At 35.2% G+C, this 902,836-nt stretch overlaps 10 protein-coding genes and 5 long non-coding RNA genes across 68 annotated transcripts; 11 read left to right on the plus strand and 4 right to left on the minus strand.

The window, feature by feature from the left end:
• Window positions 1-43,848: 43,848 nt before the first annotated feature.
• LOC141452083 (uncharacterized) lies at window positions 43,849-47,810 on the minus strand. The gene is made up of 2 exons (XR_012457214.1): window positions 44,991-47,810; window positions 43,849-44,778 (listed from the first exon to the last, which is right to left on the minus strand). It is a non-coding gene; the product is annotated as an uncharacterized lncRNA (long non-coding RNA).
• Window positions 47,811-68,189: 20,379 nt separating this feature from the next.
• Window positions 68,190-107,686, plus strand: LOC141452088 (long-chain fatty acid transport protein 4-like). Of its 7 annotated transcripts, XM_074123922.1 has the most exons (13): window positions 88,273-88,611; window positions 88,693-88,879; window positions 88,953-89,103; window positions 89,185-89,422; window positions 89,504-89,714; window positions 90,688-90,889; window positions 90,969-91,161; window positions 92,477-92,623; window positions 93,837-93,974; window positions 94,412-94,478; window positions 94,555-94,645; window positions 104,518-104,711; window positions 104,860-107,686. In XM_074123922.1, the coding sequence occupies exons 2-13, from the start codon at window positions 88,737-88,739 to the stop codon at window positions 104,969-104,971; spliced, it is 1,887 nt and encodes a 628-aa protein (XP_073980023.1). In that variant the 5' UTR covers window positions 88,273-88,611; window positions 88,693-88,736; the 3' UTR covers window positions 104,972-107,686. The 7 variants fall into 7 exon arrangements, with proteins under 7 accessions (XP_073980024.1, XP_073980028.1, XP_073980025.1 ...); XM_074123923.1 differs by lacking the exons at window positions 88,273-88,611; window positions 88,693-88,879 and adding an exon at window positions 68,190-68,396; XM_074123927.1 differs by lacking the exons at window positions 88,273-88,611; window positions 88,693-88,879 and adding an exon at window positions 68,203-68,400 and having other exon boundaries at window positions 88,953-89,152; window positions 89,227-89,422.
• LOC141452095 (uncharacterized) lies at window positions 80,948-86,566 on the plus strand. Its single transcript, XR_012457226.1, has 3 exons — window positions 80,948-83,508; window positions 84,563-84,702; window positions 85,824-86,566. It is a non-coding gene; the product is annotated as an uncharacterized lncRNA (long non-coding RNA).
• Window positions 107,687-108,179: 493 nt separating the features above from the next.
• On the plus strand, window positions 108,180-127,246 carry LOC141452089 (long-chain fatty acid transport protein 4-like). The gene is made up of 11 exons (XM_074123928.1): window positions 108,180-108,617; window positions 111,628-111,778; window positions 111,871-112,108; window positions 117,625-117,844; window positions 118,415-118,616; window positions 120,000-120,192; window positions 122,037-122,183; window positions 123,666-123,803; window positions 123,884-123,950; window positions 125,821-125,911; window positions 126,887-127,246. The coding sequence occupies exons 1-11, from the start codon at window positions 108,424-108,426 to the stop codon at window positions 127,190-127,192; spliced, it is 1,947 nt and encodes a 648-aa protein (XP_073980029.1). The 5' UTR covers window positions 108,180-108,423; the 3' UTR covers window positions 127,193-127,246.
• A 1,322-nt stretch (window positions 127,247-128,568) lies between these two features.
• Window positions 128,569-157,797, plus strand: LOC141452087 (golgin subfamily A member 1-like). 5 transcript variants are annotated; one of them, XR_012457217.1, is made up of 15 exons: window positions 128,572-129,085; window positions 129,261-129,496; window positions 130,123-130,351; window positions 133,316-133,404; window positions 135,174-135,302; window positions 140,210-140,387; window positions 140,478-140,587; window positions 143,344-143,535; window positions 144,644-145,048; window positions 145,140-145,295; window positions 146,536-146,899; window positions 147,890-148,105; window positions 151,508-151,641; window positions 156,803-157,011; window positions 157,293-157,797. XR_012457217.1 is itself a non-coding variant. In XM_074123918.1 (13 exons), the coding sequence occupies exons 2-13, from the start codon at window positions 129,269-129,271 to the stop codon at window positions 156,900-156,902; spliced, it is 2,166 nt and encodes a 721-aa protein (XP_073980019.1). In that variant the 5' UTR covers window positions 128,569-129,085; window positions 129,261-129,268; the 3' UTR covers window positions 156,903-157,012. The 5 variants fall into 5 exon arrangements, 3 of the variants coding, with proteins under 3 accessions (XP_073980019.1, XP_073980021.1, XP_073980020.1); XR_012457216.1 differs by lacking the exon at window positions 146,536-146,899 and having other exon boundaries at window positions 128,569-129,085; XM_074123918.1 differs by lacking the exons at window positions 146,536-146,899; window positions 157,293-157,797 and having other exon boundaries at window positions 128,569-129,085; window positions 156,803-157,012.
• A 2,679-nt stretch (window positions 157,798-160,476) lies between these two features.
• LOC141452093 (KRAB-A domain-containing protein 2-like) lies at window positions 160,477-163,282 on the minus strand. The gene has a single exon (XM_074123953.1). The coding sequence runs from the start codon at window positions 162,984-162,986 to the stop codon at window positions 161,712-161,714; it is 1,275 nt and encodes a 424-aa protein (XP_073980054.1). The 5' UTR covers window positions 162,987-163,282; the 3' UTR covers window positions 160,477-161,711.
• An 81-nt stretch (window positions 163,283-163,363) lies between these two features.
• On the plus strand, window positions 163,364-257,952 carry cnn (phosphodiesterase 4D interacting protein centrosomin). 13 transcript variants are annotated; one of them, XM_074123910.1, is made up of 20 exons: window positions 163,377-163,633; window positions 183,952-184,104; window positions 212,438-212,484; window positions 217,449-217,657; window positions 222,119-222,292; window positions 222,514-222,669; window positions 223,971-224,228; window positions 224,305-224,436; window positions 226,245-226,370; window positions 235,121-235,423; window positions 241,965-242,060; window positions 242,746-244,153; window positions 244,241-244,377; window positions 244,460-244,597; window positions 244,672-245,076; window positions 245,828-246,169; window positions 248,997-249,230; window positions 253,277-253,480; window positions 254,069-254,210; window positions 255,934-257,952. In XM_074123910.1, exons 4-20 carry the CDS (start codon window positions 217,511-217,513, stop codon window positions 256,155-256,157), a joined length of 4,626 nt encoding a protein of 1,541 aa, XP_073980011.1. In that variant the 5' UTR covers window positions 163,377-163,633; window positions 183,952-184,104; window positions 212,438-212,484; window positions 217,449-217,510; the 3' UTR covers window positions 256,158-257,952. The 13 variants fall into 13 exon arrangements, with proteins under 13 accessions (XP_073980007.1, XP_073980004.1, XP_073980005.1 ...); XM_074123906.1 differs by lacking the exon at window positions 183,952-184,104 and having other exon boundaries at window positions 163,364-163,633; XM_074123903.1 differs by lacking the exon at window positions 183,952-184,104 and having other exon boundaries at window positions 163,375-163,633; window positions 212,438-212,499.
• Window positions 255,037-276,805, minus strand: LOC141452097 (uncharacterized). Its single transcript, XR_012457228.1, has 3 exons — window positions 276,595-276,805; window positions 272,873-272,989; window positions 255,037-255,373 (listed from the first exon to the last, which is right to left on the minus strand). It is a non-coding gene; the product is annotated as an uncharacterized lncRNA (long non-coding RNA).
• On the plus strand, window positions 260,441-291,358 carry LOC141452086 (uncharacterized). The gene is made up of 7 exons (XM_074123917.1): window positions 260,441-260,667; window positions 277,366-279,649; window positions 283,903-284,018; window positions 286,064-286,201; window positions 287,519-287,720; window positions 288,265-288,471; window positions 291,169-291,358. Exons 1-7 carry the CDS (start codon window positions 260,509-260,511, stop codon window positions 291,255-291,257), a joined length of 3,195 nt encoding a protein of 1,064 aa, XP_073980018.1. The 5' UTR covers window positions 260,441-260,508; the 3' UTR covers window positions 291,258-291,358.
• A 934-nt stretch (window positions 291,359-292,292) lies between these two features.
• Window positions 292,293-303,317, plus strand: LOC141452094 (uncharacterized). Its single transcript, XR_012457225.1, has 2 exons — window positions 292,293-297,847; window positions 300,213-303,317. It is a non-coding gene; the product is annotated as an uncharacterized lncRNA (long non-coding RNA).
• Window positions 292,912-555,490, minus strand: mbl (splicing regulator muscleblind). Of its 27 annotated transcripts, XR_012457220.1 has the most exons (11): window positions 454,730-455,318; window positions 421,115-422,255; window positions 345,304-345,477; window positions 343,440-343,631; window positions 338,991-339,188; window positions 331,120-331,197; window positions 315,693-315,734; window positions 312,639-312,756; window positions 303,137-306,556; window positions 300,396-300,489; window positions 292,912-300,308 (listed from the first exon to the last, which is right to left on the minus strand). XR_012457220.1 is itself a non-coding variant. In XM_074123940.1 (9 exons), the coding sequence occupies exons 2-8, from the start codon at window positions 421,298-421,300 to the stop codon at window positions 300,421-300,423; spliced, it is 939 nt and encodes a 312-aa protein (XP_073980041.1). In that variant the 5' UTR covers window positions 421,301-422,255; window positions 454,730-455,318; the 3' UTR covers window positions 292,912-300,308; window positions 300,396-300,420. The 27 variants fall into 27 exon arrangements, 21 of the variants coding, with proteins under 21 accessions (XP_073980041.1, XP_073980042.1, XP_073980045.1 ...); XR_012457221.1 differs by lacking the exon at window positions 338,991-339,188 and having other exon boundaries at window positions 454,730-455,317; XR_012457219.1 differs by lacking the exon at window positions 303,137-306,556 and having other exon boundaries at window positions 454,730-455,317.
• LOC141452096 (uncharacterized) lies at window positions 407,885-408,358 on the plus strand. Its single transcript, XR_012457227.1, has 2 exons — window positions 407,885-408,021; window positions 408,093-408,358. It is a non-coding gene; the product is annotated as an uncharacterized lncRNA (long non-coding RNA).
• Window positions 555,491-803,734: 248,244 nt separating the features above from the next.
• On the plus strand, window positions 803,735-809,825 carry LOC141452098 (uncharacterized). 2 transcript variants are annotated; one of them, XM_074123955.1, is made up of 5 exons: window positions 803,735-804,113; window positions 805,082-805,283; window positions 806,822-807,893; window positions 808,563-808,784; window positions 809,576-809,825. In XM_074123955.1, exons 2-5 carry the CDS (start codon window positions 805,222-805,224, stop codon window positions 809,765-809,767), a joined length of 1,548 nt encoding a protein of 515 aa, XP_073980056.1. In that variant the 5' UTR covers window positions 803,735-804,113; window positions 805,082-805,221; the 3' UTR covers window positions 809,768-809,825. The 2 variants fall into 2 exon arrangements, with proteins under 2 accessions (XP_073980056.1, XP_073980055.1); XM_074123954.1 differs by having other exon boundaries at window positions 803,736-804,113; window positions 805,151-805,283.
• A 24,196-nt stretch (window positions 809,826-834,021) lies between these two features.
• Window positions 834,022-840,700, plus strand: LOC141452100 (dynein light chain 1, cytoplasmic-like). 5 transcript variants are annotated; one of them, XM_074123959.1, is made up of 4 exons: window positions 834,054-834,145; window positions 834,230-834,287; window positions 834,544-834,655; window positions 838,256-840,700. In XM_074123959.1, exons 3-4 carry the CDS (start codon window positions 834,548-834,550, stop codon window positions 838,415-838,417), a joined length of 270 nt encoding a protein of 89 aa, XP_073980060.1. In that variant the 5' UTR covers window positions 834,054-834,145; window positions 834,230-834,287; window positions 834,544-834,547; the 3' UTR covers window positions 838,418-840,700. The 5 variants fall into 5 exon arrangements, with proteins under 5 accessions (XP_073980062.1, XP_073980060.1, XP_073980061.1 ...); XM_074123960.1 differs by having other exon boundaries at window positions 834,060-834,131; XM_074123961.1 differs by lacking the exon at window positions 834,230-834,287 and having other exon boundaries at window positions 834,022-834,131.
• Window positions 840,701-841,654: 954 nt separating this feature from the next.
• On the plus strand, window positions 841,655-854,139 carry LOC141452099 (cilia- and flagella-associated protein 91-like). The gene is made up of 16 exons (XM_074123956.1): window positions 841,655-841,812; window positions 841,895-842,730; window positions 842,857-842,991; window positions 843,814-843,974; window positions 844,756-844,924; window positions 845,906-846,079; window positions 846,754-846,879; window positions 847,016-847,143; window positions 847,675-847,821; window positions 847,916-848,137; window positions 851,020-851,147; window positions 851,449-851,554; window positions 852,125-852,200; window positions 852,272-852,348; window positions 853,263-853,446; window positions 853,987-854,139. The coding sequence occupies exons 2-16, from the start codon at window positions 842,694-842,696 to the stop codon at window positions 854,040-854,042; spliced, it is 1,926 nt and encodes a 641-aa protein (XP_073980057.1). The 5' UTR covers window positions 841,655-841,812; window positions 841,895-842,693; the 3' UTR covers window positions 854,043-854,139.
• The last annotated feature ends 48,697 nt before the right edge of the window (window positions 854,140-902,836 follow it).

Consider the following 902,836-nt stretch of genomic DNA (forward strand, 5'->3'; position numbering starts at 1 on the left):
TAACCTAACCTAACCTAACCTAACCTAACCTAACCTAACCTAACCTAACCTAACCTAACCTAACCTAACCTAACCTAACCTAACCTAACCTAACCTAACCTAACCTAACCTAACCTAACCTAACCTAACCTAACCTAACCTAACCTAACCTAACCTAACCTAACCTAACCTAACCTAACCTAACCTAACCTAACCTAACCTAACCTAACCTAACCTAACCTAACCTAACCTAACCTAACCTAACCTAACCTAACCTAACCTAACCTAACCTAACCTAACCTAACCTAACCTAACCTAACCTAACCTAACCTAACCTAACCTAACCTAACTCTAACCTAACCTAACCTAACCTAACCTAACCTAACCTAACCTAACCTAACCTAACCTAACCTAACCTAACCTAACCTAACCTAACCTAACCTAACCTAACCTAACCTAACCTAACCTAACCTAACCTAACCTAACCTAACCTAACCTAACCTAACCTAACCTAACCTAACCTAACCTAACCTAACCTAACCTAACCTAACCTAACCTAACCTAACCTAACCTAACCTAACCTAACCTAACCTAACCTAACCTAACCTAACCTAACCTAACCTAACCTAACCTAACCTAACCTAACCTAACCTAACCTAACCTAACCTAACCTAACCTAACCTAACCTAACCTAACCTAACCTAACCTAACCTAACCTAACCTAACCTAACCTAACCTAACCTAACCTAACCTAACCTAACCTAACCTAACCTAACCTAACCTAACCTAACCTAACCTAACCTAACCTAACCTAACCTAACCTAACCTAACCTAACCTAACCTAACCTAACCTAACCTAACCTAACCTAACCTAACCTAACCTAACCTAACCTAACCTAACCTAACCTAACCTAACCTAACCTAACCTAACCTAACCTAACCTAACCTAACCTAACCTAACCTAACCTAACCTAACCTAACCTAACCTAACCTAACCTAACCTAACCTAACCTAACCTAACCTAACCTAACCTAACCTAACCTAACCTAACCTAACCTAACCTAACCTAACCTAACCTAACCTAACCTAACCTAACCTAACCTAACCTAACCTAACCTAACCTAACCTAACCTAACCTAACCTAACCTAACCTAACCTAACCTAACCTAACCTAACCTAACCTAACCTAACCTAACCTAACCTAACCTAACCTAACCTAACCTAACCTAACCTAACCTAACCTAACCTAACCTAACCTAACCTAACCTAACCTAACCTAACCTAACCTAACCTAACCTAACCTAACCTAACCTAACCTAACCTAACCTAACCTAACCTAACCTAACCTAACCTAACCTAACCTAACCTAACCTAACCTAACCTAACCTAACCTAACCTAACCTAACCTAACCTAACCTAACCTAACCTAACCTAACCTAACCTAACCTAACCTAACCTAACCTAACCTAACCTAACCTAACCTAACCTAACCTAACCTAACCTAACCTAACCTAACCTAACCTAACCTAACCTAACCTAACCTAACCTAACCTAACCTAACCTAACCTAACCTAACCTAACCTAACCTAACCTAACCTAACCTAACCTAACCTAACCTAACCTAACCTAACCTAACCTAACCTAACCTAACCTAACCTAACCTAACCTAACCTAACCTAACCTAACCTAACCTAACCTAACCTAACCTAACCTAACCTAACCTAACCTAACCTAACCTAACCTAACCTAACCTAACCTAACCTAACCTAACCTAACCTAACCTAACCTAACCTAACCTAACCTAACCTAACCTAACCTAACCTAACCTAACCTAACCTAACCTAACCTAACCTAACCTAACCTAACCTAACCTAACCTAACCTAACCTAACCTAACCTAACCTAACCTAACCTAACCTAACCTAACCTAACCTAACCTAACCTAACCTAACCTAACCTAACCTAACCTAACCTAACCTAACCTAACCTAACCTAACCTAACCTAACCTAACCTAACCTAACCTAACCTAACCTAACCTAACCTAACCTAACCTAACCTAACCTAACCTAACCTAACCTAACCTAACCTAACCTAACCTAACCTAACCTAACCTAACCTAACCTAACCTAACCTAACCTAACCTAACCTAACCTAACCTAACCTAACCTAACCTAACCTAACCTAACCTAACCTAACCTAACCTAACCTAACCTAACCTAACCTAACCTAACCTAACCTAACCTAACCTAACCTAACCTAACCTAACCTAACCTAACCTAACCTAACCTAACCTAACCTAACCTAACCTAACCTAACCTAACCTAACCTAACCTAACCTAACCTAACCTAACCTAACCTAACCTAACCTAACCTAACCTAACCTAACCTAACCTAACCTAACCTAACCTAACCTAACCTAACCTAACCTAACCTAACCTAACCTAACCTAACCTAACCTAACCTAACCTAACCTAACCTAACCTAACCTAACCTAACCTAACCTAACCTAACCTAACCTAACCTAACCTAACCTAACCTAACCTAACCTAACCTAACCTAACCTAACCTAACCTAACCTAACCTAACCTAACCTAACCTAACCTAACCTAACCTAACCTAACCTAACCTAACCTAACCTAACCTAACCTAACCTAACCTAACCTAACCTAACCTAACCTAACCTAACCTAACCTAACCTAACCTAACCTAACCTAACCTAACCTAACCTAACCTAACCTAACCTAACCTAACCTAACCTAACCTAACCTAACCTAACCTAACCTAACCTAACCTAACCTAACCTAACCTAACCTAACCTAACCTAACCTAACCTAACCTAACCTAACCTAACCTAACCTAACCTAACCTAACCTAACCTAACCTAACCTAACCTAACCTAACCTAACCTAACCTAACCTAACCTAACCTAACCTAACCTAACCTAACCTAACCTAACCTAACCTAACCTAACCTAACCTAACCTAACCTAACCTAACCTAACCTAACCTAACCTAACCTAACCTAACCTAACCTAACCTAACCTAACCTAACCTAACCTAACCTAACCTAACCTAACCTAACCTAACCTAACCTAACCTAACCTAACCTAACCTAACCTAACCTAACCTAACCTAACCTAACCTAACCTAACCTAACCTAACCTAACCTAACCTAACCTAACCTAACCTAACCTAACCTAACCTAACCTAACCTAACCTAACCTAACCTAACCTAACCTAACCTAACCTAACCTAACCTAACCTAACCTAACCTAACCTAACCTAACCTAACCTAACCTAACCTAACCTAACCTAACCTAACCTAACCTAACCTAACCTAACCTAACCTAACCTAACCTAACCTAACCTAACCTAACCTAACCTAACCTAACCTAACCTAACCTAACCTAACCTAACCTAACCTAACCTAACCTAACCTAACCTAACCTAACCTAACCTAACCTAACCTAACCTAACCTAACCTAACCTAACCTAACCTAACCTAACCTAACCTAACCTAACCTAACCTAACCTAACCTAACCTAACCTAACCTAACCTAACCTAACCTAACCTAACCTAACCTAACCTAACCTAACCTAACCTAACCTAACCTAACCTAACCTAACCTAACCTAACCTAACCTAACCTAACCTAACCTAACCTAACCTAACCTAACCTAACCTAACCTAACCTAACCTAACCTAACCTAACCTAACCTAACCTAACCTAACCTAACCTAACCTAACCTAACCTAACCTAACCTAACCTAACCTAACCTAACCTAACCTAACCTAACCTAACCTAACCTAACCTAACCTAACCTAACCTAACCTAACCTAACCTAACCTAACCTAACCTAACCTAACCTAACCTAACCTAACCTAACCTAACCTAACCTAACCTAACCTAACCTAACCTAACCTAACCTAACCTAACCTAACCTAACCTAACCTAACCTAACCTAACCTAACCTAACCTAACCTAACCTAACCTAACCTAACCTAACCTAACCTAACCTAACCTAACCTAACCTAACCTAACCTAACCTAACCTAACCTAACCTAACCTAACCTAACCTAACCTAACCTAACCTAACCTAACCTAACCTAACCTAACCTAACCTAACCTAACCTAACCTAACCTAACCTAACCTAACCTAACCTAACCTAACCTAACCTAACCTAACCTAACCTAACCTAACCTAACCTAACCTAACCTAACCTAACCTAACCTAACCTAACCTAACCTAACCTAACCTAACCTAACCTAACCTAACCTAACCTAACCTAACCTAACCTAACCTAACCTAACCTAACCTAACCTAACCTAACCTAACCTAACCTAACCTAACCTAACCTAACCTAACCTAACCTAACCTAACCTAACCTAACCTAACCTAACCTAACCTAACCTAACCTAACCTAACCTAACCTAACCTAACCTAACCTAACCTAACCTAACCTAACCTAACCTAACCTAACCTAACCTAACCTAACCTAACCTAACCTAACCTAACCTAACCTAACCTAACCTAACCTAACCTAACCTAACCTAACCTAACCTAACCTAACCTAACCTAACCTAACCTAACCTAACCTAACCTAACCTAACCTAACCTAACCTAACCTAACCTAACCTAACCTAACCTAACCTAACCTAACCTAACCTAACCTAACCTAACCTAACCTAACCTAACCTAACCTAACCTAACCTAACCTAACCTAACCTAACCTAACCTAACCTAACCTAACCTAACCTAACCTAACCTAACCTAACCTAACCTAACCTAACCTAACCTAACCTAACCTAACCTAACCTAACCTAACCTAACCTAACCTAACCTAACCTAACCTAACCTAACCTAACCTAACCTAACCTAACCTAACCTAACCTAACCTAACCTAACCTAACCTAACCTAACCTAACCTAACCTAACCTAACCTAACCTAACCTAACCTAACCTAACCTAACCTAACCTAACCTAACCTAACCTAACCTAACCTAACCTAACCTAACCTAACCTAACCTAACCTAACCTAACCTAACCTAACCTAACCTAACCTAACCTAACCTAACCTAACCTAACCTAACCTAACCTAACCTAACCTAACCTAACCTAACCTAACCTAACCTAACCTAACCTAACCTAACCTAACCTAACCTAACCTAACCTAACCTAACCTAACCTAACCTAACCTAACCTAACCTAACCTAACCTAACCTAACCTAACCTAACCTAACCTAACCTAACCTAACCTAACCTAACCTAACCTAACCTAACCTAACCTAACCTAACCTAACCTAACCTAACCTAACCTAACCTAACCTAACCTAACCTAACCTAACCTAACCTAACCTAACCTAACCTAACCTAACCTAACCTAACCTAACCTAACCTAACCTAACCTAACCTAACCTAACCTAACCTAACCTAACCTAACCTAACCTAACCTAACCTAACCTAACCTAACCTAACCTAACCTAACCTAACCTAACCTAACCTAACCTAACCTAACCTAACCTAACCTAACCTAACCTAACCTAACCTAACCTAACCTAACCTAACCTAACCTAACCTAACCTAACCTAACCTAACCTAACCTAACCTAACCTAACCTAACCTAACCTAACCTAACCTAACCTAACCTAACCTAACCTAACCTAACCTAACCTAACCTAACCTAACCTAACCTAACCTAACCTAACCTAACCTAACCTAACCTAACCTAACCTAACCTAACCTAACCTAACCTAACCTAACCTAACCTAACCTAACCTAACCTAACCTAACCTAACCTAACCTAACCTAACCTAACCTAACCTAACCTAACCTAACCTAACCTAACCTAACCTAACCTAACCTAACCTAACCTAACCTAACCTAACCTAACCTAACCTAACCTAACCTAACCTAACCTAACCTAACCTAACCTAACCTAACCTAACCTAACCTAACCTAACCTAACCTAACCTAACCTAACCTAACCTAACCTAACCTAACCTAACCTAACCTAACCTAACCTAACCTAACCTAACCTAACCTAACCTAACCTAACCTAACCTAACCTAACCTAACCTAACCTAACCTAACCTAACCTAACCTAACCTAACCTAACCTAACCTAACCTAACCTAACCTAACCTAACCTAACCTAACCTAACCTAACCTAACCTAACCTAACCTAACCTAACCTAACCTAACCTAACCTAACCTAACCTAACCTAACCTAACCTAACCTAACCTAACCTAACCTAACCTAACCTAACCTAACCTAACCTAACCTAACCTAACCTAACCTAACCTAACCTAACCTAACCTAACCTAACCTAACCTAACCTAACCTAACCTAACCTAACCTAACCTAACCTAACCTAACCTAACCTAACCTAACCTAACCTAACCTAACCTAACCTAACCTAACCTAACCTAACCTAACCTAACCTAACCTAACCTAACCTAACCTAACCTAACCTAACCTAACCTAACCTAACCTAACCTAACCTAACCTAACCTAACCTAACCTAACCTAACCTAACCTAACCTAACCTAACCTAACCTAACCTAACCTAACCTAACCTAACCTAACCTAACCTAACCTAACCTAACCTAACCTAACCTAACCTAACCTAACCTAACCTAACCTAACCTAACCTAACCTAACCTAACCTAACCTAACCTAACCTAACCTAACCTAACCTAACCTAACCTAACCTAACCTAACCTAACCTAACCTAACCTAACCTAACCTAACCTAACCTAACCTAACCTAACCTAACCTAACCTAACCTAACCTAACCTAACCTAACCTAACCTAACCTAACCTAACCTAACCTAACCTAACCTAACCTAACCTAACCTAACCTAACCTAACCTAACCTAACCTAACCTAACCTAACCTAACCTAACCTAACCTAACCTAACCTAACCTAACCTAACCTAACCTAACCTAACCTAACCTAACCTAACCTAACCTAACCTAACCTAACCTAACCTAACCTAACCTAACCTAACCTAACCTAACCTAACCTAACCTAACCTAACCTAACCTAACCTAACCTAACCTAACCTAACCTAACCTAACCTAACCTAACCTAACCTAACCTAACCTAACCTAACCTAACCTAACCTAACCTAACCTAACCTAACCTAACCTAACCTAACCTAACCTAACCTAACCTAACCTAACCTAACCTAACCTAACCTAACCTAACCTAACCTAACCTAACCTAACCTAACCTAACCTAACCTAACCTAACCTAACCTAACCTAACCTAACCTAACCTAACCTAACCTAACCTAACCTAACCTAACCTAACCTAACCTAACCTAACCTAACCTAACCTAACCTAACCTAACCTAACCTAACCTAACCTAACCTAACCTAACCTAACCTAACCTAACCTAACCTAACCTAACCTAACCTAACCTAACCTAACCTAACCTAACCTAACCTAACCTAACCTAACCTAACCTAACCTAACCTAACCTAACCTAACCTAACCTAACCTAACCTAACCTAACCTAACCTAACCTAACCTAACCTAACCTAACCTAACCTAACCTAACCTAACCTAACCTAACCTAACCTAACCTAACCTAACCTAACCTAACCTAACCTAACCTAACCTAACCTAACCTAACCTAACCTAACCTAACCTAACCTAACCTAACCTAACCTAACCTAACCTAACCTAACCTAACCTAACCTAACCTAACCTAACCTAACCTAACCTAACCTAACCTAACCTAACCTAACCTAACCTAACCTAACCTAACCTAACCTAACCTAACCTAACCTAACCTAACCTAACCTAACCTAACCTAACCTAACCTAACCTAACCTAACCTAACCTAACCTAACCTAACCTAACCTAACCTAACCTAACCTAAAATAACATAAAAATAACAAAAATGATATAAAAATAACTTGAAAATAACTTGAAAATAACTGAAAAATAACATAAAAATAACTAAAATAAGGTTAGTAAGTAAATAAGGATTCAGAGAATTCAGAGAAAGGATGAATCATTGACTAAAGATACTTGTCTAAGGGTCAATCACTTAGCATTATAGTAATTGCAGTAAAAATTAGTCACTTGGGATGGTGGACTCACTCACTTATTCGAATAAAGAAATTGGGATACTTAGTCATTAATGACTTAGGATTACCATATTCCCAATTTTTTACTTTAGATTAAATTATGTTTTCACTACTGAATTAAGATTAGTCTAAGTGACTTAGGATAATTCACTTATGATTAAGTTCACTTAGAATTTACGATTAAATTTTGGATGAAGAGCTTACGATTTATTAGGATAATTGAATTAGGATTACATTGAGGGATCATGGGCTGGCTTAGGGTTATTAAGATTAATTTAACAATATTGGGCTTACGATTAAGATAACTCGATAAGGATAATTACATTAGGATTAATATAACTAGATTAATTAAGACTAAAAAATTCATAAGAATAATTATTTTCGGATTAATGACTTAAGATTAGGATTGTGATTTAGGATTAATTCCTTGTGATTAAGACAATGACTTAGGGGATTAATACCTTAGAATTACGGCAATTGGATTAAGATTTTGACTTAGGATTAACATAATGACTTAGGATTAATACCTTACGATAATTGGATTAGGGTTATGACTTTAGGGGAAAACCCTTAGGATTAGATTTTTGACTTAGGATTAGGATCATTGGATTAAAATAAAAAACTTCACGATCATTGGATTAGGATAGTTACATTAGGATTATTACTTTAGGATAATTGACTTATGATTACAATAATTGGATTAGAATAAATAACTTCACGCTTATTGGATTAGGATACATGGCTTAGGATTACGTTCTGACTTAGGATTAGGAAAATTGGACTAGAATCAATAAATAACTTTACAATTATTGGATTAGGATAATTGACTTAAGATTATGATGATTGGATTAAAATAAATAACTTTAAGATCATTGGATTAGTATTAATGACTTAGACTTAGGATAATTGAATTAGGATTAGTGATTAAGCATAATTGAATTTGGTTTAATGACTTAGGATTAGAAGAAGTGCAGTAAGATTAATGACTTAGGATTAGTGACTAAGCATAATTGGATTTGGTTTAATGACTTAGGATTACAAGAAGTGCACTAAGATTAATGACTTAGGAATGAATGCAGTAATTATTTGACGATAATTTGATTAGATTAATGACTTTGGGTTAGGATAATTGGATTAATTAATAATGACTTAGGATTAACTTAAGTTTTTTGTTCCTTAGTATTAGATCTAAGTGACTTAGGTTTATTCGCTATGAATTGAATTTTTTTTATTATTATTAATGACTTAGGATAATTGATTTAAGATTGGCTAATTTTGACTTTGGTCAGGATTGATTGCTTATGATTTAGATAGTTGACTTAGGATTAGGATTACTGACTTAAGGTTTTGGATAAGGTAGATAGGGTTAATGACTTAGGATTGGCAGTAATGACTAGATCATTACTCCTTAACAAAAACTTACAGTTTAAAAAGTTAAGTATAAGGGTTGATTAAACGCCAGAATTAATATGGAATATTTCAGGTTTGCATAACTTAAATAATCTAGATCAACCTCAAATTAATTATTTTTGTAAACACGATTTGCTCTGCATTGTTGAAACTTGGGTATTAGAGGATCGCTTTTGTTTACCATCTTTTCTAAAAGAATATAAATATTGCTATACTAGCGCTGTAAAAGATAAATCTCGTGGTGGAGCAAGTGGTGGCATAATGTTATTTTATAAATCTAATTTAGGTTATACTCTGGAAGTGCTAGATAAATGTGTGTTATGGCTATTTGTTAAAATCAATTTGAATAATAATTCATATGTAATAGGAATTAACTATTGGCCCCCTAGTTGTGATATTATATTTTATACTGAATCACTAACAGAATACATACACAGACCCTATGAAAAATTTCCAATTGACACTAAATATGTTATTGCCGGTGATTTTAACTGTCGCATCGGTGATTTAGATGAAACAGAAGAATCTACCATGGAATCTTTGGGTTTAGCTGTTTGCAACGGTCGGACAAAATCTGACACACCTTCTAAATTTACGTTTATATCATTTTCAGGCAATAGCAGTACGATCGATTTGGTATGGTGTAGTTATAATTTGCTTCATGAAATTGCTAACTTGAAAATTAAAAATTTATCTCCTTTTTATGAACATAATGCGTGTATACTTTCAATCAGGTATAAAGGGCAAGTGCAAAGTATTAAAAACTCAGAAAATTATTGTGTTGAGGATTACTCATTAATTAAAATATTTCATGAAAATTTACAAAATCGTTGCAATATTTATTTTAATAGTGTCGATAGTTATGAGTTATACTGTAATTTCGTTAATACTGTTTGTTCCTCTGGATTACCGATAAAAAATAAAACTGTTGCGGATTGTTCAAATGATAGGAACCGATGGTACAACTTGTCGTGTAAAATTCTTAAAAGAGAAATGCGTGTAGCCTATCGTAAATGGAAAAAATCATGTTTTTCTAATTCAGAATTGACAAAGTTAGTTAAAAAACAATATTATGAGGAAATAAAAAATAATTTGGCAGTAGTTGGTAATTCTCAACAATTTTGGCAAGTAGTTAGAAAATTGAAGCCTTCTAATAAATTCATAAACCTATGGTATAACTTTTTTTGTGAACATTTTACTACTTCGTCCCCCTCAATCTCTGTTTTATGCAATAATTCAAATCCTTCTCTTGATGGTAATATAACCTTGTCAGAACTCCAGTATGCGATAGGTAAGTCCCGAAATAAAAAGTCCACAGGACTAGATGGGATCCCGTATGAAGTTTTTCATGGGAACATTATTTATTAAATCTATTTAATGTTGTATCTGTTGTATATGTACAAAGGTAGTAAGTAAGAGAAGTAGTGGGGATCACTACTAGACATGTAAGTCAGTTAATAAAGGTATGTTAACTGGTGAACTACTTATTAATGAACCTGCCCAATATACGTATTTTAAAAATAATACAGTATCTGTTCTGTTATTTAAAAAAGGAGATGCTCATGACCCGAACTGTTATCGCAGTATTGGACTTTTGAACACAATAACGAAATTATTCACTTCAATACTACGTACAAGACTAGTGACTTGGGTAGAGCTAAACGGTATTATACAATCTGGATTCAGACATGGGCGCTCCTGTGTGGATAATTTGTTTGTTTTGTCTTCAGTGGCAAGCATTCAATCTGAAATTAAAAAAAGTATCTATTTGGTATTTTTATTGATTTTAGAAAAGCGTTCGATTCAGTCGATCATAATAAACTATGGGCTAAATTAGATTCTCTTGGAGTGAGTGGTAAATTTATTAGATTATTTAGTAAATTATACAAAAATGCCTTTATTGTTTATTCTCTTTATTGCGGATTTTGAGGATTTTCTTAGAGAAAAAGGTGTCTCAGGAATTTCGATCACGAGGTCTGTTGATATTTTAACTCTAATGTTTGCTGATGACTTGGTGTTATTCGCTGATTCATGGTCTGATGCTAAAAAAAAATTGCAAATTGTTTCTGAATATTGCCATATAAATTCTTTACAAGTGAATGCAGATATATCTAAAGTAATGGTTTTTCGGAGAAGTTTTAAAGTGAAAAAACTGAAACCTCTTTCACTCAATCAAATAAATTTGGAATATGTAAATCAATATCATTATCAGTGTCACTCCAATGGTTGTTAACATATTTAACAGAATTTTTAATTATGTTGGTAAATTAATGGAAATGTCTGACGATAGGTTACCTAAAGTGTTGTTCAATAAACTTAAAGAAATAAATGGATTGTCTTAAAATAAAATAGAACATAACTGGTACAGTCAGGTAGATCTGTTTCTTTTTGATGTAGGTGCCAGTCTCAAGGATTTAGAATTAAGTACTCAATACAGGAAAACAAAAAAAGATTTAACCCTCTGTATAGGAGCATTAGTAGTCTAAATAGTGGTGAGGAATACATAAGGTTTAAATGTTCCATTCACAAAATTAGATTAATAATGCAACTCAATACGTATTAGATGGTTCGGTCGTATGCACTATGTGTAACAAATTGGAATTTGAAACTCTACAGCACTTTCTATTCTCATGTCCTGTTTGTTTATAATAACATAAGAAAGCAATTCATTGACAAGTATTATGATAATCAAAATTATAGCATTCTTAAAATAAGTTCATTAAATAAATTGAATGATTTGTTTTATTATGTAATTAACTGACGTATGGATGCCAAAGTTGGTCGACCACAAAGCAGTAGAGAAGAGAATAGAAATTTGACAAGAATGGTTACAGAGTTCTTACGTTTAGAAGGCAAAAGATGGTGAGGTGAGACGAAGTGAAAAAAGAAGAGGGAGTCAGTCAACTGGATGAGTAAAGCTCGCCTACATATTTCCAGCAGAATGGTTCAATGAACAATGATTTATATCAGTGTAGTTTCATATGTAAATAAAGGCGTATTATTATTGTAGGAACTGCAGATTTGTGGATTAGAAATTAGAATGAACATGTAGAATTAGGGCTGACATTCGAGAGAAAGAGAGTAATTGAGTGCATGAAAAGGAGTAAGAATCAAAATTATACTCTAAAATACTAGTATTTAAAGAAAACTACACCTTTTCATAACAAGCATATCGACGAAAACTTAGTTACATTTAACAAATCATTCTTCATTATTTTTATTTCATGTGGGGGCTTCGCCCCCACGCCCCCTTTCACTTCTTTGTGGGGGCTTCGCCCCCACACCCCCATGATCGTTGAAGTACAAAGCACCAAGTGTCAAAGTACATGATGCATTACAGTTACTGTTAAAAAGCGTAAAAGAGAAATAACAAAGAAGAAAAGCTAAAACAAGTGTACATTGACAAATACAAAGCAACATTCCTCAAAAAAAAATACAGTTAAACGGAATTTCTGAAGAGGTTGCCAACTACAGATCCTGTAGCACTAGTGCAAATAGGTAATGTCATAAATTCCTATCATTTTTCTTCTTCATTTCACTGTAATAAAAATAAATAGTGAATGTAATAATAATAGAAAATTCAAGTTCAACTATAACAATCTAGAAATACTCTACTGACCATAATTTTAATAAAAATGTATTGAATATTCAGTAAATGGTGAGATGTTAACATGTAAAGTGTAGTGCCAATAAATTCCGCTAGAATGCATTTGCTGTTCGATTGCTAGTAAAAGGAATGTAATTATTAATTTTTCCCTTTTTTCCTTATTCAAGTCAACCAATTATTGTATACAAAATAACTAATAAATATGACCAAGTCGCAATTACCAATTGAAATAAGGAAAACGTAAAACAGTTAAATTGATCAAGTAATACTATTGAATTGGCACAAAAATCAATCAAAGAAAAATAAAAGAAATTAATTCTAAAATAAAACTTGCAAAAAGTATTAAAATGTATAAAATGAATAAAATACAACTTTAAAAAAGCCTCAATATGAATCAAAGTGGAGTTCTGCAATGATTTCAAATATTGAAATTTAAACTACTCAAAAGCATAATTGGCAATAATAAAACTGTTCTTATTATAAGGAAGAAAAAAGAAATAAGTATCAAAATAAATAATTAAATGTAAAACTTGTTTAAAGAGTATGCATCTTAATTTCTATGGAAATACAATTAACAAAAGTACAATTGTTGAAATAAATGCTTTTCTAAATTATAATTTAATGTTAAATAAATGAAAGAAGTAATAGAAATACATTACTGATCTTAATTTAAAATAAAAATCTATTCATTGCTCCATTCACATCTCACAATTGCAGCAGCGCAGTACCACCAAAATCCGATAGAAAGCATGACCTGGCCCTATGTCCATACATGTACAACAAGTGAAGTTATAATCTACCTTTTTCTTTTTAATTATTCATCCTTTTCATTAATGAAGAATAAATAAATAATGCAAAAAAGTATTAAATATTGACAATTTCAATAAAAGAGATAAAGTAAAAAGTGAAATAGTTGAATAATTTTTTTCAATTGAAAAGAACACTTAAATTCGTTATCAATGAGTGGTATTAAGTTAAAAATAATTAATAAACATAAAAATGAAGCATTAAAAAGTATCAAATCCATAAAATACAATAATTAAATACGTTTGATTCTCGTATGATCCGGTGTAAGAATGGCTTACTTAACAACGCCAGCTATGTGGGCAGGAGGTGGGGTTTCCCTCAGCTGTTCATGTAAACTTTTTCGTATTCACAGCAAAAATGAAATAAATAGAAAATTTCAAAAATGAGATGTAGAACTTTAAGAAAAAGACAAAAATTGATTTCCTACAAATGTTCTACTCTGATACAAATTATAACAATTACTATTAAATTCTCTTATTTTAGAAAACTTGAATAATATTCCAAAAATGCAGCATTTAATGAATGTAGCAAGCTAGTAAAAAATGAATAATTACATTAAAAGTACTAAAAATTTTCATTTGAAAGTATTATTTTATTATTAAATAGTTTCATAAATAACTTTGCAATTAATCAATTTCTTTAAGAATTTTGCCATAATATTCGCCCTTACCATTAATAACAGTCAAATATTTAGCTTGAAAATAAGGAATAAATAAAAGGATAAATAAAGAAGAAGAAAAGGTTAGGTTACATGTGAAGGTAAATAATAAATCGAAGATACATATCGATATTCTGGAAACTAGCCGAGTAGCCCTACTCACACAGACACACATAGCTTGAGCTTAAGCTCTTTGTGGAAAGTAAACAGGGGTAATACAATCGGAAGTGTATGGTTAACTAGTTTGGAAATTCCTAGGGGGAAATGACGTAATCACAAGTTACTAGTTTGGCGCGTTTCTCCACATATTCAAACACTTGTTGAACCTTTACTTGTTTAATAATGTATTAAAATGGTAGAAAAGCTAGTGTATTGATAATAGAAACACATTAAGCTTGAATATAATAATAAATAACAACATTTATTACTTGCAATAAGTACTAATTATTTAACAAACAAACAGGAGTAATATCACTTTTTGTAGATCTAAGTCTTTTAAATAGTATCATACAGATTGGTAGTTGATTCATTATTGATAAATAATCTTCATCTTTACTGAGTATCATAATTACTAATTTCACGTAAATAGCAAAAAAAAAAAAGAAATATTTCAATGATTATGTCGTCTAAAATCATTAAAGACATGAAAATTGATATTTCAAATAATGTGAAACTACTAAAATCAAGTCAAAACAGCGTAATAATTAAAATCAACTCACTTGGTAAGACGCCAATTTTCTCCCGCGCTATTAAATGAAAGTGGAAATTTAGCGCGCTTCCTTTCTCTGGTAAGTGTGCTAAAAGAGACACCTGTGTTGATGATTCTACACTATCACTGCACAATACCAACAAAACGAAGGTGGCCCTGAAAAGACCACTTGTTCATTAAACTAGGGAAGCTAGAAACACTGTACGCGGTAAATGAAGTAACAAGTAGCGCACGTAATAAAAGAACACTTCAAATTTAGGCAGATTTTCGAATGTATATTAGAAAACGGCCGGACCATAACGTAGACACACTTTCTATTGGCTGAGTTCGTAACTCATAGCTTGTCAATTTTACAAATATTGAAATAAGTAAATTTATGGCTTGAAATATTGTCAAATGTTGTTAAAATGTGAAATAGTAAAGAGAAAAAACATTTATTACAAAAGGAATAAGAAATTATTGAATAATAATTAAAATATGGAATTTTCAATAAATAGAGATTGCAGTTGTGGCCGCTGGAGTCGTCTGCGTCAAGTGGGGGTACTTTACTGCAGTACAAGTATTGTACGAACGTAGCCAATAGGAATTGAGATAGAGCCCTATATAAGACGGCCAGTTGAGCGCTCTGGTCAGTCACTCAAGAATCTTTAAACCATCAACATCTGAAGGAGAATAGCTGCCAACGTGGGACTTTACAGCTTAGCCAGCAGTATCAAGTGAGAAGAGGCTAGCTGGCCATTGTTCGCCTGGATGAAGGCGCAGCGTGGGACTATAAAATTCGCCTGGACGAAGGCGCAACGTGGGACTATAAAATTCGCCTGGATGAAGGCGCAGCGTGGGACTAAAAAATCCGCCTGGACGAAGGTGCAGCGTGGGAATACCATCTCATCTGTAACACCCCAGTACTAGTTACTGGTGATATTTTTGAAATGTTCGCTGAGTCTTCGGACTCGGCGAACCCCACTCACAAAGCTGTGGTGACACAGCACGCCTTCGAGTTAGGGGCTAGCCCACTTGTGTGGTTTTGCATTAGGGCTTCTGTCTGTTTTATACAGATATATGTTGCTTGTTGCTGATCAAAACAAGTGGGAATAGCAGAGAGCAGTTCCCTGCTGGCCTGTAAACACGTCTTCCGTTCTATATGAACAGAGACTTGTGTTGTTCGGTGTGGCACAGTTTCTAGAGGCTGTGGCAGACCAAATCAACTACAGGCAGTTTGGAACTTTGCCTTAGAGGTGGGGTAAACTCCCCGCTGGCCAGTGGCACACTTGTCTTCGGGCCCGAGACTCGTGTGCTAAGTGGTGAGAAGTTCAGGCCAGCTACTAACATTAGCTGCCCAGCACTTCCGCCTTGGCCACTTGGAGTTTATCACATCTGTGGTTATTTTTTGTCCCCGCGCGCAGCAGAATGCGCCTTTACAGGGCGCGTTGCGCAAATTTTTTTAAATACATAATACAAATATTCTTGGCCGGCGGCAAAGCCGCCGGCCAAGAAAATTTTTTTTGGTACTTTCTGATTGAAACAGCTTTCCCGCGCTTTTTCAAATTCAAACAATTTTCCCGCGCTTTTTCAAAATTCAAACAATTTTCCCGCGCTTTTGTAAATTCAAACTTATCCCGCGGTTTCTTTTTTTTAAAAAAACTAAACATGTTAATAAAGTGCGACTCTGACTTGACAAATTTGGAGAAGTATTGCAAGTAGGAAATCCACAGCTGGCAAATTTGAAGAGAAGTCTTGTAAGTGCGACTCTGACTTCACTTTACTAAGATGATTTGATCACCCCACCACTTCGCAGCAAGGATTCTTGGCCCTGAAAAGGACTCTTCGTTGTCCTAGCTGGTAGCACTGATCTTATCCGCTGGTGAACACGTAGCTGCTTGCTAGGATGACAATATCTCATCTTCAGCCGCTCAGCTTGCTTCTTCTTATTATTTGAGTCTGCTAGCTAGCAGTGCATCCTTCTTCTTCTTCTTCCTCAGATGTTACTCCTTTGATTGTTCTCGAATGAATGAGCTGCTCCGCACAGTACACCGTCTTATATAGAGAGGATTCGCGCATGCGCACTGCGCAACCCCCACTCCATTCATCCCCACTCTCATCCCCTCCACCAACTCACACTTGTCTCCCTTAAAACTCCTACCCACCCCACGCATAACACAACCAATTAGTCATCGCCAGAACGAGTCGCGTTTGGAGTCGTTGGATTTGAATCAGTTCCAGGGTTCGAATCCATTCCAACAACTCGTTCACTAATTCCAGTCTGAGCTGAGCCCAGAGTTGGGCAAAACTTCAATCACGACTAACGACTAAAGGTTAGTCTTAGTCGTGGAATTTATCACGACTAAAGATTAATTCAGATTAGTCACCATATGATTGACAACTAATTGAGATTAGTCGTCCAAAAATTGGTGACTAATTCAGATTAGTCGTGACAAGAGCCACGACTAAATAACATTAGTCGTCCAAAAATAGGTGACTAATTTCATTAGTCGCGTCATTGAGCGACGACTAATTTAGTCGTTAATTGTTTCTTTTGGTTGTTTAAGTTAATCGTTAGCCTTAGTCGTGAATTATTCATTTATTTATTCTTGTTGACGACTCACTGGACTTATGTAGGACCATCTTATTCACATATTTAACCATGTTTACGACTCACAAGACTTATATTGGTCCTCTTTACACTCACATTTAACAATGTTTACGACTCACAAGACTTATATAGGACCACCTTACACTCATATTTAACCATTTTACGACTCACAAGACTTATAAAGGACCACATTATTCTCACATTTAACCATGTTTACGACTCACAAGACTTATATAGGACCACCTTACACTCATATTTAACCATGTTTACGACTCACAAGACTTATAAGGGACCACATTATTCTCACATTTAACCATGTTTACGACTCACAAGACTTATATAGGACCACCTTACACTCATATTTAACCATGTTTACGACTCACAAGACTTATATAGGACCACCTTATTCTCGCATTTAACCATGTTGGAAACTTTCTAGACTTATATAGGACCTCCTTCTCCTCACATTTAACCATGTTGGTGACTCACAAGACTTATATAGGACCTCCTTATACTCACATTTTCTCCCACAACATTACATTACACTACATTTTTTAAAATCTTCAATTATTATTATTTTTGTTCTTTGCGTTACAAATAAAAATTTTTGCCGTCAGAGAACCTTTCAAAACGTGTATTTCTGATGGAAAATTAATATTGAAAACCGATCATGAATAGATAATTTTGTAACTTTCATCTTAAATAACTCGACAAATATTAAGGTTATCGATACGGGATTAACATCATTTTTCATAATTTTTTATGTAGTTATCATAATCTTTGTCAAAACCAGTGGACCTCATGAAACCCCGATCAATTTTTTGGCCGTAACTCCGCAAAAAATGAAGAAGATACAGCATCGGGGTGGAAAATTTGAAAACTTGACCAAAAAAACATAATTTATTTAATGGGTTTTCCGGATTTCCGCTTCCATAAAAAGTTATTAGCAATTGATGCGTTTTAAATGAATCACCCTGAATGTTTTTATGTAAATATACAAATATGTATACATAGTTAGTTCGTGTGTATGTGCTTGGAGTATATTAATTGAGCAAATATAATTATGCTATGTGCATAATTAATAACGCAATGTGTAGTCGATAGATCGACAAAAAAGAAAAAAAGTAAAAGATACATGTGACGCGGTGAAAAATAAGATTAACATAAATGTAAAGTGGTTCTACATGGTAGGTCTAGTGAGTCACCAACATGGTTAAATGTGAGTGTAAGGTGGTCCTATATAAGTCTTGTGAGTCGTAAACATGGTTAAATGTGAGAATAATGTGGTCCTTTATAAGTCTTGTGAGTCGTAAACATGGTTAAATGTGAGAATAATGTGGTCCTTTATAAGTCTTGTGAGTCGTAAACATGGTCAAGTGTGAGTGCAAAGTGGTCCCATATAGGTCTAGTGAATTGATGTGGTGGTTTAACTTTAAAGTGCTTGCATTCTCAAATTACAGATTAGTATACGATATGTATAAGTGCATAGATAATATGCTTTCAGCAAGGGTAATCATGTCGATCACTTGAGACTAATCATTTGTGATTGAAAAAATTAATCACCACTAATTCGCGACTAATATTAATCATGATTATTTTATTTAGTCGTGCTTGCGACTAATTTAATCATGATTAAATGTGACCACGATTGAATTAGTCAGTCATGACTAATTAGTCGCGACTAAATTTTTAATCACATTTTTAGTCACGACTAAAAATATTAGTCGCGACTAAAAATTTTCCCCAACTCTGGCTGAGCCTATGTTTTTTTAAAACAACTAAACCCCAAAATCAAAGAACAATATTTTTAGCTGTTAATAAAGTGCGACACTGACTTGACAAATTTGGACAAGTATTTTTTTTTTTTTTTTTTTAACTTTTATTTCTGCATGCTCCATACAATGTATAATACATGCTGGTATACAACATTTACCATCAATAATCAAATAATAATTTAGAGTAGAATATAATAGTTGATAATACTAACAAAATGATATTAAATTAAATGATATAAGAAGATAATACTTAATGATAATAAAATAAAGAATATTAAAATCATAATAATCAAAATAGAGAAAAGAAAGATAAATAATGAAATTAGAATACGCCACTTAAAATAATCAAATGATAAAAGTAGCTAAATTAAATTGAAATAATGCAAAAATATATAGAAACTTGAAACAATTACAGAATCAACCGAAATAGAATTGAAATTAATATAATTCAATAAAATAATTAAATTAGTAAAATTAATTAAATAATCAAATGAAAATGTTAATTTACTTTTGGGTCGATTCACTTAATTTACAATTTATCAAAATTCATGTTATTTACAAATTTTACAAATAACGGTAGAATTTCGGTATGCACCAGTGACAAGTGATTCAATTCAAAGTTATTTAACAGCATATATTTAATCGCCACTCAGCACCTGCGTTAACTTAAAGCCGAGCGGAAGCTGGCTCACTTTCAGTCGGTCATAGATGGTAGGGAAGAAGAGTTTAGTGGTGCTTCCCTTCTCGCTCGCTTGCCACCATTCATTCCACTCACTAATACTTTCACATCTTAAATTCCAGATTATAGTTGAGCGCGCAATTTTTATACATGTACAATCCAAATCCATGTTCCTGGAGGCAGCCTTCGCTAATTTGTCGGCCATCTCATTTCCAACTGTGCCTTTATCTGCAGCAACCCAGCAAAAGTGAATGGACAAGTATTGCAAGTACGAAATCCATCCTTGAATTTCCATTCGTTCAATGGATTGTTTGAGAAAATAATCAAGAGTTTAAAGAAGAATGTCTAAAAAAAGCTTTCCATTCAACCTTTCACTCTCTGTACAAACAACTTAAATTAGGTTTGGATAAGCATTGTTCAGGCCACATTATGAGTTTTGGAGTGGACTGTACCCAAAGTTAAATTATAACTTAAAATGTTAAAATAAATTCTATAAGGGCTACAGTCAATGCTGTTTGCTGCCTAAGTCGGCGTATTATTCACCTCGCCTATCCCTTGCTCAATTTCTCTACATTGTTTTATAATTATATTTCTACAATTACAACGTTTATAATTATATTTCTACAATTACAACGTTTATAATTACATTTACTGCAACTACAACGTTCTTTAAATAATTTGTAAAATCAAGAATAAAAATAGTGAGTACAAGTGCGGTAGTGAAAATCTCTAACGTTTCCGCCTACGATAACGCTTCGTACATGTACGGGAGCAGTTCCGGTGTCCTGCAGGCGCATACCTACGATTATCATCAGTCGAGAAGCACACCTATACAGACAGCGGCTTAGCTCAGTGGTAGCGTGAGCGACTGCTGACACCAACGTTACGCACCGCAGGTTCGATCCTCACCCGCAGCAAAACGGTATTTTCCCTTTTTTATTTTACTTTTTTATTCTATAAAATAATTATTTTTACATATTATAGTTGGGCATCCATTCCAATTTCATAATTTAATTTTAATTATAATTATACATGCTAAGTGGCAATTGTGGTTATTTTCTCCGCATTTAATCCCCATTGGGCATACCTTCTCTACACAGGGTGCGGAAATAGTAAGGTTCAGCACGGAACCCTATCACGCCCCGCCAAGCATTATATATCTGATGACAATCAATCATTTTTATCTAATGAGTAATATTTTTAAAGCAAGAGGGCAGCTTCTTAAATTAAATTACAACATAACGCGTACAGAGGCACAGCATTACTCTTCCATGTGTAATTTGGGGGCTGTGGAGAATCTTTATCACTGTTGGATCCTCGCAAGGAGGTGCGGCCCCCTTGTGGGAAATTTAGGTTCATGCAGTGCAAGGTTGCCTGCATTGGAGGAGAGAGGGACTGCGTACGTGACCAAGTGCAGGTGGTTGTGCTTCACTTGACCAAGCAATTCCTTTTTCATGCTGTGGGCTTCAACAACGGAATATACTGTCGGCGTTCTTCCGGTTATGTGAAAAACCTCGTGTTTGTGATCCGATCACTAAGATAGTTTTTTGTGTTCATTCCATGTTTAATTTCATATTTGGTCATGACCATAGTAATAAGCATGTAATGCCAGTTCATGTAAGTCCTCAACATTTATAATACGTTAATTTCCCTTTTATTGTCTGTCTTTAAATTATAGTTTACTCCTTTTGCTCTCCCAAAGATCGTCAGGGTCTTGGAAGGACCAATTAGTCATTCCGAATGTTCTCCAATCACTTTATAGCGGTTTGCCCAATTATCAGGGAATTTAGAGTCAGGTGTTTTGGCAAAGTAGAATTAAGCATGGCACAACTAATAGATCAATTAAATGCAAATGATTGGCTATTCTTAAATAAATTTATTCCTTCAGCTGGTAATTATAGAAAAATGACAATTCAATTACTAATTGGCTATGTGTATGTAAAAAAGAGTATTTTTATTTTAATTCTCTTTCTTCACTATTTTTCTTCAAACAGAATTTATAATTTCTATTCATTTTACATTTTATTTTTTATTATGTATTTTCTGAAAGTCAATAGATTGTATGACTTATAATTAGTGCAACTCTGCAGATGGAACATGTCCATGCACTTTGTCTCTTTAAGGGTTATTTTTTTTCATTATGTAAATTTTATAATTTCTAAGTTTAATTGAGATTATAATATTATATGGAATTTTCTATTATATTTATAAAAGTTATATACTTATTCTTTATGTTTATAATTTATACAGTTTTACTTTATTTCTTTTGTTGGGTCAAATTTCACTGTTATATACAATTGTATTTAAACAGTTATCAATAAATAAATAATTTAAAGATTAATAAACAATTTATTATTATTATTAATTCCAGTCTGTCAACACATCAAGTAGTTACCTAATTTCCAATTCATCTCATAAATATAAAATTAACAACCTAACCAAATATTAACAAAAATAGGCCAGTCAAATATAAAAATTAAACCAACTCCAGTTTTGTCCTTATCTAGCTTCACCACTCGAGTTAACTTGATTTGCAAATGGCTAGCTTACCCTTCAAACAAAATCATAATTACTCATAAACAAAGAAATTTTTATTTACTATCAACCTTTTAAAACATCTTATTACATTTTACATTTATCAGTCGTTACAATGCAATTGTGTTTACAAACAAAAACATAAAATAAAAGTACACTTTTAACTTAAACAAATAAAGAATAACTAAAAATCGTTCTTTAACAAATAAAATACTTAATATAAAAAACAAAAAAATTAAATAAAAGTAATACATTTTGCAATAACCATATTTATTTATTTATTTATTTTTTAAATTATATTTTTAATAACAAAAAAAACGCACAACTACTAATAATGAATACACTACTAAAATATAAAAAAATATAAGGTTAACAAATAGAAAATAATAATAGAAATTCTCTTAATTTTAGCCAAAAATTCATGTATTTCTACAACAGGAAAACGCTTTCTTTCTTCTCATTCCTAACTACTCTCCATCAAAAGCTTCCCTATAAAAATATCCCTGCCATCTTCCACCTCTTTCTTGCACAGCTTACAAACATTTTCACCACTAATTTTAAAACTTACTTACATTGTCTATAGTAAATTTTCAAAAATGTTTCCCATTTAATCTTAGCTCAGCAAATAGGCCTTTATATTTTACAGCAATATCCAACAGGAGATAAGGTTGCCACAATATTTCTTTACCAATTATTCCATGCAAATCAAATCTTTACTATAATTACAATTTCTTCCTCTCGCAACATCTTCATTAAATAAATAAGCCCTATATCTATCAACGATACAGTCTAAATCAGATTTACTCAAATTATTTCGCCACACAAAGGATGCAATCAATTTATTAATTAAACTTCGCAATTGTCAGTACCACTTCAATTTATCATTCATCCTTTCACTGTCAACCTTCACCAATGTTCAAAAACACATTTTCACACTACATTGGTTAACATTTAAGCTTCTTTTAATAAATCTACATTCTACAGCATCCAAATCATCCACACGGGAGCACCATACAGCACAGCATTTCTAATTATTCAATTAAAAAGATACATTCTTCATTCCCAACATTTTCAATTATTTTTCGAAAAAATATTAAACAATCAGCCCATTGCACAGTTCGCCTTCCTAACCGCTTCCTTCATCTTTAGCCTCTTTAAAAAGTCAACATCTAGAAAATGTAATGCCCAAATAATTAAAATACCAAACCATCTCCAGCATGGAACAACCAAAGTAAACATTTTCACAACTTTTAACTTTCCCTCTATTAACCTGCAATTTCTTTAAGCTTCAATAGCACTCTAATAATTTTCATTTCTTTCTTAAATCGGAGGGGCTATCTCCAAAAACCCAATAGGATAATATCCTTTTTCTCATCAATTCCAATTCTCAAATAACCCTCCAAATCGGATACCAATAGGTTACAAAAAATGGCACTCAAAATTTCTCCCTCAATTACTCCTTCCTTCAGCTTCACCTTTATACAATATCCATTATTATCTCTAATACTCACAAATCCAGTCAAATGCTCTTTGCAAGTCTACCAAAAGACAATAAACATTTTTCTTTTTAATACCATAATTTATCTCAGCTATACAGTTCACAAACTCTGCAACTACATTTTCCTACTTAAAATTATCTCAGTCAAAATCTTAACCACACCAATACCCCTGTAGTTATCTCTGCACATTTTATCCCCTTTTTTATCCAACATAAACATCACTATTTTACACCAATCATCACCAATATCTTCACATTCCATTATTTTATTAAAAAACACTTCCAAATAAAGTAGCCAATTTTCAGGTCAATTTATAAAAAAAGTCATCATTTATTTCATCTTGCCCACCAGCTTTACCTAGTTTACATCTTTTTAAACAACCTGCCATTTCATTAGCATTAATAGCATTGTCTAAGAGAGGCTCACTAACATCTAACTTCAAGCAGTAATCGTATTCAATATTAGCAGCTATATCAACCCCAGACTCGTATGTGAGATTCGAGACTGGCCGTATTCACACCCAATTCAAGATATTTAAGAGAATGCTCAAATGGTGGGTCTGTCTGCTTAATATGTCACATGATAGAACCCCTAAGATCTGCTACAACAGACTACCTGCACTCTTCCATACTTTTCACTTGCCCTTTAACTGGACCCATGACTTCAGAAACTGTTTAACCTCTATTGCCAGATCTGATCTTTGGATGGCTCAAGATGTCAAGTTAATTGAAAGTGAATTTCATAATATGGTATTTGCGTACAGTAACAATTTGTTAAGTCAAGATATTGACAAAGTTATCACTTCTAGTTATAATAATTATTATACAAGTTTGTGTTATTTCAATTTTCATTACTCATATATATTATTTAACACTCATATTAACAAAATTAGAGCTGTCTGTCAGTTACGTTTAGCCTCCAAGCACCATACCAGACTATACATTAAAGGTGAAAACTTTATTTTCCACAAACAACAATGCCGTTGTTGCTCACTTCCACATAGAGAGGATATTCTTCACTTTCTGCTAAACTGTCCTTTATATTCTACAGCTAGAACTAAATATTTAAGTAAATATATAAAGAATGTGGACGACTGTAGTAATGTCATCACCATACTGGATATTGTTTCTATTCAACAACTCAATCATATTTACTTCTATATTCATAGCAGCCTTAACTTAAGCAAATTAAAGTTACAAATTTAACTGATTGATTATAAAAAAAAAATTTATAAACCTAAATGTGTGATTTTATAATATTCAAAAATTCATTTAGTATCCTGTGCTGGTTCATTTAGATTATTTTCTTGTAATATTATTATTATTATTACTAAGTATTGGTTTTATTTTATCTAAGTTATTATACTGATAAAGATGTTACTTTCTCTTTCTTTTTTATATAATTTCATTTTTTGTTTTGTTTTATGTTCTTCAATTTTCTAAATACTTATGTAAATACTTTACCCAACTCCCTACAATAAGCCTCACGCTTTAATGTAGTATAAATAAATAAATAAATATTAGGAGGGTATCAATTTAATAGATAGGTATTCCAAGCTTCCATAGCAATGGGAGAAGGCATTTTAACCTCGTATCTTCTAGTATATTTTATTCTTTTCCAAAAGTCTCAACTCTTCCTACAATCTCAAACTTTGTTACAAATATCTTCCTACAACTCAACTTTTTTAAACTTTATAACATTCATATAGTTTTTTTTACAAATAATATACGCTTGCAAGTTATTTATTACATTTCCAGCTTCTATCATTTTTTTCAACTAAACTTTTACACTTATAGCATTCCCGGTCAAACCATGCTTTTTTCAAATTATTTTCACCATATTTCACATGTTTAAACATACCAACCTCACAGGCATGATTCTCAATCGATTTTATTCACTTTTTATTTAAGCAATCTGCTGTTTCCCAAGCAAAATCTACTTGCACATCTTTACTACAAATCATTTTCTCATGCTACAATTCACTTCATTTTCAATTCCATACAAATTTTCAGCAAGTCAAATAGTTTTTACCTAGTTTTATATTACCACGTAACTTTAAGGACAAAACAACAGGCAAATGCTCTCAGTTAATTAACATAAAAATCATCAATAAAATTAATACACTTTTCATTTGCCCAAACCAAATCTATCACGGAACACCCAACACAACTTCAAAAAGTAAACTGTCAGGGACTGTCTCAATTAGATCGCCCATTAATTCAAACTAAACACTTTTCTTCCATAATTTTAACCAAGTTAATACCCAACTTCTGTCTAAAGACAAACTCCAAGCCCAATACAAAACTCAAACATTTCAATGTTAAAAACATCTTATTATTTTACAAAAAGAAAAAGCTGTCTGCCAAATCTTTAACTTAGCGGCTGGACGCTCTTTCACTTATCTTCATTGGCCAAACTTAAATCCTGTACATGTCAACTCACCTAAAAAATAGTATTACCTAACTGCTTTACTTACTCAACTCCGGTTCCAGTTCCACCATTTTCTATTCGCTAGATTCACTCAACCAAAAAATCCAACCAGTCCGTCCGCTTTCAAAAACATTTAAATCACTCCTCATTCAACTCCACCAATTCCAGTCCATTTAACCAATCAAATTGCTAGTGTCAGTCAACTTCTACATACTAGCCTCAAGTCACTTTTATTTTAGTGTAAACCACTACAGTATTCATTTTAACTTCCCTCAATTTTTTCGGGCGGGCGGGGCGGAATCACTTTTTTTAAAAATACCCATTTCAATCAACTCGTTCCACCATAAAATAAACACAACTTTATTTCAACCCATCCTCATATACAGTCACTCCCATTAATATTCAGACAGACAGTACATACACAAGTTAAAAATTCACCAAAATTAAAAGTGCCACCGAATTTATTCAAATTTTTATAAATTCATTTCATTTTATACTAACTATTAATTAATAAAAACTATTTTATCAAGTACATAAAAATGTTTTCGTAGATTAAAAAAAATATATATATAATAATAAGTGCAAATTCTACCTCTCATAAATATTGGCACACTATTATAATTCATAGTTTGTCCAAGCTTTTGCCCCAATATTTATACAATTTCTAAATATATATAGCAGCGTTATATATTAAAAGAATTCAAAAAGATCACCGACTTAGTGCTCCCAAACTTCAATGTCAAATTTTTCACTTCTTCACAGAGCAAAAAATGTTCGCAGAGTGCTAAGAAAACTCCACTATCATCGTAGGGTAGCCTACAAGGATTCTTTTGTCAGTAACATAAATCCTATTAAGACAGTGAAATTTGCCGAAAAATATTTTAATGGAAATAGTCACTTTTGCAATCATATACTCTAGCGATGAATCAAAATTTTTTCTTTTTCAGTCTGATGCAAGGGTTATGGTCTGGAGGAAAGCGAATGCTCAACTCGAAAACAAGAATTTACAGCCAACTTTAAAGGGTTTTAAAGCTGCACCTCCGGGTGGAGGTGGGTCAGTTATGGTTTCGGGCTGGATGTCCGCATCAGGATTTCCACAATTAGTCTTTATTGATGGAATGATGGACAAAATGGTTTATAGTAATATATTAAAAAATAATTTCAAAAAAAGTGACAAAAAATTGCTCTTTTAAATTCTACCAAGATAACCACCCCAAATGTTATGTTGGCTTGGGTGATACGTCACTGACCGTTATATAGTTGCCCAAAAGTTTTCCAAACCTCTCCGCAGTCTCCACATCTTAATACCATTCAACATTTATGCCAATATTTAGCTAGTGCTTTAAGCAAACGAGTAATATCTAACAAAAATTCATTAAAACCATGTTTCCTGCAACAATGGGAAAAAACACCACCTCAATTAACCAAAAACTTCTTTCATCCATGCCTCATCCTTTCACGGCTGTTGTAAGTCAAAATAGTACGAGATTTTAAATATTCAACATTTAAACTCTACCACTTCTGGTGTCCCAATATTTTTCACAGCCTTATTTTACACTTTTTCAAAAAGTCCTACCCAACAGTTTGCAATTTCATCCATTTATACTTATATATAATTTCTACACATGTTGCTAATGTTATTTAAAAAAAAATAAAATACAAACTTTTCTATGTAGTATTAATGGCAGTCACTGTACATTTTACTACAATCATATTTCCTTCATTTCCTCCTCCTCTTCTTGTCTACATTCAATAATGCATTTTCTTTTCCAATCCATCTTACTTCCTTTCCATTTTTTACAACCAATTTTCATCCTCCAAAAGAAATTCTCTTTAAAAAAATAAAATCTAAACATCAGGTAAATGCCATATACAATTATTCTAAACAGTCTCTTACAATTACAACTTTTCTTTTACTTTATCTTCATTTCTCTCCTCATAACTTTTTTTCTTATTTTCAACTTTATATTTTATTTCCAACCATCTCTCTTTTACAAATCTTATTTCAACTTATAATTATTATTATTATTTCTTTTCATTTTATTTCATTTTTTTTTTTTAAACTTTTATTACTCTTATTTTATTTTACTTTTGTATTTCTATTTTATTCTTATTTTTATATTTTCTCCTTAATATTATTATTATTACTTATCTACTTTTATGCTTCACTCACTTCCTCAAAAGCGTATGTAACCCTAATAGCAATAAATTAACCTCTATCAAATAAACTTGTGTATATCAAATTCTATTCAATTCTATTTTTCATTCTTAACAATAAATCAAGTGATAATCGACACTAGCGCCACCAGCAGGACAGTAGTTGCTCCAGTCACTGCCTTCATCTTATTTCCAAACAAAACATCTCTTTTCAAGTGTCCCTACCTACGTAGCTAGCTACCATTTCCGCTATTACTATTCCAATACTTACCTATCTCCTTCATACAAAAAACACTTCTTTTCCCAATTAAATAAATAATAATCATAAAATTCAACAAAATCATTCAAAATTCTCCATTTCTCTTCCTTTCTTTAAATCTATTATATTTTATTTTATTTCCATTTTCCCAAAATTTCATTACGAGTACCCTTTAATTTACACATAACCTTTACCTATGCATTTCTTCATTTTTTTAATCAAGCAATTTTCAAACTTATACTGCTCTTACATAAAAACCATTATTTCATTTATCTCAACCTTCAACCACAATCCTCCTAGCCAATCACATAGCTAGTCTCCCTACCTCACTCTCACTCTCACTCTACTGGCTGGCTGGTGTGCCTCGCTTTACAGCTAGCTAGCTACATATACATATGCCTGCCCGCACCGGCTAACTGCCTGTTCTGCCTACTTCACTGCTCTCACTGCCTCGTACGCTTCTTCGCTGCTCCGCCAATACATCTCCCCACACATTCCCATATTTCTGTCCGTCACTACGCCTGCCTGCCTTCATTCATTGCCTTCCCTTCTACATACCTACATCAACTCACCCAACACTAATACCCATGTAAATCCTACAATCTTACAAGTAAATTAACCCTATTCCTTCCACTAAACAAAACTTTCAACATATAAAACTCTTATCTCTCTTAACTAACCCAAACAAAATTATAAAACATTATTTCCAAAACTAACTTCCAAAACCTTTCACTACTTCCTTCATTTCCCAACCACACACAGCCACACTTCCTCTTATTTCTTTCTACACCTAAACTTTCTTATAAACAATGTCATTATTTTTACACAATCAAAAAATAACTATTTTCCTTCACTATATTCATTTAATTCTTCAAAAATTTACATAGTATCATCCACAAAAATATACATTTCTTTTTTTATATCAATCAAATAACAAACATAGTACCTATATTCTCAATATTCATAATCAATACAAACAACTAATCATAACAGTACTATTCTTTAAACACTAATATTAATCAAAATACCCAATTTCACTACATTCAAAAACATTAAACAACCAAAACACACTCACTCAAACCCTCCATCTGGTTACAATTTCACCAAACTCGCGCCATAATCACGCATCAAATAAACTACTCCAACCAACAAACAAACAAACAAACTTTCCTCAAATTATACACACATTATTCAACAACCAAATTCATTTTTTTCAAACAATATTTCAATCAAACTTCACACACTACACAACCACTTCTACTTCCCTCACAAAACATACCACTCACTACACACATCATACTTTAATTCTTTCTTCATCATATTTCATCAATGTACAATCAATTTTATACATTCATACAAATTCTCAACTATATTTCTATATTCACAAATTTCTATAATATACATACAGTGTCTACATACCCCACAATATTTCACAAATTTTCAAAATAAACACTTATTACAGTCAAAATCTCAAACTATTCTTACTAAATATATGTATCTCCTCAACAAAAACTTACACTTTCAAAACTCAACTATAAGGGTTGATTAAACGCCAAAAGATACACAAAATTAAACTCCCATTTCACTACTTCCTTTTAAAAGCAGTAACAAAAATAAACTCCAATTACACTACTGCTCCCTAAAAGGCAATCATTTTCAATCCAACCACAATTCATTCATGTAAATCCCTTCACTCATTCACTACTTCCTCTTAGTACCTGTAACAGCATCATCGCACTTCACAGCCACCTACAGCACCTTTAATCACTACTTCCTGCTAAATTTTATCAAAATCCCACAAACCCTTTTACAAATATTCCTAATCATAGTTTTACAAACGGTCGGCCAAACTCCCCTCCTCCACACTTTAAAAGTACAAATCTCCACAATATTTACATTCCAATTCATTCAAATTTAAAACCATTCCTATACTTCCCCTTAAAAACTGTAACAGCACAACGTCGCTCTCATCTTACGTAGGGGAGCCCTAACCCTACCAAATTTTATCATAATCGGCCCAACATTTACACACTAATTTCATCACTAAGTAATCATCATTTTCCATCGGGCCTTACATAAACGGGGCTAACTCCTCTACCATTCCATGTGTCACAACGCACATTAATACTTAAATTAAATAATCAACCATTTTCATATCCTAACATTCCAAACATTAATCAAACAACCCACTTCACATATCCTTTCCCACCGAGATAAAACACAAATATGTAAACTTTTCTTACGCACTCTATCTACATATATCAAAATTCAATTCATTCATTTACTTTTTTCATAATAAAAACATTCATCAAACAATCCCATCGACTTTAACTAAATTATTAAACAAAACAAAATTATCACAAATTTATTTCTATTCAAAAATTACAATTAAATCTACATTGATTCCCGTACGGTCCGCTTGTATTCTCCCTTACTAGTCAAATGCCTCTTCACCGGGCTGGGGTCGGGCTTTATACTTGCTCCTTCTCACTTCACCACCCTTCTTCTTTCCTAAAACAATTCAACATTATTTATTTCTTCAAATACTCACTTAATCATTTATTCTCATAAACTTTCTTCAAAAATCATACTTAAAACTGTAGTAGTAAATAATAATAATGCCATGTGGAGCGCTGGTGTGCGCGCTAGAAAAAGTCAAGTTGGCGTCTTATGTGTCTTATGGCGATTGCTTGCGATCAATGTTATGTTTATGTTGTGTTGTAAAAGATAAAATAAATATTGTGTTTTGGTTTTTCTTATTTTGTTCTTGTTCAGCTACCATTTTAGTACTACATCTTAAATAAATGAAAGAAGTAATAGAAATATGTACATTATTGACCATAATTTAAAATAAAAATCTATTCATTGCTCCCATACACATCTCACAATTGCAGCAGTGCAGTACCACCAAAATCCGATAGAAAGCATGACCTGGCCCTATGCCCGTACATTTACAAGTGAAGTTATAATTGATCATTTTTACTTTTTCTTTCAATTATTAATACTTTTTTTAAAATAAAGAATAATAATGCAACAAATAATAAATAATAATAAGTTCCGTAAATCAAAATCAAGTAAAAAGTGAAATAGTTAAATAATTTTTACCATTGAAAACAACACTTACATTCATTATCAATGAGTGGTATTAAGTTAAAGAGAATGAATAGACCCAAAAATGAACAATTAAAAACTATAAAATTCATAAAATACAATAATGAAATACGTTTGATTCTCGTATGATCCGGCGTAAGAATGGCTTACTTAACCATGACAGCTATGTGGGCAGGAGGTGGGGTTTCCCTTAGCCGTTAATGTAAACTTCTTCATACTAACAGCAAAAATGAAATAAATAGAAAATTTCAAAAATGAGATGTACAAGTTTAAGAAAATACATTTCATAAAAATGTTCTACTGAAGCAAAATGATACAAATTATAACAATTACTATTAAATTCTCTTATTTTAGAAAACTTGAATAATAATCCAAAAATGCATCATAACGAGTCTTTGATGAAGGCAGCAAGCTAGTAAAAAATGAATAACTTATTTATTTTATATTACGTATGTACAACATTGTGGGAAGAAAACCTAGATTGAAAATGTAATTGAAGAAAACTATATTATTTATGATAAAGTCAGATTAATTATTATCTTTAATTATCAACGTTTGACTACTACATAAAGTAACAATTAGTTTAATCGAAGAATGAACTTAAACCTACGATTTTTATTTAAAAATAAAAATAAAAATAAATAAATAAAATAAACAAAATCATTGATGTATATTGGTGTAAGCATTTTTTGAATAAAGTTTTTGAATTTTTTAGCCTAATAATTTTTTTTATTTTTTATCACGTTTTTCTTTTTAACCTGTTATTATTAGTTTGATTATTATAGATAAATAGATATTACAATCAATCTACAGTGCTACTTGGAACAAATATTTTGTAGATGAAAATGGCCAGCATAAGCGTCTGTGACATCTAATAAATTCTAAAAAATATTAATGAAAATTAATGCAGTAAAATTACTTAAATAATATCAATGAAGTGTTAATGAAATGTTGGGTACTTGCTGATTTGTGTACCTTTTGGCGTTCAATCAACCCTTATGCTTAACATTTTAAACTGTAAGTTTTTGTTAAAGAGTACACAATTAGTACTCAACATAATTCCCAAAAAATGCAACACCATACACAGATACCGCTTCACAACTTTCTACAACTTTTCAAACATTCTTGTCACCGAGGCTATTTTTCCTACAAACAACATTTCTACAAACAAAATTTCCGCGTAGCCATCGCAACTTGTCTCAGCACAATATTAACGGACATCATAATCACACAATACTTCACACTTGCCTTAAACAACTTTCCTTTCAAATACCATTTATGTACAAATATGTCCATCATCTCTTAACTGCAGTCCCTAACGAAAACATTAACCAAATAATCACTGTTGGAACCCCAACTTTACTTTGCTATATAATTGAACAGCTACATAATTTTTGTAAATATAAGCAATGTATTTTTATATGTATATATGTTTTTTTTAATAAATAAAAATAAAATAGAAAAAGAGGCAAATAGCCCATTTTAAAAGTCTTTCTCAACACTCTGGAATGGCAGTTTGGTTCTTTGGACGGTTCAGAGATAGCGACACAGTCACGTCGCCAGCGCACGGCACGGTCGGCTTTGCTATATAAAGGGCAGAATCGGCCGTGTCTGCATCAGTCAAAAAAAATTTTTAACATGGAAACGTCAACAATAGCTACACTAGCTTGAAGGTTGCTGACTGGGCCTTACTTTAAAAACCACCTGGATCTCTGTACCGGACCAGAAAAAAAATATCCATCACTTATTGCATATATATTGAAGAAAGAAGAAAGTGCAGTATTCAGAGCCGCATTAGTACACCAGCTACAAAGGCAAGCAGAATCACCAGCGCTACCAAAGAGTGAGGTACGAGCGAGGACCAGGCCAATTGGTACCGGGGTTTATCGGGGTGCTGGCCACACTGCCGGGGCTCCCAAAGCCGGTTGACTGGTATTAGCTTACGGCCCTTTTCAGGGCCTCTCACTTCACTTATTCTGTGGGCTCGCGCTGTCTTCAAGCTATTCTCGGAGCGGCTTTACCCAACATCGAGATCGCCCTTTTTCAGGGCCACTCAACTGTGTGGTTTCCCCGCTGGGGAGCGCCATAAGCGATTCGTTGGCCGATGTATTTTTGTAACTGGTCCTTGTCAGGACCACCAAGTTACGTGTACTGTTGGATCCTCGCAAGGAGTTGCGGCCCCCCTTGACGAGAATTTTCTTTGAGCGTCAATTGTCCGTTGGCAGCATTGGTAGTATGGACATGGTGGCCAGTGCAAGGAAGTTCAGTTGCCCTTGGGCACCTCAACAGAGATGGAACTGCAGACTGACTTTGAGTGCTGTGCGTCGGTCCGCCAAATTGATGGCGTCCTTTCGCCGGAGGAACATGTACCAGTGCTAATGAGGAGAGATTGTCTGTTAAGAATTGGACTTTAATGGCCATATTGTTATCATTTATTGTACCTTCTGTATCTGACATGTATGTAAGTCTTGTACATTCATTATTAAGAGAAAATTACTTGCCACCCCCGTATGGGGTTCTGATGATTCCAATAATAATTTATGTCAGGATACCTGTATGGTATTTGTAACTAGAGAATTCCCTGTGCACAGCCCTGTACATTTAATACATTGTCAAAACTATCCTTTCCAATACCGTGCCTGGTATTAGCGCTAAAAGAGAGTCAGAACTCTCGTTATATTAATTGTTCCTTGAATAATTATCCCCAATACCGTGTCTAGTAATTAAGAAAGAATTAAATATAGAATTTATTCATTTTGTTAAGTGCATTGTAAGTTGTCATTTATTCTTTAATTGTAATATAGACTTTATTCCTTTTGTTAAGTGCATTGTAAACGTTGTCATTTATACCTTAATTGTTAAATAAACATAAATTATATTTTTTCTAAGGGTATTTCAAGTGTTGGTGGTGTCCCCCACCCCTGATCCTTCTTCAACTAAATTAAAATTGGAATGGTCGAACACTTTGTTTTATATTAATTGACCCCCCCCCCATTACACTTCTTTTCACCATCCCTCCCACACTTCATCTATTTCACAAACATTCATCGATTGGAAATATTTTTTACTTAAATATTCCTTTCATTTCAATACAAAAAACATTATAACGCTTTCTTAACATCATTTTCATTTTTCAAATTTCTTTCTTTTTCTCCATTACTCTTATAAAATACCAACAATTTCAAATAAAATATAAACACACAAAGATCTAGTATGCAGGAGGAGTCAGTCCTCGTTACCTCGTTATTTTATCAACAGTTACAATTTCTATCCAATACTTCCCTTTCTCTATCTTCAATCCTCTTCAATTCAAGCAAGTTAACTCCAGTCAAGCTAGATAATCACAAAACTGCATTGCTTTAATTTATATTTCAGTAGCCTATTTTTCTCTTACCTTCTTCATTTTATATTTATCACAGCAATTGCAAATTAGGGAAAGTAATTAATGTGTCTTCAACAAATATACTTTTCTTATTAAATGGCAAACCTAACTTTTAATCATATATTTTACTAAATTCCGTCACATTCTTCTTATGTTTAATCCTTCCTGCCTCATTTTCATTTTAATTTACCTCAATTTTTTGCAGCGGGGCGGAATCACTTTTTTTTTAAATAGGCATTTGAATCAACTCGTACCACTGCAACGAATCCGCTCAAATAGCCCATCACTACTGGCCAACACCCAAACTGCTCTCAAATCATTTCATTAATATTAATACTCTTCCCAATTCTTTCAAATAATCCTTTAATTTATCTAATACAAACTCTAAATCAAAACTTATTTCTATCTCCTCTTCCCTTTAATCTATTTACTTCCGATATGATACAATTTTACAAGTCTAAACGCGCTACCTCTCTTCAATATACCGCAACAATCACATCATCTTAATACCTTACGCACATCACATACTTCTTTTTCCAAATTCTCTTATTCACTTGCTCATACTCCAACAGTACTCTTGTTTAAAACACCTCACTCTTAATGCAAGTAAAACTAAAATCATACATTTTTCAAACAGTACTCGTAAAAAGAAATTCCCTAATATTACCTATTCAAATTCTTCATCTCTTTCATTACCTATTACTTCTAATGGTAAATATTTCCACGCCTCAAAGTACTCGTACTTCGCCAACGCAGAGAAACTGGCATTCAATAAAGTAAAGTCTATTTTGTTCAATTCTACATCACCAAACTAGAAAGAAACTACATACTCAATTCTATCCTCAAACCAACAATGCTCGATTGTAAAGTGACCACATTTTCATTGAGATAAAGCCGCACAAATAGAATCAAATGACAATTACAATTTAGTTATATATATTTTATTCTATACATTCATATATTTTAACAAAAATCTATTTATTATTAATTATTGCTAACTATAAAAATATTTGTAAAAAATCATAATTTCAACATCATGATTTTTAATCAAATTAAATTTTTTATTTTAAAAAAATTACCATTTTCTTTCACCGTCATATTTTTCATCCGTGTCAATATTTTCCAATAGATTCGCATCATTTATTAAAATGACGTCAAATATTTCACATCAATTGGTCAAATTATATTTTACACTTAATATACATTTTAAACTTGCACTCTTCAACTGCGTTTTTTCACTTGTCCATATTTTATTGATACTAGAAAAAACACCTTCTCTTGCTGCATTTGTTCCTGCAAGGGAAAGCGCCAATTCCACAATTTTCAAAATATTTTCATAAGCAATATTATTCTGTTTAAAATCAAGGAATAACTCCGTCCATTTTTTCTCTCTTTCCACATTTGCAGACAGCAACATTTCATTTTTTCATCTGTAACATATCTTTTTACCAATCACACCTCACAATATTATTTTTCGCAAAATCGTTACTAATATATTCAAAACATTTTTACACATATTCCCATAAAATCTCATTTTTTAATGTCACCCCATTAGACGATCCCAATGAACGAGACGTAACGACAATCATCCAACACCACCGAGTAAATCTTACTTGCTACATTACCTAATTTAGTTTACTCTGTATGCATTTTATGTGCTTTTTTAATTTCTTTATATTCACCATAATACTTTTTTTTTTTTTTTTTTTTTTTTTAAATTTATTTTGTTATTTACAATCTGTATAATTCACTATACAATAAGTAAATAGGGAGGTAGAAGTATAGAGGCGTGAAAGGCAGGAGGAAAGAAACTGCCCAGCGGCAGCACTTTCTAGAGGATATTAATTTTAGGCCTTCAGACTGCGAGGAAGTCGCGGGGCCACTGGCGATTCAGTCGGCGAGGAGGATTGTCAGAAATGTCAGAGGAGGCGAGAGACTGTACTAGAGGATTGGAGCAAGTAGAGAGAGCAGTATGGAATTTTTGATATTTAGTCTTGGCTAATTGGCGTATGAAGGGGATGTTGAGGTCGTTGTGTAGAGTGAGGTTAGTTACGTAGAAAGGAGCGTCAGCTATCTGTCTAAGTAATTTTGATTGAAATGTCTGTACAGTCCGTATGTTTGTAGGTTTGGCTGAACCCCACAGCTCTAGTCCGTAAGTCCACATAGGTTTGAGGATAGTACTATATATTAATCGTTTGAGTTCAATGGGTAATTTGGAGCGTCGTCCAAGAAGTCTGTAAAGTAGTTTCGCACGTTTTGTCAATGCTTGTCTTTTAAGTCTAGTGTGTGGGTTCCACGTGAGTCGCTTGTCTATGTAGAGCCCAAGGTAGCGCACCAGATCTGTATAAGGAAGAGGATTGCTATTGAAGAGGACAGGTGGACAGGAGCCCCGCCGGAGTGTAAACGTGGCGTGCTGGCATTTCTGTGGGTTCATTTTAATCCGCCACTTCTTTGCCCAGTATTTTCACTAGTAATAATAATACAACTAGTAATGATGTTTTGGATAAAACAAATAAATCAGTGAAAAGGTCAAGCACTAATAAATCTGAAATTCTGAAAAAGAAAAATAAAATAAAAACCAAAAGCACTGATGGGCAAAGAAAGTTGACTCGAACCCAGTCTCTACAGTCAGTTAATTCCGCTGTTTCCACTACCCCTTTCAGTAATACTATCAATTTCTGCACACCTAATCCTTTTGCACCTTTAAGTGTAAAAGATGACGGAGAAATCCCGAACGCTAATGCATCGGCCGGTGAGAAAAAATCACCTAAGCCTCCTCCAATATATATCTCAAACGTGGAAGACTACTTACAATTCTGCACTACACTAACTCAACTTCTTGGACCTTCATCTTTCGATTGTAAATCGAGAGTTGACAAGGTAATGTTATCAACAAAGACCATTGAGGGGTACAGAGCAGCAATTAAGTTCTTACAAGAAAATAAAGCACAATACCACACTTATCAGCTAAAGCAAGAAAAGGCGTTTAGGGTGGTATTAAGAAATCTACACCCCACTATTCCAACGGAAGCCATCAAAGAGGATCTGGAAAGATTAGGGCACAAAGTGAGAAATGTCAGCAACGTGAAGCACCCTGCTACTAAAGCATCACTTCCTCTGTTTTTTGTAGACTTGGAACCACAAGAGAATAACCAGGAAATATTCAAGATCACGTCAGTCCTGTACACTCGAGTTAAAGTTGAGGAACCCTACAAAACAGAGGAAATAATTCAATGTAAAAGATGCATGCAGTATGGCCACAGCAAATCTTACTGCAATTATACTCCTAGGTGCAAAAAATGCGCTAAGTATCATTTTTCCTCTGAGTGTCTCCAGCCTAGGGACATCCCACCTACATGTGCGCTGTGCCAAGAAAGGCATTATGCTACCTACAGGGGCTGCACAGTGCATAAAGATCTTCAGCGACTTCGGAGAAAGTCAAGGGACCAAAACGGCCGCAGTCCGCAGTTGCGTTCACAACAGGGAGCTGCTCCACCACCTACTCCAAAAGACTTTCCTCCATTACCTCAGAAGGTCCCTACAACTACAACTTCGCATCCGCATCCATCTCAGCCTCCAACTTATCAAAGGCCTTCTTACGCTGGAGTCGCGGGGTCTCCGACTAACCTTTCATCCGCTTCTACTGACGTTACTATTGTACTGACCTCTTTCATTTCTGAATTCAAATCACTCATCAATCCTCTCATCAGCCTTCTCACTACCTTAGTGACTGATCTCATTCCTCGACTTGTAAAATAAATTCCTCTTCACTTCATTTCCCCCCACACTCACTAGCAATACTTCTTTGGAACGCAAACGGGCTGAATTCCCACAAAGACGAACTAGACATTTTCTTACATGACAAACTAATTGACGTAGCCCTAATTACGGAGACACACTTTACCGGACGATCTTACTGCAACGTAACTGACTACACTACTTATAGAGCAGACCACCCGGACGATACTGCCCATGGTGGCGCAGCCATTCTCATCCGCTCCTCTTTAATTCATAGCCTGCTCCTCACTGAGCAAACTGATGCTCTCCAGTCCGTGGCAGTTACATTGTCTTGCCAGCCATTCTCTCTGAATGTGGCAGCGGTGTACTGTCCGCCTAACAAAGCAATATCATCACAAGAATTTAGTACTTTCTTTGGCAAACTGGGGCCAAAATTCTTGGCAGGTGGGGACTATAACGCTAAACATCCGCAGTGGGGTTGTCGCACAACTAATCCTAGAGGACGCACCCTACTCAATGTTCTTTCTTCCTCTAACTACAATGTATTGTCTCCTGATCAACCAACTTACTGGCCGACAGCTCTCTCTAAACTGCCTGACATCCTAGACATTTTCGTTACCTCTCAGACTTCTTCACAGTGTACAGACATCTACACTCTTACTGATCTTTCTTCTGACCACAGTCCTGTGCTGTTGGTACTAACTGCGACACCTAAGACACTTCCGCCTCGCCCTTCTCTAATTACGGGACCTGTTGACTGGGACAACTTCCAAACTTTACTTGACACTAAACTTAATCTATCTCTCTCTTTAAAAACTGCTGACGAAGTTGATGAAGCAGTTTACACTCTGACCAACGCAATACAGACTTCCATCTGGGAATCGACTACTCACTTACATCGGAAGAATACTAGACAATATAACTTACCTATAGAAACACGAATACTCATAAGAGAAAAAAGGAGAGCTCGAGCCCTCTGGCAACGGACTCGTTATCCTAGTGACAAACGGATATACTTTAGACTCACAAGACAACTGAAAAGAAATTTACAAAAGCTAAAAATTGAAAAATATGACGCCTTCATTACAAACCTGACTACAAACCGTAAATCTCTCTGGACAGCTACACGCAGGCTACTGTCCTACAAACATACTCCTTCTCCACTCAGACGGGAAGACGGGACTTGGGCGAAATCGGACGAGGACAAAGCTACACTGTTTGCTCATCACTTGACAAATGTCTTTACACCTCATCCTGATATGACGGACGACATACACATGGATGAAATACAAACAGACCTGGACGTTCCACTTCCTCTCGCACTACCACCAAAAGCCTTTACTCCTTCTGACGTTAAATACACTATCAAGAATCTTCCATCTAGAAAGTCTCCAGGATATGACCTCATCACCTCTGAAATTCTCCGCCACCTACCTAAAAAAGCTATCATCTTCCTCACCTACATTTACAACTCTGTCCTTCGTACTACATACTTTCCGCTATCCTGGAAGTATTCAGTGGTGCGAATGATTCCAAAACCTGGAAAACCAGCTCACCTACCCTCATCCTACAGACCTATCAGCCTACTGCCGACTCTAGGAAAAGTTCTTGAAAAACTGTTACTTAAGCGTATTAACCCCATATTGTCGGAGTTTGGTGTTATACCAGACCACCAATTTGGTTTCAGGCGTCATCATAGTACTGTTCAACAATGTCACCGGGTTGTTGATGTTATTGCTTCAGCACTGGAGAGAAAACAGTATTGCTCAGGGGCATTCTTAGACGTAAGCCAGGCTTTCGACCGTGTTTGGCATCCTGGATTACTGTTCAAACTAAAAAAGCATCTTCCCTCAACATACTACCTCATTTTGCGCTCCTATCTTTCAGATAGGTTCTTTCAAGTCAGTACTGGCTCAGCAATCTCTTCTTTCTCCACAGTGAGGGCGGGAGTGCCGCAGGGGAGTATACTTGGCCCCGTTCTCTACACAGTATACACATCTGACATACCTGTACAACCCTCTACACTACTCTGTACATATGCAGACGACACAGCCATACTAGCCACAAGTACACATCCTACACCATAATACTTAATAAATTTCTACACTACATTTAAAATAAGAAATCCACATATTTTCTAAAAAGCGGCACATGTTTCAAAATCGGCGGGACTGTCCCGCCAAAATCAGGACGTGTGCTCACTTTACTCTATTACTCACAAATCTGGGCTCACAGTTATCTCCACTTGCTTCAAACTGTACAATTACAATCTCTAGACCTTCCAAAAACTACTCCCAATTCCTTACTTCCATTACAATTTCCATTTTCGCCCATTATAATTTCCCTTTAAAAGTCAATTTATAATTTCTTCATTAAAATACTCACAATGAATAGTACATGTCTGCCTTATGTTTCTTATAATATTTTATATTCAATAAATCCTCACAAAAGAAATAATAATAAAACTTGCATATCTTTCATTCAGAGCACAATGTCATCTATTGCAGCACTGCACCTTTTACTTACCCACTATCCTTTCATTTTAACAAAAGAAAAGAAAAACATCATCACCAAACTCATAAATAACTTCCTATCAGAGGTTTTCAATAGCAGATATAATCTATTTTACACACATGTCTCTAATTTAGCTATCAATCAAATGTATTTCCATTTAGGTTGCAATCTTATAAAACTCACCTTCATTACTCAAATACGTCTTTGCACAATAAAATGCACAAAACTTTATTTTAACCGATCCACATATACATTTTACTGTAATGATATTTCCTTAATTTCCTCCTCTTCTTGTTAACATTCAATCATGTTTTTTCTTTTCCAATCTAAAACTCTCCATCACCTTACATCTTACTTCCTTTCCAATTTTTTACAAACACCTTTTCATCCTCCTTTATTTCTAATTCTCTTTGAAAAATTAAAAACTATAAAATCTAAACATCAGGTAAATGCCATATACAATTATTGTAAACAGTCTCTTAGAATTACAAGTTTTCTTTTCGGAGAATACTTTCTTTTAGTTTATCTTCATTTCTCTCCTCATAACTTTTTATCTTATTTTCAACTTTATATTTTATTTCCAACCATGTCCCTTTTACTTATCCTATTTCAACTTATAATTATTATTATTTATTTTATTTCATTTTTTTAACAACTTTTATTACTCTTATTTTATTTTACTTATGTACTTTTATGCTTCACTCACTTCCTCAAAAGCGTATGTAACCTTAATAGCAACAAATTAATAAATCAGAAGTCATTTCAACTTTCATTTACATCTCTTTTCCTCCTCTATCAAATAAACTTGTGTATATCAAATTCTATTCAATTCTATTTTTCATTCTTAACAATAAATCAAGTGATAATCAACACTAGCGCCACCAGCAGGACAGTAGTTGCTGGAGTCAGTGTCTTCACGTTATTTCCAAAGAAAACATCTCTTTTCAAGTGTCGCTACCTACCATTTCCGCTAAGCCAAAATCACTACTATTCCAATACTTACCTATCTCCTTAATACAAAAAACACTTCTTTTCCCCATTAAATAAATATTAATCATAAAATTCAACAAAATCAAACTCCAACAAAACTACCTTGAATACCTATGCTAGTATGCTGCTCTGTCTGCCTTATTCTCCATTTCTCTTCCTTTCTTTAAATCTATTATATTTTATTTTATTTTATTTCCATTTTCCCAAAATTTCATTACAAGTACCCTTTAATTTACACATAACCTTTACCTATGCATTTCTTCATTTTTTTAATCAATCAATTTTCAAACTTATACTGCTCTTACATAAAAACCATTATTTCATTTATCTCAACCTTCCAGGAAATCCTCCTAGCCAACCACACAGCTAGTCTCCCTACCTCACTCTCAATGTACTGGCTGGCTGGTGTGCATCGCTTTACAACTAGCTACCTACATATATGCCTGCCCGCGCCGGCTAACTGCCTGTTCTGCCTACTTCACTGCTCTCACTGCCTCACACGCTTCTTCGCTGCTCCGCCAATACATCTCCCCACACATTCCCATATTTCTGTCCGTCTCTCTCTACGCCTGCCTCCCTTCATTCATTGCCTTCCCTTCTACATACCTATACCAAGAGACCCATCACTAACAATACCCATGTAAATGCTACAGTCCTCTAAATAAATTAACCCTATTCCTTCCACTAAAGAAAACTTTTAACATATAAAACTCTTATCTCTCTTAACTAACCCAAACAAAATTCTAAAACATTATTTGCCACCTAACTTCCAAAACCTTTTATTACTTCTGAAGAATTTTCAAATAGGGGGAGGGGGCAATAGTACAGAAAATAAAAGGAACGACGACTTCAATATAACTTGGTCAGGGAAGGATCGAGGGTGGGGGACGCCACCGACACTTGAAATACCTCTATCAATGAAAAGCCTAATTGTAGTTTATTTTTTAATTACAGATCAATTAATAGTCCATTCAATAAAGTAAACAATAAAAATAAATGATTAATAATGCATACAAGGAGATTGACAATAGTAGGTTCAGGCAATTGCTACTGAATATATACATATATGTGCTGAATTATAGTAACAAGGCTTTTAACAATACGTGTTTAATAATAAACAAAGGATATTCACAATTATGTCCAAGACAAATGAAACGCAATAAATGACTAATTACTAAGAGGGACAGGGCTATTAACAATATATATATATATATATATAAATGAATAATAATATAGACAAACCGTTTACAATAATATGTCCGAGACAAATAATATGCGATATATATCTAAATAAAAATAGGGACAGGGCTATTAACAATATATATATAAATGAATAATAATATAGACAAACTGTTCACAATAATGTGTCCAAGACAAATAATATGCAATATATATCTAAATAAAAATAGGGACAGGGCTATTAACAATATATATATAACTGAATAATAATACAGACAAACTGTTCACAATACTATGTCCAAGACAAATAAGACGCAGTTCCTGAACAATACTGGAACTGGAGTAGAGGATACAATTCTGGACAATTTAAAACGTGTAAGCAGTGCTCAAGGCAATTATAATGACCATGCAAGGTCTCAAAGCATAAATCGAGGAACAAAACCATGAGAACCCCAGACGGGGGTGTCAGACAATTCTGATTAATAATGATAAGTATAAAACTTACAAATGTTAATTTCCTCAAAAGTACAATGGCTTTTTGAATTATGTACAACCATCCAATGCCCGCTGACAATGTTCTTAATACAGTCAAAAAAGGTTTTGCGTATCTAACCGACGCCACAATATGGCCGGAGGCACAATCACAATTCTTACGTTTTGCCAGAGAAGCTAAGGCTGGAAACATAGTGGAGCGGCGAGCAAAGCGGCGATGATAGCGAAGAGCGAAGCGGCGAAATCAAACACAAGTTAACATATGGGACCGCGCATAGTGGCGAGCAAAGCGAAGATAGAGCAACTCTATCTATTTCTAGTTTTTGTTTTTGCCGCTTCGCTCTTCGCTATCATCGCCGCTTTGCTCGCCGCTCCACTATGTTTCCAGCCTAACACGCCTTTTTTTCCTTATTCACAGTCAAGGGGGAACTCTACAGCACCGGCCACCCACCCCACTCTCTCCAGAACACCAATGCTACCAACTGAGGACCGGTACTGACAAAAAAAAACCGACCCAGGGGGGCCTCAACCTTGCGGGGACCAAACAACTTCCTTCATTTCCCAACCACACACAGCCAGACTTCCTCTTATTTCTTTCTACACCTAAACTTTCTTATAAACAATGTCATTATTTTTACACAATCAAAAAATTACAATTTTCCTTTACTATATTCATTTAACTCTTCAAAAATTTACATACTATCATCCATAAAACTATACATTTCTTTTTTTATATCAATCAAATAACAAACATATGTATATGTATGTACATTAAAATTATTATGAAAACATATAATCCTTAACAAAGTACTTTACAAGTATCAATCCTTTCTCAATATTCATAATCAATACAAACAACTAATCATAACAGTATTTACCATTCTATTCTTTAAACACTAATATTAATAAAAATACCAACTTTCACTACATAAAAAACATTAAACAACCAAAACACACTCACCCATACCTTCCATCTGGTTACAATTTCACCAAACGCGCGCTATAATAACGCATAAAATAAACTACTCCAACCAACAAACAAACTTCCTTTCGTCAAATTATACTACACACATTAATCAACACCCAAATTCATTATTTTCAAACAATATTTCAATCAAAGTTCACACACTACACAACCACTTCTAATTCCCTCACAAAACATACATACTTTTACTACTCAATGCACTCACTAAACACATATTACCTACAAATACATTCTACTTTAATTCTTTATTCCTTCTTTCTTTCTTCATCATATTTCATCAATGTACAATCAGTTTTATTCATTCATACAAATTCTTAACTATAAATCACCAATTTCTATACAGTGTCCAACAAAAGTCTACATACCCCACAATATTTCCGGAATTTTCAAAATAAAAAATTATTACAGTAAAAATGTTATTTAAACATTTCTAACTATTCTTACTAATTATTAAAACTGTCCGGTAGGACAGTTGTATAAGGGTTGATCATCAAAAACTGCACGAAAAAGTGTAACGTTGAAAAGCACCCAACTTTGACAATTTTTTTCTCTTTTTCTATAAAAGATAAAATTCCCAAATTTTCTTTAAATTATAGGGCAAGTCCTCCTTTATAACTGTAATTTTTTTGTCAAGACCCAGATTTAATATATTAAGGGAAAAAAGTTACTGAAAATGAGCAAAAACGGCATTTTCAAAAATTGGTCTTGTTCTTGTTGTTGTTCTTCTTGTTGTTACCTTTTTTGTAAACAACGTAGCGCCTAAACGCGTGAACCGATTTTCATGAATAAGGTGTCATTCGTTTCGGAATTTTATGTAGATGTGCCTTTTGGGGGTCTCGACGCTGTACATCAAATGGGGGAGGAGTTAGCCCCATATATGTGAGGCCCCTTCTCAAAATTATTATTACTAATAACTCTGAAAATGTTAACCCGATTTTAATAAAATTTGGCAGGATGAAAGGTTTAGGGCACTCCTACGTAACATTTAAACGACGTTCTGCTCTTACCCTTATTAGGGGGAAGTATGGTAATCGTTTCAAATTATCGAAACGTGAACCGATTTTCATGAATAAAGTGTCATTCGAATCGAAATTTTGTACAGATTTGCACTTTAAAAGTCTCGTCGCTATGACTCATAAGGAGGGGAGTTTGCCCCACCCAAGTAAGGCCTTTTCTAATACTATTATTACCAATATTTCTATTACGCTTAGTTCGATTTGGATAAAATTTACCACGAAGAAGTGGTTAAAGCTCCTCTACGTGGCTGTGAAGTGCCACCATGCTCTTACACCTACTAAGAGGAAGTACTGCAATCGTTAAAATTATCAATGAGTGAACCTATTTACATCAATGAATTCGATTCAAAATATTTGCCTTTTAGGGAGAAGTACTGTAATCGCAGTTTATTTTTCTTACTCCTCTTAAAAGGAAGTACTGAAATCGCTTTTTAATTTTGCTATTTACGTACAAATACCTTCCTATTTTATTCAAAACGCTTTCTCTAAAAAATTGTTATTGAGGATGGTTTGGGGGACCGCAACTATAATCATTCTTTAAAAAGATCGCTCCAGTGGTAGTTACGGTTCGGACTTAACACCTTTTTAGGTTATAATGGTAGAATTTATTATTCCAAATTTTAATAAAATCTGTAAAGCAGATATGTAACTTTGCAAAACAGACAAAAAGGAAAATCTATCCAAAAAGTCCAAAAATCTCCTTAACAAAAACTTACAGTTTAAAATGTTAAGTATAAGGGTTGATTAAACGCCAAAAGGTACACAAATCAGCAAGTACCCAACATTTCATTAATACTTCATTAATATTTAAGTAATTTTACTGCATTAAATTTCATTTATTTTTTTGAATTTATTAGAGGTCACAGACCCTTATGCTGGCCAGTTCATTCATAATTTTTTTTTTTTATTGATTTAAATCGCGTCAACATCTGAGGTTATTGGCGCCCGGAGTTTTTTTCAGTGCACTGCCGGCCTCCAGACAGTGTTCTCTCGTTACAGACAACACTGTCCATCACCGGCCAGTGAGCTGTAAGAAGCTCTTAGGAAGAGAAAATCTAAGGGTCAGCAGCTGGATTCGAACCCGGAACCTCCACGTGGGAATCCAATACGCTAACCGCATAGCTAATCCCTTCCCTTAGTTCATTCATAATATTTTATTTTTTGTTATAATTATGATAAAATGTATATTATGTCTTCGTAATTAAATAGGTACTTTATTACAGCTTTATTCCAAATTATTCTTCTGATTTATCTTTATTAGGCCCTTTATTCTGAGTAGTCACATATACATGCATGTTAAAATAGAAAAAGACAAAGTTAGAGTCGGCTACTGTTTAAATTTGAATCACGGATTTAAAACAATATTTCAGTCTAGAATTCTTCTTACCGAAGTATTTGTGAGTACAAATAACGCATAGGTAATATCCAGTAAATTATTCAACAATAATTATTCATTTCTCAATTGTAATTTAATGTAGTCCCTCTAATTTTACTTATAGTAGGTAAAATACTGGTATAATTAGCTGTCATAAAAATATGCATATCTTATATTCCAAATATATAACACTGCGGTAAGAATACCTAGATTGAGAATTGAAGAAAACTATATTATTTGCGATAAAGCCAGATTAATTATTACCTATTATTAAAAACGCTTGACTACTAAATAAAGTAACAATTGCTTTAATCGAATTACGAACTTAAACCGAAGATTTTTATTTAAAAATAAAAATAAATAAATAAAATAAACAAAATCATTGATGAATGTTGGTGCAAGCATTTTTGAAAAAAGTTTTTGAATTTTTTACCTCATATTTTTTTTTATAAAGTTTTTTTTTTAACCTGTGATTAATAGTTTGTTGATTAGATATTACAGTCAATCTAAGAAATAGTGTTCTATTTGAACAAATATTTTGTAGACGAAAATGGCCAGCATAAGGGTCTGTGACCTCTAATAAATTCAAAAAAATAAATGAAATTTAATGCAGTAAAATTACTTAAATATTAATGAAGTATTAATGAAATGTTGGGTACTTGCTGATTTGTGTACCTTTTGGCGTTTAATCAACCCTTATACTTAACATTTTAAACTGTAAGTTTTTGTTAAGGATATATATGAGAGATGAAAACACCTCTGCCATCTCCCATTGCATATAAATAAAAAGATTGCAGTTCATGCCTCAACAAAAGTCCATATACACAATTCATAAATTCAATATTATAATAATACTTACTAGTTAGGGTGGGTAAATCTTAATATTTACAAATTTATTAGTTATAGTTGAAACGTGAATATAGACGGATTTAGTTAACAATTTATTATTATTTAAAATGCTTCACCAAAGAAAGGAAATTCCTGTGTCAGAACGCACATTAATAGTTAAATAAATAATCAAGGATTTTCATATCGTAACATTGCAAACATTAATCAAAGAAGCCACGCAAGATATCCTTTCCCACCGAGATAAAAGACAGATTTTCAGGGTGTGTGCAAACTTTTGATCGCCACTGTATGTACATGTATCAAAATTCAATTCATTCAACACATCTTCTTCTTCATTTATTTACTTTTTTCCTAATAAAAACCTTCATCAAACAATCCCATCAACTTCAACTAAATTATTAAACAGAAAAAAAAAATAATCACAAATTTATTTCTATTCAAAAATTACAATTAAATGTACATTGCTTCCCGTACGATCCGCTTGTATTCTCCCTTACTAGTCAAATGCCTCTTCACCGGGGTTTTATACTCGCTCCTTCTTACTTCACCACCCTTCTTCTTTCCTAAAACAATTCAACATGTTCATCATTATTATTTCTTCAAATACTCACTTAATCATTTATTCTCATTTACTTTTTTCAAAAATCATACATGCATCTCCTACTTACCACTTCATTTACTCCTTAACAAAAACTTACAGTTTAAAATGCTAAGTATAAGGGTTGATTAAACGCCAAAAGGTACACAAATCAGCGAGTACCCAACATTTCATTAATACTTCATTAATAGTTAAGTAATTCTACTGCATTAATTTTCATTAATAAGTTATTTTTTAGAATTTATTAGATGTCACAGACCCTTATGCTGGCCACTTCATTTATAATATTTTTTTGTTATAATTATGATAAATCACATATATATGTACTTGCGTTAAAGTAGAAAAAGACAGAGTAGGCTACTGTCTTGAATTCGTCTTACCGAAATATTCGTGAGTACAAATAACACACAGTTAATAACAAGTAGATTATTCAACAACAATTATTGATTTCTCTATTGTAATTTAATTTAGCCCCCTAATTTTACTTATAGTAAAATACTGGAATAATTAGCTGTCCTAAAAATATGCATCTTATTTACTTTATATTACATATATACAACATTGTGGGACGAATACCTAGATTGAGAATGTAATTGAAGAAAACTATATTATTTGCGATAAAGCCAGATAATTATTACCTATTATTATAAACTTTTGACTACTTCATAAAATAACAATTGCTTTAATCGAAGAATGAACTTAAACCGACGATTTTTATTTAAAAATAAAAATAAATAAATAAAATGAACAAAATCATTGATGTAAGTTTTTTTATAAAAAAAAAAGTTTTGAATTTTTTAGCCTCATAATTTTTTTTAATTTTTAATAACGTTTTTCTTTTTAATCTGTAATTAATAGTTTGATTATTATAAATAACTCTATATTACAGTCAATCTACAGTGCTACTTGAACAAATTTTTTGTAGATGAAAATGGCCAGCATAAGGGTCTGTGACATCTAATGAATTCTAAAAATGTGAAGGAAAAGTTAATGCAGTAAAATTACTTAAATCATATCAATGAAGTATAAATGAAATGATGGGTACTCACTGATTTGTGTACCTTTTGGCGTTTAATCAACCCTTATACTTAACATTTTAAACTGTAAGTTTTTGTTAAGGATAATGAAATTGTATTGTATAAAAAGAAACCGTATTTTTTTTTTTGTATTAATTTGTTTTTTATTTTGTACTTTTGACGGATACATTTTATTTTTCTTGTTTTTTATGGATACTTATTCTTTTCTTTTTGTACGCTATTTTTATTGCATTTTCCACTTATTTAAAAAAAAAAAAAAACTAATTCATTGTTAGAAGATGTTATCTTTAAACAATAAATATATATTATTATTAATCTTTAACAAAAACTTAACAGTTTAAAAAGTTAAGTATAAGGGTTGATTAAACGCCAAAAGGTACACAAATCAGCAAGTACCCAACATTTCATTAATACTTCATTGATATTATTTTAAGTAATTTTACTACATTAATTTTCATTAATATTTTTTTGAATTTATTATATGTCACAGACCCTTATGCTGGCCATTTTAATCTACAAAATATTTGTTCAAGTAGAACACTATTTAACTTAGATTGACTGTAATATCTAATCAAAAAACTATTAATCACAGGTTAAAAAGAAAAACTTTATTTAAAAAAATCAAAAATAATTATGAGGCTAAAAAATTCAAAAACCTTTTTTAAAAAAATGCTTACACCAACATTCATCAATGATTTCATTTATTTATTTTTATTTTTAAATAAAAATCGACGGTTTAAGTTCATTCTTCGATTAAAGTAATTGGTACTTTATGTAGTAGTCAAAAGTTTATAATAATAGATAATAATTATCTGGCTTTATCGCAAATAATATAGTTTTCTTCAATTACATTATCAATCTAGGTATTCATCCCACAATGTTGTATATATGTAATATAAAGTAAATAAGATATGCATATTTTTAGGACAGCTAATTATTCCAGGATTTTAGTATAAGTAAAATTAGGGGGACTAAATTAAATTACAATTGAGAAATGAATAATTGTTGTTGAATTAAAACTGTCCGGTAGGACATTAAAACTGTCCGGTAGGACAGTTGTATAAGGATTGATCGTCAAAAAGTGCACGAAAAAGCGTAACGTTGAAAAACACCCAACTTTGACAATTTTTTTCTCTTTTTCAATAAAAGATAAAATTCCCAAATTTTCTTTAAAATATAGGGCAAACCCTCCTTTATAACTGTAATTTTTTTACAACCCCCCAGACCTAATAGATTTCGAGAAAAAAGTTGCCGAAAATGAGCAAAAACGGCATTTTCAGAAATTGTTGTTGTTGTTGTTGTTGTTGTTCTTCTTCTTCTTCTTCTTCTTCTTCTTCTTGTTGTTACCTTTTTTGTAAACTGCGTAGCGCCTAAACGCACGAACCGATTTTCATGAATGAGGTGTTATTCGATTCGGACTTTTATGTAGATGTGCCTTTTGGGGGTCTCGACGCTGTACACCGAATGGGAGAGGAGTTAGCCCCTTTTATGTAAGGCCCCCTTCAAAATTATTATTACTAATTACTCTGTAAATCTTAGCCCGATTTTGATAAAATTTGGTAGGATGATAGAGTTAGGGCTCCCCTACGTAACATTAAAGCGGCGATCTGCTCTTACACTAGTTAAGGGGAAGTATAGCAATCGTTTCAAATTATCGACAAGTGAACTGATTTTCATGAATGAAGTGTCATTCGAATCGAAATTTTGTACAGATTTGCACTTTAAAAGTCTCGTCGCTATGCCTCATATGGAGGGGAGTTTGCCCCACCCAAGTAAGGCCGTTTCTAAAACTATTATTACCAATATTTCTATAACGCTTTGTCCGATTTTGATAAAATTTAGCACGAAGAAGTGATTAAAGCTCCTCTACATGGCTGTGAAGTGCCATCATGCTCTTACACCTACTAAGAGGAAGTACTGAAATCGTTAAAATTATCAATGGGTGAACCTATTTACATTAATGAATTGTCGTTCGATTCAAAATCTTTGCCTCTTTGCCTTTTAGGAAGAAGTACTGTAATCGCCCGTTTATTTTTCTTACTCCTCTTAAAAGGAAGGTCTGAAATCGCAGTTTAAATTTGCTTTTTACGTACAAATACCTTCCTATTTTATATTTTTGTACCTTTTGGATAGATTTTCATTTTTGTCTATTTTGCAAAGTTACATATCTGCTTTACTGTTTTTTTTAAATTTGGAATAAGCAATTCTATCATTAGCCCCCCAAAAAAAAAAAAAAAAAAAAAAAAAAAAAAAAAAAAAAAAAAATTGGAATAAGCAATTCTATCATTACCTCAGCAGTCGATGCGCCCAAAAAAAAAAAAAAAAAAAAAAAAAAAAAAAAAAAAAAAAAAAAAAAAAAAAAAGTGTAAGAGCTGATCGCCGCTTTAATGTTACGTAGGGGAGCCCAAACTCTATCACCCTACCAATTTTTTTCAAAATCGGGCCAAGATTTACAGAGTAATTAGTAATAATAATTTTGGAGGGGGCCTTACATTAAGGGGGCTAACTCCTCTCCCATTCGAGGTACAGCGTCGAGACCCCCAAAAGGCACATCTACATAAAATTCCGAATTGAATGACATCTCATTCATGAAAATCGGTTCACGCGTTTAGGCGCTACGCAGTTTACAAAAAAGGTAACAACAACAACAACAACAACAACAACAACAACAACAACAACAACAACAACAACAACAACAAGAAGAACAACAACAATTTTTGAAAATGCCGTTTTTGCTCATTTTCGGCAACTTTTTTCTCGAAATCTATTAGATCTGGGTGGTTGCAAAAAATTACAGTCATAAAGGAGGGTTTGCCCTACATTTTAAAGAAAATTTGGGAATTTTATCTTTTATAGAAAAAGAGAAAAAAATTGTCAAAGTTGGGTGTTTTTTAACGTTACGCTATTTCGTGCAGTTTTTGATGGTCAACCCTTATACAACTGTCCTACCGGACAGTTTTAATAAAAAGGCTTTCTCAAAAAAATTGTTATTGAGGATGGTTTGGGGACCGCAACTATAATCATTCTTTAAAAAGATCTCTCCAGTGGTAGTTACGGTTCCTACTTAACACCTTATCAGGTTATAATGATAGAATTGCTTATTCCAAATTTAAAAAAAAACAGTAAAGCAGATATGTAACTTTGCAAAATAGACAAAAAGAAAAATCTATCCAAAAGGTACAAAAATCTCCTTAACAAAAACTTACAGTTTAAAAAGTTAAGTATAAGGGTTGATTAAACGCCAAAAGGTACACAAATCAGCATGTACCCATCATTTCATTTATACTTCATTGATATGATTTAAGTAATTTTACTGCATTAACTTTTCCTTCACATTTTTAGAATTCATTAGATGTCACAGACCCTTATGCTGGCCATTTTCATCTACAAAAAATTTGTTCCAGTAGCACTGTAGATTGACTGTAATATCTATTAATCTATAATAATCAAACTATTAATTACAGGTTAAAAAGAAAACGTTATAAAAAATAAAAAAAATTACGAGGCTAAAAAATTTAAAAACTTTTTTAAAAAAATGCTTACACCAACATACATCAATGATTTCGATTATTTTATTTTTAATAAAAATCGTCTGTTTAAGTTTATTCTTCGATTAAAGTAATTGTTATTTTATGTAGTAGTCAAACGTTTATAATAATAGGTAATAATTATCTGGCTTTATCGCAAATAATATAGTTTTCTTCAATCACACTCTCAATGTAGCTGTTCTTCTAACAATGTTATATATATGTTATGTAATATAAAATAAATAAGTATTGCATACTTTTAGGACAGCTAATTATTCCAGTATTTTACTGTAAGTAAAATTAAATTACAATTGAGAAATGAATAATTGTTGTTGAATAATCTACTTGTTATTAACTGTGTGTTATTTGTGCTCACGAATATTTCGGTAAGACGAATTCAAGTCTGAAATATTGTTTTAAATCCTCCGTGATTCAAATTTAAACAGTAGCCGACTCTAACTTTGTCTTTTTCTACTTTAACATGCATGTATAAGATGTGACAACTTCAGAATAAAGGGCATATTAAAGATAAATCAGAAGAATAATTTGGAATAGAGTTAAAATAAAGTACCTATTTAAAAACGAAGATATAATATACATTTTATCATAATTATAACCAAATAATATTATGAACGAACTGGCCAGCATAAGGGTCTGTGACATCTAATGAATTCTAAAAATGTGAAGGAAAAGTTAATGCAGTAAAATTACTTAAATCATATCAATGAAGTATAAATGAAATGATGGGTACTTGCTGATTTGTGTACCTTTTGGCGTTTAATCAACCCTTATACTTAACTTTTTAAACTGTAAGTTTTTGTTAAGGAGTAATCTACTTGATATTACCTACGCGTTATTTGTGCTCACAAATACTTCGGAAAGACGAATTCTAGACTGAAATATTGTTTTAAATCCGTGATTCAAATTTAAATAGTAGCCGACTCTACCTTAGTCTTTTTCTACTTTAACGTGCATGTACATACTCGTACATACATGTGACTACTCAGAATAAAAGCATAATAAAGATAAATCAGAAGAATAATTTGGAATAAAGCTAAAATAAAGTACCTATTTAATTATGAAGATATAATATACATTTTATCATAATTATAACAAAAAAATAAAATATTATGAATGAACAAAGGGAAGGGATTAGCTATGCGGTTAGCGTATTGGATTCCCACGTGGAGGTTCCGGGTTCGAATCCAGCTGCAGACCCTTAGATTTTCTCTTTCTAAGAGCTTCTTACAGCTCACTGTCCGGGTGATGGACAGTGTTGTCTGTAGCGAGAGAACACTGTCCGGAGGCCGGCAGTGCACTGAAAAAAGCTCCGGGCGCCAATAACCTTAGATCTTGAAGCGACTTAAATCATAAAAAAAAAGAAAAAGAAAATGAATGAACTGGCCAGCATAAGGGTCTGTGAAACATCTAATAAATTCAAAAAAATATTAATGAAAATTAATGTAGTAAAATTACTTAAAATAATATCAACCCTTATACAACTGTCCTACCAGACAGTTTTAATGAAGTATTAATGAAATGTTGGGTACTTGCTGATTTGTGTACCTTTTGGCGTTTAATCAACCCTTATACTTAACTTTTTAAACTGTAAGTTTTTGTTAAAGAGATTTTTGTACCTTTTGGATAGATTTTCCTTTTGTATGTTTTGCAAAGTTACATATCTGCTTTACAGATTTTTTTAAAATTGGGAATAATAAATTTTAATTTTATCATTATAACCTGAAAAGGTGTTAAGTCGGAGTTACTACCACTGGTGAGATCTTTTAAAAGAATGATTATAGTTGCGGTCCCCCAAACCATCCTCAATAACAATTTTTTTGAGAAAGCGTTTTGAATAAAATAGGAAGGTAATTTGTACGTAAATAGCAAAATTAAACTGCGATTTCAGTACTTCCCTTTAAGAGGAGTAAGAAAAATAAACTGCGATTACAGTACTTCTCCCTAAAAGGCGAAGAGGCAAAGATTTTGAATCGAACGACAATTCATTGATGTAAATCGGTTCACTCTTGATAATTTTAACGATTGCAGTACTTCCTCTTAGTAGGTGTAAGAGCATGATGGCACTTCACAGCCACGTAGTGGAGCTTTAACCACTTCTTCTTGCTAAATTTTATCAAAATCGGACTAAGCGTTATAGAAATATTGGTAATAATAGTTTTAGAAAGGGCCTTATTTGGGTGGGGCAAACTCCCCTCCTTATGAGGCACGGCGTCGAGACTTTTAAAGTGCAAATCTATAAAAAATTTCGATTCGAATGACACTTCATTCATGAAAATCGGTTCATGTTTCGATATTTTGAAACGATTGCTATACTTCCCCTGAACAAGTGTAAGAGCAGATCGTCGCTTTAATGTTACGTAGGGGAGCCCTAACACTGTCATCCTACCAAATTTTATCAAAATCGGGCTAAGATTAAAACTGTCCGGTAGGACAGTTGTATAAGGGTTGATCGACAAAAAGTGCACGAAAAAGCGTAACGTTGAAAAACACCCAACTTAGACAATTTTTTTCTCTTTTTCTACAAAAGATAAAATTCCCAAATTTTCTTTAAAATAAAGGGCAAACCCTCCTTTATAGATGTAATTTATTTTGCAACAACCCAGATCTAATAGTTTTCGAGAAAAAAGTTGCCGAAAATGAGCAAAAACGGCTTTTTCAAAAAATGTTCTTGTTCTTGTTACCTTTTTTGTAAACAACGTAGCACCTAAACGCGTGAACCGATTTTCATGAATGAGGCGTCATTCGATTCGGAACTTTATGTAGATGTGCCTTTTGGAGGTCTCGACCCTGTACATCGAATGGGAGAGGAGTTAGCCCCCTTAATGTAAGGCCCCCTCCAAAATTATTATTACTAATTACTCTGTAAATCTGGGCCCGATTTTGATAAAATTTGGTAGGATGATAGGGTTAGGGCTCCCCTATGTAACATTAAAGCGACGATCTGCTCTTACACTAGTTAAGGGGAAGTGCAGCAATCGTTTCAAATTATTGACAAGTGAACCGATTTTCATGAATGAAGTGTCATTCGAATCGAAATTTTGAACAGATTTTCACTTTAAAAGTCTCGACGCTATGCTTCATATGGAGGGGAGTTTGCCCCACCCAAGTAAGGCCCTTTCTAAAACTATTATTACCAATATTTCTATAACGGTTAGCCCGATTTTGATAAAATTCAGCTCGAATAAGTGGTTAAAGCTCCTCTACGTTGCTGTGAAGTGCCATCATGCTCTTGCATCTACTAAGAGGAAGTACTGCAATCGTTTAAATTATCAATGAGTGAACCGATTTAAATCAATGAATTGTCGATTAAAAAATCTTTGCCTCTTTGCTTTTTAGGGAGAAGTACTGCAATCGCAATTTATTTTTTTTACTCCTCTTAAAAGGAAGTACTGAAATCGCAGTTTAATTTTGCTATTTACCTTCCTATATTATTCAAAACGCTTTTTCAAAAAAATTGTTATTGAGGATGGTTTGGGGCACCGCAACTATAATCAATCTTTAAAAAGATCTCTCCAGTGGTAGTTATGGTTCCGACTTACCACCTTATCAGGTTATAATGATAGAATTGCTTATTCCAAATTTTAAAAAAATCTGTAAAGCAGATATGTAACATTCCAAATAGACAAAAAGGAAAATCTATCCAAAAGGTACAAAAATCTCCTTAACAAAAACTTACAGTTTAAAATGTTAAGTATAAGGGTTGATTAAACGCCAAAAGGTACACAAATCAGCGAGTACCCAACATTTCATTAATATTTTAGTAATTCTACTGCATTAATTTTCATTAATAAGTTATTTTTTAGAATTTATTAGATATCACAGACCCTTATGCTGGCCACTTCATTTATATTATTTTTTTGTTATAATTATGATAAATCACAAATACGTACATGCATGTTAAAGTAAAGATCTCTTTAACAAAAACTTACAGTTTAAAATGTTAAGTATAAGGGTTGATTAAACGCCAAAAGGTACACAAATCAGCAAGTACCCAACATTTCATTAATACTTCATTGATATTATTTTAAGTAATTTTACTACATTAATTTTCATTAATATTTTTTTGAATTTATTAGATGTCACAGACCCTTATGCTGGCTATTTTAATCTACAAAATATTTGTTCAAGTAGAACACCATTTAACTTAGATTGACTGTAATAAGATAAATAAGATATGCATATTTTTATGACAGCTAACATAATTATTCCAGTATTTTACTATAAGTAAAATTAGAGGGACTACATTAAATTACAATTGAGAAATGAATAATTATTGTTGAATAATTTATATATATATTACCTACGCGTTATTTGTGCTCACAAATACTTCGGAAAGACGAATTCTAGACTGAAATATTATTTTAAATCCGTGATTCAAATTTAAATAGAAGCCGACTCTGCCTTTGTCTTTTTTTACTTTAACGTGCATGTACATACATACGATATATGTGACTATTCAGAATAAAGAGCATAATAAAGATAAATCAGAAGAATAATTTGGAATAAAGCTAAAATAAAGTACCTATTTAATTACGAAAATATAATGTACATTTTATCATAATTATAACAAAAAAATAAAATATTATGAATGAACAAAGGGAAGGGATTAGCTATGCGGTTAGCATATTGGATTCCCACGTGGAGGTTCCGGGTTCGAATCCAGCTGCTGACCCTTAGATTTTCTCTTTCTAAGAGCTTCTTACAGCTCACTGTCCGGGTGATGGACAGAGTTGTCTGTAACGAGAGAACACTGTCCGGAGGCCGGCAGTGCACTGAAAAAAGCTCCGGGCGCCAATAACCTTGATGTTGACGCGACTTAAATCATAAAAGAAAAAGAAAATGAATGAACTGGCCAGCATAAGGGTCTGTGACATCTAATAAATTCAAAAAAATATTAATGAAAATTAATGTAGTAAAATTACTTAAAATAATATCAATGAAGTATTAATGAAATGTTGGGTACTTGCTGATTTGTGTACCTTTTGGCGTTTAATCAACCCTTATACTTAACATTTTAAACTGTAAGTTTTTGTTAAAGAGATTTTTGTACCTTTTGGATAGATTTTCTTATTTGTATGTTTTGCAAAGTTACATATCTGCTTTTCAGATTTTATTAAAATTGGGAATAATAAATTTAATTTTATCATTATAACCTGAAAAGGTGTTAAGTCGGAGTTACTACCACTGGACAGATCTTTTTAAAGAATGATTATAGTTGCGGTCCCCAAACCATCCTCAATAACAATTTTTTTGAGAAAGCGTTTTGAATAAAATAGGAAGGTAATTTGTACGTAAATAGCAAAATTAAACTGCGATTACAGTACTTCTCCCTAAAAGGCAAAGAGGCAAAGATTTTGAATCGAACTACAATTCATTGATGAAAATCGGTTCACTCATTGAAAATTTTAACGATTGCAATACTTCCTCTTAGTATTGTGTACCTTTTGGCGTTTAATCAACCCTTATACTTAACTTTTTAAACTGTAAGTTTTTGTTAAGGAGATTTTTGTACCTTTTGGATAAATTTTCTTTTTTGTATGTTTTGCAAAGTTACATATCTGCTTTTCAGATTTTATTAAAATTGGGAATAATAAATTTAATTTTATCATTATAACCTGAAAAGGTGTTAAGTCGGAGTTACTACCACTGGACAGATCTTTTTAAAGAATGATTATAGTTGCGGTCCCCAAACCATCCTCAATAACAATTTTTTTGAGAAAGCGTTTTGAATAAAATAGGAAGGTAATTTGTACGTAAATAGCAAAATTAAACTGCGATTTCAGTACTTCCCTTTAAGAGGAGTAAGAAAAATAAACTGCGATTACAGTACTTCTCCCTAAAAGGCAAAGAGGCAAAGATTTTGAATCGAACTACAATTCATTGATGAAAATCGGTTCACTCATTGAAAATTTTAACGATTGCAATACTTCCTCTTAGTAGGTGTAAGAGCATGATGGCACTTCACAGCCAAGTAGAGGAGCTTTAACCACTTCTTCTTACTAAATTTTATCAAAATCGGACTAACCGTTATAGAAATATTGGTAATAATAGTTTTAGAAAGGGCCTTACTTGGGTGGGGCAAACTCCCCTCCTTATGAGGCACAGCGTCGAGACTTTTAAAGTGCAAATCTGTACAAAATTTCGATTCGAATGACACTTTATTCATGACAATCGGTTTACTTTTCGATAATTTGAAACGATTGCTATACTTCCCCTTAACAAGTGTAAGAGCAGATCGTCGCTTTAATGTTACGTAGGGGAGCCCTAACCCTGTCATCCTACCAAATTTTATCAAAATCGGGCTAAGATTTACAGAGTAATTAATGATAATAATTTTGGAGGGGGCCTTACATAAAAGGGGCTAACTCCTCTCCCATTCCATGTGCAGCGTCGCGACCCCCAAAAGGCACATCTACATAAAATTCCAAATCGAATGACATCTCATTCATGAAAATCGGTTCACGCGTTTAGGCGCTACGTTGTTTACAAAAAAGGTAACAACAACAACAACAAGAAGAAGAACAAGAAGAACAAGAACAAGAACATTTTTTGAAAATGCCGTTTTTGCTCATTTTGAGCATCTTTTTTCTCAATATCTATCAAATCTAGGTTGTTGCAAAAAAATTACAGTTATAAAGGAGGATTTGCCCTATATTTTAAAGAAAATTTGGGAATTTTATCTTTTATAGAAAAAGAGAAAAAAATTGTCAAAGTTGGGTGTTTTTCAACGTTACGCTTTTTCGTGCAGTTTTTGATGATCAACCCTTATACAACTGTCCTACCGGACAGTTTTAATAAAGTTAGAGTAGGCTACTGTCTTGAATTCGTCTTACCGAAATATTCGTGAGCACAAATAACACACAGTTAATAACAAGTAGATTATTAAACAATAATTATTCATTTCTCTATTGTAATTTAATTTAGTCCCCCTAATTTTACTTATAGTAAAATACTGGAATAACTAGCTGTCCTAAATATATGCATATCTTATTTACTTTATATTACATATATACAACATTGTGGGAAGAACACCTAGATGGAGAATGTAATTGAAGAAAACTATATTATTTGAGATAAAGCCAGATAATTATTACCTATTGTAATAAACGTTTGACTACTTCATACAATAACAATTACTTTAATCGAAGAATGAACTTAAACCGACGATTTTTATTTAAGAAATAAAAATAAATAAATAAAATAAACAAAATCATTGATGTAAGTTGGTGTAAGCATTTTTTTAAACAAGGTTTTGAATTTTTTAGCCTCATATTTTTATTTTATTTTTTATAACGTTTTTCTTTTTAACCTGTAATTAATAGTTTGATTATTATAAATAACTAGATATTACAGTCAATCTACAGTGCTACTTGAACATATATTTTGTAGACGAAAATGGCCAGCATAAGGGTCTGTGATATCTAATAAATTCTAAAAAATAACTTATTAATGAAAATTAATGCAGTAGAATTACTTAAATATTAATGAAGTATTAATGAAATGTTGGGTACTCGCTGATTTGTGTACCTTTTGGCGTTTAATCAACCCTTATACTTAACTTTTTAAACTGTAAGTTTTTGTTAAGGATTTACAGAGTAATTAATGATAATAATTTTGGAGGGGGCCTTATATAAAAGGGGCTAACTCCTCTCCCATTCCATGTACAGCGTCGAGACCCCCAAAAGGCACATCTACATAAAATTTCGAATCGAATGATACCTCATTCATGAAAATCGGTTCACGCGTTTAGGCGCTACGTTGTTTACAAAAAAGGTAACAACAACAACAACAACAACAACAACAACAACAAGAACAAGAACGAGAACAAAAACAATTTTTGAAAATGCCGTTTTTGCTCATTTTCAGCATCTTTTTTCTCAAAATCTATCAAATCTAGGTTGTTGCAAAAAAATTACAGTCATAAAGGAGGATTTGCCCTATATTATGAAGAAAATTTGGGAATTTTATCTTTTATAGAAAAAGAGAAAAAAATTGTCAAAGTTGAGTGTTTTTCAACGTTACGCTTTTTCGTGCAGTTTTTGATGATCAACCCTTATACAACTGTCCTACCGGACAGTTTTAATTACCAAGTCGCAATTACCAATTGAAATAAGGAAGACGTAAAACAGTTAAATTGATCAAGTAATACTATTGAATTAGCACAAAAATCAATCAAGCCAATAATTTTAAAGAGCAATAAAAGAAATTAATTATAAATAAAACTTGCAGAAAGTATTAAAATGAATAAAATGCAACATTAAAAAAGCCTCAATATCAAAGTCAGTCAAGTGCTGCAATAATTTAAAAAACTGATATTTTAAATAAATACTAAGAAGCACAATTGGCAATATAATCTATACCAAAACTATTCTTATTAAAAAAAGAAAGAAGAAATAAGTATCAAAATAAATAATTAAATGTAAAACTTGTTTAAAGAGTATGCATCTTAATTTCTATGGAAATTCATACAATTAACAATTAACAAAAGTACAATTGTTGAAACAAATACATTCATAACTTATAATTTATTATTGAGAAATGAAAGAAGTAATAGAAATACATTAATGACCTTAATTTAAAATAAAAATCTATTCATTGCTCCATTCACATCTCACAATTGCAGTGCAGTACCACCAAAATCCGATAGAAAGCATGACCTGGCCCTATGTCCATACATGTACAAGAAGTGAAGTTATAATTGATCTTTTTCTACCTTTTTCTTTTTAATTATTCATCCTTTTCATTAATAAAGAATAAATAAATAATGCAAAAAAGTATTAAATATTGACAATTTCAATAAAAGAGATAAAGTAAAAAGTGAAATAGTTAAATAATTTATACAATTGAAAACAACACTTAAATTCATTATCAGTGGATGGTATTAAGTTAAAAAGAATGAATAGACATAAAAATGAACAATTAAAAAGTATAAAATCCATAAAATACATTAATGAAATACGTTTGATTCTCGTATGATCCGGTGTAAGAATAGCTTACTTAACAATGCCAGATATGTGGGGATTCTTTTAGCTGTTAATGTAAACTTTTTCGTCTTCACAGCAAAAATGAAATAAATAGAAAGTAACGTAATATTCATCTTTATTGATTGTAATAATTACTAATTTCACGTAAATAGCAAAAAAAAAAAGAAATATTTCAATGATTATGTCGTCTAAAATCATTAAAGACATGAAAATTGATATTTCAAATAATGTGAAACTACTAAAATCAAGTCATAACAGCGTAATAATTAAAATAAACTCACTTGCATTAGACGCCAATTTCATCACACGCTGTGCAATAAAAGTGGAAATTTAGCGCGCTTCCTGTCTCTGGTAAGTGTCACTATCACTGCACAATACTAACAAAACGAAGGTGGCCCTGAAAAAGCCACTTGTTCATTAAACTAGGGAAGCTAGAAACACTGTACGCGGTAAATGAAGTAACAAGTAGCGCACGTAATAAAAGAAAACTTCAAATTTAGGCAGATTTTCCAATGTATATTAGAAAACAGCCGGACCATAACGTAGACAAACTTTCTATTGGCTGAGTTCGTAACTCATAGCTTGTCAATTTTGCAAATATTGAAATAAGTAAATTTATGGTTTGAATTATTGTCAAATGTTGTTACAATGTGAAATAGTAAAGAGAAAAAACATTTATTACAAAAGGAATAAGAAATTATTGAATAATAATTAAAATATGGAATTTTCAATAAATAGAGATTGCAGTTGTGGCCGCTGGAGTCGTCTGCGTCAAGGGGGGGAACTTTACTGCAGTACAAGTATTGTACGAACGTAGGCAATAGGAATTGAGATAGAGCCCTATATAAGACGGCCAGTTGACCGCTCTGGTCAGTCACTCAAGAATTTTTAAACCATCCACATCTCAAGCAGTATAGCTGCCAACGTGGGATTTTACAGCTTAGCCAGCAGAATCAAGTGAGAAGAGGCTAGCTGGCCATGATTCGCCTGGATGATGGCGCAACGTGGGACTTAAAATTCGCCTGGACGAAGGCGCAGCGTGGGAATACCATCTCATCTGTAACACCCCAGTACTAGTTACTGGTGATATTTTTGAAATGTTCGCTGGGCCTTCGGACTCGGCGAATCCCCCTCAACAAAGCTGTGGTGACACAGCACGCCTTCGAGTTAGGGGCTAGTCCACTTGTGTGGTTTTGCATGTGGGCTTCTGTCTGTTTTATACAGATATGTTGCTTGTTGCTGACCAGACAAGTGATAATAGCAGAGAGCAGTTCCCTGCTGGCCTGTAAACACGTCTTCCGTTCTTTATGAACAGAGACTTGTGTTGTTTGGTGTGGCACAGTTTCTAGAGGCTGTGGTAGACCAAGTGAACTACAGGCAGTTTGGAACTTTACGTGAAAGGTGGGGTAAATTCCTCGCTGGCCAGTGGCACACTTGTCTTCGGGCCCAAGACTCGTGTGCTAAGTGGTGAGGAGTTCAGGCTAGCTAACGTGCTAGTAACATTAGCTGCCCTGGACTGTTGATCCACAGCCACTTGGAGTTTTCCCATCTGTAGTTATTTTTTCCCTTGCCCGCGCAGCAGGATGCGCCTTTACAGGGCGCGCTGCGCACATTTTTTTAAAATTACAATAAAAATTTTTTTGTTTCTTATTGAAACAAGTTTCCCGCGCTTTTTCAAATTATTTTTTTTGGTGTTTTTTTTTTTTAAAACAACTAAACCCAACTTAAAGAAATATTTTCATTTGTTACCAAGTGCGACTCTGAGTTGACAAATTTGGAGAAGTATTACAAGTACAAAATTTGTTGCTACTTATCCAACTCAATTTCCCGCGCTTTTTCAAATTCAACTTTTTTTCGCGGTCTCTATTTAAAAAGAACTAAACCCAACTATAAAGAACTAATATCTTTACAATCTTTTCGCTAAGTGCGGCACTGAGATGACAAATTAGAAGAAGAATTAGTTGGCAAATTTGATGTGAAGGACAGTAAGTTCGACACTGACTTCACTTTACTAGGATGATTTGATCACCCTACCACTTCGCAGCAAGGATTCTTGGCCCTGAAAAGGACCCTTTGTTGTCCTAGCTGGTAGTTACTGATCTTATTGCTGGTGAACGTAGCTACTTGCTAGGCTGACAATATCTCCTCTTCAGCCTCTCAGCTTGCTTCTTCAAATCTGCTAGCTAGCAGTGCATCCTTTCTTCTATCTGCTTCCAAGCCTTGCCTCTTCTCACTTGATACTGCTGGCTAAAGGTGTTCCTGTTGCTGCTTTTTTTTCCTTCTTCTTCGTGTGATGTTACTCCTGTTCTTGAATGAATGAGCTGCTCTCTACAGTAGTGATGGGCTATTAGAGCGGACTCGTTCCACTGGAACGAGTCCGATGGTGGAACGAGTTGATTCAAATCCCTATTTTAAAAAAAAGTGATTCCGCCCCGCCCCAAAAAATTGAGGCAAATTAAAATGAAAATAATTAATACTGTAGTCGTTTACACTAAAATAAAACTGACTTAAGGCTACTATGTAGAAGTTCACTGACACATTCCAACTTGTAAGAGGAATCCACACCAAAATACAAAACCTGGCGAGCTTAAATACTGATGCTTGAAGAATAAAATAAGTTCGAAGGTTTTTTTAGAATATCAATTCTAAAATAATATTCATTTTATTATTTTGTTAATTTCTAAACAAAAGTAGGGGTCGATCTAAGACAGGGAGTCGAAGGAAAAATAATTTCGTACCCAATATAGCGAACCTTGCAAAGAAACACCAGGCACACCCATCTCATTAATTAAAAAGCAATGCTGTAGTTACTTTACTTATTATTTAATATTTTATTTTACATATAGAAAATACTGTGTGCCAAATCTTTAACTTAGCGGCTGGACGCTCTTTCTCTTATCTTCATTGGCGAAAGTTAATTCGTGTACATGTAATGACGACGATCAAAGTAATACTGAGCTAAAAAATAGTATTACCTAACTGGATTACTTACTGCTGTATCCCTCCCACTCTATCACCTACTTCACAAACATTCGTCGATTGGAAATGGGTTGTAGTTTAATATTCGTTTCATTTGAAAACAAAAAACATTATAACGCTTTTTCAAGATGTTTTTAATTTTTAAAAATTTGTTTTTGTCCATTACTCTTATAATATACGAAGAATTTCGAATAAAATATAATATACAAACACAGAATGATCTAGAGTGCAGGTGGAGTCAGTCGTCGTTGTCATGGTGATGGAACCGTTTAACGACTCCGGCCCAACACCAGCAATTTCATTGGTTAAATCCACTGGAATTGGTGGAGTCAAATCCGGAGTGATTTAAATCCTTTTGAAACCGGACTCGTTCCATTTTTTCGTTCACTGAATCTAGCCAATAGAAAATGCTGGAGCTGGAACCGGAGTCGTTAAACGGTTCCATCACCATGACAACGACGACTGACTCCACCTGCATTCTAGATCATTTGTGTTTGTACATTATATTTTATTTGAAATTCTTCGTATTTTACAAGAGTAATGGACAAAAACAAATTTTTAAAACTTAAAAACATCTTGAGAAAGCGTTATAATGTTTTTTGTTTTCAAATGAAACAAATATTTAACTAAAACCTACTTCCAATCGACGAATGTTTGTGAAATAGGTGATAGAGTGGGAGGGATACAGCAGTAAGTAAACCAGTTAGGTAATACTATTTTTTAGCTCAGTATTACTTTGATCGTCGTCATGACATGTACACGATTTAACTTTCGCCAATGAAGATAAGAGAAAGAGCGTCCAGCCGCTAAGTTAAAGATTTGGCACACAGCTTTTTCTTTTTGTAAAATAATAAGCTATTTTAAAAGCTTGATATTAATTCATAGTAAATAAATATTTCTTTCTTTATGAGTAATTATCATTTTGTTTGAAGGGTTATAATTTTTTTTTTATGGGAATAATTTCCTACCCATTTGCGTTTTTCTTCTTGAATCAAGTTAACTCCGGTGGTCAAGCTAGATAACGACAAAACTGCAGTTGCTTTAATTTTTATATTTGACTAGCCTATTTTTGTTAATATTTGGTTACGTTGTTAATTTTATATTTATCAGATCAATTGGAAATTAGGGAACTACTTAATGTGTGTTAAAGAAATATAGTTTTGTTATTAACTGGAAAAGCTAACTTTTAATGATTTATTTAATTACAATGCGTGACATTTGTACTAATGCATAGGGTAAGTACAGACTGGAATCAGTGAACGAGTTGTTGGAATCGATTCCAACCCTGGAACCGATTCAAATCCAACGACTCCAAACGCGGACTCGTTCTGCCCATCACTACTCTACAGTGCACCCTTTTATATAGAGGGGATTCGCGCATGCGCACTGCGCAACCCCCACTTTACCTACCCCCATGCTCATTCCCTCCACCAACTCACACTTGTCTCCCTTATAACTCCTACCCATCCCACGCAACGCATAACACAACAGCCCCACCAATTCTTGTCGCTCTCCTGGACAGCTGGCCAGAACGAGTCCGCCTTTGGAATCGTTGGATTTGAATCACTTCCAGGGTTAGAATCGATTCCAACAACTCGTTCACTCATTAGTAAAAATGTCACGCAATTTATTAAAATATATCATTAAAAGTTAGTTACCTTTCCCAGTGTGTAAAAAAACTATCCCTAATTTCCAATTGCTCTGATAAATATAAAATTAACAACGTAACACAAAAATACACTAATCAGTTATAAAAATTAAAGCAATGCAGTTTAGTCATTATCTAGCTTCACCACTGCAACACTGCAGTTAAAAGAGAAACGCAAATGGGTAGCAAATTATTCCCATAAAAAAATTATAACCCTTCAAGTAAAATGATAAATAAATTTACTAACAATTCAATATCAAGCTTTAAAAATATTATCTTATTATTTTACAAAAAGAAAAAGCTGTGTGCTTAATCTTTAACTTAACGCTGGACACTCTTATTCTTATCTTCATTGGCCTAACTTTAAACCTGTACAATGTCTGTCTGTGAGACGGTCAAAGTAACACTCAGCCAAAATGTAGTATTACCTAATTGCTTTATTTACTGCAGTATCCCATCTGTTGGATCTTTGCAAGGAGTTGCGGCCCACCTTGACCAGAATTTTCTTTGAGCGACAATTGTCCGTTGGCAGCATTGGTTCTTTGGACGTGGTGAGGATGGTGACCAGTGCAAGGCAGAAGTTCAGTTGCCCTTGGGCACCTCAACAGAGACGTAAGTGCTGACTGACCTTGTGTGCTGTGCGTCGGTCCGCCAAATTGATGGCGTCCTTCCGCCGGAGGAACATGTGCAAATGCTAATGAGGAGAGATTGTCTTTTAAGAATTGGACTTTAATGGCCATATTGTTATTATTTATTGTACCTTCTGAATCTGTCATGTATGTAAGTCTTGTACATTCATTATTAAGAGAAAATTACTTGCCACCCCAGTCTGGGGTTCTGATGATTCCAATAATAATTTATGCCAGGATACCTGTATGGTATTTGTAACTAGAGAATTCCCTGTGCACAGCCCTGTACATTTAATGCATTGTCAAAACTGTAACCTTTCCAATACCGTGCCTGGTATTAGCGCTAAAAGAGAGTCAGAACTCGGTCGTTATATTAATTGTTCCTTGAATAATTATCCCCAATACCGTGTCTAGTAATTAAGAAAGAATTAAATATAGAATTTATTCATTTTGTTAAGTGCATTGTAAGTTGTCATTTATTCTTTAATTGTAATATAGACTTTATTCCTTTTGTTAAGTGCATTGTAAACGTTGTCATTTATTCCTTAATTGTTGAATAAACATTAATTATATTTTTTCTAAGGGTATTTCAAGTGTTGGTGGTGTCCCCCACCCTGATCCTTCTTTGACTAAATTAAAATTGGACTGGTCAAACACTTTGTTTTATATTAATTGCCCCCCCCCTATTACACTCATTTTCACCATCCCTCCCACACTTCATCTATTTCACAAACATTCATCGATTGGAAATATTTTTTACTTAAATATTCCTTTCATTTCAATACAAAAAACATTATAACGCTTTCTTAACATCATTTTAATTTTTCAAATTTCTTTCTTTTTCTCCATTACTCTTATAAAATACCAACAATTTCAAATAAAATATAAACACAGAATGATCTAGTATGCAGGAGGAGTCAGTCCTCGTTACCTCGTTATTTTATCAACAGTTACAATTTCTATGCAATAATTTCCTACCCATTTCCCTTTCTCTATCTTCAATCCTCTTCAATTGAAGCAAGTTAACTCCAGTCAAGCTAGATAATCACAAAAGTGCATTGCTTTAATTTATATTTCAGTAGCCTATTTTTCTCTTACCTTCTTCATTTTATATTTATCACAGCAATTGCAAATTAGGGATAGTACTTAATGTGTCTTCAAGAAATATACTTTTCTTATTAAATGGCAAACCTAACTTTTAATCATATATTTTACTAAATTCCGTCACATTTCTTCTTATGTTTAATCCTTCCTGCCTCATTTTCATTTTAATTTACCTCAATTTTTTGCAACGGGGCGGAATCACTTTTTTTTAAAATAGGCATTCCAATCAACTCGTACCACTGCAACGAGTCCGCTCAAATAGCCCATCACTACTGGCCAACACCCAAACTCCTCTCAAATCATTTCATTAATATTAATACTCTTCCCAATTCTTTCAAATAATCCTTTAATTTATCTAATACAAACTCTAAATCAAAACTTATTTCTATCTCCTCTTCCCTTTAATTAATCTATTTACTTCCGATATGATACAGTTTTACAAGTCTAAACGCGCTACCTCTCTTCAATATACCGCAACAATCAGATCATCTTAATACCTTACGCACATCACATACTTCTTTTTCCAAATTCTCTTATTCACTTGCTCATACTCCAACAGTACTCTTGTTTAAAAGACCTCACTCTTAATGCAAGTAAAACTAAAATCATACATTTTTCAAACAGTACTCGTAAAAAGAAATTCCCTAATATTACCTTTTCACCAAAGCCTATTCAAATTCTTCATCTCTTTCATTACCTAGGTGTGCCTATTACTTCTAATGGTAAATATTTCCACGCCTCAAAATACTTCGCCAACACAGAGAAACTGGCATTCAATAAAGTAAAGTCTATTTTTTTCAATTCTGCGGCAACACTTCACCAAACTAGAAAGAAACTACATACTCAATTCTATCCTAAAACCAACAATGCCCTATTGTAAAGTGACCACATTTTCATTGAGAAAAAGCCGCACAAATAGAATGAAATGACAATTACAATTTAGTTATATATATTTTATCCTATACATTCATTTATTTTAACAAAAATCTATTTATTGTTAATTATTGGTAACCAGAGTTGGGCAAAAATTTAATCAATTAAAAAACAATTGAATTAAACCGAAATTTAATTTTAATCATGATTAAAATTAAAAAATTTAATCGGCCAAATTTAGTTGATTAAAATTAAATTCACTTTTAATTTAATCGCAATTTAATCATTTAAAATTTTTAATCATAACTAAAAATTAAAATTAAATAATCAGAATTTTAATTGATCGAATTAAATTCCAAATTTAGTTTTCATCACTTTGGACGATTAAATTTTTTAATTTAATCAAAATATGAGAGATTAAATTTTTAAAACCAAACATTGCCAATGGTTAAACCAGAATCGGACCAATGCATCTTTATTCCGCCTAGCTGGTGCCTCTTCTCTATCAATATTATCACCTTTCCCAAACTTGGCACCTTCATTCTACCAGACTGGTGTCTCATCTATACCATGTTGGTGACTCTCAAGACTTTCATAGGACCACCTTACACTCACATTTAACCATGTTTACCACTCACTACACTTAGATAGGACCACCTTACTCTCACATTTAACCATGTTTACCACTTTTAAATTTTTTGGGTCATGAAATTCTGTAAAATTGTGGCCGTTCTATATCTCTTACTGTGAACCACGTATTGATATGGAATTTTGTTCTCTTATACACTTTGTTTTTCTCAATTATAAACTATAGTTATTTTGCGCGCAGATCTAAAAAGGTAGAAGATATAAAGGGTCGAAAATTTTTTGGGTCATGAAATTCTATAAAATTATGGCCGTTCTATATTTCCCATTGTGAACCACGTATTAGTATGGAATTTTGTTCTCTTGTACACTTTGTTTTTCTCAATTATAAACTATAGTTATTTAGTGCACTGATCTAAAAAGGTAGAAGATATAAAGGATTGAAAATTTTTTGGGTCATGAAATTATGTAAAATTGTGGCAGTTCTATATCTCCCACTGTGAACAACGTAATGATATGGAATTTTGTTCTCTTATACACTTTGTTTTTCTCAATTATAAACTATAGTTATTTTGTGCACAGATCTAAAAAGGTAGAAGATATAAAGGGTAAAAAATTTTTGGGTCATGAAATTCTGTAAAATTATGGCCGTTCTATGTCTCCCACTGTGAACCACGTATTGGTATGGAATTTTGTTCTCTTGTACACTTTGTTTTTCTCAATTATAAACTATAGTTATTTTGTGCGCAGATCTATAATTTTAGAAGATATAAAGGGTTGAAAATTTTTTGGGTCATGAAATACTGTAAAATTGTGGCCGTTCTATATCTCCCACTGTGAACCACGTATTGATATGGAATTTTGTTCTCTTATACACTTTGTTTTTCTCAATTATAAACTATAGTTATTTTGTGCACAGATCTAAAAAGGTAGAAGATATAAAGGGTTGAAAATTTTTTTAGTCATGAAATTCTGTAAAATTGTGGCCCTTCTATATCTCCGACTGTTAACCACGTATTGATATACAATTTTGTTCACTTATACACTTTGTTTTTCACAATTATAAGCTATAGTTATTTTGTGCACAGATCTAAAAAGGAAGAAGATATGAAGGGTTGAAAATTTTTTGGGTCATGAAATTCTGTAAAATTATGGACGTTCTATATCTCCCACTGTAAACCACGTATTGGTATGGAATTTTGTTCTCTTATACACTTTGTTTTTCTCAATTATAATTATAGTTATTTTGTGCACAGATCTAAAAAGATAGAAGATATAAAGGGTCGAATATTTTTTGGGTCATGAAATTCTGTAAAATTATGGCCGTTCTATATTTCCTACTGTGAACCACGTATTAGTATGGAATTTTGTTCTCTTGTACACTTTGTTTTTCTCAATTATTATCTATAGTTATTTTGTGCACAGATCTATAATTTTAGAAGATATAAAGGGTTGAAAATTTTTTGGGTCATGAAATTCTGTAAAATTGTGGCCCTTCTATATCTCCGACTGTTAACCACGTATTGATATGGAATTTTGTTCACTTATACACTTTGTTTTTCACAATTATAAGATATAGTTATTTTGTGCACAGATCTAAAAAGATAGAAGATATAAAGGGTCGAATATTTTTTGGGTCATGAAATTCTGTAAAATTATGGCCGTTCTATATTTCCTACTGTGAACCACGTATTAGTATGGAATTTTGTTCTCTTGTACACTTTGTTTTTCTCAATTATTATCTATAGTTATTTTGTGCACAGATCTATAATTTTAGAAGATATAAAGGGTTGAAAATTTTTTGGGTCATGAAATTCTGTAAAATTGTGGCCCTTCTATATCTCCGACTGTTAACCACGTATTGATATGGAATTTTGTTCACTTATACACTTTGTTTTTCACAATTATAAGCTATAGTTATTTTGTGCACAGATCTAAAAAGGAAGAAGATATGAAGGGTTGAAAATTTTTTGGGTCATGAAATTCTGTAAAATTGTGGCCCTTCTATATCTCCGACTGTGAACCACGTATTGATATGGAATTTTGTTCACTTATACACTTTGTTATTAACAATTATAAGCTATAGTTATTTTGTGCACAGATCTAAAAAGAAAGAAGATATAAAGGGTTGAAAATTTTTTTAGTCATGAAATTCTGTAAAATTATGGCCGTTCTATATCTCTTACTGGGAACCACGTATTGATATGGAATTTTGTTCTCTTATACACTTTGTTTTTCTCAATTATAAACTATAGTTATTTAGTGCACTGATCTAAAAAGGTAGAAGATATAAATGGTCGAATATTTTTTGGGTCATGAAATTCTGTAAAATTATGGCCGTTCTATATTTCCTACTGTGAACCACGTATTAGTATGGAATTTTGTTCTCTTATACACTTTGTTTTTTCAATTATAAACAATTGTTATTTTTTTCACAGATCTAAAAAGGTAGAAGATATAAAGGGTTAAAAATTTTTTAGGTCATGAAATTCTGTAAAATTATGGCCTTTCTATATCTCTTACTGTGAACCACGTATTGATATGGAATTTTCTTCTCTTATACACTTTGTTTTTCTCAATTATAAACTATAGTTATTTTGTGCACAGATCTAAAAAAATAGAAGATATAAAGGGTCGAATATTTTTTGGGTCATGAAATTCTGTAAAATTATGGCCGTTCTTTATTTCCTACTGTAAACCACGTATTAGTATGGAATTTTGTTCTCTTGTACACTTTGTTTTTCTCAATTATAATCTATAGTTATTTTGTGCACAGATCTATAATTTTAGAAGATATAAAGGGTTGAAAATTTTTTGGGTCATGAAATTCTGTAAAATTGTGGCCCTTCTATATCTCCGACTGTGAACCACGTATTGATATGGAATTTTGTTCACTTATACACTTTGTTATTAAGAATTATAAGCTATAGTTATTTTGTGCGCAGATCTAAAAAGGAAGAAGATATAAAGGGTTGAAAATTTTTTTAGTCATGAAATTCTGTAAAATTATGGCCGTTCTATATTTCTCATTGTGAACCACGTATTAGTATGGAATTTTGTTCTCTTGTACACTTTGTTTTTCTCAATTATAAACTATAGTTATTTAGTGCACTGATCTAAAAAGGTAGAAGATATGAAGGGTTTAAAATTTTTTGGGTCATGAAATTCTGTAAAATTATGGCCGTTCTATATCTCTTACTGTGAACCACGTATTAGTATGGAATTTTGTTCTCTTGTACACTTTGTTTTTCTCAATTATTATCTATAGTTATTTTGTGCACAGATCTATAATTTTAGAAGATATAAAGGGTTGAAAATTTTTTGGGTCATGAAATTCTGTAAAATTGTGGCCCTTCTATATCTCCGACTGTTAACCACGTATTGATATGGAATTTTGTTCACTTATACACTTTGTTTTTCACAATTATAAGCTATAGTTATTTTGTGCACAGATCTAAAAAGGAAGAAGATATGAAGGGTTGAAAATTTTTTGGGTCATGAAATTCTGTAAAATTATGGACGTTCTATATCTCCCACTGTGAACCACGTATTGGTATGGAATTTTGTTCTCTTATACACTTTGTTTTTCTCAATTATAATTATAGTTATTTTGTGCGCAGATCTAAAAAGGTAGAAGATATAAAGGGTCGAAAATTTTTTGGGTCATGAAATTCTGTAAAATTATGGCCGTTCTATATTTCCCATTGTGAACCACGTATTAGTATGGAATTTTGTTCTCTTGTACACTTTGTTTTTCTCAATTATAAACTATAGTTTTTTAGTGCACTGATCTAAAAAGGTAGAAGAAATAAAGGGTTGAAAATTTTTTGGGTCATGAAATTCTGTAAAATTATGGCCGTTCTATATCTCTTACTGTGAACCACGTATTGATATGGAATTTTGTTCTCTTATACACTTTGTTTTTCTCAATGATAAACTATAGTTATTTTGTGCACTGATCTAAAATGGTAGAAGATATAAAGGGTTTAAAATTTTTTGGGTCATGAAATTCTGTAAAATTATGGCCGTTCTATATCTCTTACTGTGAACCACGTATTAGTATGGAATTTTGTTCTCTTGTACACTTTGTTTTTCTCAATTATTATCTATAGTTATTTTGTGCACAGATCTATAATTTTAGAAGATATAAAGGGTTGAAAATTTTTTGGGTCATGAAATTCTGTAAAATTGTGGCCCTTCTATATCTCTGACTGTTAACCACGTATTGATAAGGAATTTTGTTCACTTATACACTTTGTTTTTCACAATTATAAGCTATAGTTATTTTGTGCACAAATCTAAAAAGGAAGAAGATATGAAGGGTTGAAAATTTTTTGGGTCATGAAATTCTGTAAAATTATGGACGTTCTATGTCTCCCACTGTGAACCACGTATTGATATGGAATTTTGTTCTCTTATACACTTTGTTTTTCTCAATTATAATTATAGTTATTTTGTGCGCAGATCTAAAAAGGTAGAAGATATAAAGGGTCGAAAATTTTTTGGGTCATGAAATTCTGTAAAATTATGGCCGTTCTATATTTCCCATTGTGAACCACGTATTAGTATGGAATTTTGTTCTCTTGTACACTTTGTTTTTCTCAATTATAAACTATAGTTATTTAGTGCACTGATCTAAAAAGGTAGAAGATATAAAGGGTTGAAAATTTTTTGGGTCATGAAGTTCTGTAAAATTATGGCCGTTCTATATCTATTACTGTGAACCACGTATTGATATGGAATTTTGTTCTCTTATACACTTTGTTTTTCTCAATTATAAACTATAGTTATTTTGTGCGCAGATCTAAAAAGGTAGAAGATATAAAGGGTCGAAAATTTTTTGGGTCATGAAATTCTGTAAAATGATGGCCGTTTTATATTTCCCATTGTGAACCACGTATTAGTATGGAATTTTGTTCTTTTGTACAATTTGTTTTTCTCAATGATAAACTATAGTTATTTAGTGCACTGATCTAAAAAGGTAGAAGATATAAAGGTTTGAAAATTTTTTTGGTCATGAAATTCTGTAAAATTATGGCAGTTCTATATCTCTTACTGTGAACCAGGTATTGATATGGAATTTTGTTCTCTTATACACTTTGTTTTTCTCATTTATAAACTATAGTTATTTTGTGCACAGATCTAAAAAGGTAGAAGATATAAAGGGTCGAATATTTTTTGGGTCATGAAATTCTGTAAAATTATGGCCGTTCTATATTTCCTACTGTGAACCACGTATTAGTATGGAATTTTGTTCTCTTGTACACTTTGTTTTTCTCAATTATAAACTATTGTTATTTTGTGCACAGATCTAAAAAGGTAGAAGATATAAAGGGTCGAATATTTTTTGGGTCAAGAAATTCTGTAAAATTATGGCCGTTCTATATTTCCTACTGTAAACCACGTATTAGTATGGAATTTTTTTCTCTTGTACACTTTGTTTTTCTCAATTATAATCTATAGTTATTTAGTGCACTGATCTAAAAAGGTAGAAGATATAAATGGTCGAATATTTTTTGGGTCATGAAATTCTGTAAAATTATGGCCGTTCTATATTTCCTACTGTGAACCACGTATTAGTATGGAATTTTGTTCTCTTATACACTTTGTTTTTTCAATTATAAACAATTGTTATTTTTTTCACAGATCTAAAAAGGTAGAAGATATAAAGGGTTAAAAATTTTTTAGGTCATGAAATTCTGTAAAATTATGGCCTTTCTATATCTCTTACTGTGAACCACGTATTGATATGGAATTTTCTTCTCTTATACACTTTGTTTTTCTCAATTATAAACTATAGTTATTTTGTGCACAGATCTAAAAAAATAGAAGATATAAAGGGTCGAATATTTTTTGGGTCATGAAATTCTGTAAAATTATGGCCGTTCTTTATTTCCTACTGTAAACCACGTATTAGTATGGAATTTTGTTCTCTTGTACACTTTGTTTTTCTCAATTATAATCTATAGTTATTTTGTGCACAGATCTATAATTTTAGAAGATATAAAGGGTTGAAAATTTTTTGGGTCATGAAATTCTGTAAAATTGTGGCCCTTCTATATCTCCGACTGTGAACCACGTATTGATATGGAATTTTGTTCACTTATACACTTTGTTATTAAGAATTATAAGCTATAGTTATTTTGTGCGCAGATCTAAAAAGGAAGAAGATATAAAGGGTTGAAAATTTTTTTAGTCATGAAATTCTGTAAAATTATGGCCGTTCTATATTTCTCATTGTGAACCACGTATTAGTATGGAATTTTGTTCTCTTGTACACTTTGTTTTTCTCAATTATAAACTATAGTTATTTAGTGCACTGATCTAAAAAGGTAGAAGATATGAAGGGTTTAAAATTTTTTGGGTCATGAAATTCTGTAAAATTATGGCCGTTCTATATCTCTTACTGTGAACCACGTATTAGTATGGAATTTTGTTCTCTTGTACACTTTGTTTTTCTCAATTATTATCTATAGTTATTTTGTGCACAGATCTATAATTTTAGAAGATATAAAGGGTTGAAAATTTTTTGGGTCATGAAATTCTGTAAAATTGTGGCCCTTCTATATCTCCGACTGTTAACCACGTATTGATATGGAATTTTGTTCACTTATACACTTTGTTTTTCACAATTATAAGCTATAGTTATTTTGTGCACAGATCTAAAAAGGAAGAAGATATGAAGGGTTGAAAATTTTTTGGGTCATGAAATTCTGTAAAATTATGGACGTTCTATATCTCCCACTGTGAACCACGTATTGGTATGGAATTTTGTTCTCTTATACACTTTGTTTTTCTCAATTATAATTATAGTTATTTTGTGCGCAGATCTAAAAAGGTAGAAGATATAAATGGTCGAATATTTTTTGGGTCATGAAATTCTGTAAAATTATGGCCGTTCTATATTTCCTACTGTGAACCACGTATTAGTATGGAATTTTGTTCTCTTATACACTTTGTTTTTTCAATTATAAACAATTGTTATTTTTTTCACAGATCTAAAAAGGTAGAAGATATAAAGGGTTAAAAATTTTTTAGGTCATGAAATTCTGTAAAATTATGGCCTTTCTATATCTCTTACTGTGAACCACGTATTGATATGGAATTTTCTTCTCTTATACACTTTGTTTTTCTCAATTATAAACTATAGTTATTTTGTGCACAGATCTAAAAAAATAGAAGATATAAAGGGTCGAATATTTTTTGGGTCATGAAATTCTGTAAAATTATGGCCGTTCTTTATTTCCTACTGTAAACCACGTATTAGTATGGAATTTTGTTCTCTTGTACACTTTGTTTTTCTCAATTATAATCTATAGTTATTTTGTGCACAGATCTATAATTTTAGAAGATATAAAGGGTTGAAAATTTTTTGGGTCATGAAATTCTGTAAAATTGTGGCCCTTCTATATCTCCGACTGTGAACCACGTATTGATATGGAATTTTGTTCACTTATACACTTTGTTATTAAGAATTATAAGCTATAGTTATTTTGTGCGCAGATCTAAAAAGGAAGAAGATATAAAGGGTTGAAAATTTTTTTAGTCATGAAATTCTGTAAAATTATGGCCGTTCTATATTTCTCATTGTGAACCACGTATTAGTATGGAATTTTGTTCTCTTGTACACTTTGTTTTTCTCAATTATAAACTATAGTTATTTAGTGCACTGATCTAAAAAGGTAGAAGATATGAAGGGTTTAAAATTTTTTGGGTCATGAAATTCTGTAAAATTATGGCCGTTCTATATCTCTTACTGTGAACCACGTATTAGTATGGAATTTTGTTCTCTTGTACACTTTGTTTTTCTCAATTATTATCTATAGTTATTTTGTGCACAGATCTATAATTTTAGAAGATATAAAGGGTTGAAAATTTTTTGGGTCATGAAATTCTGTAAAATTGTGGCCCTTCTATATCTCCGACTGTTAACCACGTATTGATATGGAATTTTGTTCACTTATACACTTTGTTTTTCACAATTATAAGCTATAGTTATTTTGTGCACAGATCTAAAAAGGAAGAAGATATGAAGGGTTGAAAATTTTTTGGGTCATGAAATTCTGTAAAATTATGGACGTTCTATATCTCCCACTGTGAACCACGTATTGGTATGGAATTTTGTTCTCTTATACACTTTGTTTTTCTCAATTATAATTATAGTTATTTTGTGCGCAGATCTAAAAAGGTAGAAGATATAAAGGGTCGAAAATTTTTTGGGTCATGAAATTCTGTAAAATTATGGCCGTTCTATATTTCCCATTGTGAACCACGTATTAGTATGGAATTTTGTTCTCTTGTACACTTTGTTTTTCTCAATTATAAACTATAGTTTTTTAGTGCACTGATCTAAAAAGGTAGAAGAAATAAAGGGTTGAAAATTTTTTGGGTCATGAAATTCTGTAAAATTATGGCCGTTCTATATCTCTTACTGTGAACCACGTATTGATATGGAATTTTGTTCTCTTATACACTTTGTTTTTCTCAATGATAAACTATAGTTATTTTGTGCACTGATCTAAAATGGTAGAAGATATAAAGGGTTTAAAATTTTTTGGGTCATGAAATTCTGTAAAATTATGGCCGTTCTATATCTCTTACTGTGAACCACGTATTAGTATGGAATTTTGTTCTCTTGTACACTTTGTTTTTCTCAATTATTATCTATAGTTATTTTGTGCACAGATCTATAATTTTAGAAGATATAAAGGGTTGAAAATTTTTTGGGTCATGAAATTCTGTAAAATTGTGGCCCTTCTATATCTCTGACTGTTAACCACGTATTGATAAGGAATTTTGTTCACTTATACACTTTGTTTTTCACAATTATAAGCTATAGTTATTTTGTGCACAAATCTAAAAAGGAAGAAGATATGAAGGGTTGAAAATTTTTTGGGTCATGAAATTCTGTAAAATTATGGACGTTCTATGTCTCCCACTGTGAACCACGTATTGATATGGAATTTTGTTCTCTTATACACTTTGTTTTTCTCAATTATAATTATAGTTATTTTGTGCGCAGATCTAAAAAGGTAGAAGATATAAAGGGTCGAAAATTTTTTGGGTCATGAAATTCTGTAAAATTATGGCCGTTCTATATTTCCCATTGTGAACCACGTATTAGTATGGAATTTTGTTCTCTTGTACACTTTGTTTTTCTCAATTATAAACTATAGTTATTTAGTGCACTGATCTAAAAAGGTAGAAGATATAAAGGGTTGAAAATTTTTTGGGTCATGAAGTTCTGTAAAATTATGGCCGTTCTATATCTATTACTGTGAACCACGTATTGATATGGAATTTTGTTCTCTTATACACTTTGTTTTTCTCAATTATAAACTATAGTTATTTTGTGCGCAGATCTAAAAAGGTAGAAGATATAAAGGGTCGAAAATTTTTTGGGTCATGAAATTCTGTAAAATGATGGCCGTTTTATATTTCCCATTGTGAACCACGTATTAGTATGGAATTTTGTTCTTTTGTACAATTTGTTTTTCTCAATGATAAACTATAGTTATTTAGTGCACTGATCTAAAAAGGTAGAAGATATAAAGGTTTGAAAATTTTTTTGGTCATGAAATTCTGTAAAATTATGGCAGTTCTATATCTCTTACTGTGAACCAGGTATTGATATGGAATTTTGTTCTCTTATACACTTTGTTTTTCTCATTTATAAACTATAGTTATTTTGTGCACAGATCTAAAAAGGTAGAAGATATAAAGGGTCGAATATTTTTTGGGTCATGAAATTCTGTAAAATTATGGCCGTTCTATATTTCCTACTGTGAACCACGTATTAGTATGGAATTTTGTTCTCTTGTACACTTTGTTTTTCTCAATTATAAACTATTGTTATTTTGTGCACAGATCTAAAAAGGTAGAAGATATAAAGGGTCGAATATTTTTTGGGTCAAGAAATTCTGTAAAATTATGGCCGTTCTATATTTCCTACTGTAAACCACGTATTAGTATGGAATTTTTTTCTCTTGTACACTTTGTTTTTCTCAATTATAATCTATAGTTATTTTGTGCACAGATCTATAATTTTAGAAGATATAAAGGGTTGAAAATTTTTTGGGTCATGAAATTCTGTAAAATTATGGCCGTTCTATATCTCCCACTGTGAACCACGTATTGGTATGGAATTTTGTTCTCTTATACACTTTGTTTTTCTCAATTATAAACTATAGTTATTTTGTGCGCAGATCTAAAAAGGTAGAAGATATAAAGGGTCGAAAATTTTTTTAGTCATGAAATTCTGTAAAATTATGGCCGTTCTATATTTCCCATTGTGAACCACGTATTAGTATGGAATTTTGTTCTCTTATACACTTTGTTTTTCTCAATTATAAACTATAGTTATTTAGTGCACTGATCTAAAAAGGTAGAAGATATAAAGGGTTTAAAATTTTTTGGGTCATGAAATTCTGTAAAATTATGGCCGTTCTATATCTCTTACTGTGAACCACGTATTGGTATGGAATTTTGTTTTCTTATACACTTTGTTTTTCTCAATTATAAACTATAGTTGTTTTGTGCACAGATCTAAAAAGGTAGAAGATATAAAGGGTCGAATATTTTTTGGGTCATGAAATTCTGTAAAATTATGGCCGTTCTATATTTCCTACTGTGAACTACGTATATCATTTAAGTCGCGTCAACATCTAAGGTTATTGGCGCCCGGAGCTTTTTTCAGTGCACTGCCGGCCTCCGGACAGTGTTCTCTCGTTACAGACAACACAGTCCATCACCCGGACAGTGAGCTGTAAGAAGCTCTTAGAAAGAGAAAATCTAAGGGTCTGCAGCTGGATTCAAACCCGGAACCATCCAATACGCTAACCGCATAGCTAATCTCTTCCCTTTGTTTATTCATAATATTTTATTTTTTTGTTTTAATTATGATAAAATGTATATTATATCTTTGTAGTATTATGTACTATTTATTTTAGCTTTATTCCAAATTATTCTTCTGATTTATCTTTATTATGCTCTTTATTCTGAGAAGTCACATATATGTATGTACATGCACGTTAAAGTAGAAAAAGGCAAAGGCAGAGTCGGCTACTATTTAAATTTGAATCACGGATTTAAAATAATATTTCAGTCCGAAGTATTTGTGAGCACAAATAACGCGTAGGTAATATCAAGTAAATTATTCAACAATAATTATTCATTTCTCAATTGTAATTTAATGTAGTCCCTCTAATTTTACTTATAGTAAAATACTGGAATAATTATGTTAGCTGTCCTAAAAATATGCATATCTTATTTATCTTATATTCCAAATATATAATACTGTGGGAAGAATACCTAGATTGAGAATGTAATTGAAGAAAACTATATTATTTGCGATGAAGCCAGATAATTATTACCTATTATTATAAACGTTTGACTACTACATAAAGTAACAATTACTTTAATCGAAGAATGAACTTAAACCGACGATTTTTATTTAAAAATAAAAATAAATAAATAAAATCATTGATGAATGTTGGTGTATGCATTTTTTGTTAAAAAGTTTTTGAATTTTTTAGCCTCATAATTATTTTTGATTTTTTTAAATAAAGTTTTTCTTTTTAACCTGTGATTAATAGTTTGTTTGTTGAACTTATTTTGCTAATTGGAAATAGCTTCTTTTATTAACTTCATTACTGACAAGCTCAATAAACTTGGTCTTTTCTCAATTCTCTGTCATTGTACCTCATTCTCGTTTTATGAATTGCAGTTTGTTGATTAGATATTACAGTCAATCTAAGTTAAATGGTGTTCTACTTGAACAAAGATTTTGTAGATTAAAATGGCCAGCATAATGGTCTGTGAAACATCTAATAAATTCAAAAAAATATTAATGAAAATTAATGTAGTAAAATTACTTAAATAATATCAATGAAGTATTAATGAAATGTTGGGTACTCGCTGATTTGTGTACCTTTTGGCATTTAATAAACCCTTATACTTAACATTTTAAACTGTGAGTTTTTGTTAAAGAGATATCAATATTGGGTTACATTCTATGTAGAACTTATTTTGCTAATTGGAAATAGCTTCTTTTATTAACTTCATTACTGACAAGCTCATAAACTTGGTCTTTTCTCAATTCTCTGTCATTGTACCTCATTCTCGTTTTATGAATTGCAGATTTTTCATTCACATTGTAATTTTCCTCTAGGGTTTTTAATGATTTTTGTAAGTCACAAATCTGTTTTACCCCATAACTCTTATTAAGTTTGTAATACTAAAAATTGCTATTCCCCCAACACTGTTTGTTGTGTAGACAATGTTCTAAAAGTTACTTTTTTGTTCATACATGAAATTATAATATTCCCAATATTATTTCTATATAGAGGTTTTATAATTTTTATTGTATTTTCTTTGCGAACCTAAAAATTAATTTTCTTTTCGTTTTTGTTTTCAGAGTATAAGAAAAAAAATACGTCAAGTATTTATATTTTATCCTAATTATTAATCATTTATTATTATAATTATTTACAATAATGCCTTCTAAATACCGAAATAGAAAGCAAATAATTAAAAATTTAGTAACGGGTATTAGACAGACAATTGACAGCACTGCTGAGCTCGAAAACACTATTGTGACGCTCGCTACAACTAAGCAACAGCGGTACTACGTTAAAAATCGCGAGGGAATAGTTCGAAATCAGAGGCAATATAATTTAAGACATTAGTCCTGTACCAGGTACCCATTCATTACTTTTGTTACACTTATCACATCTTCTATTTAATAACAGTTCTTCACCGTTTTTACTCCTTCTTTGACAAACAAATGTGAAGATAACTTCATTAAATTTTACTCTCCCTACACACCAAACTTACTTATGCAGCTAAGTCTAAATTCACATTCAATCCTCAAATGCTATTCTTTTTAAGTATTATCTGTGAAACACTATATCAACTGCCATTTTCTACTACTTACTTTCTCTTACAATAATTACTTTTCTTTCACTTCTCTATCCTCTCCGCTTCTTTTACCATTACTTCTTTTATTTCTCTACTTTTAAGTATTTATTATCTATTATCCAAGGTTATGCTTCATACTTTCTCAATCTCTTATACTTTAAGTAACCAGCACGATTTTAGTCTCATTACTAGTACAACTCCCTTTTCTCATACCATTAACCCACCATGTACCTCTTTTAACCATGCATCATTTATACATGTTACCTTACACTCTCTTTCATGTTGTATGATTAATTACAACTATGTATTGATTATTACATATTATTGATTATGTAGTGATTATTACAACACTAGTTTGCGCTAATAAATTTTTCAATTTTTGTATGTCTATTATAAATACCAAATACATCATGAAAAAATTATAGCAGCTTTCTATGAGAATATGCTTTATCATCTTCTGCTCTCCCCAGCATCTATCAAAAGTTTCTTATTTTTACTAAACTATATCTAAATTCCTTTCAGGTATCATTACAATCTGCACTACAATCATTTTACACTACAGTCATTGCCGTGCATAATGTAAAGCACATTTCTCTTAATGTATCCTTACTTTTCTAGCCCTTCAGTTTCATTTTTTTGAGAGCTTATTACAAAATTTTTCTCTCATTCAAGTCAACTTTCTCACATTTTATTGCTTTCCACGCACCATAATCACTTTCCATTACGATTTCTTGCTCTAAACTGAAAAACAAGTGAATGTAACTACTTTCCTTCATTTTCTTCTTCTTTTTTATCTCTCATCAATTTATCTAATTTCACTTTCATCCTTGCAGAACTGCAGTTAAATGATTATATGACTATTGGTCGAAATATTAATGAAAGTTCCAATTTTATGGCAAATTGTTCTTTCGAAAAAAATGTTTTTCATTCTTATTCCCTGGTTAGTATTGCCCACAATGGTATTTTACTCGAGGTAATATTATTAATTATATTAGACTAAATTTTATTTCATGAAATATTTCATCTACTGTAATATTAATATTTAGCTCCGCCTCCGTCCACGACACCTAATTTGCTAGTTGGACGTAAATCCCGCCTGAATAAGTAGGCATTACTTTACTATACTTTACGTAATATTAAGCAAGAAATTTCAACTCTTTATGGATTCTCGTTAAATCTAAAACTAGTGTTTTATTGATCACATAATCTCCTATAATTAAAGATCCATTAACTTCCTAGGAAAAGAAATGACTCTTTCCTCAATTAAGAAATTTTGATATTTGTTCCACATTATAAAAATAGGCCATTGTAACCGTAAACTTAATTTGTACATCTTTGGTTCAGTTGAAGAAAAAGTTTTTTTGGGGGGGGAGTGTACAATTCTTTGGCATGGACGATATATAGGAGGGGCTTGTTATTTAGTAGAGGTCGTATTGTAATTGAACATATAATTTCTCATGTAAAATCAAACGAATCAAAATTTTTTCCTCAGTGGAGTGAAATTTTCTTTTCCTCCCGAAAATAATTGCTGCTTGGGCGCTTATGCATTTTTCACTTAACGGTAATGTGACTTTTTCTAATTGCGATATATTCATTAAAGAACGTTGTTTTCATTTCACACTACTAATGTTGCAATTCAAATATTATATTAACTTAATCTTCTCTATTTGCAATAGAACGAACATCTCTTAATCATAATTTTTATTATTCTTGTAGTTTTTAGTCTTTTGAGGTAGTGTTCTAATAAACTTAATTAATAAACTTAAACTTTTACTTCAATTATTTCACTATTATGATTATCCTTGCCATTGATCCAAACTATCCTAATAATAATAAAATAAAAAGTAAAGTAAAGTGATGCTACTTTTTCAGGCGAGCTTTACGTCCAACAACCAAATTAGGTGTCGTGCACGGAGGCGACTGTAATAATAATGTTTTACTTATCTGTGTCAGCCTGAATTTTATTTTACTACACTCAAATATGTGATTTACTATGTAAACATTTTACTTGTTTAAGTATGACTTAAAGGTCAAACGTTTGCTTCTTTTACATCAACTTTTTGAGGATAATAACCCTACCTTTTACGTTTTTAGAAGAAATGTGGATTCGCCAGTGTCACCTGATGTATGATTTAAAATTTTCCAAATAATGAGGGCGTAACCAGAAATTTGAATCAAGAAATGCTTTACCTAACTTGTTCTTTCTTATTTTCATTTCTTTTTCATACCAAAATTCAATTACTTAAATTTATATTCTCAGTACAATGTATTTTGCCACTACCTATTTCTAATATATTATCTATGGCGAGGAACGAAAAACATTGTTAATGTGCAATTGTTTTAATTATAAGATTTTTTTTGGGGGTACTGAGCTGAAAACTTTGATTATGCAAAGGTAATAATAAAAGACATGCTGATTTAGAATTTTTAAAATTTCAACACCTTTTCTGAGTATTGTATACAATGTTCAAAAATCAACACTTATCTCTTAATTTACTTCATTAAGAAAATTTTGAGCCATATTCTTATATCTGAATATTACAAAATAATTTACTTTCAAATTTCTTCAGTATAACTTCGGTGAATGATATTTTTACATGTCAAATTTACTTTCTAAAATGTAATGGTTAATGTGCAAACAAGACCACTATAACAATAAATAAATAAATAAATAAATAAATACTTTCTAAAATTATAATGTTAAACTAAGTTTTCATCATTTTTGTTTATCTCTTACAAATAGTTTTTAACATGTTTATAAAGAATTTATTTTACTTTATTATTAAAAAAGTCTATGATTCGTAAACAATAACTAATAAAAAATTAATAATATTGTACTTATTATGCCTTTTAATCACTTACTTAATACTGTTATGACAAAAGGAAGTAAAAACCATTAGAAAAAACAGATCTTTTGTCTTTATTTCACTGCAATGCTGCGCTTTCTGTATGTCACTGGCAACAATAAGGCTAATACTAGATTGTACATTTTGCATCCATCTATATTGAAAAACGAATAGTAAAAACCATTGGAAATAGAACGTCTCCAAATTTCACAGCAATGCTGTTGTTTCTATATTTGATAGTTAATATTAATGTCAATGCTAGATTGTGCAAGTTGGGTTGGTCATTTTTCAAAAAGAAGTAAAAACCATTGCTACAATTTAAAATTTCACAGGATTACTGCTACTTCTCCATTTAATACTTTATTAAGACCAATGCTCGATTGTACATGGATAGACGATCTATTATGGAAAACAGAAGTATAAACCATTTGGAAAAAAGAACTTTTCGCCCAGTTTCACTGCAATACTCATTCCGTATGTTTCCGCATTCGTTAGTTAATATTATTTACAATAATAGATTGTGTACATTAGGTCGATTTATTTTGAAAAACAAGAAGCGAAAACTATTGAAAATTGTCTCCTATTTTCACTGGAATGATGCTGTTTCAATATTTGACAATTAATAATCATTAGCTGATTTTATGTACCATTTGGCGTTTAATCAACTGTTATACTTAACTTTTTAAACTAAGTTTTTGTTAAGGAGATAGAAATATAAGTAAGAATAGTTTTAGAGAGGGCCTTACTGGCGTGGGGCAAACCCCCCTCCTTAAGAGGCGCAAAGTCGACCCTTCTAAAATGCAAATCTGTACAAAATTTCGATTCGAATGGCACTTCATCATTCATGAAAATTAGTTCATGCGCCCATAATTAGGAACGATTGTCATACTTTCCCTTAACAGGTGTAAGAACAGAACGTTGCTTTAATATTACGTAGGGGAGCCCTAACCAATTCATTCTGCCAATTTTTTTCAAAATCGGGTAAGATTTACAGAGTTATTGTTATAATAATTCCGGAGGGGGCTAACTCCTTTCCCATTCGATGTGCGGCGTCGAGGCCCTCACTCAAAAGGCATATCTTCAAATAATTCCGGATCGAATGACACCACGCGTTTAGGCGCTACGTTGTTTACAAAAAAGGGAACAATTTTTGAAAATGCCGATTTTGCTCATTTTCAGCAGCTTTTTTCTCGAAATCTATTAGATCTACATAGATTGCTGCAAAAAAATTACAGTGGTAAAAGAGGGTTTGCCCTGTAATTTAAAGAAAATTTAGAAATTTTATCTTTTATAGAAAGAGAGAACAAAATTGTCCAAGTTTTAACTTTACGCTTTTTCGAGCACTTTTTGACGATCAACCCTTATACAATTGTTCTATCGCACAGTTTTTATAAAAGTAGGTTAAACAAATTTTCAATGAGAACATTAATTATCTCAGGTAAAATTTAATTGTTATTATTTGTTTAAATGTTTTAATTTGTATTTAATATTTTTTCAAAAATATTTTTTTTTGCTGATTCTATACCTTACGTCAAAGTTGAGCCCTTCAGCAACATAATTCAAATGTTTAGATGTTTTATGACCTATGTAAATTCCTATTACTTGAATCGATCCCTGCCGGCAAGTCGAACATCCAGGTCATCTTTGTTTCGTTGACAATGTTTTCTGTGTAGTTGTACATTGTATACAAGTAGAAGCACATAGCGATGCTCCTGGTGAGACACGCGGTATTGATTGATTACAGCCAAGTAATTTATTTTCGTTAAAGTGAAATTCTTGAAGAACATTTAATCAAAATCATATTATTATTTCTTCGGTAGCATCCAAATGAAACATAATGGAAAGTTTCATTTGTTTTTAATTAACAGAACGCCTACTAAGTTTCAAAACATTGGGAATGAGAATCTGCTTTTGAGTGTATTACTTTTATTTGTAAACAGTTTTCGAGTTTTATACGCAATTTTGGAAACTCTCTTTAAAATTTAAATTTATATTTTTTATTATCACCAAAATACTTAATTTTTATTCGTTTTCCAGTAAGTTATATGTTCACTTTATATAGTTGTCGAGAGGTTCATGTTATGGGGAAATGTTCAATTGTAAAAATTTATTTGCAGAAACATTTCCGTGTTTGATAAACTATAATTTATTAACTCAAGTTATGTTTCTCGTGACTATTGTAATTGGAATTTTAATTTATACGTTAGGAATTAAGTGGTTTATTCTTTTAACCTTGCCTATTTTACTGATATGGTACAGGAGGAAAATTTTTATTATCATTAAAACACTTCCTCGAGATATAAGGTGAATAATATAAACTATTGTATACAAATTATGTAATATGTGGACATTGTTTCAGTTTTCTCTTAATTTTCAGGTTTGTATATCGAATGTCTCAACTAGTATCAAGAACCAGAAAATATGAAAGAGCTAATTTGACGGTGGTGTCAGCTTTCCGCAGACAACTTGCTAAAACCCCTGACAAACCAATATATTTATTTGGAGAATCTGTGTGGAATATGAATGATGTCAGTATCAGCTATATTGTTTCAGATTTTAGTTCAACTCATTATAATTGTATGCATCTTTCTTTTTAAATATATGTGTAGGTTGAATTGTATAGTAATAAAGTTGCAAATATGTTTCTTGAGGCTGGATTTAAGAAAAGTGATGTAGTCGGTTTAATGATGACAAACAGGCCTGAATTTATTTGCATCTGGCTGGGCTTAGCTAAACTGGGAATCATTACTGCTCTGATTAATACAAATCTTAGAGGGCAGTCTCTTAAACATTGTGTTGGCACTGCTAATTGTAAAGCGATTATTTTTTCAGAAGACGTGGGTTGTGGTGAGTATTGAATTTCTCTGTATATGTAATAAATATATTTAACAGAATTCATTCAGATTAAATTTTTCATTCATTTTTCAGCCGTAAAAGAAGTATGTACCGACCTTCCCTTGTATCAATCAGACGGCGTAGTTACTGAGATTGGTGTTACAAGTCTAATGCAATTATTAGCAGTAGCATCATCTGAAGCACCAAGTGTTAAAGATATTTTACTACACACTGATAAACTACTATATATATATACTTCTGGAACAACGGGCCTTCCCAAAGCAGCAATCCTGCCACATTCCAGGTATCATTATTGCTATTTAGATTGTGTGAGGTGAACAACGAAAGAGTAATTATCTACAAGTAAAGTATATTTTACATAGGATGAAAAAATAACTGCCGGTTTAAGTAATGATATATTTTTATTATGCCGAGCTTTCGACCTAGGGACTAGGTCATCTTCTAGGCTAATTGACATTGTAATATTTTACAGCATTAAAGGGTTGGTGTGTCTTCGGTCTCGTCTGCTCATGGACTCTCAATAAAAAATAATCTCATAAATCAGATACTTATAAAATTTCGCTTGTCTATCCCCAAAAGACTGACAGTAACTGATGAAATTCATTTAACCGAGTTCATCACTTTATACAGAATCTACGTATATATATATATATCTTCTTAACAAAAACTTACAGTTTAAAAAGTTAAGTATAAGGGCTGGTTAAAGGACAAAAAGTCATATACTCACAAATTCACAGTTTTACAAATCACTTTAAAGTTAATATTGCAAATTTTGTTCAATGTAAGACGTCTACAACAGTACAAACTTAAAGAATTTGAGAACAAGAAGTTCACAGTATCACAGTGCAAGATTAACTCAAATTAGTTAAATGAGAAAAGAATAAAGGAAATATCTATGGAAGTTCTAAGATTAGCGTACATTGAACTTGAATGAACACAGGATGTTATAAAGTTATGGGGCACTTGATTTGCCGGTGGAGTAATATTTAATGAAAAACTAAAGTATTTTTTAAAGAAAAGCTGTTTTTACACCGAAATTCTAATATTAGAACATGTCAATTGCTTAGGCAGTAAGAGAATGTAATGCAAATTAGAGCGCGTGATACATCTATGTCATGAACATCCTCGAATTGATCCAAGGATCGGACTATTTTATCCAGTTAGAATTTTGTTCTTATAATCTCATTGATGAAAATTCACGTTTAGCAATTTCTTTTTGATGGTTTGTTTAAATATTACATAATTATAATTTTCAGGTTCATTATGGCGACCATGGCTACAATGTCGCTACTTAAAGTAAAAAATGACGATATCATTTACAATCCTCTGCCTCTTTACCACACTGCCGGAGGTGCGTTAGGTGCAGGCCCTGCTCTGTTGGAAGGCATTACCACCGTCTTAAGGCATAAATTTTCTGCATCATCATACATTCCTGATTGTATTCGTTATAAATGCACCGTAAGTTTTTTTATAGTTGTTGTTTGAATTCATTCAATAATATTCAGTATTAATGAACATTAGTACTGGCATTCTGCAGATCGGCCAGTACATAGGAGAAATGTGCAGATATATGTTGGCAGTACCACCAAGACCGGATGATACAGCCCACTACCTTAGATTCATGATTGGAAATGGTCTAAGGCCTGCCATCTGGTCGGCTTTTGTTCGACGATTTCAAGTACCGCAAATAACTGAAGTATATGGAGCTACGGAAGGAAATGTAAACATAGGTAATTCATTTAGTAAATGGTAAATTGAGATTAAAATAATTTCCTGATTATGGATGGGTTCAATAAAAACTTGACGCTACAGTCCTCGAAAGGCCAAAACTTCAAGTCGGTTTTTTCTTTCTTCAATCAGCTGATAGCGCAATGTATAATGCCTTCGCTACAAACCATTGCTCCAATTTTTCTCTCGATGCTCTAAATGAACCTTAGTTCTACACCAAAGGTAGGAGTTCTTTCCACCAGGAAAGGCTCTTCTAAAGAAGAGCTCTCTTAAATATTACAAGCGCATTTATTTGACAAGATTTGCCAAGTATTTTATTTTTATCACGTTTGCTATTGGGATTCATACCCAACACCAGCTAACCTAAATTCATCCGCATTCTGATAAAAATACCGACTGGTAAACAAAAGAATTGATAACAGGGACATATCAGAAAGAAAAAGATCAGTTCTAGAGAGAAGAACTAAAGATATTTAAAAACACTCTCTCGCTCCAGTTCTCATTAGTTTAATTGAAAATGAATTTTTCCAGAAATTTTATATATTATTTTGAAAACTTTCTTAAAAAGAAGATGAGTGCAGTAAAATCTATGGGTACCACTACGTTTAGGACAATCAGTCACTTCTTTTCCTCAGAGGAGGGGAATACTTTCGATAGATCAAAAACACACCTGCCAAAGTCATCTCTCAAGTTTGGAATTAATATTTTATCATAGAGCGATCACATCTTAATAGCTCTTTAATTGCATGTACAATATTTTACATTATAATTTTCATAATAAATTCTTTTTTCCTTTCAGAATTTATCTTGAAGGTTTCTAGCTACTGGAAGAGATAAAAACCTTTAAGTTGCTCCATATTTCGAAGCAAATCTGTTATTCGTTTCAATCTTTCCCTTATAATCAATAAATGGAAAATAGAGAATTTTCAAACTCCGACTCTTCTTTTTTTGCACTAGAGAGGGAAGTAATTGACTCTCAATTTTCTTACAATTCGTTCAGTAACCACTGAAATTCTTGAATAGAATTTTTTTGCTTTACATATTGAAGGAGTATGTTGAAGGTTCTGTTCAGAGTAATGATGTCATTTGCTATTGAATCGCAGATCTTTTAGAAAATAGGAGTGGTTCATAGAAGATATGTAACATATAAGTGTAGTTCTTCCAAATTTCATTCACTGCCTAAGATTCCAGTAGTTAAGAGACTATTGTGAATTTGCTTTAAACTATTCTTAGTCCTCTCAAACTAAGATAAATAGAAGAAAAAGAAATTAGGTTCTTAGTGACTGCGTAAAATCAGTAAGACTAATATGTGTACAGCCAACTTGGACAATACTATCGGAGCAGTAGGATCTCTGCCAAGATGTTTACCTGAATTTCTATTTCCACTTGCCGTAATCAGAATTGATCCAGAAACAGAAGAGCCGGTGCGAGGAAAAGATGGACTGTGTATTCGATGTAAAACTGGTATGATAAATTAATTAAAGCAATATTTGTGTAAATAAATAATTTATTTTAATCGTCTCTCTATTCTGAGACGACTAAACAAAATTTGTTGAAGCTTCTCAACGGATAACCTTTCTTCATTTCTGGCACCTCTTTCTTCTTTTATTTCCTTCCATTATTTCATCTTATCTCTTATCTCAACCCTTCTGAAAAAGATCTTTGGGTTCAACTAGAGGCTACTGAAAGATGTAAAACCTACCAACCCCATGGCGCTACGGCCCTACAAGGACCTGGGCCTCCTCCACTATTTTATACTATTCGGCTTTGTCATAGGCGTACCTCCGCCATCTTCCATCCCTCTCAAAACTTCCTCCAAACCATCTAACCATCTCATACGAGGCCTCCCTCTGCTACGGCTTCCTTCTGGCTTTCCTTCCATTAGTTTCCTTGGAATCCTATTTTGTGGCATTCGTTCGACATGTCCAAGCCATCTTAACTGGTTCTTTTTTACAAAAGACTGAAAGATGTAATACTTTCATTTAATGGACAATAGTCAATTTGTCTTACCAAATTGCCTTCAGCTTTCATTATGATATGTTAAGTATCATTTATAATAAAATATTTAATTTTTACAAAATTCTAAAAAGTGTTACTGTTTTGTGGAAATCTAACATTAAAGACTAAAATTGGCCCATTTTTTTTTCTTTATTCCTATTATTATTATTATTTTTTACGGACACATTTGTAAACAAGTTTTTCAAACTATTTTCTTAAAATTTGCAACATTTAAGTAGTTCGATAAATGTCATGTGTTGTTTACTCAATAATTGCCCAAGATTTTTGTACAAAAATCCAGCTGTACCAATTCAAAATTAGTCTAATATTCACATGTTCCCTCCTCTAAAATCAAGCATGCTCCAACTCTCTCTTTTCTTGGTATATATGCCTCTGATAGCTCCAGTTGTAGCTGAAAAAATAAAATCTCACCAAAACATAAAACTACCAAACGAGAGTTGGTTCAGATCTACCAAGTTCTCATAGATCTGAAAATGATTTTCAGTCTTTCGATTTTTCATTAAAGTACTTTACAGTCATTTATATTAGATCTACCAATTTCCTTGGTAAATTGAAAATCTTTAAAATAAGTGTTTTTCATTTCTATTGATTCAATAGTTTTATAATTTGTGTTTTTATAATTTTATATGTGCTTAATGTCGTCAGGTTTTTATTACAGATGAATCAGGTATGTTTGTGGGTTTGATTAAGAATAATGATCCATCCAGACAATTTCATGGCTACGTGAATCAAGCGGAATCAAAGAAGAAAATTATATATGATGTTTTTACAAAAGGAGATTCAGCTTTTGTGTCAGGTATGTTTTAAGGTAGTAAGTGTGAACTTACAATTGTTTACTATCTGAAAGAGCAATGTCTTCGGAACTTTTTACTCATTTCTCTAGGAAAATTGGCAAAATGATTGTGGTTCAAATATCATCATGATTATTAATTATAGATTAAAGAATTAATCCCTGTGGACTGACCTAAAGGCTTTCTCAGTCTTACTTTTTAAATAAACTATTCGGTAAAGTGTATATGGGTTTCTTTCAGTTTTCAACTTTACCAAAGTTACGCAATATTATTATTGAAATCTATTGAAATATTAATTTCTTTGGAATCCATCGCAAATTTAAATCAATAATATTTAATATTGAACAGTCTCAAAGAAAAAAAGCTGATTCCAAATTTGGAATATAAGAAGGTATTGAACTGATTAACAAATATAATACCTTTTGATTGTTTACGTTCTCAGGTGACATTATGGTGATGGATGAATTGGGATATATATATTTTAAGGATCGCACAGGAGATACTTTCAGGTAATTGTTCTAGGTAACCACGAAGGAGATAAGTAATCTTCAACAATAAGTGTCTGGTTTTTTTCTTTGTTCTTAGATGGAAAGGGGAAAATATTGCCACAAGCGAAGTGGAAGCAGTTGTAAGCACAGTCGCTGGTTTGAAAGATTGTACAGTGTACGGAGTGAAGGTAAAACAATTTAGTTAAATTTGGTGGAGAGGAATTTAAGTTCATGTAATTGGATGGCACACTATAAATGAGAATAGACTCAATCACTCTCATACATTCTCTCTCTCGCTCTCTCCATCATCGCCAGTTAAGGCAATTTTTCTGGTCTCAAACAAGTGTTGCTTAAAATTAACCTTTTTGTTTTTTTATATAAATAATCTCCTTGATATCTCTGTTTTCACATCAGTACGGCTTGAGCGTTAAATGATCCAAGGAATGTTTTAACTTTAAAATGCGTGGTATGAAGTTTATACAGCCTAATGGTTCTTGATGTTCTAATTTTGTAATATTAAAATTCGACCTCGAAATGTATTTAAAATGTTGTGTTTATATTTTTAAATGTGTTTGGCTCATCTCATATACCGCAACCTACCTAATGATCGACATGAGTAATGTCTGATGTTTTAGAATTGAGAAACAGCAGGTTTTTCTCAATTTATTGTACCTCTCTTGAGGAGTACAGGACCCTCTAGCATTTTTATCAGAACCGAGCTAAGCATAACCTAAGTAACCATTTGCATGTTGAATATTCTCTTCCAGAAGAAGAAATTCCCGCCCAGTGACCCATTCTTTACTACCTTGTCTCTGTATGTCAAATTACGTGCGCCCACGACTGTACGTCGATTGGCTACCCTTGGCCGCTTTTCGTACACACTACAGTAGTTTGGTTAAAAATCGGATGCATGTTGACGATTGAGTGATCAATTATGACCATGCGAGCCCAGTGAATATGCTCATTCCTATCGTAGGGTCTGCCCAGATTCTTTGCCAACCCGTGGTGGAGGATCTAAGCCTCGCTTTTACATCTCGACATCTGTTTAAACAAGCTTAGTGCTGATCTGATATGTCAGATCTGTTACTGAAGTGCAGTAGGTTTTAGGAGTAGATTAATTAAAACTGTCCGGTAGGGCAGTTGTATAAGGGTTGATCGTCAAAAACTGCACGAAAAAGCGTAACGCTGAAAAACACCCAACTTTGGCATTTTTTTTCTCTTTTTCTATAAAAGATAAAATTCCCAAATTTTCTTTAAAATATAGTGCAAATCCTCCTTTATAACTGTAATTTTTTCGTAATAACATAGATTTATTAGTTTTCGAGAAAAGCAATGTGAAAATTGTGCAAAAACAACATTTTCAAAAATTGTTGTTGTTGTTGTTACCTTTTTTGTAAACTGCGTAGCGTCTAAACGCGTGAACCGATTTTCATGAATGAGGTGTCATTCAATTCGGAATTTTATGTAGATGTGCCTTTTGGGGGTCTCGACGCTGTACATCGAATGAGAGAGGAGTTAGCCCCCTTTATGTAAGGCCCCCTCCAAAATTATTATTTCTAATTTCAATGTAAATCTTGGCCCGATTTCGATAAAATTTGGTAGGATGATAGGGTTAGGGCTCCCCTACGTAACTTTAAAACGACATTCTGCTCTTACACTTGTTAAGAGGAAGTATAGCAATCGTTTCAAATTATCGAGACTTGAACCGATTTTCATGAATGAAGTGTCATTCGAATCGAAATTTTGTTCAGACTTGTACTTTAAAAGTCTCGACGCTATGTCTCATAAGGAGGGGAGTTTGCCCCACCCAAATAATAGACAAAAAGAAAAATCTATCCAAAAGGTACAAAAATCTCCTTAACAAAAACTTACAGTTTAAAATGTTAAGTATAAGGGTTGATTAAACGCCAAAATGCACACAAATCAGCAGGTAACCAACATTTCATTCATACTTCATTGATATTATTTAAGTAATTTTACTGCATTAACTTTTTATTAAATTTTCTAGAATTTATTAGATGTCACAGACCCTTATGCTGGCCATTTCATTCATTATAAGTTTTTTGGTATAATAATAAAAGGTGAGTAATATCAACATAATTAGTTATAAAAATTTAAGTAATTTTACTGCATTAACTTTTCCTTCACATTTTTAGAATTTATTAGATGTCACAGATTATGAATGAACTGGCCAGCATAAGGGTCTGTGACATCTAATAAATTCTAAAAAATTTAATAAAAAGTTAATGCAGTAAAATTACTTAAATTTTTATAACTAATTATGTTGATATTACTCACCTTTTATTATTATATCAAAAAACTTATAATGAATGAAATGGCCAGGCATAAGGGTCTGCGACATCTAATAAATTCTAAAAAATTTAATAAAAAGTTAATGCAGTAAAATTACTTAAATAATATCAATGAATTATGAATGAAATGTTGGATACTTGCTGATTTGTGTGCATTTTGGCGTTTAATCAACCCTTATACTTAACATTTTAAACTGTAAGTTTTTGTTAAGGAGATTTTATGTAGATTTGCATTTTAGAGGTCTCGACGCTGTGCATATTTGGGAGGGGAGTTCGCCCAATGTATGTAAGGCCCCCTCCAATATTATTATTTCTAATAACTCTGTAAATCTTAGCTCGAATTGATAAAATTTGGGAGGATGAAAGGGTTAGGGCTCCCCTGCATAACAGTAAAGCGATGGTCTGCTCTTACTTTATTATATTATATATGCGTTGTAGTTTTATTTTTTATATGTGACTAAACTAACTGACGGACTAAGTCCGCCAAGCCGGTCCCAAGCCCAGGTGAGAAAGGATGAGGGGTCCGTCGGAGTTACTTATGTTTCAGGATCTAAAGGCTAACTATACGCAGAGCCAGGAGAGGGAGGATATATTCATAAATGTTTATGCTGTGTAAATATGTTATTGTTTGCAACCCTCTATAAAACTATAAATAAATCTATCCAAAAGGTACAAAAATCTCCTTAACAAAAACTTACAGTTTAAAATGTTAAGTATAAGGGTTGATTAAACGCCAAAATGCACACAAATCAGCAAGTATCCAACATTTCATTCATACTTCATTAATATTTAAGTAATTTTACTGCATTAACTTTTTATTAAATTTTTTAGAATTTATTAGATGTCGCAGACCCTTATGCTGGCCATTTTCGTCTACAAAATATATGTTCAAGTAGCACTGTAGATTGACTGTAATATCTAGTTATTTATAATAATCAAACTGTTAATTACGGGTAAGACGAATTCAAGACTGAAATATTGTTTTAAATCCTTTGTGATTGAAATTTAAAAAGTGGCCGACTCTAACTTTGTTTTTTTTTCTACTTTTTTTTTTTTTTTTTTTTTTTTTTGTTTGTTTGTTGGCTTCCTGTCTGTGCAGATTAGCCAGGGATGTACAATGTATTATTTAATGGGATGTGTTATGAGTACTATTGTTATTTTTGTTTTAGTTGCTGTTATGTTTTATGTTTTTATTTTTATTTTCAAAGTTTGATTTTGTTTTTGGTAATGAATTGGAAAATAGCCAGATACGTTTCGAATATTGGTTCTGTGAGGATGGTATGCAGGTTGGCAGGAAGTGGACATTTCGCTTTGATGACTGCATTCCACAGTTTGTCCCTATCATCCTGGTGACTATTGCAATCGAGGATCAGGTGGTTGGCGTCTATAATTGTATCAGCAGGGCAAGAGCAAATTGGAGGGACTGAAATTCCTATACGGCTGAGATGGTGGGGCGAGAAGTTATGGTTGAAGCGCAGTCGTATCAAAGTAGTAGTGAACTTTCTACCTTCTGCGAAGTCAGAGTACCACGGTTTTTTAGGTATTGTCGGCTGCAGTGAGGTGTAAAATTTACCTTTGGCATATTTTGATTTTTCGTAATCTATAGACCATGCCCTGTAGTAGGAACGTTTAGAGAAGTTCTTTATATCTGAAGGTAACAGTTTCTCGAGCTTTAGATTCTCCAGGCGTATTGCCTCTTTTGCCTTAGAGTCTGCAATTTCATTGCCAGTTATCCCTGAGTGGCCCCTAATCCATATCAATCGAACTGTCTTTCCGCTAAGACCCGCTCTCTTCAGGAGGTGGACAGTTTCGAGCACCGTGAAATCGGCTTTATGCCCGGGGCATTTAAGCTTGTTGAGCACACTCTTGCTATCAGAAAGTATGACAACTGTTTGTGCCTCTGTCGAGGCCACTAGATTTGCGCATTTATTGATGGCAGTGAGTTCAGCCGAAAAGAATGAGGCATGGCGGTGTAACTTATATAGTCTACTGAGGTTGGTTTGCGGGTCATACACTGAACATCCCACCCCTTCAGGGGATTTAGACCCATCAGTGTAGAGGAAGTACGCACTTGGGAACCTGGCATTTAGTTTTGCCGATAAGTATTCATTATTTGCCGATTCGGAGATACTTTTATCATACTGGTAGAAGTTAGTTATGACACATTCTGGAGCTCCCAGTGTACACTCAAGGTCAAAAGAAAATGTTGGGAGATGGGTACTCCGGTGTAGGGACAGCATGAATTGCGACAGAGACCAGAACTGATGTACAAGAATTGGTGTACTTTTTTTATACCAATAACTTTCGGTGAGGATTCGGGGAGCTAGTCTGCTTATTTTCTGAATGACGGGTTGATTCAACAAGGGCAGTCTGTCAGCGATGTAGCGCGAGGCTAGTAGGTTCCTTCTTATTTTCAAAGGAGGTTCCTTTGCCTCCGTTAGTAAGGCGTTAATGGGGGTTGAGTTGAGAGCGCCCAGGCATGTACGAAGGGCTTTGTGTTGGATGCGGTCAATCTTTTGGAGATGTGTAGAAGCGGAATCCCCATAGAGAAAGCAGCCGTAATCAATCCTGGAGCGAATTAGCTGACGGTATAACAATTTTTCTACTTTAACATGCATGTATATGTGACTACTCAGAATAATTCATCACCCATTTTATCATAATTATAATAAAAAAATATTATGAATGAAGTGGCCAGCATAAGGGTCTGCGACATCTAATAAATTCTAAAAAATTTAATAAAAAGTTAATGCAGTAAAATTACTTAAATATTAATGAAGTATGAATGAAATGTTGGATACTAGCTGATTTGTGTGCATTTTGGCGTTTAATCAACCCTTATACTTAACATTTTAAACTGTAAGTTTTTGTTAAGGAGATATAGATAAGCACCTTCTAGAGGAGAATACTCAACATGATTCGCAGGGAAGAACCCTGCCTTCCTTCCTAAGCCTTCTTAGATCTTCCTTCATAAGTTTTCTCACGAATGTGAAAGCATTCTTGTACAATTCCTAGATGAGGTCCATACAGTGTCATTTTTTCTGCAAAGGGTGCCCTTAGTCTTGACGCAACTTTTTATCTGAAGACATTTGGCACTTGCGGCTCAGTTTTATTGAGGCAATCTTTTTTTGGAAGCTACCATCGATCGCATAAACTCTTGGCCTTCTAGCCAGAAATTACTCCATTGCAGACTTGAAAAATTGCAATGCGTTTACGTTGATATTTTTACTAACTCTACACATGGACTCCGCTTTAAGCTGGCTACTTATGGGGATAGATCTGATAAATTTTCACAATGCTGACTACTCGATGCACATCTAGTTAGCGCTAATGTGTAGACAAGCAGATTTCGAGAAGAACGGCTTTTTCAGAAGTAAACCCCTTCTTGTAAACGACGTAGCGACTAAATGTGTGAAACGATTTTCATGAATGATTCGAAATTTCATGTAGATGTGCTTTTTGGGGGTCTTTGTGCTGGGTGTCTTGTGTTAGAGGAGTTAACCCCATATATTGGGCCTCCCACTAAAACCCCATATATTGGGCCCCACTACAATATTATAATTTTTTGTTAATTTAAGGCGGGTCAACATGTGAATTTATTTGTGCTTGGAGCTTTTTTTTAGGCACTACTAACCTCCGTACAATTTTCGTCCAATATACAGTCTAATACAGTTCTCGTCAAAAACAACACTGTCCATCGCCGGACAATGTGCTATAAGAAGCTCAAAGGAAGAGAAATTCTAAGAACAGTAGATTACCTGTGGTGAGGGTGAGGGAGGGGAATCTGTCTGGTCTGTTGTAGAGCGCTCTGACCGGTACGACTGTAGTTGGGCAAACACAAAATCTTCTTCAAAGTTCAAGGAAAACCGCAAGACTCCCGTTACTATCCCGTTGTTTGCGGTAATAATCCACGCTAAGTACAGCAGCTAATAAAGGGTAGAAAAATCGAGTGGGCACCACTAATGCTGGTCGATAGGCTAATTTACACGAAGTGCCGCTTCGCTATTACAGTTGGGTATTACTCTCTTCCTTCGCTCGCCCAGTTAACTATGAAGGTATAAAATTTTGATGGTTATTGTGTATTGTATTTCTGAAAATTTTTCTTTTTTCCGTCTTGGCAGGGGAGGTTATATGTGATGCAAATCTTTATGTGCAGTTTATTTTAATTTGATTTAGTTTATTGTTACGCAAAAGTAATCCCGAGAACGTTACGTTTTTACAAGGGTTTTGCTTAATATATTATTTGTAATCGGCACACCTTTCTTTCAATTAACTACCCACTTAATTGCAGCTAACTTAAACTTTAAATTGAACTAACCATCTCCATAGCTTCAAGAACTTGTCTCACACTTAGCATTTTTCTCTCACCTTCTTGGTATCACTTCTACATAAGTTTTAGCAATTTCCTCGTTCTCATGAATACCTTCCACTTTTGCTAGGGAAATTTACCCAAGAAAATGGTTTTTAAGGAGTACTTTAGGGATAGCAACTTAATTCTTTTAAAATATCTCTCTAAATTTAGTTGCTGCTCCTATACAATATCAAGTAATATTTAAAGTACAGCTTATTCTAAATGTTAAGCAAATCTGTAACCGGATGTACAACTTTACAGAATTCAAGGTTTTAGAATTTTTTGGAAAACGCTCTTGATTGTCTAGGTCACGCGAACTCAATTTGGGTGACACGCAATGGCAGAGACAAAAATTTATAATATAATTTTAAATAATACTTGGACGATTTGGGGAGTGTTTTGAAGAAACTGCTGTATTAAAACTGTCCGGTAGGACAGTTGTATAAGGATTGATCGTCAAAAACTGCACGAAAAAGCGTAACGTTAAAAAACATCCAACTTTGACAATTTTTTTCTCTTTTTCTATAAAAGATAAAATTCCCAAATTTTCTTTAAAATATAGGGCAAACCCTCCTTTATAACTGTAATTTTTTTGCAACCCCCCAGACCTAATAGATTTCGAGAAAAAAGTTGCCGAAAATGAGCAAAAACGGCATTTTCAGAAATTGTTGTTGTTCTTGTTCTTCTTCTTCTTCTTCTTCTTGTTGTTGTTGTTACCTTTTTTGTAAACTACGTAGCGCCTAAACGCGAGAACCGATTTTCATGAATGAGGTGACATTCGATTCGGAATTTTATGTAGATGTGCCTTTTGGGGGTCTCGACGCTGTACACCGAATTAGAGAGGAGTTGGCCCCCTTTATGTAAGGCCCCGTTCAAAATTATTATTACTAATTACTCTGTAAATCTTAGCCCGATTTTGATAAAATTTGGTAGGATGATAGAGTTAGGGCTCCCCTACGTAACATTAAAGCGGCGATCTGCTCTTACACTAGTTAAGGGGAAGTATAGCAATCGTTTCAAATTATCGACAAGTGAACTGATTTTCATGAATGAAGTGTCATTCGAATCGAAATTTTGTACAGATTTGCACTTTAAAAGTCTCGTCGCTACGCCTCATATGGAGGGGAGTTTGCCCCACCCAAGTATGGCCGTTTCTAAAACTATTATTACCAATATTTCTATAACGCTTTGTCCGATTTTGATAAAATTTAGCACGAAGAAGTGATTAAAGCTCCTCTACATGGCTGTGAAGTGCCATCATGCTCTTACACCTACTAAGAGGAAGTACTGAAATCGTTAAAATTATCAATGGGTGAACCTATTTACATTAATGAATTGTCGTTCGATTCAAAATCTTTGCCTCTTTGCCTTTTAGGGAGAAGTACTGTAATCGCCCGTTTATTTTTCTTACTCCTCTTAAAAGGAAGGTCTGAAATCGCAGTTTAAATTTGCTTTTTACGTACAAATACCTTCCTATTTTATATAAAAAGGCTTTCTCAAAAAAATTGTTATTGAGGATGGTTTGGGGACCGCAACTATAATCATTCTTTAAAAAGATCTCTCCAGTGGTAGTTACGGTTCCTACTTAACACCTTATCAGGTTATAATGATAGAATTGCTTATTCCTAATTTAAAAAAAGCAGTAAAGCAGATATGTAACTTAGCAAAATAGACAAAAATGAAAATCTATCCAAAAGGTACAAAAATCTCCTTAACAAAAACTTACAGTTTAAAAAGTTAAGTATGAGGGTTGATTAAGCGCCAAAAGGTACACAAATCAGCTAGTACCCAACATTTCATTCAAGCTTAGTTGATATAATTTAAGTAATTTTGCTGCATTAACTTTTCCTTCACATTTTTTAGAATTTATTAGATGTCACAGACCCTTATGCTGGCCATTTTCATCTACAAAATATTTGTTCAAGTAGCACTGTAGATTGACTTTAATATCTATTAATCTATAATAATCAAACTATTAATTACAGGTTAAAAAGAAAACGGTATAAAAAATTAAAAAAATTACGAGGCTACAAAATTTAAAAACTTTTTTAAAAAAATGCTTACACCAACATACATCAATGATTTCGATTATTTTATTTTTAATAAAAATCGTCGGTTTAAGTTTATTCTTCGATTAAAGTAATTGTTATTTTATGAAGTAGTCAAACGTTTATAATAATAGGTAATAATTATCTGGCTCTATCGCAAATAATATAGTTTTCTTCAATCACACTCTCAATGTAGCTGTTCTTCTCACAATGTTATATATATGTTATGTAATATAAAATAAATAAGTATTGCATACTTTTAGGACAGCTAATTATTCCAGTATTTTACTATAAGTAAAATTAAATTACAATTGAGAAATGAATAATTGTTGTTGAATAATCTACTTGTTATTAACTGTGTGTTATTTGTGCTCACGAATATTTCGGTAAGACGAATTCAAGTCTGAAATATTGTTTTAAATCCTCCGTGATTCAAATTTAAACAGTAGCCGACTCTAACTTTGTCTTTTTCTACTTTAACATGCATGTATAAGATGTGACAACTTCAGAATAAAGGGCATATTAAAGATAAATCAGAAGAATAATTTGGAATAGAGTTAAAATAAAGTACCTATTTAAAAACGAAGATATAATATACATTTTATCATAATTATAACCAAATAATATTATGAACGAACTGGCCAGCATAAGGGTCTGTGACATCTAATAAATTCTAAAAAATGTGAAGGAAAAGTTAATGCAGCAAAATTACTTAAATTATATCAACTAAGCTTGAATGAAATGTTGGGTACTAGCTGATTTGTGTACCTTTTGGCGCTTAATCAACCCTTATACTTAACTTTTTAAACTGTAAGTTTTTGTTAAGGAGATTTATTGAGAATTAGGATCTTGAAACTCTCCTCACATCAATCTTTTTTTTTGTTTAGTTTTCCCTACTATCGTTGCAAATATCAAAAAATAATGAATGTTTCCATATATGACACGGCGCCAGAGTTAAGTTAAGGTTCTTCAAAATTTTGACACGTTGAACTCAAAAAGATTCGCTGTCATTGATTCTATGCAGATATTAATGCAATTTTATTGCAAAAAAAAGTACCTTATATAACTTCTTGATTTATCTTGTTGACTGATTTTAATATTGTTAGATTGTTAGCTAATATATTTGATCATTCTTCCCCAGAATCTTGACAGAATGTAGTTGTAATCGCCGAAATAAGGGTAAGTGTATATGTTAATACCTAGAAAGAGAAAGTTTGGTAAGAGACAGTAAGCACAAAACCTTGCAACAGAAAGGGTAGCACAGTAGAGCTAGGAAGGTCGTATTGCGGTCTACTCTTCCTTATTGTTTGAGAAGTTATCCTTCACTTCATTACTTATTCCGAACCTAGGTTGGAGACCTCGAAGGGAAAGCTGGAATGGCGGCCGTAGTCGACCCACTGAATGAACTGGACCTGCCAGCCTTTGCCAATGCCATTGATATGACATTACCGAATTATGCACGGCCTCTCTTTTTACGAATACTGCGGACGATGGAGTTGACTGGCACATTTAAAATGAAGAAGATACAGCTGCAAAAGCAGGGGTAGGTTTTTGCTTTTTTTTTTTATATATATTTGTTTATAGCAGCTATTATTGTCAAGATCTTTTTTTAAAAAAACACACTTTTAGCATTTTATCTGAGATTTTTTGCTATTTTAAATTGTATTTTCTAATGTTCTTTTAAACAACAGATTTGATCCGGAAGAAATATCCGATAAACTTTACTTTCGCCAAGGCAGCACCTACGTTCCATTAACCAAACATCTATACACATCAATAATTGCTGGCAATACAAAATTGTGAATAAAATAACACAGAAAGCTAGAAACAAAAAGACGATGTTAGATGGATTAAATTTTATCTTTTGCATTTTTCTGTTAACTTTTAATTTTGTAGTTATTATTACTTGATTAATAATACAGTTTGGTAGACAGTTTTAAAATTTTATAAAAATTGTATTAAAAATATATCAATTAATTAATTAATATATCAATATTTTTAGGTATCACGCCTAATACTCAGATTACAAGTTTTTCAATTTGGTAGTTGAATTTATTTTTGACTTATAGAAGGACTGATTAGCTGAAGTAATATAGTATCAGTTAATAATATTCATATTTTTATTACTGCGCTTTTCATTTGCATTCGTGCTTTATTTTTCTGTGATTATGTTAAAGTTAATGAATTGCCAGCAATAATATGTACCCAAAGGATTTAACCCAAAACAAAAGGCCTCTGTGTGATATTATTTCCCATTGACTGGTAATCTACTAACCTCTAGTTTCTCCCAACCAAATGTAAGAGTTGAGAAAGTTGTACTGAGAAAGTACTGTTTAATTTTTCTTACGATCAAGGAGATTTCTATCCTTTTAAAAGATTTTTTTTTTGTACCTTACTTTTTTTTGTACATGTTATATAGGGGAATCCTAACCCCTTCATCTTCCTAGATTTTATCAATATAAGGCCAAGATTTAATGAGTTATTATTAATAATAGTTTTAATGTGGGCCTCATATGTATGGGGCTTACTCCTCCCCAAAAGATACACATCATCGAGGCCCCCCAAAAGCAAATCTATATTCAATGATAAAAAAACTTGAATAATTTTATCGCTATAGTATAACTGCTGATGGTTTTTAGGTTCCAATATTAAAGCGTATTTTATTACATCTTTTTTATAAAATTTAAGATGAGACCTTATCAATATTGCCAGTTTTTTCTTTCTGTCTTCCGAACGATTGTGTATTGTAAAAAGTACTCTACATGTATAAATATCTATGTAACTGTGTATATTATGATAAAATGTTAGTAATCCTCTGTAAATCTCGTAGAAAATTGTAGGTTGAAATCATTTGGCTCCATGCCAAGATATTTGTAGAGATTATTAAACAAAGCCTCTTTTTAGGTAAGCAGCAGTCATTTTCTTTTATACTATGGTAAAGCTGCGATTTATTCTCTCTTTAATGAAGATTGAACCTGTTTTTCATATTACCTTCGTGCAGTGTTCTCGTCGTTAAGGGAAAAGGTGCTCCAAAGATTACATTTTTTGTGTGCTAGTCAAAATATTTGTCTGTGAAGAGTTGTCTTAACGAAATCATACTGTATTAAAACAGTGATTTCCAAACTTTTATTTTTTACCTTAATTAAGGTACAATTTTTTTAGTCTGCGATCCATAAATTAAAAATGAAATATTTATCACACTCTAATAGTTTTATATATATATACATATATATAATCTTTATATACATATATATAATCTATATATACATATATATAATCTATATATACATATATATAATCTATATATACATATATATAATCTATATATACATATATATAATCTATATATACATATTATATATATATATATATATATATTTATAATAATTTGTATTATACATATATTTATATATAAATTACGTACAATAGTACATATATGCTATATTGCAGGGACTGGATGCCCTGGAGGGTTTTTATAGTATCCTCAGAGGACCTGAATTATTTTCAGTACATAAAGATACCACAATACTGAACATAGTGGGGCGGGTAATGGTCTAGTGGTTAAGAGCGTGGTTTTGTAAGTGGGAGATCCCCAGTTCGAATCCCGGGTGTGACTACTTTTTATTTGTTACAAAAAAATGTTTATAGTAAAGTATGTGCTTTCCGCCCCGTCCACAACACCTAATTGGTAGTTAGACGTTAAGCCCTGCTGAAAAATTAGGCGATTACTTTGCTTTACTGCACATAATGGAGGCAAAAATAGTCGAATCAATGGTTTGTGAAGCCCCAATCGAAAGGCAAGCGAATTATTACCTGCAAGCGTAAGTTTATTACGGCATTACTCCAACAAGGCCGTTTCAAACACCCAGAGTCTTTCCAAGCTCAACTCCAATAAAACTGAGATGCTCTAACTATAGGCGTAGGTCTAAGTAGCTATTACAGGCTAGCTAGCCAATTCTCACACGTCACAGTCAGTCAGAATATCATCTTCATTCTAAATTATACCTAATTTTAGATTAGAGAATTTTGTTTTATTCATATGTGTGAGTATGTAGTATCTGACAATCGATAAGAAGCGTTGGGTTCTACTATTCCTTTAAAGAAAAAAATTGAAAATTTATTCTTACTGAAATGAGACGTATGTCAAGAAGTTTAGCAAGAATTAGTGAAAAGTTACATTAATAAGATTGCTTTGCGATCTAACTAAAAAAATGACTGCAATACACTTTTGAAAAAATGCAAAACTTTTGAACTGCGACACACTTTCGGATCAAATCATAGTTTGGGAACCATTGTGTTGTTTACATATTTATTGTTTATTCGCGAACTAATGTTTTAAATGTGTGGTGTCATAAATTATAGAAAATGAAAAAAATAAAAATAAAAAGATTTCTACATCTGTATGAGTTTCACGCTTATAAAATGAAAACAATGTAATTAAGGATTAACATGTAATTTTTGCTGTAAACAATACGAATAAACAAACCAAAATAGTTCATTATTCTTATTTATAAAGAATTTGTGATTTTTTTCTTTGAAAATTTTTAATTTTGTTTGTTTTTAACATTGTTTTGAAAGTCAAGAGTTCTGCTTGTTGCATTGAATGATATCTTAACTCAAAATTCCTTTTCTAATTTAAATTTAAGAGCCATGCTATTGGTTTCTTGTTTTTAAAGGTCCATTGATTTTATGCAGTAAAAGAGAAAAGATATTTATGCTGGTAATAATTTATGTGGCCAAATTAAACTGTACCATGCTGGCCATTGTGGGAAAATAGCGATTGGTGGGCCGCGTGCATCTTAAACAAATGAGGAGGGGATATTTCGGTGTTCTTTTTGCACTTTTCAAGTATAATTCTAACAGATAACTTGTGGACGTTTGTCATATTTAGTGACAATTTATAAAAGTATGATTGATATGCAGTGTTAATAAAATATTGTGTTGTGGTTATCACTATTTTAAAAATTTATTTATTTTTTGTATTTTATGTATAGTCATAAAGAGGAGATATTAATGAAGGCTAGTGATAGTGCTAAGTTCTACTAGGCTGGGCTGACAGAAGCCACTTCTAGACGCGTCATTACCAAGGCAGACAAAGTGATTACTCTACAAAAGAGCTCTAAAACGCACACACAGAAAAACGTTTTAACACGACAGTTCTTTCCTTTCGTTTGGGCCACACTGTCACAAGAGCAGGCTTTATAAAATACTAACACAGCTATTCAATTCAAGTTGATTTACCTTGATTAATAACAATGGAGTTGTCCACTCGCGATGGAACTTCTTTATCATCACAAACATACTCCTCATATTTTCGTATACCTCAATCATTTATAATAATGTTTACCATTATTAGTAAAACATTTCTCAAGTTTTTGTCATACTTTCTGCCAGAACAGTGTGTTAGAAATATTTCTATATTTTTCATCACATTGCCAAGAGATATGAGGTAAGTGAAATGTTTTTTCTATTTTTATGTAAGTTTCAATTTTATGGAGAGAAATAATGATATTTTTCTTGTTTACCTTTCTCGGCGTTTCTCCAAATTTTACCCAGCTTTTGACTGTTTTGTCTCCAAAAAATAGTTTATGCGACCTTTTCTTTCCATACAGAATTCATGTGTATGAATTCATTCATGAATTATGTGTCTTTCATTGGTTTCATGTGCTTAGGGACTTTGTTGTAGGGGCTTTAGGGGTAGATGACACCCCAAAGGGTTTAGGTGGAGAAGTTAGATTCAGGACAAAGTAAACCTTATGAAGTAAATGCCTTTGTAAATGTAGACATTGGATTTTGTATTTTTTTAACCACGGTCACAAAGTGTATGGCTGAACGTTCATTTCCTCGGATGGATTATATTAAAAATACCATCAGAACAACTAATTTTTTAAATAGAGAAACAGATTTGTTACATAAGGATTGGCATCTGTTCAAAAACGGCAAATTTAAATAAATAGGGGAACTGTTCAAAAATTAAAGCTGTGACCAAACCTAGTGCTTTGACACTTAAATTTAAGATATTTTAAAAAGTGAAATTAACCAGTTTGTGCAGTGAACGCCTCATATTTTGATATTTATGCATTGAAATTTCAGATTTGATAAGCTTCGGTGCCAAATAAGGTTTAGGTCAAATCTGTTTACTGAAAGTATTACGTTGCTGAATAGGTTTCTATGTTTTTCTCTGAACTGTACGTGCCAATTGTCCATACATAGATCTAAAATTTTTATTAAAACATTTTTCATGAAATATCAAATTAGGGTACTTGTCGGAAAGGAGTAACACCTTTGTATCAAATAACACGGCCTTCCTCTAAAGAGCCACTAATTATTGTTTATTTTATTTTCTGTCCACCAGTATAATAATAATCAAATGTGAGAGAGAATTTACAAATTTGATGAAAGTCGGCTGATCGAAAATGTAACGTTTTACCTTTTAAAATTATCCGTATTTTAATATTTTCTGGAAAATGTCGCCATGATTTTTATAAAACTTTGTGTGACGATTTATAAAATATAAATCTACAACTTTTATGGAAACTTGTTTTGTCGAAAATTTTATAAGGTTACTTCTTTGAGAAGGGGTGGATAGATTTCTTCTAGAGTTATACAATAACTCAAACGCTCGAAGTTTGAAGAAAATTATGGGTTAGAAATTTGAGAATAGAAAAAAGTCGTATGAGCGATCAAACTAGATTTTTCTATTTTTTTATTTTTTAATTTCATGTAATTTAGAGGGGCACCAAAATCTTAGTGCTTAATCGCCCCTGCATGTCGGTATAATACGACAGCAAACTGCCTGGCCCAAGGAGTTACTTTTCTAAGAGCTCTTTCATACCTGTAATATTTTTCTGGCGTAGCAAAGTGCAGTCCCAAAACCTAGAAGTCAAAAAGTGCAAAAATCAGAGGAAGGTGAAAAAGTTCTTGATTAACCACTTGCCTAAGTTAACAGCGATGTATTCCAATGAAACCAGGTGCCAGTCAGATGAAATAAGTCTCCTGTTGGCCTGTGCTTACTGAGGATAGTTATATAGGTATTACCAAAAACAAAATAAAGACAATCCACGTATTGTGCCAGTGTGAAGGCTGATTGGCTGAGTATGGCTCTTTGGTGATGAATAACTCGGGCCTTCAAGGTTGACCCAGAAGCTCCTCTTCAGATGGCCAAATCTATTGACTACTGTAATCATCCTGATAGTAGAAATAATTCTTTCTAATGCATCGCGATTATTTAATTTTTATCTGCCAAAAGAGAGACGTAGTAAGATATAAAATTGGGGCCTATTACTTTTTTAAAAATAAAGGCGAGCACACTCAAGAAACTTGCTCTTGAGTACTGTAGTTGAGATTTTAGATTTTTTTTTTTGCTTGTTCCTTGATATCGTAAATATCCTTCATAAATATTTCTAAACTCGATTGATTGATAGTTTGTGATTCTTTTCTACAAATAAATTACTTTCTTTTAGACTCCTAGTATGGTAAGAACTATGATAAGAGCTTCATTCAGTTTTCATCAAAAGTGGAGTGTTGCAGATTCTAGAAAAGTTGTTTTTTTAGTTTTTAGAATAACAAAAAATATTTATCCATTTATGTATGTGAACACTTTAACTAAAAATCAAAACATCGTAGTAAAGTGCAACTTACCTCCATGGGACCCAGCAGAAAGTTTGAGATCTCTCACCATTTAAAGGAAGTAACAATTTACTGAAAGAGTTTTCAGTTTTTGATGGTTTTCGCTTCCTTAATTTATTAATTTTTACACTCATTAGATCTATATTGTTCATATAAAATTCTTTTCCATAAAATTGATTAAGGGTTCTAGCAATGGATTTATCTTTAAGGATGCATTTTTTTGTAGATTGTTATTCTGTTTCCCATGCCTTTTTTTGCTTGCAATACAATTAAAATTTCATGTAACAGCATTTATTTCGCATTTTATCTAGAAGTAAAGATTGAATGCCATTAAAAATTGATATTCGAATTTTATATTTGCTGCAAACCATCCTTTAAAAAAATAATAAGTATTAAATGAATTGCTAAATTCAAGTTAAGAAAAATGGAGAGAACGGAAGTGTAAATCAGTTAATTTTTTCGGTAATCGGAAATTTTAAACTTAAAATTTAAACTAAATGAATTCTAAACAGAAACAATTTTTTGTTTTCTACATTTAAGAGAATCAGTTATTAAGATGCAATATATTAAGTCAAGATTTTGTTTTGTATGTTTGCTACGAACCATACAAAAAATTACTTTCTAAATTCTTAGTGAAAATAAATTTTCACTTCTGCCTCAAACGCGAAAATCGCTGTTTTATGAAATTGCGTTCATTATATTTCAAGTAAAAGAAGTCAATATAATATAAATGTCTCAATGTAACATTTTATTCTTAAATGTGAGTAATATCGTTGTTTTTATTTTTAGTTAGTTATAAATTAATTATTATTAATGAGACGTTTTTTAAGGACCATATTTACCACTTTACAAATACTATTTGATACATACTATTATGAAATACGAAATCGTACGGCTTTAACAGAATTTCAAAGAATAGTTAAAAAATATCCGAAGAAGGGTTGTATTTTATATAAAAGCAGTGTATGGACCTTGAAAGATGTAAGTATACGAAGTAAGTGATTATACGTACTTCAAGAATTGTCCATAAATTTCTACTTACCATAGAGTTAATTAGCCGATTCTATTTTTAGATTGATACCAGTAGCAACAAAATCGCTCAAGTCTTTTTCAATTATGGATACAGGAAAGGTGATGTGATTTCACTGTTAATGACAAATAGACCTGAATATGTTTGCATATGGCTTGGCCTCGGCAAAATAGGAGTTATCACAGCGTTGATTAACACAAATTTACGGAGTTCTTCTTTAATCCATTGTATAAATACAGCCCAAAGTAAAGCAGTTATCTACTCAGAGGATTTCATTCAAGGTATGGCTAAGAATTTTTTTATTTGTACCTAGCCTATCCCCAGAACATCTGGAGTTGAGGTTGGAGGAGGGGAGAATTTAGCCAGAGATTGATTATCCCTCTCTTACCTCTCTCCTAGAACTTTTTAGAAAGCCTGGTAATATCTTAAATAGATCCCTAGCATAGATCCTCGCTGAAGAGTGGGAGGTTGTTGGCAACACAGAGTAGAGGTCCCTATTTGCCAGCTCCTCGCTTATCTGGAGACTTCTCTAGAGAGCGAGGACTTCGATCACCCATTGGGCTCCAGATTACAGGTTAGATATCTTTTGCGAGCATAATGCATGTATTCTAGAAAATTGAGTAGAGTTTATGAGTAGAACAGTTTTGTAGCTATTCCATCCTATGCAAGTGCTCTCTCATGATTTCCGTATCTACGGCAGTAATTTTCCTTAGCTAGAATGTTGGTCTGTCAAAGATTCAGATTGAATAATTATTATCAGCCCTCCCCATGAAGATCTGGTGGAGTAGTACCCCCTTTACTTTTTCTGTAGAGAGTGTGTTACTATATTTTCAATGACCTTTGCAGTTTTTTGTTTTGTTTTTGAAAAAATTCCGCAAAAAGGACATCCGCGAAGTCCCTTCACAACCAGCTTATCATCTTTCTCGTTATGTTGTATGCATTAATATCCAGCACGCAACTTAAGCTTACGTTAAAGTGTGGTGGCATGAACCTCCTCCAGTTCCTTGCTTCACTGCGCAGTAGGCCTTAAAAGCTTTTAGGGCGGCCTATCAGAGAAATTGTCTTGTCTACAGTGACCTCATCATCAAATATTGAACACAACTTAAAATGGCAATTATCACACCCTAAAAATTTCCCGATTGCTGAAAATGAGATGCCTATGAGAACGCCCTTGACTCCAGTATTGATCTTGGAACCATCCGTATAAGCCTTAATCTCGTTTCTGCACAGCTAGAATCAGTGTGGTAATTAAAGGAGTAAAGGCCTCATACCGTCCTACCACGAAGACTTATATGGGGTGAAGGAACCAAGAGCTTTTAAGTCGTTGACCCTAATAACCTCAGAGCCATTTTTTAGTTATCTCTGCTTACATACGTATAGAACTTTGCCTAGTTGTTGATGATTTTACAAGAGGAAGTGTTCAACAACATTCTTTTCTTGTTGTTATGTGACACAACATACAAATGTATGTAAAACTTTATATAGTGGAAATCAAATGAATAAAATGTCAATAAATAGTGTAACTGGGTAAGGTTAGTGAATTGTAGTGAGGAATTGAGTGGGGAGCATAAGAGAGGTAAGAGAGAAGATGATGTGAGTTGGCTGCAGTGGCAAGAAAACGTTGGGATCTCCCCTAAGCAGCTACATGGCTGATATATCTCCAATCGTTAGAAACAATTAGCAATTCACAATCTCCGCTCTCAATTCCTTTTTGGTCACATTTTCATTGGACCTAAGAGCTGGAGAGTCTGGAAAACTGTTTAGCCGCCTTCAACGTCTAGATCCTTTTTGCCAAGGAGCTGTCAAATAACTATGTATGACGGTACAATTGGTTATCAGTGTGAAAACCCTACTTTCCTTAGCTCTTTAGTTATCTCCCAGGGACTAAGTACCAAGTTTAGAAATTAGATTTTAATTATCGGTATTATTTGTTGTAAGAATAAAATATCCGTTAGTAATTAATTTCGTACTCTACAAATCTAGCAATAAGTTTTGAATGTCTGAATCTCTTTATCCAATAGAATAATCAAGTAATTGTAGTTTGTTTTGTTCTTTTTACAATATACTTTTTGTTCTGTTTGTACAATATATATTTTTTTGGTTTATAAATTTGCTATCTTAAAAGAGGATTTTTTTTTTTGGAGGGAGTGTTTTTTGGTTTATTTCGCATTATTAAGGCTCTAAGATCTTTTTAGGTTGTATCAAGAATTTTTTTAGCAAATTATTTGTTAACGGCGTACTTCTTCTGATTAACCGAGATTGACCAGTCACTTAATTGCATCCGCCCAAAGTAATTAAGTTCCTGACCCTAGAGAGACCAAACCGAGTTCTTCTGATCACTGCGCTGAATTAACCCATTCAATCAATATTTGGATCAAAAGGTATTCTGCGACTTAGCCCCAGAGTTCCAGTTAGAGCGAAAAACACTCCCAGTCTGTCGCACGTGGGTTTCTGAATTTTCGTGGGGAAGTGGTGGAGTTATTCAGCTCAAACCATCAGTGATCAAAATAACACTCATCATCAGATAAATGCCAAACACTGACACAAAAGCTGAGCAGATGAAATGCCAATGACTTTCTGTCTTGTGCTTCTTACAAAAAAAAAAGTAGGATAGGTATGTTTATTCAAGTTATTTATTTAATTTCAAAAATTATAATCAAAAAGGGACTTGTCTCTTGAGTTGTTGTAGCTATCCCATCTACTTTGTGGGGACTTTCCATCGTAAACCAAAATCAGCGGCGATCCCTGCATTTCAGCAAATTATAGTACCCTTCCAACCTTTACAATTAATTCCAAAATTAAACTGGAAAATACAAAACAAACAAAAATATCAATTATTACTGGATGTTAATACTAAAGATTTTCTAAATAAGGATAACATTAAATCTATTGATTCTGTTTATCAGTTAATATGTAATTCTTCATGTAACAGTAATATGACTGCAGACAATAGTAAAAGTAAAAAGTACAATAAAATTAGGGAGAAACCCTGGTTTGATAGACAATGTTTTAAGGCACGGAAAATCTCTTTCTCTTTTCTTAGGTTATACAGGCGAACAAACAATGATTTTATTAAAACAAAGTATTTGGAATCTAATAAAAAATTTAAATCTATTTGCTATAAAAAGCGAGTTGATTATTACAGAGTAACCGCTGAGAAATTTGTCTCTATTCGAGACACTAAGGATTTCTGGGACACAGTGAGAACATTTAGGAATAAATCTTTTGTTATGGGAAACAGTATTTCTATAGAACAATGGGTAGATCATTTTAAGGTGATGTATAATCCTCCACTAGCCGCTAGCCGTATTTGTTACTGTCCCCCCTTGGTTTTTGATGAGTTTCTAGATGCCCCCTTCACTTTATTGGAACTAACATTAGTATTGAAAAATGTGAAATGTGATAAAGCGCCAGGTACTGACAGAATTCCGTATGAATTCTACAAGTATGCTCCAGAGAACTTTCTGTCTTATTTACTTGATTTGTATAATTCTATATATGATAGCGGTGAAATTCCAAAAGAATTTAACGAGGCTATTACATTTCCTTTACACAAGAAAGGAGATACAAATACTGTTTCAAATTATAGAGGCATAGCTTTTGAAAATTCAATTGGGAAAATTTTTACTGGCTTAGTTTTACAAAGACTGAATCAATGGATTTGCGAAAAAAATATATTAAAGGAATTTCAAGCAGGTTTTCGAAAAAATTACTGTACAATAGATAATATTTTTAGTTTAATGTCAATAATTAAGATAAAATTAAAGGTTAAAAGACAAAAAATTTATGTTTTTTTTGTAGACTTTAGTGCAGCTTTCGATAGAATAGATCGGCAAGCTTTGATTTATAAATTAAACGAATTGAACATTTCCACCAAGGTAATAAATTTGATTAACAATCTGCATAATGATACTACTGGCCGGGTGTGGAGTAAAGAAGGTCTGTCTGAATCTTTTGAAATCTCTATGGGAGTTAAACAGGGAGCTCTGTTGAGTCCTCTCCTGTTTTCTCTCTTTATTAATGATATAGATGATTATTTGGAAGGAGGTGTTAACGTGGGTAAAACGAACATTAAGCTCTTAGCGTATGCTGATGATATTGTCTTGTTGGCCTCTACGCCGATCTCGTTACAAAGAATGATAAATGCCCTTTACGAATACTGTATGAAATGGAACTTGGTAATTAATCTGGAAAAGTCAAACATTATGGTTTTTAGAAACGGAGGTAAAATAAGTAAGACAAACAAATGGTGGTACGGAACCCAACAATTAAATGAAGTTAATAATTATAAATACCTAGGAATAAATATAACACCCTCCTTGAGTTTACAAAGTTATTTCTCTAATAAATTAAATCAGGCTAAATTATGTTTAAATTCAATCTGGAGCAAAATTATTTCAAACGCTGATATAGGTTTTCAAACTAAAGTAAAAATATTTAATTCAGTAACTCGGGCAAGTATCTGTTATGGAGCGCAAGTATGGGGTGGTGCAAGGTATAATGAGGTTGAGAAACTGCTATTATTTTTTATTAAAAAAGTCTTTAAGCTTCCGGTAAATACGCCAAATTATGTTATGTACCTTGAGACTAAACTGCTTCCTGTCTTCCTCTACACTTTAAAATTACATCAGAATTATATATTAAAAGTATTGAATATGCCCAATAGTAGGTACCCTAAAATTCTTCTGAATGAAGTAGTTAAAAATGAGGTATTTTGGTTTAAAGAACAGAGAGAATTGTGTAAAAGTAATGGTTTGGAATTTGATATAAATGCAAATCTAAAAGATACTTTTACAAACCTAAGAAATGCATTACAGGCAAAATTTATGGAAAAATTTGTACTCTCTGCTACTACTTCAAATACTTCTGTTATTTATAAAAACTTGAATTACGACATAAACTATCTAGATAAAAAGTTTAAAATAACAGATGTAAGTTGGATTTTAAGGGCTAGGGGAGAGCTGTTAAATTTAAATTACAAACGCTATTCCAGCGGTTCTGCAATTTGTTCTCTATGCAACAGATCCGAGCAGGAGGATATATTTCACTTTCTTGCGATCTGCCCTATCCTCAGTGAAATAAGATTTAAATTTTTTAAAAAAACCAGTCTTTCTAAAGAAGAGCTTATAGAATACTTAAATGGCGCAAATTTTTATTTATTAATACAATACTGTAAATTGGCATGGTCATATAGATATAATTTAATTTTGGAATTCAATTTTTAATTTTATACTGTTTTTTGTACTGTAATTTTTGTAATTCTATTTTGTATAATTTTCCACTGTATTGTGCATTTATGTTGTTTTTTGTGCAAAGCCTCCTTTTTATTTTTATTCGTTTATTTTTTTCTATTTTCGTTTTATTGTTCTCGATACAACCCCTCTGATGGTGTTTAACACCAGAGAGTATTGTCTTTTATTTATTTGTATTTCTATTTTGTATAATTTAAATTCATTATAATAAAAGATATTATTATTATTATATTATATTATTATTAGTACCCTTCCAGCGAAATTACAAATTCTTTTAAAAAGACGATAACAAGGATGTTGGCAGCAAGCAGTGGGAGATGTAGATGAGATATTGAATTGATGTGGCTGTGATGGTGGTAAACCAATGTAGACAGATCTTGGAGTTACCCAATGGGGGGTTGTAAGCAAAAACATTGGAACAGAAATGTAACAATATCATTGAAAGCCTGATTTGCTAGAAACTAAGCTACCTAGATTTTACTCGTGCACAATTCTAATCGAAACAAAAATAATGTTTGTTTTGCAAATAATTATTATAATTACAGCAATTATAGAAGCTCGATCTTCATTGGGAAGCAACATCAGGTACTTCCAATTAGGAGGACAGGCAATAGAAGGAATAACTAAACTGGATAATTCCCTGAAAGCAGCTCCAGACGAGGTTCCTACAGTCCCCTACCAAATAGATTACAAAGATCACCTAATGTATATTTATACATCCGGTACCACTGGATTCCCAAAAGCTGCTATAATGCCACATTCAAGGTATGACGCATTTTTTTATACTATTATAAAATGATATATATTTATAAAATCTAAAACTGACTATGAAGTTGCAATAAACTCTAATGATGGATGAAAAGCCGAAACTGGTCAGAAATATTAAGACTTGCATGATGCCCAATGATAACTAAACAGAACAGATAAAGAGAATTCGGAGCAAACGTCGAATAAATTAGGAGTTTCTAAGTGGCTTTCGATCCTCCCCTTGTTGAGTATGATTATAACACAATCTATGCATTCTAAAAAGGAAAACAAGCATGTGTACTTTCTTATGGCGCAGTGGTCATTATTTTTTTAAAAGATATTAAGCAATGCGTCCAGAGAAAATAGAATAAAAGCAAACCGAACATTCAAATTTTTCAAATTGAGAAGTGTGTGATGTTGAATTTAATGTACCAAAACTTTTGCAATTAAGATTATTCAAATTTAATTTACTATCTATCAATCTCTAATTTATATAGTTCAAAAAATAACACGTTTTAAAGTTTCTATGTGTATAATATTATCTGTTTTGAAATCTAATTTTTGATTATTTGACTTTTTTTTTTGTAGATTTTTATTTATGTCAGCTTCCTTACGCCATCTTCTTGGTCTTACCAATAAAGATATCGTATACAATCCTCTACCATTGTACCATACTGCTGGAGGCCTGCTGGGAATTAGTGCTGGCATAACCCTGGGGGCAGCTGTTGTTATCAGACCTAAATTTTCTGCTTCTGCTTATATTCCTGAATGCATAGAGTACAGTTGTACGGTAAGATTAACAACTTAATTTCTCCTAATGCCGAAAATTTAGAAAGGATTGAGATTTAAGGTCTAGGGAAAGACTTACGATGTCCTTGTGAAATAATGTATGATGGACATTAAACAATAAAACATTCTACTAAAATGTAGTGTTATTTGTATGTTGTGAAGTTTATACATTGGTAACAACTAAAAACGTTGTTACCTTGTAAGATGGATATATGTAAGTGTACAAGATGAACAAAATTAATGCAAAAGCTGAGAATCAAGTTTAAATGAGTGATATTCTGTAACAGCGAACTGCTGCTATCTATTTTTATTTTATTTAGAGAACTTAATACCAACAATAGTTTGTTTTTTACAGACTGCTACATTTTCCCGACCAAAATTAATAAAAGACTGGTATTAATGCAAAATTTTATCAATCAAGATTTCAGAAGAAATTGCATGTTTCGAAAGAGATTTGAACTTCCTGAATAAGTTTCAAATGTTTTACCCTAGGATTTTGTTAACTTCAAATTGTAAAGTTATAGAAAGCTTAAACTTGGTATTTTGTTTGATTTGTTGTCGTTTCCAGTTTTTACTTGAAATTTGGAAACGAATGCTAAACGTTAACACTTGAATGTTTAGTTTTTCTCCAAAAATGGTTTCAACGACTATCTGTATAATTCGTTGTCAAAGGTAACAGTTAGGCCCACATTTTCAGTTGGAATATTTACTGAGGATTATAGCTTCCATCTAAATAGCTTCTCTACTAATAACTAGTAAGTGTTCTGCATCTGTATAATAATTTTATACACAAGTAGCAGTGCTTCCAATCGAAAATTGGTTGGTTCTGCAGGGCGGTATATATAATATTGATTTAGATGTGGTGATTGATGAAAATATTGTTGAAACAGGTCAGAAATAGAAATACAATGCGTGCTGCGAACAGTAATAATAACAATTCTTCTAAGTTTGTCGAAAAATCGCCTAAGAGGAAGTGTATTTTAAATTTTCTGCAAGTAGTGGAAAACGGTTCAACCACTTCTCTCTGCATAGTCATCCTACCCCACTCTGCCAAGACACTGCCTCTAACGATCCTTCTATTCCCTACAGATTCAAAAGAATTAAACATATCCATTTCTAAATTTCACCTGTGCCTGCAGGTTTTTTATTCTTCTTCTCAGCTTATTTTATTATTGTCTCATCCTAAACTGTTATGAAGGTTAAATTGTGAGATCAAAATACTTTCTCTCACTAGTAAAGTTAGAATTCTCGTACGCAGATTTTTCTGTTGAAGTAAGTCAATTTTCACAGGCAATACAATGTTACGGACGAAATTCGACATTATTAGTTGCTTGGGAAGCAGAAAGTACGATAGAGAATTTAACAAGTTTTTTCTTGTTAATAGGTTGGCCAATATATTGGAGAAATATGCAGATATTTACTAGCAGTTCCACCACAGCCCACTGATGTACAGCATAAATTGCGAGTGATTGTGGGAAATGGCTTACGTCCAGCCATTTGGGCAAAATTTGTTGAAAGATTCAATGTACCCAATGTAATGGAAGTATATGGTTCAACGGAAGGCAATTTACAATTTGGTAATAATTGTTTTATATAGCAACAAAATACAATTTACCTTAATTTCTCTTTAACATATATATGTATATATATATATATATATATAGTGACTCCCATTAATATTGGGACACCTATTACAAAATGATTTAAAAGGAAAATAAAAACAACAGACAAAAGTTTGGAATTTTTTTTTTTTTAAATAACAGCAACATCTGTACAAATTATATATAAGTATAAATCGATGAAATTCCAAACTGTTAGGTAGCACTTTTTTAAAAAGTGTAAAATAAGGCTCTCAAAAATATTGGGACACCAGAAGTGCTAGAGTTTAAATAATGTTCAATATTTAAAATCTCCTACTATTTAATAATTGGTTGGTAATAATTTAATAATTGCTTTTTGACTTACAATAGCCCTCAAACGATCAGGCATAGGTGAAACAAGTTTTTGGTTAATTCAGGTGGTGTTTTTTTCCTATTCTTCCAGGAAACATAGTTTTAATTCATTTTTGTTAGATATTATTCGTTTTTCTTAAAGCACTGGCTAAATATTGCCATAAATGTTCAATGGGATTAAGATCTGGTGACTGCGGAGAGGTTTGGAATACTTTTGGGCAATTGTATAACAGTCACTGACGTATCACCCAAGCCGTAGGTTTGGGGTCGTTATCTTGGTAGAATTTAGAAGACCCTAAAATACCAAATGTTTGGGCACTTTTTTCAAATTATATTTTAATATATTACTATAAACCATTTTGTGCATCATTCCATCAATAAACACTAATTCTCCAAATCCTGATGCGGACATCCAGCCCCAAACCAGAACTGACCCACCTCCACCCGGAGGTGCAGCTTTAAAACCCTTTAAAGTTGGCTGTAAATTCTTCTTTTCGAGTTCAGCATTCGCTTTCCTCCAGACCATAACCCTTCCATCTGACTGGAAAACATTAAATTTTGATTCATCGCTAGAGTATATCATTCCAAAAGCCACTATTTACATTGGAATATTTTTCGGCAAATTTCACTCTCTTAACACTATTTATCTTACTGACAAAAGGATTCTTCCAGGCTACTCTACCATGATAGTCGAGTTTTCTTAGCACTCTCCGAACTGTTTCTGCTCCTTTTTTGCTCTCTGAACATGTCAAAAATTTCACATAGAAGTTTTGGAGCACTAAGTCGGTGATCTTTTTTAATTCTTTTAATATATAACGCTGCTCTCTCTCAGAGAGCAGTTGAGGACGGCCTTTTTGTGGGGTTGAAACAATTCTTTTTTCTTTTTGGTAACGCTGAATGATGTTCCACGCAGTAGATGTTTTAGGTCCGATCAGTTTTTCTGTCTCTCTAACACTTTTTATTGTCTTTGTGCAAAGAAATAATAATATTTCTTTGTTCAATCGTTGTATTTGTATTTTTGCGCGACATGTTACACCTGGCTTGATTTATATAAACTAATTTAATTATTAATTTCATATTGAATATATGCTTAAGGTATATATTTACAAATTGTATAAATATTCGGGCAAAACCTTAGACAAGCTATAAATTATAATAGTGTCCCAATATTTATGAGAGGTAGAATTTGCTCTTATTATTATATATATTTTTTTTAATCTACCAAAACATTTTTATGTACTTATTTAAATAGTTTTTATTTAATTAATAGTAATTATAAAATGAAATGAATTTATAAAAATTTGAATAAATGGGTGCCACTTTTAATTTTCGTCAATTTTTAACTTCTGTATGTACTGTCCCAATATTAATGGGAGTCACTGTGTGTATATATATATATATATATATATATATATATATATATATATATATATATATATATTCATAACATGATTATATTTATAATTTAGCAAATTTGGACAATACTATTGGTGCAGTTGGATCGATTCCCAGATTTTTGCCTGGAAGCCACTACATCGGATCTATTATTAAAGTGGATATGTCAACAATGGAACCAATTAGAAATGAAGATGGATTCTGTGTTCAGTGTGGAGTTGGTAAGTTTTTTCATTTAAATTTTGTTAGTTCTCTGTGTAGTTTATCAGAAAATCAATTTGGAATCGACCAGATACAGGAAGCCGGCCAGTAAACTTCCTAGAAAGTAAAAATTTTTCTCATTGCATGGACAATACATTCTTCACCTATTTTTTATTTGTTAGAAGCTCTGTTTTTGGAGATTTTGTTTCTATTCTACACAGAAAATCACTGTTCGCTGACGAAGGCACCAGAATCACATTTGTTCCTTATGAAAGAGTTTAAAAAAATATGTCAATGTACAAAATATGTCTACACTTAAATAATTTTTTGTCGATTTTAGTGATTCAAATGTAAGCTATTTATTACATGCTCTATAATAGCATACATTGTTTTTCGGTACATTAAAGGAAGGGAATGGATTGTATTAGTTTGGGGCAATGGATTCCCACCTGAGGTACTGAATTTGAATCCAGCTGTTTACCCTTAGATTGTATCTTTTTAAGAGCTTCCTTTAACTGATGAAGTAGTGTCCGGTATTCAGAGGATTTTCCGGTGGTCAGCATAGCAAGGAGAAGGCTCTGGGCGCCAGTGGCCTTGGATATTGACCCACCTTGGATTAAAAGAACAATAACTGTCCATTTGCTCTGTTTAACCGGAATAGCTTGAAATGTTTTATGCAAGAATAATAATAATAAATATTTTTTAATTATTAATATCCATATTCGCTGAGGGAATTTTTAAGGGGATGGTCTGAGCCCCTATGGATTTGCCTATCTCTCAATTTTTTAAAATACAATATTACGTAATGTAAATTAGTATACCTTCTATAATCTTACTATCTCACGATCTCAAGGTCATACAGCTAAAGACTTACCGATACTCTTTAAACTACCAGAAGCAAAGATCAATTGCGAAGCCTCCTGGAATCCGTAGCTGATTACAATCGGGGAGTCTAATTTTTTTTTTAGTTAATAAGTGTGGCTTGCACTAGATAGAACTTGATGGAAGATCAAAACAAGGAGCTGGATGACTATAATTGAGTTTATGTGACAGATACATATCTGCATGTACCTTATTTTGAATCAAGTTTTGTCATTCAAAGCATCAGAAATAACTTAAAACGCTTTGAAATAGAAGCAAATAAATCGAGGCCCTGAATTCATGGGCCAACATCAGCTTTATTATGGATTAAATCCACAATAAAAGCATTTTATTTTAATCAATTTTATTTTATTTTTTATTTATTTCCTCTTTTCATCATAATTATAAAAATTTAATTGTTGAATTTTCTATACATTTATTACTTTTGTATGCTTTAACAGAATTTACTTACCTACCCTCCTCTCCATACTTTCGTGAGAGAAAATAGTAATCTAAAAAATTATATATCAGGTACAAAGTTTTGACTCTTTAATTCGAGAAATGTGACTGTATCACACCAAATTGCTTCATTCCTTTTAGTATGGCCCGATTTTTTTGATCAACTTTTTTTGTTTGAGCAGATGAACCTGGTATGTTCATTGGTATCATTCCTTGGAAGAATTCGGTGAAAGAAGTGTTCGGCTATTTAGATAAATCTGAATCAAATAAAAAGTTTATCTATAATGTTTTTAAAAAAGGTGATCGAGCGTTTATATCAGGTAATTATGTGTAATATAAAAAATAAGTAGAAGCCTCTTATTTAAAGCAGAAGATTTTCTTAAATTTATTTGCCATTTAGGAGATATCTTGGTGATGGATGAATTTGGTTATCTTTATTTCAAAGACAGGACTGGCGATACTTTCAGGTAGATTGGCATTTATCATTAATTTGCATTATTCGAAATAAATATCCGCTTTCATATAAATAAGATTTAATTTTTATAATTAACTATTGAACAATGTTACAATTCGAAATAGACTGAGCCACGTCTTTGATGAAATGCGACAGAAAAAAAAAATACCTAGAATTTTTTTTATGAGAGAATGTAAGCACTTAGAGTACATAACAATTTAGGCCTAAATTTTACTCGGCTGTAGAGAGAAATGCAATTTAATAGAAGAGTAAAGTATTTTTACATTCTTATTCAATAGTTGTAATTTTGAAATTTAAGAATTGATTGAGATCGGAAATCGGGTCCTTAAATTAAAATTAGGAATACCTAATTTTTCAGAAGAACTCTGTACCAATTCACCTGCCCTTCACATTGCCACACACTTGCAAATATTTAAAGTGAGACTCCTCACTAGTTAGAGCATCTTTTCTTACCTGTGCAAATAGACTTGGTAGCATTCTGAGATGCCCAGGGCAAAATATGAAAGCTTTATAAGAGCCGAAAACTTTATACCAGAAGATGTCCACTTTCGAATTATTTTCTGCTGATCTTATTGTGACTACTAACTACACCTGAAAACTGTGGCTACCCTAGGTTGGCTTAAACCGTCTATGCTTATATTAAACCGAACATTTCGATCCTGCTTTAGTTCCATTTCTGCATTAGTTTTAGAACCATTATTTACCAAACAGTCTTGCCCGGAAATAGCATTTAACGCTTCAAGCCACTTAAGTAAAGTAATGCCTATTTTTTTCAGGCGGGCTTTACGTCCAACTACTAACTAGGTGTTGTAGACGGAGGCGTTTAGCATACATGCTTTACTGAAAAATTTCTTTTATTAATGATTAAATAAAATTCAAGGCTTAAGACCGGGAATCAAACCCAGTACCACAATACATATTAGCTTTACAGGTCTCGCCTCTAACCACTCGGCGCCACTGTGGCCGGAATAAGTACTTGCAAAAGCTGAATTTTAAAAGCGACTAAAACTTAGTATATCTCAGCTAGCAGCAGAACTTTGAACGGTCCTGAGGAGCAGATGTCAGCTTGCATTAGAAGAAGCATCTTAACTATCTAGGCACCCACCATTCTCAAAGCAAGCAAGCCTTTAATCACCTTAATGTCTTACCGGCATCCACCTGCGAAGTCTTCGTCCATCACACCACTGGCCCATATGACATACTGCACATCCAAAGTCATCTTGATCTTGTTTGTAACATTATTCACTGATTATTCATGTCCGCTTTGGACAAAAATTATTCATTGTTTCTTGACTTCCATGGAAAAATGGATTTTAGTACACCAAGGGTAGGCTATCCCAAACCCAACAGGTTCCTTCGTTATATGAAGAGAACAATGTTATTTAAACGGGGATCAATAGTGCTCCTTCTGGAAGTCTCGAAACCGTACTTACTGCTTTCGACTAATCATTAGCAAATCCAAAACAGTAAGGCATGTATTTGGGAACTGGGTAATGAAAACGATGTCTACAACTTCTATAGTTAAGGCGATTAGATGCATTTCTGTGACAGCCTCTTACCTAAACCTCTGTTCAATACTTGTCTTTGGTGGCCTTATAGTTCTTCCCGACAGACTTCATTTTCTGCACTTGCACTAACAAGAACTGAGAATTATTGTGTGAAGACCGCTTCTATGTCTTGAAAGCTAGCCACCGCAACTTCTTTGCCCTCAAGGGATCTTTATACAGCACCCTATTTAGTACATCCAAAGCGTAGTCCAATTATTCTATATAAGTATATTATTTCCTATTTGAATAAGCAATTATCCAGCTCCAAAACCTAAGATTTTCCGTCAAATTGATATTTTATTTTTGTACATGCAGATGGAAAGGTGAAAATGTATCAACTTCTGAAGTAGAAGCGGTGGTTAGCAGCATCATCGGCCTCAGAGACTGCATTGTTTACGGTGTTCAGGTAGTGAAATAGTGTTTGTAATCAACCTGAATACTTAAGTAGTGAAATTTCGAAAGTCCTTACCGGACCTGTACATTGTGTATAGGAATCGATTTTTATGAACGAAGTGTCATTTGATTTGAAATGAGTCTTTTGGATGTCTTGACTTATTTTGAGGGGAATTGCCCCCTCGTAAACTAATTATTAAAAATAACACTGTAAATCTTAGCAATGTGCACAGTTTACTTTTTCTTTCCTCTTTTAAGAAGAAGTACTGTAATCACATTGTAATCTCAAAGTACTTAAACATTGGCTATTGAACATTGTTTTCATGAATCAGTACAGAATAATTAAAACATGAAAAACGCTTCTTTAAATTTTTAATTATTTCTGATTACAATAAATCTAAATAAAATGGCGAGTGCTCCTCTTCATAGAACAAGAATATATTAAAAAAGATAACGACCAACATAAATAAGGATTTGTGAAATCGAATAAATAATACTAATAAAAAAAAGTAATTCTTGTTCATTAAGCAATTTATTTTTGGAAGTATTCTTTAAACGATATTAGTAACTAAATTTCCAAAAATACAAGATTTGTATATGGTTTTAATACTTTCTGTTAGAATTCATGTGAACATGTTCTATGGCGAATGTTAAAGTACTTAGAAAACTGTAGCAGTAGTGAGAAAAATCATATCTGAAAAACAGCGAGGAAATTAGAAACAAATTTAAGTAAAATACCTAAGCTTTTTATAAAATGTTGCTACCAGGCTGAAATTACGAGTTGAAATATGAATGAAATGTTAGTTCGTTGATTTTATCCAATATTGCAGACCTAACCACATTTTCAGTGAAATGACATGTACTTGCTTGTGAACTCTTAATTAATTAACGATTACTCAATTCACAACTTCAATTTTTAAATAAGTTTTTGTTGAGGTAGTAATACGTAAAACGTTGGTTTAACCTATATTTAAAAATTTGTTTAAAGGTAGGTGACTTCGAAGGCCGAGTGGGAATGGCTGCCCTCGTCGATCCCAGAGGACAGTTAGACTTAAATGAGCTTGCCCGCTCGCTGGATACTGCTCTTCCTAAATACGCGCATCCTATATTTATAAGAATTCTATCTGAGATTGAATTAACTGGCACTTTCAAGTTGAAGAAAGGTCATTTACAAGAGGAAGGGTTCAATATTAATATTGTAAAAGATCCATTGTATTTTAGAACAGGTGAATCGTACATCCGACTTTCAAAGGAACTGTTCGATGATATATGTTCTGGTGTAATACATATTTAAACTTGAATGTACATAACAATTCTTAATACGAGTAAAATACATATATTAAAGTCATTCCCTGATTTTTTTTATCCAATTTTCTTTGAAATTAATTTATATAGTACACTTTAATAACAATTGCTGCTGAACATTCTGAAATTCTGAAATAAAAATGCTCTATGCTATATTCATTCGTAAATGAAGTGATCGTTTGAAAACTGATTCTTAAATTTATTAAAAAAATATATAATAAAATAAAAACTCAACTCGAAAACTTTTAGATCGTTTGAAAACTCTCCAAATTTTTTGTTTGTTTAAATTTCAAAATAGAGCGAATTCAGAAAGACAGAAAATTTAATCGAAGAGTATGTTTCGTTCTTATATCCTTTTAGAAGATGATCCTATAAGTGTTTAAATGGGTAAAAATTCGTTGATGCAGCAAGCTGTTCTAAACGTCGAATTTCTTGATATTGCAGTAAGTGTATAAAATCTTATCCTGTGTAGTCTGGCCATTATGTCTGGCAGAAAGAATCTGAGCCGATTGCTTCTGCACTGTTGGAACGAAGATCCTGCCAAAGAAAGATTGTGCTTAATCATTTCTTCAATGTTATATCAAAGGGACGGATTGATCTTCCTCAGATTGGCATTTAATTTAATACATAATTATATTCGTCAGTGAAAAGATTTGTGTCCAGACTTTTGTCAGTCAGTGTTATTTGATATCTAGCCAACTGAAGTCTTCGAATTCTGTAAGAGTTAGCATGAACACGTAGAATTTTGTTAGCCGGTGTAATCCTTTTTCTTCACTTTCAGAAAAGAATGTACTTATATCATGATTAAACAAAGGCAAATATTTTCTTGAAATGATTATTCCCTGAAGATTGTGTACTGTTAGATAAAAATCATTTTAAAATAGCAGGAATTGAAAACAATTGAGTTAGTAAAAATAAAAAGGCTGGCTGCCTTTGTGAGGTTTGTTATAACTGAAGTTCCACTGCGATCAAATAATAATAAGGGAACCTCAGCCCTTTAAAATTTGAATGAGTAACCAGAAGTGCTCTTTAAAATAAAAAAATACCTTATAAAATTCATAAGTTTATAACATTGATTACGAAAACAGACAATGCATATATTAAAATTCTAAACAATCTTAATTATTACACATACACTACTCATACATTATAAAAATTTAAATAACAATTATTTTGATACTTTTCTCTAGAATTTATTTATTTTTTTAATTGCGCCGGTTCACGCTTTAAAAGGTCACAAAATTCCATAGTTCATTTGAAAGTTGTATTTCAAGCTTCTAATGTGTTTACTTATAACTGTGTTTTTTCATTCATCCACATGAATTCACCAATGAAAATATTCGATTTTTTTTAAAGTTAGTGTAGAGTTTACAAAATAAAGGACAACAGTCCTATTTTAGAAAATAAAGTTAGAGGACAGAGCAGTGAAATAAAGAGTTGTCCTCTTAAATAAAGGACGTAAGGTCACCAGGCGTTAGTTGTACTTGATAAATCGAAAATGATATTTGCTCAGTGTCAGGCAGCGAGAGTTCAGAGTAGCCTACTTTATCTCAGAAAGTTCTGCGTCCTACGAACATGTATCGTCTATCGTGTACCAACTATAATTTTAATAAAATGTATGTGCATGGTTTATGTCCAGTTTGAGGTTGTTGTCGTAGGATGTCGCTGACGACACTGTGATCTAGTGCCTACATTTCCACTTGAGAGCGTTCGTGTTCTCTGCCTTATGTATCAACTTGGATATTAATAAAAGGTTAAATGGCCAAACTTTATTTTGTAAATTGATCGCGGGAGTCTTTATTATTGTTTTGTGGTAGTGAATTAGCGTAATGATCACTATATGACACTTTGATTACCTTTTTAATATATGAATCATATTACAGTAAGTACCCCTCATTGTAAATTTCACTGTTTAGTTTTCCCCATTTTTCAAGCAGTAATTATCTTATTTTACAGTATGACTTATAGTATATATGTATAACTTAATTGAAATTAATGAGTAGATGTTTGTATCTGTTTTATTTTCCTATCAGTCAAAAATATGTTAAATGTTATAGGTTGTACAATGTTTAATAGTATGAAAAATCAGTTTCGTGAAAAAACAGGAAAGGATTTGCCAAAATTTACTCCTCAAAAAGGAGGTCTTTCACGACAATCTAGGCAAGGTTCTGAAAGTAGTGTTTGTAGCCTTGTACTTGATAATCCACAGCAGCAATCCCAGACGCAGTCTACCGTGGCAATAATTCCAGTTACGAGTCAAGATGTACAACCTATGAAATTAACCGATGGCAAGGTAAAACTAATGTTAAAGATAATTTAGAAGGCTGTTACTGAATGAACATACATGTACATTTGCCCCTGAAGGTGTTGCGGAAAGTTGGCAAGTGAAGTATGATATTCTTGGTTTTCTGCTGGAATCTTCTTGCGGGATCTAGCCTTCTTACCGACAGTCACACTTAGAATATTCACTATTTTAAAAGCTCCATATTCCTTAAAAAGCTAAAAAATCAAACAACTTTTGAACATTCTTATTTTTAGTTTATTTTTATTGAATGTTTATCTCAGAATTGTTTTTGTTCGGCAGACTTCCTTTTTTAATCGCTGTTACCATAAACTGCTATAATTTTTATCCATTTCTTAATTGAAAGATGCTCTATTTTCTCTCTTCTTTTCCATGAAGGATATGTAATAAACATTTATGATTGATTGATTTTTTTTCTTTAAATTAAGATATTTAGTGCTAATAAAAATATAAGGAAAAAAACCCAGAATTTAAACGGACCAATCTACTGATCATGTTACTGTCAGCGACTTCTACTTGAACTAGCAGAATTGAACACTTCTTTGCTGATATGAAAATCGTTTGTTTAATGAGTAAGTCTAAATACAAAGTAAACAAATTGTATTTGTTGTTTTAAGGTATTATCCAACAAAGAAGTTAACATACTAACAAAGAAAGAGGAAGAATGGCGCCACAGACTAGAAAAGAAAGAGGCTGAATTGAATAAAAAATGGGAGAAAAAAGAGTCCGATCTGTTAAAAGAACTGGCTCTTAGATCGGAAGAATGGAGAAAAAGAGAACAGGAATTGACGCAAGATTTATTAACTCAAACAAATGAAGTCAAAGCAGCATTAAAATTAGCTGAGGGTACATTTATAATTTTGTTTCATGAGTTGCGGTTGAGAGTAGTTTCAGATGGAAGAACGGGGAAATTTGTTATTATAATCCTACTTTGAAAATAATTTTTCTTTTTTTTTTTGCAAAGTAGGATGTTCCTTTCATTCCTATAAGAGTATTAATATGAAACCGGAATGATTTCTTATTATATTTTTCTTTACATAAACCTCTTTTAGTAGCATATACTAACTTAGAAAAAACTATGTTTGAATAGGTTTTGGGAAATTAAAAATTATCTTCATTAAATATTTAATATTTAAAGCGAAATGGTAGGTGTAAGATTATGAATTTGAGGAACTGTTTACCCAGCATAAACTCTATAAAGAAGTGGCTTGATAGGTATTACAGGAGTTATGACACCGATGATTGTAAAATTGTCAAAATTTGTAAAATGGCGCTTGAATTGGCTTTGCCAACCCTCATTCATTTAGAATTTTATTACATTTTTATGTAATATATATATTAAAACTGTCCGGTAGGACAGTTGTATAAGGGTTGACAGTCAAAAAGTGCATGAAAAAGTGTAACGTTGAAAAACACCCAACTTTGACAATATTTTTCTCTTTTTCTGTAATAGATACAATTCCCAAATTTTCTTTAAAATATAGGGCAAACCCTCCTTTATAACTTTAATTTTTTTGCAACTACCCAGATGTGATAGATTTTGAGAAAAAAGTTGTAAAAATAAGCAAAAACGGCTTTTCCAAAAATTGGTCTTGTTCTTCTTGTTGGTGTTGTTACCTTTTATGTAAACTGCGTAGCGCCTAAACGCGCGAACCGATTTTCACAAATGAAATGTCATTCGAATCAAAATTTTGTACAAATTTGCACTTTAAAAGTCTCGACGCTATGCCTCATAAGGAGGGGAGTTCGCCCCACCTAAGTAAGGCCCTTTCTAAAACTATTATTACCAATATTTCTATAACGCTTAGTCCGATTTTGATAAAATTTTTTAGAAGAAGTGGTTAAAGTTCCACTACGTGGCTGTGAAGTGCCATCATGCTCTTACACCTACTAAGAGAAAGTACTGCAATCGTTAAAATTATCAATGAACCGATTTACATCAATGAATTATCGTTCGATTCAAAATCTTTGCCACTTTGCTTTTAGGGAAAAGTACTGTATTCGCAGTTTATTTTTCTTACTCCTCTTAAAAGGAAGTACTGAATCGTAGTTTAATTTTGCTATTTACGCACAAATACCTTACTATTTTATTCAAAAGCTTTCTCAAAAAAATTGTTGTTGAGGATGGTTTGGGGATCGCATCTGTAGTCATTCTTTAAAAAGATCTCTCCAGTGGTAGTTACGGTTCCGACTTAACACCTTATCAGGTTATAATGATAAAATTGCTTATTCCAAATTTTAAAAAAATCTGTAAAGCAGATATGTAACTTTGCAAAAGAGTTTGTATTGGGCTTCGAGTTTGTCTTTAGACAAACTTGAGATTTTTTCGCTGATGACTAAGCCATATGACGACCTAGGTACACTTGGACATATCGGACTCTTAACTTTGCAAAATAGACAAAAAGGAAAATCTATCCAAAAGGTACAAAAATGTCCTTAACAAAAACTTACAGTTTAAAAAGTTAAGTACAAGGGTTGATTAAACGCCCAAAGGTTCACAAATCAGCAAGTACCCAACATTTCATTAATACTTGATAGATTTAAATAATTTTACTGCATTCATTTTCATTAATATTTTTTAGGATTTATTAGATGTTACAGTTTATTATGCTGGCCAGTTCATTCATAATAGTTATAATTGTGATGAAATGTATATTATATCTTCGTATAAATAGGTACTTTATTTTAACTCTATTCCAAAATTATTCTTCTGATTTCTCTTTAATTTGCCCTTTATTCTGAGTAGTCACATATACATACATGATAAAATAGAAAAAGACAATGTTAGAGTCGGCTACTGTATAAATTGAACACAGATTTAAAACAATATTTCAGTCTTGAATTCTTCTTACCGAAATATTCGTGAGCACAAATAATACACAGTTAATAACAAGTAGATTATTCAACAATAATTATACATTTCTCAGTTGTAATTTAATTTAGCCCCCCTAATGTTACATATAGTAAAATACTGGAATAATTAGCTGACCTAAAAATATGCATATCTTATTTATTTTATATTATATATATACAAGTTTTTGTGAAGAAAACATAGATTGAAAATGTAATTGAAGAAAACTATATTATTTACGATAAAGTCAGATTAATTATTACCTGTTATTATCAACGTTTGACTGATACATGAAGCAACAATTAGTTTAATCGAAGAATGAACTTAAGCCGACGATTTTTATTTGAAAATATAAATAAATAAACAAAATCATTGATGTACATACGTTGGTGTAAGCATTTTTTTAAAAAAATTTTTGAATTTTTTAGCTTCATAATTTTTTATATTTTTTGTAACGTTTTTCTTTTTAACCTGTTTGTTTCTTTTAGATAAATAGATATTACAGTGAATCTAAGTTAAATGGTGTGTTACTTGAACAAATATTTTGTAGATGAAAATAGCCAGCATAAATCTGTGACATCCAATAAATTCTAAAAAATATTAATGAAAATGAATGCAGTAAAATTATTTAAATGTGTGAAGTATTAATGAAATGTTGGGTACTTGCTGATTTGTATACCTTTTGGCGTTTAATCAACCCGTGTACTTAACTTTTTAAACTGTAAGTTTTTGTTAAGGTTATATATATATATATATTTATATATACTCATATATATATATATATATATTTTAACAGTTTATTAGTACAGCTAAAATAGTTCCATAAAATAAGAAGAACAAAACCCATAAATCTACGCTTGGTTTTCTATTGTACAAATAATTTAGAAAACGAAATGAAAAATTATAATTTTAAGAGGAAAATGCATTACAACTACAGGTTAATAATTGTCATATTTTAGAGTACAAAAGAAAAATTTGTCAATATCAAGAAGATAAAGATCAATTAGAAGGATTTCAGACTCAAGAAATGGCTAAAGTTAAACATTTGGTGAGTTAAGGTTTTTTTTTTTTTTGCTATATAAACGTATGTATTCAGGAATGCTTAAGGGTTAAATCTCCTCTTCAAATAAAACGTACAATATGCAATAAAAAAATGAAATTGTTGTAAAATCCAATTGTTGTCTGCTTCTAAACATAGTCTCTAATCTAAAAGCTTGATACAATGTAATTACATTAGATGACGTGGTGTCTGGTCATTTCCTATATTTTCAGGGATCTGTTGTGGCATTTTCTAGTTAGAACATAACTAGTTGTGGATTCGGCAGCCAATAAAGCTGCCTGGATGTCTGGTAATACAATAGAATTACTCTGCCCTTTGATTTGTTTGTTGGCTCAGGGATTTGGTGAGGGACTCTAGGATAAGGCTTCAAGGCTCGACTTTTTTCTTCTTCAAAGAGCCGAACTGACATGAATATTGAACGTGTGCATTGTTACTTCCTTCTGTCATGATAGATAGATAGATATTTTTGCTTATATAGGTACATTAAAAACATCACAAGACAATGTTCTTTAAGATTGTCTGTCAGGTTGTTATCAAAATTATAATAATAAGAAGCAAAAGTATACATGATTGAGCACTCTAATCATATAATTAATGTGCAGCTTTAATGTAAACAAATACAATGGGGATAATCCTGTCTCTAAATATGCGTCATTCGGCACATTTGGAGTCCATTCTTTTTACAAAATAACTTTGGAGCTTTTCTACTTCAAAGGCTTGGAATCCCCAAATCTGAGAGGCAATACACATTACCGATCTAGAAGTGGCATTAAAAAATTCTTATTTATTATTTAAACTAATTTTGTCATTACAAAAAATTTCAGACCATGAGCTATTAATGCTGAATTTAGAGAGTGCAAGTTTTTCCTTTAAATGAACATTTACTGCAACACTTGGAGTTAATTTCATTCCTAAATTCTTTTATTTGCGTAAAACCTCTATTTCTTCTTCCTGACAAACCTACACATCTATTCATTATTGACCCCTGTGGTTACTTATTTTGTATTGACCTGTCAAGAGCTTATGGAATAGTATCGTGTTAAACTTAGGTTCATGGTTAAAAGTGAACATTTTTGCCTGCATCTGGTCTAAGGTTTTCACCTCCCATTATCACGTCTACTTGGCATTTAGCTTTTTTGATGGCGCTGCTGCAAATTTTGCAGTTTGCTCGTTACCATCCAGATAACCGTCTTATTATCCTTATGTCCTGAAGCCTGGGCACTCAGCAATGTCATTAGGATGTCGAGAAAATCCTTTACTTTAAAATCCTTTTAAATTAATTTCATAGCCAATAAAGCTGCCTGTTTGCGTGAACTCTGTATTGATTTTTCGGCTTATATTTTCAAGAGCATGAATCTTTTGCATGTAGCTAGCTCTGTTTGGAAGATTGTTTGGCTAGTTTTCCTAGCCTTAACTTCACTTCGTATTGTCGCTGTACACCCTACCATTTCTTTAATTTGGAGTTTTCTTAAAGACAAGTTTAAAGTAATTAATTATTGACAGTTAATTATTTTATTTGATAGCTTAAGGAGATCTTGTGGTTTTTTTTATTTATTTAAAAAAAAAAGTATATTCCCAAAAACAATTCAATTAATAAATTTATATAGTGCTGTAACCTAAATAAATAAATAAATAAAAAAATTTGGTGTTGCAGTGAACTTATTTACTGCTTATCTACTTACGCACCTAAGATTATATTCAAACGTAAAACTTAACTATATTTATAAATCTGTTCTTATTTTAAACTATGATTCTAGTTACTAGCGAAAGAGAAAGAAAATAATGAAATGGCTGCAACTTTAAAAGAGAATTCTGCGCTTATAGAAACATTAAAAGCTGAAGTGGGTCGGTTAAGACCATTTGAAGAAAAGATAAGCAATTTTGAGGTATTTTCACGCTACTATTTCTTTTATTATTACATTGAGCTTAAAGAATTTTTTTGTGTGTCTAGCTTGTAAAAATTAATATTTGTTTTATTACTGATAATTAAGGAACGGATTTTTATGTATTTAAAAATGCCAAATATTTAATTAAAATATGCATTTATTTTCGTAAATTATGTGGAAAATATGTGATTTTCTTAAAATATTTTCTGGAATATTTAAGTAAAATGGACATTTTTTTTTATAAAAATGGAATTTTTTTTGGGGGGGGGGAAGTTATAATTATTTATACAAGAAAAGAACATTTTTACAATTTATAATAATTTATTAGGAACAAAATAATTTGTTTTTATAAGTTAAAATGATTTAAACAACAAAGAACATTTTTACTATTTATAAAAAGATGTGTTAAATTTTCAATTTTGAAAACTTCACTCTTCGAAATTGTTTGCAACCACATGAAATTTCAAATGTTGGAACGTAAAGTGACGACGATCTGGTCGTAAGATGACTTGTAACGACTAAAAGATCGTTCAACATCTACAGATGTTATAGGTGCCTTGCTGAAAGAAGTTATCTCGTTGGTTGTAAAGGGTACATGATGTTCTGAGGTGACTTCTGTTCCACTGATAATATCAGAAATCTGGCAGATGGTCTCCCACCCTTTGTTCTTGCTCAGTACTTCTACCAGTTTTGATCTGATCAGATCTCCCTTACTCCCAGGTATTCCTTCCACCTTTTCGATGGCTTTTTTAACGTTGGACACGTTTTCTGTCAGTCGAACATTTTGGGACTCAAGTTGGGTAATGGCTTGTGCAATAAATACGCAATTGTCAGAAATGAATGCAAGGTCGTTCCTTAAATTAGGTTTCTCGAATAAAGACTTGGCTGTATTTATCGCTACTGCTTCGTCTTCGAGATGTGACAAGATGTTCTCACAAGCTGTGCAGTACAAAATGTCTCCATCACTTCGAAAAAGTTCTGCTGGAAACTCGCGAAGATATTTAGCAACCAGTTGTTTGTTTGAGGCCGATGTTCGTGGAATTTCACCCAAAAAAAGAATACACTAAGTGACCGAACGAAATGAATTGGACACTTCAACGAACGAGCTGAAAGAACAGACAACGTCAGACAACTTCAAAGAACTAACAAGTGCCCGTCACTGTTTAGCAGCATTCTGTGTAAATTACAATAACCATTGTACCCACTGTGATTCACAGCCCTACAGTCTGTGGTTCACAGTTCCTGTCAACCACCTCCCAATTATGAAAATATGCCCAAAATGAAAAATATGAAAAAATATGTACATATTTTGATTAAATATGTAGAAATATTTATTTATTTTAATCAAATATGTATAAATATGCGATAACATCCAAATATGTGGAAATATGTGAAATAAAAGTAGACTCAAACGGCTTAAAAAGTGTAAGTATGAATACTTCTAGTTGAAAAACGTCTGTAAATTGCCTAGAAAAAAATATGTAAATACATACGAATCCGTTCCCTACTGATAATTAATCCGAATTAATGGAAAACAATATTTCAGTTAAAACATATTTTCTAAACCAAACACATATTCGCGGAATATGCCCTTAGACAATAAGCTGCTCTCGTGAGCCAGATGATTATATACTCGTACGGTATGAGATTAAGGTTATTAAGCGTGTTCAGTTTAAAATTTATGCTTTATGTACCTTTTTAGTTTTTTCAAAAAACCTGTGTTGTCTCTGGCCAAAATAATGGAGAAATTTTAGAAAATAGAGACAAGCATAACAATTGTCATATTTTTGAGTTTTATACCAGAACACTGGGTTTGAGGACGGCCAGAAAACGAAAGAAATATGTTTAGGCATTGATTTAGGAGAGTAAGGACAAAATATCTATGATAAAAAAAATCGCAGCAAGCTCAAAACTGGTACAATTTTCGTACTATCGTCGCTTAAAAGCATTTTGGGCAATCGATCCATGTGTAAACTAGAAGAGGGGAATTGACCTTTCAAAAGTTTTCCCATTTTTATCTGCCTTCTTATCCAAAAATTAAGATCCAGAAACCTTCTTATTTTAGAAAATTGGCAATTAGAGTGACTAAATGTCAACACATAATCCTAATACTTCGATACATCATTCTTTCTTCTGGTCCCTTACCAGCAGTTTTAAGTAGCTCCTTACATTGGCAAAATACTTATCTGGCATGAAGATACACAATTAAGAGAACGGAACTTAAATACACTTCTGTCAACTTAAAAAATACACAACATATTAAATCAGTTAAGATGTTAGATCTGTCTTTACGACTTAGTACATCATAAGTGTGTTTAATTTCCCTAAAAGCATAATTCTTTCTTCCAAATTTAACTTCCCCAATTCAATTTCAAAAATTTCTTTTAAAGTCGCCTTGCACCTTAAAGACAGAATACATTAGGCGAGCTTATTGCGAATTTTCCTTTATGAGGCATTTTGTTTTCGCAAACACCCAAACGCGCGCTCTTTCAGCGCTTTAGCTAAGCTTTAATGTTTTCTGTTGTTCAAATCTGAAACTGGTTAGAATAAAAGAAAATGTGCATGATGTGTTGAAATTATTAATATTTTATTTTCAAAGATTCAATAATTTGTGTAGAGAAATAAGACTACCATTTTTTTATTATTTGGATTCAGTTATTACGTATCCCAGGTTTCAGCTATTTCTGGTAAAAACCAATTTTGAAGTTGACGATGTCGCAATTTTTCTTTTTACCAGTAGTAAGAAAAAATTTTCAATTTTTCAGTAAGCATCAATAAGATTTCTTTTTTTTAATCTTCTCTGGCAATTGTTGAAGAATTCATTTAATACTTCCTTCAATTTTGGCGTGATAATTTAAAAAAAGAAATAATTCAAATTGATGGAGTCAACTAAGGATCCTTAACATTTGCTTAGCTTCAAAGACAGGCTTCTGTGTTTTTTTGTTTAATATTTTTTTTTTTTGCTTACATTTAGCTGTTATTTATGTCATTTAGACACATTGTACTTGCATGTTATATTTATTTTTATTTTTTACTTGTTTGCTATAAACTGTGAGTATGATTATATTGCTACTCCACGCAAGTTTACACTGCAGTTTTAGCAGAACACTGGTTTGAACACATTGTTGCATTTAAAGGAATTCCTAATATTTGTATTATTGAAGTGTCATTATAGATTAATGACATTTTTGATCTCTGAATGTCTTTTCGATTTATTTTTTAGTTTAATTATGTCTTTAAAAATAATATATATTTTGTGGTTAGCTTATGCTTCTTTTCATTGTGTTGCTTAAATGCTTTTGTTTAAAGCTATTTGTATGGATTGCTACAATGCGCTTAAGAAATTAAATATCTAAACTTTTAGGTACTAAATATTTATCTATTTCAAAAACAATAGTTAATTTTTTAAAAATTCATTTTATGGCATTATTAACTTCTGAGGTTTTAAGCCAAAATCATTTTATGTACGATTTGTTAATTGAGATTATTATTTTTTGGGTATTTATATTTTGTTTATCACTATTTTTTTGTTTGTTTTTTAATCGATGTTGACAAATCAAACTCGTTAAAATGTTTCTTGGAGTTCAAAAATTGAAAGTTCCGCTGATCCATACACAATTGACCTTAAAGTCTTTAAATTCAATTGCGGCAGCCTTACTTTAAGAGGGTTCATCTTTAAGAAATTACTCGCCCTTCCCACGACTAATCTCAATAGGTGTTAGTTCAAATTCTCTTGAGTTATTTCAGAAAATGAATTTAATATAGATATATAAATTTTTAAAGTTCTTGGGTTCCTTCATAATCGTCTCCCTAAGATCTTGGAAATAGAAGAATATATTGCAGTCAATATATGTATATACAATACATAAAATCAACTCTTAGTATAGACAACACTGACCATCGCCAGAAAGTGAGCTGTAAGAAGCGCGTAAGAAGAGAAAAATTTAATTGCCAGCAGCTTAATTCGAACCCGTGATCTCGCTTTGGAATCCAGTATTTGCTGACCACTCAGCTAGTTTCTTCCATAATATATTGGTTTTAATATTGGATTTGTAAAGCGCATGGGAACCTAAGTATATTATATGCCTTGCATAAAATGTCATATTCTGAGAACAACTACCTTTATAGTTGGATAAAATGAAATCATTGACTTGTGAGAGGCTCCTGAGCCTCATTCATCCAGAAACTGATAATAGACTTAGTCATTTGGATTATTAAGCTAAAATGCACGCCTTTTTGGCTAACCTGACTGCAGATTTGTTCACTGTTCTTATAAAGTACTTGAATTGAATCAAATTTGGTACACAACAACATAAAAATTTATAATAATAGCATGCGCTAATGACTACAGTTGTCGTTGCGTCAAAAAATGAATAAACCTAAATAAATCATAATAAATCAATAAGTTTCGAAGAACTCAAAAAGGAAAATAAGTTTAAACAAATAAGAATAAGTGAAACAGAGTTAAAGCAACAATCAGGTCGGTTAGTTTTTAGGAATTTTAAGGAATATTAAAACACGAGGACATTAAATTATTTGCAAGGTAGCAATTACGGTCACATTAATTGTCTAAAGTGTAGATTCCTTTTAATAATTAATACTTGAATATTTTTCGTGTTGGGAATTATAGAACATCCAAAGCATCTAAGGGCCCAGAGTACCACTGTGTTTCAGTGCGTGTAGTGTATGTTGGCGAGCCTAGTGTAGCCTGTGGAGTCGCTAAACCCAAATATTTGCACATACTTCGCTTTGAAAACAAAACTGTCCTCACCTGGTGCATCTATCTCAATTGTTTATTAAGGTCCTCATATTTAATTAATTAAAAACGTTTGTAAGTGACAAGAACTAAGAAATATTAGAGCTGGCTTCCATATCCATAAATTGTGGCTCTAACGATATTTCATTAGGATGACCTGGAGATACTGCGACACACATCGGAGAAAGAACGTTGGTTTTTGAGTTCTAAATTAGCACAGAGCGAAGAACAAGTGAGACATTTGACTGACCGCGTGGCCGTCCTTACAAGGCGGAGTGAATCTGACGCAGGATTAGCGTCTTCTTTACCCCCTGATGACAGAGTGCAAGGTACTTTTTACCTTATGGATCTTATATAATTGGTTCGAGATGATATTAAAAGTAATATTTGTAAATATCCTAGCATAATAATGTTTCTAGCACTTTTGGGAGAAAGAGCACTCCTGGAGAGAAGACTAGAGGAAGCGCATGTACATTTAACAGATATTAAAGCCTCTTGGAGCGCTCAGATTGCATCATTGGAAACGCAGGTCAGATTACAAAAATCTGTTACTATATACATACATATATATATATATATATATATATATATATATATATATATATATATATATATATATTTATATATGTTATATATATATATATAAATCCTTTGACATGATTCTTTTTGCAGGAAAGTAATTTAATAAATCGTTGGCAAATAATGCTTTAAAGAGGTAAAAGATTCTAATTTGAATGCGTTGCGTTTAAGTTTGAAGTTTTTTCTCTAATAGTTTGTTTGTTAGTACTAACTTAATATTTTACAAAATGGAATTTATTAAAGCTCAAGAAGAAATATTTGATGAGGGACATTTAAAGAACCCAATCGTTTGTATTTCTCGGTCGGCATTAATTAAAAACGGAATTTAACCAAACGGAAAAACTTGTAAATGAATAAACTTACAACTAGGTTATCAGAGAAAAAAAGAGGATACATAATTTAATAAAATTGATAAATAAGACAGTACTTTGGCATCTCTTTCTTATGTGCTGTCATTACCATTTTTTCTATCTTTTATTCCTCCATGAACAGACAAGACAGAAGACACACCAACCCTGAAATGTAAAAGTATTACTTTCTAAACTAGCCCTGAAGATGACCTAGTCCCTAGGTCGAAAGCTCGGCAAAATAAATTTTACTGACTGAAATGGGATTTATTTTTTCATCCTATTGAAACTATAAACCAGTCACAAAAAAACAATGAACAACAATCTATAATAACTTTTACTTGAACTATTTCTTTTCTACAAAAATCCGTTTGACAGATCTCGGAGTGGAATTCGCTGAGCATATCTGTATAATGTCTAGTTTTACATAGGATGCGTTCCACTAAGCGCTCACAACAATCAAAATCTACCTTCAGCCTTCCACTTGACGACCGCGGTCGTTGTGGTCGTGGCGAAAACGTCACTAATGAGGTCATTATTTTAGCTCACGCGAAGCTCACAACGCCCCACCTTAAGAGCTGGGCCGAAGTGGGCGTTCAGAAATTTGGCGCAATTTTTAAAAGCAAAGATGGCGACCGAAAAAATTATATCAGCTAAGTGAAAGTATAAATCTCATGTAAATAATTGAATGTATTTCTCGAAAATCTAAAAAAAATAATAAAATGAAAAATTACTTATCCCTTTACATACTAAATCACTGAATAACGACCAATTACACTTTGATAGTTAATAATACGTGGCCTAAGGTTTTGCTTTTCATCATTGCGATTTTGTCTAAAATTGCATTCCACTTTTCATCGGAACTATGTAGATGAAGAACTTTCTAAAGCATTATTACGTTGCATTAATAAATATCCTACTGTTGCCACAAAAGACATTTTAATTTTATTTAAACGTAAATTTTATAAATACTCCACTAAAATGTAATATAAAAATGAATTATATATATATTTTTAAAATAAGTCAACTTTACCAATAATTAATAAAGTTTATTATAACAGCTTGTGGATGGGGTTAAAATTAAAAAACAACCTCTTCAAGCTTCTAACTTATTTTCGAGGTCGCCATTTGTAATGTTTACATGAACGGTTAAAACCCCCCATAGTCCATTCCATTTGGGTTTTCGATTGTAACACTCGCAAGCAAGTGGAACGGGCAAAACCGCGGTCGTGAGCGCTTAGTGGAACGCACCCATAATGTACATATGTTTAATGCTGTGAAAAATTAAATATTCAAATATTTGGAGTTATATTAAAGCATATTAAAATTTAAGCATCGAAGAACCTTGATAATAGTAGTGAGTCTAAGCCTTATGAGGTTTGGATTAAATACAGTAAATCCAGTGACTATATATTATATTTAGTTTTCATATTTTCCTAACAGCTGTTTAAAATTGTCTAAAAAAATGTACTTGTATGAGACTATTTATTTATACTTTATCTTCAGATAAATAATACTTACAATCAAGAAAGAGGCGTAATTGTGAATATACAAAATATATTATTTGTAGTCGATTTAAAACAATAGTAACATATAGGGAAGGGATTAGCTATGCGGTTAGCGTATTGGATTCTAACATGGAGATCTCGGGTTCGAATCCAGCTGCTGGCCCTTAGATTTCTCTTCCTAGGAGCTTCTTACGGCTCACTGTCCGGTAATGGATAGTGTTGTCTATAACGAGAGAACACTGTCCGGAGGCCGGCAGTGCACTGACAAAAGCTCCGGGCGCCAATAACCTCAGATGTTGACGCGCCTTGAATTATATATATATATATATATATATATATATATAAAAAATAGTAACGTTTATAAGTCTATTTGATTTATCTTTGTAACATTTATACGATTATGTTGTTTTTATAATTTAGAATATCCCTAAGATGAAGAAAACATGTTGGGGCAAATTGAATAAAAACCATTGAGAAGACATCATTATCATCATTGATATATACTCGTATATATATAGATGTACATATATATGTACAGAAGCAGACTCTAATCAATTTTCCTTTATAAAAATCAATTAGCTGATTTTGTTTTAGGAATTTTATATATTTTTGTTTAGTCGTTATATGGACGTTTACGAGGTGTTTTTTTTTTTTCTTAAAATAAGCAAATAAAATGACTTAACTGATAAGGAATGAATTCAACTTCTCTTGACTATTTTCGTATTTTCAAGGCATTTATTTAATAAATATTCCTTTAAATGCAACAATGCCCCGCAACGATAATTGGTCGACCAGACCAATTAAAAATGTTTAAAATTAATTGCACTAGCGTGCTCTGTTATTTATAACAGGTAGGAAGGCTTAGCAGACAGGCCGGTGAAGAAGGTGCCGAGAGGAGAACTGCCGAATCTAAATTAGCTGATTTAGAAGCAAAGTTGGAAGAAGAAGTGAAGGAGAAGCACCGTCTCACATCTCGTATCAACGCCTTAAGTGAAGAGTGTCGAACACTTGCTTCAGACTTGAAATCGGCTAATAACATTATCGTAAGTAGAGAGTTGATCCTAAAAAGGGTTGATGCCATAATATTTTGATTATATGTGAGACAAATTAATAGGAGAAATTATTTCTGTCACAAAGGTAAGGTAACATTAATTGTTTTCAGTTTAACTGAAGGTATGCAATTGCGTGTAGTATTTATCAACTCATTCACATAGTGTTAACACCTAGAGTGGTTTAATGAAGGCCTGATCATTTCACGTACAACTTGGTAACAAATTGTCAACCTTTAGTACTACTGATGTAACATTGAAAACAAAAAATAAAGAAGTCAAGGTATTAGTGTAGGAATACTTTCTACTTCTCTGGATTTACAAACTGCTGTTGAACTTGAAAAAAAAAACAAAAACTTCTTCCAGTTTCCTGTAACATTCTAGCATCAACATGGAGAATTTTCTGGTATTTCGTAGAAAAGGGATTCACCATTACTATTCAAATTTTGAATGAAACTGCTCGCATATTTAATTCTACATATATATATATATATATATTTTTTTTTTCTTGCAATATTAGAGGTTAAGGAGAATGCCACAAAAGACATTTTAATTTTATTTAAACGTAAATTTTATAAATACTCCACGAAAATGTAATATAAAAATTGAATTATATATATATTTTTAATATAAGTCAACTTTACCAATAATTATAAAGTTTATTATAACTGCATATAAACGGGGTTAAAATTAAAAAACAACCTCTTCAAGCTTCTGACTTATTTTCGCCATTTGTAATGTTTACATGAACGGTTAAAACCCCCCATTGTCCATTCCACTTGGGTTTTCGATTGTAACACTCGCAAGCAAGTGGAACGGGCAAAACCGCGGTCGTGAGTGTGATCGTTGTGAGCGCTTAGTGGAACGCACCCATAGTAGAATGTTAGGTTGGAATCTGCTCTAGGACAGTACTAAGCTGAATCCAAACAGCTGAGGAATGTTTTAGGATTATGGTAAGCTTTAAAAAGAGCGCCAGCTGCATTAACCCAGCCACTAAACGCGATCAGTTGGACGCCCGTGTTTGTCTTAGGTCTAATTTAAATCTAAATTATGAGAAATATTTAATATTTCATGCATAAATAAAAATGGATTTATGTTACAGGAATCGAAAGAAAATGAAAATTCTGACATCGTAAAGAATTTGAAAGATTTCGAGCAAACATTGCAAGAAAAAGAAAGTGAACGAACACGCTTAGAGGCCGCAATTTGTAACGAACGTGAAAATCGTGAACGCAGTGTTGCAGCTCACTTGTCGGCCGTGGAAATTTCTGAAGCTGAATTGAAAAAATGTCAAAGTTTATTAATTGAGGAGAAAAAACGGACTGATGAATTAAGTCGAGAATTGGACAAAGAAAGAACTGCAAAAGTTGATGCATTACTTAGAAATGCTCAAATTTCACAAGATGCTGATATTATTCGACAAAATCTTCGAGAACAACAAACGGAAGCAGAAGAATTGGGCCGTAAAATTACGTCACTTGAAGAAACTCTTTCTGATAAGGAACAGGTAATTAGTTTTCAATATTTAATTTTATTAAGATAATAAAAAAAACTCTAGATTAAGAATTTTTGGTTAATAGCAGTGCTTTATTATACAGGAGCTCAATAAGTTAAGAAAAAATATTTCAGAACTCAGTACACAAATTGGTAAGCTCCAAGAGGAACTGGAAGCCAAAGAATTAAAACAAATCGATGAAGAACATTTTAAAAGTAATTTGATGCGGTTAGAGGAACAGCTTTTCGAGAAGAATAAAGTAATTATTTATATTTTATTATAGGTTTAAGAAATTTAAGAGTAAGAAAAACTTACAGTTTTAAATGTCAAGTATAAGGGTTGATTAAACGCTGAAAAGGTGTACCAATCAGTTAGTAATTACTTCCGCTCGTAATTTCAACCGTTTAGAAATATTCGAAAAAGCAAGTGTTTGACGGAATTATTACAATCGATATCATTTAAGTAATTTTATTGCATTAAATATGCATTATTACTGTTGAGAATTTATTATAATTAAAGATCCTCATACTGGCTGTTTTCATCTACAAAATATTTGTTATAGTTGCACATCATTTAACTTACATTCTAATATATAATAATCTACAACAATCAAACTATTAACCACAGGTTAAAAAGAAAAACAAAAAGAATTAAAAAAATTATGTGGCTTGAAAATTCAAAAACGTTTTTAAAAAAAATGCGTACACCAACATAATACATAATGATTTAGTTTATTTTATTTATATTTTTAAATGAATCGTCGGTTTAAGATCATTCTTCGATTCAATTGATTGTTACTTTACTTTGTGTGGTGGCCATGCGTTAAAAATAATTGGTAATAATTAATCTTGGTTAGTATTAAATAATATAATTTTCTTCAATTACATTCTTAATGAAGGTGTTTTCCCCACAATTATATATAAATATAAAAGGTGACCAGAGTTATATGCTCCACCCACTTGTTTTTTTAACAGCGGAAAATTTCGAAAAAATAAAAAACACGTATTTAATCATTTTTAATCTAGTTTATTTTCAGTGATTGACCCATTTTTTTAAACCCTTGTATCTCGAGATACAGCATCCAACTTTTGCTTTTCAAATGGAACGTTATATTTTTTGTTGCATATTTTTGTAATATTTGAGCTCCTAAAAACAACAAAAATTTTTTTTTGAAATCAGTTAGGTTGTTCAAAAGTTATGGTAATTTAAAATATGAAAAAAAAAAAATTCAGTTTATTGTCAAAATTACGTTATTTTTTTTAAATTAAAGGGACTATATTAAATTAAAATTGAAAAATGAATAATTCTTCATTAAATTATTTAATGAATTATTTATTTGTTATTAACTGTGTGTAATTTGTGCTCTCAAATACTTCTGTAAGACAAATTCATGACTGAAATATTGTTTTGGCTCCGAGATTCAAATTTCAGCAGGAACAAATTGTAACTTTGATTTTTTTCTATTGTATTTTAATGTGCATGTGTATGTAATTATTCAGAATAAAGGGCGTGATGAAGATAAATCAGAAGAATAATTTGGAATATAATCAAAATGAAGTGCATGCATATGTAATCATGATTATGAAGATGTAATATACATATTTTCATTATTATAACAAAACATTTATCATGTTTGAACTGGCCAGCATAAGGTCTGTTACTTCTAATAAACAACACTGTTGTTGAAAATTTAATGCTGTAAAAATTTTTCAAATGATATTTGTTATTATAATTCCATTAAACATATATTTTTCATATCTTTCTTCATGGCTGAAATCACAAGCGGAAGAATAAATGTTGGGCAAAAACTGATTTGTGTACCTTTTGGCGCTTAATCAACCCTTATACTTAACATTTTAAACTGTAAGTTTTTGTTAAGGTTTTAGTATAATAACCAGATAGCAAACAGAATAAATTACATCGATAAAGCTACAAAATGAAATTATTATTATTTTTTAACTGCATGTTACTGCAACTAAAATGATAAAAACTACTGACTGTAAATTAAACTAATTCAATAAATAAAATTGTGCTCATGTTGGGCAGAAACACTTATCTGACAAATTTTTTCATTGAATTCTATGAAGGGAATTTAGGGATAAGAGATTTCCTCGAAAATGGTTTTTATTATTATTAATTATTATTATTTTTTTAATGATTTAAGGCGCGTCAACATCTTAGGTTATTGGCGCCCGGAGCTTTTTTTCAGTGCACTGCCGGCCTCCGGACAGTGTTCTCTCGTTACAGACAACACTGTCCATCACCGGACAGTGAGCTGAAAGAAGCTCCAGGAAGAGAAAATCTAAGGGTCAGCAGCTGGATTCGAACCCGGGACCTCTGCGTGGGAGTCCAGTACGCCAACCGCATAGCTAATCCCTTCCCTAATTATTATTATTTAATTAATAATAAAGTTCATTAAAGAAGAAGAAGAAAAAAAAAACAGTTTACTTGCCGAATAATTTATTTATTTTTTAAATTTTGTAGTTTCATTTTTAATTTTTATTTATTTATTTTAAACAAAAAATGTTGGCAACCTATTTATTACTATAATACTCAGCTAGCAAATACAATTGAATAAGATACATAAATAAAGCACTAAAGTGAAATTATCATTATTTTTTAACTGCATGCTACTAGACCTAAAACTATAGCGACATATATTTAGCCCCCTTTGAATATGTATGTGTAGATAGCCACTGCGATCTAAAGAGATCATAAAGAGCCCTTTATGTAATCATAGCAACAATGAAATTGAATATGAAATCCAAATTTTTGAAGAATTATTAAAAATGCAAGAGAATGTTGTAAGAGAAAATCGTGTATGTTCACGTAAGATTTTTTTTTTTTTCAAAGGCAATAAGGGTATTGCAACAGAAGTTGGCTGATGTGAAGAAAACGTTGCAGAGAGAATTTAAAGTAACTGATAACGGGAGCAGTGCGGACGTCATCAGCAATCATAACACTATCAGTGGACCGCCTATCTCTAATAAAAGTAACGGAGACAATGAAGTAAACTTTCTTTATTTAAAACATGTCATAATGAAGTTTTTGACCAGTAGAGAATACGAGGTGAGTTTAGGTCATCGGGATTAATTCTGTAATTTTTTATAAGATTAGATTTACTTTTTCATACTTCAAAAGTATGAGTTAATAAAAGTTTTGGAAAGAAGTATTGCAATCGTGTCTATTTTTCGAAATCGATCTTTCAAAACAAATTTCTGTTTTTAGAACCCCTCTGAACAATGATAAAAGAGAGAATTTTCAATCGCTTGGTGTGTGTATTTATGTTATGTCTCTTGGCATTTTACTGAACATGACTCAAACTACTTTTTTTTTAAACTTGGTTTATCACTGATAAAGATAGCCTATCATTTTTTATTCTCAACTTTTATCCAGTATGATTGATTCGCAGGATGTACTGGGACGTAGGTTTATCACGGAAGCAGCTTCGTCTTACCAGGTGATGAATGTTAATGAATACAATTACGCTTTCAGTAAGAATCTTTCTCCAATTTAGGGTAGGGCGCAAATGGCATTACATATTCCTCGATTAACATATGTCTTGTGTAAGTACCTATGTCAAGTTAGAGGCCTTCGCACAACAAACAAGTCGGTGCATACGTCCAAGGAAATGCCACTCCAGAACATCAATGAGTCTCCGTGGAGTGCCACCTGAGAAACATACAGCATGGAGCATACCTTTCCTTGAGGGACTATGAATGAACATAGTGAAGATTACCCATGTGAAGATTTGAGACCAACTCTTACCTCAATGTTGGTCTCAAACAATATTCACATGTTTCCTGCGAACTGAAGCCTAGCCATTTTTTGTGTTGTGGTAAGAAGATGTCCACATGCCGGGAGTGGAGCCCTAAGGTTATTTTAATTACGCCTTCTTCTTACAGTATTGCAGGAATTCGAAACATTTCAAACTTGTCTTATGAGATTTCTTGTATTTGATGCTGCGGTTTCGCAGAGCCCGCTAACTTCTCTCTCGTCTGCATACCTAGGACGACCCTTTCTTGGTCTTCTGGTTTGAAGCTTTGTTTCTCTGAAGCGCGAAGAACCCTTCCTATTGTCGAGTGAGATACACCCAGTCTCCTGGCGACTTCGCGTTGGCCGTACGCTTTTTCTGATAATGTTATGGCCCAGACATGTCACTCTCACTCAAATACCTGACTAGAGTTATTAAAAATAAATAAATAAATAAAAAATAAGTGTAAGATTAAAAATAAAATCAAACAAACCAACGATGGAAAGAAATAACTGAAAAGAATTTTAAAAGTAGTAGAGTGGAATTTTATGTAAATGGGATTAATAATCCTAGAGCATTATTTACAATTTATTTTGACTAAGATAACTCCTAATTACAGTATCTATATCCATATACAAAAAAATGTAGAAATATAATTAAAATATCAAGATAAAATTATTTATTATTTATTAAATAATAATTTTAAACTAAATAAATAAATTTGTTTTTGACATGTGTATAATGTCTTATAGGATAGAACCTGCACAGAAATATTATGGCATACACTCTCGGGTGTAAGTTTGATATGGTGGGAGGGAGAACGAAGAACTAAACTAGAAAACATTTATCTAGGGAGTCAAATGTTAGAAAATTTACTCTAGATTGTTGTGTAGAATAAACAATAAAGGAGAATGAATTCAATGAAGTTTGCCATGCAAGTGTGTTCCGGTTATTTTGTTGATAGGCCGTTATCTGAGGACAGTTTTTATTTTTACTTAACTCTTTTCGAATTAATTCACACTCAATGTAAAGATATTAACCATCAAACAAATTGTTGACGTTATTTCAAAACCTCGGAAGTCTGATAACCATGACTTTCAGGAGACGTATAAAACTTTTCATTTATTCATTAACTTTAATATATTTTATTCTGGGTCGCTGTTATAAAACGTTGTTAAAAAAAGTTATAAAAAGAGTTAAAAGTTATAAAGTTAAAAAAACGTTGTTGTTATAAAAAGTTGTTATAAAACGGTGGAACGGAGTTTTGATAAAAAATTGTGGCCAAAAATAGATATTAAAAAAAGGTAGTTAATCTCGATTTGATAAAATTCAGCCTTACGAGGTTTTGAAAAACGACACTTCCTTATGTTGTACGTACTGCTTTACTTCATAATCCTTACTGTTTAAGCGAACTTTTATTTATATATTTATTAGGGTACAACTACGACTTCAAAGTTATATTCAGGAAATTAGAACCTCTTTACTGTCCTTTTTTTCCTTGAACAAAGTTGTTAATGCCTTTTTGAGAGTGTCTTACAATTGTTGTCAAAACTTGTGAGAAGTTTCGTCGTCGGTAATGGCGCTGTATGATACAAACAACTATATTGTTATTTTTTGCCCTTGACTTTTATGAGGAACAGTGATAAGGCAGCTTCCATGGCACTTTCGGAGTCAATAAGAATACATTACTCCTTTTGGAGCACTTTAATTGTGGTTCTTAAACATTTCGTCCTAGGAAAGTTTAAAAATAAGAAAGCGAATGCATAGAGACATCCACTGTTTGCTGTCCATGCATTTCTAGCTCTAAAACTGATATCGGTTGATATCAGCATATTAGGAATTATTATGTAGGTAAATAGCATAAAGAAAATCGCTGGATCCATTTTTGAAAAAGTCTCTTTAATAAGTCAAAAATTCACAATGTAAATCTCATTTCCTTGAAGGATTTTCATCTCTTGGTTACAGTTGTGTCCCTTGGTAGGTCCAATCTAAATGTAAAATATCAACTTCCTGAGATTTTTAGTTTTGTGATATTTTGTTTACACACCCACCCTCACCCCCCGCATACACAAAGAGAATGAGGAAGTGTGAGAGAGACGGTGGGAGTGAGGGAGAGTGTATTGTGCATTTTATAAAAAACACATTCTTACTTACTAGTGAGAACTCCTCCGGATATTTCTGTTGAAAACTGGAAATTGAATATTTAACATAATCGCAATACTTTCCTTCCCTAGTTAAAGAAAATAATATAAATTAGCGCTGCTATTTATATATTATTTTTGAATTTACATGGACACATTAATTGGAAATATTTTTGAGAATTTTTTTTAGACTGTCTAGGGAGTTAGATTTCTAGCTCTAAAGCTGGTTTAGGGCGCCTGGGAACTTAACACAGATCATAGAAGCCCACTTCAAAAGATAGCAACGCTACTTTCGGGTTTGATGACTGTTTCTAACAAAGCCCGACTCAGCATTTTCTACTCAGTACACTTGTTGTAAGTTGAAAGAAGTCTGCGACGAGTCTGACCATTTTTATCCATTTAAGTTGCAATTCTAGTTTTATTTCTGAACTGTTTTAGGCTGGCTAAATGATTCGTGCTTCGTAATATTCATTCGCTTTAGCGTTCCTTCATTAACTTAGATCTGCTAGTATTTATTACATAATTTTCTTCATAAAGTAGATTTTATAATCATACAATAACTGTTTTTCCCCTCAGGCATTACATCTGACGAAAGCCGTGGCTACATTGCTGAAACTGTCCGCAGAAGAGGAATGTCTGTTAAAGGATACAATTGACTGGAAAATGTCGTGGTTTAGATCAAAACCTCGTTTAGAAGACTACACCCCGAGGTGATATAACCTTTAAGTAGTGTTTACTTTCGCTGGAATTTTTTTATTTATTTATTATCTCTAGTGGCTTTTAAAACAAACCAAAATAATTAGAACAAAAGAGAACAAAAAATAAGCATATTCGCTCTCCTGATTTTTATATGTAAGAATGTATGAATTTTAGATGAAAACAGTTCATGAAAATTTGTAATTCATGATTTAAGTTCAAGTTTACTTTTGGATATAGATAGTATTCTATTAAAAAAGGTTGAAAAAAGTAATATGTATATAAATATAAATAGCGAAAAAATTTGAACCATTTGCAAAACACAAATCCAAAAATGAACCTAAAATATGAAAACAAACTGTTAAAAGTAATTTTTTTATTTTAAATTTACTTCATTGTTGCCAAAATCTGAAAAAAAAAATCGATTTGCGACCCGCATGTTGCAGCGAATTTAATAATGCAGGACCAAGTATGTATGTATTTTTTTATTGTTTATAAACATGAAGTTATAACAGTGAGTTTGCTTACAGACTTGAGATAAATTTTTTAAACTTAAATGATTTTCTTAAGAAAAAATATAAATAATTAATTTTGCATTCATCCTCTATTACAAGCAACCGTTCAATATTTCTGAATTTGGTGTCGTTCACAGATAAATATTTACTGATATGATCATTTCTAAACATTGAGAATACAGGGCACTCCAGTATAAAATGTATAATGTCATTTGTCTGATTCAAATCACATAAATTACAAGGTTCTTCACTATTAAATTTACAAGTTACATTAGTTTTCATTCGTGTAAGTTATTATTCTTGGGTTGTTTACCCAATTATGGAAAATTATGAAAAGATTGGTACAGTAAAATAAATAACTAAACTAAAGTTACCTAACTAATTTTTTGCATGTACCGATCAATTATTTATCTATAAATTATTAGCTTCGCCAAGTTGTAGGTTAGACAGAGTAGCGTCACACAATTGGTGCGAATTTACGCGCTACTGTGTTATATAAAAAGAAACATATTTTTTGTCATGTTTATAAGGCTAATCAGTTATTGAAATCATTAAAAAAAAAAAAAAAATCAAATTTTTTATTTTATATTTTGAATTTTCCGTGGGAGTTTTATTTTCTTAGATACGTTTTCTCTTATCTTAGATACCAGACGATACTCTACGTGATGTTAACTTGCCTGTGGTCTATTTGGCCTCCACAGCAGACAATCATTTTTTTAATTTTTTTTTCTTTAAAATAAACTTCCCGTAATCCGAAAATTATTTACTTTTTAGATCAATCAATCAGCAATCAGCACGGGTTAAACCAAACTTCAATCCGCCTAATAAGTAAATTATTGTACCTAGTTTGAAACGTGATATTAGACATTCGACGACAAACTAGTTTTACACCTTAAGTTTAATGATCTGATGATCTTCTCGCCAATCTGACTTTAGCATGATCTCATACCAAAATTAGGAAATAAGGTGAAGATGTATCTGCCAATAAACAAAAATTCGGGTTAGAAAAAGTAGTACGACTGCATTTACATATTAGTCCCAGTAGTGTGTATATTTACCTTTAGAACAAAATGTCATCATAATAAACTTATTTAAATACTAACTTTGGATGCAATTAAATCCTTTTGCTTTTTTTAAAAAAAAATCCAGCTCTTAAATTCCCACTGAAATATTGTTCTTTCGTAGCCGTAATTAATCTAAAATGTAAACGTCTGTAATCCAATACTTAATAACCCATAATTATTTTCTTACTTTTACTTTTCGACAGGCAGCAGATTTCTGCATCAGATTGCAAGTCTTCACTGATTCCTTCCCCTAACTCTGCTATTCCCATACCAGCAAATATGTCTTTGATATCTTTTAGGTCCGATCTTCCCTTTGTTTGCAGAAAGTAGGTGTACAGTATAAAGATTTCTTGGGCCATCTTTCTTTCGCAAAAATATTGTTTTCCTTGTCTTCTGCTTTAATCTTCCTCATCGGAGTGTTTGGTAATTTTTCCTCCGTCGATATTTTATGAAGAACTCTAGTAATCCATTGCTGCAACTTTAAGCGCTTGTTTCTGCTTTGAAAGAGCAGGCTTCACACCTATACCACTGAATAGTAGTAGGTTCCACAGCACTATATGTAGTACTCGTACGGCTCACTGCTCGATTTTTTCCTCGGAATAGCAACACGCTGTAGAATACTAACCCAGGATAATTGCATGTGTCTAAATTTCTAATAATTGCGCCAGTAAAGGAACGGAATAGCTATGAGGTTAGCATACTGGACTCCCACGCGGAGGTCCCGGGTTCGAATCCAGCTGCTGACCCTTAGATTTACTCTTCCTAGGAGCTTCTTACAGCTCACTGCCCGGTGATGGGCAGTGTTGTCTGTAACGAGAGAACACTGTCCGGAGGCCGGCAGTGCACTGAAAAAAACTCCGGGCGCCAATAACCTTAGATGTTGACGCGCCTTAAATCATTAAAAAAAAAAAAAAAAAATTGCGCCAGTAACTAGACAATGGCTCTTATTATTCTTAGAACAGTAGTATATTATTTTTTGGGAGTTTGAATTTCATTGCATCTTCATCATATTGATTCTAAAAGATAACAGCTCAAAGAGAGAACAAGGTCATAAAAGAGAGAATATTATTATAATTATATAAATTGAAATATTACTTCAATATCAGAGACAAATATTAAGGAAGGAGAAAACAAAAATCTTGCTAACACTATTTTCACCTTTCTGTACTGTAAGAGGAGCGATTTTCTCAGTCTTTTCATTACTTTGAACACTTTCCTAAAGACGGTTTTGAGGCCTCTTTGAAGAGAAACATTTTTATTGCTTCATATAAAATCATAATACAAAAAGCAATCATCACGATTGGTCCAAATAAATGAAAAGGTATTCTGCATTTATCAACATTTAATTGGGCGAACCAGGTTTTTGTGTCTACAATTTTTAAAAATGGCTGAAAAAATTCATTAACCTTTGCTAATTCTTTTATGTAAATGGATTTATACATTTTATTTTAATTTTTGTCTTAGGTAAGATTTCATAAACCATAATTTTGGATTGGGGTAATTTCATCTAATGCGAACAGTTCAATATCTGTGACATCATATCAAATTTTTTAAATTAATTTTGAGAAACTTAGTTTATAATTTGGAATATTTGCTATGCTGTGTAAACGTTATTGAATAGCTTTTGATTGAGAGCGGCATACTATGTTACATGGACTTAGCTTGGGTGAGTTGAGGCTTCCGAATACTGGAGTGTAAGGGCATCAAATTGTTAGAAGGACATTTATGTGCATATTCATTTTCATTTAAATGTAGTTAATTAATTATAAATACTATCGGATTGTTTTACTGTATCTTTCTTTGAAGAAATAATTCTTGCTCTAAAGATGTACATATGTAATGCCACAAAATGACGAACGGAGATACTTTTTGGCAATCATTAGCAGTTTTGTTAAAAATTACTGTTAAACATTTTGGTTTGTAAAATAACAAGAGGGTCCTGCAATAAATTCAACTACATAGCATATTTGTTATTTCAATTGTATAATTTTGTTTTATTTAATTATTTATTTATTGTTATTTTATTTTGAAATTTTATATATTTCATTTTTTATATGTAAGTGAATATTATATATTAGAAAGTTGCATCCTGACTTTAATATTTACTGTAGAATTTAAATGTTTAATTACTTACAAAAAAATGATTGGCAGATATTTTCCTTAATTTTTTTTTATCCATTTAATTTTAATTTTTCATTTATTTTCCTTACTTTTTAAATTAATTTAATTTAACTTAATTTAATTTCCTTAATTTTTTTCGTTAATTTGTTTTTCTAAATAATAAGATTTATTATTGTCTTATGTATTCAAATGTTACCATTCTGGCAAGAAGATTAGGGATAAGATATTAATGTACACATTTCAAATACCAAGTGTCAACACTCTTGATTTTAAGTTAAGTAGCGGCACAAGAGAGAGGTTTTCTTGTTCAATGTTTTTCCAGAACTTTTCTTCCGTTTTTGTTATCTTAATGTTTTAATGATTTAATAAATTATAATAATAATAACTGTAATTGTAGAGACAGTGATGTAAAAATTGTAGGCTTGTTTATTTTTGAAAGCACCTTAAATTTTAATTGATTTTAACAAAAAAAAAAAATTAATAAATAAAAAAAGGCGCTAATAACCTCAGCTGTTGATGCGCCAAAAAAAAAAAAAAAAATGAAATAAAATAAATAAAAAAACAAACAAAAACAGAAAAAAGATGCAGGTTGTTGATAATATACAAATGATATTGGTCTGCCAATTTCAACTTTACCAAAAACTAGTACCAAAAAAGAGCTTAAATAAAAGTTCAATTTTTCACTGATGCTAAATATAGTTTCTGTCAATACACTTTTGTTTATAATTTTGTTATTTTTGCTTATTGTTTTTTGATTTGTAGGTAGTCGTAAATTATTAATGTAAAACATTATTTAAAAAAGAGTATAGATTTGTAAAAAACAGAATCTTTGCTAATGAAATTTCATCAATCGTTTATCTTTCACGTTTTTTCTGTCTAATTTTGAAATCTATGATTTGCTGGAATGGTGGGGAGGCGTAGGAATGATCAGATTGATATTTGGCCATATGGCGACTCTTACTAAGCATATTAATTATACTCGACTCTCAGAAGAAAGAATTCTATTTTTGAATTATATATGTTAATAAAGGTTGCAGAAATACACATCCACGTATGTACGCTGATTTACTTTCCACATTGCTTTAGTTTTCACTAAATGTGAATTCACTTAATTTGTTTATTATTATTATTATAATATTATTACTAATAGAAAAATAAGTTTAATCTTCAACCTAAACTTATTAAGATTCATTTGTAATGTAATCTTCCACAGCAGAGGAGAGCAGTCGAGATCAAAGGCACATGCTTAAGGCTTTTAATAGTATTTACTTTTGGAGAACCAGTCTTAAAAGAGAACTCAATGCGTTGTTCAAAGAAGGTCCAACTGTAAAGTACAAGTAGTTATTAGTTAATAACATAATTTAAAAAAGACTCAGAATCTTTGTTAATGAAATTTCATCAACTGTTTATCTATCACGTTTTTTTTTTAAGTTAAAAAGCAATATAAGAAAGAGGTTTTCTTTAATGTTCAATAGGCAAAGTGGGCTGGAACACTCGGTTGGAATGAGTCCCTACTTTCCTGACCATTTTGCTACATTAACTTCTGAAACCTGCCGCCTTGGCAGGCCGAATTAATTAGTCCAGGTCGATCTTGAAGCTTAGTCTGGATGCCAAAGGCGGAGAATTCAGATGACCGATGACATTTTTAGAGGTGGCCAGGGCTTAATACGGGCTTTACAGCTAGGTATGTAAGTATGTAGGTTCGTAAATACATATTATTCAATAAATGTTAGTATCTAATTGGGCTTTTGAGTAAAGTATCTCGTAAAGGTGTCCTATTATTCGGGTTGGTCTAGTGAGTGGGAGATCCCCAGTTCGAATCCCGCCTATGACTATTTTTTATTTGTTAGACAAAATGGTGGGTTAATTACGGTTAGGATTTCTGATCTGGTGTCTTGAATATTTTTTAAGGGGCGGGCAGTTGGATGAACTCAAAGAAATAATGTTGTTTTTTATTTTTTCCAGGAAAAAAATAATAAGTTATGAAGAATGCTGCAATTCCTATGGACTGTTATAAGTTCTCGTGGTATTAAACTGTTGAAAATTAAAATCTTTAATCTATTAAACATGCCTAGGTTTTGACAAAATGTCTCTTTGTAACCATTAGATTTTCAAGTTTTTGTGTGGTTAGTTGGGAATATTGTTATGGTTGCATTTGTTGCTTAATGAATTTATGGTAGGCATCATTAAGAGGAAAAACGGAATTAAATTACGATACAACTTTCACAATGACCTTTGCAGTCGATTAGGCATATCCACTTGTAGATGAACACTCGTGGAAACTGATCTTTGTTTTTGCTTTTCTAAACGGCGACATTCACTTCTGGCCAAATATTCGATAAAATATACAGATTACTTGGTATTTGGGATAATCATAAAAACTAAAAAAGACATCAAATCCCAATATACTTTGATAATAAAAATTGATATACTTTTCTTTCTACTAGTAAGGAAATATTACGGATCATGTCAAATTTTGTCGTTTCGATATATATTTATAGATAGATAGATATATCTATATATAGAAATATATATCTATATATAATATATATGTATATATAGTATATATATATATATATATATATATAAATATTAGTATAGGGTCATTCCATGTCAAATCAACACAAAAAAAGACCATTTTTGACCTCACCATCTCGGATTTTCTTGAAATTTGGCACATGTGTACTATTGGTATAGACTTGGAAAAATATGAAATTTTACTGTGATAAGTCAACTGGTTTATGAGTTACAGGGCTGTAAAGTTGCCAAAAATGGGCTGAAAAACAGGGAACCCCGTGTTTTTGAATTACTGTAGAAGCTTTCCTAATTGAGCTACAGACTTGGGATTAGTGTCATTTTATAGCATATATAATGCCCTTTCCTGTGATATGCGACACCATATGGGTTAGGATAAATAAAGTTTGTTAAATTTAAATTTAAAATTTAAATTTTAAATTTTTTAAAAAGTACATATTTTAAAATTTTAAAATTAATTCTATAAATAGCTAGTAGTGTTATGAATCACTGGGCAAAATATTAATTTGGGAGGACAATGGCTTCATTGTTAAAAAAATTTAAGACTACAGCTCCTTTTCATGGAAAATATATTTTAATAAAATTAAAGTAATAAATAAATTGAAAATAGTAATAATGAATCACTGAATCATAATTCATAATTATTAAGATTTAAAATATTGATTTTGAAATCATTTTTAGAATTAATAATTATGATTACAGTAATTATTCATATTAATTATAATATATTATTTTAATGAAATTATGCAGTTAATCAAATTATACAAAAATAATTCAATTCAATATCTTTGTTCAAGAACAGTCTTCTTTGGCTGAGATATCAGCCTCTTTAAGTTGGTTTAAGTCGGCAAAGGGCCTTGTGATTGCGTAGGGGGTTCGGTAAAGAGACTGGCAGCTCGTGCCAGTTTGCAACGACCCTATGGAAATCAAATCCAAACTTCACTACAACTTTTTGAGTGGGCAGTAGAAAACATCACCAACATAGACTTTGCATATTCAACCCAGGAAGACTGTTGAATCTGAGTGTTTTTTAAAAAATCGGTTTGCTCAAGCATTGGCTATTAAAGGAGCACAGCAATACCATGCTTTCATTCCCAGAAGTAAATCCAAAATATTGGTTAAAAACTTTTCTATGAACTCAGAAGCTTGCGAAATGGAAGTTTCAAAATTCCCTGATAATCTAAAATTAGCCGCCATATCAGGTTGTATATCAGTGTAGTCTATAAAGAAACTGGTGGCTTGGCATGGATATGTTTTAGAGAAAAATGAAGAACTTGATGAAGTAAAAGTAACTTTTCTTCATCCAGCTGGACCCTCTAAATCATCTCGCATCCAAGAAATGCCGATATTCTTTGGGTCTCAGTAGTGGATGTTTTGATAAAAATTGATCCTGTGACTCTGACTGGAAGAACTTACATATGTCCTACTAGAAAGTGATGCATGTCAAACAAATGACGCCTTTTCAAGCTTAAAATAATAAAGAGATCCTATTACTTAACAGTATGTTTTACTTTGGACTTATTAGTGGAATTATTATTAGCATTATTGTATTAACATGAATTCAGAGTTGAATTAATCGGATTGGAGCTTTAGTCTTAAATTTTTATAACAATGAAGCCATTGCTGTCCCAAATTAATATTTTGCCCAGTGATTCATAACACTACTAGCTATTCATGGAATTAATTTTAAAATTTTAAAATATGTACTTTTAAAAAATTTAAAATTTAAATTTTAAATTTAAATTTAACAAACTTTATTTATCTTAACCCATATGGTGTCGCATATCACAGGAAAGGGCATTATATATGCTATAAAATGACACCAATCCCAAGTCTGTGGCTCAATTAGGAAAGCTTCTACAGTAATTCAAAAACACGGGGTTCCCTGTTTTTCAGCCCATTTTTGGCAACTTTACAGCCCTGTAACTCATAAACCAGTTGACATATCACAGTAAAATTTCATATTTTTCCAAGTCTATACCAATAGTACACATGTGCCAAATTTCAAGAAAATCCGAGATGGTGAGGTTCAGACCCCGTGTTGATTTGACATGGAATGACCCTATATATTTCTATATATATATATATATATATATATATAGACATGACTTGTTCGTTGTTACTTTTTAATTTACATTAGTTTTCAGAAGTGGAACATGGAATTTTTTTTCACTTTCATACTGCTATTAAGAAGCTACATTTTCAAATATTTGTAGACATGTTTGCACCAAAATAATTATTGATAATTATTTATCAATGTATGTGTATGTGCTAAAATAATCTAAGAAGCAAAGACTGTAATCAATTAGAAATCAAGCCCTTTTCAGTATAGAACATATTTGTTCTATTAATTTATTAGATGTAGTCCACAAAACCTATAATTTACTGAATATAAAATATGGAACTGTTGTACGTTAATAAAGCAGTAATAATCGACATTCAGCTTACTTTTTGAACTGCCAGGTTCTACACGCTTTCAGCTCTATATTCTAAAACTTGTAATGAAATTTTTGACTTCGCGCTTACCACCGGACATCCATGGTTATTCACCTTTTTAATATCAACATCTGATAAAATTCTACAATAGCTCAAGGAAACATGTTAAGTCTTTCAATCATTATCTTAAACGATTTTTTAATTATTATTTTCCATCTGTATACTGTTTCTACAGCAATTTATCTGCAACAAATTTTTGAAATTCTGTGTACAATATATGGAGAAAAACGGAATTAGAGATAAAACTGGTAAACGTCCACACACATATTTTAAGTAAAAAAGTGGCTAAATTTACATATCACATTTTTATTAATATTAACTTCAAAAAAATGTTCTTTGAATATATGCATATTACTTTTGTACATATCGCTTTGACTAAATGTTAGTCATCAAAAATAAAACTATCTATTCAGTATGTGTTGGTACTATATATAAATAGTATGTATTTATAAAAGTACATAAACTTATAAAAGTAGATTATTAATAATAGTAGGAATTATAAAGTGATTAACCTACTCAAAAAAAGGTGTAAAGTTGGCTTCAACGACATAAGAATATAGCAAATTTACTTCAATTCGTAATATGGGAGGGGAAATAATTGAGATTAACAGGATATTACTTGAATAGTGGTAAGTGATACATTAAATTTAAAATTCTAATCCATCATTAATAATAAACTTAAAAAATCAAAACAATCTTAAGTATAATTTAGAAGTAAATTTCAATTAATTAATCCTCTGAATTTAAAAGGCAGGTTTAACGTCCAACTAACATACACGTGTCGTGAACCATAAAAACCAAACTAAGTAATTAGAGAACTAAGAAGGTTTTACTTAACTATCTCCGCTTTGTCAACTATGATTCCTCTCCAAACATTAATATTTGGATTTAAAAATGGGATAGACCAAAATAGTCTACTAGATTTGAAAACAGTTAATTGAAACAAGAAAAAAGGAAAAAAAAATTTGCCATGTTACACACAAATATCTCAATAGATAAAGTTATGAATATTCAAATTTTTTTTTTATGACACAATGAAAGTTATAGTTTTTTTTTTACGAACATCAAATTGTAGCGACCAGATGTCTTTGACCAATATATTTTAATCCTTAGTAAATATACACTTGAGTACAATAGAAAAAATAAAAAAGAGAATTAACTGGCATGAAATTCTTATAAGAATTCTCCAATCAATGGATTAAATGATTTTCAAAATACTCATTTGAAAAATTATGTATGATAAAGGTAAAAGTTTTCTCATAACGGATAGCACCAACTCATTTTTCAATTAAAAAAAATATGTAACCAAAAAACTTTTGAAATATAAACAAAAATGATTAATCTGGAAAAAGTCTAATCAGATACATCCATAACTACTTCTAACATATTGTTTATTTCAATGATATTCATATTATCATGTGAATCAGGAAAGGCTGTATCCTCTTCGGAACGAATATCTCCAATCACTTCTTGTGGAAGATTCAAAGAACTAACGTCAAGTTTTCCTTTTCGGCCGAACATCGCTTCGAAAGGGGTTTTTTTAATTTTTTCATTGTAAGTGATATTTCTTATGTATTGGATAAATCTCAGTCCTTCTGACCATTTATACGTCGCACTACGACACAGCCAACAGTACAAAATTTTATTTATTTCATTATTTGGCTCTTCCAAACTCACTTTTTCATGTTTAACTTGCTGTCCTTTGTCTTTTAGCAGATTAGTTATTTCGATGGCTGTTTGTTCATCGCTTCCAGACTGTAATACACACGGTGTTCCAAAAGTTGTAAATACCTCTAGCAGGGCGGCGGCAATATTTCCAACTTCTTTGCTTTTCAAGGCTTTCAGCTGGACAAATTTGGTAACTTCATCCTCATATACAATAATATATCTATACTCACCATCAGGTTCTTCTTGCATATCGATGAAATAGAATGTTCCTCTAGGTTTCACTTCATTTAACATACCTCGACTGGCTACCTCTTGACTGTTTTTGTTTGATAATACTGCCTTGTCACTTTTCGCGTCTTCCTGCTTAACTTCTTTGTCAAATATGTAGTGATCTCCATCACATTCACACTGTGAAGACGTCTTGGTCGTGCCTTTCCTATTTCCTTTGCACAATGAACACTTTTTGCCCGCTGGTTTTCTATATCGAGCCGGCTCTTTTGCTTTTGCTTGGCTGCGTTCCTTACATACTTTACATAAACTTAAGTAGATGTTAACCGATTCATAAGTAATATTTTTATACCTAGCATTTAAATATTTGATAACAACATTTTTACTACCATGATTTGTTTTCAAATGAATGTTATTGATAATATCATAGATTTCATCTTTGGTAATGTAGTAAATAAGTTTACCTTTTAAGCGCTTATCTCTACTAGGAACTATTAATCTTTCTCTTTTCTTTTCCCTAACTATATCGAAACTTCTCTCTTGAAAGTTATCACATGGTGATGTATTCTTTCCTTTGTTTTTCTTATTTTCCGCTTTTACTTGCCTTATTAAAGCATTGTATTTTGCTTTAGTTAAATATGGACTATTTGATTCTTTTCTTTTGCGCAAAGTAGTATTTAATTCCTTCCAAAATGCAACTTTACTTACTCCTGATTTGGGTTTGTTGGCCATATCATCTGTAGATATATTGTTATTAGTTGTCTCGCTTTAGACATAAAAAATGTGAAGGTCTTAAGGAAAAAGAAGAAAAATTGTCTTACGAAATTCGCGTTAATAGTAAGAAAAAGGTTGACGTGCACATTAGACCCAATTTTTTTTTTACTTTAAAGTAGCCGAAACCAATACAATAAATCAATGTTTTATATATCTAATCTTCAAATGGTAGGTACTTGATTAAACGATAAAAGAGTTCATTAATAATTGAGACATTTGCACTGCACTTCGTTGGCCTCATGTTTATGTTTATCATTCACAACTTTGCCGGCAGAAGCGCCTCGACAGTATTAAGTTGCTTTTGGACGGCTGCAAGTTGAGTTCAAGTTCAGTGCAACCGTTGTTTATTCAACCTAAGCGGTTAAATAGCAAGCTTAACGTAGTTATAGTATATTTTCACTTTTAAATTTGAATTTTGTCTTTTCGTTGCCGAGATGTTTCATAATAAATTGTGAGCACATTATCGAAGTGTTGGTAAAGTTCCTTATTATTCAAAACAATTTGTCGTTAAAGCCTGCTTTCTTTTATGAGTTGAATAATTCAAGATATTGAAGGATGGATGTAAATACATTTTCATTTTCAACAACAGTTGACATGAGTGAAATGTAAGTGTTTTTGTAACCTTTCTTCTTTTTTTTTGTTTATTACAACAAACTTTAAATTGTTTGTTTCACCTAAATATTAAAGTTAATTTGATTACAATCTTTACTTTCCTCCGGATAACAAATAATCCCAAACCGTTTTAATAAAATTCTATAAAAATTTTAAATGGCCTAATTTGTTTGAATTGAATTTTGTTTATTTGCAAATATAAAAGTAATTATTATTAAACTAAATTAATTAATTATTCAAATTAAGGGGCTATAGGGGAAATAGTTTTAGGTGAAAGTATGAGTAATTTCTGACAGTTTTACAATAGACAATTAGCTACTTGTTTACGAAAATTGTTTTAAAGATAAATCCGCCACTTTCATTGTGACTTTATTATTTATCATTGAGGTTGAACATATTGTTACTTTTGCAGTTAATGGATTATAAAAAAAGTTAAGAGGGTTAGATTTACTATTTAGAGTAGCACAAATTTACTCTTAAATTGGGAGCGCTATACTAGCGCTCGACTTGGGATGCTGTGTAACTTCCCCAGTAGAGATCGATCTCTTCCCAATTCCGATCTGTGCATGTACAGTGTCAGTTGAAGTGTAGTGCGCGTAATTGAAGCGGTAAAATTTCAACAACGTAAATATTATATTCAGTTCAAACGAATATTAATAACTTTAAAAATAGTAATGACTGCCGATTTCAGATACCAGCGTGTTCAAGTTATGGCCTGGTCAAAGCATGCAGCTCCGCCACAATTAACTTTAGTGTCGCGTTTAAAAGTTCCACTAGTCTGCAATAGACCCATTATTGTTCGTCTGCCAAATGTTAAGGAAAACGCCAAAGCCACAAATTAATTTCTTTTTAGTAGGCTGAGAATACAAAGGATCTCACGTTTTTAAGAAAATTATTATAATTAAGTTTCATCTTACATTAAATTTTTTCACCTAGAATTAAACAAAGCTAATTTTATTAATTAAGTATGAATGATTTTTGGCCGCTGAGAAGTATCCAAGACCCTAGGTAAGTTGTACAATCGTCACTTTCTTATCAATGTTATCAGTGTAATTGTATGGGTGCCGTGCGGCTGGCTCCATGGCGCATTATTTTATTGCCTCTTTATTAAATTTGCCTAACATAATGAACCACAGTAAAGCAATATAATATAAATATTTGGTGCTACGTGACATTCTGCTGAAAATGCTGGGGCCCTGCTCTTATAGAAAGCTTCTGTCTAGTTAATATAATATTCAAAAATGCTTCTTTATTAGCCTTAGTTATGAAAGAGCATTACAAACATACGATGTGTTCCTATTTCAGAAATTAAGCGTTAATTGGACATAAATAAAATTGGCATATAAAAAATTAAAAAAATCTGGAATGAAGCCTCACCGTTTATTTTCTCTCCAATCAAGGTTTATCTCAAGGCTCTAATTCAGACATTTTATTCCATCAATGAAGTTTATAAGAAAATTGTTTCTATCAATATATGCTGTTTTTAGAACTGTAGAATGCACCAAAATATCACATTAATGGGAAGTCCTGCTCCATTTGTCCTCTAATCTGCCTTGGAACGAATTTTTGCAAAAAATTATTCAAATAAAAGCAAATATATCTACGATATTTAGGAAAAATCGTAGGAAAATTTCAAAAATGTGCAAAAGAAATCAGAGTTTTCTCGTTTTCACAATGTCCCGTGGAGTAAAAGTTGAGCGTCGTGCAAGTTTTCGTTCTGTTCAGAAGTATTCATAAACATCGTACATATACGCAGATCACTTTTCAAAAAACACATTCCTGATTCAGAGAAACACATTTCCTGAATTTAATCTGTTTAAAGAGTGGATAATTTCCGTAAAAACTCATTTGGTAAATTTGATACGATCGCAATCCGTTTCCTTCTCGAGTAGTTAGAGAATATAGAAATATTCTGTGCCAGAACAATTCTAAAGCACCTCCTTTAGAATGGCTGTTGTGATAGGTACAGACGACTCAGTGTACCTAGCTAAATGTATGATTAGTCCTTGGAAAGCCTCAGAGTACAAACTTGGCTATTTTTTACAATAATTTCAGTTGCTGTAACAACGGCACAACTAGAGCTTCTCTCTGATAAAATTGATTACCCATCGTCATCGATATCAGAAATATTATCTGAATAAACATTATATTATGACTGTAAAAATAAGAATTAGTAGAAATGTCAAAGTTAAAATTTTGAAATTTATTATTTGAAAAAGTCGTTATTAGAGTGATAACACCAGATTTGTTTTCCTGAGCTATATTCCTGACATTATTAATGCGGTTAATTTTTAATAATATCTCCTTTAAAAAAACTTATAGTTTAAAAAGTTAAGTATAAGGGTTGTTTAAACGCCAAAAGGTACACAAATCAGAAATACCCTACATTTCATACCAGTGTTATATTTTTTAGAATGTATTAGATGTCACAGACCCTTGGCGCTAGCCTTTTTCATCCATAAAATATTTTTCTGTTAGAATAATAAAAGTTGTATCTCATTATCATAGTTAATATTAACAAGGCATTTCATTTTAACTATATTCCAAATTATTCTTGTGATTTATCTTTATTTTATTTATACACACTCAAAAAAGGGAAAGTTAGAGTTGGTCTATTACTGTCGTGATTTGAATCACAGAGTTAAAGCAAAATTTCAGTCTTAATTAGTCTTACAGCAGAATACGGGAGCACAAATTACACACAGTTAATAAATAACAAATAAATAATATAGTAGTCCTTTAATTGAGTACTTGTTGCAAATAGGTTTTGAATATACATTATGTATGCACAAATAAAAATTATATACATTACACAAGTACATGTAATCGTTATATACAGGCTGATCCATTTAAACGCACCAATCGCTAATAACATTTTAGGAAAGCGGAATTTCCAAAAAACTCATAAAGTAAACCATATGTTTTTTTTGTTTAGTTTTCAAATTTTTTACCCCCGATGCTGGATCTTCATTTTTGGCGGAGTTACGGCTAAAATCCCGATTAGGGTTTCATAAGGACCTCTAGTTTTGACAATGATTATGAAAACTACATAAAAAAACTGTGAAAAATGACGCCAATCCCATTTCGATATTCCTAATATTAGTCGAGGTACAGTGGCGCCCAAAAGTATTTGCACAAGTGAATTATTTCCTATTTCTAAATAAGTACACGAAATAGGATCCCAAAACTTTTATCATTACAATCTTTAGTTCATTTATGTACATTTAATAACAAAAAGAGAGAAAACATTAACATCTAAATTAGTAATTCAAAAACTAAAAAAAAATTGACCGTTCTAAAGTATTTGCACAACCTAGAATGAATATGCTCATCTAGACTAATTTTAATTACATTCACTAGAAAAGTCAAATTTAAAGTTGTTATTTGTCATTTTTCATTTTCCATTGTCATTTGTTTATATTATGTACCAGTCTTAATAGAGCATGGCATCAAAACAGCCGAATTATCCCTCACAACCCGAGAAAAATCGTTTTTTAAAAAGAAATATGGTGAAAACCTACCAGGAAATCGGAAAAATTTTGAATTGTGCTTTCCCACAGTGCAGTACGTAATTAAAGGATACGAGGAAATGGGGAAATGCTTAAATAAACCAAGAAAAGTTCGACCAAAAATTGTAACGGCAAGTGAATGTCGGAACATTATCCATGAGGCAACAATAAATCCATCATCGAGTGCTTGGCAATTGGTTGAAAAGGTGGAAACGACTTCTCAAAAGAGTGTTAGCGTTACTACTGTAAAAAGAATGCTTAATCAAGCTGATTTATAAGGGAGCGTTCCTAGGAGCAAACCATTCATAAAGAACTCAACCGGAGGAAGAGGCTCGAATTCGCCAAAACCTGTTAAACATGCCTATAGAATTTTGGCAAATGTACTACTTAGTGATGAAAGCAAGTTTAATGTTTTTGGAAGCGATGGTAAGAAACACACTTGGCAAAGGCCAAATCAAGAACTGAACCAACTGTCAAACATGGTAGAGTGCATGTTATGGTATGGGGATGTGTGGCGTGCAGCGAAGTCGGCAAAGTGGTACAGATTCATGGCAATATGACAGCAGATGGCTATGTGAGTATATTGCGCGACAACTTAAAGAGCAGTGCTGAGAATTTGGGCACACAAAACTCCTTAATCTTTCAAAAGGCTAATGATCCAAAACATTCAGCTAAGAAAACAAAAGCGTGGCTACTGCAGAACGTTCCCATAAGACTGCATACACTCCCCACAATCCTCTGACTGAAACCTAATTGAAATGTGTGGAGTATTCTGGAGCAGAAGGTGTGCAAACCGCCATTACGAACAAGGGACCGTCTGGTTGAGGCTTTACTCGAAGAATGGGAAAAACTTGATTCCAATCTTAAAAAACTTGGTTTATTCAATCCCTAGAAGACTTCAGGCCGTAATTGAAGCCAAGGAACTTCATACTAAGTACTAAAATTAAAATTCTGACATCTTATTTGCAAAATAAATTTGTTGTGCAAATACTTTTGAACTGTCAATTTTTTTTATTTTCTGAATTATTCATTTACATGATAATGTTTTATCTCGTTTTGTTATTAAATGTACATAAGTTGAACTAAAGATTGTAATGATAAAAGTTTTGGGATCCTATTTCGTGTACTCATTTAGAAATAGGAAATAATTCACTTGTGCAAATACTTTTGGGCGCCACTGTAATTAAGATCAAAGTTACAATTTTTTCTATTCGTGAACGGTTTTCAATATTAATTTTCCACCAGAAATACACGTTTTGGGAGGTCCTTTTATTGCAAAAAAATGTTATTTTGGACGCAAAGTCGAGAATGAAAGCAATGTTGATTGTCTTCTTTGACAAGAACGGTGTTGTCCACTCGGAATTTGTGCCCGAAGGACAGACAGTCAATGGTGCCTTCTACTTAACTTTTTAAACTATGTTTTTGTTAAGGAGATTTTTTTAACTTTTGGATAGATTTTTCTTTTTGTTTCTCGATTGGAACAAATTTATATATCTAATGATTTTTTTTAAATATTCGGATATCGGCAATAATTAGACTGATTTACGCTGGATTTAGAAGTTAGAAACTTTTTAACAATGCCTTGTCGATCTAGTTTTTACTTATCTAGTACAAATCAGTCTAATCTTACATACATTTGACGTCAATCAAAGTAATACATGGATATTTCTTTAATTGTTGCTGTTCCTTTAAAAATAATCGATAATGCCATTTTCCAAAATATTCCAAACCTTTAAAAATCTATTCTGTTAAGTTTCTTATCTGGTTTACAAGTTTTCTTAACATTTTTGATAAGCAATACTTTTATACCTGGCAATGCTTTAATACTTGGTACCAAGTTAGTGGAAGGTAGATGTAGAATGTATGAGTGTCAAGTTAGTGGGAAGAAGATGAAGACAGAAAGAAAAGTTTGTTGGGAGTGGTACCTAGTTGTGGAAAGAAGATACAGATTGTGAGTAACTGAAAGTGGTACCAAGTTGACATGAAGAAAATGCAAACTGAGAAAAAAGTTATGGGAGGGTGGTGAAAAGTTTGTTGGAAGATAGGATGATAACAAAACTGACCGAAGTTATGGGAGAGTGGTTACAAGTTGGTGGGAGACTGGAGAAATGTTGTGGCATTAAGTGATGAATAATTGCAACACATTAAGAGGGATAATAGAAAGAAATTGCGATTACAGTACCTTCCAATTTAAGACAAAAAGATAAATTTTGATAACATTACTTCCTCTTAAGAGAAAACAAACTCCCCTCCTAAGTATACAGGGTGACCAGAGTTATATGCTTCACCCGCTTTTTTTCAAACGGCGGGAAATTTCTAAAAAATGTAAAAAAAAATTTAATTATTTTTAGTCTAGTTTATTTTCAGTGATTTACCCATTTTTCAAACCACTGTATCTCGAGATACAGTATCCAACTTTGTTTTTTCAAATATAACGTTATATTTTTTTCGCATATTTTTTTAGTATTTGAGCTCCTAAAAAAATAAACGAATGAACGGATAGGCAAGCCAAAACTCTGGACTCCACGCTCTGTTTGTAGCAGCACTTATGGTGGCAAAGTCAAGATCTAGGCAGGCTAGAGTTATTCGACGTTCCAGATCTTCGGAAGCTGATCCGACTGTAGCGGGATTAAGGTTACTGTACACTTTATTTTTTAGATATCCCCTCAAAAAATAGTCCATTGGGTTAAGTCCGGAGATCGAGGTGGCCATTGGGTCGGACAATGAGTTCCTAAGCACTTTTCATGGAAATGTCTGTCCAGGTAACGTCGAACAACTCTCGCATTTTGTGCCGGGCAGCCATCTTGTTGAAAATACATATGTTGCCCCGACATTGTAGAGGAACATCTTCAGCAGAACTGGCAAAATGTCTCTTAAAAAAGTTAGATACCTTTCACCAGTTAAGTTCTCTCTGTAGAAGTATGGGCCGATTAGTTCGATTTCCTAAAACTCCACACCAACAACCTGAACGTCGAATAACTCTAGCCTTTCTAGATCTTGACTTTGCCACCATAAGTGCTGCTACAAACAGAGCGTGGGAGTCCAGAGTTTTGGCTTGCCTATCCGTTGATTGTGCCCAGTTTGAACAGATTCGAACTTTAGAAAAAATAACGAAATTTTGACATACACTGAAATTTGTTTTTCATATTTTAAATTACCACAACTTTTGAAAAACCTAACCGATTTAAAAAAATAATTATTTGTTTTTTAGGAGCTCAAATATGCAAAAAAAAAATATATATAACGTACCATTTGAAAAAAAAGTTGGATGCTGTACCTCGAGATATCGGGGTTTAAAAAAATGGGTCAATCACTGAAAATAAACTAGACTAAAAATGATTAAATACGTGTTTTCTATTTTTTCGAAATTTCCCGCCGTCTTAAAAAAAAGTGGGTGGAGCATATAACTGTGGTTACCCTGTATACTATCGTGACCCCAAAAAGCCGTATCTACAGTATCTAAAGTTTCAAAGACCATTCATTAAAATGAGTTCATATGTCGTTAATTTGAATGATTGTAGTATTCCTCTAAGTAGGTGAAAGAAAATGTTACATAGGAAAGCTTTAGCCGCCATCCCTTAGAGCTAAATTTTATCAAAATCGGGTCAAGATTTATAGAGTTGTTAGTATTATTGTTTTACGGAGGCCTTATTTCCATGGGGAGAACTCCTCTCCTAAAGATGCTCAGCGTTAAGACCTCTAAAATGCAAATATACATAAAATTTTGAATCAAATGATACTTCATTCACGAAAGTAGGTTCACGGGACGGTAATTTTAAATAATTGCAAAATTTAGTAGGTGTAAGAGCAGAACTTCGCTTTAATGTTACGTAGGGGCGCCCTATTCCTTTCATCGTGCCAAATTTCATCGAAATTGGGTTAAGATTTACAAAGTTATTAGTAAAAATAATTTTGGAGGGGGCCTTGTATACATGGGGCTAACTCCTCTCCCATTCCATGTACAGCGTCGAGAACCCCAAAAGGGACACCTGCTTGAAATTCCGAATGGAATGTATTTGACCAAAATATTATTTTCATTAAAACATCAGTTTAGGAGACAACTACAGGTGGGTCAGCTTCCACTTAGTCCTTCACTTCCTTCGGTTACTGCTACATGGGGACTGAAGTTTTCAAATCGAAATTTCTGGGACCGTTCTTGCACAGTGCTTTCACACTGGTACCCTTGCACAGCATACATTTTTCACTCCACCTCAGCAGTGAATTTCAAAACAAAAATTGCTCCAAATGACATCTTACCATAGTTCGAAACAAATGGAAAATGTATCACCCAAAAAGCAGAAAATTATACTGCCAACAACACGGTATTAAGTTCATATTTCATTCAGAAAAACGCTTTGAAAAGTGCTCATTCCAAACTTTTTTTCCCCCAACGTTTTATTAGTTAAATAATTTGGCCATACAAATATTTCTTCAGTTCCAATCAGTAAAAAGAATTAAATGTAGTGAAATATTTATTTGATGTGGCTATGTGGAGATGGCTACACCACGGAGAGTCGTCTGCCAAAATAGACGATCTATTTATGGCACCTTCCGCCCTCCCTTCAGATAGTTACATTCTGTTTCAGTGATTTTTATCTGTGTCTGGTTTTTTGAGTCTGACCGGTTTCGGATTTTCATCCACCTGCACTGATGAAATCATCACGTTGGTGCAGAAAAATTAAAGACTTGGATTACTTGATTAAAAAATAAAGCTTCTGTTAGTATCCCAACTTGACTATGAGTTTTCTGCACAATCTCCTAAACTCTTACTTTTATTGGATTAAATATTCAAATTTTCCTCACCTCCCGATTTTCAACGGGCCGCACGCGAGAATCTTTTATCTTCATATAATGATGGAGTATTTCTCTTTGCATATACTAACATGCTATGAAAGAATCTAAATTCATAAGAAATAATGTACGTAAGTATTTATTCTGTTCTTTGTCTGATGAGAGATAACAGTCCGGGACGATGGTACCTCCAAGACCTATTTACTTGGCCGTGTCATGTCTATTTGTTAACGCTTCTGGAGTGGTTTGTCTTCTGACATGTGAAGCCTTACATTTTCTAAAGTCAAGTCTGTTGGTAAGAATTTGATTCCAAATAACTGAGAGTTAGAAATGACAAGTCTAGTGGTAATAGAGTGATGTTGAAATACTTATTGTTGGGAGTTAGCCATTGGCAGTTACAGTGAACGCACGTATCTGTTTGTGCTCTAGTTTGGATTTTGTTAATTTCAACATTTATTAGTTGATTCATTAAAAATAATTATTGTCATTGCTAATTACTGTGTATTCCTTCTATATTTATTCAAGAAGTCTAAGAAAATAGTAAAAAAAAAGTTACTTTAAAAATATTCTATATATTTTACTTTAATACATTTTGGAACAGTGTGTTTTTGTCAGTGAGTGATTGGGCGAGCTTTGGGCTATGTTGTCTGATAAAAATTGTGCCAGTGCGCTGGTTAGTGGGGGACCAACAGTTGGCCTCTGATGTTAGCAATCTTATTATTTCCAAACGTGATTCTATCTCCACTGAGATCATCACTTCTATGAGAAAAGAGCAAACAGTTTTGTCAGCTGATTTAACACAATTTAAAAAGTTATCTGTAATTTTGAAAAAGGTCTAAAGATATTCAAAAATAAATTAACATTATTAACAAAGGAAAATACATTTTTAAAAAACAATATTACTATTTTGAATAGATAAGTTTTACAAAGGTCTCAAAACTTTGTCAAAATAGATAATTTACCTTTGAATAAAAGTGAAAATCTCTTCGATGTTGTCAAGAAAATTGCAATTGTTATAGATATCTCCTTAACAAAAACTTACAGTTTAAAATGTTAAGTATAAGGGTTGATTAAACGCCAAAAGGTACACAAATCAGCAAGTACCCAACATTTTATAAATACTTCATTGATATTATTTAAGTAATTTTACTGCATTAATTTTCATTAATATTTTTTAGAATTTATTAGATGTCACAGACCCTTATGCTGGCCATTTTCATCTACAATACGAGTATATTTGTTCAAGTAGCACACCATTTAACTTAAATTGATTGACTGTAATATCTATTTATCTATATTTATAAAACTATTGATTACAGGTGAAAAAGAAAACGTTATAAAATATATATATACATATATGAGGCTAAAAAATTTATAAACTTTTTTAAAAAATGCTTACACCAACACACATCAATGATTTTATTTTATTTATTTTTATTTTTAAATAAAAATCGTCGGTTTAAGTTCATTCTTCGATTAAAGTAATTGTTATTAAAGTTATTGTTATAGTAGTCAAACGTTCATAATAATAGGTAATAATTAATCTAGCATTATCGCAAATAATATAGTTTTCTTCAATTACACTCTCAATCTAGACTCTTTAACAAAAACTTACAGTTTAAAATGTTAAGTATAAGGGTTGATTAAACGCCAAAAGGTACACAAATCAGCAAGCACTCAAAATTTCATTAATTCTTCATTAATATTTAAGTAATTTTACTGCATTAATATTCATTAATATTTTTTAGAATTTATTAGATGTCACAGACCCTTATGCTGGCCATTTTCGTCTACAAAATATTTGTTCAAGTAGCACTGTAGATTGACTGTAATATCTAGTTATTTATAATAATCAAACTATTAAATACAGGTTAAAAAGAAAAACGTTATAAAAAATAAAAAAAAATTATGAGGCTAAAAAATTCAAAACTTTTTTTTATAAAAAAAAATGTAATATGTAAAATAAAGTAAATAAGATATGTATATTTTTAGGACAGCTAATTATTCCAGTATTTTACTATAAGTAAAATTAAATTAAAATAGAGAAATCAATAATTGTTGTTGAATAATCTACTTATTATAACTGTGTGTTATTTGTGCTCTCGAATATTTCGGTAAGACGAATTCAAGACAGTAGCCTACTCTAACTTTGTCTTTTTCTACTTTAACATGCATGTACATATGTGTGATTTATCATAATTATAACAAAAAAATATTATAAATGAAGTGGCCAGCATAAGGGTCTGTGACATCTAATAAATTCTAAAAAATATTAATGAATATTAATGCAGTAAAATTACTTAAATATTAATGAAGAATTAATGAAATTTTGAGTGCTTGCTGATTTGTGTACCTTTTGTCGTTTAATCAACCCTTATACTTAACATTTTAAACTGTAAGTTTTTGTTAAAGAGATTTTTGTACCTTTTGGATAGATTTTCCTTTTTGTCTATTTTACAAAGTTACATATCTGCTTTACAGATTTTTTAAATTTGGAATAAGCAATTCTATCATTATAACCTGATAAGATGGTAAGTCGGAACCGTAACTACCACTAGAGAGATCTTTTTAAAGAATGATTATCGTTAAGGTCCCCCAAACCATCCTCAGTAACAACTTTTCTTGAAAAAGCGTTTTGAATAACATAGGAAGGTATTTGTGCGTGAATAGCAAAATTAAACTGCGATTTCATTACTTCCTTTTAAGAGGAGTAAGAAAAATAAACTGCGATTGCAGAACTTCTAGGCAAAGAGGCAAAGATTTTTTAATCGAACGACAATTCATTGATTTAAATCGGTTCACTCATTGATAATTTAAACGATTGCAGTACTTCCTCTTAGTAGGTGCAAGAGCATCAGCAATGTAGAGGAGCTTTAACCACTTATTCGAGCTGAATTTTATCAAAATCGGACTAAGCGTTATAGAAATATTGGTAATAATAGTTTTAGAAAGGGCCTTATTTGGGTGGGGCAAACTCCCCTCCTTATGAGGCACGGCGTCGAGACTTTTAAAGTGCAAATCTGTACAAAATTTCGATTCGAATGACATTTCATTCATGAAAATCGGTTCACGTGTCGATAATTTGAAACGATTCTTATACTTCCCCTTAACAAGTGTAAGAGCTGATCGCCGCTTTAATGTTACGTAGGGGAGCCCTAACCCTATCATCCTACCAAATTTTATCAAAATCGGGCCAAGATTTACAGAGTAATTAGTAATAATAATTTTGGAGGGGGCCTTACATAAAGGGGGCTAACTCCTCTCCCATACGATGTACAGGGTCGAGACCCCCAAAAGGCACATCTACATAAAATTCCGAATCGAATGACACCTCATTCATGAAAATCGGTTCACGCGTTTAGGCGCTACGTTGTTTACAAAAAAGGTAACAACAAGAACAAGAACAAGAAGAAGAAGAACAAGAACAAGAACATTTTTTGAAAAAGCGGTTTTTGCTCATTTTCGGCAACTTTTTTCTCGAAACCTATTAGATCTGGGTGGTTGCAAAAAAATTACAGTTATGAAGGAGGGTTTGGAGTAAGATTTAAAGAAGATTTAAAGAAAAAGAGAAAAAAATTGTCAAAGTTGGGTGTTTTTCAACGTTACGCTTTTTCGTGCAGTTTTTGATGGTCAACCCTTATACAACTGTCCTACCGGACAGTTTTAATGTTCTTTTCACAATGTTGTATATATGTAATATAAAGTAAATAAAATATGCATATTTTTAGGACAGCTAATTATTCCAGTATTTTACTATAATTAAAATTAGGGGGACTAAATTAAATTAAAATTGAGAAATGAATAATTATTTTTGAATAATCTACTTGTTATTAACTGTGTGTTATTTGGGCTCACGAATATTTCGGTAAGACGAATTCCAGACTGAAATCTCCTTAACAAAAACTTACAGTTTAAAATGTTAAGTATAAGGGTTGATTAAACGCCAAAAGGTACACAAATCAGCGAGTACCCAACATTTCATTAATACCTCATTAATATTTAAGTAATTCTACTGCATTAATTTTCATTAATAAGTTATTTTTTAGATTTTATTAGATATCACAGACCCTTATGCTGGCCATTTTCGTCTACAAAATATATGTTCAAGTAGCACTGTAGATTGACTGTAATATCTAGTTATTTATAATAATCAAACTATTAATTACAGGTTAAAAAGAAAAACGTTATAAAAAATAAAATAAAAATATGAGGCTAAAAAATTCAAAACCTTGTTTAAAAAAATGCTTACACCAACAAACATCAATGATTTTGTTTATTTTATTTATTTATTTTTATTTCTTAAATAAAAATCGTCGGTTTAAGTTCATTCTTTGATTAAAGTAATTGTTATTTTATGAAGTAGTCAAACGTTTATAATAATAGGTAATAATTATCTGGCTTTATCGCAAATAATATAGTTTTCTTCAATTACATTCTCCATCTAGGTGTTCTTCCCACAATGTTGTATATATGTAATATAAAGTAAATAAGATATGCATATATTTAGGACAGCTAATTATTCCAGTATTTTACTATAAGTAAAATTAGGGGGACTAAATTAAATTACAATAGAGAAATGAATAATTATTGTTTAATAATCTACTTGTTATTAACTGTGTGTTAATTGTGCTCACGAATATTTCGGTAAGACGAATTCAAGACAGTAGCCTACTCTAACTTTGTCTTTTTCTACTTTAACATGCATGTACGTATATGTGATTTATCATAATTATAACAAAAAAATAATATAAATGAAGTGGCCAGCATAAGGGTCTGTGATATCTAATAAAATCTAAAAAATAACTTATTAATGAAAATTAATGCAGTAGAATTACTTAAATATTAATGAGGTATTAATGAAATGTTGGGTACTCGCTGATTTGTGTACCTTTTGGCGTTTAATCAACCCTTATACTTAACATTTTAAACTGTAAGTTTTTGTTAAGGAGATTTTTGTACCTTTTGGATAGATTTTCCTTTTTGTCTATTTTACAAAGTTACATATCTGCTTTACAGATTTTTTTAAAATTTGGAATAAGCAATTCTATCATTATAACCTGATAAGGTGTTAACTACCACTGGAGAGATCTTTTTAAAAAATGATTGTAGTTGCGGCTCCCAAACCATCCTCAATAACAATTTTTTTGAGAAAGCGTTTTGAATAACATAGGAAGGTATTTGTACGTAAATAGCAAAATTAAACTGCGATTTCAGTACTTCCTTTTAAGAGGAGTAAGAAAAATAAACTAGGATTGCAGTACTTCTCCCTAAAAGGCAAAGAGGCAAAGATTTTTTAATCGAACAATTCATTGATTTAAATCGGTTCACTCATTGATAATTTAAACGATTGCAGTACTTCCTCTTAGTAGGAGCAAGAGAATCAGCAACGTAGAGGAGCTTTAACCACTTATTCGAGCTGAATTTTATCAAAATCGGACTAAGCGTTATAGAAATATTGGTAATAATAGTTTTAGAAAGGGCCTTATTTGGGTGGGGCAAACTCCCCTCCTTATGAGGCACGGTGCCGAGACTTTTAAAGTGTAAATCTGTAAAAAATTTCGATTCGAATGACACTTCATTCATAAAAATCGGTTCACGTGTCGATAATTTGAAACGATTGCTATACTTCCCCTTAACAAGTGTAAGAGCTGATCGCCGCTTTAATGTTACGTAGGGGAGCCCTAACCCTATCATCCTAACAAATTTTATCAAAATCGGGCCAAGATTTACAGAGTAATTAATGATAATAATTTTGGTGGGGGCCTTACATAAAGGGGGCTAACTCCTCTCCCATTCGATGTACAGCGTCGGGACCCCCAAAAGGCACATCTACATAAAATATTGAATCGAATGACACCTCATTCATGAAAATCGGTTCACGCGTTTTGGCGCTACGTTGTTTACAAAAAAGGTAACAACAAGAACAACAACAACAAGAAGAACAAGAACAAGAACATTTTTTGAAAAAGCCGTTTTTGCTCATTTTCGGCAACTTTTTTCTCGAAACCTATTAGATCTGGGTGGTTGCAAAAAAATTACAGTTATAAAGGAGGGTTTGGAGTAAGATTTAAAGAAAATTTGGGAATTTTATCTTTTATAGAAAAAGAGAAAAAAATTGTCAAAGTTGGGTGTTTTTCAACGTCACGCTTTTTCGTGCAGTTTTTGATGGTCAACCCTTATACAACTGTCCTACCGGACAGTTTTAATATTGTTTTAGATCCTCCGTGATTCAAATTTAAACAGTAGCCAACTCTAACTTTGTCTTTTTCTACTTTAACAAGCATGAATATGTGTCAGAATAAAGGGCAAATTAAAGAGAAATCAGAAGAATAATTTGGAATAGAGTTAAAATAAAGTACCTATTTATACGAAGATATAATATACATTTTATCACAATTATTAAAACTGTCCGGTAGGACAGTTGTATAAGGGTTGATCATCAAAAACTGCACGAAAAAGCGTTAGGTTTAAAAACACCCAACTTTGACAATTTTTTTCTCTTTTTCTATAAAAGATAAAATTCCCAAATTTTCTTTAAAATATAGGGCAAATCCTCCTTTATAACTGTAATTTTTTTGCAACAACCCAGATCTGATAGGTTTCGAGAAAAAAGTTGCCGAAAATGAGCAAAAACGGCTTTTTCAAAAAATGTTCTTGTTCTTGTTCTTCTTCTTGTTGTTGTTGTTGTTACCTTTTTTGTAAACAACGTAGCGCCTAAACGCGCGAACTGATTTTCATGAATGAGGTTTCATTCAATTCGGAATTTTATGTAGATGTGCCTTTTGGGGGTCTCGGCGCTGTACATCGAATGGGAGAGGAGTTAGCCCCTTTTATGTAAGGGCCCCTCTAAAATTATTATTACTAATTATTCTGTAAACCTTGGCCCGATTTTGATAAAATTTGGTAGGATGATAGGGTTAGGGCACCCCTACGCAACATTAAAGTAGCGATCAGCTCTTACTCTTGTTAAGGGGAAGTATAGCAATCGTTTCAAATTATCGACACGTGAACCGATTTTCATGAATGAAGTGTCATTCGAATCGAAATTTTGTACAGTTTTGCACTTTTAAAGTCTCGACGCTGTGCCTCATAAGGAGGGGAGTTTGCCCGACCCAAGTAAGGCCCTATCTAAAACTATTATTACCAATATTTCCATAACGCTTAGTCCGATTTTGATAAAATTCAGCTCGAATAAGTGGTTAAAGCTCCTCTACCTTGCCGATTGTCTTGCTCCTACTAAGAGGAAGTACTGCAATCGTTTAAATTATCAATGAGTGAACCGATTTAAATCAATGAATTGTCGTTCGATTAAAAAATCTTTGCCTCTTTGCCTTTTAGGGAGAAGTACTGCAATCGTAGTTTGTTTTTCTTACTCCTCTTAAAAGGAAGTACTGAAATCGCAGTTTAACTTTGTTACTTAAGTACAAATACCTTCCTATTTTATTCAAAACGTTTTCTCAAAAAAAAATTGTTATTGAGGATGGTTTGGGCACCGCAACTATAATCATTCCTTAAAAAGATCTCTCCAGTGGTAGTTACGGTTCCGACTTAACACCTTATCGGATTATAATGATAGAATTGCTTATTCCAAATTTTAAAAAAATCTGTAAAGCAGATATGTAACTTTGTAAAATAGACAAAAAGGAAAATTAGTCCAAAAGGTACAAAAATCTCCTTAACAAAAACTTACAGTTTAAAAAGTTAAGTATAAGGGTTGATTAAACGCCAAAAGGTACACAAATCATCAAGTTCCCATCATTTCATTAATACTTCATTGATATTATTTAAGCAATTTTACTGCATTAATTTTCATTAATATTTTTTAGAATTTATTAGATGTTTCACAGACCCTTATGCTGGCCATTTTAATCTACAAAATCTTTGTTCAAGTAGAACACCATTTAACTTAGATTGACTGTAACATCTAATCAACAAACTATTAATCACAGGTTAAAAAGAAAAACTTTATTTAAAAAAAAAAAAAAAATATGAGGCCAAAAAATTCAAAAACTTTTTAAAAAAAATGCTTACACCAACATTCATCAATGATTTCATTTATTTATTTTTATTTTTAAATAAAAATCGTCGGTTTAAGTTCATTCTTCGATTAAAGCAATTGTTACTTTATGTAGTAGTCAAACGTTTATTATAATAGGTAATAATTATCTGGCTTTATCGCAAATAATATAGTTTTCTTCAATTACATTCTCAATCTAGGTATTCTTCCCACAGTGTTATATATTTGGAATATAAGATAAATAAGGTTTGCATATTTTTATGACAGCTAACATAATTATTCCAGTATTTTACTATAAGTAAAATTAGAGGGACTACATTAAATTACAATTGAGAAATGAATAATTATTGTTGAATAATTTACTTGATATTACCTACGCGTTATTTGTGCTCACAAAAACTTCGGAAAGACGAATTCTAGACTGAAATATTGTTTTAAATCCGTGATTCAAATTTAAATAGTAGCCGACTCTGCCTTTGTCTTTTTCTACTTTAACGTGCATGTACATACATATATGTGACAACTCAGAATAAAGAGCATAATAAAGATAAATCAGAAGAATAATTTGGAATAAAGCTAAAATAAAGTACCTGTTTAATTACGAAGATATAATATACATTTTATCATAATTATAACAAAAAATAAAATATTATGAATGAACTATGGGAAGGGATTAGTTATGCGGTTAGCTTATTGGATTCCCACGCGGAGGTCCCGGGTTCGAATCCAGCTGCTGACCCTTAGATATTCTCTTCCTAAGAACTTCTTACAGCTCACTGTCCGGTGATGGACAGTGTTGTCTGTAACGAGAGAACACTACCTGGAGGCCGGCAGTGCACTGAAAAAATCTCCGGGCGCCAATAACCACAGATGTTGACGCGACTTAAAGCATTTTTTAAAAAAAATTATGAATGAACTGGCCAGCATAAGGGTCTGTGACGTCTAATAAATTCTAAAAAATATTAATGAAAATTAATGCAGTAAAATTACTTAAATAATATCAATGAAGTATTAATGAAGTATTAAATGGTGGTAACTTGCTGATTTGTGTACCTTTTGGCGTTTAATCAACCCTTATACTTAACTTTTTAAACTGTAAGTTTTTGTTAAGGAGATTTTTGTACCTTTTCGATAGATTTTTCTTTTTGTCTGTTTAGCAAAGTTACATATCTGCTTTACAGATTTTATTAAAATTTGGAATAAGCAATTCCATTATTATAACCTGATAAGGTGTTAAGTCGGAACCGTAACTACCACAGGAGAGATCTTTTTAAATAATGATTATAGTTGCGGTCCCCAAACCGTTCTCAATAACAATTTTTTTGAGAAAGCGTTTTGAATGAAATAGGAAGATATTTGTACGTAAATAGCAAAATTAAACTGCGATTTCAGTACTTCCTTTTAAGAGGAGTAAGAAAAATAAACTGCGATTACAGTACTTCTCCCTAAAAGGCAAAGAGGCAAAGATTTTGAATCGAACGACAATTCATTGCTGTAAATCGGTTCACTCAATGATAATTTTAACGATTGCAGTACTTCCTCTTAGTAGGTGTAAGAGCATGATGGCACTTCACAGCCAACTACTTCTTCGTGCTAAATTTTATCAAAATCGGACTAAGCGTTATAGAAATATTGGTAATAATAGTTTTAGAAAGGGCCTTATTTGGGTGGGGCAAACTCCCCTCCTTATGAGGCACGGCGTCGAGACTTTTAAAGTGCAAATCTATACAAAATTTCGATTCGAATGACACTTCATTCATGAAAATCGGTTCATGTTTTGATATTTTGAAACGATTGCTATACTTCCCCTGAACAAGTGTAAGAGTAGATCGTCGCTTTAATGTTATGTAGGGGAGCCCCAACCCTGTCATCCTACCAAATTTTATCAAAATCGGGCTAAGATTTACAGAGTAATTAATGATAATAATTTTGGAGGGGGCCTTACATAAAGGGGGCTAACTCCTCTCCCATTCGATGTACAGCGTCGAGACCCCCAAAAGGCACATCTACATAAAATTCCGACTCGAATGACACTACGTTGTTTACAAAAAAGGTAACAACAACAACAAGAAGAAGAAGAATTTTTGAAAATGCCGTTTTTGCTCATTTTCAGCATCTGTTTTCTCAAAATCTATCAGATATAGGTTGTTGGAAAACAATTACAGTTATAAAGGAGGATTTGCTCTATATTATAAAGGAAATTTGGGAATTTTATCTTTTATAGAAAAGGAGAAAAAAATTGTCAAAGTTGGGTGTTTTTCGACGTTACGCTTTTTCGTGCAGTTTTTGATGATCAACCCTTATACAACTGTCCTACCGGACAGTTTTAATCAGTGATATGAGGTCTGATATTGTGATTACATCTATCGTCATGTACTTAAGTCATCTGCTTCTATTGTCGATTTTTTAAAGAAAAAAACCAAAATAACTGAAAATGATGCTTTTGTCCGAATTATTTTTTTGGTTCTAGTGATTATGTTAAGTTCGGTTTTTGGAATATTAGAGGTTAGGTTAGGTGTTTATCTAATTTATCTGGTGATGAAATTGCAATTGATGTATTGGGTTTTTTTGTGAGCTGACTTTTCAATGATAATTTTGCTCCCTCTAAATTTCTGATGCAGTAAGATTGTTTCTCTTCAAAAGTTCGAAAATTGCACAAAAAGGTAGAGCATCAGGTGGATTGATCATTTTCTTAAAGAAATACGTATTTAATACCTGTAAGTTTTAAAATTTGTAAAGAATGATTGCTCTATGATTACTCTTTAGTTTTGGAAATAGTAATATTATTATTGGTGGGGGGGCAGGTTATTGGAAGGAAACCTTCCTTATCTGTTGTTCGTATCGTTGATTGTTTCTATGATGATTAATATTGCTTATTTTTAAATTACCCAGATTCGTATATCTTACTGGGGGGTAATTTTAATTCGCGAATTGGCTCTTGAAGATGAAATCTTTGATAACACTTGTTTTGAGGGTTGTAGAAATTCTCAAGATACTGTTGTTAATAAAAGAGTACCGTTCTTGTTGATGTTATGGAACAGTTTGGATTTTTTGTTTGTAACGGCCGTATACTTGGAGAATTTACTTATGTTGATACAAAGGGCTGCAGTGTGTTTATATGGACACTGGTCAAACATGTTTTTAGCCCCATTTATTCGCAGCTTTAGTGTATTAAATAATTCTCATTATACAGTTCATAATTAGTGCATTGCGAGAGCTGCAAAGCTAATATGCATTGTGGTACTGGGTTCGATTCCCGGTCTTGGCCTTGGATTTTATTTAATTGTTAAATGAGAAATAGTAAAGTAGGTTTGCTAGTCGCCTCCGCCCACGATACCTAGGTAAGTGGTAGGTAGTTGGACGTTAAGCCCCGACTGAAAAAATAGGCGATTAATAACTTTTTACTTTTTTTTTTTTTTAATTTGTGCGTTTCCATATTTTCTTCTTGTCCTAAATTGCACTCTGTATAAACAATCTTAAAAGTAATCAATTTGTCGCCGGGTTTTTTGTCGTCTATTTATAGTAAGAATCAACGCGTTTTATTGCGTTATAAGCAACAATGGTAATAATAAATAACATATCACACTCAGAGTAGAGAAGTTACTCCAATAATATTACTGTCTACTAACTCTCATCATCAGAGAGGAGATCGCGAGGCCACGGTCTTGTAAGACGTCTAGAAGAGTTATTTAGAAATGTTGTATAGTGAATTGTGATGAGATTGAATGTTAAGATGGAGTTTCCTGTATCGTGTTTTGCGACTTATGTGACGAAAGAAATGTTTAAGTCTGTGTGAATGGTTTGATTGGTGACGTAGAAAGGAGCGTCCCAACTATAGAGCGAAGATTTTTAGACTACAAGAACTGGATCCGTTGGGAGGTTTGAGCGTTTGGTTGAACCCCACAGTTCGATGCCATAAACCCAGACTGGCTTTAATATGCTTACATAAATAAGTCTTTAGTTGTTCAGAGTGAGTTTTAATCTGTTGTTGCAGAAGCGTCTGTTGAGTTCTGTTCTAAGTCGTATATAAGGAATCTCTGTAAGACTTCTGTCAAGGTAAAGCCCAAGGTAGCGGATTACGTTGATTACATGTAAAGGAATTAGATTGTAATTGACCGAAGGAAGAGTGATGCGTCGAAGAGTGAAGGTAATGTTTTGAGATTTTGTCTCGTTCAGTTTTATAGTCCATTTTTTTAACCATTTCTCTAAGGAGGTAAAGGAGGTGTTTAAAAAGAAATAATGATACAATAGGAAAATTTAAATCTTTAATAAATGAATTTAATATTTCCGAGCATAATTTTGTAGATACAAATGAGAGTCTATGATTATTTTGTTTCCAGCTTCGTAAAGTTATGGAGGCATCTGGTCTTCTTTTTAATAAAAAATTAAGAATAGACGATAAAATTAAAGGTTTTAATAGTAAACCATGGTAAGACCATAACGTTTGTTGGCTAATGTTAAGTCTCATCTTGTTTTATGTAAGAGAAACGGATTTAATCCGGAGAACCTTAATGGCTATTGCCTATTTTGATCATTTGAGAATTGCGTTAAGAAATGAAAAAATCCAAGTGAATTTTTGGCGACAGTGAATAAGTTTAGACCTAGGGGCTGTAGCTTGAACCAAATTGCAATTCAGGAGTGGGAAAAATTTTACAAATCAATTTTACCAAGTAAATTAATTGAATTTTTTCGGCCTCTTTGATCCTTTGCTGGACGGAGATATAAACCGAAGGAAGAATTATTGCAGAGTGTTACCAACAGAAAGGTGAATAAAGCTGTGGGTCTCCGTTGTATCCCCAACAAATGCCTAAAATCTCTTAATTCCCCATTGATTCAGTTTCTTCTCGATTTGTACAACGAGGTATTTAATAATGAACTCATTCCTAGCTCTTGGTCATCAATTAAATTGAGGCTAATTCATAAAAAAGGGGACCCCCGGGATCCTTTCAATTATCGGGACATTGCAATCTTTAACACTGTTACTAAAATCTTTACAGTAGGCGTTATACGTGGGTAGACTTAAAAAAATTCATCCCCGAAGAGCAAATGGGTTTTGGAAAAGGAAGAGGCTGCCGTGATTGTGTCTTCACTCTGCCATCTTTCTTGAATATTTCTTTCGATTGAAAAGAAGTATGTTTTTGTGAACTACAAGAAACAATTCGATTCTATAAATCATCAAAAATTATGATCCAAGCTCTTTAATCTGGGAATAAGTCCGAAATTCATTAGAATATTAATGAACTTATACGCCAATGCTTCCATGATGATTTCTGAAAGGGGTGTGGATTCTGAAGAAATCCCCGTTTCTGAAGGTGTGCTTCTGAAGGAGAAGTTTTGAGACCCCTCCTTTTCTTGCTTTTCTCTTCCGACATTGTTGAGTTCTTTACAGAACGTAACTCAGTTGGAATCCCTTTGAACGGAAACAAGGATTTCCAAATGATTATGTAGGCCTACGACATGGTATTGCTTTCTCCTTCTTGGGTAACTGACCAACGAAATCTGAATATTCTAGCTGAATACTGCACCATTAATAGCCTTAATGTGAATACAAAGAAGACTTTTGCAAGGGTGGTAATTCTTCAAATCCAAAACGCTTAATTTATGAATTTCAAACTATAGAATACTTCAATACTGTGAAGTTTTTTTCCTTTATCTACTTTACTACAGCTAGTGACTGCCACTAGTTATTAAATAATAATTGTGGGTTCGATAAATAATAAAACTCGCTAAACTTATAAGTAGTAACCTGATTTATTAATACATTAACATTTACTAGCAAATATCGCTATTCATTACATCTACCATTTACAACAGTCACAAAAATTTACTGTTACTTACTTACTACGTAAATACGCCACAAAACTGTTTCTCGACTGACTACTGGTCCGCACTGCACTGAATTACACTAGTCTCAGCTGCACTAACAAAGCTCTACTCACTAACTGTCCAACTGGCTAACTCTGAAGCACTCCGCAACACTGACTCTCTCGAACTGTCTCTCCAACTGTCCCTCACTCCAACTGTCACTACTCCCCCCCACCTGCGACTTTCTTACCCCCATTCCCACTGGGGCCGCTCCCTTGGTTTTTACACAGTGGTGGGCTATCATAGACTTCGGTCACTAAACTCCCAGAACAATCTAGGCCTTTCTTCTCTGGTTCAGGTCAACTTCGTTACAATACTTTTACATATCTGGGAGTCTCGTTTTCTTTCAGATAAAATTTCAGATTTTATTTATTAAGAAGTCTTTTATTTTTCTAATTAATTTTGTGTGTAATTATTACAAAAAAATGTTCTCTTATTTTAAATTTTCTTTCTAGAATGCTTACTTATGCATAAACTCACAGACTTTATGCTATACATTTATGCTTGTTTAATATGAAATTTTAGAAATACACCTCGAGGCCGAGGTGGGATTTTTCGCTGATGAATCTTCAGTCTGTAGACTGACACACACAAAACCTCATTCATAAATCTTTTGATAAATTCTGTGGGCTACTGGGTTAAATAAGCGGTGATAATTACCGTAAATAGTCCACATTGAGAAGATCATTACCAGCAGCAGGAAATTAGGTTAATTGAAAGAAATGTGAGATTGAACGAGTGGTTTATTACAGAGAGTGTGAAGCTGAAGATTAAGAGGACAAAAGGCCCTGCTTTCATCATGGGCAATTTATCAAAATTATCTCCTAAACAAAATATCAATTTACCATAGCTAAATTCGCAACAGTACATTCTACACAAGTGATTTATTTTTGAGGCAGAGTTATTTGATGCGAAAGACAGGATGAGAGTGCTGAGTGTTAGGTCAGCAACAGCTAGAGCCAGGTTTCCATGGAAAAATGTTGCCACTTTACCCATTTTAAATCTGAATTTTCACCAGCAGTGCTTGCTTTTAGCTCTCGCGAACAATAACAGGTTTATACTCTGACACGTTGCCTCTTCCTCTCGTTTCGTATTTTACAAACAATTGGAACATAACGTTGATATGTTTAGCTTAATCTCTGATCAGACTCAGGGTCTGTCATTGACTGAGCTAAGGTGGCTTTTTAAGATCAGAGGGGATTTATTGTATCTCAATGGTGCTCCGATATGGACGAGGGAGGTAGTAATTTGCTCGTTATGTAATGCGCGTGTTAAAGAGGATATTGTGCACTTCATGGCCGAGTGCACCATACTTGCAGAGATTCGTCGGTTGCACTTGAACTCAGCCTCTTTTACGAAAAGCCAATTTATTGATCAGCTAAGTAATAATTTTAAAAATGTAATTAAATTTGCCCGACACGCTTGCCACTATCGTTATCAGCTGGTTTTGGAGTTCACCTATTGATTTATAGGTATTTGATATTAACCTTTTATTATTTTATTTTATTCATTTATTATTATTTATTTATTTTTTATTTATTTATTTGTATTTGTATTTTCTTTTCGCCACTTCATATTGCAAGATATTTATATTTCTTTTACTGTTTATAGTCAGTCCGAGGTAATAATTTTATTTTGTTTTAATCTCAGATTTCTTTTTCTGTTCAGTTATTATAATTTATTAGACATTTAATTTTATTTTGTCTTCGTTGAGTATTTATTAATCTATTCGAATTATGTTCTACCTTGTATTATATTCTAATTATATTGTATATAGCTTAGGTATAATAATAAGAATCAATATTTTGTTTTTACGTCGACCTCCAGCAGACGGACTAGTTCCATGTTGTACATTACTGGTTTGATTTTGTTCATGAGTATAGTTTTGTTCTGTTTTTTTTAAATAAAGTAATATTATTATTACTCTGACACGGCTTTCTTTTGTTGCATGTACGGTCCTAATTGACGAATTTTCTATTCTATTTGCTGTATTATACTGGATATTTGTCCTTATCAAAATGGTTCAGCCCAGGCGTGACCCTAGGGCGCTATCGGCTGATGATTTGAGCTGATAACTTATGAGATCATTGCTATGCTGCTTGTGCTTGAGCTTGTGTGCCTCATGCTGTAGTTCAGAGAAAATTTACATTTCTTAACTGCCAGATCTTGGAGAATGATATATTTGATCTAAAACCCCCCCACTGAGTTTTATAGAGGTTTTGATTTGGAAGGAGTGCTGCAATGGGCTAATCTCTCCGGCCACAGGAAGTTCAATGAAGATCGCAGTGCAGTAGAGCAGAGTTGGGCACTGATTAAAAAAAAAATTAAATTCTAAATTTAATTGATTAAATTTTTTAATTGATTGAATTTATTTTTAATTTTAATCAGAACTTAATCGGCGAATTTAATCATAATTTTAATCATATGACAATTATTTAATCAATTAAATTTCAGATTTAATCGTTAATCAAACTAATTTAATCAAACTAAAAAAATTATGATTAAATCTGAGAATTAAATTGAACTTTAATTTTAATCACCGAATTAGTTCAATTTCAATCGTTAATCAAACTAATTTAATCATCCACTTTTATGGCTTTTCAAAACCAATGGTTCGAACCACGTTTTGGCGAGGCCCTTTTTCTAAGCGTCTTCAATAAAAATATTTCGGTTAATTTTTGTAGACTTGGACTTCTTCACGAGTCTCTAGACCAGCGGTTCATAACCGGTGTTCCGCGAATATGGTCCAAGTGTTCCGCGAAATTTCAATTTTAAATGTATTGAAATTTAGAAACTTAGGAAAGATACGAAAACAAAGAATTGTTCCTTTTTTTTTAATTTGAATTTAATTTTAAGTTCTTGCTAAATACCGAATTTCAAATTATTTAATGTTAGTGTTCCGCGAGAAAAATATATACATATAATTGTGTTCCGCATCTATGAAAAGGTTAAGAACCACTGATATAAAAGGTTGAAAATTTTTTTGGTCATGAAATTCTGTAAATTATGGCCGTTCTATATCTCCCACTGTGAACCACGTATTGGTATGGAATTTTTTTCTCTTATACACTTTGTTTTTCTCAATTAAAAACTATAGTTATTTCGTGCACAGATAAAAAAGGTAGACGATATAAAGGGTTAAAAATTTGTTGGGTCATGAAATTCTGTAAAATTATTGCCGTTCTATATCTCCCACTGTGAACCACGTATTGGTATGGAATTTTTTTTTCTTATACACTTTGTTCTTCTCAATTAAAAACTATAGTTATTTTGTGCACAGATCTATAAATGTAGAAGATATAAAGGGTTGAAAATTTTTTGAGTCATGAAATTCTGTAAAATTATGGCCGTTCTATATATCCCACTGTGAACCACGTATTGGTATGGAATTTTGTTCTCTCATACACTTTGTTTTTCTCATTTAAAAACTATAGTTATTTTGTGCACAGATCTATAAATGTAGAAGATATAAAGGGTTGAAAATTTTTTGGGTCATGAAATTCTGAAAATTATGGCCGTTCTATATCTCCCACTGTGAACCACGAATTGGTATGGAATTTTGTTCTCCCGTACACTTTGTTTTTCTCAATTAAAAACTATTGTTATTTTGTGCACAGATCTATAAATGTAGAAGATATAAAGGGTTGAAAAATTTTTGGGTCATGAAATTCTGTAAAATTATGGCTGTTCTATATCTCCCACTGTGTACCACGAATTGGTATGGAATTCTGTTCTCTTGTACACTTTGTTTTTCTCAATTAAAAACTATAGTTATTTAGTGCACAGATCTATAAATGTAGAAGATATAAAGGGTTAAAAATTTTTTGGGTCATGAAATTCTGTAAAATTATGGCAGTTCCTTATCTCCCACTGTGAACCACGTATTGGTATGCAATTTTGTTCTTTTCTACACTTTGTTTTTCTCAATTAAAAACTATAGATATTTTGTGCACAGATCTATAAATGTAGATGATATAAAGGGTTGATAATTTTTTGGGTCATGAAATTCTGTAAAATTATGGCAGTTCTTTATCTCCCACTGTGAACCACGTATTGGTATGAAATTTTTTTCTCTTATACACATTGTTCTTCTCAATTAAAAACTATAGTTATTTTGTGCACAGATCTATAAATGTAGAAGATATAAAGGGTTGAAAATTTTTTGGGTCATGAATTTCTGTAAAATTATGGCAGTTCTTTATCTCCCACTGTGAACCACGTATTGGTATGGAATTTTGTTCTCTTGTACACTTTGTTATTCTCAATTAAAAACTATAGTTTTTTTTGTGCACAGATCTATAAATGTAGAAGATATAAAAGGTGGAAAATTTTTTGTGTAATGAAATTCTGTAAAATTATGGCCTTTCTATATCTCCCACTGTGAACCACGTATTGGTATGGAATTTTTTTCTCTTATACATTTTGTTTTTCTCAATTAAAAGCTATAGTTATTTTGTGCACAGATCTATAAATGTAGAAGATATATAGGGTTGAAAATTTTTTGGGTCATGAAATTCTGTAAAATTATGGCCGTTCTATATCTCCCACTGTGAACCACATATTGGTATGGAATTTTGTTCTCTTGTACACTTTGTTTTTCTCAATTAAAAACTATAGTTATTTTGTGCACAGATCTATAAATGTAGAAGATATAAAGGGTTGAAAATTTTTTGGGTCATGAAATTCTGTAAAATTATGGCCGTTCTATATCTCCCACTATGAACCACGAATTGGTATGGAATTTTGTTCTCCCGTACACTTTGTTTTTCTCAATTAAAAACTATAGTTATTTTGTGCACAGATCTATAAATGTAGAAGATATAAAGGGTTGAAAATTTTTTGGGTCATGAAATTCTGTAAAATTATGGCCGTTCTATATCTCCCACTGTGAACCACGTATTGGTATGGAATTTTTTTCTCTTATTCACTTTGTTCTTCTCAATTAAAAACTATAGTTATTTTGTGCACAGATCTATAAATGTAGAAGATATAAAGGGTTTAAAATTTTTTGGGTCATGAAATTCTGTAAAATTATGGCCGTTCTATATCTCCCACTGTGAACTACGAATTGGTATGGAATTTTGTTCACACGTACACTTTGATTTTCTCAATTAAAAACTATAGTTATTTTGTGCACAGATCTATAAATGTAGATGATATAAAGGGTTGAAAATTTTTTGGGTCATGAAATTCTGTAAAATTATGGCAGTTCTTTATCTCCCACTGTGAACCACGTATTAGTATGGAATTCTGTTCTCTTGTACACTTTGTTTTTCTCAATTAAAAACTATAGTTATTTGGTGCACAGATCTATAAATGTAGAAGATATAAAGGGTTGAAAATTTTTTGGGTCATGAAATTCTGTAATATTATGGCCGTTCTATATCTCCCACTGTGAACCACGAATTGGTATGGAATTTTGTTCTCCCGTACACTTTGTTTTTCTCAATTAAAAACTATAGTTATTTTGTGCACAGATCTATAAATGTAGAAGATATAAAGGGTTGAAAATTTTTTGGGTCATGAAATTCTGTAATATTATGGCCGTTCTATATCTCCCATTGTGAACTACGAATTGGTATGGAATTTTGTTCTCCCGTATACTTTGATTTTCTCAATTAAAAACTATAGTTATTTTGTGCACAGATCTATAAATGTAGAAGATATAAAGGGTTGAAAATCTTTTCGGTCATGAAATTCTGTAAAATTATGGCAGTTCTTTATCTCCCACTGTGAACCACGTATTAGTATGGAATTCTGTTCTCTTGTACACTTTGTTTTTCTCAATTAAAAACTATAGTTATTTTGTGCACAGATCTATAAATGTAGAAGATATAAAGGGTTGAAAATTTTTTGGGTCATGAAATTCTGTAATATTATGGCCGTTCTATATCTCCCACTGTGAACCACGAATTGGTATGGAATTTTGTTCTCCCGTACACTTTGTTTTTCTCAATTAAAAACTATAGTTATTTTCTGCACAGATCTATAAATTTAGAAGATATAAAGGGTTGAAAATTTTTTGGGTCATGAAATTCTGTAAAATTATGGCAGTTCTTTATCTCCCACTGTGAACCACGTATTGGTATGGAATTTTGTTCTCTTGTACACTTTGTTTTTCTCAATTATAAACTATAGTTATTTTGTGCACAGATCTATAAATGTAGAAGATATAAAGGGTTGAAAATTTTTTGGGTCATGAAATTCTGTAAAATTATGGCCGTTCTATATCTTCCACTGTGAACCACGTATTGGTATGGAATTTTGTTCTCTTGTACACTTTATTTTCCTCAATTAAAAACTATAGTTATTTTGTGCACAGATCTATAAATATAGAAGATATAAAGGGTTGAAAATTTTTTGGGTCATGAAATTCTGTAAAATTATGGCGGTTCTATATCTCCCACTTTGAACCACGAATTGGTATGGAAATTTGTTCCCTTATACACTTTGTTTTTCTCAATTAAAAACTATAGTTATTTTGTGCACAGATCTATAAATGTAGAAGATATAAAGGGTTGAAAATTTTTTGGGTCATGAAATTCTGTAAAATTATGGCTGTTCTATATCTCCCACTGTGATCTACGAATTGGTATGGAATTTTGTTCTCCCGTACACTTTGTTTTTCTCAATTAAAAACTATAGTTATTTTGTGCACAGATCTATAAATGTAGAAGATATAAAGGGTTGATAATTTTTTGGGTCATGAAATTCTGTAAAATTGTGGCCGTTCTATATATCCCACTGTGAACCACGTATTGGTATGGAATTTTGTTCTCTCATACACTTTGTTTTTCTCAATTAAAACCTATAGTTATTTTGTGCACAGATCTATAAATGTAGAAGAAATAAAGGGTTGAAAATTTTTTGGGTCATGAAATTCTGTAAAATTATGGCAGTTCTTTATCTCCCACTGTGAACCACGAATTGGTAAGGAATTTTGTTCTCTTGTACACTTTGTTTTTCTCAATTAAAAACTATAGTTATTTTCTGCACAGATCTATAAATGTAGAAGATATAAAGGGTTGAAAATTTTTTTGGTCATGAAATTCTGTAAAATTATGGCCGTTCTATATCTCCCACTGTGAACCACGAATTGGTATGGAATTTTGTTCTCCCGTACACTTTGTTTTTCTCATTTAAAAACTACAGTTATTTTGTGCACAGATCTATAAATGTAGAAGATATAAAGGGTTGAAAATTTTTTGGGTCATGAAATTCTGTAAAATTATGGCAGTTCTTTATCTCCCACTGTGAACCACGTATTGGTATGGAATTTTGTTCTCTTGTACACTTTGTTTTTCTCAATTATAAACTATAGTCATTTTGTGCACAGATCTATAAATGTAGAAGATATAAAGGGTTGAAAATTTTTTGGGTCATGAAATTCTGTAAAATTATGGCCGTTCTATATCTTCCACTGTGAACCACGAATTGGTATGGAATTTTGTTCTCTTGTACACTTCATTTTCCTCAATTAAAAACTATAGTTATTTTGTGCACAGATCTATAAATATAGAAGATATAAAGGGTTGAAAATTTTTTGGGTCATGAAATTCTGTAAAATTATGGCCGTTCTATATCTCCCACTGTGAACCACGAATTGGTATGGAAATTTGTTCCCTTATACACTTGGTTTTTCTCAATTAAAAACTATAGTTATTTTGTGCACAGATCTATAAATGTAGAAGATATAAAGGGTTGAAAATTTTTTGGGTCATAAAATTCTGTAAAATTATGGCCGTTCTATATCTCCCACTGTGAACTACGAATTGGTATGGAATTTTGTTCACCCGTACACTTTGTTTTTCTCAATTAAAAACTATAGTTATTTTGTGCACAGATCTATAAATGTAGAAGATATAAAGGGTTGAAAATTTTTTGGGTCATGAAATTCTGTAAAATTATGGCAGTTCTTTATCTCCCACTGCGAACCACGTATTGGTATGCAATTTTGTTCTTTTCTACACTTTGTTTTTCTCAATTAAAAACTATAGTTATTTTGTGCACAGATCTATAAATGTAGAAGATATAAAGGGTTGATAATTTTTTGGGTCATGAAATTCTGTAAAATTATGGCAGTTCTTTATCTCCCACTGTGAACCACGTATTGGTATGAAATTTTTTTCTCTTATACACATTGTTCTTCTCAATTAAAAACTATAGTTATTTTGTGCACAGATCTATAAATGTAGAAGATATAAAGGGTTGAAAATTTTTTGGGTCATGAAATTCTGTAAAATTGTGGCCGTTCTTTATCTCCCACTGTGAACCACGAATTGGTATGGAATTTTTTTCTCTTATACACATTGTTCTTCTCAATTAAAAACTATAGTTATTTTGTGCACAGATCTATAAATGTAGAAGATATAAAGGGTTGAAAATTTTTTGGGTCATGAAATTCTGTAAAATTGTGGCCGTTCTATATATCCCACTGTGAACCACGTATTGGTATGGAATTTTGTTCTCTCATACACTTTGTTTTTCTCAATTAAAACCTATAGTTATTTTGTGCACAGATCTATAAATGTAGAAGAAATAAAGGGTTGAAAATTTTTTGGGTCATGAAATTCTGTAAAATTATGGCAGTTCTTTATCTCCCACTGTGAACCACGAATTGGTATGGAATTTTGTTCTCTTGTACACTTTGTTTTTCTCAATTAAAAACTATAGTTATTTTGTGCACAGATCTATAAATGTAGAAGATATAAAGGGTTGAAAATTTTTTGGGTCATGAAATTCTGTAAAATTATGGCCGTTCTATATCTCCCACTGTGATCCACGAATTGGTATGGAATTTTGTTCTCCCGTACACTTTGTTTTTCTCAATTATAAACTACAGTTATTTTGTGCACAGATCTATAAATGTAGAAGATATAAAGGGTTGAAAATTTTTTGGGTCATGAAATTCTGTAAAATTATGGCAGTTCTTTATCTCCCACTGTGAACCACGTATTGGTATGGAATTTTGTTCTCTTGTATACTTTGTTTTTCTCAATTAAAAACTATAGTTATTTTGTGCACAGATCTATAAATGTAGAAGATATAAAGGGTTGAAAATTTTTTGGGTCATGAAATTCTGTAAAATTATGGCAGTTCTTTATCTCCCACTGTGAACCACGTATTGGTATGGAATTTTGTTCTCTTGTACACTTTGTTTTTCTCAATTATAAACTATAGTCATTTTGTGCACAGATCTATAAATGTAGAAGATATAAAGGGTTGAAAATTTTTTGGGTCATGAAATTCTGTAAAATTATGGCAGTTCTTTATCTCCCACTGTGAACCACGTATTGGTATGGAATTTTGTTCTCTTGTATACTTTGTTTTTCTCAATTAAAAACTATAGTTATTTTGTGCACAGATCTATAAATGTAGAAGATATAAAGGGTTGAAAATTTTTTTGGTCATGAAATTCTGTAAAATTATGGCAGTTCTTTATCTCCCACTGTGAACCACGTATTGGTATGGAATTTTGTTCTCTTGTACACTTTGTTTTTCTCAATTATAAACTATAGTCATTTTGTGCACAGATCTATAAATGTAGAAGATATAAAGGGTTGAAAATTTTTTGGGTCATGAAATTCTGTAAAATTATGGCCGTTCTATATCTTCCACTGTGAACCACGAATTGGTATGGAACTTTGTTCTCTTGTACACTTTATTTTCCTCAATTAAAAACTAGTTATTTTGTGCACAGATCTATAAATATAGAAGATATAAAGGGTTGAAAATTTTTTGGGTCATGAAATTCTGTAAAATTATGGCAGTTCCTTATCTCCCACTGTGAACCACGTATTGGTATGCAATTTTGTTCTTTTCTACACTTTGTTTTTCTCAATTAAAAACTATAGTTATTTTGTGCACAGATCTATAAATGTAGATGATATAAAGGGTTGATAATTTTTTGGGTCATGAAATTCTGTAAAATTATGGCCGTTCTATATCTCCCACTGTGAACTACGAATTGGTATGGAATTTTGTTCTCCCGTACACTTTGTTTTTCTCAATTAAAAACTATAGTTATTTTGTGCACAGATCTATAAATGTAGAAGATATAAAGGGTTGAAAATTTTTTGGGTCATGAAATTTTGTAAAATTATGGCAGTTCCTTATCTCCCACTGTGAACCACGTATTGGTATGCAATTTTGTTCTTTTCTACACTTTGTTTTTCTCAATTAAAAACTATAGTTATTTTGTGCACAGATCTATAAATGTAGATGATATAAAGGGTTGATAATTTTTTGGGTCATAAAATTCTGTAAAATTATGGCAGTTCCTTATCTCCCACTGTGAACCACGTATTGGTATGAAATTTTTTTCTCTTATACACATTGTTCTTCTCAATTAAAAACTATAGTTATTTTGTGCACAGATCTATAAATGTAGAAGATATAAAGGGTTGAAAAGTTTTTGGGTCATGAAATTCTGTAAAATTGTGGCCGTTCTATATATCCCACTGTGAACCACGTATTGGTATGGAATTTTGTTCTCTCATACACTTTGTTTTTCTCAATTAAAACCTGTAGTTATTTTGTGCACAGATCTATAAATGTAGAAGATATAAAGGGTTGAAAATTTTTTGGGTCATGAAATTCTGTAAAATTATGGCAGTTCTTTATCTCCCACTGTGAACCACGAATTGGTATGGAATTTTGTTCTCTTGTACACTTTGTTTCTCTCAATTAAAAACTATAGTTATTTTGTGCACAGATCTATAAATGTAGAAGATATAAAGGGTTGAAAATTTTTTGGGTCATGAAATTCTGTAAAATTATGGCCGTTCTATATCTCCCACTGTGAACCACGAATTGGTATGGAATTTTGTTCTCCCGTACACTTTGTTTTTCTCAATTAAAAACTATAGTTATTTTGTGCACAGATCTATAAATGTAGAAGATATAAAGGGTTGAAAATTTTTTGGGTCATGAAATTCTGTAAAATTATGGCATTTCTTTATCTCCCACTGTGAACCACGTATTGGTATGGAATTTTGTTCTCATGTACACTTTGTTTTTCTCAATTAAAAACTATAGTTATTTTGTGCACAGATCTATGAATGTAGAAGATATAAAGGGTTGAAAATTTTTTGGGTCATGAAATTCTGTAAAATTATGGCCGTTCTATATCTCCCACTGTGAACCACGAATTGGTATGGAATTTTGTTCTCTTGTACACTTTATTTTCCTCAATTAAAAACTATAGTTATTTTGTGCACAGATTTATAAATATAGAAGATATAAAGGGTTGAAAATTTTTTGGGTCATGAAATTCTGTAAAATTATGGCCGTTCTATATCTCCCACTGTGAACCACGAATTGGTATGGAAATTTGTTCTCTTATACACTTGGTTTTTCTCAATTAAAAACTATAGTTATTTTGTGCACAGATCTATAAATGTAGAAGATATAAAGGGTTGAAAATTTTTTGGGTCATGAAATTCTGTAAAATTATGGCAGTTCTTTATCTCCCACTGTGAACCACGTATTGGTATGGAATTTTGTTCTCTTGTACACTTTGTTTTTCTCAATTATAAACTATAGTCATTTTGTGCACAGATCTATAAATGTAGAAGATATAAAGGGTTGAAAATTTTTTGGGTCATGAAATTCTGTAAAATTATGGCCGTTCTATATCTTCCACTGTGAACCACGAATTGGTATGGAATTTTGTTCTCTTGTACACTTTATTTTCCTCAATTAAAAACTATAGTTATTTTGTGCACAGATCTATAAATATAGAAGATATAAAGGGTTGAAAATTTTTTGGGTCATGAAATTCTGTAAAATTATGGCCGTTCTATATCTCCCACTGTGAACCACGAATTGGTATGGAAATTTGTTCCCTTATACACTTGGTTTTTCTCAATTAAAAACTATAGTTATTTTGTGCACAGATCTATAAATGTAGAAGATATTAAGGGTTGAAAATTTTTTGGGTCATGAAATTCTGTAAAATTATTGCCGTTCTATATCTCCCACTGTGAACCACGAATTGGTATGAAATTTTGTTCTCCCGTACACTTTGTTTTTTTAATTAAAAACAATAGTTATTTTGTGCACAGATCTATAAATGTAGAAGATATAAAGGGTTGAAAAATTTTGGGTCATGAAATTCTGTAAAATTATGGCTGTTCTATATCTCCCACTGTGAACCACGAATTGTTATGGAATTCTGTTCTCGTGTACACTTTGTTTTTCTCAATTAAAAACTATAGTTATTTAGTGCACAGATCTATAAATGTAGAAGATATAAAAAGTTGAAAATTTTTTGGGTCATGAAATTCTGTAAAATTATGGCCGTTTTATATCTCCCACTGTGAACCACGAATTGGTATGGAAATTTGTTCTCTTATACACTTTGTTTTTCTCAATTAAAAACTATAGTTATTTTGTGCACAGATCTATAAATGTAGAAGATATTAAGGGTTGAAAATTTTTTGGGTCATGAAATTCTGTAATATTATGGCCGTTCTATATCTCCCACTGTGAACCACGAATTGGTATGGAATTTTGTTCTCCCGTACACTTTGTTTTTCTCAATTAAAAACAATAGTTATTTTGTGCACAGATCTATAAATGTAGAAGATATAAAGGGTTGAAAAATTTTAGGTCATGAAATTCTGTAAAATTATGGCAGTTCTTTATCTCCCACTGTGAACCACGTATTGGTATGGAATTTTGTTCTCTTGTACACTTTGTTTTTCTCAATTAAAAACTATAGTTATTTTCTGCACAGATCTATAAATGTAGAAGATATAAAGGGTTGAAAATTTTTTGGGTCATGAAATTCTGTAAAATTATGGCCGTTCTATATCTCCCACTGTGAACCACGAATTGGTATGGAATTTTGTTCTCCCGTACACTTTCTTTTTCTCAATTAAAAACTATAGTTATTTTGTGCACAGATCTATAAATGTAGAAGATATAAAGGGTTGAAAATTTTTTGGGTCATGAAATTCTGTAAAATTATGGCTGTTCTATATCTCCCACTGTGAACCACGAATTGGTATGGAATTTTGTTCTCCCGTACACTTTCTTTTTCTCAATTAAATACTATAGTTATTTTGTGCACAGATCTATAAATGTAGAAGATATAAAGGGTTGAAAATTTTTTGGGTCATGAAATTCTGTAAAATTATGGCTGTTCTATATCTCCCACTGTGAACCACGAATTGGTATGGAATTCTGTTCTCTTGTACACTTTGTTTTTCTCAATTAAAAACTATAGTTATTTAGTGCATAGATCTATAAATGTAGAAGATATAAAGGGTTGAAAATTTTTTGGGTCATGAAATTCTGTAAAATTATGGCAGTTCTTTATCTCCCACTGTGAACCACGAATTGGTATGGAATTTTGTTCTCTTGTACACTTTGTTTCTCTCAATTAAAAACTATAGTTATTTTGTGCACAGATCTATAAATGTAGAAGATATAAAGGGTTGAAAATTTTTTGGGTCATGAAATTCTGTAAAATTATGGCCGTTCTATATCTCCCACTGTGAACCACGAATTGGTATGGAATTTTGTTCTCCCGTACACTTTGTTTTTCTCAATTAAAAACTATAGTTATTTTGTGCACAGATCTATAAATGTAGAAGATATAAAGGGTTGAAAATTTTTTGGGTCATGAAATTCTGTAAAATTATGGCATTTCTTTATCTCCCACTGTGAACCACGTATTGGTATGGAATTTTGTTCTCATGTACACTTTGTTTTTCTCAATTAAAAACTATAGTTATTTTGTGCACAGATCTATGAATGTAGAAGATATAAAGGGTTGAAAATTTTTTGGGTCATGAAATTCTGTAAAATTATGGCCGTTCTATATCTCCCACTGTGAACCACGAATTGGTATGGAATTTTGTTCTCTTGTACACTTTATTTTCCTCAATTAAAAACTATAGTTATTTTGTGCACAGATTTATAAATATAGAAGATATAAAGGGTTGAAAATTTTTTGGGTCATGAAATTCTGTAAAATTATGGCCGTTCTATATCTCCCACTGTGAACCACGAATTGGTATGGAAATTTGTTCTCTTATACACTTGGTTTTTCTCAATTAAAAACTATAGTTATTTTGTGCACAGATCTATAAATGTAGAAGATATAAAGGGTTGAAAATTTTTTGGGTCATGAAATTCTGTAAAATTATGGCAGTTCTTTATCTCCCACTGTGAACCACGTATTGGTATGGAATTTTGTTCTCTTGTACACTTTGTTTTTCTCAATTATAAACTATAGTCATTTTGTGCACAGATCTATAAATGTAGAAGATATAAAGGGTTGAAAATTTTTTGGGTCATGAAATTCTGTAAAATTATGGCCGTTCTATATCTTCCACTGTGAACCACGAATTGGTATGGAATTTTGTTCTCTTGTACACTTTATTTTCCTCAATTAAAAACTATAGTTATTTTGTGCACAGATCTATAAATATAGAAGATATAAAGGGTTGAAAATTTTTTGGGTCATGAAATTCTGTAAAATTATGGCCGTTCTATATCTCCCACTGTGAACCACGAATTGGTATGGAAATTTGTTCCCTTATACACTTGGTTTTTCTCAATTAAAAACTATAGTTATTTTGTGCACAGATCTATAAATGTAGAAGATATAAAGGGTTGAAAATTTTTTGGGTCATGAAATTCTGTAAAATTATGGCCGTTCTATATCTCCCACTGTGAACTACGAATTGGTATGGAATTTTGTTCTCCCGTACACTTTGTTTTTCTCAATTAAAAACTATAGTTATTTTGTGCACAGATCTATAAATGTAGAAGATATAAAGGGTTGAAAATTTTTTGGGTCATGAAATTCTGTAAAATTATGGCAGTTCTTTATCTCCCACTGTGAACCACGTATTGGTATGCAATTTTGTTCTTTTCTACACTTTGTTTTTCTCAATTAAAAACTATAGTTATTTTGTGCACAGATCTATAAATGTAGAAGATATAAAGGGTTGATAATTTTTTGGGTCATGAAATTCTGTAAAATTATGGCAGTTCTTTATCTCCCACTGTGAACCACGTATTGGTATGAAATTTTTTTCTCTTATACACATTGTTCTTCTCAATTAAAAACTATAGTTATTTTGTGCACAGATCTATAAATGTAGAAGATATAAAGGGTTGAAAATTTTTTGGGTCATGAAATTCTGTAAAATTGTGGCCGTTCTTTATCTCCCACTGTGAACCACGAATTGGTATGGAATTTTTTTCTCTTATACACATTGTTCTTCTCAATTAAAAACTATAGTTATTTTGTGCACAGATCTATAAATGTAGAAGATATAAAGGGTTGAAAATTTTTTGGGTCATGAAATTCTGTAAAATTGTGGCCGTTCTATATATCCCACTGTGAACCACGTATTGGTATGGAATTTTGTTCTCTCATACACTTTGTTTTTCTCAATTAAAACCTATAGTTATTTTGTGCACAGATCTATAAATGTAGAAGAAATAAAGGGTTGAAAATTTTTTGGGTCATGAAATTCTGTAAAATTATGGCAGTTCTTTATCTCCCACTGTGAACCACGAATTGGTATGGAATTTTGTTCTCTTGTACACTTTGTTTTTCTCAATTAAAAACTATAGTTATTTTGTGCACAGATCTATAATTTTAGAAGATATAAAGTCTAGTGAGTGGTAAACATGGTGAAATGTGAGTGTAAGGTGGTCCTATCTAAGTCTAGTGAGTGGTAAACATGGTTAAATGTGATTGTAAGGTGGTCCTATATAAGTCTTGAGAGTCACTAACATGGTATAGATGAGTCACCAGACTGGTAGAATGAAGGTGCCAAGTTTGGGAAAAGTGATAATATTGATAGACAATAGGCAGCAGCTAGGCGGAATAAAGATGCATTGGTCCGATTCTGGTTTAACAATTGGCAATGTTTGGTTTTAAAAATTTAATCACTTAAATTTTGATTAAATTAAAAAATTTAATCGTCCAAAGTGATTAAAACTAAATTTGGAATTTAATTCGATCAATTAAAATTCTGATTATTTAATTTTAATTTTTAGTTATGATTAAAAATTTTAATTGATTAAATTGCGATTTAATTAATAGTGAATTTAATTTTAATCAACTAATTTTGGAAACTGCTCGTTTTAATATAATTAGCAAAGAAAAATGGAAGGAGCATTATAAGAATTTATGGTTTAATAAAGCATCCACAATAAATGCTGAAAGCAATACGCCCAGTTACCATACCAGTTACAATACCGTTGATTCAATTACATTAGAAGAAGTACAGCAATCATTAAAAAGTTTAAAGAATAGAAAAAAATACTTGATGGAATTAATGGCGAGCTTCTTAAATATGGAGGTGGGGTTTCTTACTGGAGCTTTAGACTGCTTCACCTGTTAAATGAATGCTGGAGAAGTTAACGCCTTAAAAATAATTAACAATAGCCTGAGAGCAATAGCAGACGTACTTCTTGAAGAAGAACAGTCTGGATTTAGAAAGAGCCGCTCCTGCAGTGACAAGGTTTTTAGTGTTAAGAGAATTTTAGAAAAAAGATGAGAAATGAATCTAGAAACTCATTTGGCATTTGTAGACTTTCGTAAGGCGTTCGACTCAGTTGACAGAGAAAAGCTGTGGTTTGTAATGAGAGAAAGAAATTATCCCTTCCATTTAATTAAAACAATTAAACATAAGTTTGAAGGTGCGAAAATCATAATAAACACAGGCACTTCAAGAACCGAAGAGGTGACAATAAACAAAGGTGTGCGACAAGGATGTAGTATATCGCCAACTCTGTTTAATATCTATGTAGATGAGCTGATAAAAAAAAATGGAAAAAAGAAGTTAGTTCAGGTATCCAATTGAACAGAAAGAGCAATCTAAACATCGTATTCTATGCAGACGATGTAATAATACTACAGAACAATGAGGAAGATTTACAGCACTCAGTGTATAAACTACATCATTGGCAGACAGTATAATTTAAATATATCAGTTTCAAAGACAAAGGATATGGCCCAAGAGAACAACGTAGTACAGGACGACCGTTGAAAAGATAGCGATGAAAAAAATATATATATATATATTGTGAAGACGGATCGGGGGCATGTTGCCCAATCCCTGAAGTTTAGAAGTAAAAGAAGAATAGTTCTTGAACAGTTCATATTTAAATTAAAGTAGATGTCATTCTGGCTAGAAATAACAGTTTTATGCTCCATTATTACTTGAGTAATAGAAACAGAATAACATAATCCTTTTAAATGAGGGTCTGAAGAGCGACAAAACATTTGAGGTCCATGGAAACTTTCACAGAGCAGCACTACCGGTCTCTAGACAATGTTTTCTCCTCACCAAACAGTGAGTCGTAGAGGCTCCCAGCTACTACACATGTCTACGTACATCTGTTAAATCTGACTATGAGGTCACTAAACCGTAAATTTTGGGAATCCAGTGTTCTAACCGCTTAACTGACTTTTTGCCTTATGTTGTACTGGAGTTGCTCGTGTTGCTCGTTGCTTCTCGTCGTGTCCGTGAAAACCAGTTTTTTGCCAAGTTTTTCAAATCTGTTTTGCTTTGAAAATTTACAAGTATTTAGTTAGTGCATTATAGTGTGTTTTGAGTAAATCTGTTGATTTTTCATCGAATAGTTTTTAATGCAAAAGTCTCCGTTAGTGATAACCATATATTGGGAATTAGTTCAGGTCAAATGAGAATATAGAAGCTAAAAGGAACTGTGGAACAGCGCGGTGAGGCTTACTTTGGTATACGGCAGTGAAACTTGGAGCCTGGCAAGAAAAGACATGAACAAACTGAGAAGACATTTCCTGGAAAGAAGAAGTATGTTAAAAATTACTAGAAAAGAGAGGAAAAGTAATAGGTGGATCAGAAATCAGACTGGGATGGTGGATATTGTCAGGGTGATATCGGAGAGAAAATGGCACTGGGCTGGTCATGTTGCACGATCGGAGGATGGTAGATGGACTAAGAAGATTTTGGAATGGTACCCCAGAGAAGAGAAAAGAAAACGTGGAAGACCAGAAATCAGTTGGGACCAGGAGATGATGAAATGCTGTGCTGGGGTGTTACTTGGAAAAGAGTAGGCCTCGAACGATCTGAGTGGAGAAGAATGTGCCAAGATACAGAGCCATGGTTACCACCAGAATGATCCCATAAATTTGACTATTAATTGTAATAGTGTCCAACTGTCTATTGTCTAGTGTTTAAAGAGTGAATTATTTGAGTGTAATTATTGATTTTGTTATTGTCTTTATTTATAATTAAATAATTAGTTTTTCAGTTTATTTTAAAAAGAAAGAAAAAAAAACCGTAATTTTGTTTTGTTTACATTTTTGGAATAATAATTTTAAGAATAAAATTAATAAATGTGTTCAAACATGTATATTTTTTTTATCCTTTTAATGTAATTTACACCTGTACCCACAAGGTACAATAGGTAAATGCGATAAATGTATAAACAATTAACGTGTCAAACGTGAATGACGGCCATCCAGTGATGGCCGCCATTAGTCACCCAGTTGGTCACGGGGCCAACGGCGCCTCAGCCGTCTTCGAGGATTGGTGGGTAGCGTAGTTGTAGACAAGTTTGCAGCTAAAGGGTTGGGATGAAATGAGAGATTTTGGTGAACATTTTTATAACGGATTTTGGCAAGTTCAGAGATGAGTGGAATTTGGAGATCTGTATGGATTGTGTGGTTACTAACATAGAATGGAGCGTCTACTATGTGGCGGAGAATTTTAGATTGGAGTGTTTGCAGTCTATTGATGTTTGATTTTTTAGCTGTTCCGTAAAGTTCGAGTCCGTAAGTCCATATTGGTGTGAGAAGAGCTGTATAGAGTCGTCGTTTGTTCTGCAGTGAGAGTTTTGAGCGTTTGTCGAGTAGTCTGGCTAGAAGTTTGTATCGTTTGTTTAGTTCGGTACGTTTAAGTCTCGTATGGGGGTTCCAGGTAAGTCTCTTGTCTAGGTACATTCCAAGGTACCGCACATGGTCGGCTGGTGGGATAGGTGTATGATGTAAGAAGACAGGTGGTGGAGTTTGACGTTTGAGTGTGAAGACTATGTATTTAGATTTAGTTGGGTTAATTTTATACGCCAGTTTTCTAACCAAGGTTCTATTGAGTGAAGGTGAGACTGTAGAGAGCGTACTGCGAAGATAGGGTCAGAGTGTGTGGAGAAAATGGCAGTGACATCAACGAAGGTGTAAATAGAGGTATTAAGCTTAGAAGGTAAGTCGGCAGTGTAGATTGTGTAAAGTAGAGGAGCTAAGACACTTCCCTGTGGCACACCAGCAAGGACAGGATAGATGGAAGAGTGAGTAGTGCCTTGAAGAACTTGGAAGAATCTGTCAGAGAGATAAGAGCTGAGTATGAGGTAATAAGTGCTAGGAAGGATGCGTTTGAGTTTCCATAAAAGACCTTCGTGCCAGACTCGGTCGAAGGCTTGCGATACGTCAAGGAATACTCCAGCGCAGTATTGTTTTCGCTAGAGTGAAGAAGCGATGGTGTCTACAACACGATGGGCCTGCTGGATCGTCGAGTGGCAGCTTCTGAACCCAAACTGATGGTCCGGTATAATTCCGAGAGATTCTGTTATTTCGTGGAGGCGTGGTAACAGAAGTCTCTCGAATATTTTGCTCAAGAGAGGCAGTAGGCTTATCGGTCGATAAGAAGAAGGTAGTTGAGTCGTTTTGTTGGGCTTAGGTATCATTCGAACTGTAGAAAATTTCCAGAGTATAGGGTAGTAAGTAGTTCTGAGAATAGAGTTGTAAATGGTAGTGAGGAAGACTAATGCTTTTTTGGGTAGTTGGAGTAGGATGTTGGCAGTAATTAGATCGTAACCAGGGCTCTTTTTTTTGTTGAGATTAGTAATGACTTGCTTGTCTTGGATGGGTGTGAATGGTTTTGGAGGCATAGAAAGAGGGAGAGGTATGTCTAAGTCCCTAATAACGTCTTGAGTATGTTGTGAGTTGAGAACGTCAGGATGCGGAATGAAGACAGTGGAAAGGTGCGTTGCAAGTAGTTCAGCTTTCTCCGAGTCACATTTAGCCCAGGAACCGTCAGTAGTACGAAGAGGAGAGGAGGTAGGTTGAAATTTTAGAATACGTCTAGTGGCAGCCTAAAGGGAGTTGTCTTCAGTAGTTAGAGATTTGGTATATTCGGTGTATTGTTTGTTGCAGTATTTGTGGAGTTCTTTTTTAAGTTGGTTTGTCGGGTGATTAAGTTGTTGTTTATGAGATGGGTATTTTGTACGTTGCCAGAGAGAGCTCGTTCGTCGTTTGTTAGTTATGAGTGTGCGCAAATAGAGAGGTAAGTTATAAGGTATGCGAGCAGGTTGTTTAGCGGTGCAGTTAGTCGTCGCTTGCCAGATACTCTGTTGGATGGTGGCAGTGAAATGATCAACGGTATTGTCTAATTCTTGGGGTGTTTTGAGAGGTATTTTGAGGTCAATTTTCTTCTCAAGTAAGTCTCTGAAGAAGTCCCAGTCTATAGGTCCGTTTATTAGCGTTGATTTTGGTGGTCTAAGTTTGTGGTGTATGTCTATTGTGAGGATGACTGGACTATGATCAGCGGAGAGTTCATTTAAGGTGAATGAGTGAGTATGAAATGACGAGATGTTAGAGCAGATGAAAAAGTCAAGCAAGTCAGGGAGTTTATTTGGAGCAGTCGGCCAGTAAGTTGGTTGAGAAGGTGATATGTATGAGAAGCTAGTTAGAGAGAGTGCATTGTAGAGTAGGCGTCCTCTTGGGTTTGCCACCCGACTACCCCAGCGAGGATGCTTCGCGTTGTAGTCCCCACCGCTTATGAACCGGGGACCCAGAGACTGGAAGAAGGATAGAAATTGGTTTTGAAGGATTGTGTGATTAGGTGGACAGTACACTGAAGCGATGTTGTAGTGGAAGGGTTCACTTTGGAGAGAGATCACAGTAGGTTGTATGTAGTTTGTGGCATTGTATGGAGTGGGAAAGTGAGATAATGAATTTTTTATGAGAATAGCAGATCCGCCATGTGCGGTACCATCAGGATGGTCAGTTCTGTAGGTTTGGTAGCCAGTGATGTAGAAGCGTGTTTTCTCAGTGAAGTGGGTCTCTGTTATAAGGGCAATGTCTATCCGTCTGTCGTGTAGGAGGATATCCAGCTCTTGTCTGTGGATAGTTAGTCCGTTTGCATTCCATAATAATATAGTAAGAGAGAACTGAGTTAGAGGCATTAAGGAGCGAGACGGGGAAGTAAAGTGTTGACAACGGAGGTGAGAAGAGTGACGAGAGGAGTAAGGAGCGATTTGAAGTCAGAAAGGAAAGAATTTAGCAATGTGGTAATGTCGGAAGGAGAGGCTGACTGCTGAGGCGGCGGCGGACCCGCGACCACCCCGGGCATAAGATGAACAATCGTTGACGGTGGCTGAAATGTTGTTCCGTGGGAGGTTCCCTGATGAGGTCGAAGCAGCAGGTTGCTGAACAGACGCAGCTACTCTGTTGAGGGCTGAGGGATGGTCGTAAACTGTCGGTCTTCTTCTTGAGCGTTGAAGTTCCCGGTGGACTATGCATCCTTTATAGTTCGCAGGATGTTCTCCATTACAAAGAGCGCATTTAGGACGTTCTATGGTGAGCTTGCCGCATTCTTGAGTGAAGTGCTCGCCAGCGCACTTGACGCACCTTGGTCGATGCTGGCAGTAACTTTTGGTGTGACCATATTCTTGGCAACGTTTACATTGCACAATAAGCCGCTGTTTGTGAGGTTCCTCAACTGTTATTCTCGTGTAGCAAAGTAATTCTAGATCAAAAATATCCTTGTTGTTATTATTTGGCTCGAGGTCAACGAAAAAAAGTGGTAATGTTTGCTTTGTAACAGGATGAATAACTGGAGTGATACTGCGGGCAATATGCCCATGTTCCGCTAGTTCTTCTTTTATTAAATCGGGAGGTGTGCTTTGATGCAGATACCTTATTACTACCCGATATGCTTTCTCCTGCTCAAGTTGGTAGGTATGAAATTCTGCTTTTTTCTCCCTGAGGTAGTGGATTATTATTTGTCTGTAACCGTCAACTGTTTTCGCATGTGTAATTAAATCAGTTGCTCGGGCTTTGCATGTAAAACAGTTTGGACCAATTAATTGTGTCAGTGCTTTACAGAGATCAGCATACTTTGTTACGTTTTTTAAATATATTGGCGGTGGTTTTGGTATTTGCTGAGACTGAGTAGGTGCAGTTGCAGGCATTTCATCTGGAGTATCTAGGGGAGAGAACGGGTTGTAGGTGAGTATTCCTGGAGCTACTATTGTGTCTGGCATGGAATTTGGAGTTGCACTGCTAGGCTCTGAATTCAGCTCGGGGAACAGAGTGGGTTTGCTTGCTAGGCTTGTTTTCGTAGTTGCTGCAGGCGGAGCATTTTTCTTTTTGTCTTTGGGTGGAGAGCTGTGAGGTGAGATTGTTTTTTTTTTTGGCTATTTTTGTACTTACAGAGGAAGTAGACAAACTGGCGGGAGATAATTTGGAGTTAGATGCGTTGCTGAGACTCATCTTTAGAGTTGAGAATGGAGAATTGGAAGATAAATAAAGAGGGGTGAGAAATTGTCTTAACACTTGGTTTTACACTCAGAAGGTCAAATACTTACAGAGCTGAAGGTTAGAGGTCACTCTGAATGTTTTGCACAAAAAAACTAACAAAAAAAAATAATAATAATAATTATATTTACATTGTTCTTGCAGACAGTTAAACTGGTTAAAAGTACTTTACTATCATCTATTAACGCAATTTAAACTCTTTTAAATTGATTATTTATGAGAGCAAAATCCAACATGTATATATATATATATATATATATATATATTAAAAATAAAAACTTGATTAAAAAAACTCTTGTAAAAACTGTAAAATTTAGGCAACTTGTCTCATCCACAGCTGCGGCTGATTTAGGCATGTTTCATACTATGCCGCCTATTGCGTATATAATGTTTAATAATAAACGACCATTATTGTTATCATTATTACACTTATTATTATAATGTTGTAATAAACTCGTTTTTCTGAAGCCAAACATTTATGTATAACTTCTGAGTTTCAAGATAATTTAATTCCGTAAAGAAAATTATTAAGAGTGAGAGAGAGAATGAGAGAAAGAGTGAGAGGAGAGAGAGGGAGTGAGAGAAGAGAGAGAGGGAGTGGAGGATAGAGAAAGAAAGAAAGAAAGATACGTTTATTATGCCCTGGGACTCATGTCCCTTAAGAGCAACAAAAATAAATAAAATTTACATAATAAACTCAAAAAAACTCTCGGTTAAAATAATAAATATAAAATAAAATCCAAACAGCTGTTCACAAAAAATTATTCACAATAAATATAAACTAATAAGAAAAAATTATAAATAACTTTCACAGCCAGAATAAATAAATAAACTATTTCCTCCTAAATTCCTGTAATAAATAGTCATAAAATAAAAATCTGAAATTAAAAATTGTTTTCCTGTTCGTAAGGTCCGTTGGTAGGTCGTTCCACAGTCTACAGGAAGTGACGAAAAAAGAGTTCTGATAGGTAGCAGTCCTGTAAGTTGGTATGCACAGTCTGTGTGGACAGTCCTTGTAGTCCGTAAGTCCAGTACACCCTTAGCAGTAAACATGTCAAACAGATATCGTGGAGTCTGCGTCCTAAACAACTGGTACAGAAAATTGCCCTTAAAATATTTCCTGCGGAACTCAACATTAAGCCACCCCAACTCATGGTAATGTGCTGTTATATGTTCGTCTTTTCGCACATTTAATATAAAACAGACACATGAGTTTAGTGATCGTTTTAGCTTTAAGTTGAGTTCCGCAGTCAAATCAGCATACACTAGGCAGCAATAATCCAAATAAGGGAATATCAGTGTACTGACCAGCTGTCTACGGAGCGGCACAGGTAGCAAGTCTTTGTGGAGTCTTAGCTGGTACAGTGACTTGTAAATACTGTTTGAAATATCACTGACATGATTATTCCAGGACAGTGTATTCGAAATGGTCACTCCCAAACATCTAGCAGACTCTACATAAGGTATTGCAATGCTATCATTTACAATAATTTTCGGTACTATATCCAGCTTAATAGAACTTATATATCTGTTACTGCCAATTATCATTGCTTTAGATTTAGAAATATTAAATGAAATAAAATTACACTTTGTCCATTTATAGATAGCTTCTACATCCGCCTTGACTTTTTCTATTCCATCTTCTAATTCTGACGGTAGACAGTGTAAATATATTTGCAAATCATCTGCATAAAGCGCATGTTTACAATTTTTCATTACATTCCATAGATCATTAACATATAAACAGAACAGAAGAGGACCCAAAACAGAACCCTGAGGCACTCCGGAATTGACTGACTCCCACGAAGATCTTTCTCCATTACCACCAATCACTAACTGGTTTCGGCTACAGAGATATGACTCAAACCACGACAAAGCAGAATACGAAAAATTTAAAAGTTTTAATTTGTGAAGCAATAAGGAATGATTGACTGATTCAAAGGCGTTTGAAAAGTCAAAAAGCACGAGAATAGTAACCATTCTTTTGTCTATAGCCAAACGAATGTCATCTGTTATCTTCAATAGCAGACTCTGTGTACTATGTGCTTTCTGGTAGCCAGACTGGAATGGATCTAATAAATTATTAGTTTTTAAATATTCTTTCATCTGGTTACATACAATTCTTTCCAAGGGCTTGGAAACTGCTGGAAGTAAAGATATAGGACGTAGTTCATTTAGAGAGGAAGGAAGCTTAATTTTTGGAAGAGGACGAATGAGAGATTGTTTCCATATTGATGGGTATTTTGAATATGTTAGAGAAAAATTATAAATTTCTAGTAAAGGAGATATAATGGACGGCATTGATTTTTTTATAAAGTCTATAGGAATTTCATCTGCACCCTTTGCATTAGACTTACTGTGAAAAAGGTTCGACATAAGTACATCAAGGGTTATGTGTTTGAAATAAAATTGTTCTTGACTGACACTGGCCACCGGATACACTACATTGGAGAGATCACAGATATTAGTGTTATTAACAAAGCTGGCAAAGTATTTATTAATTTCATCACAGCTGAACGGTATATTAGTCTGTTGTGACTGAGATTTAATTAATCCAAGTTTCCTCAACTCATTCCAAGTTACCTTGGAATCAGTGATAGCTGAAAATTTAGTGGAGTAGAATGTCCGTTTAGCCTTTCTAATTATATTTTGTACTTGATTTCTCTTAATTTTATACTTCAAATAGACAGTATCATCACGCGTTCTAATAAATGCCCTACGTAACTTATCGCGTTCACGCATCAAACTACGAATTTCATCCGACAGCCAAGACGCTGATGGTCGCTTGATATTAACAGAACGTAAAGGAGCATGATTGTTCATTGTCTCAATTATAAAGTTATTAAAGAGTTGTACTTTATCATCTACATCTGAAGACTGATAAAAGGAATTCCAGTCACAGTTCTGAAGGTCAATTAAATATTCTTCAGTGACAAAATGTCTAAAATCTCTGAAGGAAATTACCCCATTAAGTAAACGAGTCACTTTAAAAGAATACCTTATTTGAATCAAATCATGATTCGAAAGAAAAGAAACCGGAAGTTGAGAATGTTCTATAACTTTGTCAGGGTCGTCAACAATAAATATATCTAGCCAGGTGTGCGAGGATGTTGTATGATGGGTAGGATAGAATGGAACAAGGAACAAATTACACTCATGTATAAAATTACTGACATACTCGTAACTACTGTCGAATGTAACTGCATTCATATCAGTATTCCAATCACCCACGGTATAGAACAGTGAATAGTAATTTAGAAGCTTCATGGCCCTTAATCTCAACAACAAGAAACTCAGGGCGAGAAGAGAGTGGAGGAGGGAGAGAGGGAGAGAGAGTGAGAGAAGAGAGAGTGAGAGGAGAGAGAGAGAGGAGAGAGAGAATAGTCTCTAAGAGAGAGCGTGAGAAGAGAGAGAGAGAATAGTCTCTAAGAGAGAGTGGGAGGAGAGAGAGTGAGAGGAGAGAAAGAATAGTCTCTAAGAGAGAGTTCTCTAAATATTTTTCAGTGAACAGAATATGATGGTTAAATCGTAACTTTGGGCGGCAACATATGGAACAGACCAACATTGGCCCCATCACTTACACCATTTCATGAATACCGTATATTTGAATCCTTAATGAATTTGACCATTAACAAATTTCAAAATGTTATGGCCACACCCCATTTCTGTAAGTTGAGGTAATTTAGATTTACTAATATGTAAAATAATTTATAAAGTTGTGATTGAACTATATACTGCTAAACATAGGAGTGATTTATGATTACTGCAGACTGGAGTCGCAATTTTAGCGTAATCGATGTGGGTGGTAGGGAGACGCATCGATAATTGCTCTTCGCCCATGCACAGACCTGACCTTTTTTAAACTGTGCCAGGTACCTGCGTCTCGCTTGTTTCCTGTAAACAGGACTTCTTCAAAAATGTACATCTCATATTCTTTTCGAAGCCAAACCATACGGGTATGCTTTGTTTGACAATGCCTTTGAAACTGTTAAAGCTGTATGATTTGTAAATTGCTTGATTTCTTTTTTGTTAATTTGCTGATGTGTTTTGATTTGTTGTTTTTCAGAACACTGGACGATCAACTTAACGAAGCCAAAGCTTACGTCACACCAAGTGAGGATATTATGTGTATTTATATTTAATACTAATATAAAATTATATAAAATAATGGTAGTAAATAATGGTTACAGTTTCATCGCTTAAAAAAAAAAGAAAGTTAAATGTTAAATGTAAATGAATAATTAAAAATTAATAATGAAATAAGGATAATAAGGACTTACCATTAAATAATCAAAACTCGAAATTTAGGTTTTAAAAATGGACATCCTCCATATGATATCCATTTTGGTGAACGCACTCTTCGAGCCTACCCCGAAAGTTCAACATCACCTGCTGAATCATTTGTCAGCTGCCACTTCTTGTCGAATCGCCTCCTTAGTTTTGGTACAGTCCTCGGCTTGTTGATGTAAATTTTTGCTTTGAGTTTACCCCCTTCGAGAAAATAATCGCATGGAGACTAACCAGGGGACCAAGGGGCCAGGCAACAACTCCTCGCAAAGAATTGACATGTTCGATAAAAAGGTGGGGCACTTCAATCATTGACGCTCTTGATGTGTGGGCAGTCGCCTCATCTTGTTTGTACCATATTCTTTGCCTATATTTATGTGTCTTCTCCGTGGCTCAGGCATAAAAAAAGTTCTAAGCATCTCTGCTTAACGGGCAGAGTTAACGGTAACCGCTACCCCATGCTGGTCCTGAAAAAAAGTGAGGCTTAATTACACACCAACACTTCCAACAGCGCACCATATAGTTGCTTGTTCACAATGCAAGCGCCGTTCATAGATATGGCGTGGGTTTCGTGATGCCCAGTACCTACAGTTTTGTTTATTAACAAAACCGTATATGTGGATGTGCTCGCACTCGATTGGATATCGATGTCATCTGTCAACATTTCAAACATAAAGCAAATTGCATTCTGATCAACTGTTTTGTGATTGCGAGTTTGTAAGGGTGAAAATTCAATAAACTGCCTCATACTGCTACGAACGGATTAATAGGAATGCTCTGTACAGTTTATTGCCTCCGTAGTGAACGCCTTGGACTGGCATCCAATGTCTGTCGTAGAAGTTCCACATTTTCTGGTGTACGCTCATAACGTGGAGCCTCTTGTGCTTATTTCATTTGGGGGTCCTCTTGCCCTGAACACATTTCAATATGGTGTTGAACTTCGAAAACAGGTTCGAAGAGTGCTTCCACCGAAATGGACATCATTTGGAGGATATCCTTTTTTAAAACCTAAATTTCAAGTTTTGATTATTTAATGGTAAGTCCTTATTATCCTTATTTCATTTAAAGTTTAAAAAAATAAGTATATTTTTTTAAGCTATGAAGCTGTAAATAAAACCCTGAAACATCTTCGATAAATATATTTTATTCACACATATTTAAAAAAAATTATATGGAAATCCATTGCGAAACGCGTGAATTGTTAGGTAGACAACGGTTTGGTTGCAAGTAAGGCAATAAGCCTTATTACTTCTACCCCTAACAGCCTCTTCTTTTAGAGGCACCGTTTGGGCTGAGACCATTCCCCGAAGCTTGATTCCCTTAGTAGAAATATGAGGGGTGGCTATCAAATAACGAGACTGATGCTATATATTAATTGCTACACATATTAATTGATTATCCCCTTCAGTATAAACCCCCTCTACTCATACTTCTGCACATCTCCTTTGTTCAAAATAGTGTTGGTAGTCATCTTCTGTAATCCTCATGACGTTTGCCGCTTTTGTTTTACAGCTTCGACACTATCGAAACGTGTCCCTTTATCGCAGGGTACTGATAAAAGTCACATGGAGCCAGGTCAGGTGAATAAGGCGGATGGCTAAACACTTTAGATGCCGATTTCTTGATGCAGAACCAATCTTTTTCTTCCACAATTGAGGTCTTTTTTTCTCTTATTCTTTCACGTAGTTGGGCTAGGACATCAAGGTAGTAATATTGATTAATAGTTCGATCTTCAGACCCCCGTTCAAGTTGCTTTCAAATAGAAATTTTTTCTCCCAAACAAGGAGCAAATATATTTCAGTGACATCTGTATAGCCACTAATTCTGCAGTAAATAGATAAATCACATATCATAATAGTCATAAAATGGTTGCGGCACGGATCATATACACCATTCCGACATTATTAACAATTTTCGATCCGTCTGTAAATTCGGATAATGAGTAGCGATGTATAATCTGTCAGCGCTGAGTTTCTCATTTCTTAAGTATTCTGTTCAGTACGAATGTGGTGTTTATATTTTTGAAAATCCATAATAAAACGTTTCCAAAACATATGTTTTTTTAAATATATTTTTAATGATACAATCGTTAATGTAACTGAATCTTTAAAATAATAATTTTGGCGAGTTAATTTTGTTTGTTGGGCGATCTGGTGAATAAAGTGCAATATTTTCTAATAGTGATAGTTTCTAATCAGGTGTGTTCTGTTCTGAGTATTGAGTGAGCTGTTTGCGGTGACATCACTGTGAGAAACTGTCTTCGCAATGGGGCGGAAGGAAGAGGTATTTGTCTAGTGGTGGCAGTGTTAGAGGCCAGATATTAGGTCTGACTTTATCTTTTTTTTTTTTTTTATTTATTTATTTCTGACTACGAAATAAAGGAAGAGAACAGGAAAACTAACAGAGCAGCAAACAGATCGGAACTATGTCAGCAAGTAAGCGACCATGCTGAACATTAGTCAGTAATTTGAGATGTTAGAGGCCAATCTAGTTAGCCAAGCCCACAAGTTTCCTCCCAATTACGTCTTTAATTTGATTCTATTGTCCTGGTATAAAGTGGATACCTACCTGGATACCATATCTCCTTCCTCTTTTTTCTTACTTCACTTCACAAACTCTATTGTGCTCTATTCTTTTTGTCACTAGTTATCAAACTTAGAAGGACGTTTTTTATTTTCACTAGGATGCGAAATGTGCCATCTTTAAGGTTAGGATAACATAAATAACATATTAATAAAATGTACAAAAGTTTTTGGTGAAATTTCTTCTGTATGCGACTTTAAACTGAGAGTATTGCGTTTTAGGAAATAGGAAGATGCGATCAAACAGAACGGAACCAATATTTTACTACTCCTTACTAGTTTAGAAAGACTCAGCCAGTAATAAATGTATTAGTCAAGCGCTAATTCTTCGCACACATCCTAAAATAAAGGAGGATTTGCCCCATATTTTAAAGAAACTTTGGGAATTTTATCTTCTATAGAAATAGAGAAAAAAATTCTCAAAGTTGGATGTTTTTCAATGTTACACTATTTTCGTGCAGTTTCTGACTATCAATCCTTATACAACTGCCCCCTACCGGACAGTTTCAATTTGTAAAAAAAAAAAATACGTATTTTTTGATAAAGAAAATTTTTATGAGTATTAAGTTGATAATTTTTATAATTTTTTTTATATTGTTTTCAAGAATTGGCAAAAAAGAGTAGCCACAGGACACAGGCAGCTTCTTGGGGTGCGTGATCGGCTCTTGGGTCAAGCAAAGCACAAAATTATACGCAAATGTTATTTTGGATGGCATACAGTTTGTCTCCTCACATATCAACTTATACTCCATAACAAAAACTTACAGTTTTAAAAGTTAAGTAGATTAAACGCCAAAAAGTGCACAAATCAGCAAGTACCCATCACTTCATTAGTATTATCTACGTAATTTTAGTGCATTAGTTAATGATCATTAATATTTTTTTGAATATATTATATGTCACAGTGCCTTGAGCTGGGATTATTTTATCTATAAAATATTTGTTAAGTAAAGAATAGCACAACATTTAACTTACTTGTACACTGACCGTAATAGGAGGTATCAAACTCAGATTAACAAAAAAAAAAAAAAAAAAAAATTGCAAGTGAAAAAACTAGTAACTCAACCAACTCACGTCCAACAACGCCCTGAGGAAGACAATTACTTTGCCGAAACGTTGGCGCAAAGACGGAGTTGCGGTTTTATAAATTGACCGAATCTTCGCTATTTCTATCCTAAATATTTGTTATTAACTGAGTGATTTGTGCTCTCGTATTCTTCTGAAGGACTAAAATTTCGTTTTAACTCTGTGATTTAAATTTCGACAGTCACCAAGTCTTTCTTATTCTATTTTAACGTGCTTGTGTCTGTTTGTGTATGATGATATTCAGAATAAAGTGCATAATAAATATAAATCAGAAGAATAATTTGGAATAGAGTTAAAATAAAGTTCTATTTATTTATGAAGATATACTATAATATACATTTTATTAATTTCAAAATAAAAAAATTGTTACGAATGAAGTTGCCAGCATAAGGATTTGAGAAAAATATCAATGAAAAGTTAATGCAGTGAAATTACAAAATGCAAATGATATTTATGAAGTGATGGGTACTTGCTAATTTGTGTTCCTTTTGTCGCTTAACATAAAAAACTAAATCAAACTTAACTTTTTAAACTGTAAGTTTTTGTTTTTAAGATTTTTGTACATTTTGATAGATTTATTTTTGCCCCTTGTTTGGAACAAATTTATATACCTAGTGATTTGCAATAACTTCTAAATTAATTTGTAATTACAGTACTTAACCCTAGAAGAGCAAAGAGAATTTAAATTGCGAATACGGCGTGATTGCTATACTTCTCTTTAGTAGATGAAGGATGGTACTTAAATATTTAAATAATACTAAACATTTCTTGCCAAATTTTATCAAAATCGGGCAAAGAGTTCAGTGTTATTATTTATAATAGTATAAGAGGGGGCTTCATTTACGTGGGGCGAATTCCTCTCCTAAAGTATATAAAGGTCGAGATCCTCAAAAGCCATTTCTACATAAAATCTCGAATCGAATGACACGCCATTCATTACAGTTGATTCACCTGTCGATGATTTGTATCGATTGCAATACTTCCCCTTAGTAGGCGTACGTGCTTGATGACACTTTAATGAGAAGCTTTGCCCACTTGTTGGTGCTAAATTTTAACAAAATGTGGCTATGATTTACAGAGTTAATAACTAATATCTAAATGATTTTTTTGTTGCTGTTTCAGCGAGTTCTGGTACGGCACAAGCCTCACCAGACAAAAGATCACCTTGCACACGGGGTAAAACCATGAGAGATTTTGAAGAAGAACTGTCTGAATTGAAAAGGGAAAATTTTGATTTGAAGATGAGGATCTATATAATGGAGGAGCAGCAGGATCTCTTTCAGGGAGTGGAGAACATTGACGAAATATACCATATCAACTCTTCACTCAAAGTGTGTAATCATCAACATTACGATATATAAATTACTCATTTGGCCTCTCTGCCTTTCAAATAAAGTTATTCGCACTGATTTTATCAAATATTTGCTCTTGGTTTAACATTATCTGTTATAGGGGAGGGATTAGCTACGCGGTTAGCGAACTGGACTCTCACGCGGAGGTCCCGGGTTCGAATCCAGCTGCTGACCCTTAGATTTTCTCTTCCTAGGAGCTTCTTACAGCTCACTGTCCGGAGGCCGGCAGTGCACTGAAAAAAGCTCCGGGCGCCAATAACCTTAGATGTTGACGCGCCTTAAATCATTAAAAAAAAAAAAAAAACATTGTATATAATTAGTTTAAACCTTAAAAAAAGGTATAATGCTGTCTTGCAGTTTTATTTGACTGGAATCGGTCAGATTTATAATTATAAACAAATACCTCGCGATCTTCTGTAATAAATTTGCTCATAATATTTCAACAATTCTCTTCCAGGTCTTTTTTTTTTAAAAGAAACGTTTCTTACCCTTGTGCTTTACTTGCCCGAAGATATTAAAAACACCATCGTACTAAATTATTAAATCCATAGTCCTTTAGGAAATTTTAAAACAATTGATTACTTGTATTAAAGTAATTTTACTGCATTTAATTTTAATGGTTCACAGACCCTTATGTAGTAGGCCATTTTCATCTAAAACTATTAATGCTTTTTTTTTTTTTTTTGTGAATCGCCATTAAACGATTGAACAAAAATTAATGACGCTAAAAAACACCAAGCTACAGCATACATGTTTATATGTTTAGTCCGATTTCGGAGTATCATCTGTCATTAGAGGTATTGGTTAGAGATTTCGACTGCTAACTTTGTTTCAGTCTATGTTCCCTACTATGTTATATCAAACTATGTTCCCTACTATGTTATTAAAACTGTCCGGTAGGACAGTTGTATAAGGGTTGATCGTCAAAAACTGCACGAAAAAGCGTAACGTTGAAAAACACCCAACTTTGACAATTTTTTTCTCTTTTTCTATAAAAGATAAAATTCCCAAATTTTCTTTAAATCTTACTCCAAACCCTCCTTCATAACTGTAATTTTTTTGCAACCACCCAGATCTAATAGGTTTCGAGAAAAAAGTTGCCGAAAATGAGCAAAAACGGCTTTTTCAAAAATTGTTGTTGTTCTTGTTCTTCTTCTTCTTCTTCTTCTTCTTCTTGTTGTTGTTGTTACCTTTTTTGTAAACTACGTAGCGCCTAAACGCGGGAACCGATTTTCATGAATGAGGTGTCATTCGATTCGGAATTTTATGTAGATGTGCCTTTTGGGGGTCTCGACGCTGTACATCGCATAGGAGAGGAGTTAGCCCCCTTTATGTAAGGCCCCCTCCAAAATTATTATTACTAATTATTCTGTAAATCTTAGCCCGATTTTGAAATAATTTGGTAGGATGATAGAGTTAGGGCTCCCCTACGTAACATTAAAGCGGCGATCAGCTCTTACACTTGTTAAGGGAAAGTATAGCAATCGTTTCAAATTATCGACACGAGAACCGATTGTCATGAATGAAGTGTCATTCGAATTGAAATTTTTTACAGATTTGCACTTTAAAAGTCTGAACGCTGTGCCTCATAAAGAGGGGAGTTTGCCCCACCCAAGTAAGGCCCTTTCTAAAACTATTATTACCAATATTTCTGTAACGCTTTGTCCGATTTTGATAAAATTTAGCACGAATAAGTGGTTAAAGCTCCTCTACGTTGCTGATGCTCTTGCACCTACTAAGAGGAAGTACTGCAATCGTTAAAATTATCAATGGGTGAACCTATTTACATTAATGAATAGTCGTTCGATTCAAAATCTTTGCCTTTTAGGGAGAAGTACTGTAATCGCAGTTTATTTTTCTTACTCCTCTTAAGAGGAAGTACTGAAATCGCAGTTTAATTTTGCTTTTTACGTACAAATACCTTCCTATTTTATTCAAAACGCTTTCTCAAAAAAATTGTTATTGAGGATGGCAACTATAATCATTCTTTAAAAAGATCTCTCCAATGGTAGTTACGGTTCCGACTTAACACCTTATCAGGTTATAATGATAGAATTGCTTATTCTAAATTTTAAAAAAATCTGTGAAGCAGATAAGTAACTTTGTAAAATAGACAAAAATGAAAATCTATCCAAAAGGTACAAAAATCTCTTTAACAAAAACTTACAGTTTAAAATGTTAAGTATAAGGGTTGATTAAACGCCAAAAGGTACACAAATCAGCTAGTACCCAACATTTCATTCATGCTTAGCTGATATAATTTAAGTAATTTTGCTGCATTAACTTTTTCTTCACATTTTTTTAGAAATTATTAGATGTCACAGACCCTTATGCTGGCCAGATCATAATATTATTTTGTTATAATTATGATAAAATGTATATTATATCTTCGTTTTTAAATAGGTACTTTATTTTAACTCCATTTCAAATTATTCTTCAAATTTCTCTTTAATATGCCCTTTATTCTTAGTAGTCACATATACATTCATGTTAAAGTAGAGAAAAACAAAGTTAGAGTCAGCTACTGTTTAAGTTTGAATCACGGATTTAACAGAATATTTCAGTCTTGAATTCGTCTTACCGAAATATTCGTGAGCACAAATAACACACAGTTAATAACAAGTAGATTATTCAACAATAATTATTCATTTCTCAATTGTAATTTAATTTAGGCCCCCTAATTTTACTTATAGTAAAATACTGGAATAATTAGCTGTCCTAAAAATATGCATATCTTATTTATTATATATTACATATATTCAACATTGTGAGAAGAACAGCTACATTGAGAGTGTAATTGAAGAAAACTATATTATTTGCGATAAAGCCAGATAATTATTACCTATTATTATAAACGTTTGACTACTACATAAAATAACAATTACTTTAATCGAAGAATGAACTTAAACCGACGATTTAAAAAAATAAATAAATAAAATAAACAAAATCATTGTTGATATAAGCATTTTTTAAAAAAAGGTTTTGAATTTTTTAGCCTCATAATTTTTTTTTATTTTTTATAACGTTTTTCTTTTTCACCTGTAATTAATAGTTTGATTATTATAAATAACTAGATATAACAGTCAATCTACAGTGCTACTTGAACAAATATTTTGTAGATGAAAAGGGCCAGCATAAGGGTCTGTGACATCTAATAATTTCTAAAAAAATGTGAAGAAAAAGTTAATGCAGCAAAATTACTTAAATTATATCAGCTAAGCATGAATGAAATGTTGGGTACTAGCTGATTTGTGTACCTTTTGGCGTTTAATCAACCCTTATACTTAACATTTTAAACTGTAAGTTTTTGTTAAAGAGATATCAAACTATGTTCCCTACTATGTTATATCAAACTATGTTCCCTACTATGTTATATCAAACTATGTTTCCTACTATGTTATATCAAACTATGTTTCCTACTATGTTATATCAAACTATGTTTCCTACTATGTTATATCAAACTATGTTCCCTACTATGTTATATCAAACTATGTTCCCTACTATGTTATATCAAACTATGTTCCCTACTATGTTATATCAAACTATGTTCCCTACTATGTTATATCAAACTATGTTTCCTACTATGTTATATCAAACTATGTTTCCTACTATGTTATATCAAACTATGTTTCCTACTATGTTATATCAAACTATGTTTCCTACTATGTTATATCAAACTATGTTTCCTACTATGTTATATCAAACTATGTTCCCTACTATGTTATATCAAACTATGTTCCCTACTATGTTATATCAAACTATGTTCCCTACTATGTTATATCAAACTATGTTCCCTACTATGTTATATCAAACTATGTTTCCTACTATGTTATATCAAACTATGTTTCCTACTATGTTATATCAAACTATGTTTCCTACTATGTTATATCAAACTATGTTCCCTACTATGTTATATCAAACTATGTTTCCTACTATGTTATATCAAACTATGTTCCCTACTATGTTATATCAAACTATGTTCCCTACTATGTTATATCAAACTATGTTTCCTACTATGTTATATCAGTCTATGTTCCCTACTATGTTATATCAAACTATGTTTCCTACTATGTTATATCAGTCTATGTTCCCTACTATGTTATATCAAACTATGTTCCCTACTATGTTATATCAGTCTATGTTTCCTACTATGTTATATCAAACTATGTTCCCTACTATGTTATATCAAACTATGTTCCCTACTATGTTATATCAAACTATGTTTCCTACTTATGTTTCAGTCTCGCACTAGATTTTCAACAGATCTTTCATACTTAGAACTCAGAACCCGTCTTGTCTACTTACTATTCACGTATGGCAGTAATATCATACATAGAAGAAATTAGAAGTGTATAGAACAAATATAATTAATATGTGACAGCGTGATGATAGCCTTTTAACAATGAATTGATCATTTTCCATATGTTATTCATTTTGCAGAAAGAAGTGGAAGACCTACGCAAGCAGGTATCGGACAAGGACGATCTCATACTGAAGGCCGGCGATGCTATGAACTTGCTAGTGAACAAACATAAGGAAGAAGTTAGTCTGATCAAAATGCAGGCCCAACAGGAAGTAGAAACCTACAAGGAGAGGCTGGATATTTTGCAACAGGTAACTTGAAAGATTAATGTGCATCGTTTGCTGAAAAACGTCAGCCCATCGAAATGCACGAAAGTTCTGGCAATCGTAAACGTGTTATATAAATGAGCGAGTGAATCTTAACTGAATATATTTTGTGCGAGAAATTTAATTAATATTAATCTATAAGAATAATTACCACTAAAATATGTTGTTTGTAATTAATTTATTCATCTTTTTCTGTACTGATGCAGGAGCTGATGGATTCTCGAGATAAGTCGTTGTATTCGCAGCAGAAACTTGACGATTCCTCCTCAGTGATGTTCACTTTACCATTTACTCTGCCTGCGGAGAAAAAACCTTTTGAATGTAGTAAATACGAGGAGGTAGTCGTCGGACTGACCAGCCAAGTAAATACTATTTACAACTCTGATTGAATATTTTCCTTCGAAAAACATTTTCTTGAAGGTGGTGGGTAGTGATCCATTATTTCTATTACATGTCAGCTGACTCAAATTCGGATTGGACGGTAGTCCACATGCGGCGCTTCGTCAATCTCCCTAAAATTCTGAGATAACCTGAACAAATACGATAGCCTCAGAACTCCCCCGAAAAAACGGTGCTCCGAAGTTATTAGTCCCTTTAGAACAAGTTACTTTATTGTAATGTAAAGCAGAACAAGCCAATGTAACGTCAAGCAGTACTTAGGAAACTGCTAGAATTCCGAACTTTAATAAAAAGTCCAACTGAAAAAGCAGTTTTGTTTAGAGAATAATAAGTTATTGGAATTTTTGCGAAAAAGGCTCTTTTGCACTTCCTGTGCTAATTTCTTTCTCTGTGCAATCTCTTTTATTCAAAAAGATTTTTTCCAAATAGGTTGATTCAAAAGCGCTCTTGGCGCTAAAGATTTTTAACTCCCAAATTGAAACTAGTTATTTGGAGTTGAAGACGGGCTTCCAAGTGGCAGAATGTATATTCTTCCAAATTTCAGTTTTTATCATGTAATATATTGCAGTCTACGCGCTATAAGACTACTGAATATTGTGCTAAATACAATGTTTAAACCAAGTGTGTTAGAGAAACATTTATTTTTTCCCACTTTAAAACTTAAGTAAATTAATCGCCTCTTTTTAAGGCTGTACCTAACAGAAAAGATTGATGGTTTCGGGGACCAAATGAGAATAGATGTTGTCAGGCGACCGCAGAGGATAATTTCTTTTGTTATCCAGGAGAGAGGGGCTTTCCAAACAAACGATGGTCAGAAGATTTGGACGAGGGTGATTATACATAGAGGTCTCGTAGTTTGTGGCGACTGGGTTAATTGATATTGTTGGCGGAAAAGTTTTGTATATTGGCAGATGTTTTTATGTATTGTAACGTGGAATGAAAAAAAGTAATAATAATTTATCTATTTAGTTTTTATTTCTATTTAAGGCGGTCAAAAATCTATCATTGCGCTCATAGCTATTTTTAGACTCCGACGGCCTCCAGAGAATACGACCTCGTTATTATAGTCAACAACGGAAAGTGAGCTGTAAGAAGCTCTTAGAAAGAGAAAATTTAATGGTCGGCTGCTGGTTTAAACCCGGGAGGGAATCCAGTATGCTAACCTCCGAGCTAATCCTTTTCTTTTTACCTCAATTTTAATATGAATTCACTTGCACAGTTCATTCCAAATAGTATATTTGTAACGATTGTTATGTTTTTACAGGTTAACGATTTGGAATGCGAATTAAAAGAGAAAAACAAACAACTTCAAGATGCATTTAGAACGATAGAAAAATTAAATGGTGAAGTGATGTCATTGAAGGAGATAGAGAATAATCTTAGATCGGAGATTGTTTCCAAAGCTGGTACAATTAGTTTGTTGGAGAATGAATTGGCCGAAAAGGATATGGATATACAAGCTTTGCACAACAAAATTACTGCCTTCGAATCTAAACTGAAGGAAACTCCGGGGAGAGATCAGGTATTTGGCGGATTTTAATTCTTCTCTAAAACTCTAGTGGTGCAAAACAGACAAAAACTTGCAGAATATTTTGTAGGCAGCTCAAGAGGAACAACTTCCTACAGAAGAAATGCAAAAGTTACAATTAGAAAAGGAATTAACCAATTATCAAAAATTGAAAAGTAAATATGATTCTGTGAGAATGCAGAATGATCAATTAACCTCTCAGGTTTGTAAATTTACTTATAGAAATAAAGAAAATAGTATTTAATTAAAAGGAAAAGTGTACTACCACTCGAACTAGTTTCAAATTAGAGGATAGTGTAATATAGTTGATGTTCTAAACTATGACAATGTAAGATCTTACATATGTACACTATTTACAATAATATGCTAACACCTAAATCAGTGTTCTATTGCCTTAAAAGTAACAAACCTTTGAAAATATTCCCTTAGAAGAGTATTATATATATTTATATTATTAAAAGGGAGAGGGAGAGAGAGAAAGACAGAGAGGATGATTGAGTGAGTGAGTTTGAGGAACTGCTGAAGTGGCAGTTCAAAATATGTTAACATATCTTTTTGTTTGTTCATTGTTTAATTTGCTTCTGTGTGAGTTAATATCAATCAATAAAGCTTAAATAAAAGAAGGTAAATAAGATGAAAAGTGAAAATAAATATGAGTTCATCATCTTGGTAATTCGCTTACGCTTTGCAATACATTTCTATTCAGAAGTGTGCTGCTTTAAGAAGTTACAAAAAGGGGTGGCTTTCTCTAAAAATGATGGTATTGTGAACATTCTGTTCATTTTAATGAGTGGACTACACCTCTGAAGTAGTAGCACACACATAATTTTCTCCCCGTTACTACGGGATAAACTGTTTTCTATTTGTTCTTTTTAAAGAACTGGGCAAAATGTTGTTTAAAGTAATTATTTCAACCAAAATATTTCAAATAACAGTTTTAGAATATTTTATTTCTATAAGCTTATTTTAAATAAAATATTTGGAAAATAATTGTTTCTGCATCCCATCAACTTGGCCCTACTCAACCATAATTTTTACCATCCATATAGACTTCATCATATCAACATGGATCCATCAACTCATTACGTAAATAATTTTCATTCTATTCAATATATTACCACTTCTTCACAATCATTACTTTTTAAACCCGCATAATTTGAATGTTATAAAAGTCATAGGAAAGTAGGCCAAAGTTGTTTGGATGAAAGTACAGGGTGTGAGTAAAGGTGATAAACGTACAGGGCGAGTGGATCTAAGTTGATGGGTTGAAAGTCCAGGATGTGGTGTAAAAGAAAAAAAATAAAACGTTATTTTCATTTTTATGTATTATTTCGTTATTTTAAATAACTACTTTGTTAGAATAAATAGTTATTAAATAAAATAAATTATTTCATTCGGTTGTTTGAAATTATTATTAGTAAGTGATTTAAAAACCGTTATTTCAAGTAACTATTTCGCCAATTTATTTAAAATAATGCCGAACTGTGCTCTACAGGTACATTGTTTTCCAATAATTGTTGCGGCAACCACAAGTAAAGAAAATAAAACTGTTTTAGGGAAGGGATTAGCTATGAGGTTAGCATACTGGACTCCCACGCGGAGGTCCCGGGTTCGAATCCAGCAGCTGACCCTTAGATTTTCTCTTCCTAGGAGCTTCTTACAGCTCACTGTCCGGTGATGGACAGTGTTGTCTGTAACGAGAGAACACTGTCCGGAGGCCGGCAGTGCACTGGAAAAAGCTCCGGGCGCCAATAACCTTAGATGTTGACGCGCCTTAAATCATTAAAAAAAAAAAAAAAAATAAAATAAAACTGTTTATTATTAAAATTTCTACAGCGATTAATGAAAAAATCGCCATGTGTAACTTCTATGTTTCATAGATTGCGTAGGTCTTTGACGAATTGCCAGATTTTGGGTTCCTCAGCCTATCAGAAAAATTGAAATAAGTCACTTAATAACGGATTCACATCCTTAGCGTATTTTAATATTAATGGATTTCTTAACTTACAGATTGTAGAATTGCATAAGAGGTTGAACGAATTACAAATAGAATTGCAGAATAGAGGCGCCATCAACATGGATTTGCACCAACAGTTGGAGATGCTGAAAACTAGAAATACCGATCTTCAAGAAGAGGTGAATATTTAAAATTTATTTTGTCTGTTTAAATAAAGTTAACAAACCTAATTCAAAAATATCTATTTACTCTTTACATTCATTTTATGGAAAATTGATTTGAGTTTTTTTTATGACAAATTTGTTTTCCATTAATGGAGATCCCCAAATTGCACAAACCTTGCGTCTGCAAAAATACATTTAACAAAACATTGCTTTCGCTACTTTTGAAGCGATTTTTTTTTTTCCAAAAAAAGTGGGTTTGGATTTACATTTAGTTGCCTAATAATTTCTTAACGAATTATAGTAATACGTTATTCAAACAAAACTCCATGAGTTCTAGCTCTACTCCATTCATTAAAAATATTTTTTCAATTTTTAAAACTTGTTAGGTGATTAAATAAAACAAGTAGAGCTTATAATTTTTTATTTTTGTTTTTAATGTAAAAGTTTTAAATCTAGTTGTTCATTCTTTCTGTCGATAGCTCGGCAAAATAAATTTTACTCGACTGAAATGGCAATCATTTTTTCATCCTACTGTTTTAAATCTATTTATACTACAGTATATTAATCTGTGAAGTTTGTAAAAGATGCTTGTTAGAAAGAGCTTTGCGATTAGTGGAGTGGGAAGGTGACCTTTCATTTAGTCAGTATCGGGCCTAATGCAATCAAGTTTCTGTTCTTGTCAAGTCTTATAATGAATTTTTGATTCGATAAAAAATTAATTTCAACGCTCACCCATGCCGTGTATTGGATTCCCTAACGAATCTTTCTTTGCGAAAACATATCTTTTAGCATGAGGTGTTTTAGAAAACTAGACGTGCTAGCGGGGGACTCATCCGCGACCTTCCATTCACCTGAATTTACATAAGCCTCGAAATGTTTTTTTTTTCGTTTGGCCGCATTTGCAGAGAGATGCCGCAACTGGGCCCGCAGCTGTGTAGCTTGCCAGAAGTACAAGGTCTCCTAGAGATCGAATAGTACTACTGCTTGCGACACTGTGCCGAACGAAAGGTTTACCCACTTCGACCTATTGGACTACCGTCAAAAAGGTGCAGCTGGAGCTGAACCGAAGCGATTCCTATTAATAACGCATCCACTGAAATAGATTGTGCTCCCACGATCTAATTCAGATTGCCAGATTTGTATGCACCACGGACATTACATTCAGGATTTACCAAGAGCATGAGGAACCCTTGGGAGCGTAGATGAGCCACGACGTGAAACCCCTCAGGTGATGCAGTTCTTATTTTACCAAGATTCGCTGCTTTCTTCAGATCAATCTCAGTAATGAAGTGAACAAGTCAACTTCTGTGCAATCTCAAAAATAAAATAATAGTAATAAACCGTGATAAAATAAACAAATTAAAAACTGAACAAATTTAACTTCTTAGTTGATTCACATATTTTCGCCAGACCTATCTTAAGGCTAAGTTAGTTTCTGTAACTCAAGCAACCGCATAGCCACGCCCTGAAGAGGACAATATATTTGTCGAAAGATGAGTTGTTTTATTTGACCGATTCCTCGCCAATCTTGAATCCTAAGCTTAATCCTATTGTTATAACATGTGAATAAAACACATAAGCTTTTCATACGTTTCTGAAATTTAACGGCTGAAATTTACTAGCTGGAGTGTGATTGAAATGTTGGATACTTTCTGATTTTGCACTTTTTGTCGCTTATTTAACCCTTAAACTTAACATTTTAAACAGTAAGTTTTTGGTAAGGTTCATAGAAGAGTTTTTATTAAAATAATAATTATGAGTTTGCAGTAGTACAATCCGAACAAAACGAACTACATCTTTGAGGCAAAACAATCGATAATGCTTCTTTATCTTGGACGAATTACTCTGTCGAAAAACCCAAACCTAATCCGTTCGCTTCCTAAACAATTTTCAAACAAATATAAGATAGATGGGTATTTCCTTCTCCGAGCGACAAACTATGCCAAAAGGATTAGAGCTGGGATCATGGACTTTCGTCCTCGCCAATAGGGTGAAGGTGGTACTGCAGATAATCATTAATCAGAAAATAATCAGTCAAAAACAGGCTGCAGCCACCGCTTATGCTTCACATTTTGGGATCCACAATTCTGACCAGTCCTTCCTCAAGATTGGCGTAACCTCCCAATATGTACTGTTAACAGTGGCCCTGATTATTTCCAAAGAAGTGATTAGTGTCAGCATTCTGACAGATTGGTGCTTAAAAACACTGACTTTCACCATCCTTATCAATTATAAATTGAATATAACGCTAATGATCTTCTCCAGTAAGATCCCTTTTGGCGTTAATGTGAAGTTCTTTGCAGATAGAAGTTTCAGTATATTTGTTCGATCCGTTGGCTTAATAGTAATTTATAAAAAGATTGAAAGTGGTAATAATTCTCTTTTCTGAGAGGAGGTAGTTATGTTCAGTATATTAGTTTTGTTTGTATTCTACCAGATAGATGTTCCGAACGGGAGCTTGCCAGGCTATATTTAGTCAGGTTCTTTATAGCACAGCTCACTACAGTATGGAATTTCTGTCGTGTGCTTTTAAATTATTATTTGTTTAAAAGGCTTCGAATTGTTAACTATATAATTACTCTGTTCCAATGGTTAACAATTTAATTTGGATATAAATATACTGCTTATTTTTTTTTCTTGTAAGCCAATTGTTCTTGGTCCCATAAATTTGTATTTCTATTTCGTTTGCATTATTTTTTAAATTCAATTTCTTATCTGATTTTCGATACGAAAATTGAGAATTGAGAATCGTACGAAATAAACCTTTGAGTCCTTTTGATTAGAAAAGTGGTACTTACAAATAGTAAATCATACCTAATTTTCGATATCCATATATTTATTTTAGAAGTTTCATGCATTTGGGGGGGGGGATGGATTAGTCCGAAAGTATACGATATATTGAGACCTGCAAAGCAAATATGCATTATGGTACTGGGTTCGATTCCGGTCTTGGCCTTGTATTTTATTTAATGGTTAAATGAGAAATAGTAAAGTACGTTTGCTAGTCGCCTCCGTCCACGATACCTAGTAAATGGTAGTTGGACGTAAAGCCCCGCCTGGAAAAATAGGCGATTACTTTACTTTTCTTTTTTTTTTTTATACGATATAATGATGTGTGTGTGAGTATGAACAAAATATTGAAAGGTTTTGTTTTTGTTTTTTCTTTTTAAATTTAAGGCGCGTCAACTTCAGAGGTTATTGGGCACTTTTTGGCACTGCCGGCTTCCGGACAGTATTCTCTCGTTACAAACTGTCGATCATCGGACAATAAGCTGTAAGGAGCTACTAGGAAAAGAAAATCTAAGGGCTAGCTTTTGAATTCGTTCCCGGGATCTCCGCGTGGGAATCCAATATGCTAACCACACAGCGGATCCTCTCCCTAGCTGGAATTGTTGTTATTTTAATTGCATTCTACGAGACCCGTCTGTATGAAGTGGAAGTGTCACTGTGCCATTTACTGATTTAATTTAACATGAATAACTTTTTTTAAAAGTTAGTAGAGTCACTTTACACTTTTGGGTAAAATTTTTCTTTGAAACATTTTTTTTATCCAGGAAAAATCTGTTTAGAGCAGTCAAGTTGTTAAGTAAGGTTAAATTTGTTGGTAAAATTCCCAACTTACAAGGAGATATGATTTGACCTCCATCTTACTTCTTATTTCCTCGTGTTTGGCAGTTTTATTGACAGCATAATATTAGTCTACTAGTTATCCAGAAACCCCGCAAGAATTAAAAATTTTGGGAATTGAAGTTTGAACCGTGAGGTATCGGAATAATGTCATGTGCATGTTCTCACTAGATTTTTCTAAATTTATAATGATAAATTATTATTTATTTATTTTCTATTTTTGAACGAGGAGAATTTCTGGTTAAGAATGTAAACGGAATAATAATAATAAATGAAAAGTGATAAATTAATAAGAACTTTGTCTGCTGTTTTTATACCGGTGGTAATGGTTGCCGGGGGCCAAAATTTTGATCACTGTTTGTTCTGCACCAACAATGGCAGCAATGTATTTAAGGACAAATATTTTGGTAACAAAACAGTAATGTGTAAGAGTGAATCTAAATCTAGGTAGAACAAATACAAACTAGCTAAATCGGTGATGTGGTCATATTCTCATTATTATTGTCATTTTTCGTTCATTTAAGGAGCTCTAAACCTTCTTCAGTTTACTGCGGGCCTGCAAACATTATTCTTCTGTTATAGATAGACAAAACTGTTCAACTCGGACAGTGCCCGCTCGATGGAGTAAAGATTCTCCCAACATCGGACAGTGAGCTGTAAAATCCTCCCGGGCAGAGCAGGCTGCTGAATTCACATGTAGGATCACCGTTAGAAAATCTCGCTCACTGAACTAATCCCTTTTCTAAACCTCTAGTTATTACTGATTCGCAACTCTCAACAAAAAGTTAAAACATTTAAATAAGTTCAGTTTGAGCTTTAGTGCATTGAAAAAGTATGGAAATAAATTAACAATGAAGCGAACCTTTTTTTCAAATCAACCCTTAGTTCCCCATAGTACAATTAGTACCCCATATAAGATAATCGTAAAAGCCGTTTTGAGAAAATAATTAATTGTAAATACTATTCAGTAGTGTGTTAATTCCGGTTGCCCAAGGCACGTTAATAATGTAGCGCAATTGGCAGGAATATTTGTAGTGTGAGTGATAGGGATTACATGGAATTAGGCAGCCAGCCAAGGCGTCTCCTCTCACTCTCTGAGTTCTGTTTGAGAATGCGCTGGCTAGAGAATTACAAAAATAGCAGAAATGCACATCAACGATGTGGTTAACTGCCTTTGCCCTGTTTCAAACACCGATACAGTAACTTGATGGTCCCACATCTACCATTATATCTCCAACCCAATGGAATTCGCCATCACGTCATGTCATGTTTCTGTCATGTTTACCAGTTTAATGTACGTATTCTTTAATAGTAAGCTTACTTTGGGAATTCTATGTATCAAAAATTGCGTCAAAAAGCATCATGTTCTACTTCTGTTAGTACCGGTAAAAGCATATTGCATTGAGTTTTCTACTGAAATAGGTATTCTGAGTCCCTTAAAGGTATTATTCCATTCTTAAAGGGATGACTTGTTCCGTTCTAAGGTCCTTTAAAAAAGATTACTTTTTCCATTCTCTTTGCCCTAACAGTTAACAGCGTTAATTATTTTTTAATTTAAAGAAGTTGTTATAAATGTTAGTGTGTGTGATGCCTTTACGAAGATCGCAGGAAGCTCAAATTTCCTTTGGGTATCCTCTGAAGACTTTACTGACTTTAGAGGTCAAAGTTCTGAATGTTTTTTTACTTCTGTTTATTGCACCATTTCCTGATAATTTACGGTCTACCGCTTATATAATATCCCCTTTAACAAAAACTTACAGTTTTAAAAGTTAAGTATAAGGGTGATTAAACGCCAAAAGGTTCACAAATCAGCAAGGACCTAACATTTCATTCATACTTCTAGTATCGTAATTTTTAGAGTGTATTAGATGTCACAGACCCTTGCGCTGGGGTCTTTTATCACCCATAAATATTTTTTTGTTAGAATAATAAAAGGTGTATTTCGTCATCATAGCATTAAAAAGGCACTTCATTTTAACTCTATTCCAAATTATTCTTGCGATTTATCTTTATTCTGAATAATCATCACATTCACTAACATATTAAAATGAAAAAGGGAAAGTTGGAGTTGGTCTGTTACTGTTGTAATTTGAATTACGGAGTTAAAACGAAATTTCAGTCTTGAATTCGTCTTACGTGAGCACAGATTACATAGTAACAAATAAATAATATTTGTAATTATAATTCAATCATTTTCAAACTTCAATTTAATGTAGCCCTTTTATTGAGAACTTGTAAAGAAGTTTTAAAACCAACTAAAAATATGCATATCTATTTTATATTACACTTATTGCTTAACTACTGCATAAAGTAAAGTACCAATCAGTTTAATTGAACAATGAACTTAAACCGACGATTTTTACTTCCTTCTGCTGCGCTTAACTTCACCTTAAATCAGATGTCAAAAACAAAAACAAAATAAAATCGGTATGTACGTTGGTATATGCATTTTTAATTTTATTGTCAAAACATTTATATTTTACGTTAACTTTTTTTTTGTTTAAACCCGTGCATGAATAATTTAATACCTCCTATACATTATAAATTAAATGGGTGCTACTCATTACCGAACAAAGATTTTATGCATGAAACTGGCCAGCGTAAGGGTCTGTGACATCTAATACATTCTAAAAATTATGATTCTAGAAGTACTCGTATGTATGAAAAGATGGGTACTTGCTTTAAATGATGAATAATTTCAACCTATTAAGAGGGATAATATAAAGAAAATTGCAATTACCAGTACCTTCCAACTAGAGCAGTAAGATAAATTTCGATAACACTACTTCCTCTTAAAGGATGTAAGAGAAAAGCTGTGATCACAATAACTTCTAAAGAGGGGAAAGAAAAATGATTTGCAATTACAGTTCTTCTGCGCAAACGGACAAAGAAACTTTAAACTGCGAATACTGCATGATTGCAAATACTTCCCCTTAATAGGTGTAAGAGCTGGATGAAACTTAAACGCCACGTATTCTCAATTCTTCTTCTTGCCTAATTTGATCAAAGTCGGGCTAAGATTTACAGAGTTATTATTAATAACCATTCAAAAGGGGGCTTTATTTACATGGGGCAAACTCCCCTCCTAAGTATACCATCGTGGGGTCTCGAAAAACCATATCCAAAATTTCAAATTGAAGGACAATTCATTCATTAAAATCAGTTAATTAAAAACTAAAATCAGAACGATTGCAGAACTTCCTCTCTGAAGGTGTAAGAGTATGATGGCACTTTTAGTCATGTAGGGAAGCTTTAATCGCTTCTTCGTGCTAAATTTTAACCAAATCGGATTTGACGTTGTAAAAGATTAGTAATAAGTTTTAGTGAGGGCATGACCTGCGTGGGGCAAACTGCTCTACTAACGATACACAGCGTCGAAATCTATAAAAATTCAAATCTACATCACTTTTTGAACCAAATAACGCTTCATTGAAGAAAATAGGTTCACGAAACGTTAATTTTAAGTGATTGCAAAACTTCCTTTTATTAAGTGTAAGAGCAGAACGTCGCTTTAATGGTATGTAGGGGAGCCCTAACCCTTTCAACCTGCCAAATTTCATCACAATCGGGCTAAGATTTACAGAGTTATTATAGTAATAATTAATTTGTAGGGGTTGTTTACATAAAAGGTAACAAGAACAAGAACATTTTCTGAAAATGCCGTTTTTGCCCATTTTCAGCAACGTATTTCTCGAAATCTGTTGCAACAAAATTACAGTTATAAAGGAGGATTTGCCTTATATTTTAAAGAAAATTTGGGAATTTTATCTTTTATAGAAAAAAAGAAAAACTTGTCAGAGTTAGGTGTTTTACAACGTTACGCTTTTTCGTGCAGTTTTTGACGATCAACCCTTATACAACTGTCCTAACGGACAGTTTTAATTAGAAAGTCTCGAATTCCTTGATTCCGAGTTAGAAGAAAAATCCCAGACCACTTTAAGAAAAAATCAGAAGTAGCGCTGTACTGAAGACATTATGCAAAGGAGCTTTGATGATGCGCTCCTTTTCAGATCATTTGAAGACATTATTTTGCTTGACTGAGATTTTGTCGAAAATAGCTCCTACAGATTTTTCTAAATTTTTATTTACATTCACATAAGTAAATCTTCAACTGTTTTGTGTATAAAAGTCACACATTCCCTGTCTTTTTTTACTATTCTTAACTAAGCGATTGGGAGCAGCTAGTACGGTCTTTCAGGACTCCGCAAAGCTTTCGAACACAGATAGCTAATGAATAAAAAACTAGGGTTGATTAAAAATAGCCTAAAATTAGTGTGGACAAGTTTGTTAAAGTCAGTTTACATGATTGTTTTAAAAATAACTTTTATAGAAATATAACAAATAAAACCTAATGTAGCCAGAGATTTTCTTTGGACTGAGTAATTCGTATTATCTATTCATTTCTCTCGATCCGTGAATGCGAACAGCCAGTGGCAATAAGGTTATCATCTACTTAATCAAAATAAAATAAAATAATTTTATGGTCATGCAACTCATTTTGTCCGGAAATTAGAAAATGATGCGTCCACTGTAGATAAAATCCCTTAAAAGGTTTAACAACAACAAACTACGAGTCACCACTGCTCAATCTTCCCCAATGAAGTAAGCCCACTTCGTTGTTGATTGGACGTAATGATGATTGCTGGTGATCGGCCGGTCTTTTTTAAGCATTTTTTCATAAAACTGTTTTTTAGGAACAGGATTTTAGAGAAAGATCAAGGTTTAAAGTGCCGTTACAGTAAATTGACTGAGCGGACCTATCCTGTGTTTAATATTTTTGAGTATTAAGTAGAAATTTTTGAGTTGAAAGAGTATTAATATATTGGAAGTGTAGCTGTACAGAACAGCTTTTTTTGTTAATTTTTTGGCAGTCTCAAGCGGCACTTCTAAATTCTCTTAGGCCAGGTTGTATGATACGATTTTTCACGGAATATTTTATTGATTTTTTAGTGTGGTTCTGGAGGCCTATGGCGTCTCATATTCTTTAACGGTACCATATTTTTTTAAATTTAAGAAGTAGCATTTTAGTCATCTTCCTTTTTAGTATAAATTCCAAGTTTCAAGAAAATTTAATTAGTTTAATTCAATGTCAGCAAGTCGCGTGAGTGTTCACACCAGATAACTTATTTATGTCGCAGGCGCGAATGCTGAGGGTAGTGAGTGACTGCACTCTGGAGTGCGGCCAGTCTGTTACCAGTTCCGCAGGCGACGGCAATTCCAGAAAACTAGCACAAGTTACTGCACAGTTGCAAGATGTTTGGCATAAATTTCAACTTAAAGAGCTTGAACTAATGGAAACAAAAAAAGAAAATTTAAAAAACGTTGTACAGCTGCAAAAAGTGGCAAAACAGAATAAATCATTAACCAAAGACATAGAAAACATGAAGGTATCGTTGGAACATAGAGAACATCATGCGAATGTAGAATTGGGCAGAGGCGAGGTACGCAGTCATACATTAACAAAGTAGTTTTTGGATTAACTTCTGGTAGAAAACCTAACAGTGCGGAGTTTGAGTATGAAATCGCCTATTTTTCAATATTATTATTATTATTTTTTTTTTTTTTGTTGCTCACACACTTATACTGTAAAGTTGGGCCTTGAAACTCTATCAATCAGTTTTCTAAATTTAAAAAATATCGCTTTCCTCTAAACAATAAATTTTTTTTAAGTTTGTTTAACATGTACTTTTATCATTTATTTCATTTGTACTGATTATAAATGGAGTCGTGGATTGAAATGGCATAAGGAAATGAGGAAACATCTACTACAGCTTATTTTCAAAATAAAAATTAATAAAAACGAAATATTAGTTCGATTCTAAATAGTTTACAAGAGTGTGTCAATTTTGAAATTTGCTGTAAATAAATTTGCCAAATCATTAACCCCAAGGAATTAAGGACATTTTGTGGGAGAAAAAGTTATGAAGGAATTGCAAAATTGTCAAATCGGCGCTTTCTTAAAAAGGTTGAGTTAGGGTAATAACTTTTTTGAAGCAGTAAGCTGCACAATCACTTTCATTCCAAGGGTTAAGCCATTTTAATCTGTTACTCCATGTTTTATAAACTCTGTATATACAGGGTGGCCAGAGTTATATACTCCAACTTTTTTTTTAAACGGCGGGAAATTTCGAAAAAATAGAAAACACGTATTTAATCATTTTTAGTCTAGTTCATTTTCAGTGATTGACCCATTTTTTTAAAACCCCTGTATCTCGAGATACAGCATCCAAATTTGTTTTTTCAAATGGAACGTTATAATTTTTTTTTGCATATTTTTATAGTATTTGAACTCCTAAATAAAACAAAAAAAAATTGTTTTGAAATCGGTTAGGTTTTTCAAAAGTTATGGTAATTTAAAATATGAAAAACAAATTTCAATCAAAATTACCGCATTTTTTTTAAAGAAGCTGTTCAAACTGGGCACCATCAACGATAGGCAAGTCAAAACTCTGGACTCCCACGCTCTGTGTGTAGCAGTACTTATGGTGGCAAAGTCAAGATCTAGGCAGGCTAGTTATTCGACGTTCCGGATCTTCGACTGAAGCCAAGGGATTAAGGTTACTGAACACTTTATTTTTTAGATATCCCCACAAAAAATAGTCCATTGGGGTTAAGTCCGGAGATCGAGGTGGTCATTGGATTAGACAATGAATTCCTAAGCACTTTTCATCGAAATTTCTGTCCAGGTAACGTCGAATAACTCTCGCATAATGTGCCAGGCAACCATCTTGTTGAAAATACACATTCCAGACGTTGTAGAGGAACATCTTCAAGCAGAACTGGCAAAATGTCTCTTAAAAAAAAGTTAGATACCTTTCACCAATTAAGTTCTCTCTGTAGAAGTATGGGCCAATTAATTGTTTTACTAAAACTCCACACCAAACATTTGTAGGAAAAAACCTGAACGCCGAATAACTCTAGTCTGCCTAGATCTTGACTTCGCCACCATAATAAGTGTTGCTACAAACAGAGCGTGGGAGTCCAGAGCTTTGGCTTGCCAATCCATTGAAGGTGCCCAGTTTGAAACGCTTCTTTAAAAAAAAATAAGGTAATTTTGACATGAAAGTGAAATTTGTTTTTCATATTTTAAATTACCATAACTTTTTAAAAACCTAACGGATTTAAAAAAATAATTATTGTTTTTTTTTAGGAGCTCAAGTACTTACTATTAAAATACGCAAAAAAAATGTTACATTAAAAAAAATGTTGGATGCTGTATCTCGGGATGTTGGGGTTTAAAAAAATTGGTCAGTCACTGAAAATAAACTAGACTAAAAATGATTAAATACGTGTACTTTATTTTTTCGAAGTTACCCGCCGTTTAAAAAGAAGTGGGTGGAGCATATAACTCTGGTCACCCTGTATATTCTTTTATTTATTTATTTTTTTTCAATTGTTGAAATCTTTGTTTTAATTAAAAAACGAGTAGACGAAGCACTAATAACAGCACTTCTCTCTTTGTTGACGTTATCAATGCCCTTTTATTCATTTGATTTTTAAAACGTTCAGATGCTTTTATTTTGTTTATTACTTCAGATTCTTCGTATTAATCAATTAATATTTTTCTAACTTGAAATATTTAAAACCTATAAACGGTGTTACTTTTTAAAATTTCATTACTAAATTTTTGTATTTAAATTAAAATTTTGAACTACCTTATTTTATATTTTCTGTAATACTATTTATTTGTTAAAGGAATAAAATTTTGAATTTAGAAAGTGTTTCGGAAATTTGTTTCTTAGTTTTTTAGTGCAGAATGTGCTGAGTTTTTCACACGAGATCATTTTATTGTTACAGAAGTTGAACAGTCACTGGAATGCTTTGGTTAATTCACTTTTATTTAGAAACTGATGAAAACTTAAAAAATGGAAGATCTTAGTTTTAAGGAAAATAATAACAAAAAAGCCTTCCAGAAGCTTCCTGATTTACATATAAGAAAATATGCTTACATTTAATTTTTCTTCTACAAAACCTGCTTATATATTTTGTAAAAAATGAAATAAAATTTAATAATAAAAATTTTTCCAAATTGACACAATAATGGTTTTTGTTTTTAAATTGTTTGCTTGATCAATTAATTGTTAGGAACTCCAAAAAAAAGGTGGTGTGAAAAACTCTGGTATATGTATATAAAATATTAAAGTGTTCTTAAATATTCTCAAATTAGTTTTAGTTTATTTAATCAAAACTACTCGTAATTGTTTTATTTATTTAAAGAAAAATAGATATTTTTGCTGTTTAAATTTTTTTTTTTTTTAAATTTTAATTTTAATTTCATCTTAGGTTTTCATCAGTTGAATTTACTATTCAACCTAAAAACCAACAAAACAGCTTATAATGCAACCAGTCTTATTGGGAGACTTTGATCGACCATATCCCAAACTGGACAAAAGAGTTTTTTAAATGATGAATAGGATTGGAGGAGGGAATACCGGAACTTTTTTTTGGCCCCAACGATCCACGATTTTTTTTAAATAATTGAATTTAATAATTTTATGAAGATAAATAGAAAGTACTAATTACTTACATTTGGTGATTTTACTATACTTTTCGGTTTTGTATTTAAAAAATAAATAAATAGTACTTGAGGATGGGTAGTTTTTTAAACTTCAGTTTTAGCAATCTCGTATAACTGTTAATAATAAATGAAAGATAAATGAAATCAATGAAAGCCAAATTATAAAAAGTAAGTAAATGAACAAGACCTTGCACTAAGACAGAAGTAAAAGAAGACGGGTACCGAAATGAAGTTGAAGCAAAATATTAGTATAGTGAAGCTAAGTAGATGGACAGAAAGTTCAATGTTCAACAGAATGATCATTTTATAATTTATCCCTGATCGATTTCGGACTTTAATCCATTATCAGAAGAAGATTAATCAGTTTGATGTAGATATTTCGACTTCATTTATAATTCCGTCTCATAATTCGTCTTGCTGATTTAACAGAAGGATCTATTGGAAGAATGTGTGATTAACGCAGTAAATATACTTAAATGATATTAATTGTAAAATGTCCAAAAGTGCAATGTTTGTGTGTGTGTGTGTTTTTTTTAAATTGATAAGGATTCATGAAAAAATGGTTCAAAGGCGAAAAAGCTCCGATCAGAAATCAGTTCAAAAAGATGGGGAAAAAATTAGTTATAAATTTAAATAAAACCCACTATATACAAATAAGCTTTTTATAACAAATAAATAGCTGAAATTACGAGCTGAAGTATGAATGGATTGTTACTTACTAGCTGATTTTGTATCTTTCGTCGTTTAATAAACCCTTTTACTTAAATTTTGAATTTTTTAAGATGTTAAAAGAAGATATGAACGAGAAAGAAATCTCGACTTTCTATTACCGCTACAGACCACTTATATTTCGCTTTCCAATATGACAGACGAATTGGTTTTTATCTAATTTGATGTTCTATGTTGTTAATTATTTCTACATTTAAGATTAAATACTACTAAAAATTTTCTAATGACTTTTCTCCCATAGGTACTTCATGAATTATCGAATTATGTGATTTTTTTTTTTTTTCAACTCAAAAACCCTAAAAATAAAAGAATTTCCTTAATTATACTTTTCTTATTGTTACTTCTAGTGCGATCCAAAATTAGAAAAAGTTTGAAATATTTGTATTTTATCGAAAAATTAGTAAAAGAAAATGGTTATTTTCTAAGTTTATTTTACAATGCTCCTCAATTGATTAATCTTGTACTAATTCTATGAGCGTTTTACAAGTTTGGACTCAATCCATAAAAACGTTTCCTAAATAGATTTTTTTGTGAGTAGTTAAGTTGTACATTTCTTCACAACCAGAACCAATAAGCAAGAAATAGTGTAATATGGTCTCACACTCAACTTATGCAAGGCTATCTCAACAGTAAGTGAGAAGTACACTATACTTTTGCGGTCAAATAGTTTGCTCTATCATTAATCTCAGAGAGTTTCTCTTGGTTGCGGCAGTGTCTAACAAAGGGATATAACTTTAAAGAGTTATATATGAAAAATTATTAGTGGGAAGCGTTTATTTCTTTTCCTGTGATAGGATTAAAGAAGAAGTTCAATCGTGTGGAAGGACACTGTGTCTACTCTTTCTAAATTTACTAAATAATACTATAGATAACTGATTTTTTAACAATGCGATGTTGGCTTCAATGATATTATCACTATTCTCTAATGGTATCTCTCGCTCAAGGCTTGCTCCTCTAAGTTTTTCGCTGTGTGGAGGGAACGCCTTAGACTTCTATCCGTCAGATTCTACTCATTTTTTATTTTTTGTGCCCACATATTATAAGAAGCTGTTAAAGGCAAAATTATTACCTGTTCTTGTTGCAAAAAAAAAAAAAAAATTCTTAAATATTGTCTTGTTAGAAACAGGCTCCAGCATGACCGTTCTCAACAAAATCAAAACTAGACTTAAAACTCAACGTCGTGCCAATGAGCATTGGATGAAGAGCAAAGGTGTTCTAAATCCAATGCCTACAGCACACCCATCTCATAATAACTGCTGTGATTTTAAGCAGCTAAACAAAATAGTACTTTTTCGCAAGCACCCTCAATGCCAATCTTCATATTTCCAAGACAAGAACGGGACTCGGCAATGAATCAAGTATCTAAATTCACGCCATGGAAGTCTTGTGAATGCTGGCCTTCGAAATGATCGGTAGAAGTTAAGACCAAACGACCTTATACGATGGTAAACCGTATGCTTGAGCCCTCTAATTAAGACTTTAATTAAGACTTTGTAACAGCCCTATAGTAAGGGAAAGGCAGAACTCTAGCCTAGGACGTCCACTGCCGGAAAAACGGCAATCCAATCTCCTCGGACCAAGATAACTGCCTAACCTAACGACACCAATTTATAATCAGTTAAATAAAAGAGATGCTCATTAAATAAAGCCAATCCGTTTAGTAAACTAGGAACTGGTATGCAATAGTACTGCCAAATTGCCATAATTATTATTATTTTGTTATGAGCAAATATGTTTTGTTCTCAATATCAGCAGTTAAGAAATGAATACCGCAATCAATTTGTACAGTATATTTATTTTTGACGAGCTATGTATTTTATCAATATGTATTGGAAAAATAAAAATAATGAAATATCTCTGCAGACTTTAGTAAATGGAGCAATGTTAGGCTTATGTTACGTTAAAGTCGTACAGACTTTCCCCAAGGAAATGGTATTTATTAGCGTTAAAGATGTATGTATATATTGCTACAATTTTTTTTTTATATCATCGATGGTCATTTATTTTAAACAGAGATTCTTTTAAGGGACCATAAATGACACAAGGTTTATTCCATTAAGCAGAAATTTTGTTTTGGTTGAAATTTGTTTCTTAATTGAAAATTGCTTCTTAATTAGAATTTCTTCTAATTAGACCAGTTGTTTACTAGACAATTGTGCCTTATATTTCTTTATGGAGTTGCGCTTGTTGGTTATAATTTTCAGCCATAACCACAGTGGAAGCCATATGCTATCTAAATTGAACTTTACAGAGGCTCCTTCGATTTTTTTTATTCGTAGATTTCTGTAAAAAAAATACCGATAGTTTCCCAAAAGTTTTTTTTACGTAACCAAGGGCAACGTTTTCTTTGAAAATATAAAATTACGACGATCTCTAAATGAAATAATTTACATTCTGGTAGAAGAAAGTAAAAACTTACAATGTAAATATTAAATATGTTTTAACTCTGGTGTCCTTGAAAAAAAGAAGAAGAGAAGGTATTTCTTTCAAGACATATTGATTTTGTTCACCAATATAAACTGTTTATTTAAGGAAAAATACGCTGCATGAGAAATTTTCTAACTTAGATCCAGTTAGAAGAGTTATTTTCAGGTTTATAAACTTGGTGGCATGTGCAAACTACAATCGATGCGAAGAATAAGGAAACCACGCCTCCTTAATCTTTGTTTGTTTTGTAAGTGTAGAATAAGTGTTTTTGTAAGGTTTTCTAAAGTTAAATATATTAATTGTTTCAGCAGGAACGAGTAAAATGTAAAGAGCTGAGTAAGAAGTTGAAAGAAGTGGGAAGAGAGAGGGACATGTTGCAAGTAGTGATGGATCACCAGGTTCAGGTATTAACTTGTTGATAAAAGAGAATCTCAGTTTTGGTTCGCTTAATACACGACTCTAGCTCCCTCAGAGAATTACATAACTCATGAGGAACCTGGGTTAATAAATGATTAGCGTTTTAGTAGATCATTCTGAAGGTTTCAGGCTCATTAGTAACTTGAAATAGATTTTGATGTAGTCTACTACTTAGTGTTACAGCAGGCCAGTAGTTTTGGGACATTGCTCATTACGGTTGCTACCTTTTCAAACTGGGGGATTAAAAAATGTACGGATCCACGGTCAGGCATTTATTTTGTTCCTATTACACCGAGTATCGCAACAATTTTTCTAACTATATTTAATTGATGATCACAACCTTTAAATATATATATATATATTTATGTATATATATATATATATAATAATAATTATTATTATTATACATATACATATATTTATATGTTTATGAATATAAGTGTTTATATAAAAGTAAATCCTTGATAATTAATCCCATTTTAGAATTCGAATTAGGGCTTAATTTCTTGTTTTGTCTTTTTCACACCTTTATGTAAGCGGGGTTGTGAAATGAAATGCCCTGACTTTCCTTAGTCATTGTGGTAGCACTGCAGTTGAAACTTTTCTCTTTTAGGGCAGACTCTTCAAGAAGGCATTTTAGCTTTAACTAAATATTTTTACTTTTATTTTTAGAAATTATTGGAAAAAGTAAAAGGAAAAGAATTGCAAATAGAAGAGTACAAGGGTGACGAGCAACAGCCTTCTGATAAAGAAGTTAGGATTGAGGAACTGGAGAAGCAGGTTGCCAGTTTGAAATTAGAAATAGATGCAGCCATCAGTTCTGAAGTGAATGTACAGAAGAAAATGTTGTGTGAAGAACTTGAAGAGAAAAAGCAAGAAATTGAACATTTAAATGAAGAACTGCGCAAAAGAACATTCAATCTACAAGAATTGGTAAACAAAGAATTGTGGGATAAAAATAGGGAAATTGAAAGGTTGAATAAAGTTTGTGAAAAAAAACAAACGGAAGTGGTGAATCTCAGAAATCAGTTGCAGAGTCAGGAAGAAGAGCTTGGCCTGTTGAACTGGAAACTGCAAGAACTTGGGGAACATATCAGTGCGAATATCAGTAAGATTACCGAAAGAAAGGAGGAGCCAGTTAGTTACCGGGAAAAGTGTGTGGCTGAAATTGAAGAGAATAATGCGAAAATTAATGATATAGAATATCTAAAAAAAAAGTTAAGCGTCGAGTTGCAAAAAAATGAAGATATGGCGAAGGAGTGTTTGCGCTGGAAGTTGGAAGCTGAACAAAATGATAAGTCTCGCAAGGAGTTGTTAAACGCGTGCACATCACTAATGACCAGGTTAGAAGAGTTAGCTACTTTTCTCGACTCCCTACTACCGTTGTTGGGCGCCAAAAAACGAAGAATGCTGCAACAAGTAATCGATAGAAGTAGAGAAGCATCACGTTCTGTATCTATCTCATTTCTTGATCAGACTCTCCCGTCAAACAACTTATCAAACACTTCTGCTGCACCTATTCTTCCAGATTTTTCGCAAGTGGATTTCTGCAGTGAAGACGATATATTGGATGTAACGCTTATACCAAAAGAAAATGTAGACGAACAAAATGTTGAAGTAGTGCAAATCCGTGAGCAGTTGGAATCTCTTGTAGAAAAATTGAAAGAGGCACGTTTAAGTCCAGAACAGAAGAAGAAAGAACATAAATGTGCTTCAGTTTGGACAGTTAGATCTCATCAAGGCAATACATCATTGGAGTTGCCACAGATTAGATGTGATAGTGTAATTTTAGAAGATATTACTGAAGGATCATTGTTGGAATCATTTGAAAGTGATAAGGAAGACACCTACCAAAATCTTACATATGCTGAGAAAAAATCTATCACTGTTGCTGAATCTCAGACTGGAGGCGAACAGTTTCAAGAGAAGTCAAACCTGGGTTCAGAATCAGAAGGTTGGTCAGAACCAGACCGAAATGTTTCAATGGCGAGAATTGGTTTAAGAGAAGAAATGAGTGCAGTTATGCCGTCCAGTGATGAATCTTCAGACAGCATGCCCAAACCTTGTCATCCACCTTCAAGTAGGTTATATTGTTTAATAAGTTTATAATATCCGTAACACTGTGGTAAATTAGAAAAAATATATTTTCAAAATATAAAACTTTCAGGTAGGAAACGTCATGAAGAAGTAAGGCGATTGCACATGAAAGTAAAACATTTGGAAAAGTTGAACCGTTCTCTTTTGACAGAATTACGGGTGCGGGAGAAGATTGTGGATGCAGTCCATGCTGCGCACTCTTCAGAGGTTGTTATCAGACTTCGTATTCATTATTCTTCAAGAATACGATAATTTATTTTTATTATCACAATAATTTCCGCTTTTATAGATACACGTAAATGGTTTGGTAACTAAAACTTTATTGGAAGAAATAAAGAAACAGAGAGAAAAACTACTCTCCTCTCTTTCACATAATGAATTTATCAGAAATCAATTAGAAGGAGCCTTGACTAGCTCGATAGGAGAGGTATACATTTATTTAAATTTTTATGAATCTATACTTATATTTTTCAATTTTGATAATTTGTTAATATATTTCAGATGGAAGGCAAGAAGAATCTTATATCACAGTTGAAAGAAATGTCCTTGGAATTAGAACGTTCATGTTCGCTGTGCCTAGACTTGGAACGTAGATGTATTTCCCTTGAGTCTGAACGTACAACGCTTAAAAAAATTTTGGAAGGTCTTAGAACCGAAGCAGATACTGCGAGAGCTTCTCTTAAAGAGAAAGAAAACGAAATGTTAGAGGCGCAGTGTTCTCTATTAGATCTTCGCAATAAAAATTTAGTGTTGGAGAGTTCTGCGAGTGCTGCTGAAAGTAGAGCGGAAGAAGCAAACGCCAGAGTATTACTTCTGGAGGGGAGGATAGCAGAAATCGATAGTTCTCTAAAAAATGCTCAGAATAGTTGGTCGCAGGCGGCTGCAAGTTGGGAACAAGAAAAACAGGTTTGTTAAAACAAACATTAATACTGTGAGAAAACGTCTTATAGCATGGAGGCTCTGTCGAAAAAGTTGGCATAAGATTTCTTTTGAGGGGCGGTGCTTATTGCGTTACAGAAAGTATTAGCAATTTCCTTGACCTGAGTAAAGGATTATACCATTAGCTTTCCTGGCCTGAAAATGAAATAATTGTCGAGAGAAAATTAAAGAATTTTAGCTTTCCCTGTTGCTGCACTATTGCAATTTTGAACTCATTCTTAAATTTTCAGTTAGAATAAGTGTTTAATATGTTTCAAGATTTTTATTTCATTAAATTAATTTATCTTTTTTTCACACATCAAAATGGACAGAATAAGAAATAAGTGTGCATATACTCCCACAGACCTGATTTTTTTTTTTTGTTCATATTTCACAAAGTGAACACTTTTTTGGAAGGATTAGTTTCCTTAAATAATTTAGGTCTTAGAAAGAGTACAATAGTACTCTCAAACGCAGGGAAAGCTGCATCTTTACTTTGTATAAGGGAGATATTTCATTATTATTTTGGTGACGATGTTGCAATGTTAATCTCCACTTGGAGGATCAGCTGGTTAAATGTTACTAGCACAGAATGATACGATTCTCTTCTTACATCTTTTCACCAAGCGGAAGCTACTCGGAGAATTCAGCCTTATTTTTCAACATTCGTTTATTTATCAATTATTCTCTACCAGTTGGGCTAGTTCTAGTTGACTTTTTAAAATATCGTGGGTTGCAGGTGCTGAAGGATGCGCATTTTAGAGAAGTAAGTGATCTGCGAGCTAACGCTTCAAAAATGAAGTCAGAATTTGAGAAATCCAACCATGATCTGCGTTTGTCTTCAGAACGTGTTCATAAAAAGTTGGAAGAAACTTTGTGGGAAAGAAATTTAGCGGACTCAGAATGGAAACAGAGGTTGGATTCTTTGGAAAAAGAGAAAAATAAAGAACTGAGCGAAGAAATTGGAAAAAGGATGGATTTGGAAAGGAAGCTTGTCGTTAGCTACGAAAAACAATCTGAACTAAGATCGCGATTAGAAGAGGAAATGACGAAAACCAGGGAAATTGAAACCAGTCATAAGGTAAGCGGCAAAAAACTTTTGGTGCCTCTTAATATAATTAATCAACTCTTTTTGTTGTAATAAATGAGGTCATATTTGTAACTACTACCAATTTAGAATTACCTGTGTTTTATCTTAACATTCTTCAATCATTATTATTATTCAATAATTTTTAGTTTTTTGTGGAAGAACGTTTAACAGTATAGGGCACGTTTAGGGATTTGGAAATTAGATTTTAAATTAACTTTAGCTCAAGATTCCTTCAAATGTCAGGTCATTTAATTTTGTTCTACTAATGAACACTTTAAGAATGTTGTTTAGAATTTTTGTATATATCCTGACCATTATTTAATTAAGTACAATTCGAAGGATTAGTGCTTCTTTTTTTAAATTAAAACCTGTTCACTTCTAAGATCACTACGCATGGAGTCTTCTCAGTACTGTTGACTTCAGAACTGTGATCTGTCGCTTCTATCCATTCATGAACAGTAAGAAGATAGACTCCTAAGAAGAGAAAACCTAATGGTTGATGGATTTGAATCCTGTATCTTTGGCTTACTTGCCAACCAAGTTATCTATTAACTGAACTAATCTCTTTCCTTCTGTACTTTTGCCAAAATTGAAAAATAGACCATACACTTGGTAATGACAATCAGAGCGCCGTCTGTGCTCTTGTAGACATCATTTTTGGAGGGTAAATATTACCATTAAATAACACCACGACACTCACAAAAACTTCTGATAAATCAATCTCAACAGCAGTTGAGACCAACTTGACAATCGACATTTGCAGTAGCATTTTACACTGTTCCCTAAATCTAGTTTGTCTGGTAAGTCGGAGTTCTCGATGGTCTTGGCCCAGGTGTTCTTGTACACAAAGGGAAAGTTATTTTGAGGTAAGAGGGTACAATGGGTTTACTTTTGGCCTAAGTGCAGAGACACCTGTAGAACTTTCTCTGGATTAGTTTAGACCGTACCTTTATTACCTTATATTACCTAATTGACGAATCCACCCTGAGAGCTTACACTGTCTTTAAGGTGGACCATTTGTCCACACGTTTACTTAGATTTCTCGGATTGTGGTATCATCAGGTACCCAAGCTATGTTTCTTTCGTTCCAATATCTAACTTTGAACTCACTCACTAGGCTTAAACAAAAGATATGAGTTAACAGTAGAAAATTTCCCGTAGATATTTTATCAAATGGTCCAAATATTTACCAAATAATAATAGATTAATCTATGTACGCAGTGCGTCCACTGATATATGAAGAACAAATATCCAAGCTGTGGGAAATGGAACGAGGTTTGCCGCAAGGATCGGTTCTTGAACTTGGGCCTCTTCTCTTTCTTTTAACATTAATGGTCTAGGATGTTCGAGGAAAATGCATCTTATATGCGGATGACACACTCTTATAGCTTCATAGGAGAAAGTTGAAGTGGTTACGGAATTTGCCGATGAAAATATTTCTATTCTGGAAGGCTGGTTAACAAAAAATAAATTATATCTACATAAAACTAGAAATAAAGTGTTCAGCACCAAACATCTACAGACAAGTGAAGAGGAGGAATCTTTTCCTGGGAGTATTACTGGATTACTAATCTAAGTTGTAGGAAACATAACATGAATTAGCTGGTACTCTCTAACTTGTAATTTACCTTGTGAGAAAATTAAGAGAGGAAGTTCCTCTTTGTGTATTAAAATCCGGTTATTGGAATAGCTTATTACTATAGAATAAACAATAGACTAGAGAGGCCTTCGGTAATGAGCTGTAGGTAGTTGCAGCTGATTCAAAAATAGTATTTAGGTAGCAAATGCTATTTATTAAAGTTAAAGTGATGCTGAATCGAAGATTTCGAGACCAGATCATTGTTTTCGGAATTGAATATTATGTGGCATCAATATTTATTTATCAGCATGCTCTGAAAGAAAAAGTGAACACAAACAAAGAATTAAAATCAAGGCAATACTCATAATACTCGGAATAAAAATTATTTAAATCCCTGTCTTAGATTGACAAAATCAAATTTGAGCCCAAATTTACTGTTGGCCAAATATATTTTATATGAAATTAGAAATCTTCAGTATGGAAAATTTAATAAAACATTCAGCAAGTTTTTACTTGTGAAGTGCTTCTTCGATTTGGACGAATTTCTGAATCACGAGTGGAAGGCTGAACAATATCTAATGGACTGAATGAATTTTTTTTTATTATTTGTTTTCAGTTCTTAGTTCACTGGGGGTGGCAGCAGTGCAGTTGAACATTTTTTTTTTTTTTTTTTGGCGCATTGTTATTATTTAATTATTTGTTTGTAATTTGTAATTTCCTAAATATCGCAGCAGTTGAAAGATATGTATTATCCATAAACATATGTATTATATGTAATATCTGTTCTAAAAGTTTTGTAATGACTATGCACATTTGAGGAACTGTTTATATTTATGAATAGGAGGGAAATCGTAACTGATCTAAAACTAAATACCTAACCACTCTCCCTGCCTTACAAAAACTGACAGCCCTAGCATTTTTTGCTTTTTCAACTTTATTTTATTTAAATCAGAAAACTTCCAATGAAATTTTTGTTTTAACTTAGAGATATGTAAATTATGACCCAACAGTAGAACTTGAAAAAGGGCTACGCCCCTTGGCTATCCTCGTCATCCTTGAGGTTTTTTTACGTTAGCTATTTTAGCAGTTTTGATCTGTAAACTATTGTTTTTACATTATTGTTTTATTTTGCACTTTAATTTTACTCCGTTTTGAATGTTAATTAACTTAAATGAAGAAAAATCATTTAGTCCAAAGTAAGGAATTGTAGATAGAGAAATACAGAGTATATGTAAGTAGGGGATATTGTTTTGTGTGTTGGTATTACATGGAATGGTGCAGACATTAGAACGATGGTGGAGGCGGAGATTAGAGGACGCCGAAGGCACAATCGCCGAAAGGGAAGCAGAACTGCGAAGACGTTTAGATGCAGCCGCTCTCACCACTTCAGAGGCTGTACTAGACCGGACACGGCTAGCCAACGATAGGCTACGTCTACAGGCCGAACTACGACGCAGAGATGACATTGCGCATGTCCGGCAAACTAATTTTAAATACACATTTGTATCATGCATGCGGAATACATATAATTAAATTATTTTTTCTAATAAAAAAATAAAATTTCATGCATGGCTTTTTTATTCATTCTGTAGAGTGTTTCTTGGGTTTTATTGTGTGAACTGGGTAGAGCCAAACATCTCTGACTCTCTCTCTTCTTGGGAACTACCTGTATACCTTTAAACGCGGTAAGTCCCTTTACCTAGACATCTAGCGAGATTTAGTTTAAAAAGAGGTTGGAAGAGTTGAGAGACTTGAAGTGAAGACGGCAACTTAGTTCTAAAAAGTGATAGTTTACTAGACTTAGAAAGTACCTGAATAAGAAATAATATTACCCTTTCCTTCAGTAAGAAAATGTTGGAATCTATGACAACCGTATGAACTAAACTAAATGACGACTGCAACACCACCATTCTCAAGAAGTTCAGTAGCTTGGGAGTTTACCTTGTGCTAATGGAGATTATGTTCTACCTAGCACTGTCCCAGATTCTAGGATTTCTGCGGCAGTGTGCGTGGTAGGGGAGCTATGAGGGCGGACTGGTTTTGACCCCTGGAAGACGTCTTGGCCACACTTCATCAGCTTCCCAAATCCATTTAAATAAATTTTAGCATTTAGGTGTGAATAAATTTCTGTCTGAACTATAAATAGGCTGGCAATTTAAGGAACATTTTCACATTGCATGAAAATTACTCTTACTTTGCTTTCTTCACTATGCTTAATATCAAATCCAAAAAATGCGGGCAAGTTGAACCACTAAACTATCTAAATGTTGCAGAATTAAATTACGCTACATATTTTACTATTTTGATTGAGATGATTAAGCGGTCCATCTTTATGGTCCATCCAAATATTTTTTAATTTACTTTCTGCCTTACATTACTAAGTAGATTGGAGGGAATAATTCTTCACGATTCTAACGGTTTGATGTGTTTCCGAACAAGATAATTATGTAATTTTGGTTTTCATTAAATTGTTGGAATTCTTCATGCTGACCAGTGACATTAAATGATCCCAGTAACCTTAAGAGATTTTAAATACACTCTATTCTAAGTGGACATAAAAAATGTTACAAGAATTGCCATGTCAGAAGTTTTTCTTAATTATAAAGAAGGCATTGCTTTAGTTCTTGGTACACCACTCAGCATTTTCACGAAATGGTTGACTCTTTCTTACCAATTAATTTCCTCATTCTTCAATTTTATTAAAATAATTACCCACCTTTTCAACTAATTTGTTTTTGTTTTGTTTTTTATTAGAAGTAACACCTGTATAGTATTTGATTTAAGAGAATTTCCAATCGAGCATGTTTGTTTTTATATTGATGGTTGCTCTTAATTAATTATTAATTGCCCTGTCTGTAATTCTCTGAAGTTGCTAAAGTCAGGAGACACTTTTTGAAAGGATTATAAACAACTCCCAGGATTCTTTATTTCATTAGTTTTGTAAATTTCAAAGTAAAGGTACTGGAGATCGGGCGACTTTATCTGAGAAGTTGGTTCATAACACAAAAAAAACGTAAAGTACATAATTACCTTTTTTTTCAGGCGGAAAACGTCCAAGTACCAATTAGGTGTCGTGGTCGGGTGCGGAAGTACATTCTTTTATTAACATTTTTTCCATTAAAAAAGTAATCGCCTATTTTTTCAGGCGGGGCTTAACGTCCAGTTACCAATTAGGTGTCGTGGACGGGGGCGACTAGCAAACATACTTTACTGTAAATTTCTTTTATTAACCATCAAATAAAATCCAAGGCCTAAGACCGGGAATCGAACCCAGTACCACAATACATATTAGCGTCGCAGGTCTCGCCTCTAACCCGCTCGGCATTTTTTCCATTAATAAAAAGTACATGGGGATTCGAACTGGGGATCTCCAACTTACCAAGCCACGCTTCCTTACCACTATACCAACACCTACTCCATAACAAAAATAACGTTTTCTCATTTACTAGCTCAAATTGATATTGCTGGAGCCACAAGATATTTCAAATGTTGGTAAATTATTATTTTCATTAAATTCAAATCAATTATTTAACACAGCGGTCTTCCAACAATTTGCCTTAAATAATCTGTTGGATTCCTTCATACATTTTTTTTTTTGTAATTTTATATCTGAATTGCTTTTTACAAAGTAGTGTGTGTTACAAAATAGCAGAAAGTTCAAATTTGATGGTTAAGTCCCAATTGTGCTACATAAGTATATAATGTAAACTCTTAATACCTGTATAATGTTTATGAAATGTGTAGCCTCCAGCCAGATTTGGAAAGATATAAGTTTCCTGTCCTTTACCGCTCTTTTAAGAATCTTATCGTCTGAATTAGAGAATCGTCAAAGGATTTTTTTTTTTATCTTGGAGATAATCATGTCGGGCCTACGACACGAAATCGGACCTCCGATGAAAACTTGATTTCCATAATTTGATACGATTGCAGTACTTTCCCTTTCTAGAATTAAAAGCGAGTAATAATATTTAATTTTGTGCTGAAATTAAGGAGAGTGCTGGCGTAGTGCTAGCTTGAAATACACTTAGAAATAGGTAGAAAGTGAATAAAGAGGAAAAAGGGTCAGTTAGAGAACCTTCTAGAGATAATTTGACGAATTGCAAATCTGTTGGGAACTTTCTGATTATTTTAAAGTATTGTCCCCCTTCTTTTTGATGACTAATTCATTAATACAAAAGGAAGAAACATTATTGCTAATATCAGTCATAATTTTATTTTCACCAAGCTTTGGACCTAGGGCTAGGGACTAGATCATCTTCATCGCTGTGGAACATATTTTTGACAATGTACATATACATTATGATTTGGTATACAAAATAGTATATAAAATTGATGTACTTTCTGTCCTGACTGTTTAGTCACTGAGTGTGGTCAGTTGTCACAGGATGCCTTTTGTGAAAATTGGCGTATATGTTACTATCTGTATTGGCATATAGACCTTTATCATACGCCACTACTTCTGTATTAAAAGGTTAACATTATGCACGTCCAAATTTCCTATAAACCAGTCAGAGTTCAGAAACCTATCATAGCTTTCATCTAAAATTACTTGTGTAATTAGATTTTTTTACTATCTGTTATAAAATTAAAAATATAATCTGTCTTTGATGTGTGAATCATTTCTAGTACTTAACTTTTTTGTGCGTTTGTCTGATTTTAATATCTTTGTTTTTTGGAAATCGAAAGTTTAATGATTTTTCTGTGCCATGTAAAAAAATGAAGTTGTTTTCTGTCCTGTGTAAGAGAAATTCTGTGGTGTACTTTATTAGTTTTGTGCCATAAGATTGTTGGTACTTATTTCCTTTTTTAATGTACTATGAGGTCTCTTATATGTATATTTTTTGACAGTGTTAGCTTTCAATTTGTAAATTAGACTTGTTTTTTCCAGTCCGTACGTAGCGCCTAATAATAATCGAAAGTTGGTAATAATCATGCTTCACGCTTTAGATGTTTCATGCATTGATTTTCCTGTATTAAGCATTTTGGAGCGGTTTTGTGATATAGCTTTGTACTTATAACTGTGATATAACTGATACCGTGATATAACTGAATATTTATACTTTTAAGATGTCCACATTACAATGGAAGTCAAATTCTTTACATCAGACTGCTGAATCTATGTCTAATGATGAATGAAAATTCTCAACCGGTCAGAAAAAAAAAACACGAGCGGGATCGGATAAAATCAATGATAATTTCTCTTCACTTCTTGTGTGTACACTTTTGTATTCTTAAATCAAAAAGTTTAATTTCAACAATTTTTCTAAGAAAATTGGATTGAGAGCAATCCTGTAGAGGGAGGGTTTGGCCTTCTTTTAAAAAGCCAATTAAGTGTGATGCTCGCAAAATGTTTTGAAAGGGTTAATTGGGGTTATGTTTTTATGTAAGTTAGTATCTCGAGAAATAAAGTAAAGTAGTATGAGCAATTTCTCTATTTTTTTCTTTTAATTCTAGACCTTTAATGTTTGATTTCTAAGAAAAAGCTGCTTTAGGAGTATTTATAGTGAGTGCTTTAACAGGAGGTAAGGACCGAACTCGAAAGAAGAGTGGCGGAACTAGAGGCGGCAAACAAGGAGCTGGAGAGGAAGATCGGCAGCCTAAACTTGCATCACACTTCTGACAATGAACTGCAGTTTCCATCTAGATCCAAATCACCGCCCTTTCTTTTAAGCAGGCAACAGAGTAACCCGACTTCGGATTATACATCTGATCCTGAACATCAAGTAATTTGTGTTTTCACATTTTGTCAGTTATACCTTGATTTTATCGATGATAGTCCTACCTAAAGCTGATATTATTTTAATAGTTTTATGAATACCTGTATATAGGCTTCGTGACCGTAAATTATTAAACTAAGGATTCCTCGCCAATCTTAAATCCTTAGTTTAATAGTTTTAGTTTTAGTTAATAGTTTTATAATTTTAATAGTACATAGTTGTAGTTAGTAACATATATAGTACTTTCAAGAGTTGGGAATTTTTTCTTAAAAATTGTTCTACATGATTTTGGAATATTGAGGTGGTTCATTAAATTTAAACACAAATTTTGTTTCTTCATTACAAAGGTTCGGTAAATATATTATCTTCTTCAGGGTATTGTAAAATTTGTGGAGTCAAATTTTAAGCTGCATCATCATAACTGTAGAACTATCATTGTTCTACATAATAAAACGTTCGACAGAACCTCGGCATAAGGACTATGCGGAATACGCAAGCTTTTTTTGACATCATTTGTAAATTTCGTAATTAATTGAAACTTTGCTAATTTGTCTACACTGGAAATTAATTTTTATTTATTATTTTTTAATTCAGGGTAGCAACGGGAACTTGTGGTTAGCGGTGTGTGGCAGAAGTAACAACAATGTATCTCCAGATCTTGGCATCGAAAGTGACCAAGGCAGACTCTCTAGTCTTGATGCCCTAACTCCATCTTCCCCTAAATTCTCACATGTTGGTCAGTATATATTTATTATACTTCCTGTTTTATTTCGCTCTCCACATTAATGTAGAACCATTTCAGTTCAATGGAATAATAATAAGGAATAACAAATAAAATAAAATAATAAGTAAGTAAAATAAAATAAATAATAAGGCAGAACTCGCCTCCCTCAAAAGTATAGCAATCTCACTTGCCTTCAGGTCGCAAGGTCTCAGTTAAACCTAATAATTAGAATAATCAGAGGTTTACTCGAAGCAGAGGTCGAAACTTCGAGAAGTGATTCAGCAGCTCACAAGCAACAAAAAGTATTCTACTCACTCTGGCCTGATTCTTAATAGTGTCCAAGATATTTGCATGTTTACCTTTTCCGTCGGTATTCGCGTTTTCCACCATAAAAACGGCTATCCTTTATCCTACTACAAATCTGTTTATTCCAAGCGAAAGTGCATTACATTTTCTAAAAAATTGCTTAACCCAGAGCCCTCTAAACGTCTCATATAAACCATAAAAGGTTTACTTTAATGTCTAAAAAGTTAGTTCTCGATGATTTTTGTTAAAGTTTTCAACTGACTTTTTTTCTATTATACATGAATCAAGGAGTAACCCAATTCGAAAAAAAAGTTGTGCATTTATTGTGCTTCAAGACAATATGAATTTCTTGTTTTGAATATTTCCCTACCCAGAACAAAGGGGTGTAAATACAGAAAACTGAGGAGTTGCGTATCCGACTTGTCACTGATTTTAAATCAATTATTTACCCGAACAATTTTTGGAGAAGGAACAAAAAGAAAATAACCATTTTAGTTTTGAAGAATTATTATTTAATTTAATTAAACGGAAGTACAAAATACAGTAACAATAAAACACAGTAGTAATAAAATACAAGAGATATGTGCCTTCTTAAAATCGCTACAAAAATTGTTCGAATTGCCGCCGTATGCTCAAATAGTTCAATTCCGACTTTCATTGACGATCGTTTAAAAAGTCTCTTTCTAAAAAGATTGCTGAATAAAACCTGGCTTTCTTAGTGCATTAATGCCTTCCTTATGTTTTTTGTTTAACTGAGCTATTCATTTAATTTAATTCCTTCTGAACCATAAGCAATCGTTGTTTCATAACTGTCTCTGATTTAACATTTTATATTATGCTCTAACTTTTACTTAAGCATATACATTTTCCTAAAAATATAAAAAAAGTTATGTATATTACATTAGTGTGGTTAATTTTTTTTTTTTTTTTTTTTAATCTACATGCCAGCTCTAGAGAAACACTAGTGAACCAAAAGCTAGCTTCGACCGAGTTCTCACTTGCCGCAGTCACAGCTTGCTAACTTGATTGTACTGCCCCAAGCAGTATCTGTGACCAACAGTTTTAGTTTTTGGAGTTTCCCTGCCCCTCAAACTAATCTTATGAATATTATGGCAGGGTTGGTAAATGTTCCAAGTCAATTAATTGAAGCAACAACTCCAACTGTAGGAAATTTAATTTCAAGTCTAAAGTCACCTCTAGCCTACCAGTAGCGAACCGTCCCATTAGCATTAAATTCATTCTTTTTTTTGTAAACAAAGAAGAAGTTTACAGCTGGCAAAAGTAGTTGAAATATTTATTTTAGCCCCTTTCAATGAAAATACAAGAATGGCAATTATTGGTGGGGAACTCCAATGCAGAAATAAATACTGAGTTTTTATTAACTCAAGTTTTTGTTTTGTTTTGTATTTTTTTTTTTCATCAATTCTAGGGGAGATCGGCAAACTTGAGTTAGAGAACAGCGAACTTCGTGGCCAACTGCAACGAACACGTAAAGCGTTGGAAGAAACCTTCACACAGCTAAATGCAGCCAATCAGCGTAAAAGACAAGTTGAACGGGCCATTTGTCGTCAGTTATCCAAAACACATTATATCTTACAGAAAGCTCGCACTAACTTGGAATGTTCGGATCAACCAACTACCTCGCAGCTTTAACAGTTCTTCATGTTACTATAATTCCTTAACTAATGTCTGTGTCCTATATTTTAAGTGACTGATTGCATGTAATATTTTATTTAAAATAAAAACAATTTAAGTTTAGGGTATCACTGAGATACTCCCATGTTATCGAAAGTATTGTAAATATTATTAATTACAATTTAAAAGAAATTTACTATAACGGAGTAATAACGTGTGTTTTTCTTTCTTCTTCTTAAATGATCCATTTTTATGAAGAATGTGTGGCTCGTGCTGAGTTACTCATGTGAGTGTAGGACACACTTTAGTTTTATTAAGTTTTAATAATATGAAATTAATGTTTATTCGCAACTATATTCTTTTCAGTTAATTCAAAAATCAAAAATTGAATACAAAATATTTGTAAGAAAGAATTTTCTTTTTCTAACTGAAGCAAATTTTTTCTTAAGATTATAGAAAATAACCATTACTTCTTGTTATTTTGTTTATATAATTTAATTTTATGAGCAATATTACTATAAAGAGAAGAAGTTGAGTGATGAGAAATATCGCAATGGAAATAAGGCCGAGTCAATAGTGCAACTACAGTTTAGTTCGCTCTCGCACTCTGACTAACCGCCTGTATTCTTAGGGCTTCTGCATTCATTCTTTTTCTAATCTGAATCTGTAAAATTTTTCTTTCGTTCTGCTGAATTCTATTACGGGATTCTTACTTAAACTTTCTTTCTTTCTAAACTTATTTAAACTTGAAAAATTAACAAATGTGTTTACTTGCTACATAAAATTCTTATATCTACTTTCTTTTATATTCTTTAGTTATAAAAATGCCTTGTTTAAATCAATTCCTGGTCATATTGGCATTGGAGCTTTAATCTAAAAAGATGCTAGGTTAACAGTTTTGTTATTTGATTGCTTGCTATTATATTAAAGATTCAAATAGCGAGGAATCAATCCATAACAAAAAACAACAATTTTTTTACCAACGTATTTTTGCCAACGTTTCGACAAATTTACTGTCTTCTTCAGGGCGTGGCTATTCGGGTTGGTTGAGTTACAGAAAAAACTCAACTCAACTAACCGGCTCGCTCTGAAGAAGACAGTAAATTTGTCGAAACGTTGGCAAAAAGATGGAGTTGTTTTGTGTTCTGGACCGATTCCTTGCTATTTGAACCCTTAATATAAATATTTTACGGTCACTAAAATCTAATACAATTTCATTGCTTGCTACCTTCGAACCAGCAGCAGAACTCTGCAACTTGGTCGTCTGCAAAACAACTATTTTAAAAATGCTTAGGATTTGGTTTACTAGAAGAAAATATAGACCTGTAAAACCTTTAGTGTATATCTTTAAGGATTGGTGAATGTTTTGTAAATCAAAGCCTTAAGTGTAAAAAATAATTTTTCTTGCAGTTTTTGCAGCCATTCGATTTCTGGCGAAGTCCTAAAGTAAATAGTATTTTTGTTCGCACTGTTTCTTACGTCTTAAATGCGCAGCAAACGTTGATAGTATGATGTGCTATATAAATTTGTATATAATAAAATATTTGTTAGAAAAATGTTCAATTCTTATTAATTTTTTTTTTTTTAAATATTATTTCTCTGTGCCAAAGAAATTCATCGGAAGAGTTAACTATTTATTTAAGTTAATTTCCTGTGATGCTTACAATTTTATGTCTTGTTCTCAAATTAATGTAATTAACTATTTCCATTTTATAAACTGTGAATGTAAAAAATTAGGCGTCGCTTGTAAATATTCTATTCTAATAATACATTTTATATTATGATGTGTAAAAAATAAACTTTCTAATTAATATATATGTTTTGATATTATTCCTAGTGTCCCGTCCTTGACATTTCTGTCAACCTGCCTCGTAATAACCCGTAAAAATTGCCAGGGCCAACAAATAACGAAGTGGCCCTGGGAATATTTTTCTGATGGGGACTATTTAAGACCAGACGACCATAGTTATGTATTTTTTTAATTTGCTTCGCTTAAGCACAAAAATTACAAAATAATGAGTCAAGATCGTCTCTTTCATGAAGAAAAAAACAAAATTTCAAGAAACTAAACAATACGAGTAAGTAATGGACTAGTGTCAGTTCAAGATGTTCTACAATCCACTTGTGTTCTGGACTCTCACATAACACAGTTTTTTTTAATAAGTACGAATTCAACACTTCTAAAATTCTCTAAAAAATAAACATTTTTACAAATCATTATAATATGAGTGTATGAAAGGAAAATTTTAAGAAAGTAAATAATAAACTTCTGCACACATTCCACATACACGCATCTGTACACATAGGAGTTTGCTTTTCGTAAATTACACTTTCATATAGTAAATAAATGAATAGAGGGATTATTCGGTTTTGCATATGTACTCTCCTTATTCATTATTAATATAAATAAAAAAATCTGATAGTAATAATGAAATCTTTAGGGAAGGGATTAGTTGAGTGTTAGGTTAGGTTAGGTTCCGACGTAGAGATCACAGTTTAGAATCCAGCAGCTTGGCCCTTTGATTTTCTTTTCTTCTTAGGAGCTTCTTATAGCTCACTGACTGGTGATTGACAGTGTTATCTGCAACAAGAGAACACTTTCCAGAGGCCGGCATTGCACTGAAAAAAGCTCCAGGTGCCAATAACCTCAGCTGTTGACGTACTTGTTAGAAAGAATCCTTCATTTAAATATTTAGGAAAAAATATTAGCCATGTTTATTGTTTTGGATTTTCGAAATTTTTTTGATAGGAAAGCTCGGCCCTATTTTCAGATTAAAGAGTTTTACATTAGTTTTATAAATTATGAGCTGGTCAGTATCAATTCCAAACAGGAGAATTTTGTTTAAATTCACAATCTGTCTATCTATAATTATCTAAAAATGTAAAAAAATGTTCTTTTTTACAATTCTCCAGCTCACAAGGGAATAAATTGAGGTGTTCAGCATGCAATGATATAGTTCTGCCTGTAAATTTTAGTCAACTTCGTTTCCTGGTGATTTATTATTTATTGTATTTCTAATATCTTCACTTTATTTATCAATCGTAAAGTTCTCATGAAATTACTACTATTTCTGTACAATAAGCTTGGCGGGGTAAAAATACATATTCGGATTCCCAAATAGTTGTCTGTACGCTTTGGCCAATATATGATTAACGGCGAAGCAAATAACAGATCATAAAGTACATGCATTTTTGACAATGGTACAATAAAATTGGCTGATACTTTCGTTTCTCAAAAGTAATAGAAAATGGAAGAAAGAAAATTACAGTTTTCATTTTATTTCGGGCCAAAGAGGGCGTGGTGTGACATACATGGAAGGTAGGGGTGTGTAATAAACTGTTTTCGCTTCTGATTGGCTGTTCAACCAAACTACTTTTCACACTTCCATTCTTCAATGAGGTTGGCCAATTCTTCATTGCAAATTATTTCAATTCAAAATAAAGGTTCAATTTTTGTTACTAATTTTTCTTTCGTAGGTATTTAATAAAGTATCAAATTATTCCATAAAAAAACTTCTCCATAGAAACATAAAAAATTAATGTTTAATGATGTCTTGTATTCTAATACTAATAATATAAAGGAAAACAGAAAAATTTGCAATAATGGTTATTTTCTTGCAAAGTATTTTATTTCATTTATTAAATTCTCTTAAGCGCCCGAAAGGCTTATTATAGGAGTTGGCTTATAAAAACAATTGCAAAGTTATTGTACAATAAAAAAAGAAATACAAGAAAGAGAGTTACAACTCCTTACTTGAATACCGTGATATTCCTGGCACCCTTGCGTACAGTTTACTACAGAAAGAAAAACGACGAAAAAAGCTTTTCAGGCACCAAACGGAAAAGTAACATATTCACATAACTGGTCAACTAAACCAACTTACTCTGGCGACTAAATTCTTTATTAACTGGCCCTTCTTTAAACCAGCGCAACGTCGTCTGATCACAGAAATACTTCTTCAGGGCGACTACCCAACTCTAAAATAGGTTTTATGTGTCTTTTTTGTCAATGTGAAACGTTTCTTCAGGTAAATTAGATTCTGGAAATGATGCTTCCTCTAAAGTGCAATTTTTGCTTTATAAACGGCCTTACTATTTAAAGAAGGATTAAATTTGTTACTAATACTCTGAGTTATGGAAAATATTTAATAATTAAAAACGGCTTCAGGTTTGCTAGTAGTGCAGAAGCCGGTCTAGCAACGAAGTTGGAAATAGAAAGCAGCTGATGAACTGATTGTAGTCGCGGGAGGTTGCGGGAAGTGTTGAAGGTGGGAGGTGGAGTTTGGAGGTGGTGAAGTGGGCCAGCGCCCCCTCTCAGCCATCAGGACCTACAGAACCACAATCTCGCACAGACTGGGTCCAGGCGACCATGCTCTCTAGTTTTCAAGACCGTGCAGCGGTCTTACTGGCCGCAGTTACGTTCAGTGTACTATCGTGCTGTCCCGGCTCGGTGACCGCCATCACCAACTCACACGATCACCTACCTGCATCGCAGCTGCCCTTACAGCAACATTTCACCCAGCTTCAGGTAAAATTCATCTCACTATCTCACATTCTTAACCTATCTAATGACGATCTAAGCTATCTTGGAGTGCAGCAAATTTTATACTTGACGCAGCAAGTGTTCACTATTCAGTTTTGTCTGTAGCAATTTACTGGAAGTGATAAAATCACATTAAGATGTTCTTTACCTTAAATGAACTAGCTTACAAAAAATAATTCAATTTGTTCAAGAGATTTGGTTCAGCGAGATTAAGCAAACTGATCAGTCAATTAGCCTAATCTTCAATCAGACTCAAGAGAACCTGTCAAATTAGATAGAAACATCTTTTTGTCAGTTGAAAATGCAGGGAACCAAACTGTTCGATTGACTTAAAGGGTGCAATCTACAGGTCGGCTTCATTGAACTTTTTTCTCGCTTCTTACTTATTAAGTATTAAGCAATAAATGAGATTTCGTCACCATGCTAATGTTACTGAGATGTCTACGACCATTCAAAATGAGTTCAATATTACTGGAACATAAATTGCTTGTGAAAGAGCATAGAATTGCATGGAAATTCTCTTGTACTGCCTTACAATTTCAGTCGCTCAGCGCCATTGAGATCAAAGAATATTCCTCAAGAGAAAGTGCCCAATTAGAAGGCATATGTAAACTCTCTTAATTCCATTATCTCAATTAGAATGCTTTTGAGAGGCATAATTCCGGCATCTTGACTAAAAATAACCCGCAATGCAGCTTTCTTCCCATAGATTAAGTACTCGAAATTTATTCTACCCTACTTAGTTCTAATGCACGAATCAGGCGTGTTCATCGAAACATTTTATATTATCTTTATGAATTTTACTTGAGCACTTTCAATTAAATTACTGTATTTACCACCCCAGATTTATACTAATAGTTTTTTAATTTATACAGCAGTAGTTTTCCTGATGCGGAATCTTTTGTGTAAAATTTGAATCGTCGTTGGTTTTTCGGTCAGGACGTAGCTGCAACAATTTAAAATTGCCTAAAAGAAAATGTTTTACAGTTTTATCGACCTTAAAGATCATTCTCTTTTTCATGATTTATTATTTTACAGACTACGCTCTGTATGAATATCATTTTCAAATTTAAATTACTAAAGACTTGGAATGAAAATGCCTTTTTCAAAATTATTGAATGAGAATTTTACTTCTCCGATTGAAGAGGTTATGGCAGAATCTTAGTTCTTTTCTCTTCTCCTTTTCGCTGCAAATATTGGGAATTTTTTCCGCTAAAATAACGGAGTACATATTAATATAAAATAGATGGCTAAAGGTGGTGTTATCTTTTCGTATGATGTATACGCACGATACGGCCATTCTTAGTGATTCTGTCAGATTTAGATTACAAATTTTAAAAAACTATTAAAAATGGAATTTCTGAAAAGTCAACTCTGAAAGTTCTAGAAATCTTTTTATTCCTTAGGGGACGGGGGAATTTAATTTGTGGAGGGAGACGTCGTTGTACTAATTGTTAGTACTATCTTAACATTTATTTTAATAATAGATGACATAATAAAAATAAAGGGCGGGATTTCATTTCCGGGTCTTCATTACCTAAAAGAAAGAAATGTAGGTGATCAACAATTTGAACCGCCGCGAGAGTGGATGCCGCCCTTGTGCGATTATTTATTTTACTGGCGACATAATAAATTTTAAAATTAATAATGAAAAATGCTTATAAACAAAGAGTAGAAAGTTAATTTTGCCCCTTTACAGAATTAAGAGAATTTTAATGTTGTTTAAAGGAATTAATTAAAAAAAAAAAAAAAAAATTCTTGGCTGTAGCAAGTGAAGTGCAATTGAGCAATATAAGTCTAGTCGGAATATCTACACCAAATGATCTACCTCCTGATGATAGATATATTTTAGCGCCAGTTTTATATTCTTTCATTTAATATCCATTTTTCTTTTCCTTTTTCATGTTAAGTTTGTCTAGGGCCCATCTAGCCTAAACTTTCTTTCTGACGTCGCCAAGACTAAGGGTTTCTAAAATTATTGAAACCGATGAACTGGGTCAAAATACTTTGTTGTTATCTTTGTAATGACTCTTATTTGTTCTACGTTTGTCCACAAAACAAATTTCTGGTGTAAGAAATGGAATTCTTACATTCTATTTATAATTGTGGGAAAAAAAAGTAAACATTCGAAATAACCAAGAGTTTTTAACCATCTACCAAAAGTAAAAAGAGAAACATGTGGGAAAGTGCAAAATATAAATTTTCAATAAAAAAACAAAAATTAGCCGTGAAGAAGCATGAAGATTGGGAAATTTAATAACACTGTTGAAAGTAGAATTTTAGAAACAAAATCCTAGTATAGTATTAACCCAGTTGATACTCTTCTATTTACAATCGTGACCTTTTTTTTTCTGCTAGAGTTGCGATGTTTATGCCAGAAATCGTAATAAAATTAAGATGACGAATCTGCTACGGAGCATTTTCTCGCTCTAATCAGCGGACATAAACATGCAGAAAGCAAAAATGATGCCACAATCAAAACCTATCTGAGCAGTTACTTTCTTCGCAGAGTTCAAAGAAAGTGCTGACCTCGACTATGCCAGCTGGGCAACTCTAACCACCTCGCCGACAGATCTGACACATGTTCTCTGACTCACCTCATGCGGCTAGTAACATAAATTGAACTATCACTCTACAATATTCAGCTGCATTAAGTAAATGCAGGCAGTTGCACCTATTCACTAAATACGTAGTATTTTTGTGATTTGCAATCAGCAGAATTTTTATTTGTGTTTAAAAGTAATAATTTTGCAACAAAATTTACATGAAAAAGTTCGGTTATTATTTGTGAATGGACTGAATGTTTTAAATAATTGAATTCTTGGCGCTTTTGCCTTCTAGAAACGAAAATAACGAAAACGTATTTGTTCACGACTGAGTCATTAGTATAAAGACTATAAGAATACTTAGGAAATCTTTCAGTAGTGATACAATCTACTGATGCAATGTGAAGTTTAGAACTGCGAATTTAAGACAAACGGAGTGAAAACTGTTTGCCCAATTAACTCTGGTATCGAGTGGAATGTCTGATTAAGGAAAGGTTGTTGCGGGGGGGGGGGAGTCTGTTTCAGGTGAATGCCTGTTTATGTAGTGGGAGCGTTACTACTTTCTCGTTGTAAAAGTGAACACAAACACACCACCATATCTTTCCCTCAATTCTTTCACTGCCATGACTTGCACAATGGAATAGTGTTTGCCACAATCCATTATCCCTTTTAGTATCCTAAATTTAAATAAAATGATAAATTTTATAAACATGTCAAAGTATTTCAAATGGGTTTTTATCTTGTTTACAATGTAGCGAATTGTGTGCCTAAAAAAATAACAATACGAGTATATCCTAAAGTATCGCTCATACGTTGCTAAATTCGGTCAAAATCCACTAACAGAAGTAAGAATTAATTTCTGAAACTTTCCTGAAAATAGCATCAACTATTTCCTTTAATTTTTATACCAAAAAATTTTTTTTTTTTTAAATACGCACTCTTCTTCAGTTCTTTATTTGGCCTTCATTGGTACTTAATTGACTTTCTTGAAAGGTGGACTCATCATTGTGGTCTATCTAATTGGCTTTCTTAACGGATTAAGATACAAAAGTAGACCATTAGAATTGACTTTCTCGAAGATAAACCAACATTTATTGCCAGTGTAGGTCAAATGAAGGACGAAAATCTCCCCAAATAAATAGAGATATTGCTCATGCACCCAAGATTTTATCAAATTTAGTAGATTAATAATAAAAACAGTGTAGGCCATTTTACAGAACTGAAATTACGTACTTTGTAATTATTGGACGTGTGAAGAAATAAATTTTCCTTTTAGAAAGGTTATTGGTTCCAGTTTCTGACATTTATAGTTTATTTCTTCTGGATCTAATGAATTTTTTAAATTTAAATTGCATCACAATACTGTAGTTGTACTGAAATTGCCATACGAGTACTTTGGCGAGAGTGTTCTAGTGTGAGGCAATAAAAAAAATAAAAATGAGAAATTATTAAAAAAAGTCTTCATATTCTCTCAAATATTCTAATGAGACTGAATAGTGAAACTGAATGAAGAAGGAAGTACAAGGCACCCACCGATAATTTTCTTCTTTTTGAAGATTCCTCTTTCCTAAGTTTCTTATTTCTGTACAATTTCAGTTATGATATTATTTTTATTTTAAAAGTCCAGTTGATCCAGAAGAACACTAGAGAAGTCCGAAATGCCAAACTAATAATGTTTCTTAAAGGAAAATTTTATTTTTTGACTCCAGCTAACATAACTATTACAGTGTGAACAGTAGATCAATTATACAAATATTTCATATAATATATAAAATATCAAATACTGATAACTACTTTAAACGGATAAAAGAAGAAAGAAGTTGGTTAATTTTTCAGAAACTTGTTTTTAGGAATGAATTCAACATTATTTAGGAGATTTAGAAATTGGAAACGTACAGGTGTTACTTTACCAGAGCAGGAAGTTTCTACCATACGCTCTTTATAAAGTGTACTGACACTAAAAATCTTCAAATTAAATAGCAGAAACAAAATATGGAAGGAATTCTGGCGACGAATCGTCGCGTAAACATTAAATTCCTCACCAAGTTGAGAATTCAGTTCAGGCGCCATAATAAAAGGTGCACTTCCTTCTTCAGAAGATAACTAACTAAAAGATCCATTAGAAAATTTGAGTAATTATGCCGATTTGTTTAAAACTTGGCATGGAGGAGAATGGAAGTTAATGGAAGTGTGACTCTGGTCCCCTTAAGAAGAATAAAAAAGAGATGATAGACGTGTGGATGTTCTGGTAAATATTTTTTATGAATTTAAGATGATACTTTTGTGATGATGCTTCAGAGAGGTACAAACTAGTTTCACTTTCTAAGCCGGTGGTCAACAAGTTGTAGAATCTGGCTGGCGCCGCAGGTTGTCTAAATCCTCTCCCAAAAGAGGACACTGTACTCTCACTTGTAGACAATTCTTAGCTTAGTGCCTCGCCATCTACTCTTGGGACGTACCCTTCTTCTTCTTATGCCAAGAATTCTTCCCCCATAATCGTTCTAGCCTAGTCTGCTAAATTACCTAAATTTTCTCTTTAAATGAAAAAAAGACCTGTTTAAATTGTTTTTAACCAATCTTTTTTGATCGTCCAACCAAAGAAGCCGTGACAAAATTAGATATAAGAAGAAATCGGCTCATCTCTTCAAAACACTCTTCAAGACAGTCTACATTGTGACTAAACTGGTCTTATCTCTTAAAACGCCACCTTCTAAAGCTGTTCATAGTAACTTAGTCTTAAATTCAAAATATTATTTCCCATATATACTTTATTTATTTTATACAAACTATTCTTTGCAAATATGTTGACGTACAGAACTAATGGGTAAATGATCACTTGAGAGGGACTCCCCTAGGTATTTTACCTTATGTAAGCAGATAGAGAAGTTAAGGATCTACGGCTTTTAATCCCTCGGGGGAACAGTCAGGACGGCAACTTAAATCTGATCTAGAAGCAATTAATTAAACCAAGCAACTGGAAACATAATTAAAATATAAATAAAAAAAAGTTTATTATTATAAACTCCAGTTGGCAGAAATCTAGACAAAGATTAAACTATTTCTAGATCTATAATCATACGGATTAACCTTTTCAATCCAGTACATGGACGGTCCATGCCCCTAAATGCTTACCAATCGATTGGCAACTAATTACAATTTACCTAAAAGGACAGACCTAATATTGCAAATGAGAACGACCTTGAGTACTGTAGCTTTGAGAAAATCGTTTAGTGAACACAGGCCAGAGTGTATTTTTTCATTATTTTTTTAAAAATTCTGAGGCGAGACCGTTGGGTGGCACACACTCGTCTTGATTGGATTTTAGATTACATCACTTGCGTTATTAAAGGAGGAGTTGAGAGGGAGAGTAGGTGGGTAAGGATGTGTTATTAGGAGCTGCCGTGAGTGAAAGTGGACCAGTCGACCTTGTTGCACTATAATACGAGTACTCGTATAGTAACGGTGTGGTGGTTCCTCACTCTGATGTAAGAGCGCTGCACTGCACCGTTATCCAGGCTGCTTTTTTCCGCGCCTTTTTCCCCCGGAACTCGCATACTTACTGCTTACTGCGTCTGCCTAATAGCAGTTATAATTGGCTTTTAAAAACGGAAAGGTTCGCTCAGTGTACTAAATAATAAGTAATAATGACCGCTTTAAATGTCGCGCTTTAACTCTTAACTGTCAATTGGAGTAAATGACCTGGCCACTATTCATATTCATTTCTATTAAATGTATGACTTTGAGTTTGAAGAAGTATCTGATGCGCTTATTGGCACAAAAAAATCTATTCGAAGATTGGAAATGAAGATTTATTAGGATGATATTAATGTTATGGGAAATGAGAGTTAGATAACAGGGAGAGTGGCGGATCAGAGGGTTCTGAGCAAGAGTGTGATGGTACTTATGTTATGTGTTTGAAGAATGTTCACGCAGTTCCGAAAAGTTTTATGAATTGAAAGAGTTGAAAGTCGATCTGAATGAGCATTTCAGTTTTCTGTTTATTTCTGGTTGAAAGAAGTATCAGTTATCTTAAGTTATACTTAAGAGCACAATTTCTACTAATGTTTATTTCCTGATTAAAGGGTTGGTCCAAGAAGAATGTTAGCCATCTGCCAGAGTAAGTGGGTTTAGTGTTCTAGATAAGTGTAACATTTTATTGTTGCTTCCTTTGATCAAGGTGTCCAACAACTTGACATCTGTCTCTTACTATTCTGTTTTACTATTTTAAGAAATCTATGGTCGGAGGTAATAAATATTTACATAAATAAATATGGCGTAATTTTGATGTTTTCAACGTGTATCTAAGGATGGGGTTTTTAACTTAATTCTTTAGATACCAGAACCAAGTAGGAAACAAATTTTGGCACTTGAAACATTAGTCATAAAATTATTTGAAAAACATGTTTCATTGAGGTGCATTTCCTCCAGGATCTGCTCCTTCATCAATAAATTTAACTAATTATAGCATTTAAATAGAATTCAACTCGTGATTATTTTAATTGAAAACATGTAATATACAGGTACAGGATTATATGCCAACCCAGCGCTTTTATGTCCGATGGAAAACAGCAGGCACAAGTGCACTGGGCCACTCGTTTGAAATGAATCATCCATGATATCAGTGTTCATTTTTGTAGAAACATTTTTTCCTTCTTAGACAAGCCATACACATTTCCAAGATCACTGACTTATTCTTCAGGTTCCATATTTTTCCAGGGAACAGATCGTTTTCTGGATTGGCTGTAGTTTCCAGAAAGAAGGACAAGGTTATCCAAAAATTCTGAAATTTTTATAGTTCGGTCCAATCAGCACCTCACCACAAACCACCTCACAAACATTTCTTTATTATATCAGGTCACTTGTGTTACATTTTAGCAAGGCCCGCGGTACAACATTAAATAAAAAAATCTGTTATCAACCAAGTTACATCAAAATGGTTTATTTAAATAAATTAAGCTCTTTTTATAAAATATTTTCTTAATTCTTAAAAATAAATATGCAATTCAGTAATTTATCGTATTTATTAATGGAAGGGCGCAATAAAAAACACATTTTGCTTGTCAAAACCTTTGTTCGTCAAAAACAAGATCAACATTTTTAGAGGATTGCCGTCCTCCAGACATTCTCCTGTATCCTTTGAGTGTTCTCAAAAGAAATCGGTACTTTTAACTATATTAAAAAAAAAAATCGTTAAAAGTACAAAAGTAAAGATACGGATGGGCGGGCCGGAAATTAGCTCATTACGGATTATTTACTATTCTATTTTCGACCAAATTATGACACCATTTAAGAAGTAACGTACGATTAAAACAAAAATTCTGAATTCGTTTCAAAACTAAGTTAATCCAATAACAATGGCTACAATAAACTATCAATACAAATTGTTCAGAAGGAAGTATTAGGTATTTAATAAATGATGTTGCAAGAGAAATATCGATGTTGGTATTGAAATAACCCTTCACTTTACGATTATCATTAAAAAGAATATTTGTTGACCATCTTTGAAAATCATCTACTTTTGGAAAACATCTTGGTTACGATAAAAAATGGCGCGACACATTTCACAAAAATATATTTCTGAGAAACAATGTTTTGTTGGAGAAAGTAACAGATTATTGCCAATTTCAGTCATAATTTTTTTATTTTATTTTTCTGAAAAGTTTTTGAGCCAGGGATTAGAGGCCATCTTCACTGCTTTTACTAATTAATATTTATAATTATTGTCAAGATTTAAAGTTGGTGTGTACCAACACTCGTCATAATTCCTCTGTAACCAACGTCACAGCGCCAATTATTGCAATTATTAAATATACGTGAGGCTATTTCAATAAAAAATTAAAAAAAAAAAAAAAATTAAATTTATATTTCTATAGTAGACTCGTGCATGCTAATTGCTTGTAATTAGCGAGAGAATGCCACCGCCCACTTCCTGTTTCCAACAAACTTCTTTCTTCAAGAATAAATGGAATGAATAACAATATGTGTACTATTGTTTTGATTTCACTTCTCTCCCGGAAATTATTAAGTATACTTGCTTTCATTTAGCAGAGCAATGCTTCTTCTCTTGAAAGACTTTGAACACATGTAAGTGTTGCATATGTGTTAGTTTTTTGGACTGTGGTCGTCTTTATTATTTTTTCATCTCCACCATTTTAGGTACCGCTAAGTGATTCCATAACAAACCCCACGCTTAGCTCTCTTATAAAGAAGCTAGCATTAATTTGAATAGTGAATCTCTCGAATATATTAATGCCTTCTAGAGGAGTTTGGTATCCGGAAATACCAAACAGCGATTGCCTGGGTGTTGTTATTGTTCTTGAGGAGGTAATTGTCTTTTTCTTAATATGACTTGACGGCGTATTTTCTGTAAGCTCCTGCTTCTCTCTAATTGTCCCTTCTGAACAGTTTACTGTTCAGCATTATAAAAGTATTTGAGGATATTGAAAGCAATGCTAGAATGTCAGATTTTTAGATATTCATGCTTTTAGTTGTCTGAGTTTTTGGCATGTGACCGGAATAGGGTCATTTAATCGAATTTTCCTGCAAAATTTATCAACAAAAAGTTTTAGACCAACGCTAGTGCAATGAAAACAGAAACTCTAAAAAGCAAATAATTAAAGTAAAGAAAGGTTATTTTGCCAATTTTAGTCATAATTCTTTTATTTTTAATTGATTGATCAGCCTCAAAAAAAGAAAAGTAATTTACCAAATAATTAAAGTTATTCTTTTAAATATCCCAACGACGTGATTCAAAATTAACTTAACCAGATCTACATGTTTTACGTCCGAAATATATGCAAATTTGTTTATGGCAATGTGGTTTATGGATGTGCACTTATAAACAAAATATTTGAATTCGAAATGCTCCAAAATAGCAAAATTTGAAATTAGTTTGGATCTTAACATCGTTCAAAAGTAACATCCGTTTACCAGTGATTTCACTCAATAAGAAATTTTGTTTTGTACTTTTGTCTTATTTTGAAGCAAAAGTTACTAAATGTTTTAATTTAAACAATGAAAACTTATCACTTTTTCAACTTATACGTATTCTAACCGCTTCATTTTGGACCACTTTACAATTTTTCACTCTAAGACGGAAATTTGTATTACCATCCCCTACGCTCTATTTCACCTGATAGGTGAAATGTCAATTGAAACCACTGAGACTGTGGCCGACCAAATGGTGTGATGAAAGGCAGTACAATATAACATAGGAAAGGAAGCTCTGAAGGCTTGTCAACTCACTTCTTATGTAAATTAAATTATCTGCTACAAGGTCTTTTTCTTCGTTAATAGCTATTTTTGTAAGTATCTGCTAGCACCATTATTTCCAAGCAGAGGACAAAGGGACTGCTACAGTAAACCACACAAAATTAGGTCGCAACATACGCAACTGTGCTGTCAAAAGACCAATCAGTTACACTTTTATTTACACACCTTATATCTTCTAGCCTAATTTGCTATAAATGGGAAAATCATTTCGTTACGTTATCTAACATACTCCCGAGAGAAAGTAATACGATCATTGTGTGAATGAGCTCGCGCGGGCCGCTGCAAGCAGTAAGCGTTCCAATACCAAAAAGTACGGGAAATTAAATGTGAATCAAACAAGCATATCTCTTTTTAGATCACATCAATACGATAGGTCTGTGATGTTTGAAAATCAGATAATATATTTTAGAAATAAGAAAACTGAAAATGGCTTACAGTAAACTGATATTATTGACAGTCGATTGATATAGCTTGATGATTGATTGATATGGCCATCAGTGAAAAGTTGGATCTCGACGCGACATTTCCTTTTTAGGTTTATTTTATGAAAAACACACTTTTTAAATTCAATTACCTCAAAATGTGTATCTCTGCTAATCTCTAAATCACAAAATACATCATGATGACCATGCTTGTAGCAATATTAGGGAACTCATTACCCTCTACAGCCAGCAAATTAACAGATATAAAATGTTTCAAATGTGTAAATGTTTCAATACCTTAGGATGTTAGTAGTTAGGGCAGGGAGTAGCTGATTGGTTAGCGAATACTGGATTCCAATGCTGGGATCCCGGGTTCGAAACCAGCTGCTGGCCCTTAGATTTTCTCTTCCTAGGAGCTTCTTACAGCTCACTACACGTTGATAGACAGTGTTGTCTGTAACGAGAGAACACTGTGCAGAGATGGCAGTGCACTGAAAAAAGCTCTAAAGCTCCTGGCGCCAATAACCTAAGATGTTGTCCCGCCTTAAATTAAAAGAAAATACCCTAGCGGTCAGTCATCAGCAGGACAGAAGTAAAGTGCTGTTACGACCTGTCCATGAAATGTACAATTTCACCCAAAGAACGTACTTCAATTACATTATTTTGCTTGTATGTCAATCTAACTTGCATATATATAAAAATTTACACAATAACAAATGTTATCATTTTAGATCAGCGAGAGTTCCGTGAGGTTACATTACCATCTGAATATTGCTTTTATTGTCTAATGTATAATGGTACGTAACCCGTAACCATATAACTTATAACGGTAATATGGCGACATCTTTACTTTTCCCGTTTGCTACAAAGCAATTTGCTCAACAATTTGTAGTTTTAGGATTAATGGAAAACTCATTTAAAGAAATAGCTTCTGGAAAAATAATAAAATATGGTATTTTTACATATAGTATACAAGAAAGAGTACTTCATAGTGAGATATTTTCGAGATTGAGTTTTCAAACCTATCCACTGTGAGGGACCTTTGACCTCTCTCTGTCATTTTCCTTTTTTCTTTTTTTTTTTTAAATTTAGTATTCGCGCTAATAAGATAGCTTTTGACATGTACAAGTTCATTTGCTTCACTGTAATGAAATGGTAGTGTTGAAAGAAGTACGACGACACAGCTCTCTTGAAACCTACCTCCAATGTTCCCTAACAGAAAGGTTGCCTAACTAAAATAATAGGCCTAATTAAGTACTGGCCAAGCTCAAAGGAAACCCGTTGGAAACTTGCTAGAAAATTTAAGACGATTATTCAAAGTTTTACTTCATTTAGACAAAAATCATTTCAATTCCTAATTTCCATTAGACATTTTATTCTCAGAAATGGTACAACACTAACAAGATCTAGTTTAGTGAAAACTTCAAAAAAATAGAGGGTAAATTGAGTTGTATTTGCGGAATTAGTAAAACTTTTGCCGGCCATATTGGTGACACCAATTCGAGATATCAAATTTGAACTTTCTTTCTTTAAATTTTTTTCAAAATCTTTTATTGACGTTTACAAATGCAAGATTGTTGCAACAAGTAATTAACTATAGTTCCAAATAACTCACTATCAAAATTTTGGAGAGGAGAAGGGTCCGAGTGGTGTCACTCCATTATCTAGTACACTTACGTTTATCATATGATAAGAATAGATAACGATACCGCCTTCTCTTCATTCCTCTTGGAGGATTACCTGGTAATGCGGAAGAAGATGGGTGTTCGAATAAAGAGTTAGGATGAGCTGATGTAGAGGAATGCAATTTGAGAAAACTAGATCATTGACGAAAGGGATTTTGAGATCATTTTGGCTTATGAGGTTAGAATTTTTTCCGAAGTATTTTTGAATGTAATGGCTTTAAGCGCAGAAAGTTGGAACGTGGAACCTTATAGTTGGATGTCTTACTCGTATGTCCAATTAGTTCGCAGTAACCAGTGCTTTTAAAACATTCCCATTCGATCTGGTTGCAAGCACTTACCACTTTATCATCACTGTTTCTCTTCCAATCAACACCAGTCCAATCTGTGTGACAAGCAAACAACAGTTAACTTCTACTTTGTAATTTGTTTCATCTGAAGATTAATCATTTACTAAAATATTTATGGAAACAAATCAGCCCAGTACGAATAAACATAATGTATATAAAATATAAGCAGATAATTGAAGCTTTCACTAGACATGAGCTAATACGTGCCCACTCATTGAAGATGTTTGCTTATTTTTACGAAACTGTTATGTAATTATCAATAAAGAGATATGCTACATGTATCATGTACAATTAGCAACATAACTGATGTAACACTTTTTGACGTTGTTTTTCTTTGTAATGCAATTTGCTCAGGAACCTAATGTACGATGAGTCATTTAGTTAGTCAACCCAATAATAGTATCCTTTGGATACTTTATTTAAATAAAGGTAGAGTTGTAATTTTGAACATTTTGCATGAAAGCCTCCCACCAATTTTGGAAATTTAGAGTTTAAAGAAAATATAAAATTTTTCAAATCTTAAAGAGGAAGTCGCGTGAGTGATCACAAACCAGATTTTCTATCGTGAAAATAAGAAAATTTGCCGGTATTGTGGACTAGCAGGCTCTAGTTTTGTTGGTCTGCGGATGCTAACACAACTGATGTGATATAGTGTTAGATTTTCATAGGTTCTTTATGCTAATTTGACTAACCGGTTTGTTTTTTTGCGCCCTTGAGTATTGAGTCCTGACTCAGGAAACCAGAGTAACCGTTTGAAAATATGAAGTAGAAATTTTAGGTGGCAGATTAGTTACTTGTTATACCGATTTTACCAATAATACTGCTAGGTCGTATCGAATGCGCCAGTAATATACAGTGATTGAACGATACGCATTTTAAAAGGAACATTAATTGAAAAAAAAAAATACTAAAAGAACAATTAAAAATATTCTTATAACATAAATCAATGATTTTATTTATTTATTTTTAAATAAAAATCGTCGGTTTAAGTTCATTCTCCGATAGAAAAGTGATTGTTACTTTATTTGGTAGTCAAGCGTTAATAATAGTAGATAATAATTAATCTGGATTAATATTAAATAATATAGTTTTCTACTACTGCATTCTTAATCTAGGTGTTCTCCCCACGTTATATTTAAGTTATGTATCATAAAATAGTTACAAAATATGTATATTCTGAGGACAGTCAATAAATTATTGAAATATTTTAATACAACTACTCAATTAAAGGGACTACAATAAATTTCAATAAAGATCAATAATTACTGTTGAATAATTTATTTGTTATGTGTGTTATTTGTGGTCTCGAATACTTCTGTTAGACAAAGTGAACATTCAAATTTTGTTTTAAATGGGTGATTCAAATTTTAACAGTAACCAGCTCTAACTTTGTTGTTGTTGTTTTTTTTTTAATGTCTATGTGGACAGGCAGCTATTGCGAACTAGGAACTGGATGGCGGCTGCAAGAGAGATGGAGTAAGATCGAGGAGACCAGGGATACAACTAACTGGGTTCTAGTGCCACTGAGAGAGACACAATTTAACTGCAATTTCAGTGCTTCCTTTTAACAGGAGTGAGCAAAATTAATTGCGATTACAGAAATTCTTACTAAAAAGGCAAAAAGAGATTAAACATCAAATTCGTACGATTGCAATACTTCAATTTAATAGCTGTAAAAGTACGGTGGCACTTTAATCTCACGTACACTTCTTTCTGACAATTTAATGAAAATCGGGAGAAGATTGTTGAAAATAGTTTACATGGGGCCTTACATAAGAGGGGCAAACGTCCCTCCAAAACTGTTCAGCGTCAAGAACAGTCATATATTTTATTTACAATTTAACCAACTATTGTATACTAGAACATTAGCTTATACTATTTATAGAGCTAACTTTTCTCTACTATTTGGTAAGCTATTGTTCCCTTTTGAACAATACGAAGGGAAATATAGAGGTTTTAATTTTGAAGTATTTGAAAACCTCCAAATTTAACCTTCTATATCTCCCTATTACCACTAAAATTTTGCAACCTATGTACATCAGTTTTAGAGCTATCTTTTTTTGTACTATTTGCTATGGTATCGTTGAATTTTGATCAATACGAACGGAGATATAGAGGTTTGAAATTTCATAACTCATTAACTATTATCACTAAAACATTGCCACTTATATCAATTATAGAGGAAACCTTTCTCTACATTTTGGTAGAGAGATGATTCAATTTAGTACAATATGAAGGGATACAGGGAGATTTTAATTGTTAACCATTTGCAAAACCTCCTAAATGTAACCTTCCATATCTCATTATCTATTATCACTAGAACTTTGCCGACAATATCAGTTATAGAGATACCAATGTCTTATTAACTATTATCACTAGAACATTGCTAATTGTATCATTTATAGAGCAAACCATTCTCAACAATTCCGTAAAAAGATCATTGAATTCTGAACATTAGGAAGGGAGATATAGAGGTTTGAAATGTGATGTATTTTCAAAACTACCAATATTTAACGTTTTACATCTCTTTAACTATTTTCACTAAAAAATTGCAATTAATACCAGTTACAGTGCTCACTTTTCTTAACAACTGGGTAAAGAATTCATAAATTCTAAGCAATACGTAGAGTGATATGGAGGTTTGAATTGTGATGGAAGTTGAAAAGCTCCAATATTTAATCTCCTATATCCCATTAACTATTGTAACTGGAATAATGCTATTTATATCCGTACACTTTTCTCTATATTTGGGTAATGAATTCATTGCGATATGAAGAATATTATATTTAGTTATTTTGAAACTATTATAAGAGTAAGCGTTTACATTAGATAGTTTTACTAACACAGCCGTGTCTCAGCACTGTCTCATCTGGTATCTTTGGGTGAAGAATCCTTCCGACTGTCTAAATAGAAGAGTGAACATCACAGTTAGAGAAAGTTTTACATCAAATCAATTTGATAATCTGGAGGGCTCAAAAACGCATTTCCTGTGAAACTGAAATTGTTTAGTTCGATCTACCGGTGCAACAAAAGGAGAAAGTGAACAAGTTCCGAATCAGAGAAGCGTAAAATTGAATTTTACATAAATTCTTCTTTATCCATTTCCACACCATATCTTAAAATGAGATTATTGGAGGTGATAAATTAAAGGGCTAGCCCATTAGTTACCAAACTGTGTACTCTAGGTGGCAATTGCCAGTTTTCAGTTTGGCGAAGTCAGTGAAAGTTGCCTGTTTGCTGTTAAAATCTCTGTTCAGTCGTTTCGCAACCTGCTGCCCCTCACCACTCTCCAGTCCTTACTTTCTCAACTTCTCCAGACAAACGGAACAGAACACGTTGCTTGTTTTAGAATGAGTCGAAATCTTTCTAATGGAGTTTTTCCAAGCAAATTAGCTTTTTAATAAATGTTTGTGCTTGACAGATGTTTTGTTCGACCCATATCCTTTTTTTACTATTAGTTGATGGTTCATTTTTTTTGAAGAGGAAGGTTAGATAAGAAATTTTAAAATAAATTTTATTCCACGCTAATATTACCTGGAATTTATTAATCTCTGAAATACTATAACAAATTTTTAGTTCTAAAAGCTAAATTTTGAATTTTTAGTGGCATGCTATTATCAGAAGTAATTGAAACACATACCTAGTACATATTTAAAATTTAAATAACAGCTGTTAGTTGAGGTGTAGCGTAACAAGGCATTTAGCAGTTTTTATGTATTTCTTGGAACAGGTAAATAATACACATGTAAATCCTGGAAGATGATATGTATTTCTTAAAAAGGTAAATGTAAACTTAACAAAACACACACGTTTTCATTTTCCTTCTCTCCACATAACCATACTGTCCACTCCCCTCCTCCTCAATCGATCTCTATATCATATCGATATCAAATATACCACAGCGGTCTATCCACACAAAGCCGCTACCACTTTATTTTTACTAATACCTACATTTTTCAAATAAGAGTTAATCAAAAACTGTTCCAAATCCAAAGAATATTAATGAAATTTTGATTAGTGGTATTTAATTTTCTTAATTTTCTACAGTTCTTGTTCTCAGGTGGCCATTGTCACGGAAAAAATGGGAAATCATAAAAAGAAATTTATAAAATGTCCGCTTTTTCGAAAACCTTGTGAGTCGGGCTATTGTTTAAAAGTAGTTTTTTGCTAGAATCAGCAAATCCATTTCATTGATTGATCTATTTCATTTGTTAGCCCTAACCTAATACTTACTGTTTAATAACAATATGCCTCTTGGTGGCTGCGGTGCCGTGGGGCATGGATTCCGTCTCGCCGTTCAAATCTAATCTATCAAATTTAAATCTACTGTTTAATAAGACCCGGAGTGGAATCCATTAATGACACTAAGCAAATCCATTCTACTTCCTCTAAATAGTTGTTTTTGTTACAGTATTCGTCAATCACGGATCAACTGAGCAGAGGACAACTATCGCCTCAAGAACAATCGCACATCCTCACTGACATACAGCAGCACAGGTTTCTGGTCAATGTAAACGAGGGTCTCCGGCAAGAGCAGTCAAAAGCGCAGACGTCTTTTCAACAAGATCCAATTAAAAGTGGTCAACATTCTCTGCAGCAACATCCTAAACATCCGCCCTTGTTCCCTCCGCAACAAACTTTTCACCATCACTTTCCGCAGGACAGCTTTCAGGTCGGCAACATAGCCAGCACATTTGCCAATATTTACCATTCAGACAAGAAACCTATACTACTGCAGCCTACATATCCACAAGAATATAAATCACAATCACCTCAGCTGCAATCAGTTCATCACCTAAAGAAAAACCCGACGCAGCAAAGTTTTCCTCAATCAACGTTTCAACAGACCCCACAAACTTTACATCAACCTAAGCAAAGTTTCCAGTCGGGCTTTCAACAGACCCCACAAACTTTACATCAACCTCAGCAAAGTTTCCCTCAGTCAACGTTCCAGCAGAATTTACAATTACCACCACCCGCCGCGCCCCATTTTGACTCCACCAAAAACTTTGTTGCTTCAGGAATCGAAAATAAAACACCCAAGCATCAACAATATTTAACAGAAGTACCGCAACCTAAAGCACCGCCGCAGGCATTTCAGTCTGATGCCCACACTCTGGCTCCTCCCAAATATCGTACTCAATCTTGGGTGCTGGAAACTCAACCTCCTACTCCATATAAAACACAAAAACCATATGACGCCATAACATTTGCAACGGAGTCCTATAAACCGGCTACTCCAACTCCAAGAGTAGTCAAATATCGGCCAAGTCCAAAAATACAGGAAGAAAAGAATAGAGAAGAAGAACAGAGCGATGTCTTCAATAAGCAAGACAGAAAGAAATTGTACGAACAACTGGTAGACTCTGCTCTACATGCGTCGACTCCGAGATCAGTGACTACTAAAGTCCCCAGAAGAAGTAGCACTACGACTGCAGCTATCCCTACCAGCACTTCTCGACAGATCCCAGACGAGCGTTACATACAGCAGCAGCTACAGAAACAAATACAAGAACAATTCCACAACAAAGATAACCCATTCAACACTCTGAAAATAACATTGCCCGTAGAGCTCAGTTCAGAGCAGATCGCCAACTTACCAAACTTAGCTCTTGGAGACTCCCTAGCCCAAGTACCAGATCTACCATCACAACTAACTTCACTCGCCGAATTGCCACAATCAATTTTCATGGCTAACGGCCAGAAAGTGAAATTAGGAGCTTCCTCTGATGGTAAATCATCCAGAAAAGAATCAGCCCAAGTGAAAACTATTCTGGGCAAGCAATCGACGCCCACAATCACGACTACAACTATCAAGCCTCCTACATTGTTATTTGAAGAATTGACCAAAAATGTCCTGCCGCCAGGTGCAGATTTTGAATTGATTCGACAAAAACAGGATGGCGCACTGGAAGAAGTTGGAAACATACAAAATTTTCAACAAAAGAAAGTAACATTTGTAATATTGGAAGAACAACCCGACGGAAGTGTCAAAGTACAAGGGGTCAGAGGTAATGAAAATGTACAAACTGATTCCAAAGAATCGGATGTAGAAGCCATCATAGAAAGGTTGAAAAAAGGAGAGATTAGACTTCCCCCATCAACAAAATTATCCACTGCAGGTCTTGCAACACCTCAAGAATCTCAAGCATCGCCAAATTATGTAAAGCAGGAGAAGAATAAAACCTCAGTGAAGCCAATACTGGGAGCAAAGCGCCGACAAAGTACAACCAAGTCGCCCATTTTCATTCCCTCAACACCGCAGGCCAACACTCATGCTGGACCAGTGTACCTGGCAGAAGATTACAACTCAAAGTGGCCCACAACAACCGCGCTGCCGACAAGAAATAGGCCAGAATATACATTACCAAAAAGGAAAGACATCCCTTCTTTCTTGCCGACTGTGACTTCGTCTCAGAACACTGCGAACAAAGTAGCGATATCACAAGCCGCTCAGCCGGCATCACAACATTCACTTTCCAACTATAATTACTCGCCGACTCCAACCTCCTCCTACTCACCGCAAACGGCCAGCACTCCTACGACTAGCGAGAATCACGTGACCACGCCGCTCACTCCCAGCCAGTCTTCGCCATCGGTTGCCGCACTCACTAACACTCTCAGAGCCAATGGCCTCTTTGCAATGGCTAAATTCCTCCGACAATCAGGTCTAGACTCCGTACTGAATGGAACAGGTAAAGATATTTATATTTTGGGTAATTACCAACGTTACAATAGTCAACATTAAATCCGGTGCCGTTGTTAATTTTTCTGTTTGTTTCTTAGAACAATTAGACATTAGTTTAGTAATGATTTCTTTATGTTCCTTGTTATTGATCACTACCGCCCACGTCTGTCACATTCTTTGGTTCATTTGTGATGATGTAGGGGTTATATTCAATAAATACAAGTAGTAACGGAGAAATTTTGGGACGTAGCTATTTTTGCTGAGATAGGTCATGATTGAATAAGGTTTCTGAAATTGGCAATTTTTCGAACTTTTGACTGAAAAAATAATTGATTTGTAAAGTAGTAAAGAAATGCCTGTTTTTCAGGGGGGCTTTACATCCAACTACCAAATTAGGTGTCGTGGACGGAGGCGATTAGCAACATTACTTCACTATAAAGTTCTCATATTAAACATTAAATAAAATCCAAGGCATAGACCGGGATTAGAACCCAGTAATAATAATAATAATAATAATAATAATAATAATAATAATAATAATAAGGGAAGGGATTAGCTATGCGGTTAGCATACTGGACTCCCACGCGGAGGTCCCGGGTTCGAATCCAGCAGCTGACCCTTAGATTTTCTCTTCCTAGGAGCTTCTTACAGCTCACTGTCCGGTGATGGACAGTGTTGTTTGTAACGAGAGAACACTGTCCGGAGGCCGGCAGTGCACTGGAAAAAGCTCCGGGCGCTAATAACCTCAGCTGTTGATGCGCAAAAAAAAAAAAAAAAAAATAATAATAATAGTGTTTTAGGGAAGGGATTAGCTATGCGGTTAGCTTATTGGAGTTCCCAGGTTCGAATCCAGCTGCTGACCCTTAGATTTTCTCTTTCTAGGAGCTTTCAGCTCACTGCCCGGTGATGGACAGTATTGTCTGTAACGAGAGAACACTGTCCGGAGGCCGGCAGTGCACTGGAAAAAGCTCCGGGCGCTAATAACCTCAGCTGTTGATGCGCAAAAAAAAAAAAAAAAAATAATAATAATAGTGTTTTAGGGAAGGGATTAGCTATGCGGTTAGCTTATTGGAGTTCCCAGGTTCGAATCCAGCTGCTGACCCTTAGATTTTCTCTTTCTAGGAGCTTTCAGCTCACTGCCCGGTGATGGACAGTATTGTCTGTAACGAGAGAACACTTTCCGGCAGTGCACTGAAAAAAGCTCCGGGCGCCAATAACGTTAGATGCTGACGCGCCTTAAATCATTAAAATAATAATAATGTGCTTTATTAAAGAAAATAATAGGAATACAAGAGAAAATAAATAAATAACACCACTTAGACATGGACTCAAGTTCGGTCTGCCAAATTGACTTTACAGTAAACAAAAGAGTTGCTCCGCAAAATATCTAAACAAACTGATAATAACTATAAACTGAAATACTAGCTAACCTGAAAATAAGTAAAATAGTAAATTTATTGAACATTCACAAATTCATGAGATAAGATTTTAATTTCAAATTTTGGAATAATCATAATAATAATCGATACTTATAAAACATAAGTAAATAAATCAATAATAACAAACAGTTAAAATTAATAACTGAAAACTTGAACCAAAAAAGATCTATATTACAATGGGGCTGCAATATATCTGTAAAGATTTCCCGATCCATAGAGGCCATTTAAATTCAATTACTTCTTCCGGCGAGACAAACCTTTTATTTAGCCATCTGGTTCTATATTCTTGTAATATTGGACACAGACCGACAAACCCAGTACCACAAAACATATTAAGTTTGCACGACTCACCTCAAAATAATTGATTACTCTTTTACTTTTTGTAGTGCTATGATGCTACCAATGACGTAAACAACCTCGATAATGACCTGAAGCTTCGAGTTACTCTCATGCATTTATTAGACTTCGAATCCTGCTAACACATAAACGATATCACAACCCGCTCAACCGGCATCACAACAGTCACCTTCCAATTACTTGCCGATCCCAACCTCCTCCTCACCGAGAACCCTAGCACTTTGACCTACTAAAAGTAATCATTCGATCTACTTTATTGAGGCATTTTTGAAATCAGGGAATGGCTATATCAATTTTCTTCATTCATTAACATGCTGTAACAATTTGGTCTAGAGCAGTGATGGCGAACCTTTTGAACTCGGATTGCCTAAATTTTGAAAAACCATAAATTAACCCTTTTTAAAAAACGCGTTTGCGAAATAATTTATGTAACGTGATCTCTATGAACTAAAGCTATGAACTAATCATTTATAATTGAGTAGTTTGTATATCCTTATGAAGATAACAGGCTGGCTTTAGAACTGGTAGATCCACAAAAGGCCAAACCTACACACCAAGTATTATCTTAGAAAAAACAAGAGAATACAGGTGAGTACACATCACCTTCTCGTTGGCTTCAGATCATCCTATGATAGTGTGCAGCGAGATATCCTTTACCAGGATCTTCGGGAATTAGGGATACCCTCAAAGTTAGTGTGTCCGATTAAAATAACGATGATGGAAGTGATCTGTGCAGTTGAATGCAAAACGAGTGCTTGGAGCCGTTTAATACAAATAAAGGCCTAAAGCGGAAAGTTGCCCTTGCCTGCCTACTCTTTAATTTGGCACCAGTATAGGTTGTAAGAAGGTCAGGCATACAGACAAATGACACCATTTTAAATAGAACTTTAACTGTTGGCGTATGCAGACTATGTAGATCTGATTGGTTGATCAAGAAATGCGGTCGAAAATGCGTACGTCGACTTGGCTGCCACAGAAATAGGTCTTGAAGTGAATCAAGCAAAAACAAAGTATATGTATGCTTCCAGAGCGGAGCAGAAGCAAGACACTGTGCGATTCGGAAATTACACTTTCATGGATGATAATTTTATTTAACTAGGGTCGCAGGAGAACTCCGACAACAATGTGCACAGCTAAATTAATAGAAGAATACTGGTGGCTAACAGGACTTACTTCGGCTTGCAAGATCACTTTAAAAGATAGTTACTCTCCAGACCGACTAAGATAAGACTACAAGATCGTTATCTGACCTGTCTTAACATACGCCTCAGAGTGCTGGGTCTCCACCACAAAGTCGAGCTTGTTCTTCTTAGGAGGAATGGAGCCATTTTGGATGGCGAAACATGGAGACGGAGAAGTAACGCTGAACTAAGGAGTTTGAACAGGGACGTCAACGTGGTGAGTTTGATAAAGCTCGGACGCCTTCGTTGGGCAGGACACGTGAGAACATGATCGTGTCAAAGTTTCTGTTTTGAGTTTGAAGACAAGGAGGTAAAAGATAAAACATTGAGAGCCGCCGTGAAAGAAGTGCAAACGAAAGACCAGATTTGTATTTTCCCTTACTCAACTGCTATCAGAACGTATTGTAATTTTCAATTTTGAAATTTTACCGGTTGTAACTGGTTAATATAACCACTCTCCCGAATATGGAAAAGTGGATTTTACATATTGGTCTTGCGCACTTCAAAAACGTAAAATCTCATCACTTCACTTAGGTGCCTGAATAAGGTTTTGGTCATATTCGGTAGATCGGGATGTACCGCTTTACCGCAGCGTTTTAAATTTTTTTCAAGATTTTCTAAAAAACGGTGATAGGTTTTTCTGTAGTTTGAAAAGTGTAAATAATTCTGGCGGCAGGTCACTAACAGAACATGCTCTGCTATCCGATAATTGATTCAATTTCGCAGAAACATTTATTGTAAATCTCTTCTCTTTCTGACCAAGCTATTTTTTAAAAAGAAGAATATTTTGGAACACTCACATGACTTTCGTAATTAAATCTAAGTTTAAGTAATTAAGTTCTGTCAATAAATCTGAATGTTCCTGCACACCTAACACGAGAATGCATTGATTATTAGATATAGATACGGGTATGTCCTATATAGGCGGAATTCAGATAGTGATTACTAACAAATGCACATCTATAACTGCTATTTACATAATTTTTTTAAAAATTTCATTAGTGGGAGTACTTGAATGAAATGGGAGGGGGGTTGATTAAAAAGAGTCACTGTTCTGTAATGTAGGGTCGGTGCTATCTCTGTTAAGGGGTTAAATGAGCCCTGAGTGAGTGATTATAGGGGTCTGCTAGAATCGAGTTCGCGGAAATTCTTTAACCGGAACTAAACTTTACTCAATGGATAGTTCACTTTCTCTAAATGGCTCCAATGACTCTAAATTTAAACAAAAACAATTTACAATTCCAACTGCTTTCGCACACTGCACTTGTTGCTTTCTGTTTCAGATGCGTACACATTGTTCGTGCCTACAGACAAAGCGTTCAGGGCTCTGCTCATCCAGCTGGGTGGCCCGGATAGAGCAGAACTTAAATTCAAGGAGAATCCAAGACTCCTTAGTGGGGTAGGTATCAAAGTAGATATTTATTTACCCTTCATAAATCAACGATGGAGGTTACATAAAGAAGGTTATTCACGACTTGCTGAGAGAATGGCTTGCGTAAGGCTGGCATGTCAAAGTTGTTTGACATCAAGGGCCAAGAGGATTAAGATTTCCACATATAGCTGAGGGCCACATCATAGAAATACTCAAATTAAGAAAATTTTGATTTACTATTATTAACATAAAAAGTACATTGAGAAAATAAAATCAAGTAAAATGGTACAAAGTCCTACAAAAAAATTATGAAATCATTTTTTTTGAAGAAACTTGGCAACGTTTTTCTTTAACCAAATCTTCAAAATTTGGTTGAATTTCATTGGCAGTTCTGATTTTTAAAATGGATTGAACATGTTGATCTGTTAATCTTATCTTTCAGGCGTTTTATTATTTTTTTAATATTGAAAACAATTTCGCACACAAATATCTGCTTCCGAATATGGCGAAAACATGCTTAGCTAATAATAAAATATTGGGAAATGGTTGTTTGATAAATAATATGTTGTTGGTATTCCAACTTCCGTGAATTTTTGTTTCAAAACAGAATCGCACTGAACTTCGATGAGTTCTAATTGTAAAATTTCATCAAAAGTTTCAACATCTAGTGAAAGATGAGAAGTAAATATTTGAAATTGATTTTGAAAATTTAAAATTCGGCAACTTTTGTTGTAATGATTGGCAGCATTTAAAGTGGGATAAATTTTCTATTTGAAGTTTTTTTTACCCAAAGAAGTAATTGACAGTACTGGCGCAGAGAGCAAGAAGCGAGTTAGTCCTCATCGAGTCATAACCTGTAAAGCTAGATACTGCGAATTTTGTTGGACGCTGCTACCACTCTTCCGCGGCTGTTTCGGCTGCGATGTGGACTACGTTTAATTGTAAACATTAAATTGTAACAATTAATTTTTATAATTTCCAAACATCGTGATGTGCCGCAGTTCTTAGACTAGCGGGCCGCTAGAGCTAAGTATGAACTATAAGTAAGAGTAAGAGCTATAACAGAGCTGCCCAGCGGCATTTCGGTCGAACTATGCCATCTCTCTCTTCACTGAAGGTCGGCCACCACTTCTACAGAGAATAACTCAAATAAGCCACTGTTTAGTTCTATATTTTAGTCTTAATTTAAGTTCACTGAACCATCATTAAAAATTTACCCTAGATTGATTTGAAGGCACTTACAATTTTCTGGTCTGCCTTTGAAATATTTTTCATCTTAATTCGAACTAGCTGATTGTCACGCCACATCAGACTATACTAATATCTTTCAACGGCTCAGAGTCTTCAAATTTTTTGGAACCTTCAAGTTATCACTGTGAGGCCTTTTCATCATATTGAGCGATTAGAGGAGTGCCCAATTATTGTTATATTTTCTCAATATTACTTGGGTATCCGGGTAAATTGCAAAATAAAGTTTTGTTTACTGGTGCTCAGTAGTATGACTCGCTTTGAATGTCTTTTTTAGATTCATCCTTCTCGGCCACTGCTGAGAATGTACAGTTACATTCACCATTCAAGATTTTCTTACTTGCCAACAATAAGCATCTTGGCTATAATGTTCCGTAGAAATGTATCCAATTTTTTTCAGAATTTATACTTGAAAACAAATATTTTTTGATTGCAGTGCATAAAACAATACAATACAATATAAACAAGTTAACAATACAATAGATAAAATAGACTGTACAGTGTTTAACGAACTGGAAGAACATGAACATTCGCTTCTCAGAGCTGAATCAAGCAGCTAATCATGAGTTCAAATTCTCAATTACGTGACTAGCCACGGTGTAAATAAATCGTTCCATTCTGATAATCTTGATTATCTCAGCTCTTCTGTCTTAATGAAAGTAAGAATTTGATAATGCATTCAGAAATATGTGGCCTTCTAATGTAATACTGTCTATATACTTGCTCCATTCTCTTTTATTTTAAATGATTTAATTTTATAATTTCTAAATGATCGCACCATAATTTTTTAACGAAACATTGAATTGTTGTACATATTTTTGCAGCTGTTATTGCACCACGTGATCCCAGGTGCGTTCAAGGTAGAGAGTCTGCTGGACGAGATGACTGGAGTGAGTTTGGCTGGAACCCAGCTCAGGGTAAACACCTACGCCACCCAGGATCAAGAATGGAACGATATCAAGGTAAGATTCTTCCATTTTGAAATAGCAATTTTTTGTTTCCAGTAAGCAATGAGTATCAGAATTAATTCTTATATGATATGTTCAGCAAATGTTACATACGTAATAATTTATTACTAATACTAATTTCCGCAGTGGCTGTCACCTCTCTTTAGCAGTAATAGAATAAATAAGGTTTATTCAATTAGAAACCAAATCATGTACTAAAAGATTGGGACATGTGCTGTAAGTTGCTCGCTCAAGGAAGGTTTCAAAAAATATCTTTAAAATTGTTTGAATGTGCTCCAAGTAAAATATGTAGTCCATCAGAACCAAAATTTAAATAGAATTTCAACAACTACAGAGCTCATCAAATAATCTCAAACCAATTGGCAACAGATCACGAATTGTTTGATGGAACAAACTTATAATTAAAGTTTTAGCTGTAAAAGGAGTGATTAAGCAGAAAAATGGTGGAGAATTTTCATCTTGATCTTCTCTTACAGATGTTTAGTCCAATAAATTCTGGAAGTTCAGAATTTATTCAAAGATAATTGACTTAGACATCATCATATGTAGATGTTCGATGGTTCACTTTAATAAAATAGCTCTATTAAAGGAAGGTGGCGTTTTATCTTTAAAAACAAAGTGATGGCGGTAAAATGATTTCAAGTTCGAATGAAACCATTTGAATATCCATAAAATTACACGTTTCGCAGCCATAAAAGTAATAAAAGAGTTGAAAACTTATTTTTATTCTAACTATTATTCATCAGTTTGGAGTATTTAAGTTTTCTTCTTCGCTAGGAATCTTGATAAACAGGTCTGTTATATTTCATTTGGTTTTTCTCTTTTGCACGTGCAACTAACACCACAATTAATAATTGTAAACTTAAATCATTTTAACAAATTAATTGTTGTCTTACGGGAGGCCGGTTCAGTTCCCCATTTCATTGCTGACTGAAGGTGTTCCAAAAAATGTGCGAGAAATGGAAACATCTAATTACTTAATTTTTGTATATAATTTTACATGGCCAATTTAGTGACATTTGCTTTCCTGTGTTAATATTGACTGTTTGAAAATTATCATTTCGAACGATTTGTGAGATTGATGTATCGACAACTCGAGGCAGCCCAACAGCCCCTCTGACTTTCAAACTCTGCTGTGGTTTTTCTGCTTTCGCAGCACCAGTTTAGCTTACTAAAGACATAAAACGATTTGTGAAGGTAGATGTTAACAAAATTTGATCATGTTAAATGACGAATAGGATATCCTTGAGGGGCCGGTTAGCAAGATCATGCGAGGAGATCTTACTTTGTTGTTGTCTCTTTAATCAATAGGTGTTGACAGTGAACGGCGCAAGGATTCTGATAGACAAGTCTGACTTGAGGATCCCGCAGGGTGTGGCGCATACAGTCGATAGAGTAATGTTTCCACTTCCGGTAGGCGATGTCTTACAGACCCTCATGTCCGACAGAGAAAACAGATTCTCTAAGTTCATCAGACTGTTACAGGAGACTGGAGTCGCCCAGTCCTTACAAGGTAACCTGTTTATTTTGTTCCGTCTTACTTTTTTGGTTTAAACCAAATGACATTAAATTATTAGGAATGTATTAGAAAGATTTCTGTCTTTTATAGAGGAAAAATTGCGTCTGATTTAATTCTCTTATAGTCGCAAATTTTTGAGATTTACCTCAAACAAAACTCCAAAAATTATAAATGTAAAATTTATTTTATTTTTGAAATTGCCACAATAGCGCAGTAACATTGCTCGAGTATGAAGGAGATGGCAATTTTGAAGATCAATGAAAGAAATCGTTGCCGGAAGTACTGGTAGTTACGGTCCTCTTGTTTCAGGTCTAAGAAATGGCCTACGACAAGGATTTCTTCCGGGAAATTGTTTTCTCCTAGATAAGGCAGTTTATATCACTGACTTTATATCGCACCCTCACATTGAACACACAATGTTTTAGAACTATTTTGAAAGATAAACTGCTGCAGAAATGGCCTGATGTTATTCTCAAAGATGGAAAATCTATTTGCTAAAAGATGTTCACTAGTTGATGTCACATAACTCGCGTTTCAGGTACAAAGTCGTACACAGTATTTGCACCAACAGATTCTGCGTTCACGGATGGTGAATTGGAGCGATTATTAGAGGAAGGAGAAGCGGCACGAGCGTTGGCTTTGAAGCACATAACACCAGGCACTCTCTATTCGGCGGGTATGCTGTACTATCAACTGAGGGAGTCCATGAGTCCGCCAAACCAAATACAACTATCCAAAGAAGCAGGTCAGAAAATCAAATTAATTTTCATTAAAGTGAATTTGAAATTGACGTAACAACATTGACGTAATTTAGGACAGATATCAGTTTAAAAGACGTAAAGGAGATGTAGGACAGGTATCAGTTTAAAAGACGTAAAGGAGATGTAGGACAGATATCAGTTTAAAAGACGTAAAGGAGATGTAGGACAGATATCAGTTTAAAAGACGTAAAGGAGATGTAGAACAGATACCAGTTTAAAAGACGTAAAGGAGATGTAGGACAGATATCAGTTTAAAAGACGTAAAGGAGATGTAGGACAGGTATCAGTTTAAAAGACGTAAAGGAGATGTAGGACAGATATCAGTTTAAAAGACGTAAAGGAGATGTAGGACAGATACTGTGCCTTCAAAGGTCCTCCTCAGACTCGCAAGCCAGGTTAGCCAGGTGGTTATCAACTGCTCTCTTTATCTGAGGAGGCACCTTTGAAGGCACAGTACATGCTTCACAAGTTGAGTAAAGTGCATTATTTGATAAATTAAGGAATAAGTTTGATTCTTTACATGATCATTTAAATATGTGGTAGGAGGTTTCCAATTTTTTTGGTAATTAAACGCAACTCTCCCAAAATTACAAAATAATTATTAAACCTTCTTGTTTGTAACAGATGTAAAATTAATTTTTATCCATTTTGTGTATGCTTGAGAACATCTAAATCTCTTAACATTTGATTTTTCTTAGAAAAATCACTCAGAAAACTACTTATTTCCCGATATTAAGAAAAATACTAGTTTTACTGCCTTGGCAATATTTTTAGTAGAAAGGGGATGAAAAAATACATAAAAATGACCAATTGCGTGTTCTTTTTTCTCTTTGATAACAAGTTAAAAAATTTAAATATGATTCATAAATACCAGATTTTGAAATGGCCTAGCACCTTTAATTTTGAAGATATCGAATTGCGGTTTCCGGTTTCTTTCATAACTTTTTATACTCTTTGAAACGGTGTATATGAAAATGGGGGTCAACTGCAAACCCTCACTTTTGGTCGCGCGTCAGCCGTGTATGCGGGTAGGAATCTAAAATCAAGTCACATATTCTGAAACTAGAGGTGACGGGCAACAAATTTTTCCTCTACCATTTTTTGCTCAGATCAACCGTTTAAGCATGAAATGCATTTGAGCCGTCTCAACACCCTGTATATATAAATGTAAGAGCGATTGGAATTTCACCAGTGAATACTTTCCAAAAGAAATGAGAGTGCTGGCTGCCAAACTGTTGGCTGAGGGGCCAAAGGGTAATTTGTGTATTTGTTGGCAGAAGATCAGTCAAGTACTAAAGATTGTTCAGTCAGCGGCCTTTGGTACACTATCCCAGCTGCGTTCGTGGGATGTCCCAAACAGACTCACGCTCACAATCTGACTAGTGCACGTTGCGCATCCTTGTCTATAGTTTCAACGTATTCTCCTTCATCTCTGGCATCAATTAGATCAGGGCTTGGCAAGCGTTTGTCTCTGGCTGGTATTTCTGGCGGTCCGCGCGCCCAGCAGTGCATGCGATTATTAATGCAGTCATTTCTTAACTTATTCATAAAATAATTAAGATTATAGGCGTGGGAAATCGGTTACACTAACTGTCCATCAACAATTTTTACTTTCGCTTGTTCCCTTTAGGAACTAATTATTGTTATTAAGCAGATTATGTTATTTTGATTTTTGGCAGTAATTTCAATTTAAGATCCTTTGAGGGCGAAAGAATTGCAAGCACTTTCGTTTCAAATTGGTCTATGTGCTGGCCCACCATGACTGAAAAACAAAATGGGAACAATCTTAATTCGATATTTCGTTAGTTGCCACCAGAGGGACAGCCATAAGATTTTGGTCAAAATCGGAAATATTTTATTTAAGTTTTATGTTGAGCAGAAACGTTGGTTTGAACACTTTCTTAAAGTCACCTCTCATCTTTATTATGCAATTATAATAATGTAAATCATGTTTAAAATGTCACATATCATTCGAACTCAACGTAAATACTTTCTTCTAGTGTCGAGTTGATAAGAAACTCAATAGGTATACGAGTTTCTTTGTATCTTTGTTATGCAAATAAGAAATATTTCTATAATTTGTCATTACTTGCAATTCACCCTCTTTCTTGATGCAGCGAAAAATTAAAGATTTTCCAAATCTATTCGCTATTTGCCCTTCATAAAGAAACAGAAGTTAAACCATGATATCAGAAGAATTAAAATTTTAGAATTTTTATAAAGCTGTCAGGAACATTTTTGTAAAACGTTGTGAACCAAAGCTTCAACTTCAATTTCTGCAAAACTGCCTTTACTTCACAGCTAAATTGGGATAAATCTAGGCAATTATCTGTCACCCAATAAACAGCATGCTATATACTCGTAGTCCAGCACGTTCTCACTCCTTTTACTCCTGCTTTACTTTTGATAGTTCGTATTCTATTTTAAACATTTTATTTGTTGTTCCCAAACTTTTTTAGATTGTCTTACCGCTTCAAACTTGTCTTCAATTCCTCTAAACTTTTTTTTTTAACCTGCCCTTTTTTAAGCTTTTTATAAATCTTCCAATAGACGATTCAAACATGCATTGAGCATTTGAGCTAGTTAATACCTATGTGCAGGTTTAACAGCTTGAAAAATTCATTAAATTCATTAAGTGTAAGCAGTAAAGCTGTGTATAATAAATGAATATTCATTTCCAGGTCGAGTGAAGGTGAACAATGCTCACGTGGTCTCCAGGAACATTCCAGCTACGAATGGTGTGGTGCACGCCATAGATTCATTGCTCTGAACCTCATCAAATGTCAATCCTTGTATATGCAATGTAAATAATTTTGTACTTAGTGTTAAGTTGGATAAAATGAAAATAAATAGCTTTCCAAGTTTTGTAAATACTTACTCATTTCTTTACAACCTCAGCTCTTCAATTCCTTAGAACCTAGAGCGAACTCAAGGATTGCTAAATGTAGAGGAAACACTGCTCAAGTGAGAAGTTGCCAAACTTTTTTTTTACTATGGCCTGGTGATGATAGCACTTCTGGAGTGAGAATTCAAATTCCAGTTTGGAATCAATATTGGCCGGACTAGCTTGCTCTATTCACCTTGCTCTATTGCTCCATTTTCCATACACCTACTGGTTCAGAAACAAAAATGTAAAATTAAAATCCAATTTAGAGTCTTCAGTACTGAGGTTACACATACAAGGTTCGTTAAAATGTCCAATATTAGAATTTCATTTCGCAGTGTGACATCAATGTTGAGCAAAAGCCAGCTTATATTAATCAATTATATGTATTAATATTCATTAAACAAAAAATCTCGATCCTCTCATAAAGGAGACGTAACTTCTGTTCTCTTGTTTGTTAAGCAGAAGCCGCTAACGCTCCTGGAAGCACGAAAGATTTTCTTCATGAATTTATATTTCTTTACGGAAACCTAAGAAAGCAGATATTTTTTGTTCAAATTTTCCATCTATCTTAGTGACTGAGAAAAGATCAGTACATTGCAACCTCCCATTTCTTCATATTCTGATGAATTGGCGATGAAAAATTAACTTCGAAAATGTAAACCATTTACTTTCTTGCTCTTAATAAGTGCATATAAAAGTAAGCATTTTTTTTTTTTTTTATCAACGTTAGGCTCACAACAAGACTGATTAGAACGTTAATGAAATTCAATTTCACAAAATATTAAATTGGCTTTCATATTTGGCGAAAGAGCCATGGTCTTCTTTGTTCAATCAGGTTTTGTAACTAAGCAAATTAAAAGAAAATAATCAAACTTTGTTTTGTTATATTTATTACAAATCATGGTGTAATTAGTTTTATATATATATATATTTTTTTTGTCCATACTTAGTAAAATATTTGAATAAATGCAGTAGAAAATTAATTTTAAAAAATCATTCTTCATGAAGAAAATACAATTATTTTCTTACTATAATATTCCATTTTTTTATTTTTACTTAATCCAAGAAAAAAATAATAATTAAAAAATAACAAAGAAGTGCAATTCGTTAAATTTGTTTACTTTTTTTCCTTATTTTGTGTAATTTGGCAGTATCAAGACCACCAAAATCACACAAGTTACTCTAGACTTAATGAGATTTGATGCTTGTCTTGCAAATAAAATCATTGTGAAAGTATATAAAATAAAGATGTACTTTTATAAGGTCTTTGAAAATTTGTTGAAACCATCAATAAATAATTAACAGTATTAAATGTGTATACTTCTTTAAATTAAGTATTTATTTTATTTTTTTAAAATTCTATTCATATAAGTTATAATATACTTATCTTGCGAAGGCAACATATTGATTGGTATTTTATTAGTGTTGTGTTTTACTTTCACTTCCTTAAAATGACTCAATTAATTTTACTTTTTTATTTTAATAAATATTTCCTCTTCAAATTCTTATATTACACTAATTATTATAGACACTATCATTCTTCTTCTTTTTTTTTTTGTAATTTTTCAAAATTTATTTTTATTTTTTTTTAATTTTTATATATATATATAATTTTTTATTTTTATATAACTACAAGAACATCATCACAGATTAGAGCATTGCATAAAAAAACCCAAGGTAAATTTTATTTCTTTTTTTATTCTTTAATTCTTTTTATAATAATAATAATAATAATAATGATAATAATGATAATAATAATGATAATATTATTATGTACTAAAAAGTTCCCCCAGAAATATTTTTAATACCAATACTCGTTTTACCACAAAATGAAAATTTACATTTTGTCGTATCATATACACACTTAACTCTTTATAAAAAAACAAAACGTGCTGATTATAACAAATAAATTTTGTTCCTATAACTTTTTAATTTTATTTTATACCTTGTTTTAATTTTTATTAGAGGCAATAACTTTTTATTTGTGTTTCCACTTATAACGCAGACTTCAAGTTTTACTCTAGAAATAATCAGTACTCAAATTTAAAAATATCAGCTGTTTACATTTAAAACGAAAGGCGGCATGTTATTGTACGGTTACAAAGTAGAGAACTGATTGTTTGTGCCCTGGCTTTTAAATATTTATCAGATGCCAAAATTGGCAGATAGCATTTGAAATTCTTTAATGAGCATTGTTTGAAGCATCTTTGGATGGAGTGCGCGCAGTCTAATAAAGCGTGCAGAAGATTTCATCTTGAGAATGTGCTAAAGGAAAACAATGAAGGGCATGGTAGTTGGTGCTGCTACCATCTTAACTAGTGAGTACGAGAGCAGAGTTTTTACCAAACTTTTTAATGTGAAGGTTGGTTACAGCACTCCGCCAACCTTGTCGAGTAAATTTGAAAAGAGTAAGAGAAGTTTGGTTTAAAGAGCGACCTTTAGGGCAATTGCTTTCACTTCTGTTATTAATAAAATTCGCTGATGGTTTTAAATGAAAACATTGAGAGGAATGATAGTTCGGTTTTCATACATTTGACGAGAAAGTTGGAAGAGGTATTTATGTGGCAAACGTTGCTTTGAAAATACATTCTAAAAAACAAAATGAATATTCAGAACATATGTATGTATAACTGCTGTTTGATTTATGATTGAGACAACTGTGAGGACAAAATTACAAATTAAAATCAACAAATTCAATTAATAGATTATCTATGGTAATAACAAAAAAGGTTATAAACAGTGTGTAAGGGAAGTAATAATTTTTTTTTTTATTTGGTTGAATTGATAAAGTTTGAGACGAATATTGTGCAAGACATCGGAGAGGAAAGTATTGGGGAATTAGCTTTTGCATTGTGTCTAACAGCTTTATTCCTCTTTATCGAGTTTATTACTAGTTTGGAACTCCAAGTATTTGAAAGAATATAGAATGTTGCACAAATCTGAGATCACTCAATCTACTAAATTGAGAAATATTTCTGCAAGAAGACCTGGCGTACGCAGGCGAACCCAACATTGCCGTCATTTAATCAGCCCTCTACTTCCTTTTTAAAGGTAATGAAAACAAATTACAAAAAGTATTTATACTTTACTTGGTTCTTATTGTGAGAAATACACAATTATTTTTATCACTAAATTGTTACGAAAATTGAAATTACAAAAATATTAATAATAAATTAGAATAATTACTAATTGTAGTTTAGAAATCATTGAGTTTTTACAATTGGTTTTACTTCTTAATTTACTTAAAATAATTAATTAAGAATTGTTCAGGCCGTTTCAAAAGGTCTCTATTTGGTACCGCTCTCGTCTCTCATTAATCAATCAAACTTGAAAAGATTAAAGTCAAAATTATAATTCCACAATTCCTTAAGTTTCCTTGACAGCTGTTCTGTATCTGATTTGATTAAGAGAATATAATTTCACGTAAGATATCGATAATTCCGAGTCCAAAAGGATGCGTCATATTTTGACCATATTATTCGCATAATGAAACCACGCTGCAAAATCTATAAGTATAACTTAATAAGGTTTACCAACTTTGTCTTTACGCTCTATTTCCTATTGAAATATTAAAAGAAAACTATCCACTAGAATATTACGTGCACAGAATATTTGCAAAAGCATAAGCAAAGAAATTTGTGCAATGGAAGGAGAGAGGGTGCACCGATTTATGAAATCCTTTTGAGAGTAAGAGGATCAAGGAAAACAACAATTACAGGTGAGTGAATAAGTGGATATTTTTGAAACACTAAAAAAAGGGGAAGTAGAACCTAGTAAAGTTCTAATGGCCAGGCTCCACTTAGAAAATTTGTTCAGAAAATCTGAAACATTTTGTTGGAAGATGCTGCACGAATGGTCCAGATAGCTAAGTTTATAAAGTTGAAAAAAGCAAATGAAAGCAATCTTCTGCAAATGAGAGCACTCCTGGCATCTTTCACTTTTATTCAGGCTAAATAAGCGCTTTGGATCTTCGTCGGAGCACCATCCAGTTAGATAGGTTCTTTAACTCGCCTGCGAACAGTCATTCAGTCATTCTTCCAATCTGGTCGTGTAAAAGTGGCCTCAACACTCTTCATTCATCTGAACGGTACATAATGTACACAGAGCCACTGTCAGTGAAACTTAATTACACTTTCCACCTCTGGCATATAATAATCTCCATAATAGTAAATAATAAAATAAATGAATTCACTCGCTAACAAGGAGAATTATAACAAGGTACAATTATTACAAATATCGGTTACAATATCATTATATTAGGTAAATATTGACTTTAATATACAATCGATTATTCATTTCTTTCAATTTAATGTATACTCTTCACTAAAAATATCACAAAAATCAGCAACAAAATGTGTTTATTTATATTAATTTTTGTAATTGAAATAAACAAAAATTTTCACATATTGGGTATAATTTATATATATACCATTATATATATCATTTATTTATAAACATTTCTTATTTTACATAAAAAATAAATGTAAATAAATAATTTTAATGTACAGTTGGTTTTAAAAATTTTTTCACAACAAACAGTCGCATAAAATCGTTAAAAAATGAAGAACTTAAAAAAATAAAATAATAATAGTGCTTAGCAAAAATATGGCGATAGTGAGAGAGGGATAGATGAGGAGTGAAAGGGAAAATGAAAAGGGAGAGATGAGCCAAGAGAATTAGCGGGCTAATCTAGCCGGGGAGAAAGCGCACAGAATCATTTCTGCCAGCTCCGGAGAAGAGTTTGTACTAGACGGTTCTCACGTATATCAACTTATTGTTGTTTTTTTCACATTAGTAACAGGCGAATTCCATCGGCAAGTTGAGTGGTGGAATCTCTTGACAAAGAAAAAAGTATTCATGATTTTTATAATTTAACAAAACAACGTCCAATATTTTCTATCTATGCAATCCATAAAGCATATCTCACTGAAGACTAACCTAACCATTACCTTGCTCAGACAATCCTCGGGTCTACTGAACAATCAGGAACAGAGAATTGTGGAAAAGATTATTTGGAAAATTGGGATTGTAGAAGTGAATTGACTAGTGGGTCACAATGAAGTCCAGAAATTCATTGTGTTTCTCCTCAATCGGTAAATATATAAAAAAATATTGAATGCAACTTTGTAAATATATGAGTTGGTAAAGATCCTAGACGTTCTAGTAAAGTTTTCAGCCGGGCTTAACTCCTCCTGCCTCCTAGATGTTGTGGAAAAGCGTAAGTTTTTCTCAAAGGTAAAAAGTAGCCTCACACGGGATTCCAACTGGGTTCTCAAACTTACAAGTCTACGTCTCAACCAATTCATCAAAATCCGCCCCTATTTATGTGTATATATAAAACATATTTTGTTTAATTAAATTTAAAATTTTGGTGTAGACAATTTTAAAATAGGTACAATAAGTTATTTACTCCAGTTACCAAATAAACTGATTTATTTTTGGCAATCAAAAGTGCAAATTGATGAAACAGTGCTTTGAGAAGTCAGAAGCTCTTTTTGCGTTCTGAGTAAAACTAATTACACGTAATCGAAGTTACAGATACAACAATCGAGATGCGATGTAGTGGGAAAACCGATCAACTTGCTGGATATACGAGATAAAATGTTTCAAGAATGAAGAACTCACTGGAAGTGAGAATTACCTGATTTTTCTCAATCCCTCAAAATTTCCTAGAAATTCCAGCTGACACACTTAAATTTATATTTTACCCTTAACACTTAAAAGTTTCTTGTGTCACTTTTTTCGGAAAATTGATTTCTAGGAGTGGGTGAAGATTTTAGAGATTTTAAATCTAACAAATCTTTCTTACAAAGTTCTAGTGAGTAAATGATGGTAAGAAGAGCACCGCTGTGCTTATGAAATGAAAAAAAAAAAATGCCCTCTGAAATTTGGCGGCCGCCTCCTCGCGCGGCCCTGAATTCGTACGTACAACTAATGCAATGACCGGTTACATTGCAGCAGACAATCAGTTTTGATACGGGCTACACAAAAATAATCTCCGGTTTATAATCTTCAATTTTTGCAATTCATCAACTTCATTGAGAACTTATTGAACGACCAACACTTCTCCTGAACATTATTGTTTTACAAAGAAATATATAGGTTTTTTTTTTTAAATTACTAAACGTTTGGTTAATAAAGCCATAGTTAAGAAGAATACTTTGGATTTTAAGTTGAAAATACAATTTTTGTTTAAGTTTACGGATAATCTACAATCATGGAAACTAGTTTATACATGGGAAATTAGCAGAACAGTTTCTGCGATGGTGATTAAATATGGTTTATTTACAGTCTTAACAGAACATTGTGCTTCAAATTATATTGAAACACCCAGCGGAAGGAAAAGCAGCAAGTCATTTTGGGGAGTGGAGAGCTAAAATGGGTTTCACTTGATTCTTTAGAGAACCTAGATGGCCGTTTCTTGTGATACTGTTTGGTGTACCATATACTGTCACCGAGTTGGGGCAAAAAGGGTTAGCATTTTTAATTTCCTCTTTATTTATAGTTTATTTACTTTTTTTATAATAATAAAGACAATAATAAAAGAAAACAAAATAAGTAATGCCATAAGTTATGGATGAGTTAGTTAATAAGTAATGTTATATTTGTTAATAATGTTAGTTTCACAATTAGGCGCGAAATACCTTGTTTTAGTGATAAAGCGTAGAAAGTCATGTAGGGTAATCGATAGGGTAATGTTCAACTCACGATAAACTCATAACATTCGGGATTACTTTCGATAAAGTTTAGGCCATCGCGTGACATTAAATAGACTTCATCTAAGTAGATTATGAAGCAGACAAGAAGCAAGCATGACCCACTCTCAGCTTCAGGCTTGGGTAAAGCCGTCACCGCTATTATAAAACTAAATAAATAAAAAAAAAAAAAATAGAGGTAATGAGAATATTTTACGTTGCATATGCAACTAAATTAAAACAGAAACAAAAATATGTTAGTTTACAAACTGTAAATAGAATGTAGATAAACAGAAAACAGTATCGCATGTACAAATATACAAAAATAGATACATATATATAAAAAAAGAAAAGGGTAACTGAGTGGCAGGACGCTAGCAACGAGGCAGCATAGTAATGCCATCAGATGCTAGCAACGGGACGGCACAGTCCGCTTGCAAGTAATGCCATCAGATGCTAGCAACAAGACGGCACAGTCCGCTTGCAAGTAATGCCATCAGAATGCTAGCAATGAGATGGCACAGTCCACTTGTAAGTAACGCCATTAGAACGCTAGCAATGAGACGGCACAGTCCGCTTGCAAGTAACGCTATCGTAATGTGCGCATTCCACAACTTCTTTAACAAGCATACACTACAGTTTCCACACATTCTTCATTCAAGTATTTCTATGTCTTTTTTGTTATGGACAATTTTTCAATATCGACCTCTGAAGTGTAGGGGCAACGTTTTGAGAAATGCGTTGATGTCCCAATAAATTTAGATTTAAATGAAGATTTCTCAGTTAGCAAATTCGAAAACCTATGCTAGATCTAAAGCTGGCATTTAGTTCGTTTGGTGCGCATACCTTCTCAAGCAGTTTCCAAAATAGTTTTGGAGGCATACAATATAACTGCTTCGAATAGTGCGGATGGCAATTTTTGGAGGCCGAAGACCTTGAATTTGGTGGACATTTTTGGCCAAAAATCCTATTTAGGTTGCTAGGGCATGATGGTATCTAAGCGAATGAGACACTAGCTATCTGTTCAGGAAAGTCGCAGCAAGCTCTTTGTGGGTTAGCCTCTTCAAGAGGAGCTAAGTTAGGAGTAGGAACCCAACTTGCTTCGTACACACCCTTCCATAAATGACGTAGCAAAGGGTTCTACATAGGTTCTTACAATAAATTAAATAGAATGTGAATGCTGACGAACAGCATCTGAAGAAACTGGCGCTAGAATGTGCAGCTCCTCGATTTTACTAGGAAACTTAGGTGATGGTAATATTCAGTGAAATTGTAGAAATGAAGCTGCTTAGCGGTTGAGAAAGAAGTAGCTAACCTAGGGCCCTTCCAGTACTTAAGGGAAAAAGCTTACCAACAAAGTCCCTACATAGAAGGGAGTGTAGTAGATGTTATCATTCTCTAAGTACAGGGATGGAGTACAGGGAGCGCTACTAGCTGGACACCATCTGGTTGGTCACATCCTACTACACAGTTACCATTCTAAGAAATAAAATAAAAAATATTGGAGTTACAAAGTTTAATATTTTAGTTATTATTTTTTATACAATTAAAATAATAGATTAATAAAAATAATTTATTTTTTAGTTTTATTTTTACGTTTAGTCGAAAACAATTTTAAAACATAGTATGAGTTCATTCCATTGGTTTATCACAATAGTTCCGTAGTTGCTTCATAAGATCTATTCGGAGAGTTGTGGTTGTCTCCTCTGGCGGAGAGAACAGACTGCGCTGGCTCGACACCGCCACAAATCTATACTTATATTTACACCATCCATTTTATTTGTAAATCCTGCCTGTTTTCTTTATTATTTTTTAATTTAAATTCTTTTAATGAAATTAGAAACTAATTGGAGATGGGGGCTTACAGGAACTTGTCGGTTTGTTGTGTTAGCGCATTCATAAAGCGCTTACAAAATCTTATCGATTAAATTATTCTTTTATAAATTTGTTTTTGTCCAAAACATATAATTCCCCTCACCCTGCTGATAACAATAAGAATATCAGAAATGAAAAACAAACTGTGTTTCTTAATTATACAGTTTTACAAGATAGATTATCTTCATTTTGTTTATTTACTTTAAAAGAGTATTTTTATATTATTTGTTTATATAGATTACGTACATATATATAATTATTGTTTCAGATATAAACAACAGTGCTGTCAAGATTCTACACCTTCCAGTTTCATATAATTATATTATTTTGTAAATATCCAGCGAATGCGCTCCGTTGGCAACACCTGCAACAAACAACAGAGGCCCACATTGTTATAGTAAATATCTTGGAATAAAAGTTTCTATTAGAAAAGTTAAGTATGTGGGCTTACTTGCGCTTCTTGTGGAGGAAGGTGCTTAGTGTGCGTAATAGAGGTGGGGTTGGCGATCATTAGAACCTGGGCACTGCCGGAGGATGTCCCGTAACTGCAAATACAAACAGAAGTTGAACTGTGCAGGAGATTACGGCTATGGTAAGATTGGATTTATGGAGGAGATTGCAGTACAGTCACTCTATAAGTAAACAATGTCCGCAAATACTACCAGAAAGGAAATAAAAACGCTGCAAAAGAATAAAATAAAAGAAAAAGAAGAAGAAGAAAATCACATTCCATAAAATTAAAACACTTGGTAGAGGCAATAAACAAATTAATAGAAGCGACGCAAATTAAAATGCTACGCAAGTTAGTAATAAAATAGTATAAATGGGAAAATATGATAAAAATATACTTCTTTCAAAAAGCAATTTTCTAAACACAATGAGCTATACTTTCTCTTACTGCAATCAGGAGAATCTGTTGGTTGAAGTTGGGGTGCCTGGGATCTCATGTACGCGTACTCAGAAGAGCGGACCTTGGCTTATTTCCAGAGATTGATATAGCGACACTCAACCTAATGCAACCGCATTTGCAATCTTTCGCAAGGTATTCCGTTAGAAGACACGACAGAAAGGCTGTGGGCCAAATCTCACCACCGAAACTACAACTACTACTTTTTAATAAAAACACTCCCTAATAATACAATAGCTCAAAAGATAGATTCTCTTTAAAAATTGTGAATTCATTAAATTTACACCACTTATTTCAGTTACCTAGGAAACTTCATTTCTGGAACTGGGTTCGATTCCCCGGGATCTAGGCTTGGATTTAGTTAATGGTTGACATGAGAAATTAATAGTAAAGTATGTTTGCTAGTCGTCCGTCCACGACATCTAATCAGGTAGTTGGGCGAAAAGCCCACTAGAAAAAATAGGCATTACTTTACTTTAGTACGACTTACTATTACACTGCATTCATCTGTATCTATCACTTGTATTTGAATCATCTTTTCACGAATATTCATTCAAGCGGGCTCGTTAAGAAGGGGAAGTTACATGAATTCATTTCATTACGCGTTTCGTAGCGCGGACTCTTGCGATAATCCTCCTCACAGAATATTGTGAAATGAACTTTCCTAGGTAACTGTTTAACTTAAAAATTATGTGAATTTAATGTATTCACCGGAAGAAGGCTAGTTCATTGGCAGCTTTCTGTCCGGTTCCATATTATTTTTCCAGCAGCCGCCAAAGGTTTCATTTGACTTTGGACCTAAAGTATGTGACCCTAGTTCTTTGGTTTGAAACCTTTTACTAAGAAATACTTGATTTTGGTACACTTTTAAGTAACTTGAGATAATTTTAGTCCATTTTATTATATTTTTTTAGTACAATATCTAAAAGTTTCAAGAGAATTAAGTTTCTAAAATTGCTTATAAGAAATCTGATCAGATATTTTCTAAACCGGCAGCCGCTCAATCAGATATTTTTTTAGGATTTGCGTCACAAAATTGGTTTATTCAAACAAGACAGTTGTTTTGCACAGAATCTTATTAATAATAAAAAAAATTTTTTTTTAAATCTTTATTTTCCCATTTAATTAGGCCATTAAGAGGACGCGGCAGTGTACCTTTTGCATTCTAAATAGCAATCTACACGTCCTAATCATTGCAAATATTTTTGGTACAAAAGATGAATCCATTTCTTCCTTCTTTGGGACATTTTGTGAACATTATCAAATTATTATATTGAGGGATGTTCTCCGAGATTTCAAGTGAAACGCTTTTTCTTGAGATGAGATGGTTATTTAACATTTATTACGTCTGAATTACTGTACATATACACATGAATTATAAAGCGGCGGCACGATAGCTGAATGGTTAAAAGCGAGGATCTCAAAGCTAAGATGTTGGCTAGAAGTTTGTTTCTCGGTCTTCAATTTTATTTAATGGTAATTGAAAAATTATCTGTACAAGTTGCTACCTCCTCTGAAAGTCTAGCTTGCAAACCCGCCTAAAATAATCTGCATTACTTTTTTCTCATAAATTAACACAAACCATTGGTTGTTAAATAGCGGCTGATTTGATGGATTTTTTCATGGCGGACTAACTTTCAAATTTATTTAAAAAATATTTTTTATATTGTACATCCCAATATTTGTTAACTACAAATAATTTAGCGGCACTTATTTAAAAATTTAAAATATAATTGCCGTAATTGGAGCTAAACTATCAAAATAGAAAACGGAAAAACCATGCAATAAATTCCACTACAAATAAGCTTAACGGAACTTTGGAAGAATGTTCCGGGAACATGGTAAATCTATTGTTGCGGTGGTTGCGGTAATATTTGTGAGTTTGGTGAGATCTCGCTAGCTTCCGCTAGTTTTGACCGATTCTCTAACTGCGTCCTTTCTCTCAAAGCAGTAAATTTTGAGCAATTTTGTAGACAATTTTGTAGTTAGGGGATTCTAAACTTTTGGCGAGCGAATTGCAGCAAGAGAAAGGTCAGTGTTCTCTCCAGTTAGATAGAGAGAGAACATCTACAATGTACATATCTAGTTCGAACACTCAGAGTAGAGAGTCGCGTATCTCAAGAAATATATTTTTTAATTTTCAACTTCAGACTTGTTTCTATTTTCATATCATAGGAGTACCAATAAATAAAAAAGAGAAATGAATGCGAGCGCAGGGTAGTTAGTTTGCGTGGCTTCTACAGGTTCTTTTTGATTTCTTTTCTATTGATTAAGGTGGTGAGTACCTGAGAGATACAGAAGGCTGAGAGAGATCCTTTGTGCAGGCCACAAGCAGCGGAGCAAGCATTATATAACCATTTTGTGCAATACAGTGAAGCTATATAGGAGGCATTGGGCTCAAGGCACTGGTATCATTGCTTGGTTTGCTATTGTTTGAGGTTATAATATTCGCTGAGAATGTTTTAATTGAGGCATGAGGTGTGGGGCGGGAAGTCAAGGCGGGCACATGCGAGAGAGGCAGGCTGTACAGAACATCTTTATTGCCTAGGCTTCTCGGCCATCCGGTGTCCCAAAGCGTGCCGCTCACTGTCTTATCTTTTCTTTTATTTATCTTTTCGTCTTCATAATATTTTAGAGGAAATCAAAAGAGTTTGTGCAGATAATTAGCTCACTCTGTTGTCTATACGTGTTGTCTATCTTATTAGCGATCTAGTCTGTAATTAGGATGGACAGTTTAGTCTCCTCTAGCGAGGAGAATGTGTTTATGTGCGATCGTGAGCGTCTTCAAGCGGTCGCGACAAAGTCGCATCGTTTCCTATTTACAACTGTGCGCCCTCAATTCCATTCCTGAACAGCAAAACTCAACTCTTACATCACTTCTACGATATCTTCACTTCGCTCAAGGCCAAAAGCTGGTGCAAAACAAACTAGATATTTTAGAAAAAAGAAATGTTCTTTTATGATAACCTTTCCTTCACTAACAGAAATTATTCCAATCTCGCCAAACTTTCTAAAAGAAGATTTCATCAGAAAGAAAAGTTTTAAGATCCTAAAAAAGAAATTTTCTCTCTTTTAATGTCAATCTCTTGACGCCTGAAAAGTGAAAAATTGCGGAAGAACAAACTTGATGATGCGCATTCGGCACGTTCTCTTCGTTTAATTTACATAGACGGTGAAGTTTTCTTCAATCAAGTTTATTTTCATTATTGCTGTAGTTGTGGATAGAGGATTTTTTTTTTAATGCAATATATTTCCGGCTTCGATACTTTCCATGTTATATTTATTGCGCGCGCAATTCATTATAAAGTTTGGACCAAGTCTAAAAGTGATTATGAAAACGGTTTTCCAAGCTTCCATTATACGATAATACTATTCAGGAAATAAATACGCTGAATTCTGTTTAGGAGGGAAAGTATGTGTTGGAGGCCACTCGAAGGGTTGGTTCTCTAGGAAGGACGGTGTAGGTTTCTACCAGCAGTCAGGGTTAACCACTTCTTGAAGCCAACTCACCCTTTCTAGGAAACCTCGGGACTCTAGATTTTCCACCTGCGTTCTCCATCCCTGTGCTATCCATACTTCAGCGGGGAGGTCACATAACACCTTGCTAGGTTTGAGTTTGTGTTTGCTTGGGGCTTGCTAATCCCAAATAATTGAAAGATCAGGTGAGTGCCAATTAAAAGTGATAAGAGAAATGAATCAGATGGACTCGTATATCAATTAAAATGATATAAGTTTGCATCTCGTTGCACTTCATATGTGCATAATCTGGACTGGACATTCAAAGTGTAGAGGTAGCAATTACTGCAGCACAAAGCTACCAACATTTCCCTGACCACTAGTAAATGAAGATTTGCAAGATGTCTGAAGTTCAACATAGTACAATCTGTAGAAAATGCCTGAAAAATCAAGGGTGAAGACGAAGCTTGATAAAAAAAACAGTGAGAATACAATCTCCCTCAGGATTCTGCCAAGGGAACAATGAAACACGACTGGGAGACATCTCAACAAGAAGGAACAAAATAGAAAAAGCCTTAAGCGAATAAGTGGCCGGTATCCCGTGGAACTATCAGGACGTTGTTGGAGCACTACTATTTTAAGAGCATTTACTTGAATCGGAGTTGTAGTAAGTTTATCACAAGTTTGTTTACTTGCAGGAGACGATGTCTGCAGACCTGTTTGGCCTCGCCCTACACTTTAGTCTCAGTCAGGAAGGTGGAATTGAACTGGATGTGAGATTCCATATAGCAGACAATTATGAGTTACAACCTTTATCATTTCCGTTTGATATGATGCATATGACGTGAGCAAAGTCTAAGGATCAGCAGAAGATTAGATTGAGTTGAATCAACCCGTTGAGGAAAGATTGATGAGAAAGGCACTGCGTCACCACCAAACGTCACAAACGTTCAAATCAAGAGGTTTTAAAGTCTAACCAGTTGAATTATTATTTTGTTGAAATTTCAACAAATTTACAGAAGATTTTAGGTGGAAAGATCATTTTTCTCAGATTTGTAGCTATGTGGGGGGGGGGATACACTTTAACACGCACACTGCCACCATGTAATAAGAGTGACCCCACTTCCGAGCTGCTTCTCTGCCTTCCTCTTGCTTCCACTTCAATTAGATGACATTTTGAGAATCAAAAGGTTACAAACCTGAACCAAATGTAGCGGCTTGAATAGTGGCTTCCACGAACCAGACTCTTGCTATAACCACTATTGTATTCACTTAAGGGAAACTTCTTGAGAACTTATGCAGTTATTAAAAGTAAAGTGACAATCAAATACAGAGCCCTTTTACCATTTTGTTACTGAATAGAATAAAATTTTTAGTGCAATACGATCTGATTATCCAAGTATCTCAAAAGCAAATTATGCAATACTCGATATCCTTGTCGTACAATGTGAACAACTTCTAATGATTACATACGTCTGGATAGTGGTTGAAATGTGCATCTGATTTACTTCAAGAGATTGCTAGATGCAAGCGTGAATACTCCAAGCTGTTAGAAGGGCTTATCAGGCGATGCTTGTGATCATTTTTCCCTAGAACGTTTTGTAATTAAATTTAAAACGATCGAGTAGGATCACAATAGATTTTAGCCGAGTAGGGGGGGACTTTTACTAATTCTTCGCCTTTTATATTCCATTCAGCTCGGATCACACATATAATGAACACTGAAAGTATCGTCACACTCAACCAACCTGCCACTGAAATGATCTTAGCCGCCATGGATTTAACTTTACAGTCAATTCCTTTGTCACTTAGCACAAGCTCACTTAAGAAGCCTCAGATATGCATTTCCTACACTGGTGAATTTACTTTGAATCATACATAGCATTTAGAGAAGCTGAGAAAAAACAAAATCATTGTCAAGTTGGGGTGCAAAAGGCGCTAATTTTCACAACGACGGCACTGTACGTGTCAAAGCATTCAATTGCAACTAGGATTAATATAATAATAATAATAACAATAATAATAATAACAATAATAATGATAATAATAATAATAGGAATTGTAGAGGAATGAAACAGATGGCAAGGATTAGAATGTATTAAAAAAAGAGACAGAGAATGAATATAAGCGGTTTGTTTTAATCGTATGTTTTTGATTAATAAAAACCATAATTCATGCATTCCATGAGTTTGCTGCTGATTTACTTGTTTAGAGCAATTACATAATACTGGCAACTTGACAACATAAAACTAAAAAAAAAAAAAAAAAAAAAAAAAATGAAATTTCAAGCAGAAAATGTTCTATATATATATATATATATATAAAAACAAAAATATATATGTATTTGTGTGTGTATATGTGAGAGAGAGAGAGAGAGTACACAGATTTGAATATTAGTTCTATTTACTGTTTGGAATATTTCATTTTTTTTTCTTTTTTTTAAAGAAAGGAAAAAGCAATTTCAATTTTGGGAAATGTTCTAATTAACGGCGAGCAAAACAAGTAATGACTCTGGCAGGTATTTCCGGGAGGTATACTTGCTTTTCTCCTTGCTAATTTCCTTTGTTTTATTCTCAAGTGGTATTATTATAATAAAAAGCGTTTTACGCCTACAATGGTAAGTATAAATATAATTCTCTTTACTTTATATATTATATATTATTAATTTTAATATCTATAACTGCTATGCAGTATTTCTTTTTAAATCCTAATAATAAAGAAAAAATTAACTGTCAAATGTGTCCGAGCAAGGCAGGTAAAAACAATTATTTCACTTTATACAAAACAATAATTACAGAGGATAAATAAACTATGCGATTACGAAGAACCACTGGCTTTAGACTAATTAAACCAAATGTTAAAAAATAGATTTTTAAAAATGTAACTGTGATGTAAGACGGAGCCATCAGGTGGACACCTTGCCAACAGCCAATAGGGTGTGAGACCTGAGTACACCCACTGGGATGAGCAAGATTTCTCCTACCGGAACTTTGCGACTAGCCCACTAGAGATGCCTCTTCGGACGATGCTTGAGGGCTGTTAGTGAGATGGAATGTAAAAGACTATTTCAGAGTAAAAGAGCTGAATTGCAAACCAAGTGAACTATTGGGGATCAACTATCCAAGAAGCATGTAGAAACGTGCAGTTATCTACCATGCTAACGGTTCCTTGAACAGCGATTATCCAGTCTAAACTCTAAACAAATCGTTCCTGAACTCCCGATTCAGCAGTAATCCTCACACTTTTTCAAACCGATTTATATTTTTTTACTAATTTTCCTGCGCATTAAACTTTATTCTATTCGAATGATTTTGAATGTGTGAACCATTATTTCTCCTTCAGGACCATTGATCATCAAAATTTGTGGACTACCAGGGGGATTCGGTCAGTTTTGATTAATATAAAAAACATATTTGAATCTTAGTATTTAATGATGTTTATTATTTAACATGAAATTTAAAATCCATTTAGTTGTTAATCTTTAATTTAGAGCAAGAGTGAGCTTACTGGCGCTCGCAGCTTTTTTCAATGCACTGGCGGCCTTATGATAGTGTTCTCTCGTTACAGACAACACTGTCCATCACCAGACAGTGAGCTGTTCCAAGGACGAGAAAATCTAAGAGCCCCAGCATCTAGATTCGAGATTTCCGCTTTGGAATCCAGTATACTGAGCTACTCCTTTCTGTTCAGTTTAAAATTTCCGAAAAATGTAAAATTGTTTGAATAAGTATGAGGATGGATGACATATTGGAGCATCGTACCCTGCAGTAAAGATGACAAATTTTGGACAAAGCCCTAGCTCAGTACACCTTTAAGAAAAAATCTAAACTTAATAGTCTACCTAAACTAGAGAAGAAAATTAACATTTACTATTTAATGAGAACTAAGACTACATAAAGCTGAAAGAAGAGCCTGATAAAAGGCACCATTCATAGTGCAACATAAAAATAGAGCAACAATATAAATTCTCTGGTTCGCGCCGACGAAAAAGGCTGTAGATTTGGAAATCAGTTAAAAGAAAATAAATAATTGAAAAGGAAAAGACAAACTATGGGGTAGGAGTGGTGGGCCTTGTGCGCAATGTTCCCTCATCTGGAGAAAGGTATGACAGGAAAGGCAGTTGCAGGATGTCCGCCATGTTAGTCCCTTCGTACCACAAGTTACCATTCCTTAAAACACACTTCCTGCTCGATGTGACGACTTTCCTGTAAGACTAACTGAACACTAGTTGATAGCGCCAGAAATATTGTAAACACTGTACAGATAAAACAATCACATCCACAATAAACTGCAAACATTGTTAACCTAACTTAGAGTTAACCTTTCTTCAGTAACTACAAACTTGCCAAAACTACTACATAATACATACATATCAACGTGATTCTATATTATACATATATAGTGGTGTTACTGTTAGCACGATAGTATTCAACAATTATTTATTACTATGATTTATTTTTCCATTTCTTTAGAACCGCTAGAAAAGTTAAATATATCTTAGCTTATTGTTTGTAATACCGCATATTTCTATAAATAGATCTATCACTAGTTTTAATGGTAGTAATCACATAACTCTTCTCTTTAGTGTTAATGTTAGTTAAATATAGTTAGTCTATAAAATATATATATATATATATTTCTTTTTTAATTTCATTTATTTTTATAGGGGACCAAAATATAAAAATAAAAGATTGTTGTAGAAATATTTTTGATTTAAAATTATCAAGCACCCGGGATACCGTGCTATGCCGGCCTATGGTCCAACGGATGATTTTCTGTCTCTCTAAGTCTCGAGTAGGAAACACCTTCTGGAGCTAATTCAAAACTTCAGCAGCAACAACATCACAAACGGAGTGTAGACCAAATCAAGACCCACCTAAGTTTCTTAGTATTCTGACATAAACCTAAGAAGAAACAGCTTCCCCAGCTCTTCCGCAAACATTCTGTTGCGGTACTCCACCTAACCTGAACAATGTAAAGGAAGGAAATGGGTATATCCTAGGCCAACCCTATGAAATTAGTTCGGTATGATCCCCTACTATCAAGTAGATATGTCTTATTAGAAAGCAATGCCCTTTAAGGAATGCCAACTAAAAGTATTTTTAGAGTTTTCTTTACAAAATATAACGTCATTCTCCTTCTGTCCTAATCCCAGAACCTTAATCAGCGACTACACTCCGAGTTCAACTTGAGAAAACTGTTGTGCTATGTGTGGAGAGATTCGACATTTGTCCCTAATCTCCTCATTTCTCGAAACCCCAAATGATCTCGCTTCCAGTTTTGCTGAATAACCTCTTCAGTAGATGTTTCTTGTCTTTTACAACATTCTAGAGTGCGGGTCACAAGGATTCCTCACCGAGACAGCAGACAGTCCTATCTAAGATAAGTTAAAATTAACTAAGGAAATATTACCCTCATGAAATAATGTGTATAACATTTTTATATAAATATTACAGCATCAATTCAACCTTTGTACGAGTCAGACCGAAATTAAATAAATAACAGTTTTTAAGCTTCATTGTGAATTTCTGTCGAAGAGTATTTGGCATAGAAGCTACTCCAGCACCAATTTTGGAGTTAAGACCTTGAATTTAGTGTCTTTCAGGTTGGGTTTCTAGGCTCAGCTAAACATACAGCATGTGTCAGCTAACCGTTGCGAGATTGTCACATCAGACCTCCGTGGGAGATTCAACCTTGGAATAACGTTAATTGTTTTACGTGGACCAATTTTTTCAAAAATTATATCCGGGAAGCAGATCGCTGAGCAGAGAAACCTCTGCATCCTAGGAGATCCTGGGTGCCGATATTTTAAATACATTCTAAATATTAAAATTTAAGATATTGTAAGCGAAAGGAAGATAGATGAGAGTTGGTGTACGGGAAGCAGCCTATCATGCTACGCAGGCAAGAGGCACTTTGTGTTCAAAATTAGGTCCGTTCTTTAGGTCCGCCGAGAGCCGCAGCAACTCAACACTAATTCTCATATTTCGTTGGTAATTCAATTCTATAATAAAACTGAACTTAAACAGACAATGATTATTATAATAACGTTATGCTTTGCAACTAACACCAATAAAAAACAATAATTAATAATAATAAAAAAAAAGTATATATTTGATAAATGAAATAAAAATATATATCTACTGAGCAGCAAGCATATACATGTGCGCTGTCCCAAAAAAGCTGCCAAAAACTACACTCGCTTAGCTATTATTCAAATTAGTTCATTTTGTTTTTTACTCTCAATTCAATGATTCCATGAAAGTGTTTTATCATGAATAACAAATTTCTCTAAAAATAAATTTCAAATATATAATTTGTAGATAAAGTAAACATATATTCGCATATATAAATATATAGATATATATACATATATATTAGCGAACTCTGGTCTATCGGTAAATTATGAATACCACCACCACAGAAAAGATAAAATTCATCTAGCATACAGATGAAGTAACAATATGGTAAGCCCTAGCAGAGAGAGCCAGCTGGTCGCGCAACTCTTCCACTTAAAGAATTTCGCTCACAAAATAATTAAAACAAAAACTTTTATCACATTCAAAACAAATTCGACGATTTAAAAAGCCCCTTAATTACAAATAAAACTCTTTACAAATAAATTATTTAATATTAATTAATAATAGTTCCTATGCCAGATGACTTTAAGTACAGGTAACCTCAAACCTAACCTGACCAGGTTATCCGCCATTACCGCTTCTCTTCACCTGTTTTAACTATTTCACCGCTACAGTTTTTTGATGTTAATTTGCTATTTCTGTTTCAAGAGCCCCTGAGTCTCGAAATGCGTTTTTAACCAAGGGTCCACCTTATTCAATAAGTTTTTCACTGTTTTGAGATTTCTGTCAAAACGACTACAATTATTTCCTTTAATTTCGTTTGATCACTGCAAAAATGCAGAGCTCGACAATTCTCCTAGAAAAATGCTTCTAAAGGTAGTCTTGGGACAAAAGTGAAATTGAGTTTCCGCTCAAGTCCATTTCAGTGTCAAGTCCGACCTCACTGTTTGGACAATAGGAACTTAATATGGAAATAGCATTGCCAATATGAAGAGATTATGTCAAATTGAACTGCCCATTTGCTGAATACATTTTGAGGTTTTTAACTAATGAGCTTTTTAATAGTTCCAAAGCCAATGCACTCAGAATACTGCTTTAAAGAAAACACTAAAGTGTCAGTCTATGGAGAGAGGACAAGTTTTTTCTTTACCGATGGTCGGGGGGGGGGGTGCGGGGTCGACCGTTTGTTAACAAACAAACCTGGACAATAATCTAGTAGTGAGGTCGAATAGAAAGCAGAATGTACTCGGTTGCTAAATGACAATTAATTCACTGACTCGCGCTCAGAGAAATAAGTAAAACTAACGACTACAGCAACCTGTACAACCCTTCATTTTTAGGAACAAAAACAATAAAATGAATAATGAACTATTTAAACAAACAAAGTATAAAATAAGGAAACTAAAGTTCTTTAATTAATTAAACAAAGATAAAGATATGTTAGCTTGGAGAAAGCCGCTTCTGTAAGAGGAGAGGGGCGGCGGACTAGAACGCCTCAAAGAGGAACATGTTGCGCTCAAGAAGAAATGATGGCTCTCTCTAAATACATAGCTCCCTAGGTTTACACTTTACTAACTAAAAAAATAAAATTAAAAATGGTAAAACAAAGTAAGCATATTGGCCGGGCCTGGCTCCCCCCGTCTCACAAGTTTACTTGTTTCATATATAGGCTAACTTCCGTTTCCCTTGCACCTGGCCTATTGGTCTGGTATCGCAAGAAATTAAATAACCAATAATATTCTGTTTACTTGGCTAGGATGTATTAACATATGAAACTGGACGTTTGTGTTTTGTTTTATTAGTCTAACATAGAAGTATTGTTCTGATACAGCTTTAGGAACTGTGAAGGGGCAAATCTAGGCCGCCTGCTCCACAAAAATAAATATCTTTCCAAAAAGTTGTTGTTATCTTCGTCTTTTGTTTTAAAAAATATTTTAAGTAGTTTTCATTTTCTTATAGGGTTGCAATTCGTCGTCGTTATTATTGTTAATGGAAGCAGAGTAGTGGGGGGCGAAAAGGTCGGCAATAAGAGGGGGCTGGGCGCCGGCGGCGGCTGCGGCACTGGCAGCAGTGGGACGGAGGAGCGCGGCAGCCGGGTGGTAGGCCTGGGCCAGGAATGCGGGAGACGGAGACGGCTGGACTGGGGGCAGTTTGGGCGGTGGTGGTGGCGGCGGCGGCGGCTTGTTCAGCGACACGCCGGTGAAGGCGGCCGCGGCCAACGACGCCCCCGGCGGCGCAGGCCGGTACTCACATGACACCGGCACGAACGGTTGCAACAGCTGCTGGTAGGTGGCCGAGGCTGGCTGGTAGACTGGAACTCCGGACTTGTCGCCGGCCGTTCTCTTGTAGGGCACCATTCCGGGGAACGCCTGCAACACACCAACATTCATCACAATCGCCACAAACATTCCCATGGACGTGTCCCATAGCACATGGATGCGGCTTACTTTGCCAAAATCTCCTGTGCTTTAGGCACGTCTCATTTCTTATGAAAAAAGATGTTAACTGCAGAGTTAATAACAGAGTGCAATAATTTTTTTTTTCTTCACTACTTTAGCAGCATATTCCCCCCTTCGAGTTGGTTCCTAAAGGACATCTGAATCTAATGTATTAAGCACGTTTTGATAGGGTCAACGTGTTCTGTTCAAAAAATACCGGACTTTAGTCAATAGAAACAAAAAATTCTTCTGCAGCCTCCTTCCTCATCTTCCTCATCCGTTTATAGTCCAGACTATGCTCTTTTGGACACCAATTATACCAATCTCTGGGCTAATTTTTTGCCGGGTAAAATTTTCCTAAGAGGAGGTGAAAGTAACATAGATTGAATTAAATTCTTCACCTAAAGAAATCTTCGAGGTACCAAAGAAGAATTGAATGAATGACTCAAAGATGGGTTGAGTGAATTGTTTGTTGAACAATAAACTAGTAAACATTACGAGTATTGTTTAATAGTGATTAATGCAGAACAGCCTAGAAACTCAAACTGTTGTTACATCCCAAAAATGACGGGAAACAGAGGATATATCAGCTCAGTGAGTGGTTAGCGATCAGTGGTCTCCGACACGCAGAACCTAGGATCGTGAACAAGTTACATTCTCTCTTTAAGGGGCCTTATTGTCTGGTGTTGAACGAGGGGACACTCGTCCGGTCCGGAGGCCGGTAGTGCATTGAAAAGTCTCCTGACACTTATTGTCTCAGCAACGCAAAAGTGAATCATACTAAGGATTTCCTATTCCTTCAGAGTGAAAAAAATGCACAGCCACTATTGATCACATTATATTCCGCGTTAAATGGTTCTTTAATTGACTGGAGATCAGGATAAACCCACCCGAAACTGAGACTACTCTGTACACCGAGCGCAGGCCGGCGATGTACACGTATCTTATGTCGATATCATGAGTCAACTGCTGCTTTGTTCAGCCAATGTTGAGTATCTTGGAGTAATTCGAGGCCAGAAATTGACGTTTTCCCGCCTAGTAAAGAACAGAATCAACTTAAGACCTTGCCGTCCGGACATTGTTTTCTTGCTGCGTAGAGATTCTAACCAGATTTTATACCAACATTATTGCAGGAGATGTACCATAAGTAACATCTTAAGATTAGCAACATCTTCTCCAGTACACTCGCATTATGGACTTTTGCAGATGGTCCATCATGGACTTTTTGTTCTCTCGACATGTGTCGACAAGTGTCTGAGAAATTATGAATAACGACTTGAGCAGTTACAACTACTGTCATAGAGAGTGAAGAACGCTCTCTAATAGACTCGAGATGTCCTTCCTTTCCTACACCATTCACAAATTTAATCCAAATTCCAAATGTAAACAAAATTAGAATCCCCTAAAAATAATTAAAAAGTAATTTTCAGCGAAATCAAATGTAGAAACAAATCCATATTGATCAGAGTCATTGATGAGGAACCGCCAAACATTTAGATCATTGAAATTTTTTCCAATCTTCAAAATAAAAAGAAAAGGTGAACAAATAAACAAATGCGCAAACCGTTGGTCTAATAAGAACCAAACTTCTGGGTCAGGTTAGGTTCAAGTAGTAGAATAAAGGCGAAGAAGAAAAAACCATTAGGACAATTTAATCTCAACAAACTAAAAGTTGAGTTACTAAAAGAGCGTCTGACTGGGTTGGCACATTTTTCCAAAAATTTTTAATTTCCAGGGCTTAAGACAAAAAATTTCGTTAAACCTAATGCTGTTTAGATAAACGATAATAAATGAGATTGGAGACCTAAAGGACTACGACTGGAAATATCGAATTTTATCACCTTCAAAAGTTTAACGTCATTCATTGGCTCCTTGAACTTATCTTCTATTCTAAGGACGCATAATATTAGTACGCACGATCTAAGGACGCATAACATTAGTATGCACGATCTAATTGATCGTGGACAACGATTTGGGAGATCCTCTTTGTTAAAACAATGGTGCTCTGCTTGTTTTGCTGCGAAACACTAACGGAATCCGAATTCCACTCAATTATAATCAATGCCCTCGGACAGACTACGAAAAAGTATCAGTCAGAAGGAGCAGCTTGTGGGGAATCATTTTGGGAACGATCTTTCAATGCTTGCCTTGGATTAGCCGTGGGTACACAACATCTGCGGTCAAGTTCATAATGGGAAATGATCCTATGTTGTAGATTTGGGTTTTCTGTTGGATTAATTCCACCAGCTTAGTGTTCTAGATTCTAGATTGTAACATAAGCCCATGAATGAAGCTTTTCATATCGCTCCAGGCACATAACTGAGTGTGCAGTGACGATGATGTTAAACTCGCTCTTTACAACTATCACTTGAACCTAGTTTTAATTTCACAATGTCTCTTTGCTCTTGCTACTGAGGATTTTTTGAGATACCTTAGTTCCAGAGGTGGAGTTCTACTTGACCTTCCACAAGTCAGGCTCTGCCAAGGGACGTCATTTTAATGATTATCAGCAGGGCCGTCAATACTTTCCTGCAAAGAAAATCAACAGATCGGCGGCACTAACCAAAAACTTTGTGTCGAAACAATCTCCACTACATATTTGTAAAGTCTGGAGTTGGTAAAACGGTTAAGTAAGTTTTTGAAATTCCGTAAGTTAGAGAGCTCCCGAGTTTGTTTACGAATCTCAATAACAAGGCACTATGGCCAGAAGTCGAAGCGCAAATACATAGATGTAATGATGATTCAAGTCGACGCGCCAATAATAATTCTTCTTCAAATCAACGAGTGCTGCTTGTGGGGGAGGGAAAAACTTTTCTTTGCTGAAAAAAATAAGAAAATTGAATACAAAAATAACAATTAAAACTTACAAAATTTTCGTAGTAGAAAGAGCCCACAGATTTCATATCCATCTGAAACATGCAGATAAATACAGATTTTATCGCAGTTGAAAGCAATGCATTAATACAACAGTTTATTACCACTAGGTACTTAATCTTAATGTTACATAATCTTATTGGTGCTAGTTCCGACATAATTTCTAGCAAGTATGAAGTAGAAAGTTGCGAGCCCACCTCACGGTCAGGAGTACATGTGTTTTGAAACCAAAACTTCATGTTGCCAGGGCTCATCTTGTTTTGGGAACATCAGAGATCTTTAAGTGGCAGCTACTGCAAGTTGTGCTCATCAACTAGCGGCTCAAGTCATTCTTCTTGCGCCCTAGCTGAATAAGTGTGTAGTCTGTTTTAATCGACCTTTAGGCCCTTTTTTAAACAACATCTAGTATCAAGTTGTTGTATTGTTGTTGTATGGATAGTTGCAGTAGCAGAGAAGGTAACTAGGCGGTATGAATTCTCGGGTAGGTACACTGGCGCGCGCTTTCAAATAGGTCACATCAACAGAATTATTTTACAGAGTATAATGTAGATCTAGACCCGGTAATTGTACAGTAGCAGCATCCGTAGATAGTATGAAGATAAATCTCGGTTAGCCGAATAAGAGCGTTCTAGGATGGATAACTATAATACTCATACGGCTTTTTGGTAAAAAATGTTAAGATCTAAAACATAAAAACTAAATCTACAAATTAAAAATGAGGACTGAATTTTAGATTTATGAGCTTTCAACAAAAGTATTCATTTTGAGATCACTAAAATTCAATAAAGTGATTTTTAGGAAAGGTGCGAGAGGTGTATGTAGATATTTCTAATAAGCTGACGAACATTGCCCTTACACAGCAAAGAAATGTTTTAGAAGTTATGCTCCCAGCGACAGCAACAGCATGAGTGCCAGTTGTTGCTGCTGGGGTTGGGTGGACCACTTTATTTCATTTCCGATCCAGGTGAGTTCTGACTGCTAAAATTATTATTTTTTAGGAATCAAATGGTGCATATATTTTGAACATGTAACGAAATCAGCTTGTTTATAAAGAAATTCTGAAGATGGACGAGCGCTCCGTAGATGAGCAAACGGGAAAGAGGCAGAAAAGAATCTGCAAGATCTCTGAAGTCCAAAGTTGCGATTGCAGGATGCAGCCTGGAGGGAAAGAACACTGTGTCCTTCGCTCTGTGCGACAGAAGAAGAAGAAGAGTTGTGCTCACATTTACTATAAGCAGTTGTATTCAAGATGGCGGATAAGCTCTCTCTGGTGTCTGGTGTGGAACGTAAGCTCTAATCTAAGCTCTTCACAAATATCTACTTTAAAGCTTTCTAAGTGACAAATAAATCAGCCAACAAAACTGAAAGTGTTATTTGTTATCAAAAAAGTCATTTATATGCAAATTAAGAATTAAAATTACGCAATAAAAACTTTTAATAGAAGCCAACAACACCAGCGGTAAAAGATAAAGTATAATAAATAAGAAGACGTAAGGAGCAGCAAATAACTTGTTGGATGACAATGCTGAGGCAGTGATGGATCTGAGGACATGCTGACCTACCACCGCTTCAGCATTGACGCCCTCATTGAAAGTATCTGTCATTTTCTTGTAACGCCGTCTGCAGATCTCCTATTATTGTCACCGCAAGCCCTCTGAATCAAAGAACTACTTTTTAAAAAGATAGCTCTGAATTTCTGATATTTCTGTTTGGCCAGCAGAAAATGGTAATCTTGATTTTATCAGAAAGCCAGTAACACTATAATAGTCAAAATCAAACGGAAGGAGGTAGTATTGCTACTTTCATCAAACTTTTCTTAATTACTTGTTAGCACTTTTTTTTTTAATTAAAACTGTCCGGTAGGACAGTTGTATAAGGGTTGATCGTCAAAAACTGCACGAAAAAGCGTAACGTTGAATAACACCAGACTTTGACAATTTTTTTCTATTTTTCTATAAAAGATAAAATTCCCAAATTTTCTTTATAATATAGGGCAAATACTCCTTTATGAATGTAATTTTTGGCAACAACACAGATCTAATAGATTTCGAGAAAAAAGTTGCCGAAAATGAGCAAAAACCGCGTTTTCAAAAAATGTTCTTGTTCTTGTTCTTCTTCTTCTTGTTACCTTTTTTGTAAACAACGTAGCGCCTAAACGCGTGGACCGATTTTCATGAATGAGGTGTCATTCGATTGGGAATTTTATGCAGATGTGCCTTTTGGGGGTCTCGATGCTGAACATCGAATGGGAGAGGAGTTAGCCCCCTTTATGTAAGGCCCCCCTCCAAAATTATTATTACTAATTACTCTGTAAATCTTGGCCCGATTTTGATAAAATTTGGTAGGGTGATAGGGTTAGGGCTCCCCTACGTAACATTAAAGCGGCGATCTGCTCTTACACTTATTAAGGGGAAGTATAGCAATCGTTTCAAATTATCGACACGTGAACCGATTTTCATGAATGAAGTGTCATTCGAATCGAAATTTGGTACAGATTTGCACTTTGAAAGTCTCGACGCTGTGCCTTCTAAGGAGGGGAGTTTGCCCCACCCAAATAAGGCCCTTTCTAAAACTATTATTACCAATATTTCTATAACCCTTAGTCCGATTTTGATAAAATTTAGCACCAAGAAGCGGTTAAAGCTCCTCTACTTGGCTGTGAAGTGCCATCATGCTCTTACTCCTACTAAGAAGAAGTACTGCAATCGTTAAAATTATCAATGAGTGAACCGATTTACATCAATGAATTGTCGTTCGATTCAAAATCTTTGTCTCTTTGCCTTTTAGGGAGAAGAACTGTATTCGCAGTTCATTTTTCTTACTCCTCTTAAAAGGAAGTACTGAAATCGCAGTTTAATTTTCCTATTTACGTACAAATACCTTCCTATTTTATTCAAAACGCTTTCTAAAGAAATTGTTATTGAGGATGGTTTGGGGACCGCAACTATAATCATTTTTAAAAAGATCTCTCCAGTGGTAGTTACGGTTCTTACTTAACACCTTATCAGATTATAATTATAGAATTGCTTATTCCAAATTTTAAAAAAATCTGTAAAGCAGATATGTAACTTTGTAAAATAGACAAAAAGGAAAATCTATCCAAAAGGTACAAAAATCTCCTTAACAAAAACTTACAGTTTAAAATGTTAAGTATAAGGGTTGATTAAACGCCAAAAGGTACACAAATCAGCGAGTACCCAACATTTCATTAATACTTCATTAATATTTAAGTAATTTTACTGCATTAATTTTCATTAATAAGTTATTTTTTAGAATTTATTAGATATCACAGACCCTTATGCTGGCCACTTCATTTATATTATTTTTTTGTTATAATGATGATAAATCACATATACGTACATGCATGATAAAGTAAAGATAAAGTTAGAGTAGGCTACTGTCTTGAATTCGTCTTACCGAAATATTCGTGAGCACAATTAACACACAGTTAATAACAAGTAGATTATTAAACAATAATTATTCATTTCTCTATTGTAATTTAATTTAGTCCCCCTAATTTTACTTATACTAAAATACTGGAATAATTAGCTGTCCTAAATATAAATATATAAATATATGCATATCTTATTTACTTTATATTACATATATACAACATTGTGGGAAGAACACCTAGATGGAGAATGTAATTGAAGAAAACTATATTATTTGCGATAAAGCCAGATAATTATTACCTATTATTATAAACGTTTGACTACTTCATAAAATAACAATTGCTTTAATCGGAGAATGAACTTAAACCGACGATTTTTATTTAAGAAATAAAAATAAACAAATAAAATAAACAAAATCATTGATGTAAGTTGGTGTAAGCATTTTTTTAAACAAGGTTTTGAATTTTTTAGCCTCATATTTTTATTTTATTTTTTATAACGTTTTTCTTTTTAACCTGTAATTAATAGTTTGATTATTATAAATAACTAGATATTACAGTCAATCTACAGTGCTACTTGAACATATATTTTGTAGACGAAAATGGCCAGCATAAGGGTCTGTGATATCTAATAAATTCTAAAAAATAACTTATTAATGAAAATTAATGCAGTAAAATTACTTAAATATTAATGAAGTATTAATGAAATGTTGGGTACTCGCTGATTTGTGTACCTTTTGGCGTTTAATCAACCCTTATACTTAACATTTTAAACTGTAAGTTTTTGTTAAGGTAGAAATATTGGTAATAATAGTTTTAAAAGGGTCTTATTTGGGTCGGGCAAACTCCCCTCCTTATGAGGCACGGCGTCGAGACTTTTAAAGTGCAAATCTGTACAAAATTTTGATTCGACCGACACTTCATTCATGAAAATCGGTTCACGTGTCGATAATTTGCAACGATTGCTATACTTCCCCTTAAAAAGTGTTAGAGCTGATCGTCGCTTTAATGTTACGTAGGGGAGCCCTAACCCTATCACCCTACCAAATTTTATCAAAATCGGGCCAAGATTTACAGAGTAATTAGTAATAATAATTTTGGAGGGGGGCCTTACATAAAGGGGGCTAACTCCTCTCCCATTCGATGTTCAGCATCGAGACCCCCAAAAGGCACATCTACATAAAATTCCGAATCGAATGACACCTCATTCATGAAAATCGGTTCACGCGTTTAGGCGCTACGTTGTTTACAAAAAAGGTAACAACAACAACAACAACAAGAACAAGAACAACAACAAGAACAAGAACATTTTTTGAAAAAGCCGTTTTTGCTCATTTTCGGCAACTTTTTTCTCTAAACCTATTAGATCTGGGTGGTTGCAAAAAAATTACAGTCATAAAGGAGGATTTGGAGTAAGATTCAAAGAAAATTTGGGAATTTTATCTCTTATAGAAAAAGAGAAAAAAATTGTCAAAGTTGGGTGTTTTTCAACGTTAGGCTTTTTCGTGCAGTTTTTGATGGTCAACCCTTATACAACTGTCCTACCGGACAGTTTTAATCCTGGCCGGATTCCGAATCAACTTTTAATGTGCCAACAGCCCGCAGAGAGCAAGAATGAGTGCTACAGGGTTGTTCCAAATCTGTAGGCTTGCCATCCTAATGCCATACGACACGACAATAGCTGGCACAAGAGATGTTGGTGATGCAGGCCTTCATCAACTGGACAGCCTGTCCACCGGAAACCTCCATGGAAGTGTTAGTAATCCGGAAATTTAGGTTTGTATCTATTATTAGAGAATATTCACATTTTATTCTCTCAATAGAGTCGATTGATTTAGTAAAATTGTCAATTAGAAAAAATACATTTGTCATCTGGTACAGTAAGAAGGCGTAGGGAGTGTTCTAGAGAGAGTTGTTCAGGTGAAGTGCAGTAAGCAAAGTTCAGAGCACCTCGCATCTGCAGCAATTTGGATGTTTTGCTCTTCGATCTGTTGCTTGCAAGGCGAACTCTGAACATATTGTAGTAAAGCAGTGAGAGAGGTGAAGCACTTCTCAGCCACATAGTCTGCTTCAGCAACTTTCACTGAACGAATTCAGAATAGAGAATTTCATTGTTCAGTGTGTGAAAAGATCCACTAAATTGAATGTTTCTTCTACGGGACTGTGAATAGAAGCAGACTGGATCATGGCTGATTAAACCGGCGCACTTGAAAGCCCAAAAATTATGGGATCATTAAAAATTAGGAATAAAAAGACAAGTAGCAGTTTATTAGAAAATACTTTCCAACCATCCTGCGAAAACATCAGTGTCCTGATAATTCGCCAATAACTTGGAGGTTCATTGCGGAGCCATCTCCGAAAGTCATCATCCATTAGCAGAAACTGCGGAGTTTAACTGATTAACATATACTGCGGGCATCAATCTTTCCTTTTTATGTTCTGAACTCATTTCTGTTGAGTGTTACTGTTATACTGACAAAGCTTTCCATATCCTGATGTCCTGTAGCTACATCGTACAAAAGAGTAAAATACATAGTCAATTCAACTGATTCCGTGAGGAGAAGCAATTGGACGACTTGGGAACTACCTGTACTGCAGGTTACCTGTATTTATTTACAGCAGTAGATGGCGATATGTCTTGAAATATCTGTTTATTACCGGTGTAATTGATTACAAATTGAAACAACGGGACGCAATCTTTTTTTTTAGAGGTAAAACCGCGGCAAAATCCTTGAAATTATGTGAAAAGCAAAAGGAAGTGATTTTTACTTTTTCTCACTCTCCCAGAGAACGTTTGCGATTTTGGGACTTGAACGAAATATTCCCGTGTACGAAAATGTGGTTTTTCAAAATAGTCTATCTGTTTGCATGTATCCTTCTGTTTGCGAATCGAATCTCAAAAACTATCGTAATAACCGGACATGGAGAAAGTTGTTCAGCCGGAAGTTCCCCTGTAAAAAGTTTTCAGCTTTTCAAGATTTTCTTTAAACTTATAACACTTATTTATAATACTTATAATTTCATATACCAATTTACAACATCTTTATTTGAAACATTTTTTTGGCGAAGGAAGTGATTACCATTGATCAGCTATTTCAGAGCAATTTATACGCTAATCTTTTTTCTTCTAGGGCGCGACAATCTCTGTGGTGTTTGGCGTCACTAAATATTAATACAAAGATAAAATATTCACCCGCAAATCCGAAATTCAAGAAAACTGGAGTCAATTTCTTAGAAGACTTAAAAAAGTTGTTAGCTATTTTTTCGGAATGGCACCTCCAAAGTGGACCAGTCTAATATTAAAGACAACAACTTCAACATTAAAACTTTAAAGAAAATTTAATTACGTAAATGTGGTACGAGAAAATCATGTGAGACAGGAAGGAGCAGAGTTTTCCAAACAGATTATCCAAGAATGGGTTCTTTATGTGGAAACTCGGTGTCTCAAAGGTTAACCCCATTCGTTATGGCCGAGAATAATGTAATAATGCAAACCGTTCAAGAAGCCACAGACACTGTACTCAAGCTCATGCATGGCGATTATTGCGGCATTATGTGAAAAAGAATTTTCTTTCTATATTCTTTATTTATCTATATCATTTTTAACGTTACTGATTCTGGATTCCATTGGAACTACAAAAGAGGAAAGATCATGCAGGAATAATCTTTATTGGTGGTGTCTTTAAGACTTCTTTAAAACTTTTTATTGCATTATTAGATAATTCATTTAATAAGAGATAATTTAGATAATTAACCTGTGAGGGAAAAATTAGTAAACAAATTCTCTAGCCAAGAAACTGCTTGCATGCGGCCGACTCAGACGCGATTTTTTGTTGGGCAGCACGAGGTGCCATCGAATTTATTGAATTTAATCGAACTTAAAACTGACTTTAAAGAAGGGTTTTGAGGATGTGAGATGAATTCAATGGAATGCACCGGCGGTTCTGAACTACTAGGGAAAAGTTGTTAGCGTAGTACTTTAGGATTTCATCGCTCGAATTATTTATGTGTAGGTTATGTCTTTCGAGATTTCTGTCAGGTATCTGCATTTATTTCACCCTTCTGTTGGCCTGTCTAGGTTCAGCAATAGATTAATCTAGAAAGTAGTTATTTAGTCTAGCTGATTTTGTTTGCCCAGTGAGTTATTCCTTGGTTGCTAGAAAGAGATATAATTTCCTTCAAGTCCCTCTTGTTACAAAGGATTCCTGGGGTGGAAGTATACTCCGTCACAATAATTCTCTCATATACCTGTGCTGCCACCTATCAGCGAAGGAGCGACCATTTTAATAAAGCTTTCTATAGGCTAGATGTGTCTAGTGGCTAGCTTGGTATCGTGCAGTAATAAATGTTTAAGAAGGGTAGTTGAGCTCGCCAATAAGGAAATAGCGCTTCCCTATGCGTACAGAGCAGAGTTAAAAGTGATGTAAATAAAGTGGCTAGAAGGCATTGATGGTACAGAGCAGGAGGATTATACAGAGAATTCATGGCGGCCCTCCCGCACATCTGAAGGCTAGTGCCCAACAATGCTTCAACTTCAAATAAATAAATAAATAAATAAATAAATAAACAATATATAAAACACAATAATAGATTAATGTTCTTCTTTCATTCACAAATAAAATATGCATTAAATGTAAATTAAAAAAGCAAGGTCACATGACTGAGATAGAGAAAATGAAATTGTTAATTGCGAAAGTATAAACGCTTATTATTTACTCAAAAATAGTTAGATTTTTTAGGTTTATTTTTTAAGGATAGGCTTATAGATAGGATGCCAACAGAGTCGCAAGTCACAAGAGAAGAAAACTTGCAGAGATTACCAACCTTAGGGCAAAACTCTCACATCTTTACCAATACTGGAGCTCTGTTAGCGTCATGAGGACCGGTCTCCCGTATTTAACTGCCGAGAGATAGTGTCACAACTTATTGCCAACAAGCTGGCCTCATCTAAACTACTAGTACACCTAGTAGATCGATTTCTGGGCTTTCCATAATATGAGTGCCGCAACACAAAGCAAAAAGCGCCATCTATAGACAGAACAGTTTACTACCACAGAAAGTACGAGGGTCGTTTGAAAAGTCCGTGCAAAGTCAGAGAGATAGCACCACTGGCGCGTATCGAGGTTATGTTTAGTTAGTAGCATCTCTTGGAAGAACACACACCAAGTTTCAGCCAGATCGGGTCTATTTCTTTGTGTTTGGCATTCGTTTGAATCGAGGAAGTCGAGTGATTTTCAAAAAATGGACGAAAAAGAATTTCGTGTGTTGATTAAACACTACTTTATGAAAGGCAAAACGCCTCAGGAGACTAAAGAGAAGCTTGATAAACATTATGGTGACTCTGCACCTTCGATTAGAACAGTTTATAAGTGGTTTCAAAATTTTCGTAGTGGCCATATGGGCACAAGTGACGCTGAACGTTCTGGACGCCCTGTTGAGGTTACTACTCCAGAAATCATTGATAAAATCCATGATATGGTGATGGATGACAGAAGAGTGAAGGTGCGTGAGATTGCTAGTGCTGTGGGCATCTCGAATGAACGGGTACATAATATTTTGCATCAACATTTAGACATGACAAAGCTATCCGCAAGATGGGTGCCGCGATTGCTCACGCTTGACCAAAAAGGAAATCGTGTGAAGTGTTTCAAGGACGGTTTGCAGCTGTTCCAGAAGAATCCGCAGGACTTTAAGCGTCTTTTCGTCACTGTGGATGAAACATGGATACATCACTACACTCCTGAGACCAAAGAACAATCTAAACAATGGGTTACCAAGGGGGAATCTGCGCCAAAAAAGGCGAAGACCGTTCCTTCGGCCGGAAAGATTATGGCGACTGTCTTTTGGGATTCGCAAGGAATAATCCTCATCGACTATCTGGAAAAGGGTAAAACTATTACAGGTGCATATTATTCATCGTTATTGAACCGTTTGAAAACCGAGCTGCAAGAAAAACGCCCACGATTGGCCCACAAAAAAGTCCTTTTCCATCACGACAACGCACCAGCTCACACCTCAGCAGTTGTGGTCGCAAAATTAATGGAAATAGGGTTCCAACTCGTTTCGCATCCCCCCTATTCTCCAGACTTGGCTCCCTCGGACTACTATTTGTTCCCCAATATGAAGAAATGGCTGGCGGGAAAAAGATTTTATTCAAACGAGGAGGTGATTGCAGAAACGAATGGCTATTTTTCAGACTTGGACAAATTCTATTATTCGGAAGGGATCAACAAACTAGAGCAGCGTTGGACGAAGTGTATAAGCCTAAAAGGAGACTATGTTGAAAAATAAAAAAGGTTTACCCCAAAAAATTAAGTAGTTTTTATTTTTGCACGGACTTTTCAAACGACCCTCGTAGTTATATGGCGATGATCGCTAGGGTTCAACTAAGATCTTGGTGTTTTCAAACGCTTTTAAAAAATGGTAAATGATAAGAACTTGGAAGAGAGGCTCGTCCCATTTTCATATGGTAACATGGTTACTCGGATTTTAAGAGAAATTTCAAATAGAAATAGAATCACCTTCCAAATTTAATTTGACCTACTGAAGAAATATTCACTGAAATAGGCTAGCTAACTTGTTTATTTTAAAATTACAGAACAGAACTTCAAGTTAGCCAAAAATAATAATAATATTATAATTTGAGAAATTTGGTTTCTAAATATAAAATACTGAGAAAGAGATGGTTCTATTTGAGAGTATTGTTTTGCAACTACAATTGTAATTGCTGGGAAATTATTTATTGAATTGGACCTTATTTCTCATCCCTTCTGGAATAAATGTTCTCAAAAAGGAAAAAAGCATTCTAGAGAGTATAATGGTCACATTACCTTGAGCCCTAACGGAAGGAAATACTGAAAAGTAGTAATTTATGGCATGAACAATATCCGTCCCTGGGTATATTGCTCAATGGAAACTGTCCTTAGTTTCAAATTATTTTTCAATTTTAAATAATATTTATTTATTCTTATTTTTTGAAAGTGGGAAAAATGTGAGTAAAATGTCAACTGTTATGCAGCTGCAAAGTATTCTATGAAGTTTTCTTCTGCGACTGGGAATGTTCTTCCTGTATGAGGAGGGTGGAGTGATGGAAATGATTGGAAAAGAGGAGGAGAAAAAGTTAGGCTGTGTGGGGTTGGGAGAGGGGGAGGGGGAAAGGGTGTGAGATAATACAAACTACTGAAGCAGAGTCTAATGTACGGCATAAAATAGATGTGATACAGATAAATCCAATTATCGAATAACTTGAGCAATAAAATATAAAAAATCAGTAGAAACTAAATGGGGTGAAATAGAAGAGGCGAAGCCATGTGACCAGCTTCAACTACTTGTCTACTAGAGTGCGAGTCCGTGTTTGGAAATCTGATGCTCAGAGGGCACGCAGCTCGCCCATCTAATACTCATTCCCTGATCTACTCATTTTTCCACCATTCTATCTTACAAGGCAGTTCTATTCAGCTAATTTTTAAGGCTAAACTTGGCACCAACTGTCACAGCCTGAAGGGATGTGGAGAATGCCTCAGTTTACACGGAATATAGGATTTCAGGGAAAGTAAGTCGGAATAAGAAAATGTATTCGTTCACAGGAAGACATAATGTTGTCACCCGTGAAGTCATCGGGCGCTAGAGACACTGTACTAATAATAGTTACAGTAATTAGATATTGCAATCATAACATTGGGTGGTTAGAGTAGCCAACACTGCACTAATTCGCCACCCACTTTTTACAGCCAATCCTACTGAATCATGGTATTACAATCTATGTGGAAATGATTTTGAATCCCTTAAGGCTTTCTGCAGTATAATTTTTTGTTTACTTCCTTTTTTGTTAGTTATTTGGGGCAGTAAGCTAGAATAATTCGTCCGTTTGTGGCTAGAGTGCATTCTCATAACGCATCCAAAGCAGCTCCCCGGCTTACACTTCCAAGTCTCTTTTGGGCGGTTAAGCGGTTAAGCAGGGCTTTTCCCTGCAGATCTCACTAGCGGTGCCATCTCTTCTCTTCCGCTAACTCCGGCTATATGTTAGTGGACGACATGACAGCTTTTAGCACACATCAAACAGATTGCTACGCTCATGAGGGTGGTGGATTGGACTGACTTATTTTAACTCCTCCAAATCACGACAAGGTCCGCAGCTTCATTTTTAATTAATAAGGCCGCAGTGGAGGAATCCACTAACTAGTCTGTAGGACTATGTTTTTTCTTTTCATCTTCTAATATCTTGAGGGCTTCAATTCTTGAGGCCAAGCGTCTCTGGCATTTTTGGCTTAGAAATGGTGTGGAGAGGTGACTCTTAATGAATCAACGAGCTCCAAGGGTCATCTGCTACTGCCTTTGATGTCATTAGTTTGCTTCCATAAGTAGAAGCTACTTTTTGAAATGAATAGATAATACCCTACATAAACTGCAGAAAGCAATTGCTACTTTTGATTACATTCAGCCATTCAGCAGCTGAATATCTCACATTAATCGTTTCCGGGGCTGTGGATTCCATCTTCCGGTTCGGTCCTTTAATCATCTTCGTCATCTTCCACAAGATTCAGTACGGTATCTAGATTTTGATCTATTACTTAGTTTCAATTGGAAGAATTTTCAGCACGATTTGAAGCTAAAAATGGCAATTCTGCTATTTTTTGGCTTGCTAAATAAAATATTTTGGCGTTTTTATTATATGAAATACCTCCTCGTAATTTTTCCAGAATGAATAATGAGGATTCTGTAAGGACACGTTCTTCCAGCATTAAACAGGAGCTTATCTTAGACTGTGAAACGGTTTTTACGTTTGCTTGGAGAAGCACAGAAGCAGGAGCAGGTAACTTAATGTTCAAGTGGCTATATCCAGCTCCTCCAATCTTGAAGGCCCCATGAGCATTCGTCAATAGAACTCTGCAGCATTGGCGACCTGTTTGTTTATGTTTCATCAGAAAAAAATCAGTCCTTTCCTGTTCTCTCGACGTTCCAGTTCTAGGCTCGACCTGTCTAGCTGTTCTTGAAATCAACAGTCGCTTAACCACAAAAGGGTCCTGGTCCTATCCTGCTTTACCATAAGCTTGGACACCATAATATGCATCATGCACCATAATCATATGCTTACTCAACCATTACTGTCAGAATGTAGATGCCAATCCTAAGCTATCCAAATACTTTCTTCAGGGTAAATACAACTGGTTTTTAGAACCTAAATTTCCTATTCTTAGGAAACAAAATAATAAGATAAACAAAAAATTGGACAAAGTGATCAATAAATAAAAAAGGAACCACCTCACCTTGTCCTGTCCAAAGACCCAGAACTCCAGCAAACAGCTCTCTGTTATTAATCCCGTAAAGCACCCTACATCAAATTCCTAGTAAGGTATCTAACCAGTAGTCATGACCAACTCTAAATATCTTATTATCAGACCTGTCAGAGGCTCTAATCAGCATTTTAGGTGCCGAGAACCCTCTGAGCTCTGATAAATGCAGTGAAACCACCTATCTCTGGATGCCATAGAGACTTGAACACAAAAACAAGCCAACAGCACCTTCGGACAAACAAAGGGAAGAGGTACTGTAGTTTCGCCATTTTGCCTATTTTTAACTTATAAAGTGTACTCAGACTAGAAAGATCTTTGCGGCAGGAAACTTGCCAAAACAGCCCAACAATATTTCTGTGAACCTGCAGCTTGTCAAAATAGTTGCTTAGTACTTAATACCAACCAAACTTGAGGAAAGAGTTTTAGTAGAGCTTGTCTATAGTGAAAGACCTGATTTGTGGCCACAATATCAAAATTAACTTGAAATTCATATGCAGTTAAGTAAATAGTGCCGAGATTTCTTAGTCTGATTCAGATGTCGGCAATCTAACGGTTTTCTCAGGAAGAATGTCCAGGGTGAAAGAGGTGGTTGGTCACTTCATCACTTCATCTAGCACTCATTTGATTGGTCCCATGATGGGGGAGGGCTAATTCCTTCTTCCCTTGCCCAGCGCTCGTGATTGGCTGCAATCAAGTCTCTTCCTTATTTGACTCTCTCACACTCTTCTTGCAAGAACTAGTGCTGCAATGGTGCTTTAATTCCTGATTCAAGTCACCAGATAAAAGTGTTCAAAGAGGCCGGCCGAGGAAAACCAATCGCACAGTGTACTGAATACTTGTTTAAATTTTTTCTCACTTTTGTTTAAAAATTTATTTTAAGTAGCTATATTCCAAACTATTCTACTCCTATTCGAAACTCGGTCATGAAAATTGAGTTTCATGGGAGTCAGAAGGAACAGTGACTTTAAGTTTCCCTCTAAAATGCTAGGTCTTTTTACCAATGTACCATAACCTAAAGGATGTTAAATGTTTTCTTAAAATTTCAACAAAACTGTTGACTGGTAGGGCAACTTTAGATTTTATGATCAGCTGACTACGAGATAGAGGAAGTTGATATCTGGTGATTAGATTATATGATCAGCTGACTAAAGCGCTATATTCGAGATAGAGGAAGTGAGCTGCCTACCCTCTCTGGACAAATACCCGGATATTCTACTACATCAACCCGACAGGAGGCGACAGACAAATAAAGTGCCGCTCACCGGGCTCTTTTATCTCATTGCCGAAAAATCCCTAAGTTATGCCATAATATTGCCCTTTCTAGAGCAACTATTTCCATTTTAAACCACATTTTCAAAATAAGCATTCAAATTTTTGTAATATAAAGGATTATTCCTTTTTTTACCCAGCTCTACTCCAGTTCTGACCGGACACCAGAAGTGGATTGGGGAAAAATGTTTTCGCTTAGGGAAAATTGTTTCTTGGCCCGATCCAATCATAACCAGGAATAAAGCCATTTCCATTTTTATTAATTAATGTTTATTAAATTAAATGAGTTTTAAAAATGTAAAACCCATTTTTTTGATGAAAATTCAATATCTATTTCAATAAAATCTGGCCTCCCGGTACTTGGAGGAAAGTAAAAAGCGAATATTTTAGATTAAAACTTGAACATTTTCACTTGTTTAAGAGCTCTTAAGGCTATTAAATCTCACATAAACTTCCGCAATTAACAAGAAAGGGTCAAATGCAGAAACTGGATGTTGGATGTTCTGAAAATTTCCACTTTTGAAGTAAAAAATGCCCTTAGGTGTTTAGAAAAACACTGACCAAGTCTTAAATGTGGTGGAGAATAGTCTGAAATTTCACCTCTTTTAAAGCGGAATGTTTTTTGGAACAATTCTAAAGATCTCTTCAAATTTGCGCCCTCTAAAAACAGATTTTCGGCTAAATTAACAAGAAAATTTCAAAAAATTGAAAATGAGTGGCTAAATTCGATTTTGGATTAAAATATTTAAGTGAAATATCCTAAGAACTGTTCAAAAAAAATCAAAGAGAACCTTTGGCCTATTTGGTTCATTGTAAGCGGTTTTGGGAAATTTAGTAGCCTTCCGAGTCATGTGAGTGTTAAAGAGTGGTTTCTCTTTAAAAAGAGGAATTTTATATAAAAAGAAATCACTTTTGTAGATTTTTCTTACGTCTGAGTTGACTTAATAAACACTTATTGCAGTTTCTTACCATGAAAATAGATTTATCTTTTAGGAATTTGAATGCTGAATTTGAAAATGCGGATTTTACTTGAGAAATAAACACTCCAGAGCCTCACAATGGAATTGAGGTAGAGTAAACGTTTGGTGGGATATGAGCTCATTGTCATGCAGGTTCGTCTTTTATTGGTCGATTTCATTCAATCTTGTATAATTCTCGGCAGACACTATTTTTTTTTTTGTTTTTATAATAAATTAAGACAATAATTAGCTAGTCTGATAATTATAGGAGAATAATTAGGAGCGATCTCCAAACAAACGGACCCGGCTGGTTTTCTATAAACTACTGAAGCTCTCTCGGGGGATAGCGCGCGGCAAACTGTTATTTGGCTTGACGTAGCCCGTCAGGCCTTAGGCAATCAGCACTAATGTAAAAGGATCCGACTTTATATGGCCAATCAGGCCTGCAGCAATGAAAAACGAAACCGCTGGCCGCCCCCCGAGAGGCGAGTGCAAAGCGTGTCGGTACCAGGATGAGGTCGTCAGCGGGGTCGTGTGGTCTCTTCCTGTGCGTGAAGGCGATGGCTCCCACAGTTCCGCTTCCGCCCTACAGATAGAGCAGCCGACAGGCAGAGGTACAGCAAGCCAAACAGGGCAGCCAAACCAAAAGAGAATCAAACAAAATAACAGTCAATAGTTTCCACAAACAAAAAACTGTAACTGTGTGTTTCTGAGCTAATTGGGCGCCATCTGAACTTTCCCTCTCTTTCTATTTCACCTTTAGATTTTTATCTCATTTGACTAAAAAGATTAACAAATGTTTTATATTCGAATATTAATGGTGTGCATGCTGAGGTAATAAAAAACTAAATAAAATTAAATGATTACAAAAACACAAGCCACAAGTTTAAGTACCCAAAACTAAGAGTTCAACAAATATTCTTTGTACACTACAGTTACTGAAGAATAAGGAAATACGCAGAATTATAGTTTACGGTGCAATTTAACAATATTGGCCTTCAAAGAGTCTGAAGTGAATTCTCGCACGACCGATTCTGCAATGGCTACAATTCTGAACAACAAAGGATATTGTTTGTGATAAAGTTGGCATAACCAGAACTCTGATACACAACATTGCGTCGCAAAACGACAAGCCAGTGCACAAAATGAGGCATAACAAGGCCAACACCTGAATCAATTTTTGGCCATTTTTAGAGATCCAACTGTAAGGTTTGATTTATATACACTATCCCATAACAGCAGCATCCAACAATATTAACACAACAACAATATTAACACTCGTAATTTGGTGGCGGAGATGTATCTGGTCTTAGAGGTAGTACTTCATTCTTGTCGATTTTGACATTTGGCCAAATCGTGAGCCACTAACCACTCCATAATAACAACTCTTGCGCTAAACTCTTAAGGAAGATATTAGAGCCTTGCGCTCTCACGCAGAAATCCCTAGTTCGAGGGAAACTCATATCGCGGTGATGAAAAGTATTGTCTGCTCAGCTGAGAATTCTGTCTAAGAACCTAGTAATCTGAAGAAATCGTAGCCAATGACTCATATTTTGACGCTCTTTGAAAAAAAGAAGAAGCTCAAGTTAAACTTAATTCAGGTAAATCTAAGGATAAACTAAGGGGCTCTGAACCTCTTGGATGCTGGATGAGGATGGTTCTTTCTAGTTATAGTTCACTTTACCCTCCACCCGAGCAAGAGCAAGTGAAGCCGGAACGAACCCGGGACCTACCATGCTAGTCTATCGCATCACTTCTAAAACAGATTAACCTTAACTTCATGGTTACTAATCTGAAGAACAAGAAGGAATGCAATTATGTGTTTGTGATTAAAACTAGCTTACTATTGGATAATTAAAAATGGGTCAATAAAAAGGTTTAAATGCTGAACTTGCAGGCCTTGTACACTGTGCCTTGTGTACTGAGTCTTCCAAATCGAAGATGTCTGGTTGTCCCACTTTTGTGAACAAGCTTCTGGAGCGACCTTCCTACCCGTGTAGAAGAAGAGTCAATTCTTATTATATTCTACAAAGTTGGCAGGCATTCCCGGGGAGGCAGAGTGCTCACAAAGCGCTCAAAATGTACGAACTGAAAACTTAACAGAACATGTCTTGCGAGGCTTTACTCCAGAATGAATCTATTTCTTTAAAGCCAAATCAGTTTACAATTTCAGATAACTAGTAGCCAAACTGATTCACAAAATGAATTAAATTAAGCTAAAGTAATTTGTAACACTAAGTAGTTAGTATAAGAGCAAACTAATTATTTTCATAAATTTATTTGAGAAAAAATGAACAAAATTAAGAAAACTACAGAGGGTTGGGATGCCGCGTTTAGATTCTTTAGTAGTCTGTCTAAGTTGAGGGAATGGCCTCGGTCATTTTGAAGTTCTGAGTCTGCATACTTGGGCCTCCTCCAACTAGATCCTTAAACTAGAAGACCAAGTCTTGCATGCAAGCAGACCGGCCGCATTCACCCAACTCTCAACAATTTTAAATAAATAAGCGTCAAACTGTATCAAATTTACATAAATTTAAATGTATATATATATAAAAATATGTAATAACTAGACATATTGGTAAAATAATATTTGTTATAACATATTATTAAGTATAATTCTTCACTGCTAACAAGCTCCCGTAGGAATGTAACCGTACTTCTTCCTTAGATTGCTAACTTTCGAGCAGAGGTAATGGGCTGGCTAGTTGGCATAACCAATAGTGTTTATTAGTGTAATCTTGCCTACATTATCCTAACTGTCGTGTCGTTTGTGATTGTTGCCTCCAAAAAAACTAAAAAAGAGGTGAGTTTGTAATAAGTTAGCAGTGGTGTCTGCCTTGAAGGCACCAACATGGCAGATACCACTGGCCGGTACCCTCCACTCTTTGGCATTCTTTGTTACATTGCTCGCAAAGGGCTTCACTTCTGTCACGTAACTAGTATTTGCTTTTTCAAATATTATGGAGATGTATCCATACCGTCTGAAAATATCCAAACAACTTACCCTTCCCAATTCGACCAAACCTTTTCACATTTAATCACTTTCATCAAGTCTTTGTGTCAAGTTCGGTCACTTAACCCTTTGACAAAACCTCCACAGCGCCTAGAAATTGGATCATGGCCTTCTCAAAGGTAGTTTCTGTTTTGCGTCCTTCCACTTCTGATAAGCATAAGGATACGTAACAGAAATACAGGTCTTCTATACCCACACAACACTTCGAATGTCACCGAACGAACATTCTCTTCCATTCGAGAAGTTGACCCTGTTAGCACAGTTAATTGACGGCCAAAAAAATCTTCGTATTGTCGAATCATAGACAATAATTGTTTCTAAATTGAATTAAATGGAGTCTGGGAGAGTTGTGATTAAAAGTAACTGAGTAAGGTAGTGATAATTAGGCAAAAATGACTTACATTAAACTAAAATACTAAACTATGTTCTATTACAAAATGAACGGGTGAACGAGCATTATAATAAGAAAGATATTAAACCTAGAGACAAACGAAACATGATTTACATGTAAAGCAGGTGTGAAGTGGTGGTTGAAAATAACGAAGTTGTTAGGGGAAACGTAGAAGTTCAGCTTGAATAGAGACCTAATGATTAGCTGTATATGCTTTCTCGAGGGGTGGGGGTGTCTCAACGCTATAGAGATCCTTTTTGGAATCTGGGAGAAGCACATATATTTGTTACTAATCAGAGGATATAATGATATGGAACTAGCCAATTCTTACCACTTTGCGAAGATGCTTACGGTTGTGGAAGGCAGATTTAATCTTTAAGAATAGAGAGAAGCAATAATTATCTAATCACCAATAAGAGAAGAAAGCAGTCTCTTCTCTATCAGTAGTCTAACCATTCAAACACATTCAAATATTTTAGCAGTGGATTAATTTTTATTATCACCATTCACTTTGATGATAACAAACAACTGCTTCAGTTCCCTTAAGATCTTGGATAACTTCAGCCACTCTTTACACCTGCATCTATGTTCCATTAAATAATCTCTGTATCTTAAAGAAATGCAGATCAGGACATAATCTCAGGATACCTAAGAGCGATCATTTCTAATTTATAGTTGCTACTTCCTTATAAAATCACTACAATCGCCCACTTAGAATTAAAAGCCATAAATCCCGAACTAAGCCAAAAACCGCTTCCATTGTTCTATATTGTAACCACTTTCATAACCACAGGGCAAGAACCGAGGAAGGTAACGAACTCAAATTGATTCACGCTGATTCTGGCTAAATTATGAGGCAGACTGGATGCGGAATGTTCTACTAGTCATTTAAACGAAAGTATTCTGTAGTAGACGTTCTAATGAATTACAACCAGGCAATCAGAGTCGGGGAAACCTACCAAGCAAAATCAAAAAAATAACAAGAGCTAATAATGAATGCAAGAGAATGTAGACTGCTTAAAATACTAGGCTGCACACCTAAACCGAAACGGTTATAACGATGCTGAGGTAGTGGGAAGCCGTGGGCAGGTAGTTTACCGCGGTAAAGGTTCGGAATAGCCCAGGACCCAAGATAACCCGAGATGGAGAAGAAAACTAAAAAATTCGTATACAAACTAGCGCACTCTCACGAAAAAGCATTATTCATTCCCAGGGTAGTGGATGGCCTGCTTCCGATTTCGCACAAGGTGACGAACACTTAAGCACCTCTATTGCCTTGGCGATGATGTTTCTTAACACACAATCAATTTGTGATAGTGAAGAAGAACTGAGGAGACCGCACCACTCCAACTGCCCCGCATTAAGACGCACAGCCAGTACGGGCCGCTCCCATTTCATCTTTTTATCTAACTCTGACCAACAGCAGAGGACACATTTTGTTCCTGGCACCCCAGTGATGAATTAGCTCTCCTCTAGTGGAGATTGCCTCTTACAAAAGGTTTGTTAAAGGTCTTCTAATTACATATATTTGTTCAGTTGTATACAGCTCATCTTTCCGGTAGAGAGCGTACCAGCTATTCCAAGTCGTTGAAGGTGCCTGTTCAAGTAGATATATAGATAGATAAATAGATCATCTTTATTATAAATATGTACAAAAAATTAAAACTGTCAGGTAGGACAGTTGTATAAGGGTTGATCGCAAATAAAAACAAGAAGTGCCAATGAGCAATACATTATTTCCTTCATAACAATGAGTATGCGGAAAGCTAAAGATGTGAAGGATAAAAAATGCAGGAAAAAAGGAAGGAAAAAGCAGCAGTTAGGTCTGTTCAAGAATACGTCGGAAACGAGCCATTTCGTGGTAATTCTTCGGTTTGGAAAAGTTACTATTATTTGACCTCTGCAGCTTTCCTTTTATCCCAGTTTAACAGAAGTAGCATGATCCCTCAACAAGCTCCTGCACTTAGAAGAAGCATGATCCCTCATTAAGCTCCTGCATTTAGAAGAAGCATGATCCCTCAATAAGCTCCTGCATTATTTGGCCAGCAGTCCGCTTACTACCTTTGCGAGAAAGTGATTCCTTATCTTCTTTCAGAGAATGAGGCAATATCTAGAAGGTCAAAAGAAACTAGTAGACGAGTTCGAACCCTAGAGCAAAGCAAATCTTGGACTTGGCGAAACTATTCATTGCCCGCAATGAAAATCGGAAATAAAAAGCACTTTACTTTGCAAGAGCACCATTCCTATCGAATAGAAATCATTAAACGAGCTAAGTCATTTCTCTAGTAATTCAGCCAGAATCGCCAAATAATAGTTAAGCGCTGAAACTTTTGGTACTATAGTATCCATCAATTTTCCACATAGGGGGAAGGGGAAAAATTAGCAAAACTAATTCTCTGATGAATTATTAGTGGTGATACACTGAAGTGAAGTTATTGGGTACAAAAAAAAAAAAATGATTGTAGTTGTAAAATGAAGAAATACTTAAAATGATGAAGTGTGATACTCGGAGTATTATATCTCAGTGTAGGGAAGCTGTGAAGTGACGGTACCAGGTGCGGCAATGAGGGTTGCGGCTTAGTGATTGTATCAAACTGTTATGTAATTAGAGGAAAGTTGATAGCGGAATTGACAAACATGCCGCCGCACTTTGGTCTCTAGCGCTCTTACAATTTCAAATCATGAAAGTCAAATAAAAAGTATTTGGTGGAGGAAAGAAACAATATGATGTTCACTTACCTTGTTTCGTGGCACAACCTAGAAAAGAAATTAACTTTCAATTTACACAGCTGGAAAATACAGCTGGAAAATACAGCTGGTTTTTTGTTCACACGTATGAGAGGTAATTGCAAGAAGCGCACAGAGACACTTGTAGCGGTAGCCAGACTTGACAAAGGTTCTTTGAAGGAGGAAGCAGGATTATTGGAGGAGTAGAGACAACCACTTCTTCAGGACGGACATTTTATCTGGACAGAGATCATTCGATTGCCAATATCTAATCCACTAGTTTAAAAACATAAAATAAAGATTAAACCAAAGAAAAATGGGTATTCCAAAGCATGTCATTCCAAAACGAAAAGTTAAACTACTTGGAAATTCTCTAGGAATATTTAAGAAATTGATAAAGTTTGTAGTTTTGTTTAACGGATGAGATGAGCCATCACGAACTTCTTACGAACTCCTCACATCTTTAGTGCTGACCAATCAATTCTAAACTCATGGGGACTTCACTTAATTCCTTTACTCAGTGTAATTCTAATTTTAACTAGTAATATAACAAAAAAAGTTTGAAATTACCGACTTACATATCTCCAGTGTTAGCCCTCATGGCAATAATAATAAAAACTAATTACAGCTTCCTTTCTTTATTTAACATGACAAACTTTCCATTAAATTTATCTAAAATATAATTTTCATAGAGTGTTCAAATCATTTAAATTCAAAAATATCTTCGCCAACTTTTAGAGGCAATGCTAAGATGTACAGTGGTACATATTGTGGGTTCGATTCCTGGTCTAGGCCTTGCATATTATTCGATATGTTAAATGAGAAAATTAGATAAATTATATTACCTATCCGGCTCTAGTCAGCCTGATCGATACTCCACAGTCTAATAGAGAAATGAGCATTGTTTTTCTCTACTCATGGCCTTTATATAAGACATTTATTTTAGTGAGAAAATCCTTTATGGGCACCCTAGATGAGAGGGGGCTGAGTAAGCTCCTACTCCTGTCCTGGGAGGTCTTATCATTCACATGTAAGCGACAAGAGATTGAAAAATAAGTCGCTACCATTCCAAGTTTGCGGTGACTGGATAAGGATAATTTAACCATTTTACGGAAGTAAAGTCGTAAAATTCCCAGGGCAGACGGAGTTCAAATAACTTCAACAATAATCTCTAACAAAAATAAGCTTTGAAAATAAAGTTTAAAGTGGCCGGACTACTAATGACCATTAATGAATTCATTTGTGATCATTAAATAAAACCGTTTAAAGAATTCATTGGTTTTTTAAGAACTTGGGAAAAAATAAAAGAAAACATTTAGGAAATTCGCAGTTACGGTACTACCATTTTCTCCTACACAACTCAAATTGTTCGAAGTAAGAACATTTCTAATAATAACATGCGCGCATTGTGGTCTGCTATTAGAAAATTAGCCGGTAATTAATTTACCTTGCTCTCTGTAGTACCTAGATATTTTCAATACTATTTCTATTTTAAATGTTTTCTTTAGCAATACCGGCAATGAGCTGATCTCTAGTTGAAATATACGAAGTAATAATTATTTGGAGATATACAGTCAAACACAATCAATTTTTACCCCGCAAAACAGATTAATTCTGTAAATTGCTAATACCTAATATTTGACCGTATTATTTTATTAGAAGGCACACTTGAATATTTGTTGTGAGGTTGAAACACAAATTTGCAATAGATGGATTTTTCGACCCACCTGTGGTATTATGTAAGAATGACTCCTAAAAAGAATTCTGTACAAAATGAACGTTGCCAATTTGAAGTAAATTAATCGTTTTAGTTTATTCAAATAATTATGTTGACAATTTTAGCAGGGACCTTCGGAAGAGTGTTTGCCAAACAGTTTTTGGAATGACATGGCGATAGAGTAACTGGGAAGCTAATAGTTAGGGGGCTTGCTAGCAGGGGTCCTCAAGGTCGCACCTCCTCTTCGCCGCTGTTAACTGTGCCTCTAGGCTGTCTTCAAACAAGAGACTCGTTCGAGTCTTATTAACGACTTTATGAAAATGGATAAATCTCCAGATTGAAGAGTTGGTGCGACACTGAGGGAGCTAAGAAGAATATCACAAGCTGTTTTATCGCATCAGTGTGTAAGAAATATACTAATCAGAGAAAACCAAATAAAAAAGCTCTAAGAAAACCAAATACAAAAAAGTAAATTAAAAGTAGTTGAAAAAAGAGGCATTTCAATAGATGGATTGATGAGGCAGTGCGTACCGAATGAGTAGCCTTGATAATGGCTTGTAGGTGGAGAGGAGGGTGGAAATAGCGGCAAGGAGAGCGGGTACACCTGCCGTTGATGGCGTCCATACAGACGGTGACCGTGTTATCCGGAGCAGGGATGACCGCATCCGTCGGGTGGGCGTACCTGCACTCCAGCCTAGTGCAAGATCCGCGCTGCCATTCTCTGCACACCTACCAGCACACACGTACCCACACGCGCACGTACAGACAGACACACACACACACACTGATGATCACAAAAATAGTGAAGAGACATCGCCCACGCTAACGCGCCCTAGTGAATGTGAATCACTTTTGTGCGGATCTGTGGTTCACAACGTTAGTCTGGGATATAGTAAGTATCTCTGTGCTTGAGAAGTTTCCTTCTATGTAGGGCACAACACAGGAACTACCGCTGACCGCACTAGCTGATGCACAGCCTTGGCAAGTTATAGGAAGCTTTTTTTGACGACGGAAGTTCAGTTTGTGTCCCGACGGAAGTTCAGATTGTGTCCCTCACTTAAAGCTTCCACCATTTTCTTTCCAATATTTTCGCAAAAAATATTATTTGAAAATATATTTCATAGTTACAAATATAATTTCTGTTTAAATATGTGAAGATGAACACTTTTAGGTGTAATAAATACGGAGTCGCGTTTAGCCCCCCCGGTACGCTAGCTACGTGCATTGCGCAGCTCTGAACAAGCAGCCACATCTTCTAAGGCGCAAGACAAGACTGAATTAGTTGGAACTCTGATGTTATGGCATCACCATCTCTTTTCACTAACCCACTTTAACTTGAGTGCTAAGGCATTTGGGCAATGAGTAATTGGTTAGTGAACAAACCTCTCATGGACTCAGAACCCTTCTGCATCGTGCTTAGAAAATATAGAATTGAGATCAGATGATGTTATATCACTGACTTCAGGCAAAGAAAGAGATCACGCGAAGCCCCAGATAAGCTGAGCTGAGCTGTTCCGAGTGGCTCTAATTTCCTCAGCTGAGTTTTGAACTGCAAACTTAACCCAGTTAATGGTGATCATTACAGGCTCTTCTTGACTGCTATAGTTTTCACCATGTCTTAAAAGGTTTCCTTGACTGTATTTCTGCTATTATTCCAATAAAGACGATTTCATCAACAAAGGGAATACACTGGCGAATATATTACCTTCAGTCTCGCAGAAACATTTCTCATTGCAATTTTTATAAAGGCAACTGAGATAAAGGTCTCTTGGCTTTAGACAAGAACAGGACTAGAAACCACTTGGAGGCATATCATTGTATGTATAATAGCCACGCTTTCTGTGCCAATTAAAATTATTGTTTACTAAAGAGATCAATAGGACCGCCTAATTCTCGCGTAAGTTTAAGAAGCAAGAAGTGAAGTAAGAAAGTGAAGAAACTATTTCCCAACAACACTACCTTAATAAAAATATCGTGAAGTGAGAATATTAATTTAAAAATAACGTGGGCGACGCTATCAAAAACTGGCTTTTCAGGGAAGTAGAGTTCTGGAGGTGTGTGTGTGTGTGTGTGTATGTGTGTAAGTGAGGAGAACATACAGGAGAGAAGAGCTAGAAGAGGGGGTAAGCCAGGCAACCTACTACAAACACAAGAAGAAAATGGTTAATTAGTGAGTGCATTAAGAAAATAGTGAACATTGATCAATTTCAAAATTTCTGTTTCTTTTAGTAAATCTGCGGCTAAACGGAGGGAACAGGAATAAGACAGCATGAAAGAGAAAAAAGGAGAATGAGAGCAAGAGATAAGAATACAAGAGGAGAAGAACAAGAAATAGAACTATAAGTGTAGAAAAGAAAGAAATAGAGAGCTAGGTTTAGAAGAGCGAGAGATAAGAACACAGGAGGATAAGAGAAAGAAATAGAGATCCAGGTTCAGGAGGGCTAGAGATAGGAATACAGGAGTAGGAGAACAAGTGATAACAGTACTAGAAGAGAAGAGCATGAAATAGAAAAACCGGTTTAGAAGAGAAGTAGAGAGAAATACTGGTGCATATGTGTAAGAGATAGGAATACAGAAGTAGGAGCGCAAGAGATAGGAATACAGAAGTAGGAGGGCAAGAGATAGGAATACAGAAGTAGGAGCGCAAGAGATAGGAATAAAGGAGTAGGAGAGCCAGAAATAGAGATACAGGTGAGTGAGCCCATGCTGGGGTGCGGCCACACACAAGGTCAACACTAAAACTGAAATCAAACAAGTTACAATTTATGATATTTACAGGAAATCTTGGGTTATTTCCTAGACTTACGAGGCTCATTCCACAAGCAAAGTGACCTAAACTGCTCAGAGATTAATTCAAAGTGACGTATTTGCCAAGATTTTAGGGACCTTCACGAGACCCTCGTCATCTATTAGTACTGAACTAGAATAGTTTGCACTATTATTGTCCCAAAAGTTTTATATCAACTATAACCAGCCTTCTGTCTTGGAGTCAATTTTGTTTGTTCAATTTCTTCTTTGCTTTAATAATTTAAGAAATGACTCCACATCATGATATCCCTAAGGAAATCTAACGTTGCGAGTTCAAGGATTTGGGCTAGAGAATCTGGAAGAATATTATAAGAGAGCGGAGTTTTTATTGATCAATGATTTGGTTAGCCTCTATTTTGGAATTGTCATCATGTTTGGTGTCTAGGAGAGAGCACTGCAGTTGCAGTGAGTGCAGCAGGGTCCACAGACAAAAACATTATGGTTAGGTATGGATGGAAATTTCGGCAGCTCTAAGTTTTGTACAGTTCTTGTACCCATCTACTACAGTTCTGGAGACTCACTTCATTTCTGCCCAGAATCTTGATCGTTTGGAAGTATTCTTCCAACCTCGTAGAAAGCATAATAATCAATTTTGAGTACAGCATACCTGTGAAGCAATAGTTAAGTCCAGTGTTGCTATAGTCAAATTGCAATTTAATTCTAAGCCCAGAGATACCAACATAATTCTGAAAATATCATTACTTTTAAATCGATGTTACTTATCGATCAGGGCTTTCTCTTGTCATTTGTGCAATGAACCTCGTATTACCAAAACAAAAGATATTTTAAAGGTTATAATAAATTTCGAAACAGGGATGTGGGCTCCATCCATGCATGCAAAACTGAGAACACCAGAAAGTTTATTTTGTTCTATAGAAATAAAAAACCAAAACCAATATCTAAAAACAGTATTTTCAACAAGGAATGCAAAAATTTCAAAACCATTTAGGGAATTCTTTTTGATGGAGGTAAAAAGAAACAGTAAGGATTTATTGGGATGAAGGGCGTACCGGACACTCTAAGCGCCCATTCGATAGCTTGAACTTCTTCTAGAATAACAGCTACCTCCGATGGTGAATAATCAAGATAATATTAGACTTCTTCCTCCCCCCTTAGGACTTCTATCTCACCGAAAACCAAGTCTTTGAAGCTCCCAGTCCACTTCCGTTTGCGATCATCAATTTGCAAAACTAATTCTTCTAGCGAAGTTTTCATGACCATCAACTATCTACAAATCTGCTATCAACAGAAATGACTTACTTCATATGTTATTCATATGAGTCATATGTTATGTAACTGATCCAGTCACTTGGCAAACAACTTGCCAATTTATGAAGCTCGAACAGTAATATCCAGGAATACCACAGTCGCGCGCAGACCACCAAGTCCTATGGCTTTAGGGAGGAGTTGTCTTGCTTTCAACATTTTGTGAATCGTTTCAATCTCTGCAACGTGTGATTTCCAAGGCCATCCAGAGGTATATGGCTAAAACACGTCTAACATTCACAGCTGTGTTTTAACGGAGACTCACTGAATACCTTTTAGCCATGCGATCTTCCCATACGCAATAATAGTCCTTCTTCTACAACAAGAAATTTACTGAGAGAAATTTGAAGGAGATTCAGAGTTTTATTTTCAAAGATTTAAAAATAAAACTTAAATTCATAGAATTATCGGAAATAGTAATGCAACTGAAAGAACTGCTGAAAAGTGAAGCAAACATTAGCAGTGCATCATTTAGTGCTGCTTGCTTCGGCATAAATGATATTAGGGGGGCGCATATTGTTGGAAATGAATAGAAGAGTGTGCAATAAAGCTTATTACCAGAAAATATATACAAAACAAAATAAAAAGAAAAGGAAAAATAGGTGACAAAACGAGGAAATTGCTGGAAGCGTCAAAGTTTTGGTTTTTTCAAAACAAATTGAACAAAAATTGATTCAATCCTAATGCGCAAATAGCAGGGGCAGGAAGAAGCCTTAATTAACAAAGTGCTTGCTTTATGTTAACAAACAGTGGTTTGATTTCATTCATCTACAATATAATCTCTTAAGTGTGAAATTAGTTAATTGGTAATGTTTGGTAGGTGTGATAAATATGTGTTGGTGTAGTGATACGATATGGAACTAAGCCAGACAACTGAGGCGACAGTTAGAGAAATGAAGGCCTTACCTCGAGTCGATCTGTGCGGGGCAGTTTTTGCTGGGTGACGACGGCCGTCTGCTGGACCATACTGAGCGGCGCCGTCGGGTCAGGCGCCACCGTCAGCGGCATGATGGGTCCCGGCGAGAAGTAGGGTGAGAAGGTTGACCCCACTTGCGGCACGCCGGCCAGGTAGGGCGAGCTCGCCGCCTGGAACGTGCACTGTCATCATTAGATTTCTCGCTGAAACTTCTCAAGCCCTTCTGTCATAAATACTTTTGCCACCATTCAGTCTAGCATTACTCTCTTTACTCTTGTGAGGCGGTAATTATCCTAATATGATAGCTCCTATCTCTCAGAATTCCTAAGGTATGAAATGATCTACAGATGCTTGGTTAGAACGTTTGTTTGAGGGAATTACAATAAAAACATGCGCCTAAGGGAACGCTTGAGTGTTAGGGCCAAGAATCAAATACTCCAGACTCATGGAAAGATTTTCCAGCTCCTCCTTGGTAAAAATTCACGCAACAGGAAGATTTCCCAGTAGGAAATATCAAAATCAAGATATTTTTACTTTTTCCTACAGCTTGGCTCGATAATGGTAGGAGTAAGCTCCTTTTCTAGGTCGGAAGGAAATGGGATGGCCAACGCTCTAGGTGTCGCAAGGCGCCAATCTTCTTGCTTATGGGGACTAAACTCGTTTGCAAAATACAGCGACTCAAGTGTATATCCCTACAAGAAAAGTTTAGAAAGAAAACTACATCTTCAGAGCTGTGATCTGGACCAACCTCCCAGGACTAGAGATCTAAGAAATGCCTAGGTGGGGTAAAAATAACTTTCGTAGGATGAAGGTTACCAGTCGAGGCAATGCAGATTCAGATGGCATCTGAAGGATAGATGAGAATAGCTTATCAGTTCTGTCTGAACAACTTAAAAAAGTCTTCAGTGCAGCCGTCAACTTCTAACTAGACATCTGCTTAACAATGTTTTACAGCCTTTTTTTTTTAAATTAATTGTTGCATGAGATGTTACAGTTACAAAAGATGTTACTATTGGTTGCATGAGATGTTGTTGGTACAAGATAAGTTACAATTGGTTGCGAGAGATGTTAGTTGGTATACGAGAGGTCGCTGTTGGTTGCGAAATGTTTTTTCTCCAAACTAGTGAGCTTTACTTCATATTTTTAATTGACAGGAATTGACAGTATTTATGACAGGCTAGATATTGTAGCAATCATGGTTTATAAATTAATAAATATATGATATGAATTACTTCTTATTTTAACAGAACTGTATACTTTTTCACCAAAACAAACTTCTCATGATCAAATCTTTGTTTATGGGAAAGATGGGACCTCCCGGGTCTTAGTCTTGAGACTCTTAATGGCACACTAGGTACTTTTGAAAATGCATAATACAGTTTCATTATATTGGCTTAAATCTTATTGAGGAAATCATAACGATCATCTCTCTAAAAAGGGGATTTATACACGGGGTAACAACTGCCTCCATATACTTACTAACTACCGATCCCGGACTAGACCCGCTAGCCTGACTGTTACGTTTAACACTGACCCGGGAAGAACTCACAGAATCCACTATTGCATGATGTTGCACTTCAATCATTTTCTTGATAGGAGCATTAACCTGCATCCAAGTGCTTTATTGTCCTGATTGCAATTACAGATGGGGATTGCACTATAAGACTAAACATTTTCGCCCAATGCTTCTTTTTCAATTGGAAGGGGACCCAGTTAAAGGGATACCTTTTTAATTGGAGAATCGGTAGAGAATCCAATTTGACATCGGTTCACTTAGCTCATCTGCCAAATCTATATTTTGCTGACGTTCAAATGCTTATGAACATTTACTAAATATACTTAGATTATACTTACAACTGCGGTCGGCACTTGTCCGGGTACTAAGGGTTGACCAGGCGTCAGACCCATCTGCTGCATGAGAGCATTCTTAAGAGCCAGGTGATTTCTACCGTTGATCAACAGCTGGTCCTTGAGGTGTTGCGGAGGGTGGAAGTACTTGCACGGAGGTTTGTCCCTATTGCATCTTCCCTGAAAACATTAAACCGAAAGCTTTAGACTAATGGTCAACATTATTTTCAAAGCTGTTTAACGAAGGCTTCTTTATCAAAATTGGATTTAGATTTTTTCAAATTAATTTATAAAAAAAAAACACTGCAGACCTACATAATGATAAAATTAATTTAATATACACACATATCAGTGAAGGTTGCTTAAGATAAATATTACTTATTTTGGTTAATTGTTATTTTAGTTGTTAAATTCAGATTTTAGAAAATTCCTCAAGCGAACTGGAAGTTTTCCGAAAACAGCCCAACAATTTTATTGACGCTTTCTACCGTCATGTTTGTCTTGACAACTTTATATTTTACTTACTTTTTACTTAGTTTTATATTTTTCCTGAAAAAAACTACTTTAACATAAACAACTTTGTAGAACTCAAAACTTTTTTTAGAATTCTGAGTTACAAGAAAATATGAAGTATCATATAAAAGAAAGTAAAATTCGGTGTCCACAAATTGTTTGTTGAATTTGAATTTGTTGGTAGTTGGTGTGAACCCCGCATTAGAGAACCCCGTATTAGAGAAGGTAGTGTACGGTTACCATGACAATAGCATCTCATTCGTAAAGCCTGGCTAGCAACTTACAAACTATAAAACCTCATATTTATGAAAATTTTAAGCTCTCGATTTTAGACTTATTGTAAACTAAAATTTAAATGATTGTCTTAAAACGATGTTGTAAGTTATTTAAACAATTTTTTGTTTACCTTGAAAAGGAAATATGTGCTCGAGGCCTGCGTGTTATATGTGTTCGCAGTTAACATTTTGTGACAGCATAATCTGGCAGATTTAGCATTGCAAAGTAGAGCTCAAGGAGAGAGCGGCAGGATAATATTGTTTATATCCAAATGGGTGGTAGTCGAGGGGATATCTACACTTGCCACCAGGGCGCAGTGCAGTTTGCCCCACTCGCAACAACAACGCCAATCCTCTCTAAGTAATGAGTGCGCCTCGTAGAAAATTGGCAAGGTACATTACATTCACAGCTGTAGCTCTAACACCAACATGAGTCTCGTTCATTCATTCAATTTGAATATGGCGGTCCGAGCGTTTGTATCTCATCATCACGGCCAACACTGCGCACATGTGTTTACAGTTAACACGGATCACAACTTTTTGCATCTCTTCAACCTTCAGAATTCATAACCTGCACTTTCCTTCCTTCGTGCGCCAATGCCCTCTAGACTGTACAGTCCAACAGTCTGTTACCCCTTTAGCACCCTTACTCTTATAACGGCTAAATTAGCTCATAGAATGTGTATTAATCTGTTTTCCTTAGGACTCACTCACCTACAGAGATGAAAACTTTTTGAATTATTTGAATGTGTTAATTTCTTTAAAAGATATTAGGAGCTCCTCAAGCAAAACATGGCTGTTATTAGCAAGCATGAATCTGGATGTGGTGGCCCGCAAAGATGTTTCAGAACTTTTACATTGAATCATCGGTTTAGTAAGTATCTTGCTCTACAAGAAGACGATGTCCGCTGGATTCTTTGTTATGCAATCTGCTCTTCAGTACTTTAGATCAACATTTGTTGAAAGATAGTGTGTTTCTGTCGAAAAGGCGAGGTTGTATCGGGTGATGAGGTTTATGATAAAAGTCAGTGATCAAGGTTGAGTCATAACACAGTTCCTGAAGGGGGTCCGGATGGTAAGACTCAGTGACGAATGTGATGAAGATAACATTGCTGATAACCATACGCCCACGCAACGAGGTGCGGTGCGTCAACTAAATCTTTTACAGAACAAGAGAGGGTCGCTGTTTCTATAAATGCAGCCATACCGCACCAGTTTCAGACTTAAGAATGGATTTTGCACTTATAGAAATAGATGATGATATTTCTCCAAAAGAAGCAACAAGCAGAGTCGCCGCAGCCCCATTACTTCTCAGCTGTTCTCTATCGATCAAATTTTCATTTAGGAAACAGCTGTTAAGGCTCCCACGGTTACACTTATCTGAGATACGCACAAACACACAAGCGTTTGTAAAATTTGATTAATTATATCTACTACATAAAATTTCAATTTTAGTGCGCTTAAGAAGCCGGAAGGGCGAGACGAAGTACACGACAAACTTATATTACTGGTTTTCGGCATGGCCTGAGCACTTCAGAGCAGAGATGATCTACCTTTTCTGACGCAACATTGGAGTCGCAAAAAGCTGATCCCTGACAACCAATCTTGCAAAGTAGGCTGTAAGCAAGCCACTATAGTTTTTGGTAGCCTGCTAATAGAATAGAATGGCATCTTTTGTGTCACATTCTCTAGCTCGCAGATAAAAGTGGAATCTTTGAACCCAAAGATTTCTTTCCGGTATCACTTCCAACTTAATTTTTTAGGTCTTTTATAATTCGTTTTGACTGTGCCATTAAGCTGTAACTTAGACAACTCTATTTAGTTTGTTAAACACTTTTATTGCTGCTTAAATGGAACTAACATTCTTTAATATAATCTCACTTTCACTCAAACACTCTGCCGTTTATAACAAATATCTTAAAATCTTAACAATTTTGTCTTATGCTGATGGCAAACCAAACTTTCCGCTGAAAAATGATGCATACAATCCGCCTGCATCTTCCAAATACACTCACAAATGAAAAATGAAAGATACTGTACAAAAGGATCTTCTGTGTACTGATATTGGGCAGTAGATTCCTTCCTCTAGATATTGCAGTGTTAATATTTTATTGTTTTCAAATAAAGAATTTGAATGCACATGTTCAGAAGCGGAGTAATTCGAGAATATTTGTAGGTGCGATCAGGTGGGGAAGGGAGGAAAATTTTAGCCTTGAGAGCAAGACGATAAGAGTGGAGAAGAGTTGTTAAATAATTTAAGCGGATTTTGGCTAGCGTGCCGGGAGAAAGTATTTATTTGCGAGCGAACGAGCGCGCGTGAGTATGTGTATGGTGGGGAGGGTGGTGAGCCAGAGACACACTGGTAGAAAGGGTTGCCAAGGTGACGCTGCAGGGCCTGCCTTACCGAAAATTCAGCCAATCAATAAAGTGTACCCAACGCGCGCTGAAACGCCGACAACTTCTCTCTGTTGCTGTATGCTCGCCCCCCCCCCCACACACACAATCACAATCACATATAGAGAAAGGGTCTCAAAAACGGGGAACCTCATCGTGAAATGGTGTCCCATTCATAAAGGGGAGCGCTAACACTCAATGACAATGCTTCACCCAACATGCGCACACACATACGAACAGGAACTAAGTGAGCGACGGATATCAATCAACGACATTAACTTTAGTTAAATGTTATTAACGCCAATCTCAACTTTGATTCAATCTGTAGCCTAATTCAAAGTATGCAATCAATTTGCTCTGAAAGCAGTAGCTTAGAAAAAAGTTTTCAAAATTTCCAATATACGCACTGAAGCAAGTCGGACTCCTGTCGGGATATTCAAACTTCCAAGTCCATCATTAAGGAAGAACAAGCACAGAGAGGTACTAAGAAAGTGAGTAATAGTGAATCTGTAGTCAACAGCGGTCACATCTGTCTATGAGATACATTCTTTCCAACGGCATTCAGTGATCGACCACGTTATACTCGTACATCTTGAAGCGTAAATAAGAGGAAGCATACGATCGTGCCAGATTTCCCATACGAAGCTCTCTGAGTAATTCCTGTCAGCTGAGTGGTCTATCTCTCTCTCTCTCACACCATTACATGAAATATCTTATCAAAAAAAAGTGCCGTAAGTAGATTAGTTTATAATTCGTTTGAGTCCTGGGAAAACGGATGTAAATTAATATAAAAATCCCTCATCCGGAAGGAAACATCAACCTACGTTATTTGGATTTCCAATTTTTTGATATTTCGAAAATGGCTTATAAGATTTTAGTAAACTTCATTTGTGAACTTGACTTTAATTGTGAATTTTAAAAACTTCCCCTATTGGGGCTACCAGGAGGGTAAAAATTATTTATTGAAGAAATGGGACGGCCATCGCCGTCTCCGACGTCGAGTTCGAATGTCAAAAAGTTTCATTGAGTGCTAATGGAAATTAAAAGTTATGAAAAGCTAATAATGGTGGGTCAGAATAAAGGAGAATGTTATTTTTGTAGCAAAAGATAAAGTGTGCTCAATTTCAATACGAATTGTTTTGTTAGAGACTCAACCTGGAGCATTAGTTAGTTTGGATTGTAATTATTGGAGATGGCAGCTGATGTAATACTTGGCTGATCACTGTTTCAAGTCACTCGGCCTCTCTTTAAATCAGCGAGTTCAAATCAGGTCCAGCAGCAATTTGTTGGTCTGTGTTTGTTTGATTATCTGTCAAGTACTCGTAGTTGAGCGTAGTATCTTTGTTCTTGTTTGAAGAGGCGCATTTCTTCTCAGTCGTTTATCAATAAAAATTTTGTCCAAGGTGTCTGGCAGAATGTGAGCGCCAGTAGGAGCTTTCTGAATTAAATAAACCGGAGAGTAAATAGTAAATCTGAGAGTAGCATCTCTCTAAATTGGATTTTCAGTTTTCTAAAGTAAGTGTTGCTGTAAGTTGCTTCGAGTGGATTGTGCTTGGACGGAATCAGATTATGTGGTCTGGAATAGGAGTAGGTTGAAATGTTAGGATGGAAGGAAAGTCTGATGAGTAAAAAGTAGGGTGAATAATTCAAGTCCAAGAATAATATTTTGAGGAAGAGTAAGAAAGAGTAAGTGGAGCACTCAAACGTTAAGTACCTCTTTGAAAGAGACGAACTGAGGCTGGAGAAAAATTTGTTTGAGCTTGCACACCAAATCAGTACACCAGCCCCAAACAAGTGCATGCTTACTGTCCAGAACAACACCTGAGAAATACAGCTTTCACTCAAGAAATGAAGTAACCTGATTTACTAGAGGGTGGACATTGATGATTAGTGAAATGAAAAATGCAACATCCAAACTATAGTTATTAGTAAGATATTCTGAGAGCTTCATTAAAAAAAAGGAAGAGGTTTCAGCAGAAGTTTTCCTGAAATATTTCCGTTATGGGAAGAAGGTTGCAGATCACATAGGCGTATTAAGATAAGGAGTTGTCTGACTTAGGTATCATCTTAATTATAGAGATTTTCACTGGATGAAGCGCGCTTAAGACCACTGTCAAGTGTTCAGCAAAGAGAATTGCTTTCGCACCTAAAATTGAAGTCCATTGCCAGGACTTCCTTACTTCCTTAGAGTATTTTTAAAATGAAACAATATGTCTGTTGGGATCCAAAATATTTTTTTTTTTTAATGATTTAAGGCGCGTCAACATCTAAGGTTATTGGCGCCCGGCGCTTTTTTCAATGCACTGCCTGCCTCCGGACAGTATTCTCTCGTTACAGACAACACTGTCCATCACCGGACAGTGAGCTGTAAGAAGCTCCTAGGAAGAGTAAATCTAAGGGTCAGCAGCTGGATTCGAACCCGGGACCTCCGCGTGGGAGTCCAGTGCGCTAACCGCATAGCTAATCCCTTCCCTCCAAAAGAATTGTTTTTAGTGGTAAATGAAGCTTTGCAATCCATTTGAAATTTCGCCTAGTATTCTAGTTGTCTAATAAATTGTTGAAAAGCATTTTTTTCGGTAGGATAACCATTTGGAGTCAGTTTGTGTATATCTGTGCCGGTCAGCTGTTATTAAAGATATGGAGACGGAAATTTCTCTCTTGAGAAGTTCGGATTTGATCTTTGAACATTGTGTTCATTCTCGCCGAGCATGCGCAATCTCCGTAGTTCCCCTCCTATCTGCGAGATGTAAGCATGAGGAGGTTATCTTCATACGTTCCGTGCCAGAGTACCACTTAGATCACAAGGGCCATGCCATCAAGTATACCATACGAGTATATATCAATTAATACCATAAAAGCAAACTCTGGACCATTCGTAGTATCTTTTTTTAGGGCACAGTGCCACCCACTGTTTTAAGACTGTGTGGGGCTAAAACGAATTACACAAATAAGTTTAATGTCAAAAAGTTGCCCCATTTTCTGCAATCCCAGCTTCCAAAGTTTGACCATCGCCCTGACACTTTAGAGTAAGCAAGAAGCAATCAAGTTACTGGGGAAAGTTTTCCTATTTTCTTTCCTTTCCCTTCGATTTCTGATGGCAGGGAAACTTGTTCGGGGCAAAAAGGTTGTTCAGAAAACAATTTGCAATGAAGTGATCTACATCACTGTGGCTAAGCCGACATACAGACCAGCAAAATATAATAAAAAAGTTTAGTCTACAGAAATATTGTGTTAGTTTGAAGCGAACGCTGAGGCAAGATATTAAACTGTAGTCCACTTCCGCCTAACTCCTTCCTCTACACTTATTTTCCTCCGGAAGGATATTGATCACGAACATTCAATGGACATTTCTTCTTCCACTCTTGCATTAAATATGTTGCGTGCCATCTAACGTGCAAATGTCTTCGAGTTTTCTTCAAACTACTCGGGGAAAATACTTTTCTTCGAATGACTGCCGTAAGAAAGCAATTTGTAGACAAAGTGGGTTCATAACCAGTCAACTGTTTCGACCTTGTTGGAAAATCTGTCCTCTAGGTGCGTCCTACAAGAGTTAAGCGAAGACAAATACAGGATGTCCCAAGCTATATGGATAACGACTTTTTCTCGAAAACTAAGATAGCTAGAAAAAATACGTGTTCCCTTAGTTTCTTGTAAGAAATTCAAATTTCATTTGTAAATTTTTTTCGGTGCTTCCAGAAGCGAGATACAGGCACCAACTTCATTTTTTCAGATGGGAAGGTGCGGTTTTTATTTAGGAAATAGATTCTTCAATTTTTTTCTTTTTTAGGAAAAATTTACTTAAACGGTTTTCTCTGTGAGCGATATTATACAAGTTATGAATGAAAACATGATTTTATAAGAAATTTCAAAATGATAATATTATAACGGTTTTTTGATTGAATAAAAAGAAAAGTACTATTTTATTATAAATTTTACTCCTCATTAATATTACAGATCATGCTCGAAATGGCCTCTACCGTTAGAGAAGCATAGACATGTTCTTTCCTGCCAATTGTCTCTTATTGCCAAAGAAATAGATTCGGCTTTACCGAGTTACAGGCACATATCGACATGAGAGGTGATTCTGCTATACTGAAAAATACTATTTAAATTTTTTTTACTACTTTTTCTCCCGTAGGTATTTGGTAACTTATCGAATAATGCAATAAAAATTGATATCGTAAAAATGTCCTAAATAAACATGTTTTGGACATTATATTTCCGGTTTCATACTTCTAGTGTATTGTAGAATCAAAAAAGTTAACGAAATATTTTCCTGAAGTACAAGAAAGTAAAATCTAGATCATTGAATGAAAGTGAAAGAGCACCATTTAATGTATTGGATTACTGTGCTTTTATTGGTGAGGGAGTGGCTTATGGTGTCACTATGTCATCAGCTACAGTCCGCCTACTTCACACATCACGTACGCCAATGAGATTAGCCAATCGTTTTTGGTATCTATTTCGTGGAAAAATTCTATTCGTATTTAATTTTTTTTTACTAATTTTTCCCTCATAGGCAGGAAAGAGCATATCTATGCTTCTCTAATGGTAGAGGCCATTTCGAGCATGATCTGTAATATTAATGAGTAAAATTTATAATAATATAGTACTTTTCTTCTTATTCTATCAAAAAACCGTTATAATATCATTTTGAAATTTTTATAAAATCATGTTTTCTTGAAGGATCTTACTTCATGGAATTGAGACAGTTCTAATTGTTCTTCTAAATTTGTTACTTACACTTGTGATGGCAAAAGTAAAGTTTTAATGCGCTAGTATGCGTTTTTGGCCGGTGTATGCAACGTTCGAGTTGGCCAGAGAGGAATTGCTTATAACACCATTAAGGTTGCCAATCCAAGGTCACTTACCCTTAAGAATTGGAAATCCCTTAAGTAGATTTAGATGTTCCTTGAAGGTGCCACCTCAGTACAATCAGGTGCTGCTATCTGGTGGTCAAGTGAAAAGCTAGTTAGAATTATTATAATTTTGTTTTCAGCAGCAGATTTATCTTTACATTGATACACTTGGCATTGGAAAATTTCTCGCTCACGCCTACACCTTTTTATATTAGAGTATCAAATAAATAAAATATCACAATGATTAAAATCAATTTGAATGAAAAGTACACTAAGATTATGAATGAATAAAAAGATTAAAAGTTCAAAACCTTCAAACTTTTCCGCTATAAAATGCATAAACTCTTCCGAAGGCAAGATACGAGTATAATTCCACCAATCGTAACAACTGGTATACTATCGTTAAAACAGCTGGTATTATACAAGAGCAAATTAAACAAATATCAAAATTTAGATCAATTAGTAAGAGTGCCTATTACCAGACCTAGAGGTGCTCTAAATTAGAAGTGAAATATAGAAATGCGGACGGATGCGTTACTTCCGATATGAGAGGTAAGAGCAAGCAGAACATTGTTTCCAGCATTCCCTTCGGCGCCCTACCAAGGTTATATGTGGTTATAATGCTCATTTATAATAACTTTCCTGAAGTTTTACCTCAAAAGCATGCCCTTATAACCTACCAGAAATCCATTTTCCCGGGAATAATATTAATATTAAATTTTTGATCAAAATGTTTGCACTGTAATAAAATATCGTCGTGCGACCGTAGCTTGGCGGATGTTTATTCTTCAATTTGTACGTACCACTAGGCTAACTGAGCCACATCTATCTAGAGGAAACAAGAGCACGGCCCGGTGCATTAATTTATTACGTTAAATTGCTTGACTAGATGCAGCTAATAGTTTCAGTGTCAGTCTGTCAAGTAATTAGCGTAAATTAGTGGCCAACTATTAGTAATCAACTGACACTACAATTATTCAAAACCACAGCCATCAGAATCATTCATTATTTAGTAATATTTATGAGGTAGCGGTCAATTGGATTGTATCACTGCGCTGCCATGTTACTAATTACCTCATGATTATCAATAACAAACTGCGCCACTTTATACTCCTTGCGTTCTATTCAAGTGACGCTAGAAGTGGAGGAAGTGATCGCGACTGAAGTTCTCTCACTTCCTCTCACTCTCTGTAACAGGAAGTGGCGTGACTTCTCCCACTCCAGTTCAGCGAGGGGACTTTCCACGAAGTTCGTCAATGTGATAACATCTATTCTACTTTTGCCGACTTTTACTACAAAAATTCAATCATGTGTCTTAAATGTATCTACAGCCAATCTATTTTCTTGTTCTTTACGCGCTTTTCACTTCCTGGTTTGTTTACATTACACAAAAATTTGCATAAAAATTTGTTATGTTAATGAAGGATTGTGGGATGCGACAGAGATCGTCTAGAGGGCTTATGGCATTCTACTATGGGATGCGCCAGAGATCGTCTAGAGGGCTTATGGCATTCTACTATGGGATGCGCCAGAGATCGTCTAGAGGGCTTATGGCATTCTACTGTGGGATGCGACAGCGATCGTCCAAGTAATAATTCAAGCTAAAGAATTGTTTTATTTAAGAACTGTAAAAGGGAACACAGCAGACCAATAGAAAATTACATAATAGATCTTACTCTCTGTTCATGTGCAAGTGCTTGATATACGAGGGTCGTTTGAAAAGTCCGTGCAAAAATAAAAACTACTTAATTTTTTGGGGTAAACCTTTTTTATTTTTCAACATAGTCTCCTTTTAGGCTTATACACTTCGTCCAACGCTGCTGTAGTTTGTTGATCCCTTCCGAATAATAGGATTTGTCCAAGTCTGAAAAATAGCCATTCGTTTCTGCAATCACCTCCTCGTTTGAATAAAATCTTTTTCCCGCCAGTCATTTCTTCATATTGGGGAACAAATAGTAGTCCGAGGGAGCCAAGTCTGGAGAACAGGGGGGATGTGAAACGAGTTGGAACCCTATTTCCATTAATTTTGCGACCACAACTGCTGAGGTGTGAGCTGGTGCGTTGTCGTGATGGAAAAGGACTTTTTTGTGGGCCAATCGTGGGCGTTTTTCTTGCAGCTCGGTTTTCAAACGGTCCAATAACGATGAATAATATGCACCTGTAATAGTTTTACCCGTTTCCAGATAGTCGATGAGGATTATTCCTTACGAATCCCAAAAGACAGTCGCCATAATCTTTCCGGCCGAAGGAACGGTCTTCGCCTTTTTTGGCGCAGATTCCCCCTTGGTAACCCATTGTTTAGATTGTTCTTTAGTCTCAGGAGTGTAGTAATGTATCCATGTTTCATCCACAGTGACGAAACGACGCTTAAAGTCCCGCGGATTCTTCTGGAACAGCTGCAAACCGTCCTTGCAACACTTCACACGATTTCGTTTTTGGTCAAGCGTGAGCAATCGCGGCACCCATCTTGCGGATAGCTTTGTCATGTCCAAATGTTGATGCAAAATATTATGTACCCGTTCATTCGAGATGCCCACAGCACTAGCAATCTCACGCACCTTCTCTCTTCTGTCATCCATCACCATATCATGGAGTTTATCAATGATTTCTGAAGTAGTGACCTCAACAGGGCGTCCAGAACGTTCAGCGTCATTTGTGCCCATATGGCCACTCCGAAAATTTTGAAACCACATAAACTGTTCTAATCGAAGGTGCAGAGTCACCATAATGTTTATCAAGCTTCTCTTTAGTCTCCTGAGGCGTTTTGCCTTTCATAAAGTAATGTTTAATCAACACACGAAATTCTTTTTCGTCCATTTTTTGAAAATCACTCGACTTCCTCGATTCAAACGAATGCCAAACACAAAGAAATAGACCGATCTGGCTGAAACTTGGTGTGCGTTCTTCCAAGAGATGCTACTAACTAAACATAACCTCGATACGCGCCAGTAGTGCTATCTCTCTGACTTTGCACGGACTTTTCAAACGACCCTCGTAAACATAAAGAATTATGGCGAAGAAGGAAAGGAACTGCATAATGTCAGGAATAAATCTAATATAGATATTCAGACAGACAGACAGACAAATGGGAAGTAGCTTAGCCCGTCCTTTACTGAAGGTTCTAAAAGAATCTAGTTCTAATAACTTCGAGTTTCTTTAAGGGAAAATAATGTCACTGCGATCTAGATGATCATGTGAACGATCAAGCGAACAAACGAGCAAACCCCAGCTGAGAGTTAAACAGCAGGGTAGATAGAGGATTCTCTCTCTGTCATAAACATAGTGTTGTTTACCTTTTTTTCTGTGATTGATTCATTAATCCAAAAGGAAGTTGATTCAAATCATTGCCTATTTCAGTAATGGTTTTCTATTTCTTTTTTGGCCAAGCTTTCTACCTAAGGTCGACTAGGTCATCTTCAGGGCTTGCACTTAGTACCAGTTGTAATTTGTTGCAGGTACATTGTTGGCAATCAAAAGTTTTTGCTTGTAATTTATGGACTGAAGAATTTTGAAAATGATTTTAAAAAAAAATTGTTTGGTTTTCTTCACACTTACACTCGTTGGAAAATAGATGTTTGGGAGTTCTCAAGGAAGGATCCCTCTAATGTGTCAAAAAGATCAACGCCCACCAAACAATCGTAGGCAGAGGCGTTTAAGTATTTGTAGTATTGCACTTTTGAGGAAATCGGTCAAAACCGGATGTGGTAAAGGGCGCTAATAGGTGAAGGGTGAGCGCTAAGTAAATAAATAAGGAAATAAATAATACAGAATTATTAGTAATATAAGATAGCTGAGTGGAAAGTAGAGATGTAAGTTCAGATTCAAGTTGGCCCAAGTGCTATCTATGAGGAGTTGGGGGAGAGAAATCGATCTGGAGAGCCTCCCTCCATCCCTCCTCTACCATCACATTGTGTAAACATATTGAACAATCAACTCACCCTTGCACATAACCAACCACCCTAAATTGCAACCTGCTACTCTCACACAAACTCACCTGACTCCACGGTCACTAACACAGCTCTAGATAAGTAGATACATCTCTATCCAGCTACATCAGCCTTATCTATTTCAACCAAACATTCAATTTGATTATTTTCCAAAATAAAATCATATGAAAACAAACTTTTCTTTAAGGAAAGAACTTTTATTTGAATATTTTCTTTCGAAGGCCTTTCATGCCTTAATTAGAATAGAAAATTAGAAACCACTAATATGGCTTCCTCGGCTTAATATGACTTGATTCTAATTGACCAATTTTCAGATTTAACTGAACCCAAGTAATTAGGGTTTGAGTACATCGCAATAATGCCGTTCTTTAAAAGTCAAAACGGCCAGGAAGGAAATCTTTGGACTTCGTACCCTGAGAGACCGCCGCGTTAAAGCTAGATGGTTGGCATAAAAAAAAAAAATCTGAAAAGGAAAGAATGTAAAGTTTGACAGCGCTGCCAACAGCACTAGATGGAAAGGGAAATGGGTATTTCCTTCCCATTGAAGGAAAGGGTTTTCCGAAAAGTTTTTACGGGGCGCATGAACAAACAGGTCTCTCAAGGTAACAAGAGATAGAGTTATGGCAACTGGCAAGAATCGATCGTCAATTGAAAAGTTGCACATCCGGTTGACTGATTATTTCCAAAGCTTATTTCCGGACCCTAAAGTAAAACCGATTCGAAATATGAAATTTACGATTTTCCGTTATCCTGCCCCATATAGACATCGAATAGTGGGCAAACATTCTCCGATTCCAGACCGTTAAAACGGATATGTACCTGGAGAAAGTTTTAAATCGCAAATCTACTAGGACGGAAAAAAAAAATTTTTGAAATGAAATCAACTGTGGTCCGTAAATCCAATTTTCATTGAAACTTTTACTCTCTATGGCTTTACGCTTTTAAAGTGATCTATGGCTTCAATAAATGTATACATTAAACCTTTAACGCGATTGGAGAACAATCTAATCCAACCGTTTTCTTGATTGGAATTCAATGAATCAAAAAGCAGACTTGTTTTGAACATAACTGCAGGGTCTCTAGTTTGCTCTGAGTGTTATCTATTATACTAAGTTGAGTAAATCTTAGAATCCTAAGATGTGGCGCTTGATCACTCAATTCCAAGATCTAGTAATAGAGCTTAGAGCGCAATGCATATTAGTGTACGGCCTTTACCTTTAACCTCCAATTGTTGTGGTGCCTGAACAGTAAAAACGATGTGAGGGTACCGATCAGAAGCTGGACGTAAAGCCTGTCTATGAGCGTATATGAGGCCAGACTATTGCACTGCTCTCCTAATCCTTACTTACCGGAAATGAGCCCTATTTAAATCGCTTTATTGTACTCACATTTTTAGTTAATTCGTTGTTACATTTTGATCTCCACTCGCTGCGCAGTCCCCCCCTCTACAAAACATAAATCAGTTCAGTCTCCTCCCTTTTCATTTTGAGCCCAGAGATGGGCAAAAATTTAATCAATTAAAAAACAATTGAATTAAACAGAAATTTAATTTTAATCATGATTAAAATTAAAAATTTATTCCGCCAAAAATAGTTGAATAAAATTAAATTCACTTTTAATTTAATCGCAATTTAATCAATTAAAATTTTTAATCATAACTAAAAATTAAGATTAAAATTAAATAATAAGAATTTTAATTGATTGAATTAAATACCTAATTTAGTTTTAATCACTTTGGACGATTAAATTTTTTAATTTAATCAAAATTTGAGAGATTAAATTTTTAAAACCAAACATTGCCAATGGTTAAACCAGAATCAGACCAATGCATCTTTATTCCGCCTAGCTGGTGCCTCTTCTCTATCAATATTATCACTTTTCCCAAACTTGGCACCTTCATTCTACCAGTCTGGTGACTTATCTATACCATGTTTACCACTCACTAGACTTAGATAGGACCACCTTACACTCACATTTAAAAATGTTTACCACACACTAGGCTTAGATAGGACCACCTTACACTCACTTCTAACCATGTTTACCACTCACTAGACTTAGATAGGACCACCTTACACTCACATTTCACCATGTTTACCACTCACTAGACTTAGATAGGACCACCTTACACTCACATTTCACCCTGTTTACCACTTTATATCTTCTAAAATTATAGATCTGTGCACAAAATAACTGTAGTTTGTAATTGAGAAAAACAAAGTGTATAAGAGAAAAAAATTCCATACCAATACGTGGTTCACAGTGGGAGATATAGAAGGGCCATAATTTTACAGAATTTCCTGACCCAAAAAATTTTCAACCCTTTATATCTTCGACATTTATAGATCTGTGCACAAAATAACTATAGTTTTTATTTGAGAAAAACAAAGTGTACAAGAGAACAAAATTCCATACCAATTCGTGGTTCACAGTGGGAAATATAAAACAGCCATAATTTTACAGAATTTCATGAACCAAAAAATTTTCAACCCTTTATATCTTCTACATTTATAGATCTGTGCACAAAATAACTATAGTTTTTAATTGAGAAAAACAAAGTGTACAAGAGAACAAAATTCCATACCAATTCGTGGTTCACAGTGGGAGATATAGAACGGCCATAATTTTACAGAATTTCATGACCCAAAAAATTTTCAACCCTTTATATCTTCTACATTTATAGATCTGTGCACAAAATAACTATAGTTTTTAATTGAGAAAAACAAAGTGTATAAGAGAACAAAATTCCAAACCAATACGTGGTTCACAGTGGGGGATATAGAACGGCCATAATTTTACAGAATTTCATGACCCAAAAAATTTTCAACCCTTTATATCTTCGACATTTATATATTTGTGCACCAAATAACTATAGTTTTTATTTGAGAAAAACAAAGTGTACAGGAGAACAAAATTCCATACCAATTCGTGGTTCAAAATGGGAGATATAAAACGGCCATATTATTACAGAATTTCATGACCCAAAAAATTTTCAACCCTTTATATCTTCTACATTTATAGATCTGTGCTCCAAATAACTGTAGTTTGTAATTGAGAAAAACAAAATGAACAAGAGAACAAAATTCCATACCAATTCGTGGTTCACAGTGGGAGATATAGAACGGCCATAATTTTACAGAATTTCATGACCCAAAAAATTTTCAACTCTTTATATCTTCTACATTTATAGATCTGTGCACAAAATAACTATAGTTTTTAATTGAGAAAAACAAAGTGTACAAGAGAACAAAATTCCATACCAATTCGTGGTTCACAGTGGGAGATATAGAGCGGCCATAATTTTACAGAATTTCATGACCCAAAAAATTTTCAACCCTTTATATCTTCTACATTTATAGATCTGTGCACCAAATAACTGTAGTTTGTAATTGAGAAAAACAAAATGAACAAGAGAACAAAATTCCATACCAATTCGTGGTTCACAGTGGGAGATATAGAACGGCCATAATTTTACAGAATTTCATGACCCAAAAAATTTTCAACTCTTTATATCTTCTACATTTATAGATCTGTGCACAAAATAACTATAGTTTTTAATTGAGAAAAACAAAGTGTACAAGAGAACAAAATTCCATACCAATACGTGGTTCACAGTGGGAGATATAGAGCGGCCATAATTTTACAGAATTTCATGACCCAAAAAATTTTCAACCCTTTATATCTTCTACATTTATAGATCTGTGCACAAAATAACTATAGTTTTTAATTGAGAAAAACCAAGTGAACAAGAGAACAAAATTCCATACCAATTCGTGGTTCACAGTGGGAGATATAGAGCGGCCATAATTTTACAGAATTTCATGACCCAAAAAATTTTCAACCCTTCATATCATCTACATTTATAGATCTGTGCACAAAATAACTATAGTTTTTAATTGAGAAAAACAAAGTGTACGAGAAAACAAAATTCCATACCAATTCATGGTTCACAGTGGGAAATATAGAACGGCCAAAATTTTACAGAATTTCATGACCCAAAAAATTTTCAACCCTTTATATCTTCTACATTTATAGATCTGTGCACAAAAAAACTATAGTTTTTAATTGAGAAAAACAAAGTGAACAAGAGAACAAAATTCCATACCAATTCGTGGTTCACAGTGGGAGATATAAAACGGCCATAATATTACAGAATTTCATGACCCAAAAAATTTTCAACCCTTTATATCTTCTACATTTATAGATCTGTGCACAAAATAACTATAGTTTTTAATTGAGAAAAACAAAGTGTACAAGAGAACAAAATTCCATACCAATTCGTGGTTCACAGTGGGAGATATAAAACGGCCATAATATTACAGAATTTCATGACCCAAAAAATTTTCAACCCTTTATATCTTCTACATTTATAGATCTGTGCACCAAATAACTGTAGTTTGTAATTGAGAAAAACAAAATGAACAAGAGAACAAAATTCCATACCAATTCGTGGTTCACAGTGGGAGATATAGAACGGCCATAATTTTACAGAATTTCATGACCCAAAAAATTTTCAACTCTTTATATCTTCTACATTTATAGATCTGTGCACAAAATAACTATAGTTTTTAATTGAGAAAAACAAAGTGTACAAGAGAACAAAATTCCATACCAATTCGTGGTTCACAGTGGGAGATATAGAGCGGCCATAATTTTACAGAATTTCATGACCCAAAAAATTTTCAACCCTTTATATCTTCTACATTTATAGATCTGTGCACAAAATAACTATAGTTTTTAATTGAGAAAAACAAAGTGAACAAGAGAACAAAATTCCATACCAATTCGTGGTTCACAGTGGGAGATATAGAGCGGCCATAATTTTACAGAATTTCATGACCCAAAAAAATTTTCAACCCTTCATATCATCTACATTTATAGATCTGTGCACAAAATAACTATAGTTTTTAATTGAGAAAAACAAAGTGTACGAGAGAACAAAATTCCATACCAATTCATGGTTCACAGTGGGAAATATAGAACGGCCAAAATTTTACAGAATTTCATGACCCAAAAAATTTTCAACCCTTTATATCTTCTACATTTATAGATCTGTGCACAAAATAACTATAGTTTTTATTTGAGAAAAACAAAGTGAACAAGAGAACAAAATTCCATACCAATTCGTGGTTCACAGTGGGAGATATAGAGCGGCCATAATTTTACAGAATTTCATGACCCAAAAAATTTTCAACCATTTATATCTTCTACATTTATAGATCTGTGCACAAAATAACTATAGTTTTTATTTGAGAAAAACAAAGTGTACGAGAGAACAAAATTCCATACCAATTCGTGGTTCACAGTGGGAAATATAGAACGGTCATTATTTTACAGAATTTCATGACCCAAAAAATTTTCAACCCTTTATATCTTCTACATTTATTGATCTGTGCACAAAATAACTATAGTTTTTAATTGAGAAAAACAAAGTGTACAAGAGAACAAAATTCCATACCAATTCGTGGTTCACAGTGGGAGATATAGAACGGCCATAATTTTACAGAATTTCATGACCCAAAAAATTTTCAACCCTTTATATCTTCTACATTTATAGATCTGTGCACAAAATAACTATAGTTTTTAATTGAGAAAAACAAAGTGTACGAGAGAACAAAATTCCATACCAATTCGTGGTTCACAGTGGGAAATATAGAACGGCCATAATTTTACAGAATTTCATGACCCAAAAAATTTTCAACCCTTTATATCTTCTACATTTATAGATCTGTGCACAAAATAACTATAGTTTTTAATTGAGAAAAACAAAGTGAACAAGAGAAAAAAATTCCATACCAATTCGTGGTTCACAGTGGGAGATATAGAGCGGCCATAATTTTACAGAATTTCATGATCCAAAAAATTTTCAACCCTTTATATCTTCTACATTTATAGATCTGTGCACAAAATAACTATAGATTTTAATTGAGAAAAACAAAGTGTACGAGAGAACAAAATTCCATACCAATTCGTGGTTCGCAGTGGGAAATATTGAACGGCCATAATTTTACAGAATATCATGACCCAAAAAATTTTCAACCCTTTATATCTTCTACATTTATAGATCTGTGCAAAAAATAACTATAGTTTTTAATTGAGAAAAACAAAGTGTACAAGAGAACAAAATTCCATACCAATTCGTGGTTTACAGTGGGAGATATAGAACGGCCATAATTTTACAGAATTTCATGACCCAAAAAATTTTCAACCCTTTATATCTTTTACATTTATAAGTCTGTGCACAAAATAACTATAGTTTTTAATTGAGAAAAACAAAGTGTATAAGAAAACAAAATTCCATACCAATACGTGGTTCACAGTGGGAGATATAGAACGGCCATAAATTTACAGAATTTCATGACCCAAAAAATTTTCAACCCTTTATATCTTCTACATTTATAGATCTGTGCACAAAATAACTATAGTTTTTAATTGAGAAAAACAAAGTGTATAAGAGAACAAAATTCCAAACCAATACGTGGTTCACAGTGGGGGATATAGAACGGCCATAATTTTACAGAATTTCATGACCCAAAAAATTTTCAACCCTTTATATCTTCGACATTTATATATTTGTGCACCAAATAACTATAGTTTTTATTTGAGAAAAACAAAGTGTACAGGAGAACAAAATTCCATACCAATTCGTGGTTCAAAGTGGGAGATATAAAACGGCCATAATATTACAGAATTTCATGACCCAAAAAATTTTCAACTCTTTATATCTTCTACATTTATAGATCTGTGCACCAAATAACTGTAGTTTGTAATTGAGAAAAACAAAATGAACAAGAGAACAAAATTCCATACCAATTCGTGGTTCACAGTGGGAGATATAGAACGGCCATAATTTTACAGAATTTCATGACCCAAAAAATTTTCAACTCTTTATATCTTCTACATTTATAGATCTGTGCACAAAATAACTATAGTTTTTAATTGAGAAAAACAAAGTGTACAAGAGAACAAAATTCCATACCAAATCGTGGTTCACAGTGGGAGATATAGAGCGGCCATAATTTTACAGAATTTCATGACCCAAAAAATTTTCAACCCTTTATATCTTCTACATTTATAGATCTGTGCACCAAATAACTGTAGTTTGTAATTGAGAAAAACAAAATGAACAAGAGAACAAAATTCCATACCAATTCGTGGTTCACAGTGGGAGATATAGAACGGCCATAATTTTACAGAATTTCATGACCCAAAAAATTTTCAACTCTTTATATCTTCTACATTTATAGATCTGTGCACAAAATAACTATAGTTTTTAATTGAGAAAAACAAAGTGTACAAGAGAACAAAATTCCATACCAATTCGTGGTTCACAGTGGGAGATATAGAGCGGCCATAATTTTACAGAATTTCATGACCCAAAAAATTTTCAACCCTTCATATCATCTACATTTATAGATCTGTGCACAAAATAACTATAGTTTTTAATTGAGAAAAACAAAGTGTACCAGAAAACAAAATTCCATACCAATTCATGGTTCACAGTGGGAAATATAGAACGGCCAAAATTTTACAGAATTTCATGACCCAAAAAATTTTCAACCCTTTATATCTTCTACATTTATAGATCTGTGCACAAAATAACTATAGTTTTTAATTGAGAAAAACAAAGTGAACAAGAGAACAAAATTCCATACCAATTCGTGGTTCACAGTGGGAGATATAAAACGGCCATAATATTACAGAATTTTGTGACCCAAAAAATTTTCAACCCTTTATATCTTCTACATTTATAGATCTGTGCACAAAATAACTATAGTTTTTAATTGAGAAAAACAAAGTGTATAAGAGAACAAAATTCCAAACCAATACGTGGTTCACAGTGGGGGATATAGAACGGCCATAATTTTACAGAATTTCATGACCCAAAAAATTTTCAACCCTTTATATCTTCGACATTTATATATTTGTGCACCAAATAACTATAGTTTTTATTTGAGAAAAACAAAGTGTACAGGAGAACAAAATTCCATACCAATTCGTGGTTCAAAGTGGGAGATATAAAACGGCCATAATATTACAGAATTTCATGACCCAAAAAATTTTCAACTCTTTATATCTTCTACATTTATAGATCTGTGCACCAAATAACTGTAGTTTGTAATTGAGAAAAACAAAATGAACAAGAGAACAAAATTCCATACCAATTCGTGGTTCACAGTGGGAGATATAGAACGGCCATATTTTACAGAATTTCATGACCCAAAAAATTTTCAACTCTTTATATCTTCTACATTTATAGATCTGTGCACAAAATAACTATAGTTTTTAATTGAGAAAAACAAAGTGTACAAGAGAACAAAATTCCATACCAAATCGTGGTTCACAGTGGGAGATATAGAGCGGCCATAATTTTACAGAATTTCATGACCCAAAAAATTTTCAACCCTTTATATCTTCTACATTTATAGATCTGTGCACCAAATAACTGTAGTTTGTAATTGAGAAAAACAAAATGAACAAGAGAACAAAATTCCATACCAATTCGTGGTTCACAGTGGGAGATATAGAACGGCCATAATTTTACAGAATTTCATGACCCAAAAAATTTTCAACTCTTTATATCTTCTACATTTAAAGATCTGTGCACAAAATAACTATAGTTTTTAATTGAGAAAAACAAAGTGTACAAGAGAACAAAATTCCATACCAATTCGTGGTTCACAGTGGGAGATATAGAGCGGCCATAATTTTACAGAATTTCATGACCCAAAAAATTTTCAACCCTTCATATCATCTACATTTATAGATCTGTGCACAAAATAACTATAGTTTTTAATTGAGAAAAACAAAGTGTACCAGAAAACAAAATTCCATACCAATTCATGGTTCACAGTGGGAAATATAGAACGGCCAAAATTTTACAGAATTTCATGACCCAAAAAATTTTCAACCCTTTATATCTTCTACATTTATAGATCTGTGCACAAAATAACTATAGTTTTTAATTGAGAAAAACAAAGTGAACAAGAGAACAAAATTCCATACCAATTCGTGGTTCACAGTGGGAGATATAAAACGGCCATAATATTACAGAATTTTATGACCCAAAAAATTTTCAACCCTTTATATCTTCTACATTTATAGATCTGTGCACAAAATAACTATAGTTTTTAATTGAGAAAAACAAAGTGTACAAGAGAACAAAATTCCATACCAATTCGTGGTTCACAGTGGGAGATATAAAACGGCCATTATATTACAGAATTTCATGACCCAAAAAATTTTCAACCCTTTATATCTTCTACATTTATAGATCTGTGCACCAAATAACTGTAGTTTGTAATTGAGAAAAACAAAATGAACAAGGGAACAAAATTCCATACCAATTCGTGGTTCACAGTGGGAGATATAGAACGGCCATAATTTTACAGAATTTCATGACCCAAAAAATTTTCAACTCTTTATATCTTCTACATTTATAGATCTGTGCACAAAATAACTATAGTTTTTAATTGAGAAAAACAAAGTGTACAAGAGAACAAAATTCCATACCAATTCGTGGTTCACAGTGGGAGATATAGAGCGGCCATAATTTTACAGAATTTCATGACCCAAAAAATTTTCAACCCTTTATATCTTCTACATTTATAGATCTGTGCACAAAATAACTATAGTTTTTAATTGAGAAAAACAAAGTGAACAAGAGAACAAAATTCCATACCAATTCGTGGTTCACAGTGGGAGATATAGAGCGGCCATAATTTTACAGAATTTCATGACCCAAAAAAATTTTCAACCCTTCATATCATCTACATTTATAGATCTGTGCACAAAATAACTATAGTTTTTAATTGAGAAAAACAAAGTGTACAAGAGAACAAAATTCCATACCAATTCGTGGTTCACAGTGGGAGATATAGAACGGCCATAATTTTACAGAATTTCATGACCCAAAAAATTTTCAACCCTTTATATCTTCTACATTTATAGATCTGTGCACAAAATAACTATAGTTTTTAATTGAGAAAAACAAAGTGTACGAGAGAACAAAATTCCATAACAATTCGTGGTTCACAGTGGGAAATATAGAACGGCCATAATTTTACAGAATTTCATGACCCAAAAAATTTTCAACCCTTTATATCTTCTACATTTATAGATCTGTGCACAAAATAACTATAGTTTTTAATTGAGAAAAACAAAGTGAACAAGAGAACAAAATTCCATACCAATTCGTGGTTCACAGTGGGAGATATAGAGCGGCCATAATTTTACAGAATTTCATGATCCAAAAAATTTTCAACCCTTTATATCTTCTACATTTATAGATCTGTGCACAAAATAACTATAGATTTTAATTGAGAAAAACAAAGTGTACGAGAGAACAAAATTCCATACCAATTCGTGGTTCGCAGTGGGAAATATTGAACGGCCATAATTTTACAGAATTTCATGACCCAAAAAATTTTCAACCCTTTATATCTTCGACATTTATATATTTGTGCACCAAATAACTATAGTTTTTATTTGAGAAAAACAAAGTGTACAGGAGAACAAAATTCCAAACCAATACGTGGTTCACAGTGGGGGATATAGAACGGCCATAATTTTACAGAATTTCATGACCCAAAAAATTTTCAACCCTTTATATCTTCGACATTTATATATTTGTGCACCAAATAACTATAGTTTTTATTTGAGAAAAACAAAGTGTACAGGAGAACAAAATTCCATACCAATTCGTGGTTCAAAGTGGGAGATATAAAACGGCCATAATATTACAGAATTTCATGACCCAAAAAATTTTCAACTCTTTATATCTTCTACATTTATAGATCTGTGCACCAAATAACTGTAGTTTGTAATTGAGAAAAACAAAATGAACAAGAGAACAAAATTTCATACCAATTCGTGGTTCACAGTGGGAGATATAGAACGGCCATAATTTTACAGAATTTCATGACCCAAAAAATTTTCAACTCTTTATATCTTCTACATTTATAGATCTGTGCACAAAATAACTATAGTTTTTAATTGAGAAAAACAAAGTGTACAAGAGAACAAAATTCCATACCAATTCGTGGTTCACAGTGGGAGATATAGAGCGGCCATAATTTTACAGAATTTCATGACCCAAAAAATTTTCAACCCTTTATATCTTCTACATTTATAGATCTGTGCACCAAATAACTGTAGTTTGTAATTGAGAAAAACAAAATGAACAAGAGAACAAAATTCCATACCAATTCGTGGTTCACAGTGGGAGATATAGAACGGCCATAATTTTACAGAATTTCATGACCCAAAAAATTTTCAACTCTTTATATCTTCTACATTTATAGATCTGTGCACAAAATAACTATAGTTTTTAATTGAGAAAAACAAAGTGTACAAGAGAACAAAATTCCATACCAATTCGTGGTTCACAGTGGGAGATATAAAACGGCCATAATATTACAGAATTTCATGACCCAAAAAATTTTCAACCCTTTATATCTTCTACATTTATAGATCTGTGCACCAAATAACTGTAGTTTGTAATTGAGAAAAACAAAATGAACAAGAGAACAAAATTCCATACCAATTCGTGGTTCACAGTGGGAGATATAGAACGGCCATAATTTTACAGAATTTCATGACCCAAAAAATTTTCAACTCTTTATATCTTCTACATTTATAGATCTGTGCACAAAATAACTATAGTTTTTAATTGAGAAAAACAAAGTGTACAAGAGAACAAAATTCCATACCAATTCGTGGTTCACAGTGGGAGATATAGAGCGGCCATAATTTTACAGAATTTCATGACCCAAAAAATTTTCAACCCTTTATATCTTCTACATTTATAGATCTGTGCACAAAATAACTATAGTTTTTAATTGAGAAAAACAAAGTGAACCAGAGAACAAAATTCCATACCAATTCGTGGTTCACAGTGGGAGATATAGAGCGGTTATAATTTTACAGAATTTCATGACCCAAAAAAATTTCAACCCTTCATATCATCTACATTTATAGATCTGTGCACAAAATAACTATAGTTTTTAATTGAGAAAAACAAAGTGTACGAGAGAACAAAATTCCATACCAATTCGTGGTTCACAGTGGGAAATATAGAACGGCCATAATTTTACAGAATTTCATGACCCAAAAAATTTTCAACCCTTTATATCTTCTACATTTATAGATCTGTGCACAAAATAACTATAGTTTTTAATTGAGAAAAACAAAGTGAACAAGAGAACAAAATTCCATACCAATTCGTGGTTCACAGTGGGAGATATAGAGCGGCCATAATTTTACAGAATTTCATGATCCAAAAAATTTTCAACCCTTTATATCTTCTACATTTATAGATCTGTGCACAAAATAACTATAGATTTTAATTGAGAAAAACAAAGTGTACGAGAGAACAAAATTCCATACCAATTCGTGGTTCGCAGTGGGAAATATTGAACGGCCATAATTTTACAGAATATCATGACCCAAAAAATTTTCAACCCTTTATATCTTCTACATTTATAGATCTGTGCAAAAAATAACTATAGTTTTTAATTGAGAAAAACAAAGTGTACAAGAGAACAAAATTCCATACCAATTCGTGGTTTACAGTGGGAGATATAGAACGGCCATAATTTTACAGAATTTCATGACCCAAAAAATTTTCAACCCTTTATATCTTTTACATTTATAAGTCTGTGCACAAAATAACTATAGTTTTTAATTGAGAAAAACAAAGTGTATAAGAAAACAAAATTCCATACCAATACGTGGTTCACAGTGGGAGATATAGAACGGCCATAATTTTACAGAATTTCATGACCCAAAAAATTTTCAACCCTTTATATCTTCTACATTTATAGATCTGTTCACAAAATAACTATAGTTTTTAATTGAGAAAAACAAAGTGTACAAGAGAACAAAATTCCATACCAATTCGTGGTTCACAGTGGGAGATATAGAACGGCCATAATTTTACAGAATTTCATGACCCAAAAAATTTTCAACCCTTTATATCTTCTACATTTATAGATCTGTGCACAAAATAACTATAGTTTTTAATTGAGAAAAACAAAGTGTACGAGAGAACAAAATTCCATACCAATTCGTGGTTCACAGTGGGAAATATAGAACGGCCATAATTTTACAGAATTTCATGACCCAAAAAATTTTCAACCCTTTATATCTTCTACATTTATAGATCTGTGCACAAAATAACTATAGTTTTTAATTGAGAAAAACAAAGTGAACAAGAGAACAAAATTCCATACCAATTCGTGGTTCACAGTAGGAGATATAGAGCGGCCATAATTTTACAGAATTTCATGACCCAAAAAATTTGCAACCCTTTATATCTTCTACATTTATAGATCTGTGCACAAAATAACTATAGATTTTAATTGAGAAAAACAAAGTGTACGAGAGAACAAAATTCCATACCAATTCGTGGTTCGCAGTGGGAAATATAGAACGGCCATAATTTTACAGAATATCATGACCCAAAAAATTTTCAACCCTTTATATCTTCTACATTTATAGATCTGTGCAAAAAATAACTATAGTTTTTAATTGAGAAAAACAAAGTGTACAAGAGAACAAAATTCCATACCAATTCGTGGTTTACAGTGGGAGATATAGAACGGCCATAATTTTACAGAATTTCATGACCCAAAAAATTTTCAACCCTTTATATCTTTTACATTTATAAGTCTGTGCACAAAATAACTATAGTTTTTAATTGAGAAAAACAAAGTGTATAAGAAAACAAAATTCCATACCAATACGTGGTTCACAGTGGGAGATATAGAACGGCCATAATTTTACAGAATTTCATGACCCAAAAAATTTTCAACCCTTTATATCTTCTACATTTATAGATCTGTGCAGAAAATAACTATAGTTTTTAATTGAGAAAAACAAAGTGTACAAGAGAACAAAATTCCATACCAATTCGTGGTTCACAGTGGGAGATATAGAACGGCCATAATTTTACAGAATTTCATGACTCTAAAAATTTTCAACCCTTTATATCTTCTACATTTTTAGATCTGTGCACAAAATAACTATAGTTTTTAATTGAGAAAAACAAAGTGTATAAGAGAACAAAATTCCATACCAATACGTGGTTCACAGTGGGAGATATAGATCGGCCATAATTTTACAGAATTTCATGACCCAAAAAATTTTCAACACTTTATATCTTCTACATTTATAGATCTGTGCACAAAATAACTATAGTTTTTAATTGAGAAAAACAAAGATTACAATAGAAAAATATTCCATACCAATTCGTGGTTCTCAGTGGGAGATATAGAGCGGCCATAATTTTACAGAATTTCATGACCCAAAAAATTTTCAACTCTATATCTTCTACATTTATAGATCTGTGCAAAAAATAACTATAGTTTTTAATTGAGAAAAACAAAGTGTACGAGAGAACAAAATTCCATACCAATTCGTGGTTCACAGTGGGAAATATAGAACGGCCATAATTTTACCGAATATCATGACCCAAAAAATTTTCAACCCTTTATATCTTCTACATTTATAGATCTGTTCACAAAATAACTATAGTTTTTAATTGAGAAAAAAAAAGTGTACAAGAGAACAAAATTCCATACCAATTCGTGGTTCACAGTGGGAGATATAGAACGGCCATAATTTTACAGAATTTCATGACCCAAAAAATTTTCAACCCTTTATATCTTTTACATTTATAGGTCTGTGCACAAAATAACTATAGTTTTTAATTGAGAAAAACAAAGTGTATAAGAAAACAAAATTCCATACCAATACGTGGTTCACAGTGGGAGATATAGAACGGCCATAATTTTACAGAATTTCATGACCCAAAAAATGTTCAACCCTTTATATCTTCTACATTTATAGATCTGTGCACAAAATAACTATAGTTTTTAATTGAGAAAAACAAAGTGTACAAGAGAACAAAATTCCATACCAATTCGTGGTTCACAGTAGGAGATATAGAACGGCGATAATTTTACAGAATTTCATGACTCTAAAAATTTTCAACCCTTTATATCTTCTACATTTTTAGATCTGTGCACAAAATAACTATAGTTTTTAATTGAGAAAAACAAAGTGTATAAGAGAACAAAATTCCATACCAATTCGTGGTTCACAGTGGGAAATATAGAACGGCCATAATTTTACAGAATATCATGACCCAAAAAATTTTCAACTCTTTATATCTTCTACATTTATAGATCTGTTCACAAAATAACTATAGTTTTTAATTGAGAAAAACAAAGTGAATAAGAGAACAAAATTCCATACCAATTCGTGGTTCACAGTGGGAGATATAGAACGGCCATAATTTTACAGAATTTCATGACCCAAAAAATTTTCAACCCTTTATATCTTTTACATTTATAGGTCTGTGCACAAAATAACTATAGTTTTTAATTGAGAAAAACAAAGTGTATAAGAAAACAAAATTCCATACCAATACGTGGTTCACAGTGGGAGATATAGAACGGCCATAATTTTACAGAATTTCATGACCCAAAAAATTTTCAACCCTTTATATCTTCTACATTTATAGATCTGTGCACAAAATAACTATAGTTTTTAATTGAGAAAAACAAAGTGTATAAGAGAACAAAATTCCATACCAATACGTGGTTCACAGTGGGAGATATAGAACGGCCATAATTTTACAGAATTTCATGACCCAAAAAATTTTCAACCCTTTATATCTTCTACATTTATAGATCTGTGCAGAAAATAACTATAGTTTTTAATTGAGAAAAACAAAGTGTACGAGAGAACAAAATTCCATACCAATTCGTGGTTCACAGTGGGAAATATAGAACGGCCATAATTTTACAGAATATCATGACCCAAAAAATTTTCAACTCTTTATATCTTCTACATTTATAGATCTGTTCACAAAATAACTATAGTTTTTAATTGAGAAAAACAAAGTGAATAAGAGAACAAAATTCCATACCAATACGTGGTTCACAGTGGGAGATATAGAACGGCCATAATTTTACAGAATTTCGTGACCCAAAAATTTTTTAACCCTATATCGTCTGCCTTTTTAGATCTGTGCACAAAATAACTATAGTTTTTAATTGAGAATAACGAAGTGTACAAGAGAACAAAATACCATACCAATACGTGGTTCACAGTGGGAGATATAGAACGGCCATAATTTTACAGAATTTCATGATCCAAAAAATTTTCAACCCTTTATATCTTCTACATTTATAGATCTGTGCACAAAATAACTATAGTTTTTAATTGAGAATAACGAAGTGTACAAGAGAACAAAATACCATACCAATACGTGGTTCACAGTGGGAGATATAAACGGCCATAATTTTACAGAATTTTATGACCCAAAAAATTTTCAACCTTTTATATCAGTGGTTCTTAACCTTTTCATAGACGCGGAACACAATTATATGTATATATTTTTCTCGCGGAACACTAACATTAAATAATTTGAAATTCGGTATTTAGCAAGAACTTAAAATTAAATTCAAATTAAAAAAAAAGGAACAATTCTTTGTTTTCGTATCTTTCCTAAGTTTCTAAATTTCAATACATTTAAAATTGAAATTTCGCGGAACACTTGGACCATTTTCGCGGAACACCGGTTAAGAACCGCTGGTCTAAAGACTCGTGAAGAAGTCCAAGTCTACAAAAATTAACCGAAAAATTTTTATTGTAGACGCTTAAAAAAATGGCCTCGCCAAAACGTGGTTCGAACCATTGTTTGAAAAGCCATAAAAGTGGATGATTAAATTAGTTTGATTAACGATTGAAATTGAACTAATTCGGTGATTAAAATAAAGTTCAATTTAATTCTCAGATTTAATCATAATTTTTTTAGTTTGATTAAATTAGTTTGATTAACGATTAAATCTGAAATTTAATTGATTAAATAATTGTCATATGATTAAAATTACGATTAAATTCTGATTAAAATTAAAAATAAATTCAATCAATTAAAAAATTTAATCAATTAAATTTAGAATTTAATTTTTTTGTTAATCAGTGCCCAACTCTGTTTGAGCCCCCTCACAATTGTTGAAAATGAACAATGAGTGTTTTGTTCTTGTAAAGAGCCGGATGAGAGAATTCTGTTCCATTATTTTGGCCTAGAGTCCTCAAAAGTTCCAGTTACTTTAATTGAGATATTTAAAATCCATTATTCAAAATAATTGTTGACATTATAATTGTTATTGTTAAAAATTTAAAAAAATTGCACTTGATTTAAAGAAGTGATTAAGGACATTTCTCCAAAGAAGTAAACATGGCTGGTTTAGATTTGTGAGTGATGCTAACATATCGTAGTTTAACTGAATTGAACGAGATTATTAATTTGGTGAGGAAGATAGATATGTATGTTTACAATGTAACGAAAACAAAAATCAATTATTTGAATAATGCTCCCAAGGATTGGACGAATATTGCCATTGAGAGCAATCTAAGAGGCACATGAGGAAACTGCAAGGAGACGTTGGCGCAAGTAAAAGAAAAGCCAAGAGCTCCACAATATCTGTATCTGTAAAGATGAGTAAGTCGTAACTGTGATATGTATATAGATAGACTTGCTTCCTTAGTTACAAGGGTGACTACTCTTATAATTCTCTCATGACAGAATACAGTGATGTTCTTTTGGCCTATCGACAGTGGAAGATGTGACTCAGAGAAAGGAGCGAACTGTGATCCAAATGTACAACAACACTACGAGAAAGTCGTCTGAGAATCTTTAACAAATTGTTTAATAAATCAAAACTTGCATTCCAAGTAATATCTCAAGATTGAAAACTTGACGCTCTCTCAGCGGCGTTCTGCAAGCCAGAGCACGAGGCTAATCTGCGCGAACACAAAGCAAACAAAAGGAAAAGATTAATTACGCCTCTAATATACTAAATCTACGAATTGTACAGATCTATCACTTGAATATTCATATTAAGGAGCATTTGAAATATATCTTGCATGGATGAGACTTCATATGCTAATGACAAATCAGGAGCTGCCTAGACTTCCCAATTCCAACCACAGGCCGAGGGAGAGAAAAATTAACTACATTATGGCGTACGTTAACTAAAAGTTCCCCTTTGACAATAAGGCTAAACTTAAAACAAGTAAGTTTTCTTGGCGTTAATTTTGTGAAAGATTGCCTTATCTTTCTATATTAAGTAATCATCACATGAAACGGAAGAGGAAAATAAAATAGTGAGAGCGCTGAAGTGAACCTTCATCCGACTGCGTTTCAAGGAAGAGTAACCTGGCGAAGGAAGATGGAGAGCAAGGCCGTAAGAGGTAGCGATATCGCTACCTTACCCGATCGATCTCAAACTAACCCCTGTCTTCTCCAACAGTGTCTAGAACGCGCTGGTACGGATTTATCATCCTCTTCTTCCGGTCGAAAGGTCCTCCCCACTTTACTCCTCCAATACTCTCTGCATCGCCGTCCTTCTGTCTATTGCTACGGCATGTCGCAGATGCCAGAAATCATTCTTAAACACTTGGGTGAGGGGGTGGGAGGAGGAAATCGCGATTATAATTATTTCCTGAAGGCAAGGTAAACCGAACTCCAAATAATTCAGAAATCTATTTTGTAAAGTCGCATAACTATTTCTTTTTTACGTTGCGTTGTTTGATTTCCTTTACACAGCCAACAGTAGCAAGGTGTACTACCTCTTAGAGCTCTCAAACAAGGAAATCAAGCAGGCTTTGCCCAGAAAATAAACAATTCTATAAAATCGATTCTATAAAATGGCGCTACGGTTGATCGATTTTGTTCGACTTAATTAAGTGAAATATCACATTCGAACTTCTTGTGACTTTTCCTATTTGAGTTTTATATACACACACACAAATGTATACCAGTTTGTAGAAACCACTAGTTCCTCAAATCGATTATTTCTGGCAAAAGTGCAACATCACAAAACTTCCGCTGGTGAGAGAAAAGAGGATGTAATAATTGAGAAAGAAAGATGGAATCTTTTAAGCTGACACCATATTGTTTCCTAAAGCAATGTTTTGGGATTTGGGTCCTATAAAATGGTAGCTATAAGGTATCTAGGAAGTCAAAGTGGAGGTTGAATAGAGGTTAGCATGTAGCATGCTAAAGCTGACTGCTTGCTGTTTTCTACGTAGGCTCGTGCGGGCTAACGTTACTGCTGCTCGGTTTGACAGGTAACGTGTCTGGGGATGGATGCAGTGAACAAACACAACTAGTTGGTTCAAAGCGAACTATAAAGAACTAGAACTAGAAGAAGAAAGAGCAAATCGCGTGTCTGACCTGCGACATTGACGGCCATCGATCCAAGGTATCGAACCGAGACAGTGGCCATTTCACAGAGTGCCTTCTCAACATTTATTGTTTCCACAGCAGCTCTTTTAAAAGTTCTCTTTTAGTCGAAAATACCCTCACTTGCCACGCCTTCCGCTTCTACACTATTAAGGAGACCAAAGAATACTCATGTAACTTTCTCCGGACGGTTTAAGTCATAGAACTTAATTTTTTTTATTTTTCAGTAAAGAATTCATTGAAATCTGAAGAGCACCAAAAGAAATATAGAGGTTTGGAATTTAAAGGAAGATGAAAATCTCCAAAACATAACTTCCTATATCTCATTTCCAATTACCACAAAAACATTGCAATCATACCCCACTTTTATGATAGGAATGTTTTCTCTACAATTCAGTAAAGAATTAATTGATTTCTGAACTTCCCTTTAGGATGTAACAGCAGAATCGTGTTTTAACGTTTAGAAGTTAAGCATTAACGTCTTTGTCGAGCCAAGTTTTGTCAAAATTGGGCCAAAATTATCAGTAAATAATTGTTTTAAAGGAGGCCTTACATAAATGGGGCTAACTCCTCTTTTATATAATGTACAGCATCGGGACCTCCAAAAGGCAAATCTTCATGAAATTCTAAATCGAATGACATTTTAATCATGAAAATCGGTTTACGCGTTTACTTGCTGCATTGTTTACAAAAAAGGCAACAACAACAATAAGAATCACAAGAAGAACAGAAATGCCGTTTTTGCTCATTTTTCGCATCGTTTTTCTCGAAAACTAATTAATCTATATTATTGCAAAATAAAAATTACAGTTATAAAGGAGGATTTGTCATATACTAGTTTAAAGGAAATTTGGGAATTTTATCTTTTATAGAAAAACAGATAAAAATCGTCAACGTTGGTTGTTTTCAATGTTACGCTTTTTCGTTCAGATTTAAACGAAAAACCCTTTCAACCGTTAAACATCGGTCCTGCCGGAAACAGTTTTAATTGAAATCAATTAAATTTATGATTGATTTGTATTTTTAATCAGTGCAGTAGTGTGAACTACCTTATCGAAGCATGCAAATAAGCAAATTTGAAGAAATATGTGAAAAGTTTCAGCAACTTAACCAAGTTAAGCAGCCATGTTTAAATGTTTTCAAAATGGCCTGCATCCCCTACCCCCTCACCTGTGAACAGAAACAATAACTTCAATAAAATTCACAGCTATTAATCTAATTAATATGCCATTCGATGGAATTTTGATCAAAATCTGCCAAATACCACATTTCAGCATTTATATATGTGTTTGCACCAGTGTTCAACCCAAATGCTATGAGCTAATGAGCTAACTGAGCTATATTCTCTCATGAAAAGAAGCTTTGTTCATACCATCACGCTCACTGTTCACAACTTAAAGTGAAACTGAGTCCAATTTAAATAGAGCTTGCAATCTCAACTTCATGATCCCGTAGTCATGAATCCCGTAAATATCCCATATGTTTGCAAATAATCCACAACAAGCATGTCCACTCACGCGCGGGCGGTAGGTCATCTAGCTAAAAACAAAACTAAAGCCGGACTGGGTATTTAGAATCTACTGATTTCCGTACAGAAATGGTTCATCACTGTTTAGAAACCCTAACTGCCTGCGGCTCCTGAGAGAGAGTAAGTCAATCAGTGGAAAGTTGCCAAGAATGCTAAAAACAAAGGGACGGAATTAACAGTACCTGTCTAAAGAAATAAATTAAAGTGAAAACCAACTATTTGAAGTCATTAATATATATTTGCAAGAGGTTTTATTGGCAATTTTAACTTCAGCTTATCCCTTGCGAGGGTGTAGGATGTCTGGGAAGATTAACACGATCTGAGGAGGAAGATTAATTTCCTGGGGATCAACACGTCGGCTCTAACCTACCCATCAGCTGCGGGTTGAAGAGGAGGATGGAGTTAGCAAGTATTAGTTAGATAGCGCTGGGCGACCTATGTATTGGCCTGTAAGGTGCGTAGCGCGGCCAAAATGGATGTTCAGTCCAAGTGATATATCGATTTTAACCCATTCTGTAGGGCAGACTGACCGCGCTTAACTTGATGGCATGTCAAACATCGTGTGCACACACGCAGTAGGGGCGGTATGGTGGAGGGGGGTCCGACAGCAAACTGTTAGACATGAAGCGGATGTGGTTGTGTTTATTTTTGATGGCTTCCGGAGTTGACAAAATCCACCCATTTTAAGGATGCAACTGATATTACTAATTCTAGACAATGTCTTTCACATCAGACTTTCTACATCTAAAACCATTCATTTGAATCCAGGAGACCCCTAAATCTGTATTTGTGTTCAGCAATCAACTCGCAATGTACTGACTCGTCACTAATTCTTTGCTTTCCTCACTGAACACACTATGCCTGATTCTTTCCTCTTTCGGATGTTCACCTATCTATCCTAAACTGCCGTCTTGATTTTTTTTAGAAATAAACTTAATCCAAAAACTCACCGCTTTCCCAAAAATTATTGTAAAATCTTCTTCCGCTTATAATGTTTAAAGGTACCACCTGATAGTTCATTTAATGGTTTGCTATTTCTAAGGGCGGGGATTCACATTTAGAATCTCTTTCAGGCAGTTATGGAAAAAAGTAAAAACAAAATCATAAATGATTCACTGAAAAATATCGATCAAACGTGGGGCAATTAATCGATATTAAATAGTTATTAATAAGAATAAAGGGTGGAGACGCTTCTCAGCTCTTTAGGGCCAAGTGAAGGTCATATACATTTCGCCACCGCAAGATCACAGCACTCGCCCAGACTGATGTCCACTTGGAGATGGTCGCTTCTTAAAAAATAATTTTAGAGCCTGAACGCATGAGAGTCATAACTCACAAACAAAACTACCATTAGCTCTGGAAGTTGGCAACACTGGTATTGTCAAACATACAAACTGGTGATGTCATACATATCTAAATTAAGGTCACTACGCCCTTCTAAAAAATTATTCGCCCGCTAATATGCCAGTGACGTATATACTGATTCAGAACTCAATGTTTTAAAAATTCATCTGTATCAATATTTTACAGAATATCTCAACTGTGGTCTTGTGTTTTATTTATATTATTGCGGTGGATGTAGCGCAGGCGCCAGGCAGCTTCTAAAATAGAGCGCACTTGAGTTACCACTTTCAATCTAACAGTTTCCTCAAACTTCGTCAGACACACACATACATTTACTTTTATTGGTAACGATTTCCTAGCAGCTTACTTAGAAAGGTGGATATATCGTGGAAAGTGCCTATTTAGTATGTTGTATGCTTCAAATGCCAATCTGCAATGTGTAAATAAGAGTCGAAGAAATCTCAGTCAGGCGGAAGTGCGAGGACTGTTTGATGCGCGTCTTTCCCGAATATTCAGAGATTCTCCAGCGGGGAGGTGGGGTTCTCCTCGTGCTTTCCGTTACTCCCCGAGTGAATGAGTGATGTGTGCTGTGACGTAATTCTTCCTTCAATAGAATTTTGCATCTATCTTGTTAGTAAAAGTTCTAAGACGGAAAAAACAATAATTACATAATACTAAGCAAAGTAAAGTAATCGCCTATTTTTTTAGGCAAGCTTTACGTCCAACTACCAAATTAGGTGTCGTGGACGGAGGCGACTAGCAATACATACTTTACTATAAAGTTCTCATATTGAACATTAAATAAAATCCAAGGCCTAGACTGGGAATCTAACCCTGTACCACAATACATCTTAGCTCTGCAGGCCGCGCCTCTAACCGCTCGGACTTTAAAAAAAGTCAAGTGAGAGTCCACACCATACTTTGATACTTAGTAATTACTGTACTGTAGTAATGAAGTCGGGCAGTCAGAGAAAGAGATGTGAGGCTCTCGCCAGATTAGTAAATACTCAGTATCCAGTTGAAAAGTTCCAAACAAGTTGTTAGGATTCTTACTGAAATAACGAGCTTAGTTGGGTTTGGTCTAGGCAAAGGAACAAACAGGAAATGGTCAGCAACTGGCCCAAAAAGAAGGGTAGTTCCAGTTTTCTTTCAGTTCACCCTAAACTTGTATTATTATTAGTTCCCGTTCCTTAGAGGGGTAGGGGAAATCTGACGAGTACTAGTCGCAGGGTTGGCGGAAGTGGCTGCTATTATTTTAGAATTCTATTTGGAAGAGCACAATGATTTCTCTTGTAAAAAATATTCTCAGCTGGGGCTGAGGAATCACACAGGTGTTTTAAATAGTTGGAGAAAACAATGAGAGGCAGCAATAGAGCAAGCAGGAGAGGGAGTGAAGGAGGAAGTACTTCCGGTCAGATGAAGCCAACAGTACAATAGTAGATTTCCGGTTAGTTGTGACTGCGAGAATGAAGTAGGCAGGTAGCCTCGTTTCATGCTTGTTGGCTGGAGGAGGGGGCGCCCTTTTCGTCCTGCTTACTGAGCTACCTTAGATTATCTTCTCCGCTGGTTACCTCTGCTTATAAGAGGGTCGTTTGAAAAGTCCGTGCAAAAATAAAAACTACTTAATTTTTTGGGGTAAACCTTTTTTATTTTTCAACATAGTCTCCTTTTAGGCTTATACACTTCGTCCAACGCTGCTCTAGTTTGTTGATCCCTTCCGAATAATAGGATTTGTCCAAGTCTGAAAAATAGCCATTCGTTTCTGCAATCACCTCCTCGTTTGAATAAAATCTTTTTCCCACCAGCCATTTCTCCATATTGGGGAACAAATAGTAGTCCGAGGGAGCCAAGTCTGGAGAATAGGGGGGATGTGAAACGAGTTGGAACCCTATTTCCATTAATTTTGCGACCACAACTGCTGAGGTCTGAGCTGGTGCGTTGTCGTGGGCCAATCGTGGGCGTTTTTCTTGCAGCTCGGTTTTCAAACGGTCCAATAACGATGAATAATATGCACCTGTAATAGTTTTACCCTTTTCCAGATAGTCGATGAGGATTATTCCTTGCGAATCCCAAAAGACAGTCGCCATAATCTTTCCGGCCGAAGGAACGGTCTTCGCCATTTTTGGCGCAGATTCCCCCTTGGTAACCCATTGTTTAGATTGTTCTTTGGACTCAGGAGTGTAGTGATGTATCCATGTTTCATCCACAGTGACGAAACGACGCTTAAAGTCCTGCGGATTCTTCTGGAACAGCTGCAAACCGTCCTTGCAACACTTCACACGATTTCGTTTTTGGTCAAGCGTGAGCAATCGCGGCACCCATCACTAGCAGTCTCACGCACCTTCACTCTTCTGTCATCCATAACCATATCATGGATTTTATCAATGATTTCTGGAGTAGTAACCTCAACAGGGCGTCCAGAACGTTCAGCGTCACTTGTGCCCATATGGCCACTCCGAAAATTTTGAAACCACTTATAAACTGTTCTAATCGAAGGTGCAGAGTCACCATAATGTTTATCAAGCTTTTCTTTAGTCTCCTGAGGCGTTTTGCCTTTCATAAAGTTGTGTTTAATCAACACACGAAATTCTTTTTCGTCCATTTTTTGAAAATCACTCGACTTCCTCGATTCAAACGAATGCCAAACACAAAGAAATAGACCGATCTGGCTGAAACTTGGTGTGTGTTCTTCCAAGAGATGCTACTAACTAAACATAACCTCGATACGCGCCAGTGGTGCTATCTCTCTGACTTTGCACGGACTTTTCAAACGACCCTCGTAAGGCTTTAAGTTTAAGACGATTTATTGATTGATAAAGTACCATAAGAATTGGTGCCCACATCCGGTTTCAGCCAGAGAGGGACAAAGATTAACCTAATACTCCGCAATCACTTTTATTTATTTATTTTGGGAAACAGTTCTATGAAATTTGTATTACTCACTGCAATAAGCTGATTATTTAATTGGATTTACATCTTTGTAAACCCACCATTTACAATTATTTATTATTATTTTGTTTTATGAGCCAAAATTAAAGAAATAAAATGAATAAAAGACAAACCTACAATTTGCCACGCCTCACATTTTGGCAAAACTTCTTGGCGCCAACAGTAATAGAACTACTAATTCAGAAAGGTTAAGAAAAATATAGACCACCATTCTAATGGAATGTCCAGTAAAGATGATATTAGTGAAGGCAGGGCCTGTTTCAGGTGGGCGTGGCTAGCTATCAGAACGCCTACTTTCACAACTTCAATTCTCCATTCTGGTTGGTCACTTTTTCATTGCCAATTATTTCTTATTAATATACAACCTACAACAATTTTACAACAATTGTTTTTAAATAATTTTTCTCCCGTGGGTATTGATGAATTATTAGAATATGCAACAAAAATGATTCTTAAAAAATAAACCCAAACTCGTGATTTTGCTTACACAATATTTTCTGTAGTTATTACTAATAGTTAGTTTCACAGTAGCTACTAATGCTAGCAGAAATTGAAAAGATAGGAAATATTGATAACTTTAATGATTAACAGAAAAGGAAAACTATGCATGTTGTTCACTTAGAAATCCGCCATTGTTTGAGATTATTTGCAAATGGCTGCCACCTAGCAACATAGATCTGGTTGGTTGGCACTGGCTCGTTTTCTCCGACTGAAATTCAAACCTTTTTAGACATGTTTAGAAATCTATCAGCTGTTTGTCAAAAATTTAAAAATTAGAGTGAACACTCACATGACCTTCCCTTACTGAAGGTTATACCTTGTAAATATTTTATTCGGACTCCAATAAATAGTGTCATATTTAATTATTACCAACTTTATTCCGTTTTTAAAATCGTACATTGGATTAGTTATGACCTAAGGTATGGCCTACCTCATCCCTTCCCCAAGAAGTAACATAAAAATGTCTAAAAAAAAGTGATCAAAGTAAAGTGTGGTAAAAGGGTAAAACCGCCCCCGGTAGGACGGTTGTGTTAACAAGAAGGGGAAGTGCTCAACCACATTCATCTATTTTATAGAAAGGCGCTACGATAGATGAGAGGTTAGAGGCATAGCCCTATCCCTTAATTATGGTACTAGGCTACGGGTACTAGGCTCGTATATTCCCCTGGTCTAGGTCTTAGATTTTATTTAATGGTTAATAAAAAAGAAATTCAAAGTATGTTTCCTACATCACAAAAGTTCACGACCCCTAATGTGGTAGTCAGACGTCGAAGCCTGCCTGAAAAGTAGGCATTACTTCACCTTTTTCTTTTACTTTAAGAGAAACTTCTGGTTCAAAATTTTTCTTAAGATATAGAATTTCAGCAACCCTCCATAATAGACAAAAGAGATGGAAGATACATTACAGAACTTGCACCTGTCGCCATTGCCTCTGCCCAGAAATACCCTCTAACGGATTTTGCCAGAATTAAGTTTCAATGTTGTGGCACTAAAGAATTTTAATAAAATATTAGAAACATTTACTGAGAACAACTCAAAATATTGGCAAATAAATTGACACAGTCGGTCAGCGATAACTACGAATTAAGAAATATAGTCTAACAGTCATTTTTAGCGATGTGTTCGAGAAGCATGACAGTACACTATACAAAGTTGGTTAGAAGAGTAAAGTCTAACCACTCAACTCTTCCTCCGGAAGTGCTCTTAATCGAATTCCCCTCGAAAAATGTTTCAATTAAAAGTTAATTTCAATTATTTTTCCAAATTTAAAGAATATCGTAGGAGCTGTTTTCCAAATAAACGTAAAAATCTGCCCAACAAACACTCAGTACCGTGGTATTTCCGGTAGGCCGATTTTGACCAAAACCTTAATGGTCCTCAACTAATTATCAAGCTTTCTGCGATCTTTGCTTTTTAGTAGTGCTGCACGAGAAACGAGACAAATCTCGGTCTCGGTACCGAGACCGAGACCGAGACGAGACGAGACTTGAGCAACCGAGACCGAGATCGAGACATGATATATATCTCGTCGAGAAATTTCGGTCTCGTCTCGGTTTTTCAAATATTAATTTTTAGCTACAAAATTATAAAATTGTGTTCTTTATTAATAAATAATCATTACGGGTATTGAATTAATTATTAAAAGATATGATTTTATTATATATGTTCAATATTACTACTTCTATTTGACTTAGTACAAATGTACAAACAGAAAGCCAATTCGCCAAAACACAATGAATGACCAAATTAACCTATAACTCTGACACACTCTTTAAAGTCATTCCATAACACAAACACAGCTTAGTAGCAAACCTCAATCAAAACACTACAGTATAACGAACACAAAAGTGCGTGATCTGAACTAAGTAAAGTAAGCAAAGTAAAGTAATTGCCTATTTTCTCAGGCGGGGCTTTACGTCCAACTACCAGTTAGGTGTCGCGGACGGAGGCGACTAGCAAACATACTTTACTGTAAATTTCTCATATTAACCATTAAATAAAATCCAAGGCCTAAGACCGGGAATCGAACCCAGTACCACAATACACATTAGCTTCACAGGTCTCGCACCGCTCGGCTACCGTGGCGGCCCCCTTCGAATTACATAATTTTTACATAAATTCAATAAATTTCACTATTCATATCATTCATTCATTCAATTTCATAAATTTCACTATTAATAATCTAATACTTTGAACTTTGATATTATTTGAATTATATTTTAGAATTTTGGAATTAGTGAATTTGAAAAAAAGACTATCTATGCACCTAAAAAATATTGCCACAAATTTTCGTTTTTATGATACACTTTGCCCAAGCATTGATACATAAAAGAGCTTTTACTGAGTCAGAAGTTAGAGAAGATCTTCTATTGGTCATTATCATCGCAGCTTGCGAAAATAATCTTTCCGATGGCACTGAAGTTGCACAGATACTAAAAATATCTTTCGCCATTCTAGACAAATTTTTGAAGGAATTCTCAAGTGTTTTCCACCATTCTAAAATGTCAACGTCTACTGGTGCTTGGTCTAATTTGGTGTAATTAATTATTTCTGTCTTCTATGCTTCGGTGATATTTGCTGATTTTTGAGCAAATGGTGCAAAAATATTGATGCAGTCGTCGTCGTCAAAAGGTGAATCATCAGATTCTTTATCTTCACCAACAGCCATAACTAATGGAGCGGGAAGTTTGTTGGGAGGTGTATTTTTTATTTCACGAATCGACTTGTTATAGCAGGCAGATATGTTATTTGGGTCTTTCATTTGGCGCGTTTTCAACATCTTTTTGAAATTATATAAAGATATATAACAGTAATAGTAATATATGATGCATTGAAGTGTAAGTAGTTGTCTTCTTTTACACACATTTTCATTACCAATATATAAATTAAAATAATTATTAGAAAATAATAACATTTTTTGAAAAGATTATTAATAGCAAACCGCTTTTAATACTTAAACAAAAATTCAAAAAACCGAGACCGAGACCGAGATATCTCGATGAGACCGAGACCGAGACTTGAGCGACTGAGACCGAGACCGAGATCGAGACCGCATAAAGTCTCGCCTTGTCTCGGTCTCGTGCAGCACTACTTTTTAGTAACCATGGTAATATAGACACACCAATATAGACCAATTTGGAAATACTCTAATTTTTCCACCACAAGAAACTTCAACAGGAATAATATTCCTGGAAAAACAAAAAATCTAAGAAATGGTGGAAAGAATGAGGATCAATTTGGCAACGATGCTCTTCTTTGGATGAATCAGTTAGTCATCAAAAAAGATGAAAAGAAGTCCACTCTACGTCTAGATTACTGTTGTTTGGAACATTTTTCAGAGGACTATGACTCTAGTGGGGATCTGAGAGAGCTGTGAAATCACACATTCTTCAAAAGAAAGAATCTTTATAATTAAGTGAATATTATTAACGCCAGAAAACTGTTTAGTAAACAGTTTAAGTTTGGAAAGAAGATGCTAACACAGACTGAAGTATTAAAGATTCGTGGAGTGATCACCTAAATGATTCAAGTGGTAATTCGAAGTTAGTTACAAACAATTTTGCCATGACAAAAGTTCATTTCGGAAATATGCAATGTTTGTAACTTTGGCAAGTTTGCGAGAAACGTCAGTTTTGAGTTTTTCGTGTTTTAGTAGTAGTAGTAGTAGTAACAGTTAGAGTGTGCGGCAGCACAGAACTTGAGAGGAGACAGAAGCGAGAGCAGAGGAGAAATAGTTGCTAGGAGGAAGCAGTGTGTTTTGGCGGCAGTTTGGATATTTATGAGTGGAGGAGATGGCGGCCGGAGGAGCAAGCACATGTGGGGCAGGCCGGCTGCAGTCGGAGCCGGCCGGTCCTTCCCCGGGGAAATAAACCTCCAAAGCAGATTAAACTATCCACTCTGGCAGGTCGGATGAGTCCAACATCTAAATAAAGACAGAATGTAACAAGCTGAGGCCGGCGGCTCAGCTGCTGAAAAATGAGACACGCTACGTACAGGAGAGACATGTCTCATACCCTGGGGACCGTCCCTGCACTCGAAATTACCACATTTTGAGGTAGCTCCAAGCCAACCACTTGTGCTTAAGCTCACCCTAGGTCAGTCTTCACTAAAAAAGCAAGAATTGCGACCTGTACACTTCCAATCGGTCTAACGCACTCACCATGTCTAGTTTTCCGGCCCAACACGACCCCTTTCAACTAAAATTTTACTTTTCCTTTTGGAAGAAATATTAGAGAAGGGAAAGGTCAAAGTACAGAGTAGAGTACTTGACTCGGTCAATCTTGATTCCAAATAGCGTGTGAACTGTTTGTGCATTCAAGATGCAAGATGATTTTCCGAATAAAGAAAGTTGGCCCTTTAACTGAAGACGAACTGAACCTACCTGGAAGGTCGGCTCCCAGCCGCGATGTAGGCCTCTAACAACATCTTGCAGTTACAAAATAACAGCTGTGGAAATTGACCTATCCTAGGAGCTAGTGACACGATAATAATTTCTTTTTTGTATTATTGAGAATTTGCACAAAAAATTGACATACAAAAACCAAATTTACCCATCAATGAAGCAGTGCCCGTAAAGCGGTTTCTAAAGTGGACTGAAGGACCTTCTTTTGGAAAATAAAATCTGTATTAAACATCCCTTATTAACTCACTATTCATGATATTCAGGAAATGAGCCAGACTCTGGTTCTCCAGAGGAAACCCTCCATACTCCCTTAACAATTCTATGAAAAATGTTTTTAATAAAACTTATTCTAAGTCAGGTGACATTGTCCAAAAGCTGATTGTCGGGAGTCATGATGGCGCCGAGTCGTACTTCACCGAGGTGTTTCACACATGTAGGGGCGTAGGGGGCGGTTTCTTCTCTTAAAAGTGGTCATGTGCCATGGTTGACGTCAACACTCTAAATACTACGAATCCTAATATTACGAAGTAAGACCCGAGTCAGACTGCAGAAATTCTCCAATGTTGGAGTGATCGATTTGCTGTAAGAGAGAGATCGCCATAATAGGGAATGAAATTATCATGCAAACTGAATAACTAGGGATGATACGACGACAGATGGTGAATGTTGGCTAGCGACATGACAACAGCATGCTAGTCAGCGGTTCTTCATGCATGCATTCTAAGTGATCACCGAGAGATTAAGAAGTTAGCAAGCGAGAGCGCACAAAGAGGGAGATCTGCGCTTCCCTTCTCCCGGCACCAAACATCTTGGGCGCCATCTCTTTATACAAACCAATAACCGGTTTGATCAACTTATTCACACAAAACTAACCACCTCAACGATAGTAATTATTGGCTAAAAATAGCGCGTGATCATGTTTTTAAGAGATAAAATGCAATTTGAAAGTACATAAATAAGTTAACAGTGCCTTTCACTATAACGGTTTTCTTAGAGAAGAGGCGCGCGGTTACGGGTCACGGAGTATCGACCAACAAATAGTTCTTCAACTAATATTGTCTCCATTTTCATATTTTGGCTTTCTTCAGTATATTCGTGTATCTGCCAGAAAGGGAAATTTGCTGCTTGCAAATATGGCGTTCCGTCCTTCACTCTGTGAGTTCCTTAAAGAGAGAAATCTTGCGTTCACACTCACACGACTTCTCCTCAAAGTTCTAACTCTACAATTCTCTCTAAAACTCCGAATATTTTAATAACTACAACCTTACACACTTGGGAAAGTCAAACAGAACTTTTGTTGATGATGAAAAATGAAAGCTTACAGGAAAGCCTAACCTCCACTCTCCCACCATAACCTCCACCCTCCCACCCTAACACAGTTCCAAAACGAATTTTCTTGAAAAACTATTTAACTTTTATCATTGTGAGATGTACTTTATGCCATTTTCTAACTCAATATCAGTGAAAGTGAGGAATACTTTCAGTAACGTAGTATTTTACTTTTTGAAATATTGATTTACGGACGGTCCCGTGTGGGCCCCAAACGAAATTCTAAGTTTTTGTGTTTACACACACACAGCATTTTATTGGTTCCTTCTTAATCCTTAGAAGCATTATAATAACATTTTTTAAGAAAAGGGATTGTTATTGCTAGTTAGGAGAAGGAGGTAACCAGTTGAAGTGTTTGAGAATTGTGGTTATACTTGTTCTGTTTTTCCAGTGTTCGGTTTCTTCATGTCTGTGAATTTCGGTTACCGTTTTTTTGGTAAAGGTGACCACTACATACATATGCATTATTCCTGCCGAACGAAATTAAGTACTTACTTTCAAGTTGTGACATTCAGTCAGTTTGGCATTCATTTTATTTTTCCCATCCCATTCTTTGTGCCTGGTTTGTGGCCAACCAACGATTGCTTTTACTGCTAATTTATCCTTCTCACTGTGTAGTAGGTGTAGATGATGTTAAAAAGTAAACAAAACAAGTTGTTTATGTTGTGCAGAGGTTAATTTTAACCATTTTTGTTTATTTCCCCTCCTCCCACTGTAACTGTAAGCTCTGAGTGACGCTGCTTTGTGTTCTATTCTGGCGTTACAGCATTGAACAGCACTATAACAAATCTTCAGTTTGTTTACGTCTCCAGTTAGTTCGATGGCGTTCTCCAACGAATCTCCTCATAGATCTGCTTGTCGTTATACTGCACATCGAGACTTAAAGCATCTGAGGGCGAAACATTCTCGATTTCTCCAAATTAATTCATAAACCACTTTCCCTTAGTATAACTAATAAATATTCTTTAAAACTCCTAATTTCGGAAACATAATTACGATTGCAATACTGTGGTAAGAGTAAGAGAAAATATTTACTCTGAGATCATTAACAGATAGCCAGGGATTATTCTTTCTTACTTTGGCCACAAAATCACAAAAATATAATTTTACTGTTAAAAAACAGCAACATATAAAATATAAGAATAAAGGAGAGCCTTATAAGGTAGGCCAAGCTTCTTAGGGAACCTTTTTAAGGCTTCTCTCTCCATCTAGTCGCCATTCAACATGGCCTCCTGCTCCCAACACTAAACAATAGCATTTTGTCCAAATGACATTATTTTTCTTCTAATTTATATTAGATGATGACGTCAACCAGTTATGCAAACCGGCTGAAGAAATGACTAACTTTCCGCGCTGAAATATTTCAGCCAAAGAAGTAACTAGTTACAGTTTCCGCTCTTCACACCAGAATAACTTCCGTCCTTGTTGAAGTGTAGTTGGGTCTCTGCATCAATGTCAAATTTGCGAAACTATACATCAGACGGAAACGACCGAGACCTCTTTCCGGGAATATTCTAAAACCTATTTTTTATAGAAAAATATAACGGCCGAAGTTTCACAGGTGAGTGGCGTGACTTTTAAGAAATCCTAACTGAGTGGATTGCGGGCGAGAGATTTCCTTCCAACTCAAAATTTTAGCAATTCACGTAATACTTTCTAATCTTAATATTGTTAAGCCAAGGGTTAGTGTAATCTGAATGGCATTCGTAATATAAATATGGTAATGTTGTCAAGAAAATTTTATAAATAATTATTATTCTACGTCAATTACATTAAATTAGGGCTTGGGTAAACTCTACCCAAATCTCACAATCCTCAAAATCTTAAAAAGGAAGTTCTGTTCCGGTTTGAGGGCTTCCTTCGCTAAATTGCAATCCCGACTCATGAGGCACTCAAACGAAACTGGAAGTCTGAACATCATTTTTTAAAACCCATTTTTCTGAAATGGGAGAGATTTCAGAGTAACCAAATTATGTTATCTTGACCCTGGCGTTCCTAAACAATGCGGATCTGATCTAAGATACAACCGGAGGAGGCGGGGAGCTTGCTTTCGAAATCAGGGTTTCATTCTCTCCGCGAAGTACTATAGCTCAATAAATAAATCAATCCTAACCTAACCAAACTGTTACATTGCAGAGAAAATGACGTAAAACAAAAACAAATTAAACTATTTCCTTTGTCTCCTGTTCGTGAACTCACTCTTCCAGACTAGAAACCTCTTCATAACAAGCAAACTGTAGCCGCTAGAGCGCAACCCTTATCAAGCGAGTTATTCCCGTGAAATGTCACTCTAATGCCTAGTTACTTTACTAAATGTCGTACCGATTTAAACAGTTCATATTGTGAGCTTAATTTTAGATCCTCTACTAAATTAATTTATGGATTAATTAATTAATCTCTGGATTAATCCAGGATTAATCTCTGCTATAAATATATTATATTTAACATTTTTTAAATCCTTCAAAAAGGCTGGAGATGAAAGTAAAATCGAAAGTTCATTAACTGTAGCTGGACTGGCGGCAATACGAGTAAATCAGCGCCTAATTAGTTTTACTAATGACATCATTAATGGCAGCTATGAGGGTGTAACTATTTTATTACTTAATTAACTTACAAAATATATGTTTTTAATCAAAATTGGATTTTAACGAAAATTTTGGCCAGTTAATGTGTTAGCCAATAGATCGCAGAACCGTACCCTGGATATGCGTCGGCCAATGAAAGTAATTAATTTATAAAATTGGGAGAGGGGCAGACTTCTTGATGACGAAGCAATAAAATATTTTACGTCATGGTAATAACATTAACCATACGGTGTGCAGCACATCTCACTCGAGAGTTTCCTTAATGAAATAAGGAAGGGTAATTTGGAAGGTTTACCTTAATTAAACGATTTGAGGTAATAACCTTAAAGAAAAAGCATTCTCACATGATTTCCCCTACCAACCATCTTGAGATCCTAACTTAAATGTTTTTCCAAAACTGGCTGCGTTTTCTATGGATAAAGTGAACTTGTTCGGCCATTCCGATTGGTGAATACACTTTACCTACAAGTACGTTCTCCATGACAAGAGGTATGTTTATGAGTGTTACTCCAAGTCAGGAAAATAATTTCGTGGGTTTAAGATTGTCCCCTCAAATATTTTCCTTTTCTGACCACTCTAATATAAAAGTATTATTATTATTATTATTATTATTATTATTATTGGCAGCGATCACCAATATATTATTTTTAATGTAACAGAAGTGCCATACGCATCTTGTTGCTCAAGGGTTAGCCCACCGCGATGGAATGTATCGAAACTTGACAAAACCCAGCTCATATCAGTGGTTACAGCAGGGCAGAACATAGCTCTATCTGAATGTGAGTGTGGTAATGAACAAGAGAAAGCTGAAGTGATCGTTGAGAAGGCTATGCACCTCTTGCATGATGCCTGTGAGGTATCAATGCCAATGAAGCGACCCCGTCACAATAAAAAGAGGCAATACTGGTGGACCGAAGAGATCGCGCAGTTACGCCGTGAAGCTCTTAGGCTTCGTCGACTGTCTATGCGAGCGCGTGCAAACAATCGAGCTGACGCTGAAATCAAAGCAGAAGAACGGCGGATGGCAAAGAAGAGGCTCCGACAGGCAATTAAAAACAGCCAGGCGGCATGCTGGCACAAATTGTGTGATGAAGTAGAACAAGACCCCTGGGGACGAGGCTACAAGGTTGTAATGAAGAAATTTGGCCTGCTTCCCCCAGTAAACGGATTGAGCGCTGCAGAAATGAACCGGATTATAGATGGGCTGTTTCCTGTACATGAGGAACGAGAGGTAGATGTCCAGCGGGAGTCGGGAGAGATCCCGTTGTTCACGCAGGGCGAATTAAGAACGGCTGCCCGCAGTTTGCGGAACCATAGAGCCCCAGGTCCAGATGGTATACCTGCTGAAGTATTAAAGACTGTGGCTGATGAACGCCCAGATTTTCTCCTTGCTGTGTACAATAACTGTTTGACGGCAGGAGTCTTTAGTACACGCTGGAAGCTTGCAAGACTCGTACTAATCGATAAATGCAAGGGGGATAGGACGTCCCCTTCATCTTTCAGGCCTTTGTGTATGCTCGACACAGCGGGTAAACTGCTCGAGAAGCTCATCCAGCCGCGGTTGCATAAGGCCATACAAATTGCCGGAGACCTCTCACCCAGGCAATTTGGCTTTCGGCGAGGACATAGCACTGTGGATGCCATTACGGAAGTAGTGGGGGCACTAGAAAGAGCGGAGGCTGGTAACCATCATTCGTGGGATATCGTACTCATGGTCGCTCTCGATATCCGAAATGCTTTCAATTCTGCGAGGTGGACAGACTTCCTAACGACGCTTCAGGATACTTTTAATGTCCCTGAATACCTGATGAGGATGATGAGAAGCTATCTTAGCGACCGCAGACTTCTTTACAGCGATTCGCAGGGGCAGCAGATAAGGAGACTCACAGCAGGAGCAGCGCAAGGTTCAGTACTTGGACCGGACCTATGGAACGTGTCGTATGATCGCCTCTTGAAGGTGGAAATGCCAGATGGAGTATACCTTGTGTGCTATGCTGACGATGTCGCGGCTGTAATCACAGCTAGGACTTATGAGGCGGTCCAGACGAACCTCAACATGGTCATGCGACGGATATTGAGAGAAATGGGAAGCATGGGACTTACTCTTGCGACTCAAAAAACAGAAATGGTAGCACTCAGCCACAAGCGGATACCAAAAGAGGTCCCACTTATGGTGGGTGAAGTGGAGATTTTCACAAAGCCGGCAATCCGATATCTTGGGGTCATGATAGACACTACGTTGAGTTTCTGGCCCCACATAGCGCATGTGGCGGACAAGGCGGCGGCTATGACAGGCAGATTGGCGAAGCTCATGGCAAACACGCATGGCCCACGACCGAGCAAGCGAAAGCTGCTGATGACAGCGGTGAGCTCGATTCTGCTGTATGGAGCGGAGGTATGGGCTGAAGCACTTCGCTTCACGAAGTATAGAAAGCGGATTGCAGGAGTGCAGCGTAGAGGCGCTTTGCGAGTGGCGTGCGCCTACCGCACGGTGTCTGAACCAGCGGTCATGGTGGTCGCGGGCACCATCCCAATCGACTTACTGGCAGTCGAGCGTAGGCGCCTTTATCTACGGAAAGCGGAGGTATTGCCAAAGGCCAGAAAAAAGCGCGAGGAACGTGCCCGGACGATGGATGATTGGCAGGAACGCTGGGATGCGGATGAGCGGGGACGCTGGACAGCGAGACTGATCCGAAATATCAAACCGTGGGTCGAGAGGCAACATGGGGAGGTAAACTATTACCTCACCCAGTTCCTGACGGGGCATGGGTACTTCCGAAAGTACCTCCATAGGATCGGAAAAGCAGAAGACCCTCAATGTACCCACTGCGAGGAATGTGTGGAGGAGGATGCCTACCATGTCTTTTTTGCCTGCAGTCGGTGGGGCGCGGAAAGAAGACGAGCGGCCGATGCAATAGGCGACTTTAGCCCAGATGACGTCACTCAAAGAATGCTCCGCGAGGAGAGAGGATGGGCAGCAGTGGCTGTGTTTGTTGAGGACGTCCTGAGAAAGAAGAAGTTCGTGGAGAGCACACACCCTCACCAGCAAGTGTCCCGTGCCACTTGAGAGGGAGAGAGAGTAGATGTGGCCTAAAGATGCGGAAGCCAGAAAGGGCGAATAGCGAAGGCCTTCCACGAAGTAATGTGGTAAACGGTTCCGTGGAAGGTTTAGCTAGGAGACGGGGAGGTTTTTAGTGGGTGTGAGTCCCACATCACCAGGACTGGCCCACCTGGTATCCATTAGATTTTACTCCCCGGGGGGGGGGGGAAATTATTATTATTATTATTATTATTATTATAAACGTGGGTGGGGGGGGGGGTAAATATTATCCTTATAGGGTGTTGATTTCGCCGTAAAAAAGTGATGAGGATGATCGGCATACGATCGAAACGGCCTTAGATGTGGAATTGAAAGAAAAAAATTACTTCACTTATGAACCTTATAGCAATCTAGGTCGAAACCTTAAAGAAAATGGCGGAAATCAGTATTCCCAAGACCTAAAAATCTTTTTCTGTTGACAACAGAATTTCGAAAGTTAAATCGGCTGCCCTCTTATACCCAGGAGGGAGAGGGAGTGCTCAACTCTCCTGGCTGTGCATTATTAATGGAGTCCAATCAATATTTCGATGTTCCCAAATAGTATTTCCCCGTGATTAGCAAGTTCCGCTGCCTCACGGGGAGGCCATGCTTAAGAATTTACACCTGCCTGCTAAATTAATAATACACTTATAATAATTAGCTCATAACAGGTGTCAAGATTACTATTTGGACCCAATAAGTATACATAAGTTATTCTAACTGAATTTCGAGTCTCGTACAGTATTGGGCAACTTTCTTTGAAGTGAAATAAAGTTTCAATGAACTGCAAAGATTGAGGTGAAGTTACAAGTTCCTAGGGTACATTAATGGCAGAGTCACGGCAATCTAACTTGAATGAAGGCTGATTTCTTAGAATCCCAAGTTACTGCTCCTCCATTCCTACAATAATTGGTCATTTTATGTAGACAATATTACAATCATTTATGTATTTTGTGATTGAAAGCAGTTATTGTATTTTTCTGCATTTCCTAGAATCAGTTATCTTCTTAAAAAGAAAAAAACATTCTTTCAAATCATACTTATCCAAAAACAAATAAACGCAGCAAGTTCTCAATGTTCTGTTTAATACCGTAATCGGCTCATCACATCACAGGGTCCCAAACTTTTTTTGGGATGTAATATCCGTTCTCTAGAATTTCGAATGTTACCATTCACAATTAGGAAAATGCCAAACTTTTGGCGATATTCCCGAGATTTACATTTCTCGGTGGCCCTGATATTATTGGCTCAAAGCAAAAAATGGATTCTCAGGTTTCGTTCTGTTAGAGATTCTCAGGTTTCGTTCTGTTAGAGATTCTCAGGTTTCGTTCTGTTAGAGATTCTCAGGTTTCGTTCTGTTAGAGATTCTCAGGTTTCGTTCTGTTAGAGATTCTCAGGTTTCGTTCTGTTAGAGAGAGTTCGCCGAGAAACGAAATCTCTTTCTTCTCAAATTTACAGAAATATAAATGATTCAACAAATTAAATAATAACTACAAAAGGAATATAAATTACCTGCTTCCAGAGAGATATCTGCGACAAGGTTGCGATAAGAAACGTGGCCAACTCACCTGTAACAATCGTACCAACATTAGTTGATAATACACAAAACAAACAAAGTATGTTTTAACATAATAATGAATATTAGAACAAAGTGAAGAGGCGGAGGAGGCCCGCTATGTTTGTTATCTGTGTTCCGGTGCCAGGTACGATAGAAGTACGCTTCTCGCCATTGGCTCCTTGATGCTAAATGGAAGCCTGTTTAACTTTCTCAATAAGCGAAGACAATGCGATGGATGTATTCTCATGTCCGGCAGTAACAACTTCCGCTGGACCTCCTAACCTCTACTACAACTACTAAATTTCTCGTATTCTTGGACTCTCTAATTTTAGTCATTAGTTTTAGTTCGCCTGCTCCGCTCGATATAATCCTCCTTTGCCATAATTAATTTCTAATACTCCTAGTTGCAGGAAGTTAAGCCATCAGTCCAAGCTTCGAAATAGAGTTTTTCACGACTTTTTCCGGCCCTACCTCAATGACAAAAAAAAAAAAAAAATCATTTTTAACGAATGGTCTGGGTGTGAGTTGCAGATTAAAACTTACATATTTAATTGGTAAAACAATTTTACAGGTTTTAAGGTGGTAAGGCCATAAACTGCCCTAAATGGGTACTTAGCTGAAAGGGCTGGCCTCTCTCGCTCACCAAAAAGGGCCCTTATATCAAAATATTACTGGAAATGTGTTATTTCCAATATCTGTACCTCTCTATTAATCTGCCAATAGGAGACAAGTTTAAAGGAAATCCTAGGAGCTGTTCTTGAAAGTGGCAGTTCCGGTTGCAATTGTTTAAAAAGCTAATCATATTTGAAATTTCCGCAATTTAGCAAGTAAAGCTGACCACACAGTCCACAAAAGAATAGACAGACAGACAGAACACAAACAGCTTATAGCAAAGAGCAACTCATCAGTGCCGCCAACTTATTTCTTTACTGACTCGAGCAATTTCAAATTTAGTGAGATAATTAAGAGCATTCAACTAGAACACAGGCGATGTGTCCTACACATGGGCGGGGCGATGTTTTGCCATTAAATATTCGTTAGGTCTGCCATTGAAACTACTTTTAAGGCCATTCACAGAGAACCAATCACATTGTGCTCGGGCTGCGACTGGTGATTTTTATTGAACAACTTTAAAAACCTTTATTTACCTTTTAACTCAAATTGTAACTATAAGTTGTTTTTCCCGGGAAGCTCAAGGATAGACGGGTGCCCCAGGAAATGCTTTCAGCCGTTTTAGAACGGATAAAGGGAAGAGAGACGCCTAATTTTGCCAACCTATTCAACGGCTCCACTTTCCCAAACATCCGCAAACTTGTCCAGATCAGAAGCGTATGGTAGAGGATTCTGCTTCCTGGCTCCGGGAATATTCAAGCATTCTAGCTGAAGCCTTCAACTCAGCTCATCATCAGAGAAGCAACAATTCTCTTTCGGAGTTCCGCTAAAGCTCATCCCAAATTCAATTAACAATATCTTAGACCTCCGACTGGAAGACAGTTCTCCATTTACTAGTATGGCTGCCAACTAACAATAAAAATATAACAGTTTGATAACGACATCACCAAAAAAAGATGAGAATAAAAGGGGCGGAGATCCTCATGTAGTACAACTCTTCGTACAAGTAACAAAGGCGCAACGGAACGAAAGGAAGACGAATCACAGATTAGTTGATGAGCACGACCCCATGGCTGGTGGCTCCTAATACACTAAACTTACAATCAAGACCGTCCTGTCTTTTACACCAGACTTTTCGTTAAGAGCATTTATTGTCCACTTATTGCATTCCAGTCTTTAGCTGTTGCTTATTCTAAGCTGGAATTCAGTGTAGCTAAGCAATAATACCGCAATTATCCTACACTAATTCTGGCGGTCCCGCATTATTTGGCCACTTGGCAGGAAGTACCGATTGGGGCTACAGTTTCCATCGCCTCATTAAGACTGCGAGAAGGGCAATATTACTAATCGTTACCACAATAGGAAGATAAAACCAGACGTACAACTCACTTCTAGAATTCCTCTAACTAAAGCTCTCGCAGTTCTAACTTACTCAATACTCACCTTCTTAAAACCCCGCATTTCACAAACATATTTCATTTTGTAATATGAAACTAATATTGTACCTTTTGAATATACCATACTTTGAACCATTGTATCATTGTACTTACATTGTTATAGATCTGTAGGTGGAGGCAGTGTCAAAGAGAAACTTTCAAAAAAGAAAATAAATTATATAAAATGGCTCTTCCGGTTTGAGGGACACTCTTGGCTTGACGGGGGTACTCAAAGGGCACCTGCCCTTCTCAATAACACTCAAATGCGGGAGAGGGAGAAGCCAATTTGGGAAAATCACTTTTTTGCAAATAGGGATATTCCGGTGAAAAGTGAAAACGGAAAACTGGACGATACTTCCTTTTGTGAAGGTTGAGGAGGTGCCGCGAGAGTGCTGCTGGCGGCTGGTTAGGTTAGTTAGCCGCCTTTCGCCCCCACAGTATGAATACAAATTGACGTCAGAGTGCAGAAGGCGGCACTCTCAAATGGAAGAAAACTGCGAGAGAAAAAAAGGAACCAATTTTACGGATGAATTATTTCCATTATTTGAAGAGCTGCTCTCTGAGTGTGCCGCCCCAATGGCAGGGGGCGGCCGTATCTCCACACAGACGCAAATCTCCAGTCATACTGGAGCAGACTGTGAGGAGAATCTCTGACCGTTCTTGCCCCTTGCCGCTCTTCTGAAGAGCATCATCCTCTTGCCTTCCCTACCGTTTTCTTTCTTCCACTTCTTTCGCCAATCTACAGACCTTGAGAGCAAGGCTCTCCCACACTCTCTAGCAAGGGTAACATGCCAATATTCGTCACTGACTACATTCTAATACCATGTCGTCCCTAGTTAGAAGACCCGTATAAACAGCATATTAATAAACAACACTCTCTCCGCTCTCAGCAAAGCTAGACTCCAGCCTCTACAAGTTTGATAAATAAATCCGCCTGAAATAATATAAAAATTTAGCATCAGAAAAAAATGGAGTTCTGTAATTTAGTTATTCGTGTTTTAAAGATTTATTAATCTACACGTGACTTAACACAGCAGTAAAGAGGAAACGGTTGGTGGAATAGTGAAAAATACGTCCATTGAAGATTGACTAATAAATTTATATTTGCGAATGTTGCATTATCATCCAACAGGTCGAGCAAGGAGCCATAATATTAGCCACCTATCTGATACTCCTTTAAGGCACACAAAGCATTACACTGGTCTCAAAGCTAAAACATCAGTAAACGAGTTTAGCTAGCGCCATCTCGTCAAACTTGTGTCACAATCTGTCGGCAATATTCTCAGTTAAATAAGATTTCCTTAAGAAAACTGGAAACCAAAAGATTTGGCTTTTTATTAAAAGGAATTTCTTGAAAAATATGGCGGCTTTAATCTCAATAATAATTAAATTAACCCCGAAAAGAAATCTGTAGTACCTCCTGCCACCTGTTACCTTGAAGGAAACTGAACTTACAAATGAAGCTGTAAAGATGACGGAAAAGTTAAGTTGAGTAGCAGGTGTAGTCACTAACTCCTTTTGAATTAATTATCTTTTTGTGAATAAAAAAACAAAATCTGATTTAAAAAAAATTTATTTAGCATTTCATTTTAATATTTATAAAGGAGGCTGTAGCCAAGTAACAAAGTAACGTGAAGTTCAGAGAGGAACAACTCTGCTAAAGCGCAGCTTCAGTTAAATTAAGTCCGTGAGCCAGATAAATAAGCTTCCAGATTTAGGATGCGATACCAGAAGAAGACCAGCTGGTGGCTTGCTAAAGTAATCCGAAGTAGAATCAGGGATGCTAATGGCTAATTCAAACCTAGACCTAATGCTTGCACTTGGATTTTTCATAGTTTGTCCCAATGCTTCAGCGATTTAATACTGTCGGCTTGACATTCTCTTGCTGGATGGCATGACGGATCCATTACTTAGACTGACTACATTGATCAGCTACTACGAGTAAATTAACCGGAACAAATACAAATATTTTCAGCCAACCTGTCGCTGTCTGTGATACGTCACAAACGTTATTAAACAGCTTCCGCCGTGATTTTTCAATCAAATAACAGCAGCAAGATGTTGTTTGTTTGTTATCGATCTCTATTTGAATTAAATCTCCGTCTCTTTGCATTTCTGGTGAATATTTAGAATCCAAAATTTGAATGAATTTAGCATTCTCACTTACAAGGGATAAGAGAAAGAAGAATTATTATTAATTGTCGCCATCAATCTGCAATTATGAACAAGTTGATGGGATGTTGAAGAGTGGGGGAACTGCGTCATCAGAGACATGAAACCTTCTCTTTAACTAAGGTTTCCCACTAACATACCTAGGGCTTCAAAATGGCGACGTCTGCCTTTAATATCAATTCATAAGTGGCACTGTACCCTCCATTTGTAGATCAACTCAAGGTGAGGAGGGAAACCATCTGGGCACTAACCGCTCTCACTGCAACTCACAGTTCTACTCCTTAAACTTTGCATTTTACTGGATAAAAGATGGTGGGCAAAAGTGTAAGTTCAGAAATCCTGTTCTTTGATACGATGAAAATAAGATAAAACTAGGTGACGCTAGTTTAAGGTAAATCGCACCTACTTATTTTGAGCTTGAACATATAAATGAATTGGCAAGTGTGGAGTCGTGCTGGAAATGATGAAGCGACAACAGCGATTCTAATCAAAGTATTGCCATCAATAGTCTCATTTCCTGCCTACTGAGCCTTCATAGGGTCCCATCATCTTGGCTACCCAGAAAGTGAAACCTGCCTTCCACTTTGATAGTAGTCCTGCAACGGTTCGGATCGAACCAGAAGGTTGCTGTCTTCTGAATGGCTACGTCTAAAAGTGACGTAGTTGGTAGCCGATCTCCAGTCTACTCCATCGGGAGATTAATGTTTCTCGAAAAAACGTTGAACTAAAGTGGCGAAAATATGGAAGACTCATACACTCGGTCGGGCGGCAGTATCTTAGGTCAGCGTCTGCTTTCTGTTCCGTTTTGGCAGACGCCAGATTTTCCAGAACTTCACCCTGCAGCGCTTCGTCCTGGTCCATTACCATCCCTCTCTTATACCTCTTATAGAAGGGAGAAAGAGAGAGCAAGTACTGAGATGTTGAGTGCGAGGAAGTAAATACCGCCATGAAACTCTTGTCAATCAAGGTCAAGCCACATCTCACATCTCAAATGTATTTTGTTCTTTTAACATTTTCTAGTTTTAAAATAGTAGAAAGGGAACTCCCTCCACTGACACCTGTTTCGCATGTTTTTTTCAAATTTTTTATTATTATTATAGATCGCTACTTCCGGCAAAATGGCAGAGAAGTTGAAAATCCATTCAGTAAAATGACGGTTGTGAATTTTCTAGTAACATACATTTTGAGTTATCTGCAGGTCATTGTTTAGGAGACATTTTATTTGACTTACGAACATTCTTCACTTTCTAAAAACTGCTGCTTTTGTACACTCATTGCATCATAAAACGAATATTTCCAGTCAAAATTCGTCATCGAATATGATCACATGCTTCCTTTGCTCTAACTAAAAGTGAACCGCGGACGGTTCAGATTTGAAATTTGTTAATTACCACTGAACAATGGCTTTGTTCAAAACTACTTCGCTACTTTGCAGAAATAAATTTTAATTTTATTTTTCCTAAAAAAGCTCCTCTTACAATTTCATTTAAATATTAAACTATTTGAAAACTTCCGGCGAAATTCATTTCTATGACTCTAGTGGAAGAGAGGGGTCTTTCTTTATTTCCGTAGAGCTCACTTTCTGCATAATTACCTTCCTAAATTAGCGTCAAAATTGCGAGCCCAAGATGCTCAAAGCGAAAGCACCTCGGATGATGCTGTTCCTACGCCATCATGAGGATTCTTCATTCTCCAGAGATCTTACACATAATGTTCACATTGCACACTCAACCTTTACTTGGCTTATGATATTTGGTTTAAAACAGTGGTATGGATATTTCTTTTGACATGAGGTAATTGAATTTACATAATCTCATTTCCTCTCTAGTTAGAGACTTGCCAGTCTCAATGTTCACTTGGTTCCGGTCAGACTTGCCGGCAATTTTGCTCAAATTAAAAAATCTTTTTACCTCTAATTAAATGAAACAACAACATTGGACATACACTAGTGGAGGAGGCACAGGATGTTGAATTTTATCAAGATTTAGAATTAAGATAAGTAGTGTCTCACTTCCGGGATATAATCCCGGTGCTCCAGGATCAAATGAAATTTAGTTTTGAGCTATACTATCAATCGATTATTTCACAAATCGATCATTTTTATTCGAGGACGTGCTGATTTTGATGACAAAATAATACCAATATTTCAATGGCATGAAAAGTGAATTTTGAAAATCAATGATACAAAACAAATAATTAAGATATTATTGGCAGCATGAAAATATTTGTATTTTGATTTCCGGCAGCTTTGTCTGAAGCAGCCCTAGCATGCCCTTTCACAGCGCTCCAACAGCTGACCTTTAAATGCCATACCGAGCTGCGAAAAGGGAACGGCCAGGCTAGAGGTAATGAGGGGGGGGGGGGGTCGATTGATTTGGCATTTTCAGCGCCGTGGTGATCAATACAAACATCCGTCTTCATTTTCGGAGGGGACGTTACGATGAGGTCTTCCAGGCAATCTGCTCATGAGAAAAACACGACGACCATTTCCTTAAATTATCCTGCAGAAACTTTCTGGTAAATTCTCTTCGTAGATAAAGTGATCGGAAAATCCACTGTTATACGTATTATCTAAATGAAGGAATCACTCTTGAAATGGGCGTGATTATTGCTTACGAGTGTCTATTGTGAGTGTCTACGAGTCCCGGTAACGCCTTTTCTCTCTTCATTTCTTAAGAGCAACACAACTCAGAGATGCTGACAGGGGCAGTTTGCAGTCAGCAAAGTAAAATCGTTGGAGTGGTTTCCGCTAAAATTAAAAAAAAATCTGGTCTCATTAACTAGACAATGCGGATTAATGGATTCAGCCTTCTGGCTGCAGCATCCTGGAGGATCAGTCTGCCCGAGTACCGCTTTTATATTTTCTAGAAATCTAGAATTTTTACTCAAATATTAATATCGGTTCACTGTTTAAGGAAGTGTGACGTCATCCGTAAAAGTTGTAAAATGCCAAACATGTGGTACGTCAGTAGTTAGCCCCGTTTTATCCTAACTTGGTTCTCAGGTCTGGCAGTCTTCCAATTACTGCCAGCAGCCATTCTCTTCAACTCACACAAATTTAAAATTGTTTGGAATTTTCTTGAAAAGGGTGTCCCGACTTTCATGAAACATGAGATCAGGAGAGCAAGAGTGTTGTATGGCGACTCCTAATCCACACGAACACGAGTGTGATCTCTAGTTCGAAACCCGACTTTCCCACTAGCTTGGTCTTTCTTGCAATTCCTACTTTAAAATTGCACGGGGTCACTTCAAAGGAACTACGTATTAAAACTCGCTAAAAACCTTGAGTAGAGTGGAACTTCCGGATGCCTAAAAGCTTCCTTCTCCGGCTGAGGGTGGCATCTAAGCGAGATACCAAACTCAAACTTAAAGCAACGTTATCTGTGGGAGTTTTGCTGATCGCGCAGACTCATACCAATTGGTTAGAATAATTTGGTTGGAATTGAAAGGAATATTTTTGGTTACTACTCGAACACGCTGAAATTTGGCGCTATCTGATCTTGCTCTCGGCTGAAACAGCTGGAGAGAGACATCGAAGCGACGAGCACACGATTTAGGGTAGTTAGAAGGTCAACGCTTTTTTCTTTAAACTAAATGCAGCCCAAAACCGTAATGTTTATCTTATCAATGAGATGCTGAACACCCCTGTGCAGTGTTGGCGGTGCCATGTTTATCCAGATCCACAGAAAAGCTGAAGGCGTGGGCACAGAGGCTGCAAAGAGACTAAGTGGGACGAGTTTGATACTGGGTGAAGGCAAACTAGCGAGGCCTTTAGAAACTAAATCTTTTGATCCCAAGGTAAGGTTGCCCAATATGACATTTACATAAATCTGCAACAATGTCTATGCGTGTCTAGAACTACTGAATTCCAAACAACATTTTATTATCACCGAAAGATGTGAAAGCGACAGGTTAGATTATAAATACTTGTATGTTATATTTAGCAGTTTTATAACAATTTTTTTAAACTAGTGACTAATATGTCATTCTGTGCAATGAAATGGACTAGCGTAATTATATACGCAGTTTTTATTTAAGTTGAATCTATATCTATATTTGTGAAGTGGAACTACTAGCGCTGTCTTTTTAAGAACAAGAATCAAGGTGCACGATCTGAGAGCCGGATTGCCCTGCCAACTTGTACAGAAGAAAGTGCTCATGCCTTAAACTGCTTCCAGAATCCAAACTTTGTGAACTTAAGAACCTCCCAAATAGAGATTTTGCGAAAACGCATGATTTCACATCACTCTTACTTACTGTAATTATTATTCTAATAAATACAGCATCTTACTTCCAAATTGATGCGAACTTAGGACTGAGACATTTTACTTCGGAAAAAAAGGGTTCTGTGCTAAACCCACTTTACGCCCAGATCATTTATTTGGAAGTGCTTCTACAAATTTGCCGCAAAAAAATTTCAATTAGTTCGTTGTTCAACGTTTTCGAGAACCCCGTAATAATAAATACAAAGTAAATATCTTCTTCTATCAAATAGATCAGAGAAGTGTACAAACAGTTCATGCCAACAATTCCATGTTGAACCACATGATGAGAAAGGAAACTGCAAGGTAAAATCGTATTTGTATCACCGATTTCACTCGTACTTGGAATTCTAATACTTTTAATGATATTTTAATTGAAAAATTAAGATAGCTGTAAAATCAATTTGAAAACAGATTTTCTTGGGAATTTGTTTCAAATAAAACGCCAGTCCATTTCGGCCATCATGGTTCGAATTACATTATAATAATGTAAGATCACAGCTACCAAAAGCAAAATCTGAATTGTATTCTACACTCCACACTTACAGATGATCTTAGAGTGATTGGAGTTTCAATCTTTGTGAGCACCAAGAATGTCGGAACATATGGCCAGTTTCCATCAATCTCCATTTATAAATGACGTAAAACACATGTTTTAAATCGTAAAAGAGTTTGAACGAGTCTATCTTTAAACGTAAACAAAGATCTACTCCATGGATTTTAAGAAAATGTGAAACATATTGCGACTCTCATGACATAAACACAGGCCGCATTCCAGCAGAAGGATCCGTTAGCATTCGAGGCGGTTTTTTTAAGTTAGTATCGTTTGGAAATAAAAGAAAAACAAGTTTAATTTTCTTAACAATTTCATGTTTACATGAAAGCCTGGAACCTTAATCTACTTCGTTACACAATTGCCACTAGTATTAAGGCACTTATCGTATCGTAGAAGCAGCTTTTGAACCCCATCCTCGAAGAAGTCTGCAGCCTGATTTAACCATTGCAACACGGTCGTTTTGACCTCATCAATACCTAAGAACCACAGAACTGGATACAAACCGTGGCCGTATCGTAGCGAATCTTATAATACCGCGATGTGTCCTGGGGAACACTGACTGGCGACAATGGAGGTCACATTGCCCGTAAAAAGCTCCGGGCGATGACCTCTGATTGAAAAAAATCCAAGCCGGATATTAATAAAATTAGATGGATAAATTTAACCCTTATTCCTTTTAAAGAATATGTTGCAAACGTGCGAAATTCGCAGTTTAATTTCCGGCCTAAAAATGTGGAGCGAACCTTAAGATCACTTCAAGGTAATTAGAATTCTGAAAGTGTTATTACCCTTCCAAACTAATTAGTTATCGGAGCATATATCTCGCTTCTACCAACAGACTGACAGGAGACAATCTAAATTTCAGACTGACACAATGTACAGCCTGATACGATTAATACTTAAATTTATTCGACAGTCATTAAGGAAGAAAACTTTGGCCGCCATCCTCCCAGAAAAGGTTACACCGTTGAAATTATTTTTCTAAAAGTACATGTATTGAAACTGATCTCTCCTCTCAACTCCAAGATTTTTTAGATTATTCTGATAATTGTAGAAAAAGAAATTGAAAGTTACTTTTGAAAAGAAAATCTGTCTCGATGGCAATCCTTTTCTATACCATTGGAGAATGGGGGCTATCGTCCCCTTAGCCTCTGGAGGCGCGTCTGGTTGTGCGCGAGGCAGTATTCGATCGTTTAGCAAGCAGAGGAAGTGGTTGTATGTAAAGTATATGGGAGGCGAACAGAGAGAAGGTGGGTGGAGTGGCCGCCAAACCAGTTCTGGTCCGGAGGTGAGTCATAGCGCCTGCGGGCGCACTGCTATAAATAGCCCACAGAGAGTGTAATGCACGCCAATGGCAGAGAACTGATACGGGCTATGCAGCGATTGTGGCGATGTTGCATGCCCCAGAGTGCATGGTTTGCATGCACACCTACTTAGTTCTCTAGCTAACACCGTCTGGGAATTACTTTTCTACCCATTACTAGTTATTTTACAGAAACATATGTGGAAAGAAGATCCGCCAAGTCCTAAAACAGTGGTTCTCAAGAATTTGCCTTTACAATCTGGGTAGAGCTGTGGGAATGATTGTAAAGACCTACAGAATTTCAGCTTCCACAACTATAGAGCTCCTAACTTACAAGTCTTCGCCAAACTCAAAATTTAAAAATGGAAAATTGTACATTACTCTCCAATAACAGAGAGAAGCCTACTACAATCCAAGAAATACTCTAAAACAGATTTTGCTGGGAAAATTAATTACTTCAAAGTTCCAGAACTCTATAGATAGGTAATCTAGACAGGCATCTATTTTTGTAGAGGAAAATCCATTTAGATCTATTTCCATTGAAAAATTGTCTTTCTTTCTTGGTGCCTGTTTCAGCAAGTTAGTGAAGGTAACAAGAATGTAAGTGCCGGGGCCGTCACAGAACATGCACTTACATAAACACATAAAACGTCGAAATGCATTTTAGAGGGAAACCTCTCCATCCTCTTCTTCTAAACAGACCGGAATCAAACTTTTTCGGAAACCATTTTTCATACAAAAAGTGTAGATCTTCAAGAAGTGCAATAATTAAATCAAAGTGCATTAGGAAACTGGTTCTTCCAGCAGTAATCTTGCTACGTCTTTCGATTCTCTTTAAGAGTTAGGAAGGTAAAAACTGAAACAACTGAACTGGAGCTTCGTAGGGAAGCCTACTCATTGTCCTTCGCCCAAAGTGACCCCTTCCCCTGGGAATTAACGCCTACAACACTAGATATGACGAGTTCAAGAAAATTTCCAAAATGAAAACTCCAATCAGTATAGATACTTCCGTTTAAGACATTTACATTGCTGAGTTGCAGTCAGGTTTCCGGGGGCACCAAATATGAAGCTTCTGTAGCATCCTGCATTTTCCGTTCAAAAGATGTTTATTGGAAGCCCACTTTCATTCATGTTCACGCCGTCGTACAAAGTGGGTGGGGGAACATTTTATATTAAAAACAACCTTTTTCCGACTCAAGGGACCTTTTGGTTAAAAGAGACAATTTTCAATTTCAGAGATTGTTATGGACAAATTTAATGCTACAAATAGATAATAAATGGAAAATTGACTAAAAAGCCACCAATCAGGACCAAGAAATAATTTCAAAATAGACTTCACAAAAATATTGTCATCGCCAGATGTAGAGACACAATGTGGTTCGTGTGCAGGATCTGGTATCGCCCAAACGGTCGTTCTTCATCCTCCTCAAAGAAGAAGTAGAAATTCTTAGTTGGTTATGAAGAAGGCTCAAATAGTTGCAGAGGACTAGAGGCTTGGTCTAGAAATGGGAAATAAAAGCTGTGGTGGTGGGGGGGGGGGGAGATAGCCGATGGGGGGAGAGAGCGGAGGGCCCAAAATAGGTCACATAGACGGAGCACAGCTGGACAAGTAACTAAAACCAAATTTGTCACTTCGGCATCCCTCGTGCATGTTCGGCATTCTAAACATTAACCAAAATAAATTCCATTTCTTCTTGTGTGCAGTGTGTGTGTAAGTTGTTCTGATCTTGAGCCAAGTTCCACTCGCGTCTCTGGCCACAGTTGGCAACCTGCTCTGTAGCTGTAGCTCAAGCCCTCACTTCCGTTCCCATCAGTGTGTCCAACACAGCCACTCACAGCTTTCTCTTACTTCAATTATTACATCCGTAAGTGACCACTATTTCTTCCAATGTTTACTCCTAGAAGCTGAATACAAAAAGGCGCCTCTGTTTCACAGACGTTCATCGTCTTAGCTCTACCAGTGCAGCGCAATAGCTTTCTTGAAGCTCTTCAGCCGCGGAGCTAGATAGTCATTGCATCCGTGAAGATTTCTAATTTTTGCTGTTTATTTTAATGAGAATATGCTCTCTCAGGCCGCGATAACTGGTTTGAGCAAGATTTTCGATTATATTATTCCCTGACCAGAGGACGTGACTATTTACATATATCTTGTATATTATATGTGTTATAAATAATTGTTCAAATATACTATTTAAAAATAGACATATTTGCTGTTTAACTTTCAAATCTTATCCTAAGAATCAGGGACAATAATCCTCTAAACCGAGTTTAATATAAATAAACAGAATGAAAGAACACTCACAATCTAACAACTCATTTACTTAATTATAGAAAAGTAAATTTAAGTCAAATTACTTAAATGATACTTATTATTGTTAAAAAATTTGAATAAAACAAATAAGCTTTTTCGAACGTTACTGAATGGCTGAAATTTCGAGCTGAAGAATGAAATGTTGCTGATTTGTGAACCTTTTATCGTTTATTCAACCCTTACACCTAACTTTCTAAACTGTAAGTTTTTGTTAAGGAGATTTTTGTACCTTTTGGATAGATATTTCTTTTTGTTTCATGACTTGAACTACTTTAAATGTATCTAGTGATAAATAAATATTAGGATATCTAGAATAATTAGGCTAATTTACTCCGGGATTAGGGGATACAAAGTTTCTATTAATGCCTTAAGGTTCTAGACGCCCACGCACGTAAACATCTAACATCAATATCACAGATTTCCCGGAAACATAAATCTAATTTTTTTTTTTCTTAAATTTCCAACGGAAGTAATAGTTCGTTAGTTCATTAATTATCATTCTAACCTTCTTTTTCCTGCCAATTTTCACTACAATATGGCGAAGATTTTTAGAGCTTATTGGTAATAATGTTTTATAGGGGGATTTACATACATCGGTCTAACTCCTCCCCACGGATTGGAGAACATGGAGGCTCCTAAAAGCCATAGCTACACATCGACTGACAACTCATGAAAATCGGTTTCCCTTAATAGGGTAACCACAGTGCCACATAGGGAAGCTCCAACTACTTCTTCCAGCCAGATTTACAAAGTTACCATTAGCAATAATTTTAGAGAGGGGCCTCTCTTTGTACAGCGTAGGGACTCCCAATGGTCAAATCTACAAAAGGATCGGATGAACCTTCCTTCATGAAAATTAGTTCGCGCGTTTAGGCGCTACGCTGTTGTTCACAAAACAGGTAACAACAATTTTGCAAAATTCCGTTTTTGTTCATTTTGCCACTTTTTTTGTTCTCGAAATCTATTAAATCTGTTTTATAGCAAGAAAAATACAGTTATAAAGGAGGATTCGCCCTATATTTAACGAAAATTAGGGAATTTTATCTTTTATAGAAAAAGAGGCAAAAATTGTCAAAGTTGGGTGTTTTTCAACGTTACGCTTTTTTCGTGCAGTTTTTTACGATCAAGCCTTACATAGCTGGCCTACCGGACAGTTTTAATGAACGAACGTATTTACGAAACAAAATGAAAAATATTATGGAAGAGTGTAGGATGTTGTATCAACTATGCTTTTAGCACAAATAACGACGTGAAGAAGGAAACTGCGTGGTAATGGCGCCAAGTGAAAGTGGAATGAGTGTTGGCTTCCGGTTTCCTACACTCGAGTGCGAAAGCTAGAGACACTTTAACTACAAATTTTACCATAATAAAAAAAAATCTTGGTTTGAATTGTAAGTTTATTTAGCAAAATGATTGGCGTAATTGCAACTTAGAATATGTAAACTGTAAGTAACTGAGAAGTTGTGGACATAAATCTTGATGTGGACAAGGAGCGTTGTTGGGCATCCATCAAAAATCGTTGGAGCCGTCTTCAATAAAATCTCAATAATTCTGCAAAATGGAGCTCTCGGTAAGCTGACTCCTCCCCCCCTCCTCTTAATTACTGATATATATATATATCAAATTTGATTTTTCTGTAATTTTCCGTTTTTTAATAATGACGTCATTATAAACTTACCCAATTTTTAAACCCACTTTTTTGGACTCAGAAAATCTCAGAACGGATAAACTCCGAATTGAAAATCATCACGATAAATTACCTTCTACGAGTATTTCTACGTGAAAGAGAAACTAAATGTAATCTATACTTTACTCAGAGGTGGATTTCATATTTTATTCTAGAAGCGCATGGAATTGTTTCTTAACTAAATTTGGGGGCCAGTGACCCACTTTCATTGCTTATCGCCAGAATTTTAAACACTTTGAATTTGAATTTTTACTTGATCTCACCACTTATTGCGAGATATTGCAGCCGTGAGTTTTCTCTTTTATTTTAGTGTTTTCTTTGGAAATATTCATCAGAAGTTTGACTAACCTTCTAAAAAACTATTTGACAATAAATTAGCTTGCTTCAACGTGCCATTCTAGGAAATGTCCTCTCTCCCACGGTGCGTCGACCAATACGAATTGAAAACGTAAGAAAATACTAAATTTAAAGAAATCCAGTGGACTAAAACCGATTTCATTGCGCAGGGTTAACACTTTTTAGACATAAAGTGCTTTTGATAGTGGATTTTTATAAATTGTTGTGTGTTTGCTAAACTCAAAATAAACATTTTGAGCCATGGCATGCTCAACGCAAATTCTGGGCTCGAAGAATATCAATCAATGGGAAATGCAGCCGTACAGGTTTCCTTTTCCGAGTGGTCTGTAATTTTTGTTAGCAGCTAAAGGGTTTCATTTGACGAAGGACGATCTATCTACACTGGTTTTTCTCTGGAATTTAGCTGAGCCCGGGATTTGCAAAAACTAAGACCCGATGGTCCCAGATCACCGACGGTGAGGCCGGCATTGTTAACGCGGTTTTTCTACTGAAAGATAATGGGGCATACATTCACGGAACGCCAGTATACGAGTATGCAGTCCTGGCCACAGCCATGCAGAAGGCGACATGCGACTCCCACCTCCCAACTAGCCTCCTTAAACTCACTGAGTTATTTATATCAGAAATATAAATTTTACAAAAATATTAAACAAATGAAAAAAAACTATGGAACCTGTCCAAATTATATAAAGCAGGAGAACATTCATTTTTATAAGAAGTTAAAATAGCAAAAGTCATAGTAATCGGCACGCTGCTCTTGGCCACCACTCACATCGGCTCTTCTATTTCGGCATTCTCATGTGCGAGAACTAGTCTGTCATAGTTACTAAACTAGTGAGGAACACACTTTCAATGTTGATGGCCTACTTTGCCTCCTTTGTTCTAGGTTTGAGGCATCCTTGAATCTATCCAGTAGCACTTTTAGTCCAGTTGCACCCTAAGTGAGTTAACAAATCACACATAATTCCATAGGCGGGCGAGGTGCTGTAATTTGCATCCCTCTTTTGAATTCTATATTTTAATTGATTATCTGCAATATTTGCAAACACGAACTCTGAGAGTCAGTTAATATGAAACAATGTATTATCTGCGCAACAACGAACCCTAGAACAATATTCTAGTGTTTTCTCCCTAATTTATTTTCCTGCGGGAAATCTGGATATCATCGCGCGCTTCTTCGGCCCCACAACAGTGACTTCCGATGCACTTCCAGTTTCTGCTTACTCGAAAATAATGCATGAAGGTCATTCGGCTTTCTGCGCTTCGTCGGACACGACTCGCTCCGTGAAAGGACGATTTATTCCGATCCATAACTCATTTTTTTTGCGAGAGAAAAATCTAACTGCGTAAAAGTGAGTGCGGATTGCATTACATAAATAATACCTGTTAAGAGTCAGTTCTAATCTCAGTAATTAAACTGGAATTGGTATTGGAAAGTAATACGATATGGTAGTCCGTAAAGTAATATGGTAGTCTGTAAAGTAATATGGTAGTCCGTAAAGTAACAGCTGTAGGTTTCAAGTCAGGTCAGTGGTGAATGGAAGGCTCTTATGGGAGCTGCATGATGCGTTCTAAGTCATAACTAACCCAGGATCCGGAGCATCTTTCAGCCAATGAGCCAAGCACAGCCTAATTTCTAGCAGTAACCTTGGCCGAATCCTAAACTAGTAACCTATTCTTGAATCGGTACATCTACAGTTATTCTATAACACACAATAACCATAAAGAGCGGTCATTTTATTTTTTTGAGAAAAGGTACTATATAACAGTCTCTAATCAAAATCATATCATCTGCACATAACAAATAGGACCTGTCACTTCCGCTAGAGAGCCTGGGTTGCAGGAATTAGATGCAAGACGTGGTGAAAACGAAGACCTAAGTGAGTGTTAGGTGGCTCTCAGAGTTCGCCGAGTAGTCCTTGCAGCGCCAAGGTAGCGCTGGCAAGGTTGGCTGTCACGTGAGGAATGCGTGACGAAAACACGTGACATGAAGACAGAGCAGAGCTAGAGGAGAGGATCCTTTGTTAACCCAACAGAATGTGACACCCGCCCTCAGGTCCCTGATACATCCCTCTACACCAACAATAACTTTCAGAATAGTGCAGCCAACAAGAACTACTCCTGCTTGTTTCTTGTAACTGTCGGCCACCCCTCAACATCGGAACATCACTCTTACCCACTCAAACATATATCGTACGTCCTGTAGGGCGCGTTAGTTCAGTGCAGGAGGCGTGAACTTAGGCCCTCAAATTCCTCCAACTCCACGAGCTACAACTCTTCACATCTGCAGGATCCACTCTCGTAATTAGAGAATATCATAATTTATGCCGTTTAATGCGCCATTAAATTAGCGCAGGGTCAATTAGTCAACTGAAACTAATTATGTAATTTGCAGCGCAATCACAGAGTTTCCCGACTTTTCATGAAACTGTATGTTTTTCTTAAGGTGATAGTAAAGGAGATATGGAAGGTTAAATTTTGGTGGTTTTAATACTTTATTCAAAGGAATAAAAAGGATATAAAGATCTCTCTCTTGGCATTGTATTTTAATGAATTCTTTCCGAATTGTAGAGAAAAGTTAGCTCTATAAATAGTATAAGCCTCAATGTCCTAGTTTAATAGGTAATGAGATATGGAAGGTTAAATTTTAAATCAAAGTTATGGCTGTTGCTGGTCCCGACGCTGCACACTGTTAAGGAGAGACGTTTGCCCCACGTAAGTATGGCCCCCCTCCAAAACTTTTAATACTAATAACTCTGTAATTCTTTGTCCGATTTTGATAAAGTTTGGTAGAAAGTTGGGCCTTCTCTACGTGACATTAATGAGTTATCGTGTTATAACACCTATAACGGGAAGTACTGCAATCGTTCAAATTATCGACGAATGAACCGATTTACAGGAATGAATTGTCATTCGATTCGAATATATGATGTACGAGTATATAAGTGGGTTTACCTTTTGTGGATCTTGATGTCTGCAACATTAGAAAGGGAGTTTGCCCCTCTTATGTAAGGCCCTTTTTAAACTTTTGTCAATAATCTTCGCCCGATTTGATTAAATTTGGCGGCAAGATGAAGTGGTTCGAGCTTCACTGCGTTACTTTAAAGTGCGATTCTACTCTTACAGCTGTTATAGGGAAGTATTGCAATCGTTTGTGATTGATGATTAATTTCTCTTTGTCCTTTTAGTAAGAAGCACTATAATCGCAGTTTAATTTTTCTTACTGCTCTAAAAAGGAAGTACTGAAATTGCAGTTTAATTGTGTTACCCCGTATTGGAAATGTCTTCCCAATTTATATGGGAAACGTTTTCCCAAGAAAATTGTTTTTGTGGATTCTTTGTGGAGCGCAACTCTAAGCATTCTTTTAAAAGATCTCTCCATTGGTTCCAACTTATAGCATATCGGGATGTAATGAAAGTATTGCTTATTCCAAATGTTCTGAAAATCTGTAAAGCGGATATGTAACTTTGCAGATAGAAAAAAAGGAAAATCTATCCAAAAGGTACAAAAATCTCTTTACCGAAAACTTACAGTTTAAAAAGTTAAGTATAAGGGTTAATTACACGCCAAAAAGTACATAAATCAGCAAGTACCCAACATTTCATTAATACTTCATTGATATCATTTAAGTTATTTAACTGTATTAATATTTTTTAGAATTTATTAGAAGTCAAAGATCCTTATGCTGGCCAGTTCATTCATAATATTTTTTTTTGTTACAATTATGATAAAATGTGAAATAGATCTTCATAATTAATTAGGTACTTTTTTAAGGAGATTTTAGTACCTTTTGGATAGATTTTCCTTTTTGTCTATTCTGCAAAGTCACATATCTGCTTTACAGATTAGATTTTTTTAAAATTTGGAATAAGCAATTCTATCATTATAAGCTGATAAGGTGTTAAGTCGGAACCGTAACTACTACTGGAGAGATCTTTTAAAAGAATGATTATAGTTGCGGTGTCCAAACCATCCTCAATAACAATGTTTGTTTTTTTGAGAAAACGTTTTGAATAAAATAGGAAGGTATTTGTATGTATTAATTAGGTACTTTATTCCAAATTATTCTTCTGATTTATCTTTATTATGTCCTTTATTCTGTGTAATCACTTACATATGCTCATTAAGATAGAAAAAGAAAAAGTTAGTGTTGGTTACTGTTAAATTTGAATCACGGATTTAAAAGAAAAGATTAATTTTTAGCTATTATTTTTAACGCTTGACTACTACATAAAGTAACAATCGAAGAATGAACTTAAACAGACTATTTTTATTTAAAAAATAAATAAAGAAAATCATTGAAGGATGCTGGTGCGAGCTCATTGAAGGATGCTGGTGCGAGCTCATTGAAGGATGCTGGTGCGAGCTCATTGAAGGATGCTGGTGCGAGCTCATTGAAGGATGCTGGTGCGAGCTCATTGAAGGATGCTGGTGCGAGCTCATTGAAGGATGCTGGTGCGAGCTCATTGAAGGATGCTGGTGCGAGCTCATTGAAGGATGCTGGTGCGAGCTCATTGAAGGATGCTGGTACGAGCTCATTGAAGGATGCTGGTGCGAGCTCATTGAAGGATGCTGGTGCGAGCTTTTTTAAAAACGTTTTTGAAATCTTTGGTTCATTATTACGTTTATTTTTTATACAGCAGAGGGGGGGGGGGTAAGTAGTTCATAAATCAGCTCGCTTAGGACAGTTCGCGTTAATTAAATTAGTACAACAGTGCGGAAGGTTGTAACAGTGAAGGTTATATATTTATCTAGCTAAAAGGTTCGTATAAAAAGAAATACAATGAAGGGAAGATAAAGGTTGCGTGACGCCGGTGTGCGGACATGTTTAATAATGAAATGGATTTCAGCGGCGGAGTGGGCGCTCGGTGACGTTGATAGAGTGAAGTCGGTAAAAAATTAAAAGAAAGAAAAATGATTGGTAGGGCTAGTGACATGTGAGGGTAAAGTCTGACGTGGCAAACCGAGTTCCGTTCCAATATTGTGCACAGAAATGTTCAGTTACCTGATTCCATCGACCCACGAGAATTAGATTAGATTAGATTAAATTTGGGTGGCCTCAAGGCCTGCGCCACCGCGACCCCTATGGATCTATTGTGGCTCCCCGACTTTAGAGCTCACCCTCCAGACCCGTCCGTTTAATCAGACTCTTAATTCTGGAGAGTGGCTCCTGGGTAAAGCTCTCAGGCCTTGGTTTTTCCTCCCCGAGAAGTAACATCCTTAGCCATACGAGCCCCTCACACTGACACAACACGTGTAGTGCAGTTTCTTCCTCTTCCTGACAGAACCTACAAAGGCTATCATCTGCCAGGCCGACCCACGAGAATACTCGTACAGCTGTTTTGCAAGCGGACACAGCTGATGATGTCCACCATTTGCCAACAATGGGGTTTGCCCCTTCTTTATTTACTCGCGCTACCTTCTCTTACTCGCTGCACTTCCTTTTACTCAACGCACTTTCTCCCACTCGCAGCTACTCCAAAATGAGAGATGTCCAGAACTTGCGGATATTTGGCAATCTTATAATACTCGGAAATTTCACAATTACTTAAAAACTAGTTTATTACTTTATCTGAAAAAATTAAGCGGAAGAATTGCTTAAATCTCTATCGAATTCTCACCAAAATTTTTATCTGAAAATTATTACAGATTAATTCGTATCCCCTTCCCTACAAATTAGGTAAAGGCAAGATTGTTGGTAGGTTTTTTAGTGAAAGGTTATGTTTTGAGAATGCCTTTCATAATGAAATATCTCATAATGAAATTATATTTTTCATACAGAAAGACATTGAAATAAAGACTGCGCTTCATAGTTTCGTCGTTCACTTTCTCTTCCTGGATAAAAAGAGAAGTTGAGATTGCAAATTTTTCACTTAAAATAACCAGATTATTGATCATTGAGCCAAACCGATTGGAAACCATAACTGATCGATCAGCTGAATGTTTGGTCCAAAATCTTGCTGCAGCCTTGAAGTTTAATAGTTAAATATTAAAGAACAGCAGCGATAAAGGGCCTTTCTTCAAGTCGAGGAAATCACAAATCATACACACGAAAATTTGTTGACGTTTGATGATGTGTTTGTCCAAAAGTTTATATACGTATATATATAGCAGCTTCTTGTTGGTGTAACCTTTTTAAGAAAGGCAAAAAGAGAGAAAAAAGAAGTTGAGGTAGAAGAGAGCGCGGAGAGAGAATACTGGCTTGGAGAAGGAACAAAGCGCTGATGAGAAGCGACCGAACGAAGAAGAAAAATAATAATAAAAAGCTTTTGTCTTTATTTCTGTGTGTGAGAGAGTGATAGAGAGAGAGAGAGAGAAAGTGAATGGGGAAAGGGGAAGGAAATCGTCTGGAAGGGCGGAAGGGGCGCAGGGCCGCCGAAGGAACTCTGTGAAAGGGCGCATCAGAGCGAGCTGGCACTTTCCTACCAGCGACGGAGGGGGCCGCGGCATGAATAAATTGCCAAGCCACAAACTTCGCTAATAAAAGGAGGCGTGCCCGTTTTTGGGGGCTCTGGGAACAGGAGGGGGGGATGCAAGAAGTGCTCTTGAAATGCATCAACAGACCATTGGCAGTAGTATTGCAAGCGTGGGCAGGACAGGCAGCGCGGGATTGGAGCGCTGCACAAATCTGTGCACAGACTCCACAATTCTTTCCCAAAATAACTCTTATACACTCTTACTGACATCTCAAACACTTGAATTGCACTGAACGCTTAACGTTTGTCGTTAGGTTACCCTCTAATTTAGCGAACAACCCTTTAATATATGTGTAAAAAACAAAAACCTAATTTTAGGTCTAAAAATCGTCACATTTAATTAATAAGAGGGAAGGAGTGAGCAGACTGCACACTTCACAACGTTTCCGTTTCTTGTAAAGACCGGAAATCAAGAAGATGGGCGCAAGGACCGACGCAATCAACGACATCTAACCTGAATTCCATAAAATTGTTTTCACACTATTCTGGTAACACTGTATTAAACCTGCAAAAAAGGATCGTGTAAGAAAGCAATGCTGATCTTACAAAATGGTGGGAGCAAAAAGTTTAAAGTTTGTTATACGAGTGGCCAGTTTTACTTGAACAAAATATTTCATATTAACCTAATCATTGATTGACATTTTTGGACACTCTGAATCGCTGAATGCGATAAATGTTAAGTAGGAATTCACTCTGGACACAATTGTCACTTAAAGCTGAGAATTTGCAGTCGAGCGAGTTTTCCCATTATTTGGTTAGAAAAATGTTTATTGCATTATAAGCAAAATTATAAGATTGATTTAGTGTCACGAATATCAGCAAGTAGCAGGAAATGGTGTTTCGTTACTTCCCTATCAAAACCAAAACTGCATTTCCCTCCATCTTACGTCACTGATCCGTCATGAACAAAATCTGGCGACCTGAAAATCGATATCGGAGGAACTTGAAGCCACAAGAACTACACTTGAATACAAGAGTTCACAGAATATCTAACCAGCAGTATCCGCTTTTATTTTTCTAGTTAGAGGCATCGACACTCGCCCTCACCAACACAGTCACACACACACAAACACACACACATATATATTACAGGGTGTTCAGCATAAGACTACGGTAACTTCGGGAGGCGATTCTGGGCATCATTTGCAACAAAAAATTCCATATAAACTATGGCTCGATTCGGTTCCATTTTATAGATATTTTTAATTTTATGTTTTTTCAAGGTGTTACTACTTTTTAGCAAAAAGTGGTCTATATTTCTCATACTATTAAAGCTACAGTTATTTTAATAAGCTCATTAGCCATAGCTCATCGAGCCATAGTTTATATGGAATTTTTTGTTTCAAATGATGCCCAGAATCGCCTCCCGAAGTTACTGTAGTCTTATGCTGAACACCCTGTATATTATTTCTAATAAAAAATCTCAATACGAATCGATTGTTTTCCTAAAATCAATGTCAAATTTAGTATTTAGTTTTCCGTTATTACCTTTTTATGGTTTTACCATTTTAACTTGTAATTATATTGTTCCAAATAAATAATTTATGACCAATAAAATAAATTAATTTACTAAATTCACTAACAGTTTTATATATCGTATTATATACATATTTATATATTATATATGTAGTATATAAATATATTATATTTATACACTATATAGTTCTTATTAAAATTATAAAATTTTATGTAACTGTAAAATGAAAGTAGTTTTAAGAAAAAGTGCAATATGTGCTATGTATGGAACCTGATAAAGAGAAATATAAAAGTCCCTCTCATTAGGGTGAGGGGAGGAAAGAGAAACGCAAAACCAGGTCCCGAAATCCACTTTTTTCTGGGACAGATGCGATATTAAAACCTGTATTCCCGGTTGAAATACAAAATCTCAAATCGCCATTAAAATATTTTTTCTTACAGAGTTAGTACTAGAAAATAAATATAAATAAACACGACAATCACTAACTATAATAATTTTGAATTTCTACTAAACTTACGAAAACATACTTGCTTTTTGCTAACAATATACAGTTTGGGAAAGCGTACAGTGCACTGGAATGACATCCTGGAGGACCGTCCCCAGAAATGGAACATACCAGGAGTTAATCCTAACCAAGTTTTAAGAAGCACAACCATTTCGATTTACCAATCACTATTGTGGACAAAAGTAAATCGTTCAGTGCAATTGTGTTAATGTTGGCTTGTCTATACGCTGTGACCTCTTGAACTGTCAAAATGGCTGCACTGATTTCAACTTAGTGCATTCTTCGGTTCTTAGCGACAAGTTCCAACAAGCAAACTTCGCTGCTTAGAGTTTATGCAGGCGGGAACATGTCCTACTCAAGCAGATTACGTTTACCACAAATTTTAAGATGCTTTAAATTTTAAGTAGGTAACTGCTAAACTAAAGCTGAACAGTTAGTACAAATGGAATGAAAGTAATGTTTTCAGGTTGGTTGATATAACAAAACACTTGAGCAGAAGTGTATTGAATTACTGGCGTTAACATTGTGACTGGATAGTTACGCACTATCTAGGCTTTCAATTCATTCTCACGAGGAGCTTAAAAAATTGTCAAATTCATTAACTCTATCAAATTTAGTAAGAGATTTGTCACATCCGATTTTCATAACAACGCCTTCAACTAGAAATCAAACGATAAATAGCTATCGAGTTCAGTTAGGATCGACTGAAAATTTCTAAAATTGGAAAGTGAAAGTGAAGGAGAGATAAGGGGCGACTCTAAACCAGCTGATTGCTAGAATTGGAGCAAACATTCCGCTGTGAACACTCATACTAAATGCAAATTAATACCAAAATTAATCCGAGAATAGAGAACAAAAACATTCTAGCCAATTCTTAAATCGATATCTTTTTTAAAAATATTTTCTCAATAGCAGCTTTTCTTTCAACTTACTTTCTGGTTGTTTCTTTTTATTAATTAAGCTCAAGTAAGTTTAAACTCCCTTGAGTTTATTTTAGTGACCTAAAGTGGTCTGGGTCATGAATGTCATTATGCAATCACACTATCAGCTGTTTTTGATTTCTTGCGCTTTGCGGTTTTGTGCTAAAGCGTTCCAACACACAATTTTTTAAAATCAACTTTTTCATATTCGAAATATCACACAGCGGACGTTTCCTGTATAAATTTAATTCCGGTCATAGTTTTAGTATTACAGGTAAAGTTAGAGAAATTAATCAGCTGAAATAAGAGCCAAAGATGAACAACTTGCTACATGTCTTCTGATCCATGTATACAGCGCAATGGGAGGCCAGACACCGGAAGGCAGTTGTTGACTTTCACTTACACAACTTGTAACAACTGCTACCAACTGATTCTGGAAAATAATAATTATAGAACGTAATGCTTAAAAAACGACCCTTGCTTACTTCTATTTTCGCAGTTACAGTGGTCAGTTTACTGCTCTTGTAAATTTTACTGAATAAAGTTGCCTTCGCCTAATTATTTACGCAACAGAGCTGTAACCAATGGTAATGGAGCTCGTCTAACTAACTTTGTTTGGGAGGAAAATGAAAACTAAAACTACTGTCTAACGGAAACAAATTGTTTTCAAACTTTGAATCTGTACTAAAGAGACTTTAGACCAAATTTATACCAAATTGTTCCATTGATTACGCCGCGACTAAACTGCTATGAAAATGCTCTCTATTAAAATTTCAAACCAAAAGGAAAGACCTTCATATTATTTCCCAGAGCAGCCTTAAAAACCTTTGGATTTTCCAGACAGAGATTGCAGAAATACACGAAAAGCTTAATTTAAGAATCCCGTTCAGGGATGGAGAAACTACCTGAATGGGTACAGCTGCAAGAGAGTTCGAAGATGGTTAACAGCGAAAAGGTTCTGGTGGGATATCCTTAATTTGACGCCATCCTTATCTCAAACTGCCGGCTTCTACCACTTTTTCTAAAACTATCCCAGAGAATCTGGGTGAGTTGTTGTTCCCTTTTCAACAGTGGGGTCACAAAACATCAGATCGCAATCTCGGAGGTGTCCGAATGGGTGAGTGCCATTAGCCCGATTTCAGTCTTTCAATAAATCAAACGGTCATCTACTTAATTTCTCTCAATGATCTTTCAGAATATAATAAATAGTTGGCTGTTGCTTACCTTAATACTATCGTAGCAGGCGGTCACTCGGCCGTTCTGCACCTCCACGTTGGCCGGTGGATGTGCGAACTTGCACTCGGTGTCCGGCCGGGAGCACTTGTTGCGCTGGAACTCGCGACACACCTCCAGTTGCAGCCATCTGGAGTCCTTGCCGTTTAGAAGGTTGTTCATGTTCACCATGGCCATGCTTAATTTCTTCCTCTACTGCTTTTACTCTCTCACTCTCTCTCACTCTCTCTGTCTATATATATGTATATATTACTATTTCCTTTATTCTTAGCTCTTATGACGATTATTTCCGTTGAAATTATTTTCTTAAATAATTGATTATTTAAAATTATAAATTAATAAATTTCCTTATTAAAAATAAAGAATTTTCCTATTTACTTTTCTTATAAGATTCTTTCTCCGTCTCTCTTTACTTAAGTGAATGTAGTAGAAAGAAGAAATGAAGTTGTCTCTCTCTCGGAGGTTACGGCGTGGCTGTGTGGGGAGTAGTTGTGACAAAGGGGATAACTGTGCGAGGCAAGAACTTGAACGGAAAATGAAGACAAATAGATGGAAAACAAACGGGCGTTTCTTTGCTCGCGCGAAGAATGTTGTGAGAGGATGTGGTGTGTATGTGTTTGTATGGTGTGAGGTGGGCGGGGGTGCGAGAGAGAGAGTGGTGGAGGGATAGAGCAGAGGGGAGAGAGACAGAGATAGAGTGGGAAAGGGGTAGCGGCCAAAATGGTTGCAAATCTAGGTCATGGGGGTGTAGGCCGAATTATTCGGCGCTGGATTAGGAAGAGCAGCGATCGTAAAGTGAAAGGATTTTGGAAAACTCGGGCAGCGTGAAGTAGGATTTGGGATCAGTATGTAGGACAGATCTTGTTGGTCCACCAAACGATGCTAAGTGAGAGGGCACCAGAATATCTCTTCTCTGATGGTCGACAGTACTCCAGTTCTTTGACTAGTTATGCGACTGTTCTCTTAACGTTTCTTCTTGCTAGTCCTGTTTAGAAAGTATTGTTGGTGTTCAGCAGGATGGGGTGTTGAGCCGTGCGACGCTAGGCAAGGACGTTTCTCAGTGAGCAAGTGGAGCTTTCGTGGTGAAGCCTGCTAACGCTTCATACTGTGCTGGCCTGCGCTTGTCAGCTTTCTGCAACACACAAAAAACTTACGTAAACTGAACTGAAGTTTAACTAATTACCAATCAGCACTTAAACAAAGAATATTTTTATATTTAAGAAACAACATATCGTAAAACATAACAATCAGCTGAGATCACTAACACGACCTTCTCTTTAAACGCTCAAATTACCAACCCATGCACACTCGACGAAATCCAAATTTCGGAAACTAAATCAGTCTCAATAAAAAATTGATCCAGTAAAGTAAATTGGTCGGTTACACTGGAATGGCACGCTAGAGGGATGCCGAGCGTCCACCAGACGAATTCTCGAATTAATCGAATTCTCCTAAGAAAATGAGTTCTATAGTATGCAATCACTCAATCAGGCCAATTAAAACCCCCTTTTTGAGGAAATTCTCCCCCCCCCACAAAACATGAAAAATTCATTCGGTTAAGGCCGGATCAGCTGACGCCACCCAAACGGAACCTACCTTTTCACCTTCAGCGGCCATTTTTCGTCTTGGTAATATTTTGTTTACAAATTGAGTGAGTACTTTCTAATAGCGCATTTTCGATCTCTGATGCGCCTCAAAACTGATATTATTGGTGAAGACTCCAAACTATTGGATGTTCGTTTGGGTTCTCTGAGTCATCAACCAGAGAAGGAAATACATGAAAACTACCATTTCTTAAGAGTGTGTTTGTTGTTGCAGTATGCAGCAACACAGTGAATAGCGAGATCCAAGCCGAGGATATTTACAAAAATAACCATAATCCTGACTGGAGAGGCGATCATCCCAATTCCGACCGCAGGTGTGCATTAATCTGACAGTACAGTTTAATGTCAGACACTATCACCAGGTAATTGTATTTCTAGTCACAGGCTTTGAAGAAATTAAGGTAAAAAGGAATGTGTCTGAAGGCCTATTATTTGAAGTTTCTATTTCACCACTCGAATTCCATTTGTTTAGTGGTTTTAGGAGGATTCCAGAGCTGGAAGTAGATCTGATTTCCTCAGAATACACTTGCTTCAGTGTTGATATTTCAGTATCTCTTGTAGAGATTAGATCTTATCTCTAGCGATTAAAGAAGGAAAGATTCAGTCCTCAAAAGGAGTAACCATGGCAACAATAGTCGAACCATATACAAGACTAGGTTTAAGCTTTATGCAACCTGTTGTTTTCGAGCAATAAACGCGCAAACAAATATCCAAACCTTTTCCTTTCGTTTCCGGAGTCAGCAAACTAGTATTTCCGGGGAAACCAAAATTTCGAAAATTCTCCTAGATGAACAAGAGAAAGCTAATAAAAGGTAAAAAAATCTTCGGAATATCTCGCATGAAGTAAAACGCCGAGTTAAAAATATATATCACTGGCAAGATATTTTGCTGGTAAGAGATTGAGGTAAGAGCGGTTGCTAAAGGGGCAGCCAACTAGAGATGTCTTGGCTGGTAGAACCAGTTTGGCCACAGAACTACAGGCCGCACTAATGTATTCCACACATTGTCCCCAGCTGACCCTTAGTTACCTTACTATCAGCTATTGTCGGCCCCTTCAGGTGACTGTTATACGTAATAGCGCTGGATGATTACTTATTCACCCACACAGGAGTTACACCGGTCGATGTATGACCCCCACCCTCGCAGTGGGTCCGCCATCTCAAGCACACTGCCGGGAGGTTCACACATATCATTAGCATAGCATTAATAAGAATGTTTCCAGCGAAAACGGTAGAAACATACAAAAACGAAATATATAGTTACATAATATTCCAGCTGGCCTTAATTAACAGCTGACGGATCAGCTGATACGATTACTCTTTCCAGCTACCAGAATTACAGTTCTCATGGACAAATTACTTCCGACATTGTATCTGGTCAGGACTCTCCAGACCCCACTAGAGACCTTCACTGAAAAGAGTTCAAACGGATGTAAAGGTTTTAAACGTTAATTATAGCTAACTTCCTAGTGATACCTCTTGGCTTGAACTTTCTGTAATTTTATTTTATTTTATTTTTAAGCGGGAAAATTTCTTGAAAGGAAAAATTTCGGAAGTTTGGGCAAAACAGGAAATAACGCCTCCTCACTAGACGCCTACAATTGAAACGACCAAACAGCACACTAATCAGCAATTAGTAAATTTAAAAAATTAGCAAAATAAGTTTTAGTAACTGAAGCTCGAGACGAGACTAAACTCCACTCATTACACTGAAATTAAGTACCGGACACTCAGAAAGCTCCTGAGCCCTCATTGCTTTAGACTCCAGTGGTATTCATCTATCCTCAATCAATTACTTGCCACGTTTCTATGGACGCCAGTAAGTCTGTATTGAGTAAGATATATGTTTTCCAAAATAAAGAGCTGCATTTCGGCGTAGGAGCACAATGCTGCAGAGAACTGGAAATATCCACAATAAAATATCTTGTGTACAGGATGACAGCTATTTCTAGAGAACCCGCCTACTTTGGAGGACGAACAACCCTAAGGACTTGGAGAGAACCAGGCTAATCCCTAACATCCACAAATCGTACTTCCAAACTTAACAGAAATCAGTGATAAATCTAAGTTTAGACTTTGGCTTTTATTTGCGTGGAAATAAACTGGAAAATCAATTGGCGGTAATTACTTTCAACTCGAATCCGGTATCTGTTTTGAAATTTTATATTTTGAATTGGGATGTAGAATTCTTTATAACCCAGTCCTGAGCAGCAGAAGCTGTTGCTGCTGATTCATTGTTGATTGTTGTTATTCACCGTTGAGAATTTACTTTTATCAGCGGATGCAGATGAGTCAGGGAGGCTGAAAATATTTTCCACAAATCATGTTTTACAAATTTTGCGTATAGCGTTCTGCAAATTTATTTGGCACTTTTCGATAGTTTTGTCAAATAACCGGGTAAAAATGATGTCTGACCGGGTATCCGGGTTTCTACCTTCAAAACAAGACAAGCGGGTCACATACCAGTAGCTAACACAATACTAAGTACTCACAAAATGCCGCGATAAATAGTTCAGTCACTTCTGATCAGGTAACTCCTCAAACTAGGCAATTTAACATCACTTTTATCTCTCATTAGAGTGTAACATGCAGGGCCTTTCATTGCAGTAAGAAGCCGAACCAGCTACCAACGCTCTGAAGTCCTTACCAATAGAATTTTCTGGAAATATGTTTCAAATAGTAGATCCACTGTGTGTGTGTGTGTGTGTGTGTGTGTGTGTGTGTGTGTGTGTGTGTGTGTAGTTGGGTTGCTTCTGAAGTAACACTTCATGGGAAAGTCGCGTTTGTAGGCTCATTGCTTTTCTTCAAATATGAAGAAACATTTCTGGGTTATATAAGAGAATGTGAGGGCTCGGTTTGGTCAGACAGTTCGTGGACGGAAAGGAATAACAGCAGCGTGGAAGTTTTTGCCATAAATCTCAGCAGAGATTCTTTAAGAACATCCTGCCATTGCTGCTCTTGCGTATTCAAAACTCGGCCAAGAGAACTTTGAGATGTGTTTCTGTCCACTTGTTCTCTCACCTTAAACCGATGTCTTTAACTTAAGTTGTCATATACCACTGTATGGCACTCCAGATGTAGCTAACTATAGAAGCTGCCCCAATGCACACTATCATCTAGCTTGTAAGGCCTCATCATTTCTACACTTAGATTCAAGAACTCTCAAAGTAAATAAATTTCAATTCTTTGTACCCAAACTAACTCGGTGTAATGAAAGGAGTAAGAGGGGGGTGGTGGCCATGTAAAATATTTGTAATTAGCTAATGGTAGCAAACAAACAGCGTCCAAATACATGAAATGTGCCTGTTACCTGCGCATGATGAACTGGGAAGCTGATGGTCAGGTCTTTCAGTTACACACAGTTTCTTGGAAATGGATTGGAAAACTAAGAAGAAATCACAACACACACAAAACGAGAGCGAACAGAGTGAAGAACTGGAAAGGTGAGCGACAAAGAGTTTAGCGACAACCCGCACTTAGTGACTCGACTCACCAACACTGAGTTCCTGGCGGACAGGCTGAGAGAAAGGGAGAGGGTTCAAGGCCCTGGACAGTCTCACACTCCATGGCTCTGCACCAATCGCTGGCCACCGCTGCGCTCCCACTCCACACCCGTATCAACTCAGACTGAGATAAACATTCAGTTCCCTCCTCGACACACGATCACCGCAGGAAAACGCTACAAAACCCAGCGCCAATTCTTGACTTGCTGACTATGAATACCAGTACTGGCAGCAAATCGTGAACATTTCCTAATTTCACCTTTCTGCGGAGGTTCTTGAGTAGAATGATGAAGTTTAGGAAACTCCTCTCTCCCTCCTCATATGTTACTTCCGTCACCCTGTGAATGTCTGCGTTTGTCCTTGTTTGAAACAAAGCAATGGCGTTCTGGCTTTAGGCTTACTCCAAACCCTTTTCCACCTGCATGTGTAATCCCATCATTGACCAGTGAGTTAATGAAATTCCGAAATCAAGACCAGAAATACGGATATTCCGAAGATTTATTGTTTCCATTTTCTCAACTTCCATCGATTACTTAGAAATTGATTTATTATTGGTATTTATAACTTTTTAGTATTTATCCAGGAAATGTTTTTATTTTAGCCTTGGCGGGAAGTGGAGGAAGGCTTCCGCAAATTAATGAAAATTAAATGCGAAGCTAATGCTCCAATTCTTAACAAATTTCTCGATAAAAGAGCCAATCTCTCGAAGGATTCTTTTTTAGTTTTCTGCACACCAACTCGGCCGAAGACCAATCACTTTTAAAATTAATTTTTCCAGCAGGAGTCGTTTGCTTTTATAATAAAAGTATTTTAATAAGTAAAATTAAATTGAAGTCACCAAAGATTTATAAAAAGTAGCAAAGTATCAAAGTTTGGAGAGAATGCTTACAACGGAAGTAGTGTTAGGGTTTATGCGATTCTCTGACAAACAGTTCCAACAAGTTTATATTCAAGTAGATTAGCCTCCTACAAGGGGCACTTCTCTGAAAGTAGAGTTTCTCCGTTGCAGAGGTGACCCCGGTTCTATCTTTAGTTCACTTTAGAGAAAGTCGCAGCCACGTGGCATTCTAGAGTAAAAAGCGAAGAAAATTATTTTCAAAACTAATTTTCCTGTGTTTTGTTTAAGGAATTTTCTCCATTGATTTCTGTTTCCGCTTTGTGCACAAACTTAGATTCTAACAAAGGGCTGATAACCACCATATCAACTAACTTATTAAAGGATTAACTAAACGTTCAATTTATTTACTTCTGGTTCAAATCCGTTAGCTTAGGATTGGGGTCATATCCAATCTATAAGGGGAACTTTAACACATTTCTGAATCTTTAACTTTTTTAGAAGAGAAATCAAGCTTAACTAGTTTACAGAGATGAAATATTGCCACTTGCAGCTGTAGCAACATTTTAAGTGAAGGTGACCTTCAAGGAAGACTGGCAAGATGAGGTGGTGGGGGCGATGACCAGGAAGCTGGAGGAAGGAGATCTGCTTGATGCGGCGGACCTATTGTCATCAGGAGCTGGACAATGACAATGCCTTCTCAATATAATGCTCTCTCTCTCTCTCCAAGTTATTGTGCTGGAGTCTTTCTTTCTCTCTCACTAACACTCACGAACACACTTCATATACATACTCCTTACCAAGGTAACCGTGACTCAGTATCAAGTGTTGCGCTAACACAGCCAACTCATGACAACCAAACTGTCGGTATATACAATATAGAAGGCAGTGGCTTTAACTAGTTCGCTAGACAGCTGACAGAGCCGGAATTAGCGAAAGAAGCGGCAAGTTAAGAAATCCGAAATCAGCTTCCAAGCAGTGAATATATCAGTGTGCATAAGACTGAGTGCACAAGTTCAGTGTGAGGTGTTCATATCATAACAAAGCTTTCCATCCATAGAATGCAATGTTCTATTATTAGAAAATAATCAACCAGCCGCGCTTGGCCCTGGTAGGATGTATTATTGTGGAAGCAGTAGCTCTAGTAGTGGGGAGAGTAGAACTCTAGAGGTGGGGGGACATTGCATTATGCTGACTAGATTAAGAATTACGGCAATTGTTGCGCTAGTAAACTGAGCAGTTTGAAACTTCGGAGCTACTCTTTTTCCTTTCTCTAAAACCATTTTGAAACTGAGGTATCCGTTGATGTCCCCAAAGTCCGAATAAAATGGTTCATAGAAAATGGTGGGTGAAGCAAATCTACCGCAAAAGAAACCATGCCGGAAGCTGGATCATCACATTTCGATCCAAGGTCCCATCAAGGTCATTATATACGTTGTTTATCTGCAGATTTGTTACAATTTTGTTTCAACATTTACCAATTGGAACGTTATTTTAGGGTATTTATAAAATTTATGCCGCAGAAATAGAAAATTTCCTCAGTTCATTACTATTTTGATACGATACACTTAACAAAAAGAATATCCCGGACCCTACAATCGAAACGTCGATACTAAGTCAAAGTAGCTCAGAATCGTGCAGCTTTCTTCAAATGACCGCCATCAAGAAGAACTGGAAACGGACAAATTTACACGATTAGGTCGTCCAGCCAGAGTCACGGCTAAGATTTATTGAGGTTCTGGTTAGTATAGAACATAAATTGGCGTTTTCTAGAGAAAATATCACCTAATCAAATACATTTATATGTATTTAGCAATTTTAAAAAGAATTTTATTTATGGGAACAAAAAGTAATGCTCACGACATTTCCTTCTCATGGCAATGAGCAGAAGGCTATTGGAAGGAAAAGTGCACGATTAATTTCCTTACGGTAACTAACAACAATACATTTAAATTGAGTAGCTTTCTACTTGCAGTACAATAATAAAGTAACAAATATGCAGTTTATGGAGAGCAAGCAAATTGAGGATGTTTGCAGACCTCACACGACCTAGCCAGCCAGCTTCTTCCAATAAATAGATGAAATAGAGCGAAGACGAAGGAAACGGTCCTTAGAGTGGAAGCGTCTCAAGAAGGGACGTCCCAACAAGGAACCAAACATAAATGCAATAAAATAAAAAGTTTACAGAATGCAATAAAAAGAAAGCTTTAAGAGGGTGGGTAGAGGGGGGGGGGGGTGCCGGTTAGCGGGGAGGGAGAGATACCGGCTGGAGGAGTGGGGATTGAGAGGAGGAGTAGAGGAGTAGTATGTCTCCGTCTAGCCGACAGAGCGCCCTATAACTCTGTCTCGTTTCTGTGTACATAGAGTGACGTAAGAAAGCGTGGGCAGACTCCTATCTGTAGACTACACATCGCCAGTTTGGATGCTCTCTGCCGAGCTGAGCATGAGGAGCTTGGACTTGTGTTGGTGTGTACAGACAGAAGAAGAGGCCGGTGACCTTCACGGTCTGACACAGCCACAGACCATAGGGAACACACGGCCCAAGATCACCCTGTGGAACACTCCAAGGTCATACCTGTCCTCTATCCTTGTGTGCTCGACTTACTGCATCCAGTTCTGCCAACTCTTTCCTAAACTAAAACCTTTGTGCTTGCAGTATTCTCTTTTTGTAAATTCTACGTTCGCCGCCCGCTTTGCAACTCCCACCACCTTTAGGAAGGTTGAACGAAGAACAGAGAACTCCCCGCCACGATATGCTATGGGAAGCACATTGAAACTCTTTCTAGGTCTCTTGTCTTCATCCCTTCTCTGGACCGGTGACTGCACTCCAGCTGAGAATGTCACCTTCTGATCCCAAGCCCTCCAGCTAGTACTTTATTATGCCAATATCGTCCCCTGCAAAGCAGTCCTAATATTATTCTTATTGCAATTGACTCAAATAACTGAAACTCGAACGTTTACCCTAAAAATGTTCATCTTGAATAGCTAAGAATGGTAAGATAAAATAGTCCACATGAAGCAATGATTGTTTCTTGCACGTTTTAGACAGGAAATCGATAACGAAAAGGAAATTAATTAGGATTAAAAAGCCAACTCCCTCGACTTAAAAGATTGATCGAGACTCTGTTGGACAGAGCTGCCCTTTTATATTTTTCAGTTCATCGACTACCTCTAATTTTATCGCTGGTCATTCGACTAAACCTCTTCCCTCCATGCTAAATAATTCTTTGCATTAAATGTAGATTCGCTTGCAGCAGTATTATTACTAATATTGTATTGGGGAGAATAAAAGTCTCCGTGAAAACAATGTTACCTCACAATTGGCGTTTTTTCTCTTTTAGATCACTTCCTGTTACTATTCTTCTTTGATGTAACCGGATGTTGCAGATTTTCTGTTAGTTTTCACCGAAAATTCTTTTTCCTCAAACGGAAATGCCACTTTACTGAATTTTAATTTAAAAATTTATTTCGCCATTCTCTCAAAATATTTGAATAAAAACAGAAAATCATTAAAAAAAAATAATAAATAAATTTGGAATTTCATTTGAAACAACTGCGCTTCCGATGCAGCATATGCGAGCATATTGGCTTCCGGTGCAGCATATTGGCTTCCGATGCAGCATATGCGAGCATATTGGGCTTCCTTCACTAAGCACGATTTAGGCTCGGATTTCATTCACAACAGGAACCATTGTGTAAAATTTCTTTTCCTTAACTTAAGTATACATTTTCTGGCCAGTTTTGATCCCTCCGACGTAGAGTTGGCTGGAGTTGCTCAATATTCTATTCGTAATTTATTTCAATTAACTGTGTTTCTCTAGGAATTAACTGTTCATTAAGCACAGGGACGAAATGGTAAAGTCACCCTTTAGAAAGTCTGTGTAGCCTGTTACCAACAGGTTCCAACTCTCGAAGCTTGGTAGTCGGCTTGGTCAATATCCAACATAGAAAGGCGATTTTGCGCAGATTACTAGTGCTCTGCGTAAAGAGAAAATTAAAATAAATAATTTCTAAATGTTGATATAGATGGCAGCGTGCATTGAGTCAGCGCAGTCAAGGTCAACAGTGTTGCCAAAACAACTGAACTAAATTGGTTTCTTGATAATCGACTGCAATTACTTTAATTTAATGAGGCAGTTCAGGGCTGATGTGCTAGCCACGTGTTTTCACTCTCTCCAGATTGCATTATGTAAGTGTTGCGATGTATCCAGATTTCGCAAAACCCTCACCAAAGCTAAATTTAAACAGGGTGTATACTTCCCAATGAAGGCCTATCATACTTCAAAGTTTCTCGAGACAATCGATGTTAAGGAATTTAGGGGTCCCGGAGCTGTGACATCACAAAGGTTTAAGCTTAAATTTTATAAAACTCTCCAAGATATACTTTCTTTTGGAAAAATAAACATCCCGTAATCCGAAAGAATTTCCTTCAACTCGCAAATTTAACAATTCTTCAGCATGGTAGTAGGTTTTTGAATTGTACTGGAATAGTACTTTAGAAGGACGTTACCTAATCCCGTTGACAGAGCCGAGCTTAATCAATTTTCCTGAAATGTTGTAATTGTACGTTGTAGAGCTACATGTGCCCAATTATTATATTATACCTACGTCAAACCAACTCTCTTAAAACGTTTTCGACCTCAACAAGTGAATATCAACTTGTAACCTGCTACTTTGGCTTGAGAGATTAAATGTCCAGTATTAGCTTAGGGTGTAGTTTCCTGACCAAATGCCACAAACATACCATTTTCTAGAAACCTTTTTTTCGGACTTAAGGGACGTCAAAACAAGGTTTTTTGCCTAAAATGAAATTAAGATTTCGCCAAAATTTTGTATACAAATTATATTGTACATTAAATATCCAAATACAAAATGTACAGATCAACAGGTTATATCAGTATCAGTATTCTAAGAAAATTGTTTTTTGTGTAGTTGTGAGGGAGTGGTATGGAGAAACTTGTGTACGATTGTTTGCAGAGTGTACTGTGCTACGGGTTCACAAACTGTATAATTGGAGTCAGAGTTTGGCGTAAACGTTCGGAGTAAGAACTTTAGAATCTCTATTCAGACTGAGTCGTGTGAGTGTCCGCAGGATCTCTTTTTGTTAAAAAATTAATCAAAGAAATAGAAGGAGGAGAGTATGTGGTTATTAAGTAAGCCATGTTTCTGTAAAGTAAAGCTTCCCCAGCAGCAGGAAGTAAGAGTGGCACAATGACGGACTTTGTCTTCGCAAGGTCGGCAAGGTGGATGCACCAGACTGCACAAAAATGCAGTATGTGCACAAATTACCAGCAATTCCGCTGCATATTATAAATGATTGTTATGGATGCAATGAACGAGCTCTTATCTTACATTAATTATTCAAAACGCGATCTGGTGCCAACCACTCGGCACTCTGGTGGGGATGGTGACGCATGCGCGAGAACTGCAGCTATAAAACCTAAATGCAGCCAGAGACAGACTGATACTATCTACATGGATGTGGTAATATTAATGTGGCATCTGCTCCAGTGCCTTCAATTTTGCGATATTTTGCAGTTTTAAAGTGGCAAAGAACTTACTCTGGTCTAGTTCTATCTAGACCAGGGTGATCTAGCTGATTACTAACTGTAATTCTGCAATAAGTTAGAATAAGCTCGCCTGGCAATTAACTGCGAACTTAGGACCGTTTGTAGTACCTCACACCTCATTGTCTGAATAACTTATCACGGGGCGGTAGTATGAGACGCACAAATAATTTGTATATTTACCAACCACCTCCTACAATATTTCATTTTGGATCAAAGGCAAACTAATGGAATTAATAAAGGATTCAAGACTGCTTCAATTAAAGGAGTTAGAGTTGAGGTGAAACCGCTAAACCCTCGTCTATGTGCAAAAAGAGGAGTTTGGCCGTCTTAAATGTACTAAATCAAATCTGCGACATTTACCTCAAATAGAATGTTGAGTGCTAACAGTTATGAAGCATTCGACTTTCTTCACTAACACTATCTCATTATGTAACCAATTTGAATTTTTTATTTTTTACCAGTGTTCCAACCGTCAATTTTGTGATTACAGTTTACAAACTTCCTTTGTAAGGTGAACAATATTGAAATAACAATATTTTTTTACTCGGCGATTTCGCGTTCTGAAATTATTACTCTCTAAAGCTAACTATTCCGCGAAGTTGTCTTTGGTAAGTGAACACTTTCTGGCACCTAACAATTCAAAGACAGCCGACTCCGGCTGTCCAGTGACCTCAGATGCTGACGCTGACGGTAAATTAAATAGTAAATGAATAAATAAAAAAAAGAATAAAAATAAAATTAATAAATTTAAAATAATTATCGGCAACTATCTGAGATACAAACACGACCTGAAGCAAAACAACAAACGGTGATCATGGCAACAATGTAACCACGGGTGATAACAAAACAAATACCCATATTTTATATTACATACCATATTGTAGGTTCTACTGCTCGACGTAAAGGGAGAGCGATAATAAGTCAGTAAACGATTCATTAATAATTATTAACTAAATTGTTAAATTGTTTTGTTGTTATTAACTAAACTAAAATTATATTATTTTTGAGGAATCTCGAGTTTTGATCGGTTATAAATAAAAGTCTTTATGACAATGTTTCGAACTGCTTTGTTTAATTCATCTCCAGAACTCAAAAGCAAAAACGAAAGATGCGGGCTTTTACAAGTATCATGGAGAAAATAAGCATTGTGAATAATATCTTCGTTCTTCAGGATAATTTGTAAACACCCAGATCTTTTGTTTTTGCACTGCAACTCTGAAGGTGAACTAAATACGTATAGTAGTTTGAAACGTTGTTGTAAAGATTTTTTATTTAAATCCGACCAAAACTCAAGATTATTAAAGAACTAAAATTAATCAAGGATTGGTCAATAATTGCTGCTACTAACTTATCATGATATTAATGTGCGCGGGAAAAAACAAGTTATGTAAGGTTTCTTTGCTGTTTTGGTTAAAATAATTAAATCCTACTATTTTGTTTCCAACAGTAGTTCAGCCCTGTTACATTGTTTACGAACAGTCGTACAGTCCTGTGACATTATTTATCAACAGTCGTACAGTCCTGTTACATTGCTTCCTACAATCGTACAGTCCTGTTACATTGTTTACCAACAGTCGTACAGTCATGTTACTTTGTTTACCAACAGTCGTTCAGTCCTGTGACATTATTTACCAACAGTCGTACAGTCCTGTGACATTATTTATCAACAGTCGTACAGTCCTGTTACATTGCTTCCTACAATCGTACAGTCCTGTTACATTGTTTACCAACAGTCGTACAGTCCTGTGACATTGTTTACCTACAGTCGTACAGTCATGTTACTTTGTTTACCAACAGTCGTTCAGTCCTGTGACATTATTTACCAACAGTCGTACAGTCCTGTTACATTGCTTCCTACAATCGTACAGTCCTGTTACATTGTTTACCTACAGTCGTACAGTCCTGTTACATTGTTTACCTATATTCGTACAGTCCTGTTACATTGTTAACCTATAATAGTCGTACAGCCCTATTACATTGTTTTCCAACAGTCGTACAGCCCTGTTACATTGTTTAATCTATTTTAGAATCTAGAGGGAAGAAATAAATAAATTGAAATTAGTCAATAGGAAACCCTTCCATGTTTAAGTCAATTCCAAATATCATAAGTGATTACGTGTGTTAATATTTATTCCTAAATATTTGTAATGTTTTTTCTCATTTTAGGAAGAGAGTACTTAACTTTAAAATTGAGTAGTATTGATTTGCTCACACGCTTGGGAATCATGATTTCTTTCTTAATTAATTACAACTTATTTGTATAACAAATACTCGGATTTGTTACAATTTATTTATTCTTCTTCTGTTATTTTATTTTTTGTACGTTGGGCAACAATCAGGAAGTGTTTTCTTATTTGAGAGGGGAGACACAGCGTAAAGAAAACCACTTTCAGCACAAAGAAAACTCATTTGGGAATTCGCAAAGGTCACCAGACTTGCTGTTTCGAACGGTGCAAGATGGCGATCCATCTCAGATAGTGGAAAAGTGTAAGACAGGCTGCACAAACCACTGCGAATCGATCTAGCAACTCGAATGTGTCGACAAAAAGCTACCCCCTCCCCTGCATGGGAGTAAAGCCTCGTCAGGTGATTTACGAATAAATTGGCAGCAGCAGACAATGGAATGGAATAAAATAGGCGTAGAGCAGAGGGGCGCGTTTGTAGGCGCTCGACTGTGAGCGATGTTAGTGAGGCGACAGAAAAGTGGGAGAAACGGTACACATGTGTGTAGCCATGGCAACCTTGAAATAAATTTAACCAAATTTATTCTTTATTGAATTAAATTGGCCGAGGCCGTCTGTCCTCTGGTCCCCCGCCCATTCATGCTACTTACTCTCACAGTTCGCAATGCAGCTGCTGTTGCGCGATATTGCGGATATTATGTGCATTGTGCGAACTATCAAAGGAGAAATATCACTTACACATGCTATCAGGGCACTGAGGCTAAAGCCGCGCTCCTCGGCCAATTAACTAGCGCAATAAATCATTTTCCAATTATTTTGTACTTGTAAAGACAATCTTTGTCTTGTAAAGAACAAAATCTTTCCTATTGGCTAAAACTAGAGCCGTCTAGTTTGGAGGTGTTCTTTGTCCTCGACTCCGTAAGAGGAAATAGTGCACAAACTGTGGGGGAGGGGGGAAATAACGGCAAAATCCGATTAACTTCACGACAGTAATGTACAGTTTCGCAATTATATTTCATCGGAATTAAAAACATGGGAGATTATTAGCGTTACTGGAATTCCAAGTAGAAGCCTCTAGATTGTGTGGAAAAGGGTTTTTAGGAATAAGTTGGTGAGATTTTGAAATTACTTTTCGAATGTCTCGAGTTAGAACTTGGCGAGCTAACTGCAGAAGTGCAAATCGATCATACCCCTTTTCGAACTTCCTCTCACTAATCTGGGGCAGCATCTTTTGGAGGCAAAGTTGATTGTACGTGAATCTGAGAAAAATGAGCTTTGAATGCAAAATTGAGAAACCAGATGGCAGACTCCAGCGAGAGACACATAAGAGAACATAATTTCTTAAGCAGTGTGCACGCTAGAGATGTAGTGATGTTGTATTTAAACGAGATCTTTCCCTCACCTATATGCGAAATACGTACTGTCCCGGTGGAAAGAGATGCGCAAAGTTACCGCAGGATCGCGCCTTTGCTCTTACTAGGACCAGAGAAAGTGCTCAAGATGCCTATTTAGGGGGAGTGGCCATAACATGGAGACAGCGATAAACAGGAATTAATTAAAGTAACTGCAGAGCCAGAATATTGGCTGATGTGGAGGTGGAGATAGCCAACCCAGTTTAACTAGATGACTCACTTCGCTGTTCCCGCCAACTGCCGCTCTTACAACGCGCGCTAATATTCTTTTATTTATTCATAAAATTGTTGTAAGATTTAGCGATGAGATTCCAGATTGGCTTCGTCCTGCCCCTCTCTTTTTCATTCGCTCCATCTCTGCGTGCGCTTGTGTGAGTGTAGTGAGCACCGCATTATTATTGCACTTTTAGGCTTTCGAACGGCCATTTCCGGTGAAAACAAAAACACGTACACAAGCCATGACTCTAGTACTTCCTATTAGCAAGAGTGAGAGAAATTAGCACACTAATGCGTCTACTTGGCTCGTGCGACACAAACTGACGTCACATCACTCACCCTCGTCTTGTGAACGCCAACAGGAAATATGAGCGAGCGAGCAGCAGCTGTTCAAACAGCAGTGAGGGGCTGATAATACTCTTTATCAGCTGTAATGCTTATCGATATTCCACTTCCAACCTCCCCTACAAATATTGTTAATAACCTTTCGTAAATTATATTGATATCTGCTTTTTACTTAATTAGTATTTTCCATTAAAAAAACATGGCTACCTTAAAGTGGATTTTATAGAAATATGTCTGTGGAGTGGAATGAAAAGGACGAATTTAAGATCTAAGATGAAGCTGAGTCCAAGTAGCGACCTCTGAGTTTAAATAACGACTTCTGAGTCCAAGTACAGCCATCCGAGCTTAGCCATCCACTCTACTTTTGTCAACATTCACAAAAAATATACATGAAGGAGTTGCTAGGAGTTAGCCGACTGCTTAGCTGACAAAGCGGGTCAAGAACCATTCACAGCCTGAAATCCCTTTCGTTCCATTATCCGTCTCAATACAAAAGGAGGCGCTTCCGATGGAAACATTCCAGCCATGATTTAGGGGGGTTACGGTTTGTGTTGGCTGAATATGCACTGCTGCAGCAGCTAGACAGTGCGGGGAAGGAAGTTAGGTCTCTCAAAGGATTTTCGACCTCAGGGTCGAAGCTGGCCCGTGTACGATATCTACAATATGCTAGTTCATATCTTTACCAAGAAAATCCACTAGACTCTGAGAAGGGTCCTTAGTTGGATGAACATTCACAATGGCGAGCGTTTAGAGCAACTTCAGGGAGGCCATCTCCCCTCATTCTCACCCTCTTCTCCATTATGCCAGTATTTAAAGAATAAATTGAGAAAACATTAGATTACAAAGTGATTAAAATAAATAGTAATTGAGAAGAGTAACTGTTAGGTTTTTATACAGATTTATATATCAGAAGGGGAAGCAAAGTGATGGTTGTTTGTTTACCGAGATAGGTTGGCATGACTGGAATCTCCTCTCGCACTCTGGAGTATCACACAGCCAGCTGAGTATCAAATTAGTTAAGGATGAGCAAAAGGCAAAGACAGGTTATTTAATTAGCTGATGGAATATTATGTAGGTCCACTTGCTGGAGAATTTGGCCCGGGCCCTAGTCTGTCCGCAGTGCCAGCTCGATCGATAGCTACTCTCGTACTGGTGCATCATCTAACCAAATCTGACTTCCTCTCGTCCTTGTCAACACTTTCTGCAGCGCAGAGCTTGCACGACGACATGTCTGCACCTCTCTGTCTGCTTCAGTGCTCTTTAAAAACAGGAAAACTTTGGGAGAAAATCGTTGTACCATGTTAACGGCAAAGAAATCAGCGTGATTCTTGTCAAATCTTTGGACAGTATGAAAATCTCATCCTCATTATTATAACCATCAGAGTAGGTTTCTCTCCGTTGGAAATCAACTCGAATTATTTCCACTTAAACCCTTTATTTCGGTTTTGCTTTTGGTCTAAGCTTTCCTGCTAAGGAAACGATTCGCATTGATTAAAATTACAGTCTAGACGAATTCTCTTCTACTAATTTTGCTATGCCGTTCAGCTATCCTTCACAGTTAGATATGCCTGCCCACTTTTACATAAAGTGTACTAATGATTTCTCGAACTAGTTGTAACAGTGTATCGTAAAACACGAAATGGTTTCTCCGTTTAACTGGTTCAGCTGAAACCGGAAACAAGAGTAGAAACAGAATGATGTACCAACTTCATTTTACTGCGACTTCCGGTCGAGAGAAAACTGCCTCCTCTCTCTCTTGTCCTATCTAAAGTCCTGCCAAATAAAAATTCTATTTTGGACAGTTTAACGAGGTTGCATTACACCCCTTCTTAAGTCGTAAGGGAAGGTAAAGTAGACTTTTCAAGATATTAACACTCCGGAAGAAAGATTTTTTGTTCAAGACACTAAAACTATCAATATGTTCTGTCGGTAGCACTACTCACGTAGTACTACTCTACGTGACGCACTTCTGCACGTCCCTTATAAAATACGCAATAGTCTACGCAGTTAGGAAGCTCTCAAAAAACTATCGCCTCAAGTAATTTCAAAAAATTAAATTGAGATTCTGATATTATAATTAATGTTTAGGACTCCCCAGTGACTAGACTGTTGTAATGTAATGCCGATCGACACATTCCTGCATTCATCAGCATTGTTTAACCTTTTTAAACGCCCCTATGCTACTGTTGAATTTCCCGTTACTGTTAATGTAAAAACTGGTCACAATACTTGAAATACGAATATACTATAATTTTTTCAATTCGGGAATTTGGGCGATTACTTACCTGCCACTTTGATCGTAAATTACACCGCAAAAAGGCATGTTTAAGCCCACCTCAATGTAATGAAACATATGGTATTTGTAAGAACGTTTTATTTTTAAAAGAATTTTTTGGGTCACTGCACAATAACTGATGCTGATAACTCTTCTGCTTCTCGAAAGAACCTCAAAACATGCATGTTTGGTGAGAGCAGGGCTTGATCGCAATAATTCTTGTCGCCGGCCGTCAGAGAAAGTAAGGTCCTGAAGAATGAAATAAAATATTCAAGGAAGTTGTTTTTAACATTATGGAAATAAAAAACGATATTTAAAGATGCAGTTCTGCCCTGTTTGGCCACTTTTCAACCCTTGACTTCATGCGGGTGTCTGCTAGCGCGGGTCATGAGGGTACCAAGCTGGTACTGCTGGCTGTTCGGCTGCTGGTGGCTGTTTAAATAGCCGGAATGAGTATTCACAACTGGTGTAGCCGCGCATGCGCGCTTTGAAGATGCGGTCGCACAGCCCTTTAAGACAAACCTTTAAGTATTTATAAAGAGATACTGGAAGAAGGAAGTACACTGACAGACTGGCAGACTGACATCCTCTGCACCCCACTGTCGGCTCTTCATGAGTAGAGCCCACTCACTTAACACCACATCAATAGTTAACTCGGCTGACAAAGAGCCACTTGATCTAATAAAGCCGGCCATTTTTACCGTGTCACGTTCTTCATTACAAACAGATGACATGAATTCCATTCCCATTGTGACTATCACATGTGACCCACTGTGGGGTGTGTGCTTTGTCTTGCCTCACATTAAATGTACTCTAATCAAAGGGCTTTATAGGAAATTACGATTTACTCAACAGAACAGATAAAACTGCATATAATTAAAGTAATGGGGATAGTGTTAGAACATGAGACGAATGCGCTACCCCCCTCTTCATCCGCTTGGGGCGACTATTTCAGGTCACATCTTGCCTCAAATTCCACAGAAACAGCATGCAAGTAATCATCTCAGAAAAAGGATCCGAAACATTATGATTTATAGAATTTCCTTTTGCAAGGATACTCGTCCAAACGATTTTACCATCCTTATAATCCCTTAATCAATTAAATGCCAATTTAGTCGGATATTTAAGGTAAAAAACATTAGCTGACAGAAGACAAAAGAGCAAATGAGGTTTTACTGGCCGCCGCGTAGACTATTAGCTGTGCAGGAAAAGACCGATAAATTGCACGATGTAGTTTGGATAGGTTAGAAAGTAGATTTGCTAGATAAGGAGTTAGATTAGATAGATGGGTCAGATCAGAAGTACGTATGTATAGACTAGAAGATAAATTGCCTTGATTAGAATTTAGATTAGAGAGGTAAGATAGATTATAAATTAGAAGATAGAATAAACATTGGAGATACATTGGATAGACAGATAACTAAGAGCTGTCAAGAAGGGATTGGATTGTTTGATGCCCAGGATCAGGGCATAGAAGGAGAGTAGGGCGGATGGCCGCAGTGGACCAAAAATAGCTCCAGTGCTAAATGTAGCCAAGCGAGCAGTAATTCATTACAGTTCTTGTGTTGCTCTTATTTTACTTGACTGGCGCGAGTGGAACGGCGCAGAGCGTATATAAACTAATCGATTTAATGGTTGTAAGTATATTTTATGTAGATGGGTCGGATTATTGGCCCAAAATAGATTCATGTGTAAACAGTTGAGATATTCTATTACGGAGGCTGTGTAGCGTACAGCGCACAATACTGGAATCGCAGCGCTCTCTATCAACAATTACTTCCCTTTTTCACCACTAGCTTCCTGTTCTCACAATCCGGGTGGCACCACTGATTGACTTTACAAGTTCTGGTTTTTCCTTTTAAATTGAGGAAAGTGGCACACTCTTTATTTTAGGATTTAAGAAGCTGTGTTCATATCTCGAAACTGCAGCTACGTGTATCTGCGGCTAAGACAAATCCATGTTTGGAACTGATTCCAAAACTCTCGGAGGCGCTGATGTGCGACGCTAGCGCTGCTGAGGAAGCCCAGCGAGAACTAACTAATGATTTACATTCTTAATAATTAGTTGTACATCAAAAAGCTTGAAACATTTTTTATAACTTTCTATCATAGACTGCAATTCGTGGCAACTGAACAGCAGTTTGCCAGCTTTTCTGCTAACAATCGATTTCAAAGAAAGGTTTAAGCTTTTCGACCCTAATTGCACCAGTTTCCAATTTCTCGCAAGAGAAAGCACCGTAAACTTGCTGATCTTAGAAATTGAATTTTTCTCCAGGAATATCGCTTCATGTTCTCTTGGATCAAAAAAAGAGGTTTTTGAAACTGGCCAGTGCGTCAATCTGACTCTGTATTCACCATAACTCTAAAAATGAAACCTGAAGCTGGTTTCTATTTTTATTTAGTAAGGTACTTTAATCCGCGATAGTTAACTTTATGAGAAAACAGCTAAACAGAAAAAAATTACTAATCACTATTTGTTCACTTTTGTTAATATTTTCTCAAATATAACTCCAACAAATTTTCTCAACCTTGGAAATGTAACTCTAAAAGGTTTTATTAAAGATATTTTGTTCTATCAGCGAATTGATTCCGGTATGGAAAGGAGCATGACTTGACATAGAACTTCCACTTCCGGGTAATGTAAAGTTTTATCAAATCAGAATTTAAATAAACATAGAAGTTAGAATGTTGAGAACTGTAGTTATAGAAAGTCACACCAGGCTATTAGGCGAGAGAACTGTAGTAATAGAAAGTCACACCAGGCTATTAGGGGAGAGAACTGTAGTAATAGAAAGTCACACCAGGCTATTAGGGGGGAGAACTGTAGTAAATTAGAAAGTCACACCAGGATATTAGGGGAGCGAACAGTAGTAACAGAAAGTCACACCAGGCTATTAGGGGAGAGAACTGTAGTAACAGAAAGTAACACCAGGCTATTAGGGGACAGAACTTCTGAATCTCAAGATTTTTCCAAACATCGAATATTTAATAAATGTTAGTTGACTTCAATGAAGATACAAAATCTCCTTTACAAGAACGTAGAACTTTAAAAGTTACGTAAAAGAATAAAGAAATCCAAGTTCCAAACATTTCATTCATAATTCAACCCGCAATTTCAGCCATTTTGAAAAGTGAGAAAAAGCTTGTGTGTTTATTAAAATTTTAAAACATTATCATTTAAGTAATTTCATTTTGCAAAAATAGGTGAAATATGACCAACAATTTTCTTTTACCTATGTACTTCCCAAGAAAATAATCATTATTCCCAATTTTCTGTTTACCCCAACATTATTAGTGTGGAAAAACTAAGGCATTAAGCGAGAAAAATCTTTTAATTTTCAAGTTTTTATTAAGAAATTTTTGTATTGCATAATTGGATACCTCATTAAATACCTACGGAGGAAAAATTAGGGAAAACAATTGAACTTTTATTTTTAATAGAAATAATTAATGCTAAAGAATTGGCCAACCGCAGTGAAGAATGGAAGTGTGAAAAGTAGGTGGTTTGAAGAGCCAATCAGAAGTGAGAACTGTTTACTAAAACCACGCCTACCTGCCATGTTCGTCATACCACGCCCTTCTTTGGCCTGTAATAAAATGGAAGAACTGTATTTTTCATTATTTTAATTTCTATTAAGTTTTGACAAATGAAAGTATTAGCCAGTAATATTTAAATTAGGAATTTTGTTGCTACAGAAGAATATGAGAGCACCAATCACCCCACAGTTAATAACAAATAAAGAATTTCTTGTAACAATAATTAATTTCTAAATGAGAATTTAATGTAGACATTTTATTTGGGTATTTATGAAGAAGTTTTATAATAAAATAATTAGTTAAATATTTCAACAATAATTAATGCGATCCTATTATAAATTTTAATATCTTTATCTATTTTATATTTATATTACAAGCAATATAACAGGATGAGGCAATGATTTTGGGAAATATTGAGGTGTGATCATAAATTCAAAAAACAAATGTTACTTTAAACCAACGTTTCGGTAAATATATTACCTTCTTCAGGGTATAGTAAAATATTTGTGGGGTTTAATGTTGAGCTACAACATAACTGTAAAAACGTTTTTATAATACCCTGAAGAAGGTAATATATTTACCGAAACGTTGGTTTAAAGTAACATTTGTTTTTTGAATTTATGATCGGACCTCAATATTTCCCAAAATCATCAATCAACAACGGTCGAAAGCCAAAACCATCATTACGAGGAAATCACCTAGATTAACAATGTAATGAAGAAGACAAAAATTAAAATTTAATATTAACAAACTAGATTAATTATTAATTTGATTATTTTTATTGCTTAATTTCCAAACCAGATAACTGAATTAAATTTCCCTGGAAAAATGTTTCAAAACGGAAGTCACAGATCTGCAAGTATGCAAAGAGATTTTATTGAAAATTGTAGGCGTCCTTTTTCAGAAAATTTCGGAAATTATGGGAAAACTAAACAGTTCAGATTAAAGAATTACACCAAAACCATTTTTCCACTTTGTCCATTATTTCCGTAATACAAACAAAAATGAGTACAACTTTTGGATCAAATTTTTTGCACTAAATAGGTTATTTTCGGCGAATCGAAAATCTGCTGAGATGGGGAAAGTTCCTGTTCCGTTTCTGCGTCCAGTAAATGAAATATCTGAAATAGTGGCAACTTGTAGCTAACCGAGCAAATCAAAGTTTGATGAATTTTCTATTGTTTCCTTTAAAAAGAAAATAGAGCTTTGGCCCAGATAATGTTCTTAGTTATGAGGGTTGAGGCTTTAATTAAAAGCTCCCTCTCTTAGTTTGAAGAAGAAAATTAAAATACATTTGCTATATATTTCCAGCCTTTAATTCTTTCAAGTTCTACGGGCAAAGCAAGCTAAGAAAGGCTTGCTATGGAATATATCATACTCACCACCACACGGTCGACCAAGTCGCCAAGCAAACCAGGCTAACCTGCCAGCCCACGGATAACCTCCCGAGTCGAAGAGCAGACCACCCTAACCTGACTCAACCCATTCGCCAGTCTTCACTATGGTGAATTATGATTCGTAATAATAAAGTTCCGATAAGCGAGATACTACAACACAAATTTTGGGTAACAATCAAAAAATTAGCTTCAATTAACTCCAAAATTATTTGATTGTTAGAGTCTATATTTTACCTGTATATACAGACTAACAACATGTAATAAGGACATGAATGACATAATGATCTTATGAATGTACTAGGAGATATCGAAACTTAAAGTTGAAACTACGAAATGTCAGCTTCTATTATTTACAAAACTGAACCATCGTTTAAGTTTACATATATTTTGATGTAAATGAATGTGAAGTGATTTATTGAGACTTAAGTTTAGATAAGAACGAAATCTGCAAAAGAATAGACTGTGCAACGGTGCGGCGAGACGCATCTGTATGAGAGAGAAGGAGCAGTTATCTGGCTTTGTTTAAGAGGAAGCGATAAGATGACGATAAGAAGCTCAGCAAGTTCAAGGGTAAGTTATGTAGGGGTCTGCAATTATCTTTCAATTTCCAATCTGCCCTCGATGCCCCTATCCATCAAACAAGTTTCGCAAATAGACAAGGAGGGTCCGCAGTACAGTTTTACTTCTGTACACGATTTTCTTATTCTTATTGCCATAGTAGCAGACGGCTTCCTGTAGCCTACGTATAACCTGAAAACCTACACTGCATCTGACGGTGGCACTTTTAGAAGACGTTATTAACTGTCCACTATTACCTAAACTATTTACTGTTTATTTGCCAGCTGGTACTTTATCGCTTGCTCATCAGGTCTACTAAAGTTCGGTATTAGTGTAAAAATGTAAAAGATAAGAAAATAGTTTTCAAATAATTTAAGTAAGAGAAATTGGCGGGGGTATTCATATAAGGCAGAGAGGGGGGCGATTTACATATGTTTAACAGCAGTAAATAATTAGGAAAATGTTCTCTGGGGCGGACACTTACTTTTCGCTATCATAGTATTACGTCAGCTTTGTGATTAACTTGGTACGTGTATGAGTAATATAAGTATCTATGGCGTGTGTCTAATGGCGGCCGTGCAAGTAGAGTCATGGCGAAGATGATGGAGCTACCTGGTGGTGCCCAGAGAAATCTCATTAACAGAGTGCGCCACCCGACGACCGGCGAAATTCGTAAGCTACTTTATTAAAACGAGGAGGTTTTACTAATTGAGAGCGCTACGCACGCAGAGCAATTTTTTTTTTTAATTTAATTTATTTACAAAGTTTTTTAGTTAGGGCCCCCCTTGTTTTTCTTTTGACCCAAACTTGACGCTCCTCCCTTAAACTTGCTGTTTTACACCCCCAGACCGCGGTTGAAGCTGATTTTTAATGATCGCTAGTCTTGATCCCGTGCTTGTTCAGGGTATACTGTTCACTTCGCATCTTTAATAATCCTCCAGATCGTTTGGTTAGCAGTTGCCTTGCACTCAAAGATCACCAGACGTTCAGTGCTACTGTATGCTCTAGAGATGCGGTCATAAAACTAATACACTGTTAAACCGTACAATATACTAAAAGAGTCTTCATAGGAGAGTCTGACTTCGTTCTTCCCATAGATCATTCCTCCCAGAGATCCAAAGATCCCTCCAGTATAAAATGTTCTCGAGAAACTTTTAAATGAAAGGTGTCTGTTCCTAGGTGCTTCTTACAGCACACTGTCCGGGGATGAAATGTGTTGTTTGTAACGAGAGAACACTGTACGGAGGCAGGCTGTGCACTGCAAAATAGCTCCGGGCGCCAATAACCTTAGATGTCGACGCGCTTTAAATTATTTTTAAAAAAATAAAAAAAGGGGTCGACCTGCCCCAGTAACAGGTAATTTCTAATTATTAAAAAAACAAAAACGTCAGATTTTTTTTTTAAATCTGTGGCCCTTCCGGTCGATCAAATTTACTGAAATTTGGATTTTGGATTTAGGAATAGATTGAAATATTTACGTCTTGATTTCATTCTAAACTCGCCAAACTTCATTCTAGACTTGAGGCAATGAAAGCGCAGTTGCATTCAGATACTGTATTATTTGAAGTAACAATTGAAACGTTGGAATGTTTGGAGAGCTTCATTGTTACTGCTACTCTCAGCTATCTGAAGGACCGATAAGGCTGCGATAAGCCGGTAAGGATGGCCAGATAAGTTGTTATCAGTGAACGTTTGTCACCGCTATTTTATTTCTAAAACAGAAGAAAGAATCCGAGATTGCTGGAAAGATACTTGACTCAAACTGTTCATTTAGGGCGTTCTTTCAACAAATTACCTCATTTATTTGCAAAAGGTTAACAGTTAAGGATAACAAGTGGAAACAAGGATTTCCCACCAATGTTGCGCAATGTTGCCACAGCAGGTCTTCCTTCCAAAATGTCGTAAAAATGAGTCTCACTTCCTGATTTTCTTTCACATGACGTATCTAACCAAGAGCGAGCGCGAGAAGTTTTTAACAACGGAAGATCTTTGGAAGTGCTAACTTGATATTCCGCCATCTACTTCCCATCTGACAAAGAAAATTGCTTTCAACGACTGTCAACAAAAGTAGTATAGAAATGAGTGGTTTTAAAATTATTTTTCCTCAGGTGGAATGCACAGGAAAAAGATTCAAAAGGTGTCCTTCGAGATTGGAATATTTTAAAATAAAATCTCGTAGAGACACTCTCCAAACTGCCTCTCACTAGATTTGCTCAAAGAAACTTACGTTACCTGCAACACTGCCAACTTTATGAAAATATTTAATCTAACTGTGTGTAATATCACACAGATTGCAAATCTGCACATACTCCGGAATGGCACTTTAGAGGTGCCCAAGATGAACTTTATTTGTGATTGAAATAATATTTACGTGATGTACGTGCAAGAACATAAATGTGAAATTTAAAGATTATCTCAGGACTTCAAGTATGTTTGGAAAGCGCTGAAATAGTTAGATCTGAACAATGGAGTTGGGGGTGGCAACAGTGACGCCTCTCGCATTTCCAATCATGGGAGGAACATGAGAGTCATTTTGTATGGGGGGGGGAGAGCTGAGGAGAATCCACCCTGTTTAAGGACTAGGAGAACATAAGGAGTGGGTTTGTCCTGAACGACTTCAGCCCCGCAGGCCATAATCCCTACCAGTGGAAACATCTGGAAAACTCATTTTCCAAAGCGAAGAAAAATGAAGAGATAAATCTCGACGAATTAAAAACGGCCGGGTATTAGGCTGGAAAACTGGAGACTGATCGACTTCCAGAGTACTTACCTCGAGGAGGGGCTGATGAACTCATTCCCCTCTAAAAAAAACTCAATTTGTTTCTAACCTGGAGGAAGGGTGGATTAAATGGAAAAGCTAGAACAGACGCAAAATATGTGCGATGGCTTCCGGCAATCCGGCACAGATTGTGATCTACATTCTCTCTAATGAAGGAACTTCTTCTCTGCTATGACGTCTCTCTTTCTGACGGCGAGGTGTCAAGCTCTCTCAGAACCGCACTAGCTCAATATTTATTGATCATAAGTTTTTTACTTCACTGATAATCTAACGTACCAATTACAATGAAAACCCCTTTTTCCGAACAACTGGGAAATTAAAGAAAACTCGAAAAAACGTTATTAGCGCAGATAAATTTCTTGTTCCTTTTATAAGACCCAGTTTGAATAACATTCCATATTGCGGCATTTCAGAACTTGATCTGTCTCTTTCTCGTAAAGCCAAACTTATCAAAACTGGTATTATCTAAAGGAAAGATGATAAAAGCCAAGACAACGCAGGCTTGCAACCCGCTGCTAAATCAACTCTCAGATACGTATGAATTGCCTCAATGTAGCTTGCAAACAATATTCAGTCTATGAACAGACAAGACCGAAGACACACCAACCCTGAAATGTAATAGTATTACTTTCTAAACTAGCCCTGAAGATGACCTAGTCCCTAGGTCGAAAGCTCGGCAAAATAAATTTTTCTAGACTGAAATGGCAGTTATTTTTTCAATCCCATTGAAACTATGAATCAGTCACCAAAAAGAATGAACAATATTCTGTTTATTTCTATTGTCGCATTTGGTTGCTTGGCTGGGCTAAAAAACACTCTAAACGATATATAGAAGGCTTCTTCCAGCATTCCGCGATTTTCACCATTACTGCAGCAATCAATCCTTTACTGGGACCCGCAGTACTAAATGATTTTATTTTCATTTCCGTACTGTTGGGGCTTAGCTTTAAGAGCACCTAAAGATCTACCCCTTCCCATCCTAAAAAAGCAGTGGCTGAAATCTTATTTTAATGGCTAACTCGCAGCTCTTTGCACCTACAATGGAGCGGGCTCTGCGTACACATTGCAGAGACTGCAGTAATGTTTAGCTAGGTTGCCATGGTGATAGCGGAGGTTATAACACTGTTTCCAATTAACCATCTACTCACCTATGTACGTAGCTATGCTTTTACAACTGACTAATTTAGCTTTTTGTTGCTGTTACTTGACACGACTGCCGGTAAAAGGAAACAGCGAGAACCAGATTTAATGTTTTTAAATTTCCGTTCTGATGGGGAAGGGGGAATAAAAGAAAAAGGTCTTGCAGGAGCTTGTGCAGCAATGCAGCGTAGCCTACCCACACTATCAGCTCCTAACCTGCACCTAGAAATGTGTAATTTTGAGCTCATTTAATTTTTCACTTAGAAGCTGTAACAAAATGCCATTCTTTCAGGCCGTTATTTTGCATTGCGCTGTCTAAAAGCTCTAATTTACAGCAATTTAAGCTGAAATCGAACCGCCAAGCTTAGATCGCTCAAGTTTACTAAAGTCAGATATTTACGGCTGTTCCAAAATGCTACTTATACATAACGTTCAAGCAGCTAAGCATGCAAGTTTAATGAAAACGTGAACTTTAAGTACTCGAGGACTATGGTCTTTGTATCACTAAAGTAATGGAAAAGGGTCTTCAAATGGTTCTTACCAAATTTGACGACTTTTTTTATCTTTTTTGTTTAAGGAACAAATATAATATAATAAAATAAATTTTATATTAAATAAAACAATATAATAAAAACATGATTTTGGAGAAAAAGATAATTTATTTCCATATTTTCAGTACCTATTTATTAATCCTATCAGCTATATAGCTTTACTATGATGCAGAGCTACATTTAAAGCTTTGAAAAGCAAGTTTGAAGATAAGTGGGATAGCGGAAGTAGAAATATGAAATTCCATTCCAATCCTCTGGAGATTGTTATTATCTCTCCTTCCGAAGATGCTGAACTATGCCTGCGAATTAGAGACTCTCTAGTTCAATACGGTAACTGTGTACTTCCTCAAGTGTCTCACATATGTGCGTCTACGATCTCTACGACCTGTTAGTTGGTACACCATTACCAGCATTGTAAATACATAAACCAAGGAATCAAATAGAAATACGCTTTTACAAACATTAACGAACAGAGAAGGACGGAGTCCAAGGAATATCTAAACGTTTAGTTCAGTAAGAAGTTGGACAATCATCCAATCTGCCATCCTTCAGAGAGAACGGACGGTGATTGAAATCATCTAAGCCGGGATGATGAATAGACCGCTGGCCACCAAAATATGCAAGCACGTTGAAAGGAAAGGAAATAAGTATAAATACAAAATTAATTAATTTATTTAACTTAGTGATTATTTTAATTATATAGGTAATTATATATAGGTATACCTATGTAATTAAACTTATCGATTATTCTAGCTTCGTTTTAATTTATTAACTTTATAACTAACATTTCCTATTTTTTGTTATTAAAATTTTCACATTTAGTTTCAAATATGAGTTTATGGTTAAGTGAGCAAACTAATTCAGATTTTCCGTAAATTTTTTTGAAGTTCTGGGAAAGCTGAATTATTTTTCCATCCAGTGACGCTATACCTGTCTAGAAGAGTTCAATTCGGGCCATTCAGTAGACTTCCTTTGAAATTCAAAATTAAGGCGAACATCAAGAATTATTGGGGTTGCTTGAAGACTCCACCATCTGAAATTTGACTAGATCGCAAATCAAGTCCTTATTTTGGATGATTTTCTGTATGAGTTTATTAAAGGAATTGCAACAGAGAAGTTGAAAAAAGAGGCTGACCAGTGCATCAAACTTAAATGGAGGGGAAAGGCCAGAAGAACCGGTTCTGTCCGAGATTCGCCAACCCCCTCAACTTCCCGTCCTGGCATGGCTTCCTGCCGACGGCGTCCTTTATTTGCATTCAAATCGAGGGTTGTTTCCTTTTTTATAGTTGCTTGAACTCTAACTTTCTATCGAGTATTAACTGAAACGTTTTTAAAACCTTGTCTGTGATTAGAAAGTTTGAAGCTGAATATTTTTAAATCATTTTTGGTCAAATCGTAAAAACTGAAGAATCTTCGGGTTAAAGTGGCATTTCCGGTTGGCTCATTGTCCCCAGATCTCACTTCCGGCGACTCTGTTTTTGGTCTTCGCACCCAGACCAATTTGTAAAACCCACTTTTTCGTCGTATGAAAAGGATATTAAAAACATATTTTCCCGCAAATACGAGTACTCCAAACTAAAACCTGCCCGAATTGCAATATTCCCTTCTGGCAACAATTAAAAGAAACAAATGGATTTTTGGCCGATTTAATAACATCGCAGCACGCCTTTTTCTTTTCTTTTTTTATCACTTCTGATCAATTTCAGTTTGTCACCCACCATCAGAGGTTGGTTCAACAAAGTTTATGTTTTATGCTGCCCTCACTGATGGACCAACCTCTTGTGGTGATTAGGAGAATAGATACACTAAAAGCATGGCCGGTACAAGAGATGAAATCAACTACTACCTACTATGTTACAATCAAATATTATCCAGCACTGCGGTTCCAATATTTTTTAGATGATCCACCAAAATTTATGCTCACTGTCACTAATACAGAAAATAGTTTTCATGATAAACTAAAACATTGAGGATGAGCAGAAAACTACAGAATCTGCGCTTCATGGAGATTAGTCCAGTTTGTGTGATTCTGCCTCATTAAGAAGAGGAATGGCAACAGGGATTAGGATGTAATACAGAGATTAATGACGGTGAAACTGGGGTGGCTTGTCGGGGTCGCTGAATACTGGAAAACTGTCTGGAGAAAACACGGATTGTGCGTGAGTATGATTTAATATAGACGTGTGTAGAGGGTGAGTTGGTTCTGTGATGCTGGCCCAGGATCGAGCATCCCACGAGGGGTCTAGCAAAGCTGGGAATGCTTGCACTGAACTTAGAGCAAGAAACCCACCCGCCAACTCCCAACCTATACTACAGACAGGACGCCACTTCCCCAGCGTCCCTCTTCCGCAACTTTGTGCCCTGTGGCATCTTACTCTCCTTTTTGTGGTATTCACCCACTCCGGTGTACCAATCTAAATAAGAAGAAGAAACCCTCTTTCATGTTGGCAAAGCTGGAGGGAGTGCAAAGAAGCCTCCAGAAGCCGGAGATTGTCAGATATTTGGATATTGCTTCAGCAGTTCTACACTTCCAACACACATGTTGCAACTTGCAGGAAGCGGGGCGATGTCACCGAGCAACAGAGACGGGGTGATCTTAACTTACCCTGATTCTCACAACTCTAAATTACTGATTTCTCTCAAAAATCAAACCTAAAGTCTCTTCATTGTCAATCAGCGCTTTGTTTTTTAACATGGAATCTGAACAAAGTAGTTGTGTTCAATAAAATGATTCGGTGTAAAGGTGAACACATGGTTGGCGATTGTGACGAAAACTCGCCGGAAGCCACCAAGCGAAATTCAATTAGGAATTGGGTTTTTGAGGGTGCGTACACAATACCAAACTCAAAATTGTAAAAAACATTTTTTCAGAGATTCAAACTTCCGGAAAAGAGGTTTTCGTAAAACTGCGAGTTTCAGCAAGATATACGGTTCTCACTACGGCCAGTAAGGGTAATTTGGTATAATTCAGTAAAGTGGCATTTTCTGGATATGTTCTCTCCAAAACCGCCATCAAAATTATACTCTCGAACGAAGTTATGCTTGCAACATTGTGGAGTTAACGAAATACAAATGGAAACGGATGCAGATAAACTCTCTTATGCCACTTTATCTTACAAAACCTGTTTCCGCAAAATACAAAGAGAAAAATCCGCAAGATATGCAATCGCGCCACCAGCCAACGGACTTCTAGCCGCATGGGGAAACTGCTGACCTAATCTCACACTTGCAGAAGTGCTTACTATAATTGTTCCCTGGGAAATGCAAAAGAAAAATCATTTTCCAGGGCAAGTTTCAATGCCGAGAAATTGTCCAAGTCTCCATAAGAGAGACACCAAGAGCAACGGAAATTGTTGCGGTCATTTTCCGAAAAAACGCTCAAAGAGGAAATCTAAAATCACATTTTCGATTACCTAATTTTGTCCAAGACGGGCGCAGAACCTCTACAGAGAAATCAGTTTAGAGCACTCGCATGTCATGTCTAACGGGATCGGTGCAAATACAAGCGGAAACTCTCAACAAGTTTAAACTGGATTCAAGGCAAAGTGCATCTGAGTCTGTACACGGTTCTCTAGGCCAGATAGAAACCAGCTGATTGCTGATTTCTAGCTTTTAAATGTGCACCTCCATATTTTTTATCATCAGCAACTAATTTCCCTCTTCTCCTCACTACTACTCAAACGAAGTGACGTCAGGTTTGGAAAATTAATTTTAGCAGAAATAGATGTTTTCAAATCCTTAGTGCAACACTAAGTACGGTTGGTTTTATATTCGTGTAGTAGGTTTCCTAACTAGAATGAGGTAGTTTGGGGCAGCGTGACGCAAACAATGGAACTTTGCAGACTTTACAAAGTTATGTTTTTTCCTTTTTGCTAACGAGTCGAACATACAACAAATCGAAAATACAACGTCCTCAAAACTAGAAAATAACAAGTTTATAAAAATTATTGCAAGAATTTTATGAAAAAAAATTGATTTTAAAATATACTTTAAATGTACAGGTCTCGGTGTCACATTTATTTGAAATAAAAGAGCCAATTCGTTTAGATTCGGTTCTAATAGCACCAGTGCACTATCTGAATTAATGTGTTGCCAGAACTCCCAGAATGGACAATAAGGACCAACGACGGGGATTTTGTTCCTGTGACCACACTGGCTTTCCAACTTGGCTCGCTGGCACCAGGATTAATGTGCTCCGTAAATTAAATTTCTCTTCTTTCACATACGTTTTTAAAGGCCAAAACTAATGGCTTGGCGATAAAATAAAATGAGATCAAAAAACGAGCAATCAAAATATTGTTTTGTTTAAGCTCGATGAAATGGAATATGGCTCGCGAAAAAGATTCCACATATTTGCCAACTTTCTTATATTTTTTGACAATGTATAATATACGATATAGTACCCACTTTTGATGTAGCCATATTTTCGTGATACACCATTTTAGCGAGCTGATGAAGTTGGTTTACGACTTCCACTGTGAGATTACAAAAAGTGAAACGGCACTAGTTTGTTTACTAGCATCCAATTCGCTGCTAAAAGTTTGAAGATAATCTGTTGATCAGAATTGCGAACGGTTTTGCGAGAATTCTGCCATATTCAGGCTAAATGCTCCAGGAGTAGGACGCTTGGACCTGTAACTGTTAAACACACCCACAATTATCCCTGTAATTTAAAACTTTTTAAAGAACTGCGATGTTTAAGGTTTGCACGGCGGGTTTCCCAATTGTAACTGAGCCAATTAAATGCTTACCAATGTCTCTCATCAAAAGGTTTTAACTAAATTTGACCAGGTTACTTGACTAGACCAGTTAAGGGGAAGATTTGTTGCTCTCCGACTAGCACCAAGTTATACTATTTGGTGCACATACACGCATCTATGTGACATCAGTTCCGGCGCTGACTGCTAAAAACTTTACTCCTTATTTAAGGAAAATTATTATTTCTACAACCGGTGAAAGCTGGTAAGAACTTGTTGAAATGGATTTTTTGCTGGACATACTCTAGCTAGGTCCCCTCAGATCAAAAAGGGTTTCTTTGCAATTGATCTACGCTGGGATGTGCCAGTGTGACTACACACTAAAAGGAAAAAGGAGTGATCTCCGACTAGGAGACCCGGAAGTAGAGTTTCCGCTTAAAAAGAAAACATTTACTGAATAGTTCTTTTTGCGGAGAAATGTTCCTTTGATAGCATTGTGAAATGCGCTCATTAAAAATTCTTAATTTTTGAATAAATATGTTAAGAGGAAATACATTTTCGCCCGTCCTTTAAATGTACATGCTGAATACTGAAAGAAGATGAAATAGCTGAAAGTTGTCCGACCGTTTGTACGTTCATGGGCATGTGAGAGTCGAACTAGTCGGCAATCGATATCTGCAGGCAAAACAGTCCAATACACTACATGCGACACAATTACTGCGCTTTTAGTAATCTTGTTGTTTACTGGATAATCGCTTCTATAATACTTGTATTACTCAGATTAGTGGATTAAATTAGCGCAGGTAATTTTGTAAACAGGAAGCGAACAATAGGACAAAACAACTGTTACAGTGCGGAAGTCACCGGAAACAAAGTTTTTTATCATTCGACAAGTTGCAGACATTAATCTCACATGTTTCCATCTATAATCTATAAATGTATAAGTATTATATGTTAAATAATGACTATGGGAATATTACAGCAACTAGCCAGTCAGTTACTCACATTTCTTTGTCCGGTAGATGGCTGCTGTGCCAACTTTTTCTCTTTCTTTTCCAAACTTTTGTTGGAATTTATTTCTATCAAGGGTTTCCTTGCAGTAAAACAACAGTAATTAATGTTCTATTCCAGTTCAATTCCCAACACACCACTAGTAAACAAACTTGAAAACAGCTGTAATATAGCACAATCTGATGATGAATTTTACTATCAAAGATTTCAGTTTTCAACAGTATTTGCTTTGTTTATCCGATAGTACAGAAATAGTTCTAAACTTGTCCGTAATAAAACCACTTTAGTTTATAGTGTGTAAACAGGAAATAGTTTCTGGAGTTATAAAACAAAAACTCAAAGCAAATAATAAAAATGCGTCAAAAACGAATAATAAACACTGCAACTAGTTTCAGTAATTTTGTTTGTCTTAATATTTGATATTTTAAACTAAAAATATATATTTAAATTTGATGTAGGCGCACTCTAGGAACGAAACGACGCGGGTAAAGCAAGCACGGCGGTAAGCAGTAGTGAGACACTGAAAAGGGCACGGATACTGACGCGGGAGCTGTGAATAGTGGAGTCTGGCCGGCCGCTAGCTGCGCCGAAGTGGGGGCTCCCCTCTACTCGCATTCCCCCACCACTGGCTCGCGCAATACTCCGGAGTTTCGCTATCAGGCTGACGTCACTCCATCCACCACCATTACTAAAGCCGGCCGATTGTCTTCGCCTTTCGCAATTCTAATGCTCCTTACTTTTCTTTAAATATTCTTCAAAGTGAGACTGAATATATCTACTCTGAACATTCAAACCATTCTCTCTTGCTCCCGTTTCCCACAAGGTTCGAACCCACAAAGTTTCTTTCAATTCAAAACATTTGAGACATATTTAATTCTTACCAACAATGTATAGTTTGTTAAACCGTACATTATGCAGAAATGTTACTCTGCAGCAACCCCATCACTTTGAGAAACTATCCTTAAACTAATTTTTATAGAAAACTGATTGAAGTGACAATGGAAAAAAAAGCTATTTCGTAAAGGGATTCTTCCGGCTGACCGAATTCAGCTTCCGGCGAGTTTTAAGTTGAGGCAGATACACGCGTGCTCGCAAATCATTGAAGATCCCCCTTTTTCGTAATCTATAATGGTTATTTCGTGGGAAATGTTGTAAGAAAATGTACGCTTGACTTTCTCTTACTTGGAAAGAAAAAATGGAAAGCGGAAAAATGATCATTGCCACAGGTTCACTTAACGCTTTCCAAAACCGTTAAGTTTGAAAGTGGCGTTTTCGCAAACTCTTTCAAACTAACTATCTAGCATCTTTGGCCCTGGTCGATTGACCCTGGTTACAGACTAAAGCTTATTTTAAGCACTAACCTTCCGGTTGAATGATAGTTCTATCTACTTAACCTTCAATTGTTGGAACCACAGCGCAATGCACGTTCATATTTTCTGTACAGTTGGACGTAATTACTATGTACTTGAGGATGGAGGTCTGCATGAGAATCAGTGAGGACAAGATAGGATGGCCAGGACACGTGATTACACGATAGGATAATTAGGACACGTGATTAGGGAAGATTTTACGACCCTTTCCAGGGTGTATAGAGGCCCTTCCGGAAGCTGCTATGACCGCTGAGTGACGTTGAGGTTCGGTTTGGTCCATAAATTGAGTTTTGTCGGCACACTAGAGTGACTCGCTAGACCGAGTTGATGGACCTCGAATCGCCGATTCTCCCCATTCTTCAGTCTGCTTTATCCAACGTTTTACTTTCTCGCACACAGCCATAATACGGATGTACAGTTTTAATTTCCACCTCCGGATGTTCACCTTTGAGATGCTCTCAGTACGTACAGAAATATCATTTTAAGACCCCGTCTAGAAAAGATGACTCTTTTTTTCACCAAATTTATTTCAACAATATTAGGCGCCACGGTAGCCGAGCGGTTAGAGGGAGACCTATAAAGTTACAATGTTTTGCGGTACTGGGTTCGATTCCCGGTTTAGGCCTTGGATTTTATTTAATGTTTATATAGGAACTTTATATGGGATATTAGCAGACCACAACAATACCTAATCACAAAATGACAAACTGACTCCTGAAGGTGCCACAATAGATTTTCTACGCAGCCAAGCACGCACACTTTTTCATGTCGTCATAAACTGTTACCTCTGGACATAGTGAAAAGGTTAGGTCCTGCCTTTGGCGTATAACAACACCGCAGCGGGACACTTCCTTCTGGTACATTATATGCACTGTAGTTGCTGGAAAATCACTAGGTAGCATTCTTTTGGTTGCTGCGCAAGGAGTGACGGTCTGCCAGTGACCTAAATTCACAACTATTAATCATATCAACTTAAATCAACTATTAAATTCATCATATGAATTTAAAAAAAGAGATAAAATTAGAAGGGAAATTGGCGAGGTGAGACCAAAGACGGGAAGTTGTGTGTTCTGGCTGGAAAGTTTTTTTAATTCAATTGAGGACTGAAGACCGGAAGTTAATTCTATTTGACGGGAGCTGAGCTGCATCTTAAATTACTGCCTCGATGGGCCCTCTCCATTTTATTTTATTCTTTTCCATTTGTGCCTCCCACATTCTCCGTAGAGAGGCTGTTACCTCACTTTGGACCACAAGTCCTCCTCAGATGAGAACCATCTCCTCATTTTCTTTTACTCAAGTGATCACTCTGGCAACACTTTTATAATTATCAAAAAAATAATGAATAAATTCTCAACTTAAATAAGCATAGACTGCTTAAGCTCTAGCCATTGGTATGATTATTGAAAGTTCGTTTATTCTTAGAGCGCTTAATTAAAAATGATTTCGTTATAAGCTCTTTTATTAAGTATATTCGATTAGTCAAAATTATGGACCAAGACCTTAAATCCACAATTATGAGAAATTCTTTTTCGAATGCGCAACTCGGATGAAAAAGTGGTCTTGATCAGAATTCGTTCGCTTAGTTTCGATCTGCACATCTGATCTGATTTAAAATGTGTCAACAATTTTCTAGAATCTAGGTGAACCACATCTAAACACGGGAACCGACAATAATGTAGATAGGTGAGTACCAGAAACATAAGTGGATATAAAGAAGGTTGCGGTGCAACGAGTGACTATTTGCCTAACATTATGCCAAGTTGCTGACCGAGTCAGCAACCATTGCTGCTCCCGTTTGTTCGAATAAAGCCTCCCACACAGCTCACACGTCTCATGCCCCTTTTAGATGCTCGTAGTAGGGGCTGCATTCCCAGAGGACACTTTTCCTCCGTAACCTACCTCCACTCGGCCTAAACGGGCAAGAGGAGAGGAACGTTAATTTTCCACTGCGTTAAACACTGCTATAGGGCCCGGGATTTCCCGAGGCCCCGAGCGAGCATATCCTGCCGTCTAATATCAGCCCGAATAGAAGCTGATACCATCAACTACCAAGTTTTCCGAGATACTAAATAACAGACCTGTCTCTTACTTTAAATTTTCCGATTCAAATGGGACTTGTTTCTACTTTCCCTTGCAGCACGTGGCCCAACTTGAGTTCTAACTTTTCTAGAAGTACTGCTTTTAACTACAATCCTCACAGTTGTAGGTAAAATTGAATTACTAACTGCAATCATGCAGTTTTGGAATTTAAGTCTTCCACAGGGAAGTGCACGAGAGTGAACTCTCCTAATTATATAAATAGATTAAATGTTTATGCCAATTTGTATGTCTACCTAGATGGCTGTGAATACCCCCTCACGCACATAATCTAGGTAATAACATTTGGCAATAACAAGTTTTAACCTTTTTTTACTGAAACAGGAAAGAGGAATTACTATTACGATCGTGTCAAATTTCCGGAGGTGAGTTTTCGGCGGAAACATCCGATTAAGAGTGTCTGAGTGCGGAAAAGTAGTTTTTAGAAATGGTCTATGTGTGCGTTTGAGTCAGATTCATTTGTGCGGCTTAAACTCCGAGTTTGAAGAGAAGTTTTCAAGCGGAAGTACATTTTCCCAATTGGATTGGCCATTTTTATTGTATATTTTAGGAATTTGTTCTTCAAAGTTTCCCCAAATTACGAACATCTAACTGTTAGAATAATCATCTTCTAAAGTATAATAATTCTAAGTATTGTAGAGCTGTGTTAGTGGAAAAGTGAATATGTTGAAATGGAAGAAGTTTGAAGAAAGTATATGAGCTGGAGTATTAAGCATTGCAGGAAGAGGAAGTGGCGTGTTTGCACCAGATTGGTCGATTCAGATTCAGGGCACGTTAGAACGTATATTCGAAGAGGAATAAGTTTCGAAATTTGATTACCCCCCCCCCCCTTGATACACTTACCATACTGCATCCTCTTTCAGGAAGTGATGGTAAGGCTGCTTGTCAGATTAATCGCAAGGGAAACTACATTTCTGCAAGTGGCGAAAATAACAATTTTATGCCAAAAAAACGTACATTTGTTTCTACTTTGTGCTTTCCGTCTGGCATCAGCCCAACTGCCGGCGCACCAGAGTTTATGATAAATGCTGAGGCGCGCTCTGACTGAAGTATGCTAGCGTTCATGTTTGTACATGTTTACCCCTTTTATATTATATTTGCGCGTGTGTGCATTTAGCCAATCTCATTCTGCGCTAGTTTGGGCTCTGTGCCAAAAACAAAACTTTTTTTTTAAATAGACTTTTTTTTGTATTTCAGTAAATTTAAAGTCGGGCTGTTTGTTTAAAAACACCCAAAAGTAACAGAAATAAACAGTTTAAAGCAGGCATGTATCGACAGTTCATCCTATTTTGGTTTGCAGCCAACAAAAAGAAGATATCCTACTCTTCGTAATTGGAAGTACAGCTAGAGGTCTAATTTAGGAAGTGGGTTTCCATCGGAAAGTAATGCTTTGAGCTTCCTGGGAGCATGAGAACCATCACTGTACCAGACAAGATCCTCCAGACTAGCTCCACTTACTTCTATTCGGCAAATTGATAGCCCTGCTAGCTCCAATCTTCATTTAACTTTATAATAATACGAAAATTTAAAACGGAGAAAAATTTGAGGTGATGATAACGGTGATTACGATTACGATCATTTACTAGATCAGGATCGTCCCTCCACTTTTATAATATGGAGTAACACAAGTGTTTATCATTTCATTACGGAGAGTCGCACTTATTAGTTCGCCACTGAAGGAACTTTCCTAGGACCGGAGAGGAATTATTGTGCGAAGATGGGCTCAAGTGATTAACAGCAATCGATTACTAAATAACCAAGTGTAAATCTTATTGTTAATGCTCATTAAATTAAAAATGCCAGGTTTTATTTCATCCCACTACTAAAAGTAGTAGAAGTTCAGGCAAATTACCAATTTCCAATAAATAGTTTGGTAGCAATATACTGAAGTGCACACGGATTGGTGAAAACATTGGGAAATATAAAAGGGGAAATTGGATACAGATGTTAGTGGTACGATATCAAGAGGCCAGTTGCTGTCCAGGTAACATTTGGCTGTAAACCAATTGGAATATTTGTTTCATCGCTCTTTAAAGTGCGACCTATACTGGTTTTAGTGTGCAATCTAGAAGCGTTGGAGGCAGCTGGAGCTGGAGTGTTGTAAAGAGCACGTTCTGGCTGGAAATCTATAACTCCGGTGGGTATCGTTCCAGGAACTTTCATATAACCTCTCCATACGGCTCGCTCCAGCCTACTTCCACCTTTTTCAAAGTCTTCCTCTTCTCTTCAGTTTATTACGATTTCTTTGAATCATCTAAAGTAGCTCGAACTCGCTTAGTTAATGAGGTAACTATACCGGAATTGCCAGTTTAGTGCATTATTACCTCCTTTCCAAGGTTCGAACAATTTATTTGTGAGAACATGATCGAGGAATCATCTTTATGAGTATAAATATAACGCTGAAGATGTGTTAGCTCTCATTTCGTTGTTCACGGCGATTGGCAGACTCCGCTACCCTAGTTTCTGAGTGTAATGCCTACAATAATTCACGGTTTAACTGAAGTTGTAATGCCACACACAAATGCATGCTTAATGCAGAGCTGTTGAAAATGATGCAGATGATTTGCTAACTGCCTAGCCGTGAATGCTAGATTTTACCAGTTTTGATAACGGTTTTTCTGCCACCAAATCGCCAACGTATGATAAGACTGGTTAAAATGACCTTGAGAGGCACGGTGGTAAAAGTAGCAATCCAAGGTCAGATTTCCTCGTGGGCTTAAGTCAGGGAGACCCAGTGTCCCCGATCCTCTTCAACATGGTATTGGAAATGGCAACGCGAAAATGCACGATTAACCCTGGAGGCAACATATAGTATAACAGGATGTCTGACTATATGGCTTACGCAGATGATGTAACCATTATAGCGAGGTCAAAGACTGCGCTTAGGGAAACCTTCTTGGAGTTGGCAGAAGGTGCCGCCGGTTATGGTCTGAAGATTAACGAGGAGAAGACTAAGTACATGGTCACAACTCGGCGAGCAAGATGTTTCAGGGAATTGATCGTGGGTCAGCACCGGTTTGAGGGCGTTAGTGAATTTAAATATCCAGGAGCTGTTCTCACTAACAAAAATGTGGTAAGCCGAGATATAGAAAGTAGAATAGTGGCCGGAAATAGGTGTCTGGGAGTGCTAAGGCGGACATTCTATAATTGATTCCTTTCAAGAAAGTCCAAATTGACGATCTACAAGTCAGTCCTTAGACCCGTTGTAACGTACGGCTCGGAATCGTGGACGTTGAGGCATGCAGACGAATCAAAATTGAACCGCTGGGAAAGAAAGGTATTGAGGGCGGTCTATAGACCAGTGTGCCGAAAAAACGCGGAGTTAAGTGAGTTGTACGGGGAAGAGGATTTAGGGTCCGTCGTCAAGCAGGGAAGGTTGCGTTGGGTGTGGGACATGTGCAGAGGATGGAGAGTGAGAGAGCACCACGAAGAACTCTGGAGGCAGTAGACCGAGTGGGGAGACCTAGGCTGCGTTGGATGTGCGATGTGGTGGAGGATCTTCGGGAGAAGGAAGGCTTTGGATAGAGGGGCTTCAGGGTCAGGTACTGGCGGAGGCCAAGGTCCTACACGGGCCCTAGTGCCACAGTTGAGTTGAGTTGAATCGCCAACGTAGATCCGTTTTACCATTAATTCTGCCTGGTAATTTATAATTTGAAAATTATTTTCAATATTTCTAAAATTATGTCCACTTTTTCGTGCTTCATGCTTTCGTACTTCATACTTTTATGCTTAGAGAGAACTTCACGAGGTTTATTTCAAATGAAAACGTCAATTAGAACAACTGCACTATTACATCTGTTTTAAGCCGTTGTAGAAAGTAAAGATTTGCATGTAAGGAAACAGGAGCACCAGTATAAGTTTTTTAAAGAAAACAGTTGGAGATATTTTGGTTATTATCCATTGAGTAAAGACACGTTTCTGGATTCAGGTTCCTGCTGGACTCAGAATACCTGCAGGTCTCCAGTCCCTGTATTTCGGATAATAAAAGGCGTATGTTCATTTAAAGTGTTTGCCACAATGTAAATTATTACGTACAATTTAATCAAGGAACAGGTTGTGTAAAAGGAAATACGAAGCAGGCTTGTGCTGAGGAACATTGTAACGGAAACTAAAGTGGAGAATATTTAGGATTATTTGGTTGGCAAGGGTGTAATGGATCCCCTGGGGGCGATCAGCAACTAGCCCTTCGGTCGACTCCTTTATTGCGTTGGTAAGGGCCGCTGGAGCCGAACTTAATGCCACCTCCAGCGTGTCAAAACACCTTCCTAGGGAGTGGCCCACCTGTAACTGCGCTTCACAATTTCCTTCCGTTTACTTGAGTCTGCAAAAAATTTGTTATCTTTACACTTTACTTTGCAAAAGTACAACTTTATGTTGTGTACGGTAAACATTTGTGATTTTTAGCATTATTGTTGAAAAAGTAACGAATTTAGAAGTTTCACTTACGTGCGTGAAGGCGTGTAGGAAGGCGAGTACTTTGTGGAAGTGGCGACAGAGAGGCATAACTGAGTTAGCCCCCATGTAAGGGGGCCATCTCCAGTAGGACATCCCAAGACGAGGTGAGAAGGTTAGTGCCCCCAGGTTAGTTAGTGGTTTGGATAACCTCGTCCTTTTCAATGAGACTCTGAAATTTATTGAAGTTATTTGATACAATAAGACATAAGAGAGATTTGGATAAATAATGTAGAGAATAAAATTACTCCAATTTTATCAATGAACTGATCACTTTGTTCTAGCCTGCTCTCAAAGTTGTAAAATTAGTGGCCACAAATAGGCCATGTGTTGTGTTCACCGATGGTGACTAAAAATAGTACAATAGTTGAGGTTCAATATGATATTTCGATTAGATGCTTGCAGAGATTGGCGCCACTGGCTTCGAGGCTCTTCCTCCTAAGTTTACTCGTACATTTCAATTAATCTATGGTATTACCGACTGTATAGTGCTAGCAAGAATTAGGATACAATATTTAAGTTTGAACAAAAGTTTTAAGTAATAATTTGGAAAACAGTAAAAAGAGAAAACGTGCCAGTGCCAACCAACCAGATCTGTGTTGCTAGGTGGCAGCCATTTGCAAATAATCTCCAACAATGGCGAATTTCTAATTGAACAATATGCATAGTTTTCCTTTTCTGTTAATCATTAAAGTTATCAATATTTCATAACTTATTCATTTCCGTTTGCATTAGGAACTTGAAACAGAAAATATTACGTAAGAAAAAAATCACGATTTTTGAAGATTTGTATTTATATCATATTCTGATAATTCATCAAATACTACGGGGAAAAATCGTTTAAAAAATTTTTTTAATGAGAAATAATTGGCAATGAAAAAGTGACGAATCAGAACAGAAAATTTATGGTGAGAAAGTATGGTGGTTCATGGAGCCAATAGGAAGCCATGCTGGTGTTTGTTAGCCACGCCCACATCAAACAGGCCCCGCCTGTACTAATGCAATATTCAGAGGAAAGCTTGTATTTTTATTTTTCCGCCATTTTTGACGGAGTACATTTTATTTTGTTTTTCATAATTTTTTGTTTCTACTATTGTTTAGGTTAGGTTAGGTGTGGCGAAAATATCAAGCATGATTTATTGAACTATCATATTTTATTTATTTCAGTTCCTATTTGGAAGGACCAGGATTGGTGTATTTTGGTTGAGTTAGGACTAGTAAGTGGGACATATCCAGTTAGAGTCCAGCGCTTAGTATCTAGTTAGTTAGCGCTTATTAATTGGTTAAAAAAGGACAGTTAATGTATGAGCTCCCGCGCTCCGTTTACAAGACGGATGCCAGAAGATGTTAAGCTCCTCCCCCTTGAAAAAAATAGGAAAAATATTCAAAAAATATATTGTATATATATATTTAAAAATGTATAAAGTTGGTTTAATAAGATAAAACCAAAATCAAATGATAAACCTCTTCTAGTTTTAGGGCAAGATCCGTTAAGATTAAAAGAAATTTTTGAGAATCATTCCTCAAAAATAATTAAAACAGAGTTAGAGGTGCTTACGGATACTTGATTGTTCTATAACTAAAATCTAAATAATTTTTCTAACTCAACGCGTTTTAGTGACAGTAATGTGGTGTAAAGGTTGAGCTACTTCCCTCAAAGTGTCATATTGGTGCTATTTCCTGTTTTGCAGACCAGATCTAGTTGGTAACAATTAAATATGTTTTATAATTCGGAATGGAAGAAAGTGCGTCAGAGAAATAAGTCGTGTGAGTGTGCACAACCGGAAGACATTCCTATATTATCGTGCTCCAGTATTGCCAATTGCAGAACTTTTAGTCATGTTAAAAGCTCACCTCACCTTAAGTACTTCTCTCCGAATCTGTTTCAACGATTTCACTAACATACTCGTACATACAAAGCTAAACGTTCATTGAAAATATTTTATTTTTATACTATGAGCATATTTATCATAATGGTAAAAATACTTATTTATAGTTGAACAATTTTCAAACAGCGGTTGATATTTAGTTCAAAAAATTAAATATTAATCTATTGAAATATTTTATTCGGTAAAATTGATAATTTATTGGAGGAGCATGTTCCTCTTGGTGTAATCTCCTGCGGCAAAGATCATCCTGAATTCAATCTTTAATATTGGTTGCCGCTCAATAAGATCAGGAGTGCCGAAGAAGAGAGGAAGGGAAAGAATACATGCTTAATGTACTTAATTTATTGGCACTTTCTGCCATTCTGCTGGAGAAATATGGAAAGTAAATTTAAAACCCTTACTTAGTAATTCCTGTTTCCGAAGCGAAATGATGGTTCAGCAGCCTGCTTATCCTAGGTAGTAAGCAGAACCTCTTTCAGGCTCTTAAGAACTACAACAGTGTAGGGTAGCTATCCCACTTTTTAACATTAAATGGTATGTGAAAGTGTAATGGAGCGCTTAATAGTGTGTGAGTAGTCGCTGAACCATCTCAAACTGTCTGGTCCCAGGGTCGCTGAACCATCTCAGACTATCTGGACCAGGGTCGCTAAACCATCTTAGACTATCTGGTCCAGAGTCGCTGAACCATCTCCGACTATCTGGTCAAGGGTCGCTGAACCATCTCAGACTATCTGGTCCAGGGTCGCTGAACCATCTCAGACTGTCTGGTCTAGAAGTGTGAAAAGTTCGACCCGCCAGATTTCATTTCATAAATTCAGGAAATATTCGTCACAGATTCGCATTATTGAAGCGTCTTGAATAGGAAGAATGACCTACAGGGTTGGCGACAAGACTCCTGACCCAAACATGAACTACGGCCAACCACTCAAATATTTGCCACCCTCTCATGCATGTTGGCTAGGAAACTGGCTGTCTGAAGGAAAGCGTTAATTCTTGTAAGAAAATTTAAAATGGTCGCGGCAGCTGAGAAAATATTGTGGCGGTCACAAAAAGAAACCACGCGGGGGGCGTCTGGGAGCGGCAATAGATTTTATGTGTGCCCAACTTTGTGTTTTATGTCCAGACTAGTAATATTAAGGTTGGATTAGTGTGTGCGTGCAGACGGGCGCCAACTTGGAGCCGCACAATAGGTCACGAAACCTAAAGTCTGCCGCCTCCCCTCTCTCCACACAGTAGAGTATGGCGGCACTAGAGTGGAGCCGGCAGTTTGGCGGCAGCACATTCCCGCCGCCGACCGAATCATGCCGCCTGTTTAGTGGGCCATTTCTTAGTCGTCCTCCTTCCTCCCCCTCGGACATACTTCCAGCAATGCTCCTCCTCCCGTTACTCACTGGACCCTCCGATAAACCACAGATCCAGAATCCTTCTAGATCATGTTTACTCTAATATAATTAAATGCCAGTGTGATCACTCAGACAAATCTTTTGTCTTCAATTTTCATTGATAACTTTTCTATGAATTTTCTATAAACTCATATTTGTTTGGCAGAAACATTTTCTATGTGGTAAAATCTTAGAATAGATAGAAAGGAGAAATACCTTTTAGTGAATGAACTTCACTCGAGACGTTGCTGAAATCAGGTACCCTTGCTGAACTATTATTGGCTAATCGAGAACTTTAAGTAAATCAGCTCGAACTGAATCTAGGCCACAGATGGGCTTTAGTCCTCCTTCATAGAAGGTCCTAACTCCCACCTTTAATATTCACTCTTCAGGCGCCACGGTAGCCGAGCGGTTAGAGGCGAGACCTGCAAAGCTAATATGCATTGTGGTACTGGGTTCGATTCCCGGTCTTTAGGCCTTGGATTATTAATGGTCTTTGATCTTAATGGTTAATAAAAGAAATTTACAGTAAAGTATGTTTGCTAGTCGCCTCCGCCCACGACATTTAATTGGTAGTTGGACGTGAAGCCCCGCCTGAAAAAATAGGCGATTACTTTATTTATTTTTTTATTCACTCTTCATTCCTTTACACCTGCTATTTCACTTACAGAACCTTTTTCAATCCGTCTGAGGCCGGTATAAAACTATTCTTTATAGGGTCTATAAAGAACAAACCCTATAGATCAAACTCTTTAACAAAAACTTATAGATTAAAAGTTAAGTACAAGGAATGATTAAAAACTAAAAGGTACACAAACAAGCCAGTACCCATCATTTCATTAATATGTACTTCATTGATTTCATTTGTGTAATTTTACTACATTAAATTTCCATTAATAGTTTTTAGAATTTATTAGTTGCCACAGTCCTTTAATGCTGGCCAGTTTTTTTTGTTTTTTTTTTTCCAGGCGGGGCTTAACGTCCAACTACCAATTAGGTGTCGTGGAGGGTAAGGCTGGCCATTTTCATGTCCAAAAGATTTGTTCAAGTAGACACAATTTAACTTAGATTGACTGTAATTTCTATTAATCTCTAATAATCAAACTGTTAATCACAGGATAAAAAGAAAAACGTTATAAAAAATAAAAGTAATAATGAGGCTAAAGATTTCAAAAACTTTAAAAAAAAAATGCATGTATCAACATACTCTTATGATTTTGAATATTTATTTCATGTATTTATTTTTTAAATAAACATCGTCAGTTTAAGTTCATTCAGTAATAAACTCAGTATTAGTCAAACTTTAATAGAATTAGGTAATAATTAATCTCGGTTAATATTGCATAATATAGTCTTCTTCAACTACATTCTTAATATAAGTGTTCATCACTCCATGTTGTATGTATGTACAATATATATAATGTGTGTTTTGAAAAACGACTAGACTGAATATCTCAGGAAAAAAAAGAGATTTATTTTGGCATAATATTATTCATAAAACATTAAATTTCCAATACATAATTATTAAAATATTCATCAATACCTGGAAAAAAAGAGAAACTACACTCAAAGTCTATAATTCACTTCACAATTCACTGTTTTCAATCCTAACCTGCCATTTATTGTCCTACCAACTCCAAGCTACGAGCATGCGCTCTGAGAAATATTTAAATTCAAATATCTCGAAAACTACTGTATAGATTTTAGTTATATTTCACCTGTATATGAAGACAACTTTTGTCTATAGTTGTTTAAAATTTAGTAAAAATCTGTCGTATAGGAAACGAGATATTTAGAGTTAAATTTTGGTTTCTTTTGAAACAGTGAAATCATTCAATTCAAATATCTCGAAAACTACTCCATAGATTTTGGTTATATTTCACCTGTAAATGGAGACATCTAAACAAGATATTTAGTGTTAAATTTTGGTATCTTTTGAAAGAGTGAAATTTTTAACTTCAAATATGTCGAAAACTGCTGGATAGATTTCTGTTATATTTCACCTGTATATGGACACAACTATTGTCGTTAATTGCATCAAATTTAGTAAAAATCTGTCGTGTAGCAAATGAGATATTTAGAGTTAAATTTTGGTACCTTTTGAAACAGTGAAATCTTTAAATTCAAATATCTCGAAAACTACACGATAGATTTTGGTTATATTTCACCTGTATATGTAGACATCTATTGTCTATAATTGCATAAAATTTAGTAAAAATTTGTCGAGTAGGAAACGAGATATTTAAAGTTAAGTTTTGGTAGCTTTTGAAACAGTGAAATACTTAACTACAAATATCTCGAAAACTACTCAACAGATTTTGGTTATATTTCACCTTTATATGGAGACATCTATTGTCTAAAATTATATAATATTTAGTAAAAATCCGTCGAGTAGACAACGAGATATTTAGAGTTAAAATTTAGTTTCTTTAAAAACAGTGAAATAATTAACGTCAAATATCTCGAAAACTACTCGATAGATTTTAGTTATATTTCACCTGTACATGGAGACATCTTCTGTCTATAATTGTATAAAATTTAGTAAAATTCAGTCGTGTAGGAAATGAGATATTTAGAGTTAAAATTTGGTTTCTTTAAAAACAGTGAAATAATTAACGTCAAATATCACGAAAACTACTCGATAGATTTTGGTTATATTTCACCTGTACATGGAGACATCTTCTGTCTATAATTGTATAGAACTTAGTAAAATTCAGTCGTGTAGGAAATGAGATATTTAAAGTTAAATTTTGGTTTCTTTAGAAACAGTGAAATTTTTAACTTCAAATATCTTGAAAACTAATCGATAGATTTTGGTTATATTTCACCAGCATAAGGAGTATTCTATTTTCTATAATTGTATAAAGTGTAGTAAAAATCTGTCGAGTAGGAAACGAGATATTTAGAGTTAAATTTTGGTTTCTTTTAAAACAGTGAAATCTTTAACTTCAAATATCATGAAAACTACTCGATAGTTTTTGGTTATATTTCACCTGTATATAGAGACATCTATTTTCTATAATTGTATAATATTTACTAAAAATCTATCGAGTAGGAAACGAGATATTTAGAGTTAAATTATGGTATCTTTTGAAACAGTGAAATATTAAACTACAAATATCTCGAAAACTACTCGATAGATTTCTGTTATATTTCACCTGTATATGGAGACAACTATTGTCGTTAATTGCATCAAATTTAGTAAAAATCTGTCGTGTAGCAAATGAGATATTTAGAGTTAAATTTTGGTTTCTTTAGAAACAGTGAAATTTTTAACTTCAAATATGTCGAAAAAAGCTCGTTAAATTTTTGTTATATTTCACCTGCATATGGAGAAATCTATTGTCTATAATTGTATAAAATTTAGTAAAAATCTGTTTTGTAGAAAACGAGATATTTAGAGTTAAATTTTGGTTGCTTTTAAAACAGTGAAATCTTTAACTTTAAATATCATGAAAACTACTCGATAGTTTTTGGTTATTTTTCACCTGTATATGGAGACATCTATTATCTATAAATGTATAAAATTGAGTAGAAATCTGTCGAGTAGGAAACGAGATATTTAGATTTAAATTTTGGTTTCTTTTAAGACAGTGAAATCTTTAACATCAAATATCTTGAAAACTACTCGATAGATTTTGGGTATATTTCACCTGTAAATGGAGACATCTAAACAAGATATTTAGTGTTAAATTTTGGTATCTTTTGAAAGAGTGAAATTTTTAACTTCAAATATCTCGAAAACTACACGATAGATTTTGGTTATATTTCACCTGTATATGTAGACATCTATTGTCTATAATTGCATAAAATTTAGTAAAAATTTGTCGAGTAGGAAACGAGATATTTAAAGTTAAGTTTTGGTATCTTTTGAAACAGTGAAATACTTAACTACAAATATCTCGAAAACTACTCAACAGATTTTGGTTATATTTCACCTTTATATGGAGACATCTATTGTCTAAAATTGTATAATATTTAGTAAAAATCCGTCGAGTAGACAACGAGATATTTAGAGTTAAAATTTAGTTAATTTAAAAACAGTGAAATAATTAACGTCAAATATCTCGAAAACTACTTGATAGATTTTAGTTATATTTCACCTGTACATGGAGACATCTTCTGTCTATAATTGTATAAAATTTAGTAAAATTCAGTCGTGTAGGAAATGAGATATTTAGAGTTAAATTTTGGTTTCTTTAGAACCAGTGAAATTTTTACTTCAAATATCTTGAAAACTAATCGATAGATTTTGGTTATATTTCACCTGCATAAGGAGTAATCTATTTTCTATAATTGTATAAAGTGTAGTAAAAATCTGTCGAGTAGGAAACGAGATATTTAGAGTTAAATTTTGGTTTCTTTTAAAACAGTGAAATCTTTAACTTCAAATATCATGAAAACTACTCGATAGTTTTTGGTTATATTTCACCTGTATATGGAGACAACTATTGTCGTTAATTGCATCAAATTTAGTAAAAATCTGTCGTGTAGCAAATGAGATATTTAGAGTTAAATTTTGGTTTCTTTTGAAAAAGTGAAATATTTAACTTGAAATACCTCTATCACTACCCAATAGATTATGGTTATATATCTCCTCTATATGGAGACATCTAATGTCTATAATTGTGTAATATTTAGTAAAAATCTGTAGAGTAGGAAACGAGATATTTAGAGTTAAATTTTGGTACCTTTTGAAACAGTAAAATATTTAGATTCAAATATCTCGAAAACTACTCGATAGATTTTGGTTGTATTTCACCTGTATATGAAGACATCTAATGTCTATAATTGTATAAATTTTTGTAAAAATCTGTCTTGTAGGAAACGAGATATTTAGAGTTAAATTTTGGTTTCTTTTAAAACCGTGAAATATTTAACTTCAAATATCTCGAAAACTATTCGACAGATTTTGGTTATATTTCACCTCTATATGGAGACATCTATTGTCTAAAATTGTATAATATTTAGTAAAAATCCGTTGAGTTGAAAACGAGATATTTAGAGTTAAAATTTGGTTTCTTTAAAAACAGTGAAATAATTAACGTCAAATATCTTGAAAACTACTCGATAGATTTTGGCTATATTTCACCTGTACATGGAGACATCTTCTGTCTATAACTGTATAAAATTTAGTAAAATTCAGTCGTGTAGGAAATGAGATATTTAGAGTTAAAATTTGGTTTCTTTTAAAACAGTGAAATCATTATCTTCAAATATCTGGATAACTACCTGATAGATTATGGTTATATTTCTCTTCTAAATGGAGACATCTATTGTCTATAATTGTATAAAGTTTAGTAAAAATCTGTCGAGTAGGAACAAGATATTTAGAGTTAAATTTTGGTTGCTTTTAAAACAGTGAAATCTTTAACTTCAAATATCATGAAAACTACTCGATAGTTTTTGGTTATTTTTCAGCTGTATATGGAGACATCTATTATCTATAAATGTATAAAATTGAGTAGAAATCTGTCGAGTAGGAAACGAGATATTTAGATTTAAATTTTGGTTTCTTTTAAGACAGTGAAATCTTTAACATCAAATATCTTGAAAACTACTCGATAGATTTTGGGTATATTTCACCTGTACATGGAGACATCTTCTGTCTATATTTGTATATAACTTAGTAAAAATCTGTCGTTTAGGAATTGAGATAATTAGAGTTACAATTTGGTTTCTTTTGAAACAGTGAAATATTAAACTTCAAATATCTCGAAAACTACTCGATAGATTTCTGTTATATTTCACCTGTATATGGAGACAACTATTGTCGTTAATTGCATCAAATTTAGTAAAAATCTGTCGTGTAGCAAATGAGATATTTAGAGTTAAATTTTGGTTTCTTTTGAAAAAGTGAAATATTTAACTTGAAATATCTCGATCACTACCCGATAGATTATGGTTATATATCTCCTCTATATGGAGACATCTAATGTCTATAATTGTATAATATTTAGTAAAAATCTGTAGAGTAGGAACCGAGATATTTAGAGTTAAATTTTGGTACATTTTGAAACAGTGAAATCTTTAAATTCAAATATCTCGAAAACTACACGATAGATTTTGGTTATATTTCACCTGTATATGTAGACATTTATTGTGTATAATTGCATAAAATTTAGTAAAAATTTGTCGATAGTTTTTAGTTATTTTTCACCTGTATATGGAGACATCTATTATCTATAAATGTATAAAATTGAGTAGAAATCTTTCGAGTAGGAAACGAGATATTTAGAGTTAAATTTCGGTTTCTTTTGAAACAGTAAAATATTTAGATTCAAATATCTCGAAAACTACTCGATAGATTTTGGTTATATTTCACCTGTACATGGAGACATCTTCTGTCTATAATTGTATAAAATTTAGTAAAATTCAGTCGTGTAGGAAATGAAATATTTAGAGTTAAATTTTGGTTTCTTTTAAAACAGTGGAATATTTAACTTCAAATATCTCGAAAACTATTCGACAGATTTTGGTTATATTTCACCTTTATATGGAGACATCTATTGTCTAAAATTGTATAATATTTAGTAAAAATCCGTTGAGTTGAAAACGAGATATTTAGAGTTAAAATTTGGTTTCTTTAAAAACAGTGAAATAATTAACGTCAAATATCACGAAAACTACTTGATAGATTTTGGTTATATTTCTCCTCTACATGGAGACATCTTCTGTCTATAACTGTATAAAATTTAGTAAAAATCTGTCGAGCAGGATACGAGATATTTAGAGTTAAAATTTGGTTTCTTTTAAAAACAGTGAAATCATTATCTTCAAATATCTCGAGAACTACTCGATAGATTATGGTTATATTTCTCCTCTATATGGAGACATCTATTATTTATAAATGTATAAAATTGAGTAGAAATCTTTCGAGTAGGAAACCAGATATTTAGAGTTAAAATTTAGTTTCTTTTGAAACGGTGAAATATTTGACTTCAAATATCTCGATAACTACCTGATAGATTATGGTTATATTTCTCTTCTAAATGGAGACATCTATTGTCTATAATTGTATAAAGTTTAGTAAAAATCTGTCGAGTAGGAAACGAGATATTTAGAGTTAAATTTTGGTTTCTTTTGAAACAGTGAAATTTTTTAACTTCAAATATGTCGAAAACTGCTCGATAAATTTTTGTTATATTTCACCTGTATATGGAGAAATCTATTGTCTAAAATTGTATAAAATTTAGTAAAAATCTGTTTTGTAGGAAACGAGATATTTAGAGTTAAATTTTGGTTTCTTTTAAAACAGTGAAATCTTTAACTTCAAATATCATGAAACCTACTCGATAGTTTTTGGTTATTTTTCACCTGTATATGGAGACATCTATTATCTATAAATGTATAAAATTGAGTAGGAATCTTCCGAGTAGGAAACGAGATATTTAGAGTTAAATTTTGGTTTCTGTTGAAACAGTAAAATATTTAGGTTCAAATATCTCGAAAACTACTCGGTAGATTTTGGTTGTATTTCACCGGTATATGAAGACATCTAATGTCTATAATTGTATAAAATTTAGTAAAAATCTGTCTAATAGGAAACGAGATATTTAGAGTTAAACTTTGGTTTCTTTATAAGCAGTGAAATATTTAACTTCAAATATCTGGAAAACTACTCAATAAATTTGGTTTTACTTCACCAGTATATGGAGACATCTACTGTCTATAATTGTATAAAATTGAGTAGAATTCTTTCGAGTTGGAAAACAGATATTAAGAGTTAAAATTTAGTTTCTTTTGAAACAGTGAAATATTTGACTTCAAATATCTCGATAACTACCTGATAGATTATGGTTATATTTCTCTTCTAAATGGAAACATCTATTGTCTATAATTGTATAATGTTTAGTAAAAATCTGTCGAGTAGGAAACGAGATATTTAGAGTTAAATTTTGGTTTCTTTTAAAACAGTGAAATCTTTAACTTCAAATATCATGAAAACTACTCGATAGTTTTTGGTTATATTTCACCTGTATATGGAGACAACTATTGTCGTTAATTGCATCAAATTTAGTAAAAATCTGTCGTGTAGCAAATGAGATATTTAGAGTTAAATTTTGGTTTCTTTTGAAAAAGTGAAATATTTAACTTGAAATACCTCTATCACTACCCAATAGATTATGGTTATATATCTCCTCTATATGGAGACATCTAATGTCTATAATTGTGTAATATTTAGTAAAAATCTGTAGAGTAGGAAACGAGATATTTAGAGTTAAATTTTGGTACCTTTTGAAACAGTAAAATATTTAGATTCAAATATCTCGAAAACTACTCGATAGATTTTGGTTGTATTTCACCTGTATATGAAGACATCTAATGTCTATAATTGTATAAATTTTTGTAAAAATCTGTCTTGTAGGAAACGAGATATTTAGAGTTAAATTTTGGTTTCTTTAGAAACAGTGAAATTTTTAACTTCAAATATCTTTGAAACTAATCGATAGATTTTGGTTATATTTCACCTGCATGAGAGTAATCTATTTTCTATAATTGTATAAAATGTAGTAAAAATCTGTCGAGTAGGAAACGAGATATTTAGATTTAAATTTTGGTTTCTTTTAAGACAGTGAAATCTTTAACATCAAATATCTTGAAAACTACTCGATAGATTTTGGTTATATTTCACCTCTATATGGAGACATCTATTGTCTAAAATTGCATAATATTTAGTAAAAATCCGTTGAGTTGAAAACGAGATATTTAGAGTTAAAATTTGGTTTCTTTAAAAACTGTGAAATAATTAACGTCAAATATCTTGAAAACTACTCGATAGATTTTGGCTATATTTCACCTGTACATGGAGACATCTTCTGTCTATAATTGTATAAAATTTAGTAAAATTCAGTCGTGTAGGAAATGAGATATTTAGAGTTAAATTTTGGTTTCTTTAGAACCAGTGAAATTTTTACTTCAAATATCTTGAAAACTAATCGATAGATTTTGGTTATATTTCACCTGCATAAGGAGTAATCTATTTTCTATAATTGTATAAAGTGTAGTAAAAATCTGTCGAGTAGGAAACGAGATATTTAGAGTTAAATTTTGGTTTCTTTTAAAACAGTGAAATCTTTAACTTCAAATATCATGAAAACTACTCGATAGTTTTTGGTTATATTTCACCTGTATATGGAGACAACTATTGTCGTTAATTGCATCAAATTTAGTAAAAATCTGTCGTGTAGCAAATGAGATATTTAGAGTTAAATTTTGGTTTCTTTTGAAAAAGTGAAATATTTAACTTGAAATACCTCTATCACTACCCAATAGATTATGGTTATATATCTCCTCTATATGGAGACATTTAATGTCCATAATTGTGTAATATTTAGTAAAAATCTGTAGAGTAGGAAACGAGATATTTAGATTTAAATTTTGGTTTCTTTTAAGACAGTGAAATCTTTAACATCAAATATCTTGAAAACTACTCGATAGATTTTGGTTATATTTCACCTCTATATGGAGACATCTATTGTCTAAAATTGTATAATATTTAGTAAAAATCCGTTGAGTTGAAAACGAGATATTTAGAGTTAAAATTTGGTTTCTTTAAAAACAGTGAAATAATTAACGTCAAATATCTTGAAAACTACTCGATAGATTTTGGCTATATTTCACCTGTACATGGAGACATCTTCTGTCTATAATTGTATAAAATTTAGTAAAATTCAGTCGTGTAGGAAATGAGATATTTAGAGTTAAATTTTGGTTTCTTTAGAACCAGTGAAATTTTTACTTCAAATATCTTGAAAACTAATCGATAGATTTTGGTTATATTTCACCTGCATAAGGAGTAATCTATTTTCTATAATTGTATAAAGTGTAGTAAAAATCTGTCGTGTAGCAAATGAGATATTTAGAGTTAAATTTTGGTTTCTTTTGAAAAAGTGAAATATTTAACTTGAAATACCTCTATCACTACCCAATAGATTATGGTTATATATCTCCTCTATATGGAGACATCTAATGTCTATAATTGTGTAATATTTAGTAAAAATCTGTAGAGTAGGAAACGAGATATTTAGAGTTAAAATTTAGTTTCTTTTGAAACAGTGAAATATTTAACTTGAAATACCTCTATCACTACCCAATAGATTATGGTTATATATCTCCTCTTTATGGAGACATCTAATGTCTATAATTGTGTAATATTTAGTAAAAATCTGTAGAGTAGGAAACGAGATATTTAGAGTTAAATTTTGGTACCTTTTGAAACAGTAAAATATTTAGATTCAAATATCTCGAAAACTACTCGATAGATTTTGGTTGTATTTCACCTGTATATGAAGACATCTAATGTCTATAATTGTATAAATTTTTGTAAAAATCTGTCTTGTAGGAAACGAGATATTTAGAGTTAAATTTTGGTTTCTTTTAAAACCGTGAAATATTTAACTTCAAATATCTCGAAAACTATTCGACAGATTTTGGTTATATTTCACCTCTATATGGAGACATCTATTGTCTAAAATTGTATAATATTTAGTAAAAATCCGTTGAGTTGAAAACAAGATATTTAGAGTTAAAATTTGGTTTCTTTAAAAACAGTGAAATAATTAACGTCAAATATCTCGAAAACTACTCGATAGATTTTGGTTATATTTCACCTGTACATGGAGACATCTTCTGTCTATAATTGTATAAAATTTAGTAAAATTCAGTCGTGTTGGAAATGAGTTATTTAGAGTTAAAATTCAGTTTCTTTTAAAACAGTGAAATCATTATCTTCAAATATCTCGAGAACTACTCGATAGATTATGGTTATATTTCTCCTCTATATGGAGACATCTATTATCTATAAATGTATAAAATTGAGTAGAAATCTTTCGAGTAGGAAACCAGATATTTAGAGTTAAAATTTAGTTTCTTTTGAAACAGTGAAATATTTGACTTCAAATTTCTCGATAACTACCTGATAGATTATGGTTATATTTCTCTTCTAAATGGAGACATCTATTGTCTATAATTGTATAAAGTTTAGTAAAAATCTCTCAAGTAGGAAACGAGATATTTAGAGTTAAATTTTGGTTTCTTTTGAAACAGTGAAATTTTTAACTTCAAATATGTCGAAAACTACTCGATAAATTTTTGTTATATTTCACCTGTATTTGGAGAAATCTATTGTCTATAATTGTATAAAATTTAGTAAAAATCTGTTTTGTAGGAAACGAGATATTTAGAGTTAAATTTTGGTTTCTTTTAAAACAGTGAAATATTTAACTTCAAATATCTCGAAAACTATTCGACAGATTTTGGTTATATTTCACCTTTATATGGAGACATCTATTGTCTAAAATTTTATAATATTTAGTAAAAATCCGTTGAGTTGAAAACGAGATATTTAGAGTTAAAATTTGGTTTCTTTAAAAACAGTGAAATAATTAACGTCAAATATCTTGAAAACTACTCGATAGATTTTGGCTATATTTCACCTGTACATGGAGACATCTTCTGTCTATAATTGTATAAAATTTAGTAAAATTCAGTCGTGTAGGAAATGAGATATTTAGAGTTAAATTTTGGTTTCTTTAGAACCAGTGAAATTTTTACTTCAAATATCTTGAAAACTAATCGATAGATTTTGGTTATATTTCACCTGCATAAGGAGTAATCTATTTTCTATAATTGTATAAAGTGTAGTAAAAATCTGTCGAGTAGGAAACGAGATATTTAGAGTTAAATTTTGGTTTCTTTTAAAACAGTGAAATCTTTAACTTCAAATATCATGAAAACTACTCGATAGTTTTTGGTTATATTTCACCTGTATATGGAGACAACTATTGTCGTTAATTGCATCAAATTTAGTAAAAATCTGTCGTGTAGCAAATGAGATATTTAGAGTTAAATTTTGGTTTCTTTTGAAAAAGTGAAATATTTAACTTGAAATACCTCTATCACTACCCAATAGATTATGGTTATATATCTCCTCTATATGGAGACATCTAATGTCTATAATTGTGTAATATTTAGTAAAAATCTGTCGAGTAGGAAACGAGATATTTAGAGTTAAATTTGGGTTTCTTTTGAAACAGTAAAATATTTAGATTCTAATATCTCAAAAACTACTCGATAGATTTTGGTTGTATTTCACCTGTATATGAAGACATCTAATGTCTATAATTGTATAAATTTTTGTAAAAATCTGTCTTGTAGGAAACGAGATATTTAGAGTTAAATTTTGGTTTCTTTTAAAACAGTGAAATATTTAACTTCAAATATCTCGATAACTACTCGATAGATTTTGGTTATATTTCACCTGTACATGGAGACATCTTCTGTCTATAATTGTATAAAATTTAGTAAAATTCAGTCGTGTAGGAAATGAAATATTTAGAGTTAAATTTTGGTTTCTTTTAAAACAGTGGAATATTTAACTTCAAATATCTCGAAAACTATTCGACAGATTTTGGTTATATTTCACCTTTATATGGAGACATCTATTGTCTAAAATTGTATAATATTTAGTAAAAATCCGTTGAGTTGAAAACGAGATATTTAGAGTTAAAATTTGGTTTCTTTAAAAACAGTGAAATAATTAACGTCAAATATCACGAAAACTACTTGATAGATTTTGGTTATATTTCTCCTCTACATGGAGACATTTTCTGTCTATAACTGTATAAAATTTAGTAAAAATCTGTCGAGCAGGATACGAGATATTTAGAGTTAAAATTTGGTTTCTTTTAAAAACAGTGAAATCATTATCTTCAAATATCTCGAGAACTACTCGATAGATTATGGTTATATTTCTCCTCTATATGGAGACATCTATTATTTATAAATGTATAAAATTGAGTAGAAATCTTTCGAGTAGGAAACCAGATATTTAGAGTTAAAATTTAGTTTCTTTTGAAACGGTGAAATATTTGACTTCAAATATCTCGATAACTACCTGATAGATTATGGTTATATTTCTCTTCTAAATGGAGACATCTATTGTCTATAATTGTATAAAGTTTAGTAAAAATCTGTCGAGTAGGAAACGAGATATTTAGAGTTAAATTTTGGTTTCTTTTGAAACAGTGAAATTTTTTAACTTCAAATATGTCGAAAACTGCTCGATAAATTTTTGTTATATTTCACCTGTATATGGAGAAATCTATTGTCTAAAATTGTATAAAATTTAGTAAAAATCTGTTTTGTAGGAAACGAGATATTTAGAGTTAAATTTTGGTTTCTTTTAAAACAGTGAAATCTTTAACTTCAAATATCATGAAAACTACTCGATAGTTTTTGGTTATTTTTCACCTGTATATGGAGACATCTATTATCTATAAATGTATAAAATTGAGTAGAAATCTTCCGAGTAGGAAACGAGATATTTAGAGTTAAATTTTGGTTTCTGTTGAAACAGTAAAATATTTAGGTTCAAATATCTCGAAAACTACTCGGTAGATTTTGGTTGTATTTCACCGGTATATGAAGACATCTAATGTCTATAATTGTATAAAATTTAGTAAAAATCTGTCTAATAGGAAACGAGATATTTAGAGTTAAACTTTGGTTTCTTTATAAGCAGTGAAATATTTAACTTCAAATATCTGGAAAACTACTCAATAAATTTGGTTTTACTTCACCAGTATATGGAGACATCTACTGTCTATAATTGTATAAAATTGAGTAGAATTCTTTCGAGTTGGAAAACAGATATTAAGAGTTAAAATTTAGTTTCTTTTGAAACAGTGAAATATTTGACTTCAAATATCTCGATAACTACCTGATAGATTATGGTTATATTTCTCTTCTAAATGGAAACATCTATTGTCTATAATTGTATAATGTTTAGTAAAAATCTGTCGAGTAGGAAACGAGATATTTAGAGTTAAATTTTGGTTTCTTTTAAAACAGTGAAATCTTTAACTTCAAATATCATGAAAACTACTCGATAGTTTTTGGTTATATTTCACCTGTATATGGAGACAACTATTGTCGTTAATTGCATCAAATTTAGTAAAAATCTGTCGTGTAGCAAATGAGATATTTAGAGTTAAATTTTGGTTTCTTTTGAAAAAGTGAAATATTTAACTTGAAATACCTCTATCACTACCCAATAGATTATGGTTATATATCTCGTCTATATGGAGACATCTAATGTCTATAATTGTGTAATATTTAGTAAAAATCTGTAGAGTAGGAAACGAGATATTTAGAGTTAAATTTTGGTACCTTTTGAAACAGTAAAATATTTAGATTCAAATATCTCGAAAACTACTCGATAGATTTTGGTTGTATTTCACCTGTATATGAAGACATCTAATGTCTATAATTGTATAAATTTTTGTAAAAATCTGTCTTGTAGGAAACGAGATATTTAGAGTTAAATTTTGGTTTCTTTTAAAACCGTGAAATATTTAACTTCAAATATCTCGAAAACTATTCGACAGATTTTGGTTATATTTCACCTCTATATGGAGACATCTATTGTCTAAAATTGTATAATATTTAGTAAAAATCCGTTGAGTTGAAAACGAGATATTTAGAGTTAAAATTTGGTTTCTTTAAAAACAGTGAAATAATTAACGTCAAATATCTTGAAAACTACTCGATAGATTTTGGCTATATTTCACCTGTACATGGAGACATCTTCTGTCTATAATTGTATAAAATTTAGTAAAATTCAGTCGTGTAGGAAATGAGATATTTAGAGTTAAATTTTGGTTTCTTTAGAACCAGTGAAATTTTTACTTCAAATATCTTGAAAACTAATCGATAGATTTTGGTTATATTTCACCTGCATAAGGAGTAATCTATTTTCTATAATTGTATAAAGTGTAGTAAAAATCTGTCGAGTAGGAAACGAGATATTTAGAGTTAAATTTTGGTTTCTTTTAAAACAGTGAAATCTTTAACTTCAAATATCATGAAAACTACTCGATAGTTTTTGGTTATATTTCACCTGTATATGGAGACAACTATTGTCGTTAATTGCATCAAATTTAGTAAAAATCTGTCGTGTAGCAAATGAGATATTTAGAGTTAAATTTTGGTTTCTTTTGAAAAAGTGAAATATTTAACTTGAAATACCTCTATCACTACCCAATAGATTATGGTTATATATCTCCTCTATATGGAGACATCTAATGTCTATAATTGTGTAATATTTAGTAAAAATCTGTAGAGTAGGAAACGAGATATTTAGAGTTAAAATTTAGTTTCTTTTGAAACAGTGAAATATTTAACTTGAAATACCTCTATCACTACCCAATAGATTATGGTTATATATCTCCTCTTTATGGAGACATCTAATGTCTATAATTGTGTAATATTTAGTAAAAATCTGTAGAGTAGGAAACGAGATATTTAGAGTTAAATTTTGGTACCTTTTGAAACAGTAAAATATTTAGATTCAAATATCTCGAAAACTACTCGATAGATTTTGGTTGTATTTCACCTGTATATGAAGACATCTAATGTCTATAATTGTATAAATTTTTGTAAAAATCTGTCTTGTAGGAAACGAGATATATAGAGTTAAATTTTGGTTTCTTTTAAAACCGTGAAATATTTAACTTCAAATATCTCGAAAACTATTCGACAGATTTTGGTTATATTTCACCTCTATATGGAGACATCTATTGTCTAAAATTGTATAATATTTAGTAAAAATCCGTTGAGTTGAAAACGAGATATTTAGAGTTAAAATTTGGTTTCTTTAAAAACAGTGAAATAATTAACGTCAAATATCTCGAAAACTACTCGATAGATTTTGGTTATATTTCACCTGTACATGGAGACATCTTCTGTCTATAATTGTATAAAATTTAGTAAAATTCAGTCGTGTTGGAAATGAGTTATTTAGAGTTAAAATTCAGTTTCTTTTAAAACAGTGAAATCATTATCTTCAAATATCTCGAGAACTACTCGATAGATTATGGTTATATTTCTCCTCTATATGGAGACATCTATTATCTATAAATGTATAAAATTGAGTAGAAATCTTTCGAGTAGGAAACCAGATATTTAGAGTTAAAATTTAGTTTCTTTTGAAACAGTGAAATATTTGACTTCAAATTTCTCGATAACTACCTGATAGATTATGGTTATATTTCTCTTCTAAATGGAGACATCTATTGTCTATAATTGTATAAAGTTTAGTAAAAATCTCTCAAGTAGGAAACGAGATATTTAGAGTTAAATTTTGGTTTCTTTTGAAACAGTGAAATTTTTAACTTCAAATATGTCGAAAACTACTCGATAAATTTTTGTTATATTTCACCTGTATTTGGAGAAATCTATTGTCTATAATTGTATAAAATTTAGTAAAAATCTGTTTTGTAGGAAACGAGATATTTAGAGTTAAATTTTGGTTTCTTTTAAAACAGTGAAATATTTAACTTCAAATATCTCGAAAACTATTCGACAGATTTTGGTTATATTTCACCTTTATATGGAGACATCTATTGTCTAAAATTTTATAATATTTAGTAAAAATCCGTTGAGTTGAAAACGAGATATTTAGAGTTAAAATTTGGTTTCTTTAAAAACAGTGAAATAATTAACGTCAAATATCTTGAAAACTACTCGATAGATTTTGGCTATATTTCACCTGTACATGGAGACATCTTCTGTCTATAATTGTATAAAATTTAGTAAAATTCAGTCGTGTAGGAAATGAGATATTTAGAGTTAAATTTTGGTTTCTTTAGAACCAGTGAAATTTTTACTTCAAATATCTTGAAAACTAATCGATAGATTTTGGTTATATTTCACCTGCATAAGGAGTAATCTATTTTCTATAATTGTATAAAGTGTAGTAAAAATCTGTCGTGTAGCAAATGAGATATTTAGAGTTAAATTTTGGTTTCTTTTGAAAAAGTGAAATATTTAACTTGAAATACCTCTATCACTACCCAATAGATTATGGTTATATATCTCCTCTATATGGAGACATCTAATGTCTATAATTGTGTAATATTTAGTAAAAATCTGTAGAGTAGGAAACGAGATATTTAGAGTTAAAATTTAGTTTCTTTTGAAACAGTGAAATATTTGACTTCAAATATCTCGATAACTACCTGATAGATTATGGTTATATTTCTCTTCTAAATGGAGACATCTATTGTCTATAATTGTATAAAGTTTAGTAAAAATCTGTCGAGTAGGAAACGAGATATTTAGAGTTAAATTTGGGTTTCTTTTGAAACAGTAAAATATTTAGATTCTAATATCTCAAAAACTACTCGATAGATTTTGGTTGTATTTCACCTGTATAAGAAGACATCTAATGTCTATAATTGTATAAATTTTTGTAAAAATCTGTCTTGTAGGAAACGAGATATTTAGAGTTAAATTTTGGTTTCTTTTAAAACAGTGAAATATTTAACTTCAAATATCTCGATAACTACCTGATAGATTATGGTTATATTTCACCTTTATATGGAGACATCTATTGTCTAAAATTGTATAATATTTAGTAAAAATCCGTTGAGTTGAATACGAGATATTTAGAGTTAAAATTTGGTTTCTTTAAAAACAGTGAAATAATTAACGTCAAATATCTCGAAAACTACTCGATAGATTTTAGTTATATTTCACCTGTACATGGAGACATCTTCTGTCTATAATTGTATAAAATTTAGTAAAATTCAGTCGTGTTGGAAATGAGTTATTTAGAGTTAAAATTCAGTTTCTTTTAAAACAGTGAAATCATTATCTTCAAATATCTCGAGAACTACTCGATAGATTATGGTTATATTTCTCCTCTATATGGAGACATCTATTATCTATAAATGTATAAAATTGAGTAGAAATCTTTCGAGTAGGAAACCAGATATTTAGAGTTAAAATTTAGTTTCTTTTGAAACAGTGAAATATTTGACTTCAAATTTCTCGATAACTACCTGATAGATTATGGTTATATTTCTCTTCTAAATGGAGACATCTATTGTCTATAATTGTATAAAGTTTAGTAAAAATCTCTCAAGTAGGAAACGAGATATTTAGAGTTAAATTTTGGTTTCTTTTGAAACAGTGAAATTTTTAACTTCAAATATGTCGAAAACTACTCGATAAATTTTTGTTATATTTCACCTGTATTTGGAGAAATCTATTGTCTATAATTGTATAAAATTTAGTAAAAATCTGTTTTGTAGGAAACGAGATATTTAGAGTTAAATTTTGGTTTCTTTTAAAACAGTGAAATATTTAACTTCAAATATCTCGAAAACTATTCGACAGATTTTGGTTATATTTCACCTTTATATGGAGACATCTATTGTCTAAAATTTTATAATATTTAGTAAAAATCCGTTGAGTTGAAAACGAGATATTTAGAGTTAAATTTTGGTACATTTTGAAACAGTGAAATCTTTAAATTCAAATATCTCGAAAACTACACGATAGATTTTGGTTATATTTCACCTGTATATGTAGACATTTATTGTGTATAATTGCATAAAATTTAGTAAAAATTTGTCGATAGTTTTTAGTTATTTTTCACCTGTATATGGAGACATCTATTATCTATAAATGTATAAATTTGAGTAGAAATCTTTCGAGTAGGAAATGAGATATTTAGAGTTAAATTTGGGTTTCTTTTGAAACAGTAAAATATTTAGATTCAAATATCTCGAAAACTACTCGATAGATTTTGGTTATATTTCACCTGTACATGGAGACATCTTCTGTCTATAATTGTATAAAAGTTTGTAAAATTCAGTCGTGTAGGAAATGAAATATTTAGAGTTAAATTTTGGTTTCTTTTAAAACAGTGGAATATTTAACTTCAAATTTCTCGAAAACTATTCGACAGATTTTGGTTATATTTCACCTTTATATGGAGACATCTATTGTCTAAAATTGTATAATATTTAGTAAAAATCCGTCGAGTTGAAAACGAGATATTTAGAGTTAAAATTTGGTTTCTTTAAAAACAGTGAAATAATTAACGTCAAATATCACGAAAACTACTTGATAGATTTTGGTTATATTTTTCCTCTACATGGAGACATCTTCTGTCTATAACTGTATAAAATTTAGTAAAAATCTGTCGAGCAGGATACGAGATATTTAGAGTTAAAATTTGGTTTCTTTTAAAAACAGTGAAATCATTATCTTCAAATATCTCGAGAACTACTCGATAGATTATGGTTATATTTCTCCTCTATATGGAGACATCTATTGTTTATAAATGTATAAAATTGAGTAGAAATCTTTCGAGTAGGAAACCAGATATTTAGAGTTAAAATTTAGTTTCTTTTGAAACGGTGAAATATTTGACTTCAAATATCTCGATAACTACCTGATAGATTATGGTTATATTTCTCTTCTAAATGGAGACATCTATTGTCTATAATTGTATAAAGTTTAGTAGAAATCTGTCGAGTAGGAAACGAGATATTTAGAGTTAAATTTTGGTTTCTTTTGAAACAGTGAAATTTTTTAACTTCAAATATGTCGAAAACTGCTCGATAAATTTTTGTTATATTTCACCTGTATATGGAGAAATCTATTGTCTAAAATTGTATAAAATTTAGTAAAAATCTGTTTTGTAGGAAACGAGATATTTAGAGTTAAATTTTGGTTTCTTTTAAAACAGTGAAATCTTTAACTTCAAATATCATGAAAACTACTCGATAGTTTTTGGTTATTTTTCACCTGTATATGGAGACATCTATTATCTATAAATGTATAAAATTGAGTAGAAATCTTCCGAGTAGGAAACGAGATATTTAGAGTTAAATTTTGGTTTCTGTTGAAACAGTAAAATATTTAGGTTCAAATATCTCGAAAACTACTCGATAGATTTTGGTTGTATTTCACCGGTATATGAAGACATCTAATGTCTATAATTGTATAAAATTTAGTAAAAATCTGTCTAATAGGAAACGAGATATTTAGAGTTAAACTTTGGTTTCTTTATAAGCAGTGAAATATTTAACTTCAAATATCTGGAAAACTACTCGATAAATTTGGTTTTACTTCACCAGTATATGGAGACATCTACTGTCTATAATTGTATAAAATTGAGTAGAATTCTTTCGAGTTGGAAAACAGATATTAAGAGTTAAAATTTAGTTTCTTTTGAAACAGTGAAATATTTGACTTCAAATATCTCGATAACTGCCTGATAGATTATGGTTATATTTCTCTTCTAAATGGAGACATCTATTGTCTATAATTGTATAATGTTTAGTAAAAATCTGTCGAGTAGGAAATGAGATATTTAGAGTTAAATTTGGGTTTCTTTTGAAACAGTAAAATATTTAGATTCAAATATCTCGAAAACTACTCGATAGATTTTGGTTATATTTCACCTGTACATGGAGACATCTTCTGTCTATAATTGTATAAAAGTTTGTAAAATTCAGTCGTGTAGGAAATGAAATATTTAGAGTTAAATTTTGGTTTCTTTTAAAACAGTGGAATATTTAACTTCAAATTTCTCGAAAACTATTCGACAGATTTTGGTTATATTTCACCTTTATATGGAGACATCTATTGTCTAAAATTGTATAATATTTAGTAAAAATCCGTCGAGTTGAAAACGAGATATTTAGAGTTAAAATTTGGTTTCTTTAAAAACAGTGAAATAATTAACGTCAAATATCACGAAAACTACTTGATAGATTTTGGTTATATTTTTCCTCTACATGGAGACATCTTCTGTCTATAACTGTATAAAATTTAGTAAAAATCTGTCGAGCAGGATACGAGATATTTAGAGTTAAAATTTGGTTTCTTTTAAAAACAGTGAAATCATTATCTTCAAATATCTCGAGAACTACTCGATAGATTATGGTTATATTTCTCCTCTATATGGAGACATCTATTGTTTATAAATGTATAAAATTGAGTAGAAATCTTTCGAGTAGGAAACCAGATATTTAGAGTTAAAATTTAGTTTCTTTTGAAACGGTGAAATATTTGACTTCAAATATCTCGATAACTACCTGATAGATTATGGTTATATTTCTCTTCTAAATGGAGACATCTATTGTCTATAATTGTATAAAGTTTAGTAGAAATCTGTCGAGTAGGAAACGAGATATTTAGAGTTAAATTTTGGTTTCTTTTGAAACAGTGAAATTTTTTAACTTCAAATATGTCGAAAACTGCTCGATAAATTTTTGTTATATTTCACCTGTATATGGAGAAATCTATTGTCTAAAATTGTATAAAATTTAGTAAAAATCTGTTTTGTAGGAAACGAGATATTTAGAGTTAAATTTTGGTTTCTTTTAAAACAGTGAAATCTTTAACTTCAAATATCATGAAAACTACTCGATAGTTTTTGGTTATTTTTCACCTGTATATGGAGACATCTATTATCTATAAATGTATAAAATTGAGTAGAAATCTTCCGAGTAGGAAACGAGATATTTAGAGTTAAATTTTGGTTTCTGTTGAAACAGTAAAATATTTAGGTTCAAATATCTCGAAAACTACTCGATAGATTTTGGTTGTATTTCACCGGTATATGAAGACATCTAATGTCTATAATTGTATAAAATTTAGTAAAAATCTGTCTAATAGGAAACGAGATATTTAGAGTTAAACTTTGGTTTCTTTATAAGCAGTGAAATATTTAACTTCAAATATCTGGAAAACTACTCGATAAATTTGGTTTTACTTCACCAGTATATGGAGACATCTACTGTCTATAATTGTATAAAATTGAGTAGAATTCTTTCGAGTTGGAAAACAGATATTAAGAGTTAAAATTTAGTTTCTTTTGAAACAGTGAAATATTTGACTTCAAATATCTCGATAACTACCTGATAGATTATGGTTATATTTCTCTTCTAAATGGAGACATCTATTGTCTATAATTGTATAATGTTTAGTAAAAATCTGTCGAGTAGGAAACGAGATATTTAGAGTTAAATTTTGGTTTCTTTTGAAACAGTGAAATATTTAACTTCAAATATGTCGAAAACTACTCGATAGATTTTTGTTATATTTCACCTGTATATGGAGAAATCTATTGTCTAAAATTGTATAAAATTTAGTAAAAATCTGTCTTGTAGGAAACGAGATATTTAGAGTTAAATTTTGGTTTCTTTTAAAACAGTGAAATATTTAAATTCAAATATCATGAAAACTACTCGATAGTTCTTGGTTATTTTTCACCTGTATATGGAGACATCTATTATCTATAAATGTATAAAATTGAGTAGAAATCTTTCGAGTAGGAAACGAGATATTTAGAGCTAAATTTTGGTTTCTGTTGAAACAGTGAAATATTTGACTTCAAATTTCTCGATAACTACCTGATAGATTATGGTTATATTTCTCTTCTAAATGGAGACATCTATTGTCTATAATTGTATAAAGTTTAGTAAAAATCTGTCGACTAGGAAACGAGATATTTAGAGTTAAATTTGGGTTTCTTTTGAAACAGTAAAATATTTAGATTCAAATATCTCGAAAACTACTCGATAGATTTTGGTTGTACTTCACCCGTATATGAAGACATCTAATGTCTATAATTGTATAAAATTTAGTAAAAATCTGTCTAATAGGAAACGAGATATTTAGAGTTAAAATTTGGTTTCTTTATAAGCAGTGAAATATTTAACTTCAAATATTTGGAAAACTACTCGATAAATTTTGGTTTTACTTCACCAGTATATGGAGACAACTACTGTCTATAATTGTATAAAATTGAGTAGAATTCTTTCGAGTTGGAAAACAGATATTTAGAGTTAAATTTTAGTTTCTTTTGAAACAGTGAAATATTTGACTTCAAATATCTCGATAACTACCTGATAGATTATGGTTATATTTCTCTTCTAAATGGAGACATCTATTGTCTATAATTGTTTAAAGTTTAGTAAAAATCTGTCGAGTAGGAAACGAGATATTTAGAGTTAAATTGTGGTTTCTTTTGAAACAGTGAAATTTTTAACTTCAAATATGTCAAAACTGCTCGATAAATTTTTGTTATATTTCACCTGTATTTGGAGAAATCAATTGTCTATAATTGTATATAATTTAGTAAAAATCTGTTTTGTAGGAAACGAGATATTTAGAGTTAAATTTTGGTTTCTTTTAAAACAGTGAAATCTTTAACTTCAAATATCATGAAAACTACTCGATAGTTTTTGGTTATTTTTCACCTGTATATGGAGACATCTATTATCTATAAATGTATAAAATTGAGTAGAAATCTTTCGAGTAGGAAACGAGATATTTAGAGTTAAAATTTAGTTTCTTTTGAAACAGTGAAATATTTGACTTCAAATATCTCGATAACTACCTGATAGATTATGGTTATATTTCTCTTCTAAATGGAGACATCTATTGTCTATAATTGTATAAAGTTTAGTAAAAATCTGTCGAGTAGGAAACGAGATATTTAGAGATAAATTTGGGTTTCTTTTGAGACAGTAAAATATTTAGATTCTAATATCTCAAAAACTACTCGATAGATTTTGGTTGTATTTCACCTGTATATGAAGACATCTAATGTCTATAATTGTATAAATTTTTGTAAAAATCTGTCTTGTAGGAAACGAGATATTTAGAGTTAAATTTTGGTTTCTTTTAAAACAGTGAAATATTTAACTTCAAATATCTCGATAACTACCTGATAGATTATGGTTATATTTCACCTTTATATGGAGACATCTATTGTCTAAAATTGTATAATATTTAGTAAAAATCCGTTGAGTTGAATACGAGATATTTAGAGTTAAAATTTGGTTTCTTTAAAAACAGTGAAATAATTAACGTCAAATATCTCGAAAACTACTCGATAGATTTTGGTTATATTTCACCTGTACATGGAGACATCTTCTGTCTATAATTGTATAAAATTTAGTAAAATTCAGTCGTGTTGGAAATGAGTTATTTAGAGTTAAAATTCAGTTTCTTTTAAAACAGTGAAATCATTATCTTCAAATATCTCGAGAACTACTCGATAGATTATGGTTATATTTCTCCTCTATATGGAGACATCTATTATCTATAAATGTATAAAATTGAGTAGAAATCTTTCGAGTAGGAAACCAGATATTTAGAGTTAAAATTTAGTTTCTTTTGAAACAGTGAAATATTTGACTTCAAATTTCTCGATAACTACCTGATAGATTATGGTTATATTTCTCTTCTAAATGGAGACATCTATTGTCTATAATTGTATAAAGTTTAGTAAAAATCTCTCAAGTAGGAAACGAGATATTTAGAGTTAAATTTTGGTTTCTTTTGAAACAGTGAAATTTTTAACTTCAAATATGTCGAAAACTACTCGATAAATTTTTGTTATATTTCACCTGTATTTGGAGAAATCTATTGTCTATAATTGTATAAAATTTAGTAAAAATCTGTTTTGTAGGAAACGAGATATTTAGAGTTATATTTTGGTTTCTTTTAAAACAGTGAAATATTTAACTTCAAATATCTCGAAAACTATTCGACAGATTTTGGTTATATTTCACCTTTATATGGAGACATCTATTGTCTAAAATTTTATAATATTTAGTAAAAATCCGTTGAGTTGAAAACGAGATATTTAGAGTTAAAATTTGGTTTCTTTAAAAACAGTGAAATAATTAACGTCAAATATCTCGAAAACTACTCGATAGATTTTGGTTATATTTCACCTGTACATGGAGACATCTTCTGTCTATAATTGTATAAAATTTAGTAAAATTCAGTCGTGTTGGAAATGAGATATTTAGAGTTAAAATTCGGTTTCTTTTAAAACAGTGAAATCATTATCTTCAAATATCTCGAGAACTTCTCGATAGATTATGGTTATATTTCTCCTCTATATGGAGACATCCATTATCTATAAATGTATAAAATTGAGTAGAAATCTTTCGAGTAGGAAACCAGATATTTAGAGTTAAAATTTAGTTTCTTTTGAAACAGTGAAATATTTGACTTCAAATTTCTCGATAACTACCTGATAGATTATGGTTATTTTTCTCTTCTAAATGGAGACATCTATTGTCTATAATTGTATAAAGTTTAGTAAAAATCTGACGAGTAGGAAACGTGATATTGAGAGTTAAATTTTGGTTTCTTTAGAAACAGTGAAATTTTTAACTTCAAATATGTCGAAAACTGCTCGATAAATTTTTGTTATATTTCACCTGTATTTGGAGAAATCAATTGTCTATAATTGTATATAATTTAGTAAAAATCTGTTTTGTAGGAAACGAGATATTTAGAGTTAAATTTTGGTTTCTTTTAAAACAGTGAAATCTTTAACTTCAAATATCATGAAAGCTACTCGATAGTTTTTGGTTATTTTTCACCTGTATATGGAGACATCTATTATCTATAAATGTATAAAATTGAGTAGAAATCTTTCGAGTAGGAAACGAGATATTTAGAGTTAAAATTTAGTTTCTTTTGAAACAGTGAAATATTTGACTTCAAATATCTCGATAACTACCTGATAGATTATGGTTATATTTCTCTTCTAAATGGAGACATCTATTGTCTATAATTGTATAAAGTTTAGTAAAAATCTGTCGAGTAGGAAACGAGATATTTAGAGTTAAATTTGGGTTTCTTTTGAAACAGTAAAATATTTAGATTCTAATATCTCAAAAACTACTCGATAGATTTTGGTTGTATTTCACCTGTATATGAAGACATCTAATGTCTATAATTGTATAAATTTTTGTAAAAATCTGTCTTGTAGGAAACGAGATATTTAGAGTTAAATTTTGGTTTCTTTTAAAACAGTGAAATATTTAACTTCAAATATCTCGATAACTACCTGATAGATTATGGTTATATTTCACCTTTATATGGAGACATCTATTGTCTAAAATTGTATAACATTTAGTAAAAATCCGTTGAGTTGAATACGAGATATTTAGAGTTAAAATTTGGTTTCTTTAAAAACAGTGAAATAATTAACGTCAAATATCTCGAAAACTACTCGATAGATTTTGGTTATATTTCACCTGTACATGGAGACATCTTCTGTCTATAATTGTATAAAATTTAGTAAAATTCAGTCGTGTTGGAAATGAGTTATTTAGAGTTAAAATTCAGTTTCTTTTAAAACAGTGAAATCATTATCTTCAAATATCTCGAGAACTACTCGATAGATTATGGTTATATTTCTCCTCTATATGGAGACATCTATTATCTATAAATGTATAAAATTGAGTAGAAATCTTTCGAGTAGGAAACCAGATATTTAGAGTTAAAATTTAGTTTCTTTTGAAACAGTGAAATATTTGACTTCAAATTTCTCGATAACTACCTGATAGATTATGGTTATATTTCTCTTCTAAATGGAGACATCTATTGTCTATAATTGTATAAAGTTTAGTAAAAATCTCTCAAGTAGGAAACGAGATATTTAGAGTTAAATTTTGGTTTCTTTTGAAACAGTGAAATTTTTAACTTCAAATATGTCGAAAACTACTCGATAAATTTTTGTTATATTTCACCTGTATTTGGAGAAATCTATTGTCTATAATTGTATAAAATTTAGTAAAAATCTGTTTTGTAGGAAACGAGATATTTAGAGTTAAATTTTGGTTTCTTTTAAAACAGTGAAATATTTAACTTCAAATATCTCGAAAACTATTCGACAGATTTTGGTTATATTTCACCTTTATATGGAGACATCTATTGTCTAAAATTTTATAATATTTAGTAAAAATCCGTTGAGTTGAAAACGAGATATTTAGAGTTAAAATTTGGTTTCTTTAAAAACAGTGAAATAATTAACGTCAAATATCTCGAAAACTACTCGATAGATTTTGGTTATATTTCACCTGTACATGAAGACATCTTCTGTCTATAATTGTATAAAATTTAGTAAAATTCAGTCGTGTTGGAAATGAGATATTTAGAGTTAAAATTCGGTTTCTTTTAAAACAGTGAAATCATTATCTTCAAATATCTCGAGAACTTCTCGATAGATTATGGTTATATTTCTCCTCTATATGGAGACATCCATTATCTATAAATGTATAAAATTGAGTAGAAATCTTTCGAGTAGGAAACCAGATATTTAGAGTTAAAATTTAGTTTCTTTTGAAACAGTGAAATATTTGACTTCAAATTTCTCGATAACTACCTGATAGATTATGGTTATTTTTCTCTTCTAAATGGAGACATCTATTGTCTATAATTGTATAAAGTTTAGTAAAAATCTGTCGAGTAGGAAACGTGATATTGAGAGTTAAATTTTGGTTTCTTTAGAAACAGTGAAATTTTTAACTTCAAATATCATGAAAACTACTCGATTGATTTTGGTTATATTTCACCTGTATATGGAGACATCTATTGTCTATAATTATTTCACCTGTATATGGAGACATCTATTGTCTATAATTGTATAAAGTTTAGTAAAATTCAGTCGTGTAGGAAATTAGATATTTAGAGTTAAATTTTGGTTTCTTTAGAAACAGTGAAATTTTTAACTTCAAATATCTTTGAAACTAATCGATAGATTTTGGTTATATTTCACCTGCATGAGAGTAATCTATTTTCTATAATTGTATAAAATGTAGTAAAAATCTGTCGAGTAGGAAACGAGATATTTAGATTTAAATTTTGGTTTCTTTTAAGACAGTGAAATCTTTAACATCAAATATCTTGAAAACTACTCGATAGATTTTGGTTATATTTCACCTTTATATGGAGACATCTATTGTCTATAATTGTATAATATTTAGTAAAAATCTGTTAAGTAGGAAACGAGATATTTAGAGTTAAATTTTGGTATCTTTTAAAACAGTGAATTTATTAACTTCAAATATCTCGATAACTACTCGACAGATTTTGCTGGCCAGTTCATTCATAATATTGTTTTGTTATAATTATAGTAAAATATATACTATATCTTTGTATAATGGTATCTTTGTACATTTGTATAAATGTATATTTTAACTCTATTCCAAATGATTCTTCTGATGTATATTTAAAATGGCTTTTATTCTAAATTTGTAACATATACATGCGTGTTAAAGTAGAAATTTTTTTCAAATATCTCGAAAAATACTCGATAGATTTTGGTTATATTTCACCTGTATATGGAGACATCTGTTGTGTATAAATGTATTAAATTTTGTAAAAATCTGTCTAGTAGTAAATGAGATATTTAGAGTTAAATGTTACTTACTTTAAAAACAGTAAAAAAATTAACTTCATATATATCGAAAACTGCTTGATAGATTATGGTTATATTTCTCCTCTACATGGAGACATCTATTATTTATAAATGTATAAAATTGAGTAGAAATCTTTCGAGTAGGAAACCAGATATTTAGAGTTAAAATTTAGTTTCTTTTGAAACAGTGAAATATTTGACTTCAAATATCTCGATAACTACCTGATAGATTATGGTTATATTTCTCTTCTAAATGGAGACATCTATTATCTATAAATGTATAAAATTGAGTAGAAATCTTCCGAGTAGGAAACGAGATATTTAAAGTTAAATTTTGGTTTCTGTTGAAACAGTAAAATATTTAGGTTCAAATATCTCGAAAACTACTCGATAGATTTTGGTTGTATTTCACCCGTATATGAAGACATCTAATGTCTATAATTGTATAAAATTTAGTAAAAATCTGTCTAATAGGAAACGAGATATTTAGAGTTAAAATTTGGTTTCTTTATAAGCAGTGAAATATTTAACTTCAAATATCTGGAAAACTACTCGATAAATTTTGGTTTTACATCACCAGTATATGGAGACATCTACTGTCTATAATTGTATAAAATTAAGTAGAATTCTTTCGAGTTGGAAAACAGATATTTAGAGTTAAAATTTAGTTTCTTTTGAAACAGTGAAATATTTGACTTCTAATATCTCGATAACTACCTGATAGATTATGGTTATATTTCTCTTCTAAATGGAGACATCTATTGTCTATAATTGTATAAAGTTTAGTAAAAATCTGTCGAGTAGGAAACGAGATATTTAGAGTTAAATTTTGGCTTCTTTTGAAACAGTGAAATATTTAACTTCAAATATCTGGAAAACTACTCGATAAATTTTGGTTATACTTCACCAGTATATGGAGACATCTACTGTCTATAATTGTATAAAGTTTAGTAAAAATCTGTCGAGTAGGAAACGAGATATTTAGAGTTAAATTTTGGTTTCTTTTGAAACAGTGAAATTTTTAACTTCAAATATGTCGAAAACTGCTCGATAAATTTTTGTTATATTTCATCTGTATATGGAGAAATCTATTGTCTATACTTGTATAAAATTTAGTAAAAATCTGTCTTATAGGAAACGAGATATTTAGAGTTAAATTTTGGTTTCTTTTAAAACAGAGAAATCTTTAACTTCAAATATCATGAAAACTACTCGATAGTTTTTGGTTGTATTTCACCCGTATATGAAGACATCTAATGTCTATAATTGTATAAAATTTAGTAAAAATCTGTCTAATAGGAAACGAGATTTTAGAGTTAAAATTCGGTTTCTTTATAAGCAGAGAAATATTTAACTTCAAATATCTGGAAAACTACACGATAAATTTTGGTTTTACTTCACCAGTATATGGAGACATCTACTGTCTATAATTGTATAAAAATGAGTAGAAATCTTTCGAGTAGGAAACCAGATAATTAGAGTTAAAATTTAGTTTCTTTTGAAACAGTGAAATATTTGACTTCAAATATCTTGATAACTACCTGATAGATTATGGTTATATTTCTCTTCTAAATGGAGACATCTATTGTCTATAATTGTATAAAATTTAGTAAAAATCGGTCTTGTAGGAAACGAGATATTTAGAGTTAAATTTTGGTTTCTTTTAAAACAGTCAAATATTTAACTTCAAATATCATGAAAACTACTCGATAGTTTTTGGTTATTTTTCACCTGTATATGGAGACATCTATTGTCTATAATTGTATAAAGTTTAGTAAAAATCTGTCGAGTAGGAAACGAGATATTTGGAGTTAAATTTTGGTTTCTTTTGAAACAGTGAAATTTTTAACTTCAAATATGTCGAAAACTGCTCGATAATTTTTGTTATATTTCACCTGTATATGGAGAAATCTATTGTCTATAATTGTATAAAATTTAGTAAAAATCTGTCTTGTAGGAAACGAGATATTTAGAGTTAAATTTTGGTTTCTTTTAAACTGTTGAAATCTTAACTTCAAATATCATGAAAACTACTCGATAGTTTTTGGTTATTTTTCACCTGTATATGGAGACATCTATTATCTATAAATGTATAAAATTGAGTAGAAATCTTTCGAGTAGGAAACCAGATATTTAGAGTTAAAATTTAGTTTCTTTTGAAACAGTGAAATATTTGACTTCAAATATCTCGATAACTACCTGATAGATTATGGTTATATTTCTCTTCTAAATGGAGACATCTATTGTCTATAATTGTATAAAATTGAGTAGAAATCTGTCGAGTAGGAAACGAGATATTTAGAGTTCAATTTGGGTTTCTTTTGAAACAGTAAAATATTTAGATTCAAATATCTCGAAAACTACTCGATAGATTTTGGTTGTATTTCACCCGTATATGAAGACATCTAATGTCTATATTTGTATAAAATTTAGTAAAAATCTGTCTAATAGGAAGCGAGATATTTAGAGTTAAAATTTGGTTTCTTTAAAAAAAGTTAAATATTTAACTTCAAATATCTGGAAAACTACTCGATAAATTTTGGTTATACTTCACCAGTATATGGAGACATCTATTGTCTATAATTGTCTAAAGTTTAGTAAAAATCTGTCGAGTAGGAAACGAGATATTTAGAGTTAAATTTTGGTTTCTTTTGAAACAGTGAAATTTTTAACTTCAAATATGTCGAAAACTGCTCGATAAATTTTTGTTATATTTCACCTGTATATGGAGAAATCTATTGTCTATAATTGTATAAAATTTAGTAAAAATCTGTCTTGTAGGAAACGAAATATTTAGAGTTAAATTTTCGTTTCTTTTAAAACAGTGAAATCTTTAACTTCAAATATCATGAAAACTACTCGATAGTTTTTGGTTATTTTACACCTTTATATGGAGACATCTATTATCTATAAATGTATAAAATTGATTAGAAATCTTTCCAGTAGGAAACAAGATATTTAGAGTTAAATTTGAGTTTCTGTTGAAACAGTGAAATTTTTAACTTCAAATATGTCGAAAACTACTCGATAGATTTTTGTTATATTTCACCTGTATATGGAGAAATCTATTGTCTATAATTGTATAAAATTTAGTAAAAATCTGTCTTGTAGGAAACGAGATATTTAGAGTTGAATTTTGGTTTCTTTTAAAACAGTGAAATCTTTAACTTCAAATATCATGAAAACTACTCGATAGTTTTTGGTTATTTTTCACCTGCATATGGAGACATCTATTATCTATAAATGTATAAAATTGAGTAGAAATCTTTCGAGTAGGAAACCAGATATTTAGAGTTAAAATTTAGTTTCTTTTGAAACAGTGAAATATTTGACTTCAAATATCTCGATAACTACCTGATAGATTATGGTTATATTTCTCTTCTAAATAGAGACATCTATTGTCTATAATTGTATAAAGTTTAGTAAAAATCTGTCGAGTAGGAAGCGAGATATTTAGAGTTAAATTTTGGTTTCTTTTAAAACAGTGAAATATTTAACTTTAAATATCATGAAAACTACTCGATAGTTTTTGGTTATTTTTCACCTGTATATGGAGACATCTATTATCTATAAATGTATAAAATTGAGTAGAAATCTTTCTAGTAGGAAACAAGATATTTAGAATTAAATTTGGGTTTTTTTTTGAAACAGTAAAATATTTAGATTCAAATATCTCGAAAACTACTCGATAGATTTTGGTTGTATTTCACCCGTATATGAAGACATCTGATGTCTATAATTGTATAAACTTTAGTAAAAATCTGTCTAATAGGAAACGAGATATTTAGAGTTAAAATTTGGTTTCTTTATAAGCAGTGAAATATTTAACTTCAAATATCTGGAAAACTACTCGATAAATTTTGGTTTTACTTCACCAGTATATGGAGACATCTACTGTCTATAATTGTATAAAATTGAGTAGAAATCTTTCGAGTAGGAAACCAGATATTTAGAGTTAAAATTTAGTTTCTTTTGAAACAGTGAAATATTTGACTTCAAATATCTCGATAACTACCTGATAGATTATGGTTATATTTCTCTTCTAAATGGAGACATCTATTGTCTATAATTGTATAAAGTTTAGTAAAAATCTGTCGAGTACGAAACGAGATATTTAGAGTTATATTTTGGTTTCTTTTGAAACAGTGAAATTTTTAACTTCAAATATGTCGAAAACTACTCGATAGATTTTTGTTATATTTCACCTGTATATGGAGAAATCTATTGTCTATAATTGTATAAAATTTAGTAAAAATCTGTCTTGTAGGAAACGAGATATTTAGAGTTAAATTTTGGTTTCTTTTAAAACAGTCAAATATTTAACTTCAAATATCATGAAAACTACTCGATAGTTTTTGGTTATTTTTCACCTGTATATGGAGACATCTATTGTCTATAATTGTATAAAGTTTAGTAAAAATCTGTCGAGTAGGAAACGAGATATTTGGAGTTAAATTTTGGTTTCTTTTGAAACAGTGAAATTTTTAACTTCAAATATGTCGAAAACTGCTCGATAATTTTTGTTATATTTCACCTGTATATGGAGAAATCTATTGTCTATAATTGTATAAAATTTAGTAAAAATCTGTCTTGTAGGAATCGAGATATTTAGAGTTAAATTTTGGTTTCTTTTAAACTGTTGAAATCTTAACTTCAAATATCTCGATAACTACCTGATAGATTATGGTTATATTTCTCTTCTAAATGGAGACATCTATTGTCTATAATTGTATAAAATTGAGTAGAAATCTGTCGAGTAGGAAACGAGATATTTAGAGTTCAATTTGGGTTTCTTTTGAAACAGTAAAATATTTAGATTCAAATATCTCGAAAACTACTCGATAGATTTTGGTTGTATTTCACCCGTATATGAAGACATCTAATGTCTATATTTGTATAAAATTTAGTAAAAATCTGTCTAATAGGAAGCGAGATATTTAGAGTTAAAATTTGGTTTCTTTAAAAAAAGTGAAATATTTAACTTCAAATATCTGGAAAACTACTCGATAAATTTTGGTTATACTTCACCAGTATATGGAGACATCTATTGTCTATAATTGTCTAAAGTTTAGTAAAAATCTGTCGAGTAGGAAACGAGATATTTAGAGTTAAATTTTGGTTTCTTTTGAAACAGTGAAATTTTTAACTTCAAATATGTCGAAAACTGCTCGATAAATTTTTGTTATATTTCACCTGTATATGGAGAAATCTATTGTCTATAATTGTATAAAATTTAGTAAAAATCTGTCTTGTAGGAAACGAAATATTTAGAGTTAAATTTTCGTTTCTTTTAAAACAGTGAAATCTTTAACTTCAAATATCATGAAAACTACTCGATAGTTTTTGGTTATTTTACACCTTTATATGGAGACATCTATTATCTATAAATGTATAAAATTGATTAGAAATCTTTCCAGTAGGAAACGAGATATTTAGAGTTAAATTTGAGTTTCTGTTGAAACAGTGAAATTTTTAACTTCAAATATGTCGAAAACTACTCGATAGATTTTTGTTATATTTCACCTGTATATGGAGAAATCTATTGTCTATAATTGTATAAAATTTAGTAAAAATCTGTCTTGTAGGAAACGAGATATTTAGAGTTGAATTTTGGTTTCTTTTAAAACAGTGAAATCTTTAACTTCAAATATCATGAAAACTACTCGATAGTTTTTGGTTATTTTTCACCTGCATATGGAGACATCTATTATCTATAAATGTATAAAATTGAGTAGAAATCTTTCGAGTAGGAAACCAGATATTTAGAGTTAAAATTTAGTTTCTTTTGAAACAGTGAAATATTTGACTTCAAATATCTCGATAACTACCTGATAGATTATGGTTATATTTCTCTTCTAAATAGAGACATCTATTGTCTATAATTGTATAAAGTTTAGTAAAAATCTGTCGAGTAGGAAGCGAGATATTTAGAGTTAAATTTTGGTTTCTTTTAAAACAGTGAAATATTTAACTTTAAATATCATGAAAACTACTCGATAGTTTTTGGTTATTTTTCACCTGTATATGGAGACATCTATTATCTATAAATGTATAAAATTGAGTAGAAATCTTTCTAGTAGGAAACAAGATATTTAGAATTAAATTTGGGTTTTTTTTTGAAACAGTAAAATATTTAGATTCAAATATCTCGAAAACTACTCGATAGATTTTGGTTGTATTTCACCCGTATATGAAGACATCTGATGTCTATAATTGTATAAACTTTAGTAAAAATCTGTCTAATAGGAAACGAGATATTTAGAGTTAAAATTTGGTTTCTTTATAAGCAGTGAAATATTTAACTTCAAATATCTGGAAAACTACTCGATAAATTTTGGTTTTACTTCACCAGTATATGGAGACATCTACTGTCTATAATTGTATAAAATTGAGTAGAAATCTTTCGAGTAGGAAACCAGATATTTAGAGTTAAAATTTAGTTTCTTTTGAAACAGTGAAATATTTGACTTCAAATATCTCGATAACTACCTGATAGATTATGGTTATATTTCTCTTCTAAATGGAGACATCTATTGTCTATAATTGTATAAAGTTTAGTAAAAATCTGTCTAATAGGAAACGAGATATTTAGAGTTAAAATTTGGTTTCTTTATAAGCAGTGAAATATTTAACTTCAAATATCTGGAAAACTACTCGATAAATTTTGGTTTTACTTCACCAGTATATGGAGACATCTACTGTCTATAATTGTATAAAATTTAGTAAAAATCTGTCTAGTAGGAAACGAGATATTTAGAGTTAAATTTTGGTTTCTTTTAAAACAGTGAAATATTTAACTTCAAATATCATGAAAACTACTCGATAGTTTTTGGTTATTTTTCACCTGTATATGGAGACATCTATTTTCTATAAATGTATAAAATTGAGTAGAAATCTTTCGAGTAGGAAACGTGATATTTAGAGTTAAATTTGGGTTTCTTTTGAAACAGTAAAATATTTAGATTCAAATATCTCGAAAACTACTCGATAGATTTTGGTTGTATTTCACCCGTATATGAAGACATCTAATGTCTATAATTGTATAAAATTTAGTCAAAATCTGTCTAATAGGAAACGAGATATTTAGAGTTAAAATTTGGTTTCTTTTGAAACAGTGAAATCTTTAACTTCAAATTTCTCGAAAACTTCTCGATAGATTTTGGTTATATTTCAGCTGTATATGGAGTCATCTATTTTCTATAATATAATTGTATGAAATTGAGTAAAAATCTTTTGAGTAGGAAACGAGATATTTAGAGTTAAAATTTGGTTTTTTTATAAACAGTGAAATATTTAACTTCAAATATCATGAAAACTACTCGATAAATTTTGGTTATACTTCACCAGTATGTGGAGACATCTATTGTCTAAAATTGTATAAAATTTAGTAAATATCTGTTAAGTATGAAACGAGATATTTAGAGTTAAATTTTGGTTTCTTTAGAAGAGTTAAATAGTTTTAAAAGTTAAGTATAAGGGATGATTAAACGCCAAACGGTACACAAATCATCAAGTACCGAACATTTCATTAATACTTCATTGATATTATTTAAGTAATGTTAGTTCATTAATTTTCATAATTATTTTTTAGAATTTATTAGATGTTACAGACCCTTACGCTGGCCATTTTCCTCTACAAAATATTTGTTCAAGTTGCACTGTAGATTGACTATAATATCTATTAATCTATAATAATGAAACTATTAATTGCAAGTTAAAAAGAAAACGCTATAAAAAATAAACATAATTATGAGGTTAAATAATTCAAAAACTTTTTTAAAAAAATGCTTACACCAGCATACATCAATGATTTTATTTTATTTATTTATTTTTATTTTTAAATAAAAATCGTCGGTTTAAGTTCATTCTTCGATTAAAGTATTTGTTATTTTATTTAGTAGTCAAACGTTTATAATAATCTCTTTAACAAAAACTTACAGTTTAAAATGTTAAGTATAAGGGTTTATTAAATGCCAAAACGTACACAAATTTATTTATTTTTATTTTTAAATAAAAATCGTCGGTTTAAGTTCATTCTTCGATTAAAGTAATTGTTATTTTGTTTAGTAGTCAAACGTTTATAATAATCTCTTTAACAAAAACTTACAGTTTAAAATGTTAAGTATAAGGGTTTATTAAATGCCAAAAGGTACACAAATCTTTGTGTACCTTTTGTCGTTTAATCAACCCTTATAGGGTGAAGGGACCAGTAATTGACTGGGCACCAGTAATTGACATACCAGAAATAAACTGGTATTATAAGGGATATGAGCCGTTTTCAGTGGTGATTCTTTCAATTTCGTTATTGAGAAGCCTTTGGGCAGCAGTTCCAGAAAAATATTAATTATTGGAAGGTTCCTTGGTATCAGTGGAAGGTTATTTGTGTTAAAAGTTCAAAATCAAGGAAAAAACAAGCCGTTGCTAAGGAGGATTGATAAGAAAATAATTTTCCTTTTTTCTTATTTTTCGTTTATTAGTTCATATATTCGTGTGGTTATCAATGTTCTGTTATAATTAGTATTACTTGTAGATTTAATTTATGTAGTTTTTTTCTTAATTATAAGAAGCATTGAGGTTTAAAATGGGGCTGTCAATCACTGGTCCTTGAAACGGCAATCTGCCCAGTAATTGACATACATGTCAATTACTAGTTCTACAGCTTTTTTGTTTGAGACCAGTGATTGACTTCCTGGGAAAATGGTAAGATAGGTTGATAAATTTTATTATAATTAAAAATTCAATCATTGTAAAATAAAATCATTGATAAAAATCGGCAAAATAAATAGTAAAACTTCCAACAAAATATGTTTAAATTAATGAATTAGCAAATGTACGCCTTATTTCAAGAGGGCATGCAGAATGATTATTCTGTAGAGAACAACAATGTATGAACAACAAACTGGAATAATCGTGATCGCCGAACAGCTTCACGAGGCCTACGTGACTAATAAAAACGATGCCCACTTATCGGAGTTATAAAATCTCTCATTCTCCCTCAGTTTTGGGTCCTAGCCACATGACAAAGAAGAAAGGGAGGAAATGGCTAAACCATAGAATTCCATCAAAGGAAACGGCCAGAGGAAAAGTGAAGCTTCCTCAAGAGAAGTACCAGGTGCGAAATCAAACATACGAGTACGTGGAGAGTTGGTGACTTTGTGATGTTACACAATAATAACATAAAAAAGATTGTAAGATCTATTGTATTTACCAATTGACAGACATGTTGTCCGAAGACGAATATATAGCATCCCATAGGCTAAATAGGCTAAACTGTATTAAAAAAAAATGAAATCGGTATGAAAACCATTTTTAATCCCCAAAGACGTGAAGGTTGGATCGCCCTGTACTACTTTATGGAGAACGTTACCAATTTAATAAAACCGTTGATTTGTGAGGTTTTCAAATGGCTTGTGATTTCAAGTGGCTAATTATCAATTACATAAGATATATTATGATGTTCATTTCCTATGGATTCCGAAAGAATATTTTGTTTTTTCATTCGTTTTTTCTTTTATGGTGTGCCTATTTTAGTAACACATATTTTTGTCAATTGGTTACCTAGTTATGTGAATATCAGTGGTTTATTTGTAGGCATGTGTATTTTAATACCTATCCTTTCCAAGTTAAAGAGTCAATAACAGATATATATTTTTTAATCTAGTTTTTTTTTCATTGACGTTTCATTTATTTATTACTGTTATAAGTGCGAATGCTTACAACCTGTGGCGGGACGCGATGAACGTGCACACAATGTATAATATACATGTGCCCAAGAGGTAACTCAGTAATAATAAACAATAAAATACTGAATAGATGCAGAAAGTAAGAATGGATTACATTCAGATAGTTTGGTTTCGAAGCAAATGACACTGGCAGCACAGATTGTGGAAAATATTAGCGAAGCGCTCCAAAAGAAGGGAAGCGTAGGAGAAATTTGGTTCACTAGAAAGCACCAACAACTCGAACACAAAGTCGCGTAGTTGCGATCGGTAGCAGCGTTATAGGCGGAATGAATAAAACAAGGATGTGACCACATAGTCTAATCGGAAGTAGAGTTTGGTAAAGTGAGAACCAAAAAAGTTCCCAAAAAAAAAGGTTTAAGTAACAAAATATTTAGCGGAAACTTGAAAGGATAAGAGAGCGGAAGGGTTGAGAGAAAGAGATAAAAGCGAGCCGACAGACATTGTGTACGATCTAACAAGTATGTTAGCTAATATCTCCTTGGTACTATTGAAAGAAAGGGCTGTTCTTCAAATTACCTGTCTTGGATTGGACTTAATTAAAACTGTCCGGTAGGACAGTTGTGTAAGGGTTGATCGTCAAAAACTGCATAAAAAAGAGTAACGTTGAAAAAATATTAGATTATTTAGGTTTGCCTATTTAAAAACTGATTGTAATTAATTATGAATAAGACCGATTTTTGTTATAAATCCAATTGAAAAAGTGATTTAGGTGATTTAAGTGATTTATTTAGATTTAAAAGTGATTTTGAATGCATACCTTATGTCGTTTCATGAATATATTTGTATGTCAATTACTGGTCCCACCCCATGTCAAACACTGGTTCCACCGAAAATTCGGTATGTCAATTACTGGGTCATTGACATAGTTTCAAAAAAATTTATTTTTGGTTGACATAAAGATCGAATTTACTGCTTTTAAAATATTAATAAAATAAAATACATCCTACTGGAGCGGTACAATTTTACAACCTACACCTGGAGCCAAAATAACGGAAGTTATTCTATCTTAAACTCGAATTTTTTCTTAAGCAGTCAATTACTGGTCCCTTCACCCTACTTAACATTTTAAACTGTAAGTTTTTGTTAAAGAGTATGTAATATTAAAACTTTCCGGTAGGACAGTTGTATAAGGGTTGACCATCAAAAACTGCACGAAAAAGCGTAACGTTGAAAAACACCCAACTTTGACAATTTTTTTCTCTTTTTCTATAAAAGATAAAATTCCCAAATTTTCTTTAAATCTTACTCCAAACCATCCTTCATAACTGTAATTTTTTTGCAACCACCCAGATCTAATAGGTTTCGAGAAAAAAGTTGCCGAAAATGAGCAAAAACGGCTTTTTCAAAAAATGTTCTTGTTCTTCTTCTTCTTCTTCTTCTTGTTGTTGTTCTTGTTGTTGTTCTTGTTGTTACCTTTTTTGTAAACAACGTGCCTTTTGGGGGTCTCGGCCATGTACATCGAATGGGAGAGGAGTTAGCCCCCTTTATGTAAGGCCCCCTCCAAAATTATTATTACTAATTACTCTGTAAATCTTGGCCCTATTTTGATAAAATTTGGTAGGATGATAGGGTTAGGGCTCCTCTGCCTAACAATAAAGCGACGATCTGCTCTTACACTTGTTAAGGGGAAGTATAGCAATCGTTTCAAATTATCGACACGTGAACCGATTTTCATGAATGGAGTGTCAATCGAATCGAAATTTTGTACAGATTTGTACTTTAAAAGTCTCGACGCTATGCCTCATAAGGAGGGGAGTTTGCCCCACCCAAATAAGGCCCTTTCTAAAACTATTATTACCAATATTTCTACAAAGCTTAACCCGATTTTGATAAAATTTAGCACGAAGAAGTGATTAAAGCTCCTCTACGTGGCTGTGAAGTGCCATCATGCTCTTACACCTACTAAGAGGAAGTACTGCAATCGTTAAAATTATCAAAGAGTGAACCGATTTACATCAACGAATGGTCGTTCGATTCAAAATCTTTGCCTTTTAGAAAGAAGTACTGTAATCGCAGTTTATTTTTCTTGCTCCTCTTAAAAGGAAGTACTGAAATCGCAGTTTAATTTCGCTATTTACGTACAAATACCTTCCTATTTTATATAAAAAGGCTTTCTCAAAAAAATTGTTTATTGAGGATGGTTTGGGGACCGCAACTATAACCATTCTTTAAAAAGATCTCTCCAGTGGTAGTTACGGTTCCGATTTAACACCTTATCAGGTTATAATGATAGAATAGCTTATTCCAAATTTTAAAAAAATCCAATCTGTAAAGCAGATATGTAACTTTGCTAATAGACAAAAAGGAAAATCTGTCCAAAAGGTACAAAAATCTCCTTAACAAAAACTTACTTTTGGCGTTTAATCAACCCTTATACTTAACTTTTTAAACTGTAAGTTTTTGTTAAGGAGTAAAATAAATAAGATATGCATATTTTTTGTACAACTAATTATTCCAGTATTTTACTATAATTAAAATTAGAGGGACTAAATTAAATTACAATTGAGAAATGAATAATTATTGTTGAATAATCTACTTGTTATTAACTATGCGTTATTTGTGCTCACGAATATTTCGGTAAGACGAATTCAAGACTGAAATATTGTTTTAGATCCTCGGTGATTCAAATTTTAACAGTAGCCGACTCTGCCTTAGTCTTTTTCTACTTTAACATGCATGTATATGTGACTACAGAATAAAGGGCATAATAAAGATAAATCAGAAGAATAATTAGGAATAGAGTTAAAATAAAGTACTTATTTAATAACGAAGATATAATATACATTTTATTATAATTATAAAAAAAATATTATGAATGAACTGGCCAGCATAAGGGTCTGTGACATCTAATAAATTCTAAAAAATAATTATGAAAATTAATGCAGTAAAATTAAAACTGTCCGGTAGGACAGTTGTATAAGGGTTGATCATCAAAAACTGCACGAAAAAGCGTAACGTCGAAAAACACCCAACTTTGACAATTTTTTTCTCTTTTTCTATAAAAGATAAAATTCCCAAATTTTCTTTAAAATAAAAGGCAAACCCTCCTTTATAGCTGTAATTTTTTTGCAACAACCCAGATCTAATAGTTTTCGAGAAAAAAGTTGCTAAAAATGAGCAAAAACGACTTTTTCAAAAAATGTTCTTGTTCTTGTTCTTCTTCTTCTTGTTACCTTTTTTGTAAACAACGTAGCGCCTAAACGCGCGAACTGATTTTCATGAATGAGGTTTCATTCGATTCGGAATTTTATGTAGATGTGCCTTTTGGGGGTCTCGGCGCTGTACATCGAATAGGAGAGGAGTTAGCCCCCTTTATGTAAGGGCCCCTCTAAAATTATTATTACTAATCTCTTTAACAAAAACTTACAGTTTAAAATGTTAAGTATAAGGGTTGATTAAACGCCAAAAGGTACACAAATCAGCTAGTACCCAACATTTCATTCATGCTTAGCTGATATAATTTAAGTAATTTTGCTGCATTAACTTTTTCTTCACATTTTTTTTAGAAATTATTAGATGTCACAGACCCTTATGCTGGCCATTTTCATCTACAAAATATTTGTTCAAGTAGCACTGTAGATTGACTGTAATATCTAGTTATTTATAATAATCAAACTATTAATTACAGGTGAAAAAGAAAAACGTTATAAAAAATAAAAAAAAATTATGAGGCTAAAAAATTCAAAACCTTTTTTTAAAAAATGCTTATATCAACATACATCAATGATTTTGTTTATTTTATTTTATTTATTTTTTTAAATCGTCGGTTTAAGTTCATTCTTCGATTAAAGTAATTGTTATTTTATGTAGTAGTCAAACGTTTATAATAATAGGTAATAATTACATGGCTTTATCGCAAATAATATAGTTTTCTTCAATTACACTCTCAATGTAGCTGTTCTTCTCACAATGTTGAATATATGTAATATAAAATAAATAAGATATGCATATTTTTAGGGCAGCTAATTATTCCAGTATTTTACTATAAGTAAAATTAGGGAGACTAAATTAAATTACAATTTATTGAGAAATGAATAATTGTTGAATAATCTACTTGTTATTAACTGTGTGTTATTTGTCCTCACGAATATTTCGGTAAGACGAATTCAAGACTGAAATATTCTGTTAAATCCGTGATTCAAATTTAAACAGTAGCCGACTCTAACTTTGTTTTTCTCTACTTTAACATGAATGTATATGTGACTACTAAAAATAAAGGGCATATTAAAGATAAATCCAAAGAATAATTTGAAATGGAGTTAAAATAAAGTACCTATTTAAAAACGAAGATATAATATACATTTTATCATAATTATAACAAAATAATATTATGAATGATCTAGCCAGCATAAGGGTCTGTGACATCTAATAATTTCTAAAAAAAATGTGAAGAAAAAGTTAATGCAGCAAAATTACTTAAATTATATCAGCTAAGCATGAATGAAATGTTGGGTACTAGCTGATTTGTGTACCTTTTGGCGTTTAATCAACCCTTATACTTAACATTTTAAACTGTAAGTTTTTGTTAAAGAGATTTTTGTACCTTTTGGATAGATTTTCATTTTTGTCTATTTTACAAAGTTACTTATCTGTTTCACAGATTTTTTTTAAAATTTAGAATAAGCAATTCTATCATTATAACCTGATAAGGTGTTAAGTCGGAACTGTAACTACCATTGGAGAGATCTTTTTAAAGAATGATTATAGATGCCATCCTCAATAACAATTTTTTTGAGAAAGCGTTTTGAATAAAGTAGGAAGGTATTTGTACGTAAAAAGCAAAATTAAACTGCGATTTCAGTACTTCCTCTTAAGAGGAGTAAGAAAAATAAACTGCGATTACAGTACTTCTCCCTAAAAGGCAAAGATTTACAATTCATTAATGTAAATAGGTTCACCCATTGATAATTTTAACGATTGCAGTACTTCCTCTTAGTAGGTGCAAGAGCTTGATGGCCCTTCACAGCCAAGTAGAGGAGCTTTAACAACTTATTCGAGCTGAATTTTATCAAAATCGGACTAAGCGTTATAGAAATATTGGTAATAATAGTTTTAGAAAGGGCCTTACTTGGGTGGGGCAAACTCCCCTCCTTATGAGGCACAGCGTTCAGACTTTTAAAGTGCAAATCTGTACAAAATTTCGATTCGAATGACACTTCATTCATGACAATCGGTTCACGTGTCGATAATTTGAAACGATTGCTATACTTTCCCTTAACAAGTGTAAGAGCTGATCGCCGCTTTAATGTTACGTAGAGGAGCCCTAACTCTATCATCCTACCAAATTATTTCAAAATCGGGCTAAGATTTACAGAGTAATTAGTAATAATAATTTTGGAGGGGGCCTTACATAAAGGGGGCTAACTCCTCTCCTATTCTATGTACAGCGTCGAGACCCCCAAAAGGCACATCTACATAAAATTGTGAATCGAATGACACCTCATTCATGAAAATCGGTTAACGCGTTTAGGCGCTACGCAGTTTACAAAAAAGGTAACAACAACAACAACAACAACAACAACAACAAGAACAACAACAATTTCTGAAATTGCAGTTTTTGCTCATTTTCGGCAACTTTTTTCTCAAAACCTATTAGATCTGGGTTGTTGCAAAAAAATTACAGCTATAAAGGAGGGTTTGCCCTATATTTTAAAGAAAATTTGGGAATTTTATCTTTTATAGAAAAAGAGAAAATAATTGTCAAAGTTGGGTGTTTTTCAACGTTACGCTTTTTCGTGCAGTTTTTGACGATCAACCCTTATACAACTGTCCTACCGGACAGTTTTAATTATTCTGTAAACCTTGGCCCGATTTTGATAAAATTTGGTGGGATGATAGGGTTAGGGCACCCCTACGCAACATTAAAGTAGCGATCAGCTCTTACTCTTGTTAAGGGGAAGTATAGCAATCGTTTCAAATTATCGACACGTGAACCGATTTTCATGAATGAAGTGTCATTCGAATCGAAATTTTGTACAGTTTTGCACTTTTAAAGTCTCGACGCTGTGCTTCATAAGGAGGGGAGTTTGCCCGACCCAAGTAAGGCCCTGTCTAAAACTATTATTACCAATATTTCCATAACGCTTAGTCCGATTTTGATAAAATTCAGCTCGAATAAGTGGTTAAAGCTCCTCTACCTTGCCGATTCTCTTGCTCCTACTAAGAGGAAGTACTGCAATCGTTTAAATTATCAATGAGTGAACCGATTTAAATCAATGAATTGTCGTTCGATTAAAAAATATTTGCCTCTTTGCCTTTTAGGGAGAAGTACTGCAATCGTAGTTTGTTTTTCTTACTCTTCTTAAAAGGAAGTACTGAAATCGCAGTTTAATTTTGTTACTTAAGTACAAATACCTTCCTATTTTATTCATAACGTTTTCTCAAAAAAAATTTGTTATTGAGGATGGTTTGGGCACCGCAACTATAATCATTCCTTAAAAAGATCTCTCCAGTGGTAGTTGCGGTTCCGACTTAACACCTTATCGGATTATAATGATAGAATTGCTTATTCCAAATTTTAAAAAAATCTCTAAAGCAGATATGTAACTTTGTAAAATAGACAAAAAGGAAAATCAGTCCAAAAGGTACAAAAATCTCCTTAACAAAAACTTACAGTTTAAAAAGTTAAGTATAAGGGTTGATTGAACGCCAAAAGGTACACAAATCAGCAAGTACCCAAAATTTCATTTATACTTCATTGATATTATTTAAGTAATTTTACTGCATTAATTTTCATTCATATTTTTTAAAATTTATTAGATGTCACAGACCCTTATGCTGGCCAGTTCATTCATTATATTTTTTTGTTATAATTTTGATAAAATGTATAATATATCTTCGTTATTAAATAGGTACTTTATTTTAGATTTATTCCAAATTATTCTTCTGATTTATCTTTAATATGCCCTTTATTTTGAGCAGACATGCATGTTAAAGTAGAAAAAGACTAAGAGTCGGCTACTGTTTAAATTAGAATCAATATTTTTGGATTTAAAACCATATTTCTGTCTTGAATTCGTCTTACCGAAATATTCGTGAGCACAAATAACACACAGTTAATAACAAGTAGATTATTCAACAACAATTATTCATTTCTCAATTGTAATTTAATTTAGTCCCCCTAATTTTACTTACAGTTAAATACTGGAATAATTAGCTGTCCTAAAAATAAGCATATCTTATTTTTTTAATATTACACGTATACAACATTGTGGAAAGAATATCTAGATTGAGAATGTAATTGAAGAAAACTATATTATTTGCGATAAAGCCAGATAATTATTACCTATTATTATAAACGTTTGACTACTACATAAAGTAACATCACTTTAATCAAAGAATGAACTTAAACCGACGATTTTTATTGAAATATAAAAATTAATAAATAAAATAAACAAAATCATTGATGTACGTTGGTGTAAGCATTTTTTAAAAAAGGTTTTGAATTTTTTAGACTCATAATTTTTTTTTATTTTTTATAACGTTTTTCTTTTTAACTGTAATTAATAGTTTGATTATCATAAATAACTAGATATTACAGTCAATCTACAGTGCTACTTGAACAAATATTTTGTAGATGAAAATGGCCAGCATAAGGGTCTGTGACATCTAATAAATTTTAAAAAATATGAATGAAAATTAATGCAGTAAAATTACTTAAATAATATCAATGAAGTATAAATGAAATTTTGGGTACTTGCTGATTTGTGTACCTTTTGGCGTTCAATCAACCCTTATACTTAACTTTTTAAACTGTAAGTTTTTGTTAAGGAGTAATATCACTGAAGTATTAATGAAATGTTGGGTACTTGCTGATTTGTGTACCTTTTGGCGTTTAATCAACCCTTATACTTAACTTTTAAAACTGTAAGTTTTTGTTAAGGAGATTTTTGTACCTTTTGGATAGATTTTCCTTTTTGTCTATTTTGCAAAGTTACATATCTGCTTTACAATTTTCTTTTAAATTTGGAATAAGCAATTCTATCATTATAACCTGATAAGGTGTTAAGTCGGAACCGTAACTACTAATGGAGAGATCTTTTTAAAGAATGGTTATAGTTGCCATCCTCAATAACAATTTTTTTGAGAAAGCGTTTTGAATAAAATAGGAAGGTATTTGTACGTAAAAAGCAAAATTAAACTGCGATTTCAGTACTTCCTTTTAAGAGGAGCAATTGATGTAAATCGGTTCACTCATTGATAGTTTTAACGATTGCAGTACTTCCCCTTAGTAGGTGTAAGAGCATGATGGCACTTCACAGCCACGTAGAGGAGCTTTAATCACTTCTTCGTGCTAAATTTTATCGAAATCGGACTAAGCGTTATAGAAATATTGGTAATAATAGTTTTTAGAAAGGGCCTTACTTGGGTGGGGCGAACTCCCCTCCTAATGAGGCACAGTATCGAGACTTTTAAAGTGCAAATCTGTACAAAATTTCGATTCGAATGACACTTTATTCATGAAAATCGGTTCACATGTAGATAATTTGAAACGATTGCTATACTTCCCCTTTATAAGTGTAAGAGCAGATTGTCACTTTATTGTTACGTAGGGGATTTATAACCCTATCATCCTATCAAATTTTATCAAAATCGGGTCAAGATTTACAGAGTAATTAGTAATAATCATTTTGGAGGGGGCCTTACATAAAGGGGGCTAACTCCTCTCCCGTTTGATGTACAGTGTCGAGACCTCCAAAAGCACATCTACATAAAATTCCGAATCGAATGACACCTCATTCATGAAAATCGGTTAGCGCGTTTAGGCGCCACGTTGTTTACAATAAAGGTAACAACAACAACAACAAGAACAAGAAACAAGACCAATTTTTGAAAAAGCCGTTTTTGCTCATTTTCAGCATCTGTTTTCTCAAAATCTATCAAATTTAAGTTGTTGCAAAAAAATTACAGTCATAAAGGAGGATTTGCCCTATATTATGAAGAAAATTTGGGAATTTTATCTTTTATAGAAAAGGAGAAAAAAATTGTCAAAGTTGGGTGTTTTTCGACGTTACGCTTTTTCGTGCAGTTTTTGATGATCAACCCTTATACAACTGTCCTACCGGACATTTTTAACTAATTTGTTTACTTTTTGTCGTTTATCAACCCTTATACTTAACATTTTTAACTGTAAGTTTTTGTTAATGAGACTTTTGTATACACTACACTTTCCTTTTTTATCTTTTCAGCAAAGTTACATATCTGTTTACCAGATTTTTCTAACATTTGGAATAAGCATTACTTTCTTTTTAACCTGATGAAGTCTATTTATGTCGGAACCTTAACTATCACTGGAGAGGCTCTCCCCAAAGAATACACTAGAACAATTGGTTTGGGAAAGCGTTCCGAATAAAATAAAGAGGCTAAAATAGACTGCGATTAAAATGGAAGTGTATGTACATTATTTCTCCCTAAAAATTAAAGAGAACTTAAATGTTAAATACGCCGATTGAAATACTTCGCTTTAGTAACTGTAAGAGTAAAATGGCACTTTAATGACGCGCAGTAAAGTTTGAACAGCTTGTTCCTGCCAAATTTTATCAAAATTGGTAATAGTTATTGATTATTAAGACCTTACTTAAGTGGGGCAAACTCTGTTTCTAATGTTGATGACGTCAAGATCAACAAAAGCTATTTCCACAAAAATTGTTAAAATCGAATTGACGCAAATCGGTACACGCGTCGATAATTTGAAATATTTCAGTACTCCCTTTTAGTAGGTGTAAGCGCATGATGGCACTTTAGAGTCACGTAAGGAAGCTTTTACCATTTCTTCGCTCTAAATTTTATAAAACTCGGACTAAGCTCTATAGAAATATTAGTAATACTAGTTTTAGAGAGGGCCTTACTTGCGTGAACTCCCCGCCTAAAGATACACAGAGTCGAGTCCGCTAAAAATGCATATCTACATACGTAAAGTTTGAATCAAATGAAACTTCATTCACGATAATCGGTTGACTCGACGATAATTTGAAATAATTGCCAAACTTCCCCTTAGTAGGTGTAAGAGCAGAACGTAGTTTTAATCCTACCTAGGGGAGTCCTAACCCTTCATCCTGCCAAATTTCATCAAAATAGGGATAACATTTACAGAGTTATTAGTCATAATAATTTTGGAGGGGGCCTTACATACATGGGGCTAACTCCTCTCCATTTCGATGTACTAGCGTCGAGAACCTCAAAATGTGCATCTACATGAAATTCCGAATCGAATGACACCTCATTCAAGAAAATCGGTTTGCGTGTTTAGGCGCTACGTTAAATAGGTAACAACAAGAAGAAGAAGATTTTTTGAAAATGCCGTTTTTGCTCATTTTCAGCTACTTTTTTCTCAAAATCTATTAGATCTGGGTTGTGTCAAAAAATTACAGTCATAAAGGAGGATTTGCCCGATATTTTAAAGTAAATTTGGGATTTTTATCTTTTATAGAAAAAGAGAAACAAATTGTCAAAGTTGGATGACGATCAACACTTAAACAACTGTCCTTCCCGACAGATTTAAATCAATTTCAATGATCAAATCAATATGGCAGAAAGCGGATTAAAAACAGTACACCCGTAAAAATAAAAACAGTCTGAAAATTTTTTCTGGTTGTGAAGGAGAGGATCTGTCTGACGGCTGAAGCTTCAGCAGCAGTTATAATAGTAATAGTAATATTTGTACCAATTTTCAATGCATCTCGGACGAGGAGTATACCTTTATTCAGACCTTCAATCTGGTCGGATAAATATTTATTTCCCTTGCTTTTCCAATTGGATCAGGTTCAGGTGTATGTAACATATTACTGCCTCAATGATAATGACTATAATTAGCTTTCTACTCGGCAGAATTGATCAAAACGTTGGTTAAATCATTTATAGGAAGAGCATTATTGTCAATATCAAAGAATATTGCCCCCACTCTCCTAGTAACTGCGCCCTCTCTCGAGAGGAAACTGGCCGGTTGCACTAGCTGTGCAATACTGTCAGAGCTAGTCATGTGAGTGTACATGCCTGATTGATCTTGTATGACTCAGAACTAAAGTTAGAACTCTACGAAACACTGAGATATCTCGTCTACAGATAAGGCGTTAGCTACATGCGCACTAAGTTAGAATGAATAAGAAGAAAAGTTGCATATTTTATCACCTGTTGTTATAATCGTTGAAAGAGTCCAAAACTAGAAAGATAAGGAAGTGAACAATGGGAGGAGGGTACATTTAGCGCAGCAGCCATCTGTTATCACTCTTGGCGTAAACAATGGCCAGCTGGCGCGTCCCTAACCCCTCTATCAAATTAAACAGGTAAAAGTAAGAACAAAGAAATTCTCCATTTCCATTTCGATTCCGGGAAAGAAGACCTTTCCACGGTATAGAAGTCAGGATTTGCGCAGTCTCACTCCATCAGAGCGTCTAGTTACGGCCATTCATCCCACCTCATTGGTAACTAATTATAGGACCTTCTCCTCTATGTTACGTCAAGTTGAGCAGTCCAAATGAATTCGATCCGCTTTGGCATAGATTTCAAATCAGTGTTTCAAATAAATATTACAACCTCATTTAAAAACAGTTAGTTGGCGCTGTTCTTGCGGTTCGAGAGGTCTTGCAGCCAGGTGGTATGGTTTCAATAGTCGGTAATCTTAACTTATTTTATTGGCAAAGAGATCTCAGTGTTGCGAAAATTCCGAGGCGGAAGGAAATACCTCCAACCGGAAGTACCATTTCTTAGATTTTTCGAAAATGATTCTCGAAAATGGGTTAGTGGAGAGAGTGGGGGAGCAGCAATCTGGGCGGCCACTAGACAGGCCGGCTGCATGCTTACAGTCTGCAGGACGAAACAAGTCCTAAAGTGTTTGTGGAAGTAAAAGGAAGTTGTTGGAATAGCGCCAACAAAATTTGTTTCTTATTGCCGCCTCCCCAACAATGGAGCCGGCCACCGAACTGAATGTACGTATATAAGTTTCCCATTGAAGGCCAAGCGGGACCAAACTAAGTTAAGGAGACGCCGGGAGTATCGGACCGACCTAGTGGACCCAATTGGCCATCCCCATTACTCACTGCAATCCCGGCTGGAACGACCCACTCCCTATCTGAGTCATAGTTCTTCCGTCTGAACATACGCCTCTGCCAGAACTCACAGATTTACCCAATGAGTTTACCAACTTCCCCTGGCCAAGTCATCATAATACTCAAAGGTCACCACTCTGGAAACACTGCAGTCTCATAAAACTACAAAATAAATGAGCAGTAAAAAATAATAATAAAAAGCGGTCCCTTGCCCGCTGAAGAACTAGAGGGGTGGTAGCACCCTGCCCCTCTCCACAGTCGGAGAGTCCAACAATATCCTTCATGAGATCAAAATAAATGGACCGTCAAGTTTTAACTAGGCGAATACTTGTGCCGCCCTTTAGCGGATATGCGTGGGTACCCCCACTCCAAGAATCGGTCAATATAAGAAAAGAGCGTTCCGGAAATATCAAATTCTTTAATGATTTTAATGTTTCTCTACCAATGTTGTCAGTAGTTGCTTCATTCTCGTAGAGATTATTGCCATTTTATTTTAATACTAGATTCAGGAAGTACTTCCAAATTAACGAAAAATTGATGCTCACAAACTAAGTGGACCCCGGTTGCGAAACTTCAAAAATGCCCTCGCAACAAGAAATCATTCAGCAGCCCAGTTAGAATAAATGACGACAAAACAGCCGAAAGTAGAATATCTGCCCTTTTTAGAGTTTCAATTAGAACGTTGCTGCAGCGGAAGAAGCGCTGTAGAATATCGTCTCATCCGCAAATTTGGCGAAGACCGTGTGTAACAGGGGAGCTAGAATAACTCCTTGCAGGTCTCCATCGAGGAAATACAGACTTGATCTACAAACTTGTAATGGTGGCAAACGATGCCAGGTATCAGCTTTAATACCAGCCGGAAGTAAAGGAAAATGAATGTAAAGAAGGCGCCGTACTTACTCACACTGCGATTACACAATCGATAGAACCCTTTCACAACTTATTCCAGTCCCGCCAAACTGCACTTCCTTTACAGATCGTTCCTTATAAAACAAAACTTTATTAATTAAACTTAAATTTGAAGTTATTATTTTTTATTAAACAAGAGAATATTGTTATTGATAGCCAGATTTTAATACAGATTAATTTAATGTTTTAATCTGAACAGAGGATTTAAGAGTTTCCGAACGATTATTCGTCTAGAATTAGATTTGATCAAGTTTGGCCATAAGGCTGACTACAAAATCTATTAGTGCTCTTCTAGGTTGCAGTGTTTGAGTATTAACTCCAGGTGAGCAAGTTTAAACCTGCCTGCGTGAGAGTGGGAGGCGGGGGCAGTAACAAATAGTTGAACAGCATCAACACTCTCTACAAGAACTGGAAACGTGGAGAATGTGAAATTGGATTGGCAGACAGCACGAGGCTGAGAATTAAGGAAAGATAAAAATTATTACATGATAAACTCTGATTGCTAAGTCACTATTAAGTAACTAAGTTACTTAACTATAGTATAATTTGTATATTTTACAAAAACCAAGCAAGAATAAACTTTATAATAGTTAGAGGAAGTTTGACAAAATGGCTGCTTTCTGAAGTGTAGGAGAGAGCGTCACAAAATGGCTGCTTTCTGAAGTGCAGGAGAGAGCGTCACAAAATGGCTGCTTTCTGAAGCGTAGGAGAGAGCGTCACAAAATGGCTGATTTCTGAAGTGTAGGAGAGAGCGTCACAAAATGGCTGCTTTCTGAAGTGTAGGAGAGAGCGTCACAAAATGGCTGCTTTCTGAAGTGTAGGAGATAGCGTCACAAAATTCAAATAATATCCGCGCGCTGATTGAGATATTACGATAATCATTGAACGGGTTCTGAAATGATACTTAAATGGCTAATTAAGACCGTCAAGGGCAACTAGTTGGGGATCGCTAACGTCGGTGGTAGCTTTCGTCTTTAGTCGATAGCCAAATATAGCCACAGCAAAACAGCCATCTAAAAGGAAATTTGATCAGTCGCCCATGGGGAAAACAGGATTACGTAACAAATGAAAACATGACAATGGGTGACAAAGGGGGTAGGCAGAGGTGTATAATGGCGTCCGCGGACCTAGATCTACGCTGGACGCACACGCTGGCGCGAGAGACGACAGTCGGCAGATGAGCGGATAAGAGTGTGTGAGTGGACTGAACAGCCCGAGCGAGGAATGGCGTGCCAGACAGAGCGGAGCCTACAGCTAACGATCTCTATCGACCACTGCCCCCCTCCTCCTCCTCCTCCTCTTCGACCACACTGTCTGCCCTAATCTATAACATTTCTAGTATTTTGATTGCAGTCTATTTTACTACGAAGCATGTTAGTACACGCAAGACTCCTTCGTTCCTGTTCTCACCCTCGTAAGTTTTGGAAGTACTTTGATTCTGCCGGAACACCTCAAGTTAGGTATGTCTATCAAGTACTGAGACTAGTTTATCCAACTAAAATGGCCCAATTTCCCCACTTCCTCAGATTTGCTCTATATAAAATTTTCTCAGAAAAATAATTGAACTAAAAGATACAAAGTTTCTACTAAGTTTACGTATCCAATCTAACACAAAGTTTATAAATTTTTTGTTTTAACAATATTAACCTGCGCCTATCTGCGGAATTTCAGCCCTTTGATGTCGAGCAGCTCTATAATAACTGGCTTGGCATGCATTGGAGAGGTAGTGAGAAGCAGAGTCAAGAGCTCTCGTGCCATCTTTGACCTTGGCGGCAAGCCGACAATGAGGGCTTGTTCCAGCGCCCATAGTTAAAAGGACATATATGGGCAACTAACTAAGCCCTTTGCCAGTTGCCAGTCGAAACATATCATTCCCAAAGATTGTGGTAAAAGCAATCCCATAAGTAAAGCTTTCCAAAATTGTTCCTTCAGCTTTACTCTCTGTTTTCTGAGCTCTTTAGCTTTCGTTTTTCCAATTGATGAACACAATTAAGAATGCTGCATTGAGGAAAAGAGAGAAGGTGGTTTGTCTGTGTACTTACGGGGATATTCGCCAAAGAGGCAATTAGTAGCTCAGCAATATTTCCTTCAAGACGAGAGCGCATATTTTCTTATTAATTGCAAAACTTTAGGTTAGCTTGAAACAACTGAGTTATGCGCGAGGTTTTGTCCACAGATTCCAGCTTAGACCGATTAGTCAGCTCGGCAGTAAGTTTCGAACCATTTCCTTTGGCTGGCCTTTAGCTCTTGTACTTAAGTTGGCCAGCTCTCAATTTGGCTCGCGCCGAACGCTTCAGTAACTAAATCTTGATGTTCCTCTCTCAAGAGTCAGTTCCACCTGCTTAGCCCAGCTGAGCGCTGTGTCCAGAGCAATATTAGAGACCGTACATTTCAGAGACGGTCTCTCACTTATTAAGAGAGTCTGTAACATTGTCTTCTCTGTTTGTGAGCATTTTGTAATTTTCTGGTAATCTGATTAAACATCCTGAGTGAAGTTCTGATCACTCACCAGCTGGATCAATCCCGAACTTAGGTTCCATAATTCTATAAGTTCCGAAAAACAATTTAAAAATTTGAAAATTAATGTTGTAAATTAAGCATTTCGCAAACTTCAAGACCAGCTGATTATGTGAGAGAGGTGATCACAACTGGCTGATGACAAGGGCAGCTGAGATGTAAAACACATGCATGCAAACCACAAAGACCGGGAGCAACTGCACCCTTAATTGACGCGTCAAAGTTCCTGCATAAGTGCATTCATTTAGAGATGCATTCTTCGGATGGCGGTTGCACCTTCGGTATTGTACTTGTGCATTGCTTCATTACAAGCTTTTATTCATTATGGAGAGTGCAATAGAAAACAAAGAACCGAACTGCGCTTTAACATGCTGACCCTAGAATGCACCACTGTTGGTTACAGCCATCATTATTGCCTCAAACATCTGCTTTCTCGTCCCTCTACCTCACCCTTGGGAAAAAAGTGAAAAAGGAAAAAAGCACTTTGATGTTACCCTTCATGCTGCTCCCTGGAGCCTTCCTTTGATCTCATTCTCCCTTTTGATTCTGATATGTAAGAATTATTGCAGAAATGTAAACTTAATTGTTTAATAAAGTTATCAAATGTAGCCGACTTGGTCAATTCCTGGCCCAATACTTCTGGCAGGCCCGTGCAACAGCGCATCCAACCTGTAGGAAGAATCTAGTGTGAACCTCACATGACTTTCTTTAACCGCAGTTGACGTCATTAAATTTTCTTTAAACTTACAATTTGTGCTCAAGGGAATTTAGAGAATATTCAAATGATTCTATTGACGTCACAGCTCTTTAGAACTTAGCTAGAATCTTTGATCTCTGAAAAAAATGCCAAACCAAATCAAAGGAACACATCTAACCCTTCTGAACAGTGCCTTGGAAGTGGTACCGTTGGACATTGATCTGATACGGCACTTTGCAGGATTCCATTCCATCTCTCCTGGTGCTCCCTTAATTGAATTTTCCTGGACAATGCTTCAAATAAAAGTTTGTAGATGTAATGTAAATTTTGGTAAAAGTGTAACAATTTAGTAGAAAATACCCGGAGAGTTTTAAACTTTAAAACAAAACAAAATCGAGACGTCCACATTCAAAATTATTTACATAATATATTTCATTTTAACTTTTGAAGAAAACAATCAAAGACGGTTGAAACGTCCAGAAATTGAAAACATAACAGACAATAGTGTTTTCCGTGATTAGCCAAACAATAAGGCATACAACCAGCATTTTCTACAGAAGTAAATTTCATTGTTTGAAACGACATTGCTGACCAAAACGGAACCATTGCAATACCAATGTACTTCGTTTTGGAATTGTTCCATTGATGTAAACACAGACCAGGCGCTAAAAAGGTATTTCTCTATGGGATCCTAAAATAGTATTTACAGTGGAAATTTAACATGAATCTACTTCCTCTATTTACGGGTAAGTACTCGTACATTAGATGTAACTTTAGATAGTTCCCAAGGGCTACTTCAGTCTTCCTTAATAATCACATCCTTATTACCGTCAACTAAAGAAATACTAAGGCCAGGAAACATTCATTAAATTCAAAAGAAAAACTTATAAATTACTATTTTTATGATTTCTGGGAAAGAAGTCGTAAGAGTGTATCCTTTACCAAAAATTTGGTCGCTGAATCAGACAAACAATTAGTGTGCATCTTGCTCAAATATTACTTTATTTCAAGGGACAAAAATGCAGTTAACTCTAACTCACGGAGAATGCACTTATAAATGTTTGCATACAAATAAATGTGTTTGAGTGCTTGAGGTGCGTAGATCACATACAATGATTTCGAAGACAAAGACTCGGTTACCCTAGAATAGCCATGCTTGTCAACGATTGCGCTTTTACTCTTATGTATCCACAGTGTGTACGAGTATGTGTCCTTGGTACCTGTACAGCAGAGTGTCTCAGCCGTAACACATTTGTTCTAAACTCCAGGTCGTTAATTATATGGCCGTTCCTGTGGGAGTTGGTAAAGCCTGCTAGATAGATGGGCCGTACTCCAGCAGCACAAAGTGTCATGGCGAGCTCGCCCGGCTCAACCGTGGCTCCTGCTCTGCAATTTATTTGTGCAACAGCCGGCTGGCTGCACACAGTTGTCCGCATTGTTGGCATTCTATATCTATTTTCAGCTAGCTAAAAACCTTTTCAAGAGAAAATTCGTTTATAAGAAAAACTGTAAAAGTCAGCATCTCGAGGATTGAAAAGTTGATGAAGCTTTCCACCAAATTTTTTTATCAGGAGAAAAGATTGAGATCTTGCAGAAGGTATCCGAAAGGATGTGGCGATGTAACACCGTTAGAGTTTAGATTTTTAGATTGACCATTTGGTCTGCAAGAACCAGGAAGAGAGAAATGAACGAAGCCATGTTGAAGTTCCGAGCCATTTATCGTGAGTCGTTATGATGATTACAATACGAAGAATTTGTGAGCTTCTGCTAGAGGCCGAGACTTCTAAACTCCCGGAGACTTCAGTATTTCTAGGGAAAATTCTTACAAAAATTTGGCGCGAACTGAACCCCCTAGCTCATACAGGAAGTGATTCACAATGTCCTCTATGGGAAATAATAAAAACTTGGAGGGGAAGCCCAGTTACAGACCCCCCTCGAGTCATTAGCAGTGACCCTGAGACCTTTCTACCCTTACAAAAGGTAGCGAAATAAAGGAGAACACTTTCAAAAAATATCAAGAAGTGTGGGGCTCTTAGACCCCTTCCTCTCTCGCCTTCTAATTATGGATGACGTTCCTCGTAAACAAATTAATCCGATTACAAAGAATAGAAGGGGTGGGAGACGCTGAGCCTTTCTGCCGCCAATTATTTTGGGATTTCCTAACATTTTGATTTCCGGCTTTTTTATATGATATTCTGGAAGAAATAAAAAAAATGGAAGGAAAATAACAGAATGAGGAAAACAGAAAGTAGAAAGGCTGCTTTCTTTGTGACGTAGTGGTCCGCTGAGCACATTTCTCCAGGTGCGAAAAACCTTGCGAGAACAGAACACTCGCTCTTACCGTGGATGAGAAAATATACCATTGTGAGGGTGTAAATTGAAGATAAGAAATGCTTTCGGAACACCTTCAGAGCCCTTCGAGGACGTAATTACGCTGGCCCCAAAACTTGTAAGGAGGTAATAAAAGTTAAGTACTTCAAAATGGCGGCGAAGTTAGCAAGTCACAAATATTCTCACAAACACAAGACAAAGCTATAACCCCACCATAACCTCGCCATTCCCAGAGGGAGGATATGTTTGGGAGTTGGTTTTCTGGAGTGTTCTGGATGGGAGTTGTGTGAGTGTAGTGCGGTCAAGGCGAGGGAGTGGAGTCGCACAACTCTGGAGTTCGGGTGTAGAAGAAACATCACCGGCTATAATGTGGTGGACCGCAACTCCTGCTGCAGGACGCCACTGACAAATGTGCTCCTAGGCTGGCCACCAGGGCGCTCTATGTGCTCTATAGGGACAAACATACTGCTAGCAAAGACCCACAGCCCCTGCGGTGGTCTTTCATCATGTCTGCCCTCTGCCACTAGCTCAATCATTCTCATGTTTTTTGTGTTTTAGTTGGCGTTGGCGTCATTACGGAACACATAACTGACAAAAAATTTTATCTAGTCTTTATTCTGATCTGATGTTCAGCTTCTGGCATTTCCGATTTGGCAAGGACAGAAATAACAACTTTTCCCATTCCCAAAATTACAGATAATTCCAAATGACAATTTAACTTTAAATTAAGAGCAACCATAAATAATAAGAATGCAACCAGGAAGGGCATTACTCACCGCAAAAGCATCCGCGACCATTCGCACAATCCGTCCCACGATGGACTCCGTTCTCTGTGCGTGCACTGAGAAGGCTCCGGGCGCTTTAACAACCTCAAATGTTAACGCGCCTTTAATTACATATAACAAGAGCCTTATAATGAAAAAGCCTTATAAAGTGGTGTTTGCCTTGAAAGAACTTTTAATGGAATATGGTTTCAACAACTGGACAAAATTAACAGGAATTAATTCTGTAACCAAATCCCAAAATAAAAGAAAATCAATTGATCGCCATTTCATTTTTAAAAAGTTTTCCAACGTTTTCTTTGAACTCGTGACCCACGGGTTTCACTCACGGGTTATCAACATTTTCGCCGGAAACTTATAACAGCAGGTTATACTAATGCGGGGATTGTTGCCTACTTTTCTCAGCTAATTAGCTCTGTAGGTTTTAGCAATTCAACTAACGGAAAAAGAAATTGAAATGATGATGTAATTATCGTTATGAATTAGGCAAGTTTTGCCTATTTAGTATTGTTCAGAGATAAGGAGAAGCTAGCGTTGACATGGAGGTTCTGCAGTTCTTCACCCTTGCAGTACCAAGGGCAAGATGAAATTAAATATTTAGCCTACGTCACTAACTTCCTATCGCGGGGAAATATCCGTTCTACGTCTGTTTTATTTAGTTGTGGAAGAGAATAAAGGTGGTTAGTCTAGAGATGAATCCAAAAAATGACCAGTTCTCTGATATAATGGGATTTTTAGACTGTGACGTCACACATAACAATTTCTGGAACACATTGGCACCAACCATCATTTTAATACTAATTTTGAGTTTACCAAAAAAAAAAAAAAAACTACCCCCCCTGCCATAAGAAGAAGTCGTGCGAGTGTTCTTCAACTTCCGGCAAGTTCCCAGTAACTTTCATGGGGGAAAGTGAGTGGTCTAAAGCCTCAGTGAGGTGTAAAGTGGAAAATTGCCGAGGTTACTTAAACAAAATTATAGCAAAAACTGTAATAGTTGAGATGGAATTAGGTCTGCACTGAACGATCCAAATGGGTCGATATACTCTTGCAACCAAACTAAATAAGAATTTCACACAAAGAACAGCTTGATTGGCTACTCAAGCTGATCTAACTGTAAAGTGGTTCGTTACAGTGGATAAGATACGCTTTCCTTTTGGCTAAAATGGACAGCCATTCTCCTTACAATGACAGCGTTTCCTTTTGATTAGCCAACTTTCTACACAGTACTGTTTGACAATATGTGCCCCCAAACTGTGTGTCGCGACCTCAGAAATATTGAGGCAGAAACATTCAGACGACCTCCTCTTGTTGCAATTCTTAAAATCATAATTAATTCATTTCCTGCCAAGTTTAGATTCCATAAATACATAAGTATATTAGGTGATGTGAATGTAGTTGATTCTTTCGCAGGTATCAGAAGGTGGAACCATGGGAGGGGGAATTAGCTCGAGCTGAACGAATTTCTCTTTTAGATCGGAAATGAATTTCTTTTTCTGAGTGCGATTCTGGAAATACCCACTAAAAACTGCTTCCATCTCATGTTTGGACTCAAAACATTCCAGCCACAATATTTGAAACTAAGTGGAAGTCCGAGAATGCCAGGTGTGTGAGAAGCTTCGTCAATAGGAACTTGCAACTTTACTTGCAAGTTTTATTGTTGCCGTAGCTCTAAATTGTGTGGGTTCAAAGTTTGTTTCATTCTCTTTTCCAATCCTTACCTCCAAGATCCATGAACATTAATCGATAGTGGCTTTTTGGAAGGTTCTTTGACGTTTTCAGCATTCTGGGTCCCAATAGCGAGCAAAACCCCTACGGCTCCTCTTTTTATTTGGTAAGAACATGATGCCCTTTCAGATACTGTAACACACTGTTCTAAGGCACTTTTGGATCAGGCTAGCCATCCCTCTAAACGTCGTTTCAGTGAAATGCACAAATCTGTAGAAAAATAAAAAGCGAAGTAAAGTTTCTAATTGGAAAAGGAAATCGCTAGAGTGGAATCGCCACTTTTCTGGAGTTTTCCATCATTTTTTGTAAAATGATAAAACCAAGCAAAAAAGAATATCGAATATTAGAATTATAAATTCTACTCTAACAAATCGCCACAACTTCAGTGTGGAACTTTTTTGGTCAAAATTTACCCTGGGTGGGGGAGAGCGGAATAATCGCCCCCCTAAAGACATTTCCTGTTTTATTATTTGCTTAATACTTGTAAAAAATTGGTCGACCTCAGCAGTCGGTGCGCCAAAAAAAAAAAGGGACTTTGGAGGAAATGAGTGAGTAGATGGAGAATCCGGAAGTGCACTGCAGAGTCTTCTGGGGAAGAATTGTAACTGCATGAGAGTGCAGAATTGCTCTTGGGGATAATTACAGTGCAACATAATGTATGTAATATGAACTCGACCACTAACTCCGTTCCGGTTGTGGCTGCTATTAAGGGAGTTCCAATTGTAATTAAATTGTAAAATATGAACTCACACAAAATAGAGTAGCACTTCCAGTGCATGTGTGATGGTGAAATCAGCCAAAGCATCACAGCTCTCGAGCCAAGCATCTGATATTATTTATTGCTGGACGCCTAGATTTAATTAAGAAGATTGTAATTTATTCAGCATCAGAACTGATGGTAACTTGGCCAGTCATTGTCATGGGCGCAGGTGTAGAGAAGTTGTAAATACGGAAGTAGCAGATTTATGCACCTGTGAATCGTGCCAAATTCCATTTTGCGCTAATGTGCAAACAAACACCCTGTATTACCTGAAAATAATTTATATATGAGACTATGAGACAGTCATCTGGAAATGCAAACCTCTTTTCATAATAATCAACTGTGAATTCTTTTCTGGCCTTAAATCATCTCCTCTAAAATACTTCTCTCTTACCACCCACATCAGATCGAAATTGCAAAGTAGGGGAAAGGATCCTTCCCAAATAGTCTGAGGAACTGCCCTAAATCAAATCCACTGCGATCTAAAAGTCTAGCTACTTCCGGCATGAGCTATGTTTCGCACTTATTCTTTTGTTCAGTTGGTGTTGAATGAGTTAACATTCTCCCAACTTTTCCCGTTTCAAAACAAAATTAGTAGTAATTAGTTGATAAGGGTAAACTTAAAAACTAGCACACAGGTATGGAGCAAGTATCCCGTAAGCTGGCTGCACACGCCACACTACTACTAGCAAACATTTCCGCGGATCTAGGTAGACACAAATCGGGTTATATTTCCGCTATATACTCAATATTTAACCAAACATTTGGTTAGAAAATACTATATTAAAATAATTACTTATTGTAATCCACATTGACAAAGAGGAGGCCGACGGGGAAAGTTGGCCGAGGGGGGGAAGGAGAGAACCAGCGCAGAGAGGCCATCCTCGTTAGCAGGGCGCTGCGATTGCAGGACGACCGGGACTGTCCATACTTTCACCAGCTGCTAGCTCAGTAAAATTACAGAAATAAATTTCCCGAAACCTTGTCATTAATGCATATATAAATATATATATATATTTATGTAGATTGGCAAAATGTCTAAAGCATTGGAGGGGGCAGGCCCTGCTAATCTTTATATTTAACGCTAATCATAATTGGCTGTGGCGAGTAAAAACTATATTCATAAATAAATGTATACACTTAATATAGATCAAAAAGGCTGCGTCTATCTAACCGGAAAGCGGAATCGTTGGTAGTCAACTGTTAGAGGCCCCCCTTCCTTGGCGGTAAACAATAAATCTGGGTGACACTCACATGACTAACACTTCAAGTTTTTTTCCAAATTCCTAAATTCAAACCGTATTTTATTCTAAATGAAGTAATACAGGAGAACAGTAAAATACTCTTGATTTTTTCAACTGTTTACTGCGATTTTGCAGGCAGTCGCATTAAACTGGGATGTTCTGAGTTACAGATGTTAGGTCGGTACCTTGGATTGTACCTATCAGAGAATAAAAGAAAAAAGTAAAGTAATGCCTAGTTACCTATTTTTTTAAAAAAAAACCTTCTGCGCTCATTTCCGTAGAGGGCTCACTCAAAACTATGAATCCGTTGAAAACTCACTATTGGGCATTCCAAACAATTGCCACTCTTTTACCAGAAGTAAGAGAAGTTCAAAATGGCAAAAACCATTCAGATAATAACATGACAGATTGGTATAAAATAATTGGGATGACAGATTTGGACAAGAAACTTTACGGACTCCCTTAGGACTTCCAGAGAGACGTGTCATGCCGAGCCTCAGTTACCTTCTTCATATTCACTTAACTTTGGATACAGACCATTCTTCAGAAACTTTATCCTCCTCCAGGTACTAGAAACTTGGTTTTCCGGAATAGTTGTAAGTAGTAGCGGACTTCAAGTTGTCAGCACACAACTTGCTTGTGAGCTTCAGAAGGTCTTCCCTATTGTAACGAAGTTGACCTGGGCGGAGAAGAAAGGCCTAGATTGTTCTAGGGGTTGAGCGACCAAAGTCAGTAACAGGCCGCCACTACATAAACAAAAGGGCGGTATCTACCTGTGGCAGAGAAGAAAGGCCTAGATTGTTCTAGGGTATCTAAGTCGGTATCAGGCCACCACTGTGTAGACAAAAAGGGCCGGTCGCTACCTGAACTAGAAAGAAAAGGGCTAGATTGTTCAAGGAGTTAGTGACCTGTGTAAAAGCCAGCTAAGAGAAAGGCCTCAGTTGGGGTGGTGGCATATGTGTTTTCCCAGCCAGTGATTGACAGGTAGGAGCGAGACAGAGAGTAGGAGGAGGGCGGCCCCAGCTGAGGTGGTGGCAGTATGTTTTCTCCAGCCAATGAAAGTCAGGAGGGCGTGGAAACTTATGCTCAGAGAGTTGGAGGAGGGCAGCCCCAGTTGGAGGGAGGCACGCAGTTAAAAGGAGGCAGACACAGCTGGAGAAGTCAGTTTTTAAGGAGTTTTTAATCGAGTTCTAAGAGTTTTACAGTCTTGTAGTTTCTAGTCAGTCAGTGAGTTTTGGAGTTAGTCTTGGAGAGTCAGTGTTGTGGAGTGCTTCAGTGGTAGCTAGTTGGGCAATTAGTCAGTTGATGAGTAGAGCTCTGTTAGTGCAGCTGAGCCTAGTGCAATTCGGTGCAGTGCGGACCAGGGGTCAGTGTTGGAACAGTTTTGTGGCGTTACGTTGTGAGTAAGTAACAGTAAACTGTTGTGATTGTTGGAAATGGTGACTGTAATGAATAGCGTTAGTTGCTAGTAAATGTTCATGTTAGTTAATGTTAATGTGTGAATAAATCAGGTTATTACTTACAACTTTAGCGAGTTTTATTATTTAATCAAACCCACATAATATTAAAATAACTAGTGGCAGGCACTAGTTGTGTAAGTAAAGTTTTTGGAAAAACTTTACACTATTCAGAAATTAATTTCAAACTTCCAACATTTAGTGCATAGGAGCATTCTTTCTGTCATTCCAGGTGTGTTCCGCCCGTGATTGTAAATGTTTAGAATTTATATTTATATGTAAGCTCCGGAGCTCGCACTTCTTAGTGAGTCTTAGTTCTACAGTGTGTTTACCCGGAAACGGCTTCACTAAAAAAAACTTATTTTAATCAGAAACAAATAAAGTGGAAAGGGGCGCATCCAGATGATGGGCTGAGAGAGCAGCTGAATACCCGATATCGATATCGATTGCAGTTCTCACATCACATTTCTCTTTCCCTTTTTAGAATGCTAGACATTGCGCTGATCAAGCACAAAGCGCGGGTTGAACTTACTCCCTAAAGTTTGCCGTTCTGCAGTTTTGTTCTAAACTAATTTCTGCGCCAGTTCAGTGGCTCCTAGTTGGCAGGATCTCACATGAGCTCCTGTCTCGCCCGAAGGCGCTGCTCCCGACTCACTAATGCCTTTCTTTCCATTCTCACACAGACCACTGATCGTTATTTAAAAAACAGTTTTCTCAGCTAGTTGAGCTCTTTCTGAACACTGAATTTGAAACATCAGTCACGACAAGAGAAAGTATCACCATTCACTACGCTATATTTCTTTCACTATTATCTGTTGCTACGATAACAGATCGGAATATAAGATTATGATATTTTTTCGCGATTTTATTATCGATACCTCCAAAGCTAGTTTCTATAAATTGCAGGAACTACTCCTAAATGGATACTACTAGTTTTGATTGTTTATTTCGTCAAAATTCATCTTTGGATATCAGAGGAAGGGGTGGCAGCATTTACGGCTGATCTGAGTTTTCAAAAACCTTGGCTTTGATATACTAACTTCCACTTTAGTTTTTTTTCGCACAAGTAATTCCTTCTTGATCGCATCTTCGTTGAAGATAATTGTGAATCTCATTCAAGCCAGACTTCAATGGATCCAATTACTGCGGTTAAATTAATTTAAAGTTTAGGTTAAACTTGTTCGCTTGGGCATTGCATTGATCTGTATAAATTTAAAAAGTTTAAAAAAATAATATCAACAACGTGATTGGCGGAGTAGGGGAAGGGGGTAGCTTCAGCTGACTAAATGTAAATTAGGGAAAAAGTGAGTGTGGTGAGCCATCCGCCTGTCAACCTCTCTCACAAAGAAGACATTTCGGACCAGCTTTGTTTATACTTCTTGCTTTTGAATCAGGAGCTCAGTCCGCCAGGAAGTTGGTCATAGGACTGCCAGCGGGGGCTGAGAACTCCCCAGTAGCTAACCGCTCCCACCTAACCACATCCTACTGACTGACATTGGTTGATGTCAGTAACATGACATATTGTTTTCAACGGAGGTAGTAACTGTTTTTAGGAATCCTGAAACTCACTCAGTTCTCAGTGTCAGCTCAAAAATAGTTTGTGACCGACTCGGCGATCTCATTGTCCTGAACAGGGAATATAAAAGGACCTATCTCTGGATGTCAGGCTTTTCGGCGAAAAAAGGAAATGAGTCAGCTTGGCGTCAAATCCTGTATAATGAAGTATTTTACCTTGCTCCTTGCAAGTTTAAACTGTAATATGTACGCGGTTTTTGTGGTCAAATTGGTTGGTTAAAAAGATATTGAGAAGAATCCTCAAGAATTGCAAAACAGAAAATTAATTTAGTTAATTTGTCATGCCTTGATTATAAGGAGCGTTAAAAATATCTTGGATCAGTGCAAGGAACTAGGCAAATAGAACTTGTCTGAACTTCCATCCGAAGTTGGGCGATCTAACCCATGATAACTATCCAGGTACGCGAGGCAAGCCGCTGTAGGGATAAGAGATATTCTGGAGATGCTTCCTTGGAATTAAGGGTACCAGGTTCTCCAGAGAGCTTCTAGGAAGAGAGGGGCAGTCATGAAGCTGGTGTTCACTGTTAGTAAGAAGCACACATCTAGCGGGAATTCCGAGTTTAAGGTAAACATGAGAGCTGGGACTCTGAAGTTATATAACGAGAGGAAGTCCAATAGACGGCTTCTTTATGGCATTACAAGATGCGATAATACTCTTATGACATCCAGCAATCTACTGGAGCCACAAATCAGAAGAGGCTCGCTGGCAGACTGACACGGAGTCCTTATGTATGCGAGAGCCGCGCCTACGGGAAATCCTAGTGATAAGCCTTATCTCCACTGATAAGCCTCTAATCCTGTTTGCTTAGCCAATTATCACTAGACGATTAGCGCGCATCTCATGTGTTTCTTACATTTTTATTCTACAAAATTTCTACCATAACCAAATTTAAAAGAGATAAATTCCCCCAGCTATAATTACAGTATGTTACAGTCTAATTTCATTATTTTTAATGAAAATATATTTTTGAAGGGAAATCTTTTATTAGAAAAATCTAAATTTTTCCAAGATTTGAATATCCAAATAGTGATTTAAATTGTACGTAAATTGGAAAAAATTTGTGCGAGCCTCAATAATTTCTTTTACTGTAATTTACCTAATTAAATTCTGTTGAAAGTTAAAATTGGCAGTAAAAAGGATGTTGACGGTGATGTCATTGCAAGAAACTGAAACGGAGGAAGCGTGACGTCACTAATATCTCGGTTTTTTCCTAGCCGCCTAGATTTCCAATTTGCAATGAAAATGCTAGTTTAGAGGTTCTATTTAAGCTCGGTTCTGACGAGGTCGGTACGTTAGGCCCCTATCTCCTTATTTAAAAAGATTTAGTCTGCAGTGGTTGATGTCAGTGGGGTTCATGATGTCATGTTCACTTCGTGATGCAATATCTTTGAACACTTCTCCGTCTCGCCTCCTGATTCGTCGCCCCCAAGACCTGCCTAGACATCATTCTCGATGTCCTCCCACCTTCTCGTTGCCGGACGGCCTCTTAATCTTCAACCATCCACGCTTTTTTCATTTTTCCATCATTTTGCCATTCTTGCTCAAACAAGCTCGAATTGGCTGCCTTAACTGCACCTTTCGGTAGAGTTTACCACTTACCAGAGGGAACTTGTATAAATTTAAGTCGACTTGGAATTCTACCAGAAAGATTTATTGTGGCTAGGCCGAGCGGTTAAGAGGCGAGACCTGCAAAGCTAATATGCATTGTGGTACTGGGTTCGATTCCCGGTCTTAGGCCTTGGATTGTATTTAAAGGTTAATAAAAGAAATTACGGTAAAGTATGTTTGCTAGTCGCCTCCGTCCACGACTCTTAATTGGTAGTTAGACGTAAAGCCCGCCTGAAAAAATAGGCAGTTACTTTACTTTTTTTTTAATTGTGGCAAGTGAATGCTTTTTCGCTTAAGACAATATCTGTGTAGATCTGCAAGTGTACAATTAGCATCAAGTTTAAAGATATCATTTAGGCTGCGCTTGACGAGTTCACAAAAACTGAACAAAACGGCAATCCGATGGTTTGATCTTGTCCAAAACATAATTACAGCATCCTCTGACGCTAGTTAAATGAAAGTTTGAATTTTAACAATCAGCAATTTTTGGGATAGCAGTCTGGCTCATGTTCATCGTTCATGTGCACATGAATAACTCTTTCAGCGCTCTTCAAAACTATTATTTTAGTAAAAACTCCATATTGAAGAGCTTAAAATTACAGCGGACAATTTTACGAGCAGCGAGAGAAAGTAATAAGCAAGTTACATTTACTTCCGGCTAATAACTGTCTCTAAGAGACGAAAATATAGTTGGTCTTTCAACCAAAAAATAAAAACCTTAATGAACAGAGTTTCCTGTACAGTTGGGCTTGGTGGTGATGTAACCCACTAGGAGGAAGACCGGAAACAGGACAAATATGATCACAATGTTCAGTTCATTCGGCCGGAAATACTTTAGCTGAGCCTGGTGAAGTTATTATGGAGGGGATGTGGTGTCTTGAAGACCCTTCAGCATTGTGCTTCCGGACATAGTCCGCTGGAAAGAGCGTCTCGAGCACTTTAATATCTCTTGTAGTAGCCCCGGCCATTGCAATCCTCTGATATTAAAAGATGTCGGTTTGCGGGTACGGCCGTTCGTCTGACCGTAGAATGTCGCCCTCCTGTAGATCGGAAGACAAGCCAAGCAACACACTTATATTGCTATTTTACCCTGTTAGTAAGGAAAATGTTCTAGTGGCGGGCGGTGAGAAAGAGGTTGCTGGAAGCTGGACCAATTCTTTATTAGGGAGGGGGGAGTTTCTGGATTAAGTGTGGAAAAGACGAACGAACAAAGCGACATGTTTCAACTTGCAAAATGAATTTAATGTGAACACTCTAAACTTTAAAAGCGGATTACCCACACTAAAACACACACACACACACATTTACATAACAGCAGCTTTTATGATTAAAATATAACAGTTAAAAGTTATAGCTAAAGAAAATTTATGGTAACATTATGTCCGGTCTTGTACAACTTTTTAAAGCTAACAGAATGACTTGCATAATGAAGAAAGTATCCTTAACCGAATTTCCCGGAAAGTTAGAAATCAAGTTCTAGATCTGCGCAGACTCAATTGGTACATCAAGTTTTTAAAAAAATCTATGGAATCGTTTTTGATAAAATTAAAAAAATTATTTAAAGAAGTAGTCGTTCCGGTTTGAACAAAACCTTATTTTGTGGCACCAGAGATGCTGCTTTTGCGATCTTAGGAAACATACCCGCACGGACCAATTTGTTAAAATCTTTTTCGTACTCACGGGACTTGAAAACGGATTTTCCGGACAAAAATAAATTTGGATTGCCCTGCACTACCATTAATTCTAGACTTGTCGTCCAATCAGCGGATCACTCTCGCAGAGGTAAGAGAGTGTTGGCCTTCCCTCCACTACACTGGACTGGCGGAAGATCAGCGACCCTTCTATATTACATCTGGCGCCGAAGATGGCACCAACCACCGTCTTCAGAGGGTTTCAAGAAGGACATTTCTTTTCCTTACTAATAATTAACAAAATTTTCTAACTTAGTTACCACATTGCTGCTGGCTTTGTGTACAGAGCGGCGGGATGCTGGGTAACAAAGAGAAGGACGCGGCTACTTTGTTTAATTACGGTTGGCACCCCTCTCACATTTCCTCCCACATACTTCTCCAGTGTTTCCGCGGCCCCCTCCGCTAACATTATCTCCATCTCTTTTCTTCTTGGTGTCTTTTCTCTCTTTTACCCATACAAACTCACTCACCGACTGTAGAGACAGACAGACAGACACTCTCTCTACAGCTCGTTGCGTGACTTCAATTTCAATCCACAGCGTCTTTGTCTCACGGCGAACTCGCTCACACTTGTCAGAAATATAAATTAAGGATATATTACGAGTACAAACCATCTCTTGCACAAATGGAAAAGACAGAATAGATACCTGGTGTCTACAATCTTACCACTTTTCCTTACTCAAATTCTAATAAGTAGTCTCCAGTATCTAGATTTTCAGAATAATGAAGAGTTGACCAACTTACAGCTTGTAACACCGTGCTTTACTTTGAAATGAGGCTTTCAAGACTAACGATAGGAGAACATGAAACATGACCCACAATTTTCTTTCACCTACTTCCCAAGAAAATGAACATTTTTCCTAATTTTCAGTTTAGCATAACATTACTAGTATAGAAAACAAGACATTGAACAATCCGCTAACATTATCTTTCATTTTTTACGATTTCACTGAAAAAATGTTTTATTGTACAATGTGATACTTCGGTAATTACGGGGGAAAAATTAGTAAAAAAAAAAATTAAACAATTTTTCATAGAAATAATTAGTGAAATAGAATTGGCCAACCTCAGTGAAGAATGGAAGTGTGAAAAGTAGGTTGGTTGCAGAGCCAATCAGAAACGAGAGCTGTTTATTAAACCACGCCTTCCTCCCCATGTTCGACACCACGCCCTCTTTGGCCCGTAATAAAATGGAAAATTTGTATTCTCCTTTTTTATACTTTCTATTGCGCTTTTGACAAACGAAAGTATTGCGCAGTTTTATTTAAATTTGGATTTTTTTTTTTTGCTACAGAAAAATAGGCGCAAATTACACTCAGCTGTATTAGTAGAACATTATGGAGAGAACACCTAGATTAGGAATGTAATTGAAGAAAACTACATTAAAATTTACTATTAACGAACTAGATTAATTACATACTATTTGTGACGATTAATTTCTACAATAGTTAAAGTAAAATATCAATTAATGTAACCGAAGAATGAATTCAAACCGACGCATTCTACTTCCGGCTGCTGCTGCTGATGTTGGTGTGTGCAGCTCTTTTTTCGTAATTAACGTCATAACAATTATTGTTTTCATTAACATTCTTTTTAAAAAATCTGCGTATGAATAGTTTGATACCTCCTACTAGAATCAATCTAAGTTAAATGGGTGCTGCACTTTATTGAACAAATATTTTGTATTTGAAAATGGCCACCATTGTAATGGTCTGTGACATAATTAATTCTACACAATATTAATGCAGTAAAATTACTTAAATGATGTTACTGTTATAAAATTAGAATAAAACAAATAAGCTTTTTCGAACGTTACTGAATGGCTGAAATTTCGAGCCGAAGTAAGAATGAAATGTTCTTGCTGACTAGTGTACCTTTTGGCGTTACCCTTACACCTAACTTGTTGGTTTTTGTTGAGGAGATTGTTGTAAAAAAGGGAAAGATTACAATTTACGAACACGTAACTTCCGAGTAAAGCCTGACCTTCCCTTTCGTTCGCAAGTAAGCTTCATCGAATATTCCAAGAGAAATGTTTCCATGTATGTGTTATAAATTAACAAATGTTTTTGTTACACCAAGGGTAGAGAAAGTCCTTCCTGTAGAGAAAGTCGTTAGGGTGATTTCCAAGAAAATCTTTGAAACATAGAAAGTACTTCCTGTGGGCGGATTTCGTCCTTTATTGACGCCGTTCTCTGATGACAACAACGGACACACCACTTTCCCGTACCTAGGGACATCAAAACCGATATTTCTGGTAAAAGGAAAAATCTCGTTTAGAATTGCTCCTTTTACCTCAATAGAGTTTGAAAAAGTGACGATCAATTTGGAAAAGTTGGTGAAGTACTGCTCCTTCCACCTTAAGAGGCAAAGGTGACGGTCTAGGGAAATGATGAAGATTTCAGTGTCTCACTCTAGCGGCTCTACCTTTCACCAGCCGATAACAAAATAAACCTTTTTTCCCTTTTTTTACTGTTTTAGTGTTGGAGTAGGCGCAATTCAACATCTGCACCTCCCCGGCCGTGTGGAAGCTCCGAGGTAGAGAGCGCTATGTTCTACTCTCAATTAAATGGTGGAATACTCGGTGGGACAGCTCGAGCAGGAAATGGTCAGGCACTCCGAGGGGATGAGGCCGAGCGCACACTCTGCGAGTAATGGTTGTGTGTTGCAGCCCGCAGGCTATTCTGGGGCTGATGGTGGCCAGGCTGACATTGTTGTAAAGCCCCAGTTGCTCACGGTACATCTCTTTATTCCTATTTGCCATGGATCACACCATTCCGCTAGATCTAGTCTCCATTTTCCAACACACCCTAAAGCAAATCATTGGCGATTTATTTTTTTATTCAAATCGTGTTTGACCAGTTTGAGGTTTTCCGGCTTTTCTATTTCCTAGTCCAGGCAAATAAATGCGTTATTTTATTTTAAAATTTCTTTACGCTTCTAGATTCTCTGCCTCCTGCAACAGCATTGCAACTGTTGTATATGTTCCTGCAGTTATTTGATTTGGGCGTTATGCTCGGTATGTTGTGACCGGCACCATGGTTAATCTGGAGATCAGCTAATATAAGGTTTTTATAAGATCGATCTAGCAGAGATGTGTGAGTGGAGAAGTTCGACACCCTACTCCAAAGCTCTGTTGGGTCCATATAGTTCGCCCGATTTATTGGGTTCAGTGGTATATATCGTAGTACTTATTGTGCGACGATGAGCTGGAGTTTGGATGTGGGTGCGCTGAATACAAACATCTTCAGCGCAGGGCCTTCGCCATTTTATTGAAATGATTTTCTAGTTTTTATTGCTGTCGATCCTTGATCCTTGATCCTTGATGGTAAATTTTCCCTTAAATCAGCCTTAGTTTACACTAAGTACACTTTACACTTTGCCAATACATTCTACGTTCGTACATCTAAAAGTTTTAGATACATTTTCTCCAGAAAATTCTGTAGAGGAGCATCTGTTCTCTAAGCGAGGTTCTCTAAAGCAGTAATTTCTTTTTGAGAAAAAAGAGTTCTTTCCAAATTTTGTAGAAATGCCCTGCTGTTGATCTAAAATAAGATTTCAAAAAAGAAGAAAGGAATGGAAGCAAGAATTAAAAAGAATTCAAATGTTTGAACTTTTTAAAAAAACTTTACGAGGATATCGCAAGGAAGCGAAAGTGGTTTGAGTTTTATTTTTGTTTTGCCGTTATTGGTGTAATAAAATAGATATGTTTGTAAATATGCGGTGAATAAGAACTGAAATTATGTAATTCTTTGGGCAAGGAGGTAGCGAGCTGCAGACTAAAGCGCGCCACATGGCAACAAAAAGCGCTACAAATAAAAACTGAAATGAAATTGCCAGCCTTAGAAGGTAAGGCGAAGGTTATATAAGGCAGGTTCTATTAGAATATCTGCAGAATACAATATACAAGACGGAAGGTAGCAAGAAATAAATAAATAAATAAAATCAAGTCGGCAGGAGTGAAGGAAGTTAGAAGACAGCTGGTACAGACCCAATATTGGTCGGAGTAGACAGCCGGTAACCTCCACATACTGTTATATTTCAATAAAACTGTTGCTGCTGGCAGACAGAAGGCCGTGGCAAGAAAGAAAACTTTCTGGAGTAAGAGAAAGAGAAGAGCATGTTTAATAAGTCGTGGCTGACGTGTCAACTACCTCTTCTCACTTCCGCTCTCCCTGTCCACATTCACTGGAAACATTCTCCTTGTGATCCTCTGAGTTCGGGAACAGTGTAGAGCGGAAACCTTCTTTAAAATGACCAATTTGGATGGACAGATGAAACCCATCCTCAACTAGAGCTCCTTCAGATCATTTTGTATGAAATCGCTAAATCTAGGATCAATGAACAGGGCAAGAGACAGAGATAGAAAAAGAGGAGAGAGAAGAGGCGAGATCGTTTACCTTCCATCTTCATCAATGCCAGAAGGAAATGACTGCTGTTCCTAACATTCCGGGTCGCTATCAAGAACTGCAGCTAGAAACGTCCCCGTTTTGCCGATCTCAATAGGAGATATTGCTGGTCTTGGAGGAGTTAATCCAACGATATTCTCTAGTAAATGAGCTATATAATTTGGAGCATTGACAACAATATCTTGAGTCCAATGAAATACTAGGTTAAGCGCTCTTTGCATTAGCTTAGGAAAGTGTATTTCCTATAATGACTGCAACAATACTTACGCTTCTAATTAGAATCCTGAAGAATTTAACCTGTTCAACACATAATTACGACGATACATCCGGTCTGAACGAGACACTCACTGGAGGTAGAGCCTCTCCCCCAGTTTGAGGCTAGATACTTCCGGTCTTTGAAATTCTAGAAAATAGCAGGATAAATTTTGCTCTAAAGAGTCTAGAACAGTATAGCCAATAGTGTCCGATAATTTATGAAATAGGTAAGTTCTCTTGCCAAAAAAGAATTCATTGAGCATCAACAGCTGACTGTTATAAATCTAGCGTGAGGTAAGCAGCAACCAAGCGGACTGCCACTCTGTCGGTGGCCTCTACTATCAGCACTAAATATTCTTAGGAGAGGTTTTTTTTCGAGTTTATTTGTTTAAAGTGGGAGGGCAAGTGTTGTGGGTGACAGCTGTTTACACCAGTGCGCAGCGATGCCAACTCACCTCTATAAATAGAAATCATACATCTAGATGACATAATAATCAATAATTCTGAATATTGACGACTTTATATAGCTTTATATAAAACATAATAAATGTGAACATTGCTGATTACCCACAGATATGGAATGTAAACAATACTCGTACATAGTCCCGCCTCTCTCTGAACACTCTTATCACCTTCTCTTCTCAGAACTCTCAAGATTCTCACTCACACACTTACTTTATCTCTCCCTAACACTTCGTCAAGCAGAATATTTCTCCGAAATGGAAATTTAGACCAAAACCCTTCTCAGAACGGACCTAGACAATTTGTTTTATTTAACATTCCATTTGTTTACTCGTTCCATTGGTCTACAAATTTAGAGGTAAAATCAGACGGTTTCCGCTATTAGTTTGATGTTGTTGTTACTGATGACTTGGTTCTATTCAACCAGGATATCCTTAATGTTTATATTCAATGCCATTATTTTATTTAGGAGGGCTATTTTTAGTGCACTTAATAATTTTTTGATTCTCTTTTAGCCCCAAAAGAGGTTACTGCTATAAGAGGTTATATTGGGGAGAAGTAATTTTAAAAATATTCCTCCCTACCCCGGATAAAATACTAATCAAGATCTTCAATCTAACAATTACCCAGCTAAGAACAATCACGCCTCATTTATAGCTAAACTAATTTCAGTATTCAAAACCTCAATACTAAGGCTTCCTGAACTAAATATTGTAATTCTTACTCTTCATTCATTCTTGGGCGAAGTCTCGATATTTCTTTTACCTTCACTGCCTACTTAATCGTAAATACAATGGGAAGAATAGATGTCCTTAAATATGGAAATAGTTCTTCTACAACGTCGACCTCCGACCAGTATTTGGGCCATTGTTAATCTTTTGCAGAACGATCTCCACTATAACTTCTTCTGCTTACTAGAAGATAACCATGGGTCACGCATGTTTCTCCAATTCGCTCACGCCGCTGTCGATTCTCTCTAGTTTTGCTATCAATTCATAGTAATTTCTCGTTTGCTTGGCTCCATCAGTTCTGGAGCAGCAATCCTAATGATACTACATTATTTGCTCTAAGTGAGTAGCTCGCTCAGAGAGGTTGTCTTCTGGTAAATAGAGGCTGCTTGTTTCTCTGCTTCATCAGCTCTATCTTTGCCAGCTACGCCAATATGGCTCCATATTACTATAAGTACCCAATTAGTTGTAAGAGAAATTTAAACATTTTCTTTATGAATTTGGATTCTTATTTTTACAAAACTGGAATTAGAGAAGAATAGCCGTTATGAGGTCGATATACTGTTGCCCCTAATGTACCTATTATTTGAAAATTAGTGTTGCCTGTCTAAAATAAGTTCTTCTTGAATAAGAGGGGAGCTGACTAGCTCCTTTAAGTATCCAACCAGATTCATTTTATTTTATAATGCTCATTTGGTGTGTTTTTGTTTTAGCTTTTCCATTTCCAAGCTGGTTTGGTGAAAACTCCCTGAGCAATGATAAAAGAGAAGAGAAATTCTGTTCAGTTAAGTAAGGTGGCCGACCCGGCAGAGTGAGACCTAGGGGCAAGATCAAGAAGAGCTGGAGGGAAACAGAAACAAGAAAGTAGAGTATGGTGGCTGCCGTTATGGCTGGCTAACTTGATGGAAGAGAGTAGGGTACCAAGAACTTAAACGGGCCGTAACGGACAATGGAAATGAGAGTGGAGCCAGCCGGCACAACAGGTCGGAGCGAATTATGGCAGATAGGTTTGCAGGTTTAGAAGGTACCGCTCGCTAAGAAACTGGTCTCCTCTCTCCCAGAGAAAGAGAACACTAAAGTGGAAAAGCCATTTCTGGCGAATCGCGATTCTCTCTGTCAGCTATTCTCAATCTTTCCTCCTTCGCATCACAGAATTTTATTTAATTCTCACAGAAATTCTTGAGTTTTGTAAAACACTAAATGGCCACCTCACACAGCTCCTTAAGTTACAGAAAAATGGTACTGTAGACGGAAGTCTGTGACCATCAACATCTAAGCAATTATGACGCAATGTTTAAAGGAAATAGTAAGTGTAAACTGAAACAATTGTTTGGAAAATCGATTACAATAAGTCAGGAATGTATTTCCGCCGGAGTTTAAATTATGGATTTCAGTAAAATTTAATCCTTGTCAATAGAAGATTAATCCCTGGCAATAGCTAATTGCACAAAGGGAAAGGACACTTTTACAAGCTGAAATAATAACAGCAATAATGACACTATTTGTAAAGTGATAAAACACTTTGGGGGGTAATAAAGATAATAAAGTTGGAGAATTATCGAGAACTTTCGTAACTTTATATTGTTAGAATTAACTTCGCTCTTATTGGTGGAGTTGGCAAAATATTTCTTCATATCATTTATCAACATTGTTAGTGCTGGGCGCCCATCCGGCTCGACTTGACCCCAGGCCTTAGATTAGACTAGGGGTCTCCAACCTTTTTACACCTAACAGCCCATTCTACGGGCGGCGGCCACCATTTGTTTTTTGTAAGATAAATTATTGATGCATATTTCGTTAATACGTAATACTCGCAATGTGTCCAAAAAAATATTCAATCCAAAAATGAAATTGTAACATACAAAGATTATTTCCCATTTCAAACAAATTTTAAACGGAAGTTCATTCGCAAAAAAGAGAAAGTTGTAAAACGTTGCTTCTTGGAATAGATCACAGAGAATAGTAGAATCGAGTCACTTACAAACAAACATAAGTTGTATGTCCTTAAATCAAATATCCAATATGGGATAAAATAGCGCACAGTACGCTGTAGTGAGCATTATTAATTATGATGAGTTCTTAAATCTGTAGATGCTGGCGTGTTAATATTAAAATTATACAGCTGTGGAGATTGGCTTTCTGACATTGCAAAACTAAAGGAAACCGTTTGACCGGAAATCTGCTGGAGCTTATGACATCCTGTACACCGTCCACTAAGAGATGACCTCTGCTCTTGTTTGGAATTATTTTGATGTACATTTAAAGGAGGGGTTTTGGGAGGCCAGGTGTAAACTGAACCTAAATTAAAACCAACTAACTTTCAATAAAAAGTTCCACTTTGAAGAAAACTTAATTGATATGCCGTGATTGAGTCATTAACGAAATAAATTGAGGGTGGACTCCGATTTTCTATGTTTTTGAAGAATATATTGACTTTGTTTAAAGGAAGGAAGTTGAAGGGAAAGCTCTAGATTGTAGGTGAAGTGGAAATGGGGAATGCCTTGATGTTAGCTTTCCTTCTGCAGGGTCTCGTCTGATAAGAAGTAAAGTAACAACTTTAAATTCTTCTCGACCTTTAGTGTGTGTGTGTATTTAGCAGTTTGTAGAGGGGGTGGCCAGTGGTGGGGAATGGAGGGGAAGAAGAGTGGTACGCATCGCCTAGTCAGGAGAAAGTGGAATAAACTAATAAAAAGGCCGTCATAAATAACAAAAGTAAAGGGCGAAGGAAGCGGAGCGGTTTGGTTGTTTGCCGCCTCCGAGAGATGATGGTGAAGAGAGCCGGATAGAGGCAGCCAGGAGAAAGGTAAGGAGAGCTGGTTTGGAACAAGAAGGTGTACTGTGTGAAGGCAATGAAGGTTTAAGGGCAGAATTATAAATCTCTTGCTTCGTTCTGTCTCTCAGGGCTGCTGGAAACGGTAGCTCCCCTTCGAACCGGGCGACTCCACCACCTTCTAGTTCTGGCGCACCACCAGAGTCTTTCTTGCACCAACGGTAAGCGCGCCAATGGAAGATCTCCACGGTAATAACATTTGGTGAAGGCGGCACAGGCCAGGACATTGGAACAGTCGGCTGGAGTTTAGTGGACCAGTTCAGGAGGGGGGTCACCTCAGTTCAAGGAGTAGAATCTCCCTCTCTGTCAGAGTGTGATGCATCCAGCGCCATTCTGCCCTTATAATATAACTGATGAGCCCTTAATGAACTACACCCTCACTCACAGTCGCTCTGCTGTTAGCCCACTTCTTCATCACTAACCACCGCCAACTTAATCTAAAAACAAATTCAATAATTTTTTTTACAATTTATTTTCTAAATTTGTTTGACTACAGCGCAGTCTATCTTGAAGAATTAGAAACACACTGATTTTGGCGTCAAATTTCTTACTCAACAATCACGCATTCAATTAACTGCTTCCCCTTCCTATGAAACCCCGTTTTAACAAAGATTCCTGGCGTTTCCAAAAAGAGTAATTAATGGTAATTAGAATTGTGTAGGAGCACACAATGTTTAAAGAATATTATGGAAAGTGGAATATCGATGCAGCAATAAAGTGACACTTCCGTTCGCCCAAAAACTTGACGATGATGACAGTTTGATGGAAATAAAGCCACCCTCAGGGGAATTGAAAATAGAAATTTCGAAATGAAAAGTGGGGGGGGGGCGGTTCCGCTTCCGGTCAGAATAGGGGATTGTGCGTGGAAGTGTGGAGCTACTTTGATGTGGAACTGTGCTCCCAATCAGAAATACTTTGTTCATGAAGGAACATTGTCATCAGCTCGTCTCCTCGAAGTAATTGGAATGTTTAACATGTTCAGATGTTTGGAAGAAGCTGAATTCTCCAAATAGCTGAAGAACTTGTGAAGTACTGCAATTCATTTTATCATAACATCTTGTGTGACTTTTTGTATGATTTCGCGTAAGTGATAAGCGGATAAGTTAACAGTGTATAACCGAGAAGGACAGTTACTGCCAACTGAAGAAGGTTTGGAGATTAAGGCTAAAGTGGTAAAGTGGCTTGTGGTGTCTCAACGCTAGTCAGACTCTAGTAAGAGAGCTTGGTAGAGCCAACAGGGCAAGCGAACCCAGCTTTCAGCAATGTCGGCAAGATTTATAAACGCACAATACTATCTGATTAACCAGCCTAGATATCATCTGAAGAGATGAACTCCCAGCTGGTCGTGGCATCGCTCCAATCTGCTTAGATCCTCACTGGCGCTACCTCTTTGCCTCCGCACCCAGAGCCCATATCTCTTCAAACTGAATCCTTCATAAATGGTGGACTTATTCGGCACATTTTATTGCCTCTAATGCAAATTGAAAATACTAAATTTCTACCATTTTTCGTTGTGAGATCTATTCTTCCTCTTACTGGAACCATATGAACCTGTAAACGAACTCACAACATGTACTTTTACATAAACACAGAGACCGCTCTCTAAGAACAACTAGAACAAAAATAGGTTCTCAGTTGTCCTGCAAGAGGGCATTTTCTGCAAAAACACGATAATGGGAATTCGCCGCGATCCTTTAGCCGTAGAGTGTCATAAACTGAATCATAAAAGGTACAATTAATATCGATGATAACAGCGCCGGCCGCTTGAAGAAAGCGGAGTTTAACAGCTGCTGGCAGCGAGTAACTATGGCAACGAATGAAGTCAAACACCGAGAGAGAGGGTAGGAGGGAGAAATTTCGAACATCAACACGATACAGTGGGTGCAGATTTACAAGATTTTTGTTTTACTTAATTTGTAATTGTTAGGAATACTGGAGCCTCAGGTTGCCTCCAGCAATCTTAGGACGCAAACTAAAGCTCCTTTAGAATGGTGTTGGTAAATTGTCAAGGGTTGCCAAATTGTAAACAACATTTTAGAGAGGATGAGCTTAATTTAGCTGCTAAAAGTTAGATTGGCAATTCGATATGAAAACCACTTCCCAACTGAACTGGAATCTTCGCCTTTCCAGGAGGTTTCCGAAGGTAGCTGACTTTTTCTTTCATTTCCTTTAAAAATATTTCATTAGCGAACGATCCAGTAGAGAGTTTCTTTTGGTTTGCATTAACTATTAAATCTGGCAATTAGATAATCCCTCCGAACGCAAAGCCATCCCCCCCGAATGCACGATCTAAAAAGTAATTCTCTAACCGACTGTAAGAGAAAGCCAAAGCAGTTCCTGTTAGAACATGAATGTATAAAATATTAATAAATTAGATTGGATTAATTCAAAAGATAAGAACTAGATTTGGAGAGGTGGCCAGCTGTTTGCAGTTCGTACCCAACACAATCCAGCCTTTTACGGGGACGGTCAATTAAAACTTGTTTATTATCTGTCAGCTGATCTAAATTACTTCAAATTAATTTAATAAATGTTGCCATATGCGTGCTGGAGAGAAAAGTGCACAAATCCGACTTATCGAGACAGAACACAAACTGTTGCTACTGGCAACACAAATCTGTTGCAATATGTAAGTAATTTATTCTGAGGGCAAATTGATTTATCCATTGAACACGAGCAGCGATATTCTGCCTCTCTGTTGCACACTTCCAATGTGTCCAGTTTAGCTTGCCCGTTTTTATTTGTTAAGCTCCGAATTTTGCCCAAGCTTTATAATATTTAACAATTGGAATTTTAAACTAGTTAAATTGCAAAAAAAAAAGTCCACTGAGATATAAATAAATAACTGGCACCCCTAACTGTTGTATTCACTGAATATATGAAAACTAGATATGGATCGTTTGATATCATCTTAATAGTTTTTGGAGCTCTGTTGGTGAAAGGTAGTCGGCTCCGATTTCCTCTAAATTTGAACTTACAGATTGTTATTTACCGCTCACCTTTTACTTCACTAATTTTTCTAAGAAAATTGTTTGTATGTCAGTCTGAGGAATGTTTGAGGGTAGGTTCACTCTAAATAGCTATTTAATGTTTAACCATAATTCAATATGTTTCCAATGTTTGAGCTTGAAGAGAAAGCTGGAAGTTCCGGAAGTGCAAGAAAATGCCGATTGAGTGCTCATATCAGGGTTTTTCCATGGTGACATAAATTAAAAGAAAAATAACGTTTGCCAAAGAACTTTTAGCCAGGAAGTTTGGCCCTGGAAAATCAAACTTCGTGATATTTGGAAAGCGCCAACTTCTTTCCAACCAGTTCAAGAGGTAGGAAAGATTTTTCAAATTCTATCAGTACCCCTGTAAATTTGCATTACTGTCTATCTATGATCTTCCGGTTATGGAACAAAACAATTTTAATTTTTTTTAACGAATAAAAGAAAAACTGAAATTTCTGTATCTTGACTTAAAGGTCACATTAAAGCGTTAATAAAGTTTAAGGATATCCTTTAATTGTGTATAATCTGAACATTTGGCCATAAAATCCAAGGATAAGTACTTTATGACTAGTGGTTATCTCGGATCTCCTTCCCTTGATGGGAGAAAACTTGCAAAAAATTAGAGGCAGTAGGAGCCAGACAGATCGCACTTTCCGCCTAAATGCTATGAACTTTAACCTCAATATTGTGTACATACTCGTATAAGTACGAAAAGCTTACGTCATCACTTGCCAAGCTTTCACCGTAACTGTCTGACCCCCAGACTTCGGTCATACTTGACATTTAACTGCATTTCCGGCAGTGTTTCAATGCCTCTTTTATTTCGTACATTTCTTTAATGGTTCCATTATCACTAAACAGCTGTGTTGCTGGGGAGTAGAAATGTCAAGTGTGTGAACCCACCTGGCTTTACTTTGCTACAATTTGCGTAGCAATTGAATGTCCTATAAACTTCCTGTCCACCGACTTTACGGACGTATGAAATTATGTAGGTTTTGAAAGCGTACTGAAATGGCACTTTAGAGAATAGAGTAATCGCCGTCTCTTTCCTAGAATGCCTTATATAGTTACACAGTATTCTATGACTCAACCAACCCGCATAGCCACGCCCTGAAGAAGGCAATAAATTAGTCGGAACGTTGGCAAGAAGACGGAGTTGTTTTTTTCTGATTTTGGAGCGATTCCTCGCCAATAGAATACGGTCACTAAAAGCTGATACGAATTCATGTTTTATCGTATCTACAAAAGATAGTGCGATACATTTTGCGAGAGAAAAGGAGAGAGAGAGAGTCTATCTGTTGTTTTGTGTGTGTGTGTGTGTGTGTGTGTGTGTGTGTGGTCAGCTGACGAAAAATGCAGAGTTACGACTCTTTTTATCGAGTATCAAAGTTTTGGGCAAAACGAGCCAAATGGAAAGGACAATTTATTCAATCGATTTTTCAGCTTCTTGAGGACAACTCTAACGATTTGGCGGCTCTAACATCCTTCAATAGAACCGCTTTTTATAACCTCCATTTTTACAGTTTTCAAAGGATTTCATTGGAACTTAGGAAGAGAACTAAGTTCGATCTATCGATTTGATTTTGGGAAGGAACATTGACTTTGCGTGACCACCCGTCTCTCTGAATGGATCATTCTATCGATAACAACGATTACTTCTTTGGAAATTCCAAGTTTTGAGAGAATTTATGCGAATATTGATAAAATAGAAAGTTGTGCTTGCATAGCCAGGCGCGTCACCTGGGAGTCACCCTGGAACTGAGAATACCTTAAATTTGACAAGAAGGTTGGATTTAACCGTAAGAGTCGGAGAAAGCGTTGGTTTGTAGAGACTTTCTGGCTTGAGAGTGACAGTGAGGATGAACATGCAAGCCTCAAGGGGAGACGTCTTACATATCCTCTATTAGAGTGAGCCGGCCGAAACAGAGTGGCAGACATGTGCAGCTGTCTTTAGTCCCGCGGGAGGCCACCGCCATAGACTCTCTAGTAGATGCTCAGACTCCTGACAAGACAAATGTAAAAGCTGGAATCACGTTTGGAGAATCCAGTTCATTTTCTTTCGTGACACATTCTCATACTGCTAGCAGTGGCAAGTAATCTGATAGAGTCTAGGAAACAGCGTTTTGAGACAAATGAGTACATGTCCTATATGAGGGATGTCTTCAGGAAGGTCGCCTTTGGTGTCCAGATTGACATGGCTGTCACTTCCCACATTAAGATCATCGCCGTAAGAATGAACAATTGTATCTAACTTTAGAGTGGGCATGGCTGGTCAATTTGGTTCACCATTCCGGCAATTTCTTTTTTTTCCTTTGACGGAAGGTTATCTCTAATGCCCACTGCTATTGCCGCCATCTTTCCTCTTGCTCTGTAGATGTCTTTTTAATTAGACAAGTGAACTAGTGCACCTTAGCTAGAGATTGTGTTTTTAGCAAAACATTCAATAAATAATAGTTAAATAACATTAATCGATCACTTAAAGATAGGCTAGGTCTAATCGATTTAATAAATTTGTTGCAAGTACTTGTGATGGGGGTTGGGTACGTATTATGAAGTGATACTTCCATGAGGGAACTCAGTTTAGGTCGCGCGCTCGTTCTGGCAACGCCTCAAGGATGACCTAAATAATACAGTAAATCTGAAACAATTAATTTAAATATAAGCCATTAAGGAGGTTCGATGGGAAAAAGTTGCACTAGTAAACTGTACTAACTGAATGTTGCACCAGAAGTGTAGTTATCCCGTGGTTATTGAGTTTGCGTTCTGGAGTACTAGAAGTGGCCTCTACCCGGGTCTCCAATGAAACCAAAGCTGCCCGACTACCAGCCGAAATCAACTAATCTCACCCTCCAGAGAGCAAACTAGAGCAGAATGTGCTGTTTAAACCAGTTATTAGCAATACCTGTTGCATAAGTTCTCGCACCAGATTAAGGATTGTCAGTCAATTCATAGTAGCCATGAATGACAGGTCATTAGTCAAGATTCGCATTCTTAATATTATTTGGTGAGTGAGTGTACAATCTGCACGCGGTTAGTAAAAGTAGATTGGGCCGCATGGCTGCGTTTACGCACTCATTGCAGTCTGAGTTCAAGAAATCGTTTGGCGATCCTCAAGACAATAAAATTCTGATACTAGCCATTACCCCAGACCAGATTCTGGATCAGCGATTTCCTGTACATTGGTGGACAAAGAAATGGCGCATCAGCAAGTTCGTAAGTTTGTCGCAGAAATTAGGCCAAACGTCCCACGCGGTAGTCTGTCCGCTCTCCAGTGACTAACACCGCTGTTTATTGGCTAATTTACACCAATCGAGATGTCCGGATGGGGACAGTTAGTACAGATCAGACGTGAACCTCATATTTGCGCCATCTTGCCCCAACTACCTCTAAACTCCTCTGACCTACATCACAGCTTCTTCCACTCTCCGCGTATTCCCTTCCCGACCTGTCCCTATTTCTTCCTACTGTTACCATTCAGGTCTTCTAAGATAGTTCTTAATCAGTATTGTGAAATGGCAATCTGATTAAAAATTAAAGAAGAAACTTTTAAAACTTAAATGCGCATTGCTAATAAAATGTTCAACTGTTTTTGTAGTTTGGACCAAAACTGAATTAGGGCTTCTTCCACTTCCTATTGTCTTATGAATTTCCGGTCCACAGAATTCGTCCCTCCATCTTAAGCACTTCATTCTGCCAAAAACTTGATGGATGGATCCAATTATGTTTGAGGTTCCTGCCACATTTACTTACATTTTTTGTGTTAGATAAATCTATGTTTGGTGTATATTACGTGACTGGGAGAGACCTTTTTTAAGGTCATTTGTTCGAACTTGAAGGACCTTAGTACGAGTATTTCCGATGAAAATTCAATAACAAAAATACCATCGCAATACTTTCTCTTAACTTTATTTACTTGTAAAGGGAAGTAATAAATTTGAACTCAGGTTTCCTTGAAAAAACCGGAAACAGGGCGAATAAAGGTGCGAGTAAGTTGGTTGCTAACAAGTGTAGCGTGGCAGTCCTGATCCTAACACATCACTTCCTCTGCACAAAAAACCTACGAATTCACTCCACACCACGCACACATTTGGCGCGGATGGACGCTAGATTGGCGGGAACAGTGCCGCCCAACAGAACAATATTATTATTTTTGTTTATTTCATTGAGTTGGAATGTGGTAGTGCATTTATAGTTCGTGTCTGGCTATCTGTTTGCTATTTTCAAGCAAAAATAATGAATTAATAACTGATACCAGGCATTTATCATAATTTCGTCATTCTCAATAAATTATTCCCCCTTTGAATGCCTTGACCCCCCCCCCCCTATTCTTTAACTTGGTAAAAATTTATTGGCCATTCAGTTGCGATCAGAATTCATTTCACCAATAAAACCTCTAGTTCTACAAAAATGAACAAACTAAATTAAATTATTTTAACAATGGAGTATGTGTTACCATTAAAGTATCCGCTTGTTTTGACAAATCTTTTAGAGATCGTAGATGGTGATTTGTCGTAGAAATTTATTCACGCGTACAAATATTTGTTATGTAATATTTTATGTATCGTTCACTTAAATAACTGAACAAGAAAACGCGATTGTAAAGTAAAGTAATGCCTACTTTTTCAGGCGGGCTTTACGTCCAACTACCAATTAGGAGTCGTGGATGGAGCCGACTAGGAAACATACTTTACTATAAATTTCTTTCATTAACCATTAAATAAAATCCTAAGACCGGGAATCGAACCCAGTACCACAATACATATTAGCTCCACAGGTCTCGTCTCTAACCGCTCGGCTACGTGGCGCCTAAAGGAAACGTGATTGAATTGGTGCTATTTTTTTCGGAAAGACCTATTTCCTTTAAATTTGGTAAGTGGCATTTGGTCAACCGGAGTACCGGAAACACTTCCTTCGAGTCTACAGTTTTTGCTGCGATCAACACGGAATGTAAACGCAAAACTTGGGCAGAGAGGTTACCCGCTGCAGGTTAGGTAGATTGCAAAATATTCGATTACATTTAGGTTCTTTTGCATTGATATAATGATCATCTATTCAGTCAAGACTTGAGAAAATGTATCAATTTGGATATCTATCATTACGAATCGCTATAAAAAGAGGTTTGGTAATTTCATTTTTTACATATTATCTATTCACATTGTAGTGCATATATATGATTGTTTCCATGATTTGATTGGCCATGGTGCTGACCGCTTGCGCTCTTGATTCTGTCTGTAAACTGTATCTGGGTTGAGCGGGATGCTGGGTATTCATAGAAGATTTTTATTAAAGAAATTAATAGTTAAATTAATTGTTCGAGTTATTATCTTCAAACGGGTGCTTCAGGCCTTTCTGTAAGGTGTCACTTCATTAAATGAACATGGCTGCAAGGTGTGGGAAATGTTAGGCTACATTACAAGATATTGGAGTGACTGTGACTCTGGTTGAATTCACACTAAAACCTTCAGTCCCAATATCAAGCTTTAAAATGTCCAGAAATCAATTATTTGCTGGTTACACAGTATGGATTTAGCTCTACAATCGGCAGAGTAGAGGAGATTTAGGATGTTGACATTTTTAAGGATCTGACGTCAGTTTGGAAATTTGAGAAATCATACCCCCTCCCACACACACACCATGAAACGCTCAGGACTGCATTGAATGTCTGTCAGTCAACGAGTTCTTCGATTCTAGATTAGTAAAAACCATCAAACCGGCCCTCACTTTGCTAAAATTTTGAGTCGCTTTATGCCTCATCACGGGATGAGTCGCTTATAGAACAGCCAGCCTCCAAGTCTCCTCCATTAGGCCTTATCTATCGTCTCCAAATTCCTCATCGCTCCTCTGCTTGTAAATATCTCTGAGGCTTGTCAGTGGTCAGCTGCTCCCGTCATGCACTCATCTTTTCCCTTCGTCATATTTACTAGATGCTAATTTGTGCAGTTGTAAATATTGAAATAAAAATTGATGTAATATAAATTACCAGGGAAGGGATTAGCTATGCGGTTAGCATACTGGACTCCCACGCGGAGGTCCCGGGTTCGAATCCAGCAGCTGACCCTTAGATTTTCTCTTCCTAGGAGCTTCTTACAGCTCACTGTCCGGTGATGGACAGTGCTGTCTGTAACGAGAGAACACTGTCCGGAGGCCGGCAGTGCACTGGAAAAAGCTCCGGGCGCTAATAACCTCAGCTGTTGATGCGCAAAAAAAAAAAAAAAAAAAAAAAATATATATATATATAAATTACCAAAATGCACATATTTTAGGAGTGGTAAATTTGGTAGCCAGTCGAGTCGGGAACACACCAAGTTATAAACATAAATTTAAGATATCAGTGCTTTGGCAGCACACACTCATGCACTGCCTCCCTTCCAGGACGTGCGAGCAGGATGTACGGAAGGGTTGCAGTCCGGATTTATGGGCACTAATTTCCATACAATGGCCAGCCGACCACTTCCCGACTTCCCGCTTGTATCCAGTGCTTAAGATTCTGGTGTAATCGCTCTCTCCGGCTCTGCCTTACTCCATCCTTACATTTATAAATTGCAAATCCTCTTCACTTATATTTTCTTACCTAAATTATAGATGATTAGGTTGTAGCTGGAACCCTTTCACTTCTGATCACCATAATCCCATATACTTTTAGAAAAGATACCTTTTCCAAAATTTCCATACCTTCCCTCAATATAGTTGGCTTCAATAAATGCCCTACTATGCTATAGTTCTAGATAAATCCTCTATTAGATTACTACGAGATATCAAATATTAGGTTTGATGGGGGGGGGCCGCACTACTGCACTCTATCACGCAATCATGGTACTAAGATGGCAAACTGAGAGCAGAGCCAAAATATATCCCTACAAACCCTACAGAAAATGGAAAACCTAATCTGCACACAATATGTAATAAAATTTTAGTACTTATACATAAATATCAAATATATAACTGGATAATAGAGCATATCTAGGTTATACATGGCCATGGAGATGGTGATGGGGTCGGCCTTTAGTTTTTCTTACGATTGCTCACGACTGCTACACTCTTTTAAAATTAGTCGCCGCGGCCCACCAGGCTTTATCGTTGGTACGCTCGCTATTCATCTATTTGTAGCAGGTTAATTTTCTGAAAATAGTGCTTTCTCAATTTGGGGTAAAACTAATTAGGTGAGTGTATTCATAATATAACCACCACATGGTGAATATAACCTCTGCAGTCCTAGACTAAAGCTTGGTGCCAGTATTTGTATTGCAGTAATGCGCGTGCACTAAGGGGAAGTGGGTGCAAGTTTCGAGAAGCGCCAAATCTGTATGGTAATGTTACCGGATGTACCGTAGTACGATAACTCTGCTAGACCTGGTATGTCAAGTGGTCAAGTGCTGAGTGGACAGTCTCAGTGAATTGTTGAGTGAAAATCAAGAATTAAGAAGTATCATTAATTATGAGGACTTTAGATACACGGAGCCTGTGTAAGATGAGGAGTCTGTGTGAATTGAGAATCTCTGACAAGAGAGAGAGCGAGAGATTAATATTGCGGGATCAAGAAGACACAACAGTGCACTGTCCAGATTACCATAAATCATTATAGAGATATCAGTGCGGCCCCCGCCTGCGTCCACTCCGCACATTAACACACGCCCTGGCCTACTACAGAAGGTGCTCAGATATTGCGTAACAAGTGGTGGAGGGGAGGCTGGTGTGAATCTGCCCCCAACGGATGACCTACTCTCGCCACCAAGTTTAATTCTCACTTCTCTTACAGTTCACTAATGCTGCCTTACGATTCTCTCAAAGAGCAGACTGAAAGGAAATTCTGCCCCTCCCACACTCCTGAATTGAACTGCATTTTGTGGAGAATTGTTTTCCTTGTTAATGGTTAATATATAGTTGGATTGAAAGGAACTTTGTTTAAAGAAGTGCAGTCGCTGTCCTCTCGCTGCGCATTACGCTCTCCAATGTCGGACAGTTAGCTGTTGAGTTCAAAATAAGCTGTAGAGAAAATCCAAATTTGTTGCGCCTGATTTGAATCCTCCAGCTTTAGGATCCTCCGAGCTAATACTGAGCCAATCCCTGAAATATAAGGGTACATTCCCTCCGGGGGCTTCTGCTCAAAACCATGTAATTTTACTCTTCAAGACTACAAAGAAAAAACATTCCCGGAAATTAGTGGCCAACTCAGTGGTGACAGAGGCTAGCCAAAGAAATTCAAACGTTATTTCCCTTGTTTTCACTTCAGTTCACTAAATCTCTTTGTCCGCTTTTATTTACATACACTTCCTCGGTATGCTCTTCACGGGTCGTCCAGTCTCCCTAAGCAGTTGTGACGAACACAATTTTACTGCATTTCCTGTCCGGTTTGAGCACATTGTCCACCGCAACAACAGCAAATCTGGTCCCAAAACTTCTACGTTCAAGGCTAAACTATGCGGACCTTTGCGGAAATTTGTTGCGAGAATTGCCAGTTACAACAGACAAACATAACATTACATTAACTGAAATAAATATACTGGAATATCATTAAGAAGCGAGGAGATGGGATGTGCGGGTAGAGGGAGTCGCCATAACAACGGCGCTCTCAGCAACCAGAGGCTGGAGATGCGTAGTTATTGTGGGAAAGGGTTTGTAACGTGCACAGCATCCCGGCACGAACCACACTCAACAAATAGAGATACTCCAGGCGCAAAAGTGAACTCGCCAGCGGACATTAGTCCAGGCTAGCCGCACGGCCGCTGCTATTAGTGAATCATTAAATCGTAAATTACAGAAACAATTTAAAATAATGTCTAACGCAATTAGAAGCGTTACACTAATTTACTATTTCAACTTTTTCTGAGTTTGCTTTTCTCATTATTGCTTTTCCTACTGCAGCAAACAAGAAGTACTGCAATCAAAATACTCTTAGAATTTGACCTCTAAAGAACAAATCCTCTTAAACACAGAATTTGTAAACAATTCAAAATGGCGCCTTATCTTTACGTTTGCTGGGAATTCAATTTTTATAAGAAAATGCTTAAATAAAAGTGACCATTTTGTTATTCAGAAAATATCACTTCCAGGTTTACTGAGTGTAGCCTTTGGATGTGAATACTTAGGCATTTCAATCAGATCAGATTTCGGCTAACCCTTAACTACAAAAGGAAACATCAAGGCGGAAACTTTACCGAAATGTGTTTATACGTAATCAACGGAATGATTACAGTTAGTGAATAATATATTTTGGAGAAATTAAACGACAACCTGGCGAGGAAACGAGGAACTGAACCTCATTTGAGTAAAACTTAAGCCTTTCAATTAGAAGGATATGACCGAAATTGTAATCTGTAAATTAAATTTAGATCCTTAAAAAGTTCAGTCCGCGAAGGTCGAGAGGTGGGATCCCGACAGTTTTGTTTGTTTGGAAATGACGTGTCCATAAAATATATATTACCGCGGGAACTCAATTCTGGCGATAAATTCTTATAAATATCAGAATGAAGAGAAGGAATGGCGGTGGAGTCTAAGTGAAACTTGAACTGGGAGAAGAAGGGGAAGAGCACTGCCTCCAAGTGTTGCATAAAAAAGAACTACAGAGTGGGGGGAAAAGTGCGTGAGGAACACATTTTACGACGGCGGTATAAATTCTAAAAAAGAAGGTAGCAGTTGGAAATGGAAGCAGTAAAGTTGGGAGGCGGACCGGGTCTTAGTTGATGTGGCTCGTTGTGCATGCAGTTATAGTGCCAACTGCAAGATTGATTTACTATGCTCGCTCCGCCGCTACTTGGAATATATCGTATTTCAGTAAGGTTTTTGGAGGAGGGCGCTACCAACGACACCCTCCGTACAGTCCAGAGCATCCCGGGGGAATTTATGTCTGTACACCAACTATGGAGTAGTAATGTACACCGGCCCTGTAACTGTATACACTGTGCCGCCTCCGTCAGAGCATTGCCTCATAACTGAAACCTGAAGTACTGTGACCGGCTCACTACTGCAGCGGAATATTAAAGTTTTCTCAACAACACCAAACTTAATGTTAGATGAAAGTTTGTCAACTTTAAAACTTGTTTTACTTTCTCTCACTAGGTAAGAAAAGTATTGCTATTATGTGAAATTTCGGATTTAGTGTCTTCACTGGGTCCCTCCATCTGGAGATCTGCAGAATGCGGTGAGCTTGTATAGTCAGTGTGCTTTGAACAGGATGCCTTAAAATCAAAACATTGCAGGAAGCTGAAATTAAAATATCGATTCGGGAGATCCAACTGCATCTTGGGAACTGAAAGTAGGCTTAAACCACTTTGAAAAATGCATTTTTCACCTTCTTTGTGAAGTTCTCGTAAATGCTTCTTTCGGCTACCACTAAACTTCTAGCACAAGGTACACATTCCATTAAATTAATTTTTTTAAAATAATTTTCCTGAGGAAAACTGTTACAAAGGTTTTCTGAGGGCGGATTTGACTTTCTTCCAGTTAGAATGCCAGTTCGGAGCAGTATGCAGTTTTCTGATCTAGACTTGGTTAGTAATTAGCTCTGAAATTCGGAGTTTAAGCTTGAGAATAAGAATAGCAATCGAGCTCCAGGGCACCCTGGACATGCGCACTTCTCACCACCATTGGAAAACTTGGAATTATTCTGGACTCTTTTCATCAGAATTTCCTCAAAAAGCGCTAGTTAAGAAGTCATTTACAGCTATTTTTAGAACTCAAAAAGGATGATGTAATACAAATTGTAAATATTTAACAATGTGACAAACATACCATCACCTCCAGCTCACCCACATGGTGTACATATTAGAGGCACAATATACTATTCACACTAGAAGGTTATCTCCAGTATTTTTAACTCTGCCTACACACACAAACACAATTAGAAAACGAATAAGAAATGTACGCATGCGCACTAATTTTAATGTCACTTAAAATATGTGTATAGCTGTTCTGAAATAAGGAAACGTCTTGTTTAGATCTAAATAGGACGTTTGTAGGCGGCCACGGTGCATAATTGTTCAGTTTTTAAAGTGATGTACAGCACAGCGTAGTTACCGGCCGAGCTTCTACACTCCTTAACCAATTCTAATTCTAGGCAAGAACAGCCAGAGTGCGCTATAATTATGTCAACTGAATATGGACTAATTGTTGTACAATGGCAACCATTTACAATATTATCTTTGTTTACAGCATGTTGACAGTTGTTAACATATGACAAGTATGGTAACTACGGGTATTTAATCTCTTAATGCTTGTTTCAAAACTTCTCTCTCCACGATATGATTATCGTATAAAAAGCATTGACTTGAAACTTTTATGGTTCTGGACTGGTACCAATTACCTGTCCGCAAGTACGCTTCTTTGGCTATTACCGATAGAGAGGATAAAGAATAGGTGTTCCCCTAAGAGATGCAGTGGGATGTAGTTTTGGCCGCGCTGTGGACCACCGTCCATAGCCCAGCAAAGTTCTAAGACAGTTTCCCTGCAAGAATGTTTAAGATATCTACCAACTCTCTTAATGCGCGAAGAAAATTTTAGAATTGTTCCGGAGGAAAAATCTGAAGTGAAACTCAAGTGGTAGTTACTTCCGTTTGGAATAGAAATGGTATGAAATGGGAACAAATTTGATCTACTTAAAATGGCTACTTTATCTTACACTAAACTGAGTTCTCCGATGGGAACTTTGGACTGTTGCAATACTTAATTGTACGAGAGAGGGAGGGAGGAAGTGAAAAGCAGATGAAACTTGTCAGATGATAAGTTGCAATTTGTGCGCCTTTGCACTGAACTTGTGCAATTAAATGAACTACCATTAAAAGCGAGAATAGTTTCATTTAGAGCCGCCGGCGGCGCTAGAGACACTTCGCCTCTTCGGAAAATTGGTTTTATCCTCTTGTTCCAGAGGGAGTTTTATGTTTATGTTTTTCCTTTTTCAAAGGCAAAAAACAAAGACAAAAAGTTTGCATAAAACAGACTTAAATTTCATCCAATTAGTATTCCACGTGGAGAAGGAAGGAAACTCATTAAAGGATTTTAGTATCAGGTGGTTGGCCGAGAAGGAGGAGGAGTGGGGTTCGTAGGCCGCGACAAAAATTTGTTAATTTCCCAGTAACAGCCAGTCCAAGGGTAACTTTGACCTTAATAGAGCCCTTGCCGTGAGCTCGCCCTTAAGTCCAGTCTCCCAAAAAAGTGGTTAATAAATAGGGAATTCACGCTGTCCACGGAGGATCAAACTGGAGTGGGAGGTGTTTTCCTTTAAAATGAAGGGATTCCCGCGCTCCTTCTCTCGCCATGTTTTACCTTCTCTTACACTCGTAAGGAGGAAGTCTTATAGTCGCGAGATATTCAGCGCTAAATTAGATAAAAATCTCCCCAACCGTGACTTTTCTCAAATAGCTACTCTCATCAGTGAATTTGATAATTTAAAAAGAAAAAATCTTCACAAAAATAAGAAATTTTCTTTTTCTAAAAAAGAAATTCTAATTTTTCAACAAATTTCCATTTCATCGGTTGCGCTATTATAATTATTTCCTTTCAGCGAGAGGAGTGTAATAAGTATCTAGTTGGCGGTGGAATGGAATTGGCTGAGGGCTGGTGTTGCTGGTGGTAATGTTGTGCCTGTGTGGTAGAGAAAGGTGAAATTTTCTCCCAAAATACGGCTCTCCAGAGGAGTGGAGATTACGTGTGGCTGTTTGGGCACTGTGACCGCCCATTTTTGGAGAATTAAGCTATTCATGGAGCACAGTTACTTACAATCAGCCAGTCCATTCTGGAAGGTGCAGGGCTTAAAGCGAAGGAAGAGCTGTACTGGAGGCTGTGGACGCAGTAATAGGTTGCCTGCAAGATCTCTACTTATCTTTCTCTTCCTCCGTTATCCACCTTTGTAAGTTACAGTGAGCGGAAACAAGAAATAGAGCGAGAAAAAGTGAAAATAGGGAAGTAACCCTCAAGGACGATAAAGTGGCTGGTACGCCAGTAATAGAGCTTTAAACAGGAATAATGTGATCCCAGAGCCAGAACTTGTAACAAGAAAGGGGAAGAGAAAGTAAGATGCCGACCAACGGAGTCTCCCTTTTATAAGAAGAAATAAGAAGTAGTAGGGAATTGGCGTAGCAAGGAGTCGTCCTCTGGAGATAGCAACCGGGAATGAACGGGATAGCACGGGAGTACCAAGTAATGAAGGGATTTCCCCAGAGGAATTAACTAGTACGCCAGAGTGGAGTGACTTTTTGTTCTTGGTTATAAGTCGGATGCAGCGAGTCAGGAAGTGCGGCAGTCTAACCTAATAGCGACAGAAACACCGGAATTAGGGCCCACCTCAAATTACCTAGCTAGGCATGCTGTGCCGGCCATCTCAAGTAACACCGCCTCCTATTGCCGCCCCACGCACTTTATTATATATCGCACTCAATTCTTTTCTCATTTCTATAATTAACTCCCAACGGAGGCGGTCGCCCACATCTCAGCCACAACGTATTTGTACACTGTAGAGGTGTGTATCGCTTTTATACCATCATTTCCTTTCATGGATATGGTTCCCTCCACAATGTCTCTGATATTTCTCTGAGGACGAACAGACCAGTATTGACTCTCTACACTGAGTTTAAACCTACATCGATGACGTTCTAGACTCTAGCCAAAGAAGTGCACACTTCCTCTAAACTTATCACCCAATAAGAATCAAGTCTTTTTTAAGGACTAAACACAATAACAAATTCCAATTTGAACAAAATTGGCCGATCGGAAATGACGTCAGCAGCGAACAGCAAAGTAATGGCTCCGATTTAAAGCGGCCTTTACGTCCAACTACCGAATAGATGTGATGGTCGGAGGTGACGAGTGAACGTACTTCAGTGTAAACTTCACAAGAATCGAACCTGCTTCCGCGGTACATATGCTAATATTAGAATGATACAGAGTAATTTATTGAATAGAGTTTTGTAGTTGTAAAGATTTGCAAAAATATACTGTTGAAGTGATTATTGAGGTGAAATACTATTTAGTAAACATGCCAAGCGTTAAGAAAATATAATTACGTTAACAACAGTAAGACAAAGTCGTGTGAGATTTTGCTCCAGTAAAATCCAGTGTTGTGTAGAAGTATCTAAGTGTTTGTACTCAATTTGGAGTAAACTGTCTGGAGGACAGGTCTGAAGTTCATTAACTCACCAAATCAAATAAAAAAACATTTATTCTTGATTCTGGAGAAACTATTTGGGAGTTCTTGGCCGCCGAGAGGTTTTGACCAAACTTACCTAGTTCCTAAACAATTTTGATCTATTGACGGCCATATTCAAATATAGAAAATGGCGGATTTACAACATACTTACTTCCGCTTTTATTAAATACTTATTTTCCAATAAAATAACTATTTTCCTAAGTTTTCTTCATCTGGCTTCCACTAGAAGATTAAACAGCAACTATACTGCGGGAAATATGTTGATTTTTGTTAAATTTAGTTAAGGTAAGTGGGGGGAAGATGCCACACTTAACACTTATTTCCGTTTGTAGGATACTGGGTTATCGAAAACAAACACGAAATGTATCAACGTCCAGGTTGTTTTTTATTTTTTAATTACATATATATGTATTTGTATATTAGATTAATTGCAAAACCATTAAAAATGCTTTTGAATGAAATTTGTGGGGGAAGATGCAACAGTATCTTAAGATATATATTATAATATTTTTTATCTTATTATTCGATAATTAATTAAATACCTATGGGGGGGATGATTAGTAACAAAATTTTATTTAATTTTTCCCAGAACTAATTAGTAATAAAGAATTGGCCAATAACAGTAGCGTATTGGAAACGTGAAATGTATGCTATCTATTGGGCCAATAGAAAGCCGGGATTATTAGTAAGCCCCAACATCTTCAAATAGGCCACGCCCAGATTAAGGGAAATTTAGAGCCGACCACTAAACAAAATGGTGGTTGTATACATTCTTTTTTTTTACTCCTGGCTACTACTTCTTATCCCATTTTTGAAATTATTCACCGAAATGAGATTTATTAGTAATTTCCTGAAGCGAATTCTCATCATACTCGTATTATGTGCGCGTCCAACGAACCGTTTTTTTTTTTTGAAAGTCTCAAAAAGCTCGCCACTTACTGGCAAGAACTGTGGAAGTTATCGTTGTGAAAGTTTCACACCACCACTGCAGATCACTAAGACAAGGTGGGGGGCGGCAGGAGGTGCTGAGATTCCGACAGAGAAGGCAGTTGGAGGCGGCGAGTCAGTGTATGCACGCTCCCAACAGTAATTAACTAACGTACTTGCACCTGAGGCCTCCCTCCGCGCCGTATTTAATTTCCCCTTTCCATTGCATAAACCCAATTAATTTGCTAAACAATTTATGTAATAACATTGCAGCTAAATTGCAAAAAAGGGGGGTGAGAGAGAGGGGTGGAGGGTGAGGGTGAATGGTGTGAATGGAGGAGAAAAAAAGCGGAAATGTAGATAGCGCCCTCTGCAGCGTATTTATAGACCGCCAGTTATCTCTGCTTCAATTAGACCCTCTGGACATTATTATCTAGGCGCCTGCGCATTGGGTAATAGCAGGTTTAATTAATTTCTTATTAATCGCTTATTTAATTCATCATTAATAATTTCATGGTGATCTACGGTTGATTTTTACCTTTTACCAAACTGATGATGTATATAATGACTAATTAGACTAATATGGGTTGTACACAGCAGTGTGTCAGAGCTTCAAGAAGGATAAAAACTTAAGGCACAATGATGAGCCATCATCAGTCCGCAAGAATTGGTGGCTGAATATGAACGTGCATCCTGCATCCTGCATCCAAGTATCATCTTGTAACCCAATGAAATGAATCCTCTCAATACAATATATCCTCATTCAAACAGAGTTATTACGTGAAACTCAGTATGGGTCATCGACCAGGAACCAGTGAAAGAAGTCTAGATGTATGGGTATAGCTTTACAGGGGCTATACCAAATCTTCCCTACAACATTAGTGGCACGCTATTGCTGAGTTATTGAATATTATGCAAACATATGTGAAAGTTGGGTTGAATGAAACAAAAGGACTGCTCAGTATGACGTCACCATCTGCAAAGCCGCGCACAGGAGGGGGTGTGTCGAGGCAGCAGCGAATGCAGGAGATTGGTCAGTGTAAACTGCCTGCGGCCTGATTGTGTGGCGTTCTTTGTTGGAGATATAATTGGCTGACAGGTTCTCAGCGCCCTCTGCCACTACCACTATCTACTATACACACACACACACACACACACACACATACGCAATATACTATATATTAGGCCTAAATATGAAAGCTGAACATTATTAAGGGTGAGAGGGCTCCTAGTTTCAGCAAAGGCCAGTGATTTTGGCCCCCGTTCCCATGAACCACGCAACAGCAGATATTTCAGCAATCACACACAAAGAATAACATTGAATCTCGTTATCTTTAGTGTCTGTTAGAGGGTAAAGGTTAGGCAGATGAAATATTTATCCCGCGATAGAAACTCCAGGGTTATACCATTCTGACGAACATCAGTGGCTCGTCGTGAGGGCGGAGAAACAAATCGGCGGATGGAGATGGAGATAATGGGCAGGAGGGGAAGAAATATGCATCTATTTGTGGTGCCGGTTGTTGGGAGGATCCACTTGAAAACCCCCGATCGGGCTGTGACAGTGGCTTTGGCTATGGATATAAAGTTGCAGAAGCGGGTTGGCGGATAGTAGCGGTAGCGTAGATTGTCAATGGGATTCACTCTTTTGTGCCGAACAGGCGAATCAGTGGGGCGCAATGCGACAAGCATTAAAACGGTGGAGATCTCTGGGGATATTTATCACCAAACACATCTATTCAGTCAAGTACCGAACTGAGTTCGGGTTGGCCGGCTAGCTCATCCACAGGGAAAGGAGAGGGGGAAAATACTGTAAACCTTAGAACGAAGTGACCTATTCATTTTTGAAACATCCAATTAGGGAATTTAATGACTCCCCCGCTGGAAATAGTGCAAAGTACTGGTAACATCGATTAATTTCGGCCGGACGCTCCTCATAGCAACTTCTGCTCAGTTAGCACCAATTAACTTCCTTTCAAACTTGAGCTCACTTCCAACTGAAACCGACAAGAAAGAAAAATAATAAAAGATTATGTAGTTTCAGTGCTTCCTTGATCTTTAGATTTATTTCTCATATAGATATGATACAACCTAGAGAATAGGAATAAGAAGGGTCCAGATTGCGAGACCGTGTTTGTAGTGGTGACCGTAGAAGACCTAGAGTGATAAGCCTGTGTTCATAGATAAGAAAACATTGTATAAAAAGAAGGCTGTACAAGTAGTGGGTGGGGCGGGGAATGTCTGCTTAGAAGAAGCGTGCTCAGACTGTGGAAAGGGGAGTATATTTAGTGGGGCACCGTTCTGGGAGCGGCTCCCCAACTACAGCGAGTGAGGCAGCACCACTGCTGGGCGATAAATCAACCCAACTGCTCGCCTTAGGGGGCAATTTAATATGATAAAAATGTTGAAGGGTTTTTTAGGACGGTGAGAGAGAAGTGGTGTGGGTGTTCCTGGAGGAACCTCAGGGTGTAGGGCTTTTGTTACAAGAGGAATATTAGCCATTTACCAGAGCAATAATGTATACTTTTGTTACCTTCTTGCGGGAAAACATGTCGCCCAGCTGATTTAGACTATCTAGCGAGCACTTGTTCCAAACTTTGCCCTAGCAAAGTGTGAGGGAACACCATTGGTGGAATTTTATATCCTCAGTGTGGGGATCCGGCCTCACCTAACTGCTCTCATCTAATTGATGCTCTTAATTAGTAGGTGTCATGGCTTAGCAGGAGTTATAACCGAATCCGGAATTCCTCTGCCCTGTGTGTCCCAATCTAATACTATTCATCTATTTCCGGTAAACTGCCCCACCACTCCCTTCATCTCTCGCATCCACTACTATTGCTCTTCCTTACTTTGTCCTCCTGCGCCTTAAGACGTCTTTAACATAATTTTTATCTATACAATATATTGCGATAGGAAACAAATTTTCAAAATTAATTTGTAAACCGGGAATAGACCTTTGTGGTCCCTGAACGCCCCCTCGAAATAACTCAATAACAAACTATTGAAAGTAGAATCGCTTTAGTTAGTAAGTTTTTGGCAGACATGCAAAACCGGATGTGCAATTTGTACTAAAGAAATTTTTCATGTTTCTGAGAACTTATTGAAGCTAAGAAAACAAGATGGCTGAAGGCACTTCAGTTGTGAAGCACATAATGCGAGCATTACTCTAAAGCGTTACTGTGCGAGAAGAGTCTGTGTGCGGTGTAAGTGAGAAGGTGACGTAATCAACCAATCAACACCTCCCTCATGCTTTTCTTCGTGGCGTCACATTGCGGTACCCTCAGCTCTGCCCTAAGCAGTGTGATGGTGCCGAGAGGGCTGCTTAAACCCTTTGATGACCTAATTATACTAAAATAACTGTTAGTTTTAGAAATTGAATTTTAGTGGATTCGCCATGCAAGTTTAGCCCGACCCAAAGCTACAAAGAGGTTCCCGCAATAACATTAACCACGGTGACGTTATTGTTATTATTAATAACATTAATGGTGACGTCATTCAGGTAGACCGGATAGTTTATCCTCGAAACTCCTGACTCGTTGGTTTACTAATCAGGTGAGTATAGCGCTGTGTCCGATCAATGACATCACTCTTAAACTCATTGACATCACCTATAGAACATTAACAAAAAGGGCGTCATTGCTCACCCCACTTTCTTTACCTTTTTGAATTAGGGCGCAATGTCTGAGGACAAGTCACTTTGCAGGCTCCAAGGAATAGAAGATTAAGGGCTGCCCTCGATTTTCGGCTCTCACAGTGCACTAACCTCTTTTTGATTCAGTACGAGTATACTAATAACCAATTCACTAATTTGCCCACTTTATTGCGGGAAGAAGTGGCTAGTCCACTTTTTGCCGGGAATTTGTTTCGGCCACTTTGTCCTCTTTAGAATGATCCTTGAATAACCCAATAGAAACTGGGGTATTCAGTGTTTCCAAACCCGTGGCGTCTTATCAGCCAGGAATCCAACGATGGCAAAGATTCCTCACACCAGATAAAAAGCGGTTATTGTACTCGTATATTAGTACATTCATTTAAGAAAGTAAGAAACGCCTAAATAAATGGGATGTTAATAATCATTAAACTTTTTCTCACCCCAATTTACTCATGAGAAAGTAGACAACTTCATGAAGACAATTGTTTACTCACTGAACACACTTTAGAAAGTAAACATTTTCATTTTTATAATTATCTCATTTCTCTAATTATGGCTAGCTAGTGTTTTTAGTTATTTGTAGCTAGTATATTTTATTGCTATAAACATGATCTTTGTAAACCTTGTACTCGTACACTGTTTATAAGAAAAATTGAATATCAGGTATTTTAAAATCGCAAAAAGAGAATCTATCACGTGTTCGGTGCGTGTGACAAAAGTTTAATTTTGAGAATTAGGAAGTATGGCGGTACTTCCGGAACATGAAAGTGACAACCCCGTGGATGTGGGAAACCTGACTCTAAGGATCTATGGCGGGCGGGAGGGCCAAATTTTGGTGACCGGGAAGTTTCTTTATATATTTCATTTGATACTTTGCGCTAAGAAGAATGTCAAAGAGAGCGACTCGGTTGAGTAAGAAGTAGGAAGTGCTGGGATAAGGAGGAGAAGTGAGAGTTGAATAGACAAGGGCTTAGCTGGGAGTGTGGTCGCAGCCTTCAAATTAAAGGAGGAAAAGTTGAAGGAAAAATAAGTGAAGTAGTATTTCCAATGGAGAGCTCGGAGGCGGCAGGTCGAAAAGTATTAAGGAGCAAATTGATTTTGGCAGTTCATGCCGCCCCTAGGAGCGTCATTACGTCATTCCAGCTTTGAATTCCAGAGCTGTTACTACACCTGCTTTCATTTTGGAGCGCCACAATGGCGATTATCTCCCTTCCGCTCATTAAGCCCCTTCCATCCGGTTTCATCTTCTCAATCTTAATTTTATTTTCTTAATATATTTGTAAGTACAAATTGTATTAGTCGATTGCGTTAAAAACACTTTTTTAGAAAAAAAAATGAATCCAATTTTTTGTCTCTTACTACTGGCACGAACGCATTGTAATCGATTCAAATCATCAAATTATTATTCAAATAACGGATATTAAGTTTTTACCAGAAACACATGTTACGATTACCCGATCAGATAAAATTATTTGCAGCCAATTGATTGTTAAAAAAGGAGGGGGATAATTATAGCAGTATTTAGAGGGCCATCCAACTGGCCATCGCCACCTCAGCTACTTCAGGAGTTTGGCTAGCCAGGAGTGGCTCCTGTAAAGATAACTATCCCACTGCTTCGTCTCATAAAGTCTGGGTGCAGTTTCTTACCTTCACAAATTGGGCAAACCAACTACAAGCAAGAAATGTCGTTTTGGTGAAACAGGTTTACCTAGAGGTTGTGTTGTAAGGGGTTTGAGTTTGAACGACAGCCGGATGTGGTGTTTTCGTTAGATAATTCAAAACTAGTGTGGTAAGGTTTGTTACCGGTATAACCAACAGTAGACCTTCCACTTCTGTGTACACACCGAATTCCTTTATTCTCACTTGAGAGTCAGCACTTCCGCGCGCCCCAGCTGCACGTATTAAACTGTAAACGAACTATCTCTGGGCGGTAGGAGGTGAACAGTGGAAGACTAAAACAAAGATGTTCTGTTGGAAGGAGGCAGTACTCCAGGGAACCTTCTGAAGTTACGGCAGCGAGAATCCCCAGGAGGGATCTTCAACATCCCCCGCACCTCTCCAGACTTAGCACACAGACACGTGAACTCCAGAGCTTTCCCTTCCACTCCTCAGCAAGCCATTACAGCCGGTGCAGAATGTTACAGAGCTAAATTAAAGCTAAACCTTAACGTTGAATAGATATGAGAAGCTCTTATTCTAGTTATTTCTCCATAAATGTTTGGAAATGATTTTTCATCTCAGAATATTTTGGGAACCTCTCATACAGAAATCTCAAGGTGAACACTCTTACTCACTATTTTATTACGATTTTCTAAATCTCAGATTTCCTTCAAACACCAAACATATGAATGTACAATTCATAAAAGAGCAAGCCTACATCCGGCTTTCCCCCAGAACTGCCAGAAAATTATAAATCTGGGCTATTTAATGTACCATTCCAAGATTACAGCAAAGCCTAGTAGCTATTTCCAATAAAAGTGTGTCTATTGAGTTTAGAAGTACTTTTGGTCGAGTAATTTTCTTCACACTCAATTTTTGCAGCTCAATAAGAGTACTCAAGAGATACGTAGAGCCGTAGAGATTAGGAGAAAGAATTGGCAGTTTAAGGGTAATCTGCTCACGCCCACTCACAGGAAGTACTAGTAATAACATTTCTTGCGAAATTTTTCGAGATAAAAGAGTCGTTTTCGAGATACTTCGAGTTAAGTGAAAGTACTATTCTCTAAACTAGCATTTCCGGTAGGCCCATTATTTTTGGTTCGAAATTCACTCTACCACCATTTTTTTTTTTTTTTTTTTTTTTTTGCGCATCAACAGCTGAGGTCATTAGCGCCCGGAGCTTTTTCCAGTGCACTACCGGCCTCCGGACAGCGTTCTCTCGTTACAGACAACACTGTCCATCACCGGACAGTGAGCTGTAAGAAGCTCCTAGGAAGAGAAAATCTAAGGGTCAGCTGCTGGATTCGAACCCGGGACCTCCGCGTGGGAGTCCAATAGTAGAAGTTCTTTGTCTTTCAGTATGGAAGCAGTAAGCTGGACAGTGTTACGAGCTTGTAAAAATTAAATGTAACGTTTTCCTTTCAATGTTAAAGAAAACCTTCAATTAATTAGAAAATGGCCATATTTCTAAACTCTACTGTCGGGGTCACTATTTTAGGGATCTCGCGATTCAAACAGTTCATGGTTCTGCTCATGACCTCATCTCTGAAGAGGAGAGGATCACAAAGAAAAAGTTGAGCACAACTACACTCTCCGGGGTAAACATTCCTTTACAAAGTGACGCTCAGTCTCATCGCAGCCAGCGCAGATTGGTGACTGGGTAAGGCCAGTCTACTTTTAAAAGGTTCATAAAATGGAAATGGAAAGAAGCGATTTAAAGAGAAAATTGCTGAATGTTCGGAAATGGTGAAATTGATGGAATATCTCTGGTTCAGATCAAATAGAGAAAGGATCAGGATGATCCGCAATGAAGCACTCTTAAATACACGATCAGGGAATTATTATGACATATAGACGACAGGATGATGTTGGGGGAAATATGAAAGTTAGGAGATTGCTTGATGGGGTACCAGGGTTTTGCCAGATATGAGAAGATACCTCCGAACTGGGATCGTTAGGATGGATGTGGGCCGCGGGAGTAAGCCTAACACCACCTCCAGCATGCTATATGGGTCCGGATTACTGCAGGCCTTCTACAGCTTTGTACCAGTAGGCAATCATCAACTGACACGTCATTTATAACTTTTAGAGGTTAGTGTGGGGCAGGTTATAAGGCTAAAGTACGTCTATGGCAGCAGCCTAGTGGATTACGTCAGCAAGTCCTTCTATGTTCACCTCCACCACAGACCCGGAAATAGGTGCCTCCTTTATACATGACTAAATTTGTGTTTCTTCCCCGCCACTTCCTCTCAATAAAGTACACATTATTACTGACATTTTGGCTTAATCCTCAACTTAAACTGAGTACGACATCGCCACCTCTACAGTATTAACAGGTATATATATATATACACTGTTCTTAACTGAAGAAAATCAGAAGATCGGAAATAATAGTTATCTAATTTTTGATTTTCAATAATTTGGAGCGGATATCTTATCGTATTTTCCATTTTCGTGAGAGTGAAAAATCCCTAAGTGAAGTGTACTACCGGTCGATGAATTTTTCAAACACGATTTTAGCAACTCATTAAACCTAAGTTAGGATCTGCATCACGGAAAGTAGCGCTTTAGAGGAAATATCTTTCGGGAAAGATGTTTTAAAACAAGCCACAGAGTTACAAATCTGCACGTAAATCGAACATAAGTTCAAACCGTTTTTAAGAAAAATCTTTCTTTTTTTAAAAAAACGATTCGTTTAAGTTTCACTTCTGGTTTAGAGGTTTCGTATTTGAGGACCGATGGAGAAACACGGACAAACTCTTACTAAACCCATTTTTATAAGAACCATTTTTCGGACTCAGGGAACTCAAACAGAATTACATATGAACTTAGAATAGGGAATCTGCTGGATCGCCATACCTACTCTTAGTATAGGAGAAGGCGTTGATCGGGAGGAAGTGAGGAACATTGAGAGGGAAATGGGCGCTGGAATGAAGAAGAAGAGAGGATTGGCTATAAATCACTGATAGCGCGCGTCCGAACGCGAACAGTCTGCCGCTGGTGGCCATTGATAACTGTAGGCGGTGAGCAGGGCAACCGAAGTGCTTCCCTCCTTTATTTATCGCCCTTAAAGACAATAGTCGAGTACTAAAGAAGAGACAGCGCCAGAGGAACGGGAAATGCTGCTGTTGGTGAAGACCTAACGCGACCCCACGATGATGTAACCATATCTCCAGCGGCTAGTAACACACTCGAGGCGGGGATAGTCAGAGGGTGCCCCCTGAAAATTTAGTCCCGATCATAAATTTTGCCTGTTAATTTGTCCCCACCATCTTTATTTACGAGCTAAATCTTTTCCCTTATTTTTATTTAAATTTGTAAATTGTAGAAATGGTCGCGTGAGTATTTTTAGTTTTCAAATCTTCCTCTGTACTCTAAAGTAATACACTACATCGTCGCGATGAGAGTTGATGATTACCACTGAGTTACGGTAGCGGAAACTGCTTCTTTGCAGCAAGAACTTACTTTTCGCGCTATTATGACACTTTCTATTAGATTCTACATTAATCGGTTTAGTTCAATTCGGTTTATTTATTGCCACAGAAATAGAGTTTCCTCTGATCTGGTTATAAAAGCAAAGAAACCTTAGTTTAGGTTAACCTGAATATCAGGTGATACATGAATTGATCGTTTGAAATTGGTCAATTGTGTAATATTTAATACTGACTGCGATGTTTCCTTATATCTCAGCTGTTGTTATACTTTTAAAGTGGTTCTCTTCATTTCACGTTAGGTTTTTATTTTAAATTATTATATTTTATCAATAATTATTTTTTGGCTGTAGGAAAAATATTTTTTGCGACTTGAGCTATATTTGGTGCAATTCTTTTCCTGTACCAAACTATGGTGTTGGCAACACTGCGACAGCCGGAAGTGGTCTCAGTGATGAGATGGCCTAGACTGTTTTTGAGGGAGACTCGTTTTGAATGAGTTATTTGACTTCGGATTCCTTTGGGCTCAGATGGGAGAACAGTGTTTCCTAGCCCAAATTTGCAATCTCCCCTACAGCTCGACTTGTACTCTGTCAGGGTGGCAAGATTCTTCACCTCTGTACTAGCGAAACTTCCTGGTTGGTTTAATCGCACACTTGAGAAGATTTTCATAAGTTCTTCGACCTTTTGGTAATTACCCGTATCCATGTTTTTCTCAAGGAGGTTTCTCCAAAATTTAATCCTAACCACGATTTCTCCAAGAACCAATATTTCAATAACAATTAACCGTCTCTTAGTGCTTTAAAGATGAAATTAAGCGAAAATAGTGGGAAAAGCGATCTCTAGGTACGAAAAGAGTAGTTGTTTTTCCTTCCAATATGAAGAGGAAGTAGGAATGTGGAAGAGTAAACTCGATATAGCAGAGATACAGCTTCCGATCTGGCGGTTTGTTTGGTTCAGCCAATAGTACAATGGAGTACAGTAGGATTTGCTGGAGAAGACGTTCAAAGATTAGCGAGCATTGTTATGGGAAATTGTGGGATACGGGAAGATTACTTGGGATGCGCCAACATCTCCATTTCAATATAATTTTAGTCTGTGAACGTATATTCCAAGGTTTCCGGGCACCCTCTTAGTTACCCTCCACCCAAAACAAAGCAGCCAAGCCAGTGCCTTATTGATACAGTCTAGTTGATTGAGTCGACATTGTATTCTGTAATAACATTAGCTCGCATATATGTAGTTGATTCGTAAGGTGTATGTGTAAGTAGCTCACTTCAGGCTTTGTCCGGACTGACACGGTGCTAAGCTATAAAGGACGCCATGTCTGCCTTTGTAGATAAAATAAAGCGGATACATTCTCACTAATTTACTCTTGAGTAAATCTAGCTGCTTGAATCAACGTTTTGTTGCTCATGTTAATCACATCATCATGTGCTTCTCATGTGTTTTCTCTGTAACATCTCCAACTTTGTACGTATTTTCTACAAACTTGTGAGCACGATCTATCTAAAGTTGTCCAACGATTCAGCAAGAATATATCTTTAATTGGTTGTGTGGAGACTGGAGTGGCCCTCTAGCCTTTTAGATTGTTCTTCTGAAGTGATGACCAGTCTACTTTGTGATCGATTCACTAAGTAGAAGCGAATTGTTGTGTTTTGATCCTCTCACTCCCCCTCAGGGACCCCAGAAGGATGTTGACCAGGAAGAGAGCTCAAGCTAACCATAACTTCCTTCCGCCCAGAGAGCGCGCCTGCATTGTTGCGTAAACTTTTCTTTCCGAGCATATTATTGCGTTTTTTGTGTACTTTGGAAAATAAGTTCCCTAATAAGTCAGAGTATTTCTCGTTGAGGAGGAGAGCGATAGAGTTCGTTGCATACGATCTGTTTGCGCTAGCCGCCGCCTGCCTCCGGAAGTTAATGACGTGTTTAGTGGTTATTAAATCTTGGATAACCTTTCTCTTTCTTGTTTCCGCTGCCCCCGCTCTGCTTTCTCTGGCGGTCTAGAACGGTGTAGCCGCCAGCCCCCGCTTGTGCTAAATACGCTGCTTCTCTCTCCGCTATATTCAACTCAGCCGGCCGCTCTAATGAAGAAAGTTTTCCGGCGCCCTCTGGCTTTCTGCCTGGACTCTTGCAATAGCTTACCCCCTATCAGCACAATCCAGCAATGTATTCCTGGCGTAATTTTAAAAAAATCTGCTACATTTTACCATCCTATTTATACCAGGATGTATTACGATCTTTAGCAATCCATTTTTCTTCGGCAATTAAGTTTAGAAAGATCCATGAAACATGTAGTGTGAATAATCACACGGATTTCTTTTACTAATATTATTATTAAAATTCTAAATGAAAAGTTGTTCACTAATTCTTAATTTTACACCATCTATGTGAATGGCTCGACTGCCCACTTAGGTTGAGACCGTCGAATTCCGAAACCGGTTTCAAGTTTTTAAGGTTTTTTTCCGCCTATCGCCTTCTAAAACATTTTTTCAGAAAAGGTTGCCTACAAAAGCAATAGACATTCAGGTGACTAAATACTACTCAAGTCTAAAAACAGGAGCGTTAGATTTTGGAGAGACAACTACGAGTATGTCTCTCCTCAAGGAAGTGGCTAAAACTATTTTCATTAGTCTGGGAGGTGGGCAATAATCCGATTGGTTGTAACGCCCCACCGCTCTGGCAAACTACTTCCTATCGACTGTCATATGTTAACATCGATAACCAAGCATCACTAGATAGCATTAGGAAGGCCTGGTCAGTCCTCGAATTTCGTTCAAAGTTTAACTACTTTCTGTAGAATAGAGAAAGGTGAGGTTTTCGACCATTCGACTCATGAGCTAAACATACTATGGTGACCAAACTTCCTGTATTTAAGAGGACAGTCTATCCTTTATTTCACTGCTCTGTCCTCTAACTTTATTTATTTTCTAAAATAGGCCTTTTGTTCCCTTTATTTTGTAAACTAGAGGCAAAGTTAAAAAAAAAAAAAAAAAAATTATATTGAACGAGTTAGTTTCGAGTTCACCATCATGTCCTGTGTTATCATCGTGTCGTCGTGCATTGCTACATAGCATCGCATTGTGTCGCCAACCGAACGGCCCTTTGACAATACCGGGGGTTGGTACCCTCTTATGGGGATTTCTGCGATAGTTTTTTTTACTCCCTAGACGGTAGGTGATCCATTTGGAGCGTTGGTGAGCATTCGCCGCATTGTTGTGTTGCGCCTAATCAATGTTATAAACTCAAGAATTCTGTTGGTATTTTCTTCGACATTCCTTTATTTCCCCCCCAAAAATATGGTCACCGTGGCCCCAAAAATGAGTCACAAATAGGTTCGAAAAATGGCTTTCACGAAACTGCTCCTACATCTCTGAATCTATATCAAAGAAATTTTTAGGGATGAAGAAATATGACACATGCATTTAGGGGCTTTTAGAAATTAGCCCCTGATTGGACAGAATAAAATATTAAACATTGGGCTGGCGTCAAGTTGGTTTTCCCCCGCTATTTCAGACACTGTTAATGTGTATTTATTAATGTTTACAACCGTTCGTCCTAATCAACAATCAGTCTGGCCAAACTATACTTTTGCCTTTTTTCTAACAATCAACTAATTATTCCCTATTAATTACGGTCTTCAGGAATTCTTATCTCCATTCACTCCGCACCATCAACACGAAGAAGTTTATTCCATTTTCGTCCTTTAGGATCAAGCTTATTTTCAATACAGTTGTACCAATAATATTGATAATAATTAGGTAGATTTGTGGCAGCACTGATCATCAATCATCCAAACTTCTGCCTTCCCTTCAATATTAGTGTCATTATAATAACAATTTATGCGAGAACATGCCCACAGTCAGGCTTAGCTGAGATAAATGGGCAACGAACCCTCGTTAGAAAAATATTTTGAGATCGAAGAACTAACACTTTGTAAACAGCCACATTTGAGAATGACAGAATGGTACGTCGAATCGGTCGCGTTAAACACTCATCTGAAATTTGAAAAAGTTATCTCATAATTTTTTGGAAATGTCTGAAGTGAATGTTTTCAGGATATTTTCCGTCCCAGTCCTGCGAAAGGAAGAAAGTAGTTAAGTTCAGGATGAATACGCATGGAACAGTTCAACTCAGTGAACCCCAGCTCTAAGTTACATTCATCTGCACACATACACATACCGTAATGCTCGTCCAGTAACCCTTCCCCCCTCCTCCAAAACCGGTTCTGCATTCCCAACAGGTTTTATATTATTTGGTTTGTTTTATTTTTTGCAAGCGCAAGAACAGGGCGAATTCCTTTTGCAGGCTCGCAGTTAGAGATCATTATAAATATTCCAATTGCAATCAATACCCACTGGCTGAGGTCAGTCTTCTATTTCTCTTTTCTTGGGTGCGGCAACCCATAAACAAAAAAATCGCAGCATCTGTTAGTAAGAATCAAAAATATCGATCCAAAATTCCCAATTTGAAGAAAATCGATTGATAGGGCGAGCCAATTATTTCCTTTCAGTTTTTTGGAGTTTTCTTGAAAACTGATCAACGATTTCTAGAGACTAGAGACGAACGGGTCCGTGACGTCAACAATTCTTTAACATTTCCCGAGACTAATTAATTTGGCGGCGTTTTTATGGAGGGCGAGAATCCAGCTCTCTGATTGGTCTGTTCAAAGCTCCGTGTGTAAGTCAATGTAAGTTCTGGCTGGTGGACTGTTACACGGTGGGGTTTTTCGAATATTATTCAACTATTTAGCAAACCATCGAATGGTTTCGAGCTGACTTGGGGAGAACATATGTTAAACACAGAAATAATATGACACAGAAAGAACAACGATTTCAGGGCGATTCTGGAAAGCTTAATTACATAAATTTTGCACTTAATTAAGGGAGTCATGTGAAAGAAAGTGGACAACTTATTTTCAAAGTATTCTTCGAGCTTTAAGTGAAAGGAAGTAGGGTAGGAGCGCGAGCGAGGGAGTAAAATTTAGGGTGAGTTAGAGCGGTTACATCAGACTCAATTACCTGACTAGAGAGCAAGGAAACTGATTGTTGTTTAGGAGCTCTAACTGCCCCAGACTGATGGCTGATGAAAACATGATGTTTATATTCGGAAAAATGAATCACAAATAAAAAAGGGGAAAAAGAAGCAGAGAAGAAAGGACGGGGGTGGGGGTTACAATTGCAACAGAGAAGGATGTTATTAGAGTGTGCTGGCTAATAAAATTGAAAAGATGCGCACAAACACAGATACAGAGGTAGGGCGGAAAATAGCTCCTGATGAATACAACATAACAAAAGATCGAAAGAAGAAGAAGTAGAGAGGAGGCGGCACATTGAGGACCCTACTGAAGAGGCCCAGTCAAATTTCCAATTTTCCTTGCAACCCGCCGGCACAATTCCCTTTTTTAAATACAAAAGAATCCAGACAAGGAGCGTGTACGATACTATCATCTCGTCGTACACATCTACCAATCCAACAAGCACCGGATATTGGTTTCTTGGTCTCTCGATCCAAATAAGAGGAACATTTTTTCTCCGGGTTGTATATATGAGCAAGAAATAAACTACCTTTCTAGAAAGGAGATTGTTGGGGTGAGTGGGACCGGAAGTTAGGTAAGATGGGTGGACCAGGGGAGAGTGGCGGCATGCCATCACAGTAATAGGGCAGTGCGTGTGGCGTGTCGTCTGGCGTGAGGAGGACCCGGGGCAACTTGCAGAAACAGTCCACAGATTGAACGGGACAGCAGTAGACAGAGAGATCGATCAGTCGGCCGAGAAGAAGACGGGCCGAGAGAGAATTCAATTTAAATTTTCCATTCAGTTGAAAAACAAGACCTCGCCCGGCCCAAATAGAAGTGGAGAAGAATTTGAAGGCAATGAGATTGATTCAAGAGGAAAACTTGGCGCTGCTGTGGAGGCGATGGCGGGTGGAACTGAGAAATAGAAATGTAAAAGAGGCTGACAAAAGAATTCCCCTCAAACACATCGACACAGGCTGAGAATATTCCCGCGCTCTGTTAAATAATTCCAATTTTCTTTGCATTAAAAGTACTTTCCTTTCTTTCGTCACCACCAGCCAAATGAGGTGTCAATTTTCCGAAATTAACTTTCTCCCGGCGAACGCAGCCAATATCGCCAATTTATTTGGAACGAGAAAAGTTGCTTTTCTTATGTTAAATGAATTCTTTGACTCACGAGCTCCGGAAGTAGCCGAGGAAATTTTTGAGATAATGTTAACTACTTAATCTCTGCAACAATTGCAAACTGAGGACGCAGCTCTCCTTAATCGGAATGGTAATTGCTTTCTAGAAATGTGCAAGCTTCAAGTTCTAACAATAACTTGGAGTATTCAACTAAACGGTTTTAGATTTAGGAACCCCCTCCACAATAAGAGCAAATTTCCATTATGCAAAGAGAAAACTGGTCACGGTGTGAACAGTACGAGCGGAACCGATTGGCCAACTATGGAATTCAATACAACAGGTTAGTGAAGGCAAACCGTACTTACGACTTACGTCACTGCATGACAACTGTGGCGCCCTAGCTTGGGCATGACAAACTTCCACATCAGTCACACACAGGCTACTTGACCCACATAAGTAACAAGTGGGTATTGCTATAAATATTCGGAATTAATCGATTTCACGCGATATGAACAAAAGCTTAGAGTCGATGTCACTATTGAATACTCAACTTTGAACATTTTCCAGATAATGCACTTATTCGGACGAGGAGGGGGATGTTTGTTTCAAATTCGCCCAATTTTAAAAATTTAAAAAGAACTGCAGTTGATATCTTTATCTGCGAAGTTGGAAAAAAAGCGCCTTTGAGAAGATCGATTTCAGCTGAAACCTTGATATGAAATGTGTGCACTTATCTGCGATAACAATTCAGATTTGAACATAAAGACCATCTCTCTCTCTCTCACTCTCTCTCTCTCTTATTTTCATTGAGAGAAAGAGTGATGATCATTCTTCGTTTGCTCCATCATCGCGGTTGAGCGCGTGCGGAAAGACGGATACGAGTTTTCCTATTTCCGTTTAGAGCTACAAACTCTCAGAAGGAATATTTCTAATTGACTAAACTAATTGGAAGCTAGGAATTGTTTTGCTCTTCTAATGATCATTATTGGAGGATGAGAGTACTTTAATTAGTGCTGGTACAGATCTGGCTCTCTTGGCTGGAATATCACCAGGACGGGCTGGGACCGCTGGGGAAACAAAACACTGTAGCGGCGTGCGTGGGTCCAAGAAGGATGTCCCCTGCTCATCTGCTGTACCAGCTAATGTTCTTCGGTTCTCTCTATCAGTCCACTTTTATTTACGATTTTTCTAGGGTTACGAAATTGCTTCTGAAACCAAAATCAAAAGAATTATCCGAGTTTACTTCTGTATGACTTTCTTATGCCAAAGTTCCAATCAAGGGCCATGATACCTGTGCTTCTCCCTCTGATTTGCTTCAATTTGAAATTATCATCCGACTCTGCTACACTTAGTAGCCTTGACAATATTCCTTTCGAGGTCAGGTCACTCGAAATTGTGGTGAAGATGACAATTATTTTTCCCTTCAAAGCTTCGTTTGAGGTAGTTCACAGATTGTCTACCCTCCAAGATAGGTAGTAGTAGACTGAATAAGATGGCTAGGCATGTCCTAGCGCAAGCGAACATAGGAAAAGTGTCCTGGGAGTTTCGCTGGTCCATCAGCAGCTTCCAATTCTCCTCGAGGAAGGACTAAGTTTATGATTCTGTGATAGTGCAGCTGTGGGTATTCCAAGGTGTCAGTGTGAGTGATTTTCATTTCTTAAAACCTTGTGATCGCTTTGCTATGGTAACTAATATTTTGCTCTATCATTTTCTGCTGTTTGCCTGGAGTGTGTCACTCAGTCCGGACAGTTGTTTTTGTTTGTATAAATTTCCGCATGATGATCAGTGCAAATGTAGAATTCCGCAAGGTTGTCCCATTTATTATTTGACTATGAAAGTTGTTAGCTCAGAGAATGATTAAGTTTTTGTAGGTGTAGATTGCCCAAGAGTGGCTTTAATTGCTCTTCAATTTCACTGGACCACTTGAAGGTCCAGCTGCTGGGAAACATCATTAAACATGTCTTAATTCAATAAAATATTCTGTCCCAAGCACTTAAACTTCTAGTGCCCAAACTAGTTGCAATTGTTGCCGATCTTTTATGGTAACCAGCAGTGCAGTAACGGCAGCGATAATCCAACCAAAAATGTCAATACACACAAACAAGTTTTCATTCATTCTTAGAATTTTGTCTGCTACACTAAAATATTCAAACTGGAGCCTGTTAATTAATGGACGGATGTCTTATGAAATATTGATATTTGGTTAGACGGTATTAGGTCAGCGATACGATATTTTCGGTCTTTTGAAGGGGTGTGGTGGGAATGGTCTTTTAAAAAAAATAATATGGAATATTCTAGCCTCAGTGATACTGCGTTAATTAGCCGGCCATATGTTGCACTTACTAGTGTTCGTGGCGTTACATTACACAATACTCTGTGCTGCCACTGAACGGCAACTTCAACTTCACTGTTAAATCTTCGTCTTGCCACCACTCTCCTAAAGAAATAATCCACATTTATTTGAAGCGGAAATTTCAAAAAACAATGAATACTTCGTAAACACTTTAACAGTAACCTTTAATTTTATTTTTCCTGAAAAATTTATTTAGGCTGGCGTTTTAGTTAAAATGAGGTAGAGAATGAGGTTGGTTTCTTTGCATGGTGTGAGTGTAGATTCAGTTTTGTTGCAATTCTAGAGGTGATTTCCTCCAACAGACATTGGCCTTTATAACTAGACATTCATGTGGCCAAACAACTCCTCAGGAAAACTGATTTCTGGCAGCGTCTGGCAACCCAAACCCTGGACAGTATTAAATATCTACTTTTAGAGAAACAGCCTCACGAGAATTAGACCATTCTTGGTCTTATTCTGCATGAGAGCCCTTCAACATCTCACTTCTATCTCTAATGAGCAACCCGCTTGTGGTCAGTGTAAGCACCAGAGGCTCATCAAATTCATTGCCAACATATTCCTGAACCAACTGGCCACCGTGGACCTTCCTTCTTTAACACTTGATTGGTATTCTTCACCTCTATGCTGATCTACCCTGGAAGCTGGAAGCGTTCCAATAACAAAGCAACCTTACAATATTCATCCAGGGGAAGGAATCCCTCAGAATTGTTGCTTCTTTTCACTGAATACCTTTTTAAATATTTGGTTCCCAAGAAGTAGATCATTGTTCGAAGATTAATCAAGGAAGCAGCCATGAACACTACCTTAGCTGGCTGGCCCGATAGCTACTCCACTTCCCCCCAAGCATGCTTAGTTCCTGTAGGAAAAGATGAAGGCTCGGTAAATCAGTATTTAGCCTCTAGTATTTATTTACTTAACAAAAGTTCTTTTTCAAGTTTGCAATATATATATATTTATACATAAAAGTTTAAGAACTTTGTTTGCATGTTTCTTTTTCTGTGAAGGGTTGAATGTGGAGGTTGAGCTGCAGTGGTACTGGAAAGATCTCGAGGAGAGAGAGGCTGGCGAGGCGGAGCGACAAGAAGGGAGAACGCTGGAGAAAAAGAAGTAATTTTAAAACTTTCTCCATGAAATGGGTTCTGTGAAGGCAGGAAGGAGCCGTCCGCGGAGCCTTCAATACTTGAGCTCAAGTTAGGGCCAACACTCCACCGCCCTTGTTCTTTCTGATTTACTTGATCCTTAAATCTCTGGCGAAAATCAATACTAACATCTCTGCTAAGTGGGCATTATTGCTTGCCCTGGATTGCCATTATACCACCAAGTATTGCTTTAGTTTTACTTTTTCAACACTCTCAGTATCTTCTCATCGGCAACATAGATGGCTGTAAGGCAATAGGTTTAGCAGTTTACGAAATTCAAGCCGGAAGCGGAGCCTCTTAGACACTTCCATCTCACCGAATTAAATTTGTTTGTAAGTATAGTACCACTTTAAGCTTTCACCTTGCTTTACTTGGGATTTTGGACAATGGGAAAGGCAAGTTATCCATGTGCAGGTCAGCATATAACCTTCCTGATTAGTAACCAATATCCCGAGGAAGTCTATACAGTGGGTTTACCCCGCAGCGATATTTTTCACACAGCACACTTTGGTCTTTTGCGAAATTTTCTTTCAGCGACATTTCGATCAGCTTCAGATAAAACAATTGCAGTACTAAGGAACATTAATAATGGAGGTGCCAGTTAAATAAAAAATAATATCACAATGTTACAAGCGGATATTTTAAATTCTAGTAACGTTGGTAGTGACATCTGCCCCCGGCGATGCTGGTCAATACTTAGATACGCATTAATTAGCCACACTATATTTTAATACAAAAAATAAAAATACTTGTGACAGATTATTATTGCAGCTACATTGCAGAAAGCTGACGCACTCTGAGGGCCAAGTTGTGCAACGTTCTGCTTCACAATCTCCGCATTAAACGCATATTCTCGAAGGCCATTAAAACTTTCAAATGGCCAAATAAACATAATCTGCTCGGAGATTTTAGTTTTTATGGCTAGTTATTGGCAAATTAACCAGATTATCTCATCAACAGGTGTCCTATTTTGGGGTCAATGTTAATCTGGAACTAAGGGATCCCAGAAATTAAACTGGCCCAGATTACCAGTTTCACTTCTTCTAGTGAGTGGCTGCTCGGAATGGAGCGCTGAACGCACTTTTTCTTGCCATCTCAGAATTATTAATTTTATTGCTTTCAAGAGTCAATCTCTATCACCAAGGACTTAATACATCCATTTTTACAAACATTGTGCGTACAGTATTTATACAAATTAATCTTTAAAAGTTACTGCTCTGGATATTAGATGATCGGCCATCTTACCAGGTCCAGTTAGGCCATGTGTTTATGTGTGTGAATAGATGTGCCAAATAACACACATGAAGCGCATCGCTCTTGCTTGTAATGAAAGCAAAATACCAAACTGTTTGCATTAGCTTGCTGAAAGAACTGTATGCCTAACTACCGCGCACGATCGGAAAGATGTGAAACAGCGCACCGCAGTACCCTGGGCTCTCATGTACAAACATGAACTATGTCAATCACGTGACCCCGATCTGTAATACAAACAGAGTTGCCCCTAGCTCTACATAGAGTTTATCAATGACTAAAATATATTGTGCTATGTTTACCAGTCTGCTAGCTGCCTCCTGACTTACCAATTACCAACATGTACATATATATTATTCGAGTACATAAATAAATATGTATATTTATATACGATGTGAGTATATGAATATGTAAATAATGCTTACCATCTCAATTATTGGAGAGATTTCATACCTGCTATATTGCTTCATGTACAACTGGTATTGCAATCTATTTTATTAACATATTTGGTCAATTAATCATTTTTTAAGTGGAGAATGGAGAAACTGAAAGAGATAAAGTAATCTCATAGGATGTACATTAACTTATTGTTTCTCCATTTCCGTATTGAAATGTTTTCGAAACGCAGAATTTGAACCAAAAAGGTGGTTAATCGACCTCAATTCAGATTAGACTTGTTCACGATGCAGCTGAAGGAAGCGAAACAAGACCCCCCTCCAACCACCAGGATCCCCCTCTGAGTTCTTAAGAAGAAGTTTCAAACCAAAGTAATACACCTAACGGCGTTTTGCCGAACTTCAAATAAAACCTTTTAAGACTTTCTACAGCATTCTAGAAGTTTGGAAGGTTATTCCACTTCAGACAGGCTTCCTGTAGACTGAAAGGTTTTGAACGCATGGTTTTGGTGAGGCATTTTCGGTTTTGGAACCGTACAATATTTTGGTAGTGGAGAGCTTAACTTCCACACGCTCTACTTTCCCGCGTAAATTAAGTTTCTTGGAAGACATTTCCAAACATACAAGTAACAGAGCTGCTTGCTGCTTGCTGCTTGCTGCTTGCTGCATAGTCTGTTTGCAAAGTTTTTAAGAAATAAATTGGAACCTTTTCACTAGAATCACTTAAATCTGGAAAACCGATTTAGTGGATCCAGGCAACCGATGTTCTACAAGTTTGGAATTCGGGGTTCATATTTCTTATTTACATTAGACAAGTGACGTAACAATTTGGAGTTATAGTGGGTTTACCGCCACACACTCTCAAAAACGCCTTATATGAGTTTTCCTGGATAATATTTCAATGAAAATGAATACAAATGGATGTTCGAGTATCCAGGAGTGTCTTAGCCGTCGAAGAGGGAGTGTCGCCCTGGAAGAGGATTTTGGAGGCAATAATCTCTTTCAAAAATTGTAAACTATCAGGAAGCGATTAGACCCAGTCAGCATTTCTCAAATTAATGGATGATGTCACCTTCGTTAAAAATTTCCAACTTTTATTTGACTGGATGGTGAGCGAAATTCATTGCTAAAAGAAAGTTAGTCGATTTGGATTTTAATAACGGCAGCAAGAATCGTTCTTGAGAGTATGTACATATTTCCAGGGCTAGTGTGCTCGCTTTCTCTTTGTTTGGTTCAACAACTGAGGGAAATTTAATTTTCTTTTCACTGCCAGAGAGGAAGTGGCTGTTGCAAGCATCTTATAAAGGAGAGAAAAACGGAAAGGAATAAGTGTTAAAGATATTTCAGTGGGGTTAGCGGCAAGAAGTTGGAGTGGAAATGCTGTGGCGGGGTGGCACAGACCCTTAGGGCAACTTCTAACGACTGCAGCGGCCGGCACAGAAGCAGCAACCTTTATTGCTTCTTGGCTCTACCCTTTCCAAGGAGGTTTGTCTTTGCAGACCATATCACACGAGCAGGGGCTATCTCGTCTCGTAGGTTTGTCTGTACACGTTGCCACGACACGTATTGGAAGATAGCGCGCGCGATCTGGATGGCCCTTCCAGCATTCATGGTCCCTATCTAGGGTCAATCTGCTGTTACCACTCACATTCTTCTACTGCTGTTATCAAGCCATTCATTCGTAAATTTTCTTTCAACTTAATACATTTGAGGCATATTAAATTTTAAATACGTACACTTCATGCAGATAGTATAACTGTACGTAACACTCAAGTTAGTTATGTTACAGGTCAACCTATTCGAATCGCTCGAAAAACATCTAGAGAGATGATAAAAGTAAAAATGTATCAATATATGTGAACTTATGTGTAGATGAGGTAGGGTCACGAGAAGCTAAAGTCACGAGATAGTAGAGACAGCGGGCACGCAATATCCCCTAAATTTCAGGGATGGCATTTCGCTGACAAGTACGGAGTGAATATGAAAAGTCTGGAAGTGAAAGAGAGGTTAAGTCTGTTTGTGATACAGATTATGTAGTTAATGCGAGCGTTGAGATCAGCTACAGTCGCTCTCTGTAATGAACTTAACTACGACTGGATCTTCTTTGAAGTTGCGGTGGCCAGTGATTGAAGGCGATGGCAGCGATGATGAGCTGAACGAGACGGACGATGCCGTGCGATATGTTTGCATGAAATAACTGGTTTTTCAATTTCTAGTGTCGCCTGTGATCAGACTGTGCTTGTTCCCCAGGCTGAAATTAAGGCCACATTGACTAGTCAACATGGCCGGCTTACTTTTCACTATTTTGTACACGCACCCACACATACCACTCGGCACAACGAACTTAATGTTAATTCTAGAAACCCAGACCCCTTTTCAAACATGAATGATGAAATGCCGTCTCTAAACTGATTGTACCAGCGAGAGGATAATAGGGTTCAGTGAGGGATCCAATTGCAGAACGGACTCCGCTCCATCAAATTAAAAAGACAGACTCCTGCCTCTAATTCAATAAACTTCGCTGGACTCCCCAGTTAGCCCGCTGATTATGAAATTTCCCTTTACATATATCCGTAGGATAACAGAGTTTAAAACATGGCAATGTTTATTCACAAAAGCTGTTTATTTTTAGGGAATATTCCTCTGGACCTTTTGAGAAGAGGAGCCATTTCGTTCCTGATCAGACATGTCAGCCTGAGCGCGTGAATGCCTCGGTGTTATTGAATCTCTACGTCAATTAAAAAAGGGCCCGTGGACCGTTTTTCAACACTTTTTATGTTTAGTTATTGCGCGTCTCAAAACCTAATCAGCTGAACTCACTTGCTGCTCAGCTTCCGATTTAGGATTTCTTGCGGAATCCCATGTTTGTGTATCCTGAGGGATTATTGCTTAAATAATGTTGCAAAATTAACAAACTATTTAGTATCAATATTCGGTTGCTCCCGGTTCTTTGCCCTTGATCTCCATAAGGACGGTAAAAAGGAAATTAAAGAGAGACAAGAAAGAACAAAATTGCACAAAAACATTTAATACTATGTTTTGACGAATTTGTTTGTTTAGGATTAGATTCATCATTAGATCATCATTAAAGAGGACTTTTATGGTTGATGACATCATATTACGGTACAGTTCTTTTGTATCTAACCCTGTATTGCCCCCACCACCGATTCTAGAGTTTCAATTAGGAGGCGATGTGTGACAAGGCGATTCGTCCTTGTATGTTAGAGGTGCCACGTCGTACGGGCTAGTGAAGTCGCACGCTCACCGCTAGATCGCTCTCCATTACAACATCATCGTCATGTTGCCAAGTGTATGGCGGTTGATCGCGCGAACAACTCAGTCGGTCGCCATGCAAATACAAGTTGGCTCAATGTTACTAATTTCCTAGCTGATCTGTCTTACAGCTTCAGAAAGCGGCTGTGTATGTCTTGTGACTCTCATGAAGGCAGAGATCATACTCTCTTTTCGTCTTTTCTTACATAGACCTACTAGTGAGTTAAGAACAGAATAATTGACAAAACAAACGTAAAACGCTTTTCTACAATTACTTAAACTAAAAAAGAATTATTTACAATTATTATAAGATAATGGCTGTCAAAAATGATGTCTATTTGGAGTGTTTCCTTCCGCAGGAAGTTGGCCCTGCTACGATTCCTGGCTAAAAACGAGCCTCCTCCAGTCTTGCACACCTAAGCGAAAGCTTGCTCCAATCTGGAAGTTACTGTCTACCCTTGCACACAGACTGGAGCAAAGTTAAATGGAACTTTAAATTAGTTACAAGCCGTGGCAGCGGTGGGCAGCCAGCGGGGGACCCCACACTCCGATTTGTACACTCCTTACTAAATATTACTATCGACTAAGTGGGAACTTTGCTGTCTGCTTATTTTGCCAGCTACGCGATATTCTTCTCCGGCTACGCGATATTCTTCTCCAGCTACGCTTGCATTCCCAAGTAATGAAATGACCAATAAATCTGCCTCTTGCCACCCCCACATCTAGGTCTTGAACCCGGTACTAACGGGTAACTGGTGAAGAAATAATGATATTATAGTGGTAGTAGTAGATGTACCTGTTGTATGGTCTGAGTGTGAGTGGGTGTTGTTTCCAAGACAGCGCCACCCGTCCTCTCCACAGTCAACTTTAATCAGTTCAAGTCCAGGAAGGTAATTCTGATCGCTAACCATTTTAAGAAGCCAACTTTTCATCCGTCCGAACAGTTCCAACCAATTAATGGAAAGCTAATTTCCCAAGTATACGTACGTTTTACTTTCCCTCACAGAACTCAGGAAAAACTCCCTCTTCCAGCTTTTCAACTTCAAATAGATAATTTGTGGATTTTCTTTCACTTCCTAAAAGTTCTGTGAGGACACTCACACGACTTCCTTTCGATCTACTACGAACTTACAATTGCCTTAAAAATGATATTTCAAATAGGAAGAAAAATGTTTTAACGTTAGTTCCCACTTTATCAAATAAATTTTGTGGTTTCCGCCGTTTTTTTCCGGCCAACATATAAACTTATACAAATGGCGATAAGAGAGAGGTCGAGTAGGTGTCAGCGATAGACTTTTTCCTCACAAAATAAAAATATTTATTTATTTACTGTAAGAGCCACTAGAATGGAATTCTAAGTTGGTTTGCAATGGCCTTATTATCGGACACAAGTTAGTACCTCTGGTGCCACAGGGCTCCATGAGCTAAAAGAGAAGGCCGACGGGATGTTCCTGGAATGCCGCTGGATCAGCAACGCAAGGAGCAAGTGAGGACTCCAACACAGTTTACTCAAAAGTAATAAATAGTAACTAATCTGGAGTGAAAGTAATTAAACAGTGGTCAATTATCTCGTTAAATCCTGCTTAGATAAGTGGGGCCCGTGGGGGGTCGGAGATATAAAATTTATACCAGCGGCTACAGGGGACGGCCAAAGGGAAATTTTAATTCGAAGACGGTCGGCCATGAGCGTGAATATTTCATTGCCATCTTTGTTTAATTTTTTTTATTTCATTTATCCATTTATTTTTAATTCAATGTCACCACAATCTCTTCCACGGGTTCGTGGGATTTACAATCACAGGAGACGATCGTAAGGTGTAATTGAGAGAATAGTGCCGTTTCACAGAAAGATCGTGGATTGTAAAGGCATGAATAAAAAGACGAACTCCGAGGTAGAACTGTATGTCGCACCGAAAGCTCATTTTGGAGTAAGTCAATGACACGCTCAAGATTTGACAAGTCGGAGTAAGAAACCCAGAAATTTGAAGAAAAGGCCATTCTTAGACCTAGACTAGGCTCATCAGCAGCTCGAGTCCATGCTTTTTTTACAATAAGATCGTCCTCTTTATATTAAAATGTGGTCTCGGACAGATCATTCTTGCAGCCCAATACATCACAATTTCATTTCTATCTTTTGATGATCAATGTCATTGCAATTATTTCTTACAACCTGCAATGCAACCTAGGGGAATCTCCAAGAGATTCCAGCAGGAGGAAGGATTTTTGAGATGTTCTCCAAATAGATTTTTTTTTGGACTTCGTAAGCTCAATGCACACCTGTAGATCTAAAACTCTAATCCCAGGAAAACCTTTTTTAAGATGGTTCTGTGGGAGAGGAGAGATAGTAATGTGAGACCACATTATCTGTACACATCTTTGCATTAGCAAGGCTTAAAGTAAGTAAAATGCCTAATGGGAAGAAAATTAGTTAAGCAAAAGCGTCAGGTTGCTGAATGAATCTTGTGGTTTCTGCATCTTTAAGTACAAATAGGAAATATCAAGAGAATTCCCTTGCGTAAATTGTGCCAAGATAAAGTCAAGTGAGGGTACGCATTCGACTACCTCACGAAATGTTTATTGTTCTTTACGTGGGCTAAATGTTGTTACTTGATATAGTTTATTGTTTTTATGACTTTTTACTGTTTATTATGGATGAATTGTGCGGTTTTTAGCCTGTCTGTCTACAGGCTGAAGTTTCGAATTCATGAATTTTTAGTGTATTCTGGCTACAAACACTCATAAACAGTTCTTTAGTGCTAAAACCATCATGAATCAAGTTAAATTTTATATTTTCACTAAATTTTTGTGAAGTATAAATTTTTCCGTGAAAATTTATGTTTTGGGAAATTGAAGGGGGGAGGAGGAGAACTTCTTATTGTGTGAGTGTGAGTGTGTGTGACGCAATGGAGGATGAGAAACATCCTTCAGGTTGATGAAGTGAGATGAAATAAAGCTAGAGGTAGATAATTAAGGTAAGCAGAGATAACACTAAATTAAGACAATACACTGACTTTACCCTCGTGTATAGAAACAAGAGGGCTTTCATGAATTAGAATGGGTTAGAGTACATGTATACGTCTGTTCTCCCAATATTTTGGTTGGTATGAAACGGAAATGTTCTCAAACCTAAGCTGCAGGCAGAACAAGATGGCTGTTCTCTCTTCCGAGGATTTGTTGAATTCGGTGCCTTCGCCGAGGCCGCTTCCTCAACAATTTGACGCACCCATCTCCCTGAACTTCTATTAACTGTGAACTTCTCGCTTGCTTTCAGTTCTGTTCACTAAAAACTTCTATTACTTTACAATTATTACAAATAAATATTACTGCACGGAAATTACTAAATGAATGGAAACATGCTATGCATCTAAACAAAAATATGCATTCCGCAAAAATTAAAAAGTCCAAAGAACAGACACTAAATCTCTTCCCATTAAACCGCTCAATACAGCAGACATAACTAAAAGGAACGTAATCAAAGAAGAAAGTTTTTGCTTCTGTTAAATGTTTTGCGTAAACTACCTTCACTTTTCTGGATTAATTATAGGATTGGTATTCGCAGTCATCTCCATGGAAATGGTCCATTTGCTATGATCCACTTTTCAGCAGCAGGATATTTCCGGCAAAGCTGGATGCTGCACTTTCTGATCCTGAGGGAAGCGAAAGTAAAAATAATTGTTTCTCCAACTTAATGAAATCTAAAAGGGAAAAAAGGGAAAGGGAAATTGTTGAAGAACTCAAGAAAATGGAATTAACAGCTGACTAGAATGACCATGTAACTAAACTCTAACCGGATTAACTTTCTAAGAGCACATGTTTTCCAGCATCTCTGTTATCACCAACCAAGCGAGCATTCCAGTACGTTTTTATGAATGCTCGGAGTGGGGAAGTACAGGGGCTTCGGCTTGTGGATGAGCTTAGAACATGATTATGTTCGGTCAGAGTGACTTTTGAACATAATTTTTAGTAGTGCCAAATCTATTACAGACGATTATCTAAAATTCAGGCAAAAATGAACACAATAATAAAATAGTTTTTGTAAATATTTGTGCGAAAAATGAAAGACTTTTCTGTTCGTGTCACACTCTAAAGAAAATAATAACTTCCCCTCGAAGAAAACTCTTTTCAAAGTTTTTGTTTAAAGGTTTCGAAAAAGGGTAAAACTGTGAGTAGCTTCTTGAATGGTACAGTTTTCAGATTAACCAATTTTCCTGTGATTTGGTACTCTTTAAGAATGCTGTGTGCAACGGTGTTACAAGAAAGCAAACAAAGGCTGTCCCCTGTATCTGATTCACGGATAAGGAAGATTTACGCCTTATAACAGTTGCTGGATTAAAGACAACGTTAAAACAATGGGATGGTGGGCCAGAGAGAATCCCAAGGGGCAGCTGCAAAGGGGGTGGGGGTGATAAACGCCCTGTCAAGACCCGCCGGATGGAGTATTGTATTAATTAACATTTAATGATAAAGAATGATTATTAGTGCTGGTAAATGAGAGAGGGTATAGTATCTGGCTGGCAGACTGGTGCCCTTCTCCTTTTGTTACAGGTACTTCGTGCTCTTCGCAAATACTCTTGCCAATTTTTTAAAAATTATTTTCCCTTCAGCCATAAAAGTACCAAATCTCCAAAAACTGAGAATTTCATCGCGCAATGATCCATCCCCAAGTGTGGGTCTCCCTTAAGACCAAGAATGCTGCAGGCATGTTGGTCTAGATTTATTCAGAAGGAAGCACCGGTAAAAAATCTACAGTCCAACGAGCGATTTTCCAAAGTTAGAGTTTGTTGAAAGCAGCTTCACTTCTCTAGATTGTGCAGTCTGAATACCACTCTCAGCTTCTTCGGTAGAAAACCAAGAGAACAATGGGAAATGGGAAATTATATTTCCTTTGATCGCCCCCTCCATAAATTTCCGCCATAACATTGAAAAATTGTTTTGTTAATTCTGAAAAATATTCTAAAAGAACGAAGTTTTCTTATGCATTCACTTTATTAACCGTCCCATAAGATGCTTTTTAATCAATACCAACTATTGTTCTGCATAAAAGACAGAATGATTTAACCAGGGTGTTTAATATTGAAAACAAAAAGGTATCTGGTGAAATCACATTTACCCAATTCTCAAATTAAAACATAGTTATGTAATTATAGTCTCTTGAAACTTTGAATTTGCTCTAAAAAGGAAGGAAGCTCCATTATTGCTGTTCACTGCAGTACTGATAGTACTGAGAATGTCGTAGTAACTTACTAAAACCTGAGAAGTTTCTAGTCTAAGTAAGAAAAGAATAAAACTGAAAAAATTTGTTAGTTCAGTGAAACTTCTGGTGGAGGTAGAGCCTCGGTATTAGATTTGGAAATGAACGTCCCTATCAGCTGTCTCTTCAGTACAGTTGGTAGAGACACCCCAACCTTGGCAACATTACACGCAGAACATTAATCCTGATGGTATATTATATTCTGGGAAACAGGGATACGCTGGGTTCAATTTGAGTGTTTTATAGTGGGTTAGTTAGAAGAAGAGATTTGCACCCGAGGGAGTTAGTCATCAAGAGGGAGTAACAAAGGGAACACTATCTTCAAGACATGTGAGGGTGCTTTTGCCGAGTTGGTCGGAGGGAATGAGGAAACTAGCAACACGCTTGAGTTATTAGTTAGCTATGGCGGAGTGCAGCCAGGACAACTATATCCTGGAGGAAGGTAACATTGCTGGGCTGTTTACCACCGCATTAAATCTATATCCTATCACAGCCAAGGCTAATTGGCTAAAACACAGGCACACCCTATCTACGGAGGCCCTGGTGGTAGAACCTGCAATCTATGCCCATGATTTATACACATAATTGGAGACTGCGTCTAACCTTACCCATCCACAGTCACACTAATACTAACCCGACACAGTTAGGCGGCCATTAATTCATCTGCGGAGAAAAACGAAAATTATCACATGTTATGTTTAATAGGACAAAGTTCAGTACTACGAGGTCTGAACAGTCTGCACTCCTTTTAGAATCACCACCAAGGTTTTTTGTAGGCTCACCAATATCTAAGGGGATAGGAACAGCTGCTGAAGGTAATACTGTCCTCTTGCACTGAATCTATATCTTGAGATTTCAACAACCATACCATAAAATATTTATTATTCCTCGTTATCTCACCAGTTGGAAAATGCGTCCCCCAATTCCTGTCATCAAGGATCCGATACGTTCATCTTTACCACATTAGCATCTTGGGTAATTTGTTCCAGGCAATTTATTTTAATAAACCGCAGTAATAGAGAAGGAGAGTTTGTATCTTACTGTGCAGTAAAAGAAGATATTATAATCGAGTGTTTGAATTACTAAATCATGGATTCATTACCTGTAATTAACCTAAACAAAAAAACGTTTTAGGGCAGTTTCCGGGAAGGCTTCCTTTAAGGTTACACTTCTGTATGTTTGCTTTCACAAAAGGTACAAGTTGCTAAGGATTAAATATTGTATAACTGAAACGTTCGCATTTTCAAGAGAATTTATGAATGAAGTGGTCCGGTGAAATCCGCACAAATCTTCTGAAGGACATTGTTCTGAGGCATCCGGTTTCTCTCTGCTCTAGATTAATGTTTAAATGATCTACCCACCGACGGCGATTTATTTATACTTGCAAGATGGCCTCAACTATATCTAAAACTTGCCTCACAGTACGAGCTGATACAGAACAAAACTAATTTCTCATTTTTACCACACTTTTTACCCAATAGGAATTTATCTAACTGCGTGCGTCATAACTGACGAAATAGCAACTGTTATCAGGGTTCCATACGCTCGGTTTCATCACAAACGATCTCCATTGCAGTATCTTTGGTTGTTAAAAAATAATTTCACTTTTGATTTGGAATTACTCGGCATTTTGTTCACAAAAGCAGATTTCTTAAATAAATAGCAAACTGTGGACTGCATATGTCGTAAGCAACTTTACTGACGTGTTGTAAAGTTCCATCAGAAAAGCAGACAAAATCAGCACAAAGATATCATTTGGTCGAGAACAATGACATCAGCTTTCCCACGTACTACTAGATTGTCCACGCTTTCCACCCAGAATTCAGGACTCTTGAGTTTAAATGGAAAACTTTGGCCAATTGGAAAGTGCTCGAGTAGCTATTCTATTATAGAGTGTAATAGTATTGGAGCTAGGATAGTACCAACTGCTGGGAATTAGTTTTCTCCGGATATGCAAGTTATGTGGCTTCCTGAAGAAAAGGTTCTTTTCGCATTGTGTGTGTGTGTGTGTGTGTGTGTGTGTGAGCAGCTGGAAAAAGAAAATCCGCAACTCAAAGTGGTTTTTCCAGTGGGGGGACCTTAAACGAACTCAGCGCTCAAAATCTGTCAATTTACATTTTTGTGATTTGGCCGGAAATGGTTCTGCTATTTTCTCTGCCACACACAAATATGAAATTGGTTTTTCAGCTATCCATGATTGCACTACGAAGTGGTTATTTGAGATTAAAGACAGACTTTGTGGCCAATCAAGGCCAGCAGTTCGGCTTTTCCCAGGTTCTTTTTGAATATCTTCTATGAAATAAGGACGACCCTTTCTCTAACATCCAGCACGGCTCTAATGGATGTCAGTCATTAACATCACTTAGTTGACTCTAAGCTTGGATTCCGATTTTTTCCAGTGCTTTAAAATAAGGACAAGTTATAAAAATGTCCAACTATTTTTAACTAAGCAGACTAAAAGGAATTTTTGGAGCGATAGATCCGCTTGAAAAAAAGATAGCACTGCCAAGGTTGTGATTGTAATTGTGTTATTGTCATTTACGGAAGGTTATGTTTTAATATCTTGTCCAGGAACAGACAAAACAGAAGACACACCAACCCTTAATGATGTAAAATATTACATTGTAAATTAGCCCTAAAGATGACCTAGTCCCTAGGTCGAAAGCTCGGCATAATAAAAATACAACATGACTGAAATTGGTAGTTATTTTTTCACCCTATGGAAACTATGAATCAGTCGCCACAAATAATGAACAATAATAAGAAAATATTATCTCTTCACTTTTGCGAGTGGCGAAACGCGTCCACTTCCTTTGATTGGGGAAGGTAAGAAGTTAGACCAAGTGCAGAACGGAGCTTACATCACGAATGGGTTTAACATTTTAGTCTGGCTTGGCCCGCTTGAATACACTAGTCAAAAATGGATCTTATTTTTCTAAACACAGATCGATTAATCCGGTAGGCATCGCGTCGATATCAATTTCAGAAAGGTCCTTCCATAGCCCCAGAGAATACAGTTTTTATCGATATTCACTTGTCTTTTAACTCCATCATTCGTGGCATTCTGTTGTTTCTACTTTTCAGAGATTATTCTTCTTTTTTCTCTAGTTGCTGCAGAGGGAGAAAATAACGATGCATCGTTTATATCGATGAGCGATCCAATAACAGTATGGAAGGGTGAGCCAGGTGTAACAAGTGTAACATCGCCCATCAACTTCTCTCTCTATCATCGCAATGTCGCCCCATCAATCTACCCCTAGCCCTGTAGCCCCACTCACATGCGACCATTTCAACTGCTTCTATTCATTCATCTTTGCCCCATCCTTCAATTAAAAATCCGCTTTCAAAGTGTATTTGACAGTTCTTATCAGGGGATCAACTCCCACATTTTTTTTAAAGCAACTTTATCACTAATTTCTCTTACATCTTGCTATAGAAGTCTTGTAATCGTTACGATATTTCTAAATTAAGATTCGTACTGAAATTGCACGTAGTCGCCAACACCAATCATCCAAACGTCGCGTTCATCAAATGTAAGTAATCAAAATGTTGTTGTACTGGCGTTTACCTGATTTCTGGTTGGATTCCTTGATAATCCTTAGGGTTTCACCAAAAATTGCTACCTAATGGAGTTCATACCAGGCCTTTTTAGGGAGCAGCCAACCTATTGATTTCTTACTACTTGGGATGTGAGAAAGATCAGGTTCAAGGTCTTAGTAAGATGCTGTGCTGATAGATTGAGCGCATTTCTCCATTGGTTAGTATTCGATCGTTATACCTTTGATTGGGTATTGCTCCATATTGCTCCCGTTTAAATTCTACTTTCTCCCCTACGTGATAGACTAGAAATCTTATTGCTAAATAGCATTACTGTAACATAAGTTTCAAATTACCGATTTAAATATTAAATTTAAAAGTAGGTTTGCGTTTAAGATTAGAAATTGATGAAAAACTGAAGTTCTTTTAAATAAATAAATTATTAATTAATAATTTTCTACTTCAATAAATTCCCCCCAAAATGATGACCTCCCTCCGAAAAAAGTCTTCATTTGAGAGGTAGGAGGAGAATAGAGTCAGTATTGTAGAAATTAACCCCAATCATGTCTTTCGAATACTGCGTAGAGACTGGGATTAACTGTGATGAAGGTGGCATTGCAAGTCACCAGGGACCGGAACATCCCCTCCATATATATAACCCCCCCTCCATAATATACATACATATATATTTATAATGAATTTGTTCCCAGTTAATTAAAATATCGGAAATACGTGCTGTTCGAACGCGAAAGACCACGCGCCAAGGGCGGTTGGTGGGGTTAAATTAGGCGGGAATTCGTATGTAAATTCAGTTTTGAAGATGCAATGAATGCAAATAGGATTTGTGGACAAGTAGTGAGCACACACACTTCTAGTCCCAGACGAGTGAGTTTGTCTGGATGCAAACATGGGAACTCGATAGATCCCAGAACTTTATATTCCATATTATCCTCCGGCAACAGTTGAACTAGGACACTCCCATCTCTAGGCTTCTATACCTGGATTCTGCTGCCAGTACCATCCCGTCGTGTGTGAATACATATAAATTCTAACTATATTTTGCATTATAACTCTACTCCTATATAGCTCATCATGTATTTCTAACAAACACACACTTACAGAAATGTTTACATCGGGGAGTACTTTGTCAAGCCACTGTTTCACCTATTTTGCATAATAATAATAATTAATTAAGCGGATTTCTCAGAATTTACCTCTCTCTAAGATCTATTAGGCATTTTGAAAGCACACATCTGGAATTAGCAAACACCTCGTCTTCTTCTGTTCCTTTATTCCTGTCGCGATCCATTTGATATAAGAAAATGTTTGATATAATCATGCTAAATCATAACAATTTTATGCTGATGATGGAATGCTACTGATCTTTAGGTCATTAAAATTTCAGATTCATCTCTAGATAGCGAGCTCCTGCAAGCAAAAGTTTTCGATCTCCCAGCTGATATGGAGGTGTAACCGCTTTCCTACACCGAAACCCCAGTCAAATATTAAGGACAATCTACAATCAACTACTATTTAGAGATCAAAGAAAGTTTATAATGAACTTGCAATTAGTAAATGAAGACGGGAGCTGTGATGACGTGACTGATTGATTGCAAACGGCTGATTGCTTGTAATGAAGTAGATACGATGACATCATGTCACGTGATACTAACAGTATTATTAGCAATGATCGTGCGCTTGAGTTAGTGTACGAAATAAAAGAAAAGGATGTTTACATTTTTAAAGAAACAAATTAACAAATATACTATTTTGATTGGTTAATAATAAGAGAGTACAGGAGCTGCGCCACCACATCCAAAGGTGAAATAAGCAATAAATTCGTTGGTAATGCAATCTGCCTTTGAAATCAGGGGGAAGCATTGTGTCGTGTCATAGAAGTACTTCATGTAATGGACCCTAATTATGTGCTATTCACAACCTGGAACACAGGAACCCAGAGCGAGTGGCTGTTCTAGCAATTGCACAACATCAATAGCACAATCTGTTGCAACTCAAAATTTCAGTCAATGTATTTCCCTAAAATTCTAGAAGGAAGGAAAAGCAAAATTCCTTCAATTAGAAACAGAGATATTGAGACTGGACCATTGGATGAAATACGAAACCGTTTGTACGTTTTAGATCTAAGAGTACTGTAACTATGTCTTAGATCTAAGGATAATGTTATAGATTTGTAAATATGAAGTTTCGAGAAAAGTGTAGTAATGATATCAGAGAATCTCTGAGAAAGTGTCAAAGTCATACAGTTCAGCTATAAGTCAAGCTGAAGTCGGTCCTTAATGTGCTCGTGCAGTTACTGTTTTTCCATCGGATCTTTTTTTGTCAGCTTCGTTAGATTCCCCCGGATCTCCTATTTATTAGCCTATTTATCCTAAATTAATTTTTCTTCCGGTCTCTGATTAGAAATTTCATGTTTGAATTTAGTATCGAATATGTTAAGGCAATTAGCAAGCGGTAGTCTTGTGAGGGTCCGCACACTTTTTTATAACTCAGGGAACCCCGAACCGGAAATATCACTGATGGAAACCAGATGTAGAAAGTTTGGCAAGATCGAGGTATCACCCTCTGGCTCTCATTCACCCTCAATCACAAAAGGTTCGAATCGCCGAATACGTGAATGAGGAAGGAAGCAAGATCGCGATTAACGTTGTGAAGTACATGTGTGTTATTATTAGGTTGGCTCACCTGAGCCGCTAAATTAGTTTTCTCGCCACAGCCGGTTCGATCTGTGTGATACAGCCGAGACCCAATATTAAATGTGACTGTAGGCCGACTCCTCCCACCCGAGCAAGCCATCCAATCTTATTATTATGGAAAACAGATGGCACTAGCGAGTGGGCTCTATTACATCTGATTGGCTATAGAGCCGCCTCATCAGCGCCAGGCCCAATTGTCTCTCATCATAACTTAATGGTATTATTTGTTTGTGAGCGTGTGTAGGTAAGCGCACACCGCCGCTCGCGTGTCCGTATCCCTTCTGTTCGCGCCCTAACTCACCTCTCCTAGTATTGTAATCTCACCCCTGCCACTTATATTCGCTATATATGTATATACATCAGCGTGTAACCTTCCCAGAGACCATATGATTGGCTTGGAAATTGAGATTCCGGATATGCCCTGGGTGGAACTATCTGCAGGCCAGGTTCTGAACACCGTAACCCTGCACTGTTGCATAATGCACTAGACCCCATCAATATTCTGGACCTACTGCCAGCTCCAGCCTACCTTGCGACTATCAAACCTCACTTCTCATCACACAACTTATTTCTTATCTTACCCACACTCGTTCTTCACTAAGGATAATCCTAGTCGAGATATTTTCTTTTCCAGAGAATTGCATTTTTTTTTATTATTATATTTCAGTTAGCAAACCCAAGCGGTTTCTGAGTTACTGTTCAAGTAACTCATCCCTGAACTAAATCTCGCTCTAATAATCCAATTGTCGTAAGTGCCAATCCAGCAAACTCTTCGCAGCATATCTGATGCCTATTAACAATTTTAGAGTTTGCTCTTTCGAATCAGGCCCCTGCTAAAATCAATTTTACGAAAAAAGTCTCATGTTCAACTGAGATGTCCTTAACCCTTACTTTAAAAAGTTAGGCTCGATAAAGTCACGGAAGACTTAAAACAGATTTTCAGGAAATTGGCACTTCCGGTAATTTCTTTATCCTGTAAAGGGAGAGCATTTAATTTGTAAATAATAATTGAATAATTAGTAGGAAAAAATGCAATTGTTAAGTTAAACTGCTGACGGCACGGCTGGTAGCGGCCGAGAGCAATGTACCGCGTGAGAGAGAGAGAGAATAGCGAGCGCGTGGTGTATAGTGTATAGACACCGGAGAGTTAGTTAGAGTGTGTGAGAGGAAACAAGTGTTATGCGTTTGATGGGATTGTTTTGCTGTGAGTATTGAACATAAATTTTTACGCATTGCTTCCGGCCGAGGCTAACTGTTGTCGTAGTGAGGGAGAAGTACATTTGCTAGAGTGTAGATTAACAAAAGATAACCGATAGTATTAATAATAATAATAATAGTAATAATAATAATAATAATAATAACAGTAATAATAATAGAACGTTTGAGAATAAGGGCCCAACTTTGTTGATTTAATTTGTAATTTGCCTATTTAATCTTACTTTTATGTTATCTTATAGTTTCTTCAGTTTCGTTTATATTTCTATTGTTAATTATGTTTTTGGAAGTATTAGTTTGGTTTTGTATTAATGAGCTCAACTCTTTGTATGCGATTTTCTAATTGGTGTATTGGGACCAACAATAAATCAGTGTATTCATAGCCTGACGAGTTATTTGTACCCCCTGCTGAGCGAGCGAAATTCCCCTTGCCCTGATCGCCCTTAGCGGCGCTCGGTCACAATTTTGGTGTCAGAAGTGGGATCTCTATGCCACTAACGGACCCTACCATGGAGGCTCTGAGGAGGGAGGTGGAGGAATTACGCCGAGCCAATCGTGAGTTACAGACCCTAGATGAGGAACGTTTACGCATGGAGGGGGAGTTAACCACGTTGAGGACAATGGTAGGCACGGATGGCCCTTCCTTAGCGAGCGAGCGTGAATCGACTGGTCATTCCGGGCGGAGGGAGATGGGCTTACAAGCCTTGATCAAGCCATGGTCGGGGGAAACCGGGGCGCCCCCAGCGAAGGACTTCCTGAACGAGATAGAGATGGTGGCGGAGAGTGGTGCCTGGACGGACCACGATAAGAGGCTGATCTGTAAGCTAAAGACGACAGGCGCAGCTGCTGTGTTTGTGTCGAGCCACCCTATATTTTCCGCTGCGGTGTCCTCCTTTGAGGACTACAAGAGAGCCATCCTGGAAAGATTCCAGGACCACCGTACCCCTGAGCAAAACTTACTCGCGCTCAACTCAGTGTCCCAGCGTCGTGGGGAGGGTGTCCGAGAGTTTGCGGATCGCTGTAGGCAATTGGGGGAGTTTGCTACTTCTCACTCGGGGAGCGGGGAGCAGAAGCAGTGGGAGCGCAATTTCATGGAGCGAGTGGTCCTCGCTGCGTTCATCCAGGGCCTCGCGGGTGAACCGGGACGCCAGTTACGCTTTCATCCCCCCACAGGCTTGGCGGAAGCTGTGAAGCGAGCGCATCTGGTTGAAGAGGCGGAAAGCGGGCCCGGCATTGCTAGATCCACCCTGGAGAGGGGGATATATGCCATAGCAAGAAACGCGGATAGTAGCTATGGGCGCCGGGGGAGATGTTTCAACTGTGCACAAGAGGGGCATTTTGCGCGGGAGTGCCCCCGCCCCTACCAGTCGCCCCCTCGTGAGTGGAAAAGCTCGAGTACTAGGGATAGGGTGAGAGAACCACGGGCGAGGGGTGTGAAATGTTATACCTGCGGGGAATTGGGGCACATCTGTAGGATGTGCCCGAAGAGAGCTACACCTGGATCCGTGAGACCAGACTATGCTGTTAGGGAATCCAACTATTTGGAGGCTGCCCCAAAATCCCTCCTCCCGCAGTCAGCCCCACCTGCGGGAGGGATGCCACCACGGGGCCAAGATACAGGATTATAAACGTTGCCACTCCCAGCTCCAGATTCATCAGGATCCCGGTGAAGCTCTCAGGAGAGACCAGGACCTTGCTCGTGGATACGGGGGCGGGTGTTTCCATCTTGCGGCAACCAGTACCGGGGGTTCCGTTGTTAGAGAGTGGGGTGGTAGCACGGGGTGTGACGGGTAGCCCCGTTGGAATCAAGGGAGTACAGCGGCTAGACTTGATGTGGCGGGGTCAAACCATCGCCCAGGAGTTTTTAATAGCGGAGATAGATGTTGAGGGAGATGGCATTCTAGGGATCGATGGTATGGCTGCTTTGAAGATGAGGCTGGATATGCGGACGCGTGAATTGGTAGGAGATGAGGGGGAAGGAGCCTCGGATGGACAGGAGAAGGTGTTACTCGTAGGGAAGGGTGAACCTCAATCCAGAGTTGAGAGAAATGAGTTCCCCGAGGACGAGGAAGAGAGAGATGGGTCGGGAGCCGTATACCTGGTCGCGGCAGAAAAGATAAGGATCCCACCCCGTTGTGAAGTGTTGGTACGTGGTAGGGCCTCCGGCTGGCGCTCAGGCGCCACTGTGCTGGTGGAACCCTACCCAGCAGAGACCAATCGGGACTGGTGTGTAGGCAGAGGGATAAGTCAAGTAGTTGATGGCGCCGTGTGGGTGCGGATGGTAAATGTATCGCAAACGGAAGTGATGATAGGGAAATCTGAGAGGCTAGGGTGGGTGACGGAAATAGAAACTCAGGGAAGCAAGTGGGTCGGCGTTTGCCAAGAGAGTGGCGGGGTTCCCAGAGCCCGTGAAGGATTGGGAAAGCGCCTTGGGGACAAGCTAGGCCATTTACGGGGGAAGGAACGAGACCTCTTGGCTACGGTTCTAGCCCAGTTTGAGGATGTTTTTCAGGACCCGGACACATCCTCGCTAGGGTGTACTTCCCAAATCAAACACACCATTAATACGGGAAATGCGACCCCTATTGCGAAGCGCCCTTACCGGGTGCCATACCACCAACGTGAAACTATGAAGGAACTGGTTGACGACATGCTGACGAAAGGCGTAATTGAACCGTCTGACAGTCCATGGTCGGCACCAGTGGTGTTGGTACGGAAGAAGACCTCCGATGGATCGGTGAAGTACCGGTTTTGTACCGATTTCCGGGCGTTGAACGCTGTAACGAAGGTTCCGGTTTATCCGCAACCAAATATCAATGAGACGCTAGAAAGTCTGGGAAGGAGCCGCTATTTCAGCACCTTGGATCTGGCCTCGGGCTATCACCAGATCGAAATAGCTACGGAGGACCAGGCAAAAACCGGATTTTCCACACCCGCGGGGCATTATCAGTACCGTCGGATGGCTTTCGGCCTGGCGGGGGCTCCTGCTACGTTCCAGTTACTGATGGACCGGCTATTAGCGGACCTTAAAGGAGTAACATGCTTTGTATATCTGGATGATGTGATCATCCATAGCGCGACGATCGAAGAACATGCCGAGAGACTAAGTGGGGTGTTGAGCAAACTGAGAGAAGCGCACCTAGTCGTTAACCTCGCCAAGTGCCAATTCGCTACGGAAAGGGTTTGCTACTTAGGGCACGTTGTGAGTCGGAGGGGAGTTCAAGTGGATCCTGAGAAAGTAACTGCTGTGAAGGACTTTCCTCCTCCTGGCAATGTTAGAGAGCTACGCTCGTTTCTAGGGCTAGTAGGTTACTACCGGAGGTATATCTCAAGGTTTGCGGAAAAAGCCCGACCCCTAACTTATCTGACACGCCTAGACCAGCGGTTCCAGTGGGGAGAGGCAGAGGAACAAGCCTTTCAGGGCCTAAAGGATGAGCTATGCAGTGATTCGGTGTTAGCATATCCAGATTTCTCACTACCCTTCATTTTAGCTACTGACGCTTCAGGAGTTGCCCTCGGGGCGGTACTGTCTCAGCTACAAGACGGGGCGGAACGGCCCATTGCTTATGCAAGTCGCCAACTGAATAAGGCAGAACAAAATTATAGTACGACCGAACGGGAAATGCTAGCGGTCGTCTGGGCCACGAAACACTTTAGGTGTTATTTATACGGCCGGCCCTTCAACCTGATCACGGACCATGCAGCGCTGCGGTGGCTTCTCACAGTGAAAGACCCATCATCGCGTCTAACTCGATGGCAGCTCCGCCTAGCGGAATTTCAGTATGAAGTGTTTCATAAGCCTGGGCGTAAAAACTCCAACGCCGATGCGCTGAGTCGACGGGTGGCCACGATAAACGGGGAAGCGGATTCGGGGAGAGGGACGATCCGGGCGCTGCAATTAGCGGACGCGGACTGTGTGCACTTTAAGAACACCAACACAGCTCAATGCGTCATGGATCTGGACGGACTATTATATAGATTTGCGGGGGGAAACGAGCCGTACCAACTGATGGTACCAGAGCCAATGCGGGAGACCATTTTGCAGGAGTGCCATGACTCCCCTTTCGCGGGACACCCCGGACTAGAGAGGACCCTGGCTCTGTTGAGGCAAGGTTATTATTGGCCGACTATGTCTCAAGACGCTAAGAGGCATATAGAGAAGTGCCGGAGTTGCCTGGAACGGAAGACGCCCCAGCAGTTACGAGTACCACTGCAGGTACCATACGCGGCCGGGCGCCCCTTTGAGCAGGTGTCCATGGACATAGTGGGACCCCTACCACGAACAAGGGAGGGTAACATGTACCTCCTTACGATGATCGACCATTTAACGCGCTACGCCGAAGCAGTACCGCTAAAAAGCCAAACAGCCCAAGAGACGGCCCAAAAATTTGTGAACCACTTGGTAGTCCGACATGGAGCTCCTAGTCGGCTACTAACTGATCAGGGACGAAATTTCACCTCGGCCTTGGTAAGGGACGCCTGCGATACGCTTGGAATAAAGAAGTTGTTCACGACCGCTTACCATCCCCAGAGTAACGGAAGAGTGGAGAGGTTCCACCGCACGTTGGTAGATGCGTTATCGCATTTTGTGCGCCGCGATGGGGAAGACTGGGACAGATGGGTGCCCTACGTATTGATGGCATATAATAGTACGCCACATTCTGCGACGGGATTCACCCCGAATTATCTCCTTTACGGCCGAGAGCTGCCGCGCCCTAGCGCACTCGACCCTAGGCCTCGTCAAGAGGTAGATCAAGAAACGAGTTATGCAGAGGCATTACGTGGGAGGTTAAGGGAAGCACACCGGATAGCCGCTGAGACGACCGAGCGGGCCTTCGAGGGACAAGCGGCTCAGTATAATAAAAAGGCGCGGGTACGGAGCTTGGTGGAAGGGCAATGGGTTTACCTACACAACCCCGCTGGACGCCGAGGAGAAGCGCAGAAGTTCCGCAGGCCGTGGGAGGGGCCTTTCCGCGTACAGCGGAGTATCACAGATGTGACATTTGAGATTGCGATGGGCGACGGAAGCACTCGGATGGTGCATATAAATCGCTTGAAACCGGTGGTGGTGGAGGGAATCCCCCAAGAAACCACGGAGGAAGATGTCCCCACCTCCTTAAGCCAGAACCTAGGAGCGGAGGACACGCACGACTTGTTTTACGAAGGGTTGTCACTCGAAGGGGCGCCGGGGATCGTGGGAGAAGTTGCAGGGGACGGCGCAAGGAACGCCGAGTCTGGACAAACTGCAGAATCCATCGAAGAAGAGCAGACTGAAATTAACACCTCAGGAGGTGACGATCTTTATGCAGGGGTCAACTTGAGGCCGCGGGGTTACCAGCGGGCTGATGACAGAACGGAGACGACAGAACTAGCCACTGAGCTGAACGTGGGAGAGCTCTCCCCGTCGGCGTACTCACCCCCAGATGACACGATACGAGACCCTACATACACCCCAGTCGGTACACCTAGGCTTCCCTGCACTCGCTCGTCCTACGCGTTGCGTTCCCAAAGGAGCCGGGAGGACTGATGAAGTAATCCGGTGTAGGAAACTATTGGGCGGTGGTCGGATGAATTTGGTTGAGCAGCGGAGCTGAGTCCCCGAACGAGGGACGAGTGCTGCTGACCCGGGACCAATGACAAAATTAGCCAACTAGCCTTGACAACCACGATGGGAGGCACCCGCACAGCCATTAGGGAATTAAGGATAACCACCTCTAACCTCATGCACCTCCTCTTCCTCACGTCCTCCGGAATCTTGAGATCAATACCTTGGAGGCGAAGGTGGAATTGCGGTCGCTCGAAGGTGCCCTCAGCACCCTAGCCAGGAGAAAGTTAGCAGGCTATTGGCCCCAAGTGACTGAGTAGGATAGTGTATAAAGACAGTCAGATATTATCCGAGAGACTATGGTTCGTGTCGGGAACCGCTGCCGGCGGATATGTACCATTACTACGACATCGCTGAGATAGACGCTGCCTCCACACATGACGACATTCACATCTTGGTGGACATACCCTCGGTGACCAAAGGAAGATATATTTTGACAACTACCGAGTGGACCAATACCCGTGAAGGATCCGATAACTGGACTATACCTGCTGCTACAACCTAAGGCCGACTTCACACTGGTGGGAGTAGACTGAGAGAGCTTCGTGTTTCTGAAAACGGAGGACCTCAGGCACTGTTGGGGAAGGAGTCCACTAATCTGCCCAGCACGATTGCCGGTCTTCTCCCTCCATAGACCGTCTCGCCATACACTACTGTTCAAGAAACTATAAGAGAAGGCGAACCCCTTGTGAGCGTGGCGGATGCTGGTAACGAGATTCAAGCTTACGTAGAGCTGGAGGGAGGAGTCGAACGAGTGGTTATACAGTTTGCTCGAGCCAATTGCACCGCCGTGGCATGAGGGCACCCACCGACACAGAGAGATCCTGGAGACAACCAACCAGCGAATGCAGGGGCACCACTTGTTCCCTATCGTCCGCCGAGCGTGAAGACGCGAAGCTCCGGAGAGCCCGGTGGAGAGTTGGGAAGTGACAAGCGAGTGGTGGGTCCTCCGCAAGGCGGTAGAACCCACTTTAACGGGGGGGTAAGTGTAAAGGGAGAGCATTTAATTTGTAAATAATAATTGAATAATTAGTAGGAAAAAATGCAATTGTTAAGTTAAACTGCTGACGGCACGGCTGGTAGCGGCCGAGAGCAATGTACCGCGTGAGAGAGAGAGAGAGAATAGCGAGCGCGTGGTGTATAGTGTATAGACACCGGAGAGTTAGTTAGAGTGTGTGAGAGGAAACAAGTGTTATGCGTTTGATGGGATTGTTTTGCTGTGAGTATTGAACATAAATTTTTACGCATTGCTTCCGGCCGAGGCTAACTGTTGTCGTAGTGAGGGAGAAGTACATTTGCTAGAGTGTAGATTAACAAAAGATAACCGATAGTATTAATAATAATAATAATAGTAATAATAATAATAATAATAATAACAGTAATAATAATAGAACGTTTGAGAATAAGGGCCCAACTTTGTTGATTTAATTTGTAATTTGCCTATTTAATCTTACTTTTATGTTATCTTATAGTTTCTTCAGTTTCGTTTATATTTCTATTGTTAATTATGTTTTTGGAAGTATTAGTTTGGTTTTGTATTAATGAGCTCAACTCTTTGTATGCGATTTTCTAATTGGTGTATTGGGACCAACAATAAATCAGTGTATTCATAGCCTGACGAGTTATTTGTACCCCCTGCTGAGCGAGCGAAATTCCCCTTGCCCTGATCGCCCTTAGCGGCGCTCGGTCACAATCCCAAAACTTGAAATTTTATCAACTATTGATTTTTATATCGGATCAGCGCCTAAGGTCTTTACGATCGTTAAGATCACTACCAGCCAACAGGCAGTGGATCTGGTTACTAAAACACACTCCATCACCATAAGCAAAGAAAATAAAGAAATGAGAACGCTAACCACTGAGTTAATCACTATCATGTCAGCTACTCTTGTAACTCGCTAGAATGAGATGAGTGATAGCCAAACAATATGATAAAATCGCGCTCTAGAAGAATGTCTCACTCGCCTCTCTCATCCTCTGTAAGTTGTAGTTCATCTGATGGGAGATAAGGGAATGATGATCATCATCTATTCTGTCCGAGCCTTTATTCTTCATTCTAAAAAATCTTTAAAATTCAAATTTGTGGGTCCAGTTCCAAAAAGGTTTTTGTCCAAAATTTGTGGAAATAAATATCACTGGTTTTAGAACATTCATCCGACTAGATAATTTTTGGTACTACATTGACAGCACCCAGATCTCTTGAAACAAACAAGTGATGTATATTCTCAGCAGAAATAACCTCATCCATTTCTTTCATTGAGACTGAACATGGCTGACTGCACTTACCCTGTCCAAAACAGCAAATAAAATAACCTTTACCCAAACATCTAAAATTTAAAGTTTTCCTTATTTTCGAAACATAGGGTCGTTTGGAAAGGGTTGCCTAATTTAATAAACTATCGATCGATTTAGTTTATAAAATTTTAAAATTGATTTAAATTTACAATTTAAATTTAACGAGGTGCAAAACACATTTAGCGGAAATTCAATTTAGAAAATCGTCACGACCAAAGGGCAGCACTTGGGAGGAAATAAAGAATAGCAGAAAATATAATAAATAATTTAAACGGTTTTAAGTGAAGTAGTGGAGTGGTGGGAGGGTATTAAAGGAATGATAAGTTTGGGAAGGGGGGAGTAACATTATGGGAGGATATCTGCTATCAATGAGACGATTGGAGCGGCGGGCTGTCATTGTTGGACCGTCGGTCTGAGGAGCGACTTAATGAGTTGTAGCGACCAGAGAGCTGACTCGCCTAACCCAATTCCAGCTCTCCTACAAACTAACCATACTTCTTCTTTTATCGACGTCATTAGAGTGAGCCAACCCCTACACACGCTCCTGGTCCTAGTACGCTCCTTATTTCCACCATCCACTTGCCTTTCCCGCTGCTCAGATCTTACTAATATTTTCCCGAAAAGAGTTATAGGGCCAAGATATTCAAGCACTTTTTAATTCCTTCCAGCCACCATTATGTCGACTATGGCTGCTGGGTCCACGAGGGTCTGTTAATCTCGCTCTCCTGCTGAGGAAGCACGACTCTTGACTTGACAAAGAAAGAATCAGTTCGCTCTCTCTTCCAGGGCAAATCATTATTTTTATTGAAGATTTACTTATACTCTCTCTCTGGCCACCACCGGGAGGAACACTCACCTCGATCTCCGCTTATCACCATTTCCGAGCTTCTTACTCTTAGTTTTAAAGAGGATCAAACTCCGAATTTTGGAACTCATCTACTGCTCACTAACCTATCACTAAAGTCACATCCTTATTCTTCAAAGATACTCCACCTAAAACGAATTTGCGGAGTAAAATGATACATTAAAGCTAACAGATCTAACCGTTAGCACGATGCTTATGGAAAATAGAGCCCATTTATAAAAATCTCAAACAAATGAAAAATCATGCAGCGAATTACCTTAAATCTACATAGATCCGGACAAAATGCCAAAATGACACTTTAGAGAAGTGCTTTCGCCCCTTTTTGTAAATCATAAATAGGATTATTTTGAAAAAATGATTGATATGAAAGTTTTAGATCAATTAGTGTTCCTTGTTTATTGAGAATCGTTGCAGCCGATCGCAAAGAAATCTTCAAAAATAAAATAATTCTATGAAGTAGCACTTCCGCTTGAGCAATTTCCTGTACTAAGTCAGAACCTGACCGAAATGAAAGTCTGGATTTCCAAAACATTGAGACACACATCAGTCCACTTCCTGTAAACCCCTTTTTGAACTCTGCAGTCCTCTGAACGGAGATATTTCCGCTAAAATCTCGATATCAACAATATGGCGCCGCGATGCTTTCCTTTTGAATGTCTCCATTGTTTTTAGAAACATTTTTAGCGAGAGTGTGTGTGAGTATTTTTGAACCAAATATTTAAAAATAAAACTGCTGGAGCCCAAAGGCTCCAGGTTCTGCAGGACGCAACTTTGCAATCTAAATCCCTTACCGGAAGTAACTCTTTTATTTTGTTTTTATCTTTTCGCACTCGGCGCCAAAGATTCGCCCTGGGGTTCAAACCTCTTAGAAACATTTATCCAAGAATAAAGAGATAGATAAAGGGAAGGTTTCAGAAGGGAAGGCGGCATCCTTGATTTAGTAAAAAACTGGAGACAATTTTTCTGTTCCGGGAGAAAGAAAATTCATGCGAGTTTCCATCAGATTTTTACCGCATAAAAAGATGGGGGCGGCTTTGTTACAGTTCGGGAGGAATATATTTCCGGAGGGGTAAGATAAAGTATTTGGGTGGGGAGGGCCACCTTATCAGCATATTATTACCAGTTATAACCAGTTATAGAGGTTGGGCCGCCCGACTAAACTACCGGAACCTCCGTACGCACACGCGCTTCCTGCCTTCTAACGTATTCAGAGTTTGTTGCACGTTGTATATCCAATTTAAACTTTTTTTAAGGGATAAAGTTGAAAAGTTGTAGAAGCTGGGGTACATGAAGGGCAAGGTTGGTCGTCTGGCTGTTGCTTACTCCGTCCGCTCGTCAGCTCTAGTTGGCGCAGTCTGGACTAGCTGAGAAGCCTGCCAAGTCTTTGAAAGTTTTGTAAAGAAGTTCTAGGACGGACGGACGGACGGACCGCCCTCTTCAGCAGATCTCCAGATAGTTAGCTGACGTGATCCTTGTCCATTTTCCAGTCACGTTGTCCAGGTTCTGTTGCTCACCCGCTCTCAACATCACTTTCAACAGGAACTGTTCTTCTCTCACCTGCCCTCTCACTCTCACTAGAGCATTACTGCGCTATCCACTACCCACCAACTATATAGTCCAAGGGGTAAAAGATTTTGTTAAAATTTAAAGATTCCACTATCAATAACACTAACTATATTCTAAATTTATCTGGGTGTGTGAAGCGTTAAATGTGTAAACACGCAGGGCTACCACCTATCGCAGTTAGATTTTCTTAAAACCCAAAACTTAACGGAAATGAGAGTAGTGGTCGATAGTGTTCACTTAGCGGCAGACCTACGATTCATCGTACGACCTCAGACGTTCCATTTTTAGACAATTCAACGGTCTGAACAGAATTGTGCCGTGTTGCAGAACCGTGCAATACAACTGTTTGTATGTTCATCATTAAAAAGTCATGTTTTGATTCTGTTTTGCCTCCTTCAATACTTAAAAAAAATCTTTAAATTTGTTTAAATTCGAAATTAACTGTATTAAATTTCATTACTAAAGTACCATTTAATTATATACGAGTATATGGGTAGGTACTTTTAAATTTTTGAATATTTTAACAAGAATAGCTGCTAAGATTTTTAAAACTTGGTATTTACATTGATGTACATGTAGATTATAACTTTTATATCAATAAAGTTCATGAAAAACTTCTTTTAGGGCAGTTTTTAAGGAAGGTTTACCTTCCGTTTCTGAAATTTTGATTTTGAGGGGAACTGAAAAGAAGGTGGAGTTACACCAAAATGGCTTAAAGACCTTAAAATTGTATTTCTGGTGAAACTCGAATGGAAAAATCTAACACGATGGCGATTCAAACCCTTGCTATGAGTAAGAGATAGCAAGAAGATCAGCTGGCTCTGCAATCAACAAAGTACAATTAGATGTAACTTGAAAAACCACGCGTTTGGTGATTATCCCAAAATGAATCTGGGTAGAGCGATTAATCAAGCCTGTGATAATAAAATAAAATAAAATAAAAACGAAATCAGCGGCTGGATAAGAAGAGGCTATCGTTGGCTATGTGCCGGCCATCAAGGAGGCTGTGAATAGTGTGTGTGCAGTTTGATTGTGTTGGCAAGTTGATCAAGCATAGCAACATGACGACATCCATCTATTTGATGACGCACCCAGTTAATGGAGCGTGGAACGCTTCTTCTAAGTGGAATTGGTGAAGACAAAGGGAGGATACAAACTCGGCAAGACAGATACTGTCTCGAAACCAATCCCTTCCTTTTAAAAATATTTCACTCCCAAGAACATATACTATAACAACAGGCTAATGTTTTGTGGAGATGTGGCTAGGAAGTTGAAGAGGGGGGGATACACACACCCGGGGCAGATTGCCAGCGGAAATGGGAGTTGGTTGGATAAACACCGCAATTTGTTACAATCTGATCACTGGTGACGTAATAATTGGTTCTTGACAAGGAAAATTGGGCTGCCCTCTTGTCGGCCTTTAACGGCTCCCATCTATTTTAAATTAGGGTTTAGGGTAGACCTTGTATTCTCTGTTTCCATCAGCCCACAACTTGTGCGCTATTCTACTAAATAAGGAGGAAGATGCCTCTGGACCTTTTGTAGCGTGCTCTGTGTTAGTTGTAAGTTTGCGAGCTTCTACTGAGATGTAATGGAGTAAGTAGTAGTGGATACATTTAACAATATTTATGGGCTCCCAATAGGGTGATATTTTTTGGTTGGTAGTTAATGAGTTCTTATATCAGTGGCACTGCTATCTCAGACTGACTGTCTGCCACTAAATTCCAACATACATTATCTCTCTGCTCGCTAAGTGGTCGCCGAATTCTATTACTCGGTGGCAACATTTTAGTCTAAACGATCTTCTTCTTCTTACACTTCTTGCTCTTCTCAGGTTCAAAGCCCGCAATTCGTGTTCCTTGCAGAGATTAACCGTAATCACATCTAAAGTGCGTCCATACCAAGCGAGCGAACGCAAGCTCTCACTCCTCGAAGCCCCTTCCCACCAGTTTCTACTTTAGCCAAGAAAATATGGCGATCATGCCAAATTTTTCAAACACAGTTTTCATGGAAAATGTCGGTTTTTCTTTGGTGGTATGCATGTCTGTGTACGATCACGTGTTCGTGACTGCTGGGTTTGGGTGGGGAGCACCTTCAGCCCCTCCCAGAGTTAGGAGTTAATAATTTATTAAAAGAAATTATATCATTTTAAAAATGTTAAAATATTTATTAAATCAGCCCTCGGTCCTAGCAGGTCATCAGTTTTAATTACGCTTTTAGAAATAACATTAATTAAAAGTTCTGGAGGTTAGATAGAATAATGGTTAGGTTAGGCTCGCTTGGTCAGCTCTAGGCTGACCATACAAAGTTCTGGTGTCAACGGCGTTAAATCATTCGCTGCGCACAGTTATGCTAATAATTGACCCCACGACAATGAGCTTCACCGCAAGGGCAATTCTGCCAAATGAATTTTTCTGCTTCTTGAGTTTTCCTTTCCCTTTTGAACTATAACTTTTATTTCCTCGAAAATCGCACGAACCGTCCTTCCGGGTGGCCGAAGACCCAATCTAGGATGTCCTTATTCTTAACTTGAACGGGATCAAATACTTCAAAAATTCTGGTGTCAACATAGATTACTCGAAAAAAACATGCTATAAGTCGTAGTTCCGGTGAAGTTAAGTTCTTAAATCTCAGAAAAAAGGAAAATCGGGAAAACTTACTCAACCTGAAGAAGATACTCTGACAGTTGGGAGAAAATAGAAGTTGAGGATTCTAAAAGGAGAAAGTTTGTCACTGAAGGGTTACGCTCACTCCAGATTAGGGTTTTATTATTTGGACTAAATACCCAAACTGTGCCGACCTCTGGCGATTATCAGATAACTTCTTATGGCGGGGCAAGAGAGCATCACAGTTCCACTAAGAAAACAATTTCACCTACTGCATGACGTAGCTAAATCTATGGGTACTGCATTAAAAGGATCCAGTCTCCATATTAGCCAGACAGAAGCTTTCTTCTTTCAACGATTCCAGCGTGGAGAAAGCAAGGAAAAGTCTGAACAGAGAGCGATGAGAGAATTGCAATAGATAAGAGATGGTGTTTATCAGCACAAAGCGAGCTACGTACAAACGGACCAGCATGAACAATGGGCTTTCTTCTTTGCATGACTCCCACATCCTGCAAGTCATGCGGTCCATGTGTGCGTTGGAAGCGCAGTCCCCCGTCTCCATGAGATACCGTTGGGAAATGTATTCTACAATGTGAGACCTCTTTGCCCAGTTCCTTGCATTACTTTTCTCTTACAACGCGCTCTTTCCCATTTTCCTCGACTTTATCTCCTCTAATACCCGCCCTCTATACTCTGCTCAGGAAATAAGTAACAGTATGTAAGAAATAATAAGAGAAGGCAAGATGGCCGCCAAGTAATTCTTCAATACGGTATGCAGCATTTACAACAGCTGCAACAAATTGGAATTTTACCTTTTCCGCATTCCACATAGGTCTGCTCCAGCTAAATTTTCTTCTTTATTTCCATTTCCTTTTTACCCTCATTATATTCAATTTCCTCTTAATACTTAACATATTCATGCACTTGACTAGAAATGTGGAGAGGTTTGTAGGATGGTTTTTTGGAGGCAGTGTGGATCCCACGACAAAGCATCACCGCAAGGGCAACTCTGCCAAATGGATTTTTCTGCTTCTTGAGTTTTCCTTTCCCTTTTGAACTATAACTTTTATTTCCTCGAAAATCGCACGAACCGTCCTTCCGGGTGGCCGAAGACCCAATCTAGGATGTCCTTATTCTTAACTTGAACGGGATCAAATGCTTCAAAAATTCTGGTGTCAACATAGATTACTCGAAAAAAACATGCTAATATGCTAGCGTTCAGGCCAAAATAAACTAGCCTTATGCCTTTTTAAATAGCACGAAAGGTAAACAAAAATGGCTTTCTAGAGTGTCTTCAGCCACCCAGGAGGACGATTCGTGCGATCTGCCTTGAAATAAGAGTTATAGTTAAACAGCAATCGAAAGTTTACTTTGAAAGGAAAACTCAATCTCTGCAGGGAGTTCCGCTGTGGATACTCTAACATGATATGACGTTTTATCATTAATAACGTAAAGCCAAAATATGGAAATAAGTTAGTATGTGTGATGGGAAAGTGTAAGATGGACCCGGTTAGGTGCTGATGTCATTACCTGCAGAGAGCCAAGAAGCGGGACCCCATTTTCTGGCTTGAGGCGCTGAGTAAATTAGCAATTGTGAACATGCTGGTCACCCTAGTGAACAACTTAATTCTATCTAAGTCGGGTACTATCCGTCACCAACACTACATCGGCGTAGTTAATCAGACTAATGCAGACTCAACCGGGAACTCTATAGTGCCCATATTTTGAGTCGAAAATTGATTTTTCTTAGGCTAAAAACGCTAACTATTGAAATTGCAGCGTTATAAAAATTCTAAAGTTTATACAGATTTACTAGGTATCATCAGGGGTTCGCCGTGAAAAGCTATGCAGTGATTTTGATTTTCATGAATCATTAAGAAGAAAAACTAAATGCATTCAGTCACCACTTTTATTTGGAACAATCTTGACCAGATGAAATCTCGATGACACTGTTGTGATTGCTGAATTGATGACACTGAGTTGGTATTAGGAGGGCATTGGAGGCGATGCCCTCTCTTCGGTGGGCTCACCAGAGCCTTGCTATTTACCAGGAATTGAAGAGAACATTCCCCTCTTGAGGGCATTCTCCAGAGAGTGGTCCTCCCTAATAGTCAACCCCTAACTCCTAAACCCTGGGACTATCCTAGAGATGTTTTTGAGAAGATGTGTGCCCTCTCTAGAACCCTTTTCAAGAGCTTAATTTTGGGTTATCTCTGTTTAATATTGAGAAAAGTAGTAGGGAGGGATACCAGATAGCAGTTGGTTGTCACTGACGCCTGGCCGAACGGAGGAATTACAAATCATTATGGGGCAGAAAAAGTCGTGTGTGTCTTCGTAACAGAGACTTTGTTGACCTGAGTGTAGGGATAGAAATTTAATGTCTTCCAACGAAATGTTGCAAATAAACTAAGACGGTATGAGTGCCCAACTTGCGACCTTAACTGGTATAGAGATAATGCATCTAAGAGAGATTTAAGTAGTTTATGGAAGCTGGATGAACGTTTTAACTGTTCATCTGAGCTCCTGTAATCACTTAAGAAGGAAATTTAATAATGTTAATGACAGAGAAGAGGAGGAGATGTATTAAAATGCGGTGGTGAGAGCCTCTTAGGGAAGGGGTGTGGGGAGGGAAGTGTTTAACATTTTAGAAACCTCGCCAGATCTAGGGAGCTTTTAGCGGATATGTTGACAGAAAGGAGTGCGATTACCCAACCACTCGTTCTTCTCAGCAAACAATTAGCTTTATGAAGGAACTAAAATTTAATTACCTCTATGGATGTTTGCCGCTTTCTGAACTTCTTTAACCTCGCACTTTAACTCTGTATCCTCTGTATCCGATCCACCAAACCACCTCCGCAGCCTCAGGTCCTACCAAACTACAAGATAGGGGAGCTGCAACATTCCCTGTGAAACCTCCTTAATTAAATCCCACGAGTACTTTAGTCTCAGCTCCTCCCCGGGCCAGTCATAAATAATACCCAATTATTTAGTACTGCACGATTGGCAGCAATGTTGTCCCCTAAGTATTTGTAAATGGCGAGCCAGCCGAAACAGGAAGCGTTCGGCTGATGGTCACACTGCTCCACAGTTACAACATGATCCGTGCGCGGGATTTTTAATCGTTTATTCCTCCATGACAGTAATTTGATTAGAATACTTCAAAACTAATTTGATTTAAAAATGTAACGGAGCAAAATGGGTGGAGGGGAGACTGGATGGAGGGGAGGCTGGATTCAGAAATCAAATTAATCCATTTCTGTTCGCTTTCTCTCTCCATGCTTGCGAACCAATCAGATTTATTGATTTTGGCTTTTCACCGAAATTCTTATTTTTGAGGTGGTTCCAGTTCCAGGTTAGCTTATCCTCTATCTCAAAAAGGAAACTCTTGTTCCTCCAACAAGCTAAGAGGAGTTCATGTTGGCACAAATGTAGAGGAGGAGCACAACAGAGAAAGGAAGAGCCGTGCCGATCTAGATAACAGTGTGTTTGTGACGTGGACGCACGCACGCCCAGCAAGAAGAGTCGGAAAGAGAGTCTATGACAGGCACTTGAAGATTTCCTGCCCCTCCTAGCCCAGCTGCCGACTCCAGCAGAGTGTTGACTTGCCACCTCCTCTCTCTCTCTTCTTCTTCCAACTAACTCTGCCATTGTACACACTTACTCCAGAACTTAGGTGCTACTCCTGATGTTTTCATAAAACGCTGCCGACGGTTGAGAACCCATCAACCCATCTATGATTTATTTTCATACAATAGTATCGTAATATTCTAACAATACAGACGACAGCTTATCCAATATTGTTCCATCTATTTAACTTAGGTTTCTAGGGAGAGATGAAGTTAAACACTCTTAAGTACCGTTCCAGTAGAGTGTTCGGTTGTAGCATCTGTACAATAGAGCAAGAAATGTCCATCAAAATTTGAGATTGGAAGAATACTAAAATGTTTTTCGAGTCTTCTTTCGTTTTCTTTCTGGACTTCAAAGTTCTTTGACTTGGAAGAAACATTTTTTGGGCTTGTTTCATTGGTTAAGATCTTTTGGTGCCGTTTTGGGTGAGCTTGGCGCCTCGCTTTCCTCAAGAGTACCCTTTTTTGATGAAAAGTTTAAGTTTCAAAAAAATTATAATTAAGCAAACAGCAGCTAAAGGAAGTTGTATACATTGACAGCAGCCTTCTTATTCTTCTGCTGAGAGAAGAAGCAGCAAACAACTTGGGACCCCAACAACTTTGTTCATCGCTCATGGAATTGTCACATTACAAACTTATAAAAATAAAACATCTCTTTTGTCATCAAAGGATGATGAGGTCATTGTGCTGCAGATGACGAGGCTAGGAGACTACTGCGTCATACTATACCCGTACACACAGACCTACTTAACAGACAGTGTGTTCTGGGGGAGAGGTGGATCAGTAGCAAAGCCAATAGCAGTGGAGAGAGGGGAACCAGCAAGTAGGGCTTACCTCTATTTACATCACATTTAAACACAATACACTTATCAGCAACCGCTTCTCAAGCAGAGATGAGGATGTAAGGGCTACGCCAATGTGTGTGTAAGGATAATATACGTCTCGGTATCCCGCTCCTTCCTGTTTAGTTCTTCATGAATACTAAACCAGCCACATACTGTAGCTTTATACACGCACACAAACACACACACTCGTGAATATATATAAAATTCTTCGCAGCTTTGAGAAAGCTACATAGATGTGCATATAGAAGAGTTTGCATACATTCTGCGATGGTGGGGGACCGACATGTCTAAACATGCTCACTCACACAACTCACCGAATTTTGATGTGTTCACTAAGAAATTCATATTTGTTGACACATTCTTAACAACATTTTCTCTCTCCTCACCCACTCACTCCCTCTCTCTTTTAACCTTTAAGCAAATTTTCCGGAAGCCCAAGAAAGGAGATCATGTTCGTTTTAGACTTTCTCAAATTGAGTTTGCACCAGAAATACTTATTTCAAGGTTTGAAGAGAATTATGTTCCAGTTCCCTTATGTATTCGGCATGACATGTAGATATCTTTGCAGGATGATCAAGGAGTACAGAGCACAGCTGCCCTAATCTGGAATGATATTTCTGCGGCCCTGATGTGAACACTCAGATGCCTTTTCTCTTACCGCTGGTTACCTAATTTAATGTTATAATACAAAAAAGTAGATCACTTACTATACATGTTTACTTTAGAAACACCATTGTCCAAATAACTCTACAAACAATCAAAATTTATTTAGTGACATTCCAAACAATGTTTGGTTGCATTGTGGCTGCTACTTCACGCCTACTGTACAAAGGAGATTGGGTAAGAAGATGAAGAACATTCTTCGTCGGTCAGGCGAGTTTCTGCACACCGGATATAAGGATACCAAGTTGAAAATAATCGTAGGAGCTATTTTGGAGAAAATCTTTATGAAAAACTGATTCATATAAAGGAAAAGTGAAGTAATACTTCCGCTTTTTTGTTACCGTTTGAATTGCAAAAAATGGAATTAATAATCAGGTCAATGAAATCGCTCTACACGGCGCCTTGGCACTGATGGAGCTCCTCCTGCTAACCAGATTTGGCTTCCTTTTGCTTCCAACTTATCTGAAGAAGACTAAAAAGAGGTTTTTCTCACATGAAGAGGAGATAGTAGCCATAACTGGGTACTCGGCACATATTTCAGGGATGCAATCTAAACCTAGGAAAACGTTTGACATCGTGCACGAACTAAAAGGGTCTACCTGGAAAAAATTAATGCATTTTCGAACTAAAACACACAATGATTCAACAACTTCTCCCCTTTCGCTCAAATTGGCGGTACATCAAACTAATGGGAGAACAATTCGCGTTCAATGGGAAAAAGTTAAAAATCCTTTTTTTTTAAGGGAAATTACAATTACACAGATTACAAGTTAAATATCGATTAGTCTTGATCGGATTTGACCAGTCTGAACGAAAAGCGGGGTTAACAATTGATGTAGAAGTTGAAGTATGCTGTAATGAAGATCCAACTTCTCTAAATTGGAGAGCACCCTTCAATCTACAATTCCCAGATGAGAATTGGAAAACATCAAAAGTTAGAATATAACTATATTTATGTTTACTAATGAATTTAATAACTTAGAAAATATATTAATCTTAATGAATCCGTGTTGTTCGATTGGTGGATCAATTAAGAGAGAGTTGAAGACCCAGCGCCCTCCCTTGGGCACCAGTTGTTGAAGAGTCTACAAGTGTCAGTGCAGGGGCACAATTAAATATAATGTTCAAGGACATTACAAGCAACAACAGTTTCTGTTAATTGCAGCACCGTCAGGCTGTGCGGGACGGTGAGAGACTCTCCTGATGACGGGCAGAGAAGAGACCTGAAGAGTATGAGCATCGCTCTCTGGGACTTTAATTCTTCCAGAAGAGCGCGTACAGTTTAGAAGAGCGGTAACCATGCTTGGAATATTGGACGAAAGGAGTTCTAACCGCAGCGCATCCTGGTACGGCTGTAATGAGTCTATAATGGGTGTTAAACTGCGGTATACGCCGCAGTGCACACTGGGAGCGCTAGTATGGCCCGGCGCAGAGACCCCCCGCGGCTTGGCAACTCAAGAGAATGGCTGAGTCAAGAGAAAGGTCGTTTTTCAAGTTTTACAATAGTTACTGCCCTCCGGCTTCACTTAGCTCAGCTGGAGCTATTTCGAGTCTAATTTCGCGTTCTGGAAGAGTCGTTTTGAAGTCAGGTTTGCCCGCCTCATAGAGAATGGGCGGTGGGTTCGCGAACTGTAGCCAATAAGATCATTGCGTGAACACTCACACAACTTCATCAAACTCCTTCTGCTACAGCTATAGTAACATAACTATAACTATAACTAACTGCTATAACTATATTGATGACACATTAACTTGATACGTTCAGATTAACCCAAATATAAAGAGGGATCCTAAAGATGGGCTGTAATACGAGCGGGATTAGAACATTCTATTAGCCACGCCCACAATATTTACACAACCGTAGTATTCCAATTCCGATACTTTTTTTTAATTCTAAAATCGTTGTATAAATGTTCCATTCAATCTAAATTTAAATAAATTTTATACAGCTGGTCTCAGGAAATTAGAAAAAATCTCTATTCTGTCTGTTCCGTGAACAACTGCACCTGTTTTGAACGATTTCCTTCAATTTTAGAATTCTATCAAAGCAATTCGATACAGTACCGTCTGAGGAATGGTGACTTACTCTCAGTGGCCCCGTCTAAACAGAGAGAGTTAAGTTGTAGTTCCAAGAGAATCCGTTATGCAGGAAATACTTTCACTGATTTCTTGACGGTGTAATCAGTTGCGTTTTAGAGTGGTAGCTCGCAGCAAGAGTAGTTGCTAAAGAGAATTTCAGCAAGTTGAAAATATGTCGGTACATCCCGGTGCCTATGAGTGCACGAAATGCACTCGAAATGCAAGTTTAAGTTTTTCAAAATCAATTTCAATCACCAGAAATTTTATAGAACAACAATTTTTTTTGGAGAAAATTGATAAACACTGGCGTGTCAGTTGAGAACAGGATGGCAGAAGGGATAGAATTGCGAAGATAAGCAATAGGATGGTAGTATTCCGAGAACCTGCTCTGGAGAAGAGTGTCGGAATCATTTCTCTTGGATCTCTTGGAGGTGGTAAGAGAAGCAGAAAGGACGGAGTCCACCCCCAGTTACTTGATTTGTCCTGGAAGCTTTACACCGAACCCGAACGAGCGTCCTCTGTTGGATTTACCGGGGTCGGGGTGAAGTTGAAGGGGGTTGAAAGGTCGGGTGTCTAAAGTATTCCCGCTGGGGTGCCGCCAAACGAAGGGAAAGCCGGATGTTTGCTCCGTTCAGTTATTTAAAGCTTGGACCCACTGAGGTTCTCTAGTTCGCACCTTCCCATGTCCACTCCCGAATATTCCCTTAATACAGGATTCATGCATTCCCCAGCCGGACGGACTTCCTCGTCTCATTGCGCTCCAAACAGTTTAAACACTCGCACTGATCGTGGTGTTCTTCATTTCAGTCAGTCACTTCCGCTGTGCTCATTAATTCCGTAGTTCGTTTTACTCCTTCCATTTTCTTAATATAAACAAATTCAGGCGTTCCTTTTTCTTAAATTTTTATTCATTTTTTTAGCAATAATTTTTTTTTCACTCCTCGTAGATGATTGCGAAAATTCAGCTTTTCGAAGTTGCTCCCCTTTCCTCTCTTTTACTTCCTGCAGTTCCTAATGTTAAGTAAATTCATTGAAAAATTTGGAAGTTGTGGTTTATCATCAAACAACAACAAGGTACTTTGTACCTTGAGTCGCAGTCTGTCTGTGTAGGGCAGTCGGTCATGTGAGTTGGGCTAGTGAGTGCGTGTTTAAATCATATCATATCAGGAGTATACTCCACTATCATTTTTGAATTATTGTTTAAACCAACTGTAACTTTGTAAATTGGATATCCATTTAAATGTAACGTATATTGAACTAATTAAACTATATATCAATTTATTTCTTAAACATTTTCTGATCAATCAAAATATTTTACTAAACACCTAATAATCAGAAGTAATGCAATCATATCTAATTAGTAGCGATTACTGTGGTCATTGAGTCCGTAGTAATGTTTGTGAAAGAGGTCAGGTGGGCCAATCTCTTGTGGTTCTCTAGTTAAGTTAGGGTCCTTTGCTATTGTCTGCGCGCGATGTTGTTTTTGAAGGGCGAGTTGAGTGTCTTCTTCATAGTATGACTTTGATGGCGATCTGTGGTTGATGTGTGGATGGGATAGTAATCCTTTGTGTATTTGAGTTTAGTTTTAGAAGTTTCTGTGACTTATAATAATTAAAATTGAATTATTTGAACCCCCCGCCAGAGAGTCTCAAAAATGTTATTCCAGAGCTAGAAAAATCTGTAAACAATTCTTACTGTAGTAAGAGAATGTAATAAATCAGTAAGAGGATTATTGCAAGAGTTCCTCCTGGAGGCGGAAGTACACATTTATATAGCTTTATGGGTAAAACAATAAATCGGTGGAGATCCTTAATTTTCCTCCGCCGATTTAAGGGGGAGGGGGTTGCATTTGCCGTCAGAGAGAGAGAGAGTGAGAGAGAGAGTGAGTAGAGTGTATAGAGAGACAGCAACAGCAGAATGGAGTGGGGATAGTAGTGAAGAGGGGCGGCGGAGGTGGCGCCGCAATACGGACAACCTGCGCAACAGAAAGCGGCACATTGCTCTTGCAGACTACCTGGCCGGAAGCAGTGCTGAACTAAAAAACTAAAAATAACTTTCTCTTGCTGATTTTACCAAAACTCTCTGATAACTCTAAATTTACGACTATTTTGCTACAGAACAGATGTTCCCTTGGAACCTCCACCAAAGCTCTATTCAACTTGTGGCTTGAGCAGTATTAACTACTTTAACCTGATGTATTTGTCCTTGGTATTACTCGCTATCATAGAAATGATTCTGTCGAAGGAAGGATGACGTCATAGCTTCTCCGGAACATCAAGATTCCATCAGCCGTTGAGATCGATATTTTTCGCAGATTCCCAGAAAGTTACAGATAATTAAACAGATTTAGAACAATAACGATGATATTGTAATTATGGTTACTTCAACAATGGCGACAGCGAACAAAATGAGCCTAACGATATTAAGGGTCCCATTTTTATTTGCCGTGGATGAAGAGCGGAAGGTAGGCTACGTCCAGGAAATTGATTCATGTAGACAACAATGGTCATTCCAGAAACCTTGTTGTTACTAGAACTGTGATCATAATTACCATAGTCACCGTAGTTACCACAGTTACTATAGTTACCAAGAACTCTGAAATAGGTTTTCTATTATAAAAAGTATCGACTATATCGGTAATGATTAGTCCAAGTCAGAGAAAATCATTGGAGCCAATTTCGCCATCAACTATTGAGATCAAAGAGACAACTTTGATGGTTTTGATTTAGTCCAAAACATTGTCGTATCAATCATCACATAGTTTGTAACTCAGTCCGTCACAATGAAATACGAATTCAGAGAAAATACTCGTAATACTAAATTTAGAGAAAATTTTAGGAGCCATTTTAGAGAAATTTCCAAAACGAGGGGAAATCCACTTAGGACTAAAGCAGAGGAATTTTCTTCCAGCTCATATTTTAGCCAATCAATTTCTTTAATTCGACATGTAATAAGACCGAACTTTGTTCTAAAATGACACTCTAGAGAGCGTTATTAGTTACCACACATCTTCCCCAACTAGTGAGAAGACCATCGCAAATGATCGTGTAACTCCGGTAGCTCAGTTTTGTACGTGTAAAGCTAATGGTGTAAAAGGGGCTTAAAAGGTAGTAAAACTGTAAAACCAGGCTGGTAATTGGTCAAGTTAGCGAGGACAACCCAGTACAAGGAATTTAACTGGAGCATTGTCTTCGTATGGGTAGAGTAGGCGGCGGAATCATGTAGTCGCTATCAGCTGACCAAAATAAAGGAAGCCTCGGCACTCTAATTAAACAAAGATCTGCAAGAGTGCGCTCGTCTCAACGCGGCCACCTGTACCGGGTAACTGGTTAACTACAAAAACATGGCCACCAACCCTGCCAACTAGCAGCGCTGCCATACTACATATATCATACTTAAATATTTTAATATAACTAAACACACTGGGTAAAATGGAACAATTAAATGTTCAACACACACACACGCGCACACACAATGTGGCTTGCTGTGTGACAGTGTGTGCGCTGGTGGCAATTCCCCCCTCTCTTCCCCCCTCACTCTTCCATACTCTTAATAATAGAACGCAAAATGTCCCGTTTTGCCAAAATAATTAATTTCCAACCTTTAGAAATGCTCGCCTCCCTCTTGTTAATCATTTTATTAACAAATTATCTGAGTGCACCACTTTCCACCGGAAGTACAATTGGGCTGGATTTATTTAATTACTTTCTCAGCTCAGCTTAGAGGATGTGTTGCTTTCGAGCCGATATCTATTTCCGGGATTCGCAGGATAGTTTTTCCACTACTTGAGGCTCACAGCAGTCCAAACGAATTGTGCAATATTCTTAAAGGATAGAGGTTATAATTAAAGTAACATTATTATTATTTAATTAAAAACAAGACTGAGATATAAGCTCGCTCAAGCTGCTGCCGTAGACATATCTAAGCAGCGTCCTGGGCTTGAGTTCGATAGTGACTGGAGTACGGGAACTCCTGCCATTCAAAGAAGTAGAAGTATATTGCAAAACTTTTTAGCTGGAAACTTGTGTGTGGGAAGTTCAAAAACAGCAGCAAAAGAAGTGCATGACGTCAAAGATAAAGTTGTAGATGATGGTGAGGGGGTGGGGGGCTGCAGTGGAAGTTCCTCTTCGCTTTTCTTCTTTTTCCACTTTGGGGAGGAAGAAGCACACCATGGTAGTAAATGGAGGAAGATCTGAGAAGATGTACATCGACCTCCTCGGCAGCGATAGTTCTGGATATGTTGGAGCAAGCAGAACTTTAGTAGAGGGGAGCCCTTCAATCTGGGAGTGCCGCAGCGGACATAGATGGTGGTAAGCACTACCATCTTTAAGCAAATAAGTTTCCTAGCGCACTCTTGCCAAAGAGAGCGTCTGGCCTCCAGAACACTGGAAGGAGATGTCCATAATAGCTCCTAGCTACGCACACTTTCTAAAGCTAATACCAAGCGTTCTGAACTAGTTCTACACCGGAAGTGCACCTTTTGAAAGCTCTAAATGCCAAAAATGCCGAATATTTTCCCACCATTACACAGTTTGAAACAGAACACTTAAATGTACTGATACCGGAATCCACCTCAGAGAACTGCCCTAAAAAGGAGTCTTTTAATAGTGTTTTCATTTTTTTTGAGATATGTTAGATATGTTATTTAATTTTTTTATGATATTTACCCAAAATAATAAATAAAATAATTAAAATTATAAATGAGGTTGAAAGTATTGCTAAAATTCAGAGATAAAAGAAAATTTCTTAAGTTGAAGTAGCAGTCAGTGGAGAGAAGTTAATCTCAGATCTAGGGCCGACATTGATTGCATTTACTTTTACAATATTGCAACCACTTTTCTAGAAAAATTATATTTAAGGCTCTAAAAACCGTTTGAGGAACTGGTACATCCGGTGTAAGACCGTTTAAAAAAAAGTGACGAGATCGTTAACACTTCCGATCGGAGGTAAGAATAAAATTAAAGAAAGGAGAACTTAAGAAGAGTGTAAATAAAAAGAAAATTATATTTGTGATAAAGCAGAGGCAGAAGGGAGGAAAGCAATTAAAGTGAATCTGAGGAGACGGCGAATAGAATTACGATTAGGGAGATTACCGAGATGGGCAGAGATAGGGAACAGTTGTTCTAATTATTACCTCCCCGCCAGCAGGACTGTTTTCTTTGGAGATAAGCTGTAATTTTGAAATCTTAATAATTTTTATAGTCCTAAGCGGTGCCCAGCCTCTTCTGACAAGGATTAATAGATTCAGTACTCGATTAAAGGGCGAAATTAATTAAATGTAGCCCTTTCTTCCTCCAACATTGAAAACCAATTAAAAAGTAATCGAAAATACGAGCTCGTATATGTCAGAATATCGAGCTGTGAGTCTAAGCTAAAAAGTTTATCTTAAAGAATTCTGCCAGGATCACAGGTTAGCAAGGAGTCCAGGGTGAGTACACTGACTCTTTCTGAAATTTTCGAAATTTCTTTTTGGGGTTTCTAAGCTCTGGTATAGCGTGAAGATGAACCGGAACCATAAAACAGATCGGAACTTGTCGTACTTGTAGCTCCATGTACAGGTGCCATGCATGTGCCGTTCTGAAGCTAGGAAAACTGTAATGGTTGGTCGGTCATTGTCCCAAAATGAATTTTTAAAGAAAATTGATTTAGATAAAAGTTGCAGATCTACTATCGATTACAATCGAAAACTGAGGCATTTTCAATAAAATTGTATATGTTATAACTAAGGAACGGATTTTTATGTATTTAAAAATGCCAAATATTTAATTAAAATATGCATTTATTTTCGTCAATTATGTGGAAAATATGTGATTTTCTTAAAATATTTTCTGGAATATTTAAGTAAAATGGACATTTTTTTTTTTATGAAAATGGAATTTTTGGGGGGGGGGGCGTTATAATTATTTATACAAGAAAAGAACATTTTTACAATTTATAATAATTTATTAGGAACAAAATAATTTGTTTTTACAAGTTATAATGATTTATACAACAAAGAACATTTTTACTATTTATAAAGAGATGTGTTAAATTTTCAATTTTGAAAACTTCACTCTTCGAAATTGTTTGCTACCACATGAAATTTCCAATGTTGGAACGTAAAGTGACGACGATCTGGGCGTAAGATGGACTTGTAACGACTAAAATCCTTTGAAATGAGGATTTTTAAGTTTGTGGAAAGGGATATCTGCTCTAACCAAAGCCCGACACAGATCTGTACTCAGAGTAGACTTACTTGATGATGGAGATGTAAGGAAGGCTTGATAGGACGTCCTCTCTTTCTTTCTGTTTTTATTCTCTATGTGCGATCCGGTGGCAATATGTTGGGTGACTTGGGAACGTTGAGAGCAAGAAACGCGCTTGTCACAAGCTGTGCAGTACAAAATGTCTCCATCACTTCGAAAAAGTTCTGCTGGAAACTCGCGAAGATATTTAGCAACCAGTTGTTTGTTTGAGGCCGATGTTCGTGGCATTTCACTCAAAAAAGAATACAATAAGTGACCGAACGAAATGAATTGGACACTTCAACGAACGAGCTGAAAGAACAAACAACGTCAGACAACTTCAAAGAACTAACAAGTGCCCGTCACTGTTTAGCAGCATTCTGTGTAAATTACAATAACCATTGTACCCACTGTGATTCACAGCCCTACAGTCTGTGGTTCACAGTTCCTGTCAACCACCTCCCAATTATGAAAATATGCCCAAAATGAAAAATATGAAAAAATATGTACATATTTTGATTAAATATGTAGAAATATTTATTTATTTTAATCAAATATGTACCTATAAATATGCGATAACATCCAAATATGTGGAAATATGTGAAATAAAAGTAGACTCAAACGGCTTAAAAAGTGTCAGTATGAATACTTCTAGTTGAAAAACGTCTGTAAATTGCCTAGAAAAAAATATGTAAATACATACGAATCCGTTCCCTAGATAACCAAGTTTCTCAATAACACAAGATCACTTTTATTATCACTTCAATTGTGGTATTATATTTGTAAACCAACCGATTATTTAGTAATATTATATTCTTTTAAAACTCCAAATTAATGAATTCAAGGGAATAAAAAATAAAAACTATAATTTACCACGCGTGACAATTTCGTAATACTTGCCGACACAAACAGTAATAGAACGGCAAATTCATAAAAGTTAACCGTTCTATTGAGATGTCCAATATAGATTATGTTGGTGCAGGCATGGCTTGCCTGTTTGTTATGGGCGTGGCTAGCTAACACTAGCATGGCTTCCTATTGCTCCAATAACAGCCTACTTTTCAATTCTTCATTCTGGTTGGTCACTTTTTCATTGAGGCTTATTTCTAACTAAAAAAGAATTACAAATTTTTAAACAAATTTCCCCCGTAGCTATTTGATAAATTATCGGAATATGCAATAAAAACAAAACATCAAAAATATACCAAAAATAGAGGTTTTTCTTGTGTAAAATTTACTGTTTTATGTTACTAATGTAAGCGGAAATGGAAAAGTAAGAAAATACTTTTCACTTTATTGATAACCAGAAAAAATCTGTGCATATTGTTAACTTAGAAATCCATCCAAACTCTAAATAATATTTTGTTTTACAATCCCTTCTGTTACGGCAGTAAGCAAGAGACGGAAACGAACGTTTGTAAAGTTCACGACAAATCGCCATATTTCCCCGTACGAGCTAAAACAGAAAGAACTTAAGAACAAAAACATAGAAAACTCATTTTTCTCTTGAAGTCTGCATGAATGTAGAAGAGAGGCCGACAGGTGAATCAACAGGGTTCTGTGGACAAGGAGAAGATGCAGCTTCTATTTAGCGCTGTAGGGTCTCCAGCATACTCCAGTCCCCTTTATTGCAGACTAAACAGGAAAATTCACTCTCGGTACTGTGTAAGTCACAAGCGTGTGATGGTGTGAATGACTGAGTGGATCGTTCACCCTCAGGATGGAGCGGAAGAAGTGAGATGCACAGTTCAAAGTGAGGCAGGATGTCGCTGCTTTGTAAAAAGTGGAGTCCTTTAATTAGAAAGAAAGCCTCGCGTCTTCAACAATCTACGCAAAGGCAATAATGATAACAATAAAAGTGAAAAGAAATTTTACCAGACAAGGCGAATACAGCAACAACTTAGAGAGGCAAACACACAATACGACAAACAGCAAACACACGTTCTGGAATTGGCCACCTACGTACGTCCTGTCTGCACAATTGCTAATATTCAGCTCTATCTTTGAGATCAGGAATTACTAATTTGGTGTGCCTCATCGAATTGTCCCAATTTGCCCAAAGTTGGCTCATGTGCGGTGGTAACATCACGAGTCTTGGCTCCCGCAGCCTTTTCCAGCGTAGTTGGTCTTCTTTCGTCGCAGACAACACTGTCTCTCGCCGAAAAGCTAACTGTAAGAAGTTCCTAAGAGAAAATTCAAGGCACCAACAAGATTCAGCTGATTTAAAATTAACAAGATTAATTTATTATTCTTATTAGATTTGTTTCCTGTTTTAATTAGCTAATGGCGCGAGATGTACTGCCGGTTCCACACTTACAGTTTCCTCTGAGATAAGGTGTGGCGTGTGGCGGAAAATTTGTATGTATATTCCCTAATAAAAATGGATACAGGAGGCCAAGGAAGAGATCGTGGTCCTCGAGACACGGCTCAGTGAGCGCAGAGTTTTCCATTAGGGAAATTAGTAGAAAATATCTTGGGTAAATCCTTCTCTTGGCTGAGAGAAGCTGGTTTTTCCGGCTGCTATTTCCCAGCGCTACCTGCCCCACTAGCCCGCCCCTGATATTCCAGAGCGCTCCTGTCCCAAATACTCCTCGCACCAGTGTACGTCCCAGCTACTCCTTGGTTACTTCTACTCTACGAACAAGCGCAATAACGCTGAACACACTAACACAAAGCTAACATCTCTACTTTTATCTGTCCTCCTTCTTCTAGCCGGATTGTTTGAAGTCTTTCGGCACCACGTTTTACTTTTTGCCTCATGGCAGCTCTTTACACATGCACGCTCTTTTTAATGGCACCAAAATGACTTCTTACCTCCCATTAACATTTGTAAGAGCAAGTCCCGGATCGTGTCCAAGGTTTATCCGCCCCTCACCACAATATCCACTTTGAGGCCTTCTGAATTTCAAAAAAAGTGGTTTGATTCTCAAGAAAAGGAAGTAAAGTCTATTACTAATTCTTTCTAAACGTTTTATTTGAAACATTTCATTGAGAAATCCATTCAAGGCACTTTTTTGGTGAGGGGGCTTCTCTCTGAAGTGCCATTTCATGGCGATGTTCAGCATGATCACCTGCATAATGTAAAACCTTGGGTATAATTATGTCCGGCTCTTTGATTAGAAACTTTGCCCGGAGAATAATGTAGTTAAGGTTCTGATGGAGCTGTGACGTCACGCTGTCTTCACCAGTGTCCTTATAGCGCCGGAAGTGGCTGTATGAGTGATGCTGTGGCTGGGATACAGCTTTGCGCGCCGGACTAGCAACACTTCTGCGGTTCACCTTCGTTTTCTTGGAGGTTATAATGCACAATGTCTTCATTAATTCGAATATTTCTTATTTTATTTTATTATATAAATGACAGTATTTCCTGTGATGTCTGAAGCTAGAATGTGAAATTTCTAAAAATCAATTTTACTTCTTAATCATTCATTTTTAGTTGTTTGAAGTTGATTTGAGTTGGCCGCCGAATGAGAGGCTGTTGAGCAGACCAACAGTTGGCCAGCATTGTCTAATCAATAGGGTTCCTCTCTAGTAATTAGTATTACCAATTAATATAATCACCCATTTACTTAATTTTACGGCTAGATGTTATTGTGATTATCTATAATCACTAATATTACTTTTCTATACAATATTCTATACAAAACATTATTTAAAAGTCCGTAAAATTTGCTATTTTCATTGCACTTTTATTAATTACTTATAATTGAAAAGGTAACAATATCTCTAATGGAAATGAACATTAATATGCTATAACTATAATTAATAATTTAGAGCGGTCGTTAAAACTGCGCCTAAATATAGACATCATGTTTGTATGGGGGGTGGAGTGTAGTCTTAGTTTGAGAACGCCCAATGCACGTTGCGCCTCAACGTGTGCACTTTGCCTTCAGAGGAAGTCGTGAGAGTAATGCTTAATCTTAATGAAATGACCTTGAGGAATAGGCTACAGCTGTGTTGACTCCGAGAACCAAAACGAAAATACTGGATGAACACCACGAGATGCACTGAACCCTTCAAATTGACAGCAGTGATAGTGAATAGATTAGATATTGACGGGTATGTTGTAGCACGGTTGGTCTCAGCTGGTACCTGGATGGTGCTGTAGAACTAATAATAAATAAACGGTCCCAAGCCGAGCTACTGAGTTGAGTGCACTCACACAACGGGAGAGATGGTGAGAGAACAGAATCAGTTGAGAAAGCGGATGTCAGCTGCGCAAGTAATGAATGTTACCGGTCCTTCTAAGTAGAAGTTAGTAAGCGTGAAGCAGTAAGCACCAAGCTTATTATGCATTCATAGAGACTGGAGGATACACGCAAGTGTGGGTGGTAAGTAAGGAGGAGATTGGATGTTAAAGGTCCAGAGGCTTTGGATGCTGCGCCATTCAGGGCTATTAAGTAAGCCGGCAGAAACACTTCAGCTTGTCGAGAATTCAAATCGTATTACCTGGGTCTCTTTGATATATCTTCTCGAGGACGGCTAATTCGGTTCTAAATCTCCTTTCAGAGTTCCTGAACGTTAGACTTCCGAAAGAGTTTGTAGAATTTTCGCCTGTTACTTCCTGGTCTTAGGTAAGGGTGTAAACAATCTGGTCCGTAGGTCCGTACAATGTACTCTATGTGACACTTTAGAGTATAGCCTAATCCTCCCGCTTTAACAGAACTGACCATAATCGATTTATTATTTGCGAAAAAAATCGCAAGGGTGTTTTTCAAGAAAATTTAAAAAAAAACTGAGAAAACTATTTTGTGGCATCTAAACGAATATCTAATTTCCGCCGTCAGATTTCCCATTTTCGAATTGTGCTCACAACCACTTTGTTGAAGCCACTTTTCGATCTCAAGAGACTTCAAAACTATGTCTGGTGGAATCCCAAAATTCGCCCAGTTACAATGGCCCTTACTAAGAGTAGAGTAAGTAAAATTCACGCAAAATAAAGGGAAAATCATCTGAAATTTTAAAAAACTTATTATCTCCTTAAACTTGGCATCTCTGAGGATGACATTTGATTCATCAAAGGGTCTGACACACCAATTATTTGATCAACGGGCCATATTGATCTGACGATTACACAGCGAGATGTTGTGACCGACATTTCCTGCGTGATATGAGCTAAGGATGAGTGGCAAGCTGCAATAAAGCCCCCTAGGACAAATATCGCCGCTAATAGCTAGCCCTTACACAGCTGATGGCGTAGTATAAAAATTTCGGGCAACACGCAACCTGTCGTGAACACTAAGTGAACCTGTACAGAGATGTAACCTGACATGGCCCCGCCCACCGGTCGGCCAGCTTGATGGGCATTCTAGATCAACTTGCACTGCAGTAGAAGTTGCGCCATTTTGCCAAAACTTTCCAAATATTTATAACCATATGGCGAAATGCCACCTTAGAAGCAAGACTACTCCAAAGAGCGCTTCTTCTGATGATGCCCTAATACGAATTTTTCTAGATACAATAAACTTCATCAAGCTATTAGAATGTTGCAAATAACTTATATATTTAAATTGTTGATAAAATATAGGAGTCATTATCGAGCAAAACCAAACAAGTTCGCAAAGTGTTATTTCGGTCGAGGAATCTGTTGGAACTAGAATTTTAGTGATTCATTTATTTCCGCTCGAATAAAACCAGATAAGTGGAAGGATGAAATTTGAGCTCTGCGATGAGATTTAATGCACTTAACATTTGTAATTTCTTACTCCTTACTTGGTTGCAACATATGCTAGACTAGACGTCATTTAGGACAGCAAAGCGAAATTCACTATTAGTAGGAAACTCTAATGTACAGGAAGATACTTTAATAAGCAGAGTAAGAGGAAGTCGAGTAGGTATGCCACACACTAATTACGCGGCTGCGCATATTGAGCCGTGCTTATGAAATGTGATCTTTATACACCAAAATTAGCAGAATGAAGGGTCTGTTTTTAGAAATTGCAGTAAGATATACTTTACTACTAGGGTAAGGAAAGGACTGGTAATGGACTTGGCACCAGTAATTGCCATTCCAGCAATAAAAGGGAATTATACGTAAGGGATATGAGCCGTTAGTAGTGGTGATTCTTTAAATTTAGTTACTGAGAAGCCTTGGTTTGGAAGCAGTTTCAGAAAGATATTAATTATTGTAAGGTTCCTTGGTATCAGTGGAAGGTTATTTGTGTTGGCAGTTCAAGATCAAGGAAGAAGCAAGCTGGTTGCTAAGGTGGATTGACAAGAAGGTAAGTTCACTTTTTCTTATTTTTCGTTTATTTGCTCGTATGTTCCTCTGGCTATCAATATTCTGCTACATTTATTTTGGTTTATAGATTTCATTAATGTAGTTATTTTTTTCACTATAAGAGTCATTAATGATGACAATCACTGGTGGTTGAAACGGCAATTTACCCAGTAACATGACATGTCTGTCAATTACTAGATCTACAGAAATTTTTTTATTATTATTATTAATTTCACATTAATTTAGTAGTTGGCTGGCAGTGAGTGTAATGTTTGTGAAATAAGTTTTGAAATAAAAGCAATGAGCCTCAGCTCTCTGGGTCAAAACTTTGTCAATCACTGGTATTACGAATAGTCAATACCTAGGGATGAATGATTGATTTCATGGAAAAATGATAAGACGGGTAGATAAATTTTATATAATTAAGAATTCAACGTACGACCATTTTTCTTATCAGTTAAAAGTATAATATCGTGGCTCCCACTACAGAAAACAACTAAGAAAAGAACTAAGAGCAAACGCCCAAGATCAAAATTTCAATATTCTAGTGCTGCACGAGAAACGAGACCGAGACGAGACTTGAGCAACCGAGACCGAGATCGAGATCGAGACATGATATATATCTCGTCGAGAAATCTCGGTCTCGTCTCGGTTTTTCAAATATTAATTTTTAGCTACAAAATTATAAAATTGTGTTCTTTATTAATAAATAATCATCACAGGTATTGAATTAATTATTAAAAGATACGATTTTATTATATATGTTCAATATTACTACATCTATTTGACTTCGAATTACATAAGTAAAGTAAGCAAAGTAAAGTAATCGCCTATTTTTTCAGGCGGGGCTTTACGTCCAACTACCAATTAGGTGTCGCGGACGGAGGCGACTAGCTAACATACTTTACTGTAAATTGCTCATATTAACCATTAAATAAAATCCAAGGCCTAAGACCGGGAATCAAACCCAGTACCACAATACATATTAGCTTCGCAGGTCTCGCACCGCTCGGCTACCGTGGCGGCCCCCTTCGAATTACATAATTTTTACATAAATTCACTAAATTTCACTATTCATATCATTCATTCATTCAATTTCATAAATTTCACTATTAATAATCTAATACTTTGAACTTAGATATTATTTGAATTATATTTTAGAATTTTGGAATTAGTGAATTTGAAAAAAAGACTATCACCTAAAAAATATTGCCACAAATTTTCGTTTTTAAGATACACTTTGCCTAAGCATTGATACATAAAAGAGCTTTCACTGAGTCAGAAGTTAGAGAAGATCTTCTATTGGTCATTATAATCTTTCCGATGGCACTGAAGTTGCACAGATACTAAAAATATCTTTCGCCATTCTAGACAAATTTTTGAAGGAATTCTCAAGTGTTTTCCACCATTCTAAAATGTCAAAGTCTACTGGTGCTTGGTCTAATTTGGTGTAATTAATTATTTCTGTCTTCCATGCTTCGGTGATATTTGCTGATTTTTGAGCAAATGGTGCAAAAATATTGATGCAGTCGTCGTCGTCGTCAAAAGGTGAATCATCAGATTCTTTATCTTCACCAACAGCCATAACTAATGGAGCGGGAAGTTTGTTGGGAGGTGTATTTTTTATTTCACGAATCGACTTGTTATAGCAGGCAGAAACATATGTTATTTGGGTCTTTCATTTGGCGCGTTTTTAACATCTTTTTGAAATTATATAAAGATATATAACAGTAATAGTAATATATGATGCATTGAAGTGCAAGTAGTTGTCTTCTTTTACACACATTTTCATTACCAATATATATATTAAAATCTCTTTAACAAAAACTTACAGTTTAAAATGTTAAGTATAAGGGTTGATTAAACGCCAAAAGGTACACAAATCAGCGAGTACCCAACATTTCATTCATGCTTAGCTGATATAATTTAAGTAATTTTGCTGCATTAACTTTTTCTTCACATTTTTTTAGAAATTATTAGATGTCACAGACCCTTATGCTGGCCATTTTCGTCTACAAAATATATGTTCAAGTAGCACTGTAAATTGACTATAATATCTATTAATCTATAATAATCAAACTATTAATTACATGTTAGAAAGAAAACGTTATAAAAAATAAAATATGAGGCTAAAAAATTCAAAACCTTTTTTTAAAAAATGCTTACATCAACATACATCAATGATTTTGTTTATTTTACTTATTTATTTTTATTTTTAAATAAAAATCGTCGGTTTAAGTTCATTCTTCGATTAAAGTAATTGTTATTTTATGTAGTAGTCAAACGTTTATAATAATAGGTAATAATTATCTGGCTTTATCGCAAATAATATAGTTTTCTTCAATCACATTCTCAATCTAGGTGTTCTTCTCACAATGTATATATGTAATATAAAATAAATAAAATATGCATATTTTTAGGACAGCTAATTATTCCAGTATTTTACTATAAGTAAAATTAGGGAGACTAAATTAAATTACAATTTATTGAGAAATGAATAATTGTTGAATAATCTACTTGTTATTAACTGTGAGTTATTTGTGCTCACGAATATTTCGGTAAGACGAATTCAAGACTGAAATATTCTGTTAAATCCGGGATTCAAATTTAAACAGTAGCTCACTCTAACTTTGTTTTTCTCTACTTTAACTTAAATGTATATGTGACTACTAAGAATAAAGGGCATATTAAAGATAAATCCAAAGAATAATTTGAAATGGAGTTAAAATAAAGCACCTATTTAAAAACGAAGATATAATATACATTTTATCATAATTATAACAAAATAATATTATGAATGATCTGGCCAGCATAAGGGTCTGTGACATCTAATAATTTCTAAAAAAATGTGAAGAAAAAGTTAATGCAGCAAAATTACTTAAATTATATCAGCTAAGCATGAATGAAATGTTGGGTACTCGCTGATTTGTGTACCTTTTGGCGTTTAATCAACCCTTATACTTAACATTTTAAACTGTAAGTTTTTGTTAAAGAGATTTTTGTACCTTTTGGATAGATTTTCATTTTTGTCTATTTTACAAAGTTACTTATCTGCTTCACAGATTTTTTTAAAATTTAGAATAAGCAATTCTATCATTATAACCTGATAAGGTGTTAAGTCGGAACCATAACTACCATTGGAGAGATCTTTTTAAAGAATGATTATAGTTGCCATCCTCAATAACAATTTTTTTGAGAAAGCGTTTTGAATAAAATAGGAAGGTATTTGTACGTAAAAAGCAAATTTAAACTGCGATTTCAGTACTTCCTCTTAAGAGGAGTAAGAAAAATAAACTGCGATTACAGTACTTCTCCCTAAAAGGCAAAGATTTTGAATCGAACGACAATTCATTAATGTAAATAGGTTCACCCATTGATAATTTTAACGATTGCAGTACTTCCTCTTAGTAGGTGCAAGAGCTTGATGGCCCTTCACAGCCAAATAGAGGAGCTTTAACAACTTATCCGAGCTGAATTTTATCAAAATCGGACTAAGCGTTATAAAAATATTGGTAATAATAGTTTTAGAAAGGGCCTTACTTGGGTGGGGCAAACTCCCCTCCTTATGAGGCACGGCGTCGAGACTTTTAAAGTGCAAATCTGTACAAAATTTCGATTCGAATGACACTTCATTCATGACAATCGGTTCTCGTGTCGATAATTTGAAACGATTGCTATACTTTCCCTTAACAAGTGTAAGAGCTGATCGCCGCTTTAATGTTACGTAGAGGAGCCCTAACTCTATCATCCTACCAAATTATTTCAAAATCGGGCTAAGATTTACAGAGTAATTAGTAATGATAATTTTGGAGGGGGCCTTACATAAAGGGGGCTAACTCCTCTCCTATTCGATGTACAGCGTCGAGACCCCCAAAAGGCACATCTACATAAAATTCTGAATCGAATGACACCTCATTCATGAAAATCGGTTCCCGCGTTTAGGCGCTACGCAGTTTACAAAAAAGGTAACAACAACAACAAGAAGAAGAAGAACAACAACAATTTTTGAAAATGTAGTTTTTGTGCATTTTTCGCATCGTTTTTCTCGAAAACTAATTAATCTATGTTATTACGAAAAAATTACAGTTATAAAGGAGGATTTGCCCTATATTATAAAGAAAATTTGGGAATTTTATCTTTTATAAAAAAAGAGAAAAAAATTGTCAAAGTTGGGTGTTTTTCAACGTTACACTTTTTCGGGCAGTTTTTGACGATCAACCCTTATACAACTGTCCTACCGGACAGTTTTAATAATTATTAGAAAATAATAACATTTTTTGAAAAGATTATTAATAGCAAACCGCTTTTAATACTTAAACAAAAATTCAAAAAACCGAGACCGAGACCGAGACCGAGACTTGAGCGACCGAGACCGAGACCGAGATCGAGACTGCATAAAGTCTCGCCTCGTCTCGGTCTCATGCAGCACTACAATATTTTAAAGACCAGATGAAGACAGCATGGCTAGACGTCGGTCAAGGAACATCAGTTTGCAAAGAGCTAAAAAAACACTCAGTGCCCTACGATACAAAGTGAAAGGTAAATCTCCAGTCAGCAGGCCAAGCACAGTACAGACCACTGAGGAAAAGGATGATATAGTTTTGTGGATTTCGTCCATTGCCAGAGCTGGGTTCCCCATCACCAAACCCCAACACCTGATGAGTGTGCGGCACCTTATTAAAAAGATGAATAAACCGAATCTTATCAATAATTTGTACCAACCAGCTAAATCATGGTACAAAGGATTCATGAACCGTCATCCTAGCATTGCACCAAAAATAAGCTAAAACCTCAATGTTTCTCGAACCCTTGGTATAATGAAGTCTCTCGATAATGAATGAAGAAGAAATTACAGATGACCTTGAAGGTCTGTACGTAATCAAATCTCTAGATGCATATGGAGGAAAAAATAGTAAAAAAATTGTAGAGCACATTTTTGATTAAAATAAAATAGTATAAAACTCTCTATGGTGAAACATAGAAATGGTATGTGGGCGTGCAATTGCGCTTGGTCGATCCCTACCTACCTACGTTTCTATTGGCCAGTGTACACGCCCACTAGTCCCTTCTTCGATCCGCCATTACCATTTTTAATGTTAAATTATTATATAAAAACAGTAGTTTAGAATTTTTCTACTATTTTTTCCTCCGTAGGTATTCCATAAAGAATCAACTTATGCAATAAAATTATGTACTACAAAAATTGATGTAATTTTTAACTTAACTGTTTTCTTCTGGCAAAATTCTTAAGTCAAATCAAAATTGGGCTCATCATAATTAAAATATAACATATTGGGCAATCATTCATAAAGCTCAGTTATTGGTAAAACGTAAAATGAATCTTCAAAATAATTTCGATTCATTTCTGCATAATTTCATTCTTTATTAAATACCTATGGAGGAAAAAATAGTAAAAAAATTGTAGAGCACATTTTTGATTAAAATAAAATAGTATAAAACTCTCTATGGTGAAACATAGAAATGGTATGTGGGCGTGCAATTGCGCTTGGTCGATCCCTACCTACCTACGTTTCTATTGGCCAGTGTACACGCCCACTAGTCCCTTCTTCGATCCGCCATTACCATTTTTAATGTTAAATTATTATATAAAAACAGTAGTTTAGAATTTTTCTACTATTTTTTCCTCCGTAGGTATTCCATAAAGAATCAACTTATGCAATAAAATTATGTACTACAAAAATTGATGTAATTTTTAACTTAACTGTTTTCTTCTGGCAAAATTCTTAAGTCAAATCAAAATTGGGCTCATCATAATTAAAATATAACATATTGGGCAATCATTCATAAAGCTCAGTTATTGGTAAAACGTAAAATGAATCTTCAAAATAATTTCGATTCATTTCTGCATAATTTCATTCTTTATTAAATACCTATGGAGGAAAAAATAGTAAAAAAATTGTAGAGCACATTTTTGATTAAAATAAAATAGTATAAAACTCTCTATGGTGAAACATAGAAATGGTATGTGGGCGTGCAATTGCGCTTGGTCGATCCCTACCTACCTACGTTTCTATTGGCCAGTGTACACGCCCACTAGTCCCTTCTTCGATCCGCCATTACCATTTTTAATGTTAAATTATTATATAAAAACAGTAGTTTAGAATTTTTCTACTATTTTTTCCTCCGTAGGTATTCCATAAAGAATCAACTTATGCAATAAAATTATGTACTACAAAAATTGATGTAATTTTTAACTTAACTGTTTTCTTCTGGCAAAATTCTTAAGTCAAATCAAAATTGGGCTCATCATAATTAAAATATAACATATTGGGCAATCATTCATAAAGCTCAGTTATTGGTAAAACGTAAAATGAATCTTCAAAATAATTTCGATTCATTTCTGCATAATTTCATTCTTTATTAAATACCTATGGAGGAAAAAATAGTAAAAAAATTGTAGAGCACATTTTTGATTAAAATAAAATAGTATAAAACTCTCTATGGTGAAACATAGAAATGGTATGTGGGCGTGCAATTGCGCTTGGTCGATCCCTACCTACCTACGTTTCTATTGGCCAGTGTACACGCCCACTAGTCCCTTCTTCGATCCGCCATTACCATTTTTAATGTTAAATTATTATATAAAAACAGTAGTTTAGAATTTTTCTACTATTTTTTCCTCCGTAGGTATTCCATAAAGAATCAACTTATGCAATAAAATTATGTACTACAAAAATTGATGTAATTTTTAACTTAACTGTTTTCTTCTGGCAAAATTCTTAAGTCAAATCAAAATTGGGCTCATCATAATTAAAATATAACATATTGGGCAATCATTCATAAAGCTCAGTTATTGGTAAAACGTAAAATGAATCTTCAAAATAATTTCGATTCATTTCTGCATAATTTCATTCTTTATTAAATACCTATGGAGGAAAAAATAGTAAAAAAATTGTAGAGCACATTTTTGATTAAAATAAAATAGTATAAAACTCTCTATGGTGAAACATAGAAATGGTATGTGGGCGTGCAATTGCGCTTGGTCGATCCCTACCTACCTACGTTTCTATTGGCCAGTGTACACGCCCACTAGTCCCTTCTTCGATCCGCCATTACCATTTTTAATGTTAAATTATTATATAAAAACAGTAGTTTAGAATTTTTCTACTATTTTTTCCTCCGTAGGTATTCCATAAAGAATCAACTTATGCAATAAAATTATGTACTACAAAAATTGATGTAATTTTTAACTTAACTGTTTTCTTCTGGCAAAATTCTTAAGTCAAATCAAAATTGGGCTCATCATAATTAAAATATAACATATTGGGCAATCATTCATAAAGCTCAGTTATTGGTAAAACGTAAAATGAATCTTCAAAATAATTTCGATTCATTTCTGCATAATTTCATTCTTTATTAAATACCTATGGAGGAAAAAATAGTAAAAAAATTGTAGAGCACATTTTTGATTAAAATAAAATAGTATAAAACTCTCTATGGTGAAACATAGAAATGGTATGTGGGCGTGCAATTGCGCTTGGTCGATCCCTACCTACCTACGTTTCTATTGGCCAGTGTACACGCCCACTAGTCCCTTCTTCGATCCGCCATTACCATTTTTAATGTTAAATTATTATATAAAAACAGTAGTTTAGAATTTTTCTACTATTTTTTCCTCCGTAGGTATTCCATAAAGAATCAACTTATGCAATAAAATTATGTACTACAAAAATTGATGTAATTTTTAACTTAACTGTTTTCTTCTGGCAAAATTCTTAAGTCAAATCAAAATTGGGCTCATCATAATTAAAATATAACATATTGGGCAATCATTCATAAAGCTCAGTTATTGGTAAAACGTAAAATGAATCTTCAAAATAATTTCGATTCATTTCTGCATAATTTCATTCTTTATTAAATACCTATGGAGGAAAAAATAGTAAAAAAATTGTAGAGCACATTTTTGATTAAAATAAAATAGTATAAAACTCTCTATGGTGAAACATAGAAATGGTATGTGGGCGTGCAATTGCGCTTGGTCGATCCCTACCTACCTACGTTTCTATTGGCCAGTGTACACGCCCACTAGTCCCTTCTTCGATCCGCCATTACCATTTTTAATGTTAAATTATTATATAAAAACAGTAGTTTAGAATTTTTCTACTATTTTTTCCTCCGTAGGTATTCCATAAAGAATCAACTTATGCAATAAAATTATGTACTACAAAAATTGATGTAATTTTTAACTTAACTGTTTTCTTCTGGCAAAATTCTTAAGTCAAATCAAAATTGGGCTCATCATAATTAAAATATAACATATTGGGCAATCATTCATAAAGCTCAGTTATTGGTAAAACGTAAAATGAATCTTCAAAATAATTTCGATTCATTTCTGCATAATTTCATTCTTTATTAAATACCTATGGAGGAAAAAATAGTAAAAAAATTGTAGAGCACATTTTTGATTAAAATAAAATAGTATAAAACTCTCTATGGTGAAACATAGAAATGGTATGTGGGCGTGCAATTGCGCTTGGTCGATCCCTACCTACCTACGTTTCTATTGGCCAGTGTACACGCCCACTAGTCCCTTCTTCGATCCGCCATTACCATTTTTAATGTTAAATTATTATATAAAAACAGTAGTTTAGAATTTTTCTACTATTTTTTCCTCCGTAGGTATTCCATAAAGAATCAACTTATGCAATAAAATTATGTACTACAAAAATTGATGTAATTTTTAACTTAACTGTTTTCTTCTGGCAAAATTCTTAAGTCAAATCAAAATTGGGCTCATCATAATTAAAATATAACATATTGGGCAATCATTCATAAAGCTCAGTTATTGGTAAAACGTAAAATGAATCTTCAAAATAATTTCGATTCATTTCTGCATAATTTCATTCTTTATTAAATACCTATGGAGGAAAAAATAGTAAAAAAATTGTAGAGCACATTTTTGATTAAAATAAAATAGTATAAAACTCTCTATGGTGAAACATAGAAATGGTATGTGGGCGTGCAATTGCGCTTGGTCGATCCCTACCTACCTACGTTTCTATTGGCCAGTGTACACGCCCACTAGTCCCTTCTTCGATCCGCCATTACCATTTTTAATGTTAAATTATTATATAAAAACAGTAGTTTAGAATTTTTCTACTATTTTTTCCTCCGTAGGTATTCCATAAAGAATCAACTTATGCAATAAAATTATGTACTACAAAAATTGATGTAATTTTTAACTTAACTGTTTTCTTCTGGCAAAATTCTTAAGTCAAATCAAAATTGGGCTCATCATAATTAAAATATAACATATTGGGCAATCATTCATAAAGCTCAGTTATTGGTAAAACGTAAAATGAATCTTCAAAATAATTTCGATTCATTTCTGCATAATTTCATTCTTTATTAAATACCTATGGAGGAAAAAATAGTAAAAAAATTGTAGAGCACATTTTTGATTAAAATAAAATAGTATAAAACTCTCTATGGTGAAACATAGAAATGGTATGTGGGCGTGCAATTGCGCTTGGTCGATCCCTACCTACCTACGTTTCTATTGGCCAGTGTACACGCCCACTAGTCCCTTCTTCGATCGGCCATTACCATTTTTAATGTTAAATTATTATATAAAAACAGTAGTTTAGAATTTTTCTACTATTTTTTCCTCCGTAGGTATTCCATAAAGAATCAACTTATGCAATAAAATTATGTACTACAAAAATTGATGTAATTTTTAACTTAACTGTTTTCTTCTGGCAAAATTCTTAAGTCAAATCAAAATTGGGCTCATCATAATTAAAATATAACATATTGGGCAATCATTCATAAAGCTCAGTTATTGGTAAAACGTAAAATGAATCTTCAAAATAATTTCGATTCATTTCTGCATAATTTCATTCTTTATTAAATACCTATGGAGGAAAAAATAGTAAAAAAATTGTAGAGCACATTTTTGATTAAAATAAAATAGTATAAAACTCTCTATGGTGAAACATAGAAATGGTATGTGGGCGTGCAATTGCGCTTGGTCGATCCCTACCTACCTACGTTTCTATTGGCCAGTGTACACGCCCACTAGTCCCTTCTTCGATCCGCCATTACCATTTTTAATGTTAAATTATTATATAAAAACAGTAGTTTAGAATTTTTCTACTATTTTTTCCTCCGTAGGTATTCCATAAAGAATCAACTTATGCAATAAAATTATGTACTACAAAAATTGATGTAATTTTTAACTTAACTGTTTTCTTCTGGCAAAATTCTTAAGTCAAATCAAAATTGGGCTCATCATAATTAAAATATAACATATTGGGCAATCATTCATAAAGCTCAGTTATTGGTAAAACGTAAAATGAATCTTCAAAATAATTTCGATTCATTTCTGCATAATTTCATTCTTTATTAAATACCTATGGAGGAAAAAATAGTAAAAAAATTGTAGAGCACATTTTTGATTAAAATAAAATAGTATAAAACTCTCTATGGTGAAACATAGAAATGGTATGTGGGCGTGCAATTGCGCTTGGTCGATCCCTACCTACCTACGTTTCTATTGGCCAGTGTACACGCCCACTAGTCCCTTCTTCGATCCGCCATTACCATTTTTAATGTTAAATTATTATATAAAAACAGTAGTTTAGAATTTTTCTACTATTTTTTCCTCCGTAGGTATTCCATAAAGAATCAACTTATGCAATAAAATTATGTACTACAAAAATTGATGTAATTTTTAACTTAACTGTTTTCTTCTGGCAAAATTCTTAAGTCAAATCAAAATTGGGCTCATCATAATTAAAATATAACATATTGGGCAATCATTCATAAAGCTCAGTTATTGGTAAAACGTAAAATGAATCTTCAAAATAATTTCGATTCATTTCTGCATAATTTCATTCTTTATTAAATACCTATGGAGGAAAAAATAGTAAAAAAATTGTAGAGCACATTTTTGATTAAAATAAAATAGTATAAAACTCTCTATGGTGAAACATAGAAATGGTATGTGGGCGTGCAATTGCGCTTGGTCGATCCCTACCTACCTACGTTTCTATTGGCCAGTGTACACGCCCACTAGTCCCTTCTTCGATCCGCCATTACCATTTTTAATGTTAAATTATTATATAAAAACAGTAGTTTAGAATTTTTCTACTATTTTTTCCTCCGTAGGTATTCCATAAAGAATCAACTTATGCAATAAAATTATGTACTACAAAAATTGATGTAATTTTTAACTTAACTGTTTTCTTCTGGCAAAATTCTTAAGTCAAATCAAAATTGGGCTCATCATAATTAAAATATAACATATTGGGCAATCATTCATAAAGCTCAGTTATTGGTAAAACGTAAAATGAATCTTCAAAATAATTTCGATTCATTTCTGCATAATTTCATTCTTTATTAAATACCTATGGAGGAAAAAATAGTAAAAAAATTGTAGAGCACATTTTTGATTAAAATAAAATAGTATAAAACTCTCTATGGTGAAACATAGAAATGGTATGTGGGCGTGCAATTGCGCTTGGTCGATCCCTACCTACCTACGTTTCTATTGGCCAGTGTACACGCCCACTAGTCCCTTCTTCGATCCGCCATTACCATTTTTAATGTTAAATTATTATATAAAAACAGTAGTTTAGAATTTTTCTACTATTTTTTCCTCCGTAGGTATTCCATAAAGAATCAACTTATGCAATAAAATTATGTACTACAAAAATTGATGTAATTTTTAACTTAACTGTTTTCTTCTGGCAAAATTCTTAAGTCAAATCAAAATTGGGCTCATCATAATTAAAATATAACATATTGGGCAATCATTCATAAAGCTCAGTTATTGGTAAAACGTAAAATGAATCTTCAAAATAATTTCGATTCATTTCTGCATAATTTCATTCTTTATTAAATACCTATGGAGGAAAAAATAGTAAAAAAATTGTAGAGCACATTTTTGATTAAAATAAAATAGTATAAAACTCTCTATGGTGAAACATAGAAATGGTATGTGGGCGTGCAATTGCGCTTGGTCGATCCCTACCTACCTACGTTTCTATTGGCCAGTGTACACGCCCACTAGTCCCTTCTTCGATCGGCCATTACCATTTTTAATGTTAAATTATTATATAAAAACAGTAGTTTAGAATTTTTCTACTATTTTTTCCTCCGTAGGTATTCCATAAAGAATCAACTTATGCAATAAAATTATGTACTACAAAAATTGATGTAATTTTTAACTTAACTGTTTTCTTCTGGCAAAATTCTTAAGTCAAATCAAAATTGGGCTCATCATAATTAAAATATAACATATTGGGCAATCATTCATAAAGCTCAGTTATTGGTAAAACGTAAAATGAATCTTCAAAATAATTTCGATTCATTTCTGCATAATTTCATTCTTTATTAAATACCTATGGAGGAAAAAATAGTAAAAAAATTGTAGAGCACATTTTTGATTAAAATAAAATAGTATAAAACTCTCTATGGTGAAACATAGAAATGGTATGTGGGCGTGCAATTGCGCTTGGTCGATCCCTACCTACCTACGTTTCTATTGGCCAGTGTACACGCCCACTAGTCCCTTCTTCGATCCGCCATTACCATTTTTAATGTTAAATTATTATATAAAAACAGTAGTTTAGAATTTTTCTACTATTTTTTCCTCCGTAGGTATTCCATAAAGAATCAACTTATGCAATAAAATTATGTACTACAAAAATTGATGTAATTTTTAACTTAACTGTTTTCTTCTGGCAAAATTCTTAAGTCAAATCAAAATTGGGCTCATCATAATTAAAATATAACATATTGGGCAATCATTCATAAAGCTCAGTTATTGGTAAAACGTAAAATGAATCTTCAAAATAATTTCGATTCATTTCTGCATAATTTCATTCTTTATTAAATACCTATGGAGGAAAAAATAGTAAAAAAATTGTAGAGCACATTTTTGATTAAAATAAAATAGTATAAAACTCTCTATGGTGAAACATAGAAATGGTATGTGGGCGTGCAATTGCGCTTGGTCGATCCCTACCTACCTACGTTTCTATTGGCCAGTGTACACGCCCACTAGTCCCTTCTTCGATCCGCCATTACCATTTTTAATGTTAAATTATTATATAAAAACAGTAGTTTAGAATTTTTCTACTATTTTTTCCTCCGTAGGTATTCCATAAAGAATCAACTTATGCAATAAAATTATGTACTACAAAAATTGATGTAATTTTTAACTTAACTGTTTTCTTCTGGCAAAATTCTTAAGTCAAATCAAAATTGGGCTCATCATAATTAAAATATAACATATTGGGCAATCATTCATAAAGCTCAGTTATTGGTAAAACGTAAAATGAATCTTCAAAATAATTTCGATTCATTTCTGCATAATTTCATTCTTTATTAAATACCTATGGAGGAAAAAATAGTAAAAAAATTGTAGAGCACATTTTTGATTAAAATAAAATAGTATAAAACTCTCTATGGTGAAACATAGAAATGGTATGTGGGCGTGCAATTGCGCTTGGTCGATCCCTACCTACCTACGTTTCTATTGGCCAGTGTACACGCCCACTAGTCCCTTCTTCGATCCGCCATTACCATTTTTAATGTTAAATTATTATATAAAAACAGTAGTTTAGAATTTTTCTACTATTTTTTCCTCCGTAGGTATTCCATAAAGAATCAACTTATGCAATAAAATTATGTACTACAAAAATTGATGTAATTTTTAACTTAACTGTTTTCTTCTGGCAAAATTCTTAAGTCAAATCAAAATTGGGCTCATCATAATTAAAATATAACATATTGGGCAATCATTCATAAAGCTCAGTTATTGGTAAAACGTAAAATGAATCTTCAAAATAATTTCGATTCATTTCTGCATAATTTCATTCTTTATTAAATACCTATGGAGGAAAAAATAGTAAAAAAATTGTAGAGCACATTTTTGATTAAAATAAAATAGTATAAAACTCTCTATGGTGAAACATAGAAATGGTATGTGGGCGTGCAATTGCGCTTGGTCGATCCCTACCTACCTACGTTTCTATTGGCCAGTGTACACGCCCACTAGTCCCTTCTTCGATCCGCCATTACCATTTTTAATGTTAAATTATTATATAAAAACAGTAGTTTAGAATTTTTCTACTATTTTTTCCTCCGTAGGTATTCCATAAAGAATCAACTTATGCAATAAAATTATGTACTACAAAAATTGATGTAATTTTTAACTTAACTGTTTTCTTCTGGCAAAATTCTTAAGTCAAATCAAAATTGGGCTCATCATAATTAAAATATAACATATTGGGCAATCATTCATAAAGCTCAGTTATTGGTAAAACGTAAAATGAATCTTCAAAATAATTTCGATTCATTTCTGCATAATTTCATTCTTTATTAAATACCTATGGAGGAAAAAATAGTAAAAAAATTGTAGAGCACATTTTTGATTAAAATAAAATAGTATAAAACTCTCTATGGTGAAACATAGAAATGGTATGTGGGCGTGCAATTGCGCTTGGTCGATCCCTACCTACCTACGTTTCTATTGGCCAGTGTACACGCCCACTAGTCCCTTCTTCGATCGGCCATTACCATTTTTAATGTTAAATTATTATATAAAAACAGTAGTTTAGAATTTTTCTACTATTTTTTCCTCCGTAGGTATTCCATAAAGAATCAACTTATGCAATAAAATTATGTACTACAAAAATTGATGTAATTTTTAACTTAACTGTTTTCTTCTGGCAAAATTCTTAAGTCAAATCAAAATTGGGCTCATCATAATTAAAATATAACATATTGGGCAATCATTCATAAAGCTCAGTTATTGGTAAAACGTAAAATGAATCTTCAAAATAATTTCGATTCATTTCTGCATAATTTCATTCTTTATTAAATACCTATGGAGGAAAAAATAGTAAAAAAATTGTAGAGCACATTTTTGATTAAAATAAAATAGTATAAAACTCTCTATGGTGAAACATAGAAATGGTATGTGGGCGTGCAATTGCGCTTGGTCGATCCCTACCTACTTACGGTTCTATTTGTTTCCCCATTGCTTAAAGGGAACTTATTAAAAAATAAATAAACCGAATGATATCAATAGTAACCTACTAGGTAAATCTTGGTTCAAAGGATTCCGGAACCGTCATCCTATCATTGCGAGTCAATGAAACCATACTAGTTGGGAAGCTTGGTCTGTCGATACTTGAATGAAGAAGGAATTGCAGATGTCCTTGAAGGTTTGGACGCATTAAAACTCTCCGTTAGACAATTGTATAAGGGTTGATCGTCAAAAACTGTATGAAAAAGCGTAACGTTAAAAAATATTACATTATTTAGATATGTCAATTTAAAAACCGATAGTAATTAATTACGAATAAGATTGATTTTTGTTATGAATCCGATGGGAAAAGTGATTTAGGTATTTTGGAAACATACCTTATGTCGTTTCAAGAATATACTCGTTTGTTAATCACTGGTCCCACTCTGTGGCAAACACAGGGTACCCCCCGATAATTTGATGTCAATCACTGAGTCATTGATATACTTACAAAAAAAATCATTTTCTGTTTACATAAAAATCGATTTTAGTACAATTAAAATATTAATAATACACAATACATCCTAATGGTGCCCAAATAACGGAAGATATTCTAACCAAAATACGAATTTTTTCTTTAGCTCTCTAGAGTCCGTTCACCCTACTTTTGTACTTCACTAATTCATTATACCTGATGAGTCCCTTGGAATATGAAAGTGTAATTTGAAAATAAAACCAGCGTGTGGACCGGAAATGGTGGTAATTATTGCGCTCAAACAAAACAAACACTGAGCTAACAACAGAGATGACATCACTTCCTTCTAATTAGTGTGCAACCTTCAAGGTAATGCAGAGCAGATAAAGAGATTTGAATATCAGCAGCTTCATGTGTTGGAAACACCCCCTCCCAATCATTCTTAATCACCTCCCAACTTGCCCAATCATACTGAATACTACGTAACATTCACACAAATTACGTAATTCTTTGATTTAAACTCCGAGTACTTTTTGTTGGAATCGGTTTCCCTTGACTATAACTGCAGCGGTCTCTGGTGACAATTACTCTCTCTCTTCTGCTAAACGAAAGTAGCGCGATCGGATATAAATTGCCGAATCTGAGTAGAGTATTTCCTCAATAAGAATGGCAAGTTTGGAGTGAATATTAAGATTCTTTACTTAGTTTTAAGGAAAGGCGAGTATTGCCAACTTAATTTTCGATAGCAACATCTTACCGAGGTAAGTAACTTGATTAAAAGTAGTGTTTTTGAGAAAAAGGCTGTCTGTGTGTGCGTCCCTACTAATTACCGGAATTAAAATTGGAAATTAAATTCTAAATTTGAAGAAAATTGATCTCCACATCACTGAATGGATTTTCCAGCTCTCCTCTAATGGGCAATTTCATTATGTTTTAAGATTCTAAGATAAGGATGAAATGTCCACCGGAAATACGACTACCGAACGGCCTTTTTATTCGTAGCTTTCTACGTCATCTGAACTTGGACCAAAAACTAGTGTATGTAATATCCATGGTTTGAAGCTTATTACTATAAATTCCAAGTTTGCCAAAAAAATTATTTCATAACCTGCGGTAAGACGTGTGCGTGTTCGCACCAGATTTACTTTCTCTTTTAGTTTCTCTTACTCTGAATACTGAATAGGTAAGAGAAAATTTGGAGATTTTCATAAAAAACATTCATACGATGGTTGCTAGAATGCGCTAGAAGCGTTGCACATCGGTCAGTTTGTTTGCCAGTTATTGACTGTGTTCCGCAAAACCTTAAAAGTGCTAAACTTCTTGGAAGTTCCAGATTGCTGAATCGATTTTTTAGTTTTTAGGTTTTCCCTCGAAGACAATTCCAATGTTTTATTTCTCGGATGCGTAAAGCTTTACTTTGACCCATTTCCCCACGATAATTCATTTGAGGGTAATTTTGATGCTGGTTTGCCTGTCCAACAGCCATTTCAGTGTAATAATAGTCTAGCGGAAGTGCGACGGCCAGAATTACTTTTTCTTAGTTAATGTGGTGGCTTTATTCGCTTTAGCCGTCTTTCGCACAAATGTGAGGCTCATCAATTCCGTTTTTATACTCTCCCAACTATTGATTTCAGTAAGTGCCTGGGTATCAATGTTCAGCCGCACCAGGAACATGTTTATTATTAAAGCACAGATTTCGGGAAAAGCCAGACGTCATAGTTTCACCCTAGTTTTCCACTTAAAGTACTACAGATTGAAGTAGATTTATGCTAAGACTCCACCCTCTTGCCAATGGGTTTCATGAGATTGCCATTATTATTTATTTACTTGTTTTCTGAATTGAACTAAATTCTTAATAGAGAATATCTTTTAATAGTTTCTTATTAAGTTTTGGGTGAAAAATTTAATTCAGTCGCCGAAGCACTATCTGTGATTGGTTAAATATTTAATTAAGACGACCAGTTCTCAGTTCTCAGTTCATGAAACAAACCTGAAAATAGTTGCTAAACAGAGATCCGGAACTTGCTCTGTCTCTTCTACTCACATTCCAGACTGAGTTTCCCGCGTCAGAAAAGATAATCAGGAAAGTTTAGCGGTCCTAGGAGGATGCGGCCAGCTGATTAAAAATTTGCTTCTTATTAGTGGAAGGAGAAGGTAGAGCGAAGGCAGGTTATTCCGTATCCGGCGGGTGTAGATAAGACAATGGTTAAGGTTTAACGAATGTTTAAATTACTCAGAAGTTTCTCTCGCCCTGACGTGCATCCCTGCACACTCGGAGTCCATCTCTGCTCCGACTCAGGGGCGTTCACACACAGACAGGACTGATGCACACATTGACAGCGGCACTTAGTTGATTAGATCACCGCCCCCAACTATCACCGCCAGCCAAGACTTGCGCAAAATGCAACTTAGACCACCACGTGTAAAAGCCTTACTTACTCAATTGCCTAAAATGTATATGGAACAAAACTATTTCCATAGGCAGTGCGGAGGAGAGGAAGCGTTACTCCCCAAGTGTATTAGAGAATTAAACACTTTGGTATTCACCCCCTCCACCCGCCACCCTAACTGAATATTACATAACGGAATTTGTTTCCTCTCTCATCGTAAACTCTACTTGTCCAACGGGACAATCGCTGTTCTCAGCCCATCGAGCATTGTATGGCTGCCCACTATCGATAGCTTGTTAGCACTAACAATGTTTATATCATTGTATTTGTGGTCTGCATTAGAGGTGGTGATGGCAAGAGTTTGCCTGTGACTTCATTAGTTGAGAATCAAGTCCAATATGGGGACCGAGAAGTCCTACTTCGTTCTTGGTATCTTCATTCACTCTAAAGCCTGATTGCAAGTTTTGGTAAAAAAAGGATTTCTTTAGTTGGCCACAAAATGGCAGTTCTTGTAATATTACATTTTTCTTGTTATCTTTGCAAATTGTAAATCCACTTTATACTTCAGAGAGACACTCCTGGAAGAGGGGGGCGTGGTTAAGCTTACCGCTCCAGTTGTACGTCAGCGCATTGTAATGACGGACTAAGTTCAGAGATCGGAAGTGAGAATTTCTTTTTAACTTCCGGTACCAGCTGCTCAAGTAGGGTCTCAATTAGTTGCGTTGGAAATTCTTTTTGATGTAAAGTTATTTTGAGCAGTTTGTTGGGCGTAACGCTCCCCCCTCCAAAAACCATTTTATTTAAGTGGACCTTTATTAAAGCGAAGTAACATTTGGCTTCAAAACTTCCAAGTTCGAGGAGAACTTGCAGGGTTTTTATATAAGATTTTTGTTTTTAATAAAACAAAGATGGGCCAGCATTTCTCTGGTCAAATTAAGAAAATTTAACCCTGATCAACTATCTAATTTTAATAAAAAATCTCAGCGTAAAGAAGAAAATGTCATTATAGTTAGCTTAACCGGAAGAAGACAAAGAGGTTCTGAATACAAAGAACACTAAAAGGGAACATAAAGATGGCTAATTGGAGCAGGATGTTGACGATGAGGGTGTTATCTGGTAATTAGTGTCCAGTAGAAGATCCACAGAATGGGGTAACCATACACCGCTCTACAAAGCAACTAGCCACGGCCATCTTCTGATCAAGACGACATCACTACATCAGACCACAAACTTCCATATCAGTTATTACAGTCAAGGTTCAGAGCCCGGAGCTCATCTCCCAGTAGATCCGAATGATCATTATCCTCCAAACTCTCTGGCAAACTTCAAGCTCATTAAGCCCCTGTAACGTGCATTATTAGTCAAGCCCGCCGGGAAATTGACCCAGCATCTGGCCCTTGGTATCAGATCAACCCAGATGATGGTGCTATCAGCGGAATCACATAGACACGCTCTCTATTAAAGATACCATCTTGAATTAAGAGTTCTCATTAGCCGAACCATTTCAGATAAGTTAAGTCACCAAGTATTAAGATTCTATGTGGCATATAATGCAAGCGTATGAAACTTCCAACAGAAAATTGGACTCCATTCTGTCCTCCTTTTGGGGCAGCAAACTCTAAAAGTGCTCGATCTAAGCCCAGAAAGTCAAAATGTTTTAAGAATCCAAACTTCCGACAATAAGGTTAACAATCACTCATCGTGAGCTTTCTTGGACTGTAGTTTTTAACTGACTCACCATTTCTCTGAGCGGAAACGAGTTATAAACACTAGCCGTGGTCTCAGTAGAAGTGTAGATTACGAAATTAGTCTATTCTGACCACGACAGAACATTCTTGGGTGGGTAATTAATTTTTTGAAGACACTTTTTTTTGTGACCGAGAGAAAGCTAACAGGACTAAAGGACATCAGCCACGACTAGAGACAACAGAATCAGAAGATCTTCTCATTTGAATTGAGGAGGTGGAGTTGTGTTACATTATTTACTAGGGCACTATGTAGTTGTAGTGGGACGAAGACCCGGGACCGAGGGTACCGAAGGAACAGCCTTTCCACCCTGTGATCCCCAAAATAATGTGTGGATTAGCCCTACAGTACGAAATACTTCCTAGAAAAGCTTTTCCAACAGGATCTCAAACAGCTTTTCCTCTTCATGCTAAGCCTCTAGATTTGGAGTGTTTGTTTCACATCTGACTTCCGTTTGGACCTTAACTTGTTACTCAAAGCCAACTGGATTGTCTTCCTGGATATTTTATTTCCAGGACGCGCAGTCGTTCTAAAAATTTAATGTTAACTTCCAGTTACTGGAGGAAATATGCCGATTTCAGGTATTACTGTGTAAATTTACCTCAAAAAAACAAAATACAAAATTTGGTCACCAATGGGATCTAAGAGTACCTTACTTAATAACCAGGAGGGGGCTTTAAATTGTGCTTAGTTCACTTTTTTGAAATTGCCACGAAACATAGAATGTAAATTGCACACATACAGCTTTTCGACGTTTATCTGTAATATTTTCGCAGGAGAGTGGGATTTAGAGCAGAACCGTGAAAAGGGGGTGGGTAGACTTCCCATTTAATGGTCCTAGAGGACGAGGCATTGAATAACACTGATATTAACATATGCTGTGGTAGGTATTGGCTAGACAGAAATAGAGATAGATTAATCTCTACTACTAGAAAAACTTTGTGAGCCAAACATTTGTAAAGAATTCGATTGTAAGTTGTGTAACAGAACAGCATATTCTTATAACTGTGAGAAGGTACTTACATCTGTGAGAAGAGGGAAAAATCCATAATGCACATGGCGAGCAAGAAGTGCCATCAGAATCATAATAAGAATTCAACAAATCTAGATCATTATAATTTCGGCACACAATTAGCCGGAAAATGTGCATTCAGTGAAATATTTCTCCCAAATGCTGCGCAATGTACCCACATACTACAATAACTGCAAGTTTACAGAATATATTTAATTCCATAAACTGACGATTTTTAGCGAAATGGGTAAAACTTTACTTTTCCAATTTCGCTCGTTCTCTGTGTATTACAGAGACTTAAGATACCAGTCCAATGTCATCATTCCTCTCTATCGGCTACTTTTACAACCCACAGCGAAATATCTCAACTCTTACCCATGGCTTAGGTCATATTCAAAAGATACCAACATAGCAGATCTCTGAAAGGTTGGAATGTAACATTGATTATTGGAACTAAAAAACAGTACAGCATCAATATCCCCTCAACACTTTCATCTGTTCGAATAGCACCCATGGGTTTGGAGGAGATCGTCCACCCATGATCGTTTGGCCGGCAAAGAGCTACTAGTAGATCAGTGTCGAGCTCTCTGCTGCCGGGAAGAGAGACGCAGCCCGGGTGAGAATAGTTTAGTCTAACTTGCGACTCTATGTTATTCCAGTCGCAGACCACAGGTTGAAGTTAGCGTGCCGGAGTTGCGGTTCCCTTAGTTACTAGCTTGCAACGACGTCCACCGGCAACCTTCTACAGCGCACACAGCTAGAGTGGTACCCGCAACGCAATTCCACTTCTGAATGTTCACCCTCAGACTTGCTTCCCTCCCCCACTATTCAGCAGGGGGCTGAAACTTAGAGAAGCGTATCTGTGGGCGCGAACCATCTGACGTCATCACTTAAATAGGGAACAGACGCATACAACTCATTGGAAGTATGACGCTCTAACTTTAGGTTCATCCTTGCGCACCAGAACTCTCGAAAGATCATGTTCCAAACCATGAACTGCAACTATGTGTCATGCAGGAATTAATTACTTTGACAATATTATTTTTGATAGAACTCAAATGTCTGGTGAATTAGATTAGCTCTATATGATATGGTAATTAATAATTATGGGAAAAATTGTAATAATAACTCGCCTCTGTATTCACAGACTCAAACCACTGTAACTAAAAAGCTGAATGTAAGTAAAAACTGTCACGATAATATTGAAGAAGGTCTGGTGAAAGCACTCTCACGACCGACTACTTACCGCACATGGCAGGAAATAGAGGGAATCTAACCTACCTCTTTCCCCCTACTCTTTTATAAATATTCTGTGAAAAAACTAACAAAAGAAGGTTTTAGAACTAAAAATAGTGTTGGCCAAGTTTTAAGACAATTTTAGCAGAGATTTTCGAGACGATCTACAAATTCTACAAAAAAAGAAATCATTAAGTATCACTTCCGATCTACTCTATTTGGACTTTATGGCGATCTATGTGGCATTGGTATCTACGATAAATATCTCATTTTAACTTTCTTAGATTTTTGTTTTTTAGTTGACACACACCCACATAGCAATTAGGAAAAACCACTTTTCCGTAAACTCGGCATTTTGGTGAAAATCGAAAATCTGCACGATTACAGTAGCTTCTCTCAATACTAGAGAGAGAAAGAAAATAGGCAGTGATATAAACAATTTCTTTCCAAATTTGGACAATATTGCGCTTTTTGCCACAAAGATCGATGTACAACGTTATTTCGATTCGATTTAATTATGCTTTCTATCCTACCTAAAAGGAACATTCTCCCGAAAAATTGATCCAGGAGAAAGGTTTTAGAAGACATAGAACTGAACTAAACGATCTGTTCGAGTCTTGTAGAACTACGAGTATTTGTCAGCAAAATCTCTTCAGCGGAATAATCAAAATTTCAATGATCCGGAACAAATTAAATTTATAAGGAGCCGACGAAGCGGAAGTCGTAAACTTAATGTACTAGAGAGGCGATCAGGGTCGCTGTGGAGTAACTTCCGCCGGTCGGAGATGCATGTTAAGGACGCATTACTCACTGCTGAGCAAGGAGTAGAAGTGAGAACGCTAAATGCATCATAACGGCCATACGTTACTGTCGCCGCTGTTATTGTGCGGTAATTATTGTGAGCAACACGACTAATGAGCGTTCGGCTAATATAACATGGCGTTCCAACTGTCAGTATTGGTCATCCTTTAGCCTAGCTCATTACAACCAGCTGGCCAACCCACAACCACCAAACCCAAAACATACCTTTAGAAGGAAATGAAACCCGTGACATTTCCTTCCGCAAGTGTCAACACCTATCAAATTTTCTGAAGATTTGCTTAGTGCGCTGGAAAAACCACTCTCCAATTTCCTTGGTATACCGGAAAAATACTTCTCGAACTGGGAGAACTCCGGTGTCAAGAGTTTTTATCGGAAATCCACTCCTAGGTGAAGTAATAATGGAAAAACGGAAAACCATGTGAAGTTTAGTCTTCATGCTTGATTTGAGTGCCCCTGTGATCGTAACAAAGGACATGCACCAAAAACCGATCCTAGACAGTCATTTCATGTTACTTTGGAGAAGAAACTACCCAATGGTAAAACTTAGAAAGCAAACTTGCAATCCTGCAATGCTGCAGCGGATTTCTGAAGAATCCCGGAGAAGCGACAATAGTTCTTCTAAAAGAGAAATGTAACATCCCACTTCCAGATCTCCTCATTCTGAGAAAAAGTCCTCACATGGAATAGAAACATATTTAACTAGGAGGAGAATACTCAGCGTCAAACTACAGTTCTGAATTTAGGGAAATGTTCAAAAGAGCAGGACAGACCGCTTGAGACATGCTTTCTGACCTTTAACCGCAATATCATGATACCAAAATACTTTTATAAAAAGGCGACACGCTAGCCGAACGGTTAGAGGCGAGGCCCGCATAGGTTGAATGTATTGTTGGTTAGTGGCTTCGATTGCCATGGTCTAGGCCTTGGATTTTATTTAATGGTTAATATGAGAACTTTACAGTGAAGTAAAGTTTGCTAGTCGCCTCCGTCCACGACACCCAATTCGCTCGTTGTAAATGCCTAACTAGACTTCACTGTACTTTGTGGACTAACACAAACTTTTATTTGAATAATTATTCCTCTATTTAGCGCGCAGTGTCCGCTCTCACAAACTTCATGTTTGAAGGCGCTGAGTGTTGTGAGTAAGCGGATGTACGCACCAGATTTGTATCCTTATTCAGTGTGTCGCGCGCCCACTTCCGCTAGCTGTAAAAGGAAGTAGAAAAATATTTCTTTAATAATCAACAAACTGGTGAGAGAAGTAGTCTGTCTTGTCTCCTCCTTTTTTGCTATTTCGGTCTTCCATTGGAAGGTAGCCATTTCCGTTTGGTGAAGGCGGTTGATTCTTCAACTGTTTGCCCAGGAGGTAAGTAGGAGAAGTATTATAGCATTCAAATAGAAAACTAAGTCATCGAGGAAAACTCCCTGGCAAGGAAAAAAAACTAAAAGAACTTGTTGATAGCAAAAAGAATTGCTTATGCTTAAGCCGATTTGTACAGCAAAAACTGCAAAGCCGATTTTACAACTGAGTTGAGCGAATGGGCTCCCGAGCATGCGCAGTCTTGGATGGAATATAAGAAAAGTGCTGTCACTTTCTGCAGTGTGTTGGTGTGTTGGTGTGTCCTTAGTCTCAGCAATAGTGGTGAGGGGGGAATCAGACCGAAGGAGACTATGCTAGAAAACTTCTCCATTTTGTTCGATTGTTTAAAATAATTTAAAAGGGCATCCTGCGCGGCTGCAAGTGCCTTCAACCAAGCCAAAGTAATATCAGGGCTTACTGACTTCTTCTTGAGTGGCCTTTATCATCTCTACCACCCAATACGGGGTATAGCCCATAGCCATCATACATTAAAAGGTATCTGCAATATCAGTTTGTTATGTTAAGGTCTAAGGGAGTCTTGGAATGAGTTTCAACTTTTTAGATTTTAGGAGGGGGTTCCAAAAGCACTGCCGCCAATTTAAGAAATATTGAATTCTTACCAACATTACACTGAAATGTAACCTTGCAGGGAACCTACCCCAGCCAATGCCCCAAAATGGCTCTAAAATGAATTACTCTAGAAAGATGGTAAAAGTAAAAGAAAGTTGAATAAAAGTAGTAAATCTTTGGGTTTACGAATGATTACAGAAACCGCTTTCGGGAAAGTCTCAAACTCCGGAAAATCTTTTCGGAAACGTCGCACTTCGATAATCTCAAAAAAGATATTTCCGGTGTAAACTCAAAATATGTGGGTTTACAATCCCCCTCCCTTACCTAGTGTTACAGGAAGTATCACTTAGTGTGGCTGTGACCGGATATGTATGATTATTGTTCAGAAAACATTGGGCAAATGTCAATAAAATATATTTGATGTTTAAACACACACTGTCATGTGAACACAAATAACTCAAGGATTTTAAAAAGAGGGAGTGAAGTGAATGATACGGTGGATACTTCGAGGAATCCTAAAGGGAAGGCCACCTAAACTCAATGTCAAATGAGCTACAAATGTTTCTTTAAAAACTGCTGTCCTGTGGGAAGGACATATGCGAGAGAGCAGGTTTGTCGGGAATGAGGATTTGAATCGGAGGAGGTTTCGGGATGCAAAGTTCAAGAGGCAGAGATCGCATTTTGCTCCCGAAATAAAGGATGAGCATTGAGTGCAGAGTTATCACATTTCATGCCCTAATTTTAGCAACACATTTGGTTTATTTTATTTCTTTTATTTTTATAAATATTATCGCAATATTTACTTGGGTGAAGGCAGAGTTAAGATGGAAGAATTAGATGATGTTTAGCCAACTACTCTATATTACAGCTGATGTAATCCGCCTCCCCCGCAGTTTGGAGGAGCGCGATAATTCAAAAATAGCAATTTGAGCGCCGAGGAGGACGCTTAGGGCCAACTCTCCCCACCAGAGAGCAATGATCGCGCACAAATAGCTTAGCCCACATTAGCGCTCCTTTGAGCCACGAGAGTGGGTGGACTCTACCGCAACTACTTCCTCCACTCAATCTGATACATCAAACTACACTTATTTTTACATTTCCGCTTATATCTTACCACAATCCAACTATCTTGAATCAAGATTATTTGCTAGCGGAAATTTGGCATAAATCAAATTTTATAAATTGAATTTTCATGTTTAGTAGAGACACAAAACACAAAGACAAAATATTTCATAGTTTGTGTGAAAACTAGGCATCACACTCACACGACTCTATTTGGCGAACTTTTGGCTTCTGCAAAAGTCCAAATTCAATTTCAATCGTGTCGGGACAGTTTTCTCGTTTCGTCTGCCAAAATGTGGGTTTTCCCGAATTAGCAAACACGCTGATTACGTCATTATAATGAGCCAAAGTGAGGGTTGGGACTAGCTTGATAATCTATTATTTCGTCCCGGACCGACGCACATAAAAAGAACATTTTTCAGGAAACATCGATAATAGTGGATAGAAATAAGTTCATGTCTAGACAAGGAGTTCGTGACTGGCCGATAATCAGCTGGTTGTCAGAACTATTGGCACCAGATGGCCACGCGCCCCCCAGGGTGGGGGTCGGACTAGTAGACCTTTCTGGTCTGCATCACCTTTTCACCAAAACTCACAGCTTTAAATGACTGATTTCCTAGAGACTTCAAGTGGGCATTCACACGATTACCTCTTACTCTGATGATTTCTCTTCTAGGTGGCGATCAGTCCAATTAATATTAATTTTTATTGCACTTGTTTAATACTCCTTGGCTAAGTAGCTGTACCGTTCAGCTTCTAACATGATCTTATAGTGGCCCCCCTTGGTGACCATTGGGAACTCTAGTGAATAACCATGTTTCTGCAGAGTGTAATTTATGGATTATCAAGTCGAATGGTTATTCTATCGAAATAAAACTTAACAGTGAACTTAACCTTCACCGTAAGTTCAATGTAACCACCACCACCTGGAAAGCAGTAGCGCACCTGTCTGCCTGATAAGTTCATCTACGAATTATATTTGTTGATAACAAGCCACTGGGCAAGGAGAGTATGTTAATTAAGAACTAGCAGCGAGAGAAGAATGTTCAGATAATTAATTATAGGAATTATGACTATAACAGTGCGGGGCTGGGCCGCCTTCAGGCACTGCGTCCTGGATTGTGTGTGGGTAATTGAAGTAAATGGAGGCTGAAGTGGACAGCCAGCTTCTCCCCCAATTCACATAAACTCACATAATTCCATGGTTCACAGGTCAAATTAAATTTAACAGTCAATTGGGTTCAATTGGTCAAGTGACCAAAAGCATGCATCAATTAATGGAACAGAGGTGCGGTGCGGGATAGATCCAGAGCCGTCATTATCTACAAGTGACTAGCTCCACTAGTGGCGCTGTAAATAACTAAGGTAATTCATTACTGGCGGCTAGGTTGGCTACACTGTCTATCTGTCCAGTGCAGCCACCTCACAAACATGTGGTCCGTGTCAAACAGATCCAGTTATCTAGAAACCTTGTACTTGTTTGCTGGTTGTTATTATATTGACCAAGAACACTGTAAACCCAAAAGTAAAGAGATGTGCTTGGACGCCCACAGGCCTTTCAGTTCTACAATTTTCAGGGCCCCCACTCGGACACGCCATGATCGTAAGTTCCAATTCCCCCCCTCATTAGTACATTACAAAGGAATGACGATGTAGAGATTATCTCCAGCCGAAGGGCCAGAAACTTTCGTCGACAAAATATTCAGGTAAAAATGATACATCTTCCAGGTTCGATGAATACAGAAGTCTACAAATCGCTCGAGTCGAGAACATCTCATTCAGCAATGTGCAATTTCCATTGGCAGAGGATTCCCTTTAAACTCGTAATTCAATCACTTTTTTAACCCTGGACAATGTTGGTCCTGTCTTTCCATCCGAGGAGTGTCCTGAATAGAATTTCCTGAAAGAAATGTATTATACACCAAATAACAAGTAAGGATAAGTAACACATCAAGTTTTAAAAACAACTTTGGATACAGTCAATGTGAAAAGATCGATAAAGAGTAAATTTCATAGATTTGATTTCTTCAGCCAGGACCAAGTTGTGATATTTTTGGGCGAGCAATTTACAATAGACGATACTAATCAATAAATTGAGTGATCAGCCTCTCAAGATCTGAAATGTTTATGGTCCAGCCGTCCTTGGTCTTCTCACAATGGAGTAGAGCAAGCCGTTACCATATGACAATAATCTCTGATAGTAAAAACAAAGGAAAAAGATAAACTGTCCGAAACTGGGGGTAGAGGGCGGTTAGAAGGAGCAGTGAGGGAGGCAGGGAATTGTGGAGGCGGCCGTCTCGACTAGAGTTATGGTCCCCACAGAGCAGCGAGACGCCGGCCGTTCTCTCTCTCGGGAATATAAACAGACCAAGTTTAAATAAAAGCCTTCCAGAGCGCAGAAGTGGAGCTTCGCCTGGACGACTTTATCTAGGGACCTTCAATACAATTTACTTCCCTTCACCCCTTGTAAGAAGGAAATCCTGGAGATTTTGGATTTTGACTTTTCACAGGAACTGCCCGTTTTCAGTGAGAGATCCCTGAGAAGAAGTGGGGTGTCTCAACAATATTCTTTCTTAGTCACACATCCTCTTCCGACTCCCCTTCAAGCAGTGGCAATCTCTAACTGCCGATACCCAGATTCGAGAACTTCACCTGAGAACGTAGCTGGGTTTCTCATCTCATGGGTCATGGGTCATGCTATATTTATATGTGTGGGTCTGTATAGCGCTTAAATAGAAAGTCAATCAATGGTACAGTGAAGAAAAGTAAAATAAGAAAGACCAAGAAAAGGCCAACTTGCAGACTATTGAAAATGGGAATGTGGATCTCACATTGTTTGCCTCCAGTTGGTTGTTTGGGGCAATTTTTCTGGGACTAGAGATAGAGAATTTAGTGCACCCGCCAGGCGAGACAACACGAGTAAATAGAGGCAAAAGGGTGGACGAGGCAGGGGACAGCTCTGGGAGTAATATAGTAGGTACTGAAGGCGCGAAGGGGCACGTGAGCCACTGGCACGTGACTAATGACGACACAACTCTCCCCTCCATACCGGACTTAGAACCACCGACACATGTTCCTAGCCAACCTCGCCCAAACAAACATGGATATAGTCCCTGAGAACAATCAATTTGCAGCATTAACAATGTGCTCTCTAGTCCTAACTGCTGGTCATAACCTTAACACAATAATTATTGATATATCGACTGGTCGATTGTATTGCAGTTTCCTCAAGTCATTTGATTACGGAAGTGCTAACTATTAATGGGATATGAGATCCGCTTTTCCCAATCACAGGTAAAGAAACTCTCGCCGATTTTTTCAGACCGCAGTTTACGGAACTAAATTTTCTTCAAACTTTAATATTAACAATAAACAGGAAGTGGACTTCGATATTGCTCTCTTACAATACAGCTCTCTTACAATACAGTTCTCTTACAATACAGTTCTCTTACAATACAGTTCTCTTACAATACAGATCTCTTACAATACAGTTCTCTTACAATACAGATCTCTTACAATACAGTACTCTTACAATACAGCTCTCTTACAATACAGTTCTCTTACAATACAGTTCTCTTACAATACAGTTCTCTTACAATACAGATCTCTTACAATACAGTACTCTTACAATACAGCTCTCTTACAATACAGTTCTCTTACAATACAGCTCACTTACAATACAGTGCTCTTACAATACAGTGCTCTTACCATACAGTTCTCTTACGATACAAGATATTGTTGACTCTCTCCAATCATGAGTGACAGGTCTAACGCACTTTAAGACCAAGTTCTAATGAAACACCTCGATGAGCGACTGATTACGAATTACAGAAAGATCGAAAAATCCGAAATAAAGTTTCACTTCAGGCGGACTAACTCCTAATGATAACCATATGTTATTATAACCTATTTATGAACAAAAACATTTAAAACCTCCCTCTTTCGTCATAAAAACAATTAGTCTCTTTAAATAAACTTTTACAATTCTTGTAAAACAATTATTGACATTTTCCGGGAACATTAAAAACTCGTTTATAGTGTTTTGAAAGTTCACTTTCACTTACGGGAAATGAGGGATGGGAAGTGATTCAGACTTCCGTTTTTCAACCTGCTGCTCACCTAGTTTTCTGGAAATTTTTCATACAAAAGTGGCAGACAGTCTACTGGCACGTCCTAAGGTCAAAGAGTATTGTTGGTACATTATCGCAGAAAATTTCAAAAAACTGGAAAATCTATTCTGTAGTCTTTTATTTCTTATAAATTAGTTACGAATACTTGAAGGAAGTTCGCCATCACTACTCACCAAATGTTTAGGAGCTCCTGTTTCTTTGCGATGCTAACGCAGATTCCAGAAGATTTGCATACCCAGTTTTGTTTAACCTTTGCAACGTAATCAATCCCTTTTACCCCAGCAAGCAGAGGCCGTAACCTATCTGGTAGATGAACTCCACTTCGCCTTTCTTAGTCATTGAAGAAGTCATTGACATCTGCCAATTGCTTTGATTGCTGTTTTCTTTCTGGAGCGTGGTGGTGCAACCAGGCGTCATCCATACTTACAAGTCGGCTCAGAATCCTCAATTTCTTCTGGAATTATAGAATTTCTTTTAAAAAACGGACCCAACATCGCTTTAAACTTTGTATTCAATGAGCCTGAAAACAAATGCAACTTCTGTCGTGATCAAGTTGGCCATTCTCGTAAGTTGTGTTATTGCTATGCTGGTAACAACATAACAAATATCTTTGGCAGTACACCATCTTCATGCAAGGCCGAAATCATTTCACCTTTAACTAGTACAGGTTCATCAGTGTCAAACTGTAACGTAGAATTGTCAGCCTCGTCAACCTACAGACAAACAAGATAATTTGGGAAGTTGTACGAATACAAGACATAAGTAAGAAGTAACATTGACGAGAGAACAGTAATAGCTGCAGTAACAAGATAGTGGGCAATGATGTAGCAATCAGCACTATCTAACGACGTGTTCGCCAACAATAACAGTTGGTATGACTGTAATGTGTCGGTGATGATGGCAATATGGCCAATAGAAGTACGAGTACTAGAATAGACTGCCTGTGTGTGATACTAGCAATGTTTGCCTTATCTCCAGCAGTGGAGGGCATCCTTTGCACAGTTAGGGCGTCGGACCATCAAAGTGTCCATTTCTACCAGTCTGAAGTAAAGAGAGTCCCCGACAGTGCGTGAACCAATCATCCCTGTGATATCTGTGATGCTGCAACAAACGCTATCATTGTTCTTCATGACTACCTCTTCTGCAGTCTGGTTCGTCAGCAAGAGCTATCACCATTCTGAGGGCAGCAGACCAAACTACCCTAGCCGCAACTCATTCTGCCCTAGTCACCTCGTATAAACGTGAGAAATGATCATGGTTTCAAAAGCGAATCCTCTCTCCAATGAACATAGCCTTCAACCTCGAAATATTAGTAATTTACGAATTAAACACTATAAAGTTGGCAAAAAGCGTTCTGTTCTCTGCTTTAGGGGAAAGCCTGACCAAAGCAGGCTGCGTAATTGGCGATTCCTCAAGAGATGTATTTGTAATTAGCAGTTTGTATGTGGTACCTATGAAATAAATAAAGGACCTTCATTGACCTACGTCTGGACAAAGTTTAATGAAAATCGCCATTTTGTGCAGAAATGTCGCCAAACACTAAAAAATGTATTCAGTAAAGTAGCACTTTCGCTCTATTCAATTCCGATTTAGTTTAAATTTGGAATTTTATTTTCACGACACACTCAATTTTCTTTTCAATAATCGCGTTTTATATCAACTTGGACCTTTTAATATTAAACATCAAAATAAATCTGATATAACACTTACAAGGCTACAAGTTGTCTACAAACTGGGGCATCTATTATTCTAAGTGTTAATGTGCGTATTGCAAGAGTCTCAGGACTTAACTCTGATCACTGGCTTAGGGCAGAGTCTGAATGAGATGGACTCAATGTCACGTATCATTTGTAAATGTCAAATTTATTTAGGTTTTCTATTGTCTGTGGACGGACGTGACATTGGTTCTGACTTTCATGGAATGGTTTATTGTATTCACTAAAGAAAACATTAGTCAAGTCTAGGGTTCCCATAATTAGAAATATTAACTTGAATTGAATTGCCTCCATATTTATAACCTCGCTTTTATTTGGTTTCTTCATGTTTCTTGTTATCTAAAATTAGTTTACTGATTTATTTTCTATTTCAAGGGAAAACGATTTCCTTTGTTCTCTTCATCACTTTCACAATTGAAAAACAAAACCAAAAATAACTTATTGAACTTGGTAAATAATGTAAACCAACTTGACCACCATGTAATAAGGTTTTAATACCTTCCTACGAGTAAACATCTCGCGTCTGATCTCTATAAAATTCTATACTAACTTGCAATTATCTACTATAAACTTTTACAACCCTGAGGGTTGTTCCAACCAAATAGATATTGTTTGGAAGAATTAAATACGTTCTGTATATTAGAACCTTGAGGAGTACAGCCAGGCAGTCTTTTGAGAGTTCAAGCCAGTTTGTTTTTTATCTAAATCACTGGAGTTCAAAACATATATATCGATAAAAGTTTAATATTGATAAACGGGCTGGGGGATTGATGAATCGGCGTAGCGAGAGAAAGGAACATTGCTGTGTGTACCCGCAGTCTGGACGGAGATTAATGGAGGCTGGCTGGCTCAGTGATGCGCGGCAATGGAGCTGGACCCGAGACTGGCGATCTAACCCGATTATTGGGCCTGATCCCGATGGATGGCTGGCTGGTCGGCCAGAGAACATACTCCAGTTAATCTACAAACACTAACCAGATAATTCCTATAATGCCCGACTCCAATTTACCCACGTCAGGCCAGTTTACATGCTAGATTTACTAAAAACGCTTGTTAAAACAGCCGGGAGGGGGGTAGGGGCGTTGTGTTTTCTGCCAGAGCAATAAAGTCTGATAGTAATAATAGTAACAGGAAATTACTACCCTTCCGGGAGGCGGTGAGCACTAGGAATGAATTAAAAACTCATTAACAGTGGCTGGTAGTGAGCTCGAGCTGAAGTAATAAGACCAGCGTCTCCATTGCGCCAGGTTGTGACAACATCCAAGTATCCGTTCGGCTCATTAACTTGCACGCTGACCGAGAACACCTAGTTTACCCCCACCACCCAACTTGGATAAATAATTCTTCTAACTTAATTTTCCACAAAAGAGAAAGAGAATTCCTTTAATTTTCCCATTATTTCTTGAGTCTTGCGGCTGTTACGTAATGAAGTTTTCCTGAAGCCTACAATTTGACCATATTCAGATTATTAAGGCACTGCTTTAGGGAAATGCTAGTACTACACATCCTCTTTCACCTTTTATTTACAACTTTGATTTAATGAACCTTTTATTGCAAGGAATTCATTGATGATTGCTACTGACTGAGGTGGATGCTCAAACTTACCTTTAATGAACCATTGTGATGATGCAATGATAGTACCATCACTTAGCATTAACCTGCATATAATGAACTGCTGCAATTCGGTGTTTGATGGAATGAACAGAGCGGAAGTGCGAATTTCCTAAGTACATTACCCAGTTTTTCAAACTGACTTTGTTTATTAACCATCCATTTAAGGACTCCAGTCCTTACTCCAGTAGTTTTACTTGAAAGTTTTTCCTTGAGGCTGGACGAACAGGTGTTTAGTAAATGCTTCTGGTGCGAATTTAGGATATTTTTTGGTTTTGATATTTCATTTTGCGTTTTCATTGGGTTTTCTATCATAACTGAAAATTGAATGCGTTTCCAAGATAGCGGAAAATCGAAGACTATTAGCCACTGAAAGTCTAAAGAATATCACCTGGGTTTTTTTTCTAGATTTTTTCGAATTCTGAGGGCCTGAAAACACATGTTTGGCCCCAATCAGCCATCATTTTTATTCAAACAGAATTTCACCGGAAATAAATGAGTTGTTGTTGCTACAGTTGGGCCGTATTGTCCTACGAAACTGAATGCGTTAATGAGGTCTCGTGACCTGTCTACAGACAGGAAATTGATGACGATTTCCTAGAGTGGTGCAGAGTGGCGCACTGCAGTCAATAGGATGCTGCACACTGCTGCAAGATGCGCCTCTTCAACTTCACCGTTGCTTTACGGAAATTAGGCTACCTTAACTTACTCACACACTCTAGCGAAAGAAAGTTTCTCTATCGAATCCTAATTTCGAATACTCTCCGAAATTAGGTGTTTGCAGTTCACTTCCACGAGAAAATTTTATAAAACCCAGACAGTAATCTGAAAAACCCAAATATGAGCCTGGAGTGGGATTGAACCAAGTTTAAGAGGAAAGCCAAGACTCGGGCATATTGATCTCTTCTAAGAGTATTTCTGAGTTGTGGTGTAACAACTGTCCTTTGATAATGTTTTCATGAATTGTTTGTGATATTCAGTGTATGCAGATCTACTCGACTTCCTTTCGTAAGACTTGTCATGTAAATGTGATTTTAAAGAGATTTTATTAAGAATCTAAACCTTGCTTATGGTGAGATGATTCTTGAATGTTTAGTCACAGAAGCGTAGGTGTTCCTCGTTGAATCATAAACCTAACTGAAAACTGATTGAAACAAATGTTTAGAAGTTGTTGCCAAAATTATGCCGTCAAACTGTATCCAAATAGAAATCAGAATGTAGAGAGCAAATTATTTTGATTTTTTTAGAAAAGCTACAAAGAGAGGAAAGATTAGTGTCCCAGTTGGTTGGAGCGTAAGTTGGGAAAGTGTAACTGATTTGGAGTTCAACGCCTCGGACTGAAAGTGTAACTAATCAATTTCTAAACACTTCCAGATAATGGTTGGAAACGTTCAGAATGGAGGTCGGAAAATCTGCTAATCAACAACACTTTCCGCAAGATTTTCTTTAATTTCGGAATGTCCTGCTCTTAGTTAGGGAAAATTCAATTTTAGTGCCTGCGAGTTAAAAACAATGTTTTTTTATAAGACAGGACAGGTTGGGTATGTGAGAACAGGAACTGAATTGCAGCAAGTGCCATCTTTATATTGGTTTTGGGCACCACCTTAGCATTCTTGGCGGTTGCATTCACCCAACAGGAAGGAACATTTCAATTAGATGATTTTCCACTTTTTTGCGATTCACGGAAATAGCTTTCTTAAACTTTACTGTCTAATTTCTCTCATGAAAAGTTATCACATTTATTTTGCGCCGTTTCTCCAATAGAATCCTATTGGTTACTTCTGTGGGGCGTAACTTTCACAGGGCAGGGCGACTAGGTTCTCACTGGCCAATTCCCGGATCAAAAACGTCTAGTCAAAAGTTTTCGAAAAATAATTGGTTCGGGAAATATTTCACATTTTTGCTTTTCCACGTTTTCACTATTTCGAGTAACGACAGGATCTCTGATCGGTTCGGTTTTTTACCATCATAAGATTTTCTTTACATCAGTGTATCTTGCTTGCGAAATATGTTAAAGATTCTGTAAAAACTGCAAACAATAGGGACCGTAAGAGGAATCTTCCCCGAAAAACCCTTATGTTAGGGAGATTATGAATTGCTGTCAATTAAAAACGTTGAAAGGAAAACTGCAGGAGAGATTTATTTAGAGGAAAATCAATGGAAAAGCAGCATTTCTGGTTCAACAATTTGGTGAAAAACCTCGGTTTTACAATTTTTCAATTCTAGAGTAATGACGGTCACATCAGAAACAAAAAGATAACAAGGCCACCCTCTACCTACAACTCAGAAGACCCCTAGACGAGTATTTTATTCTGAGAAAATTCAGAATGTAAAATCTGCATGAAAGAAACTTTTTGCCTTGATTAGTAAGGATGGATCATAGTGTAGCGGAGTATTGGAGTTTCTATTTAAGCCAAGTCATAAAACAATAAGAGGGCGAGTAAACCAAATTGGAACGAAGGGGAATGGAATAAAATCCTCGGAGTAGGAAACTTTAATGGTAAAAAGGGATTGGAACTGTACTAGGACGGGAGGAAGGCAGACGGAGGAATCTCCTGGAGGAATTAGGAGTGGTTGGCAGGTGCAGTCCGACCAGCTTGTTTAGTCAGTGATCCAATTGATAGCATCCCAAAGTTGCAGCTGAGAAGGCCTCTGTGCGGTCGGTTCGGCTGTAAATTAGTAATTCGATTTAAATCTTGTATTTAGTTGAGGATGACTAACGTTTTGCGTTTTCTGGGACACATTGCAACGATTACAGCAGTTTATGAACGCATATTGTCAGAAAACCACGCATAGATCCCGCCATTTTCACTAGATCTACTGCTGTTTGATTGTTCAGACATGTGAATAGGTAGATTAGTATGTCTGTCAGATATCATGATTGGACATACTAGAGACTGCAAGCGACTGAGTGCAGGACCATGGGCAACCTTTTCTCCAACCCTTTGTAGACAATGCTAGAGGAAAGGAAGAACCTCTTTTAGATCCTGTCAGAGCCCTCTCGAACTCGCGAACCCCAAGCTTTGTAGACAAGTTTCATGGAGATCGTAGGAGACATTTATTTTAAAAAAGAGCCAAGAACCCTTCAGTAAACTTATGCTTAACTGATTTTCTTCCAACTTGTGGTTCAGACTTGTAAACTAGCAGATCAACCATAACAATAATAATAATAGTATTGGATCAACAACAATATTACTCAAAGATTTGGTTGTACACGTGGTATGAGTTACATCCGCTCTGGTATTTTAGTGATACTTTTTGCTTATATTTACTCTGAAGATGACGCCAAGTTGTCACTGTTTTTAGAAATAACAGGATTTGAGGTTCCGTGATTAGAAAAAGAAGTTTCTAGCGCACGATTTAAATTAATGAGGTGTATGTTTATAAAAAAGAATATCGCTTCTGAGGTTCTAGCTGCAAGTATAAGTTTACAAATTTTAACTTTTTCGAAAAAACTGCTCTAACCATTTCCTTTAAATTCATGAATAAAAAAACTTGACTATTTTATTTGAAACAATTTTTGCAGGAAAAAGAAAGATCTTGAAAAGATTCAGAGGAGACTGCAACCTTAACCAAATTTCTAATTTGATAATTCAGAGCAAAATGCGTGAATCGCAAACCATCCCTTTGTTAATGGACAAAATGTTCAGCCTTTACGATTCTCGGGAGGACAAAAAGGCGAGGAAGATTTCCTTCTGAAAGAAATGCACTTCTGTTCTAGATCACAGAAATAAAGTCACCAGAGTTACAAGTAGGTAGGATGGATTTGGTGGTTGAATCACCAACAGATCGATTTAGTTCTGTAGCTGTAGTGAGGTGGCAGCACTGTGCAATCCAACAGAGCGTGATCAAACAGCCGGTCAAACTAGTCACAGGCAGCCTCCCCTCCGCCTCCCCTCCAACATGCCAACAAAGTAAACAGTAGTACACGGCGGAGGGCCACAGATAGGAAGTTGCGCCGCCACAGAAGAGACTAGTTCGGAGCTATATTATTGTTTCATTCATGCCGGAAAGACGACATAAAAAATGACAGACATGTTACTACAGTTTGCTGGACATTGGCTGATAATGCGCAACCTGCCTTCCTTATCCTGGGATAATTGTGGCTCACAAATAATTTCTGAAGGCTGAAACATGAGCTGAATCGTATTAATGTTTTCTGGACTTTCTCATGCCATTGTAATTATAACCAGATTCATCTAAAGAGGGCTTATGGCATTCTACTATAGGATGCGCCAGAGATCGTCTAGAGGGCTTATGGCATTCTACTATAGGATGCGCCAGAGATCGTCTAGAGGACTTATGGCATTCTACTGTGGGATGCGCCAGAGATCGTCCAAGTAATAATTCAAGCTAAAGAATTGTTTTATTTAAGAACTGTAAAAGGGAACACAGCAGACCAATAGAAAATTATATAATGGATCTTACTCTCTGTTCATGTGCAAGTGCTTGATATAAACATAAAGAATTATGGCGAACAAGGAAAGGAACTGCATAATGTCAGGAATAAATCTAATATAGATATTCCGACAGACAGACAAACAAATGGGAAGTAGCTTAGCCCGTCCTTTACTGAAGGTTCTAAAAGAATCTAGTTCTAATAACTTCGAGTTTCTTTAAGGGGGGGGGGTGGAAGACGAAAGGTTTTCACCGGAGATTTCTAAACTGGTTTGATGGAGGATTCTCTCTGTGATGAACTTGGTCGTTTAAGTTACTTATCTTTTATTATTGTGATAACCTCATATTGCGTAAGGTTTTGTAAGGAATAGATAAATAATGAAAACGGCACAGAACCGACTGCAAACTGTCCGGGTGGTTCATTTGGTACTTTACAAAGCTGTTGGTACTTGCTGTTGGTAACTAGAGAAGGCAGTGGAGTCTAACGTTGTTGAGGCGAGCAAGCGAGCTCTCAGATCGTATCAGAAAGGTGCAGAAGGATTATTTGCCCCACCCACTTCCGGTTTGCCTCACTGCTTCCAGGACCATCCGCGGCGATGCCACTCCTGATGCTTCCCACAGTGCCACCTACATATCTGGGACTAAATCTGCCACTTACTTCTTATAACCACCAACTGACCAGCACTTTAATACCGCCCAGGAGTTCCTATTTCCTGGTAGGTGGTAACTGGCTGGCTTGTCAAATGGTATTAGCACTTGGAGTCAGTAAGCTTTCTTCTTCACTTTGCCGCGTCTCGGCAGATCTTTCTCCCGGCTTTTAATAAAATAAGTGCTACACAGCATTGATCGCTTTACTTCAATAGGAAACAGTGCTAACTTGAACATATAACTACTACTACCATTTCTTGTAATGTAATAGTTCATGGTGCCATCATCAGTGCCAACAGGAAATCCTCTTTTGGGCTAAATCCGCCAACCCGGAAGTGACATATTAATGCATAGATTTTTGTTTTCTAAATTGACTCCATCTATTTCCTGGAACTCGAAAAGATGGAGTGAAGCTTCTCTAAGGAGTTGAATATAAAGTGAAATCTACTCGAAACCAGCATAATGTTTATTGGATATTTTCTCTAAAATAAATTCAAGAAATTTCTCTACGGGTCAGTCGTGTGACAGATCAAATTTAGTTGATATCCTCAGGTACGAGTATTATCTGTCATTTTTAGGAATTTAATGTTTCAAGTCAATGTTTAAATTTAAGTCGACGGACCTTGGCTAAGCAAAAGGTTTGAAATGTAGACCCTTTACAACTTTCCATTTGTTGCCAATACCAATAATTCAAGATAATAACAATAATAAATATTAAAGTGGCCATTTGTTTTTATTATTATTTTTATTTATTTATTTATTTTTTGGCGCATCGACTGCTGAGGCCATTAGCGCCCCTGATCATGTCAAGGCTTCTCTCTTTTATTGGCCACTCGAGCTTGGTTAATGTTTGCTAATATTTCTTACATAATTCACTCATGATCATAAATACCAAGGTCTTATAGATCTTTTGGTCTTTTACAATAATACCATCGTACATGTCTTTACTTATTTTAGTGACAAATTGCGTTGAAATTATTTTAAATTCGACGCTTCGTAATAATTGGATGTTTTCTTTGGGATTGCCCCCTCCCCCACAGCACTGTTGACATCATTACTTGCGGCCGGAAGTGTTTATATGGCCACTACATTACCACATTATACACACATGTCACGTGTTGTCTCCATGGTTACTCCATAGTTGCCATGGTGATGCTCCGCTCCTTCTTTCAATGATATCCAACAGTATTTTTGTTTCTATTTCATCCCCCCCATGGCTCCCGTACCTCTGATCAAAAGCAGTATTGCAATCCTGTCATTTTTTTTGGGATTGAGTTTTTAGTGGAAATCAATGTTTGAATTTCTTTTTTCGAAATTTAAATTTAAATTTAAAAAAGACGCATTTCAAACTATGGGAAGATTCAATGTGGAGAAGGATACTGGGAGCTAAATTTAGGCCGGTTTAATCTATGAAAGGTCCAGCTGCAATTTCCTTCTAAACTGATCTTCTCTTATATTCCGTGAGATTAAATTATTCATTAAGTCAGAATGAAGAAAGAATGATACCAATTTCAGTCATTATTTCGACCCCAAGGTCATCTTCACGGCTTATTAACAATTAAAATATGTTTTTACATTTTTATTATAAGATTGGCGTGCCTTCGGTCTTTTCTGCTAATGAACTGAATGTGACCAGTTTTACATGTAAAAAACGTTGTTGAGCACGAGCTTGCTGGGTTGACCAGGAGGGAGTTGGATATTCTTCCAGAGGGTCATAGAAAGGCATTGGAAGTGAGAGCAGATTCTACAGATCAGAAAGGTAAAAGTCATCCAAGACAGTAAAGAGCCCCCCTCCCTTGCAAAAGGTAAGGGTCAAAGTGTCCCGTAGGATAGGCAAAAGATGAAGAAGGCCCTGTGGTCTCTGAGAAGGCAACCAAAGGAAGTAAATAAGAGATAGCGTAAATAGGTTAGGGTTTTGGATCCTTTGACAGGAGAGCGGGGTAATATTGTACCTTTGGCCTACAACAACACAAGGAGCGCCCGCAGTACTAAGAACCCACAAGATAGTATTTTTATAAAGGAAAACTCATTTTGGCATCAAAAACCGGAGCAGCCCGGCTGGCGATCAGCAGAACGGAGTTACGCTCAAAGGAACTCCCTCCCCGCCGGCCTTTCATCCGGAGTCCTCTCCATCTTCTTCCTCACATTTCTTCCTTTTATTACATTTTCTCCATCTTCTTATACATCATCGGCACTCACTTTGATCCACGTCATCAGAGCAGCTCTCTCTACGTATAAAACCAATTATTACAATACCTCTATCTTTATTTCTTTTAGAACACAACTCACTGGGCTCATCCAAAACTCGCCAAGTATTTTTAATTTTTCCCTATTTTAGAATTTAGGACATTTACATAGATTTGACAAGTTTTTAAAGAGTTGTCAATATTATGGTGTAAATAATTAAGATAGAAATAGTTGAAGTTTGAAATAACACGACAAAGTGTTAGTGGCGTTGCAAAGTTCGAAGTTCGCGCCCAATGGAAAAAGTGCGGCCAGTGTTGCTTTTACTTGGCGCCCTTGTAATGAAATGAGGCTGCCTCTTCTCAACTGATCCTATTGTTCCAGCCTCTGTAGCAGGCAGATTGGCTTTCCAGATAACCTCCAGCATTGTGTTTGCAAACGTGATTACATGTGGATTACCCTATTTCCCCAATTAGTCAACCCCGAAATGTAATAAAGTTTGAAGGTTGATGTTAACTAATGATTGCCCCAATTATTACCCTCACCTCGCGATCACCTTGTCAGTTAGTATGGTTGACGATGTTTTCAAGGTCCGTAGGTCCTGGAAACTATTAAAGGGCATGAAATCGCTGAAATATCCTGCCTGCTGCGCGCCCTTTCCCTTAAGGAGTATTTCCATCGAGCAGATTTTACACCTGGAATACGGTTGGGGTCGGCCTGACATCGCACAGTTATTGTACCGGAATATTTTCGCAAACTCCTAGTTTGAAAAAAAATTTTCTCAGAAACCAAGAGTCAAGAGCAAGTCGTGTGGGTATCGATACCAGATTTTTCTCCCATTCAAAACAGTTCGAAACAGGATTTCCGATAAAACTCCGTTTCAAAGATTTGAACTAGCGATTTGCCATCTTTTCAGGAGAAAATGAAGAGTCAAAAGATATGTGGAGGGGAGATACTCTGGATCGATCAAACTAAGTTGCCGCCTCTGTTAATACTTTATTTAAGTTTCATTAGATTGAGCCCAAGAGCGAACCAGAGCATCCATTTCACTTAACCAACTAAGCACCAACTTCACGCTTAGATATTGTCTTTATGTACCCTAAGTTTTCTAATTTATTTATTGTATTGCTTCAGGTAGAATCTTTAGTCTCTGGTGCTGTCTATGGCCTACAGCCCTGCACCAGCTCCAGACACGTAATGCAGGAAGGGGTGGAAAAAGCTCAAGGTTTCAATCTCAATTGATGTCTTCTGCTTCTATACTTTACTAATCTAGAATTTATCCTGCTCTCACTAAAAATAAGAATCTCGCCATTAAGGTGACGAAAAGTTTTTTGAATTAGTGCAAAAAAAGCGTAAAGGGCCACGAATTGTATTCAGTAAAGTGGGTCTTCCAGGCAGCCAGTTCTCTTCAGATTGGGAATTAGACTTACGTAATGCTATAATTATTACATAGGCAATTAGGGCTATCATACATAGGAAGGGCTGTTTAGCAGCAAGTTTAACCAAATAGAAAAGTAATTATCCCTTCACGACCAGTGCTACCTTGGAATGTATTTTTTCTGGAAAACTGCTTAAAGTAGAAACATTAAAACTAAGTTAAGATTGTGAGCTAAACTTTCTTATACACAATCCTGGTAATCGAGCTCAAACTGAATTATCCCAATGATGTTTAGGTTCAAGGAATTAAGAACTGTAGTAAACAAAATGCAAATGCCTTTAGAATATCAGCACCATGTGACTACTTAAAATTTATGTACACCAATGGTGAAGCAAGAACGATGACATATATTGAGCGTATAACTCATGAAAGTAGTGAAAGTTTAAACTTGGGCATCAGCTAAAGCTTTCATGAGTACTCCGGAATGGCGAGAAATATCATTAATCAGGGAGCATTAACAATAAAATTGGCCCTGCAGGGTCCTGTTTACAGTCCTCCGGACAAGCCGCTTTTAGAGACTGCCTCCCAAGGTTGTCCTCTATTTTCTACCAGCAATCTTACCAGAGAACACTTATGGAAGAGTCCATCTATACGAGTATAATAGAAGAAAACACGTTTGCAAGAAATATGATCTCAAGGAAATGATGTATGTTAACGGGTTCGCTACAGCAGATGATGAAATAGAATGGGGGGGGAACTGAAGACGATGCAGGAAATAGATAATGATGATATTTATATGTCCCGCTCTTGTACTTCCGCCACCAGGTGTTTGCATGTAGTGCGTGTATGTGTTAGGAAGTTATGTAAACAAGAGACGTTCGAATGATGGCGAGGTGGTTGTTAGAAGGTGAGCAGGGACAAGAAGGCGGTGGAGGCCTGATCAAGCATACTGGGAACCCCTACAGACAGATAGCTAGACGTGACTAATGGGCGAACGGAGGCGGCACTCCAGCGTCATGCCACACGGCCACAGTCCTGGCAATAAGGTTGCACATCAGTGGTATTGCTCTTTAAATATTTATCGACACTGTAACGAGAAACGAGCACTAACCGAGCTGGCCAGCCGACCGCTTCCGGAGGCGGCGGCAGGGGCCGGCTCAGTTTATACCATCAGTCTAACTAATGTGGACTACTGCAGGCGGACAGGTATATTTGATCAGTCAAACTGCCATTCCCAATGGGACCGGAACTATTACTGTATTTAGATCTGACCACTTCAACTCCACTAGAACTGGCTACCCCAGCACTCTTGGACGACATTACACAAATTTTTCTCTTCTTACCAAAGTCAATAGCAACAATTCACTTTCTCTACACAATAGAATGAAGACATTATATAAGAGCAGAAAGTACTGAAGAACTAACCATTCCTTTCTTCAAAATCTCTTCAAAAAAACTTACTGTTTAAAAACTTAAATAAAATGGTTAACTAAAAGCCACAAAATTCACAAATCAATTTAAAGTATTTAAAAACCACCAAAATTTAAACCTTCCATATCTCATTAACTATTATCACTAGAACATTGCCATTTATACCAGTTATATAGAAACTTTTTTTCTCGACTGGCTGGTACGACTAACCTTCGTAAGACTGGATTCGCAAGGACGGGCATACCGTGATAGAGTGGCAGTACTTGGATGGGGGCGTTTTGTTTGAATGAATCACCTTTTCTCTGTCCCAATAAACATTTTTATTTCTTTATTTTTTTAAATAATTTATTTAGAGCTCATTTTGTGGTTTCTAGGGGTCTGAAGAGTGCGGTCATCAAACTATGGGTGCATCTGTCAAGGTCATGTGGCTATCAGGATACGGCAGGCCCAGAAAACACCTGCGTTGCATGGGCCTGGCAGAGGATAGCTTTTGTAGGTTCTTCAGGAGCAGGAGGAAACGGCACTTTATGTGTTTTGTCAGTGCGAGGGGCTTGTCTGGCCGAGGATCTCACTCCTCGGGGTGGAAAAACCAAGGCCTTGAGAGCTTTACCCATGAGCCGCTCTCTAGAATCAAGAGTCTGATTAAACGGACGGGTTTGAAGAGCGAGCTTTAGTGTGGTGGGAGCTACAATAGATCCAAAGGGGTCGCGGTGGCGTAGGCCTTCAAGGCCACCCTACTAGAATCTATAACGGTCACTCTGAATAGTAAAATACAAGTAGAACTTTCTTCAGAATATTATAACCTTTAGAAACTTAACAACTGCACAGAAAACGCCTTGAGTTACTTAAACTCGTTGCATTTATTTTAACTGTGATATCACGTAAGGCCGCAAAACCTATATTTCCGGTGTAGACTGAAAATTGGAAATTCGACACGGCCATTATTCGTAGAGGAGCCGGAAGTGATGAGCTGTTCCCTGCCCACTAGCAATAGCTCAAGGTTGGCACATGAACAGAGTAGCAACGCCCAAGAAACATCAGAGCTTCATTTAACAATTAGCTCTCTTCACTGTGTACTTATTATTTAGTGACGTTATCAGCTTTACCTCGCCTCTACACTTCCGGTTTGAATGACTAACAGATAAAACACTCTGCTCTGTAATGAGACAAATTTCTGTGGTACAATAAAATAATTATTATGATAGCAGTGGTAAACAGAACTGTTATCAAACTCTTGTACTCGACAGCTGATAACAGACCGACCCGGCCTTACCGAGGTTTGGACCAACTTCCATTTCCTATGGTAAAAACATTAACCACTTTATTGCAGTTTTGAATCTAATTCTCCACTCACAAGAGTTACTCCTATTTGAAGAGACTCGCCAGCCAAACTCCTAAACGTTTACTTGATCTAGGTAAAAAGCAATTAGGCAGTTATCTACACATTATAGTGTGCCAAGTGATTTCACGAAGACAGATGAATAAAATATCTTTTACTGCGAGATCTACATTACATAATCTATTACTTTTAGTTTAAAAAAATCAATTAAATTTATTAATTTTATTTGAATCACTCTTCTACAAAAATCTTTTTAATCCGTAATTAATATTACGGATTAATTACTTTACTAAACTTATTTTGAATTACTTTCTTCATAATATTAATAAAAATTTAAAATCCCATTATTACACTGGTATTATTTATAATACTTGTTAATTTAAGTACATATTTCACATCTCATTGCTACACAATTACTCGTAATTCAACTAAAATAATATAACACACAATAAAAATCCCATTATTACATATTTGAAGAAATCATTAGCAAAAGCAAGAAGAAGTATATACCTGTGGTGGGCGTGGCCTTGGCCATGTAACAGTCCCAGATTCTGATTGGCCCAAAAGTCGAAGTAGTTCCAATTCACTACTAAACTTCCAAATCCGTAACTAATCAATTCTTTATTGTTTATTATTTCTGGGGAAAAATATTGTTAATATTTTTCTCTTTGATTTTCCGCCATAAGTATTTCATTTCGATTCATGCAAGAAATACAATTTTCCTCCTTAAATAAATAAACAAAAAAGAAAATGTCTGTAGAAATTATTTTCTATTTATGCTGCGAAAAGAAACTTTTAGAAGGCGCGTGTTATTTTTGCTGGAAAATGGAAAAATGAAGTTTTCCACGTCACCATTGTGGCATCATTTTCTAAATAGATTGGCAGATGGATGACCATTAAGGAAACATTACAAAGACTTGGTGTGTTTGCATTTACAAATTGCTGAAAGTTATTTAATATTACTTAACGTTTATCTGCTCTTAGAGGTAATATAAATTAATATTCTTCATTAATATAAACGGGTTTTGTTTGCAAGAGAGAGCTTGCTGGGGTCAGCAACATTCATTAAACCTCAGAATCCCTCTTAAATAAATTTTTCCTAGAATAAATATTCCAAATTAAAGTGTTGAGGAACTTATCTTCTGGAGAGAATCTAATATCGCTGTTTAATTTTAGATCTAGAAATGTTTGTTAAGGTGACTCATACACCAAATATTGAACTGAAACTTTGGAGCTTCGCAGACACGCTCTCTCTATGGACGGACAGACAGACAGACACTCTGGACTCAACTTTTTTGTAAGAAATTATTATAATATATAAATTATTTGGCTAAAATTATAACCGTAAGTTCTGCGGTAAGAGAGTGTTTCTTAAGAGATATTTGTTTATACTTTGATGGCCCAGTTTGTTCTGTAGTGCTTCGTAAAAGATTATATCTATTAATTCTTTTGAGCGGCGAGGCCAGTACAAGAGAAGACAGCTGACTTGAAGTCATTACGGCCAAACTGTGTCCCTGCTGATAGCCGGCTCCTCGGGTGTCCAATTTCCTCTCTTCTACCGGCAGCAGCTCAATCTCCTTCCTTTTTTTTGTTCTCTCCAACTTCCTCAATAACAAAGTAGCACACATGCGCAACACTCTTGCTACTCTCAAAGCCCCCAAACAATACTTAATTTCTCGCCGTATTAAGGCGAGTGAAAGCAACGTGCTAGACAACATTGGAGACGGTCGGCTTAGGATAGCAACTTTTTGGGGTCCGCGGTAACAATAGAGAGCAGAATATGGCCGTTCTCAAGCTGGACCAAGATGGAGATAGTCACACACCAAAGGGTCCTTGGACGAGGACAAAAGAAATTGAACTTTTGTCTTTTTACACGCACATTCTCAGAAGACAATGTAGAATCTAGCCAGTAAAGTCAGTGCTATCTTGTTTTTGCGGCTGTGCTGTGGGTAGTAGAAGATAGTCACTCTATTACATTCCACAGAGATCCACTCTCATCAGTTTACCCACAAAAAGACCGCCGTGAACACCCACACGACTTTACTTTCCCCTACTACTGGAGTTTTATTTTTAATAAATTCTTTTAGCACTGAATTTTATTTCAAGTAAGGTTGTCTGCCCTTCATGCCTTGACGGCCACAAGTCTTAGTCAGCTGCAATGAGACAATAAAACTAAAGTCTTTAACAGAGTAGCAGTTGCAGTTAGCAAATCTTTTTTCCCCACATCGTAGAATTTTCGCAATAGTATAAGGCTGCATTTCCAAGCAACGCTAATCACTCCAATCTCAAAGTTAAATAGAGAAAGGAAGATTTTAGCGATTATAAACAATTGTTTCTTCAAACATACTCAGAAAGTAAACCCTAGCTAACATACACATGTACGTTTCTCATCTGGATCAGTTTTTCTTGATTCGAGACCTTAAAATCTGTTTTACCGGAAACTTAAAAAAAAAATCAGCTAAATCGCCATAACTTCTCTTATTACTTCTGCTAAAACGAGTTTGAAAGTCCGATGAGGATCGCTCCAGTTTGACATCTCAGATTTCCTGGTCGCTCTTCTCCACTCTCCGATACATCAATATAAACCGAACCAACTACTTGGGGAGGAGACATTCCCTACTCTGGAGCCCTAAGGGTGTGGAAATTCCCCTCTTCTAGAGCAAGGGTACAAAGCGTTCATCTTCATTGTGTGGAAATCCCTTTCTTTTCCCTTCTGTAAATAAGAAAACTACAGTACCGTACCAGGAGGGTGATAGTTGTGTAAATTTCTAACAAACGACTGAGAATGCCCAGCAAGCAGTTGTCGGGCATGAACTAAGATACAGATCTGAAAATGGGCTGATGCTTGGAGAGTTTGATTCTGGCCTTTGTACAATGTATTATGCATGCAGCATCCTGAGATTCAAACAGAATAGAAGTGCCATCCGCTAAAAAAGAAGTTATCGCCCGCACAGATACCCCCATTATTCCAGAGATATCCTCCAGCTTTTCCTTCACTTTTGGGGAGTCCACATCTTCTGTACACTCTCTTGGACAAGTTAGGGTCACATAAATTTTCGTCCCACAAACTGACAAGTTGTTTTTCCTGTGTCCTCAGCCTAAAGCTCCACTTATAGGGCATTCCAGGTTTGTACGGTTACTAGTCTACCTTATAAAAGTCTAAATCCAAGTCTGAGACAAGTTTGGTAAATCCAAAAGTACAAGGGCTTAGTGAAGTGACGACAAGGTACCCAGAGGGAGGGAATAGAAAAAATAGAGGGCAAATCCCTGAGGAGTGGGGAGGAAGGGAGAAAGCGGAGCACCTGGTGGAATATTGATCACCTGGAGGAGGAGTTACCTAGTTGTAGAGAAAGAGCTTTGTAAAAGCTTGACACCGGCAAATCTTAAGGAAATCTTGGCACAAAGGCACTTCCTCCTCACTCCGCGCCAACGACAAACTTTCCCAGCGTACTCAGCATATCTGAACACCTTCCGCCATCGCCATTATCCGACGGCAAACTTCTCCAGTTCGCTCCTGCCACACACTTACACACATAATCTCATACCAAATGATTAAAGTAAATGTTAATAAAGAAATCTTTAAAAAAAGTCCCTACCACTTTCCTCTGGAAAACTATTTTATCCTGAAATCTCCTACATTTTGAGAAACATATTTTGTAAGAACGTCCATTATACTGAAATGTTTCTTAAAGGTTTACCCTTTTCCCTAAAATGCCATATTTTCCTGCAAAAAAAGAATCTATTAGAGAAAATCTCCAAACCGTCGAAAATCTGATCAGAGTAAACTAGTACGCCCTAAGGGACTTCAAACAGAATTTTAGCATCACATTTATTGGTAGGAGCGCACATTCCAGTACCAAATATCAAAGTTCTGTAGATCTGCATGTGCGCGCTATCGGTGCGCCAACTTCAATGCCCATGGTCTAATTTTCGGAAAATATCCAATACCAAGTGAACATTCCGCATAGAAGCAGATCCGGCTGAGAGATTTATCCAGTTAAGTAACTGTCTTATCCGCTGGAGTACCACTTCCTGCGATTTTAGGTTTTCAAAACCAGGTAGAGCATTTTCTATAAACCTCAAAAGGATAAGTCCGGTAGAAGCTCCATATCAGAAATTGTATACAATCGCTTTCTGTAATTAAGAAGGTAAACGTTGCCAATGTGAATGTTCCTGTTTGTAAACAACATCCAGGCGTGACCGGAAGCGATGAAGGCTTATAGTGAGTAAGGGAGCTTATTAAAACTTTATCGATTATGTTTAAGGTTATCAAAGACTGTAAAATAGGGCCCATCAAGTGAATAATGCTTTGAGAAGGAGGTGGCTAATTGGCTGAACAGCCAATCGGCTGTAATATGGCGGTAAAGATAACCAGAGCGTAACCTATCTCTTAATAAGGCAGGATGTCCAGAAATCTTGTGTCGTTGGTTTGTTTGGTGGTGTAGTAATTTAATTGCGGCGACATCATATAACACACAACCAGCTAGAGGGGACGCACTGCAAATACACTCTGTGACAGGCTCACAGCACATAGTTCCAAACGAGCCAATATTGTCGCACCAGGAGAATATAAAATTGTAGACACCACTTGCGTTATACTCGTATACCACCTGTTCATTGTCCCATCTAATATCACCTCCTGCCTCCAACAACTAAGGGTCTTAGCTGCTTTTATTAACGCCCTTTAATGTTGCTTTTTTTACGACCTCAACTTTTATTTTATTTTTATAACCTATTTATAACCTCCAATGTTTATTATGTTCCGACTTGTGTAATAGTTCACCTCCAACTTGATGGTCATGGTATTGGTTCGGCTCGCCACCAAAACTGCTGTTCTTAACTTGGTGGTCTTCAGCTGCCCTCCAGTCTACACTCATAGTAAATAAATCTGGATACAGGACAAATCAGTTTGTCAATAAGCTGGACTACCAAACTTTTTTAAAATTGAAGACGTGAATTGACTTTAGAGAAAATTCTGTCTCACTGCAGAATTTCCTTTTTAAGTTTCCTCCACTACTTCCTGCTTTGGAGTTCATTAAAAAAAGAACGTATCGAATGCACTGTGATTAACATACCCGTAGCTCTGTTATGCCCTCACCGACCCGAGATTACTCTCGAAATGAGGAGAAAACCAGTTTTCTTGAGAGGAAGATTTCCTATTTTAAGTCTGCAGCAGAGATGCTCTTTTGAGATCATCTCGATGCAAAAACGAGGTTTTCAAAATGGGCGAGTGTGTGTGTGTGTGTGTGTGTGTGTGTGTGTGTGTGTGTGTGTATGAGGGAGTGGTTTGCATTAAATTCACCTCAAACTTGAAGGGGTGTGATGATTGTATTAGGTGCCTTCCGGAAACGCGACAACAAGAACTTCTCCAAAAATGATTTACAATCATCTGGAAAGGATTGCATCGGACACCCTCGCGATCCTGTGTTCAGGTTCCTCAGATTTTCACGAGACAACAGCGTCTTAGTTAATGGTTCTGCGACTCCGCCGTACTTCGAAGCAGACTTCGGGCGCTAATGACCACAGAGGTTGAAGCACCTCAGTGTAATTCCTAGCCTGAGCATCCCGACTCGTACCACATCCATGGGGAATACCAAAAATATAGAATTTTATTGTGAGGTGTAAATTGTTAGGTTTGGTTTTGGTTGATTGCGCATCATCCTCCTCCATTCCTAGTGATTTGATTCCACATCCGGTCACTCAGTTCCCCCCCTTAGTTTCACACAAACTAAAGCAAGAAACCCCAAGTCCTACATAAACCTAAAGCAAGAAGTCCTATGTTACTCAAGTCTATGCGATTTGATGGTATTCTTGTAACTCGCGATGAAATGTACCTTAGAGCTGACAAAGTGTGTGTTTTTTAGTGCGGTGTCTCTTTATTACTTAAATTTTCCTTCTCAGAGGGAAAACCTGTACATGGCTAGATATATTATGCAATGGCGTGTTTTCCTTTAAGACCAAGCGGGGAAGGACATGTTGAGCTGTTACTTGTGTACATTGTACTAACTGAGTTCGGCCGCCATCTTCACACACACCCACACACAGACACCGTAACATAGGCACCTCCCCCCCTTCATAACCATTTAGCAGTTCGCCTGCCTTTGACGACTTTCTCTGGAACAGCGGCCCCGAAATGTGCCGACTCTCTGGCAGTGGTGGCGCGTCAGTTCGCCCACTAACTGTAATAACATCACACTAACAATGTACGCACGCACCGTTCAGAAGGTGGCATTTCCGTTTGTTTGCTGCTTCTCTCTATCCTTCATGGAGTTTCCGCCACACCTCGCCCGACTGGTCCCTGCTTTTTCCTCACATTTTCCCGTAGCTCCCCTCAAGCATTCTGTAATAAACATTAAACTAAATGGCACTAAGAAAATAAGTTTGAAAAAGAGGCCAGAGCTGGAAAACTGGTGAACTCCAGAGCCATCAAACCCACCCACCCCCCACCAGCACCACCTGAACTAAAAGGTTCCTGGTTGGTTATATTGAACAGGTCGCCCGTCCACAGCTGACATTTTCTACTCAGTTCTGCAATATCACAGCGAGTCTGCTTCTATTATCTTTACCTTATGCTATTATTTCAGCATAAAGTGGATTTTTTGCACCAATCAGCTTCAGAGAATTAATTTTATTGGCCGCCGTTATTATCTAAACCTGGGAACAAATCTGGTGTAAACCCCCTCATTTCTCCTCTCTGGCGGCCATTTTCCTAATTAAATTGAAGAAGGCCTAATATTAGTTGGGTCCAGGTCAAAGAGAAATCTCTTGGGACTCCCATCGAAAACTCGCACAGCGTCCGATCGGTGACAGATATTTTTATTTATTTATTTACAAGACGGGCAATCACCCAGTTACAAAGAAATATAATTTAAAATAACATTTAATAATAACTCAATATATAATAATTATAGAATATACATACATCATACATTTATACATATATATATCGTAGAATAGAAATAAAGATAAAATAGAAATAATATATACACATAATTTACTTAATAGATAAACAAAATACTTCAAAATATGTACTATAAAATATACTTTAAAAATAGAAACTTTACTCAATTAATAAATCTTTATATCACAAATAACCGGTAAGTTTTCCCTAGTACCAATCACCGCAAAATCAGCTATTTAACAAATGTTTCAACTCGATCATGTTGGTGTTGAATATATCAAAATCAGCGGGTAGATGATTAACTTGATCCGCAACTCTTGGAAAATAACTGAACTTACGATTATTAGTACCATGGCACACTTTAGAAAACACTTGTTTTTGTCTAGTACCGTTTGTTGGCACGTGAAAATTTAACAATGATAAAAGTTCAGGGCAGTTTATATTATTATTTAGAATTTTGAAAATAAAATTTAAGTCTGTGGCTTGTCTACGAAACTGTAAAGTACTCAAACCAGCAAATTCTATTACGTCATCGTACGGTACCTCCATCATGACTTTTGTCTCTCGATACCAGAGCAATCTTAGGAATCTTCTTTGAAGTGATTCAAGTTTGTTGACGTAAGTTTTCTGATAAGGAGACCATAAAGCAGAGCAGTACTCAAGAATAGGTCGCACCATTACTTTGTAAAGGATAATTATGGTTCTGACATACTCATCTAATCTTGGTATTACGGACATACATCTCATACATTAAGTATTACTTCAGTACTTAAGTGTAAGTACAACCTAGATTATACTGAAACGGAACTTTAAATTTAGAATTCTAGTTACAATGTATTTAATTTCTCATTCTCATAGTTAATTAATAATTTGATTTTTAGGAAATTGTCAAAATTAAGATATCGATTCTGTGAAGTGGCCATTTCCGTTGCCTGTGTTTTTCCAGTTACAACTGGTGGCCAAAATGCTCGTTGGCGGAAATACCATATCGTATCGTAATCTTCTAATCAGGCCGAACCCTCATACTTACCGGAAGACACACTTGTACATTTTCATTCCAGTGAAATCTCGGAGTGCAGAGGAGCTCGGCACGATTGCAATAAGTCCCTGTTGGAGAGGAAGAGACAGCGTTGATTCTGGCGGGACTAGTCTCCCGGCAGTCCCTGACTGGAGTGCTCAAAGTGCAAAACTCTTGGTCCACTTTAACTAGGCTCCACCACCAACACACCACACCCAATAATTTTGTATAATTGATTAAAATTTGATTACAGAAGTGAGTTAATGTGTGTTTCCAGAGTATTGTATGGAATTACCCTTTTTAAATATTAATAAGAACACAATTCCAAATTTAAAGAGAAAGGCCAGACCTGCAGTAACTTTTTGCTGAATATGTTTTCCTAAATTCTAGAAATGTTTTTATAGAAAATGTTATCTTTATAGTGAACATTTTTAATGCTGAAGTCATTAATTTTTAGTAAATATGGTAAGTTTGAAGAAGCATTAATTTTCTACAGTTCAGTCACAGATAGTCGTGAGAGTAGCAAAATATCACTTTGCAAGATGGGGTGCTAGACTGTAGCAGGCTGTCGGGCGATGGACAGTCCAAGGGCTGAGAGAGCTGCGATAAAGCCGCTACGTGACCCAGACGATCCTGAACAGATTGGTTCCAGCCGCTGGAGTTGGGCCCGATAAAACACAATTCACACATATATCTCCACACACTCTCAGACCATATATATATATATATATATATACTCCACTATAAAAGAGGTAGTGACGAAGCGATCTGGAGTCTCAGTGAACTGGTCCACCAATCACAGAGTGGCCATGCCTTCGACAGACTTCCGCCCGCCATCCTCCTCTAAAGTTTGTTTACTCTAGCTCTAGGTGAAAAGTCCTTGTTCCCGAACAGGGATGGTGTTGCTAGCAATGAAATTTTGTTTTCTGTTCTTTGGTACACGTATCGCAAGAAATTAGATCATTGCCGGCATGATCTGTGGTATAGTTCTCTTTTTACGGCTGTTTAAAGAACGAGCTGATTGTTTATATCGATGAAATGGATAAACGTCATAAAAATTCTCTGTTTGGGAAGTTTTACTGCCAACAGGAAGGAAGATGGTTAAGGTATAGACTTTAATTAGACGGAAGGTGACGTCAACCTTCCTCTAAAGAACCATTTCAGTGCAATTGACATGATCGTCATGCCATCACTTGCATAGAGTGTGAATGTGCCAGTAAAATTCCAAATTTCTAAGAATCGATTGACCGAAAATGTTATTTAGTGAACAGATTTCTCATTTTTGGCAAAATATTTTGAAAATTATTTCCTTTATGTACACTCTACTCATTTCTAGGAAATTTATCTAAACTAGACTTTAAGGTAGAGCAAAAGTAAAGCACTCCAAAGGACACTGGAAAAATAGTGCGCCAAAAGAGGACTTGCAACCGATCGACTTCTCCAAGTATTCTAAATAACCGTCAGTAGATTCATTAGAAACCTAATATAGTGCTTTAGGCCAATTTCTTTATATTGTAACCTCAAAGAGCGTCAAGCCTAGTTTTGTTCACGGTTCCTTCAAGAATATCTATTTATTGTACTGAGGGTGTTGACAGCTTCCCTCAGCTATGAATCTATGAACATTTTTGTAATTAATTTATGATCAGTATTGATTGTGTGGCTTTCTGGAATAACATGACTCTAAACGGCCGTTTTGTAACAACATCCTAATGATTATGATTTAGTTAATATTCCAGTTTAGAAAAGAATAACTTTGAAAACTCCACTTAAGGAAAGTCATGAGGGGGGTTTCGCGGGCCTTTTTATTTAGTCTTTGTTTTGAGTGGGGGCCAGAACGAAGGAAAAAGACACAAAGAAGAAAACCCTAGTGACATTAGGGGAAAAGGAAAAGTTTTCCTTTTGTGTCGAAGTAAAGTGCAGGCGAGGAAAACTGTAAGAAGAAAAGTTTGCATTCAAGTTGTACGAGTATGTGTGCAGGGAGTGTAGATGTGACTCAGATTGGCTGCAGAGAGGCTCCATGCTAAGTATCCAGCCAGAATTGACTAGATAACTAGATAAGCTGCTTTACAGATACCCTGAGTTCATCTTCCAGTGGCAAGTTGCCCCATTCACCCGTTCATATGTATGAAAATAAAGCTCTCATGGAGGAGAAGTAGCCAGTGCGCAGGTACTGCAAAATCACCAACAACTTCATTGTTTCTTTAGTTTTGTATAAAGTTTGGCTGGCTAACTCAATTCTCTTACCAACTTCCTGTAAGCAAGAAGAAAAAAGTTCTTCGGATCCCAAGCTCAGAGGGAGAGGTTATATAAGGCAAGGTTAGAATTTCTTGTCAGAGACCCTTATCCGTCAACTTGTCCCTCATCAAAACAAGAAGTCTTCTTTTTCCTGTACTTAGACTTTCCTTCGATCCTGCCAGTTGTCACAATCTTTCTTACTCTTTTCCACATAATAATGGTAGTGGAGAGGGGAGAATGAAAGTTATCTTGATCACGCAAGAACAATCCAATGGCTGGGCCAAACAAATTTTCACAATCTAGTTGAGCCGCAATGAATTCCAGCAAGCAGTTCCGCTACTGCAAAATGCAATTCTGTCCGAAAAGCTCTACAGTTTCCCCATCCTCTCTGCATTCTGTAAACTTTAATATTAATTTTAAACATTGCACATTATTAAGTAAAAAAGTAAAGTAATTGCCTATTTTTTCAGGCGGGGCTTAACGTATAACTACCAATTAGGTGTCGTGGATGGAGGCGACTAGCAAACATACTTTACTGTAAAGTTCTTTTATTACCCATTAAATAAAATCCAAGGCCTAGAGCAGTGGTTCATAACCTTTTCATAGACCCGGAACACAATTATACGTATATATTTTTCTCGCGGAACACTAACATTAAATAGCTTGAAATTCGTTATTTAGCAAGAACTTAAAATTAAATTCAAATTAAAAAAAAACGAACAATTTTTTGTTTTCGTATCTTTCCTGTTTCTAAATTTCAATATATTTAAAATTGAAATTTCGCGGAACACTTGGACCATATTCGCGGAACACCAGTTAAGAACCACTACTTTATATCATCTACATTTATAGAACTGTGCACAAAATAACTATATATATAATTGAGAAAAACAAAGTGTATAAGAGAACAAAATTCCATACCAATACGTGGTTCACAGTGGAAGTTATAGAACGGCCATAATTTTACAGAATATCATGACCCAAAAAACTTTCAACCCTTTATATCTTCTACATTTATAGATCTGTGCACAAAATAACTATAGTTTATAATTGAGAAAAACAAATTGTATAAGAGAACAAAATTCCATACCAATACGTGGTTCACAGTGGGAGATATATACGGCCATAATTTTACAGAATTTCATGACCCAAAAAATTTTCAACCTTTTATATCTTCTACCTTTTTAGATCTGTGCACAAAATAACTATAGTTTATAATTGAGAAAGACAAAGTGTATTAGAGAACAAAATTCCATACCAATATGTGGTTCACAGTAGGAGATATAAAACGGCCATAATTTTACAGAATTTCATGACCCAAAAAATTTTCAACCCTTTATATCTACTATCTTTTTAGATCTGAGCACAAAAAAAAACTATAGTTTATAATTGAGAAAAACAAAGTGTATTAGAGAACAAAATTCCATACCAATATGTGGTTCACAGTGGAAGTTATAGAACGGCCATAATTTTACAGAATTTCATGACCCAAAAAATTTTCAACCGTTTATATCTTCTACAATTACAGATCTGTGCACAAAATAACTATAGTTTATAATTGAGAAAAACAAAGTGTACAAGAGAACCAAATTTCATACGAATACGTGGTTCACGGTGGGAGATATAGAAAGGCCATAATTTTACAGAATTTCATGACCCAAAAAATTTTCAATCCTTTATATCTTCAACCTTTTTAGATCTGTGCAGAAAATAACTATAGTTTATAATTGAGAAAAACAATGTGTATAAGAGAAAAAATTCTGTTACAATACGCGGTTCACAGTGGGAGATATAGAACGGCCATAATCTTACAGAATTTCATGACCCAAAAAATTTTCAACCCTTTATATCTTCTACAATTACAGATCTGTGCACAAAATAACTATAGTTTATAATTGAGAAAAACAAAGTGTATTAGAGAACAAAATTCCATACCAATATGTGGTTCACAGTGGAAGTTATAGAACGGCCATAATTTTACAGAGTTTCATGACTCAAAAAATTTTTAACCCTTTATATCTTCTACAATTACAGATCTGTGCACAAAATAACTATAGTTTATAATTGAGAAAAGCAAAGTGTATTAGAGAACAAAATTCCATACCAATATGTGGTTCACAGTGGAAGTTATAGAACGGCCATAATTTTACACAATTTCATGACCCAAAAAATTTTCAACCCATTATATCTTCTACAATTACAGATCTGTGCACAAAATAACTATAGTTTATAATTGAGAAAAACAAAGTGTACAAGAGAACCAAATTTCATACGAATACGTGGTTCACAGTGGGAGATATATACGGCCATAATTTTACAGAATTTCATGACCCAAAAAATTTTTAACCTTTTATATCTTCTACCTTTTTAGATCTGTGCACAAAATAACTATAGTTTATAATTGAGAAAGACAAAGTGTATTAGAGAACAAAATTCCATACCAATATGTGGTTCACAGTAGGAGATATAAAACGGCCATAATTTTACAGAATTTCATGACCCAAAAAATTTTCAACCCTTTATATCTACTATCTTTTTAGATCTGAGCACAAAAAAAAACTATAGTTTATAATTGAGAAAAACAAAGTGTATTAGAGAACAAAATTCCATACCAATATGTGGTTCACAGTGGAAGTTATAGAACGGCCATAATTTTACAGAATTTCATGACCCAAAAAATTTTCAACCGTTTATATCTTCTACAATTACAGATCTGTGCACAAAATAACTATAGTTTATAATTGAGAAAAACAAAGTGTACAAGAGAACCAAATTTCATACGAATACGTGGTTCACGGTGGGAGATATAGAAAGGCCATAATTTTACAGAATTACATGACCCAAAAAATTTTCAATCCTTTATATCTTCAACCTTTTTAGATCTGTGCAGAAAATAATTATAGTTTATAATTGAGAAAAACAATGTGTATAAGAGAAAAAATTCTGTTACAATACGCGGTTCACAGTGGGAGATATAGAACGGCCATAATCTTACAGAATTTCATGACCCAAAAAATTTTCAACCCTTTATATCTTCTACAATTACAGATCTGTGCACAAAATAACTATAGTTTATAATTGAGAAAAACAAAGTGTATTAGAGAACAAAATTCCATACCAATATGTGGTTAACAGTGGAAGTTATAGAACGGCCATAATTTTACAGAATTTCATGACCCAAAAAATTTTTAACCCTTTATATCTTCTACAATTACAGATCTGTGCACAAAATAACTATAGTTTATAATTGAGAAAAGCAAAGTGTATTAGAGAACAAAATTCCATACCAATATGTGGTTCACAGTGGAAGTTATAGAACGGCCATAATTTTACACAATTTCATGACCCAAAAAATTTTCAACCCATTATATCTTCTACAATTACAGATCTGTGCACAAAATAACTATAGTTTATAATTGAGAAAAACAAAGTGTACAAGAGAACCAAATTTCATACGAATACGTCGTTCACGGTGGGAGATATAGAAAGACCATAATTTTACAGAATTGCATGACCCAAAAAATTTTTAACCCTTTATAACTTCTACAATTTCTGATCTGTGCACAAAATAACTATAGTTTATAATTGAGAAAAACAAAGTGTACAAGAGAACCAAATTTCATACGAATACGTGGTTCACGGTGGGAGATATAGAAAGGCCATAATTTTACAGCATTTCATGACCCAAAAAATTTTCAATCCTTTATATCTTCAACCTTTTTAGATCTGTGCAGAAAATAACTATAGTTTATAATTGAGAAAAACAAAGTGTATTAGAAAACAAAATTCCATACCAATACGTGGTTCACGGTGGAAGTTATAGAACGGCCATAATTTTACAGAATTTCATGAACCAAAAAATTTTCAATCCTTTATATCTTCTAACTTTTTAGATCTGTGCACAAAATAACTATAGTTTATAATTGAGAAAAACAAAGTGTATTAGAGAAAAAAATTCCAGACAAATACGTGGTTCACAGTGGAAGATATAGAACGGCCATAATTTTACAGAATTTCATGACCCAAAAAAATTTTTTACCCTTTATATCTTCTACATTTACAGATCTTTGCACAAAATAACTATAGTTTATAATTGAGAAAAACAAAGTGTACAAGAGAACCAAATTTCATACGAATACGTGGTTCTCGGTGGGAGATATAGAAAGGCCATAATTTTACAGAATTGCATGACCCAAAAAATTTTCAACCCTTTATATCTTCTACAATTACTGATCTGTGCACAAAATAACTATAGTTTATAATTGAGAAAAACAAAGTGTATTAGAGAACAAAATTCCATACCAATATGTGGTTCACAGTGGAAGTTATAGAACGGCCATAATTTTACAGAATTTCATGACCCAAAAAATTTTCAACCGTTTATATCTTCTACAATTACAGATCTGTGCACAAAATAACTATAGTTTATAATTGAGAAAAACAAAGTGTATTAGAGAACAAAATTCCATACCAATATGTGGTTCACAGTGGAAGTTATAGAACGGCCATAATTTTACAGAATTTCATGACCCAAAAAATTTTCAACCGTTTATATCATCTACAGTTACAGATCTGTGCACTAAATAACTATAGTTTATAATTGAGAAAAACAAAGTGTATTAGAGAACAAAATTCCATACCAATATGTGGTTCACAGTGGAAGTTATAGAACGGCCATAATTTTACAGAATTTCATGACCCAAAAAATTTTCAACCCTTTATATCTTCTACAATTAAATATCTGTGCAAAAAAAAACTATAGTTTATAATTGAGAAAAACAAAGTGTATTAGAAAACAAAATTCCATACCAATATGTGGTTCACAGTGGAAGATATAGAACGGCCATAATTTTACAGAATTTCATGACCCAAAAAATTTTCAACCCTTTATATCTTCTACAATTACAGATCTGTGCACAAAATTACTATAGTTTATAATTGAGAAAAACAAAGTCTACAAGAGAACCAAATTTCATACGAATACGTGGTTCTCGGTGGGAGATATAGAAAGGCCATAATTTTACATAATTGCATGACCCAAAAAATTTTCAACCCTTTATATCTCCTACATTTACTGATCTGTGCACAAAATAACTATAGTTTATAATTGAGAAAAACAAAGTGTATTAGAGAAGAAAATTCCATACCAATATGTGGTTCACAGTGGAAGTTATAGAACGGCCATAATTTTACAGAATTTCATGACCCAAAAAAGTTTCAACCGTTTATATCTTCTACAATTACAGATCTGTGCACAAAATAACTATAGTTTATAATTGAGAAAAACAAAGTGTATTAAAGAACAAAATTCCATACCAATATGTGGTTCACAGTGGAAGTTATAGAACGGCCATAATTTTACAGAATTTCATGACCCAAAAAATTTTCAACCGTTTATATCTTCTACAGTTACAGATCTGTGCACTAAATAACTATAGTTTATAATTGAGAAAAACAAAGTGTACAAGAGAACCAAATTCCATACCAATACGTGGTTCACGGTAGGAGATATAGAAAGGCCATAATTTTTCAGAATTTCATGACCCAAAAAATTTTCAACCCTTTATATCTTCTACAATTACAGATCTGTGCACAAAATAACTATAGTTTATAATTGAGAAAAACAAAGTTTATTAGAAAACAAAATTCCATACCAATACGTAGTTCACAGTGGAAGTTATAGAACGGCCATAATTTTACAGAATTTCATGACCCAAAAAATTTTCAACCCTTTATATCTTCTACAATTACAGATCTGTGCACAAAATAACTATAGTTTATAATTGAGAAAAACAAAGTTTATTAGAAAACAAAATTCCATACCAATACGTAGTTCACAGTGGAAGTTATAGAACGGCCATAATTTTACAGAATTTCATGACCCAAAAAATTTTCAACCCTTTATATCTTCTACAATTAAATATCTGTGCAAAAAAAAACTATAGTTTATAATTGAGAAAAACAAAGTGTATTAGAAAACAAAATTCCATACCAATATGTGGTTCACAGTGGAAGATATAGAACGGCCATAATTTTACAGAATTTCATGACCCAAAAAATTTTCAACCCTTTATATCTTCTACAATTACAGATCTGTGCACAAAATTACTATAGTTTATAATTGAGAAAAACAAAGTCTACAAGAGAACCAAATTTCATACGAATACGTGGTTCTCGGTGGAAGATATAGAAAGGCCATAATTTTACATAATTGCATGACCCAAAAAATTTTCAACCCTTTATATCTCCTACATTTACTGATCTGTGCACAAAATAACTATAGTTTATAATTGAGAAAAACAAAGTGTACAAGAGAACCAAATTTCATACGAATACGTGGTTCACGGTGGGAGATATAGAAAGGCCATAATTTTACAGCATTTCATGACCCAAAAAATTTTCAATCCTTTATATCTTCAACCTTTTTAGATCTGTGCAGAAAATAACTATAGTTTATAATTGAGAAAAACAAAGTGTATTAGAAAACAAAATTCCATACCAATACGTGGTTCACGGTGGAAGTTATAGAACGGCCATAATTTTACAGAATTTCATGACCCAAAAAATTTTCAATCCTTTATATCTTCTAACTTTTTAGATCTGTGCACAAAATAACTATAGTTTATAATTGAGAAAAACAAAGTGTATTAGAGAAAAAAATTCCAGACAAATACGTGGTTCACAGTGGAAGACATAGAACGGCCATAATTTTACAGAATTTCATGACCCAAAAAAATTTTTTACCCTTTATATCTTCTACATTTACAGATCTTTGCACAAAATAACTATAGTTTATAATTGAGAAAAACAAAGTGTACAAGAGAACCAAATTTCATACGAATACGTGGTTCTCGGTGGGAGATATAGAAAGGCCATAATTTTACAGAATTGCATGACCCAAAAAATTTTCAACCCTTTATATCTTCTACAATTACTGATCTGTGCACAAAATAACTATAGTTTATAATTGAGAAAAACAAAGTGTATTAGAGAACAAAATTCCATACCAATATGTGGTTCACCGTGGAAGTTATAGAACGGCCATAATTTTACAGAATTTCATGACCCAAAAAATTTTCAACCGTTTATATCTTCTACAATTACAGATCTGTGCACAAAATAACTATAGTTTATAATTGAGAAAAACAACGTGCATTAAAGAACAAAATTCCATACCAATATGTGGTTCACAGTGGAAGTTATAGAACGGCCATAATTTTACAGAATTTCATGACCCAAAAAATTTTCAACCGTTTATATCTTCTACAGTTACAGATCTGTGCACTAAATAACTATAGTTTATAATTGAGAAAAACAAAGTGTACAAGAGAACCAAATTTCATACGAATACGTGGTTCACGGTGGGAGATATAGAAAGGCCATAATTTTACAAAATTTCATGACCCAAAAAATTTTCAACCCTTTATATCTTCTACAATTAAATATCTGTGCAAAAAAAAACTATAGTTTATAATTGAGAAAAACAAAGTGTATTAGAAAACAAAATTCCATACCAATATGTGGTTCACAGTGGAAGATATAGAACGGCCATAATTTTACAGAATTTCATGACCCAAAAAATTTTCAACCCTTTATATCTTCTACAATTACAGATCTGTGCACAAAATTACTATAGTTTATAATTGAGAAAAACAAAAACTACAAGAGAACCAAATTTCATACGAATACGTGGTTCTCGGTGGGAGATATAGAAAGGCCATAATTTTACATAATTGCATGACCCAAAAAATTTTCAACCCTTTATATCTCCTACATTTACTGATCTGTGCACAAAATAACTATAGTTTATAATTGAGAAAAACAAAGTGTACAAGAGAACCAAATTTCATACGAATACGTGGTTCACGGTGGGAGATATAGAAAGGCCATAATTTTACCGCATTTCATGACCCAAAAAATTTTCAATCCTTTATATCTTCAACCTTTTTAGATCTGTGCAGAAAATAACTATAGTTTATAATTGAGAAAAACAAAGTGTATTAGAAAACAAAATTCCATACCAATACGTGGTTCACGGTGGAAGTTATAGAACGGCCATAATTTTACAGAATTTCATGACCCAAAAAATTTTCAATCCTTTATATCTTCTAACTTTTTAGATCTGTGCACAAAATAACTATAGTTTATAATTGAGAAAAACAAAGTGTATTAGAGAAAAAAATTCCAGACAAATACGTGGTTCACAGTGGAAGATATAGAACGGCCATAATTTTACAGAATTTCATGACCCAAAAAAATTTTTTACCCTTTATATCTTCTACATTTACAGATCTTTGCACAAAATAACTATAGTTTATAATTGAGAAAAACAAAGTGTACAAGAGAACCAAATTTCATACGAATACGTGGTTCTCGGTGGGAGATATAGAAAGGCCATAATTTTACAGAATTGCATGACCCAAAAAATTTTCAACCCTTTATATCTTCTACAATTACTGATCTGTGCACAAAATAACTATAGTTTATAATTGAGAAAAACAAAGTGTATTAGAGAACAAAATTCCATACCAATATGTGGTTCACAGTGGAAGTTATAGAACGGCCATAATTTTACAGAATTTCATGACCCAAAAAATTTTCAACCGTTTATATCTTCTACAATTACAGATCTGTGCACAAAATAACTATAGTTTATAATTGAGAAAAACAAAGTGTATTAAAGAACAAAATTCCATACCAATATGTGGTTCACAGTGGAAGTTATAGAACGGCCATAATTTTACAGAATTTCATGACCCAAAAAATTTTCAACCCTTTATATCTTCTACAATTAAATATCTGTGCAAAAAAAAAACTATAGTTTATAATTGAGAAAAACAAAGTGTATTAGAAAACAAAATTCCATACCAATATGTGGTTCACAGTGGAAGATATAGAACGGCCATAATTTTACAGAATTTCATGACCCAAAAAATTTTCAACCCTTTATAACTTCTACAATTACAGATCTGTGCACAAAATTACTATAGTTTATAATTGAGAAAAACAAAGTCTACAAGAGAACCAAATTTCATACGAATACGTGGTTCTCGGTGGGAGATATAGAAAGGCCATAATTTTACATAATTGCATTACCCAAAAAATTTTCAACCCTTTATATCTCCTACATTTACTGATCTGGTCACAAAATAACTATAGTTTATAATTGAGAAAACCAAAGTGTATTTGAGAACAAAATTCCATACCAATATGTGGTTCACAGTGGATGTTATAGAACGGCCATAATTTTACAGTATTTCATGACCCAAAAAATTTACAACCGTTTATATCTTCTACAATTACAGATCTGTGCACAAAATAACTATAGTTTATAATTGAAAAAAACAAAGTGTATTAGAGAACAAAATTCCATACCAATATATGGTTCACAGTGGAAGTTATAGAACGGCCATAATTTTACAGAATTTCATGACCCAAAAAATTTTCAACCGTTTATATCTTCAACAATTACAGATCTGTGCACAAAATAACTATAGTTTATAATTGAGAAAAACAAAGTGTACAAGAGAACCAAATTTCATACGAATACGTGGTTCACGGTGGGAGATATAGAAAGGCCATAATTTTACAGAATTTCATGACCCAAAAAATTTTCAACCCTTTATGTCTTCTACAATTACAGATCTGTGCACAAAATAACTATAGTTTATAATTGAGAAAAACAAAGTTTATTAGAAAACAAAATTCCATACCAATACGTGGTTCACGGTGGAAGTTACAGAACGGCCATAATTTTACAGAATTTCATGACCCAAAAAATTTTCAACCCTTTATATCTTCTACAATTACAGATCTGTGCACAAAATAACTATAGTTTATAATTGAGAAAAACAAAGTGTACAAGAGAACCAAATTTCATACGAATACGTGGTTCACGTTGGGAGATATAGAAAGGCCATAATTTTACAGAATTTCATGACCCAAAAAATTTTCAACCCCTTATATCTTCTACAATTACAGATCTGTGAACAAAATAACTATAGTTTATAATTGAAAAAAACAAAGTTTATTAGAAAACAAAATTCCATACCAATACGTGGTTCACGGTGGAAGTTATAGAACGGCCATAATTTTACAGAATTTCATGACCCAAAAAACTTTCAACCCTTTATATCTTCTACAATTACAGATCTGTGCACAAAATAACTATAGTTTATAATTGAGAAAAACAAAGTGTACAAGAGAACCAAATTTCATACGAATACGTGGTTTACGGTGGGAGATATAGAAAGGCCATAATTTTACAGAATTGCATGACCCAAAAAATTTCAACCCTTTATATCTTCTACAATTTCTGATCTGTGCACAAAATAACTATAATTTATAATTGAGACAAACAAAGTGTATTAGAGAAGAAAATTCCATACCGATATGTGGTTCACAGTGGAAGTTATAGAACGGCCATAATTTTACAGAATTTCATGACCCAAAAAATTTTCAATCCTTTATATCTTCTAACTTTTTAGATCTGTGCACAAAATAACTATAGTATATAATTGAGAAAAACAAAGTGTATTAGAGAAAAAAATTCCAGACAAATACGTGGTTCACAGTGGAAGACATAGAACGGCCATAATTTTACAGAATTTCATGACCCAAAAAAATTTTTTACCCTTTATATCTTCTACATTTACAGATCTTTGCACAAAATAACTATAGTTTATAATTGAGAAAAACAAAGTGTACAAGAGAACCAAATTTCATACGAATACGTGGTTCTCGGTGGGAGATATAGAAAGGCCATAATTTTACAGAATTGCATGACCCAAAAAATTTTCAACCCTTTATATCTTCTACAATTACTGATCTGTGCACAAAATAACTATAGTTTATAATTGAGAAAAACAAAGTGTATTAGAGAACAAAATTCCATACCAATATGTGGTTCACCGTGGAAGTTATAGAACGGCCATAATTTTACAGAATTTCATGACCCAAAAAATTTTCAACCGTTTATATCTTCTACAATTACAGATCTGTGCACAAAATAACTATAGTTTATAATTGAGAAAAACAAAGTGCATTAAAGAACAAAATTCCATACCAATATGTGGTTCACAGTGGAAGTTATAGAACGGCCATAATTTTACAGAATTTCATGACCCAAAAAATTTTCAACCGTTTATATCTTCTACAGTTACAGATCTGTGCACTAAATAACTATAGTTTATAATTGAGAAAAACAAAGTGTACAAGAGAACCAAATTTCATACGAATACGTGGTTCACGGTGGGAGATATAGAAAGGCCATAATTTTACAAAATTTCATGACCCAAAAAATTTTCAACCCTTTATATCTTCTACAATTAAATATCTGTGCAAAAAAAAACTATAGTTTATAATTGAGAAAAACAAAGTGTATTAGAAAACAAAATTCCATACCAATATGTGGTTCACAGTGGAAGATATAGAACGGCCATAATTTTACAGAATTTCATGACCCAAAAAATTTTCAACCCTTTATATCTTCTACAATTACAGATCTGTGCACAAAATTACTATAGTTTATAATTGAGAAAAACAAAAACTACAAGAGAACCAAATTTCATACGAATACGTGGTTCTCGGTGGGAGATATAGAAAGGCCATAATTTTACATAATTGCATGACCCAAAAAATTTTCAACCCTTTATATCTCCTACATTTACTGATCTGTGCACAAAATAACTATAGTTTATAATTGAGAAAAACAAAGTGTACAAGAGAACCAAATTTCATACGAATACGTGGTTCACGGTGGGAGATATAGAAAGGCCATAATTTTACCGCATTTCATGACCCAAAAAATTTTCAATCCTTTATATCTTCAACCTTTTTAGATCTGTGCAGAAAATAACTATAGTTTATAATTGAGAAAAACAAAGTGTATTAGAAAACAAAATTCCATACCAATACGTGGTTCACGGTGGAAGTTATAGAACGGCCATAATTTTACAGAATTTCATGACCCAAAAAATTTTCAATCCTTTATATCTTCTAACTTTTTAGATCTGTGCACAAAATAACTATAGTTTATAATTGAGAAAAACAAAGTGTATTAGAGAAAAAAATTCCAGACAAATACGTGGTTCACAGTGGAAGATATAGAACGGCCATAATTTTACAGAATTTCATGACCCAAAAAAATTTTTTACCCTTTATATCTTCTACATTTACAGATCTTTGCACAAAATAACTATAGTTTATAATTGAGAAAAACAAAGTGTACAAGAGAACCAAATTTCATACGAATACGTGGTTCTCGGTGGGAGATATAGAAAGGCCATAATTTTACAGAATTGCATGACCCAAAAAATTTTCAACCCTTTATATCTTCTACAATTACTGATCTGTGCACAAAATAACTATAGTTTATAATTGAGAAAAACAAAGTGTATTAGAGAACAAAATTCCATACCAATATGTGGTTCACAGTGGAAGTTATAGAACGGCCATAATTTTACAGAATTTCATGACCCAAAAAATTTTCAACCGTTTATATCTTCTACAATTACAGATCTGTGCACAAAATAACTATAGTTTATAATTGAGAAAAACAAAGTGTATTAAAGAACAAAATTCCATACCAATATGTGGTTCACAGTGGAAGTTATAGAACGGCCATAATTTTACAGAATTTCATGACCCAAAAAATTTTCAACCCTTTATATCTTCTACAATTAAATATCTGTGCAAAAAAAAACTATAGTTTATAATTGAGAAAAACAAAGTGTATTAGAAAACAAAATTCCATACCAATATGTGGTTCACAGTGGAAGATATAGAACGGCCATAATTTTACAGAATTTCATGACCCAAAAAATTTTCAACCCTTTATAACTTCTACAATTACAGATCTGTGCACAAAATTACTATAGTTTATAATTGAGAAAAACAAAGTCTACAAGAGAACCAAATTTCATACGAATACGTGGTTCTCGGTGGGAGATATAGAAAGGCCATAATTTTACATAATTGCATTACCCAAAAAATTTTCAACCCTTTATATCTCCTACATTTACTGATCTGGTCACAAAATAACTATAGTTTATAATTGAGAAAACCAAAGTGTATTTGAGAACAAAATTCCATACCAATATGTGGTTCACAGTGGATGTTATAGAACGGCCATAATTTTACAGTATTTCATGACCCAAAAAATTTACAACCGTTTATATCTTCTACAATTACAGATCTGTGCACAAAATAACTATAGTTTATAATTGAAAAAAACAAAGTGTATTAGAGAACAAAATTCCATACCAATATATGGTTCACAGTGGAAGTTATAGAACGGCCATAATTTTACAGAATTTCATGACCCAAAAAATTTTCAACCGTTTATATCTTCAACAATTACAGATCTGTGCACTAAATAACTATAGTTTATAATTGAGAAAAACAAAGTGTACAAGAGAACCAAATTTCATACGAATACGTGGTTCACGGTGGGAGATATAGAAAGGCCATAATTTTACAGAATTTCATGACCCAAAAAATTTTCAACCCTTTATGTCTTCTACAATTACAGATCTGTGCACAAAATAACTATAGTTTATAATTGAGAAAAACAAAGTTTATTAGAAAACAAAATTCCATACCAATACGTGGTTCACGGTGGAAGTTACAGAACGGCCATAATTTTACAGAATTTCATGACCCAAAAAATTTTCAACCCTTTATATCTTCTACAATTACAGATCTGTGCACAAAATAACTATAGTTTATAATTGAGAAAAACAAAGTGTACAAGAGAACCAAATTTCATACGAATACGTGGTTCACGTTGGGAGATATAGAAAGGCCATAATTTTACAGAATTTCATGACCCAAAAAATTTTCAACCCCTTATATCTTCTACAATTACAGATCTGTGAACAAAATAACTATAGTTTATAATTGAAAAAAACAAAGTTTATTAGAAAACAAAATTCCATACCAATACGTGGTTCACGGTGGAAGTTATAGAACGGCCATAATTTTACAGAATTTCATGACCCAAAAAACTTTCAACCCTTTATATCTTCTACAATTACAGATCTGTGCACAAAATAACTATAGTTTATAATTGAGAAAAACAAAGTGTACAAGAGAACCAAATTTCATACGAATACGTGGTTTACGGTGGGAGATATAGAAAGGCCATAATTTTACAGAATTGCATGACCCAAAAAATTTCAACCCTTTATATCTTCTACAATTTCTGATCTGTGCACAAAATAACTATAATTTATAATTGAGACAAACAAAGTGTATTAGAGAAGAAAATTCCATACCGATATGTGGTTCACAGTGGAAGTTATAGAACGGCCATAATTTTACAGAATTTCATGACCCAAAAAATTTTCAACCCTTTATATCTTCTACAATTACAGATCTGTGCACAAAATAACTATAGTTTATAATTGAGAAAAACAATGTGTATAAGAGAACAAAGTTCTGTACCAATACGTGGCTCACAGTGGGAGATATAGAACGGACATAATTTTACAGAATTTCATGACCCAAAAAAATTTCAACCCTTTATATCATATACAATTACAGATCTGTGCAAAAAATAACTATAGTTTATAATTGAGAAAAACGAAGTGTATTAGAAAACAAAATTCCATACCAATACGTGGTTCACGGTGGAAGTTATAGAACGGCCATAATTTTACAGAATTTCATGACCCAAAAAATTTTCAATCCTAAATATCTTCTACCTTTTTAGATCTGTGCACAAAATAACTATAGTTTATAATTGAGAATAACAAAGTGTATTAGAGAAAAAAATTCCAGACAAATATATGGTTCACAGTGGAAGATATAGAACGGCCATAATTTTACAGAATTTCATGACCCAAAAAATTTTCAACCCTTTATATCTTCTACATTTACAGATCTGTGCACAAAATAACTATAGTTTATAATTTTGAAAAACAAAGTGTACAAGAGAACCAAATTTCATACGAATACGTGGTTCACGGTGGGAGATATAGAAAGGCCATAATTTTACAGAATTGCATGACCCAAAAAATTTTAACCCTTTATATCTTCTACAATTACAGATCTGTGCAAAAAATTACTATAGTTTATAATTGAGAAAAACAATGTGTATAAGAGAACAAAGTTCTGTACCAATACGTGGCTCACAGTGGGAGATATAGAACGGACATAATTTTACAGAATTTCATGACCCAAAAAAATTTCAACCCTTTATATCATCTACAATTACAGATCTGTGCAAAAAATAACTATAGTTTATAATTGAGAAAAACAAAGTGTATTAGAAAACAAAATTCCATACCAATACGTGGTTCACGGTGGAAGTGATAGAACGGCCATAATTTTACAGAATTTCATGACCCAAAAAATTTTCAATCCTTTATATTTTCTACCTTTTTAGATCTGTGCACAAAATAACTATAGTTTATAATTGAGAATAACAAAGTGTATTAGAGAACAAAGTTCTGTACCAATACGTGGCTCACAGTGGGAGATATAGAACGGACATAATTTTACAGAATTTCATGACCCAAAAAAATTTCAACCCTTTATATCATCTACAATTACAGATCTGGGCAAAAAATAACTATAGTTTATAATTGAGAAAAACAAAGTGTATTAGAAAACAAAATTCCATACCAATACGTGGTTCACGGTGGAAGTGATAGAACGGCCATAATTTTACAGAATTTCATGACCCAAAAAATTTTCAATCCTTTATATCTTCTACCTTTTTAGATCTGTGCAGAAAATAACTATAGTTTATAATTGAGAAAAACAATGTGTATAAGAGAACAAAGTTCTATACCAATACGTGGCTCACAGTGGGAGATATAGAACGGACATAATTTTACAGAATTTCATAACCCAAAAAAATTTCAACCCTTTATATCATATACAATTACAGATCTGTGCAAAAAATAACTATAGTTTATAATTGAGAAAAACGAAGTGTATTAGAAAACAAAATTCCATACCAATACGTGGTTCACGGTGGAAGTTATAGAACGGCCATAATTTTACAGAATTTCATGACCCAAAAAATTTTCAATCCTTTATATCTTCTACGTTTTAAGATCTGTGCACAAAATAACTATAGTTTATAATTGAGAATAACAAAGTGTATTAGAGAAAAAAATTCCAGACAAATATATGGTTCACAGTGGAAGATATAGAACGGCCATAATTTTACAGAATTTCATGACCCAAAAAATTTTCAACCCTTTATATCTTCTACATTTACAGATCTGTGCACAAAATAACTATAGTTTATAATTTTGAAAAACAAAGTGTACAAGAGAACCAAATTTCATACGAATACGTGGTTCACGGTGGGAGATATAGAAAGGCCATAATTTTACAGAATTGCATGACCCAAAAAATTTTAACCCTTTATATCTTCTACAATTACAGATCTGTGCAAAAAATTACTATAGTTTATAATTGAGAAAAACAATGTGTATAAGAGAACAAAGTTCTGTACCAATACGTGGCTCACAGTGGGAGATATAGAACGGACATAATTTTACAGAATTTCATGACCCAAAAAAATTTCAACCCTTTATATCATCTACAATTACAGATCTGTGCAAAAAATAACTATAGTTTATAATTGAGAAAAACAAAGTGTATTAGAAAACAAAATTCCATACCAATACGTGGTTCACGGTGGAAGTGATAGAACGGCCATAATTTTACAGAATTTCATGACCCAAAAAATTTTCAATCCTTTATATCTTCTACCTTTTTAGATCTGTGCACAAAATAACTATAGTTTATAATTGAGAATAACAAAGTGTATTAGAGAAAAAAATTCCAGACAAATATGTGGTTCACAGTGGAAGATATAGAACGGCCATAATTTTACAGAATTTCATGACCCAAAAAATTTTCAACCCTTTATATCTTCTACAATTACAGATCTGTGCACAAAATAACTATAGTTTATAATTGGGAAAAACAAAGTGTACAAGAGATCCAAATTTCATACGAATACGTGGTTCACGGTGGGAGATATAATAATAATAATAATAATTAAGTGTTTTATTTTTAATTACTATATACATAATCTTATAAACAACAAAACATATTTACACAAAAGCATGGACAACAGTCCATCTGCTTGACCAAATTCTATTTAAAAATTTACAATATAAAAATAGCAGCCAGAACTTATCGCACAATTTACATTACATTCTAATATACACTAAGTGTTATATTCCTGTATGAGGAAACTTCTGTACTTCCATGCTCTCATGTGATAATTATATAGTTTATCCCAGTCGCTTCCATTTAAATATTCTATACACTCTAATTCAGATAGTGCTTTCTTTCCTAACCATCTTACTCTGAATTCAGATAGTACAGGACAGACGCTTACATAATGAAAGGTATCCTCAACCGCAAACTGGTTACACATGGAACATAAATGTACAGCTTCATCTCTGGCAACATTAAAATTCAGATTCAGCAATTGTCCTCTTAATTTGAAAATAACTTTAATAAAATTTATTTTAAATTTATCAGAAAAGTAATTGTTCTGCTCTAAGTTAATATTAAGTTTTTTATACAATGCATGATAAGTAGAGTTTTGGGCCTTCGAAATTAAATCATTTCTAAACTTAGTTTTAATATTTTCAAATAACCCATCAAAACTATGTTTGTTTCCACTAATCAAGTAGTCACTGTTTTCCCAGTCATATTTCTGGCAAGTAATCTTAAACTCTTTATGCCAAAAACAGTTTTTCATAATAATTTCCTCAGCCAGGATCTTTGGCAATCTGTTATTGGGGAGTAACAGGACTTTTTGAATATAACTGAGGTGCAACTGTAATGTGTATAGGAAGAGGGGGCAGGCTCCTGTTTCTAAATAGACTATATAGTTTGGCGTACCTAGGGGCAGCGCTAACATCTTCTTTATGAAATAAGTGTACAACTTTTCAGCCTTCTCAAAACGCATGAAACCCCAAACCTGTGTAGCGTAACAAAGCACGGATCTACAAACGCTGTTAAACACTTCCAACTTAGAGGACAACGGAATGATATTATTTTTAAAAAGCTTATCGTACGTGGAGTGTATTCCAAATTTTGCGGTACCAAGTCTTTCATCCAAATGCTTCACGAAGGACAGTCCCGGAGTTAAAATGACCCCTAAGTATTTATACCTGCTAACAACATCAATTCTATTGCCATCGTAAAACCAGCATTCATTTCGTGCCTTCCTGCCACCCTTTTTAAAAACTACAATTTGTGATTTTTTCAAATTTATTATTAAATTCCATAGTTTGCAATAATTGGCTAATCTGTTTATCATATGTTGCAAAATTGATGGATGATCGGCAATTATCACAATGTCGTCAGCGTACATCAAGCATCTGACATTCATTCCCGCTACCCTAATACCCCCTTCTAAGGCATCATGCATATCATTGATAAACATACAGAATAACAAAGGTGACAAGAGACATCCCTGTTTAAGCCCCATCTCATTTTGAAAGCTACTTGTTGTACCTCGCGGTGTCCATACACAGGATTCTGTTTTGTTATATAATGCCTTAACAACCTCAATAAATTTTGTAGATATCCCAAGGTTATGCAATTTATAATAGAGGGCATTCCTGTCTAGCGAGTCAAAGGCCGACTTCAAATCAATAAAGAAACAAAATAATTTACCCCCATCCATTGATGTTTCAATTTTAATAATATTAGCTAAATTGAAAATATTATCAACAGTGGAGTAGCCCTCTCTGAAGCCGGCTTGAAATTCGTTAAGTACACTATTGTTACTCACCCACCTACTCAATCTTGACAACAACAGACCTGTAAACAGTTTAGCAATAGAATCAGAGAAGGCTATTCCCCTGTAATTACCAACATCTCTCTTATCTCCCTTTTTAAATAGGGGAAAAATTATAGATTTGGCAAAACTGGCCGGAATTTCCACATACTCATAGACATAGTTGAAAACATTTAATAAATTATCCAAGAAGTTTCTAGGGCAATTTTTAAAAAACTCATAGGGAACACGATCTGGCCCTGGCGCTTTACCATTTTTTGCTTTTTGTAATACACATATTAATTCACTAAATGAAAACTTTTTATCAATTGATGGGACTGATATTAGGGGCGGCGCATAACTAATGCTTTCTCCTCCGAGTGGCGGATTCAATAACTCTTTAAAATGCCTAACCCATTCCTCACTTTCAATCTCTACTGTTCCCAGAAAATCAACTTTTTTCAATTGCCTAACTAAACTCCAAAAACTTTTTGAATCCCTTACATCGCAAAATTTTTTATTTATCTCTTCATAATATTCTCTTTTTTTGTTTTTACAAAGTTGTTTATATTTTTTATTAGTTATAACATACATACGTCTGATAAGGTCAATATTCGTGGTTCTAAACAAATTTAATAAAGCAAAAGATTTAACTCTTAGTTTTGAACATTGCACATCATGCCACCTTTGACGGACCTTTGCATTACTTGACGAGCAACGAATATTGTTCCTACAACTACCTAGACTGGACGAATCTTTTATTACTTGTACAAACATATCGATTACAGTTTGACTTTCAACAGGAATACTTTTAATGTTATTAACAGCAATTTCCAATTTATTTTTAAAATTTCTACTGTCGTCAGCAGTCCATTTCAGTTTCGGCAAAAGTGGCATAACTTTATTTTCATTTCTCGCAATATTCAAATTAAGAATCAAATTGGTGGGTAAATGGTCTGACCAATCCCGGGGAATAACTCTAAAATCCTTAATAACATTTATTAAATCAAATGACACACTACATATATCATTGACTGAGCATCCAGTGCCACCCACGAAAGTAAATTCCCCTTGCTCATCACCCGGCGTTCTGCCATTTAAAATAATTAAATTGTGATCTTCGCAACTTTCCAAAAATCTTCTCCCATTACCATTCACAATAACATCTTTAGATTCTCTTTTTAAATTAAATTTAAATTTACCTTCCATCGATTCCTCAGGTATCACCTGGGAATCCCCAATTCTGACATTGAGATCCCCGATAAGAATTAATTTAATTAAATTGCTGTTAATAACATCACATATATTTTCAAAATCGCCACACCAATTAGAACCTCTGATATAAGCTGGCAACACGTAAAATACTTGATTATTAACTAAACCTTTAATTAGTGTACAATTATCTATATTAACAAAATGAAACGAATAAGAGCCAAGGCTACTCAATTTAATCCCAAATAAACAACCTCCCATGGCTCTGCCAAATTTACTAGTTCTAACTGCCCCTACCCATTTCAAATTAAATCCTTCGAAAAATTTATGAAAATAAACAACATCCTTGTCTTCTACATGGGTTTCAAAAAGAAAAAACATATCAAAACTGTTAATGAAACTAAAAAAATCTAAATTTCCTATTTTGTTCTTTAATCCCGAAACATTATAACTTAAGATTGAACATAAATTTTCATTAATTATAACATTATCAAAAGAATTTGTACTTATGCAATTAAGTTTTTTGATTGAACAGCCATGGCCTGCTCTCTCCTCCCGAAACACTCATTGATCAGCGATAAGTCATCCTCCTTGCTCGCGGTAATGCCTTTTTCTTCATCCCAGTAAAATTTTTTCTTCTTATAAAGCAAGTAACCATCTCTAACTAGCACTTTTTCAACTTTGTCTACCGCCATTATTTTCTTCCTTATTTCCAACAGTTTCTTCTTCTTTTGCCTGTCTTGATAAGTAAGATCTCGGTTAATCCAGATACCAGAGCCTTTCAGCTTTTTAGCATTTATCAACATAGCCTGCACATCCGCCTGCCTAACTAGCTCAACTAATAATAATCGACCTTGTGCGACACTGTGGGCTCTGTCAATCATGGGTTCATGCATTCCTAAAGATTTTACACATAATTCTTTCACCTCTTGAGTATAATCATTATTTTCTTTTAGGTCTTGCAAACCGGCGATTACCAAACTTTTCGACTTCAGTTTTCTTAAAGCAAACTCTAAACTCTCCTTAACTTGCTTATTTTCTTTTTTTAAATCAACAATTTCTTCTTTTAAATTTTTATTTTCAGTTATAAGATTTTCTAACTTTTCATTTGTTTCTTTTAGGTCCGCTTTAGTTGCAACCTGAGAAAGCTTCAAATCCATTTCGTTCAGTTTTTTTTAATATTAAATTTTCTCCCATTTCGCACTTTTCTTTATTAACGTTGGCACTAATTTTCTTCATAAAAGGGCCGCTTTCTAACTGATCAGGTGAACTACGCGTTCTTTTTCTTTCAGATTTATCAATTTCCGGCGTACTATTCTTCTTGTAAATTACACTATTAGCTTCTTTTTTTAAACCATCACTCATAATATGGCATGAATATATATATATATATAAATTAATACGGCCGATACCTTAATCAACCGCGGCAGGGCCAGTGGGATTGGTGCGAGTGAGATAGAGCTATATCCCCCACCACAACTTGCAGATTACAACTATCCACTCCACTTGTTAACAAAACACTCAAGTATATTAAATTTTTGAACTCAAAAATATAAACAATCCCCTCTACTGATTAAGTTCTACTGCAAACTTTGTTTCAGATGACCTTGAAGTAACAAATAAACTGATTTTTCTCTAAATTTTCTCGACAAAAAAACTAAATTAAGTTCAGAATCAAATGTATCAAAATAAACACAAAAAAATGGTATAAAATTTAAATGAAAACTCACTTAATAACCGTTCAAACAGACAAAATAACTAGAGCACAGAAAAAACACGCGTACTGTTTGACTGCCAAACATAGACATAGAAACGGTGGGAGATATAGAAAGGCCATAATTTTACAGAATTGCATGACCCAAAAAATTTTAACCCTTTATATCTTCTACAATTACTGATCTGTGCACAAAATAACTATAGTTTATAATTGAGAAAAACAAAGTGTATTAGAGAACAAAATTCCAGACAAATATGTGGTTCACAGTGGGAGATATAGAACGGCCATAATTTTACAGAATTTCATGACCCAAAAAATTTTCAACCCGTTATATCTTCTACATTTACAGATCTGTGCTTAAAATAAGTATAGTATATAATTTTGAAAAACAAAGTGTACAAGAGAACCAAATTTCATACGGATACGTGGTTCACGGTGGGAGATATAGAAAGGCCATAATTTTACAGAATTTCATGACCAAAAAAATTTTCAATCCTTTATATCTTCTACAATTTCTGATCTGTGCACAAAATAACTATACTTTATAATTGAGAAAAACAAAGTGTATTAGAGAACAAAATTCCATACCTATATGTGGTTCACAGTGGAAGTTATAGAACGGCCATAATTTTACCGAATTTCATGACCCAAAAAATTTTTCAATCCTTTATATCTTCTACCTTTTTAGATCTGTGCACAAAATAACTATAGTTTATAATTGAGAAAAACAAAGTGTATTAGAAAAAAAAATTCCAGACAAATATGTGGTTCACAGTGGAAGATATAGAACGGCCATAATTTTACAGAATTTCATGACCCAAAAAATTTTCAACCCTTTATATCTTCTACAATTACAGATCTGTGCACAAAATAACTATAGTTTATAATTGAGAAAAACAAAGTGTATTAGAGAACAAAATTCCATACCAATATGTGGCTCACAGTGGAAGTTATAGAACGGCCATAATTTTACAGAATTTCATGACCCAAAAAATTTTCAACCCTTTATATCTTCTACAATTACAGATCTGTGCACAAAATAACTATAGTTTATAATTGAGAAAAACAAAGTGTACAAGAGAACCAAATTTCATACGAATACGTGGTTCACGGTGGGAGATATAGAAAGGCCATAATTTTACAGAATTTCATGACCCAAAAAATTTTCAACCCTTTATATCTTCTACCTTTTTAGATCTGTGCACAAAATAACTATAGTTTATAATTGAGAAAAACAAAGTGTATTAGAGAACAAAATTCCATACCAATATGTGGTTCACAGTGGAAGTTATAGAACGGCTATAATTTTACAGAATTTCATGACCCAAAAAATTTTCAATCCTTTATATCTTCTACCTTTTTAGATCTGTGCACAAAATAACTATAGTTTATAATTTAGAAAAACAAAGTGTATAAGAGAAAACAACTCCATATCAATATGTGGATCACAGTGGGAGATATAGAACGGCCATAATTTTACAGAATTTCATGACCCAAAAAATTTTCAATCCTATATATCTCCAACCTTTTTAGATCTGTGCAGTAAATATCTATAGTTTATAATTGAGAAAAACAATGTGTATAAGAGAACAAAATTCTATACCAATACGTGGCTCAAAGTGGGAGATATAGAACGGCCATAATTTGACAGAATTTCATGACCCAAAAAATTTCCAACCCTTTATATCTTCTACCTTTTTAGATCTGTGCACAAAATAACTGTAGTTTATAATTGAGAAGAACAAAGTGTATTAGAGAAAAAAATTCCAGACAAATATGTGGTTCACAGTGGGAGATATAGAACGGCCATAATTTTACAGAATTTCATGACCCAAAAAATTTTCAACCCTTTATATCTTCTACATTTACAGATCTGTGCGCAAAATAACTATAGTTTATAATTTTGAAAAACAAAGTGTACAAGAGAACCAAATTTCATACGAATACTTGGTTCACGTTGGGAGATATAGAAAGGCCATAATTTTACAAAATTTCATGACCCAAAAAATTTTCAATCCTTTATATCTTCTACCTTTTTAGATCTGTGCACAAAATAACTATAGTTTATGATTGAAAAAAACAAAGTGTTTAAGAGAACAAAATTCTACACCAATACGTGGTTCATATAGGGAGATATAGAACGGCCATAACTTTACAGAATTTCATGGCCCAAAAAATTTTCAACCCTTTATATCTTCTACAATTACAGATCTGTGCACAAAATAACTATAGTTTATAATTGAGAAAAACAAAGTGTATTAGAGAACAAAATTCCATACCAATATGTGGCTCACAGTGGAAGTTATAGAACGGCCATAATTTTACAGAATTTCATGACCCAAAAAATTTTCAACCCTTTATATCTTCTACATTTACAGATCTGTGCGCAAAATAACTATAGTTTATAATTTTGAAAAACAAAGTGTACAAGAGAACCAAATTTCATACGAATACGTGGTTCACGTTGGGAGATATAGAAAGGCCATAATTTTACAGAATTTCATGACCCAAAAAATTTTCAATCCTTTATATCTTCTACCTTTTTAGATCTGTGCACAAAATAACTATAGTTTATGATTGAAAAAAACAAAGTGTTTAAGAGAACAAAATTCTACACCAATACGTGGTTCATATAGGGAGATATAGAACGGCCATAACTTTACAGAATTTCATGACCCAAAAAATTTTCAACCCTTTATATCTTCTACATTTATAAATCTGTGCACAAAATAACTATAGTTTATAATTGAGAAAAACAAATTGTATAGGACAACAAAATTCCATACCAATACGTGGTTCACAGTGGGAGATATCTACGGCCATAATTTTACAGAATTTCATGACCCAAAAAATTTTCAAACCTTTATATCTTCTACCTTTTTAGATCTGTGCACAAAATAACTATAGTTTATAATTTAGAAAAACAAAGTGTATAAGAGAAAACAACTCCATATCAATATGTGGATCACAGTGGGAGATATAGAACGGCCATAATTTTACAGAATTTCATGACCCAAATAATTTTCAACCCTTTATATCTTCTACATTTACAGATCTGTGCGCAAAATAACTATAGTTTATAATTGAGAAAAACAAAGTTTATTAGAAAACAAAATTCCATACCAATATGGGTTTCACAGTGGAAGTTATAGAACGGCCATAATTTTACAGCATTTCATGACCCAAAAAATTTTCAACCCTTTATATCTTCTACAATTACAGATCTGTGCAGAAAATAACTATAGTTCATAATTGAGAAAAACAATGTGTATAAGGGAACAAAATTCTATACCAATACGTGGCTCACAGTGGGAGATATAGAACGGCCATAATTTTACAGAATTTCATGACCCAAAAAATTCTCAACCCTTTATATCTTCTACATAAGCAAGAACTTAAAATTAAATTGAAATTAAAAAAAAATGGGACAAATTTTTTGTTTTCATATCTTTCCTAAGTTTCTAAATTTCAATACATTTGAAATTGAAATTTCGCTGAACACCAGTGTTACCCGGAACACCGGTTAAGAGCCACTGGCCTGGAGGCTGGGAATGGAACCCACTAAACCAACAACACATCTTAGCTTTGCGGGCTGCGTCTCTAACCGCTCGGCTACCGTGTCACCTTACTGCACGCATTGTTTTAAATATACTGTTAACACTCACACGACTTTCACTTATTACTATTTATGTTATCACATTTTGAAAATTAAAATTAGTGGCGTTAATCGATAAGTTAAGACAGAACTTCTTTTTTTAAAACTATTTATTAATGAGAATTTGCACTCGACGCAGCCCTTCTGATCAGTCCAAACTGAAATTATAAATAAGTACTTTCTACGATATCCTTTCTAAACGGGGATAAATTGCCTTAGTTGGGAAAGGGGTAGCTGTTAAAGTAGCGCGTGCATGATGCATTACACTAAGACTTAAAGAGTGAGTTTTATGGTGTGAACTGGGGCAGCATGCAAACTCTAGTGCTCCATTCTGAGGCTATCGCGGCAAAAAGCACTGTTGGTACATTATTGGTTATAGAAGTTGTCGCAAACTTTGTGTATTGCCCAACGTTGTTGCAAACAAAGAACTAGGTTTTATCGATCGTTTTGCAGTTGCCATTATTCACATAATATATAAATGAGTTTTTTTTGCATGTCTGTGTGTGTGTTAAAGAATGATTATTTACGAGGATGTTTGTCTTAACCTTAACGGAAGTAAATCTATGCTCTGCTGTATAAAAAAATTGCCGGACATTTTTTGATGCTCTTGTTTACATATACACTTTTATACATAAATATATTTTGTATTTTTAACCTCTCGAAAGTGAAACATTGTTATCACGGTTTGCACCAATTGGTTCGTTTGCCAGGGATTGCAAAGTTCTGCAACTCCAAATCGTAAAAATGCAGCCACTTAACAGAAACGATTCACCAGTTTTTTTTTGGGATTTCTCTGAAAGTAGAACTATGACTTTTGTTTAAACTATGCCAATGGCATACAACTACAGCTGAAACTATAATTTGAAACATTTATAGAGCAGAGAGGGGATAGAGGTAGACTCTCAGATCACTCTAATGTGCCATTTTGGTGTAGTGTACGTCTACAATTCCTGCCTAACATAAATAGAAATTAATTTTGTAAATAAAATTTCCAATTCGAAACTATTCAAGTTCAATTCCCTGATACTTGTACTTTTGGTGAAAATTCAATTTCAATATTTGGTCACAATCGTTGCTGGTGAAGTTAATAAAGCCAAGTCTTGATAAGTCTCTGCCCTTCGATAAGTTCCTGTACTTCGATAAGTCTCTGAACAAAGTAGGACATTCTGTAGACATCTCACGGACAACTGTGTTGGTAGCATTGTATAGACTTTCGTATTTCTTCCTATCATTAGAAACTTGGACTAGGGCAGGCCCCAGTGTTCTGGGGGTGAGGGAGGAGACATACTGCTCTAGCCGATCTTGATAAGGTGCACGCGATTGCAACAACTTGCTGCACGCACCGACTCTCTGAGCAGAATTGAAACACGAATACCAACTTACTATATGTGCACACCCACTTGCATAGATGCAAGGTGAAGCCATCAGAATATTCACCCCCATTAGATCTATGAGATCTAGCAATTGCATGTAACTAACATACATTCATATTTCCTCAGCTAGGCAGGAATGGTCTCGAGCATTAAATATGCATGTTGGGTGCATGTTTATGTTCCTTATTTCCCTGTGAGGACGTCGTAACAAGTGAAGAGAGAACTCTGCAGTGAACGGCTTCTCCTCCACAGGCCCCCACCCCTCTTCAATTTGTTTAAACTCAAACTTTTTGCAAAATATTACATCTTACTAACACTTAGACTGTTCGTGAAACCGTAGATTATTCTTACAGGAAGCCTCAGTAAGGCGCTACTTCCGCGCGGGAGAAATCTTCTAACTCGGAATTTGATCAGACATTTAATCTTCCATGATAGCATCTCAGTGATTTATTACTAGTAGCAGTAGGTAAGACAGTACGGAAGCCGAAATTTCTAAAGGAAATAGAATAAATCGGTTTTTATCTCAAACAGTAAAAAAACATCACTCCAGTACAGTCGCACTTCCGGTTAATGGAGATCATAACCCGGATTTCCGCAGAACTGAAGATACCATAGCTTTCCGCAACTTTTAGCCATTCGGTTCACTGTAACTGACGACTTCGCTGTAGTTTTCTAAAATTAAATCTGGAGGGCCCTAAAACAGTAGTTTCCAGAGGAAACTCTATCCGGAAATTGGACACGATCGCCTTGTCAAGAGTGAAGGAAGTCACGATTTGTTTTAATTTTAAATCTCAAGATCTAATAATCCATATAATTAACAATCAGTGCCTGCATGAACCTTATCTAAACAATTTAAAAGTTAAAGCTGATTGGAGGGGGGTGGCTGATGGTTACCTGCAGGCTACATCATTCAGTTCATTTCCCAACATCAATATCAATGCTTTTCAATCAAGGCTGACACCAAGCGGATCTCCACTGATTGATACTGATGCAATTCAGCCACAGCTAGTCTTTAATATTAATGTGCCCTTATTGGTTGTATTCCTTTTGCATTACCATTCAGTTGAGTTCAAGTTGACTAATGAAGCATTATGAGATCGATGAACATTCAATTATACTGAATATCTTCAATAAAAGCATAAATTCCAACATCTAAAGCCCTTCACAACTTGGAAAACTGAGCTGAATCATTCGCTAATCCATCCTGGCAATGCTTTACATTTTTTAGAATTAAATATTTACAATTTTATTTATCTAATTAATGTTCATTCTTTTTGGTGACTGACCCATAGTTTCAATGGGATTGAAAAAATAATAGCCCAGTTTCAGTCTAGAAAAATTTATTTTGCCGAGTCCATGAACAGACAAGACCGAAGACACACCAACCCTGAAATGTAATAGTATTACTTTCTAAACTAGCCCTGAAGATGACCTAGTCCCTAGGTCGAAAGTTCGGCAAAATAAATTTTTCTAGACTGAAATGGCAGTTATTTTTTCAATCCCACTATCTAATTAATGTTTTCCTGAATCAAACATCATTTTGTTGCAACGGCGGCAAAAGGAAACTTAGAGAATAACCTCACTTACCTCTGCTCAATCGGGAAAAGCGCCCAAGAACGCACCTTCTTACTGAAGTTCTGCGGACTCAAGAGATTCATGCCAAATAGTAGTTACTAATTAATTGTTTCAGAACAGTTGAATCCTTGTACAGTTCCTTAATTACGTCTTGGATTGAACATTCGCGTTCTTTCAAAGTAACGAAATTAAGTTCATTATTAAACTTTACTATTTTATTTTACTTCATATTTCGCTTTATTTTTAAAGTTGACTGTTATTTGAAAAAGAAAAACAACGGATGCTACACTTTCCCTAATAGAATTTTCCCAAGATTTTGTTTCAAACTTCCTTTAGTGATACAAACATATCAATCCACATCTTTTACTGGAAATGTTTTTTCTGCAAGTTCGATCAAGGGCACTTCTGCAACACGGAGTGGAAGGGAGACTCTAAAATGCCAATAAAGGGTCTCAGAAATTTTTTTTTCTCCAAAAAATGAAATCTTTTATTCACTCAGCAATTCGCTTAATTTCTCATAATTTTATAGCTTTTATTTTCAGTATTTTTTGTTTCTATATAAACTGGTTTAAATTTGTGTTGGAGGGGTGGACAGAAAAACATTCAGAGCAAAAGTGTTTGAGGAAAACAATTATAGGAACACCAAACATACCGGAAATGTATTTTTGGCTCTAGTGATGGAATCTTGAGGAAGAGAAGGTGGTCGTGGAGAGGTGGACAGGAATTAACACCTAGCTTCCCCGCCCCGGGAGCTCGAACGAAGTCTGGCTTGGCGCACTTGATCCAGGGCAATTCTATAAAGCCAATCTCATCCTCTGTAAGGTCGCAGAACTCACCTTGCTCTTTGAAAAGATCTAGAGCGTAGAAGTCACCTCAGTCTAGCAAACCAACATCCATTCCCCATCTGAACTCAACTAAAGTCGCCTTAAAGTAGAAATGGGCTGACATCTTCCACTTCTACCAACCAACCAACCCTCGCCATTCCACCGAGATGGAAAGAGAGATGGAGTGAGCAATAGACTGAAAGTAAAAGAAAGACCACGTTTCCCCGGTCTTGAGTGGAGAGCAGGAGGACCAAGACGAATGGGGTGGATCTCCGAGAGGTGGTGAACCCATTTAGTATTCCAGGTGAATCGTAACGGCCCCACCCCCACTGCCCGCTTGCGTCTTAGTGTCGCACAGAGATCCTGTCTGCTGTGTGTTTGGCAGCACAAGTGGGCTCCATCTAGTCTACATCCAGGGCTACCCCTCATGATGGATGACTTAATCTGCAATGTATGTGTTTCTATCTCACCTGCACCCTTGCCACCGCTCATCTGATCATCGCAGAGAAATTACGTCGCAGTGAAATATTACGTCTCTGTAGAAACGTCACCTTCCCAACCATCCTCACCTTCTCTGTCATTACTCAAACCACCGCCTACGTCATCGATTCCAACTTCAGACCTAATAGTTTTCTGAAATACTCATCTACATCACAGATTCTCCAGCATCCCAAACCATCAAAGAAGTCAGTGCGTTCAATGAGAATGAATGCATTTCCTGATACATTGTCAAGCATTGCATCTCTTGAGAAAGGACAGCAACCTCTTCACTTGACAGGTAGAGAGAGCTTGTGGTGGACCTCTTCTGCTTTGCATGGGATGACTTTAAATTGTAACCTTTATTACAGCATATTAGATAAATGGCGCGCTAGAAGAGGAGAATCTAACCCTACAGCGAATTTTAAAGATTAAAAATCGATGTTTGGAATTGCTTGACTTCCTGTGGGAGCCATTCTTCAAAGAGGTCCTTTCAGTTAAGAGACGTGCACACAACTTTTTCTCAATTCAGTGATATTAAAACTCGTACATCCAATGACTTCTGTCGGCATCTAAAAGAAATATCGTTTGAGTTTGGTGCAATTCTTCGTTTTGAGTTAAGGCGACGACAGACACTACAAACAGAGAGTCCATTATGGAAAGAAACACAGGCGAAATCCCAAAACGATCATCCTGACGATTAAAATATCTTCTCTTACTAGTGGAGGAGGAGAAAGCCAATTGATGCAGTTTTAACGGGAAATTAGGGGAGATATAACATATTGCAAAGGCCTAATGGCAACAGTGTACCTAGAGAAATATGCTAATTTTAATTGGCAGGTAATTAATGTGTTCCAGAAGAGCTGCAAGCGAAGGAAGCGGCAATGAAGGTGGTAGCGCAGCACTGGATGAAGTGGTGCAATATTTGCATTTAGTATGCAAGTCTGCTGCACCGGTGCAATTATTCTTGCCCCATGTTTATGCATAGAAAATATGTCATTAGGAGTGAATCCATAAATGTTAACTCTGCCACACCGATCTATTAATGAGAAATAAATTCAGACTTAGCATGTCGGTAATGCAACCAGACTGACCTCATAAAGCTAACTGATTGCCTGGTATCCCTTTCTTGCATTTTGAGACCCGATCAAGTAACAAGGTAGGGATCACTCTCACCTATCGCATTAGTGGTTTGGGAATGTTTTGCGATCGTGTTACCTCTTCTACATCGAGTTCTATAAGAGAATGTCCGGTTTGAAGCCTTCTGTTTCGAAAAGTAGTTTTTAGCAATAAAGCTCCGCCTCTATTTGAAAAGCTCAAAAACGGAAACAGAAATTGCAGGAAGTTCAAACTGTAATTTATTTTGAACGGAAGCTCATGGCTAACAGTTTATTTATTTCAATGCGCGGTAAAATCTGTGGTCATTGTCGCTCTGAGTTATTTCAGTAATCTGCAGGCCAAAGGATGTGTGTCTTCTTTACAGACCAACTCTCTATCACCGGAAGGAAGAAATCTAAGGGCCAGCAGATGGATTCTAACTTGAGACCTCCGCGTGGGAATCCAGTACGCTAATCACTTAGTAAATCCCTTACCTTTTATTTATTTCTTAATTATTATTGGAACTTTACGCGGTATTATGTGTACTCGTACATCAGCTGAAGATGATTGCTGAATTCACAATACAGATTCTATGGCTGAGCTAGTTTAGCGCCGAAACCGGGAGGAAATGAGGGAAACCATCCAGCGCTGATGCCTTCTAGATCCGGTGCAGGTAGGGAGGATATCTTCTTTTTAAACAGTGTGGAAATTCTAGAAGTGGTGTAGGCGGGATCATCGGGATAGATTTAGGCCCTAGTTAGCCCCCATCTTCCCTAAGTGCTGTGAGTAAGTTCCAATTAATGGAGAGACTGAACGTTAGCGATCTAAATCCTTTCCTTGGAACTGAAAGTCGACAAAGTTTGCAGCAAATTTACTCTCGACCCAGTTAAAGGTGGCATGGCCGCCATCTTGGATTCTGAAATGCGGTGCTCCAAAGAGGTATAAAAATATAAACCCAAGAAATGCGCGCAATTATTTTATTACTCTGGTGTTGGCGGAAGCTACACACACTTTACCAGACTTCATAATTTCCTTTTCTTTTCTACGCGCCCAGAGGCAGGTTAGGTTATATAACCAGGGTTAAAATAAAGCTGTTGCTTCACATGGTAATGTTGGCAGCAGTGCCTTATGTTTCGTGTCTGCGTTGTATTAAAGTTTCATTTATTTCCTGTTGTTGGGAAGATGGGATGTTCTGCACGGGAAAGACAACAACTTGTGCCTTAGGGACGTAAAGGGCAAAATAGGAAAAAAAGATGTTGCAAAGGTAAGAGCAGCGGCTGGGTGAAGCCAGCTCGTCAACAGAGATGTCGGGGAAGACACGGTCAGAGAAGAGAATGCCACCTTTCTGAGACAGAGTCCTCCCTCAGTGTGTACGAACCTGACACGCGCGGACGAGCGCAACCAGCCGAGGGCGTACGACCAGCCAGCACGGAGTGAGGGATAAAGTTCAACCTGCGGCCCATAAAGTAGAAGAACCCGCTTCCCAGACTCTGGCAGCGTACAGTATGGTCCAAACATGGAGGTGGAAAAAGTAATTCTGGAATCGACCAGACCTTTCTTTCTCAAGTCGGCTGATACATAAAGAATAACTCCAAGTCCAAATTGTGGCCAAAACTACTTCAGTAAAACTCCCTCCCTAATCCCTCGATAGAGGGAATGTTGCGATTGCATCAAGTTCTGTAGAGTTCACCGGAAATAGAACGCATTTGATTGAACGCAACAGCTTTTGATATAAATAACAATTAACTTGGTACTTTGGGCTTTTGGTAGGTGCAAAAAAAGTAGTTTTCATTCAAAAATTTCAGTGGAAACGGAAACGATTTTCACTTCCTCTCAGTTTACTAATACACGTGCAGATTTGCGATTTTCAGTTTCCACCGTAAATATCCGTTTTGAGATTCCCTGAGACCGGAAAGAAGGTTTAGTAAATTGACTGTGTTTGTGTGAGTGTCCGCCAGAACTCAAAAACGAAAAATAGCGGAAAGTTAGAACTCACCAAGACGCTTAGAAGACGGGGTGAAGTGTAGGTCTGTAACTCTTATTTGCAACATTTTACAGAGTAAAGTTTTGCTAATTATGGAGTATTTTAATAAGTATGCGCGGTTTTGAATGCGCACCTCGGACCAAAGAAATACCTCCGCTTCCGGTTTTCATCACTTTTATCTGGCAGAAAGAGGGAAATGTCTGCCAGCGCATCGCCACCGAGAGTGTTTTCGTCATCATCAAGCACGTTATCGTTCTATTTCGATTACCTCGTTTCAATTCGCGTTCACAACGCTCATAGTCACTTCCGGTTGTGCCTTCGCCCCCCCCCCAGTCGCACCATACCCTACATACCAGAAAAGTGCCAATAAAAATGATTTCATAGAGATATTAGAAGACTCCTGACAGTGCCGGGTGAGTTTTGTCGGCTGTAAACCTGTGCGCGATATATGATCGCTCCCTAATCGACTTTCACATTTGGTGAATTGATAAACGTCGCCTTCCTCCGGCGGTATCTCAGTGATATTCGGCATTTAGTTTTACTGTGTGCGCCCCCTCCTCTCCTCGTGAACAGATTGCCTCTGCGTAAGGTAGCGTTACGCAATAATGATGCTCATGATAGTACGGCTAATCAATCACTCTCAGTCTGAATCCTTATTCCTGATGTTTATTTACTAGGACGGTTGTTCATTAAACCTCCTTTAAAGTTTTAATTCGTACTAAAGAGATAGTGGACTCAATAGATGGTACTGGCTTAATAATTTGATCCTGTGAAGAACTGGACGTCACAGATCCCCCTTTAGAAATAATATTTGCCGAGGAACACTGATGGGCCTAACAATGTTCTGTCCAGGTGAACTTAAAACCTTTTAGATACCGCCTGGAAAATTCCAGAAAACAGTAGCCTGGTCGATGTTCTTCCAACTTGACAATTCATATTTTAAAGAATTAACAAGTGCTATAATCGTTCAATATACTTGAACGGCACATTAGACCTAAGCTAATTTCTCCATTCCCTCAGAGCTTCGTTTGAATAAAATACCTAGAAGTAGAGTTTATCAATTTTGATAAAACCCGTGGGGATCATTTTAACAAAATGCTAAAGACTAGAAAATCGATTGAGTACTTTAGATCTGATGTTTTCCTCTAAATTCGGAATTCCGTTGCCTTCATTAATCAAAAGGAAGAAGTGGGTGTTAAGAAGTACTTTCTAAATTGGTACACCTGAGAGAACCTGCGCCATTTTTACCCAGAAATGCCTTTAAATGGATCATTCTTTCTGGGAAAATATTTTAAATAAAATTTATAGATTTCTAAAAGTTTTCTAAAAAGGCTATTTGGAAAAAAAAAAGGTTCTGAAAATAATCGATGAAGTAAAGCAGCATTTTTGAAGAAACTGATTGTTGCGCCCCCCCCCCCCAATTGGCATCTAAACTATAATCGAATTTCAATAGAGTCTACGATCTTTCAATTTGGTCTTACGCTGTCCACACGCATTACAACAGACTTCAGACATATGACAGTAGATTGCACAAAATTCAGTGCTTTAAGAGAAATATTGCGAAGCACTTACTATAATAAATGCATATTATTTTCTAGATGGTCGTACTGACCAAGCAGTGTGCGTTGATGTGTTCTTGTGAGTAAGAATTGACGTAGAAAATGGTAGATATAAATCGTGAGCAAATGAGTAACGCAGACATCATGAACTTCTTATAGTAAACCGCTGGCACAACGTTGTTTGTAGATATATCTGAGGGAAGTAGGGAACATCGAGCCGCTAAACCTGACCAGGAATGGGTCGCATTAGTAAATGTGAGTTAGTATTTAGTGGCAGCCATTAGTTTAGGTCCGAGGATGCTAGTGGTCAGTTCCGTCGGTTACACGGTTCACACAACAGCTGTATTGTATCAATGCCAAAATAGACAACAGACCGACACACGCACCCATTTGGAAACACCTCTTCTTCATCCCCAGCATCTTCAATGCGGTTGTTTTCACTGAACTCTAAAAGCGAAAAAAAATTCGCCCGATTAATTCGCTCACTTCTTCATGCAGGCATTAAGAGAAAGTTACTTAGTTTGGGGAGCCACAGCCTTGAGAGCAGGAACTTAAACATCTAACTTCGTAGTACCCGATAATGAGAAGGCACTTCCCAAAAAGGTAGAATTAGACCGTAACCGGTTTCTGTCAAAACATTTTGACAGAGAACAAGTTGTTAGATAAGTTAGATAACGGTATTGTTGGCGAGGATTTAGTTGCTACTGACAGACTACATCTAATGTAACAGATTTATTGCAGAGAGGTGGCAATGTTGTTGTAATTTAATAACATTATATTTAGCTAGCATTGAGACTATGGGGGCGGCCGAACTGACAAGGGTCGACAGATCCGCCGCTGGAGGAGCTAGCTAAGATTCACAACATGTTTAATCAAGCGAACAGATATTGTGCAGCCAGCGGAAACAGAACACAAATCGGTCGGAATGTGATGCGCATTGTTCACAATGCGGTCTCAGTAGCGACGGCCATTGTGAAACCTGATGCCTATATGTGGAGCTGCCTGGTCACATTAGCAGTCTCGAGCTCTCCTCTAGTCTAGCTCGGCAAAGAGAAAGCACATCTCTCTGTTGTAATCCAAACCAATAGCAAACCACGTCCTTCACACACCAGCGCTGTCTGTAGTCGAATATCCTCCCTACTTCCTCTTAGTGTACCACCCTTCATAGACCAGAAATTTGTTAGCGCCTGTCTGCGTGAATGCTGCAAAAATTCACGCGATTTGCTGCGATGGTATTCCTGTTAGACTAGGTCCCCAATACTTCCGGATGACTTCCAGTTTTTTTTAAAGAAAAATGTAACAAATGAACAATTGTACTTCCGCTCAAATAATTTCGTACCATATCAACATCTTGGCTACATATACGTAACTAAGTGGTACGACTGTGAATTCCACTAAAACCTTGCTCGTCTCCATCAATGTCTTCACTCGACGTTCCTGGACAATTTATGTATTAAGTAAAAAATATCCTTTATAAGTAGAAAACGCACGCTGAGAGAGTCAGTTTACCATTATTTCCAATTACCTGTTTATTACTATATATTACTAGTATTGAAAACAAGGTACGTAAAGCAGGTTTCCATCGCTTAGTGAAGGTCAGTAGGGAAACGGAAACGGGACGTAAATTTTGAACTTTTTAAGGTTTTGCTTTGTTAAAACCGGTTTCCGTTTAGGCACTCCCCAGAGGCTAGCTTCACGAAAACCACTTTACTAATTCAGGGGGCCTTGAAAATATATTCCCTGTAGAAACTGAATATTGAAAGTTTCATAACCTTTAAATACTTCCGTTTATCACGTATCATTGTTGCTATTGGTGGGTTTTGATTCTGCCTTGAATCTTCACTGGAAATGGTAGAGCCGCTATTGGTCGCATACCACCCCTTCCGTCCTTTTCAAAACATCAGCACGGGGGGGGAATGTTGCTTTGTTTAAAAAAGTGAACTTTATTTCCTAGACTCGGACTTACATTTATACCTTGATCAGGGTCTGGAATAACTCGATAACTTATTTACGGTACGGTAGAAAACACAAACAAATGTAATTTTGGAAAATTTAACCTTCTCAAGAATAAGGAACATGAAGAGGCTGATGATGAAGGTGAGGGAAAAAATGGGATAAGGTGGTGGTAATGGAGCAGGGTGCTGAGGGAAGTGGCAGGAGATGTTGGAACAAACAGAAATACTTGTGTACAAACACTCTAACGATGTTGGGAGCGGAGCAACAACAGACATGGAGCGGAGCGGGGAGGAGGGAGTAGCAGGAAGAGGAAGTCCCTGAAGGATAGAGGCGTACATGGCCAACAGAGAGGTACCTGGAGGTGCAAGTGGAAGTGCCTCTGGCTAAACATGGAGCGCCAAATACAATAATAGAGAAACGAACATCTGAATAAAACATATCCGGACCCACCCGCCCCTGACTGCAGAGGAGGTGGCTGCACAAACTGGAGGGTCATACCTCTAGACCCGCAGTCCCGTGGGCACTGTTTGTGCCTTCTCAATATCGCCACGGCTACAGATCTGCTTGCCCTGGCCGGCTTGGAGACCACTCTCCGGATGTACGGCGAAGAAAACACCTTTTCTACTCTTTCTCCTAATACGCAGAAGCAGGGACGGATTTCAATCTGTTTTTATCATTTGACTGGATCACATTCGGCTGTGACTGTAAATAAATGGCAAGTGTATTTAAAAGAATAGTAGTAAACATAATGATTTTAGCTTAGTGGTAATGAAGTACAGATCTACAGCCAAATGTTAACAAGACAACCAAAAGAACGCCGGCAGGGTATGCGCGGATGTGGGCACGCTGAGAGAGTCAGTTTACCATTATTGCCAATTTCCTGTTTATTCTTACATTACTAGTATAGAAAACAAGGCATTAAGCGAGAAAATTTTTCCTCTTTAATGTTTTTACTGAGAAAATTTGTTATTGCATAATTGAATTCTTCATTAAATACCTACGGAGGAAAAATTAGTAACAAAAATTAAACTTTGATTTTTAATAGAAACAATTACTAATAAAGTATTGGCCAACCACAGTGAACAACTAAAGTGTAAAAAGTAGGTCGGGGGCCAAGCCAATTAGAAGCGAGAACTGTTTATTAAACCACGCCCACCTTCCATATTTGTAACACCACGCCCTCTTTGGTCCGTAATAAAATGGAAGATCTGTATTTTTCTACTTTCTATTACTTTTGACAAACGAAAGTATTAGCCAATTTCATTTAAATTAGATTATGAACTACTGTTGATTGCACATACGTAAATAGAGGTAAGTTTGCAATTGATTAATTTATTTTGTTCGCCCATAAATATATTTCTGGTTTGAATATATTTTCTTTTGTTTATTTATTAATTATTATTTACTTTTGTGGCCAAATTTGGGTTCTCTTTTTTCATCCTCTCTTCGCTGTTAATACGGAACCGGAACCAAACAGCATGGCGCCCAAGCATTTCTTATTTCTTATCCAATTATTTTTTTATTTATTTATTTGTTTTCACTTTACATTTCGACCCAACCCGGCTCCACTCTAGTTATGCTGCGGACACGATAATGAACTATAACTTGGCTGGCGGCGATAAATTGTAAATAAATAATTATTAACTGTTCAAATATTCCATAGAATTACAATTCTTGAAACTTACAATTAGTACTAGAACTTTAAAGAAAATGAACTTTCGCACCACTGTTGATTTAAGTGATTCTATAGTTAATATTTCTGAATTAATTTGTGAACTAAAGAATAAATTATTTCAGCAAAGTAGCACTTCCGGCAATTTGGAGTTAAATCTCAGTATCGTAATCTTGTGGCACCTTTGCGCACTTAGCGCAATGTTTGATTTTGGAGTTATGGCGACTAAACGCCCCAGTTAGGGGGGGTACAGGTCAATTTACTACTTTAGTTCTCAGAACGGACACTTCCGGCAAAACCTCTTAGTCAGAAATCTACACGATTTGCAGGGATATCACTGCCCACGGTAAGTGATTACCTATAAAGGAGTGAAAGTAACCTTCAATAGAGCTGGGAGCCAGCTCCAGAGGAACGAACTTGCCACACCGGGCTTTGCAGCCGGAGATTAGCTAATTAGGTAATCTAATTAGCTTTCTGACTGAGGAGTGCACTCCAGCCACCTTGCCTCTAACTGCCTCTGCCACAAAACTCATAGACTTACACTATCGCTCTAGTTTACCACTACTTCTAGCAGAAGTGATGACATTAACAGACGAATATTATTAAAACATACAGACACATAATTGGTGAAATGGCAAAGAGGTACATTTATCTAGCTAGCACTGCTGATGAAATTATTAGTATATTTCTTATTAATTATTATTTTCAATTACCTAGCTATATGTATTTTTTTTATATAGATTTGTCTGTTTTAATTCTTTCCGCTCTCTCCAATGAATTGTAACGCAGGCCAGACCTAACTTCCCTCTAAGCGGAAGTCGCCAGTAATACACGCTAATTAGTTAGGAAGTGGAGTTGCTCTACTGGCAATGAAGCATGTATTATTAGCTGGGAGACCCCAATTTGTAAGAAAAAATATTAATAATTAAGTATGAGCTTCCGCCCCTCGTCCAAGAAACCTAATTGGTAGTTGGACGTTAAGCCCCGCCTTAAAAAATTGGGCGATTACTTTACTGGTTCATTTTATTATTGCAAGGACCACCCTTCCCATATTTTATTATACAATATTACCGTCTGAATAATATTGACCATTATTAATTAAGTTAAAGTCAAAACATTAATATTCTCATTTTGCTCAATAAAAGCGGTAATATCCGAAGAGCTTGGCAATAATAATTATTGGGTAAAGGGGTTTGTTTAAATGAACTCTGCCTGGGGTTTTAGTGAGCGCACGCGCTGCTGCACCTGGCGCTTTAAATTCGAGAGAAATATGAGCTTTGGTCAACCGAGAAACAGAGCAGAACCTCTGCTGGCAATGGCCGCCGTTTGTTGGATAAGTAAAGCTGACGGGAAGCAAAGAATTGCTGCAGTTAGGCGGTAAGGTTATTCCTTATACATTCCTTACTGGGACAGGGGAGCCCTGCCAGGCCCACAGATAGGTAACTGTACGCACACTGTTGCCCAAGATATAGCCCGTTTGGCCGAGCCAGTATGACGGCAAGAAAAAGATATAAATGGATGGCCGGCTTATCTCATAAGCCACCATGAAATATCACCCGTAAACTTTAATTTTTCTTCTCTTTCTGGCGAACTGAGCGAGCGTTCCTAAAGACGACCACACGGATGCCAACCACCTACGCCAACAATACTTGTTCACATTAATATATTTTTGAATTCATTAAGCCAGTAGGTTGGCAGCATTGCTTAAGCAAGGACCGCCTTCTTTTCGACAACGATAATTACCTCGCCATAAAAGCCCCGATCAAAGGCGATTCTAGAGATTCTTCTACTTGGTTTTCCCCTTCTTTAATTCAACTTCCTCTAACTGGCAGTAAAGGCGCGTTCTCACGAGTCAAGTTTAGTTGACCGATTTTAGCCGTTCAATAAAGTGGAGTAGGATTTTAATATCGACACCCAGCAGTTGGTGGAACACAAGTGGTCACAAGCACAACACAGAATCGGAAAATAACAGGAATTCCAATTTGACATTTCGCACATTTAGAACTACGTACAACTTCAAAATATTCGGTAATTCGATTTAGGGCAGTTCTGAGAGAGGGGGGCCGACTGAGGTTTACCCCCCTAAATTGCCATCCCCATGTTTAATGTACTTCCCGCCAGTTGTATTTTCTTACCGGAGGTTTGTTGTTAAGATTGCTAAACCGGGACTACCACCTTATAACAATAATCTTCTCAATAACTTCCTATAAATTTTCCACAAATTGTAAACAAAAGTAAATCCATTAATTTTATTCAAAACAGATGTTTTACAAACAAACGGAGGCACACGTCATAACTTATGCGATGGAGAGAGCGAGAGAGAGCGCGAGAGAGTTAAGGTTGAGGTTAGCGTACTGGATTACCATGCGGAGATTCTGGGCTCGAATCCAGATACTTGTCCTTAGATTTTCTCTTTTCGCAGGAGCTTCTACAGCTCACTGTAAGAAGATAATGTATGTAGCGAGAGGACTTAGCCCGGAAGCCTGCTGAGTGAAGCACTGATAAGGTTCCGGGCCGCTTGACAGATGTTGCTGTGCCTTAATTTATAATAAAGTATACAACATAAATTTGTATACTTGATAAGATGAATTAAGAACTAATCTAATTGTTTTTAAAGTAGGAGTTTTAAAAAAAATTAGATTTTCTATGAAAAATATTTCTCTTGTGGGATATTTTTGGATTAGAAAGGAGTTAAACACACGTAAGAAGAGAAAAAAATTATTAGAGATCCAGAAGACTGGAGAGAAGGCAGAAAGTGAACTTTATTTTTAGTAGAGACTCCGAGTTTTAGGAAAATTGAATTAGCAAACTGCAGTTAGAGACAGTGCAGCCAATGTTCATACCTTGAGCTTTAATTTAATATTTCATTCTAACAGTGGCTCTCTTCAGATAGACGCGGAGGTTGGCATGAATGTTTCAATTCCGCTAATCTACTCCGGATAGCGACACGTTCTTCTCTTTCTAATTTCATTCTAATTATATTTCTAATTTTCTTAGCTTTAACTGAGTCTGTTATGTCCGAGATCCACTCACTGAAAGATTGTCTTAATCTGCACAGAATACCTTTCTGTTCTAATTTGAACTTATTTCTGGAATTCCCACTATTAAACTTCTTTCAAATTTATTGCTTACAACAGAGTGCTTATTAAGAAATCCGACAGAATGTTGCAGTAATCATGCATTATGTCTCGTCCAGCTACAATCCCACCATCAACGCGAAAATTAGGATTTTCAACCTCCGTCGGCCATTCCCTTCACTTCCCGCACTGTAATGGTGTTTCGAACAGGAAGTAGGCACTAATTTAAGCTTTCTAGAATGGAACGCCTTGCTACCTAGATTTGGTACACAGAGTTGGTACACATAGAATACAACTTAGGTGTAGAGCTAAATACTAAATTGGTATGAAAAAATAAGTTTTTCAATGGTACATTTTCAAAAAATACAGTGCTTACACCCTCATGACATTTTCTTATTACAATTCTAGATGTTCGAACTCATTATGATTCTTCAAACTCAGATCTGCAACTAACATGATCTACAATAATAAACTAAACATGGCACTGGAATGTCACTTTTATTGAAGGAAATCTTTGGGCAGAAAATTAGGCGGAAATTCCGGCTTCAGAATTTCCTTCAAAGTCTGAAGCCGCCCTTTTTAAATTATAGACTCACAGGATTGTTAAGGAAATGGTAGTTTAGGCGAAAGTCTAACTTCCTTCATCTGCCCAGAAATGTCCTCAATTGGATGTTCCAGGAAAATGTTTGCTTAAATTAACGTAATTTGCCCCTTGAGTTCATAAGGCGAACATCATAGAGAATAGGCGAAGGTACTTCCGACAAAATCTTAAAAAATGAAAAAAAAACATTCAGTAAAGAGGATGTTTGGTTGTTGGGGTGGGTTCTTCAGGACGCAAGTCCTGTGCCCTCCTCAATATTTTGGAAAAACCCTTTAATTGGTCAATCATCCCCCCCACCAATATCAAACTTGAACCAAACTCACAGATTAACTCTCACAGAACTAACCAACAGAAATTCAGAAAACTTTTTGAACCGTTCAGAGAAATTCGTGACGTTTCCGTTAATTTTAGAAAAACTGAGAAAACTGTTCAAAAAACTCGCACTTTCCACCCAATCTGGTTTTCCTTTAACTTGGTGGTTCAGTGTTTGGCAGAGCAATAGATTGTTTTGAAAAATCTCAACTTTAAAGCTCTGCAAGAATTACATAACACGCCCTAACGAGAAGTTATTGCTGTGTACAGAATCTAATAATTTGTAACTTTATTATTAAAGGACTAGGGGCTAATTTTCTCTCGCATTAGGAAAATGTAATTAGGAAATCGACATGTTTGTGTTCCTGTACTCACACACGCACATTCTGTGTTACTATCTGCGTCATTAAAATCTAGATATGTCGAAGCCATATTTCAATTTCCTTGCAGCATGAAGTTCAACATTGAAATCTCACCAAAGAGAAGTTAAGGATTGTCAGAGACTTGTACGAAACCAATAATCGATAACCATCAGAGGATATTTTAGTAAGAATTATGGGAGAAGCTGTGAACCGGAAGTGTCATTTTTGGCGAAGAAAGAAGTATAATCGATCATTTATAACTTTTATTTGAACATTTCTTCAGGAATCTTCATTTTAGGTCCCTCTAGAGGAGATACAAAGTGTTGTGTTTCGGTATAATATCTGGATCTATCACCTACTTGATGATATTGATTAGACGTGGATCCTTCCAAGAAATGATGAACGCCATATCTTACCGCCAGGTACTCAACATATTGCTGAAATTCTATGTCCACAAACCGAATGTTTTCGTGTTCGCTAAAGATGTATCTTAAATTGGACGCGATCGCTGAACTTCCTCTCATGAGTAGTAAGAGGCAGTGAATAATTGAAATCAGAGATCGCAAATTCGCTGTTATCTACTCGAAGGACATGCAATAAATAAATGGGGCAGATAGAAATGATACTGTAATGATCCGAGTAGAAGCGGCGCATGTAGCGTATGGATAGAGACAACAACTACGCTCGATCGGCCAGCCTTGTAGCATTCATCTTCTAGCTCACACATGTATGCTATAGTGGATGGGGGCTGCACGCCAGAAGTGTGACCTGCCAGTACAATGTGTCACATTCATTTTTTTTGTCTGCTGTTAGCGCACCTTGTAAGTGGAAGCGAGTAGACCGTCCGGAACTGTCGGAACTAGCTCTAGTCGGCAGTGAATCTGTCCGTAGGAGGAGGGAGAGCTGGTAATAGCTAGCAAGCTGTTCAAGTATCCGCTTGCTGTCGGTGCTGTATGTGCAGGGCAACATACACGAACATTAGTTATTCGGCGAGGTCGCAGTATTGGCAGCAGGCGCAATCAATCACGCTGCACTCTACTGGGACTGTGGACTGACTCTCCTCCACTCTGGCAATGGCGAATACATTTCGCATCGCTCGTCCATTCAATGGTGACACTTTACAAAGTACTTCCGGCCGCTCGCTCATTTATTGAAACCTCCCTCCACTAGCAGATTTTATGATTATCTTCAGCAGCCGTTCGGAGTCAATGGCGTCACTGTAGCGCCAACTTGGTCGGTAGTAGGAACAGGTCAAAAGGGTAATTTCAGAGCTTATTTTATCTCGATCAATTTGTATCGTGACCTCATTTAGTGTAAGGCCCGAAGAGTAAGCCCTAATGCCCCAATTTCCAATTAGGTTGCCTCCTTGATGTTGTTGCAGAGGGACAGAAAGCGCTAACACCAACAGAAGGCTACCAAGCAACAAGTGCTGGTATTTATCAATGATAGGAGGAGCCCCCATTTTGCCCCTTTAGCTCTAGGCCTAGGGCGGCTACGCAGAAATTAAAGGCCGGTTTCGTCTTAGCAATTATGCCTGCAACTATTCGTTTCTGTGACATCCCGTTAAACTTAGAACGCAAACACTTAAAACCATTTCTTCTGTTTTTCGTGCTCAGGGTCTTAAAAACCGGTTTCTCTGATGAAAACTCAATCCCGAAAATTCAACTCGTCCGCAAACCACTCGTTCTTCCTCCTACCTGGAAAACCAAAATAAATTCAAATTTTAGAAATTTGAACCTTTTTGTAATAGAAAATCTTGCTTTAGTTCTCACAGAATTGTTCCAGCCTGATGATCAGTTTTTGATTAGAGAACAATTTGGTAAGACTACGTTGACGGATATGGCGCGCGGGAAGGTAAAGAGGACAAAGCCGGCAAGTTCTGCTGCAGACATGGGCCAGTCTACGGCCATCTGCAAATTGCATTTCATAGGTTGTATCTTCAGACAAACCTTGTACCAACTCAGTGGCAATCTCACCTCCAAAATCCAATTACAACTTTATGTATAACTGTTAAGGTCATTCCGTTGCATGATAATGCGTACTATCTGTCAGCACCAGAGATGGTTACCGTCGCAATTTTGATTTCATACCTCTTACATTTATGTAAACACTCGGGACTTTTTCTGACCGCAATTTAGGTAATTAAAGTTATTTTCACTTAAGAACTCACCCATAAGAACACTCGATTAGAAAATTGGCGGAAGTTGTCAGCCTGACCAGTGGAGAGGGAAGTAAAAGTTACCAATATCAGAATACTCGGAAAACTCCATAATCTACAGAATAGAGTGAGGAGAGAAAAGCTGGGACGGTCACAGCTCCTGCCATCAATGGCTGCCAATCCCACGGGAGCTTCTGGTGTTCTCGATTACTCCTCCGGGAAACTCTCCTTGTTTGCATTGCTAGACAATGAAAGAGGAATAACTGAGAAGGAGAAAGAGGGGAAAGCAGGAGCTCGCTAACTTTGAATAATCGCCAGCACTGTTTCTAATGGACAAAGAACTAATAACGTGCCAGCAAGTGGCAGTTCTTTCTTTGGATTTCCAGCTTTCAAAAGAGCGCCAGTGAAAGTGCCCGGGTAGTTTCCCTTCAAGGCAGTTCAAAGGCACAATAAAGGGCTTCCCCCGCGCGCTACCACCGCTCCTAAGGGCCATTAGTATCTGACAAGCCGTTATTCATTATCGCTACTAATCTATTGCAAGCTCTTACTCCTGTAAGATAAAGTAGTTCCCGGCCAACCAAGACAGTGCGCCTGTGGATCGGTCCCAACCTGCGCTTCCTCACCAAGTATTTTGTAGCAGTTCTAAAACTGTCGCCAAGCACTGCCCCAGTCAGGGGCTGATCCAGAGATTTTCTGTCATCTTCGGCACGTCAGGGCAGGAATTACTGGATAGTTATATTTCTTGGAGAAAACGGATCCAAGATTGGAAATAAAACTCACGTAACTCCCCTTTCGATTTCACCAGCTGTGACGTAATATTGCTCTTATACTGAGACACATTGACATGGTTTTTGTTTAAAAAAAGCTAAAAATAAAACAGATTGTTCATTATTAATTCATTATTTACTGTTTAAAATATTTAGAAATAGAAATGATTGAGTTTTAATGGCCATTGCAATTCTTTTCGTAGTTATAAAAGCGGAAATACAGCTTAATGTGGGCAATAATATTGACCGTGTTGGGCTTCGCCTCCCACCAAACGGATGTTCTGGAAAGTTGAGCTTAAATTTCACATTGGGCTTAATAACAGAGAAAGAAATTACCGAAATGAGAAACAAGACACGTAGTCAAACTTCAGAAAGCTAAAAAATCTAATTTTCTTAATAAAATTGACTCTGATTACATAAAAATAAAAAAAACAAAAAACCTCTTTAGATACAATAACAAAGTGGACAGATTCGTCTGGCTAATTAGCGCCTGCGCAGTGGCTAACATCATCAGGACCATTGTTAGGCTAACAACATAAATCAAAGAGGAAAAAATAAAAGAGTTAAGGCAACATAGAATAGGCTTAAACTGGATTAACGCTGACGGACATCAAAGCCTGGTTATTTAGTTATCATTACTGGCGCTGGTAGCGCCACGTGATGCCCAGCTGGCAATGAATTAAAGCTTGCTAACTCACATTTTCCACTTTTATTAACGGAAATATTGAAAAGAGTTTGTTCACTTTCCTAATGAAATAAATCTATTTGTGGATATAATAAACTTAATTACCGTTTTTTAAATAATTATGCATGACATTGTGGGTGGTGCACCATGTTTTACCAATCTGCAGAATGTGTGTAGTCCCTCAGGAAGTCCAAATGTAGCAATACCATTGGAGAAATTATTTTTACTTGGAGGGTCAAGATTTGAACTCAACGTAAACTAGAGATTTGAACCAAGTCCACGTTCAGGATTGATTCCGTCTTTTTTTTTCTAACTTCCTTTTACTGTACTAGATAAGAGGAAGTATTGTAATCGTTCAGATTTTCGATTTTTAGTTATAATATCCGTTTTGTGGTCAGCGAAGTACAAAAAAAGGCTTTATATTGGCAAGGAAGTTAAGCGTAGGCGTGGGTCCTCCTCAAAAACGAGCCAATCAAATTTAAGTTTTCGTTCGAGGGAAACGGAACAAGGTTTTGTTCGATATTCGTTTAGCGGAAGTGCCACTTCACTGAGTCGCTTTCCACGGACTTTTCCCAAAACTTTCTGAGTGCTACATGGAAACGTGTAACTTTGATTTGCATAATTTGTCCGGGAACTTCATTCTGAGGAATGACGAAAAAGTCATTAAATTCTAGTTAGGAGTTTGAAAGAATGTGCATGTCAGAAGGTGAAAATCCATGGAAGAGGAAGTGGAGTGGAAGCCGCTCTAAGTTATTTGCAGTTGCACAGCAGAGCCGCCAGTGAGTGAATTAGGTACTGCTTTTTGTTGTTGTTGTTGTTGTTTGGAGTTTCCATCTTAACATTCTTAGGTAATGGATGATCCTCAAGGAGAAGCTGCAGGAGCAAGTCTACTAGCAGGCGAGGACTCAATGGTAAAAATCCAGATGCAAGATGTGTTTTTCAGGGTCGGGAAGGGGCAGTAGACGAACCCCCTGTAATACAGTTCGGCGGAGTGTACTGGGACAGCTCCTGAAAGTGGTACCCCCCTCTCCATAACAGACTATGGTGTATGACTAAGTTATGAGATAGAATAGTAAGTATAACATTAAAGAAGGTAAAACATATGGACTGCAGGAGAGAAAGTTTGGTTGCTGGAGACTGTTGGACATCTTTATCTTGGACAAGCATTATTCTTATTTCCTGTCTGCTCAGATATTTCCTGTAGGATCAGAGTGAATCACATTAATAATACATCTTCCCTCGCTAAATGGTGGACTTCAAAACGCCGACTTGCTCCTTGTCATCTTAAAGCTTAATGGGATTTGGACCAAACGAGGCCGAATCGCCAAATATTACGATTGAGCAATAACAGAAGGTAATGCTGCCTTCCCAGAAGTGTCGAGATGGGATCGTTTGGACTTCAAACTTCTCGAATAAGGTTTGAGATATCGATTAAGGTTCCTCTTTAAAAAAAAATAGGACCCACTCCTTGCCCAAATCAGGCTAAACCATCTTTTTTTTCTAACTTTCTCAGCCAATTGCGATGGTTTCAAATTTCCTATTTTTAGTTTGCATTTCGGAAATATGGGTTTCGAGGGGTGCCAAAAAAGACTTCCTTACCAATTGGTCTGTCTGTCTGTGGAGTCTGTGATTCGCTGCAACTCAAAAACAATAATCAATGACATTTCGATTAGGTGCCACAGAGACCGCCACAATAAGGATTTGAATTTAATAGATTGAATCGATTTATTTGTTTTGTAATAGAAAAATTGTAAACATAATTAAATTCATTTGTTTATAAAATATTTTCAAACTAAATATATTCTCGTAATCAGTAACTGAAGAATAGAAACCACCAAACTAACCTGTTATTGTTTTACCAATTTAATGTCAGGTTAAACCATTTTTAATCAAACTTTATGACTTTGTATACTGATAAGGAACTTGTTTTTATTTTTGATTAACTGTAGTGATAATAAACAGAGGGGTTGAGAGGGTGAGAGTTCATTTGGTGTGGGTTAGAGGGCGAGTGTGTGTGAAGCTAGTTTGCAGTGGGTATTCGGGTCTGTTCGGGCAGCTCCGGCAATAGCCGTTGATGGGGATTCTGCTGGGCAGTTCCCTAGGACGGAAACGCCACTGTCACTCAAGTTCCAGATGATCCTCCGGACCAGTCAGTCATCTCGTCTAGAAACATATCTGTTACTTCCAGTGTGGAATAGCCAGAATTCTTCACCAGCAGGAGGGTTGATTTGAAAAGGAAATACATTAACTATTTTTTCCATTTAGGATACAGCTGATCACATTCTTGATAATCTTATCTAACCGCCTGGTGTCTGGGAATAGGTTTAGTAAATGATTTAGGCAGCATGATCTCTTTGGCCAGAAAATAAAAATAATTTAATTTAGTAATTACACTAAACTTATGATTCTATGATGTTCACGGACGACTAAGGAGTTTAGGTAAATCGCTAATCGCGGATATAATATCTTGGTGCATTTAGAAATCAGAGACAGAGCTAGCTGCAATATGTAGATGTTATTTCAGCAACTGGGATTAAATCGTAAAATGATCCATTTCGGAGCCGTAGTATCGTTTGTCATCCAAGCGACTATAATGACTATCAATTTCCGCAAAGTTAGCTCAAAGCAGTGAGAAATAACCTGGAAATTATGAAAAATGTCGATACATATCGTTCGGGGGGCTGCGGATTCTAGACAAGAGCATTAGCAGACGGCTGGCTATCACGACCAGGCGTCCATCGAACTCTCAAGGATCCTAATCTTTAGTAGGGGGACCAAAAAAGGCGTGGACGCACAAAAAAGTCTCTGCAATAATGGATGAACATCTTTGACCAGAGGCAGGCGACGATGGCGGGCCGCTGTTAGTCACAGCCTATATAGACGGTGCCGCAGTAACCCTGGACTATGATGTCACAGGCTAACACCAATCTCCACGGAATTTAATCGAAACTTAAATCCAATTTTTAGTTTAGAATACAGACTATCTCGGTGATTACTCAACCTCTGTCTAATTGCAACACTCCAAGTAACATAATTGGAATTGCAGAACCAAGTAGAGAGAAGGCTGGATATGGTGTTGGAAGTTCCTTATTGACTCAATGGCAGTAGTTCTCAGATGGGAGTAGCAAGGACAGTTTCTCGAAGTGGAAATCAAAATTAAAAGATGAAACCCCAGTAAGCCCACTGATAATACTGGTTAAGACCGACACCAATTTTCTGGTGACCTAATACTGAGTGGAGGGGGGGAGAGGTTTGGCGCCTGGCGAGCTAGAGCCCCAGCGATGTGACGTCACCACGGAGACTCTGCTGAGTTGTTGATTCACGTGATCACCCCAAGAGCTTGTGGCTGCCTGTTTACACAGCAGAGTGGTTTATGTAGAGCGGTCTTTCTGCTCACCACCTCCGTCCCGTCCGCGGCAAACCGCCCCCACATATCTCTTGCTCTCTAGTCTATTTAATCTCTGCTTTCCAGACAAACATTTCTATCGTCCAGATCTTCCTTTCCTCTACCAACGGCGGCAAGGAGGGTGGCCATTCTTCAGATTTGAAGTTTTCGCCGGCAATAAACGTTTTGAGTGAATTCGATAAAACTGGATTTTACAAGTTTGTCTGTCTGTGAGTATATCTTATTAGCCAGGCCAGGAAGTAACACTAGGTGATATACCTAAAGATGAATACTGAAAGATAGGCAGTAAGGAGTTATACTGGAAATGATGGTGACAATAGAAGAAGCAGAAGCATTACAGGAAATTTAGAATATTTCAAACGAAAAGATCAACTATCAATTAGATTTAATGTAAAAAACTAAGTTAATCGAGTAATTTACAAAATTAATTGAATCAACAAGAAGCCAATGAAATCACATCAACTGGTTAATGAATTAGTACAGTAAGTGTCATAAACCAAATTAATCAAAAAAACGACCAAGAAATTACTTAACAAAACGAAATAACAAAGTAATAGATAACGCGCTGAAGGGGAATAGAGGGAGTAATGTGTGAAAAACAAACAATTGTAGTGTTTGTTGGGGTGGCCAGCCTGACTGGAAACAAAACAGAAATGGAAAAATAATTTAATGCGACACAATCGACTTTACAGAAGTAATATTTTACTAAATCGATTTTTTGACTTTTTTTTCTCGAAAACGATTACTTTGAGCGTTGCTTTTCTCATTGCTCACGATTAGGGCGATAACCTTTAATACGACAAACAATTTCATTGAGACCAGTTTGTTCCAGGGTAGGAGGATCAGGTTCTTCCTCTAAAATATCGTCTCAGAATAATATCAGGTTTCCCAACTCTTAAATAATGATCGAATCAAATAATATATTAATAGATAAAGTATAAAATTTGTACAAAATCAGTAGAACGGAAGTACTTCACTGAACAGATGGTCAAGTTTTCAGCGTTGTTTACTTCCTCTTTCAGTAAGTGGAAGAGTAAATGATAATGACAATTTCCGCTGCAAAGTTTTACACCGGAAATACCATTTTTGAAGTGCCTAGATTTCGAAAAAGTTTGTTTTGAAAATTGCCAGTTGGGTGTAGCTCTGAGTATGGGTCACTTAATAGCATTTTCTTGTGAAACTGTCCCAGATACAAGTAGTAGTAGTGTGTACGCCATCTTTGTACCAAGAAAATCGTAGCCGCCTTTTTCCAGTTAGTTTACAAAAATAAATGGAAAATCTTTTCAGTGTAATTCAGTACTTCTGTTCTAAAATTTTTTCCAAAATCCTATTTTCCAGAGACCAAATTTGAACTAACTGGGGGGGTCCATTTTTAGCGGAAATCTCAACACACTTCAAACTCTTTAAAGCGGAAACCTTCAGAAGATAACTCAAATAGAAGATCTGTTCGATTACTATACTTCCCTCTCAAGAAAGTGAACAAATAAAATTTAGTGTCTTTAGGGAGACAAAAAGTTGAATAGCCCTGACACCTCAGTTTTTATTAAGGGATTAAGAGAAGGGACACGGCGGATGTTTGCCCTGATGCTGTGAAGGGAGAGCTGCAGAAATGAAGGGAAACGTAGTTTGGGTTTTCTGTGAAAGTTAAACAAGACTTCCAATATCTGGGAAAGATGAAACCATGCTGGAGGTTATAGTTTTAGTTGAGTTTTCTGCAGCCAGAGAGGGGGAATAGTGCTGGAAGGGGGGTAATTTGTGGCAGTGGTTTCCTTGTAGCTGGTCCTCACCGCACAGGAACCTTCATGTTCTTCCTATCGAGTAGATCAAAAGAACCGGATGATGGTAAGTCTCTATGCTTGGCCTGGGGCGCAAGTCGTGCTTGCGTAGATAATCTCTGACTGTGTAACCCTAAGCTTAGTATGTGGTCGTCCCAGAATAGGCGCTCTAATCAAGAAGAGCTTTTAGTGGACACAAATCTCTTTATGTGTCTGTGTATACATTGTACAAGTTCAAAAGTCATATTAACATTACGGTTGGAAGTGGCCAGTGTGTGTGTTAGTGTGGAACATTCCACTGTTCGCTGTGCATGTACCAACATGTCTGCGTGCACAGTATTAGTTGCCGTGATAACCGCTAACAACTTTGTTATCCCGTCTGTAAAGTTGCCCTGCTCTTCCCTCTGCCCCCTAACACCACCAATTAGATGCGAAATAAGTATTCAAACTGGAAGTCCAGCTTTTTACTGGTTGCACCATTTCCAACTTTGATCAAATAATTGGCCATTTTGTAAATATGTTAAAACAATGAAGGTGGCTAGCCTATTTTAAAGTTTTGAGCCCAACTATTTTATTTTGGTTTTCTGTATTGAGGGTCTATTATTCTAAATTCACGTTTCTGTCAGGCGTTCCATCTTCTATTTCCTCTCCTGTCGATATATTGATTTCTTATAAATTCGTTCTTAGTCTGTGACCGTTATTATTTTTTTAATGGCGCGTCACCATTGGTCACCGCGGTGATTGATGTGTTTAGAATTTGTGCAATTAGCGCAGGAAGTGGGCGGAGCCATTTTTGTGGACTTCCTTCTTCAAGAAATCCCAACCGAAATGTCATATTTAAGATAAAAACTATATTTTTGAGAAATGCAGTTATATAAAACCAACTTTTCCGATCTTAGAAGTAACGGATGTAAGGTAGAGACTCGATATTACTCGTGTAATGTAAGATGAGCGCAGTAATGACTCTTTGATAACATCAACTGTGTCCGTTATTCAGGGAATTTTGTCAAAAGAAGTTTTCCTACAAGATTATCTACCCATGCTACGCTGCTGTCTGCTCAGCAACAATGCATGATGTTGGGAAGAGTTAGGATTACCTGCAAAGAGCCATATCAGCTGGTTGTGCGACTTTCTTGCCCATTTCGATTTAGTTTGCTTATTAAGGACATGCTTTCATCTAAGTGTAATGTACGGTCTTGTGACCTAAATATTATTAAGGAGGATGTAAATTCTTCAACGGAAGTACCTCCATATTGAATGGATCATTTCTGGGACTTCCTGAAGGTTACTGCAACGATTTTCTTTAAACTTTATGACGTCATAGAGTTACTTTACAACTTTTTTTTGAGGAATTTTTTCAAGGTGATTCGATTGAGGGAAAGAGAATGGATAAGCTACCCCTAAAGTGTCTTCCAGTAAAGTGTACCATTCCTGTTTCACTGCATAAACACAACTGGAGAACTGCAGTAGGAGAAAGTCATAGGAGTGTTCGTTCCAGATCTTGTTTGTAAGAATGTAGCAATAATTCCAGTTAGCTGGCCGAACACGAAGGTCTTTAAAGGAATGCATTGGGCAAGACTTCCAGTTAGAATGAGGTAGAGCGTGAGGTTTTTTGTTCCAGTATTTCAGTCTTTTACTTATTATTGAAGGAAATGGAATTTTAGAACTTTTTAAGAAAAAGTTAAAAAGGAAAAGGAGTGAGGAAAAAGAGATGAAAAAGGGGAAAACCCGAGGGAGACAATTTTCCAGGCACATCCTGTCCGTGTCTTCCTTCTTCTAGACATAATAATGGTGAAGAGAACGTGGCAAGAATAGGAGATGACTCCAGAAGTGTCGGCCGACAGAGGGGGTTCCAGCAGTAAGTATTACTATTCAATAAGGCAGAATAATGTGTTCAAGTTAACCTTCATTATAACCTTAACTCAACCTCCTCAGCAACTGCCACATAAACATGTGAATTTTATTAGTAATAATAAAAAAAGAAAAGCAATCTAGCTGGCCCGGATGTGCTCTGCAATTACCATTAATTAGTTGGGGTGAGGGGCTGGAAGGGGAACTTCCCAATTTTCTTTTCCTAATTTACTAAATTTTCTTTATTGTTAATTAGTGGAGGAGCTGGAAGAGCTGGTGCTGTGAATAATAGTTACTACTATCGAGCTGTAAGTAAAGTAATGGCGAGCGGAAGTTACATGTTTCGAGACCCCCTGGTGTGAACAATCACTTCCTCGCTTCTCGAATCCGGCTTTGAGATTCACATTTAATTCTTCAGTTTGTTTTTCCACCGACGGTCTATGACCAAGATGATTGTCTTGTTTATTTGTAAATAAGTTAAATATCTAGTATTGAAGGTATTTATTCAATAAAGACTAAGTATTACTACTACAATTTTTTTTTTTTTTTTCTTAAAACTATTCAGTTTGTAAAACATGTATTGCTCTTAAATGACGCCCTAGAAGACAGCCTTCTTATGAAATTTGTTCAAGGCTATGGGTGATAATGTTGGACACCCTGACCACAATAAGAAGCTAAAATAGGTTGTATTTCTCGTAAGGGCTGTAAAATCGGGCGCATTCGGGCAAATCTCTTGGTTAAAGATCAGTTGGGTTTAATCGGGAGACCGAACCTTTCTGTGGCATTGCTTCATGCTAGTCAAATAATAGGCGCAGGAGTGTCCCCAGACCAGAGCCAAATGAACAAGTCAGGTTCTGCTTTCCGGAAAAGAAAAAAATGCACGTTTACTTATTCCTTGAATATAGTCCAGGAGCACCTCACCTGACTACTAAGTCTCAAGACCTCTGAGAGATTCTCAAATTAGTGGATTACTATTAGGTCAAATAGGATTCCGGCCAACCCCATGAGATCTAAATCTACCCACCACATCTTCAAAAAAAGAAACATTCAGAATATTAATATTTGCCTTGGCACCACATAACCTTCTTAACTGCATCGATTTCTTTTTTAATCCTCGAAAAACTAAGATTTCCTTTGATCCTGAAATCAAAATCGCACATTAACTACAACTTTTTTTGAAACAAATATTCGATTAATGAGGAAGGAGTGGTTACACATCCTCTAGAGTACCATCTGGACGGTCCCATCACGTGTATGACTATATTTCCGAATTTAAAGGAGATCCCACAACGGAAGTTGACAGTACAGATTTATCACTTGTTTAAGATTTTCTCGGCCCCCCCCCCAATAACTTCTTACGTAAATTTCCTATAATTTATAATAATTTCTTACGTAAATAAATCTATAACTTTGAATCGAATCCTTTTTGAGAAAAAATATTTGTTAAGGGGTTAAATCTCTGGGTTTCAGTTGGGTACACTTTCCTCTGAAGAGTCATTATAGAGTAATTTAGGTTTCAGTGCAATGCCAACTATATAATGTAAGTAAGAACGGAATACTTTTCAAAAATGTTGAGTTTTGAGTTGGCACCATGAGAATCGTAATAGGAGATAGTCGTGTGAGAGGTCAGAGTGAAGAGCCGCGGATTGGTGAGGCCGATCTATCATAAATCCAATAAGAAGGCCGTGTGCTATGAGTGGGAGCGGTAATAAGATTTTGATTGGTAGCAAGCCGAGTGGTGGGGGAAAGGTCTCCAATACTATTTTCCGAATATTCAGTCAAACTGGGCTAGCTTGCCCAATATTAGTAGCGGCTATATTTATACAGGTCCCCGGTATACAGAAATTAAACACGGACTGGTTAGTCCGCAAAAGCCCTGGTTTCTACAGGTTGTATTAACAGGGAACGCGCCCTCTCCGGGTCCGGAGCGTTCAGCACACTGTGAGCTATATTTACTCTGGCACTAACAAACTCAATCCAGCACACTTTGACCCTATTACCTCAAGATCACCCTAGGGTTTTAGCCCTCATGGATCTGATTTATTTTTTCTTCTTCTTCTAGACACTTCTAAACTAAATCATCGGTACAGTTATTGTTTTAACTTTATATAGAAGCCATTTAAGAGCGAGATAAAGAGATTTTATTTTTTGGCAAATTTTAGAAGATGAAAACATGAAAGATTTACTCTCACTAATTGATCGTCAGAAGATATATTTTGGTTCTTTTTGGAGACTGCAATTGTTTTGAATCCTCTTTCATGTTCAATCACTTTCATCTTTATAATGAATGTTAGCACAATAGAAAAGAATAAAGTTTACTTCTTATTTATCTGATAATAACACACTAATACGGTCACACACTAGTACAGTCTCACACTAATTCAGTCACACACTAATACAGTCACACACGGACCGCGAACCTTCGCCCCTCCCACTTCCCCTCTCCTCAATGCAACAGACTAATCAACTTCTTCTTTTTTTTTCAATATTTATTCGCTAAAAAACTAATTTTTTTAATACATTCATAAATAATATCGCATTCTTTACTTACAAAACAATTTTCAAAATTGTCCAGCCGGTATAACTCAATAAATTTAACGATTATTTTAACACACGATGTGTTCAGTACAATGTCTACGCAAGCGCTTTAATTAGAAAGTTAGTATTATTGTCTATATTGATAACTACGAACAGGTCAGCCTCAATTGTGCTTTCACAAACCCTAAGTACAATGTACGATAAGTGTCCCTGATATGGTTAAAATGGTCATGGTTTCCGGTGACAAATCAATTAAGAAAATTTGGAGGGAAAATCCGAAAGGTACCGTAAGAAAATGTTAAAACTATTTAATTTCATTTATCAATTTTTACAATTTAAAATTTATGTTAATATATTTTAAAAATTTTCCTGTATATCAGTACTTGGCTAATGAAGTATAATCCAATTGGTGAGATGAGGAAGAGCTACTTGAGAGGCTTTGGAGGAATCGTGTGAAAACAAGCCAAAGTACTGGAGGGAAATATAATCCTCTTAGAGTTCTGGCAAACGCCTTACACACACAGCCAGAGTGCGCGGAGGGAAACTAGGATAGCGCGGAGGGATGGTATATCGCTCTCTCTGTCTCTACTTCCGGACCTGGCGCAGTGAGTGCTCGGCACCTTCAGTCCACCCTGAGATTTATACCAGTGTTAAGGGGTTTAGTTTGGAAATCCTGGAGCAGCGGCTAACACTGGAGAGTTCTGGAACGGAAAGGAACACTCTCCACCAAAGGCTCTGAAACATACACATATAGAGCTACACTAGCTCTTGTTTGTTGCCAATTCTCAAAAGCATTGAATTGATTGTGCGCTTCTGAACAGTGCAATATTTCTCTGTAATCTGGCATTAATCGCCAGGAATGCGAGTATTGCGGTGATATGTGTGGATTAGCAATGCTGCGGGGCGACCCAAGTGCGGAGAGGCCGGTGGTGAAGATTAAGCCGCCCTAGATGGTAGGGTCATCTTGCCTCTCTAATATTGGTTTGTTACCTCGCCACCACCTGACCCATAGAGGGACCTTCAGGTTCTGCCCTCTGCAAGTGCTCATTGAACAGACTAACCGATCGCTTTCTAAATAAATCACAGCCTACAAATAGAAATATAACTGGTTAATTGTATGCCTGACCGTCAAAGATGTAGTTGGATAGTTGTATCTATTTAGGCAACGATTTCGTTAAGTAGACGACTTGGCATAAAAAGCTCGAAAGAGCAAACACTGAATGGAAGAGCTTGTAAATATTGTTTATTTAATTGGTAGAATGCTAGCAGTGCCGCCTTCGACTCCTGGTGTAGTTTGACGAAAAGCTCTGCCTGAAACATTACTTTATACGAGATTCGACCCAGCGAGGCTGTTTCTTTGCTCTTCTGCAGTTTTTTCTTTTTTTAAAAAATAAGCCTGACTAGGAGTTTATAAGTTCACCGAGTGTGGGTTGGGTAGGTTTCCCTCTAAAAATAGCAGTTTAAAAACTATTCCATTTCAGTGAAACTGAAATATCTTGCTGAGATTTGGAGTTTGAAGGAATACTGTGAGAACAGCAGTGAGAGGAAGTGGTGCGGGTGTGAGCCAAGTTGTGCTTTCTGTGGCCTTGTGTAGAGCCAGAATGGGGGCGTTGGATCGCGGTGATGTAACTGTCTGGCCACCAGCTTGGAATCTGGGCTCTCCAACATGGAGGAGATATCTTAAAGCGTTATATACCTATATATACTGGAGATTTATAGAAAACAATTTCAGACTTTGTTGCACTCCATATCGCTCTCGGCAGGCAGAGAGAGCGCTTGTTCCTCATGTACTGGCTGGCGAGTAAATAGCACCAAGTTTGTAAGGACGCACGCACAGATGGCGTTTGCTATCTGAACTTCATGGCCACACTCGCTCGTGGGCGGGAGGGAAGAGATAGCGGCCGCCTAAGAATGGTGTAGAGGCGGTTAAGTAAACCCGGTTATAAAGAACACCCGGCGCTGCCCCCGAACGCCTTCTTATATCCAACATGTTCCCCGCTGCAGCAATAGTCGTTCGAACTGTTTCCTAAAGAAATTCTTTCTCAAACCCTAACTGCGCCTCATTCCTTCTTGCTCCCCTGAAGAAAGCCCCAGAACACTCCCAACTTCCACATCAGTGGTGTTGGCCCACCACTCCTTCACATCTCCTCCTGATTGGAACATGCTACAAGATGCCGCCCTCTTCCAATATCTAGTCAGACCAGAAGAAATATCGTCTAGAGATAATTACATCTTCATATCGACTTCCTTTTTCCAAGAAATCTGATGGACATACCGACACGACCGTCTCTTACGTCACTCCTCGACTTTTTCGAGCTAACTGTAACTCTCCTTTATTTGTTTATTACTTAATATTATACAGTGGTAATGCTCGTCAGTGATAATGCCATGGATTGCCGCTAAAGTGCTAAGCAACCCCTACCCCACCCGCCCACTCAGGAATTGTTCTCAAATTAATGTAAAGGATGGACATGAATACAATCAGTTCAGGAAGTTAAAGAAAATTGTGCATGTCATTTCCAAGAAATTGGCAGAAAACCCTCCGAAAATTCGATCTGGTCACGCCATTTTATTTAGTCTGACTTTTCAGTTGGTCTTGAAAATATTACGTACATCATAGATCCATACGTCATACTAGAATGGGGCTCAAATTGAGCGCCCGCCCACTTCCAATAATTTCCTTTAAAAAACAAACAAAATAGCTTCCTTATATTTGACTAAAACGTACGCCACGCTACTCAGCTTCAGGGTGCCTCTACTTAATAAGCTGGAGTTTGAACTGCTGCTTATCCTGCTTAAAGCCTAGACTTCGCTTCCTGGCGCTAGTGCTTATTCCGATCCATGGCTCATTTTTGGCGGAGAGGGGAATAAACATGTTGATAAGGAGGAGGAAGAGAAAAGAAGATGAAGAATCGAATTCCATGTCTCCAAAGAAGAAGAATTGAATTGTTGGGGCAAATAGTGATCAATAACAACGGATTTTACTTGGAAGAACATACTAGCATGGCTCATACTCTTATTTACCACGGATCTAAGGAACACCTCATTCAACATTACACCTTAGATGTCGCTAAATAGGCCCAGATATCCTTAGACGTCCCTAGATGTCTTTGGATTTTTTCTAGATGTCCTTAGATGCCAACAATGTTTTATTTTATTTATTTTTATTGGGAGATATTGGTTTGGCTGACAGAGATGCTGTATGATACGGATATTGATGTAAACAAGCTCTACAGGATGGATTAAAATTTGGCCAAGACAATTAGTAGAGTTACAAGATATTTTGTTCCAAATATCATTTCTTAAGACAGCAACTAACAGTGCTTTGGTGACTTCACCCAGAATTAGCTGAAGGACATTTTTGAAGAAATAAGTCATCCAGGGTGACGTGCGGGCTAGTCAAGAAGACTAAACACAAGAGGGAAAATTGTTCATGATTTTTCTGAAAATGTTGACAGTTTTTTTTAAAGAGAAAAAAAAAGGCAACACAAGGAGTATAAGAGCAGGAAGACGGGGATGTGCAGGGGACAAGAAGTTCATTGATAAGGGTCGGTGAAAGGAACTGAGAGTGTTCTTGTGAAGACGCTTGGAAGATGCTGCAGAGGGTGTTGCAAGGGGGCACACCCGGAGCTAATCCAGGGCAAGGAGATCCTAGAGGACAGGGGGTACGGCCCTGCTTTTACCATCAACTCACACCATTCTGGCTGAGCCAGGAGTTTGTCGTCGCTAACTTGTTGTGTGTCATAGTGACATTTATGGTTCTAGCATGTCCCCGGACTTATCTCCTTTCGTCTATGCGACATCCTTCCTCGCCGTATCCTGCAACCTTCACCCTCACCAACAGCCGGCCGACTACAAATTTTTCAATAGAACTTGTTTCTCTCCCTCTCCCTCTACTGTAGCCATAACAGCTTCGTCACACTCGCACATCTTATCTGCGTATCTGGAAGCATTGTCACCTCCAGGAGTGTGGGCTAGCAAGCGATTTAGCCACTTCCAACCTATTCTAAAGAGAACCAACCAACACCAAATCTTGTGCGATGCCCTCTCACGACTTTTCTGGAACTCAATTCTAACTTACATTTCCCCAACATTAAATTTTCTATATTGTAATCTTCTCGAAGTTAAGTTTTCACTGGAAACATCCACTTGAGGTTTTCTGGCTATGAAAATGAGGTATTTACAAATTTGACTGTATGTATGAGTGTACAAATCCACCGGAACTCAAAAACGAAAAGTTTCTAATTTGATGTTTCGATTTGGAACCCCCTCCACCACCGGATATCTCAATAAGGTTTTGGATAAAAATCGATTCATCGAAAGCTCTACTTTCCAGAATCGTTTTTCACACTTTAACATTTTCTCATTAACGGCTCTAAGGTTTTCTTTGTAGTTTGTGTATCAGTTGTTTAGATGTGAGTCTGTATCTTTTATAAGAAATATTTTTGCAGGAAGATTCTCTCAAGGGCACTTCCGAGAGGGGAGGTTAGGATTTTCTTTGACGCGTCAAATGTGAGACTGAATTCCCAAACTTGAAGAAAAGTGACGGCTAACTTCAAGTACAACTTAATAAATTTTCAGGATTTATTAGATAATGCAGACCCTATTTTCACCCCATTTTCACATACACAATATTTGTACAGAAAAGTCTAGCTCACATTTAACTTTAACTTCCTGGTAGAATCGGAAAAAGGAGGTAACTGGATAGAATGGTCTAATAGCGTTCCAATTCGTTCTATTAAACTCTTCTATAACCTTGAGATTGCTGTCGGGTTGGAAGTGAACACATTTTTGCCATGCTTTCCTAAATTAGTTTAGGATAAGCAATAGTTCTGTTGCAAAGCAAAGCAGAAACATTATGCCGAGCCGTTTAAATGTACGCTGGGATTTGAGCAAGCTTTTGGAGCAGGAAGTAAATGTTACTTGTTGGACTTCCGCATTTCTACAAACTAGGTGAAGGTTAGCGGGGGCAGGCCGGGATGATGCGCTGTTTGTAGCAACTTTAAACAGGAAGTTACCAAAGAGAGTAGTTGTGGGAGGGAGTATTTCGTAAGTTGTAATACTGAGAAAACTAACTTAAACTCCTTGTGCCAGAGGATCTGCTTACAGACGAACGGGAAGTGGGGTGGATGGTCACGAGTCTGAGGCAAGACTTAATTAACGGATAGTACCGCCGTACAGTGTGTGTGTGTGTTGTGCTTAGTGAGGGGTACGGGAATGAGTGAAGTACGCCAGCTAAGTCCCCAGGACTTAGGGAGTACGTCTCAAAAGAGTCTCTACATACTATTAGAGGAGTGAGTCGGCAAATACTGTCTGTGAGTAACCAAGTGTATGTTCTGCGCTGGAGCGCGGGAAGTGTGTGCAGAATGAGCAGCTCGCCCGGGTTTACAGGCCACAGCCACCAGGGGGCGTGCTGTGGTCGCTACGTGCCTGCACACATTAATGAACGTGCAATCAACTTATAATGCTGCTGGAACTTAATATTTAGGAAGGCACATACTGAACTCCAAGCTCCCTATTTACTTGTATCCATCCCGGGCGACTTGGGGTCCGCAGTAACTACTCTCAGTCCAATGAGTCCAAATCAGTGACGAAAGGAAACGCACCAAAGCCAGGCTAATCATTCTTGCTTTGGGCAAAAAATCTGATGGGGAGACTCACACGACTTCCTCTTACTGAACATTACGCCATTAAATTTCCTCGAAACTTAGAATTCGTAATAAAATGAAGATGACTATTGAAACTGGATACCGAATCATGCTAGCCCCCTCCATTTGGGCCTCGCTTTTTAAGCAATATTTAATTAAAGATTTCGTCAAGAGCAATAACCACCTTCCGGATCGTCTATATTATTTGAATAAATAAACCTTCCGTTTTTAAGATAGCTGAGGGTTATGGTGACAAGAAAGTCGTCAAAATAATGTCTATAAGTCGTGAGACCTACTTAGGTTTTTAATGCCACTTGCTTTTCCGTTCTTTCAAAAAACCCGGTTCAGCAGCACTTCTGGTAAGACGAATTTCTGTTTCTCTCTGTTAGAAAATTATTATAGCAACTCAAGGAAATGTAGTTACGAGTTACTCCGTAGTACTGGATAATATCGTTGAGTACATCCGTTTTTCTATTTCTAATAGTTTCCATCATCATATACGAGTTGAGAATTCGACTTGTTTCCGTCTCAGACTGTACTTGCTGGCTGCAGGAAGTGTTATTTAAAATGTTAATAACAGTGAAACATATTTGTAAAATTGCAATTATAGATGAAGTCAAATTTATGGCAGACGAAGTTATGGCTGGCTGCGTGAAACAGGACGAGAATCGTCTGGGTACATGACGTCATAGTTTGCGCCAGATTTACGGATAAGGTTAATTAAAAAGAAAAAAGCACGTGGCAGGTATATGTAGGTGGACAATAGTTAGGTTAGACCGACAATGTTGATATTCCCCATGGGGACTTCCGTGAACTTGCCCACTAGCCCGTGGGTTTTTCTCGCTACAGCTGAAAGCCGAAAGTTTATCTGTTGTTCGATATGGGTGCGCTGCCAGTTTCCTACTCTGGGTACAGACCCAGAGCGCGCCACCAACACTCTTATCGCTTAAATATTTGTTTCGTTAATTAAACTTTTGTTGGTCGGCTGTGGACTGGAGAGGGAAGTGGATCTCCCTTCCGCCGGCGTTGCCACTTCTGCATATTACCACCATCCCAGGAGAGCAGTGTGTGTGGGGGGGGGGGTGAATTTAGCACGCCGCCAGGACTTTGTTAACAACCTGTGGGGGGAGGCTTTGTTTTGGTGCGCGCAATTAAAAGTTATTTTGGGGAAAAGCGGCAACTTACAATAGCGCTTGTTGAAGGACCAGGGCGAGGGCCCTGCTAGCGAGAAGAGTGCAGCTCTAGTATGCCCGACGGACGCCGTGCGAGCTCTATCGAATGTTCCACGCACTAAACACCATATTGTTCGTGAATATCCCACGGTTTCTCAATGTTAAGCTACCATTAGCACAAAAATAAATTATATAATTCCTCCTTATTCGAGAACTATTTCGCAATCTACTATACGCTCAGTCCGGCAGCTGCAGTAATTATAAAATTTCGCTGTTTTTTACTATTAATAGTTTGACTCCATGAATTACTACGTATTTCAAAATTAGTTTTTCTTAATTTATTTGCACCGCACATTTGTTGTGGAGAATCTCTGCATCGGATGATTCTCCGGAACCACACAACCATAACTCGAACAAGAGTCGAGAGTGCAGACTACAACTCTAGCACAATGCTATCTGAGGTGTAATGCTAGCCGAACAACTCGAAACCTAACCTCCTCGAGCATCAACCTACCAAAGTTCCTAAATCTAGCCCTCTCCCACCTTCGGATGGGTTTTCCTCCTCTGTCTCACTAGCTCTAAGAAATAGGGAAGGAATTTAGTGAATAAGGACTATGTTGGTCTCCTTAAACCACAATGCCCATAGAGAGAACCAACTAAGCGGACAGCAACTCACAATCACCCTCGGATGGGCCCCGAATCAACAACTTTCAACTATCGACAGTCTACAGAGCACATCCACGAAGATAAATGCCACCCATGCCCGAGAACCTGACATCTGGTTCGGGACCGTTGAGAGGCTAAGACTTCCAATTTGGCGAGCCTGCCATTACCCTATATTCCTCTTCATCCCAAAAGTTCCAAGATCCTGAATTGGAGAGGAAGCATTCCAAACGTTTTTTTTCCACTAAATTAAATAAAGGAAAGATGAAGGGAAACAATCGGACCGAGCTATTAAATGTTCATAACCCGAGATGGGGGTTCGTCCGGTCTGCGCGAGACACCCTCTTACCATCGTTTGGGGGTCTTCCATTGCTAAAGGATGGCTCAGAGGTTATTTCACTTGTTATTTCATCTTCTTTTCTTCCCTTCCGCCAGTTAAATACAACAGACTCCGGCGGCCACAGAACGGCAGGATACTGTCCACTCCATTTATTTAGAATGTGAGGCCATCTTGGGCAGGCTGTAGTACTCTCCTAAAGGAACCAGAAGAAGGGTGGATGACTGGTGATGACGTAACCAACACTGTTTGCATACGACAGCCCGCTTATTGCTCAACTTCCCCCTCTCCAGCCCCCTCTCCTGCACCCCTTCCTTCCCACACAAATTGGGGAATAATTCTTTTCTTTTTGTATTCAAAGTAGAGACATTCTGTCCTTGCTGGAACATTCTGGATAATAATAAACAAAACCAAACTGTCCGAGCCGTTATGGCCGAGACGCCATCTCAAACCCAGATAAATGAGGACGAAATTACACACTCACACGACTTCTCTACATAGAAAATGTTTGGCCAATTTTCCGCCTCAATGTTTAATAGCTCTCAAATAGCGTAGAAGCTCCACTCAACGAAATTTTCCAACAGAACCGAGACTTCCCTTAAAATCGCAGCATACTCGTACTGCACACTAAGTCTCTTATCTTCTTTCCTTTACTTCAGCCTGAAGCTGAACTTAAATTAAGTTTGGAAAGCTTCACGTGAAAAAAATCAAAAATAATAAATTCTTTTACACTATTAAATAAATTGTTTTATGTGAAGTTTTACTGACTCTAACGTTCTTAAGAAGTAAATGTTTTTATGGAACTCCGATTTGAAGATGGACAAATTTCAACTAAAAAAGTGAAATAAGAAAAAGTCAATTTGTAAATTTGAAATGAGTGAAAACTGAAATTTGACAGAACAGGTCGAGAAGGAAAGCGAACAGTAAAGTTTGTTGGGGTCAATCAGAGACCCAGCGCTGGCAAAGTAAGCTTAGATTATTGCTGTTCTGTGGAGAAGTGAGCGAGCTGCAATTACACCAGCAAAGCTTCTTCAACAGACTGTGGCGAGGAGCTCTCTACTGGAGTGCCTAACAATATTGTCTCTTGTGTGGACTCCACAAAACCTCAATATAGCCGACAGGAAATGATCTACCAGAACTCACTCTTAGATTAGATCTCGTTCACAAACCAGTATTTTTGAGGGAGCAAATAGAATGGAATGGAGTTTAACTCACCCACTCTTACCTTTGATCAAACGGTTCTCAGCATGAACTTACAGAATCACTAAGAATAAGAACTTCACTATGAACCCAGTGATCTTAGCGCGGGAACGCTTTCCCTCATTCCCTTAGTCCTCAAGGTCTCTCTTTGTCAAACCAGAATTTACAAAACATGTGTTTTAATTGTTATTTCCCAATTAATAAATTATTAATTCATGGAATCGTACATTTTTCAAAATTTATTTTCGTTGTTTACACTATTAAAGTGCACTTTATTTTACCGATTTGAAATTACGATAATAAATTTTGTAACACGTAAAAGTAACTAAGTACATAACAACAATAACATGCGCAACAACAAGAACCTGAATGCAGAAAACTCTCTTTTCCCTATTGCCATAGTTACGCCCATTGTATGTGGAAATTTGAATTTTTCCTCAAAGTGGTGAAAGTCTGTGCAAGTGAAGTGTTGCAGTGAAGTTGGCCAGCACCAACCCTTTAGTACAGTTTTTATTAATTAAGAGCACTCACTGGGAGTCCAGCAAGAGTCAGGAGAGTAGGAAGTGGTCAACAGTTCGCTCTAATGATCTCACGGGCAGGGCACGTCCCATTATGATTAGGGAGTCCTTATGAATATAAGAGGTGAACACCCGAACTTAAAAAACCAAATTCGAGAATACTCGAACCCTAATGGGAGGTGGGCCCTAAAATGGGAGGTGACTCTAAATTAGCGATGGTAATTTCAATCCTTCAGCCGTAAATACCCATTTTCAGTTTTTTCCCCTTTCTTTGTAACTTCTGGAAAACGGCTCCTACGATTTTCATTAACCTTTGGGACGCTCCTTGATAGGAAAATTCCATTAGGGGAATTTAAAAGAAAAATGATTGGAAGCTCGATGCTAAAGGGCTATTTCGGCCAAATGTACAGTTCTATCACTTGTACATTGTTAAGAAGGGTTACACTTAGTATTGGCTACACAATGTATTCACATTGTGATTGGGACATCCCTTAACCACAAGTAAGTATAATATTGACTCTCTGGACCGGCTTTGTAGTGGTATGAGGTTAAAAGCCACATCTATAGTGGGTGGGTACAGGATCACGATGAGTAATACTTGGCTGCATTAATATGACTTCGGGAAATTGGTATCCAGGATAATTAGAAATGCAATTGCGTTTCAATCCTTCAAAGGGACTAATTTCTTTTCAAGAAAACATGTTTAAAGTTGAGCAAAAAGTGAATAGTAGCGAGTTTTCTTTTGTAATTGACTTTTTTCCTTTCCTTTGCTCTTTCATTTCCCATCTTCTCAGACTTGTCAGAGTACAGAGTAGGGGCGGAAGCGCAGCTTTAAGGCTAGTATTGAATTACATTTTAAGTACTCGCTAAGCAATTAAGTTTGACGAATGGCCTGTTGGTCCTGCGAACTTGGTCGCGGAGGGGGGTCTACTATTGCGCTAGTCTAGGAAGACCCGCTTCAGTTCGCGCAGCAAAATCCGAGAAAGAATTATGAGCGTTATAAATTAAGTGGGAGCCGCTGGTGCCACTGTTGGCTACCACTCTTAATCATAGAAATTAACTATTAAACTGTAATTAGAATTTACCCCCACTTTTTTTCTTATTTCTTTAGCTTTCCTTAATTAATAAGCACAACACGAAAATGATAATCGCAGAAATTCCTTGATGGAGGCCAGGATTTCTAATGTCGCAGACTCTTTCTTAACGTTAACTGTATTTAATGTTCGAATTTCGCCACAACCACTTAGTTTTCGACTAAAAACTCTTTGCCCAAATAAAATAATTTGATCTACCCCTCACACGACTTTTTCTCACCGAAATCCTCGTAATAAAATTTATCAGGGAAGGGATTAGAGCTAAGCGGTTAGCGTATTGGATTCCCACGCGGAGGACCCGGGTTCGAATCAAGCTGTTGACCCTTAGATTTTCTCAATCTAGGAGCTTCTTACAGCTCACTGTCCGGTGATGTTGTCTGTAACGAGAGAACACTGTCCGGAGGCCGGCAGTGCACTGAAAAAAGCTCCGGGCGCCCAATAACCTGAGATGTTGCCGCGCCTTAAAACATTTAAAAAAATTAACAAATAAAAATAACAAAAACTTACAGTTTTAAAAGTTAAGTATAAGGGTTGATTAAACGCCAAAAGGTACACAAATCAGCAGTTCCCAACATTTCATTAATACTTCATTGATATAATTTAAGTAATTTTACTGCATTAACTTTTCCTTCACATTTTTTAGAATTTATTAGATGTCACAGACCCTTATGCTGGCCATTTTCGTCTACAAAATATTTACTCAAGTAGCACACCATTTAACTTAGATTGACTGTAATATCTATTTATCTATAATAATCAAACTATTAATCACAGGTGAAAAAGAAAACGTTATAAAAAATATTAAAAAAATATGAGGCTAAAAAATTCATAAACTTTTTTAAAAAATGCTTACACCAACATACATCAATGATTTTATTTATTTATTTTTATTTTTAAATAAAAATCATTGGTTTAAGTTCATTCTTCGATTAAAGTAATTGTTACTTTAGTAGTAGTCAATCGTTTATAATAATAGGTAATAAATTATCTGGCTTTATCGCAAATAATATAGTTTTCTTCAATTACATTCTCAATCTAGGTGTTCTTCCCACAATGTTATATATATGTAATATAAAATAAAGAAAATAAAGATATGCATATTTTTAGGACAGCTAATTATTCCAGTATTTTACCATAAGTAAAATTAGGGGGACTAAATTAAATTACAATTGAGAAATGAGTAAATATTGTTGAATAATCTACTTGTTATTAACTGTATGTTATTTGTGCTCACGAATATTTCGGTAAGACGAATTCAAGACTGAAATATTGTTTTGAATCCTCTGTGATTCAAATTTAAACAGTAGCCGACTCTAACTTAGTCTTTTTCTACTTTAACATGCATGTATATGTGACTACTCAGAATAAAGGGCACATTAAAGAGAAATCAGAAGAATAATTTGGAATAGAGTTAAAATAAAAACCTGTTTAATTACGAAGATATAATATACATTTTATCATAATTGTAACAAAATAATATTATGAATGAACTGGCCAGCATAAGGGTCTGTGACATCTAATAAATTCTAAAAAATGTGAAGGAAAAGTTAATGCAGTAAAATTACTTAAATTATATCAATGAAGTATTAATGAAATGTTGGGAACTGCTGATTTGTGTACCTTTTGGCGTTTAATCAACCCTTATACTTAACTTTTAAAACTGTAAGTTTTTGTTAAGGAGATTTTTGTACCTTTTGGATAGATTTTCCTTTTTGTCTATTTGCAAAGTTACGTCTGCTTTACAGATTTTTTAAAATTTGGAATAAGCTATTCTATCATTATAACCTGATAAGGTGTTAAATCGGAACCGTAACTACCACTGGAGAGATCTTTTTAAAGAATGATTATAGTTGCGGTCCCCAAACCATCCTCAATAACAATTTTTTTTAGAAAGCGTTTTGAATAAAATAGGAAGGTACGTAAATAGCAAAATTAAACTGCGATTTCAGTACTTCCTTTTAAGAGGAGCAAGAAAAATAAACTGCGATTACAGTACTTCTCCCTAAAAGGCAAAGATTTTGAATCGAACGACAATTCATTGATGTAAATCGGTTCACTCATTGATAATTTTAACGATTGCAGTACTTCTCTTAGTAGGTGTAAGAGCATGATGGCACTTCACAGCCACGTAGAGGAGCTTTCATCACTTTTTCGTGCTAAATTTTATCAAAATCGGACTAAGCGTTATAGAAATATTGGTAATAATAGTTTTAGAAAGGGCCTTATTTGGGTGGGGCAAACTTCCCTCCTTATGAGGCATAGCGTCGAGACTTTTAAAGTGCAAATCTGTACAAAATTTCGATTCGAATGACACTTCATTCATGAATATCGGTTCACGTGTCGATAATTTGAAACGATTGCTATACTTCCCCTTAACAAGTGTAAGAGCAGATCGTCGCTTTATTGTTACGTAGGGGAGCCCTAACTCTATCATCCTACCAAATTCTATCAAAATCGGGTCAAGATTTACAGAGTTATTAGTAATAATAATTTTGGAGGGGGCCTTACATAAAGGGGGCTAACTCCTCTCCCATTCGATGTACAGCGTCGAGACCCCCAAAAGGCACATCTACATAAAATTCCGAATCGAATGACACCTCATTCATGAAAATCGGTTCGCGCGTTTAGGCGCTACGTTGTTTACAAAAAAGGTAACAAGAAGAAGAAGAACAACAACAACAACAACAACAAGAACAAGAACAAGAACATTTTTTGAAAAAGCCGTTTTTGCTCATTTTCGGCAACTTTTTTCTCGAAACCTATTAGATCTGGGTGGTTGCAAAAAAATTACAGTTATAAAGGAGGGTTCGGAGTAAGATTTAAAGAAAATTTGGGAATTTTATCTTTTATAGAAAAATAGCAAAAAATTGTCAAAGTTGGGTGTTTTTCAACGTTACGCTTTTTCGTGCAGTTTTTGATGGTCAACCCTTATACAACTGTCCTACCGGACAGTTTTAATAAATAAATAAATAAAATAATATTTATCTAGATACATAAAATTTGTTCAACTAAATACTAGTATAATATTCAATATAATTTGACATTTCCGTTGTTTCGCAATGATAGAGGAAGCGTGACGTCACAGATCCCAAATAATTCATCTAAAATCAATATTTCCTGAGAACTAATTTAGGTAGGCCTGAAACTTTGTTCAAGTTCCGCTGGAAAACGCGGAAAAGATGTTCCGCATAGTCGCGCTTCCAGTGGACAGATATTTTCCCAGCTCGGAATGCTGTAAATTTAGACTTTTATGCGGTGTTGGAACCGTAAGATATGCTTTAAAACCGTAAATAATAATTACAGGCGAAACTCAAATTTGGAGAAATCGGTGGAGCGGAAGTACCGAATTACTTTCTGCGGTTTTCCGCAGAAAGTGTTACAAAAAGACAACACTGAGAAGATCGGCGCCAGGTGATTTTTAGTGAATATCCGGTTTGAGAAAAGGAGGCCCACCTCCGAGGGCACTAATAGTCGGCGAGCTGTCTTGTCAGCCTCCCCTCGTGGGGCCGCCCCCAGCTGGAGACATTACCACCCCTCCACCAACACGGTCGTTATCTTCTACAGCAGATCGTTTACTTCCTCCTTTCTTATCATTTTTATGTTATTCATACGAATTGAATAGATTTAACCAAAAGAAAAAGCAATAAAAATGCAATAAAATAATGGCATATCTATAAGGCACTGCGTGAAGAAAGTTAGGCATTGGTTTTGTTCTTTCAGAATTGTTATTGGGGGCGGTAAAGATTGGCCACCGCGCACAGCTGATGGTCTCTCTCTCAGCCTTGCTTTCTCTTCCGGCCTTGCAGAGATAGTACAGTGTGTCGATATTCAATTTGAACGGAAATTTAAGCGCTTCTCACCTCATGGTTAAATTGCAGGAAAATACTGGATTTCGGTAGCAAGAATAGAACCAGCACCAAATACCAAGTTTGGAAAATCCTGCTACCTTACATTTCTGAGGTATCTGTTATCACCACTTACCCTGGGTGCGACTATGTCTTCAAAACTTGCATTTCCAGGGAGAAGAACCTTGTGGAAAACAAAGTGGAATCATCAACGGTGCTGAAAACACCATCCAGATGTGCGTTTTTGATGCTCGGAGAAATGCCATCATCCTGTACAAGAATCGTGACGCATATATCCGTCATATAAGACGTAGTTTACTTCAAAGGTTGGCCTCAAAGTGACCAACCACGCTACTGAGTCGACCCAGAATCACAACGCTTCCTGCTCCAGCTCCAAGAATTAAAACCAAAAGAAAATCTAACCATAGAAGTGGTACTTCCGGTGAATTAAAGCTTACTCCCAAAACTTGGATCTAACCGTGTACACTATTGGTCGGCATATAGCTTTAAACTGGCATTCAAATGGCCGCTTTCCGTTCACAGTGCTCTTACAAGAGTTTTCCGAGGAAATGGCTTAAATGCAAGTTATCGATCTACATTAAACAATCAGCAAACCAATGTCTGCAAAACTTCCATGGAGCCAGTTTTAGTAAAGTCCCAAAAAATTGAAAAATCAATTCAGCATTTTGGCACGTCCGGTTTGATGTGTTGGTAGAACTGTTCACTGTCCCATATTAGTGTCTATTACAAATAAACATCAATTCACAACTGAATCACTTTTCACTAAAAAAAACACTTTTTTAAAGCTTAGGGGGTCCTAAAAACTGAACAACTCCGGTGGTGACTCAATTTATAAAATTGGATGCGATCGCAGCACTTCCTCTTGCCAGTAGTAATCAAGATAACTGCCAACTGTAAATCGTTTGGAGCAATAATGTCGGACAATAAACACCATAAACACCCACTTCCACTCTGGGCCGAACAACTCATCATAACAATTAGATTGTAACGATAAAACGCGTCCAACAATCAAAAGCAGCACTTGAGCACATGAGTTCACAGTTTACAGTTTTTGATTAACTAAGTACCATCAGCACTTATTGGTGTTCTAATGTGTTTTCGTAGATGTACCCTTGGCCATTATGTCTGCGCGTAACTTTGTTAATTGGTTTTATGAAATGAAGTGGATACAGGGGGGGGGTACGTGTTAGGGGGCGATATTTTAGACAAGCCTCTCTAGCTGGGTATTCACCAGTCAAAGTGCAATTCATTGCGCCGCCAGAAGGGCAGAGAAGGGCTTTGGTTGTTTAAGGCTGTGGAAGAGAGCCAGTGATACAGAACCGGGGCATTAATGTTTGCCCAATTTAGGTTGATATATGAGTCTTTTCAGTCGCTGCAACCACCCTAAAACTGGCTGGGAGGAACATATCGCTGGAGAGAGGGGGCAGTGTTTATAAGGGCTAAGGACTTTTGGCCTTATAAGGCAGCCTTATAAGGGTTGGCAGTGATCTGCCCAACACATTGTACGCCCTCCTTATTACACACCCACACTAGCACACAAAGTAATCTTCTTAAGCTCGTCCTAAGTCACCATAACTGTGTTATGAATCAGTAAGAATGCCCTCCTTCTGCGCCCATCAGCCAAATTGTCTATTTGTGTGTGTGTGAGTGTGATTGAGTTAGTAGACAAGGAATACGTAACCGCCCCCAACCGACGGGTTAAGCCGCCTCCTTTCACAAAGTGCGCTCCACTAAATAGTTGGGAAGACCTCACTAAAAACTTTACCAATATTCCCAAACCACCGCAGCCTGGACTGCTCCCAGTGCAAACTGGCTCCCATCTTTCCCCTTACTTCCTATTCCTCCCCGTCACCAAATATCCCTGATTTTGCCCAAACCCAACCATAAACAATTTGCCATCAAAACAAGCTGTAAAACTGAGATCGCCCGCAGTTTTATCCTCCATATCCATTTGCACAGATTGGGCCTAGCTTATCGCATCCACTTAATCAGGGGTTACCATTCAGACTTCTCTGGATGGACCCATGCTCTATGAGCAATGTTGCTGAATGCTTCCCCCCCTCAAATCCATTAAATATCCCCTAAATATTTACTATCCATTACCGCCATAAAACTGGAGGTACAAAGTTCAATCAATTCTGATACAGTAAGCATTACGTTGCAGAGGTATCGAATAACATTTTTTTGAACTTTGAACCTTGTTAGTGAAGACTTGAATGCTATCTAGAGGCCCAGTCTGCTTACAGTCTTCCTCCCTTCGTCCTCTGTTTAAAAATTTATTTATTTATTAATGAAAATAAATGTAAAACACAGTTTTACTTAAAACCTTTTTCTTGTGTCTAATATTCATTTAGATCGATATTGAAAATAAAAATAAATTTCATATTCATTCCTATCACAATGTATTCGATAAGAACGGTCCAATACCTTATTATATAATTGATCCAAAGCTGTTGGGTAAGTCCTAGATTTCTTAGCTTTCGCAACAGTACATTAGGCTTTAATATTATTATAATCTTGTCTTCTATTAATTAGGAATGTGTTACTTCTGCGAAAGGATCGATGGTTAAGAGCAATATATCGAAACCAGTATGTTTATTTTAAATTTTTAACGCAGTGAGCTAGTCTTTGATTGCCTTTTTTTATAGATACTATCTCTGTAGTTTATAGTATTGTGTTATGTGAATCTCTTAAATATATTTTTGGTAATGTGAAGACCATTAGGTGCTGGAGTATCGTTTGGAAATAATAAGCTTTAGAGATGTTATTACTATTTTAGTGTGTTGGCGGTGTCAGAATGTCGGGCGCCCGAAGTTTATAGAGTCACTGGGTACTCACTGATGATGACTCACCTACCGGGGCTTCTCCGCCTACAAGTACTCAAGTTACGACCAATGTCCAAAATGGCCCCATGACATTCTCTTATATCCGATCAATGACTCTCTTTCTCTATTCCTATTCTTCTCTCTGGCCGCCCCCGACTCCAGTCATGGAAATTCTCTTTCCTATGTAGAACAGCCACAGTGGAGTTCTTAATGTCTCTACTTTCTCTTACCCCCAGTAAGAAGAGGTACTGTAATCGTGTAGATTTTCTATTTTGAGTTACCACCGGAAATCTCGGTTAGTGATCGGAGAGTCGAGCTCGAAGAAGTGCACTTAGAAAATGGCGAGAGTGTTTGTCCATGTGTGGTCAGCCTAACTCAAGAAAGGGAAATATAGAAAATTTAAATTTATCTACAACCGATGCCATCATGAGATCGGCTTCTAGCAATCAACCGGAAGTATCGCTTTATTAAGTTGATTTCCAGTTTTTCAAGTATTTTCTCTAATCCGCCTTCAGCAACTTCTCTGTGGACAAGTTGTGTACATCTAATCTGTAATAATAAAATTTATTCGAAACCTTTTTCCCAGGAAAATTCAATTAAAGGCACTTTCTGAAGTGAGAGATATTTAGACTTTTCTCTAAAGCGTCCGACTTTGCCCAAAAGCTGACTGCCGAGTACCATGCTGATTGCGTCATGTTGATTTGTGTACATCAATTCATATGTCATTTTCTAAAACCACTTTTTCGAACTCGAAATGGTGGCTTCCGGTGCTGACTGGGTACCGAAAATATGACCAGATACTAGTAGATCGAGATAAAATAGTGACGGCCATCCACCTTACAGTGAACGTGCGCACTCACAGAGAAAGTGAAAGAGATATCCTGATTTGCATTGCAGGTCTGACTTGGCCCAGCCCTAACTCCGCCTTTCAATAGCATCCGACATGAACTCCATCTTATTTATATCTGTGGCTCGACTATTCCACTGCCTCCACCGTGTCTTCCCCGCTCGTGCTCAACACCAAAGTTCTCGCCAAGAAAAATGAGGCAGACAGAAAGCTATTTGAATACAGGACACCTTTCCCGTCTTGCCCACCAGATCTACACATCCAGCGTGAAACTAAAAGACCAGGTGAGCTGAATAACCAAGCAGGAGGTTATATTCTCCGGCTGAGGCAGTGCTCATTATATTTCAAGAGCTCACCACGTGGAGGCGCCGTCGGCTGGTTGCTCAAGATGCTCACAGCCTCCCTCAAACATGCGCTTCTCTCACCCTGAACTTCCACTCTCTGTCCGTCAAAAATGTTCACGCCTGCGGTGCAATCAATAAATACTGAATAAAACTAGATAATACATTGATATGAGACCCATTGTCAAGATATAGACGATATAACGATACAAATCTGACCTATATACTCATCTTTCGGCAATTTTCACGACTCTTAAATCTAAACTAAAAGTGCACAACATTTAAGGGTAAAGGCAGTAATGCTGTTTATTTATTATGGTGGTTATGAGCGTCTACTTAAAAATGGAAAACACGTTAGTGGAGCCACATTTTTATTTCTAAGACAAAATGTTAATGTAGTTACTTCCGACTCTGGCCAAAACTCCTAATTACTTAGGCCCCCTTAAAAAGAAGATGATTACTTTACGAAATATCCACTTTTACACATCTACGTTGCCAAGTGCTACACTCAGGCAGTTTTACGTGGAACCCAAATACCTTGAACCCTTAATGACTAGAACTTAATAGACCTTACGGACCCTTGGACCCTTGGATAAGTACGTAATAAAACTCACACACTAAGTCCATAAGGGTTCCACCCAAACCATCCTGTATAGATCCCATACAGTCCTAAGTCCTTCACCGAATAGTTACTGTACCCTATTGTTTCTATCACAATCTCATGGCACAGCTGTCCACCCTGACAGACCACCCGCTGACCGCGGGATCTCCACATTCCTGGGGCGTTCCAGCGCTGGATGGTAACTCTCTCCAGGTATCCCAATGGTTTTTATTAGTGAACTACTAATTTTATTTAGTGAATATTATTAGTATCGTTGCTATTTTCTTTTTCGTCAAACTCACTAAAGACATTTGCAGTGCACTGCCTGTATTCGTACAGTGTTCTCTCGTTACATGTGGTTTACTACTGTAAATAGTTTGAACAGATACAAATAAATACTGCGTAAACAAAATCTTAGAGAGGGGGATTTTTGTAGTTTTCTGCAGCCTGACAGGTTGACAGGTAGTAGCAACGTCCTAACTTCTCCTTCGCTTCAGCTCGTAAGGACCGTCCAACGAACCCAGCACTCAGAACTCGAAGGGATAACTTTAACGGCGGAAAAATAATGTAGTTTAAATTAAAGTTATCCCTTTATCTCTCTGCCTCTTAATGTTTCCGTCGCCCAGGCGGCGCAGAGCGGCCTTACAAAGTTCCTTGCGTTCATCACGAGCCCTAACCAACTTCTCTAGTCCAGCCCTTTATCCTGCAAGCTTATCACGCCGACCTCATGTCGTTCTGGTGGGCATCCACACCCTTCCGATTCCGCATGCTAAGCCTTTACAATCCGGTTTTTGGACCGGATGTAACGAATCCGCACCATCAAAACCGCACTTCCGCTTAATCTACTGTTCTCAAAAATTGAAACTCTAGCAAAGTTTTTAATGTTCACTGAAATAGTAAATGAAACTAAAAAGTATATTTTCTCTGAATTGGCCCTTCACCGATAAACCTGAAACACCAATTTTCCGATACTTACTACAAAAAGCCAATTTCCATTCGCATAAAGTTCACATTAAAGTGAGAGATATCAAGAGTTGAAAATATATAGGATCTTTAAAGAAATTCGACATTTTTTTTATAGAGTTGTAAGTCTCTTCCGGTTGAAAGAGTTTAGCCAAAATCTGAAGTGCACCTAGTTTGGGCTTCCTGTAACTGTACGCCACACGCAATACAGGCGCAAACTGAAACCTTGCTCCGGTAATGAATTTTCTCCCCAATTGCCTTTCTTGAAAAAGATGGCATTCCGGTCATATATTATCAGCCAGAAATTACAGAAATCAGATGAAGATGAGGAGTTACGGTTCCCGATTAGTTTAATCTGACTCTGGATTTCATTATCACGATTTGTGTGAGTATGTGTTGGTTAGTACGGTGCCGTTGTCCTGTGTAGTGGTGTAATATTACTGCTCGGAAGTTCTAGACCTGGTTCCGAATAGAGAAGCTCATCTATTATGCATTCTCTCTCTCTCTCACTCACACACACACACACACACACACACACACAACAATAAACCACAAATTTCGTTAATAATAAATGTCCCCATTGCTGTTAAACACACGTAAATTCAGGAAAATTAAGTGTAGTAGGTTGGCCAACCTGTCTCTCAATACAGCTCTGTGTATAACAACAACTCAAACATTAAGTTTAAGCTCCTGTTATATAAAGTTACACAAACAACTTATACACGCAATTTTATGACGTTTTGGTCCTACGGGTCTTATTAGAAACAAACAAATATCTAATTTGAAATTCGCCCTTAAAATTTAAATTCGCCCTTGGTATTATGGCATTTTAAAATTTAATACGACAAATTTTCTTTCAACTTTTAAAATAAACCAAAATTATGGAGAAAAGTAATATGAAGGTTTAGGCACTTTGATGTAATACTGGTCCAGTATTACTGGATACTGGATTATAATTTTCTAAATAACCAAGTGAAAATCTTAAATAATCAATATCCACTCTAATATCTTTGGAGTTCCACTAGTATCTGATTTCTTTAGAACGAAGTGGCTTGTTTAATCTAAAAGCCTGCATTGTCTTCTATCGAACAGCAAGCCACTTCACATTGACGAATTTGATTTGATAAAAATGATTCAGAACATAACCACCTACAATCCTCTTTTTTTACCGTTTCGCAATTCGGGATCACTTTACATTACGAGACACTGAAAGTGGTCAACATATCGCTTTCAAACATCGCCAGTCGCGATTAAATGGGACCACAGACACCCAAAAAAGACACTGGGCCACGTGTACACTGGTCATCAGTAGTGAAAGGAAATTATGTCTCGATCGTTATCTTCTTCATAACAAAGATTCCTTTTTTCATTTTATTTCAGAACATCGAGGGCCACAACAAATATCACCGGCGCCACATGGCCTCCAGTGTCCACACCCGATCCAGATAGACGAACTGGAACGCTATTCAGCGATTTTCCTATAAAATTTACCAAATATTTTCCAAATGAAGGCCGAACGTTTCAGCTTAATTTGGCCCTGATAATAGAAGTGGGCGAAAGAAGCAGTAAAAGCAGAAATCTAGACGAATCGGAAGTCAATAGGGTTCTTTTCCTTTGTATTTTACTTTGCATTTCCCAAAAGATGGCTGGCTACCCTTTATGTTTGTTTTAGCTTTGACCTAAAATCTAGATAACAGAGACAAAACAAGTAGCAATCTAGACGAACTGGCACCAGATCCATGGAACCAGATCCACGGAAGCAGCTGAGTTAGACAGGAATAGTAGAATTCTTGACCAGAGATGTCAGTCTCAATTAAAACTCGAGCTATTTGGTGCAGCTGGCAAGATTCACTTTACTGAGCATGGCCGACATATCGCTGGAACTAGTCAGCTCGTTTATACAGGCCACCAGGATAGGTCCTTGGCCACGTTTACGTTGGTTAAAGGGTTAACGAGGGAATTGTGTGTATGGTATTGCCTAGAGTGCTATTTCCTTCATAACAGTTTTTCCTAATATCACTCTATTCTAGATCATCGTGGGCCGCAGTATATTGCCTCGGCGGTGGCCAGAGTTTGACACCGCTGCTTTAGTCTCTTTCTTCCACGCTAGTCCTGGCTGATTCTGGTTTGTTCTTTAAGTCTATGACCTTCCCCACTATTGCTTGTATGATTCCTGGTGATATAAGTGATATGAGTCTACGTCGTTCCCCACTTTGATTAAACCGTTCCATTGATCTAACTCCAATGTTAGTCCCTAAAGTAACATTTCTTATATCCTATGCAATAACGTCTGTTTATTTTTCTTCAATATTCCGCCCATTGTAGCATTTGGAGCTCCACCTGATGGCGGTAAGAGAAAGCTTTGTTGGTGCTGGTGGTGAACAGTCTTGATAACTAGATGGCGATGGGTGAAGGTACGCTCGTGGCCGGGGAGAAGAAGGGGTAGAAGATTGTACTTGGTAAGTTGCTCTTTTAAGTAAGAACTTGGCAGCGACTTCGCTTCTGCTGTGATAATTTATGAACTTCACCAAAGTAATGAAATAAAACAAAACTTCCGTATTAGCAACAGCAATCGGCAGACAGTATTCCAATTTTAGAATTGTAGGGGAAGTTTACAATAAGCTACTGCGTGTGGAAATGCAACTTCCGGACGAAATGGTGCCTTCAAGTACATATTGTAAATTACTCTTTCTTCTCTTGGTTCATATTCCAAAGATGGAGTCTACGGCTACCACAGAGTCGACATTAACTTTTGTCCTAAAAACTCTCTCTTGATTTAAACATTAGTTGGAAATTTTCGTAACATGCGCCGAACACACTGTTATTGTGTATCAAATTTTGTATGAGTGTCACTCGCCATATTGGAAATTGCAGGAAAGCCCAGTCTTAACATTCCGATTGAATTTCCCCCTGGGACAGCAACTTAGTGAAGAAAATTCATTAACCAAAAATACTAGTTTACAGAGTGATTTCTTTTTCACTTTTACTCTGAAAACAATCGCAGCGATTATTTTGGAGCTCAGACTCACTGATGAAGTTCTTCAACTTTTATTCGAAACATATTCCATACAATGAAGGACCCGTCCGCCAAAATACCGTAAACATTAAGTACGACCTTTCACTGATATCCTTTAAGGAGGAATGTACAGCAGAAGTTCCAAAGTTTAAGAAATCCTCAACCGAAAATAGCACACCACTGCATGGCACGAATTTTCTTCTTTTTTCTTTTAATTTTCTAATCCTGGCAGGGGAAGGAAGGTACCATACTGGGAAAACTGATGGCCAATGCCTCAAGTTTGCTGACCTGTTTGCAAGTCACCTTCAGCGTGTACGTCGAAAGAAGGTTAGACAAGTATGTTTGTACGAGATACCCACCTGTTTCTACCCCAGGTAAGAGCTAGAACTTACAGAGCCCACTCTGGTCATGGCATTGTTCATGCTGTTAATGGAGCTTTCAAAAAAAGGCACACCCAAAACAGCGCACGGACGGACAATAGAAATTAAAATGCATAAAAATGAATAATGTTGCAGAGGTCGCCGGTGCCGGAAGTGTGTAGTTAAGAAGGAAGTGCTGTACAGCCAAATGATCTCACCAAGGCTGACTTCCGCGTTGTTTCTGTGTGAGAGTGAATCAACAACTGGTTGTTCATTTGAGACAAAACCACAATTAATGTCATCTTTTGTTTAAATATGGAAGAAGAGCTTTTTAATTTAAATTTTTGGTTTTGTTACTTAGTTTTATTATTCTTTATTTTATTGTGTTTGTGACGAGTTGTTATTAAGTGAGCGCTCGTGTGTTTGTATTTGAGCTTTAATTGTGTGTGTGTGAAGCGCTGGTGAGCAAAGCGGAGCCACTTACTCACCGCCAGCTCGCTCTAACTCACATACACTCCCCGGCTCTCATCAAGATTGCATGAGTTAATTTGCATATATATTGTTGAGTCACATTAGCATATTCAAGTGAGATTTTTGCGAGTGTAAAATTACCTTTTTCTTAACGTGTCACACTAAACCACCCCCCACTCACCCTCCTCTGCCCCCCAAAACCAACTCCCTGAGTCATTTTTCCTTCTTCTTTCTCACCCCACCTCTGGTCATCATTTCTTACAAATAACCCTGAAATGTCTACCATAAAGTCTCATCGTATACCTTCTCTCACTGGCAGCAAGAGGAAACTAAGAGACCGAGTCATATTTTTGAAATTGACTAAATATAAATTTATTACCTCATTTTATGAATTTAAATTTTCTTAGTATTGCCCGAGTGTTTTCCTTGACGTCGCTCAGGCGTTCGACGGGGTGTGGCACGAGGGACTACTGTTTAAGCTGAGGGAGATTCTTCCTCATACTTACTACCTCATCCTCAAACCCTACCTAAAAGATCGATATTTCAGAGTCAACTGTGGAGCAGCAGACTCTGACATCCGTCTAGCTCGAGCTGGTGTTCCTCAGGGCAGTGTCCTAGGTCCTCTTCTTTACTGCTTATATACAGCAGACATACCTCAACATCCAAATACTATCCTCTCCACCTTTGCTGACGATACTGCTATCTTATCTCCACATTTCGATCCTCTTATCGCTACACGAACTCTACAAACACACATCAACCACTTATAGGACTGGCTTTTCAAATGGAGAATCAAAACCAACGTTACGATGTCCAAGTTTATAGTATTTACTCTCAGACGGAAAATCCTACCTCCTGTCATCTTGAACCAAACTCCTATACCAACTGTGGACAAAGTACGCTACCTTGGACTGTACCTAGACAAACGGTTGACATGGAATCCCCATACTAGACTGAAAAGACAAGAAACTAACCAACGCTACAAACTTCTCGCCAGACTACTTGACAAACGCTCGAAACTTAACCTACATAACAAAAGACTCTTATATCTACAGTTACTGCGACCCATTTGGTCATACGGCATCGAAGTATGGGGATCGACTAAGCGTTCCAACTCACTACGCCTCCAGATATTACAGTCCAAAAAATACTTCGAAAACTTCTTAACGCTCCGTTCTATGTATCTAACCTCACTATCCATAATGACCTCAAAATTCATTTTTCATTACAGATCTTGCTAACACTCGTTTCTTCAAATTTCATTCCTCTACAGCAGTTCATCCTAAACCTCTCATAGAACACCTATCTTCCTCCACATTACCAGGTAATCCTCTAAGGAGATTGAAGAGAAGATGGCCTCGTGATCTTCTCTTATCGTGAGAGCAAAGCACGTTACTGGAGTGGCACCACTGTGTGCCTTCTCCACTCATGATCTCTTCTATTTCTTTTTTCTTTTACCATATTTGCTTGTTGCAACAACTGTTGCAGTGGTAAATTGCTAAAAAAGATTTTAAAAAAAATTTTCTTAGAAACGTAGACATTAGAAACAAATGTTTGGTCATCATTTATCTTTCTCTCTTGATCGATCTTTTGGAGAATGATGTTCCAAATAAAGGTAATCGATCTATCTTCATATAATGAGCCAACATCGTTAAAGAAAATACAAAAAGTCACTATTAGGAAATTCAAAAAAGTAAAAAGTTGATTCAGTCAAGTTGTGTTTCCGGTTGGTCGAAGTGGCTTTTCCTGTCAAGCGAATATCAAATTTGAATTTTATCTGTTTTTCGTTTATTAGTTACGTTGGGGATAAAACGATTATTTCCGGTCAAATCGTCAATCTGGATGATTTCTTCACTGGGAAGAAGAATAAGAGGAAATAAAAAGTTGGAAGTTGTTAGCGGAGGTGTTGATGCCAGCCAGCCAGCTAGTTCTAAGTGGTGCATGTCACGGTGTGGAGATGTATTGGTTCTGGCCGTTGTTTGACAGTTCAACGAGGGCCCCATGTATGCGTTGGGTGAGGGGTGGTTCGGGTGATTAAGTCGAGTATTGTAAAAGCCTAGCTCATACAAGGCGCCTGTTTATTTAATATTGCCAAGGAGATGCGAAGTGCTGTGCCGATAAGGGAAGCCCTCTTCATTATGGCTAAATGGTTTCTCGTGTCGAGCGCGCCGCCAGAGCACTTGGAAGCACCCTCCTGCGGGCTGGTGCAGCAGCTAAATGGCCCCGGCTCTTCAAATGGCCGTAATGGAACCAGCGCTCTCTCACGGCCTCTTAAAACTACCTCCCGCTCACTTCGCTGTGGTCAGTTTCTTTATTCCACCACCAGGGGCCATCACTGTAGCAGCTCTAATATCTACCCACCCCACACCCCTCTATCACCATTTTTTGTTCTTTTTTTTATGAACTCCATAATGTTGGCCCTTTGGAATGGCAATATACTTCCGGAACGTCTTCTCAGGGTTGCTAGGCGTCCAGTGAACACCCTTTCCAAGTCTACAATATTTTCATTCATTTTAGCCAAGAAACAAAACTAGTTTACTTTAACCAATTAAACTACACTGAAAAAAGGAATGAATAATCTATTTCCAAACACAATAATAAAAACTGTTTTCATTGGTGCTCCACACAAAGAAACAATAATTTATAGTAAAAGGGAGGGGATAAAATGAAATGGGCAAACCGTTGCAACAAGGTGACGTGTTCTACCAACTTGTGAAATTAAATATTTACTTTGCGAGCGAACTGATTTCGAGCAAACAAACCTAGTGAGCTGAACTGCTATTTCACATTAGCATACCACTTATTTCTTGTAATCGTAACTTGTTGGCCAAAAGATTGCTCTTTATAAACGTGAAAAAAAAGTGAATTAGCGAAAATTAGACCTGTAACCCTGATTTATTTTTAGCCTTCAATAGTATCTACTGACATGACATTAATTTGAAGGTGAGGTTCGCCTTGGTTTGCTCACAAGTCCTATACTTACAGTGAGGCAATAGTAGAGCTAACGTTTAGTAAAGAGTCTTATGTTTGAAAAGCATTGAAGATTGCAACAAGAGAGCTCTAATTTTCACCTTTGCAAGATAAATACTGGATATGCGTAATCAAGGTGGCAGTGGTGGGTGTGTGTGCGGTAAGGACATGGAGAACCTACGGGGATGGAAGTGCGGTAAATGGCAGGGAGCTGGGGGAACATGTCTGCTCCATTAAAGGGCTTAAATGCACCCTCCAGCATTCATGACTCTTCATGGGGCAAGGAGTTCCGGGAGAACCCCCTCCTATAACCCCACTGTATCCAGGGCACAGTCCCGCGCCTTGTTCGAAACCCACCACGACCCCACAGACCCAGCTCTCTCCCACTAATGGCCTACGATGGCTAGTGTCCATGTTTTATTAAAGGATCCCACAATTACATCCAAACCTGTTTACCAACTTCCGCGCGCACTTCTCCGGCACGATTTCACACTTCCTGTGGAAATATTCTGTGTGTGCGAATACAATGTTCACAAATGAACTTCAATTTTCATGTTAATATTTTTTAGTATTTATTAAGTCTCATTGTGAAGTTTGCCCCGTTAAGTAATTAAATTGAGTTAACTTAATTTGAAAGCACCGTATTCTTATTGACATTGTCGGTGTTAACGTAGCAACCGCTGTTTTTCCTTTGTAATTTAAGACGGTCAACATCTGAGGTGCTCGGACTATTCAGTGCACTGCCGGCCTCCGACAGTGTTCTCTCGTTACAGACAACACTTTATTATTATTCATTTTTATTTATTCATTTATTAGTCATTTTACTCATTTCCCAGACGGTAGGAAAATTAATGTGTCTGACTATAAAAATTAGTGATCATAATTGTATTATTGAATTATAATTCAAATTTGAATTTCCGACCCATAACCCTCTCCCCACTAGAAACCTGTCAAAACCTGTTCAACTTCACGAAAAAGATGTTTCTGTGTCTTGAGTTTTTCCGGGAAATGGCTCCTACATTTTCCTTAAACTTCCTGTGTGCCATCTAGATCTACAACATTCATTTGGTGAAATTTTTCTAAGGCATTCTTTTTAGGTCCCCAGACCTACACAGAGATTGAGATAGTCTTAGACTTTAAGAACTGTTTTAGCGTAATGTGCGTTATATTAGTAACAGTTAAATAATATTTTAAGTTATATATCTGGTAGAATCAAGGGATTTTAGTAAGAATGGTATTATCAACATATTTTTGTCTTAATGATTGATTTCCAAATGTTCTCTTAATGTGTAGAAAACCTCTCCACAGCTATATCATCCCAGCTCTTACTTTGCAGTCAATCCTGGCATGTATACATGGCTCCTACAGGAGCTACCTTCGGGCTGTTGGCGGCGACCAGACTCCTTGTCTACACTAATCGCTTGACGTTTTGATTAGACATCCAGCATCGCCTGCACAATGCTCAAACCCACAAATTGTTTACATAAATCCTGTTTTCACAACAAATTAACATCCAGGAAAAACAAATTACTCTTTCAACTCAGGTTCTACAGGGAAAAACAAAACAAAAAACTGTCAGCGGAATATTCATGCTTGAGGGTGCCAAGTTGTGAAGACTCGAGCATGGGGGCGGCAGACAACTTATAATTCATTGATTGTCATGTCGACACCCTCCACTTCAGAGACTCTCCCTCCCATTAACTTCTCTTTTTATAGAGTGTCCCTCTCTGGACTCCGGAGAAAGGGTGTGCTGTGTTGCATTTAAATAATGGTCTTTAAATAATATAATGAATTCTCTGTCAGAGATGGTAGTGGGTGGAGTCGGCTGTAAAAAAAATAATAATAAAAAGTGAAATAAAAAGTAATAAGAGCGGAGGAGTGGAGGAGGGGAGGCTGTAAGACGGTCGGCTGATGGGGTTCCACGGCTCTGGGATCGATACTCGGCTTTTCGTTATTTTTTAATTTAATAAATCTAGCACACTTCGAACACAGCAGAAATAAACATTTTTTGAGAGTCGCCGCACGACTTCCGGCCTGTGTTGTCGCTCCTGGGACTGTGGCTGGTGGTTAAAGACATCCCCCACGAGATGCTCTTACAGTAGTTTACCTAATTAATTTTTCTTTAAACTTACATTTGAGACAAGATCTGACGTAACTCTGGAAATAGACTGCAGAGAAAAGTCAAACAATCCCCCTCCACCAAAAGGGCTTTTCATCAAGTTTTTCCGGAAATTAATTACAGAAAAGTACTCCTAGTAGAAACAACTTGTGTGCGATATGAAGAAAACACTCAAAACACTCAAGAATTGAAACACCAACGAAGTAGCAATTCCGCTAGGATGAATTTACCCAAAATATTACTATCCGGTCCCGTAGTGGCGTGATAAACCAGATACCAAATTTGATACCAAACTGTGATTAATCAATTTGATGTTATGAGGCGCACACCTCCACAGACAAACCGACAAACATCCAAACTTTCGGACCCACAATAATCTGACACGATCGCAGTACTTTCTCTTTCTCTTAGTAAGAGAAAGTAACGATTTGGGAGGATGCTGCCTAAAGTGGGAATGGAGTTTTTTAATAGAAATGAAGTTTTAATATTAAGACTTTCTCTTGGGGCTTTATTAAGCCCCAAGAGAAAGTCAATCCAACTTTTGGAGGGCGATTTTTCAAGAACTTTCTGTCTAAATTCACCCATTGCCAGGAAGGAGTATTCTTCTGCAGAAAGTATTGCCAAAACGGAAGCCTTCCTAGTGACGTCAATCTTAATAAGCTTTCAGTAAATTAATAAATATTAATTAATTCAATTTGGACTAAACACGCTCCAGCATGTATCCAAGATGGCCGGCTGGCCTCTTGAGGCCTTCCAATGCGATGTAGAATATAACAGAATTATAAATTATCGAACCGGATACTTTAAAACACCGGCATTGTCAGGGGTTCAAAAAAAAATATACTGATTTGGTTTGATTCAACTACAGAATTCCTAACAGAAAATAATACTGTTTTGCGTGATGAGCTGCAAACAAATGCAAGACATATTTCTTACTGGCGAAGTTTTCTAGTATTCTGCAAACTTCCGGAAGTCTCCAAAGGTTTTCCCTTGAAAATGGAATTGACTCTGTTGGCCTCTTACTTTGACTTTTTCTCAGAGAATATTGATTTCAATGTGGTTTTGGTAGAGCATCACACATCGTTCAATTTTTTTTTTTTTTTTTTAGCGCATCAACAGCTGAGGTTATTAGCGCTCGGAGCTTTTTTCAGTGCACTGCCGGCCTCCGGACAGTGTTCTCTCGTTACAGACAACACTGTCCATCACCGGACAGTGAGCTGTAAGAAGCTCCTAGGAAGAGAAAATCTAAGGGTCAGCCGCTGGATTCGAACCCAGGACCTCCGCGTGGGAGTCCAGTATGCTAACCGCATAGCTAATCCCTTCCCTTACAGACAATTATTAATATTATTATTATTATTATTATTATTATTATTAAAGAGGTTTTAAATAACAAAAAAGTCCAATTAAGTTTTCAGTACAAATTTAATTTTCTAGAGAACTTAATTTCGCAAGTTGCGGTTTGAAAAATAAAAATGGTAAGATTGTTCCAGCCAATTATGTACTTCTCTCTTCAGACCATCCAATCAGATTATGTTTAAAAGACGGCAAATGGAATTAAGTGAATGCGTTATGTAAGCGAGGAGAAGAGTAGAATGCATTCGAACGGGGCCTGAATAGGATACGGTTACGTAAGTGTTGTTGTGGTGGAATAGAGGGAGATTGCGGATCGATAGAGTGTCTTCGTTACGCAACTGGCGGGCACCTCACTGCCTGCGGGATTACCTTGCCACATGTTAGCGTCGATAGTCTTTCTCAGAGTAGCTGCACATTGAGAATCTGCCAGAGAAGATTGGAAATTTGGTAAAGAGGATGAAGAAAAGTTCTCGGCCAGAATTTGGTTTGGCGTGAAGGCCATCTATTTGCAAATATTGGTGGACAACTAAACACTGTGAAGTTAGAACAGGTGGAATTGACTGTGATATCCCCGATGGATACGTACAACACTGCTGTTAACATCGTTATCTTGACAGCTCTTTGATTTAACATTTCTTTTTCACCTTATCTGACAACTACCAAAATGTATCGCTATAAGTTTTAGATCAGTGAGGCGCTGTCGAATTTCTTTGAAGAAGTGAAAGTAATTTTTGCATTGCGTATGATGTGAATGCAGCCTAAGAGGAAGTACAAAGCAAGCAGGATGTAAAGACACACTTCCGGTTTTTAAAATTTGCACACGCAGAGTGAATTTTTTGTTCACTTTCAAGGATTTTGAAAAAAAAAAAGCATTTACCTATGATGAAAACAAATTTTGACTTTTTCTAGCGAAGTTAGAAGTCTAAACCAATCGTATCTGTAGGGCGGATCGGTCAACTTAGTGCTTCTTAAAGGAGTAATAACGAGCGGAAGGTTTAGTGTCTTGTCGGGGATGCCCTCAGCCTGACATGTATCATTGCCGTTTCATTTGTAAAAAAAAAACGAAAAGGGGAATTGAATCATATTTATTTTATTTTGATATTATTTCTTTGCGAGTGTGCGATTGGGCCGAAGGTGATTCAGAAGGAGAGGTGGGGGGGGCACTAAATTCAAAGTAATCTTCCATCTACCGACCTCCTGCCCAGAGCCAGGAGCGTGTCCTAGAACAGCGCACAGAATATTGACTGTCGCAAGATTTACCGCCTTCTGGAGAGAAAAAAGTAGCATTCCTCTTCCTTTCCTTCCTCCTACAACCAGTTCTCCGGAGTATCCTGGCAGGACTCCGAGGGGCGAGTGGGTGTGTCATCCGGACATTTATGAGCGATCGTTATCTTGTAATGTTCCACCCCGTCCCACCAGAAATGCACACACACACTCATACACATGGAAATACTTTTATTGTCCACATACTCGTAAATGTATGATATCACTCAATGCGGCTTACAAGTTCGCCAATAAAACTAGACGGGAAATCTATTCACTTGGAACTTCCAGGAAATACTTCCCTCTCCCCTTCCAAGAACAAAGAATCTGTTGTGAACATCCAAACGACTTTCTCTCCTTGGATTACGTCATAGTAACAACGTCATAGGTTGCTTAATTGTAACAATTTTCCATTAAAGAAAAGTCCTAATAATCATAATTGCTAAAAATCTCAATATGCAGTAACAATATTTTAAAAGAAAGTACATAGAGTCGGTCTTGAGGAGTTTAGCGTCAAGTAGAAAGCTTTTGTGAAATATCGAAGATTCCAGAGATGAATGGAAACAATTTGTTGTCTGCAAATTAAACTCAGTCGGCGTTTGGTTGCTTTTACGTTGGAAAAACAGCTGGAAAATTAACCAACAAAACAGAAACATTTAAATCCCATTTCAATCTAAATTTAAAGAACATTCGACATAAAATGGGCATGAGTTCGGTCTAAACTGGAATTCAGAATTGCTACGCTTTTTAGGCAATGGAAACGGGTGAAATATGTAAATGCCATGTGGGTGAATATATTGTAAACAAATAGGATCAAGGTGTCTCTGCGGCAACCGTGCTGGGGATAGTGACTTCCGCCATTGCAGGGAGCAGTAGGAGTAGGGCATTTCTGTAAACAAGGAGTCACTCTCAATCCCAAAGTAATTATACATATTTATGTAAAACGATTGTAATGGTGAGCATGAAAGGAAAAGCGACGCACTTGTATCGGACCGACTCATTGTATCGAAGTTTTGTAAACAACCAAATATTTCATGGAATATGTGTTTACTTTGTATTTTATATTCTATTGTTGTGATTGTTCACTTTGCAGAGATTGCGAAGAAAACATTTCAAAAAAACTAAACTTTTAGAATAAAGGGAACATTATTTGATTCATTTTCTTTAAACAAAAAAATTTTATTGATTTTATTTTTAGTGCATGAGGTTAACTGGGTTGTCGGACAGATTTCCATCGCCACAGATTCCATTTGGATATTAATACTGTAGCATCTTGTTGATATTGTGTAAGTGAAGTACCGCTCGGATAGTAAGAAAAGTAATTTTCGTATTTTGAAACAAAGATCTAAGTTAGAACGTTAGAATTAACTTAAAGGAAGTCGAGCGAGTGTTCAGGCCAGATTATTTCAGGAAATAACTTAAAAGTAGAAAGGTTTGTGTAGTACTGCTTAAAGCGGAAGAGGCTGCTTGAATTAGCACTAGAGCACAGCAAAGATGCACCAGTTTCGGACAGCATTTTCGGCCAACCAAAGAATAAAAAATAAAAACGGAAGCTGAAAGAAATATTTAGCGGAGCATCGATGTACGCTATCGATAGTTGGCTGTTAAACGAAAAATTCCAGACATACTTGCAGAACGGTGAATGCCACCTCATCACCATCGGCGGTGGGGGGTGCGGCCGCCTACAATGCAGTCAGTGTGCGCCTTTTAAAGGAAACAAAGAATGCCGACATATAGAGCCGGAAACCATCAGCTACTATATATAGAAAATAGAAAAATCTAGGGGAAATGCTCTGTAAAAGGAGAACGTAGAAGGGGCATTATACGATTTGTATTGGGCAAATTCAATTATGGGCCCTGTAATAGCCCCAAGTACTTGGGGCGTTCTGTGAGGAGAAAAATCTATTGTGACTACTCACACGACTTTTCTCTTACCGCCATTTACGTAATGAAATCTCCATCATTTGAACGTTTAAAAAGCGAACGCCATGTTCCGCTTATCGACTTTCTTTGAAAATGCAACTTTATTTACAATTTCATTACTTTGAATTTCTGCTCGTACTAGTATTGCACTGATATTGAGGAGGCCGTGTTTAAATGTCTCTCCTATTGAAGGGAGTCTAACTAAGAACTGTGGAAGATTTTTCCAGCGCAATAATCATTTTCGTTTGGTATATTTCGTCTAAAACATTTTACTTGTCCAAACTAAATAACCAATTGGACTTTTCCAGTTTTAGTTACGTTGACCTAATCCATCAATTCGTCAACTTTCACCTCATGCTCTTCCAAACAATCCTGATCGGCGATTTCCTATGCAATGGATATTACTTTTGTCATTTATCATTTATTTGTAGCTATGCAGTTGTAAATTTCAAATAAATTTAAAAAAGAAAAGTTATGCTAACCAAACACAGTCAGACACTTCGTAACAACCACATTTCCGGACACAAGAGACTCTAAAATCTCTGAGTCCTCTCAGCTGTACTCTCAAACTCATGATAACCATGAAAGCGCTAAATTCTCTTACAGGCAGACAAGGAAAGGTAATAAACAAATAATTCCCTTCGGAACTCGCAGTAAGGTTGTGTTTCTGTTAGTGTGTGTTGTAGCACGAATAGGGAGGGACCTACAGCACAGCTCTATGACTTTTACAAAATTAACAAAGGTTACTTGGGTGTAACAGCTCCAATCTTCCAGGCATGGATAGTACACAAACTGAAACTATTATTCATCTCTTTTTCCAGAAAAATTTTTTTAAGGGTAGTTGTGTGATATATGAGTGTTGGGCTTACATCTGACGTGCCATTCTGGTAAAATGTATGGTTTTACAAAGCGTATAATCTGAATAAGAAGTATATATGTTTTTAATCTATTTCCGTTTATTTTTTTTATTTTTTTTGGAAGAGATGCGAGGGTGTTGCAATTATATATATATATACACTCAAGATATCGGAAACGGATAAGGACAGAATGGAACTAAGGTCTGCCGCAGTGGAGGATTCACGTCAGAGGGTCCTCTACCCATCTTCTACAATCCCATATGTATGGGTATTGGCGGATAACTGGCTTCTCCAGTGTGGATACCCGTTTAGCCCACCCTCGCACCACATCTTTAACAATGCCTTCACTACATATTCATGGTTATCTGCAGTTACTTTGCCAGGATAATTTCTATCTTGTATGAATATCTCAAACTAAAGGAAGTAATGGCATTGAAGCGGAAGTCACATACATAAAGTTTTCTTACGAGTTTCTCAAATTACCACCACTAAATAAACAAATACTCCCACGACTTTTAATCATTATTACACTTTTAAATTTACAATAAGTTAAAAGTCGGAGGGGGTGCTTAACGTTACCTCCCCACCAAAACCACCTGAAAAAAATGTTTTAAATAAAAGTTACGTGAATGAAAGGAAAATTCGAAGTTTACAGGAAATTGTTGGAGCTGCTTTCAAGGAAATCGTGAAAAAGTGGAAGACATATTTTCAAATAGAGAGTTCTCTTGAAATCTAGCTAACAATAACATTCATGAATCTTAGCTGAAAGTATTCTAAAACAAGAAATCTAATAAACATAAATGTTCATTGAATTTTTAAAGTTGTACTCGTAAATTAGAAATTCTATATATTTGCAAAAATTAGATACGTTCAAAAGTCGTAGCAATAAAAAAAAGTAAATATTTTGCAAGTAAAATGAAAGTATACAGCCACCATTTTGTTTATTGGCTAGGTTCATGTAGGGGCGTGGCCTTTTTCAAGAAGGTGTGTCAGTCTAACAATGCCATCTTTCTACTGGTCCAACATACCGCCTACATTTCTCACTTCCAATAAGCCACTATAACTGGCCAATTCTTTATTTACTAATTATTTCTGTGAAAAATAGAATTGAAATTTTTATTATTATTATTTCTTCCATAGATATTTCATAAATTATTGAATTACCTTAAATATACAAAATCAAATATTTCTTAAATTATATTTTTTTATTTATATTTCTAATGAAAATCATAAACAGAAAGGTTAGAAATATTGTCGATTTTAAAAAAGTAAACAAAATTGGGCGTGATGTCCAATAGCATATCCGCCATTTTCTGGAAAAAGGTTCCATTTAAATGTTATAGATCTAGGAGGAAATTGGTTGACGAGGATTAAAGGAAATCGCAGGGGACCTTAAATTAAAAACCTATTCAGCGAACTGGTACTTCCAATCTATAGATTTTAACCAACTAAAACCTATTGTAGTACTCTCTGGTGGCGTTTAGGCGAAATATTGAATTTTAACTTTGAGCTGTTTTGTTTTTTATTTCGTTGGATAGATGGAGACACAGGACAGGAGACACAAACAGTGTAGAACTATTTGTAAAAAAAAACACTGTTTTCTACTGAAAACTTAAAACGGTTATTTCTAGAAAGATCTCCAATTGAAAATCGGCAAGACCTTCCTTCCTTGCCAGCGGAGTAAGTGACAGTAAAGTAATAATAGTAGAAAAAGAGGGCGATATAATGCGGGCTGCAAAGCGAGTTAATAAGGCTGACAGGTGTGATATAGGAGGGCGGAGGTTACCCGTGGTGTAAGGTTACTTGTTAGCAACCTGAGGCAGCACGCGCGCACACCCTAGTGACGGTAATATGAACTACACCGACTAGTTCGCTCACATGGAAGTGTGCAGTAAGTTATACCGGATGTTAAATAATAAATTTGTCAGCCAGCCGCTAATTAGATTGTCATTTCGATGAATCACCGGAGTCAAATGTGAAACTTTATTGCGCGCATTTCTTTTGTTATTCACAGATTTATTTAATTTAACAAAGCATTGCCATAATTCTGGAGCTGAAATTTAATTTAATTACTTAATTTAAATTGATTAAAAATAAATGACTGAAATGTTAAAATATGTTAATTATAGATGTTTGATATGCGTCACTCACCGAAACATTAATATTTTCCACAAATCAATTTGCGTTCTTCTAATCTCACTGAAGAGGAAGTCTGTCATCGTGCTGATATATTTTATTTTTTTCAGACGCTTATCAGCCCCCAGAGTGCGTAAAAGTTTTTTTTTACAATTTAGTCTTATTGAGGGGCGTAGCGTCAGCGTACAGAGCACACTCACACGACTTCCTCTTAAAAGTCCTAAAACTAAACACGTGTTCACTTTAAAGGTGCCCATTTTGAAAGAAACATTTTTTTAAACACAACAATAATCATTTCGTGAAAATTAGAACCAAACTAGAGTAATGGACAGATGAACTGGTACTCCTTTGCCGACTTGCTGCTCTCCTCCGGGATGGCTAGCAGGGTGGACTTGTAAGACGCATTCTAGCCCTAAGTAAAACCAACAATGCGACCTTAATCCAGCTAGGTAGAGGAACTGATCCGACAGATCATCGCGAATGGGTTGAAGTCAGAAGACTGGTCCAGCACTGTATGATGCACAGGACGATCCCCCTCAGCCTAAAGTAGAGATCCCACACTGGATTCTAAGCCTAAAACCTACTGTCAGCCACCTCTTCGGAAAAGCAAAACCAAATTAAGGGTAAACTTACGCAAGGATAGAGTAACTCCTTCCAGGGAACACTTTACGTTGGAAAAGTCATTTTGGGAAGCCGATACTCACCTTTCTCTCGTAATTAGTTTCCTTTAAAAAGTTAATTAATTAAAACGAATTTTGAAAAAACGTTTAAACTGTCAAGCCAAGTACATTAACATTTAGTAAAAGTTGCTCACTTTGAGAGTATTAGTAAGGGAAAGAAGATAGGCCTAGGATCTGGCCTAGTCTAGGTCTATCTTCTGATCTTCTTCTATGAGGGTGAGAGAGAAGAGGGGTGGGTTAGCAGATTATTAAGACCGCATTGAGTGGAGACCTGGCCACTCTGAATGAGAGCAATGTGGGGCGCCCCAATGGGTTAGGTCTATCTAATCCTAGGATTTGACTATTGCAGTTGATCCATCTCCCCCCCTAAAGAAAAAGCTGTAAGAGAAAGTTTAGTAACTGCGCAGACCCGAGTCTTGCCCATTAACACCAGAACGAGTCTTGCAGGAACAAAATTAGAGTAACAGTCTGTTAAACTGCTTCCTATCCACAGACTTGCGCATAAAACCGCCATTTATAGCGCTGCAGGATTAGAGGTTATTATTTAGAGCTAGCCGCGGTCGGCTTGGAATTTCTAGTTTTCTGGTCTTTAAAAAGTTATGGCTGACTTAGACGACAGTTGGTCGGCTTCAACAGATGGAAGAACGGAGTAGCAAGCGAACGCGGAGATAGAGTCACAAGACGGAGGAAAGTGATTCCAGTGTCAGACTGCAGGCAGCGCTGTTAGCAATAATTATGTAAGCGTGAGGGTTGTAAAAAAGCTTCCCCCCACCCTCTCTAGAGAGCCTGGAATGCTAAGCTTCCCACAACCAACTCTGCGAGTAACCCCCCACCCTGGAACAGCGGCGACTGAAGCGATGGCGTTGTAAATGCTTACTTGGAGGGCAGCACTGTCGCCTGTTCGGTGATGATAAGCGGGTGCATATTGCGCACGCCGCAAAGCTGACGGCCACGGCGATGCCGCCTCCAACCCTAACACATACAGTGCGCTTTCCACGGTTTACATTTCATCCTATAAATTGCGATACAAATCTTATAGGGGTAATAACTTTTAAAAAAAATTTTGCTGACTATCGCGCCATTCTTGCAGCGTCGGGGCTCCCGCCATCCAGTTCAGCGTTTTTACGGCGCCAGACCGTCCGCGTTCTTATTATCACACACAAACAGAGGAAGGTCGTGTAGCTTTCCACGGCTAGTTGAATTAATTCTCTCGATTTCTCTGTCTAAACAAGAATTGCCGGAAATCGTTACAAACACTGCCTTTACGATCATCCCACCTCGGTTTTTTTATTCTTGGTCTTACTCTAACTCCGCGCTAGAAGTTGTGCAAACACACCTCTCTCTTCACCAAAGTAAAGAGAATTCTGGACTCCTTAAAAGTAATTTTTGCAAAGAAACTATCCTAACAAAAACTTTAGATAACAAATCTGCCGTTTAGAGAAAAGCAACGGTTTACCAAAAGTTTATAAAAAAATTTGGAAAATTATTCAATAAAATGGCCCTTCCGGTAAACCAAACATTAAGTTTCATCCATGGTAGGAAGTAAACTCATGTCCACTATTGTTAGGCGATCTTTACGCCCAACAATCGCTCAGAGGGCTACTGGGTCACCCACTAATTGTAGCAAGCCTCCAGTCATGTCTTTAGAGCAAACTGAGGGGTGGCCTGTTGGAGAAAGTATGGCAGCGAAGAATTTTTCTTCCTCGTAGAGCGAAATCTCAAGTCCCCACACCAGCAACTTCCTTTCTGTAAGAACCTGCACAAGTGTTATTTGCTAGGCCCATGCAATTAAGAGTTTATTCAATCTACATTTGCCAAAGAAAAGTCTCACGATCATCCAAATAGCCGCCCGACCTTGCTGGACTCATTAATTGACATTCCTCCAGTAGCTGTTAACTGCCATGCTCCTCTGCCTAGGTCCTGGGATTCCACCTCGCCAATCCTGTCCCTTTTTTATGCACCCGTTCACTCACAGCCGCCTCATTGCCCGAATGCCTAGTAAATTGATATTAACTGATTTACTTCACTTAAATTCCTCATTTAAACTAAATAAAATCCCAGGCCTAGACCTGGAACAGAATCCAGTCCTAAACATTTTGGCCTAGTATCCCAAGCCTCTAACTTTCGGCTACGGTATAAACATATTTATACGTGTATGTGTATTTGTGGGAGAAATACGCTAAATATACAATTACATGGTGCTTGTAGTAGTGAACATTTTATCCATTTATTGGTGAATTTAGATTGGTCAATGAGGTTGGTAGGAGGAGGGGGGAGATGAGCAAGAAAATTAATAGCATTGTTGCGCCCCATAGTTCTGGTGCAGGGATGGTCTCCAGTCAATAGGGTCTATTAGAGTCTATTAATCTGCTAACCCTCTCCACTCGCTCTATAGATCCCGAATAGTTAGCCTGTACAGAACTAAGCTCTTCGACCATGTTCCCTTTAGCCTCCACTAGATTGGCATTCCCCAACCTATTTGCCAATCCTAGTCCCATTATAATATTACATGTCTATAATACCCTCATAATGTGTTACAAAATATAATTAATTGTTTATAACAATACGATTAAAATTGTATAGATATTGTCTCATTATTGTTCGGTTGGGGAGAATAAAAAGAATATTCTGAAAGTGAGGCTTTAGCAGTGGGGTGCGCCCAGGATTGCGGAATGGGGACTTGAAAAGTTCCAACCCTCTCCATTTTACCTTTTTCTACAATCGATTGTAATTAAATCGCTTCTTCAGAGTGAGACACCGCCTCCAATTTGCGCTGGGATGCCTAAAGATCTCATTCTGGGTTCTGTGCTCCATCTGCACTGCAGACATCTCCCATCCTCATATATAAATCTCCGAACTTCAATTTGAAACCGATGCCGATGACCCGATCAGTCTATTCTTCAACATTGTACAAGAAATTGAGGAACTCATTGTGTCAACTGGGAAGTTAAACTCATCACTATGACGTTTGTCAAGTAGCATTCACTTGGGATACAGTCCCACTTCAATCTACTCATGTGCCCTAGGGCTTCAATTAGGACAGGGTCTTAACGATGTCACCCACACACTCGCACTTAATGTCTAGAATTAAATAGACATTACGAACTGACTATGCCAGATAGAGCTATAACTTTTCCAGGGGCCAAGGCTTACCGGCCAAATTGAGAAACTTGGCCAACTAGGTTGTGTTATCTTGACAGCTGCCATCAGCTGGTTCACCACAATGTTATGTATGTTTTGCATGAAATGGAAGGCGGAAGGTTTCATTTAGTTATTTATGAGATCCCCACCCTTCTTATTAGTTCCACCGATAGGATCCACACATGCAAGAGTAGGAATTATTTTACAGCTCCTACTGCGGCAGAAATAGGCTAAAGAGATATTGGGATGTGCTTAGGTATTATTTCAAAGGATTTCAATTCAATATATATGTATTAAAAAAAAGCTAATAATTAATAAATAAATCTTTATAAATATTTCGGTCTTATTGCATCACGTGATTTTAGAAGCGATAAGTTATTTAAGTTCAATTTATAAGGTAACGGTGACACAACTGTTGCAGGAAGGTAAGAAATCAGAATACTACTGCTGTTAAACACCGCAGTGTTTAGTCTAGAGGGATCCCGACTAAGTGGTAATCACTCTCAGGTGACTAAATCCTGACGATCTACAGCCACCTCTTACTTCTGCAAAACACTACCGACCTGTATGGAGGACATAAGGAATAGAATTGACAGGCTTCACCAAACCATCCAGTATCTAAACAGACCCTGTACTGAGTTAGCTTGGCGTCTTGGTACATGCATTACCAATAGACAGTACCCTGACTGCACAAGTTGATTCCATTGTTGTAAATACAATGAAAAAAGTTGTCTTATTTACTGGACGATAAAAGACAGTGGATCTCTGCCGCCGGTCCGCGGTAAAACTTCTTAGTTATATCAATACTCCAGTTTAAATCCGTTTGAACTAAAACCATCTTTATTTTCGATCTTTTCGATTGTTAGGTGCTTGCCATTTGACAGAGAAGTAAATATCTGTCGATCCTCTGTGACCAAACTTCACCCATTACTTCGAGTCTTCACAGGTGACTAAGAGAAGCGAGATCTAGATTTTTGAGCTGTAAGTCCAGCCAGTGATGGCTACTTTGAGCTAGTGTGAAGGAGGCGTTGTTGGCCATGATCAGGGCGTACTTTATGGGCATCGGTCACGTACATTTCCTGTAAGATCAATACAATTGTATCAGCTGTACACTAGCCGGGCGATGAGTCACGTCTCTAAATAATCCACCAGCGACAGCTGTTCGCATCGCACACACTTCCGGTTGGTAGGTACATAATAAATGTAAACAACATGTAATCAGAATTACAGCTTTGTTTACATGATTATTACATTGGGAAATAAATTTTCCCTGATGCTTTAGATTTGCTTTTGGACGACGAACAGTATTAATCAAGGTTGGCGATTCTTCTGATTTCAATTAATCTTCAGGTGTGAGTCCTGGTTAGAGGAAGTCTGGCAATCGTGTAACATTTTGAAAATAAGGCTTCAGCTGAAACACTGCATCCTGATGAGCGAAGACACTGCAGTGTTTTTTTAGATTTTACGCAATTTCCTTGAAATTTACTTCTTTAAACTTGCTAAAATATGATTACCCTCTGCTAAATATCAATCTTTTTTCCCAGAATAATAGATTTTCCAAGGGGTTCTAAAGCATCTAACAACATGAAGCACCCCTCTTCTGTGCCTATCCCGAATAAACTACAGTTGCACTACCCAAACAAGTAGCTACTTGGCGAAAGGTTCGTCTCCCCGGAACAAGACCAACTAGGTCTTCTAGGATAGACGGAAGCTACTTCTTCCGAGATTTTGGCGTCTCCTCTGACTTAGACTGGGACTTCCAACAATAACCCAATTCAAAGTTGTGTAAAACAGAAACTAATTATTGTATGATTTTTACAGATCGTTTTACAGACTTTTATGTACTGGCAAAGATTTGTCGAAGTGGATAGTGAATAGAAATGAGGATAATTCTAAGAAAACTGTCGTGGTCTGACCTTGTCAGTAGGTGAATGAAAAAGAATAGCCCTGAAGATGAAGATATGGAGATCAAGGAATGTTAAAAGGAAAGAATGGTCCACAAGTCTACCTTCGAGGGGGAGGAAGTAATCAAAAAAGAAATGCATGTTAGAGGCTTGCAGGACGGCGATCAGAGAGATTAGGCCCCAAATGAAGGGGCATTTACCTCTCATCAGATAAACATTTCAGAAGTGAAGATGATGCAAAAGTTGCGCAGGACAGAAGTTATCCCTAAATGTAGACTCCCTTCGCTCTTCCTAAAACTTCCCTGGATGGAATAAGAAACGGGATGGATTGTCCCACTATCTAAGATTGCTGTAGGGTAAGTATCCCATTTGCACCTGTGGAAAGCCTTAGAAGATCTGTTTCGAATCAACATGGAATACTTCAGTAACAATAGATGTACACTAACTCGAAAATCATTTTTATTTGGGACATACTCCGGAAGGAAGGTTTAGAGGGGGGCGGTTAGTTCTTGATAAATGCCAAGCTACTCTAACAGTAAAACGTACAGATCTACCACCGACTAGTTAGATGCCTCAGAATTATTTCTGAATTCCAAGTGAACGAAAATCAATGACCCGGATGTCTTTTCTTCAAACTTGTATATAACTAGCTTTCTGATTCTGTTGGTAACACTCGGCCAGCCCTTTGGCTCGAAGGGCTCAAAGACACGGAACCGTGCAGCTTACTGCATATTGCCGAGCATTTATCACACAAGAGAAGGTGATATGTCCTATGGTAATATTAGACTAGAGGCAGATTTGATAGCACTAGTCTCCCCTACCATTAGAGACACTAATTACAAATGATGTCGTGCTAGAGGTTACTTAATATGCCCGGACCATCCTGACTGGTGGGATGATGTTGTTAAGAAGTGGAAGCTTCTCTTTGCCGAGGACGCCCTGCGCCACTTTTCTTAAGAAATATTAATTACCTCATTACCATGTATATTAGCGACTGTGCTCCTATCTACAGTCAAGGCTTGCCACCGCCATCTTTCTCTAACGGCGACACCTCCAGCCTAGATTATCATTCTCTATGAGCGACTGAATTACATACTTCTCATGTTAAACATTCTTGTACGTACACTTTTTCTTGCGTACTCCAATCTCGTGCAAGTACACTCTTCTTCAAGTCACCCTGTGGATGTTGGTGCTGCAGTCAACTTTGGTCTTGGCGCTTCACAAAACTGACTGAATTTCTTTGGAAAATTCTGATATGAACACTCATAGAATGTCTCCTAATGTTATTCTAAAAGTTATAAGACAAACTCTCATAAAACTTCAAAAAATGTTAGCCATATTTAATACTAGCCGACATTATCCAGTTTAAACAGGTATTACACAGTAATGTAACCTGACAGGAAAGCCTACCGAAAACCTTCTCGTGTTCTGATCAAAAATGAAGTTTCCCAGAAAAATAAAGGAAAATAGACCCCCTTCCCAATTCAGTAGAGAAATGGTCTTCAACTCGATTTTAGCAACAAATTTGACTCCTTATCAGTGCACCAGATATACAACGGTACATCCTTCTAAGAATGGCACTTAAAAAGGAATCCGGAAATTCCTCTTTCCCTGAAGGTCCTTTGAGGCTTTATAAAATAAAAGTTTTCTTTCATTATTTATGTACTTCCGGAGAATCGATTTTCTTTAGATTTGGAAATTTAGTTCCACATTCTTATTACTGAGGTGCAAGGCAAATCCATGTACACAAATGGTCTTTTAAGAGGGATGCCTAACTACCCCCAGCGCTGTTCAACAAATTTTCAAGGAAAGATTTTTTAAATGATAGATATTAATCTACATGTAAACTACAATTGGGACACAATCATTTTATAAAAAAAATCTTCGGAACTGTTTCCGGTATGACCGAAACTCTATTAAGGCGTCTTCAGTTGGTATCAAAGTTGAACCATCTGCGATCTTTCCTGTCACACACACACAACAGACACTTCATCGTACTCAGAGAACCTCAAAATTAACACTTCCGGTGAAATCTAAAACTACGAAACTTTACACGATTACAATACTTCCTCTTAGTAGTGGAGGGAGAGATTAAGTAAAAAGTGACTAAAACAGGACCAAAAATAATGTTACTGGGATGGAAGCTGTATATCACTCGGACAACTTAATGTTCTAATATAAAGTTCTAATTTTGAAGGCACTTTCCGCAAACCTGAATACGTCCTTCAGCTGCGAGGGACTCTTCCAGATTGCTGTTCGGTTCTAGACATTGCGATGTTTTCCATACCAGAAACCTCAGTCGAATATTTCAAATATTTCCTGCCACTTCCGTATTTCCCCACACGATACTACTGCATTAATCGACGTCCTTAGACCGTCTAGAAATACTCTTATAATGTTCATGTTGGATAATATCACAGCTGGCACTTTACTCTTGGCTGATTGTTGACCGAATTTCGGTAAAATGAATGCATATATTTCAAATGGAGTTGGGTGTCTTTACGTCGAATTGTAATTTAGAGTTAAGTGCACAGCAGACATCAGATCCGATTGATATCGGATCATTGTGAAGCAAAGTGATTCAGAGTGACAATCGTCGAGTATAACCTGGGGTCACTAGCGAGCTATGTCTCAGATTTTCAGAATCAAAATCTCACTTGAAAATCAGTTTTTCTAGAAAAAAGACTTTCAATTAAGAGTAACATCACTTAAGTTAGTGAATTCTACATCAAGTTCTGCCAACATTACGTTTAGTAGCTTACTCCTCAGGAAATGGTTGGAACTCAGATCGTTAATCGGACTATTCAAGTCCTTGGCGAATGAAGGTGTCATATTGGTTGAAAGGTCTTTTAGAGCTTTGGAAGAGAGCCATTGGAAACACCTTCATAGAGCTCAGCGCCTCTGCGAGTATCTACTCGTAGCTTAACACTCCAAACAGGACTACGTACTCATACAACACAATTAGGGCTTGTAGCTGAGTTCAGCACTTGATCAGTTTCAGCCTAACTCTGGCTCATCATTTCACACTGTTCGGACAGCTGTACTCTCATTTACAAACATTCAGGGAGCCTCAAAAGTTCATCAGGTCACAGTAGATTTGACATTCTCCAGACCATTCTCTCTTCAATCAATCTAGCATTATGAATTGCATAGTTCTTGGAAACCAGGTCGCTGGGAATGGTTAGGTGATGTGCTTGAAGGTAACCGATAGTCTCTGTTCGGATGACGAACGATGAAGAAGATAGAAACAGGAATTCTCTTATTGTAAACGTTTTCAGTTTTGGAACCACGTTTATATACTTCCTTTCTCTTACTTCCATTTCAATTATTTCCAATTTTGGGATCCCCCAAGATCGACGAAGTGGTTTTTTAAAAATCGCTGCCTTTCTGGAGGGGGTATCAGTCGCATAACTCAAAAACGAAAAATCGCAGCTAGTTCAAATTTGGTTCTTCGATTTGGTCAGACCATTAGACCAGGAAATCAACCTTTTGGACCAAATCATCGATAAAATGTTAGTTTTCAAAATCGATCTATAAATTTTTTCAAATTTGTTCAAAAACTGCTTCAACGTTTTTCTTTTAGTTTTTCGTAATCCAAAGTGCCCACTTTCATTACGAATTTCCCCAGGAAAATGCTCCTCAAGAGAGTGAAATTAAGCTTTTCTCTAGTTTACCATTTTTAGTTTGATGAGCGGCCCCATTCCCACTGCCGTGTTATTGGACATCAATACCGGAAGTAAAGGTCCAAACCACCAGAGCGGAAGTGCCATTTTCAGTTTAGCGATCTTTTAGCATCAAATAGTTTCAAATTTAATTTTGTTACGTTAATTGAGAAATCTATGAGAAAGTCAAGTAAGTTTTTCACTCAAGACTTTCTCATTTTTTCATTGAAATGCGATCATTTTTGTATATTTCAAATAAATTTCAGAGATTATTTTAATTCTTCTACAATATATTCAATTATTTAAAATAAAAATAAAAACTATTAATCGAATAGCAGTTGCTGTTTTATATTGTAGTAAATATTAGCATTTAGCACCACTTGGGACTAAATTGTGATGAAACTAAAAGTTTTAATCTTTCCACGTGAGGAAGTATAAACGCACTTCCGCCGATATTATATCGATATGCTATTTTCTTGTAGTGGTACCATCTAAAGATATTTGTAGTAAGAGTTGCGAACTTTAGGGAAACATTATGTAACCCCAATTTGTCTGTTGTCTTTAGGAGCAATACTCTAGCTTTGTAAGAGGTAGATGGGCGCCAGAAATCGGCCAGATTCCAATTGTTAAAGATCAGGAGTTTTCCTGACGGAAGATCGGTCTGGGTCTATGACCAGACACTCAGATATGATACAGAACTCAGCTGAAGAGCGTTAATCAGATAAATTCACAAGAAACGATAAAGATGCGCTCCAAACTGAGATAATAGCTGTTGCCTCGTGAGACCTCGTGGTCACGCTAGAAGTAACCTTCCTTCTCTGTGCTCAGTGTTGCCAACCGGTTACAATTAATTGTAATAATAAAAGTTTTGTTGAGCCTATATTGGCAGCAACATTGCTCTTTACTGACCCTTGGATCTTGTCTAAGCATCCATAAAAATCTCTTGGTCGTTTCTTTTAAGGACCCAGTTTTTCTGCCCCTCAACTCGCCCCATGATTGCTTTAGAGATGAAACTGTTACATAATCTTCATTGGGATATTCAGATGCAGAGTGTTGGCGGCTGAAAGTGCTTGCGATAATGTAGATGAATTCATCTTGTTGTATCTAGCAAAGATTTGTAAACAATGTCTGCCAATTAAGTTTTCCCATCTTAGAGATAATACTAAGATGTAATACTAAGATAGTTTGTAGCAGATGAAGGAGTGACTTGTTTTTATTCAATGGAGTCACTGCGACAGCATAAAAAGAACATGTTAGTAAGATCATTTGAATTTTGAGAGGGTCTGTAGAGGGCACTTTCTACTTCGCCAAGTCACCATCTTAGAAGGACGAATTAGGATCTAATTAGTCGAAGGGAAGGATGTGCTCTAATTATACCAATAATTGTCAAATGTTTAATTAAATCTTAGTTAATATTTCCTTAAATTGTCCTTCTTATGGCAGTTACAGAGCATCATTCATCATAAATATCTAATTTCTGATCAAATTGACAAGATTTTTTGAGAGACTTGCGATTCATTGGGTCTGTAATTGAAAGTCTATTTCACTGAGTCGCGAGTTAATGTTTCTGTGTACAATTTTAAAATGGAAAGTGGGCCCAGTGAATAGTTAAGTTTGTGAAGTAAATGGGTGTCATGCGAAGGTTATATCAGGACAGGGGGCAGCCAGATTTGCTTTCAATGTTCACCGAAAGCCACCAAATTGCGCATTATAATGAAACTAAAAGTTATGAGCATAGATATCGCGATATTCCAACAAAATAGTAGCACAGTATTTCAATTTTCTTTTTATTTTGCAGAGATATTAGCAGTGGGTGGTAGCCGGGGCGCATGTCTGTTGTTGGGGCGGTGCCTTGAGACTGTGTTGGGACTATAGCGGTGCCAGGAGGCGGTCCCATGCCACTCTGGGGGCCGGACGCCTCGCACAACCATCTTCTCCTTGAGAACTAGCTACTACTACCACTACTATTGCTGTCAAATACTACCGGGGACGACCCTAACGGAGACTCAGTGTTGGTACTGCAACGCTATTCCACACCCTGCCACGCTGAGATGTGTGGAACGTCTTGCATGAACTGGCGCCGTCTACTCCCGACTGCCGCCTTTACATTGTTAGTTCCACTTTCTTGCTCTAGCTAAGAGCAAGTATCTTGTTTACACCAGGAATACACCTTTCAACGTCCCGGAGACCAGAAACACTGGTTCTGATCACTCAGAACTCACTATTTACGAGCTTTCAACATATTTCACTTCAAACTCTCTTTATCAAAGACATAACATAGTTCGTAAACATTACACTTTGGAAAAGGCCAACCCCAACCCTCACCCAGAACTGCACTCAGATGAATTTTTCGAGAAAATTATTTCTAAGAAACGTTACAGGTCTTCATGAGCAAGATAGGCACAAAGTTTCAAGTAAATTATAGAATCAATTATCAAGTAGGTTCTGAGAAAAGATTGTCCATTGTGCAAATGGTACTTCCGGTTTGGGTTGCTAAGGACACACACCTCCACCCACTCACAGAGAGAGAGGAAGGGAGAGAGCATATTGTGATCTCTTACTCATAATAACGCAAACTGTGGTTCCCAGCTGAAAAGAATAGCCTTAAGACTGCATTGTGCTGCGTGCTGCATCGGACATGTGAGCGTTCATTTCCGGGTGAGGTTACGCTTCCTCTTAAGGTACCTCGCCCTTCAGTTGGGAGTAATTTCAGCCCTCACAACGTGACTTGGAGGCGTGGACCTCATCTGGTCAGGATCATTTCCTCCCTTTGACATTGGCGGAGTGGTGTGAACCATATTGTTCAGTTTAGAGTGGGGGGTCTTTAAATAAAGTGTATGATTTGTCTTTGTTATTTTTACAGGGGTTTGTTGATTTTCGATGTGGAAGTGAGAGACAGAGAGAGGAGTGGTTATGAGAGAGGGTGAGGTTGCTAAAAGGTTGCACTAAGAGTTAGAGGAAGCTGGCAGTTTGAGTTTGTTCCAGCTAAGTGTGGGGTAGCCTTAGGAGGAGAGGAACTTTCTGATGTTGTCTTCTTGGTCGGAGAGAGAAATGGAACAGTTCAATAAGTTTTTGCCTTTATTCATTTTCAAAGCAAAGTTACAAATCTACTAACAGGAAGGAACTAAAGAAGTTTAGAACGAAGAAGTAGCGAAGAGGAATGTGGAAGAAGCCATTTGCGAGAAAAACTGAAGATAGTAAAACAAAAGTGATTGTGAAGTATTTTTGGAGTAAACCGGTTGATTTAAAATTCAAAAATTGGAACTCTACTCGATTGCAATAAACCTCCTTTTTAAAACTGGGCAATAAAATAAAATCAGAGACAGTGTTTAGTTGGCAATTTTGATAACTAGAGTGGAGGCAGCACTAAATTACTACTGAATCTGCCAGTAGAGTGCAGAGTCAACACTTTTTTTCCGCCGCCCGGTATTAGTAGGCTATGTGGGTGTTCGAGTCAGCTGGTGGTGTGTGTCTGTGTGGGCACATTTTAACAGCCAACAAACTGCAGTGCGTGCTGCGGATATATATATCTATAAACGTGTGTGAATGTAATTTGTATGGGATTGAGGCGACCCCGTAGTGAAGCTCGCTGTTTGGAGGCCTGGGGCTGCGGCGGCAGACGACCAGTCCTTCAGCAGCCCCAGACTATTACCGACACCCCCTCATCCATACAAGATGGCTGATTGCACACAAAATCCAATTGATTGTACAGAGCGCCTAATAGAGTGTACTGGAGTACTCGGGGGCGGCATGCAGGGCAGGATTATACAGGTTAACGGAAAGAGAGAGAAGTGGCTGTATGTTGCGTGCCGCCGCCTCACAGACCTCGCTGCTACCTATTTATTCCAAAGCCGGTATTATCCGCTCCCAGTCCCAGAGGCGGACAGCTAGTGCTCCTACCAAGTTCTGCATACATTTTACGCGAGCTTACTAACCATTCCCTTTAAACTGGCACCCCTCCTAACCTAACCTCTAGTTCCAACCTTTCCCCGTCCTGTCCGAAATAGATCCACAAGTCATCCTTCCGCATGATAACTCGGTAAAACCTCCTCCTCATCCTCCTCCAGTATCCCTAATTCCGCGGAGCCCTTGGAGGAGCCTTCCATATGGAAAAAACTACAAAAACCAATTGATTCAGGGTTATTGTTTTTATGAGAGGAAAACAATTCACCCCAATCCCCGTACCTTCTCGTATATAAACCAATCTATTTTTAGGTAATCTGAAAATTTGATTTATTTTCCTTTCTTCCGCATCAATAGCGGTGGAAATCTCTACCTATTGAGGGGTTCGATAGTCATCACACTGCAAGATGCAGGAACTGCTCTACCGTCTCTCTGTACACATAACTGGAGGCTATTGCTCCATATCAGTACAAATAATACGAGCAATACCTTGCCATCGTTTCTAATTGCCAAAATTAGGATTTCTCCCGAAATCGTCGACGCTATTCGTCTTTGACGTGGAGTTCGTTTTGTCGATACAATCAACAATTTTGCTAGTTATGCTTGTTAAGAAGTAGATGCCTTTCACGTAAACCTCTCAAATTTCTGGTTTGATCCTCTGTTGGATATTATTTCTCAAGATCTCTGCAGAATGGGTATCATAACAGTTATCATTAAAAAGCAGCCCACCTTATTAACAGCCCAAGATGGCGGACTTACTTCTTCTGACCCACATTTAAGCAGATTTGGTTTTTTCCCTTCATTTCCCCTACAATCAATCAAATCTACCCAATTTTCTTTTTTCTTTAAACATAAATAACCTAAACTGATGCATTAACATTTCCCATTATTATTTTCACAAAGAACTTTTATTGCATAATCCGATAATTTATCAAATACCTACGGAGGAAAAATTAGTAAAAAAAATCTAATCGTATTTTTATATAAAATAATTAGTGTTAAATAATTGACCAATCAGAGAGGAGAGCTAGAGAGGTAAATAATGGGAGGTTACGTTGGCTAATCAGAAGCTGGAACTTTCATGGCGACCACGCCCACAACTCCTCCTCTCTAATAAGATTGTAATGGCTGAAATGGAAAGTACAAGTTTTATTAATAGTTTTAAGCTATAAAAATAATAAACTTTTATTTAAACCATGGTTCAACGCTCTTCAGATTTCCGGAAGAGACCACTTTATAGTTTCTGATTGTTCAGAGTTTTTAGAATAAAAGTGACCTTGACTCGTATTAAATTGAAAAAAAACGAATATTAAATTCACCATGAGATATTAACATCCTTTTTGCCCGTTATTTAAGTGGGGAATATTTCCTAAATTTACAGGAAATTAAGCAAATGTCCAAGTTTAAAATAACTCCATCTCACACTATCTTTGGTTCCTTAGGAGCCAAAAAGCTGCCAAATCTCTTGAACTTTCCAAATTTGCAAACAGCGCTAATCGTCACAGTCAATCTACCCCCCGCCCCTCTATGGGGAGGGACCCAGAAATCAATCATGAAATAGAATAAGAGGTCTTTACTTTGCTTTCCATCATCGTCATCATCAAGGGAAATGTGGTGACTGTGAAAATTTGGCGAAATTTTCCTCTTGCGATTTCTATAAAATAATCAAATTTGGTGTGTTACGCCTCTCGGGCTCAACAGGTAATCTTAGGAAGTTCCAATTTGGTAATTCACGGCGAGGGGCCACCTGCGAATATTTAATTTTGATTTTTGGACGAAAACTATGTAACGTCCTTTCAGTAGGATAGGGATGGTGGGAGAGTTCTCAGGGAATTGCCAAGAGAAAGAGCACTCGCTTCCTGAGAGAACCTGAATTCAGGTAAAACTTCTCTGTTGAGCGGTAGGAGAATTTTACAGAAAAGTTGTGTGTTTCCATTAAATGTTATTTGAGAAAAATATCCGGGTTATTAAGAACGAAGTATGGGGAGGGGCGGTCGGATTTAATATCCGCAATTCTATATCCGATATAAAATATAATCTCAAATAAAAAAGGACAATTATTATGGGCTGGTATTTTTTAATTAACGCCGCTGTAAGAGTAAGCAGCGAGGGGATGGGGACTGGCTTTCCCCCCTCCCGCCAATCAATGGTCTGCTGGGGTGATGTCACACTCCAGCCAGTTTGCTCTTTATTACGTTGTCAGTAGGCCATGTTAATAACTCGGCACATTCCTGGCTCGGATAGCCTACTCGAAGCCAGCACTGGAGTGTTTTTTAATCTAGGGGAACTCAACAGTTTGATTGTGTAACACATGTTCTGACGGGAGCAGTTCCCCTATAAGGTGTGATCCTCCCTGCTATATTGCCTCCTGCGGAAGTTATAGGCTCTTTTCACCGGAACCCCCGGAGTCCGAAACAATAACTTCTAAACGGTCTGCAAGAGCGCACCTGTGAGTGGACGGCGTAACTCAAAACTGCAGCAAGCTCAATTTGCTTATTTCGAATCTGTATTACCATGGCACCCAATAATCAGCTTGTGCACAAAATAAGGCTCCCGGAAATGCATTTTTACAATTTTTAGTGGCAAGAGTCACCTGGACTCCCTATTCCAGGTTAATTATTGGCAATCATCTCCCAGATCCTGTAATCACAGCAACCGGGCCTTCCTCGGGGCGCTTGCTTCCAAAACAACCTCTCATACTCTTTGCTGGGACCCCTTTGATGTTCCATTCTATTTAAGAAGCCCAGCCAGCCTAATAAGACCAACATTATGTTGGACCGCTACAAGAAATAGTTCTCCAAGTATGCTCCTCAAGTATGGTCTGGAATCTATCCTCAACATCTTCCTTTCTCAACCTCTCAGCTTCATTTCTCCTATTGGTTTCTAAGAATTAGTCTGCAGGTTTTAAATTGGTTTTTCATCCAGGAATTGTGGGTGTAAGCGAAATTCCAAATTGGGAGTTAGTGAGTCCAAAGTGGAAGTTCAACTTTACCAAATAAATTTTAGAGATTTTATGGCACAAAATAGTTTCGACTAAATTTCTTTTTATAAATTGAGGTGAGACCAATTCTTGTGGGATTTTGCCCACTGTGGTCCAGTAATAATATTGATCGTTTTTTATAGCAGCAAGGGAAGAATCTACCCACCTCCAAGCCAGGTCAATGTTTACTTCTGGGAGATTAAACGTTTGTAGATAAAAAAATTTCAGATCCTTGTAATATTTAGAGTAGGAGAAGTGGGAGAAAGAATCTGAGCGCGTCACACCGCGCATTTTTCTACTTCCCCTCCCCTGTGCCGAGGAACGCCATTACAAATAACGATGCTAATCATAACTTGTGTAAATATAACTTGTGTATGTGTGCTTTTGAATGAGATTATAATAATATTACAAAGAGAGAGATGGCTGTGGAGGGGGGGGGGGGTAGTAGCTGCTCACAAAGTTCTGGAAAGACCGACTGACGAGCACTAATGTGGGGGTGCGTGCGTACGTGTGTATAGAGCGCGCGTGAAGAATTGTAATTTTGGCATTGCCCGGGTAAGAAGACTAGCTTTGCCATCACTGTAGTAGAGAAGATTCGTGGCACGTAGCGTTGCAAACTCCACCATCTCCAGTCTCACCGACCTGCAGGTCTGCACTTCACCCTCTCGTGCGCTCGAAGGCGGCCAGACAACCACAGATAGGCCTGCCGATGGATCAAAGCGACAGCGAACCCTCTTACTTCCAGTCTAACCTTGCTCCGGCTGCCTCTTTATTTGATTTACAAGCCAAATATTGATTGAACCTGAAGAAAGATAGAATTTTATACTCAGCTATTTCCTAATAATACTTTATTACGTGTTGGGAAAGCTTCCTGCGCTTTAACAGGCTGAATGCTGACGTGTCCTTCCTGTAATTATCACAGGGTATTATGATAATTATCGATCGGCTCTCTCTGCCAACGATTCTCAAAGTCGGCTCTGAGAATCAGCCTCTAGTTGGCCGTAATTCTAACAATAAATACTCTTAGTTCAAATTTATTATGTTTTTCCAATAACTTAAATGGAACCAGAGGCCAATAATTTGTCCAAATATCGCTGAATAATACGAGTTTTATGTCAATCACAATTGTTTCACGATGAATGAATAACATTAACATTTCTAAAAATTGCTTTTAGTCGATAAATCGAAAGAAAAATTAATATTTGAAAAATGGTCCTCGAAGGTTTCGACTTAAATATGCCCAATGATTGCTCTCCAATTTAGGTCATCCAACAAAAGCCGACATAAAATACTGGAATGCGAAAAACTCGACCACACGAGAGGTCTGTGATGAACATCGAGCACATGTTCACAGCAAGTTCAGTATTCAGTTTATGAAAAGTATTAATTTGTTTTCAACATATCTTTAAATAGAATGACGGTGATCTGATAGAACGATATGTACGAGTATATGTCCGGCTTAAAGCTTAAACTAACTTTATGTTACATTTAATTTAACTCTGTTATTATTCACTAATACTACAATGCATAGAAATGAATTGGGATTTTAAGCTTTAACCGAAATACCCGAATATAATTCGGTAACCTCCGAGCCCTAAAACGTGATTTTCATAAAATGGTATGTTACTTTCCGAGTTTGTTTGAGAGAAAATTCCAAAAGAATTCGGAAAAGTGCCGGTAGTACTAACTCTAGGGAAGTTCAAGTTTTCCAAGTTTTTCCAATATCAGTTTCATAAAATTTCCATGAACTTCTGACTTAAATCAAAATTGGTTTATGAACAACATTTAGTTTTAATTCGTTTTGGACATTTCAAGGTGTATTATTAGAATGTTCGTACAAATCTACAACTTGAGAATTGAGTGTGATTTTTGGAATTAGTTAATGACTGTAATTAAAAATATTATTAATTGACATATCCAATTTCTACTTAGATCTCTCTCTTCTCATGAACTTTCTTTTTGCTATATCAAGCTCCTTAAAGATGTGGTTGCATCAACTGCATCTACCAGCCATCCTCAGCCACATTGCACTGATGTTCTAAGAAATAGTATACTACCCTATCTAAGAAATAGTATGGGTTGAGAACTGGAAATCGATTAGTTTTACTGAGTGCATTAGCCATTTAGGGCGTAAGGACAGGAAATATCGGCGGAAAACTCACAAAACTAGACGCTATTGCAAATTTTCAAAGGGTGAAAAATAGGAATGAGAAAAGATTATCAGGTTACGGAAGTTAGAATGTGCAATGTAAGGTGAGTTGAGTAGTACCGACAGACTTCTGGACAGTTCTCTAGGCTGAAGGCAATGGCCGACAGATCGGGATAACAGAAGACTCCCTCCTCCATAGCCAGGGGAGGCTATCTCAGGACGTGACACTCCCAGCCGAGGCTCCGTCCACTTATTTAATTACTAATTCAACATTTTTTTAGTGCCGAGGCTCAATTAACTGATTAACTTTTAACTTGGTTACCTTAACTACCGGATAGTGAGCACAACTCTCTCTCCTGCGACTTCTTTACGATTATTGGTTGTAGAAGTTCTAGAGCCAGGCTCCTCTTCGCCATACTGCTCGCACACTAGCCTGTCTCTATTTGTAACTAATTTCTTACAAAAATGGTTCATTTATTAAATTTTATTGTCCTGAATTTGCCCTAAAAAGCAAGTTTATTTCAACATCACCCATCTGGTTAAGGAGCCTGTTGCCCCGGAACCACCTTCGCAACTCTGGAGCCAAGTTTCAAATCAAAGAAGTTGGCCTGATTCCTTTCCTTTGTGCTCCGGTAGAATGACCTTCTTCATACTCGGAATTTTAGTCATTTATTTGCAAACTCATCAATATTACACCAGGTGTAATGAAATTTAGAAGTGATCCGAACTTGAACTCCTTCCGTTTCCATTCAAACTAACTGCCATTCTTTCACCCCTATCCCTCACTCAGCCAATCACATTGAGTCTACTGAAATAGCGCCACTAATTTTTTAATAACCAATTTTTTATATTAAGAGCACCACAAAACGGATATAGTTGACTTCAATAATATAAATGTAACAAATATTCTAATAAAGGAAATTTGACTACACAGCTTCCCTAGAATCATACTCTGACAAAATTACAAACCAAATAAACAGGCCGAACATAATTTATGTCCAAAGTGAATCTCTATGGCGCTAGCTCTGGACATTTCCTGTTACGTAAAAGAGGAAACATCTTTTTGAGCCCCCTCCTTTGGTCACTTCCTGTTTACCACAATTAGGTTTAGGCTGAAATTAAATTGGAATGAAGTAGTTTTAGGTTTATTGATTTAGCAATTGGATTTATTTAAATTGTAGGTTTAGGACAGTAGGTTAAGTTAAGGTTATATAGTGTTCAGGCATTGGATAGGTTAGTTACTAGTAGATAGATTATAAGTAGAATAGATGTTTCGCGCGGCCCGCACTTAGCTAGCAAGCAAACCGAAGACCTATAATCTGCCTAATTTTAATATTTTCTTTTCAGGGGGAGAAAGAGAAAGCGAAGATAAGATTTTAGCGCTGAAGATAAGAGTAAAAATTAAAATGGGATGAGGGGAAATAGGAGCAGTGCTACCACATCCTGCTTTAAACTAGAGAATTCTACATCAAAGAGACTGTGGTTTGTATTGGCTTCTCCATTTAAATGCGGCTGTATTAGTATGCCTTCTAAGTGCTGCGGACATCTCTCGCCTCTGGAGAGTTTGTCTACAGCGATCTGGAGCCAGTTTAATAAGTGACAAAGCTTTTAGGATTCTTAACTCGGATTTCTTTTCATCTTACATTTTATATCGGGGATTTCGGAACCTGGCTACAAATAGCTACTTTATTCAACATCCGTTTCACTTCCATTAGTGAAATTATCTTCACTTTATGCACGATAATTAGAAGGTAGGAAGTTTCCCTTGTATTGCATAACTCGTTGGTAGACTGTCGAAAACAAGTTCCAAAGAAATCGCCTAATTTTGCAGGAAGGCAAAAGACGTCTAGCTCAGAAAGGTTGAGGAGAGGGGTCGCAATATCTTACTTCAACTTTTTCCCAGCCAATAAAAAGTAGCTGCAGGGGTCGCTCAATCTGGGGGTCTCCCAGTTACTAATCTGCATTCATAACCACAACTCAAACCACCACACCTTGAGCACTGGCACTAAGGTCCTTCGAGTCATTAATAAATAACCAATCAAATGCTTAATATAACTCTAAAGCAGCATAATATGCTAATTTTACTTTACCTACCCAGATGAGAAAAATTTCCAACACCGAGTTTTCAGCTGAAAACCGCCATTTTGAAGTGCTCTAAATCCAGTAAGTGGTCAACTGACGACTTTCGGTCGCGTCCCATAGAAGCGCTCAAAGAATGTCAAGAGATTTCGGATTTCGGAGAGTCGGCGATTTTTTTCGGATTTGAATTTATTTAGGGGCAAACAAAAGTTTCCAGTCAGTGTATTAGAATTGTAACAAGGGCAAGTGTTTCCAGATTTCCTTGGCTTTTTTAGAGGCCCTAGCAGCTCAGAAATACACCAACAAGACATTAATTTATAGTTAATGTGCTCAAAAGAAGACATAAAGAAGCCTCACGCCAAGAACTTAGTTTATGGCCAAGCCAAGAGGTTGGTACACCTTCACGACTTGTCTTTTTGCGCGGGGCTGTTGCTCAGTTATTACCCGGCCTGCCATCTTAGTGGCCGACGCTGGACCGCCAACAGAATTTATAGCTCATATTCCCACCACCCCTCCAGTCGTTCTTATTTTTTTACGACCTTCAATGGATTCTTTAGTTTCTATTTCTTCATTCTAGGAGCGTCCTGGCTCCACCCCCACCATCTGATGTTATTTTTACTACTCTCGCTGCCAGGGTACCAGCTAGTGTTGAGCAAGGTACAGGTCCTTCTATACAAACAACACTGTTTGCTTCCGAGTAAACACGCTCAAACTCATTTGTTTACTTAGCCTTTATTCAATGACGTTTCTTTCCCAGTGATGGTATCCATCATCCCCTCAAGTTGATTCCCGTCTCTCACAACCTGGATCCGTCCTTGCTCTTAGCTTGACTTCCAACGACCCTGGTCGTGTCTTCCCATTTCTATTCCCTTTTAACCACGACTTTCACAATATCCTCTAGTCTAAACACCCTGCTAATCACCGTTAAAGTTCATCTTGAGAGCTTCTTACGCACTATCATCTAAGTGGTGCATCTAAGTCAACTTCTTGCGAAAAAAGTCTGAGCTGAACATTCGCACGACTTTCTCTTGCCGCAAAAAAGTATTTGACTTGTTATCAAACATGTCCATTTTAGAGGGCCATTATTGAAAACAGAAAATTACCCAAAACTGAGAAAAACTATTCAGAAAACGGCATTTCCGATCACATGCAACAAGTGTGCCAAGATTAAATTAAATATCGTCCAGCAGTTTTTGATATAATTCTAAAAATTAAAACGATAAAGAACTGAACATCTAGTGACTTTCTCGCTATACCATCACAGAAACCCTGCTACTGAATAGAAGGGCAGTGAACCACCCTGCAGCGGCGTTGTAGGGAGCGTTTGGCCACTAGAGCTATCTCCAGTTTTATTGCCCTGGAAAAAACAATACTCTTCAGTAAGAAGTTAGTGTATAACGTAAAATATAATGACAAAACATAATACATAAATAAAACAAACAAAATCAGATGCGAGCTACATTTTATAAATTAATAAATTACTTCTGTAAATAAACTTGACACAAACTGAACTAAATGGAATAAACTTGACACAAACTGAACTAAATGGAATAAACTTGTCACAAATTGAACTAAATGGAATAAACTTGACACAAACTGAACTAAATGGAATAAACTTGACACAAACTGAACTAAATGGAATAAACTTGACACAAACTGAACTAAATGGAATAAACTTGACACAAACTGAACTAAATGGAATAAACTTGACACAAACTGAACTAAATGGAATAAACTTGTCACAAAAAGTTGAAAAGCACTAAAAGAATGTGTAAATAAAGATTTAAAAAGATCACAAAAAGATAAAAGACAAAAGTGAAATAAAATTACATGTGACAAAGATCCTTTCTGACACCATAGGATGCTGGTTACAAACTGAGCTTCCAACTCGAGACGCTGCCAAGTCCACATCTCACTCAGTAGAAAATAAATTAAAGCGCATTCTAAAATTCTTTAGGTTGGCTGAGCAAATCACTATGGTTGGTTTTATTATTTTGTATTATTGCTCGAGTTACTGAACTGATTAGGAAATAGGAATCGAGAATGAACCAAGAATGAAATGCAGAAATGGAAGCATCAATCAATATCGTCAAACCAAAACCAAGGAAAATGTATGTTGCGAACAATTGTTGAAGAGATAAAAAGAGCAAAGCAACATTTAGCGCAAGTAACTGCAGTGCTCGAGCGCAAAACTGACTACCAGTAAGAGTGGCAGGAATTTGGAACAGATGAGACAGTACGCGGAAGGAATGACAGCTGGTAGTAGCATGGCCGTTATGATTGCGAATTCATTGCCAATAAATCTAACACATTATAAAAAATGTATACTTAATGTGAATGCGAGTTTGTGCCATATGATCTAGGCATGTTCCCAGTCCACTTGACCCGATTTTTTTATTCGAGTACATGGACCACAGATGTCGTTCATCTTTGCTCTCAAAGCCTGCCTCTATCTCTAACTGACTATCTCTCAATTTAAGCCAGATCTATTTCTTTTTTTTTTTTGTCTCCAATTCTTACGATACTAATTGACCATCATAAAAACTGGGTATTTTTACTGACTTATTCTGCGGCATTCCTATTGGATAGTGTAACTACTGTCTCACTACATCCCAAACTGCTTCTAAAACTCAATGATAATACTAAGAGTGTGGATAATTTCTACGTACTTTGAGTAGATAAAAGTAATGACTCGCCCGAAAGCATGCAGTTTGCGGCAAGTATTAAGCATATATCTGCGGAGCTAGCTTAAAAGTGCTGCAGGAATTCAGGGATTCAAACCAATTCTTCAGCCGTGAGCGCGAATCCACTAATTAGACTTGTTTCTTTTTTTTATAATTTTAAAATAGAACAACAAAGAATATCTTCGTAACAAAAACATACTTTATAAAAAGTACAAGGGTTGATCATAGTTCATTGATATCTTTTGAACAATTTTACTGTATTAACTTTTCATTAACAATGTTTAGAATTTATTAGATGTCACAGACCCTTAGGCTGGCCAATTCTTTCACAATAATCTTTTGGTAGACCCGCAAAGCTAATATTTATTGTGGTACTGGGTTCGATTCCCAGTCTTAGGCCTTGGATTTTATTTAATGGTTAATAAAAGAAATTTACAGTAAAGTATGTTTGCTAGTCGCCTCCGTCCACGACACCTAATTGGTAGTTGGACGTTAAGCCCCGCCTGAAAAAAATAGGCGATTACTTTAATTTTACTTTTTTTTTAAAAGAAATTTACAGTAAAGTATGTTTGCTAGTCATCTCCATCCACGCCACCTAACTGGTAGTTTGTCGTAAAGCCCCGTCTGAAAAAATAGGCGATTACTTTACTTACTTTACTAATCTTTTGGTTATGATAATGATAACAATAATTACATATTCATAAACAAATAAACACTACGTTTAAACTCTATTCCAAAATATAATTCTGATTTATTATCTCTATTAACGCCCTCTATTCTGTAAAATCATATAAAACTAAACATTAAAATCAGAAAATACAAACTCTTTTTTTTTATTGAAAGACAAAGAAGATAAAGTTAGGTTAGGTGGTTTTTAAATTCCTTCAAATTTCAATCCTTTATATCTCCGTTTATATTGTTCCGATTTCAATGATTCCTTTACCAAATTGTAAAAAGAAGTTAGCTCGATAACTGGTATAAATTGCAATGTATTGGTGATAATAGTTTTTGAGATATGGAAGGTTAAATTTTGGTGGTTTTTAAATTCCTTCAAATTTCAATCCTTTATATCTCCGTTTATATTGTTCCGATTTCAATGATTCCTTTACCAAATTGTAAAAAGAAGTTAGCTCGATAACTGGTATAAATTGCAATGTATTGGTGATAATAGTTTTTGAGATATGGAAGGTTAAATTTTGGTGGTTTTTAAATTCCTTCAAATTTCAATCCTTTATATCTCCGTTTGTTTGTTATTCAATGAATCCTTTGTAATTTCTTAGGGATAATAGTTTTTGAGATATAGATGGGTACATTTTGGTGGTTAATTTTAAGTTTTTAAATAATTATTTTCTCTATCAAATGATTACTTCCTTTAATGAGCTTTTGAATGTTTGAAGTAAATTGATAGGGTGAGGGAGAATGGGGCGCAATCACAAATTCAAGTGTCTAAATATTAATTAATGAAATCGTTCAAATAATTATGGGAGAAATGGCATTTACACTCAGTATATGTGTATGTGAGTTGGCATGGACTGGAGTTGTGGCGTCCAATTTAGGGCAGACTTTGCCTAATGGAGGTTGAAAGTTAATCAGTCTAGTATGCAGAGGAATTGTTCGGAAGCGGAGGAGGCAATGTCCAGGCTTTAAAGTTGTGCTACTGGACATTTACTCTGATAGTGTGAGCGAGTGTAACTCTAGCGACCGACGACGCTAATGGCTTCTGATTTAGACGTACTCTCCAATTAAGAAGCTCCCCATCCTTCTGACACTTACAGCCTCCATCCGGCTTCATTAGATTTGAGGTAGCTACTCAGAGAGTCTCCCTTCTCATTTAGTTCTAACGCTGTTCTAATCACTCCACCAGACACCCAGTCGTCTCACAAACTTCTAATATTTCGCGGTCCGTCTAGATTTCCTCAACCAACCTTCTCAATATCCTGCCCACACGAACACTAATCGAATTCTCTTGCTCCGAGAAAGTGAAAGTATTTCTGTATTAACGAAAATTTTTTTACAAATTTAACTTAAACTATTCCACATATGTATAAGAAATTAATGTTTTCAATAATCTTTAAAAATATGCATTTTTTAGAAATATTGGTGTAATGTAAACGAATAAAATGGTCGTTGATTGGCCAATCAGAAGAAGAACTCCGAAAATTAAGAAAGAAAAATTACCTAAATAATTATATACGTCACCAGAAAAGCAAATTCGTCTCTTAAATCTACTTAATTGTGAGAATTCTGTTGTGAGTGAGAGAGACGATGCTGCTCTGCTTTTCCTAGAACGATTACTTTTTGCTATAATTCAATTCCGAAATTTTGATAAAATCTCACTTTTAATGATTTATGAAAAGCAAAGTTAAATTTGCAGGATTAAAAATTTGGTCAATGTTATGGGCAAGGCTTAGAAAAGTGCCGGAAAGGGCTTCGGCGTTATCTCTCTCTAACGCCTTTATAAGAATGGACTACCCCTTCCGCTTAACGATTCATTCGACTTTGGCGCGCCAGTTACCAACATTCTCTACTAACCTTCGCCAGTATAACCTACTCGCATGATTAACAGCTGACTTTCCTGTTTAAATACCATTTAGCTCTTTTAATACTCTTTTATACTCTTTTAATCTTTCAAGTTAATTGAATTAGTTATTTTCCTAGTTTAGTATTGTGGTTATCTCTCGTTAGTAATTAGTGTTAATGCAGTCATCAAACCATATAATATTAAAAATATCTTTATTACACCAAGCCATTTCTATTACTCATAATATAACGAACGATCAGACTACAAAAGCTACTTAGTGGAATTCGTCAGCAAGCCAGTCTAACTACACAGTCTAACATCCCAGTCTAACTGCACAGTCTTAACCAATACATCAAACCTTCCTCTAACGAGCAGCAAGCGAAAGGTACATTAATTCCGTTCTAACGGAAATAAAGTTGTTTGTCCCAAGTGTTTGCCAAGTTTTGTGTAAATTGAATACTACATTTTGCTGAGGAATGGAGGTATATTTAGGCCAAGGATAAGGAAGGAAGGGTGCACTGCAGTTCACCCTTTCACAGTACCTTCAGCACAGTTACACTAAATTAAAATAAAAAAAAGGTAAAGTTTATTCCATTATTCAGCTGGCGCCCTTTGTTTTATCAGGGAACTTGAGAGAGATAAAAAAGGAATACCGAGTGGAAAATAAATTCACCTGTAATCATGTGGAATTTCATTAAATTTAATGAAATCAAAATGGAATGCTAATTTTCCTTTTGTAATGCTGCGACAGTGTGGAGAGATCAGAACGGAGAGGAGATTCTATTTAAATAAATCCTGAATTATTCATTGGTAGCAATGCAAACTGTTTGATAGCCTCTAATTCTGCCGGACTTACATTCGTCTAGATTAGTATTAACTTAATTTCCAAAGGAAGGATTAATGAAGGGATTGCTGTTTTTATTCCTGGATTTAAGGATCACTTATATATTCTTCGGGACTGTGACTGCAAAAACGTTCACTGCAGCACCAGGAGAAAAAGGATTGGCAATCAGAGTGGCTACCAGGTGATAGCTCTCGCTTCCTCTCGAGAGGCAGTGCAGTACTGTGTACCATAGTTAGTGCAGTTAATTGAGTTCAGTTAGTGCTACTATCCTCCAATAGCTTTAATGAGCCACTACAAATAATATATGTTCGCAATAAGCTCTGGTTATTTATTATAAAGGGTTAATATTTAGACAACCTTCCTGAACAAAAAAATTCCATGCTGCGCCATTGTTGAGAGCGAAATGCATTTCTGCATATTGTACGGTTTCACGCCTGTGAAATATTTATAAGATTCCAATATGAAGCCAAATCCAAATTTAAAGCCACGCGAAGCCAATATTTTAGGTTAAAACCTAAAATACCACTTGAACCAACTTCCTTCCAAAATGGCTTCCACGATTTTTTAAACTTGGTTTTTCCACATTGGAATCGTGATCTTTAAATTTTATTTAAAAATTTCCCGAAGAAAACTGATTTGGAGAGCTTGAAGCCTTTTCCGTTTTAGTACATTGAAGTTCAATACCTGTGAATATACGTGAATAATTATTTGAAGCCAAAATTCCGAGTTAAAATAATATCAATCCACCGGAAATGCGACTGTCTACAGTAGAGAATCGCCCAAGGACGGTGAATTTCGATTTAAGAATAAGAAATTGGATACAACTTAAGTTTACACATTGGCTTGAAATTTGGTCAGAGAACAATGATTGGCTGTGAGAATTTGAATTATTACATTCTAACGTTCCAATTAGACTTAGCTTCCGGCATTGAAAGTTGCAGCCAGAATTGTTGCAACAACAAAAAGCTAGCTCACTTGTAAGGTGTAAAGGATTCCATGAACCGAGGAAATTCCAGGTGTGTGTGTGTGTGTCTAGGTGGGTTAATGTGGGTTACTAGGGTACCTTTGGGTATTGTATTCACATTGCTGTCTCTGGGTTTGGGGCTACGAGTTTACTTTGTGTAATCTACACACACACTTTCACTCATACAATATACCTGGATGACACTCAGGGGACCACAAATCAGGTGAGAGGAGCAAAGTACACCTACCACTATCTTAGTGGCAGTGTTACCAACCACCTCCTGCTTTCCTGTACAACTCTCTTTCTAGATAGTCTACCAGTTGGTGTTTATGTTGGTAACATTTATCTCTTTGGTATTTCATACAAACACTTATAATCGTGGTGTTGGTCGCACTATTGATCTACCCCTTTCCAGACATGCTCTGTCCAACTTGCGTGCCAGCTATCTCCTCCAGCTGATCTTCTACGTTATCACACGGTATTGGCAAACAGTAACCGTTAAGCAAGCACAACTATTTGGCCAGCCAACAGCCGATTGGCTGAGATATCCATAAACTACTATTACAACACTTTCTTTAACTATACCTCAACCCGGATCAAGACGCAGAAACAAACACTAACCACAATAAACAGTGAAAGAAATTAAAGGACGAGAATTAGAAGGAAACTGTTCTTGATTATGTTAGTTCGGGAGGAATTAAGGTAGACGAAGTGGCGCTTCTCTAGAGGTAATTTCCATCTAATGAGTCCCTCAACGTCGATCAGGTAACCGCGATTCACCACTGTACTAAATAGTAGTAGAATCGAATGTCCTAGGAGATCCATTTGTGAAGACATTCGACTGTGTGCAGCTCAGAAAGGTCTTACTTCTAAACTTAGTAACTAGACCCTTTACTTGCCTGCCTAATTAAAAATCATCTGGATAACAGAAACTTTGAATGTAACTGTTGGTAGCATTTCGTTAGATCTCAGAAACCAAACGATTGGTGTACCATGGCCAAAATGTAAGGTTCATACCATTTCATTTCAGTCGTACATCTGCATTCAGCACGCTTTTAGCCCTTCACGACCCTAAAAGAATGACCTTGGCCATTTCATTTCAAATAGGGATTAGGCAAACAAACCGGACGTGTGAAAAACTAAATTTTGATTCTAGACAGAAATTCTCGGTTTTTTAGCCAACCAGGTGCCCAACCAGATTTCATTTAAATTGCAACCATGGAATTTTATATTTAACTATCATGTGGCATCTCGTAACTAGGACAACAGCACCAACACCAAAAACAACAGAAATAAGAGATACACAATTATGTTCACACACACACACACACACACACACATACAGACAGACAAACACACACACAAACACACACAGATAAACACTACGAACAAACCAGTTCACAGATAAACGCGCGCGTCATGAAGAAGACCGAAGAACAAACATAAAAACAATACACAAGTAGATTGCAATAAGAAACAAAGAATTGAACGGAAGTGAGGATGCAATCGCCAGTTGATTTGGACATCCGCCTGGCCATCAGCGCTGATTTAGGCCCATTCTGTTTGGAAAACTTATTCAAACCTTGTATCAGCAGATTACAGAATGACGGTGATACAGGTAAACAAAAATCATCTCACAATGCTATTCGCTATTACTAATTATAGTTGACCTTTGCTCTGACCACTCGGAAAAAAAATTTATTTTCATAAATATAATGTGGCGACCGAATTTCCATTTTGGGGCCCCCCCCCTCCCAATTTCAAAGAATAGTTTTTACAAATCGGTCAACCAATCAGCATCAACAGAATAACAAACTGTTCGGGATGTGCTTAACAAACGACCAGCCATTCAACCCGACAATTAGGATTTAGAGAAAGTAAGACTGTGAGTACTTGATAAGTATTGGACATGATCCATCCAGTGATACTAGATGAGAAAGACGAAAAAACAGGTTTCTGAAAAAATTATAAAATAATTCTTTCATTTCCACGATTTTTAGCTTTTACTTTTCAAATTAAGGCAATCCTAGATGTTCCCGTCCACTGCTGGCCGTAAAACACATTGCACTACGTGTATACAGCATTCTGGCCGGTTTTGGAAATTGGCAAATTTAGAGGTTATTAACTCCTAAATTAAAATTCGTTGAAATTAATATTTTACTCGAATGCTGTGAATGATATTGCCTAAATTTGTCCTCGTTTTTTTCTACATCTGGAGTCAGATGTTAGAGGTTAAATTTATGGCGATTTTGAACTATGAAAGGTTAAGTTTAAAGCATCTCCCAAACTAATACATCGTTGGGCTTTATAATTTGTCGCATTTAGAGGCTGACTTTGTCTGCATTTGTTCAAGTTTTCTGGAAGATTATCTAATGAATGTGGAGTTCAAGATACTGGAGATTACATTTGTGAAAAAAATGAGTGTTTATTTTATTATTACGTTTTATTTCAGTAACAATTTCTTTTGTTTAGAACGCTTTTATGTCTTGGCGGACCTTTAGGACCTAATTATAGAAGTTTCCTTCTTCATCTCTTCTTTATCATTTCATTTCTGTATTAATCATCACTTTGTTATTTGCTTCTAAGATGTTTCGAATCCAACTTGAGTGATTAATATTGAGGAATGTCACAAGAATGGCTGCATATTGATTTCAGTGTACCTGTTGTTTGAACACGACTGTTACCTAAGCGGCGGCCCAGTGCTTGCTAAATACAAGTTCAAATCCATGCACTTTCACTGGGGCAGTGAGGATGATGTCGGCTCTACACATACCTTGCAAGGAAATAGGTAATCTTCATTGCTCTACTGTCTACATAATTAGAGTTTAGTTTAGTGGACAAGAATCTCTTGGAGATGATGTAATACGTATATGATATCTTCGTAACAAAAACTTGCAGTTTTAAAAGTTAAGTATACGGTTTGATTAAACACCACAAATCAGCAAGTACCCAACATTTTATTCATACTTCATAATGGTAATAGTAATATTAATGAAAAGTTAATGCAGTAAAATTGCTTAAATGATGTTATTGTTCTATAATTTGAATAAAATACACAAGTTACTGTAATGGCTGAAATTTCGAGCTGAAGTAAAAATGAAATGTTCTTGATTGCGAACCTTTTTGCGTATAATCAACCCTTACATCTAACTTTTTAAACTGTAAGTTTTTGTTGAGGAGATTTTTGTACCTTTTGGATAGATATTTCTGTTTCTTTCATGACTTGAACCACTTTAAATGTATCTAGTGATAAATAGATATTAGGATATCTAGAATAATTAGGCTAATTTACTCCGGGATTAGGGGATACAAAGTTTCTATTAATGCTATCAGGTTCTGGACGTCCTCGCACATAAATATCTAACTTCAATATCACAGATTTCCCAGAAACATAAATCTAATTTATTTTCTTAATTTCAAATGGAATCCCCATACTAGACTGAAAAGACAAAGAAACTAACCAATGTTACAAACTTCGCGCCAGACTACTTGACAAACGTTCGAAACTTAACTTACATAACAAAAGACTCTTATATCTACTGTTACTGCGACCTATTTGGTCATACAGCATCGAAGTATGGGGATCGACTAAGCGTTCCAACTCACTACGTCTCCAGGCATAACAGTCAAAAATACTTCGAAAACTTCTTAACGCTCCGTTCTATGTATCTAACCTCACTATCCATAATGACCTCAAAATCCCTTTCATTAAAGATCTTGCTAACACTCGTTTCTTCAAATTTCATTCCTCTACAGCAGTTCATCCTAAACCTCTCATAGAACACCTATCTTCCTCCACATTACCAGGTAATCCTCTAAGGAGATTGAAGAGAAGATGGCCTCGTGATCTTCTCTTATCGTGAGAGCAAAGCACGTTACTGGAGTGGCACCACTGGGTGCCTTCTCCACTCATGATTTTCTTCTATTTCTTTTTTTTTTACCATATTTGCTTGTTGCAACAACTGTTGCAGTGGTAAATTACAATAAAAGATTTAAAAAAAAAATCTAATGGAAGTAATATTCAAATATTTCATTCAATTAAATGGCTGCGGTTGATCTAGATATATTAAGTAATCTATTAAGTGCTCACGATAACTTGGCAGTCATTAGATAACAGGAAGTATTCATAAATGGCGCCTCCGAGCCGAGAAACGTTTCGACTCAGCGCCAGTAACTTCCATGTAATGGCGGATAGTTTGACCAGTTACAGTTAGCAAACAAGAATAACCGCATTCTTGAAAGTGACAAAACTTACTTGATTAATCGCTTTTTATATTTGTAACTAATGGCGCCTGGTACAACAGCTAGTCGATGAATCTGTTACAGATTTGCTGCGGAAGCACATTTGATTTTCCAATATGATTATAAATTTAAAGCACCTTTGGAAATACTTGAGGCTCACCGAAAGTTGGCCGACCTGAAGTGGAAAGTGGAACATCCCGACGAAGAGGAGGAGGAAGAGGAGGATGACGACGAAGAAGAGGAAGAGGAAGAAGAGGAAACTGAAGAGGAAATGTTGGAAAGGTATGAGAGGGATGTGAAGAATTTTGAGATTTTACAAAAAAAGAAAATGGACGAATGGGGTGAAAAAAGGAGAGAGATAATTGAAAATGATAAAAGTAAGGGCCGCGACCTCAAAGGGTCAAAAGTGGAAACTAAGAAGGATGAGAAAGATAAAACGAAACCAGCCGAAGAGGATCAAAATGATAAAAGTAAGGACCGCAACCTCAATGATTCAAAAGTGGAAACAAAGAAGGAAGAGAAAGATAAAACGAAACCAGCCGAAGAGGATCCAGCCTCTTTAGCGACTTGGGATGCAATGAAAAGAGAGGTTACCAATTCCGGCATTATACTAGAGGAAAAAGTATGGAAGAGTTTATTCGAAAAGTTTGTAGTTAGCAAAGAAGCGGCCGAAATGCAAGAAGCTGCCAATAACCCTCAAACTGCGATAAAGCAAGTGCCACAACAACGAGTTGAAAAACCGGCAGCGGTCGCTACAGAGATAAGTCCCGAAGAGAAAAATCTATCAAAAGCAAGGAAATTGGAAACGGAAACAATGCTTCGTCTGGAATTAGCCCACTTGGAAACGTGCAAATCAGAATATACTGTTTGGATTAAAGCGGAGGAAAAGTTGAACAAGGTTTTGAAAAGAGAACTGAGGGAAAGCTATGAAGCTTTTCAGGAAGAGTTGGAAGAGAGAGAAGAACTGGAAGATGACGAGGACATTCCGGAAGAGGAGAAAAGAAAGACTAGAATTCGTTGGACCATCGCAGATGAAAAGAAGGAGCAGGCAGTCCGCGACAAGCTGAAGGGAGTTCTGGACCGTAGGAAACAGGAGTTGGATAAGATTTGCACCAAGGATATCACGTGCTTAGCGATCGTCGGCTTGATATTCAAAGTAAGTGACAGTTATCAAATCTTCCGTACCCATTTTTCGGCAACCTCGCCTCCTCGGACCTACAAATCTACAGAAAACTTTTACCAGAACCGTTCCAATTGATATCAATGTGATTCCACGGCATCACCTATTACTGCGATTGGCCATTCATGTTTGCAAATTTTCTCAATACTAAACTCAAAAGAGTTTTCCACACAAATACAGGTGAGGTTGGCATTACTGATTGATTCCATATCAAGAGCTCAGACTTTCACTTTCCACTTTCCACAATAGTCACACAAATATCTACTTTATTGAATTTCATTTCCGGTCTACCCATTTCCCTCAAAATTTCTATCTTTCTAAAGTATTAGAAACACCTTCCGTATTGTTAAGAGTTCTTAGAAACGTTCTTTATGCTGACCACAACATTGTAAACAACATTCAAGCAATCCCTTGGCAATCTATCTGGTTGTCGGACTTTGTCCTTATCCCTTCTTGATCAGAAATGGTGGCGGTGCCCCTCATAAGGATTCGTAAAACTTGTATTCACTGAAAAAACTCAATATTAATAATTTGGACTCCACAATTATACTTGCTCTGACAAAGAGGGAAGTGGTTGTACACACATACTCATCCCCCGTGCTTATTGAATCCAAAAGTGATATCCTCATTCTCGGTTTATTTCAGGCTGACAAGGCAGCTCCGCCGTACAATTTATTTACTTTTCTAACTCACGTTCAAGAAGCATTTGAAGAGACAGAAGTCGATGGTAACCTGATGAAACAATTCCAGAGCGGTTTATCTACTAGCGATTATTTCACTTACAGCGGTTCGACAACACACAGTCCTTATTCAGAGAATGTCACCTGGTTTGTCATGAGAGACCCTCTGCCAATCCAACCAGCTCAGGTAATCCTTGAAGTTTAAGTTCTGCTAATGTTTAAAATGGAATAATTTGCGTAAGGCTGTTGGTATGAATGTACCAAATAAATCCCTCTATGACCATAAGCCATCCTTCTGCCGCTGTTGCTATGCTTTGAAGGTCTTCAGTTGCTGCACTTCAGTTTCAACTTCGATCAAGGTTTTAAATTTTCCTACATCAACCTGCTGGCGTTTTCTAGGCCTAAAAATACAGATTGGAAGTCAAGAAAAGCTTCATACTGAGATAATTGTATGTTTATCACGGTCATCCTTCAGATTGAGTCTGTATCCTTACTAAACTTGAGATATCCAACGGGATTCATCCTAGATCTCTTTTGTAGGATTGGTGAGACAAAGGAGGTAACACCCATCTTTCTCGTTGAGGAGTGTAGGTTGCAGGCCTTCGATCGGAATACATCAAAGTCGAAGAGCTTTTTGGTTATTTCCCCTAATATTATTGTTGGATATGTTAGGACAGTTGAGAAGCCCAGTTCAGGAATCTATCCTTGATTCGGCTTATGTTGCTACGAGAGATATCTATATGGGATATCAGCGCGGCTTTGGATAGCTGAGGCTAAATCCGTCTCCCTAGATGAATCGTCTAGTCACGGATTGGTTGGAAAGTTGGAAACGTTCTCTGCACGCAAACAGCTATTTAAAAAAAAAAATTAAATTAAATAAATAAAAAGATTTAGGTGGCAGTATCCGTTGCCTAGTCTAAGTTCCTCACCATACTTTTTGCGTGTGTAACCACTACATATGATTGCTTTGATATCCAGGTGGACTGCCTACGTAAGATGAAGGGAGAATGGGGTCCTATCTACAGCAACTCCCGAGAGGTGCAGAGTCTGGGCAGCAGACAGATCTTCTTCAATCAGAAGCCTGTGTCCTTCCAACCGACCGTCTGTCCTGGCAAAGAGCTTTGTTGTGATAAAAACATGCCGAAGCAAAACTGGTCTGGTTTCATTTAATTTATAGATTTTGCTCTCTCTTCCGCTATTTGTCAAACAAATAAACTTTTTCTATTTATTTTGTTATTTTTTAATTTTTAATTTTATTTTTTATTTTTTCTTTAGTTCATCTCTAATTTTACATTTAAGAAAACATGGACCAAGTTGAAAAATATCTACCTTATTTCCTACTACTACTCCCTGGCCATCACAGCCCATCAAGGGACTGGTCCTCAGCCACCAACAGCTTTCCACCGTTCACGGTCCCTCGCAGCCGTTCTCCAACCTTGCAGGGCCGACCGCCTTAACATCGTCCTCCACGTCCTTCAGCCATCTCAGCCGTGGTATGCCTCGGGGCCTTCTCCCGCCAGGATGCCCGTACAACGCTCTTTTTGGAGCCCTTATATTCTCCATTCGGTGTATATGTCCCAACCATAGCAGTCTTCCTGCTTTTATGCAAGACACAATATCAGGCTCACCAAACAGTTCAGCCACTTCTTGGTTTATTACCTTATTTCCTAATAATTTTAATTCTTTTTCTTTTATCTACTCCAGATTACATTCTACAGACCCGGCTTTCAACAAACAGCTTCATTTCTGTTGTTGCTAACAAGTATGGAGTATCTCAAAAACGATTTCCGTCAGTAACTGCCACGGAAATTTTTGAGTTGAGTATCCTGGTTTCGACTGTAGTTCGCCCAGATTGCAGATCAATGCAGTGAAAAAGCCAGTGAAATGTCAGCATTCTAAGCAATCAAAAAGTGAGTCTCCGTTGCGCGCGAAAGATTTTATTCTGCAGTGATGTAGCATCCAGTGGAAGCAAAGGATGCTGTGCAACCCTCTTTAGACACGACTTTGTGTTAACTCTGATTACAGAACTGCCAACCATCCCAGGAAAGTTAGCTTGGATGAAGCAATGCCACGCCCACTTAAGTCAGGATGCTCTAGAGTGCAGCTTTTAAAGCTTTTGCTAACAGGGGAGTTGAAAAACATTTAAACATCACCATTAACGCACTTTTGCAAGCTCTTGGCACTTCTGCCAACTTTCAGCACAGAAAAAGTTAGGCGTTTTTGTTTTTCTCCAGGAAAGTCAGCAGTGCCCATTAAGTGCGGAGAGCGGAGAGCCTAGATCCATTGTGTGAAAGATAAGTAAAGAAACAGATCAATTTTGAAAATTTTGTAATTAATTGATTTAGCGACCACAGAAAAACGCTACCTCACAAAGTCGTGTGAGTGTTCGTAACACAGCTTTTCCTCTCTAATATTATTTTTTGTCAAAACAGTTTCATTTAAAAAAAAATTAATCACTTTTAGGGCAGAGAATGGGGATGATCCATCCATTGGTTGATTGTGGGAAAACATGGCCGCTGTTTGGTTAAGTTAAGAGTATTGTTTGCTCTTGTTGCTTTTGCCGGTGAAGGGAGAGGAAGTGAAGCTGGATGTAATTTTCTTTAGAAGAAGGGCAAAGGTTAATTTAATGAAAGGGGCCAAGGGTTGCTTTAACTACACACTCAGGCCGGCAAACAGCGCTTTGTAACAGCCAGAAACCTTAGATACTCCTTGATCTGAGTGTAAGCCTAGAGCATCCCAACGCTAATGAGTAGCCCATCAGCTGACGTCACCAATTAGGCTTACCTGCTTGGTATAAGCCCAACCCCACACTACGGAAGATTTTCGTTGTTGGTAATTTTAAGAACGCTAAACTAGCCTATCCTGAATCAGTTGTCTTTATGGTTTTTTAATGTAGACAGCAAGTTTTTAATAAGCCCGGCTGAAATCGTTTAAAGTAAATGAGAAGAATGAAGAAGCCGTTGCGCTAATCTTGAGGCCATCAACAGAAGTATCCACTCGCACTACTTCGATTACTCCAAATATTTCGATTCTTTAAAACCTTCTACCAAATGTTGTTAGGAATGCGGTACAATAGTTTTAAGAGGAGGTGCTGCGACTGTGTCAGGTTTCCGGTGTTTCTACCTGAAATATCCGTTTTGAGGGCTCCTGAGGAGGAAGTTTTATTTGAAAACAGTGTGCGCCCAATCGAACTCTTTACCTAAAAACGGAATATCACATGTACCTAAAATTTGACACTTTGTTGCGGTGCCTCTGGGGACAGAATTTGTACGATTGGATAGTGTTTGGAGTTTTTCTATAAAATTGCACCGAGTTCACTGAAATAATTTTTGACGAGTCCAGAACCATGGTATTTGAAAGCAGAGGAGTGTTAATACCAGATAATTTCTGCTTGCAAGATTAATACTCGTTCTGTTACATACCAAATATGTTTTGGGTTACAAGTTTTAGCAATCATGTTCGAACATGTCGTTTACAGCTAATTTCTTCCTTTGTAGGCGTGTAATGGTTAATGCATCAATTACACCGCAGGGGAAAACCAGTGAATGATTCCCTGTTCGAGTCTATGTGTATTTGAGGGGGGCGTTGATTCTGGTGAATTTGTTTACATACAATACAGCAATAAAAACATCTCTCTTTTAATGGTAAGGGGATTGCGCAGTGAACTGGCTCTCGGTTTATTGGTGTGAAAAGTATGGCTGCAATGGGGATGAGGCGCGCGGGCAGATTGGGGCTGCAGTGTTGCTGCCCAAACATATAGCCACCCGTGATGAACGTTACCTAGACGGGAATGTGTTTTGGCAGGATTTATTTCTGATACGGGCACACGGCTCGTGCGTTCGTACACCTGCTCTGTCTACGGCTATTTGTTCAATTTGTAATTGTACCATATATGAGTGTGTTGGTAGTGAGGCGATAGTGTGCCAGTGTGGGTCGTTACGATCAGGTGTGCACTGAGCACTATACCGACCATTCAGTTACGTGTGCGTTACATTGGTAGTTCTGGTGAAATAGTAGGTTTGCCTGATTTCAGTTGAGAGTGTGTGAGTGAGTTAGTATCATACTGAGCTGAACTTCCAGCAGAACTGGCCAATTACCAAGTATTTACCAACGCCATATCCTGGTTGATATACGATCAAGCTTGGCCTGCACTCTGCTCTATTCAGTTTTAGTCCTACATGTTGGTCGGCCAACCTGCAGTACAACCTAAAAACACACACACAAACGAACAATAATTGTTATATACACACATGTAAAATGTAACCTAATATATAACTGTAAACCTATGGATTAACGAACCTCAACTTATTTTACAGTCTCCATATTAGAAGTAGCCCCTTTATATAAGCGAGCCAGCTGAATGTCGTCAGTGTTGCCGGCTTCCAAAAATTATCGTATAAATTTGGCTTTGTCAATGTTTAGCCACTTTCCGTTCATGTAAGCACACATTACTTTCTCCTGGTAACATTGAATTACAAATAAGAGAAATCATATTTGTTTTGAGACTCCCCGAGTCTAGAACCAATAAGCCAATAAGACTAAGAGATCTATTTTTGTAAAATCTAGATTATAATCTCACTTGAGTGTATCGATTTTTCCAAACTTGTACAAATTCTATTAATAGATACTCTCACAAAGTACCAGTTTGAAAAGTACTCACCACAAGAAGTCACGGAACTTAATGGAGAAATTTGGGAGCTGAGAGTGGCAGCCCTGTAACTAGATTCTGCTCACTCACTCACACAGACATAAGGTATATATTTTTTAAAAAACTTTCCTTCTTACTAGTACAATGTACAATCGCATTTTTTCCTTTTGTTCCACAGTTTAGAGAAAGTGGAAAGAATGGCGTCAGTTCGGAGCAGCAGATAACAGCAGCGTTGCTCTTTCAGAGATAATAGGTTGGCCAGCTTGGGTGGCTAGCCGCTTATATACTCGCGTCTGATTTACTATGTGTGGTCACAGTTCCCATGCGCTCCCAAACACTCTATAGCACATATTTCTACCAGCTCGCATCCTGTGTGCCCGGCTGGCTGTTCCCTTATCAGTATCGCCGGTTTACAGCTCATCTACTTCACAAATATCACCACCAAAAAAACATAACTCTCGTGTCTTTCCACGGACTTCACTTTTATTAGTGAAAAGGAAACAGTGTCTGAACTGAACACTCACCTACCCCTCTTACCCCCTCGCTATTTATTTAATAAAACTTGAAATTCCTATTTAAAAAAAAAACATTGTTGCTGTATAATAAAATGGCAGAATTGAAAGAAACCTCAAAACCCCTTCCAGAAACCTCAAAATTTAGTTCACTTGGAGAAAGTTTCAAGTCAAAGTGATAAATAAGCCCAAGTTCAGATAAAGCACAAGAACATTAGAAACAAACTATTCAGTCGCCAATTCCATTAAGAGCTGATATCCTTCCAATTCGGAATTATATACATTTCGCCGATATTATAACTGTTCAATATACCGTAAACGGCACTTTAGAGAAAAGCTGAAAATAGTTTTCTGGGTTAACAAATTTTCCAGAGCTCCATGTGCGAGCAAAGTGTTATAAAAAGTACTGGAAACATTTTCAGAAAAAAATGGCTAAAAACAATTCAGTATAATAGTCAGAGACTTCTGGTCAGTGAGGCTCTTCAACTTCGCCATTTTGGTTATGTATTTAATTAGTATTGGTATTATTCTGATGGTAATACTCAGCATGACCCAGAACGACTTAAGAACGTTTTTAAAAAATACTCTCAGTCAGAAATGGCTGATACTGCCACCGTTTAATTGTAGAAAGACTTCTCTATGAGTTCCCTAGGGTGCGTCTGGCATCAGTTCTGGTTTTTAAAAATTTAACGAATCAACTGAGTTTCACAAGAACATTACAGACTAAATGGAATCGAGTGAAACCGAAATTGAATAGAATTGGCTGAACGTAAAGTACCACAGGCAGAAGATGTTTCCGCCAAGGACCAGAAAGCAGGAATGTCCTCACCTGTGTATATAGCATTGATATACAATTTCCCAGGGCGTTATACATGGACCAATTGCATGTGGAAACAGCAAGTTGCTGGTGGCGCTCTCTATTTAGGAGTTCTCCTGTAGACAGGCCAGGCTAGGCGAAGAAGAACAGCTCCTCAGGGTATATAACTGCGACCCCTACAACGGAGTCAGACCTTGCCGAGGGTGGTAACGACCCCGGAGACTACAAACGTAAGTTGTAGACACTAACCCCTCTACCAGCAGCTATATACCCTCGAATCCCATGTATTATTTATTTGGGCCGCCCCCGTCCTGGGTGCGCACTCATATCTGCCAACATAGTAGAGCGGGGGGCACTTGGAATATCCCACCGCCTTCTGCAGCAGCTGCAAGATCTTGCTGCCCTAACGGTATTCCCTGTTTAGTACTAGATCTGTCCTAACAAGCCAGTTTCCATAATTTATTGCTCACTATAAAAGAAAAAATAATAATAAAATAAAAATCCCAAATTAAATAAATAAACACTATAAATTTCTAAAATAAAGAAATCTGAGGCGAACTGTCACCCCCTCCTCTATTTGGCCGCAGTTTTTCTTCATAAATTTCCTTGAAAACAACCATTGCCAAGAAGCAGTTGTACGGAAATGAAATTTCTCAACATTGCGCATGTCCACTGTAGTGGAAATATTTCCCCAGAATTTTAACGAAAATGGCTCTTTAAACTGAGCTTAATTATTGCCCCCCACTTAGACCCATCAATTCATCATAGGAAACAATTTCCCGAAAAATCGATCTAGAGGCAGTTGGCGTGAGATTCAGCTTTATTCTCAAGACCAATTGTGAACATGCGGCCTCTGTAAGGGAACAATATATTAATTGAAACTCAGTTACAATCGAATCTTCAAGAAAATCGCACGAGCAGAAGTCGCTCTTTACAGAATAAATTTGGGGTTTTTAATGATTTTTTTGTTTTCGCCCAATCGATTCAAGGAAATCGAGATAAGAGAAAGTCGGCTCTGTACGTTACAGGATTTGGCAAAAACGTCACAAATTCGACCCGTTAGTAATACTTCCTCTTAAAGAATTAGATATGAAGGGTGATGTTTCAATATGAGTGGGATTACGGAGAAGTGATGAGTAGAGGAAATGGGGGCAGGCTTGCCAACCTAGACATCTCTTTATCTCTCAGCAATGACTGTGTGTGTGGCAGTACTCAGCTTCTCTAGTGATGCGCGGAATGTTCTATTACCAGACGCCAACCAACGTTGGAATTCATTATAATGTCGGCTCGCTAACACAATATGTACGGGATATATATACATGGTAGTACTGAGCCGGCAATATTTAGTATTCTAGTCAAGGGTGAAGGGGGAAGGGGGTGTAGCAGGGCTACAAAACGTGCGAAATACCTCCTAAATTAAAAGGCACGAATTATAAAATAAGTTAATTCCTCCTTATCGTTCTACTTTAGAAATTTACACTTTCTGGTGTGTGTGTTTTGCGAGCTTGAGACTTTGTTGCGCATCTTGGAGCGGCGAGCTTACAGGTTGGTGCAGATAGCAGAACTTTGTGAGCTACACGCTAAAGGAAGCGATAAGAAAGCTTCATATACAACTTTACACAACTCTAAAGCAGATGCTTCTACAACACCCACAGACAAACGGACCTGCCTAGTGTATTCGCTGTTAGCACAGCCAACTGCTAACTGTGAAATCTGCAGCCCCCCCTATTATACTCTTCCCTCTCTTCAGTGAACTTCTCCTTCAGGGAAATCATCGGGCCAATGTCTTTAAAACTAGGCTTCCACCGGAAATGCAATATAAAAGAATAGTATTTTACAAATTAGTCAGTGCAGCTGTCTGTGCAACAAAGTGAAAAACGAAAAACCGCCCAAAGCTTAAATGTGATATTCGGTTTAGACGCCATCAAAAGACGCAAGAATAGGGTTTTAGCAGAGTGGTCAGCGTGCGTACATTGGATTCCGACGCCACTGGTGGCCTTCAGATTTTCTCTTCCATAAGCTTGCTTACTGCCTGAGTCGAGAGAACACTGACCGGAAGGCCGGCAGTGCTCTGAAAAAAGCTGCGGGCGTCAAAAACCGCAGATATTATCACTCGCGTCTTAAATTTAAAAAAAGGCTAAGAAATGGTTTTACCGGAAGTTGCACTTTACTGAAAGTAGTTTCGAGTTGTTGGACTTTTCTCGAAATTAGTTCCTGCGGTTTTCTTTAGAATAATGCCCAGCTAATTGCGCACATTAAGACCTAAATCTTACTATGAGAGACTATTGTTTAGGAAGATTCTAACAAGGACAGTTCTGGGCGAGGGGTGGTTTCCCTCTTAGAGCGCTAATGTAAATCTTAACACTTCTATAGTTTCAACACATTATGCAATGTTTGAAAAGATCCGGGATGTCTCCTTTGGGTTCTCCTACGAGGCTTAGGTGACGTAGAAATTAAATATGTTCTTGAATATGCTCTTGAGTTTAAAGAGAATTAGTGTGTTCGCGCTTAGTGTAGTTGGCGGTGAGAGATTGGCTGGCGAGTGTTCACACCGAATCTATTGATTTTGGTTTTACTTCGGCCGCACTCAGACCGGACGCAAAATTTTACACCAAAAATAAGAAAAAAAATAAAGCTGACGTATTCATTTACTGTTTAGTAAAGGCAATTACCCTAATGAAAGCATGGCGTCATGGCCAGATCAGAGCGCTAACTTGAGCGGCGGGGGCGGGAGTTTGAAGGCGGTGGCGGGTGAAATCGCGCCGGTTTGTTTGTTGTGTTTGTGAGGGTGAGCTACATTTGGAAAGGCGCCGGCCGTACTGGCGCCAAGGCGGGTCGATCTTGTTAAAGGCACGCCAATGTGTTCCGGCGGGGTGGGCCCCCTCCGCAGCGCTGCCCTTCTTACCTTCACATAACTTTCAAATTGAATTAATTGTAAAAGAGAAATCTTTATTTTCAATAAAATTATGCAAGAGTTGTTACTGCTAAGTAAATTGAAATGGCAGTTAAAAGCGAAGCCGATCCATTGATGAGCCTGCTCGAACGTGCTGAGTCGGATAAAAGTCTGGAGTTGAACGGAATGATCTGCAGATAGAGGAGAGAACGCCGCGGAGCGTAAAAAAGGCCCTGGATGTTGAACAAATGGAAGATTAAGACGTGAAACCAACCAAATGTTGTCCTCGGCATAATCTTGACTCTTCTGAAACAGAAATCTTTAACGTTGCCAAAACTCTTGGGCTGGATGACAGACATGTGCTGAGTGGAAAGGCGAGGAGGACACATGTAGTTCTTACATCCAACACCAGGGCGTTTGCTCTTCAGGTCTCGCATCCTGAGTAGGGCAAATTAGTATTCAAATCGACCACCGCCGCCTCTCACCTCGTTAGGTTGTTTCTGCCTCCTGTTTTTCGTTCGTTTCCTTCCCACTAACGCCCTTAGGTAACTTTAGTCAAACAAGGCAGACAGTGCTTGCATGGTGTTCTCTCACCAAACATAGAAGGAATCTCTCGTGAAACACCTAATACTTTCTACTTGTTTACCATTTTCAAGTGCCCACCTTTTCCTTCAGATCCTCCAGTTCCCAGATAGTACGAAAGGCCATTCTAGTACAATGTACACTCCTACTACTGATAAGGCTAAATTAGCGGCTAAAATTACAAGTTTTGGAAGGAGATTCCTCCACCGGAACTAGCACTTCACTTTCTGGAGGTTTTATAGGCAACGACTCCTATGACTTCCTCCATACCTCTATAGCTCTATACCTACATACAGGTCATACATCTTTATAGGAAAATTCCATTTAGAAAAGTTCTGGAGATTTGGGCGCTTTGAATTAAGCATGTAAAAGGCGAAGATCAGCTGCATAAAGGACAAGGCCTGTCACCAGCTAGTACCTATCCTCTATAATAGTAGACAAGAAACTGGATTCCGCCAACTGCGGCATTCTTTCTAAGTGCTGAAACTCTGCCAATCATCAGCCTCGTCTACCATTAACCTATTTCTCTTATTTATATTTGTAACCTTAATTTCTTCTCTCATTTAGTGCACTTATTTTCTATTGGTTTAGGTTACTGCAAATCCATTATTCTCTTAAGTTGTTATTTCTACTTAGCTCTGTCCACTGAGTAATATTCTTAATTAACTATCTGCTCCTCAGTGAGGTGCCAGCTAGATACCTCCGCCATGCTATTTTTCAGATCCGGAAGAGCTGGAATCATCTATTTCCGGTGAAAACCTAATTTGGAAAATTTAACCCGAATGTAATATTTTCTCTTACTGGCGGTAAGAAAAAGTAGAAATGAATGTAGAAGAAGTAAAAGGAAATGTATTAGGGAAGAAGGAAGATAATGGTATTCAGGTGTGAGTGTGTGTGTGTCTGAGGACCAAATGGAAAAATAGGGAGACAGTTGTAAATGGAAACAGGAGGTGGAATTGGAGATAAAGTCACTTTCCGACTTCAAGTGTGCTGTTCCCGGAGTGTGCGCGCGCATGAAGGAAACGCCGACAGTACTACCAACGGAGAAGTTAATTCGAACAAGTCTCCAAGTCGGCTATATAGAGTGGTAATACTGACGGATGTTCCAGTTGATGCAGATGTCAGACAGGAACCAGGATAAATGAGAACTTGTCACTTAGCTCCTCTATACCTGCACCATTCTTCTCCCAGCTTCCCAATCTTCACACCTCACACGTCTCCAGCGAGAGTTTGGAATTATCCCCCCCCTCCACATGCTCTTTAGTTAAAACACAAAATATCTACTAACGCAATTACGTCATTCAATATTCTTGAAAATACAAAAATAGTTGACTCCCACATTATACGAGTAAGAGGATGGGTAGATTCCCTTCAAAGTACCATTTTGCTTTCATGTACGATCCTGTCTATTGTGATGTTGAGTTTGAGTTCGAATTAAGTTCCTCAACCGGAAGTGCCCCTTTGCTTTCCCCAAAATGGCTCCTAGACTTTTCTGTGAACATTGTGCATTCATTACACACACTCAAGTAAATAAAGAACTTTCTCAGAGTATTTATATTAATAGAAAATTTTATTTGGGAGGGGCAGTTTTTGAGGAAGGGTTTGGGTAATTTCCCAAAATTGTTGCAGTATGAGGTACGGTTACAAAATGTATAATGTTGGTGAGAAATAATATGGGTCAAATATTCCCAGTTTGAAGGATATTAAGGAGAATAGCAGTTAAAGGAAGTCGTGAGAGTGTGCCCAGACAGATTTTGGCGGATATATGGCCGGTAAAAACTAAAAATTGAAAATCAGTGCGATTACAATACTTCCTCTCACTATTGCGAGGATTAAGGAAAATTATTGAAAAAGAGAAATGAATACCGGAAGCGAGAGAAAGGAAAATCTGTGAGTATCTGGTAGCCAGCTGAACTGGCTCCTGTGGGGGTAATTTATTGGGAGTCTTAGTAACTGGCTGGCACGCTTGGCTCTCGTCCTGTGCAACAAGGAGTTGATGGCGAGCGGGAGAGAAACTGTTGTTAAGGAAGCAGCTAAACTGGCAAGACGCACATACAGGCTCGCAGGGTGTGTGCTACATAAAAGAAGAACTGGCTTGATGAAAGTGTCAGGGACTTTGTGAGTATGAAATTTTAACTAAAGTAGTAGGAGCGGTGACCAGGAGTGGGCTCCTGGCAAATGGGAATAGGCCTGCTTCCTTCTTTGAGAGTGTTATTCTCGGTCAAATATTTAGCCCAGCCCTCGCCACTCTTGCACCAGGAGGATCCTGAGCTGGCTGTGGAAAACAGCTGGTTGTGTTTGTTGCATTACTTTTTCATTGCCCCAGCTGACGCTGTAGTGCGCCACCGACGACGCATGCGCCCTCCGGCCCTGCAACTTGTTATTGCTCCTCCGCTCCTACTTAGTTTACAACTGGAACTATTAAATTGCTTGTTCTCTTACGGGATCGGCGACGTGGTGTTCTGTCTTCGCGAACTGGAAGAGAATACCTGTATTGAACACTCAGACGACTTTCTCAAGGTGCTAGCTCACGAAATGTGCTCATACTTCGATCGAAATAGTAATCTCTCATTCATCGCTTTTGAAGTATCCACTCTCTCACTCTAATAATCGTCCTTATAAAAGTAGCTGGAAAAAGGTTACCAATAAAGGTAGCAGATGTATGCGTTTATGATCACTATTAGAATCACATGTTGGGGAGCAAATCTCGAAGAACAGAAAAATCTGTAATGACAGTTCCGGGCAGCCTATTTGCTGCAAATTTGGAAATTCAGCCTCTCATTTGATTCTTATTAATATTATATAGGTGGCAAGCCTGTACAATTAACTGTAATGGCACTCTAGACATGCCACCCTCTTCTCTCTCAGAAGTGCCTTAAATCGAATTTATGAAACGCTACTTCCGGTTGGAAGATTTGTCTAAGTTGCGGACGGGAGTTGGCAGAAATGATCGCAATTACTTACTTTACCTGTCTTGTGAGAGAAAGTAAGATGAAAATTGCGAAAACTAAAGGAAACTGCCAGTAGAGTTTCCCAGGTGACGAATTTTAAGCTAAATGTGATCAAAATACTTGGAGTTTGAGCCTTCTGGCCAATTTTCCTATTTTGAGAGATTTTAAAAAAATTCTTTGAGTGATTCAGTGCAGTACTACTCTCTTTACAACCCTGGCAGGAACAGGAGCAGTGCTGCCAACGTAACTCAACAAATGTGGAGGGAAACGTGAGGCACAGACATGTATTTAGCCAGAAGGGAAATACGTTTAACTCAAATGGAAAGTAATTTGCACAAAGGGACGCCTCTGTTCCAGTACCTGTCCATTTGTTTTAGACTTTCTGTACACGTCTGGCGTTCTTCTTCGGGATTAGTGTAAAAAAGAAGGAGCCTTAGAGGAGCGAACTGTTCTAGAATAGCAGACAAGCTAGTCTCATCCCGACCCAGAGGGGAGTGACTTGATCCGTCCACACACAGTAATGTATTCTGCTGCCGCTCTCGGCTCCTGACGTCCATGTTGAACGGCTCACAGCATCACTAACGCCTTGTCCAGGACTTCTAGCCCATAGCTTCTCTCAAACAAGAATATATTCTATTGTACTTTCTCACTCGGGCCTCTCACTTACTCCAGTAAGACTTAATTGCCAAATTTCTGCTCCATCAAATAGATCTGGAAGTGTGCGAATAGAGTGTCAAAGTTAAGATTCAAAAAGCGGAAAACTTCACCATTACGCCATTAGCTGACCTGTAGACTTCACTTCCTTGCGCAGTTACATTAGGCTCCATGAACTATGTTATCGCCAGACGACTGTCGTGGAATCCCCAGACAGTATTTTCTTGTTGCAGAAGTCTTGCAGTTGTAAATTTTAAAAAAATTAAAGGTAGAAACGTGATCAGTGCCGAATTAAGGGCTGGCTTAATCAAGTGTCAGAGCTTTACTTCTGTACGACCTTGAAAAGTATCTAAAAGACTCTAATATGGAATTAAAGTCCCCCTAGACAGTGAGGGAGGGCGACTTATGTGTTGATGAGTTCAAAATGTACACTTTAAGTCAGGATATCTCTAAATATATCAATCGATGTATCGAGTTCGGAAAAAGTACCTAAACCGGAAGTTCTGCGGTACTCAAGAGATCGTTCACTTTCTCGAAATTGGCTTCTTTATAAACTTCACACAAACTACAAAAACAGATTTATAACTGTTTGTATCAATTTTTGTAAGGGCAGCCGCTGAGGAGGAGTTGGGATAGACCGCCCCTCTGGAAAATTACATTTCAGTGTGATGTACGGTTTTGCAAACTGCATGAAGTTGGGCAGAATGAAAATGACTTAAGTATTGGGACTTTGGAGAGATTTTGTGAGTTAGAACCTTGATGACGTAGCAGCAAGAGGAAGTCTTGTGAGTAGTCACTCCGGACTTTTCTCTGTGTTGCTTCACCGCCTTCTAGATTTCAACCTTACTATTGAAAATTACTAAATTTACCGACGAATTAATAACTAAATGTGAATATTTGCCATATTCACTTTGCCCATCTTATTTGGATATTACTAATAACATCCAGTTTTGAATATAAACCGACTAATCACCTCCACCAAAAATATTTATTGGTCCATTAATAATACAGAAAATCTTCCATATCTCCTTAATTTAAATTATCAAAAAAACAGAACGAGTTCATGGCGTGAGTTATAAAAGAGAGATGACGCAGGAGGGGAATGCCGATATGAAGGAGCGAATGGAGGTGCGCAGAAGATGCGGCAAAGAATTGCTGTATTATGGAGCAGCAATGTTTGTAAGGGAGGTAGGTTCGCTCATTGTGCCGGGCGCTGGCAAAGGGGAGTCAAAGGGCAGGCGGGGAGGGGGTAGGTAGTAAAGGCAACGCTAGCTGAATCTAAATCTAGAAGGTAAGATCAAGAGAAGAAGGTAACGCTAGCCAAGTGTGTGCAGACAGAGCCCAAAGTCCAAACTGACGGCCATCTTATGTATTTCATAGAGTTGTACTACCACCGGTTCGGGTAAATTTGATTTGGCACTGTTGGCCAGACTGCTGCTGCTTGTCTCTCATTCTCTCCGCTCCCCGCCGCCAACACTTATTGTAAACACACATACAGCACTGCCAACTTAACTAACTTCCCCTTTTTGAACTTCCTAAAAAGTTACCCTCGTATGAACTTTTCAAATACGCGCGCACGCCTGTTACATTTCTCTTTCTTCTAGAATAATTTCTCTACAATCCCCTTTGGACACGTTTTAACTCATTTCTGCAAACTCCCGACAAAACAATTTCTAAATCTTTGGTAGTGAGAAAAGTTTTATTTTCAATCATGTGTGAAAAAAAAGGAAAAAGTGCCATTATTTTTATGAGTCATATGTTAAACTTCAATTGCTCAGTTTAACCAATAAACTAGTCCAAAATGTAGTTAGTCCGTGTCAAATTTTGTGATAACACATTTTCATCAGAAATTTAAGTTTTCAGGTCCCCCTGAGTCTCAAAAAGTTTCAGAAAATATTGATGAATTCATTAAATTGTTGCTTGATATTCGCTACGGTAATGTGGCCGCCAAACCGGAAACTCTGAAAATTCGAGACCTCTCGGATTTCTTCTTCAGAACGGTAGAGGAAATATTGTGTTTATTTTGTTTTCTGGTGGTCTTAGGCCCGTTACAGTATTGTGGCCTTCGGGGTTTTTCTTTGAGCTAACACAAAAACAAAATTGTTTTCCGTTGCTACCAAAATGCAAAATCATTTAAAATTTGGTTATTAAATAATAATGTGGCCTTAATATAGGAAAATTTGATTCTTGTAAGCCTATTGGGATTTGCTTCAGCAGCAATAATGAGCATTTTACTAATATTTTGCAAGGAACACCATGATTAGGTGCTGCAACCTTCTCGTAAGGTGCAAATTTTAAGAAAAAGTAAAAAATAAAGGTAAGCATTGCAAAATTGCCACTAAGTGCCTGCTAACAACGTGTGACAATACACCTGCAGGAGACTGCATGAGCAGGTCAACGATGTGGCGAGAACAATTTCTCATGGAATTTGGATTGATAATAAGACGGGAGTAAATCCTCCCAAGTTCCCAGACAAAAGAGGACATTCCAGAGTTCAAGAAATGTCCAATTGTGAGTTCAACTTCGGTTAAGTTAATCCTATAAGAAACTAAATGTTTTAGAGTGAAATATTTTTGTGTGTGCATTTTGGTTTAAGTGCAACTAACTATAATTGTAAAGTTAGGTTTTCAACAATTAGTAGGGTAATTTTATTAAATTAACCATTTATAGGGAATGAAGTGGACCTTACGAGACTTAAAAAGTCAAAATAAGGGCTCAAAAGTCAAAAAAAAGGACTCAAGAAGGACTCAAAAAGTTAAAAAAGGACTCAAAAAGTAAAAAAAAAAGGACTCAAAATGTCAAAAAAAAGGACTCAAAAGTCAAAAAAAAATACTCAAAAAGTTAAAACAAAAACTGTGTCACATTTATCAAATGTTTACGTTTGTAAAAATAATTTGAACCAATGGTGTCCCTGTTTGCCTTTCTCTTATTGGCCGAAGAAAAGAAAACTTTCAACTTTACGGTACCCATCATCTTAGAGAAGTAAATTGAAGCCAAATATCTTCTTCTCTTTTTTGGTACACATTTTTTTACAAGAAAATTTAATTTAATAATATAATTATAATTAGAAAGATTTGTAGGTTAGGTTAGGTTAGTAAGCCGGGTGAGCCAGAGATCTGGAGAAGGTTGCTACTTACTCTATACGATGGAGAAGAAAATACAATTTTAAATAAAGAGAACAGACGTAATGGAACTAATTACCCGGGGAAGACATTTAATTGCGAACTGGCGTTGAACTTTGCGAGGAGATCCTGTGGGAGGGAGGAGGACAGATTGGTCTGGTGAAGAGAGAGAGAAGAGGGAGATCGAGGGCGCCGAAGGGCCGTAAAACAGGGCCCCGACACACTGCGCAAACATCCTTGGTGTGCGCCGCCAAATTAAAGCCATAAATTTCCATAAAGTGCCCGTCCGAGGCAAATGTACATTTCTACTGTCCAGCTCTAGTTCAGCCTCACCATTGCAGAGGGCGCCCTACCGCATGCACGTTTCTAAATGAACATCTCACGTTAAATATAAATCTGATTGGATCTAGTTTCCAATTACGATTTTTCTTCAAACTGGAGTTTTTACTGGCGTACACATTGTTCTCTTTAAATATACACGTTCACTGCAATCAAACCATATCCTCCTAAGAAATCGCTGAAATCTACAAATTTTCCAAATTCTTAATATTTGAGTCATCCAACAGGATTCAGTTTGTACATTAAAGAGGAAAGCCTGGACCAGCATCTTCTCAGCCACCCTCCTAGAACTAGTTTCTCTAGAAAAATGATGAATCAATTATTGACTGTGTTCGAAGTTTAGAGGTAATTTTCGAGAAGATCTCCAAAATGTAATCAACCTGTTGAGCAAAGTCCTACTTCCTGGTGATTTTCTCCGCAAGGTCCCCCGAGTACGAAAAAGTGGTTTTTGACCGATTCGCCTATTTTGAGTATCCCCTGTGACGCAACAAGGTTTTAGTCAAATTCGGTCCACCGGAAGAACAAGTTTAAGTTTCCTCCAAGACGACTCCTAGGATTTCGCATGGAGTATATCTACACCTTTTATCCAAACATTACTTATTTACCTTCTTAGGTAACTAGAACGACTCCTTAGGGAGGGGTGAATTCTTCCCCCCATTAAAAATGCCGTTTCAGTACTTTGTATGTATCTACTACCTACATAATAATTATGTATGAGCATGAAATGTCTAACCTAATTTCCGTGTTAGAAAATGTTAAATATATACCCTCCGGATGTCCGGCTTTAAGGTCAGGCACGTACACAGATTTTGCACATGAACGCCTACCACTCTAATCTAATAAATTTCTTTAATAACCGTTAATTTTAATTAAAATATCGTTACTAAGTAGAGTGTAGAGGTTCTGTAAGTATAAAAAGTGTTTGTTTTTAATTACTAATAAATATTATTCTTTTATACAATTGTAAATCTATTAAAAAGACATACATTATCAGATTATATTATTAAAATGTGTGGAATATTTATAAGGTGCCACGGTAGCCGAGCGTTTAGAGGCGCGAGGCCCGCAAAGCTAATTGTTGTTTAGTCGGTTCGATCCCCGTGCTAGGCCTTGGTTTTTTATTTAATGAGAAAATTACTTGCTAGTCGCCGCCGACTTAAATTGATGGTCGTAAAACCAGCCTGAAAAGATGATAGGCATTACTTTCAATTTGTAGAATGTATGTTCACAATTTTCTGTAGTATATGGTACACGAATATATATATATATATAATAGTTAATTGCAATCAAATGAAGATGTTAAATTAATTAAATAAATGGTAACGTTACATTAAATACCTCCACATAGCAGTTCTCAAATGACGCCAGAGATATCTGAAACTTCGGACACTTAAGAGAATTTGGGTTGCTCCCAACCTACTATATTTAAGTTCGAGTTATTTGTTAAAGTAATTATGAGTAATAATGATCTCCAAGGAAAAAGAGGTAAACAAGAGATGAAACGTGGTAGACTTGGAAGTGGGGCTAGAAAAACTGTCTGAACCACAGCGATACCCCGCAGTATCGAGCGCAGCGTCCAGTGAACAATGTGCGCAATTTCATTAGTTTGCTTTTTCCTAGAAGCTGGCCCTGAACTGTACCGTGCAGCCAGTTCATCATGCCCATTCCAATATGCACCTGCCACATGATTATGGTTGGTCCTAGACTAAAGTATATCATTCGAACTTGTATAGAACGTACGTTCGGACGATCGCCTTGGTTTGAAACGTCGTCTCAGGAAGTATTGATTGTAGGTGGGTTCTGGAACAGCTTTAACATACACTTCTTTTTAATTAGAATCATTTTATCATAAGCGTATGAACATGTAAAACACTTAGATCAGATAAACTGTCCTTGCAGTTCCAAGAAAATTGAATTACAGGAAACTGCGCTTAGAGGAAGTCGTGTCTCTTGAAAACAGATTTTTTATGTTTTTCCTGGCTAACAGAGAGAGAGAGTGACAAGAAATTGCGATGCTGCCAGAATGGTAGGAGGACCATGGTATTGCGCAAGCGCCTTATCCACTGAACCCATCTGAGTTCGTGCTACTTCCACAAAGAGATAATTTGTTTTATTTTATTCTCCTCCTTTGGTGGTGTAAATGTAGTTTCCTCTATTTTGTTTCTACAAACAGACAAACGGCATGGACAACTCGTCCTTTTCATTTCGGTCCAAGGAAAGTTGTATGTAGCTAATAGAATCTAGAATAGGACATACCTTGTCCACAGCACACACACACACACACACTGGCAAACATGTAATTCTTTGCTCACCGACCAAACACAAGAACTGTCCTTTAAGATGGACCCTAAGAAGAGCCTCTGCGGACAAAGTAAACCTAATTCCCCCAGCCGGCCAACCCCGGAGCGAGACCTCTTCTTCGTCCAACAACACAACTCTCTGTAGGACAGCGCCAGCCAGCCTCCCAGCTATAATCAAATTTCACATCAAAAAAAGGAGCTAGAAGCAGACGGGGTGATGATATTATCTCCGAGCACTATTTCTTGCAGTCTCTCCAACTACGTGTGTTGGCAAACCTGCAAATCTGCTTCCCACTTTCTCACTACTAACGTCTAATTCATCACTTCCACCAGTTACTTTACTTCAGTTCTCAAGATTCTAACTCACAAATTTTGACAAAAATCCGGATCATTGTTTTGGAAGAGGAAGTAAAGAATAATTGTGTGGGAACGAGATGTAAATTAGGAACATTGCATTACTCACTGTTTGACTGAAGGGTATAAAGTGGGAGCACGGTGGTACTTCCGGCGCCAGCGACATCTGTCAAAGTTCCGCCGCTACCCAGACGTGCCGCCAATACTGACCGCTTTGCATTCTCACATGCGTCTCTTTTTGCGCGCCAATTTCTTTCTCTCCATTACCATATAAAATAGATCTTTTGCCAAGGAGCCGCCGCCTGTATCTCTGAGCATTCCACCTTTTAATTCCCCGGCTGTTCCTTCCACTTCCCGGCTTCTGTTTGGTGTCTGACTCCAACGTTAATTCGGTCACGACTCCAATATCCCAGCGGCAATGGAAGGGGTGCTCTGGGTTCGTTTCGTCACCGAACTCTCCTTAATAAGAAAGCCCCAGCCTGTTTGTGGAGGCGGTGGATGGGGCGCAATGGGTCTCTAAGAGCAGTACAATAGTTGGAATACTTGCCGAGGTCGGGTATGAGGCAGTACAGTCGACATTCCTCGGGGTGCCCATTCCAGCCGCTCCCTGGCTAGAACTCTACCGCTAATGGACTGCCGGATCCATCTGTCTCCCATTCTTCCTCACACACACTTCCGCCGCGTATTCACCATCGGTTTTAATTGAAATCTTTTTATTCTTAAAAAAAAAGAAAGCTGCTCTTAACACTCTCATGACTCTTTCTGAAATTATTTCTCATTGATAATTTTTTTCCTGCAAAATTGATTAACTGGCTTTGTTAATAAACTGTTTCCTGCATCTTCTAGGAGAAGGAGGAATAGAATAAGGAAGTCGAATAACAAACTACAGGGGGGCTATAATTCTGGCGGGAAACCCTCGTACTTACTGCAATTCTCCTGGTTAAATGACAAATTTCCTTCGTACTTATTGCAGGATTTCATATTTACTTCAAAGTAGTATTATATGTAGTGCTAAGAAATATAAAGACAGTGATATTAGATAATATTGCAGGCCAAACCATGTTCTCATATTTTTATCTTTTTTAAGGAAGTAAAAGAAAGTAAAAATTCTAAAAAGAAAATTGTAATATACTAAAAGAATCACAAATTTAACATATAAACGCATATTCATTAATTGGGGTGTGGTCTATTTGAGATGGGCGTGGCATCCAAAAATCCGATTAGCCCAACAAACCACCTACTTGTGCAACTTTCAATCTTCATTTTGACTGGTCAATTTTTAATAGCTAGTCACTTCTATCAAAAGTACAATTTAATTTTTTCCAATCAATATTTCTTCTATAGGTTTTTGATGAATTATCAAGAGTAATACAAAAAAAATACCAAAAAGCATAAGTTTCTTCTGGCGCAGTAGTTTGGGTTTCCTGCTACTAAGGTGAGCGGGAACAGTTTGAAATATTCCTTATTTTACTCAAAACGTAGTTAAAAGAAAATTGTGCCATCTTATGGCTGTCAGTTAATAAAACCAAACAGGATGTGGAACGTCTACTCTATTCTATTCCGTAGCCTAATTCACAATTTCTTTGCTAAAAATGTGTTGTAAGCAACTACCCATTCCATTTTCTTCAGCTAAAATAGTCGTCATTCTTTCATAAGCATTTTTCCAAATAATTAATTTATAAACATACTTTTTACTAATATTATAAAGTATTTAAAACCTCCCACTGAAATTAAATTCCTTAATTAAATACCTTAAAGAAAAGCCAAAGTGTGAGGAGGTCCAGGTTTGCCAACTCGAGCCTAACCCCTTTCAAGCCCAGATAAACAGACTGATCGATATTAAGAATCAACAAAGTTTAATATGAAATAAGTATATATTGAAAGTTTACATAACCTAAAACAAATCATTTAGATTTAATGAAATTCACAAGTCGATATGGACATTTTTAATGTTACGAACACAAAAGATCTAGTCAACTGATCTGTGAAAGCTAATTTAAATATTAATTACAATATATAACCAATGAGATCGTTAGTTTGTTTGGGTTAAGAAGCGGCCATTTAATATTATTTTCCTATGTAAATTTAATTAATTTAGGTGTGCAAAGTATGGCACCTTTTAACTAGGGTAATTCAAGTAGGAATGGAGATTTAGGTTGGCAACAATGTGCCTGTCTCTTTGAAAACTTGAAGATAACCTTTCTTTGGTGGAGGCTTTACTTTTTATTTTCAATTTAAGTGCACTGCTAGGGTCAATTTTTCAAAATTAACACGACTTACACAAACGACAGGAAGAAAGAATACTACGCTTTTAGTTTACAAATTTCGTTCAAACTTGAAAGTGTTCATTTTTTAAATGTCGAAATGGTGATGGTATTTACATACTGCCACTACTCCCCTCTCTTGGACCTGTACAAACTTCTTTTCCTGGTCAAAAAGAAACGTGTCCCTTCTTATATTGTCCAGAACTCCCCAGATAGTATTCGTAGCACAATTTGCCCAAAAGAGTGTAGTTATTATCGATAAAACTTTCTACATTTTTCTTAAATTATCTCGTAGATTACAAAACAAATCGATCATTTAAGCGAGCTGCATATTGGAAAGCGTAAGTATGGCATGCGTATAACATGATATAGTTTAGTGCCATTTTTTTTTTTTTTTCACAAACGAAAACTAATTGAAATTAATCATGGGAATGCGGATTGGTGATTCAACTCCGAACCGCGCTGGACGCAGCCGTGTGAAGCTGTGTTTGAGACTTACTTTCGCTTGCAGGACTTGCAAGACTTCCACTTTTTAACTATTGAAACTTTTTTTAATTTTAGTACACACGGTGGCTTATTTTACGTACATTTTTTTTACAAAGCAAGGAATAAGTCAGTACCATTTCAGTGTAATGGTTTTATGGACGCATAATTTCGGTAAGAAGTAAACTCATTAAAAACTAATGAGTTTAAGAGTTAGAACGTTTATAATTATACTAAGAGGAGGTACTCGAGTGAGTGACACCAACAGTTTTGTTCCTTTGCTCTCTAAGGTGAAACTAAGAAGTTAGAGTAAATGTAAAGTGGACAATTGAAGGCACCGAGCTCCTGTGCAAGATTAATTGGGGCAATGATGTAAGGGTACACTTAACACCATCTCTCGGCAAACATCGGAACTAAGCTGCTAAACCAATTAAATGGAGGACCATTACCTAGCCAAGTCCCTCTTATGTCTTAAACATCTTTCCATTGTTGCGGCTCATTCCAAAAATTAACGAACCCCTCCTATAGATGTGTAACAAATAAAAGATTCATTTAGCTGGATTCAATAGTTTTGGGACCGTTCATTAATTTTCAGAGTAAACATTGATTTTCCTTAAGATTTGAAATAAGTCCCGCTATTATTTAGTGATTTAAAATACATACACTCACGATTATACATTGCTGAAATACTTATTAACTAAAGTTTTACTAAATATTTATTGCCTTTAACTTTATACCAAGGAACGATCCTGAACTAAAATGAAGTACCACTTTAGATGTCAGCATGACAAATTACTTCTCTCTCTTGAACCCTTGAAAAATGCATTTTTATGAGAAAACTTTTCGATAGAAGAAAATTCTTTACATGGGTAGTTAATATAGGAGAAAAAATGGCGCTGTTATGGTTGCTAAGAAAATAATAGCAAAATCGTTAGAGGATCGCTTCTCTGATAAAGTTATGTTCTTCAAATACTATATTTTAATCAGAAACAAGAGTAGTAGGTACTCACAGGAATCATACTTCTCAAGGAGAAAAGTGTGCTGATGAAGTATTTTCAGATATTCACTTTTCAATAGAAGAACTTTTTTTTTTACGACTCAAGAGTAAGAAAAAGTGCTTTTTACAATACAGAACTATGTTAAACAAAATAAAAATTTTACATTTTCTACTAATATTTAAGATAAACTAGCGAGGATTCGGTCAGAACAAAAAACAACACCGTCTTTACGGTAACGTATCGACGAATGTACTGTCTTCTTCAGAGCCTGGATATTACAAGTAAACAACGTAACAATTATATATTGATACACATAAAAATCAAAATACATAACATCTTATTTAAAAAAAATATATAAATTAATAGTACTGTACTAAGAGATGATAGTTCAAATGTGCGCATTGCGACCAATCGGTACTCAACCTGGGTTTTCTACACAGAGATAATTTAAATGTATAATTGAATTTGTAATTATTGAATTAGAGGTATTTTTCTTCTTTAAAAAAAAAGAAGTTACTCTTTCTTTTATTTAGAAGGTCAGAAGCCAAAACGTGGAAACAATAAACCAATACATCATCCTAGTACAGCCTCTTCCCGTTAGATAGCCTCAGCATTTAGTTTCTCTCTCTAAAAGACTGGGCGTAGTCTACAGAATGGTGGATTAGATACTTCACTTTAAGTACTTCAGATAGCTGAAGTTAAATTGTGTTATTTCCTATTACTCATGTAAATGAAAGTAATGTAATTTAACGAATTTTCGGCCAAAGTATTTTTATCAGAAATGCATATCTTGTGAGGATTCTGTGTACAAAAAGAGATTTTTACAAATTAGTATGTGAATGAGAGAGAACGAGAGTGTTCTGTCTGTGAAGAGTTTGGCCAGCTTAACCAAAAAAACGTAAAATCGTAGATTGATAAAATTTGATATTTGATTTAGGTGTATTCTTTAAACTTTCAATACCGCAACAAACACGAGGATCTATTATTGTATTTGGAATATTTTTCATGTAAACTTAACGAAACAGCATTTTTCAGGGTGCTTTGAGTTAAGCTCGCCCCTAATCGTGTGCACGGTTTCTACACTATGAAACTCCAAAATGAAAGTATATCAGCCTACCGAAAGTATGATGTTCAGAAAGGCCCTTTCAAGTTTCCATAATTTCTTAGGCAGTAAATTAATCGATTCATTTTTGAACTTGAACATAACTAATGTACTTTTTTTCTTGAATCCAAACATAGAGAACCTTCAGTGTGGGCGAATCGTCTCGTCACAGTATCATTAGAACTCATATCATAGTATGTTTTAGTATAAATTCCAAATTTGAATAAAATTTAATTAAGAAATGCGGGCATGAGAAATTCACGTGAGAGGAGTCATCAGATTTTGTCAATACACTATGAAACTCCAAAAAGTCAGGAGCCTGTTTCCTTGACTTGGCGAGCGACAAAAGTTTGTCCTTAAATTAGAAGCCATATTGTTGTAAGTTTTTTCTTTTCAATTTAAAAATTAAGTTTTAAAATTATTCATATTTTTGTTGTGTAGGTGGTAAGATAGTACAATAATAAGTAATGCCACTTTAGAGGAAGGCCTTACCACCCACTCTCCACTTCCGGAGATCGATTTTCGCCGTAACCTTATTATAGCGTCTTCTTTTAGCACCTAAGCAAAATATCAAATTTCACGATCAAACTTTCTTTTTATAATTACGGTTGGTACACACAGGCCATTTTCTAAGAAGCACTTTCTTGGACCCTGCGGAGTTAAAAGTGGATTTTCCTGGTGAAATCTCAACGTTGAAAATCAGTTACTTTCCGTAGTTTTTTTCATTTATGAACAAATATCCAGACTACTCATAGGAGCTACATTCGTTAAAACAGGATCTAGACTTTCTTAACAAGTTCATTTTAAACTTCTCGGTCAAACGAATCTTCTTCCAAATCACCCAACCACCTTAGCCGGGAACGACGACCTTGAGTTCTTGCGCCTCTTGATCTTCCTTGTTGGTAGCTTCTGTTGCGACAATCGTTGGACGTGCTTAAGCCATTTTAACTTTCCATGGAGCGAATAAATTTAACTTCCGAAATGTTCATCATTTCCTCGGATTCACCATTCTCCGACACACATTTAGAGTCACAAATCTTCCGCAGTAATTTACTTTTCAAAATTCAGACAAACTTCTCATTCTCTTGGATCAGCACCCAAGGCGGCACTGGCTTAAGTTTGATTATGGTTTTATAGACAATTAATTTTTATTTTTTCGTGACAGATTTTTGAACCACAGAACCAGTTGCATACAAGCATCCAATTTACCTGCTGCAACTGTAGTTTTTGTATCTGTAGTCGCGACAACAACATTAAAGCTAGATAAATACCCTTCAAGGAAAAAAATAATAAATTTGTAAAGCAAAATACAAATAGAGATTCAAAAAAAATTAAAATAAATGTATCCATCAAATTTTAAAACTGGCGGCAAAGTAGCTTGCATAGCATTGTGGGCCGATAGAGGATATGTTGGAGGACCCTGGTGAATAGCCAATCAGATAGTGGGATTGTCGGCTTTCATTCATAAGCGTTATTGAACCTGGTTTCTGCAATCTGCTGCTCTATCTCTATAAGGTAAACTTACTGAGGTAAAACATAAAAGCAATATTTTTTTTTTTACAAGTTTATTCTATGTTTAAGTGGAAATAAGTTTAAATTACCTACTTCTACAGATTGTTAAGTGAAGTTTACTTTTGTTGTTGAAGCGGAGTAAATTCGTGCCATATAGAAGTGAGTAATAAACACTCTTGAAACATATGCACATCCCTTTGTAATATATGATTTTTTTGTTTGGTTACTAAATACTTGCATTACTTCCGTTCTTTTAGCCTAATCTTAAGATATAATTTGCGGAAGGTTGTTTATTGTATACTTGAACACTTTATTCAATTAATAAGAGTAGATTTTCAATAATGGAAACTTGTAAAGAAAAGAAAAAAAAAATTAAATTTTATTAGCTAGGTAATTTTTATTTTTATTTTACTAGAAACATGTCTGACCGTAAAGCAGTAATCAAAAATGCAGACATGTCTGAAGAAATGCAGCAAGATGCAGTTGATTGTGCGACTCAAGCATTAGAAAAATTTAACATTGAAAAGGTACGGTTTTTTTTTTTTTCTACTAATTGCTTTGCTAACTTAATTTTCATTATTAGCTAATTGCTCTTTTAAAATACTTTGCCCATTTCTCATTTACACAAGAATTTTCCACCCCAGGATTCTTTTTTAAATCCCCCCCACAAAAAAAAAATTGTAATTTCTAATTTAAGTCGTACCACTAAGCTATGGTTTAGTCTTTGACAATTTTTTTTTTTTTTTTTTTTGTCTCTCCTTAGTCTATATTGACTGCATTCTTTGTCCGTTTTTAATATTGATTTTATAATATTTTCATAAAGAAAAATACAATGGATTGAATTATAACATGGTATGAATGTACTTGTGTGGCTGTCATGAAGGTCAAAAGATCTCTCCTAACCGCCCTATTTTAGTCAGGCCAATCAATGAGCTTTGCCCAAGTTGTCAAGAAAGTAAAAAGCTGGGCATTTTTCTTTCTAATATGTACCTTTTTTATTTCTTGTTTTTTTAAATAAATCTGCAATTTATTAAATAGTTCAGAATTTATATATAAGTTATATATTACGATCTATGATTTGATAGATCAATATGAGTCATAACTCAATACTTGCTGGGAGTAACTTTAAGATTACTTTTAGAATTAATGACTGGGAGCGATTATAAAAAGAGACATTATTTATTGAATTAATAATTTTGGATTGTTTTTTTAAATATCTAGAAATCAGAAAAACAAAGTTTTTGAACAATTTTACTGATTCAGAATTACTGATATTTCCCGACAAACCAATTGTTACTACTTTCTCTTACACTACTAAGTAAGAGTAGTTACTGTAATCGTGCACGAATCTTCGATTATGAGTCTTCAGCAGAAAAGTCCATTTTGAGATACACTGAAGTAAATAAAATGTTTTTACAAAATGTTCTGTGTGTATTAATGCAACTAAAAAAATGAAAAATTGCTGGACTTTTCAAATTCTATATTTCGGTTAGGTGCCGATAGAGGATACCACAATAAACTTTACTTTTGGTCACAATCAGTTTACCAGAAGTACCTACCCATCATTGATTGGATATTACTTGTTTAGATTTCTTCGAAAGTGATTTTCTTTTAAGTAGGTACATATCGTTCGTGTTTGTTAAATTCCCCCCCCATCCGGAAAACGCAATGAAGAGGGAAAAAGGATTGAGTAGCTCCCTCTGAGGTACCACATTCCGAAATGCACGGTCCTAACTGAGAAGGGAGTTAAGTATTTTGCTGAAATCGATTTTAAAGCAAATTGCTCAAGGTGAAGTACCTCTTGGTTGAATAGATTGGTTCCTAGGCTTTTCTATGAGCTTGGTGTATGTGCATATATAATGAAGTGCTCATAGATTTATAGCTTAATCTAGAAAATTCTTTTTTTGGCAGTTCTAAAGGAGATGATGGGTAGGATTTAGTGTACTTGGTTCATATTTCAGTGTAATTTACGGCTATAAACTGAATTTACATTGTTGATAATTATTAAATATAACTGAAATATTCAGATTTTGAGCAAAATTTGTGAGTTGAGATCTAAAGAATTGCAGAATAATTGGCGAGAGTGTTCACACTAGATTATTTTGTTCGGCCAAACAAGTTGGCTTATCTAGGACATTCGGCGAGTCCTGTTCGCCACGGCTCTGCGGAGCTAAAGAAGCTTATTGTACCTCCTCACTCCCTTCTCTCTCTCTATTGTTGAAGAAAAGCCTTCTTTTTTACAGCTTAACCAACCCATCCCATTAGCTTAACGACCAATCGTTTTTGCGATATGATCTTTACCGGTGCCAGATGTTCATACGAAGGTGTCTCATACCACAATCTCGCAATTGTCAAACAAACAGAATATTTCTTCCTATTACCGATACAGTCTGTCCAAGAACTCCAGCTTAATCAACTCCCATCTGTGAAAAGGAAAGACTTCTAGTGACTACTTACAGCTCTAGTTGGAAGATCTCTTCTTTCTACAAGGTCCCAGGACTGTTGTGTATTTTACGGTGTTTCGACTTAATATTTAACAACAGTATGTTAACAATTTGGTAGATGTTTTGAAGCCCCAATAAATGTTTTACCACTCTCTAAAGGAGCGCAGAATTCAGGCAGATTATTTTCTTATTTCAAAGTAAGAACCACACAATGCAGCCCCTATCCTAGTTTTTGTTTTATTAGGTTATGAATTGGGTATGATTTTTTTTATTGTATAAGATTGGTCACTTGTAACCCCTGGGGCTCACCACCTCTGCGTTGTAGGGCATGGAGGCACATCGATTGCGGAGCAATAGTTTAAATGTTTGCCAAATGGTTCCGTTTGGATTGGTGTGGGTAATGTTGGCCCAATGTAGCTTTAATTGAAGGAAATAGAGGACTAGTCAAGTTCTGGGAGGCAGGGAACTATCACTATTGTCGACACAATTTTTTAGTTAAAACTCTAATTTTGTCAAAAAATTGAATTATGTGATTGTATCAAGAGGAAGTCGTGAGAGGTTCAATCAAGATGTCTGCTTATTCTCTGCGGAACACAAAGCTGGGTTTCCGGTGAAAAGCCAAAGAGTTCACCTTGCGATAGATGTATGATTTTGGTATATCGATTCTTTGAAAGGAAAAGCTGGGATCGCATGTAAGTTAGCAGGTGCTGCAGCGTTAGTAGGCAGATAGGTGAGTTGTAGGGTAGTGGTGCCTGGTACACGGCCTCGTCCCAATATTTCAAGTCGCCTTTCTTTCTTCATAACACCCCGTCACACTCAGTCATCAATCTAGGCTTTAGAGAGAATACAAAGAGCTTAGTAGGGCTGTTAGTTAGAGTATCTAAGCACATTTTTAGGGTTTTCTTTTTTCCCTGTAGGTTCCAACTTATTTATTTTCTATTTACAGCGATATACCTAAACCTATTTTTAATTATATGTATAAGTTTTTATTGCCATATGTCACTTGAAAATTGCACTTGATTGCAGAGGTTTTTAATACTGTTTGTTTCACGGAGCCCGTTAACAGAAAATTAAGGGCTTCAGACTCCAGTGACAGAGTTAAGGACACATATGCACAAACAAACTATTTATTTATTTTTACCTTCTTTATCAAATTGAGTTTTTTCGTGTGAAAAACCAAAATCTTTAGATACATTTTCACTATGGGCAGACATGAGGTGTTCTTTCAGTTCTGTTGGCTGCGTACTTCCATTCGCAAGAACTTGCCTCAAGAAAAACATGCAGCCTTTTGAGTCCCACTTCATTCATTCGTACAAGTAACACATTAAAATTAATTAATAAAAGTAATTTAGAGTTTTCAAATCCATAATTATGAACATTTACTATTTTAGGCTCACTCCTTGCAAACGACCACTATTATAAAAAATTCTGTTAATTATATTTATCACCTTAAATCTATATTCATATCTACATGTTTGTATATCCCATATTTTCAGAATGTACATGCTGAGAGTCCCTGAAATCTGTTTAAGTACGCCCCAAAGAGGCGCGTGCATCTCTGGAGCTTTTGAAAGAAATTGAGTTATTGTGGATATAACTGTTTTGAGATCTCCCTAAGTCTAGAAAAGTGTATTTTTGGAATCAAATGTGTAAATATTAATCTCTCTCTCTGTTTCTTTACAGGACATTGCTGCGCACATAAAGAAGGAGTTTGACAAGAAATACAATCCTACTTGGCATTGTATAGTTGGACGTAATTTTGGCAGCTACGTGACCCACGAGACAAGACATTTTATATATTTCTATTTGGGCCAGGTTGCCATACTCTTGTTCAAGAGCGGCTAAATATTGTACTAAATTTTGTTTTGGTATAAAATTGCCGCCCGTCCTTCACACACAGTTTTAAAAAACAAAACAAAAAGAAAGAACAAATTCACCGCCTTTTATTTCTTTAAAAAAAAATAAAATATTTTAAACAAAATCCACCACCGCTATCACCGACCTTCTCGCCCTCTTTTTCCTTCCTAGAATTCTGTTATGTGTTCTGTTTCTCTAGAACTAACCTCTTCCGGAACTAATAGAGAAGATCTTCGCTTTAATTACTAGAATATAACCGCTCATTAAACTTCTTTTTCATCTTTAATCTTTTCATGACCCTCGTTCTTCTTTTATTATTATTAAAAAAGAGAATCGAAGTGAAGAAAATTTGTTCTAGTTCAAGATCGTGACCTGTTCAAAAGATGTGTAGATTTTATCCGCCATGAACATGCTTTTGGGTTCTAGTTTCCTCCTTTTACAGAGAATTGATTCAACAGAAGAGAATTCTGACTTGCACAAAAAGTTCTTGTCACACCCACAATAACTGCCACTGTGTGTGTTTGTAAAAAAAAGTTGGTGAATATGTTGGTGCGAAGATCTGACAGAAGTCTCTCATCCATTCTTTCCGGTTCCCAAGCCCCCGGCCCTCCTAGGTAACCATATCTAGTTCACAGGACACTTGCGCTAGCTCCCTATTTTAGCTTTCCACTGCCAAATTTCCCACGTCACTGCGCTGAAACCCTTGAGAAGTACTTTGGCCTCACTGGCCTCAGATAGAATGTATGTGATACCTTTAGTGGCTAGCTGCAGAGGCAGCAACCCTGGCTTACACCTGGACTAATTGCTTAATATGTAATATGATCAAGTCCGCTCCTTAGGTTTTTGGCGCTCTATAACACAGATTCCTCTAGAAGTATCTCGTTTATCTGTTATAGTTCCACTTTTTCACTTCAATACTAGCAATTCTAACTTGTATTTCTGCTCTGTCTAATATTCAGATATTTATCTGATTATCCATCTGGACATTTCATTCCAATCTTGGTTTGGTGCTTCGAAGTCAATCATTTTTGCCTCTTTAGATTTTCCTAAAGTGCTTCTTGTTGCCGTTTATTTCCAGTTCCAAAAGAAAATGTCCGCTTCACGTCAGAGGCTTGGGTAAATCTGTGGTAGTTTTCTCCCCTTACATCATTGGTCTTGATACATATTTTCTTTATGTGTCTTCGTTATCATCATTGAAACTTACAAGCCAAAAACTTCATATACTTGAACCTACCTTCATCGTCAGCGTAACTTTTAAACTTGTTGAATAAATTCTCCTATTATATTCCAATTTCTTAAAAAAAATCACAAGCATATTCAAGCGGATAAATTCCAAAGGTATTTAGCCAACATTGAGGACCCAATTACCTTATAAAACACTCACCATTCTTTTAAGACCCATCAAAAAGAGATTCTTATCATTTAGAAATTCTTGCATTTATTTGAATTTCTTAAGATTTATTTATATAATTAATTAGGTGAGTTTTTTAAAAAATAGTTTGCAACCGCTAGAATCGAGGGCATATTTAGTATTTTATACTAAGTTTTAGGTTTACGTTAATTTCTTTTAAATTATTAATAAAAATTTATGTTGGTTGTAATTAAAATAGTTACTAAGACTAAGAATTTAAAAAAGAAAAACTCGATTTTTAGAATGCACTTGTCAATTTTATGAATGAGCAAAAAAAACGTACGATGCTTTTAAAATTTACTATTCTCCTATCAATTTTGAATTTTCTAACCCTTGAAACTTTTATTTATTTAAACAATTATTTTTTTTAATTTATGAATGAAATATAATAATTTCACAGAAAAAACAAATCCTTTAAAGACCTTGCCTATCCAATACTCTTCCTTTCTCTGTTTTATTTTTCCAAAGAAAAATCTTTTTCTTCATTGAAAATCCCTCGCACAAACAAATAAAATTATCCACTTTTTTTCAAAAGAAAAATAAAATAATTACCAGTGTGTCATTGAAAAATCCCGGTTTAAATTTTTTTTTCTCTTAGCCCGGGAACCATGTTTATTGATGTTAAATGTTAATCTATATTTAAAAGAAGAGGAAAAAAAATTATTTAAATGTTTTAGTCATTTTTTTATTTACTTTGGTCATTTAATTGATTTTATGTTGAAATTAAAAGAGAAAAATATATATATTTTAACTTTTAAGAATGTATTATATTACTAGAATTTTTTTTATTTAGTTTTTTCATATTATTCCAAACATTGTTCCTCATTCCGTTGTTGAACTTATTTTATTATTTTCTCTTACTACAGCAGATTTTTTTTTTTCTGTACATATTTATGTTTACCATTAACAAATTTTTTATATGAGTTGAAAATTAAAATAAAAAAAATTAATAATAAAAAACAAAAAATAAATATTTAAAAAATAAATAAGCGTCTTTGCTAATTTTATTTCCAAAAAAGTGCTATTTTTATTATTTATTACCTTTCTCATCAATAATTGTCTTTTTAATTAAAAAAGATTCGTTGGATACAGAGACATCGAAACGAGTGTTTCCTCTGAAAGCTTAAAAACGATCATCTGTTCGATCTCTCATGAGGGGTGTGTGTGAAAAAGTCTTTATTGTCTATTGTCTTGACTCAAGCTCAGTCGTGAAAGAAGTTTCGCATGTTTTGCACTTTCTATTGGGATTCCCTGCTTCCATTATTGCATTGGCCGCGTTGTCATTCTGTGTTCTCTTAAAATATTACATTTTAAGGCAAGCTCGGCGATGTTCTTTTCTGGATCTCTTAGTCCTTATGGAATAAAACGAAAGGCGAAGAAAACGTCTAGCTAAACAAGGTATGAGTATACATCTTCGATGAATAAAAAAAAAGGAATGAGTAGAAAACTCGAGTCACGGTAATGAAAAATCATCATTGCTCTTGATGAGCAATGTCCTAATGGAAATGGTTTGTTAATGCTTTTCTTAGGCCCATGACTACTTGTAAGCCAGTCTTTTCCGAAATAGGATTGCTGGTAGTAGTTCAGATTTTGAAATTTCATCTAATGGACAAGTGTTGACTCAGCATACTAAACTTTAAATATGATGCAGCTTTATACGGCTCTCTAATAAAATGATAACTTGCTAATAACCAGAGCTGAATTTTTTTAAAAGACTAGTAGATAAAATTAGACCTGTTTCTAAAACCCATGTTATCGTAGTCATGAGAATCGATTGAGATAGTAGATCAAGGTAATACTTATCGATCTTTGATGATAAGGTAGGGTACTTTCTCTAAATCAAACCAGCTTAGAGGTTGCAAACACAGCTTCGAAATTATTTTGTATATGGTAAGGTTTAGGTTTAGTCAAATAAGAAATAAATATATTGTGATGACTTGTGAAATCAGTGACATTGATTGGCAGTTCGGAGGTCTGGATTTGTTTTACTTAAACCGTTTAGGCTTAAATCTGCAAAAATAATAATCATTTATGCCCTTATATCTTGTTTACAGTTGTTGCAGCGTCTAGTGATGAAAAATTAGTAGGTAAAACTTTTGTCCAAATCAAGCTTACTATCAATAATGGAGCTAAAGTTGAACGTTTAAATCTAGAACTTTCTGTACAACAATTTTATTCATTGTTACATGATTTGGAAAAAGCAAGAACCAAGATGGAATATGGTTAAGGAATTGTGTAATGGGATTAATTAATTCAATATAAATAATGATATAATTCAACATATGTAAATATTTCGTAACTTAAAAAAAAAGAAAACTTTAAAATAAAAATATTTCTTACTGTAGTGAATTTTGCCTAGTGATCATTACTACAATAATCAGCTATTGTATCGACTACATTAATATTTCTTGTTTTGTTACGTTGTATGTAAATAGAGTTGGACCCAAGAAGGTCCGAAGCTTAATATATTAATAAACTACATCTATACTGAATTTGCTTGTCATTAAACCATATCTCCAAACAAACAAATAAAATACTAAAACCTCTCTTTTCATGGACAAAAAATTGCATCGTAAGACGTAATCTTGAAAAATTTAACTAACTTTTCCTTCCAGATTAATTATTTCTTTATATAGTTTAAAGCGCGTCAACATCTGAGGTCATAAGCAACCATTGCATTTTTCATTGCCTGCGTAGACTGTCGATTGGCAGTAAACTGTAACTGTAAAGAGAAAATTCTGGAGAACTTGGGGTTATTTAAGTTGTAACTATGGAAACATAGTACTCAAGAAAAGTGGTCAACATCTTACTTAATATTTACGTACGTTAAGTTTCTAACTATTGTCTTTCGAAATGGCTGTTTCAGCATTGACTGGATATCAAGTAACCAGTAAGTAAATGTGTAAACACTGTGACTAACTTCAATTTGTACTCATTTAATTAATTGTTATGGTTTTGAATTTCGTCTTTATTGCTGTATTATTATTACTCTGATACTTTGGTTTTTTCCTTGCAGCCAGATTTTCAGAAAAAACTCAAACAAAGTACAGAGAATCCGAGACCCAGACAGATCCATGGTATCCACCGTACAGAATTAATGCAGCATCTGGAACCGTTCCCGAATTAATAACTTTACACGAATTTACATGGGGTATGTTTTGGTTTAACAATATAAATATACTAAAACAGAATTGTAATATTTCTTTCAGAGCTTAAACTGAACACATGTTGCTATTGAGTGAATTTTCGCCCGGAAGATATAGAGAAATTTTTCCTTGGGATAAGATTGCTTGATCCTTGACCCCACTCCAGGCCATAGCATGGTTTTTGAAGCCACAAGAGCGAGTTCACTGCTCCATTCCCTCCATAAGGAAATGTTACAAACGAGTATAAAAGTTCTTGAAGAATCTGTATCTTTTAATCGCCTTTTCTTTAGCATAGCAAGCACCAAGATTTGTTCCGTCGAACTTCTGCCCGCCTTAAGAGAAATGGTTTTACTTTGTTTATTTAAATATAATTTGCTATAAAGACAATGTAGTTGGAATCATTTTGATGGCCATTTTATTTTCAAAGTTATGAATAATTAAAGAAGCTGTATTTTTGAAAAAAAAATATTAGAAAAAATATACATTTTTGAAAAATGTAGATTAATTAACGTTAAAATCACTTCATTTTTTATGTGTTTCGTACAGAATTTAAAAAACAAATAATTTTGGTTACTGAAGCGTCTAAATTAGGGAATATTTTGCATTTATTGTTATAATTTGAAATTGATTGATTGATAGTAATATATATATATATATATATATATATATATATATATATATATATATATATATAATGTATAATTATTTTGTGAACAAGCACAAATGTTTTGCGATTGATGGTTTGCTCGCCAAAATTATCACTGAGATATATATATCGCTGTGAATAACCAATGCTTTTTTATTTATTTATACTTTATAAACTTCAGGGAAAGGATTACCATACCATCTTCTAGATGTCTGGGCATTAGACAGGATTCGCAAAAGGAAGGCATGGGCCCAACTCTTCAACAAAGGTATATTTCCACCAAAGATCGTCAGAGAGGCAGAAATACAACTAGATCGGGATGACATAACGTTTATGGAGTTGGTATGTCTTCAATATATGTCTTTTTTACTTCCAATTTTTTGATATTTTCAAAAAATCAATTATGAACACTCACACGACTCACTTTCTCTTACTTCAATTCTCGAAATGGTAATGTACCCATTCTAACTTATACCTTAAAATTGCATAACAAAATTTTCAGGAACAAATTGCTCAAATAAAAACTTTTTGTCCATAAAAGAAAGAATTTAGTGAAAATCGAAGTATGCATTTTAGAGATACGTAGAAAAAAACTCATAAAAGTAAAAATGCAATGAATAAAGTGTCTCTAAAGTGGAATTTTCACCAAACTAGGAATTTTAAAGACACATTTGTTCCAAAAGTTTTTTAGAAATGTTTAATGCCATAAATTTTTTGTTTTCTTTAGAGAAGCTGCACCACGTGCTTCTTTTATTTAAAAAATTGGTGGAAACACGCAATTCAAAAGGAAATAAAGGGACAAAAATTATTACAAACAAAGAGGCACCGGGCTCTGCCATCCCTTGAAATGTGTTTGAAAATAGCTGGTTGATTTAAAGATAATTATTTAACCAATATTTTAATTAGTGATGATCAAATTTTGAAATTTGTTCTGCCAATTGTTTAATTTTAATTTTCTCAAATGATACCAATACTTTATCATCTTCCTGAGAAATCACCATCTGTTCTTTCGATTGGTGTTATTATCCTTTTTTTTTTTTTGGTAATTGCTAAAATATGTGTAATCCAATAAATAGGTGATTTTATATATATACATATATATTTTTTTTTTGTATGCCAAAAGAAAATAGATTACGATAATATTGAGAGATTTGAATTGGCGGAGCAAGAGCTTATAGCTAGACGGAATGAGAAAGCAAAGAAACGGAATGACAAAGTGGCCAAGGTAGTAGCAAAAACTGCCCAAGATTTAGCAACGAAAAAAACTTATATAAAAAAGTGTTTGGATAAAGGTGAGTTGAAACTATACATTTGTCAGTTTGTCACTTTCAGGCTAAAGCTTTTTAAGCATAAAATTTGAATTGCCTAAATTAGAAAGATCAGCTAGTTCTACTATAGCAAAAGCTGAACGGGTGTTTAGTGCAACGAACAATATTGTCACTAATCGTTTAAAAAGGGCCAAATTGATCGTGGACATAGTGCAGATCTTATGTCAATTTCATTATATGGAAAATGAATCAGTTTATGCAACCCATACTTTAAATTTCTCATAAACAAAAAAATAAATCTCTAGCTTGGTAATCCTTGATGTCCCTACACTGGTTAAACTTAAACCCAACAGATCTTGCTATCTTCTAACACATCATCAATGTACTCTTTGAATTGGAATCCCTCTGGTCCATGAGCATTCCCCAATACTTTAACTCCTGAAATGTTCAGTACCAGATACTTTTTACGTTTTATTTGTAACTGTTTATTTGTAAAAGAAATTTTAGGTATCCCTCTTTTCATTATAGATTTATTTTAAGGGTTTCTGGTTCGGCAGGCTTTCCTTATAATAGGGAAATCTGAAGTTTTGAAGCTAACCATTTTTTCCTGCGCCATTCGAGGCATTTCAGCGTATTTCTCCTGAAGTTCGATACGCTTCATACAAATACTTCATAAAGCCTTATCATATCATATCGCCGTCTTACTAAATTACTAAACCCTAGTATTGACGTACCAGTTCGATGTGTACGATAATGATCTCCGAAAATCACTGACATCATATGCTATATATTCGTAATTATAGTTACTTGGCATGTGTTAATAAAATATTTTGGCAGGAGAGCATATTGACTTGGATTTTTTCAATTGACAAATTCTTAAGTGCTTTACCAATGAGTTGTGTTATCGACTATCATTATGTTTTAATTTTTACCCGTTTATGTATTTTTGTTTGTATTTAAGCATCTCTTTTAAATAAATAAAATTAGTGAAATATTTTGTTCAAGAGATTCGTAAACTGAACAAAAAAGATCGTAGCATCAATTACTGCCGCCAAAATGACCTACTGGAAAAGTATTTGGAGAAATCATCGAATGTTTGCGTTTACCCATCCAGATATACAGTCGATAACAATCTCAAACATGAAAAGCTAGCTGTCACACTTGAGGATGAATTCGAGTGTAAGTACTTTTACTGTTAAAATACTAGCACAACTTTTAATAAAGGAATTGACACTTTGAATGGCAATTTCTTGTCTGATCGCATTAGTTTTGAAACGTTGTGAGTTTTCAAAATCGCATAGACGTTTGGTTCTATTGTGGTCTAAGTTTTGTTGTCTCATTCATTCGGCACCCTGAGCTATCTTCTAGACAGGAGCCCGCCACTTACAACGGTACTAAACCCGTTCAACGTTGTCCAAGAGCTGCCTTCAACAATAACTATTCTAAATATGTTCTTCTATTCGTCTTTTGCATAAAATTCAATACGAAATTGAAATTATTACAAGATAAGTTACCTATTTTTGAAAATTAAATAATCTTTGCAGCTTCATCAAATTAGTTTATTCAAGAAGGCACCTAGCAGCCAGCCATTCTATTGACCTGCAGTTGGTCAATTTAGAATAAATATCGCTATCTATTTATTGGTCAGTTCCTGTTCGCTCAAGCGCCCATTTTAGAAAAATGATTTTTTTTTAAATACATATAAATTTATTTTACTTCAGGCCAGCATTACTAACGTATGCGCCAGAATTTTATTTTAAACCATACAATTCTAATCAAATTATTAAGTTAAAAATCTCCTAAACTTTCTTGAAATTTTTATTTAAAAACGATTTTATATATATTTGTTACAGTACTGTGCAAAATCGATAACAACAGAATGTATAAAAAACCTTACAGATCTTATGTTAAAAAACATGTATGTAACAAACAATTTTGGCCTTCCTACCATTACCAAGACATACCATTATCCATTAAAAGTAAGTATAATTTTTTATTTTTTAAGGATATCACCCTTCCCCTTAAAAAAATAAAGCATTTAATAACTCTGTTAATTATTAACGTGAGAAAGACAAGTTAATGGTGTTCTAACTTCTAGATGGTGTTCTATTGCAGGAATGTCGAAGAACGATGAAGTACCTAATTTGGTGATTAGCAGTGTATCGGAACCAGAAAACGATGATCTACAGAAGGCCGTTGTTTACATTCAGAGATTAATCAGAGGACGAGCTGAACAAACTACGGTATTTGTTGGTTTACTAAAATAATAAGTTTGATAATTCGATGCTTCCCTCAGATTGTTGCCAATCTAGCTTGTTTTTTTAAGAGACGGTGTTTGATTGCAAAAAGGGCTCAAAGAAATTCAATTCCATTAAGTTTTTAAATAACCTTAAGGTTGCCGTTACCTTGTTGCAACTACTCTCCTTTATATTACTTAAGAAGTGACAAAGCTCTTTTCGTCGGTCTCCTAGGCACATATTTCTGCCATTAACCTTCACTTTCATGACAGTATATTATATAATGTAAAAGCGGAATTTTTACCTAGAAAAGCCGAAAGTTTCTACGATTTATTTGTTAGATTTAAAAAGAAGTTTCGGATCCCTCAAAATTCATCTTCAGTCTCATAATAAATAAAAATATAATTCAGGAACAAAACTTCATTATTAAATTGATTAATATTTTTTATACGGCTGAATTCTCTCTGCTGGCTAGAATTATAGTTGAAGTATCATTCAAAGTTCAAAACATTCATATTTTTTTAATTTTATTGATAGCTGCATTTAAAAAGAATAAAATTTTTGGATACTATTACCCTGTTACGAGATACCTACGGCTTTACTAGAGACACGAGAAAACAAGCCAGCGAACTAAGAATTCATTACGATACAGCCATCAGAAAGTATAACTTCCATACAAAAATAGTAAGTACTGCCAGATGTAACTCAACTTCTTCAAGCTTAGAAAGATCAAATTTTATAGGTTTTTTTTTTTTTTTGCTTAATATTTTGCTGTCAGTTGGGTACAGTAATGGGCGTGATCAACCAAGCTCAAAGCGCCGTGCTTAGCAGTATTTTGGATTTTACCAACAAGGAAATGACGCGAATGAGAAATGAACGAGTTGTGTTCGACTTGGTGAAAGGCGCACAAATGACCAGGTGGGGCAGGGAGAGTCGCGAAGGCGGTCTCAGACAGAAGGAACTACGGCGACGTCGCCAGCACGAGGAAATGCTTAAAACGGTAATTACATATTTTTTTTTCATTATTTTACTTACTCTGGTCACGTGATTCAGCCAACTCTCCTTACGGGTTCATTCAGTTTTCTAAGTTCAGCAATTAATTAAAGTTAATTGATTTGGTAAAGAAAACAAAAAAAATGCCTCGGAAAATTCAAATTTATCAAATATATATTCAAATTCATCGACAGCTCAAAATTCAAATGTTTGCTCGAAAATGGCTTTTGGGAAGCATCATCAAAAGTCAAAATCAGCACGATTGCGATTCTGCGTTGCTGCTATGATGAAAATTCTGAACTTAATCGGCGGCTAGATATTTTAAATTATTTGAAACTGATTGAGAGTCGAAAGATCTCAACAAATTCAGCAGTTTGCTGACATTTTCAATTACCAGATCGACATCAATGAATAATAATAATAATAATAATAATTTTTTTATTGCTTTAATTACAATTGTAAATAAGCATGGAGTTGTGTATAAATTCACACAAAAGAAAATAAATAAATAAAAAGCAGACAAAACTGAAAAAAAAACAATAAATCATAAACAGTATTGAAGAAAATAAATAAATTGAAAACAGCTATAATGATTAAAAGAATATAAAGCTTCCGCCTAAAATCAGTAATAAGGAAAAATGAAATAAATACCCTCAATAAACATGATAACCAAACGAAAGAAAAAAAAATAAACATTAAAATAATAATTAATTCACCCATATAAAAATAAATATACATACATAAATTTATAACAGAATAAAATACAAAAACTTCAAAATAAAGATCATTTACATTTATAATTTCACGATTTAGTAACTGAATAATACATTAATTTTTGACACAAAATTTCTACTAACAGAGTCTACTTTTTTGGAGGGGGAGTAGATAAATCTTGAGCACAACTGGTAGCCGTTAAAGGAGGCACCTTTGGTTTCAGAAACCCCAAAATTCGACCAGATTGTGATTTCTTAAGTTTTCTCTTTTTGGCTGATCTGTCGATCCCTTGAGAAGTCAAAACATCTTCAGTTTCTGTATCTTCTCCAGTTGCTAAGGAAGATCCATCTTCTAAGTCAACTGGAACTTCATACCCATATTTCATCAGATCACTTTCGCTCTTGATTAACACAACTTTTAGACCTTCTTCTTTTCGAATCAATATTTTACCATTTCTGGACCAACAGTATTTTACTTTACCAGATTTCTGCAGCTCCTTTGCTTTACTGAATAATCTGTAAGTTTCCGAACCCATATCGTCAGATATATATATTCGCTTCAAAGTCGCCTCACTAATACCAGACAAAATTTTAGTATTAATTAATTCTTTTTTCACCCAAAATAATTTAAAAAAATTATTTTTCAGATCTCTTCTTACAAATTTTAAGATAATAGGCGGATTTGGCATAAAACTCTTCCTTTTTAAACGATAGAAAAAGTCCAAATCATTTTCATCAATAGAGCAACCAATAAATTCACCAATAGCTTTAATAATACAGAGGAGATTTTCATTTTCAGAGTAAGGAATGTTGGTCAATCTGACTCTATTGCCATAACGAAACTGTTCATAATCAACCATTAAAGAGTTCAAATAGATTAATTTTTTTTCAAACATCACATTTTCTTTCCTTAATTTATCACTTTTAACATTTAAAATTTTCAAATCATTTTTCAGACTATTAAAATCAGATTTTATCTCAGTCTTTAAACTACTAATACTGGATGAGAGACCTTGATTTTCTATTTTTAACTCAGAAAACCTTTGCTGAATGGTATTTAAAATTTGATTTATCTGGCCAATTTCTCCAAGAAGTATTTCAAATTTATCATTACTATCGTTGGTGCCCATTTTAGTAGAAAAGATAATATATATATCAGGGCTAGTACATATACATATATACCTTCAGTGCGTAAATGGCTGCAAATCTAAAAAGATGATACTAACTTGAACTTTAGAATAGAGCGAGACAGACAAACAAAACTTCTTCTCAAATAAACACTGCCACTGTCTCCCCACCACCAAGTTCCTACAGTCCACTGATAATTTTATTAATATGAAAATTAATTTTAATTAATATCTTTAAAACTGCTCGTCAGAATTTCACTAAATTTCACAAGTGCACAGAATATCCTTTAATAAACACGTCTGCCAAAAATCGTGAATCAAATCAGCCTAGAAACCACTTAGAAATCAATTAAAACAGCACACGATGTGCACAGTAACAAAGACAAAACACAACTGACATCAATGAATACAGTGGTTTTTATTGAAAATATTATGCAAACCCTGAAACTTAACATAACTTCTAAAGGAGTTCACAGATCTAAAAACATTTTGAAAATAGTAGCTGTAAGTTCTGCTTTAAGTAATTCTAAGTTTAGCTTTTTCCAGAGAAGTGAATTTCATGAATAAAATTTTAAAGAAAAAAAAAAACGATTGACAGTGAAGAACTAGAAGAGCAAATGAGGGCTCTTTGACTTAGGAAAGCAAAAGTTGCCTGGAGCTTGAATGGCCATTATTCGAAGGAATCGAACAACGAATACATTTTTAACCGTTACTTTTATTTGTAGTTTAATCGAATTTATGAAAACAAATCGTAGCACTTGATAGTGACTAACAAAAAATATTTTTCTTCTTTAATTTGATTGAAGCACCGATAAAAGATTAGGGATAATAGTTTATTCACTATTCGAATTCTTGAAATAATGTCCATTCCTGTCCACAGTTGGAAACTATTCAAAGACTAATAATGGCTGAGTATCGTCTTGTTGTATCTCTCTTCACGAATAATACTTGGTGCCGATAAATGTTTAGTTAAATTTTATTAAATAACTAATAGAAATAAATTAATAATCCATGGTTTTCATACTTTGGCAATGATCTCTGGTTTTCAGGTATCTAAAGCACATGAAGTATATGTTGACGAATTCTTGGCGAACTTAATGGATGAAGCGTTTATGGTTGGGGCCGAAGAGGAAGCCAGAGAAGCGACTGAAGCTAAGGCAGACTTAACTGATGAAAGGTTATACAAATATAATTCCTTGAGAATTTTCTAAGGTTTCAATTGATTAAAAAGGAACACGAAAAACTAAAATCTAAACCACCACTCCCTCAAAAAAAAACAAAAAAAAACACATGTTTTGGGGAGATTTCGGAATACCCAGTTAAAAAATGTTGGTAAAGTATCGAAAAATATTTAAAAAAAAAAAAGAAAGAAAGAAAAAGGTATGTGAGTTAGAACGTTAGAGAGTAGAAGTAAGAGAAGGTCGTGTGAATCTTCACAGCAGATTTTTAGTTATATTGTGTGAAATTCTTTTCAACAGGTTTTTCGAGCGGACTAATGAAGCGATCGAAAGAGACATGATAATTACAAGACTCACTTTCTCCTATCTTATACCCGAATCTGTTCGCTTACCAAGTAGATTGGAGGTAATTTACTTGATAGTTTTGTAAAGAAATCCTGAAAACTGAAACAGTAGTTTTGTAATATATTGATTGGGCTTCTTCTGCTTGATTGATTGTTTAACTTCCCAAATAAAAGTCCACTTTTAGGGAAGAAAGCCCGCTTATATAAACAATTCAATCACTGTAGATTAAGTCTTGAACCCATGATGAAGAAAGAAGTAAAGTTAGGCCATTACTGTTTCGTAAAAAATATTCTGAAAAATATTCAAGCTATGTGAACCTCTCTAAATTTAATTTAGAGATTATTTTTTATTTCAGATTTTTTTTTTGTTTTATCTTTTCCGACAACAATTAATAAAGTTTATTATTTCCTGTCCCATTTTTGAGAATAGAGAATTAGTTCACTGATGTTTTGAGATCTAATTATTAATTATTAGAGACCTATAAACAAAATAGGATTTATAAAATAAAATAAGTTATTTCCCACAAATTCTTTTTACGTTTTATAATCGGCAAAATCATGAATGATTTCAAAAATTGTTGTTCACGATAACGCTCCATGATCTAATAATCTGAAATGTTTTATAAATAAAGGTGGAAGCCAGACAAGAACGTCACCGACGCGAAGCGTATTTAGCAATATTTGGAAACGAAGAAAAAGACATTCCAGGTAATTGTTTATATTACTTACCTTTGAAATTTTTTTTTTTAAATTAACTTTGATTTATATTCCCCGTCTAGACGATGAGACCAAGTCAGAGAAAGAATTAAGAGAGTTAAGGGTGAAAAAGAATCAAGAAGCAATCGCAGAATATCAGGTGTAGTACTTATTTTATTATTTTAAAAATTGGCCCAATTTTTTTTGCGTAGATACTTACTAAATACATTGCTTGAAAAGCAAAAATGATAATTATTTACGTACATACAATGGTATTGTGGTGATGGTTTCATGATCATAACAATAATTACATATCTAAGTAATTAAATTCAAGTGTAAAATTTGTTTTAATTAGTAATCAATCATTAGTAAGCGACTGAAGTAAGTTGAAACAATCTAGGATGGAAAAACAAATTACAGTTAAAAGAAAAAGGTTATCATTTATTCAAAAATTTATTGGATTACTGCACCTACCGCTTAAAATTGAAAATTGGATAAAATGAGAACTTACAACCCCAAGATTAAGGTTGTTTACTCATCTTAAGTTCTTCTTAGTCGATTATCCAATAATAACCAGTGAGTGCCATTTTGAGAGCCCATAATTTATCATCTGTATAATTATAATAATAGTTTTCAATTTTTTATAACCGTAAGTGCCCTAGTTTAGGTAGATGTTAGTTTAAGATATCAAATTATTTTTTAAGATTAACTTAGATTCCAAAAGACTAGATTGGCCAGAAAGATCAATACTTTTGCAATCAAGAAGGATTTAAGGATATCCTTCAAATTATAGCATCTCTTAGACTAGTTTAATTAGGACTTGTGAGAGTCTGGTGAGGAACTCCTGGGCAATGTATGAAGGCCGTGGATTTTACTTCTCCGAACAAGTGAATAGGTCCCTATTACCAGTCTTTGGTACTGAATCCTTCTGACACTGACCTTCTGCAGTGTCCTTGGCTCTTCCTTCTGAACAGAATTCAGAATTTACACAGACTATTCTTTGCGCAGTCCTAGAGCCTCTGCTCATTTCCTCTGAGAACATTTTCCTTTGGCTATATTGTATCAATCTTGCAGATAATGGCGAGGCCCGAACTAGGTATAGAACATGATCAGATCCACGATTATTTGAAAGAGTTCCTGATGGAAGCCGTGGAAAGGATGCAATACGCTGAAAAAGAATCACAAGATTTTGAACTTCCTATCACTTTCAACGTCCCGTCGTTAAGTTCTGTATCCGCATCTTCTCTTACTACCAGTGGTAAGCTTTCATTCTACAGTTATTAATTTATTTACCCGATTCTTAAGGAAATTAAGGCAATAATTGGGGTAATTGATTAATTCATCTAAAACACTGATTAAAGTAACACTCTTTATCTACAATCTATATTATCAAATGAAGTGAGCTTCTAATGTTGATAATCATTCTTACCTTTATATTATTGCCGTTTTAAAATTATTTTTGAAGTACGTCATTCAACAAAACTTATAAATGCCAGCGTTTCGATCTATCGTACAAGGCATGTGGGTGTTGTACTTATTGCTTAAATTGTAACGTATAGACGTTATAATTTAATCAATAAGAATTTAAGACTGTAATCTATAGATTCTGACATTTTAAAGTAATAAACGATTCAGCATAAAATACGGTTTTAAAAACTTTAAAATGTTGATAAGAAATAAATATGACTCAATTAATCACAGTTTAAAAAACGTTTGAGAGCTAGTACCCAAAGAATAGTAATAAGAGAAATTTTTATAATTATTCGAATCACAAGTTTTAATCATTCATTTTTCACAGATGAGAGTTCCTCGACGGATGAAGACAGTGAAGCAAAGATTCTATTCGATACGTAATCTAGCAGCGAATCTAAATCTTCGCCGATTTACTTGTAATTAAATTTTCATTCTATCATTACAAGAAATCCAAAAAACTGGTGTTTTTTTTTCATCATTCCCATTTTCTATTTTCTATTATTATAACCATTATTTAACTAAATACAATTATACAAATGTAACCAGAACAAAAGGTATACACCATGGCAAATGCCGTCTGCTGGAGTTGCTGCTTATAGAAAATAAAAAATTAATAAATTCAGATAAATGAATGACAAAGACCATTTTCTACTTAAAATTATTAAAATTTCTTGAATAGTTATCTGTGTGAAAATTTACGTTTATTGTATCACCTCCGAACTATATACCATCGAGATCCATAAAAGCCGTATCTACCGTATCTAAAAATTCCAAATTGAAAGATAATTCATTCATTAAATTCATTTCGACCGTCGACAATTTGAACGATTTACAGAACACCCTCTTAGTAGGTGTAAGAGCATGATGGCACTTTAGTCACTTAGGGAAGCTTTACACGCTTCTACGTGCTGAATTTTAGCAAAATAAGAACAAGAGTTGAAATATTAGTAACAATAGTTTTAGAGAGGGCCTGGCCTGTATGAGGCAACCACTTCTTCAAACGATACACAGCATTGCGACCTCTAAAAGTGCGTATCTAAATAATTTTTTGATATTTCACCTGTTTATGGAGACAACTATTGTCTATAATTGTGTAAAATATAGTAAAAATCTATCAAGCAAAAATGGAGATATTTAATGTTAAAGTTTGCTTCCGTTTTACAAAGTGAAATGTTTGATTTCAAAAATCTCGTAAACTACTCAATAGATTTTGTTTATATTCCATCTCTATATGCAGACTACTATTGTCTATAATTGTGTAAAATATAGTAAAAATCTATCGAGCAGAAATGGAGATATTTAGTGTTAAAGTTTGCTTCGGTTTTACAAAATAAAATCTTTGATTACAAATATTTCGTAAACTACTCGATAGATTTTGTTTATATTCCATCTGTATATGCAGACTATTATTGTCCAAAATTGTGTAAAATATAGTAAAAATCTATCGAGCAGAAATGGAGATATTTAGTGTTAAAGTTTGCTTCCGTTTTACAAAGTGAAATCTATGATTTCAAATATTTCGTAAACTACTCGATAGATTTTGTTTATATTCCATCTGTATATGCAGACTATTATTGTCCATAATTGTGTAAAGTATAGTAAAAATCTATCGAGCAGAAATGGAGATATTTAGTGTTAAAGTTTGCTTCCGTTTTACAAAGTAAAATCTTTGATTTCAAATATTTCGTAAACTACTCGATAGATTTTATTTATATTCCATCTATGTATGCAGACTATTATTGTCCATAATTGTGTAAAATATAGTAAAAATCTATTGAGCAGAAATGGAGATATTTAGTGTTAAAGTTTGCTTCCGTTTTACAAAGTAAAATCTTTGATTTCAAATATTTCGTAAACTACTCGATAGATTTTCTTTATATTCCATCGGTATATGCAGACTACTATTGTCCATAATTGTGTAAAATATAGTGAAAATCTATCGAGCAGAAATAGAGATATTTAGTGTTAAAGTTTGCTTCCGTTTTACAAAGTAAAATATTTGATTTCAAATATTTCGTAAACTACTCGATAAATTTTGTTTATATTCCATCTGTATATACAGACTGCTATTGTCCATAATTGTGTAAAATATAGTAAAAATCTATCGAGCAGAAATGGAGATATTTAGTGTTAAAGTTTGCTTCCGTTTTACAAAGTAAAATCTTTGATTTCAAATATTTCGTAAACTACTCGATAGATTTTCTTTCTATTCCATCTATATATGCAGACTATTATTGTCCATAATTGTGTAAAATATAGTAAAAATCTATTGAGCAGAAATGGAGATATTTAATGTTAAAGTTTGCTTCCGTTTTACAAAGTGAAATCTTTGATTTCAAATATTTCGTAAACTACTCGATAGATTTTCTTTATATTCCATCGGTATATGCAGACTACTATTGTCCATAATTGTGTAAAATATAGTAAAAATCTATTGAGCAGAAATGGAGATATTTAGTGTTAAAGTTTGCTTCCGTTTTACAAAGTGAAATCTTTGATTTCAAATATTTCGTAAACTACTCGATAGATTTTCTTTATATTCCATCGGTATATGCAGACTACTATTGTCCATAATTGTGTAAAATATAGTAAAAATCTATTGAGCAGAAATGGAGATATTTAGTGTTAAAGTTTGCTTCCGTTTTACAAAGTGAAATCTTTGATTTCAAATATTTCGTAAACTACTCGATAGATTTTCTTTATATTCCATCTGTATATGCAGACTATTATTGTCCATAATTGTGTAAAATATAGTAAAAATCTATTGAGCAGAAATGGAGATATTTAGTGTTAAAGTTTGCTTCCGTTTTACAAAGTAAAATCTTTGATTTCAATTATTTCGTAAACTACTCGATAGATTTTCTTTATATTCCATCGGTATATGCAGACTACTATTGTCCATAATTGTGTAAAATATAGTAAAAATCTATCGAGCAGAAATAGAGATATTTAGTGTTAAAGTTTGCTTCCGTTTTACAAAGTAAAATCTTTGATTTCTAATATTTCGTAAACTACTCGATAGATTTTCTTTATATTCCATCTGTATATGCAGACTACTATTGTCCATAATTGTGTAAAATATAGTAAAAATCTATCGAGCAGAAATGGAGATATTTAGTGTTAAACTTTGCTTCCGTTTTACAAAGTAAAATCTTTGATTTCTAATATTTCGTAAACTACTCGATAGATTTTCTTTATATTCCATCGGTATATGCAGACTACTATTGTCCATAATTGTGTAAAATATAGTAAAAATCTATCGAGCAGAAATAGAGATATTTAGTGTTAAAGTTTGCTTCCGTTTTACAAAGTAAAATCTTTGATTTCTAATATTTCGTAAACTACTCGATAGATTTTCTTTATATTCCATCTGTATATGCAGACTATTATTGTCCATAATTGTGTAAAATATAGTAAAAATCTATCGAGCAGAAATGGAGATATTTAGTGTTAAAGTTTGCTTCCGATTTACAAAGTAAAATCTTTGATTTCTAATATTTCGTAAACTACTCGATAGATTTTCTTTATATTCCATCGGTATATGCAGACTACTATTGTCCATAATTGTGTAAAATATAGTAAAAATCTATCGAGCAGAAATGGAGATATTTAGTGTTAAAGTTTGCTTCCGTTTTACAAAGTAAAATCTTTGATTTCTAATATTTCGTAAACTACTCGATAGATTTTCTTTATATTCCATCGGTATATGCAGACTACTATTGTCCATAATTGTGTAAAATATAGTAAAAATCTATCGAGCAGAAATGGAGATATTTAGTGTTAAAGTTTGCTTCCGATTTACAAAGTAAAATCTTTGATTTCTAATATTTCGTAAACTACTCGATAGATTTTCTTTATATTCCATCGGTATATGCAGACTACTATTGTCCATAATTGTGTAAAATATAGTAAAAATCTATCGAGCAGAAATGGAGATATTTAGTGTTAAAGTTTGCTTCCGTTTTACAAAGTAAAATCTTTGATTTCTAATATTTCGTAAACTACTCGATAGATTTTCTTTATATTCCATCGGTATATGCAGACTACTATTGTCCATAATTGTGTAAAATATAGTAAAAATCTATCGAGCAGAAATGGAGATATTTAGTGTTAAAGTTTGCTTCCGTTTTACAAAGTAAAATCTTTGATTTCTAATATTTCGTAAACTACTCGATAGATTTTCTTTATATTCCATCGGTATATGCAGACTACTATTGTCCATAATTGTGTAAAATATAGTAAAAATCTATCGAGCAGAAATAGAGATATTTAGTGTTAAAGTTTGCTTCCGTTTTACAATGTAAAATCTTTGATTTCTAATATTTCGTAAACTACTCGATAGATTTTCTTTATATTCCATCGGTATATGCAGACTACTATTGTCCATAATTGTGTAAAATATAGTAAAAATCTATCGAGCAGAAATAGAGATATTTAGTGTTAAAGTTTGCTTCCGATTTACAAAGTAAAATCTTTGATTTCTAATATTTCGTAAACTACTCGATAGATTTTCTTTATATTCCATCGGTATATGCAGACTACTATTGTCCATAATTGTGTAAAATATAGTAAAAATCTATCGAGCAGAAATAGAGATATTTAGTGTTAAAGTTTGCTTCCGTTTTACAAAGTAAAATCTTTGATTTCTAATATTTCGTAAACTACTCGATAGATTTTCTTTATATTCCATCTGTATATGCAGACTACTATTGTCCATAATTGTGTAAAATATAGTAAAAATCTATCGAGCAGAAATGGAGATATTTAGTGTTAAAGTTTGCTTCCGTTTTACAAAGTAAAATCTTTGATTTCTAATATTTCGTAAACCACTCGATTTGTTTTTGTTTATATTCCATCTGTATATGCAGACTACTATTGTCCATAATTGTGTAAAATATAGTAAAAATCTATCGAGCAGAAATGGAGATATTTAGTGTTAAAGTTTGCTTCCGTTTTACAAAGTAAAATCTTTAATTTCTAATTTTTCGTAAACTACTCGATAGATTTTCTTTATATTCCATCTGTATATGCAGACTATTATTGTCCATAATTGTGTAAAATATAGTAAAAATCTATCGAGCAGAAATGGAGATATTTAGTGTTAAAGTTTGCTTCCGTTTTACAAAGTAAAATCTTTGATTTCAAATATTTCGTAAACTACTCGATAGATTATCTTTATATTCCATCTGTATATGCAGACTACTATTGTCCATAATTGTGTAAAATATAGTAAAAATCTATCGAGCAGAAATGGAGATATTTAGTGTTAAAGTTTGCTTCGGTTTTACAAAATAAAATCTTTGATTTCAAATATTTCGTAAACTACTCGATAGATTTTGTTTATATTCCATCTGTATATGCAGACTATTATTGTCCATAATTGTGTAAAGTATAGTAAAAATCTATCGAGCAGAAATGGAGATATTTAGTGTTAAAGTTTGCTTCCGTTTTACAAAGTAAAATCTTTGATTTCTAATATTTCGTAAACTACTCGATAGATTTTATTTATATTCCATCTATGTATGCAGACTATTATTGTCCATAATTGTGTAAAATATAGTAAAAATCTATTGAGCAGAAATGGAGATATTAAGTGTTAAAGTTTGCTTCCGTTTTACAAAGTAAAATCTTTGATTTCTAATATTTCGTAAACTACTCGATAGATCTTCCTTATATTCCATCTGTATATGCAGACTACTATTGTCCATAATTGTGTAAAATATAGTAAAAATCTATCGAGCAGAAATGGAGATATTTAGTGTTAAAGTTTGCTTCCGTTTTACAAAGTAAAATCTTTAATTTCTAATTTTTCGTAAACTACTCGATAGATTTTCTTTATATTCCATCTGTATATGCAGACTATTATTGTCCATAATTGTGTAAAATATAGTAAAAATCTATCGAGCAGAAATGGAGATATTTAGTGTTAAAGTTTGCTTCCGTTTTACAAAGTAAAATCTTTGATTTCAAATATTTCGTAAACTACTCGATAGATTATCTTTATATTCCATCTGTATATGCAGACTACTATTGTCCATAATTGTGTAAAATATAGTAAAAATCTATCGAGCAGAAATGGAGATATTTAGTGTTAAAGTTTGCTTCGGTATTACAAAATAAAATCTTTGATTTCAAATATTTCGTAAACTACTCGATAGATTTTGTTTATATTCCATCTGTATATGCAGACTATTATTGTCCATAATTGTGTAAAGTATAGTAAAAATCTATCGAGCAGAAATGGAGATATTTAGTGTTAAAGTTTGCTTCCGTTTTACAAAGTAAAATCTTTGATTTCTAATATTTCGTAAACTACTCGATAGATTTTATTTATATTCCATCTATGTATGCAGACTATTATTGTCCATAATTGTGTAAAATATAGTAAAAATCTATTGAGCAGAAATGGAAATATTTAGTGTTAAAGTTTGCTTCCGTTTTACAAAGTAAAATCTTTGATTTCTAATATTTCGTAAACTACTCGATAGATCTTCCTTATATTCCATCTGTATATGCAGACTACTATTGTCCATAATTGTGTAAAATATAGTAAAAATCTATCGAGCAGAAATGGAGATATTTAGTGTTAAAGGTTGCTTCCGTTTTACAAAGTAAAATCTTTAATTTCTAATTTTTCGTAAACTACTCGATAGATTTTCTTTATATTCCATCTGTATATGCAGACTACTATTGTCCATAATTGTGTAAAATATAGTAAAAATCTATCGAGCAGAAATGGAGATATTTAGTGTTAAAGTTTGCTTCCGTTTTACAAAGTAAAATCTTTGATTTCAAATATTTCGTAAACTACTCGATAGATTTTGTTTATATTCCATCTGTATATGAAGACCACTATTGTCCATAATTGTGTAAAATATAGTAAAAATCTATCGAGCAGAAATGGAGATATTTAGTGTTAAAGTTTGCTTCGGTTTTACAAAATAAAATATTTGATTTCAAATATTTCGTAAACTACTCGATAGATTTTGTTTATATTCCATCTGTATATGCAGACTATTATTGTCCAAAATTGTGTAAAATATAGTAAAAATCTATCGAGCAGAAATGGAGATATTTAGTGTTAAAGTTTGCTTCCGTTTTACAAAGTGAAATCTATGATTTCAAATATTTCGTAAACTACTCCATAGATTTTGTTTATATTCCATCTGTATATGCAGACTATTATTGTCCATAATTGTGTAAAGTATAGTAAAAATCTATCGAGCAGAAATGGAGATATTTAGTGTTAAAGTTTGCTTCCGTTTTACAAAGTAAAATCTTTGATTTCAAATATTTCGTAAACTACTCGATAGATTTTATTTATATTCCATCTATGTATGCAGACTATTATTGTCCATAATTGTGTAAAATATAGTAAAAATCTATTGAGCAGAAATGGAGATATTTAGTGTTTAAGTTTGCTTCCGTTTTACAAAGTAAAATCTTTGATTTCAAATATTTCGTAAACTACTCGATAGATTTTGTTTATATTCCATCGGTATATGCAGACTACTATTGTCCATAATTGTGTAAAATATAGTAAAAATCTATCGAGCAGAAATAGAGATATTTAGTGTTAAAGTTTGCTTCCGTTTTACAAAGTAAAATATTTGATTTCAAATATTTCGTAAACTACTCGATAGATTTTGTTTATATTCCATCTGTATATACAGACTACTATTGTCCATAACTGTGTAAAATATAGTAAAAATCTATCGAGCAGAAATGGAGATATTTAGTGTTAAAGTTTGCTTCCGTTTTACAAAGTAAAATCTTTGATTTCAAATATTTCGTAAACTACTCGATAGATTTTCTTTCTATTCCATCTATATATGCAGACAATTATTGTCCATAATTGTGTAAAATATAGTAAAAATCTATTGAGCAGAAATGGAGATATTTAGTTGTAAAGTTTGCTTCCGTTTTACAAAGTAAAATCTTTGATTTCAAATATTTCGTAAACTACTCGATAGATTTTCTTTCTATTCCATCTATATATGCAGACTATTATTGTCCATAATTGTGTAAAATATAGTAAAAATCTATCGAGCAGAAATGGAGATATTTAGTGTTAAAGTTTGCTTCCGTTTTACAAAGTAAAATCTTTGATTTCAAATATTTCGTAAACTACTTGATAGATTTTCTTTCTATTCCATCGGTATATGCAGACTACTATTGTCCATAATTGTGTAAAATATAGTAAAAATCTATCGAGCAGAAATAGAGATATTTAGTGTTAAAGTTTGCTTCCGTTTTACAAAGTAAAATCTTTGATTTCTAATATTTCGTAAACTACTCGATAGATTTTCTTTATATTCCATCTGTATATGCAGACTACTATTGTCCATAATTGTGTAAAATATAGTAAAAATCTATCGAGCAGAAATGGAGATATTTAGTGTTAAAGTTTGCTTCCGTTTTACAAAGTAAAATCTTTGATTTCTAATATTTCGTAAACTTCTCGATAGATTTTCTTTATATTCCATCTGTATATGCAGACTACTATTGTCCATAATTGTGTAAAATATAGTAAAAATCTATCGAGCAGAAATGGAGATATTTTGTGTTAAAGTTTGCTTCTGTTTTACAAAGTAAAATCTTTAATTTCTAATTTTTCGTAAACTACTCGATAGATTTTCTTTATATTCCATCTGTATATGCAGACTATTATTCTCCATAATTGTGTAAAATATAGTAAAAATCTATCGAGCAGAAATGGAGATATTTAGTGTTAAAGTTTGCTTCTGTTTTACAAAGGAAAATCTTTGATTTCAAATATTTCGTAAACTACTCGATAGATTTTCTTTATATTCCATCAGTATATGCAGACTACTATTGTCCATAATTGTGTAAAATATAGTAAAAATCTATCGAGCAGAAATGGAGATATTTTGTGTTAAAGTTTGCTTCTGTTTTACAAAGTAAAATCTTTAATTTCAAATATTTCGTAAACTACTCGATAGATTTTCTTTATATTCCATTAGTATATGCAGACTACTATTGTCCATAATTGTGTAAAATATAGTAAAAATCTATCGAGCAGAAATGGAGATATTTAGTGTTAAAGTTTGCTTCCGTTTTACAAAGTAAAATCTTTGATTTCAAATATTTCGTAAACTACTCGATAGATTTTCTTTATATTCCATCAGTATATGCAGACTACTATTGTCCATAATTGTGTAAAATATAGTAAAAATCTATCGAGCAGAAATGGAGATATTTTGTGTTAAAGTTTGCTTCTGTTTTACAAAGTAAAATCTTTAATTTCTAATTTTTCGTAAACTACTCGATAGATTTTCTTTATATTCCATCTGTATGTGCAGACTATTATTCTCCATAATTGTGTAAAATATAGTAAAAATCTATCGAGCAGAAATGGAGATATTTAGTGTTAAAGTTTGCTTCTGTTTTACAAAGGAAAATCTTTAATTTCTAATTTTTCGTAAACTACTCGATAGATTTTCTTTATATTCCATCTGTATATGCAGACTATTATAGTCCATAATTGTGTAAAATATAGTAAAAATCTATCGCGCAGAAATGGAGATATTTAGTGTTAAAGTTTGCTTCTGTTTTACAAAGTAAAATCTTTAATTTCTAATTTTTCGTAAACTACTCGATAGATTTTCTTTATATTCCATCTGTATATGCAGACTATTATTGTCCATAATTGTGTAAAATATAGTAAAAATCTATCGAGCAGAAATGGAGATATTTAGTGTTAAAGTTTGCTTCCGTTTTACAAAGTAAAATCTTTGATTTCAAATATTTCGTAAACTACTCGATAGATTATCTTTATATTCCATCTGTATATGCAGACTACTATTGTCCATAATTGTGTAAAATATAGTAAAAATCTACCGAGCAGAAATAGAGATATTTAGTGTTAAAGTTTGCTTCCGTTTTACAAAGTAAAATCTTTGATTTCTAATATTTCGTAAACTACTCGATAGATTTTCTTTATATTCCATCTGTATATGCAGACTACTATTGTCCATAATTGTGTAAAATATAGTAAAAATCTATCGAGCAGAAATGGAGATATTTAGTGTTAAAGTTTGCTTCCGTTTTACAAAGTAAAATCTTTAATTTCTAATTTTTCGTAAACTACTCGATAGATTATCTTTATATTCCATCTGTATATGCAGACTATTATTGTCCATAATTGTGTAAAATATAGTAAAAATCTATCAAGCAGAAATGGAGATATTTAGTGTTAAAGTTTGCTTCCGTTTTACAAAGTAAAATCTTTGATTTCTAATATTTCGTAAACTACTCGATAGATTTTCTTTATATTCCATCTGTATATGCAGACTACTATTGTCCATAATTGTGTAAAATATAGTAAAAATCTATCGAGCAGAAATGGAGATATTTAGTGTTAAAGTTTGCTTCCGTTTTACAAAGTAAAATCTTTAATTTCTAATTTTTCGTAAACTACTCGATAGATTATCTTTATATTCCATCTGTATATGCAGACTATTATTGTCCATAATTGTGTAAAATATAGTAAAAATCTATCGAGCAGAAATGGAGATATTTAGTGTTAAAGTTTGCTTCCGTTTTACAAAGTAAAATCTTTGATTTCTAATATTTCGTAAACTACTCGATAGATTTTCTTTATATTCCATCTGTATATGCAGACTACTATTGTCCATAATTGTGTAAAATATAGTAAAAATCTATCGAGCAGAAATGGAGATATTTAGTGTTAAAGTTTGCTTCCGTTTTACAAAGTAAAATTTTTAATTTCTAATTTATCGTAAACTACTCGATAGATTATCTTTATATTCCATCTGTATATGCAGACTATTATTGTCCATAATTGTGTAAAATATAGTAAAAATCTATCGAGCAGAAATGGAGATATTTAGTGTTAAAGTTTGCTTCCGTTTTACAAAGTAAAATATTTGATTTCAAATATTTCGTAAACTACTCGATAGATTATCTTTATATTCCATCTGTATATGCAGACTACTGTTGTCCATAATTGTGTAAAATATAGTAAAAATCTATTGAGCAGAAATGGAGATATTTAGTGTTAAAGTTTGCTTCCGTTTTACAAAGTGAAATCTTTGATTTCAAATATTTCGTAAACCACTCGATAGATTTTGTTTATATTCCATCTGTATATGCAGACTATTATAGTCCATAATTGTGTAAAATATAGTAAAAATCTATCGAGCAGAAATGGAGATATTTAGTGTTAAAGTTTGCTTCCGTTTTACAAAGTAAAATCTTTGATTTCAAATATTTCGTAAACCACTCGATAGATTTTGTTTATATTCCATCTGTATATGCAGACTACTATTGTCCATAATTGTGTAAAATATAGTAAAAATCTATCGAGCAGAAATGGGGATATTTAGTGTTAAAGTTTGCTTCCGTTTTACAAAGTGAAATCTATGATTTCAAATATTTCGTAAACTACTCGATAGATTTTCTTTATATTCCATCTGTATATGCAGACTACTATTGTCCATAATTGTGTAAAATATAGTAAAAATCTATCGAGCAGAAATGGGGATATTTAGTGTTAAAGTTTGCTTCCGTTTTACAAAGTGAAATCTATGATTTCAAATATTTCGTAAACTACTCGATAGATTTTCTTTATATTCCATCTGTATATGCAGACTACTATTGTCCATAATTGTGTAAAATATAGTAAAAATCTATCGAGCAGAAATGGGGATATTTAGTGTTAAAGTTTGCTTCCGTTTTACAAAATAAAATCTTTGATTTCTAATATTTCGTAAACTACTCGATAGATTTTCTTTATATTCCATCTGTATATGCAGACTACTATTGTCCATAATTGTGTAAAATATAGTAAAAATCTATCGAGCAGAAATGGGGATATTTAGTGTTAAAGTTTGCTTCCGTTTTACAAAGTGAAATCTATGATTTCAAATATTTCGTAAACTACTCGATAGATTTTGTTTATATTCCATCTGCATATGCAGACTATTATTGTCCATAATTGTGTAAAGTATAGTAAAAATCTATCGAGCAGAAATGGAGATATTTAGTGTTAAAGTTTGCTTCAGTTTTACAAACTAAAATCTTTGATTTCAAATATTTCGTAAACTACTCGATAGATTTTATTTATATTCCATCTGCATATGCAGACTATTATTGTCCATAATTGTGTAAAATATAGTAAAAATCTATTGAGCAGAAATGGAGATATTTAGTGTTAAAGTTTGCTTCCGTTTTACAAAGTATAATCTTTGATTTCAAATATTTCGTAAACTACTCGATAGATTTTCTTTATATTCCATCTGTATATGCAGACTACTATTGTCCATAATTGTGTAAAGTATAGTAAAAATCTATCGAGCAGAAATGGAGATATTTAGTGTTAAAGTTTGCTTCCGTTTTACAAAGTAAAATCTTTGATTTCAAATATTTCGTAAACTACTCGATAGATTTTATTTATATTCCATCTATGTATGCAGACTATTATTGTCCATAATTGTGTAATTTATAGTAAAAATCTATTGAGCAGAAATGGAGATATTTAGTGGTAAAGTTTGCTTCCGTTTTACAAAGTAAAATCTTTGATTTCTAATATTTCGTAAACTACTCGATAGATTTTCTTTATATTCCATCTGTATATGCAGACTACTATTGTCCATAATTGTGTAAAATATAGTAAAAATCTATCGAGCAGAAATGGAGATATTTAGTGTTAAAGTTTGCTTCTGTTTTACAAAGTAAAATCTTTAATTTCTAATTTTTCGTAAACTACTCGATAGATTTTCTTTATATTCCATCTGTATATGCAGACTATTATAGTCCATAATTGTGTAAAATATAGTAAATATCTATCGAGCAGAAATGGAGATATTTAGTGTTAATGTTTGCTTCCGTTTTACAAAGTAAAATCTTTGATTTCTAATATTTCGTAAACTTCTCGATAGATTTTCTTTATATTCCATCTGTATATGCAGACTATTATTGTCCATAATTGTGTAAAATATAGTAAAAATCTATCGAGCAGAAATGGAGATATTTAGTGTTAAAGTTTGCTTCTGTTTTACAAAGTAAAATCTTTAATTTCTAATTTTTCGTAAACTACTCGATAGATTTTCTTTATATTCCATCTGTATATGCAGACTATTATAGTCCATAATTGTGTAAAATATAGTAAAAATCTATCGCGCAGAAATGGAGATATTTAGTGTTAAAGTTTGCTTCTGTTTTACAAAGTAAAATCTTTAATTTCTAATTTTTCGTAAACTACTCAATAGATTTTCTTTATATTCCATCTGTATATGCAGACTATTATTGTCCATAATTGTGTAAAATATAGTAAAAATCTATCGAGCAGAAATGGAGATATTTAGTGTTAAAGTTTGCTTCCGTTTTACAAAGTAAAATCTTTGATTTCAAATATTTCGTAAACTACTCGATAGATTATCTTTATATTCCATCTGTATATGCAGACTACTATTGTCCATAATTGTGTAAAATATAGTAAAAATCTATCGAGCAGAAATAGAGATATTTAGTGTTAAAGTTTGCTTCCGTTTTACAAAGTAAAATCTTTGATTTCTAATATTTCGTAAACTACTCGATAGATTTTCTTTATATTCCATCTGTATATGCAGACTACTATTGTCCATAATTGTGTAAAATATAGTAAAAATCTATCGAGCAGAAATGGAGATATTTAGTGTTAAAGTTTGCTTCCGTTTTACAAAGTAAAATCTTTGATTTCTAATATTTCGTAAACTACTCGATAGATTTTCTTTATATTCCATCTGTATATGCAGACTACTATTGTCCATAATTGTGTAAAATATAGTAAAAATCTATCGAGCAGAAATGGAGATATTTAGTGTTAAAGTTTGCTTCCGTTTTACAAAGTAAAATCTTTAATTTCTAATTTTTCGTAAACTACTCGATAGATTTTCTTTATATTCTATCTGTATATGCAGACTACTATTGTCCATAATTGTGTAAAATATAGTAAAAATCTATCGAGCAGAAATGGAGATATTTAGTGTTAAAGTTTGCTTCCGTTTTACAAAGTAAAATCTTTAATTTCTAATTTTTCGTAAACTACTCGATAGATTATCTTTATATTCCATCTGTATATGCAGACTATTATTGTCCATAATTGTGTAAAATATAGTAAAAATCTATCGAGCAGAAATGGAGATATTTAGTGTTAAAGTTTGCTTCCGTTTTACAAAGTAAAATCTTTGATTTCAAATATTTCGTAAACTACTCGATAGATTATCTTTATATTCCATCTGTATATGCAGACTACTATTGTCCATAATTGTGTAAAATATAGTAAAAATCTATTGAGCAGAAATGGAGATATTTAGTGTTAAAGTTTGCTTCCGTTTTACAAAGTGAAATCTTTGATTTCAAATATTTCGTAAACCACTCGATAGATTTTGTTTATATTCCATCTGTATATGCAGACTATTATAGTCCATAATTGTGTAAAATATAGTAAAAATCTATCGAGCAGAAATGGAGATATTTAGTGTTAAAGTTTGCTTCTGTTTTACAAAGTAAAATCTTTAATTTCTAATTTTTCGTAAACTACTCGATAGATTTTCTTTATATTCCATCTGTATATGCAGACTATTATAGTCCATAATTGTGTAAAATATAGTAAAAATCTATCGCGCAGAAATGGAGATATTTAGTGTTAAAGTTTGCTTCTGTTTTACAAAGTAAAATCTTTAATTTCTAATTTTTCGTAAACTACTCGATAGATTTTCTTTATATTCCATCTGTATATGCAGACTATTATTGTCCATAATTGTGTAAAATCTAGTAAAAATCTATCGAGCAGAAATGGAGATATTTAGTGTTAAAGTTTGCTTCCGTTTTACAAAGTAAAATCTTTGATTTCAAATATTTCGTAAACTACTCGATAGATTATCTTTATATTCCATCTGTATATGCAGACTACTATTGTCCATAATTGTGTAAAATATAGTAAAAAACTATCGAGCAGAAATAGAGATATTTAGTGTTAAAGTTTGCTTCCGTTTTACAAAGTAAAATCTTTGATTTCTAATATTTCGTAAACTACTCGATAGATTTTCTTTATATTCCATCTGTATATGCAGACTACTATTGTCCATAATTGTGTAAAATATAGTAAAAATCTATCGAGCAGAAATGGAGATATTTAGTGTTAAAGTTTGCTTTCGTTTTACAAAGTAAAATCTTTAATTTCTAATTTTTCGTAAACTACTCGATAGATTATCTTTATATTCCATCTGTATATGCAGACTATTATTGTCCATAATTGTGTAAAATATAGTAAAAATTTATCGAGCAGAAATGGAGATATTTAGTGTTAAAGTTTGCTTCCGTTTTACAAAGTAAAATCTTTGATTTCAAATATTTCGTAAACTACTCGATAGATTATCTTTATATTCCATCTGTATATGCAGACTATTATTGTCCATAATTGTGTAAAATATAGTAAAAATCTATCGAGCAGAAATGGAGATATTTAGTGTTAAAGTTTGCTTCCGTTTTACAAAGTAAAATCTTTGATTTCTAATATTTCGTAAACTACTCGATAGATTTTCTTTATATTCCATCTGTATATGCAGACTACTATTGTCCATAATTGTGTAAAATATAGTAAAAATCTATCGAGCAGAAATGGAGATATTTAGTGTTAAAGTTTGCTTTCGTTTTACAAAGTAAAATCTTTAATTTCTAATTTTTCGTAAACTACTCGATAGATTATCTTTATATTCCATCTGTATATGCAGACTATTATTGTCCATAATTGTGTAAAATATAGTAAAAATTTATCGAGCAGAAATGGAGATATTTAGTGTTAAAGTTTGCTTCCGTTTTACAAAGTAAAATCTTTGATTTCAAATATTTCGTAAACTACTCGATAGATTATCTTTATATTCCATCTGTATATGCAGACTACTATTGTCCATAATTGTGTAAAATATAGTAAAAATCTATTGAGCAGAAATGGAGATATTTAGTGTTAAAGTTTGCTTCCGTTTTACAAAGTGAATCTTTGATTTCAAATATTTCGTAAACCACTCGATAGATTTTGTTTATATTCCATCTGTATATGCAGACTATTATAGTCCATAATTGTGTAAAATATAGTAAAAATCTATCGAGCAGAAATGGAGATATTTAGTGTTAAAGTTTGCTTCCGTTTTACAAAGTAAAATCTTTGATTTCAAATATTTCGTAAACTACTCGATAGATTTTCTTTATATTCCACCTGTATATGCAGACTACTATTGTCCATAATTGTGTAAAATATAGTAAAAATCTATCGAACAGAAATGGAGATATTTAGTGTTAAAGTTTGCTTCAGTTTTACAAACTAAAATCTTTGATTTCAAATATTTCGTAAACTACTCGATAGATTTTATTTATATTCCATCTGCATATGCAGACTATTATTGTCCATAATTGTGTAAAATATAGTAAAAATCTATTGAGCAGAAATGGAGATATTTAGTGTTAAAGTTTGCTTCCATTTTACAAAGTATAATCTTTGATTTCAAATATTTCGTAAACTACTCGATAGATTTTCTTTATATTCCATCGGTATATGCAGACTACTATTGTCCATAATTGTGTAAAATATAGTAAAAATCTATCGAGCAGAAATAGAGATATTTAGTGTTAAAGTTTGCTTCCGTTTTACAAAGTAAAATATTTGATTTCAAATATTTCGTAAACTACTCGATAGATTTTGTTTATATTCCATCTGTATATACAGACTACTATTGTCCATAACTGTGTAAAATATAGTAAAAATCTATCGAGCAGAAATGGAGATATTTAGTGTTAAAGTTTGCTTCCGTTTTACAAAGTAAAATCTTTGATTTCCAATATTTCGTAAACTACTCGATAGATTTTCTTTCTATTCCATCTATATATGCAGACTATTATTGTCCATAATTGTTTAAAATATAGTAAAAATCTATTGAGCAGAAATTGAGATATTTAGTGTTAAAGTTTGCTTCCGTTTTACAAAGTAAAATCTTTGATTTCCAATATTTCGTAAACTACTTGATAGATTTTCTTTCTATTCCATCTATATATGCAGACTACTATTGTCCATAATTGTTTAAAATATAGTAAAAATCTATTGAGCAGAAATGGAGATATTTAGTGTTAAAGTTTGCTTCCGTTTTACAAAGTAAAATCTTTGATTTCTAATATTTCGTAAACTACTTGATAGATTTTCTTTATATTCCATCGGTATATGCAGACTACTATTGTCCATGATTGTGTAAAATATAGTAAAAATCTATCGAGCAGAAATAGAGATATTTAGTGTTAAAGTTTGCTTCCGTTTTACAAATTAAAATCTTTGATTTCTAATATTTCGTAAACTACTCGATAGATTTTCTTTATATTCCATCTGTATATGCAGACTACTATTGGCCATAATTGTGTAAAATATAGTAAAAATCTATCGAGCAGAAATGGAGATATTTAGTGTTAAAGTTTGCTTCCGTTTTACAAAGTAAAATCTTTGATTTCTAATATTTCGTAAACTTCTCGATAGATTTTCTTTATATTCCATCTGTATATGCAGACTACTATTGTCCATAATTGTGTAAAATATAGTAAAAATCTATCGAGCAGAAATGGAGATATTTAGTGTTAAAGTTTGCTTCTGTTTTACAAAGTAAAATCTTTAATTTCTAATTTTTCGTAAACTACTCGATAGATTTTCTTTATATTCCATCTGTATATGCAGACTGTTATTGTCCATAATTGTGTAAAATATAGTAAAAATCTATCGAGCAGAAATGGAGATATTTAGTGTTAAATTTGCTTCTGTTTTACAAAGTAAAATCTTTAATTTCTAATTTTTCGTAAACTACTCGATAGATTTTCTTTATATTCCATCTGTATATGCAGACTATTATTGTCCATAATTGTGTAAAATATAGTAAAAATCTATCGAGCAGAAATGGAGATATTTAGTGTTAAAGTTTGCTTCCGTTTTACAAAGTAAAATCTTTGATTTCAAATATTTCGTAAACTACTCGATAGATTATCTTTATATTCCATCTGTATATGCAGACTACTATTGTCCATAATTGTGTAAAATATAGTAAAAATATATCGAGCAGAAATGGAGATATTTAGTGTTAAAGTTTGCTTCCGTTTTACAAAGTAAAATCTTTGATTTCTAATATTTCGTAAACTACTCGATAGATTTTCTTTATATTCCATCTGTATATGCAGACTACTATTGTCCATAATTGTGTAAAATATAGTAAAAATCTATCGAGCAGAAATGGAGATATTTAGTGTTAAAGTTTGCTTTCGTTTTACAAAGTAAAATCTTTGATTTCAAATATTTCGTAAACTACTCGATAGATTTTATTTATATTCCATCTGCATATGCAGACTATTATTCTCCATAATTGTGTAAAATATAGTAAAAATCTATTGAGCAGAAATGGAGATATTTAGTGTTAAAGTTTGCTTCCGTTTTACAAAGTATAATCTTTGATTTCAAATATTTCGTAAACTACTCGATAGATTTTCTTTATATTCCATCGGTATATGCAGACTACTATTGTCCATAATTGTGTAAAATATAGTAAAAATCTATCGAGCAGAAATAGAGATATTTAGTGTTAAAGTTTGCTTCCGTTTTACAAAGTAAAATATTTGATTTCAAATATTTCGTAAACTACTCGATAGATTTTGTTTATATTCCATCTGTATATACAGACTACTATTGTCCATAACTGTGTAAAATATAGTAAAAATCTATCGAGCAGAAATGGAGATGTTTAGTGTTAAAGTTTGCTTCCGTTTTACAAAGTAAAATCTTTGATTTCCAATATTTCGTAAACTACTCGATAGATTTTCTTTCTATTCCATCTGTATATACAGACTACTATTGTCCATAACTGTGTAAAATATAGTAAAAATCTATCGAGCAGAAATGGAGATATTTAGTGTTAAAGTTTGCTTCCGTTTTACAAAGTAAAATATTTGATTTCAAATATTTCGTAAACTACTCCATAGATTTTCTTTCTATTCCATCTATATATGCAGACTATTATTGTCCATAATTGTGTAAAATATAGTAAAAATCTATCGAGCAGAAATGGAGATATTTAGTGTTAAAGTTTGCTTCCGTTTTACAAAGTAAAATCTTTGATTTCAAATATTTCGTAAACTACTCGATAGATTATCTTTATATTCCATCTGTATATGCAGACTACTATTGTCCATAATTGTGTAAAATATAGTAAAAATATATCGAGCAGAAATGGAGATATTTAGTGTTAAAGTTTGCTTCCGTTTTACAAAGTAAAATCTTTGATTTCTAATATTTCGTAAACTACTCGATAGATTTTTTTTATATTCCATCTGTATATGCAGACTACTATTGTCCATAATTGTGTAAAATATAGTAAAAATCTATCGAGCAGAAATGGAGATATTTAGTGTTAAAGTTTGCTTCCGTTTTACAAAGTAAAATCTATGATTTCAAATATTTCGTAAACTACTCGATAGATTTTCTTTATATTCCATCGGTATATGCAGACTACTATTGTCCATAATTGTGTAAAATAGAGTAAAAATCTATCGAGCAGAAATAGAGATATTTAGTGTTAAATTTTGCTTCCGTTTTACAAAGTAAAATATTTGATTTCAAATATTTCGTAAACTACTCGATAGATTTTGTTTATATTCCATCTGTATATACAGACTACTATTGTCCATAACTGTGTAAAATATAGTAAAAATCTATCGAGCAGAAATGGAGATATTTAGTGTTAAAGTTTGCTTCCGTTTTACAAAGTAAAATCTTTGATTTCCAATATTTCGTAAACTACTCGATAGATTTTCTTTCTATTCCATCTATATATGCAGACTATTATTGTCCATAATTGTTTAAAATATAGTAAAAATCTATTGAGCAGAAATGGAGATATTTAGTGTTAAAGTTTGCTTCCGTTTTACAAAGTAAAATCTTTGATTTCAAATATTTCGTAAACTACTTGATAGATTTTCTTTATATTCCATCGGTATATGCAGACTACTATTGTCCATAATTGTGTAAAATATAGTAAAAATCTATCGAGCAGAAATAGAGATATTTAGTGTTAAAGTTTGCTTCCGTTTTACAAAGTAAAATCTTTGATTTCTAATATTTCGTAAACTACTCGATAGATTTTCTTTATATTCCATCTGTATATGCAGACTACTATTGTCCATAATTGTGTAAAATAAAGTAAAAATCTATCGAGCAGAAATGGAGATATTTAGTGTTAAAATTTGCTTCCGTTTTACAAAGTAAAATCTTTGATTTCTAATATTTCGTAAACTTCTCGATAGATTTTCTTTATATTCCATCTGTATATGCAGACTACTATTGTCCATAATTGTGTAAAATATAGTAAAAATCTATCGAGCAGAAATGGAGTATTTTGTGTTAAAGTTTGCTTCTGTTTTACAAAGTAAAATCTTTAATTTCTAATATTTCGTAAACTACTCGATAGATTTTCTTTATATTCCATCTGTATATGCAGACTATTATTGTCCATAATTGTGTAAAATATAGCAAAAATCTATCGAGCAGAAATGGAGATATTTAGTGTTAAATTTGCTTCTGTTTTACAAAGTAAAATCTTTAATTTCTAATTTATCGTAAACTACTCGATAGATTTTCTTTATATTCCATCTGTATATGCAGACTATTATAGTCCATAATTGTGTAAAATATAGTAAAAAATCTATCGCGCAGAAATGGAGATATTTAGTGTTAAAATTTGCTTCTGTTTTACAAAGTAAAATCTTTAATTTCTAATTTTTCGTAAACTACTCGATAGATTTTCTTTATATTCCATCTGTATATGCAGACTATTATTGTCCATAATTGTGTAAAATATAGTAAAAATCTATCGAGCAGAAATGGAGATATTTAGTGTTAAAGTTTGCTTCCGTTTTACAAAGTAAAATCTTTGATTTCAAATATTTCGTAAACTACTCGATAGATTATCTTTATATTCCATCTGTATATGCAGACTACTATTGTCCATAATTGTGTAAAATATAGTAAAAATCTATCGAGCAGAAATGGAGATATTTAGTGTTAAAGTTTGCTTCCGTTTTACAAAGTAAAATCTTTAATTTCTAATTTTTCGTAAACTACTCGATAGATTATCTTTATATTCCATCTGTATATGCAGACTATTATTGTCCATAATTGTGTAAAATATAGTAAAAATCTATCGAGCAGAAATGGAGATATTTAGTGTTAAAGTTTGCTTCCGTTTTACAAAGTAAAATCTTTGATTTCAAATATTTCGTAAACTACTCGATAGATTATCTTTATATTCCATCTGTATATGCAGACTACTATTGTCCATAATTGTGTAAAATATAGTAAAAATCTATTGAGCAGAAATGGAGATATTTAGTGTTAAAGTTTGCTTCCGTTTTACAAAGTGAAATCTTTGATTTCAAATATTTCGTAAACCACTCGATAGATTTTGTTTATATTCCATCTGTATATGCAGACTATTATAGTCCATAATTGTGTAAAATATAGTAAAAATCTATCGAGCAGAAATAGAGATATTTAGTGTTAAAGTTTGCTTCCGTTTTACAAAGTAAAATCTTTGATTTCAAATATTTCGTAAACTACTTGATAGATTTTCTTTATATTCCATCTGTATATGCAGACTACTATTGTCCATAATTGTGTAAAATATAGTAAAAATCTATCAAGCAGAAATAGAGATATTTAGTGTTAAAATTTGCTTCCGTTTTACAAAGTAAAATATTTGATTTCAAATATTTCGTAAACTACTTGATAGATTTTGTTTATATTCCATCTGTATATACAGACTACTATTGTCCATAACCGTGTAAAATATAGTAAAAATCTATCGAGCAGAAATGGAGATATTTAGTGTTAAAGTTTGCTTCCGTTTTACAAAGTAAAATCTTTGATTTCAAATATTTCGTAAACTACTCGATAGATTTTCTTTCTATTCCATCTATATATGCAGACTATTATTGTCCATAATTGTGTAAAATATAGTAAAAATCTATCGAGCAGAAATGGAGATATTTAGTGTTAAAGTTTGCTTCCGTTTTACAAAGTAAAATCTTTGATTTCAAATATTTCGTAAACTACTCGATAGATTTTCTTTCTATTCCATCTATATATGCAGACTATTATTGTCCATAATTGTGTAAAATATAGTAAAAATCTATCGAGCAGAAATGGAGATATTTAGTGTTAAAGTTTGCTTCCGTTTTACAAAGTAAAATCTTTGATTTCCAATATTTCGTAAACTACTCGATAGATTTTCTTTCTATTCCATCTATATATGCAGACTATTATTGTCCATAATTGTGTAAAATATAGTAAAAATCTATTGAGCAGAAATGGAGATATTTAGTGTTAAAGTTTGCTTCCGTTTTACAAAGTAAAATCTTTGATTTCCAATATTTCGTAAACTACTCGATAGATTTTCTTTCTATTCCATCTATGTATGCAGACTATTATTGTCCATAATTGTGTAAAATATAGTAAAAATCTATCGAGCAGAAATGGAGATATTTAGTGTTAAAGTTTGCTTCCGTTTTACAAAGTAAAATCTTTGATTTCAAATATTTCGTAAACTACTCGATAGATTTTATTTATATTCCATCTATGTATGCAGACTATTATTGTCCATAATTGTGTAAAATATAGTAAAAACCTATCGAGCAGAAATGGAGATATTTAGTGTTAAAGTTTGCTTCCGTTTTACAAAGTAAAATCTATGATTTCAAATATTTCGTAAACTACTCGATAGATTTTCTTTCTATTCCATCTATATATGCAGTCTATTATTGTCCATAATTGTGTAAAATATAGTAAAAATCTATCGAGCAGAAATGGAGATATTTAGTGTTAAAGTTTGCTTCCGTTTTACAAAGTAAAATCTTTGATTTCCAATATTTCGTAAACTACTCGATAGATTTTCTTTCTATTCCATCTATATATGCAGACTATTATTGTCCATAATTGTGTAAAATATAGTAAAAATCTATTGGGCAGAAATGGAGATATTTAGTGTTAAAGTTTGCTTCCGTTTTACAAAGTAAAATCTATGATTTCAAATATTTCGTAAACTACTCGATAGATTTTCTTTATATTCCATCTGTATATGCAGACTATTATAGTCCATAATTGTGTAAAATATAGTAAAAATCTATCGCGCAGAAATGGAGATATTTAGTGTTAAAGTTTGCTTCTGTTTTACAAAGTAAAATCTTTAATTTCAAATATTTCGTAAACTACTCGATAGATTTTCTTTCTATTCCATCTATATATGCAGACTATTATTGTCCATAATTGTGTAAAATATAGTAAAAATCTATTGAGCAGAAATGGAGATATTTAGTGTTAAAGTTTGCTTCCGTTTTACAAAGTAAAATCTTTGATTTCAAATATTTCGTAAACTACTTGATAGATTTTCTTTATATTCCATCTCTATATGCAGACTACTATTGTCCATAATTGTGTAAAATATAGTAAAAATCTATCGAGCAGAAATAGAGATATTTAGTGTTAAAGTTTGCTTCCGTTTTACAAAGTAAAATCTTTGATTTCTAATATTTCGTAAACTACTCGATAGATTTTCTTTATATTCCATCTGTATATGCAGACTACTATTGTCCATAATTGTGTAAAATATAGTAAAAATCTATCGAGCAGAAATGGAGATATTTAGTGTTAAAGTTTGCTTCCGTTTTACAAAGTAAAATCTTTAATTTCTAATTTTTCGTAAACTACTCGATAGATTATCTTTATATTCCATCTGTATATGCAGACTATTATTGTCCATAATTGTGTAAAATATAATAAAAATCTATCGAGCAGAAATGGAGATATTTAGTGTTAAAGTTTGTTCCGTTTTACAAAGTAAAATCTTTGATTTCAAATATTTCGTAAACTACTCGATAGATTATCTTTATATTCCATCTGTATATGCAGACTACTATTGTCCATAATTGTGTAAAATATAGTAAAAATATACCGAGCAGAAATGGAGATATTTAGTGTTAAAGTTTGCTTCCGTTTTACAAAGTAAAATCTTTGATTTCTAATATTTCGTAAACTACTCGATAGATTTTCTTTATATTCCATCTGTATATGCAGACTACTATTGTCCATAATTGTGTAAAATATAGTAAAAATCTATCGAGCAGAAATGGAGATATTTAGTGTTAAAGTTTGCTTCCGTTTTACAAAGTGAAATCTATGATTTCAAATATTTCGTAAACTACACGATAGATTTTGTTTATATTCCATCTGTATATGCAGACTATTATTGTCCATAATTGTGTAAAGTATAGTAAAAATCTATCGAGCAGAAATGGAGATATTTAGTGTTAAAGTTTGCTTCCGTTTTACAAAGTAAAATCTTTGATTTCAAATATTTCGTAAACTACTCGATAGATTTTGTTTATATTCCATCTGTATATGCAGACTACTATTGTCCATAATTGTGTAAAATATAGTAAAAATATATCGAGCAGAAATGGAGATATTTAGTGTTAAAGTTTGCTTCCGTTTTACAAAGTAAAATCTTTGATTTCCAATATTTCGTAAACTACTCGATAGATTTTCTTTCTATTCCATCTATATATGCAGACTATTATTGTCCATAATTGTGTAAAATATAGTAAAAATCTATTGAGCAGAAATAGAGATATTTAGTGTTAAAGTTTGCTTCCGTTTTACAAAGTAAAATCTTTGATTTCCAATATTTCGTAAACTACTCGATAGATTTTCTTTCTATTCCATCTATGTATGCAGACTATTATTGTCCATAATTGTGTAAAATATAGTAAAAATCTATCGAGCAGAAATGGAGATATTTAGTGTTAAAGTTTGCTTCCGTTTTACAAAGTAAAATCTTTGATTTCCAATATTTCGTAAACTACTCGATAGATTTTCTTTCTATTCCATCTATATATGCAGACTATTATTGTCCATAATTGTGTAAAATATAGTAAAAATCTATTGAGCAGAAATGGAGATATTTAGTGTTAAAGTTTGCTTCCGTTTTACAAAGTAAAATCTTTGATTTCCAATATTTCGTAAACTACTCGATAGATTTTCTTTCTATTCCATCTATGTATGCAGACTATTATTGTCCATAATTGTGTAAAATATAGTAAAAATCTATCGAGCAGAAATGGAGATATTTAGTGTTAAAGTTTGCTTCCGTTTTACAAAGTAAAATCTTTGATTTCAAATATTTCGTAAACTACTCGATAGATTTTATTTATATTCCATCTATGTATGCAGACTATTATTGTCCATAATTGTGTAAAATATAGTAAAAACCTATCGAGCAGAAATGGAGATATTTAGTGTTAAAGTTTGCTTCCGTTTTACAAAGTAAAATCTATGATTTCAAATATTTCGTAAACTACTCGATAGATTTTCTTTCTATTCCATCTATATATGCAGTCTATTATTGTCCATAATTGTGTAAAATATAGTAAAAATCTATCGAGCAGAAATGGAGATATTTAGTGTTAAAGTTTGCTTCCGTTTTACAAAGTAAAATCTTTGATTTCCAATATTTCGTAAACTACTCGATAGATTTTCTTTCTATTCCATCTATATATGCAGACTATTATTGTCCATAATTGTGTAAAATATAGTAAAAATCTATTGGGCAGAAATGGAGATATTTAGTGTTAAAGTTTGCTTCCGTTTTACAAAGTAAAATCTATGATTTCAAATATTTCGTAAACTACTCGATAGATTTTCTTTATATTCCATCTGTATATGCAGACTATTATAGTCCATAATTGTGTAAAATATAGTAAAAATCTATCGCGCAGAAATGGAGATATTTAGTGTTAAAGTTTGCTTCTGTTTTACAAAGTAAAATCTTTAATTTCAAATATTTCGTAAACTACTCGATAGATTTTCTTTCTATTCCATCTATATATGCAGACTATTATTGTCCATAATTGTGTAAAATATAGTAAAAATCTATTGAGCAGAAATGGAGATATTTAGTGTTAAAGTTTGCTTCCGTTTTACAAAGTAAAATCTTTGATTTCAAATATTTCGTAAACTACTTGATAGATTTTCTTTATATTCCATCTCTATATGCAGACTACTATTGTCCATAATTGTGTAAAATATAGTAAAAATCTATCGAGCAGAAATAGAGATATTTAGTGTTAAAGTTTGCTTCCGTTTTACAAAGTAAAATCTTTGATTTCTAATATTTCGTAAACTACTCGATAGATTTTCTTTATATTCCATCTGTATATGCAGACTACTATTGTCCATAATTGTGTAAAATATAGTAAAAATCTATCGAGCAGAAATGGAGATATTTAGTGTTAAAGTTTGCTTCCGTTTTACAAAGTAAAATCTTTAATTTCTAATTTTTCGTAAACTACTCGATAGATTATCTTTATATTCCATCTGTATATGCAGACTATTATTGTCCATAATTGTGTAAAATATAATAAAAATCTATCGAGCAGAAATGGAGATATTTAGTGTTAAAGTTTGTTCCGTTTTACAAAGTAAAATCTTTGATTTCAAATATTTCGTAAACTACTCGATAGATTATCTTTATATTCCATCTGTATATGCAGACTACTATTGTCCATAATTGTGTAAAATATAGTAAAAATATACCGAGCAGAAATGGAGATATTTAGTGTTAAAGTTTGCTTCCGTTTTACAAAGTAAAATCTTTGATTTCTAATATTTCGTAAACTACTCGATAGATTTTCTTTATATTCCATCTGTATATGCAGACTACTATTGTCCATAATTGTGTAAAATATAGTAAAAATCTATCGAGCAGAAATGGAGATATTTAGTGTTAAAGTTTGCTTCCGTTTTACAAAGTGAAATCTATGATTTCAAATATTTCGTAAACTACACGATAGATTTTGTTTATATTCCATCTGTATATGCAGACTATTATTGTCCATAATTGTGTAAAGTATAGTAAAAATCTATCGAGCAGAAATGGAGATATTTAGTGTTAAAGTTTGCTTCCGTTTTACAAAGTAAAATCTTTGATTTCAAATATTTCGTAAACTACTCGATAGATTTTGTTTATATTCCATCTGTATATGCAGACTACTATTGTCCATAATTGTGTAAAATATAGTAAAAATATATCGAGCAGAAATGGAGATATTTAGTGTTAAAGTTTGCTTCCGTTTTACAAAGTAAAATCTTTGATTTCCAATATTTCGTAAACTACTCGATAGATTTTCTTTCTATTCCATCTATATATGCAGACTATTATTGTCCATAATTGTGTAAAATATAGTAAAAATCTATTGAGCAGAAATAGAGATATTTAGTGTTAAAGTTTGCTTCCGTTTTACAAAGTAAAATCTTTGATTTCCAATATTTCGTAAACTACTCGATAGATTTTCTTTCTATTCCATCTATGTATGCAGACTATTATTGTCCATAATTGTGTAAAATATAGTAAAAATCTATCGAGCAGAAATGGAGATATTTAGTGTTAAAGTTTGCTTCCGTTTTACAAAGTAAAATCTTTGATTTCAAATATTTCGTAAACTACTCGATAGATTTTCTTTATATTCCATCGGTATATGCAGACTACTATTGTCCATAATTGTGTAAAATAGAGTAAAAATCTATCGAGCAGAAATAGAGATATTTAGTGTTAAATTTTGCTTCCGTTTTACAAAGTAAAATATTTGATTTCAAATATTTCGTAAACTACTCGATAGATTTTGTTTATATTCCATCTGTATATACAGACTACTATTGTCCATAACTGTGTAAAATATAGTAAAAATCTATCGAGCAGAAATGGAGATATTTAGTGTTAAAGTTTGCTTCCGTTTTACAAAGTAAAATCTTTGATTTCCAATATTTCGTAAACTACTCGATAGATTTTCTTTCTATTCCATCTATATATGCAGACTATTATTGTCCATAATTGTTTAAAATATAGTAAAAATCTATTGAGCAGAAATGGAGATATTTAGTGTTAAAGTTTGCTTCCGTTTTACAAAGTAAAATCTTTGATTTCAAATATTTCGTAAACTACTTGATAGATTTTCTTTATATTCCATCGGTATATGCAGACTACTATTGTCCATAATTGTGTAAAATATAGTAAAAATCTATCGAGCAGAAATAGAGATATTTAGTGTTAAAGTTTGCTTCCGTTTTACAAAGTAAAATCTTTGATTTCTAATATTTCGTAAACTACTCGATAGATTTTCTTTATATTCCATCTGTATATGCAGACTACTATTGTCCATAATTGTGTAAAATAAAGTAAAAATCTATCGAGCAGAAATGGAGATATTTAGTGTTAAAATTTGCTTCCGTTTTACAAAGTAAAATCTTTGATTTCTAATATTTCGTAAACTTCTCGATAGATTTTCTTTATATTCCATCTGTATATGCAGACTACTATTGTCCATAATTGTGTAAAATATAGTAAAAATCTATCGAGCAGAAATGGAGATATTTTGTGTTAAAGTTTGCTTCTGTTTTACAAAGTAAAATCTTTAATTTCTAATATTTCGTAAACTACTCGATAGATTTTCTTTATATTCCATCTGTATATGCAGACTATTATTGTCCATAATTGTGTAAAATATAGTAAAAATCTATTGGGCAGAAATGGAGATATTTAGTGTTAAAGTTTGCTTCCGTTTTACAAAGTAAAATCTATGATTTCAAATATTTCGTAAACTACTCGATAGATTTTCTTTATATTCCATCTGTATATGCAGACTATTATAGTCCATAATTGTGTAAAATATAGTAAAAATCTATCGCGCAGAAATGGAGATATTTAGTGTTAAAGTTTGCTTCTGTTTTACAAAGTAAAATCTTTAATTTCAAATATTTCGTAAACTACTCGATAGATTTTCTTTCTATTCCATCTATATATGCAGACTATTATTGTCCATAATTGTGTAAAATATAGTAAAAATCTATTGAGCAGAAATGGAGATATTTAGTGTTAAAGTTTGCTTCCGTTTTACAAAGTAAAATCTTTGATTTCAAATATTTCGTAAACTACTTGATAGATTTTCTTTATATTCCATCTCTATATGCAGACTACTATTGTCCATAATTGTGTAAAATATAGTAAAAATCTATCGAGCAGAAATAGAGATATTTAGTGTTAAAGTTTGCTTCCGTTTTACAAAGTAAAATCTTTGATTTCTAATATTTCGTAAACTACTCGATAGATTTTCTTTATATTCCATCTGTATATGCAGACTACTATTGTCCATAATTGTGTAAAATATAGTAAAAATCTATCGAGCAGAAATGGAGATATTTAGTGTTAAAGTTTGCTTCCGTTTTACAAAGTAAAATCTTTAATTTCTAATTTTTCGTAAACTACTCGATAGATTATCTTTATATTCCATCTGTATATGCAGACTATTATTGTCCATAATTGTGTAAAATATAATAAAAATCTATCGAGCAGAAATGGAGATATTTAGTGTTAAAGTTTGTTCCGTTTTACAAAGTAAAATCTTTGATTTCAAATATTTCGTAAACTACTCGATAGATTATCTTTATATTCCATCTGTATATGCAGACTACTATTGTCCATAATTGTGTAAAATATAGTAAAAATATACCGAGCAGAAATGGAGATATTTAGTGTTAAAGTTTGCTTCCGTTTTACAAAGTAAAATCTTTGATTTCTAATATTTCGTAAACTACTCGATAGATTTTCTTTATATTCCATCTGTATATGCAGACTACTATTGTCCATAATTGTGTAAAATATAGTAAAAATCTATCGAGCAGAAATGGAGATATTTAGTGTTAAAGTTTGCTTCCGTTTTACAAAGTGAAATCTATGATTTCAAATATTTCGTAAACTACACGATAGATTTTGTTTATATTCCATCTGTATATGCAGACTATTATTGTCCATAATTGTGTAAAGTATAGTAAAAATCTATCGAGCAGAAATGGAGATATTTAGTGTTAAAGTTTGCTTCCGTTTTACAAAGTAAAATCTTTGATTTCAAATATTTCGTAAACTACTCGATAGATTTTGTTTATATTCCATCTGTATATGCAGACTACTATTGTCCATAATTGTGTAAAATATAGTAAAAATATATCGAGCAGAAATGGAGATATTTAGTGTTAAAGTTTGCTTCCGTTTTACAAAGTAAAATCTTTGATTTCCAATATTTCGTAAACTACTCGATAGATTTTCTTTCTATTCCATCTATATATGCAGACTATTATTGTCCATAATTGTGTAAAATATAGTAAAAATCTATTGAGCAGAAATAGAGATATTTAGTGTTAAAGTTTGCTTCCGTTTTACAAAGTAAAATCTTTGATTTCCAATATTTCGTAAACTACTCGATAGATTTTCTTTCTATTCCATCTATGTATGCAGACTATTATTGTCCATAATTGTGTAAAATATAGTAAAAATCTATCGAGCAGAAATGGAGATATTTAGTGTTAAAGTTTGCTTCCGTTTTACAAAGTAAAATCTTTGATTTCAAATATTTCGTAAACTACTCGATAGATTTTCTTTATATTCCATCGGTATATGCAGACTACTATTGTCCATAATTGTGTAAAATAGAGTAAAAATCTATCGAGCAGAAATAGAGATATTTAGTGTTAAATTTTGCTTCCGTTTTACAAAGTAAAATATTTGATTTCAAATATTTCGTAAACTACTCGATAGATTTTGTTTATATTCCATCTGTATATACAGACTACTATTGTCCATAACTGTGTAAAATATAGTAAAAATCTATCGAGCAGAAATGGAGATATTTAGTGTTAAAGTTTGCTTCCGTTTTACAAAGTAAAATCTTTGATTTCCAATATTTCGTAAACTACTCGATAGATTTTCTTTCTATTCCATCTATATATGCAGACTATTATTGTCCATAATTGTTTAAAATATAGTAAAAATCTATTGAGCAGAAATGGAGATATTTAGTGTTAAAGTTTGCTTCCGTTTTACAAAGTAAAATCTTTGATTTCAAATATTTCGTAAACTACTTGATAGATTTTCTTTATATTCCATCGGTATATGCAGACTACTATTGTCCATAATTGTGTAAAATATAGTAAAAATCTATCGAGCAGAAATAGAGATATTTAGTGTTAAAGTTTGCTTCCGTTTTACAAAGTAAAATCTTTGATTTCTAATATTTCGTAAACTACTCGATAGATTTTCTTTATATTCCATCTGTATATGCAGACTACTATTGTCCATAATTGTGTAAAATAAAGTAAAAATCTATCGAGCAGAAATGGAGATATTTAGTGTTAAAATTTGCTTCCGTTTTACAAAGTAAAATCTTTGATTTCTAATATTTCGTAAACTTCTCGATAGATTTTCTTTATATTCCATCTGTATATGCAGACTACTATTGTCCATAATTGTGTAAAATATAGTAAAAATCTATCGAGCAGAAATGGAGATATTTTGTGTTAAAGTTTGCTTCTGTTTTACAAAGTAAAATCTTTAATTTCTAATATTTCGTAAACTACTCGATAGATTTTCTTTATATTCCATCTGTATATGCAGACTATTATTGTCCATAATTGTGTAAAATATAGCAAAAATCTATCGAGCAGAAATGGAGATATTTAGTGTTAAATTTGCTTCTGTTTTACAAAGTAAAATCTTTAATTTCTAATTTATCGTAAACTACTCGATAGATTTTCTTTATATTCCATCTGTATATGCAGACTATTATAGTCCATAATTGTGTAAAATATAGTAAAAATCTATCGCGCAGAAATGGAGATATTTAGTGTTAAAATTTGCTTCTGTTTTACAAAGTAAAATCTTTAATTTCTAATTTTTCGTAAACTACTCGATAGATTTTCTTTATATTCCATCTGTATATGCAGACTATTATTGTCCATAATTGTGTAAAATATAGTAAAAATCTATCGAGCAGAAATGGAGATATTTAGTGTTAAAGTTTGCTTCCGTTTTACAAAGTAAAATCTTTGATTTCAAATATTTCGTAAACTACTCGATAGATTATCTTTATATTCCATCTGTATATGCAGACTACTATTGTCCATAATTGTGTAAAATATAGTAAAAATCTATCGAGCAGAAATGGAGATATTTAGTGTTAAAGTTTGCTTCCGTTTTACAAAGTAAAATCTTTAATTTCTAATTTTTCGTAAACTACTCGATAGATTATCTTTATATTCCATCTGTATATGCAGACTATTATTGTCCATAATTGTGTAAAATATAGTAAAAATCTATCGAGCAGAAATGGAGATATTTAGTGTTAAAGTTTGCTTCCGTTTTACAAAGTAAAATCTTTGATTTCAAATATTTCGTAAACTACTCGATAGATTATCTTTATATTCCATCTGTATATGCAGACTACTATTGTCCATAATTGTGTAAAATATAGTAAAAATCTATTGAGCAGAAATGGAGATATTTAGTGTTAAAGTTTGCTTCCGTTTTACAAAGTGAAATCTTTGATTTCAAATATTTCGTAAACCACTCGATAGATTTTGTTTATATTCCATCTGTATATGCAGACTATTATAGTCCATAATTGTGTAAAATATAGTAAAAATCTATCGAGCAGAAATAGAGATATTTAGTGTTAAAGTTTGCTTCCGTTTTACAAAGTAAAATCTTTGATTTCAAATATTTCGTAAACTACTTGATAGATTTTCTTTATATTCCATCTGTATATGCAGACTACTATTGTCCATAATTGTGTAAAATATAGTAAAAATCTATCAAGCAGAAATAGAGATATTTAGTGTTAAAATTTGCTTCCGTTTTACAAAGTAAAATATTTGATTTCAAATATTTCGTAAACTACTTGATAGATTTTGTTTATATTCCATCTGTATATACAGACTACTATTGTCCATAACCGTGTAAAATATAGTAAAAATCTATCGAGCAGAAATGGAGATATTTAGTGTTAAAGTTTGCTTCCGTTTTACAAAGTAAAATCTTTGATTTCAAATATTTCGTAAACTACTCGATAGATTTTCTTTCTATTCCATCTATATATGCAGACTATTATTGTCCATAATTGTGTAAAATATAGTAAAAATCTATCGAGCAGAAATGGAGATATTTAGTGTTAAAGTTTGCTTCCGTTTTACAAAGTAAAATCTTTGATTTCAAATATTTCGTAAACTACTCGATAGATTTTCTTTCTATTCCATCTATATATGCAGACTATTATTGTCCATAATTGTGTAAAATATAGTAAAAATCTATCGAGCAGAAATGGAGATATTTAGTGTTAAAGTTTGCTTCCGTTTTACAAAGTAAAATCTTTGATTTCCAATATTTCGTAAACTACTCGATAGATTTTCTTTCTATTCCATCTATATATGCAGACTATTATTGTCCATAATTGTGTAAAATATAGTAAAAATCTATTGAGCAGAAATGGAGATATTTAGTGTTAAAGTTTGCTTCCGTTTTACAAAGTAAAATCTTTGATTTCCAATATTTCGTAAACTACTCGATAGATTTTCTTTCTATTCCATCTATGTATGCAGACTATTATTGTCCATAATTGTGTAAAATATAGTAAAAATCTATCGAGCAGAAATGGAGATATTTAGTGTTAAAGTTTGCTTCCGTTTTACAAAGTAAAATCTTTGATTTCAAATATTTCGTAAACTACTCGATAGATTTTATTTATATTCCATCTATGTATGCAGACTATTATTGTCCATAATTGTGTAAAATATAGTAAAAACCTATCGAGCAGAAATGGAGATATTTAGTGTTAAAGTTTGCTTCCGTTTTACAAAGTAAAATCTATGATTTCAAATATTTCGTAAACTACTCGATAGATTTTCTTTCTATTCCATCTATATATGCAGTCTATTATTGTCCATAATTGTGTAAAATATAGTAAAAATCTATCGAGCAGAAATGGAGATATTTAGTGTTAAAGTTTGCTTCCGTTTTACAAAGTAAAATCTTTGATTTCCAATATTTCGTAAACTACTCGATAGATTTTCTTTCTATTCCATCTATATATGCAGACTATTATTGTCCATAATTGTGTAAAATATAGTAAAAATCTATTGGGCAGAAATGGAGATATTTAGTGTTAAAGTTTGCTTCCGTTTTACAAAGTAAAATCTATGATTTCAAATATTTCGTAAACTACTCGATAGATTTTCTTTATATTCCATCTGTATATGCAGACTATTATAGTCCATAATTGTGTAAAATATAGTAAAAATCTATCGCGCAGAAATGGAGATATTTAGTGTTAAAGTTTGCTTCTGTTTTACAAAGTAAAATCTTTAATTTCAAATATTTCGTAAACTACTCGATAGATTTTCTTTCTATTCCATCTATATATGCAGACTATTATTGTCCATAATTGTGTAAAATATAGTAAAAATCTATTGAGCAGAAATGGAGATATTTAGTGTTAAAGTTTGCTTCCGTTTTACAAAGTAAAATCTTTGATTTCAAATATTTCGTAAACTACTTGATAGATTTTCTTTATATTCCATCTCTATATGCAGACTACTATTGTCCATAATTGTGTAAAATATAGTAAAAATCTATCGAGCAGAAATAGAGATATTTAGTGTTAAAGTTTGCTTCCGTTTTACAAAGTAAAATCTTTGATTTCTAATATTTCGTAAACTACTCGATAGATTTTCTTTATATTCCATCTGTATATGCAGACTACTATTGTCCATAATTGTGTAAAATATAGTAAAAATCTATCGAGCAGAAATGGAGATATTTAGTGTTAAAGTTTGCTTCCGTTTTACAAAGTAAAATCTTTAATTTCTAATTTTTCGTAAACTACTCGATAGATTATCTTTATATTCCATCTGTATATGCAGACTATTATTGTCCATAATTGTGTAAAATATAATAAAAATCTATCGAGCAGAAATGGAGATATTTAGTGTTAAAGTTTGTTCCGTTTTACAAAGTAAAATCTTTGATTTCAAATATTTCGTAAACTACTCGATAGATTATCTTTATATTCCATCTGTATATGCAGACTACTATTGTCCATAATTGTGTAAAATATAGTAAAAATATACCGAGCAGAAATGGAGATATTTAGTGTTAAAGTTTGCTTCCGTTTTACAAAGTAAAATCTTTGATTTCTAATATTTCGTAAACTACTCGATAGATTTTCTTTATATTCCATCTGTATATGCAGACTACTATTGTCCATAATTGTGTAAAATATAGTAAAAATCTATCGAGCAGAAATGGAGATATTTAGTGTTAAAGTTTGCTTCCGTTTTACAAAGTGAAATCTATGATTTCAAATATTTCGTAAACTACACGATAGATTTTGTTTATATTCCATCTGTATATGCAGACTATTATTGTCCATAATTGTGTAAAGTATAGTAAAAATCTATCGAGCAGAAATGGAGATATTTAGTGTTAAAGTTTGCTTCCGTTTTACAAAGTAAAATCTTTGATTTCAAATATTTCGTAAACTACTCGATAGATTTTGTTTATATTCCATCTGTATATGCAGACTACTATTGTCCATAATTGTGTAAAATATAGTAAAAATATATCGAGCAGAAATGGAGATATTTAGTGTTAAAGTTTGCTTCCGTTTTACAAAGTAAAATCTTTGATTTCCAATATTTCGTAAACTACTCGATAGATTTTCTTTCTATTCCATCTATATATGCAGACTATTATTGTCCATAATTGTGTAAAATATAGTAAAAATCTATTGAGCAGAAATAGAGATATTTAGTGTTAAAGTTTGCTTCCGTTTTACAAAGTAAAATCTTTGATTTCCAATATTTCGTAAACTACTCGATAGATTTTCTTTCTATTCCATCTATGTATGCAGACTATTATTGTCCATAATTGTGTAAAATATAGTAAAAATCTATCGAGCAGAAATGGAGATATTTAGTGTTAAAGTTTGCTTCCGTTTTACAAAGTAAAATCTTTGATTTCAAATATTTCGTAAACTACTCGATAGATTTTATTTATATTCCATCTATGTATGCAGACTATTATTGTCCATAATTGTGTAAAATATAGTAAAAACCTATCGAGCAGAAATGGAGATATTTAGTGTTAAAGTTTGCTTCCGTTTTACAAAGTAAAATCTATGATTTCAAATATTTCGTAAACTACTCGATAGATTTTCTTTCTATTCCATCTATATATGCAGTCTATTATTGTCCATAATTGTGTAAAATATAGTAAAAATCTATCGAGCAGAAATGGAGATATTTAGTGTTAAAGTTTGCTTCCGTTTTACAAAGTAAAATCTTTGATTTCCAATATTTCGTAAACTACTCGATAGATTTTCTTTCTATTCCATCTATATATGCAGACTATTATTGTCCATAATTGTGTAAAATATAGTAAAAATCTATTGGGCAGAAATGGAGATATTTAGTGTTAAAGTTTGCTTCCGTTTTACAAAGTAAAATCTATGATTTCAAATATTTCGTAAACTACTCGATAGATTTTCTTTATATTCCATCTGTATATGTAGACTACTATAGTCCATAATTGTGTAAAATATAGTAAAAATCTATCGCGCAGAAATGGAGATATTTAGTGTTAAAGTTTGCTTCTGTTTTACAAAGTAAAATCTTTAATTTCAAATATTTCGTAAACTACTCGATAGATTTTCTTTATATTCCATCTGTATATGCAGACTACTATAGTCCATAATTGTGTAAAATATAGTAAAAATCTATCGCGCAGAAATGGAGATATTTAGTGTTAAAGTTTGCTTCTGTTTTACAAAGTAAAATCTATGATTTCAAATATTTCGTAAACTACTCGATAGATTTTCTTTATATTCCATCTGTATATGCAGACTACTATAGTCCATAATTGTGTAAAATATAGTAAAAATCTATCGCGCAGAAATGGAGATATTTAGTGTTAAAGTTTGCTTCTGTTTTACAAAGTAAAATCTTTAATTTCAAATATTTCGTAAACTACTCGATAGATTTTCTTTCTATTCCATCTATATATGCAGACTATTATTGTCCATAATTGTGTAAAATATAGTAAAAATCTATTGAGCAGAAATGGAGATATTTAGTGTTAAAGTTTGCTTCCGTTTTACAAAGTAAAATCTTTGATTTCAAATATTTCGTAAACTACTTGATAGATTTTCTTTATATTCCATCTCTATATGCAGACTACTATTGTCCATAATTGTGTAAAATATAGTAAAAATCTATCGAGCAGAAATAGAGATATTTAGTGTTAAAGTTTGCTTCCGTTTTACAAAGTAAAATCTTTGATTTCTAATATTTCGTAAACTACTCGATAGATTTTCTTTATATTCCATCTGTATATGCAGACTACTATTGTCCATAATTGTGTAAAATATAGTAAAAATCTATCGAGCAGAAATGGAGATATTTAGTGTTAAAGTTTGCTTCCGTTTTACAAAGTAAAATCTTTGATTTCTAATATTTCGTAAACTTCTCGATAGATTTTCTTTATATTCCATCTGTATATGCAGACTACTATTGTCCATAATTGTGTAAAATATAGTAAAAATCTATCGAGCAGAAATGGAGATATTTAGTGTTAAAGTTTGCTTCTGTTTTACAAAGTAAAATCTTTAATTTCTAATTTTTCGTAAACTACTCGATAGATTTTCTTTATATTCCATCTGTATATGCAGACTATTATTGTCCATAATTGTGTAAAATATAGTAAAAATCTATCGAGCAGAAATGGAGATATTTAGTGTTAAAGTTTGCTTCCGTTTTACAAAGTAAAATCTTTGATTTCAAATATTTTGTAAACTAATCGATAGATTATCTTTATATTCCATCTGTATATGCAGACTACTATTGTCCATAATTGTGTAAAATATAGTAAAAATATATCGAGCAGAAATGGAGATATTTAGTGTTAAGGTTTGCTTCCGTTTTACAAAGTAAAATCTTTGATTTCAAATATTTCGTAAACTACTCGATAGATTATCTTTATATTCCATCTGTATATGCAGACTACTATTGTCCATAATTGTGTAAAATATAGTAAAAATATATCGAGCAGAAATGGAGATATTTAGTGTTAAAGTTTGCTTCCGTTTTACAAAGTAAAATCTTTGATTTCTAATATTTCGTAAACTACTCGATAGATTTTCTTTATATTCCATCTGTATATGCAGACTACTATTGTCCATAATTGTGTAAAATATAGTAAAAATCTATCGAGCAGAAATGGAGATATTTAGTGTTAAAGTTTGCTTCCGTTTTACAAAGTGAAATCTATGATTTCAAATATTTCGTAAACTACACGATAGATTTTGTTTATATTCCATCTGTATATGCAGACTATTATTGTCCATAATTGTGTAAAGTATAGTAAAAATCTATCGAGCAGAAATGGAGATATTTAGTGTTAAAGTTTGCTTCCGTTTTACAAAGTAAAATCTTTGATTTCAAATATTTCGTAAACTACTCGATAGATTTTGTTTATATTCCATCTGTATATGCAGACTACTATTGTCCATAATTGTGTAAAATATAGTAAAAATATATCGAGCAGAAATGGAGATATTTAGTGTTAAAGTTTGCTTCTGTTTTACAAAGTAAAATCTTTAATTTCTAATTTTTCGTAAACTACTCGATAGATTTTCTTTATATTCCATCTGTATATGCAGACTACTATTGTCCATAATTGTGTAAAATATAGTAAAAATCTATCGAGCAGAAATGGAGATATTTAGTGTTAAAGTTTGCTTCCGTTTTACAAAGTGAAATCTATGATTTCAAATATTTCGTAAACTACACGATAGATTTTGTTTATATTCCATCTGTATATGCAGACTATTATTGTCCATAATTGTGTAAAGTATAGTAAAAATCTATCGAGCAGAAATGGAGATATTTAGTGTTAAAGTTTGCTTCCGTTTTACAAAGTAAAATCTTTGATTTCAAATATTTCGTAAACTACTCGATAGATTTTGTTTATATTCCATCTGTATATGCAGACTACTATTGTCCATAATTGTGTAAAATATAGTAAAAATATATCGAGCAGAAATGGAGATATTTAGTGTTAAAGTTTGCTTCCGTTTTACAAAGTAAAATCTTTGATTTCCAATATTTCGTAAACTACTCGATAGATTTTCTTTCTATTCCATCTATATATGCAGACTATTATTGTCCATAATTGTGTAAAATATAGTAAAAATCTATTGAGCAGAAATAGAGATATTTAGTGTTAAAGTTTGCTTCCGTTTTACAAAGTAAAATCTTTGATTTCCAATATTTCGTAAACTACTCGATAGATTTTCTTTCTATTCCATCTATGTATGCAGACTATTATTGTCCATAATTGTGTAAAATATAGTAAAAATCTATCGAGCAGAAATGGAGATATTTAGTGTTAAAGTTTGCTTCCGTTTTACAAAGTAAAATCTTTGATTTCAAATATTTCGTAAACTACTCGATAGATTTTATTTATATTCCATCTATGTATGCAGACTATTATTGTCCATAATTGTGTAAAATATAGTAAAAACCTATCGAGCAGAAATGGAGATATTTAGTGTTAAAGTTTGCTTCCGTTTTACAAAGTAAAATCTATGATTTCAAATATTTCGTAAACTACTCGATAGATTTTCTTTCTATTCCATCTATATATGCAGTCTATTATTGTCCATAATTGTGTAAAATATAGTAAAAATCTATCGAGCAGAAATGGAGATATTTAGTGTTAAAGTTTGCTTCCGTTTTACAAAGTAAAATCTTTGATTTCCAATATTTCGTAAACTACTCGATAGATTTTCTTTCTATTCCATCTATATATGCAGACTATTATTGTCCATAATTGTGTAAAATATAGTAAAAATCTATTGGGCAGAAATGGAGATATTTAGTGTTAAAGTTTGCTTCCGTTTTACAAAGTAAAATCTATGATTTCAAATATTTCGTAAACTACTCGATAGATTTTCTTTATATTCCATCTGTATATGTAGACTACTATAGTCCATAATTGTGTAAAATATAGTAAAAATCTATCGCGCAGAAATGGAGATATTTAGTGTTAAAGTTTGCTTCTGTTTTACAAAGTAAAATCTTTAATTTCAAATATTTCGTAAACTACTCGATAGATTTTCTTTATATTCCATCTGTATATGCAGACTACTATAGTCCATAATTGTGTAAAATATAGTAAAAATCTATCGCGCAGAAATGGAGATATTTAGTGTTAAAGTTTGCTTCTGTTTTACAAAGTAAAATCTATGATTTCAAATATTTCGTAAACTACTCGATAGATTTTCTTTATATTCCATCTGTATATGCAGACTACTATAGTCCATAATTGTGTAAAATATAGTAAAAATCTATCGCGCAGAAATGGAGATATTTAGTGTTAAAGTTTGCTTCTGTTTTACAAAGTAAAATCTTTAATTTCAAATATTTCGTAAACTACTCGATAGATTTTCTTTCTATTCCATCTATATATGCAGACTATTATTGTCCATAATTGTGTAAAATATAGTAAAAATCTATTGAGCAGAAATGGAGATATTTAGTGTTAAAGTTTGCTTCCGTTTTACAAAGTAAAATCTTTGATTTCAAATATTTCGTAAACTACTTGATAGATTTTCTTTATATTCCATCTCTATATGCAGACTACTATTGTCCATAATTGTGTAAAATATAGTAAAAATCTATCGAGCAGAAATAGAGATATTTAGTGTTAAAGTTTGCTTCCGTTTTACAAAGTAAAATCTTTGATTTCTAATATTTCGTAAACTACTCTATAGATTTTCTTTATATTCCATCTGTATATGCAGACTACTATTGTCCATAATTGTGTAAAATATAGTAAAAATCTATCGAGCAGAAATGGAGATATTTAGTGTTAAAGTTTGCTTCCGTTTTACAAAGTAAAATCTTTGATTTCTAATATTTCGTAAACTTCTCGATAGATTTTCTTTATATTCCATCTGTATATGCAGACTACTATTGTCCATAATTGTGTAAAATATAGTAAAAATCTATCGAGCAGAAATGGAGATATTTAGTGTTAAAGTTTGCTTCTGTTTTACAAAGTAAAATCTTTAATTTCTAATTTTTCGTAAACTACTCGATAGATTTTCTTTATATTCCATCTGTATATGCAGACTATTATTGTCCATAATTGTGTAAAATATAGTAAAAATCTATCGAGCAGAAATGGAGATATTTAGTGTTAAAGTTTGCTTCCGTTTTACAAAGTAAAATCTTTGATTTCAAATATTTTGTAAACTAATCGATAGATTATCTTTATATTCCATCTGTATATGCAGACTACTATTGTCCATAATTGTGTAAAATATAGTAAAAATATATCGAGCAGAAATGGAGATATTTAGTGTTAAGGTTTGCTTCCGTTTTACAAAGTAAAATCTTTAATTTCTAATTTTTCGTAAACTACTCGATAGATTTTCTTTATATTCCATCTGTATATGCAGACTATTATTGTCCATAATTGTGTAGAATATAGTAAAAATCTATCGAGCAGAAATGGAGATATTTAGTGTTAAAGTTTGCTTCTGTTTTACAAAGTAAAATCTTTAATTTCTATTTTTTCGTAAACTACTCGATAGATTTTCTTTATATTCCATCTGTATATGCAGACTATTATAGTCCATAATTGTGTAAAATATAGTAAAAATCTATCGAGCAGAAATGGAGATATTTAGTGTTAAAGTTTGCTTCTGTTTTACAAAGTAAAATCTTTAATTTCTAATTTTTCGTAAACTACTCAATAGATGTTCTTTATATTCCATCTGTATATGCAGACTATTATTGTCCATAATTGTGTAAAATATAGTAAAAATCTATCGAGCAGAAATGGAGATATTTAGTGTTAAAGTTTGCTTCCGTTTTACAAAGTAAAATCTTTGATTTCAAATATTTCGTAAACTACTCGATAGATTATCTTTATATTCCATCTGTATATGCAGACTACTATTGTCCATAATTGTGTAAAATATAGTAAAAATATATCGAGCAGAAATGGAGATATTTAGTGTTAAAGTTTGCTTCCGTTTTACAAAGTAAAATCTTTGATTTCTAATATTTCGTAAACTACTCGATAGATTTTTTTTATATTCCATCTGTATATGCAGACTACTATTGTCCATAATTGTGTAAAATATAGTAAAAATCTATCGAGCAGAAATGGAGATATTTAGTGTTAAAGTTTGCTTCCGTTTTACAAAGTAAAATCTTTAATTTCTAATTTTTCGTAAACTACTCGATAGATTATCTTTATATTCCATCTGTATATGCAGACTATTATTGTCCATAATTGTGTAAAATATAATAAAAATCTATCGAGCAGAAATGGAGATATTTAGTGTTAAAGTTTGTTCCGTTTTACAAAGTAAAATCTTTGATTTCAAATATTTCGTAAACTACTCGATAGATTATCTTTATATTCCATCTGTATATGCAGACTACTATTGTCCATAATTGTGTAAAATATAGTAAAAATATACCGAGCAGAAATGGAGATATTTAGTGTTAAAGTTTGCTTCCGTTTTACAAAGTAAAATCTTTGATTTCTAATATTTCGTAAACTACTCGATAGATTTTCTTTATATTCCATCTGTATATGCAGACTACTATTGTCCATAATTGTGTAAAATATAGTAAAAATCTATCGAGCAGAAATGGAGATATTTAGTGTTAAAGTTTGCTTCCGTTTTACAAAGTGAAATCTATGATTTCAAATATTTCGTAAACTACACGATAGATTTTGTTTATATTCCATCTGTATATGCAGACTATTATTGTCCATAATTGTGTAAAGTATAGTAAAAATCTATCGAGCAGAAATGGAGATATTTAGTGTTAAAGTTTGCTTCCGTTTTACAAAGTAAAATCTTTGATTTCAAATATTTCGTAAACTACTCGATAGATTTTGTTTATATTCCATCTGTATATGCAGACTACTATTGTCCATAATTGTGTAAAATATAGTAAAAATATATCGAGCAGAAATGGAGATATTTAGTGTTAAAGTTTGCTTCCGTTTTACAAAGTAAAATCTTTGATTTCCAATATTTCGTAAACTACTCGATAGATTTTCTTTCTATTCCATCTATATATGCAGACTATTATTGTCCATAATTGTGTAAAATATAGTAAAAATCTATTGAGCAGAAATAGAGATATTTAGTGTTAAAGTTTGCTTCCGTTTTACAAAGTAAAATCTTTGATTTCCAATATTTCGTAAACTACTCGATAGATTTTCTTTCTATTCCATCTATGTATGCAGACTATTATTGTCCATAATTGTGTAAAATATAGTAAAAATCTATCGAGCAGAAATGGAGATATTTAGTGTTAAAGTTTGCTTCCGTTTTACAAAGTAAAATCTTTGATTTCAAATATTTCGTAAACTACTCGATAGATTTTATTTATATTCCATCTATGTATGCAGACTATTATTGTCCATAATTGTGTAAAATATAGTAAAAACCTATCGAGCAGAAATGGAGATATTTAGTGTTAAAGTTTGCTTCCGTTTTACAAAGTAAAATCTATGATTTCAAATATTTCGTAAACTACTCGATAGATTTTCTTTCTATTCCATCTATATATGCAGTCTATTATTGTCCATAATTGTGTAAAATATAGTAAAAATCTATCGAGCAGAAATGGAGATATTTAGTGTTAAAGTTTGCTTCCGTTTTACAAAGTAAAATCTTTGATTTCCAATATTTCGTAAACTACTCGATAGATTTTCTTTCTATTCCATCTATATATGCAGACTATTATTGTCCATAATTGTGTAAAATATAGTAAAAATCTATTGGGCAGAAATGGAGATATTTAGTGTTAAAGTTTGCTTCCGTTTTACAAAGTAAAATCTATGATTTCAAATATTTCGTAAACTACTCGATAGATTTTCTTTATATTCCATCTGTATATGCAGACTATTATAGTCCATAATTGTGTAAAATATAGTAAAAATCTATCGCGCAGAAATGGAGATATTTAGTGTTAAAGTTTGCTTCTGTTTTACAAAGTAAAATCTTTAATTTCAAATATTTCGTAAACTACTCGATAGATTTTCTTTCTATTCCATCTATATATGCAGACTATTATTGTCCATAATTGTGTAAAATATAGTAAAAATCTATTGAGCAGAAATGGAGATATTTAGTGTTAAAGTTTGCTTCCGTTTTACAAAGTAAAATCTTTGATTTCAAATATTTCGTAAACTACTTGATAGATTTTCTTTATATTCCATCTCTATATGCAGACTACTATTGTCCATAATTGTGTAAAATATAGTAAAAATCTATCGAGCAGAAATAGAGATATTTAGTGTTAAAGTTTGCTTCCGTTTTACAAAGTAAAATCTTTGATTTCTAATATTTCGTAAACTACTCGATAGATTTTCTTTATATTCCATCTGTATATGCAGACTACTATTGTCCATAATTGTGTAAAATATAGTAAAAATCTATCGAGCAGAAATGGAGATATTTAGTGTTAAAGTTTGCTTCCGTTTTACAAAGTAAAATCTTTGATTTCTAATATTTCGTAAACTTCTCGATAGATTTTCTTTATATTCCATCTGTATATGCAGACTACTATTGTCCATAATTGTGTAAAATATAGTAAAAATCTATCGAGCAGAAATGGAGATATTTAGTGTTAAAGTTTGCTTCTGTTTTACAAAGTAAAATCTTTAATTTCTAATTTTTCGTAAACTACTCGATAGATTTTCTTTATATTCCATCTGTATATGCAGACTATTATTGTCCATAATTGTGTAAAATATAGTAAAAATCTATCGAGCAGAAATGGAGATATTTAGTGTTAAAGTTTGCTTCCGTTTTACAAAGTAAAATCTTTGATTTCAAATATTTTGTAAACTAATCGATAGATTATCTTTATATTCCATCTGTATATGCAGACTACTATTGTCCATAATTGTGTAAAATATAGTAAAAATATATCGAGCAGAAATGGAGATATTTAGTGTTAAGGTTTGCTTCCGTTTTACAAAGTAAAATCTTTAATTTCTAATTTTTCGTAAACTACTCGATAGATTTTCTTTATATTCCATCTGTATATGCAGACTATTATTGTCCATAATTGTGTAAAATATAGTAAAAATCTATCGAGCAGAAATGGAGATATTTAGTGTTAAAGTTTGCTTCTGTTTTACAAAGTAAAATCTTTAATTTCTATTTTTTCGTAAACTACTCGATAGATTTTCTTTATATTCCATCTGTATATGCAGACTATTATAGTCCATAATTGTGTAAAATATAGTAAAAATCTATCGAGCAGAAATGGAGATATTTAGTGTTAAAATTTGCTTCTGTTTTACAAAGTAAAATCTTTAATTTCTAATTTTTCGTAAACTACTCAATAGATGTTCTTTATATTCCATCTGTATATGCAGACTATTATTGTCCATAATTGTGTAAAATATAGTAAAAATCTATCGAGCAGAAATGGAGATATTTAGTGTTAAAGTTTGCTTCCGTTTTACAAAGTAAAATCTTTGATTTCAAATATTTCGTAAACTACTCGATAGATTATCTTTATATTCCATCTGTATATGCAGACTACTATTGTCCATAATTGTGTAAAATATAGTAAAAATATATCGAGCAGAAATGGAGATATTTAGTGTTAAAGTTTGCTTCCGTTTTACAAAGTAAAATCTTTGATTTCTAATATTTCGTAAACTACTCGATAGATTTTTTTTATATTCCATCTGTATATGCAGACTACTATTGTCCATAATTGTGTAAAATATAGTAAAAATCTATCGAGCAGAAATGGAGATATTTAGTGTTAAAGTTTGCTTCCGTTTTACAAAGTAAAATCTTTAATTTCTAATTTTTCGTAAACTACTCGATAGATTATCTTTATATTCCATCTGTATATGCAGACTATTATTGTCCATAATTGTGTAAAATATAATAAAAATCTATCGAGCAGAAATGGAGATATTTAGTGTTAAAGTTTGTTCCGTTTTACAAAGTAAAATCTTTGATTTCAAATATTTCGTAAACTACTCGATAGATTATCTTTATATTCCATCTGTATATGCAGACTACTATTGTCCATAATTGTGTAAAATATAGTAAAAATATACCGAGCAGAAATGGAGATATTTAGTGTTAAAGTTTGCTTCCGTTTTACAAAGTAAAATCTTTGATTTCTAATATTTCGTAAACTACTCGATAGATTTTCTTTATATTCCATCTGTATATGCAGACTACTATTGTCCATAATTGTGTAAAATATAGTAAAAATCTATCGAGCAGAAATGGAGATATTTAGTGTTAAAGTTTGCTTCCGTTTTACAAAGTGAAATCTATGATTTCAAATATTTCGTAAACTACACGATAGATTTTGTTTATATTCCATCTGTATATGCAGACTATTATTGTCCATAATTGTGTAAAGTATAGTAAAAATCTATCGAGCAGAAATGGAGATATTTAGTGTTAAAGTTTGCTTCCGTTTTACAAAGTAAAATCTTTGATTTCAAATATTTCGTAAACTACTCGATAGATTTTGTTTATATTCCATCTGTATATGCAGACTACTATTGTCCATAATTGTGTAAAATATAGTAAAAATCTATCGAGCAGAAATGGAGATATTTAGTGTTAAAGTTTGCTTCCGTTTTACAAAGTGAAATCTATGATTTCAAATATTTCGTAAACTACTCGATAGATTTTGTTTATATTCCATCTGTATATGCAGACTATTATTGTCCATAATTGTGTAAAGTATAGTAAAAATCTATCGAGCAGAAATGGAGATATTTAGTGTTAAAGTTTGCTTCCGTTTTACAAAGTAAAATCTTTGATTTCAAATATTTCGTAAACTACTCGATAGATTTTATTTATATTCCATCTATGTATGCAGACTATTATTGTCCATAATTGTGTAAAATATAGTAAAAATCTATTGAGCAGAAATGGAGATATTTAGTGTTAAAGTTTGCTTCCGTTTTACAAAGTATAATCTTTGATTTCAAATATTTCGTAAACTACTCGATAGATTTTCTTTATATTCCATCGGTATATGCAGACTACTATTGTCCATAATTGTGTAAAATATAGTAAAAATCTATCGAGCAGAAATAGAGATATTTAGTGTTAAAGTTTGCTTCCGTTTTACAAAGTAAAATATTTGATTTTAAATATTTCGTAAACTACTCGATAGATTTTGTTTATATTCCATCTGTATATACAGACTACTATTGTCCATAACTGTGTAAAATATAGTAAAAATCTATCGAGCAGAAATGGAGATATTTAGTGTTAAAGTTTGCTTCCGTTTTACAAAGTAAAATCTTTGATTTCAAATATTTCGTAAACTACTCGATAGATTTTCTTTCTATTCCATCTATATATGCAGACTATTATTGTCCATAATTGTGTAAAATATAGTAAAAATCTATTGAGCAGAAATGGAGATATTTAGTGTTAAAGTTTGCTTCCGTTTTACAAAGTAAAATCTTTGATTTCAAATATTTCGTAAACTACTCGATAGATTTTCTTTCTATTCCATCTATATATGCAGACTATTATTGTCCATAATTGTGTAAAATATAGTAAAAATCTATCGAGCAGAAATGGAGATATTTAGTGTTAAAGTTTGCTTCCGTTTTACAAAGTAAAATCTTTGATTTCCAATATTTCGTAAACTACTCGATAGATTTTCTTTCTATTCCATCTATATATGCAGACTATTATTGTCCATAATTGTGTAAAATATAGTAAAAATCTATCGAGCAGAAATGGAGATATTTAGTGTTAAAGTTTGCTTCCGTTTTACAAAGTAAAATCTTTGATTTCCAATATTTCGTAAACTACTCGATAGATTTTCTTTATATTCCATCTATATATGCAGACTATTATTGTCCATAATTGTGTAAAATATAGTAAAAATCTATTGACCAGAAATGGAGATATTTAGTGTTAAAGTTTGCTTCCGTTTTACAAAGTAAAATCTTTGATTTCAAATATTTCGTAAACTACTCGATAGATTTTCTTTATATTCCATCTATATATGCAGACTATTATTGTCCATAATTGTGTAAAATATAGTAAAAATCTATTGACCAGAAATGGAGATATTTAGTGTTAAAGTTTGCTTCCGTTTTACAAAGTAAAATCTTTGATTTCAAATATTTCGTAAACTACTCGATAGATTTTCTTTATATTCCATCGGTATATGCAGACTACTATTGTCCATAATTGTGTAAAATATAGTAAAAATCTATCGAGCAGAAATAGAGATATTTAGTGTTAAAGTTTGCTTCCGTTTTACAAAGTAAAATCTTTGATTTCTAATATTTCGTAAACTACTCGATAGATTTTCTTTATATTCCATCTGTATATGCAGACTACTATTGTCCATAATTGTGTAAAATATAGTAAAAATCTATCGAGCAGAAATGGAGATATTTAGTGTTAAAGTTTGCTTCCGTTTTACGAAGTAAAATCTTTAAATTCTAATTTTTCGTGGAGTCTGGTGTTATTGTTACTAGAGTTCACTTCGTGTCTTTAGTGTCCGAATAAATTTTATCAGTTTGGTGGTTTAAAGTTCTCTGATTTTGATCAATTTTGGCTTAATTTGAGTTAATAGTGTATGTATTATTACTACAAAGTTTGAACAATTTCCATCGAGAGATTTCGGAGGAATTAATTAAAACACTTTTCATTATTAACTGTGAGTTCGTGCATGTTCAGTTTTGTTCGACCATGATTTTTATGTAGCAGTTGGACAGTGGGGATTTCGGTGTTACATCACTGTGACGTCAGTTTCTTATCTTCAGCTGACTGATATCTGTTAAAGTACGTTATTTTTGTTTTTGTTTACTTCTGTATTTATCTCTGTTGCTGGCCTTTAAATTAACTCGGACGTACTTCAATTTATTTTTTGATTGTTTTTTTCATTTGCTTTCGTACTGAATAGATATTTTTGAATATTTCCCATTTTCTTGGCTTCAAAAATTTGAAATAATGATGGCTCAACAAATTCAAGAATTATTAAACAAATTTAATGAGCTTCAAACTGATTTAAAAAAAGAGATGGAAAACCAGCGTAATCTTACTGTTTCAGAAATAAAAGATTCGCTGTGTTCAATTAGTGGTCGTGT

This window comes from Rhodnius prolixus, unplaced genomic scaffold, assembly GCF_049639745.1.
Source record: "Rhodnius prolixus isolate KJV_2025 unplaced genomic scaffold, Rpr scaffold_38, whole genome shotgun sequence".
Lineage (NCBI taxonomy): Eukaryota > Metazoa > Arthropoda > Insecta > Hemiptera > Reduviidae > Rhodnius > Rhodnius prolixus.

Excerpts from the sequence above, each read along its gene's own strand:
- LOC141452088 (XM_074123921.1), top strand. The coding sequence starts at position 88,665 with ATGTTCAATTGTAAAAATTTATTTGCAGAAACATTTCCGTGTTTGATA. Across the intron at positions 88,880-88,952 it reads ACACTTCCTCGAGATATAAG|GTTTGTATATCGAATGTCTC; the intron begins GTGAATAATATA and ends CTTAATTTTCAG. Across the intron at positions 89,423-89,503 it reads TTCAGAAGACGTGGGTTGTG|CCGTAAAAGAAGTATGTACC; the intron begins GTGAGTATTGAA and ends TTCATTTTTCAG.
- LOC141452089 (XM_074123928.1), top strand. The coding sequence starts at position 108,424 with ATGGAGTTGTCCACTCGCGATGGAACTTCTTTATCATCACAAACATAC. Across the intron at positions 123,804-123,883 it reads TGATCGAGCGTTTATATCAG|GAGATATCTTGGTGATGGAT; the intron begins GTAATTATGTGT and ends TTTGCCATTTAG. Across the intron at positions 123,951-125,820 it reads AGGACTGGCGATACTTTCAG|ATGGAAAGGTGAAAATGTAT; the intron begins GTAGATTGGCAT and ends TTGTACATGCAG.
- LOC141452087 (XM_074123918.1), top strand. The coding sequence starts at position 129,269 with ATGTTTAATAGTATGAAAAATCAGTTTCGTGAAAAAACAGGAAAGGAT. Across the intron at positions 145,296-147,889 it reads AGCTTTTCGAGAAGAATAAA|GCAATAAGGGTATTGCAACA; the intron begins GTAATTATTTAT and ends TTTTTTTCAAAG. Across the intron at positions 151,642-156,802 it reads TTAGAAGACTACACCCCGAG|GCAAAGTGGGCTGGAACACT; the intron begins GTGATATAACCT and ends AATGTTCAATAG.
- LOC141452093 (XM_074123953.1), bottom strand. The coding sequence starts at position 162,986 with ATGGCCAACAAACCCAAATCAGGAGTAAGTAAAGTTGCATTTTGGAAG.
- cnn (XM_074123903.1), top strand. The coding sequence starts at position 163,584 with ATGGATGTAAATACATTTTCATTTTCAACAACAGTTGACATGAGTGAA. Across the intron at positions 163,634-212,437 it reads ACAGTTGACATGAGTGAAAT|AACACTGGACGATCAACTTA; the intron begins GTAAGTGTTTTT and ends GTTGTTTTTCAG. Across the intron at positions 235,424-241,964 it reads TAGAATTGGGCAGAGGCGAG|CAGGAACGAGTAAAATGTAA; the intron begins GTACGCAGTCAT and ends TAATTGTTTCAG.
- LOC141452086 (XM_074123917.1), top strand. The coding sequence starts at position 260,509 with ATGCTCTCTAGTTTTCAAGACCGTGCAGCGGTCTTACTGGCCGCAGTT. Across the intron at positions 260,668-277,365 it reads AACATTTCACCCAGCTTCAG|TATTCGTCAATCACGGATCA; the intron begins GTAAAATTCATC and ends TTTTTGTTACAG. Across the intron at positions 284,019-286,063 it reads ATCCAAGACTCCTTAGTGGG|CTGTTATTGCACCACGTGAT; the intron begins GTAGGTATCAAA and ends ATATTTTTGCAG.
- mbl (XM_074123931.1), bottom strand. The coding sequence starts at position 421,300 with ATGGCCATGGTGAACATGAACAACCTTCTAAACGGCAAGGACTCCAGA. Across the intron at positions 345,478-421,114 it reads CCTGCTACGATAGTATTAAG|GGAAGATGCAATAGGGACAA; the intron begins GTAAGCAACAGC and ends TAATGTTTTCAG. Across the intron at positions 343,632-345,303 it reads GACAAGTGCCGACCGCAGTT|TGCACGTTCCAGGCGGCGAG; the intron begins GTAAGTATAATC and ends TAATGATGACAG.
- LOC141452098 (XM_074123954.1), top strand. The coding sequence starts at position 803,996 with ATGCAATCGCCAGTTGATTTGGACATCCGCCTGGCCATCAGCGCTGAT. Across the intron at positions 807,894-808,562 it reads TCGTCGGCTTGATATTCAAA|GCTGACAAGGCAGCTCCGCC; the intron begins GTAAGTGACAGT and ends GGTTTATTTCAG. Across the intron at positions 808,785-809,575 it reads TGCCAATCCAACCAGCTCAG|GTGGACTGCCTACGTAAGAT; the intron begins GTAATCCTTGAA and ends TTTGATATCCAG.
- LOC141452100 (XM_074123961.1), top strand. The coding sequence starts at position 834,548 with ATGTCTGACCGTAAAGCAGTAATCAAAAATGCAGACATGTCTGAAGAA. Across the intron at positions 834,656-838,255 it reads AAAAATTTAACATTGAAAAG|GACATTGCTGCGCACATAAA; the intron begins GTACGGTTTTTT and ends GTTTCTTTACAG.
- LOC141452099 (XM_074123956.1), top strand. The coding sequence starts at position 842,694 with ATGGCTGTTTCAGCATTGACTGGATATCAAGTAACCA. Across the intron at positions 847,144-847,674 it reads GACGAGCTGAACAAACTACG|CTGCATTTAAAAAGAATAAA; the intron begins GTATTTGTTGGT and ends TTTTATTGATAG. Across the intron at positions 847,822-847,915 it reads ATAACTTCCATACAAAAATA|TTGGGTACAGTAATGGGCGT; the intron begins GTAAGTACTGCC and ends TTTTGCTGTCAG.